Source organism: Dendropsophus ebraccatus, chromosome 3 (genome assembly GCF_027789765.1).
Source record: "Dendropsophus ebraccatus isolate aDenEbr1 chromosome 3, aDenEbr1.pat, whole genome shotgun sequence".
NCBI lineage: Eukaryota > Metazoa > Chordata > Amphibia > Anura > Hylidae > Dendropsophus > Dendropsophus ebraccatus.
This window is the reverse complement of record NC_091456.1, coordinates 184973524-185895544: the sequence shown is the minus strand read 5'-3', so window position 1 is coordinate 185895544 and position 922021 is coordinate 184973524. Positions and strand designations below refer to the sequence as shown.

The 922021-nt window shown below is 45.2% G+C and overlaps 18 protein-coding genes, 2 non-coding genes and 1 pseudogene across 43 annotated transcripts; 5 read left to right on the top strand and 16 right to left on the bottom strand.

The window, feature by feature from the left end:
- Positions 1-30189: 30189 nt before the first annotated feature.
- Positions 30190-161068, bottom strand: LOC138786703 (zinc finger protein 665-like). Of its 11 annotated transcripts, none has more exons than XM_069963683.1 (7): positions 103907-104057; positions 103296-103444; positions 102701-102868; positions 102484-102607; positions 102336-102397; positions 34852-35596; positions 30190-32078 (listed from the first exon to the last, which is right to left on the bottom strand). In XM_069963683.1, exons 2-7 carry the CDS (start codon positions 103371-103373, stop codon positions 30337-30339), a joined length of 2919 nt encoding a protein of 972 aa, XP_069819784.1. In that variant the 5' UTR covers positions 103374-103444; positions 103907-104057; the 3' UTR covers positions 30190-30336. The 11 variants fall into 11 exon arrangements, with proteins under 11 accessions (XP_069819784.1, XP_069819786.1, XP_069819785.1 ...); XM_069963685.1 differs by lacking the exon at positions 103907-104057 and adding an exon at positions 103820-103843; XM_069963684.1 differs by lacking the exon at positions 103907-104057 and adding an exon at positions 103692-103799.
- On the bottom strand, positions 74354-79643 carry LOC138786828 (gastrula zinc finger protein XlCGF66.1-like). The gene is made up of 5 exons (XM_069963895.1): positions 79361-79643; positions 76285-76452; positions 76071-76191; positions 75505-75807; positions 74354-75418 (listed from the first exon to the last, which is right to left on the bottom strand). The coding sequence occupies exons 1-4, from the start codon at positions 79436-79438 to the stop codon at positions 75653-75655; spliced, it is 522 nt and encodes a 173-aa protein (XP_069819996.1). The 5' UTR covers positions 79439-79643; the 3' UTR covers positions 74354-75418; positions 75505-75652.
- Positions 91332-102242, bottom strand: LOC138786868 (zinc finger protein 84-like). Its single transcript, XM_069963934.1, has 3 exons — positions 101955-102242; positions 98979-99937; positions 91332-91822 (listed from the first exon to the last, which is right to left on the bottom strand). The coding sequence occupies exons 1-3, from the start codon at positions 102172-102174 to the stop codon at positions 91427-91429; spliced, it is 1575 nt and encodes a 524-aa protein (XP_069820035.1). The 5' UTR covers positions 102175-102242; the 3' UTR covers positions 91332-91426.
- Positions 113430-116935, bottom strand: LOC138786769 (zinc finger protein 300-like). Its single transcript, XM_069963809.1, has 2 exons — positions 116816-116935; positions 113430-116208 (listed from the first exon to the last, which is right to left on the bottom strand). Exons 1-2 carry the CDS (start codon positions 116898-116900, stop codon positions 114965-114967), a joined length of 1329 nt encoding a protein of 442 aa, XP_069819910.1. The 5' UTR covers positions 116901-116935; the 3' UTR covers positions 113430-114964.
- Positions 122383-122585, bottom strand: LOC138787664 (U2 spliceosomal RNA; annotated as a pseudogene).
- On the bottom strand, positions 139086-213019 carry LOC138786713 (zinc finger protein 585A-like). 3 transcript variants are annotated; one of them, XM_069963713.1, is made up of 7 exons: positions 194577-194709; positions 193980-194147; positions 193768-193891; positions 161004-161071; positions 150013-150496; positions 148274-149575; positions 139086-140101 (listed from the first exon to the last, which is right to left on the bottom strand). In XM_069963713.1, exons 1-7 carry the CDS (start codon positions 194652-194654, stop codon positions 139170-139172), a joined length of 3156 nt encoding a protein of 1051 aa, XP_069819814.1. In that variant the 5' UTR covers positions 194655-194709; the 3' UTR covers positions 139086-139169. The 3 variants fall into 3 exon arrangements, with proteins under 3 accessions (XP_069819814.1, XP_069819813.1, XP_069819812.1); XM_069963712.1 differs by lacking the exon at positions 139086-140101 and having other exon boundaries at positions 148218-149575; positions 150025-150496; XM_069963711.1 differs by lacking the exons at positions 139086-140101; positions 161004-161071; positions 193768-193891; positions 193980-194147; positions 194577-194709 and adding exons at positions 212368-212435; positions 212522-212645; positions 212739-213019 and having other exon boundaries at positions 148218-149575.
- Positions 142463-144863, bottom strand: LOC138786829 (gastrula zinc finger protein XlCGF66.1-like). Its single transcript, XM_069963896.1, has 5 exons — positions 144775-144863; positions 144278-144479; positions 143456-143623; positions 143242-143362; positions 142463-142681 (listed from the first exon to the last, which is right to left on the bottom strand). Exons 2-5 carry the CDS (start codon positions 144353-144355, stop codon positions 142527-142529), a joined length of 522 nt encoding a protein of 173 aa, XP_069819997.1. The 5' UTR covers positions 144356-144479; positions 144775-144863; the 3' UTR covers positions 142463-142526.
- Positions 176325-189480, bottom strand: LOC138787558 (oocyte zinc finger protein XlCOF6.1-like). The gene is made up of 6 exons (XM_069964906.1): positions 189414-189480; positions 187273-187467; positions 185973-187175; positions 185697-185878; positions 179189-179303; positions 176325-176429 (listed from the first exon to the last, which is right to left on the bottom strand). The coding sequence occupies exons 1-3, from the start codon at positions 189478-189480 to the stop codon at positions 186400-186402; spliced, it is 1038 nt and encodes a 345-aa protein (XP_069821007.1). The 3' UTR covers positions 176325-176429; positions 179189-179303; positions 185697-185878; positions 185973-186399.
- LOC138787637 (U2 spliceosomal RNA) lies at positions 185389-185579 on the bottom strand. Its single transcript, XR_011362402.1, has one exon. It is a non-coding gene; the product is annotated as a U2 spliceosomal RNA (small nuclear RNA).
- Positions 196941-285577, top strand: DDX4 (DEAD-box helicase 4). Of its 5 annotated transcripts, none has more exons than XM_069963700.1 (33): positions 196941-196987; positions 248935-249047; positions 249845-249881; positions 252196-252255; positions 253267-253323; positions 253510-253542; positions 253707-253748; positions 254909-254959; positions 255487-255534; positions 256226-256288; positions 256542-256586; positions 260603-260623; positions 260800-260850; positions 260986-261030; positions 262089-262112; positions 262288-262332; positions 263001-263036; positions 263176-263220; positions 263391-263426; positions 263745-263789; positions 265770-265811; positions 266411-266458; positions 266821-266850; positions 267226-267368; positions 268418-268570; positions 269616-269770; positions 270658-270787; positions 274392-274558; positions 275984-276129; positions 277000-277099; positions 277384-277660; positions 278452-278559; positions 285279-285577. In XM_069963700.1, exons 2-33 carry the CDS (start codon positions 248979-248981, stop codon positions 285363-285365), a joined length of 2439 nt encoding a protein of 812 aa, XP_069819801.1. In that variant the 5' UTR covers positions 196941-196987; positions 248935-248978; the 3' UTR covers positions 285366-285577. The 5 variants fall into 5 exon arrangements, with proteins under 5 accessions (XP_069819801.1, XP_069819798.1, XP_069819802.1 ...); XM_069963697.1 differs by lacking the exon at positions 196941-196987 and adding an exon at positions 245350-245717; XM_069963699.1 differs by lacking the exon at positions 196941-196987 and adding an exon at positions 245738-245779.
- LOC138786767 (zinc finger protein OZF-like) lies at positions 198477-617775 on the bottom strand. 3 transcript variants are annotated; one of them, XM_069963807.1, is made up of 5 exons: positions 617749-617775; positions 201198-201320; positions 200751-200918; positions 200534-200657; positions 198477-199913 (listed from the first exon to the last, which is right to left on the bottom strand). In XM_069963807.1, exons 2-5 carry the CDS (start codon positions 201273-201275, stop codon positions 198925-198927), a joined length of 1359 nt encoding a protein of 452 aa, XP_069819908.1. In that variant the 5' UTR covers positions 201276-201320; positions 617749-617775; the 3' UTR covers positions 198477-198924. The 3 variants fall into 3 exon arrangements, with proteins under 3 accessions (XP_069819908.1, XP_069819907.1, XP_069819906.1); XM_069963806.1 differs by lacking the exon at positions 617749-617775 and adding an exon at positions 206888-207000; XM_069963805.1 differs by lacking the exon at positions 617749-617775 and adding an exon at positions 201864-201962.
- On the bottom strand, positions 208596-212369 carry LOC138786773 (histone-lysine N-methyltransferase PRDM9-like). The gene is made up of 2 exons (XM_069963815.1): positions 211978-212369; positions 208596-210851 (listed from the first exon to the last, which is right to left on the bottom strand). The coding sequence occupies exons 1-2, from the start codon at positions 212177-212179 to the stop codon at positions 209782-209784; spliced, it is 1272 nt and encodes a 423-aa protein (XP_069819916.1). The 5' UTR covers positions 212180-212369; the 3' UTR covers positions 208596-209781.
- On the top strand, positions 294918-316018 carry IL31RA (interleukin 31 receptor A). Its single transcript, XM_069963571.1, has 16 exons — positions 294918-294953; positions 295669-295747; positions 297294-297572; positions 297814-297928; positions 300024-300181; positions 300657-300808; positions 302258-302426; positions 303478-303554; positions 306001-306217; positions 307722-307907; positions 309140-309241; positions 310928-311074; positions 311318-311458; positions 312872-312965; positions 313645-313723; positions 315391-316018. Exons 1-16 carry the CDS (start codon positions 294918-294920, stop codon positions 315790-315792), a joined length of 2433 nt encoding a protein of 810 aa, XP_069819672.1. The 3' UTR covers positions 315793-316018.
- IL6ST (interleukin 6 cytokine family signal transducer) lies at positions 318885-339891 on the bottom strand. Of its 2 annotated transcripts, XM_069963332.1 has the most exons (17): positions 339748-339891; positions 332798-332860; positions 331355-331669; positions 331021-331141; positions 329206-329295; positions 327651-327820; positions 326868-327013; positions 326460-326616; positions 325537-325619; positions 325176-325386; positions 324467-324649; positions 323410-323511; positions 323181-323324; positions 322801-322941; positions 321786-321882; positions 321583-321664; positions 318885-320671 (listed from the first exon to the last, which is right to left on the bottom strand). In XM_069963332.1, the coding sequence occupies exons 2-17, from the start codon at positions 332847-332849 to the stop codon at positions 320063-320065; spliced, it is 2703 nt and encodes a 900-aa protein (XP_069819433.1). In that variant the 5' UTR covers positions 332850-332860; positions 339748-339891; the 3' UTR covers positions 318885-320062. The 2 variants fall into 2 exon arrangements, with proteins under 2 accessions (XP_069819433.1, XP_069819434.1); XM_069963333.1 differs by lacking the exon at positions 329206-329295.
- Positions 357581-391563, bottom strand: ANKRD55 (ankyrin repeat domain 55). Of its 3 annotated transcripts, XM_069964873.1 has the most exons (13): positions 388929-389038; positions 372962-373084; positions 372203-372570; positions 371796-371926; positions 370889-370998; positions 367646-367706; positions 365806-365934; positions 365494-365678; positions 364982-365149; positions 363660-363797; positions 363145-363368; positions 360353-360454; positions 357581-358061 (listed from the first exon to the last, which is right to left on the bottom strand). In XM_069964873.1, exons 3-13 carry the CDS (start codon positions 372420-372422, stop codon positions 357802-357804), a joined length of 1728 nt encoding a protein of 575 aa, XP_069820974.1. In that variant the 5' UTR covers positions 372423-372570; positions 372962-373084; positions 388929-389038; the 3' UTR covers positions 357581-357801. The 3 variants fall into 3 exon arrangements, with proteins under 3 accessions (XP_069820974.1, XP_069820971.1, XP_069820973.1); XM_069964870.1 differs by having other exon boundaries at positions 363145-363797; XM_069964872.1 differs by lacking the exons at positions 372203-372570; positions 388929-389038 and adding an exon at positions 391270-391563 and having other exon boundaries at positions 363145-363797.
- On the top strand, positions 538164-588078 carry MAP3K1 (mitogen-activated protein kinase kinase kinase 1). Its single transcript, XM_069963331.1, has 20 exons — positions 538164-538741; positions 564026-564176; positions 565036-565230; positions 565437-565637; positions 567161-567277; positions 568581-568729; positions 570775-570896; positions 573969-574050; positions 574194-574380; positions 578182-578463; positions 578553-578674; positions 578760-578851; positions 579148-579337; positions 580088-581363; positions 581500-581652; positions 583608-583770; positions 583861-583992; positions 584112-584254; positions 584341-584472; positions 585582-588078. Exons 1-20 carry the CDS (start codon positions 538419-538421, stop codon positions 585729-585731), a joined length of 4362 nt encoding a protein of 1453 aa, XP_069819432.1. The 5' UTR covers positions 538164-538418; the 3' UTR covers positions 585732-588078.
- SETD9 (SET domain containing 9) lies at positions 593946-604346 on the top strand. Of its 3 annotated transcripts, none has more exons than XM_069964868.1 (6): positions 593946-594080; positions 595601-595944; positions 601510-601633; positions 601862-601977; positions 602947-603052; positions 604157-604346. In XM_069964868.1, the coding sequence occupies exons 1-6, from the start codon at positions 593977-593979 to the stop codon at positions 604242-604244; spliced, it is 882 nt and encodes a 293-aa protein (XP_069820969.1). In that variant the 5' UTR covers positions 593946-593976; the 3' UTR covers positions 604245-604346. The 3 variants fall into 3 exon arrangements, with proteins under 3 accessions (XP_069820969.1, XP_069820968.1, XP_069820970.1); XM_069964867.1 differs by having other exon boundaries at positions 602947-603118; XM_069964869.1 differs by lacking the exon at positions 602947-603052 and having other exon boundaries at positions 604157-604244.
- LOC138787737 (U6atac minor spliceosomal RNA) lies at positions 594359-594488 on the top strand. Its single transcript, XR_011362471.1, has one exon. It is a non-coding gene; the product is annotated as a U6atac minor spliceosomal RNA (small nuclear RNA).
- Positions 617776-629166: 11391 nt separating the features above from the next.
- On the bottom strand, positions 629167-635951 carry LOC138786357 (C-C motif chemokine 5-like). The gene is made up of 4 exons (XM_069963330.1): positions 635596-635951; positions 632966-633092; positions 632593-632692; positions 629167-632257 (listed from the first exon to the last, which is right to left on the bottom strand). Exons 1-4 carry the CDS (start codon positions 635654-635656, stop codon positions 632240-632242), a joined length of 306 nt encoding a protein of 101 aa, XP_069819431.1. The 5' UTR covers positions 635657-635951; the 3' UTR covers positions 629167-632239.
- Positions 635952-687817: 51866 nt separating this feature from the next.
- Positions 687818-711074, bottom strand: LOC138786356 (C-C motif chemokine 21b-like). The gene is made up of 4 exons (XM_069963328.1): positions 710958-711074; positions 695600-695720; positions 695316-695472; positions 687818-688191 (listed from the first exon to the last, which is right to left on the bottom strand). Exons 1-3 carry the CDS (start codon positions 711019-711021, stop codon positions 695322-695324), a joined length of 336 nt encoding a protein of 111 aa, XP_069819429.1. The 5' UTR covers positions 711022-711074; the 3' UTR covers positions 687818-688191; positions 695316-695321.
- Positions 711075-813881: 102807 nt separating this feature from the next.
- Positions 813882-920309, bottom strand: PHF24 (PHD finger protein 24). The gene is made up of 8 exons (XM_069964866.1): positions 920081-920309; positions 859296-859695; positions 852237-852422; positions 830358-830436; positions 823293-823495; positions 822882-823048; positions 817956-818057; positions 813882-815174 (listed from the first exon to the last, which is right to left on the bottom strand). Exons 2-8 carry the CDS (start codon positions 859689-859691, stop codon positions 815078-815080), a joined length of 1230 nt encoding a protein of 409 aa, XP_069820967.1. The 5' UTR covers positions 859692-859695; positions 920081-920309; the 3' UTR covers positions 813882-815077.
- Positions 920310-922021: the final 1712 nt, after the last annotated feature.

The window sequence follows — 922021 nt, the reverse complement described above, 5'->3', positions numbered from 1 at the left end:
TCAGTAATAGGACACTGGCCCTATTAGATAAGGGTGGTCGGGGAATATATCAGTAATAGGACACTGGCCCTATTACATAAGGGTGGTCGGGGAATATATCAGTAATAGGACACTGGCCCTATTAGATAAGGGTGGTCGGGGAATATATCAGTAATAGGACACTGGCCCTATTACATAAGGGTGGTCGGGGAATATATCAGTAATAGGACACTGGCCCTATTAGATAAGGGTGGTCGGGGAATATATCAGTAATAGGACACTGGCCCTATTAGATAAGGGTGGTCGGGGAATATATCAGTAATAGGACACTGGCCCTATTACATAAGGGTGGTCGGGGAATATATCAGTAATAGGACACTGGCGCTATTACATAAGGGTGGTCGGGGAATATATCAGTAATAGGACACTGGCCTTATTAGATAAGGGTGGTCGGGGGATATATCAGTAATAGGACACTGGCCTTATTAGATAAGGGTGGTCGGGGAATATATCAGTAATAGGACACTGGCCTTATTAGATAAGGGTGGTCGGGGAATATATCAGTAATAGGACACTGGCCTTATTAGATAAGGGTGGTCGGGGAATTTATCAGTAATAGGACACTGGCCCTATTACATAAGCGGGGGGTCAGAGAATATATCAGTAATAGGACACTGGCCTTATTAGATAAGGGTGGTCGGGGAATATATCAGTAATAGGACACTGGCCCTATTAGATAAGGGTGGTCGGGGAATATATCAGTAATAGGACACTGGCCCTATTACATAAGGGGGGGTCAGAGAATATATCAGTAATAGGACACTGGCCTTATTAGATAAGGGTGGTCGGGGAATATATCAGTAATAGGACACTGGCCTTATTACATAAGGGGGGTCGGGGAATATATCAGTAATAGGACACTGGCCCTATTACATAAGGGTGGTTGGGGAATATATCAGTAATAGGACACTGGCCCTATTAGATAAGGGTGGTCGGGGAATATATCAGTAATAGGACACTGGCCCTATTACATAAGGGTGGTCAGAGAATATATCAGTAATAGGACACTGGCCTTATTAGATAAGGGTGGTCGGGGAATATATCAGTAATAGGACACTGGCCTTATTAGATAAGGGTGGTCGGGGAATTTATCAGTAATAGGACACTGGCCCTATTAGATAAGGGTGGTCGGGGAATATATCAGTAATAGGACACTGGCCCTATTACATAAGGGTGGTCAGAGAATATATCAGTAATAGGACACTGGCCTTATTAGATAAGGGTGGTCGGGGAATATATCAGTAATAGGACACTGGCCTTATTAGATAAGGGTGGTCGGGGAATATATCAGTAATAGGACACTGGCCCTATTAGATAAGGGTGGTCGGGGAATATATCAGTAATAGGACACTGGCCCTATTACATAGGGTGGTCGGGGAATATATCAGTAATAGGACACTGGCCCTATTAGATAAGGGTGGTCGGGGAATATATCAGTAATAGGACACTGGCCCTATTACATAGGGTGGTCGGGGAATATATCAGTAATAGGACACTGGCCCTATTACATAGGGGGGTCTGGGAATATATCAGTAATAGGACACTGGCCTTATTAGATAAGGGTGGTCGGGGAATATATCAGTAATAGGACACTGGCCTTATTAGATAAGGGTGGTCAGGGAATATATCAGTAATAGGACACTGGCCCTATTACATAAGGGTGGTCGGGGAATATATCAGTAATAGGACACTGGCCCTATTACATAAGGGTGGTCGGGGGATATATCAGTAATAGGACACTGGCCTTATTAGATAAGGGTGGTCGGGGGATATATCAGTAATAGGACACTGGCCTTATTAGATAAGGGTGGTCGGGGGATATATCAGTAATAGGACACTGGCCCTATTACATAAGGGGGGTCGGGGGATATATCAGTAATAGGACACTGGCCCTATTACATAAGGGGGGTCATGGAAAAGTTGTCAGTCACTATTTGGCAGGTTGTTTCTGAGCTGGAAGAGTCCATTGTGTGGGGGGAGATATGTGCTGTTCTCTTCCTGGATGCTGGATGACTGTATATGAGCAGCAGTGTAATATGAAGATATCCTGTGTAATATAGAGGAGGAGGAGAAGAAGACATAAGTTGTGTAGCAGTAACCTCTGTCATCAGTGTGGTGTTTTTTCTCTGGGAGAAGATTGTGTGTTTTTCTTCAGTGTGCTATGGCTGCAGCTGTGTGTGTGTGTGTGTGTGTGTGTGTGTGTGTGTGTCATGGCTGCAGTAGGCTGTGTGTGTGCTATACCTGAAGCAGGCTGTGTGTGTGTGTGCTATTGCTGCAGCAGGCTGTGTGTGTGTGCTATACCTGAAGCAGGCTGTGTGTGTGTGTGTGTGTGTGTGTGTGTGTGTGTGCTATTGCTGCAGCAGGCTGTGTGTATGCTATGGCTGCAGCAGGCTTTGTGTGTGTGTGTGCTATGGCTGCAGCAGGCTTTGTGTGTGTGTGCTATGGCTGCAGCAGGCTTTGTGTGTGGGTGTGTGGTGTGCACTATGGCTGCAGCAGGCTGTGTGTGTGTGCTATACCTGAAGCAGGCTGTGTGTGTGCGCTATACCTGAAGCAGGCTGTGTGTGTGCGCTATACCTGAAGCAGGCTGTGTATGTGCGCTATACCTGAAGCAGGCTGTGTGTGTGCGCTATACCTGAAGCAGGCTGTGTGTGTGCGCTATACCTGAAGCAGGCTGTGTGTGTGCGCTATACCTGAAGCAGGCTGTGTGTGTGCGCTATACCTGAAGCAGGCTGTGTGTGTGCGCTATACCTGAAGCAGGCTGTGTGTGTGTGCTATACCTGAAGCAGGCTGTGTGTGTGTGTGTGTGTGTGTGTGCTATAGCTGCAGCAGGCTGTGTGTGTGTGCGTGCTATTGCGTGCCCCCACAGTGACCTTCTATATCACTATGTGACCTCTATATCACTATGTGTGACCCCTCTCTATCACTATGTGTGACCCCTCTCTATATTACAGGTATCTGGCATTGTTAGCAGTGATTCTTTGTGTATGGTGAATATTTAGTTAGAAACATAGAAGATTGTCAGCAGGAAAAGATCACCTGCTCCATCTAGTCTAGTTGTGAGTGGTTCAGGACATGGAGGCTGGAGACTGGCTGCATCCACTGCACACACAGGAGAAGCTTCCTTTGTATGTTTCAGAAGTCGCCCCAGGATCATGTAGGACATTAGGGAGAAGCTGCTGAACCAGTGTGATAAATAATTCCCCTGGTATATGACCGGCCATTTATGAAGGAGCAGGAGTCGGAGCTGCGGCTTACCCAGGGCAGTTTCTAGGCCATTATGGCTACAGGGCAACTCCGAAAAAGTGCTCCCCCCCCCCACACACACACACCTTGCCTGGAGCAGGTGCAGGTCCCACTGAATTTACTAATGCTGGGTTCACGCTACATTTTTTGCACTTATGTGCATTTATTTTGATTCGTTTTTCCACTGACTTCCATTAAAAAAAAAAAAAACGCATCTGCTTTTTTAACGTACACAAAAACGTGGTAGACTGAATCTTGTGTACGTTAAAAAAAGGATACGTTCTGAGATGATTGACAGGAAAAGACGCTTCTAAGTGACCTCTTTTCCTGTTAGTCATCCTGCAGAGCTCCCTGACAGGCAGAGAGCCGTGACTAGTCACAGCCCAGATGACTAGTCACAGCCCAGATGACTAGTCACAGCCCAGATGACTAGTCACAGCCCAGATGACTAGACACAGCCCAGATGACTAGTCACAGCCCAGATGACTAGTCACAGCCCAGATGACTAGTCACAGCCCAGATGACTAGTTCCTGGCTCTCTACTTGTTTCATGCGCCAAAATAATAGACTTCATTTCAGCAGCTAAACTTTCTACAGAAGACATAGAACACATGGTAAGGGAGCGTTCTGGCATCTTCCGGGCACCGCTAGTAGCGCTACTGGGACAATCTAAGTTAATGGTTTGCTTTTTCTTTTACAAGTCTATGGCACTATATATTCTTCCAGCAGAATGAAAATCCGCCTCAAGAATGGAAGAATGGAGCGCCATAGAGTGTAATAGAAATCAGTATCGCAGCAGACTTCACTGTGAAACTCGCAGTGTGAAATCTACTGCACATGTGGTGTGTGTGGATGTGCCCTTCTAAACCCATGGTAAGTTTGAACCAGAGCCGGATGTTGTAGCTGTATCTTTTTTTCCAGGCTGCGTTAATCAATGGCCGAACCATCCGAACCATCTCTAGTATATATACAGACAGATCAATAGATATGTACTTACATTATATATATATATATATATATATATATATATATATATATATATATATATATATATATATATATATATACACACACACACACATTAGTATACTACACAGTATGGACATCACACAACACAAATAGCACACTATTAGAGATATGGTTCGGGTTCGAGTCTATCCGAACCCGAACATTCGGCATTTGATTAGCGGGGGCTGCTGAACTTGGATAAAGCTCTAAGGTTGTCTGGAAAACATGGATACAGTTAATGACTATATCCATGTTTTCCACATAGCCTTAGGGCTTTATCCAGCAGCCACCGCTAATCAAATGCCGAACGTTCGGGTCCGGATCAATTCAGATCAGCCAATGGCGGCGATCTGCAGCTTTCCGGGTCATCGGTGACCCGATGGCCTGGAAAGCAATGGCGGTCGGTGCTGTCCGAGAACGGCACCGACCGCCATTACTGTTAAAAGAAATGGTGGCCACCCCGAAGTACCTCATGAAAGGGTTAAATACCTGCTTTGGACACCTCAGCTAGGTAGCTGAGGTGTCCAAAGCAGGTATTGACCCATACTCACCTGATCCAGCTTCTCGATCGCGTCTTCCGGGTTCCGATCGCGTCCTCGTCTTCGTCGGCGTCTTCGTCTTTTTCCGGCGGTCCCCATCGGCAATCATCGGCTCCAGCGTCCTCAAACTTCGGCTTTTTCCGGAATTTGCGTTCTACTGCCCCCTAGTGGCTGATAAGTGTATATAATACACATATTAGCTATAGGGTTGAAGAAGGGTTGTTTTTTTTTCCCCCCAATTTTTTTTTTTTTAAATTTTCCGCACCCTATCGCCGCTGAGTGCTGATCAGCATCGCACGTAAGTGCGCCGCTGATCAGCAACTCCTCCTTTTTGGCGTAGGGTGGTTTTTTCCTATATCCTACAGCCACGGTCTGCTGATAAGTGCGGCATTTATTGGCAACTCCTTTCTTGGCGTAGTTTTTTTTTTTATACTTAATGTTAAAGGAGACCTGTCACCCCCCGCGCCGGGGTGACAGGCTCCCGACCCCACATAGATCCCCTTATACTTACCTCATGTCGCTGAGTCCCGCCGCCGGAGCCGGTCCCGGGACGGAGATATCCCGGTGAGAAGCCGGCGCGCGCGCTGTGGAGATGAGTCCAGCGTCCATAGAGAATGAATGGAGCCGGCTTCTCACCGGGATATCTCCGTCCCCGGGACCGGCTCCGGCAGCGGGACTTGGCGACATGAGGTAAGTATAAGGGGATCTATCTGGGGGTCGGGAGCGGGGGGTGACAGGTCCTCTTTAAAAAAACATAAAAAAACACCATTACACTACACGGAATAAAGTTTTACACTACACCACTACACATTTACATACCCCATATACCAATCCCCGTATAAAGATGGCCCCCAGGGTGTTTTCGGTATCGGACACATACGCTATTATTGCCTCCGACACCGAAACAGCCAGTGAGGATGAATGGGGGATCCTTCTTTCCTCCATTCATCCTCATCCTTATCATCATCATCATCATCATCATCCAGTGACGTGTCTGGGGGTAGCGTAGCGTACGCTGCCCCCCAGACACGTCTTTTCCGCCAGAACCATCCCAATAAGAGATCACGGTATGGCGTGAAATTCTACAAACTCTGTGAGAGTACCTCAGGGTACACTTACAGATTTAGGGTACGTGCACACTGCGGAATGGCGAAGGATAACCCTTTGTGCATTCCGCAGCTGGCACCCGCCAGCGGACTGATGGAGGCGAGCGTCTCCACCCGTGTCATAGACTCCATTCTATGCACGGGCGGATTCCATCGTCCGTCCAAAGAATGAACACACTGGACGGAGAGCGGAATCCGCACGTGCATAGAATGGAGTGTGACACGGGTGGAGACGCGTGCCTGCATCAGTCCGCCGGTGGGTGCCAGCTGCGGAATGCACAAAGGGTTATCCTTCGCCATTCCGCAGTGTGCACGTACCCTTAGTGGGTATGAAGGAAGGGACACCCAAATCCAGACCCCAGATGCCTCCCCCCCCCCCATCCTCGGAGTTAGTGGGAAGATTGTTTGGGAACTGATCTTCCCACTGCTGGATAAAGGTTACCACCCATACGGGGATAACATTTATACCAGCACCCCCTCTTCCGGTCCCTCGCTGCCCTGTAGCTTGCGGCACGATCCGAACATATCAGAAGTAGTAATAGAGCCCTAATGTTTAGCAGCCATGGAGCGGACCCAGCGCTTCTGGATATGAGGGACCCCGTATCGCACCAGGACAACATTTTCCAGGTGACGTCCCCCACACTGGAGAACAGGAGACCCCAGAAGAAGTGCAGAGTGTGGTGTAACAGGGGGATCAGGAAGGACACCATTTTCCAGTGTGACACCTGTCCTGATCCCCCCGGCCTCTGCATACTGGATCGCTTCAAGGCGCACCACACGTCATTGAAGTTCTACATTATCTAAATTCTGTCCCTTATTCCTATTTCAGGGGTCACGTTGATCCAGGGATTATTCTGATCGCCATTATGGAGTCGGGAAGGAATTTTTCCCCTGTGATGAGGCTACTGTCGTCTGCCTTACGAGGGTTTTTTGCCTTCCTCTGGATCAACACAGTTTGAATTTGATGGACACCTGTCATTTTCAACCTTATAAACTAATAATTGCCCTAATACCCCCAAATAAATTAGAATGGTCCCTTTTTCCCCAGCTAAGTAGGTATGGCCGCCATTCCCATTAGAGGATGCCATGATGCAATTACAAAGCCTCTGTGCGGCCAGGACAGTAGAAACCCCCCACAAGTGACCCCATTCTGGAAACTACACCCCATAAGGAATCTAACAAGGGGGGCAGCGGGGATATGGCCCCCTGGTGACGGACACATTTTGGACGTGAAAATGAAAAAAAAATTTATTTTTTATTTTCACGGCACATGTTCTACATATGTGCCCGTCACCAGTGGGGTCCATATGCTCACTGCACCCCTCGTTAGATTCCTTATGGGGTGTAGTTTCTAGAATGGGGTCACTTGTGGGGGGTTTCTACTATCCCGGCAGCACAGGAGCTTTGTAATTGCGACATGGCCTCCATCCTCCATTCCAGCCTCTAAATGGCGCTCTGTCCCTTTGGTGGCTTGCCCTCTGCCCATATGGCACATTATGCCCACATGTGGGGTATTTTCGTACTCAGGGGAAACTACCCTACACGTTTTGTGTTTATTTTCTTTTTTAACCCCTTGTGGAAATGGAAAAAAAATCAAGGCTAGACCAACATTTAGTGTAATTTGTTTAAAATTTTTACTCTAAATCATTGATCTTGTCATGATTTTTTCATTTTCACAAGGGGCTAAAAAATAAAAAAAAACACTAAATGTGTAGCGCAATGTCCCCTGAGTACGTAAATACCCCACATGTAGACATAAAGCGTCATGCGGGTGCAGGGTAAGCCTCCAAAGGGAAGGAGCGCCATTTGGCTTTTGGAGGCTGGATTTGGATGGAATGGATTTCGAGGGGCCATGTTGCATTTAAAAGACCCCTGTGTTGCAAAGACAGTTGAACCCCCCACAAGTGACCCCATTATGGAAACTACACCCCTCAAAGAATGTAACAAGGGGTGTAGTGAGCATATGGACCCCACTGGTGACGGGCACAATGTGGCATGAAAATGAAATATTACATTTTTTACACTATAATGTTAGTCTAGCCTTGAATTTATCATTTTCACAAGGGGTTAAAAGAGAAAAAAAATAGAGTCCGTAAATACCCCACGTGTGGACATAAAGCGCCATGTGGGCGCAGGGCAAGCCTCCGAAGGGAAAGAGCGCCATTTGGATTTTGGATTTGGCTAGAATGGACGATGAACGCCATGTCGCATTTACAGAGCCCTCGTGCTGCCAAGACAGTGGAAACCCCCCCAACAAGTGACCCCATTCTGGAAACTGCACCCCACAAGGAATCTAACAAGGGGTGCAATGAAGATATGGACCCCTTGATGACGGGCACATTTGTGCCGTGAAAGCACACGTCACATTGTTCCACATTTGTGCCCGTCACCAGTGGGGTCCATATGCTCACTGCACCCCTTGTTAGATTCCTTGAGGGGTGTAGTTTCCAGAATGGGGTCACTTGTGGGGGGTTTCCAGTGTTTTGGCAGCATGAGGGCTCTGTAAATGCGACATGACCCTTGAAATCCATTCCAGTGAAATTCAGCTTCCAAAGGCCAAATGGCGCTCCTTCCCTTTGGAGGCTCGTCCTGCGCCCGCTTGGCACTTTATGTCCACATGTGGGGTATTTCTGTACTCGGGAGAAACTGCGCTACACGCTTTGTGTTTTTTTTTCCTTTTATCCATTTGTGAAAATGAAAAATTGAAGGCTAGAACGTTTTAGTGTAAAAAATACTTTTGTCTTTTTTCACGCCACATTGTTCTGAAAATCTGTGAAGCACCTGTGGGGTCCAGATCCTCACCGCACCCCTTGTTACATTCCTTGAGGGGTGTAGTTTTCTAAATGGTGTCCCTTTAGGGGTGTTTTTTAGGTTTTGGCACCCCAGAGCCTCTGTCAACCTGAAGTGGTACAGTTAGAAATGAACAAATATAACGGAGCCATTGAAATTCACTAGGCGCTCCCTTATATCTGAGGCTTGTGGTTGCGTCAAATAGCGCAATAGGGCCACATATGGGGTATTTCTATAAACTGCAGAAACGGGGCAATCAATATTGGGGTGCATTTCTCTGGTAATAGGTTTATCATTATGAAAGATATTGGATTACAATAAAATCTCTGCACAGAAAATTCAAATTTTCAAATTTCTTACACACTTGGCTTTTATTTCTGTGACTCGCCTAAAGGGTTAAAACACTTTCTGGATATGCTTTTGCAGAGTTTGGGGGGTGCAGTTTCTGAAACGGGGTGCTTTGTGGGGCTTTCTAACATACAGGCCCCTCAAATACACTTTAAACCTGAACAGGTCCCTAAAAATATCTGATTTTGAAATTTTACGGAAAATTGCTGCTAATGTTTTAAGCTTCCTATTGTCTAAAAATAATGAAATATAGTTTAATAAATGCCGCCAACATAAAGTAGACATGTTGCTAATGCTATTTAATGTATAATTTATGTGGTATAACCACTTTCTGTATAAGCAGAAAAGTTTTAAAGTTGGAAAAATGCATTTTTTCACAATTTTTCACGCTATTTTGGGTTTTTTCATAAAGATTTGTTATAAGTATCGACTCCAATTTACCAGAAATGTAAAGTACAATATGTCACGAGAAAACAATCTCAGACACAGCCGGATAGGTAAAAGCATCCCGAAGTTATTAATGAATAAAGTGACACAGGTCATATTCATAAAATTTGCTCCGGTCCTTAAGGGGTTAAGGTTTAAGCAGAACTGCAGCTGCTATATAGATAGATTTGACACCATCCTCTACCTGGGAATTTGACTTTTCTCCATAGAGACGGGTCAACATCTACATTTTAACCTTATCACCCCAACACTGTACTGCTGATCCCCCACAGTGACCCCCCTCTCCCCCTCTCCCCATCCAGCAGCACTTACAGGACGGGTCACGGGAGGAGATGTTCTCAGACTGGAGCTGCTGCCTGTGCTGGATGCTCTGCAGAGCCGCAGGGGGACCGTGGGGAGTCCCTGCTGCCTCCTCTATCCTCTTCAGGAGCCAGGTACTGTGTGTCAGACATCAGAGCCTGCTGCTGCTGTGTGTGTGTGTGTGGTGAGGGAGGGCGCCCCCTAGCAGTCAGCGCCTGCCATGAAGTCACAGTCATGTGATCAGTCACATGGAGGAGGAGGAGTCACATGATCAGGGGCTGCTGCTCAGTGTATGCAGGACTCTGCTGTGCTGGATGAGCTGAAGTGATGTGTGTGCAGCAGAGCTGTCTGTGTGTGATGTGTGTGGAGCAGAGCTGTGTATGTGTGTGTTATATATGCCTGCAGCAGAGCCCTGTGTGTAATGCAGTGATTTTCAACCTTTTTTGAGCCGCTGCACACTTTTTATACTTAAAAAATCCCGGGGCACACCACCAACCAAAATGGCACAAAATGACACTAAAACAGGACATATTATACATATGGTTAATAATATAGATTCTAAATGTATTTATACTCAGTGTGAAACCTGGGCCTGTTTTCTTCTCCCCCCTGTGCTTCTCTCCTGTGCTTCTCTCCACCATGCTTCTCTCCTGTGCTTCTCTCCACCATACTTCTCTCCTGTGCTTCTCTCCACCATACTTCTCTCCTGTGCTTCTCTCCACCATGCTTCTCTCCTGTGCTTCTCTCCACCATACTTCTCCCCCCCTGTGCTTCTCTCCACCATGCTTCTCTCCTGTGCTTCTCTCCACCATGCTTCTCTCCTGTGCTTCTCTCCACCATGCTTCTCTCCTGTGCTTCTCTCCACCATGCTTCTCTCCTGTGCTTCTCTCCACCATGCTTCTCTCCTGTGCTTCTCTCCACCATGCTTCTCTCCTGTGCTTCTCTCCACCATGCTTCTCTCCTGTGCTTCTCTCCACCATACTTCTCTCCACCATACTTCTCTCCTGTGCTTCTCTCCACCATGCTTCTCTCCTGTGCTTCTCTCCACCATGCTTCTCTCCTGTGCTTCTCTCCACCATGCTTCTCTCCTGTGCTTCTCTCCACCATGCTTCTCTCCTGTGCTTCTCTCCACCATGATTCTCTCCTGTGCTTCTCTCCACCATGCTTCTCTCCACCATGCTTCTCTCCACCATGCTTCTCTCCACCATGCTTCTCTCCTGTGCTTCTCTCCACCATGCTTCTCTCCACCATGCTTCTCTCCACCATGCTTCTCTCCACCATGCTTCTCTCCACCATACTTCTCTCCCCCATACTTCTCTCCTGTGCTTCTCTACACCAAACTTCTCTCCCCTCTGCTTCTCTCTGCTGCTTCTCTCCCCTGTTTCTCCCCCATCCCCAGGTTTCTCTCCCACATTGTTTTCTCCTGTTTCACAGGGGCACCATAGTTTGGGGAACTTTCCCCGCGGCACACTAGTTGAAAATCACTGGTGTAATGTACATGTAGCTGAGCTGTATATGTGTAATGTACACGTAGCTGAGCTGTATATCTGTAATGTACATGTAGCTGAGCTGTATGTGTGTAATATACATGTAGCTGAGCTGTATATGTGTAATGTACATGTAGCTGAGCTGTATGTGTGTAATGTACATGTAGCTGAGCTGTATGTGTGTAATGTACATGTAGCTGAGCTGTATATGTGTAATGTACATGTAGCTGAGCTGTATGTGTGTAATGTACATGTAGCTGAGCTGTATATGTGTAATGTACATGTAGCTGAGCTGTATGTGTACACAGTAGAGCTGTATATCTGTAATGTACATGTAGCTGAGCTGTATGTGTAATGTACATGTAGCTGAGCTGTATGTGTGTAATGTACATGTAGCTGAGCTGTATGTGTGTAATGTACATGTAGCTGAGCTGTATGTGTGTAATGTACATGTAGCTGAGCTGTATATATGTGTAATGTACATGTAGCTGAGCTGTATATGTGTAATGTACATGTAGCTGAGCTGTATATGTGTGTGTAATGTACATGTAGCTGAGCTGTATATGTGTGTGTAATGTACATGTAGCTGAGCTGTATATGTGTAATGTACATGTAGCTGAGCTGTATGTGTGTAATGTACATGTAGCTGAGCTGTATGTGTGTAATGTACATGTAGCTGAGCTGTATATCTGTAATGTACATGTAGCTGAGCTGTATGTGTGTAATGTACATGTAGCTGAGCTGTATATGTGTAATGTACATGTAGCTGAGCTGTATATGTGTAATGTACATGTAGCTGAGCTGTATGTGTGTAATGTACATGTAGCTGAGCTGTATATGTGTAATGTACATGTAGCTGAGCTGTATGTGTGTAATGTACATGTAGCTGAGCTGTATGTGTGTAATGTACATGTAGCTGAGCTGTATGTGTACACATAGAGCTGTATGTGTGTAATGTACATGTAGCTGAGCTGTATGTGTGTAATGTACATGTAGCAGAGCTGTATGTGTGTAATGTACATGGAGCTGAGCTGTATGTGTGTAATGTACATGTAGCTGAGCTGTATGTGTGTAATGTACATGTAGCTGAGCTGTATGTGTGTAATTAACATGTAGCTGAGCTGTATGTGTGTAAAGTACATGTAGCTGAGCTGTATGTGTGTAATGTACATGTAGCTGAGCTGTATGTGTGTAATGTACATGTAGCTGAGCTGTATATGTGTAATGTACATGTAGCTAAGCTGTATATGTGTAATGTTCATGTAGCTGAGCTGTATGTGTGTAATGTAGCTGAGCTGTATGTGTGTAATGTAGCTGAGCTGTATGTGTGTAATGCACATGTAGCTGAGCTGTATGTGTGTAATGTACATGTAGCTGAGCTGTATATGTGTAATTTACATGTAGCTGAGCTGTATGTGTGTAATGTACATGTAGCTGAGCTGTATGTGTGTAATGTACATGTAGCTGAGCTGTATATGTGTGTAATGTACATGTAGCTGAGCTGTATATGTGTGTAATGTACATGTAGCTGAGCTGTATGTGTGTAATGTACATGTAGCTGAGCTGTATATATGTGTAATGTACATGTAGCTGAGCTGTATGTGTGTAATGCACATGTAGCTGAGCTGTATGTGTGTAATGTACATGTAGCTGAGCTGTATGTGTGTAATTTACATGTAGCTGAGCTGTATGTGTGTAATGTACATGTAGCTGAGCTGTATGTGTGTAATGTACATGTAGCTGAGCTGTATGTGTGTAATGTACATGTAGCTGAGCTGTATGTGTGTAATGTACATGTAGCTGAGCTGTATGTGTGTAATGTACATGTAGCTGAGCTGTATGTGTGTAATGTACATGTAGCTGAGCTGTATGTGTGTAATGTACATGTAGCTGAGCTGTATATGTGTAATGTACATGTAGCTGAGCTGTATATGTGTAATGTACATGTAGCTGAGCTGTATATATGTAATGTACATGTAGCTGAGCTGTATGTGTGTAATGTACATGTAGCTGAGCTGTATGTGTGTAATATACATGTAGCTGAGCTGTATGTGTGTAATGTACATGTAGCTGAGCTGTATGTGTGTAATGTAGATGTAGCTGAGCTGTATGTGTGTAATGTACATGTAGCTGAGCTGTATGTGTGTAATGTACATGAAGCTGATCTGTATGTGTGTAATGTACATGTAGCTGAGCTGTATATGTGTGTAATGTACATGTAGCTGAGCTGTATGTGTGTAATGTACATGTAGCTGAGCTGTATATGTGTAATTTACATGTAGCTGAGCTGTATGTGTGTAATGTACATGTAGCTGAGCTGTATGTGTGTAATGTACATGTAGCTGAGCTGTATATGTGTGTAATGTACATGTAGCTGAGCTGTATATGTGTGTAATGTACATGTAGCTGAGCTGTATATGTGTGTAATGTACATGTAGCTGAGCTGTATGTGTGTAATGTACATGTAGCTGAGCTGTATGTGTGTAATGTACATGTAGCTGAGCTGTATGTGTGTAATGTACATGTAGCTGAGCTGTATATGTGTGTAATGTACATGTAGCTGAGCTGTATATGTGTGTAATGTACATGTAGCTGAGCTGTATGTGTGTAATGTACATGTAGCTGAGCTGTATATGTGTAATGTACAAGTAGCTGAGCTGTATGTGTGTAATGTACATGTAGCTGAGCTGTATATGTGTAATGTACATGTAGCTGAGCTGTATGTGTGTAATGTACATGTAGCTGAGCTGTATGTGTGTAATGTACATGTAGCTGAGCTGTATGTGTGTAATGTACATGAAGCTGATCTGTATGTGTGTAATGTACATGTAGCTGAGCTGTATATGTGTGTAATGTACATGTAGCTGAGCTGTATATATGTAATGTACATGTAGCTGAGCTGTATATGTGTAATGTACATGTAGCTGAGCTGTATGTGTGTCATGTACTTGTAGCTGAGCTGTATGTGTGTAATGTACATGTAGCTGAGCTGTATGTGTAAAGTACATGTAGCTGAGCTGTATGTGTACACAGTAGAGCTGTATGTGTGTAATGTACATGTAGCTGAGCTGTATATGTGTAATGTACATGTAGCTGAGCTGTATATGTACACAGTAGGGCTAGGTTCACACTCTGTATGTGTGCGGCTGTAATTTTTATGCGGCTGTAAATGTGCGGGTGAAATTGCGGCCGTGGGAAAAAATAGACATGCGGCTCAAAACATACGGTTATTTACTTTGAAATCTGGTTCAACTAAAAATAACAAATAAAATTTTAAGAAAGTGATGCAAACACCTCTGGATGCATCTGGGAAAGCAGGGAAACAGTTTACATGAATTGCTATTACCGGGGTTTGCGATCCTCTGCACTAATGCCGATGCCTCTCATGGTTAATATATTGAATTAATAAAACACATTTTAGTTGTAATAAAGTCCCTTTCATTGTTCAATAATTAAATTTAAACGATTCCATCATTTTGCAATTAAATATACTGTTAAAATAAATATATATATATAAATGTATATTTATATATATATTTATTTTTTGACAGTATATTTAATTGCACAATGATGGATTCGTTAGAATTAAATTATTGACCAACGAAACTGAATTTATTTCAACCAAAATGTGTTTTATTAATTAAATATTAGTACAGGAAGCTCCATAAGCCGTTAATTCATATGCCGGCAATAGAGCTTTCTGTACTAATCATCACTTTACTTTAATGAAAACATCAAATGTTTCTTCTAATTATGTTATGACAATAACATTATTAGAAGAAACATTTACAATTATATGTGCGCTCAGCTGATTGGCTGATCGGCTGAGCGCACATATAATTAGCGGGTCCGCAGCACAGTGACTTCATTGTGCTGCGGACCAGCGAAGAGGACACATCTGGAGTATAGAGCTCTCCCCACCCCCTCCCCAGCACTGCACCCCTCCCAGCAAGGAAGGGGGGTCACTTAACCCCTTCCTTGCTGGGATGGGTGCAGTCTGACATCAGTCTGGCCCCCAAGGGGTTAAGGGGGATGCAATGCATCCTCCCTTAACCCCTTGGGGGCCAGACTGTAAGCAGCGATCTGTAAAGATGCTGCATACTGTAAGGAGCACAACACCGCTCACAATGATGGGTGTTGTGCTCCTGTTTGTGTGTTTTTTGTGTGTTTCTCCCTTTTTGTTTTTCAGATATCGGTATCCTGGGGATTACGTCGGATTCCGTGGACTACGTCGATGACCAGCGGTTGTGGGTTTTTTTTGTTAATAAAATGGTCAATGAGGGGTGTGGGGGTGTTTTTATTTGAATAAAAACATTTTTTAACTTGTGTCTTGTCTTTATTTCTTTACTTTATAGACTTAGTAGTGGAAGCCGTCTAATAGATGGAATCCATTACTAAGTTGGGGCCTAGTGTTAGCCGGTATAAAATGGCTAACACTAACCCCCCATTATTACCTCAGTACCCAATGCCACCAGGGGTACTGGGAAGAGCCGGGTGCCAGTGGTCCCGGAGCGTCAAAATTGGCGCTCCTGGATCGGGCGGCAGCAGGCTGGTAAGATTTAGGCTGGGGAGGGCCTAAAACAATGGCTCTTCCCACCCTGGTGTTACCAGGCTGCTGTCGCTTGGTTTTTAACCCGGCTGGTTATAAAAATAGCGTCATCAGATGCTCAGCCGCAATTGGCTGAGCACAGTTATGCTCAGCCAATCGCGGCTGAGCAGCCGATGACGCTGAAGAGGGCGGCCGGCACTCAGGACGGACAGAGGGATTCGGCCCGGCCGCCCGAAGACGACTTCGCAGACTGAAGATCGGAGACGAGTCGGCACGTGACAGGTATGTATAATGCACCACACTTCCGGGTACACGGGTGGGGGTGGTGGGACACGGGGAAGGGGGCCATTCACAGACATAACATACATTACAAAGTTGTATAACTTTGTAATGTGTGTTATTCTGTCAATAATTCTTTACCGCCGCACTACCCCTTTAATATCTTAACAAGAAAGTTTCAAAATGTAGGAGGAGGAATAAGAAGGAGGAGGAGGGGGAAGACGAGCAGGTGTGTTCCCACATTCTACATAAGAAGTCATTGTTCTAGCTCCCTCATCCTCCCTAATCTTTATCTATTGGCAAATATTCCCAAGCCAAAGACCTTGGATTATAGCAAACAGTCTAAAACAACACATTCCAATACAGTAACAGAGCGGGAGGGGCCTTTCCCAGCATCTGCCTATAGAGCGTTATAAAAAACATATATATACATTTTAACCCCTTAAGCACCGGGCCTAAAATGGCCTTAAGGACCGAGGCAAATTTTATGAATATGACCTGTGTCACTTTAGTCATTAATAACTTCGGGATGCTTTTACCTATCCGGCTGATTCTGAGACTGTTTTCTCGTGACATATTGTACTTCACGTTTCTGGTAAAATGGAGTCGATACTTATAACAAATCTTTATGAAAAAATCCAAAATAACGTGAAAAATTGTGAAAAATTGCATTTTCCCAACTTTGAAACTTTTTTGCTTATACAGAAAGTGGTTATACCACATAAATTATATATTAAATAGCATTAGCAACATGTCTACTTTATGTTGGCGGCATTTATTAAACTCTTTCATTTTTTTTAGACAATAGAAAGCTTAAAACATTAGCAGCAAATTTCCAAATTTTCTGTAAAATTTCAAAATCCCTGGCGTCCCACAGCGGCACAAATGGGTTTATTGCCCCTGTGTACTGGGCAGGACAAAAAGAACTTTTAATAGACAATCAAAGAATAGCTCCTCCTTCCGGAGTATAAATGCAGCCTTGCCCCGGTACTCACTCAGTTTTATTTTTGTCCTGGTGTAGGGCAGGACTGTTCTCCCCTTCCCCGGTCTTTTTTCTTCTTTAGGTATGGTGCGCGGCGCGTGGAACGCAAATTGCGTTCCACTGTGCAGCGCCGCACCGGAAATGACGCGTATCGCGTAGTTCCGGCGACTAAGCGCATGCGCAGTTCGCCGGGTAGGACGCGATGTGCGTCATCAGCTCCGGCCGGATGTAGGCCCTCGCTTGGGCTTATACAGTGCCTGGAAAGCCAAGTTATTTGCAGGTAAGCCTGGCTGCGGTCGGTAGGACTATTCAGTATCGCTACCTGTGTTGTTGCTTCTCTTGTGGAGGATTATCAAGTAAGTCTTGCTGGATTCTAGGTATTAGAGTTTAGAGATCCTTAGCTTATTGTACTCCCTCCATTACCATGTCGTCTAGAGAATCATCTGGGAGGAAGAATGCTGCTAAAAGACAGCATCTTGTCTGCAGAGAATGTGGTAGGTGTGTTTACTATATTTACCCTCCGTTCTCCTAGAGGAGGTATTGATTATCTGTATCTTTCAGAGACACCTCTCCCGGATGACAGTGATTACACCACCTGTCTCTCCTGCCGTCCTAAGATTCAGGACAAGAATGAGCCTAATATCCAGGATGTGGTTATCTGGGTCAAGGATCTCATGCAGTAAGACTTCTGGAATAAGGTGGGAAAAATTATATATATAGTAGTAAGACACTTATAGTGTGTCTCCTAGGTCTTCCATGAAGGATATGCGTGAAACCATTAAGGGAGACATTGCTGCCATGATTCCAAAAAAGAGATCCAGAAGAGGTTATACTTCCTCTCCGTCCGCATCTGGTGAAGACTATACCATCTTGGATGAGGTTCATTCCTCCCCCTCCCACAAGGATGTGGATGATAAGGAGGACAGATTTATATTCAATCCTGACAAGATTTCTAGACTGCTAAGAGCTATTCAAGTTGATAATCCTGTAGATTATGCTGACATGCCGGGTTCCTCTAAGGGTCCCAAAGGGTTTTGTGTGGATGAATTTGTCTCTGAATTAATTGATTCCGAATGGGATAAGTTAGATAAGGCCCCCCCTATTAGTAAGAGGTTTTGGTCCTTATTTCCTCTAAATGAGCAGCAGTCCAAAGGTTGGATCAATCCCCCAAAGGTTGATAGAGCCATCTCTAAATTAAACCGTAATATTATGGTACCCTCTGAGGATGGATCAAGCCTAAAAGATCCTATGGACCGCAGGATTGAAGCCACGCTTAAAAAAGCCTATAATACTGCGGCAGGTCAAACAGCTATTGCCGTTTCTAATCATGAGGTTTCTAAGACCGTAAAGAAATGGGTGTCTAAAATCCAGAATGATATAGATTCTGGTATCAGTAGAGATTCTATTCTAGATTCTTTTAAAAATCTTTCACTGGCGGTAGATTATCTGTATGATTCTGCATCACATCAGGTAAGGCTGGGAGCCAGAGCCATGGCTCTGTCATCTGCATCCCGTAGAGCCTTATGGTTACGCCCACGGTCGAGTGACAACCAGTCCAAATATAATGTGTGTAATTTAGAGTATACCCCAGGTAAACTTTTTGGAGCTGAACTGGATACACTTATGGAGGAGTTATCCGACAAAAAAGGTAAATCTTTACCTAGTGCTCGGAGTTCCTTTCGGAGGAGACAAGCTCGTTCCCCCCCCAGGAACAGACAGTATCGCTACAGAGGCAGAGGAAGAGGTTATGGTAATTACAGGAGAGGAGGTCAGACCAAGGGAGCCAAGTCTCCAAACAGAAAGAAGGAGTTCTGACGCCACCTCAGAGGTAGGGGGTCGCATTGCACAATTTCTCCCAGCTTGGGAAAGGGTTGTGTCCGATGTTTGGGTGATAAACCTAATAAAAAGAGGTTATGTGTTACCACTGCACCCCCTGCCTCCAGAACGGTTTCTTGTATCCTCCCGTTTTTCTCCCCAAAAACAGATCGTTCTAGAAGATTCTATCCTACAGTTGATCAAGATCAGAGCCCTGGAAGAGGTTCCAATGGCGTAAAGAAGATCGGGAGTTTATTCACCGGTTTTTCTGGTTCCAAAGCCTTCAGGGAAATGGAGACTGATCATAGATCTGAGATACGTGAATCAGTTTATGACAAAAAACAGGTTCAGAATGGAGACGATAAAATCGGTAAAGTCACTTCTGAACAGAGGAGACTATATGGCGTCGTTGGATCTCAGAGACGCATACTTCCATATTCCCATATTTGGAAAACACAGGAAGTTCCTGAGGATAGCCGTATACATCAAAGGTCGGTTACAACATTTTCAGTTCAGGGTTCTTCCTTTCGGGATTACATCTGCCCCCTTTGTTTTTACGAAGGTAGTAGCTGCTGTCGTTGCTCCTCTCAGATTACAAGGGATATCTATTATCCCATACCTAGACGATTGGCTTCTCCTGGCAGAATCAGCCGAACGGCTAAGTCACAATGTTACAGTGACATTGGATCTTCTATCCTCTCTAGGATGGGTAGTCAATTGGGAAAAGTCAGACCTGACCCCCTCATTGACCAAGAGATTTCTGGGGTTTATAATAGACTCGGAAGCTATGCAGCTTTTTCTAACCCCAGAAAGGAGAAGCAGAATCCAGGAAGGGTGCAGTTATCTGAGAGTGCCTCGTCTAGTTACCTTCAGAACTCTGATGCGGTTTCTAGGTCTCCTTTCCTCCTCAGCGGAAGCAGTCCCCTGGGCTCTAGGGCATATGAGAATTCTTCAATCGGAAGTTCTTCAAGCTTGGAACAGGAGACCATCAGGCCTAGAGAAGAAGATAAGATTATCTCTAGAAGCAAGAGCTTCGCTCCACTGGTGGTCTCGGGTAAAAGATGGATTCAGTTGAGAAGAACCCATTTGGAAGATCCTGACGACGGACGCTTCAGGATCAGGCTGGGGAGCACACCTAGGAGACCTAAACATCAAGGGCATGTGGTCACCCTTAGAAAGAACCCTCTCTTCAAACGAAAGAGAGCTAAAAGCCATTTACAGGGCCCTGCAACACTTTTCTCCTCACCTTCAAGGGATGGCGGTGAAAGTGAAGACGGACAACATGGCGTCAGTCTTTTATATCAACAAGCAGGGCGGCACCAGATCGAGACCTCTTCGAAGAGAAGTAGGAAGGATCTTAAATTGGGCGGAGAAGAACACACATCGCATCATGGCAGTCCACATCAGAGGAACTCACAATATTTTAGCAGATCGTCTGAGCAGGCAGATGACGATCCCAGGGGAATGGTCCTTGAACAGGACAGTCTTCAATCAGTTAGTCAAAAGATGGGGTCGACCAGAGATAGACTTAATGGCAACAAGAATGAACACCAAGGTCCCAAGATTTTGCTCCCTATACCAAGCAGATCGCCCGGAATTCACGGATGCGATGTCGATAGAATGGAACTTCAACCTAGCCTATCTATTTCCGCCCACGGCCATGATCCCCAGAGTGCTGAGAAAGATCAGACAGGATCAGGCCTCGATGATAGTGGTCATACCCTTTTGGCCAAAGAGGTCCTGGTTTGCCCAACTCATGTTAATGAGCAAGGGGGACTATTGGGAACTACCATTGATACACAATCTGGTGTCTCAGGGCACTCACTTGTGTCAGGACCTAGGGGCTCTCCATCTCACAGCTTGGAGATTGAAGGGTCCCTACTAAGAAGTAAAGGATTCTCCAATAGAGTGTTGGAAACACTATCTCATACGAGAAGTGAAGCTACCAACAAGTCATACTCTAGAGTCAGAAGAGTTTTCCAAGCTTGGTGCTCTTCTAGACAGAAAGACTCGACTAATCCTTCCACACCGGATGTACTAGAGTTTCTACAAGATGGATTTGATAAGGGCCTTTCTCCAAGCACCCTTAAAGTTCAATTAGCCGCCATGTCGGTTTTTCTACAGAAAAGACTTTTGCTAATTCCTGAGGTGAAGAGTTTCGTTAAGGCTGTGTCTCGTCTGCGCCCGAGAATATCCAGACCGGTGTGTCCATGGGATCTGTCTTTAGTCCTAAAGGTCCTGGCTGAGCAGCCATTCGAACCTATTTCGGAAATCTCCCTTAAATTATTAACCTTAAAAACGGTTTTTCTGTTAGCGATCACATCAGCTAAAAGAGTCGGAGAATTACAGGCCCTATCCTCAACTGAGCCTTATACAACATTTTTTCCAGATAGGGTGCTCTTACGGTTTTTACCTACCTTCACTCCAAAAGTACCTACATTCTCAAATCTTAATCAGTTGATTTCTATTCCTATTCTGTCCCAAGAGGCCATTTTGGAAGACCAGATGTTAGGAAAATTGGATATAGTGAGATGTCTGAAGGTATACCTGCAGCGCACAGAAGAAATCAGAACAACAGAAAATCTATTTATCTCCTTTGGAGGAAATAACAAGGGAAAAAAGGCTTCAAAACCTACACTCTCAAGATGGATTACAGAGTGTATTAACATGTGTTATTCACTCTCTGGCAGTGAACCTCCAGAATTTACGAAGGCACATTCCACGCGATCAGTGGCTTCCTCTTGGGCAGAAAAAGCTTTAATTCCGCTGGATCAGATTTGTCTATCTGCATCATGGTCTTCTCCCAAGACCTTCTTTAAATATTATAGAATTAGTTCCTTGTCTTCTCCTGTTTTCTCGTCCTCCGTTATACAGGCTGCAATGCAGGTCTCCCTCCCTGCTGGGGTTAGTACTAGCTAAATCCCCATTTGTGCCGCTGTGGGACGCCAGGGAAGTTAACATTATGTATGTTAATGTGTTTTCCCTAAGTCCCATCAGCGGCACAAGCTTCCCTCCCACTGGAATATTGTTATGTTACGTCTGTATTTTTCCTTTTAAATTTGTCTTTATAATAAAACTGAGTGAGTACCGGGGCAAGGCTGCATTTATACTCCGGAAGGAGGAGCTATTCTTTGATTGTCTATTAAAAGTTCTTTTTGTCCTGCCCAGTACACAGGGGCAATAAACCCATTTGTGCCGCTGATGGGACTTAGGGAAAACACATTAACATACATAATGTTAACTTATACCACATAAATTATATATTAAATAGCATTAGCAACATGTCTACTTTATGTTGGCGGCATTTATTAAACTCTTTCATTTTTTTTAGACAATAGAAAGCTTAAAACATTAGCAGCAAATTTCCAAATTTTCTGTAAAATTTCAAAATCAGACATTTTTAGGGACCTGTTCAGGTTTAGCCTGGATTCACACTACGTAAGTTTCCAGCCGTAGCGCGTTCCGTGAATAAGCGGCCGGAAACTTACGTAGTTTGCGTACAATGTAAAGTATACGATCTACGGCCGCACAGTTCACACTACGTACGAACTTACGCCCGGATCGTATGCAGCGCCGTAAAAAATGAACCAGACCATTATTTCGGGACGGAAATGCCGTAACTTACGCCCGTAGCGTAACATGCGGTCCCGTACGTAGTGGTGATTTCTTCATTTTTCAAGCTTTTTGTGCCGATCCAAAAGGTTCTGTGGGGTGTCCGGGGCTAGGCGAAGATTTCCAAGTAAAACACCGCTGTCAGATCGCTACGAAGAGCGCTCAGGAAGCGTAAGTACACTACGGGCGTAAGTTTGCGTTCCGTACGTATCCGTCCGCAACTTGCGTAAAGTCCCGGCCGGAGTTTCATACGTATATGTCCGGCCGCGGAAAATATGCGGCCGGACATATACGTAGTGTGAACATAGCCTCAAAGTGTATTTGAGGGACTGTATGTTAGAAAGCCCCACAAAGCACCCCGTTTCAGAAACTGCACCCCCAAACTCTGCAAAAGCACATCCAGAATGTTTTTTTAACCCTTTAGTGGAGTCACAGAAATAAAAGCTAAGTATGTAAGAAATTTGAAAATTTTAATTTTCTATGCAGAGATATTATTGTAATCCAATATCTTTCATAATTATAAACCTTTTACCAGAGAAATTCACCCCAATATTGATTTCCCCGTTTCTGCAGTTTATAGAAATACCCCATATGTGGCCCTATTGCGCTATTTGACACAACCACAAGCCTCAGATATAAGGGAGCGCCTAATAAATTTCAATGGCTTCCTTATATTTGGTCATTTCTGACTGTACCACTTCAGGTTGGCAGAGGCTCTGGGGTGCCAAAACATAAAAAACACCCCTAAAGGGACACCATTTAGAAAACTATACCACTCAAGGAATATAACAAGGGGTGCGGTGAGCATCTGGACCCCACAGGTGCTTCACAGATTTTCAGAACAATGTGGCGTGAAAAAAGACAAAAGTATTTTTTATAACGTTGTTCTAGCCTTCAATTTTTCATTTTCACAAAGGAATAAAAGGAATAACAACCCAAAAACCGTGAAGCGCAGTTTCTCCCGAGTACGGAAATACCCCACATGTGGACATAAAGTGCCAAGCGGGCGCAGGACGAGCCTCCAAAGGGAAGGAGCGCCAATTGGATTTTGGAAGCTGAATTTCACTGGAATAGATTTCAAGGGCCACGTCGCATTTACAGAGCCCTCGTGCTGCCAAGACACTGGAAACCCCCCACAAGTGACCCCATTATGGAAACTACACCCCTCAAGGAATCTAACAGGGGTGCAGTGAGCATATGGACCCCACTGGTGACGGACACAAATGTGGAACAATGTGACGTGAAAGTGAAAAATTTCATTTTTTCACTTTTGTGGCACAAATGTGCCCATCATCCAGGGGTCCATATCCTCACTTCACCCCTTGTTAGATTCCTTGTGGGGTGTAGTTTCCAGAATGGGGTCACTTGTGGGGGGTTTCCACTGTCTTGGCAGCACAAGGGCTCTGTAAATGCGACATGGCGTTCTTCATCTATTCTAGCCAAATCCAACCTCCTAAATCCAAATGGCGCTCCTTCCCTTCGGAGGCTTGCCCTCATGGCGCTTTAAGTCCACATGTGGGGTATTTCCATACTCAGGGGAAATTGCTCTACACATTTTGTGTTTTTTTAATCTTTTAACCCCTTGTGAAAATGAAACAAATCAAGACAAGAGCAATGATTTAGTGTAAAAATGTTAAAAATTTTACTCTAAATGTTGGTCTTGATTTTTTCCATTTCCACAAGGGGTTAAAAATAAAATGAATGCAAAACGTGTAGGGTAATTTCCCCTGATTACGAAAATACCCCACATGTGGACATAATGTGCCATATGGGCACAGGGCAAGTCACCAAAGGGACAGAGCGCCATTTAGAGGCTGGAATGGAGGATGGAGGCCATGTCGCAATTACAAAGCTCCTGTGCTGCCAGGACAGTAGAAACCTCCCACAAGTGACCCCATTCTGGAAACTACACCCCATAAGGAATCTAACAAGGGGTGCAGTGAGCATATGTAAAACATGTGCCGTGAAAATAAAAAAATACCATTTTTTTCATTTTCACAGCACAAATGTGGCCGTCACCAGGGGGCCATATCCCCGCTGCTCCCCTTGTTAGATTCCTGCCAATTATTAGTTTATAGGGTTGGAAATGACAGGTGTCCATCAAATTCAACCTGTGTTGATCCAGAGGAAGGCAAAAACCCCTCGTGAGGCAGACGACAGTAGCCTCATCACAGGGGAAAAATTCCTTCCCGACTCCATAATGGCGATCAGAATAGTCCCCGGATCAACGTGACCCCTGAAATAGGAATAAGGGACAGAATTTAGAAAATGTAGAACTCCAGTGACTTGTGGTGCGCCTTGAAGCGATCCAGTATGCAGAGGCCGGGTGATCAGGACAGGTGTCACACGGGAAAATGGTGTCCTTTCTGATCCCCCTGTTACCCCACACTCTGCACTTCTTCTGGGGTCTCCTGTTTTCCAGTGTGGGGGACGTCACCTGGAAAATGTTGTCCTGGTGCGATACGGGGTCCCTCATATCCAGAAGCGCTGGGTCCGCTCCATGGCTGCTAAATATTAGGGCGCTATTACTGCTTCTGATATTTTCGGATCGTGCCACAAGCTACAGTAGCTCGGGCAGCGAGGGACCAGAAGAGGGGGTGCTGGTATAAAAGTCATCCCCGTACGGGTGGTAACCTTTATCCAGCAGTGGGAAGATCAGTTCCCGAACGATCTCCCCACTAACTCGGAGGATGGGGGGGGGGGGGTGTTTCATCTGGGGGCTGGATTCTGGTGTCTCTTCCTTCATACACTCTAAGGTTACGTGCACACTGCGGAATGGTGAAGGATAACCCTTTGTGCATTCCGCAGCTGGCACCCGCCGGCGGACTGATGCAGGCGCGCGTCTCCACCCGTGTCACACTCTATTCTATGCACGGGCGGATTCCGCCCTCTGTCCAAAGAATGAACGTGTTCATTCTTTGGACGGACGACGGAATCCGCAAGGTCATAGAATGGAGTGTGACACGGGTGGAGACGCGTGTCCGCATCAGTCCGCCGGTGGGTGCCAGCTGCGGAATGCACAAAGGGTTATCCTTCGTCATTCCGCAGTGTGCACGTACCCTAAATCTGTAAGTGTACCCTGAGGTACTCTCACAGAGTTTGGAGAATTTCACGCCATAGCGTGATCTCTTATTGGGACGGTACTGGCGGAAAAGACGTGTCTGGGGGGCAGCGTACGCTACGCTACCCCCCAGACATGTCACTGGATGATGAGGATGAGGATGAATGGAGGAAAGAAGGATCCCCCATTCATCCTCACTGGCTGTTTCCGTGTCGGAGGCAATAATAACGTATGCGTCCGACGCCGAAAACACCCTGGGGGCCATCTTTATACGGGGATTGGTATATGGGGTATGTAAATGTGTAATGTAGTGTAGTGTAAAACTTTATTCCGTGTAGTGTAATGGTGTTTTTTTAACATGTTTTTTTTTTTTAACATTAAGTATAAAAAAAAAAACCTACGCCGAAAAAGGAGTTGCTGATAAATGCCGCACATATGTGCGGTACTTATCAGCAGACCGTGGCGGTAGGATATAGAAAAAAAACACCCTACGCCAAAAAGGAGGAGTCGCTGGATAGCAGCGCACTTACTTGCGATGCTGATCAGCACTCAGTGGCAGTAGGGTGTGGAAAATTAAAGAAAAAAAAAAATGGGGGAAAAAAACATTTTCTACATGCTGAACATCCCTGTAGCTACTGATAAGTGTATAATATACACTTATCAGCTGCTAGGGGGCAGTAGAAACAAATTCCGGAAAAAGACGAAGTTAGACGACGAGGGACCCGAAAAAAGCCAAAGCCGGACCCGATGGAAATAGCCGAAGATGACGACGCAAGAAGAGGATGCCGCAGACCCGGAAGACGCCGATCGGGACCCCGGATCAGGTGAGTATGGCCCAAATACCTGCTCTGAACCCCTCAGCTACCTAGCTGAGGGGTCCAGAGCAGGTATTTTACACTTTGGGGGCACTTATATCGCTGTGATCGGCCGGTCGGTCCCGGCCGGCCGATCACAGCGATCGAGACTGTGGCACCGGGCCACCATTGTCTCGGACAGCACCGGCCGCCATTTTTATCTGTGACCCGATGACCCGGAAAGCTGCAGATCGCCGCTATTGGCTGATCTGAATTGATCAGCCAATAGCAGCAATCGTCAGCAAGGGGGGTGTTAACCACCCCCTGTGCCAACAAGCTAGGATGGCCTGCTATGCATTATAGCAGGCCATCTTCAACCCATCTACACACAGCGATCGGGAAACCGCGGGCGTACATTTATGTCCATTTGCGTTAAGGCATGGGCTGCCAGGGCGTAAATGTACACCCGCAGTTGTTAAGGGGTTAAAATCTTAACAGTAGATGTGATATAAAGCAAATTATATTATTATTTTTTTTAGTTATCATGGAGAACAGAAAAAAGAAAAAAGGGAAACAGTCAGAAAATAGGTCCTATGTATCCCAGGCCATCTGAACGCTCACAGAGAGAAGGCAGTCATGTGATTGACTCATTGAGCCGTTATTCTCTGTACTGGCAGCAATTCCTGTGTTTAGTCTGTTTTTTCAACCAGGAGACTGGACCTGGATACAGTAAGTATAGCTCTTATATAGCCGCCTCCAGGAGACTGGACCTGGATACAGTAAGTATAGCTCTTATATAGCTACCTTCAGGAGACTGGACCTGGATACAGTAAGTGTAGCTGTTATATAGCTGCCTCCAGGAGACTGGACCTGGATACAGTAAGTATAGCTCTTATATAGCTACCTTCAGGAGACTGGACCTGGATATAGTAAGTATAGCTCTTATAAAAGCCGCCTCCAGGAGACTGGACCTGGATACAGTAAGTATAGCTCTTATATAGCTACCTTCAGGAGACTGGACCTGGATACAGTAAGTATAGATGTTATATAGCTGCCTTCAGGAGACTGGACCTGGATACAGTAAGTAAAGCTGTTATATAGCTACCTTCAGGAGACTGGACCTGGATACAGTAAGTAAAACTGTTATATAGCTGCCTTCAGGAGACTGGACCTGGATACAGTAAGTATAGCTGTTATATAGCTGCCTTCAGGAGACTGGACCTGGATACAGTAAGTATGGCTGTTATATAGCTGCCTTCAGGAGACTGGACCTGGATACAGTAAGTATAGCTGTTATATAGCTGCCTTCAGGAGACTGGACCTGGATACAGTAAGTATAGCTGTTATATAGCTGCCTTCAGGAGACTGGGCCTGGATACAGTAAGTATAGCTGTTATATAGCTGCCTTCAGGAGACTGGACCTGTATTTCTGGTAAGTTCAGTTTTGTTTTACAGCATCATAAAAAAAAAAGAGTGTATATTTCAAACTTGCTTTATATTACATCTACTGCTCCCGTCGCACTCACCTCTAGTTATCACCTATGGCAAACATGGGGGAATTTAGTAACATTGTGTCAGCAACAGAGGGAACGCCAGAGTCGCACTGGGGTACATTGGGCTCGCCAGGGAATTTGATTCTAGGGGCCCACCCTACATACAAAACATAAACAGTGCCAAACCTTTTACATTGCTATAGCGACTTTGCACAGAGCTGTGTATGTGACCAGTGATGGTCTCTCACTGCCAGTGACTTCTCAACAGGTGTTCGTATAAGAGGGAGGATTGTAAATGAATGCACATAACTCACAGGTGTGTGCAGCAGTGCTGGGGGGGAACATGTTATCCAGGAGCTGTTAAACAGGGAGGCCCACCTTTTGCTCAGGGGCCCACTAAGGTGTAGGGCCCACCGGGGGATTCCCCTTCTCCCCTGTGAGCCAGTCCAAGCCTGAGGAATGCCCTGATGCGAGCATCAGGCGTCAGAAGGAGAACGCCACTGGATGATACCGCGCGCTCTCAGTTACTCACCCCTGAGACCGGCTACGGATGTGGAGATCCTCGGTATCCCTGCTGGATCTACGAATACCAAGAGGAACATTGCCAGTGCCACAAAACAAAGCACAGATAGCAACTATAGAGGTGAAGATCTCCACCGGCTTTACAAACACTGCCATACACAGTGAGTGGCTCGGTTGCAGGACCAGGGAGAGGTGGATTCCACCAACTATATTTGTAACAACTTGTATCCTTTATTAGTAACTAATAACAAGCACAATAAGAAAGGAGACTATACATTACGTACTACAACTAACTACCCTGCATACTATCTTGGAGCAGGGCATTCAGGTGACTGCACAACCATCACTAAGCAGCCTATCTATATATCACAGCTGTATTGAAATATGAACTATATACATACTGAAATCAATAAAAACAGCTTGTGTAGGCTCTGCAAACTCTGTTAATAGAAAACAAACTATATATATATATATATATATATATTTCATATGATATACCACTCAACATTTTATACATTTTTTTATTTTGTTATTAAATTCCATTATCCTTTTTACTCCCTAGACGAAGGTGTCACATTTTGTACTATTCCAATCATATACCAATGTTTTCAATTATAATAAATTAGGCCTGTGTTGACCTATTTTGTTTCATTGTCATTGGTGCAGGGCAAGTATCGGTGTTCTGCACCAATTAAAAAAGAAAAAGATTATAGCCCGCTGTGCCACATATAAGCCGCTGCTTTATGGTAAAAGTGCTAGGTTTTGAAAGCCTCAACTGTAACTTGTCAAACTTCACTTTTGGAGGGCTCACCTCAAGGTAATCAAACTCCATTTTTGGAGGGCTTACCTCAAGGTTATAAAACTGAATTTTTGGAAGGTTCACCTCAAGTGCCTCAAACTCACTTTTTGGAGGGCTCACCAAGGGCCTCAAACTCAATTTTTGGACAACTCACCTCAACGGCCTTAAACTAAATTTTTAGATGGCTCACCTTAAGGGACTCAAATATTTTTTTACACCGAAAGATTTTTGCGAATGACGAACGACAATTTAAGAACATGTTCAAAGTTCAAAATGAACGATTTCTTGCTCGTCGTTTGTTTGTTCGCTGCGTTTACACGTACGATTATCGTTCGAATTCAATCGTTATTGTGCAAATTCGAACAATAATCGTTCCGTGTCATCAGGCTGTTCGATGAATCGGGCGTCTCTGAAGACTGTCTAGTCTTAACAGTCCTTTTGCAAGGGCCGATTATCAGCCGGCAGGAACGTTCATTAATCATAATCAGCCAGTGTAAAAGGGCCAAGGATCAACAAGAAATTTCTCGTTCATCGGCTGACCTCACCTTTTGTGCGCCCACTTAAATAAATGTTAATTGGCCGCACATCTTTGCTTACTTTGTTAAAAGGAATTTTTTTAAAAAATTCTTACTTAAAGTTAAAAAAAAAGTCACGCATAAGCAAATTTGCTGAAATATATTTAATAGTAGCAACAACATTAATATAAAGCAGATAGCTAAATTTTGTCTTCTAAGCAGAATATGTCTGACCACAGTCCGGCTGTCACTTATATTTCCCGTATATAACAAATGTAAAATATGCTACACAGTGTGTGTGTGTATGTGTGTATATATATAGATATTATTAGAAACTTATTTGTAAATGCAGAAAATTCTTAATCATCATTTTAATCATTGTAAATTAATTCCATTTCTCTTCTATGACAGGTAACTTTACTTTATTACTTCTACATCTTTCTTCTATAAATCTTCCCCCCCCCCCCAAAAAAAAAAAAAAAAGTTTACAATTAAAAAAGAAACAGCAATGTCCCTGAGTTTGTTCATGTTTAAGGAGATGTGATGGTTGGATGAAAAACATCCATTTGATGGGCAGTAAGATTTGTTTTCTGACCAAAACATTTCCCTCATTCTGGACATGGAAGTGGCTTCTCTCCCGTGTGACATTTAACATGCTCAAGAAGGTCTTGTTTCCTTAAAAAGCATTTTCCACATTCTGAACAAGAAAAAGATTTCTCCCCCAAGTGAGTTTTTTGATGTCTAACAAGATGTGATTTCTGACCATAACATTTACCACATTCTGAACATGCAAATGGCTTTATAGCTACTTCATGTGTCCCAAAACCTTTTCCAGGTTTCTCTCCTAAATGAGTTTCTTGATGTTTAACTAGATGTGCTTTCCGACTAAAACATCTACCACATTCTGAACATGCAAACGGCTTCTTGTCTGAGTGAGTTACTTTATGTCTCACAAGGGTTCCTAACCGTGTAAAACCTTTCCCACATTCTGAGCAGGAAAATGGGGTCTCCCCTGTGTGAGTCCTCTGATGATGAATAAGTTGTAATTTTTGAATAAAACATTTCCCACATTCTGAACATACAAATGGCTTCTCCCCTGTGTGAGTTTTCTGATGTCTAACAAGCCCTGATTTGAGAGTAAAACATTTTCCACATTCTAAGCATTCAAATGACTTGTCCCCTGTGTGAGTTAACTGATGTCTAGCAAGCTCTGATTTGCCAGTAAAACATTTCCCACATTCTAAGCATTCAAATGGCTTCTCCCCTGTGTGAGTTCTTTGATGTGTAAGAAGCGCTGATTTGTGAGTAAAACATTTTCCACATTCTAAGCATTCAAATGATTTGTCCCCTGTGTGAGTTAACTGATGTCTACCAAGCTCTGATTTGTGAGTAAAACATTTCCCACATTCTAAGCATTCAAATGGCTTCTTCCCTGTGTGAGTTCTTTGATGTGTAACAAGCTCTGATTTGTGAGTAAAACATTTCCCACATTCTGAACAGAAAAACGGTTTCTCATCTGTGTGAGTTTTCTGATGTTCCTCAAGCCTTTTTTTCACAGTAAAACATTTCCCACATTCTGAACAGGGAAATGGTATTTCATTAGTGTGAATTCTTTGATGCTTAACTAGCTGTAATTTTTTACTAAAACATTCCCCACATTCTGAACATATAAATGGCTTCTCCCCAGTGTGAGAATTTTTATGTTCCTCCAAACGATTTCTCTTACCAAAGCTTTTGCCGCATTCTGAACATGAATATGGACTCTTCATCTTGTGATAAGATATTTTATGGCTAGTAAGCTGTGATGGCTGAATAAAACATTTGCCACACTCTGTACATTCATATGGCTTCTCCCCTGTGTGCCGCCTTTGATGTATAGCAAGATGGTGTTTCCTCAAAAAGCATTTTCCACATTCTGAACATTCATATGGCTTCACCCCTGTGTGCATTTTTTGATGTGATTTAAGAGATGATTTATGATTAAAAGATTTGCCACATTCAGAACATGAAAACTGCTTGGTTTCTGAGTGAGTTCTCAGATGGAATAAAAAACTTGATTTCACATGAAAACCCCTGCCACATACTGAACATGAATATGGCATCTCCCCTGTGTGAATTCTTTGATGGTCAACAAGGTTAGATTTGTAAGCAAAGCCTTTACCACATTCTGAACATGAAAACAGTTTTGCATGGTTCCTCTGATGTCTATCACGAGATCTTTTCCACATAAAACATTTACCACATTCTGAACATGTGTATTGCTTCTTCCCTGTGCGAGACCTTTGATTTTTACACGATTGGGCGCTTGTGTGTGCTCCTTGTCCCTCTGATCTCTTCGTACAGTCATCTGCTGAGGATAAAATTGATTGTATTATTTTTAAATAATATAACCTTAGAAAATGTATACTTTCAAACAGATTGTAGAGCAAGTAACAAGATAGATCCAGGGACGTTTCTAGCACGTAACAGGCAACCGCACGGGGTGATAACAACTAGTGGGCGCCCTACTCCACCTCATTTAGCAGCAGTGTCCGACACTGTCTATGCCCAGGGCAGTGGGCTCAGACTTCAGTGTGCCCCCCCCACACACACACACAGCATCTGGCTCCATCCTGCATACATGTGACCGCGTCTCCTCCCCCGACCCGTCCTGGACACAGAAGAAGAGAAGCATCGGTATAAATAAGGGGAGATTTATCAAACATGGTGTAAAGTGAAACTGGCTCAGTTGCCCCTAGCAACCAATCAGATTCCACCTTTCATTCCTCACAGACTCTTTGGAAAGTGAAAGGTGGAATCTGATTGGTTGCTAGGGGCAACTGAGCCAGTTTCACTTTACACTTTACAGGTGATAGTCACAGTACAGGGTCCATATTACTATAGGAAGGACCCCTTTACATGGCCCATTATGCAGTTTTGCGCTGCCAGGCTGCTGTATCATTCGTGCAGCAATTTAAATGCATTGCTGTCGGCAACCAATCACAGTAATTTATATGGTCGCACAAAAGATACAGTCAGCAAATGAGCAGGTGTTTGCTCACCTCTCGGCCGATTGCTGGCCCTTTTATATGGCCATCAGGGAATGAACTTCTTAAGGTTGCCTTTACACAGACAGATTTATCTGACAGATTTGTGAAGCCGAATCCAGGATATGAGAAGAGGAGAAAGCTCAGTCTTTCCTTTATGACCTGTTCTCTGTTAATAGTCTGTTCCTTGCTTTGGCTTCAAAAAAAATCTGTCACATGAATCTCTCTGTGTAAAGGGATCCTTTAGGAATACTCGTTAATGATAATCACACGCCTCTAATGGTCCTTTTACACGGAACTATTAATCGTTCGTTTTTGCACGATAACGATCAAATTCGAACGATAATCTTACGTGTAAACGCAGCGAACGATCAAACGACGAGCGAGAAATCGTTCATTTTGATCTTTCAACATGTTCTCAAATTATCGTTGGTCGTTCGCAAAAAATTCGCAGATCGTTCAGTGTAAACAGTCTTTCAACGATTTCACCTATGTGTGAGATAGGCTTAAGCGATCGCAAAACAATTTTTCCGTACCATGTATCGTTCCGTCTAAACGCTGATCGTTATTAAAAAAACATTGTTCATTCAAAATCGTTAATCGTGCGATCGGGCGAATAATCACTCCGTGTAAAAGTACCATTAGGGTGTTATTACACGGGCCGATGGGGGCCCAATAATAACTGTAAATGAGTGCCAATCTGCTAGATCGGCGCTCGTTTACTATTACACAGCCAATTAACGTTTAACAAGGGCTGCATGGACATCGTTACTGATGTCCTTTCAGCCCTTGCTCAAACATTATCCATTACCTATCCAGGCTGCAGGGCTCCTCTTGTGGTCTTCTTCTCCCCGGATCCCACGCACTCCAGCTTCAGAGCGGCCTGTCTTAGCTGACAGGCCGCTCAGCCAATTACTGGCCACGGCGGTCCTAATGATTGGCTGAGCGGCCTGTCAGCTCAGACAGGTCGCTTTGGAGCTGGAGCGCGTGGGACTCGGGGAGAAGCACAGAGCAAGAGGAGCCCTGCAGCCTGCATAGGTAATGTAAATCATCAGCCGCGAACTGCTATTACACATAGTGATGCGCAGTCGTCGTCCAACAATTATAGGTTCAAACCAATATCAACGATCAGCCGCTGATCGTTGTCATCGGCTGATCGTTGTATTCATTACACGGAGCGATAATCGGCCGAGTCGGGCTGATTCGGCCGATTATCGCTCCATGGAATAGGCCCCTCTGGCTGGGTCCTCACTACGGTTTTGCAATCCGTTCTTTCATTTTTACAAATAAAACGTATACATTTGCGTGTATCCGTTTTGATCTGGGGTTTTTTTCTATTGACTTTAATTACTAAAAAAATGATCAGAACACATCCTGTTTTTAACGTACACAAAAATTTGGTCTAACACGTTTTTGTGTATGTAAAAAAAAAAAGAAACAAAACAGATGTGTTTTGAACTGGTTGTTTTTTTTTTTTGTTTTTTTTTTTTAATAATGGAAGTTAAACGGATGCACACAAATACATCCGTTTTTCCATCCTTTTTTTTTTTGTAAAAACAGTTTGCAAAAACGTAGTGTGAACCCGGCCTTAGTAAATTCAGTGGGACTTGCGTCTACTCCTAAGCAGGTGTTGATTTCCGCCATGATTTACACCTGTTTGCACATGTTCCATACGAGTGCTCGGGCCACCCGGGCCTCACACCTCACTCAGTAGTGATTGCTCGAGGGGGGGGGGCACTTTTTTTTAAAGTCGTCCTGTAGCCAGAATGGTCTAGAAACTACCCTGGATAGATCATTTCTGCAACGTCCATTAATACTCAGGTTGAGTTCACCTGCTTCATATGGTTCTGGCTTCCCGGCCAATAAGTACTCAATTACAATAGACCGGAACTTCATGTAGGGGACTTTGTGGATATGCCATCAATTTCCCAGAGGAAAATACCCCTTGGAGACCGTCCCCCATTGTTGTAGCCTGTCAATGAGCACGTTCTATCTTTTGCTGGTTAACAGAACTGGACACAGTATTCCAGCTGTGATGTCACTAGAGCTCTATACTGCTCTATACCACTCTATACTCTATACCACTTGGGTGGTTACCTGTTGGAATGTCGTCCTTATACTGCTCATCACCGCTCACATCTGTCTCCTCTTCTTCTTTTATCCTTCTGTCTGTGGCATTAATATGGTTCATATCTTTCCCAGTAGTGGTGTCCTCCTTATACTGCTCATCACTGCTTACATCTGTCTCCTCTTCATCTTTTACCCTTCTGTCTGTAGCGTTAATATAATTCAGACCTTTTCCTGCAGAAACGTCCTCCTTATACTGCTCATCACCGCTCACATCTGTCTCCTCCTCTTCTTCTTCTTTTATCCTTGTGTCTGTAGCAATAATATAATTCAGATCTTTTCCTGCAGTAACATCCTTCTTATACTGCTCATCACCGCTCACATCCGTCTCCTCTTCTTCTTCTTTTATCCTTTTGTCTGTAGCATTAATATAATTCAGCCCTTTTGCTGTAGCGATGTCCTCCTTATACTGCTCATCACCGCTCACATCTGTCTCCTCCTCTTCTTCTTCTTTTATCCTTGTGTCTGTAGCATTAATATAATTCAGACCTTTTCCTGCAGAAACGTCCTCCTTATACTGCTCATCACCGCTCACATCTGTCTCCTCCTCTTCTTCTTTTATCATTGTGTCTGTAGCTTTAATATAATTCAGACCTTTTCCTGTAGTGATGGCCTCCTTATACTGCTCATCACTGCTCACATCTGTCTCCTCTTCTTCTTTTACCATCATATCTGTAGTGTTAATATTGTACAGATCTTCACCCTGATTCATTCGCTGTGATCGAAATAGTATAAAGGAGAAGAGACATTAATATTATTATTATTTATTTATAAAGCGCCCTTAGTTCCAGAGCGCTATACAATAGATAGGCAACAGGCAGGAACAATACAAGATCAGAAAACATTACATTAAGGCAAAAGACAGACTGGTACATGGGGGAAGAGGACCTGCCCGCGAGGGCTTACAATCTATGGGAATCTAATACAATCTAATACAAGTCACATAGAAAGTGTTATATAAGCAGAAAAGAGACCAGACATGAGATGACTGGAGGAGTTATATGAGCCCCAGAGCTGCAGGTCTCCTAGAATCCGGACATAGATATCAGATGATGGCTTAGTAATAACCTCATACACTATACAGTAGTCCCTCAACCCAAAATGGCCCTGACATATGATAGATCCCACTTATGATGCTTCTATATGTCTGGTGCCAGCAGCGTTGGCTGTGTCAGTACACTAGCGGGAACTTTTAAACTGCTTAGAGGAATCAATTAATACAAAGCTGTGAACTCCCAGGTTCATTCCGCAGAACACCCTCAGTGTACAGATGGAATTCTACAGACGTGTGAGTGACCCCTAACAGAAGTCGAAAGGCGGAAAATGTGCATTGTAAGGGCCCGTTCACACAACGGAATTGTTGGGGAACCACCACTCGCCCGCAGAGTCCGCGCCGAATCCCGCCTGCTATGTCTTTCAATGGGAGGCCTCCCATACAGGGCCGGACTGGGACTTAAAATCAGCCCTGGCAATCAAACCCCAGCAGCCCACATACCATATCATGGTATATCAATTCTGCTTCATTTAGCCGTGTCCCCACTACTCCCTTAAACATGTGAACCCCACCATCAGCACCTAAAAATAATGATATAACATAATCTGCTGTGGATTTGATGCGGCATATTTAGGTGTTTATTTCAACTGATTAAATCAGAAGCATCAAATTCGCAATGGATTAGGTATGAATGTGCCCTTAAAGGGAACCTGTGGGGTCTATACCAGGTACACGGCTGTAGATCCCAGCGTACAGGTCAGGGACCGGACCTTTAGTCCAGTGTAAACCGCTATAATCTTTCTTTTCATTACCAGCTGAAGTGTCAGAGAGGTGGAGTCACAGCAGCACCCTCTGCCCCGCCCCTTCCTGCTCTGACTGATGGACATATAGGGTGCTGCTGCTGCCGCTGCTGTTGTGAAACTTTAGTTGGAAATGAAAAGGACAATTATATAAGTTTACACTGGATTAAAGGTCCTGTCAGTGACATCTCCCTCACCCCTGTCTGCTGAGATCTACAGCCCTAGACCTGGTACAGACCTCACAGATTCCCTTTATAGGAGAAAAATATGGCCACCTTCTTCCAGAAACAGTGCCACACTCTTCTTCAGTTTGTGTGAGGTATTGCAGCTCAGTTCCATTGAAGTGAATGGAGCCAAGTTGTAATACCTCACATAACCTTAAGACAGGGGTGGTGCTGTTTTTGGACAAAAGTTACTATATTTTTTTAAATCCCTTTTATCCTGACTATGTCTGCACTCCATATAATGGCGATATAAGTAGTAAGGTTTTAATTATTAAAATGTCTGCTGGTTGTGATCCCAAGTGCAATCAAAGCTACATAATAAGCTGCTAGATAGCTATTTCCTACTGGCTATTTCCTACTGGCTATTTCCTATCTATCTCCTATCTATCTATCTATCTATCTATCTATCTAGAACTTTCTGTACATGATTATACTGTCATTGTTATTAACACCAGTAAGCAAATATTATCACCATACTGTACACGTTACTGCCATACTGTTACAAAGCAAACCCACCAATATTTCCTATACTACCAGTATATAAGTAACAAATAATATCACCACACCATGAGCAGGGCCATTATCACCACATAGTGACTAATACCGCTACACTGTGACTGAATACAATCCACTATATAATACACTAGTATTACCAATAATACCAGAATACACAGGACGAGTAATACCATCACACAATGCCCATTACTCTCACCATACGGTGACTGGATAATACCACTATACCGTCACACAATGCTCATTACTCTCACCATACGGTGACTGGATAATACCACTATACCGTCACACAATGCTCATTACTCTCACCATACGGTGACTAGATAATACCACTATACCGTCACACAATGCTCATTACTCTCACCATACGGTGACTGGATAATACCACTATACCGTCACACAATGCCCATTACTCTCACCATACGGTGACTGGGTAATACCACTATACCGTCACACAATGCCCATTACTCTCACCATACGGTGACTGGATAATACCACTATACCATCACACAATGCCCATTACTCTCACCATACGGTGACTGGATAATACCACTATACCGTCACACAATGCCCATTACTCTCACCATATGGTGACTGGATAATACCTCTATACCGTCACACAATGCCCATTACTCTCACCATACAGTGACTGGATAATACCACTATACCATCACACAATGCCCATTACTCTCACCATACGGTGACTGGATAATACCACTATACCATCACACAATGCCCATTACTCTCACCATACGGTGACTGGATAATACCACTATACCGTCACACAATGCCCATTACTCTCACCATACGGTGACTGGATAATACCACTATACCGTCACACAATGCCCATTACTCTCACCATATGGTAACTGGATAATACCACTATACCATCACACAATGCCCATTACTCTCACCATACGGTGACTGGATAATACCACTATACCGTCACACAATGCCCATTACTCTCACCATACGGTGACTGGATAATACCACTATACCATCACCAAATAACAGCCACTATATAAAGACCAATATTCTCCCAAGGCAGTGACCAGAGAACACAGGTGTTACACTCGTCCCTCCAGCTGTTACAGAACTACAAATCCCATCATGCCTGGACAGCTAAAGCATGACGGGAATTGTAGTTTTGCAACACCTGGAGGGCCTGAGTGTGACACCCCTGATACTGAGGTAGATCCCAGCTGTATAAAGGTTCTGCAGACCTTCTAAGTTATTATAGTGCAATTACATCCTGTAACTCACAGTCGGCGTCTTCTCTGCATGAAGAGACGTCCACTTTTCCTTTTCTTCTCCATCTGGCTCCGGCCATCATGAAGGCTTCTCTGGCCATGACTCCTCTCCACGGGATCTGCCAGACAGACATTTTAGGCTTCTTGCTCCAGCAACATCTTCATCTATACATCCTCAGCTATACATCCCTCCATATATAATAGCCTCCCCGTGCATCCCCAATATAGAATAGCCCCCCTGAACATCCCCCCATATATAATAGCCTCCCCGTGCATCCCCAATATAGAATAGCCCCCCTGCATCCCCCAATATAGAATAGCCCCCCTGAACATCCCCCCATATAGAATAGCCCCCCTGTGCATCCCCCATATAGAATAGCCCCCCTGCATCCCCCAATATAGAATAGCCCCCCTGAACATCCCCCCATATAGAATAGCCCCCCTGAACATCCCCCCATATAGAATAGCCCCCCTGTGCATCCCCCATATAGAATAGCCCCCCTGCATCCCCCAATATAGAATAGCCCCCCATGCATCCCCCATATAGAATAGCCCCCCTGCATCCCCCAATATAGAATAGCCCCCCATGCATCCCCCAATATAGAATAGCCCCCCCTGCATCCCCCAATATAAAATAGCCCCCCTGAACATCCCCCCATATAGAATAGCCCCCCTGTGCATCCCCCATATAGAATAGCCCCCCTGCATCCCTCAATATAGAATAGCCCCCCATGCATCCCCCCCATATAGAATAGCCCCCCTGCATCCCCCAATATAGAATAGCCCCCCGTGCATCCCCCATATAGAATAGCCCCCCCCTGCATCCCCCCCATATAGAATAGCCCCCCTGCATTTCCCAATATAGAATAGCCCCCATGCATCCCCCCAATATAGAATAGCCCCCCTGCATCCCCCAATATAGAATAGCCCCCCCCTGTGCATCCCCAATATAGAATAGCCCCCCTGTGCATCCCCGAATATAGAATAGCCCCCCCCGTGCATCCCCAATATAGAATAGCCCCCCCTGTGCATCCCCCAATATAGAATAGCCCACCGTGCATCCCCCAATATAGAATAGCCCCCCCTGTGCATCCCCCAATATAGAATAGCCCCCCCGTGCATCCCCAATATAGAATAGCCCCCCTGCATCCCCCAAATATAGAATAGCCTCCCCTGCATCCCCCCAATATAGAATAGCCCCCCTGCATCCCCCCAATATAGAATAGCCTCCCCTGCATCCCCCCAATATAGAATTGCCCCCCTGCATCCACCAAATATAGAATAGCCTCCCCCCCCCCACCATAGCCACATGTGAAGGGGTTAAAAAAAAAACAAAAAAAAAACAACACATTCTCACCTGTTACCTCGCTCTCGGCAGCTTCTTCCTCCCGGTCCCGGATCTTCAGTCTGTAGCTTCTTCTCTCTGCTGCTGCAGCTTGGCGGCGGTCCTCACAGGTCCTCAGCGGCGTGCCAGGGAAGTGACGTCAGCCGCTGGGGTCCTGTCAGAGGAGCCTGCAGACGTGCCTGCGCACGGCACGTCTGCGGCTCCGGGCCGGCCCTGACATCTTCCAGCTCGGAAGACTGACCGGTCACAGGAGTGACTGGCAGGGCCGGGGGCCAATGGCTCCCTGGCTCTGTCAGTCAGAGGCAGAGTGCGGCCTCTGCAAGCTGTGAGCGTTCATCTTGAACGCTCACAGTTAAAGGGCCAGGGCACCGGACTTCTGCAGAAGCTGATAGCGCAGCGGCCGGCTGCGCTATTCTTGCAGCCACTGCTGAGGGCCGACGCACATGGGGGCCAGGACCGGCGGCCTCCGGATTGGTAATACTGGCAGCCCAGCGGGCATTTGCCCGCTTTGCCAGATTACCAATCCGGGCCTGCTCCCATGTCAACTCTTTGAGCAGGGAGCAAAAGCGCGCGAGGCCTCCCATTAAAAGAGATAGCAGGCGTGATTGGGCGCGGAGTCTGTGGGCGGGGGTTCCGAGCATAATCTCTGCGCCGATTCTATAGAGTGAACGGGCCCTAATGAAACATAAAAAAAAATACATTTATGACCCACTAAAAGCATTGATCACTTATCCACAGTATAAGTGGTAACTGTGTGATCACTGAGTGTCAGACCACCGTGACCCCCATTTATGAAGAGAACAGAGGTCTGTGAAGGAAGCGATAGTGACCCTGTGCGATCACCTCTCCATTCACCACCAATGAAACTGAAGGAGATCGCCAAAGTGCTTGGCTTCTGCTATCAGTGCCTGTGAAGGAAGAGGTAGTGATCCCAGCAAAAGAAGACTACACCGGCTTCAGGTTGTCTCAGTGGAGGAGATCGGCCTCTGCCAGACACATCTGGGATTCGTCTCAGGGAAAATAAGGGATCAGATGGGAATAAATCCAACCAGCCGTCTCCATAGCCAGAAACTGGGAGAAGATCCAGACACCATGTAATGTCTATGGTCGTCTATATCCGCCATCTCCACCTTCCTCATTACACAAGTATAATCCATATAATACTGTAGGATAAACCCAGACTGAGAGCAAGAGCCTCACATGTACACATCATAGGGAACATCTCCATCTACCTGATCCTGATCCTGTGGGAGAAGAGGACGGGGACATCTCTCTGGTGCTGTTCTCTTACTGGATCTGACTGGAGGGAACACATACAGAGACTGAATTCATTCTTTCCATCCAGATAATACAGAGAGGAGGTGTGTATATAGTCCTGTCTATTACCTGCTGATGGGAGGGGCTGCTGATCCTCCAGCATCACATCCTTGTACTGATCCTTGTGTCCTTCTACATACTCCCACTCCTCCATGGAGAAATAGACCGCCACGTCCTGACACCTTATAGGAACCTGACACACACAATGATCACACAGTCATCCCCTCCACAGGGAGAAGGTCTCATGTTGTGAGCATAGTCTGTAGGTGAGACAACGCCTGCACACAATGTCCTATAGTCGCCGACTGATGTGACTGATGTTGTGGTGACATCCGGCAGCTATTGGATATTCATACCTCCCAACTTTTGCAAAGAGCAAAGAGGGACATGTGCGCCGTGGTCCCCATAGCCACGCCCCCATAGCAACCCTCCATAGCCACGCCCCCATAGCAACCCTCCATAGCCACTCCCCTACAGTCACCACATGCTGCTGACTGAATAGTGCCCTATACAGTATCCAATCCCCCAAAAAATGCCCTATATAGTATCCAATCCCCCACATAGTGCCCCACATAGTATCCAATCCCCCACATAGTGCCCCACATAGTATCCAATGCCCCCATATAGTGCCCCACATAGTATCCAATGCCCCCATATAGTGCCCCACATAGTAGCCAATCCCCATATAGTGCCCCACATAGTAGCCAATCCCTTCATATAGTGCCCCACATAGTAGCCAATCCCCCCATATAGTGCCCCACATAGTAGCCAATCCCCATATAGTGCCCCACATAGTAGCCAATCCCCACATAGTGCCCCACATAGTAGCCAATCCCTCCATATAGTGCTCCACATAGGGCTGGGCGATGAATCGAATTAATTCGATTAATTCGCCCAGAATTTGAGAATCGATTTGACTTTTTTGGAAAATCAAAAATCGATTTTCCAAAAAAATCATTGGATTTGGGCGCGCGGGCGGGCTGCTCGCATCCTCCAGCTACTGAAACAGCGTGAGGAGCGAGAGCGCCCAGCAGCGTCCTATGTCCCCGCCTCTGACCCGCCCCCATAGCCGGACGTGTACGCGCGCTTCCTCCCGGCAGCACATGGAGGTCCCCGGAGGAGGCTGCAGATACTGAAGCATCGGGTGATCGCTGCGGGTGCTGGAGCTGTACAGCAGCGACACTATCACCGGATGCTTCAGTATCTGCAGCCTCCTCCGGGGACCTCCATGTGAGGCCGGGAGGAAGCGCGCGTATATGTCTGGCTATGGGGGCGGGTCCGCTGCGGGGAGTAGTGCGGGCGGGAGGAGAGCGCAAGTGCCGGTGGTGTGCGCCCGCGCAGAGCGGGTACACCAGGTATGTTCCCTCCTGCCCCGGTCTGCTCCATGCCCCTGCCGATCTGCCCTATTCTCCCCCCGATCTGCCCCATGCACCCCCCAGTGTGCCCCATGCATGTCCCCCAGTGTACCCCATGCCTTTCCCCCCTAGTCTGCCCCTTGCTCCCCCCAGTGTGCCCCATACTTGCCCCCCCCAGTGTACCCCATGCTCTCCAGCCCAGTGTACCCCATGCCCTTCCCCCCAGTCTGCCCCATGCTCTTAGCTATGTCCCTGACCCTCATCTTTACCTGTACTACTACTACACCAGGCTCATCTATACCTGTACTACTACTACTACACTCCTCATCTTTACCTGTACTACTACTGCACCCCTCATCTATACCTGTACTACTACTACACCAGGCTCATCTATACCTGTACTACTACTACACCCCTCATCTGTACCTGTACTACTACTACACCCCTCATCTTTACCTGTACTACTACTACACCCCTCATCTGTACCTGTACTACTACTACTACACTCCTCATCTATACCTGTACTACTACTACACCAGGCTCATCTATACCTGTACTACTACTACTACACCCCTCATCTGTACCTGTACTACTACTACACCCCTCATCTTTACCTGTACTACTACTACACCCCTCATCTGTACCTGTACTACTACTACTACACTCCTCATCTATACCTGTACTACTACTACTACACCCCTCATCTATACCTGTACTACTACTGCACCCCTCATCTATACCTGTACTACTACTACACCAGGCTCATCTATACCTGTACTACTACTACACCCCTCATCTGTACCTGTACTACTACTACACCCCTCATCTTTACCTGTACTACTACTACTACACCCCTCATCTATACCTGTACTACTACTACACCAGGCTCATCTATACCTGTACTACTACTACACTCCTCATCTGTACCTGTACTACTACTGCACCCCTCATCTATACCTGTACTACTACTACACCAGGCTCATCTATACCTGTACTACTACTACTACTACTACACCCCTCATCTGTACCTGTACTACTACTGCACCCCTCATCTATACCTGTACTACTACTACACCAGGCTCATCTATACCTGTACTACTACTACTACTACACCCCTCATCTGTACCTGTACTACTACTGCACCCCTCATCTATACCTGTACTACTACTACACCAGGCTCATCTATACCTGTACTACTACACTCCTCATCTGTACCTGTACTACTACTGCACCCCTCATCTATACCTGTACTACTACTACACCAGGCTCATCTATACCTGTACTACTACACTCCTCATCTGTACCTGTACTACTACTGCACCCCTCATCTATACCTGTACTACTACTACTGCACCCCTCATCTATACCTGTACTACTATTACACCAGGCTCATCTATACCTGTACTACTACTACACTCCTAATCTGTACTACTACTATTACACCCCTCATCTTTACCTGTACTACTACTACACTCCTCATCTATACCTGTACTACTACTACACCCCTCATCTGTACCTGTACTACTACTACACCCCTCATCTTTACCTGTACTACTACTACACCCCTCATCTGTACCTGTACTACTACTACTACACCCCTCATCTTTACCTGTACTACTACTACACTCCTCATCTGTACCTGTACTACTACTACACCCCTCATCTGTACCTGTACTACTACTACACCCCTCATCTTTACCTGTACTACTATTACACCCCTCATCTGTACCTGTACTACTACTACACCCCTCATCTGTACCTGCACTACTACTACTACACCCCTCATCTTTACCTGTACTACTACTACACTCCTCATCTGTACCTGTACTACTACTACACCCCTCATCTGTACCTGTACTACTACTACACCCCTCATCTTTACCTGTACTACTATTACACCCCTCATCTGTACCTGTACTACTACTACACCCCTCATCTTTACCTGCACTACTACTACTGCACCCCTCATCTGTTCCTGTACTACTACTACTACACCCCTCATCTGTACCACTACTACACCCCTCATCTTTACCTGTACTGCTAATCCCCTCATCTGTACTACTACTAATACACTAGTACATAGGGCACATATTTGGGAAAACTACTTATATGGGGCACACAATGGGCTTGTCTACTACATAGGGGCACGGGAGGAGCACTGTTACACTGGGAAGCAATATGGTTGTTGTCTCAAACGTCTATAAAATAGTTTCTGATGCTGCAGGGAGAAAAATGTCCTGTTTGTTTAGCAAAAAGAGAAAAAAATCGAGATTTAAATCGAGAATCGTCCAAAATTTAAAAAAAATCGAGATTTTATTTTTTGGCCATATCGCCCAGCCCTAGCTCCACATAGTAGCTAATCCCCCATAGAGTGCCCCACATAGTAGCCAATGCCCCCATATAGTGCCCACATAGTAGCCAATGCCCCATATAGTGCCTACATAGTAGCCAATACCCCCAATTATGCCCCACATAGTAGCCAATCCCCCATATAGTGCCCCACATAGTAGCCAATGCCCCCCATATAGTGCTCCACATAGTAGCCAATTCCCCATATAGTGCCCCACATATTATCCAATCCCCATATAGTGCCCCCCATAGTAGCCAATCCCCCATATAGTGCCTTCCATTGTAGCCAATGCCCCCATATAGTGCCCCACATAGTAGCCAATGCCCCATATAGTGCCCCACATAGTAGCCAATGCCCCCATATAGTGCCCCCCATAGTAGCCAATCCCCCATATAGTGCCTTCCATTGTAGCCAATGCCCCATATAGTGCCCCACATAGTAGCCAATGCCCCCATATAGTGTCCCACATAGTAGACAATCCCCCATATAGTGCCCCACATAGTAGCCAATGCCCCCATATAGTGCCTCACATAGTAGCCAATCCCCCATATAGTGCCCCACATAGTAGACAATGCCCCCATATAGTGCCCCACATAGTAGACAATGCCCCCATATAGTGCCCCACATAGTAGCCAATGCCCCCATATAGTGCCCCACATAGTAGCCAATGCCCCCATATATGCCCCACATAGTAGCCAGTGCCCCCATATAGTGCCCACAGAGTAGCCAATCCCCCCATTAGTGTGGCCCCAGCGAAAAAAACAATAAACCAGTAACTCACCTGTCCGCCGGTCCCAGCAGTCCCTTTCCCGGCAGAGCGTGCACTCCCGTCATCCTCCGGGGCGGGCAGCGGGGTATATAGACGCTGACTGTGCCGGAAGTGATTCATGACAGAGGCTGCAGGTCACTTCCGGCACAGTCAGTGGAATCCGGGACAGTTGGGAGGTATGGATATTATATGTGGTATCTTGCCATCCGCACACAATGCTCCTCACATCTTCTCTCTATGCAGCAAAACTCCCCTTATAGTTACATGTATTACAGTGTGACATCAGTATCACACCCGTCGGGGAGCTGCACCCAGATCCAACATTGTGCTGGGAAGATGAGGAAATGATGGGAGTATGGAGCATCAGATAACTGAGAGCGGTTACAGCTCCATAGGCTAAAGCCCAGAGGCCGCACCGTAACTGTATAATATATGTCATCAAGGGGTTAAAGAGTTACCGTCATGTAGTTCTCCAAACATACCTCATCCTGTGCTTCCAGGACCTGCCATGATGTCACAGTCATGTGATCAGTCACATGGAGGTGGAGGAGTCACATGATCAGGGGCTGCTGCTCAGTGTATGCAGGACTCTGCTGTGCTGGATGAGCTGAAGTGATGTGTATGGAGCAGAGCTGTGTGTGTGTGAGATGTATCTAAACGGTGATCGGCAAACGATCGATTGAGTGAATTATCGCTGCGTGTAAAAGGACCATTAAGCAAAAGGTTCAGATACGTATTTAACCCCTTAACGACCGTGGGTGTACATTTGTGAGATGGTGAAACAGCCAGAGATGTAACTGTATATAACGATATGTGTGACATGTGGTTTGGCTGGCGTTATGTATTTGGCCACAAGGTGTCGCTGTTTTGCAGTACACAGCCTGTGTTGTTAAGGATGTGCTGTTGCCAAGGGAGACAAACCTGGCAGTTGGAAGATGTGACCTGAGGGAAGCAGCAGCTGATGAGGGAAGTCTGAGCAGCCATTTTGATGAGACAGCTGGCTATAGCAGACTGAGAGACCTGATGCCATCCACATGAAGTATCCTTCTTTCAGGACTCCATAACTGCTGTGGAGAGCAGCTATACTGGTCTGTGACTGGGGCCCATCGAGAGATTTGCTGAGACAGCATAGGAGCTGTGTAACATCCAGTTGTGGAGAGAAACAGCCGCCATCTTGGTTACAAGACTTTGGCAAGAGAGACCCCCTTGCTCAGTAACCGCGATCAGCCATCTATAATAATAATATATTTATTTGTATAGCGCCAACAGATTCCGCATCTATCTAAAAGAGACCCGGGTCTTAGCATGCACGTAAACTTTCCAGGACAGATATTGGGCCTGTAGATAGTTTAGTTTATTGTCTGTGAGAGGCCACATTATACAGTCATGGCCAAAAGTTTTGAGAATGATACAAATATTAATTTTTACAAAGTCTACTGCTTCACTTTTTAAATTGGCAATTTGAATGTTATAAAGAGTGATCAGCTTAACAGCAATTACTTGCAAAGTCAATATTTGCCTAGAAAATGAACTTTACCCCCCAAAACACATTTCAACATCATTGCAGCCCTGCCTTAGGGCCCTTTTACACAGAAAGATTATCTGACAGATTATCTGCCAAAGATTTGAAGCCAAAGCCTGGAATGGACTATAAACAGAGATCAAGTCATAAAGGAAAGCCTGATATTTCTCCTCTTTTCAAATCCATTCCTGGTTTTGGCTTCAAATCTTTGGCAGATAATCTGTCAGATAATCTTTCTGTGTAAAAGGACCCTTAAAAGGACCATCTAGCATCGTTTCAGTGATTGCTCCATTAACACAGGTGTGGGTGTTGATGAGGACAGGGCTGGAGATCAATCTGTCATGATTAAGTAAGAATGACACCACTGGACACTTTAAAAGGAGGCTGGTGCTTGGCATCATTGTTTCTCTGCTGTTAACCATGGTTATCTCTAAAGAAACACATGTAGTAATCATTGCACTGCACAAAAATGGCCTAACAGGGAAGAGTATTGCAGCTAAAAAGATTGCACCTCAGTCAACAATCTATCGCATCATCAAAAACTTCAAGGAGAGAGGTTCCATTGTTGTCAAAAAGCCTCCAGGGCGCCCAAGAAAGACCAGCAAGCACCAGGACGTCTCTTAAAAGTGTTTTAGCTGAGGAATCGGGCTACCAGCAGTGCAGAGCTTGCTCAGGAATGGCAGCAGGCACGTTTGAGTGCGTCTGCACACTCTGTAAGGCGGAGACTCTTGGAGCAAGGCCTGGTCTCAAGAGGGGAAGCAAAGAAGCCACTTCTCTCCAGAAAAAACATCAGGGACAGACTGATATTCTGCAAAAGGTCCAGGGAGTGGACTGTTGAGGACTGGGGTAAAGTCATTTTCTCTGATGAATGCCCTTTCCGATTGTTTGGGACATCTGGAAAACAGCTTATTCGGAGAAGACGAGGTGAGCGCTACCACCAGTCTTGTCTCATGCCAACTGTAAAGCATCCTGAAACCATTCATGTGTGGGGTTGCTTCTTAGCCAAGGGAATTGGCTCTCTCACAGTCTTACCTAAAAACACAGCCATGAATAAAGGCCCTATTCCACGGGCCGACTGACAGAAGCAAACGAGCGCTATTAGCGCTCATTTGCTCCTCGTTCCCCGCTCGCTGCTACTGCTATTCCACGCGGCTGCAGCGAGCAAGTGAGTCTGGGGGGGGCTACCCGGGGGATCGCTGATCGTCCGGGCAGCCCATAGGATACAGCAGCGTCTGTTGCCGACGCAACTATTCCACGAGGCGACCACAGCATATCGTTGTTAACCCCTTGCCTCCGCAGCCTGTTTTGGCCCTAATGACCAAGCTAATTTTTTATAATCTGACCAGTCTCTCTTTATATCATTATAACTCTGCAATGCTTTAACATATGCTTGCGATTCTTGGATTGTTTTCTCGTGACACATTGTAATTAATGTTATTGTATTCGATTGCCCAATATATTTAGTGTTTGTTGGGGAAAAAATGCAAAATGTAAAAAAATTTAAAAAAAATTTGCATTAGTATGACTTTGAAATTTTCTACTTCTAAAAAAGTTAGTCATACCACACAAATATTAGTTACCATGTCACATTAGTAATTTGTCTAGTATGTGCTGGCATGATTTGGTAAACATTTTTTACTTTCTTAGGATGTTACAAAGCTTACAAGTTTATGAGCAATTTTCAAATTTTCGTGAAAATTTCCAAAATCTATTTTTTTTAGGGACCACTTCATTTGTGAAGTGAATTGGAGCAGCCTGTTTGGTATGAACCCTAAAATGTCACCCCATATTAAAAACTGCACCCCTTAAAGATTTTATCGAGAGGTATAGTGAGCATTTTGACCTCACAGGTGTTTGAGAAAAGCGTTTCTTATTAGGACATAAAAATTTTAAAAAAATTTCTTTTTCCATTAGTATTTTCTTTTAGTTTAAAATTTCATATTTTCACAAAGAACAAAGGCAAAAATGAACCCCGAACTTTGAAACACAAGTTCTCCTGAGTACAACAACACCCCATATGTGGGCGTAAACCGCTGTTTGGTCCATGGCAGGGCTCGGAAGGGAAGGAGCGTCCTTTTGCATTTTCAGTGCAGATTTTCATGGAGCCATTTCTGGGTGCAACATGCGCTTGCCGAGTTCACCCCCACATGTGACCCCATTTTGTAAATTACACCCCTCAATGTAATCATCAAGGGGTGTAGTAAGTATAAGGACTCCACTGTTTAAGGAAAGTATCTAGCAGTGGACAATGAAAATGAACATTTATTTTTTTTTCCCAGTAACATTCATTTTTGGCTTGCAATTTAATTTTCACAAGAAAGACAGGGAAATAAGCCATCAAAAAACTTAATACGGTTTTATAGAACAGGTCGCTACGAATGCGGCAATACCAAATATGTATTTTTTTCCCGTTTTTTTTTTTTTTTATAATAATACATGCCTTTATTGGGGAAGGATCAAATGATCACTTTTTATGTTCTAACACTTTTTTTTTTTTATTTTTACACTTTATTTTATTTGATTTTTTTTCACTTTATTTTTTTGTTCTTCTAGGGGACTTAACACTGCCATTGTTAGATCGCTAGTATAGCACATAGCAGTACATCAGTACTGTTATGTGCTATACCTGTCAGTTCTACACTGACAGCCTGTGAGAGGGAGCCTGCAGCTCCCTCTCTGAGGAGGGTTCCATACTGGAGGTGCTGGGGGCCAAGTGCACAGCTCAGGCACACATCAGGACCCTGCAATTCCTAGTATGACACATAGCAGTACATCAGTACTGCTATGTACTATACCTGCACTGACAGGTATAGCACATAGCAGTGCTGATGTACTGCTATGTGTCATACTAGGGATCGGAGGGTCCTAATGTGTGCATTAGAGGAGGGAGCTTCCCCTGTCACCCATCGGGACCCCCGCAGTGCGATTGCGGGGTCCCGATGTGCTCCTGTTCAATCATGGCCCCCATTCTACTTATGCCAAACATTTACCCTCATACAGTATGTGGCCCCCGTTGTGTGTGCAATCAGGTTAAGAAAAGAAGGGGCTCCCCCTGTCACTCATCGGGACCCCTGCAGTGCGATCGCGGGGTCTCGATGTGTCCCTGAGCCTCCTGATTCATGGCACAAGCAACTGCTGCTACAGAAGCCTGTGAGATCGTGCCGCAGGCTCTGGCAGGCTGTCGGTTTTACACTGACACTTAGCCTGTGAGACAAATCCTGCGGCGCGATCTCACAGGCTTCTGTAGCAGCAGTTGCTTGTGCCATGAATCAGGAGGCTCAGGGACACATCGAGACCCCGCGATCGCACTGCAGGGGTCCCGATGAGTGACAGGGGGAGCCCCTTCTTTTCTTAACCTGATTGCACACACAACGGGGGCCACATACTGTATGGGGGTAAATGTTTGGCATAAGGAGACCGGATGGGGGGGGGCAAAGGGCGGCATGATTTAGTACATACCAAGCTCAGGAACACATCGGGACCCCGCGATTGCACTGCGAGGGTCCCGATGAGTGACAGGGGATCCCTCTCCTCCTGTCAACCTTATAGATTCTGTGGTCAGTACTGACCACGGCATCTATAGGGTTAAACAGACTGGCGGGGCTTGGGTTTGTCTCCTGGCTGTTGCCAGGAGACCCTAGGTCCTGTAGGCGGCCGGGAGCAGTACACATCACAGCGCAATTTCGCGTGGTGCATGTTTACATTCATGACGTCCTGGGACGTCATAATGCGTTAAGTACTGGCTTTTCATGATGTCCCAGGACGTCATATTGGGGCAAGGGGTTATATTAGTCGTTTGTTTTTCAACATGTTGAAAAACAAATGACTGCAACGATCAGCTGACATGAACAATGTCGGCTGATCGTTGCTGTCAATTCCACGGGACAATTATCGGCCGAATATGGCCGATAATCGTTTCGTGGAATAGGGCCTTAAAGAATGGTACCAGAATGTCCTCCAAGAGCAACTTCTCCCAACCGTCCAAGAGCAGTTTGGCGATCAACAATGCCTTTTCCAGCATGATGGAGCACCTTGCCATAAAGCAAAGGTGATAAGTAAATGGCTTAGGGAACAAATCCCATTGAGAAATTGTGGTCAATCATCAAGACACGGGTGGACAAACAAAAACCAACAAATTCTGACAAAATGCAAGCATTGATTGTGCAAGAATGGAGTGATATCGGTCAGGATTTGGTCCAGAAGTTGATTGAGAGCAGCCAGGGAGAATTGCAGAGGTCCTCAAGAAGAAGGGTCAACACTGCAAATATTGACTTGCTGCAGTAACTCATTCTAACTGTCAGTATAAGCTTTTGTTACTCATAATATGATTGCAATTATATTTCTGTATGTGATAAAAACATCTGACAAACACACATAAAAACCAGAGGGCAGCAGATCATGTGAAAATATAATATTTGTGTCATTCTCAAATCTTTTGGCCCTGACTGTACTGTGTAAGAGACATCACGGCATACTCGGCCATTTATCTTGTTATGTTCTTATTTGTAGTTTGATAACTGTTTAAATAGTTTATAAGATTGTAAGCTGCTGTGCTACACCGCAAATGCCCATGAGACGCACCCATACATGATAGGTCCTGATTATTTAGGGGATTAATAGGTATATGGCGGCCGGCCTATCCGAACCCGGTAGCAGATATATTTAGTATGTTTATACAACATATTTCCGGGGGCATGCTGTGTAGCATTGAGGTCTTGGTTTAAGCCTGATGGTATATACTTTTGGGATATTTGAGTTATTACCCTTAGTATCTTTGCATGTTTCAGTAAAGTACAGTCTTGTTTAACCTGGTGTTGGAGTCGATTTCCTCGTTCGTAACTTCGATGTATCCTGGGGAGCCCATCCCAGTACATGGCTTACACATTTACACCCTTGTCACCTGGGCCTTAACTCAGGAGGGCGTAGATGTACACCCTACCGGGGGGGGGGGGGCAGTGTGTCTGCGGGGGTCCCGATCACATGGCCTGACTGCTAGGGGTCTCTTACCTTCTTCCATACAGTCAGGTCTTCACTCTTCTGATCAGAAGATCGCCGATAACACTGATCCCTGCTCTGCTATGGCATAGCAGTGATCAGTGTGAGCAATCCAATGCATCAATGTAAAAGCCCCATAGGGGGACTTTAAGGGTGGGTTCACACTGAGGAATTCTCATGGAATTGTAGAAGAAAGTTTTCCGCTTGAAATTCCTTGCCTATTCAGATCTGGCAGAATTTGAGCGGAATTCAAGCGGAATGTAAGCGGAATTCGAGCAAAATTTCAAGCGGAATCCGCGGCGGAATTTTCAGCGCGGAAATTCTGCTGTGTGAACAAATAAGCGGAAAGCCCATTAAAGCCAATGTACATTCACAATGTTCATTCTTTAAGGGCAGAATTCCATGCGGATTCCGCACGCATTTTGACGCAGAATCCGCCTGAAAATCCGTGAGAATTCCTCAGTATGAACCCCCCTAAAAGTGTAAAAAAATATGAATAAATGTTTTTAAAAATTCCCCATAGCCCCTGCCCCAATAAGTCTAAATCACCCCCCTTCCCATTTTATAAATAAAACACATAAAAGTAATAAAATAAATAAACTTATTATATGTCTTAACGTGCGTTATCGTCGGATCTATTAAAATAAAACAATATTGTTCCCGCATGGTGAACGGGGTGAACAAAAAGTGGTAAAAAACCCAAGATTACAGATTTTTTATTACATTTTCTATATAAAAATATTAATAAAAAATGATCAATGCATCCGATCTAAACTTATATGGTACTAATAAAAACTAAAGCCCATGGCACCAAAATTGACACCCAATACAGCCTCGTAGGTGATAAAATGAAAGCGCTATAGGAATTGCAATAGGGCTATTGTAATCATAACTATTTGCAAAAAATTAGTTTTACTATTAACAACAGTAAAACATTAGAAAAGCTGTAACCTGCATATCGCTGTATTCAGACCAACCTACAGAACAAAGATATCATGTCAGTTTTACCGTACACTGCATTGTGGAAACACGGAAAAACCCAAAAGTTAGCAGAATTGAATCCCCCCCCCCAAATTTCAATTTCTTTAAACTGTTTTTATTGAGCTTCGACAGCACGATCAGACATGTACATATAAGAACGCAACTGTACAGTAAGTACCTGAAGAGAGCGTCTACAGTCGCTGCATGAGAATACAATGGTAGAGCGCACGAGTAGTATGGAGCAAATACAATTATAAGACAAATAATCAATCAACGCCCCATCAGAGAAAGAGATGCAGCAGAATAGTACACGGAGGCTGGACGAAGCTTCATTTTCTAACATTAACAGAAAAACACCAACACAAAGAAAAAACAGGGGAGGGAGGGAGGGGTGGGGGGTTGCCCGTGGGTCTCCTCGTGCTCCAAAGAATACCCAAAGGATTTAGAATCTTTGACATGTCATCTCACAATGTAGTTTAGATTGGTGGGTCATTGGCAAGTTGCCTGGTAAGATACCATGTAGTGTCTTGGAAGGTGTGTTTGATTTTATCCTGGATTCGTGGGGGTAGTGTGGGAACAAAGGTTTCCCAGACGGTGAAGAATTTTTCAACCCTTCGTTCTTTGAGGATGGAGGCCTCCATCCAGTCCATTCTGAACAGAAACAATAATTTGTCCAAAAAAAAGACGGCGAGAGGGGGGGAGTGGGGACTTCCACACCTGCAAGATAGCTTTTCCAAAAAGTGCAGGAGTCTTCTGGCTCCCCAGTCACATTTGTATTTAGCGGGGTCTGTCCAACCAAAAATCCCCCACGAGGCCTCATAGGGTACAAAGGTTACCAAGTGCGACTTTGCAAATCTTTCCACCACTCTCCAGAAGGATTGTATCACTGGACAATGCTAGAGACTGTGAGCTATGTCCGCTCCGGATTCTCCACATTTAAAGCAGGTATCAGATTGTAAGATACCCATTTTAAAACCCCTTGTGGGAGAAATATAAGTCCTGTGAAAGACCCGCAAAGTCATATCCATGTAGCGAGCGTAAGGCAGGGTTTTTATTGAGTAGTCTAAAATGGAGAGCAGATCAGGGATATCTACCCCCAGATCAGTCTGGGTCCAACGAGCCAGTCCAGTGGACATGTTCCAATAGTCTAGAGAGGGAGCAAAGTATCGATAGGATAGTGATATTTGATGTCTGGAGGAGGTGGAGAGGTGTAGTGCCTTGTAGAAAGTGGTGTCCCATTCCACGAGGGGTAGGGCTCAAATATATTTGGTGATGTAACTGCGGGCTTGCAGATAGGCAAAGAATGGAAATTGGAGTGCAGGGTAAGTTTCTTTTAGGGTTTGTAGAGCCAGTGGTTGCTTGGTTTTCGTGTCAACAAAGTGTATGAGGAGGCGAAGGCCCCCTGTGTGCCAAGTGCGGAAGACACGGCTCGGGTGACCCTGTTGGAAGTCTGGATTACCTATTAGAGTAGCGAAGAGAGAGGAGTAGGGGTTAAGACCAGTAACCTTCCGGATTTTATTCCACGCTTTCCACGTGGAAACGAGGAGGGGGTTTTCCTTGACCCACGGAGGCAAAGAGCTATAGGGCGTGTGTAACAGGTTGGGCAGTGATAAGGAGGAAGCCATATGACAGTCCAAATTTGTGTCTGTGTGCATTGGACCCAATCCCGTATAATACGGAATTGCGCTGCCAAGTTTAGTGAGCGTATGTCAGGGAAGTTGAGGCCACCATGTTTGGATCGTTGAAGAATGCTAAAAGAGATTTTGGATTGTTTGTCACCCCAGATGAAGGATCTATAAAGGCAGTTTATTTTACGCTCGTCTTTGGGGCGTAGGTAGATCGGCAGTGACTGCAGTAGGTATAGAAGTTTAGGCACTTCCACCATTTTCAGAAGGCTAGCACGACCCATGAATGTTAAAGGGAAGCGTCTCCAGAGCGAGAGGGAATGTTCTAGAGCCTGAATGTATTTGTCAATGTTTGCCGAGTATAGTTTAGTCGGTGATTTGGTGATGTCGTTCCCCAGGTATTTTATTTGGGACTTGTTCCAACGAATAGGAATAGAGGTCGACCATAACGGGCGACTTGGGCCCTTGAGTAATAACGCCTCACACTTAGTCAGATTAAGGGTATAGCCTGGAAGAGCACCCCTAGCCTGAAGATCCTCAAGCACTGCAGGAAGTGAGAGTCTTGGAGAGGACAGTGCTAGTAAGAGGTCATCGCCAAAGGCCATGATTTTGAGATCGGAATCACCAATTTTAACACCGGTATATGTTGGGCAGTGTTCAATATGTCGCAGAAGGGGGTCAATAGAAATGTTAAAAAGGTGGAGGGGGGATTGGGCAACCTTGGCGTGTGCCACAAAATAAATCTATAAGGGGGGTGTTTTTTCCGTTAATGGTGAGGAAAGTCGCCGCCTGACTATTGATGTGTTGTAAGAAAGAGAGAAAGATGTGCCCAAAGTTACGCTCAGAGAGGGTGGCATACAGAAACGGCCAGGCGACCTTATCAAAGGCGTCCAAACTAAGTAGCATGGTAGGACGGTTATCGTTATTCATGGCATGAACCGTGACCGCCACCGCTCTCCGAACGTTCCTTATGGAGTGTCTATTTAAGAGGAAGCCTTGCTGGTTATGGGAAAGAAGAGAGGGGAGGAAAGATTGGAGACGGTTGGCTAAGATTTTTGTTAATATTTTGTAATCTTGGTTGAGAAGGGAAGGGCTATCGGCCTATAAGACTCGGGTAAAGCGGGGTCCTTGTGGGGTTTAAGCAGCAAGATTGTTCGAGAATGAGCAAAGTCATTTAGTGGGGCGCCTTCTTTGTAGATGAGGTTAAGAAGACGAGTGAGATAAGGAGTGATTTCTGCAGTGAGTATTTTATAGTATTCCCCAGAGAAGCCATCGGGGCCCGGAGTCTTGTTGTTGGAGAGCGAGTGTATAGTTTGTGTGACCTCTAGTTCCGAGATGTCTGCCTCCAGGGATGGGGGAGAGGAAGAGGGAAAGGGGGGGGGAAAGGGGGCAAGAAGGGGGAACAAGAGGGGATACATCAGACATGACAATGTCAAGGATCAGGGGGAGGCATAATACCTGCTATTAGTCCAGGGTTCCCACTACGCAGAGAACGAACTCACAGTGCCTCTACCCTGGGCTATGTATAATTCCATGGCATGAACTAATCTAAGTTCCGCAATGACATCCATAGCTAGAGGAGGAGTTCGTGATTTCCACTTTCTAGTGATCATTAAATGGGCTACAGTTCGAATTTTACAGAATAGAGGCCTGTGACGTGAGGGAACCTGAGGCAGTCTGAGATACAATAAAGCTTGTTCCTGGGATAGGGCGATCTGAACTCCAAAGAGTAGAGTAATTAAATCTGACACCTGGCACCAGAACAGGCGGAGCAAAGGGCATTCCCAAAATATGTGAAATAACGTGCCTGGTTGGCCACAGTGTCTCCAGCAACAGGGGTCTGATGATGGGTACATCACGCTTAGCCTTTGAGGGATGAAATACCAATGTAAACGGCACTTTACTACATTTTCTCTATGTGGGATGGTTATCACAGATCCCCAGGTAGATTTAAGATAAGCCTGAAAATCAGGAGAGGTTGCCAAATAATTTGGAAATTTCCAGATTCTGGATTTTTGAAAAGCTGGGGCCAGCTCCATTGTCAGCGACACAGGGGCATGATCTGAAAAGAGGATCGGATGGATGAGGGGATCTGATACCAGAGCAAAAAGGGAGGAGTGAAGTAAGATATGATCTATGTGGGAAAATGTGTTGTGAACATGGGAATGGAATGTGTATTCTCTTACTGAGGGATAATGCAGTCTCCATGGGTCACAGATGCTTAATTGTGTTAATAAGGTTAGTAGGGTTGGTGTGGGCGGGGTAGGATGTTTACTCGGACCAGATTTGTCCAACGAGGACTGGAGAGGCGAGTTGAGGTCACCTGCAAGGATAAATGGTCGGAGAGTTCTGGTAAGCAAAAAACTGAGGGAAGTGTAAAATGAATGGTTTGGGGTTGGGGGGGCATAAACATTGAGAAGGGTATAGGGCTTGTGCGCTATGTGGACATCTACACAAAGAAAATGAACCTCAGGGTCTGCATAGTGGTTGTCTATCGTGTAGGGCAAATGTTTACTAAATAGAATGGCAACACCTCTTCGTTTTGTGGTAAAGGATGCCTCTATATATTCGGCAAGCCATGGGGCCCTAAGTGCGGGGTGGTCGTTAAGTTTCCAATGTGTCTCTTGTAGGAATGCGATGTCTGATTTTAAACGCTTGAGGTGGGTGAGAACTTTCGTGCGTTTGATAGGGGTGTTGAGTCCCGCTACATTCCAGGAAACAATATTAAAGTGAGTAGGAGTGTTGTATGCGTGGGTGTTTGGTGCAGAGTGAGTACTCATCCTATTCCGCAGGGAGTCAGACGCGGAGTTTGGATGAAAGCTTCAGGACACGGGCATGTCCCATCCCAGCGAGTGGGAGGCTCTGCCGGATGGAAGGAGCACTGAATGTAGAAGGACCCACGGGCAGGGTCAGGGAAGGAACTATGGGGAAAGCACAAACAAACATCATGAACAAAAGGTCTAATCAGTAAGAAAAGAAAGGAGAGTAGACATAAACAGTCAACTATCATAATAAACAGCATAAAAATTAAAACACAGCATAATAACAGAATTCCAGGAGTCTTTGCTAAGAAGACTGCAAAATATGAGGGGTTCCCATGTTAGCCTCTAGGCGGCACATCTAGTCCGGCGGAATGTCAAAGTGCCTCAATGCCTGTTCAGGATCCTCGAAGAGGAGGGTTCTGTTGTCCACAGTGACACGAAGTCGGGCCGGATATTGCAACTGGAAGCGATGATTGTGGTCTAACAGGAACTTGCATATTGGCGTGAAGGCTCTGCGCCGCTGTCTCACAGTTGCGGAGTAATCTTGAAAAATAAGAATAGTATGGCCTTGTACATTAAGGGGGGGGGGGGTTGCTGTTTGTAAGCTCTAAGAATGGTCTCCTTGACTTGGAAGTGGAAGAATCGAGCTATGACCTGTCGGGGACGAACAGGGCGATCTCTTCTCTCAGGACCAATCCTATGAATGCATTCAGTCATTAGGGATGGAAGCTCCAATGATAGCTCCAGTGCGGCAGGTATAGCTGTGCAAATTAAGTTGGTGAGGTCATCCCCTTTGATCGATTCTGGGATTCCTAGGAATCTAAGATTGTTCCTCCTACTCCTATTCTCGAGATCGTCCAGCTTGTTCTGCAGAGACTTAATGGTGTCCGCTTGTGAGCGGGTTTGATCCTGAACAGTGGATAAGGACGCCTCATTGTCCAGTATTCTGGTTTCCAGGTCATTCACCTTTTGTGTGTTGGAGCTAATTTGAGCCAATGCATTCGTAATGGAGGTGTGGAGGAGATCTGTTTTTTTGTCTAGTAAAGGCATAATTATTCTGGAGACCTCTTGGGCTACTGATGCAGCCTGCATCCCTGCCTTGTCGGCTTCCTCTCGGGTGGCACGAGATGACGGCATGGCTTCGTCAAGTGAGTCTTCAGTGTCTGTGGCCCACGTTGACAGTGGCTGGGTGTTTTTAGTTTTGGTTTTGTTGGCACCCTTGGCAGAAGATGGTGGAGGGTGGTCACTCAGTTTAGAGCTTCTCAGCGTTTTGTGCATACCCCCAGTGGAAGTGGTGACAAATTTGTCCATGACATGAGCAAGAAGAGGGGTGAACCCCAGTGGAGGAAGACGGGACTCCTGGATGTCACCATGCCGCGTCTACATCAGGGGAGCGTCACTTTTTGGGCTTGTGGAAAGCGACCATCTTTTGGCAACAGGCTTGTGTGATAACAACAATAGTGCAAGCCGCAGTAATGAACAGTTCTCAGAGGGCCAGGGTTGTGTAGCAGCCAGCTGTGAGGATGTCAGGAAAGAAGATGTGTACATTTGCAAGGTAATTTGCTGCCCTCTAGTGACGAATCAAGAGAATAGCTGCAGTGATGATTTGCAAACAGAGCACTTGAGATTGGAAAGAGAACACTGCTATCCCCTGATGGTGGAACAGGAAAACACACAGCTAGGAAGAGAGTGTTGGATTTAAGTAGGCAGAGTATCGATCCAAGGGCAAATCCCCTGCTATTGTTCCCCACTGCTGTATGTGAGCCCAGGAAGAGAGTTTATTTTGCAGCCCACAGGGTGAAATAGCAAGAGCTGCACACTGTGTCTTGGATTATGGGGCTGCACAGTCACTGGTGTGGAGTTGAGCGGCACCTCGTGGCCAAAATGGCGGCCATATTACTTAAAATGTCCTCTGTGGCGGCAGGGCCAGTATTGAGGTCCCCAGGGAGTGAAGATGGTAGGTGTCTGGGGAAAAAGCAGTCTCTGCCCCCTGAGAATCCCAAGCCAGAGACAAGTGGCCGGGAATATGGTGACTGTCTCTCACACTGTGCCTCCTCTGATGGTGGGGTGGGGTGCATTCAGGGGCACAAGTTAGGACCAGAATGCAGGAGGGAAGCGGGAGCGGGTCTCCCTTGTAGGGGCTTGTGTGCTGGGGTTCACTGCAATGTGGCCAGGGGCGCGGCGTCGGTACCTGTTGGTTGATGAAGATGGCGCCGGTTCACTTCCCTGCGCTCCCTGCGGCGATGATGCAGCGTCCAGGGGAGTCAGAGAGAGCGCGAAGGCAGGGGGATAGAGAGAGAGGGAGGTCTCCCCTGCAGGTGTGTTCGTGCGGGGCCGCACTGCCGAGCGGTAAGGGGCCAGATAACTATGCCTGCAGGTCAGGCAAGATGGCGCCACGGCGCCCACGTGTGCAGCTGTCTCTCCCTTAGTGCGGAGCCCTTGCTTCGGGCTGAACTCCGGTGCTGAGACTGCAGTCTCCGGCAGCTATTAACGCCCCTGGGAGCCTCTGGGTGTCCGGAACGTGAGGCTATACGGCTGAGGTGAGCCTGGGGCGCGGAGCTGTGATAAGATGCGGCCACTCTGGTGTCCCGCCCACCGGAAGTCCCAAATTTCAATTTCTATGCATTATATCTATACTGCATAGATCTCAATAAGAGATCAGAGTAGTAATACTAGAAGTCCCCCAGGGACCAGTTAGTGTGTAAAAAAAAATGTTTTTCATTGAATAAAAAAATCTCCTTCCCTAATAAAAGTCTTAAACCCCCCCCTCTTTTTCCCATTTTATAAATAAATAAACATGTTTAGTATCGCTGCGTGTAATTGCCCAATCTATTAAATTATCACATATGACGGCGTGAGTGCAAAATAGCGCATTTTTGGTTGCAAGCAAAGTAACGATAGAAAGTACAGATCATGGCGCAAAAAATGACACCTCTCACAGCCCCATAGACCGAAGGATAAAAGCGCTATAAGCCTGGGAATAGAGCGATTTTAAGGAACATTTATTTTTTTTAAAGGTTTTAATTTTTTAAAAGTTGTCAAATAAAAGTTACACAAGTTACATATCGTTGTAATTGTACCAACTTAAGGAACATGTATAACATGTCAGTTTTACCCTACAGTGAACAGCGTAAACACAACAAATAAGGGCGCATGTGGGTCTGTGGGTGAAAAAATGCAAGTGCTATGGCCTTTTAGAGAAATAAGACACCCCTGAAAATAAGACTTAAGGGGAGATTTATCAAACATGCCGGAAGCGTCGCACACAGCCGCGGCGCTGAGCAGGTAATGTATGCTCGGGGCCGGGGCTGTGGGCGAGCGGCCGGGGGGTTAAAGGTGCTGCGGGCGGGCAGCCGGAGGCGGGGGGGTTAAAGGGGCCGGGTCCCATACACGCAGCGGATCCGCTGCTTGTTTGGGACCCATTCACCTTCACTGTACTGCATCCGCAGCGGGTCTTGCTGCGAATTCGCAGCGAGAAATCCGCTGCGGATCCAGTATGTGTGAACGTACCGTTAAAGATGTAAAATGGAGACTATCCTAAAATCCTACACACAAAATGGCAGCTGATATACTTCAAATAGCCACAGTTTAGTCCTAGCATTACAATTGTAGATGCAAATCTTCTCACAGGAAAAGTCTGAGATCCTGACCACTCGTAAAGGCCGTATTACACCGCCTGCCCCGCACTATGGTGTTTGCTTACAAAGCCTATTACATGGATTGATAATCCCACGGCCGGGGCTGCATGAACATCGCTAGTAATGTTAGAGCGGCCCTTTCTTTTAAGCAGCTGTCGGCTGTACATCTCTTATTGCGATGTGCGGCCAAAGGCAGATTATTTTTTGACATGTTGAAAGACGGCGATCACTGGCTCTATTACACAGGGAGCAGGGCCAGCTCCAGGTTTTTGTGGGCCCTTGGGCGACAGAGCCTCAGCGGACCATTCATCCATCCATCCACTATGCACCATCACTTGAAACACCACTAACATACACAAACATTACTGACTGACTCATACACACATTACTGAGTGACACACCCATACACACATTACTAAATGACACGACACACACATACACACATTACTAACTGACACACAGACATTAGTAAATGACACATACACATCACTTATTGACACACACACATACACACATTACTGACTCACACACACACAGCACTTAGAGCTCAGTCTTCTCCGTCCTCCTCTCTGTCGGGCTGCTCTCCACACTGATGTATTGAGGACAGTCCGATCATGTGATCAGGTCCTTCATCCCTCTCCTGCAGGACGCTGCTTTCTCTGTTTTCTTATGTTCAGCCCGCTCACCCTGCACTACAGTGAGGGGGCTGAACACCAGAACAATGGGCCCCTCTCTGGGCCCCTAGAGGCAATGTGGGCCCCGGCACTTGCCCGGGTAAACATTCATAGTTGCCAACATTTTAATTTTTTTTCCAGGGACACTTTAGCGTCACAAAGGGGAGAAGCTTATTGTGGGTGTGGTCTTAGTGGGTGTGGCCTATCATGGGTGTGGGTTTAAAATTTTCAGTTAGAATTTACAGTCAGAACAACACAAAAGGAGCATTACACACCCCAGTATTAGGTCCTCAGTATATTACACACCCCAGTATCAGGTCCTCAGTATATTACACACCCCACTCAGAGCAGGCTGAGACTCAGAGATAGCATTCTACTGACTTACTGTATATACTGGTAGTTTGTACCCATATTATGCAGCTGCACCCCATATAATCATATTACCACCCCTTCATCATCCTCCAGCTCCTCCATCATCATACTACTACCCCCTTCATCCTACTGCTCCTCCATCATCATACTACTACCCTCTTCATCCTCCTCCTGTCCCTTCATCATCATACCAGTACCCCCTTCAGAATCCTCTTGTCCCTTCATCTGTATTTAAAACAAAAAAAAGCTATACTTACCTCACCAGTATGGTTCCTCTAGCCCCCCAGGGACTCCTCTCCCTGCTCTGCATGAGTGACACCACTCGCGCTGGAAGGGGGCGGGGCTTCCTGTGGCGAGAGCGGTTCCATCCTCCTCCTGCTCCTGATTTATCTTTATTTACGCCGGCCAACAAATGGTGAATTATGCTAAATTTATTAAGAGCCTTAGTAAATCTCTAGCAGCGCGGGGGAGCAGGAATTTTTATAACACCCACATCCATTGCATAAAATTACAAATGATAAATCTGGCTGAAAAAGAAGGTAACTTAAAATAATCCCCCCCACCACCACCACCATACCCCCTCCGAGCAAAACATTTCAAAAACGGTGCAGCAGACGTAAACCGTTAAAAAATAGAGCAAATTGCTTCATAAATTAGGTGTAAAACTTTACGCCCTGTGCATAAACAAAAAATACCCCAGAATAATGGCGTGAAAAGATAGATAAATGGGCCAGAAGATTATCTGACAGATTATCTGTCAAAGATTTAAAGCCAAAGCCAGGAATGGATTTGAAAACGATTCGCCAAACGTTCCGTGTAAACAGTCGTTCACTGATTTTACCTATGTGAGAGATAGGCTTAAGCGATCGCAAAACGAATTTTCTGTACGATATATCGTTCCATCTAAACGCTGATCGTTATAAAAAAAAAATCGTTACTTCGAAATCGTTAATCGTAGGATCGGGCGAATTATCGCTCCATGTAAACGTAGCATAATGGTGCATTTACACAGACAGATTTATCTGTAAGATTTTTTAAGCCAAAACCAGGAACAGACTATAGACAAAGAATGGGTCATAAAGGAAACACTGAGATTTCTTTTTTTTCCCCAAACCATTCCTGGCTTTGGCTTCAAAAATCTGTCAGATAAATCTGTCTGTGTAAACGCACCATTAGGGTCCATTTACACAGAAAGATTATCTGACAGATTATCTGCCAAAGATTTTAAGGCAAAGCCAGAAACAGACTATAAACAGAGATCAGGTTATAAAGGAAATCCTGAAGTTTTTCCTCTTTTCAAATCCATTCCTGGCTTCGGCTTCAAATCTTTGGCAGATAATCTTTCTGTGTAAATGAACCTTAATGCTCAGTTTACACGAGGCGATTATTGGCCCGATCGTACGATTAACGATTTCGAAGTAACAATTTTTTTTTATAACGATCAGCGTTTAGACGGTACAATATATTGTACGGAAAAATCGTTTTGCGATCGTACGCCTGCAGCCCGGCCCGCCCCCCCGCAGCCCCCTGCGCCGCCCTGATCGCCACCCCGCCGCTCCGATCGCCACCCCCGCCGCCGCTCCGATCGCCCCCCCGCCGCCGCTACGATCACCCCCCCCCCCACCGATCCGATCGCCCCAGCGAAGAACATACGTTACCTGCTCCGCGCAGCAGGTCTTTGGACATCCCCGACTCCCCTCTTCAGCGCACCGATTGGCTGAAGAGATGAGCCGGGAATTTCAAACGGCTCCTCTTCAGCCAATCAGTGCTCCTCTTCAGCACTGATTGGCTGAAGAGCAATCCACAACCTGTCCCCTCCGTACATCTCTGACCTGATATCCCGCTACCGTCCCTCACGCAACCTTCGATCCTCCAGCGACCTCTGTCTGCGCTCCCCCCTTGTTCGTACCTCGCACAACCGCCTCCAAGACTTTGCCCGAGCCTCCCCCATACTCTGGAACTCGCTACCCCGACACATCCGTCTCTCATCCACCATCAAGTCCTTCAAAAGTAACCTGAAAACCCATCTCTTCAAACTAGGCTACAACCTACAATAACTCTGCATCACACGGTGACTGGCTGCACTTTACCTCCTGTTTCTCTCCCTATACCCTATAGATTGTGAGCCCTCGCGGGCAGGTCCTCTTCCCCCATGTACCAGTCTGTCTTTTGCCTTCATGTAATGTTTTCTGTTCTTGTATTGTTCCTGCCTGTTGCCTATCTATTGTATAGCGCTCTGGAATTCCCGGCTCATCTCTTCAGCCAATCAATCAGGGATGTCCGAAGACCTGCTGCGCGGAGCAGGTAACGTATGTTCTTGGCCGCGGCAGTGGGGGCAATCGGAGCGGCGGCGGTGGGGGCGATCAGAGCGGGGGGGGGGGGGGGGGGCGATCGGAGCGGCGTCGGGGGGGGGTGGGGGTTTTTCGATCGGAGCGGCGATCGGAGGGGCAGTAATCGGGGCGGCGGGGGTGGCGATCGAGCCGGCGCAGGGGGCTGCGGATGAGCGGCGGGCCGGGCGGCCAGACTATCGCGCGACGACTGTTTACACGGAACGATCAGCAAATTTTTAGCGAACGGCGATTTATGAACATGTTAAAAGATCAAAATGAACGATTTTTCGATCGTTCGCCGCGTTTACACGTACGATTATCGTTCGAATTCAATCGTTATCGCAAAAATTCGCCTGATAATCGTTTCGTGTAAACGTAGCACAAGGGTCCATTTACACAGAAAGATTATCTGACAGATTATCTGCCAAAGATTTGAACCCAAAGCCAGGAATGGATTTGAAAAGAGGAGAAATCTCAGTCTTTCCTTTATGACCTGATCTCTGTTTATAGTCCATTCCTGGCTTTGGCTTCAAATCTTTGGCAGATAATCTGTCAGATAATCTTTCTGTGTAAATGGACCCTAACAGTCCTTTTGCAAGGGCCGATTATCAGCTGTCAGTAACGTTCACTAATCATAATCAGCCGGTGTTAAAGGGCCCGGGATCAGCAAAAAAAGTTCTCGTTAATCGGCCGCCCACCTTTGTTTACTTTGTTGAAGGATTTTTTTTTTACATTCTTGCTAAAAGTACATAAGACTGATAAAGGAAAAAAAGTCACGTATAACCAGATTTGCTGAAATATATTTAATAGTAGCAACAACATTGATATGAAGCAGATGCCAAAATTGTGTCTTCTAAGCAGAATCTGTCTGACCACAGTCCGGCTGTCAGTTATATTTTCCGTATATAACAAATGTAAAATATACTATGCAAATTATATATATATACACATATAAAATCAAAAACTTATTTGTAAACGCAGAAAATTCTTAATCCTCATATAAATTATTGTAAATTGATTTCCCTCTCTCTTCTATGAGGGGTAACTTTATTCTATTACTACTACGATAAATTCTCAAAACAAAAAAAGTTTACAATTAAAAAAGAAACAGCGATGTCCCTGAGTTTGTTCATGTTTAAGGAGATGTGATGGGTAGATGAAACATTTCCCGCATTCTCGGCATGTAAATGGCTTCTCTCCTTTGTGCAGTTTTTGATGGGCAGTAAGATTTGTTTTCTGACAAAAACATTTCCCTCATTCTGGACATGGAAATGGCTTCTCTTCCATGTGACATTTAACATGTTCAAGAAGGTCTTGTTTCCTTAAAAAGCATTTTCCACATTCTGAACACAAAAAAGATTTCTCCCCCGAGTGAGTTTTTTGATGTCTAAAGAGATGTGACTTCTGAACATAACATTTACCACATTCAGAACATGCAAATGGCTTTATAGCTGAGTGAGTCCCAAAACCTTTTCCAGGTTTCTCTCCTAAATGAATTTCTTGATGTTTAACAAGATGTGCTTTCTGACTAAAACATCTACCACATTCTGAACATGCAAATGGCTTCTTGTCTGAGTGAGTTATTTTATGTCTCACAAGAGTTCCTAACCGCGTAAAAGCTTTCCCACATTCTGAGCAGAAAAATGGGGTCTCCCCTGTGTGAGTCCTCTGATGATGAATAAGTTGTAATTTTTGAATAAAACATTTCCCACATTCTGAACATGCAAATGGCTTCTCCCCTGTGTGAGTTTTGTGATGTCTAAGAAGCGCTGACTTGAGAGTAAAACATTTTCCACATTCTAAGCATTCAAATGACTTGTCCCCTGTGTGAGTTAACTGATGTCTACCAAGCTCTGATTTGCCAGTAAAACATTTCCCACATTCTAAGCATTCAAATGGCTTCTCCCCTGTGTGAGTTTTTTGATGTGTAACAAGTGTTGATTTGTAAGTAAAACATTTCCCACATTCTAAGCATTCAAATGACTTGTCCCCTGTGTGAGTTAACTGATGTCTACCAAGCTCTAATTTGTGAGTAAAACATTTCCCACATTCTAGGCATTCAAATGGCGTCTCCCCTGTGTGAGTTCTTTGATGTGTAACAAGCTCTGATTTTTGAGTAAAACATTTCCCACATTCTGAACAGAAAACCGGTTTCTCATCTGTGTGAGTTTTCTGATGTTCCTCAAAACTTTTTTTCACTGTAAAACATTTCCCACATTCTGAACAGGAAAACGGTATCTCATTAGTGTGAATTATTTGATGCTTAACAAGCTGTAATTTTTTACTAAAACATTCCCCACATTCTGAACATACAAATGGCTTTTCCCCAGTGTGAGAATTTTTATGTTCCTCCAAACGATTTCTCTTACCAAAGCTTTTGCCGCATTCTGAACATGAATATGGACTCTTCATCTTGTGATAAGTTATTTTATGGCTAGTAAGCTGTGATGGCTGAATAAAACATTTGCCACACTCTGTACATTCATATGGCTTCTCCCCTGTGTGCTGCCTTTGATGTATAGCAAGATGGTGTTTCCTCAGAAAGCATTTTCCACATTCTGAACATTCATATGGCTTCACCCCTGTGTGAATTTTTTGATGTGATTTAAGAGATGATTTATGATTAAAGGATTTGCCACATTCAGAACATGAAAACTGCTTGGTTCCTGAGTGAGTTCTCAGATGGAATACAAGACTTGATTTCACATGAAAACCCCTGCCACATACTGAACATGAATATGGCATGTCCCCTGTGTGAATTCTTTGATGGTCAACAAGGTTAGATTTATAAGCAAAGCGTTTACCACATTCTGAACATGAAAACGGTTCTCCTGCGTGGTTCCTCTGATGTCTGTCACAAGATCTTTTCCACATAAAACATTTACCACAATCTGAACATGTATATTGCTTATTCCCTGTGCGAGACCTTTGATTTTTACACGATTGGGCGCTTGTGTGTGCTCCTTGTCCCTCTGATCTCTTCGTACAGTCATCTTCTGAGGATAAAATTGGTTGTATTATTTTTACATAATATAACCTTAGAATATTTATGTATACTTTCAAACAAATTGTAGGGCAAGTAACAAGATCATTTATACAACGTCCATTAATACACAAATTGAGTTATTCACCTGCTTCAGATGGAAAATACCCCCCCCCCCCTTGGAGACCGCCCCCCATTGTTGTAGCCCATCACTGAGCACATTCTATCTTTTGCACGTCTCCAGAACTGGACACAGTATTCCAGCTGTGATGTCACTACTATATACATATATATATATATATACTACTACTACTATACAGCGGGATCACAAGCTCCCTCTGGCTCCCTGGGCGGTTACCTGTAGTGATGTCCTCCTTATACTGCTCATCACCGATCACATCTGTCTCCTCTTCTTCTTCCTCTTTTATCCTTGTGTCTGTAGCATTAATATAATTCAGACCTTTTCCTGTAGTAATGTCCTCCTTATACTGCTTATCACCGCTCACATCTGTCTCTTCTTCTTTTACCATCATATCTGTAGTGTTAATATTGTACAGATCTTCACCCTGATTGAGTCGCTGTGATTGAAATAATATAAAGAAGAGGAGACATTAGGACAAGTCACATGGAAAGTGTTATATAAGCAGAAAAGAGATCAGACATGAGATGACAGGAGGAGTTATCTGAGCCCCAGAGCTGCAGGTCTCCTAGAAGCCGGACATAGATATTAGATGATGGCTCAGTAATAACCCCATACGCTATACAGCAGTCCCTCAACCCAAAATGGCCCTGACATATGCTATATTAGACTTATGATGCTTCTCTATGTCTGGTGCCAGCAGCGTTGGCTGTGTCAGTACACTAGCGGGAACTTTTAAACTGCTTAGGGGCATCATTAAATACAAAGCTGTGAACTCCCAGGTTCATTCCGCAGAACACCCTCAGTGTACAAATGGAATTCTACAGACGTGTGACTGACCCCTAACAGAACAGAAGTTGAAAGGCAGAAAAAGTACACTGGAAGGGTCCATTCACACAACAGAATAGTCGTGGAGATTAGTTAGTCCCTGCACTAACTCAACACTGTGTCGGTCAGAGACTGCCAACCCCTCAAAGCAAGCGCAAGCAGGGAAAGGAGGCCAAGGGCTCCCCACAAACCCAGCAGACACCACCGGCGGAGAAAGCGGCCACCAAGCAACACAAATGTGAATATGATCTTACTACTCACCATTTCTCCTGCAGGTAGGATGGGAAGCCCAGGAGGTACTTGCCATGTGTACACAGGTGCTTCCTGCTAATTGGGGGTCACAAAAGGAGGAGTGCTAACCACTCAGAAAAGAGAGAAATAAAATACAGACAAAAAGAGAAAGGAGCTGCTGCACCTCACACCTCTCGGCTAAATTTAAAAACCAACGCCAGGAGTTAGTGTAAGGACTCATGTGAACCAGGAGACCTGCACGTGGTACATGGGGCAATATGGTTTGATCAAATTAGATACCAACATCCTAGGGTTGGTTTTTAAAGAGGTGTGAGGTGCAGCTCTCCTTTCTCTTTTTGTCCGTATATAACCCATATAATACTGTAGGATAAACCCAGACTGAGAGCAAGAGCCTCACATCTACACATCATAGGGAACATCTCCATCTACCTGATCCTGTAGAAGAAGAGGACAGGGACATCTCTCTGGTGCTGTTCTCTTACTGGATCTGACTGGAGGGAACACATACAGAGACTGAATTCATTCTTTCCACCCAGATAATACAGAGAGGAGGTGTGTATATAGTCCTGTCTATTACCTGCTGATGGGAGGGGCTGCTGATCCTCCAGCATCACATCCTTGTACTGATCCTTGTGTCCTTCTACATACTCCCACTCCTCCATGGAGAAATAGACCGCCACGTCCTGACACCTTATAGGAACCTGACACACACAATGATCACACAGTCATCCCCCCCACCCCTCCAGTGGTGTTACTGTATAATGTCCCAGCATTCCCAGCAGCCACAGTATCACCTCTCCACTCAGCAGCTCCACCATCTTGTTGGTGACTTCTAGGATCTTATGTTTGTTGATTCTCTTGCCGCTCCAGTCATAGCCACCTATTATTACATAGACAGGAATGATTAAATGTGTTTGATAAAAATGACAGCTCATTAGATTGCAGGACAAGGCTTCACCTTTACCAGTCGCCTTCTCTGGGTCCTTACAATGGCTCCCGCTACACAGAGAACCCCAGGACTTATCATAGGGCAGAATAGTGGGACCAAACAGGAATTTTTACAGAAGAAAAGCCCTTACCCAATGTTAGAGACAAAAGCAAATAGCAACTAAACATTCACTATGTTTACACTATGTCAATAGCTGTCAAAAAAGCAGTCCCGATGAGAGTCGTAGTCCTGCAGGATGGCTCCGAAAAAGTGCAAAGAAAAAACACACAACACTAGATGAAGCAAATACAGTGGTACCTTGTTTTAAGAGTAACTTGGATTGAAAGCGTTTTGCAAGAAGAGCTCACAGGTTTTCAAAATTGTAACTTGGTGTAAGAGCTTTGCTTTGGTTTAAGAGCTCCCTGTACTGGGTGGAAGGGGAGTGGGGGAGGGGCATGGTCTGCACAGCGGGGTCTACAGCACTGTACTCTGACCCAGGAAGTCTCCCTCACCTTCCAAATCATAGCAGATCCACTTCAGGCTGGGGCTTACATCAGGGGACAGGACTGTGGAGGTAATATCTCCATAGCTGTAACAACTCTCCCCGAACATAGAGTGCTGCTATACCTTGCCCACATCTGCCCTGTTCATTCCTTCATGCTCCCTGCAGTTTCTGTCAGCCCTTGTGTTTCTCAACCTCTCCATTCCTGCTATAATGTGCCTGCAACCACACTCAGCTATAACCACTGCTGCTATAATGTGCCTGCACTCACACTCAGCTATACACACTGCTGCTATAATCTGCTTGCACTCACACTCAGCCTTTCACACTGCTGTATAGAAACATTTCTGTCACTGTCCTCCTGCACAGCTCTGTGATTCTCAATTCCCAATTGGTCCATGCTAAACACACACCCCTTCCATTGTGATCATGTGACCACACAGACCTCTGACAGTAGCCTTACTTCTCTATTCTAGCCTGTTGTACTACACTACTGCATTATAGGGATCTGCAGTTCCATCCTGTATCTACAAACTGCTGTTTTTTTTTATTCTAATGCACTTACTATACATTATACTCCACATGCTGATTGCTATACTGTACAGTAACTTATAATATCACATATTCAGCTTTCTAAATGTTTGTTTTAACTGTTATTCAGAATAACAAAAAAAAAATCATTATTTTCTGGGTGTAGAACCACTTGTCTGCATTTCAATGATTCCTTATGGGAAAATTTGCTTTGGTTTACAATAATAATAATATTTATTTGTATAGCACAGACATATTCCGCAGCGCTTTTTTGAGAGTGATTTGTATTACAAGCACAGTCCCAGAACGAATTACGCTCCTAATACAAGGCACCACTGTACCTGACTATGAAAGAGTAAAAAAGCTCAATAAGCTGAACTACAATAGATCAGAAAAGGTAACAAAACCAAATGCTGCAACTTACATATAAGAGACTGGACAGGATCCTCCAGCATCACATCCTTGTACTGATCCTTGTGTCCTTCTACATACTCCCACTCCTCCATGGAGAAATAGACCGCCACGTCCTGACACCTTATAGGAACCTGACACACACAATGATCACACAGTCATCCCCCCACCCCTCCAGTGGTGTTACTGTATAATGTCCCAGCATTCCCAGCAGCCACAGTCTCACCTCTCCACTCAGCAGCTCCACCATCTTGTTGGTGACTTCTAGGATCTTCTCTTCCTCCATTTCCTCATGTATCAGGGGCCCCGGGATTGGGCTCAGGGTTCTTCCCCATCCTTCACACCCAGGGGCCCCACAGCGCCCACTAGAGGACTTCTTCACTACTGTGTAATCCTGTGTATGGAGAGACACATTACTATCACTCCATCCATTCCCAGAATCCCTCACCTCTCCAGTCCTATCCATCTGTTATTCCATAGATAAGAATGATGTCATGATGACATCACTCCCAGAATCCCTCACCTCTCCAGTCCTATCCATCTGTTATTCCATAGATAAGAATGATGTCATGATGACATCACTCCCAGAATCCCTCACCTCCCCAGTCCTATCCATCTGTTATTCCATACATAAGAATGATGTCATGATGACATCACTCCCAGAATCCCTCACATCACATCCAGGATTTGTCTCGAGGGAAATAAAGAATTACATAGGAATAAATGCAACCTGTTGTCTCCTTATCCCAACTAGTGTTGATCGAACTGTTCGAGAAAAGTTAGGTTCGAGTCGAACATCTCGATTTTCTCAAACTTGAACCAAACCGGACATTTTACTGTTCATTCGAGTTCGAGTGCCTTTTTGCCAGCCAATCCGTGCAGAGCACAGAGAAGTGTCAGAAACGTCATTGCTGATGTGTAGGGGTCTCATTGGCTGCTAAAATCACATGACCATCTCATATAAAAGTCACTGTGTTGCGCTCTGGACGCCATTTTCTCCTCATTCACTGTGCTGTACAGACTGCTATCTCAGTGTATCATCTTCTCCCTGGCCCTGCTTGCTGCCATTTCGATTAGTCACTGTGCTGCGTTCTGGACGCTATTGTTTCCTCACTCACTATGCTGTACACACTGCTATCTCAGTGTATCATCGTGTCCCTGCATGCAGCCATTTGATTAGACAGATAGGTATTGAGATTAGAGAGATTAGTGGGTTGTTTATCAAGGTTACACTAGCATATTTGCAACAAGCATTTTCCTGTCCATAGACACCATTGCAGCCACAGCAATACTTAGCATTGGGATTGCAGGCTGCATATTGGATTTGCCAATTTATACACAGTGCCCAAAAGTGTATTTTGGTCTGCTCACATCTGTTATACAGTAATTAAACGTACATCTCATTTGTGTACATGCATTTGTTTAGTGATTACAGCTCTATTCCTATAAGCTGAAAAATGTCCTCTGTCCGTCACCAAAAATACGAAAAACTTGACATCTCTTATACAGTAATTAAACATATATCTCATTTGGGCCCGTGAATTTGTTCAGTGATTACAGGTGTATTCCTATCAGCTGAAAAACATCCTCTGTCCGTTGTCTGTTACACCCAGTATTTAATAGTACATCTGATTTGTGTACGTGAATTTATCAAGAGTGGGTAGATCTGTTGATTTTTTTTGCTGTTGTATCTTCTATCTAAGGGCCCTATTACACGGAACGATAATCGGCCAAATTGGACCGATTCGGCCGATTATCGCTCCGTGTAATAAATGCAACGATCAGCCGATGACAACGATCATCTGCTGATCGTTGATATAGGTTAGCACCTATTTTTGTCGGGCGCTGACAGCGCACCGCTACGTGTAATAGCGGTGCACGGGCGGCGACTAACAATATACATTACCCAACCACGTTCCAGGGCTGCTCCTGCCATCCGCTTCTCCCGGGGTCCCGCACGCGCTCTAACTTCACATCGGCCTGTCAGCTGATAGGCCGCTCAGCCAATCACAGGCCGCGGCGGTCCTGGCCTGTGATTGGCTGAGCGGCCTATCAGCTGACAGGCCGATGTGAAGCTAGAGCGCGTGCAGGAACCCGGGAGAAGCGGACGGCAGGAACAGCCCTGGAACGTGGATGGGTAATGTATGCCAGTTTAGCAAGGGCTGCAAGGACATCGGTAACTATGTCCTTGCAGCTCTTGCTAAACGATTATCGGGCTGTGTAATAGGCCCAGTAAACGAGCGACGATCTTTATCGGGCCCTGCTCGGCCCGTGTAATACCACCCTAAGATTTCATATCTATCTTGTGAACATGGTGAGAACCAGAGGTGGTAGGCGAGCAATATCAGGTGTAGTAAGGAGAGATACAGGTAGTGTACAAGGTAGTGCTTCTGCCACGTTCTGGCCCTGGCATGTCCCCAGTATCAGATGCCTAGAAGGCATTTCTGTGCAAGAAAAGCTGTCCCTGCCTTGGCCCAGCACGTTGCAGAAAATATCTCAAGCACGTTGGCTGCATCTTTATCCCCCAAGGTCCATCTGACTACAGACACATGGATCAGTAAGCACGGTAAAGGTCGTTACATATCCCTGACTGCTCACTGGGTGACTTTGGTGGCTGACACTGCCTCTGGGTCTCTGTTGACAGTCTCCAAAACTGCTGGGATGGTGCACAGCCTGGATCCCCACAGCTGCCCACAGCTAGCGTTCCAAGTGTTTTAACGGAATGTATTTTTGAAAACTACACCTGTATGAACTTGATGCGCACTACATCCATCCTCTTTCTCCTCAAAATGGTTATTTTTTAAATGTCTCCTGCCATGTTCTGCTAGCTAATTTAGTTGAACCGCAACCTCGGTGTACCCCGTTGGGCTCTTCTCGCTGCCACCAATGGAACTAATTTATCCTCAGTGGTTAAGAAGCCAATCTTTGACAGTCTGCATTGTAGAATAATTTTTTGGTAAAATAATCTCTTCATCTGTTTGATGAATAGATGTTTCGAACAGGGGAGTTTGTGGTTAATTTTATTCTGAGTGGGTATAGAGCCAATTCTTAACAGTCTGCATTGCAGAATATATTTTTTTTAAAATAATCTCTTCATCTGTTAGATGTATCGATGTTTCTTACAGAGGAGTTGGTGGTTAAATTTATCCTGAGGGGGTACAGAGCCCATTTTTGACAGTCTGCATCTAGAACAACTTTTTTTAGAATAATCTCTTCATCTGTAAGATGTATGTTCTTAAAGCAAAATTTTAGGGTATGAGTTCTTCCGTGTTTACAGTTGCTGTGTTTTGCAAATTGAATTCTCCCAAGGGCCACAAAATCAATTTTTGTTTTTAGGTGGAAAAGTCACTGTTCAGCAGGCAGGATCGATCAGGTCGGTAGAGACGGTAGTAGTAAGTGGTTTTTCCATCTAATTCAATTTAAATTTGCCTTCTCTTAGATACTCTTTAAAGGATTTAAAGTGTGAACATTCAAATTACAGGGTCTAACTAAATAACACACACACAAAGACAGTTAGCGGTGGGTGCTGTTTGCAGGGGAAGCATGCCTGGATGCATCTAACACTAGTGATAAATGTAAAGTAGAAGCTTACGTTTCGGTCTACCGCGAATAGCGTACTATTCGATCGAATACTATTTTGCTCATCACTAAATGAAGTATTTTACCCTCTTAATTTTTTTTCTGTCATTCTTAGAGCTACATTTTCTTCACAGAGTTGTTCCATGTATCCAGTTTCCTCTTCTGGATGTTAATTCCAGCTTCCCCTCGCCTGTATATGTATAAAAATAACCCGAACATCTCCCATTGACTTTAATGGGGTTTGAGTCGAACTTTGAACCGAACTTCACTACTGTTTAAGGTTCAACTCGAACATTTTACTGTTCGATCATCACTAATCCCAACCAGCCGTCTCCATAAACAGAAACAGGGATAAGATCCATGTAATGTCTATGGTTGGCTTTATTCGCCATCTCCACCTTCCTCATTACACAAGTGTAATCCATATAATACTGTAAGATAAACCGAGACTGAGAGCAAGAGCCTCACATCTACACATCATAGGGAACATCTCCATCTACCTGATCCTGATCCTGTGGAAGAAGAGGACGGGGACATCTCTCTGGTGCTGTTCTCTTACTGGATCTGACTGGAGGGAACACATACAGAGACTGAATTCATTCTTTCCATCCAGATAATACAGAGAGGAGGTGTGTATATAGTCCTGTCTATTACCTGCTGATGGGAGGGGCTGCTGATCCTCCAGCATCACATCCTTGTACTGATCCTTGTGTCCTTCTACATACTCCCACTCCTCCATGGAGAAATAGACCGCCACGTCCTGACACCTTATAGGAACCTGACACACACAATGATCACACAGTCATCCCCCCCACCCCTCCAGTGGTGTTACTGTATAATGTCCCAGCATTCCCAGCAGCCCCAGACTCACCTCCCCAGTCAGCAGCTCCACCATCTTGTTGGTGACTTCTAGGATCTTATGTTTGTTGATTCTCTCGCCTCTCCAGTCATAGCCACCTATTATTACATAGACAGGAATGATTAAATGTGTTCGATAAAAATGACAGCTCATTAGACTATGTTCATTTACTATGTCAATAGCTGACAAAAAAGGTAGTCCCGATGGGGGTCGTAGCCCTGCAGGATGGCTCCGAAAAAGTGCAAACAAAAAACACACAACACTGAAAGAAGCAAATACCTGACTATGAAAGAGTAAAAAGCTCAATAAGCTGAACTGCAATAGATTAGAAAAGGTAACAAAACCAAATGCTGCAACTTACATATAAGAGACTGGACAGGATCCTCCAGCATCACATCCTTGTACTGATCCTTGTGTCCTTCTACATACTCCCACTCCTCCATGGAGAAATAGACCGCCACGTCCTGACACCTTATAGGAACCTGACACACACAATGATCACACAGTCATCCCCCCCACCCCTCCAGTGGTGTTACTGTATAATGTCCCAGCATTCCCAGCAGTCACAGTCTCACCTCTCCACTCAGCAGCTCCACCATCTTGTTGGTGACTTCTAGGATCTTCTCTTCCTCCATTTCCTCATGTATTAGGGGCCCTGGGATTGGGCTCAGGGTTCTTCCCCATCCTTCACACCCAGGGGCCCCACAGCGCCCACTAGAGGACTTCTTCACTACTGAGTAATCCTGTGTATGGAGAGACACATTACTATCACTCCATCCATTCCCAGAATCCCTCACCTCTCCAGTCCTATCCATCTGTTATTCCATAGATAAGAATGATGTCATGATGACATCACTCCCAGAATCCCTCACCTCTCCAGTCCTATCCATCTGTTATTCCATAGATAAGAATGATGTCATGATGACATCACTCCCAGAATCCCTCACCTCCCCAGTCCTATCCATCTGTTATTCCATAGATAAGAATGATGTCATGATGACATCACTCCCAGAATCCCTCACCTCTCCAGTCCTATCCATCTGTTATTCCATAGATAAGAATGATGTCATGATGACATCACTCCCAGAATCCCTCACCCCTCCAGTCCTATCCATCTGTTATTCCATAGATAAGAATGATGTCATGATGACATCACTCCCAGAATCCCTCACCTCTCCAGTCCTATCCATCTGTTATTCCATAGATAAGAATGATGTCATGATGACATCACTCCCAGAATCCCTCTCCAGTCCTATCCATCTGTTATTCCATAGATAAGAATGATGTCATGATGACATCACTTCCAGAGTAATAATAATAATAATAATAATTTTATTTGTGTAGCGCCAACAGATTCCGCAGTGGGGTTTTCTTATACGCTGGAGCGTACAAACTACAACTGGGGGTGACACGACGCACAAGTGCTTTATTTTCCCATGGTCCAGCCATTGTACAAGGAAAGCTGGATGAGCCAGTCAGACGCCAATGTCTGATTACAGGTTGGTTAGAGGGAGAGAATACGAGAAATTCGGTTTTAGAAAGGTTGTGTTTGAGAAATAGAGAGAGGTCATAGTGTTAGAGAGAGCAGATAGACAGGCACTGGTCTTTTGTAAGAATGCAGGGGTTATGTCACAGGAAGAGGTATATAGCTGGGTGTCATCAGAATAAAGATGGTATTGAAGACCAAACTTGCTGATGGTCTGTCTGATGGGGGCTGTATAGAGGAAAAAGAGGAGGGGACCCAGGACTGATCTCCTGGGAACCCAAACAGTAAGAGGTAAAGGAGAAGAAGTGGAGCCAGAGAAGGATACACTGAAGGAGCGGTCAGAGAGGTAGGAAGAAAACCAAGAGAGAACAGAGTCCTTGAGGCCAAGAGAGCGGAGCATGGAGAGGAGGATCTGGTGGTCTATGGTTAAGAAGAGAGTTATCAGAGAAGTAGCAGGTCAGGCGAGAGTAGACAAGACGTTCCAGGATTTTAGAGATGAAGGGGAGATTGGAGACAGGTCAATAGTTGGCTGCACAGGATGGGTCTAGAGATGAGTTTTTCAGTAGTGGGGTTACTACAGAATGTTTGAGGGAGGAGGATAAGATCCCAGAGGAGGTGAGAGGTTGAATATTTTGGTGAGGTGAGTAGTGACAGCAGGAGAGGTGACTGGAGGAGGTGTGAGGGAATAGGGTCACTAGGGCAGGTAGTAAGATGAGAAGAGGAGGTTGGAGACTTCTTCCTCTGTCACCGGGTCAAAAGCAGAGAGTGAGGAGAAGGTGGGAGAGGGAAGGGTATCTATGGGACTTTGGGGCTGGCAGGGGATGTCAGAGCGGGTAGTGTCAATTTTAGATTTGAAGTAGGCCAGGTCTTCAGCACAGAGGTAAGTGATGGATGTCTGAGCTTTGGGCTTAAGGAGAGAGTTTAAGGTATCAAAGAGGCGCTTTGGGCTGTTGGACAGTGAGGAGAGGTGAAGCAGGATTGTTTGGCGAGGTGAAGGGCAGAGTAGCAGGCTTTGAGGATGAATTTGTAATGTAGGAAATCTGCTGAGGTTCTAGATTTCCTCCATATACATTCAGCAGTCCTAGAGTCCGCCGAAGAAAGCGAGTTTTTGGCTTCTGCCAGGGCTGGTGGCATCTGTGGCGGGTCATAGGGTCATTTTCAGGGTGTTGTGGTAGTGTTTGGCGGCCATGTTTTGGCAGGTGAGGCATGAGATGGGAGGACAGTAAAGATTGTACTGAGTCTATGGGTTGAGAAGTGTTAATTTCTGTATATGTATGGGGAAGAGGGGCGGACGTAAGTGATAGAGAAAGAGAGGACATTGTGGTCTGATAACTCTGATAAATCGTTTGTAAAGTTGGAAATTGAACAGTGGTGGAAGATCATCAGGTCCAGGGAATTCCCACCCTTGTATGTGGGAGAGTTGGTTAGTTGTGAAAAGCCGAAAGAGGAGGCTAGGGGGAGAAGGTGAGAGACAGGAGAGCAGGCTGGGATATCAATGGGGGTGTGGAATTAGCCCAGGATTAGTGTAGGAACTTCTATGGATAAGAAATGAGGGAGCCAGGTGGCAAAGTGGTCGAGGAATTGTCAGGGTGAGCCAGGGGGACAGTAGATAACTCTGAGGGGAAGTGAGTGGAAGAGACTGAGGGTGTGAACCTCAAAGGAGGGAAATGAAAGTGAGGGATCAGGGGGAATGACCTGGAAAGTGCACTGAGCAAGAGTTCAGCAGAGTGCAGGTGAGAGACACTATTTTATCCAGGAAGTGACATCACCATGTTATCCGGGAAGTGACATCACCATGTTATCCGGGAAGTGACATCACCATGTTATCCGGGAAGTGACATCACCATGTTATCCAGGAAGTGACATCACCATGTTATCCGGGAAGTGACATCACCATGTTATCCGGGAAGTGACATCACCATGTTATCCGGGAAGTGACATCACCCTGTTATCCAGGAAGTGACATCACCCTGTTATCCAGGAAGTGACATCACCATGTTATCCAGAAAGTGAAGCACTTTATAAGCATTTCCCATAATAAGTGTATATTGGGGATTTGTATAACTTTTTTTTTTTTTTGGGGGGGGGGGGGGGGGGCAATACAATACTACAATAAAAATTTTTGCCAGACTTCATCTCCTTTAAGCAAGAGGTTTATTCCTTACCTCTTCAGTAAGCCGGAAGAGTGACTCTAGGGTGAGGGTTATTATCCTCTCGGCCATCTTGTCTCTGTCTCTCTCCATGGTTGATGGGTCGGTCTCTTATATAGAAGATATCAGCAGAGGATCCCGGAGTGTTGGGAGATGAATAGAAAGAAGATGAGACGATGTAATATAATAAAGGCTGCCAGTAAAAAGTACAACTTTTTCTGCAAAACAAAAAAAAAAGAAGCACCAGCAAGCGACATAAATAGAAAAGGTGCAAATACAGGAAGTAGGCTTTCCCTCTACTTCCAGGACCTGCCATGATGTCACAGTCATGTGATCAGTCACATGGAGGAGGAGGAGTCACATGATCAGGGGCTGCTGCTCAGTGTATGCAGGACTCTGCTGTGCTGGATGAGCTGAAGTGATGTGTGTGGAGCAGAGCTGTGTATGTGTGTGTTATATATGCCTGCAGCAGAGCCCTGTGTGTAATGTACATGTAGCTGAGCTATATATGTGTAATGTACATGTAGCTGAGCTGTATGTGTGTAATGTACATGTAGCTGAGCTGTATGTGTAATGTACATGTAGCTGAGCTGTATGTGTGTAATGTACATGTAGCTGAGCTGTATGTGTAATGTACATGTAGCTGAGCTGTATGTGTGTAATGTACATGTAGCTGGTAGCTGAGCTGTATATGTGTGTAATGTACATGTAGCTGAGCTGTATATGTGTGTAATGTACATGTATCTGAGCTGTATGTGTAATGTACATGTAGCTGAGCTGTATATGTGTAATGTACATGTAGCTGAGCTGTATGTGTGTAATGTACATGTAGCTGAGCTGTATGTGTGTAATGTACATGTAGCTGAGCTGTATGTGTGTAATGTACATGTAGCTGAGCTGTATATGTGTGTAATGTACATGTAGCTGAGCTGTATGTGTGTAATGTACATGGAGCTGTATGTGTGTAATGTACATGTAGCTGAGCTGTATGTGTAATGTACATGTAGCTGAGCTGTATATATGTGTAATGTACATGTAGCTGAGCTGTATATGTGTAATGTACATGTAGCTGAGCTGTATGTGTGTAATGTACATGTAGCTGAGCTGTATGTGTAATGTACATGTAGCTGAGCTGTATGTGTGTAATGTACATGTAGCTGAGCTGTATATGTGTGTAATGTACATGTAGCTGAGCTGTATATGTGTGTAATGTACATGTAGCTGAGCTGTATATAATAATAATAATTTTTATTTATATAGCGCCAACAGATTCCGCAGCACTTTACAATTCTGGGGTACATACATAAACAGAAATCAGACACCACAGAGATACATATAATTATCCATACAAGAGGAGGGGGTGCGAGACAGAATGGCAGAGGGGCAAAGTGCTTCATTGTTCTTATGGTCCGGCCATCTTTATAAATAAGGCAGTGCAGGTAAGGGGGGGTGAGCCAGTCACCAGCCAATGCCTGCCTACTACAGGTCTAGGTGCTTAAATGCTTGCATGCATGTACATGTAGCTGAGCTGTATATGTGTAATGTACATGTAGCTGAGCTGTATGTGTGTAATGTACATGTAGCTGAGCTGTATGTGTGTAATGTACATGTAGCTGAGCTGTATGTGTGTAATGTACATGTAGCTGAGCTGTATGTGTGTAATGTACATGTAGCTGAGCTGTATATGTGTAATGTACATGTAGCTGAGCTGTATATGTGTAATGTACATGTAGCTGAGCTGTATGTGTGTAATGTACATGTAGCTGAGCTGTATGTGTGTAATGTACATGTAGCTGAGCTGTATGTGTGTAATGTACATGTAGCTGAGCTGTATGTGTGTAATGTACATGTAGCTGAGCTGTATGTGTGTAATGTACATGTAGCTGAGCTGTATATGTGTAATGTACATGTAGCTGAGCTGTATGTGTGTAATGTACATGTAGCTGAGCTGTATGTGTGTAATGTACATGTAGCTGAGCTGTATATGTGTGTAATGTACATGTAGCTGAGCTGTATATGTGTAATGTACATGTAGCTGAGCTGTATGTGTGTAATGTACATGTAGCTGAGCTGTATGTGTGTAATGTACATGTAGCTGAGCTGTATGTGTGTAATGTACATGTAGCTGAGCTGTATGTGTGTGTAATGTACATGTAGCTGAGCTGTATATGTGTAATGTACATGTAGCTGAGCTGTATGTGTGTAATGTACACAGTAGAGCTGTATGTGTGTAATGTACATGTAGCTGAGCTGTATATGTGTAATGTACATGTAGCTGAGCTGTATATGTGTAATGTACATGTAGCTGAGCTGTATGTGTGTAATGTACATGTAGCTGAGCTGTATGTGTGTAATGTACATGTAGCTGAGCTGTATGTGTGTAATGTACATGTAGCTGGGCTGTATATGTGTGTAATGTACATGTAGCTGAGCTGTATATGTGTAATGTACATGTAGCTGAGCTGTATATATGTGTAATGTACATGTAGCTGAGCTGTATATGTGTAATGTACACAGTAGAGCTGTATGTGTGTAATGTGCATGTAGCTGAGCTGTATGTGTACACAGTAGAGCTGTATATGTGTAATGTACATGTAGCTGAGCTGTATGTGTGTAATGTACATGTAGCTGAGCTGTATGTGTGTAATGTACATGTAGCTGAGCTGTATATGTGTAATGTACATGTAGCTGAGCTGTATATGTGTGTAATGTACATGTAGCTGAGCTGTATGTGTACACAGTAGAGCTGTATGTGTGTAAAATGTCATTTTACCACAATAATATCTCATCCAAGCAGCCGCCACCAAAGGCTCTGAGTGTAATAGAAAATCTGCTTCTAGTGACGTAGATACTGTATAATGAACTAAACAACTAAGCTGATCTGACAGTTCTTTCGGTGGAAGGCGCCCATGCATACAATGGAGTCTATAACACGAGCGAAAATGCGCAGCCTTCAGAGTCCGCGAGCTGCGGAATCCGCAATGGGTTTTCTGTCGCGATTTCGTAGTGTGCAAGTACTCTTAAAGGGAATCTGTCAGCACCCAGGCCCCATATCTGAGGTGCTGCCTCTGGCAGTCCCCTAGTGGGCATGGTACCTTTTGGTAATTTCTCTGTGTAGTAGAATATGCACGATCTCAGGTCTCCTACTGTAATGATTAGTCAAAGTGGAGTTGTTTGTGCTGCACTCTGGCCGCCCCACCACTCCTTCCTCTTCTTCATTGAAGGGGTTATCCAGCGCTACAAAAACATGGCCACTTTCCCCCTACTGTTATCTCCAGTTTGGGTGGGGTTTTGAAACTCTGTTCCACTGAAGTAAATGGAGCTTAATTGCAAACTGCACCTGACCTGGAGACAAAAGTAGGGGGAAAAGTGGCCATGTTTTTGTAGCGCTGGATAACCCCTTTAAATAATCTCTTCTGCCCGGCCTCCTGCTTGCTCAGCTGTCAGTCAGTGTCTCTGATTGCAGATCAGTCCTCTGTAGGCAGGTTATGCCTGAAAGAAACACTCATATATAGTTGAATCTCTGACCCCAAATGTGTTGGAGCTGTGGTCTAGGGCAGGGCTCCAGACTAAAAAATTTACCTAGGAGCCATTGGCTCCTAACCTGAAAAATTTAGGCGCCAAATAGAATATTTGGTCGCCAACATTTTAAACCATGTAAAATTAATGTTATGTTAAATGGGACTTACTGTGTGCAGAGGCCGCGGCAGCCTCCTCCTCCTCCTCCTCCTCCTCCTTTAGATTCTTTCTTTTCTTAGTTTGAAAACGTTCAACATGGAAACTTGCAACTTGACAACCATATCCAGTCTGACTCAGTACTTCAGCCTCACTTGGCTAGCCTTTTAATGAGGCTTACTCTTCTGAACTTGAACTTAAAGGGAACCTGTCGACCCCCGTGCCGGGGTGACAGGCTCCCAACCCCCCGTTAGAGCCCCCTATATTCACCTCATGGCGCCGGGTCCCGCTTCTGAAGATGGTCGGGTCACGGAGATCTCAGCTGCTGCAGCCCGGCGTGCGCTGAGAGATGAGTCCAACGCTCATAGAGAATGACGGGAGAGTCCAGCGCTCCGTCATTCTCTATGAGCATTGGACTCATCTCTCAGTGTGCGCGCCGGGCTGCAGCGGCTGAGATCTCCGTGACCCGACCATCTTCAGAAGCGGGACCCGGCGCGATGAGGTGAGTATAGTGGGCTCTAACGGGGGGTTGGGAGCCTGTCACCCCGTCACGGGGGTGACAGGTTCCCTTTAAAAGCTTGCAACAGTCTATACATACTGAGCTAGACTTATGACTGCAGCCATAGTGACCCCCCACAAGATGTGTATATAGATAGATATATCTCTCACCTAGTGACTAATGCAAGTGACCCCCTACAATACAGACACCTGAGGGGCCCTGATAATAATAATTGTGCATATATCTATCTCCCAGTGTCTGCAGCCAGTTTGCCCTACACTTATAGATGGCCCCCTCCCCTTATAGATGCCCCCTCTCCCCCCCCCATTATAGATGCCCCCTCCTCCCCCCCATTATAGATGCCCCCTCTTCTCCCCCCCTTATAGATACCCCCTCCCCTTATAGATGGCCCCCTCTCCCCCCATTATAGATACCCCCTCTTCTCCCCCCCTTATAGATGGCCCCCTCTCCCCCCATTATAGATACCCCCTCTTCTCCCCCCCATTATAGATACCCCCTCTTCTCCCCCCCTTATAGATGCCCCCTCTTCTCCCCCCCATTATAGATGCCCCCTCCTCCCCCCATTATAGATGCCCCCTCTTCTCCCCCCCTTATAGATACCCCCTCCCCTTATAGATGGCCCCCTCTCCCCCCATTATAGATACCCCCTCTTCTCCCCCCCTTATAGATGGCCCCCTCTCCCCCCATTATAGATACCCCCTCTTCTCCCCCCCATTATAGATACCCCCTCTTCTCCCCCCCTTATAGATGCCCCCTCTTCTCCCCCCATTATAGATACCCCCTCTTCTCCCCCCCATTATAGATGCCCCCTCTTCTCCCCCCCTTATAGATTCCCCCTCACCTTATAGATGCCCCCTCTCCCCCCCATTATAGATGCCCCCTCTCCCCCCCCCATTATAGATTGCCCCCTCCTCCCCCCCATTATAGATGCCCCCTCCTCCCCCCCATTATAGATGCCCCCTCTTCTCCCCCCATTATAGATGCCCCCTCTTCTCCCCCCATTATAGATACCCCCTCTTCTCCCCCCCTTATAGATACCCCCTCACCTTATAGATGCCCCCTCTCCCCCCCCATTATAGATGCCCCCTCTTCTCCCCCCCTTATAGATGGCCCCCTCTCCCCCCCTTGAAGATGCCCCCCCTTCTCTTCCCCCAATTATAGATGCCCCCCCCCCCCTTTCCTCTATGCTAAGCAATATTTAAAAAAAAAACAAACACACAAACTCACCTGACAACCCGCTCCCCCGGCGATCCTCTTCTTCTTCAGGCGCTGTCCCCGGCTGATGCGCAGCTGCCGGGGGTGTCCCGTCCTATCCCCGGCAGCGCGGCGCGTCAGTGAGCTCCTGTACGCCGGGGCTGTGACTTCTGACACAGGAAGCGTCTCTGACGCGCGCTTCCTGTGCCGGAAGTCAGGGCCCCAGGCAGCTCACTGATGCGCCGCGCTGCCGGGGATAGGACGGGACACCCCCGGCAGCCGCGCATCAGCGCATCAGCCGCGCATCTTAAAGAGACAGCGCGCCGCCGCCGGGGCCAGTCGCAAATGGCGCCCAGATTAATAAATCTGGGCGCCATTTGCAAAAAGTCAGTCGCATTGGCGACCATTTTGGTCGCCATCTGGAGCCCTGGTCTAGGGGTGACTCACTTGTCTACAGACCTGACAGCAGATCATCCTTTGGTTCAAATCCCTGTTGAAATTGAGTGGATGGTCGCCATTTAATGGAAAATAATTGCTGTTATTTTCCACTGTGTCTGAACATATCCCGCATTCAGTGCATAGAGCCTGGCCGCTGCACGAGAAGAGGACGGTGCTGAGCGCGGGAACCTAGTGGCCGCGCCACTGTGATCCCTGCCCCAGCACTGACAGGAATGTAAAAAATAAATTGCTGTACTTGATGGTACATTGATAATAACGCCGTCAAAGATCACATAATGGCCTTATCCAGTTTCTTTGATTCTTCCCTGTGGGAGAATAAATTAGTTAAAAGATTTATAGGGTACGTTTACACTACAAAATATGTACAGGAATTTCAAGCGGTGGTGGCGTCCAAATTCTTTGGGCAGACGGTGGATTGAGCTTGAGAAATTCAGTTGGTGGGACACGCCACACGACCTCCGCTTGAAATTTCCAAGCATATTCTGTGTAGTGTGAACATACTGTACCCTTAGGCCGGGTTCACACATGCCGTATCCGCAGCGGATTTTATGCAATGAGTTCAAAGCAAAATCCGCTGCAGATCCCTGTCCATTCACTTCGATGGGATGATATACTCGCAGCGGCTAGCTTTCGGGGGGCTCCTGGCGCTCAGCCAATTAGTGTGCTGAGAACTTGCAGCATAAAATCCGCTGCTGATACTGGACATGTAAACCCAGCCTAAGACTACGGCCTGAACCCTGTTAAAAAAAACGTTCTTGTACTTGTGAGCTGCGTGATTGAGATTTGCGCTCCAGCATGCATCCCACCGTGCTGCGTCTTAGATCTGTATTTTAGAATGTTGCTGTGAAACACATCAAGGTCACCTGTATGACAGAAGTGGCAAAGATGCTTCAAGACTTTTTGTAGGTGAGTATCAACCACTTTATTTTTTATTATTCCTCATAGGCAGCAGGTCTGAGGGTGCAACCACTTTCTCCTGAGACAATTCTCAATGCCGTATATTCTGAACCTTCCTCTTCTCAAGTATGAATGTACCATGTATCAACACAGTGCAACGTGCAACAGTGATTTTTGTTTTTTACAGACCTAAACCAGTTTACCAGTTCAGTGCAGTTTTTTTTCCCTTACTTATGGTCCTTTTACACGGAGCGATTAGGGTTCAAACTTTTGCGATAACGATCACATTTGAGCGATAATCGTGTAAACACAACCAACGATCAAGCGACGAGTGAGAAATCGCTCATTGTGATCTTTCAACATGTTCTCAAATCATCGCTGGTCGTTCGCTGATAATTCGCAGATCGCTTCATCTGTCGCAGATTCACCCTATGTGTGTGAGATGGCCGTAAGCGATCTTAAAATGATCGTAAAAATGATTTCTGATTGGCAGAACCAAATTCAACGGACAAGACGTCCAAAATTCCAAAATATATAGAGATACTTGTGCCTGCCGACACACCGCAAGCGCTGACACCATAAACTGATAGATCCTATATGTGTCACTATATACTTGCTAATCTTGTCAGGTCGGGAACACAGGCATAAATCAGTAGTGCGACAGAGCAGACTAGATCTTGCTCACAGGCACCTAGTATGCCCTGACAGGTGCACCACACTACCACTACTCACTCAGGGAGTAGCGGGGTGATCGCCCTAACAAGGAGGGAAACTGCTCCATACTACCCCTAACTCGACTTACCTTACACTTTCCCTTCCTATACTCCCGACACAAGTGTTTTGTTCCAATATTAATCAGGGGAAACAAACCATAGGCAAGGGTAGAGGAAAACAACAAACAGAGAAGACTGTGGCACTCCGGCGGTGCGTCCCAAATGGGTTAAGGACAATACACTCTCGTGGCTCAATGGCCTCTCAGCAGTGAGCAAAACTCTGTAGGCAACTCCTGTCCTCCAATCCATCCGGTGGAGATACAAATAACCCACAGGGTTCCATGCCGAGGCCGCGTCAACACCAGTTGAACGCATAATGAGGTCCACCTGACGTACTTCCGGGAGAAGCGGCTGAGTGGTCCTGTGACCGCAATGGTTTAGCAACTGTTACTATGAAACTTCAATAAAGCAGGAAGTTGTATTGACTGGTTGTGGAAATGGTTACCGGGGACCTGGGACAACTAGAGGGTAAGAGATACTAAGGTAACTGTAGTATGGAAGAGATGCAGGCCATTTTAAGCCTTGAAAGGGTTGAGTCTATCGCCATCAAACCATCACATAAAGGTGGTAATGCGGTGGTGATGGACTCGTCCCAATATATGGAGATGTGTATGAGGCTCTTGAGAGATCGTGACTGGTATGCCGTGTTGGAGAACGACCCTAGCACTTTATACCTTAGAGAAATGAAGGAGCTAGTGGACAGAGCCTATGAGAGAGGCATTGTGGGAGAGGATGAGAGAGCATTTCTGGTCCCTAAACATCCAGTTAAAGCGACATTTTATACGCTACTCAAATTACACAAGGGTACTGTGCCCTTGAAGGGTCGTCCCATTGTGTTGGGAATTAACAGCATATCTACATAGATAAGGTGTTAAGAACAATTGTAACAGGCCTGGCATCATATACCCGTGACATGGATTTGTTACAGAGATTGGAGGATGGTGCATGGTTAGCCTCTAATACTCCTCAATACCACATATACCGGGTCTTCAGGCCATTGAATATTTTCTGCGCTCAAGAAGATGTCAGTACCAGGCACATAATGATTTCATCATTGAACTGACCAACTATTTGCTTGCCCACAATTTTTCCCTGTTTAACCAGAAGATCTACCACCAGCCCAGCGGAGTGGCCATGGGGAGCCTATGTGCCCCCACTTTCACTACCCTCTACCTGGGCTGGTGGGAAGAGGACCATGTGTTTGGTAAACTACATCCCCCCCTGACCCAGCACATTGGATTGTGGGCAAGGTATATAGATGATATATTTCTGATTTGGAATGGTCAGAAGGAGGAATTTGTACAGTTTGTAGGCCTGTTGAATACTAATGAGATTGGACTGAGGTTCACATTTGAAATTGAAAAGACGGAGTTGCCCTTCCTGGACCTTATGATACAGAGAGACTACCATATATAGGAAACCGACTGCCACCAATGCATTACTATCCTGGGATAGTTACTATCCAAGATCCTTGAAGGCAGGGATACCATGGGGGCAGTACCTGAAGGTAGAGCGCAACTGATCTAACTCGGTGGAATACCAGATTCAAGCAGCAGCTCTACGTGAGCATTTTGTACAGAGAGGGTTCCCGGATCATGTCCTGAAGGATGCCTATCAGGCAGCTAAGAGATCCAAGAGAGAGGACCTGTTGGTCCCCAGAGTGAGAGAAGTGGAGAAACTCACTACCAGGATTATTGGCACCTACGATGTAGCATCTTTGGACGTGCGTAGGGTGCGAGAGAAGCACTGTGACATACTCTGATTGGATCCAGACATTCGGGATACAGTTACGGATAGGCCCCAAATCACCTACAAAAAGGGACGCAGCCTATGGGACAGATGGGTGAAAAGCCATTACATACCCCCACGACCCCAGGGCACCTGGCTGGAGAGAAAAATAGTAGGTACTTTTAAGTGCTGCGGATGTGTTGCCTGTGCACACATCAAAGTGGGTAAATCAGTTTTGAGCAATGTTACTGGTAAGGAGTATTCACTACGGGACTACATCAGCTGTAGAACAAGGGGGGGGGGGGTGTACAAGGCCACATGTGTGTGGCCTTGAGAATCCTCCGTGAGTTCCGACGGCGCATTGGGGAACACTTACGCGATATCACCAATCAGGCTGACAAACCTATTGCACGGCATGTGAACACGGTACATGCAGGAGATACCGTATGCATCCCATCCCAGGGGCTAGAATTGGTGAAACCCCCATTACCAGGTGCCGACTGGGACTAATACTGCAGCGCGTAATGGATATTCCGGATGCATATGGTGTCTCCAAAAAGCCTTAATGACCTATTAACTTTTGCCTGTTTTTTTATAACTAATAAGCAGCAGGTCTAGTACTTTTAGTCCAGATTTGAGTATTGTGTATGGGCATGCTGAGACCTGTAGTGCTTAACGACCTCCTCCGACAGTCTCTACTCTCTTCTGTCTCCCTCCTATCGTTCTTCTCTGTGTTCAATTTTATTACTATTTATTACTATCTCCCAGGTACAAAATAACGTCACTGTCTAGGATTTGTTCATACATCCTAGCCTGTCTAATGTGCTCAGTTATTCTGCCATATAACTTCCTGCTTTATTGAAGTTTCATAGTAACAGTTGCTAAACCGTTGCGGTCACATGACCACTCAGCCGCTCCTCCCGGAAGTACATCAGGTGGACCCCATTATACGTTCCACCGGACCGGAAGAAGACAGGAGCTGCCTACAGAGTTTTGCTCACTGCTGAGAGGCCATTGAGCCAAATGAGTGTATCGTCCTCAACGCATTTGGGACGCACCGCCGGAGTGCCACAGTCTTCTCTGTTTGTTGTTTTCCCCTACCCTTGCCTATGGTTTGTTTCCCCTGATGAATATTGGAACGAAACACATGAGTATAGGACGTGAAAGTGTAAGGTAAGTCGAGTTAGGGGTAGTACGGGGCAGGGGCCCTCCTTGTTAGGGCAATCACCTTGCTACTCCCTGAGCGAGTAGGGGTAGTGTGGTGCAACTGTCAGGGCATACTAGGGCCCAGTGGTCCCACTGCCTGTAAGCAAGATCTAGTCTGCACTATTGATTTATGCCTGTGTTACCTGACCTGACAAGATTAGCAAGTATATAGTGACACACAGAGGATCTATAACTTTAAAGTGTCAGCGCTTGCGGTTTGTCGGCAGGCACAAGTATCTGTATATATTTTGGAATGGTGATGTCACTTCCTGGATAACATGGTGATGTCACTTCCTGGATAACATGGTGATGTCACTTCCTGGATAACATGGTGATGTCACTTCCTGGATAACATGGTGATGTCACTTCCTGAATAAAATGGTAATGTCACTTCCTGGATAACATGGTGATGTCACGACCCGACTCCCAGAGCTGTGCGGGCTGTGGCTGCTGGAGAGGATGATGAGGGATGCTTAGTGTCCCTCCAGTAACCTGTGTCCCTCAGTGTCCCCCTGCCATCATCCTCTCCAGCAGCCACAGCCCGCACAGCTCTGGGAGTCGTGACATCACCATGTTAGCCAGGAAGTGACATCACCATGTTATCTGGGAAGTGACAATATCATGTTATCCAGGAAGTGACATCACCATGTTATCTAGGAAGTGACAACACCATGTTATCCAGGAAGTGACATCACCATGTTTATCAAGGAAGTGACATCACCATGTTATCAAGAAAGTGACATCACCATGTTACCCGGGAAGTGAAGCCTTGATGCAGTAGTAAGTGCAAGGAAAAAAGCACTTTATAAGCATTTCCTGTAATAAGTGTATATTGGTGATTTGTATAACTTTTGGGGTGGCAATACAATACTTTAATAAAAATTTCGCCGGACTTCTCCGTTAATGTGAATATTAAAAGTTAAGTTTTAGAGGATCCCATCTGTGATTATAGCATATACAAGGCATCTTCTTTTTGTCTAATGATATATTGTCATGGACTTTGCTGTGATTATCTTCCCATACTTATCAGCTGCTGTATGTCCTGCAGGAAGTGGTGTATTTTTTCCAGTCTGACACAGTGCTCTCTGCTGCCACCCCTATCCATGTCAGGAACTGTCCGGAGCAGGAGAGGTTTTCTAGAGGGATTTGCTGCTGCTCTGGACAGTTCCTGACATGGACAGAGGAGGCAGCAGAGAGCACTGTGTCAGACTGAAAAGAAAACACCACTTCCTGCAGGACATACGGCAGCTGAAAAGTAGTGGAAGACTTGAGATTTTTTAAATAGAAGAAGCTTACAGATCTATATAACTTAGTTGGATTTGAAAGAAAATAATTTTCGCTGGATAACCCCTTTAAACCCCGTAGGTGTCCCGATATGAAATGATGTGGGATATTCTATGCACACGGTGGATATACAGGTGCCTCCTCTGTATGCTATTCCCTATATAGCACACACAGTTTTCCCTTTCGACATAATCGTTATCAAAATGTAAAAGCTTTATTTATTTTATTTATTTATTTTTACAAATTGGCAATACAGTAATCCTAAAGGAAAAAAATAATAGATATTTCCCTGTGTAAGTTCGATGATTTTTAAGAAGATAAATATCTTTTAGACATGGATATGCCTCAGATGTTTAGCAAGATCTGTTGTCCAATTGAAACATCTCCCATCGAGGACAAATATGGCTTCTCTCTCACGTGAGTTCTTTGATGTCGAACAAAATATAATTTCCGAGCAAAACATTTCCCACATTCTGAACATGAAAACGGTTTCTCCCCTGTGTGAGTTCTCTGATGTATAAGAAGATATGATCTCCGAGTAAAACATTTGCGACACTCAGAACATGAAAAGGGTTTTAGTCCAGTGTGACTTCTCTGATGTTGGGCAAGACGTGATTTTGTAGCAAAACATTTTCCACATTCAGAACACGAATATGGCTTCTCTCCTGTGTGAATTCTCTGGTGCTTAACAAGGTCCGACTGTTGAGAACAACATTTCCCACATTCTGCACATGAAAATGGCTTCTCTCCTGTATGACTTCTTTGATGTATAACAAGATTCGATTTCGCAATGAAACATTTGCCACATTCTGGACATGCAAATGGCTTAACTTTTACGTGACTTTGACCATTGCCTGATTTTGTGGTAAGAAATTTCCCACTTTCTGAAAATGACTTCTCTTCTGTGTGAATTATCTTATGTTTAACAAGAGCTGCTTGTTGGGAATAACATTTCCCACATTCGGAACATGAAAAAGGCTTCTCTCCGGTGTGAGTTCTTTTATGTCTAAGAAGATGTGCTTTACGGACAAAACATTTATCACATTCTGAACATGAAAATGGTCTCTCCCCTGTGTGAGATATTTGATGTCTAAGTAGATGTGCCTTCCGAATAAAACATTTGCCACATTCCAAACATGAAAATGTCTTCCCTGTGTGAGTGCTCAGATGTTGAGCCACATTTGGTGTCTCAGTAAAACATTTCTCAAATTCTGAAAGTGAATATAGTTTTTCCTCTGTCATAGCCCATTCATGTTCAACACCCCATGTGTGACTTATATTCTGTTCAGTCTCAGGTGAATCAGAAAGCAGAACCAGCTTAAAAGTATCAGATGGAATTTCGGGGCTGTCAAGAATTGGGGGTATATCCAGAATAAAGGAATTCTCTTCATGTTTTACTTCATAAGCTTTACAGTCTGAAGGTATCAGATGTTCCCCTGAGCTCCTAATACAGTCAGCTGCCAAGAATAGAAATAATATATTTACATCCAAAAAAGAGCCCATGGAGCCTGATTTAAGAGTCCCCAAACACAGGACTAGCCAGATATCCCTCCGGGCCCAGCCAAGGGGTGGCTCCTGTAAGGAAACCACCATATTAAGTGGCCCTATAATTCAATGTAATGACAAAAGAAAAACCAAGGCCAGGTATCCATCCACAGACAGCTGTTTCGGGGTGTTGCCCCTCATCAGTGTGGAGCAGGATTCTGGCTAGGTGGGAGCAAAGCCTAGTAGAGCCATAAGAGAAACAGATCACTGTTTCTAATATTATATTTACAATATAACATTCCTATATATAAATTTCAGTTTAGCTTTCCCAGCATGTAACATTAGGGCAGGTAGCTATATCAAGATATATGTACCACAAACTTGTGGCAATAAAAAAAGCCCAAGCCCATAGTCTCATATAACAATAGGAAATATAAGCTAATTTTTTTAATAGGAGCAATAGAAATCAGAATATAAATTCTGCATTGTATAACTTACCTGCTAATAGGAGGGGCTGCTGATCCTCCAGCATCACATCCTTGTACTGATCCTTGTGTCCTTCTACATACTCCCACTCCTCCATGGAGAAATAGACCGCCACGTCCTGACACCTTATAGGAACCTGACACACACAATGATCACACAGTCATCCCCCCCACCCCTCCAGTGGTGTTACTGTATAATGTCCCAGCATTCCCAGCAGCCACAGTCTCACCTCTCCACTCAGCAGCTCCACCATCTTGTTGGTGACTTCTAGGATCTTCTCTTCCTCCATTTCCTCATGTATCAGGGGCCCCGGGATTGGGCTCAGGGTTCTTCCCCATCCTTCACACCCAGGGGCCCCACAGCGCCCACTAGAGGACTTCTTCACTACTGTGTAATCCTGTGTATGGAGAGACACATTACTATCACTCCATCCATTCCCAGAATCCCTCACCTCTCCAGTCCTATCCATCTGTTATTCCATAGATAAGAATGATGTCATGATGACATCACTCCCACAATCCCTCACCTCTCCAGTCCTATCCATCTGTTATTCCATAGATAAGAATGATGTCATGATGACATCACTCCCAGAATCCCTCACCTCTCCAGTCCTATCCATCTGTTATTCCATAGATAAGAATGATGTCATGATGACATCACTCCCAGAATCCCTCACCTCTCCAGTAAGCCGGAAGAGTATTTCTAGGGTGAGGGTTATTATCCTCTCCGCCATCTTGTCTCTGTCTTTCTTCATCCTTGATCCGTCAGTCATGGAAATTGTAAGAACCTGAATGGAAAGAAGATGATACTACAATAATAAGGGAAATGTTGGAGGAGATATAACTATATATATATATATATATATATATATATGAGACAAATTATTCATAGATAGATTGGAACATGAGGTGAATCCCAGACTTCACCATTATTGATGTCTGGCACATGACAACAATTTCTGTTGTTGTTATACAGCAATCACATGGAGTATATACCGGAATCACTGTGGTTACCAATGTTGAGGTAGCTTTGGGGGGGGAATATATGTGATATGTTTGATTTGTCAGGTTACCATTCCCTAATGTGCTAATGTGTAAAGGAAACTTAAAGGGATTGTCCAGGATTAGGAAGACACAGCTAATTTCTTGCAAAAACAACATAATCGGTGTGTGGTATTACAGCTCAGCTCCATTCACTTCACTGGATCTGAGCTGTAATACTGTAGTGTACAGGAGTTGGGGGTTTCTCTAAGGTCCGGCAGAGAATGGACCCTGTATTGTATTAATATAGATTTGATAATATATTGGTAATTCTTTATTGTATTATAGAGAGGAGCCATGCTGGAGATGGGTCACCTTTATTATCCACACACACCACACTCAGGGAGTCACCATAACAACACCACCTGCCTCCTTAGTGTACTGCACTAGGTAGGAGAAAGGTCCGGAAAGAGGGCGGAGCTATTCTAATGAGCTCCCCATAAGAGGCAGTTGTGACAGGAATTTCCTGGTCAGTTGAGGGCAGCTGTGGCAGGAGTAACATCCTCTGAGGGGACCACAGCCTGTGAGGAGATTCACTGGGGTCAGCACCACAACTAATGGAGACTTATAGGAGCCAAGGAGCTTATTTTACTGATGAACTTACCAATAGAGCGAGCCTGATCTACTTACTTATCAAGGTATGAACACTGAGGGCCAACTTCTCGACATACCCTTAGTGTATTCTGGGAACCGAAACGTTGTGGCTTACGGCACGGGCCAGATACCCTTAGCCCCTAGACAATCCTGGGCGAGCAGGTACGTCCTGGGCCGCCTAGGGGAGTTCAGAGCGGGGGAGCACAGCCACTGCGGTCCCGGATGCTATATGTAGCCCGGGACCGTGGCTATTAGCAGGCACAGTCCGATCGGTGCTAATTAAGTATTCAGATGCAGCTGTCAAAGTTGACAGCTGCATCTGAATACTTCTTGCAGCCTGTTCCTTGTTGTCTAGTGGGGGGATCCCCCCCCAAGCGATGTTGTCCCGGAGGAGCAATCCCCATGTCCTCACCCAGCTGGGATCTGCACGGTAATGGTGCTGATCCCGGCTCGGCACTCGATTGCTTTTGGCTGCAGCAGCCGAAAGCAATCGAGTGCCGATCTCATTGATCTATGTAGTATAACTATACTGCATAGATCTCAATAAGAGATCAGTGTGCTTATACTAGAAGTCCCCCAGGGGGAATAACCCTAACCCCAGGGGGGCTTCTAGTATAAGTGTAAACCTCTGCCGCGTCATCGGCTGCTCAGCCACAATTGGCTGAGCACAGTTATGCTCAGCCAATCGTGGCTGAGCAGCTGATGACGCGGCAAGGGGGGCTGGCATGAGGGACGGCTGGAGTGGTTCGGCCGGCCTCCCGAAGATGTTATCATTGTCCCAAGATGGCGGCCAGGGTCGACACATATGCGGTGAGTATAATGCACCACACTTCCGGGGTGGGGGGGAACACGGGGAAGGGGGCCATTCACTTACATAACACACATTACAAAGTTGTATAACTGTTGTCTGACAAGAGTGGCGCTGTTTGGCTGGATAGCCATGCACTCCATTGGCAGACGTAAGTGCTGATCTAGTAAAACATAAAATACAGCAATATTATTTCACTGTAATACTTCTGACCCATAAATTAAAAAACATCAATAGCTGAATTAAAATGGTAACAATAAAAAATACAACTGACCCCACAACAAGCGACAGAAACGAAGGAGATAGGAACAAGGAAGGAATCAATGGGAAACCAAGAGAAACTTCATCGTTACAGCTCAAAACCGCCTGGTGCTGAAGGGGTTAAAGGTCCTGCTGTCCCTCGGTGATTCCACACATCCCTCCGCCTGCAGAGCTGTACAGGAGCCGTGTGCTTGCAGGACCTGCCGTGATGTCACAGTCATGTGATCAGTCACATGGAGGAGGAGGAGGAGAAGTCACATGATCAGGGGCTGCTGCTCAGTGTATGCAGGACTCTGCTGTGCTGGATGAGCTGAAGTGATGTGTGTGCAGCAGAGCTGTCTGTGATGTGTGTGGAGCAGAGCTGTGTATGTGTGTGTTATATATGCCTGCAGCTGAGCTGTATGTGTGTAATGTACATGTAGCTGAGCTGTATGTGTGTAATGTACATGTAGCTGAGCTGTATGTGTGTAATGTACATGTAGCTGAGCTGTATATATGTGTAATGTACATGTAGCTGAGCTGTATATGTGTAATGTACATGTAGCTGAGCTGTATGTGTGTAATGTACATGTAGCTGAGCTGTATGTGTACACAGTATATCTGTATATATGTAATGTACATGTAGCTGAGCTGTATGTGTGTAATGTACATGTAGCTGAGCTGTATGTGTGTAATGTACATGTAGCTGAGCTGTATGTGTGTAATGTACATGTAGCTGAGCTGTATATGTGTAATGTACATGTAGCTGAGCTGTATGTGTGTAATGTACATGTAGCTGAGCTGTATGTGTGTAATGTACATGTAGCTGAGCTGTATATATGTGTAATGTACATGTAGCTGAGCTGTATGTGTGTAATGTACATGTAGCTGAGCTGTATGTGTACACAGTAGAGCTATATATGTGTGTGTTATACACTACTGTCAAATACTGTCTCCAGCAGCCGCTCCATGTGAGGTCCCCCAGTCTCCAGCAGCAGCCGCTCCATGTGAGGTCCCCCAGTCTGCAGCAGCCGCTCCATGTGAGGTCACCGAGTCTCCAGCAGCCGCTCCATGTGAGGTCCCCCAGTCTCCAGCAGCAGCCGCTCCATGTGAGGTCCCCCAGTCTCCAGCAGCAGCCGCTCCATGTGAGGTCCCCCAGTCTCCAGCAGCAGCCGCTCCATGTGAGGTCCCCCAGTCTCCAGCAGCCGCTCCATGTGAGGTCCTCCAGTCTCCAGCAGCTGCTCCATGTGAGGTCCCCCAGTCTCCAGCAGCCGCTCCATGTGAGGTCCCCCAGTCTCCAGCAGCAGCCGCTCCATGTGAGGTCCCCCAGTCTCCAGCAGCCGCTCCATGTGAGGTCCTCCAGTCTCCAGCAGCTGCTCCATGTGAGATCCCCCAGTCTCCAGCAGCCGCTCCAGGTGAGGTCCCCCAGTCTCCAGCAGCAGCCGCTCCATGTGAGGTTCCCCAGTCTCCAGCAGCAGCCGCTCCAGGTGAGGTCCCCCAGTCTCCAGCAGCTGCTCCATGTGAGGACCCCAGTCTCCAGTAGCCACTCCATGTGAGGTCCCCAGTCTCCAGCAGCCGCTCCATGTGAGGTCCCCCAGTCTCCAGCAGCCGCTCCATGTGAGGTCCCCCAGTCTCCAGCAGCTGCTCCATGTGAGGTCCCCCAGTCTCTAGCAGCCGCTCCATGTGAGGTCCCCCAGTCTCCAGCAGGCGCTCCATGTGAGGTCCCCCAGTCTCCAGCAGGCGCTCCATGTGAGGTCCCCCAGTCTCCAGCAGCCGCTCCATGTGAGGTCCCCCAGTCTCCAGCAGCCGCTCCATGTGAGGTCCCCCAGTCTCCAGCAGCTGCTCCATGTGAGGTCCCCCAGTCTCTAGCAGCCGCTCCATGTGAGGTCCCCCAGTCTCCAGCAGGCGCTCCATGTGAGGTCCCCCAGTCTCTACAGGCCGCTCCATGTGAGGTCCCTCAGTCTCCAGCAGCCGCTCCATGTGAGGTCCCCCAGTCTCCAGCAGCCGTTCCATGTGAAGTCCCCCAGTCTCCAGCAGCTGCTCCATGTGAGGTCCCCCAGTCTCTAGCAGCCGCTCCATGTGAGGTCCCCCAGTCTCTAGCAGCCGCTCCATGTGAGGTCCCCCAGTCTCCAGCAGCCGCTCCATGTGAGGTCCCCCAGTCTCTAGCAGCCGCTCCATGTGAGGTCCCCCAGTCTCCAAAGCTTCTGAGGTCTCCCTGTCTTTCTTTACTATATCTAAGTTCTGCGGCTCTAGATGCAGGGAGGGAGGGAAACAATCCCCTCACTGCCAGGCATGATGATAGGACATCAGTGTTTACCTAAGGATCCCATCAAAGAGGGGCATTCTGTGGAACTCGATTCACAGAAGACATTATTACTATATGGAGGGCACAGCAGGGGACATTATTATTCAGGGCACAGTAGGAGGCATTATTTCTATATGTAGGGCACAGCAGGGGCATTATTACTATATGGGGCACTGCACTGGACATTATTACTATATGGAGGCATTATTACTATATTAAAGGCACAGCAGGGAACATTATTACTATATGGGGGGCACAGCAGAAGGCATTATTACTGTATGGGGGCACAGCAGGGGACATTATTACTGTATGGGGGCACAGCAGGGGACATTATTACTATATGGAGGGTACAGCAGGAGACATTATTACTATATGGAGGGCACAGCAGGAGGCATTATTACTATATGGAGGGCACAGCAGGAGGCATTATTACTATATGGAGGCACCCAAGCTTAAGACTGTATTACACAGCATGATTTGTAGGAGCAAGCAAGCACCAACCTGTCAGGTCAGCGCTCACTTCCCGCTGACTGTCTGTGCTATTACACACATAAACAATGAGCAGGGAGGAGTGGGACAGGCCGCCTGGATGATCCTTGGATTGTCCAGGCGGCCCATTGAGGTCAGTGGCGGTCTGCTGTTAAAGAAAAAAAAATTAAATCTAGTAAAGAAAAATAGTCTAGTTACAAGGTTGGTTTATAAAAAGACATTTATTGGCTATAACAGAAACATTGTTAAATGTTCTCAGTTGTTTTCTCTTTCACTTATAAGACGTAACCTTACTGGGACTGTAATGGTTGCATTTCTTTCTTGTACAAATTGTTAATAAAATGAATTCCAAAGAGTAAAAATCAGCTACTCTCCTATGTGAGTTCTTTGATGCCTATTAAGAGATGATTTCCGAGTAAAACGTTTCCCACACTCTGAACATGAAAATGCCTTCTCCCCTGTGTGAGTTCTCTGATGATTACTGAGTGTGTGTTGCTGAGAAAAACATTTACCACATTCTTGGCATGAAAACGGCTTCTCTCCTGTGTGAGTTCTTTGATGTTGAGCAAGATGTAGTTTTCGAGTAAAACTCTTACCACATTCCAAGCATGAAAATGGCTTCTCTCCTGTGTGCGTTTTTAGATGTCGAACAAGATTTAATTTTTGAGCAAAACATTTCCCACATTCTGAACACAAATATGGTCTCTCCCCTGTATGAATTCTCTGATGTCTAAGAAGATATGTTTTCTGAGTAAAATATTTCCCACATTCTGAACATAAAAATCTCCTGGTTCCTGTGTGAATTTTCTGATGTTTCACAAGATCTGACTGCAGGGAGAAACATTCCTCACATTCTTCACATGAAAATAGCTTCTCTCTTGTGTGAATTTTCTGATGTTTAACAAGCCGCGTATCCCGGGAAAAACATTTCCCACACTCTAAGCATGAAAATGGCCTCTCTCCTGTGTGAGTTCTTTGATGTCGAACAAGATGTAGTTTCTGAGTAAAACTTTTCCCACATTCTGTACATGAATAGGGCCTCTCCCCTGTGTGAATTCTCTGATGTCTATAAAGATGCGATTTCTTATTAAAACATTTCCCACATTCTGAGCATGAATATGTTTTCTCTCCCATGTGAGCTGGTTGATATTGAATAAGGTGTAATTTTTCATATTCTGAGGAGGAAGATGGTTTCTCCTCTGTCCATGTTGTCTGATGTGTAACATCTCTCACGTGGCTTACATTTTGCTTTATAGCCTGTGATGCATCAGAAGATAGGGCCTGCTGAAACGAACAGGATGAAGTCTCATCGATGTGTATATCTGGTATAAAGGCTTGCTCTTCATCTGTATATTGTATGATATGATCAGCTGATGACATCAGATATCCAGAGCTCTTGGTACAGTCATCTGCCAAGATTAAAACATTTAATATATAATATTTTAACATTTTATGACCAGCAGGAAGTCTGCCTTTTTTTTTTTAACATGTAAATATATATATTTTTTATTCTTAATTCTTCCTTAATGGTGTCCCGGCCATTAACCCCTTCAAGACCAGCCCATTGATGCCAGGTGAAATTAATGCAATGATCCTCCCCGTCTTCTAAGAGCCATAGCGCTTTTATTTTTCCACCTACAGGGCTGGTCGGGGTGCCATTTTTTGCGCCATGATCTCTAGTTTTTATTAATATCATATTGGTGTAACAGAAAAATTTCGATCCCTTTTTATTCATTCTTTTTCTGATATATAATTTTTTAAAAATCAGCAATCCTAGCGGGTTTTTTTGTGTTTTTTTTCCGTTTAGGCCGTTCACTGTGCGGGGACAATAATGCTATATTTTAATAGATCGGACAATTCCGCATTCTATATATATAATATGTTTATTTTATTTATTTATACATTTTTTATATTTTTTAATTGAGGGGGGGGTTATAAGGTTTTTTTTAATACTTTTAAAAACTTATTTTAATTACACTTTATTTTCACTTTAATCATTAGATTGCATGTACTGATCTATGCAATGCCATAGCATAGATCAGTGTTATCGGCGATCTGTGCATACAGCCTGCCTGAGAGTAGACTATGCATGGATGGCTGATCTGACAGGACGGAGATAAGTGGCTTGTCCACGCCTGTCGGTACAAGCGATTGGGACTCCGCAGCATGGCTGCGGAGGTCCCAATCACTTAGTGACAGGTGCTTGTCCCGTCACTGAATACCTTTAACGCCGCGATTGCTAAAGATTGCGGCGTTTAAGGGGTTAATGAGAGGCAGCTGCGGGATTGCAGCTGCCTCTCATTATCCTCAGCTCCCGGGACACTGATGTGTGCGGGACCGCTCTCACTGCAGCAGTCCCGCACACATCAAACCCCTTTACAGTCAGGACTGTATATGTACAACCCTACTGCACGGGGTATGTGCAGTAGGAACGTATATATACAGATTGCTGACGTGAAGGGGTTAAAAAGTCTTAAGTACTCTAGGTTAAAGTGATTCCTTAAAGTCCTCCTGAATGAGGGTCCACAGAAAGTAGAAGAAGAGCTCACTCTGATCTGGGGCATCCTGGAGTTAAATTGGTATTTCACTCTGGTAAAATACATGTTTTGAGTTGCTGCTTTCTGCTGAAGAAAACTGTGTGTGAGCTGTTATCTCAGTATCTCCCTCCTCCTCCTTCCTCCCTTCTCAGACAGCTTACGTAAACAGTATTCCTGGCCACCTGTCTCTGCACTCTGTGAGGCCAAGAGGGCTAATCACAGTAAGGTCACAAGTAACTTGACCTCACATTAACATTACACAGTGCAGAGACAGCAGAAAACAGCAGCTCAGAACTCAGAGAAGGAGACTGAATAGATAATAACAAGTATAGAAGGAATTGTTTGTCTCCAGGAGGAGACATGATTTAGTGTGCATTCTACCAGAGGGGAATACCCCTTTAACGTTAGTTTTAATAATCATGGTTTCCCAACCTTTACATTTCTTTAAAAAACTCTTACAAGTGATCACTCTATTTTCAGTCACTATAGGAATATTAGGTCTGGGCTGTGTACCGGAAAGCTAAACCTGTCCGCCTGCTGCACATGATCCTCACTGTTACTAACAGGTAAATCACAGCTTCCCTTTCATCTCTCATTACCCATAAAGCTGAGGGCAGCTGTCTCTTGTGTAAGTAGCAGTGTACCTACTGATGTCTGTCCACAAAGCTGCAGTAACCCACTACACTTCATATTAGGAAAATTTCATCACGTTTCATGTTATTTTAAACAAAATATATGTGGATTCCCAATAAAAGCAGTGTAATATGGGACAAGATGGACAAGGCAGGCGATGTGCAGTTGTGTGGGGGTAATAGTAGTACTAGCAGTGTCAGCAGGATGACTGTGGAGAATGTGTGAGTGTTCTCTGCTTTTAGTGGATCCCACTTACCTGGGCAGCTACCTGTAGGAATGTCCTCCTTACACTGCTCATCACTGCTCACATCTGTCTCTTCTTCTTTTACCTTTATGTCTATATCATTACTATAGTTCATATCCTTCCATGTTGTGATGTCATCCTTATACTGTTCATCACTGCTCGCATCTGACTCTTCTTCTTTTACCATATTGTCCACAGCAACATAATAGTTCAGATATTTTCCTATAGTCATGTTCTCCTTATACTGCTCATCACTGCTCACATCTGTCTCTGGAGCATTAATATTGTTCCCATCTTCCCCCTGATAAGATGTGAGAGAAATATTGTAGAAGTCATCAGACAGTAGGAGAAGTCAGGTGGGATGTACTGATCATAGGGAACATCTCCATCTACCTGATCCTGAGGAAGAAGAGGACGGGGACATCTCTCTGGTGCTGTTCTCTTACTGGATCTGACTGGAGGGAACACATACAGAGACTGAATTCATTCTTTCCATCCAGATAATACAGAGAGGAGGTGTGTATATAGTCCTGTCTATTACCTGCTGATGGGAGGGGCTGCTGATCCTCCAGCATCACATCCTTGTACTGATCCTTGTGTCCTTCTACATACTCCCACTCCTCCATGGAGAAATAGACCGCCACGTCCTGACACCTTATAGGAACCTGACACACACAATGATCACACAGTCATCCCCCCCACCCCTCCAGTGGTGTTACTGTATAATGTCCCAGCATTCCCAGCAGCCACAGTCTCACCTCTCCACTCAGCAGCTCCACCATCTTGTTGGTGACTTCTAGGATCTTCTCTTCCTCCATTTCCTCATGTATCAGGGGCCCCGGGATTGGGCTCAGGGTTCTTCCCCATCCTTCACACCCAGGGGCCCCACAGCGCCCACTAGAGGACTTCTTCACTACTGTGTAATCCTGTGTATGGAGAGACACATTACTATCACTCCATCCATTCCCAGAATCCCTCACCTCTCCAGTCCTATCCATCTGTTATTCCATAGATAAGAATGATGTCATGATGACATCACTCCCAGAATCCCTCACCTCTCCAGTCCTATCCATGTTATTCCATAGATAAGAATGATGTCATGATGACATCACTCCCAGAATCCCTCACCTCTCCAGTCCTATCCATCTGTTATTCCATAGATAAGAATGATGTCATGATGACATCACTCCCAGAATCCCTCACCTCCCCAGTCCTATCCATCTGTTATTCCATAGATAAGAATGAGGTCATGATGACATCACTCCCAGAATCCCTCACCTCCCCAGTCCTATCCATCTGTTATTCCATAGATAAGAATGATGTCATGATGACATCACTCCCAGAATCCCTCACCTCCCCAGTAAGCAGGAAGAGTATGTGTAGGGTGAGGGTTATTATCCTGTCGGCCATCTTGTTCCTGTCTCTCTCCATCACTGAATCAGTCGATCACAACAAGTCACTTATATAGATCTCATCCTCAGAGGATCTTGCACTGTAGGAACCTGAAAGGAAACAAGATAAGACGGCGTGTAATGATTGTGTACGGCCGTGGGCGGAAATGTCCAAACTATTCTGTCTCATAGTCAGACTCTCCTAGTTGCCCATAGCAACCAATCACAGCTCAGGGTGATACAAGACTTTAGCATGAAAAAAAAAAAAAAAAAAAACACATAGATTATTAAAGGATACAATTGCTTGCATCCACCTCCTCCCGACAATTGTGAAAAAAACGTATCCTTTGCGGAGTACCCCTTTAAATCGCACTTCTATCTTTTTCAGTTTCAGCCTATATACTTTTTCCTTCTCCATGATACATTATACGGCCAAGAAACCGGTCCCCAAATACAGCTACATAAAGGAAATACAAGGTTTCTTACTGAAGAATCAACATAGTCATGTCCTGAAAGGGTTAAAGGGGTTGTAAAAAACAAACAAACCATGACTACTTCCTCCCATAGACACACCTCTTGTCCTGTTATGTAAATCAACTCATCTCAATTCACAGCAAAACCCAAACCGGAGAATGAGCCAAAACATCCATGTCCTTAGTCATTCTGGAAAATCCCCAATTCCCTCATCCCTCCACCTGCAGAGCTGTACAGGAGCCGTGTGCTTCCCCTGTGCTTCCAGGACCTGCCATGATGTCACAGTCATGTGATCAGTCACATGGAGGAGGAGGAGTCACTTGATCAGGGGCTGCTGCTCAGTGTATGCAGGACTCTGCTGTGCTGGATGAGCTGAAGTGATGTGTGTGCAGCAGAGCTGTCTGTGTCTGTGTGTGATGTGTGTGGAGCAGAGCTGTGTATGTGTGTGTTATATATGCCTGCAGCAGAGCTGTCTGTGTCTGTGTGTGATGTGTGTGGAGCAGAGCTGTGTATGTGTGTGTTATATATCCCTGCAGCAGAGCCCTGTGTGTAATGTACATGTAGCTGAGCTGTATGTGTGTAATGTACATGTAGCTGAGCTGTATATGTGTAATGTACATGTAGCTGAGCTGTATGTGTATAATGTACATGTAGCTAAACTGTATGTGTGTAATGTACATGTAGCTGAGCTGTATATGTGTAATGTACATGTAGCTGAGCTGTATATGTGTAATGTACATGTAGCTGAGCTGTATGTGTGTAATGTACATGTAGCTGAGCTGTATGTGTGTAATGTACATGTAGCTGAGCTGTATATGTGTAATGTACATGTAGCTGAGCTGTATGTGTGTAATGTACATGTAGCTGAGCTGTATATGTGTAATGTACATGTAGCTGAGCTGTATATGTGTGTAATGTACATGTAGCTGAGCTGTATGTGTGTAATGTACATGTAGCTGAGCTGTATATGTGTAATGTACATGTAGCTGAGCTGTATATGTGTAATGTACATGTTGCTGAGCTGTATGTGTTTTGGTGCCCTAGGCAGAGAAGGCAAATTGTGTGGGCCAACTTGAAGTTTTCCCCTGGCTGTGAATCCTCTCTCCAGAATCTGATAGAGAAGCATTTTAGGCTCCAGCACATACAGTAGTTAGGTCCCCTGTACCCCTATATAGTAGTTGCACCTCTCTGTGCCCACATAGTTTTAAGGTGTCCCTGTGCCCCAACTTAATAATTAGGTATGCTCTGTGCCCCAGTATAGTAGTAAGGCCCCTCTGTGCAGTCCCAATATAGTATAGACCCCTGTGTGCTGCCCCAGTAGTATATAGACCCCTTGTGTGCTGCCCCAGTAGTATATAGACCCCCTATGTGCTCCCCCAGTAGTATATAGACCCCTGTGTGCTGCCCCAGTAGTATATATATCCCCTGTGTGCTGCCCCCAGTTGTATATATGACCCCTGTGTACTCCACCAGTTGCATATATGTCCCCTGTGTGCTCCCCCAGTTGTGTATATGTCCCCTTTGTTCTGCCCCAGTAGTATATAGACCCCTGTGTGCTTCCCCAGTTGTGTATATTTATGCCGTGTGCAGCCCCCAATTGTATATATGCCCCCAGTTGTATATATGTCCTCTGTGTGCTGCCCCCAGTTGTATATATATACTCTTTTTGCTTCCCCAGTTGTATATATGTCCCCTGTGTGCTGCCCCCAGTTGTATATATGTCCCCTGTGTGCTACCCCACTTGTATATATGTCCCCTGTGTGCTACCCCACTTGTATATATGTCCCCTGTGTGCTGCCCCCAGTTGTATATATGTCCCTTTTTTGCTGCCCCCAGTTGTATATATATGTCCCCTGTGTGCTGCCCCCAGTTGTATATATGTCCCGTGTGCTGCCCCCACTTGTATATATGTCCCCTGTGTGCTGCCCCCAGTTGTATTTATGTCCCTTTTTGCTGCCCCCAGTTGTATATATATGTCCCCTGTGTGCTGCCCCAGTTGTATATATATGTCCCCTGTGTGCTGCCCCCAGTTGTATATACACTCACCGGCCACTTTATTAGGTACACCATGCTAGTAACGGGTTGGACCCCCTTTTGCCTTCAGAGCTGCCTCAATTCTTCGTGGCATAGATACAACAAGGTGCTGGAAGCTTCCTCAGAGATTTTGGTCCATATTGACATGATAGCATCACACAGTTGCCGCAGATTTGTCGGCTGCACATCCATGATGCGAATCTCCCGTTCCACCACATCCCAAAGATGCTCTATTGGATTGAGATCTGGTGACTGTGAGGCCATTGGAGTACAGTGAACTCATTGTCATGTTCAAGAAACCAGTCTGAGATGATTCTAGCTTTATGACATGGCGCATTATCCTGCTGAAAGTAGCCATCAGATGTTGGGTACATTGTGGTCATAAAGGGATGGACATGGTCAGCAACAATACTCAGGTAGGCTGTGGCGTTGCAACGATGCTCAATTGGTACCAATGGGCCCAAAGAGTGCCAAGAAAATATTCCCCACACCATGACACCACCAGCAGCCTGAACCGTTGATACAAGGCAGGATGGATCCGTGCTTTCATGTTGTTGATGCCAAATTCTGACCCTACCATCCGAATGTCGCAGCAGAAATCGAGACTCATCAGACCAGGCAACGTTTTTCCAATCTTCTACTGTCCAATTTCGATGAGCTTGTGCAAATTGTAGCCTCAGTTTCCTGTTCTTAGCTGAAAGGAGCGGCACCCGGTGTGGTCTTCTGCTGCTGTAGCCCATCTGCCTCAAAGTTGGAAGTACTGTGCATTCAGAGATGCTCTTCTGCCTACCTTGGTTGTAACGGTTGGCTATTTCAGTCACTGTTGCCTTTCTATCAGCTCAAACCAGTCTGCCCATTCTCCTCTGACCTCTGGCATCAACAAGGCATTTCCGCCCACAGAACTGCCGCTCACTGGATGTTTTTTCTTTTTCGGACCATTCTCTGTAAACCCTAGAGATGGTTGTGCGTGAAAATCCCAGTAGATCAGTAGTTTCTGAAATACTCAGACCAGCCCTTCTGGCACCAACAATCATGCCACGTTCAAAGGCACTCAAATCACCTTTCTTCCCCATACTGATGCTCGATTTGAACTGCAGGAGATTGTCTTGACCATGTCTACATGCCTAAATGCATTGAGTTGCCGCCATGTGATTGGCTGATTAGAAATTAAGTGGTAACGTGCAGTTGGACAGGTGTAACTAATAAAGTGGCCGGTGAGTGTATATCCACTGTGTGCTGCCCCCAGTTGTATATTTATATTTAGGTCACTGAGGCAACATCATGAGGTGCTGCCATCTTCTATTGTCCAATAGGGACAACCTAATTACCAATCATCGAAGGAGACAACCCTTTACCAATCATCAGAGGTGACAACCCTTAACCAATGTAACGGCACATGGTCGTGTCCATTATCCCGTACCTGCACTGCACTTCGGTCATCTGTTTGCTCTCCTGTTCTTTCTTGGTTTGCTTGTCTTCTGGCATCTTCTCACCTGTGCTGAGCAGGCATTCTGGGGAATTGAGCTCCCTCTAGTGGCAGGTGCACATCTGTTCACCTGTATTTAAAGGCTCAGCACACAAGTTCTAGTAAATTCTAGGCTCATCACCTCCAGACCTCTGTGCTCTTTTGTTGGGGTGTTTCAGTCAGCAAACCACGCCTCCGCCACCTTCCTAGCGACCTTCTAGCCGTTTGGATCTTGTTCCATTCCTTGTTCTCTGCTCAGCTCCAATTAGAGCTTAGAACATCTTCATACTGAAAATGGACGGCAGAAGTAGAATGTCTAGTCCCGGGCTCCAGAGCTCCTTTATTTCCTCCTGTCGGTAGTCACTGGGGTCCTTCTCTGAGGGCAGCAACCTGTGAGTTTTCTGCAGTGGGGTCCATCCTGCTTTAACCCCTTAACGACAAAAGGGCGTATATTTACGCCCTGTTGTCGTTAACGGCATTCAGAACGGGGTCGCCGCCGCCGCGGTCCCGGGTGCCGCATGTAGCCCGGGACCGCGGCTATTAGCGGGCACGGTCCGATCGCCGTGCCCACTAATAAGGTAATCGGAGGCAGCTGTCAAAGTTGACAGCTGCCTCCGATTACCGGAGGCATCCGTTCCCTGGTGTCTAGTGGGGGAGATCGCTCCTCCAGGACGTTGTCCTGGAGGAGCGATCTCCGTAACTGAAGCTGGCCGGGGACCGCTCCAAGATGGCGCCGTCCCCGGCTCGGCACTCATTTGTTTTCGGCTGCAGCAGCCGAAAGCAAGAGTGCCGATCTCATTGATCTTTGCTGTATAACTATACAGCAAAGATCTCAATGAGAGATCAAAGTGTATATACTAGAAGTCCCCCAGTGGGAATAACCCTAACCCCAGGGGGGAATAACCCTAACCCCAGGGGGGGCTTCTAGTATATGTGTAAAAAAATAAAAATAAAGTGTTATCAATAAAAAGCCCCCTCCCCTGATAAAAGTCTGAATCACCCCCCTTTTCCCAGGTTATAAATAAATAAGCATGTTTGCTATCGCCGCGTGCGTAATCGCCTGAACTATTAATTAATCACATTACTGATCTCGCACGGTAAACGGCATAAGCGCAAAAAAATCCCCAAGTGCAAAATTGCGCATTTTTGGTCGCATCAAATCCAGAAAAAATGTAATAAAAAGCGATCAAAAAGTCGTATATGTGCAATCAAGGTACCGATAGAAAGAACACATCATGGCGCAAAAAATGACACCTGACACAGCTCCATAGACCAAAGGATAAAAGCGCTATAAGCCTGGGAATAGAGCAATTTTAAGGAACATATATTTGTTAACAATGGTTTGAATTTTTTACCGGCCATCAGATACAATATAAGTTATACATGTTATATATCGTTTTAATCGTAACGACTTGAGGAACATGCATAACAAGTCAGTTTTACCCCAGGGCGAATGACGTAAAAACACAATCCCCCCCAAATAAAAAAAATGTGTTTTGTTTTTGTTTTTATTTCACCACACTTTGAATTTTTTTCTGGTTTCGCAGTGTACTTTATGCAAAAAATCAGCCTGTCATTGCAAAGTACAATTAGTGGCGCAAAAAATAAGGGCTCATGTGGGTTTCTAGGTGGAAAAATGCAAGTGCTATGGCCTTTTAAACACAAGGAGGAAAAAACGAAAATGCAAAAATCTAAATTGGCTCCGTCCTTAAGGGGTTAAGGTGGGCTCTGGTGAAAACTGGGGGCTCCGCTCCTCTGAAAAAGTACAACAGCACTCTATGGCGATTCACCTTCTTGTGCCAGCTCTACCCGTTACAACCAATAATTGAAGAAGACAATCCTTTACCAATCATCGAAGGAGACAATCCAGGCTTAGAAAAACACTTTCTTCCACAACCACTCTTATGCTCTGGTTGGGTGGGGTTTTGTAGCTTATAGCCCTATTCCACGGAACGATTATCGTTCATAAACTTGCTCCAACGACCGCTCGTTAATGATCACTAAACGATTTTTTTTTAGCGAACGATAACACATAACGTGAACGATATATGTAGTGTAGCGATTATTTTGCGGTCGTTACATGGTCGTTTAAAACGTTCGCCGGGGTTATCATGACCATAAGACACACCTGCTTTTTTTAAAACCTTTTTACGAACGACTGAAAGATTTCTAATTTTACGAACCCATTAGCGAATTATCTTTCAAAGACCAACGACTTTTTTTCAACATGCTGAAAAAAATTTTGAACAACAGTATAACAATTTCGCCTTTGTCGTTCGCTCGTTCACACCAATTCCACGAAGCGATTATCGTTAACGAGCGGTCGTTGGAGCGAGTTTATGAACGATAATCGTTCCTTGGACTAGGGCTATTACTTCTGTTGAAGTGAATGGAGCTAAACTGCAATACCACACACACAGGTCATGGGTGACGTTTTTGCAAAAGCTGTGATTTTTATATTCCTGGAAAACCCCTTTTAGTCTTTGTGGCGCACTCTATAGGTGTATGATTAAAGGATGATCCCCGAACCATAGCCATTTTCCTGTTGGTTATATACGAATATACAAAATTATTTTTTTTTTCTGGACGTTACAAGCTCTGAATGCTTTTCAATATACTATTCTACCGCCAGTTCATTTGCATGCAAAACCAGGTCCATTTCGTGTTGAGCTCAACGTTTGTGTCTGCTATTCGGTCTAAACGCGACTTTATATAACACATTTGTTAGCGTATACCCTTTTTTGGGGGGGGGGGGGGGGGCGGGGGGTTAAAAATCATGGAATGGAGAGAGGGGGTCTTAAGCCGATGCCAGACAGCTCTATGGGCAGCTTATCTTTCTGAAAAGAGAAGGAACAGAGAATTGAAATCTAACATGACGACGTCCATTGGAGACAGTAGAGAGGCCTTTATACTGTACATATAAGATGGCCGATGTAACTGGTAGTAACTACTTTAGCCCATTGCACCATGGGTGCACCATGAGTTTTTTTCAAATCCTTTTAAGAAAATGTCTAGTGCACCATATTTTTTCAACGTGATGTCACTGGACTCGAATGTCACTACGGTGGCTGTAACTCAATCAGCTATGGTACCAGACCATCCTCCTAAATAGTCACATGTAGGGCGATAGTATAATGAATGAATGAAGCGCGGCTCACCAGGATGATGATCACGGAATTTTCTTTATTAAGTTCACAGACAACGCATTTGCAGGAGACCGGATGGGTCTCTTCATCAGGTCATAGTCGCCACTGTTACAATTCATCATATGTATATAGATAACACAGCAAAGTACAAGCCGGGTCAATTCACATAACATCAAACACACAAGTGTAGAACCAAATATATACTGAGTATAGTGTTCTATATTCCTAATATAAATGAATTCAGAAAATTTATTTGATGGGTCACAAAGTTTTTTTTTATGAGTAACGGGTTACCCACCGAATCTCTCGTGCCATGCATATAAAAGTATTACATAGGACTATATAAATTGTTATATACATATAATCATTACGCCAATGGAAAAGCATTGGTATATCTTACACAACATTATCTACCTATCTATCCCTACCATCAAAACCTTCCTTAAAGAAGCATTCCGGAATGTAAACATTTTTTCCGCCAGAATGCTTCTTTAGCGTCCAATATGTTGAAATCCTTGGCGAAAATTTGTTAGTGTTCTGTTTTATTAGAAGATCTGGTCCATATCTGCCAAAAAAAATTGCTAAACTGGTTCAGTCAACCCTCCCCAGTAAACTTTATAAGTACCATTTACCAGTCCGGTTTTTAATATTCCTTTAAAAGGTGTAACCAACATGGCCACTTTCTTCCAGCGATAGCAGCACTCGTCTCCAGTTTGGGAGCAGGTTTTGCAACTCAGTTCCATTGAAGTGAATGGAGCTTAAAGGGGTTATCCAGCGGTACAAAAACATGGCCACTTTTCCCCCTCTCTTGTCTCCAGGTCAGGCGTGGTTTGCAATTAGGCTCCATTTACTTCAATGGAACTGAGTTTGAAACCCCATCCAATCTGGAGACGAGAGGGGGAAAAGTGGCCATGTTTTTGTAGCGCTGGATAACCCCTTTAATTGCAAACCACACCTGACCTGGAGACAAGAATGGTGCTGTCTCTGGAATAAAATGGCCATGTTTTTATAACTCTGGAAAACCCCTTTAATCCAAGAGCGCACCAGGCACAGCATTGGATAAAGCTATTTAGAATTAAGTCTATCCCCTGCTGCACCTGGAAAAGCCACATCTAACTTACTGCAAAAACAGCGCCACCTCTGTCCTCAGGTTGTGTGTAGTATTACAATGGAACTGGACTGAAAAAAAACTCCTCAAAACTTTAGAGGGGTGCACTTTTTGAAGAAAACGGCTAAGTATTTTTAAGGTTGGATAGTCCTTTTAAGTTACTTAGAGGGAGAGAGTTCCAGGCACAGCAAGTACACTACTGCACAGACAGCATTGCAATGGCACTTTACTAATGAAAGGGGGGGGGGGGGCAGTTTAGCAACTTTTTAGAGAGTGGATCAGACTCTCTAACAAGGTATGTTACTAAATGTTTAAAAAAAAAAATCTTTTACATTATTATAATAAACAGTAAAAGAATAAAATAAGTTACAGTATAAAACAAGTTTCCGTTACATAGTGTTTCTGCGATGAACAAAACCGTGATCTATTATCAATACACTAATAAAAACTATACTCACCAGATCACCTAACAGAATGAAGATCCTTAAAGGGGTATTCCTAGCTCAGCTTGTATCTAGAGATGAGCGAATTTACGGGTTTAGGGCCATGTTTACACACTGTGTTTTTGCAATAAACAACACCCGTTGTTTATTGACAGCGATCAATTACATTAGGGTGTATAGGGGGAGATTTATCAAACATGGTGTAAAGTGAAACTGGCTTAGTTGCCCCTAGCAACCAATCAGATTCCACCTTTCATTTTCCAAAGAGTCTGTGTGGAATGAAAGGTGGAATCTGATTGGTTGCTAGGGGCAACTGAGACCGTTTCACTTTACACCATGTTTGATAAATCTCCCCCATAGTGTAAGTATATAGAACAACTTTATAAGTAAACATTAGTGTGTATAGTGTAAGTGTATAGAACAACATCCGTAGTGTATACACCCTTGTTCTCTGCGGCCACACAAAATAATTAACACTTCTACCATGTACAGCTGCTGTTCAAAGAACAAAATAGGCTGTGCTCACAGTGTAAAGTACGTCTCACAGCCGCACTTTACATTGTAGTCTATGGTAAACTGGAGTGCCGGCAAAACCAAATGTGCCCGCATTCCAATTCAAATCAAATGATGCTCATTTGGCCGATACTATGGATAGGGAATTAGAGGCCCAGATGAGAATACCCATTTAAAGAAAAGGGAGAAGTTCTGGATTTATAAATTAAGGGTATATTCACACGGACGGGCTCGCAGCGAGATTCTCGCTGCGAGCCCGGCAGGTCCTGGCAGTTCCCATACACTATATACTCGCTGCGGTCTAAACGACCGCAGCGAGTATGTAATTATACCGCCCTTAACCCCTTCTGCTCCCGCCCAGCTCCCCTGCTGTAAGCATACTTTACCTGTCCTTGCTGCACGGGTCCGGCGTCCTGCTCTCCCGCCCGGCCAATTAGTGTGTTGCCCAGCCGCAGCCACTGATTGGCCGGGCGGGAGAGCAGGACGCCGGACCCGTGCAGTGAGGAGAGAGGTAATGTATGCTTACAGCGGGGGAGCCGGGCGGGAGCAGAAGGGGTTAAGGGCGGTATAATTACATACTCGCTGCGGTCGTTTAGACCGCAGCGAGTATATATTGTATGGGTACTGCCAGGACCTGCCAGGCTCGCAGCGAGAATCTCGCTGCGAGCCCGTCCGTGTAAATATACCCTAAAGGGGTATTTCCACATGACCTAATATATTTATACTAACAGGATTCATTTAGGTAAATGTTTTTTGTAGAATTATTTTGTAAACGTGTCTCCTAGAGATGAGCCAACCTGGAGCATGCTCGAGTTGATCCGAACCTGAACTTTTGGCATGTGATTAGCGGTGGCTGCTGAACTTGGATAAAGCCCTAAGGCTATGTGGAAAACATGGACATAGTCATTGGCTGTATCCATGTTTTCCAGACAACCTTAGAGCTTTATCCAAATTCAGCAGTCCCAGCTAATGCACGGAGCGGGCAGACAGCGGTAATCGTTGCGGAGGGTTCGAGTTCGTACGAACCCCGTCCGAACCAGGTTCGGACCATCCCTAATAACAACAAACCCAAAAACTTTTTTGAAGGGAATCCCCCTTTAAGTACTTTCCATCTGTTTCTCCCTCCTCCTTCTATTATTTCACTCACTGTCTATTATCTATGCTACCCCCCTCCCCACTTCTTTCCCTATCACAATTTTTTTTTTTTATCGACTTGCCATATATATTTTCTTTTCACGTCCCTGTGAAGTCAGGATCACACGATATTCTTTATTTCCTTTAGTCTTTTATTTTCTTTCCATGCGCAGATTACTTTGGCCTTTCCCAGCACATAGTTTGTTAGTTGGTTTATTGCTCATCCACGACTGGATCACGTGACAGCACTTTAATTTCCAAGTGATCACGAGTCTCCTTTTTGTGGGAAATTATTATTTCTTCCTTTGCATCCAGTCATTATGGTCCTTTTGATGCATTGCTAAAACTTAAGAACGTGCAGTCTTTCACACGGTCCGGGGGCCGTCCAAGTCTGGCCCAGTATGCGACTAGGAAATAACTTGGAACAAGGTGGCTTGAGACGTGGAGCACATATTACAGAATCAGTCTCTTCACATGCCCTCCATAGGCCTCAGCATTCCTGTCACTCCAAACTGGGAGACCCAACCCTGTTTTCTAGGGTCGTATTACACACTCTGGTGTGCATAGTAAACAAGTGCTGATCTCGCTGATTGGCACCCATTTAATAAGCCTATTACGGCTCAATCAGGGCTGCACGAACGACCACAGATTGTTCATACAGCCCTTTGCTTTAACCAGCCGTCAGCTGAACATCTCCCAGTACAGCAGGGAGAAGTGCAGCTGACAGCCGATGATTTTTAAGCAAGCAGAATCGAGCGATCAGCTGATAAAGGAGCACTTTCTCACTTGTAAACTGATCGCTGCCCCTATTATCGGGGAAATATCGGCTTGATTTGATCAATAATCATCTCTCCCCCTCCCATACCTATTCCTACTTGCTTTATTGGGACTAAGCTTTCAGCTGACTGTAAAGCAGGGGAGTCATTACAGCCCTCGGCACTCCAGGGGTTTGGGAACAACATCTCTGACTCTTTGCATCAGAGAATAAAAGTATTTTTATATGTTCTGGAAGCACAGACAGATATCTAAAAGGTACCATGTGTTTCCTTGTCCTTACAGCATCTAACAGTGTCAGCAGTTTGGAACCTGAATTACAGCTGACAGATTCACTTGTAATAGAGATAATATAAAATACTCTGTGTACGTACTTGATACTGTATATAGGTGCGTAATCTTTATTCTATTAATCATCTGTATATATTGTGAATTGCTTTACTTTTTTCTTAAAGGACGTAATCTTAACGTGATGGTTGTATTTCTTTTTTGTATAATTTGTTGGTATAATGAAGCTTAAAAAAGTTTTTTAAAAAATTGCTACTTCTTTGCATGGGTTTTCTGGTGTTTAACAAGAGTTGGCTGCTGAGAAAAACATTTCCCACATTCTGCACAGGAATATGGCTTCTCCCCCGAGTGAGTGCTTTGATGCAGAATGAGATGTAGCTTTCGAGTAAAACATTTGTCACATTTTGAACAGGAAAATGGTTTCTCCCCTGTGTGAATTCTCTGATGTGCAACAAGATTTGATTTCGTAATAAAACATTTTTCACATTCTGAACATGCAAAGGGCCTCTCTCCTGTGTGAATTCTCTGATGTTTAACAAGAGTTGTTTGGCGAGAAAAACTTTTCCCACAATCTGGGCATGAAAAAGGCTTCTCTCCCGAGTGAGTTCTTTGATGTTCTATAAGATAAAATTTCCGAGCAAAACATTTCCCACATTCTGGACATGAAAGTGGTTTCCCCTTTGTGTGAACTACTTGATGTTTAAGACAACGCACTTTTGTAGAAAAACGCTTTCCACATTCAGAACATGAATAAGGCTTCTCCCCTGTGTGAACTCTCAGATGCTTAACGAAAGTCGAGTGCTTAGCAAAACATTTTCCACATTCTGGGCATGAATATGGTCTTGCTTCTGTATGAGTTTTATGATGTCTTAGAAGATGCGATTTCCGAGTAAAACATTTCCCACAATCTGAACATGAAAACGGCTTATTTCCGGTGTGAATCATATCATGTCGAACAAGACTTAACTTTTGACTAAAACTCTTCCCGCACACTGAACATTTAAATGGTTTTTCTCCCGTATGAGTTCTCTGATGGCAAGCGAGATCATATCGCTGATAAAAACATTTCCCACATTCCAAGCATGAAAATGGTTTGTCTCCTGTATGAATTTTTTGATGCTGAGCAAGACAAAATTTCCGAGTAAAACATTTTCCACATTCTAAACATGCAAATGGCTTGTCTGCTGTGACAGCTATTTCATGTTGAACGAGACCCGATGTTGCAGTAAAACACTGATCATATTCTGAATATGAAGATGGTCTCTCTTCTAACAGACCTTCTTCATTTACAACACCCCATCTGAAACGTATATTTTGTGTCGTCTGTGATGAATCAGAAGACTGAACCTGCTTAAAGGAAGAATCCGAGGAAAGTTCTTCACTGTTAGGGGCTAAGGGTGGATCTGGGATAATGGCTTGCTCTTTATATGTATCTTCTTTGATCCCCTGATCAGCGTCTTCAAATTCTGGATGTCCTGAGCTCTTCATACAGTCATCTGCCAAGAATAAAACCTTATAAATAAATGTAATCTTGAAAATAATATTGCTATTTTATATTGTAAAATTTTCTGTTCCAAGTACCATAGCACGTAGCAAAAAATATTAAAGTGCTTTTCCATTAGAAATAGTAAAAAATAAAATAAAATGGGGAACAAAAAAAAAAAAAAAAAGGGAGACATACTCACCCCCCTCCCTTCCCCACGCAGCTGCCATTCCTAACTCTTCCAGTGCTTGCCACTTCTTTCATGCAATAAATGCCAGTTCAGCTAATAACTAGGCCAATGCCAAACACTGCTATGGCCAGCGATTGGCACAAACAAAACAATGGGAGCAGGAAATGGAGAGCACCAAGTAGACTTGAAAACATTGGAAAGGCAGCTGCAGGGGTCCAGGCAGGTAAGTATGTATTCTTTAAAATTTTTGAAATGCTGTCACTCCAGAAAACCACTTTAATTTACAGGGTGGCACGATCTGGAGACTCAATCAGAGAATAGGCTTAAAGGGGTTATCCAGTGTTAGAAAGCCATGGCCACCAAGGTGTGGTTTGCAATTAAGCTTCTTTCACTTTAATGGAAGTGTAGTGTATATTATGATGTGTATTACCTGCTAATGGAAGGGGCTGCTGATCCTCCAGCATCACATCCTTGTACTGATCCTTGTGTCCTTCTACATACTCCCACTCCTCCATGGAGAAATAGACCGCCACGTCCTGACACCTTATAGGAACCTGACACAGACAATGATCACACAGTTATCATCCCACCCCTCCAGTGGTGTTACTGTATAATGTCCCAGCATTCCCAGTCTCACCTCTCCAGTCAGCAGCTCCACCATCTTGTTAGTGACTTCTAGGATCTTCTCTTCCTCCATTTCCTCATGTATCAGGGGCCCCGGGATTGGGCTCAGGGTTCTTCCCCATCCTTCACACCCAGGGGCCCCACAGCGCCCACTAGAGGACTTCTTCACTACTGTGTAATCCTGTGTATGTAGAGAGACATTACTATCACTCCATCCATTCCCAGAATCCCTCACCTCTCCAGTCCTATCCATCTGTTATTCCATAGATAAGAATGATGTCATGATGACATCACTCCCAGAATCCCTCACCTCTCCAGTCCTATCCATCTGTTATTCCATAGATAAGAATGATGTCATGATGACATCACTCCCAGAATCCCTCACCTCTCCAGTAAGCCGGAAGAGTATCTCTAGGGTGAGGGTTATTATCCTCTCCGCCATCTTGTTCCTGTCTCTTTCCTCCGCCATCTTGTTCCTGTCTCTCTCCATCTTATATAGAAGATATTTGCAGAGGATCCTGTAGTGTTGGAAGGTAAATGGAAAGAAAATAAGACAATGTATAATAAAGTCCTGCAAAAAAAAAACACCAGCCAGCAATATAAACAGACAAGGTGCGAATACAGGAGCCGTGTGCTTACAGGACCTGCCATGATATCACAGTCATGTGATCAGTCACATGGAGGAGTGATCAGATGATCACATGATCAGAGGCTTTTGCTTAGTGTATGGCAATAATAGGTTCTAACAATGTAAGGATATGTGCACACTACGGAATACGCGCAGAGACTTAAAGCCGATTCCATTGCATGGCTTCTGCTTGACGTTCCGCCTGTCAATGATATTCGCGGCTAATTCCACCGTCCACCCATAGAAATTGACATGTCAGTTCTTTGGACGAATATCGGAATTCGACAGCAAATGTCGCTGATTCTATGGGACGGGAGAAACTTCAAGCGGAGGCCGCGCAGTGGAATCAGCTTTAAAGGGAACCTGTCACCCCCCCGTGCCGGGGCAGAGCCCGGCTGACCCCCCAGTGGAGACCCTTATACTTACCCTGTGCACAAAGTCCCGCTCTTGTAGCCGAGATATCGCCGATGTAAGCCCAGCGCGCGCGCGCGCATCAGGGATAAGTCCGCCGCCCATAGAGAATGACGGCTCTACTCATTCTCTATGAGCGTCGCACTCATCTCTGATGAGCGCGCGCCGGGCTTACGACGGTGATATCTTGGCAACAAGAGCGGGTTCAGGAGCGGGACTTCGTGCACCAGGTAAGTATAAGGGTCTCCACTGGGGGGTCGGCCGGGCTCTGCCCCGGCACAGGGGCGACAGGTTCCCTTTAAGTCTCCATGTGTATTTCGTAGTGTGTATATACCCTAATATTACACAGATTATATCACTTGTCCAAATTTTAAGGGTTCTGGTTAGATGTGTATGGGAAAATGTGAAAGAAATTTCTGGTTAGATGTGTATGGGAAAATGTGAAAGAAATTTACAGCGATAATTGCAGGAAATCTGATTATTGACCCAAAAATTATTACTTCTTTACCTGTTTCGGCAGGATTGGGGCGGCAGGGTCTAAAATGTTCCAAATAATATTAATGTAACTGTATTTGGAATTTTATGTATTTTAGTATATACGAATAATCTCGCTGTGACGAGTAATGTCCACACTAACCTTACTGATCCCGCACAGTGACCGCCAGACACAAAGCAAGAACCCAGATCCAAAAATGATGATTTTCGGTCACATCACTGAAAGCCTGGAACAAAAAGTCATCAAAGATCCTCATCTACCCCGAAATAACTGAAATAACCTCCCCCGACTCCTTCCCTATGGTGACTCCACACATCACTCCGCCTGCAGAGCTGTACAGGAGCCGTGTGCTTCCCCTGTGCTTCCAGGACCTGCCATTATGTCACAGTCATGTGATCAGTCACATGGAGGAGGAGGAGGAGTCACATGATCAGGGGCTGCTGCTCAGTGTATGCAGGACTCTGCTGTGCTGGATGAGCTGAAGTGATGTGTATGCAGCAGAGCTGTGTATGTGTGTGTTATATATGCCTGCAGCAGAGCCCTGTGTGTAATGTACATGTAGCTGAGCTGTATGTGTGTACAGTAGAGCTGTATGTGTGTAATGTACATGTAGCTGAGCTGTATGTGTACACAGTATATCTGTATGTGTGTAATGTACATGTAGCTGAGCTGTATATATGTAATGTACATGTAGCTGAGCTGTATATGGATAATGTACGTATAGCTGAGCTGTATGTGTACACAGTAGAGCTGTATATGTGTAATGTACATGACGCTGAGCTGTATGTGTGTAATGTACATGTAGCTGATCTGTATGTGTGTAATGTACATGTAGGGGGATCTGTATATGTGTAATGTACATGTAGCTGAGCTGTATGTGTGTAATGTACATGTAGCTGAGCTGTATGTGTGTAATGTACATGTAGCTGAGCTGTATGTGTGTAATGTATAGGCAACTGAGCTGTATGTGTACATAGTAGAGCTGTATATGTGTAATGTACATGTAGCTGAGCTGTATGTGTACATAGTAGAGCCGTATATGTGTGTAATGTACAAGTAGCTGAGCTATATGTGTACACAGTAGAGCTGTATGTGTGTAATGTACATGTAGCTTAGCTGTATGTGTACACAGTAGAGCTGTATGTGTGTAATGTACATGTAGCTGAACTGTATGTATAGTAAGCATGTAGTTGTCAGGTTTCACAGCTCCATTTAATTACCCGGTAATTCCGCTGTATAGAGATCTAGTGACATCACATATGGAATACTGTGGCCAGTTCTGGAGACCTCACCTAAAAAAGGATATTGATAAAATAGAACAGGTTCAAAGATGGCTATAAAAATCGTGGAGGCGTAAAACATATCAGGAAAGACTGAAGGATCTGAATCTGTGTACTCTGCAGAAAAGGAGGGACATGACGCAAACAAGAGATGAGAGGGTACTAAAATGCTCGGGTGCTCGATACTCGAGATTAATATTTCCCTATGCCTTAGGTGCTCGTTTCGAGTAACAAACCCCATTGAAGTCAATGGGAAACTTAAGCATTTTTGCAGGGGACCAAAGCTCTGCACAGGGAAGGTTGCGTGAAAACCTGGAAACCTCAGAAAATTATGTAAACAACACGGAAATGGACAAGAAACAGCAGGGGCAGCATGCATGGATGCCTCTGGGGCTAGCTAATTGCAACATTACGCCAAATTAAGGGCAACAGCCGGGTGGTGGCCCTCAATACAATTTGCAGACCCAGACCAAGATGTGCTGGCACATGTTAGAAAAGCACCCAACTAGGTGCAATGAAGCATGGCAGTCATTAACGACACTAGAGAATCATTATACTCAACTTTCTGAGTTCAGGAAATTAATGAAATGGATAGCTGTTACTATGTGTACCTTAAATACAGAAGGGAACTGCAAGAATGTGAAGATGTTCTAAAGCATCACTATGACCATGCTGCATTTTCACTCTCTGTTCCTTTGATTTGATTTGAAATATGAAATCAAAGATTAAAAAAACCGCCGATAAAGTGGCCTGTACCGAGCTGCTGGCTTCTGCCTTTGAAACAGCTACAAAATGAAAGGAAGACAGAGGTCACCCCCAGCAAGTTTTCATCCAAAAATGAAATGGTTTGAAATGGACAACACAAGGATCCTAAAAGCAGGATTCTGATTAAAAGTTGAAATGCCAAGTTTTTGCCACACACAGCATGGCGGTGAGAACTCAGTGAACAAAGTCGATGAGGCAGGTGTTCAATCTCCTAAAAATTAAGCCTGACACAGCATGGCGTTGAAAAAAACGGTGAACAAGGTAGATAAGGGAGCAGTTGAATGTGCCAAAAATTAAGCCTGACACTGTTGGCCTAGTAAACGTTGTTGGCAAAAATGTTTTGCACGCGAGGGTCATGGGAAAGGCAGGCTAACATGAAGTCAGCCATGTGCGCCAGACTCCCAACAAGCAAGAATTCCCTCTCAAGAGTCTGCTGAGTTTCAGAGCTGCCACCAGATTCCGCCCGTTGTCACATACAACCATGCCTGGTTTGAGGTTCCGCGGTGTGAGCCAAAGATCGGTCTGCGCCGTGATGCCCTGTAGGAGCTCTTGGGTGGTATGCCTCTTATCACCTGAGCTCAGCAGTTGAACCACCGCCTGCTGTGCCTAGAGCTACCGACTGAAGGTGGCGTGCTCACGGATGGTAATAGAGAGAAGGAGGAAGAATAGAAGGAGGAGGGGTTGGAGGAAGAGGTATAGAAATCTTGAGAGACCGTGACCGAGGTAGGCCCCGCAATCCTTGATGTGGGCAGCACAATAGATCCACAGCACAGAGAATGTCAGCAACAGCACAAATTGACTAGTGACAGCATATTTGGGGGTAGACGTATAGAGTATGTGTGTAACTGGTGCTTTTTTTTTTTTAAGGCACCATGTGCACAGGACACAGTGAGGATAGGTATAGCTGAACTACAGATCCCAGCCAGCCAAGAGAATGTCAGCAACAGGACAAATTGACTACTGACAGCTGCACTACAAGTCCAAGCAAGCAGCCAAGAGTAGCAAAAAAATATGTTTTACAAATTTTAAGCCCTTAGGATTGTTAGGTTCTTCGTGTTGGATTCCTACCCAACCGCACACTAATTCCCTCCATGACGATCTCCCTGACAGACAGCAGCTCTCTTTCTAATCTCTTCCAGTTTGTGTCTGACGTGAGCACCGTGGTACCTGATTCTTATATGCCCAGGTCATCTGATCTGGCCAGCCAATCGCTACTATCGACATGTAGGGTTCCCAAGTGATGCTACAAGCTCCTAAAGACTCTCCTGCATGATGATTGGCTAAAAGCCACCAAACATGCAGGAAGAGAAAGATGCCATTGTCTTGAGTATCGTGAAATGCTCGTCCGAGTAAAGAGCACCATCAAGTACCCTAATACTCGAATGAGTACCAAGCTCAGACGAGCATGTTCGCTCATCAGTAATGGAAACCTTTATATATGTTACAGGACTAAATAAGGTTTAGGAGGGAAGTGTTTTAAGAAAAAGACTGAACTCATGAACCAGAGGACACAGTGAGAGGTTACTGGGGGAAAGATCAGAAACAAGGAGAGAAAATATTATTTTACTGAAAGAGTAGTAGATGCTTGGAACAAACTTCCAGCGGATGTGGTTGGTAAATCTACAATAACAGAATGTAACTTGCCTGGTATATACATATATCTATCCTAAGATAATAAGAAGGCGGACTAGATGAAGCCTGGGGCTTTTTTTGCCGACAATCTTTTATGTTTCATTCCGATTCACTGCCTCATCTATTTGACTTCAGCTCCTTTTACTATACTTAGAGACTCTTTTTTCTGCACTGAACCTGAAAGCGGTGCAATACCAGGGCAATGCCTAGAGAGGACAAAGTAATCTCTTCTTCCATCTCCCTATTCTAAAAATCCATTTAATATATAGTCCCCAGATAGGAGACGTATCAGATATTAAACTGATAAGAACAGATACTACAAACTTGATCATATATCAAGTCGACCTTAGTATGTGAGAGCCAGGGACTATGTGTCAGATACTGTCATCTGTAATACGGGGGTCCTCAGTATGTGAGAGCCAGGGACTGTGTGTCAGATACTGTCATCTGTAATACGGGGGCACCTCAGGGTACAGTTCTTGCTCCCTTCCTCTTCACACTGTACACTGCAGACTTCAGGTACAACTCATCTACCTGCTACTTACAAAAATACTCTGATGACTCTGCAATAATAGGCCTCATCACAGAGAGGTGAACAGGGATTTTGTTGAGTGGTGCCAGCAGAACCACCTGAGGATTTCCGCAAGCGCAAAAGTCCAGTGGACATCCAAGTGACGGACATTGAGACAGTGAACACATATAAATATCTGGGTGTGGTCCTCAATAATAATCTGGACTGGGCTGATCACATGGACACAGTGTACAGAAAGGGCCACAACAGGCTCTACCTGCTAAGGAGGCTGAGGGACTTTTGAGACCAGGGGGCACTTCTTAGGACCTTTCTCTGTAGTGGCATCAACCATCTTCTTCGGAGTGGCCTGCTGGGGGAGTAGCATACCAACCAGCGATAGGAACAAACTGGACAAGCTGATCAGAAGGGCCAGCTCTATCCTTGGAAGCCCCCTGGAAACGGTGCAGGTGGTGGGGGAGCAAAGGATTTTTTCAGTGGTCAGCTCCATACTGAGACTTCCATCCTATGCACGAGACCGTGATAGCACTGGGCAGTACTATCAGTGACCGTTTAAGTCACCCAAAGTGAGATATCAGAAGTCTTTCCTTCCTGCAGCGGTTAGGCTGTACAACCAACACCGACCTATGCAGAGATCACTCCACAAAAAGAACTAAAATAGTGTAATGTTTTTATTGTATATTTTTTTACCTTTTCTTGTCTTTGTCTACTTTAGTCGTAATGCCTTTACTTTACCTTTTTAGCTTTTTGTATGTGTAATATCTATGCTGCTGTAACACACTGAATTTCCCCATGGTGGGACTATCAAAGGATTAACTTATCTTATACAAAAGGCTAAAAAGTGATATATATACTTAGAGATGTATCACAAACCCCCTATCAGTATTTTATTACTCTTTCTCCCTCCCATTATTTCCACCCAAAGAGACTGCAAGTTATCGTCTCACACACACACACATATATATATATATATATATATATATATATATATATATATATACACGCTGCTCCAAAAAATAAAGGGAACACTTAAACAACACAATATAACTCCAAGTCAATCGCACCTTTATGAAATCACCGTGTCCAGTTATGAAGCGACACTGATGGTGAATCAACTTCTGCTTTTGTGCAAATGGAACAACAATTAACAGGTAGAAATGATCGGCAAATAGCAGGACGACCCCTATAAAAGAGAGATTTTGCAGGTGGGGACCACAGACCATTTCTCTGTTCTCATCCCTTATGGCTGTTGTTTTGGTGACTTTGGTGGTGTTTTTTACACTCATGGTAGCATTAAGGGGTGTCTACAACCCACACAAGTGGCTCAGGTAGTGCAGCTCATCCAGGATGGTACATCAATGTAAGCTGTGGCCAGAAGGTTTGCTGTGTTTGTCAGCCTGGCGTCCAGAGCATGGAGCAGATACCAGGAGACAGGCCAGTACACCAGGAGACGTAGAGTGGGCTGTAGGAAGGCAAAAAGCCAGCAGCAGGATCGTTACCTCAGCCTTTGTGCAAGGAGGAACAGGAGGAGCATTGCCAGAGCCCTACAAAATGACCTTCAGGAGGCCAAAAATGTACATGTGTCTACGCATACGGTTAGAAACCGACTCCATGAGGATGGTATGAGGGCCTGACGTCCACAGATGGGGGTTGTGCTCACAGCCCAACACCGTGCAGGACACTTGACATTTACCAGCAAACACCAAGATTGGCTGATTCGACATTGGCACCCAGATGAAAGCCAGTTCACACTGAGCACGTGACAGATGTGACAGAGTCTTGAGACGCCGTGGAGAGCGATCTGCTGCCTGCAACATCCCACAGCATGAGCGGTTTGGCAGTGAGTCAGTAATGGTGGGGGTGGCATTTCTTTGGAGGGCCGCACAGCCCTCCATGTGCTCACCAGAGGTAGCCTGACCGCCATTAGGTACCGAGATGAGACCCTCCGACCCCTTGTGAGACCTTATGCTGGTGCGGTTGGCCCTGGGTTCCTCCTAATGCAGGACAATGCTAGACCTCATGTGGCTGGACTGTGTCAGCAGTTCCTGCAAGATGAAGACATTGAAGCTATGGACTGGCCGCCCGTTCCCCAGACCTGAATCCCATTGAACCCATCTGGGACATCATGTCTCACTCCATCCACCACAGACTGTCCAGGAGTTGGCGGATACTTTAGTCCAGGTCTGGGAGGAGATCCCTCAGGAGACCATCCGCCACCTCATCAGGAGCATGCCTGGGCCTTGTAGGGAGGTTATACAGGTCCATGGAGGCTGCACACAATACTCAGCCTCATTTTGTTTTTCCACTTAAATTTTGTGTGTGACTCCAAATCCAGACCGCCGTTGGGTAATACATGGGATTTCCATTGATGATGTATGTGTGATTTTGTTTTCAGCACCTTCAGCTTTGTACAAAGTATTCAATGAGCATATTTCATTCATTTTGATTTAGGAGGTGTTATCTGTGTGTTTCCTTTATTCTTTTGAGCAGTGTATGATTATCCCAGGCAGATTTACATTCACTTACCGTAGATTTACCAACCGCATCTGCTTGAAGTTTGTTCCAAGCATCTACTACTATTTCAGTAAAGTCATATTTTCTCACACTGCTTCTGATCTTTTCCCCCAAATAACCTCTCACTGTGTCCTCTTGTTCTTGAGTTGTTTTTTTCTTAAAACTCTTCCCTCCTAAACCTTATTTAGTCCTTTAACATTTTTAAAGGTTTCCATCATGCCCCCCCCCCCTCCCCCCTCCCTTTCCTTTAGACTATACAGATTCAGACCCTTTGTTACTTGATTTGCAATTCTTTGTTACGTGACACTTTAAAATCCTTTGTTCAAATCCTTGATGCTTTGTAAAACCGCCTTGGAGGCTGTCACCTACACACTTTGCCAGTACGTGATGGGGATGCCACTGCAGGGGGTTAATCTAATTTCCACTCACTTTCCACTCAGGGGGCAAATTTAGCAGCTCAAGAGAAATCATGGATCACAGCTCAGTCCAACTGACCCCCTGCACTGTGACAAGGTTTCTCTGTTACAGCCATGTTTTATGAAGTCAAAACTCCAGGCTGTCCATCTGGTCATTAGGGAAATTAGTGGTACCTGACCGACTGATCAGGTGATAGTGGGGAAGGATCAGAGAACCCTCATTGTATATGTCCCTTGATTGAACCATTGTACTTTGGTTGGGGAGTGTTGTGGTTGAATGGATCTTTACCTCCTTTGAAGTGGATAAAACTCCAGGCTCCATGTCTTAAGTCACACTTTGAGATAACATGCTCCCCCCACCCTCAATAACCCAGGCCTAGTGTTTCCTGACCGGAGTCTGTCAATAAACCAGGCCTAGTGTTTCCTGACCAGAGACCCTAAATAAACCAGGCCTAGTGTTTCCTAAACAGAGACCCTAAATAAACCAGGCCTAGTGTTTCCTGACCGGAGTCTGTCAATAAACCAGGCCTAGTGTTTCCTGACCAGAGACCCTAAATAAACCAGGCCTAGTGTTTCCTGACCAGAGATCCTAAATAAACCAGGCCTAGTGTTCCTGACCAGAGACCCTAAATAAACCAGCCCTAGTGTTTTCTGACCAGAGATCCTAAGTAAACCAGGCCTAGTGTTTCCTGACCGGAGTCTGTCAAAATAACAGGCCTAGTGTTTCCTGACCGGAGTCTGTCAATAAACCAGGCCTAGTGTTTCCTGACCAGAGACCCTCAATAAACCAGGCCTAGTGTTTCCTGACCAGAGACCCTAAATAAACCAGCCCTAGTGTTTCCTGACCAGAGATCCTAAATAAACCAGGCCTAGTCTTTCCTGACCGGAGTCCGTCAATAAACCAGGCCTAGTGTTTCCTGACCAGAGTCCGTCAATGAACCAGGCCTAGTGTTTTCTGACCAAAGACCCTCAATAAACCAGGCCTAGTGTTTCCTGACCAGAGTCAGTCAATGAACCAGGCCTAGTGTTTTCTGACCAGAGTCCGTCAATAAACCAGGCCTAGTGTTTCCAGACCAGAGACCCTCGATAACCCTGGCGTAGTGTTGTCTGACCAGAATCCCTCAATAAACCAGGGCTTCCTGACCAGAGTTTATGATGTTTGCATGAGCCAATGTGTAGTGAGTGGAATACACATAAGTCTGTAGTTGGAATGTACATAATTTCATAAGAAAGGTCCATTGAGAATGTATTCTCAGAATTTAAGGCACCTGGCAGCATCTTGACACTGGTGAATTCAGGTGCTTCCAAAACAGATTCAAAGTTTTGTAATTAAAAAATCTCAAGTGTTCCAGTACTTAACAGCTGCTGTATGTCCTGCAGGAAGTGGTGTATTTTTTCCAGTCTGACACAGCTCTCTGCTGCCACATCTGTCCATGTCAGAAACTGTCCAGAGCAGTAGTAAATCCCCATAGAAAACCTCTCAGGCAGCTGCTCACTGTGAAGAATTGGCTGCAGTTGCAAGTAGTATTGGATAGAGATATAGCATTAGGGACACTGAACATCTTATCAGACCGTAGGCAGAAAATACCCCAAAAGCCCTTGTTAGGGCTACTACACAGCACAGCATATAAATTCGCATCTACAGTGCATAGATTAGTAGCATATCAACTATTAGACAGGCAGGAAGGCCTGCAGCTTAGACTTCTCCTGCATAGACTTGTGTCTGTCTATTTTGTCCTACAGGTGAACTGGCACAGGACAGTTTATTGCACTCTGTGCCTGTTAAAAAAAAACAAATGACCTCTAACGTTTCACTGGCATACATAAAACTTCAGATATATCTAGTGTGCACCAGGCCTGGCCTAGTCACGGTGTGATAGCAACAGTCACAGTGTTTAATTTAGCTCTGCGCCTGGTTTTATTAAAAAAAAAAAAAACAACCTTATGTATCACCAGCTGGCATACGTTAAACGTCAGATATATACAGTGTACACCGGGCTTGGCCTAGTTATAGTGTAATAGCAACAGCCACAGTAGTGGTGGTGTTTTTTTTAGGGCTTTTTATATGCTTATTTCTATACACAGCTGGAAAAGGTAATGGGTTAATGTTTATATGTGTACCATGTGTTATGTGCTGACCACTAGGAGGTGCTCTTTTATTCTATCCTATCTTCTTTCTTCTGCACAAACTCATCCCCACCACTCACAGGCCGGTACACAAAGGTCACCTGTAGGAGGAGTTTCACTGGTGGAGGAAGTGCAGTCAGTCTTATCTAGATTCTCAGTGAGAGAGGACACACAAAACACAGTTCCTGCGGAAGCTAAGCCATGGCCTGGCTTATCCCAGGACCCTTGTCAGAGACAGTTCAGTGGAGTTGAGTCTAGCCACCAAAGTGAGAAGATGCAGCTTAAGCCAACGTTCTCTTCTAAAAGAACCACTACTTACACTATGCAGTGCTAAGCACTAACAAGGGAGAGTAGTCACCAAGCCCACGCCAGGAACACAATATAGGAACTGACCTCAGTAGTACAAAGCCACCAGTATATAAAAGGTCTACATATCCTACTGCACAATGCAGGTAACTGGGAAGGCTCGGACACCTAGCTACACCCAGATAACACAGCTGGGGCTCGTACTACCCTACTGGGATGGGTTCAGCACTAAATCCTGTCTCAAGATTTCTACTGTTTGTGAAATGTGTACTGTGAAGCTGCAAAACTTTCCAGTAGTTATATTTTTATACTAACAGAGTCCCTCTGCTCATCTCTGTTCGCACCTGCACCTGTACACACACTACCACGCACCTTGGGTTACCTTCCCCCTTCTGTGAGTGGCGGTACCAACAGTCCGGGTGGGTGAGTTGCCACTGAGGGTTGCCGTGACAAGAGCCCAAGGGACCCGCAACACTCCGGCAGGTTACCAACCATTTGGGGAACACAAGCCAGCCACCTACAACAAATCAGGTATCATCACAACTGTGTGCTGGTACTGGCGTCATGACAAACACCATCACTGGTTGAGCTCACAACAAACATCAACAAGGCTAACCACCATCAGTAGCCGAGCACCACACAATGGCCTAAAAATTTTGTTTGTGGGGCTCACCTCAAGGGCCTAAAAATTAATGTTTGTAGGGCTTCCCTCGACATAATCCAAATCAATTTTTTGTTGGTCTCAACTCTAACTTGTGAAAATCAAGTTTTGGAGGGCTCACCCCAGGGGTCTCAGACTTAATTTTTGGAGGGCTCACCTGAAGGACCTCTAAATCAATTTTCAGAGCGCTCATCTTGTTTATTGTCACTGCTCCTCCGAGTTGGTATTGATAATTTTGGTGCCTTCTGACCTTCCTTGGTTTTTTTAATCTTTAATTTCAAATTAAATGTAATTCAATTAAAATTTTCATACATTTTTTTTTATTAAAAGCGTCTCAAAAATGGGCATATGGCTCTTCCAATCTCGCACCATGGAGGAGTTTTAAGAGGGAAAATCCTATGCTGGATCTGAGCCTCAATATCTGTGTTAGTAGGAGTGGCGACAAGCTGACCCGAGCCGCTAAAAAGCTGGAAGAATTCAATGGGAAGACCCCTGTATTTTCAAAAGCTCTCTAAACCATCAGGTCTTTTGGCATCAGGAGAAGATAAAAGATTGCACTTGACTGTACAGTTCGGGGAACTAATGCAAAAGAAATTTTTGAGAAGGGCCTTAAAGGGGTACTCCAGCACTGATAAAAAAAAAACTATAAAAATTAATCAATCATAAGCATAGTTTTTCCACTTACCATCCCTCCTGAGTCTGTTTCCGTTTGAATTTTCCGCTGTTTGCAGGTCCCTGAAGCTCCAGTTGGTGTCTTCCTTTTTTACTTTACTTCCTGGTTTGGGCTTTCCCATGATGCACTTTGTCTCCTGTGATTTCTAACTGACTCTGTAAAACTGTTAGATGGTTTACATCTTGTTCAGCCAATCAGAGCTGAGCAACCTGAGTCATCTGACAAAGGGAGGCTGGCTTAACAGGGCTTAGACCCGCCTCCCTCTTGATCATGTCATTGTCACAGAGCAGCCTGGGGTCAACAGTCATTAGGTAAGAATGAGTTTACTTCACTTCCTGGTAGGGGATCGAGGGGGGAAAAGATAGAGAAGGGGGGCAGATAAGTGGTTAAAGCATATTACAAAGCTGGGAAAAAGCTTTTTGCCGGAGTACCCCTTTAAGGTCAGAGTATAGGAACTGATGATAAAGAACTTGTCTGACATAGCAAACTTTGCCTTTGGTATCCAGAGGCATATTGATCTGGGAATTCAATCTGACCCAAACATAGGAATTTAAGGGCTCTTTTTCAATGTGGTTCTTGGGCGACCTTGATTCAATATTGCGGACAAGAAGAGGAAAGCTCATACTAGGGCTCACCCTAGGGCCTCTAATTCCATTTTTGGAGGGCTCACCTAAAGGTACTCAAACTCCTTTTTTGGAGCGTTCCCATGAGACCAACACCTCTTTATGTGTAATGACGGGTGTATGGAAGTGCCAGATGACTTTCAAAATTTAAAGAGGATGTGTCTGACCACATCACACACATAATGACAGTGGTGGGTGCTGTTTGATTTCCCCCCTTGCCTATGCCATCTGTGGTTGTCAAAGGCAACAAGATTTTAAAGAGTGCATTAAAATGTTTCTTTTGCTTAAAATTTGGCTTTCTGTTCATGCTAATGTAAAGGAAAGAAGGTTTCCTGGTGTTTTTCCACTTTACATAGAGGTTATATTGTGTTTGGAGTGTATTGTTGAGAGGCGTAATACTGCGACTTGGGCGTGTTAGATGCACCCAGGCATGCTTCCCCTGCTGTCCCAGTTACATGTGCAGAGGTGTAGGCATCAATTTCTGAGGTCATTGTGGACTTGGAAATCTAAATTCGACCACTTGGAGATCACCAAGAAACGAGCATTTTTCCCCATAGACTTTAATGGGGATCGATATTCAATTCAATAGTCGAACATCACAGTCTGTTTGAATTGAATTTCGAATATTTCACTACTTGCTCATCTCTAGTCAGAGCCAATGCTGTAACATCTGTAAAATAAAAAAATAAAACACACGCAAGCATGGGAGATGTTGAAGCTAATGTTTATAATAAAAAAGTTATATTGTGAAATCCAGAGATATACTATACATATATATCATATATCAGAATAAAATATATATGTAAAATATTCCATTGACATACAGGTGAATTATCTGGAATCTGATAATCGGATTACAGATGTTTCTTTATCATCATTTAACCCCGTAAGGACAATGTCAATTTTCATTTTAGGGTTTTCATTTGTCCTTCCTAATTTCCCTTCTAAAAGCAAATATTTTTTTTCATCTTTCTTTAATTTTTTTTTTTTTTTTTGCAGGATCAAAAATATGTTGTGTATTTAAAAATATAATTGAAAATGCAATGTTGCAAATTTTGGGGTTCTTGTTACGTCCACAGTGCAGTCAAACTTACATGACATTATGATTTTTCAGGTCTGTATGATGACATTATAATGTACAATTTGTCTTTTTTAACATTTTAATATTTAGGACAATTTCACACTGGGGGGGGGGGTTGTTGTTGGTTTAAAATATTTGCGGTTCCCATAGGGAAATTCTATGAGAAACTGTGTGATTGCTCATAGTGATTGTTGTGTTTTGTTGGTCTATTTTTTATTGCACCTGGTAGCCAGAATCCTGCTCCACACTGATGAGGGGCAAATTCCCCGAAACAGCTGTCTGTGGATAGATACCTAGCCTTGGTAAACCCTTGTCACGTTGCAATACTTGCCACAGAATTAGAATTTGACGCAAAAGGGGCCACCCTGCTACTTCTCTATTTATGTTCCAATACTCGCAACCGAGTGGGACTTAAGGGGCTACGTATCAGGGTGGTTTGGTGACTCCCCCCACTGGGAGGCACCCCTTAGCAACGGCCTTTCCTTCTCTGGAGGGTATCTGCTTGTTCCCATGTTTTGAGACTCGTAACTGAGGCTCCACAGACCCTTTTTGTATGGTATTTCATGGTGGCATAAAATATTAGTATTTTAAATTAAGGTGCCTTTCTTTTACAAGATGTAACCTTACCTGGACTGTAATGGTTGCGTTTCCTTCCCTATGTGAGTTTTTTGATGTTTAAGGAGATGACATCTTGTAGTAAAATTTTTACCACATTCTGAACATAAAAATGGCCTCTCCCCTGTGTGAATTCTCTGATGTTTAACAAGACTTGGTTGCTGAGAAAAACATTTTTTACATTCTGGGCAAGAATATGGCTTCTCTCCTGAGTGAGTTCTTAGATGCTGAATGAGAGATAGTTTATGAGTAAAGCATTTGCCGCATTCTAAACATGCAAATGGCCTCTCCCCTGTGTGAGTTCTTTGATGTATAACAAGGTTTGATTTTGTAATAAAACACTTGCCACATTCCGAACACGAAAAGGGTCTCTCTCCTGTGTGAATTTTCTGATGTTTAACAAGATAAAATTTCCGAGTAAAACATTTCTCACATTCTGGGCACGAAAATGGCTTCTCTCCTGAGTGAGTTCTTTGATGTTCCACAAGAAAAAATTTCCGGGTAAAACTTTTCCCACATTCTAAACATGAAAGTGGTTTTCCCCGTGTGTGAGCTATTTGATGTTTAACAAAACGTGATTCGGTAGTAAACAGCTTGCCGCATTCGGAACACGAATATGGCTTTCCCCTTGTGTTAACTGTCTGGTTGGTAAGCTGAGAGAAAAACTTTCTACATTCTGAGTGAGTTCTTTGATGCCTAACAAGATGTGATTTCTGAGTAAAACATTTCCCACATTCTGAACATGAAAACAGCTTCTCACCTGAGGGAGCTGTTTGATGTTGAAGAAAGCCTGATTTTACAGTAAAACACTCATCAAATTGAAAATATGAAGCTGGTTTCTCCTCTAATAGACCTTCTTCATTGATGACACCCCATCGGTAATTTATATTCTGACTCAAAGTCTCTGATGAATAAGACGACAGAACCCGCTTAAAAAAATCCGATGACAGATCTTCACTGTGAGGCGCTGAGGGTATATCTGGGATAATGGCTCGCTCTCTGTATGCATCCTGTGTGATCACATGACCAGCAGCTTCAAAGTCTGAAGACACCAGATGTCCTGAGCTCCTGGTACCGTCATCTGCCAAAATAAAACCTTATAAATTGTGTAACCGTTCAAATGATATTAAAGGGGTTGGTTGTCCAGCTAAAATATTTTTCTTTCCAATCAATTGGTGACAGAAATTTCTATAGATTTGTAATTTACATCTATTGAAAAATCTCCAGTCTTCCAGTACTTATCAGCTGCTGTATGTATTACATGAAGAGGTATATAATAAATAAATAAATTATATATATATACTAAGCAGCACTACTCGATCAAATAGTGCAAAGGATGCCAGATGGTTCATCTGGACCAAGGACCTTTGCTTTATACTGTATATCCAAAGATACCAACAGCACTCCCAGGTGATAGAATTCAAAAGTGTAACTTTTATTTTATAACCCAAAATTATAACAAGCAGCACAGCATACAGAAAACAACGTATTAACCTCCCCTCATAGTCATTTTCAAGGTTTCAATGGTTGCTGTATGCTGGGCTGCACATAGTATTTTCGGTTATGGAATTAAAGTTACAAGTTTGAATTCTATCACCTGGGAGTGCTGTCGGTATCTATCTATCTATCTATCTATCTATCTATCTATCTAATCTATCAGAAAAGATTGCAGAATGGCACAAGGCTCAAGTAGGATGCCCAGCCTTTTGGTCCCAGACCCACGTCCCAATGGCAAACACAATACAGCAAACTGTGGAAAAAGGGCAGCACTCCAAGAAATAAGAATAAAATGGTTGGGTTTATGGGTGTTGGGTGAATAAACATAACCACATTATTAACATTTCTTGATTTCTTGAAGTGCCACTCTTTTCTACAGATTGCTATAATATATATATGTATATATATACCTCAGAATGGAGCCAATGTAAGATGCAACTCATCTGATCAATAAAAAATATAAACACGTCAACTCTCTGAAAGCAAAAAGGTAAAAAACTATATGCATCCTAAACATTGAAGACAAGTGTTTATATAGTAAAGACTATTACCTGCTGATGGGAGGGGCTGCTGATCCTCCAGCATCACATCCTTGTACTGATCCTTGTGTCCTTCTACATACTCCCACTCCTCCATGGAGAAATAGACCGCCACGTCCTGACACCTTATAGGAACCTGACACACACAATGATCACACAGTCATCCCCCCCACCCCTCCAGTGGTGTTACTGTATAATGTCCCAGCATTCCCAGCAGCCCCAGTCTCACCTCTCCACTCAGCAGCTCCACCATCATGTTGGTGACTTCTAGGATCTTCTCTTCCTCCATTTCCTCATGTATCAGGGGCCCCGGAAATTGGGCTCAGGGTTCTTCCCCATCCTTCACACCCAGGGGCCCCACAGCGCCCACTAGAGGACTTCTTCACTACTGTGTAATCCTGTGTATAGAGAGACACATTACCAGTTTTGCCGGGACTGTCCCGATTCTGAGGAGACAGCCCCGGCAAAACCATGTCCTGGGTATGTCCCGGGAAGCTCTGCCCCCCGCCATGGGAAGCCCCGCCCCCTTCCAGTGAGAGTGATGTCACTCATGCAGAGTTATGATGACGGAGGGGCAGGAGGATGATGAAGGGGTAGTAATATGATAATGGAGGGGCAGGAGGATGAAGAGGGTAGTAGTATGATGATGGAGAGGGAAAGGGGATTAGAGGTGTAGTAATATGATAATGGAAGGGCAGGAGGATGAAGGGGGCAGTAGTATGATGATATGGGGTACAGCTGCATCATATGGGTACAAACTACCAGTATATACAGTCCGTCAGTAGAATGCTACCTCTGAGTCTGCTCTGAGTGGGGTGTGTAAAATACTGGGGACTTGACACTGGGGTGTGTAATGCTCCTTTTGTGTTGTTCTGACTGTAAATTCTAACTAGAAAATTTTGAACCCACACCCATGATAGGCCACACCCCACAGAGACCACACCCATAATAAGCCACACCCCTTTTTAACGCTAAAGTGTCCTTGGAAAAAATGTTCAAATGTTGGCAACTATGCATTACTATCACTCCATCCATTCCCAGAATCCCTCACCTCTCCAGTCCTATCCATCTGTTATTCCATAGATAAGAATGATGTCACGATGACATCACTCCCAGAATCCCTCACCTCTCCAGTCCTATCCATCTGTTATTCCATAGATAAGAATGATGTCATGATGACATCACTCCCAGAATCCCTCACCTCTCCAGTCCTATCCATCTGTTATTCCATAGATAAGAATGATGTCATGATGACATCACTCCCAGAATCCCTCACCTCTCCAGTCCTATCCATCTGTTATTCCATAGATAAGAATGATGTCATGATGACATCACTCCCAGAATCCCTCACCTCTCCAGTCCTATCCATCTGTTATTCCATAGATAAGAATGATGTCATGATGACATCACTCCCAGAATCCCTCACCTCTCCAGTCCTATCCATCTGTTATTCCATAGATAAGAATGATGTCATGATGACATCACTCCCAGAATCCCTCACCTCCCCAGTAAGCAGGAAGAGTATGTGTAGGGTGAGGGTTATTATCCTCTCGGCCATCTTGTCTCTGTCTCTCTCCATGGTTGATGGGTCGGTCTCTTATATAGAAGATATCAGCAGAGGATCCTGGAGTGTTGGGAGATAATTGAAGAGAAGAATTAAAAAACACAAGAAAAACTACATAAATCTGGTATCGCAATAATCGCAGCGCCCAACCTGGTATCCTGTCTGTTTAACCTCATAAATCTTTTTCAATATCATCACACAAATAATATTTTAGGGTTTTTCTTACACATACAATATATAATAAAATATCGCAGCCAAGAAAACGTACAACTCCATAGAGGACAGAGATTATGAAGTAAAAAGTAACTAAAAAAATCCTTAGCATAGATTTATTAATGTGTTTAAAAGTAATGAGAAATCATAGCAACCAATCACAGCTCAGCTTTCATTTTACCACACCTGATAGCAGGCCTGTGATTGGTTGCTATGGGTAACTAAGCAGATCTTACTAGAATACAACTGGATAAACCTCCTGCTTTGTCGATAAGGCTGAATATAGCCAAATCCTGCTGTCCTCAAGCTTCTTCCCTGCGGTGTTCTACAGGAGTCCTGTGCTTCCCCTGTGCTTCCAGGACCTGCCATGATGTCACAGTCATGTGATCAGTCACATGGAGGAGGAGGAGTCACATGATCAGGGGCTGCTGCTCAGTGTATGCAGGACTCTGCTGTGCTGGATGAGCTGAAGTGATGTGTATGCAGCAGAGCTGTCTGTGTGTGATGTGTGTGGAGCAGAGCTGTGTATGTGTGTGTTATATATGCCTGCAGCAGAGCCCTGTGTGTAATGTACATGTAGCTGAGCTGTATGTGTGTAATGTACATGTAGCTGAGCTGTATATGTGTAATGTACATGTAGCTGAGCTGTATGTGTGTAATGTACACGTAGCTGAGCTGTATGTGTGTAATGTACACGTAGCTGAGCTGTATGTGTGTAATGTACATGTAGCTGAGCTGTATGTGTGTAATGTACATGTAGCTGAGCTGTATATGTGTAATGTACATGTAGCTGAGCTGTATGTGTGTAATGTACATGTAGCTGAGCTGTATGTGTGTAATGTACATGTAGCTGAGCTGTATGTGTGTAATGTACATGTAGCTGAGCTGTATATATGTGTAATGTACATGTAGCTGAGCTGTATGTGTGTAATGTACATGTAGCTGAGCTGTATGTGTGTAATGTACATGTAGCTGAGCTGTATGTGTGTAATGTACATGTAGCTGAGCTGTATGTGTGTAATGTACATGTAGCTGAGCTGTATATATGTGTAATGTACATGTAGCTGAGCTGTATGTGTGTAATGTACATGTAGCTGAGCTGTATGTGTGTAATGTACATGAAGCTAAGCTGTATATGTGTAATGTACATGTAGCTGAGCTGTATGTGTGTAATGTACATGAAGCTGAGCTGTATGTGTGTAATGTACATGTAGCTGAGCTGTATGTGTGTAATGTACATGTAGCTGAGCTGTATATGTGTAATGTACATGTAGCTGAGCTGTATGTGTGTAATGTACATGTAGCTGAGCTGTATGTGTGTAATGTACATGTAGCTGAGCTTTATGTGTGTAATTTACATGTAGCTGAGCTGTATGTGTGTAATGTACATGTAGCTGAGCTGTAAGTGTGTAATGTACATGTAGCTGAGCTGTATATGTGTAATGTACATGTAGCTGAGCTGTATATGTGTAATGTACATGTAGCTGAGCTGTATATGTGTGTAATGTACATGTAGCTGAGCTGTATGTGTGTAATGTACATGTAGCTGAGCTGTATGTGTGTAATGTACATGTAGCTGAGCTGTATGTGTGTAATGTACATGTAGCTGAGCTGTAAGTGTGTAATGTACATGTAGCTGAGCTGTATATGTGTAATGTACATGTAGCTGAGCTGTATTTGTGTAATGTACATGTAGCTGAGCTGTATATGTGTGTAATGTACATGTAGCTGAGCTGTATGTGTACACAGTAGAGCTGTATATGTGTAATGTACATGTAGCTGAGCTGTATGTGTACACAGTAGAGCTGTATATGTGTAATGTACATGTAGCTGAGCTGTATATGTGTAATGTACATGTAGCTGAGCTGTATGTGTGTAATGTACATGTAGCTGAGCTGTCTATGTGTAATGTACATGTAGCTGAGCTGTATATGTGTAATGTACATGTAGCTGAGCTGTATATGTGTAATGTACATGTGGCTGAGCTGTATGTGTGTAATGTACATGTAGCTGAGCTGTATATGTGTGTAATGTACATGTAGCTGAGCTGTATGTGTGTAATGTACATGTAGCTGAGCTGTATGTGTGTAATGTACATGTAGCTGAGCTGTATGTGTACACAGTAGAGCTGTATATGTGTAATGTACATGTAGCTAAGCTGTATATGCGTAATGTACATGTAGCTGAGCTGTATATGCGTAATGTACATGTAGCTTAGCTGTATATGTGTAATGTACATGTAGCTGAGCTGTATGTGTACACAGTAGAGCTGTATATGTGTAATGTACATGTAGCTGAGCTGTATGTGTAATGTGTATGTAGCTGAGCTGTATATGTGTAATGTACATGTAGCTGAGCTGTATATGTGTAATGTACATGTAGCTGAGCTGTATATGTGTAATGTACATGTAGCTGAGCTGTATGTGTACACAGTAGAGCTGTATGTGTAATGTACATGTAGCTGAGCTGTATGTGTACACAGTAGAGCTGTATATGTGTAATGTACATGTAGCTGAGCTGTATATGTGTAATGTACATGTAGCTGAGCTGTATGTACCCAGTAGAACCATATTAACCCCTTTACATCAGTAATGTGTATATACCCCGTGCAATAGGAATGTACATTTACATTCCTGACTGAAGGAGCTGTAGATGTGTGCAGGACCGCTGCAGTAAGAGCGATCCTGCACACATTAGTGTCCCGGGAGCCCAGCATAATGACAGGCAGCTGCAATCCCAAAGCTTCCTGTCATTAACCTATTAAACACAGCGATCTATCGTGATTGCGGCGTTTAAGGTGCTCCATGACAGAACAACCGCTTGTACCGACGAGGGGGGAGGGGTAAGTCACTTATCTCCATCTTGTTGGATCGGCTATTTATATATAGAATCTGCTCTCAGGCAGGCTCTATGCATAGATCGCCGATAGGCAGTGGACATTGGCGTGACAGCAGCAGAAAATGGGAAGTATTTTTATTAAAACATTTCACACGTACCCTTTCACCTCCCCCTTTTCTCCTCTGCAAGGATATTCAAGTGTCTAAAGAAGTCCGTCACTTTTCATGGTTTGACCAGTGGCAGCAGGAGGTATAGCGGAGGTTGGAGGTATATAGGAGGTTGTGGTAGCGGCCATCCTAACAGGACTGAACGATTGGACGGGCACTAGAGATTATGGTTAATCCCTTTCTCCCACCCAGTGACGCTTCAGACTGCATGTGTGGCAGCCATTTAGTATTTTTGCGTATTTCCTTAAAGAAGCAGCGCTCTGGTCCCGCTGGGCCATTCAAATCCGGTGCGCGCTCACATCAGCTGCTGCTGTTACTCCTCTTCTGTCTCCTGTGAACTTCCAGCATACAATCACAGCATTTGAACAGAGCCGCAGGATACAGATCAACTGTGGTGAGTATACGCAACAGGCCTAGTGGGTGGGGGGGACTCATAAATTTTTTTGTGAACTGCTTCTTTAACGAATATTACAGTACATGGTTGATATAAAGATTCACATATAAGACGTAACCTTACTTGTTCTAACTTTATTTCTTGTACAGTTTGTGCATAAAATTAATTTGCAAGAGTAAAAAAAACTATTGCTACTCCCCTGTGTGAGTTCTCTGATGCTTAAGAAGATGTGATTCCTGAATAAAACATTTTCCACATTCTAGGCATGAAAATGGCTTCTCCCCAGTGTGACTTATTTGATGTCTGAGAAGATGTGATTTTTGAGTAAAACTTTTGTCACATTCTAAACAAGAAAATGGTTTCTCTCCTGTGTGAGTTCTCTGATGTCTGAGAAGATGTGATTTCTCGGTAAAACATTTGCCACATTCTAAACATGAAAATGGCTTCTCTCCTGTATGATATATTTGATGCTTAACAAGGTTGGATTTTTTAGCAAAACATTTTCCACATTCTGGGCATGAGAATGGCTTCTCTCCTGTGTGAATTCTCTGATGACAAACAAGATCTGATTGTTGAAAAAAACATTTGCCACATTCTGGGCATGGAAACTGCTTCTCCCCTGTGTGACTTCTCTGATGATTAAGAAGATTTCTTTGCTGAGAAAAACATTTCCCACATTCTAAACATGGAAATGGCTTTTCTCCAGTGTGACATCTCTGATGCTTAACAAGATCTGACTTCTGAATAAAACATTTCCCACATTCTAAACATGAAAATGGTTTGTCCCCTGTGTGAAATCTCTGATGTTTAACAAGAGACGACTGTTGAATAAAGCATTTCCCACACTGTAAACATGAAAATGGCTTCTCCCCAGTGTGAAATCTCTGATGTATAACAAGTTCTGACTTCTGAATAAAACGATTTCCACATTCCAGGCATAAAAATGGCTTGTCTCCTGTATGAGTTTTTTGATGCCTACGAAGAACGGACTTCCGAGTGAAACGTTTCCCACATTCTGAACACGAAAATGGTTTCTCTCCTGTGTGAATCATCTCATGTCTAACAAGACTTAATTTTTGACTGAAGCTTTTCCCACATACCGAACATGAATATGGCTTCTCTCCTGTGTGAGTTCTCAGATGACAAACAAGACTGTATCGTTTAGAAAAACATTTTCCACATTCTGAACATAAAAATTGCTTTTCATCTATTTGAGTTCTTTGATGTTGTACAAGACAAAATTCCCTAGTAAAACTTTTACCACGTTCTGAAAGTGAAAAAAGCTTCTCTCCTGAGTGAGCTATTTGATGTTGAAGTAGACTGGATTTCATAGTAAAACACTGATTACATTCTGAACATGAAGAATCAAAGGAAAGTCTTTTGCTGTGAAGAGCCGAGAGTATATCTAGGATAATAGCTTGCTCTCCGTATGTAATGGCTTGCTCTCTGTATGTATCTTGTGTGAGATCACGATCAGCAGCTTTAAAATCTGGAGACATCAGATACTTCAAGCCCCCGGTATAGTAATCTGTCAAAAATAAAAACTAGTCAGCATATATTCAAAAGCATATATTCAAAAATGTGTTGACTGGACAATCCCTTTAAATATACTATACTGTGCAAGTTACTTTATTCTTACCTTTGCTGTATTTTTTTTCACGAACTTACGGTAAACTTATACCCAGTGAGGGCCCTATTACACAAATCGATAATTGTCCGAATCGGACGATTATTGTTCCGTGTAATAGAGACGACGATCAGCCGATGACAGCAATCATCGGCTGATCATTAGTTTAGGTTTGGACCTACAATTGTCGATTGCCGACCGCGCATCTCTCTGTGTAATAGCGATGTGTGGTCGACGATTTTGCCCAAAACACCTGACACCTTACCTCTCCCTGCTACCTGTCTTCTCTCCTGTGCTCCACAGCTTCCCGGTCCTGACGGATGCAGTATCTGAGTGTCCTGTCAGTTTACAGGCCGCGGCAGTCCTGGCCTGTGATTGGCTAAGTGGCCTGTCAGCTGACAGGATGCTCAGACATTGCAGCGGCTGGGACCGGGAAGCTGCGGAGCACAGGAGAGAAGATTGGGAGCGGGGAGAGGTAAGGTGTCAGGTGTTTGGGCAAGGGCTGCATGGACATCACTAACAACGCAGCCCTTACTGCCCAATTATTGGGCCGTCTAATAGGTCAATCAGGACATAGTCGGCCCGTATAATAGGACCCTAAGGGTCCTATTCAACGGGCCGAGCAGGGCCCGATCAACAATGTAAACAAGGGCCGATCTCGGCGCCCATTTACTGGGCCTATTAGACGGCCCGATAATCGTTTAGCGAGGGTTGCAGGGACATAGTTACCGATGTCCTTGCAGCCTTTGTTTCATACATTACCTGTCCAGGCTGCAGGTCTTCTCCTTCTCCCGGTCCCGCGCCGCAGCAGCTTCGGAGCGGCCTGTCTGAACTGACAGACCTCTCAGCCAATCACTGGCCGCGGCAGTCCCGGACAGTGATTGGCTGAGCGGTCAGTCAGTTCAGACAGGCCGCTCCGAAGCTGCTGCGGCGCGGGACGGGAGGAGGAGAAGACCTGCACTTGGACAGGTAATGTATGATGTTTCGAAATTGTTGGTCGCCCGCTGCGCACTGCTATTCCACGTAGCGATGCGCGGGTGGCGATCGATGATTTTAGGTTTGACTCTAAATGAACGTTTAGCCGATGACACGAACATCGGCTAATCGTTTTCTCTATTCCATGGAGCGATAATAGGCCGAATCGGGCCGATTAACACTCCGTGGAATAGGTCCCTAAGCCAAGGGCTGAACAACCCTTGAACAAACAAACGTCTGATGAGCAATTATTTCCACTCCCCAAACATTTTTTTGCTGCCAACTTCTCTTGGGACGTCAGCTAAAAGGATTGTTAGATTTTACCCAATGAACAATTTTTATTTACTGTAATATAAGCTTTATGGGCATTTTTAGTTCCTTTTGATTTTATTTTTTGTATAGTGCTGGGAAATTATAAGAATATTTTTATTTTTATTGTCAGATTAAGTCAAGGAGTGTGAGGGAAAAACAAAGATAGACAACAATTATTCTTCTGTTCCTATTTATTTCATCTTAGCTCTTTTATTATCCATCATTCACCATACCACAATCTTCAGCCCCAGTCATCATTTATTCTGTTACTGATACTTTCCTGTATTACTTTCCTTGTGACTGTGGACGGGTCAAACTATTCTGCTCTACATATAAGTCCTGGGGGTATCTGAGTACTTGGAAGTACTTTTAGGACCCAGAAAATGACACTACTAGAAGTGAATGCCACAAAGTAAATAAGAAAGTATTACTTTATCCCAAATGCTATAATAAGCTACGACGTGTGTATATAACAATATGTATTACCTGCCGATGGGAGGGGCTGCTGATCCTCCAGCATCACATCCTTGTACTGATCCTTGTGTCCTTCTACATACTCCCACTCCTCCATGGAGAAATAGACCGCCACGTCCTGACACCTTATAGGAACCTGACACACACAATGATCACACAGTCATCCCCCCCACCCCTCCAGTGGTGTTACTGTATAATGTCCCAGCATTCCCAGCAGCCACAGTCTCACCTCTCCACTCAGCAGCTCCACCATCTTGTTGGTGACTTCTAGGATCTTATGTTTGTTGATTCTCTCGCCTCTCCAGTCATAGCCACCTATTATTACATAGACAGGAATGTTTAAATGTAATAAAAATGACGGCTCATTAGACTGTAGGACGAGGCGTCACCTTTACCAGTCGCCTTCCCCAGGTCCTTACAATGGCTCCCGCCACACAGGGAACCCCAGGACTTATCATAGGGCAGAATAGTGGGGGCCAAATTGAAATTTTCATAGAATATAAGCACTTACCTAATGTTTGAGACAAAAGCAACTAAATTTTATGGGGGAGATTTATCAAACATGGTGTAAAGTGAAACTGGCTCAGTTGCCCCTAGCAACCAATCAGATTCCACCTTTCATTTTCCAAAGAATCTGTGAGGAATGAAAGGTGGAATCTGATTGGTTGCTAAGGGCAACTGAGCCAGTTTCACTTTACGCCATGTTTGATAAATCTCCCCCTATATGTCAATAGCTGGTAAGAAAGGAATCCCAATGGGACTGGTAGTCCTGCAGGATGGCTCAGAAAAAGGGCAAACAAAGAACACACAACACTGAATGAAGCAAATACTGCAATAAATAAGAAAAGGTAACAAAGCCAAATGCTGCAACTTACATATAAGAGACTGGACAGGATCCTCCAGCATCACATCCTTGTACTGATCCTTGTGTCTTTCTACATACTCCCACTCCTCCATGGAGAAATAGACCGCCACGTCCTGACACCTTATAGGAACCTGACACACACAATGATCACACAGTCATCCCCCCCACCCCTCCAGTGGTGTTACTGTATAATGTCCCAGCATTCCCAGCAGCCACAGTCTCACCTCTCCACTCAGCAGCTCCACCATCTTGTTGGTGACTTCTAGGATCTTCTCTTCCTCCATTTCCTCATGTATCAGGGGCCCCGGGATTGGGCTCAGGGTTCTTCCCCATCCTTCACACCCAGGGGCCCCACAGCGCCCACTAGAGGACTTCTTCACTACTGTGTAATCCTGTGTATGGAGAGACACATTACTATCACTCCATCCATTCCCAGAATCCCTCACCTCTCCAGTCCTATCCATCTGTTATTCCATAGATAAGAATGATGTCATGATGACATCACTCCCAGAATCCCTCACCTCTCCAGTCCTATCCATCTGGTATTCCATAGATAGGAGTGATGTCATGATGACATCACTCCCAGAATCCCTCACCTCTCCAGTCCCATCCCTCTGTTATTCCATAGATAAGAATGATGTCATGATGACATCACTCCCAGAATCCCTCACCTCTCCAGTCCTATCCATCTGTTATTCCATAGATAAGAATGATGTCATGATGACATCACTCCCAGAATCCCTCACCTCTCCAGTCCTATCTATCTGTTATTCCATAGATAAGAATGATGTCATGATGACATCACTCCCAGAATCCCTCACCTCTCCAGTCCTATCCATCTGTTATTCCATAGATAAGAATGATGTCATGATGACATCACTCCCAGAATCCCTCACCTCTCCAGTCCTATCCATCTGTTATTCCATAGATAAGAATGATGTCATGATGACATCACTCCCAGAATCCCTCACCTCTCCAGTCCTATCCATCTGTTATTCCATAGATAAGAATGATGTAATGATGACATCACTCCCAGAATCCCTCACCTCTCCAGTAAGCCGGAAAAGGATCTCTAGAGTGAGATTTCTTATCTTCTCCACCATCTTGTTCCTGTTTTTTTTCATTGATGATCGGTCAATCAGGAAATTTCTTTTAAATTTAACATCAATTTAAAGATCCTTGGTCATTGGTAACTCAAACAGAAATGCCAGAATTGTTTTCTTTTGGTCCGACCAGATCCCAGAAAACCTGCAATAAAAGGATCAAAATGAAAAATAAAATAATTTAAAAAAACATAAACTATATAAATCTGGTATTGCCGTAAACTTAACGACCCGAAACTTCGATATAGGGTAACAGGTTATTTATACGACATGGTAAAATGCAGCAGCCGATACAATATATGCCGGCCCTGAACACAGATACACAATAGGTGATAACAATAATAGACAAAACAACAACAAAAACAAAGCTTCTACATGAAGGGAAAAGGATCACAGCTGCCCAGAGTGGAGAGACCTGCTGCGCACCACCCCGGCTATACCTCAACATCACAGAGGGTGTATGGGTAAGATCCAGTGTGATACAACTGTTTGTCATCCCTCCACCTGCAGAGCTGTACAGGAGCCGTGTGCTTCCAGGACCTGCCATGATGTCACAGTCATGTGATTAGTAACATGGAGGAGGAGGAGTCACATGATCAGGGGCTGCTGCTCAGTGTATGCAGGACTGTGCTGTGCTGAATGAGCTGAAGTGATGTGTGTGGAGCAGAGCTGTGTATGTGTGTGTTATATATGTCTGCAGCAGAGCTGTATGTGTGAGGTGTGAGGAGCAGAGCTTCCCCTCATAATGACTGGCAGTCTGGATCTAGGAGGAGCAGCTGGAGGAGCTGTTCCCTCAAACAGCCGCCCACTCCTACCTCTCTGTCTCCGCTGTAGTGAATACCTGTTTAGAGCAGGGACTCCTATCATTATGATGGGAGTTCATGCTCCTGTAACCTTGGTGTTCCTGAACACCTCAATAACTTAAAGCTGAGCAATAGTTGAGCAGACAGTTATCTCCCCTTATTTTATTTGGAGGTGTTACCAAGGTGTTCGAACACTAAGGTATTACTCAGTCCTTGAGGCTAAAAGAGCGGAGCATAAAGGGGAGGAGCTGGTGGTCTACGGTGTCAACCGAGAGATCCAGAAGAATCAGCAAGGAGAAGTTTCCTTGTGACTTGGCCTCCAGGAGATCATCTGACACCTTCATGAGAGCAGTTTCAGTGGAATGAACGGACTAGAAGGCGAACTGTAGGTGGTCAATTAGAGAGTTAGTTTCTGCTCCATGCTCTGAACACTACGATCCCCTTCTCCTGGTGTACTGGCCCATCTCCTGGCATCTGCTCTATGCTATGGACACTATGGCCCCCTCCACATCTCCAGGTGTACTGGCCTGTCTCCTGGTTTCTGCTCTGGATACTACAGCCCCCTCCACATCTTCTGGTATCTGCGTCATGCTCTGGACATTGTGCTGACATAGCTTGGTGGATGAGCTGCACTACCTGAGCAGCCTCTGGGTAATCGACACTGCCTCATGCTACCTCTAGGGGTGACAGCAATTACAAAATGCAAAAGTGCCAAAACAGTAGAGGAATGTGCAGTGGCCTGGTGTGAACTGGGCCTGGTGTTTGCTTTTGTGTGCCACACCCGATTGCTTCTCAGCATCCAGCAATGCAGGAGTTAAGCTGAGAAGCTTCTGGACTTGACTATGCACCTGTGTTGTCTCTGTGATTGACGGGTTTCTCTGCCCGTCTGTAACCTGGAAGATCAGAGCGCCGGTCCAATGGGTATCCGGACCGGGCTCTTGGTCAGCATAAAACAAAGCTGAGTCCCAGTGCTAGCTATTTAGGTTAATACCCTGGTCCCAGCTCCCCCTTGTCTATTCCTGCGATCCCCGTCCTACTCCCTCTGCTTGCTTGATTATGTTACCTGACCTCTGGCTTTGACTTTTGACCATCCGATTGTTACTCGTTTTGTACTGCGCTGCCCGTTTGGTATCCTATATTGTGTTTGTCCATGCTCAGTATAGGGAACGTCTTCGTGGTTGTCCGCGGCCGCCTAGGGCTGATTGAGGCAGGTAGGTAGGGACAGAGGGTGGGTTCAGACCTAGGGCCCACTGTTGTGTCTTGTCCCTACCTGTTCCACCCATACAGAATAGCCAGCTCAACTGCTTTTGCCTCACAGTCACCATGGACGCCATGACCACCATAGTGAACCACATGCAGCAGCTCAAGAGCATGGTGCAGGAGCTGACTGAAAGGGTCCAAGAGCAGGAGACGAACCCCCGACAGTTTACCATGACCTCCCTGGTACCTCCTAAGCCTCCAGTTCAGCTCCCAGAGAAATTCAAGGGGGACAGGAGAAGTTTCCGCACCTTCCGGGAGGGTTGTAAACTGTTTACCAGGCTGCTTCCTTGCTCCTCTGGAGACGAGGCTCAGAGATTGGGCATAGTTATGTCCCTTCTCCAGGGGCCACCTCAGGAATGGGCGTTCTCCCTGTCACCTGACTCTCCCCACTTGCAGTCGACAAGTTTTTCTCCGCATTGGGCCTGTTGTATGATGATCCGGACACTGCAGCCAATGCTGAGCGACAACTGACCATGTTATGGCAGGGTAAACGTCCAGTTGAGGACTACTGCTCAGAGTTCCGGCAGTGGAGCGGTCCTTCCACTTGGAACGACTCCGCCCTCCGGTTCCAATTCCGGGCCGAGCTGAGTGACCAGCTAAAAGACCTTTTAGTGGCTTGCCCGAGTTCTGACACCCTCGAGGAAAAGCGTGACCTTGGCAATCCGGGTACATTATAGAAGGTTGTCTTGCTTATTTTCTGTAGTTTCTATCTGTTAATTGTTTGCACAACAGCAGAAGAAATCAAGTTACACTATCTGACAGAATGCTTCTTTTTATCATTTTGTCTTTCACAGTTTTATTTTTATTTTAGTTATTATATTTTTGCATTTTTTTGCATATCTTGTTCCCCACTACGTATGTGGATTTTTTAGATTCATCTTTTTATTATATGTTCCCGAATTATTGATTGTACTATTTTATATAGATTAGGGATGGTCCGAACCCGCCGAGGTTCGGACGAACCCGAACGCTCGGCATCGGATTCCTGCTGTATGCCCGCTCCGATGGCTATGGCTGTATCCCATTTTTCCAGGCGGTCCTCCTGCTGGATCTGCCCGCTGCACGGAGCGGGCAGACAGCAGGAATCATTACCGAGGGTTCGGGTTCGTACGAACCCAAACCGAACACGGTTCGGACCATCCCTAATATACATCTATCTATTAAATACTTTTATATTTATATCAGTCTACATTTCTAACTTGAGGACCTACACTTTTCTTTCACTGTCTGCTTACTATTTCCTTAGGGTATAGAACTCTCTAGGTTTACCTCGTTAGATCTGTAATCAAGCAGTTGAACTCACACTTCTCCTTCTTTCTCATACGGTTTCGATTCATAACTGGACAGGATGTTTCACAGAAATGTGATTGACTTAGAGACACATTGCGAAGTTTAAAGGGGTTATCCAGGGCTACAAAAACATGGCCACTTTCTTCCAAACACAGCATGTCTCTTGTGTCCAGGTCAGGTATGGTTTGCAATTGAGCTCCATTCACTTCAATGCAACTGAGTTACAAAACCTTCACCCAAACTGGAGACAAAAGTGGGGCTGTCTCTGGAAGAAAGTGGCCATGTTTTTGTAGCGCTGAATAATTGTTTCCTTTATTATTTTTTAGCAATGTATTATGACTTATTCTGAAACACCCCGGGATGGGGTAAGTAGACATCCTATGTGTATAAGGAGAGAAGTATGTATGCGTGTATAGGAAGAAATGCCTCATTCGAAGCCAGCAAGACGAAGAACATGAAAATACTGTCGGGTTCCCTTTATTCTCCTTCCTATTATAAAACATACTTGGAGAGTAATAGTCATACGTCTTTATTGTAGAATTTATTAGTAAAATTTAATTTGAAAGAGGAAGTATTGGCTACTTGCCTGTGTGAGTTCTTTGATGCTTACGAAGATTTGATTTATGACCATAACATTTGCCACATTCTAAACATGAAAATTTCTTCTCTCCTGTGTGAACTCTCTGATGTCTCACAAGGCTTATTCGCTGAGAAAAACACTTGCCGCATTCTGAACATGAAAATGGCTTTTCTCCTGTGTGAATTCTCTTATGTCTCACAAGGCTTATTTGCTGAGAAAAACACTTGCCGCATTCTGAACATGAAAATGGCTTCTCTCCTGTATGAATTCTCTCATGCTTTGCAAGGGTTGTTTGCCGAGAAAAACATTTCCCACATTCTCTACATGAAAATGGTTTCTCTCCTGAGTGAGTTCTTTGATGGCGAACGAGATGGTATTTCCGAGTAAAACATTTCCCGCACGCTGGACATGAAAATGGCTTCTCTCCTGTGTGAATTCTCTGGTGCTTCACAAGAGTTGTTTGCTGAGTAAAACACTTGCCGCATTCTGAACATGAAAATGGCTTCTCCCCTGTGTGAATTCTCTGATGAACAACAAGGGCTGGTTGCATAGAAAAACATTTCCTACATTCTGCACATGAAAACGGCTTCTCTCCTGTGTGAGTTCTTTGATGTTGCACAAGATGTATTTTCCGAGTAAAACACTTCCCACATTCTGAACATGAAAATGGTTTTTCCCCTGTGTGAGTTCTCTGATGTCTAAGAAGATATGGTTTCCAAGTAAAACGCTTGCCAGATTCTGAACATGAAAATGGCTTTTCTCCTGTGTGAATTCGCTGATGTATAACAAGATCTGAATGAAGAGTGTAACATTTCTTACATTCTGGGCAGGAAAATAGCTTTGCACCTGAATGAGTTCCTTGATGACGAACTAGATGTAACTTCTGAATAAAACATTTCCCGCATTCTGAACATGAAAATGGTCTCTCTCCTGTGTGAATTTTTTGATGCCTACGAAGTTGCAATTTCCGAGTAAAACTTTTGCCACATTCTGAACATGAGTATGGCTTCTCTTTTTTTCTAGATATTTTATGTTTAACGATAAGTGATTTAGCAGTAACATTTTTCCCATATTCTGAACTTGAAGATGTTTTTTCCTCTTTCACGGCTCTTTGATGTATAACACCCCCTCTGTGACTTCTATTCTGCCTCATAGTCTGGGATGAATCAGAAGACAGAACCTGCTTAATAGAATAGGATGACAGATCTTCGCTCTGAAGGGCTGAGGGTATATCTGGGATAGGGTCTGGCTCTCTCTCCTGTGTGATCACATCAGACATCAGATTTCCTGAGCCCCAGGTATCGTCATCTGCCAAGAATAAGTAATAAATAATATAACAGTATATTACATTGATATTTTATACATGTCAATTTTGAGTTCAGATTCCATAGAATATAGCTCAGTGAGGCTAAATTGCAGATACGAGATCAAGCCAAGCTTCCTGAGATAGAAGATGATGCATAGTCTACGGAGAGAGGGCGGAGTCAGGGAGCTGGAGACAATACCACATTTTGTAGTTCATTTAATTTCCAACTTCCTGTCAGTGGACAATAGTTTTCAGGGAAGTGAGACACCTAAAGGCCATTTTTGCTAAGTAATTTAGTAATTTACGCATTTGTTATTTATGACATTATCTAAACAAGGGAGTGAAGTTGTTTGAAATGACACCGACCATAAAGAATAGTTACAGCCGGAGACTGAGGAGAATGTGTGAGTGTTCTCTGCATATAGTGGTCACTACTCACCTGGGCTGTTACCTGTAGTGATGTCCTCCTTATACTGCTCATCACTGCTGTCATCTGTCTCCTCTTCTTTTACCATTATGTCTCTATCATTAATAGAGTTCAGATCTTTCCCAGTAGTGATGTCTTCCTTATACTGCTCATCACTGCTCATATCTGTCTCTTCTTCTTCTTTCATCATATCTGTAGCATCAATAGAGTTCATATCCTTCCCTGAAGTGATGTCCTCCTTATACTGCTCATTACTGCTGTCATCTGTCTCTTCTGACGTTATGTCTGTATCATTACTAAAGTTCAGATCCTTCCCTGTAGTGATGTCCTCCTTATACTGCTCATCACTGCGGTCATCTGTCTCCTCTTCTTTTTTCACCATTATGTCTGTATCATCAATACAGTTCAGATCATTCCCTGTAGTGATGTCCTCCTTACACTGCTCATCACCGCTCACATATGTCTCTGGAGCATTAATATTCTTCCCCTCTTCACTCTGATTCATAAGATGTGAGAGAAATATTGTAGAAGTCATCAGACAGTAGGAGAAGTCAGGTGGGATGTACAGATCATAGGGAACATCTCCATCTACCTGATCCTGATCCTGAGGAAGAAGAGGACGGGGACATCTCTCTAGTGCTGTTCTCTTACAGGATCTGACTGGAGGGAACACATACAGAGACTGAATTCATTCTTTCCATCCAGATAATACAGAGAGGAGGTGTGTATATAGTCCTGTCTATTACCTGCTGATGGGAGGGGCTGCTGATCCTCCAGCATCACATCCTTGTACTGATCCTTGTGTCCTTCTACATACTCCCACTCCTCCATGGAGAAATAGACCGCCACGTCCTGACACCTTATAGGAACCTGACACACACAATGATCACACAGTCATCCCCCCCCCCCCCCCTCCAGTGGTGTTACTGTATAATGTCCCAGCATTCCCAGCAGCCACAGTCTCACCTCTCCACTCAGCAGCTCCACCATCTTGTTGGTGACTTCTAGGATCTTCTCTTCCTCCGTTTCCTCATGTATCAGGGGCCCCGGGATTGGGCTCAGGGTTCTTCCCCATCCTTCACACCCAGGGGCCCCACAGCGCCCACTAGAGGACTTCTTCACTACTGTGTAATCCTGTGTATGGAGAGACACATTACTATCACTCCATCCATTCCCAGAATCCCTCACCTCTCCAGTCCTATCCATCTGTTATTCCATAGATAAGAATGATGTCATGATGACATCACTCCCAGAATCCCTCACCTCTCCAGTCCTATCCGTTATTCCATAGATAAGAATGATGTCATGATGACATCACTCCCAGAATCCCTCACCTCTCCAGTCCTATCCATCTGTTATTCCATAGATAAGAATGATGTCATGATGACATCACTCCCAGAATCCCTCACCTCTCCAGTCCTATCCATCTGTTATTCCATAGATAAGAATGAGGTCATGATGACATCACTCCCAGAATCCCTCTCCAGTCCTATCCATCTGTTATTCCATAGATAAGAATGAGGTCATGATGACATCACTCCCAGAATCCCTCACCTCCCCAGTAAGCAGGAAGAGTATGTGTAGGGTGAGGGTTATTATCCTCTCGGCCATCTTGTCTCTGTCTCTCTCCATGGTTGATGGGTCGGTCTCTTATATAGAAGATATCAGCAGAGGATCCTGGAGTGTTGGGAGATGAATGGAGAGAAGATGAGACAATGTAATATATCTGGTATCGCTCAAAACCATAAAAAAAAACTTCATACGTTAGAATTAACACCGCTCAGTCCTGAAGGGGTTAATCCTCCCGCTGTCCCCCAGCTCCTTCCCTCCACCTGCAGAGCTGTAGAGGAGCCGTGTGCTTCCCCTGTGCTTCCAGGACCTGCCATGATGTCACAGTCATGTGATCAGTCACATGATCAGGGGTGGCTACTGCTCGGTCTACACAATAAGGTTGTCAAGGCAACGGTCCATGAAAAAAAAAAATACTGGAAAGTTCAGTATTAGGGTACAAACACACGGCATATACGCTGCGTATTTACTACTGCGATATGGTGTGTGTGTTTGTACCCTTAGGGTTCAAACCCACTTGCAGGATCTGCAGCGAGTCTCCTTGCTGCGTTTTTGCAGCGAGACTCGCTGCAGATCCCAGCCCTATACTTTCATTAGCAGAGAAACTCGCAGCAGGGATGTACATCCCTGCTGCGATTTTGTCTGCAGCCCTCCCCATTAACCCCCTAGCCGCCGGACATTATACATTACTGGGTCCCCGTTCCTGCTTGCTTCGGGGCTCCCGGTGTCTTCACGGCCCACCCGACCAATCAGTGCGCTGCGGCAGGGCTGCGGGGGGCGATCGTGCGGCCGGGGGCTGCGGGGGGCGACCGTGCGTCCGGGGGATGTACATCCCTGCTGCGAGTTTCTCTGCTAATGAAAGTATAGGGCTGGGATCTGCAGCGAGTCTCGCTGCAAAAACGCAGCAAGGAGACTCGCTGCAGATCCGGCAAGTGGGTTTGTACCCTAAAACTAAAAGGCTTAAAAGGGTAGTGCGGTGCTAAGAAATTATTCACAGAATAACACACATTATACAACTTTGTAATGTATGTTATGTCTGTGAATCGCCCCCTTCCCTGTGTCCCCCCACCCCCGCACGTGTACCCGGAAGTGTTGGTGCATTATACATTACCTGATCCGTGTCACGCCCGTCCACCATCTTGTGCCGCAACGTCATCTTCGGCCGGCCGAAGCTCTCCGATCTTCCCGAGTGCCGGCCGCCCTCTTCTGCGTCATCAGCCGCTGAGCCGTGATTGGCCGAGCACAGTTATGCTCAGCCAATCGCGGCTGAGCATCTGATGACGTGGCAGAGGGCGGCCGGCACTCGGGAAGATCGGAGAGCTTCGGCCGGCCGAAGATGACGTTGCGGCACAAGATGGCGGACGGGCATGACACGGATCAGGTAATGTATAATGCACCAACACTTCCGGGTACACGTGCGGGGGTGGGGGGACACAGGGAAGGGGGCGATTCACAGACATAACATACATTACAAAGTTGTATAACTTTGTAATGTGTGTTATTCTGTGAATAATTTCTTAGCGCCGCACTACCCCTTTAAAGGGTCTGTGTGGGATAAATGCATGGCCGTTTCTAGGGGCGGGCGGGCCGGGCGACCGCAAGGGGTGCCGAGAGGTTGGGGGCGCTGGTGGCACCCCCAGGACCTCACTTAGCGGCGTGTACTCCCGGCCGTCAGCCCGCCCGCCCCATCACCTGCTCCGACCCCTGTACCGCCCGCTGGACTGCAGCTCCGCCCCCCCGAACAGCGCTTGGCCGAGCCGAACGCTCATTACCCAGCTGGCTGCTGCCGCCCCCTCCTCTGGGTCCTGGCCTGACCTCCCCATCACCTGCTCAGACCCCTGTACCGCCCGCCGGACCGCAGCTCCGCCTCCCGGACGGCACTTGACCGAGCCGAGCGCTCATTACCCGGCTGGCTGCTGCCGCCCCCTCACACATCATCTCCCTCCAGCATATGACGTCATCTGACTGTGCTGGAGGGAGATGATGTGTGCAGGGGCGGCGGCGGCGCAGGTCGGAGGAGAAGAAAAGACAGGGACCCGCTCTATCTATTGAGGTGAGTATAATGTTGTTTTTTTTTGTGTGTGTGTGTGTTTTGGGGGGTGGGGTGCAGAGAACAGGGGGAGATTATTTATATGAGGACAGCATGGGGGGGATTTTTTACTATGGGGGGCAGAGCACAGGGGGGGATTATTAATATGAGGACAGCATTGGGGGGGATTATTAATATAAGGACAGCATTGGGGCGGATTATTAATATCAAGACATCTTGGGGGGGATTACTAATATGAGGACAGCATTGGGGGGATTATTAATATCAGGACAACATTGGGGGGGATTATTAATATCAGGACAGCATTGGGGGGATTATTAATATGAGGACAGCATTGGGGGGGATTATTAATATGAGGACAGCATGGGGGGGATTATTAATATCAGGACAGCATTGGGGGATTATTAATATGAGGACAGCATTGGGGGGATTATTAATATGAGGACAGCATTGGGGCGGATTATTAATATGAGGACAGCATGGGGGGATTATTAATATGAGGACAGCATTTGGGGGGATTATTAATATCAGGACAGCACAGGGGGATTATTACTATGGGGACAGCACGGGGGGGGGGATTATTACTAATTTGGATGCAGCACGGCAAATTATTACTATGGGGACAGCACAGGTGTCATTATTACTATATGGGAGCACAGCAGGGGATGCTACATACGGGGGCAACCCACATACCTACTCACTTTACTGCACATGACACAAAAAAGTGGAAATTATAAAAGTGCGGAGCCTAAAAATGTTTGTCCGGCAGGTTCACAAACGATCATCATGGTGGTCCGGCCCAGAAGGGAAGGAAAAGGGAACAAAGAAGAAGTCACCTGTGAGTCACTGAATGACTTCTTTTTGCCCCACGTAGAAAATGGTTGAATAACACTGCTGTATGCCATGATACACACACTGCTTCCCCCTAGTAACACCCGCACCCCCTTCACATATCACTTTGGGGGGGGGGGGGGGGGGCGCTTTCAGCAAGATTCGCCCTGTAGTTCAAATTACCTAGAAACTGCCCTGGATAAATGCTTAATTAGCCATGCTGTGAGGGACATGACAGTAATGTATACTTACTTGTCCCACTCTGCACCGCTGTCAGGACATGGCCGGTCACCACAGAGTCTCTGCTGTCAGCTCAGCATTTTACTCCTAGTGGTTGCAGCTGTAGGGACTCCTGGAAAACATGGATACAGCCATAGGTCTATGTTCGGTGGGTTCGCTCATCACTAGAAGGGAGGACACATTGTCCCCTGCTGGTGTGATGATGTGGCAAAAACACTGCCCCCTGCTGATGTGGAGGACACACTGCATCCTGCTGATGTGATGGTGTGGAGGACACACTGCCCTCTGCTGGTGTGATGATGATGTGAACGACACAGTGTCCCCTGCTGTTGTGATGATGTGGAGCACAAACTGCCCTCTGCTGGTGTGATGATGATGTGGAGGACACACTGCATCCTACTGATGTGATGATGTGGAGGACACACTGCCCTCTGCTGGTGTGATGATAATGTGGAGGACACAGTGTACCCTGCTGTTGTGATGCTGTGGAGGACACACTGCTGCCTGCTCGTGTGATTATGTGGAGCACAAACTTCCCCTTTGCTGGTGTGATGATGATGTGGAGGACACAGTGTCCCCTGCTGTTGTGATGCAGTGGAGGACACACTGCCGCCTACTGGTGTAATGATGTGGGGAGGACACACTGCCTCCTGCTGGTGTGATGGGATAGGAGCCATCACATAGAACAGTTGATTCTCCTAGTAGTGATTAGAGATGATCAAACATCAGAAAATCTTAGGTTCGATTGAACTGAAACCTTGTAGAACCTTCCGCATTTGATTCTCGATGCCTTCCCGTTCCGTGGGGAAGGAGGAGACAGCCCGAGTACCGCCTGGAATTCTGGGATACATGTATAATCATCCCTAGTACACTCCCCGCCTCTGGTAACTAGGCAATGGGGCAGAGCAGCATGTAGTCCCCCTGGCTTCACCCTCTTCCCAGCCACTTACACTTTATTGGCAATGTGACTGCATGCAGCCAAAAACCAGTCTCCAGCCCAGAAGGTCCGTACCCATGGTCTGTGACAGTGACATTCTGTATTAGTAGCATGCCCATTCACATATAGTCATTCATTTTGCTTCACTTATTAATGATGAACTTTATATTTATCATATGTTTTTTGCATGATGTACTCATATATATATACCGTATAAGACGACCCCCAACTTTTCCAGGTAAAATATAGAGTTTGGGATATACGCGCTGTATAAGACTACCCCTCTTCCAAAGCATAGCATATAAAAAATAATAAAAACATCAGACAGCAGCGAGATCTGAGACACAGAGAAGGAGGTACAGTAATACCGGTAGGTTACAAGGGCGGCCAGGCGGGTAAAGGGGTGTGTTTTTCTGAGCCACTCTACCATATCTCTTTTTTCCATACTCCGGACACCTGTAGCTTGCTCCGCCCTTTCTCACAATCTATATCCAACTCTCTGTTCTTGGAGTGTGGGAGGAAACCGGAGTAACCAGTGGAATCTTACCCAAACACGGGAGGGAAGAACATACAAACTCTTTGTAGACGTTGTCCTTGGTAAGATTTATTCCCTGAACCCCTGGCATTTATTATCATTTTTACAGATAACTCTAAGACTTTTAGGCGCTTAGAAGTTGCTGCGAAGAATGTATCACAACTGTGATGTCTTAGCTGATTTCTTTTGATATCAAGCAAAGAGGCGAGGAGGTCTTAAAGGGGTACTCCAGTGAAAAGATTTTTCCCAGTAATTGAAACACATAACTTTGTAATATGCTTCAATCACCTATCTGCCCCCCTTCCTTATCTTTTGCCCCCTCAATCCCCCACCAGGAAGTGAAGTAAACTCATACATACTTGCCTAATGACTGTTGACCCAAGGCTGCTCTGTGGCAGCCATTTTGTGACTATGACATCATTAAGAGGGAAACTGGTCTAAGCCCTGTTAGGCCAGCCTCTCGTTGTCAGATGACTCAGGTTGCTCAGCTCTGATTGGCTGAACAAGCTGTAAGCTGTCTAACAGTTTTACAGAGTCAGTTAGACATCACAGGAGACAAAGTGCATCATGGGAAACGGCAAACCAGGGAGTGAAGAAAAAATGAAGAAAAATTTTAATGGAGGCAGACTCCGGAGGGATGGTATGTGTAAACACTATGTTTATGATTAATTGATTGATTTTTTTCTTTATCAAAGCCGGAGTACCCCTTTAATATCTGATCATCTAAAGAATACAGAGAAAAAGTCTGAATAGCAGCATTTACTTTTTTTTTTAGATAACATGGAATCATAGAACCCAGTTCCTATGTAAGACTAAGGGTTGGTTCACACTGCGTTATTGCAATCCGTTTAACGGATCCGTTTTTTTTTAACGATCAAAAAAGTAGTGTCAACAGTACTTTATTGTGCGTAAAAAAAACGCATTCGTTTTGATCCTTTTTTTTTTTTATAATGGAAGTCAATGGAAAAACGGATAAAAAAACGGATGCACACAAATGCATCCGTTATTTGCAAATCTGTTTTTTTTTTTTTTTTTTTTGCAAAAACGGATCCGTTAAATGGATGCTGAAAACGCAGTGTGAACCTAGCCTTACCAACATAACACGTAAATAATGACACCGACACTATTATAGGGAACATGAGGCCGCAATGTTTATTTATGAACCCAAAAACACATTAACCTAATAAAAACATCAATTTATTTCAGCCTGCCTAGGATTATGCTGGTCAATTAATCTCTATGGGGGCCATCAAATACTTCCCCACACGCACACACCCATCCATAACAATGTGTGGCTTCAGCCTCACACTGCTAATTCTCTCCATAACATTCATCCATCTAAGGTTAACATAACCAAACCAGTGGATAGCTACGTCATCTGGATCAAACCCCAAATTATCTGTATAAATTCTACTGTCAGCTCAGCACAGGTCTCCTGTATCCATTGTTTCAGGTGCCCCACACCCGGGACCTTCATGGGTTTCTTCTGCGGTATTGCTCTTGGTGTCTCAAGAGTGGGAGAAGAGAATCACGTTGACAATTCAACACAATGAGCATCACTTTGAGCACGTCCTTTAGCAGGTTACTGTCGTAGCTCCATGTCACAAACGTGTCAATAATTCGATAATGAATAAAGCTATGTTAAAAATAGGCGCACCGTTGTTTTTCTTTTGCAATTCTCTATGTGTTTGATGTGTCACATGACCCTCTTCCCATTGAAAAACCTAACGTTAAATCCAAAATGGCAGCTTTGCAAATGATTACCCGGCCTCAAATGTTTTTCCCCTCACATGTACTAACGGTAAGGTGATATCAGCAGCAACTTTCACTTTATCAGGGTGTATCCATACTCATGGCTCACCCTGTATAATCACCCCAAAAACTAACAGTATCCCCTACTAAAGGCAATGGGGCACTCCTGTTAGGAGCAGTCAACTCTTCCAATCTAAGAGCTGCAAAAAAGGCCAATACACAAGCCAATCTAAAGAGTTTATTCTCAAAAGTTGACATAATGCTTGCGGTTTTATTAGTATAGCACCAACTGATTCCGCAGAACTTTACAGAGTTTGTCAGTTTTGGTCCCTGTCCCCATTAGGGCTCACAATCTAATTTGCCTATCTGTATGTTTTAGGTGTGAGGGGAAACCGGAGTACCAGGAGGAAACCCATGCAAACACGGAGAGAACATACAAACTCTTTGCAGATGTTGCCCTTGGGTTGAACCCAGGACCCCAGCGATGCAAGGCTAAAGGGCTAACCACTGAGCCACCGTGCTTCCCAACATACAAATGCAATCTAAAGCCGTATTCACACACTCCCTGTTCTGCACGGAACTTGGACGAGGAAGAGAGTCCTCCCCTCGCCCGGGCAACATATGTGATTCTGGAAGTGGGGGAACTGTATGAATATGCGCCGCGTTGTCTGACTAAGGACTCTATTACATGGGAAAATTATCGTGCACAAAATCGTTATATCGTTTGAATTTAAACGAAAATCGATTCACGTGTGTGCATTTTTAAGCCAACCATAAAATCATCGCTAATTGTTCGCTAATTGCACACATGGTTCATTCTTTTGCTGGAATCAGAAGGAGTAACCAATCGTAACTAAAGACTATCGCTCTGTTATTGTGAACATTTTCAGGTCGTTCCCAAAATCTCTCGTTTGTGATCATTTATCGGTAATCAGTAACTGTTAAAAATGGCTTCCTCTAATAGGACCCTGATGGTGCGTTTACACAGAGAGATTTATCTGACAGATTTTTGAAGCCAAAGCCGGGAATGGAATTGAGGAGAGGATAGATCCCAGTATTTCCTTTATGACCGGTTCTCTGTTTATAGTCTGTTCCTGGCTTTGGCTTCAAAGATCTGTCAGATAAATCTCTCTGTGTAACGTACCATAAGGGAACTATTTCACTGAGCAATAATCGTCCGATTCTTGTTCTGTGAAATAGAAAAAAACGATCATCCGATGACAATGATCATTGGCTGATGGTTGGTTTAGGTTTGGACCTAAAACGTGCCTCACTATAAGTAATAGCGGTGCGTGGCCGACGATTGCCCAAACACCTGACACCTTACCTCTCCCTGCTCCTGGTTCTTCTCTCCTGTGCTCCGCAGCTTTCTGGTCCCATCAGCTGCAGCAATTAGGTGGCCTGCCAGCTGACAGGCCTCTCAGATAATCACAGGCCGTGGAGGACCAGGAACCTGCGAAGCACAGGAGAGAAGACCAGGAGCAGGGAGAGGTGTCAGGTGTTAATGATGTCTATGCAGCGCTTACTGCCCGATTATCAGGCCGTCTAATAGGCCCAGTAAACATGCGCCAATCTAGCAGATCGACGCTAGATAAGCAGATAAGACTTACTCGGAGTGTAATAGTCGTACCTCTTCCTAGTACAAACTGTTGGTAAAATAAATCTGAGGGAGGAAGTATTGGCTACTTGCCATGGTAAGTTATTTGATGCTTAACAAGATGTGAATTCCGAGTAAACCGTTTGCCACATTCTAAACATGAGAATGGCTTCTCTCCTGTGTGAATTCTCTCATGTTTCTTAAGAGTTGTATGCCGAGCAAAACGTCTCTCACATTCTCTGCATGAATAGGGCTTTTCCCCCGAGTGAGTTCTTTCATGGTGAACGAGATGTAATCTCTGGGTAAAACATTTCCCGCACATTGAACATGAAAATGGCTTCTCTCCTGTGTGAATTCTTTGATGTATGACCAGATCTGATTTATTAATGAAACATTTCCCACATTCTGAACACAGAAATGGCTTCTCCCCTGTGTGAGATTTATGATGTCTAAGAAGATTTGATTTCTGAGTAAAACTTTTGCTACATTCTGAACATGAGTATGGCTTCTCTTTTGTGTGAGGTATTTCATGTTTAACGATATGCGATTTAACAGTAACATTTTTCCCATATTCTGAACCTGAAGATAGTTTTTCCTCTTTCACAGATCTTTCATGTATAACACCCCCTCTGTGACTTATATTTTGCCTTGTAGTCTGGGATGAATGAGAAGACAGAACCTGCTCAACAGAATAAGATGACAGATCTTCCCTGTGAAGGGCTGAGGGTATATTTGGGAAAAGGTCTTGCTCTCTGTATGTATCTTGTGTGATCACATGACCAGCAGCATCAGGATCTGAAGACATTGGATATCCTGGGCTCCTGGTACCGCCATCTGCCAAGAATAAATAACACACATTATAATCTTTAAAAATGTACTGATATTTTATAACATTTCTTACAATTTTAGTTCAAGTTCCATACTTCTAGTGCTGAGAACTACCAGAACTGTCCCTCCCATGTTGCCTTTTCCTCTTCCACAGCACTCCTACCAGTTCTGTGCTCAGAGCAGCTGTAGAACATTCTGACTGCTCCTCTTCCTGTGGCATTGTTCCGCTTAAAGTAGAAGTCTGGTGAAGATTTTATATTGTATATTGTATTGTCCCCCAAAAGTTATACAAATCACCAATATACACTTATTACAGGAAATGCTTATAAAGTGCTTTTTTCCCTGCACTTACTACTGCATCAAGGCTTCACTTCCTGGGTAACATGGTGATGTCACTTCCTGGATAACATGGTTATGTCACTTCCTGGAATGTGTGAGTGTTCTCTGCATTTAGTGTTCACTGGGCGATTACCTGTAGTGATGTCCTCCTTATACTGCTCATTACTGCTGTCATCTGTCTCTTCTTCTTTTACTATTATGTCTAGAGCATTATTGTTTATACCATCTTCCTCATTCATTAGCTGCAAATAAATATTGTAAAAGTCATCAGACAGTAGGAGAAGTCAGGTGGGATGTACACATCATAGGGAACATCTCCATCTACCTGATCCTCATCCTGTGGGAGAAGAGGACGGGGACATCTCTCTGGTGCTGTTCTCTTACTGGATCTGACTGGAGGGAACACATACAGAGACTGAATTCATTCTTTCCATCCAGATAATACAGAGAGGAGGTGTGTATATAGTCCTGTCTATTACCTGCTGATGGGAGGGGCTGCTGATCCTCCAGCATCACATCCTTGTACTGATCCTTGTGTCCTTCTACATACTCCAACTCCTCCATGGAGAAATAGACCGCCACGTCCTGACACCTTATAGGAACCTGACACACACAATGATCACACAGTCATCCCCCCACCCCTCCAGTGGTGTTACTGTATAATGTCCCAGCATTCCCAGCAGCCCCAGTCTCACCTCTCCACTCAGCAGCTCCACCATCTTGTTGGTGACTTCTAGGATCTTCTCTTCCTCCATTTCCTCATGTATCAGGGCCCCCGGGATTGGGCTCAGGGTTCTTCCCCATCCTTCACACCCAGGGGCCCCACAGCGCCCACTAGAGGACTTCTTGACTACTGTGTAATCCTGTGTATGGAGAGACGCATTACTATCACTCCATCCATTCCCAGAATCCCTCACCTCTCCAGTCCTATCCATCTGTTATTCCATAGATAAGAATGATGTCATGATGACATCACTCTCAGAATCCCTCACCTCTCCAGTCCTATCCATCTGTTATTCCATAGATAAGAATGATGTCATGATGACATCACTCTCAGAATCCCTCACCTCTCCAGTCCTATCCATCTGTTATTCCATAGATAAGAATGATGTCATGATGACATCACTCCCAGAATCCCTCACCTCTCCAGTCCTATCCATCTGTTATTCCATAGATAAGAATGATGTCATGATGACATCACTCCCAGAATCCCTCACCTCCCCAGTAAGCAGGAAGAGTATGTGTAGGGTGAGGGTTATTATCCTCTCGGCCATCTTGTCTCTGTCTCTCTCCATGGTTGATGGGTCGGTCTCTTATATAGAAGATATCAGCAGAGGATCCTGGAGTGTTGGGAGATGAATGGAGAGAAGATGAGACAGAGTAAATATATCTGGTAACTCCACAAGCAGTAATATTACTGATCCCGGACGGTGAACGCCACAAACAAAACAAATACCCAATACCAGAATTGCAGTTTTTTGGTCACATGACTAGGAGGATATAATTAAATTTCTTTTTCAAGGTATACTTTATAAGTATAAAACATGAGAAAAACTAAATCACGTATCACTATAATTACACAACCAATCTGCTTTAGTGTATAAACACACACGCGATACGCAGCAAATTAGATCTAAATAACTGAACACAGCATCAAATCAGCTGCGTATCTGCTGCGTATACGGTGTGTGTGTTTGTACCCTTACTGTCTGTTTCACCTTCAAATCTTTTTCAATTTCACCGCACAAATAATTTTTTTTCCTTTCACATACATAGAAGACAGAGATTATGGATGAGTAAAAAGTAACAGAAAATAAATAAATCATTCGCACAGATTTATCAGTATTTAAAATAACCAATCACATCTCAGCTTTCATTTTACAAGAACGCTTAGCTGGGCTGTGATTGGTTGGTATGGGAAACAGAGGGAACCTTACTATAATGGAACTGGATAAATCTCCTTTGTCTTTATGGCTGAATACAGTCCAGTCCTGAAGGGGTTAATCCTCCCGCTGTCCCCCAGCTCCTTCCCTCCACCTGCAGAGCTGTACAGGAGCCGTGTGCTTCCAGGACCTGCCATGATGTCACAGTCATGTGATCAGTCACATGGAGGAGGAGTCACATGGTCAGGGGCCATGCTGCTGCTGCTGCCACAGCTATACCGCTCATCTGCTATATCTCTACTAATAATCCCCTAATATACTGTACTGCTGATCCTACTACTACAACCCCTAATCTACTATACCGACTGCCAGACATGACCAAGGTTTCCCAGTTGAGAGAAGCTGGATGGCCGTCTAGGCTGTTCTGTAAGGAGATATTGGGAGTAATGATTGTATGACGGCAGAATACATGGTGAACAGGAGATTTTCCGTATTACTGACACCTCCAGGAATATCAACCCTATTTGTGTCATTAGCAAATAGACAAACTTTACCTACCAACCCTTCTCCTATATCACTATCCTTACCTACCAACCCTTCTCCTATGTCACTATCCTTACCTACCAAACCTTCTCCTATGTCACTATCCTTACCTACCAACCCTTCTCCTATGTCACTATCCTTACCTACCAAACCTTCTCCTATGTCACTATCCTTACCTACCAAACCTTCTCCTATGTCACTATCCTTACCTACCAAACCTTCTCCTATGTCACTAACCTTACCTACCAAACCTTCTCCTATGTCACTATCCTTACCTACCAATCCTTCTCCTATGTCACTATCCTTACCTGCCAAACCTTCTCCTATGTCACTATCCTTACCTACCAAACCTTCTATGTCACTATCCTTACCTACCAACCCTTCTTCTATGTCACTATCCTTACCTACCAACCCTTCTCCTATGTCACTATCCTTACCTACCAACCCTTCTTCTATGTCACTATCCTTACCTACCTAACCTTCTCCTATGTCACTATCCCTACCTACCAAACCTTCTCCTATGTCACTATCCTTACCTACCAACCCTTCTCCTATGTCACTATCCTTACCTACTAACCCTTCTACTATGTCGCTATCCTTACCTACCAACCCTTCTCCTATGTCACTATCCTTACCCACCAACCCTTCTCCTATATCACTATACTTACCTACCAAACCTTCTCCTATGTCACTATCCTTACCTACCAACCTTCTCCTATGTCACTATCCTTACCTACCAATCCTTCTCCTATGTCACTATCCTTACCTACCAACCCTTCTCCTATGTCACTATCCTTACCTACCAACCCTTCTCCTATGTCACTATCCTCACCTACCAACCCTTCTCCTATGTCACTATCCTTACCTACCAACCCTTCTCCTATGTCACTATCCTTACCTACCAACCCTTCTCCTATGTCACTATCCTTACCTACCAACCCTTCTCCTATGTCACTATCCTTACCTACCAACCCTTCTCCTATGTCACTATCCTTACCTACCAAACCTTCTCCTATGTCACTATCCTTACCTACCAAACCTTCTCCTATGTCACTATCCTTACCTACCAAACCTTTTCCTATGTCACTATCCTTACTGGAGTAACCCACTAGGGAGGTAGATGTTAGCGGCACCCGGGCTGCCACTGTTAGATGTTATGGTCACGGTATTGGCACAAGGGTGCTGGGCTAGGCCACGGGAACTTGAGCAGGCGGGACCCCAGGACAATTCTTCGTTGCCCTTAGTAAGGGCACAAATAACTAGACCAATGCCAGGGTTCAGAAACAACGGGAGTTGTGCGTTTATTAACACGGTGGTTGTCAATAGCAACAGTCTCTCTGGATACAACCAGGAATAGGCAGGCTTGAATATAACTGAGAAGATGGGTGATGTTGCAACAGGCCGTAGTGTGATAGTGTCACTCTGGTTAGAAGGAATCTTAACGGAGGATGAGGGTGGTAGTTCCCTGAGAATGATACTGGGTAGGATGACACTGAAGAGAATACTTGCTGTTAGCGATGAACTGAGGGTAGCGACTTGAGGATATACCCAGATCTGAAGTAGAAGGAAGAATTTTGAGGATGAGACTAGTCAGGACTGGACCGGAATCTGTCTCTGAGGTAGTTGAGAGGATCACACTAGGTTGCGGCCTTGCTTGAGGACCAGCAGAGAACACGTCCTTCCCTCTTGAAGGTAGAGGGAGGATACACACAACCTTCTCCCTTGGAAGCGGGGAGAAAACTCTGCAACTGGAAGGGAAGTGACTAACTGACCCCAGCCAAAAGCTTGACGGCTATTGAGGTTACTATGGCAGCTGGGGAGAGTCACGTGACACTAGGCCGTTTGCATCATCACACCAGGTGACATGGAAACACATACAAATGAATATACATAGGAGAATATGAAGAATAGCAAACTTGAACAATGGGGGGCGCAATACAAGCTGAGCTCTTTGCAGTGGCCATTAACCCTTTCCAGTACTTACAGGCAATAGTATACATATATATATATAGAACTTTTCCTGTACTGGGACCCTGCATTACCTACCAACCCTTTTCCTATGTCACTATCCTTACCTACCAAACCTTCTCCTATGTCACTATGCTTACCTACCAAACCTTCTCCTATGTCACTAACCTTACCTACCAAACCTTCTCCTATGTCACTAACCTTACCTACCAAACCTTCTCCTATGTCACTATCCTTACCTACCAAACCTTCTCCTATGTCACTATCCTTACCTACCAAACCTTCTCCTATGTCACTATCCTTACCTTCCAAACCTTCTCCTATGTCACTATCCTTACCTACCAACCCTTCTCCTATGTCACTATCCTTACCTACCAACCCTTCTCCTATGTCACTATCCTTACCTACCAAACCTTCTCCTATGTCACTATCCTTACCTACCAAACCTTCTCCTATGTCACTATCCTTACCTACCAAACCTTCTCCTATGTCACTATCCTTACCTACCAAACCTTCTCCTATGTCACTATACCTTACCTACCAACCCTTCTCCTATGTCACTATCCTTACCTACCAAACCTCCTATGTCACTTTCCTTACCTACCAAACCTTCTCCTATATCACTATCCTTACCTACCAATCCTTCTCCTATGTCACTATCCTTACCTACCAACCCTTCTCCTATGTCACTATCCTTACCTACCTAACCTTCTCCTATGTCACTATCCTTACCTACCAAACCTTCTCCTATGTCGCTATCCTTACCTACCAACCCTTCTCCTATGTCACTATCCTTACCTACCAAACCTTCTCCTATGTCACTATCCTTACCTACCTAACCTTCTCCTATGTCACTATCCTTACCTACCAAACCTTCTCCTATGTCACTATCCTTACCTACCAACCCTTCTCCTATATCACTATCCTTACCTACCAATCCTTCTCCTATGTCACTATCCTTACCTACCAAACTTTCTCCTATGTTACTATCCTTACCTACCAATCCTTCTATGTCAGTAACAAACATAATAAAAATATAAGGATCCAGAACAGACCCTTGTGGTAACCATTCTCTGTTTGGAATATGTACCATTAACAGCAACCCTCTGATATCTATCCTTCAGCCAACAACAAATCCACTGAACTATTCAGTCCAATTTCCTGTAACTTCTGTATCAGCTCTTTATGGGGGAACTGTATCCAGCACTATTGTGACATAATCAAAGAAATCAATGAGATTAGTCTTACATTATCTGCCCACAGTAAAGCCATGCTGGTTTGGATCCATAAAACTGTTGATTCTTCAGTGATCCATTATCTTCTTTTTTAGAAGAAGTTTCCATCATTTTTACTACTACAGATGTTAAGCTAACTGGCCTGTAGTCACTGGCCTCTTCTCTACTTCCCTTCTTGTGGATGGGTATAACATTGGTTGTTCTCTTATCATCAGGAACATCTCCTGTTAGGAGGGATTGATTATACAGATCTCATTAGAGTTTGAATAAAGGAAAGGGCTTGTTGGGGTTACTCACTGCTAGAATCTGGCAAGGAATATGGGCCCTATTATACAGGACAATTATTGTGTGAAAAGGAAGGATGCACGGTTATAAAATTAAAGTGGACAATAAATTGATATAGAACATTAGTGAAACAAAAAAAATGACGTGCATGGTCGGATATAAGAGGCAGTGGGATAATACTGGTCGGATATAAGAGGCAGTGGGATAATACTGGTCGGATATAAGAGGCAGTGGGATAATATTGGTTGCATATAAGAGGCAGTGGGATAATATTGGTCAGATATAAGAGGCAGTGGGATAATACTGGTTGGATATAAGAGGCAGTGGGATAATACTGGTCAGATATAAGAGGCAGTGGGATAATACTGGTTGGATATAAGAGGCAGTGGGATAATACTGATTGGATATAAGAGGCAGTGGGATAATACTGGTTGGATATAAGAGGCAGTGGGATAATACTGGTCAGATATAAGAGGCAGTGGGATAATATTGGTTGGATATAAGAGGCAGTGGGATAATACTGGTCGGATATAAGAGGCAGTGGGATAATTCTGGTTGGATATAAGAGGCAGTGGGATAATACTGGTTGGATATAAGAGGCAGTGGGATAATACTGGTTGGATATAAGAGGCAGTGGGATAATACTGGTTGGATATAAGAGGCAGTGGGATAATACTGGTTGGATATAAGAGGCAGTGGGATAATACTGGTTGGATATAGGAGGCAGTGGGATAATACTGGTTGGATATAAGAGGCAGTGGGATAATACTGGTTGGATATAAGAGGCAGTGGGATAATATTGGTTGGATATAAGAGGCAGTGGGATAATACTGGTTGGATATAAGAGGCAGTAGGATAATACTGGTTGGATATAAGAGGCAGTGGGATAATACTGGTTGGATATAAGAGGCAGTAAGATAATATTGGTCAGATATAAGAGGCAGTGGGATAATACTGGTCAGATATAAGAGGCAGTGGGATAATACTGGTCAGATATAAGAGGCAGTGGGATAATACTGGTTGGATATAAGAGGCAGTGGGATAATACTGGTTGGATATAAGAGGCAGTGGGATAATACTGGTTGGATATAGGAGGCAGTGGGATAATACTGGTTGGATATAAGAGGCAGTGGGATAATACTGGTTGGATATAAGAGGCAGTGGGATAATACTGGTTGGATATAAGAGGCAGTGGGATAATACTGGTTGGATATAAGAGGCAGTGGGATAATACTGGTTGGATATAAGAGGCAGTGGGATAATATTGGTTGGATATAAGAGGCAGTGGGATAATACTGGTTGGATATAAGAGGCAGTAGGATAATACTGGTTGGATATAAGAGGCAGTGGGATAATACTGGTTGGATATAAGAGGCAGTAAGATAATATTGGTCAGATATAAGAGGCAGTGGGATAATACTGGTCAGATATAAGAGGCAGTGGGATAATACTGGTCAGATATAAGAGGCAGTGGGATAATACTGGTTGGATATAAGAGGCAGTGGGATAATACTGGTTGGATATAAGAGGCAGTGGGATAATACTGGTTGGATATAAGAGGCAGTAAGATAATATTGGTTGGATATAAGAGGCAGTGGGATAATACTGGTCGGATATAAGAGGCAGTGGGATAATATTGGTCAGATATAAGAGGCAGTGGGATAATATTGGTCAGATATAAGAGGCAGTGGGATAATACTGGTTGGATATAAGAGGCAGTGGGATAATACTGGTTGGATATAAGAGGCAGTGGGATAATACTGGTTGGATATAAGAGGCAGTGGGATAATACTGGTTGGATATAGGAGACAGTGGGATAATACTGGTTGGATATAAGAGGCAGTGGGATAATACTGGTTGGATATAAGAGGCAGTGGGATAATACTGGTTGGATATAAGAGGCAGTGGGATAATACTGGTTGGATATAAGAGGCAGTGGGATAATACTGGTCAGATATAAGAGGCAGTGGGATAATACTGGTTGGATATAAGAGGCAGTGGGATAATATTGGTTGGATATAAGAGGCAGTGGGATAATACTGGTTGGATATAAGAGGCAGTGGAATAATACTGGTCAGATATAAGAGGCAGTGGGATAATACTGGTTGGATATAAGAGGCAGTGGGATAATACTGGTTGGATATAAGAGGCAGTGGGATAATACTGGTTGGATATAAGAGGCAGTGGGATAATACTGGTCAGATATAAGAGGCAGTGGGATAATACTGGTTGGATATAAGAGGCAGTGGGATAATACTGGTTGGATATAAGAGGCAGTGGGATAATACTGGTTGGATATAAGAGGCAGTGGGATAATACTGGTCAGATATAAGAGGCAGTGGGATAATATTGGTCAGATATAAGAGGCAGTGGGATAATACTGGTCAGATATAAGAGGCAGTGTGTCATCTATTCTGGGAAAAATACTGGGGAAAAAGTGGAGATTGCATTGAAGAAGAAAAGGGTCATGAAGGAAAAGATACGTTTGAAGATGCTATAATGGGAGAGGTAAAAGAAAGAGAAAGGAAAATGGTTTGGTGGTAAAGGTTCTCTGCTATGCAAAACTAGATATTCTAAGAAAATGGAGAGATGAATGATGCAGGTAAATTTTTGAAGAAAATGTGAATGGATAGCAGTTAAAGTGTACCTGTCGTTTTGTGAAAAAAAAAATAAAAATTTATACATACATAGTGCTACCTTAGGTTAGGCTCTGTGCAAATTTTGGCAAAAATCTGCAGCTCCTGAGCCCCAATATTCCCCTGGATGTGCTGCTCACTGATTTTTCATCAGCCATTACTGGGGGGCGTGTACTTTCCTGAAGTGAAGTAGCTTGTCTGTCTCACATGAACGCGCACAGCTCTGGCGTGAAGCCCCGCCCCCCATGTGACAGCAGCCAATCAGCTTCATCCCACCTTGTATTACTCTCCTCTATGTTTTCTATAGCTGTTTATTAGCAGAGAGGAGGACAATACAGGGTGGGATTCTCTCATTGTGATAATAAAACATTCTCCCACCCTGTACTGTGGTCCTTTTTGTTATCCACAGCTTTATAAATGCTCCGAGACAGCTGAGATCATGGTATAACCCACCCCCCTGCTAACAACCTCAAATGAACTGCTCCCTGCCTGAAGCCCCGCCCTCCACATGCCGGAATCCAACCAGCATCAGCCCACTGTGTATTGCTGTCCCCTATGTTTTCTTCAGCTTTATAACACAGAGGAGGACAGTCTTTCAATATGGTAAATATACTTTCCCCCATGCCCCCAACCCTAGAAAAACGATTATTTTCTGCCCAAAACAAATGATAAGACTTTTAGTTTATAGTATGCTTCATCTGGGTTTAGGGAGGAATTGGATCTGAAATTGGATCTGCTGAGAGCTGCTCCTGCCCGATCTCTCTCTTACATACAGACACAGCAGCAGCTTAGGGAGATCGGGCAGGAGAAGCTCTAATCAGTCACTTACATACATCAGCAGCGGCTTAGGGAGATCGGGCAGGAGCAGCTCTAATCAGTCACTTACATACATCAGCAGCAGCTTAGGGAGATCGGGCAGGAGCAGCTCTAATCAGTCACTTACATACAGACCCAGCAGCGGCTTAGGGAGATCGGGCAGGAGCAGCTCTAATCAGTCACTTACATACAGACCCAGCAGCGGCTTAGGGAGATCGGGCAGGAGCAGCTCTAATCAGTCACTTACATACAGACCCAGCAGCAGCTTAGGGAGATCGGGCAGGAGCAGCTCTAATCAGTCACTTACATACAGACACAGCAGCAGCTTAGGGAGATCGGGCAGGAGCAGCTCTAATCAGTCACTTACATACACAGCAGCAGCTTAGGGAGATCGGGCAGGAGCAGCTCTAATCAGTCACTTACATACAGACACAGCAGCAGCTTAGGGAGATCGGGCAGGAGCAGCTCTAATCAGTCACTTACATACAGACCCAGCAGCAGCTTAGGGAGATCGGGCAGGAGCAGCTCTAATCAGTCACTTACATACATCAGCAGCGGCTTAGGGAGATCGGGCAGGAGCAGCTCTAATCAGTCACTTACATACATCAGCAGCAGCTTAGGGAGATCGGGCAGGAGCAGTTCTAATCAGTCACTTACATACAGACCCAGCAGCAGCTTAGGGAGATCGGGCAGGAGCAGCTCTAATCAGTCACTTACATACAGACACAGCAGCAGCTTAGGGAGATCGGGCAGGAGCAGCTCTAATCAGTCACTTACATACAGACACAGCAGCAGCTTAGGGAGATCGGGCAGGAGCAGCTCTAATCAGTCACTTACATACATCAGCAGCGGCTTAGGGAGATCGGGCAGGAGCAGCTCTAATCAGTCACTTACATACAGACCCAGCAGCAGCTTAGGGAGATCGGGCAGGAGCAGCTCTGAGGAGTCACTTACATACATCAGCAGCGGCTTAGGGAGATCGGGCAGGAGCAGCTCTAATCAGTCACTTACATACAGACCCAGCAGCAGCTTAGGGAGATCGGGCAGGAGCAGCTCTAATCAGTCACTTACATACAGACCCAGCAGCAGCTTAGGGAGATCGGGCAGGAGCAGCTCTAATCAGTCACTTACATACATCAGCAGCAGCTTAGGGAGATCGGGCAGGAGCAGTTCTAATCAGTCACTTACATACAGACCCAGCAGCAGCTTAGGGAGATCGGGCAGGAGCAGCTCTAATCAGTCACTTACATACATCAGCAGCAGCTTAGGGAGATCGGGCAGGAGCAGCTCTAATCAGTCACTTACATACAGACACAGCAGCAGCTTAGGGAGATCGGGCAGGAGCAGCTCTAATCAGTCACTTACATACATCAGCAGCAGCTTAGGGAGATCGGGCAGGAGCAGCTCTAATCAGTCACTTACATACAGACACAGCAGCAGCTTAGGGAGATCGGGCAGGAGCAGCTCTAATCAGTCACTTACATACAGACCCAGCAGCAGCTTAGGGAGATCGGGCAGGAGCAGCTCTGAGCAGTCACTTACATACAGACACAGCAGCAGCTTAGGGAGATCGGGCAGGAGCAGCTCTGAGCAGTCACATACAGACCCAGCAGCAGCTTAGGGAGATCGGGCAGGAGCAGCTCTAATCAGTCACTTACATACATCAGCAGCGGCTTAGGGAGATCGGGCAGGAGCAGCTCTAATCAGTCACTTACATACATCAGCAGCAGCTTAGGGAGATCGGGCAGGAGAAGCTCTAATCAGTCACTTACATACAGACACAGCAGCAGCTTAGGGAGATCGGGCAGGAGCAGCTCTAATCAGTCACTTACATACAGACCCAGCAGCAGCTTAGGGAGATCGGGCAGGAGCAGCTCTAATCAGTCACTTACATACATCAGCAGCAGCTTAGGGAGATCGGGCAGGAGCAGCTCTGAGGAGTCACTTACATACAGACACAGCAGCAGCTTAGGGAGATCGGGCAGGAGAAGCTCTAATCAGTCACTTACATACATCAGCAGCGGCTTAGGGAGATCGGGCAGGAGCAGCTCTGAGCAGTCACTTACATACAGACACAGCAGCAGCTTAGGGAGATCGGGCAGGAGCAGCTCTAATCAGTCACTTACATACATCAGCAGCAGCTTAGGGAGATCGGGCAGGAGCAGCTCTGAGGAGTCACTTACATACATCAGCAGCAGCTTAGGGAGATCGGGCAGGAGCAGCTCTAATCAGTCACTTACATACATCAGCAGCGGCTTAGGGAGATCGGGCAGGAGCAGCTCTAATCAGTCACTTACATACAGACCCAGCAGCAGCTTAGGGAGATCGGGCAGGAGCAGCTCTGAGGAGTCACTTACATACATCAGCAGCAGCTTAGGGAGATCGGGCAGGAGCAGCTCTAATCAGTCACTTACATACATCAGCAGCAGCTTAGGGAGATCGGGCAGGAGCAGCTCTAATCAGTCACTTACATACATCAGCAGCGGCTTAGGGAGATCGGGCAGGAGCAGCTCTAATCAGTCACTTACATACAGACCCAGCAGCAGCTTAGGGAGATCGGGCAGGAGCAGCTCTGAGGAGTCACTTACATACATCAGCAGCGGCTTAGGGAGATCGGGCAGGAGCAGCTCTAATCAGTCACTTACATACATCAGCAGCAGCTTAGGGAGATCGGGCAGGAGCAGCTCTAATCAGTCACTTACATACAGACCCAGCAGCAGCTTAGGGAGATCGGGCAGGAGCAGCTCTGAGGAGTCACTTACATACATCAGCAGCGGCTTAGGGAGATCGGGCAGGAGCAGCTCTAATCAGTCACTTACATACAGACCCAGCAGCAGCTTAGGGAGATCGGGCAGGAGCAGCTCTAATCAGTCACTTACATACAGACCCAGCAGCAGCTTAGGGAGATCGGGCAGGAGCAGCTCTAATCAGTCACTTACATACATCAGCAGCAGCTTAGGGAGATCGGGCAGGAGCAGTTCTAATCAGTCACTTACATACATCAGCAGCGGCTTAGGGAGATCGGGCAGGAGCAGCTCTAATCAGTCACTTACATACATCAGCAGCAGCTTAGGGAGATCGGGCAGGAGCAGCTCTAATCAGTCACTTACATACATCAGCAGCGGCTTAGGGAGATCGGGCAGGAGCAGCTCTAATCAGTCACTTACATACAGACACAGCAGCAGCTTAGGGAGATCGGGCAGGAGCAGCTCTAATCAGTCACTTACATACAGACACAGCAGCAGCTTAGGGAGATCGGGCAGGAGCAGCTCTAATCAGTCACTTACATACATCAGCAGCAGCTTAGGGAGATCGGGCAGGAGCAGCTCTAATCAGTCACTTACATACATCAGCAGCGGCTTAGGGAGATCGGGCAGGAGCAGCTCTAATCAGTCACTTACATACAGACACAGCAGCAGCTTAGGGAGATCGGGCAGGAGCAGCTCTAATCAGTCACTTACATACATCAGCAGCAGCTTAGGGAGATCGGGCAGGAGCAGCTCTGAGCAGTCACTTACATACAGACACAGCAGCAGCTTAGGGAGATCGGGCAGGAGCAGCTCTAATCAAGGACCTGAGCAGTCACTGATACAGACATCATCAGCAAAGAAACACCAGCACAGAGCAGGTAAGTGGAGCGGTGTGAAGCTGAACCGGGGCACATAACAAGCAGAGTAGTGCTGACACGAAGGCATTGTAATAAACATTACAAAATCGGGGCCTTCAGATAGCCTATTCTTATCTCCCCAGGGAGCAGGGTGATCACTGGGGCCATAAGAAGAGACCACCCTCAGGTCCCGATTTTACCACAAATTATATTACCTGAGTGAAATGAGTAATCCTTGTCCTGTATGAGCCGGCAGGGTATTCACTTCCATGGACCGGAGGTTGTTTTCAGCAGCAGGCGATAACTTTCCTGTGTGTCAGAGCGCCACAGAACTGCACTGTCCTGTATCTTCACTGTGAACGCGCAGCGCGCTCTATAGATCTGCCAATCAAGTTACTGGCCTGTGCGGGAGCGAGCATTCATGACTCTTTTTTTTTTTTTTTTCATCAGTCATGATTTTTGTCATAAGAGGAGAGACATGAAAAAACAGAAACAGTGCCCCCTGCTGGCAGAATTTATATCCTTTATTTTAATTGTGATAACAACAAAATTTTTAATAGGAGTAAATTAGAAAGTGTTTCCAAATTTTATTTACTATTCATTAAAAAAAACAAAAAAAAAACGACAGTGCCCATTTAAAGGTGCTAAAAAAAAAAAAAGGAAAAAAAAAAATCTGTATCCTTGCACCTTCAAGAGGCGGGATATAAACGTCTTTCCTGATGGTATCGGGTCCCTACCCGTCTCCACCGCTCTGCTGGAGAAACTGTAGCGGAGAAGGCTCCTTTTTACATACGTTTTGGAAGGAGGTGTGGCGCATCTCTTCTACCTTTACTGATCATCAGCTCCCTTTTCAACATCATTTTTTCTCTTGCACGTGTCAGATATCTCTCTCAAAACTTACCGCCACTGTGTTCTCCAACATCTGGTTAACGCTACGGGTGCATGCATCCCTGCTCTCTGGCGTCACCCTGATCCCCCTAGCATCTCCATGTGGATCCGTAAAGTTGAGGACATCAAACACATGGAAGACCTCACTGCGCGGCTACACGTTTGTGATTCTAGGTTTTTCCGGATGTGGTTTTACTGGGATCAATTCACCAAAAAGACTGAATATAATGGTGCGTTTACACACAGCTTTTTGAAGCCAAAGCCAGGAACAGACTATGAACAGGGAATAGGTCTTGAAGGAAAAATTGAGATATCTCCTCTTTCCAAAGCCATTCCTGGCTTTGGCTTCCAAAATCTGTCAGATAAATCTCTCTGTGTAAACGCACCATAAGTCCCTTCTGGCTCAGTGAGCATTAAAGGGGAACTCAAGGTAGAGGTTAAAAAAATGAAAGTTCTGCAGAAGCATATAGCATTACTTACCGATCTATCCCAGTTTTGAAACTACCAAAAATCCATTTGTTTTTTTTTTTTGCTCTGTATTGTGTTTCTGTCCTTCCTGGTTTAGCATTTCCCAGAATGCAATGCTTTCCCTCAGCTGATCATCACAGTCCCCACCCATCACAATCAGTAAAATTAGTGCTGCACCTGCTTCTGGCTGGTTAGAGATGGTAAATCAGTCAGGGGATTGGGTTATCCAGCCAACCCTCCTGTGACATCACGCCCTGTGACATCAGCCTGTGTTCAGCAAACGCACACAATGTGGGACAGAGATATGTCACAATGTGTCTATCAGCTTCTAGTGTGGCAGAACCGCACAGATACGGTAATACATTGTATAGACACATCTATACAACTTTTAATGTACTTTTAATAGAAAACAAGTTTTTCTTATCCGGAGTTCCCCTTTAACTTCCCCAACCCCTTTTCCATACCCCTCCACTCCCCCTTTTCTTTTTCCCTTCTTCTTCTCTCTCCCATTTCTTCCTCTTTCTTTGGTCCAGGGCCGAGCATTAGCTCGCTCCCTGCCTTCCCATACACATGTAATACCGTCCCACCCGGGAGCTGTGGCATGCTCAAGTTTTGTTATACTGCAGTTGCTCGATGTTCCATTTTTTTTTATTTTATGGATATGTGCCTTTGCATCCATTTGGGTGTCCATTGTATTGTTGGTTTTATAAAAATTTAAAAACGGAATAAAATTTTGAATTACAAAAAAAAAAAAAATTTTAATAGTGGGAATAAAAATTATAACTATAAATTTTTTTTTTCTCGGCCCTGGCGGGAGCGGCATTAAGGCCTATGTATATGTGCACAAGATGGAAAAATGTAAAATTGTCAATTACGCGTAAGCGAAATGTGTTTTATTGAATTTTAGAAACTTTGAAAAAGTTAAAGAAATAAGGAAAAAAAAAAAAATCTCACGCACTGAACATGAAAATGGCTTCTAGGCTGAGTGCATTCTTTCATGTTTAAGAAGATCTGATCTCCTAGTGAAACATCTCGCACATTCTGAACACGAAAAAGGCTTCTTCTTTGCGTGAGATTTATGATGTCTCAGAAGATTCGATCTCAGAGTAAAACCTTTGCTACATTGTGGACATGAGTATGGCTTCTCTTTTGTGTCAGCTATTTCATGGTTGAGTGTAACAATTTCACCGTATTCCCATATTCCTGCAGATGGTTTCTTCTCTTTCACAGCTCTTTGATGTATAACACCCCCTCTGTGACTTATATTCTGCCTCGTAGTCTGGGATGAATCGGAAGACAGAACCTGCTTAACAGATGACGGTTCTTTGCTGTGATGGGCTGAGGGTGTATCTTGTGTGATCACATGACCAGCAGCTTCAGAAACTGAAGACATCGGATATCCTGAGCTCCTGGTACCGCCATCTGCCAAGAAAAAATAATGAAAAAATAATATAACCTTCAGAATTATATTGAGGTTTTATAACATTTCTGTCTAGAAATCACTTCATGTTCCATACTCATAGTGCTCAGAACTACTATATTCAGAATGCATTGCTTTCCTTCAGCTTTCCCAGCCATTTTACCTACTCCCCACCCACAGCTCCTACCAGTTCCCTACCCAGAGCTGATGGAGAGTGTCCTGACTGCTCCTCTACCTGTGGCATTGTTAAAGGGAACCATTCACCCCGTGGCCCCCGTTAGAAACAGACAAACAGTTACATAAAGGTCAATATACTTACCATATCGCTCCCGGTCCCGTCCCGGATCTCGTTGTTGACACGGAGAAATCGCCGATTCTTCTTCTCCCGCCCATTATGGTAATGAGCTGAGATGAGTCCAACGTCCATAGGAAACGACGGACGAGTCCAACTTATTCATGAGGTCCTCTTCTCGTCGCCGCCCATCCACGCCTCCTGGAACTTGATTGACGTCTTCAGTCTTCAGTCTCCTCACGAATTCCCGCGCAGGCGCCGTTGCGAAGGTCTCGTCATCTCTTCTGCGCCTGCGCGGTAAACAGGATACGTGCTCGTGACGTTCCTGTGTACCGCGCATGCGCGAAGTCCAACACGTCACTTCAGCTCTGACAATCGGCGCACGCGCAGTAAACATTGAAGCTGTGGAGCGGCTTCAATTGTGAACTGCGCATGCGCCGAAAACGACCGTCACGGCGCCTGCGCGGGATCCGGCGAGAAGAAAGAAGACGAGGAGGAAGAAGACCCGGCGTCAATCAAGTGTCGGAGGCGGGGAGAAGGCTGGACTTCGGGCCGGCGGCGCTCATTACCATAATGGGCGCGAGAAGAAGAATCGGCGATTTCTCCGTGTCAACAACGAGATCCGGGACGGGACCGGGAGCGATATGGTAAGTATATTGACCTCTATGTAACTGTTTGTCTGTTTCTAACGGGGGCCACGGGGTGAATGGTTCCCTTTAAGCACATGGGTAAACACCTCATTCGTCCCTACATGTCCTAATAAAGACATATATGTAATTCTGTATATGACAGACAGATGGCGATGTAGGCTGCAGGGGCTGGTCAGAGATGGTGGCATTATTCAAAGGTGGGGGTTGAGTTCAGAGATCTGATTAAGCCAAGCCTACTAAGGCTAGGTTCACACTGCGTTTTCAGCATCCGTTTAACGGATCCGTTTTTTGCAAAAAACGGATTGCAAAAAACGGATGCATTTGTGTGCATCCGTTTTTGATCCGTTTTCCCATTGACTTCCATTGTAAAAAAAAAAAAACGGATCAAAACGGATGCGTTTTTTTTTACGCACAATAAAGTACTGTTGACACTACTTTTTTGACCGTTAAAAAAAACGGATCCGTTAAACGGATGCTGAAAACGCAGTGTGAACCTAGCCTAAGATAGCAAAAGAAGATAAGTTCTCTCGGGATAGAAGGAGAAGTCTGAGAGATGAAGACAATACCACATTGTGTAGTTCATTTAATTTTAATTCTTTCAACTAGTCTTAACTAGTTTCAACTTCAGTTATATAGATTTGTAATTAAAATGAAAACAAACTTTTTGAAATCTCAAGTTTTCCAGTACTTATCAGATACTGTATGCCCTGCAGGAAGTGGTGGATTCTTACCTGACACTTTGCTGCCACCTCTGTACATGTCAGGAACTGTCCAGAACAGGAGAGTGAAAATAGATAGGCGCTTTCTGACGTGTTATGTCAGAAAGATGAACGTGCTCATGCAGAGTAGTGAATGATCCCACTCACCTGATGTGGTTGTGCAATATCATAGGTACAAGTCTACAAAGCGCATGTATAAAGTACGGTGCAGCTCTCTGAGGAACACTACTGGCAATCCAGTCACTAGAGCGTGTGTAAATCAAGCAGGGACATCGACCCGGAGCGGGCAAATAAAAGAGGACTTCCTCATAAGATGAAAGCACAACCAGCCAAAAGTATAAAATAAAAACGCACATATGCCACTAATTGTGAATAGGCCACAGACATGCGTATGAATAAAAATGTATTAAATAAAGGTTTTATATAGGGATTTGCTGCTGCTCTGGACAGTTCCTGACATGAACAGAGGTGGTAGCAGAGAGCACTGTCAGACTGGAGAGAATACACCACTTTCTGCAGGACAGGACATACAGCAGCTGATAAGTACTGGAAAACTGGAGATTTTTAAGCAGAAGTATAATACAAATCTATATAACTTTCTGACACCAGTTGATATGAAAGAAAAAAAAACAAACATTTTCCTGGAGCACCCCTTTAAACTTCATGTCAGTGGAGAACAGGTTGCAGGGAAGTGAGACACCTAGTGGCCGTGTTTGCTAACTTGAAGTAATTTATTTATTTATCTATACAAGGGAATAAAGCTGTCTGAAATGACACTGACCATAAGGGTCTGTTCACACGTACAGACTCGCTGCATATTTATCGCTGCTAGGTTCTTGCACATAAATCCACAGTGATACTGATTGCCATCAAGTCAATGTATGTGTATTCTCGCTGCGTGTTTGGTGCGATTTTTACATGCGAGTTTTGATTTTCACATGATTTTCACAGGCGAGTTTAACACCACAAAAAACGCAGCTACTTTCGTGCGAGTTTGATGCGAGTTTTACGCAGCGTGTGAACAGACCCTAAAGAATAGTTACAGCCGGTGACTGAGGAGAATGTGTGAGTGTTCTCTGCATTTAGTGGTCACTTCTCACCTGGGCGGTTACCTGTAGTGATGTCCTCCTTATACTGCTCATCACTGCTCATATCTGTCTCTTCTTTTACCTTTATGTCTATAGCTTTAATACTGTTCCGAGCTTCAACTTGATCCTTAAGAGAGAAGAGAAATATTGTAAATGTCATCAGACAGGAGGAGAAGACGAGACAATGTAATATATCTAATAGAATATAAGTTTACTGTTCAGAGTCTCATCTAACCCAAAACAGAAGCACAGAAAAACTACAGATCGTGGCGTGAATAATTTTACCACAAACAAACGCCCTATAAATTGCACAATTACATTTTTCTCGCTAGTGTACTGACACAGCAGCGCAGATCCGGACAACATAATTAATCATGATGCTGGGAGCTCCCGGGTCCAGTCCCAAGAACACCGTCCAAGTACGAACGGAATTCTACGGCCGTGTGAATTACCCCTAAATGGAAATAAGACAAGGCTTCATACTTAACATCCCATGTACCCAGGTCCTAAAGGGATTAATGGTCCCGCTGTCCCCCAACTCCTTCCCTGCCCTCCACTCGCAGAGCTGTACAGGAGCCGTGTGCTTACAGGACCTGCCATGATGTCACAGTCATGTGATCAGTCGCAAGGAGGAGGAGGAGTCACATGATCATGCTCGGTGAACACTATAGAGGTGTCCAGGCAACAATCCGCACAAAAAATTTCTGGAACCCTTGATACTACACAAAATGTTGCACAGGACCAATGGTTATAAGGGAAGGAGAAGGGGAAACGACTGACTGTAATAAGACACAACCCTTCTTACCTTTCATTAACCCGCTGATTACATTCTAAGAAAAAAATTTAGTTTTTAAATTTTTCCTACTTGCCATAATTCTTACATTTTTCCATGTACACGATTGCTACTTTGTACTTTGTAATGACATCTTTCAACACACCATAAAAAAATTCTGCAAAGTAGAAAAAAAAAATCTATTGGTGAGATGAAATTATGTAAAAAAAAAATCTAATTATATCTATTATAAAATCTATTTAAAAAAAAATCTAATTATATAATTATAAAATCTATTATATCTAAAAATTATTTTATTTAGTTTTTAACACTATTTTACTGTGCATAACAACTGATGTTATCTATATTCCATAGGTTAGTGCAGTTACCATGATGCACAACATGTTCAGTTTTTCTTCTGTTTTACTTTGTTTAAAAAATTTACAAACTTTATTAACTGAGTTCGGGTTCGAGTCGATCCGAACCCGAACGTTCGGCATTTGATTAGCGGTGGCTGCTGAACTTGGATAAAGCCCTAAGGCTATGTGGAAATCATGGATATAGTCATTGGCTGTATCCATGTTTTCCAGACAACCTTAGAGCTTTATCCAAGTTCAGCAGCTCCCGCTAATCAAATACCGAACGATTGGGTTCGGATCGACTCAACTCTATTTATTAATATATATAAAAAAATTGGATAAGCACTTTCTGACCCTTATAACTTTGCTAGTTCTCTGACTCAGTGGCGTAGCTACCAGGGTCGCAGCGGTCGCTGCTGCGTCCTGGCCCGCCTCGAGGGCCCCCCCTTGCCACTGCACTGCTCCCCCTTAAGTTACTCTTGTGACCGCAAGCATTGTTTTGGGCCCCTGTCCGGGCCCCCGGCTGATGCGTGGCTGCCGGGGGTGTCCCATCCTATCCCCGGCAGCACCGCGCATCAGTGAGCTCCCTGTGCCGCCTGGGGCCCTGACTTCCAGCACAGGAAGTGCACGTCAGAGACACTTCCTGTCCCGGAAGTCCCAGCCCCAGCGTACAGGGAGCTCACTGATGCGCGGTGCTGCCGTGGATAGGACGGGACACCCCTGGCAGCCGCGCATCAGCCGGGGGCCAAGACGAGCCTGAAGAAGGAGAGGATCGCCGGGGGAGCGGGTTGTTAGGTGAGTTTGTGTGTGTGTGTTTTTTTGTTTTTTTTTTAATTCTGCTTAGCAGGGGGGGCATCTATAATGGGGGGGAGAAGAGGGGGCCATCTATAATGAGGGGGGTATCTATAAGGGGGGGGAGAAGAGGGGGGGCCATCTATAATGGGGAGAGGGGGACATCTAGAAGGGGGGGAGAAGAGGGGGCCATCTTTAAGGGGGGGAGAGGGGGCATCTATAATGGGGGGGAGAGGGGGCCGTCTATAATGGGGGAGAGGGGGGCATCTATAAGGGGGGGAGAGGGGGGCATCTATAAGGGGGGGAGAAGAGGGTGCCATCTTCAAGGGGGGAGAGAGGGGGCATCTATAATGGGGGGGGAGAGAGGGGGCATCTATAATGGGGGGGAGAGGGGGCCATCTATAAGGGGAGGGGGGAGAGGGGGCCACCTTCTTTAAGAAGGGGGAGAGGGGGCCATTTATAAAGGGAGGGGGCATCTATAATGGGGGGGAGGGGGGCCATCTATAGGGGGAGAGGGGGGTATCTATAATGGGGGGAGAGAGGGGGTCATCTATAAGGGGAGGGGGGAGAGGGGGGCATTTATAGGGGGGCAACATGCAGTGGGGGGCCATCTTTAAGGGGGGAGAAGAGGGGGCCATCTATAAGAGGTGGGGGAGAGAGGGGGCCATCTATAAGAGGGGGGGCAACATGCAGTGGGGGCCATCTATATATACTATAAGGGGGATCACATAGTGTCAGGGCTACCCACTAAATGAGGGTGTAAAGGGGCCAATACAGATGTGCAGTGTGTAAAAAGATGAGGATAGTGCCAGTGTGAGGAGCCTAATATGTCTATCTGGCAGATTCTGTGGATTTGTGGCTCGGAGAAGTTCTCAGGGCAGATGAAAAGGAAAGAACTCCGATCAGAGAAGACGTCCCCTGTGAGTCACCTGATATATCTGCGCTGTAATGTATATGGTGTATACAACCTGTGTGGAGCTGCTTCCACCTCTATATGACTGTATGAGGTGATAGTGATCTGTGTACAGTGGATCTTATTCAGTAGCAGCGGTGGTATTAGTTGGTATGTGGCTGTGTTAGTTGGTATGTGGCGGTGTTAGTCAGTATGTGATGGTAATATTTGTTACGTGTTATCCGGTACTGTGTTTTATTGGTCTTAGTATACTGGATTTGTTCAGTAATAATATGGTGGTAATGGTAGTAGTTGTAGTGTGGCGGTAATATTTGCCCCTTGTATACTTGTATTATTGGCAATATTGGTCTCAGTATACAGTAACAGTATGGCGGTAATATGTATGGTGATAATATTTTCTCTTCCTATATGCTGGTGTTATTGGTAATATCTGTCTATGTATATATTTCTTTATTTACTGAATACACAGAGGTGATGCGGCAACAAGCCCATCAGTGCACCAACAATAAAATCAAGAAAGGAAGTATACACAATATACAGCTAGATCGATTGGACAAACAGTTTAAAAGCCTTAGTGCTGCCCGGAAAACATGGATACAGTCATAGATTGTATCCAAAGGAAATTCCTTACGGCCACATCCAACTTCTTCAGCCACCAGTAATCAAATGCCGAAAACTCAGGCTTAGGCAGACCAGAGCATGCTTGAGTTTGGCTCTTCTCTAGTTCCGATATTTCCCCACACGGCGAAACACGGTATGTTTATGTTGTTTGTTTTTTTAGTTAACATTTTTTTTACTTAACCTCTTAGCGACGCAGGATGAGTATACTCGTCCTGTGGCCGTTAAGGGTAAACATTGCGAGCCCTCTCTACAGCATGCGGTTCCCGGTTGCTATGTGCAGCTAGGGACCGGGTGTATTAGCCGACAGCTGCATTTAAATAGTGCCTGGCCCCCTATCCCTGGTGTCTCGTGGGGGGGTCTCTCCCCACCACTATGCGATAGCGGAGGGGATATCCCTTTTACTGAGCCAGCAGGGGCTTAGCGTCGGACTGACGCTGATCCTGGCTCGGTAATCTACTGTATGTATCTGGTCTGCTGCAGACCAGAATAATACAGCACCAATCTGATAGATCAGTGCTGTATTATGTATCCTACACCAATCTATGTAATAGATCAGTGCTGTGTATTAGAAGTTCCCCAGGGGGGCTTCTAATTGATGTATGTAAAAAAAGAAATAAAGTTTTTTTGTTAATAAAAAAAATCCCCTCCCCTCATAAAATCACCCCTCTTTTCCCATTTTATAACTAAAAATGAATAAATTAATTAAAAAATTTACATATTTGGAATCTCTGCATGCGAAATCGCCCGAAGTATTAAATTATTACATTCCTGATCTTGCACAGTAAACGGTAAAGTGCAAAATAGCACATTTTTGTTTACATCAAATCCAGAAAAAATGTAATAAAAAGTGATCTAAAAGTCATATATATGCAAACAAGGTACCAAAAGAAAGAACAGATCATTGTGCAAAAAAATGACACCTCACAGAGCCCTATAGACCAAGCAATAAAAGCGTTATAAGGACGGGAATAGAGCAATTTTAAACACATTTAGTTTTTTTTTTTTATATATATATGTTTTAATTTTTTAAAAGTCATCAAATAAAATAAAAGTTATACAAGTTACATATTGTTGTAATCGTACCAACTTGAGGAACATATATAACATGTCAGTTTTACCATAGAGCGAACGGCGTAATCTCAAAACCTCTCAAAATAAAAAGAATTGCACCGTTTTTTCCAATTTCACTGCATATATAATTTTTTTCTGGTTTTGCAGCATATTTTATGGAAAAATTAAGTCTGTAATTGCAAAGTATAATTGGTGTCGCAAAAAATAAGGGCTCATGTGGGTCTGTAGATGAAAATATGCGAGCGCTATGGCCTTTTAAAAACGAGGAGGAAAAACGAAAACCCAAAAATGCCAACTGGCTCCGTCCTTAAAGGGTTCAAAAATGGGGGGTTAGAATTTTTACATATATATGGAGAGGTTTTTATATATATATATTTTTTTAAACTTTTTAAACTTTTAATTTTACTACAAGCAATCGCTTGATTGCGATGCCTTGAATTGATCTATTGTTTATATAGTCTGTCATAAGTAGACTGAATAGGTAGTCACGGCACCTGCCGAAGGTTTTAGGTTTTACGAAGGGGGGGGATTTACGAAGACCGGCGTACAAGTACGCTGGTCTTATATTAAGCCCCGCCCTTTTTCCAGGCAGGATTCGCTAAGAGGCATACGCCTCTTCGTGAATCCGTCTGGGAGCACAAAACTGTGCCTGGCATACCAAATGATTTGTGTCATGATTTACGTCTGCGAACAGGCATAAATAATGATAGATGAGGCGCGGGAGGAGGCCACGCCTCCTCCCCACCTTATCAATCCCCCCCAAGCTCCGCCAGCCCGCCTATTGGGCAAGCCGGGTGTACGGGAGGTGTATGCCAGGGAGAAGGGGCGAATCTGCACCTCTGGCGTACTCTTCGTAAATCCCCCCCAGGGAGTCAATCCGACCTCTGAACTACCAATGACGTGCAGTTTTCTAAACAGCTAAATGTTCTAGCTCCCTCGAGTCCTCGGCCTGCCCCATACACTGATGACTAGTGTTGAGCAGAGTTGCCGAAGTGTCCAGGGTCGGCAACGTTCTTCAAACCTGAATGCTCTGCATTTGACTCCCAGTGGCTGAAGAAGATGGATACCGCCCTACGGCTGCCAGGAAACATAGATACAACCTATTGCTTAATCCTTTTAACATGAGTACCTTTTACACCAAACGATTATCGGCCGGAACAGCCGGTAATTGGCCAGGTACAGTCGATAATTGTTTGGTGTAATAGAGTCCTTAGGCTGAAGGAAGGGAAGTGATGACTTTTACATGGAGGAGGCTAAAGGGAGGGGAATGATGTCCTTTACATACGACTGTTAGAGGGGTTGAAGATGAAGCACAATGGTGGTTACTATTGCACCAAACGTAACATGTTCTGCAGTCAATAACTGATCAGAGTCATCATCCCCTGGGTTGTGATGATGGAGACTAGAGTGAATCGTTTGAAAATTTTACCGCTAAATTCGTGAACTTTTGTGAGTCCATTCTAAGTAAGCCATTTAAGTGTGAAAGCTGAATTAATACCAGAATGCAGAATTATAACCACAAACTATTACTCTACAACCTATAATAATTCTGCATTACACTGTTTCTCTCCCCATACCTTATAGATTGTAAGCCCTCGCGGGCAGGGTCCTCTTCCCCCATGTACCAGTCTGTCTTTTGCCTTCATGTAACGTTTCTTGATCTTGTATTGTTCCTGCTTGGTTTTTTTTGTGCACTGAACCTGGAGGCACTGCAATACCAGGTCAATCCCTGGAGAGGACAGAGCAAGCTCTTTTTCCATCTCCCTGTTCTAAAAATCCATTTAATATATGGTCCCCAGATAGGGGACGTATCAGATATTAAACTGATAAGAACAGATACTAGACTTGATCTTAGCCAAAAGGCCGAGAAGCGATTGTTCCTGCTTGTTACCCCCTATCTATTATATAGCGCTCTGGAATTAAAGGCGCATAATAAATAATAATAATAATGATGATAACTTTGTGAACCAAAAATAACAAATTTAAATATACCTGTCCGTGTCCTGTTCCAGAAAGGTGAATAAACTTTTTTTTTGTGAATTTAGCAACAATTCACTTCGTCAAGTAATCAAATTTTTGCAGTATTCCCTTCGCTCATCTCTAATGGAGACATCAAAAATTTCACTGCAACATGACAGGATCAGGTTTCAAAACTGTCCGCAGCCAACTTCATTCTTCAATACAAAATAAACAATACATAAACTACACACACAGTGCACAGAATAAAGCCTGGGCTCTAACATTTAGTCACCCTGACATCCTACCTACCAGTATAACACCGACCCCTCACGTGTCACCTCACACTCTTTCCAATTTCGATTCTGAGTCCAACAGACCTGAGCGCTGCATAGACCTACAGGGCTACAGGGTCCGTCTCTCCGCATGTCCCCTTAGCACGCTTGTCACTCCAGACTGGGGATCTTTACCCTGTCTCTTAGGTAGTTCTCACTGAGATCAGGCCAGAGTGGAGTCTCCCCACTGTACCGAAGTCTCGCCTCCAGTGGTGTAAGACCGTCTCTTTAGGCTGCACAATGCCACAGTATGTAAACATGAAAGTGAGTCCTTTTCCGCAGAATAAAAGCTGTTTATGAGTAAAACATTTTGCACATTCTGAACGTGAAAATGGTTTCTGGGCTGTGGCTATTTGATAACAAGAAGTAACATATTTCTCACATTCTGTACATAAATATGACGTTTACCTTAAGTGAAATTTTAAATGTTTAACAAAAGTTTTGTGGTTAGAAAAACATTTCACACATTCAGGGCATGAAAATGGCTTCTCTTTTGTGTGAGTTATGTGATGTCTAATAAGATTTGATTTCTGAGTAAAACATTTGCCACACTCTGAACATAAATATGGCCTCTTTCCGGCGTGATCCATTTGATGTTCAACAAGTAATGACTTTCTATAAAAACATTTCCCACATTCTAAGCATGGAAATGGCTTCTCCCCTGTGTGAGTTCTTTGATGTATAACAAGGAGTGATTTAGAAATAAAACCTTTGCCACATTCCAAACATGTAAACGGCTTCTCCCCTGTGTGAATCATCTGATGTCGAACAACATGTAATTTCTGAGCAAAACATTTCCCACACTCTAAACATGAAAATGGCTTCTCTCCTGAATGAGTTCCTTGATGTCGAATAAGATGCAGCTTCACACTAAAACATTTGCCGCATTCTGCACATAAAAATGGCTTCTCCCCTGTGTGAGTTTTTAGATGTCTACGAAGATCTGATTTCTGAGTAAAACTTTTCTCACATTCTGAACATGAAAATGGCTTCTCCCCTGAATGAGTTCCTTGATGTCGAACAAGATGTTGCTTCTGACTAAAACATTTCCCGCATTCTGCACATGAAAATGGTTTTTCCCCTGTGTGAGTTTTTTTTATGTCTTTGAAGATGTGATTTCTGCGTAAAACTTTTGTTACATTCTGTACATGAAAATGGCTTCTCTCCTGTGTGAGAAATTTTATGTTTCACGATACGTGATTTAACCGTTATATTTTTCCCATGTTCTAAATATGAAGACGGTTCCTCCTTTCTCTGAGCTCTGTGATGAATATCACCCCCACTGTCACTCATATTCTGTGATGAAGACAGAACCTGCTTAAATGAATGGAAGGAAAGTTCTTCTTCACTGTGAAGGGCTGAGGGTATATCCAGGATCTTGGCTCGCTCTCTGTATGTATCTTGTGTTATACAATGATCAGCAACTTCAGAATCTGGAGACATCAGATATCCAGAGCTCCAGGTACCGTCATCTGCCAAGAATAAAACCTAAAATTATACTTATATTTTATATAAATAAAATGGAGAAATAGACCGCCACGTCCTGACACCTTATAGGAACCTGACACAAACAATGATCACACAGTCATCCCCCCCCCCCCCTCCAGTGGTGTTACTGTATAATGTCCCAGCAGCCACAGTCTCACCTCTCCACTCAGCAGCTCCACCATGTTATTCCATAGATAAGAATGATGTCATGATGACATCACTCCCAGAATCCCTCACCTCCCCAGTAAGCAGGAAGAGTATGTGTAGGGTGAGGGTTATTATCCTCTCGGCCATCTTGTCTCTGTCTCTCTCCATGGTTGATGGGTCGGTCTCTTATATAGAAGATATCAGCAGAGGATCCTGGAGTGTTGGGAGATGAATGGAGAGAAGATGAAACAATGTAATATATATAATATAAGGTTATTGATCGCTCTAAAAAATAAAAAAATCTAAATTTTACCACACACACAAAAATAAACACGCCATAAAATGCACAATTATATTTTTTTTCTTTCTCAGTTTTTCCCATTTATCGTATTTCTCTGTCACATACATTATACGGTAAAATGCAGCGGCCAAAAGAACTGCTCCCGAATACAGGGACAGAGCAGGGAGGGGGGGTTAATCCTCCCTTCCCTCCACCTGCACAGCTGTACAGGAGCCGTGTGCTTACAGGACCTGCCATAATGTCACAGTCATGTGATCAGTCACATGGTAATGCTCGGCAACAATCCACACAAAAAATTTCTGGAAACATGGATGTTACACTAAATGTAGCGCATGACTAATGGTTTTAGGGGAAGGAGAAGGGGAAACAATTGTGATTGTAATAAGACACAACCCTTCTTACCTTTCATTAACCCCTTAACTCCTTAAGGTTTGAGACAATTCATTTTTGCACTTTCGTTTTCTCCTCCTTGTGTTTAAAAGGCCATCGCGCTTGTATTTTTTCACCTAGAAACCTATATGAGCCTTGTATTTTGCAATGACAGGCTGAATTTTTGCATATGCTGCAAAACCACAAAAAATTTATATGCGCTGTAAAATTGAAAATAAAATGCAATTATTTTTATTTTGAGGGGTTTCGTGTTTACGCCACTCACCCTATGGTAAAACTGACATGTTTTCTATGTTCCTCAAGTCGGTACCATTACAACGATATGTAACTTGTGTAACTTTTATTTGATTTCGTGGCTTTTTTAAAAAAAAATTAATCTTAAAAAAAAAAAAAAAATCCTTAAAATTGCTCTATTCCTATCCTTACAACGCTTTTATCCTTTGGTCTATGGGGCTGTGTGAGGTGTAATTTTTTTGCGCCATGACCGAGGGGTTAATGCAAGGAGTCCCTGGGGGGGGGGGGGGGTCGTTTTATATACTAGGTGCATTCAAAGGGGAGGGGGGAGTTAAACTAGGGGCATCCTGGAGGGGGCAGGGGTTATATACAATACTACGGGCATCCTGGAGGGGGCAGGGGTTATATACATTACTAGGTGCATCCTGGATGGGGGATATATACAATACAAGGGGCATCCTGGAGGGAGTTATATACAATACTAGGGGAGTCATGGAGGGGGCAGGGGTTAACTATAATACTGGGGGCATCCTGGCAGTGGAGGAGTTAGCAATAATACTAAGGGCATCCTAGAGGGGGCCTTAAAACTATATAGGGGCACAGAAGGGCTTAACTACTATATGTACTGGAGCAAGGAACCTTAAATATTTCTTTTGTAGATTCTGGAGGGAGGATTCGTGGCCAGGAGAAGTCTTCAAGACGGCCCGACCTGGTTGGAATGGAAAAATAAAGGAACCCCACGTGAGTCACTGGTTGTAACTGCACTGATCTCATGCTGTGTAATCCAGTACAACTAAATTGCTAATTACCAACTGTTTCATTAGAGTTAATTTGCTATCTTACATTAGACTAAGGTACCGACGTTCCTGTGTTGGATTTTTGGTTTACCCAACTTTGCTTGAACATTGCTCAGCTCACGTGCCATTCCGCTCAACGGTAGCTGAAGCTTAGAGGGAACATTGGGCACAATGATACAATGTTACAACGCTCCCAAAAAATAGCAACAAAAGTAACAGATTCTGCAGTCAACAGTTTTACCGCAAACTTTGTGACGCAAACTATCCACGGTTCTGTCCATTATCAGGGTGGGTTCACACTACGGAATCCGCGCTGCGAAGTTCCGGCGGATCCCTTCGCTTGTACCCGCTCGTGGCGGTGCGCATCTCTGCTTGTCCCATAAACACTATTCTATGGGTGGCTGAATTTGCCCACCCATAGAATGGAATGGTCTCAATGGGAAGATCCGCGAGCGGATACGAGTGACGGGATCTGCCAGAACTTCTCTGTGCAGATTCCGTAGTGTGAACCCACTCTTAGTGATTGGCTGAGTAGAGAATCAAAGCCCACTCAGCCAATCACTGACTTATTGAGAATGGACAGCAACGTGGATAGTGACTGGCTGAGCAGGCAGTAGCTCTAGTGTTTTAAAGAGGACCTGTCACCCCCCCGTGCCGGGGTGACAGACTCCCGACCCCCTGTTAGATCCCCCTATACTTATGTGATCCCGCCGGGTCCCGCTTCCTGAGGCAGTCGGGTCACGGAGATTTCAGCGCCCGAAGCCCGGCGCGCGCGCTGAGAGATGAGTCCAATGCCCATAGAGAATGACGGAGCATCGGACTCCCCATTCATTCTCTATGGGCATCTGACTCTGCTGTCAGCGCGCGCCGGGCTTCAGGCGCTCATATCTCCGTGACCCGACCGGCTCAGGAAGCGGGACCCGGCGGGATCACGTAAGTATAGGGGAATCTAACAGGGGGTCGGGAGCCTGTCACCCCGCCACGGGGGGGGACAGGTGTCCTTTAAAGGTGACAGTCCGCTCAGCTAGTGACTGCCTGAGTGCGCAGCTGAAGTCAAGGAAGAGGACACTGGGGAGACAGGGACAGGTGAATAAGCTTTTTTTTTTTTTTGCGAATTCAGCAAAGAAATCACTTTTTCAACAAATTTTTGCAGCATTTGCTTCGCTCATCTCTAATGGAGACAAGAACTTCACTGCAACATGACAGGATCAGGTTTTAAAACTGGCCGCAGCCAACTTTATTATTCAATACAAAATAAACAAAACATAAACTACACACATAGTGCACAGAATAAAGCCTGGGCTCTAACATTTAGTCACCCTGACATCTTACCTACCAGTATAACACCAACCCCTCACGTGTCACCTCACACTCTTTCCAATTTCGATTCTGAGTCCAACAGACCTGAGCGCTGCATAGACCTACAGGGCTACAGGGTCTATCTCTCTGCATGTTCCCTTAGCACGTCTATTACTCCAGACTGGGTGCGCTCCACCCTGTCTCTTAGTTGGTAGCTTTAGGCTGGCGTCTCCCCACTGCACTAAAGTCTCCCCTCCAGTGGTGTAAGACTGTCTCTTTGGGCTGCACAATGCTGTTTATGAGTAAAACATTTCTTACACTCTGAACATGAAAATGGTTTCTGGCTTGTGGCTATTTGATAACAAAGTGATTTTGAAATAAAATCTTTCTCACATTCTGAACATAAATACGACGTTTATCCTATGTAAAATTTTAAATGTTTAACAAAAGTTTTGTGGTTAGAAAAACATTTCACACACTCTGGGCTTCTATTTTGTGTGAGTTATGTGATGTCTGAGAAGATTTGATTTCTGAGTAAAACATTTGCCACACTCTGAACATAAATATGGCCTCTTTCCTGTGTGATCCATTTGATGTTTAACAAGTAATGACTTTTTGGAAAAACATTTCCCACATTCTAAGCATGGAAATGGCTTCTCCCCTGTGTGAGTCCTTTGATGTATAACAAGGGGTGATTTAGAAATAAAACCTTTGCCACATTGTAAACATGTAAACGGCTTCTCCCCTGTGTGAATCATCTGATGTCGAACAACATTTAATTTCTGAGAAAAACATTTCCCACATTCTGAACATGAAAATGGCTTCTCTCCCGAATGAGTTCCTTGATGTCGAATAAGATGTAGCTTCGTACTAAAACATTTCCCGCATTCCGCACATAAAAATGGCTTCTCCCCTGTGTGAGTTTTTTGATGTCTATGAAGATCTGATTTCTGAGTAAAACTTTTCTCACATTCTGAACATGAAAATGGCCTCTTCCCTGAATGAGTTCCTTGATGCCGATTAAGATGTTGCTTCTGGCCAAAACATTTCCCGCATTCTGCACATGAAAATGGTTTCTCCCCAGTGTGAGTTTTTTTATGTCTATGAAGATCTGATTTCTGCGTAAAACTTTTGCTACATTCTGTACATGAAAATGGCTTCTCTCCTGTGTGAGAAATTTTACGTTTCATGATACGCGATTTAACCGCTATATTTTTCCCAGCTTCAGAATCTGCAGACATCAAATATCTAGAGCTCCAGGCACCATCATCTGCCAAGAATAAAGCCTTAAATTATATTTATATTTTATAACATTTCTCTAAAATCGTGAATTCAAATTCCACAGCACGCAGCAAAATTACAGCAGTTTTGTGAGAAGTATTTTAATACGCAGTGGGGGCTGTCTGCCCTATCTAGGCCCCACCCTTAAAGGGGTATTCCCCCCAAGAGCTAAAAAATGAAATGCTCCCAATCCTAGGCTGTTCTTACTCACCAAGTCCCCCTGTGTATTTTGAGACGTCTTCCATCTTTCTAGCTGCTACCGTTCCCGAGTTACAAGTTTTTCTAAAAGATGTTCTATATTCAAGATAGGAAACTACATTTCCCATCATGCAATGCTTCTGCCTGATGATGGCGATGTAGCAGAGCTGAGATGATGGTGGGGATAGTGAGGTAGCAGAGCTGAGATGGCGATGTAGCAGAGCTGAGAGAGCAATGGAGATGTAGCAGAGCTGAGATAGCGATGTAGCAAAGCTGAGAGCGATGGTGATGTAGCAGAGCTGAGAGAGCAATGGCGATGTAGCAGAGCTGAGATAGCGATGGCGATGTAGCAGAGCTGAGATGGCGATGTAGCAGAGCTGAGATGGCGATGTAGCAGAGCTGAGAGAGCGATGGCGATGTAGCAGAGCTGAGAGAGCGATGGCGATGTAGCAGAGCTGAGAGAGCGATGGCGATGTAGCAGAGCTGAGAGAGCGATGGCGATGTAGCAGAGCTGAGAGAGCGATGGCGATGTAGCAGAGCTGAGAGAGCGATGGCGATGTAGCAGAGCTGAGAGAGCGATGGCGATGTAGCAGAGCTGAGAGAGCGATGGCGATGTAGCAGAGCTGAGAGAGCGATGGCGATGTAGCAGAGCTGAGATGGCGATGGGTGGCCCGGTGCTCTACTGGGGGGAGGGGGGGGGGGCGGCTACAGTCACCGAGTGAGCTGCGGGGGGGAGGGTTAGTTACGGGCAGGTGGGTGAGCGCCCGCTGCCGTGGGCTCTACTGAGGGGGGGGGGGACCGCGGGCGGACACCAAGAGATCGTGCTGGGGGAGGGGGGGAACTGCACTCACGGGGCGGTTGGCGGCTGCGGGCTGGGAGATCGTGCACTCTGGGGCTGGATACGGGGCTGCATACTCACCAGGTGAGCTCTGAGCGGGGGGCTAGAGCGGGGGCTGCACTCACAGGAGCTCGGGGGCGAGTGGCGGACGAATGCCGCCACAGGGTCTACTGAGGGAGGGATGCGCTGCAGAGGCGGGAGATCGTGCGCCCGGGAGGTGGTGGGGCTGCACACTCACTGGGTGAGCGGGCAGGCACCGGGAGATCACGCGCGGGGGGGGGGGGGGGGGGCTGCACAGGAGCTCCGGGTGGAGGGGATACAGGTTGTGGGGCAGATGAGCTCCAGGGCGAGGGGAGGGGGGCACACAGTGGGGTGAGCTTGGGAGGGGGGGTTACACTCTGCTGTCAGAGAGGGTGACAGTGCTCAACAGCAGCTGTCAGTGTCCTCCCTCACTTCAGTGGACTGGGTTAGAAGCACTAACCTGGCCCATTGAAGAGACTGAGGACACGTGATGGCATCTAGGACCTGCCTCTACTTCCTGTGTTTTGTCTCTGCATTATTTAGGCCCCACCCCCATTTCCTGTGTTTTATATTGGTCTCCCTGTTGCTAGAGGCTGGCCACCTCAAACAACAGGCACATATTACAGGGAAATGAGAAACCAAGTGGCCAAGACTTTTTTTCTAGGGTAAATAGTAATTTTTTTATTTGTTATTTATGACATCGCCTTTACAAGGGAGTAAGGTTAGTTGGTAAAGAATAGTAACAGCATATATATGTATATGTAGTCCTGTCTATTACCTGCTGATGGGAGGGGCCGCTGATCCTCCAGCATCACATCCTTGTACTGATCCTTGTGTCCTTCTACATACTCCCACTCCTCCATGGAGAAATAGACCGCCACGTCCTGACACCTTATAGGAACCTGACACACACAATGATCACACAGTCATCCCCCCCCCCCCCCCCTCCAGTGGTGTTACTGTACAATGTCCCAGCAGCCACAGTCTCACCTCTCCACTCAGCAGCTCCACCATCTTGTTGGTGACTTCTAGGATCTTCTCTTCCTCCATTTCCTCATGTATCAGGGGCCCCGGGATTGGGCTCAGGGTTCTTCCCCATCCTTCACACCCAGGGGCCCCACAGCGCCCACTAGAGGACTTCTTCACTACTGTGTAATCCTGTGTATGGAGAGACACATTACTATCACTCCATCCATTCCCAGAATCCCTCACCTCTCCAGTCCTATCCATCTGTTATTCCATAGATAAGAATGATGTCATGATGACATCACTCCCAGAATCCCTCACCTCTCCAGTCCTATCCATCTGTTATTCCATAGATAAGAATGATGTCATGATGACATCACTCCCAGAATCCCTCACCTCTCCAGTCCTATCCATCTGTTATTCCATAGATAAGAATGATGTCATGATGACATCACTCCCAGAATCCTTTACCTCTCCAGTCCTATCCATCTGTTATTCCATAGATAAGAATGATGTCATGATGACATCACTCCCAGAATCCTTTACCTCTCCAGTCCTATCCATCTGTTATTCCATAGATAAGAATGATGTCATGATGACATCACTCCCAGAATCCCTCACCTCCCCAGTAAGCAGGAAGAGTATGTGTAGGGTGAGGGTTATTATCCTCTCGGCCATCTTGTCTCTGTCTCTCTCCATGGTTGATGGGTCGGTCTCTTATATAGAAGATATCAGCAGAGGATCCTGGAGTGTTGGGAGATGAATGGAGAGAAGATGAGACAATGTAATATATCTGGTGTCTCCAGTATAATATAACTTTATTGATCTGTCACAGTGAACAGTAACTTTATGTTCCAGGAAACAGAAAAAAAACATGAAGAAATATTCTCATCTCCCCCAACATGATATCAGCCCAGATGAGAGGAAACAGCACAGATCGGCCGCCTGTGATCAGCAAAAACAGAAGAAACAACAACACTTTGTACCTACAAAGCCCAGTCCTGAAGGGGTTAATCCTCCCACTGTCCCCCAGCTCCTTCCCTCCACCTGCAGAGCTGTACAGGAGCCGTGTGCTTCCCCTGTGCTTACAGGACCTGCCATGATGTCACAGTCATGTGATCAGTCACATGGTCATGCTCGGTGTACACTACAGAGGAAACATGGATATTACACTAAATGTATTACGACTAATGGTTATAGGGGAATGAGAGGGGGAAACAACTGTGATTGTAATAAGACACAACCCTTCTTACCGTTCATTAACCCCTTATCTGAGACAATTTAAATTTTTGCGCTTTCGTGTTTTTCTCGTGTTTAAAAGGCTACGCGCTTGTATTTTTTCACCTACAGACCCACATGAGCCCTTTGTTTGGTGCCACTAATTGTACTTTGCAATGGCAAAAATTTCTATGCGCTGTAAAATTAAAAATAAAATACTTATTTATGGTGCGTTTACACGAAACGATAATTGGCCCGATCGTACGATTAACGATGTCGGAGTAACAATTTTTTTTCCATAACGATCAGCATTTAGACGGTACGATATATCGTACGGAAAAATTGTTTTGCTATCGTTTTGCGATCGTGTGCCCGCAGCCCGGCCCATCGCCCGCCCCCCCGCTCATCCGCAGCCCTGCCCCTGCCCGCCCCCCCGCTCATCCGCAGCCCCCTGCGCCGGCTCGATCGCCACCCCCGCCACCGCTCCGGTCGCCCCCGCCGCGAGCATACGTTACCTGCTCCGCGCAGCAGGTCTTCCAACATCCCCGGCTCAACTCTTCAGTGCACTGATTGGCTGAAGAGGAGCCGTTTGAAATTCCCGGCTCCCCTCTTCAGCCAATCAGTGCACTGGAGAGCAGAGTCGGGGATGTCGGAAGACCTGCCGCGCGGAGCAGGTGACGTATGCCCGCGGGCCGGCGGGGGCCATCGTAGGGGGGGGGGGGGGGCGATCGGAGCGGCGGCAGGGGTGGCGATCAGAGCGGCGGGGGTGGCGTTCGAGCCGGCGCAGGGGGCTGCGGATGAGCGGGGGGCCAGGCGGGGCTGCGGGCGGCTGGAGTATCGCGCGACGACTGTTTACTCGGAACGATCGGCGAATTTTTTGCGAGCGACGATTTGATGACATGTTGAACGAGCAAAACGAACGATTTCTCGTTCGTTGTTTGATCATTCGCTGCATTTACACGTACGATTATCGTTCGAATTCGATCATTATCGCGCAAATTCGCACGTTAATTGTTACGTGTAAATGCAGCATTAGTTACTAGGGGCATCCATGGGGGGGAGGGGAGTTTTACTGGGGGCATACCGGAGGGGGCAGGGGTTAACTTCAATACTAGGGGCATCCTGGAGCGTAAAGGGGATGTCCATGGCCACTTTCTTTCAGAGACAACAGGATTCTTGTCTCGAGTTCAGGTGCGGTTTGCAATTAAGCTCCATTCACTTCAATGGAACTGAACAGCAAAACCCCACCCAAGCTGGAGACAAGAGTGGGGCTGTCTCTGCAAGAAAGTGGCCATGTTTTTGTAGCGCTGGATAACTACAATAACTACAATACTAGGAGCATCCTGGAAGGGGCAGGGGTTATATACAATACTGCGGTTAACTATAATACTGGGGCATCCTGGCAGTGGAGGAGTTAAAGTGACTGTACCACCAGGCCCAGGCTGAAGCACTGGAGGCGGGCCGACCCACCCCCAGTGGGAAGAAACCCCAGCCCTTCCATGACGTGACTCTATTAGAATCAATGGAACCCTATCATAGAGGGGCGGGTGTTTCCTCCCACTAAGGGTGGGTCGGCCCGCCTCCAGTGCTTCAGCCTGGGCCTGGTGGTACAGTCACTTTAACAATAATACTAAGGGCATCCTAGAGGGGGGCCTTAAAACTATATAGGGGCACAGAGGGGCTTAAATACTTTATGTGCTGGAGCAAGTAACCTAAAATGTTTCTCTCGTAGATTCTGGAGGGAGAACTCGTGGCCAGGAGAAGTCTTCAAGACAGCCCGGCCTGGTTGGAATGGAAAAATGAAGGCACCCCACGTGAGTCACTGGATGTAATTGCACTGATCTCATGCTGTGTAATTCAATACAACTAAATTGCTATTACTAAATTGCTAATTACTAACTGTTCCACTGGAGTTAATTTGCTAGCTTACATTAGACTAAGGTACAGACGTTCCTGTGTTGGGTTTTTGGTTTACCCAACTTTACTTGAACATTGCTCAGCTCACTTGCCGCTCTGCTCAACTGTAGCTGAAGCTTAGAGGGAACATTGGGCACAATGGTAGTTGCCCCCCAAAAATTGCACCAAAATCACCGTGCACTGGGCTGCGATGATGGAGACTAGAGAGGAGAGAATCATTTCAAAATTTTAACGCAAACTTTGTGAACCGAACAAAACAAATTTAAACGTATCTGTCAGCGCTCCCCCGCTGTCCTCTTCTGTGTTTTTAGCCGCACGCTCAGCCAACTACTATCCACGGTTCTGTCCATTCTCAGTTAGGGTGGGTTCACACTACGGAATCTGCGCAGTGTAGTTCCGACGGATTCCATCACTTGTACCCACTCGTGGTGGCACACATCTCCGCCCGTCCCATAGACACTATTCTATGGGAAAGGATGCTGGTTGACCTCAGGGAGATCAACCAAAACACCGCAGGGACACCATCACGTGTCTCGATGTCAGTGTATTCTAGAACATTGCCCCCTGGGAAATAAAATATGCAAAAGAACACTGCAGAGACACCATCACATGTCTCTATGTCAGTGAACTACCTTGACCTTGAGGTCAACCAATTTCCTTTTGCATGCACTTACTAGTCATTGCTCCCACTAGCCAGAATCCTACTCCACATTGATGAGGGGCAAATACCCTAAAACAGCTGTCTGTGGATGGATACCTTGCTTGGTTGGTTTCCTTGATTGGAGACATTCCTTGGCTTGGTTGTTCCTTCCCGGAGGAAGGTCTGGCTAGTTCACCGACATTGAGATGTGACAGGGTCTCTGCAGTGTTCTTTTGCATATTTGACTATTCTATGGGAGGCCAAATTCCGCTGTCCAACAAAAGAAATGACATGTCAATTCTTTCGGCGGAAGGCGGAATTCGCCCTCCCATAGAGTGATTTCTATGAGACAGACAGAGATGTGCGCTGCCACAAGCGGGTACGAGCAACGGAATCTGCCGGAACTTCTCCACGCATATTCCATAGCGTGAACCCACCCTTAGTCAGTGATGAGCTGAGCAGAGAGTCAGAGCCCACTCAGCCAAGCACTGATGATAGTGACTGGCTGAGCCCGCTCAGCCAATCACTAGCCGCGCTGCTGTCCCTCAGGTAGTGACTGCCTGAGCGCGCAGCTGAAGACAAGGAAGGGGACACTGGGGGAACAGGAACAGGTGAATAACCTTTTTTTTTTTTGCAAATATTATTAAGAAATTCAGCAAAAATTTACTTTGTCAACAAATTTTTGCAGTATTCGCTTCGCTCATCTCTAATGGAGACATCAAGAACTTCACTGCAACATGACAGGATCAGGTTTTAAAACTGGCTGCAGCCAACTTTATTATTCAATACAAAATGAACAACACATAAACTACACACATAGTGCACAGAATAAAGCCTGGGCTCTAACATTTAGTCACCCTGACATCCTACCTAGTAGTATAACACCGACCCCTCATGTGTCCAACAGACCTGAGCGCTGCATAGACCTACAGGGCTACAGGGTCCATCTCTCCGCATGTCCCCCTAGCACGCCTGTCACTCCAGACTGGGGGGGCTTCACCCTGTCTCTTAGGTGGTTCTCACTGACATCAAATAGCTTTAGGCCAGAGTGGAGTCTCCCCTCCAGTGGTGTAAGACTGTCTCTTTAAGCTGCACAATGCCACAGAATGTAAACACGAAAGTGAGTTTCTGGGCTGTGGCTATTTGATAACAAGAAGTAAAATATTTCTCACATTCTGAACATAAATATGACTTTTACCTTAAGTGAAATTTTAAATGTTTAACAAAAGTTTTATGGTTAGAAAAACATTTCACACACTCTGGGCATGAAAATGGCTTCTCTTTTGTGTGAGTTATGTGATGTCTAAGAAGATTTGATTTCTGAGTAAAACATTTGCCACACTCTGAACATAAAAATGGCCTCTTTCCTGTGTGATCCATTTGATGTTCAACAAGTAATGACTTTCTAGAAAAACATTTCCCACATTCTAAGCATGGAAATGGCTTCTCCCCTGTGTGTGTTCTTTGATGTATAACAAGGGGTGATTTAGAAATAAAACCTTTGCCACATTCTAAACATGTAAACGGCTTCTCCCCTGTGTGAATCATCTGATGTCGAACAACATGTAATTTCTGAGTAAAACATTTCCCACATTCTGAACATGAGAATGGTTTCTCTCCTGTGTGAATCAGTTGATGTCTATTAAGATCTGATTTCTGAGTAAAATTTTTGTTACAATCGGAACATGAAAATGGTTTCTCCCCTGTGTGAGTTATTTGATGTCTATGAAGATCTGATTTCCGAAAAAAACTTTTCTCACATTCTGAACATGAAAATGGCTTCTCTCCTGAATGAGTTCGTTGATGTCGAAGAAGATGTTGCTTGTGAACAAAACATTTCCCACATTCTGCACATAAAAAAGGCTTCTCTCCTGTTTGAGATATTTTATGTGATTTAGCAGTTATATTTTTACCATATTCTAAATATGAAGATGGTTTCTCCTCTCTCTGAGCTCTGTGATGTATAAAATCCCCAGAGTCATTTATATTTTGCCACATATTCTGTGATGAATCAGAAGACAGAATCTGCTTAAAGGAATCAAAGGAAAGTTCTTCTTCACTGTAAAGGGCTGAGGGTATATCCGGGATAATGGCTCGCTCTCTGTATGTGTCTTGTGTTATATAAAGATCGGCAGCTTCAGAATCTTGAGACATCAGATATCCAGAGCTCCAGGTACCGTCATCTGCCAAGAATAAATAATGATATTTTATAACATTTGTTTAAATATGTAAATTCAAATTCCACAACACAAAGCAAAATTACAGTGGTTTTCAAAGTAATATAAATGCAGCAGGGGCTGTCTGCACCATCTAGGCCCCACCCATCACTTCCTGTGTTTTGTCTCTGCACCATTTAGACCCCACCCTTCAGTTCCTGTTTTCTGTCTCTGCACCATCTAGGCCCCACCCTTCACTTCCTGTGTTCTGTCTCTGCACCATCTAGGCCCCACCCTTCACTTCCTGTGTTCTGTCTCTGCACTATTTAGGCCCCATTCCAATTTCCTGCGTTTTTTCTTAGTCTTTCTATTGCTAGACACTGGATACCTCAAATAACAGGCACTGGACAACATATTACAGGGAACTGAGAAACCAAAAGGCCAAGACTTTTTCTTTTCTAGGGTAAGGACTAATGTTTGCTAACTTTAAGTAGTTTACATTTATTTTTTATTCATGACATTACCTATACAAGGGAGTGTGTGTGTGTGTATATATATATATATATATATATAGAGAGAGAGAGAGAGAGAGAGAGAGAGAGAGAGAGAGAGAGAGAGAGAGAGAGAGAATGAATGATGTCTATTACCTGCTGATGGGAGGGGCTGCTGATCCTCCAGCATCACATCCTTGTACTGATCCTTGTGTCCTTCTACATACTCCCACTCCTCCATGGAGAAATAGACCGCCACGTCCTGACACCTTATAGGAACCTGACACACACAATGATCACACAGTCATCCCCCCCACCCCTCCAGTGGTGTTACTGTATAATGTCCCAGCATTCCCAGCAGCTACAGTCTCACCTCTCCACTCAGCAGCTCCACCATCTTGTTGGTGACTTCTAGGATCTTCTCTTCCTCCATTTCCTCATGTATCAGGGGCCCCGGGATTGGGCTCAGGGTTCTTCCCCATCCTTCACACCCAGGGGCCCCACAGCGCCCACTAGAGGACTTCTTCACTACTGTGTAATCCTGTGTATGGAGAGACACATTACTATCACTCCATCCATTCCCAGAATCCCTCACCTCCCCAGTCCTATCCATCTGTTATTCCATAGATAAGAATGATGTCATGATGACATCACTCCCAGAATCCCTCACCTCTCCAGTCCTATCCATCTGTTATTCCATAGATAAGAATGATGTCATGATGACATCACTCCCAGAATCCCTCACCTCTCCAGTCCTATCCATCTGTTATTCTATAGATAAGAATGATGTCATGATGACATCACTCCCAGAATCCCTCACCTCCCCAGTAAGCAGGAAGAGTATGTGTAGGGTGAGGGTTATTATCCTCTCGGCCATCTTGTCTCTGTCTCTCTCCATGGTTGATGGGTCGGTCTCTTATATAGAAGATATCAGCAGAGGATCCTGGAGTATTGGGAGATGAATAGAAAGAAGATGAGACGATGAGATGTAACATATATATTTAGAATATAAGGTTATTGATCGCTCTCAGTAATGCCAGAATTGTATTTTAAAGTCACATCCCAGATATCACGGAAGAAAAAGTGATCAGCCTCATGTACACCAATATGTAATAAAAAAAACTAACTGCAGATCATTGCCCTCACTTTTTTTTTTATATAAAAATTAAATTTTTTATCTGATAAAAACTGTATGAATCTTGTATTGCAATAATCACATGGTGACCTGTCGGTTTTACTAAAAATTAAATAAATAAATTAAAAAAACACCCTGCAAAAAATCTTTTCTCTGTCTCAGTTTCATTCTTTTTGTTTTAGCTCTCTCTTTCATAGGGTAAAATGCAGCAGCCAAGAGAACTGCTCCTGAATGCAAAGACAGAACAGGGGGAGGGGGATGGATGAATGGAAAAAGTTCTGGCTCTTTTGTGATGCCTCAATGCTAGAGAATTATAAAAAAAAAAAGAAAACAAGAAAAAAAAAAAACAACTTTATCGTTAAGGATGATTGAAGTCCGGTCATGAAGGGGTTAATCCTCCGTCTGTTCCCTGAACCACACATTCCTCCACCTGCAGAGCTGTACAGGAGCCGTGTGCTTACCCTGAGTGTACAGGACCTGCCATGATGTCACAGTCATGTGATCAGTCACATGGAGGAGGAGTCACATGATCGGGGCTGCTGCTCAGTTTACACAATAGAGGTGTGCGGGCAACAATCCACAATAACTTAGATATTACACATAAGGGTCCTATTAGACGAAGCGATTTTTAACCGATAAACGATCACAATTTATGATGTTTATCGTTCACCTGAAATTGTTCACATATTACATTATCGTTACTACAATCGTTAACTCCATCTGATCCCAGCAAATGAAGGAACGATGTGCAATTACACTGAACGATTAGTGAACGAATGCGGAACTACAGCCAACGAATGTGGAAATACGGCAAATGAATAGCGAACAATTAACGATGATTAGAGGGTCAAACCTAAATCAACGATCAATGACACACAAATGATTTTTCGATCGTTGCCTGCAATTACACAGGACGATTATCGTTTAAATTCAAACGATATAACGATTTTCTGCTCAGTAATTAACTGTATGCCAAGCATGTTGCTTGGAGGTGTTCATTTTTAAATAAACCTAAAGATATTGGAGGAGATTCATGGCGCTGTCTTATAGTAAGATTCTCTCTGTTGCCAATAGCAACCAGTCACAGCTCAGCTGTCACTTCTCATATTGCATAGTTGTCACTTTTGGCAGGACTGTCCCGATTTTTAACTGATAGCACCAGCAAATTACTGTCCCGGGTATGTCCTGGGAAGCCCCTCCCCCAAGACGGCCTCCTATACCTTTTACTATAAGCACTTCTAATCAGCCCCGCTCAGGCAGACACACTTCTGGCCTCAGGCCGTAGTATGATGGCGGTCACCCAGCTTTCCAGTATCATATACTCAGTATGATGGAGGTCACCCAGCTTTCCAGTATCTTGTACTCAGTATGATGGAGGTCACCCAGCTTTCCAGTATCATATACTCAGTATGATGGAGGTCACCCAGCTTTCCAGTATCTTGTACTCAGTATGATGGGGGTCACCCAGCTTTCCAGTATCTTGTACTTAATATGATAGAGGTCACCCAGCTTTCCAGTATCATATACTCAGTATGATGGGGGTCACCCAGCTTTCCAGTATCATATACTCAGTATGATGGAGGTCACCCAGCTTTCCAGTATCATATACTCAGTATGATGGAGGTCACCCAGCTTTCCAGTATCTTGTACTCAGTATGATGGAGGTCACCCAGCTTTCCAGTATCTTGTACTTAATATGATAGAGGTCACCCAGCTTTCCAGTATCATATACTCAGTATGATGGGGGTCACTCAGCTTTCCAGTATCTTGTGCTTAGTATGATGGAGGTCACCAAGTTTTCCGGTATCATGTACTCAGTATAAGAGAAACAGATCACTGATCTTAGGGAGACCAGCCAAAGATAACCCTGCCAGCTGCTGGTTAAAGCACTCAATGTAGTGAAATCCTAGGTGCATTGCTCCCTAGAAAACATGAATATGCAAAAAAAGAGCCCGTGGAGCCTTATTTAAGAGTCTCATCACATAGGACTAGCCAGATAGGGAAACCACCAAATTAATTGGCCCTATGAGTCAATGTAATGACAAAGGAAAAACCAAGGGCAGGTAACCATCCACATACAGCTGTTTCGGGGTGTGGCCCCTCATCAGTGTGGAGCAGGATTCTGGCTAGGTGGGAGCAATGCCTAGTAGAGCCATAAGAGAAACAGATCGCTGATCTCAGGGAGACCAGCCAAACGACAACACTGCCGGCTGCTAGTTAAAGCGCTCAATGCAGTGAAGTCCTAGGTGCTGGTCCTGGGAAACATGAATATGCCAAAAATAGACCATGGAGTCTTAAAGTCATTATGATGCAGGTCACCCAGCTTTCCCAGCATCTTATACTCAATTTAATGTGGGTCACCCAGCTCTGATGAGGTCACCCAGCTCTGATGAGTATTGATTTTATTTAAATTTTATGAGGGGAGGGGGGTAACTAACAGAGTAGATGCCTAGGGGGTTGCTGCCTGCTTTGGGAGGGGAACTAAGAGGGGATTACATACAGTAGGGCCCCCACTACATTAGGGGATACTACATCGGGGGTGGGGGGGGGGGGGGGTTACTGCCAGAAGGATTGCCTGCATGGGGATTACACTGTTACAGTGTTGAGAAAAACAGATGGGAACTTTGTATAGAGTTGAGGATGGTGCTAGAGTGAGGAGCATAAATTGTTTGGCAAATTCGGCAGACACGAGGCACCACCAGAAGTCTACATGATGGCCAGGCCACATGGGGTGGGAAAGGAAAAGTGAATCTGATCAGAGAAGCCATCTCCTGTAAGTCACTGGATGTAACTGCACTGTAATCACTTTTTTTTTTTTATTTAATTATTTCTTTATTGTTATTGTAAAATCGGAATACAGGAAAAACTGAAAATTCACATCATCTCACATATAGTACTGACAGCAAATAACTGACCATGGTATATAATACATTAACACATAGTCCTGAACATAGAAACCATACACAACCCCGCCCGCACCTACCCGCCCATCCCCGCCCGGATATGGTGACCGTGGTGAGAAAAACAAAAAAAACAAAAAACAAAACAAAAAGGTAACAACCAATTAGTTATCTCTTATCTCTCCATCTTCCCCAGATTTTATCAAAGGTCTTGAGTCGGTTTGTGACACTGTAATACTTCTTCTCATAGCTCATGACTTAACACGTCAGAGCTTCCCATTCTTTCACAGCTGGCGGCTCTTCCCTGATCCATGCTCTCATAATAATAACTTTAGCGATAGTTAGTACACGGAGTAATATCCACCAATCTTTTTCTGTCCCTTCTAATAGGCCCAATACAAGAAAAACAGGATTGAAAGGTATACTCTTTCCCAATTTGTTTTCAATAAGTTGAACAACGGGCCCCCAGAATCCCTGTAGTCGGGAACAATTCTAAATTGCAGAAGTCTGTAATTAGAATTTAGGGATGTAAGCGTAATATTTTTGTGAATCTGTGTCCACTCCACCTCTTTTTCCCATCTAACGTGATTTTTTCTATACAGCTCATCCCGATTAAAGTGTTCAATGCTTCGGTATAGTTTCCCTAATTCCCCAGCTTTATTACCTCTATAATAAATCAGTGCCTCAATTAAATAATATGTCTGAAGTATTCTTTATTCTAACTACACTCTAGTGCATGTGAAAGCTGATAGTAATAAAGTATGTGATTTATATTAATATTATATTCTTGTGTGAGAACATTTTTTCATTTTACCCCTGTCAATAACCTGATATAATTTAGTGATACCCCGGTTTACCCAAAACCTTTTGTCTATAATTTTATTCACCCCCACCAAATCAGGATTCCCCCATAATGGTGTGTATTTAGTCCCCGCTGATATCCCTGCATAGCCCCTGAATACAGCCCATGCTCTGCGCCACATTTTTATATGTGTAATTGTGCCTCTTTTGCCTGAATCAGCTTCATCCGTCTCCAAACAGCTCCATAAATCTAATTCAGGGATGCCAACCATTTCCCTTATTCTCTCACCCAAATCTGACTCCCCATGATGTATGATTTTCAAAATTTGAGAGCTGAGGATGGGACTAGAGTGAGAAGCATAAATTGTTTGGCAAATTCGGCAGACACGAGGCACCACCAGAAGTCTACATGATGGCCAGGCCAGATGGGGTGGGAAAGGAAAAGTGAATCTGATCAGAGAAGCCATCCCCTGTAAGTCACTGGATGTAACTGCACTGTAATCACTTATTTTAGTTACCATCTTTGTCCACATAGCTTAGAGGAGGCAGCTTCAGAGATCATCCACTTAACTCTCCATATACCCTTCTCTATGCAACTGCCAGCAAGCAAAGTTATCTTCTCTGTTCACATAACTGATTACCACTGGCAGCAGAGTTAATCCTCCTCTCTCCATTCTCTATGTCACTGCTAGCAAGTTGCTGATACTGGGGGTCTATAATAAGCTGAGGGGGATTTACTGGGGTCTTTAATATGCTAGGTGCCTGATACTGGGATCTGTAATATGTTGGGTCCTTATAATGGGGGTGTATAATATGCTGGGGGGCTGATACTGGGGTCTGTAATATGCTGGGAGGGCTGATACTAGGGTCTGTAATATGCTGGGAGGGCTAATACTAAGGTCTATAATATACTTGGGACCTGATACTGAGGTCTATAATATGCTGGGGACCTGATACTGAGGTCTATAATATGCTGGGAGGGCTGATACTGGGGTGTATAATATGCTGGAAGCCTGATACCGGGGTGTTGAATATGCTGGAAACCTGATACTGGGGTCTGTAATATGCTGGGAGGCCTAATACTGGGGTCTGTAATATACTGGGGGTCTGATACTGCAGTATGTAATATACTGGAGGTCTGATACTGGGGTCTGTAATATGCTGGGAGGCCTGATACTGGGGTCTGTAATATGCTGGGGACCTGATACTGGGGTCTGTAATATGCTGGGGACCTGATACTGGGGTCTGTAATATGCTGGGGGCCCGATACTGGGGTCTGTAATATGCTGGGAGGCCTAATACAGCCTTAGCACTTCAGGGATCCAGGAACGCAGGAGAATAAAAGCATTTTTCTACACTAATTGACATTGAGCTTCCATTAATGAGACAGTCACCCCCTTAATCTAGGCGGAAGATGGGGCCCATTTGCTGTGAAACCCGCATAGGTGACTTTGTGAACCAATGAAATTAAGCGAGAGCAAGAGGCGGGGTGGAAGTATTATTTTAAAGTCTATGGGCCTGTAAGGAAAACACTGCAGTAAATGCTGGGGACCTTTGTGACAGGTTGCTGATGTGAATACAGCCTTAAAGGGGGTGGTATCGCAAAGGAAAGGTAAAATCAGATAAATATATGTACAGGAGAACAAATGTGCAGTTTTTAGTGAAGTAACTTACATCACTGAGCTAGTTTTCTTCCCCACGTATCTATTTACTTCCTGGTTTCCTCTTTGAACTCTGACTCTGCGGTTGCCATGCAACAGTGCAGACACTTTCCCACAATCTCCCTTGAAATGAAAACCAACTGCCAGTACTAATGGCACAGATCTAGTGACGACTGAACTGAGCACGTGCGAGACAAGAAAGTGGATGCCCAGTGGGCCGTAACCTAGGGCAACAGATAATGAAATAAGGCAGCACAAAGGGGAGATAAGGGGGTCTATATCTTTCAAACAAAGGAAAATCTATGTAAATTTTCAGTATAGACATGGTCTTCTTTGTGAAAGCTTCCCCGAAGCTGGACATTGTAGGAGGTTGAAGGGAGGGGAGTGATGTTCTTTACATGGGACTGTCTGTTAGAGGAGGTTGAAGGGAGGGGAGTGATGTTCTTTACATGGGACTGTCTGTTAGAGGAGGTTAAACGGAAGGGACTGATGTTCTTTACATAGGTCTGTCTGTTAGAGGAGGTTGAAGGGAGGGGACTGATGTTCTTTACATGGGACTGTCTGTTAGAGGAGGCTGAAGAGAGGGGAGTGATATTCTTTACATTGGACTGTCTGTTAGAGGAGGTTGAAGAGAGGGGGGTGATGTTCTTTACATGGGACTGTCTGTTAGAGGAGTTTGAAAGGAGGGGAGTGATGTTCTTTACATGGGACTGTCTGTTAGAGGAGGCTGAAGGGAGGGGAGTGATGTTCTTTACATGGGACTGTCTGTTAGAGGAGGCTGAAGGGAGGGGAGTGATGTTCTTTACATAGGACTGTCTGTTAGAGGAGGTTGAAGGGAGGGGAGTGATGTTCTTTACATGGGACTGTCTGTTAGAGGAGGCTGAAGGGAGGGGAGTGATGTTCTTTACATAGGACTGTGTTAGAGGAGGGGGAAGGGAGTGATGTTCTTTACATAGGACTGTCTGTTAGAGGAGGTTGACGGAAGTGATGTTCTTTGCATGTGACTGTTTATACAGGTGCTGGTTCTTGGCGCTGTACCCGCAGGCTTTAAGATAAATCTATGATATGTTCTGTTCTCTCCATCATGGCCCAGTACAACCCTAGTGGGGTAGAAAAGTCCAGCAGGGTTCCTGGCCGTCACTGCACATTGCTGGAGACAGTCCTGTATTCTTCCCTATCAAAAATTCCATCTATGTGAGCAGCAGTGCTGTCCAGGCACAGTAACACTCTACTGAGCTTCAGGCGCAGGTTCCCTATACAATGGGGCAGGTGTCAGGGGAAACAAGATAGTTCCCACTCTGGTGGTATATCAAGAGAATTTGATGGTGTTTTATGAAGATTACGTCAGACTTACTACAGACACCTGTATGTTTGGCAAGGTCACCCATGTGAAACCTTTGCTGCTTAAGGCCGGGTTCACAAGTACTGTTTTCCTGCCCATTCACTTCAATGAAAAGACATATTTGCAGCGGGATTTGCGGGACTTGCAGCGCACTGATTAACTGATCGCTGAGGGACGCCGGGAGCCCCGAATCAAGATGGAGGGTGGAGCAGGTAATGTATGCTCCTGGGCCGCGGGGGTTAATGGCGCTGGGCCGCACAGTGTTCCATGTTCACTGCCCAAAGATATCTTTCACCATATGTAAAAAATAACATGAGTAATAACTCACAGGGGTTGATGGTTGGGACATCAAATACTCCACCGCTACTACACAATAGGATATGGATGCAGCCAGCTTTATTAGTCAATGCACAATGAACAATACATACTATACTATTATACTATACAAACAATGCACAAAATAAGCCCTGGCCGCTTGGGCTCTAACATTTAGCTACCACTGCATCCTACCCCAAGCACTCAGCATAACTCCGACCCCACATGTGTCACCTCACACTCTTTCCGGTTTCGATTCAGAGGCCAAGAAACCCCAGTGCTGCATAGACTCCAACTACATGGTCCATCTCTCCACACGTCCTGTTAGTACACCACTCTAGACTGGGGGGCTCCACCCTCTTAGGTGGTTCTTACTGTAATTTTTTTTTATATATGTTTTTGTTCTTAAAGTAGAAGTTCGGGCAAAAGCATTTTTTAATATGTTATTATTTAGGGAAAGTTAGACAAATTCCTAATATACATTAATTATGCGAAACGCACATTTACTGCTATTTCCCTTAATTTAGTAGATCATGGAGACTTCAAAATCTCAGAAATACCGTGACGTCACGAATCAAGGTGTAATTCCAATGGAGTGTCCAGCAGCGGGCGCACTATATATAGAAGTCAATGAGTACCATTGACTTCTATACATAGTGCGCCCCCTGCTGGACACTCCATTGGAATCAATGGCTGTCTATGGAACAGGTGAGTCTGCACACTGTACTACTCCCCCATCATCTGTTCATAGTATGAGCAGATGATGGGGGAGTAGTACCAGGGCTCTCCCATTTATATAAGGATTGTCTTCAAAAGCAGCGTCCTAAAACATGTACAGCGTCGGGATCCATTGTGTAATTCTCTCCTCGCTATTATGCACAGTATTCCTCCCAGCTCTTCCACAGCTCCATAGGGTCAGAGGCAATAATATAATATTTATAGGATAAAGACACATGGAATATTCTATGTACATAACTGATTATTCAGTAAACATCTCCCACATTCTGAACATAAAAATGGCTTATCCCTTGTGTGAATTCTCTGATGTTCAAAAAGACACAAAAAAACATTTCTTCCATTCTGGGCAGGCAAATAGTTTCTCTCCTAAGTGAGTTCATAGGTTAGGTTAGGTTAAAACATTTCCACCACTCTGAATGTGAATATGGTTTCTGGCTTGTGTGAGCTTTTTGATGCTTAACAAAATGTGATTTTGAAAAACATTTATCACATTCTGAACACAAATATGGCTTTTACCCTATGTGAAATCTCTGGTGTTTAACAAGAGTTCTTTGCTGAGAAACATTTCCCACATTCTGCGCATGAAATGGCTTTTCTTTTGCATGAGTTGTTTGATGTTTGACAAGATGCGATTTCCGAGTAAAATATTTGCCACATTCTGAACATAAAAATGACTTCTGGCCTGTGTGAGATATTTGATGTTCAACAAGACGTGATTTTCTAGTAAAACTTTTCCCACATTCTGGGCATGAAAATGGCCTCTCCCCTGTGTGAGTTCTTTGATGTATAACAAGAGTTGATTTAGAGATAAAACCTTTGCCACATTCTAAACACGAAAATGGCTTCTCCCCTGTGTGAGTCATCTGATGTCGGACAAGATGCAGTTTCTGACAAAAACATCTCCCACATTCTAAACATACATATGGCTTCTCTCCTGTGTGAGTCCTCTGATGGCAAGTAAGATCTGATCGCTTAGTAAAACATTTCCCACATTCTAAACAAGGAAACGGTTTCTCCCCTGTGTGAGTTCTTTGATGCTGAACAAGACAAAATTTCCGAGCAAAGCGTTTCCCACATTCTGAACATGAAAATGGCTTCTCTCCTGTGTGGGTTCTCTGATGACAAATAAGATCTGATCGCTGACAAAAACATTTGCCACATTCTGGACATGAAAATGGCTTCTTTCCTGTGTGAGTCCTTTCATGACAGACAAGTTCAAATCGTCGAGGAAAACATTTCCCACATTCTGCACATGAAAATGGCATGTCTGCTAAGTGAGCTGTTTGATACTGAGCAAGGTGTGAGTTCTCAATTAAAAATTGGTCATATTCTGAATATGAATCCGGTATTAGACCTTCTTGATGTACATTATCCATTTCTTGACCAATATCTTGGCTTATAGTCTGTGGTGAGTCAGAAGACAGAGTGTTTTTAAAAGAATCAGATGACAGATCTTCACTGTGAAGGGCAGAGGGTATATCTGGGATAATGACTTGTTCTCTGTAAGTATCTTGTGCGATCCCCTGATCAGCAGTTTCAAAATCTGAAGGCATCAGATGTCCTGAGTCCTTCATACAGTCATCTGCCAAGAATAAAACCTTATAAATAGGGCCTTGAAAATTATATTGATATTTTATAACATATCTGTCTAAAATGGAATTTTAAATTCCATAACAAGTAGTAACATTTTGGTATTACATCATTTCGGCCTCACCCTTTAGTTCCTGTGTTCTGTCTCTGAATTATCTAGGCCCCACCCCTCCACTTCCTGTGTTCTGTCTCTGCATTATCTAGGCCCCACCCTTCACTTCCTGTGTTCTGTCTCTGCATTATCTAGGCCCCACCTCCACTTCCTGTGTTCTGTCTCTGCATTATCTAGGCCCCACCCTTCACTTCCTGTGTTCTGTCTCTGCATCATCTTGGCCCCACCTCCTTCACTTCCTGTGTTCTGTCTCTGCATTATCAAGGCCCCACCCTTCGCATCCTGTGTTCTGTATCTGCATTATTCAGGCTCCACCCCCTTCCCTTCCTGTGTTCTGTCTCTGCATTACCTAGGCCCCATCCTTCACTTCCTGTTTTCTGTCTCTGCACTCTCTAGGCCCCAATCCCATTTCCTGTGCTCCATCTTGGTCTGTCTATCGCTAGAGATGGACTTCTCAAAGAATCGGCAGTGTCTCTGATTTATCTAGGCCCCACCCCCTTCACTTCCTGTGTTCTGTCTCTGCATTATCTAGGCCCTACCCTTCACTTCCTGTGTTCTGTCTTTGCATTATCTAGGCCCCACTCTTCCCTTCCTGTGTTCTGTATCTGCATTATTCAGGCCCCACCCCTTCACTTCATGTGTTCTGTCTCTGCATTATTCAGGCTCCACCCCTTTCACTTTCTGTGTTCTGTCTCTGCGTTATCTAGGCCCCACCCCTATTTCCTGTGCTCCATCTTGGTCTATCGCTAGAGATGGACTTATCAAAGAACTGGCAGTGGACAGCATATAAAAACAAAGTGAGACACCAAGTGACCAAGACTTTACAGCTTTTTTCTAGAGTAAGGAGTCATTTTTGCTAACTTGAAGTAATTTAGTGATTTATTACTTATAATGTTATCTATACAAGGGAGTAAATTTTGAAATGACACAGACCGTAAAGAATAGTTACAGACGCTCACTGAGGAGAATGTGTGAGTGTTCTCTGCATTTAGTGGTCACTACTTACCTGGGCAGTTACCTGTAGTGATGTCCTCCTTATACTGCTCATCACTGCTGTCATCTGTCTCTTCTTTTACAATCATAGCTGTAGCATTAATAGAGTCCAGATCCTTCCCTGTAGCGATTTCCTTTTTACACTTCTCATCACTGCTTACATTTGTCTCTTTTTTTACAATCATGTCTATAGCGTGGATATAGTTCTGATTCATAAACTATGAAAGAGATATTGTAAAATTACATGAAAATAATAAGTTGTCATGTAATGTCTATGGTTGGCTTTATCCGCCATCTCCACCTTCCTCATTACACAAGTATAACCCATATAATACTGTAGGATGAACCCAGACTGAGAGCAAGAGCCTCACATGTACACATCATAGGGAACATCTCCATCTACCTGATCCTGATCCTGTGGGAGAAGAGGACGGGGACATCTCTCTGGTGCTGTTCTCTTACTGGATCTGACTGGAGAGAACACATACAGAGACTGAATTCATTCTTTCCATCCAGATAATACAGAGAGGAGGTGTGTATATAGTCCTGTCTATTACCTGCTGATGGGAGGGGCTGCTGATCCTCCAGCATCACATCCTTGTACTGATCCTTGTGTCCTTCTACATACTCCCACTCCTCCATGGAGAAATAGACCGCCACGTCCTGACACCTTATAGGAACCTGACACACACAATGATCACACAGTCATCCCCCCCACCCCTCCAGTGGTGTTACTGTATAATGTCCCAGCATTCCCAGCAGCCACAGTCTCACCTCTCCACTCAGCAGCTCCACCATCTTGTTGGTGACTTCTAGGATCTTCTCTTCCTCCATTTCCTCATGTATCAGGGGCCCCGGGATTGGGCTCAGGGTTCTTCCCCATCCTTCACACCCAGGGGCCCCACAGCGCCCACTAGAGGACTTCTTCACTACTGTGTAATCCTGTGTATGGAGAGACACATTACTATCACTCCATCCATTCCCAGAATCCCTCACCTCTCCAGTCCTATCCATCTGTTATTCCATAGATAACAATGATGTCATGATGACATCACTCCCAGAATCCCTCACCTCCCCAGTCCTATCCATCTGTTATTCCATAGATAAGAATGATGTCATGATGACATCACTCCCAGAATCCCTCACCTCTCCAGTCCTATCCATCTGTTATTCCATAGATAAGAATGATGTCATGATGACATCACTCCCAGAATCCCTCACCTCCCCAGTAAGCAGGAAGAGTATGTGTAGGGTGAGGGTTATTATCCTCTCGGCCATCTTGTTCCTGTCTCTCTCCATCGTATACAGAAGATATCAGCAGAGGATCCTGGAGTGTTGGGAGATGAATGGAGAGAATAATGTACAATATAGAATAAAGGTTGCAAGTAAAAATGACAACTTGTTCTGCAAAAAAAAAAAAAAAAGCACCGTCAGGCGACATAAACAGACAAGGTGCGAATACAGGAGCTGTACAGGAGCCGTGTGCTTCCGCTGTGCTTCCAGGACCTGCCATGATGTCACAGTCATGTGATCAGTCACATGGAGGAGGAGGAGTCACATGATCAGGGGCTGCTGCTCAGTGTATGCAGGACTCTGCTGTGCTGGATGAGCTGAAGTGATGTGTATGCAGCAGAGCTGTGTGTGGAGCAGAGCTGTGTGTGTGTGATGTGTGTGGAGCAGAGCTGTCTGCAGGACAGGATGTGTGCAGGAGTGGGATATCAGGAGACAAATGAGGCACCGGTACCCAGTAGAAGCTTTTTCTAAGCAGAAGGCGGCAATTGTCCAGGCATAAAGATGAGCGAAGCAGGCGAAAATTTGTTTTAGCCTGGGTCGCGAATTTTGGCTTGGAGTCGATAATATTTGCGAATAAAATGCAAACGAATCTCATTAAAACGGCCAAACTATAGTAGCTACAATACTGGGAGTATTAGAGTACCAATTTCTTCAACAGAGGTGGTTTTTACAGTGTCAAAAATTGAAAAATGAAAATTTTTAAAAATGTCAATCAGCCTGTCAATCATTAAATTTCCACCATGGACAGTGGACCTTGGTGGAACATGTTCCAATCCCCCTTTAAGTACCCTTTCACCTCCCCTTGTATCCCATCAGTTCAAAGAATTTATGCAACAATGGGAAGCACTGCATCAACAGCATGCAACTAATTTAATGTGTTTAATACTGCAACAAAATGAAGTGGAATATATAAAAATCACCAATGAATTATGTAGGGCGAAAATTGAACTCCGTACAAGACTCTCAGAGGAGGAATTCAAAAACTTCATAAAAAAGATGGATCAAAAAACTAAGTAAATTACAACTGGAAATAAAAGAACAAAAAAAAGACAAATTTTGAAGGGATAAACAAGATTATGAAACGGGCAAAGCATTTATGCGACAGAACAATAACAATTTAAGAAAAAATGGAATGCAAAAAATCACGGAAATAAACAGGAATACAAAAAACGCACCACAGATTTCTGGACTACAGATTCAGATTCATCATCAAATGAGGAAGCTGAACGCAAAATATTAAATAAAATCTCAAAAGATACTTACCAAAGGGATCAAGAAGGAGAGGAAAACCAGGCTAATTCATCAACCTCAAAGAATACCTATGGAGAAAAACAACAAAAAAAACCCTTTAGGCGAAAAATCAGAAGAGGTAGGGGGTGCAAGAGAAAAAACATACGGAACGAAGAGAAAAACAGTAACTTGGCGCAAGTAACTGAGCAAGGAACAATTAAGGAGTCTCCACTGGTAGTGAATCTTACAAATATAGACTTAAATGAAGACGTTCTAGCCTGTTTAAATAAGGGCTTAAACTTTTGTTTACCTGAGCAATTTAATGCAGTGGACTTTGAAATCGATTTGTTTAAAGCCCTTAGAAAATTACAATTAAAAAAGTTTTTTTCTACTGTACCATCTAGACCACAAACTGTGCCCCTCGAGGGAGATGTGCCTACTAATCCTGGTCAATTAGGCTTTTTCCTAGCAGGTGCAGAATCGAGCACGGATATAACGGTCCTATCTACATTAATGGACCTGGCTAATGGAGAAATGGAAAGGAACACAGATCTGGCGGATGAGGAATCTCCGGTATTTACAGGTGGAGTAAAATCTAACTTTTGTCCTCCTATACCAACAGGAAGCAATTTAGATGTGTTTAGGAATAAGGTTTTAGAGGACATTAAGGCACTCATATACCCAAATACACATCCCAATCTAACTGAAAAAGAACAAAAAGCATTGCAGTGGTTACAGCGATGGGAAGATTTAATAATCAAAAAAGCTGATAAAGGGGGAAATATAGTTATTATGAAAAAGAAGGACTATTTTTCTGAAGCCATTAGACAACTGGAAGATAAGGCAACTTACTCTAAAGTCAGTTATAACTAGGGCTGGGCGGTATACCGTCAAAATACCGATACCGTCTCTGGCGTCGGTTAACCGACCTCAACTTTGCCAGGACGGTATCTGCGGTATTTTTACTATTTTCCTACCTGAGCCCTAAGCGCTGCACAGGCCGGAGGAAGCCTCCTATGTGCAGTCTGTGCAGGGATGCACGGACTGCACATAGGAGACCAGCACCGTGTGTCAGAGCGCCCCTGCCATCCTCCCCCGTCCGGCCGGCACAGCGGGTCCCCACTCACCCCACATGGCAGAGCAGCCCCCGGCCAGCCGGCACAGCGGGTCCCCACTCACCCCACATGGCAGAGCAGCCCCCGGCCGGCCGGCACAGCGGGTCCCCACTCACCCCACATGGCAGAGCAGCCCCCGGCCGGCCGGCACAGCGGGTCCCCACTCACCCCACATGGCAGAGCAGCCCCCGGCTGGCACAGTTGACCCCAACTCGCCCGCCACAGCAGAGCAGACCCCAGTTGTCCGATGCGGCCCTTCATGTCCCGTGGATACCACACGGAGCGCTGCGCCACTCAGCCCGGTCCCATAGTCCACACGTGTTCTGCCCTCCCTACATGATCAGATCCTTGTCTGTTCCTAGCTTGTTTAGTGCCAGTAGAGCCATCCTGCCCCAGTCTAGCTTACAGAGCATTGTCTACACTGGATACAAACAGCCTGGACACCAGACTGATACATTGTTCATAGCTAGTCCTGCTCTCAGCTGTATCCAGTGTAGACAATGCTCTGTGAGCTCTACAGACTGATACATTGTACATAGCTAGTCTTGCTCTGTATCCAGTGTAGACAATGCTCTGTGAGCTCCAGACTGATACATTGTACATGGCTAGTCCTGCTCTCAGCTGTATCCAGTGTAGACAATGCTCTGTGAGCTCCAGACTGATACATTGTACGTAGCTAGTCCTGCTCCCAGCTGTATGCAGTGTAGACAATGCTCTGTGAGCTCCAGACTGATACATTGTACATAGCTAGTCCTGCTCTGTATCCAGTGTAGACAATGCTCTGTGAGCCCCAGACTGATACATTGTACATAGCTAGTCCTGCTCTCAGCTGTATCCAGTGTAGACAATGCTCTGTGAGCTCCAGACTGATACATTGTACATAGCTAGTCCTGCGCTCAGCTGTATCCAGTGTAGACAATGCTCTGTAAGCTCCAGACTGATACATTGTACATAGCTAGTCCTGCTCTGTATCCAGTGTAGACAATGCTCTGTGAGCCCCAGACTGATACATTGTACATAGCTAGTCCTGCTCCCAGCTGTATCCAGTGTAGACAATGCTCTGTGAGCTCCAGACTGATACATTGTACATAGCTAGTCCTGCTCCCAGCTGTATACAGTGTAGACAATGCTCTGTGAGCTCCAGACTGATACATTGTACATAGCTAGTCCTGCTCCCAGCTGTATACAGTGTAGACAATGCTCTGTGAGCTCCAGACTGATACATTGTACATAGCTAGTCCTGCTCTCAGCTGTATTCAGTGTAGACAATGCTCTGTGAGCTCCAGACTGATACATTGTACATAGCTAGTCCTGCGCTCAGCTGTATCCAGTGTAGACAATGCTCTGTATACCTGTGTATACACGTCCTGTATTGTGTACATAGCTATATACCTCTGTGTACACATTCTGTAGTGGCTGTATACCTGTATATACACATCCTGTAGTGGCTGTATACCTGTCTATACATGTTCTGTAGTGTGTACATAGCGTTGGTTGCTGCTCAGTTAATTTTTATTATTTTTTTTTACGTTATTGAAACTAAATATTGCGTTTGGCACAACCAAGTGGGTGTGGCTTGTAAAAGGGGCGTGTCATAATTATCGCTCAATTATCGTTACCGCAGTTATATGTACGATAAACCGCGATATAGATTTAAGCCATTATCGCCCAGCCCTAGTTATAACCCTACCCCGAAAATCAGAAATAAATTAACCACGTTACTAAGACGCGCTGTAGAACGAGGCATTCTATCAAAAAATAAAGCTGATAAATTGCTTCCATTGTATACAAAAAAACCCACCTGGTACCACATTCCCAAGGTCCACAATGGAGTAATCCCTCCCCCTGGACGCCCATTAGTGTCCTCCATAGGGTCCATTTCTGAACCACTATCTAAATATCTTGATTGGCTACTTAGGCCATTACTGAAACAAATCCCTGCTTTAGTCAAGGACACAAATGAATTTTTAAGGGTGTTAGCTAATTTCGGCTGTAATGAGAATACCCTATTGTGTACTATAGATGTGGAGAGTCTATATACTCGGATTCCCCATACCAAGGGAGTAGAAGCTATCCGGCACCTGCTACAGAATACGGACCACAGTCAAGAACTCACTGACTTTGTAAGTGATGCACTCTTTTTTTATTTTACAGAACAATGCTTTTGTTTTTTATGACCAGTGGTACATCCAATGCGAAGGCACGGCGATGGGCACGCCCATCGCGTGTACCTTCGCAAATCTCTATCTAGGGGTACTGGAAAGTGAACTAGTGTTCAATAGACATAATCCATTCACGTCCGCCATTATATTTACGTTTTGTGGACGATGTGTTCATCCTCTGGGACAATGGCGAATTTGAGTTCGCAGATTTTGTGAAATATCTAAATAATAATGATAAAAACATGAGGTTCACAAGTAAAGCAGACAAAAAACAAATGGAATTTCTAGATGTTCTGGTTACAGTGGAAAACGATAAATTAGAAACAAAAACCTACCGAAAACCCACAGCAACTAACGCTCTTCATTTTTCAAGCTACCATCCAAACCATACAAAGACTGCCGTACCCTACAGCCAATATCTTCGCCTACGTCGTATCAACAGCTCCGATGAGAATTATGCACAACAAGCAAAGGAGCTTACTGAAAGGTTTCTCAGCCGGGGATATCCTAAAGAGGTCCTAGATCCGGCAAACGATAGAGCTGCAAAACAGGTACGAAATGCCTTACTATATAACAATAAAAAAGTAAAAATAAAAATAATGAAATAACATCTAATGAGAGTTCAGAATTAAAACGATTTGCCTTTTCATTTAAATTTAGCCCAATGGCGGACGCAATGAAACACTCTATCCTTAAACACTGGGATATCATAGAGAATGATCCCATCCTAACGAAGCATTACAAAGGGAGACCATTGGTAACTTTTAAAAGATGTCACAATCTGAAAGATAAACTAGTGAGAAGTAAATATACCAATGTGAAAAAGCAATCTACTTGGCTAGATAATGCATGCCCGAAAGGAAACTTTCGATGTGGGAACTGTTCATGGTGTAAATTCTTTAACCCTGGAAAGTCCGTACAGATCGGTGGTGTAACATATACTATTAAAGAATTAATCTGTTGTCGCTCCTCCAATGTAGTATATGCTATTACCTGCAAATGCGGAGCCTTCTATGTGGGAAAAACCACCCGCCCTTTACACAGAAGATTTTATGAACATATAAGATCACTAAGGACAGAAAAAGGAGCACCAAGATTAATTGACCATGTAAAAAACGCACATGACGGGGATGTTAGTGTGTTACATTTTCAAGGACTGAAAAAGATAACCGCAAATTCAGAGACAGACACTAATAAACGCTTACTCCAAAGTGAAGCTCGTATAATATTGGAAACAAATGCACAAGGACCTTTAGGTCTAAATGACCGTATTGAACTAAATATGTTCATATAATGAAAATGTTACAGTAAATTATTTCTTGTATGCTGCTTTATAATAGGTGAATTGCCAATATTTGTTTTTAATCATTGTTGTTATGCTAAATATTTGGCAACGATACGTACCACGCATGCCCGGTTGAGATATTTAACCTAGCAGTGAGGGAGTGTCGTACGTCAGTAGAAGCGTGCTTACGCTCGCGAAACAGCTGTCACGTGGATTCACCGCATGGTGCTGGCGTCTAGGTCGCCTGAACAATATGGATCGTTTTTAATGTAACCTCAATAAAAGTCAAGTTTTATGGTGAGTGCCCTCCTATGTCTCTACTTTCCCATCAGTTCAAGTGGCACCAATATAAGTGCCAATTTAATTTTAATTTATTTAATTTTAATGTAGACGTACAGTGACCCAGTGTGGGCTGCAATCTGGTAACAGCTATTACCATTACCGTTATCAGCCTTCAGGAACGACTCAGGGGTCATGGTAGTGGCGATCCCAACAGGCTTTGATGAAGGCTGCAGCTCCCAGTAAGACCCAGTGGTCAGGCGAATGCTAGCCAGGCTGGTATTGTGAAAAAGTTCCTTCAAAATTTCAGCTCCACGGCAGTCAGTAGTCTATCCCGATGCAAGCACTCATCAGAAGGGTCCTCACTTAGTAGTGCCAACACCGATTTGTGCCAAGGGCAGGATGTTTCCTCTGCCCTGTGTACTGTCATGTCTCGGCCGCAAGTCAGCTTTGAAAGCGACTCCGTCCCTCCTCCCTGCCCTCTTCACCATTTTTTCTATTCCTCTGCGGTGAGGGAGGAGGGACAGAGAGGTGGTGCCAGCCTAATGCATACACAAACTAGGCCACGGCCATTTGACACAGGGCTGCAAGTTTAAAAGTTGTTTTTTAGGACAATAACTGCATCACCTGTCGAACGGACCCCAGAACAGATCTTGGATTAAAAGCAGCTATCTGAAGGTACAAGCGGTTTGGGGGGGGGGGGGGGTGTTGGGTCAGATTGTGGGTACAGAGTCGCTTTAGTCCGTCAGTAAGAGAGCTTCTGTCAAGCCTAGTGCTCCCCTAAGGATCTTTTGGAGGAATGTCAGGACAGCAATTGGAAGGCAGCTTTGTGCCTCCACTGGCTTATAAGCCACAAAGCAGCCAGGAGAACAAGGGAGGAGCAGCCTACGACAAAAGTACGGGATTGTACCTCATGCCGCTGGAAGGAGACGTTAGGAGAGGATAACTTTGTCCCAGACTACAATGATGATGTCGCAGACCCTACATGAAAACGTGGACCCCAAATGTCCTCATCATCATCTTTAGGGGATGAAGATGGATTTGTTCAACCGAGCCAGCGCCAGGTCCCATCCCCAGTTTATCGTTCCAGAGGCAAAAGTGGGAGGGGTACAGCGTCAGCTAGTCGACAGACTGGTGTTCAGGAAGGCTCAGGCCAGCCTGCTACAAAGAACCGCTCACTGATGTCAGTAGCATGGCAGTTTTTCTGTGTCAGTGGCGTAAAAACCATGGTGCTATCTGCAGCATCTGTGATCATAAAGTGGGTCAGGATTGTGTTTAAACCCAGGTACAACTTCTATGCAGCAGCAACTGGAACGCCACCACCAACAGCTGAAGCTACCATCGCGCGTCCCCATCTCTGCAATTCAGTGGTCAGCAGCCTCACTTGGAAGCAAGAGGTCAAGAACGTCTACATCTGCCTCTCCTGTGGGGACCAGTGGGAAAAAAACACTACTGAGACAACGCTCGCTGTCTGAAGCCATCACAATAAGACAGCACTACGCTAGCACCCACCCTACGGCAAAGATGATAAATGGAAGTGGCTAAGTTGATTGCCATGTATTTCTAATATTATAAATTTAAATTAAAAAATCTAAAAATAAATCATATCTGAACTTAAGAACAAAATAAAAATTAACAAATTACAATGAAACACACCATAGGTCCACCCTCACACTCATTCCTCGCCACTAATAACCTATACAATCTATATCTACAATATATCCACCAAAAAATGTAACTACCACTAACCATAACATATTAATGGTCCGTTTACATGATCAATTGTTTGACGATTTTAAAGCAACGATTTGGTTTTTATAACGATCAACGTTTAGACAAATAAATCGTAAGAAAAATTGTTAGAAAAATCGTTATTGCGATCGTTTTTAAGATCTCTTAAGCCCATCTCACACATAGGGTACTATTACACGGAACGATAATCGGCCGAATCGGCCCGATTCGGCCTATTATCGTTCCATGTAATAAATACAACAATCAGCCGATGACAACGATCATTGGCTGATCGTTGATATAGGTTTGGACCTATTTTCGTCGGGCGCCGACCGCGCACCGCTACGTGTAATAGCGGTGCGTGGCCGGCAACTGACGATATACATTACCTATCCACGTTCCAGGGCTGCTGCTGCGGTCTTCTTCTCCCCGGGTCCTGCGCACTCTAGCTTCAGAGTGTCCTGTCAACTGACAGGCCGCCCGGCCGATCACAGGCTGCGGCGGTCCCCTACTGTGATTTGCTGAGCGGCCTGTCAGCTGACAGGCCACTCTGAAGTTAGAGCGCAAGGGACCCGTACAGAAGAAGACCGCAGCAGCAGCCCTGGAACGTGGATAGGTAATGTATATAGTTAAGCAAGGGCTGCAAGGATATCAGTTACAATGTCCCTACAGCCCTTGTTTAACGATTATCGGGCTGTGTAATAGGTCCAGTAAACGAGCGACGATCTAGCAGATCGCTGCTCGTTTACAGGTATTATTGGGCCCCCATCAGCCCGTGTAATACCACCCATAGGGTAAATCTTTGAAAGACTGTTTACACAAAGAGATCGGCGAATTTTTAGCGAACGACCAACGGCGATTTGAAAACATGTTGAAAGATCACAATGAACGATTTCTCGATCGTCGCTTGATCATTCGCTGTGTTTACACGAGCCGATTATCGCTCAAATGCGATCGTTATTGCGAAAATTCGAACGATAATCGTTTCGTGTAAACGCACCATTAATGAACTATATACACTACTGTATACTCTTAACAGAAAAGCACAAGTTGCAATGTCAGCACCGCGTATGGTTCATGTGTTAGTCCCACGCTGTATTAGTTAGTTGGAAAGCATGAAGAGTATCTCTCGGACTTCAGGGCTAGTAAACACATGGGTTAGTAGAAAAACCTCCACACACTCTTCAGCTTAGGTTAAAACTTCATAATTTTTATTTCATTCATTGTGAATTCGTTTAAAAGGCGAATTTTAAACGAATGAAATAAATATTATGAAGTTTTAACCTGTTATCGCACTAATAGCGATTTCTTCCTCTTTGTGCGGTATCCAAATTATCAAATAATAGTATGAGCGCTCATACAGATTCACACAGACACCAATAGCAATTGGTATCAATGCAAAAGGATTCTGCTTTATTACACAAACAACAGTTCTTATACTAGTTATGACGTACAGGAAAAGGGTGGTTACATCATGGGTTAATACTGGCACAATTGGCTATTTGCCTACTCGGGAGGGTCTTATGCTGATGAGTTCCTAAGTTATGTGACACCCAGACAACTCGCTCCCCCCCCTCCCAACTCTTAAGAGAACAAAGACACATTCAAGTATATATATATAATGAATACCATATGGCAGTACGAGCTATACCTGAGTATACATATAGATATAGATATATATTTTTCAGACTATATCTCTCACAATTCCCTCCTTTTTGCGGACTGTAGGATCAATGAGAGAAGGCGAAGTGAGGTGCATACCCTCGCCCTAAATGACGCAGAGCTGGACTTTCCTATTTCTTCACCAGGTCCCCCCACAATCCTCTTGGGTATCGCCTTCCCATTGTCCTAACAGCCCCGCAATTATCAAAGATTATTAGTTTGTTTAAGGGCAGAGTTGCGCTCTTGTAATAATTGATCATAATAGTCTTTGTCTTTGATAGGGTTACTATTCATATACATGGTGTTTGAGGTCACTGATGTGTTGAATGTGTGTAAGACAAGTTTCCTGAGACAAGGAATGACACAACAACATATAAGGCTTAATATTACAAAGACAACAACAAGTGTGAGAACTAGGTTGGCTACTACATTGGACCAGCTTCCAAACCACTTTTCAAGCCATGAAGTAAAAGCATTATCAATTCCAGAGTTCTGAGCCAGTTCCTCTGATAAAGCTGTGAGTCCTTGTAATGCCTTTGTGATGCTTCCATCGGGGGCAGTGTTGTTGGGAATGAATGTGCAGCACGAAGCTCCGAACATCTTACAGACCCCTCCTTTTTCAGCTAAAATCATGTCGAGGGTCAGTCTGTTTTGCCAGGCCATCATTGAGGTGGAGCCTAGTTGTTCTGCAATTCCCTTGACAGCATCACGGGTGTAATTGACGAATCTCTGTTGATTATAATAGAGATAGTTAATCCAATCTACATTTTTATTAATGGCAATCATAGGAATGAGAGATTCAAACCCTGCTGCTATCTGGTTTCTGGCTTTAAACTCATCTGGAACTCCTCTAGGAACTCCTATTGCATCAATATAGACATGTGGGTCAAAGGATGTTGGGAGTGATCTCTTACTACGTTCGTGATTGACCTCATTCCATTTAGGTGGGGAAAATATCTGGAAAGGCATAAGTATCTTAACTAAGGCCCACTGGCCTACCCATTCTGTCTGCATCCTGGGTCGGAGTTTCAGGTCTTCCCAGGGTACGGAACTACACCAAAGCCCATATGATCTTCCTCCTTTACTGCAGGATATAATAATGCTAGGGTTTTACAACGTGGGGCCATCTCATTAATAGGAACAGTTTCAGAGTACATCTTAAGGATGCACTTGAGACCTTCAGGATCAGTAATATCATCTAATGGAAAAGGTACAGTTCCTAAATGGGGACGAGCTGCAGCACAGGCAATACAGTCAGATTTATCCTGAGAAAGGGCTGTATAACGTACCCATTCTACCCATAAGTTGGTATCGGAGAACCCAGTCTCGATGGCTAACTTATCTTCGTATTTAAGATTGCCCAAGTATTTAACACCAAATATTGGCAGAGGGGTAGGATTTGCCTGTGTATCCTTTCCCATTACCATTATCTTGAACTGACCTATGGGATCTTTGCCCTCTACCACTGCTCCTAGGACATAAGTCCCTGAATCCTCTTGAGTGGGATTTCTAATGGATAGGAGCAGAGGGTTACATCTGTCATACCTGCAGTTATCAGATGGGATTGCTTTTATGAGCGTCATTCTCTGCAATAGGTTTTCCCCTTTGTTAACTCTCGAGGTGGCTCCCGTTGGAGTATATCCCCAACTATTTGGACTAGTGTTCCATCCCACCAATCCCCACTTTCCACATGCCATAGAGTTTGGTTCTGTCACACATATATACTTGTCTGACCAGAGCCATGTATCCTTATTTATTTTGTCCTTTGGCCCACAGTCAACTACACTACAAAAGTCAAACCTAGCAGTTTTTGTTTCGTCTTGGTGGAACACAAAGGTAGGGATTTTATCAGTCTGAGGTTCTCCTTTTATAAAATACACAAAACATATCACCACATGCAGAACAGTTACGCCCCTGAAGATCATTCTGGTGACGGTTCAGGCACTTTCTTGCAATGGGATGCGTGGATCCAATTGGGTTTTCCTTCCAATTTGACAGCTGTGGCGGTGGTCAGCAGAACTTGGTGTGGACCTTCAAACTGTGGTTCTAGAGTTTTTCGGACGTGCTTTTTCACCACTACCCAATCTCCTGGCTGTAGAGAGTGGGTCGTCTCTACGCTGTCTGGATCTGGGAGGGAAGCAAACACTTGGGAACATATGTTAAACAATCGGTTTGTGAGACAGATAACATAGTCAGTAAGGTTACTATGCTGCATCTGGAGTTGTTGTGGAAAATAAAGCCCTAGCCTAGGGACATTTCCAAAGAGAATTTCATAAGGGCTGAGGCCTGTCTTTCGGTTAGGGGTATACCGAATGGAGAAGAGTGCTAGGGGTAGGCACTCTGTCCATGGCTTTTTCAGCTCAGCCATAGCTTTCTGCAGCTTAGATTTGATAGTTCCATTCAGTCTTTCTACTCTACTGCTACTTTGTGGATGGTAGGCTGTATGGAAGGCTTGCTCAACGCCCAGGGCCCCCATGATTTCTTTCATGACCTCCCCTGTGAAATGTGTACCACGGTCACTATCAATTGTCTCTGGGACCCCATAACGACAAATTATCTCGTTAATCAATTCCTTGGCAACAGATTTCGCAGTGGCTTTGGCCACTGGATATGCCTCTGGCCATCCCGAGAATAGGTCTACACACACTAGTACGTATTCAAGGGTCCCAACTTTGGGTAGTTGGATGAAGTCGATTTGTAGTCTTTGGAAAGGGAAATTGGGCCTGGGGGTGTGTCTTAAAGGTGTTTTTACAGTTTTTCCCACATTGTGATGGGCACAAATCATACAAGCTTGGGTAAACTTGGCTGCTGCAACACTAAATCCTGGGGCATACCAATATTTATTCACAAGATCAGACATTGCAGTCTTTGACAAGTGGGTGTTACCATGGGTGGCCTGAGCTATGACAGGAAACAGGGCACGGGGTAAACACAATTTCCTTTTTAGTTCCCATGCTCCCTCAGGATTCATCTTAGCTCCTTTCTCTTCCCACCCAGACTTTTCTTCCTTACTGGCTTGAGATTGCAATGTTTTAAGCATTTCAAAATCAACTGGCAGAGAAATGTCTTGTTGTACGGCTGCCATCCCTGCAGGGTCATGTCTGGGATTTTGTGCAGCAGCTTTCGCTGCCTGATCAGCCCGATGGTTCCCTCGAGCTTCAGGGGTTTTGTCCGAAGAGTGGCCTTTGACCTTAACAATGGCCACCTTCTTTGGCAACAGCAAAGCATCCATTAGGGCCTTTACACCCTTGCTATTTTTAATTGGCTTGCCATTTGCTGTGAGAAAGTCTCTAGCCCTCCAGATGGGACCATAATCATGGGCAATCCCAAACCCATATCTGAAATCAGTAAATATGTTAGCAGTTTTTCCCTCTGCATATCTGCAGGCCTCTTCCAAAGCCTTGAGTTCGGCCTCTTGTGCAGACATATGAGGAGGCAGGGGTTCTGCCTTGACGAGTTCATGTTGGGTAACAACTGCGTACCCCGTATAAAATTTTCCCTGGACACCATACCGCGATCCATCCACAAAGAGCTCCATTTCTGGGTTTTCTAGGGGGGGTGTCTACCACATGATCAAACCCTGCTGTCTCTTGGGACATTAACTGGAGACAGTCATGTGACTCCTCTGAGTCAGGAAGATACTGTGCTAGGTGACTCATACTACTACTCCCTCCCCCCCCCAGAGGCAGCAGAGTAGCCGGGTTCAGGGTTGTGCATCTTTGAATGGTGACATTTGGTGGCATAAGGAGTGCACATTGAAGTCTAAGGTGCCGGGCAGTGGAGAGGTGCTTGGGCTGCACTTGCGTTAGAATGGCAGTGATGTCATGTGGGGCAAGTACTGTAACAGGGTAGTTCAGTACAATGTCAGAGCTTTTATCAAGCATGAGGTGTACAGCTGCAACAGCACGGACACAAGACGGAGCTCCTCTAGCTACTGGGTCAAGTCTGGCAGAGTAATAGGCCACAGGACGTTGTTTGCCTGCCCTTGCTTGAGTGAGGACAGCTGAGGCGTGGCCAAGAGACTCAATAGTGTAATAGAGTCTGAAAGACTTGCATAGATAATAGAGACACAGCATGTGACTCTGCATTTGCAACTCCCTATGGGCGTTCCATTTGCTGAGAGCGTCCATTTGTTTCCTCCTCTCTGGGGCGGAGAGGTACACGACACTCACGCCTAAAATGTCCATATCTGCCACAGTTGAAACACCTACTCCTGCGTCTAAATATTCCTCCCTTTCCCTCTTCTGGGTGGAGCTGATAAGCAGCCACACCCGCTCTAGGTCTTTTGGTGAATTCTACTTCCACTCCTTTAGCAACTTGCAACAGAATAGGAGGTTGTAGAGACCTCCACTCAGGTCTGGCCAATACCAAACCTTTACGAATGTTTTCTCTAAGACCCTCTACAAAAGCAGCAGTCAAAATTCTACCGTGCATCTCTGAGGTATTTTCAAAGCCCAAATCCATCCATCTCTGCTGCAGTCTAGTATAAAACTTCTCCACACTCTCTGTCTTGTCTTGTTGCATATCAGACAAGGTGGCTGACTGATCTGCTAGCCTCTTCCTCCCCCACTCAGTAAGTCTAACCCAACTCCTCTGGATTAGGAATTCTGCTCATTATTGCTAGCATCTCACTAGGGGACCAAGGGTGATAGGCAGGCTCAGCAGGATGATCATTTGGTCCCCTAAGGGGGCCAATCCCATAACTTGGTTGTTGGGATGTGCGCCAAAAAGGATTTGATCTAGATTTGTTTGGCGCAGATAATGTTCCCTCGGACCTAAAATCTCTATCTTCCAAAACCATTGCTGCACTTTCCTGTGACTGTGGTGCACTTCTATCTGAATAGGGTAGAAGTGATGGGGGATTACTATATTCAAGGGGTGCATCAGAGGCACCTCCCGTTGTCATTATAGGTGCAGCTGCAGTAGGCATACTTGGTTTTGGTGGTACATATAATTGGGAAGAATTATTTGCACATACACTAGGGTAAAGGCCAGTACTGGGGGAGATAGCTAGACTTAGCCAACTTTTGGGTGTAGTACATTTACAACAAATCTCTCCTTTGTCTACAACTACACTCCCAACCCCCACCATATAGGGGTGGAGCAGTATGCACTATAGAAGGTATACCATTTGGAACTAAAGTTGGGGAATGAAGGGGTTTTTGGATTGGAATGTTTTACACGATGGAGGGAGTTCCTGTTGAAAGAGCATTACACACGGTGGTGGGGGCTGCCCCACCCTGTGCTGAAGAGCTAACACTCTCTTTGTTCTCAGACATCTTCTCATATAAAAACTGTCCATGTTTCTCAATTTCTTTTAACTTTCCATCAGTCACTTCTAAAAATATCTTCCATCATAATTCTGCTTGTTCTAGACGATTATTATCCTTCAACCAACCTCTCTTTTCCTGCAATATCTCTTTCCACAATTCTTCCTTCAATCTACCACCTTCTGGCATCCCTAAGGCTTGCATAAACGATTTCAACTTTTTAACTGCATCTTTACCTTCTCTGTCCTCCATTAATTGGGCAGCTGTTACGCTACCACCTGTAACATTAGAATTACCCATTTTTTTTATTTATTTATTTATTTATTTTTTTTTTTCAAGACTTAGTGGACTCTAACCACACACGTAGCTCCTCTACGGCTGACTATACTCAGCTCGACCGGACTGACCAGTACTTGGTGGACTCTAACCACTCTCACTGCGCCTTGAGGCAGACTATACTCCGCATCAACAAGGGCAAACTAGTACTCTCACACTGCGCCTTGAGGCAGACTATACTCCGCATCTACAAGGGCAAACTAGTACTCTCACACTGCGCCTTGAGGCAGACTATACTCCGCATCTACAAGGGCAAACTAGTACTCTCACACTGCGCCTTGAGGCAGACTATACTCCGCATCTACAAGGGCAAACTAGTACTCTTCTCTTTGTTATTTTTTTTTTTAGCTCTCTGCACTCGGCTGACTGTACTCAGCTGCGAGAGTGGAGCTAACTAATATATGGGTTCTTTATTCACAGTTACAGACAGTTCTAACTCACTTTCTGTTTATATGCAATTTCTTTATGCAGTTCCTATATAACATCCTCTAGAGGGAGCCCTTACACAATACACAATACTACGTATTACGTATTACGTCTCACGTACTGCGTTATATCCGAATGGTACCGGATATTCTTTCTACAAAACACAGACTTTTAGCACTACCAACACAAAGAGGGGATCTTAGGGTTCTTAATTTAGATCTAGATCCAGCACAATTGAACCCTAAATAGCATTAGGTCAACACTTAGGGACAAGCTAAGCGGGAACCAAGAGGAGAGTGTAAGAAATAAGGCTTTCTTACCTTGCTGCAGCTGTGATCTCATCTAATGTTCCCCCTTAAAGCTTATCTCTGGTACGGTTGAACAAACACCATTTAGATCTAGATCATCCGAGTCACGGCACCAAAACTGTTATCGCACTAATAGCGATTTCTTCCTCTTTGTGCGGTATCCAAATTATCAAATAATAGTATGAGCGCTCATACAGATTCACACAGACACCAATAGCAATTGGTATCAATGCAAAAGGATTCTGCTTTATTACACAAACAACAGTTCTTATACTAGTTATGACGTACAGGAAAAGGGTGGTTACATCATGGGTTAATACTGGCACAATTGGCTATTTGCCTACTCGGGAGGGTCTTATGCTGATGAGTTCCTAAGTTATGTGACACCCAGACAACTCGCTCCCCCCCCTCCCAACTCTTAAGAGAACAAAGACACATTCAAGTATATATATATAATGAATACCATATGGCAGTACGAGCTATACCTGAGTATACATATAGATATAGATATATATTTTTCAGACTATATCTCTCACAAACCTAAGCTGAAGAGTGTGTGGAAGTTTTTCTACTAACCCATGTACAGTATATACTCTTAACCAATATAACTAACTAAATGTAAACTCCTTTTGCATTGTGCATAACCTAATACCACAGATCTAACAACAAAAAGGAGGAAAAAGGGTAGGCGTACAGCATTAGCCGGTAGACGTCGGTAAGACCCAGGTACTCAACCGGTACCCCAAGGCAGCGGTGACAATCCACAACAGCCTAGCAGTATGACTGCTCCAAAGAAACAACCACTGCGATCAGCGGTCCGGCAGTTCTACCATGTTGGTAGCGGCAAAGACCATCTGTAGCGCCTGTGAGCATAAAGTAGGTCGGGTTTGGGTTCAAACCCAGGTACTATATCTATGTGTCAGCACATAGATCCACCTCCCTCTCATTGCCTGGAAGAACCTGGACCCCCCACGCCACATCTTGCAAGTAAACAACAATATCACGTAGCCCCATCTCTGCAAGTCAGGATAATACAAATTGTCACGAAACACCAATCTCAAATTCACCAGAATAAGTTATAGGGAAAGAGTTAATGAACTATATATACTATATATGTGACACACTACAATATACTAATAATAACCAATATAACTAACTGTACACTCCCTGGCTCATTTGCATTGTGCACAACGACTACGGTGTGAATGACGTCGGGACACGCAGGATCTCGATTGTAATCACACTAGGTGGCCACAAGGTGGAGCCAAAAGCAAATCCAATATACTGGGATTTGAAATCCGCACTGATTTTTTATTTTTTTTTGCAGACTTTGCTGCTATAGTTAATGCTGTGGATTTTAATCAAGAACTTCTGCTATGTGTGGACCTGCCCTTTAACTGCTGAGGTCAGAACGCCACAAACTAACACTAGTTCTAAGGTTGGATTCACACAACATGATTTTTCCTTCAAGTGTAGCCTAAGCAATAACTGGAGGATGGGAGAATGATGGATGAGATAAGCCAGGAGGGCAGACATCTGGGATCTGTCTGTACCAGGCCATAAATCCAGCTGTTATGCCACTGACTGGAGTCCTCGTACCAATCTGAATTCCCTGATTTTTTCATTCTTAAAATGACCTTTCAGAATTAAAGGGCAATATATATACAGCATATAAGTTTTTAAAAAAATAGTATGGTACCATGTTAGCCAGAAAAATCCATATGGTGGTAAATACTTTCAATCAAAGTATTTTAGGAGTGATACCTTTGTTGGCCAACAAAAAATTGTTAGAACTGTGAGCTTTCAGAATTCAAAAGATTCCTTTGTCAGACAAGTTTATGGGCCAGGACACATGGAGAAAAAGCGGCGGAATTCTCCCCTGCCTCAGTTTACAACATTGTGCCTATGGGAGGGCTTGTGCTCCTCTGCTCCTGTCGCTCTCCACTCAAAGAACTGAACTGGCCCTAAAAATGACTGACTTACAGAAACAGTACAACATTTTACAAACTGTAAGGGGGGGGGGGGGGGTGTTTGAGGGTAGATACATCACATAGATAAGCCAGTGCAATAAAAAGGACTTGTAAATTAAAGGTTATTTAGAAGTCCAGGATTCTTGGTCAGTTCGGTTTTATCTGTGGAGAGTGTCCATGTAGTGGGTCATAAATCCAGGTGCCAGGTTTAGTCCATGTGTTAAAGCGACTCTGTACCCACAATCTGCCCCCGGTCGTCGTCGTCGCCCCCCCCCCCCCCCCCCCCCCCCCCTGCTCTCCAACTGCTTGTACCTTCGAATAGCTGCTTTTAATCCAAGATCTGTCTTGGGGTCCACTCGGCAGGTGATGCAGTTATTAAAGGGAACCCGTCAACCCCCCGTGCCGGGGTGAAGGCCGCTCAACCCCCTGCTAGAGCCCCAGATACTCACCCCATCTTGCAAAGTGCCGCTCCTGGAGCTGGTCCCAGGACGGAGTCATCACTGTCGGAAGCCCAGCACGCTCTGCATAGGTGAGTCCGATGCCCATAGAGAATGACTGCTCCATTCATTCTTCCGACAGTGATATCTCCGTCCCGGGACAAGCTCCAGGAGTGGGACTTGGTGAGATGGGGTGAGTATCCGGGGCTCAAGCGGGGGGGTCGAACGGCCTTCACTCCGGCATTGGGGGTGAAAGGTTTCCTTTAAGCTAAAAAACTACTTTTAAACTTGCAGCCCTGTGTTAAATTGGTGTGGCCTAGAGCATCTGTGCCCTAGGATTGCGACACCCCTCCATCCCTCCTCTCCGCCCTCCTCATCACTAGGAACGCCCCCAGGCAGGATTTTTTCCTATTCATCATCTGTCTGAACACTGCACAGGTGCCTTAACGATCCAATACATGTACAAGCATTTTCCCCCTAGTTGTGATGATATCACGACTCGGGGGAAAAGGCCTGTCCCAGCTTATGGACTGGCCACTTAGCTAATCAGTGACTGGAGCGGCGTCCTGTCTCAGTCACTTACTCGTTGAGCAGCCAGTCCATCAGCCAGGTTGTGATGTGTCAGCTCCGGAGCCCAGCAGGGGTCCCACGGCTGGTACCGCCACTCACTGTGGGCACAGGGAGAGGTGAGTTAGTACTTGTAATCAATTCCCCCCCTGACGGATTTTATATGGACATTTTTACAGCAGGCTACCATCCATTAGTTATAGACAAACAAATCTGCAGAGCCACCAGAGTTCCAAGACAAACCCTCCTATTTGTACAATTCTGGGGGTACATACATAGACAAATATCAGACACCACAGAGATCTACATATAATTATCCATACAAGAGGAGTGAGGTCCCTGCTCGCATGCATCAGCTTACAGACTATCAGGAGGGGGTGCGAGACAGAATGGCAGAGGGGCAAAATGCTTCATTGTTCTTATGGTCTAGCCATCTTTATAAATAAGGCAGTGCAGGTAAAGGTGGGTGAACCAGTCACTATCCAATGCCTGCATGTGTAGGTCTAAGTGCTTAAATGTTGGTGTATGTATGTGTGTGTGTGTTTGTTTGTTTGTGTGTGTGTGTGGGGGGGGGGGTTAGGGCAGCGGTCAAATTAGGGAACCTGGTAAGCCTGCTTGAATAGATGTGTTTTGAGGGCACGTTTGAAGCTTTGTGTATTGGAGGTGAGCCTGACAGTCTTAGGTAATGCATTCCAAAGAACTGGTGCAGCTCGGGTGAAGTCCTGGAGACGGGAGTGAGAGGTGCGGATCATGGTGGATGTTAGTCGTAAGTCATTACAGGAGCGTAAAGCACAGGTAGGGTGGTAGACAGAGATGAGGGAGGAGATATAGGGAGGTGCAGCACTGTGGAGAGCTTTATGGGTGAGCAGGAGGACTTTGTATTGTATCCTGTGTTTAATAGGGAGCCAGTGTAGTGACTGGCACAGGGGGGAGGCATTGGTATAGCGGCTGGACAGGGAGATGAGCCTGGCCGCTGTATTAAGAATGGACTGGAGAGAGGAGAGTTTCGAGGAAGGAAGGCCGATTAGTAAGGAATTGCGGTAGTCTAGACGGGAATGAATCAGAGTGACAATAAGAGTTTTAGCAGATTCGACAGTAAGGAAGGGACGGATCTTAGAGATGTTTTTTTAGATGCAGATCACAGATTGAATATGGGGAATAAAGAAGAGATCAGAGTCCAACATAACCCCAAGGCAGCGGGCTTGTTGTGTAGGGGTTATGGTTGCACCACAGACAGAGATGGAGATGTCAGGTGGGAGGGAAGACAAGAAGCTCAGTCTTAGCAAGGTTGAGTTTTAAGAATAGGGAGGGCATAGCGTTAGAGACGGCAGACAGACAGTTACTGGTGTTCTGTAGAGGAGCGGGGGTGATATCACGGGAGGAGGTATACAGCTGGGTATCATCAGCATAGAGACGGTACTGAAAACCACTTCCCTGTGCAACAAGCAAAGGAGCAGCACATACTATAAACAAGCCCAATCCGCATCCCCAATACACAGCAGGACTATACAATCACCAATGCTTTCTCATGTACATCCTCCAATGTGGTCTATATGATAAAGTGTACACGATGCCCCACAGGGATCTACATTGGGGAAATAAAACAAATTACAGACTAATATGAATTTACATAGACATACAATAAAAGAAGTCTCAACACCCCATGTAGGCCAACATTTGTCAGGACTGGACCATAGAATAACAGATTTAAAGGTTATGGTCCTCAAAGGTCACTTCCAGAGTGACAGAGAGAGGAAAGTGCGGGAATTCAAATTGATAAAAACCTTCCAGTCATTAACACATGGACTAAATCTGGATTTATGACCCACTACATGGACACACTCCACAGATAAGACTGAACTGACCAAGAATCCTGGACTTCTAAATAACCTTTAGTTTACAACAAGTCATTTTTATTGCCCTGGTTATCCATGTGATGTATAAACCCCCTCACCCCCCTGAGAATCTTATTGTCTCTAAATTGATGCCCCTTATCTGGGGAGCGACCATAAACCCCCAGGAGAGATCAGTCCTGTGGTCAGTGTCACATATTACCATGAATATCTATTCCGGAACCTTCTGTTATATTTTCTGTTGCATTTTAATATGCGATATTAGAAGTGAACGTCACATCACAGACCAACAGAAGGGTCCGGGATATATACTGATGGTAATACAGGTCAGAATCTCTCCTGGGGGTTAATGGGCGCACTACAACATGTAAGGGGTCTGCTCCACAGATAAGGGGGCATCAGGTATCAGGGATATAACAAACATTTAGGGTATGTGCACACTGAGGATTACAGATGGAAAGTCCGTCGCGTAATCCGTCGCTCGCGGAGTGCAGCGGGCGCGCACGTCTCCATCCCTGTCATAGACTCCATTCTATGCACGGGCGGATTCCTTCCTCCGTCCAAAGAATGATCAAGTTTATTCTTTGGACAGAGGAAGGAATCCGCCGTGCATAGAATGGAGTCTATGACACAGGCGCAGACCTGTGCGCCCGCTGCACTCCGTGGGCGGGCGGGCGCGAGCTGACGATTACGCGACTGAGGTTCCGTCTGTAATCCTCAGTGTGCGCATACCCTTAGAGGCAATAAACTCTCCCCCTACTCTTTGCTTATCTGTGACCTAAGAAGGATTCACTTTCCTAATTCAAAACATACCTGACACCTCTGCCCTCCCGGGTTATCTCCCATATTATCCTTCCATCCTCAGTTTAACGTTCAGGCTTAATTAAAAATAAATACGTTTTTTTTCCAGATTATCCCTTTAAAATAACAGAGATCAAAGGATCTCCATAAGATCGGTGCAGTGTATTAGAGACACTACCTGATCGCATGGGGGGGTAGGGGATAATCTACCTGACAAGCATGCTCACCATGATACCACTGCTACCTGCCCAGCGTACTCACCATGATACCACTGCTACCGGCCCAGCGTACTCACCATGATACCACTGCTACCTGCCCAGTGTACTCACCATGATACCACTGCTACCTGCCCAGAGTACTTACCATAATACCATTGCTACCCGCCCAGTGTACTCACATGACACCACTGCTACCCGCCCAGTGTACTCACCATGATACCACTGCTACCCGCCCAGTGTGCTCACCATGATACCACTGCTACCCGCCCAGTGTACTCACCATGATACTACTGCTACCCGCGCAGTGTACTCACCATGATACCACTGCTACCTGCCCAGAGTACTTACCATAATACCGTTGCTACCCGCCCAGTGTACTCACATGATACCACTGCTACCCGCCCAGTGTACTCACCATGATACCACTGCTACCCGCCCAGTGTACTTACCATGATACCACTGCTACCTGCACAGTGTTCTCACCATGATACCACTGCTACCTTTATTAGTTTTTATATTTTTTATCAATGTATTTATTAAATTTACTAAATGTATCTAGTCACATGAAGACTTGATTTTCATGGAACAAGTTAGATTTTTAACGTCACCTTCATGGGGCTCATATTCATGTATTGTGATTTTTTTTTATTTTTTTTTTGGGGGGGGGGGGGATGGGATGAAAAAATGGCAACTGGATATTTTTTCCAGCTTTACTGGGTTGGTATCAACTACAGTATACATTTTTTTTTCTTTCAAATCAACTGGTTCTAGAGATTTGTAATTCACTTCTAAACAATATAATGTAATTTTTTGTGTGTCATGACATGCCAAGACCCATTTTTTTGTATTATTTATTGACTTTTCTTCCTTTTTTTGTGAGAGGTAGTGGTCTCTACCAGGAGGGTCTTCTCCGGCTATTACATGCCCGGACAGCCTGTTGAAGAGGTGATCTTTATGCAGGGACGGTCTTGGCATTTCTGGGGCCCCAAGTGAAGCTCCACAACAATAGACCGCTGTGTGCTGCCCCCAGTAGTATATACCCCTTGTGCGCTACCGCCAGTAGTATATACCCCTTGTGTGCTGCCCCCATTAATATATACCCCTTGTGTCCTGCCCCCAGTATTATATACCCCTTGTGTCCTGCCCCCAGTATTATATACCCCTTGTGTGCTTCCCCCAGTAGTATATAGACCCCTGTGTGTTCCCCCAGTTATATATAGCCCCCCATGTGCTCCCCAAGAAGTATATAGACCTCCTGTGTGCTGCCCCAGTTGTATATAGACCCCCTGTGTGCTGCCCCCAGTCGTATATACACACTGTGTGCTGCCCCCAGTTGTATATACCCCCTGTGTGCTCCCCCACTAGTATATAGCCCCCCCTGTGTGCTCCCTCAGTGGTATTTAGCCCCCCTGTGTGCTCCCTCACTTGTATATAGACCTCCTGTATGCTTCCCCACTTGGATATAGACCCCTGTGTGCTCCACCAGTAGTATATAAACCCCCTGTGTGGTTCCCCCAGTAGTATATAGACCCCCTGTGTGCCCCACCAGTATTATATAGACTCCTGTGTGCTCTCCCAGTAGTATATAGACTCCTGTGTGCTCCTCCAGCAGTATATAGACCCCTTGTGTGCTGCCCTCAGTAGTATACAGACCCCTGTGTGCTCCTCCAGTTATATATAGACCCCCTGTGTGCTGCCCTCAGCAGTATATAGACCCCCTGTGTGCCTCACCAGTAGTATATAGACCCCCTGTTTATTCCCCCAGTAGTATATAGACCCCCTGTGTGCCCCACCAGTAGTATATAGACCTCTGTGTGCTCCCCCAGTAGTATGTAGACCCCCTGTGTGCTCCCCCAGTAGTATATAGCCCCCCTGTGTGCAACCCCACTTGAATATAGACCTCCTGTGTGCTCCCCCAGTTGTATATAGACCCCATTCTGCTGCCCCTAGTAGTATATAGACCCCCTGTGTGCTGCTCCCAGAATTATATAGACCCCTCTGTGAAGCCCCAGTAGTCTATAGCCCCACAGTGTGCTCCCCCAGTTATATATAGCCCCCCTGTGTGCTCCCCCTGTTATATAGCCCCCCTGTGTGCTCACCCCATTTATATAGACCCCCCCTGTGTGCTCACCCCATTTATATATTCCCCCGCTGTGCTCTCCCCCAGTTAAACAGACCCCTGTGTGCTCCCCCTTCTATATAGTATATAACACAATAAAACAAACACTTATACTCACCTGGGTCCGGGCGTCTCCTCTTCTCTTCACTCTTGTGGCCGCAGGAAGGGTTTTCCCTGCGATCACAAGAGGCTGCACTCCCCTTGTTCTGGCGCCGATGCTCCAGTGATGTCACTGGAGCCGATGCTCCAGTGATGTCACTGGAGCGCTGGCACCACAAGAACAAAGTGGCCACTTGTGACCACAGGGAAAACACTTTCTGCGGCCACAAGAGTGACTGACAGGAAGGGAGCCAATGTCTCCCGCCCTGTCAGTGCTGCTGCTGCATGTAACTATGAACGCTCATTACGAGTGCTCATAGTTACAGTTCACATCGCAGCAGCGAGCAGGGCAGCGGCCCTGTCCAGCGGTCTTGAGCACAAGAGCAGGATGTGGGGGCCCCCCTGGATGTTGTGGGCCCCAAGCGATCGCTTGGGGTGCTTGGTGCCAAAGACCGCTACTGTCTTTATGCCATATATAACAGCTATATACCTCCTCCCATGACATCACTCCTGCTATATACCACTTACCATGACATCATCCCTGCAATACATCTCCTCCTGTGACATCACCCCTGCTATATACCTCCTCCTGTGACATCATCCCTGCTATATCCCTTCTCCTGTGACATCATCCCTGCTTTATACCTCCTCCTTTGACATCATCCCTGCTATATGCCTTCTCCTGTGACATCATCCCTGCTATATGCCTTCTCCTGTGACATCATCCCTGCTTCATACCTCCTCCTGTGACATCACCCCTGCTATATACCTTCTCCTGTGACATCATCCCTGCTATATGCCTTCTCCTGTGACATCATATGCCTTCTCCTGTGACATCATCCCTGCTATATGCCTTTACCTGTGACATCATATGCCTTCTCCTGTGACATCATCCCTGCTATATGCCTTTACCTGTGACATCACCCCTGCTATATACCTCCTCCTGTGACATCATCCCTGCTATATCCCTTCTCCTGTGACATCATGCCTGCTATATCCCTTCTCCTGTGACATCATCCCTGCTATATGCCTTCCCCTGTGACATCAACACCCTGCGTTTTTTTTCCCGTACAAGTCATGTGAAAAATCGCCAGAAAAATCACTAATGTGCCTGTGTCCTGGAGTAAATCCTGATCCCTCTGTACACTACATTACTGTCATTAAATTCCTATATTCCTGTGCCGCAAAGTAGAGCGTGTGTTATATTACGTGTATAGTATTATAGGTCTGCTGTATACTTCTTTTCGCTCACTAAAGCCTTTATACTTTCCGATATTCACTTGATTGATTTTCTTTCAATCCGGGACGTCACATATCACATTCCTGGCGATTAGTCGTGCCCCAGGATGTGCCCTATGGGCGTCACATAGTGACATCCTCCATGCATTATTAGGTTTCAATCACTTCCTTTCAGGACACAGAGGAGTCGGCATCAGTATCCTCGCCACGCGTGTGCAGCTTCGTCCTGGATACTGAGGTAAAGGATTATGTTTTAGGCTATGTTCCCACACAGTATTTTTGCTCAGTATTTTTCAACCAAAACCAGGAGTGGATTGAAAACACAGAAAGCCTATGCTCACACACTGAGGAAATTTAGTGGATGTCCGCCATTATAGACAATTACCGGACGTTATTTCAAAACATCAGTAGAGATAAGCGAATTTGCCGAAGTTCGGGTTTGTTTGAACCCGAACTATCGGCTTCTGATTTCCGCTGTCTGCGAACCCGAACTTCAGCAAATTCGCTCATCTTTAAACATCACCCGCTTTCACCTCTGTGAGCTTTGGGTGGGCTAGACGTTTAACCCTTTGAGGACCAAGCCCAAAACGACCCAGTGGACCGTGGAAATTTTCATTTTTGTGTTTTCGCTTTTTCCTCCTCCCCTTCTAAGAGCTCTAGCACTTTCAGTTTTCTATCTACAGGGCCATGTGGGGGCTTGTTATTTACAGGAAATAGTTGTACTTTGTAATGGCGTCTTTCATTCTACCATAACATGTATTATTTATGAAGATATAAATTGGTGAAATCGTAAAAAAAAAAAAGCAATATGGTAACATTTGGGGGGTTCCTGTGTCTACTAGAGAATCGGGTTCGGGTTCGAGTCGATCCGAACCCGAACTTTCGGCATTTGATTAGCGGGGGCTGCTGAAGTTGGATAAAGCTCTAAGGTTGTCTGGAAAACATAGATACAGCCAATGACTATATCCATGTTTTCCACATAGCCTTAGGGCTTTATCCAACTTCAGCAGCCACCGCTAATCAAATGCCGAAAGTTCGGGTTCGGATCGACTCGAGCATGCTCGAAGGTTCGCTCATCTCTAGTGTCTACGTAATGCACTATATGGTAAAAGTGACATGATACCATTATTCTATAGGTCAGCCCGAACACAACCACATGCAGGTTTACACAGATTCTCTAATGTTATATATTTTTTTGCAGTTATTAATAAAATGGGCCTATTGTGACGCTTATAACGGTTTTATTTTTTCACCTACGGGGCTGAATCGGGCGTAATTTTTTCCGCCATGATCTCTAGTTTTTTTTAATACTAAATTTGTGAAGATCGGACGTTTTGATCACTTTTTATTAATTTTTTTTTATATATATAATGTAACAAAAAAAAAAATCGGCAATCCTGGCGCTTTTTTCCCTCTTTTCGTTTACTTCGTACGCGATGACGATTGTTATATTTTAATAGATTGGACAATTATGCACACTATGGTATATTATATGTTTATTTATTTATTTTTATATGTTTTATTTCTATAATGGGAAAGGGGGGCAATTAAAATTTTTTATTGGGGGAGGGGCTTTGGGGTATTTATAAAAGACTTTTTTTTTTTTTACACATTTTAAATCCCCTTGGGGGACTTTTACATACACTTAGGCATAGCATTGATCAGTGTGATAGGCGTTTTGCTGATTAAGCCTGTCTGTGGCAGATTTAAACATCAGAGCGCCATCGGACCGCACGGAGGAAGGTGAGAGACCTCCAGTGGTTCGTTAAAACAATCGGAACCCCCGCAGTCACACTGCGGGGGTCCCGATCGGTAAGGGACAGGGAACTGCCCTTGTCACTTACTATTGCCGCCAATAAAAAAATGAAAAATGAAATGCGATACCCACAGGACGTTCTTGGGTTTGCTGTTTTCACGTTTTTTGGCTTTTTTTTTCTATTTTGTAATTATAATAATAATGTTATTTGTATAGCGCACATAGATTCCGCAGCACTTATATACCTCCTCTTGTAACATGACTCCTGCAATATACCGCTTCCTGTGACATCATCGCAAATCGCAGCAGGTTATGTGTTTTGTTTGTTTGTTTTTTTTCCCCAAGAAATAATTGTTTTTCCTCCCAGAGACTTCTAAAGGGTTAAACAACGCCAGAAAAAAAGTCATGTCTATATGCGTTAGAATCACATGATGGGGGGGGGGGAATCACATGACTTGTAATTACAAAAAAAAAATCACATGGGATAAAAACTTCAGAGTTAAAAGCATCTATAGTAAGGCTACGTTCTCATGTTGTAAGAGACCGGCCGTTAGCGGGCGCCTGCATCAGAACTCCCCATAGCCAACTATGAAGCAAGTGGCTGGAGCCGCTCACTTCATAGTGTGCACTGACATGGGTTTCTGCGGCCACAGAAAACTGACATGTCAGTTCTTTGCGGCGCCGCGAGAGCTCCCGGCTGGAGCGTATAATAGGTGTATACGCTCCGGCCGGGATCCCATAGGCAGAAATGAACATATTTTTTCATATTTACTACGGCCGTTGTTGCAATCTGCAACAACAGCCGTAGAAATACGAAAAAAATACATTGTGTGAACATAGCCCAATACACTCGAGAAAATTTCTGAAAAAGCAGTTATTTTCTGGGCAATTTTTTAGCTAAAAAAAAAAAACGCTAAATTTGTGTCTGAGGCTTCCCTTATAGACACAGATTTTGCACATGTGTTTTTTTTTTAGCTGAAAAACACCAGACCGGCAGCAGTTTTTCCTGATTTTTGGTGGTTTTTCTCACAGTTTATCAGGCATTTTCTCATTTTATTGTAAACTAATACAAGTGTTTTTTTTTCTCTGGCATTTTTTCATCTGTATTTTTTTTACCTATGATCATGTGATTAGAATTTGATTTTCCATTGAAAAACTGGGTAAAAATACATATGACTTTTACTCTGAACACAGGTCGTCAATTTTTACAAAACTGCAAATGCACTGAGAAACACCATAGAAAAAAACTGCCTGTGGGTATTGAATTTCATTTACCCCCATTGACCTAACATCTGGCCACTGGGTCTTTGATTGGAAACCTCAGGAAGCCTTATGAATATGTTTGTACAACTAAAGTACATTGCAAACGCTGTTCATGGATATGGGAAATTTATCGTTCCCTCCACCAGTGACATTTTGTCAGTTTTGCGCTAGAGCAAATAATAATACATTTCCCCCATAGTTTTACCCCTGTGTAGTTTTGCAGTTACAGGCTATGTTCACACACAGTATTTTTGATCAGTTTTTTTCAACCAAAACCAGGAGTGGATTAAAACACAGAAAGGCTATGTTCACACACTGTGGAAATTTAGTGGATGGACGCCATTTTATGGCAGAGACTTCAAAACCAGCACCCTAACAAGCTGCCGGACAATCCTAACAAAGCGATTCAATTAGTTCTTTGGGCCTGTTCACACTATGGAATTGACAACGAAATTCCGTTCAGAACCCCTGCCTGTAGACTCCGTGCCGAATCCCGCCTGCTATCTCTTTTAATGGGAGGCCTTGTGCGCCTCTCCCCTCAGAGAACTGACATGTCAATTCGTTGAGCAGAGAGGCGCAGAAAGCACGAGACCTCCCATTGAAAGAGATAGCAGGTGAGATTCGGTGGGGGTTCCGAGCGAAATTTGAACACCGGTACCGCAGTGTAAACGGGCCCTTAGGCTATGTTCACACAACGTATCTTTTTGTAAAAGTACCGCCGTTATTGCAATCGGCAACAACGGCCGTGCTTTTTACGAAAAGATAAGTTGCTTAGTCTTCTATGGAATCCCGGCCGGAGCGTATACACACAGTATACGCTTTGGCCGGGATCTCTCGCGGCGTCGTAGAAAACTGACATGTCAGTTTTTTGCGGCCGCTATTTAGTGAATAGCGGCCACAGGAAACCCTGTCAGTGCACACTATAGAGCGAGCGGCTCCGGCCATACGCTCCATAATGTACAGTGGAGAGTTCTGATGCGGGCGCGCACAGATGCCCCTGCATCAGAACTCTGCGGCTGCAAAGATCATCCGGCCGGTACTGCAGTTTTTCCAGAGACCAGCAGTCACAAAACGGCCGGTCTCTTACGTGGTGTGAACATAGCCTTAGGGTGCATTCACACGTGCAGGATCTGCAGCAGATTTGGTGGTACAGATTTGATCCTGTGTTCAGTTATTTAGATCAAATCTGCAGCGGATCTGTTGCAGATCCACTGCGGATGCGCAGCATAAAATCCGCTGCGATATGGTGTGTGTGAAGCAACCCTTACTGTAAGGCTAGGTTCACTCTACGTTTTTGCAATCCGTTTTTAAAAAAAAAAAAAATGGATGAAAAATAGATGGAAAAAACGGATGCATGTGTGTGCATCCATTTTGATCCGTTTTTCCATTAAATTCCACTACGTTTTTGTGTATGTTAAAAAAAAAAAACTGATCCGTTTTGATCTTTTTTTTATAATGGTATTCAATGGAAAAACAGATCAAAACGGATGCACACATGCATCTGTTTTTCCATCAGTTTTTTTTTTTTTGTGTGTGCAAAAAAAGGATTGCAAAAACGTAGTGTGAACCCAGCCTAAATTTGCTTATCCCTAGTCAGCATGTAGCACCCATGATTACGGCCGGTTGAGGGCTGCACCTGGATGTTGGTGCAATTAGCAGTGATTGCGAGCACTAAATGCGATCCTGAATGCAGCGTCTACAAGCGTCCTCAGGCTGTGTTCACACATGTTGCAGCTTCATTGCAGCACTGCAGCTTTTTTCACTGAAATGGCGCAGTACTCTGACAGTAAACGCAGCCTAACAATCATTTCCCAAATAGTAAAAATATCTCTCTGTAGTATGTGTAGTGATGGAATGGTGGCACTGTGGTGGGGACACAGGAGGGGACTCTGCACATTGCTAATCTACATCTCAAAGGTCTCCAGCTCCAGACTTGTCACCTCACACCCTGGTGACAACCCTATTATCTCCTTAGCAGACAGACGGATCACAGTTTGGCCACTTGGATTATGGACTGTTTTACAGCACATGACAGAGGATTTGGTGGGTAAGGGCCGTATTACACGGGACGATTATCGTTCGTTTGGATTTCAACAATAATCGTTTTGTGTAATAGCAGACAACGATTACAAATAGTTGGTCGTTTGATAGAATTTGGACCTATTTTTATCATTTGATCGTTCACAGTAATAAGAAGTCATAGCTAAAACGTACACAATAGTGACGACAAAATGTACGCAAGAACGATCATTGTTCCGTGTAATTAGCCGAACGATTTCAGGTCGTTTGTCATAGCGGTAGTTTGAGATCGTTTATCGTTAGTTGTCAAAAAATCGCTTGGTGTAATAGTACCCTAGGGGTGCGTGCACACTACGGAATGGCAACGGATAACCCCTCGTGCATTCAGCAGCTCGCACCCGCCGGCGGACTGATGCGGGCGCGCGCGTATGAAGGATGAAGGAATCCGACTGTGCATACAATAGAGTCAATGACACGGGCGACGACGCGCGTGCCCGCATCAGTCCACCGGCGGGTGCGAGCTGCTGAATGCACGACGGGTTATCCGTTGCCATTCCGTAGTGTGCACGCGCCCTAAGGCTGGGGTAACATGGCCACAGCACATCCCATGGCAGCAAGGGAAAGCGAATCAGTCCAGAGGGGGCACATGATGGGAATTGTAGTTTTGCAACAGCTGGAGGGACTAAGGTTTCCCATCCCTGTTGTAGCCCATGGCAACTAATAACATGGCTGTGTCATGATCAGTTGCTATGGGCAACAAGCATTGTTATACCATCAACAAAAAAGTCTGTTGCCTATAACAACCAACTTCTTAAAAAAAAAAGGCCTGATGGGTTGCCATAGGCAACAGTGTATGGATGACTGTTATTCTCATTGTTGCTGACAGAAACCAATCACGGCTCAACAGACTACAAAACGAAACCGGTTGCTATAGGCAACAGTATGATGAGGCCTACTCTTCTCATTGCCCATAGCAACCAGTCCCGACACAGCAGACTACAAAATTAAAACTGCCAAAGAGAATGGGCCTCATAAAATTTTATTACAACCTTTTTGTTGCCCATAGCAACCAACCAGTTTTCATTTTTCTCACTATTGCTACGTTTACACGGAGCGATAATTCCAATCGATCGTTTAACGATTTTGAAGCAACGATTTGTTTTTTTATAACGATCAGCGTTAAGACGAATAAATCGATAGAAAAATCGTTTGAAAATTGGTAAGAAAAATCATTATTGCGATTGTTTTTAAGATCGCTTACGCCCATCTTTTACATAGGGTAAATCGGTAAAAGACTGTTTACACAAAGCGATCTGCGAATTTTCAGCGAACGACGATTTGAAGGGAATCTGTCAACACCTATGGAGGGGGAGTGGTGATGGCTTTGTGCCGCACTTTGGCCCGCCTCACCACTACCTTGAATATTCATGGCGCCGGGGGAATATTCAGTACAAGCTGCGAGGAGGTAGTGGTGAGGCTGGCCAAAGTACGGCACGAAGCCATCACCACTCCCCCTCCATAGGTGCTGACAGATTCCCTTTAAGAAAATGTTGAAAGATCAAAATGAACGATTTCTCGCTCGTTGTTTGATCGTTTCCTGTGTTTACACCGTACGATTATCGCTCAAATGCGATCGTTTATGCGAAAATTCGAACGATAATCATTCCGTGTAAACGCAGCATATCACTAGACCGTTTCTGGTTGCTAGGGATAACAGAGGACTAAATAGCAACCAATCCCTGATAAGCACTTGAAAATGAAAGCTGCACTGTGATTGGTTGCTATGGGCAGCTGATGTCTTCTACTGAGGCCCAAGTTTTTTTTTTTTTTTTTTTTACCCCCAGCAACCAATCACGGAGCAGCTTTCATTTTTTAGCTGGGCTGTGATTGGTTGCTAGGGGGAACAATCGATTTTTCTTCAGTGTCAAACACCTACCCCCACTGGCGGTTATGACAGGATCACAAGTAACCCCTTCCTGACCTGTGTCGTACATATACGGCCCTGGGTGATGAGGGAACAGACATGGCGCCCGACACGTGGGCTGTACAGCAGTGAATGGTTATAACAGGAACCATGGCGGATTACTGCTAATATAAACCACCCCCTGACACGAGGCCTGACACCTCCGCCCTCTGAGGGGAACGGACCCTCCTAAAATAACACCCCACCTTCCCGCCGCCTGTCACCCCAGGCACGTGCCGGACCGACGTCCAGGAGCGCTCTGATTGGCCAGGCCGTTGGCGCCGTCCCGCGGAGTCTATATAAGGGAGTGGCGGCGCGGCTCCGGCTCTATAGACGCAGCTGTGAGGAGGAGGTGAGTGACGGCCCCGGCGCTGGGTGTGTGGGCGGCGGTACCGGAGCCGAGGAGCCCGCCGGGTCAGGACTGGGGTCTCGGGGGAGATTTATATCGTCTGTTGTCGCTGTTCGGGGTTTTTTAGGACCCGGCTTTTACCTCAGTGCCCGGGTGTGACGCGGCTTCTGCTCCGGGGTCAGTCATGGCTGTGTATGCGATGTAGTACCGGGTCAGTCATGGCTGTGTATGAGGTGTAGTACGGGGTCAGTCATGGCTGTGTATGAGGTGTAGTACCGGGTCAGTCATGGCTGTGTATGAGGTGTAGTACGGGGTCAGTCATGGCTGTATAAGGTGTAGTACGGGGTCAGTCATGGCTGTATATGGTGAGGTGTAGTACCGGGTCAGTCATGGCTGTGTATGAGGTGTAGTACCGGGTCAGTCATGCCTGTATATGAGGTGTAGTACCGGGTCAGTCATGGCTGTATATGAGGTGTAGTACCGGGTCAGTCATGGCTGTATATAATGTGTAGTACGGGGTCAGTCATGGCTGTATGAGGTGTAGTACGGGGTCAGTCATGGCTGTGTATGAGGTGTAGTACGGGGTCAGTCATGGCTGTGTATGAGGTGTAGTACCGGGTCAGTCATGGCTGTATATGTGGTGTAGTACCGGGTCAGTCATGGCTGTATATGTGATGTAGTACCGGGTCAGTCATGGCTGTATATGAGGTGTAGTACCGGGTCAGTCATGGCTGTATATGAGGTGTAGTACCGGGTCAGTCATGGCTGTATGAGGTGTAGTACGGGGTCAGTCATGGCTGTATATGAGGTGTAGTATCGGGTCAGTCATGGCTGTATATGAGGTGTAGTACCGGGTCAGTCATGGCTGTATATGAGGTGTAGTACGGGGTCAGTCATGGCTGTATATGAGGTGTAGTACGGGGTCAGTCATGGCTGTATATAATGTGTAGTACGGGGTCAGTCATGGCTGTATGAGGTGTAGTACGGGGTCAGTCATGGCTGTGTATGAGGTGTAGTACCGGGTCAGTCATGGCTGTATATGAGGTGTAGTACCGGGTCAATCATGGCTGTATATGAGGTGTAGTACGGGGTCAGTCATGGCTGTATGAGGTGTAGTACCTGGTCAGTCATGGCTGTGTATGAGGTGTAGTACGGGGTCAGTCATGGCTGTGTATGAGGTGTAGTACCGGGTCAGTCATGGCTGTATATGAGGTGTAGTACCGGGTCAATCATGGCTGTATATGAGGTGTAGTACCGGGTCAGTCATGGCTGTATATGAGGTGTAGTACCGGGTCAGTCATGGCTGTATATGAGGTGTAGTACCGGGTCAGTCATGGCTGTATATGAGATGTAGTACGGGGTCAGTCATGGCTGTATATGAGATGTAGTACGGGGTCAGTCATGGCTGTATATGAGATGTAGTACGGGGTCAGTCATGGCTGTATATGAGATGTAGTACGGGGTCAGTCATGGCTGTATATGTGGTGTAGTACCGGGTCAGTCATGGCTGTATATGTGGTGTAGTACCGGGTCAGTCATGGCTGTATATGTGGTGTAGTACCGGGTCAGTCATGGCTGTATATGTGGTGTAGTACCGGGTCAGTCATGGCTGTATATGTGGTGTAGTACGGGGTCAGTCATGGCTGTGTATGAGGTGTAGTACAGGGTCAGTCATGGCTGTGTATGAGGTGTAGTACGGGGTCAGTCATGGCTGTATATGAGGTGTAGTACGGGGTCAGTCATGGCTGTATATGAGGTGTAGTACCGGGTCAGTCATGGCTGTATATGAGGTGTAGTACCGGGTCAGTCATGGCTGTATATGAGGTGTAGTACCGGGTCAGTCATGGCTGTATATGAGGTGTAGTACGGGGTCAGTCATGGCTGTATATGAGGTGTAGTATCGGGTCAGTCATGGCTGTGTATGAGGTGTAGTACCGGGTCAGTCATGGCTGTGTATGAGGTGTAGTACCGGGTCAGTCATGGCTGTGTATGAGGTGTAGTACCGGGTCCCGGTCCAGTCAAGTTTGGTTATGGTGGCTGCCGCTGTATTGCTTGTGTCCCATCCTCTATGGAGGTGATGGGGATTCGTGGTTTCATGTCATTCGGGATGGTTGCAGATATGGTGACTGGTCCTTCTGAAAGTTCAGTAGGTTAGGAGACCATTAGTTCAGGTGCTCCCCCTAGTGGTGGCAGAAGTTACTGGATTTATCCGGTCTGTGGCACTCCTGTTACCAAACTACAATGACTTGCAGGACACGGTGGGAGTTGTAGCTATGAAGCTGGAATGGGAAAGATGGAGGTTTTCTATGCCTCTAGTGTGTTGTACTTGTAATGTGCTGCTTGTAAGGCGGTGTAGTCAGGTGGCTGATCTAGTTTATAATGCTTGGTCTGGCTATTTGGGAGGGTTTATAGCAAGTTAAATAGGTACTCTGGAGTAGAGCTGGGCAATATGGCCAAAAAATAAAATCTCGATTAAAAAAAAATATAAAAAATTTGGACTACTCTCGATTTAAATCTTTATTTATTTTAATGACATTTGAGACCATGGCTGTATTGCTTCCCAGTGTAACAGAGCTCCCCATGTGCCTTCATGTAGTAGACAAGCCCTCTTTGTGCCCCATATAAGTAGTTTTGGCAAATATGTGCCACTTTTGCACCCATATAGTATAGGAAATCTTTGCTCCTCAATCTAGGTAGAGTGTAATAGTGGATCAGGGGTGTAGTAGTGGAGGTATAGTGGATGAGGGGTGACTGGGGCAGTAGGGCACATATCCCTCCTCTCACCCCAGCCACACAGGAAGGTTCCCAGTCAATGGAGGAGGCTGCAGAATAAGTTGAGAGTTGCTGCGATTACTGGAGCTGTACAGCGGGATTAGGTGTCTGCACTGCACCCACCGATCCCGTAGTACAGCTCAAGCACCCTATTCTGCTGTCACTGCGGCCTCCTCCAGAGACCGGGGACCTCCATCGGAGGAGTCGGAGCTGCAGTTTACAGACTCTACAGCCCTGGTTCTCACGCTCAGCTGGGGTCCTAACAGTTGAGCTCCTTTTGGTTATCCTCTTTTTATCCACCAGCTTGTTATCCTCTATCCAGCTTGGCACTTCTGTGTTCCTCTTCCACTTTTCTAGGCACCTCTGAGTCCTCTACTCTTTTCTCTTTTTTTCCAGGCACCCCCCCAGCATTCAAAGTAGTAAGATTGTCATTTTTCTTTTCTTGCAGCAAGTCTCTGGCACAAGGACAACAACCAGTTTTTTTGCCTCAATATGGCCGATGAAGATTGGGAGACAGAGCTTGATAATGGGCCCCCATGTGTGCCAAATTTCAGCAATTTGGTATGGCGTGCTTTATGTTTATCTGGAGCTATTGGTGCAGCCTGTCAGTATTCATTTTATCTTTGCTAAAGGAATGTATTTGGAAAAATTTATAAGTTGACAAGTCCTACGAGTTTAGTGATGTAAGATGAGGTGGGAATATTGCTTTAACTTATGCTGGGTTTACACGGAGCGATAATTCGCCCAATCAACGATTTCGAAGTAACGTCTAGATGGAATGATACATAGTACGGAAAAATCGTTTTGCGATTGCTTAAGCCTATCTCGCACATAGGTAAAATTGGCGAACGACTGTTTACACGGAACGATCTGCAAATTTTTTGCGAAAGACCAACGACGAATTGAGAACATGTTCAAAGATCAAAATAAACAATTTCTCGCTCGTTGCTGCGTTTACACGTACGATTATTGTTCGAATTCGATCGTTATCGTGCAAATTCGCATGATAATCGTTCTGTGTAAATGCAGCATTAGGGTCCATTTACACAGAAAGATTCTGACAGATTATCTGCCAAAGATTTGAAGCCAAAGCCAGAAACTATGCAGACTATAAACAGATCAGGTTATAAAGGAAAGCCTGAGATTTCTCCTTTGCAAATCCATTCCTGGCTTTGGCTTCTAATCTTTGGCAGATATGTCAGAAAATCTTTGTGTAAATAAACCCTTAGATTCCTTCTGTTATGATATTGGCTATGAGCCATTGCATCATTATCAAGACCTTGTAGTATGGAAAATGTATTGTGTACTGCCAATTGTTTCAAAACCTTTTTTCTAATTGACATTTCTCACTTCTCAAGGAACCAAGCCTTCAAGAAAATTCTACAAATTCCTCTTGTAAGTGTTTCATAAAATATAAAACATATACAACAATGGAGTTTTAACAAAAGTACTAAAAAAGGGAAAGAGGAAGTATTGGCCAGAGAAACCATAAGATCTCAGCTGTTAGATGGCCAATAGAATAGTTTCAACCTGTCTGATAGTTATTGGTGGCTGCTAGAGATGAGCGAACCTGGTTCGGGTTTGAGTAAATCCGAACCCGAACGTTCGGTATTTGATTAGTGGCGGCTGCTGAACTTGGATGAAGCTCTAAGGTTGTCTGGAAAACGTGGATACAGCCAATGACTATATCCATGTTTTCTACATAGCCTTAGGGCTTTATCCAACTTCAGCAGCCACCGCTAATCAAATGCTGAACGTTCGGGTTCGGATGGACTCGAGCATGCTCCAGGTTTGCTCATCTCTAGTGCTGCATGTTTGTACGACACATTGATGCTCTTATGATTTTAATAAATGAGGCTCTTACCTGATGTCCTGCTGCGGCATTGCAGGAACCCTTCCTCAGGATAGTATGGGTTACAAGGAGTAAAGGTCACCATGCACTTTAGACTTTGATCAGCTGAACCTGACTGTTGCGATGGGTTCAGACGTCAATCTAAAGTGTATGGGGCCACCCTGAACAACCACTAGAGAAAATGAAGTTTAATCCAACCACACGCGGCAGGTAGTCATCTGTGCGGCTCCCTGCCTGTGTCTCGTCACCACTCTCTACCTGTCAGCGTGCTCACCAGGAATGATTGACAGGGAGAGGCGCCAATAATGGCTAACAGGTAGAGAGCGTTGATGAGACACAGGCGGGGAGTCGCCCAGATGACTACCTGATGGTATTGAACTTGATTTTCCCGGTTATAAAGCTGCTGCCGATACATACATGCTGTGAGCTGCACAGGAGCTTTTTACAGTGCTCCTGTTCCCTTTAAGTGTAATTCTAGCTATATATTGTAAATAGAGTATAGGTCTGGACATATGCAAGAGGTGGACTTACTTACATAGAATTCTTTATTGTACATTAGCCCTAATCACAGCAGTTTGCAGACAGTAGTGACTGGCCTCTGAAGAAATTGTGGAGCACACACTTGCCATCCATACTCTTGGACACAATTTTGAGGTTCCATTGGTTTATTATGGCTACTGGGGGCATAAAGAAAGTCTGCCGTACGGCTCTTTTACATGGCCTTATGTGCGCTTGTTTGCTGAGCCTGATGAAATGAACCGTGCAGTTAAGCTGCATCGCTTGTACAGCCAATTAACTTGACGTCACCCGCACACACCTGTTTGTGTGACTTACAAGCATTTTAATGCCCCTACAAAAGATAATTAGCCAATGACTGACGTTTCTCCGGCTGGTTGTTACCTTTTATACTGCTCATTAGACAGGCTTGCCATTTATCACCCTGTGTAACTCCTCAATGGGGTATCTTAAAGGGAACCAATCATGCTGAAAATCGCCCTAATGATAAGGAAACGTGCTGGCACATGACCCAGCACGTTTCCCAAACATCCCCCTGTACCCTCCGTGCCCCCCTCTTTTAGACCGTATTCTAACATTTATGATGTCCAGCGCTGTATGTAAATGCCGGGCAAGTAGTCACGGTGGGCTTATCTAGTCACGGTCCTGCGCGGTGGAATTGCTGTAATCACGCCACTTCATGCTGGGCCTGCGTTCCACGTCGGCAACGTCTTTAGCACATTGTGGATGTGCTGTACGGCGGGAGAAGATTCTGGCGCATGCGCGGCGTCCTGAAGGCGTCTGGATGCGGCCGACGTGGAACACGCCCCGGTTGACTTCGGTGAAACGCAGGTCTTTCAGGACTGTGACTAGATACGCCCACTGTGACTACTTGCCCGGCATTTACATACATCGCGGGACATCATAAAAGTAAGAAAACGGTCTAATAGAGGGGGGCACAGAGGGTACAGGGGGATGTTTAGGAAGCATGCTGGGTGATGTCAGCACATTTCCTTATCATTAGGGTGATTTTCGGCGTGATTGGTTCCTTTTAAGCTCCAGAAGTCGTCCTCTATCCACGGAAGAGGAGATCACTGGTATATTGGGGCTTAAACCCCCAGCAATCATGACATCAAAAATAAGTAACCCCAAACATAATGCAGATCTACCAGCGCTGCATTTCTTGTCTGTACGGTTTCTGATTATTGCATTGCACCAAGCTTTGCCCTGTTCAGACTCCCCACAGAGAATGAATGAAGCACAAGCTTTTCAGTCGCAGTGTTAATATTTAATTCAGTCTCTGAATTTGTTCAGCTTGTTACTGTGATAGGTTTACTTAAAGTTAAATCTTTTAAATTTTAGCTAATCGTGATTTCAATGAGAACTTTAGTTCTTCTGACAGAGGTTTTGGGAACCAAAAAGGTACGTTATCGGCATTCTTTCGCATTCGCTGTTGCATTCTTTGTGCTAAAACAGAATATTCCTTGTATTCCTAGCAACATACAGGTCAGTGTAGTATATTGTAATCCATATGTCAATCTGCTGCATACATGGATTACCTATCCTTTTAGGTCCTTCTATGGTCTGTCTTGGAGTATGTGCACACTACGGAATCCAGGCTGATTCTGCCGCTTGTGCGCATCTCCACCCGTCCCAATTCTATGCACAGATTGATTCTGACGTCCACCCAAAGAATTAACCTGCTCATCCTTTGGGCGGACGGCGTATCTGCGGGTCATCCCCCGAATTCTGTAGTGTGCTCATACCCTTACAAGACAACCATTGTTTAGCGGTTTCCAGAATTACAGGCCCCACAATATTTTCTTTTGAGACTTGCATGGGGTAATAGGACATCTTTAACCCAACTAAATAAGACAGATGAAACCATTGCTTTATGGGCTTAAAAAAACTTGGCCACGGCCTCTTTAAGAGTATGTTCACACTGAGTAAATCAGGTGGAATTCTGCGGTGGAACTTTCCGCCGCGGAATCCCGCCTGCTTCAGTGTGCCATAGTCTGTCTATGGAAGAGCGTGCTCCTCTGATGCCACCACTCTGAGAATCTGGTCATTCCTTCACCTGAACAGACTCGGACTGCCTCGCAACCAGGCCTTTTATACCCAAACCCATCACCTACTCTCATTAAAACACTGTCCCTGGGGAAGAGTACCCCATCTTAACCAGATAGTGACTAAACTGGCCCGTCGGCTCAACCAATCCCTGACAGATCTACTACTCGGGGGAGGGGGGGCGGGGGAGGAGTCTCGCTTTTAAGCAGGAAAAACTCCTGCCCATCATCCCATGTTTATCCCCTTCTAAATCATTATAGAACAGAATGACTACTTTATACAAATCTCTTGGGGATGTGCAGGTGTGTGAGGGAAACTATTATGTTTGATGCTGATGTATTTCTGGAATCCCATTTTCTTATACAGATGATGACTTCAATCAGAACTATGAGTCTTCTGGAAGAGGTTTTGGCCGACCAAGAGGTGAATGCAAAAGCTGTTTTCCCAAAAACTGCTGCCCAAGAACTTTGGCCATTACACCCTCTTCCCCCTTTTTTTCTTTCTTTTTTTTTAATGTGTGGGGGAAACAGCCACAGAATTTTCTAGATAAAACGAATTTTTTTTTTTTTTTCTTTTTACTTTTCTGAAACGTTTTTTCTGTTTTGCTAGGGGATAGAAGTGAGCGGGGAGGTTTCAGCAGAGGTAAGTTCTCTCTTTTTTTTTTTTTTATTTTTTTTTATAAATAAAGAATGGTCTTTGAGAAGATGCAGCATACCATATGTTTTGCTCTGTTTCTGTGTGACAACTGTACAGATCCTGGAAATGAAGGTGTTAACTACATTATTTTAAAATCTTAAAATTCCTAGGTCGATCAGATCGAGGAAGAGGAGGTGGCAATTTTAATAGAGGTAAAAAGTGTATACAAATTTTACCAGGACAGAGGGCTTCAGTCCCAGAAGAAACAAGACTGCATGCTCTGGCATCTACTGAAATAGATCTCAGATCCTGTTAGGCCTATTGTCTACAAGTGGCTCACATTGGCATTGTACATATCCGATTGCTGTAGGTGGGACCATGTAGTCTTGTGCGGTTTAACTAAGCAGGACACCCGATATGCAAAAAGGGTATGTTTTAAGGGGTCACTCTGGGCATCTGGTAGGGTTATTTGTTGGTTACATTAACCGGTTCACACCTACCAAATCCGCAGCAGATTTGACGCTGTGAGTTAGCAGCGAAATCCGCTGCGGATCCAGTACTGTGAATTTGAATGGGTCCCATACGCTGCGTGTATGGGACCCGGCCCCTCTAACCCCCGCGCCGCTGGCCGTCCGTCCTCCCGCACCGCCTGCCGCCCCGAGCATAAATTACCAGTGCAGCTTGATTCAGGCTCCCCTCGCTCCTCTTCAGCCAATCAGGGCTGCCGTGCACTGATTGGCTGAAGAGGAGCCGGGAGCCTCACACAGCCGCGGCACAGAGCTGGTTAATGTATGCTCGGAGTGGTGCGGGCGGACAGGGGTCGCGGCTGCGGGCGGGCAGGCTTTCAGCAGGTGGCCCGGGGGTTAATGGGACCCATTCAAATTCACAGTACTGGATCCGCAGTGGATTTCGCTGCTAATTCGCAGCGTCAATCCGGTAGGTGTGAACGTACCCTTAGACGGAGCGATAATCTGGCCAATTATAGCTCCATGTAATAGAGCACTAAGTCTGTGGTGGCTGTGATCTTCGCCATGACATTTGTTTACCTTGGTAAGGCACCTTTTTAGTGCTGCTTCCGCTCAGCCATGGTAGTTTGCATTGTTACCATAAGCCAAGCTCTTGGTATTCTAATAATGCCAAGCAGAAGCATGCACAGGGCTCAGCTGAGTGCTTTTGCCCTTGTCCCCTCGATAGGTTGGGGTTCTTTGCACTCAGACCCCAGTACAGATATGAACTTCTCACCTGTCAGAAATTTGTTTGACCAAAATTTACACTTTACTTACTGGAATTGTTCAATACATGCAGATGACACAGCTGCTTTATTTACTTAAGTTTGTTCTGGACTAATGTCACTATTTCTCTTGTGCTTTAGGATTTGATTCATCTGAAACTCAGGAGCGCACAGGATTTTCAAGTAGAGATGGTACATCCGGTTTCTGTCCTCTGAGGTTTTGGATTGTTTCTTTTTTAGCAGTAAAACGGCAGCAGATTGCTACTATCTTAGTCGTTGAAAGACAATGACACTCAACAATCAGCCGACATCATTCATTTTAGCTAATCGTTGTCTTCTATTACACCAGACGAATAACAGCCGATATCGGACGATAATCGTTTTGTGTAATAGGGCCTTAAAGGAAATTTGAACAGGGTAGAGGTCAGTCGTTACCTGTTTAGGCACCACTTTTATATGGAGAGTGACCTGTGCAGGATAAACCAATGTAGCCGTCAGATGAGACACCAGACCACTCTTACCTAAGTGTATTGCACTAGGGACATAAAATCTGTGCAAGCCTTATAGCGTGTTTTGCTGTCTGTGCCCATTGCTGGGCATGTCTCTGTTCACACAGGTGTAAAGGGACCGCGTGAAAACCTTACTTGTCCATAGGAATAACCTCCTGCAATGGTGTCAGGACAATGTAACTGAAATATTTTGTCCCTTTTTTATAACAGGCTTTGGTGATGAACAAAACTCTGACCAGTCTCGATCTTCAAGAGGAGGTAGAAACTAGCATTTTGTTTTTCTTTAAACAAGCGTCATAGTTATGAGGAAAGATTCTAACACGTCCCCCACCAAACCCTCCCCCCCCCCCCCCCAGAATGACAAGGGGGCACTCCCTGCTCATAGAGATTCTGTAGAGCCGCAAAGTAACATTAAGACGTTTTAGAATAGAATTGTCCCCGTCCCCCCCTGCATCCACCCATACCCTTTCCCTTAATTCATAGTTTTCTCCCTATAAAAAAAAAAACTTTTGACAAGTTAAAGCGACATCTCAGAAGTTTGCATTGGTCGGGGTCCGGTTGCTAAGACCCCGGCGATCGCTAAAATGAAGGGGCAGAAACTTTGCGGCACACACTTTGCCCCTTCATTTCTGCTGTAACTGTTAATACCCGTAGTCCATGGAATTATAATGGGAGCCTATGGAGCTTCTGCCAATTTCTTTTCCTTTCCAAAAAGTCCTCTTTCCGTTTAGCATTCAATACTTAGTTTTGGGAATATAAGGAGGAACTCTACTAAACAGGATGAGTACGGAAAATGGTATAAAAGGCTTACGAATGTTAACACGCCATAAATGATCTTGTGGTTAGTAAAGCAGGAATTCTGATTTGTCGCCTTATGGACAGTTTTAAAATTAGTCAATACAGTGTATTTAGGAAGTTGCTCAATTCATTTTTTTCTCCCCTTTGTCAGGGTTCAACAATGACAATTTTAGGTCAAGAGGAAGAGGGGGCAGGAGAGGTTCTTTCCATTCTGGTATGTTTTACACTCATCTATATAGTATTTGTTTTAGTATATTTTAGTTCAGAACGACCATTTCCAAACTCCAACCAGTGATTATGCTGTCCTATAAACCAGTGATACACTGACAATTGTAACGCAACCCACTTTCTGACATGAGAATAAGGGCTGTGTCATACTGGCTACTGACATAAGCACGTCACTTTTGGGGTTTGGGAAAACTTGTGTAATGTAATTCATGCCTGCTATTTTTCCCTTAAACTTTTAGGTGGCAGCGATGATGTGAGTAACGGAAGAGATTTTGGAAAAACAGGTAATTCAGTCTACACCCCTTCCCCCATATGTCATGTTAAGCCCCATGCATATGTCAGAGAAATCTATCTGGTTTACTTATTTTGAAAACCAAATAATTTAGTGACCTATAGGGTTTTATTGGGCACAGACCTCCTTCAGGATTTTTTCTGAAGGTTGTGTGTGGCGGAAAATAAGTCCAGAAATTATAGGAATTTTATAAATGTACAGAATTGTCATGAATGCCCCATAGAATCTGCACAGCTCCAGATGTGTGTCTGAAACTGTCTGAAATTCCGGATATGATTCCGGCAAGTGTGTATCTGTGCATTATCAGGCAAACACGTCTTCATTACAGAGAAGCCAGTGAAGACTGGTTCTGCTCTCTCCATTGTAAGCCTATGAAGGGGGGAGGGGCTGAGGGAGATGAGGGAGCAGGAAGAGGTGACATGAAGGTCAGCTGTTGTAGACTCTGGGCACCTAAACTGCAGGATTCTGGGGTCAGAAAGGTCAGTGCTTATCTATGAACTTACTGAGAGAAGATTGCAGGGTGTTGTGCTTTGCAAGACTTCTCCGTGCTCAGTCACTCCTAACAGCCCCTCCCCTCTCCATAGCCACATAATGGACACAGAAATCCTGCTTCTTCTGAAGTGAGGGGGGAGGCTGGGAGATTGCTTTTTCAGTCCAGAAGGAAACTTTTGGTTTATAAAACCTATTACAGAGTTTCTTAAAATCGCTTGAACTGTTGATATTTAATGTTTTCAAGAAAATGGCCCTGAAATGACAGTTACGCTTAGTGTTTCACATGAATAGAATGGTGACTGGAAGCTGGTCCCTTTTTTTTTTTTTTTTTTTTTTAAGGAAAAGGAATTGTAACGATCAGTCCCTCCCCTCTGTCATGCGGCTTCATTGATTCTAATGGAGCCGCATCACAGAAAGGAGGGCCAATCGTCACACGGTGCTTCATGCCCCACCGGTGCCTGGGAACCGGGCCGCAGTTAAAAAAAAAAAAAAAAAAAAGTCACCGGCCTCCAGACGCCGTTCTTTTTATGTGACACACTGAGGGCCCTATTTCACGGAGCCATAATCAGCTGAATCTGGCCGATAATCGCTCCGTGTAATAGAGACAACGATCAGCCGATGATACGATTGTTGATTAAGGTTTGGACCTTAAAGCGTAACTATAATTTCAGTAACCAAAAAATGAAATTCCTCAAATAAAAAGCCCTCGTGTTACCCTTTAAAAAGAGCCCTAAACATGATAGCTTGTACGCTCGCTGAGATCCCCAGTTGTTTGGCTCAGAGGAATAAATAATTTTTCTTCTGGCTGACAAAGTGGGCGTGGCCTATCCCTCATCTCCCTGGCTGTGTCCCTCCATCCACTGACCAGCACCTTAGCAGATGTATCACACATAGCAGGATTAGATACAGCCCCAACATACAGTATCACACAGTAAGATTAGATACAGAGCCCCAGCAGATAATATCACACAGTGGGATTAGATAGTCATCTGCTCTCATTACACTGTAGGATAATGTCAGCCATGGAGGTGGGGGCACCTGCTGCAGACATCTGATAGTGAATGTTATATGTACTATGGAAGGACTACAGCTGTGTTGTGCTGGGACTTGTAGTCCTCCCCTCAGTGACTCATCCACTCTCCCTCATGCAGTACATTGAAGTCATGGTGGCACTGGATACACTTGTCCCTCCATCCAGCTCTTCCCCTGCGCTGCTCCTCACACACAACACCCTCAGCTCTGCTTAGTCACCTCTGTGAGGGGAGGGGGGAGAACGTGCTGCAAGGAGGGGGAGGAGGTTTTGTTTGTCTGTGTCAGGGCTGTTATCTGTACACTCAGGACGGATCTCCAGGGAGGGGGCGTGTCAAGCAGGATTGCAGAAATAAGTCAGAGCCAGACACAGCTATAAGGGGATAATCAGCCTTATGTATTTAACCCATAGCTGCACCAGGACGTTATTGAACGTCCTCGTGCCGCTATGGGAGTTCAGAGGGGGGTCGCGCGGCGACCACCCTCTGAACTGCCGCGATCCCGGGTGCCGCGTGTAGCCCGGGCTCGCGGCTATTAGCGGGCACGGTCCGATCGCCGTGCCCGCTAATTAAGTACTTAGAAGCAGCTGTCAAAGTTGACAGCTGCTTCTAAATACTTCTTCAAATGCATACCTGGTGGTCTAGTGGGGGGATCGCCCCCCTGCGGCGCGATTGCGGGGGGGGCGATCCCTGCATCCATACCGGGCCGGGGTCTGCTCCGTAATGGCGCTGATCCCGGCTCGGCATTCTATTGCTTTTGGCTGCAGCAGCCAAAAGTAATAGAACACCGATCTCATGGATTCATGCAGTATAACTATACTGCATGGATCTCTATGAGAGATCAGAGTGCATATACTAGAAGCCCCCCAGGGGGGCTTCTAGTATATGTGTAAAGTAAAAGAAAAATGTATTTTTAATAACACAAAACCCCCTCCCCTAATAAAAGTCTGAATCACCCCCCTTTCCCCATTTTATAAATAAAAATAAATTAATTAATTAATAAACAAACATGTTTGCTATCGCCGCGTACGTAATCGCCCAAACTATTAATTAATCACATTCCTGATCTCACACGGTAAACGGCGTCAGCGCAAAAAAATCCCAAAGTGCAAAATTGCGCAATTTCTGTCGCATCAAATCCAGAATAAATGTAATAAAAAGCGATCAAAAAGTCATATATGCGCAATCAAGGTACCGATAGAAAGATCACATCATGGCGCAAAAAATGACACCTCACACAGCCCCATAGACCAAAGGATAAAAGTGCTATAAGCCTGGGAATGGAGCCATTTTAAGTGACGTATATTTGTTAACAACGGTTTGAATTTTTTACAGGCCATCAGATACAATATAAGTTATACATGTTACATATCGTTTTAATCGTAACAACTTGAGGAACATGCATAACAAGTCAGTTTTACCCCAGGGTGAATGGCGTAAAAACACATTTCCCCCAAATAAAATAAATGCGTTTTTTTTTTCAATTTCACCACACTTTGAATTTTTTTCTGGTTTCCCGGCACATTTTAGGCAAAAATTACATCTGCCATAGCAAAGTACAATTAGTTGCGCAAAAAATAAGGGCTCACTTGGGTCTCTAGGTGGAAAAATGCAGGCGCTATGGCCTTATATACACGAGGAGGGAAAAACGCAAAAATGAAAACTGGCTGTGTCCCCTAAGGGTTAATAACCTAAAATGAACATTTTTTTTTAATGTATATTGCAAAAATTCTTATGACCTAAGCTAACTAATACTGAAAGGTCAAAATATTTTATAGTTGCGCTTTAAATTGTCGGCCGCTGACCGCGCATCCCTGCGTGTAACAGCTATGTGCGACTGACGGTTGCCCAAACACCTGATAGCTCACCTCCGCTCGCTCCCAGTCCTCTCTGCTGTGCTCCGCAGTTTCCCAGCCCCAGCAGCAGCTGCTGCCACCAGGAAGCTGCGGAGCTCAAGAGGGAAGCTGGGGAGAGGTAAAGTATCAGGTGTTTGGGCATGGGCTGCATGGACAGCTCTTACTATGTCTTTGCTGCCCGATTATCAGGCCGTCTAATAGGTCCAGTAAACGAACGTCGATCTAGCAGATCGGCGCTTGGTTAGTAAAATGATCGGCCCGTGTAATACGACCCCTAAAGCAATGTACCTGATGGTACTTTCGCTTTAAGAAAAAATATTTTGCCTTAAAAATCACAATTGACTATATTGTAACGTTATGCATATTTAACCTTATTTTACATTTTTTTTATTTTGAATGCAAATGTATTGTCCTAATGTTTTATCTGATGTACATGGGGTTTAGTACTGTTCCTCATGTTTCATGAAACTTTAGTGAGGTGACAGCAGGAGCTGGTGAGGGTTTTTTCTTAAGTTTGTCATCTCACCATATCTTTTAATTGGTTATCCATCCTGTAATACATTCTCTGCTGTCATACTCTCCTATAATCCTCAAATGCTGGCTTGTATTAAATATATGCATTCTGAATATAGGTGGCGGCTTTGGAAGAAGAGGTGAGATAACACCCCCCCTTTTTCCCTCTGTTTGCCCCCAAATTCCCCCAGCCCTAATCACTGTTGTCTCTCGACACATTTTTTTGTGTTAGTCGGCCATTATCCTAATGTTAGATTTTATAATCCGTTTTCGTCAGGTGATAACTAGTAACTTACATGGTAATGTATCTGTTTAGATGATGGAGACGATTCAGGAAATAGAAGGGACTTCGTTTTTGGGAAGAGAGGTAAGAGTTTTATTTTATTTTTTTTAATTATTGCCCAAAACCGCTCTTTGCATGAATTAATGTTCTATCCTGGGGCCGAACTTTTTATTGTATTTATAAAATAATTATTTGAGACTGTCATGCATCTGTTTTTAGATGACAGTGATGGCTCAGATAACAAGAGGGAGTTTGGAAGAACAGGTCAGTTTGATAGTATTGTGTCAATGTGTATAAAGCTCTGTTCATGTCTACGATGAGAGTATAGCCATGCAGTGGCAGAGGTTGGCTGTTGGCCAAGTTGGTCACACTTATAGCCACATGCATTAAAGAGGTAGTCCCAAGAAAATGAAAACAGTCAGGCAGAGGGATGCAAGAAAATAAACATGTAAACTCACCCCTCCTTCTGCCTCTGTTGCGTCCTGCTGGCGGCTGCAGTATGTCAACAAGGGGGTATGTCAAGTTACCCGGCTCCTCCGGCTGTATGTCAGTTTGCCTGCTTAGCCAGTCAGTGACATGGGGGGCAGTCACTCAGTCGGGTATGTGATGTTGCAGTACTTGATGGGCACAGTACTAGGTGGTGCCTCCACAATTTGTCAGGTATCCTTTCATATAATATATAGGTAACGTATAACTTAATGTCCTATCTAATGCTGCGTTTACACCGAACGATTATCGTTCAAATTTTCGCATAAACAATCGCATTTGAGTGATAATCGTACCGTGTAAACACAGCAAACGATCAAACGACGAGCAAGAAAGCGTTCATTTTTTTTAAACATGTTTTTAAATCGTCATGCTTTGTGTAAACAGTCTTTCACAGATATACCCCATGTAAAAGATGGGCTTAAGCGATCTTTAAACAATCGCAATAACTATTTTTCTTACGAAATTTCAAGCGATTTTTCTAACTTTGTCGAAACGCTGATCGTTATAAAAACCAAATCGTTGCTTCAAAATCGTTAAACGATTTGGGCGAATTATCGCTCCGTGTAAACGCAGCATAAGAAAGGGTTAATGAGTGCATTGTATTGGTGCACGCTAATAAAACTAAAAAAACACCTGAACAGAGTACATTAGTCCCTAGTAATTGCCCAGTTGTGAACAAGGCGTGTGATAAGCCGAAACGCGTCAACTGTGTTCTGACTGTTGTGAAGATTTTGCAATAAAGATATTGCAACTTGGTGCTGGAATTTTTTGCTTGAACCAGTCCCTAGTAATTGTTTTACAATGAAAACTAAATTTATAATTTCTGATTGTAGGTGGAGGTGGTTTTGGGAGAAGAGGTAAGTTGTCACCCCCCCTCCCCTCCCTCCTTTCCTTATGCTTTTAAGTCTGTTTTCTCTTCTAGTACACATACTTTATAGTGGTCACATGTTCCCCACTCCAGTAAAGTTTTAAAATATTGTTTATTTGATATTTAACTGAGGTTTATTGACATGTTAATGCCTCTGTTTTTAGGAAATGATGACGATTCAGATGGCAGGAGGGATTTTGGGAGATCAGGTTTGTGTGAATTCTGTTCCAGGCCATCTTAAGCTGCGTTTACAGACAGATTTATCTGACAGATTTTTGAAGCCAAAGCAAGAAACAGACTATAAGCAAAGAACAGGTCATACAGAAAAGACTGAGATGTCTCCTTTTCAGATCCATTCCTGGCTTTGGCTTCAAAAATCTGTTAGATAAATCTGTGTGTAAACGCAGCCTAAGTCCGCCTAATTGCTGCTCATACACACACCATGTTTTCACAATTTGCCTAATAGGGTTGTGCTTGCAAGATATTCCTTGGTATTGTCAGTCGTTATACCTTTCATTGCATCAGATATTTCAGAGATGTTGCGACCAATTAAAGAGATACTTCCATCCCTCTTACACTCCATTTCATCGTTGGACAGTGCCACCTAGGCAGTGTTTCCCGACTGCTGCTAAACCTCGCCTCTGTTACATTGTCCACAAGTGAAGGGATTTAAGAGCAGAAAGAAAGACAAACAAGTATATATTAAATGTCCCACTAAGAGAACCGCACTTGGTGTGAAGAAGGTGGTGTATCGCATATCATAGCATACTTCGGGCTACAATTTGCTTCCAAATAGTATCAGATTTTAATAGATGAATGAGGTCAATTTGAGCTGCCATCTGCCAGAATCCTATACATTATATGTTGTGTTTTTTAGGTGACAGCGGTGGTTTTGGAAACTTCGGGAGAAAGGGTGAGTTCAGTTTTTTTTTTTTTTTTTTTTTTGGTAGCAGCAGTCCACTCCATTCATCGTCTGATAAAGCAAAGTGCTACTCAGCCGGCAGACTCCTTACAGTGTTTGTGATTGACCCTTTTTTTTCATTAACTTTAAGGTAACAATGAGGAGTCTGATGGCCAGAGGGAGTTTGGAAGAGGAGGTAATTTTGGCTTTTATATATTACAACCCATTGCCAGCGATAGAAAAATAGAAGATTGCTGACAGAAAAGCCGAAAAGTATTTAGTCAGGAAGTTCTTTAATGTGTCCTGCAAGATTGTTTTGTTTGTTTTTAAAATGTTATAAACTAGATATGTTTTTGCTCATTTTAGGTGATGGCGGAGGTTTTGGAAACTTTGGGAGAAGGGGTAAGTTTTATTGTGTTAGTGATCCAATTAGTACATTTACAAGATGTACAAGATACACCATAAATGTCCAATAGATGAAGAACCCTTCGGGACTCACACCTGCCCATAGGACCCCCTGGCCTGCTTGCAGCTGCTGGGAGGGGATGTGAAGCAGATTACCAGATATGTGCGCCATGTTTGCTGATTAAACAGTTTTAAATATGTATGACCTACTCTGCAGGGAGTGACCTATTTGGGATAAATTTTGGTGGGAGAACCCCATTAAGTCTTTGTGCGTTTTCTTTGTACCTTATTAATCATTCCTTTACTAATTTTAAGGTAACAATGAAGAGTCTGATGGTCAGAGTACATTCGGAAGAGGAGGTAATTTCGTTACCGCGTCTGAGTGTCTCATATTTCCTGGTAAACTGGTTAAGCTTCCCTCAGGATAGGCCCATCAGACTGATGGGGTTCTAGCTCCTGCTTACTCACCATAATGTGGTGTGGTGCGTGTGTACCACCTTGTGTGAGATACTACAGCATTACCCTATTACTTTGGTCATTTGTGCAGTACCTCACACTGCTGCTTCTAAGGTACAGTGACCCAAGGTCATGGAGAAATATACAATGAAGAACCCAATGCAGTGGACCCTTTAACCCCTTAAGGACGAAGCCAATTTTCATTTTTGCGTTTTCGTTTTTTCCTCCTTGTGTTTAAAAGGCCGTAGCACTTGCATTTTTCCACCTAGAAACCCACATTGAGCCCTTACTTTTTGCGTCACTAATTGTACTTTGCAATTTTTGCATACAGTACACTTTGAAACCAGGAAAAAATGCAATGTGTGGTGAAATTGAACAAAAAACGCATTTCTTTTATTTGGGGGGTATTTTGTTTTTACGCCATTTTCCCTGGGGTAAAACTGACTTGTTGCGCATGTTTCTCAAGTTGTTACAGTTACGATATGTAACATGTATAACTGTAAAAAATTCAAACCATTGTAACAAATATATGTTCTTTAAAACCGCTCCTTTCCCAGGCTTATAGCGCTTTTATCCTTTGGTCTATGGGGCTGTGTCAGGTGTCATTTTTTGCTCCATGATGTGTTCTTTCTATCGGTACCTTGATTGTGCATATACGACTTTGATCACTTATTACAATTTTCCTGGATTTGATGCGACCAAAAAATGCGCAATTTTGCACTTTGCAATTTTTTTTTGCGCTTACGCTGTTTAACGTGCGAGATCAGAAATGTGATCGGGCGATTGCGCACGCGGAGATAACATACATGTTTGTTTATTTACTTTTATTTAAAACATGGGAAAAGGGGGTGATTCAAACTTTTTATTAGGGGAGGGGGCTTTTACTAATAACACTTTTTTTTTTTTTTAACACATATACTAGAAGCACCCCTGGGGTTAGGGTTATTCCCACCCTGGGGTTAGGGTTATTCCCACCCTGGGGTTAGGGTTATTCCCACCCTGGGGTTGGGGTTATTCCCACCCTGGGGTTGGGGTTATTCCCACCCTGGGGTTGGGGTTATTCCCACCCTGGGGTTGGGGTTATTCCCACCCTGGGGTTGGGGTTATTCCCACCCTGGGGTTGGGGTTATTCCCACCCTGGGGTTGGGGTTATTCCCACCCTGGGGTTGGGGTTATTCCCACCCTGGGGTTGGGGTTATTCCCACCCTGGGGTTGGGGTTATTCCCACCCTGGGGTTGGGGTTATTCCCACCCTGGGGTTGGGGTTATTCCCACCCTGGGGTTGGGGTTATTCCCACCCTGGGGTTGGGGTTATTCCCACCCTGGGGTTGGGGTTATTCCCACCCTGGGGTTGGGGTTATTCCCACCCTGGGGTTGGGGTTATTCCCACCCTGGGGTTGGGGTTATTCCCACCCTGGGGTTGGGGTTATTCCCACCCTGGGGTTGGGGTTATTCCCACCCTGGGGTTGGGGTTATTCCCACCCTGGGGTTGGGGTTATTCCCACCCTGGGGTTGGGGTTATTCCCACCCTGGGGTCGGGGTTATTCCCACCCTGGGGTCGGGGTTATTCCCACCCTGGGGTCGGGGTTATTCCCACCCTGGGGTCGGGGTTATTCCCACCCTGGGGTCGGGGTTATTCCCACCCTGGGGTCGGGGTTATTCCCACCCTGGGGTCGGGGTTATTCCCACCCTGGGGTCGGGGTTATTCCCACCCTGGGGTCGGGGTTATTCCCACCCTGGGGTCGGGGTTATTCTCTCTCAACACCTCCTCCCCCCCCCCCCCGGGTCGGGGTTATTCCCCATTTTTGTTTTAGCTGCTTGATTAAAACTTAATCTCAATAGCGAGAACTCTCAGGCAAGAAATGTCATTCCTCTTTGCTTTTAGGTGGAGGTGGTTCTGAAAACAGAAGAGGCTTTGGCCAAAGAGGTAAGGTTTTTTGTTTTTTTTTGTGCTTGCAAATGTATCCCTAATCCCCAGATTGTGCACTATTCCTGTGAATCCTTTTATAGCAAGACACTTCTACATGAGCCAATTGTCTGCCGAAAGATTCTAGAAACACTCCTTGTTAAAAGGGATGACAAATCTAAACTGTTTATAGCCCCCTATTGCACAGAAGACACCGAGGAGGAAGGTATGCCTCTCACCTTCCTCCTCATCGCCGTTTTGATGCAGTCAGTAGTAAGACAGTAGCACTGCTCGCCCTCATAGCCCCAATCTGGCCTGCTGTATTGATTATTATTAGAGGGGCGGTAGCTGCCTAAATAAAGAGGCAGCTACTATGAACACTGTACCACTGTTGACTTGAGTGTAGCTGCACAGTTACATACAGCAGGGAGATTAGCTGCTCAGGATAGTGAGTGATATGGGGTCAGCTTGTGCAGAATGGTTTACCCCCCTGGTGATGCTTGTGTAATAGCCTGCTTTCTGTCTATATTGTCCTCTGTATTCACTGACTGTCACAAAAGCTTTGAAATATTTTCAGAGAAGAATTAGTAAAATTGTAACGTGTTAATCCTCCTTTTCAGGCGGCTACAGAGGGAGGAATGAAGATGTTGGTTTTGATTCTGGAAAAGGTAATACTGTGGGTTTGACTGTCATGGATGTTTGTTTAGTAAGTTTCATAGCTTCTGTCACAGAACCACACTAATTTTAATATAAAACTAATATCTTCTATTTAATATCAAATGCTGTAAAAAACCTAAAATGTTAAGAGTCTCTGCTTTAGGGTACAAACACACACACACCGTATACGCAGATCTGCAGCAGATTTGATGGTGCAGATTTGATGCTGTGTTCAGCTATTTAGATCAAAACTGCTGCGTACCGCAGGAGAAAATATGCTGTGTATACGGTGTGTGTGTTTGTACCCATAGCGTGTTTGCAATTTTGTCTATTCTGTGTTAATCTCATAATGAAAATTGTTTTGTTTCCTTAGGTCAGGATGACCTTGCAAGAGAAGAGACTGGTATGTGTTGTTTTTTTTTGGGGGGGGGGGCTTTGACATTTTGATGTCACTTTTCTTTGGTAAACCAAGTGATAGAAAGAAAACATGGCCAGCTGCTTACAAATGCAGCATCACAGCATTCTTCCGACTAAGCTGTAATACCAGCCGCAGCCTGTGGACTGGGGGTGGTGCCATTTTAGTATTAAAAAAAAACAAAAAAAAAACATGTTTTTCTGGTGTACAAAACCTTTTGTGCTTTTCCCCAGATCTTGTATGAATCACTCTGTTCCTCTGTCACGTCATAGAACACAGCCAGCTGGACATGTGTTTTTCATGTGATAAAGTTGTGATCCTTTGTTGCTGTTCACACTCTGTAATGGTCCCTTTTCTCTTTAGGACCCAAAGTGACCTATGTCCCCCCTCCCCCATCTGACAATGAAGATGATATCTTTAAGCATTACCAGACTGGTATTAATTTTGATAAGTATGATGATATCCTTGTTGATGTGTCTGGAGCCGATGCGCCACCTGCAATACTGGTTAGTGTCAAATGTTTTTATTTTAAATTAAATTACTCTAAACTTTTGTTCTGTCACGTGTGTATTAACGTTACATGTCAGCTGTCCTGAATGCTACTCTGTACATTGAGGTTCCCTGGCTCTGCTTCTCAGCTATGATTAAAACCCCTAATGTACAGATAGGTGAGCACTAGAACTGCCAGTCATAGCTGAGAGAAGGAGCCAGGAAGGCTGTCAATATACAGGGTCACTTAATGCAGAGAGTCTGCCTCCTGGGCTTTCAATGTTTGGATCCGTCATGCAAATTACATGGCCAACATAGAAGGTATTGTTAAAGTGTACCTGTTTAATTTTAGTTTTTTAGTACAGGCGATTTTAAGAAACTTTGTAATTGGGTTTATTAGCTGAAAAATGCATTTTTATCTTGAGAAAAGCAGTTTGAAGCTCTCCCCCCTGTCTTCATTGTTCTCTACGGAGAGGGGTGGAGGGAGATGAGGCACCAAAACAGGACAACAAAGTTCATTTTCAAATATATCCGGGCTATCTCCTCTGAAGTCAGCACTGACCTCTGAATACTAGCTTTCACAAAGCTCCCGCTTTGTAATCCTTTGTTCTCTGCTGGTGACTAATCTCCCTCCCCACTCTCCATAGAATAGACAGGGGCATGTCTGATGCAACAAGACACAATTTCCTGATAATGAGCAGTGAATGAGAGAGAGAGAGAGGAGGGGGGGGGGGGACCTGGGGGAAAGGAATGCGGATAATGGCATATTTGCCTAATATAAACAAATTACAAAGTTTCTTAAAATCGCCTGGACTATCGATTTTTGCAAAAAAAACAACCCTCTAAAAATTCCTCTAAGGCAGTCGACATGTTCAGTGTGTTAAAATTGTACAGACCTCCTTAAAGGGAATGTGTTTCCATTTCCTTTTCCATTTTCCATTTTACCATCTGTATTATAAAAATGTAATTCTATAACAAAGACCTAAATATCAGCGCTCATTAGCCATTTAATAAAGTACTGTGAAGTTTATTCTTTAAAATTTATATGGCTGTTTTGCCCTTTTAGTCATTTGAAGATGCTGATCTCAGCGAGACACTAACAAAAAACGTCTATAGGGCGGGTTATGTGAAGCTGACACCAATACAGAAGCACAGCATTCCTATTATAATGGCGGGTCGTGACTTGATGGCCTGTGCCCAGACTGGATCTGGAAAAACTGTAAGTACTCGGCTAAAGAGTGAATAGAGTGCAGGCGAGGTGGGCGAGCTCCATCCTTGCAGGGGGATTGGAGATGTCCTGGCAGATGTACCTCGGCGGGCAGCTTGTTGTGCCTTTACCCTAGGGGATGACAAGCTAACACAGGGACCCTGGCGCTTGCTTCGATTGCTTGAATTTTAAATCTGTTCTGCAACTTGTGCAGTTACAAAGAAAACACCACATCTGTCTATAAACAGCCTATCTACCATAGTGCACTTTTAATAGACATAAATTTAATTAATAAGTTAAATTGAAATGTAGTAAGGTCACATGATGAATTGCAGTGTAATCCTATAATCATCATCACGAGTCAGTAACCTAGGTGGCATACATGCCATAACATAAATATATAACATGGGTTAGTCATACGAGTTACAACTATATTAAAGGAGTATTCCGGGAAAAATTAACATTTCCCCTATCCACAGGAAAGGGGAAAGGTAGGAGATCAAGGGGGCCGGATCCCCTGACCCCCGGTAATCTCTGTATTGAACCCTGCTGGCTCTGTTATGGATAGAGCCCTTGGTCGGCATGCACCCGCTGTTCTATTCATTCCTATGGAGCGACGGAAAGAGCAGAGTACCTCACCCCTCTTCACAAATGTGTAAATGTTCTTATTTCTAGTGGAGGCAATGCTTGCAGTCAGATGTAGATCTGCAGACTGGAGGAATAATATTTCATGTACTATTATCCTTCCCGGCGGAAATCACCTGTTATAATGTATCTGGCCCTGCCAGACGTGAGTCCAGCCATGTGGCAATGCTTTTGTTACAAACTACGGTAGCAAGTATGAACGGAGCCTAGTGTAAGAGACTTAGTATAAAATCCCTGTGCTGAGTCTCTCTGCTGTGGTTCTGCTTCCTGAGAGGAGGTCAGAAACTGATGCTGTTTCATTCTAGGTTTCTGTGTATATTCTGCAGGCAATAAGAGAGAACACCAGTTCTCCAGTTTTGAGTAACAAAGAAAATCTCCACTATGTAATAATTACTGTTTTGTTTTTTCTTAGGCTGCTTTTCTTTTACCTATTTTGGCTCATATGATGAAAAGTGGTGTAGCCTCAAGTCAGTTTAAAGACCTTCAGGAACCAGAAGCTATAATTGTAGCACCTACCAGAGAGCTGATCAATCAGATTTACCTTGATGCCCGAAAGTTTGCATACGGGTACGTGTAATGAAAACATTGGAGGAACTTTTGGTTTGTGGTTTGTTCAGTGTAATGAATTGACCCTATCAGGAACAGAAAACAGAGGCGAAAAGGGCACTTCCCATAATCCCCATCAGTGTTTTTCCTGTTCCTGACAGGATCAAGGAACACAGGTTACCTGTGATCCTGTGCGGTCACTGGTCCTGAAAACAGGGCGATGGAGCGGACTCTGGTCCCTCCTTACTGCAGCCCACATTGGTCGCATCCTCTGGCGGTGGCGCTTCCTGTGCATGTGCACACTTTGGCATGCGTGCTTTCGCACACTAATGACATCATGCAGCTGCTGGAGGAATTCCCCTGCTATACCGGAAGTGGGGAAAGCAGTGCGGCGCGATATTTTGGTGCCAGGTTTGAATTTTCTGCAGCTCCTTTAGCTATTTAAGTCCTGGTAAGTCCTTCATTCTCTTACCTGTCAATACCGGATTCTGCTCTATTACTATGAAGGCTGAAGAACATAATCCACCTGCTGGCTCTAAATTATACCCTGAGGGGTTCACTTGCTTTGGGGGATTCATGGTAGTCAGTCCTCCTGGGTAATTTAATCACTTTGTTGGGAGTCCGGTATTTTAATAGCACATTACTAAGGCTCCCTTAACACGTCGGCAAAATCTGGAATTATGACCGCCATAATTTTTTTTTTTTTTTTTATCTGAAAATCCTGAAAGTGCTCCTGATGGCTTCCTGACTGTAAATACTGATTACTGTGAAGAAGTACTGATTGTTTCCTGGCCACTAACAAGGATGTGTGATGGGGACTGGCCTAGTGTACACATCACCTAAGCAGAGGTTTATTTTTTCGCTTAATATAATTTTTTCCCCCCTTTTTGTTTTTCTTCCCCTTACAGAACTATTGTTCGTCCAGTTGTGATCTACGGAGGAACACAAACATCTCATTCTTTACGCCAGATATTTCAAGGTTGCAACATTCTTTGTGCTACACCTGGAAGATTGCTGGATGTTATTAACAAGGAGAAGGTATAGCATTCAATTTGGGCAAAATTACATCTGCAGTTCAGGACATAATTGGGTATCGCACAACATGGAAAGGAATAAGATCACACGTCCATAATCTCATAGCACTGTTAAAGCCACTTCCTTTGCTAATGGGTTGCTTTAAGATTATGGATTTTAGCATGGGGAAATTGTATAAGGATTCCAAAGGGGGCCCTTACAAAGAGCCAAATACGCTATATTGCAGTGGATAAATGTGTTTGAATATATAGTTGCTGATGTTAGTTTTATGTATAAATAAATTAGGGACTGTTAATTTGCTCATTCACTATTTTGCGGGACCAAGCTATCAAATCTACGCTCATATAGTATAGTATATACCATTGTCGTATATGTGTATATACGCTGTTCAAAAAATCTTGGTGATCTTGTCACTTTAAAGAAACACTTGACGTATAACACGTTAAGGGTGCGTTCACACATACAGGATATGCAGCGGATTTGAATCTGCAGCAGATCCGCAGCAGATTTGATGGCCCAGAGTTACTTTGCATTGAACCTGCAACTTCAAATCTGCTGCAGATCCTGTAGGTGTGAACGCACCCTAAAAGTCCTGGATGGTTGTGAAATAACCCAGCCCTAGTTCTAACTCTTATTGTTCGTTAGAATGAGCCAGAAGAACAGCTAAACACTCTTCTTCCTGTCTTGCTGCAGGAGACAGGCTTAGGGTCCTATTACATGGAGCGATTTTTAACGTTAAACGATGGCAAGCGAGATTGTTTAATGTTAACCCGAAATCGTTCACCATATTAGGGGCCTTTTTTAGGGCTGGGCGGTATACCGCAAAAATACCGATACCGTCACTGGCGTCGGTTAACCGACCTCAACTTAGCCAGGACGGTATCTGAGGTAATTTTGCATTTCCCAGAGAGCTCCTGCACGCAGTCGTGGCCCGGCGTGAGTGTTGCACGTTATGTGCAGGGACGCCGGAATCAGAGCGGGAGGTGGAGGAGCAGCAGGGCCCAGGGGAGAATGCCCGAGTGCACAGCCCTCCCCCCGCACCCGTCCAGTCTGAGCGCCCGCCCTCCCCCTGTCCTGTCCGGCGTCCCTGCACACACAGGACATTAACGTGCAGCGCTCGCCGGGAGGGGTAGTTGGGGGACCGGCACCAGTCCTGTCCGAGCACCCTTCTCCTCTGGCCGGCGAGCGCTGCACGTTAATGTCCTGTGTGTGCAGGGACGCCGGTGTGCGCGCGGGAAGTGGAGGAGCAGCAGGGTCCAGGGGAGAATGTTCCTGAGTGCACAGCCCTCCCCCCGTCCCGCCGATCCTGTCCCGTCCGGCGTCCCTGCACACACAGGAGAGAGATAGATAGATATAGGAGAGAGAGATAGATATAGGAGAGAGAGATAGATATAGGAGAGAGAGATAGAGATAGGAGAGAGAGATAGAGATAGGAGAGAGAGATAGAGATAGGAGAGAGAGATAGAGATAGGAGAGAGAGATAGAGATAGGAGAGAGAGATAGAGATAGGAGAGAGAGATAGAGATAGGAGAGAGAGAGAGAGATAGGAGAGAGAGAGAGATAGGAGAGAGAGAGAGATAGGGGAGAGAGAGAGAGAGAGATGAGAGAGAGAGAGGGGAGAGAGAGATAGGGGAGAGAGATAGGGGAGAGAGAGATAGGGGGGAGAGAGAGAGAGAGGAGAGAGAGAGAGAGGAGAGAGAGAGATAGGAGAGAGAGAGAGATAAGAGAGAGAGATAAGAGAGAGAGATAGGAGAGAGAGAGAGAGAGATAGGAGAGAGAGAGAGAGAGAGAGATAGGAGAGAGAGAGAGAGATAGGAGAGAGAGAGAGAGAGATAGGAGAGAGAGAGAGAGAGAGAGATAGGAGAGAGAGAGAGAGAGAGAGATAGGAGAGAGAGAGAGAGAGAGAGATAGGAGAGATAGGAGAGAGAGAGATAGGAGAGAGAGAGAGAGAGATAGGAGAGAGAGAGAGAGAGAGAGAGAGAGAGAGAGATAGGAGAGAGAGAGAGAGAGAGAGATAGGAGAGAGAGAGAGAGAGAGAGATAGGAGAGAGAGAGAGAGAGAGATAGGAGAGAGAGAGAGAGAGAGATAGGAGAGAGAGAGAGAGAGATAGGAGAGAGAGAGAGAGATAAAGCAGCAAGAGTCCGCAGCACACCAGCATGTAGTGAAGAGTGGTTCATTCCATCAAATAAGGTGCAGGATACGACGTTTCAATTCACTCCAGAATCATTTTCAAGCATGCTTATCTCTTCACTATATGCTGGTGTGCTGCGGACTCTTGCTGCTTTGTATTTTGGGATCCCCAGCAAAAGGCCTTTCTGTGTTCAGCACCCTCTACTTCAGCCTTGGATGTGCATCTGTCACCCTGGATAGGTAGGGAGATAGATAGGAGAGAGATAGAGAGATAGGAGAGAGAGAGAGATAGGAGAGAGAGATAGGAGAGAGAGAGAGATGAGAGAGAGAGGGAATAGATAGATATCTTTACAGCGTGTCAGTGCAGTGCCATCTACAGCCCCCTATAATGTACGTCCCTGTACGGTCACCTGTATATACTATATACCCATCATATATACTCTGGGTACCTATAGTACATGGCTATATACCTGTATATACATGTCCTGTAGTGTGCACATAGCTGTATACCTGTATATACATGTCCTGTAGTGTGTACCTAGCTTGGGTTGCTGCTCATTGAGTTACTGTACTTTTTTTTAACTTTATTGAAACAAACTATCCCCAGTTTGGCACGGCCGAGTGGGTGTGGCTTGTAAAAGGGGTGTGTCTTACAAAGGGGGCGTGTCAGTTATCGTCCAATTATCGTTACCGCAGCTACATATGCGATAAACCGCGATATTGATTTAGGCCAATATCGCCAAACCCTAGCCCTTTTACACAGAAAGATTATCTTGACAGATTGTCTGCCAAAGATTTGAAGCCAAAACAAGGAACGGACTAAACAGAGACCAGGTCATAAAGGAAAGCCTGAGATTTCTCCTCTTTTCAAATCCAGTCCTGCCTTTGGCTTCAAATCTTTGGTAGATAATCTGTCAGATAATCTTTCTGTGTAAAAGGGCCCTTACACAGGACGATGGTCGTTATTTAAGATCGTTACTACGATCGTTACTCTGATCCTCCATCTGATCTAAACAATGAACAACGTGCAATTACACTGAACAATTAGTGAAAAAATGCGAACGAATGTGGAATTACAGCGAACGATTAACAATAATTTTAGGTTCAGATCTAAATTAACGATCAATCCCTGCAATTACACAGAACGATTCTCATTTAAATTCGAACAATATGATTTTTCACACAATAATCGTCCCGTGTAATCGGCCCTTACTGTAAAATCCATCTCTTGCAGCGAGAAGGGGGAGGGAAGCACTCATAGCTTGCCCTGATCATTTGGGGTGTTGATTGTTTTTCCTTTTAGAAATTTCACAGAATTTCGTTGAATGTCAATTTCATGTCACAATATCGTATTTTTATTTTATTATTTTTCTTAAATTGTAATTGCTTTTCTAGTCAACTACATTAGATAAGAGGATTCTGTAACTGGATGATGATGATGCTTTTGCCTTTAGCTGATTCTAAGATTTATCTTTAGATCGGTTTGAGCAAAGTGAAATACCTCGTACTGGATGAAGCGGATCGTATGCTGGACATGGGTTTTATGGATGATATAAGAAAGTTGTTATCAAGTCCAGGAATGCCAAGCAAAGAAGAAAGACAGACCTTAATGTTTAGTGCCACATTCCCTGCACCCATACAGAGGTGAGCAGTGGGTTCTGGTACAGCACTAGGCAAACATTTATTGCCTTTCACATGTCACTAGTTCTGTATTGTCATACTTCTGACCCAGAAGGAAGTTACTATCTGTTCTATGTTTGCGCAGCTGAAGCTGGCATATAGCAGAAATGTAGCAATGCTTAAAGTGTCACTGTCGTTAAATTTTTTTTATTTATAAATTTTTTTTGCAGAAATCAATAGTACAGGCATTTTTAAGAAACTTTGTAATTGGATTTATTAGCCGAAAAATGCATTTTTATCATGAAAAAGCAGTTTGACGCTCTCCCCCGTCTTCATGATTTTCTATGGAGAGGGGATGGGTGGAGGGAGATGAGGCACCAGAACAGGACAACAAAGAGTTAAAGGACAACTCCCACAAAAAATTTTTTTTGCTCATTTAACACACATTACAAAGTTATATAACTTTGTAATGTGGTTAAATACCCGGCCTGGCCCCCTTCCCCCACTTTCGGACCCCCGACCCCCCACCCCGGAAGTTAAGGAATGTATACATTACCTATTACGATCGTCACGGTCCTCTTCTCCAGGGCGGCATCTGGTGACGACTACGTCAGAGCCGAGGGGCGGTCCGGGTCTTCTTCCTCCTCGGCGTCTTCATGCAAAGTGAATGGGGATGAAAAGGCTGCTGGTGCACATGCGCACCAGCAGCCTTTTCATTGGCTGGAGCGCATCACATAGCTTCCAGCTTGCTCAGCCCTGATTGGCTGAGCTTGCTGGAAGCCATGTGATGCGCTCCAGCCAATGAAAAGGCTGCCGGTGCGCAAGCGCACTGGCAGCCTTTTCCATCCCCTGGACCCGGAAGTTGGAGACATCGCTGGATGGCGGAAGGCGGCGACGGAGAGGCGGACGGCGGGCGAATCGAGTGGCGATCGTCACCGGAGAGATGGTGAGTATGGTGTCTGTGTGTGTCTGTGTTTTTTTTTTTTTTTGGGGTCCCGCGGGAGTTGTCCTTTAATTTACAGCTACATCACTGGGCTATCTCCTCTGACAGTCAGCACTGATCTCTCTGACCTTTGAATACCGCTTTCACACAGCTCCCGCTGTGTAATCCTTTGTTCTCTGCTGGCAACTAATCTCCCCTCTCCTGTTTCCATAGGTTACTCAGGGCCTGACTCATGTAAAAGAGTCCAGATTTCCTGATAATGAGCAGTGAATGAGAGCGAGGAGGGAGAGGGGGGACCTGGGCAAAGTCTTTTTGAATGCAGATAATGACCTATTTGCCTAATAAACCCAATTACAAAGTTTCTTAAAATTGCCTGTACTATTGATTGATGCACAAATAAAAAAAAAGACACTTCAACCCTGTATTGCTCTGCTACCACCTATCAGAGCCAATGCTTTAGTCCAAATTCTGAGTTTGTAAAAATCCTGTAATGTTTTTTTTTCCAGTCTTGCTAGAGAGATTTTGAAACCAGATTATCTGTTTGTGGTGGTCGGGCAAGTTGGTGGCGCATGCAGCGATGTCGAACAACGCATCATCGAAGTTGAAAGAACTGGAAAGAGGGGAAAACTGCTAGAAATCCTGAACGACATTGGTCAGTAACGGTTCTGGATTCTGCTTCTGTATAGCTGTTAGGTATATGGGTGGTCGATATATGGGTGGTCGATATCTACATGATGGTTTGATCTTGTCAACTTCCAGTTTAAGAGCTTGAATTTCATGTTGAAAAGCAATAAGGCGCAGCGTCAAAGTCCTAGGAGATACCAACATTGATTTCTGCTGTTGTATGATTGAGGAACTGTATTTTGAGGAACTGTATTTAATTTTAAATGAGAATTGTATGGGTATAAAATGTTGTGAAGTAGAAATGTGCATTAAGCCTTTGTATTGACTAACTTTTAAGGTTGTCCGGGCCGGACTCTTGCATGCTTTATGTCCAGGGTGTGGGGCTAAGTGGTAAAAAAATAGAATGTGTCCTTTTTTTTTTTTCTTCCCACTCCCCCATTCCACTGCATGGAACATAAGTGTATTGGCTGAACATCCACTTTAAAGCCTCTCTTAAAGGGGTTTTGCAACACCTAGTCCACAGTCCAATGATGGTGGAGAAACATTACTAAATGGCGAATTATGTGTCCTATTCCAGTAGCAAACATGCATTACTACTGCCCTAGTGTACAGCAAAGTTTCTCGTGCGTCTTATTGGGGGACACAGATACCATGCTGTGTCCCCCAATGAAGACTACGAGAAAGAGATTTTACGGTGAGTAAAAAATCCTCTTTTCTCTATACATAGTGCCAAATCAAGTTGTAGAGGTACCGCTTAATCCCTTTAATCTGTATTTTAAAGGAAAGACCCCCCCCTTTGAGTCCTATTGTGTCTATTTTGTTTTTATTACAAGGCAGACATACAATTTATCATTCATTAATTTTTGTTTTTGTTTAACATTTGTGTAAAACGTCGTAGGTCATGAGCGCACAATGGTGTTTGTGAATACAAAAAAGATGGCGGATTTCATTGCTACATTTCTCTGTCAAGAAAAAATACCCTCAACAAGCATTCACGGGTAAGTTGGGGACGTCTCGAGACACGGGACAGATTTACCATTGCTGACTTGAAATTTAAACACATCCTCAGGAAGCGCCTAATTCTTTAGGATTGTCTAAATATCTATCCACCATTGCTTGAAATTTCTTTTCACACTTTCCTCTGTTCCCAGCCATGTAACCCCTTTATGTTGTGGCCCAGTAGTGACTGCACCATTGCGTGACACTTCTGGCTTCTTACCATGTGAATCTGTAACGAAAAATCTTCATGGTCAAGAAACGTTGAAATTTTTGTTTATTTTAGAGACCGAGAACAAAGAGAGAGGGAGAAGGCGCTGAGCGATTTCCGTACCGGACAGTGTCCTGTAATTGTTGCCACCTCCGTCGCGGCCAGAGGATTGGATATCGAGAATGTCCTTCATGTGATAAATTTTGACATTCCGGGCGATATTGACGAATACGTTCACAGAATTGGACGTACAGGTCGTTGTGGCAACACTGGAAAAGCCATTACTTTTTTTGATAAGAATGGGAGCGATGAAGGGAAAGTTGCCAAAGACCTTGTGAAAATCTTAGCTGATGTAAGTGGAACATACGATTGTTGGGCAGCATTTGGTTTATATAACCTGTCGGAGGTTTTGGGTGAGGTGCAATTCATTTACTTGATTTACTATTGTGGCCATTAGTTCTAGCGATCACTGTTGGATAATTTGCAAACAGAGAGGGATTTATTGCAGTTGTATTAATACTGAACTAATAGCAGATGTGATCAATGAATTTTAAACCACAGTAAATGTTCACAGCAGACTTTACCAGCCCTGACATGATTCCATGCACCCTTAGGGCTGTATTACATGATCTAAAGGAGGAAGCGAGCTTCGTCCTTGTTTCCTATTCGCTTACATGTACGGGGAGGGGCAAAGGGAGCTGCAAAAGCGTCTGCTGCTCCTATTACAAAGGGCGACAGTACAGTTGATAAGTTTGGTGTAATAGGGCACTTACTAGTGGACAGATAACACGCCCAGCACCACACATCTGAATACTCTAGTGGGGGAGGGGTCGGTGATAGTAATACAATAAAAGCTGGCCATAGGCATTGCCAACAGTTGTCTGTCGTTCAGCTTTAGTGTCCTCAGGTTGTGTGGTATTGCAATTAAGCTCCATTCACTTAAATGGAACTGAGCTTTTTCTGGAAGGAGCAGCCATGTTTTTCTAACCTTGGATTACCCCATTAAGGCCCCATGTAAATGTCCGTGCCAGCCACAGCACCCAGTGGTTCTGGTCTTGGTGCTGACACTTGCTAGTAGCACATCTGGAATTCCGTGTTTACAGAGAATCTATATATGACTGACTTTTTTTCCATCTTACATAGGCTCACCAGGAGGTACCACCTTGGCTTGAAGAGATTGCATTCAGTGTCCATGGCATGTCAAGCTACAGTTCACATCCAAGCAAGTTTGCATCAGTAGATAGCAGAAAGGCAAGTGTTATGTACTGCATCGACATATACATGTATGACCTGAGTTTTTCAAGGAAAAGTTCTCCAATGTTGCTAGAACAGCATCTAGCATTATTTATGGGTCAGGGATTGTATCGGTACTGGTGTAAAATTAGACCAAACTAGTGAACAAATTCTACAAACTCTAGAAAAATAAGTTTGTTTTTTTTTTTTTTCTTGTAAATCTGAATTTCATTAGAATTTTCATTATACAAAGAAAGGTGACCTACACCGGGAACAGCCCCGGAAAGAAGTATACAGCATGGCCAAATCAACGTGCTCCGTGCCGGAAGCAAAAAATCTTGGGAACAGAACAATGTCCTTCACTTAGGTTCCTATTACAGAGAGCGATTTTCTCGGGCGTCTTATTGGGGGACACAGACACCATGGGTATAGGCTGCTGTCACTAGGAGGCTGACACTAAGAAAAAATAAAACAAGTCGGCCCCTCCCAGCAGGCTATACCCGCCCACTGGCACTGAGCTAATCCAGTTTAGCTTAGTGTCAGTAGGAGGCAGATGCAGGTCTGGTTGCTCCAGATCATCTCTGCTACCTTTTCTATTACTAACAACCCCTTTTTTCCTTACAGGTTGGGCACGGTGAGTAATCTAGACTCACCCTGATCCCACTCCCCAAGTGACCAGGGAACAGACCCTAAATATAGAGGGACTGTCTACCCTAGGTCACCTACGGCCGGACTCAGCGCCCAGGACACAGACCTGCTCAGCTGTCTGTCTCCTCATTGCGGACCTCGCTCCGCCAGCCCCTGCACACTCAGCCTCCCAGAGTTGAGCGTTCAGCGTGGCACAGTGCCGGCAGAAGACCAGAAGACATCGGATGGTGAGTTTTCTGGTCTCGGCGGGCGTTCTGCGCGTCCCCTTCGTGTGTGCGCTCGTGCTTGCTGCTACCCGGACCCCGGCGCGCACCCGACTCTCCCGCCGGCTGTAGCGCGCAGGTCCTGGCCGCTCCTCCACCTGGGCCCGGTGTCGGAGGATACTGGGTCCCTCTGGTCCCGAGCGGCAGCTTGCTGGCTTTCCACCGGCGGCGTACGCCGCATTCCGGTCCCGGCGCCATTCTGGTTCAGGCGCCTATTTGAATTTCCCGCGCGCGCGCGGTCCGGCGCGGTGACGTCACTGCGCTGAGGACGCCGCGCCAGTACATGCGCGCGGGCAGGCGCGGTGACGTCACTGCGCTGAGGGCGCCGCGCCAGTACATGCGGGCAGGCGCGGTGACGTCACTGCGCTGAGGACGCCGCGCTAGCACATTCCCGCGCGTCGGCTCCAGGATACAGGCTTCCGGTCCACACGCCGTCACTGTGCCCTGCTCTGCAGCCGTTTCTGCCGGTCTTTCCGCCGTGTCCCTGCTCCTGCTTCATCTTCAGGACGCTTTGAATCTCCCGGGTAAGCTCTCTGGGATTCTTTACTTTATGTTACTGTCTGTTTGCTGCCAGCTCACTGGATTTCTATTCTCCCCCTGCAGGCTGTCATCAGTCTCCGGGTATTCTGCTGAAATCCTTCCACCACGACACCTTTTTTTCTTAAGCTGTCTGCCTAGGAGATTACACTTGTGTTTTTTTCTCTTTTTATTACATTATGTCTGAGTCAAGGTCTGACTCCTCTCGCCGTCAGCAACCTCCTTCTTCTGTTACTTACTATTTCTGTTCATCCTGTAACACTAAATCTTCTTCTGGCCATTCTCAGCCACTCTGCACTGCTTGCTCCATGCAGTCCTGCTCTTCTCAGTCCCTTGCACAGGATCCCCCTCCTTTCCAGGAGTCGGATGAGCCAGCTCCAGCTTGGGCGCGTTCCCTCTGTCATTCTGTCTCTCAGATGGCTGAGCTTTCCCAGTCGGTCGCGGCTGCCCTCGACCGTCTATCCACTTCCGCGGCAGCTCAGGCTCGCCCTCTCCCTTCCACCAGTCGCTCCGGTCGGAGTCGTTCCCGTAAACGCCTTCGGGCGGCCTCTTCCCGGTCGTCTTCAGGCTCCCCTAGGTCGAGTTTGGCCCCTGCCCACATCTTCCCAGCTAGACGGTCTCATTCTCCTGGAGACCAGTCAGATTCCGAGGGGGCTTCCGCCTCTGACCCAGAGGATTCTCACATGTCTGCCACGGTGGATAACCTCGTGGCCGCCATCCGTGATACCTTCCAGTTGAAGGATTCAGCGGATCCACCTCCATCCGGGGAGGTCTGTTTCAACAGGAGCGCCCTCCGTGTCCGTAGCTCCTTTCCAAGCCACAAGGAATTTGACGCTTTACTCACCAAGAACTGGAAGTCCCCGGATAAAAAGTTTGCCAAGCCCAAACGCTTGGACACCTTGTATCCGTTTTCGCAGGACCTTGTGTCTCTCTGGTCTTCCCCCCCTTCTGTGGATCCTCCAGTTTCCCGTTTGACTAAGGCCACTACGCTTCCTCTTGACAATGTGGCTTCCTTCAAGGATTCCACCGATAGACGGGTGGAAGCCTTGGCTAGGTCGGCTTTCGAGGCCTCCGGATCCTCCCTTTTGCCCACCTTTGCCTCCACGTGGGTTTCCAAGGCGATATCGGTGTGGGCTAAACAACTGAGGGACGGTCTTCTTTCTGGGGCGCCCCCTGATGACCTGGCTGACCTTACTCAGCAAATACAAGATGCGGCCCAGTATATCTGTCTAGCTTCCCTGGACTCCGCAGCCAGCTCAGCCTTCGCTTCAGCTAATATCGTGGCCATACGTCGTTCACTATGGCTCCGTGAGTGGCGGGCTGACCCGGCCTCTAAGAGGTCTCTTACCAGTCTTCCTTTTGCAGGTTCCCGTCTTTTTGGGAAACGCTTGGACGAAATTATTTCTGACGCTACCGGAGGTAAGAGTACCAGTCTTCCCCAGCAGCGCCCGAAGCGTCAGGATACCCGACGCAAGCCGGGTTCCTTTCGCTCCTTTCGGTCGCTCCCGCCTGCTCCCTCCACTAAAAACGCGGGCTCTCAAAACAAGAGGACTGGTTTCTCCAGGAACCGTCCTTCCTGGCAATCCAGGACGAACTCCTCCCGGCCCCCCTTCAAGTCAGGCGCTCCCAAGACCGCCTCCTCCTGAAGGTTTCCCCCCGTGCGACTCCCCGCTGGTGGGCGGCCGTCTCCTGCATTTCCAGGAGGCATGGCTCTCCCATGTCGAGGACGCCTGGGTGCGGGACGTGGTTTCTCGGGGCTACAAGATAGAGTTTTCCTCCATTCCTCGCGACCGTTTCTTCCCTTCTCGCCTGCCTCGGTCTCCCTCTCTGGCGGCCGGGTTCTCTCAGGCCCTCCAGTCTCTCCTCAACAAGAGAGTTGTCGTTCCCGTTCCTTCCTCCCAACGGTTCCGCGGTTTCTATTCAAACCTTTTTGTAGTTCCGAAGAAGGACGGCTCGGTGCGTCCAATCTTGGACCTCAAGCGACTGAACCGCCATGTCCGGCTATCTCATTTTCGGATGGAGTCTCTGCGTTCTGTCATCGCGTCCCTGGAGCCGGGAGAGTTCCTCTCCTCGGTGGACATCCAGGAAGCGTATCTCCATATTCCGATTTTTCCCCCCCACCAGCGTTTTCTTCGCTTCGCCATCGGATCGGACCACTTTCAGTTCGTGGCCCTACCTTTCGGCCTGGCCACGGCCCCTCGTGTTTTTACGAAGACCATGGCGGCTGTCATGGCTCTTTTACGGTCTCGAGGGATTTCAGTAACACCCTACTTGGACGACATTCTGGTCAAAGCCCCGTCCCGGGACCAGAATTTGGAAAGCCTCCGGATAACGTTGGACACTCTCTCTCGTTTCGGGTGGCTCCTCAACCGACCCAAGTCTTCCTTGACCCCCTCCCAGTCCATTGTGTTTCTGGGGTTGAGGTTGGACTCGCTTCAGGCTCGGGTCTTTCTCCCGGAGGACAAGCTGGCGTCCCTTCGCTCCGGGGTTCGAGCCCTTTGCAGTCATCGCCCGGTGTCCATTCGATTCTGCATGAGGGTGCTGGGGAGGATGGTGGCCGCAATAGAGGCGGTGCCTTTTGCACAGTTCCACTCTCGTCCCCTTCAGCTATTCCTTCTGGCGCAGTGGGACAGGTCTCTTCCTTCCCTGGATCGCCGGGTCAGTACCCCTGCTCGTCTTCGGAGGGATCTCCAATGGTGGCTCCAGTCTCAGAGCCTCTCCATCGGTCGCTCATTCCTTCCCATCCACTGGCAGATAGTAACCACCGACGCCAGCCTGCAGGGCTGGGGAGGAGTGTGGCACACTCTCACCGCGCAGGGGACTTGGTCGCCGCAGGAGTCTCGGCTTCCTATAAACATACTCGAACTACGGGCCATCAGGCTCTCTCTCCTGCACTGGCAGGCGCAGCTCCGAGGTCTCCCCGTCCGTGTACAGACAGACAATGCCACTGCGGTGGCGTACGTGAATCATCAGGGCGGCACCCGCAGCAGGGCCGCCATGACGGAAGTGGCGCTGATCCTCTCCTGGGCAGAGGTAAACGTGTCGGCCCTGTCGGCTGTCCACATTCCGGGGGTGGACAATTGGATGGCCGACTACCTGAGCCGCGCACGTGTGGATCCAGGGGAATGGACCCTGCACCCCGAGGTGTTCTCCCAGATCTGTCTCAGATGGGGAACGCCCGACGTGGATCTGATGGCATCCCGGATCAACCGACGTCTGCCGAAGTTTGTCTGTCGGACGCGGGACCCTCAGGCTCTGGCGTCAGACGCTCTGGTGATTCCTTGGCGGCAGTTTCGCATGCCTTACATTTTTCCTCCCCTCCCGCTCCTTCCACGGGTCCTGAGAAAAATCAAGGCGGAAGGGGTTCCAATCATCTTGGTGGCTCCGGACTGGCCTCGCCGCGCCTGGTACGCGGATCTAGTGAACCTCGCCGTCGACGCCCCCTGGCGTCTGCCCAACCGTCCGGATCTTCTAAGTCAAGGCCCGATCTGCCACCCGCATTTCGCGTCGCTTCGTTTGACGGCGTTTCTGTTGAAACCTGGGTCCTAAAATCCCGGGGTTTCTCGGACGCGGTCGTCAGGACGATGATCAGGGCGCGGAAGTCGTCTTCTGCCAGGATTTACTATCGCTGTTGGAAGGCTTACCTCCGTCATTGTGAGGCCTGCGCGGCGCACCCGCTTTCCTTTTCGGCGGCCCGGCTCCTCGCCTTCCTCCAGGCAGGACTGGAGTCAGGCTTATCCCTTAGTTCCCTTAAGGGTCAGGTTTCCGCGCTTTCTGTTTTTTTCCAGAGACCCTTGGCTTCGATCTCTCAGGTGAAGACCTTCCTTCAGGGGGTGGCACATCTTGCCCCCCCTTATCGTCGTCCAATTCCCTCCTGGGACCTAAACCTGGTTTTGGATGCTTTGCAGTCTTCTCCATTTGAACCCCTCAGGGACGTGCCCCTGTCTATTCTCTCCTTCAAGGTGGTCTTCCTGGTGGCCATCACGTCAATTCGACGAGTATCGGAGTTGGCCGCTCTTTCTTGCCGCCCTCCCTTCCTGGTTTTTCATCAGGACAAGGTGGTGATGCGGCCTGTGGCCTCATTCCAGCCCAAGGTCGTGTCGCCTTTTCACCTCAATGAGGATATTATCCTCCCCTCCTTCTGTCCCGCCCCCTCTCATCCGAGGGAGCGGGCGCTTCACCACTTAGACGTGGTTCGCGCCTTGCGTGTCTACCTTGCGCGGACAAAATCATTTCGCACTTCTGACTCCCTTTTCATCATCCCTGAGGGTCCTCGCAAGGGATCGGCAGCGTCCAAGGCGACTCTTGCCCGCTGGATTCGTTCTGCTATCTCTCGAGCTTACAGTGGTAAGGGGAAGGCTCCTCCTTTTGGAGTCTCGGCTCACTCCACTCGGTCGGTCGGGGCTTCCTGGGCTATCCGGCATGGGGCTTCGGCCCTTCAAGTGTGTAAGGCCGCCACCTGGAAGTCTCTGCATACCTTCTCGAAATTTTACCGGGTGGACACCTTTGCATCGGCTGATGCGAGCTTGGGCCGCTTGGTCTTGCAGGCAGCGGTGGCTTCTTCCCCTTGAGTTCTTCTCTGCTCTTTCCCTCCCAAGGGACTGCTTTGGGACGTCCCATGGTGTCTGTGTCCCCCAATAAGACGCCCGAGAAAGGAGGAGTTTTTACTCACCGTAAACTCTCTTTCTCGTAGTCTTCATTGGGGGACACAGCACCCACCCCTTGTTGTCTGTGTTGTTGTTGCCGTTTGGCCTGTGTTTTCAGACCTTGAGTGTGGACTTTGGTTTTTTCCTTTTTCCTTCGGCTCCTCCTACTGCTTTTCACTACTGGATTAGCTCAGTGCCAGTGGGCGGGTATAGCCTGCTGGGAGGGGCCGACTTGTTTTATTTTTTCTTAGTGTCAGCCTCCTAGTGACAGCAGCCTATACCCATGGTGTCTGTGTCCCCCAATGAAGACTACGAGAAAGAGAGTTTACGGTGAGTAAAAACTCCTCCTTTTAACGATAAACGATCGCAAACTAGATTGTTTATCATTAACCTCAAATCCTTCACCGTATTACACAGAATGTTAATAGTTACGATCGTTATTATGATAGTAGGTGAACCCTATCAGGGCCACCAAAAGACAGAAACATTCTAGTTAAGCTCCATATGGGGTGACCATCACCAAGCTGAAGGGGGTCAGATGATATAACCTTCCATACTACTAGGCCACATAGTAAACGTCCTGCTCATTTCCAGTGTGCTGTATTCTGTACATAAGTCTCTGTACTTTTTCTCATTGCTATAGAGAGGCGGCTTCAATGAGGAGGGCTACAGCAATCCTGGCTTCTCAAAACCAGCGGCTCCGGCTGAGGAGGAAGAAGACTGGGGCTAGTGAGATGAAGTTTTCACACATGAGGAGTGATGTTACAGATTCAGACTTTCTGACAAGTTCTGTTGTATGTTTGTAAAAAAAGGGGAAAAAAATATTTTGGTTACTTGGCTTAAGTATTTAAACTTTGTTAAGAAAAAAAGACATGTTTTGGTTTGTACAAATGGCCGCTCTGAAGATGTCGGAGCACAGAATTAAACATTTTCTTTAACTAATTTTCCTGTTAATGGGTTTTGGTTTGTAAGCTTTTTATTGCAGCAGTTTTATGATTGTGACTTTGCATAGCCGTGACATCCAGTATATGATTTACTGCTCAGTCGCAGTAACACTTGTTTCAGCTCCCCCCCCCCCCCCCTACAGCAACCAGAAATCTAGCATGTTCCAGTTATAAGTCGAAATTATGTTACATTGTATACATTACAGGCAGTTGTATGTTTGTTTTCATTGCACCCTCTTGTCTCCTATCCTTAGTATGGCAGCCACTGTTTGGTAAATTCCCCCATACTGGACATAGGCGCCTAGAAGATAAAACAGGATGCTCGGTCTCCCTCTAATTCCGGGCTGCACAGAACACAGCTGTGAATTAGCAAGTCATTTAGTTATACATATTTCTGGACTATGGTAATTTTTCAGTAGAGTTTTAGGCATGTTAAATTTGTCATGTGGTTTATCAAGTGTTAAAGGGAACCATTCACCCCGTGGCCCCGGCAGAAACTGACATACAGTGACATAAAGGTCAATATACTTACCGCATCGCTCCCGGTCCCGTCCCGAAGCCCATTGTTTACACGGAGAAATCGACGATTCTTCTTCTCGCGCCCATTATGGTAATGAGCGCCGCCGGGTTCGAAATCCAGCCTTCTCCCCGCCTCCGACACTTGATTGACGCCAGGTCCTCCTCGTCTTCTTTCTTCTCGCCGGATCCCGCGCAGGCGCCGTGACAGTCGTTTTCGGCGCATGCGCAGTTCACAATTGAAGCCGCTCCGCAGCTTCACTGTTTACTGCGCGTGCGCCGATTGGCTCGAACACGTATCCTGTTTACCGCGCAGGCGCAGAAGAGGTGACGAGACCATCGCAGCGGCGCCTGCGCGGGAATTCGGCAGAAGACTGAAGACGTCAATCAAGTTCCAGGAGGCGTGGATGGGCGGCGACGAGAAGAGGACCTCATGAATAAGTTGGACTCGTCCGTCGTTTCCTATGGACGTTGGACTCATCTCAGCTCATTACCATAATGGGCGGGAGAAGAAGAATCGGCGATTTCTCCGTGTCAACAACGGGATCCGGGACGGGACCGGGAGCGATGTGGTAAGTATATAGACCTTTATGTCACTGTATGTCAGTTTCTGCCGGGGGCCACGGGGTGAATGGTTCCCTTTAATATTATATATATATATATATATAATCTCTTTAAGACTTCATAACAATCCAGTGGATCCATAGATAAGAACAGTGTAATACCGCATCCCTAGAAATATGGTGGTACAATATATATATAGTAAGAGTTCATATTAGTTCACCAAAGTGTATAGACTCCACGATATGGCCTACTGCCAGGTACAAAAATCCAAAACGTGCGAACAGTCCTGAGATTGGACCAGAGGACATCAAAGCAAGAGCCTTGGTGACTCTTCATACACTGAGCCATATCTGCAAAGGACCATGAGCTGACTGGTGGTACGCCAAGCCCCAACATACATTCTATTACAGCCTGTGTCTCTGGGTGCGGCTAATACGATAAGTGAATATTTTAGAAACCTGGGCTGGATCGAGGGAATGACTACATAACATGATCATACTGTACTTGGGTGGTAGAAGGTGTCCTGCCGTGCACTTCCCACTGCTTCATCCTACTGGCGGTTATTATGTCACAAAACATCCTGATGTGCCGTGTGAGAGGTGGAGCGTGTCGGGCATCAGATCAAAAGCTGCATGTACTTTTATATATGGGGTATTTGGGGCGTTCATACACTGTATGCAAATATGTGAGGTCATCTGTCAGCACTTTGTTTTCTCACTAGCTTTTCATATAAATTTGAGGTTGGTTGTCACTATTAGGATATGCTTTATTACTGAATTATTTTGCTGTTAGAATATCAAAGATTAACATAATATTACTATTGGCACTTTATATTCACTGAGTATTATGTATGATGGTTGTGCACATAATCACCCATGGTTCATCTGGTTACTTTCACTGTATTGGTTGTACTTTATTTGGTGTCTATTGATTATATATGATGTGTTCAGTCACACTTATTACTTTTTAGCACATAGTTTATATAATGGTGTCCTTCATGCATTTGCTCTGCACAATCCCAGCCCACACAGTTCTGAAACTGGTACACCACCTTAAACACGGAGAGACGCGCTAAAATGTGGTCCAGGTTTGGTGCCATCCTTGGTCAGCTCATATGGTTCATAATTTGAGTCACTATCTTAGTGCTGTTTGTACATTAGGAGCCATTAACACACATGCGGCAGTAGTCCTGTGTAGGGTTGAGCAAGTTTACAGGATTAGCAAAGAGCTTTGCTAGACTTGCCCATCGGCCTGTCAGCCGTCTGCCTTTGATCTGTGTGGCTCCAAATGCCTGGAAAAGCTGGATCCAGTCCTGGGAGAAGTGTTCCAGGACTGGATCCAGCTTTTGCTGGCACACAAAGCTGCACAAAGTTAAAAGGCAGCTTGTTGACGAGCCTTGCACCTTCGCTCAATCTTATTCCTGTCTATGCACTTTTTCTATGGGCTCTTTCCTGGGATGTATAGATATGAGATATTATAATATCTGTTTATTTATTTATGGCTCTACTGATTCTGATGAATGAATAAAGTGTTTACATCTAGTGCTTGTTAGTAGTGTATATTGGGGAGCATTACAAAGTGTTGATGGTGTCACTTTCCATTTTGCCAAAAGGTTTAGTTTTGGTGCTTTTACACATCTAATAAACTACATGATAGATGCACAAAATGGTGGTGTCCTCGTCCTTTCTGAGCTCTAGCGGCATCTACACCTGTGCTGTATATTAAAGAAAAACTCTGACAGGAGACGACATCCAGCTCTGCTGCTTCTGGCAAAGTAAGTAGAAGCTGTGCAACCCTCAAAGGTGCACAGGGCCTTGTCTGCTGCGGCAGCTTTACAATCACTGCAGGAGTACGCAGCACCGGGATCTTTGTTGCTGGAGCTTCGAAACTGGGGGATTTTGGTACATCAGCAGTATTTGCTGATACAGACCTAGAGTACATTTCAGTCATTATATTTATGGAGAGTTGTGCATTTCTCAAATATGGGAGTAGGAGTATATTCCATTCTAGTGCACATCTTTTAATGGTGCGTTCACACCTACAGGATCTGCAGCAGATTTCATTTAAATAACTGAACACAGCATCAAATCTGCTGCAGAATCCTGTAGGTGTGAACGCACCCTAAAGAAATAAAGTGCAGAATGTGTCATACTGTGCATTGATCTATCTTCCCAGCCAAAATACTGTGCATTGATCCCCTGATCAATTGGCTCTTGGTTTATCGGGGGTTCTTTTATGCAGTTAAGTGCAGCAACAAAGTAGAAACTGTAGAGGTTGTATTAGATAATAACTTCAAGCAAGACATCTGAAAACTTGATTATAGTGAGTAAACAGGCTGTTGTATACGTAGGCCCTGCTCATTTAGGTGTTAGCACTCTATGCCAGTCTCCATGAAGATTGCCTCCGTAACTCCGTCCAGGGATAGAACAAACAGCTGCTGCTTGTCCTCAGGTTGTATGATCTTAAAGGGGAACTCTGGATAAAAAAAACTTGTTTTCCATTAAAAGTACATTAAAAGTTAATTGTGTCTATACAATGTATTACCGTATCTGTACGGTTCTGCTACACTGGTAGCTGATAGAAATCCAGGAAGTGAAAAAAAGGCCCCTGTGCAATCTACATTGTCTCCTGCTCCTTCTGCTCTCCCACCTTAGGAAACAAATCTTCCATGCCTCTGTCTCACATTGTGTGTGTTTGCTGAGATCAGGCTGATGATGCAGACAGGGCATGATTTCCCAGGAGGCTTTGCTGGATCCACCAATCCCCTGAGTGATTCACCATCTCTGACCAGCCAGAAGCAGGTGTTGCACTGATTTCTCTAATTGTGCAGTGAAATTAGGGTTGTATTCACACATGTTGAAGTGTCATTGCAGTACTGCAGCGTATTCACAAAAATGATGCAGTAACACAAGTAAATGATGCTAAACGGCAGAGCGGATCAGAGCCTTATTGTGGGGCTCAACTTCAAAGATAACAGATACTTGATCATAATATGTGCGTGGGGAAAGGAAAAAAATTTAAGTTCTTTACTTTATTCCAATATTAGCATTACAGGTAGAGAATACAGTGTGGTGTTACAGGTAGAGAATACAGTGTGCTGTGTGGTGTTACAGGTAGAGAATACAGTGTGCTGTGTGGTGTTACAGGTAGAGAATACAGTGTGCTGTGTGGTGTTACAGGTAGAGAATACAGTGTGGTGTTACAGGTAGAGAATACAGCTTGCTGTGTGGTGTTACAGGTAGAGAATACAGTGTGCTGTTACAGGTAGAGAATACAGTGCTGTGTGGTGTTACAGGTAGTGAGTACAGCGTGTTGTGTGGTGTTACAGGTAGAGAATACAGCATGCTGTGTGGTGTTACAGGTAGAGAATACAGTGCTGTGTGGTGTTACAGGTAGAGAATACAGTGTACTGTGTGGTGTTACAGGTAGTGAGTACAGCGTGTTGTGTGGTGTTACAGGTAGAGAATACAGCATGCTGTGTGGTGTTACAGGTAGAGAATACAGCGTGCTGTGTGGTGTTACAGGTAGAGAATACAGCGTGCTGTGTGGTGTTACAGGTAGAGAATACAGCGTGCTGTGTGGTGTTACAGGTAGAGAATACAGCGTGCTGTGTGGTACAGGTAGTGAGTACAGCGTGTTGTGTGGTGTTACAGGTAGAGAATACAGCGTGGTGTTACAGGTAGAGGATACAGCATGCTGTGTTACAGGTAGAGAATACAGCGTGCTGTGTTACAGGTAGAGAATACAGCGTGCTGTGTGGTGTTACAGGTAGAGGATACAGCGTGCTGTGTGGTGTTACAGGTAGAGAATACAGCGTGCTATGTGGTGTTACAGGTAGAGAATACAGTGTGCTGTGTGGTGTTACAGGTAGAGAATACAGCGTGCTGTGTGGTGTTACAGGTAGAGAATACAGCGTGCTGTGTGGTGTTACAGGTAGAGAATACAGAGTGCTGGGTGGTGTTACAGGTAGTAACATTGTGCTGTGTGGGTGGTGGGACTACAATGGAATCATAAATTACTGCAAATAATTCAGTAACACAATGAAACTGCAATGTGTGATCACAGCCCAGATGTTCTGCAACAGCTTTGGGTGGGGAATAGGCAGGGTGGAGGACTGTGATGAACAGCTGAGGGAAAGCATTGCATTCTGGAACCTGTAGTACTGTGTACAACTGATAAACCAGGAAGAGCAGAAACACAATACAGAACAAATCCCCCCAAATGGATTTTTTTGTAGTATTGGAATAGGTAAGTAATGCTTTATCCTCTACCTGAAGTTCCTCTTTAAAATTGCTCCAACACACAACCTGTTTCTTGAAGAAAGCGGTCATGTGATACAGCCCTGTGTGATCTCCTTTCTCCTATGTAGACACTGATACAGCCCTGTGTGATCTCCTCTCTCCTCTGCAGACAATGATACACCCCTGTGTCATCTCCTCTCCCCTCTGCAGACACTCATACAGTCCCGTGTGATCTCTCCTCTGCAGACACTGTGTGATCTCCTTTCTCCCCTGCAGACACTGATACAGCCCTGTGTGATCTCCTTTCTCCTCTGCAGACACTGATACAGCCCTGTGTGATGTGTGATCTCCTCTCTCCTCTGCAGATACTGATACAGCCCTGTGTGATCTCCTCTGCAGACACTGATACAGCCTGTGTGATCTCCTCTCTTCTCTGCAGACACTGATACAGCCTGTGTGATCTCCTCTCTTCTCTGCAGACACTGATACAGCCCTGTGTGATCTCTCTTCTCTGCAGACACTGATACAGCCTGCGTGATCTCCTCTCTTCTCTGCAGACACTAATACAGCCCTGTGTGATCTCATCTGCAGACACTGATACAGCCCTGTGTGATCTCCTCTCCCCTCTGTAGACACTGATACAGCCTGTGTGATCTCCTCTGCAGACAGTGATACAGCCCTGTGTGATCTTCTCTCCCCTCTGCAGACACTGATACAGCCCTGTGTGTTCTCCTCTCCTCTGCAGACACTGATACAGCCCTGTGTGATCTCCTCTTTCCTCTGCAGACACTGATACAGCCCTGTGTGATCTCCTCTCTTCTCTGCAGACACTAATAAAGCCCTGTTTGATCTCCTCTGCAGACACTGATACAGACCTGTGTGATCTCCTCTCCCCTCTGTAGACACTGATAGTCTGTGTGATCTCTGCAGACAATGATACAGCCCTGTGTGATCTCCTCTTTCCTCTGCAGACACTGATACAGCCTGTGTGATCTCCTCTCCCCCTATAGACACTGATACAACCCTGTGTGATCTCCTCTCCCCCTATAGACACTGATACAGCCCTGTGTGATCTCCTCTCCCCCTATAGACACTGATACAGTCCTGTGTGATCTCTCCTCTGCAGACCCTGATACAGCCCTGTGTGATCTCCTTTCTCCCCTGTAGACACTGATACAGCCCTGTGCCATCTCCTTTCTACCCTGTAGACACTGATACAGCCCTGTGTGATCTCCTTTCTACCCTGTAGACACTGATACAGACCTGTGTGATCTCCTCTCTCCTCTGCAGACACTGATACAGCCTGTGTGATCTCCTCTCTTCTCTGCAGACACTGATACAGCCCTGTGTCATCTCCTCTCTTCTCTACAGACACTGATACAGCCCTGTGTGATCTCCTTTCTACCCTGTAGACACTGATACAGCCCTGTGTGATCTCCTCTCTCCTCTGCAGACACTGATACAGCCTGTGTGATCTCCTCTCTTCTCTGCAGACACTAATACAGCCCTGTGTGATCTCCTCTCTCCTCTACAGACACTGATACAGCCCTCTGTCATCTCCTTTCTCCCCTGTAGACACTGATACAGCCCTGTGTGATCTCCTCTCTCCTCTGCAGACACTGATACAGCCCTGTGTGATCTCCTCTCCCCTATGCAGACACTGATACAGCCCTGTGTGATCTCCTCTCTCCTCTGCAGACATTGATACAGCCCTCTGTCATCTCCTTTCTCCCCTGTAGACACTGATACAGCCCTGTGTGATCTCCTCTCTCCTCTGCAGACACTAATACAGCCCTCTGTCATCCCCTTTCTCCCTTGTAGACACTGATACAGCCCTGTGTGATCTCCTCTCCCCCTATAGACACTGATACCGCCCTATGTGATCTCCTTTCTCCTTTCCAGACACTAATACAGCCCTGTGTCATCTCCTTTCTCCCCTGCAGACACTGATACAGCCCTGTGTGATCTCCTCTCTCCTCTGCAGACACTGATACAGCCTGTGTGATCTCCTCTCTTCTCTGCAGACACTAATACAGCCCTGTGTGATCTCCTCTCTGCTCTACAGACACTGATACAGCCCTGTGTTATCTCCTCTGTAGACACTGATACAGCCCTGTGTGATCTCCTCTCCCCTATGCAGACACTGATACAGCCCTGTGTGATCTCCTCTCCCCTATGCAGACACTGATACAGCCCTGTGTGATCTCCTCTCCCCTATGCAGACACTGATACAGCCCTGTGTGATCTCCTCTCCCCTATGCAGACACTGATACAGCCCTGTGTGATCTCCTTTCTCCCCTATAGACACTGATGCAGCCCTGTGTGATCTCCTCTCCCCCTATAGACACTGATACAGCTCTATGTGATCTCCTTTCTCCTCTGCAGACACTGATACAGCTCTATGTGATCTCCTTTCTCCTCTGCAGACACTGATACAGCCCTGTGTGATCTCTTCTCCCCTATGCAGACACTGATACAGCCCTGTGTGATCTCCTCTCCCCTATGCAGACACTGATACAGCCCTGTGTGATCTCCTCTCCCCTATGCAGACACTGATACAGCCCTGTGTGATCTCCTTTCTCCCCTATAGACACTGATGCAGCCCTGTGTGATCTCCTCTCCCCCTATAGACACTGATACAGCTCTATGTGATCTCCTTTCTCCTCTGCAGACACTGATACAGCTCTATGTGATCTCCTTTCTCCTCTGCAGACACTGATACAGCCCTGTGTGATCTCTTCTCCCCTATGCAGACACTGATACAGCCCTGTGTGATCTCCTCTCCCCTATGCAGACACTGATACAGCCCTGTGTGATCTCCTCTCCCCTATGCAGACACTGATACAGCCCTGTGTGATCTCCTTTCTCCCCTATAGACACTGATGCAGCCCTGTGTGATCTCCTCTCCCCCTATAGACACTGATACAGCTCCATGTGATCTCCTTTCTCCTCTGCAGACACTGATACAGCTCTATGTGATCTCCTTTCTCCTCTGCAGACACTGATACAGCCCTGTGTGATCTCCTTTCTCCCCTATAGACACTGATACAGCCCTGTGTGATCTCCTTTCTCCCCTATAGACACTGATACAGCCCTGTGTGATCTCCTTTCTCCTCTGCAGACACTGATACAGCTCTATGTGATCTCCTTTCTCCTCTGCAGACACTGATACAGCTCTATGTGATCTCCTTTCTCCCCTATAGACACTGATACAGCCCTGTGTGATCTCCTTTCTCCCCTATAGACACTGATACAGCCCTGTGTGATCTCCTTTCTCCCCTATAGACACTGATGCAGCCCTGTGTGATCTCCTCTCTCCTCTGCAGACACTGATACAGCTCTGTGTGATCTCCTCTCCCCCTATAGACACTGATACAGCCCTGTGTGATCTCCTTTCTCCCCTATAGACACTGATGCAGCCCTGTGTGATCTCCTCTCTCCTCTGCAGACACTGATACAGCTCTGTGTGATCTCCTCTCCCCTATGCAGACACTGATGCAGCCCTGTGTGACCTCCTCTGCAATCACCTATACTAACCCTAAGGCATCACCAGCCATCCATGCTATCACCTCTACCTACCCCATAGGTGCTGTCAGCCAGCAATGCTGTTACCATTACCAATCCTATAGCCCCCCCCCCCCCCCCCCCCTCAGTCATGTTATCACCTTACGTAAACCTGAAGGCACCTCTGGCTGCCATAACATCACTACTAGCCTTATAGCCCCCCCCCCCCCCCAGTTGTATAGATGATGGTGGTAGTAGTCGCTAACACTACAGCTAGCACCAAGTTATGGTCTTCCTGGCTCTCATACATTGTGCCTTCTCTTCTCTGCAGGTTACAGGCTCTTGCTGCAATCTTCCCCTGCTTCCTGGAGGTTTTGAAACACATTGCGCATTATACGACTTCCCATTTTTCTTAGTTTTTTTTGTTTTTTTTCAGTAGCTGTAATAGCTCGAGATTCCCTCAGCGTGATCGTCCATTATAACCATAGGAGGATAAAGAATACAGTCCAGAAAATGAGGAGCTCCTCATCCCAGGGAGAATGTGGAAAGGTAAGCGCCATGTCCTCCATACTGGAGGTTTATTCTTTACACCCATATTATTATTGTTGGTGCAGTTTTTTTTTTAGGCTTTGCACTGAATGAAGCTGCGCTGCAGTATATGTTGGCATCTTGTCCTACTGGGTTGCTGATGTATACCACAAAAGTAGCATCGTTTTCCTGCTGCCATAAAGTTCCAGAGATTTGTAATTTACTTGTAATCTCAAGTCTTCTAGTACTTATCAGCTGCTGTATGTCCTGCAGGAAGAAGTGTATTCTTTCCAGTCTGACACAGTGCTCTCTGCTGCCATCTCTGTCCATGTCAGGAACTGTCCAGAGCAGCAGCAAATCCCCATAGAAAACCTCTCCTGCTCTCTAGACTGGAAAGAATACACCACTTCCTGCATCACATACAGCGGCTTGTAAGTACTGGAAGAATTGCGATTTTTTTTTTTTTTTTTTAAGAAATTACAAATTTTCTGACACCAGTTGATTTTTTTTTTGTGTGAACACTCCTTTAAAAGTGAGCATACCCTTATATCTCTGACCACATATACAATTACTGAGCTGACAAACCTATAACCCATTTATTAATCTAAAGCAAGGATGGGCAGCCTTCAAACCTTTTTTACAGACAATGGAGGAGAAATTCTGTAGGCACATATGTGTGACTGCATTGTCTTCAGCAAGAAGCACATGTTCCAGGAACTTTCCTCTTGCTCAACAGTTTCTTATCATAGTCTTTCAGACTCTTCTATTTCACAACTCGCAACACAGTCTGGGAAACCAGAAGCTAGCGGTCAAGTGTGAGCTTAAAGGGAATATGTCACTAGGTTTATGTCACCTCAAATGAGGGCAGTATAAACTAGTGACAGAAATGCTGAACCGATCAGTGTATTACTTACATCATTCTGTTCAGCTGTTCTAATATGCAAGAGAATAGGAGAATTGGGGGGGGGGGGGGGGTGGAGTGGACTCCACGTCAGGCCTTTCGCAAACGGAACGCCCATGAAACAAAAAACATATGTAGAAGGCCTAACTCTGTAGGTAGCTCTGTACTTGTAGCTTCCTAAGCAGACCGAGAACAGACACTGAGCTCAGAACCTGCAGCTCCACAAGCAGGGAACACACACTGAGCTCTGAACCTGCAGCTTCACAAGCAGGGAACACACACTGAGCTCAGAACCTGCAACCTTACAAGCAGGGAACACACACTGAGCTCTGAACATGCAGCTTCACAAGCAGGGAACACACACTGAGCTCAGAACCTGCAACCTTACAAGCAGGGAACACACACTGAGCTCTGAACATGCAGCTTTACAAGCAGGGAACACACACTGAGCTCCGAACCTGCAACCTTACAAGCATGGAACACACACTGAGCTCTAAACCTGCAGCTTCACAAGCAGGGAACACACACTGAGCTCAGAACCTGCAGCTTTACAAGCAGGAAACACTCACTGAGCTCAGAACTTGCAGCTTTACAAGCAGGAAACAGACACACTGAGCTCAGAACCTGCAGCTTCACAAGCAGGAAACACACACTGAGCTAAGAACCTGCAGCTTCACAACCAGGAAAGACACACTGAGCTCTGAACCTGCAGGTTTACAAGCAGGGAACACACGCTGAGCTCAGAACCTGCAGCTTCACAACCAGGAAACATACACTTAGCTCAGAAACTGCAGCTTTACAAACAGGAAACACACACTAAACTCAGAACCTGCAGCTTTACAAACAGGAACCTTTATGATAACGTGTATTATGATAATGTGATTGTAAATACTCTAATGCCCAGGTCTGATCTGCCAGTACTGATATATAATAATAATTCTGTCTCCTCTCTCTTTTAGTGTCTAGCTGGATGATCTGCTGTTCGCAGTGGCTTTCGCTATTAGCCGCAGCACCAATCACAGGTATCTCACATCATAAGATCAGCCGAGTCAGTCCCCATCTCCTAGTGCCCAAACTGTTCATACACATTGATGTTTTATCCTTAGTATCTGTCATCAGCGGTGATCGGTGGGGTCTGAGTTGTGGTAGCATGGACTAGTCGCTTGTTGTGGGGGGTCCCAGGGCCTGTATACGCTGATCCCACACTGATACGCTAATATGTATTCCATGACAACCTCTTTAATCTTCAGAACCTGCAGCTTCACAACCAGGAAACACACACTGAGCTCAGAACCTGCAGCTTCACAACCAGGAAACACACACTGAGCTCAGAACCTGCAACCTTACAAGCAGGGAACACACACTGAGCTCTGAACATGCAGCTTCACAAGCAGGGAACACACCATCCACCATCCACCACCCGTTCTATGGGACTTCCTTTTGTCTCTTGTTACTTTCAGATGCTGTAGCCAAACATGGCGTCATCTATCCGCGAATGAAGTTTGTTCTGAGAGGATCTGACGTCACTTTTTATTGTAAGCTGAACCCAAGGGGTCTGATAGAAGATGTGCATTGGGATTTCGGAGCAAGCGTGACTCTAAAACCAGTCTATGACATTGTGAATGACACAGTCAGTAAGGTCACCATACACAACATGTCCGCTCGTGCCCTGACGGTGCGGTGCTTGATCCATCAAGACGGCCCTCAGTATCTGGATCAAATAAGTGTTATAAGCGGATGTGAGTATTCGGAGACAAGAGGCACAAATCGTGATGCTTTCTTGCAAAAACAGCGCCACCCCTGTCCTCAGGTTGTGTGTGGTATTACAATTCAGCGCCATTCACTTTAATGAAACTGATCTACAATACCAACACCCAAACTGAGGGTGCTGTTTCTGGAAGAAAGCAGCCATGTTTATCTAACCCACCTTATGTCACATTTGGTGAGGGGGTCATCAGATTATTTTCTTTCTTTTTTTAGATCCACCAGAAATGCCCCAAAATGTTTCCTGTATTTATTTCCACAAACAAAATGTCACATGCAACTGGATCCCGGAGAAAGACACCGACATCCCCACAAACTTCACCCTGACTGTGCAAGTGACTCTAGTCTGTATACCAGACAATCTGCCCCAATATTCCTCTAATTTAAAGGGATTATGCAGGATTAGAAAAACATAGCCACTTTTCCCCCAAAAAACAGCGCCACCCCACTCTCAGGTTGTATGGGATATTATGGGACTGAGCTGCAATAACACACACAACCTGAGGACTAGGGTGGTGCTGTTTCTGCAAGTAAGCAGCCAGTGGCGGATTATAATGTGGGCGGTTTGGGCGGCCGCCTGGGGCCCGAGGCTCCAGGGGGGCCCATGCCACGCCACCCACATTATAATCCACCACTGCACTCTCTTGTGACCGCATTCATCTATGAGGGGGCCAGCTATGAGGGGGTAAGAGGGCGGGACCATCTATAAGGGGGGGGGGGGGGGGGGAGAGGGAAGAAGGGGACCATGTATGAGGGGGTCAGCTATGAGGGGGGAAGAGGGGGACCATCTATAAGGAGGGGGCCAGCTATAAGGGGGGAAGAGGGGGGCCATCTATGAGGGGGCCAGCTATGAAGGAGGAAGAGGGGGACCATCTATAAGGGGGCCAGCTAAGAGGGGGGAAGAGGGGGACCATCTATAAGGGGTGGGGGAGTGGGAAGAGGGGGACTATCTATGAGGGGGCCAGCTATGAGGGGTGAAGAGGGGGACCATCTATAAGAGGGGGACATCTATAAGGGGATTAGAGGGGGACCATCTATAATGAGGGGGACCATCTATGAGGGGGCCAGCTATGAAGGGGGAAGAGGGGGACCATCTATAGGGGGGGGAGAGGGAAGAGGGGGACCATCTATGAGGGGGCCAGCTATGATGGGGGAAGAGGGGGACCATCTATAAGGGGGGAGAGGGGGAGCATCTATAAGGGGGGGGGAGAGGGAAGAGGGGGACCATCTATAAGAGGGGGCCATCTATAAGGGGATTAGAGGGGGGCCATCTATAAGGGGGGAAGAGGGGGACCATCTATAAGGAGGGGGACCATCTATGAGGGGGCCAGCTATGAAGGGGGAAGAGGGGGACCATCTATGAGGGGGCCAGCTATGATGGGGGAAGAGGGGGACCATCTATAAGGGGGGGGGGGGGAGTGGGAAGAGGGGGACCATCTATAAGGAGGGAGAGGGGGACCATCTATAAGGGGGGAGAGGGGGACCATCTATACGGGGGGGGGAAGAGGGGGACCATCTATAAGGGGGGGAAGAGGGGGACCATCTATAAGGGGGGGGAGAGGGAAGAGGGGGACCATCTATAAGAGGAGAAGAGGGGGACCATATATGAGAGGGGGCCATCTATAAGGGGAGAAGAGGGGGACCATCTATAAGGGGGGAAGAGGGGGCCAGCTGACATCCTCTGTGCTGCTGTGACCTCCCCTATAAGATCAGCGCCCTCCTCTCCTGACATCCTCTGTGCTGCTCGGACCTCTCCTATAGATCAGCCCCCTCCTCTCCTGACATCCTCTGTGCTGCTCTGACCTCCCCTATAAGATCAGCGCCCTCCTCTCCTGACATCCTCTGTGCTGCTGTGACCTCTCCTATAAGATCAGCACCCTCCTCTCCTGACATCCTCTGTGCTGCTGTGACCTCTCCTATAAGATCAGCCCCCTCCTCTCCTGACATCCTCTGTGCTGCTGTGACCTCTCCTATAAGATCAGCCCCCTCCTCTCCTGACATCCTCTGTGCTGCTGTGACCTCTCCTATAAGATCAGCCCACTCCTCTCCTGACACCCTCTGTGCTGCTGTGACCCTGTGACCTCCCCTATAAGATCAGCACCCTCCTCTCCTGACAACCTCTGTGCAGCTGTGACCTTGGGGGGGAACGGCAGGAATCCAGGTGGCAATATGTTTATTGGGGGCAGCGGAGGTGGGGTGGACAATGCTTACTGGGGGTAGCAGCAAGGGACCAAACATTATGTTTATTGGGGCCAGCAGGGAGGGGAGGCAGGCAGTGTTTATTGGGGACAGCGTGTGTGTGTGTGTGGGGGGGGTGGGGGGGGGGGGGGGGGGGGGCGGCCCAGGGCCCAGGGCCCAGGGCCGCCACTGTGAGCAGCTATATTTTTCTAATACTGAGTAACCCTCTTTCATTTTCTGATGAACAGGCTCAATGATGCCGAAAAGAATTGCTCAACCACTACAAACTCCTGCTCCTTCCCCATCAGCCGGGGAGAGTTGGGAAGAGAATATGATATACGCCTGCGGGTACAAAATGGACTGGGGGAAGCAACACGACACTTCACAGTGAATACATCAAAGATAGGTAATCATGACGGATGATGATTATAGTGTATCAGAAGATAGGGTTTACTTTCCAATCAACTGGTGCCAAAAAGTGCCAGAGATTTATAATGTACTTCTATTAAAAAAATCTCCAGTCTTTCAGTACTTATCAGCTACTGCATGTCCTGCAGGAAGAGGTGTATTCTTTCCGGTCTGACACAGTGCTCTCTGCTGCCACCTCTGTCCATGTCAGGAACTGTCCAGAGCAGGAGAGGTTTTCTATGGGGATTTGCTTCTGATCTGGACAGTTCCTGACATGGACAGAGGTGGCAGCAGAGAGCACTGTGTCAGACTGGAAAGAATACACCACTTCCTGCAGGACATGCAGCAGCTGATAAGTACCTTAAGAATGGAGATTTTTAAATAGAATTACAAATCTATAAAACTTTTTGAAAGAAAAAGATTTTCGCCAGAGAACCCCTTTAATGATTACCTATTATATCTTATTCCTTTAGTGAAAACGGCTCCTCCGGAGATTCGTTCTCTGCAGCCACTTGCAGGTAAAGACCCGTCGTTCTCAGTATCGTGGATGAGGCCGACCCTGGTGCCTGATGAACTAGATGTAAAATGTAACCTACGGTACAAAGAGCTACAGGATGGTCAGTGGGTCAGTATTACAGAGACTAATAGATACTGTGTACCGTAAACATAATTTAAAGGGGGTCTCCTGGACTTTTTTCTTTTTTTAGTGTCCTGTTCTCATAATAGGTCATTAATATACAGACTAGTGGGGTGCCAACAAACAGCACCCATTCCAGGGATTTATACAGAGAATGGTGCTGATGCAGATGGGTCCATACATTGTGCAATGTCTGAGCCCCTATTCTATGAGCGATAACCCAGCATGGCCACTACACAAGGAATGGAGCTGTCTGCTTCCAGTTCTGTTCTCTGTGTATATGGGTGCTGCAGCTCTAGAAAACAACTGATTGGCTAAGCATTGACACCTAACCAGGCTCATATTGGTGACCTATTCTAACCATAGGTCATTAAAACTCCCTGGAAACTTACCATATCACGTATCCTGTACTGATCCTGAGTTACATCCTATATTATACCCCAGAGCTGTACTCACCATTCTGCTGGTGAGGTCACTGTGTACATACATTACTGATCCTGAGTTACATCCTATATTATACTCCAGAGCTGCACTCACTATTCTGCTGGTGAGGTCACTGTGTACATACATTACTGATCCTGAGTTACATCCTATATTATACTCCAGAGCTGCACTCACAATTCTGCTGGTGAGGTCACTGTGTACATACATTACTGATCCTGAGTTACATCCTATATTATACCCCAGAGCTGTACTCACCATTCTGCTGGTGAGGTCACTGTGTACATACATTACTGATCCTGAGTTACATCCTATATTATACCCCAGAGCTGTACTCACCATTCTGCTGGTGAGGTCACTGTGTACATACATTACTGATCCTGAGTTACATCCTATATTATACTCCAGAGCTGCACTCACCATTCTGCTGGTGAGGTCACTGTGTACATACATTACTGATCCTGAGTTACATCCTATATTACGCCCCAGAGCTGCACTCACTATTCTGCTGATTGGGTCATTGTGTACATACATTACTGATCCTGAGTTACTGTACATCCTATATTATACTCCAGAGCTGCACTCACTATTCTGCTGATGGGGTCATTGTGTACATACATTACTGATCCTGAGTTACATCCTATATTATACTCCAGAGCTGCACTCACTATTCTGCTGGTGTGGTCACTGTGTACATACATTACTGATCCTGAGTTACATCCTATATTATACCCCAGAGCTGTACTCACCATTCTGCTGGTGAGGTCACTGTGTACATACATTACTGATCCTGAGTTACATCCTATATTATACTCCAGAGCTGCACTCACTATTCTGCTGATTGGGTCATTGTGTACATACATTACTGATCCTGAGTTACATCCTATATTATACTCCAGAGCTGCACTCACCATAGAATCAGTCATGTGTTGTACTAGTTTGAGCATGTTTGTCCCTGGGCATATATCATGTAACATCTCAGTATTCATATCTCAGGATTACACCCCTGACCTGTACATGGGGAAGGAAAAGGAAATGAGCCACCATCTTGGTGGCCTCCATGCCTACACAGAGTATGTGGTATCTGTAAGGTGCATTGGAAGCAGTGGTCAGATGTGGTGGAGTGAATGGAGTTCGGAGCTTGTAGGAAGAACAGCAGAACAAGGTAAGTTGTCACCTATTGTGATGGTCACCCTGCCCAATATTATAGATCTTAGGTGACTGAGATTCAGGAATATATGAAGTTGGTTATAGTACTCATGTATATGTCTGTGTTGGTAAAATTGCACATGCATGTACCTATATAGGGAGTGTGCTTTTATGTAGTAAGTGTGCTTGTGTGTGTATGTAATGAGCGTGCATACACCTGTAGATGGGAACTGTCTACTAAATGCCCAACTCAAGCGCCCATACAATAGAGCTATGCTTGTAGTGGAAATATGGTCTAATAAACACTGATTAGATGCAGTGGGAAATACAGTGCCTAAAGTGTACAGTACCAGAACCAAGCCTAATGCATAGATGCAGTACCAGAATCAAGCCTAGTGTATACATACAGTGCCAGAACCAGGTCTAGTGCATAGCCACAGTAACAGAACCAACCCTAGTGTGTAGATACAGTACCAAAACCCAGCCTAGTGCATATCTACAGTACCAGAACCAGGCCTATTGTATAGATACAGTACCAAAACCAAGTCTAGTGCATAGCTACAGTACCAGAACCAAGTGTAGTGCGTACAGTACCAATACCAAGTCTATTTTTGTAGATACAGTACCAGAACCAAGCCTAGTGCATAGATACAGTACTAAAACCAAGCTTAGTGCATAGATACAGTACCAGAACCAAACCTAGTGCATAATTACAGTACCATAACCAAGCCTAGTGCATAGCTACAGTACCAGAACCAGGCCAATTGTGTAGCTACAGTACCAGAACCAAGCCTAGTGCATAGCTACAGTAACAGAACCACTCTATACAAGTAAGGCTTTGTACACATTTGTCTCTGAGGCTGCAGGTTGAAGTTGCAGATGGTGCATGTGGCACCTCCATGGAGGTAGGCATGATGTACCCCCTCATCCGATGGCTGGCACCATCACTGTCCAAGCATGCATTGTGCTTCTCTGCAGACATATGACTCCAGTGAGTGTGTCATGTCGGTATGTGCACTAACCCTTAATCCATGATAACTATTTGCTGGTCACTTTTCTGTTCTCAGCTCCGACTCACAGTGTAGAACTCTGGAGAGTGATCAACTCCACGGAGCCAATGAGACTCATATACCTAACATGGAAGGTGAGTGTGAGCATTGTTCAAGGATTATATAAAGGATGGGAACTGTATGGACAGGGCTGTTTTAATAAACTGGTGGGTCTGGTGCAAAGCCCTCAAGAGTGGCCCCCCCCTCCCTTTTTGGCAACTGTGACTGTTCCTGTGACTCTCAGGTGGCGTCTTCTCTGATCAGAGTCTTACTTTTTTTTTCTCTCCATCCAGCCTGGGCCACCCTGAAGTCTTCTCCTGGCTGTGAATCCTCTCTCCAAAATCTGCCAGAGAAATATTTTAGGCTCCAGCACATACAGTAGTTAGGTCCCCTGTACCCCTATATAGTAGTTACACCCCTCTGTGCCCCCATAGTTTTAAGGTGTCCCTGTGTCCCCATTTTATTAGGTATGCTCATTGCCCCAGTATAGTAGTAAGGTCCCTATATAATATAGGCCCTTTGTGTAGCCCCACAGTAGTATAGACCTCTGTGTGCTGCCCCCAGTAGTAGAGACCGCTACGTACTTCCCCCAGTAGTATATACCCCTTGTGCGCTGCCCCAGTAGTAAATAGACCCCATTGTGCATCCCCCAGTAGTATATAGACCCCCCTGTGTGCCCCCCAGTAGTATATAGACCCTTTGTGTGTTGCCCCCAGTAGTATATACCCCTTTTGTCAGTACCTTATGTCTTCCCCATTCTGTGTGAGCAGCAGTGGTTAGTGTAATACCATATTCATACTTGTGCTGTTTGGGGGCAGCCTTCCCTGCCGGTGGTGCTGGCCGGGTTCTTGTGGGGCATTTTGGGTTTGGTCCTGTGACATTGGGGTTGCAGGGCCATTCCATGGCCTCCCTTCCCTGCACGTGCACGCTTTGCGGGGTTGGCGGTCACTGACCGACACGGTGTGGAGTTAGCGTAGGGACCCGTGTGAACCAGGGAACCGGCACGTGGTACACGGGGCTATTATGGTTTGATCAAATTATATACAGACACCCTGGTGTTGATTTTTAAAATAGGCCTAGCGGCATTAGTATCAGCCATAGATGGGATGTGCAGCCGTTTCTTTCTCTCCATGTCGTGTCGTGATATACCCCTTTTGTGCTGCCCCCAGTAGTATATCCCCCTTGTGGGTTGCCCCAGTAGTATATACCCCTTGTGTGCTGCCCCCAGTAGTATACAGACCTGATTGTGCTGCCCCCAGTAGTATATACCCCTTGTGAGCTGCCCCAGTAGTATATACCCCTTGGGTGCTGCCCCCAGTAGTATACAGACCCTATTGTGCTGCCCCCAGTAGTATAAAGACCCCATTGTGCTGCGCCCAGTAATATATAGACCCCATTGTGCTGCGCCCAGTAATATATAGAGCCCCTGTGTCCCCACAGTAGTATATAGACCCCTTGTGTGCTGCCCCCAGTTGTATATACACCCCCTGTGTGCTTCCCCAGTTATTTATAGACCCTCTGTGTGCTCCCCTAGTTATATACAGCCCCCTGTGTGCTCCCCCATTTATATAAAGCCCCCCGTGCGCTCTCCCAGTTATATACAGCCCCCCTGTGCGCTCCCCCAGTAGTATATAGTCCCCATGTCCGCTCCCCCAGTAGTATGTAGCCTCCCTGTGTGCTCCCCCAGTAGTATATAGCCCCCCCTGTGTGCTCCCTCAGTAGTATATAGCCCCCCCGAGCGCTCCCCCAGTAGTATATAGACCCCTGTGGGCTGCCCCCAGTTGTATATAGACCCCCTGTGTGCTCCTCCAGTTATATATAGACCCCATGTGTGCTCCTCCAGTTATATACAGCCCTGTTTGCTTCCTCAGTAGTGTATAGCACCCCTGTCTGCTCCCTTAGTAGTATATAGCCCCCTGTGTGCTCTGCTAGTAGTATATAGCACCCCTGTGGGCTCCCCCAGTGGTATGTAGCTCCCCTGTGCGCTCCCCCAGTGTTATATAGCCCCCCTGTGCGCTCCCCCAGTAATATAGAGCCTCCGTGCGCTCCCCAGTAGTATATAGACACCCCCCCCCGTGTGCTCCCCCAGTTATACAGACCCCCTGTGCTCCCCCTCCCATATAGTGTATAACATAAAAAAAAAAAAAACCTTTACACACGCTCCTCTTCTCTTTGCTCTTGTGGCCACACTGCAGCGGTCACTAGAGGCCGCTCTCCCCTTGCCCTGGCGCCGACGCTCCAGTGACGTCACTCGAGCACCGACACCACAGAGAGAGAGCGGCCTCTTGTGACCGATGCAGTGCGGTCACAAGAGTGACTGACAGGGAGGGAGCCAATGGCCCCCGCCCCGTCAGTGCTGCTGCATGTAAGTATGAGCACTCGCTACAAGCGCTCATAGTTACAGTGCAGAGTGCACCGGCAGGCGGCCCTGTGTATGGAGACTGTATACATGTATATGTGGTGGCCGGGTTAAGGGTGCGGTGAAGCTTTATTCTATGTCCTGTCGTCACCTTTATATAAATGTAATTTGTTGTTCTGTAGGAGAGATCCGGTATCGGTCCCACCGGGATCACACAGGGATACAACGTTCTATGGTTTCCTGAAGGCAGAAGCTTTGATTCCAGGAATAAAACCACAACCAACAGTGAAATGACATTACATGTCTCTGAGGAGGCTTATATTGTATCTGTGGTGCATTTCAACTCTGCCGGTCGCTCCCCAAAGGCCACGCTGAGAATCCCACCGGCTGGGGAGAAAAGTAAGTAGGTGTGAACACTTCCCATAGAGCGGAGACTTATGGTCACCTACCTGCACATGAGCGCACACACACACTTCTCCCTCTGTGTCTCACTATAGGTCTATCAGCCTTCTGTAAGGGACACACACAGTCCTGCCCATGTTTCGGCTCTGCAGTAGTAGTACCTTCACCAGCCTATATGCAATGCACAATTCTCCTCCAATGGTTTCATTCCAGCACACGTTTCTGTCTAGTGAAAAAACATCAGAGAATATAGTGGGATGCCGATAGAAAAAAGCGTTCTCCTCTGTTACCTGAACCTATCCCATTGATGGACATGTAATTTCCCTCCTCTAGACCACCAGGGATGCTTGTGTAAACTCATCACTTCCCCAGACGACCAGGGATATTACCATACCCTAGACCCTAGACCAACAGGGATACTTATGCAAACTGTTTATTACCCTAAAATGCCAGGGATGTAACTATAAATCTTTCCTCTGCCCTAGACCACCAGGGATGTTTATGTAAACCCTTTAATACCCTAGACCACCAGGGATGCTTGTGTAAACTCATCACTTCCCCAGACCACCAGGGATATTACCATACTCCCCTTTCACTACCATAGACCACCAGGGATGCTTTGGTAAACTCTTCATTACCCTTCACCACCAGGGATGTAGCTATAAATCTTTTTACTGCCCTAGACCACCAGGGATGTTTACGTAAACCCTTTAACACCCCCAGACCATCAGAAATGCTTATGTAAACCCTTTAATACTTGGGACCATCAGGGAGTTTATGTAAACTCTTTAATACCCCAGACCAGCAGGGACGCTTATGTAAACCCTTCACTGGGCTATTACTCTTCATTCATATGGACTGATTGTACCCATATACTACATACATCTTCTACTGCATAATAAACCCTTACAATTATATCTTAGCCCAGAGATGGAGACTCTTCAGCCCTCTTGCTGTCGTAGAACTACAATTCCCATCATGCCTGGACAGCTAAAGCTCTGATGATGATCACTATGATGAGTATTGTAGTTTGAGGGGGGGGTTGGGGGGTTGGGAGGCATTTCCACCCCTGTCTTAGCCCATCTCAATAAGGCTGTAGAGCAATGTTTAACCTGCGCCTCTTTAGTTGTTGCAGAACTACAACCCCCAGCATGCTCTGACTGCTGAAAACTGATTGTAGTTTTGCTCGAACGCAGTTGGGGAGCGTTGCTATAGAGCATTTTGAAGTTGGGTTTGGGGTATTTAAAGGGGTTCTCCACAATCCCTTTGGGTTTTTAGGGTTTAAGGACAATAGGAGGATGACATCTGCTCTGATCTACAGTAGCACTAAGTGTTTAGTTTCCCTGCAGCACCTCCATAGGACAAATGAGGTATTACACAGATATCAGTGAAATAAATGCGCTGTCTGTGTAATGTACCAAGATGACGGAAGGGAGACTTGTTTATGTAGCTATAGGCACTCGTCACACAAACTGAGTCCAATAACTTGATTATTTTCCAGCTCGGGAAGTGATCTCCAGTGTGAAGGTCTCCATTACAGAAGCTGAAGACGCCATTGTGACCTGGACAGTTACAGATTTACGCTTCCAGAGGTTTGTGCTGGACTGGTGCATCGATTTAGGGGTCGGACTCGGTAACATATCATTTCAGTACGTGGAGAATTCCTCAACATGGACGATCAAGAAAGGTAACACAATACTGTATGACACAGGTTATGCTTTACAGGAGAGAATAGAGGGCATACTTTACAGCAGAGAATAGAGGGCACGCTTTACAGGAGAGAATAGAGGGCACGCTTTACAGGAGAGAATAGAGGGCACGCTTTACAGGAGAGAATAGAGGGCTTGCTTTACAGGAGAGAATAGAGGGCACACTTTACAGGAGAGAATAGAGGGCTTGCTTTACAGGAGAGAATAGAGGGCACGCTTTACAGGAGAGAATAGAGGGCACGCTTTACAGGAGAGAGAGGGCATGCTTTACAGGAGAGAATAGAGGGCATGCTTTACAGGAGAGAATAGAGGGCATGCTTTACAGGAGGGAATAGAGGGCACGCTTTACAGGAGAGAATAGAGGGTGCGCTTTACAGGAGAGAATAGAGGGCACGCTTTACAGGAGAGAATAGAGGGCACGCTTTACAGGAGAGAATAGAGGGCATGCTTTACAGGAGAGAATAGAGGGCACGCTTTACAGGAGAGAATAGAGGGCACGCTTTACTGGAGGGAATAGAGGGCACGCTTTACAGGAGAGAATAGAGGGCACGTTTACAGGAGAGAATAGAGGGCACGCTTTACAGGAGAGAATAGAGGGCACGCTTTACAGGAGAGAATAGAGGGCAGGCTTTACAGGAGAGAATAGAGGGTAGGCTTTACAGGAGAGAATAGAGGGCAGGCTTTACAGGAGAGAATAGAGGGCATGCACAGCTCTAGTGCTCAGGTTATTTCTCCTGGTCTAAAGATGATATTTCCCAGGATGCAGATCAACAGACAGACACTGAATAAGCAGTGATTGCTGCAAGATGGATGCTCAGATGTCTGCAGAGGTCAGAGCCTGGCTTTCTCCGTAACACAGGATATCCAGGATCAGAGATCCCAACCTCCTGCATGCATTGTTCAGTGGTGCCTGTTGTCCAATCTGTGATGTATTTAGGGCGGGAGCTTTTTAGATAAGATATTTGCCGGGGGGTTGAAGCCTGTAGGCGGCCATCTTTAGCACTCCTGACACAGACATCTTAAAAGAAATAAGATAGAAAGTGCTAGAAAAGTCCCATATAGTCCAAAATGGCATCACTGTAAACAGCTGACCCCTCAAAAAACGAGCCTCACTCCACAATGAGGACACCTGAAATAAAGCGGTCAGGGGGGCGGGGCCATATGATTTCTGCCAACACCAAAGTTTCTTTGATTTCTTTTTCTCCTGCAGGAGCCCTGGCACCATACAAACGTTATAAGATATCAGTATACCCCATAATGGAGGAGAGGGCGGAGGCCCCCGCCACCAGATACTTCTATATCAGAGAAGGAGGTACAGTGATCAGCTTATCTGCACCATCCACAGAGGCTGGCGTGTGAGCAGGGGCAACGTCAGAGGGGGGCAAACAGGATAACCGCCCAGGGCCCCATTTGCTAGTAACCCCTAAGAAGGGGAACCCCAGGATGTGAAAAATTATATGGCAGTATTATATGGTTAATATACAGCAGTATTAGGTTGGTGTTATACAAATACTTTATGGCAGTGTCATGTGGCCACTATGTACCATATAGTACTGCTGTAAGGTCTCCATGTAATACTGTTGCATAGTGTCCACATGACACTGCCATAAAGTACTTGTATAACATCAACATAATACGGCTGTGTAGTAACCACATAATACTGCCCTATTAGTACTAATATATTACTGCTATATAGTATACACGTAATGCTGCTATATATTGCTGTCATATAATTTCTAAATAATGCACCCATACAGTACCCATATAATACCGACATAACACTGCCATATACTACTGACATAATGCTACTATATAGTATACATATAATACTACTACATATTAACCTTAAAATACAGCCCAATAGTATCTACATAATGCATCCCTACAGTACCCATATAATACCGACATAACACTGCCATATACTACTGACATAATGCTACTATATAGTATACATATAATACTACTACATGTTACCCCCTCAATACAGCCCTATAGTACCCATATAATGCAGCCATACAGTACCCATATAATACTGACATATACTACTATATAGTATACATATAATACTACTACATATTAACCTTAAAATACAGCCCAATAGTATCTACATAATGCATCCCTACAGTACCCATATAATACCGACATAACACTGCCATATACTACTGACATAATGCTACTATATAGTATACATATAATACTACTACATGTTACCCCCTCAATACAGCCCTATAGTACCCATATAATGCAGCCATACAGTACCCATATAATACTGACATATACTACTATATAGTATACATAAAATACTACTACAAATTATCCTTAAAATACAGCCCAATAGTATCTACATAATGCATCCCTACAGTACCCATATAATACCGACATAACACTGCCATATAGTACTGGCATAAAGCTACAATTTAGTATACATATAATAGTACTAATACTATTAAATATTTGTAATACTGTTACAGTGCCCACATGACACTGCCATAAAGAAACAACATACAGTAATACTGTGATATAGTTCTGTTGTTTAGTCTATAATACCATCAGTGTTATATCGGTATTATATGGGTACTGTATGGCTGCGTTATGTGACACTATATGACAGTAATATGTGGCAGTATTAGGTGGTTACAGTATAGCTGGATTATGTGGGCAGTATGTGACTATAATAAGTGGCAGCATTATGTGGTTACTGTACAGCACTATGATATGTGTACTGTATGGCACTATTCTGTCAGCACTATGGGTACTTTATAGCAGCATTATGTGGTTATTAGATGGCAGTATTATTTTTGCTCTGTAAAGGTGTTTTATTTGAATCCTGTGTATATGGGCTCTATACGGCAGTATGAGGTGGGCTGTGGGTGGGGTGTTTGTAACAGTATTGTCGTGGCACTATATGGCAAGAAAAACTAAAAATGGCGATAGGAGGTGAAACAGGGACCAGGGAAATAAGGAAAGTATACTGTAATGTGTTCTGTATCGGCCACAGCTCCTCTTCATGGTCCTAACCCTAAAGTGGTGGAAGTGAAGAAGACTGAGGTGACAATGAGATGGGATCCGCTCAGACCGGATGAAGCGAACGGCTTTATTACCGCCTTTACTATTGTCTATAAGCCCCTCCATGGCTATGAATCCGGTAAGTACAGGTAACATCTGCTCATATTGCACTAGAGGGAAGCAGCGTACCACATATACAGTTATATGGCTCCTGTTATAGTAAGTCAGCTCCCTCTAGTGGTCAGGGCTGTGTATAGCAATGTTTATTGTCATTTTTATATATTTTAATAATAAAAATAAAATAAAAACTAATATTACTTATCAGGGTTCAGTAGATAAGAGGACATGACTATGACTAATGGAAGTTCCGTCATCTTTCTAGTGGTTACAGTGAATAGTGACGTCTATGAATATTCTCTGCGCTCACTAAAGCCGAACACCCTCTACCGCGCCAATGTTGTAGCGAACACCAGAGTCGGGAACAGAAGTGGAAACCACATTCAGTTCCACACACTCACAGATGGTGAGTCAGGTCCAGACCGGGTGATATAATACAGTCAGTGGAGAAAAGCTCCTGAGGGCCACAGGAAAACTGCAGTAGTGGCAAGGCTCTGCAGTATATGCATTCACTTCTGCAAGTCTCATTCAGGTCTATGGGACAGTATATATATATATATATATATATATTTATATATATATATATATTGCAGTGAAATAATAGAATCCATCATTTCCCTAGGGATTTGTTCAAATGCCGGACCCCTTTCAGGAAAAAGACGGAATGAACGAGGAGTCACCCAGCTCTATGTTTGGCGGCGGAGGCGGACGGGGGAGCAAAGTAGCACACACCACCGGCAGGCATATGGCGGCGGGGGCAGACGGGAACTCTCGTCAGGCATATGGCAGCGGAGGTGGATGGGGGAGCAGAGCGGCACGACTCCTAGCAGGCATATGGTGGCGGTGGCAGATGTGGGGAGCAGAGCGGCACGACTCCTAGCAGGCATATGGTGGCGGTGGCAGATGTGGGGAGCAGAGCGGCACATCTCCCTGGCAGGCATATGGCGACGGGGCTGACAGGGGAGCAGAGCGGCACACCTCCCTGGCAGGCATATGGTGGCGGTGGCAGACGTGGGGAGCATAGCGGCACATCTCCCTGGCAGGCATATGGCGACGGGGCTGACAGGGGAGCAGAGCGGCACACCTCCCTGGCAGGCATATGGTGGCGGTGGCAGACGTGGGGAGCATAGCGGCACATCTCCCTGGCAGGCATATGGCGGCGGTGGCAGACGTGGGGAGCAGAGCGGCACACCTCCTGGGCAGGCATATGGCGGCGGGGTGGATAGGGAGCAAAACGGCACACCTCCCAGCAGGCATATGACGGCGGGGTGGACGGGGGAGCAGAGCGACACACCTCCCAGCAGGCATATGGTGCCGGGGTGGATAGGGAGCAAAACGGCACACCTCCCAGCAGGCATATGGCGTTGGGGCAGACAGGGAGCAGAGCCGACAGGCCAGGGGAGCAGGAGGCATGTCACAGGGCTGGGCAGACAGGACTGGAGGCGGACAGGCAGCAGAGCGGCACACCTCCCAGCAGGCATATAGCAGCGGGGGCGGACAGGCCGGGGGAGTGGGAGGCGCGTAGCAGGGGAAATGAGCGGAATGGGGAGCAGAGAGGCGGCGGAGGTGGACGGGGAGCAGAGCGGACAGGCTGGGGGGAGCTGAGAGGCGATATGGTAAAGCAAATTCTATGTCACAGGGGGAAATTATAGAGTTCATTCCATCATTTCCCTGAAAGGGGTCAGTGATTTGATCAATTCCCTAGGGAAATGATGGAACAGCGCGGTCATCTCATCGTTTCCGGGGATTTGCTCAAATCCCTGATTCTATCATTTCACTGCAATGTGTGTGTAATATCTATCTGTTATATTCTGTACAGGCAGTGTGTATATAGGAGCGCTGGCTGGAACGTTGGGGGCCTGTTTGCTGCTGCTGTTGGTGCTTGGAATTATATATAAATACAAGAAAGACAAGTAAGTGAACCCTTCAAGTTGTGCATCATGTATATAATGTCGTCTTTACTAGAATCACCAGGATAAAGCTTATAGTTTACTATATTTATTCTGACTATAGGGACATGGATATAGGATCAGTGGCACTCAATACATATGAAAAAGATTAATCCAATGCAGGTCTCATTCAGACAGACATACGGCAGCAACTTAATATGGACACTATAATCCGCTGCACTATGGCTGTCTGAATGAGACCTTACTTTATGGGGGAGATTTATCAAAAGGTGTAGAATTTAGACTGGTGTAAACTGCCCGCAGCAACCAATCACAGCTCCGCTTTCATTTTACCAGAGCTGAACGCTGAGCTGTGATTGGTTGCTGTGGGCAGTTAGCACCAGTCTATATTCTACACCTTTTGATAAATCTGGGCTTATATGTTAATAGTTAAAGGGGCTGTCCAGTAAAACATGGCTGCTTTGTTCCATAAACGGAACCTCTCTTAAAGTCCATGAAGCTGAACTGTAATACCACACACAACCTGAGGACAGAGGTGGTGCTGCCAATAGTTCCCAGCAGATCATAAAAAACTCCGATATTATTTATGATGTTTTTAATGGGATCAGTATGGACATATATTGGGTAATACTGACAGATACCCTTGAAGCTTCATCATCATAATCTTTCTATTTTTTTTTAGGATCAAAAATCTAGTTTGGCCGATAGTACCTGATCCATCGCACAGCAGCATCTGTGACTGGCCCTCAGACAGGCCGCGGGTATGTATGTATGGCTGGGATGTATAGTCCTCTCCTTGTTTATGCTCACGTTTAACGCTCCATATGCTGAAAAGGATTAAAACAGATATAATAAACCCCTTCCATTCCCACAACATACACTCGCACCCTCTCCCTCAGCCTATTCCTTATCCATAATGAGATCACTCTGATACTTATCATTTACCTGTCTATATGTTGTGGCATCGAAACAGGTTTTAGATGCATCATTGGTGGTTCTGTGACCCAACTGGTATTCCCATGATGGAACTGCAGGGGGCGCTAACTAGAGATGAGCACAACTCCAGCATGCATGAGGTCCTGTGTACCCGGAAGTCTCAGCATTTGATTCCCGGTGGCTGAAGAAAAAGGATGCAGCCCCAAGGAGTCCTGGAAAATATGGCTAAAGCCTATGGAGAAGATTTATCAAACATGGTGTAAAGTGAAACTGGCTCAGTTGGCAACCAATCAGATTCCATCTTTCATTCCTCACAGACTCTTTGGAAAACGAAAGATGGAATCTGATTGGTTGCTAGGGGTAACTGAGCCAGTTTCACTTTACACCATGTTGGATAAATCTCCTCCTATGTCTGTATCCATGTTTTCCAGACAGCCTTAGGACTGCATCCAACGCCTCATCCACCGGTAATCAAATGCCAAGACTTAGGCCGCATTCACACGTTCCGTGTTCCGCATCTCTGATGTGTTGCTGGGAGCGGGGGGGACTGTACGGATATGTGCTGTGATGTAATGACAGAGCTTTGTCTTATAGCGCGGTGCATATCTGTACAGTTCCCCCGCTCCCAGCAACACATCAGAGATGCTGCCGTGCAGGGGACAGACTCTAGTACAGGCCTTCCATGTTCGTGTTCCGTGCAGAACATAGAACGTGTGAATGCAGCCTTAGGCAAGTCCGTAGAATTCTGTCCATGTTCTACAGACTGGACCTGGGAGCTCCCATCATCAGGATTATTATTGTCGGTTTGCACTAGTGTACCGACCAGAGATGAGCGAACCTGCCGGATTTCTGGTTCGTACAGCGACTCCCGCTGTCTGCCGGCTCCGTGCAGCGGGTGGATACAGCCTATGGCATAGGCTGTATCCCAGTTTTATAGGCGTTCCTTAGGCTGTATCCACCCGCTGCACAGAGCCGGCAGACAGTGGGAGTCAGATGCCGAGATTTCTGGTTCGTACAGGTTCGCTCATCTCTAGTACTGACACAGCGCCACGGGGAGCTCCCACTCCAGCCCGCAGAACACCAACCATGTACAGGTGCAGAGAGACTCAAGCCTGCTCCAGTTGTGGCCTGCTGTGACTGATCTGCTGGCTTGTGGCCTATCTGACAGATCATCCATTACATTGTTCTGTATAAGCAATTGAATGGTTGCTTCTGAAACAAAAATTTAAATAGGAAAAAACACTATTAAAAAAATTATATAATTCCTTTCTCTATATAAAAATAATAAGCAAATAAGTACACTGGGTAGCGACGCGTGCCAAATTGTCCAACATCCCAGACAAAAAACATGAGAAATCAGTGGAAAAAAAAGATACAAATGGCAGTGTGAACCCATCCAGAGACAACCAATCGGGCAGCAGCACAGCGCTCTTCCATGGCAGTTTGTAATGTTACGGCTCCTCAGGCTGACAGCGCTCTTCTCCCCCTTCAGGCCGTCCAGCTTCTGAACTCCGTGTGGACAGATGGGGCGCTGCACTCTGGAGACCTCCAGATTCTACATGCAGTCTATGTAAATGATAGAAGGGATCGGGAGCTTCTGCTACAAGAGTCGTGGGGCAGCACCGAGGATGAAGAGTCCATGGATGATTCCTTCATAGTGATGCATTACGCAGTTACAGAGAAGCTTCCGGAGTCTGCAGACTGTATTCCGCTCCTGGATTCAGAGTCATGGCCGGCGGCAGAGAGCTGCGACTACTCCAAGACTGTGGCAGCAGAGGAGACGCCACCAAACCCAGACCTGTTCTATAGAGATGATGCAGCTGCCAACCCATACCTGAAAAATTCTGTACGGACCAGAGAAACGTTACACATGACTGAGAGCGCCAACAGGTAGAGGTGTCGGCCTCCTTACCGCTCACATTGTTCTAAGACTAAGGTGTTATCTAAATATATATTTACTAAATGGACGTCCGAGAACGGCAGGAAACTAGTTCCATGGGGACAGCTTTATTAGAAACACATCTTGCCTGTATTGTCTGAGTAGGGGTGGCTATAGTATAGATGAGCTACTCTTCTGTAGTAATCTTTTTTTTCTTCTTTTAAACCAAGTGGTCCCAGCAAGTGCCAGAGATTTGTAATTTACTTCTATAAAAAAAAAATCTCCAGTCTTCCAGTACTTATCAGCTGCTGTATGTCCTGCAGGAAGTGGTGTATTTCCAGTCTGACACAGTTCTCTCTGCTGTTCAGAGAAGTAGCGAATCCACATGGAAAACATCTGCCCTCCAGACTGGAAAGAATACACCACTTCCTGTGGGGTATACAGCAGCTGATAAGTACTAAAAGACTTGAGATTTTTTATATAGAAGTAATTTTCAAGTCTATATAAAATCGCTGGAACCAGTTGATTTGAAAGAAAAAAAAATGGTGGTATTTGTAAACAACACAGCACTGTGTGTGCACTTTATGGCAGCTGCCGAAAATGGTCTCCTCCAGCCAGGTAGTCTCCCCCCCCCCAAAGTGCTGCATGGGAGCTTGTCTGTATAGTTTTACAATCTGGAGCCACAACAGAATAGTTGGTAACTCCCTCCAGCCTCTAATAAGTGACAACTAAATTGTCAGCTTTGCTGTATAGGCTTTGACTAAATGAGCAGAGTCATGTCAACCTGTAAACACTAAAAGGGTTGGCCACTTTATAGTAAAGTTGCTCAGTGTACAGTATTAGTAGGGGTATTCACAGCAGCTCCGTGTATACCTCAGAGCTAAAAATCATACTCCCCCCTCCTCCAGACTGTGCTGCCCTGCTCTTTGGTGAGTCTGTCTTTATGATGGCCGATATGGAGGAGCATGTGACCATGCCCTGCCCTAAAGTGTCCAACACTGAGCCTGTATATGCCTATGGTGGACACTGGGAGGGGGGGGGGGGGCATGGTCACATGCTCCTCAGTATTGACTATCTTATGGACAGTCTCACCAAAGCCTGGAGAGGGGGGTCTGATTTTTAGCTGTATGAGGTACACGGGGAGCTGCAGTCAGTAAGTGCAGTACACCTACTAATACTGTACACAGAACTATTTTAATATAAAGGTGGCCATTCTTTAAGCCATTGTGACAATATTTGGCAACAGCCATTGTGTGTCCCTACTCTTATAACGTTACATAGCTAACTAAAACAGGTATCCGCGCGAGACCATTTCATGAGCCACAACGTAGTACAATTCAAGGGGTATTCTGCCCAAAGTAAACTTTGTTCTGCACCAGGTCAGCAACATATTAAAACATGCTATTCTTACCTGTCTAGGCTTCCCTGGTGTCCTCCTACGTCATCTCCGGGTCCCCAGCTGAGTGATAACACCTCCACTTCCAGGACAGACTTATCTGGCAGTGACAGCCTGCTCAGCCAATCACTGACTGAGACGGTAAAGCGCTGCAACCAGTGATTGGCTAAATTGGCTGCCATCCCCAGATGAGTCCTTCTCGGATACGAAGGCGAGATCGTTTAGCCGGGGACCTGAATATGACGTAGGAGGATACCAGTGGAGGACAAAGAGGTAAGAATGGGCTGTTTGTTATAGTCTCCCCAAGGACAGCAACATATTAAATGATTACTTTGGGGGTGGTATACCCCTTTAAGGCAGCGTACCAGGACAATATTTGGCTACACAAACCCATGTTATGGCCAAAGGTGTGTGTGTGTACGCCTTCCCTTGATATCACATCTAGAACGTATGCTTTATGGACTGCTTAAAGGGGTTGGCCACTTTATAGTAAAATTGCTCAGTGTACAGTATTAGTAAGTGTAGTTACAGCCCTTACTGACAGGGGCTCCCTATGTACCTCATAGAGCTAATCAGGGCCGGGACAAGGAGTTTTGGTGCCCTAGGCAGAGAAGGCAAATGGCTATACTGTATGTGGGGGCTGATACTTGGTCATCACAGGCTCTGCAGAGTATTACCACACTGCAGACTATATGGGAGAGTCCAGTATGTATACTGTACCCCCTGACTGTAAAAGGACCATCATGTATACTGTACCCCCTGACTGTAACAGGACCGTGTATACTGTATCCCCTGACTGTAAATCACTGGTGTCAGGGGGATTAGCCTGTACACAATAAACAGAATATAAAAGTGTTCACCAACCTGTGGCTCCCGAGCTGTGGCAGGACTACAACTCCTATCATGCTGTGACTGTTGTAGTTTTGGAGCAGCTGGTGACCCACAGGTTGGGGAACAATAGCCTATGGGAAGTGCTGTGTATAGAGGAGCAGTGCAGGGATATGGGGCAGCCCTGTGACCTAGGTGACCTCCCTCTCCCAGCATTCCCAGCTCTCCCTACACCTAAAGAATGACGAGAGTCAGTCAGTGAACTTACCAGACAGCAGCCCAGCAGTCAGACAGAGAAGAGGTCACATGGTGAGGAGGGGACGGAGCCTCTGTAGGTCCTGGCAGGTCAATGATTTTTTTTTTTTTTTTTTTTTAAAGAAACTGAAATTGCACCCCCTGTCACTTACCACTAGATGGCGCCCTAGGCCATCGCCTACCCTTTGTCTGGGCCCTGGAGCTAATATCAGACTCCCCTCCTCCAGGCTGTGCTGTCCTGCTCTGTGGTGTTTTGGTCCATAAGATTGCTGACATGGAGGAGCATGTGACCAGGCCCCGCCCCCCAGTGTCCACCACTGAGCCTGTATATGTCTATGGAGGACACAGGGGACAGGGCCTGGTCACATGCTCCTCCATGTCAGCCATTTTGTGGACTGAAACAAAACAGAGCAGGGCAGCCCAGCCTGGAGGAGGAGAGTCTGATATTAGCTCTATAAGGTACACAGGGAGCTGCTGTCAGTATATACAGTGAGTATAGTTACTAATACTTTGTACTGACCTATTTTACTATAAAGTGGCCAACCCCTTTAAGTGATCACTGAGGCTAGACAGCAGAACCAGGAATCACCTCATAGTACATGAATAAGAGTACAGCACCCAAGTTGGCTCAGCTTAAATATTTTAATACTTTCCCTTGAAATGACTGTATCTTTATTGCATATGTCTGTCCTCTGTAATGCTATGCAGTAGTGAAGAATATACACGGTATATACTAAGAGCAAAACATACGCTTCACTGGATAAAAAAAAAAAAGTACATCATGGAAGGTAAAATCTGATAAGTATCTATGGGATGAGAGGTGACGCCATGTGACTGCTCCAGACTGTCTGAGGAAGCATAGAAGAGGCCGGCAGCCTGCAGCGCCCCCCACCGCACTTCACCCCTCATCCCTTATTATCATAAATTAAAGGCACAGAACCTGTTTAAAAGCTGAATACAAGAGTTCAGGGCATTTATACAAGGCACATACGGCAAGTCAGCAGATCGTGGCTGTGTGTATCAGGATCGGAGGCATTTATATTGCTATGCTGATAGGATGCGATGTGGCACTTCAGGAAATAAAGGTAATAGAATACTATATAGACGGGCGTGGCGATCGCCTCCTTCTCTGCTCAATGATTTACATAGCATCAAAACCTGGCAAGTGCAAACTTCTTAGCCATGCGACATATAAAGAAAGAGGGTTCACAATAGGAGGAATATACTTCACAGCGGCCATAATGTACATCCCTGATATGTGGCAAAATGTTATGATATGTGTTTATGTTTCCCATAGGACAGTAAGAAATTCAGTCAAAGAGGTCACAAACTCCGCCAATGCGATCTTCTGATACGTATCTATTCATTTTAGCTGCATTTCTCCTTTAAATCTTAAAGGGATTATCCATATATACAAAAACATGGCCACATGTTCTAGAAACAGCACCAGACCTTTGTATAGGCCGTGTCTGGTATTGCAGCGTTCACATATATGGTGCTGAACCTGTGTCCTTCTAGTAGATGGAAGCGGACATGTTTTTCCAATCCTGAAAGACCAAACGTAATAAACCGTTAGCACTTTTCCTCCATGTAATAACGTGAGCCGCAGTGATACGGATGATGGGGGTTGTTATCTACACAGTATATATAGATATGTTTCCAGACTTGTGGATACAGGTAACAGGTCATAGTATTGGCTTTCCTCCATATGACCTGTGCGGAGTCATGGCTGTGTGGATCATGCAGCACTGGATTGTAGGTGAATATATATCTCCGAGTCCGATGAGGAGGTGTAAGTCTCTTGCCCTATTGGGGTAAGTAACCTCCTCGCCTCGCAGTCTGAGGTAAATAAGTTTTGGCTTCATCCTCTTGTGGTTGATCGTCAGGATTGACATTAAAGTCCAGGTTATCAAGTCCCTTACTGAACCCAGCGAGGTGCAGGACCTGAGCCGGCGGCTCCTGGGCAGTGGGGGGAGGCTCTTGGATTCGGCCTCCATCCTCGGCTGTGAAATTCTGCTTAAAATACTGGCTGGGGGTCTGGGTGTCGTCCTCGGAGACTGATGGCTGCTCGTCCGGTCTCTCCTCGGAGATGAGCAGCGGCTGGGTGGACTCCGACCTGGAGAACATGGGGGTCTGACCCTGGTACCCGCCCATAATAACGGTTGAATACTGCACGGTGCCGGACGTGTTCTGCGCACTGGATATCCCCTCGCTGTCAGAGACGCTCAGACGCGGAGAGGATAGACAGGAGGAGCCCCCAATGCCACTGCTCAACCCCTCCGACGTATTCTTCTTTATCGGATCCACAGACTTGGTGTCCGGATCGCCATCTTCTTCCTTCTTGTCTGCGGTTATTTGTACCACGCTGACGTCTGTAAAAGGACCGTCCTGGAATGGGTGCCGCTTGGACTCGTGCTGCAGACAGGAAGGACAACATTAATGTGAGACGAGCAATTACTATAATTAGTGGAAATGGTCTGTACATGGGCGCACGCTGCTCCTGAGGTCGGTTAACTAAACTAACATCCCCGACATTGTGGCAATTTCCATTCTATTAAAAGTAATGGTCCAGGATTAAAAAAAAAAAGTTTACTCCTAAAACAGCACCTCACCTGGCCAGAGGTGGTACTGCAGCTCAGCCCCATTTGCTGCAACACTACACACAACTGATTCACGGTGTGGTGCTGTTTCTAGAAGAAAGCAGCCATGCCCTCTAACACTGAACCAAGGGTTTGTGCTAAAATTTGCAACCTCTTTCAAAACCCTCATCAGATGTGAACTGTGAAAGAGCCTTAGTAAATCCGGCCCAGCGCACAGGGGCAGTAAACTTTATTAGACCGGCGTATTAGTACAAACGTTGGTTGAAAGAAATACAGCCAAAAGGCCCCATGCACACGTCCATGTAATGCTGCCTCCGGCCAGAAGAGCAGTTGACAGGGCGGGGAGCCAATGGTTCATTGCTGTGTCAAACACCATTTAGGACCCTATGGGGCCAAAAATCCAGATTGATTTTACCGATGTGTGCATTGGACCTTAATCTACAAGGTTCTTAAAAATAAGATTGTGTATGTGACCTCTAGGCAATTACAGAACCAAATAAACCAACAGGTAATGGCTCTCGATACGTATGTATGCTCCACTCGTGTGCGTGAATTCTCAACAGAGAAAGAAATAAGTTGCAAATGGTGGCAGGCTGGAAACCAAATCACCGACCCTCCCCATCTGAACCTGCTACAACCTGTAGAGTCGGCTGACATGTACCCATGTGTATATGGAGCCTCTGTGCACACAGAATATAGGAAGTTGCATGCCGATTCTGTTCTTACCCGGCTGGGAGTCTGAGGGGACCACTGAGCAATGTTACTCTTGGAAGGATCTGGAACATTGGGCCAAATGTGCTTCTTAATTCTAAAAAAAGAATAATGATGTGACATGATGAGTGTGCACCTATAGAGTAATAGTACACGTATCATAGACCCGTTCTGCACGGCCGTCACACCGGTCAGTCTGCAGATTCTCACATACTTACTGCTCTTTCTTATTACAAAACAAGAAGCACAGAACAAGGATGAAGATCAGAAAGCCGAGACTAGATGACACCACGATGGCTTCCACCTCCCCATTGTCTGCAAAGACACAAAAAAAAAATAATGATCTCACGTCGTCATCCTGTGGGCGGGTGAAGGGTCAGCTGTGAATAAATATTTTGGGGGGACAAGCAGCAGTAGTCCATATAAAAATTGGAAATATTCAGAAATATTCAATAACAATTAAAAGGGCCAGGCGCAACCCTGGCTTGGCTAGCAGCTCATCTGGAATTCTGGACAATTTCCAGGTGTACATCCAGAGCCGTCCCAAATTTCGGATGTGCCTATAAGGGTTCTATGAGGCATCTGTGACGGAATTTCGGACAAATAGGACAGGATCTATAATTTCCTTACCTATTTTCCGGCACAGACACCCCTCCAGGAAAAATCCTGAAGGGTGTCCGTGCCTAATAAAAGCGTATGGGTCGGAAAATCGATCGGGATTTCCTGACATGTGCATGGGCCTTAGGTAAGCACACAGACTGGCAATGATCTTATACACATATATAGTGATACAGGACTTGCTGTAGAGAAAGCCAAAATACAGACAAGAGTACAAGACAGCATGTGTGATCCACACATACCGGTCCAGACTCCAGATAAGTGTAAGCTCCACATGACGGCGTTCATCTTAGATGAAGGATGTTTGCTGCTCCTCAGAGTCACGGTGTCATAATACAATATAGCCATTAGGTTATGCTAAATGGTCACAAGGGCAAACAACCTGCCTGACTGCACCCTCATCTCCATATGAAACTCATTCAAACAATATTAAACTTCTCAAAGGTTTCTCCACGCTCAGGTATACAGCTACACCTAAACAATGGAGTGTATGGCTGTACTGGGTTGTTCGTTTGCTCTGGATTTTTTGGAGATATGGGACGGGGGAGGAGGGGGATGCAGCCACAGCACAACAAGCTCCTGATGATGCCACAGATGCAGGATTAAGGCTCTTACCGAATGGCAGTGTGGTCAAGCTGAATGGGAGCCCGGGCTTCCCGCCTTCCTCAGTGTTTGCAGTCACATAAACGCTGTAGGTGGTTTTGGCTGCTAAGGATTTCAGTGTGTACTCCGTTACTGACGCATTCACTGGGATAGCTGGAAGACATAAGAATTACGAGTTACTACACATCCCGATAGATGACCTGACACCTGCACTGCCCCTCCTGTTATATAGAGCTCTGGGGGACCTGTCCTGTATTATACAGACAACCCACTCCCACATGAGTAGACAGTGTATAATACTTGTTTCCCTGCACTGCCACTCCATGGGTTTCCTAAGGTGGAGGGAACACTTTCTATGTATACACAGCACCCCGATATGTGGAGACACTTACTCTCTGAGACGTCATTCCCCTTGCATGTTATTGTGTAATTTGTGATGAAGCCCTTTCGTTTCATTAGAGGGACCGGTTGCCACAGGAGAGTGACCCAGGTCTTCCCGCTGGCCTTTGTGGTGACAATGGGTCCAACGTCAGGAACTGTAAACACAAGAAACATGTCAGAATATCCTGGCACACATACCATCACATAGCTACCCCCCACCCCCATCCTGAAGCTTCTTACCTCCTTGCTGCAGGTAAGTCCCCACATAGCTGGGTCTCTCCTTCCCATCTGTATACAGTGGATTCAGTCTGATCAGGTAATACACAAAAGGTTTTATGTCACCTGAAAGCAAAGATCAGGATATATATCAGCCACCCTGATCCATGTGTCTCCATGGTAACAGACTACAAACACCTAGTGTAGTCAGATAGCCATTTACTATCCATAGGAATTACTTCACCAGTGGATACCTCCCCAGAGAGGGGTGGGTACACAGGGCCGAACAGGCTGGGTAATAAGAGCACCGATCAGCTCGTTTATCAGCTGATTTGAGTTGTTTTGATTCACTAATATCATCCGCTGTCAAGGTCCATTTACACAGAAAGATTATCTGCCAAGGATTTGAAGCCAAAGCCAGGAACAGACTATAAACAGAGATCAGGTCATGAAGGAAAGCCTGAGATTTCTCCTTTTTTCAAATCCATTTCTGGCTTTGGCTTCAAATCTTTGGCAGAGATAATCAGTCAGATAATCTGTGTAAATGGACCCTCAGCCACATACATCTCGTGTATTAGGGGTGTATGGGTGATGGCAGACAGCCACACATCACTCGCCTCATCGCGAGCGCTGATATACAAGTTTGGTTCTGTTTAATAAGGCCCTTACTGCTCCTGTCCATCTAGAAATTAAAAAGAATTCTATAGTCTCCATGGCAACAGACTGCAAACAAGCCTTGTGTAGTCAGATCCTGCACTTCACTTGCCATCTATCTACTTCTTGACATAATGCTAAGAAGGGGCTAGATACAATATAGTAAGGACCACACAATAAAGGGGTCTGGGTCTGTAGTCAGGTATGCTGAAAGTAAAAGGAGATTTTTAAATCCATACTATTTTTTTCATGTATTGAAGAAATTCAGTATTTACTAAAGAGATGGCAACCACGTGTCAGCTTCTGATACAATAGACAGTACGTTGAAGAGCGGAGTCCCCCCCCCCCCCTCTCCATGGGTGATGACATCCTCTTTGATCAGGACTATAATAGACTTTGCAGCTGTCCTGATCTGTCCCTTTCTCACCTCTCAGGAATGTTTTGGTCACAGTACTCGGCTCCCTCTGCCACTCAGGGTCACAGTCCATAGACTCGGAGTTACTGCACCACTCAATGACATAGCCGAGCACTCCTTTCAATGGAGTCCACTCCACCCAGAGTTGTCCGTCTTTGGGAAACGCATTGACTTTCATATCTGCAGGCTGCATCTCTAGAAAACAAGAAACAGAGGATATGGCGGGTGCTTTAAGGCAGCTGTGATGAATATGAGTGAGGAGACCTTACCTGCTTTATTTAGGCTCTCAGCTCCCCTTCCTTTGTGAATGATACTGAGAGGACTCTGCTTCTCCTATCCTAGTCTATACAGCAAAGCTGCTAAATAGAAAATGCCCGTCTACTGGCACCTCAAGTGGCCAGTGTGAGAACTACAATAATTCAAGGATTTAGTACAGGATGAATAATATGTACACAGTGACCCCACCAGCAGAATAGTGAGTGCAGCTCTGGGGTATAATACAGGATGTAACTCAGGATCAGTAGTGTAATGTATGCAGTAACTCACTTATTATGGAGGTGCACTGTATATAGCAATGGCATCCATTTGAAGAACCACTATAATTACACTGTATGTTTGCAGACTGACTATTATACAGTAATGAAGGGTTGCTAAATTCTGTGGACCAGAAACAACTGAATGAAATCCCTCAGGTTACATGCAGTAAATGGGGGTGACATACCTTTTTCACCAGTAAACGATGGGATCCTCAGTCTGGATGGAGGAGAGGAGCCCTGGCTGTTGAAAGCAGTGAGGACAACATCATAGGAACCTCTGGGGACTGTAATATTACATGTGGTGTCCTCCAAAATGAACGAGTCAATGACTTCTGTAGCGTTCTTCACGGTCACGTTGTATCCCAGGATTATACCATTTGCGTGCGACTTTAATTCCTAGCAGGAAATAGAGGAGGAGCGGTTACTCGACCAGACGACCTTTCAGCAGAGACCCGGTACAACCATCTGCGTCCTGAGCAGCTTATATCTGGAGATACCGGCACTAACCGTATACACAGATCATCAGCCCACCACAGTGATCCCTACCTTCCACATCAGCTGGACCAATCGCTTCTCATCGGAGTCAGTTTTGCTGATCTTCCTCCAAAATTCGGGCCCTTGAGACGGTGCTGGAGAATTTAGAACAAAAAGGACACCATGATCCCTTCCATATCCGTATAACCATCACATGGCACTAGGGTTACAGACGGGCACATACACATAACACACAGCACTTGGGGTACAAATGGGCATGTACATATAACACACAGCACAAGGGTTACAGACAGACACACAACACACGGTACTATGGGTACACACGGGCACATACACATCACGTGGCACTAGGGGTACACATAACACAGCATTAGGGGTACAGGCAAGCACATGCGCATAAAACACAGCATTAGGGGTACAGGCAGGCACATATAGAAACACACGGGACTAAGGGTACAGGCAGACACATATACAACACACGGTACTAGGGGTACAGACAGGCATGTACACAACACAGCATTAGGGGTACAGGCAAGCACATGCGCATAAAACACAGCATTAGGGGTACAGGCAGGCACATATACAAACACACGGGACTAAGGGTACAGGCAGACACATATACAACACACGGTACTAGGAGTACACACGGGCACATACACATCACGTGGCACTAGGGGTACAGACAGGCATGTACACATAACACACAGTATTAGGGGTACAGGCAGGCACATATACAACACACAGTACTAGGGGTACAGACAGGCATGTACACAAAACACACAGTATTAGGGGTACAGACAGGCATGTACACATAACACACAGTATTAGGGGTACAGGCAGGCACATGCGCATAAAACAGCACTAGGGGTACAGGCAGACACGTATACAACACACGGGACTAGGTGTACAGGCAGGCACATACACGTAACACACAGCACCAGGGGTACAGACGGGCACCTACATACTCAACTTACTTGACTCAGAGGTGGTGCCTGTATGTTCCTTGCTCCAGTCACTCCAGAATCCCGTACTGTTCGGCTTACAGCGCATACTTATGACATAGACCGTATACGTCTGAAGTCCTTGTAGTATGAATGACGTTCTAGTTCTTTCAAGGTCATCTGAAGGGACCTGATGGGAGAGATCTTATTTAGTAAAGAACACACAAGTATGAGGTGTGATTACAACATGCTGCCTTGTGCTGAGCAATGCCACAGGAAGAGGAGCAGTCATAGAATGAATGCAGCTGGTGCAACATTTTGCAGAAACTCTGCGATAAAAAGTGAAGGCAAAGCTAAGCATTCTGGGAATAGGACTGAGCTCAACTAGGAGGTAGCATTGCACCTTAAGGTTTGCAGAGTTGGTTCTGTATGGACACTCACCTCACTCCATTCACTGCTGCCTAGGGGCTTGTAGCGGATGTTGTATTGCAGTATTATAGGAGCGGTTAAAGGGTTTTTCCATTCAATTCTCAACACTTTCTGCAGCACAGCCGACACACTCAGAATCTCCGGAGGGTTGGGCTTAACTTCATTTATAAAAGGGGAGGGGGAAAAAAGAAAATGGGAGGTTGGAACGGTATGTGATCTCTTACATATGGTCCATATACATTTCCTCATATTATTTCTGTAAACATTTAGTGGGACCCCCTGTACCTAAAGCATGGCGGGGGAGCTGTATACAGAGCCCTTGTATGCATGTATAGTGCTACTATGCTTCTTTATATAGACCTCCAAAGAGCTGCCACTAACTCCATACTCTCTAATACTGTGATGACTCTGCTCATGTTGTCCCAGTCTATACTGAAAAGCTGGCTAGGAATCCATGTCATCAAAAATAAATAGATAGGAGAGAGATATATAGGAGATAGATCGAAAGATAGATATGCAAAAAAAAGTCTGCGGAGCCTCAGTTACAAGTCTCAAGACACGGGAAGGACCTAGCAAAGGGGTAGCTCCTGTACGGAGACCACCAAAACCACCATATTATTAAGTGGTTCCTTCAGTCAATATCCGACTCAACTACATGTCTGAGAATATAACCCAGGAAATACCAAAGCCAGGTACCCATCCACAGACAGCTGTTTCGGGCTGTTGCCCCTCATCAGTGTGCAGCAGGATTCTGGCTATATTTCTTTCTTTCTTTTAATAAATCTGGATATTTACCAATATTGATAATATCTTTAAACTCTAGTTTGTCCGATTCCGCTTTGCCGAGGTCATTTTCAGCTTCCAAAATAAACTCTGTGTTGATGTATAGTTGGAAGTCCGGGTAATTTAAGGTACAGGAGTTCTTTTTGTCTCCGGCTACACAAGCCTTTTTCTCCTCGCTTCTCCTGCAAATACAAAACGCAAACAAGTGAGCGCTCCCTTCCAATATGTCCGCAGACATGATGAGCAGCAGTTTGTGCTCCAGAGCTGCTCTTTCTGCCATAAATGGGGACAAGAAGTTGCAGCCATTGTTGGTTATCGCATTGTTGTAATCCACAGGCTCTTCCTCTCTCCATGCTCACAATGTCCGAATTCCATATACCTTTCCCCCATCTTCCCAGCTAGCTTAGATTAGTGCAAAAGATGGCGACACATGTGAGACAGATATGAAGGAAAAGTTCATTCCAAGGAAAAGCTAAAGAAGCAGCACAACCCCTTCTAGGTATCACTGGGGGTCTCTGCACCACCAACTCCTCCTTCTAAAGTTTAAAGGGGTACTGCGGCAAAATATTTTTTTCTTTTAAATCAACTGGTGTCAGAAAGTTATATAGATTTCTAATTTACTTCTATTTAAAATCTAATCTTCCATTACTTATCAGCTGCTGTATGCCCTGCAGGAAGTGGTGTAGTCTTTCCAGTCTGACACAGTGCTCTCTGCTGCCACCTCTGTCCATGTCAGGAACTGTCCAGAGCAGCAGCAAATCCCTATAGAAAACCTCTCCTGCTCTGTACAGTTCCTGACATGGACAGAGGTGGCAGCGGAGAGCACTGTGACTGGAAAGAATACACCACATCCTGCAGGGCATACAGCAGCTGATAAGCATGGGAAAAAATGAAAAACAAAACAAAATTGTCAGAGTATCCCTCTAAAGGACAGCCATATATTTACAGGGGTAGTCCCATGATTAAAACTGGTGACCTAAACTGATGGGCCCTAAAGTCCAGGATCCCTATTGACCATAAGAATAGGGGTCGGAGGTCCCTTGTGTCCTGAATGAATGGAACAGTAGCGGGCATGCTCAGCCTTGTTAGGAGAGTACTGAAGAGAGACAAGCTCTGCACATAGCTATCATTATCAGTCCCATAAAGCTGGACGGACTAGGAGCATGCTTGTTGGAGGTCTCAGCGATCAGACCCCCACTGATCAGATATATATCAGCCACCATGTGATACACTTTAATCCTGGAACATCCCCTTTAAGAAGCAGGCTTTAATCCGATGTGTACGGACCCCCCCTCCCCTATAATCAAACAGAATAGGGTTGACTACATGTAGATCAGGGATGGGGAACCTTTGGGCCCTCCAGCTGTAGCAAAACTACAATTCCCATCATGCCTGGACAGCCAAAGCTTTAGCTTTGGCTGTCCAGGCATGATGGGAATTGTAGTTTTGCAACAGCTGGAGAGCCCGAAGGTTCCCCATTCCTGATGTAATAAATGGGAGGTGATGATGAAGCGGAGGAAGGCGGCCGGTTAGGATGGAAAGGCGTCATGCTGTGAGACCACCTTACCTGGACGTAAATGGTCTCGGTATTTGGGGAGAGGCAGAAGGGGTTAGGTTTTGCATCATTTCAGTGTTACTGACCAGGTCCGGTCCCACCCTACAGTTCAGCGGGAAAGAAGAAGAAGCACATACAAGAGGGAATGAAGCCGAGAAGACGTTAGATAAGCAACATACATGGGGGTTGTAGGTGAAAGGGTTAAAAAGAAGCTAAACCGGGAACTTAGGCTACGGCTACACGTGTAGCAGCCCAAGCTTACCGTGGCCTCCTGTTGCGTTGCATATAATGAAAGCTGTCGTGTCAGGGCTCCAACACTACTGCCATGTGACTTTTTTTTTTCTGGCCATGGCACAAACCGCGCAGCCACAGCCGCCACGTAACCAAGCTTTAATGGGCGTAAACAACAACAAAAAGTGTGCAAACTACTGAACAATCTGCAAAGTCTTCTGTAAAGTCTGTCAGAGATTTGAGAAAACAGATCCCCCCCCCCTTGCCAGATAACTTCTAGCATGTTAGAGAGCCACTGGTATAGGCAGCGCAGCAGAAGAGAGTGCGCTTTATGGCAGTTGCTATAAATTGGAGTTAAAGCTTAAAAAAACATGGCAGCTTTCTTTCAGGAAAAAGCGCCACCCCAGCAGCTCAGTCACATTGTAGTGAATAGAGCTGAATTGTAATACCACACACAACCTGGGGTGGCGCTCTTTTGAAAGAAAGTAGCTGTGCTTTTTCTAATCCAAGATAAGCCTTTTAACCCCTTGACAAAAATTGATGTACCGGCACATCATAAAAAGGAGCGAGTCCCTGCATCACGATGTACCGGTACGCCATAACCTGCAGGGGCTCTATGAAGAGAAAGCCGTCAGCAACTGGGTCTTTGCTGTAAATGAGAGGCTGCTATCCGCCATTAACCCCTTAAACGCCGTGATCCTTGTGTTTAAGTGTCGGTGACAGGATTGTGACTGCGGAGGGGTGTCATGATAGTTGTCCCCGTCTGCCGGAGGTCTCATACTTACCGATCGAAAATCTTCTCAGAGTCTGTCTCAGGCAAACTCTATGAGAAGATCATAGACAACTGTGATCAATGATATGTGATGGCACAGCATTGACTTGTGTAAGCAATCAAATGATTGCTTGTAATAGTCCCCTAGGGGGGCATAAATTGTTTAAAAAAAAAAAAAAAAAAAGTATAAATAGTAAAGTAAAAATATAACAAAGCCACCCCCCACCAATTAACGTTAAATAAAACCAATTTACAAATAAAGCGAACGTATTCTATATTTTAGCGTGTGCAATTGTCTGATCTTTTAAAGATATAACAATATCATTCCCATACGGTGAACGGTGAATAAAAACTAGAGATTGTGGCGCAAAAAAAAAATGAAGCCCCAACCTGTAGTTGGAAAAATAAAAAGCGTTATGGCGAAATGCAAAAAGCAAAAATGTAAATAGGTGGCAGAGGCAAAGGGTTAATGGGACAGCAGATAGTGTACAGCACGGGGTAGCTGTATACATGTGTCTACTTTACCTCAGTCTCCAGCAGAACAATAGAGCTTTCAGTAATGTTCCCATTCTCTAATGATAACGAGATGACTCTGATCATTGTATCCCAGTCTACACGGCCAAGCTGACAAGAGATCTATAGCAACAGCTTGTGCACTCAGTCAGGAGATCTCAGTAGACATCATAACTAATATATATATTATATATAAATAATTGATGGCTCCTTCCCGTCCCTTGTGCCTAGCAGATTGTTCAGGAAAAGGCACAGAAGACTATGACCCATGGACTGTACATACAATACGGCACAGCCGAGCGCCTATTTACCAGTATTGTCTCAGGGTGTATGTGGTGGGGATGATGGTGGGTCTTCCGGGCTCCCAGGTACAGGTCAGGGTCTGCACATTATTACAAATGCAGGTCAGGTTCTCTGGCTTCTCTGGAGGATCTGGAAAAGGGAACAGATAAAAAGGTTATAATAATACAATATACTGTAACCCTGGTGGGGGTGGGGTCCATGCTTCTCAGACGTGGAGGAACCCTGTGTATCCAGGTCTATGGACCAGACACCATCACCTCCCAAGAGCGGTACTGATATACCGAGAGGAAAGCTTTACTGTACAGGTGTGAAGAACAAGTGATAAAGAGGAAATCTACGTACAGCCCAAGCGGAAGAAGATTCCATGGAGGGTCCTGGGGGTCTGTCCGTACAGCTTGAAGGCGCAGGTGACGGTATCCCGCATGGAGGGCGTGGGCTCGAAGGTGACGCTGGAGACGCTGTCATTGATCACGGTGTAGTGGCTCTCCGGTATCTCGGTTTCCCCCACTTTCCAGTACAGCTCCTGGGCGGTGATGGCGTAGCTGAACTCCTGTAAGCAGGTCTGGTTCAGGATGCAGAACGCCGTCAGGTTCGTGTGCAGCTCCACAACGGGGGACTGGGGGGTGATGTGGACGCAGTTATGCAACGTGCGGCCCGCTGAAACAGATACATGAGAAGCGTCAGTAATATGGAAATGCTGCCATGGTGGGCACATGTCCCCAGGGGGAGTCACTACTGTCCTAGGCTACCAGGGATGTCAGTCACATGACCCCAGGGGGAGTCACTACTGTCCTAGGCTACCAGGGATGTCAGTCACATGACCCCAGGGGGAGTCACTACTGTCCTAGGCTACCAGGGATGTCAGTCACATGACCCCAGGGGGAGTCACTACTGTCCTAGGCTACCAGGGATGTCAGTCACATGACCCCAGGGGGAGTCACTACTGTCCTAGGCTACCAGGGATGTCAGTCACATGACCCCAGGGGGAGTCACCACTGTCCTAGGCTACCAGGGATGTCAGTCACATGGCCCCAGGGGGAGTCACTACTGTCCTAGGCTACCAGGGATGTCAGTCACATGACCCCAGGGGGAGTCACTACTGTCCTAGGCTACCAGGGATGTCAGTCACATGACCCCAGGAGGAGTCACTACTGTCTTAGGCTACCAGGGATGTCATTCACAACCTGTATACATCATCAGTCCACCAGGAGGGGGCACTACTGTCCTAGGCTACCAGGAAAGTCAGTCACATGATCCCAGGAGGAATCACTACTGTCCTAGGCTACAAGAGATATCAGTCACATGACCCCAGGAGTCGTTGCTACTCTCCTAGGCTACAAGGGATGGCAGTCACAACCTGTATACATCATCAGTCCACCAGGAGGGGGCGCTACTGTCCTAGGCTACAAGAGATATCAGTCACATGACCCCAGGAGTCGTCGCTACTGTCCTAGGCCACCAGGGATGTCAGTCACATGACCCTAAGAGAGGGAGCTACTGCCCCAGGCTACCAGGGATGTCAGTCACATGACCTGCATACATCATCAGTCCACCTGGGAGGGGGGGCACTACTGGCCTAGGCTACCACCAGGGATGTTAGCACTAATCTGTCAATATTTCTATTCACATGTGACAAGGCCTTTCTATATGCAGCACCATGAATAAGACTGTGGCATAAAGTCATAGAAACATGACGGGTGCCAGGAGGAGCAGAAAAAGCACCTGAGTGGGATCATTGGTTTATTTTACGGTGTGGCGTTACAAGAGAGCTGGCACAGTACCTACCCGCAGCCACGAGGAGGGCACAGAGGGCGCACAGGACAGAAAGTCGCCTCATGATGGCAGAATCTGAAAAAGAAAAACAAAAAAAACAACCTCAGTAACATCACAACCCGTCACCGCCCCTGCACTGAAGCCGTCAGGTCACGCTCACACCATGCAGATCCACTGCTGATTTTATCCAGATATACCATTGATATCTTTATGGTTTTGTCGCAGAAATGCTGCGGGATCTGTAACCGACCTGCATCATGTGACCCTATCCACAGAGCGCGTTCACACAGGTCTGAAACGCTGCGGGATCTGTAACCGACCTGCCTCAGGTGACCCTATCCAGAGAGCACGCCCACACAGGACTGAAATGCTGCGGGATCTGTAACCGACCTGCGTCACGTGACCCTATCCAGAGAGCACGCCCACACAGGACTGAAACGCTGCGGGATCTGTAACCGACCTGCCTCAGGTGACCCTATCCAGTGAGCACACCCACACAGGACTGAAACGCTGCGGGATCTGTAACCGACCTGCGTCAGGTGACCCTATCCACAGAGCGCGTTCACACAGGTCTGAAACGCTGCGGGATCTGTAACCGACCTGCCTCAGGTGACCCTATCCAGAGAGCACGCCCACACAGGACTGAAACGCTGCGGGATCTGTAACCGACCTGCGTCACGTGACCCTATCCAGAGAGCACGCCCACACAGGACTGAAACGCTGCGGGATCTGTAACCGACCTGCGTTACGTGACCCTATCCAGAGAGCACGCCCACACAAGACTGAAACGCTGCAGGATCTGTAACCGATCTGCGTCATGTGACCCTATCTATAGAGCGCCTTCACACAAGACAAACGCTGCGGGATCTGTAACCAACCTGCGTCACGTGACCCAATCCACAGAGCACGCCTACACAAGACTGAAACGCTGCAGGATCTGTAACCGATCTGCGTCATGTGACCCTATCTTTAGAGCGCCTCCACACAAGACAAATGCTGCGGGATCTGTAACCGACCTGCGTCATGTGACCTTATCCACAGAGCACGCCCACACAGGACTAAAACGTTGCGGGATCTGTAACCGACCTGCGTCACGTGACCCTATCTATAGAGCGCCTCCACACAGGACTAAAACACCACAGGTTTTCAATGTTTACCTGTGTTTCAGTCCTGTGTGAACAGCCCCCTACGGCAGGTATAAGGGCTGGCATGTGATAAAGTCCATCAACAGCATCTGGCCTGCTTGATGATGGTTTCCAGGTAACAGTAAAAGCAAATAACTAAACTAAAGCCGAGGGATTAATCCGATTAATAAATGACCAGAAGAGGAGGGGGGGGGGGGGGGGGGCGGCTGGGGTGCATGGAGCCCCCTCCCTACCCCCAACAGCAGCGCTCATTGTTGGTTTGTTGTTACAACAACAAACACGATATAGTCAACAAGTGATAAACGTGAAAAGTGACGGCCGTGCACTCTACAAGCCCGGGGTCTGTGTGATGATGTGTGACCCGCTGCGGCCTCTGCTGATGGAGGAGACCCGCCACCCAGCTCTGTGGTCTGAGGGGCAAGAGGAACAGACACAAGATCCACAATCCAATGCGCACAGGAAACCCTCAAGATATAGCAATAGCAGGGCATGATGGGAGTTGTAGTTTTACAGCAGCTGGAGGGTCACAGGTTACAGAGCACTGATCTATAGGGACACTACAATGAATCTGACAGCAAACCTGCCTCGTTATACAGCAACACCAGAGGGGGCGCCATCCCACATGTAAGGGCAGAGGAGTCATTCAGCGCCTGCAGCAGCTCTCTGGGACCGTGGAGGAGATCCCCCTATAGCAGCCATATGGAATGGTACAGTCCAGGCTACACTAGGATTCATTCACAAGCCTGACAATGCAGCCAAGACACCACTGAGGGAAGATGAATTCTCAACAGGAAATAACAATGTAAGTGACAGAACGTCCCGGCCGATGTTGCAACAACAAACTTTCCAAAAACAGGGTGTGAGGAGAGCGAACAGGGAACTCCGACTCCCCAACTACTACAACTACACCAGGAACTCCGACTCCCCAACTACTACAACTACACCAAGAACTCCGACTCCCCAACTACTACAACTACACCAAGAACTCCGACTCCCCAACTACACCAAGATCATCAACAGCCCAACTACTACAACTACACCAAGAACTCCGACTCCCCAACTACTACAACTACACCAAGAACATCAACAGCCCAACTACTACAACTATACCAAGAACTCCGACTCCCCAACTACACCAAGAACTCCGACTCCCCAACTACTACAACTACACCAAGAACATCAACAGCACAACTATATCCCGAAAACTCAGACTCCCCAACTACACCAAGAACATCAACAGACCAACTACTCCAACTCCTCAACTACACCGAGAACTACAACTACACCGAGAACTCCCAAGCTCCACACCAAGAACTCCAACAGCCCAACTATATCCCGAGAACTCCAACTACACCAAGAACTCCCAACTCCCCAACTATATCCCGAGAACTCCGACTCCCCAACTACTACAACTACATCAAGAACTCCAACTCCCCAACTATATCCAGAGAATGTAAACTCCTAAACTACTACAACTACACTGAGAACTCCGACACCCCAACGTTATCCTGAGAACTCCAACTCCCCAACTACACCGAGAACCCCAACTCCTCAATCATATCCCAAGAACAGCAATTACACCGAGGTCTACAACTCTCCAAATACACATGAAGAACTCCAACTCCCCAACCGCTCCGAATTATAGCTTCCCAAATGTACTGAGAATGCCAACTCCGCAACTACATACAGAGAACTCCAACCCCCTAAATATACCGGAAACTACAGGGTAGGCTAGGGGAGTGCAGCTCTGGAGTATAATACAGGATGCAACTCAGGATCAGTAATGTAATGTATGTACACAGTGACCCCACCAGCAGAATAGTGAGTGCAGCTCTGGAGTATAACACAGGATGTAACTCAGGATCAGTAATGTAATGTATGTACACAGTGACCCCACCAGCAGAATAGTGAGTGCAGCTCTGGAGTATAATACAGGATGTAACTCAGGATCAGTAATGTAATGTATGTACACAGTGACCCCACCAGCAGAATAGCGAGTGCAGCTCTGGAGTATAATACAGGATGTAACTCAGGATCAGTACAGGATCAGTAATGTATTGTATGTACACAGTGACCTCACCAGCAGAATAGTGAGTGCAGCTCTGGACTATAATACAGAATGTAACTCAAGATCAGCAATGTAATGTATATACACAGTGACCTCACCAGCAGAATAGTTAGTGCAGCTCTGGAGTATAATACAGGATGTAACTCAGGATCAGTACAGGATAAGTAATGTAATGTATGTACACAGTGACCCCACCAGCAGAATAGTGAGTGCAGCTCTGGACTATAATACAGAATGTAACTCAGGATCAGCAATGTAATGTATGTACACAGTGACCCCACCAGCAGAATAGTGAGTGCAGCTCTGTGTACTATATACACAGTGACCTTACTAATAGTGAGTGCAGCTCTGGAGTATAAGACATGATGCAACTCAGGATCAGTACTGTAAAGCTCTGGTTATGGGCAGTGTATAGCGGATTATTACACAATCTACAATACGAGGGAAGAGATTGAATTACAAAACTCAGAACCACAGAACGACTTCCTGCAGATTGTTGTGTGATATCGGTGCGGAGGGGCCGCCGGACAGGATATCGGCCGTCTCTGCGATCACCACAAGATAGCGGCTTATATGTGGTGACTGTATGGTCTCCTCCCCTGTGTGCCGGAACCATTCACCTACAGAGCTCTGTGCCAGTAAGGCAGGTGGCGGGTTACATGCAGGTGTATACCTATATACCGCTATATCCTCTCATCCGCCGCAGTATGACTTTCTGATCCATTTTCTATTTTTGTGTTTTTTTCCCCTTCTAGTAAAGTTTTTTTTATTTTTTTTCTATAACCGGATGCAACAACTTTTCAGGAAGATCCAGAAGCCGAGACTGATCACTATAGGAAATACCAGCACAATGGAGCCTCTGTGGCGGCCTCGGAGGAGTCGCTGACGTTACCCATCCCCCTCCTCCCTGGGTCCAGCAGATAAATTATAGGTCTAAACACTGCAGAGCGGACGCTCCTGATTTTTCGCTGGAGTTCCCCTTTAAGCTCTTAGACGCGTCTGCGGTTTAAATAAAGTTTTAAGGGAAAAAAAAAATGATGCAAATTTGGTTATAAAACTTAGTCGGGGAGGTGTAAATAAGGCCTGGTCACTAAGTGGTTAAGTTCCGCACCTGGTGGTTACTAGCAGAGGGCAGACGGGACCCCCAACAGACACAGGGGTGACTCACTGACACCCCCCACTGACTCACAGAGTACTCACAGCAATGTCTGCAGCCGCACCTCACACCCACAAGGTTTACGGGAAGCCAAAGGCGTCAGGAGTCAGGCTGCAAAACACATCAAAGGGGGGATCACAGCTGAGGAGACCCCCGAGGGAGGGGGCTGTGGGTGGTCTCCCGGATTTACAAGCAGCTTTATGGGTCTCTATGATTTCCTGCTACCGGTTTTCCCCAGTAGAACGAGCAGCTGTTGCAAAACTACAACTCCCAGCATGCCCTGACAGCCGAAGGCTGTCAGGGCATGCTGAGAGTTGTAGTTTTGCGACAACCATTGTTGGTGAACAACCCCTTTAATCAGGACATCTGTGCTGGGATACTCCAACTATCATTCATTTCAATGGGAGCTGAGCTGTAGTACCCCAGAATGGCCACTATACACTGTATGGCGCTATCCGCTTCCTGGTGACAGGCCCTCAATACACAAGACATATGACAGGCCCTCAACACCACATCAGTGTGGACAATGACTAGGGAGCGCCGTCTATGTCACCATACTGACTGTCTCCCAGTGTCCCTGGTTACAGATGACTGGGGACACTAACAATCTCTATAGGCATACTGACTGTTTCCCCAGGATTCCTAGAGATTGATATAACAGGATGACCCTAGGAGCGATCTCCTGCACCATACTGACTGTCTCCCAGTGCAATAGGAGGGCAATCTCTATGGGCTTACTGACTGTCTCCCATAGGAGGGCAATCTCTATGGGCTTACTGACTGTCTCCCATAGGAGGGCAATCTCTATGGGCTTACTGACTGTCTCCCATAGGAGGGCAATCTCTATGGGCTTACTGACTGTCTCCCATAGGAGGGCAATCTCTATGGGCTTACTGACTGTCTCCCATAGGAGGGCAATCTCTATGGGCTTACTGACTGTCTCCCATAGGAGGGCAATCTCTATGGGCTTACTGACTGTCTCCCATAGGAGGGCAATCTCTATGGGCTTACTGACTGTCTCCCATAGGAGGGCAATCTCTATGGGCTTACTGACTGTCTCCCATAGGAGGGCAATCTCTATGGGCTTACTGACTGTCTCCCATAGGAGGGCAATCTCTATGGGCTTACTGACTGTCTCCCATAGGAGGGCAATCTCTATGGGCTTACTGACTGTCTCCCATAGGAGGGCAATCTCTATGGGCTTACTGACTGTCTCCCATAGGAGGGCAATCTCTATGGGCTTACTGACTGTCTCCCATAGGAGGGCAATCTCTATGGGCTTACTGACTGTCTCCCAGTGCCATAGGAGGGCAATCTCTATGGGCTTACTGACTGTCTCCCAGTGCCATAGGAGGGCAATCTCTATGGGCTTACTGACTGTCTCCCATAGGAGGGCAATCTCTATGGGCTTACTGACTGTCTCCCATCCGCTCCTCCCCCTCTTTCTGTAGTCTCTTCTATGTTAGTGACCAGAGGTCACATGACCCCCAACGTAACACCTGATAACGGACGCGGTGTCGCCATGCGATGGAGTCACAGTTCTGCAGAATTCACTGAGTGCTGTAAGCGTTGCAATGTGTCAGTGCAGCAGAACTGACCAGCACACCGTCAGATCCCCTCTAAGCCCCTCATACTGGGAAGGGATCAGCCACCAGTCTGGTTAGCGCAAGGACCAGGGTGAGAGCGGCAGAGAGGACGTAATCCCGGTCAACGGCCGATAGGAGGAGGAGTCCCCATCATAGACATGTATGGCAGATCTATAGACGATTCCAGATGCAATGCAAGTCTATAGGAAGTATAAACAAATTCCAGCAAATAATATAGACACCCAGCTTTTCTGGGCTCCTGAGAGGCGAGTGTGCCTGTGTATACTGCGTTACACCCCCTCTACCCCAACAACTTATGATGGCAACCAATCAGATTGATTCTTACTCGCAGGAGCTGTAATGTGATTGGTTGCTATGGGCGATAGGTCGGCTTTTCTGAGCAACCAATGAGATTACAGCTCTCATTTTTCTAGAAGCAGCAATGGGATTGGTTGCTGTGGATGATCGCACAGCAGCGTATGAAGGGGGGAAACCATCAGCAGGAAGGAGAAGCCCACCAGGGGTGTGGGGGGCTGAAAGACAGTGAGGGGCCACACATCACAGCATCCAGGACACATATAACGGCCATGCTGACTGTCTCCCAGGCTCCCTAGGAATAGATCTAACTAGGTGTCACCGGGAATAGAGTCTGTTGCCATGCTGACTGTCTCCCATCTTCTCGAGAATAGATAAGAGCTGAATAATAATGATACTAACTACGTCACCATACTGACAGCTTCCCTAAAGGACACTGACAATAACTATGGGGGCAGTATATGTGGCCATGCTGACGGTCTCCCATCTTCCCAATAATAGATTGAACTGGGTGACACTGACAATAACTATGGGGGCAGTACCTGTGGCCATGCTGATGGTCTCCCAGCCTCCCCAGTAACAAATATTACTAGACACCATAATGAAGCGATACTACACAGCGAGGCATGCTGGGAGTTGTAGTCCTCCCGCAGTCAGATCCGCTACACCCACACAGCGCGACAATGACCTACCAGCACAGCGGCCTCCCCGGAGCCTGCAGCCTCATCCCGGGATCCCGCAGCACACACCGGAGCCCCGTATAATCAGTATGTGAGAACCGGAGGACGGGGACACGTGACTTCCCCCAAACCGACGGAGCCTCCCCCACCCGCGGCGCGTCACTGTGTACAGAGGGGGGCGGGGCCGGCGCTGATTGGCTGCTGCTCCCTGATACTTCCAGTAAACAGCGGCGCGGCCCCGGCTGGGAACTGTCTGGAGAAGAGGGAGCAGAATCCGGGACAGACGCCACCTACTGGGAACATAGGGAATAGAGCCCGGGCACAGCCTACCACTTACTGGGAACATAGGGAATAGAGCCCGGGCACAGCCTACCACTTACTGGGAACATAGGGAATAGAGCCCGGGCACCGCCTACCACTTACTGGGAACATAGGGAATAGAGCCCGGGCACCGCCTACCACTTACTGGGAACATAGGGAATAGAGCCCGGGCATAGCCTACCACTTACTGGGAGCATAGGGAATAGAGCCCGGGCACAGCCTACCACTTACTGGGAACATAGGGAATAGAGCCCGGGCACAGCCTACCACTTACTGGGAACATAGGGAATAGAGCCCGGGCACCGCCTACCACTTACTGGGAACATAGGGAATAGAGCCCAGCCACAGCCTACCCCTTACTGGGAACATAGGGAATAGAGCCCGGGCACAGCCTACCACTTACTGGGAACATAGGGAATAGAGCCCGGGCACCGCCTACCACTTACTGGGAACATAGGGAATAGAGCCCGGGCACAGCCTACCACTTACTGGGAACATAGGGAATAGAGCCCGGGCACAGCCTACCACTTACTGGGAACATAGGGAATAGAGCCCGGGCACCGCCTACCACTTACTGGGAACATAGGGAATAGAGCCCGGGCACCGCCTACCACTTACTGGGAACATAGGGAATAGAGCCCGGGCATAGCCTACCACTTACTGGGAGCATAGGGAATAGAGCCCGGGCACAGCCTACCACTTACTGGGAACATAGGGAATAGAGCCCGGGCACAGCCTACCACTTACTGGGAACATAGGGAATAGAGCCCGGGCACCGCCTACCACTTACTGGGAACATAGGGAATAGAGCCCGGGCACAGCCTACCCCTTACTGGGAATAGAGCCCGGGCACAGCCTACCACTTACTGGGAACATAGGGAATAGAGCCCGGGCATAGCTCACCACTTACTGGAAACATAGGGAATAGAGCCCGGGCACAGCCTACCACTTACTGGGAACATAGGGAATAGAGCCCAGCCACAGCCTACCACTTACTGGGAACATAGGGAATAGAGCCCGGCCACAGCTCACCACTTACTGGGAGCATAGGGAATAGAGCCCGGGCATAGCCTACCACTTACTGGGAACATAGGGAATAGAGCCCGGGCATAGCCTACCACTTACTGGGAGCATAGGGAATAGAGCCCGGCCACAGCCTACCACTTACTGGGAACATAGGGAATAGAGCCCGGGCATAGCCTACCACTTACTGGGAACATAGGGAATAGAGCCCAGCCACAGCCTACCACTTACTGGGAACATAGGGAATAGAGCCCGGGCACAGCCTACCACTTACTGGGAACATAGGGAATAGAGCCCGGGCACAGCCTACCACTTACTGGGAACATAGGGAATAGAGCCCGGCCACAGCCTACCACTTACTGGGATCATAGGGAATAGAGCCCAGCCACAGCCTACCACTTACTGGGATCATAGGGAATAGAGCCCGGGCATAGCCTACCACTTACTGGGATCATAGGGAATAGAGCCCAGCCACCGCCTACCACTTACTGGGAACATAGGGAATAGAGCCCGGGCATAGCCTACCACTTACTAGAAACATACGGAACAGAGCCCGGGCACAGCCTACCACTTACTGGGAACATAGGGAATAGAGCCCGGGCACAGCCTACCACTTACTGGGAACATAGGGAATAGAGCCCAGCCACAGCCTACCACTTACTGGGAACATAGGGAATAGAGCCCGGGCATAGCCTACCACTTACTGGGAACATAGGGAACAGAGCCCGGGCATAGCCTACCACTTACTGAGAACATAGGGAATAGAGCCCGGGCATAGCCTACCACTTACTTGGAACATAGGGAATAGAGCCCGGGCACAGCCTACCACTTACTGGGAACATAGGGAATAGAGCCCGGGCATAGCCTACCACTTACTGGGAACATAGGGAATAGAGCCCAGCCACAGCCTACCGCTTACTGGGAACATAGGGAATAGAGCCCGGGCATAGCCTACCACTTACTGGGAATAGAGCCCCGGCATAGCCTACCACTTACTGGGAACATAGGGAATAGAGCCCAGCCACCGCCTACCACTTACTAGGAACATAGGGAATAGAGCCCGGGCATAGCCTACCACTTACTGGGATCATAGGGAATAGAGCCCGGGCACAGCCTACCACTTACTGGGATCATAGGGAATAGAGCCCAGCCACAGCCTACACTTACTGGGAACATAGGGAATAGAGCCCGGGCATAGCCTACCACTTACTGGGAACATAGGGAATAGAGCCCAGCCACAGCCTACCGCTTACTGGGAACATAGGGAATAGAGCCCGGGCATAGCCTACCACTTACTGGGAATAGAGCCCCGGCATAGCCTACCACTTACTGGGAACATAGGGAATAGAGCCCAGCCACCGCCTACCACTTACTAGGAACATAGGGAATAGAGCCCGGGCATAGCCTACCACTTACTGGGATCATAGGGAATAGAGCCCGGGCACAGCCTACCACTTACTGGGATCATAGGGAATAGAGCCCAGCCACAGCCTACACTTACTGGGAACATAGGGAATAGAGCCCAGCCACAGCCTACCACTTACTGGGAGCATAGGGAATAGAGCCCGGGCATAGCCTACCACTTACTGGGAACATAGGGAATAGAGCCCGGGCATAGCCTACCACTTACTGGGAGCATAGGGAATAGAGCCAGGGCACAGCCTACCACTTACTGGGAGCATAGGGAATAGAGCCCGGGCACAGCCTACCACTTACTGGGAACATAGGGAATAGAGCCCAGCCACAGCCTACCACTTACTGGGAACATAGGGAATAGAGCCCGGGCATAGCCTACCACTTACTGGGAATAGAGCCTGGGCACAGCCTACCACTTACTGGGAACATAGGGAATAGAGCCCGGGCATAGCCTACCACTTACTGGGAACATAGGGAATAGAGCCCGGGCACAGCCTACCACTTACTGGGAGCATAGGGAATAGAGCCCAGCCACAGCCTACCACTTACTGGGAACATAGGGAATAGAGCCTGGGCACAGCCTACCACTTACTGGGAGCATGGGGAATAGAGCCCAGCTACAGCCTACCACTTACTGGGAACATAGGGAATAGAGCCCGGGCATAGCCTACCACTTACTGGGAACATAGGGAATAGAGCCCGGGCACAGCCTACCACTTACTGGGAGCATAGGGAATAGAGCCCAGGCATAGCCTACCACTTACTGGGAGCATGGGGAATAGAGCCCAGCCACAGCCTACCACTTACTGGGAACATAGGGAATAGAGCCCGGGCATAGCCTACCACTTACTGGGAACATAGGGAATAGAGCCCGGGCATAGCCTACCACTTACTGGGAACATAGGGAATAGAGCCCGGGCACAGCCTACCACTTACTGGGAACATAGGGAATAGAGCCCGGGCACAGCCTACCACTTACTGGGAACATAGGGAAAAGAGCCCGGGCACAGCCTACCACTTACTGGGAACATAGGGAATAGAGCCCGGGCATAGCCTACCACTTACTGGGAACATAGGGAATAGAGCCCGGGCACAGCCTACCACTTACTGGGAACATAGGGAATAGAGCCCAGCCACAGCCTACCACTTACTGGGAGCATAGGGAATAGAGCCCAGCCACAGCCTACCACTTACTGGGAACATAGGGAATAGAGCCCGGGCATAGCCTACCACTTACTGGGAACATAGGGAATAGAGCCCGGGCATAGCCTACCACTTACTGGGAATAGAGCCCGGGCATAGCCTACCACTTACTGGGAATAGAGCCCGGGCATAGCCTACCACTTACTGGGAATAGAGCCCGGGCATAGCCTACCACTTACTGGGAATAGAGCCCGGGCATAGCCTACCACTTACTGGGAACATAGGGAATAGAGCCCAGCCACAGCCTACCACTTACTGGGAGCATAGGGAATAGAGCCCGGGCACAGCCTACCACTTACTGGGAGCATAGGGAATAGAGCCCGGGCATAGCCTACCACTTACTGGGAACATAGGGAATAGAGCCCGGGCACAGCCTACCATTTACTGGGAACATAGGGAATAGAGCCCAGCCACAGCCTACCACTTACTGGGAACATAGGGAATAGAGCCCGGGCATAGCCTACCACTTACTGGGAACATAGGGAATAGAGCCCAGCCACAGCCTACCACTTACTGGGAGCATAGGGAATAGAGCCCGGGCACAGCCTACCACTTACTGGGAACATAGGGAATAGAGCCCAGCCACAGCTCACCACTTACTGGGAACATAGGGAATAGAGCCCGGGCATAGCCTACCACTTACTGGGAGCATAGGGAATAGAGCCCGGGCACAGCCTACCACTTACTGGGAGCATAGGGAATAGAGCCCGGGCACAGCCTACCACTTACTGGGAACATAGGGAATAGAGCCCAGCCACAGCCTACCACTTACTGGGAACATAGGGAATAGAGCCCGGGCACAGCCTACCACTTACTGGGAGCACGGGGAATAGAGCCCAGCCATAGCCTACCACTTACTGGGAACATAGGGAATAGAGCCCAGCCACAGCCTACCACTTACTGGGAGCATAGGGAATAGAGCCCGGACATAGCTCGCCACTTACTGGGAACACAGGGAATAGAGCCCAGCCACCGCCTACCTCTTACTGGGAGCATAGGGAATAGAGCCTGGGCACAGCCTACCACTTACTGGGAACATAGGGAATAGAGCCCAGCCACAGCCTACCACTTACTGGGATCATAGGGAATAGAGCCCGGGCACAGCCTACCACTTACTGGGAGCACGGGGAATAGAGCCCTGGCATATCCGACTCCCTCCCCCACCAGGAACAGGGGGAATAGAGCCCGGGCATATCCTATCACTTACTGGGAGCATAGGGAACAGAGCCCGGGCACAGCCTACCACTTACTGGGAGCATAGGGAACAGAGCCCGGGCATAGCTCACCACTTACTGGGAACATAGGGAATAGAGCCCGGGCACAGCCTACCACTTACTGGGAGCATAGGGAACAGAGCCCAGCCACCGCCTACCCGGAACACGGGGAATAGAGCCCAGACATAGTTTACCACCCTACTGGGAAGATAGGGAACAGAGCCAAGGCACAGTTTACCCCCCTACCGGGAACACGGGGAGTAGAGGCCCGGCATAGTTTACCACTTACTGGGAACACAGGGAATAGAGCCTGGGCACAGTTTACCACGTACTGGGAACGTAGGGAATAGAGCCCTAGGCTCAGCTTACCCCCCTACCAGAATCAGGGGGAATAGAGCTCAGGCACAGCTTACCCCTCTACGAGAGACAGGGGGAATAGAGCTCAGGCATAGCTTACCCCCCCCCCCCTACCGTGAACATAGGGAATAAAGCTAAGGCACAGTTTACCCCCTACCGGGAACATAGGGAATAGCGCTCCGGCACAGCTTACCCCCTACCGGAAACATAGGGAATAGAGCTCAGGCACAGCTTACCCCCCTACCAGGAACAGGGGGAATAGAGCCCAGGCACAGCTTACCCCCCTGCCGGGAACACAGGGAATAGAAACCAGGTACATGGGGGAATAGACCTACCAGGAACATGGGGGATAGAGTCCGGGCGCAGCTTACCCCCCTACCAGGAACAGGGGGAATAGAGCCGGGGCATAGCTTACCCCCTACCGGGAACATAGGGAGTAGAGCCTGGGCATAGTTTACCCCCCTACCGGAAACACAGGGAATAGAGCCCGGGCATAGCTTACCCCCTAACAGGAACACAGGAAATAGACCCCTGGCACAGCTTACCCCCTACCCCCTATTTCCCTGGTCATATCATCAGACTCGTAACTGAGTTGGCCACCTAATATAGTGGGTTTGGTGGTCTCCATACAGGAGCCATCCCTTTTGCTGGGTCCTTCCCTGGAGGGATATCTGGCTATTTCCATGTTTTGTGACTGGTAACTGAGGCTCCGCGGACCTTTTTGCATATTGATGTTTCCCAGGGGGCAATGCACCTAGGATGTCACTGCATTGAGACCTTTAACCAGCAGCCGTCACTGTCTTCTTTGGCCGGTCTCCCCCTACCAGGAATATGGGGAAAAGAACAGGCGGCAAAGCTTACCCCATATGAGGAACATGTGAAACTGAGCCCGGGCACAGGTCAACCCTCAACAGGAACATAACCTGGGTACAGCTTACTCCCCCACTTCCACTGGGAACACTGGGAAGAAAGCCCAGCCATAGCTTACTTCACCACCTACCAGGAACAGTGCCCGGGCACAGCCTACCCCCTACTAGGTACATGGGGAACAGAGCCCAGACACAGCCTACCCCCTACTAGGTACATGGGGAACAGAGCCCAGACACAGCCTACCCCCTACTAGGTACATGGGGAACAGAGCCCAGACACAGCCTAACTTGTATCCAGTGTACACTGGGCTCTACTCATCCCATTGGAGTTACTTAACTCAATAGAAATAGAAGTTCTTGGGTTTTTACAGGGACTGGGGGATCGTCTTTGGAGGGGTTTTCCAGTAACCCCCCGGCTGAGCGGAGATGCCGGGAGGATCAGTCAGGAACTGGGGGGATGAGAACCGTAAACAATCACTTAGAGGAATTTATTTCCACATAGTGAATATTACAAAGAAAAGATAGCCGGAGCAAAACCATTTCCCCTAAGACTCTTGTAACATGAGTAACTACAGGAAGGGGTATGGGAACGAATATTATACAGGCATCATGTCCCTTACTAAGTGTTGTGGACGGGAAACGAGAACAACTTTCTCTACAAAAAGATGAGGTTCTGCAGCAGCTGAGGTGCATATTACAATGTCAACCAGAGCCTTCCCTTCAAACTCTACCAAAGTCTACCCAGCCAGCTACAAGAGCCATTCCTCTCCAGTGCCAACCACGGCCTCCCAACTGCAATCTATACTTGGTACCAACAGTATTCACTCCCCAGGAGCTGTACTTCCTCTGTCCTCCTCTGGGGTTAGCCCACAAGGAGGAAACTGCTCCAAAAGCTAGATAAGCAGTGCCAGTGTAATGTTGGATATCATTTTAAAATAAAATTGGGTCCCTGGGCAACAAAAAAATTACCTGGTGGTCTAGGAGAGTAAAGGATTTGTGGTAGAGATCCTGGTAGCCTAGAGAAGTGAAGGAGCTTCTGGTAGAATCCCTGGTGGGCTAGGGCAGTGAGGGAGTTCATGGTAGAGTTCCTGACCGTTTTGGGCAGTGAAGGGGTTTATTCTTGTGTCCCTGATGGTCCAGGGCAGTGAAAGGGTTTATGGTAAAGCTGCTGGTGATTCAGGGCAGGGAAGAAGTTTATAGTAGAGTCCTGGTGGTCTATGGCACTGAAATGACTTATGGTAGTAGAACCCCTAGTAGTCTAAGCTTATGGTAAAGGCCCTGGTGGTCCTGGAGAGTAAAAATACATTTTTAACCCCTTGACAACATAAGATGTAAATGTATGCAACCAGTGTCGGACTGGGGTACCTTGGGCCCACCAGGGAATATTTTATTCTAGGGGCCCACCCTACATACACCAGATATACCCAGCGCCAAACCTTTCACATTACTATAGAGACTTTGCACAGTGCTGTGTATGTGGCCGGCAATGCTCGCTCACTGTTAGAAACTGGTCAGACACTATATGCCAGGGATGGGGAACCTTCGGCCTTCCAGCTGTGGAAAAACTACAACTCCCATCGTGCCTGGACAGCTCCTATACACTAGAACAGGGATGGGGAACCTTCGGCCTTCCAGCTGTGGAAAAACTACAACTCCCATCATGCCTGGACAGCTCCTATACACTAGAACAGGGATGGGGAACCTTCGGCCTTTCAGCTGTTGCAAAACCGCAATTTCCATCATGCCTGGACAGCCGAAGGCTGTCCAGGCATGATGGGAGTTGTAGTTCTGCAACAGCTGAAAGGCCGAAGGTTCCCCATCCCTGTTCTAGTGTATAGGAGCTGTCCAGGCATGATGGGAGTTGTAGTTTTTCCACAGCTGGAAGGCCGAAGGTTCCCCATCCCTGTTCTAGTGTATAGGAGCTGTCCAGGCACGATGGGAGTTGTAGTTTTTCCACAGCTGGAAGGCCGAAGGTTCTCCATCCCTTTTCTATGCAAACAACTCAGCCGTCCACTTAAATTTCTTGAAAGGTGAAGTCCCATGAAACTAACTGGGGGATATGTCATCCTGAAGCTGCTAAAGAGGTATGTAGATCTCCTGCTCAGGGGCCCACCAATGGGTAGGGCCCACCGGGGGATTCCCCTGCTCCCCTGTGGGCCAGTCCGAGCCTGTATGCCACGGAAATCTGTGCCTTAAAGGGACTTTGTACCCACAATCTGCCCTCCCAAAACTGCTTATACCTTCAGATAGCTGCTTTTAATCTAAGATCTGTCCTGGGGTCCGTTCGGCAGGTGATGCAGTTATTGTCCTAAAAAACAACTTGCAGCCCTGTGTCAAATTGGCGTGGCCTAGAGTGTGTATGCCCTAGGCCTGCAATGCCCCTCCCTCCTCCCCATCATTAGGAATGCCCCAGGCAGGATTTCTCCTAATCATTACTTGTCTGAACTCTGCATGTGTGCTGGATCGTTAAAGCACCTGTGCAGTGTTCAGACAAGTGATGAATAGGAGAAATCCTGCCTGGGGCATTCCTAATGGTGGGGAGGAGGGAGGGGCATTGCAGGCCTAGGGCATACACACTCTAGGACACGCCAATTTGACACAGGGCTGCAAGTTGTTTTTTAGGACAATAACTACATCACCTGCTGAATGGACCCCGGACTGATCTTGGATTAAAAGCAGCTATCTGAAGGTACAAGTGGTTTGGGGGGGGGGGGTCAGATTGTGGGTACAGAGTCAATTTAACAACACGCGGCATACATTTTCTGCACGGGCTCTGTGAAGCAAGATCAGGAGCTGCGCTCGCTTTTGTGCCAAAGTCTGAAATAGATTCAAGTGGGATGGGAAATATAAAGCGAGGACTTGTACTTCTCTTTTCTGTTGGATCCTCTTCTGGTTTTGGCACAAAAAAACTGCACTGGCAGTGTCCAAAAAAAAAAAGGTTCTGTGTGTTTCCAGCCCTAAAAAGTGAAAATCAAAATAAAATATGAAATAGCCCCTCAAACCCCAATAAAAGTTAAAATGACCCCCACCCCCTTACCACTTATATAAAACACACAAAAATAAATATACATTTTATATACCGTAACATGCATAATTGTCCCATCTTTTACACTATAACAATTCTATTCCCGTATGGTGAACAGCGCAAATAGAAGAAAGTGCCAGGATTGTGGGATTTCATGCTGAAATACACATCTGTCTCACACTGGAGGTCGTTTAGGGGGTTGAGGCTTAGGGTATATTCACACGAACGGGCTCGCAGCGAGATTCTCGCTGCGAGCCCGGCAGGTCCTGGCAGTTCCCATACACTACATACTTGATGCGGTCTAAGCGTCCTGCTCTCCCGCCCGGCCAATCAGTGGCTGCGGCTGGGCAACACACTAATTGGCCGGACAGGAGAGCAGCACGCCGGACCAGTGCAGCAAGGACAGGTAAAGTATGCTTACAGCGGGGGAGCCGGGGGCGGGAGCAGAAGGGGTTAAGGGCGGTATAATTACATACTCGCTGCGGTCGTTTAGACCGCAGTAAGTATGTAGTGTATGGGAACTGTCAGGACCTGCCGGGCTCGCAGCGAGAATCTCGCTGCGAGCCCGTTCGTGTGAATATACCCTTAAAGGGTTTTTTCCAGTGCTGCAAAAACATGGCCGCTTTCTTCCAAGGACAGCACCGCTCTTGTCTCCAGGTCAGGTGTGGTTTGCAATTATAGGGGTTATCCAGTGCTACAAAAACATGGCCACTTTTCCCCCTCTCTTGTCTCCAGATTGGGTGGCGTTTTAAACTCAGTTCCATTGAAGTGAGGCTAGGTTCACACTGCGTTTTCAGCATCCGTTTAACGGATCCGTTTTTTGCAAAAAACGGATGCATTTGTGTGCATCCGTTTTTGATCCGTTTTTCCATTGACTTTCATTATAAAAAAAAAACGGATGCGTTTTTTTTGACACACAATAAAGTACTGTTGACACTACTTTTTTGACCGTAAAAACCCCCCAGATCCATTAAACGGATTGCAAAAACGCAGTGTGAACCCACCCTTAATGGAGCTTAATTGCAAACCACACCTGAACTGGAGACGAGAGGGGGAAAAGTGGCCATGTTTTCGTAGCGCTGGATAACCCCTTTAAACTTCATTCACTTCAATGGAACTGAGCTACAAAACCTGAACCCAAAGTGGAGACGAGTGGTGCTATCTCTGGAAGAAAGCGGCCATGTTTGTGTAGCACTGGAGAACCCCTTTAAAGGGGTTATCCAGCGCTACAAAAACATGGCCACTTTTCCCCCTACTGTTGTCTCCAGTTCAGGTGCGGTTTGCAATTAATCTCCATTTACTTCAATGGAACTGTGTCCCAAAACCCCACCCAAACTGGAGACAACAGTAGGGGGAAAAGTGGCCATGTTTTTGTAGCGCTGGAAAACCCCTTTAAGGTCACCCATACAAACCATAGTACGCATAGAAATATGTGGTGTCATCCGTATCTAGGATGTGTGCCTCAGCAGGAGTACTCGGGCCTAAGGTATAAATATCAAACAGCTGATTACATAACTGAGTCCAACCCTATTGCCATAATCAGCCATGTTTGATATGTAAACGTGCGGCATATCGAGACGGATTGGATAAAGGTTCCATGATGGTGCTATAAGGTTAGGGTGACAGGACAAAAGACACCATAAAACAGGGGCCATAAAAGGCCATTACCATAGTCCCCGCCCTCCTCTGTTTGAATTATGTTTGAGTGGAATACCCCTGTAAAAGGTGTTGTGTTAGCCTAATTAGCATTTTGGCAGCCCACTGTGATGGATGATGGACCACGGCGACCCTCCATAGATCACACAGACACAGCAGCGGTCAGGATCTTACATATGCAGATCCTCTCTCTGTCATCATGAACCACCAACCACACGGGACCCTGGAGGGCAGTATATCTGCTGTATCTGGACGTGGTAGAATATGAGTGTATATTCCTGTAACTACATTTCCTGCAATAGAAAGACACAAACGGCTGTGATTATTACGAGAATATACGTTACATTGTTGTCTATGGGATCCCGGCTGGAGCGTATACACATAGTATATGCTCCGTCCGGGATCCCTCGCGGCGCTGCAAAGAACTGACATGTCAGTTTTCTGCGGCCCCTATTCATTGACTAGTGGTGCAGAAAACCCTATGAGTGCACACTATGAAGCGAGCGGCTGCGGCCGCACGCTTCATAGTGTACTGTGGGGAGTTCTGATGCATGGATGCGCCCGCATCAGAACTCTGCGGCGTGAGAGATCATCCGGCCGGTACTGTAGTACCCGCCGGGGCGATCTTTTCAGAGACCGGCCGCTCTGTGACCCGGCTGGGTCACGGAACAGCCAGTTTTTTTACGCCATGTGAACATGGCCTAATGCTGCGTTTACACTAAGCGATAATTCGCCCAATCAATCTTTTAACGATTTTGAAGCAACGAAATGGTTTTTATAACGAATAGCATTTAGGCGAATAAATCGTTTGAAAATTTGTTAGAAAAATCGTTATTGCAAATGTTTTTAAGTTCGTTTAAGTCCATCCCACACATAGGGTGAATCTTTGAAAGACTGTTTACACAAAGCGATCTGCAAATTTTTAGCGAACGACCAATGACGATTTGAGATCACAATGAACGATTTTTCGCTGGTTGCTTGATCGTTCGCTGTGTTTACACGAGCCGATTATCGCTTGCGAAAATTCGAACGATAATCGTTCCGTGTAAACGCACCATAAGCTAAACACATTAGCATCATTGGTGCTAGTGGTTCCCCAGTTCATACAAAACTGCAACTCTCACAGTGCTCTGGCAGTGGCCTGCTGGTAGTAGTAGTTCTGCAGCAGCCGTACACTGCTATATAACACAAGGAAGCTGAAGCTTCAGTGATTTTCACATTTGTTTTTTTCAAATCCAGTAATTTTTTTGATCAAAATTTTCTTTTTTCTTTACAAACAAAACAATTTCCGTGAATCGCTCCCTGGTGAACGCTGCGCTTCATCTCAGAGAAGCAGAAATCCGATGGGGATGGCGCTAATGACCATAAAGATGGATTTTTCTGAGGAGGGACTTTCCAGAAGTGTCGCCCCCTCCCCCCCTCACTGTGAGTGCCTGGAATCGCTGAGGCTCGCAGATGGTGGAGGGACAACAGGCGTCCTCACATAGAGTCGTCTGTAATATGTCGGCCTCGCACCCATCCCTGGGTCATACTGATTCTATTACTGTACTGCGAAGAATAGAAAGAGTCTGCTACATTGGAATATACAATACATTATCATTGCCTACTAAGTTTAAAGGGGTTCTCCAGAGTTAGAAAAAACACAGCTAATTTCTTGCAAAAACAGCGCCACTCCTGTCCCCAGGTTGTGTGTGGTATTACAGTTCAGTTCCATTCGATAATCCTTTTAAGGTCTTATCTAAGATTGGAATCTACAAGTTTTTTTTTTTATATTTTGTATATAATCAAAAGTATGTGAACCCTAATTATTGACCTGGTTGTTTTAGCCGCACCCATCGCTGACAGATGCAGAAACTCGCCCTGAGGCTTCCCATCGACACAGATTATAAATCACGCTTAAAAAAACCAGGGCAATAAATAAATTACCTCCAAAAAACGGCCAGCAGTGTTTCCTGCTTTTTTTTTTAAATGTTTTGGCATTTTTTTTATTTTAGTGTAAATTACTATGTGATTACTAAGTGATGTTTTAATCATATGATTCCAGAATTTATAGCAACCAATCAGATCCCCCCCTTTCATTTTCTGTGAGGAATTAAAAGTGGAATCTGATTGGTTGCTAGGGGCAACTGAGCCAGTTTCACTTTACACCATGGGGGAGATTTATCAAACATGGTGTAAAGTGAGACTGGCTCAGTTGCCCCTAGCAACCAATCAGATTCCACCTTTCATTCCTCACAGACTCTTTGGAAAATGAAAGATGGAATCTGATTGGTTGCTAGGGGCAACTGAGCCAGTTTCACTTTACACCATGTTTGATAAATCCCCCCCATTTTTGAGGGTGGCGTTTTTCTCTCTTCTCAGGTGTTTTTGAGGCTCTGTGGCCGCTGATGAGATGGCGTTTTTTTCTCCCATACACTTCAATGTTATTGTTCTGGTTGTCTCAAAGACGCCATTGCTTTGCATATGGCACTGTTTTTTTTCTGGTGATTTTGTCACCTTTTGTGCTCCAGCTGCTAGTCATGTGATGGCAGAGGAAAAAAAAAACACAAAAACACCTAAACCACAAACAAGATCATTCACACATAAAGTCAAAAACGCCAGAAAAAAAAAAAACACGAAAAAGCAGGGAAAAAATGCCATGTGTCGAATTTGTGTCTTTTCAGGGTTTTTTGGCCTGAAAAACGCCAGACGTGTGTGTGAGGGCACCCTAATGGTACCTTTACACAGAGTGATTTATCTGACAGATTTTTGAAGCCAAAGCCAGGAACAGGAACTATAAACAGGGAACAGGTCATAAAGGAAAGACTGAGATTTCAACTCTTTTCAAATCCATTCCTGGCTTTGGCTTCAAAAATCTGTCAGATAAATCTGTCTGTGTAAACGCACATGAGAGTGTGTTCACAAATACAGATTTTTGGTTGCAATTGATAAAGCCAAATCCAGGAATGGATTTGATAAAAGGAGAAATCTCAGTCTTTCCTTTATGACCTGTTCTCTGTTTATAGTCTGTTCCTGGCTTTGGCTTAAAAAATCTATCATATAAATCTCTCTGTGTAAACGCACCATTAGGGTATGTTCGCACAAGTCGGAGTTTCATCACTATAATGTACAGCACATCTTCACTGGAGGTTAAAGCTATGGTATACAGGCCCTGTGCTAGGAGTCAGCTGGAATGGTATACAGCAACATCATGACTGGAGGCTACAGAAGCTCGAACAATGCCAGGAATCTGCTGGGGTGGTGTAAAGTACGTCGTTGTTGGATTTACAGCCACAACACAAAATTGTCCATACAAATCTGACAGGAAAAGGAACGGCCTTACGACTGGTAGTATTGCTCTGCAGAAGCGTACGTGTATAGTTGGGATATTTACATGCAGAATATCCACGGGGAAGGAATGACCACAGACCACGTCCTTCACATTCCTCCAAGACGGCCATGGAAGGATCTGCTGGCGGAGGGGCAGCTATAGGGCGTCGCACCCTGGCCCCTCTGACCTAGACGCCAGTGTTATCAATGGTACAGTAGGGGCCCACTTGTGCACTGGGGGCCCCGGATCTTCAGGTCACCTGGGGCCACTGGTCTCGCGTGGAAATTTTTTTGTTTCTTGGAGATTTCTTAGCAGAAAGGAAATGAAACTTGCACAAGAAGCCGATCTAAGAATAACTTCTCACTACGGACAATGTGGCCGGAAGGATCCCGAGCCTGCGCTACCACTGGTTGTCACTGTTATTTTCCACTATGTTCTTGGCACTAGAACAAAACCAGTGGCGAAAGCATATGGAAGAAACCACAACAACAACATTTGGTAATATACCGCAACAGCAAGGAATAAAGCTGGATCAGCAAGCGTCTATGTCAGAGAGGCCAGGGTGCAATGCCCTATAGCTGCCCCTCCACCAGCAGATCCTTCCGTGGCCGTCTTTGGGGAATGTGAAGGACGTGGTCTGTGGTCTCCGTCTGATCCCCCTAACTTCAGCATATCGATGGGTATCGCAGCCTATCAATAGGGTTCCCTATTACATAGAGGGGAGCAGATCGGCCAGTGCTTTATAGGAGGACACCAGAGGGTCCCAGAGGTAGCGGCCGGACCCCTGGAGGGCTCAGATGTGCCAGTGGTTTATAGGAGGACACCAGAGAGACGTAGAGGTGGCGGCCGGACCCCTGGGGGGGCTCAGATAGGCCAGTGCTTTATAGAGGACACCAGAGAGACGTAGAGGTAGCAGCCGGACCCCTGGGGGACTCAGATGGGCCAGTGCTTTGTAGGAGGACACCAGAGAGACGTAGAGGTGGCGGCCGGACCCCTGGGGGGGCTCAGATAGGCCAGTGCTTTATAGAGGACACCAGAGAGACGTAGAGGTAGCAGCCGGACCCCTGGCGGACTCAGATGGGCCAGTGCTTTATAGGAGGACACCAGAGAGATGTAGAGGTAGCGGCTGGACCCCTGGAGGGCTCAGATGGGCCAGTGCTTTGTAGGACACCAGAGGGATGTAGAGGTGGCAGCCGGACCCCTGGAGGGCTCAGATGGGCCAGTGCTTTGTAGGACACCAGAGGGATGTAGAGGTAGCGGCCGGACCCCTGGGGGGCTCAGATGTGCCAGTGCTTTATAGGAGGACACCAGAGAGACGTAGAGGTAGCGGCCGGACCCCTGGGGGGCTCAGATGTGCCAGTGCTTTATAGGAGGACACCAGAGAGACGTAGAGGTGGCAGCCGGACCCCTGGAGGGCTCAGATGGGCCAGTGCTTTATAGGAGGACACCAGAGGATTCCAGAGGCAGAGGCCGGACCCCTGGGGGGCTCAGATGTGCCAGTGCTTTATAGGAGGACACCAGAGAGATGTAGAGGTAGCGGCTGGACCCCTGGAGGGCTCAGATGGGCCAGTGCTTTGTAGGACACCAGAGGGATGTAGAGGTAGCAGCCGGACCCCTGGGGGGCTCAGATGTGCCAGTGCTTTATAGGAGGACACCAGAGAGACGTAGAGGTGGCAGCCGGACCCCTGGAGGGCTCAGATGGGCCAGTGCTTTATAGGAGGACACCAGAGGATTCCAGAGGCAGAGGCCGGACCCCTGGGGGGCTCAGATTGGCCAGTGCTTTATAGAGGACACCAGAGAGACGTAGAGGTGGCAGCTGGACCCCTGGAGGGCTCAGATGGGCCAGTGCTTTATAGGAGGACACCAGAGGGTCCCAGAGGTAGCGTCCGGACCCCTGGGGGGCTCAGATGTGCCAGTGCTTTATAGGACACCAGAGAGACGTAGAGGTGGCAGCCGGACCCCTGGGGGGCTCAGATGTGCCAGTGCTTTATAGGACACCAGAGAGACGTAGAGGTGGCAGCCGGACCCCTGGGGGGCTCAGATGTGCCAGTGCTTTATAGGACGACACCAGAGAGACGTAGAGGTGGCAGCCGGACCCCTGGGGGGCTCAGATGTGCCAGTGCTTTATAGGAGGACATCAGAGAGACGTAGAGGTGGCAGCCGGACCCCTGGGGGGCTCAGATGGGCCAGTGCTTTATAGGAGGACACCAGAGGATTCCAGAGGCAGAGGCCGGACCCCTGGGGGGCTCAGATTGGCCAGTGCTTTATAGAGGACACCAGAGAGACGTAGAGGTGGCAGCTGGACCCCTGGAGGGCTCAGATGTGCCAGTGCTTTATAGGACACCAGAGAGACGTAGAGGTGGCAGCCAGACCCCTGGGGGGCTCAGATGTGCCAGTGCTTTATAGGAGGACACCAGAGGGTCCTCCTATAGGAAGACACTGTACAATAAATGGCATGTAGCAGGTGAGGGCCACCATTACAGTTTCTGCATAGTAAACAATAGGACACATAATATAAGAAGTGCATCAACCCTCCCTGTAATAATTATGGATTATGGAGGAATCTGCTGGCGCTCCTTGGGCTGCAGCTCAGGAACAGCGTTTATCTTTAAGCGTCCTCATCCGGAAACAAGGAGGCTCTTACTTATGAAAGGGGAGATTAAGAGGATGGAGTCAGGCGAGAGATGAACATCCCAAGTGTAGACAGCGGCCAGAGTTCAAGACCTGCATTGTGTTCTGCTTCCTCTCGGCTTTCCTTGCACCACATTGATGCTGAGCTGCCTACTGGGAACATGTCGGCTCTGTATCATGCTGTGAACTGCAGATAGGATGGTAAAAAAAGAGATACCTGTTGTTCACCAAAAAGTTTTTTTATTTCAAATTAACTGGTGCCCGAAAGTGCCAGAAATTTGTAATTTACTTCTGTTAAAAAAAATCTCCAGTTTTCCAATACTTATCAGCTTCTGTGTGTCCTGCAGGAAGTGGTATGTTCTCTCCAGTCTGACACAGTGCCCTCTGCTGCCACCTCTGTCCATGTCAGGAAGTGTCCAGAGCAGCAGCAGCAAATCCCCATAGAAAACTTCTCCTACTCAGGACGGTTCCTGACATGGACAGAGGTGCCAGCAGAGAGCGCTGTGTCAGACTGGAAAGAATGCACCACTTCCTACAGGATATACAGCAGCTGATAAGTACTGGACGACTCGATATTTTTTTTAAAATAGAAGTTAACTACAAATCTATATAACTTTCTGACACCAGTTGACTTGAAAGAAAAAGATTTTCACTGGAGTACCCCTTTAATATCTGCAGAGAAGCCCAGAACTCTCCCTCTCAATTCCAATGGCCAATTTCACAAGGAATAAAAAGAAGAATTTACTTTGCATATTTCCATTTTATTTTACACTTTTAAAGCAAATATCTGAATAAAAAAAAAAAAAAAAAAAAACAGCAACATTTAAGAACATAGAGAATTGAACGATTTCTTGTAAATCTCTCCAGCGATCGGCCATGGAAGATCACAAAATAACTTAGAAAATGATCGTATTAAAAAACATAGCAAAACCGAGGTCACGTCCATACTCATCCGACGTACAAAGGACTCACGCCACGTATCCCACAGACCCGACTACTTATCGAGGAACAGACATGGAACGCACAGACAAGGGGGGGGGGCTAGTCGTTGGTGTCAGACTTGGTGGGGGAGGACATAAGGCCTTCGGTTGTGCTCGGCCCCCGCTGGCTGGGGATGGCTGGGAGAACCCGCGTCGTCCTCAGGGGTTCTCGTCTCAGGACGGGCAGGAAAGAATACAAAGAGTGACTCTGAGGTTTGGAGACGATTAACGGAGACAAATTATTCCCAGTTCTTAAAGAGTTCGAAGGCAAAGACATCGACTTCTTCACACCCTGACAGACTTGACCAGTTGGCATCTGGACTGGAAATATGAAAAAAAAAGAAAGTTACTTCCCGGGAATTTCCTTCCCACATAGTAGAAACCAAAAAGTCCGATCCCTGACCCTGAAATGTAATGAAACTGGTGATAGAAAGTGCCAGAGATTTGTAATTTACTTCTATTAAAAAAATCTCAAGTCTTCCAGTACTTATCAGCTGCTGTATGTCCTGCAGGAAGTGGTGTATTTTTTTCAGTCTGACACAGTGCTCTCTGCTGCCACCTCTGTCCATGTCAGGAACTGTCCAGAGCAGGAGAGGTTTTCTATGGGGATTTGCTACTGCTCTGGACAGTTCCTGACATGGACAGAGGTGGCAGCAGAGAGCGCTGTGTCAGACTGGAAATAATACACCACTTCCTGCAGGACATACAGCAGATAATAAGTACTGGAAGACTGGAGATTTTTAAATAGAAGTAAATTACAAATCTACATAGCTTTCGGAAACCAGTTGAATTGAAAGAAAAAGATTTTTGGTGGACTATCCCTTTAATGTCTGCAGAGGAGCCCAAGTATCTAAATTTTTGTAGGACACCAGAGGGATGTAGAGGTGGCAGCCGGACCCCTGGGGGGCTCAGATGTGCCAGTGCTTTATAGGAGGACACCTCTCAATCCCAATTTTTTTAAGGAATAAAAAGAAGAATGTACTTTGCATATTTCCATTTTATTTTACACTTTTAAAGCAAACAGCAACACTTAAGAACATAGATAATTGAACACCACTTCCTGCAGGACATACAGCAGCTGATAAGTACTGGTAAGTTGATTGAAAAACTATTGTTTTCCCTCTGGAGTTTCCCTTTAAAATAGTAAAATATAGCAGTAAGCTTCTTCCTGTACCAGCTACAACTATGTTACTGTATAAAGAAACGGGATATCCGGAGCCCATCGTCAAATCCTCATCTGTTCTCCCCTCGGCCAATGCCGTTCTTTCCTCTGACCTCGACAATGACCTTCATTGTGTTTGTTTTACATTTGCAAAAAAAAATAAAGTCCCTTTAAAAGTCATAATATTTGTTCTGCGTTTCAGGCTGATAAAGCGCTAACCTTGCTGAACTTCTCTATTCCTGGAAAAATACAGGGAAAATTTCTGGAGATTTAGATTATTTATCTTTCTTTTTCTAATGGATCTGATTATTAAATCATTTACATAAATCCAATAGTCTCCTTATCAGTATTTGACTTTGCTGGAGCTGCATGTTGTGCTTCACAGCTGCTTTACTTAAAGGGGCAATGTCACTTTTTTTTTTTTTGTAATAAATCAATAGGGTTTGTGATCTCAAGTAGTTTTGTAATATACATGTTAATTTTTTATTTTTTTAAGTTTTCTATGTTTAAAGGGAATGTGTCATCAGAAAACGACTTATTGTATAAATAATGTTTTTATGTTAAATAGAGTTAAAGGATTTTTGGTGGCTTTTTTTAAATAATTTTTCTATCTATATTATAAGATAATCCTGAGATCTTGCAGTTTTCATTCTCATCACTGGGGTTAAAACGAAGCTGAGACTTCCTGTTGTGTCTGTGGTGATAAGAGGAAGCTGCTGTAAAGTGATCTGTACAGCATTGCAGCGTCATGTGACCCCAGTAGATAGAAGGGACAATAGCAGCTCCCTGCGGAATGACCTCTTCACAGGTCACAGAGCGCGCTCAGTAATGTCTCACATTCATCTCAAAGAGACAGTCTGTCTATTGTCATCTATGTCCATGAGGCTTGCTGTAAAGCATGCATGGATAATGTAGGAGGAGATTCCTCTATCATGTACATGAATAACGTAGGAGGAGATTCCTCTATCATGTACATGAATAACGTAGGAGGAGATTCCTCTATCATGTACATGAATAATGTAGGAGGAGATTTGGGTTACTGTGGTCCTTTACTTCCTCCCTGCATTTAGGTCAGCTATACTTTATATTAACAACTATAGGGATCCATTGCGCTGTCATTTACATGGATAACGTAGGAGGAGACTCCTCTATCATGTACATGAATAATGTAGGAGAAGATTTGGGTTACTGTGGTCCTTTACTTTCTCCCTGCATATACATTAGCTTTACTTTATTTTATACATAATTTTGGAAAACTGCTTAAAATAGTAGAATTTGTTGCTGTTTTTATTATACTTTCTTTACACACAACTATTATAAATTATACATTTTTTATTATGGTTGTTGGGTTGAAGGGTCAAAACCAAGGATGCTGTAAACTCCACCCTGGGGTCTATCCAGTCCAAGGACCCACACTACCTATTATGATTATACATTGGAGCCTGCTTACTTTTCTTAACACAGTGATCCGGTATAGGAGCCAGGTTGTTCCGTGACAGACGGGACTCTTTCAGCCTTGGCTTTTCCTGGGAGAGATGTGTTGAGTTATAACCTGAAAATGAAGACAGATGTTGACTGAAATATCAATTATTAACCAGGAAAACAAATACTGACCACATGTACAGGGTGTACTGGAGACACATAGACCGCCATAGTAAGTGCGCTATGGACACCAGTCAGTCTTGAATTACGTGCCGCCATCTTGTTTGGTTTTAGGCTGGCTAAACGTTCTTCAGGTTCTGGTTATACCCAACTATAGGTTGGTATAATGTATAGACGAAGAGAGTAAGGAAAGGAGGGATCTGTGGCTAGATCTACCCTGGTGGTACTGCTCAGTGTAAGCTGGTGCCGCCCAAGGTGGTAGGTGACCTGCAGTACTTCTCCTAGTGTAGTCCTAATATCCTGACCAGCATCTGATATCTAGAGTATCTGCCATGTGCAGCACGGACAGCAGCTACACGGACGCGGTGTGACTCTATAGGGTCCTGGTAGGTATCTGGAGCCATGCTGGCTGGCCAACACCACCATCCAGGTGATCCCACAGATGATCAATAAGCCTCAATTATGGACAATTAGGGGGCAGGGTACTTCTTGGAAGTCTTGTTTATGATCTTCCAACCAATGTCGGACACTTCTAGCCATGTGACATGTGGCATTGTCTTGCTGGAAGATGCCATTCACCTCAGGGGAAACAATCAGCATGTATGGCTGTTATTTCTTCCGATTGGTGAAAAAGTGATCGAATTACTCATAAGCAATAGGTACATTGGAGACTGGTCTTTTTTTACAAGGTAATTTTAAGGCCCTATTCCACGGAACGATTATCGCCCGTATTCGGCCGATATCGGCCGCTACGGACCATAATCGTCCCGTGGAATAGAGTGCAACAATCAGCCTACATCGTTCATGTCGGCTGATCGTTGCAGTCGCTTGTTTTTCAACAATAGGAGCATCTGAAGCAGATGCTGCTATATCCTATGGGCTGCCCGGACGATCAGCGATCACAGCCCCCCCCCCCCACAGCTCCCTGCCGCGGGATCCGTTTTAAGTCCGCTCAGATCCCGCCTCCTTCACTGAGTGGCTGAGTGGACCTGAGACGTCAGACACCCGGAAGCGGCCAGTAACTGAGCACTGGAGCGCCTCGATGCGGGACCCACCGCTGGAACCGGGGAGGTGAGTGGACGTCTTTTCCCTTGGCCACCTCCTCCCCGGTCCCAGCAAAAAAGTGCCCCCCCCCCACTTTAGTACCCCTTTAAATCGTTCAGTGCTGACCACAAGGCTTACCCAGGCAAGTGCCAGGGCCCTTAGAGGGAGAGGGGCCCGTTGTTCTAATGTTCAGCCCACTCACTGTAGTGCAGGGTGAGTGTGCTGAACATCAGAAGACAGAGAAGGAGCGGGACCTGCAGAGAGAGAGAAATAGTGTGAAGGACCTGATCACATGACCCGAAGGTCCTCAACCTTACAGTGTGGAGAACAGCCCGACAGAGAGGAAGATGATGGCTGCATAGTGGATGGATGATGGGCCCGCTGAGGCTCTGTGGCTTTTTTGCACTATATTCTGTAGTTCTTATGGCTACCTCTTTGGGGTAGCAATTCAACAATTGCGTTAGCAATTCTGACAATTCAGCAAGCGTCAGCAATTCCGACGCTTAATATTTTTTGTGTATGAGGTACACCATGGGGGATCAATAACATTATACATAAAAGGTTATTTATCTATTAGGAATGTAGGCATTTTTATTTGGCAAAAGGGGGGGGGGGGGGGGGCTTTTTTTTTTTTTTTTTTTACACAGAAATAAGCATGAAAACATACAGGAAATGGCCATGTTTTGTCCAAAATAGATTTGTGTTTTCTTTTTGTTTTTACAGATGAAATAAAAAAGATAAGATAAACGTCTACGAGGTGCGACCTGTGCAGCGTCTGCTCACTGACTCCGCTATGATTCAAAGATAATAGCAATCTAAGGATGAAAAACAGGTGTATTTTAAGGTGTAATTTGGTAGTTTTACACCTCAAATATACTATAATTTGGCAATTTTTTTTAAATCCATTTTTTTTAAACGCAACAACACTGAGGGATCAGCCATGTTTTATCAGACGTAGCAGCTGCTACCCCAATTAGGCAGAAGCCCCCAGTAGGTTGTTAATCCATTCATTCGGTACATGTCCTCAATAAGTTGATCTCCATTAGATAGATGTCCCCAAGTAGGTAGAAATTCCCACACCACATTGGGTGGCTGCCCCAAGTAGGTACAGGTTGGTGGTACACATGGGCCACCAGACTCCCTGCTACTGTACAACACTTTACATTCATTGCAAGTTCACATTAAGTAAATTTGGTGGAATTCCACGTGCCTCAGTGGTACACAGCGTGTCTATGGGAGGGCTTGCAGAGAGCGGAGGCGCGCAAGCCCTCCCATAGACACGCTGCGTGACCCTGAGGCAGGTGGGATTCCACCGAATTTACTCAGTCTAAACTGGCCCTTATGGGCAGAACATTTTGCGACCCAAGCAATCGACCACTTGCAGGAGAGTGGGGTGCGGCATACGCTACATACCAAATAGGTCAGGCCCTGACTTGGCGGAAAGGCGGGAAGCCCTTCTAGTAACAGGTTCCACACGGCTGCATTACATCTCCATGTGAAATCAGAAGCCTTGACCAACATTTATCCCTCCACGTGCACGATACCAATGATTAGATGGTATAATATCATTCCCATTACGGTTATGACTTGCTTTACCTGAATGTGTATTGTCCATATGAGGAAGATGAGGAGGACAGGGAGCGTCTATATGATTGGACTTTTTGGGTAACACGCGATGCTTGAGCTTGTCTGGTTGCGGTGAAGTCCATGCTTTATGGGGCAGGATTTGGTTAGCAGCTATATTCCAAGGATTGTCTTGCAAGGCATGACCACTAGTTCTGTGGTCAAACAGGTCATGCTCACTCTTACTCTTCTGAGACCTGTGTGCGAAATGGAAGGGGTTACTCTGCGGGGTCTCCGAGGACGTCTGTAAAGTGGTTAAAAAAGTGTTTCCAAGGGTTATGGGAGGGAGGCTCTGCGTTCTTATGGGTGGAAGACCTTTGCAGTTCTGCTTGTTTTCTGGTAACAGATACTTCTGAGACTCCACCATCCGTTTTTTGCAGTTGACTGAGGTCACGCGTTCGTCTTGGGGATCTTTGCAGTTTGTGTCCAGAATACAGTCAAACGTGGTGATGATGTCATCAACCTCGGAGGTCTCCTCTCCGTTATACCTGAGTTTGTCCTTCTGAGCCTTCTGGTCCACCCTCTTCTTCTTACATGAAAAGATCTGGTTCAGCACAGTGAGACGTCCTTCTTTCCTCATAGCTTTAGTGCCCGGGGAGGCGAATGGCTGGAAGGGATCTGGTCTACTGCAAGTACAAAGAACATTAATGTCTACTGGGGGTCTCACATCTCCCAACAATGTCGTAGATTGTTACAGTCTTCAGGAATTAATGGAGAACATCCCCTCCCCAAATGAAGAAGAGTAACAGAGGCCTCCAGCAGTCATAAGACTCCACTCATTCTGTCCCATTCTATACAACAAAGCTGACAAGTGAGCTGATCATGAGGTTACTCTACTAATTCTGTCCCAATCTATACAGCAAAGCTGAAAAGTGAGCTGATCATGAAACGACTCTACTCATCCTGTCCCAATCTATAAAGCAAAGCTGACAAGGGATCTGATCATAAGACTGCTCTACTCATTCTTTCCCAATCTATACAGCAAAGCTGACAAGTGAGCTGGTCATGAGACGACTCTACTCATTCTGTCCCAATCTATACAGCAAAGCTTACAAGAGAGCTGGCCATGTGACAACTGTACTCATTCTGTCCCAATCTATATAACAAAGCTGACAAGTGAGCTAATCATGAGACGACTACTACAATCTAGTGACAAGTAATTTTGACAACAGTATTTTTTCTCTTTATAAATGTGCATAGATATCAGACATGTATATTACTGGCGAATAATGGTAAATAATGGTTAGTAATGGTTCGTGATGGATGATAATGACTGTGATGGTTAATCATGGTTGGTGATGGTAGGGGATGGTTGGTGATGACTGGGGATGGTGATAGGTTATTGATGGGAAATGATAGGTGATGATTGTGGATGGATGTGATGGTTGGTAATGGATGGTTATAATTACTTATGATTAGTCATGGTTGATTATGTCTGATGGTGATTGGTGATGATTAGTCATGGTGACGATGGATGGTGATTGTTGGTAATGGTTGGGGTGGATTGGTGATAGTTTGAGATGATTGGGGATGGTTTGTGTTTGTTTGTGCTGGATGGTGATTGGTGATGGATGATGGTGATGATGATGATGGTGGGTGATGATTGTGGATGGATGTGATAGTTGGAAATGGTTGGAGATGATTGGGGAAGGATGGTAATGACGGTTGATTATGGATGGTAGCGGTTAGTCATGGTTGAAGATGATTGGGGATGGTTGGTGGAGGATAGGAGATGATTGGTGATGGATGGTAATGATTGGTGATGGATGATGATGGTAATTGATGATAGTTAGCTTTCACTAGTTGTTACCTGTTCTCCTGAGAAAGCAGTTTGATGCATGCGGTGTGCCCACAATACATGGCATAGGTGAGGGGTGTATTCTCATTGATGTCCCTGGGGTTCATGTCTACTCCTAACTTTAGCAATGTCTGCACGCAATCTGATTTTCCGGCGGCTGCGGCCCAGTGCAGCGGAGTCCTGCAGCGGAAACATGATAGAAATACATGTGTGCTGTAATACAATAAACATTTATGTAGCGTCATCTGTCCGGTATTGACTGCGCATACAGTATATAAATCCTATAACTCTCATTCCAGTCATCAGGGTGGAGAAATAGGTAGTGGTGGTGGTGGGGGTAGAGATAGCAATGGGGGCACAGAGCCCCTCTGCCACATTAGACCAGTATTATGTGCAGATGAGGGCCCTGGTACGGATTGTACATGATCCCGTGTGGGATACCTGGCCCATAGATGACGCCACGCAATGCTAGTCTCCCCATATACATGGAGGAACATTCATCATTGTCCCTGCTTACACGGTACCTGTCATCCACATCCAGGGCCTGCAGGTTGCATTCTGGGACTCTGGCCAGCTCACAGATGATGTCACTGTATCCAGCGGCGGCGGCTATGTGCATGCACGTCTTTCCGTTCTCGTCGTCATAGTTGATGGTGGATTGCCCCTGCTGATGGTCCAGGATGATGGAGCACAGCACACGGTTTCCACTCTAAAGCAACATATAACAAAATATATATATACAGGGTTCAGATGACTGTGATATAACGGGTGTAATACTGTGCAGACTCCTCATGGGAGGGACCCCATTACATAGGCCCCGCCCTATAATACTGTACCTGCACCGCCCAGTGAAGAGCTGTCTTAAAGTCCTTGTCCACCAGGGTAGGATCGGCTCCTTTCTGCAGCAAACTCTGCACATGTTGTGGCCGGTTGTGGAACGCCGCCCAGTGCAGTGATGTCATGCCCTGAACACATAGAAACAACGGGGGAGATTTATCAAACATGGTGTAAAGTGAGACTGGCTCAGTTGCCCCTAGCAACCAATCAGATTCCACCTTTCATTCCTCACAGACTCTTTGGAAAATTAAAGGTGGAATCTGATTGGTTGCTAGGGGCAACTGGGCCAGTTTCACTTTACACCATGTGTGATAAATATCCCCCCAACGAGTATAGTAATAAATGATGTCATCTTATATCATACACATAGACAAAACACGTATAGTAATAAATGATGTCACCCCCTGTCATATACAGAGAAAGGAGTATAGTGATGTTTTTCTAAGGCTTCATAACCCCTTTAAAGGGACAGTGTCATCACAAAATGATTTATTGTATAAATAATGTTTTTATGTTAAAAAAATTTCTACTTTTTCTGTCTATATTATAAAATAATCCTGAGATCTTGCAGTTCTCATTCTCACCACTGGGGCTAAAACTAAGCTGAGACTTCCTGTTGTGTCTGTGGTGATAAGAGGAGGCTGCTGTAAAGTGATCTGTACAGCATTGCAGCGTCATGTGACACTAGATAGTTAAGACAATTGCAGCTCCCTGTGGAATGAGCTCTTCACAGGTCACAAAGCGCGCTCAGTAATGTTTCACATTGATCTCATGGGGACAGAGTCTGTCTATTGTTGTCTATGTCCATGAGGCTTGCTGGAAAGCATATCACTAAATGCTGTTAAGAACAGACCAGCCAAGATGGCCGCCTTCATAACGATGTACAAAAAGTGAAATAAAAATTAAAGTCATAAAATCAAAACAGATTAGTATCTGACTCTATTCAGTAAAAGAAAATCTAGGTGACACATTCCCTTTCACCTCCTTTCAAACATATAGACAGAGGCATCACGTATAATGATAAATTATGTCACCCCCTGTCATATACATAGGAATAAGTATAGTAATAAATGATGTCACCCCAACAGGAATAGCAATATGTCATCTCATCATATATATATACATGGAGAGAGCGAGTATGTGAGGTCATCCAATGTCACACACATAGAAACAAGCAGGAGGAATGAGTGATGACATCCCACAATGCACATAGAGAGAAACAACAAGAATAGTAATATGTAATGTCGTCCAATGTCACACACATAGAAACGAGAAATAGTCATTTCTAAAACTTGGAGCGGCCTCTAGAGGCCAATAAGTGTTTTCCTCTTTGCTTATAGGTTTAAAGGGGTACTCCAGTGAGTTTTTTTTAATTAACTGGTTTCAGAAACTTATATTGGTTTGTAAATAACTTCTATTAAAAAATCTCCAATCTTCCAGTACTTATTAGCTGCTGTATGTCCTGCAGGAATTGGTGTAATCTTTCTAGTCTGACACACTGCTCTCTGCTGCCACCTCTGTCCATGTCAGGAACTGTCCAGAGCAGCAGCAAATCCCCTTCTGCTGTGGACAGTTCCTGACATGGACAGAGGTGGCAGCAGAGAGCACAGTGTCAGACTGAAAAGAATACACTACTTCCTGCAGGACATACAGAAGCTGATAAGTCCTGGAAGACTGGAGATTTTTTAATAAAAGTAAAGTACAAATCTTTGGCACTTTCTGGCACCAGTTGATTTGAAAGAATTTTTTTTTTTTTGCTGAACCACCCCTTTAGTGCCCCCATTTGCTTCTATGGTATAGCACAACATCCAGACGTGTCAGGGTATCGGGGTCACTCACCTCATTGTCCTGGTGATTGATCTCGCTCAGAGTTGACTGTTGTAGTAGAACAGATAAAAGTCTGAAGAAAAAGAGACAGAAACAGTGTTAGAATGCCCAGGGAGGTGAGTACGCCCACTATCATCTCTTAACTAGATATGCCTTACAATGTAAGGATCTATCAGGAGGCTGATCACATCATAACCAGGGGTGGTCTCACCATACATTCTGTGCAGATGTGAGAGGGCCTAGTGGGTAAGGGGGGCCCAGTACCATCCTAGCTGTCCCTACCTGCCATCTATTTCATTCATGTCATGAACATCAAAGCTGACATTACTGATACTGAGATTGGGGATGTTGTTGAGTGACTGAAGGAGAAGGGCATATCTATGTGCCAACTCTGCTGGATGGTCGGTGTCTTCTAGAAAATCTCCTAGACCTAGTGTCAGATCTTTAACTCATACTCACCTCTCCCTGTTCCCACATGTCTCTTTAATACCAGGGCCCCTTGGCCTTTATGGTAACTGCCCAGCACTGATGTGTTGAAAAGCTTCCACTTAGTGTCAAACCACCTACATGTAGTACAGTGACAGGACTGAAGCTACACTCAGGACTGAAGAGGACTGTGGGATCAGGTATAGGTAAGTATTTGAATACCTGGTCTAAGATCTGTTTTAAGGGTGTCTGGTTTGCGATCTGTATACAGGGGTGTGTGGTCTTAGTTCTGTATACATTATGGTCTGGTTTGGAGTCTGTATATAGAGGGTGAGGTCTGAGATCTGTAAACAGCAGGTCAGGAGTCTGTATACAGGGGGTCTGGTCTGAGGTCTGTATACAGGGGGTCTGTTTTGGAGTCTGTATACAGGGCTCTGGTGAGGAGTCTGTATACAGGGGGTCTGATCTGAGGTCTGTATACAGGGGGTCTGGTGTGGAGTCTGTATACAGGGGGCATGGTTTGGAGTCTGTATACAGGGCTTCTGATTTGGAGTCTATACAGGGGTCTGATCTGAGGTTTGCATACAGGGGGTCTGGTTTGGTGTCTGTATACAGGCATTCTGAGGTCCATATACAGAGGGTCTGGTGTGGAGTCTTTGGAGTCTGTATACAGGGGTCTGATTTGGAATCTATACACAGGGTCTGAGGTCTGTATACAGGGGGTCTGATCTGAGGTCTGTATACAGGGTTTCTGGTTTGGAGTCTGTGTACAGGGGATCTAGTTTAGAGTCTGTATACAGGGGATCTAGTTTGGAGTTTGTATACGGGGGGTCTGAGGTCTGTATACAGGGGGTATTTTGGAGTCTGTATACAGGGGGTTCTGGTTTGGAGTCTATATATGGGGGGTCTGAGGTCTGTATACAGGGGGTCTAGTCTTAGGTCTGTATACAGGGGGTCTGGTCTGAGGTCTGTATACAGGGGGTCTGGTCTGAGGTCTGTATACAGGGGGTCTGGTCTGAGGTCTGTATACAGGGGGTCTGGTCTGAGGTCTGTATACAGGGGGTCTGGTCTTAGGTCTGTATACAGGGGGTCTGGTCTTAGGTCTGTATACAGGGGGTCTGGCCTGAGGTCTGTATACAGGGGGTCTGGCCTGAGGTCTGTATACAGGGGGTCTGGCCTGAGGTCTGTATACAGGGGGTCTGGCCTGAGGTCTGTATACAGGGGGTCTGGTCTGAGGTCTGTATACAGGGGGTCTGGCCTGAGGTCTGTATACAGGGGGTCTGGCCTGAGGTCTGTATACAGGGGGTCTGGTCTGAGGTCTGTGTACAGGGGGTCTGGTCTGAGGTCTGTATATAGGGGGTCTGGCCTGAGGTCTGTATATAGGGGGTCTGGCCTGAGGTCTGTATATAGGGGGTCTGGCCTTAGGTCTGTATACAGGGGGTCTGGTCTTAGGTCTGTATATAGGGGGTCTGGCCTTAGGTCTGTATACAGGGGGTCTGGTCTTAGGTCTGTATACAGGGGGTCTGGTCTTAGGTCTGTATACAGGGGGTCTGGTCTTAGGTCTGTATACAGGGGGTTTGGTCTGAGGTCTGTATACAGGGGGTCTGGTCTGAGGTCTGTATACAGGGGGTCTGGTCTGAGGTCTGTATATAGGGGGTCTGGCCTGAGGTCTGTATACAGGGGTCTGGCCTGAGGTCTGTATACAGGGGGTCTGGCGTTAGGTCTGTATACAGGGGGTCTGGTGTTAGGTCTGTATACAGGGGGTCTGGTCTTAGGTCTGTATACAGGGGGTCTGGTCTGAGGTCTGTATACAGGGTTTCTGGTTTGGAGTCTGTGTACAGGGGATCTAGTTTGGAGTCTGTATACAGGGGATCTAGTTTGGAGTTTGTATACGGGGGGTCTGAGGTCTGTATACAGGGGGTATTTTGGAGTCTGTATACAGGGGGTTCTGGTTTGGAGTCTATATATGGGGGGTCTGAGGTCTGTATACAGGGGGTCTAGTCTTAGGTCTGTATACAGGGGGTCTGGTCTGAGGTCTGTATACAGGGGGTCTGGTCTTAGGTCTGTATACAGGGGGTCTGGTCTTAGGTCTGTATACAGGGGGTCTGGTCTTAGGTCTGTATACAGGGGGTCTGGTCTGAGGTCTGTATACAGGGGGTCTGGTCTGAGGTCTGTATACAGGGGGTCTGGTCTGAGGTCTGTGTACAGGGGGTCTGGCCTGAGGTCTGTATACAGGGGGTCTGGCCTGAGGTCTGTATACAGGGGGTCTGGTCTGAGGTCTGTGTACAGGGGGTCTGGTCTGAGGTCTGTGTACAGGGGGTCTGGCCTGAGGTCTGTATGCAGGGGGTCTGGCCTTAGGTCTGTATACAGGGGGTCTGGTCTTAGGTCTGTATATAGGGGGTCTGGCCTTAGGTCTGTATACAGGGGGTCTGGTCTTAGGTCTGTATACAGGGGGTCTGGTCTTAGGTCTGTATACAGGGGGTCTGGTCTTAGGTCTGTATACAGGGGGTCTGGTCTGAGGTCTGTATACAGGGGGTCTGGTCTGAGGTCTGTGTACAGGGGGTCTGGTCTGAGGTCTGTATATAGGGGGTCTGGCCTGAGGTCTGTATACAGGGGGTCTGGCCTGAGGTCTGTATACAGGGGTCTGGCCTGAGGTCTGTATACAGGGGGTCTGGTGTGGAGTTTGTATACAGGGGGTCTGTAGTTTCTTTCTCTTCTTTCACATACATGGTGGGTTATGTTGGTCCAGGTCTGCAGATTCGGTAGAATTATGGAGTTCGAGTACAATGAGGCAAGAGATGTTCCCCATGTTTATGATGAGCGACTCACCTGACGTCAGCCTCCGCAGTGGCGGCATGTAGGGGCAGTCGGCCATTTTTATCAGGGATGTTCTGCTTGGCTCCATTCCTGAGCAAACTCACACAGCCCTCCAGCCAGCCCTAGAGGAAGAAGACATGTCATCTGCCAAATCCTCTACAGTCCTGGAGCTTAGGGGCCCCCATCTGGGCTGTACAGGTACTGCAGCTGTCAGGGGCCAGGGCATACAAAGGGGCCAAATTCACCCATGTGCCCCTAGGTACCTTCTACATGCTACATGGCCCAACTAAGGCCCCATAGTAGACATAACAAAACTACAACTCCCAGCAGAACTGGATGATGGCGGAGCTGTACATGGACGCCAGTGATGTCACCTAGTGACAGGCCCCGTCCTGTCTCATCTGCTTTATATAAAGTACAGGAAGCAGATATTGATTGTTGATCTTCCCAATCCATCTGTCTTCTGTGTTCTCGACAGGTATCCAGGTAACGTTATCATATACAGCACAGTGCCCATCAAGGTACAATGACTGTCAGCCGTGAAGCGGGGTGAGCTTCGGGCCTGGACGCCTGGATCTATGTAGGTTTATAAAGGGTATTATAACATTTTCTAGCACCAGTTGATTTGAAAGCAATTTTTTGGGGGGTGAACTACCCCTGTACGTTAAATTGCACATCAACACCGCAATTTTACAGGATGCTGTATATGTGAAACGTGTCCAAAACAGTGCCACTTTTTCCAAAAACAGCCCCCCCACCCTATGACCTCAGGTTGAATGCGGCATTACATCTCAGCTCCATTCACTTATATGGAATTCATCTGAAATACCAGACAGGAACTGAGAACAAGAGTGGCGCTATTTCTGGAAGAAAGCAGCCATGTTTTTCTATTCATGGATCACCTCTTTTTTTTTCCTACCAGATATGTTGCCAGGGACAGGCTCGTTCTCCCGCAGGCATCTTGTGTATTGATATTGGCTCCCATTTTCAGCAGTAGTTTCACGGTGTCAACCTGGCGTCCGGACACAGCGTGCATCAGAGGTGTGCACCCTGGAGAAACATCAGCACAGAGGATTTAAGAAACTGCTAAAACACAGGCAACATTCACAAAGTCTATTGTAGAATGCATACACAGAGCTTTATATTGAATGGTACTATTCACCGTGATGGAAGACCTAACCCTGAAGTAGAAATTTACAGAAAAAGTGCCCATCTATGGGGGAAAATACAGGATAAGTCAGTGGACAAGCTTGAAGGGGAACTGTCCAAATAGCTCGGCACTCTTCACAACTTTGGATTCGGTTGCGTACGCATACCCATACTCACGGCATAGAGGAAAGTCCGATAATGCTGGAGGAGAATGCTGAGTGATATCTTTCAGGAGTACAGGCCCCAGGCCATTTACTTGGAGGAGCTCACCATTGGCCTTCACCTGAGGACTAGGCAAGTTGCAGCAGGGCATGCAGGCGACAAGCACTTCTCCAGCCGCTGTCTGGCAAGAAAAGCTCAATGCGGACTGCAGGGTTTGGAAGACTTGAATAACCATCTCAGTGTGGACAGGTCTTGGTCCCTCATCAGTGACAGTCACATCCCAGGTGGTTTAGCCAGTCATGGCTGGACAGACAGGAACTGAGGATGATCAGCGTAACTCCACTAGGCCTCGCGCTGCACTGATCTCTACTACACACTCTTACCTAGACCAAAGGAGGACATGACTGAGCACATGACCCTCTCCATCCTAACTTATAGACTTTTGGGTGGCTTTCTATTGGTGGAGAGGAGCCTGAGGCAGCTTAACACAGGATTGGACAGAACTGGGGAAAACCTTTGGCAGGGCTGTGATAGGCCCAGAGGCAGGGAGGTGGCTGACAATCCATTTTCTCCAGCAGGCGGAGAAAGTGCAGAATCACATAAATAAATGAACTGTTTTTGATGTGTTTTTTTTGTAAACCTGGACAACCCCTTTAACCATGGACGCCAGTGAGCGCTGGACTATGTTACTGCCTGTTTGAAGTGGTGGCATAAAGTACGGGGATGGATCAATAGTAAGGCCTTCCCCCCCATGATGACTCCCGCCCCATGTACCTTCATTGTCACAGTATTCCAGGATTGAAGGGTCTTCACGGATGATTGCCGTCAGTGTGTTGACATCCCCATTAGCTGAAGCTTGATAAACCACAGACAAGTCAATCTCTTCCGATGAGTCACCTGCAAACACAAAGTCTATCACTGAGATTCGCCTTAAAAGCCGCAGCGCCCTGTGATTAAAGGGAATGTGTCATGGAGGTAATTTCAGTCCCATTCATTGAATGTCAGTCTGTACGGGAGAAATAATGGGTTTATTTTGTGTGTAGCTATTTATTTTTCTATTTTTGGAACCTTCACTGGGGGCGGCCATATTGGAGACACGCAACTCCTTCCTGTTTGATCTGTAGAGACATTGCAGCAGGGTGTGTACGCTTTATGGCAGCTGAAATGACATCATTAGGATTTCTTTCAGGTTTGTGTTCTCTCTTGTGTATTACGCAGGATGAATATGATGAGGGATGCCGGATAGAGGGATGATGGATGGAGGATAGAAGGGTGATGGATGGAGCATAGAGGGGTGATGGATGGATGATAGAGGGGTGATGGATGGAAGATAGAGGGGTGATGGATGGGGGATAGAGGGATGATGGATGGAGGATAGAGGGGTGATGGATGGAGGATAGAGGGGTGATGGATGGAGGATAGAGGGGTGATGGATGGAGCATAGAGGGATGATGGATGGAGGATAGAGGGGTGATGGATGGGGGATAGAGGGATGATGGATGGAGGATAGAGGGGTGATGGATGGGGGATAGAGGGGTGATGGATGGAGCATAGAGGGATGATGGATGGAGTATAGAGGGGTGATGGATGGAGGATAGAGGGATGATGGATGGAGGATAGAGGGGTGATGGATGGATGATAGAGGGGTGATGGATGGAAGATAGAGGGGTGATGGATGGGGGATAGAGGGATGATGGATGGAGGATAGAGGGATGATGGATGGAGGATAGAAGGGTGATGGATGGAGGATAGAGGGATGATGGATGCCGGATAGAGGGATGATGGATGCCGGATAGAGGGATGATGGATGGAAGATAGAGGGGTGATGGATGGGGGATAGAGGGATGATGGATGGAGGATAGAGGGATGATGGATGGAGGATAGAGGGGTGATGGATGGAGCATAGAGGGATGATGGATGGAGGATAGAGGGGTGATGGATGGGGGATAGAGGGATGATGGATGGAGGATAGAGGGGTGATGGATGGGGGATAGAGGGGTGATGGATGGAGCATAGAGGGATGATGGATGGAGTATAGAGGGGTGATGGATGGAGGATAGAGGGATGATGGATGGAGGATAGAGGGATGATGGATGGAGGATAGAGGGATGATGGATGGAGGATAGAGGGATGATGGATGGAGGATAGAGGGGTGATGGATGGAGCATAGAGGCATAATGGATGGAGGGGTGATGGATGGAAGATAGAGGGGTGATGGATGGAGCATAGAGGCATAATGGATGGAGGGGTGATGGATGGAAGATAGAGGGGTGATGGATGGGGGATAGAGGGATGATGGATGGAGGATAGAGGGGTGATGGATGGAGGATAGAGGGGTGAGGGATGGAGGATAGAGGGGTGATGGATGGAGCATAGAGGGGTGATGGATGGAGGATAGAGGGGTGATGGATGGAGGATAGAAGGATGATGGATGGAGGATAGAGGGGTGAGGGATGGAGGATAGAGGGGTGATGGATGGAGCATAGAGGGGTGATGGATGGAGGATAGAGGGGTGATGGATGGAGGATAGAGGGGTGATGGAAGAAGGATAGAGGGGTGATGGATGGAGGATAGAGGGATGATGGATGGAAGATAGAGGGATAATGGATGGGGGATAGATGGATGATGGATGGAGGATAGAAGGATGATGGATGGAGGATAGAAGGATGATGGATGGAGGATAGAGGGGTGAGGGATGGAGGATAGAGGGGTGATGGATGGAGCATAGAGGGGTGATGGATGGAGGATAGAGGGGTGATGGATGGAGGATAGAGGGGTGATGGAAGAAGGATAGAGGGGTGATGGATGGAGGATAGAGGGATGATGGATGGAAGATAGAGGGATAATGGATGGGGGATAGATGGATGATGGATGGAGGATAGAGGGATGATGGATGGAGGATAGAGGGATGATGGATGGAGGATAGAGGGGTGATGGAAGAAGGATAGAGGGGTGATGGATGGAGGATAGAGGGATGATGGATGGAAGATAGAGGGATAATGGATGGGGGATAGATGGATGATGGATGGAGCATAGAGGCATAATGGATGGAGGGATGATGGATGGAGGATAGAGGGATGATGGATGGAGGATAGAGGGATGATGGATGGAGGATAGAGGGATGATGGATGGAGGATAGAGGGGTGATGGATGGAGGATAGAGGGATGATGGATGGAGGATAGAGGGATGATGGATGGAGGATAGAGGGATGATGGATGGAGCATAGAGGGATGATGGATGGAGGATAGAGGGGTGATGGATGGAGGATAGAGGGATGATGGATGGAGGATAGAGGGGTGATGGATGGAGGATAGAGGGGTGATGGATGGAGGATAGAGGGATGATGGATGGAGGATAGAGGGGTGATGGATGGAGCATAGAGGGGTGATGGATGGAGGATAGAGGGGTGATGGATGGAGGATAGAGGGGTGATGGAAGAAGGATAGAGGGGTGATGGATGGAGGATAGAGGGATGATGGATGGAAGATAGAGGGATAATGGATGGGGGATAGATGGATGATGGATGGAGCATAGAGGCATAATGGATGGAGGGATGATGGATGGAGGATAGAGGGATGATGGATGGAGGATAGAGGGATGATGGATGGAGGATAGAGGGATGATGGATGGAGGATAGAGGGGTGATGGATGGAGGATAGAGGGGTGATGGATGGAGGATAGAGGGATGATGGATGGAGGATAGAGGGGTGATGGATGGAGGATAGAGGGGTGATGGATGGAGAATAGAGGGGTGATGGATGGAGGATAAAGGGGTGATGGATGGAGGATGGATGGAGGATAGAGGATAGAAGGATGATGGATGGAGGATAGAGGGATGGAGGATATATGGACAATGTTGTAGGTGATCTGCGTGTTGTGTATATAGGAAGGACTGTAGGTGTACTGTAGAGCGGAGCGCTAGGCTCAGGATATGGCACCTCTCTAACGCTCATCCTGAACTGTATTCGAGTCTGGTTACAGGAAAGACACAACAACCACTTCTAAGAACTTCTCACCGACTTCACAGATGCGACTATCAGAGTCAGATGAGTAAAACTATGAACAGTAAGTGAGAAGGAGAGAGCAGCAAACTGAGCGAATGATGTGTAACGGATGTACAATGCCGAGCTAAGCAGAAAAACAACCCCCCCCCCCCTCAGGTACAGCGCAGTGTGTACAAGAGGATGCACACAGAGCACAATACGTACATGGAGGGATCATACAAGTGTCCGATAACCAGATAGTCACAGAAGTCATGAAAAGTCCTATATTCGCTCCAGTCTGACACAGTGCTCTCTGCTGCCACCTCTGTCCATGTCAGGAACTGTCCAGAGCAGCAGCAAATCCCTATAGAAAACCTCTCCTGCTCTCCAGACTGGAAAAAGTACATCCCTTCATGCAGGACATACAGCAGCTGATAAGTACTGGAGGACTTGAGATTTTTTATAGAAGTAAATTACAAATCTCTGGCACTTTCTGGCATCAGTTGATTTGAAAGAAAGAATTTGTTGGGTAAACTTCCCTTTATGCTTAGAGAAGTTGTTTAAGATTAGATTTTTATTTTTAGAAAAAGCCCATTTGGTGCAGTTTTAGAACTAAAAAAAAATCACAGTGTTTAATGTGCCAGAGGGAAGTGGTCTGTCCTGAATCAGCTGACATCATTGTAGTCAACATTAGGAAATCATTTCAGTGGGCTAATACTAAGCAAAATGGCTGCCATGTCCACCACATCAGCTAAAACAGGTAAGCACAAGACATACACAAGAATGTCTACATTATTCTCTTATTACAGGCCTATACTGCACTAAATAAGGGGATAAAAAAAATAATATATATATATATATATTTATTTATTTTTTTTATTTTATTTTATTATTTTTTTTTCATGATAAAAACACAAGTATAACATATATGTCCTGGGCCCCAATGTTAAATCTTCACCAGGACCCCCACCAGGATCAGGACCCCCACGAACCATGAGTAATTTATAATACTTCAGTCTTCTTATGCTGTAGCGGGGTCCTAGGCCTGTACCAGGTACCAGGGCCTCTATGGCTGTAATAATAATAATAATAATAATAAATCATACTTTACGCGTATGGACCCCCAGGAATGCATTGTATCAGCTCTATGCATTATATATCAAGAAGATGGAAAAGATGAGACCCCCAAAGGGCCGTCCAAGGGGGAATTGTGATCTGTCAGATGAAGAAGAAGAATAGCAGAGCCATAACCCGGTGTGCGGGGAGCAGATGTCAGCTCTGCAGCCGGGCCTGGCTTTCCAGTAAGGCTCCATTCATTATCTTTACCTTTTCCAGGAAAATCTTATCTGTTGTCATTGGTGACTTCCCCGGAGCTGACGTCTTCACATTCATTAGGTTCTTGTTACTGTCCCTGAGATCTCTGTTCTCTCTGTATATTCACCCATTACAGAGTCTGATCAGAGATCTGCACAATCCCATGCAATGGAACCCCCACAACACCCACTTCAATGGAGCATTATATACTGTATGCAAAAGTCAGGGGTCTCAATCTCATTGCTATAGGCGGATAACATCCGGTCCCGACCAATGCATAACAGTGGAACTGTTTGGGTTCGGCAATGTCCTCAGAACCAGAACGCTCAGCAATTGGCTCCTTGAGAAGTTGGATGACGCCATAGGGAGTCCTGGAAAACATGGATATGACCTATAGTCTATGGCCATATCCATGTTTTCCAGGACTTTCTAGGGTGGCATCCAACTTCTGCAGTCACCAGGAGTTTGGCAAGTTCACTCAACACTGATCACAAACTCCCTCAGTAATCTTTATGGGCATCAGATGTATAGTGACCACATATGCTCTGACCATGTCTCGTTCTATATGGATGTCTACTACTAAATGCACCAGACACCTTCTTCCCAATGATCCCAATTTCTCTGGTCATGTGATCATAAGCTTGTCGGATAAAGAATGGCGGCTCTGCCCTTGTGTCGCTTTACTGCCGCTCCGCGTCCTTGTGCCGAGTGTTACAGAACATTACTATTGATTATAGGCTTTGGCTGAGATTGATCCTGGGGCAGAGATGTGAGGCGGAGAGATTACATTGTAACCAGTAGAGGATTCTATCATTGACTTGGTGACTCTATTACTCAGGATGATAATGATGATGACGATAACAAAGAGGAGGAGGAAGACTGGAGCTCGTTCTCCGCTTTGAAATAATTCACTAAGATGTCGTAGGAGGTGACAGAACCCAGATATATGTTATAGGTCACAGAACCCAAACATGTCATAGGAGTTCATAGAATCCAGACGTGTCATAGGAGGTCATAGAACCCAGACGTGTCATAGGAGGTCATAGAACCCAGACGTGTCATAGGAGGTCATAGAACCCAGACGTGACATAGGAGGTCATAGAACCCAGACGTGTCATAGGAGGTCATAGAACCCAGACGTGTCATAGGAGGTCATAGAACCCAGACGTGACATAGGAGGTCATAGAACCCAGACGTGTCATAGGAGGTCATAGAACCCAGACGTGACATAGGAGGTCATAGAACCCAGACGTGACATAGGAGGTCATAGAACCCAGACGTGTCATAGGAGGTCATAGAACCCAGACGTGACATAGGAGGTCATAGAACCCAGACGTGTCATAGGAGGTCATAGAACCCAGATGTGTCATAGGAGTTCATAGAACCCAGACGTGTCATAGGAGGTCATAGAACCCAGATGTGTCATAGGAGGTCATAGTGTGCTGTTCTCCTCACTTATCTGTATGTTATTCAGATGTTTTATAACTGCATTGTTTACATTCATTCCTTGTTGTATTCATTACATGTATTCTTGTTGTGCTGCCATCTGCTGGCCAAGAGTTTAGACTCCCCTCCATTTTCACATTTTTTGGTTTGTCCCTTAGTGGGTGTGTCTTATAGCCCAGTCTCCACGTCACTTCCTGTAGCAGGCATTCTTCATCCTGCTTCTGACTGGAGAAGTAGTGCTTGCTTGGGCTTATCAGAGTCATAATCTTCTGACCAGAAATTACAAGTGTCAGCAAGGTATCTTCTAGGAAAGCAGCAACAGCACAATATGACTACTATACTGCATCTGTGACTAAGCTGTATGTGACGTTATTAAACTACGTTCTGCTCAACTTTCTACTCTACCTGACGCTTATTCTGGTTCCTGTCTGCCTCATATGCTGGAATACAAGGTAGGAATCTCCAGTCAGGCCCACTAGTCAGATAAACCTTCACTCGCCGCATGTGGGGACAGAACAGTCAGAAGATTCACTTAAAAAGCCCAAAATCACAGCTAGAAATTGCCTGTAACCCAGACCAGTCAGAGGTCTCCATAGCAACAAGCACATGGTCAGCTAATCTGAGACAGCACGTCTGGACAGGCCTCAGGACAAGCACAGTGTGTGTCTGCTGTATTCTACACCTGCATAGAAGTCTTCCACAAAGCACCCCAAGCTGTTTCTCATATCTTACATGAACCTTTCATCACTCAGTAGAAGAACAGTTTTGTGTGTGAAGCTCCCTCAGACCATACCCCTCCTAAGAGACTTGCTGCATACTACCTCCCGTTGGTCTGGCCACCCAGACTTGAAAACCCCACAAATCACTCAAATAACGCTGGGAATCATATCGGGGTGTTCTAAAGAAGCTGTGCTGCGATTTTCAGACCCCAATTCCAAAGTTAATTTTCTTAAAGAGACAGTACACTTAAAATCAAAATGGCCGAAAAGCATCCCGAGCAACTCCCCAGCGATAAAACACAGCAAGGACAAGTTGATAGTGATGATTTGGAACAGCAGGAAGCAGAACTCACACTTCCAACAGACCAAGTTGTCCGACCAAGACGCTCTCTCAAACCGACACTAAAGGTAATTGAAAATTATCATACTGCTAAAAATGAGCTCTGTGATGACGTGGAGGAGAGATGGAAACGAGTTACCTCCCTCGTGGCAAGTCTTCAATCCTTCAAGGGTGACGCAGAGAGTCAACAAGATGCTGTTGCACGGCTGAATACAGAGCATGAAAGATATAAGAGACTGTTTGCAAAGTATATCACCTTCTTAAAAGCCTCTAATATCGATGAAGCCTTAACAGAGCTGATCAAGGCAGAATCATCAGAAATAGAAAGAGACACCATGGTGCAGAATGCTAAAGATAAAGCGGAGCTCCGTATCTCTCATCTACAAGAGACTAGATCGCACAGATCAAATTAATCTAAACGTTCATCACGGTCATACAGATCCTCGTGCTCAAGAAGCTCAGTCCTGAGTGACAGGATACTAGAGGCCCGCATAGATGCAGAGCAATCCAAAATAAGACGTGCCTTCAGAGAAAAGGAAGTAATGGCCGAAGCTAAGGCTAAAAAAGAGAGTGCAGAAGCAGAGGCTCAGATAAAGATTCTTCAAACAGAGATGGAAGAGGAAATTGCAATGGCCGAAGCTAAGGCTAAAAAAGAGAGTGCAGAAGCAGAGGCTCAGATAAAGATCCTTCAAACAGAGATGGAAGAGGAAATTGCATTGGCCAAAGTAAAGGTACTTGAGCAAGCAATGAGCCAAGGTCTCGATCCAGTTTGCTTGCCACAAGAAACAGACAATCCTGTCGATCGCACCAATGACTATGTGCTGAATCAGTTACCTGCAGCCCCCCCTATTTCTAGCACCATTCAAGCTGACAACACTGAAATCTCCAAGTCAGCTCTACCTGCAGCTACGGTGCCACCTATAGCACCCGCACAAACTGATGATCATCACCCAGATGTGCCTTCTCAAGGACAACTATCACAGGAAGATGGTTACCGAGTGTTTTCTGGCCTAGTCGCACAACACAAGCAGCGGTCGTCAGAACTTATAGAGGCTAAACCACAGCTCAACCCTGCAGCGACATCATTCTACCCTGGAACATCTCACCCTTTCACGCCAACCAACCCATACGCCCAAGGGGTACAACGAGTTGACACGGCAACAAGAAGTGAGAAAACAGATATATCTGAGTTCGCAAGGTACATGGTTAGCAGGGAGCTGATCAACACCAGTCTCTCCAAATTTGACGACCGCGCAGAGAGCTACAGAGCCTGGAAAGCAACCTTCAAAGCTGCCATCGCCAACCTCAACCTTACCGCAGAGCAGGAGCTTGATCTCATGGTCAAATGGCTGGGCCCTGGCTCTACAAATCGCATCAAGAGCTTAAGGACTGTCTATGTGGGACAAGCTGAAGCAGGTCTTGCCGCTGCCTGGCAGAGACTTGAACGTACCTTTGGCAGTGCCGAAGCAATAGAGAAAGCCCTATTCAAGAGACTGCAGAACATCCCAAAGATTAATCTGAAGGAAGTCCACAAGCTTCAGGACTTAAGTGATCTGCTCATGGAACTGGAACTTGCTAAAAGAGATCCTCGTCTATCTGGACTATGCTATCTGGATACCGCCCATGGGGTAAACCCAATCGTCACAAAGCTGCCATACAGTTTGCAGGAGAAGTGGGCAACATCAGTCTCAAGATATAAGAGAGCACATGATGTCACCTTTCCACCATTCATCCACTTCTGCAGGTTCATCGACGAACAGGCCCAGATGAGGAATGACCCCAGTCTTGACTTCCTGGAGCTCAACACTCCAGCTGCATCATCATCAAGGTATGAAGGTGCCACACAGAAACACAGAGACTTTAAGAGCTGTGCGAGTGTTAGAAAGACTAACCTGCCACCACCTGCAGCATCCACGGGTAAACACCAAACTAACTCATCAAGAGACAAGTCCTTTAATCGTGAATGTCCCATTCATAAAAAACCTCACTCACTAAATAAATGCAGAGGCTTCAGGTCCAAACCCATACAGGAACGCAAGAAAATCCTCACTGAGCTAGGAGTATGTTTCAGATGCTGCGCCTCATTGGAGCATATGGCTAAGGACTGTAAATCTGCCATTAAGTGTGAGGAGTGTCACAGCGACAGACATGTCACGGTTATGCACCTAACCCCACCCACCAGCGATTCATCGGCTGCAATTACCAGTATTCCCACTACAAGCCATGGCGGGGAGCCTCAGAATCGTGCTAACTCTACCACTGATGTTTCCTGTTCATGCTTGGAGGTATGTGGGGAGAACCAAAGGGACAAATGTTGTGCCAGAATATGTCTGATCAAGGTTTACCCAGAAGGACAACCAAAAAAGGCTCTAAAAGTGTATGCAATCATTGATGACCAGAGCAACCGGTCCCTAGCCGGACCTAAATTCTTTGAAGCCTTTGGGATCGAGGGACCCACAAAACCCTATACCTTAAACACCTGCTCAGGCAGCATAGAGACTTGTGGCAGAAGAGCACAGGGATTCATCGCTTCTCCCATCAATGGAGACACAGAGATACCCTTACCTACACTGATTGAATGCGACCAAATACCTGATCACAGGGATGAGATTCCTACCCCAGAAGCTGCATTTCACCAACCGCACCTAAGGCACCTGACCAGTGTTATCCCACCCTTGGATATGGACGCTGAAATTCTACTCCTGCTTGGCAGAGACAATCTAAGGGTACACAAAGTGCGTCAGCAGTGTAACGGTCCTGACTATGCCCCATACGCCCAGAGACTGGACTTAGGATGGGTAATCATTGGAAATGTATGCTTGGATCAATCAGGAATTGACTCCTTTAAGACTTACGTGCACAGGGACGGACGCACATCTTGCATCAAGCCGTGCCCTCATCACTATAAAGTCAAGGAGAAACCTCCAGACCTCATACAGCTGCCTGACGTCATTCCCTCCCCCTATGCTGACAACTTGGGGAGATCAGTGTTCCTCACAACGAAGGATGACGATAAAGTAGCCTTGTCAGTAGAGGACAGAGACTTTGTCAAGATTATGGACAGTGAATTCTCTAAGGAGGAAACCAATCACTGGGTTTCTCCACTACCGTTCAGAGCTTCCAGGGTAAGACTCCCAAACAACCGGGAACAAGCTTTGCAAAGATTTAACTCTCTTCAGCGTTCCCTAAACAGCAAGCCTGAAATGAGAGAACACGTTGTCACGTTTATGGAAAGAATATTCCGGAACAACCATGCAGAACCAGCTCCATCCTTGAAGAAGAACGAGGAGTGCTGGTACTTACCTTCATTCGGAGTATACCATCCCAGAAAACCTAATCAAATTAGGGTTGTATTTGACTCAAGCGCCAAACATCAAGGTGTGTCTCTTAATGACGTTCTTCTCACAGGTCCCAATCTGACAAATAACCTTGTCGGAGTCTTGATGAGGTTCAGAAAAGAGCCTGTTGCCATCACCGCTGATATTGAACAGATGTTCCACTGCTTCATAGTCAGAGAGGACCACAGGAACTTCCTCAGATTTCTGTGGTACAAGGACAATGACACCACCAAGGAGATGATGGAGTACCGCATGAGGGTACATGTATTTGGGAACAGCCCTTCACCTGCTGTAGCGACTTATGGCCTTCGCAGAACCGCCAAAGAGGGAGAGTCCCAGTATGGAAAGGACGCCAGAGACTTTGTAGAAAAGGACTTCTACGTAGATGATGGACTCAAATCATTACCTACTGAAGAAGAGGCAATTGATTTACTTAAAAGGACTCAAAACATGCTGTACCAAGCCAAACTACGGCTACACAAAATCGCTTCAAACAGCCTGGCTGTCATGAGAGCCTTCGAGTCAGATGATCATACTCCTGGATTCAAGGACATAAACCTGGGACAAGACGATCCACCAGTGCAAAGAAGCTTAGGCCTGAGGTGGGATCTGTCCGCCGACTCCTTTGGCTTTCAAGTAAGTCGTGCAGACAAACCCTTTACAAAACGTGGTGTCCTGTCAGTTGTGAACAGCCTATACGATCCACTGGGATTTGTAGCGCCCATCACCATACAAGGTAAATCCCTACTCAGACAGCTTTCTGAAACCATCAAGGATTGGGATGCCCCCCTTCCTTCTGATAAGGAGCAAAAGTGGGAAGCCTGGAAGCAATCTTTGTATGCTTTGGATCAGATCCACATCCCAAGATGCTATGTCAAAGCCTCACTTACTGCCAGCAAGGGGAAAGAACTGAATATTGGCACCAAGCCCATCCAAGATCAGCTGGCAGAGAAGGGTTGCACCTGGATTTTCAATCCTCCTCATAGTTCCCACATGGGAGGCACCTGGGAAAGGATGATCGGGATCTCCCGCAGCATCTTGAACTCTATGCTTATGGATGTGAATTCTTCAAGACTCACACATGAGACTCTGGTTACTCTTCTTGCTGAGGTTTCCGCCATCATCAACTCAAGACCCCTTGTTCCAGTATCAATGGATCCTGAAGCACCAGCTATACTGACTCCAGCTACTCTTCTCACCCAGAAAACTGGGAATCAACTGACGCCAAGTAGAGAGTACACTCATGGAAACATCTACCAAAAACAGTGGAAACGTGTACAACACTTAGCGGATTACTTCTGGAACAGATGGCGAAAGGAGTATCTTGTGATTCTTCAAGGAAGAAGAAAATGGCAACACCAGAAACCAAACTTGAAAAAAGGAGACCTCGTATTGATGAAGGAACAACAAACCGAAAGGATGGACTGGCCTATGGGACTAGTTACAAAAGTTCTTCCCAGCAAGGATGGCAAGATCCGGAAGGTGGAGTTGAAGATCTCCAGGAAGGGTGAGACCAAAACGTTTGCAAGGCCTATCAACGAACTGATCCTGATATTGCCTGTTGAGGATGTTCCTGGCGGATGAACAGGACTGAACTTTCCTTTAAAGAACTTTATTCCTCAGTTATGAAACAGGATTATCTCACTGTTTATATTGCATATTAACATGTTTTGTTTCAGGTTCTGCACTATATTTCATAGAAATTAGTTTATAGTGAAATCCCCCTAAGGGAATTTTAGACGGGGAGTGTGCTGTTCTCCTCACTTATCTGTATGTTATTCAGATGTTTTATAACTGCATTGTTTACATTCATTCCTTGTTGTATTCATTACATGTATTCTTGTTGTGCTGCCATCTGCTGGCCAAGAGTTTAGACTCCCCTCCATTTTCACATTTTTTGGTTTGTCCCTTAGTGGGTGTGTCTTATAGCCCAGTCTCCACGTCACTTCCTGTAGCAGGCATTCTTCATCCTGCTTCTGACTGGAGAAGTAGTGCTTGCTTGGGCTTATCAGAGTCATAATCTTCTGACCAGAAATTACAAGTGTCAGCAAGGTATCTTCTAGGAAAGCAGCAACAGCACAATATGACTACTATACTGCATCTGTGACTAAGCTGTATGTGACGTTATTAAACTACGTTCTGCTCAACTTTCTACTCTACCTGACGCTTATTCTGGTTCCTGTCTGCCTCATATGCTGGAATACAAGGTAGGAATCTCCAGTCAGGCCCACTAGTCAGATAAACCTTCACTCGCCGCATGTGGGGACAGAACACATAGAACCCAGACGTGTCATAAAAGGTCATAGAACCAGACGTGTCATAAAAGGCCATAGAAGGTCATAGAACCCAGACCAGTCATAGGATGTTATAGAACCCAGACGTGTCATAAAAGGTCATAGAACCAGACGTGTCATAAAAGGCCATAGAAGGTCATAGAACCCAGACAAGTCATATAAGGTCATAGAACCCAGGCTTATAGTAGAAGGTCATAGAACCAGACATGTCATAGGTGGTAATAGAACCCAGACATATCATAAGAGGTCGTAGAACCCAGGCATGTTTTGTAATGTCATAGAACCTAAACATGTCATAGGAGGTCATAGAACCCAGACATGTCATGGAAAGTTATGGGCGGTCATAGAATCTGGACATGTTCCAGCTATATCCTTTTAGGATACCGAATGTTCTTCAAAGAGATGAAGACCCTGGTTAATCCTGTCCAATATACAAACTTGACTCCAGAGAACCTGACAGATCTGTGAACCGTGAATGTGGGGACATAAAAATAAACAATCCAGCACAGATGTGACAGAGCTTTCTGCATTGCAGTGTATAGAGCTGCAGTGGAGATGTGAGATATATGGAAGAGACACCTTATCTGACAGCAAGAATAATACCATACATCTCTGTCCTGGAGCCTCCACCACATAGGGCCACAGAGAGGACAATAAACCAAAACGATAGATATACCACACTATTTATATATCATTAGGGATAGCAGTGCTAATAATAAAAAGATGAATGACCGATATCAGAATGATCCCCAATGTCAATCATTATGATCGGTGTCAGCTGCAGATAGCAGCCTGCACTTGCTGGGTATAAGAGCTAAGCCTGCTCCATGCTCACAGAGGACAGAGGAAGAAAATGAAGACTTCGGAAGGTGGGAAAAGCTTGTTTTTCAGCACCATGGATCAACGGGGATGACAGTGAAGGCGGCTTCATGACTCCAATGTTTCTACATTAGATCAATTATACAGACAGAAAAGAGAGAAACAAATGGATGTCATCCAGCACTATCTGTTGCTCTATATGTTGCAATGAAATTTAAGACTTCTAGAATATGTCTAGTCCCATAGCCTACCACTTCTAGACTCTGTCAGCTTTCATAGACCATGACTTCTGGTATCTGTCAGCTTTCATAGAAAACTACTTCTGGAATCTGTCATATCTCATAGCCCACCACTTCTGGAATCTGTCATATCTCATAGCCCACCATTTCTGGAATCTGTTAGCTGTCACACTACTTCTGGAATCTGTCGGCTGTCATTAATCACTTCTTCTGGAATCTATCATCTCCCATAGCCCACCACTTCTGGCATCTATCAGCTCTCGTAGCCCACCACTTCTGGAATCTGTCAGATGTCATATATCACTACTACTTCTGAAATCTGTCGGCTGTTATTAATCACTTCTTCTGGAATCTATCATCTCCCATAGCCCACCACTTCTGGCATCTATCAGCTCTCATAGCCCACCACTTCTGGCATCTATCAGCTCTAGTAGCCCACCACTTCTGGAATCTGTCAGATGTCATATATCACTACTACTTCTGAAATCTGTTGGCTGTCATTAATCACTTCTTCTGGAATCTGTCATCTCTCATAGACCATTACTTCTGGAATCTATCAGCACTCATAGCCCACCACTTCTGGAATCTGTCATCTCCCATAGCCCACCACTTCTGGAATCTGTCATTTCCCATAGCCCACCACTTCTGGAATCTGTCATCTCTCATAGCCCACCACTTCTGGAATCTGTCATCTCTCATAGCCCACCACTTCTGGAATCTGTTAGCTGTCACACTACGTCTGGAATCTGTTAGCTGTCACACTACTTCTGGAATCTGTCATCTCTCATAGGCCACCACTTCTGGAATCTTTTAGCTGTCACACTACTTCTGGAATCTGTTAGCTGTCACACTACTTCTGGAATCTGTCATCTCTCATAGCCCACCAGTTCTGGAATCTGTTAGCTGTCACACTACTTCTGGAATCTGTCATCTCTCATAGCCCACCAGTTCTGGAATCTGTTAGCTGTCACACTACTTCTGGAATCTGTCATCTCTCATGGACCATCACTTCTGGAATCTGTCGGCTGTCATTAATCACTTCTGTATGCATAGAAAAAAAAAGCGCTGCGGAATCTGTTGGCGCTATACAAATAAATGTATTATTATTATTATTATTATTATTATTACTTCTTCTGGAATCTGTCATCTCCCATAGCCCACCACTTCTGGCATCTATCAGCTCTCATAGCCCACCACTTCTGGAATCTGTCAGATGTCATATATCACTACTACTTCTGAAATCTGTCAGCTGTCATTAATCACTTCTTCAGGAATCTGTCATCTGTCATAGACCATTACTTCTGGAATCTATCAGCTCTCACAGCCCACCACTTCTGGAATACGTCTAATCTCACAAACCACCAGTTATGGAATATGCTTGACCTCATAGACCACCACTTCGGAAATATATTTGAGCTTATAGACCACCAGGTCTAGGATCTGTGAGCTCAGACCACTACTTCTAGAATATGTCTCATCTCATAAAACACAACACAACTAGAATAAGCTGAATACTAAAGACCGCTACTTCTAGAAAACATCATATCCCATAAACCATCACTTCTAGAATATGAGCACTGTTTTTGAAATATACCCTATTCCAGTATACCATATTAATGCTGGTTGATAACCTCTTTACAAGCGGCAACAGTGACCAAGGTAGTTACCCAACTTTCCCCGGCTCCTGAATAACAAATCTGCCTAGTAATGCATTGATATAGATATATGTATGCAGGGGATTGAGGAGAAAGCGACTGCAGCAGCCGGGGGCCCCGTGTCACTGATCACTGCCCACTGTATACTGACAGCAGCCCCCATATATACACATACACTCTGACCTTAGGAGCTGACAATCTAAAGGTCACGGAGGTGTAACGTCTAAGACGCCAACCTGAACCTTATTAAAGCTTACTATCCAGCTTTCCTACAGCCCTGAATGTTAAATATATCTATTGTGTCTGATCAGGTGTCTGGGAAAGTTGTGCAACTGATAATTTCATCACCATCACTGGTCATATATGTGTGTGTGTGGATATATGTATATATATATATATATATATATATATATATATATATACACACATACACATATATGACCAGTGATGGTGATGAAATTATCAGTTGCACAACTTTCCCAGACACCTGATCAGACACAATAGATATATTTAACATTCAGGGCTGTAGGAAAGCTGGATAGTAAGCTTTAATAAGGTTCAGGTTGGCGTCTTAGACGTTACACCTCCGTGACCTTTAGATTGTCAGCTCCTAAGGTCGGAGTGTATGTGTATATATGGGGGCTGCTGTCAGTATACAGTGGGCAGTGATCAGTGACACGGGGCCCCCGGCTGCTGCAGTCGCTTTCTCCTCAATCCCCTGCATAAGGCGGCTCAGCTCCAGCTGCATCTCCATAGCAACCTGTACATGTCAGAGTGTGTGCTAGAGCTGTTATACTGAGGGGCCCCAGCTACAGGTATGGGCTGCCTTATACTGAGGGGCCCCAGCTACAGCTCTAGGCTGCCTTATACTGAGGGGCCCCAGCTACAGCTCTAGGCTGCCTTATACTGAGGGGCCCCAGCTACAGGTATGGGCTGCCTTATACTGAGGGGCCCCAGCTACAGCTATAGGCTGCCTTATACTGAGGGGCCCCAGCTACAGCTATAGGCTGCCTTACACTGAGGGGCCCCAGCTACAGCTATAGGCTTCCTTATACTGAGGGGCCCCAGCTACAGCTATAGGCTGCCTTATACTGAGGGGCCCCAGCTACAGCTATAGGCTGCCTTATACTGAGGGGCCCCAGCTACAGCTATAGGCTGCCTTATACTGAGGGGCCCCAGCTACAGCTATAGGCTTCCTTATACTGAGGGGCCCCAGCTATAGCTATAGGCTGCGTTATACTGAGGGGCCCCAGCTACAGCTATTGGCTGCCTTATACTGAGGGGCCCCAGCTACAGCTATAGACTGCCTTATACTGAGGGGCCCTAGCTACAGCTATAGGCTGCCTTATACTGAGGGGCCCCAGCTACAGCTATAGGCTGCCTTATACTGAGGGGCCCCAGCTACAGCTATAGGCTGCATTATACAGAGGGGCCCCAGCTACAGCTATAGGCTGCCTTATACAGAGGGGCCCCAGCTACAGCTATAGGCTGCCTTATACTGAGGGGCCCCAGCTACAGCTATAGGCTGGTTTATACTAAGGGGCCCCAGCTACAGCTATAAGCTGTGTTATACTGAGGGGTCCCAGCTGCAGCTATAGGCTGCGTTATACTGAGGAGTCCTGCTATAAGCTGTGTTATACTAAGGGGCCCCAGCTTAAATCTGCGTTATATTGAGAGACCTCCGCTATAAGCTGCGTTATAGTGAGGAGCCCCCACTATAAGCTGTGCCATACTGAGGGGCCCCTGCTATAAGCTGCATTATACTGAGGGGCCCTGCTGTAAGCTGCATTATACTGAGGGGCCCGCTATAAGCTGTGTCATACTAAGGGGCCCGCGCTAAAAGCTGTTTCATAATGAGGGGCCCCGCTATAAGCTGTTTCATAATGAGGGGCCCCAAACCAGAAATAAAAGAGGGATACAAACCTTGTTGTAGTGGAGCAGTTGTGTCTTCCATTAAAAAAAAAAAAAAAAAAAGCTGAAATCTGATTGGTTGATACAGGCAAAGTTTTCCTAAATCTCCCCCCATTGTATCCGGTCATTGTCGGGTCAGATACCATCAGTGCAGCAGGTAACTATAGGGGGTGCAGAGGGTGCAGCTTTCCTATATGAGGAGACCAGCACTATACATATAGTATTAGAGCTGGGGACTCTAATGTTGCTTTATTTACTAGAAACAGCGCCATCTTTGTACACAGGTTGTGTGTGGTACTGCAGTATTCAAGAGAATGGGTCTCAGCTGCAGTACCAGCCACAGCCAGTGTAAAGGGATAGCGCTATTTCTAGAAAAAATTTCACCGTGACTCTCCACGATCTAACGTCTATCATACCGCCATGATGGGAGTTGTAGTTTTGCAACAGCTGGTGAGCCACATGGGGAAAACGACATAGCAGCCTCCGGCCATACTGTACGCGCTCAGCACTGCCATCAGGGTTCCCCATAGAACTATTTCCCACAACCCTCAGCGCTTTTGCAGCAGTTTTCCCCTGTGGTTGTGCTGTGGTTTTTTGCAATGCAAAGTATGACCCCGGGAGATATAAACGGAGATCTACTCCATCTATCTATGTATAGCCATGTTATTATTGTATAGGGGGGGTTGTCTCATCTCACACATCCTGCAATCTATGGATTTTACTGAAGAAGTTGCCATTGGCTGCTCATTTAATTTGCAGCGGCCCCTAGAGGACCAAAGTGGTGTGACATGGTGGTAAAGAGTTGGGGACCCCCTTTATCACTTCCATAGACCCTAAAGACAGGGGGGTAGGAAGTCGAGCCCAGTCTATATGGGGTAACAGCTGCATGGAGTTTGTATATTCTCCCCGTATCGTATGTGTGTACAGTGCTGCGGAATACGATGGCGCTATATAAGAACGAAAACAGGCAACGGCAATGAATGGGTTAACAGGCAACAATTGCGCAATCGACGACCGACTCACCTTTATGTTGATCGAAGACGGAGGAATTGCTGAAATCCATGATTCCGTCTGAGGGAAGATGAAGTCGACGTCTGCTGCGATATTTACTGCGATAAATACATGTGCTCACTGCATCGCCTCCCTGCCGTTCCTCTATGGATGCTGCTGCTGCTGCCTGCGCCTGCCTGCCGTGGATGCATCTCACAGCAGATTCATGGCCAGTACAGGGCAGGCCCGGCTGCTGCGGCTGCGGTGGCGTCTGGGGGGCATTGTGCTGGCTGAATCATAGCCGGAGCAGAGGGAATCCAGCTCTCTGGAATCAGGAACCAGAGGATGAGTGATAGCTGGAGCCTGGGCGGCGTGCACTGAGCATGTGCGGCCCCTGCACTCGCTGCACACATCACAGGGAGGATGAGGAGGATGTGTGCAACCTGCTCATTCACAGACTGGTGCAAAACAGCACAAAGAGAATACATATAGTAATGGATGATAGTAATGACAGAAGGATTCTGCGGCAGATTTCATCCTGGGAGATTCTAGAACATAGAACAAGGCGCTATAATCCCTGCAGATGGTTATATCCAATATATATATATATATATATATATATATATATGTTTGTGAGATGTTATTAACCGGGACTTCAGACTGATACATTGTACATAGCTAGTCCTGCTCCCAGCTGTATCCAGTGTAGACAATGCTCTGTGAGCTCTACAGCCTGGACTGATACATTGTACATAGCTAGTCCTGCTCCCAGCTGTATCCAGTGTAGACAATGCTCTGTGAGCTCTACAGCCGGGACTCCAGACTGATACATTGTACATAGCTAGTCCTGCTCTCAGTTGTATCCAGTGTAGACAATGCTCTGTGAGCTCTACAGCCTGGACTGATACATTGTACATAGCTAGTCCTGCTCTAAACTGAGAAGTGATACAATTGTATCCAGTCTAGATAATGCTCTGTGAGCTCTACAGCCTGGACTCCAGACTGATACATTGTACATAGCTAGTCCTGTTCTCAGTTGTATCCAGTGTAGACAATGCTCTGTATGCTCTACAGCCTTGACTGATGCATTGTACGTAGCTAGTCCTGCTCTTAGCTGAGAAGTGATACAATTGTATCTAGTCTAGACAATGCTCTGTGAGCTCTACAGCCTGGACTCCAGACTGATACATTGTACGTAGCTAGTCCTGCTCTCAGCTGAGAAGTGATACAATTGTATCTAGTCTGGACAATGCTCTGTGAGCTCTACAGCCTGGACTCCAGACTGATACATTGTACGTAGCTAGTCCTGCTCTCAGCTGAGAAGTGATACAATTGTATCTAGTCTGGACAATGCTCTGTGAGCTCTACAGCCTGGACTCCAGACTGATACATTGTACGTAGCTAGTCCTGCTCTCAGCTGAGAAGTGATACAATTGTATCTAGTCTGGACAATGCTCTGTGAGCTCTACAGCCTGGACTCCAGACTGATACATTGTACGTAGCTAGTCCTGCTCTCAGCTGAGAAGTGATACAATTGTATCTAGTCTGGATAATGCTCTGTGAGCTCTACAGCCTGGACTCCAGACTGATGCATTGTATGTAGCTAGTCCTGCTCTCAGCTGAGAAGTGATACAATTGTATCTAGTCTGGACAATGCTCTGTGAGCTCTACAGCCTGGATTCCAGACTGATACATTGTACATAGTTAGTCCTGCTCTCAGTTGCATCCAGTCTAGGCAATGCTCTGTGACCTAAACCCATCAGCAGCAGCTGAACAAATCTCTCAGTTAGTTTGTTACAATGTATCAGTCTGGAGTGCAGGCTGCCTAGCTCACAGAGCATTGTTGCACACTAGTGACTAGTTTGGAGGGACTGAGGTCTGTATAGAGCTGGGACTCCCATAAGAACATAGGATATGTCGGGGTTGCACATGCATCTGCGCAGCCGGCTGTGTATAAGCAGATGTCAGTGGCATCGCTCTGCTGGCAGTGATCCTGAGGGACTGGTAGTTGGAGGGTTTCTGGATATTAGAGAAGACGCTTATATAACAGAACGTGGATCTAGTCATACAAGCGTCTGCCATTACACAATACACTGAGGAGATGCCCATCCATAGGAGCTGTATAGAGGGGGGCGGCAGAATAATCAGGACACATCTTCATGGGATAGAGCTGTCTATGGTGTCTAAGATCTAGGACACAGCAAATATCACCGACTCATGTGTGGCTAATGTGGCTAAAATCTGCAAATAATGAATTGCTCCAATAATATTACAAAGTACAAATAATACTGCTAAACAGAATTCCAATAATACTGCTATATAGAATCCAAATAATACTGCTATACAGAATCCCAATAATACTGCTATACAGAATCCCAATAATACTACTATACAAAGCGACAATGATACTGCTATACAGAATTCCAATAATACTGCTATATAGAATCCAAATAATACTGCTATACAGAATCCCAATAATACTGCTATACAGAATCCCAATAATACTACTATACAAAGCGACAATGATACTGCTATACAGAATCCCAATAATACTACTATACAAAGCGACAATGATACTGCTATACAGAATCCAAATAATACTACTATACAAAGCGACAATGATACTGCTCTACAGAATCCAAATAATACTGCTATACAGAATCCCAATGATACTGCTATACAGAATCCCAATAATACTGCTATACAGAATCCCAATAATTCTGCTATACAGAATCCAAATAATACTGCTATACAGAATCCAAATATTACTGCTATACAAAGTATGAATAATACTACTATACCGAATCCCAATAATACTACTATACTGAATCCCAATGATACTACTATACAAAGTATGAATAATACTACTATACCGAATCCCAATAATACTACTATACTGAATCCCAATGATACTACTATACCGAATCCCAATAATACTACTATACTGAATCCCAATGATACTACTATACCGAATCCCAATAATACTACTATACTGAATCCCAATGATACTGCTATACAGAATCCCAATAATACTGCTCTACAGAATCCCAATAACATTAATATACAGAACCCAAGTAATACTGCTATATTGAGAGCCCGGACCCTGGAAGAGCCGTATACTGTGACTCTAGGTCTAGGAATGTTGTTGATGTCTTCATATTCTTCAACAAAAAAACAACAGAAACGATCAATACATGGAAGTCAGTATAATAGAGTATCCATAGTGTTGGTTGCTATGCCAGCTGTAAGACTCTGTAAGCGATAGCTTTCCTGTAAATACAACCTGAAGTGTCCGCTAAGAATCTTCTGCCTGCATATCCCTCACAGGCATACTCTCCCTCAGGGTGCCCCATTACCGGTATCATCAGGGTGCCCCATTACCAGTACCATCAGGGTGCCCCATTACCAGTACCATCAGGGTGCCCCATTACCAGTACCATCAGGGTGCCCCATTACCAATGCCATCAGGGTGCCCCATTACCAGTGCCATCAGGGTGACCCCAGTACCATCAGGGTGCCCCCATTACCAGTACCATCAGGGTGCCCCATTACCAGTACCATCAGGGTGCCCCTTTACCAGTGCCATCAGGGTGACCCCAGTACCATCAGGGTGCTCCCATTACCAGTGCCATCAGGGTTACTCCAGTACCATCAGGGTGCCCCATTACAAGTACCATCAGGGTGCCCCATTACCAGTATCATCAGGGTGTCCCATTACCAGTACCATCAGGGTGTCCCATTACCAGTACCATCAGGGAGCCCCATTACCAGTACCATCACGGTGCCCCATTGCCACTATCATCAGGGTGCCCTATTACCACTGCCGTCAGGGTGGCCTGTTGCCAGTATCATCAGGGTGACCCCATTACCATCAGGGTGCCCCATTCCCAGTGCCATCAGGGTGACCCCATTACCAGTCTCATCAGGGCAACTTCATTACTATCAGGGTGCCCATTACAATTTCCATTAGGGTGACCCCATTACCAGTATCATTAGGGTGACCCCAGTACCATCAAGGTTATTTCAGTACCATCAGGATGCCCCATTACCAGTAAAACTAGGGTGACCCCAGTACCATCAAGGTTACTCCAGTACCATCAGGGTGCCCCATTACCAGTAACATCAGGGTGACCCCAGTACCATCAAGGTGCCCCATTACCAGTAACATCAGGGTGACCCCAGTACCATCAAGGTTACTCCAGTACCATCAGGGTGCCCCATTACCAGTAACATCAGGGTGACCCCAGTACCATCAAGGTTACTCCAGTACCATCAGGGTGCCCCATTACCAGTAACATCAGGGTGACCCCAGTACCATCAAGGTTACTCCAGTACCATCAGGGTGCCCCATTACCAGTAACATCAGGGTTTCCCCAGTACTATCAAGGTTATCACAGTACCATCAGGGTGCCCCATTACCAGTAACCTCAGGGTGACCCCAGTACCATCAAGGTGCCCCATTACCAGTAACATCAGGGTGATGCCAGTACCAGTACCATCAGGGTGCCCCATTACCAGTACCATCAGGGTGACCCCAGTACCAGTACCATCAGGGTGACCCCAGTACCAGTACCATCAGGGTGAAGACAGTTACACTATTAACATTGCTAGGAAAGTGAACTCAATAGATGTATAAGAGTGAATTTGTTAACAGTTCCATCACAGTGACCCTAGTAACAGTACCATCATAGTGACCCTAGTAACAGTACCATCATAGTGACCCTAGTAACAGTTCCATCATAGTGACCCTAGCAACAGTACCATCATAGTGACCCTAGTAACAATTCCATCACAGTGACCCTAGTAACAGTCCCATCACAGTGACCCTAGTAACAGTCCCATCACAGTGACCATAGTAACAGTTCCATCACAGTGACCATAGTAACAGTTCCATCACAGTGACCCTAGTAACAGTACCATCATAGTGTCCCTATCAACAGTCCCATGAGAGTGACCACATTAACAGTTTAATCACAGTAACCCTATTAGCAGACTATAATAGAGTTTCTACACACAGTACCATCATAGTGACCCCATTTGAAGTCACTTCTGACATGTCTATCAGTTAGTAATTGCACTGGAGATACGGCCGGAGGGAAGCTTGTTCTCTCCATAGGCACGCGCTGCCAAACTCATAAGTTGGTGTTGGTGGGAGCTATAGATTTCTCTTACCTGTAACAAGGTAGTGACCTGCAGACTGCATAGTAGGGTGACCCCTGGTGGTACGAGAGGGTGATAGACTGTACTATGTGAAAGCTGAGTCTCCATCCTGCAGATAATCCTCACTGTCCCTGAAAGGTAAATCAAGGTTTCTCTCTCATCTCAGCAGCAGGTGTTGAGTAGCGTAACTTTTTCCTTGTTGTGTCGCTGTTATTTCTTTCATTTCTGCTCTTTCTTATCCCTCATCTGTCTTTAAATCAGCAGTTGCTTCTGGCTGCTCTCAGCAGGCAGAAGCAATTGAGTGCATAGATCGATGCAGTACATATGTACTGCATTGATTCCTATGAGCAATCATAGTATACCTCATAGTAGTCCCCTAGAGGGTCTATAACAGTGTGTAAAAATTATTACATTATCACCTTCCTGATCTCGCACGGTACACGGCATGAACACAAAAAGCCGGCAAAGTGCAAAATTACTGACTTTTGGTCACATCACATTCCAGAAAAAAAACGAATCAAAAGTGATCAAAAAGTCGCAAAAAGGCAAGTTAGATACTGACAGAAATAACAGATCATGGCGGAAAAAAACGCCTCACACAGCCCCATAGACCAATAAATAAAAGCGCTATAAGGATCAGAATAGGGCTACTTTAGTTTTTATTTTATTTTTAAGTTTTCATTTTTTTGAAAGCAGTCAAATAAAATATGTTATATAAGTTGCCTATCATAATCGTACTGACTTGAGGAACATAGGTAACAGTTTAACCACAAATAGAACGGTGTAAAGATGAAACACCCCCCCCCCCATGCTGCTTTCAGCTGTAGACACAAAAATCTGTGTGTGAGCTTTTCTCTCTGTCTCCCCCTCCTCCCCCCTCCCTTCTGAGACGGCTGATGTAAAGAAGTCCCTATCTGCAACTTTGTATCTTCTTTGTAATGCTCGGTTAATCTGAGGTCAAGTTGCTCTTGAACTCACTGTGATTATCCCTCCTGGCAATACAAAGAAGCTAAAAAGTTGCAGATCGGGACTGCTGTCTCAGAAGGGAGGGAGGGGGAGACAGAGAGAAAAGCTCACACACAGATTTTTGTGTCTTCAGCAAAAGCAGCAGCTCAGAACTGGTTGAAGAAGACTGAATAGATAATAAAAAGTATGGAAGGTATTGGATGAATTTGGATGAATATCATAAACATAAATACAAAATATGTAACATACCAAAACATGACGAGACCCTTATATAACACTAAGACAGTCCCAGCTTGGATACATTGGCTACATCCTCTTCTTCTTTACTAGACGCCCCCCCCCCCCCCTCCATCTTCTGATATATTTGTGTTTCCTGTAATAACGTACAAATCGCCTCCAATATTTCGTCGCCGCTCCCTGCCGGGAAGGGTTATTTGCATATATTTGCATTTATTACAGTAACACACAGAAATCTGCACATTTCTAGCCCCAGAGATGGGAGGAAGCTGAACTCTGACCCCTATTTTATGACTTGTTATTACTTTGTGAGACGAGTCTGTAAATCTTTGTGTTACCGCTATGGCGGTTTTATTACTAAGGAGGACAGTGCGGTATGATCTGCTGATCCCGGTCACTTTATATTATTACAGTCCTTGTCTGGAGAGTGTCAGACACTATTTACATGGATCCTGTTGTATAGCTGGATAGAAGACTATAGAAGAGAGAAGGACCTATGCCAGTACCTACACCGCCTCTGGTGGCTGACAGTCCAGATTACCAGTATTAATGGTTCCATCATGGCGGCACCATGATGGAACCAGTAAGAGATGGGCAAATGTTAAGGATTGAGCCATACGGGTGAATGCACAGTGGATGTTGAGGTTGGGAGCGCTTCCTTAGTAGGTTTGTGGTTTCATTTAGAGACACTGGTGGTGATGCAACTCCTTGAGTGACCACTAGGTGGGGCAAGCTGGGGTAGCATCCCTGATACTGTAGGATGGGTGAAAGCTGGTAACCACTCCAGATGCAACCTAATTTTTTTTTTTATAGGGCCTTACACAGTCCTGGGACCTAGTAAACAACCCCTTAAAGGGGTTATCCAGCGCTACAAAATCATGGCCACTTTCCCCCCTACTGTTGTCTCCAGTTTGGGTGGGGTTTTGAAACTCAGTTCCATTGAAGTAAATGGAGCTTAAAGGGGTTATCCAGCGCTACAAAAACATGGCCACTTTCCCCCTACTGTTGTCTCCAGATTGGGTGGGGTTTTGAAACTCAGTTCCATTGAAGTAAATTGAGCTTAATTGTAAACTGCACCTGAACTGGAGACAACAGTGGGGGGAAAAGTGGCCATGTTTTTGTAGCGCTGGATAACCCCTTTAACACTCTTAAAGGGGTACTTCAGTAAAATTAATTTGTCTTTCTAATCAGCTTGTGTCTGAAAGTTATACCGATTTGTAAATTACTTCTGTTTAAAGATCTCTAGTCTTCCACTTATCAGCTGCTTTATGTCCTGCAGGAAGTGGTGTATTCTTTTCAGTTTCATACAGCACTCTCTGCTGCCACCTCTGTCCATGTCAAGAACTGTCCAGAGCAGGAGAGGTTTTCTATGGGGATTTGCTGCTGCTCTGGACACCAGTTGATCTGACAGAAAAAGATTTTCTCTGGATAACCCCTTTAAGGTGGTCAGACTCTTACAAGAAGCTCCCAGAATCCATTAATTTATCCCGATCCTTCCCGGAAGCTCTGACCACTACTGAGAAGGAGGCAACCATTAGACTGAGGGACACACATCCTGGCACCTATGCCAGGGTGCCAAGATGGGTCCCCAATTCTCAACACTGCATAGGGCCCCAACAGTCAGGCTCCCTGCAAACAGATACAGGGATAACTTTGGCAGTTGGGACAACCCCCTTTAGGCTATGTTCACACTACGTAAAACTACGGCCGTAGTTTTGAGGGTGGAACATAGCCTTATTTTCAATGGGATCCCGGCTGAAGCGTAGACACATTGTATGCGCTCTGGCTTGGATCCCACGCGGCGCTGGAAAAAAACTGACATGTCAGTTTTCTGCGGCCGGAATTCAGTGAATTCCGGCCGCAGAAAGACCTGTCAGTTCACACAGTGAAGCGAGCGGCTCCGGCTGTGTGCTATTGGTAGCCCTGATGCGGGCGCCCGCTGATTCGCCCGCATCAGAGTTCCGTGGCCGGAAAGATCACCCGGCCGGTACTTAAGTATCGGCTGGGATAATCCGGGCTGAGACCGGCCGCTCCGTGACCCGGCCAGCGTCACGGAACGGCCGGGTGTTCACGTTGTGTGAACATAGCCTTAAGACGTATGCATACAACCATATACCTGCTCCCTACAACCCTGCTGTACCTCTGTATACCTGTATATATTTCATAATAAAGCACATGGGGGAGATATATCAAACATGGGGGGAGATTTATCAAACATGGTGTAAAGTAAAACTGGCTCAGTTGCCCCTAGCAACCAATCAGATTCCACCTTTCATTTTCCAAAGAGTCTGTGAGGAATGGAAGGGGGAATCTGATTGGTTGCTAGGGGCAACTGAGCCAGTTTCACTTTACACCATGTTTGATAAATCTTCCCCCATGGGGGTCTACAGTACGGGGTATACGGCTGAGACAACATAAACTTCTGTACCTATATAGGAAATATAAACTGCTCAGAAACCTGAAAACTCCTGACTATTCTAGGCACTGTAGCCCAACACTAGGCAATTGATATGCTGCAGCTACACAGCTCCGCCACTAGGTGGCGCCATCTCCTCACTATTTGCTAGTCTACGTTCGTCTCCAGAATTTATTTGGCAGCGGAATCCGCTCATCCTTGATGGATTGTATGATGGGAAGGATACTGTAATTTATGTACAAGACCCTATCATTATCAGATTTATTACTACTATGTTTATCATCGTCTGAGCTGGAGTGGATAAATGCCATGAATGGGGCCCGATCCCCCATCAGACATAACATGCGGTGATAGTAATGGAGTGGTTGGATCCCAGCCCTGTCCTTCCTCTGCTCCTCCTGTCAGTGATGGAGATCAGCAGTTCTGTCACTGCCCTCATGGGGGTGCTGTGATTGAATAGACTGGGATGACTATTCGTAATAATAATTGCTTGATGATGGTTGGACTATCTGTAGGATAGGCCTGGGGGGGGGGGGCATTGACCCCCCCCCCCCCAGCTTTACCCAGCTATCGATGAAGAATTGTCTTCCCAGTTGGCGCCATTCATTACATTCCTCTGCCCTCGTCCGTGTCCCCGTGATGACCTGTATAGGCTCCGCTGGCGTGTGCGGCTCTGCAGGCCTTGGCACATCAGGTCATGTTTTCAGTAATGTAATACAGGATTGGAACACAATAGATACCAGATGGGTCGTCTAGTACGTGCCGGACGCTTATTTACTCAGTAGGAGAAGTAACAAAGTCATTGCCATGTTGTTTTTCCTGAAGTGAGCGCTGCCCTGAAGCCAAAACCAAGTGTATACTGAAGGTTTATATGTGCAATGCAAAGGCCGGGGGCTAGCACCGACCACTAGACTACCAGGACCACACTACAGGCTGCCGATGATCAGATGTGTTGGTCAAGGATTGCTATATACACAGTACATGCACAGTAGTGCATGAAAGTACTTGGGAGGTGATGTCACTAGTCTAGGGAAAATAACTAGGTGATAGGGCTAACCACTAGACCACCAGGTTCACACTACAGGATCACACTACTGTAATAAGTGGCAGGGAAAACAACATGCATGAGAGTGACATCATTACTTGGTGAGGTGATGTCACTAGCCTAAGGGAAATAACTAGACGATAGGGCTAACCACTAGACCACCAGGATCACACTACAGTAATAAGTGGCAGGGAAAACAATAGAGTGCATGAGAGTGACATCATTACGTGGGGAGGTAATGTCACTAGCCTAAGGGAAATAACTACTAGGTGATAGAGCCAACCACTAGACCACCAGGATCACACTACAAGCCGCTGATGATCAGATGTTGGTCAAGGATTGTTATATATACAGTATAACAGAGTGCATGAAAGTGCTAGGGGAGGTGATACCACTAGCCTCAGGAAAATAGGGGATAGGATCAACCACTAGACCACCAGGATCACATTACAGGCTGCCAATGATCAGATGTTGGTCAAGGATTGCTATATACACACTACAACAGAGTGCATAAGGGGCTTGGGGGGTGATGTTACTAGCCTAAGGATAATAACTATGGTAGGTGATAGGGCCAACCACTAGACCACCAGGATCACACTACAGGCTGCCAAGGATCAGATGTTGGTCAGGGATTGCTATATACTGTATACACTACAACAGAGTGCATGAAGGTCCTTGGGGAGGTAATGTCACTACCTTAAGGAAAATAACTACTGTAGGTGATAGAGCCAACCACTAGACCACCAGGATCACACTACATGCCACAGATGATCAGATGTTAGTCACTGAATGCTATATACACAGCATTAGGCAGCAGAGAGCATAGTGAAGTTTATGCAAGTGACATCATTGCTTTGGGGAGGTGATGTCACTAGCCTAAGGGAAATAACCAGGTGCTAGGAGAAACCACTGAACCATGAGTCATCGTGTAGTAGACCACCTGGGATTAGATCACTACCACATACAGGTCATACCGGAGTCCTTGGGTCACCAAAAGAAATGGACGTCCTGTCCAATACTGCCAATTCATTGATGTGAATGGACACTGTGCAATTCTTCATTTGTCCTCTGGGGGTGCTGCAGAGAAACTGAACACTTCTTTACGTATGACTGATCACCAAAGCTTTTGGATTGGCTTATCAAGGGATCCTTATAACAAGTAAGGAGTGGTGTGCCCCTTTAAGTGCCTGCACGGAGAGAAAGCTATATTCTTAGATTTTGAAAAACCGCCAACAACAAAAGAATGAAATACCTGTTTTGTGTTTTTTTTTTGCGTGGAGGACAAAGCCCTGCGATATTCCAGCTCATGTGAGAATCCCGAGGACACAGAGCGTTGTGTTTTCCAGCACCTCCCTTGAGGGCACGCTGCAAAGACAATGAATCAGTCAGTTAAACCACAAAAGAACAAAACTAAAAGATCAAAGTACAAAAGGATCCGTCCTGAAAATGGAAACTAGATCTTCCCCATTCTCATGAGAACCCTGCTCGGTGATGATGGGAAGCCCGCTCTCTTATGAAAGAGACGACAAAGAAGGTATAAGCGGCATCAGTAGTCAGGTCTGCGAATGAGGGCGACGTACCGCCGTCCTGTGAAACGGAAGCCAATCAGGATGTGACAAGAGCGCTACCTATCATTATCCTCTATGCAGAGTACTGGCAGCATTACAGTACCCTCCCAGCATTACAAAGAAGCTACAAAGTTGCAGATAAAGCAAGTCAGGGACCTGTTTACATCAGCCTTCTCAGAAGGGAGGGGGGAGGAGGGGGAGAAAGAGAGAAAGGCCCACACACAGATTTTTGTGTCTTCAGCAGAAAGCAGCAGCTCAGAATTGGGGGAAGGAGAATGAATAGATAATAACAAGTATGGACGAAATTGTTAGTCTCACCGTTGGCAGCAACATATCAAAAATTATGTTTGAGTGGAATACCCCTTTAAGAACCCCTGCTAGCAGGTAAACTAGAGATTTTAGTCTGGAAATAATTGAGATGGGAAAGGGGTATGTGGTTTGAAGAGGTGACGCAAAGAATGCTCAATCCAAATAGACTCTGGTGGCGAGGCCCTGTGCAGTTTGGCTTTCTGAGCATTCAGAGAAGAACTCTGCTGCAATTGTCGCACGACACCCATGGGGTGTATTTAGTAGCACAACCATAGACATGAAAGCCAATCTGTACCATCTGTGACTGGAGGCCTAAAGGATGACAGTGGAGCCAGGGGGCCCGTAAACAAGAACAAAATTTCTCCAACCCTGGATCAAGACGCGGAGACAAGAAGCAATAATGGACCTTGCAGTCACACTTTTGGTGATTAGCACTGCATAGCTGGTATACAGGAAAACTAGGATAAACTCAGACTGGAACAGTGAAACAGGCATGAGCTCTGGTCAGTGGCCAGGCTCCTGGAGAGATTAAGTCTCTGATTGACTCTTGTTCTGACTCACTGATCCAAACTCTGGAGAGGAGAGACATATCCACCCTTTTATCTGTTATATGGAGGTTTCCCATTGGTGGAGAGAGGCCTGAGGTAACTCGGACACTGATTGGGTCTAAGAGATGAGGAGACACTTAGAGCTCAGTGGTAGGTTTAGAAGGGAGTGGTGACCAGACTTACTGTCTCAGGGGTGGTGACCAGACTCAATGTAACCAGACCAGACTTACTGTCTCAGGGGTTGGTGATCAGACTTACTGTAACCAGACTTACTGTCTCAGGGTGTGGTGACCAGACTTACTGTCTCAGGGGGTGGTGACCAGACTTACTGTCTCAGGGTGTGGTGACCAGACTTACTGTCTCAGGGTGTGGTGACCAGACTTACTGTCTCAGGGGGTGGTGACCAGACTTACTGTCTCAGGGGGTGGTGACCAGACTTACTGTCTCAGGGGGTGGTGGCCAGACTTACTGTCTCAGGGGTTGGTGACCAGACTTACTGTCTCAGGGGGTGGTGACCAGACTTACTGTCTCAGGGGGTGGTGACCAGACTTACTGTCTCAGGGGGTGGTGACCAGACTTACTGTCTCAGGGGGTGGTGACCAGACTTACTGTCTCAGGGGGTGGTGACCAGACTTACTGTCTTCGCTAGGCTGGTATACACCGCCTGTAACATGCTGCTGCACAGGACACAGCCTCCACCTCTCCTGGGCCTCGTTCTGCATCTTATCCTACTCTGCATATAGAATTCTCTCTATCACTCTAGTACTTATACATGTGACCTGACCACCCCAAATCTGAATTATCAGCAACTTAACAGTGACTACAACTACATCTCAGAGTACATTATATATTGGGTGCGGGGAATGGTTTTATGTCTCCGCTGGAGTTTTGTCTTCTTGAGTAGAGTTTACATATACATCTAATTTTGACCTTTTTTTTTAGACCTTGAAATACTAGACCTCGACCTGGTAATCCCATAGAGCGATGTAAGAGGAATTCCATATTTACTCTATATTGAATCGGTCCTCTTTATTCTGCTGGTGCGCTCATAAATAACTCCAGAGTAAACCGGTGTGAATTGGGCATTAAATCATGGAGGGGTTATATTCCTTCTTGGCCGGTGTTACGCTCTGATCTGCCTTCCTCCGTTACAGATTGCTGTTTACATCCACCTAGATTTATGTGCGCTGGCCTGTGTTCTCAGGGATGGTCTTTATTCTCCTTAAAGTGACTCACCCCAGAGCTGAGCCCCTTCATGGAGCCGCTCAGATAACACCACCAGTTTGTCTAGCTGTGATAGGAAACAGCTGCTTCCCAGCTCAAGGTCTGCAGAGTCCGGGTATCTGTGCTGGAGATAACCACTAAAAGCCTGAACACTACATGAGATGATGACCGATCTATAGATGTAACCATCCTAATGACACCTGCACACCGCAACATAGTGCCCACATAGATACCGCACATAGTACCTACAGCTATGAATAAGGGGGGATCATCTAGCTATACTCTCATCCCCCGTCTATTTGATTGTTTGGGCCAGGGGCAATACAAATTCCTGATCTGTTACTCTGGATTGGCTGATCTTTATGATGATAGAGAGAACTGTGTGGTTATACAGTTACAGCTGCACAGTCGTCTCTGCCCCTCCATGCAGTCATCTCTATGATCATAAAGACAACTGAGTGTGCGGTAAAGGGGCCAGGGTAGCTTAGCGGTGTTGTGGGGTCACTTGGGCACTTGTCATGGTAGCCTGAAATGGTGTTGGTACCCACCCCTGGTCAAACAGGCACTGCTTCCTCAGGTTTGGGTAACCCATGTGTAACCTGGTGTGTAGGTGCAGAATGATAGACACAGTCCAGTAGCTTAACCAGAATAATATCCGTTTACTTAAGTTCTTCAATGCGATACAAAATAAGGCTTCGGTAACTGCAGGTGCAGGCAAGAGGTAGAAGAAGTAGTAACTGTAGAAGAGAGAGTAAAGGAGCCCTGTCCAAGGTAGCTGGATACTTTGCCGGTATAACGTAGTTGAGAGGAGAAAAAGATACTTATACTCACGTATCTGACTACCTTATGTTCTACAGTGTTGGGATACCCGTCCTATTAGGGTAGTACGAGGTCCCAGGTCCCTATGCTGGGTTGAGCTGACTTCCCATAACTTTTTAGAATAGCCGTGCATTACAGTTGAGCACATAGGCAAGTTGCAGCTTTGTCCTGCTGGGATCAGTACCATACTTAGGTATACTGCCCTGTGTCGTGTTGAGAGTATCCTTGGCATGGACAAGGTGATCCTCAGAGGAAGTCCTTTTCCTTCTGAGGGGTCTTGCACTGCATGCTAGCTGAAGTTACTTGCATACAAGATAGTTAAGTCTCTTTGTCCCTGACAAGGGTCCTGGCCTGACCAGGCCCTGGATTTATTGCAGCAGGAACTCTCTCTCTGTGTTGCTCTCTCTGGTGACTGAAACTAGAAAAGACCCTCCCACCAGGAACTAATCTCCTTGTATAGGGGCAGAACAAACCTCCTAGTGATTGTTGGGGCTGTGTGGTGCAAAAGAGAGAAGAAAGAAGATAGGCAGAAAAAGGAGGGAAACAGGCCTGCACCTGTGATTAGAGATAAACACACGTGACAAATACAAATAACCCAATGCTCCTTCAGCTGTGCACACTATAAGACATAAAGAAAACACAGTAGTGACACCTAGTGGGGAAAACTCAGAATACACTTTGACCATATCCCACTGTGGGAACCAGAGTGAGTTACTTTGCCAGGTGCATAAAAGACTTAGGGGGAGATTTATCAAACATGGTGTAAAGTGAAACTGGCTTTCACCTTTCATTTTTCTGTCTGTGAGGAATGAAAGGTGGAATCTGATTGGTTGCTAGGGGCAACTGAGCCAGTCTCACTTTACACCATGTCTGATAAATCTCCCCCTTAGTGGCACAACTGTGCTGGGACACTACACCTGCACTTATCTTTATGATCTATACCATGAGCCATAGTTACTGGTACACAGTCCTCTCTATCCTCTCATTGCAGTTATCTCTATGATCATAGAGAGAACTGTGTGGTCATACAGTTGAAGCTGCACAGGCATCTCTATCCCCTCCCTGCATTCATCTCTATGATCATAGAGAGAACTGTGTGATCATATGGTTACAGCACAGTCCCCTCCATCCCCTCCCTGCACTCATCTCTATGATCATAGAGAGAACTGTGTGATCATATGGTTACAGCACAGTCCCCTCTATCTCTTCCCTGCACTCATCTCTATGATCATAGAGAGAACTGTGTGATCATATGGTTACAGCACAGTCCCCTCTATCTCTTCCCTGCACTCATCTCTATGATCATAGAGAGAACTGTGTGATCATATGGTTACAGCACAGTCCCCTCCATCCCCTCCCTGCACTCATCTCTATGATCATAGAGAGAACTGTGTGATCATATGGTTACAGCACAGTCCCCTCCATCCCCTCCCTGCATTCATCTCTATGATCATAGAGAGAACTGTGTGATCATATGGTTACAGCACAGTCCCCTCTATCTCTTCCCTGCACTCATCTCTATGACCAGTGAAACAACCATTGCAAACAGAAAAGAACATGCAGGGTACACTAAACCAGCCCTAATCCAGAACCCCAGGTGCCTCCATTCCCTTTTATATGATGAGACCCCCCTCCCTCTCGCCCGGTGCGCTGTACATTATGGGCCCCTCTGATCTCATGTGTATTATTAGGACGATTACTCATTTGTTTGTACACGTCTCATGATTTATATCTCCAGGGATTAGTTACCAAGTAAAACTGCTTACGGTTCTGATCACCCCTGAGAACTCCAGATATTGCAATTAAAAAAAAAAAAGACAAGTCAGTGCCGCAGAGAGAAATCCCAATCTGCTTATGAGGAATGATGTCATCAGATTATTGCCGCCAGCAGCGCTAATTCCCGCAGGTTTCCTCCGGCTGAGAGTCTTTTGTCAGGCTGCAGGTTCACCGACAGGTAATAAAAATGTGAGGAACACTATTGGATTTGGTGAATTATAAAATGTTAAGCCCTTGTCTATTAAAGGGGTTCTCCAGATTTTTTTTAAATTATCTAATGTCAGAAAGTTATATAGATCTGTAATTTACTTCTATTTAAAAATCTCCAGTGTTCCAGTACTTATCAGCTGCTGTATGTCCTGCAGAAAGTGGTGTATCCTTTCCAGTCTGACACAGTGCTCTCTGCTGCCACCTCTGTCCATGTCAGGAACTGTCCAGAGCAGTAGCAAATCCCCATAGAAAACCTCTTCTGCTCTGGACAGTTCCTGACATGGACAGAGGGGCAGCAGAGAGCGCTGTGTCAGATTGGAAAGAATACACCACTTCCTGCAGGACATTAAGCAGCTGATGCGTACTGGAAGACTAGAGATTTTTAAATAGAAGTAAATTAAAAACCTATATAACTTTCTGAAACCAGTTGATTTGGAATAATAATAATGTCACCGGAGTATCCCTTTAACATCTTACGTTTCATAATGCTGCTTACAACAGGCCGTGACCCTGTATTCTTGGCTCAGTATCACAGATCTCTATTGATATGCCTGGTCCATCCACACATGAATCTGATCCAAATGGTACAATAACGTGAATTCATCTTCTGGACTTATATACCGCTCTTTTAGTCAGTTTTGAACCAAAAAAATCCACAAAAATAACACAACGTCCCACTGGCGCCAACAAGCGACTTCCTTGAAGGGACAAGTAAAGTCGTGCGAGGAACATCTCAGTAAAGATTCCTCCCTAAAAATGCTGAAATGTGAAATTACCCGAGGAGTCCAGACTATGAATACCACGTATTGGTCCACGTCTTAAAGAAGACTTTCTGTTCTGAAAACTCGCTAGATGCCAAAAGCAAGTTCTCCTGGCAAGAGGTCAAGAGAGCAGAGGAGCGGAGAAGCCGCTGACAAAGGGAAGGCTTGTGCGATGTTTCATTCCCCCGTTCGGCCTATCGGGCCCGGCTGGTTTTCATTCTGATTTTGTGGGTCATAAGGCAGGACGTTATATTTCTTTGTTGATTATCTACGGTTTATATTCATGTGGCTGAGAAATAAAGAAGCAGATATAAGGATACAGAAGACTTTGTAAGTGGGGGCTCCGGAGCCCGAATGTAAAGTCTGGAACAGCCCCCCCATATGCCATTTATAATAATGAATACTGTAGTCTTCTGATGGGGCGGAGGGGCCTAGGAAGGTTGGCATCTCAGTCTTGTCATATATTTGGCCCCGTCCTTCATTATCCGTGACCTTATACCAGCTATAGCTGCATTTTCCCTGTAAATTATAGTCAATCTAGAGGTCTAGCCCCTCCCGTAAGTGTTGCCAGGGTCAGGGAGTAAAAGCTGCGCCATATGTAACTGAGTACACAAGTGCCCCCCGCGGCCCTGCCTCTCTAATGTAGATGCTATAAAGGGCAACTCATGGTAGTTGCCCCAGTTACCGATATTGTGATGACATTGGACATGATTTAACATGCAGGTAATGCTCACACAACATGCACCTGCCCCCTCTTATCTCAGAGGGTATGTGGTTTCCCACTGTGGGTGTTCCTATTTTAACACCCCTCGTAAAAGTCTGTACTTGTCTGTGATTTCACTATAGCTGTTGTGTTACTAAAGATGACCACTAGATGTCGCTATAGTGTGTAACTGCACGGCTGAAGTATACTTAACGGTTATTGTTAGTGTATGTACCAGATTCTATTGTCCAGTGGGATTTCTCTTTTCTTCTGCCCCATTCTCTCTTTTCTATCCCGTTTCTTTAATGCACTCTTTCCACCCAACCACAAAGCAGCTTACACGCTAGTTAGAAAGTTAGTCCCTTGGGTGAGGGAGGAGTCTTAGCTGAGCTTTGGAGGAGAAAGGACGCAGCTCAGATAGCTCTTCTCAGTGTTTCTACCTGGGCCCTGGCCCTCTGCCAGGTCCCCTCTACAAGTTAGTCCTTAGTCAGTGCCCCGCAAGGGTAGGACGCAGAACAGTCAGCTCTCGCAACCCTCTTTCTTGAAGTACCACACACGCTGTATGATGAGCTGCTAAGCCCTTCAGGAGAGGACTAGCCTACAGATAACCCCAACCCACGAAGAGAACAAGGAGTCAGTACAGGGCAGGACAGTCTCCGCAGAAAAGCCAAAGAGCTAGGAACTGATCCGGGTGGAGCAAAGTTACGAAAAAGGTCGATGAACTCCATCTCGTAGCGCGGGTGTACTTAGGAAATCCTTACCATTCCGCTCATCCCAGGTAACAGGGTCTGGGGCCTGTGTCACCCATCAGTACGGTTCAGCCAAAGCTAGTGGGCAGAAGGTGGTGTGAAGACTATACGAAAGGTCAAAAGGCGCAGGCACAGGTGTTTTTTTCTTCTTCTTCTACAAGTATTCTTCTAAGCACACCAACCTCCCGGCAGACCACATTACTAATTGGGTTGAGGCTCTCACGGCACCCTCCTCTCTGCTACCTCAGTACAACCTTATCTACTCAGCACTTATCATACAGATCTGGTGGTTCTATGTACGTGTATTTATTTGAACTGTATTACATGTACCTGAAGATTCATTGTATTACCTGCTGCACATTTACAAAGAGTAAACCAAGTCAACATTATTCGTGAGTCTGTGATTACTGGCTACCACCTGCACAGCACGTACACCGCAACCTTGGGACATTTCCCCTATCTGTGGGTGGCGGTCCTACCACTATTCGGTAGGGTTACTACACCGTGCTGACCACCTGTGACTACACTATCCCAAGGGACCCTGCAGCAACCCGACAGGACACCGACAGCAGGGGAGAAGGGTACAACCGGCCTTACACTACAAAAGGCACTGGCGTCACGTAACAAAATCCTTAAGGTCCGACTGTATCTCGGCCATTCACCTCAAGAAGTGGTGTCACACTTCCACCTAGCAAATGACCGGCCATCCCACCGCCACAACATCATCCGGGGGCTCACCACAGGTATACTGGTCAAAACTGATATGATCCATTTTGCTCCCCTCTAACCCCCTTAAACTGGTACCCTGGCAAAAAAAAAAATCTTTTAAATCAACTGGTTTCAGAAAGTTATATAGATTTGTAATTTACTTCTATTTAAAAATCTTCACTCTTCTAGTACTTATCAGCTGCTGTATGTCCTGCAGGAAGTGATGTATTCTCTCCAGTCTGACATAATGCTCTCTGCTGCCACCTCTGTCAATGTCAGGAACTGTCCATGTCAGGAACTGTCCAGAGCAGTATCAAATCCCTAGAGAAAACATCTCCTGTTCTCCAGACTGGAAACAATACACCACTTCTTGTAGGACATACAGCAGCTGATAAGTACTGGAAGATTGGACATTTTTAAATAGAAGTAAATTAGAAATCTTTATAACTTCCTGACACTGGTTGATGTAAATGAAAAATAAATAAATTGCCGGAGTATCCCTTTTATTCCAGTCTGGCCCTGGTATTAAGGCCCTGTTGTGCTCCCTACACAGAACTTATACCCCACCGCCCATGAATTGGGTAAATAGGTCACCCGTTTCAATATATAGTAGACACACCACCAACATAGTAAGTATATGATAGGAAAGTGCCCAACTATATGGTAGGTAGACACTCCCCACATAGTAAGCTTATAGGTGAACAGGTAGGTAGTTAGGTAGGTTGTTGGATAGGTACATAGGTGGGTAGGTAAATAGGTGGGTGCTTAGGTATGTAGAGGGATAGGTTGGTGGGATTTATTAGGTAAATAGGTAGGTAGATGGGGGTGGTCGGGAGGTCTGGTGTACCTTCAGCCTGTGACAACATATGGCGACATCAGTGTCACAACAAGACAGCGCATCATCACCTGCAGCCTGTACAAAATAGAGGCCCAGACGAGCACCTGTGCAGGACCAGCAGGGGGGATGAATAGGTGGCTTTTTGTAACATTTTTAACTCTTCCTTAATGTCTATACACAGGGCTGCTTTAACCAGAGGACAAATGGTGCATTTGCACCGGGCCCACTTCAGGGCCCCCCCCTGCTTCCAGTGGCGTAGCTACATCGTTTGCGTCCGCCCACTTGCTACCTTTCTATGTTACCACCAACAAACCCCCGGACCCCCCCAGGCCCCCACCATGCCTGCCTGTAACTGAAACTACTTCTCCTAGCCCTACTGTTACTCCTACTCCCAGCCCTCCTGCTACTACTACTCCTAGCCCTACAGCTACTACTATTCCCAGCCCTCCTGCTACTACTCCTACTATCACCACTGCTACTACTACTCCCAGCCCTACTGCTACTACTACTCCCATCAATACTGCTGCTGCTACTACTACTCCCAGCCCTACAGTTACTACTCCTCCTATCACTACTGCTGCAACTACTACTCCCATCAATACTGCTTCTACTACTCCTCCCAGCCTTACAGCCACTACTACTCCCATCAATACTGCTACTACTACTCCCATCCCAACAGCTACTACTAATCCCAGCCCTACTGCTACTATTACTCCTATCACTACTGTGTAAGGTGGGGTAGTCTGTGTGTGGGTAGGGGGGCCCACTCTTGAGGTCTTTGCACTGGGCCCACCAGTGTATTAAATCGGCCCTGCTATACACGCCTGGGCACCGATAAGAAATCACATGGAGAAGCGGCAGGAAGCTCCAGAAACATCTCCACAGACAGAAAGTTTATGAATAGAAAAAAAAGTTTGAGACAAAGTTCAGAATCTCTTGGTGTGTCCCTGCTGGACTGTTAACTGCTGACTAGACGTGACCTTGTTTAGCTTCTCTAATCTCGTGGGATCATACAACATGTCATTGCTGTGAGAGGCATCATTCCAAACATGCTCAACGAGAGAAAAGAGCAGCCACCCCGTCAGTGTCTGCCGCAGAGCGCTGCTCAGGAGGCTACAGGCTTCAGTCACTTTCCTTAAAGGGACAAATTAAAGGGAATCTTCTCCCAAAGTTTTTTTTTTTTTTTTCATTAGGCCTCCTTCACACCACATTTCCTGCATATGTTAACGGTATACATAACAATCAGTCACTGATACCTTGATGTGTATCTGGCAGACCTATCAACTTTAATGGATTCCTAGGCCGGAACCAGTGATCAGGTTGAAATATAACGGTACAACTGAATAGCCAATTCCTTATTCTGGATCTCAGACTCCTTGAATAACATTTTGCTTCAGCACCTGCAGAACACATCGAGGGGGAGATTGAGGTTTTCCTTTTCCGTTATATGTGTCTGGGTGAAGAAGAAGGTTCCTGTATCCAAGTTGTAGGAGAGGTTAATATTTGCACTTCCTTCAGTGACTCCTTCATCTACAACATTATTAAAGGGGTACTCCAGTGAAAAAGTTATATCGGTTTGCAATTTACTTCTATTTAAAAAATAGCAATAGCAGGTGGGGGCTGGCTGCAATCAGTAGCCTGGCCTTCACCGCTAATGGTAGGCTGCATCGATCGCGCTGCAGCCTGTCATTAACCCCTTAAATGCTGCGCGCGTTTAAGTATAAGTGACAGGGGAGGCTCCTGTCACTTACCAATCTGGACCCCCGCAGTGTGACTGTTGGGGTCCCGATCGCTGTGTTGGACTGCTAGAGGTCTCTTACCTTCCTCCATGTAGTCCGATCGGCGATCTGCTCATTGAGTCTGCCACAGACAGGATCAATGAGCAGAGCGCCTATTACACCGATCAATGGTATGCCTATGGCATAGTATTGTGCAGTGTTTGCAATCTAATGATTGCATGTAATAATCCCCCAAGGGGACTTAAAATGTGTAGAGAAAAAAGGTAAAATGTTTTTATAAATACCCCAAAGCCCCTCCCCCAATAAAAGTAAAATCACCCCCCTTTCCCCTTATATAAATAAAACATATAAAGATAATCAAATAAATAAATAAACATATAATATACCGTAGCGTGCGTAATTGTCCGATCTATTAAAATATAACAATCACCATCACTAATGGCAAACAGCGTAAACGAAAAAAGTGCCAGGATTACCGATTTTTTGTTACATTATATATATATATATATATATATATATATATATATAAAAATAAAAAAACGTCCGATCTACACAAATATGGTATTAATAAAAACTAGAGATCATGACAGAAAAAATGACACCCCCGTAGGTGGAAAACTAAAACCGTTATAAGCGTCACAAAAGGGCTGTTTTATTAATAATTAATTGCAAAAACAAAAGGATTTCATGGAAAAAACTATTATTAGAGAATCTGTGTAACCTGCATGTGGTTGTGTTCAGACTGACCTATAGAATAATGGTATCATGTCGCTTTTACCGCATAGTGCATTACATAGACACGGGAACCCCCCCAAACGTTACCATATTGCATTCTTTTTTTTCCAATTTCACCAATTTATATTTTCATAAATAATATATTTGGGATTCCATCATACATGTTATGGTAGAATGAAAGACTCCGTTACAAGTACAACTATTCCTGTAAAAAACAAGCACTTACATGGCCCTGTAGGTAGAAAACTAAAAGTGCTAGAGCTCTTAGAAGAGGAGGAGGAGGGAAAAAACGAAAACGCAAAAATAAAAATTGGCGCGGTCCACTGGGTCATTTTGGGCTTGGTCCTCAAAGGGTTAATGCTTTGCGTCTCAGCCTCTTTGCTTTGCAACTCATTTCCATTAAAGTGAAAGGAGCTCAATTGCAAACCACACCTGAACTGGAGACAAGACTGGCGCTGTCTATGGAAGAGAGTGGCCATGTTTTTCTAATGCTGGAGAACCCCTTTAACAAAAATGTTGAGGTGGCAGATATCACATTGTTTGGCCCTGAGTCTTCAGGTTAGACATGGGGGGAGATTTATCAAACATGGTGTAAAGTGAAACTGGCTCAGTCACCCCTAGCAACCAATCAGATTCCACCTTTCATTCCTCACAGACTCTTTGGAAAATAAAAGGTGGAATCTGATTGGTTGCTAGGGGCAACTGAGCCAGTTTCACTTACACCAGGTTTGATAAATCTCCCCCATAGTGCCAATTCCCCTAACTCCTGTTTCTGCAGGGCAGACTGGGACCGCCCTATCTGTCCTATTCCATTATAGAGGTATAATGGTGTGTTTACACAGGCAGATTTATCTGACAGATTTTGGGAGCCAAAACCAGGAATGGATTTGAAAAGAGGAGAAATTCAGTCTTTCCTTTATGACCCGTTCCCTGTTTATGGTCTGTTCCTGGCTTTGGCTTCAAAAATCTGTCAGATAAATCTGACTGTGTAAACGCACCATAAGAATCACCAATCTGTGTGACACCCAACCAAGTGACTATAAAGTAGACGCAATGGGACACTGCATGAGGATGCCCTCCCCACAAGTGGCAGAACACCGTGCGCACTGTGTTTCGTGGGAAAAGATTCAAAATTTAGTGATGGTATCGCTGTCTAGTATCATAAAACACACATAAACGGTCATCTCACTGCGAAGGAGAAAACGTCTCCCCCGGGTGCGTGTCAGCATGAGAAAGTTCATAAAGCCAGTATAACATAAGTTACACGAGGATTGCTTAGAAAAAGATAAATGATCTCCTATCTCCATAACTTAAAGGGGCACTCTGCTCAAACATAACTTTTGATATGGTTCAGGGAAGAAACAGAGTGCTGCACCTCACACCTATGGCTGATACTAGTGCCGCTAGGCTAAATAAAAAACACATCAGAATTTTGTGTATGAATTGATCAAGCCATACTGCCCCATGTACCTCGTGCCGGTATCTGATACACATGGGTCCCTACACTAAGTCCACACCGTGCCAGTCAGTGGCCACCAACCCCACAGGCGTGCACAGTCAGGGAACGGGGGCCATGGGACGGCCCTGCGACCCCCATGCCACAGGACCAGACCCAAAAACACCACACCAGAACCCGGCCAGCACCGCCGGCGGAGAAGGTCGCCCCCAAGCAGCACAAGTCTGGATAAGGAATTACACTCACCATAGCTGCAGCAAACAGAATGGGAAAAAACAGGAGGGATTAAAACCATGTGCACTCAGGTGTTTCCTGCTAATTGCGGTCATGTGGGTCTCACCAGGAGGAGTGCAATACACGGAGAAAAGAGAGAAACAAAATGCGGTTCAGGGAAGAAACAGAGTGCTGCACCTCACACCTATGGCTGATACTAGTGCCGCTAGGCTAAATAGGCCTAGCGGCATTAGTATCAACCATAGATGGGATGTGCAGCGGTTCCATTCTCTCCAGTTCGTGTTTTGCAATTCTCCCTCTCTGAACAGCTAGCACTCCTTTATAAGACCCACATGACCAAAGTTAGCAGGAGATGCCTGTGCTCACATGTCTGGACCCTATGTTTTCCCCATTCTGTGAGAGCAGCAGTGGTGAGTGTAATACCATATCCATACTTGTGTCGTTTGGGGGCAGCCTTCCCCGCCGGTGGTGCTGGCTGGGTTTTGGTGGGGCTTTTTGGGTCTGGTCCTGTGACATTGGGGTTGCAGGGCCGTTCCATGGCCTCCCTTCCCTGCACGTGCACGCTTTGCGGGGTTGGCGGTCGCTGACCGACACGGTGTGGAGTTAGCGTAGGGACCCGTGTGGACCAGAGGACCTGCGCGGTGGTACACGGGGCAATATGGCTTGATCAATTCATATACAGACACTCTGGTGTTGATTTTTAATATAGGCCTAGCGGCATTAGTATCAGCCATAGATGGGATGTGCAGCGGTTCCATTCTCTCCAGTTCGTATAACTTTTGATATGTTGCTGCCCATGGTGAGACTAACAATTCCTTCCATACTTGTTATTATCTATTCAGTCTCCTTCCCCCAGTTCTGAGCTGCTGCTTTCTGCTGAAGACACAGAAATCTGTGTGTGAGCTTTTCTTTCTGTCTCCCCCCTCCCTTCTGAGACAGCTGATGGAAACAAGTCTCATTGTAGCTTCTTTGTAATGCTGGGAAGGTAAATTGCAATGTGTTCATAAGCAACTTGGCCTCAGATTAACCCTCCCAGCATTACAAAGAAGCTATAATGTTGAAGATAAAGCCTGCCAGGGACTATATAGAAATATACAGAATGCTTTGTTCTTGTTTCATAGTAAGGTGTATATAGCAATGCTGGCCATGTTGCAATATGACGAACTGGACTTGACTTGACTTGTAGCAATCACCCTTCCCACCTGTAGCTTCCAATGCTCAGTTACCCCCAGGACTTATAGTAAAGCTGAACAGCATGACAAGAAGGCAGGTGCAAGATAAACCTACAAAGCAGATATCAATGTAGCAATGATGCAACTAACAGGAATTTAAGGGGTTGTTCACCATTTTTTTTTTCTCTTTGAAATCAGTTGGTGCCAGAAAGTGCCAGAGATTTTTAATTTACTTCTGATAAAAATGTTTAAGTTTTCCAGTACTTATCAGCTGCTGTATGTCCTACGGGAAGTGGTGTATTCTTTCCAGTCTGGAGAGCAGGATAGGTTTTCTATGGGGGATTTGCTATTGCTCTGGACAGTTGCTAACAGGGACAGAGGTGGCAGCAGAGAGCACTGTGTCAGACTGGAGATAATACACCACTTCCTACAGGACATACAGCAGCTGATAAGTACTGGAATGCTTGACATTTTTGGCACCATTTGATTTGAAAGAAACATTTTCTTGGTGAACTACCCCTTTAAAGCAGAAGATGAAGAACAGAAACAACGACAAAGGGCTCTTTAAACTAGTTATCCCTAATCTTACCCTAGTTCTATCCCTGAATACTAAACTTAGATTGTAGCCATATGTTTAAATCAATGTAATACATACAGCTAAACTGCGGCTTATGCTCCCCCCTCGTGCTGAGGTTTGGTCTTTTCTCTGAATAAAAAAAAAAAAAAGAGACCAAACACATGGAGTCCCAGTTCTTTGTGCGCACAAGGAAAGACGCCTGTTCATCATGCAGGTTGTATATCAACTGAGGGCAATTACCTTTTGCTAATTAAATTATTGATTATTATATCATCTGCAGCTTACCAGGAGACAATACTCTTTGTTATGTAAGGATTCAGTCAGTGTAATGTCACTGTGTGGTAACAGAGGTTTTGGTGCTGTGTGACAGGAGAGCTGACCGTACAATGCGAGCACCCTCCCACCAGGATTCTCTGCTTCTGAATATGGATGCACAACAGCTGCGCAGTGAAGACTTGTCCCAAAACAGACCAAACATCGTCAAGGAAGGAGCATGGACCACAGTTAGACCTGAAGGGAGACACCTAGTGGTCGTATGTATAACGTTGATTTTAACATAGAAAACTTATAAAACAATAAATAAAGCGAAAATATTGCAAAACTGCATGTGATCACAACCCCTGTTTGCAGCTACATCGATGATCTCAATAATTTGGGGGGTGGACATAGGGATCAACTTTTTAAATGAGAATTGTCTCATCTGAACTAGCTTCTGAAGTTGATAGGACTGCGGTGGGCTTATAGGGTCAGATGTGGCCACTGGCAGAATGACAACCGTGACTCATGGCAAATCAGTGGCCGGGAATACGATTCTTCCCAATGACTCGTGTCACCCGAGATATGAAGAAAGAGTCCATCAGGTGAGTTATATACAGTGAGTCAGAGCAAGAAGGAATGACTGTGGTGTACAAATACAGGGCAGGAGTCACCCAGCCCCTAAGGCTACTCTGAGTACACACACACACACACACACACACACACAGTGGTACCTTGGTTTAAGAGTAACTTAGATTAAGAGAGTTTTGCAAGAAGAGCTCAAAGTTTTTCAAAATTGTGACTTGGTGTAAGAGCATTGCTTTGGTGTAAGAGCTCCCTGTACTGGGTGGGAAGGGGGAGCGGGGGAGGTACATGGTCTGCATAGCGGGGACTGCAGCACTGTACTCTGACCTAGGAAGTCTCCCTCACCTTCCAAATCATAGCAGATCCACTTCAGGCTGGGGATTGCATCGGGGGACAGGACTGGGGAGGTAATCTCTCCATAGCTGTAACCCCTCTCTCCTGGGACAGATAGTGCTGCTTTACTGTGCCCACATATACCTTGCTCATTCTTTCCTGCTCCATGCAGTCTCTGTCAGTCCTTGTGTTTCCAATCCTCTCCATTCCTGCTATGATGTACCTGCACTTACACTCAGCTATACACACTGCTGCTATAATGTGCCTGCACTCACACTCAGCTATACACACTGCTGCTATAATATGCCTGCACTCACACTCAGCTATATACACTGCTGCTATATTGTACCTGCACTCACACTCAACTATACGCACTGCTGCTATAATGTGCCTGCACTTACACTCAGCTATACACACTGCTTCTATAATGTGCCTATACTCACACTCAGCTATACACACTGCTGCTATAATCTGCCTGCACTTACACTAAGCCATTCTCACTGTTCTATGGAAGAGTTTTTGTCACTGTCCTCCTGCAAGCTCTGTGATTCTCAATTCCTGATTGGTCCACGCTGAACACACACCCCTTCCCCATTGCTGTCATGTGACCACACAGACCTCTGACAGCAGCCCTGATTCTCTATTCTAGCCTGTTGTACAACGCTACTGCATTATGGGGATCTGCAGCTCCATCCTGTATCTACAAACTGCTGCTGTGTTATCAGGGTTATGCACTTACTATACATTATACTCCACATGCTGATTGCTATACTGTACAGTAACTTATAATATCACATATTCAGCTGTTTGTCATTGTTTGTTTCATCTGTTCTACATGTTATTCAGAATGAAAAATTATTATTTTGGGGGTGTGGAACCAAATGTCTGCATTTCAATGATTTCTTATGGGAAAATTTGCTTTGTTTTAAGAGTGATTTGGATTACAAGCAGAACGAATTATGCTCGTAATCCAAGCCACCACTATATATATATATATATATATATATATATATATATATATATATATATACACACACACACACACACAAACACACACTGTGCACCAATGTATCACTATACATTACTGTTATAAAATTTCCATAGATAAACGTTCGCCCCTTCTCCTTGGCGTACACCTGCTGTATGCCCTGCTCGCCCTATGGGCGGGCTGGGGAAGCTTGGGGGGGCGTGATGAGGCAAAGAGGAGGCGTGGCCTCCTCCCGCCCCTCATTTATCATGGTTTACACCTGCTCACAGGCATAAATCATGAAGCAGGTGTAGATTTAGTACGCCGGGTGCAGGGTCGGGTGCCCGGCCAGCTGTATTCACTGGGAGGCGTGTGCCTTTTAGTGAATCCTGCTGGGGGAAAGGGGGCGGGGCCTTATATAAGACTTCATAACCCCCCCCATGTGTATTGCCTCCATAACTTCATCCTGTGCTGCTGGATATTTCACACCTAGAGGAAAAGGTACGGCAGGACCCCGGATCTGTCCATACACGGGGGCCATGTCTCCCAATATCCCTCTAATTAGATAACAATAAAAATTCACATAGCATTCTGCCCATTTATCATGGTGGAAATATAACCCATATTTCCTTGAGGTTGCGGTGCTCCACCATATGGGCTTCCCGAGGGTCCCTGCAGGGGGGCCGCACCTCCCACACCGCTGCCTTTCAAATTGAAAATTCCTAGACACAAAAGGCTCAGCCCACAGGACTTGTGCAGACAAACAATCAGCCTGCAGTGCTCCTCTAGGCACAAGGGCTTTGGCAAGAAGCCCTTTAATATCATTAAAGTGTTTATAAAAAAAAAAAAAATGTTCATTTTTGGCCAACTTTCCTCCAAGGCCGGTCCTCCGCCCCCACGTCTGCAATGGAATGTGTTAATAATTTGCTTTGTGGAGATGAAAGGCTCTTTGATAGAGAAAGCATAAACAGATTTCACTCAGTCCAGAGGTTTGGATCCCACAATGGGAGGGAAGGCATGTACCGGGATCATTACACCTTATTACACCGCTCTCCGGATGGCTCCAAGGTGGAAGGCCAAGTTCACACGTGAAGATTCTCATCCCTTAAATCTATAGGGTGAATCCAACCTGGCCTCATACATGGAGGGACTCACAGTTCAGCGTTTCACTTTTAGAAAACTATTGTAGATGTACCCAAGGCCTAATCCTCCCCCAGAGTCTGGTCTGGGGCCTGTATGTACCAAGGTCTATATATTAGTTAAGGGTTCTATAGTAACTTACAGGTTCTGATCTGGGTTCTGTAGTCATTTACGGCATCTTTTCAAGTGTTTAATCTGATCTGGGGGTATTAACTTAGGGGTCTTGTCTGTGGTCTGTATTAGTTTAAGGGTCTACCCTATTAATTTAGGGGTCTGGGGTCTGTATCCATTTAGGGGGTCTGATCTGGGGTCTGCATTTATTTAAGGGGTCTGATCTGGGGTCTGCATTTATTTACGTGGTCTGATCTGGGGTCTGCATTTATTTACGTGGTCTGATCTGGGGTCTGCATTTATTTACGTGGTCTGATCTGGGGTTTGTATTTATTTACGTGGTCTGATCTGGGGTCTGTATTTATTTAAGGGGTCTGATCTGGGGTCTGTATTTATTTACGTGGTCTGATCTGGGGTCTGTATTTATTTACGTGGTCTGATCTGGGGTCTGTATTTATTTACGGGGTCTGATCTGGGGTCTGTATTTATTTACGGGTCTGATGGTCTGATCTTATCTAGAATATTCATTTAGGGGCCTCGTCAGGGCCTATATTACTATATTAATTTAGGGGTTATAATCTAAGGTTTGTAATAGTTTTAGGGGTCTGTTCTGGGGGTCTGTATTACTTAAGGGGTCTGGTCTGGGTTCTATATTAGTCAATATAGTCAATATTAATTGCTGAGTTGTAAAGAGGTTATATGCATTACTTACAATTCATATGTCTTAGGTTAAGGGCTTCTGCTATATAAATGGGGGGGGGGCATATTTTTTTAAAAAAATTGTCGCTTACCAGAATTTCCCTGATTTAACGTTTTAAACTTTGCTCTGTATGCATTGTGATCCTTGAGCACCTGACACCCAATACACAATGTTATAGAGCACGGCAAGTCGCTGAGGCATCAAAGTGAAGGTGACACAAGATATGAGCACTGGGAATACACACTCTACATATATATGAAGCTGATCTATGCAACGGCCACGGCCTCATCATTTCCTTTCAGACCATTTCATATATCTGGGAAGGCACTAATGCAGCATGTCACATTCGCCCTTTATTATGCCGTATTTCTGTAATGTATTTAAATTCATGCAAAAAGACAATAACTAGCATTGAATACAAAACAGCACAAAGTCAGAACACAACAAAAGGCACACAGCTAGAAATCCGGCACACGGCCAGACGGCCCTGCAGAAATCCAAGCATAACTGATGAAGGAGCAGAGATCATGCCGAACTGACCTCAAACCCCTGTATATTACTGTATACACTCACTCCTAATATAGAGGTTACTCTTCTCCATGACTCCTAGTGTTAACGCCTATGGTCATCTTTACCCTTTCAGCTTCTCTTCTGTATGTAAAAAGAAAAATTACAATTTTTTCATTCTAAATCTATCAGCTTGTTTTTTAAATTTCCCATACAGAGCTATGCGTCTCCATGGTAACAGACTACGAGGAAACCCTGTGTAGTCTGATCCTGCAGTGATTATGAATCCTATTCTATCTGTCCACTACTAACATTCATTTAGTAATTATTTAAGACGTAGAAAAAGGAGTATGTCTACTAGAGATGAGCGCTACTCTAGCATGCCGAGTAAAATTGTTCGGCATTGGAATACCGGTGGCTGAAGGAGTTGGATGCAGCCCTAAGCATGGATACAGCCCTAGGCTATATATATGTGTGTGTGTCTCTAATGACTACAGGATCTGACTACACTGGGCTTGTTGTCTGTTACCATAGAAACTCATAGACCTGCATAGTAAAAATAGTAGGTGTCTCTCCAAAAGTAATACAGGGCAATATAATTTTTTTTCCTGAAAAAAAAAGGGCTAGGACTTATTCTTAGGGTAGGGCTTATTTTCTGAAAAACACTTTATGCCCTTAAACTGTAACCTAGACAACGAGCTGTCAACAATGGGAGGGAAAGAGCGACATATGCACATAGCCCCTAATGTGCACGGGGCGCCAAGGAGGAAGGTATATATCTTACCTTCCTTCCTGGCGCCATTCCCGTGCAGTAATTGGTTGAATACACGGGCTGAAGCACCGTTAGGAGCACTGCCCCGTCCCCATCGTGCCAGGCCGGCCCGCTCCTTCTAATGATAATCAATGGGCAGAATAGCCGGTTTGGTGCGATGGGGGTGGGGGGTGGTAATGCTCCTAAAGGTGCTCCAAGCCAAGAATTCAACTACTAACAGCACCAGCACGGAAACGGCGCCTTCCTCCTTGGTGCCCCATGCTCATTAGGGGGTTGTCAGCAGGTTAGATTAGTCTAACCTGATGATAGTTCCCCTTTAATAGGATAACTATCCCAGACTGCCAGGGATGGTACAATTTTATACCTAACATCAGAGCGTCACCATCTTAGACCACTAGGAGTAGTACATTAATGCTTAATGTAACACATGCACTGTATATATTGCATCTGGCACTTCCATTGAGTGTTTATGGCAAACAAACATTTGTACAATGCACCTGACCATGAACTGGAAGATCACCAGCCATATAATGCACGACTCCTTATAGCACTTTAACACCTTGATGGTATCGTTCAGTTATCAGCACCTCTGCTTGCTGTGAGGGTGCCCCCATCTAGTGTACAGTAGACTGGATCATAGTAATTAAGTTTACAGGTTTCATCAAATATAATTGTGAGCTGAGATTCTCCCAGTTTGCACATCTTCCCCGCAGGTGTGGTGCAGCAGCCCACAGAAGCCTCTTTGTTCTCTTCCCTTATCTTTATGAATTCCTGCAGAAAGCCAAGTGCGAGGACATCAAACGTTTTAAGAATTAAAGGGCAACTTCACTCAGGGTCTTAGTAAATACAAATGTCAGAGCTGCAGGGTATACAGTCACTTACAGGGGTTGTCTGGCTTAGAAAATTTATTGTGGAATGCCCTAGTATGAATTATGAGACAATAGAGGGGGCTGAACTGGGATTCTCATCTGTTAGAGAGGAGAGCGCCTCTCTCTGGAGGACCCAGAACTGTGTAATGCTTCATGTGTCCTGTGGGGGTGCTGCAGAGGAATCGATAACTTACTGCTGGCCTCCTCACTAATCACAGCTCATCAGCAGCAGTCAAAATGAAAGGTGTCGTCCAGAACAATGGAAATGGGAAAACGTACACCTTCTTTGAATTCTATGGTCACAATATAACAGGGTCCTTGGAAGGTCTTTAAATTCGGTAACTACCTCAAAAGAACAACAACACCTAGAAAATTTCAACATTTAAATATTATTATTTTTTACAGTACTTAATTTGTGTGTAAAGTATTAAACACACCCCATGAATCAGCAGCTTGTAGAACCATTTTCTACTGTGTTTCCCCAAAAATAAGACAGTGCCTTATATTAATTTTTGACCCCAAAGATGCGCTAGGTCTTATTTTCAGGGGATGTCTTATTTTTCCATGAAAAAGAGTTCACATTTCACATACACAGCAGTAACAGAGCATATGATATGGCGGCTTCCAGCCACCAGGGGGAGCTCACCACAGAATTATTGTACAGCACAGCAGGGACAGCATACGGTATGGCGGCTTCCGGCCACCAGGGGGAGCTCACCACAGAACACTTGTACAGCATAGCATGGACAATGTACGGTATGGCGGCTTCCGGCCACCAGGGGGAGCTAAACACAGAACACTTGTACAGCACAGCAGGGACAGAGCATATGGTATGGCAATAGGCGATGAGATAACGGCAGACTATGTGCAGCTCTACATCTGGCATTAGGGGACAACGGGGATGGCGGCAGGCAATGGACCTGCCCACACATTTACAAGTGACGGCCACGGAAGGGAACATCTGGGTTGGCGGCAGGTGGCGGTCTTCATGTCCTGCATGCAGCTGCTCTGCAACGGAAGGAGAAGGTAGGGGACAAGGGCAGCGGACTAAAACGAATCACAGCTAAATGCCCTTGTGTTCTGTTCGGCAGGCATCCTTCCAAACAAAAACTTTTCTAGGTCTTACTTTCGGGGTAGGCCTTATATTTAGCAATTCAGCAAAACCTCTATTTTCGGGGGATGTTTTATTTTCAGAGAAGCAGTGTTACAATGCCTTGTAGCAATGGTTTCCTGTATGTGTTAAGGAACCCGGGACCATGATGGAAGACAGGAACAGACAGTGTGAGCCCTAGCACTAGGCCCCCCAAGACTGTTCCTGTCTACTTACCACGTTCCTTTCACTAGATAAGTGAAACCTAGAACAAGACATATAAACACAATAAAGAATATTCAGGCAGATACAGGTCAAATCGGAGAAAATAGAACGGTATTAGAACGGCAGGCGAGAATGGAGGTCAGAAGGACAGGCTAAGAAGTCAGAATACCAAGCAATCCAATCCAATACAAAACGTCAGCTCAAGAGACTATCGCAGGCAATGTCCAACTTCTTATGAGATAGCAGAGTCCCGATCCAGGGTGTGATAGTACCTGTCCTCTGACATGCAGACCACACAGAACACTGACAGACAGGAAAGAGAGATAAGTGGAGAAGGCAACTGTCCATCACTACTGAGTCTAAACCATCTGCGGCTAGCAGAAGAAACCAGACGGGTGTGGTGGAACCTGTCAATCACAACACAGCATGTGCTGGAATCAGACAGTTCAGACTGGTAGCAAACATTTATACTGAATCATGGCCAAAAGTGCCATCTTGGCCATACTCTACAGACAGAGGGCCACACTGAGGTCTGAACAGGCGCAACATAACAGTATGACTCTATCACAATTCTGGAGGCATTCTGGACGCTCTTCTTTATTACACTGCTTCAGGTCATTGAGGGTTATGGATACTACTTTCTGCCCAGCTCTAATAGGGTCACAGCATTTCCACTGGGTTGAGGACTCTATTGACCCATTAAACACCTTGATTTTTACCCTTCTCAGGGGGGCGTTATTTCAAACCAATGGGGGAGCAAAATGACGGTTGTCCAAAAAATGGCAGTCGAATGACCAAAAAGAGAAGTTGTATGGTCGTAGCCTTAGTGTGGCTTTTACAATACAGTACCATCTGGGTCTGTCTAGTGCGGCCGGGGTCTGGGATGAGACTGTTATATAACTGGAATTTCAACATTTAATTTTAGTTTTTAATGAAGACAACTACAAAGACATAAAATAAGTGACCCCTCGATGTGTGGCCTGTCAGCGCTCTGCTCGGCCCTCCGGCCTCATCCCGTCACTTCTCACAAATTGCAATGAAATATTGTGACCTGAATAAATCACATGTTGTTAGCACATTACTGACAGTCTTACGCTCTGGCTCTGATTTCACTTTTCTGCTCGTCTGGCCCAGATTTAACAAACAGCAAGAGAAACACCCTGCAACCACGTAGCTACTCTCTGCAGCCGATTCAGGGATTATTTGTCGGAGACTTTTTATGGTCCGTTGTCTAACTTCATCTAGTTACAATACAGATAACAAGCAGTGCACCACCGGTCTGTCCGCCACCCCTCCAGGATGGAAGAAATCATGTTTCCTATTCAATCCCTAAAGTGCTTGACAGTACCTACAAATGTGGCAAGTTCTTAATAACTTAGATATGTTCTCTGCCCTTACCTCATTTAAAGGACTACTCCAGCGAAAATTATTATTTTTAAATAAACTGATTTCAGAAACTTATATAGAGGTGTAATTTACTTCTATTTCAAAATCTCAATTTTTCCAGTACTTATCAGCTGCTGTATGTCCTGCAGGAAGTGGTGTATTCTCTCCAGTCTAACACAGGGCTCTCTGCTGCCACCTCTGTCCATGTCGGAACTGTCCAGAGCAGGAGAGGTTTTCTATAAAGATTTACTGCTGCTCTGGACAGTCCCTGACATGGACAGAGGTGGCAGCAGAGAGCACTGTGTCGCACTGGAGAGAATACACTACTTCCTGCAGGACATACAGCAGCTGATAAGTACTGGAAGATTTGAGATTTCTAATTAGAAGTAATTTACAAATCTATATAACTTTCTGAAACCAGTTGATTTGTACTGGATTACTCCTTTAACTCCTTAACGACGGATGATGTACATTTACGCCATCTCGTCACTAGGGGAGTTCAGAGTTAAGCCATGCGCGTCGTGACCCTGCTCTAAACTTCCACAATCCCGACTGCTATCTAGAGATCAGTGAGAGATCAGTGTAGTTATATTAAAAGTCTAAATCACCCCCCCCCCTTTTCCAGTTTTATAAATAAAAATAAATAAATAGACATATTTGGTATCGCCGCATGCATAATCGGCCAAACTATTAAACTATCACATTCCTGATCTTGCACGCTAAGCGGTGTAAAACGCGCCAAAGTGCGAAATTGCGCATTTTTGTTCGCATCAAATTCAGAAAAATAAAAAGCAATCAATAAATCAATACACAATCAAGGTACTGATAGAAAGTACAGAAAAAATTACACATTGCACAGCCCCATAGACCAAAGGATAAAGGCATTATAAGCATGGTCATAGAGCAATTTTTTCCTGGTATCGCAGCGTATTTTATGAAAAATTAAGTCTGCCATTGCAAAGTAAAATTAGTGGCGCATGTGGGTTGGTAGGGAAAAATAGTAAATATAGTAATAAGTGCTATGGCCTTTTAAACACGAGGAGGAAAAAACGAAAATGCAAAAAACGAAAATTGGTTCTGACATTAAGGGGTTAAGACAGTTGCAGGAGTGGCTCCACCTGCCTTTAGTACAGTTGGAAGTCACAGTATAAGGTAATCCACCAATCAGCTACTGAAGAGAAATTAAAAGAGTTCTCTGATTTCAGAAAATTGTATTGTAATAGGTCTGTTACCCCAAGACCCATTACTGACTAATGTAGTGTTATTACTAATTTTTTTTTCTTGAATTTCCCATTTAAGGAAGAAGTTTCTAGCCCCTAAGTGATATAACCACCTCTGACCAGCCCCTCCACACTACATAACCATCTCCCTGTCATATACACAGATACATATATATCTTTATTGGGGACATTTAGGAAAGAATAAGGTGCGCTTACAGCACACTGAAGTGTAATGCATGATGCCACAGGTAAAGGAGTAGACAGGGAATGAATACAGCAGGTGCTGCAGCCTCACTGTACAATAGTCTGCAATAAAATAAGATATTCTACAGCTCTAGGCGGGGAACTAGCAGGAGTGCCGTGGGAGGGGAGTAGGGCTGTGATGAGAAATCAGGGGCAATGCAATGCATAGGAGGTACAGGACTAATATGTGGATGTTATGTATTGTGTTGTGATGTTTATTTAATAAAGTATTTGTTCATTTATGTATTTATGTTGCAAGTTATTTAATGGGTTGCAAATTACCGTACAGGGTAGCGACCTATAGGTGGCACTAGAGAGACACTATTCTTGCAACTAGAGGAGAAATAATTTGCATACAGTATTTATTTAATTGTTTGTACATTGGTCATTTTTCTAAATAACCTTATAAAACATGTTTTCTCCCCCCCCCCTTTCCCTTTTCCCCCACCTACAATATTCTGGCATATAGAGATTGGCGAAAAGAGTAAATCTGCTCATCAGTGCAGCCTAGAAGGAAGAGGCTAAATAATAGTTAAATACACACTGACTGGCCCCTTTATTAGAGCCCGCTTCTCTTTACCGGCCATGGCGAGAATCACTAAGGACCCCACAGACGCGCCCCTGACAACTGTCCGGCCCAGTTACCAGGGATGCCGCTGGCGCGTCCAGGAAGTCATGGTTGCGCTCCAGCACTGTCAGGAGCCGCATATGGCGGTCAGTACCGGCTCATTACAGCTGGTGTCCATCTAATGTGTCTACACCCAAATGGATCCAGATCTCTGTGAAGAAGCATGGCACAGAAAGAGGGATCCAGATCTCTGTGGAGAAATATGGCTGGTCAGATGTGTAGTATTCCGCTATGTGTTTTCTTTTCTCTTCTTAAGCCTTGTGTCACAGGTTAGGACAGGTTGGCTGCTTTTCCTTACTCCAACCAATTTCACAGCACAGTTGCAGATAACACTAGGTCTAGCTGCACATACACTTCATTTCTCTAGTAACAACTTCCTTTAGTCTTTAGTTCAGTTAGTGCCTGACTAAAGGCAAGGCAGGAAGTGTATATAGCTGTTCCTGACACTAGCTGTCCATCCACCATGGATAGCTAGACAACACCTCTAGGGACACCGGAGTCAAGGGAGATCTAACCTTTGCCTACGCAGAGGACAGACTAACTGAATAGGACAGTTGGCCACCTTAGAAAAGGGATGGACAAGCTCAAGACTTATCCTACATTATAGCACACTACAAGTTCAGCTGCCCTCTACTGACAAGCGCTCAGCTTTGTAGGAAGGACACTACAAGCTGGCTCCACCCAGAGCAGAGACCTGGGACTTGTACTACCCCAGAGGACGGGTCACTGGACACTGCGGGGCAGAAGCTGGTTAGGTGAGATAACTTGGACATATCCATACTTGAGTTTTAAGTTTTCTTCAAACACTTCTCAACACTTCACTACATACCGTCTGAGTACAAAGTACACTAGGCAAGGGCCCTCCTATCCAGTTCCTATTATCTTTTACTGTTTCCACTATCAATTTATCTATCTACCTGTTGGAATACTGATTTGTCTGTGTTTCCTGGTCTTCCCAGCCCGCAGATCTTAATCCAATAGACATCTCTGGATTGGGTAGAAGGAGATGTTTAGGAAGACCATAATAATCCGGTGTACATGGGATTATTGGTCTGTAGAACCATATAATCACCTAGTGAGATCTATGCCATGAGGCATTGCTGCGGTTCTGAAGGCCACAGGAGGTCAATGAGGGGGACCTGTTATAGACTTTGCTCTTGGGTCCAGATCTTTTATAATCTTTTGGGTGGACATATTACATGTTAAAAAAATACAAGTTAAAAAATACAAATCTGGTAAAGTATATATAAAAATATATTACTATAAATGGGAATAAACAGGCAAAAACAATAAAAAAAAGTGTGCACAAGCGCGAAAAAAGTGTCTGGTCACTTAGTGGTTAAAATCCCTCTGGTGCACGATCCTTCATCCTCATTGCAAAAAAAAAAAAATAAAATTCTGAAATTCTAAATAAAACAATGGAAATTTATAAAACAATGCAACATTTATCAGATCCAAGAAAGAAGAAACAAAACAATGGAAAGTTTTTATGGAGGCTTAGTATAAAACGGATCAGTCTCGGCGACTCTCCCAGCGGAGCCGGCGAGCGGTGGCGAAACCTCAACCCCCTCTCTATTTCTTCCATAGAAGGATATGGAGTCGCTTCCTTGCTCGAAACTTGAAAGAAATGCATCCAAGACGGACCAGATGTGTCTGCACGTTGCCTATATTTTTATAATTATATAGATTTTTTTTTTAGATTTATTTTCCCATTGGAGCGGCAGGAAATGTATTGCATATGTTAAACTAATTTTGTTAAATGGACAGTTCTATTCTCGGCATTATCCCCAAAATATATACCACAGATTTAGGAAAAAAGACTGGCTGCACATCCACATGTTAGCCATCAGTCTACTGCCTGTCAGCATGACATCAATAGCTAATATCAGTTAATTTATATAGTTATATACTTATATAGTTTGATCATATATATATATATATATATATATATATATATATATATATGATCAAACTATATAAGCCCACATGCCGCTTCATGACCACTGTGGCACTGGACGCTTCATTCGGCAGCAGGCAGTCACCACTATTAAAGGGACAGTTCAGCATAAAAATTTTGAAAGTGCCAGGCATTTGCTTCTATTAAAAAATCTCAAGTCGTCCAGCACTTATCAGCTGCTGTATGTCCATCAGGAAGTGGTGTATTCTGTATTATTATTTCTGTATTATTCTCTCCAGTCAGACACAGTGCTCTCTGCTGCCACCTCTGTCCATGTCAGGAACTGTCCAGAGCAGGAGAGGTTTTCTATGGGGATTTGCTACTGCTCTGGACAGTTCCTGACATGGACAGAGGTGGCAGCAGAGAGCACTGTGTCAGACTGGAGAGAATACACCACTTCCTGCAGTACATACCCTGTATACAGCCGGTATAGTATGGTGAGTTCTTACTGATCTATAAACGTCTTGCATATGGCCTCCTCCATGTATATCCTCTGTATACAGCCAGTATAGTACATTCAGTTCTTGCTGAGTCGTCTTGTATATGTCTTCTTTTCTGTATGTACCCTGTATACAGACAGTATAGTACATTCAGTTCTTGCTGAGTCGTCTTGTATATGTCTTCTTTTCTGTATGTACCCTGTATACAGACAGTATAGTACATTCAGTTCTTGCTGAGTCGTCTTGTATATGTCTTCTTTTCTGTATGTACCCTGTATACAGACAGTATAGTACATTCAGTTCTTGCTGAGTCGTCTTGTATATGTCTTCTTTTCTGTATGTACCCTGTATACAGACAGTATAGTACATTCAGTTCTTGCTGATTTAGAGATGTCTTGTATATGGCTTCTTTCCTATATATAGCCGGTATAGTGTGCTCAGTTATTGCTGATCTATAAGCATCTTGTATATGGCAACTTCCCTGTAAATACCCTGTATACAGCCAGTATTTCACGCTCAGTTCTTGCTGATCTAGAGACAGCGTGTATATGGCCTCTTCCCTCTATATAGCCATTATAGAACGCTCAGTTCTTTCTGATCTAGAGACAGCTTGTATATGGCCTCTTCCCTCTATATAGCCATTATAGAACGCTCAGTTCTTGCTGAGACTTCTTGTACATGGCCTCCTCCCTGTATATACTCTGTATACAGCTAGTAAGGTACGCTCAGTTCTTCCTGAGACAGCTTGTATATGTCCTCTTCCCTGTATACAGCCGGTATAGTACACTCAGTTCTTGCTGTGATGTCTTGTATATGGCCTCTTCCCTGTATATACTCTGTATACAGCTGGTATGGTATGCTCCGCTCATTTCCTGCGGTGATGTCTTGTATATGGCCTTTTCCCTGTAGAAACCCTGTATACAGCTAGTATAGTACGCTACGCTTATTTCTTGCTGACACGTCTTGTACATGGCCTCTTCCCTGTATATACCCTGTATACAGCTGGTATGGTATGCTCCGCTCCTTTCCTGCTGTGACGTCTTGTATATGGCCTCTTTCCTGTATGTACCCTGTATACAGCAGGTATAGTACATTCAGCTCTTGCGGAGACATCTTGTATATAGCCTGTTCCCTGTATATACCCTGTATACAGCCAGTATAGTACATTCAGCTCTTGCGGAGACATCTTGTATATAGCCTGTTCCCTGTATGTACCCTGTATACAGCCAGTATAGTACATTCAGCTCTTGCGGAGACATCTTGTATATAGCCTGTTCCCTGTATATACCCTGTATACAGCCAGTATAGTACATTCAGTTCTTGCGGAGACATCTTGTATATAGCCTGTTCCCTGTATGTACCCTGTATACAGCCAGTATAGTACATTCAGCTCTTGCGGAGACATCTTGTATATAGCCTGTTCCCTGTATATACCCTGTATACAGCCAGTATAGTACATTCAGCTCTTGCGGAGACATCTTGTATATAGCCTGTTCCCTATATACAGCCAGTCCTCTGATGACATTCGTCTCAATGGCAGATACATCTCACTCCCCCCACCGTCCTTCTGCTGTAAACACCGGGGATCGTGCCTCCCTCTTGTATTACACAGCTTGACCCCAGGTTAAAGATTTGGTAAATCGCGCCTCAGTGAAAAGGAGAAGAAAAGCCACGAGTGCAAAAAAGGAGGCCGGAGAGAAATCTGTGTTTTCCTCCGGTTGCCCCCAGACCACGCTCCATTGTAGACAGGCACAAAGCTTGCACAAAGACCCCAGAAGCTCGCACAAAGCCCAGCGATCAGAGACTGGCACTTCAGCACAAGCCGTCAGAATGGGCCAGACGGCTACATGTGGCAGAGGCGGCCATTTTGTGGGCCATGCTGATGTTCATACTGAGCCTGTCACTGACTGGGAGACCTGCGCAGAATGTGTAACCATTGGGGTCTCCAACCACAGAACTATGTTACAGCAATAGGACTGTTAAAGGAATACTCTGGGCAAAACGGTGTTAGGGTGGGTTCACACTACGGAATTCTCGCGGATAAACTCGTGGAATTCTGTCAGCTGGCCGCGCGCCTTTCCGCCGGCTCCATAGACACCATTCTATCGGCCGGCTGATTCTAAATTCCTCTGAAAGAAGCGATGGAATTCCGCGGAGTTTATCCGCGAGAATTCCGTAGTGTGAACCCACCTTTATATCTAGTGCAAGGTCAGGGGGGTGGAGCATGACACAAGGATTCATAAAACACGGAGAGTCCATGTCATGCTATGGGGCAGCAGAGACGCCCTGTCTACAGCTGGCATTGTACAGTTACTATATAGGATAACACGAATACTTCTTAGTACTATATATCAGGTTGTGTTAGAGACTGAGGAAGGGCTCCGGGATAAGGGGCCCATATACTGTATACAGGGGGTCCTCAGCTGTCTGTGTCTCCCTCATTATACAATATATACATCTCTCGGATCACAGTACTGTATAGAGGGGGTGACTGTTGTCTGGGGTTACTCTATGAGGAGACATAAAGCACTTGTCAGCGCTGCGAATGGCTTTGAAGCTGTAAAGTGATACGTGTGGCGATCTGTCTTGTCTGCCGAGGTGTAAAATCTGGACAGCTGTAATATTCAGCCATAGATTATAATATTAGTATTGATTGACAAGAATTATCTGCTGACGCAATGTGCCTGTTGCGCTACTGTACTCTGCTTTACTGTACTTTGCTGTACTGTATCCTGCTTTACTGTACTGTGATATACTATACTCATAATGTATCCAACTTTACTGTACTCTGTTATACTATACTCATACTGTATCCTGCTTTACTGTATTCTGTTCTACTGTATCTTGCTTTACTGTACTTTGCTGTACTGTATCCTGCTTTACTGTACTCTGCTATACTGTATCTTGATTTACTGTACTCTGCTGTTCTGTATCCTGCTTTACTGTACTCTGCTATACTGTATCTTGCTTTACTGTACTCTGCTGTTCTGTAGTTTACTCTGCTTTACTGTACTGTTTCCTGCTTTACTGTACTTTGCTGTACTGTATCCTGCTTTGCTGTACTGTACTTTTCTTTAATGTACTCTGCCCCACTTACTATACTGTGCTGTACTCTGCTGTACTGTACTATGCTATACTATACTGTACAGTACTGTACTATACTCTATACTGTACTCTGCTATACTGTACTCTGGTATACTATACTGTACTCTGATATACTATACTGCACTGTACTCTGCTGTACTGTACTATGCTATACTGTACTGTACTCTGCTTTACTGTACTGTTTCCTGCTTTACTGTACTTTGCTGTACTGTATCCTGCTTTGCTGTACTGTACTTTTCTTTAATGTACTCTGCCCCACTGTACTATACTGTACTCTGCTGTACTGTACTCTGCTTTATTTTGGTCTGTTTTACTGTACTCGGTACTAGAGAGCAATCTTGGTTGTTTCAGGAGTCCATGCCATCAGGAGACATAGTGTTTTGTGAATTTGCTTATATGAGGGCTTGTTTATTGTTCTCTATTAGACAACCGGTCGTCCAAGTCGGTCCTGTGGTCATGGAAAAGATCCAAAGTAAATAGGGACCCAGATAGAAAAAAAGGAATACCCGTAATCTGGAGAGAAGCTTTAAGAAGTAAGAAGATCATCCTTACTGGAATCGGCATACCTGGGAGTAACGGGAAACACTCAGCGAGGTCACTGGAGATGAGATCAATGAATGTTCACCCAGTATACAACCTTACATCTGGGCTATGATCACTTAATATGCAACCTTATATCTGGGCTATGATCACCCATTATACAACCTTATATCTGGGCTATGGTCACCTAATATACAACCTTATATCTGGGCTATGGTCACCTAATATACAACCTTACATCTGGGCTATGATCACTTAATATACAACCTTATATCTGGGCTATGATCACCTAATATACAACCTTATATCTGGGCTATGATAACCTAATATACAACCTTATATCTGGGCTATGGTCACCCAATATACAACCTTGTATCAGGGCTATGATCACCTAATATACAACCTTATATCTGGGCTATGATCACCCAATATACAACCTTGTATCTGGGCTATGGTCACCTAATATACAACCTTGTATCTGGGCTATGGTCACCTAATATACAACCTTATATGTGGGCTATGATCACCCAATAAACAACCTTATATCTGGGCTATGGTCACCCAATATACAACCTTGTATCTGGGCTATGATCACCCAATATACAACCTTGTATCTGGGCTATGATCACCTAATATACAACCTTATATCTGGGCTATGATCACCCAATATACAACCTTATATCTGGGCTATGATCACCTAATATACAACCTTATATCTGGGCTATGATCACCTAATATACAACCTTATATCTGGGCTATGATCACCTAATATACAACCTTACATCTGGGCTTTACATGATCGCCTAATATACAACCTGATCACTTAATATACTGTAGTGTCGCACTACGTGTTTTCTTACCCTTCTTACACCTTGGTAAAACTGTATCGCACTACTGTCATAGGTTAGCTGTTGTTCCTTACTCCAACCACTGGATGTCACTCTCACACAGTACAGCTGCAGATAACACTTAGGTCTAGTTGCATATACACTTCTTTTTCTCTAGTAACCACATCCTTTAGTCAGTTAGTTAGAGCTACAGGCCAGGCAGGACTTCTATATAGCTGTTCCTGACACTAGCCTTCCAACCACCATGGATTGCTAGACAAGACCTCTAGAGACATCGGAGTCAAGGGAGATCTAATCTTGCCTACACAGAGGAGAGACTGAATAGGACAGTCGACCACATTAAAAAAGGGACGGACAAGCTCAAGACTGATCCTACAGTAGAGCACAGTGCAAGTTTACCCACTCTCTACTGAGAAGTGCTTAGCTTTGTAGGAAGGACACTTCAAGCCAGCTCCACAGAGAGCAGAGACCTGGGACTTGTACTACCCAAGAGGACGGGTCACCCGACACTGTGGGGCAAAATGTGGTTAAGTGAGATAACCAGACTCATCTATACGTGAGTAAGAGGACTCTTCAACTACTTCTCAACACTTCACCACATCCCGGCAGAGTACCTAGTACATTGGGCAAGGGCCCTCCTATCCGGTCTCTATCACCTGTTATTGTTTCTACTATCTATTCCTCCAAAACACTTAACCCACCAGCAAGGGCAACATCAGTACCAGCAAACCGGGCCATGGCAATACAACCTTATGTCTGGGCTCTACATACTGAAAAGCCTAAATAAACCTTTACTTGTAATCTGTATATAGTGTAGTGCAGAGAGTACACAAGACATGTCTCCCTTGCTGTGGTATAGCGGCTATAGGCACCAGCCGGCATCATTGATAGGGATCGGTGGAGCCGGATCCAGATGCACTGATTCTGGTGCAAATTTAATTTTGCTAATTTTTCCTTTATACTTTTTTTTGTTGCTGCTTTTATCTTTTCCTACATATCCAGTATATGATAGTACATTGCGGTTTGATATCATAGTGGTAAACCAGTGACATGAACATTACAGAGATTATCATGTATCCCAGTGACACGGTAAATGCTGGTTAATGGCAACGCGGTACCAGAAATCCAGGCAGCTTGCCAGGTTGTGTTGTTGTGTGCAGGATGAGGCGGGGGATGTGAAAGTGGAGGCCGCCATCGCTCAGGCAGCTTGTAATCATCGTAATATTATCAGAGTATTAGCAGGTTTAGGTTAAACACGAGGTTGGGGCTGTTTCTGGAGATTATTTGGGGCAAAGCAAAGGGAGTAAAGACAAAGAAATAACAATGGTTATATTATTCTGTATACATTTTATATATTATTTATTGCTTTAGCTCCTAACGCTCCAGCCATGTGTCCAGTATGCTGCAGACACTGATACAGCCCTGTGTGAGCTCCTCTCTCCTCTGCAGGCACTTATACAGTCCTGTGTGATCTCCTCTCCCCTATGCAGACACTGATACAGCCCTGTGTGATCTCCTCTCTCCTCTGCAGACACGGATACAGCCCTGTGTGAGCTCCTCTCTCCTCTGCAGACACTGATACAGCCCTGTGTGATCTCCTCTCTCCTCTGCAGACACTGATACAGCCCTGTGTGATCTCCTCTCTCCTCTGCAGACACTGATACAGCCCTGTGTGATCTCCTCTCTCCTCTGCAGACACTGATACAGCCCTGTGTGATCTCCTCTCTCCTCTGCAGACACTGATACAGCCCTGTGTGAGCTCCTCTCTCCTCTGCAGACACTGATACAGCCCTGTGTGAGCTCCTCTTTCCTCTGCAGATGCTGATACAGCCCTGTGTGATCTCCTCTCCTCATATAGACACTGTTACAGCCCTGTGTGATCTCCTCTCTCCTCTGCAGATTCTGATACAGTCCTGTGTGATCTCTTCTATTCTCTGCAGACACTGATGCAGCCCTGTGTGATCTCCTCTCTCCTCTGCAGACACACCAACTACCGCCATGGCATTGGTTGTAACTGTGGACACCCATCTGCTGCTGTTATAATGATGTCACCACAAAGGTGTTAGTGATGTCACCACAGATCTGATGTCCTCATTCTGGGTATATGAGGAGCGCCCCCTATGGGGAGGGCAATTGCAGTGTCACTTTGGGGTCACGCTCCATTCCTTTTGGGGTCACCTCACAGTCTATAATGCGGCTTCCTGAGGTTGGGTAACATGTGCGGGCAGGATGTGTACAGATGTGGCTCGTTCTCTGCGTTCTCCTAGAGGTGAAGCTGCATTGTGGAATGTACAAAGACCGAAATCTGAGGTTACCTAAGGGCTCCCAGCAGCACAGGATGGATGGAGATCCCTGCACCACGGACAGTTCTCTATACTGAGTCACCGATACAGGAGCAGCTGTGTGCAATTATATATAATGCAGCTTTCCTGATAACATGTGTGGAGCTGCGGGGGAGATCTGTGCCCTATAGGAGTCCTATACTGTATATATACATATACGTCTGAAAATGCCGCTCCATTAAGAGAGGAACGTATATCACAAGACCGGGGCATGATAATCCTGTGACTGTCTGGGAGATGAGGGCGGTGGACGGCCTGTGCATTGTGCCAGGAAGAGACTGGGAATGTTTTCCCTCTGAGCGCTGTCAGGTCACACGTATATAAGACCCATGGCAGTGTGCACGCTGCTGTACATCCTGGAGCGTATAGGGAAATGTGATCATAAAGCGTATGGACACCTATGGCAAGGGAAATAACCATCTTCTACAGATAGTTGTGGAGGCCTGATATTCAGTTTCCAACCTGCTCCTCTGCAGATACTGATACAGCCCTGTGTGATCTCCTCTCCACTCAGCAGACACTGATACAGCCATGTGTGATCTCCTCTCTCCTCTGCAGACACTGATACAGCCATGTGTGATCTCCTCTCTCCTCTGCAGATATTGATACAGCCCTGTGTGATCTCCTCTCTCCTCTGCAGACATTGATACAACCCTGTGCGATCTCCTCTTTCCTCTGCAGATATTGATACAGCCCTGTGTGATCTCCTCTCCCCTCAGCAGACACTGATACAGCCATGTGTGATCTCCTCTCTCCTCTGCAGACACTGATACAGCCATGTGTGATCTCCTCTCTCCTCTGCAGATATTGATACAGCCCTGTGTGATCTCCTCTCTCCTCTGCAGACATTGATACAACCCTGTGTGATCTCCTCTTTCCTCTGCAGATATTGATACAGCCCTGTGTGATCTCCTCTGCAGATACTGATACAGCCCTGTGTGATCTCCTCTGCAGATACTGATACAGCCCTGTGTGATCTCCTCTCTCCTCTGCAGATATTGATACAGCCCTATGTGATCTCCTCTCCCCTCTGCAGACACTGATACAGCCATGTGTGATCTCCTCTCTCCTCTGCAGACACTGATACAGCCCTGTGTGATCTCCTCTCTCCTCTGGAGACACTGATACAGCCCTGTGTGATCTCCTCTCCCCTCTGCAGACACTGATACAGCCATGTGTGATCTCCTCTCTCCTCTGCAGACACTGATACAGTCCTGTGTGATCTCTTCTCAGCAGACACTAATAAAGCTTGTGTGCAAATAATAATACGGCCCTGTTTAATCTCCTCTCTCCTCTGCAGACACTGATACAGTCCTGTGTGATCTCCTCTCTCCTCTGCAGTCAATGATAGACCCCTGTGTGATCTCATCTCTTCTATGCAGACACTGATACAGCCCTGTGTAATCTTTTTACTCCTGTGTAGAAGCTGTTACAGACCTGTGTGATCTTCTCTCTCCTCTGCAGACACTGGTACAGCCCTGTAATCTCCTGTCTCCTCTGCAGATGCTGATACAGCCCCATGTCATCTCCTCTCTCCTCTCCAGACACAGGTACAGCCCTGTGAGCTCCTCTCTCCTTTATAGATGCTGATACAGTCCTGTGTGATCTCCTCTCTTCTCTTTGGAATCTGATACAGCCCTGTGTGATCTCCTCTCTCCTCTGCAGACACTGATACAGCCCTGTGTGATCTCCTCTCCTCTGCAGACACTAATAAAGCCCTGTGTGATCTCCTCTCTCCTCTGCAGATACTGATACAGCCTTGTGTGATCTCCTCTCTTCTCTACAGACACTGATAGAGCCCTGTATGAGCTGACAGCAGCCAGAAATAGTAAGTTTTCTGACTAATAGTCAGATCACAAGCAGCAGCACAGCAGCTATGTACAAGAGTGGCACAGGCTCTACGGCAACAACAGACCAGGAGTTGTCAGAAAGTTGCCTAATTTTGCATCTAAGTGGTTTTCTAGGCAGAACTGCTTGATTGCCGATGAACGATCCTCAGATTAGTAGCAATACCTTGGCACAGTAATATTTACATATAGTAACATAATAATAGTGACATAAGATGGATAAGCATCAGATAATAAAGTGACGCCACCAGTTCCTGTGTTTTATCTGAATTGTCCGTTACAGAATCAGCAGAACAGATATGACTATGATCTCTAGAAGATTCTGCGCTGACATTCATACTGCCGCTCCGGGGGACATATAATCCGGGGTCTCTTCCAGTGCTGACCCCACAGCCGAGCCGTCAGGTTAATCTTTCTGTAAAACAAAAGCGTTCAATTCTACCCGGGGCCTAAACAAGCATCGGTGGCTGCGGGCGAGGAGCTTACTCTCCCTATGGCCTTGGACTGAACTATCTTTTGGCAACAACGTGACACGGAATCTAGAAGACTCTGCCAAATACAACGGACCGCAATCATCAATCATCCCGTGTGAATGTTTTTCATTGGACGCCTCCCCTCAGTGTTACAATCTTGTGACAGCTTCGATAAGGGGACAATGTAGGCGCCTTACAGACTGTACACTGCAGATAGAGGGCGCTATTGCAGGATGAAGCTGCTGAGCACCCCGCGTCCCTACTGACTAAACCCTGCAATATGGCCGCCCCTATGGACACAATACAGGAAATAAGTGTGTGCCTTAAAGGGGTACTCTAAAGAACAAAAAAACTGGTACCTAGAAAGTTATGCAGATTTGTAATTTACCTCTATTTTTAAGAAGTAGTATATTTAAGTGATAATAAAGAATGTGTCTTTGCTGACCCTATACTGTATGTACTATAGAGAAAGTAAGGGGCATCTTCAGTATGGCTGCCCCTATACAGTCAATACAGGAACGATGTATCTCCAATATGGCCGCCCCTATACAGTCAATACAGGAAGGAAGTGTGTATCTCCCATATGGCCGCCCTTATACAGTCAATACAGCAAGATGTATCTCCAATATGGCCGCCCCTATACAGTCAATACAGGAAGGAAGTGTGTATCTCCCATATGGCCGCCCTTATACAGTGAATTCAGCAATGATGTATCTCCCATATGGCTGCCCCTATACAGTTAATACAGGAAGGAGCTGTGTGTCTCCAATATGGCCACCCTTATACAGTCAATACAGGAAGGCCAATATGGCCGCTCTTATACAGTTAATAATGGAAGGATATATCTCCAATATGGCTACCTCCATACAGTCAATACAGGAACAATGTATCTCAAATATGGCTGTCCCTATACAGCCAATACAGGAATGATGTATGTCCAATATGACCGACCTTATGCAGTCAACACAGGAACAATGTATCTCCAATATGGTCACTCCTATACAGTAAATACAGGAACAACGTATCTCTAATATGGTTGCCCCTATACAGTTAATACAGGAAGGAGGTGTGTATCTCCAATATGGCTGCCTGTATACAGTCAATAGAGGAAGGATGTGTCTCCAATATGGCCACCCTTATACAGTCAATACAGGAAGGCCAATATGGCCGCCCTTATACAGTTAATAGTGGAAGGATATATCTCCAATATAGCTACCTCTATACAGTCAATACTGGAACAATGTATCTTCAATATAGCTGCCCTTATACAATTAATACAGGAATAGTGTATGTCCAATATGGCCGTCCTTTACAGTCAATACAGGAACAATGTATCTCCAATATGGTCACTCCTATACAGTAAATACAGGAACAACGTATCTCCAATATGGCTGCCCCTATACAGTTATTACAGGAAGGAGCTGTGTGTCTCCAATATGGCCGCCCTTATACAGTCAATACAGGAAGGATGTAGCTCCAATATGGCCGCCCCTATACAGTCAATACAGGAAAGCCAATATGGCCGCCCTTATACAGTCAATACAGGAACAATGTATCTCCAATATGGCTGCCCCTATACAGTTAATACAGGAAGGGGGTGTGTATCTCCAATATGGTTGCCCCTATACAGTCAATAGAGGAAGGATGTGTCTCAAATATGGCTGCCTCTATACAGTCAATAGAGAAAGGAGGTGTCTCCAATATGGCTGCCTCTATACAGTCAATAGAAGAAGGATGTGTCTCCAATATGGCTGCCTCTATACAGTCAATAGAGGAAGGATGTGTCTCCAATATGGCTGCCTCTATACAGTTAATACAGGAAGGAGGTGTGTATCTCCAATATGGTTGCCTCTATACAGTCAATAGAGGAAGGAGGTGTCTCCAATATGGCTGCCTCTATACAGTCAATAGAAGAAGGATGTGTCTCCAATATGGCCGCCCTTATATAGTCACTACAGTAAGGATGTATCTCCAATATGGCTGCCTCTCGTCTAATCAGATTACTGTAATGTCATTGATCATGGACTTGGGCCCCTAAAGATACCAAAGGACTTTGCGTACTGTAATAGGATCCTGGATGTTTCCACTATGGCGGAGGTTACAGTGGCTTATTTCTGGCCCGGTCCAGATGGCCACAGATACCATCTTATAATAATACACTATATTTTCCTAGGCCGGGCTTTCTTCCGTGAACCATTACCCAGAGTTCCCTTGTCCTGAGTGATTATTTTCCGTTGTCCCTCCATTGCTTGCTGCGGGGTTTTCCCTGGCGTGTATTGTCATCCCTAATCTTCTGTTATTTCACGCCTCTGACCTGCTTCACCCCATTCGGCGCTGGAGTCCGTCTACTTTCCATTGTCCCCGGGAAGACACCAGGGGATGGAGCCGAGAGTGACCACAGATGGAGAAGCTCTTACCTGACTGTGGGGTCTGGGGATAAATAGCAGCTGCTCGGCCTTCTCGTATTTTTCAGTGTTTTTTGCTGATGGTTTCCCAGATGGCTGACGCCCGATGGGTGGTGGGGGTCTGTGCACTGGTGGGTCAGTAATGTGTTTTCTTTACATAGACGGAGCCGCAGTCACCAGGAACTCGTGTGTTTCCTGCTTTCTAAACCTGATGGAGCTGCTTGTTTTTACAATGTTTTGTGGCGTTTTGCGCTCTAGATGGACTTTTTGCAGAGTTGGCTTTTTTAGTTTTCCTATTGTTTTATGAGAAATTATTGTTATGAGAAGCTCCCTGGCCCCCAATGTAAAATCTGCACCAAGGGCCCAAACCTGCAATGTGCCACTAACAACACTTTACACGACATTGAAGGGGGTGCTCCCATAAAATAAAATTGTTTTCAAATGAACTGGTGTCAAAAAGTTATATAGATTTGTAAATTTCTTCTATAAAAAAAAATCTCCAGTCTTCCTGTACTTATCAGCTGTTGTATGTCCTGCAGGAAGTGGTGTATTCTTTCCAGTCTGACACAGTGCTCTCTGCTGCCACCTCTGTCCATGTCAGGAACTGTCCAGACCAGTAGCAAATCCCCATAAAAACCTCTCCTTCTCTGGACAGTTCCTGACATGGACAGAGGTGGCAGCAGGGAGCAGTGTGTCAGACTGGAAAGAATCCACCACTTCCTGCAGGACATACAGCAGCTGATAAGTCCTGGAGATTTTTTAATAGAAGTAATGTGCAAATCAATGTAACTTTCTGACACCAGTTGATTTAAAAGAATTTATTTTCGCTGGACTACCCCGCTGAATAGATAGGAGATAAATACTGTAGTACAGTTTGGATCCATTCACACTTGCGGATGAGGTGTCACTGTATTTCTGTCAACGGACGCTGCGATCGGGTTACTGTTATGACGGCCCCCACCGTGCACTTCTCATGAAAATATTTTCTTTGTCGGCTCTCACACGTCTCGCTGTCCTCTCGGGCACATAGAGCTGACAGGTGCCGGAGTTCAAAGACCAGGACACAATGGACAGAAGTTTGGAATTGATGAAGATTCCACAAGTGACCCCGGAGTTCAGAGGGAAATAGATTCGGCTGCCAGCTCTGGGGGTGGTGTCAGGTTCTGCTATATAGCTGTATCTATACATTATATCTGCAGATGGAGGGATAAAGATTTCCCATTTGCTTTGGCAATGCTCGAGTGTATTCGGTCCTGCCAGTAAAGCTTATTGGAATACCTGCCCGCTGGTTACATTCCCGTCATATTGTGACCAAAGGAAGCGAAGTGCTCCGTCCATCAATCCCAGTCATTCCTATGGGATTCAAAGTGATGACTGACGCCTTGTGTTTGCATTAGTTTTCATCCCTTCAGTCAGCAAATCCACTAATTACAAAACAATCGGGAGTTGCTATTTACTGTAGGTTCACGGCAAGGGCTATGGGGGCAGCAGAACAAAAAATTATAACTGGGCCTCAACTCATACAGTATTACAGCATTACTGAACTTCTTCCATACAACTGAAATACAGATCTTAAATAGCTTCACTAACATTACCTTAGGAATCTAAGGTAAACAGCACTGCAAGGGTTAACCCATGTAACGTGTGGCTGTTATGTAAAGCAGTCCTGGGATGTTGAATCCCTGAGGTTCTTGAGCTTGACTTTAGGCTTCAGAGGCCCTGAAGAGGCAAAAACTTCTCTTTTTTGCCTAACCCTTTCTAAGAAGGTTCTCCAGGTCAGGGTAAGACACAGGATGTGTTAGGGTCCTTTTACATTGATCAATTTGACCGCTGTAAACGAGTGCCGATCAATGAGATTGTTGCTTCTTTGCTGTGCCTTTACACAGTGCGACAAATCGGGTGGCTGGGCTGCACAAACAATCCTTGTATCATTTGTGTATCCCTGGAAACTGACAGCATGGATATGTGTATATATATATGCTATCAGTTTCATACTAACAGCACAGAAAGCAGTGCATAATTACCATCAGCAATGCTTGTCATCCCGCATCTGGGTCTCCAGTCCTCCGGCTGCCAGCTCTATGTTTAGACTACTTTTCCTCTAACTGTCAATGATTCTGGAGGGGGTGAAGTCCTGAAGACACAGCAGCGGCCAAGGACGGCAGAGGTGGATTCCAGATCACAAGCAGCGTGGATGGTAAGTATGCAGTGATTGTGATCTGGAAACGGACAGCACGTATACACACCTGTGCTGTCAGTTTCACATTATAGTCATTGGCTGCACATAATAATAAATTTTGAAGCCTGCTCTAAAGACACGATCAGCCAAGGAGCACCATCTTCCCACTCCTCGGCTGATTGCTGTCACTTTTACATGGCCGATTATCGTCCGTAGGAGCGTTTCTAGCAAGACTCCTAAAGGCCCTTTAATCATCTGAGTTGTAGCCTGTAGTGGTATATATGATCCTGGTCAGTTCCTCGCTCTTGCTCTTACTGCAGAGAGTTTAGCGCTGAGGATCGCAGCTCACGCCAGGGGATTTAGCTGCCTTAGCCTTCCCATGCCTGTCGAGTTCCATGAAAGAGCCCTATTAATTAGAACATGGTTCATGCGCTGGAACTCACCAAACTGTGTAGAACATAGTGGCGGAGCATAGACACTAAAGTAGTCCACCAGGGATGGCAGTAAAGAGCAGAAAGTGTGTATATCCATACAGTTTCTCCAGAAGAAGGTAAGCCACTCACTTTATGATTGTTGGTTCAAACCTAAAATTATTAATTGAAGTGATTTCATCTTTACTCTGTGATTTATAACCCCATGTACATAGCCGTCATGTTAAGGTATGGTGACACGTGAAGCCACTTGGTGGAGGTGGATACACCTCCGGGTTCCGGGACAGTCCCCCTCGGCTGAATCTTCAGGTATCTACAGTAGGGTTGATCTCATCGGTCCCACCTTCAGGCATAGTCCATGTTTGCCTTTGTCTAGACTGCCCCTCACATATGTGTCTTGCTTTTATCTTTTCCTCCATCCTACTCCATTTTTTTCCTCCTACGTCACCCGATGAATGCCTGGAATGCCCCGCCACAGACATTTTCTGCAGAGACCTGTACGTCAGGCGGAAGGTCATAAAAGAATAAATGAAAGAGCGAGGAACAGTAGATTGATGTCTATACCAGAGTTTAGCATTGAATCTTATGCTTCTTATATTGTAGGGAAAGTATTAGGGACACAAGCCCTGTGGCCTCCACCACCCTTGAAGGTCTGTCACGACTGCCTTGGACAGTTCTTCTGATGGTCCCACCCAGCTATGGCCTCACGTAGTCTAGGCTGCCTTATTATTGGGTTGCCTGGGCTTTCTGTTCATAAAGCATCAGTTCCGTGTGTGGAGAGGTCCAGTGCCTATACCCAACAGGGAGAAGCTATGGCCCTGATATGGCCTAGTCAGTCCGACGCAGAGGTGGCACTGCTGCTGGAAAGGGTCTGCAAAATGATCCGGACAGCCTGGAAAGCAAGGGCGCCTGGTGTAGACTGGCACTCACAGAGTCTATTACCAAGTTCCCCCCGATTGTATATGAGTGTGTTGCCCTCAGTTGAGATACTGAGCCTCAGTTGAGATAGACACTGGACCTAGAGGGTCCTTGTTTTGGATCATACTCTCACAGTCTGCAGATAGCCCCTTTACTGGCCACAATCATGGGTTGTGGGCTGTCCCATCTCAGTCAAGGGGCTGTCACTGCCAGACGAGTCTGTCCCGGAAGTGGAGGTGGGATCGTTTAGCCGGGACCCGAAGATGACATCGGAGGACACCGGGGGAGTGCGGAGAGGTAAGAATACTTATGTTCTCCCCAAGGAAAGCAGCATATTAAAAGTTTAAGTGGAAAACCCCTTTAACTTTAGAGATTAGATTTTTTTTTTTAATCACATTTCAATCCATGTTTTATGGGATGTGACCAAATTATGGTAATTTGGTCCATTGGGTAAAAGTTTTTTAAGCAATGGCTTTTACTATCTATGATAAATATCTTTTCCACATATAATGATACCAGTTATGTTCATTTTTTTGTAGCTTAGATTTTTTTCATTTGACAAATGGGAAAATGAGGATGGTTTGAATATTTATTATGAAATTTTCTTAAAAAATTTTAAAACTTTTTTTTTATGTTTATTTTTCCTAGTCGCCTAGTGCCATGCATGGGGGTATGGAATCTACTGTGAAGAAATGCCCAGTCATAGACACTGATAAATAAAGATGATTTACGGGTAGGAGCAAATACACATTATTGTTGCCAAATCAAATGGGTAATAAGTAAAGATGAGCGAACCTGGAGCATGCTCGAGTCGATCCGAACCCGAACGTTCGGCATTTGATTAGCGGTGGCTGCTGAACTTGGATAAAGCCCTAAGGCTATGTGGAAAACATGGATATAGTCATTGGCTGTATCCATGTTTTCCAAACAACCTTAGAGCTTTATCCAAGTTCAGCAGCCCCCGCTAATCAAATGCTGAACGATTGGGTTCGGATGGACTCGAACCCGAAACCCGGTTCGCTCATCTCTAGTAATAAGGGATTGAGGGATGGGGGCACATCCGGGATCGGGGCTATAGAAGTCCATTACATATAATGTTATCTTCTACTCTATATTTGAATTCTATGCCCAATTCCTCACTCAACGAGATCTGTCGATTTTTTTTTATCTGCAGTATATGGACCTGAAGTCCAGAAGGAGATCAGATATACTTCTGATATGAGTGCCCCTCACTGCTGAGTATTTGGAGAAGTGTAGCAGGAAGTGTGCCCCGTCCTTCACGGCCTCCTGACACAGTCTGCTCGCCCTGAGAATTGACTTCAGTCCATGGCGCACCATATTTGATGTCCAGACTATGGGCCCTCAGGATCTGTACTGGCTCAGGATCTGCCTGTGTGTGGAATTGTTTATTTTTTTCATGTTTGGGGCCTCTTGGTAGTTTTCTGTAGACTCTTGCCCTTCTTTATTGCGTCCTTTAGTCTGGGTGATGTTTTTGTGTTTTGCTGAGGTGAGTTGTTTTTGGTTGTAACTTTTCTCTGCGACCCCTTGGTGTAGCACATCTTTATAATGACTGCTTGTATGTAGGTGGCCCTAGAACGACAGCGCCCTCTTCTGGATTGTAAGACGTAGTGTGAATCTGGTAGGTCAGCTTGGCAAGTACTCTGTCCGATAGACTTAGAGAATGTTCTCTCAGGATTCCAGGGGGGAAAATTTCTGGACTGGAATAGAATGAATTGGGCAGAAAACCCACCTTGACCAGTGAGTTTTGCACAGACCATTAAAAGAGAAGTCCGGCGGGGGCAAAAATCATTACGGGCGGGGGTGGGGAAAAAAAGACCCTTAGCTTACCTGTCCGCCTGTCCGCGTTGTGTAGCATGACCAGGCTCTCATACCCCATCGGGTATCATCTTCTCCCTGGTAAGTCACAACCTGGCTGAAATGTCACAAGTGGGTGGGATTTATCCTGCTCAGCCAATCAGTGACTGCAGCTGTGTCCCACCCCAGTCACTGATTGGTTGAGCAGGGCATTCAGCAGCCGGGTTGTGACATAGTTGAAGAGGAGCTGAAAAGATAGCTGGCTGGGGTCCAGGAGAGGGATGCATCGCGCCGGGGCAGGTAATATAACTTCTTTTTTATATTCCCTCACCCCCAGCCTGAAATAATTGTTTTGCCTCCACCCGGACTTCTCCTTTAATGGTGATTTTAGGCTATTGGAGATCTTAGGCATATTGATGAGCCTTGGCCTACATAGTAATAAATGTCACATGCTAACACATTATATAAGGAAACGATTAATGCGAGAGAAACTGCTTGGTACATCATAACATATAACCCTGCCAGCATATAAATGCCATGTACACAAAGACATAATACATGCCCATAGCACTTAACTGAACAATAGGAATACATTAATAATAAATTACCCCTTCCTTGGGCTATCACAGAACATTTCCAGCCTCACTCTCTTCTGCTTGTCATGACCAAAGAATACCCATTTTTAAAGAAAATTAAAGGGGTACTCCGGTATCAGAAAATTGTGCCCAAATAAGACTATGGATCCATGTCATATAACTTACTAACAGAATGTTATCACTGGTAGTTTTTGCATCATTCACCCGTCAGATAGTCTCTTTTCTATATTAAAGGGGTACTCTGGAGAGAAAATACATAAAGGAATTCAGAGAGTAATGGCAGCTCTTTGCTGCCACCTCTGTCCATGTCAGGTACTGTCCAGAGCAAGAGGGGTTTTCTGTGGGGATTTGCTGCTGCTCTGGACAGTTCCTGATATAGACAGAGGTGGCAGCAGAGAGCACTGTGTCAGACTGGAAAGAATACAGCACTTCCTGCAGGCCATACAGCAGCTGATAAGTACTGGAAGATGAGATTTTTTAAATAAAAGTAGTTTACAGATCTGTATAACTTTCTGACACCAGTTGATTAAAAGAAAAAAAAACTTTCTCTGGAATACCCCTTTAAATTACTGTGAAAGATATACTTTCCAGTTATGTGCAGTCCCCGAATGAGTAAAACATACATTGAGATAGAGATCTGCGGGCTCTCAGATGCAGCTATAAATGAGAATGGAAACCTTTAGGTATAAGGTCACATTACATTGCCTCTCAGAAATGTCTCCTGGGTTTTCACTTCTGAAGGTTGGGGATATTGTGAGTGTAGAAGATAATACATTCCAGAATCCCGGCGCAGGAGAAAGATGGGAGGCAGCGATAAGGGAGTGTGATGGCCGTGAGTCACGGACCGGCCGAGCAGCAGATAAGAGAAGGGGTGCCGGAGGCCCCCGCCATATTAAACAAAATACTAAACCAAATCCTGAGGTGTTAAATATATAATGGGGATCATCAAAAATCCAACGCAGCCCCAGGGTACGGAGGCAATGGCGACTTCTCCGATTAGGGAAGGCTTATTCGTTCTTATCAGATGATGAAATAATAAAGAATGGTAGTACATGTACTCCCCCATGAAGAAACCAGAATCCGCACTGTGAAACCCGTAGGGATACAGCTAAATATGCTCTATGCTTGTCAAGCAAAGAAAGAGGAAAAGACGGGATGGGGTCTATATGGGGAAGGGCTATATGGAGATGTAATGTATAACCCATAGAGGTATCTGAGGCCTTTACAGTGCTTCTGTATGGTTCCAATGTCATACAGAAAAGAATATCTCCAGCACACAGCAATAGGCAGAGCATCGTGGCATATGGCAGCACCTTGAGACATAGGGAGAAATTTATAAAACATGGTGTAAAGTGAAACTGGCTCAGTTGCCCCTAGCAACCAATCAGATTCCACCTTTCATTCCTCACAGACTCTTTGGAAAATGAAAGGTGGAATCTGATTGGTTGCTAGGGGCAACTGAGCCAGTTTCACTTTACACCATGTTTGGTAAATCTCCCTCATAGCCCCCTTAGGCTATATTCACACCATGCTCATTCTATAGGTATACATGTGGAATGTTTAACCATACGCCATCGGCTTTTTGAGGTGGTCCTTTGTATGTGAAAGCACAGTACAATAGAGGGTATACCAACATATACCCTGATGGTTTATTGGGTCAATAAAGGCCTAAGACTAGATTCACCTCCTATGCCGGGAGCTTTGCCAGTGCAGACCATGTTCACCCAGACGAGGTGTGCCCATAGTCCCAGGGTGGCCTTATTCTGTTACCTGTCCATGATGGGTGGGTTTCCCTTCTGTTACTAGGCCTCTGTCCTGATTCTTTAACTTCTTCTTCTGGCAGGTTCAGCCGACAGTATACAGTGTTTGGGGGACTCGGCATTCTTAGATGACGTTGGTGGAGAAACAGGTCTGGAAGGATGCATGGAGAAGAGTCTGACATACGTCAGTAACTGATAGGACAAAAGTTAGAGAGAACCTTCTAAAAAAGGCCTCTGATAGGCCGAGGAGGAGGACGTCGGCTGGCAATCGCACTCTCACACACTTACCAGTGTAACAATATAATCAACTCCTGCATAGTCCTTCAGTGTGCTGGCTGTGCAAGGAAAACAGAGCCATCTTGTGGCCAAAAAGCAGTATTGCGCCATGCATAGGAAATCATAGAAAACCCCAACACCGACCAACATACTTGAGACCCAGCAGTGGCACATGAGTTCTGGGACACGGCAATCGTCTGGTCGATGTATAACACTTTCATCATATGCCTGAATACCAGTTCCCAGTAGTAGTTACATGGCTGCTAAGCTCAGTGCAGGTTTCCTATAGGTTAGCTGATGTATCTATAGTATATCTGTATAGCTGTTATTTATTACATTGTATATCCATATTACTTGCTTGTTTACCTTTCCCTGTAAGTCAGCTTTAGATCTAGAGGCCATCAGTGATACAGGAGTGCTATTGATAGCCCCTCACAGCTGTACACACACACGTATAGTGACTGTCACTGGAGATGGAGAGCTAGGAGAATGTTGCATTAAGGAGTCTTCTTGGGTGGCAACTGTCATGAAACAAAATCCTTCGAGAACCCGGCAGCCCCTTGAAATCTGCAAAATCCCAAGAGACGCAGTAATAAAGTTGTCGCCATGACTGTCCTGCCGCTATGTGACTCCTCCGAAACATCACAGCTGAGACCGCTCCTGGTCACAAAGCATCACAAGTGACATATAAAAAGCGGAATAACCTTGTTTATACTTACTGTCATTACATTAAAGGGGATGTTCACCCAAAATAACCCTTTCTAATCAACTGTTGCCAGAAAGTGCCGAACATTTGTAATTTACTTCTATTAAAAAATCTCAAGTCTTCCAGTACTTATCAGCTGCTGTATGTCCTGTAGGAAGTGGTGTATTGTCTGACACAGTGCTCTCTGCTGCCACCTCTGTCCATGACAGGAACTGTCCATAGCAGTAGCAAATCCCCATAGAAAACCTCTCCTTCTCTGGACAGTTCCTGACATGGACAGAGGTGGCAGCAGAGAGCACTGTGTCAGACTGGAAAGAATACACCACTTCCTGCAGAACATACAGCAGCTGATAGGTACTGAAAGACTGGAGATTTTTTAATAGAAGTAAATTACAAATCTATATAACTTGAAAGATCTTTTTTTTGTGAACTACCCCTTTCATAATTTTTTTTGTTCATATCCTTTCTCCCCATTAAATACATGTTGTTGTCGGTTTTGTCTGGTCCAGACAGCGGTTTAGCGCCATCCTCCTATCAGACATGTGACCTAACAGTAGAGATCCCTCTAAGTTCCCACAATACACCGTTCTTATACAACAAAGCTCTAAATTTAGCTGTTTTTATGTCTGAAAAGACAAGAAAACATCATGTGGTTACAAGTGGAAAAAAAACATTTTACAAATTGACTCAATGGAGGCTGAGACATAGGCCGTGGAGTAAAGTGTCACCCAAGAACAGAGCCGTGCTTGTCCTAACTCCAAAAACAACAAAAAATAAGAACCGTGATGATCCCTTTAGGGCGTGTTATGTTGTATAGAGCAAAATCATGGCAACAAGTCATGGCAAAAACCCATTGGTCAGTGCAGCAGATCTGTCCTCCCCCCAGCTCCATCACATCTTTATCCTTGTCCCCCTCCCTGCTGATATCTCTCTGAGCAGGGAAAGGGAAAGCAGAGAAAGCCATAACAGCTATGGGCAGTCCATTATTATATCTATGTGAGGAGCAGCAGCACAGCCAGTTATGTGATACAGTTCCACAGACTCTACAGCTGCAAATCGGTGGGAAATTTTATTAGGGTACTATCACACGGCCCGATAATAACTGCTAGATCAGCACTCGTTTACTGGGCCTACTACACGGCCCGATAATCGTTTAACAAGGGCTGCATGGACATAGTTACCGATATCCTTGCAGCCCTTGCTTAAACTACATACATTACCCATCCATGGTCCAGGGCTCCCCTTGTGGTCCACTTCACATCGGTCCCGCACGCTGCATCTTCAGAGCGGCCTGTCTGAGCTGACAGGCCGCTCAGCCAATCACTGGCTTCGCCAGTCCCGGCCAGTTATTGGCTGAGCAGCCTGTCAGCTCAGACAGGCCGCTCTGAAGTTGCAGTGCGTGGGATCTGGGGAGAAGCGCACTGTAAGGGGAGCCCTGGACCATGGATGGGTAATGTATACACTTTGCAAATTGTCAGCCGTCGGCCACGCACCGCTATTACACGTAGTGATGCGCAGTCGGCGCGCGACAATTCAAAGTCCAAACCTAAATCAACGATCAGCCGATGATCGTTGCCATCGGCTAATCATGTGTTTATTACATGGAACGATAATCGGCCAGATAGGGCCAATTCGGGCGATTATCGTTCCGTGTAATAGGGCCCTTAGAGTCTATTTAGAACTTTGCTTGAAGCAAGCGATCTAAGAAAATATTCAGTGCTGAGGTATCTACAGGCCCCTGACCTATAAGAAGAAGGATCAAATAGACATGTATCTTGTAAGGTATGTAATGGGTATTAGTCTGTGCACATCCAGCACAAAGTGGCAATATGTCTGACACAAAGGCAGTGGTGAGGCCTCCTCACAAATCTGTGGCTGTTTTTATGGTCAGGAAATAATGACCAGGAAGCCTTTCAGGAGGTTTCAGGAAACCATCAGTATTTCCGTACTGTAAAAACTGTTAAAAAAAGTCATACTCACCTGCTGCACGGCTGCAGTGGTGTCCTCCTCCTTCTTCCTCTCCCTTCCTGCTTTGCGGACACATAGGCATAATGCTTCCTCCCACCAGAAAAGTGTTTGACAGGGCTGGGAGCCAATGCCTTATCAAACGCAGCTTCACATTTTACTGTATGCGCCCCTGTTTAGGAGCTCATACATTTAAAGGGCCAGGCACAGCCCATTGATTGATGTTGCCCCAAAGCGGCAAGCAGGGAATCCAGAATTCTGGATGCTCCCATAGGGTTCAGGAAAAATCTTGAAGAGTGTCTGTGCCCAATAGAACCTTAAAGGGGTAGTTCTTTCCAGTCTGACACAGTGCTCTGTGCTGCCACCTCTGTCCAATACAGTTGTGATCACATGTGATCTGCCCATGGAGCCAATGAGCAACAGGTTTACTAACGTCTGCTGACTTGTTACATTGTTGCAGAGCTGTCCTGATCTGCATGTGGTCAAGGATTTCATGTGCTGATCTGGATGGTGGCAGGACTATCACCAGGGGTCTAGATTCATTTGAGGGTTAAATCCCGGTCTGTCTCGGTCTGAATAAATTTGGGGGTCTAATTCTGGCATCAAAATGAATTTTGATATATTAAATTTGGAGTCTGGGAGGTTTGTATATATGGCAGCACTATTTATGTATAATACCGTAACCCCTGTCCCTGTCACATCTCTTGGGGCCAATACCGAGCATGTTATACCCGTTATAACCTTCAGTCCCAGGGGAGTCCAGAGCTGTAAATACATCTGCTTCATAAATAATTTTTTTTTGTTCCCTGCACATAAATTATCGGAGGTTTCTACATCCCGGCACAAGCCTCTTCATCTGTGTTTAGCAGCCATGGACAAGTGCCCTGTGTCCTGTTCACCTGCTCTTCCTGCTGGAGGAAGGATGTGGGTCGATCTTGAAAGGAAACACAGAAGATAAGTTTCTTTTTTTTAGATTGTGCTTAAAAAAAAAAAAAATAAAAGAAGAAAAAAGCGTGGTTGGCAGCAGCAGCAGGAATACTATGGGGCTTGTTCTGGCTCCCTCCTCGCCCAGAGCCGCCAGCTGCTTAGTGTTACTCCAGGCAAGATAAGCAATGTGACATTTGTGGCCATTCACATGCATTGATTTGTTTACATTGATTGTGTTCTCAGTATTAGGCTCCTCTGGGCCTGGCCAGCTTCCTGAGAGAGCACATTGTGGCCCAGCGCCACCAGAGAGGTTTTTGGCACACCGTCGCCTGTAGGAACATCTTCTCCTTTGCATCAGGGGGCTGGGGGTCCTCTTATATACTGGAAACACATATGTTGTCCTATATGGACACTTTGTAGTCAGAGGATGTATTGCCAAACTGCATTGAGATCAAAATTCGGGAAAATTGGGATCGTCAATCACCATACAATTCCTATAGAGCCTGAACATGACAATATCCTGATGATGACATAGGTGGCAGCGACATCAGCCCCTCTGGTTTCAATACTTACTATTGAGTATTGGTTTTTTTTTATTTTCCTTTCAAATCAAATGGTATCAGAAAGTTATATAGATTTGTAAATGAATTCTATACAAATAAAAAATCTCCAGTCTTCCAGTATTTATCAACTGCTGTATGTCCTGCAGAAAGATGTGTATTCTCTCCAGTCTGACACAGTGCTCTCTGCTGCCACCTCTGTCCATGTCAGTAGTAAATGCCAATGGAAAACCTCACCCGCTCTGGACAGTTCCTGACATGGACAGAGGTGGCAGCAGAGAGAACTGTGTCAGACTGGAAAGAATACACCACTTCCTGCAGGACATACAGTGGCTGATAAGTACTGGAAGACTGGAGATTTTTTTACGGATAAAGAGAGAAAGGAGCGCTGCACCTCACACCTACAGTATGGCTGACACTAATGTTGGTATATAATTTTATCAAACAATATTGCCCCATGTACCACGTGCAGGTCCCCTTGTTCACATAAGTTCCTACACTAACTCACCACCATGTCAGTCAGCGACCGCCAACCCTGCAAAGCGAGCACAAACAGGGAAGGGAGGCCATAGACGGGCCCTGCAACCCCACTGTCACAGGACCAATCCCCAAGGGCCCCCCCCAAAACCTAGCAGGCACTGCCGGCAGAGAAAGCTGCCACCAAGCAACACAAGTGTAAACATGGTCTTATACTCACCATAGCTCCTGCAGGTAGAATGGGAAAAATAGGAGGTACTAGTCATGTGTGCATAGGTGCCTCCTGCTGATCTCTCATGTGAGATTTTTAAAAAAATAGAAGTAAATTACAACTCTGCAGTGTCATATTCTACTAAGAACTTGATTAAAAATACTGAAGCCCTATGTGAAAAAAAAATTTCATCTCACATATCTTTTTGTATTACCTTCTATTAAAAAAAATTTCAAAAAAGTGACACTGTCCCTTTAAAGGGGATATACCTGATCTATTGCATGGTCCATCCCTGCTCTCCTACCTGCTACAAATGATGGAGGAAACATTTATTGATGTCATTGATTTATTGGCACACGTTACTGATCCTGTGTGATCACTGGTTTGCATCGTATTCCTGGCAGGTACCATATTGTGTAAGGACCGGACTCCATTACCCATAGACACAAGAATGTGCAAGATGATGAAATGACAGAAGGCATCTATTCTGGAGACTGCAATCTCATTTGTGTCCGGGATATAAATAAGAAACAGGAGACAATGGGTCTGAGATGTGACTGGATAATGGACTCCAGAGAAACGTCTGCTATAAGGAAAATGCTGAGCAAAGACGTTATCTCCTTTACATTATACCAGGATCTGATGACACAGAGATCGGGATCCGGCCACTGAAACAGACAAAATAATCATATCCAGTCCTCCTGCTCTCAGAAGTGATACAATGGTATAGACAATGCTCTGTGAGCTCTACAGCCTGGACTTCAGACAGATACATTGTACAGATAGTCCTGCTCTCAGCTGAGAAGTGATACAGTTGTATAAGGTCTAAGGGTCCTATTCCACGATCAATAATGTAAACGACCGCGATCTTCTAGATCGGCGCTCGTTTACTGGGCCTATTACACGGCCCGATAATCGTTTAGCGAGGGCTGCAGGGACATCGTTACCGATGTCCTTGCAGCCCTTGTTTAAACACCATACTTTAACTAAGCATGTTGCAGGTCTTCTCCTGCGCTCCTTCTTCCTCCCGGTAGAGCGCGCAGCAGCAGCTTTGGTGCGGCCTGTCTGAGCTGACAGACTGCTCAGCTAATCACTGGTCGCGGCGGTCCTGGCCAGTGATTGGCTGAGCGGTCTGTCAGCTAAGACACCGAAGATGCTGCTGCGCGCGGGCCCGGGAGGAAGAAGGAGCGCAGGAGAAGACCTGCAACATGCTTAGGTAAAGCATGGTTCTTGTGAAATAGTTGGTTGTTCGCCGCGCATTGCTATTCCACACAGCGATGCGCGGTCGGTGCCTGATCATTTTCGGTTTGAACCTAAATAAACGATCAGTCAATGACACGAACATCGGGCCGATTCGGCCGATTATCGCTCCGTAAAATAGGACCCTAAGGAGCTAGGGGCATGGACAGGGGTATGAGGAAATTAGATGTGTGGTCGTGGTCTGATTAACTCAGAAGTCTAGTCTAGGGTCTGATGAATGTAGGAGTCCAGTCTGAGGAATTTAACGGTCTGGGGTCTAACGAAGATATGAATTTGGTTGGGGGTCTGATGAATGTAGGAGTCTGGGCTGTGGTTTGATGAACAGTAGTCTGGTCTGGAGTCTGAGGGGGATAATGATCTGACCTTGGTGTTGATGAACTTTGGAGGTCTGATGAACTTTGGAGGTCTGGCCTGGGGTCTTGGGGGGTCTAAGGAAATTAAGAGTCTGGTCTGTGGTCTCATGAACTCAGAGATCTAGTTTGGGGTCTAATTAACTTTGGTGTCTGGTCTGGGGTCTTGTGCACTTTTGGGGGCTGGTCTGGTGTCTGAGGAAGGGTGGTTTAGGATCTGTGTAGGGCCAACAATGTTTTTTCAGGAAACCCTGCAGTCAACAGGAGAAGTCATCATGGTGGTCTGGGCCAGATAGAGAAGAGATGTATTTATTATTCTTCCTGGCAATGTATAAATTAGACCTGGACTATGCAGAGACTTAATGCCAGGCAACCTGCATGAGTAACTTCCCGACACTGTGGAAGTGTCCTCATTGTACGGTAAATGATACGTTACATAAGATGCCTGAAGAATTATTTTGGCATTGAACATCACCTATAATAGAAATTACAGGACTTCTTTTATAAAATTACTAGTCATAAACTGCAAAATGGAGCAGGACCAGTTCTCCTCTGGAAAATCCGGTTCCAACATCATCATTTTGTCATCTGTGTAAACATCCCGGTGACCTGAGCGATGTTGCACTGACTACCTGAGCGTTACTATCCTGCCAGCTATGTGGAGCAGACCTGTTTATATCTCCTGCGGGGGGGGGGGGGGGGCGCCCCATATTCTGCTGGTAGTCACCTAATATTACAGATAGTTGGCTCCAATGTTTACATTGGCATTGTTGCTTATACCAGGAGCTGCCATTCTTAGCTGCTAATTTTGGTTTCTTGAGGTTTGGTAAATTTGCAGCCACTTGGACTTAGGCCCGGCCTGAAGCCCAGGAGGGTCCTATAGTGATGCCATGGGGCCTTGTGCAGTTTTTCCCCAAAGTATGTTTAACGCTTTTCTTGAAGAGTCTCTCTCTTTAGCGCTCAGGAGGGACCAGAGGGTGTAAAAAAAATTTTTAATGGCCGTAGAAGCTGCTAATGGAGAATCAGCATCATCATCCAGGACTCCAACCTACACAAAACAGATGTTGCAATGATCTAAACATGTCATTGCAGCAGTAAGCCAAGCATCGCTGTGCTCCATTAAAGTTGCGTTACTAAATACCATTTACATATTGCATAACACAGACCAGATGACTGATGTGTATGTGACTGAAAAACAACAAAAACAACGGCACATTCATTGACACATTGTAGCTGAATCTTCCATTGTACCTGATGTGCAGGATACATTGTTTCCTTATTAGACTGCAAGTAAAACAAGGTTGATCCCATTCCAGATCTTGTAATGTCAAAGACATGTTCACTTATGTGCACTCTGTATGTCTCTAATCCTCTAATGGTGGAAGGGTAAAAAATGGCACACCCTCTATGGAAATGAGGAAAGCAGAGCCCTCTCAGCCAATCAAAAATGCTGATTGGGGCACTTGTAGATCCTAAAGTGATGCTATGGGTCCTTGTACAGTTTTCCCCACAAGATGTGTAACTTTCTTCTTCCATTACTCTCTTTTTCTTTAGCCCTCAAGAAGGACCAGGTTGAGATAATCATCAAGACCATGCTTTACAAAGAAGATGTTACAGGCTTAAGACATTTTAGGTCTAAGACTCACTCTTCACAGGGAGAGAAGCTTGACACCTCCTCTCCCCTCGGCTCTACATTCTAGACCCCGGCTCTTCCTATCCAATCCTAAATCCTATGTGTTGAATGAATAAAATCTAAACCCAAGCCCGGAAACTGTATTGATATTGACTGATCCTCCATTGGACGATCATTGATTGTTTAGAGATGTATACTGGATACTTTCTGGATAGTTCCTTTTCACACTTGGCTTTCAGCTTCCTCATAAGACTTCTTGGGGTATGTTCACACGGTGCAGCTAATCCACGGTAGAATCCTGCAGGGTAAACTCACATTTATTTTGCTGGTGTTGGAATGTAAATCCGCCCAGGGATAAGCTCCATGGTAATTCATCAGAGCTAATCCACACTTATTCAGTGCCAACGCCATGTCAGTAATAAGCTACCTGGGGAATTTAACATTTTTAGAGCTTTTATGTATGCAAATATTTTTAGGATCGTGTAAATGAAGCATAACCTACTCCATTTGCTTTTACTAGAAACATGAGCAGATTCTCTGGGTGCGGAATCAATATCAAAATCTTGAATGGTGAGGACCTCACCGGCCCCTTAGACAATGAATGGAGTTAATGTTGCAGATAAAGCCTTCCAGAGACTTGTTTACATCAGCTGTCTCAAAGGGGAGTCGGGGGGAGGGAGATAGAGAGAAAAGCTCACACACAGATTTTTGAGTTTTCTGCAGCAGCAGCTCAGAACTATGGGAAAGAGACTGAATAGATAATAAAAAGTATGGAAGGAATTGTTAGTCTCAACATGAGCATCAACATATGAAAAGTTATGTCTGTGGTGTCCCACCACTGGTGCTGTCTAGAGTACCTGAGCAAGTCACTCTCTCAGATTCACAAGTAGGAGATGTAGTACTTTGTTTTCCCCACTAGGTGTCACCACTGTTTAATTACACCTGTGGCACAGCTGAAATCACAACGGTTAAGCCTGTTATGTGTTGTATTGCTGACGAGTCAGAGGAGCCTATTTCTCTCATGTCCTATTCTGTCTCTTCTTTCTCACACGCACTCAGCCCCACCATTTACAGAAGTGTTTAGTGGGGCCCCTGTAGGAGGAGTTAGTCTTGGTGGAGGAAGTGAAGGGAGTTGGAGTAGTTGGAGGTCCAAGCGGTCAGACGTGTGAGATGCTAGCTCTTTACAAAGTTGTCCTACTATACACTATAACCACTATGCAGTGCTAAGCTTAACTTAAGGGAGAGAAACCACCTAGGATAACCCTTGCCCACGCCTGTAACCTCTCTAAACAGTGCAGGGCAGTCTCCTGAAGCAAGAGGAACTGACCCCAGTAGGAAAAAGCTACCAGGGAAAAGGTCTACGTATCCTACTGCGCAGCGCAGGACGACTGCGAATTCACAGAAGCCTGCTACACCCAGATAACCGATGACTGGGGATTGAATTACCCACCTAGGATGGGTATCTTTCAACTAGGGGGCAGCCACAACTGGCATCCATGAGTACAAGTATGTTCTTATCTATGTCTCTACACTTGTTCCTGCAGAGCACATTCACTACATTGGGCAGGGCTCCTCTGACAACTCCTCTCCTCTTCTTCTCTCTACAAAGCACCTTCTACATTCACAAACACTGGTTACCTCTGTGTTAGCATTCAAGTCGTGTCAAGATCTGCACTACTGTATCACATGTACTGTTGAATCTGAACCTTCCTTCAGTAAAGTGTTCTATTTTTTGACTAAACGCACAGGACTCTGGTCTACTCTGTTGGCACCTGCAACCAGACACACACCACTGTATACTTGGGTTATTTTCCCGTTCTGTGAGTGGTGGTACCAACTACCCGGGTGGGTCTGCTACCACTCCAGGTTATCGTGACAAGTGCCCAACTGACCCTAACACTCCCGGAGGTTACCAACCATTGGGGATAGTAGGCCGGCTAAAGCAATTTGCCGCATCACAACACTGTGGTCCATCCCGCTTTACCCCATCACATGTCTGAGTGGAATACCCCTTTTACTATGAAATTAATGAAAATATGGAATACAAGGTAAATATCCACCATCCTGACAGCCAGCAATCCAGAAATCAAACAGAACTTTACCCTATAATGGCAACTATAGGTCATCACCTAACTATCCCGAAAACACATACACTCTAACTTTCACAATGTGATAAATAAGAACAAGCAACAGCTTAAGCTGAAATCTCCTTATGGTAAATCCTCTTGACATTTGACTCCAAAACAACAATCCGGTCTTTTTCTAGCTTTAGTCATATGCTTCCTATGTGATGTCCTGCGAGATCCCTGAGCCTTCAGAGTAAATCTTCTAGGTTATGATGACACAACATGAACCAAGCATCACAGGCGGTAAATCTATATCTGATCCTGGAAGACACCCAGGAAACCAGTGACTCCAGCTCTATGATTAACAGTGCAATACTGGAGGACCCCTAGAAAACTAGTGACTCCAGCTCCATGATTACCAATGGTCACAGTGCAATACTGGATGACCCCTAGAAAACTAGTGACTCCAGCTCCATGATTACCAATGGTCACAGTGCAATACTGGATGACCCATAGAAAACTAGTGACTCCAGCTCCATGATTACCAATGGTCACAGTGCAATACTGGAGGACCCCTAGAAAACTAGTGACTCCAGCTCCATGATTACCAATGGTCACAGTGCAATACTGGATGACCCATAGAAAACTAGTGACTCCAGCTCCAGTATCCACAATCTGATACTGGAGCCCACCCAGCAGACTAGTGACTTCCATCTCCGTGATTATCAATGGTCACAGACAGTCCGATACTGGAGCACACCCAGCAGACTAGTGACTTCCAGCTCTGGGAATACCAATGGTCACAGTCTGGATAATTATTCTTGTTTTTCCAGGTATAGAGCCTCATCACTTTCTGGAAGACTCCAGTATAATCCTAGTAGACAGACAGGTTCCATTTGCCACAGGGCAGTGATCTGATATTGCTGCTCTCTGTGTTTTCATTGTGCTGTATAAGAGGGTTACACAGGGACATGAGTACAGACAGAAATACATTTCTCTCTCTCACACACACACACACACACACACACACACGCATGTACTCACGCACACAGGCCATTACACAAGTCACATTTTCATAGTCAGAGAGAAGAGTAAATAAAATTTGCAATGGAAAATGTAATCAGGATATATATATATATATATATATATATATATATATATATATATATATAGTCACAATGGAAAACAAATCACTCAATATACAGGATCATGTAATGTCCCAGAGCCGAGAGCCCTGAACATTACCATAACACTATCATTACTATCACAGTAACTGGCCCACCGGACCCCCTGCCATCATTACTATTACAGTAACTGGGCCTGCAGACCACGAGCTATCATTACTATTACAGTAACTGGGCCTGCAGACCACGAGCTATCATTACTATTACAGTAACTGGGCCGCCGGACCCCCTGCTATCATTACTATTACAGTAACTGGGTGCCGGACGCCCTGCTATCACTACTATTACAGGAACTGGGTGCCGGACGCCCTGCTATCATTACTATTACAGTAACTGGGTGCCAGACGCCCTGCTATCATTATTAGTACAGTAACTGGCCTGCTGGACCCCTTGCTATCATTACTATTACAGTAACTGGGCCGCCGGACCCCCTGCTATCATTACTATTACAGTAACTGGCCCACCGGACCCCCTGCTATCATTACTATTACAGTAACTGGCCCACCGGACCCCCTGCCATCATTACTATTACAGTAACTGGGCCGCCGGACCCCCTGCTATCATTACTATTACAGTAACTGGGCCGTCAGACCCCCTGCTATCATTACTATTACAGTAACTGGGGTGCCGGACCCCCTGCTATCATTACTATCACAGTAACTGGCCCACCGGACCCCCTGCCATCATTACTATTACAGTAACTGGGCCGCCGGACCCCCTGCTATCATTACTATTACAGTAACTGGGCCGCCGGACCCCCTGCTATCATTACTATTACAGTAACTGGGTGCCGGACGCCCTGCTATCACTACTATTACAGTAACTGGGGTGCCGGACGCCCTGCTATCACTACTATTACAGTAACTGGGTGCCGGACGCCCTGCTATCATTACTATTACAGTAACTGGGCCGCCGGACCCCCTGCTATCACTACTATTACAGTAACTGGGTGCCGGACGCCCTGCTATCATTACTATTACAGGAACTGGGTGCCGGACGCCCTGCTATCATTACTATTACAGTAACTGGCCTGCTGGACCCCCTGCTATCATTACTATTACAGTAACTGGGCCTGCAGACCACGAGCTATCATTACTATTACAGTAACTGTACCGCCGGACCCCCTGCTATCATTACTATTACAGTAACAGGGTGCCGGACGCCCTGCTATCACTACTGTTACAGTAACTGGGTGCTGGACGCCCTGCTATCATTATTAGTACAGTAACCGGCCTGCTGGACCCCTTGCCATCATTACTATTACAGTAACTGGCCTGCTGGACCCCCTGCTATCATTATTATCACAGTAACTGGCCCACCGGACCCCCTGCTATCATTACTATTACAGTAACTGGGTGCTGGACGCCCTGCTATCATTATTAGTACAGTAACCGGCCTGCTGGACCCCTTGCCATCATTACTATTACAGTAACTGGGCCGCCGGACCCCCTGCTATCATTACTATTACAGTAACTGGGCCGCCGGACGCTCTGCTATCACTACTATTACAGTAACTGGGTGCCGGACGCCCTGCTATCACTACTATTACAGTAACTGGGTGCTGGACGCCCTGCTATCATTATTAGTACAGTAACTGGCCTGCTGGACCCCCTGCTATCATTACTATCACAGTAACTGGGCCTGCAGACCACGAGCTATCATTACTATTACAGTAACTGGGTGCCGGACCCCCTGCTATCATTACTATTACAGTAACTGGGGTGCCGGACCCCCTGTTATCATTACTATTACAGTAACTGGGGTGCCGGACCCCCTGCTATCATTACTATTACAGTAACTGGGGTGCCGGACCCCCTGTTATCATTACTATTACAGTAACTGGGGTGCCGGACCCCCTGCTATCATTATTAATACAGTAACTGGCCTGCAGACCCCCTGCTATCATTACTATTACAGTAACTGGCCTGCTGGACCCCCTGCTATCATTACTATTACAGTAACTGGCCTGCTGGACCCCCTGCCATCATTACTATTACAGTAACTTGGCCGACCTGTATACTTTACATCCCCACCCCCCCTACAAACATCTTGTTCCGATAAATCTGGTTACACATTTGCAGGCTGTTATTGCTCAGGGCTTGTATCGTGCAGCAGAATGAGGGCTTTGTTTCCTTCCCTCATAACAAAGAATGCGGACGGTGTTTCCAGAGTCAATGTCATGTTAAACTTCAACGTAACCTGCGGCGCACCTGACCTGACACCCAATGGCTCCTAATACATTATCCAACCAGAGTGCAGAGCCGTCATGCTACAGGAACATGAATGACGGCCAAGTATGACTAGTCATCCGTCCATAGGGCTGTGAGGGGCGCTATATCCAAGGCCCTAGAAAAACGCTATATCCGGACACTACATACAGGGCCGTGAGAGGGCAGTTTATACAGGGCCGTGAGAGGACACTATATACAGGGCCGTGAGAGGACACTATATCAAGGACCATGAGAGGACACTATATCAAGGACCATGAGAGGACACTAGACACAGGGTTGTGAGAGGACTCTATATACAGGGCCGAGAGAGGACACTATATACAGGGCCATGATAGGAAACTCTATACAGGGCCATGAGAGGACACTATATACAGAGCCATGAGAGGACGCTATATACAGTGCCTTGGGAGGACGATATATCAAGGACCATGAGAGGATGTTATATACAGGGCCATGAGAAGCTACTATATCAAAGACCCTACAAAGATGCTTTATTCAAGACCCCAAGAGGACGCTATGTCCAGGGCCATGAGAGGACACTATATACAAGGCCCTGAAAGGACGCTATATCCAAGACCATCACAGGATGCTATATCCAGGACTATCAGAGGATGCTATATACAAGACCATCAGAGGATGCTATATCCAGGGCCATGAGAAGACGTTACATCCAGCACCATGACAGGATGCTACATCCAGGGTCATAAGAGCACACTATATCCAGGGTCATTAGAGGATGCTATATCCAGGGTCATTAGAGGATGCTATATACAGGGACCTGAGAGGGCGTTATGTAGCAAGCTGGAGTGAGGGGATGGGGATGAGACCCCTCCCACTTTCTAGATGTTTTTCAGCTTACTGCTGTACTTCTCCCAGGAGGCAGTTGGTGTCACTGTTGCCTACCTCCCTGAATGTGGTGTGTGCTTGTAAGTGCTGACCCATCTCTACCTCAGACCATCTCTGTGGTAAGTAATAAATTAAAGGGGTACTCCAGCGAAAAGCTTTTTCCCAGTAATTAAAACCCATTACAAAGTTATATAACTTTGTAATATGCTTCAATCACCTATCTGCCCCCTTCCCTATCTTTTCCCACCTCAATCCCCCACCAAGAAGTAAAGTAAACTTATTCTTGCCTAATGACTGTTGACCCCAGGCTGCTCTGTGGCAGCCATTTTGTGACAATGACATCATCAAGAGGGAGGCGGGTCTAAACCCTGTTAGGCCAGCCTCCCTTTGTCAGATGACTCAGGTTGCTCAGCTTTGATTGGCTGAGCAAGCTGTAAGCCATCTAACAGTTTTACAGAGTCAGTTAGACATCACAGGAGACAAAGTGCATCATGGGAAAGCCCAAACCAGGAAGTGAAGAAAAAATGAAGACACCAACTGGAGCTTCAGGGACCTGCAGCAGGAAATTTAAACGGAGACAGACTCAAGAGGGATATTAAGTGTGAAAACTATGTTTATGATTGATTTTTTTCTATCAGCGCTGGAGTACCCCTTAAAGTATTCATATAATAAATGCTCAGTTCTTGGCCCAGCCTTAGGGAGTGCCCATTTCCAGTATACTGCAGTTATATCCATAGTCCTAAGAAGACGCTATATTCAGGGCCACGAGAGGACACTTTATCCAGGGCCATGAGAGTACAATGTATACAGGGTCATGAGAGGACGCCTTATCCAGGGCCGTGAGAGGGCAGTATGTACAGGACTGTGAAAGGTCACTATATCCAGGGTCCTGAGAGGACATTATATCCAGGGCTGTGAGAAGGCGCTATATCCAGGGCCCTGAGCGGATGTTATATTCAGGCCCCTATATACAGAGCTGTGGGAGGGCACTATATCCAGGGCCCTCAGAGGATGTTATATTCAGGGCCCTATATACAGAGCTGTGGGAGGGCACTATATCCAGGGCCCTCAGAGGATGTTATATTCAGGGCCCTATATTCAGAGCCGTGGGAGGATGCCATATCCAGGTCCTGTGTTTGCTTCGCGCTCTCTCCAGACATAATTTACTTTCTATAAATATTTGGAGGTCGGATCAGACAGGATTTACAGGACAATAGTAATGGGAATGCCTCTAGAAAAACTTTCATGGGGTCTCAAAATGACTTTGTAGGGAGAGAAGGATGGCTGGGTATCACACAGTCCCATGATTAACCCTTAAGGGTGGCGACTCTTCAGATGTGTTCATAGGGAACGATTATAGCCGCTCTGCTTCTAATAAAGACATTATCTAAACCTAGATAGACAAAAGGGGAACAAAGCCAAAACCTAATGTACGAGAGGAGTAAAAGCTGCGAATGACCTTCCAGCGACCCACGCTCGTACACTCACAGGGTTAATGGAGGATTTTGGCACTGGCGAATATTTTCCAACATGTTTATAGAAACAAAAGAAAACCCCACCCCACCCTCGCTGGGCAAGCTGTTTCCTGTAGAAATTTCACTCACCGAGTTGTGGCCTTATCGCTGAGAGTCTATGAAGAGGCAAGAACTACGGCTGCTCCCGTGTGCACCAGGGGCACGCTCAAAGTGCAGCACAATTTTGGATTTCAATGTTAGTATGCAGAATGCTGAAATGCAAGTCTACCTGGTAATAGCAAGATAAGGATAACAGCGTACGGGATGCTGAAATATCATTCTGGTGCCCTCCTGTAGGTGTCAATGACCACCTAAACCACAGCCCAATAGGCACATAGAAGACATCAATGGAAGGAGGCCTGTGGGCTGGCTGAGAATTGTAGTCGGAGGGCATTTTCTGACTAGTAAACAGGCTATCTTTAGGCTGGAGCGGGGTAATCCATGGTGTTGGTGCCGCTAAGGTACCTAGTCCTTAACGATAGCTCATGTTGTCAAAAGTCCAAGCTGTTTGGCTCATGGTATTTATAAGGAGTACTTGATCAAGGCTGAGCTCAGAGGTAACAAACCTACATCCAATGTCTGATCGGTACTGCAATTCCCAACAGCAAGGTGCAGTTCCTGATGGGTTGTGTCTTAGTAGAAAAATTGCTATACCTGAGGCCCTTGTACAACTTATCCCCAGAATCAGCTCTTCTTCTTTTCTTCTCTCAGATGGTATTGCCCCAAGCTGTCAACTGGTGAAAGGGTTATGGGTGTTCAAGACTCAATTATATGTTTGGTGAAGACTTACCCATCTTGCCCCATCCCACTGAAGAGCTGCTGTAGTGCTGTAGAGCAAACTGCTATAGCATTTTCTGCTGGCTATGTTATAAAGGAGTCGGATCACACAGAAACCATGCTGAAGCCTGTCCACTCCTGAAAGTGTCTACAATGGCCTTGTGAGCATCAAGACTGGAGCATAGAGCAATAGAAAAATAAGGCCAGGTCTGATGGATCACATTCTCCATCATGCCATGTGCCTGTGTATCACTTACTTGGGGAAGAAATCTTGCCAGGATGCACTATGGGAAGAAAACAAAATGACGATGGGAAGTGTGATGGTCAATGTTCTGCTGGAGGCCTTGTGTCCTGGCATCATGTAAATGTTACTGTGACACTTACCAACTACTTAACCATTGTACACACCAAGTCCCCTCCTTCATAGCAGCAGGACTTCCCAATAGCAGCGGATAATGCCCGGGGGGGTTGCACTACAGACATTGTTCAGGAATGGGGAACATTACAAAGAGATCAAGGTGGTGACTCCAGATTTCACAGATCTCAATCTGATCCATCATCTGTTCCATCCATGGAGGTCACAGGCCACACCGTACAGGATCTGCTGGTGATACCACAGGGACACTCATCACAGGGCAATAGGGTCCAGGCCCGGGGAGACACATCACAGGGCAATGGGGTCTAGGCTCAGGGGGGACACATCATAGGGCAATGGGGTCAAGGCCAGGGGGACACATTACAGGGCAATGGGTTCCAGGCCCGGGGGGACACATCATAGGGCAATAGGGTCTAGGCCAGGGGGACACATCACAGGGCAATAGGGTCCAGGCCCCATAGAGCAATGGGGTCTGGGCCCGGGGAGACACATCACAGGGCAATGGGGTCCAGGACTGGGGGACACATCACAGGGCAATGGGGTCCAGGCTGGGGGGACACATCAAAAGGCAATGAGGTCCGGGCCCGGGGGGGGACAAATCATAGGGCAATGGGGTCCAGGCCCGGGGGGACACATTACAGCGCAATGGGGTCCAGGCCAGGGGGACATATCACAGGGCAATGGGGTCTAGGCCCTAGGGGACACATCATAGAGCAATGGGGTTCGGGCCTGGGGGCGGCACATCATAGGGCAACGGGTCCGGGCCCCAGGGGGAAAACATCCCAGGGCTATGGAGAAAAGGCTTATAGAAGTCAACGAGTACAGTACAATACAGAATAGATCGGTGTACTTTACACAGTCTTTGGCTGAATACATGGTGTGAACAGAGGTGACTACTACTCTTTACCGGACGCGTGCCAGCTCCGCCTCTTTCCAACAAGATACCAACAGTTTCTCTTTCCAGACATTATCCCGCATGGAGATAACATTGTAATTGTGTATTTCATCTACGATCCCTGCCCATGCTGAAACAGCCATAAAGCAGAATAATAGGAATCCTCTTGTCCAGATTGTTTTGGTTGAGCCCTGATGCCAGGAAAGGCGCGATGTAACTGGGCGATAAGAGGGTTATCTTATTTCACCACTGGCTCCGTCCCTTTATTACTCGTACAGGGTTTCTATTTTCTTAGCTTACCTTCGTGGGTGTGTGAGGTGAACGCTGGGGCCGCAGCTGCTCAGGTTTCAGCCTGAAGATTATATTCTCATCTAGTGAACAATTCTTCTTTGTACTGCGGCCAAGAAGGGAAAATGCTGCGCAGAGCCAGTTATTAATTAGAAAATGTGCGAGCCAAAAGCATATCATCAGAGATTACTGAAAAACCAATGATACCTGAGGGATGGAGCAGAACATACGTTATCTGTTTATTCTCAGAGCAAATGCTTAAAGGGCAATTCCATCATCAAGAGTAATACAGGCCGGGCATGTGACAGCAAGAGCTTATACACTGAGGGACACAGTGAATACAGGGCCCTTAAGTGTTCATGGGGGGGGGGGGGGGGGCGGCCCCAGAGGGAATATAGTAAATAGTGCAGAACAGCACTAGGTGGCCCACTGGTTGGCAATCTGGGTGGCCCTCAGGGCAATTGCCCAGCCCGTCAGATTGCCAGTCTGGGTCTGCTCCCCTCTCCGGAATTGAACTCAGCATTCTGCTGGTGGGGTCACTGTGTACATACATTAAATTACTGATCCTGTACTGATCCTGAGTTACATCCTGTATTATACCCAGAGCTGCACTCACTATTCTGCTGGTAGGGTCACTGTGTACATACATTACATTACTTATCCTGTACTGATCCTGAGTTACATCCTGTATTTCTTTTATTAAAATTTTAAACATAACAATAAATAAATACAGAAATAACACACCATATCTACCAAATTACCAAATTAAAATTACCAAAACAAAATGAAACCATAACATAAACCACCGGTCCATCCCCACACTCATTCTTCCTCACAGACAACCCATATACCTATACAATATATACACACACTGATCCTGAGTTACATCCTGTATTAGGGTACTATTACACAGAACGATAATCGGCAGAATCGGCCCGATTTGCCCAATTAACGTCCTGTGTAATAAATACAACGATCAGCCGATGACAACGATCATCGGCTGATCGTTGATATAGGTTACAACCTATATTTGTCGGGCGCCGACCTCGGACCGCTACATGTAATAGGGGTGCGCGGCCAGCGACTGACGATATACATTACCTGTCCAGGCTGCAGGGCTGCTCCTGCGGTCTGCTAGTTTAAAGGTATTATCGGGCCCCCATCGGCCCGTGTAATACCACCCTTATACTCTAGAGCTGCACTCACTATTCTGCTGGTAGGGTCACTGTGTACATACATTACACTACTGATCCTGTACTGATCCTGAGTTACATCCTGTATGTGAACATCCTGTATGTGTAACAATAAATAAACATACCGTATCTTACCAGAACAGAACAATAAACAGCAAAATAAACAAAACTAGATGAAACGCACCATAACATACAACACCGGTCCATCTCCACACTCATTCTTCCACAAAGACAACTGTATACAATATATATAATTTTTTTTTCTAACTATAACATATTAAACTATATATGCTACAATATACAATACACCACTATATACAATACACTTACATAAATAAATGTGAACTCCCTGGCCCAGTTGCATTGTGCACAATCTACACAACACAAACCAACACCAACTAAACAAGACATCATACACAAACCAACACCTACTAAACAAGACATTATACACAAATAAACTACAACTAAACAATACACATATTTTTTTGTACTTCTTCTGCAGCTTCACAGCTGAAAGGTTCCAGCAGTTCCTGCTTGTTCAGTATCTATATAGTCCTATATCTGTATACACATCACTATTGGACACCATGGGGGAGATTTATCAAGCATGGTGTAAAGTGAACCTGGCTCAGTTGCCCCTAGCAACCAATCAGATTCCACCTTTCATTTTACACTGAGTCTGTGAGGAATGAAAGGTGGAATCTGATTGGTTGCTAGGGGCAACTGAGCCAGTTTCACTTTACACCATGCTTGATAAATCTCCCCCATATCTGGTGTATGGGGAGATCGGGAGAGACGAACATTCAGCCAAAATCCATTGAATCATTGTATAAAGCCACTGAACAAGCAGGGGGGTGCTGGGAGATTTTAGCTTTGTGAACCACTACATAATAAGCCAATTTCCCAGTCTACTTTCTCTATGTTTTCCTCATGGATTTCAAGATCTCTGAACTGGTACAAAAGCTTTAAGCCTTGTGATGGCGGCAGAGTAAGAGAAGTGGCCGTAAACACTCCCGTAATGGACATCGTTCCCAGTCAAACACAAAGGGAGATTTTATTAAAAAGAAACTAAGACCGGGCGCGAACAAAAGGTTAAGAGGACAGTTTACATATGGCAGGATTTACTCCTCTATAGAGCGCGAGGCTGAAGTGGACGCGGACTCTCCGGTCGGCTTATACAGGCTGATTGTGTATGTCAAGCCAAGGGTCTCTATTTCCTGTTCATCTGTCTTTCCGCATTATTTAGACACAGGAGCTCAATCACCGGAGTGGCCGCGAATGAGACTCCCAGGCCGCCCAGAGACCTGACAATGCTGGAACATGTGCCTCCTTTATAGGGTTACTGGCCGCAGTAATAGGATTACGCTCTATTTGGAGGGTAAACATATTGTACTGCGGCCACCAACAAGAAGATAAGAGGCTGGAGTCATAATCCATGGTCCTATGGTGAGACTCTCTTGGGATGGATTCCTGTTGTGTATACAGTGTAGCGCCACACATAGTCTGCAGTGTAGTACAGAGATCATCATCATACTAGATAATACATTTGCACAGTGTTGGACTGGGGTCAGATCTGGGGCCCACCAGAGGAAATCATCCTGGGGAGCCACCAATGAAGAACCAGTGGGAAACAACATGTTAGTGCAGGTTCTAAAGCTGGGGGCCCACCGGAGGATCCTCCGGTTATCTGGTGGGCCAGTCCGACCCTGCATGTTCAATAGTGTACTGTGCATAAGGATAGGAACTAGAGAGGGGCCCTGAAGGGCCACAGTGGTCACAGCTTATCCCACCTTCCATGGCAATGTGGCCGATCATCGGCAATATTGATGTAGTGTTCAGGGGCAACAACTTGGTGGTACACACTAAAGCAGGGGTCGGGAACTTGGCTCTCCAGGCGTTGCAAGACTACAACTCCCATCATGCCCCCAAAGCTTTGGCTGTCCAGGTATGACGTGAGTTGTAGTTTTGCAACAGCGGGATAGCCAAGGTTCCATACCCCTGCACTAAAGTGAGGGAGCACCCTTGGGGTAATTTTATAGTGAAAGAGGGGATCCCTGTCTTCCTTGCTTTGCTGATGTTAAATCAGTCCACACTTCACTAAAGTGGTGTTGCTTTTAAAGGGGTGCTGCTTAATGTTGAGCAGACTTGCCGAACTGTTTGGGTTCGGTAAGGTTTTTGACCCATGGTGGCTTGAGAAGTTGGATGCCGCCCTAGGGAGTCCTGGAAAACATGGATATAGCCATAGACCATAGGATGTATCCATGTTTTCTTGGCATCCAATATCTCCAGCCTCCGGGAGTCAAAATGCCGAGAGTGTTGAGGGTTGGAGAGCCTTACCAAACCCAAACAGTTCTTCAAGTCCGCTCAACACTAGTTCTTATCCTTATGTTTGTGGTGTGTTAGGCTTGATGGTATTTGCCCGTCTGCTCAGCCATAGATGCTAATGTCGTCACGCCAGTGCTTGTCCAGCACACAGGTGTGATGTTGGTATCTGCTTGTTTTATGTGGCTGGCTGTGTTCTACAATGGTCAGTGACCTGCTGGGTTAGAGTGGGTCCCTTGGGCTCTTGTCACGGTAGTCCTGAGTGGCAACTGACCCACCTGGACTATCGGTACCGCCACCTACAGTCCCCTGGAAGAATAACCCAAGGTGTGCGGTTTGTGTGTATAGGTGCTGGTGCGTACAAAGTATGACAGAGTCCCAGTGTTATAAAAAAATAGAACAACTTTACTGTAAAGTCTTTCAGCAGTACAATACACTTAGTAGAATAGATAAATCTTTGACACAGACTTTAGTGCTTAAACTCATTGTGCTTAAGGAGGTGCTAAAGAAGTAAAGTAGAAGAGAGGTAGTTATAGAGGTGCTTGAAGAGTAGAGTAGAGGAGAAGAGTTTGTCAAAGGAGCCCCAACCCAGTGTAGCTGTGTACTCTGCCAGAACTTAAAGAGATATACTTTATAAAAAGAAGTTTACTTGTAGTTGTGTTTAGACTGCGTCTGAACACCTTGTGCCTTACAGTGTCGAGTTAAGCGTCCTGTCAGGGTACTAGGGTACAAGCCCCAGCCGTGGTTATCTGGGCATAGCTAAGTGTATGGGGGTGTCCCAGTAACCTGCTCTGCGAGATAGGATACGTAGACCTTCTTTACGGTAGCTTTGTCCTATCCAGGCTAGTTCCTCTTGTGTTCAGGATACTGCCCTGCACTTTTTAGATGTGTTCTCAGCATGGGTTAGGGTTTTCCTGGACTCCTTTCCCTTCAAAGTGCTTAGCCCTGCATAGTAGATATAGTAGAAGTACTAGTAAAATAATTGGTTGTCTGTAGCTACATTTATACACACTAAGGGGGAGATTTATCAAAGGGTGTAAAATTTAGACTGGTGCAAACTTCTCCCAGCAACCAATCACAGCTCAGCTTTCCTTTCACCAGAGCTGGAAGCTGAGCAGTGATTGGTTGCTGTGGCCAGTTTGAACCAGTCTAAATTTTAAACCCTTTGATAAATCTCCCCCTGAGTGTCTAGACTAGACTGACTTTGTCCCTGTCAGGGGTCCTGGCATAAGCCAGGCCCTGGCTTAACTACAGCAGGAACAGTAGGTTTTGCTTCTTCCCTCTCTGAGAATCTGGTTATAACTGCCACTGCACTTCCTCCACGATGTAACTCCTCCTACAGGGGCCTAAGTGAACTTCCCTGTGAGTGGTGGGGATGAGTGTGTGCATAAGAAAGGAGAAAGATAATAGGTTAGAAGTACAGAGCACCTCCTATTGGTCAATAACAACACATGGTACATAATAAACCCATGACCTTCCTCAGCTTAAGGAAATCCTGATATCTAGTGGTGAAACTGCAAAGTACCCTTCATCACCACTTAACCTGAAGGAAGGAGCTTTTTGAGAGGTGCACAGGAGAGATACAAAACCACCTGTGGTGGGACACCACATATTGCTCACATTTCCTTCATCTGCAACTCCCAATCTTTAGGGTGCAGGCAACTTGAGGAGTAGCTTTTATAGCCACATAGATAACTAGGCCACATAATAACCTGAATCCCAACAGGTCCTAGACTTGGGGCTGCTGTACAACTTCTCCCAAATGGCTAGAAGAATCCTCCTTTTTTTTTCCTCCTCTTTAGTTTTCCCTATAATAGTAGAGAGGACCTGGGTTTTTCCGGTACTTCAGCTCAGTAGTCTGAGGGATACTAAAATGTGTTCTGTTTTCGAATTTGCTTTATTGTAATGTTTTAAATTTTATTCATAGTACTGTACATTATTATGGGGGCAGCCATCTTGGCTATGCTGTCAATAACAGCATTTAGGGATACAAACAAGTCCCTGGCAGGTTGTTTTTGCACTATGTTATGCTGAGAGGAGGTCGAGTTGACCTTGCTGTAAATAATCCTCCCTGCATTACAGCGAGTGAAAACAGCCAACCAGGAACTTGTTTACATAAGCCGTCTCAGAAGGGAGGGGGGAGGAGGGAGAAAAGGAGAGAAAAGCTCACACACAGATTTTTGTGTCTTCAGCAGAAAGCAGCAGCTCAGAACTGGGGGAAGAAGACTGAATAGATAATAACAAGTATGGAAGGAATTGTTAGTCTCTAGGAGGAGGGGATAATTTGGCATGTTTTTTCACCTGAGGGGAATACCTTTTAAGCCATCTGGTGTGGGGTCTAATGGGGTCTGGTCAATGTAGATGGTGTGGTTTGGGGTCTGGTCTGGAGCCTGATCATTTAAGGGGACTGGCCATGGTCTAATAGCCTTAGGGGGTCTGTTCTGAGGTTTAATAAATTAATGGCGGTATGATTTGGGGTTATATAAACTTTGGTGGTCTGGTTTGGTTAATATAGGGGTGTGGTCTGGGGTCGGAATTTATTTAATTAATCTGGTTTAGGGTCTGAATATAGGATTGCGGTCTGAATATGTTTTTTTTTTCTTTTATAATGTAAAGCGGTATATGTAGAGTACCAGGCTAGGTCAATGTCTCTATACAAACATTCATAGGCTCTCAGTGACAACTCCAGGAAAGTCTCCCAGGGCCGGAGATTACGCTCCAGTGTGGGAGTGGGAACATCTCTACAATCACAGCAGATGGACGGTTTCAAAAGAAAATCCGAGATAACGGAGAAGTATCCAAGTGATGGAAGATTATTTCATCTCCAGGCAAAAAGCTTCAGAAGTTGGGGGGAAGCTGGCAGCATCCTGATGTGTGATGAGGGGGAGGGGGGGAAATGATATCAGCCCTACTATTACTATTACAGGAGATTTGTTACTAGCTGGATATACTGTATATTTAAAGGGGTTATCCAGGATTAGACGAAACATAGCTACTTTCTTTCAGAAACAGTGCCAAACTCTCATCCTCAGTTTGTGTCGGCTATTACACCTCCATTGCCATCAATGGGACCGAGTTGTAATACCACGCATAACCTGGGGACATGTGTGGCGCTATTTTTTTCAAATACTGGAAATCCCCTTTAAATATATCCCCAGCCAGGAAAACCGCCAGTAGTCGTGTAATTGTAGGATAGGGCCTCTTTAGGGTTAAATGGGTTCTCTGTTTTGGACTATAACTGTATAAGGAAAAGCTTCTTAATGATCAGCTGATCACAGCGTGATTGGTCTTGATCAGTGCAGACACCCAGGAGAATGTACTTAATATCCCTGCAGCGCCACCACAGGAATAAAAGTAAGTATTACACAATTCTCAGTGAAAGCGCTTGAAAATTTAAGGCTTGTTTTGTTTGGAAATACAAACGTCTTTTGGACCCTTAAAATACACTGTCTGAACTTTCCCTTAAAGGTGTACTCCACTCAAACATAACTTTTGGTATGTTGCTGCCCATGGTGAGACTAATGGTGGTTTTACACGAATTTGCACGATAACGGTCGAATTCGAACGATAATCGTACGTGTAAACGCAGCGAACGATCAAGCGACGAGCGAGAAATCGTTCATTTTGATCTTTCAACAACTTCTCAAATCGTTGTTGATCGTTCGCAAAAAATTCACAGATCGTTCCATGTAAACAGTCTTTCAACGATTTCACCTATGTATAAGATAGGCGTAACCTCTTAAGGACATATGACGTACCCGTACGTCATATGTCCTCATTAGCACTTCAAAGCGGGCCGCGCGGCGACCCCGCTTTGAAGCGCCGCGGTCCCGGGTGCCGCGTGTAGCCCGGGACCGCCGCTATTAGCGGGCACGGTCTGATCGCCGTGCCCGCTACTTAGCTAATCGGAGGCAGCTGTCAAAGTTGACAGCTGCCTCCGATTACCGGAGGCAACCTTTCCCTGGGGTCTAGTGGGGGAGATCGCTCCTCCGGGACGTTGTCCCGGAGGAGCGATCTCCATTACTGATGCCGGCCGGGGACTCGTCCAGGATGGCGCCGTCCCCGGCTCGGCACTCGTTTACTTCCGGCTGCAGCAGCCGGAAGTAAACGAGTGCCTATCTCATTGATCTCTGCAGCATATCTATACAGCAAAGATCTCAATGAGAGATCAAAGTATATATACTAGAAGTCTCCCAGGGGGAATAACCCTAACCCCAGGGGGGAACAACCCTAACCCCAGGGGGAATAACCCTAACCCCAAGGGGGAACAACCCTAACCCCAGGGGGAATAACCCTAACCCCAGGGGGGCTTCTAGTATAAGTGTAAAAAAAAAAAAAAAAAAAAAGTGTTGTTTATAGTAAAAAGCCCCCTCCCCTAATAAAAGTCTGAATCACCCCCCTTTTCCCAGGTTTTAAATAAAAGTAAACAAATAAATAAATAAACATGTTTGGTATCGCCGCGTGCGTAATCGCCCGAACTATTAATTAATCACATTCCTGATCTCGTACGGTAAACGGCGCCAGCGCAAAAAAATCCCAAAGTGCAAAATTGAGCATTTTTGGTCACATCAAATCCAGAAAAAATGTAATAAAAAGCGATCAAAAAGTCGTATATGCGCAATCAAGGTACCGATAGAAAGAACACATCATGGCGCAAAAAATGACACCTGACACAGCCGCATAGACCAAAGGATAAAAGCGCTATAAGCCTGGGAATGGAGCGATTTTAAGTGACGTATATTTGTTAACAATGGTTTGAATTTTTTATAGGCCATCAGATACAATATAAGTTATACAAGTTATACATGTTATATATCGTTGTAATCGTAACAACTTGTGGAACATGCATAACAAGTCAGTTTTACCCCAGGGCGAATGGCGTAAAAACACAGTTCCCCCAAATAAAAGAAATGCGTTTTTTTTTTCAATTTCACCACACTTTGAATTTTTTTCTGGTTTCGTAGTGTACTTTATGGAAAAATTCATTGCAAAGTACAATTAGTGACGCAAAAAATAAGGGCTCATGTGGGTCTCTAGGTAGAAAAATGCAAGTGCTATGGCCTTTTAAACACAAGGAGGAAAAACCGAAAACGCAAAAACGAAAATGGGCCCCGTCCTGAAGGGGTTAAGCGATCGCAAAACGATCGCAAAACGATTTTTCCGTACGATGTATCATCCCATCTAAACGCTGATCGTTATAAAAAAAAAATCGTTTATTCAAAATCGTTAATCGTGTGATCGGGCGAATTATCACTCCGTGTAAAACCACCATAACAATTCCTTCCATACTTGTTATTAGCTATTCAGTCTCCTTCCCCCAGTTCTCAGCTGCTACTTTCTGCTGAAGACACGAAAATCTGTGTGTAAGCCTTTCTGTCTGTCTCCCCCTTCTCCCTCTTCCCTTCTGAGACAGCTGATGTAAACAAGATCCTGACTGGCTGTATCTGCAACATTGTAGCTTCTTTGTAATGCTGGGAGAAATAATCACAGTTCATTAGCAACTTGACCTCAGAAAAACTGAAAAAGTGTCGTTGATCACATTTTGTTAGCTGACCATAAAATCGTTATTCAGTCGCTGATCAATCGATGTATATGCACATCGTTCATTCTTTCGCTGGTATAGAAGGAGTGAAAAATTGTAGTAGTAATAGGCTATAGGTGGCAGTCACATCTGGGTCCTAGTGCCCGAAGGTTTCTCTGCACACAAAGTTGTCAGCATAGTGGGGGCCCCGTGGTAGAAAACATTTTTTTGCTGGAGTACCCCTGTAAATCAAATTCTTTCAGATCAACTGGGGCCAGAAAGTGCCAGAGATTTGTAATTTACTTCTATTAAAAAAAAATCTCCAGTCTTTCAGTACTTATCAGCTGCTGTATGTCTTGCAAGAAGTGGTGTATTCTTTCCAATCTGACACAGTGCTCTCTACTGCCACCTACGTCAGGAAATGTCCAGAGCAGCAGAGGTTTTCTATAGGGATTTGCTACTGCTCTGGACACTTCCTGACATGGACAGAGATGGCAGTAGAGAGCACTGTGTCAGACTGGAAAGAATACACGACTTCCTGTAGGACATACAGCAGCTCATAAGTACTGGAAGACTGGAGATTTTTTAAATCGAAGTAAATTACACCAGTTGATTTGAAGAAAAAAAAAAATCACTGGATTACCCCTTTAAATTCTCTCTATGATCGAACACAAAGTTGTATCCGTATAATTTGTCGCCATGGAGCCTTTATCTTTATCCTGAACAATTGAATGTGCAATTAGAGGGAATTTATTATACAATCTGAGCGTGAAATATTTAGTGTTGTGTGAGGAGAATGAGTGTGTGCGCCTGTCACTGCTCCTCAGCCACAGCTCCACCGCCACCGATCCTGCTTCCTGCAGATTACCCCCGTCCATCAAATCCGTTCCACGCAGCGTCACTTTAAGATACAAATGACTTAAGCCCGGCTTTGTTTTGACACTAAGTGGATAAATCTATCTGACTAAAGTGAGTGTGACTGCGATAGCGCCGTCATTATGTCAACTTCTCAAGATGTTTCCTAATCTCCCGGTTTACTCTAAAGATAGCGGAACGTAAGAATCCTGCCCGAAAATCACATCCAGAGCAGATAACATTTTCCTGAGTGTCACGATCGGGTCATGAACTTTCTAATCACAAAGGAACAATTTTTCTTTCAAAAACAGCGCCACCCCTGTTTACAGGTTATGTTTGGTATTGCAGCTTGAGCTCTTCAGTGGCGATGTCAGCAACAATATGTGGATAGATCTGGAACATTCGTGGGTTTCCAGTTCTGTACTACACCTTTAAATCTTGCTGCTCTACGGAATGGAAAGTGGGAAGCAAATGGGAGAGGGTGTGACAGATCCTGACTACAGGAGTTTGTTGTCTGTTACTGTGGAAACAATGGTTTAAAGCTTATGGCTGTTATGTAACCTCACTACTCATTATGTCAGAGGCAAGGGGCCTGTGGGTGTCCTGTATATGACTCTTTTTTGGGCACTACAGGACTGTTATTTGGGCACTGTATAATGGTAATATTTGTGCACTGTATGTTTGTATACTGTCCTCCTGTGTACAGCAGCCTGTATTTTGTATCCATCCTTATGTGTACAGCAGCTTGTAGTCTGTATCCTGTCCTCCTGTGAACAGCAGGTTGTATTCTGTATACCATTATCCAGTTTACAGCAGTCTGTATTCTGTATCCTGTCCTCCTGTGTACAGCAGTCTGTATTCTGTATCCTGTCCTCCTGTGTACAGCAGCCTGTATTCTGTATACTGTTCTCCTGTGTACAGCAGTCTGTAGTCTGTATCCTGTCCCATGTATACAGCATCCTGTATTCTGTAATTTGTCCTTTTGTGTACAGCAGCCTATATTCTGTATACTGTCATCCTGTGTACAGTAGTCTGTATTCTATCCTCCTGTCTAAAGGAGCCTGTACTCTGTATTCCATCCTCCTGGGTACAGCAGCCTGTATTCTGTATATTGTCCTCCTGTGTACAGCAGCCTGTATTCAGTTTACTGCCCTCCTGTGTACAGCAGCCTGTATTCTGTATACTGTCCTCCTGCGTACAGCAGCCTGTATTCTGTATACCGTCCTCCTGTGTACAGCAGCCTATATTCTGTATCCATCCTCTTGTGTACAGCAGCCTATATTCTGTATACTGTCCTCCTGTGTACAGCAGCCTGTATTCTGTTTCCCGCCCTCCTGTGTACAGCAGCCTGTATTCTGTATACTGTCCTCCTGTGTACAGCAGCCTGTATTCTGTATACCACCCTGCTGTGTGCAGCAGCCTGTATTCTGTATACCGTCCTCCTGTGTACAGCAGCCTGTATTCTGTATACTGTCCTCCTATGTACAGCAGCCTGTATTCTGTATACCATTCTCCTGTGTACAGCTGCCAGTATTCTGTATACCACCCTCCTGTGTACAGCAGCATGCATTCTGTATACCACCCTCTTGTGTACAGCAGCCTGTATTCTGTTCTCCTGTGTGCAGCAGCCTGTATTCTGTATACCACCATCCTTTGTGCAGCAGCCTGTATTCTGTATACCGCCCTCCTGTGTACAGCAGCCTGTATTCTGTTTCCCGCCCTCCTGTGTACAGCAGCCTGTATTCTGTATACTGCCCTTCTGTGTACGGCAGCCTGTATTCTGTTTCCCGCCCTCCTGTGTACAGCAGCCTGTATTCTGTATACCGCCCTTCTGTGTACAGCAGCCTGTATTCTGTATACTGTCTCTTTGGAGCTCATAGCCGCTGCAGCTGGAAGTTGTGACCTAGTTCTTCTCTCTGGCAGAACCTCCTTAGATAAATAGGTCATTATTATCTCCGGCTGACAGATGTTTTAATAATAAGCCATCGGAGCCGCCATGCTGGGGCAGGTCCACACTGGTGTCTCCGCAGGTTTCTTCTGTATTGCGCCGTGTTTGTGATCCGCGTTCAAGAAAGATTAAGACCCAAGTGACAAGATTTATTGTTGCGTTCTAAAAGCTTCCATTGTTTCAGCTGGTTGCAACATAATGGCTAATGGAAGGCAACCCACAGGGCAGATCAGATCAAACAGGAGCGGGCGGCACAGGCTCCCCATCAGAGACCTGCACACAACATGAAAGCAAACACAGGGTTTCACTCGGGGCCACAACAAAGGTGATCGGAGATTTCGGCTTTGATACGGTGTTAGGGATAATTCATAGGAAAATGTAAACTCCCTTTGATGCATCCGAGATCATTGTGATGGGCCGGAGCCAGGCGGCTGGTAATGTTACCCCCAGTCATCAACCTCATATATAAGGGCTCTGGCGGAGGGGTGGGCAATTGCCACAGTCCCAATTTCAGAAGGGGAAAACTTACTAAGAGAAACACATAGGGGAAGATTTATCACACATGGTGTAAAGTGAAACTGGCTCAGTTGCCCCTAACAACCAATCAGATTCCACCTTTCATTTTCCAAAGAGCCTGTGAGGAATGAAAGGTGGAATCTGATTGGTTGCTAGGGGCAACTGAGCCAGTTTCACTTTACACCATGTTTGATAAATCTCCCCCATAGTTTTTAGTAGTATATGGAGGTGTTATTTATAATAGATTTACTGGGACTATATGGCAGTGTTATGAGGGGTCTTTAGAAGAGGATTCATTAGGTACTGCATAGTATTTGAGCACTATATGGTGCTATTATGTGGGCTGTATTAGTCTGGAATCCAGGCTGCAGAGCTCACAGAGCATTGTCTAGACTGGATACAGCTTAGGGCTATGTTCACACTGCGTATGAGTCCGGCCGTAGTGCGAACCGCGAATATACGCACGTAGATTTGAGGTTAATGCGTTCGCTTAAAAGTATACAATATACGCCCGCACAGTGCACACTACGTATGAGCTTACGGCCGGATCGTATGCGGCGCCGTGAAAAATGAACAAGACCATTGTTTGAGGACGGAAATGTTCCAACTCACGGCCGCAGTCAACAAGAGAAAATGGCTGAAAAAACATACACTGCACCTCCTGATCAAATGAATAAATATCTATGAAATCTTTATTAATTCATCAATGAAAAAAGGGGACAAACATTTAAAATCATTTAAAAATACACACATACCAATTCACCGGTTCCAATCAAACACGGCAAAAACCTGACCTAACACAAGCCAATAAACGGAGCAGCAGCAAAAGAAATCATATGAAAGTGGCAAATATATTGAAAACCAAAATTATTATGCAAGATTACATATGAATCCCAGAAACCAAAATAGATGAGAAAACGATGCAAGGCACAAAGCCAAAAATCACCTAGGAAGCATAAAAAACAAAAATGTGAAACAAGCATATAGATGGCTGCTGCTACCCCAAGTCAGGTCAGGCCAGAGAACCCCAACTCACGGCCGTGGATTTCCATTAGCAGGACTATGTACAATGTATCAGTCTGGAATTCAGGCTTCAGAGCTCACAGAGCATTGTCTAGACTGGATACAACTGAGAACAGGACTAGCTATGTACAATGTATCAGTCTGGAGTCCAGGCTTCAGAGCTCACAGAGCATTGTCTAGACTGGATACAACTTAGAGCAGGACTAGCTATGTACAATGTAACAGTCTGGAGTCCAGGCTGTAGAGCTCACAGAGCATTTTTCTAGACTGGATACAGCTTAGGGCTATGTTCACACATCGTAAGAGACCGGCCACAGAATGGCCGGCCTCTGAAAAGATCATCCCAGGATGATTTTTATGGCCGCAGAGTTCTGATGCGGGCGCATCCGTGCGCGCCTGCATCAGAACTCCCCACTGCACACTATGAAGCGTGCAGCCGGAGCCACTCGCTCCACAGTGTGCACTGACATGGTTTTTTACGGCCGCTATTCACTGAAGTGTCAGTTGTTTGCGGCACCACTAGGGATCCCGGCCGGAGCGTATACTATGTGTATACACTCCGTCCGGGATCCCATAAACAGCAATGCAACGTATATTCTTGGAATAATTACGGCCTTTGTACAACAGCCGTGATTTTACGAAAATATACGTTGTGTGAACATAGCGTTGAGCAGGACTAGCTACGTACAATGTATCAGTCTGGAGTTCAGGCTTCAGAGCTCACAGAGCATTGTTAGGACTAGCAATGTATAATGTATCAGTCCGGAGTCCAGGCTGTAGAGCTCACAGAGCATTGTCTAGAAGACTATATATATGCTCATGCCACTCGCCATCTACAGGAATCAATAGGGTCCTATTACACAGAGCGATTTTTAACGATTGGCGAACAATTAACGATAATTTTCGGTTCAGATCTTAATCAACGATCAACAACATACCAACGATTTTTTGATCGTTGCCTGCAAATATTCAGAACGATTATCGTTTAAATTTAAACGTTATAACGATTTTTCGCACGATAATCATCCCGAGTAATAGGGCCCTAAGCTCAGGGCTTCTGACTATTCATTTTAGCCATCTGTGGGGTCTCCGCACCGGACCCCCAGTAATCAAAACCTCTAATATATTTCTATGACATATCACAAGTATTTTTATAAGGATTAGTAACGGGGTTTATAGGTGTATTAGCGGCCACAAAAACAACTCTATCATTACAATGTTATAATATTCCCGGTTCAGACATGTTCAGGCCTTGCGCTCAGCCGCTCCCTGTACACAGGTAATAGACTGCACGCTAAACATCGACTGAGATGGGTAGAAACCTTATAGTGTCATGTCATCGGATAGTGGAGACTATACCTATTGTAGGATATAGTACGTGCGGTATAGGGAAAGAATTACCTCAGCATACAAACCCCTATTATAGGACGAGGGTCTCTGTCTATGGAGGTGGGGGACCCGCTTAACACATAAAGAGGAACACAGATAGGTAGGTGTATTATTAGGTGAAGTAATGAAAGTGACACATTAATATTCCCGTCACTGCTATAAGCTGTATAATAATAAGTGTATTACAGGTCAGAAAAACAAGCTGCGTGTTTATGGTGTAAGATTTCCTGGTTCAGACATGTTCAGGTCTTGTGTTCGGTCGCTCCCTGTTCACACAGGTTATAGACTTTATGATAATGAGATCCAGAGATGAAGAAGCCATTACCTACAAATCCTGTTATTGTGTCATGTAACATAAACAGGTAACTGATACCAGAGGCCGAGGCTGCTGATAGAGAGAGGAGGAAAAAACATACTATGGGACATAACACAGCAGAAGAGGAGCAGCTTATGGGTGAGAGCTGCTGCAGGACATTATACAGCCGGAGAGGAGCAGCTTAGGGGTGAGAGCTGCTGCAGGACATTATACAGCGGGAGAGGAGCAGCTTAGGGGTGAGAGCTGCTGCAGGACATTACACAGAGCAGGAGAGGAGCAGCTTAGGGGTGAGAGCTGCTGCAGGACATTATACAGAGCAGGAGAGGAGCAGCTTAGGGGTGAGAGCTGCTGCAGGACATTATACAGCGGGAGATGAGCAGCTTAGGGGTGAGAGCTGCTGCAGGACATTATACAGCGGGAGATGAGCAGCTTAGGGGTGAGAGCTGCTGCAGGACATTATACAGCGGGAGAGGAGCAGCTTAGGGGTGAGAGCTGCTGCAGGACATTATACAGCAGTAGAGAAGTAGCTTAGTGATGAGAGCTGCTGCAGGACATTACACAGACATGTGGAAGACTGGAAGTGACATGACATGGGGAAAACTGATCTCCCTGCCGTAGCCCTGCCCTCCTAACTCACTCACGAAAGAACCCCCCGCACCTCCAACCAACCCCTCCCTCAATGAAACACGTTACACCTGTTTCTTTGGAAAATATATGGCCACAGCAGCCAATGTTTATTAACATAAATAACATAAAAACATGAACAATCAATCCAACATAACATATCAACATAATATGCTATCTAACTAATCATCCCAAAACAGGAAGAAGGGGGTCCTTGAGGCTAAGAATCCTACGTGTACGAACCGGCCATCCTCCTCTTCTTATGTTCTCCGCCCCCAGCCGGTTACCTCAGGCTCAAGGGCCCTCCGTTCCTCAATCACCACTGGCCGATTCCTTCCCAACTCCACCAACTACTCCCCGGGACACCACCCAGACAGGAGCCCATACCCCTCACCATTATCCGTGAGCCACCTGTTAAAGTGGGGGTGCATTTCTTATTATGTGCTCCCCCCATAATAGTAACCAACCCCAAGGACCCCCTACCCCGCCAACCCAGCTGCTATGACAAACAACCCTTCCCAACCCCCGAATGCAACCGTAAACCCCAAACAACCTTAGGGAGGGAGGGTGGGACTCTTTGGCTGCCTGCTCCACCTGTGGCTGCACGTGTTGAACAGAGGAGGGGTTTTATACCCCCTCCCCTGCTCAAACCGCCCCCACTCCCCCTCCCTCTTCCTTCCTCCTGCCCCCTTACTTTTTAACCCCTTCCCGACAGTTTCCCTGTCATGCCGGCCTCCCTCCAACTCCGTCTTCGTCCGGCCTCTCTGTAAAAGCAGTAAAATGTTGAGCAAAAGGAAACAGGTTAGATCCCTGTGTGTCTGTCCCTCTGGCCCCCATACTGATAATGAATAGGGGCCAAAAGGCGAGAACCACAACATTTTACTTCTCTTTCTTCCTGTAAGTCTCTTATACAGACAGACACCATTCTTACAGGAGCTCCGGCTGACTGTGCTGTGAAGCCTTCATATCAGCTGAGGAGGTCACCACCTGGATATATGGAGGATATTACTGAGGTATATGGAGGGTGATGAGTCCCCCAGACTCCAGGGACCTGATATAGAGAACAGTGCAAACCTACATGGCCTTGAGTCTCTGCCTGTACTGTGTTTCTGGTTAGAGAAGCAGTTTGTACTCAAGAGCTGTTCTCCCTGCTGCCAACCATGCTGTCTCCCCTTCCTCCAGGTTAGTCACTAAGTAACAGCATAGCAGCGACATGGCCTCTCTGCTGCCACCAATGGCTATTTTGGGAACTGCTGGGCTGCTGAAGCCCTGGTCCCAGCACAGTTACCAGCGATACTGAGCCTTCTCTAGTGTCTAAAAATGTCTAAAATGGTTTTACTCATACTGATATCAGTCTTAGGCCGCGTTCCCACATTTACTGTACGTCACCACATGCAGCAGATGCCAGACCCTCATGTGGTAACCAATAGACATATGGCCAATAATGCCGGTAACAGCACATGACTACTAGGGAAGAAATGGGAGCATGGTTTCGACCGCATACATTGCTATACATATAGAAACATTGTGTGAATTGTGTTTTATATGGTTTTTAGCGGCTTAAAACATAAAAAAATTTCAACATTGAATCAATAATTAGAGCCGTCTGCATATTGTCTAATGGAATTCTCACCACAGGATTGGTAGATTGGTAGGTAATAGCTCCAGGCGTCACATTTACCACCCTCACACCAGACCTGACCAATACCGCCATACTGTGACTGGATAACATCACCACACCAGACCTGACCAATACCGCCATACTGTGACTGGATAACATCGCCACACCAGATCTGACCAATAGCGCCATACTGTGCCTGGATAACACCGCCATACCAGACCTGACCAATACCTTCATACTGTGACTGGATAACACTGCCATACCAGACCTGACCAATACCGCCATACTGTGACTGGATAACACCACCACACCAGACCTGACCAATACCGCCATACTGTGACTGGATAACACTGCCATACCAGACCTGACCAATACCGCCATACTGTGACTGGATAACACTGCCATACCAGACCTGACCAATACCGCTATACTGTGACAGGGTAACACCTCCATACCAGACCTGACCAATACCGCCATACTGTGACTGGATAACATCGCCATACCAGATCTGACCAATACCTCCTTACTGTGGCTGGATAACACTGCCATACCAGACCTGACCAATACCGCCATACTGTGACTGGATAACACCGCCATACCAGACCTGACCAATACCGCCATACTGTGACTGGATAACACTGCTATACCAGACCTGACCAATACCGCCATACTGTGACTGGATAACACTGCCATACCAGACCTGACCAATACCGCCATACTGTGACTGGATAACACTGCCATACCAGACCTGACCAATACCTCCATACTGTGACTGGATAACACCACCACACCAGACCTGACCAATACCGCCATACTGTGACTGGATAACACCGCCATACCAGACCTGACCAATACCACCATACTGTGCCTGGATAGCACCACCATACCAGACCTGACCAATACCGCCATACTGTGACTGGATAACACCGCCACACCAGACCTGACCAATACCGCCATACTGTGACTGGATAACACTGCCATACCAGACCTGACCAATACCTCCATACTGTGACTGGATAACACCACCACACCAGATCTGACCAATACCTCCTTACTGTGCCTGGATAACACTGCCATACCAGACCTGACCAATACCGCCATACTGTGACTGGATAACACCATTATACCAGACCTGACCAATACCGCCATACTGTGACTGGATAACACCGCCACACCAGACCTGACCAATACCTCCATACTGTGGCTGGATAACACTGCCATGCCAGACCTGACCAATACCACCATACTGTGACTGGATAACACCGCCATACCAGACCTGACCAATACCACCATGCACCCCCTCCAACCCCCTCAAAAAGACACCAGATTTACTGGCAAGTCTGAAGGGGAGGAAGGAGAAAAAATCAAAACAATTTTTTTTTTCTTCCCCCTGCTCCCTGGTGCTGCCCCCCTGCAAGGTGCTGCTCTAGGCCCCAGACCACGGGTGCCTAGTGGTAAATACGGCCCTGGCTGCAGCACTACTGACACAGACAGCTTCCCCAGTGTAATGTCTATTCTAATGGCAACATAATATATAGACATCAGGGGATGCTGCAGCACTAGTGACACAGACAGCTTCCCCCCAGTGTAATGTCTATTTTAATGGTAACATATAATATATAGACATCAGGGGAGGCTGCAGCACTAGTGACCCAGACAGCTTCCCCAGTGTAATGTCTATTCTAATAGTAACATATAATATACAGACATCAGAGGAGGCTGCAGCACTAGTAACACAGACAGCTTCCCCTCAGTGTAATGTCTGTTCTAATGGTAACATGTGTTATATAGACATTAGGGGAGGCTGCAGCACTAGTAAAACAGACAGCTTCCCCTCAGTGTAATGTCTATTCTAATGGTAACATGTATAATATAGACATTAGGGGAGGCTGCAGCACTAGTGACACAGACAGCTCCCCCAGTGTAATGTCTGTTCTAATGGTAACATGTATTATATAGACATCAGGGGATGCTGCAGCACTAGCAACACAGACAGCTTCCCCTCAGTGTGATGTCTATTCTAATGGTAACATGTATTACATAGATATCAGGGGAGGCTGCAGCACTATGTCCATAGAACATGATTAAAACTTCACGTTCATTGAAAATCCATTAATAACAGTGTGCACAACTTATTCTGTAAGTCCCTCCTAGTAGCCTGTAAGCTCATGTATGGATAATTATATGTATACCTATATATAATGTCTGCTTTATGTCTATGTATGTAACCCTAGAATTGTAAGGTGCTGCGGAATCTGTTGACGCTATATGAATAAAAAATTATTATTATTATTGTTAACTCTGCGGCTCCTCATCACATAGCTTTTTTTATGTTGTGTACACAGTTTTTAATGGATTTCCAACAAATGTGACGTTTTAATAATTTTCTGTGGTGCTGGAGCTTCTGATTTCGGAGGAGTTACCCGTGCACCACTCCCCATCGGGATATCCCTTAGGTGAGCTGTGATCGGCTATACACTGTTTTGTATTGTATAGACATCAGGAAAGGCTCAGTATAGCAAGCAATCTGTACCTGCCCTGTAGCCCAGCAGTTCCTGGCACAACCACCGGTGGCAGCAGAGGGGCCACGTCAATGTAATAATGTAAGGGGGGAAAAAACCCAAACATTTTATTTAATAAAATTTTATTTCAAAGTTACATAACTTAATTAAAGAAATGCAAAAGAAATTGCCATTATACCTATTTAAAGGGTTGCTGCCCATAGCAAGACCAACAAGTCATTCCATACTTGTTATTATCTATTCAGTCTCCTTACCCCAGTTTTGAGCTGCTGCTTTCTACTGTGATATTTTCTCTCCATCTCCCCCTCCTTACCCCTCCCTCCTGAGACGGCTGATGTAAAAAAGTCCCTGGCAGGCTTTATCTGCAACATTGTAGCTTCTCTGTAATGCTGGGAGGGTTATTCTGAGGTCAAGATGCTGAAGAACTCACAGTCATTAATCCTCCCAGCATTACAAAGAAGCTACAATGTTGCAGATAAAGTCTGCCAGGGACTTGTTTACATCAACTGTCTCAGAAGGGAGGAGACAGAGAGAAAAGCTCCCACAGAGATTTTTGTTTCTTCAACAGAAAACAGCAGCTCAGAACTGGGGGAAGGAGACTGCATAGATAATAACAAGTATGGAAAGAATTGTTAGTCTCACCATGGGCAGCAATATATCAAAAGTTATGCAGGTAAGAAGAAAATAGACCTCAGCACAACCAGTTCGGACGTGAGCCGAAGTACTGCACTTGTGGAGCACGGGTGTAGGAAGCAGAGGAACAACTCCAATAAAGACAGCCTGTGACTTGTGGTGCTCGGATAAGAAAAAACAGTCTATGTGTACATCGGCAGAAGAAAAGTAATCCGGCACTCACCAGGAATTGATAGTAGGCTTGTTTCTTTATTTCATGTAGACAGGGCTGTATTTACAGCTGCTGCTGCCCTAGGCACTAAACCTGAAGACGCCCCATCTTCACGCACCTATTGGCCATACCAGACCTGACCAATACCACCATACCCCCCTGGAAAAGACACCACAATTATTGGAAAGTCTGAACGGGAGGAGGGAAACTAAAAAAATAAAAACAAACAAAAAAATTTTTTTCTGTCCCCCTGCTTTCTGGTGCTGGTCCCTGCAATGTGCTGCCCTAGGCACCGGACCACGGGTGCCTAGTAGTAAATACGGCCCTGAATGTAGACATCACAGCAGGGAGGGTGAGGGTGCGTGGCATGTCTCTAATGGCGAACGGCCGTTTCTGGCCACACGGGCCTGTCGTCTAGCCGAGAGCATGCTAGACCACAGGCCGGTGTGGCCAGAAACGTCCGTTGACGTTTACATAGACATTAGGGATTAACATGCTGTGATGTCTACATGAAATAAAGAAACAAGCCTACTATCAAATCCTGGTGAGTGCCGGATTACTTTTCTTCTGCCGATATATCAAAATTTATGTTTAAGCAGAATACCCCTTTAAGAAATCCTTCATAGGGTAATAGGTAACTGTGTTTCCATTTCTACTGTATTGGTATGTGACAGCTGGATCTCTGATAGCCACCAGGCCGGCAGATTTCCTCAGCCCTGACGGTAACTTAGTCATATGCAAATTATAGGGTGTAGTTGCGAAAATCAGGACTTTGGTAGCGACTGCAGAATAAGCGTGCGCTGTTAATACTGTGAAAACTTTTTGCTTACAAGCTGAAATGTAAAATGCCATGGTATTCCGGTCGGGCTCCCATGAATCTCGCTGCGTCCTGTAAACTTGGCTGCAGATTTCATCTTCCTACACAAGACGGGTTTTGTATGATTTTGCCCTCTAACATTCAGGCTTCTCGCTCCCAGCCCCACATTCTAGCATATGATTAGCGCCCCGTCCCCCCCACCACCACTTACACCAGCTACAGTCCCAATTGTGAAATCGTGGCTGAGAGTTGTAAAAATCCGAGTTCACCACCCCCGGCACACACACCCACTCCGCAGCTGATATCAAATAGCTATGGTGGGAAAAAGTGGACCTTTCAACTTTGTCTCGCAGCCTCAATACGCTCAGTCTTCAGCCCGACCGTGCGCCTTATCATAAATTCTGCAGCCGGCTGGAATTATCCCGTTATCTAGTGATCTGTGCGGACGGCGGTGGGCCGGTTACACTCACCGCCCAACCTGGCTAATGTTTCACAGGTATCGGACGTGTCACATTCTTACAGGTACTCACCTGGGGGGAGATTTATTAAGATGGTGGACAATGAAACTAGCTCAGTTGCCCCTAGCAACCAATCAGATTCCACCTTACATTCCTCACACACTCTTTGGAAAATGATGATGGAATCTGATTGGTTGCTAGGGGCAACTGAGCCAGTTTCACTTTACACCATGTTTGATAAATTTCCCCCCTGGGGGTCTTCAGCCCTGTTTATCCTGCCCAGGACAGTTCATCCTAACTTAAAGGGGTTCTTCAACATTAGAAAAACACGGCCACTTTTTTCCAGAGACAGCACCACTCTTGTAGTTTGCAATTAAGCTCCATTCACTTCAATGGAACTGATTTGTAAAACCTGCACCCAGGCTGTGACCATGTTTCTTAAATGGATAGCCTAACCACTTTAAGAATCATGGCTAATCAGAAATACTGGCGGTCCAATTGGTACAAAAGCCCATGGGGGAGATTCATCAAATGTGGAGTAAAGTGAAACTGGCTCAGTTGCCCCTAGCAACCAATCAGATTCCACGTTTCATTTTCCAAAGAGTCTGTGAGGAATGAAAGGTGGAATCTGATTGGTTGCTAGGGGCAACTGAGCCAGTTTCACTTTACACCATGTTTGATAAATATTCCCCATTATATGTCATTTAGCCATTCCCAGATGTTTTGAGGGCATTTCCTGGGCGGGGCTTAAAGGGGTTTTTCAGGATTGTTGGTTTCTTCCATAAAAAGCACCACCCCCTATCCTCAGCTTGTGTGTGGGATTACAACTTTGTGCCATTCACTTCAATGGAACTGAGTTGCAATACCAGACACAGGACAAGAGTGGTGCAGTTTCTTAAAGAAGGCAAATTTTCTAACTCTGGATACCTGAAGTGTTTGTCTTTATGGCGAGGAGAGCTAAACTTTCTCAATTGGCTGTCTGACCTGTCCACATCCCTACATATACCCACACTAGAGAAAAGGTCTGTGCTTTACACAGAGCATGCCCACACTAGAGAAAAGGTCTGTGCTTTACACAGAGCATGCCCACACTAGAGAAAAGGTCTGTGCTTTACACAGAGCATGCCCACACTAGAGAAAAGGTCTGTGCTTTACACAGAGCATGCCCACACTAGAGAAAAGGTCTGCGCTTTACACAGAGCATGCCCACACTAGAGAAAAGGGACAAGAAAGAGCAATAACACAGGTGAAGGCCGAACAGGTTGGATCAGTCATGGAGCCCTTAAAGGGGTTATCCAGCAAAAATATTTTTCTTTCAATTCAACTGGTTTCAGAACGTTATATAGATCTGTAATTTACTTCTATTTAAAAATCTTCCAGTACTTATCAGCTGCCGTATGTTGTCCTGCAGGAAATGGTGTATTCTTTCCAGTCTGACACAGTGCTCTTTTCTGCCAGGAGTACCCCTTTAAGGCCCACAGGCCGATTAATGGCTAAGTACAAACGATACATTGATTGTTCATGGGACCTGAAAAGGATGGGGGGCACTGATCTACAGTATCATCAGGTATTGCAGTATTACCCCCATCATTCTGTACTCTGCTACACCCCAATGTCAGCGCCATAGGCCGGGGAGGATATGTTGTCGCATTTGTGCCTGTCAGTAAACATGGTGGGTGTCCGGGTTTCCCTTTGAGGATCTGATCCTTGTAAGGAAGCTGCTCAGTGTCCGTGTGTGTGGACGGTGGGAGCAGTTGTCTTCACGGATCCCGGCTGTGATGGCCGAACTTAGACTTTATAAGACAGCAGACAACTGCAGGGAGCGGCAGCTGAGACCCCTCCGAAAAGCTTCAGATCAGCAAAATCAGCCTTACTGCCCCTGTGATGGCCGGACAGCTGCACTTATAACAGATGGACGCCAAGATGGGGGAGGACAACAACCACACAAAGAGGAGAGGGAGACCCTGCATCATAGTCTGGTATAACTCCCATCATGCCGCTCATGGTCACTGACATCACTGCTGTACGAATTATAAAAATAGCGCCACTATCATCCAGTGGTGGGCTCTGGGATTTCAGCTGTTGACTTAAAGGGGTTCTCCAGTGTTTGAAAAACATGACCACTTTCTTCCAGAGACAGCACCGCTCTTGTTTCCAATTAAGCTCCATTGAGCTGCATTACCTATCACAACCTATGAGCAGTGGTGGCGCTGTTACGGTATACAAGATCATCGGCTGATCGTTCATTTAGGTTCAAACCTAAAATCATCTGCCGCCACCCGCGCATTAATACGTGGAATAGCGGTGCGCGGCGGGCGACCAACGATTTAAAAACATCATACTTTACCTGTCCAGGCTGCAGGTCTTCTCCTTTTCCCGGTCCCGCGCGCAGCACCAGTTTTGAAGCGGCCTGTCTGAGCTGACAGAGCACTCAGCCAATCACTGGCCGGGACTGCTGCGGCCAGTGATTGGCTGAGCGGTCTATCAGTTCAGACAGGCCTCTCTGAAGCTGCTGCTGCGCGCGGGACCGGGAAAAGGAGAAGACCTGCAGCCTGGACAGGTAAAGTATGAAACGAGGGCTGCAAGCTGCTCCCTGCAGCCCTCGCTAAACGATTGTTGGGCCGTGAAATAGGCCTAGTAAATGACCACCGGTCTAGCAGATCAGCGCTCATTTACATTGTTGATCGGGCCCTGTTCGGCCCGTGGAATAGAACCCTTAGTCTATTGTGCAATAAGACCCCTACATAAGCACCCTACATATATAATTTAAGGACCCCACAGATATAATATAAGGACCCCACAGATATAATATAAGGACCCCACAGATATAGAATAAGGACCCCCCCATATATAATATAAGGACCCCACAGATATAATATAAGGACCCCACAGATATAATATAAGGACCCAACAGATATAGAATAAGGACCCCACAGATATAGAATAAGGACCCCACAGATATAATATAAGGACCCAACAGATATAATATAAGGACCCCACAGATATAAAATAAGGACCCCACAGATATAATATAAGGACCCCACAGATATAATATAAGGACCCCACAGATATAGAATAAGGACCCCACAGATATAATATAAGGACCCTACATATATAATATAAGGACCCAACAGATATAATATAAGGACCCCACAGATATAATATAAGGACCCCACAGATATAGAATAAGGACCCCACAGATATAATATAAGGACCCCACAGATATAATATAAGGACCCAACAGATATAATATAAGGACCCCACAGATATAGAATAAGGACCCCCTATATATATAATATAAGGACCCCACAGATATAATATAAGGACCCTACATATATAATATAAGGACCCAACAGATATAATATAAGGACCCCACAGATATAATATAAGGACCCCACAGATATAATATAAGGACCCCACAGATATAATATAAGGACCCCACAGATATAATATAAGGACCCCACAGATATAATATAAGGACCCCACAGATATAATATAAGGAACCTACATATATAATATAAGGACCCAACAGATATAATATAAGGACCCCACAGATATAAAATAAGGACCCCACAGATATAATATAAGGACCCCACAGATATAATATAAGGACCCTACATATATAATATAAGGACCCAACAGATATAATATAAGGACCCCACAGATATAATATAAGGACCCCACAGATATAATATAAGGACCCCACAGATATAATATAAGGACCCCACAGATATAATATAAGGAACCTACATATATAATATAAGGACCCAACAGATATAATATAAGGACCCCACAGATATAAAATAAGGACCCCACAGATATAATATAAGGACCCCACAGATATAATATAAGGACCCCACAGATATAGAATAAGGACCCCACAGATATAATATAAGGACCCCACAGATATAATATAAGGACCCCACAGATATAATATAAGGACCCCACAGATATAGAATAAGGACCCCCTATATATATAATATAAGGACCCAACAGATATAATATAAGGACCCCACAGATATAATATAAGGACCCCACAGATATAGAATAAGGACCCCACAGATATAATATAAGGACCCCACAGATATAATATAAGGACCCCACAGATATAGAATAAGGACCCCCCCATATATAATATAAGGACCCCACAGATATAGAATAAGGACCCCACAGATATAATATAAGGACCCCACAGATATAATATAAGGACCCCACAGATATAATATAAGGACCCCACAGATATAGAATAAGGACCCCCTATATATATAATATAAGGACCCCACAGATATATTATAAGGACCCTACATATATAATATAAGGACCCAACAGATATAATATAAGGACCCCATAGATATAATATAAGGACCCCACAGATATAGAATAAGGACCCCACAGATATAATATAAGGACCCCACAGATATAATATAAGGACCCCACAGATATAATATAAGGACCCCACAGATATAATATAAGGAACCTACATATATAATATAAGGACCCTACATATATAATATAAGGACCCAACAGATATAATATAAGGACCCCACAGATATAGAATAAGGACCCCCCATATATATAATATAAGGACCCCACAGATATAATATAAGGACCCTACATATATAATATAAGGACCCCCCAGATATAATATAAGGACCCTACATATATAATACAAGAACCCCAAAGATATAATATAAGGACCCTACAGATATAATTTAAGGACCCCACAAATATAATATAAGGACCCCTCAGATATAGAATAAGGACCCCCCCCCCCATATATAATATAAGGACCCCACAGATATAATATAAGTAACCTACAGATATAATATAAGGACCCCCCATATATAATATAAGGACCCTACATATATAGGGACCCCACAGATATAATATAAGGACCCCACATGTATAATAAAAGGAACCTACATATATAATATAAGGAACCTACATATATAATATAAGGAACCTCCATATATAATATAAGGACCCTCCATATATAATATAAGGACCCTACATATATAATATAAGGAACCTACATATATAATATAAGGACCCTACAGATATAATATAAGGACCCTACATATATAATATAAGGAACCTACATATATAATATAATGACCCTACATATATAATATAAGGACCCTACATATATAATATAAGGACCCTACATATATAATATAAGGAACCTACATATATAATATAAGGACCCTACATATATAATATAAGGACCCTACATATATAATATAAGGACCCTACATACTGTATATAATATAAGGACCCTACATATATAATATAAGGACCCTACAGATATAATATAAGGAACCTACATATATAATATAAGGACCCTACATACTGTATATAATATAAGGACCCTACATATATAATATAATGACCCTACATATATAATATAAGGACCCTACATATATAATATAAGGACCCTACATATATAATATAAGGACCCTACATACTGTATATAATATAAGGACCCTACATATATAATATAAGGACCCTACAGATATAATATAAGGACCCTACATATATAATATAAGGACCCTACAGATATAATATAAGGACCCTACATATATAATATAAGGAACCTACAGATATAGCCCCCCGCCCGCACATATATAAAGCAGACAGAGCCCTCGGCCTGGCTGTGATTGGTTTCTGCGGTTTCTCCTATAATTTTCGCTTACTCAGAGTAATAGGAACCAGCAGAACACGTTCCTCATTTCCTGACATGTTACTATTTTCTAACAATAGATTCACTTCTGTTCATCGTCTTAATTACATCTATTGTTACAGCAGAGAAACTACAGAGTCAGAGACTTATGGCTGCGAGATATAAGAGGACGAGCAGGAGGCCGATGTGGAACCCTGGATTTAAAGGGGAAGAGACACACACGCTTATTAAAGGGGAAGAGAAACACATGCTTCTTAAAGGGAAAGAGACACACATGCTTCTTAAAGGGGAAGAGACACACATGCTTCTTAAAGGGGAAGAGACACACATGCTTATTAAAGGGGAAGAGACACACATGCTTCTTAAAGGGGAAGAGACACACATGCTTTTAAAGCGAATGTACCATCAGGTACATTCGCTTTAACATTTCCTTGTTTTCTGAACCGCGGCCTGGTTCCCGTGTATGGTGCCGTTCTTTCCACAGGTACCGGGCCAGGGCTAAAGCACTGGAGGCGGACCGACCCACCCTCAGTGGGTGAAAATGCCCTCCCCTCTCTGAGCCACGTCATAGAGGGGCGGGGGGTTCCTCCCACTGGGGGTGGCCCGGCCCGCCTCCAGTGCTTCAGCCCCAGCCCGATACCCGTGGATAGAATGGCGCCGTACACTGGTACATTCCCTTTAATGAAACTTTTTTTAGATTTATAAAATAGCAAAACAAAAAAATGATAAAAAAGGAATATAAATATTAGTATTACATTTTTTATCACAAAGAAAAGTTAACATAAAAATTATATATATATTATTAATATTATTATTATTATTATTATTATTATTATTATTATTATTGTGTTCTCCGCACATCATCAAACCAGCAGGGGGCAGTGAGTCCTCCAAACATCATCACACTAGCAGGGGCAGTGTGTCCTCCCCACATCATCACACTAGCAGGGGGCAGTGTGTCCTCCCCACATCATCACACTAGCAGGGGGCAGTGTGTTCTCCCCACATCATCACACTAGCAGGGGGCAGTGTGTCCTCCCCACATCATCACACTAGCAGGGGGCAGTGTGTTCTCCCCACATTATCACACTAGCAGGGGGCAGTGTGTCCTCCCCACATCATCACACAAGCAGGGGGCAGTGTGTCCTCCACATCATCACACTAGCAGGGGGCAGTGTGTCCTCCCCACATCATCACACTAGCAGGGGGCAGTGTGTCCTCCCCACATCATCACACTAGCAGGGGGCAGTGTGTTCTCCCCACATTATCACACTAGCAGGGGGCAGTGTGTCCTCCCCACATCATCACACCAGTAGGGGCAGTGTGTTCTCCGCACATCATCACACCAGCAGGGGCCAGTGAGTGTTCCTCACTTCATCACACTAGTAGGGGGCAGTGTGTCTTCCTCACTTCATCACACCATCAGGGGTCAGTGTGTCTTCCTCACTTCATCACACCAGCAGGGGGCACGATTGAAGTGCTCACCAAGAGACTCCATACTCCAATTCAACCATCATCAGATCCCAATCACCTCCTAGATTCATTATTACAGACTCTGTGGCTCATCCACGACACCACTGCATATGAAGGAGACGGCAGCTGCTGTCAATGGCCGGACATATAATCGTCGCTGTGACACTAAATCTTCTTCTGACACATATCTGCCTGAGACACAGTAATTCTATTTAAAATACTAAAGTATTTCAGTACTTTTCAGCTGCTGTATGTCCTGCAGGAAGTGGTGTATTCTTTCCAGCCTGACACAGTGCTCTCTGCTGCCACCTCTGTCCATGTCCAGAACTGTCTAGAGCAAGAGAAGTTTTCTATGGGGATTTGCTGCTGCTCTGGACAGTTCCTGACATGGACAGAGGTGGCAGCAGAGAGCACTGTGTCAGACTGGAAAGAATACACCACTTCCTGCAGGACATACAGCAGCTGATAAGTACTGGAAGACTTAAGATTTTTTAATAGAAGTAAATGACAAATCTCTGGCACCAGTTGATTTAAAAGAAAAAAAAAATGGTGAAAACCCCTTTAACCCCTCGGTATCTCCATCCTCAGTGGTGGTTTCCCCATTCTGTCAGCGTCTCATCTTCTGTGAATGAGCCCAGTGTCCGGCGGCTTGGCAGCCAGCTGGCATCCTTTCAGAAGCCGAGCTATCAATAATCACAGGCTGCAAAACATCTGATAGGAAATCAACTACCGGGGTCTGGGACGCCAGCGTTCCCTCTCTGTCCTGTTTTCCCAGTTGTCTCTTTTTTCCTATAAATTGTCCATTTATAGCAAATGTAGCACCTGCCACGGCCGGGAGAAGGTGCCAACTGCGCCCCACACAATGCCGGCTTCATCCTCTGTCACTTATGGTGTCAGCGTTTATTCCCTCGCCAACGTCACAAAAAATGAAAAAAAAATTTAAAATTTTCAATTTTGACATTTATGGATTTAAAATCGGAAAAAAAATGTTTATGTATAAGAAGGAAGATTGAGTGGAGATTATATATTTACCGTTGACTTATTTTCATGACACAATTAGTCGCCGACCGAAGATCAGAGGAAAAGGCGTTCTGCCATGTTGGAATTTTTTGGCAACTGTTGCAAAGTTGGGGCTTGTGTGCAGCTACCACCCCGCCTGGCTAGTGATTGGCGTACTCACCAGGTGTGAACATACCCTAAAGGTCCTATTAGACCAAGCGATTTTTAATGATTGACGATAAAACAAGATTGAAATCGTTCACCGTATTACACAGAACGATAGTTGTTAGTTACGATTGTTACTGCGATCGTTTCCTCCATCTGATCCCAGCAAATGAAGGAAAGATGTGGAATTACACGGAATGATTAGTGAACGATGTGGAATTAGGGTCCATTTACACAGAAAGATTATCTGACAGATTGTTTGCTAAAGATTTGAAGCCAAAGCCAGAAACAGACTATAAACAGAGATCAGGTCATAAAGGAAAGCCTGAGATTCCTCCCATTTTCAAATCCATTTCTGGCTTTGGCTTCAAATCTTTGCCAGATTATCTGTCAGATAATCTGTCCGTGTAAAGTGACCTTTTGGGCCCTTTTACACAGAAACATTATCTGACAGATTATCTGCCAAAGATTTGAAGCCAAAGCCAGAAACAGACTATAAAGAGAGATCAGGTCATAAAGGAAAGCCTGAGATTTCTCCCACTTTCAAATCCATTCCTGGCTTTGGCTTTAAATCTTTGGCAGATTATCTGTCAGATAATCTGTCCGTGTAAATGGACCTTTACACTGAACGATTAGTGAACAATGTGGAATTACATTAAATGATTAGCGAACAATGTGGAATAATGGTGTGTTTACACAGGCAGATTTATCTGACAGATCTTTGAAGCCAAAGCCAGGAACAGACTATAGACAGAGAACAGGTCATAAAGGAAAGACTGAGATTGCTCCTCTTTTCAAATCCATTCCTGGCTATGGCTTCAAAAATCTGTCAGATAAATCTGTCTGTGTAAACTCACCATTACACTGAACAATTAGTGAACAAATGGGGAATTACATTGAATGATTAGTGGACAATGTGAAAATACACTGAACGATTAGTGAACGGTGTGGAATTATGGTCCGCTTACACAGGCAGATTTATCTGACAGATTTTTAAAGGCAAAGCCAGGAACAGACCATAAACAGGGAACAGGTCATAAAGGAAAGACTGAGATTTCTCCCCTTTTCAAATCCATTGCTGGCTTTGGCTTCAAATCTTTGGCAGATAATCTGTCAGATAATCTTTCTGTGTAAATGGACCCTTATACTGAATGATTAGTGAACAATGCAGAATTATGGTGCGTTTACACGTAACGATTATCGTACGAATTTGCGCGATAACGATCGAATTCGAACAATAATCGTACGTGTAAACGCAGCGAACGATCATACGACAAACGATACATCGCGCATTTTAATCTTTCAACATGTTATCAAATCGTCGTTCGCAAAAAATTCCCAAATCGTTCCGTGTGAACAGTCGTTCGCCGATTTAACCAATGTGTGAGATAGGCTTAAGCGTTCGCAAAACGATCACACAACGAATTTTCCGTACGATATATCGTACCGTCTAAACGCTGCTCGTTATGAAAAAAAAAACGTTACTCAGACATCGTTAATCGTACGATCGGGCCAATTATCGTTACGTGTAAACGCAGCATTACACTGAACGATTAGGGAACGATGTGGAATTACACTGAACTAGGAGTGATCAAATTAGGAATTACACTACATGATTAGTGAACTATGTGTAATTATAGTGAACGATTAGAGAATGATTGCGGAATTACATTGAATGATTAGTGAAGAATTGCGGAATTACACTAAATGATTAATAAATGAATGTGGAATTACCATGTACGATTAGTGCAAAAGAAGAGCCTGTGGAGCTTCACTGAAGAGTCTCAAAACACAGGACTAGCCAGATATCCCTCCAGGAAGGACCCGGCCAAGGGGTGGCTCCTGTAAGGAAACCACCAAAACCGCCATATTAAGTGGCCGTATAAGTCAATGTAATGACAAGGGATAAACCAAGGTAACCATCCACATACAGCTGTTTCGGGGTGTTGCCCCTCATCAGTGTGGAGCAGGATTCTGGCTAGGTGGGAGCAATGCCTAGTAGAGCCATAAGAGAAACAGATTGCTGAACCCAGGGAGACCAGCCAAAGACAACACTGCCAGCTGCTAGTGAAAGCGCTCAATGCAGTGAAATCCTAGGTGCATTGCCCCCTGGGAAACATGAATATGCAAAAGAAGAGCCTGTGGAGTCTCATCAAAGAGTCTCGAAACACAGGACTAGCCAGATATCCCTCCGGGAAGGACCCAGCCAAGGGGATGGCTCCTGTAAGGAAACCACCATATTAAGTGGCCCTATAAGTCAATGTAATGACAAGGGAAAACCCCACCTAGCCAGAATCCTGCTCCACACTGATGAGGGGCAACACCCTGAAACAGCTGTCTGTGGATGGATACTTGGCCTTTGTTTTTCCCTTGTCATTACATTGACTTATAGGTGGATACCACTTAATATGGTGGATTTGGTGGTTTCCTTACAGGAGCCACCCCTCGGCTGGGTCCTTCCCGGAGGGATATCTGGCTAGCCCTGGGTTTCGAGACTCTTCAATGAGGCTCCACGGGCTCTTCTTTTGCATAGGGGGCAATGCACGTAGGATTTCACTGCATTGAGCGCTTCCACTAGCAGCCGTCAGTGTTCTCGTTTGGCTGGTCTCCCTGAGATCAGCGATCTGTTTCTCTCATGTACAATTAGTGAATGATGTGTTATTACACTGACTGATTAGTGAACGATGCGGAATCATGGTGCGCTTACACAGAGAGATATATCTGACAGATTTTTTAAGTCAAAGCCAGGAACAGACTACAAACAGGAACAGGTCTTAAAGGAAAGACTGAGATTTTTGCTTCTTTCAAATCCATTCCCGGCTTTGGCTTCAAAAATCTGTTAGATATATCTCTCTGTGTAAACACACCATTACAGTGAACGAATAGGGAACAATGTGGAATTACACTGACTGATTAGTGAACAATGTTGAATTAGGGTCCATTTACACAGAAAGATTATCTGACAGATTATCTGCCAGAGATTTGAAGCCAAAGCCAGGAAGAAAGAAAAAATGCACATTGAGTATGGTTTTGGTTTATTTTGGCCTGTGTGTCTATATATATATATATATATATATATATATATATGTGTCAAAGGGGCGTTATATATGTGTCAAAGGGGCGTTTCCAAGCTCCTGATGTGCTGAGGGCTGTAACATCTCCTTACTCCCCCTGCCATCCCTCTCTCTTTATCGTTCTTCATATCTCAGTGCTCTCTATACAGCTTATCGCTCTCTATATATCTCAATGCTTTGTATATATCTCAGCGCTCTCTATATATCTTAACGCTCTCTATACAGCTCAGTGCTCTATATATATCTCAGCTCTCTCTTTATCACTCTCTATATCTCAGCGCTCTCTATAGCTCTCAGCTCTCCCTTAATCACTCTCTATATCTCAGCATTCTCTCTTTTTCACTCTATATCTCAGCGCTCTCTATATATTTCAGCTCTCTCTTTATCGCTCTCTATACCTCTGCATTCTCTATATATCTCAGTGCCCTCTCTTTATCACTCTCTATATCTCAGTTTTTCTATATATCTCAGCTCTCTATCGCTCTCTATATCTCAGCGCTCTCTATATATCTCAGCTCTTTCTTTATCGATCTCTATATCTCAGCGTTCTCTATATATCTCAGCGCTCTCTTTATCACTCTCTATATCTCAGCGCTCTCTTTCACTATCTTTATCTAAACGCTCGCTATATATCTCAGCGCTCTCTTTATCACTATCTTTATCTGATCGCTCGCTATATATCTCAGCGCTCTCTTTATCACTTTCTATATCTTAGCGCTCTCTATTTATTACTCTTTATATCTCAGCACTCTCTATGTCTCAGCTCTCCCTTTATCACTCTCTATATCTCAGCGCTCTCTTTATCACTCTCTATATCTCAAATCTCTCTCTTTATCACTATCTTTATCTGAGCGCTTGCTATATATCTCAGCGCTCTCTTTATCACTATCTATATCTGAGCGCTCGCTATATATCTCAGTGCTCTCTTTATCACTATCTATACCTGAGTGCTCTCTATATATCTCAGCACTCTGTTTATCACTCTCTATATCTCAGTGCTGTCTATTTATCACTCTCTTTATCTCAGCGCTCTCTATATATCTCAGTGCTCCCTTTATTGCTCTGTAAATTTGAGCGCTCTCTCTTTATCACTATCTATATCTGAGCACTCTCTATATATCTCAGCTCTCTCTTTATCACTCGCTATATCTCAGCGCTCTCTCTCTATATTTCTGCACTCTCTTTATCGCTCTCTATATCTCAGCGCTCTCTTTACTGCTCTCTATATATCTCAGCACTCTCTTTATCACTCTCTATATCTCTGCGCTCTCTTTATCACTCTCTATATCTCAGCTCTCTCTCTATATATATATCTCAGCACTCTCTTTATCGCTCTCTATATCTCAGCGCTCTCTTTACTGCTCTCTATATATCTCAGCACTCTCTTTATCACTCTCTATATCTCTGTGCTCTCTTTATCACTCTCTATATCTCAGCTCTCTCTCTATATATATATCTCAGCACTCTCTTTATCGCTCTCTATATCTCAGCGATCTCTCTATCGCTCTCTATATCTCAGCGCTCTCTCTATATATCAGCGCTCTCTTTATCACTCTATATCTGAGCACTCTCTCTATATCTCAGCGCTCTCTTTATCGCTCTGTAAATCTCAGCGCTCTCTCTTTATCACTCTCTATATCTCAGCGCTCTCTCTATATCTCAGCGCCCTCTTTATCACTCTCTATATCTGAGCACTCTATATCTCAGCGCTCTCTTTATCGCTCTCTATACCTCAGCGCTCTCTATATATCTCAGCGCTCTCTTTATCGCTCTGTAAATCTCTCGCTATCAGTTTGTAAACCTCTCTCTCTCTCTTTGTTTCTTGTCTCCATTGATCTTCCTTTCTTCTCTTAGGGAGATCTCACCGCTGGCATTTCCTGCCATTATCTACAAAGTCTTTACTGCTTCTCCTCCCTTTCTTCTAGCCTGAGAAATGTCCTGAGTCCTGACAACCTGCGCCCCGGGGCCCCTGCACGTGTGAGAAGGAGCAGCCCTCCTGCCCGCTCAGCAGATTAGTTTGGAGGTAGCAGCTGGTTCCTTTATAGATACAGTTCACACAAGGTGCAGACTACACTGACTCATGGACTCAGATATCCAGTATAACCCTCCTCCTTGTGGCTTTTAATTGTTGCCTTTTGAAGACGCCGTATACCTGGCAATTGGTTTACTTAAAGGGGGTTTCTACTTAAAGCAACAGTGGAGCAAAACTGATACACTGTGAAATGTCTACAGCCGGGTCTTAGAGGGCGGGGAATTGAAAATGCACCAATGAGAGTTTCTCTGTGCTTTGCCCCGCCCCCGAGGATCCTGCTCCCTGCTTAGCACAATGGATCTGTTTTACCTAGTGTGACCTTTTAAAGGGAACTCCGGCAAGTATTATAGATTTGACAATCACCTCTAATCAAAAATCTCAAGTCTTCCACTACTTATCAGTTGCTGTATGTCCTGCAGGAAATGGTGTATTCATTCCAGTCTGGACAGCAGGAGAGGTTTTCTATGAGGATTTGCTGTTGCTCTGGCCAGTTCCTGACATGGATAGAGGTGAAAGCAGAGAGCACGGTATCAGACTGGAAAGAATACACCACTTACTACAGGACATAAAGCAGCTGATATGTACTGGAAGACTGAAGATTTTTTTTTTTTTTACAAAAGCAATTTACAAATCTATATAACTTTCTGACACCAGTTGATTTGAAATAAATAAATAAAAATAATTATGTGGAGTACCCCTTTAAAGCAACACTGCAGTAAAACTGATACACTGTATTATGTCTATAGCAGAGTCTTAGAGGGCAGAGCATTAAAAAAAAACACCAATGAGAGATTCTCTACGCCATGCCCCGCCCCTGAGGACCCTATTCATTGTATAGCACAGCTGTTCCTTTAAGCTTTATATATATGTATGTATATATATATATATATATATATATATATATATATATATATATATATACACACAGAGTCCTGTTATATTTAGAAAGGAAATCATGCTGAAATCTTATCCCGGTTATCTATTCACTGCCAGCACTGTCTCCAGTGAAGAGCAGTCTCACTCATTTATTAGAGTTATGGAGAGACCCAAGTATGCCGCCATCATCCATTAGTCGCTATTTGATTCCCATCTATATTACATTAGCCTGCACTTGTCTTCCCTCTCCTCCTCACACCTCCACCGTGTGACTTATCCGACATCTAGCTGGTTATCATTTGTTAGTTTACTGGAAAGCCCATTAATCATTTCCAGCCTGTTCCCATTACCTGGACTGGCAAACACATTAGGAGGGTCGCGCATAGTGCTTGTGTGCACAGCCAAGATTAATGGCCGTCTTTGCCATTTGTACAATGCTTAAAGGGGCAGTTCACCCAAAAATTTTTACTTCCAGATAAACCGTTCCCAGCAAGTGTCAAAGATTTGTAATTTACTTCTATTAAAAAAATCTCAATATTTCCAGTACTTACCAGCTGCTGTATGTCCTGCATGAAGTGGTGTATTCTTTCTAGTCTGACACAGTGCTCTCTGTTGCCACCTCTGTCCATGTCAGGAACTGTCCAGATCAGGAGAGGTTTTCTATGGGGATTTGCTACTGCCCTGGACAGTTCCTGACATGGACAGAGGTGGCAGCAAAGAGTGTTGTGTCAGACTAGAAAGACTACCCCACTTCCTGCAGAACATACAGCAGCTGGTAAGTACTGGAATTTTTGAGATTTTTTTTAATAGAAGTAAATTACAAATAGATTCCACGAGAGATGAGTTCATGAAACCCGTCCAACCTGAGTTTGGTAACCCATAATGGCAACCCACAATGCCAAACAGCTATCCCAGCCAATCAGGAGACAGTATAGGGATGATGTCACAATCACTTTAAAAGCCTATGCAGATAGCTTCAGCAACCAGTTTAGATAGTAGGAGAAGATCTCTGTGAGGGGCACTGAGCAATAAACACTGAAAGGAGTAGGACCACACCAACAGATTAGCATTACATCTATTCTAATGTAGTCCGTGTTACACTAATTGTTGTGAAAAAGTACACTCCGTATAATTAAAGATTAACCGCGCCATTTTTTATTTGTGGTGCAACCATTGTTGTAAAAAAAAGCAGCATATGGGGGGTTTTGTATAACTTATGTGATCAGTCCGTATAATTGCAAATTCAGATGTGCCAGTTTTTGTCTGTGGTACACTAATTGTTGTGAAAAAGCAGAGCATAAAAGATTTGGGGGCAGATGTATCAATGTATGCCCCTGGCGGCATTTTACCCTTCTCTGTGGTGTATGCCAGCTGTGTAGGGGAGGGGGGTGAGATTAGAACGTCAAGGTGGGGAGGAGGTGTGGCCTCCCCCTGTCCCTAATTTTCATGGTTTACACCTAGTGATGCCTAGTAATTGGGGGCCCAAGGTGTCCCCAGAATGCCCCCTACCACCCTGGGTCCCTAAGACCACCATGATAGTTCTTGGATAGACAATTGACCAGTAGAGTCATGGACCTCAGTAAGGAGTCCCATACCCTCGTCTGCTGACGGTGTGCCGGTTATCACTGCTTTCATGGTCCTCCCTATACATAGTAATCTGCATGAATTGCAGGAAACGTCTCACATGAGGACAACATCTGAGCGGTGAGTTCTGTTCCATCACGTTCTAATCATGACTTGTATGTATCTGTCAGAAGGAACATCTGCTCCTCCGATAACATAACAGCTCGGTCTTCCCTTCCAGCGAATACTTAGTGAGGTGATTGTAATCTTCAGAGACTTCTGTGCTGACCTCATGGGTTATGTAAGAATATCCCTGAGGGGAGATAAGGATCGGTAAAAGAGGATCTGAACTCATTACATGGACCTCCCAAACCGAGGACATCACCGTGCCTCTAATTCCCATCTACTGCAAGTCACTTGTATCAAGGACACAAGCCATAGTTCACACCAAGCTGCTGGGCCAATGGCATTGGGGAATTCAGACAAGAGAGAGAGAAAAGAGAGGACCCTGCCCATAAGAGCTTACACTCTACAGGAGAGGACCCTGCCCATAAGAGCTTACACTCTACGGGAGAGGACCCTGCCCATAAGAGCTTACACTCTACGGGAGAGAGGACCCTGCCCATAAGAGCTTACACTCTACAGGAGAGAGGACCCTGCCCATAAGAGCTTACACTCTACGAGACAGAGGACCCTGCCCATAAGAGCTTACACTCTATGGGAGAGAGGACCCTGCCCATAAGAGCTTACACTCTACGGGAGAGAGGACCCTGCCCATAAGAGCTTACACTCTACGGGAGAGGACCCTGCCCATAAGAGCTTACACTCTACGGGAGAGGACCCTGCCCATAAGAGCTTACACTCTACGGGAGAGAGGACCCTGCCCATAAGAGCTTACACTCTACGGGAGAGAGGACCCTGTCCATAAGAGCTTACACTCTACGGGAGAGAGGACCCTGCCCATAAGAGCTTACACTCTACGGGAGAGAGGACCCTGCCCATAAGAGCTTACACTCTACGGGAGAGAGGACCCTGCCCATAATAGGTCCCTGTGTGGTACTCGGCCAGTTCTGTAGTATTGTACAGGTGTGATGTTGGTACCTGTGTTGGCCGGTTTGTTGTCCCCAAATGGTCGGTAACCTCCGGTAGTGTTGCGGGTCCATTAGGCACTTGTCACGGCAACCTGGAGTGGTAATAGACCCACCCGGGATGTCGGTACCGCCACCCACAGAAAGGGGAAAAATAACCCAAGGTAAACAGTGGTGTGTGGGGGTGCAGGTACAGGCAGAGTCCAATGCGAATAGTAGAAAAATAGAACACTTGAACGGTGAACAGTACACCTAATACACATATGCAAATCTTGACAAAACGTAGTTGAGTAGAACCAGTGCTACAAATAGGTGCTTGTAGAAGTAAGTGCTTTGTGAAGAGAAGGAAGAGGAGAGGGGTTGCCAGAGGAGCCCTGCCCAATTTAGGATATTTACTCTGCCGGAACTGAAGTGTAGATAAGAAGAAGTAAGTGATACCCTTACTCACATGTAGACTATAGTCTGACCACCTTCTTCCCCCTAGTTACGTAGAACCTGCCCTAGGTGGGTAGCACAAGCCCCAGTCGTCGGTTTTCTGGGTGTAGCAGACTTTTGAGATTACCCAGTCGTCCTGCACTGCGCAGTAGGATACGTAGACCTATTCTTGGTAGATTTGTCATACTGGGATCAGTTCTTCAGTTTCAGGAGACCACCCTGCTGGATGGGTTCCTGGTGTGGGCTAGGGATATCCTAGGTGGCTTCTCTCCCCTAAGGTGAGCTTAGCACTGCATAACCGTGGTAGTTGCTTGCATAAGGAAAGTCCTCTGTCACTGTCTCTGGTCCCTGTCAGGGGTCCTGGCGAAAGCCAGGTCCTGGCTTAACTTTTGCAGGAACTAGGTTTCTTTGAGTCCTCTCACTCTGGAAATCAACTAAAGACTGACTCACTTCCTCCACAAGGTTAACTCCTCCTACAGGGGCAAATCTAAATTCTCCTGTGAGTGGTGGGGCTGAGTGTGGGTGAGAGAAAGGAAGGATAAGAAAGAAGAGCACCTGTGACTGGTCAGCATAGCATAGAACAGTTAACCCTTTGACTCTACAGCCGTGCATAAAAACCGTAGGGAACCTAGTGGGGAAAATAAGTTACTACATCTCCCACTGGTTAACCTGAGTGAAAACTTTACACAGGTGCCAAGGAACAGCACCCTGTTCTGGGACACCACACCTGCCCATAAGAGCTTACACTCTACAGGAGAAGACCCTTGCCATAAGAACTTACACTCTACAGGAGTAGTCCCTGCCCATAAGAGCTAACACTCTACAGGAGACAGCCCCCGGCCCATAAGAGCTTACACTCTACAGGAGAGGACCCTTGCCATAAGAACTTACACTCTACAGGAGTAGTCCCTGCCCATAAGAGCTAACACTCTACAGGAGACAGCCCCCGGCCCATAAGAGCTTATACACTGCAGGAGAGAGGTCCCTGCCCATAAGAGCTTACACTCTACAGGAGAGAGGACCCTGCCCATCAGAGCTTACACTGTACAGGATAGGAGCCAGCTGACTCTGTGTATTATAACCATTTTGGATCATCCTCCTTGAGCGCCCTCAGATGTTTGCGGTGTTTCGGGGATTCTGGGTGTGGACCGGTCATGGTTTGTGACTTTGCTCCACATATCACTGAATCGCTCATGTTTGCCATTGACACACAGGAATCCCGGTCCCTTCACATTCCTGTGTCTGGGGGTTTAGTTGCCAGGTAACTTTACTGCGGGAAAGAACATAGCACTTTTATATGGTATTTTATGTATAGTTTACGGCCTAGTTTCTCGTATAGGACACATAGAGTCCCATAGAAGCCTATGAATGACGCCAGGCTCCTATGTTTTATATGGCCGGGGCCCTGTTACTGGCCCTAATGGTAGGGGTAACCATCCCACTTGGCGTCTTCAAGCGTCACCTGTCACAGGACGCTGACATCTGCCGCACTATTGTCTGGGAGAAGGAGATGATTATACAGGATTACAGGCTCTCCATGTCTCTTTACTGGAGGTGCAAACACAATGGGAAGCCATAACCCCAAAACTTAATATTGTGTGCCTGGACCCCATAGATCTGGAATATGTAACCCCCACCCCCACCCATGGGGCTTGAACCCCATAACTCTATGATGTCCCCCCAGGCTTGGACCCCATATCCCTGTAATGCCCATAGGTTCCTGAACCCCATGTCCCTGTGATATGTCCCACGGGACCTGGACCCCATATCCCTGTAATTCCCCCTGGGGCCCGGACCCCATATCCCTTTAATGCCCCTCAGTACCTGGATCCCATATCCCTATGATATGTCCCCCGTAGCCTGGACCCCCTATCCTTGCGATGCCCCTCTGTGCCTGACCCTATAGCCCTGTGCTGTCGCTTGGAGTCTGGACCTCATAGCCCTGTAATTTTCCTTGGGTTTCAGATGCCATATCCCTGTGATAACCCTTGGTGCCTGGACCCCATAGCCCTGTTATGCCCCTTGGTGCCTGGACCCCATAGCCCTGTTATGCCCCTTGGTGCCTGGACCCCATAGCCCTATGATATGACCCCCGGGGGCCTGGACCTCCTATCCCAGTAATGACCCCCGGGGGCCTGGACCCTATATCACTTTGATATATCCCCCAGGGCCTGGACCCCACAGCCCTGTGATTTTTCCTGGGGTTCGGTCCCCATATCCTTGTGATGCCCCTTGGTGCCTGGACCCCATATCCCTGTGATGTGTACCTTTGTGGTATCAGCAGCAGAGCCTGTACAGTGTGAGATGTGGCCTCCATGGATAGGACTTGTTTCTCCAGCATATCCCACATCCCTGCCATTAGGGGTAGACTTGGTGTGCCCACACACACACACACACAGGGCCGGCTCCAGGTTTTTGTGGGCCCTTGGTCGAGAGAGCCTCGGCGGGCCCCTTTGAATAGCAAATTATATGGCATCATTGTTAGAGGGTCTCTAGCTCTTGATTCTGTGTAGGGGATCAGCTGTGTTATATACTTATTATCCCCCCTCCTGTTTAAGTGTGTATATATCTATCTCTCGAGCACATATATACACACACTCATACAGTAGGAGGATAATAAGTATATAATACACTGCTGTATACCTACACAGAATGGAGAGATATATACACACTCATACAGAAGGATAAAAAGTATATACTACACTGCTGATTACCTTTTTCACCTCGGGGCACACCTACCAAATAAAGTTTGACAAAATAACAAAAAAAACAACAAACATAATTCGGTAACTCACAGGTGACGTCTTCTTTGATCTGAGGTGATCGCTCTCCGTTTCCTCGCCATCCGGCCCAGACCACCATGATGATTCCTTCCAGCTACAACTTCCTTCCCTTTTCCCCACCCATAGGCTCCTATACATTAGTAACTCCGCTGCTTGGTGTCATGTGCAGTAAAGTAAGAAGGTTTGTGTCCCCATGCTGTGCCCCCATATAGTAATAATGCCCTCTGTCCCCATAGTAATGCCCCCTGCTCTGCCCCATAGTAAATGACCCCTGCCCTGTCCCATAGTAGATGTCCCCTGCCCTGTCCCATAGTAGATGTCCCCTGCCCTGTCCCATAGTAGATGTCCCCTGCCCTGTCCCATAGTAGATTCCCCCTGCCCTGTCCCATAGTAGATGGCCCCTGTCCCATAGTAGATGCCCCCTCCTCTGCCCCATAGTAGATGACCCCTACCCTGTCCCATAGTAGATGACCCCTACCCTGTCCCATAGTAGATGACCCCTACCCTGTCCCATAGTAGATGGCCCCTGTCCCATAGTAGATGCCCCCTCCTCTGCCCCATAGTAGATGACCCCTACCCTGCCCCATAGTAAATGACCCCTGCCCTGTCCCATAGTAGATGTCCCCTGCCCTGTCCCATAGTAGATGGCCCCTGCCCTGTCCCATAGTAGATGGCCCCTGCCCTTTCCCATAGTAGATGTCCCCTGCCCTGTCCCATAGTAGATGGCCCCTGCCCTGTCCCATAGTAGATGACTCCTACCCTGTCCCATAGTAGATTCCCCCTGCCCTGTCCCATAGTAGATGACTCATACCCTGTCCCATAGTAGATGGCCCCTGTCCCATAGTAGATGCCCCCTCCTCTGCCCCATAGTAGATGACCCCTACCCTGTCCCATAGTAGATGACCCCTACCCTGTCCCATAGTAGATGCCCCCTCCTCTGCCCCATAGTAGATGACCCCTACCCTGTCCCATAGTAGATGACCCCTACCCTGCCCCATAGTAGATGGCCCCTGCCCCATAGTAGATGCCCCCTGCTCTGCCTTAACACAAAACAAAAAATCATACTCACCTAATCCAAGGGACGGTCCTCTTCTTCCTGGCTTCTCCCTTCTGTGCGCCGCAGGGACGGATCCGCTAGCAGGCGCGATGACGTCATCGCTCTGCGCCTGCTGAGGGGATCACGTTCTGAAGCGCTGCGGAGGAAGGCCCAGCCCAGGACGTCATTGAGGACGTCGCATCCGCCCAGCAACGCCACACACCCCGGATGTCGCCAGCAATGCGGCCCGCCGCATTCCCCGTACTCACTGTCGGCACGACAGTGAGTACGGGGGATGCGGCGGGCCCCATTGCTGGCGATATCCAGTGGCTCATTGCTCGGGCAAGTGCCGGGGGGCCCCTTGAGCGGCTGTGGCTTGCCCGAGTACGCCACGTGCTGACGCCGGCCCTGCACACACACACACACACACACAAAGCAAAGATCCTTGGGCGTCCATGACGGGGACATGAAGTGATGGCTACAATCTCATAGGCTGATCAGTAACCTCCCGTTAGAGGAGCAAAGAGCTGTGCAGAACTAGGGAGATTATTGGGCTGTATTATGGGGGGGGGGGATTTCTCACCTGCATCAACTACAGATTTTAGGGACTTTAAAAAAGATATTTTTAACTATAAATATATAACTTTATGACACCAGTTGATATGAAAAATAAATAAATCGCCCGAGTACCCCTTTAAATCTAGAATGTTCTTATTCTTTTTACAATACTCCGTTAGAAATCTTGCACCAATACAGGATTAGGATAAATCTCCTAATATTGGCTGATGAATGGCTAAGGGGCGGAGCTCATCAAAAGAGACGTGGCTTAGTAATACAGACAGGATGGGGGGAGGCTCCTGCTGCAGCTAGAAACAGGACAGTGAGGAAGAAATGGACATGCCGGTGTAACAAGCCAGAGTATACCCAGGGGCGGTCTTGGCATTTCTGGGGCCCCGAGCGAGGTCATGTCCGGAAGACCCCCCCCCCCAGTAGGCATCTTATAACCCCCCTACCACCATACAGTGATTACATATTGCCTCAAAACTGCTCTGAACAAAACAGGAAGATATCACAAATGATGCCATTACATAATACCACCACACCATGACCGCTATCACTACAAGCCTATAACAGAGTGCAGTTACATCCAGTCACTCACAGGTGGCGTCTTCTCTGATCGGCGTCTTCTGGGAATCTTCCCTCCAGAATCTGTCAGAGAAATATTTTAGGCTCCAACACATACAGTAGTTAGGTCCCCTGTACCCCTATGTAGTAGTTACACCTCTCAGTGCCCCCACAGATTTAAGGTGTCCCTGTGCCCCAGTATAGTAGTAAGGCATATAGGCACTTCTGTAATAAAGACCGCTGTGTGCTGCCCCCAGTTATATAGACCCCTTGTGCGCTGCCGCCAGTAGTATATACCGCTTGTGTGCTGCCCCCAGTAGTATATCCCCTTGTGTGCTGCCCCCAGTAGTATATACCCCTTGTGTGCTGCCCCCAGTAGTATATAGACCCCCCTGTGTGCTCCCCCAGTTATATAAAGACCCCTGTGTGCTCGCCCAGTTATACATAGCCCCCCTGTGTGCTCCCCCAGTATACTATATAGACCTTCTGTGTGCTGCCCCCAGTCATATATACCCCCTGTGCGCTGCCCCCAATTGTATATACCCCCTGTGTGCTCCCCCAGTTGTATATACCCCCTGTGTGCTCCCCCAGTTGTATATACCCACTGTGTGCTCCCCCACTAGTATATAGCCCCCCTGTGTGCTGCCCCAGTTGTATTTACCCCCTGTGTGCTCCCCCACTTGTATATAGCCTCCCTGTGTGCTCCCCCACTTGTATATAGCCCCCCTGTGTGCTACCCCATTTATATAGCCCCCTTGTGTGCTCCCCCCATTTATATAGCCCCACTGTGCGCTCCCCTGTTTATATAACCCCACTGTGCGCCCCCCCATTTATATAGCCCCCCTGTGCGCTCCCCCCGTTTATATAGACCCCTGCTGTATGCTTCTTCTCCCATATAGTATATAACACAGCAAAGAACAAAACGCTTTTACTCACCTGGGTCCGGGAGTCTCCTCTTCTCGTCTCTTCTCTTCCCTCTTGTGGCCGCGGGAAGTGTTTGGCACCGGCGCACCAGTGACTCCTCTAGAGCTCCGGCACCAGAGACACAGAGCGGCCTCTTGTGACCGCAGGGAAAACGCTTCCCGCGGCCACAAGAGTGACTGACAGGGAGGGAGCCAATGGCTCCCGCCCTGTCAGTGCCGCTGCTGCCTGTAACTATGTGTGCTCGTTACGAGCACACATAGTTACAGTTAAGATCGCCACTGCGGTCTTGGGCACCAGATGTCGGGGGCCCCGCGCAATTGCGTGGGATGCTTGGTGCCCAAGACCGCTACTGAGTATACCCCCAGCCCAGACTATACCCGGGGTTAAAATGGCCTAGGCTAGATTATACCCCGGGGTATATTTTGGCCTAGGCCAATTCATACCCCCTTAGGCCATTTTACACCCCCATGAAATCAGCAGCAGTGAGAGATATACAGAAGAAATAGTAAATTTTTCCACATTTTATTGGGGATTCAGCTTTGTCTGCTGAGTTTAGTGAGAAGCTACTGATGGAAATCTTAAAAAATGTAAACACATAGGGGAAGATTTATCAGACATGGTGTAAAGTGAAACTGTCTCAGTTGCCCCTAGCAACCAATCAGATTCCACCTTTCATTCCTTACAGACTATATGGTAAATTAAAGGAGGTATCTGATTGGTTGCTAGGGGCAACTGAGCCAGTTAGACTTTACACCATGTTTGTTAAATCAGGACTTATAAAGGATTTTGCGCTATTTTACATCAGTTTCCACTGCCTGCACCTTTTTTCAATGTTTGCAAGGGGGCGCGGGTTGTTCTTTTAACTAGTTTTCATTAAATTTATCATGTGCAAATTTTCGTTTCTGCGCAAAATCCTACCCCAGTGTAGATTTTTAGCCAAGCTTTTTTCGGCTGGGTTCACACTGTGTATTTGCAGTTTTTTTGGGTTTGTTTTTGCCCCATCCGTTTTTTGAAAAAAGGAAGCGTTTGCGCGCCTCCGTTTTGATCAGTTTTTCCATTAACTTCCATAATAAAAAAACGGATCAAAAAACGGATAAAAATGCATGTTTTTTTTAGCGTACACAAAAAACGCGGTTGACCGTGTTTTTGTGTATGCTAAATGAAAGATGCGTTTTGATCCGTTTTTTTGTTTGCAAACGAAGGATGAAAAAAACGGACTGCAAAAAATGCAGTGTGAACCCAGCCTCAGGCATAAATTGTGGAATAAATTAGGCAAGATGTATCAAGGCACTTGCGTCTAATGATGATTTCTGCGCAACATCCGTAAAATGTTGTGCAGCCCATAAAAACCTCTTCCTGCTAAAAAAAATAGTGCAGATAATGCACTGATGGGACTACTGACTACTGTCAGTTCCACGTAAGCACTGTACTGTATTTCCCAACAATAGGAAGCAGCTGTGTGTCCAAATATGATTATGATATGCCTAGGCTATATTACACCCCTGGGTACAAAAAACTTGGGTATACTGTGGCCTGGTTCGACATTAGATGGATATATTCTGTCCTGGATGGGTATATTCTGGCCTAGGCTATGGTCCACCCCAGGGTATAGTTTGGCCTAGGCTATTTTTCACACCGGGTGTAGTTTGGCCTAGGCCATTTTATACCCCGGGGAATATTCTGGCCTGGAGGGGTATAGTTTGGCCTGGGCTATTTTATACCCCAGGGTATACTCTGGCCTAGGCCATTTTATACCCCGGGGAATATTCTGGCCTGGAGGGGTATACTCTGGCCTAGGCTATTTTATACCCCGGGGTATACTCTGGCCTAGGCAAAACTATACCCGGGTATAATCTGGACGGGGGTTAATCTAGCCTGCTACGCCGGATCTCCTGGGGCATAAAAAAAGATTCTTTTTATAGTTCTCCGTTTTATTTACAGTAAGATGAAAGAAAACAGGCGCTTCAGTGTGAATTGTTAGTGTCCCTTAGTTCGAAGTAAATCTGTATTGCAGTATACCGAGGCTGTGTGATATTCTGCTATTGCGGCGTTACGTTATATCATAATGCTGATAAATGCGAGAACAGAGGGCAGACCAACGTCCGCCCTAAACTTCCTGAGTCAGGAGCCGGTCAGGGGAAGCAAAGTGCAACTACAAGACGGACGTGCCGCTCCGAGATCGCTTTACTTTCCTTCAATAAACTGGGTCAGATCTGTGTATAACCCAGAGGGGCAGGAAACAATAAGCTGGCGGCTATTTATACTGCCGCTCGCTGCACAGACACAATAGACCATGGGGCAAAGTGACGTCATGTGACTATATAAAAGATCACTGTAACTGCATAACATAGACGTAATAAACATATAAAGTCCAGGCTGTAGAGCTCACAGAGCATTGTGTAATCTGGATGCAATTGTATCACTCATCAGGACTAGCTATGTACAATGCATCAGTATGGAGTCCAGGCTGTAGAGCTCACAGAGCATTGTCTAGACTGAATACAAGTGTATCTCCTTAAAGCATTATTATGTACAAACAAATATCTTTAAAATAGTAATGGAAAAAGTAGTTACCGTAGGTTCACAGTGCTGCTATGTAGGACTGAAATATTCTTAAAGTGTTACTGACGTTATAACGTTCAAAATGTAAATCAGCAGTAGATGTGATATAAAGCAAGTTTGCAATTTACATTCATTATTTGTTTTTTAGTTATCATGGAAAACACGGCACTTCCTGTTTTCTGATTTTTTTTTCTCAAAAAACAGGAAGCAGTCAGAAAACAGGAAGTCCAGTGCATCCCAGGTCATCTAAGTGCTCACAGAGAGAAGGCAGTCATGTGACTGATGGACATATTGAGACGTGACTCTCTCTACTGGCCGGAATTCAAGTGTTCAGTCTGTTTTTTTCAATCACCACAAGTCAGAAAATCTGCCTTCAGGAGACTGGACCTGGATACAGTAAGTATAGCTGTTACATAGCTGCATTCAGGAGACTGGACCTGGATACAGTTAGTATAGCTGTTATATAGCAGCCTTCAAGAAGCTGGACCTGAATACAGTAAGTGTAGATGTTATATAGCTGCCTTCAGGAGATTGGACCTGGATACAGTAAGTATAGCTGTTATATAGCAGCCTGCAGGAGACCGGACCTGGATACAGTAAGTATAGCTGTTATATAGCAGCCTTCGGGAGACTGGACCTGGATAAAGTAAGTATAGCTGTTATATAGCAGCCTTCAGGAGACTGGACCTGGATACAGTTAGTATAGCTGTTACATAGCTGCCTTCGGAAGAACAGACCTGGATACAATAAGTATAGCTGTTACATAGCTGCCTTTAGGAGACTGGACCTGGATACAGTAAGCATAGCTGTTATATAGCTGCCTTCAGGAGACTGGACCTGGATACAGTAAGTATTGCTGTTATATAGCTGCCTTCAGGAGACTGGACCTGGATTTCTGGTAAGTTCAGCTTTGTTTTACAGCATGATAACAAAAAAATAATGAAAGTATATTACAAACTTGCTTTATATCACATCTACTGTTGATTCAGATTTTGAAAGTTATAACGACAGTGACATTTTAAAGGGGTTGTCTAGGCTTAGAAAAATATGCCTGCTTTTTTCCAAAATCCTGATTTTAGGTGGGTGTCTTCCAGCTCAGTTCCACTGAAGTAAATAGAGCTGAACTGTATTACCACATACAACCTGTGGACAGGAGTGGCGCTGTTTTTGTACGTAAGTAGCTGTGTTTTTTTTTCTAATCCTGGATAACCCCTTTAAGGCACTGACATTTGGATGTCCTGTGAACTTCTTAAATTATCTTTACAGATTTCCTTTTCAGTTGTGTAGCTAACAATGGTGTTGAATGATGTGACGACCAGGAAGCGAGAGGACATCAATACAGGGATAAGAGATGGAGACCCTGTGGATCCTTGATTTCCAGCTTGGCAGAGAAGAGACTCACCATGGAGCCAGATGATGAGAGTGATATATATATATATACTGTATCTGTATGCTAGTCGAATGTGCCCCCTGCCTGTCCCCTCATCACAGCCCTGGAAATGGGGACTTTTCTATTGAAGTCTATGGTGACTTCACCCAAGACAGATCACCAATCTTCCCCTTAGTTTACAGGGATAACATATAAAAAGTAAGATCTCGCTTCACTACCCAAGACCACCAGGGATATCATTATTGTGCATCTCACTACCCAAAGACCACCAGGGATATCATCATTGTGCACCTCACTACCCAAGACCACCAAAGAACGGCCGTCATTACTACGTTGTGTGAACATAGCCTAAAGGGGAACATCTCTGCAAACACTAAAAAAAAGGAAGAAGCGATGTCACGAATGGACACACAGCAATGTAGCAACAAGGAAACGCTGGCGGCCGGATATCTGAAAATCACAGCAAGCAGCATTTTTTATTTTATTTTTAATTCCTGAAGGACGCAGCTAATTTTGGCCTCCAGGACGTTGTGCCTCCTCTGCCTCATTGTTATCCAACAAACAGAATCTTTCATGTCATTCCTCTGTATAAACAAAAGCTCAGGGATTGTGCTGAGATGATCCCTGTCAGGCAGAACCCTGGGTATATGGGGATTATTATTGTATCTGTTCTGGTCTCTGGCATGGCACCTATTCTGGCCTCTGATATGGTGTCTATTTTGGCCCCTAGTATGACAGCTATCCTGGCCTCTGTTATGGTGCCTATGCTGATCACTGCTATGGTGCCTATCCTGGCCTCTGGCATGGCACCTATCCTGGCCTCTGGCATTGCGTCCTGGCGTCTGGCATGATGCCTATCCTGACCTCTGACATGGTGCTTATCCTGACCTCTGGCATGGTGCCTATTCTGACTTGTGAAATGGTGCCTATCCTGACTTCTGACCTGGTGCCTATTCTGATCTCTCACATGGTGCCTATCCTGTCCTCTGACATAGCAGCTATCCTGGCCTCTGGCATGGTGCCTATGCTGATCACTGCCATGGTGCCTATCCTGGCCTCTGGCATGGTGCCTATGCTGATCACTGCCATGGTGCCTATCCTGGCCTCTGGCATGGCACTTATCCTGACCTCTAGTATGGCACATATCCTGGCCTCTGGCATGGCGCCTATCCTGACCTCTGACATGGTGCCTATCCTGGCCTCTGGCATGATGCCTATCCTGGCCTCTGGCATTGCGTCTATCCTGGCCTCTGACCTGGTGCTTATTCTGATCTCTCACCTCTGACATGGTGCCTATCCTGGCCTCTGACATGTTGCCTATCCTGTCCTCTGGCATTGCGCCTATCCTGACCTCTGACATGGCACCTATCCTGACCTCTGACATGGAGCCTATCCTGACCTCTGACATGGCACCTATCCTGACCTCTGACATGGAGCCTATCCTGACCTCTGGCATTGCGCCTATCTTGACCTCTGACATGGCACCTATCCTGACCTCTGACATGGAGCCAATCCTGACCTCTGGCATGATGCCAGGGGCGTAGCTAATGTCTCCTGGGCCCTGGTGCGAGAAGCCAACTTGGGCCCCCACCCCTTCCTTTTACGACCAAGTGATGCTATTGGTGTGTATATATATATATACACACCAAGACAGATATTACCTATTACCGCCATACTGTTACCGGCCAAATCCTGTATACTGAGACCAATATTACCAGTAATACCAGTATATAGGAAGGAAACATTACTGCCACACCACAACCACTACCATCACCACCATATTGTTACTGACCAAATCCAGTATACTAAATCACCTCATCCGGTCATATAGAGGTGGCCCCAGCTCTACACAGGCTCTATACACCATATACATTACTGTGCAGTTATATCAGGTGACTCGCAGGAGACGTCTTCTCTGATCGGAGTTCTTTCCTTTTCATCTTCTCCATCCGCCCTGGGCCGTTATGAGAACTTCTCCGAGCCACGAATCCACAGAATCTGCCAGACAGACATATTAGTCTCCTCACACTGACACCATCCTCATCTCTATACACACTGCACATCTGTACTGTCCCCTTTACACCCTCATTTAGTGGGTAGCCCTGACTCTATGTGACCCCCTAATAATATATGCCCCCCTCTGTGTATTCCCTCTCCCCCTATGTTGCCCCCCCCCCCAAATAGATGGCCCCCTCTACCCCCTCCCTTGTAGATGGCCCCCTCTACCCCCTCCCTTATAGATGGACCCCTCTACCCCGTCCATTATAGATGGCCCCCTCTACCCCCTCCCTTATAGATGGCCCCCTCTACCCCCTCCCTTATAGATGGCCCCCTCTACCCCCTCCCTTATAGATGGCCCCCTCTACCGCCTGCCTTATAGATGGCCCCCTCTACCCCCTCCCTTATGGATGGTCCCCTTCTCCCCCCATCCTCCCTTATAGATGGCCCCCTCTCCCCCCACCCTCCCTTATAGATGGCCCCCTCTCCCCCCACCCTCCCTTATAAATGGTCCCCTTCCCCTCACCCTCCCCTATAGATGCCCCCTCTTTCCCCTCACCCTCATAGATGGCCCCCTCTTTCCCTCACCCTCATAGATGGCCCCCTCTTTCCCCCCACCCTCATAGATGGCCCCCTCTTTCCCCCCACCCTCATAGATGCCCCCCTCTTTCCCCCACCCTCATAGATGCCCCCTTCTTTCCCCCCACCCCCGTGCAGGCTGCTAAAAAACAAAACAAAACTTAACTCACCTGACAACACGTTCCTACGTTGATCCTCACTCCTCCTGGTCTGTCCCTGGCTGCTGCGCGGCTGCCGGGGGTGTCGCGTCTTATCCCCGGCAGCACTCGCATCCCAGAGCTCCCTGCGCGCCGGAACCGGAAGTCATGGCCCACAGCGCGTAGGGAGCTCTGGGATGCGCGCGCTGCCGGGGGTAAGACGCGACACCCCCGGCAGCCGCGCAGCAGCCGGGGGAAGACGGAGCCAGACTCTTGTGACCGCAAGCAAAACAATGCTTGCGGTCACAAGAGTGATTGATCCGGAGGGCCTCGCGGGGCCCTGGGGGGCTCTTGTGGCGGGCCCGGTCGCGGCGGCGACCGCCGTGACCGCGGTAGCTACGCCACTGCATGATGCCTATCCTGGCCTCTGGCATTCTGCCTATCCTGGCCTCTGGCATGGTGCCTATCTTGGCCTCAGATAAGGCACCTTTCCTGGCCTCGCTTCAGCTTGGTCCTAAAGGTCCATAACGTCCGGTACTTAAGGGGTTAAAGGGGTAGTCCACCCAAAAAAAATTTCTTTCAAATCAACTGGTGCCATAAAGTGCCAGAGATTTGTAATTCACTTCTATTAAAAAATCTTAAGTCTTCCAGTACTTATCAGCTGCTGTGTGTCCAGCAGGAAGTGGTGTTTTCTTTCCTGTCTGACCCAGTGCTCTTTGTTGCCTCCTCTGTCCATGTCAGGAACTGTCCAAAGCAGCAGCAAATCCCCATAGAAAACCTCCCCTGCTCTCTAGACTGGAAATAATACAACTTCCTGTTGGGCATACAGCAGCTGATAAGTACTGGAAGACTTAAGATTTTTTAATAGAAGTGAATTACAAATCTCTGGCACTTTATGGCACCAGTTGATTTGAAAGAAATTTTTTTTTGGTGGACTACCCCTTTAAGGTCGCATTCTGATCTCTTGATTCTGGGATTTGAAGTCTCCAGAAAGTCTTGCATTGATAGCGATATAAAGCCTTTCATTCAGCCGCAACGTATATACAGCGTATCACTAAGCAAATACAGATGGTATCCGCATCAGGGAACATTAAAGGACACGGCAGTGAGAGCTTCATCTCAAGATTTCCCATCTGCCCACACTGCCCCTCAGTAGTCCTGGACTCCATCAAAGCAGCCCCCCCCCCCCTCCCCCCAGAATGGACATCCGACTTATCTGACTATGGTCATAGGAATGAGTGGCAGCATCCATTGTGATGTCAACACTCCCTCTATTCACCAAATATGACATCATCAGGCCTGTGACCTCACCAATAAGGGGATCCAACACCCCCATATGTCCCTGACACCCCTAGTGACATCACCGGTCATAATAACAGGAGAAAATCCCACAGCATCCAGTAGGCCAAAAAACTTCAAATCCTTATTGGATAAGCAGGTACAATGCGGCAACGCTCCGACCCGGATGTCTGGGCGCCATATCAGGTTATCAGTGCAGTGTATAATGGAGTCATATGATGGGGGAGATTTATCAAACATGGTGTACAGTGAAACTGGCTCAGTTGCCCCTAGTAACCAGATTCCACCTTTCGTTCCTCACAGTTAGGGTAAACAACCCCTTTAAGCAATATGTCAGGGTATTATGCATTGACTGTATAAAACTGGTCACAGTGGCGTAGCTACCGCGGTCGCCCGCGAAGTCCCTCCCGATCAATCACTCTTGTGACCACAAGCATTGTTTTGCTTGCGGTCACAAGAGTCTGGCTCCATCTTCCCCCGGCTGCTGCGCGGCTGCCGGGGGTGTCGCGTCTTATCCCCGGCAGTGCGCGCATCCCAGAGCTCCCTGCGCGCCTTGGGCCCTGACTTCCGGTTCCGGCACCCAGGGAGCTCTGGGATGCGCGCGCTGCCGGGGATAAGACGCGACACCCCCGGCAGCAGCGGACAGGCCAGGAGGAGAGAGGATTAATGTGGGAGCGCGTTGTCAGGTGAGTTAAGTTTTGTTTTTATCAGCCTGCAGGGAGGGGGGCATCTATGAGGAGGGGGGCATCTATGAGGAGGGGGGCATCTATGAGGGTGGGGAGAAAGAGGGGGGCATCTATGAGGGTGGGGGGAAAGAGGGGGCCATCTATGAGGGTGGGGGGAAAGAGGGGGCCATCTATGAGGGTGGGGGGAAATAGGGGGCCATCTATGAGGGTGGGGGGGGAAGAGGGGCCATCTATGAGGGTGGGGGGGAGAGGGGCCATCTATGAGGGTGGGGGGGAAAGATGGGGCCATCTATGAGGGTGGGGGGGAAAGGGGGCCATCTATGAGGGTGCGGGGGAAAGGGGGCCATCTATGAGGGTGGGGGGGAAAGAGGGGGCCATCTATGAGGGGGGGGAGGGGGCCATCTATGAGGGTGGGGGGGAAAGAGGGAGCCATCTATGAGGGGGGGGGGGGGGAAAGAGGGGGCCATCTATGAGGGTGGGGGGGAAATAGGGGCCATCCATGAGGGTGGGGGGAAAGGGGACCATCTATAAGGGGGGGGGGGAAGGGGACCATCTATAAGGGAGGGGGGAAGGGGTCCATCTATAAGGGAGGGGGGGAAGGGGACCATCTATAAGGGGGGGGGGAGGGGACCATCTATAAGGGAGGGGGGGAAGGGGATCATCTATAAGGGAGGGTGGGGGGAGAGGGGGCCATCCATAAGGGAGGGTGAGGAGAGAGGGGGTCATCTATAAGGGAGGGGGTAGAGGGGGCCATCTATAAGGAGGGGGGGGGGAGGAGGCCATCTATAAGGGACGGGGTAGAGGGGGCCATCTATAGGGGAGGGTGGGGGGAGAGGGGGCCATCTATAAGGAGGGCAACATGGGGGAGAGGGGCCATCTATTTGGGGGGGCAACATAGGGGGAGAGGGAATACACAGAGGGGGGCATATATTATTAGGGGGTCACATAGAGTCAGGGCTACCCACTAAATGAGGGTGTAAAGGGGACAGTACAGATGTGCATTGTGTACAGAGATGAGGATGGTGCCAGAGTGAGGAGCCTAATATGTCTGTCTGGCAGATTCTGTGGATTTGTGGCTCGGAGAAGTTCTCATAATAACGGCCCAGGACAGATGGAGAAGATGAAAAGGAAAGAACTCCGATCAGAAAAGACGTCTCCTGTGAGTCACCTGATATAACTGCACTGTAATGTATATCCTGTACAGAACCTGTGTAGGGCCACCTCTATATGACTAGATGAGGTGATTTAGTATACTGGATTTGGTCGGTAACAGTATGGCGGTAATATGTTTGGTGATAATACTTTCTCTTCCAATATGCTGGTGTTATTGGTAATATCTGTCCTGGTGTGTGTATATATATATATATATATATATATATATATATATATATATATACACACACACACCAATAGCATCACTTGGTCGTGAAAGGAGGGGGGGGGGGGGCAAGTTGGCCTCTCGCACCAGGGCCCAGGAGACATTAGCTACGCCCCTGACTGGTCACTTTATGGTGCTCTAGTGAGGTATTATTTGAGAAGTGTATAATGGTGCCCTATAGTAATTGTATTGCAGTGTTGTTTAAGCACCATATTGGACTATTATTTGTGCAGTGTATAATGCCGTCCTATAGTAACAGTATTGCACCATATTGGACTATTATGTGTGCACCATGTGGTAGTTTAGTATAACCCCCCTGCCATGTGTAATCTTTAATCCTCCTTTTTCCTGCCGGCTGTTTTTGTCACCTATGCTCCCTTGTCTCCAGCCCTACGGGGGCTCTTATCCCGTCAGCTGTTGTTCCTGTTGCACCTTTTCCATTGTCATTTGATCTGTGTTAGTAATAATAATGATGATGATGAACTCTTCTTCCCCGGCTAATAACGCGCAGTGTGACTGCGGGCGGCTGAGCTCCTGTTATGGGTGCCCATCACTAAGCAGCGGAGAGAAGGGAGGCTAGAGGAGGACAAGACACCGACGTGGGAATCATAGCCGCCGGTTCCTCAGCTCATATTAGAAATGGCCGTGACTGTCACATTCATATGATTCCGAAAAAAAATGCAACTCTGTTGATCCAGAAGAAGACAAAGAAAATCCTGTTTTGAAGGCCTCATAGTCAGGGCAGAGATGTACATCGGAGGCTATGTGACAGCAAAGGGGGTCCCCTATAATAGGGAGCCGCATAGCTTTTATACAGGGCCTTGTTTACAGAACCCACAGACCACAGAGTACCCCTTTAGACCTGCGCCTCCTGACAGTCCCACATGCCGCTGCAGATAAGATTCAGACATTACTTGGCACATACCAGACCAGGTGCCCTAAAAATTCAAGACTCCAAACTATACCATTAGAGACCTTGGGCCAGATATGTGCACGTCTTTACATTCCAGCACTTTCCTCCTAAGCACTGCAGAAATCACCTGCTAGTGGTGGGAAGTGGAGCAGGGACAGGTGAGTATGAGAGGCACCTCAGACATTTGGGAACCCCCCTCCTTTATCCAAGACTCCAAACTATACTATTAGAGACCTTGGGCCAGATATGTTCACATCATGAAAGTTCAAATCTCGGCACTCACCATTTTCATGCTTCCATAAATCTTTGTTTTAGAGAATTCATCAGATTTTTACAGCGGTAAAAAAACAGGACGTTTTGGCGTCAAGCCTTCCTCAACTGACAGTTGAGGAAGGCTTGACGCCGAAACGTCCTGTTTTTTTACCGCTGTAAAAATCTGATGAATTCTCTAAAACAAAGATTTATGGAAGCATGAAAATGGTGAGTGCCGAGATTTGAACTTTCATGATGTCATAGGAATATTTTCCTACTACGAGCACCACCCTTGACACAGACGTGGTGCCCTAAAAGAATTTCTTAGATATGTTCACATGTCTTTACATTCCAGCACTTTCCTCCTAAGCACTGCAGAAATCACCTGCAAGTGGTGGGAAGTGGAGCAGGGACAGGTGAGTATGTGAGGAACCTGGGACATTTGGTAGAACCCCCCCTCTTTTATCCAGGGGCGTCCCAGGTCTCTTGGAGAATGCAGATCTGGACATGAGCCCACCAGACAAGATGATAGATAGATAGATAGATAGATAGATAGATAGATAGATAGATAGATAGCCCTCTTAAAGGGGTACTCCAATTTTTTTTTCATACCAACTGGTGTCAGAAAGTTATACAGATTTGAAAATGACTTCTGTTTAAAAATCTTCAGTCTTCCAGTGCTTATCAGCTACTGTATGCGCTGCAGGAAGTGGTGTATTCTTTTCAGTCTGAGACAGTGCTCTCTGCTGCCACCTCTGTCCATGTCAGGAACTAACCAGAGCAGCAGCAAATCCCCATAGAAAACCTCTCCTGCTCTGGACAGTTCCTGACATGGACAGAGGTGGCAGTAGAGAGCACTGTGTCACATTGGAGAGAATACACCAATTCCTGCAGGACAAACAGCTGCTAAGACATTTTTATTTATACATAGAAGCAATTAAATTTAACTATAACATATAAACCCAGATGGACCTCAAGGGCTGTGTTTGGGCCTGTGTGTGTATACAGCAGATGTACATTTACATTCATTTCTGCACATAGGACTGAATAGTCCTTTTATATCTAAGACCCTTCTATTCTATATTAGACCCCCCCCCCCCCCCCCCCCCCCCCCCCCGACGTGTGACTGCCGCATTTATATTTTTATCCCTGGAATGGCTGCAATGCTATAAAATAAAACAGGGTCATGCCAGGCCCGGAGACGTCCATTGCTGAGTGAGGTCTCTGTGACATGATCTGTATTTCCTATGGCAGCTGGATGTGCGGAGCCCTCAGGCGGCTGATGCTTCTGGTGTGGGAGGCCGTGAATGTGAACAATGGGGAATTAAAAGGGGGCCATTAGGACGGGGTGACCTGTGTGCACTGTTCACATTACAGACATTCTCGGTGTGTGTCTTATTTCATTTAAGTATTGATCTCTGTGGTTACAAGCACTGTAATAGATGGATGTTGACATTGACCAATAGAAACTGCTGCAGAACATCTTTGGGAGCAAACCTGTCAATCACTTGGGATACTGCTGACACACACATATACACTAGTGTTACAGAAATATATATATATATATATATATATATATATATGTATATATTGTATCTGTGGCTGTATATGTATATGTCAGTGTATGTACTGTATGTATCTGTGACAGTCACAGATACATACATTTATACATTGACATAATGACATATACATATATACCCACAGATACATTCACTCACTGACACATACATATATACCTACAGATAATAATTATAATATTTTTTTTATTTATATAGCGCCAACAGATTCGGCAGCACTTTACAGTTCTGGGGGTACATACATAGACAAAAATAGACGTTACAGAGATATACATATAATTATCCATACATGAGGAGTGAGGGCCCTGCTCGCATGCATGAGCTTACAGACTATCAGGAGGGGTTTGAGACAAAATGGCAGAGGGGCAAAGTGCTTCATTGTTCTTATGGTCCGGCCATCTTTATAAATAAGGCAGTGCAAGTAAGGATGGGAGAACCTGTCACCAATCAATGCCTGCCTGCACAGGTCTAAGTGCTACATACATACACTCACTGACACATACATATATACCCACAGATACATACACTCACTGACATATACATATATACCCACTGATACATACACTCACTGACATATACATATATACCCACTGATACATACACTCACTGACATATACCTACAGATATATACACTCACTGACATATACATAAACAGTCACAAACATATACAGTCACAGATACATACACTCACTGACATATACATATACAGTCACAGATACATACACTCACTGACATATACAGTCACAGATACATACACTCCATATACATATACAGTCACAGATACATACACTCACTGACATATACATATATACCCACAGATAATTACACTCACTGACATATACCCACTAATACATACACTTACTGACATATACATATATAACCACTGATACATACACTCACTGACATATACCCACAGATACATACACTCACTGACATATACATATACAGTCACAGATACATACACTCACTGACATATACATATACAGTCACAGATACATACACTCACTGGCATATACAGCCACAGATACATACACTCACTGACATATACATATTGTAACGCCTAGAGTAGTGGATCCACTGGACCGTCACTAGCGATGGCACTGACCTCACCAGCGAGCGGAGTCTAAGGGGCCGCTGGTTTTCACCAGAGCCCGCCACAAGGCGGGATGGACTCGCTGCGGCAGGCGACCCCCAGGTCGCTACCCCTGGCTTGGTTGCTAGTGAATGCAGGCGAGACGTGGCAGGAGCAGTAGGCAGGAGATGGTGCTGGCAGAGGCCTGTAGGCGTAACCGCGGGTGACAGGCGGAATACAGGAGCAATAGTGTAACAGAGGAGCAGGAACCAGGAACAAGGACTAGGGACCAGGTAGCGGACAGGAAACAGGAACAAGGACTAGGGACCAGGTAGCGGACAGGAATCAGGAACAACAGGGAGCTGGGCCAAACGCTATGGGAAGCATGTAGAGGCTCCAACACCTGGAAGGGGGCAGGGCTGGAACTTATAGGGGAGTGATTAACATACAGGCCAATTAGGAGCGCACTGCCCCTTTAAATCTGAGACAGCCGGCGCGCGCGCGCCCTAGGAGGCGGGGACGCGCGCGCCGGCCGGCACAGCGACGGACAGGAGCGCGGTGAGGTGAGGCGCTCCCCGGGGCCGAAGCAACAGCAGCGCCGGGTCCCTGCCTATGGACATCGGCTGCTGCAGATGCGGGAGAGAGGGTGCGGCGGCGGTCCGGAGCACGGGACGCCGCCGTGGCCCTAACAGTACCCCCCCCTTTGGCCTCCCCCTCTTTCTGGTCTGCAAGAATTCCTTGATGAGATCCCGATCCAGGATATTAGATTCGGGTTCCCAGGATCTCTCCTCAGGACCAAAACCTCTCCAGTCCACTAGGAAGAAACGTTTTCCTCTGACAGTTTTCATCGCTAGGATGTCTTCAACAATGTATACGTCAGCGGAACAAGGACACAGTCACAGATACATACACTCACTGACATATACATATATACCCACAGATACATCCACTCACTGACATATACAGTCACAGATACATCCACTCACTGACATATACATATATACCCACAGATACATACACTCACTGACATATACATATATACCCACATATAGATACACACACAGACATATACCCACAGATACATATACTGACACACACACATAGACACAGCACTTACAGCTTCCAGGCTTCCCGCTCCTCCTCCTGTAGTCCGGCTAAAAGTATTGAGGACCTTTTGGAGATGTGATAAGGTCCTTCATCACTCTATTTCAGTGTGTGCAGGACCTGCTCCTCTGATCTTCTGAACAGTACAGTGACAAGTCTCTCTCCGGCCCCTGGGGTGGTGGTGGTGCGGCTGTCCCTGGCACACCTACCATGAAGGCAGAGCAGGGTGGTCTGCGGGCGGTATGCGATTGGGCTGCGGGGGGTACAGCAATCGGGCGGGTGAAATGCGGATTGCAGGCGGCGGGGCTGATGGGGGTGACGGCTGCAGGCAGCAGGGGGTTAAAGGGGTTGTCCGGCGATAAAAAATTATTCACAGAATAACACACATTACAACGTTATACAACTTTGTAATGTATGTTATGTCTGTGAATGGCCCCCTTCCCGTGTCCCACCCCCCCCCCCACCCGTGTACCCGGAAGTGTGGTGCGCTATACATACCTGTCACGTGCCGACCACGGTCTCCGATCCTCAGCAGTGACGTCTTCTTCGGGCGGCCAGCGGATCTTCCCGAGTGCCGGCCGCCCTCTGCAGCGTCATCCGAAGCTCAGCCGCGATTGGCTGAGCATAACTGTGCTCAGCCAATCGCGGCAGAGCGGCTGATGACGCGGCCACGTCATCAGCTGCTCAGCCGCGATTGGCTGAGCACAGTTCTGCTCAGCCAATCGCGGCTGAGCTTCGGATGACGCTGCAGAGGGCGGCCGGCACTCGGGAAGATCCGCCGGTCTCCCGAAGAAGTCACTGCTGAGGATCGGAGACCGTGGACGACACGAGATGCGGTGAGTATAATGCACCACACTTCCGGGTCTAGCGTGGGTGGGGGGAAAAACGGGGAAGGGGGCCATTCACAGACATAACATACATTACAAAGTTGTATAACTTTGTAATGTGTGTTATTCTGTGAATAATTTTTTATCGCCGGACAACCCCTTTAAAGCACATACTGGCAGCGAGATGTCAATCTCACTGCGAGTTAGTGCTATCATAGGGATGAACGGGCCCGGATCCGCAGCAGATTTTGCTGCAAGTTTGCAGCGTAAAATCCGCCGCGGATCCGGTGCGTGTGAAGGCACCCTCACACATACTGTCCGTCTACTTTTGGACCCTGTGTATACAGTATTATAATGTGTACCTGCTATACAGCATCTAATTATATATGGGATATACTATATTTGTTTTAAAGGAATACTTCACCTCCAAAAAATTTTCTTTCAAATAAACTGGTGCTAGAAAGTTATACAGATTTGTAATTTACTTCTATTAAAAAATCTCCAGTATTCCAGTACTTATCAGCTGCTGTAAGTCCTACAGGAAATGGTGTATTCTTTTCAGTCTCTGCTGCCACCTCTAGCCATGTCAGAAACAGTCCAGAGCAGCAGCAAATCCCCATAGAAGACCGATGCAACTTTAATATGATGTTGTAATTCTGACAATTATTATATGAATTTTTTTTAAAAAAAGATTGAAACAGAAAACCTCTCCTGCTCAGGACAGTTCCTGACATGGACAGAGGTGGTAGCAGAGAGCACTGTGTCAGACTGGAAAGAATACACCATTTCCTGCAGGACCTACAGTAGCTGATAAGTACTGGAAGACTTAAGATTTTTGAACAGAAGTAAATTACAAATCTATATAACTTTCTGTAACCAGTTGATTTGAAAGAAAAAGATATTTGCCGGAGTACCCCTTTAATGGCTTATCCTCGGGACAGAATGAATAATAACATGTAGGGGCTCCGCAGGCTTCTTTACTCAGCTGGTTACTACAATGGGGTTACTATGTCTGTGTTTATGGAGACGCATCGGTTCTGGACTTTCCATCCCAGGTGCTGCTCCTACTCACTAGGGCCGGGGTTACTATTAGAACAATGTATTCTGCTCCATGTTTCCGTTTTTGTTAAAAGGCTCTGATTCCTTTATCAATTTCCCAAATGATTCCATTTTCACTGTTTCCCCTCATCTGTTTCCTGAGCTTCAGTGTATGATGCTGGTATGTGCCCTGAGTGGAGAGGAAAGACACCATAGGATGGCGTATGTGGGGTGTCCTACACACATGGAGACTGATCAACCACATACGTGTATAGACATAGATAGATAGATAGGAGTTAGATAGATGGATAGAACCATCTAATACAGCCTTTCGTTTCCTAATAAGTTTCCATCAATTTTCATTTGTCCCATTAACGTTCCCCATTTTCCAGCACCTGTATACTGTATACAGTGCTGGCCAAAAGTATTGGCACCCCTGTAATTCTGTCAGATAATTCATTTCTTCCAGAAAATTATTGCAATGACAAATGCTTTGGTAATAATATCTTCATTTATTTTGCTTGCAATAAGAAAAACACAAAAGAGAATGGAAAAAAAAGTCAAATGATTGATCATTTTACACAAAACTCCAAAAATGGGCCGGACAAAAGTATTGGCCCCCTCAGCCTAATACTTGGTAGCACAACCTTTAGAGAAAACAACTGCGAACAACCGCTTCCGGTAACCATCAATGAGTTTCTTACAATGCTCTGCTGGAATTTTAGACCATTCTTCTTTGCCAATTGCTTGCAGTCCCTGAGATTTGAAGGGTGCCTTCTTCAAGCTGACATTGTGAGATCTCTCCACAGGTGTTCTATGGGATTCACGTCTGGACTCATTGCTGGCCACTTTAGAAGTCTCCAGTGCTTTCTCTCAAACCATTTTCTAGTGCTTTTTGAAGTGTGTTTTGGGTCATTGTCCTGCTGGAAGACCCCTGACCTCTAAGGAAGACCCAGTTTTCTCACACTGGGCCCTACATTATGGTGCAAAATGTGTTGGTAGTCTTCAGACTTCATAATGCTATGCACAGTCAAGCAGTCCAGTGCCAGAGGAAGCAAAGCAACCCCAAAACATCAGGGAACCTCTGCCATGTTTGACTGTAGGGGCCGTGTTCTTTTCTTTGAAGGACTCTTTTTTTGTCCCTGTAAACTCTATGTTGATGCCTTTTCCCAAAAAGCTCTACTTTTGTCTCATCTGACCAGAGAACAAAAAGTTTTTGGCTTTCTCAGGTAAGTTTTGGCAAACTCCAGCCTGGCTTTTTTATGTCTCTGGGTCAGAAGTGGGGTCTTCCTGGGTATCCTACCATAGAGTTCCTTTTCATTCAGACAGCGGCGGATAGTACGGGGTGACACTGTTGTACCCTCGGACTGCAGGGCAGCTAGAACTTGTTTGGATGTTAGTCGAGGTTCTTTAGCCACCATCCGCACAATCTTTCGTTGAAATCTCTCGTCAATTTTTCTTTTCCGTCCACATCTAGGGAGGTTAGCCACAGTGCCATGGGCTTTACACTTCTTGATGACACTGCGCACGGTAGACACAGGAACATTAAGGTCTTCGGAGATGGATTTGTAGCCTTGAGATTGCTCATGCTTCCTCACAATTTTGCCCTCAAGTCCTCAGACAGTTCTTTGGTCTTCTTCCTTATCTTCATGCTCAATGTGGTCACACAAGGACACAGGACAGAGATTGAGTCAACTTTAATCCATTTCAACTGGCTGCAAGTGTGATTTATGGTGGTTTTACACGGAACAATGTATCGTACGAATTTGCACGATAACGGTCGAATTGGAATGATAATCGTACGTGTAAACGCATGAACGATCAAGCGACGAGCGAAAAATCGTTCATTTTGATCTTTCAACAAGTTCTCAAATCGTCGTTGATCGTTCGCAAAAAATTCGCAGATCGTTCAGTGTAAACAGTCTTTCAACGATTTCCCCTGTGTGAGATAGGCTTAAGCGATCGCAAAACGAATATTCCGTACGATGTATCGTTCCGTCTAAACGCCGATCGTTATAAAAAAAAAAATTGTTCATTCAATATCGTTAATCATGCGATTGGGCGAATTATCTCTCCGTATAAAACCACCATTAGTTAATGCCACCACCTGTTATGTGCCACAGGTAAGTAACAGTTGCTGTTAATTACACAAATTAGAGAAGGATCACATGATTTTTCTAAGGGTGCCAATACTTTTGTCCACCACCTTTTTATGTTTGGTGTGGAATTACATCCAATTTGGCTTTTTGACAATTATTTTTTGTGGTTTTCCATCGAAGACAAATTAAACGAAGAGATTAATACCAAAGCATTTGTGATTGCAATAATTTGCTGGAAGAAATTGATTATTATCTGACAGAATTGCAGGCGTGCCAATACTTTTGGCCAGCACTGTAGATAGACAGATAGATAGGTAGATAAATAGAAAGAACCATCTAATACAGCCTTTCGTCCCATGTCCCATTAATGTTACCCATTTTCCAGCACCTGTATACATATATATATTTTTCAGTTAGTCACAAAGAGCGTCTTCCACTGTGGAGGACCCAGCACGTCCATGCATTACACAGGAAGCCCACTAATTTCTTTAAGACCTGTGTAATGCCTTACTCCCCCTGTGGTGGCGCTGTGAGGAAGGAGGTCACGCCCGGATACAATGTTACCCACTTCTCTTCCTTTCTAGAGAACTCCTCCTATAATACCCCAGAGTAATTGTTTCATTGCTGTTTCATAGGAGCTGCTGTGACCCTTGTTCGTGGTTAAATCTTCCTTGGAAACTGCTGCGTGTTGCTATTTTTGCCTCCTCTGACCGTCCTCCAATCACATCGGATACTGCTGGGATACTGTGGGGATACGTATCTCAGCTCCGGGCCATTACTTAGCATTAGAAATTAACTTTCCATAAGCGACGTGGCGGCATCCTACAGAATAATGGGATCTGGTGCAGATCCGCTGCCCTGGAGACATGTGACCTACTTTCTGGTGTCTTGTGTTTCCTGCATGCCGGAGTATATAACACAGGGCTTCTAGTCTGGTCATGTATACTGTGCCAGGACACGGGCTGTATCACAGGTGCAGAGGAACAGGAGCAGGGGAGTCACTGCCATTAGGACATGCACTAGGAATAGATGTAATGTAAGGTTTACGCCAGGAGCTGATACTTCTATATAGTATCACATAGCCGCCATGTATAATAAATCCGCAGCCGTTGTCACTACAATGTGTACAATGTTACCACTGTACTATAGGGCAAGGCCATGTGCATCATAGGGGACTACCACAGCTTATGGGGGCAGTGCCATGTGCATCATAGGGGACCACCACAGCTTATGGGGGCAGTGCCATGTGTATCATAGGGAACCAGAGCTAATGGGGGCAGTGCTGTGTGTATAATAGGGGACCAGAGCTGATGGGGGGCAGTGCCATGTGTATCATAGGGGACCAGAGCTGATGGGGCAGTGCCATGTGTATCATAGGGGACCAGAGCTGATAGGGGCAAAGTGAGAGGGGCCATGTGTTTTATAGGATAACCAGAGCTGATGGGGGCAGTGCCAGGTTGGCTATGTGTATCATAGGGGACAAGAGCTAATGGGGGCAGTGCCAGGTTGGCTATGTGTATCATAGGAGACAAGAGCTGATGGGGGCAGTGCCAGGACAGCCATATGCAATAATCCGATTGATGCCTCCCCCTCTTATGGTGTGTGCCGTATAGTCTTGAAGTAAGATGTCAAATAATATTACTATGTATTATAATGCACAAATAATAACGTCATATGGGGCCTACATAATAGCATTATACAGGGCCCAAAAAATACCGCTATACAATGCACAAATAACACCGTCATACATTATAAAGAGCCCATATAATACAATCACACAGTGCTGAAATATTATAGTAATATATTGTTTACATGCCTAAGTGCTGTAGTACTACTACCATACAGCATTCAAATAATACTACCATACAGCGTCCAAATAATACTACCATACAGTGTCCAAATAACACCCAGTGAATAAAGCAGTCAGGAATGTGGTGTTATCCTGTGCTGGCAGTGTTTACATAGGTATGGGTAATTGCTGGACTGGGTAACTTGTTGGAGTAGGATACTTAATGGACTGTGGTACTTGTTGGATTAGGTTACTTGTTGGATTGGGGTACTTCTTGGATTGGGGGTACTTCATGGATTGGGGGTACTTCATGGATTGGGGGTACTTCATGGATTAGGTTATTTTTTTGATTGGGGTACTTATTGGATTGGGATACTTGTTGAATTCGTGTTTTTGCTTGACTTGGATTCAGGTACTTGTTGGATTGGGGTAGTCATTGGATTGGGTACTCGTTGGATCGGGGTACGTGTTAAATTTGGGTACTTGTTGGACTGGGATACTTGTTGAATTGGAGGTACTTGTTGGATTTGGGTACATGTTGGATTCAGGTACTTGGTGGACTGGGCTACATGTTGGACTAGGGTTGGCAGATCTGGATGCCCGAGAACCCTTTCCTTTAACTATGCCAGGTGGTTCTTTCTTCATGCTGGTACACACCGCACATCTCTCAGGGTACTTGTTGGACTGGGGTACTAGTTGGATCGGGGGACTTGTTGGATAGGGGTACTTGTTGAATTGAAGAACTTGTTGGACTGAGGTACTTGTTGGATTGAAGTACTTGTTGGACTGGGATACTTGTTGGATTCAGGTACTTGGTGGACTGGGCTACATGTTGGACTGGGGTTGGCAGATCTGGATGCCCGGGAACCCTTTTCTTTAACTATGCCAGGTGATTCTTCCTACATGCTGGTACACGCCGCACATCCCTCAGGCCGGCCCTGTTTGTAGATTATAGTTTTGTAACACATAATCCCCGTCCTCAGAGATTTCCTGTAAGGAGACGATCCCCAGATCACAGGACTCCCAGCTTCCAGCGTGTCTTATTATATCCTGAGCTCCTCTCAGCCCATTACATAAGAGCTCATGCCAGAAATAGACGGAAGCTTTATGCTGGCTCTTTCATCAGCTCGGACTGTGTTCACACGTATTATCCGGTTACACATCAGAGGCTGCCACTACTCCCTGGAGCCATCCTCAGCGCTGCACCCCCGCCATCTCCAGGCTGCAGTCACATAGTCCTAGAGTCCAGAGGTCGCTGACTATTTGCCAAGTTGCTTTATTTGATGCACTGCAGGAATACAGAGTTGGTTTCGATTATGTACATAACTATATACATTGTGCACACGAAAGTCACAACAATGGACTATACGGTGAAAATCAGGCAGCAGACCTGTCAGAAGGTTCCTGGTGCGAAACACAGTCTGGTGACAAGTGGAAAATACCATCTGATTCCCTTGTCATCTCCGCTCCTCAGGTGTGAATTGTACCTCAAGTCACGCAATGTCACACTTACACTGGATGACTGCTCAATTCCCATGGCCATGGCCATCTCCAGTCATAGGTCTAATTCAGATTCAGTATCCAATTCATATACCGGACTCGGGAACCCAACAAGTGTAAGCCAGACAGTAAGTGGCAATGCATGGAGGAACCCTGCTTACTGTACAGGAGCAGGGACTCCTATCAAAAGACAGAGGTCCCTGCTCCTCAGTGTAGTTTTTGCAGAGCCCCTTGCTAGGACACTTAGGAAACTATAAGCAGGAGGCATTCCCTGCTTGGTCAATCTCTAATCTCTGTACAGCACTGTGGAATACATTGACTTCCAGTAGGACCATAGACTCCATAAAGTGATGAAACTGTTCTGCAGGATTATCGGCCCACGTGAACAGGATCATTCTTGTAGATGCTTCACATTAGATTGAGGTCCTGCCATACACAGAGATCTCGATTTATGTGACCAGCCATGTTTCTCCACAGGGATCTGGATCCATCGGATTGACCATGTTTCTCTACAGAGATCTGGACCCATCTAACTGGCCATGTTTCTTCAAAATCTGGATTCATTTGACCGGCCATGTGTCTTCTTAGAGACCTGGATCCATCTGACCGGCTATGTTTCTCCATAGAGATCTGGATTCATCCAACTGGCCATGTGTCTTCATAGATACCTGGATCCATCTGACCAGCCATGTTTCTTCAGAGATCTGGATCCATCTGACCGGCCATGTTTCTCCACCGAGATCTGAATCCATAGGACCGGTCAAGTTTCTTAACAGAGATCTGGATACATTTGGCTGGCCATGTTTCTTCACAGAGATCTGGATCCATCTAACCGGCTACGTTTCTCATAGACAACTGGATGCATCTGACCGGTCATGTTTCTCCACAGAGATCAGTATTAACCTGACCGGCTATGTTTTCCTCACAGAGATCTGGATCCATCAGACCGACCATGTTTCTCCTCAGAGATCTGGATCCATCTGACCGGCCATGTATCCTCACAGAGATCTGGGTCCATCTGACCGGCCATGTTTCCTCACAGAGATGTGGATCCATCTGACCGGCCATGTTTCCTCACAGAGATCTGGGTCCATCTGACTGGCCATGTTTCCTCAAAGAGATGTGGATCCATCTGACCGGCCATGTTTCTCCTCAGAGATCTGGATCCATCTTACCGGCCATGTTTCCTCACAGAGATCTGGATCCATCTGACCGGCCATGTTTCCTCACAGAGATCTGGATCCATTTGGCCGGCCATGTTTCCTTACAGAGATCTGGATCCATCTGACCGGCCATGTTTCCTCACAGAGATGTGGATCCATCTTACCGGCCATGTTTCCTCACAGAGATGTGGATCCATCTGACCAGCCATGTTTCCTCAAAGAGATCTGGATCCATCTGACTGGCCATGTTTCCTCACAGAGATGTGGATCCATCTGACCGGCCATGTTTCCTCACAGAGATGTGGATCCATCTGACCGGCCATGTTTCCTCACAGAGATGTGGATCTATCTGACCGGCCGTGTTTCCTCTCAGAAATCTGGGTCCATCTGACCGGCCATGTTTCCTCACAAAGATGTGGATCCATCTGACCGGCCATGTTTCCTCACAGAGATCTGGATCTATCTGACCGGCCGTGTTTCCTCACAAAGATGTGGATCCATCTGACCGGCCGTGTTTCCTCACAGAGATGTGGATCCATCTGACCGGCCGTGTTTCCTCACAGAGATGTGGATCTATCTGACCGGCCGGGTTTCCTCACAGAGATGTGGATCCATCTGACCGGCCGTGTTTCCTCACAGAGATGTGGATCCATCTGACCGGCCGTGTTTCCTCACAGAAATGTGGATCCATCAGACCGGCCATGTTTCTATACATCCTTTACATATTTACTGGCGGTGCCCGCTTGGTAGGAAGGCTTCTCTCCTGCGGTGCTGCTGGGAGTTGTAGTCCATGACTATATACATTGCACAAGCCTCAGCTTTTATTCCTTATACAAACAATAAAGTCATAAAAGTGACTCGTGTCTGCTGGTTTGCGCAATACGCGGCGGTAGTGCCAGGCTGGCAGAGCTCCGCTACTCCCACATGCAGCAGAGCCGACCTGCCCGCAGCCATCAGGTAACTGACGGTTTGAAATACGTGCCCGACCCTCACGTCCGCCTCATGTGGGCGGCAGAGCAAACACGGCGCACGCCCACTCAGAGCTACGCACTCTACGCAACTCTCCACCTGTACACTACGCTCTTTGCGTAAGGACCTCCACACCCCGGGCAGCGCGTGCGCGGATTGCGTAACGGCCCGGAGACAGGTGAATGCATAGTCCGCTCCCGACACACTGGGTCTTCAGTCGTGTGATAAATTGACGGCCCGGTGGCCCCGCCGCTCACACAGAACCTCACGGAGCGGAGAGGCATCCTCTAGTAGCGATACGTTCCCACAGATACTGTTACGCTATTTACGTACCTGGCCGATCCCAGGTTACGTAGAATCCGCAAGGCACAGACCCCGCCCTCATTCGTTACTCGGCTCCGCCCCCTGCCAGGGCTGGCCCACACGAATGTAAACCTGGCCCCAGGAAGATGGCGGCTGCGGCGGGGAGTCGGAGCTCGTCGTCCGGATTCAGCGCAGCCGCGGGCGGCGTTGCAGCCCCCGGCAGTCCGGAGACGGGGCAGCTGCAAGTCGGTGAAGCGGAAACCGGGGCTGGGGAGTCCAGGGCGGCGGACTGGAGGCGCAAGCATCTGCGCAAAGTGCGGAGTGTGGACTTAGATAAGCTGGCGGGCAGAGAGCCGGAGCCGCAGCACGGAGCCGGGGGCAGCGGGGAGCCGGAGCCCGGGACTGTCCCCCCCGGAGCAGGGAGCAGCGAGGCCGACGAGACCGGGAGTCACAGCAGCAGCAGCGCCGGGTACGTGGGGCCGGGGGGGAGAGAGAGAGACCACCTGCCGAGGAACTACAATACCCAGCATGCCCGAGGGCAGCAGCCGCGCGCACTCACCTCAGCCCGGGCCGCAGCACCGGAAAAGAGTCCGACAACTACTCCGCCAAGGATTCTACCTCCCTGCTGGCTGTCAATGAATGGAGGCGCCTCAGCCTGCTGGCACACTGCAGCGAAGCCTCAGCTCTGTATGTCAGCTGTATACAGGAGATACAGGGTATACAGGGGATACAGTGGGTGCTGGAGGACTGCAGGCTGCTGATACACTGAAGCGAAAGCTCAGCTGTCCTATAGTGTGATCAGTATGTGTGTGGATATACAGTCTGTATACAGGAGGTGGTGGATATACTGTCTGTATACAGGAGGTGGTGGATATACTGTCTGTATACAGGAGGTGGTGGATATACTGTCTGTATACAGGAGGTGGTGGATATACTGTCTGTATACAGGAGGTGGTGGATATACTGTCTGTATACAGGAGGTGGTGGTGGATATACTGTCTGTATACAGGAGGTGGTGGTGGATATACTGTCTGTATACAGGAGGTGGTGGTGGATATACTGTCTGTATACAGGAGGTGGTGGTGGATATACTGTCTGTATACAGGAGGTGGTGGATATACTGTCTGTATACAGGAGGTGGTGGATATACTGTCTGTATACAGGAGGTGGATGTGGTGGTGGATATACTGTCTGTATACAGGAGGTGGTGGATATACTGTCTGTATACAGGAGGTGGTGGATATACTGTCTGTATACAGGAGGTGGTGGTGGATATACTGTCTGTATACAGGAGGTGGTGGTGGATATACTGTCTGTATACAGGAGGTGGTGGTGGATATACTGTCTGTATACAGGAGGTGGTGGTGGATATACTGTCTGTATACAGGAGGTGGTGGTGGATATACTGTCTGTATACAGGAGGTGGTGGTGGATATACTGTCTGTATACAGGAGGTGGTGGTGGATATACTGTCTGTATACAGGAGGTGGTGGTGGATATACTGTCTGTATACAGGAGGTGGTGGTGGATATACTGTCTGTATACAGGAGGTGGTGGTGGATATACTGTCTGTATACAGGAGGTGGTGGTGGATATACTGTCTGTATACAGGAGGTGGTGGTGGATATACTGTCTGTATACAGGAGGTGGTGGTGGATATACTGTCTGTATACAGGAGGTGGTGGTGGATATACTGTCTGTATACAGGAGGTGGTGGTGGATATACTGTCTGTATACAGGAGGTGGATGTGTCCAGGTGCTGTACATGGTATATATAGTAGGATTAGTATAGAAGCTGTATACAGGAGATGTGTGTAGGTGTGGACAGTGTATATAAAATTAGCTCCATATAGCACATAGATGTATCCAGGTATATAGTGCTGTATATAGTTGGATCAGTATCCAGGTACTGTGTATAGTGTGATCAGTATACAGCAGATAATGTCTCTAGGTGCTGTATATGGTGTATATAATATAACCTGTATACAGTAGGTGTCTCTGGGTGCTGTATATAGTGTATATAATATAACCTGTATACAGTAGGTGTCTCTGGGTGCTGTATATAGTGTATATAATATAACCTGTATACAGTAGGTGTCTCTGGGTGCTGTATATAGTGTATATAATATAACCTGTATACAGTAGGTGTCTCTGGGTGCAGTATATAGTGTATATAATATAACCTGTATACAGTAGGTGTCTCTGGGTGCAGTATATAGTGTATATAATATAACCTGTATACAGTAGGTGTCTCTGGGTGCAGTATATAGTGTATATAATATAACCTGTATACAGTAGGTGTCTCTGGGTGCTGTATATAGTGTATATAATATAACCTGTATACAGTAGGTGTCTCTGGGTGCTGTATATAGTGTATATAATATAACCTGTATACAGTAGGTGTCTCTGGGTGCAGTATATAGTGTATATAATATAACCTGTATACAGTAGGTGTCTCTGGGTGCTGTATATAGTGTATATAATATAACCTGTATACAGTAGGTGTCTCTGGGTGCAGTATATAGTGTATATAATATAACCTGTATACAGTAGGTGTCTCTGGGTGCAGTATATAGTGTATATAATATAACCTGTATACAGTAGGTGTCTCTGGGTGCAGTATATAGTGTATATAATATAACCTGTATACAGTAGGTGTCTCTGGGTGCAGTATATAGTGTATATAATATAACCTGTATACAGTAGATGTCTCTGTGTGCAGTATATAGTGTATATAATATAACCTGTATACAGTAGGTGTCTCTGGGTGCAGTATATAGTGTAACCTGTATACAGTAGGTGTGTCTGGGTGCAGTATATAGTGTATATAATATAACCTGTATACAGTAGATGTCTGTGTGCAGTATATAGTGTATATAATATAACCTGTATACAGTAGATGTCTCTGTGTGCAGTATATAGTGTATATAATATAACCTGTATACAGTAGATGTCTCTAGGTGCAGTATATAGTGTAACCTGTATACAGTAGGTGTCTCTGGGTGCAGTATATAGTGTATATAATATAACCTGTATACAGTAGATGTCTCTGTGTGCAGTATATAGTGTATATAATTTAACCTGTATACAGTAGATGTCTCTGGGTGCAGTATATAGTGTATATAACATAACCTGTAGGATTAGTATATAGTATAAATATAATCCCTAGATAGGTGTCTCCAGGAGCAGTATATGGTGTGTTTTCCTTTATGCTCTGGGGGTCAGTGGTTGTCAGACATGATGGGAGTTGTAGTTTTGTGACGGCTGGAGAGCCACATGTTGGGGCATATAAAATAATCTGGGTGGTCTATAGGTGCTGTAATGCGGGGACAACTGCTGCTGCGGGGCTGTCACTCTCCTGTCTGCTGCAGGCAGCGTGCATTGACATGGGGGTCGCACCTGGGCACAGCAGTTTATGGCCGATCCCACATGGTGGCCGTTGCTCTGTGTGGGTCATTGGCAGCTTGGATTGTGTTGGTCTCCTGTCAGCAGCCGCGCTCTCCTCCTGGATTCTGTATTCATTAATTATGTAAATGGAGGCCGGTCCCTGGGAGGACAGATGCTACCGCTGGCAGGCCGGGCACAGATGTACGCTGGCATTTCACTGCCCACTGTCTGAGGCTTGAATTAATTCCTTTGTTTTGCTTCCTGCGGGGTCCAGGTTGTGGCATAGAGCTGGGACGGAAGGAGTTAATGGAGGAAAAAACTTTTTTTTGTTATCTGCTTATGTGGGACTGTGCTGAGCAGACAGCAGGGTCATAGCGGTCTCTTCCTGTCAGCTGCCCGGGTGTCTTGTCCCTGTAGCACAATGCCCCTGACTCTGGGGCGCTCTCCTTGAGACCTTACCTGCGTCTGGGGCTGTACTGAGGTAAGAGGCCGTATGTGGAGGTCAGGAATACCCCCGTGCAATGCTAAATAATGCTGCCATACAGCGCACATGGTTTCTGCATGTTAGAAGCTAAACAATGCTGCCATACAGCGCACATGGTGTCTGCATGTAAGAGGCTAAATAATGCTGCTAAATAGTGCATATAGTGTCTGCATGTAAGAAGCTAAATAATACTGCTATACAGCGTCATATAGTGTCTGCCTGTAAGAAGGTAAATAATGCTGCTATACAGCGCCATATAGTGTCTGCCTGTAAGAAACTAAATAATACTGCTATACAGCGCCATATAGTGTCTGCCTGTAAGAAGGTAATTAATGCTGCTATACAGCGCCATATAGTGTCTGCCTATAAGAAACTAAATAATACTGCTATACAGCGCCATATAGTGTCTGCCTGTAAGAAGGTAAATAATGCTGCTATACAGCGCCATATAGTGTCTGCATGTAAGAAGCTAAATAATGCTGCTATACAGCGCCATATAGTGTCTGCCTGTAAGAAACTAAATAATGCTGCTATACAGCGCCATATAGTGTCTGCCTGTAAGAAGCTAAATAATGCTGCTATACAGCGCCATATAGTGTCTGCATGTAAGAAGGTAAATAATGCTGCTATACAGCGCCATATAGGGCAGTGTAGTGTCTGCATGGAAGAGGTCAATGTTTCGGCCCTAAATAATGCTGCCATACAGTGCACATAGATAGTGTCTGCATGAAAGTGGTCAGCATGGTGATGCTAAATAATGCTGTTATACACTGCCATATAGTGTCTGCAAGTAAGAGGTCAATGTTGCAGCGCTAAATAATGCTGTCATGCAGTGCACATAGTGCAGTGTAGTGTATGCATGCGGTCAACATGGTGATAAATAATGCTGCTATAAAGTGCACATAGTGTATGCATGAGGCCAACATGGCGATGCTAAATATTGCTGCAGTAAAGTGTCTGCATGTGAGCTGCTTGCAGAGGTCACTGTGGAAATACTGACATACAGTGCCATATAGTGTCTGCAGGCGTATAAAATTCTAGCATGCATCCATACAGTGCCACATAATCCTGCCATACCACGCACATAAGGCTGTATAGTGTGACTGTGTGTGTGTGTGTGTGTGTGTGTGTGTGTGTGTATAGGAGGCTGTGTGTGTGTGTGTGTGTGTATGTATGTATGTATGAGGCTATGGCGGTGTGTGTGTGTGTGTGTGTATGTCAGTGTGTAAATGAACAGGATATGGCTGGGCCTGGACTAGGACGTATGGGAATTAGAGGATTTAGAGCTCCCCACCCCGGCACCTCCTGCTGTAACATGAGCCGCTCCTGCCGACTACACTGGAGTCTGGTTACATTTCTCTTGTCCTATGTGCAGGTCTGTAGCAGCACACTGTCAGGCATGCTGGGATTTGTAGTGTATACAGTGGTGGCTGCAGTAGGTATATTACACCGGCACCTGTTACTTAATACCGCATAGCCGCACATTGCTCTGAGGTGTGTATGTTGCTATACTACCCTAAACACAGCGTCCCCATGGCCTAGGGCTGAACTCACACTCTTGGTTTCCATGTAACGTGCGTGTGTGCGTGTGTGTGTATAATATATATATATGTGTTCTGTATACTTGGTACAGATACCATGCAGCACTATCCTGACACTGACTGGCTGTACACATTACACTAGTCACCAGGTCAGCTATATGTGACTAGCTATACTTGTTTGGGGGAGTGATGGTACTGTGGTAGTAGTAGTTAGTTTGGGGGGGAGTTGCAGTAGTTTGAGCATAGTGGAGGTTGTAGTTGTTGGAGAATTGTGGTGGTAGGTTGAATGGTGTGTGAGTAGGGTGAGGATAGTAGTATCATGTTTGGGGGGGGGTGACGGTAGTAGGGATTTGTATGGAGGGGTGCTGGTGGTAGTACGTAGTGGTAATTTGTGGGGCATATAGTGGTATTTTTTTGGGGGTGGGGGGTGGACGTGTGAATAAGCCCATAAGTCGGACTTGGATCATGCAGCGATGGATCATCTATAGCACATTGCCCTGACCCAAGGCTTTCCACTACAAATCCCATCATGCCCTGAAAGCAGATTATGTAATCCTCACTGGAGGTGAGTGTCTATAAGCTTCCTGCAGTATACAGGTTATACAGCTCCTTCTGCCTGGTGTATTAGGCGGCACGCGAGGTGACAGGGCTCCATCTCTAAGTGCTGTGACTGCCCCTTTAAGTGCTCCTTCAGATATGGGGGGGGGGCTGAACCTGATACAGATGCAGGAAGTCGCCCTCGGCTCTCGCCCCATTCTGCAGTAGCCAAGGAAATTGCCAGATCGGCGTTCTCCGCAATCCTCCAAATAACCCGGGACGGAAATAACGTCGGCCATTAATGGGATGAGCCGGAAAGTGAACCGCAAATAGCGGCATCATTGTGGGAGAAGGTCCTAAGGCCCCGGCTATTTATAGTGGGCTGTGGCCTCTCTATGTGGATATCTATATGTGTGTGAACACGGCTCATTGTATTGCTGCATCTTGTAGGTCTATTTGGTGCATTTTGGGCGTTTTCTGCATTGAGCTATTTTCCAGGATCTGCTGTATTGCGGCACAGACCTGCTGGCGTCCTCCTGGTCAGGACAGGCAACTTCTCTGTCATTGTGCGTCACTGTAGCCCCGGCCTCACCTAGCCCACCATCCTAGGCATGTGGTCGGAATCTGCAGCAATCCTGCAACAAGCTCCTCTAGGGGTAATCTAGGCTTACAACAAGATTCTGGCAGAAAGTGGCCGTGTTTTGCAGCTTTCATTAAAGGGGTTGTCCAGCGAAAATCTCTTTTATTCAAATCATCTGGTGCCAGAAAGTTATATAGATTTGTAATTTACTTCTATTAATAAAATCTCAAGTCTTCCTATACTTATCAGATGCTGTATGTCCTGCAGGAAGTGTTGTTTTATTTTCAGTCTGGCACAGTGCTCTCTGCTGACATCTCTGGCCGACACAGGAACTGTCCAGAGCAGGAGAGGTTTTCTATGGGGATTCGAAGAAAACCGAGACAGAGTTCCTGTCTCGGCCAGAGATGTCAGCAGAGAGTACCGTGTCACACTGAAAAGAAAACATTCCCTGCAGGACATACAGCAGCTGATAAGTATAGGGAGACTGGAGATTTTTTAATACAAATCTATATAACTTCCTGATATCACTTGATTTGAAAGAAAAATATTTTCGCTGGACAACCCCTTTAAAGCTAAATTTTAATGCCCCACACAACCTGGGGACCAAAGCAGCACTTTTTTTTTTTTTTTTTTTTTTTTTTTAAGCAAAGAAAGTATTTGTGCCTTTTCTAATTCTGGATAAACCCTTTAAGGTCGGATGGTGTCTCTTTGTAAGTAATTGTATTAAAGGGGTGGTTCATCAAACAAAATTTTTCTTTCAAATCAACTGGTGCCTGAAAGTGCCCGAGATTTGTTATTTACTTCTATAAAAAAAAAAATCTTATATCTTCCAGTACTTCTCAGCTACTGTATGTCCTGCAGGAAGTGGTGTATTCTTTCCATTCTGACACAGTGCTCTCTGCTGCCCCCTCTGTCCATGTCAGGAACTGTCCAGAGCAGCAGCAAATTCCCATAGAAAACCTCTCCTGCTCTTAAAGGACAACTCCCGCGGGACCCCAAAAAAAAAAAAAACACAGACACACACAGACACCATACTCACCATCTCTCCGGTGACGATCGCCACTCGATTAGCCCGCCGTCCGCCTCTCCGTCGCCGCCGTCCGCCATCCAGCGATGTCTCCGACTTCCGGGTCCAGGGGATGGAAAAGGCTGCCAGTGCGCTTGCGCACCGGCAGCCTTTTCATTGGCTGGAGCGCATCACATGGCTTCCAGCAAGCTCAGCCAATCAGGGCTGAGCAAGCTGGAAGCCATGTGATGCGCTCCAGCCAATGAAAAGGCTGCTGGTGCGCATGTGCACCAGCAGCCTTTTCATCCCCATTCACTTTGCATGAAGACGCCGAGGAGGAAGAAGACCCGGACCGCCCCTCGGCTCTGACGTCGTCGTCACCAGATGCCGCCCCGGAGAAGAGGACCGTGACGATCGTAATAGGTAATGTATACATTCCTTAACTTCCGGGGTGGGGGGTCGGGGGTCCGAAAGTGGGGGAAGGGGGCCAGGCCGGGTATTTAACCACATTACAAAGTTATATAACTTTGTAATGTGTGTTAAATGAGCAAAAAAAAATTTTTGTGGGAGTTGTCCTTTAAGACTGGAAAGAATACACCACTTCCTGCAGGACATACAGCAGCTGGAAGACTGGAGATTTTTTTTTAATAGAAGTAAATTACAAATCTGTTACTTTCTGGCACCAGTTGATTTGAAAGAAAAAAACTTTTTTTTGGTGAACAACCCCTTTAATAGTATTTTGTGCAGTAAAATGTCCTGGAAGATTAGTGAGCCCCCCCCCCCACCCGAGACGAGGATCAGGTGATATTTCGGCCCTCTCATATGTAGGGTGACTATATGTTAGGATCGGGCCTGTATTCTGTGCAGCATTAGAGGAAGTTGTAGACTCTTCCTGTCACCGCTGCTACTTGTTATCCAACATTTCACACTTTGTCTATAAATTTTGCATTTTTGGTGACTTTGTCCTGTGCTGAGCTCCCACAATGCACTGCTCTCTGGAGACGCCTCTATCCTAGATAAGCTGGGTGCAGTGTGTGGGAGGGCGGCGGGGCCCCGGCAGTGAAGGGGTTAGCAGGTTTTGGAATATGGTGCGGGGTGCCCCTCCCACCCTGATATAAATAATGTTTCTCATTGTCGGGAGCCAGCGCAGCAGAACCGGGTTACAGTCACAATCCATACATGAATAGAGCAGGAATTCAGCCTGGCCAGGGGCCGCCATCTCCTCTAATAACACGCAGCACATATGGCGCCCTGGCTGTGCTGCTTAGAAAAACGCCATAGTGTGTATGCCGTAATATATGTCTGTATCCGTCATCAGGCTATATGTTGCGGTGGGACATGTGATTTGCAGGAGGATCACATGTTGCACAGTGTTTTCCTGTGTGGTTCCTGCCCTATATCCTGATCCAGATTGGGGAGGCAGCGCTGGTGCTGCCACTACGCCCCCTGTATGTGGTGCAGGCAGCCCTGGTGCTGTCACTAGGCCCCCTGTATGTGGTGCTGGTGCTGTCCCTACGCCCCCTGTATGTGGTGCTGTTACTACGCCCCCTGTATGTGGTGCAGGCAGTGCTGGTGCTGTCACTAGCTGTCACTATGCCCCCTGTATGTGGTGCTGTCACTACGCCCCCTGTATGTGGTGCCGACAGTGCTGGTGCTGTCACTATACCCCCTGTATGTGGTGCAGGCAGCGCTGGTGCTGTCAGTAGGCTTCCTGTATGTGGTGCTGGTGCTTTCCCTACGCCCCCTGTATGTGGTGCTGTTACTACGCCCCCTGTATGTGGTGCAGGCAGTGCTGGTGCTGTCACTAGCTGTCACTATGCCCCCTGTATGTGGTGCACGTGCTGTCACTATGCCCCCTGTATGTGGTGCTGTCACTACGCCCCCTGTATGTGGCGCTGGTGCTGTCACTACGCCCCCTGTATGTGGTGCCGGCAGCGCTGGTGCTGTCACTATGCCCCCTGTATGTGGTGCTGGTGCTGTACCTACGCCCCCTGTATGTGGTGCTGGCAGTGCTGGTGCTGTCACTACGCCCCCTGTATGTGGTGCTGTCACTACGCCCCCTGTATGTGGTGCTGGTGCTGTCACTATGCCCCCTGTATGTGGTGCACGTGCTGTCACTATGCCCCCTGTATGTGGTGCACGTGCTGTCACTATGCCCCCTGTATGTGGTGCACGTGCTGTCACTATGCCCCCTGTATGTGGTGCACGTGCTGTCACTATGCCCCCTGTATGTGGTGCACGTGCTGTCACTACGCCCCCTGTATGTGGTGCTGTCACTACGCCCCCTGTATGTGGTGCTGGTGCTGTCACTACGCCCCCTGTATGTGGTGCTGGTGCTGTCACTACGCCCCCTGTATGTGGTGCTGGTGCTGTCACTATGCCCCCTGTATGTGGTGCTGGTGCTGTCACTATGCCCCCTGTATGTGGTGCTGGTGCTGTCACTATGCCCCCTGTATGTGGTGCTGGTGCTGTCACTATGCCCCCTGTATGTGGTGCTGGTGCTGTCACTATGCCCCCTGTATGTGGTGCTGGTGCTGTCACTATGCCCCCTGTATGTGGTGCTGGTGCTGTCACTATGCCCCCTGTATGTGGTGCTGGTGCTGTCACTATGCCCCCTGTATGTGGTGCTGGTGCTGTCACTATGCCCCCTGTATGTGGTGCTGGTGCTGTCACTATGCCCCCTGTATGTGGTGCTGGTGCTGTCACTATGCCCCCTGTATGTGGTGCAGGCAGTGCTGGTGCTGTCACTAGGCCCCCTGTATGTGGTGCTGGTGCTGTCCCTACGCCTCCTGTATGTGGTGCTGTTACTACGCCCCCTGTATGTGGTGCAGGCAGTGCTGGTGCTGTCACTACGCCCCCTGTATGTGGTGCTGGCGCTGTCACTATGCCCCCTGTATGTGGTGCTGGTGCTGTCACTACGCCCCCTGTATGTGGTGCTGGTGCTGTCCCTACGCCCCCTGTATGTGGTGCTGGTGCTGTCCCTACGCCCCCTGTATGTGGTGCTGGTGCTGTCACTAGGCCCCCTGTATGTGGTGCTGGTGCTGTCCCTACGCCCCCTGTATGTGGTGCTGTTACTACGCCCCCTGTATGTGGTGCAGGCAGTGCTGGTGCTGTCACTAGCTGTCACTACGCCCCCTGTATGTGGTGCTGGCGCTGTCCCTACGCCCCCTGTATGTGGTGCTGGCGCTGTCACTACGCCCCCTGTATGTGGTGCGGTCACTACGCCCCCTGTATGTGGTGCGGTCACTACGCCCCCTGTATGTGGTGCTGTCACTACGCCCCCTGTATGTGGTGCGGTCACTACGCCCCCTGTATGTGGTGCGGTCACTACGCCCCCTGTATGTGGTGCGGTCACTACGCCCCCTGTATGTGGTGCGGTCACTACGCCCCCTGTATGTGGTGCGGTCACTACGCCCCCTGTATGTGGTGCGGTCACTACGCCCCCTGTATGTGGTGCGGTCACTACGCCCCCTGTATGTGGTGCGGTCACTACGCCCCCTGTATGTGGTGCGGTCACTACGCCCCCTGTATGTGGTGCGGTCACTACGCCCCCTGTATGTGGTGCGGTCACTACGCCCCCTGTATGTGGTGCGGTCACTACGCCCCCTGTATGTGGTGCGGTCACTACGCCCCCTGTATGTGGTGCGGTCACTACGCCCCCTGTATGTGGTGCGGTCACTACGCCCCCTGTATGTGGTGCGGTCACTACGCCCCCTGTATGTGGTGCGGTCACTACGCCCCCTGTATGTGGTGCGGTCACTACGCCCCCTGTATGTGGTGCGGTCACTACGCCCCCTGTATGTGGTGCGGTCACTACGCCCCCTGTATGTGGTGCGGTCACTACGCCCCCTGTATGTGGTGCGGTCACTACGCCCCCTGTATGTGGTGCGGTCACTACGCCCCCTGTATGTGGTGCGGTCACTACGCCCCCTGTATGTGGTGCGGTCACTATGCCCCCTGAATGTGGTGCTGGTGCTGTCACTACGCCCCCTGTATGTGGTGCTGGTGCTGTCACTATGCCCCCTGTATGTGGTGCTGGTGCTGTCACTACGCCCCCTGTATGTGGTGCTGGTGCTGTCACTACGCCCCCTGTATGTGGTGCTGGTGCTGTCACTACGCCCCCTGTATGTGGTGCTGGTGCTGTCACCAGGCCCCCTGTATGTGGTGCTGGTGCTGTCACTACGCCCCCTGTAAGTGGTGCTGGTGCTGTCACTATGCCCCCTGTATGTGGTGCGGTCACTACGCCCCCTGTAAGTGGTGCTGGTGCTGTCACCAGGCCCCCTGTATGTGGTGCAGGCAGTGCTGCCGTCCTCGCCTCCCTCCATGGCGGCGGTGCTGGTAATAGATGAGCCTGTGTGTAGCGGGGAGGAATGGGTGCATGCCTGGAATACTTGGTTTATGTCCCAGTTTCAGCACCGGGACCCGAAACTGACCTCGGGGTTATGTAAAGTTGATGAGTTGGTTGGTGTCGAGCACCTAGTCAGGTTGTTGTGCGTATTCCAGTGAATGGATAAGGGGGCGGCCGTGGCCCCTGGGGGCCGGTGGTGTACACACAGAGTAGGGCTCCAAATATATCCTCACCCAGCCCATGACTTCCCGTGCGATAACACGGGCATGGGAACACCGAGGGCGGCAACCCCGAGGGGCACTAACAGAGTCACCACAGGCATGGCTGATAACAGAGAGCAGGGGCTGACTGCTGCACGCCTCTCTATATAACATATTCTGCAGTGTAATAGTACGGAGACAGGACCTCCGCTATAGTACTCGGTCCTACACTAATGGTGGGGATCAGCGACACTGCTGATCCATGCAGTAAAGGCGGGGTCCCCCCCATAGATCGTGAGGCGGGGATAGCCTACGAGGCAGTCTCTTGCCATTATATGCCCCTGGGGTGTTTGGTTGCTATGGGCAACATGCATCCTAACCAATCATGGCGCAGCTTTCATTTCGTGTTGCGCTCTTGTATAATGAAAGCAGGGCGGTGATTGGTTGCTAAGGGCAACAGGCTGTTTAGCGATCAATCAATCCGGCCTAATAAATTTGCGTAGAATCCATTCTCTATGGATTTTATATGGATATCCGAGTCTATAAGGAGTTAACGCTCTTCTTGGGTGACTTGTCTTATTCCGCTTTGCTGGTTCCGTCTTAGCAATAATGCCAAGAATACTAGAGACGTCTTCCCGCCCCGGCAGTGGATGTGACAGGTGACCGCGGGGGCCGCACGCCATGTCACAGCTCGCCTTTCCTGGCTATAGGCTGTTTGGTTGCTATGGGTTACGGCTCCACTTTAGTTTTAGTAGCCATCAGGTAGAGCTGGGCGATATGGCCAAAAAATAAAATCTCGATTTTTTTAAAAATTTTGGACGATTCTCGATTTAAATCTCGATTTTTTTTTTTCCTTTTTGCTAAATAAACAGAATAGTTTTGTCCTTGCAGCATCAGATACTATTTTAATGACATTTGAGACAACTGTATTGCTTCTCACTGTAACAGTGCTCCCCTGTAGTAGACAAGCCCCCTGTGTGCCATTCTGGGCCCCCATATAGTATAGGAGATCTTCTTTGTGTGTTTAGTAGTGGAGGTATAGTGGATAAGGGGTGTAGTAGTAGTAGTACAGGTAAAGATGAGGGGTGTAGTAGTACAGGTACAGATGAGGGGTGTAGTAGTACAGGTACAGATGAGGGGTGTAGTAGTAGTAGTACAGGTACAGATGAGGGGTGTAGTAGTAGTACAGGTACAGATGAGGGGTGTAGTAGTACAGGTACAGATGAGGGGTGTAGTAGTACAGGTACAGATGAGGGGTGTAGTAGTAGTAGTACAGGTACAGATGAGGGGTGTAGTAGTAGTACAGGTACAGATGAGGGGTGTAGTAGTACAGGTACAGATGAGGGGTGTAGTAGTACAGGTACAGATGAGGGGTGTAGTAGTAGTACAGGTAAAGATGAGGGGTGCAGTAGTAGTACACGTATAGATGAGGGGTGCAGTAGTAGTACACGTATAGATGAGGGGTGCAGTAGTAGTACACGTATAGATGAGGGGTGCAGTAGTAGTACACGTATAGATGAGGGGTGTAGTAGTAGTACAGGTATAGATGAGGAGTGTAGTAGTAGTAGTAGTAGTACAGGTACAGATGAGGGGTGTAGTAGTACAGGTACAGATGAGGGGTGTAGTAGTAGTACAGGTAAAGATGAGGGGTGTAGTACTAGTACACGTATAGATGAGGGGTGTAGTAGTAGTACAGGTATAGATGAGGGGTGTAGTAGTAGTAGTACAGGTACAGATGAGGGGTGTAGTAGTACAGGTATAGATGAGGGGTGTAGTAGTACAGGTCTAGATGAGGGGTGTAGTAGTAGTACAGGTATAGATGAGGGGTGTGGTAGTACAGGTATAGATGAGGGGTGTAGTAGTAGTAGTACAGGTACAGATGAGGGGTGTAGTAGTAGTACAGGTATAGATGAGGGGTGTAGTAGTACAGGTATAGATGAGGGGTGTAGTAGTAGTACAGGTATAGATGAGGGGTGTGGTAGTACAGGTATAGATGAGGGGTGTAGTAGTAGTAGTACAGGTACAGATGAGGGGTGTAGTAGTAGTACAGGTATAGATGGGGTGTAGTAGTAGTACAGGTATAGATGAGGGGTGTAGTAGTACAGGTACAGATGAGGGGTGTAGTAGTAGTACAGGTATAGATGAGGGGTGTAGTAGTAGTACAGGTATACATGAGGGGTGTAGTAGTAGTACAGGTATAGATGAGGGGTGTGGTAGTAGTACAGGTATAGATGAGGGGTGTGGTAGTAGTACAGGTATAGATGGGGTGTAGTAGTAGTAGTAGTAGTAGTAGTACAGGTATAGATGAGGGGTGTAGTAGTAGTAGTAGTACAGGTATAGATGAGGGGTGTAGTAGTAGTACAGGTATAGATGAGGGGTGTAGTAGTAGTACAGGTATAGATGAGGGGTGTAGTAGTAGTACAGGTACAGATGAGGGGTGTAGTAGTACAGGTATAGATGGGCAGCTAGGGGGGGATGGAGGGGGACTGGGGGTGACTGGGGGTGATGGAGGAGGAGTGGGGGTGATGGAGGAGGAGTGGGGGTGATGGAGGAGGAGTGGGGGTGATGGAGGAGGAGTGGGGGTGATGGAGGAGGAGTGGGGGTGATGGAGGAGGAGTGGGGGTGATGGAGGAGGAGTGGGGGTGATGGAGGAGGAGTGGGGGTGATGGAGGAGGAGTGGGGGTGATGGAGGAGGAGTGGGGGTGATGGAGGAGGAGTTGGGGTGATGGAGGGCGACTGGGGGTGATGGAGGGCGACTGGGGGTGATGGAGGGCGACTGGGGGAGATGGAGGGGGGCTGGGGCAGCTGGGAATGATTGGGAAAGGAGTACACATAGCCCTCCTCCCCTCACCCCGGCCACACATGCAGGTCCCGGTCTCTGCAGGAGGCTGCAGGGACTGTAGTGGTGATAGCGTCGCTGCCATTACTGGAGCTGTACAGCAGGATCAGGGGTGAAGATCCTGCTGTACAGCTCCAGTAATGGCAGCGACGCTATCACCACTACAGTCCCTGCAGAGACCGGGACCTGCATGTGTGGCCGGGGTGAGGGGAGGAGGGCTATGTGTACAGCTGGGGAAGGTCGGTCGCGGCTCTGGGGGACTGCCGACCGACCTGCACTTCCCGCCCGCCCGGCACCTCCACGCAGCGCCGCCCCCTCACTTCCCGCCGGCCGTAACCTGCACCTCATGGCCGGCCGGCACCTCCACGCAGTGCTGCCCGCCCTCCATCTCCTGCCCGGCACCTGCACCTCCCGTCCGCCCGCCCGACTGACTCTCCGCGCTTCTCTGCCCTTCTCTGCCCGCAATGATTTTTTGTGAAAATCGAATTTACGATTTTCACAAAAAATCAAATCGATTCTAACCTTCTGGGCGAATTAATCGAATTAATTCGATTAATCGCCCAGCCCTACCATCAGGTCAGCGGCCCTTGTGGACAGCATGCCGCTCTCTTCGGTCGACATCCCCTATACCCTTATAGGAGAACTACAACCCCCAGCATGCTCCTGTCATACGGCTGTATGGCTTGTCCAGCATCTGTTTCGGCCCCCGTTTGTCTCCTCTGCCGCACTCTTTTGATTCCCTAGTGTCAGGCGATGCACGTGACCGCGTCTTGTGATCACATGGTGTTGTGGCTGAACCTCCGGCTGCAGGATAAACTTATGACTTGCCAGGAAACCAGCGGCCCCGGAGTTAACCCCATGACTGCCTCTGCGCCTCTCATCATATAGGATGCTGAAGTAGTCAGCTGTATTGCATCCCTATGGGCCTCCTATTACAGTCATTTAAAGGGATTCTCTGCTTTGGTCAATCCCTCCGAGAATCTCGCAGCTTTATGGTTACGGCTGTCATCTTACACCCTTGCATCCGGAGGTATAAATATAAAGGTGGTAATCTTGGTATCGGGATTGAAATGTGTCGCTCGTCTATTCTTAATGAAGCAGGGACAGGATTATCTTCCAAGATCCTGCACCAGATCAAACCCCCCCCAGGCCTGGGCCAAGGGGACTTTAAAGGGGTTGTCCAGCGAAAATCTTTTTCTTTCATATCAACTGGTGTCAGAAAGTTATATAGATTTGTAATTTACTTCTATTAAAAAAATCTTAAGTCTTCCCATACTTATTAGCTTCTGTACGTCCTGCAGGAAGTGGTGTATTCTTCCCCGTCTGACTCAGTGCTCTCTGCTGCCACCTCTGTCCATGTCAGAAACTGTCCAAAGCAGGAGAGGTTTTCTATGGGGATTAATAGAGAATAGAGACAGCTCGGCCAGAGATGTCAGCAGAGAGCACTGTGTCAGACTGAAAATAAAACATTTCCTGCAGGACATACAGCAGCTAATAAGTATTGGGAGAATTAAGATTTTTTTAATAGAAGTAAATTACAAATCTATATAACTTTCTGATACCAGTTTATTTGAAAGAAAGGATTTTCACTGGACTATCCCTTTAAGGACTCCATTAGCGTCTCCTGCCTGCCTGCATGTAATGGAGCTCCTATAGATAGGGACTGCTTTCCCTTTAGGCTTAGATAAGCACATACTTGACTTTCAACTATACGTGAAGATGCAGGGCTGACTTTCTATGCGGGTTGTTTGGTGAAGAGCTGTCATTTACTCCAAGCATGTGACTTCCCCAGTCTTTCAGCTTCTGTCAACAAACGTAGGGGGTTTCCTTCTCCTGGCGTGAAGGGGCGTGTGACTGGTGTGGCCTCGGGAGACTGGAGAGGCTCCCAAATGTGGTGCGCATCACCACGTCTGATTCCCATAAATATAGTGAGACTGTGTATACATGTCATTAAAGGGGCACTCCAGAGAATTTTTATTTTTTTATTTTTAATCAGCTGGTGCCATTAAGTTTTAAAGATTTGTAAATGAATAGTTTTATTCTGTCTTCCGGTACTTATCAGCTGCTGTATGTCCTGCAGGAAGTGGTGTATTCTTTTCAGTCTGACACTGACTGAAAATTTCCATGTCAGGAACTGTCCAGAGCAGGAGAGGTTTTCTATGGGGATTTGCTGCTGCTCTGGACAGTTCCTGACATGGACAGAGGAGGCAGCAGAGAGCACTGTGTCAGACTGGAAATACACCACTTCCTACAGGACATACGGCAGCTGATAAGTACTGGAAGTCTAGAGATTTGAAATAGCAGTATAACTTTCTGACAAAAAAACTAAAATAAATTCCTGTTGCCCCAGTATATATCTGCCACCCTAGGGGAGATCCCTATAGTCACCATTGAGCTGTATAGATTGGCGCTGTGCCATGGCAGGCTGTTTGTTCGCCGTCGTCTGCAGGGACCATCTAAACATTAACCAAGTTCCTGGTGTGAAGTCATGCAAGTCCGCCCAGTGTACACCAGAGACCCCCCCTAATATTCACTGTCATTTATGAGAATCCAGTCACAAGTTTTCTCAAGTTTTTTGTTTTTCTCTCTGACAACCTCTGGGTGGGGGGAAGAGATTTAATGGCGCACAATGTGGAATTTCACCGGAGCTTGCAAAGTATTTTTTTTATCTTCTTGCTGGGAATGATTGGTAGCGGAGGCCATAGAGGAGCGATGTGACATATCACAGGTCAGGAGGAAATGTCTGAGACCCGTGGGACCCCCCTGCAGTGAACATGGGGGCCCCCAAGCATGGATCCCATTAACAAAGGGGGGGGGGCAGATTTACCTTTCAGGACTCTGGGAGAGCTGTGTGTGAGCTTCTATTATACATACATGAGAGGTGGTGAGTCTATCTATCTATCTGTCTGTCTGTCTATCCTTCCTCTACTGTTAGATGGCGGGGGTGACCTGCAGGAGAGTTGCAGGTCACCATGAACAGTACTAATACAGTACTAATTTGCCCCTCCATGTACATCACAGATCGATAGATGTGACCGGCCTGACATCTGTGGACAGTGGATGGTGATGTGTAGTGACGGCCGCCCCCGAACCTCAGACTGAAAGCGGGATTATCTATGGAGGATGATGAGCTGTCACTGCTCGGGGGTGGGGGGAGGGTTCTGCACCCCAGGCCTCACTTTCTGTCTGTGAAACCTATGGGGCCTTGATCACTTCATTACTGGGCCTCCCAGCATATGAGTGCATGTGTGGCATTGCAGGAACACTTCATCAGTCATTATGGAAGATAGATGAAGCTCACTGTATCTATACGTTTACCCTCTTTGTGTTTTATAGAACACAATGGGAGTTGTAGTTTAGCGGCAGCTTGTGTGGGGGCGCTATCATTACTCTCCTGTGACCTTCAGCTCTGTATGACTGGTCCCTGTCAGTTAATGGAGGACTATGCATTGTGACAACCAGTATAGAAGTCGTCACAGCTTCTGCCGCGGTTGTCACCCATCTTTCCCCACAGCCCTGAATGGCTGGAGGTCTGGGAAGCAGCTTGTTCTCTTTTCCCATTTAAGTAAACAGATTTTCCACGTTAGATCGTCAGTGGTCTGAGAGAAATGTGCCTTGGTCCTGTGATCGCTGCAGCCTCTGCACTGCCTCTCCTGGCAACATCGTACTGTGGCTGACAGACCACGCTGTGATATCCTATACAGCAGCTGTTATTATTATTATTATTATTATTATAATATTATTATTATTAATATGGAGGCCCTGGTACAGGTGCTGGCAGATCACAGGAGCAAACAGCGAGAGCGCCAGGAGTCAGGTCATTTCTGATCTAATATTGATAACTTATTGCTGGGATTTCCTTCAATATCAGATTGCTGGAATTTGATTGGAATTCAACATTTATGGAGGCGGCTGAGAGTACAGGGGATCCTTAGAGGGATTGGGATGGGGGTCTTCCCTGTCTGGGATCCTTGGAGGGATGGGGTGGAGGGTCTTCCCTGTCTGGGATCCTTTCGGGGGTGTTTCTTCCCTGTCGGAGATCCTTGGAGGGTTGTGGGGGGTGGTGTTCCCTGTCGGGGATCCTTGGAGGAAAGGGGGGGTTCCCTATCCATACGTTGCGCCCTTTGTGCTGCTCTAGATATTTGCTCACTTCACTGGGACACATAATCATTATGGAGGCGGACATTACCGGTAACATGTCTTCCCTTCTCACTGACCGTGTCTTCTTAATGTGACATCATTTGACCTTAATGTACAATAGTAGTGGCCAGAAGTTTGTCACAGCGGCGGTGGTGGTAGTAGTAATAGTAGTAGGCGGCTGAAGTTTTATAGTGGCCAGAGCTGCGACTGATGATGGGAACTCCTGCCGCTGAACTCTCCGGGGTCAGTGACTAATGTCACATGACCTGAATTCTGATCACTTGTCACTTCTTGAAAGAGGAAGCTGAGTAGGCCCATAGATATATAAAGAGAGAGAGATCTATAGGATCCAGGGGAGGAATCACTGACAGATGTCATTGGCTTTGGCGTGCGCAGTGACTACCGGGATGTGTCTGTAAGGTACGGCTCTCAATCTAAGGGATATGTATGACCATGTAGGCTGACGGGCAGCCATGTTGTATTCTGTGTCTGTGACCATTGTCACCCAGGTTATATCAGGTACCTATAGCATTACTGTATGGCTGGACAGGCCTGATGTCCCTTACATGGCAGATATAGTAACACACAGCCGAGCTCATTGCAGGACTAGGAAGCTGAGATACAGGTCACTGTAGGGTCCTTGGCTGAGATAGCATCAGCAGCTCAGGTTGTGCCTATGGGACTACAATTTCCTGTATTAACGGCTTTAAATCCTCCAGAGCTGAACTTTTCCTAGGGGAAGTCAGTAACGTATTCCCCTCTCGTCACTTCTGTAATGGCTTCACCAAACAGCAGCCTAGATCTGAGCTCCTCTGCAGTGTGAATGACAAAGCTTCAGACGCATTGTGGATATAGATCTACAATGTTGTGTAGTGAGTGACCAGGAGATGTGACCCTAACCCTCCGCATTAGGCACGTCCCAGCATGCATTCCTCTTGTACCGTGTTCCTTAAAGGGGTTATCCAGCGCTACAAAAACATGGCCACTTTCCCCCCTCTTGTGTCCAGATTGGGTGGGGTTTCAAACTCGGTTCCATTGAAGTAAATGGAGCTTAATTGCAAACCACACCTCAACTGGAGACAAGAGAGGGGGAAAAGTGGCCATGTTTTTGTAGCGCTGGATAACCCCTTTAACCTGTGTGACTACAGCTCCCATCATGCACTGTGACCGCCTCTGGGTGTTTGGGCATTATAGTAGGTGTTGTAAAATCTGAAAATCATTGTCTTGGTGCTACCTATAGGTGGAGCTAGAGAGCTAATTTGCATACATTTTTGCCTGTGTGACTCCATACACCAGCTAGGTCTTTTCAATGATAGATGGTAGTCAGTCAGACCCCAATAGCCGCCTGTATATACCGTATACGATTTTACCGTGCTGTCCTCCTGATTGATGACATCAATGTTTTCTGCTCCGTTCTCTCCCTCTCGTTTTATTAGTCTGTCCTTGCCGTGAACTCGCGCTTTTTTTTTTTTTTTTCTTCTTTCGCCATCCTCCTCTCCTCACCTGGCGGCGGCGCAGGCTCAGATCGGAGGCGCTCTATGTTCCCAGCCGACGTTTTAATTTGTTTTTTATTATGTATCTGTAAGAATGGGCTTTTTGTGTCCTGGTACATAAGGGGGGGGGGGGTCCCTATTGTAAGTGTCTTCTGCTGCAAAGGTCACAAATGAGAATCTCTGAAAAGACTGCGGCATAAGAGGAAACTGGAGATTAGTAGTGCGTCTTAAGACTTGAAAGAGGAAAGGCAGGTCAGGGGGTGGGAAAGGCCGAGGCGAGCGCGCCGGCCGCAGGACTCGATGGATCTGGCTGATTATAAAGCCGAGCATGAGTTAAGCGCCACAGAAAGGATCAAACGCTCAGCCCTGACCACCTGCAATTAGGATTCCTTTGTCACGGCTCAAGACGACTTCAAACAAGAGGCTTTCTTCTGAGCCAATTTAAAGCCTGAGGTCCGGGGTTAACCTCTTAGCTGCCGGCAGGGCCCTGGCTTCCTCTCCAGGTCACTTACTACTTACTTCTTTAAAAGGGTTGTTCACCAAAAAAAATGCTTTTTTTGGTAATTTTACTTCCATAAAAAAAAAATTCCAGTCTTCCAGTACTTATCAGCTGCTGTATGTCCTGCAGGAAGTGGTGTATTCTTCCCAGTCTAACACAGTGCTCTCTGCTGCCACCTCTGTCCATGTCAGGAACTGTCCAGAGCAGTAGCAAATCCTCATAGAAAACCTCTCCAGACCGGAAAGACTACACCATTTCCTGCAGGACATAAAGCAGCTGATAAGTATTGTAAGAATTGAGATTTTTTTTTTAATGAAAGTAAATTACAAATATTTGAAAGAAATTTTTTTTTTGTTGTGAACTACCCCTATAAGGATCGGAACAGGTCTTTTGGGCACAGTGGGTGGTTTCAGGGGGCGCTGTTAGGTTTTATAACTATATAGTTGTGCAGAAGATGCCATTTTATCAGTCTCCCCTACCAGCTAGTTTCCTACTGTCGCCTGCAATGGTGCATTTACACAGAGATTTATCTGACAGATCTTTGAAGCCAAAGCCAGAAACAGACTATAAAGAGAGATCAGGTCATAAAGGAAAGACTTTGATTTCTCCTCTTTTCAAATCCATTCCTGGCTTTGGCTTAAAGAATCTGTCAGATAAATCTCTCTGCAATATGCAAACTCCATACATTACCTATTCATACTGCAGGGCTCCTCTTGCGGTCCGCTTCTCCCTGGGTCCTGCGCCCTGCAGCTTCAGAGTGGCCGGTCTCAGCTGACAGGTCGCTCAGCCAATCACTGGCTGGGACCGCCACGGCCAGTGATTGGCTGAGCGGCCTGTTAGCTGAGACAAGCCGCTCTGAAGCTGCAGGGCGCGGGACCGAAGCAAGGGCTGCAAGGACATCAGTAACAATGTCCATGCAGCCCTTGTTAAACAATTATCGGGCCGTGTAATAGGCCAAGTAAATGAGCGCTGATCTAGCAGACCGGCGCTCGTTTACAGTTATTATTGGGCCCGTGTAATAAGGGCCCTATTCCACGGGACGATTATCGTTCGGATAATCGTTAAATCATTCGGATGAAATCGATAATCGTTCGGTTGAATAGCAGTTAACAATTAAATGAGGAACGAGAAATCGTTGATCGCTTAATAAGACCTTGACCTATTTTTATCATTGCTCGTTCGCAAATCGTTCGGTTGTTCGCAGTAGCGACGAACGCAATAGCTACAACAAGATGACCGCAAGATCGATCGTAAGTAACGATCATCGCTCTGTGTAAATGGATGAACGATTTCAGGTCATTCGCAATAGCGACCGTTTATTGTTAACGATCATGCGACCGATAATCGTCCCGTGTAATAGGGCCCTAACGCCCTTATGATGCGTTTACACAGACAGATTTATCTGACAGATTCTTGAAGCCAAAGCCAGGATCTAAGAGGAGAAATCAGTCTTTCCTTTATGACCTGTTCTCTGTTTATAGTCTGTTTCTGGCTTTGGCTTCAAATCTTTGGCAGATAATCTGTCAGATAGTCTCTGTGTAAATGGACCCTTAGGCATTGCTATATCTTGCATCTGATCTGTATTACTGCTAGTCCTGCAGAGGCTCGAGAGCTGGTGACAACCTTTATGGGCCCTGCAGTGTTTGCCGCTTCCTAATCCTACAGATGCAGCGTCATCCTGCAATCTTGCATCTGATGGGTGTTCTGCATGCAACCATATTGCAGTTATAATTTCACAGGTATAATGTTGCGCATCCTAGAAGACATACAAGTCTATGGCGCCCATTGGGGATTTCTGTAGTAGAGTAGAGACCAGGCCTGCATGCACCATATATACCAGGATAGCAGATGACTCGTGTCCCTGACGTCACATGACGTGTGTTGTTTGCACATTGTGACCCCTTGATGCTGTGTGAGCACGATCTGTATCCTCGATCTCAGACGCGACCTATCTTTTTCACCGGAGCGGGTTTCTCCTGCACCGTTCCCACCTGCATCAGGGGAACAAAAGGCCTTTTGTGAGGAGAGAAAGTAAATTGTGTCACATGAGAGGACGGATCCTGCTCTATTATACACTGAGAATGCGGAGCCTGAGCGCAGACGAGAGGGCGCTGCCACCCTGGGGGTCCCCTTACACCCCCTCCTCATCATTGACACACTCCAGCTATTGCATAACTACAACTCCCAGCATGACCGCCAGGGCATGCTGAGAGTTGTAGTTTTGCAATAGCTGGAGAGACACGGGTTAGGTGTCAATGTGACCTTTCACCTACAGTCTCACAGCCCCCCATGCCTTGAAGGGGGTCGGGATGGTATCCTGTGTTTCTGTATACTCTCTGTATACTCGCTCTCAGAATGGGCGACTTTGTTCTGCCTGGCCGTCATGTGTCAGATAGCATCAGCGTCCGGCGGTGGCGATGCTCAGGCCTGAAGGCTTCACTTTCATGATGTGTGTACGCTCTCTGGGCGCCCCCCTCCCCCCATGAGCGCAGCTCTGGAGCACTTCCTCTGCTTGTCTTCTTCTGCCATGCTGACAGGAACTGCGCAGCTGTTGTCGCTCTGTGTGTTTTCTCGCTCGCAGGAAGTCTGAAACAAGAAAGAAAACAAAGTCGCCTTAAAAAAAGAAAAAAGGAAGCAGCGTCGGCCATCTATTTCACTTTTTTTGTGCAGCATTAACCCTTGCACTGCTTTACGCTCAGTCACTGTGGAGGACAATACGCCCTCCATAGGTCTATAGGGGAAATGTACTGATTTGTCTGGGTTGGGTTCATTCCGTGCAGCAGTTTGTCAGAAAATGACATGGTTTCTTTCTTAGGAAAAAAAAAAAACAGCGCCACCCCTGGCTACAGGTTGTGTGTGATATTGCATGTCGGCTGCGTTCAGTACAATGGAGCTGGGTATCTGCTATATTGCTTCTGGGTTTAGACTCCAGTTCAACAAAAAATTTTTTTCTTTCATATCAACTGGTACCAGAAAGTGCCAGAGATATGTAATTTACTCCTATTTAAAAATCCCCAGTCTTCCAATACTTATCAGCTGCTGTATGTCCTGCAGGAAGTGGTCTATTCTTTCCAGGCTGACACAGTGCTCTCTGCTGACACATCTGTCCATGTCAGGAACTGTCCAGAGCAGCAGCAAATCCCCATAGAAAACCTCTCCTGCTCTCCAGACCGGAAAGAATGCACCACTTCCTGCAGGACATACAGCAGATGATTTTTTTTTTTCAGAAATCAAGTACAGGTGATTTTAAGAAACTTTGTAATTGGGTTTATTATGCAAATTATCACTGCTCATTATCAGGAAATCTTAACACTTTTACATCAGTCTGGCCCTGTGTAACCTATAGAGAGGGGAGGGGGAAGGAGGGAGATTAGTCGCCAGCAGAGAACAAAGGATTACACAGTGGGACCTGTGTGAAAGACAGTATTCAGAAGTCTGAGAGGTCAGTGCTGACTTCAGAGGAGAGAGCCCTCTGATGTAGCTGTAAATTAACTCATTGTTGTCCTGTTTTGGTGCCTCATCTCCCTCCCCTCTCCATAAGAGGACCATGAAGACAGGGGGGGGAGAGCTTCAAACTGCTTTCTCATGATAATAAACCCAATTACAAAGTTTCTTAAAATCGCCTGTACTATTGATTTCTGCAAAAAAAAAAAAAAATGTATAAGACAGTGACACTTTTTAAGGTGGTTCCTTTAAGTCTCCAGTTCAGACCAGCGTCTCCAGTCAGTCAGGGGGGAGATCAAGTAGAAACCTATAAGCCCCCTGCCTTATCCAGTTTCCCGTCCCAGTCCATTGAAAGGGATTTTCTCAGAGGGTTTTTCTCTCTCTCCAGGAAGGATAGTGTTGTGGGGCTGCCTGCCATATGCTGGATCTTATCAGCTCCTTCCTCCTTAATCTGCTGGTGTCATTGTGTGTAATGCTCTTTTTACACCCCCCCACTTCCACCTCCGAGGACGTCTCAGGCACATACTCGGTCTGGTCAATGGATTTACTGTTTGTCAGCATAGCACACCCCACTGGGGGTGGATTCGAGGGTCAGGGGGGGGGCAGCTTTTCTGTTTTGGTCCCAATATCATAACCAAGCGTCCTCTCCTTAATTGTAAACGTGATCTGTTCCTGGGAAAGCTGAGTGAGAGTGCAGCTAATTTGCATATATTTTTTCCCATGCAGCTTTGCAGTAACCAGCTGGGTCTCCTCAATCAGTATCGCCCATTAGACTTGCACCCTCCAGATGTCGGTCAGGGGTGTGGGCATGATATGTTCTTCCTCTCCCGTCCTGTCATCTGGCGGCGGGCCCGGCTGCATCTGGTTATTTCGGTCCTCCTAATGGATGTGCTGCGGGGACCGGTTTGGGTGTCGCGCTCTGAGTGCTCTGTAATGGTTTTCAGGAAGCCTTTGCCAAGTCCTCTCCTTTCTCCCCCGCAGGATGAGCTGCGTTAGCCGCGGCTGTTTATTGATTTAGCCGGAGCTCGGTCTCCTCTGCTTCCCAGCGTCTACAATGCCCCGCGGCACTTCTGCTCTAAAAAGCAAACAAGCCCCATCTCCCCGAGTGCTGCATACGTGCCGCGCTCCGGCCACTCGGAAATAATCCGGCAGCGGTTGTAATGTGAGCACGGAGGAGCCGAGCTTGTGTGTGTGCGCGGCACGGGACATCCCGGATAGACGACACTTCTAACGGATTCTCCTTCTCTTCCTGCAGCCGTGACATGGAGAGTAAAGAAACACTCAGGGGCCTACAGAAGATGGACGACCGCCCGGAGGAGCGCATGATCAGGGAAAAACTCAAGGCCACCTGTATGCCGGCATGGAAGCACGAGTGGCTGGAGCGGAGGAGCAGGCGAGGCCCAGTGGTAAGTCACACTCACCTTTATAGCTAATGGTCGTCATGATCTCTGCTAGCTGTCAATAGGATCCGTCACTGTCCTGGTCATGTGATTGACACACAGGTGCATGGCGCTGTCTCGTGACCAGAACTGGGGCACCAAGGGGCTGCACATCAGGGTTGGGGAAACTTCCGCCCTCGCAAAACTACATTTCCCATCATGCCTGGACAGCCAAAGCTTTAGCTTTGGCTGTCCAGGCATGATGGGAATTGTAGTTTTGCAACAGCTGAAGGGCCAAAGGTTCCTCATTCCTGTTTTATATGAATACACACCATACATTGATAGCCCATATGGGGGGGGGGGGGGGGCTTGAAGTTTAAAGTGATAGTTCACAATAAAGAATTCTTTCAAATCAACTGGTTCCTAGAAAGTGCCAGAGATTTGTAATTCACTTCCATAAAAAAAAATGCCAGTCTTCCAGTAGTAGTAGTAGTGTATTCTTTCCAGTCTGACACAGTGCTCTCTGCTGCCACCTCTGTCCATGTCAGGAACTGTCCAGAGCAGCAGCAAATCCCCATACAAAACCACTTCTTTCAGGACATACAGCAGATGATAAGTACTGGAAGACTTGAGATTTATTTTTTTTTCTTAATAAAAGTAAATAACAAATCTCTGGCACTAGTTGATTTGAAAGAAGCCATTTTTAGTGAACAACCCCTTTAATGTCTATATGGCCACTCCAATCCTTGGCTCCAGTGAATGAAACCAACAGCATCTTTGGGGATCTCTGATTCTTCTCATTCGCATTGGGCCCCAGAGTGTAGATCCATGGTCTGGTTCAGGTTGTCTTTCTCATATATTGTATTTATTTCCTCTCTCTGTACAGGTCGTGAAACCGATTACAGTGAAAGCCGACGGCTCTGACGCCTCCAAATCTGACTCCTCAGTGGAGGGGACGGTGAACGGGTCCGGACACACGGTGAAGGGGCGGCGGAGTCCTTCCCCCAGCAGCTCTTCCAGCTCCTCCAAGTCAAAGCCGGAGTCTCCCGGAGTGCAGAGGAGGAGGATGTCTCCGGTCCCTGTAAGTCCTGCACGTCTGGCGTCTCCCTCCTAAGCTCAGTGCCGACAGATGGATTATTAGGGCTTCATTCCACCTGGTTTTGCCATGTGTTACCCTCTCCAGTTCTCCCTCAATCTGCTCCCAGTATTTGGTTCTGGGATTATATAGAGGTAACATTGGCCGTCGCCGTATCACCAGAAGTTCGCTCACACGCACTGTTTGTTCAGTTTCAGAGCGGTCGCGTCACGCCGCCCCGGAGGGCTCCTTCTCCCGACGGGTTCTCGCCCTACAGCCCAGAGGAAACAAGTCGGCGCGTCAACAAAGTCATGAGGGCACGGCTGTATCTACTGCAGCAAATAGGACCCAACTCCTTCCTGATCGGAGGCGACAGCCCGGATAACAAGTACAGAGTGTTCATTGGACCTCAGGTTTGTTAAGTGAGAATTAGGAATCAATACATTGCCCGTAAGACTCCATACACCAGCTGGAAGAAATATACTGGATCCTGTTGTTCTCAGCCACCAGGTCCTGTACTATACAGGAGTCCTTGGCGGCTTGTTTGTATTACAGCACAGTGATCCCTGGCCGCACTGTGAGAGACTTTGCAGGTTCTTCTTTATCCCCTGGGAAAGTCACGCTTCATATTGTCATACAATTATGAGCTTCATCCTGTCGTGGGAAATAGACTGTGTGTAAATAGAGCCATGAGCGCCCCGGGGCCCGCGCAGGTACATACTCACCACATACAAGGACCAGGGCTTGGCTGCTGCCAAAAGCTCCTTGCACGTCTTCCCCCGGGACATGTGAGCTCATGTTCAGCTCGTGTTTACAGTCAGGATCTCTGTCCTGGCAGATTCAGCGCTTTGTTTCCTGTTCACACAACAGCAACAGGTATCTTCCTTATTGTAATACAGGGGAGTCAAACTCGCCGCCCTCCAGCTGGTGCAGAACTACCATTCCTGTCATGCCGGGCATGATGGGGATAATGGTTTTGCAACGGCGTGAGGTTTGCTGTTTGTAATGGATTGCTTGATGGTCCTAGCTCTGCAGCCATTATCTGGAAACATGACACTTACCACCTGCTGACTGTTTACGTCACCACCTAAACCGATGTTCCCCCAACCTGAACTATAACACCCAGCATGCCCTGAGCGCTGTGAATCAGTGTTCTAAAACCTAAACTATTACTACTCCCAGCATGCCCTGAGCACTGTGGGTCAGGGTTCTAAAATCTGTACTACTACAACTCCCAGCATGTCGCAACTGCTGTGGATCAGTGTTCTAAAACCTGAACTACTACTACTACTACTCGCAGCATGCGTTTTTCCAGCATGCCCTGAGAGCTGTCGGTCAGTGTTCCCCAACCAGTGGCTTCTCATCTTTTGCAGAACTACAACTCCCAGCATGTCGCAACAGGAACATGGAAGCAACCTAACCTGAATCTCCAGCTGTTGCAGAACTGTAGTTCCCAGTATGTTCTGTCAGGGCATGCTGGGTGTTGTAGTTTTGCAGTTGCTTTAGACCAGGGATGGGGGGAACTTTCGGCCCTCTAGCTGTTACAAAACTACAATTCCCATCATGCCTGGACAGCCAAAGCTTTAGCTCCCCAGGCATGATGGGAAATGAAGTTTTAGAACAGCTGGCGTGCGGTAGGTTCCCCATCCCAGGTTTAGAGCCGCAGGTTTGCTGTCGCTGTATGATGTACATAAGAGCTATAAAAACCGACACATGGTGTGTGCAGAAATCCCAGTGCACTAAGCGGAATAGCAGAGCTCTGCTACACGGTATGTGAATCCCAGCAGCCTAAGCACTAATCGCGACGCGTCTCTTGTGTCTGACAAGGCGTGACAATGGCAGCGCCCGCTCCTGTGCCCACAATCCAGAGCTCTGGCCCCCCCGTACCCTCCTCTATTTCTGTCTGAAATGTAATTGTTACTCTGCTCTCTCGTAGACCTGCAGCTGCGGCAGGGGCACCTTCTGCATCCATCTCCTCTTTGTCATGTTACGGGTGTTTCAGCTGGAGCCTTCGGATACGATGCTGTGGAGGAAAACCTTGAAGAATTTTGAAGTAGGCAATACCCCCCCCCCCCTCCTTTTCGCTCCATTGTTTCTTGGAAATCATTGTATTGTAATGGCAGATATGCCCCCCCTCGCCCTCACCCCGTCCTCCTCGCTGAATAGGAAGGAGTTACTGTATAATTACTTGCAGGCTGTGGAACTGCAAATGCTGTAAAATGAGCCGGGTTTATGAAAGAATGCATACACAGAGGGATCATATACTCTGTGTGCCGCCATATGCTGCTCGGTGTATGATAATGGAATATGCATAGGTATAGAAGGCATCACTGGGGGTCCAACCTCTGCCCCCCTCCTTCACTCATTCCTAAAAAGTGGGGACACACTTCCCCTAGGCGTCTTCTGGACAACCTGGTATCCTTCATGGACCATAATGCTTACAGCAGTCGGTGCTCCACCGATAAGTGGTGACATATTGGTGATATAACATATCCGTATAGTCTGAGATTCATCTAAAATGCACAACAAAATAACTTTGCAATAGGCAATTAGTTAAGTCTTCTCCCGTTTTGTGTCTGCAGCTTCTATGCAAACGTATGCCTTTCTATGGTAAAAGACAGTAAACCCAACCCGTCTTGGAGCCGTATACCTTCTTCCCAGCCTCCATTACAATGTACAGAGTAAAATAAAAAAAATAAATAAAAAAAATTAGAAAATAGAAACGGATTTAAAAAAAGAATTTTTAGTATTTGACTAAATTTAGGTTACACCTACCCTTTAACGGTATTCTGTTTTGTGCATGCAGCTCCTATGCAGGTCTATGTGTCTCCCTGGTGACTGACTGCAAACAAGCCATCATTCCAATTGTGCAGTCATGCTGTTTTTGCTTCTGTCCCCCTATATGTTTCAATTGCCAAGTTGGTAAAAAGTAAAGAGTGGCTGCAGGGTCAGACTACGAAGGCTTTATTTGTAGTCTGTAACCACGGAGATGCATAGAAGACTATAGAAAGTTTTTAATTTTCGCCTTTTGCATAGTTTCATCCCTTATTTTATACATATTGGGAGACTAAAAGCTAGTGGAAATGGGTGAAGACTTGAAGTGAACGATCTGTCACTTAAACATAGATTTATTTTTTGGTTTTGATGCAGCGCCGTGTTCTGATTTGTTCTCTACTTTTGCCGTATCACCCCCATATCCACCCTTTGCCGCTCCGTTTCCTTCTCCTTCACCTTTCTGCCTTGCTTTCCATCCAGTCTCCACCCCAGTATCCTAGGTGTACTTAGTGCAAGTCGTCTTGGTTATTTTTTGTCATATTTTATTTTATTTTTTTTCATGTGTATTTTTTTTCCGTTAGGTTGAAAGTTTGTTCCAGAAATATCACAGTAGACGTAGCTCAAGGATCAAAGCTCCATCTCGTAACACCATCCAGAAGTTTGTATCACGCATGTCAAATTCTCATACATTATCCTCATCCACCACCTCCACATCTAGTTCAGATACCAGGTTTGTACCTGACTCCGCTTCTGATCGTTTAGTTATGTCTGGAGTCACCATAATGTTACAAGGAGACCTAGTCTCTGTAGATCTCATATTTATTAGCAGGTTTATGTGCTAGGTTTTCTTTATATGTTTCTTAAAGGGGTTAGGAGTGATTATTGACTATAAGATCTTGAGACCTCCAGCGATCAGCTGTGATCTGTAAGGAAACCTATAAGTAAGTGCTCAGTTTCCCTGCAGCGCCACCTGAGGGAGAATGGAGCATTACACTTATATCTTGTAAACAAGACTCTTGGGCCAGACAATCGCTTTAAGGTGGTATAGCTCCTGCTGAAGTGTACTCATTATTGTAGAAGACCTGCTATGCCAACGAGGGTAAAAATAAATACATTTATCAAAAAAGTGAAAAACTGTTGCCTCTAACAACCAATCACAGCTCTGCTTGAATTTCTTAAAGGGGTACTCCTGTGAGAATTTTTTTTCCCTTTCAAATCAACTTACAAATCTGTATATTTAAAAATCTCCAATCTTCCAATACTTATTAGCTGCTGTATACCCTGCAGGAAGTGGTTTTTTTTTTTCTCTCTTGTCTGACAGTGCTCTCTGCTGCCACCTCTGTCAGGAACTGTCCAGAGCAGCAGCAAATCACTATAGAAAACTTTTTCTGCTCTGGGCAGTTCCTGACTGTGGCAGCAGGGAGCACTGTGTCAGACTGGAAAGAATACAGCAGCTGATAAGTATTGGATGAGTAGAGATTTTAAATATAAGTGAATTGCAAATCTGTATAACTTTCTGACACCTGTTGATTTGAATAAAAAATTACTTGCCGGAGTACCGCTTTAAACCACTGCTGAGCTGACTGGTACTTTGGGCAACAAAGATGGTTATTTAAACAGGGTTTTCTTTATCTTATATCCTGGGTGTCTGTCCAACTCGTGTACCTCCAACCGTGCAAAACAGTTCCCATCATGCCTAGCAAGCCAAATGGCATGATGGGAGTTTTAGTTTTGCCACAGCTAGAGGGATGCAGGTTGGACACCCATATTTTATCCCCCCCCCTTTTTAGAATTCTCTGTTTACAGCTTCTATACAAAGCTTGGTAACAAGCAAAATGAGTAGTGACACCCCACAGCCATATTCTGTTAGACCTCTGCCCATCATCATGCTGACATACTTTGTGGAGACCAGTGCTTCTGAGTTCCAGTCCTCATGGCCACCAACAGGTCATGCTTTGCGCATTTCCTTAGTATTTCACAGGGATATACTCAGTGCATCAGGTATTATTACAGGTGATAACATTACACTCGGTGCATCAGGTATTATCATGTTATATATTTATACTCATCAGGTATTCTCACAGGTGATATAATTACACACAGTGCATCAGGTATCATCACAGGTGATATAATTATACTCTGTGCATGAGATATTATCACAGGGGATATACTCGGTGCATCAGTTATTATCACAGGTGATATAATTACACACAGTGCATTAGGTATCATCACAGGGGATATACTCAGTGCCTCAGGTATTATCTCAGTTGTTCTTTGTAAGGGATATGACCGCTTGGTGGGCAATGAGGACTAGAATTAAGAAGCACTGGTGTAGGGGACAGAGTATAACTTTAGGATCAGACTACACAGGACTTGTTTGTAGTCTGTTACCATGGAGACCTATAGCTCTGCATAGACGCTGTAGACACAGAGGGGTAGCATACTAAGATTAGTTGTAAAATCGCTGCTTTAAAATTGGTTTGAAGATTTTCATTATGGACCTAAAACCGTAATTCTTTCCCTCAGTTACATTTTTACAATTTATCTTGACCGTTCCCACCCACTGTCTGTGCAGTATTAGCTCTTCAGGTCTCTTGGTCAGCTGTTTGACCCCGCCCCTTTGGCACTGAACAATTGGATGTCACAGTTCTCCCAGAGATGCCCTAATAGCTATAGCTATATATAAAAAAAAAACCTTTTGATGTTTTCTGTCTGTTCTGGTCCTTTGGACTCGTCTTCATATTGATCGGTGTCACTTGTCTGTTTACTCGGCAGCATCAAAGATGAAGATGAACAGATGTGTCCGATCTGCCTGCTGGGCATGCTGGACGAGGAGAGCCTGACTGTATGTGAAGAAGGCTGCAGAAACAAGCTCCACCACCACTGCATGTCCATCTGTACGTCACCCACTCCTGTGCATGAGGCACACCTCACCTGTGCACCCCCTAGAGGCAGGGCAGGGAGCTGCACTCTGTGTGGGGTTTAGTGGTTTGAGCACCCGCTTTGTCATAAGAACACCTGCTTATTGGCCACTAAACCTTTAAGGGGACCCTGTCTCAGTGACAGCGCAATATAGCTTGTTATAGAGCAGAAGAAGCTGAGAAGATTGAAAGAGTTTTGTCAATTACTCAAACACTTTAGAAGTCCAGTGGGCGGTACTACCCCGATTGACAGCCTCATCTGTATGTGTGAGCATATAAGTATGGCTTAAGAGTTCAGTAGGCAGTCCTAGTCAGTGATAGTCAGAGATCATGTCAATCACGGATTAAAGGGGTACTTTTTCTTTCAGATCAACTGGTTCCAGAAAATTATATAGATTTGTAATTTACTTCTATTTAAAAATCTCCAGTCTTCCAGTACTTATCAGCTACTGTAAATCCTGCTGGAAGTGGTGTATTCTTTCCAGTCTGACACAGTGCTCTCTGCTGCCACCTCTGTCCATGTCCATAGTAAACCCCATAGAAAACCTCTCCGGCTCTGGACAGTTCCTGACATGGACAGAGATGGCAGCAGAGAGAACTGTCAGACTGGAAAGAATACACCACTTCCTGCAGGACATACAGCAGCTGATAAGTACTGTAAGACTTCAGATTTTAAATAGTTACAAACCTATATAACTTTCTAAAACTAATCTAAAAGAAAAATATTTTTGCTGGAGCACACCTTTAAGACCACCCACTGGACTCCTAGATCCTAAGCAGAGATATAAATATATCAATTATTAGTTCTGTTTAATCTTTTTTTTTTTTTTTTGCAAAACATGTCAATCTGCTCAGCTTCTCCTGCTCTTTAACGGGTTCCTTTCAAAAGGAATCTCCACCTTTTAATATATAATTTTAATATATATGGTTTCTCCTTCTAATACAAAGCTCCAAATCCCTGGCCTAGAATGCCGCATTCAATGGCGGAGGTTGCCGGTATTAGAATAATGACAGCTACTTTCTTGCAAAAACAGCGCCACCCCTGTCCCCAGGTTGTGTGCAGTATTACAGTTTGGCTCCATTCATTTCAATGAAAGTGAGCTACAAAACCCCTACACCCAACCTGAGGACACTAGGGGTGGATAACCCCTTTAATGTTGTAGTTATTTGCAGAGTAGCAGCTGTGTTGCATTGCTGGGAAATGCTCCATGTCTAAAGGGGTTCTCTAGCTACTCTCTTCCAGAAACAGCGCCTCTCTAGCCCTTAATTTGTCTGTCATATTGCAGCTAGGTTCCATTAAAGTCAATGGAGCAGAGTTGTAATACCACACACAACCTGGGGACAGGGGTGGCGCTGTTTTTGGAATAAACAGCTATATTGTATGCTATTTAGTCACATGGGACATAATCTATACCTATATCCACTCCCTTTTGTCCTGTAGGTTTAGTCATCATAATAGAACAAATATGGCATAGTGCAGCTATTCCACATTATCTCCAACCTAGTCCATAAAGATTTTCTGGGGATAGCAGTGTAAATCCCAATAGGAAGCAGGTTAGGGCCCTGTTCACACCTGCTTGCAGTGTTTTTCTTCAGGGACACCTCAGCAGAACCCATCATAAGCCAGTGGGGTCGATCAGGTGCTGCTGGTCTCTGTTGTGCAACTGATGTGTCCCAACAGAAAGCATAACTGACGTGTGGTCAAGGCCCAACCTATGGGTATAATAGCGTAGTATGCGGAGAACCGTGCATGTAATGTGTGAGCAGATGGCGCCATCTGCTGGAGACATTTACAAACGTTACTGTGGCCTTAGCAGTCAATGTAAGTAAAGCTGCAACATTAGTAGTGCCTCCTTAAAGGGATATTCTGACAAGAAAGACAGAGAAAAAAAATTAGTATAGCATGTATGTAATCTACCTTTTTTTGTTTTAATGAAGATGTATTGCAAAGTTACATAACTTTATTACAGAAATCTAAAAAAAAAAAATAATAATTCACTGGAATTCCCTTTTAAAGTGGGTGGGACTGAGCTGTGATTTGCTATGTGAAGACTTGCAATAAAGTGTCACTGTCATTGTTTTTTTTTTTTTGCAGAAGTCAATAGTACAGGTGATTTTAAGAAACTTTGTAATTGGATTTATTAGGCAAATATGCAATTATCTGCATTCAAAAAGCCTTTCCCCCTCCTCTCTCTCATTCACTGCTCATTATCAGGAAATCTTGACTCTCTTACATCAGTCGAGCCCTGTGTAATCTATGGAGAGGGGAGGAGGAAAATTAGTCAGCCAGCAGAGAGCAGAGAACAAAGGATTACACAGCTGGACCTGTGTTAAAGCTGTTTTTCAGAGGTCAGAGAGGTCAGTGCTGACTTCAGAGGAGAGAGCCGGGTGATATAGCTGTAAATTAACTCTTTGTTGTCCTGTTTTGGTGCCTCATCTCCCTCTACCCCTCCCCTCTCCATAGAAAACCGTGAAGACGGGGGAGAGCTTAAAACTGCTTTTTCATGATAAAAATGCATTTTTCACCTAATAAACCCAATTACAAAGTTTCTTAAAATTGCCTGGACTATTAATATCTGCAAAGAAATGTAAACAACAGTGACACTTAGCTTCAGCTAACTGCAGGGGTGGAATAGAACAGATACAAGAAAAGGATCCCTGTGTCATGCTCCGCCCTGTTAAGCTTAGTTGTATGGTATTTACTGGAGTTACCCTTTAAAGGGGTTATCCAGCCCTACAAAAACATGGTCACTCTTGTCTCCAGTTCAGGTGCAGTTTGCAATTAAGCTCCATTCACTTCTATGGAACTGAGCAGAAAACCCCCGCTTAAGCTGGAGACCAGAAAAAAGCTGTCTCTGGAAGAAAGTGGCCATGTTCTTGTAGCGCTGAATAACCCCTTTAAGCCTGAATACACACAGCACAAATCCATGGAAAACTGGTAATAAATTGCTGTGTCCACGTGGTAAAACTTCAGCTGAGATTCCCAGATATGTTGCACTTGGATTTTGCTCTTGCTCTTCATATCCGCTCCTCTTGTGTCTCATACAGGGGCGGAGGAGTGCCGACGGAATCGGGAGCCTCTCATCTGCCCTCTGTGCCGCTCAAAGTGGAGATCTCAGGACTTCCACAGGTCAGTCTCATCTCTGTCTCGTGTATTAGGCGAGAAGTTTGAGCCAGTCGCTAAAACAAAGATGGAAGGAAGTCAGGCTTTAGATGCCTGGTGAAATTCCTCCTTATTACTGTGTTAGTAATTGTTTGACTCTCTGTTTGCAGTCACGACCTGCCGGGCCCTGTGGATTCTCCCCCCATCCTCCGTGCTGCCCAGCAGCCACCCCCCCTCCAGCATTCACCTACAGCTGGATCCCAAAGAAGGTCCCAAGACTCCAACCTAAACCTCACTAACTATGGGGTGCAGCAGATTCCTTCCTCGTACAAGAACATGGCTGAGCCCTGGATTCAGGTATACACACTGTGTTATTGGGGAAATGCACTAGATGGAGAGATCAGAGGGTGATCAAAACCTCCAGCCAGCTCTCCATGCGTAGGAGCCGCATCAGTATGTAGAGTCTGTTTGGATTATCTGAATTAGAAACTGAAGGTTCACTTGTTTTCTGTTCAGGATATTATGGTTGATGTCATCCGGGGGGGTCTGTGTTCTGGAACCTCCATCAGTCTGTAGTATAGAAAGGTTACACCAGGGTCTGTTAGCATGGATTTGTTACAAAAACTTAAAGTGTCACTGTCGTGAATTTTTTTTTTGCAGAAATCAATAGTCCAGGCGATTTTAAGAAACTTTGTAATTGGGTTTATTATCCGAAAAATGCATTTTTATCATGAAAAAGCAGTTTGAAGCTCTCCCCCCTGTCTTCATTGTTCTCCTATGGAGAGAGCTAAACAAAAGACCAAAACAGGACAACAAAGAGTTAATCTACAAATCCCTCACGGGATATCTCTACTGACCATCACCAGTGACCTGTCTGAGCTCGGATTACAGCTGTCACCGTGCCTGTAATCCTCTGTTATCTGCTTTCTGCTGCCGGCTAACTCCCTCCTTCCTCCTCCCCCCTCCCCTCTCCCTAGAACAGACAGGGGACGTCTCCTGCAACAAGTCACAATTTTCAGATTTTTCAGAGTGGATGAAAAAGAGGAAGGAGGGGGGGACCTGGGAAAAGGCTTTTTACATGCAGATAATGGCAGATTTGGCTAATAAACCCAATTACAAAGTTTCTTAAAATCGCCTGGACTATTGATTTCTGCAAAAAAAAAAAAATACGACAGTGACTCTTTAAGTCATCTACCTAATAATAACAAGTTATTCATTTTTTATTAATCATTAATTATTATTATATACTTATATTATTTATTAGTATTATAATTTTTATTTTATTTTTTGTATTTTTATTAATAAATATTATTAAATTATTTATTCAGTAATGAAACAGCTTATCCTATCATTTTAATTAAGTTTTCTCTTTTGTGTATACAGTCATGGCCAAAAGTTTTGAGAATGACACAAATATTATATTTTCACATGATCTGCTGCCCTCTGGTTTTTATGTGTGTTTGTCAGATGTTTTTATCACATACAGAAATATAATTGCAATCATATTATGAGTAACAAAAGCTTATACTGACAGTTAGAATGAGTTAACCCATAGCTGCACCAGGACGTTATTGAACGTCCTCGTGCCGCTATGGGAGTTCAGAGGGGGGTCGCGCGGCGACCCCCCTCTGAACTGCCGCGATCCCGGGTGCCGCGTGTAGCCCGGGATCGCGGCTATTAGCGGGCACGGTCCGATCGCCGTGCCCGCTAATTAAGTACTTCGAAGCAGCTGTCAAAGTTGACAGCTGCTTCTAAATACTTGATAATCTCCATACCTGGTGGTCTAGTGGGGGGATCGCCCCCCTGCGGCGCGATTGCGGGGGGGCGATCCCGGCATCCATCCCGGGCTGGGGTCTGCTCCGTAATGGCGCTGATCCCGGCTCGGCATTCTATTGCTTTTGGCTGCAGCAGCCAAAAGTAATAGAACACCGATCTCATGGATTCATGCAGTATAACTATACTGCATGGATCTCTATGAGAGATCAGAGTGCATATACTAGAAGTCCCCCAGGGGGAATAACCCTAACCCCAGGGGGGCTTCTAGTATATGTGTAAAGTAAAAGAAAATCCCCTCCCCTAATAAAAGTCTGAATCACCCCCCTTTCCCCATTTTATAAATAAAAATAAATAAATTAATTAATAAACAAACATGTTTGCTATCGCCGCGTGCGTAATCGCCAGAACTATTAATTAATCACATTCCTGATCTCACATGGTAAACGGCGTCAGCGCAAAAAAATCCCAAAGTTCAAAATTGCGCATTTTTGGTCGCATCAAATCCAGAATAATTGTAATAAAAAGCGATCAAAAAGTCATATATGCGCAATCAAGGTACCGATAGAAAGATCACATCATGGCGCAAAAAATGACACCTGACACAGCCCCATAGACCAAAGGATAAAAGCGCTATAAGCCTGGGAATGGAGCGATTTTAAAGAACATATATTTTCTTTAAAAGGTTTTAATTTTTTACAAGCCATCAAATCAAATAAAAGTTATACATGTTACATATCGTTGTAATCGTAACAACTTAAGGAACATATATAACGAGTCAGTTTTACCCCAGGGCGAACATAGTAAAAACAACCCCCCCCAAATAAAAAAAAAAACATTTTTTTTTTTCAATTTCACCACACATATAATTTTTTTTCTGGTTTCCCGGCACATTTTAGGCAAAAATTACATCTGCCATAGCAAAGTACAATTAGTTGCGCAAAAAATAAGGGCTCATTTGGGTCTCTAGGTGGAAAAATGCAGGCGCTATGGCCTTATATACACGAGGAGGGAAAAACGAAAACGCAAAAATGAAAACTGGCTGTGTCCCCTAAGGGTTAATGCAGCAAGTCAATATTTGCAGTGTTGACCCTTCTTCTTCAGGACCTCTGCAGTTCTCCCTGGCTGCTCTCAATCAACTTCTGGACCAAATCCTGACTGATAGCCGTCCATTCTTGCATAATCAATGCTTGCATTTTGTCAGAATTTGTTGGTTTTTGTTTGTCCACCCGTCTCTTGATGATTGACCACAAGTTCTCAATGGGATTAAGATCTGGGGAATTTCCAGGCCATGGACCCAAAATCTCTGTTTTGTTCCCTGAGCCATTTAGTTATCACCTTTGGCAAGGTGCTCCATCATGCTGGAAAAGGCATTGTTGACCATGGTTAACAGAAGAGAAACAATGATGCCAAGCACCAGCCTCCTTTTAAAGCGTCCAGTGGTGTCATTCTTAGGGCCCTATTCCATCGGACGATTATCGTTCGCATAATCGTTAACGATCAGAAATGACCGCTATTGCAAAAGACCTGAAAACGTTCACTCATTTCCATGGAACAATAATCGTCACTTATGATCGTATTTGCGATCGTTCTTTTTCTTCGCTATTGCGTTCGTATCTACTGCGAACTACCGACCCTATTCAATGCGACCTTATTTAATGCAAACGATTTGCGAACGAACAACGATAAAAATAGGTCCAATTCTTATATAGCGATCAACGATTTCTCGTTCGGTCATTAATCGTTAACTGCATTTCAACCGAACGATTATCGTTTAGATTCGAACGATTTAACGATAATCTGAACGATAATCGTCCGGTGGAATAGGGCCCTTACTTAATCATGACAGATTGATGTCCAGCCCTGTCCTAATCACCCACACCTGTGTTAATGGAGCAATCACTGAAACGATGTTAGCTGGTCCTTTTAAGGCAGGGCTGCAATGATGTTGAAATGTGTTTTGAGGGATAAAGTTCATTTTCTAAGCAAACATTGGCTTTGTAAGTAATTACTGTTAAGCTGATCACTCTTTATAACATTCTGGAGTATATGCAAATTGCCATTTTAAAAACTGAAGTAGTAGACTTTGTAAAAATTAATATTTGTATCATTCTCAAAACTTTTGGCCATGACTGTACAGCTCCTGTGCATCTCCATGGTAAAAGATTACAGTCAAACCCTGTGTAGTCTGATCTGCAGTTGTTACTCTGTTTTTTCTAAGGCCTGGTAAATCAGACTACACAGGGATGGTTTGTAGTCTGTTACCATGGAGAGACACAGCTTTGTTAAAAATAAAAAAAAATAAAAATGTAAAAATATTTTATTTCTTATAAAAAAAAAACAACTTTTTTCCAAAATTTTCACTTCCATTTTTTTTCTCTCTAGGTTTTTGGAATGGAACTGGTCGGCTGTTTATTCTCCCGCAACTGGAATATCCGAGAAATGGCGCTGCGGCGCCTGTCACATGACGTCAGCGGGGCCTTGCTGTTGGCTAATGGTGAAAGCACTGGAACGTCCGGTGGCGGTCCTCCCTGCAGCACCACTCCCCACTCTGCCAGCGGCTCATCTCAGTCCACTATCTCAGGGGATGTTGTGGTCGAGGCGTGCTGTAGCGTGCTGTCCATGGTGTGCGGAGACCCCGTCTACAAAGTCTACGTCGCTGCTTTAGTACGTTTCTCCGAATGTTCAAGTGGAGTTTGTTTTACTTTTTTTATTTTATTTTTTTTATTTTACATCTTACAAATTCTAACTTGCAGAAAACCTTAAGAGCCATGCTGGTGTACACTCCCTGCCATACCACCGCCGAGCGGAAGAAGCTGCAGAGACTTCTCAACCCCGTTGTGGAGACCATTCTGGTCAAGTGCGCAGACGCAAATAGGTAACATAACGGTGCTTGGACTTATGCGCCATTCATGAAATGGGGAAAGTTTTGTAAATGTACGTTGTTTGTTTCCCTCCTGCAGCCGCACCAGTCAGCTGTCCGTGTCAACGCTGCTTGAACTATGCAAAGGACAAGCCGGGGAGCTGGCCGTGGGGAGAGAGATCCTCAAATCCGGTTAGTGACACTGGTCCAAAATGTTCTCTCACCCCGATGCAGCAATTGATTGGGGCTAAACACCCAGACTTTGACAGGTCGAAAGGTTTGATTTACATCTACAATACAAGTGTCAAATACAAAACTACAATTCCCATCTTGCCTGGACGTCAAAAGCTAAAGCTTTGGCTGTCCAGGCATGATGGGAATTGTAGTTTTGCAACAGCTGGAGGGCCGCAGGTTTGACATCCCTGATCTACAACTTGTCAAACAAAAGTGCCCATTTGTAAACTGCGATCTACAACTTTCTGTCCTAGGTTCCATGGGCATCGGGGGTGTGGAATATGTCCTGAACTGTATCCTGGCCACCCAGCCGGAGTCTAACAACTGGCAAGCACTGCTGGGCCGCTTGTGTCTCATCGACCGGCTGCTGCTGGAATTTCCTGCTGAGTTTTATCCCCACATCATCAGTGGAGACGTCATACAGGCCGACGCAGCCGTCGAGAGGTATCCGGGCTGTTGTGCTTATATGCAACATGGGGAATTTAAAAAGAAATTTGTTCACTCTAGAGGTGCAGGCCCAGATACCCCTCTGCCACATATTGTGAATAGAGCAACACCCTCCTTAAAGTGGGTAGTTATGGCTCTGGGGGTCTTATGCTCATTGCCAAGGGGGGATAGGTACTGCTGTGGGGGGTCCTATGCTCATTGGTAAGGGGTAATTGCTATGGAGGTCTTACCTTCATTGGTAAGGGGCGATAGGTAGTGCTGTTGGGGTGCTTGTTGCCAGTGGGGATAGGTACTGCTCTTGGGGGGGGGTCTTATGCTCACTGCCATGGGCAAAAAGTACTTCTCTGGGGTTATTGTGCTTGCTGCCAAGAGGGCTAGATACTGCTCTAGGTGTTTTATGCTTCTTGGTACGCAGAATAGGTACTGCTCTTGGGGGTCTTATGCTCGTTGCCTATAGGTATAGATACTTGGGGTTCTTATGCTCCACTGGTAAAGGGAAGAGGTACCGCTCTGGGGGTTTTATGCTTTTTACTTAAGGGGCTTGTTACTGCCCTGGGGGTCCTAAGCCCATAGCTGGTAATGCTGTAATGGCACCCATGCTGCAGTGTAGGTTGCTTGTTTATACAAGAGTTTCTGCAGCAGTAAGGAGACCCCACGTGTCTAGTAAGTAGATGCCCAGTTGCTGCCCACCTCAGATGGTGGTTTTAGCTCCAGTCCTATAAGTGATGCTCTTCCTTTCTCTTCCAGGTATAGGAACCTGCTGTCCCTGCTGAATTTTGCATTGCAGTCCATTGACAATTCGCACTCGATGGTCGGAAAACTGTCCCGCAGAGTGTTCCTGAGCGCGGCGAGGATGGTGGCACGAGTCCCCCACGTCTACGTCAAGCTGCTGGACATGTTGAGCGCCACCAGCTCAACGCATTACAGCCGCATGCGGAGGCGGTTAATGGCCATTGCCGAAGAAATGGACATTGTGGAGGTCATACAGCAGGGGCTGGAGGATTCACAAGCTTTCGAACACCGCAGGGAAGCGTTTGTGCAGCCGTCTGCCCCTGCAAACTCCCCCGTCACCTCACAGCGGAATTCCCCCGATCATACTATGCAGCTATCAGGGAAGGTTGGGAAGGACCCGGGTTTCTCCAGAGCGGCTTCCAGCCCCGTGAACTTGTGTGAGACGCTAGAAGCCATGTCCCTGGGTCTCCCGCTGTCCACCACCCCAACTGAGCAACCAAAGCCTGCCATCCAGACAAAACGCAGACCCCTAAGTCAATGCTTGAACTCTCCCTCCTCCTCTCAGCCCCATTCCTTGTTTCAGACGTTGCCTTCCCCTTCCTCCGCCCCATGTGGGACAGCTGGCCCTGTCTCCGATGTCGCCAAGCCCAAACCTCAGGGATTTGCTCCCTGTAAACTTTCCTCTGCTTCTCCTCAGACACAGAGGAAGTTTTCTCTTCAGATTCAGAAGCACCATTCAGGGGGTAAAGAACCTGAAAAACTCTCGCCCGTATTTACCCAAGCCAGACCGCTGCCTTCTCCTCAGATACACAGGCCAAAACCATCCCGGCCCACGCCAGGCGACATGGGCAAACCTGCAGAATCTCCAAAAGGCAATATGACTCTAGAGCTAAACGTTTCCCACTGTGACAATAGTGGGGGTGGTAGTAGCAATGCTGTGATACCTAGTGACGACACTGTGTTCACGCCCGTGGAGGAAAAGAGTCGCCTCGATGCCAACACGGAGCTTAATTCCAGCATGGAAGACTTACTGGAAGCGTCCATGCCGGCCTGCGACAGCACAGTCACCTTCAAGTCGGAGGTGGCCGTGCTGTCACCGGAGCGGGCAGAGATCGACAACACCTATAAGGAGGACGTGAGTCACAATCAGAAGTGCAAAGAGAAGATGGAAGCCGAGGAGGAGGAGGCGCTGGCCATCGTTCTGGCCATGTCTGCTTCTCAGGACGCACTGCCGGTCATCCCCCAACTACAGGTGGAGAACGGCGAGGACATCATCATCATCCAGCAGGATGTAAGTGTACTCTGGTGTGGGTGGGCTGATCATACCAGTGTCCCAGGGGGGAGGTTACATATGTGCAAAATCCATAGTGTATGGGCAGGAGCTCCGGGTATATCATTCTTACATTGTGCTCCTCTCATGGTGGCAGACTCCAGAGACGCTGCCCGGTCATACCAAAGCAAAGAATCACTATCGGGAAGAGGTGGAGTGGCTGAAGGGGCAGCAGATCGGACTGGGTGCCTTCTCCTCCTGCTACCAAGCTCAGGATGTCGGAACTGGCACCTTAATGGCTGTAAAGCAGGTAAGAACCTGTGCCTGCCCGTCATGTGGTACATCACTGTGCCCCGCTGTATATAGAGGGTCATGTGGTACAACACTGTGCCTGGCTGTATATAGAGGGTCATGTGGTACATCACTGTGCCCCGCTGTATATAGAGAGTCATGTGGTACATCACTGTGCCTGGCTGTATATAGAGGGTCATGTGGTACATCACTGCCTGGCTGTATATAGAGGGTCATGTGGTACATCATTGTGCCCGGCTGTATATAGACCAGGGGTGTCAAACTAAAATGCACAGTGGGTCAAAATTAAAAAAAAATTGGACAAAGTCTCGGGCCAACCTTGATAATTATTGAGGCGCGAATGCGGCGGTCCTGGCAATGTCAGTGGTGTGCCTCTCCCAGCCCCGTGCACTATGGTAAATGACATGACATGATAAATTGCTATGACATGATTAAACCCCAACCCATATAATAGCCAATACCCCAAAAATTGCCCCACATATTAGCCAGCCCTCCCAATAGTGCCCAAATATTAGCCAGCCCCCAAGTGTCCAATGTAGTAGCCAGTCCTCCCCATAGTCTTTTATAGTAGCCAGCCCTCCCCATAGTCTCATATAGTAACCAGCCCTCCCCATAGTCTTTTATAGTAGCCAGCCCTCTCCAGTAGTCTCATATAGTAACCAGCCCTCCCCATAGTCTCATATAGTAGCCAGCCCTCCCCCATAGTCTCTTATATAGTAGCCAGCCCTCCCCATAGTCTCATATAGTAACCAGCCCTCCCCATAGTCTCTTATATAGTAGCCAGCCCTCCCCATAGTCTCATATAGTAGCCAGCCCTCCCCTATAGTTTCATATAGTAGCCAGCCCTCCCCCATAGTCTCTCATATAGTAGCCAGCCCTCCCCCCATAGTCTCATATAGTAGCCAGCCCTCCCCAACAATCTCATATAGTAGCCAGCCCTCCCCATAGTCTCATATAGTAGCCAGCCCTCCCCAACAATCTCATATAGTAGCCAGCCCTCCCCAACAATCTCATATAGTAGCCAGCCCTCCCCAACAATCTCATATAGTAGCCAGCCCTCTCCAACAATCTCATATAGTAACCAGCCCTCCCATAGTCTCTTATGTTGTAGTCAGGCCTCCCCATAGTTTCTTATATAGTAACCAGCCCTCCCCATAGTCTCATATAGTAACCAGCCCTCCCCATAGTCTCTTATATAGTAGCCAGCCCTCCCCCCATAGTCTCATATAGTAGCCAGCCCTCCCCAACAATCTCCTATAGTAGCCAGCCCTCCCAAGTAGTCTCATATAGTAGCCAGCCCTCACCAGTAGTCACATATAGTAGCCAGCCCTCCCCAGTAGTCTCATATAGTAGCCAGCCCTCCCCTATAGTCTCATATGGTAGCCAGCCCTCCCCTATAGTCTCATATGGTAGCCAGCCCTCCCCTATAGTCTCATATAGTAGCCAGCCCTCCCCTATAGTCTCATATAGTAGCCAGCCCTCCCCTATAGTCTCATATAGTAGCCAGCCCTCCCCATAGTCTCATATAGTAGCCAGCCCTCCCCATAGTCTCATATAGTAGCCAGCCCTCCCCAGTAGTCTCATATAGTAGCCAGCCCTCCCCTATAGTCTCATATAGTAGCCAGCCCTCCCCAACAATCTCATATAGTAGCCAGCCCTCCCCATAGTCTCTTATATAGTAGCCAGCCCTCCCCATTAGTCTCATAAATAGTGGGTCGGAGTTTGACATGACTGGTATAGAGGGTCATGTGGTACACCACTGTGCCCGGCTGTATATAGATGGTCGTATGGTATGATACATTGCTGTGCCCGGCTGTATGTAGAGGGTCATGTGATACATTTCTGTGCCCGGCTGTATGTAGAGGGTCATGTGGTTTGGTATAATTCTGTACATATTTTGGACGTTAGAGACATGGTGATTCCCCATTGTAACACCTCCCATCTGTCTTCTAGGTAACCTATGTCAGGAATACCTCCACCGAGCAGGGAGAGGTGGTGGAGGCTCTGCGGGAGGAGATCCGTATGATGAGCCACCTCTGTCACCCCAATATTATACGGATGCTGGGGGCCACCTGCGAGAAGAACAACTACAACCTCTTTGTGGAGTGGATGGCAGGTAACCCCCATCGTCCAGACCCCCCCCCCGCCCTGCTGTGTATACAGCTGTAACCCCAGATCTCCTCCTGATTCTTTGCTCTCCTTCCAGGCGGTTCCGTCGCTCACCTGCTGAGTAAATATGGAGCCTTCAAGGAATCCGTCATCATCAACTACACGGAGCAGATACTGCGGGGACTCTCCTATCTGCATGAGAACCAGATCATCCACAGGGATATTAAAGGTAACGTGCAGCATGGATGTTGGGGGTTGTAGTCCTCGGCATCATACTCTGTTAGCTTTGCACAGCCCTATGGGGACCTTTCCTCTATATAATTACACCATCTGCTTTGCTTCTTGCAGGTGCCAATCTACTGATTGACAGCACTGGACAGCGGCTGCGCATTGCTGATTTTGGAGCAGCTGCCAGACTGGCCTCGAAGGGCACTGGCGCCGGTGAATTTCAGGGCCAACTACTGGGGACTATTGCATTTATGGCACCGGAGGTACGGTAGTGACGTCACTCGTCTGCGTATGAGCTTGTATCACGTGTTTGTGTATCTTATTGATGTAATGTTGGTGTCTTGTCCAGGTGCTGAGGGGGCAGCAGTACGGGAGGAGCTGCGACGTCTGGAGCGTTGGTTGTAGCATAATAGAGATGTCCTGCGCCAAACCTCCGTGGAACGCTGAGAAGCACTCCAACCACCTCGCTCTGATCTTTAAGGTAAAGGATTGCTTCTTACTTCCCAGAGCAGAATGGGGGACAGTGCTGCTACCAACAGTGGGGATAATACAAGAACGACAGTGCTACGAATTGAGGGAGTGTTAGAAATGGGGGTGGTGCTGCTGACAATGGGAGAGGGGTGGGAAAGGGCATAGTGCTGCTGATAGTGGGGGGTGGGGTGGGAAAGCTTACAGTGCTGCTGATAGTGGGGGGTGGGGTGGGAAAGCTTACAGTGCTGCTGATAGTGGGGGGTGGGGTGGGAAAGCTTACAGTGCTGCTGATAGTGGGGGGTGGGAAAGCTTACAGTGCTGCTGACAGTGGGGGAGTGGTAGGAAGGGGAGAGTGTTGCTGATGGGGAGGGAGGGAGGACAGTGCTGCTGTGACACTAAGGGAGTGGTGGGGAAAAAGGGACAGAGCTGCTCACTAGGGGCATGAGGACCGTGCCGCTAATAGTGGGGTACTGCTAGCAAGGGGACAGTTCTGCTGACAGTGGGGAATGGGACTGTGTTGCTGACGAGGAGGGAGGGAAGACAGTGTTGCTGATGGGGAATGGGGGACAGTGCTGCTGCTGACAGTAGTACAAGAAGGACAGTGCTATCAATTGAGGGAGTGTTAGGAATGGGGATGGTGCTGCTGACAGTGGGGGAGGGGTGGAAAAGGGCACAGTGCTGCTGACAGTGGGGGAGTGGTGAGGAAAGGGACAGCTGCTCACTGGGGGCATGAGGACAGTGCCGCTTATAGTGGGGGACTGCTAGGAAGGGGACAGTGCTGCTGACAGTGGGGGAGTAGTAGGAAAGGGGGGCAGTTCTGCTGAATGGACTGGTAGGAAACAGGACAGTGCTGCTGACAGTGGACAACTTTCCTGCTAGTGCTTCTGCTCTATTGTGTTTGCTGTTGCACTGTGTGGCGCTGGAGGGGGGAGGGTGGGTGTGTATTATGTCAGCATAATAGGTAGTGTAGGTGCTGTGCGGTAGTACTATTGCTGTAATTGTGGTCCTTCATAGGAAAACTAGGGAGGCCGAAGTCACATGGTTAAAAAAAAAAAAAAAAAAGGCTTGTTCTTCTACAATGATTTTTGATCTCACAACTTTTTTTTTTTTTGCATTCAGATCGCAAGCGCAACAACGGCCCCCACCATCCCAGCTCATCTCTCGCCTGGGTTGCGGGACGTGACCCTCCGGTGTCTGGAACTTCAACCTCAAGACCGGCCTCCCTCTAGAGAGCTACTGAAACACCCGGTCTTCAGAACAAAGTGGTAGAAGAGCCAAGAGACGGCATCTTCCACGTGCTACTGAGGGGGAGGGGCTCTTTGTATCAGAGCCCCGCCCCCCTGCCACAAATGTGTCATGTAGCCGCCCTGCACCTCACCAGTCCAGGAGCTGGCCGCCATTATTCAGGTGTTGGCCTATTGGGAGGTTCAGTTCCAAAATTTGAGATCATCTTCTCGTTTTCCTTTCTCTATTTATTATATATGAGAATGGCGCCTCCTGGCGTGAGCGCTGCGGCACGGTGTACTGCAGGGGGGTGGGCGACCCTGTGACATCACAGCTCCCGTGGCCATAGAGAGGATTGCAATGTGTACATACTGTCTACACTGTACAACTCCCCACAACCCGCTGACTTCCTTCTCATGTCTCCTATATTTTTATATAATAAGGTAATGTCATTTCATATGTCGGGGAGGACCGGGTGATTTTTATTGGTTTTTATTCTTTTTAAGTTTTTTTTTTTTTTTTTTTATTCTGTTGCCAATATTTCCCCTTTTGAGTAACCTGGAAATGATAAAGATAAAAATGATTGGCTGTGCTTAAAGGGATTATCCAGGATTAGATACACAGAGCAGCTCTCTTCTCAACAGCGCCACCTCTCAGGTTGTGTGCGGTATTACAACGCTGCTCCATTCACTTCAATGTAACTGAGCTTGCAATACCACACCCGAACGGAGGACAAGGAGGGCGCTATCTCACAGCCACTATCTAGTTTGGGGTGGTTGGGACCTGGATAACACCTTTAACCTCTGATTCTTACAGTGGAGCTCTACTTGTGGTCTTCTAAGTCAGTATCTTGGGTACTACTCACCCGCTTTACCCTGCAAGCTCACCCTATTCAGGCAATGGTGAAACGCTGACCTCTAGGGGAGAAATGTAGTATTACATGGCGGCCGTTCACCCGTCTGTCATCTATATATCCTAATGGGGTATATGGGAAAGAGTTGTGTTCGTGTCTTAATGGATGACTATGATGAGGACACAGGCTGCTTTTTATGTCCACCATGCTTTACCCTGCAGCTCATCTGATTCAGATTGAGTATTGGACTGTCTTTGGGGTGTTACATATACAGTGCGCTGCCCCTCTGGTGTTGAGCGGTGGGCATCGCCTTTTAGCGTCCCAGCTTTGATTTCCAGGTTGCTCGGCTGAGCGGGACCCTCGGTGCACAGCTCCTCCTCCTCCTTCCTGTTGTATGTCGGTCAGGACACGACCGACTCCAAGTATCAAGTCCTTTTATTCTCGGGTGATTTTTTTCCTTCTAGTATTGTGGAGCACAAATCTATCTCAAACCAAATCAGAATGTGTGTGACTTGACTACAATCTCTGTGTTCTTTTGTTAAATTGCCAACTTGCTGCTGGTTTCCTTCTGTAATCCGCAGTGACGTCGGGGCCCTAAAGGTTATGGTAATATCTATCTCAGGGGAGATGATTCTCCTTGTGGAGACTGCCCTCTAGTGTTATGGATTTCTTAGGCCAGGCAGTGCTCCCTGGGAAATAAATATGCAAATTAGCTGCTCTTTAGCGCCATCTATGGGAGGCATCAAAGAGCCTTGATTCAGGTTTAATGTTAAAGGGGTTTCCAGTGCTACAAAAACACGGACACTTTCTTTTAGAGACAACACGAATCTTGTCTCCAGATCAGGTGCTGTTTGCAATTAAGCTCCGTTCACTTCAATGGAACTGAGCAGTAAACCCCGCCCAAGCTGGAGACGAGTGGGGCTGTCTCTGGAAGAAAGTGGCCATGTTTTTGTAGCGCTGAATAACCCCTTTAAGGAAGTGAGGTTGCTTTCTTCTAGGAACAGCACCACCCCTGTCTATAGCCACTGTGTGTGGTATTGCAGGCCAGCAGTGCTTCCCAAACTGTGCCACGTCCCCTTAGTTGTTAGAGAGGGGCAGTTTTTACCATAGGGACTATAAGCTGCACAGTCCTTTCCCTACGTGAAACAGTCTCTGAAGTAGCAGCATTCAGGATTGAAAACATATAGCTTGATTTCTTTGGAAAACAGCGCCACTCCTGTCTTTTCAGTTTGAATGCGGTATTGCAGCTCAGTTCTACTGAAGCGAAAGGAATTGTAATACCTCACACAACCTGAGGATACGGGGTGGCAGTATTTTTGGAAGTAAACAGCTCCTATGTTTTTGTTTTTTTTTTCTTATCCCAAATAATTACTCTTTAATGGACTTAAAAGAGAATCTGTCAGCTTTATATCGTGCTTAGAGCTTAAGTGTTAAAAAGGCTGTGCTGAGCGTCAGGATGCAGCCTCCTCCCTCCCCCACCCTCCCAGTCTTGCCTGATTGAGGCGCACAGATCTGTGCTGGAATATGAGCTCTGTATGTCAATCAAAGCAGGGAAGGGTGGGGGAGGGAAGAGGCTGCATGCTGCGGCTCAGCACAGCCCTTTTGAGTTCGGAGCATGATATTTTGCTGACAGATTCCCTTTAAGGACACAATTGAGAGGTAAAATAAGCAGTATTTTTCAATTTTTTGTGTGGATGTCCGACCTAGATGGTGATTTAAAGGGACTACGCAGCAATACTGGATGCTGCAGTACTGAGCACTGCCTCTAGACAGGGTGATGCTGTTTTTAGGGAATATCTTATGTCAGTGTTTTATATTTTTAAAAAAGTTTGGATAAGATCTATTGATCCCGACCAGTTTTGTTGCTTCCAAATCACAGCTGTCAAACTCCGGCCCTCCATCATGCCTGGACAACCAAAGCTTTAGCGCTGGCTGTCCAGGCATGATGGGAATAGTAATTTTGTAACAGCTGGAAGGCCGGAGTTTGACCTCCCCCTGTTTAAATCAGAACATGCTCATAAAGTGCCACATTTTCAGTCCGGTAAAGTATTTGCCCCGTTGTGATAGATGGACCTCGGCGTCCCGCGTATCACTGAAGGAAAGCAGCAGCCCCCCCCCCATCCCCCGGCGCTCCTCGTTCCAATCGATCCAATGATTTTTAACTCCTTGGAAGCCAGGTGAGGTTGTTGCACAATGAAAAAAGAAAAGAAAAAATTCCAATAATTCTGGGGCCTCAGGATCAGCTCTCGATAAGCTACTCGTAACGTCAATGTGAATATTCGCCAACGTTGGACATTCCCCCCCCTTTTTTTTTTCTTTTCGTGCGACAGACAAGCAAAATTCCAAAGAGTTAAAGCGACTGTTCCTCAATGTGAAGTCTCGTAGCTCTGACTGTATTGTACTTGATTCCTATATGATATATATATATTATGGTCTTGCACTCTTTCTAATGTACTGGAAGATTGATGGTTGTGTCGACGCTGCCCCCCCCTCCCCCGGCTGAATCAGTATTACCCCGTAGATCTGGCGCTTCCTCCGCTTGCTGCCATCGTGGTGCGCTTGTTTTTATGCAGATTTTTTGGTGTAATCTTATATTTTCCTTTGGATCAAAGCTGGACTGAGACTCGTATCGTATGGTTATTTGTGACCTCCTTAATGTTGTTTGGTACTTTCTTGAGTCTGTAAATAACGCTCCTTGCTTTTCGTGTGATTTCAGTCTCTACTACCTCAGGTGTCCTATAGATTTTCTTCTACCAAAGTTTTTTTGTTTTTTTTTTCCACAATGAGACTATATATATATATATATATATTGCTGTATGACTGATTCCTAAGACTTCCAGGGCTTAAGGGCTTAAAAAAAAGAAAAAAAAAAATGAGAAAAAAAACCTTCTCTTAGCACCTTAACTGTGCAAAAAGCAACATGTTGCCGAAAATCTCTGGGTTAAGATGAAAAAAATTAAAAATATATAAAAAAAATTAAATTTGGCTTCAGTGTATCCAATGTTATTTTAAGATATATCAGAATATTTTAATTATTAAAGGTTTTTAACCCTTGAGGCGATTTTATAGCATTATTTGTATGGATTTCTGGTGTTTTTTTTTTTTGTTTCCCCCCCCCCTTTTTTTTTTGTCTTTATAGTAAATAAAAAAAGTTTTGAAGAAATCGCTGAGTGTTTTGTATACAGGGGGCTGTTCACGGTTATGGCGTCCGTACAGATACATCCACAGATACATAGCATAGGGTTAAATTGTACAAAAATACATGAACAGCTAAACAACTGTACAGCGCCACCTATTGACTTGTAGAGCAGCTGCATTTCATTACTGTAACTGGGTCATGTGTTCACCAGCCCGACCCATAGAAAATAGCAGTGTTTATAACCGTACGGTTACTGCATATAAACCCAGTATACCATGGCTAATATTACCAATAACACTATACAAGGGAAAAATACTGCCATATACTGAGCACATATTACCACTAAATAAAAAAATACACAGACCAGTATTGCCCCCCCATATAGTGACATGTAGTGATTATAGTGCAGTTACATCCAGTGCCTCACAGGTGGTCAGACCGCCATGGTGATGTCTTTTAGCCATGATCTAGCTCTGCAGAATCTGTTGGAAAAACATCTCGGGCTGGGCACTTTCCTCAACTTAACCCCACATATAAGAGTCCAAAGTGGTAAAAATGCTCAGGGAGTAGATAGATAGCTAGAGACTACTTATGTACAGTGTATTCATCTAGAGTCCAGCCTGTAGAGCTCACAGGGCATTGTCTACACTGGATACAATTGTATCACTTCTCAGCTGAGAGCAGGTATAGGTTTGTTAACCAATGTCCACTCTTTGCAAATCATAGTGTACATGACATTCTCCACAATTAGCAACTTAAAAAAACAAAACATAAAGGTTTCCCTCTTGTCCCACCTGCACCCCTGCATCACAGACCTGGGGTGTCACTAGGTTTCCATGGCTGCTAAGGACCTAAAAGACCCCAGATTGCAGACCCTGCCAAAGACCATGCTGGGAGAGAGAAGTGAATGGAACAAGCTGCAAATGTCATATATGGATTTTTTTTTTTTAAAAGTCAACTTTATAAAGTTTGTTTAAAAAATATTTGGATATGTGGATAAAAAAAACACAATAGGAGTAAAATCAGAACTTAAGAATGATCATGTCATTGATTCCACATGATAAATGGCAGGATGCCAGCAGCTGCTGTAGAATGCAATTGTACAAATCGATATATCGAGATTTCTTACATGTAATTAAATAAATCCACCACTAGAGGACACTGGCGCTGTGCATAATTTATAAGACAGGCATTTCTGGGAAGTGTAATTATATAAATCTACCACTAGGTGTCACTTGTACCATTCGCCATTTATAAGAAGCATTTCTGGGAAGTGTAGTTATATAAATCTACCACGAGGTGTCGCTTGCACTGTTATCCTTTAATGTACATGTAATTGGGTGAAGCTACCACTAGGTGTCACTTGTATCGTTCACCATTCATAAGAAGGACTTTTCTGGGAAGTGTAATTATCTCTACTTGACCCTCTTCAGTCTGGTTTCCGTCCTCACCACTCTACAGAAACTGCCCTTAAAGTCTCTAATGATCTCCTCACCGCCAAATCTAAAGGCTTCCATTCTCTGCTCATTCTCCTGGATCTGCAGCTTTTGACACTGTAGACCCCCCAGCTCCTCCTCTCCACGCTCCGCCCTATCTGTAGTATGTGACACTGTAGACCCTCAGCTCCTCCTCTCCACGCTCCGCCCTATCTGTAGTATGTGACACTGTAGACCCCCAGCTCCTCCTCTCCACGCTCCGCTCTATCTGTAGTATGTGACACTGTAGACCCCCAGCTCCTCCTCTCCACGCTCCGCTCTATCTGTAGTATGTGACACTGTAGACCCCCAGCTCCTCCTCTCCACGCTCAGCCCTATCTGTAGTATGTGACACTGTAGACCCCCAGCTCCTCCTCTCCACGCTCAGCCCTATCTGTAGTATGTGACACTGTAGACCCCCAGCTCCTCCTCTCCACGCTCCGCCCTATCTGTAGTATGTGACACTGTAGACCCCCAGCTCCTCCTCTCCACGCTCCGCTCTATCTGTAGTATGTGACACTGTAGACCACCAGCTCCTCCTCTCCACGCTCCGCTCTATCTGTAGTATGTGACACTGTAGACCCCCAGCTCCTCCTCTCCACGCTCAACCCTATCTGTAGTATGTGACACTGTAGACCCCCAGCTCCTCCTCTCCATGCTCAGCCCTATCTGTAGTATGTGACACTGTAGACCACCAGCTCCTCCTCTCCATGCTCTGCTCTATCTGTAGTATGTGACACTGTAGACCCCCAGCTCCTCCTCTCCACGCTCCGCTCTATCTGTAGTATGTGACACTGTAGACCCCCAGCTCCTCCTCTCCATGCTCCGCTCTATCTGTAGTATGTGACACTGTAGACCCCCAGCTCCTCCTCTCCACGCTCCGCTCTGTCTGTAGTATGTGACACTGTAGACCCCCAGCTCCTCCTCTCCACGCTCCGCTCTATTGGCCTCAAGGACTCTGCTCTTTCCTGCCCTTTCCTGGTTTTCCTCCTATCTCTCTGACCGCTCCTTTAGCGTATCACTTTCTGGCTCCACCTCATCTTCTCTCCCCCTTACAGTTGGGGTTCCTCAGGGATCAGTCCTGGGCCCTCTCCTTTTCTCACTTTACACTTTACCCATTGGACAAATCATCAGCAAGTTTGGTTTTCAGTACCATCTCTATGCTGATGATACCCAGCTGTATACCTCCTCCCGTGATATGACCCCCGCTCTATAACTCCTCCCTTGATATCACCCAGCTATATACCGTCTCTATGCTGATGATACCCAGCTGTATACCTCCTCCCGTGATATCACCCCGCTATATACCATCTCTATGCTGATGATACCCAGCTATATACCATCTCTATGCTGATGATACCCAGCTGTATACCTCCTCCCGTGATATCACCCCCGCTCCTCTACAGAACACCAGTAACTGTCTGTCTGCCGTCTCTAACGCTATGTCCTCCCTATTCCTAAAACTCAACCTTTCTAAGACTGAGCTTCTTGTCTTCCCTCCCACGTGACATCTCCATCTCCATCTCTGTCTGTGGTGCAACCATAACCCCTACACAACAAGCCCGCTGCCTTGGGGTTATGTTGGACTCTGATCTCTTCTTTATTCCCCATATTCAATCTCTTTCACGTTCCTGTAATCTGCATCTAAAAAACATCTCTAAAATCCGTCCCTTCCTTACTGTCGAATCTGCTAAAACTCTCATTGTCACTCTGATTCATTCCCGTCTAGTCTACCGCAATTCCTTACTAATCGGCCTTCCTTCCTCTAAACTCTCCTCTCTCCAGTCCATTCTTAATACAGCGGCCAGGCTCATCTCCCTGTCCAGCCGCTATACTGATGCCTCCCCCCTGTGCCAGTCACTACACTGGCTATCCTCAACCCCGATCCCCCCCGCCCCCCCCCCCCCCCCCCCCCCCCCCCCACACACACACACACCAAGCATTTAAGCACTTAGACCTACACATGCAGGCATTGGATAGTGACTGGTTCACCCCCCCCCTTACCTGCACTGCCTTATTTATAATGATGGTCGGACCATAAGAACAATGAAGCACTTTGCCCCTCTGCCATACTGTCTCGCACCCCCTCCTGATAGTCTGTAAGCTGATGCATGCGAGCAGGGCCCTCACTCCTCATGTATGGATAATTATATGTATATATCTGTAATGTCTATTTTTGTTTATGTATGTACCCCCAGAATTGTAAAGTGCTGCGGAATCTGTTGGCGATATATAAATAAAAATTATTATTATTATAAATCTGCCACGAGGTGTCGCTTGCACCGTTATATATACACATACATGTAATGTACATGTAATTAGGTGAAACTACCACTAGGTGTCACTTGTATGGTTCACCATTTATAAGACGGACATTTCTGGTAAGTGTAATTATATAAATCTGCCACTAGATGTCACTTGCATCCGTCACCATTTGTAAGGCAGACATTTCTGGTACATGTAATTAGATAAAAGTACCACTAGGTGTCACTTGTACCGTTCATTTTTTAATAGACAAACCCTGCTCGTACGTGTAATGAGTTAAACTAACCACTAGGTGTCACTTACACTGTTTATCATTTACATGTAATTAGATCAACGTACCGCTAGATGTCACCCGAAGGACACACACATTTCTCCGACGTTATCTTGTAAGGTAACACTAGGTGGCGCTGTTACATTATCTATGGAATCCTAGCACCGTCTCTGCCTCTTCTCTATGACACTTCCTTATTGTGTGACGTCACTAACCCCACCTTCCTCCCCGCCTTTCTCCCGTCCTATTTAGTGACGTCACCTCCCCGCCGCCCGACCGTCAGCGTCATGCCGTCTCCGGGCTCGGTATTGCGGGCGCTTCTCACCCGCTGGAGGTCTTACAAATATCGTTTTGTCCCCTGGGTGGCGCTGAACCTGGCTCGTAACCGCAGGTATCTTCGCAGCTGTAAGGAAACACAACGTGCCAACTGCTAGCCACGCCCCTTCGCTGCTATTGGTCAGAATTTATGCATATGTAATTTGTGCACAATCTGGTTGTTTTTTGGGCAAATAAACGCGTTTTTAGGTGTGTTTTTCCTGCAGGCGCAGGAAGGAGGGTACGGAGAATCGCATTTGAGTATGTAGTACATTTTTTTAATTGGAGTCGCCACAATGTAAAGTCACCGATGTTATACGGGGTATAAATACCGTGTGGGCCTACGTTTGTATTGTGTTGTATGAAAGGAGAGAAGGTTAGCACTCCCCTTGACAAGGATGGAAGAGGCCCCTGTGGCCTTCACAACACATATACGGTTAAGGCATTGCCACCTACTTCGTGGCATCTCTAACCATGTTTTTTTATGATTATTGTTATTATTTCTGCTGCATTTCACTGTTTATTTTCTACTCTTCTCTGATATTTCCATCTGGAGAATCTTAAGCGTCATTTTGCATCAAGATCAGTACAATCGTGGGATGAAAATCGGTGCTGACGGTGATCCCAGTGATGCGGCCAATTTTTCAAAGCGTCACCCGATTCCCACGCTCAGTGCCGGCCCCAGCGACTAGCACCCCCCCAGTATAATGATAGCCCCTTCCCTTTGTGACGCGATCAGGCTTGATTCTAATGGAGGCGCATTACTGAAGGTAGGGGATATCATTACGCTGGGCCCGTGCTCAGTGCATACTCCAGGCCACATGATCACCTTTTTTGAAAGCTTAGATTTTTTAAAACTTTTTTTCCAACTTTTTTGTTGCTTATACAGTACACGGCATTATTAATGTGTTGTATTGTTCCGTAGTGGCAGGGTGTAATAGGAGAACAATGATGGCAGACACGGAGGCTTTCACAGGGTCCCTGGCTGCCATGACAACCAATTAGCACCTTGTAAGGGCATCTGGCAGCCTAGGTGGCTGTCACCATTAAAGGGGTACTCCAGCAAAAATCTTTTTCTTAGAAAAAGTTATATAGATTTGTAATTTGCTTCTATTAAAAAATCTCCAGTCTTCCAGTACTTATCAGCTGATGTATGTCCTGCAGGAAGTGGTATATTCACTTCAGTCTGACACACTGCCCTCTGCTGCCACCTCTGTCAGGAAGTGTCCAGAGCAGCAGCAAATCCCCATAGAAAACCTCTCCTGCTCTGGACAGTTCCTAACATGGACAGAGGTGGCAGTAGAGAGCACTGTGTCAGACTGGAGAGAATACACCACTTCCTGCAGGACATACAGCAGCTGATAAGTACTGGAAGACTTCAGATTTTTGAATAGAAGTGAATTCCAAATCGATATGAGTACCCCTTTAACCCTGGCATCTAGGTGGTTAAAAGGCTGATCTCAGTGTTATCTCCGGTCCTGAGACCAGCCTTTTAACCCAACCTCCATGCCCTTGCTGAATTAGAGACAATAATGTTACATAGAGGGGAACACTTTAACTCTTTTCTCAGATTTTTTTTTTTTTTTGCACCGGCAGAACGTTGCGCTACGTGTCCCCCAGCTGCAGTGATAAAGTCTCGGCGGACGCTGATGTCTGCTCCTCGCTCATCACTTTCCTTCGGGCGCTGTTCACATCTGATATAAAGAGACAGAAGGAGCTGCTGTCCCTGCTCCCAGCCAGTACCCGCGCCATGTACCCTGTGCCCGATGCCACCGATCAGCAGCAGCGACCATACCTCACACGGCCTCCAGGGGACGTCATGTACAAGTGTCTGGGATTCTCCATCGATCGGCGCCCAAGTTCTTTGGATGCGGCAGGAACTGGAGTCTTTGTCTCCAAAGGAATTGTGCCTAAAGGAGCCTTAGTGTCCATGTATCCCGGTACATGTCCTGCTTCTCCGCACCGAGAACCACCCTGTGTATAAGAGCAATGTCCTCTATATATTACCAGTATCATCAGTATATACACAACCAGGAACAGTAGATGGAAACCTGCCCTAATAGTCACATTATAGGAACAGAGGGACGCGGCATTCATGAGAGTGAACCCCTATGGTTTACAGATCAGTACTGATCCTGAGTTACATCCAGTATTATACCCCAGAGCTGCACTCACTATTCTGCTGGTGGGGTGACTGTGTACATACATTACATTACTGATCCTGTACTGATCCTGAGTTACATCCTGTATTATACTCCAGAGCTGCACTCACTATTCTGCTGGTGGGATGACTGTGTACATACATTACATTACTGATCCTGTACTGATCCTGAGCTACATCCTGTATTATACTCCAGAGCTGCACTCACTATTCTGCTGGTGGGGTCACTGTGTACATACATTACATTACTGATCCTGAGTTACATCCTGTATTATACCTCAGAGCTGCACTCCCTATTCTGCTGGTGGGGTCACTGTGTACATATATTACATTACTGATCCTGAGTTACATCCTGCATTATACCTCAGAGCTGCACTCACTATTCTGCTGGTGGGGTCACTGTGTACATAAATTACATTACTGATCTACTGTTTCTGACTTACATCCTGTATTATACTCCAGAGCTGCACTCACCTTTCTAGGAGGGATAAGTAAGTATATGCATAAATACACAGCTGAGTCCCATTACTATGACCACGTTCTACTACAGTGGAGGAGCCAGGAGGCTACCAGATGTGTGTAACATAACAGATCAGTGATCCCTACTGTGTATGGGGCTCCAGAGCAGACGGATAGTCACTGCTCCTGTGATAACCAAGTTATATCAGAGGGTTCAGTATTCCCAACAGTATCAGGAGTGTACTCCACTGATCGGTAAAGGGTTGTCTTCTCCTCTGCTGTTTGGTATAAGGTTGTCTTTTTATCTGATGATTGGTAAAGGGTTGTCTTCTCAACTGGTTGGTAAAGGGTTGCCTTCTCCTCTGATGATCAGTAAAGGGTTGTCTACTCCTCTGATGATCAGTAAAGGATAGTCTCCTCTGATGATCAGTAAAGGATAGTCTCCTCTGATGATCGGTAAAGGGTTGTCTACTCCTCTGATGATCGGTAAAGGGTTGTCTACTCCTCTGATGATCAGTAAAGGATAGTCTCCTCTGATGATCAGTAAAGGATAGTCTCCTCTGATGATCGGTAAAGGGTTGTCTACTCCTCTGATGATCGGTAAAGGGTTGTCTACTCCTCTGATGATCAGTAAAGGATAGTCTCCTCTGATGATCGGTAAAGGATAGTCTCCTCTGATGATCGGTAAAGGGTTGTCTTCTCCTCTGATGATCAGTAAAGGATAGTCTCCTCTGATGTCGGTAAAGGGTTGTCTTCTCCTCTGATGATCGGTAAAGGGTTGTCTTTTCCTCTGATGATCGGTAAAGGGTTGTCGTCTTCTCCTCTGATGATCGGTAAAGGGTTGTCTTTTCCTCTGATGATCGGTAAAGGGTTGTCTTCTCCTCTGATGATCGGTAAAGGGTTGTCTTCTCCTCTGATGATCGGTAAAGGGTTGTCTTCTCCTCTGATGATCGGTAAAGGGTTGTCTTCTCCTCTGATGATCAGTAAAGGATAGTCTCCTCTGATGATCGGTAAAGGGTTGCCTTCTCCTCTGATGTCGGTAAAGGGTTGTCTTTTCCTCTGATGATCGGTAAAGGGTTGTCGTCTTCTCCTCTGATGATCGGTAAAGGGTTGTCTTCTCCTCTGATGATCAGTAAAGGATAGTCTCCTCTGATGATCGGTAAAGGGTTGTCTTCTCCTCTGATGATCGGTAAAGGGTTGCCTTCTCCTCTGATGTCGGTAAAGGGTTGTCTTTTCCTCTGATGATCGGTAAAGGGTTGTCGTCTTCTCCTCTGATGATCGGTAAAGGGTTGTCTTCTCCTCTGATGATCGGTAAAGGGTTGTCTTCTCCTCTGATGATCGGTAAAGGGTTGTCTTCTCCTCTGATGATCGGTAAAGGGTTGTCTTCTCCTCTGATGATCGGTAAAGGGTTGTCTTTTCCTCTGATGATCAGTAAAGGGTTGTCTTCTCTGCGGTAGATGGGATCTTCCAGCAAGACAATGTGACATTTTTTATGGCTAGAAATGTCGGACATTGGTTGTAAGATCATGACCACAACTTCCCAGTACGTACTACCAGAGCCGGACTGGGGCTGAAAAGCAGCCCGGGCACAAAACCCCCACCAGCCCCCATATATATCGTTGCCCCCCCCCCACACACACACCCATTTTGCCAACTATTTCCAACAGAAGAATTTTTAGCTCTACTTAGTCACATTACTTTCTTACATGTGTGAAGCCCAGAATTATCACAGAAGAAAAATAAGTGTACACTACCAATATAATTAATAATACCGCCAAACACTGACCATATAGTCACCAGATACAAGGTGTACACAGATGCAGCAGACTATTACACCCTCAAGACTACAGAATAGAATACAGCAGTGATATTACATACCAGGTGTACACAGATGCAGCAGAGTATTACACCCTCAAGACTACAGAATAGAATATAGCAGTGATATCAGCTACCAGATGTACACAGATGTTGCAGAGTATTACACCCTGCAGACTATAGAAGAGTATACAGCAGTTATCAAACGCAGTCACAGGTAGAATACAGAACAGTTACAGAGGCTCTGTCCGCTCTCCTGTCATTGTGCTGTTCCCCTATCAGACTCCCAAATATATTATCCCTCGCACAGTAAACACTTGCTGTTATTATTACTATGTCACACACTATTAGTACTATTATATAGTGTGGGAGCAGCAGGACTGTCCTCAGAAGATGCAATATTAGCTGTCAGCAGGGGTGGACACAGACAGCAGAGGATCCCTGTGCAAGGATGTGCCTGAGCCCCCCATAACCTAAGTATCCCCCCACTCTCGCCCCTACATAAGTGATTACACTGGACTCACAGGTGGCGTCTTCTGTGATCAGAGTCGCTCACTTTCTTTTTTCTTTCCCATCAGGCCCGGCCATCATGACTATTCTCCCGAGCACAATTCATCTCCACAGAATCTGCCAGACAAAGAATTTAGGCTCCTGGCATTAGCACCATCCTCACTTCTATACACAGTCCCCATGAATTGCCACACACTGTAATAGTGCCCACTCTGTGCCCATATAATAGCCCTCTCTGCACCCCCATATAGTATACATAGCCCCCTTTGTGACCTCATATAGGGTATATATATCCCCACTGTGCCCCCATATAGTATATATATATCCCCACTGTGCCCCCATATAGTGTGTATATATATATATATATCCCCACTGTGCCCCCATATAGTGTATATATATATATCCCCACTGTGCCCCCATATAGTGTGTATATATATATATATATATATATATCCCCACTGTGCCCCCATATAGTGTATATATCCCCACTGTGCCCCCATATAGTGTGTGTATATATATATATATATATATATATCCCCACTGTGCCCCCATATAGTGTATATATATATCCCCACTGTGCCCCAATATAGTGTGTATATATATATATCCCCACTGTGCCCCCATATAGTGTGTATATACATATATATATTATATATATATCCCCACTGTGCCCCCATATAGTGTGTGTAAATATATATATATATATATATATATATATATATATATATATATATATATATATATCCCCACTGTGCCCATATATAGTGTGTGTAAATATATATATATATATATATATATATCCCCACTGTGCCCCCATATAGTATATATATATCCCCACTGTGCCCCCATATAGTGTATATATATATCCCCACTGTGCCCCCATATAGTGTATATATATCCCCACTGTGCCCCCATATAGTATATATATATCCCAACTGTGCCCCCATATAGTATATATATATATATATCCCCACTGTGCCCCCATATAGTATATATATCCCCACTGTGCCCCCATATAGTGTATATATATCCCCACTGTGCCCCCATATAGTATATATATATATCCCCACTGTGCCCCCATATAGTATATATATATATATATCCCCACTGTGCCCCCATATAGTGTATATATATCCCCACTGTGCCCCCATATAGTATATATATATATCCCCACTGTGCCCCCATATAGTATATATATATCCTCACTGTGCCCCCATATAGTGTATATATATCCCCACTGTGCCCCCATATAGTATATATATATATCCCCACTGTGCCCCCATATAGTATATATATATCCTCACTGTGCCCCCATATAGTGTATATATATCCCCACTGTGCCCCCATATAGTATATATATATCCCCACTGTGCTCCCATATAGTGTATATATATCCCCACTGTGCCCCCATGTTCGTATGCCCCCTCTATGCCCCATATAGTTTTTAAATGCCCCCTTTGTGCCCCATAGTGTTCTATGCCCCCTCTTGCCCCCTACAATGTATAAAGTACTTCTGTGTGCCCCCTTAGTTTTATATGCCCCATATGGTTTTTAAATATCCCCTCTGTGCCCATATATAGCTTTTTCCATGCCCCCTCTTTGCCCCAAATACTTTTCTATGTCCTCTGTGTCCCCTTGTTATGCTATGCCTCCTCTGTGCCCCGTATTTTGCCACCACCCACAGTGCCCCACCAGCAGTGACCCATCCATAGTGCCCTACCCCCGAAAAAAAAAAATCATCTTACCTGTCACCCGTTCCTGCTGCTCCTCCCCCGGCAGCGCGCGTCTTCTCGCTCATCTTCCGGCGCAGGCAGCATAGTACAGGAGACTCTGCCTGGGCCGGACGTCGCAGCCCCTATCAGACGTCAGCGTGTGCGTGTGTCTTTAAGACGCACACGCTGACGTCACACGCTGACGTCTGATAGAGGCTGCGACGTCCGGCCCAGGCAGAGTCTCCTGTACTATGCTGCCTGCGCCGGAAGATGAGCGAGAAGACGCGCGCGCCCGGGGGAGGAGCGGCAGGAACGGGTGACAGGTGAGATGTTGTTGTTTGTTTTTTTCCCCCCTCCCGGCCCACCACGCAGTCTTCAGCCCGGCAGCGGCCCTCTGCTACTGATTAAGCAGCACAGCGGCAGAGGGCCGCGGCGGGGCTGTTTATTTATAATGTCTTTTTTTTTTTTTTCTTTGCAGTCTGGGCGGCCCCCGGACTGGTAATCCGGCCAGCCCAGCGGGCATTTGCCCGGTTTGCCAGATTACCAGTCCGGGCCTGCGTACTACCCTGCCCCCTAATTTTCCAGACTTGAAGCCACTTGATCATCTGTGGGACCACCTGGATGGTGGTGTTGGTTCTATGGACCCTCTAGCAGCTGTGAGATACAGCCAGTATGACTCCAGCTACCTGTGACATCTACCAGAACCTTATAGAGTCACCCTGCATCCATCTAGCTGCTATTATCAGAGAACACAGCGATTACTTCTGTTAATTAAAAAAAAGTTTAGTTTCTTTGTAAGGTCTAAGCTAAACTAGGACTATTAAATCTCTTGCTGCGTCATTTCACAGGTACCGTCTACCAGAATTTTGAACCCATCTTTTTTCAGTCAATCGGAAATCCATTTATTTTTCGGTGCCTGGATGGAATTCTCATTGATGGAAATGACAAGGGAATCTCCAAGTCTGTGTACAGGTCAGCGGTGTATTTATGCATCCTGTATTATACTCCAGAGCTGCAATCACTATTCTGCTGGTGTAAGGATATCTATTGCAAGCTGCATGCAGACACTTAACAAGCAGGGAATACTGAGAGATTTCACCTCTGAAGGCTGCAGTATTGTGAATGCAACTTTTTTTTTTCCTTTTAAGCATTAAAGAAGTTGTGTCATGTTCTGAAGGACTTAAAGGGGTTGTGTTTCAGGTCTTGCAGCAGAAGAGATCAGCTAGGACCTCTGAAGATGTGTGACTGCACCTGGCTGACCAGCGCCCCCCGGAACCCGCTGGCTGTGGGGCAGTACGTCAATAACTGCTCTAATGGTAATGTACATGTGTCCTGTGATAAGCCTGGGCCATCTAGTCCGCCATTATATTATTTTCCTTTTTAGGCTAGGTTCACACTGCGTTTTTACAATCCGTATTTTTCATCCGTTTTTTGCAAAAAACAGATACATTTGTGTGCATCTTTTTTGATCAGTTTTTTCATTGACTTCTACTATAAAAAAAACCGAATCAAAACAGATCTGCTTTTTTTAATGGACACAGAAGTAGAAGTAGAAGTAGAAGTAGAAGTCAGCTACGTTTCTGTGTCCGTCAAAAAAAACGGATTGCAAAAACGCAGTGTGCACCTAACCTTATTATATTAGGATAGATATATGTATATACCAGGCAGGTTGGCATTGTGTCATTGTAGATTTACCTACCACATCTGCTGGAAGCTTCCTCCATGCATCTACAACTCCTTCAGTAAAATATTATCTAACATATTATATACAGGGTGTTCCAAAAGTAGGTGGACAGTATGTGTAATAGGGTTATGAACTTCAGGGGAGATTTATCAAACGTGGTGTAAAGTGGCCCCTAGCAACCAATCAGATTCCACCTTTCATTGTCCAAAGAGTCTGTGAGGAATGAAAAGTGGAATCTGATTGGTTGCTAGGGGCAACCGAGCCAGTTTCACTTTACATCATGTTTGATAAATCTCCCTCATGGTGTAAAGTGAAACTGGCTCAGTTGCCCCTAGCAACCAATCAGATTCCACTTTTCATTCCTCACAGACTCTTTGGAAAATGAAAGGTGGAATCTGATTGGTTGCTAGGGGCAACTGAGCCAGTCTCACTTTACACCATGTTTGCTAAATCTCCACCCTATTACACATACAGTCCACCCTGTATATCACATAGCACTTACAGGTTGATATTGCTGGTAGATATTATATACCAGTACTATGGAGCCTCATCTTCTCCTTGTCGGTCATTACTGATAATAATCCACGTCTTATTCCCGCAGAGCGAGCGGCTAACGTCTGTTATCAGGAATTCGATGTCCCGTTAACCTTCCCAGTGGAGCTGAGGCAGTACCTCCCCAATATCTGCTACTCCCATGATGTGGAGGGGTCAGTACTGATGATAGAGCGTGCTCTGTCATTGCCCAGGAGTACATTAGAGCACAAGTACAAGTGGTGATTTATTTGTTTAGACGTCTTAGGATTTCATAGAAAGAAACGTTTCTTTAGGGTGCGCTCAAACGTAACGGATCCGCAGCGGATTTGTCGCTGCGGATCCCTGCCCTGTACACCCTATGGGCAGACAAACTGGACATCCCGCTGCGGGTTTGTCCGCAGCCCGCCCCGTTAACCCCCCACCGCCGGAGCCTATACGTCACCTGCTCCCCACTCAGTCTTGCTTCGGGGATTCCGGCACATCCCGCTCAGCCAATCAGTTCGCTGCGGTGGGGCAGCGCACTAATTGGCCAAGCGGGACGAAGCAAGCCGGAGCGGGGACCAGGTGATGTATAGGCTCCGGCGGTGGGGGGTTAACGGGGCGGGCTGCGGACAAACCCGCAGCGGGATGTCCATCCTGCTGCGAGTTTGTCTGCCCATAGGATGTACAGGACAGGCATCCGCAGCGGATCTCTTATGGTATCCCAGCCTGATACTGCCATCTCTCCTCCTATACGAATATGTACAGGAACCTTTCTTCATGTTATCACCCCTCTAACTTATCACAGGCTGATACCGCCCCCCCCCCCTCCCCCAGGCAGGTGCACATGCATCACTTCTGCACCTATAGGCTATGTTCACGCAACATATATTTTCGTAAAATCACGTTGTACAACGGCTGTGATTATTACGAGAATATACATTGCATTGCTGTTTATGGGATCCCGGACGAAGCGTATACACATAGTATATGCTCCGGCCGGGATCCCTAGCAGTGCCGCAAACAACTGACATGTCAGTTTTCTGCGGCCGCTATTCAGTGAATAGCGGCCGTAGAAAACCATGTCAGTGCCGACTGTAGATCGAGGGGCTCCGGCTGCTCGCTCCATAGTGTGCTGTGGGGAGTTCTGATGCGGGCGCGCACGGATGCACCCGCATCAGAACTCTACGGCCATAAAAATTATCTTTTCAGAGACCGGCTGTTCCGTGACCCGGCCGGTCTCTTACAACGTGTGAACATAGCCGTAGACTGATTTTTTTTTTTTCCTTTCCTTGCAGGCCGTTGAGATGTGTGGTTCTTGTCGCTCTCAGGGACGTTCACTGTGGCGAGGAGCTGTTCTCAAACTATTTCACTCTTGTTCAGTGAGACGGGCCGGAGACGCTAGGAGAAGGTCCAGATCTCTTTTGCAAAAAATAAAGATGAGTGTTCACTGGAGATTTATTTATTTTTTTTACACGCTAAGGAAATGTACGATAAAATATTTATATTTTTAAATAATTTATATTTATAATAAATACATTATATATTTTGAAAAAAAAAAAATGCATTTAAATTATTCTTTAAAAGACATTCGACCTCCAGGACCCTCGTCTGTGATCACCATGACTGTAACTATATTCAGTCTGCCGCTTCATTTGAATTTGAAATATACACTCACCGGGCACTTTATTAGGTACACCTGTCCAACTGCACGTTACCACTTTCTAATCTAATTTCTAATCAGCCAATAACATGGCGGCAACTCAGTGCATTTAGGCATGTAGACATGGTCAAGACAATCTCCTGCAGTTCAAACCGAGCATCAGTATGGGGAAGAAAGGTGATTTGAGGGCCTTTGAACGTGGCATGGTTGTTGGTGCCAGAAGGGCTGGTCTGAGTATTTCAGAAACTGCTGATCTACTGGGATTTTCACGCACAACCATCTCTAGGGTTTACAGAGAATGGTCCGAAAAAGAAAAAACATCCAGTGAGCGGCAGTTCTGTGGGCGGAAATGCCTCGTTGATGCCAGAGGTCAGAGGAGAATGGGCAGACTGGTTCGAGCTGATAGAAAGGCAACAGTGACTCAAATAGCCAACCGTTACAACCAAGGTAGGCAGAAGAGCATCTCTGAACGCACAGTACGGCCAACTTTGAGGCAGATGGGCTACAGCAGCAGAAGACCACACCGGGTGCCACTCCTTTCAGCTAAGAACAGGAAACTGAGGCTACAATTTGCACAAGCTCATCGAAATTGGACAGTAGAAGATTGGAAAAACGTTGCCTGGTCTGATGAGTCTCGATTTCTGCTGCGACATTCGGACGGTAGGGTCAGAATTTGGCGTCAACAACATGAAAGCATGGATCCATCCTGCCTTGTATCAACGGTTCAGGCTGGTGGTGGTGGTGTCATGGTGTGGGGAATATTTTCTTGGCACTCTTTGGGCCCCTTGGTACCAATTGTGCATCGTTGCAACACCACAGCCTACCTGAGTATTATTGCTGACCATGTCCATCCCTTTATGACCACAATGTACCCAACATCTGATGGCTACTTTCAGCAGGATAATGCGCCATGTCATAAAGCTAGAATCATCTCAGACTGGTTTCTTGAACATGACAATGAGGTCACTGTACTCCAATGGCCTCCACAGTCACCAGATCTCAATCCAATAGAGCATCTTTGGGATGTGGTGGAACGGGAGATTGGCATCATGGATGTGCAGCCGACAAATCTGCGGCAACTGTGTGATGTCATCATGTCAATATGGACCAAAATCTCTGAGGAATGCTTCCAGCACCTTGTTGTATCTATGCCACCAAGAATTGAGGCAGTTCTGAAGGCAAAAGGGGGTCCAACCCGTTACTAGCATGGTGTACCTAATAAAGTGGCCGGTGAGTGTATTTTGTTGTGCTTAGAGGAATACAGATGCCCACATGCAGATGAGGTGCATTCTGGGAGTTTGGGATGCATCTTCAGGAAGTCCTCCTTAAGGTGGGAGGGGCGTGCCCAACTCATACTTACCTGGCAGAGGGAACCTCTATGATAATTTAGGGTGAGGCCTGCCCATTGTTTTTTAGGGGGGGGATTAGTCTCTGCCATTTCCCCCCAAAAATTGTGGTAGTGGGGGCTGCGGTTGCACTTTCCCTCATTTAAAATGATAGATTCTTCTTCGTTTTACCCATCCGGTGACTTGGGCATTGAATTCCTGCTTTATACCTTCCTCTGTCTTATTGGATTTCTTCATTATTTTGGGCGGTTGTGCTGGGAGGGATTCGAGTGCCGTACCCGCATCTAAATGGGGTGAAATGTGGCCGTGTCGCAGTCAGTGCTTCTGGTTCTATGCTTCCAGACAACGGCAATGTTATAAATATTGTCGGTATAAGTGTATGAGCTCTATGACTGTAACACAGACAAATGGCCTAATACGTTCTTGTTATAATTATGTTGCATTTGCAATGACTTGGTACTTATCTTATATTGAAGACAATTATTCAGCACAATGAAATTCTTAAATAGCCAATCAAATCATAGTGTGGAGATGTGATATAAATATGTATTGCATAATGCCCAGAGCCAATCACTTACATGGTGCACATTCACCTGGCACTGATTTATACTATCAGCGGAATGCCGAGAGGATAATGCATGCTATACCCGGTCACTGCACTATGTGCACAAGCAAATGTGCAGAGATGAGGTCACACAAACATGACTGCTGCTGTTAAAGCCGCCAAAGTGGCAGCCTCACTGGTGTACATATAAAATAGCAGAACAGAAGATAAAGTAAGCAGCAATACTTAATTGCAACCAGCAGATGGCGACATTACAGCGAGTAAAGATAAGTAGCATTGATTAATTGCAACCAGCAGATGGCGACATAGCCCAGAATATACACCATAAAGGACTACTTGTACTTTCAATACAGAAAAATCCTTATTGAAATTGCTCGTATATCAAACATGATCACAGTCAAAGTACATGAGGAGAATTGGGATTAAATGAAAGTAGGTATATGTAGATATTGGTGTAAAATGCATATATAGCAATCGGTGTATAAACCTGAAAGACTCAATGGATGTAATAATGCGTACAAAAATCTGTGATAAATAAGTGTTGATAGTGAAAGGTGCAAGTGCCAGGTGAAATGACGCAAATCGTGCACAAAGTGAAAAATTATTCAAACAAAAAAAAGGCAGAAAAATTTACGAATTGGTTTTTTATGTTCCCCCATGTAGTAATGTGAGGATTGTGTGTAGGATATATGGAGGAAGTGAAAGCTGGAATGGCCTAGGACAGAGAGTGACCAGGAAAGTTTTGGAGACCAAGAAGCCAGTAATGGCCGGACAGTAGCAGAATGCATGAGGGGAGGCCAGCATGACTGGGGTTTATTGGGACTGGGGGAGGGGGAAAAATATTGAGCATGGTGAGGAGAGTTTACATGTAAGGTGGTTTAGGTGGGGGGGGGGGGGTGTTTTGGTTAGAGGAAAGGGGTGGGGGGTTGCTGGGGGGTTAAGCCTCGGGCATTGGCCGGAGGTCATGTGGGGTACCATATTTGGAGGGTTGTTTTGATTAGGGGGGGTTATGTTATAAATTGTGAGGGGAGGGGGGAGTGTTAGCCACTTGTGGTTAGAAAATCGAGCTGACAACCCCACCCACCCACCCTGGGTTTCCTGTTGTTTAGGATCAGTGTATAGGGTTGGGGGGCAGGTGGTATTTTGATTGGCGCAGCTGGGGGGCGGTTGTCTTGTCGCAGCAGCTGTGGCGTGGGGGGGGGTCCTCGGAGTTGGTGGTGATTATTGGGAATGGTGGAAAATAGGGGAGGGAACCATAGGTGGGTTCCGGTCTCCCTTAACAAATTTTATGGTGTTGGCGGTCACGGAAAATTACCTGGTGGCTCGTGGAAGTTAACCCTTTAGGGGGTAAAAGGAAGTTGGGTGCCCACAGGTGTTAACTGTATGCCTCTCAGCCTGTGCAGACCGGCTGGAAGGCCAACCTGTGGGTGGGATTAATTGTGGGTGACCGCCTTGGTTATTTTGGGCTTCGAGGACCACCTCCGCCGTTTTATATGGTTGGGATATAGGTTCAGGTTGTTGAGTTATTTAATTTAAATGTTTGTTTGTAATAAACTCGGCTGCTGTGGCCGATTAAAATCCACATGGTGTTGTGTCTTTATTGAGGTGAGGGTGGTAAGTAAGGACTCAATAATAACCAGTCATGAATATGAGTGGAAAACTCTAGTTGTGAATGCGGTGATATTAGCAAAGATTCCGTACATGGCTAACATCTTCCCACCCACAATACAGGTCACTAAGAGCCATGTTTCTGTTCCTCTGGGACTGTAAGGGCCCAATTACACGGAGCGATAACTGGCCGAATCAGGGCGATCTGGCCGATTATTGCAGTGTAATAAAGAGAGCGATTAGCCGAGGACAACGAGGATACTGGTGAAGGCCCGAGGACACCTGGGAATGTGGCGAGTTAACACTTTATTTTATATATAAAGGCGAGGACTGCACGGACATCAGTAACAATGTCCATGCAGCCCTTGCTGCCAGATAGTTAGCCCGTCTAATTGCTCAATAAATGAGTGCCGATCTAGCAGATTGGGCTGTCTAATAGAATCCTTAGGGTCCTATTCCACGCGCCGAGGAGGGCCCGATCAACGATGTAAACGAGCGGCGAACTGCTAGATCGCCGCTCATTTACTGGGCCTATTCCACAGCCCGATGATCGTAGAGCGAGGGCTGCAAGGACATTGTTACCAATGTCCTTGCAGCATCATACATTACGTGTCCAGGCTTCTTCTCCACACTGTCTTTATCCCCGGGTCCCGCGCGCTCTATCTTCAGATCGGCCGGTCAGCTGACAGGCCACACTCAGCCAATCACAGGCCGCGGCGGTCCCGGCCTGTGTTTGGCTGAGCGTCTGTCAGCTGACCGGCCATTCTGAAGATGGAGCGCGCGGGACCCGGGGATGAGGACAGCGCGGAGCAGAAGCCTGGACAGGTAATGTATGATGCTGCTGCTTGTCAAATCGTCGGTTGCCCGCCGCGCACCGCTATTCAACTGTAGCGATGCGCGTGGGGGAACGCTGATTTTAGGTCTGGCCCTAAATGAACGATCAGCTGATGACACGATCGGCTGATCGTTCTCTCTATTTCACCGAACGATAATCGGCCGAATCGGGCCAAATGGGGCCGATCCGGCCGATTATCGTTACTGTGGAATAGGGCCCTTACTCTGAGAAGTTGAACGAAGAGAAAATGGTTAAAGAAAGGCACAAAGGAGGCATAGACTTCCTAGACGTTTATCTAATGATCAGTTATATCTCAGGTAAACAGATCTTTATATGCAGAGTGCCGTGGGCCGGGGTGCTGGAACAGATGTTGGGCCTGTTGGTGGGTTCTGGTGCTTTGGAGGCTACTTGTCACGGTGGCCAGGAGGGGTAGCACCCGCCCCCAGACACACTGACTTCACTGACTGGCTGAGCGGACCTCAGACGTCACGTCTCAGGCCCACGTCAGACACCAAGAAGCGGCCGGGAACCAGGCCCCGGAGCGCCGTGATGCGGGACCCACCGCTGGCACCGGGGAGGTGAGTGGACGTCTTTTCCCTCAGCCACCTCGTCCCCAGTCCCAGTGAAAAACTGCCCCCCCCCCCTGCTGGAGTACCCCTTTAAGTCTTTCCTGATATGGTTTATGCCTCACACAAGTATATAAACTGCCTACTGCTATAATCCTAATGACCTACGGAATAAAGATTACAGATCATTTTTATTGAAAAGTGGAACAGGTGCCGAGCCTGAGTTTTTTTTTTTGCATGCATCTTTAGCATCAGTTCTTATTCCCAATGTGGTTTACAAAATGAGAAAAACAAACTCATCAGAAAGGTATTCAGAATAGTAACATACAAAAAGCCATTGAAAAAAGACAAAAAATTGTACTAATTTTTGAAATATATTAGATGTGCATATTAAATACATTTTACTTAAGGAAACACAACTAAAGTGTAGGTGGCCAATCTAGAAAAAACAGAACAGTTCACCTTAACGTTAAATCAAGTCCTTGACCACTTTGGCAGTAATGAAGTAGTCCGCAAAGGTGTTTCTCCCCACTACTCCAGTGGACAGTCACTAAAAGCTGCCAGAGTCTCCTCCTCCACGTCAGAGTTTCCATATTCCCAAAGGTGCAATGCACAAAGCGACGTGCCTGGATCTAAAGTCCCGCGAGAATCCCGTCCTGTGTGTATAGGGTGTATAGGCAGCAGAGGAAAAGCCTCATCCGATACTGTGAACATGATGCACAGAAGATAAAAATAAGTCCTCTATCAAAAACACCAACATAAATGGCTACCACCAAGGACCAGAAAAGTACTTTTTGTAATCGAAATTCTGCTGTTCTGATCACTGTTGTTGCCGCACACGTTTTTACGATCCATAGCGCCTATGCAGTTGGGGGAACTGGCCATAGCTGCTGCCTGCAACCAGGTCTGCTAGGTTGGACTGGGTGTCACGATGGGCGGCAAATACACCTCCGATGGTAGCAACGGTAGTAAATCTAACAGATCTAGAAAAAAAAAGAAAGAAAAAGTAATTACCTTAACATTCTGAGCAGATGAGGAGGCACAGAAGTGATGGTTGTGGAGCCACCAACTCAAGCAGCGTGACCAAAAACCTGGATTGTCATCTTTACAATGCACGTTTTGCTTGTTAATGCTGCTTCTTCAGGGAATTGATTACCCTGAAGAAGCATAAATGAGCGAAACATGCATTGGAACAATCCTTGTTCTTGCAGCAATATGGGTGAGTGGAATGTTTACTGAGGCGATATGATATTGGTCTTTTAGGGTTTTTACTTTTTTTGACGGTGTGAGAAATTACCAAAGTGAATAACCATCACTCTCAGCACTCTTAGACATGGGGAGATTTACCAAACATGGTGTAAAGTGAAACTGAACTCAGCGTTATCAGAATCGGAGCTCCCCACACAGTATACATACAGTCGTTCTCTTATAACCCTCCTACCACCATACAGTGATTACATATTACATAAAAACTGCTCTGAACAAAACAGGAAGATATCACCAATGATGCCATTACATAATACCGCCACACCATGACCCCTATCACTACAAGCCTATAACAGAGCGCAGTTACATCCAGTGACTGACAGGTGGCGTCTTCTCTGATCTGAGTGTCACTTTCTTTTTCTCTCCATCCAGCCTGGGCCACCTTGATTTCTCCCCCGGCTGTGAATCTTCTCTCCAGAATCTGCCAGAGAAACATATTAGCCTCCAACACATACAGTAGTTACACCCCTCTGTGCTCCCATAGTTTTAAGGTGTCCCTTTGCCCCAGTATAGTAGTAAGACCCCTTGTGTGCAGCCCCCCCCAGTAGTATATAGACCCCTTGTGTGCAGCCCCCCCAGTAGTATAGACCCCTTGTGTGCAGCCCCCCCCAGTAGTATAGACCCCTTGTGTGCAGCCCCCCCAGTAGTATAGACCCCTTGTGTGCAGCCTCAGTTATATATAGACCCCGTGTGCCCCCTGTTATATATAGACCCCGTGTGCCCCCTGTTATATATAGACCCCGTGTGCCCCCTCAGTTATATATAGACCCCGTGTGCCCCCTCAGTTATATATAGACCCCCTGTGTGCCCCCTCAGTTATATATAGACCCCCTGTGTGCTCTCCCAGTTATATATAGACCCCCTGTGTGCCCCCCCAGTTATATATAGACCCCCTGTGTGCCCCCCCAGTTATATATAGACCCCCTGTGTGCTCCCTAAACCTTCCCATATAGCATTAATCCTCCAAAACAACTTAACCAACTAACAAAAAAAAAAACACTTATACTTACCTGGGGCACGCGTCTCCTCTTCCCCGCACTCGTGACCGCAGGCAGCGTTTTGCCTGCGGTCACAAGGGGCCGCTCTCCCAATTACACACACCCCTGACCCTGCAAAACATCGCATAACAGTGCACCCAAACATGCCTGACCCTGCAGAACATTGCACCCACACACCCCTGACCCTGCAGCACATTGCCCTCAATGTGGTTTACCTCCTGCTGATCCTTTACCCTGCACCTCCTGCTGCCTCATTAACAACCCGGAAAACCAGCTGCCTCACAGAAAGTCCTGCAGAGGAAGATAGCTCCTCCCACACTGGTCACATGGTCATGACGTCATCAAGGGGCCTTTACACCTCTCGGTCAGTGCTGCTGTATGTAATTATGGGCGCTCCTCACCAGCACTTAATAGTTACAGTGCAGGGTGGGGCGGGGGCAGGATGGATGGGTAAGTAAATTAAATTACTTACCCATCCAGACTGCGCACCCTGACGTTTGGCGCCCTAGGACATCGCCTACCCCTGCCTAATCTTTGTCCTGGTCCTGCCTCATGTCACCCTGCTGGCGCCCCCCCTGGAGTTGCACCCGGGGCAGCTGCCCCTCCTCCCTACGGCCCTGGCAAACATGGCTATCGGTGTATTCGGACTGACCTATAAAAGATGTCAGTGCATTATGTAGACGTGGGAAATTAAAATTGCAAAAAAGAGAATTGGTGTCTGGTGATTCAGGTTATTTTGGGCTGCATCATTAAGGGGTTAAAGCAATTTCAGAACCATGTTATACCACTTACCTGCCTGGCACAACAGCATTGTCTAATATTCTTTACAATCTATAGCATAGAGCCAGCATCTATGACTTCCTTGGCAGGAGAAGCACATAGGACTAGAACATGTGCAGGTGGACACTTTGTAACGATAAGGGTGTGGCTAATTGGCGGGGGGGGGGGGGGGGCAGGTTAGTGCAAATTATAATTATCTGGCCAGAAAATGGGGGAAAAATAAAAATGCATGTACATTGAAAATGAAAGGAGTAAGGCCGGGTTCACACTACACACTTTTTTTCATCTGTTTTTGCTAAAAACAGATACAATTGTGTGCATCCGTTTGGATCCATTTTTCCATTTCCATTATAAATAAAAAGCATCAAAAGTTTTTTTTGTGTACGTTAAAACAAACAAACATGCGTTTTGAGGATTTTTTTTTTTTATAATAGGAAAAAACAGATAAAAAATGAGGCACACAATTGCATCAGATTTTTGCAAAACATGCAGTGTGTACCCAGCCTTACATATCTGCTTTTAAATGGTTGCTTTTAATGTACGCAAAGACATGGTCAACAACGTCTTTGTGTACGCTTTGTGCACATATCTGTTTTCATTTTATAATGAAAGTCAATGGAAAAAAAGAATGAATTGAATTGACCATGTTTTTCCTGTAGGTTAAAAGTAATTATTTAAAAAATGGATTAATTAAACAGACTGCAAAAACACAGTGTGAACCCAGTCTTAGGCCTTGTATACAGAGAAAAAAAAAGAATAAAAACAGTGAAATGGACCCAAAAACACAGTGTGAACCCAGCCTTAGGCCATGTTCCCACACAGTATTTTTGCTCAGTATTTTACACATTTTTTTTGCAACCAAAACCAGGAGTGGATTGAAAACACAGAGGGGGAGATTTACCAAACATGGTGTAAAGTGAAACTGGCTCAGTTGCCCCTAGCAACCAATCAGATTCCACCTTTCATTTTCCAAAGAGTCTGTGAGGAATAAAAGGTGGAATCTGATTGGTTGCTAGGGGTGACTGAGCCAGTTTTACTTTACACCGTGTTTGGTAAATCCCAAGTCTATGTTCACACACTGTTGAAATTGATTAGATGGCCATCATTTCATGGCAAATAACGGCTGTTATTTTAAAACAATGCCTGTTTTTTTGCCATTAAATTATGGCCTTTTACAAAATTTCAACATTGTGTGAACATAGTCTCTCTGTGTTTTCAATCCACTCCTGGTTTGTGTTGCAAAATACTGACCCAATACTGTGTGTGATCATGGCCTCAGGCTTTGTTTACACGATGTCGTTTTTGCTAAAATAATATAATGTTCTCAATCTTTATTGATTCTTATTAAAGTCAATGCAAACAACGGCCCAATGGGAGGCAGCAAACGAGCTGCGATCAGCAAGATCAGCGAGATCAGTGCTTGTATGCATAGTCCTTAAAAGAAACAACTAGTCATGCGGCCGGTCTGCTGGTTTGTTCAAGCAGCCATTTAAATGCATTCAGACCCAGATTTGGCTTCTGTCTCCTATAGTTACAGAAAAGCACCTCTAAATGTCAGAAAGGTAAGTGGTTACAGAGCTGACCGTATCAGAAGAGTCCCTGTAATGTGAGACTGTCTGTAAAGGTTTCTCACCGCACCATAAGGGGATGTGGGTTCCACATTGGAGCAGCTGACTAATGGCCAAAATCTTGTGGGAAGAAAAGTGTCAGTCTCCAGAGTTCGTAGCTTCGGTCTTTCTCCCTGGGAAACACAAATCTCTCAACAAGGTCCGAGAGAAACTGATAGAATAAAGGATATGTGTGAAACCAGGAGAATTAACATCACTGGTGTAGCTACCATGGAGGCAGACCATGCAGCTGCTACAGGTCCTGTGTGGCAGGGGGGCCCAAAGCCCACCCTGGAAAAATGTGGTCTGCCTCCATGGTATGGCTTACATCAGCCACCCCCACCCCCTTCCCCGGCAGCCTTTGGCAGGGCATCGTCCACACCCTCGTCCCGGACAGCCACCGGGCCACAAATCTGCTCTCCCCACTCAGTCCAACATACATCCTTACCCCCATGAGCCCACCGCCCAGTCAAGGAGACTGGAGTCAAAGGACTGTTTTTTAGTAAGACAAAGCGTAGTTAAGCCGACAGCTACCGCCCACCTGCTGCATACCCCCCTCAGCACCCCGGGCCACGGACCACCAAGGGCCGGCAATTCTTCCAAGCTCTCACGGTACATGGAACCCCTGCAGCTAGTCCTGACTTTTGGGATGTTCTTTCTACACATCTGTCCCCATGTACTATCTTGAGAGAATATCAATTCACATGTCAGTGTACATCCAGGGGAGGGGGGGGGGATGTGTTAGTGTTCATACATGTTTCATGGTCGCTGTGTAGGAGCCACATACCTCCAGCTTATCTATAGGGACTTTTCTCCGCATTTGCTTAGTGAGTAATATTTCTTCATTCACAGCATAAGGAAATTAGGGACTTTTCCTCCTTCTAGAGAGAGGAAGCAGAAGCTTCATGCGGAGCTCCCACCAAATGTCATGTAAAGTCAACAACCACTCCAAGTGAAAAATCACAATGAGCAGAGAACAAAAAAGAACAAAAGTAGTGTCAGCTATGTTTTTGTGTCCGTCAAAACAAAAACGGATCCGTTTTGATCCGTTTTTTTTTTATAATGGAAGTCAATGGAAAAACGGATCAAAACGGATGCACACAAATGCATCTGTTTTTTTCATCCGATTTTTGCAAAAAAAACGGATGAAAAAAACGGATGGCAAAAACGCAGTGTGAACCCAGACTTATATCTGCATTTAACCCTCGATTTGTTTTGGATTTGTACTTATGGAAACGTAATAATAAAGCAATGACCGCCAAACATTACAGGGGTATTCCCGACTCTCACAGCTATCTACTGGATAGGAGACAACTATCTGATCATTGGAGGGGAGGTCGGACCCCCAGCAGTCGATTATCTTGTGCACTGGGGATAACTTAGAGTTGGGAATACCCCTTTAATACAGGGTTTAAAACAGGGTTTTATTACATCCACCAAAACTAAATTTAGTAAAAAAAACAAGTATACAAACATAGAAGATTCTCGGCAGATCAAGTCCCCCACTCCATCTAGTCTGCCCTTATATTATTTCCCTTCTTATTATCTTAGGATAGATATATGTATATGTTTCCATCATGTCCCCCCTTTCCCTTCTTCCCCCGTAACATATATAAAGGTTTCCATCATGTCCTCCCTTTCCCTTCTTCCCCCTGTAACATATATAAAGGTTTCCATCATGTCCTCCCTTTCCCTTCTTCCCCCTGTAACATATATAAAGGTTTTCATCATGTCCCCCCCTTTCCCTTCTTCCCTCCTGTAACATATATAAAGGTTTCCATCATGTCCCCCCTTTCCCTTCTTCCCTCCTGTAACAAATATAAAGGTTTCCATTATGTCCCCCCTTTCCATTCTTCCTCCTGTAACATATGTAAAGGTTTCCATCATGTCCTCCCTTTCCCTTCTTCCCTTCTGTAACATATATAAAGCTTTCCATCATGTCCCCCCTTTCCCTTCTTCCCCCTTTAACATATATAAAGGTTTCCATCATGTCCCCCCTTTCCCTTCTTCCCTCCTGTAACATATATAAAGGTTTCCATCATGTCCCCCCTTTCCCCTTTTTCTCCACACTATACAGATTTAGATCCTTAAAGGGGTGTTCCACTCAAACATAATCACATCTGGAATACTGTGTTCAGTTCTGGAGACCTCACCTACAAAAAAGATATCAAAGACGGGCTGCAAAAATAGTGGAAGGTGTGAGGCATAAACCATATCAGGAAAGACTTAAAGGGGTATTCCACTCCGACATAACTTTTGATATGTTGCTGCCCATGGTGAGACTAACAATTCCTTCCACACTTGTTATTATGTATTCAGTGTCCTTCCCTCAGTTCTCAGCTGCTGCTTTCTGCTGAAAACACAAAAATCTGTGTGTGAGCTTTTCTCTCTGTCTCCCCCTCATCCCCCCTCCCTTTTGAGACGGCTGATGTAAACAAGTCCCTGGCAGGCTGTATCTGCAACATTGTAACTTCTTTGTAATGTTTTGGAGGGTCAAGTTGCTGATGAACTCGCTGTGCTCTCTTCGGCTCCTCACTTTATTCTTCCATCTTGTGATTTGTGTAATGGAATCTCTATACGACCAGCCTGGAAAAATCAACCTCTTCAACTATGTGACAAATAGAGCACACTATAAGCCCCGGGGCGAGGACTTCACCCCAGCAACTTAGTTCATGCCTTGATACATTACTTCCTATAGTAGTGGGTTAGAGGTAATCCTTTATTAGCATATATCAGTGGATATGGGGGATTTCCTGTAATGTTATATGGCTGAGGAAAGATAAAATACCCCGACCGGCTGTTTATGTTTCTAATTAACATCATAGTCCATATGTGTCCCCAATAAAGAGAACTACTGCCGGCATGCGCATATATATTATATTGTATTTATTGTGTCTGACTTTCTCACTAAATGCTGAAAATGAGGCACAATCCCGGTCTACCATCTTTAGGCTATGTTCACACTAGGTAAGTTTCATATTAATCACAGCCGTTGTTGCTGATTTGCAACTTACATTGTGCTGCCGTCTATGGAATCACGGCCGGAGTGTATACACATGGTATACACTCCGGCTGGGATTGATAGCAGCCACGCAAAAACTGACATGTCAGTTTTTTGCAGCTGCTATTCATTGAATAGCGGCCGCAGAGAAGCTGTCAGTTCACACAATTGAGCGTGCGGCTCCGGCCTTTGGGTCATGTGATCAGGTCCTTCACCCTGCACTACAGGCCCTGATTGTTATTGCGATGCCCTGGCCCCTAGGGGCCACTCCGCAGTATAGATGGTGCTAACAGGCAGGAACCGGGGCAGCTGTGGGATATAGTGGTCACGGTGTAGGCACGAGGGTGATACAGCTGGAAACCGGACTCCTGACCATGCGGGAATACTGGGCATGCGATTCTTCGTTGTCCTTAGTCAGGGCACCAATTATCACACCAATGCCAAGGTTCAGAAACAACGGTAGTTGTATATTTATTGTAACGGTGGTAACTAGTAGCAACAGTCTCTCCGGATGCAACCGGGAATAAGGCAATCTTGAATAAGGCAGAGTAATGGGTGATGCTGCAATAGGCTGTGAGAGTAGCGTGCTGAATGATGGGAGTAGTAGTGACACTGAAGTTGAGATGCTGGGTGGAATGAGACTTGAATGAAATACTTGCTGTTGATGATTAGAGAAGATGATGATGAGAGGAACTGAAGAATGACTGAAGAATCGACACACAGATGAGAATCTTGAGACAGGAACACAGCCAGTGGACTGGAGCAACAGAGCACACGCAGGCCTCTCTCTTAGCAGGGAGAGAGGACAAACACACAACCTATTCCCTTGGTGGTAGGGAATAGACTCTAAACTTGTCTCCTGAGGGTGGAGGACAAGACTGAGGTAGCACAGGAAGTCACATGGTATTCCCCAGCCAAAAGCTCGATGACCATTGGTGTTACCATGGAAGCAGGGCACAGTCACGTGACATCCAGCCATTGCATCATCACATCATTAGGCATATACAGAGAAATATACATGAGAAGTACCATACTTGAACACTAGGAGGCGACATAATACCATTAGACACTGATACCTGAATATACATGCAATAAATGAATGAAATAGCAGACCTGAATACTGCAGGGGTGACACAATACACGCAGTTTGCAGTGGACCATAGCTTTCCAGAACAGAACTGGTTATAATAAAAGTGTGAGCATAAGGAGGGCTGTTCTGGGACACTGCATACCTCCCTACTAGAAATGAGCCGACCTCGGCGAACCACAAGCTGAGGTAGATGTGGCCGAATGAACATAGAGGACCAGGACAACAAGACAAGAGGAAGGAATGTTAGTGTGAGTGAATATGTAGATGTGTGTTTCCCACGCTCAAGGCACAGGTGACAAGAGATAATATGAAGAGAAAGAAAACCCTAGTGGCAGGACTTCACCTAGGGGTGCCTAACGTACTCTGGTTACAGGTAGTTAGTGCGTGAACCATCTGACATGGAAGTCAGGACAACTTAACTGCTGGCGGGGGACCCTCAACATTCCAGTCAGTTTGACAGTAGGTTTCCAATGAAAATGAGTTACCCTACTGGAAGAAAGAGAACTGTGAAGACCTGTGTACTGCCTTGGGTGTCTGTGTGAAGTGACTTGGACACCTGAAAGAGAAAAGAACAAAATAATAAACGCAAACATACATGGGGGCCCCTTACATACCGGTCAATCATACAACACAATTATCCAATAGGCCAAACACACGAAAAGGTATCCAAGGTGCAATATGTATGGACAAGTGTGAATGTTGGGTAAGACTATGTGTAGCAACTACTATGTTGGGACAAGACAGAGGTGAACAAACACTGGAAACAAAAGGAAAGGAAATACGAAAGACAACAAACACTGCGAGGTCTGAAGGAGGATTGGCTCACATAACTCTGAAGACATCTGAAGAAAACTGGCTCCAATAATCTTTCCAGCTGTAGATACAATAGATACAATAATATTATGCATGGAGAAAATAGAAGATCCTTCTGAAAAATACACTTTTTAGAAAATACTCCTTTAGAAAATATACTCTTTTAGAAAATAGACTTTCTCTGAGGCTATAAATATATACAGACTTCTTTACTCAGAGGAGGAGGAAACTGTCTGACTCTGACATGAAAATATACACTGTGAGAAAATACTTTTTCTAAAGACACACTTTACTCTGAGACTATCTAAATGACTTTCCTGCTTACTCAGAGGTAGGAAAATATATATATATGACTCTGACAAGAAAATAGACTTTTGACTACTAAAGTGCAATCATGAAATACAATAATAACCCTCTGACAATCACATAATCATGAAAAGTGTTTTAGGAAGGAATGGGTTAAGTGTCTCTGTGTGGTAGAGTCTCTTTAGGCAATGTAGAACATCGTCCATGTAAAGGCTCTGGGACAGGCACTAGAGAACAGTTTGAGTCAATGAGTGTCCATCAGCACATAGCTGGATGATAATAAGGAAACTTGGTCAGGAGGACCAGGCATGAACCTTGAACATTGCATAGAACTTTTTCCAAACCTAAAATGAAACAGTTATATGAACAGTTAAGAGCTTTGCTTTATGTAGTGAAGCTTAATCAAAGGATGCAGGAGGGCCCTGAGTAGGCTTCTTCTTCCTCCTCTCCCACGGGTAGTAGAAGCGTGGAGGGCCTGAAGCAGAAGCATCACTGGATGCCGTAGTGACTACAATGCTGGGCGTCACCGTGATGATAGGAGAGATGATGGGGGCCACATGATAGGTGACGGTCGTGGTAGAAGAGGCAGCTTTAGCCACGGCAGTGGGAGCAGTAGAGGTGGCTGCTGTAGTAGACGGGCCCGCTGTAGTGGAAGCTGCAGGAGCAGCGCTAGGCATAGCAGTGGCAGCTGTAGTGGCAGACGACAGGGCAGCAAGGGCCTGCTGAATGTTCTCGATCAGCTGCATAATCTTAGGCCCATGCCCGAGCACCCATTGCGGCAGGGGCGGCGAATCACACCCTGGAGGCCGCCACAGACCCGGGGACACTGGAGCCTTGGCGAGTCCTTTACTTTAAGGCCCGGGACGGAAGACAAGAAAGTCGAGTCACTTACGTACGGACTGCCGTCCGGTGATGTGAATCCTCCGTTAGAGAAGGCAAAGTCAGAGGCACAGAAGCGGTCAGGGCCCGGTGAAGTGCTGGTATCAGATGCGGACTACTCATTCTGGTCAGCAGAGGCCTTGGCGGAGGCCCGGCTAAGACTTCCATCATCCGATGTGGCAGCGCCCCAGCTGGTGTCGCTGTAGGATGGGAGTGGTGCTAGCAGGCGGGCAGGGTTGCGTGGCGGTACGCTCTCTGGCAGCTCCGGTATCACGGGAGCTGCGGCGGCAGGCAGACTTTCCTTGTGGGCCACCATCTTGCTACACACTGGCGTAGTCTTGAGGACCTGGGAGGAGGCGGAGGGCAGAGGCTGAAGTTCCGGTCCAGCAATCTGCCCAGCAACTGTGACGTCACTCGGCACGGGCAGCCAATCAGGAGAATTCACAGTAAAGTCTATGGCGCCGGGCGATTTCCGCACTTTGGCAGCATGGAGGTTAACCCCCTCCTGTCTGGGGTATGGCGCAGTTAGAAATTGAAGAAGACAGCGGCCATCTTGTGTACAGTCTAGGGCCCTGAGTGCCTCGATTACCCCCATGGTGATATGGCAAAGTCTTTCTGGGGATCAGTAGTGTACCTTGAGAATGCTGGCAGTCGGCACAATGCAGTCTGTATCCTGTTCGTGATGCCAAATGCGATGCCCTGGCCCCTAGGGGCCACTCCGCAGTATAGATGGTGCTGACAGGCAGGAATCGGGGCAGCTGTGGGATATAGTGGTCACGGTGTAGGCACGAGGGTGATACAGCTGGAAACCGGACTCCTGACCATGCGGGAATACTGGGCATGCGATTCTTCGTTGTCCTTAGTCAGGGCACCAATTATCACACCAATGCCAAGGTTCAGAAACAACGGTAGTTGTATATTTATTGTAACGGTGGTAACTAGTAGCAACAGTCTCTCCGGATGCAACCGGGAATAAGGCAATCTTGAATAAGGCAGAGTAATGGGTGATGCTGCAATAGGCTGTGAGAGTAGCGTGCTGAATGATGGGAGTAGTAGTGAAACTGAAGCAGAGATGCTGGGTGGAATGAGACTTGAATGAAATACTTGCTGTTGATGATTTGAGAAGATGATGATGAGCTGAACTGAAGAATGACTGAAGAATCGACACCCAGATGAGAATCTTGAGACTTGAGCCAGGAACACAGCCAGTGGACTGGAGCAACAGAGCACACGCAGGCCTCTCTCTTAGCAGGGAGAGAGGACAAACACACAACCTATTCCCTTGATGGAAGGGAATAGACTCTGAACTTGTCTCCTGAGGGTGGAGGACAAGACTGAGGTAGCACAGGAAGTCACATGGTAACCCCAGCCAAAAGCTTGATGACCATTGGTGTTACCATGGAAGCAGGGCACAGTCACATGACATCCAGCCATTGCATCATCACACCATTAGGCATATACAGAGAAATATACATGAGAAGTACCATACTTGAACACTAGGAGGCGACATAATACCATTAGACACTGATACCTGAATATACATGCAATAAATGAATGAAATAGCAGACCTGAATACTGCAGGGGTGACACAATACACGCAGTTTGCAGTGGACCATAGCTTTCCAGAACAGAACTGGTTATAATAAAAGTGTGAGCATAAGGAGGGCTGTTCTGGGACACTGCATTATCACCAGCAACATTTTGCAGCTGCCCCTTAGTTTTACTGCCAGGTAAGGAAGACAGGAAGGGGGCAGAGGTATTAAACAGCTATTGGCTATGGAGAGAGATGTCATCCAGAAGACTGAAAAAAAAAAACCAAGGTAGTTATACTGGGGGGCACAGAAACTTACGACAGCCATGTGGAAAACGAATGAGCAATGGGGTTTTCCATGAACATCAGTAGGAAACGTGTTTTGTTACTTTTCACAAACGTTGTTGAACTATTTACATAGAGAGTTGATGCTTATTAGTGGGAAAACTGACATTTTTTCTCTTTCATCAGCCCTTTGAAATTAGGCACAAAGGGGGTGACTGTCCCCAGTAGTATATAGCCCCTCTGTGTGCTCTCCCCCAGTAGTATATACCCCTGTGTGTTCTCCCCCAGTAGTATGTAGACTCCTGTGTGCTCTACCCCAATAGTATATAGCCCCCCTGTGCGCTCTCCCCCAGTAGTATATAGCCCCCCTCTGTGCGCTCTCCCCCAGTAGTATATATCCCCCTGTGCGTCTCCCCCAGTAGTATATAGTCCCCCTGTATGCTCTCCCCCAGTGGTATATAGGTCCCCTCTGCGCTCTCCCCCAGTGGTATATAGCCCCCCCTGTGCGCTCTCCCCCAGTAGTATATAGTCCCCCTGTGCGCTCTCCCCCAGTAGTATATTGCTCCTCTGTGCGCTCTCCCCCAGTAGTATATAGTCCCCCTGTGCACTCTCTCCCAGTGGTATATAGCCCCTGTGCGCTCTCCCCCTGTAGTATATAGCCCCTGTGCACTCTCCCCCAGTAGTATATAGTCCCCCTGTTTCCCCCCCCCAATAGTATATAGCCCCCCTGTGCGCTCTCCCCCAGTAGTATATTGCTCCCCTTTGCACTCACCCCCAGTAGTATATAGCCCCCCTGTGCGCTCTCCCCTAGTAGTATATAGCTCCCCTGTGCGCTCTCCCCCAGTATTATATAGCCCCCCTGTGCGCTCTCCTCCAGTAGTATATAGCCCCCTGTGCGCTCTCCCCCAGTAGTATATAGTCCCCCTGTGCTCTCTCCCCCAGTAGTATATAGCCCCCCTGTGCGCTCTCCCCCAGTAGTATTTAGTCCCCCTGTGCGCTGTCCCCCAGTAGTATATAGCCCCCCTGTGCGCTCTCCCCCAGTAATATATAGTCCCCCTATGCGCTCTCCCCCAGTAGTATATTGCTCCCCTGTGCGCTCTCCCCAGTAGTATATAGCCCCCCTGTAGGCTCTCCCCTAGTAGTATATAGCTCCCCTGTGCGCTCTCCCCCAGTAGTATATAGCTCCCCTGTGCGCTCTCCCCTAGTAGTATATAGCCCCCCTGTACACTCTCCCACAGTAGTATATAGCTCAAGTATATACAAATTCCACCATTGGACTTTGACAGTGGCTTAAGAGCTTTCTTGTGAAGCAGAGTTGATAAATCAGATATGTACCACATACATGAATGTATAGGAGCAAAAATGTGCTGGTTTTAGTAAAGTAGCTTAGGTCACTGTACTGTTTTTCTCCTCCATGGAACAAATCACTTCCTGGTTTCCTCTCCGAACTTTGACCTTGCTGTTGCCATGCAACAGTACACACATTTTCCACAATCCAACTTGCTTACAAGCACAGTGGAGACCAACTGCCAAGACTGCAGTTGAACTGAGCATGCCCGACCACCTCAGTGGGTAATATCCAAGGGCAACAGGTTATAAGAGCAAAGCATCCACATGAGGGATTAGTAAATCCTATACTTCTCAAACAGGATATTTACTAGAAATGTCTGTACATTTCTGTACATTTCATTTCATGTTGCTGTGTTCTGTATAAAGAGGGGAAAGCTGCAAGCAGACTGCTTTGGCAGCGGCTTATCCCTCCAAGAACAAAGGGGTCGGGCACTGAAAATTCATCTGTCGCTGGGGTCTCAGGAGATCCTTATACACATTATACTGATTGTATATTGGTATACTGATGATACTGATGTAAGTAGAAAGCCAAGTGACTGGTATCTACATGTACAATTTTATACCCCTTTTATCCTGTGTTATTATCTTCCCATTCATAAACTTAATCCTGGAGATTAGAGAAGCCAAACCAGCACAAGCAGGAGAAATCTTTGCATTGTGTAAGCCTGATGTGATAGAGAGAAGTGAAAAGTACCTTGTGGACTGAAGCCAGATTGTAAGTAACCAGAGTGTAGTTCCGGCCTCCTACCACCAGAGGCAGTGTTACTGTTTTAAAGGCTTTCAGATCTGTTTTTGGTTCTTTCCTTCTGAATCCAGAATTTACAGAGGATTTTTTTATTAGTTTGTCTTCAAGTTGCTCAGGAATAATAGATGTTACCAAGGTGCGCCTAGCCTTTGTGCTCCCTGATGGGAAAAGTGGATACCTGAACTTCTGGCAGCTAATGGATTGCACACTGTGCCGGGTCCAGACTTTCAAAACCAGAAGGTGCAAACGAGGAAAGAGGAAGAGGGTATATTATTTACACAAAAAAACACATAGGGCCATAAGCCCAAAAGGGGCCCCCTCTATCTTGTACCTCCTCCTATACTAATAGTAAAGATGTACTGAAATATAATAAAATATAACTTTTATTTATATACTAGATAAAAAAGTGAATAAACAAGATACGTGTATTAAAAACACAGTCGCTGGATATAGGTAGCATTAATTATACACCTCTGTGGTATCACTAAATCGTGTGATCTGTAATGATACACACTCAGGGTGATATGACGAATTGAAGCGAAGGGCTAACCACTATCACAATCTCCTATCACATCTATTAGCTGTAACAGCGCTATATACTCAGCTGTGCTGAGGTGACTGTGGGGCCCGAAGGCCTCCTGGGGTCACTACCCAAAATCTATGCTATCTGCTGTTCTTCCTATCTAAAGTGTAGTGGTAAGCCCAACGCAATCATATATATAGTAGTCGTGATAAGGCTACTCCAGTACTGCTAGTTAAAAATGACACACACTGCCCCTGCGACTAGTTTCGCCCTAACACGGGCGTCTTCAGGCACAGGGCAGATGGCGGCGTGTCCTGGGATGGCGCCCTGTTTTAAACCCTTTTTCTATGACGTAATGTAGGAAGGATGGGGAGGCAACATAGCTACTAGCCAATCGCTGATAAATAGCTGTGATGGGCGTGTTACTCACGATTAGGAGCGTAATCAGGACCCAGACCGCTTCCGCTACTCATGCTGAACGGGATACAGTCAGCTGATCTGGCTAGTCAGCTGATCCGCAGCAGAAGCGCCTTACATACGGTCTCCCATTCCCCTTGTATAGGTACGCATGCGCAATAAGGGCATCTATCCACAGTCCGGATAAACCAGATGAACCAGGGCGCATGCGCACTAGGTAACTGTCAAGAACCGTCCGGCACCTATATTCAGCTCAAAATACTCCTGTTAGCCCTATGTATCTGCCCATGATAGTCATCTCTAGTCTACATTCTCCTGGAGAACCTAAAAGAGCCCAATAATAGCCCGATCAGAGATCGTACATACGTATTAGGTGCGGAAATGCAGACCTGAGATAAACTGGGCATAATACATATCTATTAAAATATTGGATACACCATGTACATCTAATGCTGTGGCTCACAATACTCCTTTTCATATAGTTATCATTCTAATTTAATAGAACATCCCCTATGGCCTAGTCAATTATAGTAATCTCCCCCTTATAAACTCATAGGTCAGGGCACCCCTCCACATCGTATCTATATTTATAAATCAACAATACATACTAATATTAGATCAAAACACTGATATATACTCGTTATACTGTGCATTTATTGAGTAAGGTCTACTACAGAAAGGCGGAGAAGGAAAATCCCTCATTCAGCCCTTTTGGACTACGAGTGGATAATCGATAGATCCACCTCGCCTCTTCACGTAACAATTTCTTATCTATGTCACCTTTACGGTCACCCAGAGTAATGTGACAAATACCCCAAAACTGCAAATTCTCAAATTTGCCTGCATGTTCGCATCTGATATGTCGGGCGATGGATGTATCCTGCCCTGTGCGTATCGAGCTTAGATGTTTAGAGATGCGTCTCCGGAATTCCTGCGAGGTTTTGCCTACATATAACTTCCCGCATTCACACTGTATACAGTATATAATATTTCTCGTCCTGCACGTAATATGTTGCCGAATTTGATAGATTTTATTATCTACAGGATTTGTAAATTCCTGAATGGACAGTAGATAGGGACAGAAACTACAGCTACTGCATGGGAACGACCCCATGTCCTCTCTCGGGCCAACCTTTTCCTTCTCTGTCATGTGACTATGTACGAGGATATCCCGCAGGTTGGGACCTCTACGGTAAGTAACACTAGGACGTGGTCCAATAACCTGTCCAAGATCCTCGTCCATAGTGAGGAGTCGCCAATGTCTATTCAATATCTGTTTAATCCCTTCTCCCTGTATATCATAGGTTCCAATACAGCGTATCTGTTGTGGACTATTGGTATCTGTAATTACATTATCACATAACAGGGCATTGCGGTCACTCATTAGGGCTCGTCTATATGCTCTTTTCAGTGGTTTCTTTGGATACCCACGTTTCTGGAAGCGATTATGTAGGTTATCACATTCTCTTTTAAAGTCTGACTCTTGAGAACAATTACGTTTATCCCGAAGATACTGGCCAACAGGAATACCCCTACGTAGGGGCTCCGGATGCCAGCTCTGCCAATGAAGGAAACTGTTGGTCGTGGTGGGCTTGCAATATATATCAGTTTGTATATTGATCTCAATATACAAACACCATAGACCCTACCCCTCTGTGACGTCATAGCTGCCTAGTAGGCCCCATCCCTCTACGGCCATTGGAACGGGCTGGCCTAAAGGTCTAGGCCCAACCCCCTCTAGGTCGGCCCATACCAATGGTCGCCAAGGGGGCGATGACATAACGGAGGGGCGGGGCCTACAGTGGTGATGTGGGTAGGGCTAAGTGGCACTGTGTGTCATAGAGACATGTGAAAAGTCTTGATTGGTCCGGGTCTGAGTGTTCACACCTGTACTGATCGGGAGATAGAGCGAGGAGAATACGCACTGCGGCACGTCCACTCTCGGCTCTGTTTCACCTGATCAGTCGCCCCCATAGAGCTCCTTTGTAAGTCCGACTGATCATGTGACAGAGCCTATGCAGTGTGTCTTCTCCCTACCCTATCTCCAAATCACTACAGGTCTGAACGCTCAGACCCGGACCGATCCAAACTTTTGACGTCTCTATGACCTCTCTACGATGTCTCTATGACATGTCAAAAGTTTTGTGAAGTGACAGTGACGCTTTAATAAAGAGTGAATATCATGGAATGGCTATAATGACATGGTCAGGGGGTGTATGTGTTTTACACTTAGGGGTATGTATGCCTAATACATATTTCATTAATGGAAGGCCGTATCAAGAAACTCTATAAGGCTGGGTTCACACTACGTATAATTTCATTAAACAACGTCCGTAGTTGCAGTTTTGCAACGACAGCCATTATTTAATGAAATTGCCGGTGTCTTTAATTACTATGGAATTCCTTGCGGCCGCAGAAAAAACTGACATGTCAGTTTTGTGCGGCTGCTATTCATTGAATAGCGGCCGCACAACACTAACAGAGTAGAACGGCCGGTGTCATACGGCTATGTTCACACAACGTATCTTTTTTATTAATCATGATTATTCTGTGGTGCACTACTGTGAGGCGGGACAGGTCACTTGCTAGATGGTGCTGGGTGACTCCACTAGTACTGTAGTACCGGCCGGATGATCTTCATTTCTGCTGAATTTGGATGCGCCCGCATCCGAATTCCCCGCTGCACACAATGGTGTGAACTGAATGGTGTTGAAAATTGGCAACAATGGCCGTGATTAATTTTGAACTTATGTTGTGTCAACATAGCTTGACTATGCTGGTGCTGATCCAGCTCTGCTGCTTCCAAAACAACAGTAAAAACAATGTTATGGGGTATGTAAAAGTCTCAGACGCTCCTCCGGGCCACGGATTTGTCACCTCCTTTCACAAAAAGGCCCATGCCACCCGGATCCCTGTGCCAGGACTGCTCTACTACTGTAAAAAAACACCAAACATGTAAATCCCCTATTACGGAGAGTAGCTCTTTGTTCCCCACTCGCTGCCGGCGCTACTACACACGATGGCAGCGAGCGGGTGAGTGCAGAGGGGGCCGCGCGGGGCGGGGGGGGGGGGGGGGGTTTGCCCGGGTGATCGCTAGATCGTCCAGGCAGTCCATAGTAGATAACACAGTCCTATCCCATGGAGCGACGACAGCAGATCGTTGCTATCTAAGTCGTTTGTCTTTCAACGATAATCGTTTCGTGTACTACTGGGCCTTAACTGATGGGCACTTTTGCTTTAAATTTGCACAAAAATGTTTTGACTGTCGTCACCCTAATATAATTTTTATATATATATATATATATATATATATATATATGAGGGAGATTTATCAAACATTGTGTAAAGTGAAACTCCTAGCAACCGCTAGCAACCAATCAGATTCCACCTTTCATTTTCCAAAGAGTCTGTGAGGAATGAAAGGTGGAATCTGATTGGTTGCTAGGGGCAACTGAGCCAGTGTCACTTTACACCATGTTTGATAAATCTCCCTCTACCTGTCTATAAAATAAAGGAATTTTCTCAGAACCAAATTTTATAGTGGATTCCAAATTTTATCTGGAATCACAGGCCACGTTATAATCCACAGAGCCATTCACAATTCTGCAGAGCTGTAATCTCCAAGGCTAATGAAGCTCTCAATACAGAAAGCTTTGGACACTGCCTGGTAACTTCCCGTAGCCCGTGGCCTCTGTATAAGGCTGGGAGCAGTTTTGAGCTCAAGCGGTACTCAAAATCAACTGGTTTCAGAAAGTTATATAGATTTGTAATTTTCTTCTTTTTTAAAACTCATCATCTGCTGTATGTCCTGCAGGAAGTGATGTGTTTTCTCCAGTCTAATACAGTGCTCTCTGCTGCCACCTCTGTCCTTGTCAGGAACTGTCCAGAGCAGAAGAGGTTTTCTATGGGGATTTGCTGCTTCTCTGGACAGAGGCGGCAGCAGAGAGCACTGTGTCAGACTGGAGAGAATACCCCACTTCCTGCAGAACATACAGCAGCTGATATGTATGGAAAGGCTGGAAACTTTTAAATAGAAGTAAATTACAGTTTACTTTAAATTTATAAAAAAAAATTTTTTTTGCCAGAGTACCCCTTTGATTTTGGGAATCAAACTAACCAAGAAATCAAAACTCATTTTTTTATTTACTTATTATTTTATTTATTTGAAATCACATATAGTACAGCGTATCAAAACCCCAAACCATAAAACATCATTGTAAAAAACAATTCTATAAATGATCGTGTGTCTGGATATACCTGGATGAGCTGCCTGGAGCTTGTAGGATGAGAATGCATTACAATTCACAACTGAGCAAAAGCGAAAAACAGAAGTTACCAAGCTACGATTTGACGTTATGAGCGCAGTTTCCATACTACACATCGCAGGAGATTTATCAAACATGGTGTAAAGTGAAACTGGCCCAGTTGCCCCTAGCAACCAATCAGATTCCACCTTTCATTTTCCAAAGAGTCTGTGAGGAATGAAAGGTGGAATCTGATTGGTTGCTAGGGGCAACTGAGACTGTCTCACTTTACACCATGTTTGATAAATCTCCCCCGATATCATGTCTAAATGTGGACTGAACCAATAATTGGTGTTGCCCTGTTGGTGACTGTATTCAAGAACAGAGGACTAAGAGCAATTCGGGAAAATTTTGGTAAAATTTGTGAATTTTTTTTTAATTTCATTAAACTTTACAATCTCACAATTGCAAGTTAAAATTATATTTTTATAGGGGTTTAACAATCCTTCCAAAGGGCCCCCACACTGTGTATACTATATTGGGAAAAAAAGTGTGATCAGGTAATATAGGAAGGGAAGGAGATGGAACTTTAGATTAGCGAGAAGCGTTAAGGCTGGGTTAACGCTGCGTTTTTTTTGTAATCTGTTTTTTTCATCCGTTTTATGCAAAAACGGATGAAAAAATTGTTCCGTTTATGTACGTCCATTTAGATCCGTTTTTCCAATATAAGAAAGATCAAAAACAGAGCAAAACGTGGTCAACCACGCTAAAAAACTGATGCGTTTTGATCCATTTTTTTTAACCGTTTTTTTTTTAATAATGGAAGTCAATTTAAAAATGCACAAATGCATACATTTTTTTCATCCTTTTTTTTTTCTTCATAAAACGGTTTAAAAAAATGCATTGCAAAAACGCAGTGTGAACTCAGCCTAAGGGGCCAAACCAACGTCAGTCGGGAGAATTACTATCACTAAAATTCTGCAATGACAACTAATTATTGCACCATGTATTGTCCCTGCATATCATCAAACAAGAGATATATTGACTTTGGTATCAGAAGGGAGGAAGGTGTTCAGGAATAGTAGCGACCCCCTACTGTATGAGTAACTGGGACATGACCAATACCAGATTGCGTATTATATAGGGGGAGTCGGTATAATAAATCAGTAAACAAGAAGGAGGAAAGATGTATTTATTGCCCATATAGGAAAGGATTCTTTACAGTAAAAGAGAAGTAGCAACAATATGGAACGTGGTGTTTATACTATTGACCACAAGGGGTCAGGGTCGAGTTCTACCATCAAGACACATTCCAGTCCACTTCTGTAAACCAAAGCTGCCAAGTAATCCAGAAGACAGTGAAATATTAACATGAAGAAAATATAAATCCTATATAAAAATATAATAAAGAATGAAAATATATAAACTTCAAAATACTATGTGAGCCACAATCATTAAAGAAGATGTTCTTCAATGACTGTCACAAGGCAGAGACTCATGGGGGGAAGGGGGGGGGGACCATTCACATTTCTCTCATTTTCATTGTTTATAACATTAAAGTGACTCAGTATTAAAAGAAAAAGTTCAGAAGAATAGAAAGCGGCATAATCATGAAATGTAAGGAATCATCAAATCCAATGCCCCTATACAGAGGAGGGTGCAGCCTAATGCCCCTATACAGAGGAGGGTGCAGCCTAATGCACCTATACAGAGGAAGGTGAATTACTATACTAGTAATTACTATATAGAAGCATAGGGGACCTCATTACTATATTGTGGCACAAGGGGACCTAATTACTCTATGTGGGCACAGTGGGCATAATTACTATATGGGGCACAGGGAACCTAATTACTATATGGGGGCACAGGGGGCCTAATTACTATATGAGGGCACAGGGGGCCTAATTACTATATGGGCACAGGGAGGCCTAGTTACTATATGGGGGCACAGGGGGATCTAATTACTATATGTGGACACAGGGGGCCTAATTACTATATGGGGAACAGGGGGGCCTAATTACTATATGGAGGCATAGGGGACCTCATTGCTATATTGCAGCACAAGGGCACCTAATTACTATATGGGGGCACAGCAGAATTAGTGCTATTTTGCTACAAATAACTAAAAAAATTTGGATTGTTTTGTCTAGAATCTGAAAGAGATGCAGCCTGTCAACTTTAAATTTATTTTCTATGTGTGGCCTTTTTTTCCTGGCCCGAGTTGGAGACCCCCGGACTGAGTGTTGTCACTGGTTTCTAGTGAAGAGAGAGGCTTCATTCTTAGTGATTTCACCCCTCCTATGAATGGGTTGAGAGCATAATGTTACCTCACTCTATCAAATGGATTGATGTGACTGAGCTGTAATACCACATTCAACCTGTAAACAGGAGTGGCACTGTTTCTGTTTGTAATCCTGTACAACCAATTTAAATAAGACAAATTAATTTTTATTACAGAGGCTGTCTGTCTATTGTAGCCTCGATGCGGTAATACACACTGTCTAGCAAAGGCAAATGAAGCATAGTAAGACATGTTAACTTAAGGCCCGGCCTATCTAACCCTTAGACAAGGAAATCCTAAAGAAGTGCTCCCACCTTAGTTTTTCAAAGCCACAGCAAGAAATTTTACAGAATTACAGTAATTATCGCAACGACATGAAACGCGTCACTAATCTGCACTTGCCATGTAGTATTAGAATGTAATATAATGGTAACAAATTACATATGTGGCATTACACCAAGGCTTATACTGAAGTTCTGGCTTAGCTCCCAGTACCATAGATGCGCCAGAGATAGAGCGTCACAGAATATAATGGTTACTATAGACAGTAAAGGCCGGAATATCAGCAGATTTACATTATGGAAGAAAACGGGCACAGAACGACGTCCAGGCCGGACTCCACCCTTCATACTTTCTTTCTCACGCTCCTCTAGCGCCTCCAATAGCCAATACCCGGTAAGGTTTAGCGACCACAATTGTTCTATAGGAAAAAAAAAACACAATGCAAATCGTGTATAAAAAAAATGTTTCACCTATCTCTTATATAAAATCATGTTTTCCTTCTAAGCTCAAGTGACATAGAGACTGGGCTGAGCTGCAGCATGCATGCCTCCTCCCTCCACCACCCCTCCCTGCTGGTTTTATACATCAGTCATGCAGGGAAGGAGCTTAATTTTTTTTAGTCAGTGACTATGCTATAAATTAAGGAGCTTAATTTATTTTTTTATTAGTCAGTGACTATGCTATAATAAACTGGAGACATCTTAAAAAATTTTATGTTGGCAAGATTAGTCAGTATGATACAGTTAAACCTACCTTGTACTGTGGCTTGAGAACGTCTACTTTATCCATTAATTTTTTCACCCATTGCAAGTTGGTCGGGGCGCACAGGTGCCTGTTCCGGCGGGTGATGAATCTACATAGAAAGAAAGTAAATTTAATTCATTACACAGTTCATGTTGACCCAAATCATAATATTAGCCCCTCTCCCTTCCTTCCACCTCTGCCGATAGTAAGAGAGACAACATTTGGACTTTAATCCAAAAAGCATGTAAGAAAGTGGATTAGAAGACGTTTTATCTTGTAAGATATGTTATTACATGGAAGCATAATAGGGAATAGAAGACGTTTTATCTTATAAGATATGTTATTACTTTATAGGTTACATACTATCTAGCTGGACACTTACACAATGGCATCAATATTGCAGCCCTTTGCTGTAGTCTGCCTGAAGTAGCACTTGACATTCTGGTAAGGAATCTCCTTGTCCTTGGTCCTCAGGCAGCAGTCAGACGTCATGAGATTAGAGGAAGACACTGCAAAAAGGAGAATATTCAATGTAGTTGTTTGGAAGTTTACAATTACTTTTTAATATGTGTTATGTGTCTAAACCAGTGGTCTCCGACCCATAGCCATCGTGAGACTACTACTCCCAGAATGACCTCAGAGCTGAATTCACAATTCTGCTGAGTTCCCAGTAATTCCTGCTTGTTCAGTATCTGCACAGTTTGCTCTGATAATTTGAAGTGATCTTAAAAGGGTTATCCAGGATTAAAAAAAAACATATATGATTTCTTCCAGATACGGCTCCCCTCTTGTTCCCAGTTTGTGTGTGGTTTTGCACACAGGATGTAACTCAGGATCAGTACAAGATAAGGAATGAAATAGTGAGTGCAGCTCTGGAGTACAATACTGCATCAGTAATGTAATGTATTTACACAGTGACCTGACCAGCAGAATAGTGAGTGCAGACTCAAACCCGAACCCGGTTCGCTCATCTCTATACAGGATGTAACTCAGGATCAGTACGGGATAAGTAATGTATGTACACAGTGACCCCACCAGCAGAATAGTGAGTGCAGCTCTGGAATATAATGCAGGATGTAACTGAGGATCAGTATGGAATAAGTAAGGTAATGTATGTACACAGTGACCCCACCAGCAGAATAGTGAGTGCAGCTCTGGGGTATAATACAGGATGTAACTCAGGATCAGTAATGTATGTACACTGTGACCCACCAGCAGAATAGTGAGTGCAGCTCTGGAGTATAATACAGGATGTAACTCAGGATCAGTACAGGATAAGTAATGTAATGTATGTACACAGTGACCCTACCAGCAGAATAGTGAGTGCAGCTCTGGAGTATAATACAGGTCCCCACCTGTATCCATGGACTTTAGTAAGTAGCAGTAATAGAGTCATGCACACTTATCATATATATTAGTGACACTGATACTGGAATTGTGTTGAAACCTTTTGGTCTAATAAAGTAACCATGACTGACACCGCAGCTTCTTGTTTCTCTGCCGGGATAGATGACAATGTATCCCTGAGATAACACAGCGCTATAAACAATACCGCAAGGCTGGAGAATTTATTACACATAGTAAACAATACAGTATAGTTCTTAGATAAGGTTATAGTGATACGTCATCTGTTTATAATGCGGCTATATAGGCCATGCTTCTAGCAGCCTAAACCTGGGCTATGGCTAATGGGAACTCCGACTACACAGACCCACGAGTCTGAGGTTATTATTATTATTATTATTATTATTATTATTTTTCTTCATGCTGTTTAATATCCTGGAGTATGGAGCTGTAGCTGTAATAATCTGCCCTTACATAGGAGAGCGGGTCACACTGACTGATCTATTAGTACCAACCCCCCTGGACATCACAGATAGGGGGGGAAACATAGAACTGCACATCAGGGAAGAGAACATCACACTAATAGACTGAGAAAACTGGTGACAGCAAATCACTAGATATAAGGAAACAGGTAATACAATGAAGACCACAGAGCTGCCTGCCTACATCTGCTCCCACTATAATAGATTGCTCCTGTTCATACAGAGCAGCCTGATGCATCAATCCTACCCAATCCCATAGAGTGCAATCAGATCTTTACAGTGCTGTCTAGGATATCAATCCTATCTACATGGGGCATTTTAACACAGACCTTCTCAGTGACCTCCAACCATGGGCTCTCCAGCTGTTCTCAGACAGGGCATGCTGGGAGTTGTAGTTTTATAACAACTGGAGAGCCCCAGCTTGGAGACCATGGTAGTGGACCTTGCCCCTTCAGCCCTGCATGTTACTATTGGCACAACCACACAACAAGCAAAGACCGACTGTAATCCTAACCGTACCCTGAGGAATTGTTATTTAGGCAACTGTGCCATAGGATAGGCAAAGCTTCTCCACTATGCAGCCAAATGGTTCACTCTCTATGTACAGCAAGTTTATATACAGACTAGTCTAAAATGTACAAAGTAAAAAGATAAAAGTATAATAATGATAACAATAGCATAAAAATATAGAAATATAAAAAGTACAAAGTAAAAAGGTAAAATAATAATAATAATAATAGTAGTATAAACATGTAGGAATATAGAAAAACAAAGAAATATAAAATGTACAAAGTAAAAAAAATAAAAGTATAATAATAGTAATAGTATAAAAAATATAGAAATATAAAATGGACACAGTAAAAAAAAGGGTAATAATAATAGTATAAAAAATATAGAAAAACATAGAAATATAACAAAAAATAAAAGTATAGTAATAGTATAAAAAGTATAGAAATATAAAATGGACACAGTAAAAAAAAGGGTAATAATAATAGTATAAAAAATATAGAAAAACAGAAATATAACAAAAAATAAAAGTATAATAATAGTATAAAAAATATAGAAATATAAAATGGACACAGTAAAAAAAAGGGTAATAATAGTAAAAAAAATATAGAAAAATATAGAAATAAAAAAATTAAAAAGTATAATAATAGTATAAAAAATATAGCACTCCAGTCTTTACCGTGGCTGATGACACAGATGAAGGCGACGGTGAGGACCACGAGGAGGGTGGTTGGGGACATGTTTGGAGCGAGGACTGTGATGGGGATAGATCCGCTCTGCGAGGCTTTCACACTCTGATCTCTGACATCCAGGTTCTTGTATTTATCCTAAACTTCACTTTCATTTCTGCAATATATCACCCCGCCCCAGTACACACACATGCAGTGCCAGAGGGCTAGCTGTCCAGTATCCCCCTCCTCCTCCTGTTATAGATGGGGGGGGGGTTGTTACAAATTTGAAAATTCCCCTTACTTTCTAGTTTTCCCCTGTAAATTTGGGAGGTTTCCTGCTCATCGCCCTCATCCCCTATGATAATTACAGCAAAAATGAGTGTCTCCTCTGCACAATCCGGTCAGGCTTAAGGGACGGTTCCTCTCCTGCAGAAATAGGAGGAGGGGTCGCATGTTTTTAATAAAAAAGACAGATGTCTCTATCTGATGCCTACTGGGAAACAATGTCAGGGCGCAGCATGGAGGGTCACACTGGGGGGCAAGGACCCTTTGGTCGCTGACTACATGTAACCCCCTTGTAAGAACATTGTAGTCTCTGTGGTCGTCATCGCATTCACAAGTCATAGTAATTGTAGAATCAGACACATAAATATCTACATATAGCAATGGGGGGGGGGGGGGGGGAGCCATATGACTAGTCAGTGTGCAGCTCCAGCCTGGACCTACAAAGCAACGACTCCTAGAGGATGCTAGGATGGAGGAACACTGCTGGAATACATGAAATCATTGCAAGACCAAGTTTTTGTACATGGAAAATGCTTAAAGGGTGTTCTCCAGCATTAGAAAAACATGGCCGCTTTCTTCCAGAGACAACACCGTTCTTGTCTCCAAATCAGGTGTAGTTTGCAATTAAGCTCCATTCACTTCAATGGAACTGAGTTACAGAGCCTGCATCCAAACTGCAGATGAGTGGTGCTGTCTCTGGAAGAAAGTGGCCATGTTTTTCTAACGCTGGAGAACCCCTTTAAGGGTACGTTCACACTTACCGTATCCGCAGCTGATTTTCTGCAGCAGATCCGCAGCAGATTTCATTTAAATAACTGAACATAGCATCAAATCTGCTGCAGATCTGCTGCTTATTTGCTGAGGATCCTGTAGGTGTGAATGCACCCTAAGGCTATGTTCACACTACGTAAGTCTCCAGACGTATCGCGTTCTGTGAATAAGCGGCTGGAGACTTACGTAGTTTGCGTATAATGGAAAGTATACTAAGTACGGCTGCACAGTTCACACTACGTATGAACTTACGCCCGGATCATACGCGGCGGCGTAAAAAATTAACCAGACCATTGTTTGCATACGAAAATGCCGTAACTTACGCCCGTAGCGTAACATGCGGTCCCGTACGTAGTGGTGATTTCTTCATTTTGCAGCTTTTTGTGCCGATCCAAAAGGTTCTGTGGGGTGTCCGGGGCTAGGCGAAGATTTCCAAGTAAAAGACCGCTGTCAGATCGCTACGTAGGGCGCTCGGGAAGCGTAAGTAGACTACGGGCGTAAGTTCGCGGTACGTACGTAGCCGGCCGCAACTTGTGTAAATTCCCAGCCGGAGTTTAACACGTATATGTCACATATACGTAGTGTGAACATAGCCTAAGGGTGCGCTCACATGTACAGGATCTGCAGCATATCTGCAGCAGATTTGATAGCGCAGATTTGAAGTTGCAGATTTAAGGGAAATCCAATCTGTGCCATGAAATCTGCTGCAGATATGCTGCAGATCCTGTACGTGTGAACGCACCCTAAGGGTAGCTTCACACACACCGTATCAGCAGCAGATTTTTTGATCTTACTAACTGAACACAGCATCAAATCTGCACCATCAAATCTGCAGATCTGCTGCGGATCCTGTAGGTGTCGGGACTGTAGATTTTAGCACCATATTTTTTTGTATGCAGCAGAAACAAAGGCTTATGCCTCCTTATGGTTGAATATTACAAACAGTCCCTGGGCGGTAAGACGCTAGACATGGTAACAGACAGTGGGTGAGGAGCCAAAGCAAGTAAAATGACAGCATATAGAGGATCTCTGACCACACAAGACAAGGTTGCTTTAAGAGTTTTACGTTTTTTTTACACTTGTTAAAGGGGTACTCGAGAGATAAAAAAAAAAAATATTTTTTTTAAAAATAAACAGGTGTCAGAAAAATACACAGATTTTTAAATAACTTCTATTTAAAACAAATTTAAGTCTTCCAAAACTTATCAGCTGCTGTATGTCCTGCAGGAAGTGGTGTATTCTTTCCAGTCTGACATAGCGCTCTCTGTTGCCACCTCTGTCCATGTCAGGAACTGTCCAGAGCAGGAGAGGTTTTCTATGGGGATTTCCTGACATGGACAGAGGTGGCAGCAGAGAGCACTGGAGAGCACTGGGTGTCAGACTGGAGAGTATACACCAATAATAGAAGTAATTTACAAATCTCTGGCACCAGTTGATTTAAAAGATTTTTTATTTTTTTTTGTGTGAACCTTTAAACGGACTGCAAAAACGCACCCAGCCTTCCTATTGGATGAGTTGCTCCAGCAGATGATGGGTCTCCTTACATATACACTACACTACCCTTCAGCTATCACGCTTATCCTCTATGACTTTATCACATGAAGGTTATTAGTCCTCGGCAGGAAACACTTGGGTTTCGTTTCTCTGTGACTCCCCCCGGTTTGTGTGGTCTTCCTTCCCAGCTGGCGGTGGGAGCCATCCTCCATCTTGATGTTTGTTTCTTTCAGAGGGGAAGATGCTTTGTCTGCTAAGAACATTTTCTGAGACAGGGAATTTCCATGATCAACAAAAAAAAATTACTCTGTGCAGAATACTGAGCAAAATATCCTCCATCCATCCTGATGTATCCGGAGGAGTGCGGGAAGTAACACATAGGATGCAACAGAAGCGGCAGAGGTGAATTCAGCGCAGTGGAAGGTTTTTGTGCTGGAAAACAATAGCTGATAATATAATAATAGTAACGGTGATGGTAATAATCTAATCCTCCATGATAATAGTCATATAACTGGTGGTGTTTTATGACCAGTATTGTACTATATTGTAATTGTTATAGGGCTAGTTTCAAATCAACTGATGCTAGAAAGTGCCAGAAATTTGTAATTTACTTCTATTAAAAAAAAAATCTTGTTTTCCCATACTTATCAGCTGCTGTATGTCCTGCAGGAAGTGGTGTATTCTCTCCAGTCTGGCACAGTGCTCTCTGCTGCCACCTCTGTCCATGTCAGGAACTGTCCAGACCAGGAGCAAATCCCCATAGAAAACCACTCCTGCTCTCCAGACTGTGAATACACTACTTCCTACTGTCCTGGGGGTGGGGTGGGGGTGTTGCTGTTAGTGGTGTGACATCTCCGAATCCCATACTAACTTCCATTGTTCCATTGCTATGACAGGCGGTGCTGCTGCGATCAGGGGGGGGGGGGGGGGGGGCTGTCCCCTCCCGGGGTAATAGGTGGTGCTGCTGTGATCAGGGGGTGCTGTCCCCCTCCGGGGTGATAGGAGGTGGTGCTGCTGCGATCTGAAGGGGAAGGGGGGCTCTGAGAGTGGAGTACCATAAAGGGAGACCATGTTTCGCCGGGCCCGTAGCACTTGCGTGGTCTGCCATCATGGTAGCTACACCACTGCTTACAGTCATTTGAAGTTAGACGTGTGACAAACAGGATTTCCTTGCCAGTTTTCTACATTCCTGCCATGTAAACCTTTTGAGATTGGTTCTCGTGTTCTTTTTGATGGCTGTGACAAAACAGATCATATATCCGATAATGAGCGATGACTTTACCACCTCATAGATCTTCATATGTAATTGTAATCCTTGTAACATATCGCAGTATAAGACCATGTGCACACTAAATAAAACAAACCACAGCCGATCGATTACAGCTTTCTGTCCTCGCTACTCTACAAAAAATATTTTTCTTGTTAAACTTCTTAAAGGTAAAAGAACCTGCTGATATCTCAGTGTAGCCGCCTACCTCCTTGTTCCGGAGCTCTTAGTTTTCTGGGTGCTGCTGTTTTGGAGTAATTAGGTACTAAATTAATAGAGCTGCTTCAGTGCACTGGGGGGAACTAGGTGTGAACGTCCACGGCCAGGAGGATGCAAGAGCGGTGCTGTCTCTGGAAGAAAGTGGCCATGTTTTTGTAGTGCTGGAGAACCCCTTTAAGCTTTCAAGAACCCAAAAATTTTTTTTTAAATGCTACCGGAGGAAAACATTCTTTGAAGCCACCTCTCTCTATAAAGAGCGTTGATGCCATCTATCACAATCTATCCTCAATAAGGTCAGAGAGGCAATTTGTAAATCACCATGAGGCATCTGACTCCATATCAGCTCTGTATGTTACTCCCTTTCCTGGGGACATTGGCTGTAGCAGTGCCCGGGTCTGCTAAAGGACACCCTGATATTCAGGTGGGCCGATCAAACCCTGAACCGATCCCGTGATGCTTTCTCTACTCCCTTGGTGTTGCATATGTGGTTGTGGTCTATAAAACCATTTCTCAAGTTGATCGGCACTCACTGGAAGAACGCACATAGAGAGAGAGGACCCTGCCCACCAGGGCTTACATAGGGAGAGAGAACCCTGCCCACGAGGTCTTACATAGAGAGAGAGGACCCTGCCTGCAAAGGCTTACATAGAGAGAGAGGACCCTGCCTGCAAAGGCTTACAGAGAGAGGACCCGGCCCGCTCGGGCTTACATAGAGAGAGAGGACCCTGGCCACCAGGGCTTACATAGGGAGAGAGAACCCTGCCCACGAGGTCTTACATAGAGAGAGAGGACCCTGCCTGCAAAGGCTTACAGAGAGAGGACCCGGCCCGCTCGGGCTTACATAGAGAGAGAGGACCCTGCCCACGAGGGATTACATAGGGAGAGAGGACCCTGCCCACGAGGTCTTACATAGAGAGGACCCTGCCCACAAGGGATTACATAGGGAGAGAGGACCCTCCCTACGAGGGATTACATAGAAAGAGAGAACCCTGCCCACGAGGTCTTACATAGAGAGAGAGGACCCTGCCTGCAAAGGCTTACAGAGAGAGGACCCGGCCCGCTCGGGCTTACATAGAGAGAGAGGACCCTGCCCACCAGGGCTTACATAGGGAGAGAGGACCCTGCCCACAAGGGATTACATAGGGAGAGAGGACCCTGCCTACGAGGGATTACATAGAGAGAGAGGACCCTGCCCACGAGGTCTTACATAGAGAGAGAGGACCCTGCCTGCAAAGGCTTACAGAGAGAGGACCCTGCCCACGAGGGATTACATAGGGAGAGAGGACCCTGCCCACGAGGGATTACATAGGGAGAGAGGACCCTGCCCGGGAGGGCTTACATAGAGAGAGAGAACCCTGCCCACGAGGTCTTACATAGAGAGAGAGGACCCTGCCTGCAAAGGCTTACAGAGAGAGGTCCCAGCCCGCTCGGGCTTACATAGAGAGAGAGGACCCTGCCCACAAGGGATTACATAGGGAGAGAGGACCCTGCCTACGAGGTCTTACATAGAGAGAGAGGACCCTGCCCACGAGGTCTTACATAGAGAGAGAGGACCCTTCCCGCGAGGGCTTACATAGGGAGAGAGGACCCGGCCCGCCCGGGCTTACATAGAGAGAGAGGACCCTGCCCACAAGGGATTACATAGGGAGAGAGGACCCTGCCTACGAGGTCTTACATAGAGAGAGAGGACCCTGCCCACGAGGTCTTACATAGAGAGAGAGGACCCTGCCTGCAAAGGCTTACAGAGAGAGGACCCTGCCCACGAGGGATTACATAGGGAGAGAGGACCCTGCCCACGAGGGATTACATAGGGAGAGAGGACCCTGCCCGGGAGGGCTTACATAGAGAGAGAGGACCCTGCCTGCGAGGGCTTACATAGGGAGAGAGGACCCTGCCTACGAGGGATAACATAGGAATAGGTGACCCTGCCGGCAAGGGATTACATAGGGAGAGAGGACCCTGCCCACAGGGGCTTACATAAGGAGAGAGGACCCTGCCCGTCAGGGTTTACATAGGGAGAGAGGACCCTGCCCATGAGGAATTACATCGGAATAGTGGACCCTGCCTGCAAGGGCTTTCATAGGGAGAGAGGACCCTGCCTGTGAGGACTTCCATAGGGAGAGAGGACCCTGCCTGTGAGGACTTCCATAGGGAGAGAGGACCCTGCCTGTGAGGACTTCCATAGGGAGAGAGGACCCTGCCCACGAGGGATTACATAGGAATAGGGGATCCTGCCCACGAGGGATTACATAGGGAGTAAGGACCCTGCCCTCAAGGGATTACATAGTAATAGGGGGACCCTGCCCGCGAGGGCTTCCATAGGAATAGGGGACCCTGCCCGCGAGGGCTTCCATAGGAATAGGGGACCCTGCCCACAAAGGCTTACAATCTATGAGGTAAGGTTAGAGAGACAGAAGGTAAAGGGCAGCCGGTCACAGTGTGGAGCAGAATTATTGTAGGTTGTTGCCTAGTGTATGAGATGGGTTTTAGGTTACCTTTGAAGGTGTTGATGGTGGATGAGAGACGAATGTGTTGGGGTAGTGAGATCCAGAGTATGGGGGAGACTCAGGCAAAATCTAGGAGGCCATTGTGTGAGGTATGAACAAGAAGGGAGCAGAAACAAAGGTCATTGGAGGATCGGAGGTTGTGTGTGGGACAGCAGCGGGATATCAGGTCAGAGATGTACGGAGGCGACAGGTTGTGGACGGCCTTGTATGAGGTGGAAGACAATTAAAAATGAATACATTGGGCAACGGGAGCCAGTGAGGGGATTGGCAGAGGCGAAGCGAGGGGAGAGGGGGATTAGTTGGACAGCAGAGTTAAGGATAGACTGGAGGGGAGCAAAGGTGTTAGATGGAAGGCCGGAGAGGAGGATGTTCCATTAGTACAGGAGGGAGGTGATGAGGGTATGTACCAGCAGTTTTGTTGAGTCAGGGGTGAGAAAAGAGCAGATATTTTGGGGGAGAAGGTGGCAGGAGGTGGTCAGGGACTGAATGGCAGGGACTGAAAGGTGACCCCAAGGCAGCGGCCCGGGGAGGGGGGGCTTAGACAAGGAATCCTCAACAAGTCACTTCTAGTTTATGGAACCATGCAGATTAATTTTTGGCAGCCTGGATATGGAGTAGCCCTGCCGACACCCATAGAGTAGCATATCCTCAGCATATCCTTCCTGTGACTGGTGGAACAATATTGTACAATGTACAGATTTGAGGCATTGTTATAGCTACTACTAGACTGCTGCTGTTTTTCTTCCCTGATGATTCTTCTTGGATATATTGATAGATTTCTCAGCGTTAGGTAACAAGCTCCTCATGTTGCAGACAGCCGTCTTGTATAGGCCATAATGCAGGAGTCAGGGGCACAGCATGGCGCGGTGTAATGATGTCAGTGTCAGGCAGTAAACTCTTCCATGTGAGGCGGCCGTGCATGGTCACTGTACCAGGTCACTGCTGAGCCGTATCACATATCACTGGCGTAGAGTTTACGCCTCCAGCTACAATGATCTGGAGAGACTTTTTTTTTTTTACTATCAATTAGCTGTTTAGTGTTCGGTATTTTCTGGGAGAGTTAATTTCATCGGAGCTTTTACATCTTCTTATAGTGTCACATAACTTCTCTGCGGGAGGAGGCTTCTATCACCTGCACTAAGGTCTCTGGAACCTTGTAAATTCCATACGGAACATACGGTGTAAGATGTCAGATGCTATTTCTTTACCCCTCACGTATGTTCTACTATAGGTACTTATCCCTTTAACCCTTTAGAATATATATATATATAGTGGTGCCTTCGATTACAAGCATAATTCGTTCCGGGACGGCGCTTGTAATCCAAATCCACTCTTAAACCAAAGCAAATTTTCCCATAAGAAATCATAGAAATGCAGAATCTGTGGTATTATAAGTTACTGTACAGTAATGGAGAGGATGGAAAACACAAGGGCTGACAGAGACTGCAGGCAGAGAGAGGTTACAGCTATGGAGAGATTACTTCCACAGTCCTGTCCCCTGATGTAAGCCCCAGCCTGAAGTGGATCTGCTATGATTTGGAAGGTGAGGGAGACTTCCTGGGTCATAGTACAGGGCTGTAGACCCCGCTATGCAGACCATGCCCCTCCTCCACTCCTGCTCCCACCCAGTACAGGGAGCTCTTACACCAAAGCAATGCTCTTAAACCAAGTCACAATTTTGAAAAACTGTGAGCTCTTAAGCCAAAACGCTCTTAATCCAAGTTACTTTTGAACCAAAGTACCACTATATATATATATATATATATATATATATATATATATATATGTATATATACATTATATTATATTGATTATATAAATGTTTATACTAATTTACTAAATTTTATTTATTTTAATCAAAACTGACATATTACCTTTACTCTGCAGGTTAAAATTACTGACGGGCTAGTGAGATATATCGATCTATCTATTTATTTATTTTACAGATTCAATATTAATTTATTTATGTATTTTCACCAAAACTGACATGTTATCTTTACTCTGCAGGTTAATATAATTACTGACGGGCTGGTGACTTTGTTCCAGTCCTCGGTAGTTGCAGGCGTGTTGCATTGGGGGTTTCGTTCGGTGTTTACAATCAGGTTGGACTGATTTTTTATCTTAGTCACAGAAAAGCACCTGCATTGTGTGTACATATGTGACATTATGGGGAATCACACTGTGTTCTGCAGAATAAGTTGATGGAGTGAAATATTTTTGTAATAAAAATACTTGTTAAATAATTAAGAAAATACTAAACAGTGGCTTCCATGGTCAGATTCCCCTGAATATGGCAGCCTGGGGGTCTGATGGTTCTTTCCTGGGTGACTTCCATTTATATCTTCATATTACCGCACGGTGTTCCAGTCAGCACTGTAAGGCGGGATACGGTATACTGTATGTTTGTGGTTGATTATAATTAAAGCTATTTTTAAACTTTGAAAAAACTAAACAAAAACAACCCATAATACTCGGTCTACATTCCTGCTGCTCTCGTCCATGGAACATCTGTTGCTTTGTGTATCACAGTTAGAGCGTCCTAGCATCTCAGGAAGTGCTGAATGACCAGTTGTAACTTTCAAAATCTAAACCAACAGTAGATGTGATATAAAGCAAGTTTGCAATTTACATTCATTATTTTATTTTTTTTAGTTATCACGGAGAACACGGCACTTCCTGTTTTCTGACTCTTTTTTTCTCAAAAAACAGTAGACAGTCAGAAAACAGGAAGTCCTGTGTATTCCAAGGTCATCTGAGCGCTCACAGAGAGAAGTCATGTGATTGACAGACATATTGAGCTGTGACTCTCTGTACTGGCCGAAATTCCTGTGTAGTCTCTTTTTTTCAACCAGCACAAGTCAGAAAATCTGCCTTCAGGAGACTGGACCTGGATACAAGTAAGCATAGTTGTTATATAGCAGCCTTCAGGAGACTGGACCTGGATACAGTAAGTATAGCTGTTATATAGCAGCCTTCAGGAGACTGGACCTAGATACAAGTAAGTATAGTTGTTATATAGCTGCCTTCAGGAGACTGGACCTGGATACGGTAAGCACAGCTGTTATATAGCTTCTTTAAGGAGACTGAACCTGGATACAGTAAGTATAGCTGCCTTCAGGAGACTGGACCTGGATTTCTAGTAAGTTCAGCTTTGTAAAAGTATAATACAAATTTGCCTTATTTCACATCTACTGTTGATTTATATTTTAAAAGTTAAAGGGAATGTGTCACCTATATTTTCTTTTACTGATTAGAGTCAGATACTACAACTTGATCGTTTATTCTAATCAGTTTCTATTTTCTGACTGTAATTTTTTTAATTTTACTTTTTGTACATTGTGATGGGAGCGGCCATCTTGCCTGGGCTGTTCTTAACAGCATTTAGTGACACGCTTTACAGCAAGCTTCACAGACATAGACAACAATAGACAAACCCTGTCCCCTTGAGATGAATGTGAGACATTACTGAGCGCACTCTGTGACCTGTGAAGAGGTCATTCCACAGGGAGCTGCTATTGTCTTCTCTATCTACTGGTGTCACATGACGCTGCAATGCTGTACAGATCACTTTACAGCAGCCTCCTCTTATCACCACAGACACAACAGGAAGTCTCAGCTTAGTTTTAGCCCCAGTGGTGAGAATGAAAACTGCAAGATCTCAGGATTATTTTATAATATAGATAAAAAAAAATGGAAAATGAGAGAAAATGTCACCAAAAACTCTTAACATAAAAACTTTATTTATACAATAAATAATTTTCTGATGACACATTCCCTATGCAATTGAATGCAGAAAGAGCTGGAGGTGGTGAAGGCCTCTACCCCTGTTCTCCATGGTACCTGGGGTCCCCACCCCCCACCATAGGCCCCATTGCCCTTCATGTTACTGACACATTGTACATTTGTTTCCCATCTGTAAATATGATGAGTTCATGTAAATAACTGCATCTTGCGGAAGGGACTTTCTCTGTCTTTGCTCTTTGGGATCTTCAGGGATTCCTCTGTCTGCAGGGACGGGACTGCGGCGGCCGCGGAGCCTTCCTGAAATGCGCTCTCGGCATCTAACCAAACCGACCTCTGTGAGTGAAGTCGAAAGTCCCATCTAGCACAGGGATTTTTTGGGAAATTGTCCAGTATCACAATAAGAAGGGGAAGTGAGAACTTTCAGTCTGAGAGCAGATTTATCAGATAAATTATATTATATTATTATTACTGATAAACTATACGGCAATTGTGGAACGTTCTATTGTTTTGTCTGGTAACAATGACTGGTAAATAATTGCTGCATTTGGCATACTAATAGTACAGACGATGAAGCCAAAGGCTGAGATCCTATGTAATACATATACCAGCTTAAAAAAGGATTGACTGACATGTGTTTCTAATAAATAGTTAAAGTGTTAACTCACGAAATAAAAAATTCTTTCAAATCAACTGGTGCCAGAAAGTTCCAGAGATTTGTAATTTACTTCTATTAACAAATTTCCAGTCTTCCAGTACTTATCAGCTGCTGTATGTCCTGCAGGAAGTGGTGTATTTTTTCAGTCTCACCCAGTGCTCTCTGCTGCCACCTCTGTCCATGTCAGGAACTGTCCAGAGCAGTAGGAAATCCCCATAGAAAACCTCTCCTGCTCTGGACAGTTCCTGACATGGACAGAGGTGGCAGCAGAGAGCACTGCGTCAAACTGGAAAGAATACACAACTTCCTGAAAGACATACAGCAGCTGATAAGTACTGGCGGACTGGAAATTTTTAAATAGAAGTCAATTACAAATATATAGGTATAAGCTTGGTGGTTTGGTTTATAAAACGTGAGGCAATATATTTGGTTGTTATCGTTTATAAAGTGTGAGGCAATAAGCTTGGTGGTTATATTTATAAAGCGTGAGGTATAAGCTTGGTGGTTATAGTTTATAAAATGTGAGGAATAAGCTTGGTGGTTATAGTTTATAAAGCGTGAGGTATAAGCTTGGTGGTTATAGTTTATAAAGCGTGAGGCAATAAATTTGGTGGTTATCATTTATAAAGTGGGAGGCAATAAGCTTGGTGGTTATATATATAAAGCGTGAGGTATAAGCTTGGTGGTTATAGTTTATAAAGCGTGAGGTATAAGCTTGGCGGTTAAATTTATAAAGCGTGAGGTATAAGCTTGGTGGTTATAGTTTATAAAGCGTGAGGCAATAATTTTGGTGGTTATCATTTATAAAGTGGGAGGCAATAAGCTTGGTGGTTATATTTATAAAGCGTGAGGTATAAGCTTGGTGGTTATAGTTTATAAAGCGTGAGGCAATAAATTTGGTGGTTATCGTTTATAAAGAGGGAGGTAATAAGCTTGGTGGTTATAGTTTGTAAAGCGTGAGGTATAAGCTTGGTGGTTATAGTTTATAAAGCGTGAGGTAAAAGCTTGGTGGTTATAGTTAATAAAGCATGAGGCCCTATTCTTAGTTTCGGTGAGAATGGCTTTTGGTTGAGCTTTAGGATCAGTACTGTACCCAATGTTTCCTGTCTTTCTCTGTAGTATTTCGGTCAGTACTTTTAGCCAAAACCAAGAATAAGTCTGTTCTCTTTTCATTAGTTTTACTGTTAGTCAAAACCATGAGTGGAAGTGACAGAGAATTATGTATGAAAGTGATGTGAGTTTTATAACCTTTGCCTCTTCCCTCACGTGGCAGCCTGTCTGCACCACCTCCCATGTAACACGGTCATGTCCACTGTGTCCCTCCTGACGGTGCCCGATCCTGTACAGCAGCGCTGCCTGTTTTCATCTAGATATGCAGGAAGTATCAGCCAATCACACTGTCTGTAGCAAAGACCCACATAATCCAGTATCATCAGTATACTTTTTCCCGGAAAAGCCCCTTTAACCCCTTCACATCAGCAATTGGTATATATACGTTCCCACTGCACAAGCCCCGTGCAGTAGGAATGTATATACACGTTCCTGTCAGAGGGGCTGTAGATGTGTGCGGGACCGCTGCAGTGAGAGAGGCCCTGCTCACATCAGTGTCCCGGGAGCCCAGCATAATGACAGGGAGCTGCGATCCTGCAGCTGCCTGTCATTAAATCTCTTTAACGCTGCAATCTATAGCAATCACAGCGTTTAAGGAGCTCAATGACAGGACAAGCTCCTGTCACTGACTGATCGGGACTAGAGATGAGCGAACCGGGTTGGGGTTCAAGTCCATCCAAACCCGAGCGTTCGGCATTTGATTAGCGGTGGCTGCTGAAGTTGGATAAAGCCCTAAGGCTATGTGGAAATCATGGATATAGTCATTGGCTGTATCCATGTTTTCCAGACAACCTTAGAGCTTTATCCAGGTTCAGCAGCCCCTGCTAATCAAATGCCGAACCATTGGGTTCAGATGGACTCGAACCCGAACCCGGTTCGCTCATCTCTAATCGGGACCCCCGCAGCATGGCCGATGGGCTGGGGTAAGTCACTTACCTCCATCCTGTCGGATCGGCATTCTTTGTGTAGAGTCTGCTCTCAGGCAGGCTCTATGCACAGATCGCCAATAACACTGATCTATGCTATACTATGGCATAGCATAGATCAGTATATGCAATCTAATGATGTCATGTTTTAAAATGAGAAAAAGTGTTTTAAAAAAAATTTAATAATAAAAAAGTTTTTAAAAATATTAAAACCCACCTATAACCCCCTCCCAACAAAAGTTTAATACACCTCCTTGCCCATTATAAAAATAAAAATATAAAAAAAAAAATGAAATAAATAAACATATTATATATCGTAGCGTCCGATCTATTAAAATATAACATTACTTTTCCCCCACTGTGAGCGGCGTAAACGGAGAAAAAAAAAAAAGTAAAAAAAAAAACACCAGGATTGCTGATTTTTTTAAATTATATATCAAAAAAATTTATAAAAAGTGATAAACAGTTTTCTGTTACATCGATATGATATTAATAAAAAGTAGAGATCATGGCGCAAAAAATGACACCCCAGCCCTGTAGGTGGAAAAATAAGAGCACTATGGCTTTTAGAAGGCGAGGAAGAACATTGCATTAGTATGACCCGGACATCTGTGCATCATTGGACTCTGTCTTGAAGGGGTTAAACCTATTGCTAAAGCTGAAAGTCAGCAAATATACTGTAGCCCGCATAATTAAAAAAAAAAAAAAAAAAAAAAAGGTATTTCCATTTTTTTATGTAGAAAATGTGCAGAAATGGAGAATTAATAAATACGCAAAGAATTAAAGAAAAGAAGGAAGTTGGCTGCAGATGTCAGAATACTGATGAAATACAGAGACCTTTCCAGAGAATGAGGGACTGTACCCCGGAATCAGGAAAGGTGGGCGGCTGTGGTGACTAAGTTATGCGATTCTATTGCCTTTGCTCTTAAGAAATATGCCATTCAGACTTGAAGAAAAGTTGAGTGACAATTACTCAGATTTCCAGGAAGCTCGGGTAAGTCGAGAGATGGGGCGGGGAACGTTATACCGCCTGCAATATCATCCAGCATGACAGCTTTGGTAGTGGGCTAGAAAGCATATACTTGGAAAGTTACAGAAACCCTACAACCTATCCTGTTTTCCCAAAAATAAGACATCCCCTGAAAGTAAGACATAGTAGGGGTTTTGCTGAATTGCTAAATATAAGGCCTTTCCCGAATGTAAGACCTAGCAATGCTTTTGTTTGGAAGCATGCCCGCCAAACAGAACACTAGGACATGCAGCTGGGATTCTTTTTATCCGCCACCGTTGCCCCCTACCTTCACTGTCTATTGCAGAGCAGCTGCATGCAGGACATGAAAACCGTCACCTGCCGCCAACCCCGATGTTCGCTTCTGTGGCCGTCACTTGAAAATGTGCAGGCAAGGCTCATCGCCTGTCACCATTCCTGCTGTCCCCTACCACTAGATGTAGAGCTGCACAAAGTCTGCGGTTATCCCGTCGCCTGCTCCCCTACTGTACGCTGTCCCTACTGTGCTGTATGAGTTTTCTGTGGTGAGCTCTGTTTGGTGGCCAGAGGCTGCCATACCGTACACTGTCCCTTTTGTGCTGTACGAGTGTGCTTTGGTGAGCTCCCCCTGGTGACCAGAAGCCACCATACCATAAGCTGTCCCTGCTGTGCTGTACAAGTGTGCTGTTGTGAGCTCCCCCTGGTGGCCAGGAGCCGCCATACCGTACGCCCTGTCCCTGCTGTGCATGTGAGATGCGAATTCTTCTTCATGGAAAAATAAGACATCCCCTGAAAAAAAGAATAAGCGCATCTTTGGGAGCAAAAATTTATATAAGACACTGCCTTATTTTTGGGGAAACACGGTATTTACCCTGACTGCTGTTACTGGATTGAATTCCTCAGAGCCATAGTCAGACCTTATTCTGGCGCAGTGTGGGAAGTTGCTGATGTGAGACAATGCCAGATCTCATGTGGCCACAGTGTATAGATAATTTGTGGATGAGGAAGGCATTGTTGCCTTCGACTGGCCATTGGATATGATCAAACAGCGGGAATTTTCAGGTTCGTTCGAACGCCAACCATATTAAATAAAATGGTTCGAGTTCAAATTCCCACTGTTCGATCATCTCTACTGGCCATCATGTCCTCCAGATAATCCAGTTGGGAACCTGTGGTCGGGTAAATTTCATTGCATCTGATGCTTCCCTGTAGCACCACTGACTGTCCAGTACCTCTCCGATGCCCTAATCCATGTTGTTTGGAGTGCATACAGGCATATGGGGGCCGTATACTCTACTGAGTTACAAGAGTTGCCATGATGAAATTCACGCAAACCGGATCTACTTGTAATTTAATTCTTTTTATTTTGATTGCCAGTTTGGTTCCCATTGGCCGCTGTCACTTTGTTCTCAATGAAAATATTTTTTTTTTCAACTTTGAATAATTTTTATCGAGATCATTGAGTGCTCCCTTCAGTATTTTAAGCAGCGTATTATACAAGTTTCGATATATTTGGTGTCTGTGAGGAGCAGAGATACAAGACTGAGCCAGATGTCAATGTCCAGGGTGTCAGGTCTTCACCGAACTCTAACGTATAGTTGAAAGAATTTAGGTTTAACATATTACACATATCCATACCATTTTTTTGTTAGATTTATGCAATCCTATGCTTCTCGAAGGGTTAAACCAAGGTGGTGCACATAGACTATATGATAAAATATGCAAGTAACAATTGTTAAGACTAAAAAAGCAAATAAAGAAAGGATACTTACCTGTCCCGGTGCCCCCGAAGCGTCATCCCTGGGTCTTTCTGATGGCTGCCACCTATAATTCTCAGCTGGCATCTGGGCACGTCATGTACCCTGTTCCTCCAGCCACAATGTCACGGCCCAGCTGATCGACTGCCTGTGGTGTCCTGTTCCAGTCACTGATTGGCTGAGTGGACAGTTGATCAGTCACATTCGGAAGGCGGGAGGAGCTGCTTGAGACCGGCAGCTATCAGTGAATCTCGGGAGCGACGCCACGGGGCATGAGGATAGGTAAGTATATTTTGTTAATATTGTTCCTGCACCCTCCTGCCTTCCTGTAGTTTTTTAGTTTCATGGGACTTTTCTGTTAAATATTAAAAACAATGATTTTTTTTATATAGTTTTTAATAAGGTTGGCCGTAAATAACAATCATGACAATATTTTACATCCATAATTATAAAAAAGGGCTGTTTTCTTTTCCACTTTAAAAAATGGAGTGTGAACAAAGTGTACCCTGGGGGGTAAGGGTGGGGGATGTCAAGATCTCAACCAGCTGCTAATTCCTTAGGGCTAATGGGTCCACCTGTAAAGTACTATGGCATGACAGTTATGTGCCCCCCCAAAAAAGACAAACAACACAATATCTAGATAGCGTGCAATATGCTGGATAGATATACAGTAAGTATAAAATAATAAGGTAAATGACAGATTTCACAAAAAAATTGTTTTGTAGGGGTCATGAGAAAGGAGGTGTTGTCCTCTATTCCAGGAAGTGTTTGGAACTTCTCAGCCTTGTCTGAGCCAATACTCTCTGGACCCCAGAATGTCTAGACCCCAACATGTTTCACTTCAAATGGTAACTTCCTCAGGGATGAGGTCCTTGTTTAGCCCCCTCTTTTTCTATGATGGGCAGGCCAGGTTGCACCAGTGTTACAGCTGTTTTTATACATATTGTGGGAGATTTAATAAAGGGTGTAAAATTTATACTGGTGCAAACTTCCCCCAGCAACCAATCACAGCTCAGCTTTCCTTTCACCAGAGCTGGAAGCTGAGCTGTGATTGGTTGCTGTGTCCAGTTTGCACCAGTCTAAATTTTACACCATTTGATAAATCTCCTTTATTGTCCTCTGGTGCTTTGTCATTGGTCATTGTCTATTCTATCTATTATCTTTCATGAGCTTTTATGTATTCGAGTCACCTTGTCATTTTATGTTTTTTATAAAAAATTTTGTAATTCCTTATTTTCAAGTCCTACAATGTGTACACAATTTGGAATAATAGTCGTGCAGTTGGCATAACTCCCTTCCTCTTTGTTGGTGACATCTTCTCTTTGGTTAACCAGACTTTTGCTTAGGTCATATAAACCTATTTCATCAGCGCTGAGGGAACTTCCCATGGTTTTTCTCCAGGATATTGGCATAAGCCTTTCTCTCCATTTCCCCCTCCTCCCCCCTCACTTCTGAGACAGCTGGGGTAAACAAGGCCCTGGCCAGCTTTATCTGCAACATTGTAGCTTCTTGGTAATGCTGGGAGGATTGGTCACAGTGAGACCATCAGTAACTTGACCTCAGATTATGCCTCCCGGCATTACAAAGAAGCTACAATGTTGCAGATAGAGCTGGCCAGGGACTTGTTTACACCAGCCATCTCAGAAGGGAGGGGGGAGGAGGGGGAGACAGAGAGGAAAGCTCACACACAGATTTTTATGTATTTAGCAGAAAGCAGCAGCTGAGAACTGGGGAAAGGAGACTGAATAGGTAATAACAAGTATGGAAGGACTTGTTAGTCTCAACATGGGCAGCAACATATCAAAAGTTATGTTTGAGTGGAATACCCCTTTAATATTTCCCATATAATACATTGAGGATACATGAGCAGCTTCTCTGGCTGCTAAGAGGTTAAGATGCACATCATATACTTAGTTGCACTTGGAGCCACAGATTTTGGGACTAGCTCCTCCTTTGTAATTTCCTGTTAATGTAAGATCCAATCCTCACTGACAGCTACAAGTTTCTTCTTGCATCTCTTGACTTGGAGCATGATATTAAAGATAGAGATTCTTGTATTGTTTTAGCTCATGGAGCGTAGATAACTCACAGACTATGTCCTTTATGCTTCTGTGATGGTATGCATTATGTGGAGTGGAGAATTATCTCCTCTCCCCACTCAGCATCTATGAGACCCAGCGATCCTATAGATTTACATTGTGAGGCTATGTTCATACAACGCATTTTTTTGCATATCTATGGCCGTTGCTTCCAATTGCAACAATGGCCGTATTTAATACGAAAAAATACGTTGGCCGGGAGTCTATGGGATCCCGGCCAGAGCGTATACTCATAGTATATGCTCCAGCCGGGACCCCAAGCGGCGCCGCAAACAACTGACATGTCAGTTTTCTGCGACCGCTATTTAGTGAATAGCGGGCGTAGGAAACCATGTCAGTGCACACTATAAAGTGAGCGGCCCCGGCCTCTTGCTTCACAGTGTGCTGTAGGGAGTGCTGAAGCGGACGCGCGCTGATGCGCCGAACTCTGCGGTGGGAAAGATCATCCGGCCCATACCGCAGTACCGGCCAGGATGATCTTTTCAGAGACCAGCCACTCCGTGACCCGGCCTGTCTCTTACAGCATGTGAACATGGCCTTAGTCTGTACTGGTCACTTGACGCAGAGCTGGGAGGGAATGCACTAAGCCCAGACTTCCCTCAACTCATTCTCATGATTGATGAAAACTTTTGCTGTGTCGCTATGATGTATTAAAAGTGTCTTCAAATTACAGAACCCATTTAACACTCTCTTCTCACCCACTCACAGCAGGTATTTCATACCCTGTAGGAAGTTGTCACATGGGGAGAGGAAGTGTAGATACACTTAGTCAGTCTTAGTCTGGTTCCTGTACGGAGAGGACAAGTCCAGTGTAGTCTGAAGCAAGGTAGTGGACAGACACACATGGGCAGAACAGACACCCGTTTTTTGAAGGCAGCACTTTTACACACTATGCAGTGCTAAACAGTATCCTGAAGCAAGAGGAACTGATCTGGAAAGAGCAAAGTTGCTAGAAGCCTATGTAATCTATCTCGCATCGCAGGTGTAACCAGAAAGTTATGACCACTTTGCTAAACCCAGGTAACAAGGTCTGGGGCTTGTGTCACCCTAGGAGGACAGGTCATCCAACACTGTAGGGCAATAGGTGGTGCAAAGACAAAGGTCAAAACACAAGCACAAGTATTCTCTCTATTCTCAAGTATTCTACCTCTCCTCTAAAAGTTCCAGCAGAGCACATTACTACTTGGGTTGGGACTCTTGTGACATCTTCCTCTCCACTTCTCTGAACTTACTCTACTTCTCAGCATGCAACTAAGCCAGCACAGCTATACTACCTCTCAATCTCTCAGCACAAGTCTTGTCAGTCATGTCCAAAGTATATTATAAAGTTTATCGTCTGCTACTGTATTGAGCATTCCTGAAGTAAAGACAAGTTTAATTATGGTAACAGGACTACACAGCAAATGCATCTTCCTTGGGTCATCTCCCCTTTATGTGGGTGGCGGTACCAATAGTCCGGGTGGGTCACAACTCCACTACGGACCACCGTGATAAGCACCCAAGGGAGCCCCTCACAGCCCGGCAGGTCACCGACCACAGGGGAAAGGGTATAGCCATGGGGGGGGGGGGGCAGGGTGAACAGGCTGCTGCTGTTACCGCCTTCCGCACTGCCGCATTATTACTGTGAGCATCCCTTATGGGCGCTCACAGAAAAAGAGTCAGACGCAGTACCCGGTGGCTGGGTGAACAACTAGACGCTCGTGGGCCCCGACACTTGCCCCAGTAAGCCAGGTGCTGACCCCGGCTCTTGGTGTCCCCTAAGAATAAGGGTCCTTGGCAATTGCCTAGTTAGCCACCTTCTAGACTAAGCATGACAGTATCAGTGCACATCTCAGGGCTTACTGATATGCACTGAGGGACCCAGCCAGGGGATGGCTCCTGTAAGGAAACCACCAAAACCACCATATTAAGTGGCCCTATAAATCAATGTAATGACAAGGGAAAAACCAAGGCCAGGTAACCATCCACATACAGCTGTTTCGGGGTGTTGCCCCTCATCAGTGTGGAGCAGGATTCTGGCTAGGTGGGAGTAATGCCTAGTAGAGCCATAAGAGAAACAGATCGCTGATCTCAAGGAGACCAGCCAAACGACAACACTGCCAGCTGCTAGTGAAAGCGCTCAATGCAGTGAAGTCCTAGGTGCATTGCTCCCTGGGAAACATGAATATGCAAAAGAAGAGCCTGTGGAACCTCATTAAAGAGTCAGTTGTTTTGGGGTGTTGCCCTTCATCCGTGTGGAGCAGGATTCTGGTTTGGTTTTTCCCTTGTCATTACATTGACTTATAGGGCCACTTAATATGGTGGTTTCCTTACAGGAGCCATCCCCTTGGCTGGGTCCTTCCCGAAGGATATTTTGGTTAGTCCTGTGTTTGGAGAATCTTTGATGAGGCTCCACGGGCTCTTCTTTTGCATATTAACACTAGAGCTGCAGAAGAAATCTAGTGATTGTTCATCCAGCCCTGGATGCTTACTGCCTGTTCTGCAACGTTCATTGTGGAGAGACATTGCACATACAGAGCGTCCTCTGGTTGCCTTGGCAACCTGACTGCACAGCAAGTTCCGTGCACAAGCCCTTTTCTAATAAGTAGGAAACGCAAACGATTGCCTTGGCAACCTGACTGCTCGGCACCTGCATCATCTCTCCCCTAAATTTTGCAGAAGGGTCAGGACAGCAATGCTGGAAATACGCTTTTAAATAGAAAAATGATTTATTGAAGATCTTTTCCATCAAAGTCAATGGTAAATATCTGTAATAAATCCACATGAATTGGCAAGATGTGGACATAAAATATACAATGCGGTTTTCAATTTTTTCCCAGCTTGTGGGTGAGATCCTGTGCACTTTGCTGCTACCGTAACACACTGTGGGTTTTTGTATATAAATCTGTAGTGGAAACCCCCTGAGTATCTGCACTATGTAAACTTACCCTTATAGTCTATACAGCAGAGATTGTATAATTTTACAGGAAATATTATAAGAATAAAAGTTATTTCTAAACCCCCATACTGCATTTCCTAAATAATCCCCCCCCCCTCCATTTTCTGGGGTCACATGACCTTCCCTCAGACTTTGTGGATAGTCTGCACTGTTCTTCCGGCTCTCCACCACTCTAATAAACAAGATTAATTTCCCACACAGGGAACTTCACTGTCCTTGCGGTTTCCTCTTCTATGTCACACATTGTCCTTGGAAACATTTCAGAACTTTTTCGCTTGATTATATGTGAGGATGAAATTTAACAGTAAAAGTTACGGTAACAGAGTTCAGGCCCCAATGTTCACGGAGACAGTGTCCTCCCTGCTCCCATATTCTTACTTTATAGGGTGTTAACCCCGTACAGAACACTTCAAATCTTCCCATAGCTTCCTATATAATTTGGTCCTAAACAAATATGATGCATCTTGATCCATCAGGATTTGGATGGTCACTAGAAAAAGCTTCTCTCCTAGAGATGAGCGAACCTCGAGCATGATCGAGTCCATCCGAACCTGAATGTTCGGTATTTGATTAGCTGGGGCTGCTGAACTTGGATAAAGCTCTAAGGTTGTCTGGAAAACATGGATACAGCCAATGACTATATCCATGATTTCCACATAGCCTTAGGGCTTTATCCAAGTTCAGCAGCCACCGCTAATCAAATGCTGAACGTTCGGGTTCGGATCGACTCGAGCATGCTCCAGGTTCGCTCATCTCTAATTCTCTCCCCCTCTCATTTGAGAAGAGTTTCTCATAGATATCTATGGAAGTTCATCTCCTGCTATGAGGACAGAGCAAGGAGAGAATACACCCAGTGAGCACTTCTCCCAGTGGTTCTAGCAAATGGTGGGATCCTGTACATTAAGAACCCGAACCATTTAAAACTTTTCACCTGTCTTTATGACGTTTTAATTTATTGAGGACCAACGGCTGTATCCATGTTTCCAGTCTTAGGGCTGCATCCAACTTCTTCAGGTTCCGGTAATCAAATGCCGCATGCATCAGTTTCGCTCATCTCTAGTAATGAAGTGTTTTAAGATTGCAGGATAAATTTTGGTAACACTCAAGTAGACCATTCTGAAACCATCAAGACTTTAACCCTTTCACGACCTGGGGTCATTGATACATCAATGCCCAGGTCGTTTTGGACATCACAATAATCCCATAAGCTGATGTCCCTGTCTCTGCCCCCTCTCCTCTGTCCCCTGCCGCTGTTACAATCTTGTGACAGTGGCAGGAGAGAGAGGGGAGGGGGCAGATCGCATGGCCGCGCGCCCGGCTGCTCCCTGCTTTCCTCCCCCCGCCGGCCTCCGTAGCCAGGAAACGGGAAGCCTGAGGCTTCCGGTTTCCATGGCTACCATCGGGGCTCTGCGATCACTTCGCAGAGACCCGATGGACACTGGACAGAGAATTCTCCCTCTGTAGAGGGAGAATTCTCTGTCAGAAGCCCTATAGATGCTGCGGTCGTGCTGACTGCAGTATCTATATGGTTAACTCTCATCACCGGATGCTCTCCGGTGCTGAGAGTTACAGCTGGTTCCCGGCTATCACTGATAGCTGGGACCTGCCGCAGATGACACAGGTGATATCCTCGATCGTTAATTAACGTCGCTGCAGCATCGGGCATAGGCTGCAGCGACGTTAATTTACTGCCCAGCGGCGGGAGAGGGTTAAAGGGGTATTTCATCAAAAAAAGTTTTCTTTCAAATCAACTGGTGCCAGAAAGTTATAAAGGTTTGTAATTTACTTCTATTAAAAATCTCAAGTCTTCCAGTTCTTATCAGCTGCTGTATGTCCTGCAGGAAGTGGTATATTCCATCCAGTCTGGAGAGCAGGAGAGGGTTTTCTATGGGGATTTACTGCTGCTTTGGACAGTTCCTGACATGGACAGAGTTGGCAGCAGAGAGTACTGTGTCAGACTGGAAAGAATACACCACTTCCTGCAGGATATACAGCAGCTGATAAGTACTGGAAGAATTGAGACTTTTTTAATAAAAGTAATTTACAAATATTTATAACTTTCTGGCACCAGTTGATTTAAAAGAATTAGATATCTGTCCAAGTGATATGTTATGCCGTCCATCTTGAAGGGAAACCCCCATAAGCGCATGAAACATGGATTCCTCTAAGGAATGTCGTTTTTTATACTTGCTGATCGAGGTTTTAGGTCATTGGTAGTTAATAATAGACGGTACAATCTGTGCATGGAACATCACTCTCCGCTGTTATGTAATCCCAGCAGCCTGGATGACATCAGCCGTATATTGCTGAGGGCTTGTGGGGGCTTCTCGCTGCCCTCTGACTTCATGTCAAGCACTGGAGTTGGGTTTCAAACAAACGACCGGCTGAGGAAACTGAGAAATGACTGCGGTGAATGTGAGATCTGCCTGATGACACCGCAGCAGCCGAATCACAGATCGTTCAGTACAACAGAGTGCGAGCGTGGGTGGGAAGGCCGCATATAATAACCTTTGTTTGGCGCAATTCACTGTATCGGAGTAGAAGGATGAAAGTCATACCAGGCCGTGTCATTCAGAGCAGTGATAGCTGGTTTTTTTTATCATTTTTTTTTTTATTACAGCATTCCATATGTAGCTCAAAGGGTTGGCATACACTGTCCGATTGTGCAGCACTAGAGATGAGCGAACCTGAATCATGCTCGAGTCGATCTGAACCCGAACGTTCGGTATTTGATTAGCGTTGGCTGCTGAAGTTGGATAAAGCCCTAAGGCTATGTGGAAATCATGGATATAGTCATTGGCTGTATCCATGTTTTCCACATAGCCTTAGAGCTTTATCCAAGTTCAGCAGCCCCAGCTAATCAAATACCGAACTTTCGGGTTCGGATGGACTCGAACCCGAACCCGGTTCGCTCATCTCTATGCAGCACCGCTTGACTACCGGTGGCTAAAGAAGTTGGATGCAGCCCTAGGGAGTGCAGGGAATATGGATACAGCCTGTGGCCCTTGGCTGCAACCATGTTTTCCAGGACTCCCTATGGTTGCGGCCAACTTTTTTTTAGCCACCTGTAGTCAAATGCAGAATGATCGGGCTAAAAGGGGTTATCCAGTGCTCCAAAAACATGGCCGCTTTCTTCCAGAGACAGCACCTCTCCTGTCTCCCCTTTGGGTGGGGTTTGTAACTCGGTTCCATTGAAGTCAATGGAGCTTAATTGCAAACCACACCTTAACTGGAGATAAGAGTCATGCTGTCTCTGGAAGAAAGAAGCCATGTTTTTGTAGTGCCGGATAACCCCTTTAAGTTGCGCTAGTCTCTAATCCTCATGTTAGGATAGGGACAGAAAGGCACAAGGACAGGTGAGCCCTGACACTGGCACCCGCCCCGCTGTCCCTACCTACTTACCTCATATGCTCTAAGCAGCAATGGACAACTGGGCGGCAGTCCCTGATCTCACTAAAGTGCACAGGGACACAACACAATCAAGGGGAAATCAGAAGTCCAAGTCAAAAAAAACAATCAAGCAGCGAAGTACAAAATTGTGTCCAAGGGGTAGTCAAAGGGTCAATAGAAGAAGTCAGGTAACCAGAATAAGAATGCAGGAAAACACTAGGTCAAGGTACGCTAGTAAACTAGGGACTATCGCAGGCAAGGAACACATAATGGGGAGGATACTTATGGGAGTCCAGACTGGCTGCTAGAAACGCTGTCGGTGCACCCCTAGCAACCCGCCAGGCCGATCGCTAGGGATGACGTCGGAGCGCCCCTAGCAACTGGCCAGGCCGATCGCTAGAGACGCCGTTGGCTTCCCTGTCAGGCCAGCCACGTGTTCCAGCAGGGCTGGGAGCCAATAGCACGGCCCGGTCTCTGACACCACACTTATGTATGGGACAAAATGTGCAAGGTGTAACGTATGACCACTTAAAGAGACTGTCAGGAGCTTTAGGCTGTCCTATCTCAGGGTAGTATAAACTAGTGACGGAGAAGCTAAACAGAATGATGTATCACTTACATTGTTCTGTGCAGCTGATCCAGAGATCTTCTCCTGAATAACATGGACAATAAGTAGTCCTCTTCATTATGTGCATGGGCCCAGTTGTCCTGGATATTCATGAGAAGCAGAAAACTCCGCCCACCAGCTGCTGATTGGCAGTTATCTATCCATGCTGTGTATAGGCAGCCAACTGTCAATGAGCTGCTGAAGGGCAGGGGGAGAAGTGTGGCAAGAATCCTATTCTCCTGCATATTAGGAGAACAGCTGAATAGATTGATGAAAGTAATACACCGATCTGTCAGCATTTCTGTCCCTAGTTTATGCTGCCCTCTTTAAGGCACCATATACCTAGTGACAGATTCTCTTTAAGGCCTTTTACATGGGTTGGTTATCGGTAAAGAGCATCTCTAGGAATGCTCATAAATCCGATAATCGACCTTTGTAAAAGGACCTGCGGTCAGCCGAGAAGAGGGAAAACACTTGCACGGCCATATACATCATCGTTATCAGCCGCACATTTCCCTGTCTGGCCGCACAAAAGCTTTTTGAGTACAGAAAGAGGCTTTTTTGCCTAATAAAACTTATAGCAGAGTTTCTTAAAATTGCTTGTACTATTGATTTCTGCCAAAATTATTGTTTGATTAATAATAATAATAATAATAATAATAATAATAATAATAATACAACCCTCTAAATCAGCAACTTACAACCCCGAGGAAAATTTTAGAAATGGACAATTAACAATTTTTTGGAATTTTCGGAAAATGTTTTTTGTTTGATGTGTAAGGGCCCTATTCCACCGGACGATTATCGTTTGCATAATCGTTAACGATCTCAAACGACCGCTATTGCGAAAGACCTGAAAACGTTCACTCATTTCCATGGAACGATAATCGGTACTTATGATCGTAATTGCGATAGTTTTTTCTTCGCTATTTCTTCGCTATTGCGTTCGTATCTATTGCGAACGACCCAACGATGTCTTATTCAATGCGAACGATTTGCGAACGTTTTGCGAACGAGCAACGATAAAAATAGGTCCAGGTCTTATAAAGCGATCAACGATTTCTCGTTCGGTCGTTAATCGTTAACTGCACTTCATCCGAACGAATATCGTTTAGATTCAAACGATTTAACGATAATCTGAACGATAATCGTCTGGTGGAATAGGGCCCTAAGTCTATTGCTATGTGCTGTAGTGTTCTCAGGAGGTCCCAGAGGAGTCTGTACATTCTGTAGACGACTTTGTTGATTTGGTTTCACTTTTCCATGTATTGCTCAATAAACATTCTGAAGATTTTATGAAAATTCCCTTGCAGTTTTTTTTTCCGCTGTTCACAGCTGTTACAGTTTTTTTTTTTTAAGGGTGATGTGTTTAACCCTGTGAGTACTAGTATAGTCAAATATTTATAGGCTTTTTCGGGCCATTTTGCTGTATTTTTTTTAACGGTCATTTTGCCGCCAAACGTGACAGTCCAAAAAAAAAAAAAAAACTTTACATTTTCAAAATAACTATTCAACTTCCCATTGACTTCAGTCGAGCGCATTATTATATTGATAATACAGCCGTATTACTTCAAAATGATGTCTGTATTTTACCTTTGTTTTACGATGTGTGAACACAGCCTAAGTCTTTACAGGTTTTTAGCCTTTGGATAACAATAAAAATATTTACTATCATTAGAATAAATTTTTTTTATCTGATTTTACAGGATTTTTTTTTTCTTTTAAATGAAGTCTACAAAGTCTAGAACGATGCAGACACAGACGCCGCAGGATGGTTGGGCCGCTTTGGATATGCCCCAGGTCAGCAGAGTTTAGTGCACGAGAACTTGTGAGTAGGTACTTTAATATGTGATATCACTAAAGGGGTTGTTCACCAAAAAATTGTTTCTTTAAAATAAACTGGTGCCAGAAAGTCTTTCAGTACTTATCAGCTGCCGTATGTCCTGCAGGAAGTGGTGTATTCTTTCCAGTCTGACACAGTGCTCTCTGCTGCCACCTCTGTCCATGTCAGGAACTGTCCAGAGCAATAGGAAATCCTCATTAAAAAACCTTTCCTGCTCTCCAGATTAGAAAGAATACACCACTTCCTGCAGGATATATAGCAACTGATAAGTACTGGAAGACTGGGGATTTTTTAATAGAACTGAATTACAAATCTCTGGCACTATATGGCCCCAGTTGATTTGAAAGTGGTGAACTATTCCTTTAAATCTAATGTATGAATCCTCTAAGTTCATCACTGTGACTCTTTGTAGTGACTTTTATGGTGTTGGTCACAGCATATCCAGTGCCTTGGTAATAATAATGCTACACCTCACTAACAGCGTTTAGCCCGGGACCCTAAGAGAAGGATATACTGTATAGTATATAAAAAAAGACAATTGAGAGAAATTGGAGACAATGAAATAGGGGTTTTCCATACAAAAAGCAATTCACTTACATTGCGAAAGTTTAATTCTGAAATGAGGTTTAAACCACAAGTGCAATCTGTGCTGTGGGATCTTATAGGAGTCATGTCACATAACAAAGACCTCATTCTACCAATCTATAGTATTACCAATACTACCAATTATATACTGTGATTGTTGTTATTAGTATTCATTTATATACATAAAGAATATAGGACTCATACACAGCTCTAATACATATCCCCCATCAGGCAACGTTCACACTATGTAAAAAAAGAAAAGAAAAGGCGTCTGTGTTTTTCTTTTTAAAATAATGTCCGTTATTACCGCATTTTAATTGCCGTCAATGGAATGACGGCTGTCCAATACACATAGGGGGAGATTAATCAGACTGGTCGCCCCTAGCAACCAATCAGATTTCACCTTTCATTTTCCAAAGAGTCTGTGAGGAATGAAAGGTGGAATCTGATTGGTTGCTAGGGGCATCTGAGCCAGTTCTACTTTATACCAGTTTGATAAATCTCCCCCATGGTGTATGGAATAACAGATGTTGTTTGCACTAAGGTCATATTAATGATCATGATAATTATTCGCTGACGTTTTTTTTTTTTTCAAACGACGGACTTTATTTTTAGTTGTTCACACACATTTTTTGTTTTCATCTTCCTTTCACTGTCTTTACTATTAATTTATAATTAAATTCAACGGACCTTTACAGGGGCGTACCTAGGATTCATGAAGGCCCATAGCAAAAAACAGTATGGGTGCCATAAATCCTAGCGTCTACTCATCCCGTCCCTCCCCCCAGGACAGCGCTCATGGACAACCCCTCCCCTTGGGACGACACTTAGAGCACCTCATGCGGTACCTACCCCCCGCCCCAGTGCTCTGCTCACAGACCATCCCTCTTCCTCAGGATGACGCTCAGAGGGGATGCTCACCGAGAAAAAGGGGGCTGAGCCGATCTGAGATGCTACTGAGGGGGTTAACTACTAGTAAAGCTAAAACCAGCTAGTACCATAGAGGCAGGCCACGCTCTGCCAGGGGGGGCTCGGGCACCCCTGCAGCATGGGCCCCATAGCAATAGCATGGTCTGCCTCCATGGTAGATACGCCACTGGATTTTTGAAAAAGAACCACACCACAGGGGCCTGAATTAGAATAATGTACCAACAGGCGCCCAAAATGCGAAATGACTTACGTTTCTCTGGGTCCTAGAAACTCCTTGTTTCTTCTAGGAAGAATTAGTCTAGGGTTCCCATAGGGACATTGCAGGGACGGTGAGGGTTGGTTTGTCTGGTGATAGGCCAGGGTTCAGTGCATTTGGCTATAGTCTTTGTAGTTATTGTTCATAGTATTTTGCTGCCTTCCCATTGATCATTATTGGTCCAGATGGCTTGGTTAAACATGATTCCTAAAGGGGTTTGGCTGAGTTCCAAGCTAGTGTGTACACAGGAACAGGAAGTTTATTACAGGATGTACATTAGACAGGAAGTTGGGCTAATAAAGACACATTGAAAGCAGAAGATAAAGCATGAAAGACTACAGAAAGGTAGTAAAAAAAGCTTTACTGATGTAAAGTAATTTATAGTTTTCATTGTTGGAAAAACCCCTTTAAAGGTTATAGAAAAGTGAAACTGTATGTAAAGGTCTTTTTTTTTTTTTTTTATGGTACATGGAGCGGAGGAGATTATTGTGTGAGATGGTCACCAAGTCATTATACATACAGTTACACAGATATCACAATAGCAGTACTGTGTATACTGAGTGGCTATAGTGTAGGGTCAGACTGGGCCTGTGACACGGGACGATTATCCTGAAAATTATCGTTATATCGTTCTAATTTAAACAACAATCGTTTTGTGTAAATGCAGGCAACGATCAAATGACCAACGAGAAATCCTTCATCGTCCGTCTGGTGCTGTCACCAAAATCATCGTTAATCGTTCGCTTATCGTTCAGTGTAATTGAAGTAACCGTCACAACTAACGACTATCCTTCTGTGTAATATGGGCAACGATTTCAGGTTAACGATAAACGATCTTGTTTGTGATTGCTTAACGCTAATCATTAAAAATCGCTTTGTCTAATATTTCCCTAAGAAAGCCCAAAGGTGTAGATAGAAGAAAACTCCGTATGAGGAGGACTTTGGAGCTAATATTAAAGGGTTAATCCTATCGTTACTAACATAGCTAAAGTTGTAGGACTCATCTTTTGCGAAACTTTTTATTTATCTAGTAAACTGGCCTCCTTTTCCTGATAAGCCGCTCTTTTTCTCCCATTGTTGACAGCTCGTTGTCTAGGTTACCAACCACCACCCTGCTCTAAAAGCAGTGATCTGGCTGATATAAAGAGATGTAACGGTAGATTTATTGAGATATTGGGGGAGATTTATCAAACATAGTGTGTAAAATGAAACTGGCTCAGTTGCCCCTAGCAACCAATCAGATCCCACCTTTCATTCCCCACAGACTCTTTGGAAAATGAAAGGTGGGATCTGATTGGTTGCTAGGGGCAACTGAGCCAGTTTCACTTTACACCATGTTTGATAAATCTCCCTCTTAGAGGAATATTCCAGTTATATCTACTAAGTAATGGAGACTGAAAGATTTGGAGTCGGGAAGGAATTTCATCTACTGTCTGACTGGGATTTTATTGGATACAACAGAACAACAGATTGAAAGATACAGAGAACCTTCTCCTTCCGTCCCCCCCCCCCCCCACCGCCAAGTATACAGGAGCAGACACTGAATTACATCATAAGGGCCCTATTACACTGGACGATTATTGTGCAAATTATTGTTATATCGTTCGAATTTAAACAAAAATCTTTAGTGTAAATGTTGGCGACGATCAAACGACCAACGAGAAATCGATCATCGTTCGTTTAGTGCTGACACCAAAATCATTGTTTACTGTAATTTCACATTTGTTCACTAATCGTTGAGTGTAAGGGTCCTATTAGACGGCCCTATCGATCATGTAAACAAGCCTCGATTTTCTAGATCAGTGCTCATTTACTGGGCCTATTACACGGCTCGATTATCATTTAGCAAAGACTGCACGGACATCGTTAGCGATGTCCGTGCAGCCCTTTTCCTAAACTGTTCATGCATCACCTCTCCATGCTCCCAGTCTTCTCCTGTTCTCTGCTTCCTCCCCGGCGATTGGCTGAGCAGCCTGTCAGCTCTGAGAAGCTGCAGTGCACGGTGCCGGGAAGCGAGCAGAGAGCAGAAGAAGATCGGGGACGCGGAGAGGTGATGTACAGTATAACAATTTATTCAGTCGTTTGCCATTGGTCGTGCACCGCTATTACATGTAGTGATGCAAGGTCGGCGCCCAATGATTTAAGGTCTAACATCAGTAAGGCCTAAGAGGTTATACGGGATCAACAAATAGAAAACACATCATTAGAGGGGTATTCCCATCTCAACTAACATACAGTAAATAAACTTGCAAGACAAACTTGTCTCCTTTTCCTCATATGCCGCTCATTCCCCCCCCCTTATTGACAGCTCAGTGTATAAGTTACCGACCACCACTCTGCTCTAAAAGCATTGGTCTGGCTGGTGTATATATAACTATAGTTTACATATTCATATATATTATACAGTATATATACACTATGGGGGAGAGTTATCAAAGATGGTGTAAAGTGAAACTGGCTCAGTTGCCCCTAGCAACCAATCAGATTCCACCTTTCATTCCTCACAGACTCTTTGGAAAATGAAAGGTGGAATCTGATTGGTTGCTAGGGGCAACTGAGCCAGTTTCACTTTACACCATGTTTGATAAATCTCCCCTTTAAGTCTTTAGAACCTCTGGCCAATGCTCACAGGATTTATAGAAGCTCCACATTTATCTCTGTTCTGTAACTTGTCCATCTGAGGGTTTTCTTTGAACGTACAACCTCCCCTGGGTGTCGGCTCTTGAGTGAACTACAATAGTCAGACTCGGGTCATGGACAATACTAAAACACAAGAAGCTCCATGTAGTATATACCGAAAAGTAACAAGCCATAGGCTAAGATATGGATAGAGTTAAGGGAAGGGGTCCTATAGACTTTAACCCCCATAAAGACAATGGCTAATCCAGCATCCATAATGGATTATTTCGGCTCATTCCTCAGGACCCGCACACTGAGGAACATTCCACACTAACAACTTACAGACCATGAAAATTAGAAGAAAGACACTCACGGAAATAGGACTTTAAATCAAAGAAAAGGTTGAGGGTAAATCCTTGAAGGTCATTCCTAGACCCCTGTCCCCTGCAGCAACTATATAAAACATTTTACTATTACTCCAGTACTCCGGCAAAAATCTTTTTCTTTCAAATCAACTGGTAGCAGAAAGTTATGTGGATTTATAATTTACTTCTATTTAAAATTCTGAAGGCTTCCAGTACTTATCAGCTGCTGTATGTCCTGCAGGAAGTGGTGTATTCTTTCTAGTCTGACACAGTGCTCTCTGCTGCCACCTCTGTCCATGTCAGGAACTGTCCAGAGCTGAAGCAAATCCCTATAGAAAACCTCTCCTGCTCTGGACAATTCCTGACATGGACAGAGGTGGCAGCAGAGAGCACTGTGTCACACTGGAAAGAATACACCACTTCCTGCAGGACATACAGCAGCTGATAAGTAGTAGAAGGTTTGAGTTTTCTTTTCAAATAGAAGGAATTTAGAGATAATTTAAACATGCCTGGGATAAACATATATCTATCCTAAGATAATAAGAAAGGAAATACTAAAAGGGGCAGACTAGATGGACCCAGTCTTCTTCTGCCCACAATCTTCTATGTTTCTATATGTAGAACTTTATGGCACCAGTTGATTAGAAGAATTTTTTCCCTCCAGGGTTCCCCTTTAAGTCAGTTCAGGTCAGTCCATAGTCAGCTTTAACAACAGAACATTTCAAACAGCCCAGCTCTGGATGTAGGTTCTAGATGGGCGCCCCCTCCTGGAGGACTGATCACTGCCCTTCTAAAGCAAAAAGTTAATCCACAGAATGAAAAAGACATGCTTCCATTTCCAACATTTATGTATCTTACTGGGGTGTCTTATTGCAGTATCTTACTGCGGTGTCTTATTGCAGTATCTTACTGCGGTGTCTTATTGCAGTGTCTTATTGCAGTATCCTACTGTGGTGTCTTATTGCAGTATCTTACTGTGGTGTCTTATTGCAGTATCTCATTGCAGTATCTTATTGCAGTGTCTCATTGCAGTATCTTATTGCGGTGTCTTATTGCAGTATCTTACTGCGGTGTCTTATTGCAGTATCTTATTGCAGTATCTTACTGCGGTGTCTTATTGCAGTATCTTATTGGGGTGTCTTATTGCAGTATCTTATTGCAGCGTCTTACTGCAGTATTGTATTAGTTTCTTATTGCATTGTCTTATTGCAGTATCTTACTGTGGTGTCTTATTGCAGTATCTTATTGCAGTGTCTCATTGCGGTGTCTTATTGCAGTAGCTTACTGCGGTGTCTTATTGCGGTGTCTCATTGCGGTGTCTTATTGCGGTGTCTCATTGCGGTATCTTACTGCGGTGTTTTATTGCAGTGTCTCATTGCGGTGTCTTATTGCGGTGTCTTATTGCGGTGTTTTATTGCAGTGTCTTATTGAGGTGTCTCATTGCGGTATCTCATTGCAGCATCTTATTGAAGTGTCTTATTGCAGCATCTTATTGCAGTATCTTACTGTGGTGTCTTATTGCAGTATCTTACTGCGGTGTCTTATTGCAGTGTCTTATTGCAGTATCCTACTGTGGTGTCTTATTGCAGTATCTTACTGTGGTGTCTTATTGCAGTATCTCATTGCAGTATCTTATTGCAGTGTCTCATTGCAGTATCTTATTGCGGTGTCTTATTGCAGTATCTTACTGCGGTGTCTTATTGCAGTATCTTATTGCAGTATCTTACTGCGGTGTCTTATTGCAGTATCTTATTGGGGTGTCTTATTGCAGTATCTTATTGCAGTGTCTTACTGCAGTATTGTATTAGTTTTTTATTGCATTGTCTTATTGCAGTATCTTACTGTGGTGTCTTATTGCAGTATCTTATTGCAGTGTCTCATTGCGGTGTCTTATTGCAGTAGCTTACTGCGGTGTCTTATTGCGGTGTCTCATTGCGGTGTCTCATTGCGGTGTCTCATTGCGGTGTCTCATTGCGGTGTCTCATTGCGGTGTCTTATTGCGGTATCTCATTGCGGTATCTTACTGCGGTGTTTTATTGCAGTGTCTTATTGAGGTGTCTCATTGCGGTATCTCATTGCGGTATCTCATTGCAGCATCTTATTGCAGTGTCTTATTGCAGTATCTTACTGCGGTGTCTTATTGAAGTACCGATTTTTTTTCCTAACGATCAGCGTTTAGATGGAACGATATATCGTACGGAAAAATCGTTTTGCGATCGCTTAAGCCTTTCTCGCACATAGGTTAAATCGGTGAACGACTGTTTACACGGAACGATCTGCAAATTTTTTTGCGAACGATCAACGACGATTTGAGAACATGTTCAAAGATCAAAATGAACAATTTCTCGCTCGTCGTTTGATCTTTCGCTGCTTTTACACGTACGATTATCGTTCGAATTCGATCGTTATCGCGCAAATTTGAACAATAATCGTTCCGTGTAAACGCAGCATTACTGAGTACAGGTTGGGTCTCTGCCCATCAGTCCTGGTCTCTGCTCGCAGGAGGACCCTGCCTTCTGTTGGCTATGGGTCTTCCAGATCTGATGCAGGGTCTCCATTGGTCTGTCGCCCTCTCGGGTGTTGTGTCCAATGTGTTTGGTGGGCTTCAAGGTATTGATGCAAACATGTGGCCATCTGCATTTTCTCCAATTCAAGTGGCCAGTTGGATATTTTGTTGGGTAATGGGGGTATGAGCCTGATATGAGGCTTTACAGGACACAATGAATTTTCCTGCAAAAATCGATGGATTAACTCCAAACTCTTGACTTTCTTTTATTTACTTTGTTCCAAACTTCAGCTATTTCTCATAGTTCTCATTTTGTCACTGAATGACGCAGCTGTCCATCTACTAGAGGATATCAGGGGATCTCCAGTACTTCCCCATTTTTAAGTAATTAAAACTTTAGGGCAGTCAAAACAGCTAGGAAGTTCCCAAAAACACAAAAGATATCTAAAAAAAAACAGAGAGGAAAGGGTTAATGGAAGGGAGAAGTAAGTGAAGTTATATGAAACCCCTATGAGATGTGACACTGAAGGCTTTCAGCATGAAAACACTGTCTGATGGATGACGGGAGCTCCGGACAAGCCAAGAGATGAGGAGCGCTGTGCCAGACGTACTAATCTAGGCCTCATGGAGCTGTAACTGAGGAGACCGGCTACAAGTCTACACAAGGCCAAAGCAGATGTTTTATGGGATAATAAACAAGTCATGAAACTAGAAATAGTCTTTACATTTATCATGACATGGCCTGAAAACTGAAGCCTGCAAGTGAAGTAAAGCGAGGAAGTGGCGGCAGCCTCACTTTACTGCCGGGATACAGCAATCATGGCACATTCACCGCTGTGGGCCATCACTGAAGCTGGTGTGGGATGGTCGGGGGCACGGCAGGAGTGACTTGAAGAGAGAAGGGCGGGAAAACGGCCACTGCAAAATCCTACTGTATAATATTTTTTGCCCTGAAAAAAGGTTTAGGGCTTATTTTTGCGGAGGTATTATGTTTGGAGGAACACAGTAGCTACACTGTAGAACCACTCTATACGGTAGTTAGCTGCTATACTGTATGTCCCACTGCTGTTAGGCTCCAATACTGTACATTCCCCCTCTAGTTAGGCCCCCATACTGTATACCTCCCCCAACTCTGTAGTTGTTCCCCCATACCCTGTATACCCCCTTCTGCAGGTAGTACCCATACTGTATACCTCCCTCCCTTCTCTGTAGTTGTTCCCCCATACTGTATACCTCCCTCTGCAGATAGTCTCCATACTGTATATCCCCCTCTGCAAATAGTCTCCATACTGTATACCCCCCTCTGCAGATAGTCCCCATACTGTATACCCCCCTCTGCAGATAGTCCCCATACTGTATACCTTCCTCCCCCCTCTGTAGTTGCCCTCATACCCTCTGCTGCCCCCCCTCCCTCATATTCAATGTCCCCTACTGTGCATCTTCTTACCCCTCCTTCCTCCCCTGCAGCTTGTGTTGAGCAGGTTGGGGGGCGGAGCATAACAAGTCTGGCTCTGATTGGCTGATGCACCCAGTGTCAGGGATCTGGTCAGCTGACTGTAACTAGGGCTTATTTGTGGAGTAGGGCTTTTATTCTAAGCCTAATCCAAAAAGCCTGCAAAATGACGCTAGGTCTCAGGGTCCTATTACACGGGCCGACTATGGCTCGATCATCTTAGTAAATATAAATGCCCCATAAAAGTATAAATATATATATATTAGTGATACCTTGGTTTAAGAGCACACAGTTTTTCAAAATTGTAACTTGCTTTAAGAGTATTGCTTTGGTGTAAGAGCTCCCTGTACTGGGTGGGAGGGGGAGTGGGGGAGGGGCATGGTCTGCATAGCGGGGACTGCAGCACTGTACTCTGACCCAGGAAGTCTCCCTCACCTTCCAAATCATAGCAGATCCACTTCGGGCTGGGGCTTGCGTTAGGGGACAGGACTGTGGAGGCAATCTCTTCAAAGCTCCCAGACAGAGAGTGCTGCTATACTGTGCCCACATATGTCCTGCTCATTCCTTCATGCTCCCCGCAGTTTGTCAGCCCTTGTGTTTGCCATCTCTCCATTCCTGCTATAATCTGCCTGCACTCACACTCAGCTATACACACTGCTGCTATATTGTGCCTGCACTTACACTCCATTATACACACTGCTGCTATAATGTGCCTGCACTCACACTCAGCTATACACACTGCTGTTATAATGTGCCTGCACTCACACTCAGCTATACACACTGCTGCTATAATGTGCCTGCACTCACACTCAGCTGTACACACTGCTGTTATAATGTGCTTGCACGCACACTCAGCTATACACACTGCTGCTATAATCTGCCTGCACACACACTCAGCTATACACACTGCTGCTATAATGTGCCTGAATTCCCACTAAGCTATTCACACTGCTGTATAGAAAAGTTTATGTCACTGTCCTCCTGCACAGCTCTGTAATTCTCACTTCCTGATTGGTCCATGCTGAACACACCCCTTCCCCATTGCTGTCATGTGACCACACAGACCTCTGACAGCAGCCCTGCTTCTCTATTCTAGCCTGTTGTACTACACTACTGCATTATGGGGATCTGCAGTTCCATCCTGTGTCTACAAACTGCTGCTGTGTTATCAGGGTTATACAGTTACTATACATTATACTCCACATGCTGATTGCTATACTGTACAGTATCACATATTCAGCTGTTTCTGAATGTTTGTTACATTTGTTTTTCATGTTATTCAGAATTAAAAATCATTATTTTTGGGGTGTGGAACCAATTGTCTGCATTTCATTGATTTCTTATGGGAAAATTTGCTTTGGTTTAAGAGTGGATTTGGATTACAAGCACAGCATCATATGGTAAAAAAAGGGTGCCAATTAAAAGAACAGCCATTCCATTATGCAGCTGGGGAAAAACAAACAAAAAAAAAACATTGTGGATAATTAAAGTTGAGGAGCGACAAACAAACATCTGTAGCAGGAAGTGTGGTGTCTTTTTTTATCTTATGTAATGTACATGTACTATAGCAGGGTTATGTAATGATTATTGCTTTGTATTGTAAGTCTTAAAGCCACAATAGACATACTGGAATGGGCAGATACTCGTACTGATAAAACCTTTAGGAGTCATCTTGTGCACAGTGGTTTTTACCGTATTATATAAGACTTACAGGTGTTTTCCAAGATGAGCTGAGCCCAGATAAGCAGAAAGGGTCTAAGCATCTAATGCTCACTCCCACGACTGTATTACACGGCCTTATCACAATAGTAAATGAGTACCGACTTGCTAGAGCAGCGCTAATTTACTGAGCCCAATACACGGCTCAATTATCGTGCAACAAGGTCGGCCTGATTTGGCAGATTATCGCTCAGTGTAAAAGGGCCCAAAGGGGCCCCGGAGAAACAGGAGTCCAAAGGCTGACAGTGAGCGGTGACTCTGCGGGGGCATGTGGGCTGCATCTGGGGCTGCAGGGCACATGTCAGTAATGTAAACATGCCTCACCTACACACCTACAAAACTCACTATTCTACTTCACAATTTACCTTGTGGCATTTCTCAAGCACAGTTGTTATTACCTGCGTGGAGCGGGATTATAGGTGCTTTCCGCCTGTAAATCAGCTGTAAATCATTCTGTACATACAACAGGGGAAACATAACTAATCATCATGTCTACTAGATGACCTGTCAGAATGGGAGTTAATGGACCTGTATCTTGCTGTCTGTGCCATATATATATATATATATATATATATATATATATATATATATAGGCAAAACGGCACTCAGTGAACAAGTGGTAAGTGGGTGCCAACCTCAGCACTAAGGGTCCCTCGTGCAAATATAAAATTCAAAAATCGAGGTAGCACTCCAGGTAGAAGTAATCAGTGGTTTATTTTCTCATAGGCACAGCAGCAACGTTTCAGTGTTACAATAAACACCGTTCAGGGAAGAAAAAGAGTGCTGCACCTCACACCTATGGCTGATACTAGTACCTCTCGGCTCCATAAAAAACATCAGAATTCTGTATGTGAATTGATCAAGCCATACTGCCTCATGTACCTCGTGCAGGTATCTGATACACATGGGTCCCTACACTAAGTCCACACTGTGCCAGTCAGCGACCACCACCCCCACAGGTGTGCACAGTCAGGGAAGGGAGGCCATGAAACGGCCCTGCAACCCCCATGCCACAGGACCAGACCCAAAAATGCCACACCAAAACCCAGCCAGCACCACCGGCGGAGGAAGCTGCCCCCAAACAGCACAAGTCTGGATAAGGTATTGCACTCACCATAGCTATCAAAGATAGAATGGGACAGACAGGAGGGATTAAAACCATGAGCACTCAGGTGTCTCCTGCTAATTGCGGTCATGTGGGTCTCACCAGGAGGAGTGCAAAACACGGAGAAAAGAGAGAAACAAAATACAGTTCAGGGAAGAAAAAGAGTGCTGCACCTCACACCTATGGCTGATACTAGTACCTCTCGGTTGCATAAAAAACATCAGAATTCTGTATGTGAATTGATCAAGCCACACTGCCCCATGTACCGCATGCACCGTTTATTTCACTTTGCTTGAAAACGGTCTTTATTGTAACACTGAAACGTTGCTGCTGTGCCTATGAGAAAATAAACCACTGATTACTTCTACCTGGAGTGCTACCTCGATTTTTGATTTTTGAATTTTATATTTTTATATATATATATATATATATATATATATATATATATATATATATATATATGTGTGTATAGAGACCAACAAAACACAACAATCACTGAACTCAGGCAGAACAGTGAAAAATTCCAATGGAGTACTCATTTACGAGTCTCCATTGATTGTCCCATACAAAATTTGAATATGCAAAAAAGGGGTCCGTGGAGCCTCAGTTACGAGTCTCAAAACACGGAATAGCCAGATATCCCTCTCTCCAGAGAAGGAAGCCCATTGCCAAGGGGTGCCTCCTAGTGGGGAGAGCACCAAACTACCCTGATACGTAGTCCCTCAGGCACCCCTTGGCAATGGGCTTCCTTCTCTGGAAAGAGGGATATCTGGCTATTCCCGTGTTTTGAGACTAGTAACTGACGCTCCATGGACCCCTTTTTTGCATATTCAAATTTTGTATGGGACAATCAATGGAGACTCTTAAATGAGTACTCCATTGGAATTTTTCACTGTTCTCCCTGAGTTCAGTGATTGTTGTGTTTTGTTGGTCTATTTATCATTGCCCCCAGTAGCCAGAATCCTGCTCCACACTGATGAGGGGCAAATACCCCGAAACTGCAGTCTGTGGATAGATGTCTAGCCTTGGTAATCCTTGTCTTATGTCGTTATACTTGCCACAGAGTTAGACTTTGACTTGCAGGGGCCACCCTGGTGTTTCCCTATTTAGGTCCCAAAGCTCGTAACAGAGTGAGGACCTGAGGGACTACGTATCAGGGTGGTTTGGTGCTCTCCCCACTAGGAGGCACCCCTTGGCAATGGGCTTCCTTCTCAGGAGAGAGGGATATCTGGTTATTCCTGTGTTTTTAGACTTGCAACTGAGGCTCCACGGACCCCTTTTTTGCATATTGCAAGTTGGATTGGTTGGATGGGCACTTCTGGCGTACCATACGGTCCAGCTGCTCCCACAACAGCTCAATGGGGTTCAGATCTGGTGACTGCGCTGGCCACTCCATTACCTATGATAGAATACCAGCTGCTGCTTCTGCTGTAAATAGTTCTTGCACAATTTGGAGGTGTGTTTAGGGTCATTGTCCTGTTGTAGGATGAAATTGGCTCCAACCAAGCGCTGTCCACTGGGTATGGCATGGCGGTGCAGAGTGATAGCCTTCCTTATTCAGAATCCCTTTTACCCTGTACAAATCTCCCACCTTACCAGCACCAAAGCAACCCCAGACCATCACATTACCTCCACCATGCTTAACAGATGGCGTCAGGCATTCTTCCAGCATCTTTTCATTTGTTCTGTGTCTCACAAACGTTCTTCTTTGTGATCCAAACACCTCAAACTTGGATTCATCCGTCCACAACACTTTTTCCAGTCTTCCTCTGTCCAATGTCTGTGTTCTTTTGCCCATCCTAATCTTTTTCTTTTATTGGCCAGTCTCAGATATGGCTTTTTCTTTGCCACCCTGCCCTGAAGCCCAAAATCCGGCAGCTGCCTCTTCACTGTAGATGGTGACAGTGGTGTTTTGCGGGTACTATTTAATGAAGATGCCAGTTGGGGACCTGTGAGGCGTCTGTTTCTCAAACTAGAGACTCTAATGTGCTTATCTTCTTGCTTAGTTGTGCAACGCGGCCTCCCACTTCTTTTTCTACTCTGGTTAGAGCCTGTTTGTGCTGTCCTCGGAAGGGAGTAGTACACACCGTTGTAGGAAATCTTCAATTTCTTAGCAATTTCTCGCATGGAATAGCCTTAATTTCTAAGAACAAGAATAGACTGTCGAGTTTCAGATGAAAGTTCTCTTTTTTCTGGCCATTTTGAGCGTTTAATTGACCCCACAAATGTGATGCTCCAGAAACACAATCTGCTCAAAGGAAGGTCAGTTTTGTAGCTTCTGTAACGAGCTAGACTGTTTTCAGATGTGTGAACATGATTGCACAAGGGTTTTCTAATCATCAATTAGCCTTCTGAGCCAATGAGCAAACACATTGTACCATTAGAACACTGGAGTGATAGTTGCTGGAAATGGGCCTCTATACACCTATGTAGATATTGCACCAAAAACCAGACATTTGCAGCTAGAATAGTCATTTACCACATTAGCAATGTATAGAGTGTATTTGTTTAAAGTTAGGACTAGTTTAAAGTTATCTTCATTGAAAAGTACAGTGCTTTTCATTCAAAAATAAGGACATTTCAATGTGACCCCAAACTTTTGAACGGTAGTGTATATATATACTAATCCTGTCTAGAAGTTTCCAAGGGGGGGAGGCAGGAGATGATAGTCTTTGCCCTGCTCCGGCTGGAATATATCAGTGTACAACAGTGATCTTACTGTTTTATAAATGAAAGACCAGTAAAGACTGACCTATTCTTTATATAACCTGTATAACTAATTACTAAATATGGGAAGATCTTTCTTCTAGAGATGAGCGAACCAAGACTCACGAAACTAGATTCGTTCTGAACTTTGCGAAAAATTCAGTTTGCTACTGAACCGAACTTTTTACAAAGTTCGGAACAAGTTGGCGCTGGAACATGAAAAAAAAAAAGGAAAAAAAAGTGTCCACGCTGCCCTGGTGTCATCCTAGGGGAATACCCCGCTAATGCATCACCTCCTATGCCGAGTGCTTTCTCCTGGGCCAGCTTCTTTTGTGTATATTTACCTATTACAGCATGATTTCATCCCAATGTTGCTGTTTTTTTGTTTCCAACAGCAACATTGGAACGAGTGATTTTTTTAAGGTTCGGTTCGCAAGAACAAGAATTTTAGCCAAAAAATTTGCAAACCTGCCGAACCGAACTTTTGAAAAAATTTGCTCATCTCTACTTTCTTCCCAGTTAAAGGAGAAGTCCGGACAGGGACATATTTTTCAGACATTCAAACTAGGAGGAGGTAGGTGGGGCCAGCTATCCCTGGTCCCTAGCTGCTTCCTGGTGTAGAGACAGGACTAGGGGCATGATTTGTCACATCTCAGGTCCCGTCTCTACACCAGGAAGCGGACAGTTACTGGAGGGTAAGAATGCAGACACCAGTGCTGGAGCCGGGGAGGTAAGTGCACTTTTTTTTGCACTTTTTTTTCCCCACCCTCCCCTCCCTGATATGTTTTAAAAAATGTCCGTGCCTGGACTTCTCCTTTAAAGTTTTGAGAAAAATAAGTAAAAAAAAAATTCTTAGACTATTCCCAGAACTGTTGATGAAAGACATACGAACCATTACTACTAAACCTCTGCCGTCTCCGGCTATTAGGCGACGATGTTAGTATTTGGAGAAGGTCCGCTCTGCCAGCTGGCAAACTGTAAGGATGTAAAAAGAGACTCAGGACAAAGATCGGAGAGAAAGTTAAGTCTAGATTTGTATTCTCTAGTATTTACACCTGCTTTCTTAAAAGACGATCAACAAAGCCACCAGATAGGGTATTACTAAGGTCAGGTGGCATCCCGAAAACCAAATCTGCTCACAGTTCCTGGCAATAGACTTACATAATTTTTCTCACGTTTCTAAGGGGAAGGTAAGTGGGAAGAAAAAAAAACTTGTCCTGCAAAAACATCTCTTGTAGGACTATGTTCGTAGAAAAAATAGTGATGAAAGAAACAAGAAATTTCTGCATATTTAAAGGTCCTCTTTGCTATTTGCTGGATAAAAAGATAATGAGATATATAACTGATCTTTGGAAGTCTGGCTGCTAGGACCCTCACCGATCATGATAAAAGAGATCAGGGCACTGAGGCTGTTAGTACTGTTCCCAGTGCACTGAGGGTGTTAGTACTGTTCCCGGTGCACTGAGGGTGTTATTACTGTTCCCAGTGCACTGAGGCTGTTAGTACTGTTCCCGGTGCACTGAGGGTGTTATTACTGTTCCCAGTGCACTGAGGGTATTATTACTGTTCCTAGTGCAATAACGCTGTTAGTATTGTCCCCAGTGCACTAAGGCTGCTAGTTTTGTTCCCAGTGCACTGAGGCTGTTAGTACTGTTCCCAGTGAACTGAGGCTGTTAGTACTGTTCCCAGTGCACTGAGGGTGATAGTACTGTTCCCAGTGCACTGAGGGTGTTAGTACTGTTCCCAGTGCACTGAGGGTGTTAGTACTGTTCCCAGTGCACTGAGGGTGATAGTACTGTCCCCAGTGCACTGAGGGTGTTAGTACTGTTCCCAGTGCACTGAGGGTGTTAGTACTGTTCCCAGTGCACTGAGGGTGTTAGTACTGTCCCCAGTGCACTGAGGGTGTTAGTACTGTTCCTAGTGCAATAACGCTGTTAGTACTGTTCCCAGTGCACTGAGGGTGTTATTACTGTTCCCAGTGCACTGAGCCGGTGCACTGAGGGTGTCAGTACTGTTCCCGGTGCACTGGCTGTGTTAGTACTGTTCCCAGTGCACTGAGGGTGTTATTACTGTTCCCAGTGCACTGAGGGTGTTATTACTGTTCCCAGTGCACTGAGCCGGTGCACTGAGGCTGTTAGTACTGTTCCCGGTGCACTGAGGGTGTTTGTACTGTTCCCAGTGCACTGAGGGTGTTATTACTGTTCCTAGTGCAATAACACTGTTAGTACTGTCCCCAGTGCACTGAGGCTGCTAGTTTTGTTCCCAGTGCACTAAGGGTGTTAGTACTGTCCCCAGTGCACTGAGGCTGTTAGTACTGTTCCCAGTGCACTGAGGGTGTTAGTACTGTTCCCAGTGCACTGAGGGTGTTAGTACTGTTCCCAGTGCACTGAGGGTGATAGTACTGTCCCCAGTGCACTGAGGGTGTTAGTACTCTTCCTAGTGCAATAACGCTGTTAGTACTGTTCCCAGTGCACTGAGGGTGATAGTACTGTTCCCAGTGCACTGAGGCTGTTAGTACTGCTCCCAGTGCACTGAGGGTGATAGTACTGTTCCCAGTGCACTGAGGCTGTTAATACTGTTCCCGGTGCACTGAGGGTGTTATTACTGTTCCCAGTGCACTGAGCCGGTGCATTGAGGCTGTTAGTACTGTTCCCGGTGCACTGAGGGTGTTATTACTGTTCCCAGTGCACTGAGCCGGTGCACTGAGGCTGTTAGTACTGCTCCCAGTGCACTGAGGGTGATAGTACTGTTCCCAGTGCACTGAGGGTGTTAGTACTCTTTCTAGTGCAATAACGCTGTTAGTACTCTTCCTAGTGCAATAACGCTGTTAGTACTGTTCCCAGTGCACTGAGGATATTAGTACTGTCCCCAGTGCACTGAGGGTGTTAGTACTGTTCCCAGTGCACTGAGGGCGTTTGTACTGTTCCCAGTGCACTGAGGGTGTTAGTACTGTTCCCGGTGCACTGAGGGTGTTATTACTGTTCCCAGTGCACTGAGGGTGTTAGTGCTGTTCCCAGCGTACTGAGGGTGATAGTACTGTCCCCAGTGCACTGGCGCTGTTAGTACTGTTCCCGGTGCACTGAGGGTGTTAGTACTGTTCCCAGCGCACTGAGGGTGATAGTACTGTCCCCAGTGCACTGAGGGTGTTAGTACTGTCCCCAGTGCACTGGCGCTGTTAGTACTGTTCCCAGTGCACTGAGGGTGTTAGTACTGTTCCCAGTGCACTGAGGGTGTTAGTACTGTCCCCAGTGCACTGGCGCTGTTAGTACTGTTCCCAGTGCACTGAGGGTGTTAGTACTGTTCCCAGTGCACTTAGGGTGTTAGTACTGTTCCCGATGCACTGAGGCTGTTAGTACTGTTCCCAGTGCACTGAGGGTGTTGTACTGTTACTGTTGCACTGAGGGTGTTAGTACTGTTCCCGGTGCACTGAGGGTGTTAGTACTGTTCCCAGTGCACTGAGGGTGTTATTACTGTTCCCAGTGCACTGAGGGTGTTAGTATTGTTCCTGGTGCACTGAGGGTGTTATTACTGTTCCCAGTGCACTGAGGGTGTTAGTACTGTTCCCAGTGCACTGAGGGTGTTATTACTGTTCCCAGTGCACTGAGGGTGTTAGTACTGTTCCCAGTGCACTGAGGCTGTTAGTACTGTTCCCGGTGCACTGAGGGTGTTATTACTGTTCCCAGTGCACTGAGGCTGTTAGTACTGTTCCCAGTGCACTGAGGGTGTTATTACTGTTCCCAGTGCACTGAGGGTGTTATTACTGTTCCCAGTGCACTGAGGCTGTTAGTACTGTTCCTGGTGCACTGAGGGTGATAGTACTGTTCCCAGTGCACTGAGGGTGTTATTACTGTTCCCAGTGCACTGAGGCTGTTAGTACTGTTCCCAGTGCACTGAGGGTGATAGTACTGTTCCCAGTGCACTGAGGGTGTTATTACTGTTCCCAGTGCACTGAGGCTGTTAGTACTGTTCCCGGTGCACTGAGGGTGTTATTACTGTTCCCAGTGCACTGAGGGTGTTATTACTGTTCCCAGTGCACTGAGGATGTTAGTACTGTCCCCATTGCACTGAGGGTGTTAGTATTGTTCCCAGTGCACTGAGGGTGTTAGTACTGTTCCCAGTGCACTGAGGGTGTTAGTACTGTTCCCAGTGCACTGAGGGTGTTAGTATTGTTCCCAGTGCACTGAGGCTGTTAGTACTGTTCCCGGTGCACTGAGGGTGTTATTACTGTTCCCAGTGCACTGAGGCTGTTAGTACTGTTCCCAGTGCACTGAGGGTGTTATTACTGTTCCCAGTGCACTGAGGGTGTTATTACTGTTCCCAGTGCACTGAGGGTGTTAGTATTGTTCCCAGTGCACTGAGGCTGTTATTACTGTTCCCGGTGCACTGAGGGTGTTATTACTGTTCCCAGTGCACTGAGGCTGTTAGTACTGTTCCCAGTGCACTGAGGGTGTTATTACTGTCCCCGGTGCACTGAGGGTGTTATTACTGTTCCCAGTGCACTGAGGCTGTTAGTACTGTTCCCAGTGCACTGAGGGTGTTAGTACTGTTCCCAGTGCACTGAGGGTGTTATTACTGTCCCCGGTGCACTGAGGGTGTTATTACTGTTCCCGGTGCACTGAGGGTGTTATTACTGTTCCCAGTACACTGAGGGTGTTAGTACTGTTCCCAGTGCACTGAGGGTGTTAGTACTGTTCCCGGTGCACTGAGGGTGTTATTACTGTTCCCGGTGCACTGAGGGTGTTATTACTGTTCCCGGTGCACTGAGGGTGTTATTACTGTTCCCAGTGCACTGAGGCTTTTAGTACTGTCCCCGTTGCACTGAGGATGTTAGTACTGTCCCCAGTGCACTGAGGGTGATAGTACTGTTATCAGTGCACCGAGGGTGTTATTACTGTTCCCGGTGCATTGAGGATATTAGTACTGCTCCCTGTGTACCAAACCTCCTCATTAATGTAAGTATGAAATACACAAATATTGCGCAGAGGATGAAGATAAGAAACCTCCCTTCATCCTCAGCCCCCCGTTTGCTATAGGGGCATATTAGCAGGCCACATGCTTCTAACATACGTATAGTTTGCCTTTTTTATTAACAAAAAAACACTGAAAAGGCATTAAAAAAATGCTGCGTAAATCCAGCCCGACACAGATTTTATAGTGGTAATACTTCTCGCAGTAATCTGTAATAAGATTTCTAAAGTTTTGGGCCTGAGTCATCAATAGTAATCCTTTCGATTCTTATGATACATTTACTTAGAAAGAAGAAGAGGAAATAGTGGAGAAAAGTGAGGGAACTTCCAGGACTGCTGTGTGACATTGAGAACTGCCGGGGACAGAACCCAGATAGATGATAACCTCAGGTGGTTGTGCCCTTTTTACAGGATAAATCGCTGCAACCAGCAGGGGGAGCAATACCTGACTGGGAAACTAGGTGAGATATGGAGAAGTGTGGGAAAGTTGGGTGACCCCTGATGACTATAGTGGTTTTCATGTTGGACACCAGACTGTAAAGGCAATGGCGCCATCATCTCTTTGAGCCATTGGCCTACCAGTGTATTATGTACTGGCCATAGACAGCCCAGGCCTTAGCCTTAAGGGAGAGAAGCTGACAACTGCTATAGACCAACTACAGATGAGGGTTCGCTACATTTTTATCCTGTTTGGACAATCCTCTTGTGGTACTTGGCCAGTAGTTGAGATAGCCTGTGACGCCAATTCTGTGGTGTACGGCTAGTGATGGTCGTGACGCCAGTGCTAGTCCAGCACACAGGTGAGATGTTGGTACCTGCTTTGTATATGGCCGGTAGTGTTCCCCAAATAGTCAGTAGTCAGTAACCTTCCGGGTTGTTGCGGGTCCCTTGGGCTCTTGTTGCGGCAGTCCTGAGTGGCAACTGACCCACCCGGACTGTCGGTACCGCCACCCACAGAAAGGGGAAAAATAACCCAAGGTGTTTGGTGCTGTGTGTATAGGTGGCACTGCAAATAGAAGATGACAGGGTCCCGGTAGTGTAAAACAGAACAACTTTACTGTAAGGCTTTTCAATATAACAGTAAATGTTTCAAAAGCAAATAAATCTTGGTACACTAGAATGCTTGACCTTGGTGCTTGGAGGAGATGCTTGAGAGTAACAAGAGAGAGGTAGTTGTAGTGGTGCTTGTAGAGTAGAGTAGAGGAGTTGGCCAGAGGAGCCCTTACCCAGTGTAGCTATGTATTCTGCTGTAACCTAAGGATATCTTCAATAGTGAAGTGTTACTTGTATTTGTGTATAGACTGTGTCTGACCAGACTGTGAGAATAAAGGGCCTTGTGTAAGTTCCTTCAGCTCGGGATTTGAAAAGACGTACCTCCTGCTTTGTGCAGTGTGTACTTCCTGTTTCTTACAGGGTTTTGAGAAGAGAATAGTCCCTCAGCAATGGCCCTGGAGTTCCTGGCGTGGGCTAGGGTGTTCCATGTTGGCTGCTCTCCCTTACTGTTGTTTAGCACTGCATAATAGAACTAGCTGCTTAGAAGAAATCTTTGTCTTTAGCTGCATCTGTGCTTGGCTCCTGTCAGGGGTCCTGGCATTGGCCAGGCCCTGGCCTAACTACAGCAGAAACTGTGTTTTTTTGTGCCCTCTCTCTGTTAGAATCTGACTAGAACTAAAATAACTCCTCCTACAGCGGGTGGGAGTGTGTAGAGAACAAGGATAGGTTGAGAGAGGGGGAGAGCACCTTCTATTGGTCAGCATGAAAGACATGGTATAGAAAATCCTTAACCCAATACTGACTTCAGCTGCGTAATACATAGGAATACATATACATAGAGAACACTGACACCTAGTGGGGAAACTTAATATCCTTCATCCACCGCTTTAATGTGAGAGAGAAGTTTTTTGACAGGTGCACAGGAGAAGAGGAAAAACACCCGTAGTGGGACACCACACTCTGTTAGCTAAGCGGCCTTCATCTGGGCTGCTATAACATATTATAGGGAAAGAAACCAAAAACCTTACAAACAGGGACACCAATCTCAGCTTCCACAACCCTTATAGGTAGGTAGATTGTACTCAGTTCTATGTTAATCCTCAGTCACAGTGGAGATGGATCTTAATATTCAATGTGTGAGAGGATGGAAGGAAATGCACATCGAGTCTGGGGAGAAATAAAACTAGGATTTGTAATAGAATGGAAGTCTGCAATATGAGGATATGTATGGAAGATGGGTCTGGAATATAGTAACATGTATCATAGAAGTAGGGGGGTTAACTATCTATTCCTTTCTGCCGTTGCAGCTCCTAGAAGTTGTAGCCCACCATAGAGCCCACGATGTAGTCCACTGTATAGTCCACCATATAGTCCACTATAGAGCCCACCATAGAGCCCACGATGTAGTCCACTGTATAGTCCACCATAGAGCCCATGATGTAGTCCACCATATAGTCCACCATAGAGCCCACGATGTAGTCCACTGTATAGTCCACCATATAGTCCACCATAGAGCCCACGATGTAGTCCACTGTATAGTCCACCATAGAGCCCACGATGTAGTCCACCATATAGTCCACCATATAATCCACCATGTATGCTCTTGTCTTCTCTCAGCATTGTTGGTGGAAGGAGCCTGTGGCTAGGGGAACAGTGATATACAGTGATCTTAGGGGTTGTAATTCTCAAAAAGGAGAAAACTCTTAAAGGGGCACTCCAGAGAAAAAATAATGTTTTTAAATCAAAATGTGTCAGAAAGTCATACAGATTTGTAAATGAGTTCTATTTAATAAAACTTTATCCTTCCAGCACTTTTCAACTGTTGTATGTCCTGCAGGAAGTGGTGTATTTTTTCCAGTCTGACACATTACTCTCTGCTGCCACCTCTGTCCATGTCAGGAACTGTCCAGAGCAGTAGCAAATCCCCCTAGAAAACCCCTCCTGCTCTAGACAGTTCCTGACATGGACAGAGGTGGCAGCAAACAGCACTGTGTCAGATTGAAAAAAAACACCACTTCCTGCAGGACATACAGTAGCTGATAAGTACTGGAAGGATTGGCATCTGTATAACACTGTAGACAGTAAATATTTCACCCTGGGCTATGGGATTATTGTGGTGAAGCTGGTAAATATTATATAAATGCTAGGTGTATTACTTACATCATTTTGTTCAGCCATTCTTTTAATATGCAGGAGAACTGGATTCTTACCACACCCATCCCCCACCCTCCAGCTGCTGATTCCCTCTGCAGTGTCAAACTACGTCATTTCTGCAGTGTCCCACTACGTCATTTCTGCAGTGTCCCACTACGTCATTTCTGCAGTGTCCCACTACGTCATTTCTGCAGTGTCCCACTACGTAATATCTGCAGTGTCCCTCTACGTGATATCTGCAGTGTCCCACTATGTCATTTCTGCAGTGTCCCACTACGTGATATCTGCAGTGTCCCACTACGTCATTTCTGCAGTGTCCCACTACGTGATATCTGCAGTGTCCCACTATGTCATATCTGCAGTGTCCCACTACGTCATTTCTGCAGTGTCCCACTACGTAATATCTGCGGTGTCCTACTACGTTATATCTGCGGTGTCCCACTACGTAATATCTTGAGGACATTTTGTTGGCTGTGGGACATTGCTCTATGCGTTGTCCTTACTGCACGTTTTATAATGGTATTGTTGCTCATATTTTTTTTCTCCGTGGAGCATTACCTGAATATAAGTCCCAATACATGACTTTTGTCTCTTCATTGAGAATGAGTCCGATCCACCCTTCCAGATGGCAGATGAGAGGTCTCCGATGGGTAAAATTACCACCGGGCTGGAATTAATAGCGCAGGCGGTAGTAATATTAGATGCTTTATATTTTCACTCCTTGAAGACTAGTTCATGTGTGGGATTGTGGAAACCTGGAGATTGCAGGGGGCAGCATTGGTATAGTGGGTAGGGTTGAAGCCATTGGTAATAGAGACATGGAGGTTACCATCTGGGTATACCTGTAGTTGAGTCTCTCATACATGCTGAGGCAGGATCAGGTGGTGATGTATCTGTGCATCGGATGGCAGAATCGTGGTGTGAACGCATCCCTAAAACACAGTCTCTATGGATGAACATATCAGTGATTGTACCGCCATATATATATAAGGAGACCAACATGCAGGAAATATTCCCTTTATTTCAGGAAGAGTGAGACTGTAATAATCAGAGAATATAAGATATAAACCATATGTGGATATGTACAATGTCAGACTGATCTTATATTACCGCAATCTATATCCCCAATCCTGATAAACGTATATACTGGCTACATTGTCCAACAAGAACGGAGGAGGGTCATATATACAAAGAATACTTCTGCATTTGCCGATCCACCCCCAACCAATCCTCCTGCGGTATATGTATCTAATCCACCTGCGGTATATGTATCTAATCCACCTGCGGTATATGCATCTAATCCACCTGCGGTATATGCATCTACTCCAGCTGTGGTATACGCATCTAATCCACCTGTGATATATGCATCTAATCCGGCTGCGGTATATGTATCTACTCCACCTGCGGTATATGCATCTAATCCACCTGCGGTATATGCATCTAATCCACCTGCGGTATATGCATCTAATCCACCTGCGGTATATGCATCTACTCCAGCTGCGGTATATGCATCTAATCCACCTGCGGTATATGCATCTAATCCACCTGCGGTATATGCATCTAATCCACCTGCGGTATATGCATCTAATCCACCTGCGGTATATGCATCTAATCCACCTGCGGTATATGCATTTAATCCACCTGCGGTATATGCATCTAATCCACCTGCGGTATATGCATCTAATCCACCTGCGGTATATGCATCTACTCCACCTGCGGTATATGCATCTAATCCACCTGCGGTATATGCATCTAATCCACCTGCGGTATATGCATCTAATCCACCTGCGGTATATGCATCTAATCCACCTGCGGTATATGCATCTAATCCACCTGCGGTATATGCATTTAATCCACCTGCGGTATATGCATCTAATCCACCTGCGGTATATGCATCTAATCCACCTGCGGTATATGCATCTACTCCACCTGCGGTATATGCATCTAATCCACCTGCGGTATATGCATCTAATCCACCTGCGGTATATGCATCTAATCCACCTGCGGTATATGCATCTAATCCACCTGCGGTATATGCATCTACTCCACCTGCGGTATATGCATCTAATCCACCTGCGGTATATGCATCTAATCCACCTGCGGTATATGCATCTAATCCGGCTGCGGTATATGCATCTAATCCACCTGCGGTATATGCATCTTTTTCTTTCACATCAACTGGTTTAAGAAAGTTATATAGATTTGTAATTTACTTTTATTTAAAAGTCTCCAGTCTTTCAGTACTTATCAGCTGCTGTATGTCCTGCAGAAAGTGTTGTATTTTTTTTCCAGTCTGACACAGTGCTCTCTGCTGCCACCTCTGTCCATGTCAGGAACTGTCTAGAGCATTAGAGGTTTTCTGTTTCAATATATTTATTGGATTTTTAACATTTTTAGAGACAGTTGTACACCATTAAGCAGTACAACATAGATATCCAACAAAGAACAGGAAAATGTTACAATAAACAATAGACACAGTAAAGCAGAGAATATCGCAGGTGCTGCTCCTGACAGTTCCTGACATGGACAGAGGTGGCAGCAGAGAGCACTGTGTCAGACTGGAAAGAATACACCACTTCCTGCAGGACATACATCAGCTGAAAAGTACTGAAAGAATGGAGACTTTTAAATAAAAGTAAATTACAAATCTATATAACTTTCAGAAATCAGTTGAAAGAAAAAGATTTTTGCCGGAGTACCCCTTTAAAATCCAAGTGCCGGATCCTGACATCTGCTCTTAGAGGGTGGGAGTGTTAGATGACATTAGACATAGCAGTGAATGAAGTCTGGGTAACGGTAAATCCATCATTCACATCATTATATCAGGAAGTAAAAATTCACATTTTCTTATATTTCACATCTTGCAGGGATCCTTCAGGCTGTGCCCCATTCTTAGGGCCCTATTACACCGGACGATTAACGTTCGCATAATCGTTTACCATAAACGATCCAAACGACCGTTTGCGCCATGTTTGCTCAGATTCCACCGTGTTTGCTCAGTGTGAACATACCCTTACAGTCACATCTGAGTGTGAGTTACAGCATATACATTGCACAGATTTACTAGCAATATATTCATGGCATTAGCGCTAAATTTTGGCCCCAAAAAGGACATTTTACGATAGTAACCCCCAAACATGCCCACAAATAATATTGGGGGAGATTTATCAAACATGGTGTAAAGTGAGACTGTCTCCGTTGCCCCTAGCAACCAATCAGATTCCACCTTTCATTCCTCACAGACTCTTTGGAAAATGAAAGGTGGAATCTGATTGGTTGCTAGGGGCAACTGAGCCAGTTTCACTTTACACCATGTTTGATAAATCTCCCCCCTATAGTGTATAAAACAGGCCAGATATATAAAAATATAACTCTATTTTATAAACAGTGTACATTGCTGATAACGGACCCCTCCTCATCTATATTTGGTTTAAACTGAAATAATTCTATGTACAGGATGATTACTGTAGAGTATATATACGGTATATATATATATATTTCTTATAACATCTTATGGTCGATCCCTGATCCATCATTTCCAAGGTTTCGTATCTCACATTGATAACACAAGGAATGTGGAAGTAGCTTCCATCTGTTGTTTCCTGTCTTCACCATTCATGGCAAACACGCCAGAATCTTCCATTATCTGTGAAGAAATAGAACAAAAACTCACCCATTACTTATACATGAATGTTCTGAGTATATAGGTATATTGTTATACATAGGGGAAGTATTATAATAGTTATATTCTTGTATATAGGAGCAGTATTATAGTAGTTATATTCCTGTATATAGGGAACAGTATAATAGTAGTTATATCCCTGTATATAGGGGCAGTATTATAGTAGTTATATCCCTGTATATAGGGAGCAGTACTATAGTAGTTATATTCTTGTATATAGGGGGCAGTATTATAGTAGTTATATTATTGTATATAGGAGCAGTATTATAGTAGTTATATTCTTGTATATAGGAGCAGTATTATAGTAGTTATATTCTTGTATATAGGGGACAGTATTATAGTAGTTATATTCTTGTATATAGGGGCAGTATTATAGTAGTTATATCCCTGTATATATGAGCAGTATTATAGTAGTTATATTCCTGTATATAGGAGCAGTATTATAGTAGTTATATTCTTGTATATAGAAGGCAGTATTATACTAGTTATATTCTTGTATATAGGAGCAGTATTATAGTAGTTATATTCTTGTATATAGGAACAGTATTATAGTAGTTAAATTCTTGTATATAGGAGCAGTATTATAGTAGTTATATTCCTGTATATAGGAGCAGTATTATAGTAGTTATGCGGTTCAGGGAAGAAACAGAGCGCTGCACCTCACACCTATGGCTGATACTAGTGCCCCTAGGCTAAATAAAAAACACATCAGAATTTAGTGTATGAATTGATCAAGCCATACTGCCCCATGTACCTCGTGCCGGTATCTGATACACATGGGTCCCTACACTAAGTCCACACCGTGCCAGTCAGTGGCCACCAACCCCGCAGGCGTGCACAGTCAGGGAACGGGGGCCATGGGACGGCCCTGCGACCCCCATGCCACAGGACCAGACCCAAAAACACCACACCAGAACCCGGCCAGCACCGCCGGCGGAGAAGGTCGCCCCCAAGCAGCACAAGTCTGGATAAGGAATTACACTCACCATAGCTGCAGCAAACAGAATGGGAAAAAACAGGAGGGATTAAAACCATGTGCACTCAGGTGTCTCCTGCTAATTGCGGTCATGTGGGTCTCACCAGGAGGAGTGCAAAACACGGAGAAAAGAGAGAAACAAAATGCGGTTCAGGGAAGAAACAGAGTGCTGCACCTCACACCTATGGCTGATACTAGTGCCCCTAGGCTAAATAAAAAACACATCAGAATTTTGTGTATGAATATATGTATAGATGAATATAGGAGCAGTATTATAGTAGTTATATTCTTGTATATAGGGAGCAGTATTATAGTAGTTATATCCCTGTATATAGGAGCAGTATTATAGTAGTTATATCCCTGTATATAGGAGCAGTATTATAGTAGTTATATTCTTGTATATAGGAGGCAGTATTATAGTAGTTATATTCTTGTATATAGGAGGCAGTATTATAGTAGTTATATTCTTGTATATAGGAGGCAGTATTATAGTAGTTATATTCTTGTATATAGGAGCAGTATTATAGCAGTTATATTCTTGTATATAGGAGCAGTATAATAGTAGTTATATTCTTGTATATAGGAGCAGTATTATAGTAGTTATATCCCTGTATATAGGAGCAGTATTATAGTAGTTATATTCTTGTATATAGGAGCAGTATTATAGTAGTTATATTCCTGTATATAGGAGCAGTATTATAGTAGTTATATTCTTGTATATAGGAGCAGTATTATAGTAGTTATATTCTTGTATATAGGAGCAATATTATAGTAGTTATATTCTTGTATATAGGGGGCAGTATTATAGTAGTTATATTCTTGTATATAGGGGGCAGTATTATAGTAGTTATATTCTTGTATATAGGTGCAGTATTATAGTAGTTATATTCTTGTATATAGGAGCAGCATTATAGTAGTTATATTCTTGTATATAGGAGCAGTATTATAGTAGTTATATTCTTGTATATAGAAGCAGTGTTATAGCAGTTATATTCTCATATATAGGGGCAGTATTATAGTAGTAATATTCTTTCTATTGTTCTCCATTTGTTAACTCTTTCCTATGTTATGGACTGGGGGCTATAAGTTAGATGTGTTATAATAATATGTTCATCATATGCCTGTACCGGAAGCAAAACCTGATGTGAGATCAAAGGTCTCTGAACGGCCGTGCCTTGAACACGCTATTTAAATAGGCATTTTGCCAGTACAGAAGTCGGTATTTTTTCTTTATGAGACAAAGAAGTTTAACTGGAAACTTATGGTTCCCGAAGGTCCCAGTTTTTTGTCCTGTTTTTATTAGAAGTTATTGTTGTCCTCTTGTTGCACAATGACTTAAAACCTAGAATTTCAGGTTTACGGTTAATTATTGAGGATAGGAAGTCACCCGTCTGCATAATGTAGCAGTGCTCTGACAGTTCACCCAGACTCGTGTGATTCCCCTATAACTTGGCTGGGATTTTTAGTTTTTCTGCACGGATGTCTTACTCTGCTGTCTTGGTGCTTTACAATGGTCAAATCTTACACGATAGTGAGATTTTAAGAAATTATGCAAGTATTAATTCCTAATGTCCTTCTCTTTTTTAACTAAATTCTGAATGATGAAGACAAAATAGAGAATAGCTGCTATAGAACCTGTACCGGCTGCTCAACACAGACCAGGGGTAGGAGTAAGGATTCCTGATTGTAGATGTCCAGAGCAGCAGCAAATCTCTATAGAAAACCTCTCCTGCTCTGGACAGTTCCTGACATGGATAGAGGTGGCAGCAGAGCGCTGTGTCAGACTGGAGAGAATACACCACTTCCTGCAGGACATACAGCAGCTGATAAGTACTGGAAGACTGGAGATTTTTAAATAGTAAATTACAAATTTATGACCTTCTGAAACCACCAGGAGTGCCCCTTTAATGTCAGTGTCCATGGTGGAATACAGCAGGGGGTGGTTAATGCAAGCATCCTGGTGGTGAGCAGTGGAACGATTGATACTTGTGGTCCGTTCCTTATTCACCTGTCCAGGCCTCAGCATTGTCCTGGCACTTATTTTCAGTTTCCGGTCTGCACCAGTTCAGGGAAGGGATAGAGAGGCCTGTGCAGCAGTGACTTTATAGCCACACAGTTCTCTAAATGGCAATAGAGATGGGTCCATAAAGAGGATAGAGAGGACTGTGCAGCAGTGTCTGTATGAGCACATGCTCCAGTCACGCTCATCTCTATTCTCTATATGATTATTGAGATGAAAGCAGGGAGGAAGACAAAGAGGACTGTGCAGCAGAGATGAGTGCAGGGAGGGGACAGAGAGGGCTGTGCAGCAGAGATGAGTGCAGGGAGGGGACAGAGAGGGCTGTGCAGCAGAGATGAGTGCAGGGAGGGGACAGAGAGGGCTGTGCAGCAGAGATGAGTGCAGGGAGGGGACAGAGAGGTCTGTGCAGCAGAGATGAGTGCAGGGAGGGGACAGAGAGGGCTGTGCAGCAGAGATGAGTGCAGGGAGGGGACAGAGAGGGCTGTGCAGCAGAGATGAGTGCAGAGAGGGGACAGAGAGGGCTGTGCAGCAGAGATGAGTGAAGGGAGGGGACAGAGAGGGCTGTGCAGCAGAGATGAGTGCAGGGAGGGGACAGAGAGGGCTGTGCAGCAGAGATGAGTGCAGAGAGGGGACAGAGAGGGCTGTGCAGCAGAGATGAGTGCAGGGAGGGGACAGAGAGGGCTGTGCAGCAGAGATGAGTGCAGGGAGGGGACAGAGAGGGCTGTGCAGCAGAGATGAGTGCAGGGAGGGGACAGAGAGGGCTGTGCAGCAGAGATGAGTGCAGAGAGGGGACAGAGAGGGCTGTGCAGCAGAGATGAGTGCAGGGAGGGGACAGAGAGGGCTGTGCAGCAGAGATGAGTGCAGGGAGGGGACAGAGAGGGCTGTGCAGCAGACATGAGTGCAGGGAGGGGACAGAGAGCACTGTGCAGCAGACATGAGTGCAGGGAGGGGACATAGAGAGCTGTGCAGCAGAGATGAGTGCAGGGAGGGGACAGAGAGAGCTGTGCAGCAGAGATGAGTGCAGGGAGGGGACAGAGAGGGCTGTGCAGCAGAAATGAGTGCAGGGAGGGGACAGAGAGGGCTGTGCAGCAGAGATAAGTGCAGGGAGGGGACAGAGAGCACTGTGCAGCAGAGATTAGTGTAGGGAGGGGACAAAGAGGACTGTGCAGCAGAGATGAGTGCAGGGAGGGGACAGAGAGGACTGTGCAGCAGAGATGTGTGCAGGGAGGGGACAGAGAGGGCTGTGCAGCAGAGATTAGTGTAGGTAGGGGACAAAGAGGATTCTGCAGCAGAGATGAATGCAGGGAGAGGACAGAGAGAATTGTGCAGCAGAGATAAGTGCAGGGAGGGGACAGAGAGCACTGTGCAGCAGAGATGAGTGCAGAGAGGGGACAAAGAGGACTGTGCAGCAGAGATGAGTGCAGGGAGGGGACAGAGAGGGCTGTGCAGCAGAGATGAGTGCAGGGAGGGGACAGAGAGCACTGTGCAGCAGAGATGAGTGCAGAGAGGGGGACAGAGAGCACTGTGCAGCAGAGATGAGTGCAGGGAGGGGACAGAGAGCACTGTGCAGCAGAGATGAGTGCAGAGAGGGGGACAGAGAGCACTGTGCAGCAGAGATGAGTGCAGAGAGGGGATAAAGAGGACTGTGCAGCAGAGATGAGTGCAGAGAGGGGACAGAGAGGACTGTGCAGCAGAGATGAGTGAAGGGAGGGGACAGAGAGGACTGTGCAGCAGAGATGAGTGCAGGGAGGGGACAGAGAGGACTGTGCAGCAGAGATGAGTGCAGGGAGGGGACAGAGAGGGCTGTGCAGCAGAGATGAGTGCAGGGAGGGGACAGAGAGGGCTTTGCAGCAGAGATGAGTGCAGGGAGGGGACAGAGAGGGCTGTGTAGCAGAGATGAGTGCAGGGAGGGGACAGAGAGGGCTGTGCAGCAGAGATGAGTGCAGGGAGGGGACAGAGAGGGCTGTGCAGCAGAGATGAGTGCAGGGAGGGGACATAGAGCACTGTGCAGCAGAGATGAGTGCAGAGAGGAGACAGAGAGGGCTGTGCAGCAGAGATGAGTGCAGGGAGGGGACAGAGAGGGCTGTGCAGCAGAGATGAGTGCAGGGAGGGGACAGAGAGGACTGTGCAGCAGAGATCAGTGCAAGCAGGTTTGCGACTTGGAATGCTGGATACCGCAGTGTAGAATGTTGTGGGATTATTATTACTCTAATATAAAAAAACAGAAGCATGCTGGACTGCACCCCACTGTGGAACTTACAGGTGATTCTCTTTCATTTTTTTCAGTTGTCCGAGACGCAATGAAGGCTTTCAGCTACATTTCAACTAGGTAATTTGCCAGACACTGAATATAATACTACCACACTGTGCCCCTAAATATAGTACTCCCAAACACTGTGTCCCTGAATATAATACTACCACACTGTGCCCCTAAATATAATACTACCATACTGTATTCTATAATACTGCCGCATACTTTACCCTGACTACAACACTTCCACATGCAGCAATGCTAAATATCATACTACTACCCCCTGTGATCCTGACTATAATACTGCCACATACTGTTATATAAGTAGCTTCACTTTACACCATGTTGGATAAATCTCTTCATAACCCTATTACACATACTTTCCAATATATATATATATATATATATATATATATATATATATATATATATATTATGGTAACCCCTGTGAGCCTAGCCCAGTGCTGGTATGTGCCAGTCCACAGGCCAAGCTGGTTGGCTCCATATAGAATATAATAATACCATAACTCGGACCTGTAACTCTTCCCTAACAACGAGCACCGAGTGCTGCAGAGCTGACACACAGAGCACGGCAATCAGTGGGAACTGCAATAAATTTCTCGATTTACATGAAAACTGGAAAACCCCTTTAACTCCAGATATTGTATAATGTGGAGCCCCTGCCAGGCTCTGTGCCGTACACAAGGCCTCACGGGGAACGTAACTTTATCCTGTAAGTTATTTGTTCCTATGAAGTTTGTCATTTATTGTAAAATCTTCATTTATTAGATCCAAAATAAAGTGCTGACTAATTTCCTAATAAATCTTTATAGTGGTCAGAGCTCAGACCCCCGACATATGGATGTAATAGATATCACGCTGGCTGTTCTGAGTAAATAATGCAATGAGGGTCAGAGGATTACTAATACTTGGGATATGTGTACAGTCATCTGCTTTCAAAAATAAAAATCTGTAAAATAATGTCGTTAAAAAAAAAAATAAACCCAAAAAACATACTGGCTGCCTTATGTCACACGTTATCTGAATAGAGTTCAATGTAAAACAGTGTGCAGTAGGCGCCCTCTGGTGGCAGCTTGTCATACTGTTTATGTTACTTTGTAATATAACTTTAATAAAATAAATGTTATATATATATATATATATATATATATATATTATACATTTATTTTAATAAAGCTATATTACAAAGTTAAATAACTTTATTAGCAAAAAAAAAAATAAATAAAATTCTGCATGAGATATATATGGAGCCGGGTGGGGAGAGGCGGGGACACGCTCACTCAGCCATTGCTCTGTATCTAGAGATGAACACCCGGACCCTGAACCATTAAAACTTTTCATATATGTTTACGACATGCCAGAACTTTTTTTTAAAGGAGTAGTTCACGAAAAAAAAAATCAACTGGTGCCAGAAAGTCCCAGAGATTGTAATTTACTTCTATTAAAAAAAACCTCCAGTCTTCCAGTACTTATCAGCTGCTGTATGTCCTGCAGGAAGTGGTGTATTCTCTCCAGACTGACACAGTGCTCTCTGCTGCCACCTCTGTCCATGTCAGGAATTGTCCAGAGCAGTAGTAAATCCCCATAGAAAACCTCTCCTGCTCTGGACAGTTCCTGACATGGACAGAAGTGGCAGCAGAGAGCACTGGGTCTGGAGAGAATTCACCACTTCCTGCAGGGTATACAGCAGCTGATAAGTACTGGAAGACTAGAGATTTTTTTTTTAAAGGGACAAAACGGACAATGTAATGTTCCCTATGAGGCAGGATACTAGGAGTGCGGTTACAGTATATACTGTTCCCTCCCTCCGGGGTTTTCACCTTGACTTATTCCTGACGTTTTGCAGACTTCTTTGATTTGTTCTCACTCTTCTCGGTTTCTTTTTTACGCTTCTCCAGTCTTTTGGTTGATTTTTTAACCCATGCAATGCCAGGCGTGGCGCATAGTTTCCTGGAGGGATTGGAATTCATCACGAATCTGCAGACGGACAAGGAGCCCCCATTATTATACAGTAAATATTATCCATCCCCCTCCCCCACCCCAGACAACAAGGCCTCATACATCTCTATGTGCCCCATCTCTGGCCCCCACACCCAGGACTTACACCACAGCATCTATGGGGCAGCCTTTATCCCGTGTCTGTATCTCGTATCCCACAATGGCGCTAAATGGGATCCGTTTGGCGCTTGTCTGTAGGCAGCAATCCTGTACCGGCTGTCCCGCACCTGGAAGGCATCAAGGGGAGAATAGTCATGAGATCACTACTGCCAGTGATGTCATCATGATGTCATATTAATGTAATATTAGGAAATGTGCTACCTGCCCACAGTGACCATGATATATATATATATATATATATATATATATATATATATATATATATATATATATATGCTCCAAGAATTATGGTATGAAAAAAGTTTGGCCAAATTATCTATTATTTTACAGGTGCTTAAGGAAATGTAAGCTGTTTCAGCACTAACCAGTTGACACCATTATATGGGATTACAGCGCCATCTGGTGACCAATTCAAATCCAATAGCATGGTAACAGCATCTCACTTAGGCGGAAATACGGAAAAAAGAAAACTTTATTCCAGCATGGCACACAGAGCGACGTTTCAACCTTATTGGTCTTTTTCAAGCATACAAAGTTAGGAACAACATGTAGTATATAAGGGATCATCAGCCAATGGGAAGGGAACATATAATTAACACAAATTAACCCTTAACAGACCCGTGCTAGACAACAATTACAGATAATCTTTATTTATACAAAATCAAGTGCTACTCTTATCACTATAGGGTTAAAACTACTCACAAAACGTTAGTCTCCAACAGGTATATCCACTATCCGAGCTTAAAAGGATCTACATCTACACATCCCCCATAACAGTGTCATCTACACATCCCCCATAACAGTGTCATCTACACATCCCCCCATAACAGTGTCCTCTACAGATCCCCCATAACAGTGTCATATACACATCCCCCATAACAGTATCATCTACAGATCCCCATAACAGTGGCATATACATATCCCCCATAACAGTGTCATCTACACATCCCCCATAACAGTGTCATATACACATCCCCCATAACAGTGTCATATACACATCCCCCATAACACAGTGCCATCTGCACATCCCCCATAACAGTGTCATCCCCAGGTGTCCCTATAACACTGTTAGTTCTGGTAGTATAGACCGGTCCCTCTAGGATATAATAATATACAGTACCATTTCCTTCCGTTCTCGTGACCTTAGTAATTTCTCCCGTTTGTCTATGATTAGTAGGTTGTTATAAGACTGCAATGTGAGGAGGGAACAATACCGCCATAGTGTAGAGAGGACTATAAACTAATGAGAAGCCATAGAGATTATATTATCAGCTAATGAGGAAGGTGAAGAGCGAGCAGGTCACATGTACAGTGGCCGAGCCGACCACACCGCCTCTATTGTTCCATCGCTGCTGGTGTTTACACATCCTACAGATACTGCTGGTAATGGCGCCTGCGTCTGCGCCGCTGATCTACATGATTGTAGATTCTGCCATGAAGTGTTACATGGGACTGCAGGTCACAGTTACATCATGGTTACGGTAGTGTTCACATACAGTGATCGTTCCTGGACCATTGTAACTTACATTTACATCTAACCTACAGCGCCATCTGTGACATGGCATTGGATGGAGGATCCTGGCTGTTGGCTTCTCTATACAGGACAACAATGCTGTCCTTAAAGGGATATTCCACTCAAACATAACTTTTGATATGTTGCTGCCCATGGTGAGACTAAAAATTCCTTCCATACTTGTTATTATCTATTCAGTCTCCTTCCCCCAGTTCTCAGCTGCTGCTTTTTGCTAAAGACACAAAAATCTAAGTATGGAAGGAATTGTTAGTCTCACCATGGGCAGCAACATATCAAAAGTTATGTCTAAGTGGAATACCCCTTTAACATGCAATGTGAGGAACAACTAATACAGAACCAAAAGTTTATGAAGACCAATCATTTTCTTACTAAATCTTAATTTTTATTGGATAATTAAATATGGAATGTGATTTACTGTTCCCTGTGGATGATGGTCTGTATGTAGTGCCGTCTGCTGGTGAAAGAACGACATTACACCCTGCTCCACAGTCTTTGGTAGATGGCAGCAAGATGGCTGTCACACTCCTGTCCTGCTGGGCGCACAATTATAGGGGGTCAGCTACGTGCCCAAATCAGTGACCACAAGCTCATAACATCCGTCCACCAGAGCGGAGTACGGGATACGGTGTAACATTACCGGAGTACGGGATACGGTGTAACATTACCGGAGTATGGGATACGGTGTAACATTACCAGAGTACGGAATACGGTGTAACATTATCGGAGTACAGAATACGATGAGACATACGATGTAACATTACCGGAGTACAGAATACGATGAGACATACGATGTAACATTACCGGAGTACGGGATATGGTGTAACATTACTGGACTATGGGATACGGTGCAACACTACTGGAGTACGGGATACGGTGTAACATTACCGGAGTATGGGATACGATGTAACATTACCGGAGTACAGAATACGGTGTAACATTACCGGAGTACGGGATATGGTGTAACATTACTGGAGTACAGGATACGGTGTAACATTACCGGAATACGGGATACGGTGTAACATTACCGGGATACGGTGTGACATTACCGGAGTACGGGATACGGTGTAACATTACCGGAGTACGGGATACGGTGTAACATTGCCGGAGTACGGGATACGGTGTGACATTACCGGAGTACGGGATACGGTGTAACATTACTGGAGTACGGGATACGGTGTAACATTACCGGAGTACGGGATACGGTGTAACATTACCGGAGTACGGGATACGATGTAACATTACCGGAGTACGGGATACGATGTAACATTACCGGAGTACGGGATACGGTGTAACATTACCAGAGTACGGGATACGATGTAACATTACCGGAGTTCGGGATACGATGTAACATTACCGGTGTAACGGATACGGTGTAACATTACCAGAGTACGGGATACGGTGTAACATTACCGGAGTACGGAATACGGTGTAACATTACCGGAGTACGGGATACGGTGTAACATTACCGGAGTACGGGATACGGTGTAACATTACCGGAGTACGGAATACGGTGTAACATTACCAGAGTACGGGATACGGTGTAAGTAACATTTTGTTTTTCTTGATTCAAGATGCAATTAAAATAAATCGAAAAATGGAAACAGTTTTTACTTTTTAACCTAAAAATGTTTATTTGAAACAATTGGCCGAAGTCTAAGATCTAGTTCTTTCCTCTGGACGGTTTCTGTACGGGAATCTGGAATCGATTATCCCGCGGCCTGTATAACGCTCCGGATCTTTTAATGGGAGACACTTAGCACCAGAGTTTATTTTACAGGCAGATAAATGGTTACTGGTGTGTAAAACATTCTGACAACTCAATCTGTCACTCATAAATACCACCTCAGCTTCCAAGTCAGCACAGCCGCTGGTAGTCATGTGACCTGGCAGGGACCCTCCCCGCCATGTTCAACCTTATTAATGTGTTTCTGTAGATTCACATTTCTATCATCTCCGTTTAGGACGCTCCATCTGAATTTACTTTAATTTATTTAGGATCTGAGCAAAAAATACTGCCGAGGTGGCAGCAAGGAGCACTGTGTCAGACTGGAAAGAATACACCACTTCCTGCAGGACATACAGTAGCTGATAAGTACAGGAAGATAAGATTTTTTAATAGAAGTAAATTACAAATCCATATAAAACTTTCTGTCAGCAGTGATTTGAAAGAAATTTGTGAACTATCCCTTTAAGGGATTAGCAGTTTGCGCCAGCTGTTCAATTTTTTTTTTACACCAGGAGGGGGCGTGGTTTCATATTAGCTACTTTATTAGTCAGATTTATCATGCGCCATTTTTCAAAAAATTGTGCAGTAATACTCCACACCTACCCTGCCAAAGTTTTTTTTAGCCAAGAAATTGAGCACAAAAATTGGTGCAGGATTCATCAGGGCCGTAAACCTATTGATACATTTTGTGATGATTCATGTGCCCCTTAGGGTCCTATTACAATAGACAATTATCAGCCATATTTGGCTGATTACCGGCCGTTTCAGACAATAATCGTTCAGTATCATAGTTTATAGGCTACGATCAGCAGGAAACAAAATCCCGACAACAATAGCGATGGTCAGCCGCTATTTTCAGTGCTGACATAGACAATACACTGCACTACAGTGATCAGCAATACAGTGATCAGCAGATCACTGATTAGTATACACTAGTGTAAAAGTAAAAAAAAAGGTGTAAAATAAAACATAAAAATAATATAAAATGCATTGTATTCCCCACATATAATAAACTGTTACATAAAGCCACAAAATCTATACAGGTTTGGTATCACCACGTCCGTAACGACCCAATCTATAAAACTATATAATAAATTATATCACACAAAACGCGCTGTAAACATTAAAAAAAAAAAACAACAGTTTTTTTTTAATGAATCCTTTGCAGAAAATAAGAAGAGATCAAAATGTGTTAAACTTGGTATCAATAAAAATTACACATCTTCCCGCAAAAAATTAGACCAAAACCCGCTCTGTCACATAAAAGATAAGAGCGCCAGGGATCTTGCAATGTGGCGATAGTTTTTGATGTTTTTCTCAGGAAGATAGTTTCTATTGTGCCAAAGTGGTAAAAGTTAAGAAAAAAAAAAAACCATACAAATTTGTTATCGCTGTAACTGTAGTGACCCCGAGAATACATTTATTATGTTATTTTTATTGAACGCTAAATAGCATAACTTTAGTATAAAAACATATATATATAAAAATAAATTACATTTTTTTTTTATTATCCCTCCAATAAAGGGTTAACAAAAATGAACCAATAGGTTTTCAAAATATGAAAATGGCGGCAATAAAAAAGTATACGTTTTCCCGCAAAAAAAAACAAAAAAAAAAAACCAAGACCTCATCTGGCTACGTGGGCAAAAATAAAACAACGATGTGACTCTTGGAGGGCGGCAAAGAAGAAATGGCTTGGTCATTAAGGGGTTAATTTTATGTATTTTAGCTATGTATTTACATTGTTTATACTGTATATACTGTATCCTGGACATATAAAGTACATTCTGGTCTGTGACCACACATGGTTATCACTTCCTGCCTACTACTAGGCCCTGACCCCAAGGGTGCAAACTCAGAAGTAGTTTCTCACCCAACAGAGTCCAGCAGGTTACCACTCGGTATTGGAGACACCAGTTCACACTATAGGCCGTTTCATGCCCGAGCTGCCCTGATGACCAGTGCCGATCTCCTAAATTACAAAGACTATTATACAACCAGGTTGTTTGTGTGGCCATTTGCTTTCCTCAGCTGTCAGCTGCACATGACTTATTGTGCAGGGAGATGAGCGACTGACAGCCAATTACTTTTTTGACAGGTCAGAATTGAGCGATTAACCAAGGCGCGAGCATTGCTCATTCGTCATCTGATTACTGGTGTTATACATGGCGACATCTGCCTGATGTGACAGATAATTAGCCTGTGTAATAAGGCCTTAAAGGGCCCCTCCAGCTTTTTTTGTAGCACTGTACATAGTCATTTCTTCTATAAAAATCAATTTGAAATTTGGCTCTGGAATAGGCTTCCGAGCACCCGTTCTCTGGCTGCATCTAACGTTACTTTGCTATGGCGTATATGTTCACACTGTGTACGTTTGGTCAAAACAATGGCCGTTGTTTTTTTGTTTTTTTTTTAACAGCGATCACTTGAAGTCAATGGGAACAACGGACGACCGTTTACTTACTGTAACATAACAAACAACGACCATTGTTCCCTGACATCGCAAAAAAAAAGAAAAGAAATGACAATCATTTTTGGCCATTGTTTTTCAAACAACGGCCGAAAATAATTGACAGTTCACACACAGAGTGTGGCTGTCTTGCAGCCGTAATCTGACTGACAATCAATGCTTAATTGATGCTCAGTCCCACCTATACGGCCGGCACAATTCAATGTATTTAAATAATGTTCCTGCGGCCGATATGGCAGTATCAGATGCAGGAACATGTAAAACAGCGGCCGTTGTTTTACACAGTGTAAACATAGTCTAAAAATAATTACCAAACTGTCTGAACTATTCAAAAATAACATTATTGATCCTACATGGTCAACAACACTGGACCAAATGCCACAATTTCAGATTTTTGGTCATATCACAAACCAGAAAAAATTATCTAACAAGCAATCAGAAAGTCCAACCTATGCCGGAATAGTACTGATAAAAACTGTATACTATAAAAAAGTATACAAATTGTAACTCATGGTAATGGTAGTGGCCCATAGAATATAGGTAAGGTTGGGTTCACACTGTATTTTTGTAATCCGTTTTTTCCCCCACCAGTTTTATGCAAAAAAACTGCTGAAAAACGGCAATTGGGTGCATCCGTTGTAATCCGTTTTTCCACTGACGTATGTGTTTTGATCTATTTCTTTTAGCCTTTTTTTTTTAAATAATTGAAGTCAATGAAAAAAACGGATGCACACAAACAAATGCATCAGTTTTTTAATCTTTTTTTTTTTTTTTTTTTTTGCATAAAACGGATGGGAAAAAAAGGACTGCAAAAACACAGTGTGAACCCAGTGAACATTCTAACCTCACAAAATTATGCAATAGCATATTTTTTCAATTTTGTAAAAAATTTTTTGTAAATGTTCTTTTTTTGTAACACATTACACAGTAAAATGAAGGGGGTTTGAAGGGGGGTTTGGGGTGTCACTAAAAAGTACAAAAACAACCCTCATTCTACCCAGCCAGGGGAAAAATAAAACGAGAAAAATAAAAATGTTATAGGTCAGCGAAGTTGAGATGGAAAAACAACAACAACAAAAAACCCATAAGCAAAAAATAAAAATGTGGTTGGTTGGAAGGGGTTAATATCTCATTGTGTTTCCACAAGTCGTGGCTCTACCTGCCTGATAAGTTTATCTGAACTCCATGGTCTGGTTTCCCGGGTCTTGGCCGGGCCGGGAGATCGGAATGAATGTTGACACATGGAATCACTTCTGACGGGTGGAGATTGCAGCCAAGGTTCTTGTAATGTTTTTATCTAAACTTTTTTTTAAACTGGGTGAATTAATCTTCAGGACAGAGGTTTGGGTTCTGCTGCCAAGTTCTGCTCAGATTTTTTTATTAAAAAAAAAAAAGATTTGATAGCAATGTGTACAGTGAAGTGATTACAGATCTCATAGAGTCCCATGAGGAATGGGGTGACGTGGGTATGTTAGGCTTTAGTAACCAATATTTTTATATTTAGGCCATATTCCAACTTCGGGAACATATCGCTCAAAGGCGGCTGTCAGGTTATGTAGACGGACTCTAATGGCCGTTGTTTGCACATCTACGGCCGTTGTCATGAAATACAATTGTTTTTACATAGTGTGAACCTGGCCTAATAATGATCACATATAATGTGATCGACCTTCTCCATCTGATATGTTCCATAGCCTTACAATGAGGAAGAGACAAAAACAAATGCAAAAGAGTGATAATTTTAGCTCCTGTGCAGACTTAAAGGGAATGTGTCACCTAAATTTTTTTTTACTGATTTGAGTCAGATACAAAAATTGTTCTTTTATTCTAATCTGTTTCTATTTTCTGACGGTAATTTTTTTTATTTCACTTTTTGTACATTGTTATGGGGGCGGCCATCTTGCCTGGGCTGTTCTTAACAGCATTTAGTGATATGCTTTACAGCAAGACTCATGGACATAGATGACAATAGACAGGCTCTGTCTCCTGTGAAGAGGTCATTCCACAGGGAGCTGCTATTGTCTCCTCTAGCTACTGTTGTCACATGAGCTGTTTTTCGTTAAGTAACTTACACCCCGTTACAGTTTTACAGTTTTTCTCCCCCTCAGATCTAATCATTTCCTGATTTTCTCCCTGAACTCTGCTGTTACCATGCAACAGTGCACTCACTTTCCCACAATCCCCTTTGCTTGCAGGCTCAATGGAGAGCTACTGCCAGTACTTCCTGGATATTGTGGTTTGACTGAGGGTCATAACCAGGGGCAACAGGTTATCAAAGTACGTCAGCACATGGAGTATTTGTAAGTCTATGGGGGAGATTTATCAAACATGGTGTAAAGTGAAACTGGCTCAGTTGCCCCTAGCAACCAATCAGATTCCACCTTTCATTTTCCAAAGAGTCTGTGAGGAATGAAAGGTGGAATCTGATTGGTTGCTAGGGGCAACTGAGCCAGCTTCACTTTACACCATGTTTGATAAATCTCCCCCTATATATCTCATACAGGACATAATCAGAAACGCTTGTACCATTAAAATATGTTGAATTTCACATAATCCATCAGTATAGAAATAGTTTTGTTAACGGGAGGAGAACCCGTTTCTCCTGCACATGTGCTGTTCTCAGTATTAAGCTGACTGTCCACCGTATCTGTTGAAAAGTTAACTCTTTGTGTGCGGTATTGTAGATTAGCTCCATTGAAATGAAAGGAGCCAAGTTGTAATATCACACACCACCTGAGGACAGGTGTGGCGCTATTTTTGAAAGAAAGCAGACGTGTTTTTCTAGTTCTAGATAAACACTTTAATTTTGTTCATTCTGATTATTTGAAGGTGGTTCGAAAATTCATGTGTGTGTATATGTATGTATGTTTGTACATGGGCTCACAACCTTAGGCTATGTTCACACGTCGTAAGACACCGGCCGTTCCGTGACCTGGCCGGGTCACGGAATGGCCGGTCTCTGAAAAGATCATCCCGGCTGGTACTACAGTACCGGCCGGATGATCTTTATGGCCGCAGAGTTTTCCACTGCTCATTATCGAGAGTGCGGCCGGAGCGGCTCGCTCCACAGTCGGCACTAACAGGGTTTTTTACGGCCGCTATTCACTGAATAGCGGCTGCAGAAAACTGACATGTCAGTTGTTTGTGGCACCTCTAGGGTACTATGTGTATACGCTCCAGCCGGGATCCCGTAAACAGCAATGCAACGTATATTCTCGTAATAATCACGGCCGTTGTACAATTTTACGAAAATATACGTTGTGTGAACATAGCCTTAAAGGCTAAGTTCACTAACTTTTCTCTCAGTATAGAGATCAGTATATGCAATCTAATGATTGCAGGTCTAACTTAAAAGTGTTTTACATTTTTTTTTTTGAAAAGTATTAAAAAACCCTTACAACATCCCCTCCCCCTTTATAAAAATATAAATATGTAAAAAAATAAAAATAAACATTATATATGGTAGTGTGCGGAATTGTCCAATCTATTAAAATATGATATTATTCTTCCCACAAGTTGAACGGCGTAAACGAAAGAAAACTAAAAAAAAACTAAAAACAGCAGGATTGCTGATTTTTAAAGATGAGCGAACCGGGTTCGGGTTCGAGTCCATCCGAACCTGAACATTCGGTATTTGATTAGCTGGGGCTGCTGAACTTGGATAAAGCTCTAAGGTTGTCTGGAAAACATGGATACAGCCAATGACTATATCCATGACTTCCACATAGCCTTAGGGCTTTATCCAAGTTCAGCAGCCACCGCTAATCACATGCCGAAAGTTCGGGTTCGGATCGACTCGAGCATGCTCCAGGTTCGCTCATCTCTACTGATTTTTTTAAATTATTTATCTGAAGAAAAAAAAAAAAAAAAAAAAAGCGATAACATTTTTTTCTTTTACACCAGTATGATACCAATAAAAACTAGAGATCGTGGCACAAAAAATGACACCCCAACCAGCCCTGTAGGTGGAAAAAAAAAACTTTTTGGCTCATAGAAGGTGAGGAGGAACATTGCATTAATTTGACCCGGACAGCTGCGTATCAATGACCTCTGTCATGAAGGGGTTAATTGGTGACAGATCTGCTGCACTCAATAGCAGTACAAAAACTTTAAAATCTAAAGAAGTTTTAAAGATAGTAAGGAGCAGGTGGCAGCAGGTCGTGAAGCAAAGTATACACCAGCAGAAGGACCGCAGCACTCCAGAGGTGGTGGACCATAAATGTGGTTACACTCCATCAGGTAATAAAAACAGAAACATTTCTGCTCATTCTCAAGCGTGAAACAGAAGGAGGAGAAACATCACAGTGTTCTGGAGCCTCGCAGCTCTTCTGCTGGTACTAAATAAATAAATAAATTCATATATGATACGAATGATATATTCATTTTGTAAAATACACATTACAAACACTCACACACACATTACACACACATACACATTACAAGCACATTACACATACATACTAACTATACACACATAAATAGGCATTACACACACATACATACATACACATTACACGCACATACATACACATTACTCACATACATAAGCATTACACACGCATACATACATACATACGTATCAAACACACATAACGTATCACACACATTACACACACATAGATACACATATATACGCATCACACATACATAAACATTGCACACACACAAACATATGCATCCCACACATACATACACTTTACAAGCACATACATATGCATTGAACACAAAGACATACACATTACACACACATACATAGACATTACACACATATACATATGCATCACACACATACTTATACATTACACATACATACTAACTATACACACATAAATAGGCAATACACACACATACATACATACATATTACACACATAACATGCACATACATACACATTACACACATACATAAGCATTACACACGCATACACACATACATACGTATCAAACACACATAACGTATCACACACACATTACACACACATAGATACACATATATATTCATCACACATACATAAACATTGCACACACACAAACATATGCATCCCACACACATACACTTTAGAAGCACATACATATGCATTGAACACAAAGACATACACATTACACACACATACATACACATTACACACATATACATATGCATCACACACATACTTACACATTACACACACATAACACACTCATACATACACATAACACACACATTAAACAAACATACATACACATTACACACATACATAAGCATTACTCACACACATACATACACATCACACACACACATATTTACGCATCACACACATACATACACATTACACACACATACATATGCATCACACACATACATATGCATTACACACATACATACACTTAATACGCACATACATACGCATTGAACACACATACATACACATTACACGCATACATACACATTATACACACACATACAGTACATAAGCATTACACACACATACATACACACACATTAAAGTCACACACACATACATACACATTACATGCATACATACACAATACACACACACACATACAGTACATAAGCATTACACACACATACATACACACACATTAAACTCTCACACATACACATACATATGCATCACACACACATACATACACATTACACTCACACACACACACACACACACACACACACACACACATACATATGCATTACACATACTAAAAATATGTAATATTTTGAAAAATCATTACACCCTGGGCAAAAGATTACATTGTCCTATGTTTAGTGATGGACCTGAGGGGGCCATGTACAGCCCTGCATATTAGACATCACAGAATTGGTGTGAGTTCACCTGTTGTGTTATCTTACAGCACCAATACAAAACCTGCATGTATTTTCCAAAATGTGACCTTCTATGTACAATTCCACCCCTTAGGGTCCACACATACAGGTAGACTATGGACTCTGTGTCTGTATCACTGCTGCCGGTCCTGGCCCAATCGTGGACCTGATGACCCAAACTGACAGCTGACCCCCCCATCCATAATACAGATGCAGATATTTGGGCATAGTGGAGGGGCCCTTAGAGTATTGACAAAGCTGTGACGTTATGATGGCATAACGGAACGCGTGGGCTGTAGGTGCTGTGTGCCAGGGGATCCTGCCATTGCTATAGGTCATGTGATTACATTATGGATTAGGTTATTGTGGTATACTTTGAATTTGGTTATCTGATGTAAATACTTCATTTTTTCTTTTCTTCATTTATTTTTTGTATTGATTTATGTGACTTGATATTGTACATTGCATAAAGGCAGGATATTCATTGTGAGGGTGGTACCCCACCTGGCACATTACTTGTTGCCCTTAGTATTTTTGGGGGGGCACTTGTGTAGTTACATCTTGGCCTATCAGGCCTGTTTTAAGTGGTTTTAATATGTATGTTTCTGTTGGTTGTTAATAAAATATATTTTTTTGTATTATATACATATTTCTTGTATACTTTTGGGTGTGCATTAGCTTTGGTTAGTCTAGCCGCTGTTTCTTTCCTGTGTATTTAAAGCTGTGAATGGGACGAGTACACCCCACTGTCCTAATGACAATGACGGGTGCACCTCACTATCCTAATGACAATGACGGGTGCACCTCATTATCCTAATGACAATGACGGGTGCACCTCTCTATCCTAATGACAATGTCGGGTGCACCTCACTATCCTAATGACAATGACGGGTGCACCTCATTATCCTAATGACAATGACGGGTGCACCTCTCTATCCTAATGACAATGACGAGTGCAGCTCTCTATCCTAATGACAATGACGGGTACACCTCTCTATCCTAATGACAATGACGGGTGCACCTCACTATCCTAATGACAATGACGGGTGCACCTCACTATCCTAATGACAATGACGGGTACACCTCACTATCCTAATGACAATGACAGGTACACCTCACTATCCTAATGACAATGACAGGTGCACCTCACTATCCTAATCACAATGACAGTTGCATCTCACTATCCTAATGGCAATGACAGGTGCACCTCTCTATACTGATGACAATGACAGGTGCACCTCTCTATACTGATGACAATGACAGGTGCACCTCTCTATCCTAATGACAATGACGGGTGCACCTCACTATCCTAATGACAATGACGGGTGCACCTCATTATCCTAATGACAATGACGGGTGCACCTCTCTATCCTAATGACAATGACGGGTGCAGCTCTCTATCCTAATGACAATGACGGGTACACCTCTCTATCCTAATGACAATGACGGGTGCACCTCTCTATCCTAATGACAATGACGGGTGCACCTCTCTATCCTAATGACAACGACGGGTGCAGCTCTCTATCCTAATGACAATGACGGGTACACCTCTCTATCCTAATGACAATGACGGGTGCACCTCTCTATCCTAATGACAATGACGGGTGCACCTCTCTATCCTAATGACAATGACGGGTGCACCTCACTATTCTAATGACAATGACAGGTGCACCTCACTATCCTAATGACAATGACAGGTGCACCTCTCTATCCTAATGACAATGACGGGTGCACCTCTCTATCCTAATGACAATGACAGGTGCACCTCATTGATTTCCCAATATATTCCTTAAAAAGAGTGTATATAACAGTATATATCAATCCCAGAATATATCAGAGTATATATCACAGTATATATAAGAGTATATATATCACAGTATATATAGCAGTATATATTATTCACTGTGTATAATAAATCAATAATATAGAACATACTCAGTAATAGATAACAGACAGCACTGTCCCTGCTTCCTATGACATGTTCGGTGTGATGTGAGCGGCCGGGCCGCCGTGTGTCCGTGTACCATGTGCTTCCCATTAGGGGCTCCGCTAGGTGACTGATCTGCTCTGGCTTGGCTGAAAATTCTCTCCTGTCATCGCAGATTATGATGAAGCATCTCATGGAATTTAAAAGGAAAAAACAAAAGACATACCGCCCGTCACCTCATCAAAGGCAGAGGAAGGAGAGGGAGAAGAGGAAGAAGAGGGAGAAGAGGAAGAAGAGGGAGAAGAGGAAGAAGAGGGAGAAGAGGGACAAGAGGAAGAAGAGGAAGAAGAGGAAGAAGAGGGAGAAGAGGAAGAAGAGGAAGAAGAGGGAGAAGAGGAAGAAGAGGGAGAAGAGGATGAAGAGGGGGGGGAGGGACAAGAGGAAGAAGAGGAAGAAGAGGAAGAAGAGGGAGAAGAGGGAGAAGAGGGAGAAGAGGATGAAGAGGGAGAAGAGGAAGAGGAGGGACAAGAGGAAGAAGAGGGAGAAGAGGAAAAAGGGGGAGAAGAGGGAAAAGAGGAAGAAGAGGGAGAAGAGGGAAAAGAGGGCAGGAATGTGAAGTATATAATGCTCTAACGTAATATTAATGTAACTATCAAATACTTGTATTTTTTTTCTGTCAGGAGAAGATCTATCTATCTATCTATCTATCTATCTATCTCCTATCTATCTTCTATCTATCTATCTATCTATCTATCTATCTACCTCCTATCTATCTACCTCCTATCTATCTATCTATCTATCTATCTATCTATCTATCTATCTATCTATCTATCTATCTATCTATCTATATCTATCCCCTATCTATCTATCTATCTATTATCTATCTATCTATCTATCTATCTATCTATCTATCTATCTATCTATCTCCTATCTATCTATCTATCTATCTATCTATCTATCTCCTATCTATCTATCTCCTATCTATCTATCTATCTCCTATCTATCTATCTCCTATCTATCTATCTTCTATCTATCTATCTATCTATCTATCTATCTCCTATCTATCTATCTATCTATCTATCTATCTATCTATCTATCTATCTCCTATCTATCTATCTCCTATCTATCTATCTATCTATCTATCTATCTATCTATCTATCTCCTATCTATCTCCTATCTATCTATCTATCTATCTATCTATCTATCTATCTATCTATCTATCTATCTCCTATCTATCTACCTATCTATCTATCTATCATCTATCTATCTATTATCTATCTATCTATCTATCTATCTATCTATCTATCTATCTATCTCCTATCTATCTCCTATCTATCTATCTATCTATCTATCTATCTCCTATCTATCTATCTATCTATCTATCTATCTATCTATCTATCCCTATATATCTATTAAAATAAAAAAAAAAAACAAATAACACAACACTCCTATAATTATTAGCACATTCAACAGTGTTATCTATCCAAGTTGACATGTTATACACACACACACACACACACACACACACACACATATATATATGTGTGTACATGATGGATAACTACAGCTCCTACTGACATATACTGGTCCACTGGTCATTGGAACCTCTGATGCTGGTGTGAATGAAGCCGTATTACTGACCTGTGCAAATAAGCATCTATGGAGCGGAATATAGAAATAAAAGCCATAAAGAAGGCTGAAAGTATATATATATATATATATATATATATATATATATATATATATATGGATATTTCTCATACATGCAGGTCATTGGGTGTTGGGGAGAACCTGGCTACATTGTGGTTATAGAGGAGCAGTATATACAGTATATAGATAGATAGATAGATAGATAGAAATCACATACCTTGCAGACAGACAAGGTGACAGAGAAGGAGTCCAGGGATGAGCAGAGTCCACATGGTCTTCATCCTGAGTGAGTGTCGGTGGTATGGGAGTGTTACTTTCCCTCTTCTCTCCACTCCTCGGCATTTATAGATGGCTGGAAGCTATTTATCTGGGCCTGGGGCCAAGGGGGCTGATACTTCTCTTCAGCTTCCTTCTCCTATTTGCACACCTTTATCTGGGTGGATTCTAAGTCAGGTTGACATGTCGTCTTGTAGTAGTGATTAATACAGAGAGTGTGGGATAATGGAGTGGGATAGAGGAGAGTATAACCTTTCCTCCCTTAGGTTACTTTCTGTATAAAGGCCATGTAGACTGCCGTAATGGTTTGTTCACACACTGCAGATCTGCAACTGATCCTAAATACATTGCTATGGTGCAGACGTTCTAGAATTTCTGTCACTGATCTGCAACATAATCAGAACATGTGACCATACCCGACCAGTCATAGAAACATAATAGAAGATTGTCGGCAGATAAAGCCCCCTTGCTCCATCCAGTCCGCCCTATTAGTATATCCTTATTATCTTAGGATAGATATATGTATACACCAGGCAGGTTACATCCACTAGAAGTTTGTTCCAAGCATCTACTACTCTTTCAGTGAAGTCATGTTTTCTCACCTTATTTCCGATCTTTCCCCCAGTAACCTCTATTTACCAACCATAAATCCACTAAACTATCCAGGGATTAAGTCCAATTTCCTGTAACTTCTCAGTCTAAGATTATCTGCCCACAGTAAAGCCATGTTGGTTTGGATCCATTATATTGTTCATTCTTCAGTGATCCATTATCTATTTTTTATTTTTTTTTAGAAGAGTTTCCATAAAATTTTACTACTACAGATGTCAGGTAACGGGTCTGTAGTCACTGGCCTCTATTCTACTACAGATGTCAGGCAACTGGTCTGTAGTCACTTGCCTCTTCTCTACTACAGACGTTAAACTATATGGCATGTAGTCACTGGCCTATTCTTTGCTACAGATGTAAGGTAACTAGTTAGTAGTCACTGGCCTCTTCTCTACTACAGATGTTAAGCTCACTGGCCTGTAGTCACCGGCCTCTTCTCTACTCCCCTTCTTGTGGATAGATATAACATTGGCCGTTCTCCAATAATCAGAAACATCTCCTGGTAAGAGGGATTGGTTATACAAATCCATCAGGGGTTCAGCAATCACAGCTTTAAGAATTCTGGGATGGACGCCATCTGGACTCATCACCTTCATCAAACAATGGAGCTGAACCCAACCCAACAACTGTAGGCAATGCTGTGTCCAACCGTATTGTGATTGTGAAAGCCTCCTGAACACTGAGCATAAGAAGCTCAACCCTGCCTCTGACCAAAGCCCTAAACAGAGCATGGGGGGCCCTTGAGCAATTTATCCAACCCTGGAATAAAAGAAGAAAGTAAAAAAAAAGACGTAGAATGTTCCTCAAGCATGGACTACAAAAATGGGGACTTTTCTTATATGACTATGGGAAGGCTGGAGTTGAGGCTCTTAGAGGCAAGATACTGGAACCTGCTTGTAGATTTTCTTCTTATAGATGTTTCTGAAATACATGACTGGACTAAATAACTGGCTTCATAGTCTGACTAGCAGGAGCTGAGGCATTATCCAGGCTCAGGTTTGCTTAGCTTTACCCCTTTCAAGGTTAGAAAGGTACTATGTCCTGCTCTTATTGGTTGAGAGGCATCCTGTGACCAAATGATCTTACTTTCATCCATGTGACTAGGTGTGGTAAAAACAAAGCAGAAATATTTGCATTAATAATATCTTTCAGTACATGCTGTTAAGCAGTGTGCAGCAGTGTGACAAGTAACATGTTATACAGTGCTACGCAGAGTATTCCTCACCCACACGACAACATAATCCATTACGCAGCTGGGACACGGTTATTAGGACACTGTACTTGAGACCACAGAGATGTTGGATATATCAAATATAGCTGACTATTGGATTACTGAAAGTGTTGTGTTTTCTAATGGTGGTGGTGGCCCGTGTGTGTGTGTGTTTGTGTAAGGAGTGGGGTGGGGGTGGGGGTCCACAATCACAAAGAAATCTACTTATCCAATTATTAGAGTAATGTATTGAGCTCACATGCAGTAATTTACTACAGACCTCCAATGGATCAGAGGAACACATCTGTCTCCATGTCATCACTTTAGACGTTTCAATATACCAGAGGAGGTCTACAGATGTTGGAGTGGGCCCTGCAAAGGGATTCAACACATATAATTTAAATCCAGTCATTTTCTCCTATTGGCTGTGCCATCACTTCCCAATGTTATGGTCATGTACCGGATTGTGGAATCTCTAAACCGCAAACCATTGGGGCACACGTGCAAAATTTAGGAAATTCCCTTTCACCCCAGCAAGAAATTGTGGATTTGGTTGCAGGGGGATTGCCAGGTTGCTATTAAATAGTCAAACTTTGGTCATGTAGTCTGAAAAAAAGCCAAGAATCGTCAGCGGGAGACTGGTCAGAATGTCGCTAGCGAGGGGATAACCAAGAACATAGTCAGGAGACAGCCAAATGTCAGAGCCCGGAGGATCGCAACTAGAGATGAGCGAACCGGGTTCGGGTTCGAGTCAATGCGAACCCGAATGTTCGGTATTTGATTAGCTGGGGCTGCTGAACCTGGATAAAGCTCTAAGGTTATCTGGAAAACATGGATACAGCCAATGACTATATCCATGTTTTCCACATAGCCTTAGGGCTTTATCCAACTTCAGCAGCCCCCGTTAATCAAATGCCGAAAGTTGGGGTTCGGATCGACTCGAGCATGCTCAAGGTTCGCTCATCTCTAATCGCAACAGGTGTTAGAGAGTGAGGAAGGAAGAGGTCCAGTATACAGTCATTAGTCAAATGCAATGGCAACACAATAAACAATAGCAATGAGATAGGAAAAATATTAATAAAGTGGCTCCTTAAAGGGGTTATCCAGCGCTACAAAAACATGGCCACTTTCTTCCAGAGAGAGCACCGCTCTTGTCTCCAGGTCAGGTGCGATTTGTAATTAAGCTTCATTCACTTCAATGGAACTGAGCTGCAAAACCTGCTTCCAAACTGGACACAAGAGCGGTGCTGTCTCTGGAAGAAAGTGGACATGTTTTTGTAATGGTTGATAAGCCTTTTAAAGGGGACCTGTCATGTCCCAGGTTCCTCATGGATGAGGAGAGCAGCGTTTCAACCCCATTCTCCTATCATTTGGGCGATGCTTTCAACTTATGGCCAACAAGTTTTTAAAAAGCATAGCCACTATTAAAAGTGCTTATCCGAAGTCTATGCCGACAATTTTAAAAGACTGGATAACCTATTTAAAGGGGTCGTCCATAGACATATTATTTTTACATATGGCTGGGGTGGATTAAAAAAAAAATTAAGTCCTCTCAGCAGGAAGTACCCTATCAATCCTTGGTCCCACCTGAGGGTGATTCCTGCTGAGACGACTCAAGCATAGGGACCAGGAGACTGGGAGGTCTTAAAACAACAGCTGTAAGGAATCGGGGTAGATAAATGTGACCCCAGCTATAAGGAAATAATAATAAAAAAATTATGGGGGAGATTTATCAAACTGATGTAAAGTAGAGCTGGCTCAGTTGCCCCTAGCAACCAATCAGATTCCACCTTTCATTCCTCACAGACTCATTGGAAAATGAAAGGTGGAATCTGATTGGTTGCTAGGGGCAACTGAGCCAGTTTCACTTTACACCATGTTTGATAAATCTCCCCCTATGTCCCTGGGGAAATTGGAGAAACAAAGTCCTGGCTATCACCTCATGCAGAAATATCCCGCCCGCTGCTTGTATATATTGTACCTTTGTCCATGAAACTGTGGCAGGCTTTGAGTAATGACGGTTCTATCTGTTTGTCCAAGATATCTCTGTTTTCTAATAGATTTGGTTTCCTGACGTTTCCAGCTACCCTGAACCGGCTAGTTGCCATGATAACAATGGCAACTACAGAACGCCTGTATAGCTCTTGCCATCGGGCAGCCATACCTAGAGATGAGCTAATGTACATTACAAACAAAGCGAAGCACTTTGTGTGCTCTGCAATTGGCTTATATGCCGGCGGCCTTTCATCTCTGTGCCGCTATACCCCAGGTGCCTGGAAAAGCTGGATCCAGCCCTGGGAAACTTCTCCCCAGTTTCCCAGGACTGGATCCAGCTTTTCCAGGTACCCGGGGCAGAGCAGCATAGAGATACAGCAAAGGCCGTATTTGCCAATTGGCGAGGACACAGAGCTAGTATCCTATTAGATGAAGCGATTTTTAACAATTAGTGATTTTACCAGTAAACGATATTGTTTATCGTTAACCTGAAATCATTCATCATATTACACAAAACAATAGCTGTTAATTTACGATTGTTTACTCCATCTGAAGGAACGATGTGGAATTACATCGAGCGATTAGTGAACGAATGCAGAATTACAGCGACCGATTAGCGATGATTTTAGGGTCAGATCTAAATCAACGATCAACCACACATGAACGATTTTTCGATCGTTGCCTGCAATTACACAGGACGATTATCGTTTAAATTAGAACAATACAATGATTTTCTGCACGATAATAGGGACCTTAGTTTGTAATGTCTCTAGTCATAACCATCACCGGCCCCATATGGAGCACTCACCACATCCCATTGAGCGTCCTTCATCGAGCAGGAAGATCTATACATCTCACATGGCAATATGATAGGGATTATAGGGCTGAATGGCAGGTGCCGTCCCTGTCAGGTGTCTGATTGGCACCCCATAATCCTGCGGAGTGCCGATGGGTCAGTTTATAGCCTAAGGTTCATACTTACCCTCCATCACTGCTAAAGTGTTTGCTCAGCCAGACTCTATTAGCAGAGCACTGATTTCCCTAATCTGTGCAGTGCTATAGGATTGCATAGATCAGTATTAGATTGCCATTGCCTATGAAAGGTCTCTAGGGGAACTTAAAAAGTGTTTAAAAAAAAAGTTTTAAAAAAATATATAAAATATAATAAAAGTTCAAATCACCCCTCCCCCCATTTAAAAAAAAAAGGAAACCAAAATAAAAATAAACATATGTGATATTGCTGCATACTGAATTGTCCGATATAAACAAATATAATGTTATTTAATCCTGCACAATAAATGGCAAATATAAAAAAAGTTAATAAAATTGCTTTTGGTTGCATCATAGATCTGAAAAATAAAAATAAAAATTAAAAAGTCCCATCTGAACCAAAATGGTACCATTAAAAACTATGGATCAGGGCAGAAAAAAACAAGCTATAACACAGCCCTATAGAGTTTAAGGATATTAATTTAAAAAAAAATTATTAAAATAAAACGAAAACTATATAAACTAGATACACACTAACTAGATCACACTAACCCACACAATACAGATATCCTGTCGCTTTAAAGGGGTAGTGCGGTGCTAAGAAATTATTCACAAAATAACACACATTACAAAGTTACACAACTTTGTAATGTATGTTATGTATGTGAATTGCCCCCTTCCCCGTGTTCCCCCACCCCCGCACGTGGACCGGGAAGTGTAGTGTACCATACATACCTGACGCGCGTCGTCCCCGTCCCCAATCTTCTGTCAACGACGTAATCTTCGGGAGGCCGGCCGAATCGCTGCCGCGATTGGCTGAGCACAGTTAATTTTGTGAATAATTTCTTAGCGCCGCACTACCCCTTTAAGGCTAAGTTCATACAGCACCTTTTTGGCCATTTCACTGACTTTTTTTTTTTTTTTTTATTTGCATAAAACAGACACGTTTTGGCTCCAAAATGACAGCCCTCCAGAAAAAAAAACCTGCCACGTGTGAACATAGCCTGACTGTAACTTGTATAAAGTAAAAAAAAAAAATGCAGTTTCGCTGGACAAGTTCTGAATATAGAAAAATTCAAGCGTTATGGGTTTGAAAAGAAAAAAAAAATGAAAACTGAAAAGTGAAAGTAAACCTGAACGCAAAGAGGTTAAGGAACACATTACTTTTCTGTCTGATTTGACAAATACTTTTTATACCACAGATCAGTTATTTGCCCCCAGGGGGGTATTTAGTTAATAATAATATAATTTACCATAATCCTAAAATCTGTGATTTCTGCTTTCTATACAAATCCATCAGGGTAACTGGAAACCCCCCCAGCAGTGTCTGAAGCCCCTGGCGGAATCCGATCTATCTTCATCCTCCACAATGTGCATTGTTCTCCATGCCTGTGGATGAGATCTAGCAGGTGATGTGATTTGGGAACTGCTGGTCTTAAAGGGATATGAGAGGCATAACTGACCCCCTTTTATAGCCATGTGTGGTGAAAATACTTTTCACAGGAAAATATTTTTGCACAGGAAAATTTAGCTTTGGAGTCCAGTGGGAGGTCCTACCAGTGATTGGCACCTGGTTCTGTGCACAGTCAAATCCATCAATCACCGATATTACTGCCTAATGGGCTCCTAAACCCAGAATAAACAGGGACTGAGATGAATAAAATACATGTTATACTGAAGCTTTGCCTACAGGTATGTACTGTATGTCAATCTGCTTTGCTCCTTCTGCTCATAACATGACGCCTGCAGTAGACAACATTATTATGCTGAGAAGTTCCCTTTAAGGGTACAAACACACACACCGTATACGCTGCGTATTTACTGCTGCGATACGCAGCAGATTAGATCTATATAACTGAACACAGCATCAAATCTGCTGCGTATCTGCTGCATATACGGTGTGTGTGTTTGTACCCTTAGGTTACAAACCCACTTGCCGGATCTGCAGCGAGTCTCCATGCTGCGTTTTTGCAGCGAGAGTCGCTGCAGATCCCGGCCCTATACTTTTAATGGCAGACAAACACGCAGCAGGGATGTACATCCCTGCTGCGAGTTTGTCTGCAGCCCACCCCATTAACCCCCCGGCCGCCGGAGCTGATACTTCACCTGATCCCGGCTCCGGCGGTTCCTGATGTCTTCAGCAAGCCGGAGCGGGGACCAGGTGAAGTATATGCCCCGGCCGCCCGATCGCCCCCCCCCCCCGCAGCCCCGGCCGCCCGATGGCCCCCCCCCCCCCGCAGCCCCGGCCGCCCGATCGCCCCCCCCCCGCGGCCCCGGCCACCCGATCGCCCCCCCGCAGCCCCGATCGCACACACGCCCCCCCGCAGCCCCGATTGCACACACGCAGCCCCGATCGCACACACGCCCCCCCGCAGCCCCGATCGCCCCCCCGCAGCCCCGGCCGCCCGATCAGCCCCCTCCCCGCAGCCCCGGCCGCCCGATCGCACGCCCCCCCGCAGCACCGTTCGCACGCCCCCCCGATTGGGCGGCCGGGGCTGCGGGGGGGGCGTGTGTGCGATCGGGGCTGCGGGGGGGCGTGTGTGCGACCGGGGCTGCGGGGGGGCGTATGTGCGATCGGGGCTGCGGGGGGGCGTGTGTGCGATCGGGGCTGCGGGGGGGCGTGTGATCGGGCGGCCGGGGCTGCGGGGGGGCGATCGGGGCTGCGGGGGGGGCGATCGGGCGGCCGGGGCTGCGGGGGGGCGATCGGGCGGCCGGGGCTGCGGGGGGGCGATCGGGGCTGCGGGGGGGCGATCGGGCGGCCGGGGCTGCTTGGGGGCGATCGGGCGGCCGGGGCTGTGGGCGGCTGGCTGGAGCATATACCTCACCTGGTCCCCGCTCCGGCTTACTGAAGACATCGGGAACCGCCGGAGCCGGGATCAGGTGAAGTATCAGCTCCGGCGGCCGGGGGGTTAATGGGGAGGGCTGCAGACAAACTCGCAGCAGGGATGTACATCCCTGCTGCGTGTTTGTCTGCCATTAAAAGTATAGGGCCGGGATCTGCAGCGAGTCTCGCTGCAAAAACGCAGCATGGAGACTCGCTGCAGACCCGCCAAGTGGGTTTGTACCCTTAATGATAGTTTTCTGTCTGCCTGTAACCACCCCTAGAGGGAGTGTGGGAGCTGACTGGATACTGAGTATACATAGACCTCAATAATAAGAAAGTAATGGCTCTGGAACTCCCCCTAATAGTGGGAGAGAATTTTATTATTTATTATTGTACATATTGTATAACTGAGATTTTAAGGTCTGTTTTGAATAAACTACTATACTGTATTGAGTTTTGACTACTTTTGTAACACTGCCGTTTGTGCTGTCCAGGTCCCGCACCTACTTGCCAGAGGCACCCTGCCCACTCCTCTGCTGTACTCTGTACTCATCCTGTGGCTGCTTGTCTCCACCTGCATCCTTTAAACTAAGGGCCTTATTAAACAGAACGATTATCTTCGAAAAAATCGTTAGATTGTTCGGATTTGAACGATAATCGTTTAGTGTAATAGCAGACAACGATTAAACGGCCAATAAGAAATTGTTAGTCGTTTGATATAGTTTGGACCTATTTTTATTGTTGATCGTTCGCAAATCATTCACATGGAATAAGACGTCGTTCAGAGTAGCGGCGAACACAATAGCGACGACAAGACGACCGCAACAATGATCATAAGTAACTATCATCTTTTTGTGTAATTGGGCGAACGATTTCAGGTCATTCGCAATACCGGTCGTTTGAGATCGTTTATCGCTAATCGTTGATTGTTGAAAAATTGCTTCACGTAATAGTACCCTAACTCCAGCTGCTCCTCCTTGCCTGAGCGTTGTTGCATTGCTGCATTCTAAGTGAAGGTGCCTTTCTGTGATCCTGCTGATTCTCCATGTTCCCTGGTCTCCGGATTACACTTCCTGTCTGACCCCTGTCTGTACCGTGTGCATCTTCTGTTGCCAACCCGGATTGTCTGACCTGCCTCTGAAGCCGCCTTCCCTGACCCTTTACCTGTCTGACTGCTTTACCTGTCTCATCCGTGGTACTGTACTGATTCTCCGGTATACCCATCCTGTTCCCGGTGCCTTGCATTACCTCTGTCTGGTTCTTGCTCACACCAGGACCACACTGGTGCCCTCTAGCTGTAGGACTCCAGCTTCCACATCCTGGAGCGAGATAAAGGCTGAAGACCTAGAGGGCACTTAGACTCCGCTGCCTGGTGTGGCCCAAAGCCAAACCGGTTGAGTATCACAACGGGCCAACACTCGCTTTCTGTTACCACTTTATTAATGTGTCAGCTATCAGCAATCTAAAGCTTACAATAGTACAACAGTGTTACAAATAGAAGAGGACAATGCCCCTTTGTTTCTGAAGAAATCCCCTATGATAAGCTCAGTAATGTGGATTAGCCCAGATATGTTGAGCGCCAGGTGAGCGGCTCTAGCTGATAAAAGGAATTTACAGGGAGCAGTGTAAGGGTGGTATCAGACAGAACGATTATCGTTCGAAAAATCGTTAAATCGTTCGGATTTGAACGATAATCGTTTAGTGTTATAGCAGACAACGATTAAACAACCAACGAGAAAGCGTTGGTCGTTTAATAGAATTTGGACCTATTTTTATCGCTGATCATTTGCAAGTCGTTGGCATGTAATAAGACGTTGTTCGCTGTAGCGGAGAACGCAGTGGCAACGACAGGACGAACGCAATAACGATCATAAATAACGATCATCGTTCAGTGTAATTGGGTGAACGATTATAGGTCGTTCACCATAGCGGCCGTTTCAGTTCGTTTATCGTTAATCATCGAAAAATCGCTTCGTATTATAGTACCCTGTTTAAACGGCGGTCAAAAAACAGAAAAGACGTCCGTTTTTGCCGCGATTTAATTGTCTTCAATGAAATGCATTGAAGTCAATGGGATGACGGACGTCCAATGCACACAGTGTATAAAATAATGGATGATGACGTCAAAATAACGATCATGATAAATATTTTCGGACGTATTGTGCAAACAGCGGACGTTATTCTTTTATTGGTCACACCCAGATTTTCTTTTTTCACCGTCCTTTCACCGTTTTTACTATTAAATTCAATGGACTTTTCAATTAAAGACACAACCAAAGGGAAATCAGTCCGACCGAGCTAGAATAACGGACCAACAGCCGGGCGACCAAACAAATGTTTTTGGGTTTTTTTCAAAGGCAGAGAGGAAATAACGTTGTGGGAACAGCCTTAGTGTCCTAACAACCTTAGGGTTTTTTTGCGTTCTCCAATTAACGATAAATGATTGTAAACCACCTGAAATCGTTCATCATAATACACGGAAGGATGGTCGTAGCTTACGATGGCAATTACAAACATTCGTAATAACGTAAGAACCATGGGGGAGATTTATCAAACATGGTGTAAAGTGAAACTGGCCCAGTTGCCCCTAGCAACCAATCAGATTCCACCTCTCATTCCTCACAGACTCTTTGGAAAATGAAAGATGGAATCTGATTGGTTGCTAGGGGCAACTGAGCCAGTCTCACTTTACACCATGTTTGATAGATCTCCCCCACTGCGTATAAACAATTTATGAAAACTGCGAGGGACATATATATTTTATGGCTTGTCAGGGAGTACTATATCTATACGTATACTAGTGTGTATACCCCCTGGATTGTTTGTCGGCCTCCTATATTAGTGAGTGAGCTCAATACAATTGTCATCAGCTTCATTAATATAACGTCCACAACATAAATGGCTAATCAGTTCCGGACGTTTTTCCTTGTTCTCTCTTCCAGGATGTAACAGTCCATCTCGAGTGACTTTACCTCATTTAAAGTCAGTTCGAGTTCATTAGACTGGTTCTCATTAGCTCCACAATGACAAACAATAAACATGGTGTATGATCCTTATGTATATCCGTGACTCTCACGGGCCGACCTCGTCACCGCTGATATTAACCGCACTCATAGAAGAAGCATTCCTGGTTGATACTTTGAAGTTCTCTCCCATCAAGACGCAGGATTTTGCCCAGATTCTTCAGGACCCTTTGTAGCCCCCTTGCTGAGAAAGTCATTTTTTGCTGAGAGAGTTATTTTTCAAGATCTGCCCAAAAAAATATATATATATATATTTTTTTTAAAAAAGCAAAGTGACAAGTGAAACTGGTGACTGAGCTGATGAGTTGGAGATCCTATCTAAAAAAAAAAAAAAAAAAAAAAAGATTGTATATTGTTTTACTATGTTTAAAAAAAAATTGCTTTTTTTTAACAAAAGATTTATATAATTATTTTTTTTTTAGCATCTAAAGATCTGTTTGGTGTCTCAGGCTTTTTGTTTTTTTATTTCATTGTCTTCTGGGATGTGATGATGTGACAAACAAAACCTGCAATTCTGGAGTTTTTGGTAATTTTTTTTATTTATGACATTCACACGGCAAGATTGATAACAATATATTCTAATCGTTCAAGCAATGATTGTTTTTTCTGTTTTTATTTGAAAAAAAGAAGGTCGATTTGTAGTTCATTTTGGGACCAATTTATATTATTTTTTTTAATACATTTTTGAAGCCTCCTTGCCCCGTATGAGCAATTACTTAATTGCTCATAGAGATCAATGTAGTACATTTGTATTGTATTGATCCATTAGATCGGTGCTCTATTGGCATTTTATTTTTTAATGGTGTGAACCAGCAGATCACTAATAAATTAAATGAATACAGTGCATTGCCTTAAAAAATTAAGGCTATGTTCACACAACATATTTTTTTTTAAGACAAGAATGTCTGTCTTTTGCAATTAGAACAATGACCATTTTTGTCATAGAAAAATGTGTTGCACTGAAGTCAATGCAAACAACGGCCGTTGTTTACACAATGTATTGAACAATAGCTGTTGTTTCGTAAGGCCTTGGAAATAATTGACATGTTAATTATTTTCAGCAGTTGTGCATTATAATCAATGCCATTTTTTAGTACAATAACGGCTATTATTTGACACTTGTGACAACGGCCGTTGCTGCACTGACAACTGCATTGAAATCAATGCAGAATGGACGGAAATAATTGACGTCAATTATTTTCACGGCCGTAACAAACAACAACTGTTAGCTAAATATGTTGCCTGCATTGACTTCAATACAATACATTTTTCTATGACAAGAACGTCCGTGCAAAAAATGTCTGTTCTCGTCATAAAAAAATTGTGAGAACATAGCCTTAAAACGCAAAAAAATCCCCTCTGTAATAAAAAAAAATCATCCCTCACTTCCAACCTTTCTAATATCAAATATAACCCCCCACCCCCCCCCATCACCACCACCACCTTATAAGCACATTTGTCATGGAAATGTCAAAAAGTTATTAAAATTATAAAACCACGTCAAAAAATAGTAAATGCTACAATTGTGTTTTTTTTCTGGTCACTTCCCGCACAGAAAAAAAAAATCACAAAAATGCATGGACTTTTTCCTGGTGTTTTTTCACATTTCAGTGGTGTTTTTAGGCTATGTTCACTCGTCTTTTAATTAAAAAAAAACACCCGCAAATTATGTTCATGATCCTTATTTGTGGCCATCATTAAAAAAATAACGGACGGCTATTTTGAACATTGCGATAAAGTAGTTCTAGGCTTATTGGCAGTTTATTAAAATCATAGTATGCTCAGTGTTATGCATTTTCCTCCTATGAAACAGTAAGATTTTCTCTCCTTCTTAGAGATGGGGAAAAGCACATGAAAAAATGCCAGCACTCTATGCAAGTAAGTGTTTTTTTTATTTTTATTTTTTTTATTCACACGATGAAAGACTCACGCGACTTGTAGTGGGGAAAAAAGAAGGTGATAAAACACCAAATAAAAAAATGAATATATTTATATATAGACGGAATTGAAAAAAAAAAAAATTTGTAGAAAAAATACCAGTTAAAAAAAACCCCAAAACTGCAGGCAGTTTTTTTCTTCTCTGTTTTTGAGACTTTTTATTAGAGATTTCCATCTGAACAAGGCTGGCTTCGCACTGCCTTAAAATCTCTGAAAAACGCCCCCCAAAAATTGTGGTGGCGTTTTTCTTTTTTGCAAAAACACCAGCCAGGCCATATGATAGCTGGAAGTCAATGGACGCTTATGTTCAGCCTTACACACTTGACATTTTTGGGGGGTGGCGTTTTTCTCTCCTTTCTGGTGTTTTTGTGGCTCTGTGTCAGTTGTTCAAAAACAACTGACCAGACCAAGCCGGTCCATATAACCCGGACCAAGCTGGTCCATATAACCCGGACCAAGCCGGTCCATATAACCCGGACCAAGCTGGTCCATATAACCCGGACCAAGCTGGTCCATATAACCCAGACCAAGCTGGTCCATATAACACGGACCAAGCTGGTCCATATAACCCAGACCAAGCCGGTCCATATAGCCCAGTCCAAGCCGGTCCATATAACCCAGACCAAGCCGGTGCCTATAACCCAGACCAAGCCAGTCCATATAACCCAGACCAAGCCAGACCATAAAACCTACACCAAGACTGTCCCTATAACCCAGACCAAGCCGGTCCCTATAAACCAGACCAAGCCGGTCCATATAACCCAGACCAAGCCGGTCCATATAACCCAGACCAAGCCGGTCCATATAACCCAGACCAAGCCGGTCCATATAACCCAGACCAAGCCGGTGCCTATAACCCAGACCAAGCCATTCCATATAACCCAGACCAAGCCAGTCCATATAACCTAGACCAAGCCTGTCCCTATAACCCAGACCAAGCCGGTCCCTATAAACCAGACCAAGCCGGTCCATATAACCCAGACAAAGCCAGTCCATATAACCCAGACCAAGCCGGTCCATATAACCCAGACCAAGCCGGTCCATATAACCTACACCAAGCCTGTCCCTATAACCCAGACCAAGCCGGTCCATATAGCCCAGACCAAGTAGGTCCATATAACCCAGACCAAGCCGGTGCATGTAACCCAGACCCAGCCGGTCCATATAACCCAGACCAAGCCAGTCCATATAACCCAGACCCAGCCGGTCCATATAACCCAGACCAAGCCGGTCCATATAACCCAGACCAAGCCAGTCCATATAACCCAGACCAAGCCTGTCCATATAAGCCAGACTAAGCGGCCCGTATAACCCAGACCAAGCCGTTCTATATAACCCAGACCCAGCCGGTCCATATAACCCAGACCAAGCCAGACCATAAAACCTACACCAAGACTGTCCTTATAACCCAGACCAAGCTGGTCCATATAACCCAGACCAATCCGGTCCATATAACCCAGAATGACAATTTCTACCTAGACCTTGGACAACGGTCTGAACGTTATCAATAATTCTTCCATCTGCTGCCACGCTCTGGGTATTATCACCCCGTATAATTGCGCCTCTCTGTAATCTCATGTTAAGAAATTCTCAGCAAATTTTCAGTAATTTATTAGATTCCGGCCCTGGGAGCAGGTGCTGAAGAAGAAGAGAGAACACTAACGGAACGGACCCCACATGGTGCGCTGATCATGGCCAGGACGTGGCCTCTGTTCAGTGATAAATCTCATCTGGTCGAGTCTAAATAACATCTGATTTCCAATAAGAAGGGGAATACCGCTCTAATAGAGAGAGCTTAGATATATGGGTGCACAGCTGCATCACAGGGGAAAACCACAGCGGAGAAGCTGCCGCTGGATATGATAGGCTGTGTAAACACAATTGGTTTACATTACTATATCACTGCTAATACTGTCGGCTTTATTGGTGCCGCATTCGTTTCCTGTACAAAGTTCAGTTCACAGGTATAACAAAGGTTTATTACAGCAACTATGGATGAATGTCTTAAAGGGGTTCTCCAGCGAATTTTTTTTTTCTCTTAAATCAACTCTTGTCAGAAAGTTATATAGATTCGTAATTTACTTCTATTTATAGATTTTTAGTCATCCTGTACTTATCAGCTGCTGTATTCCCTGCAGAAAGTGGTGCATTCTTTTCAGTCTGACACAGTGCTCTCGGCTGCCACCTCTGTCCATGTCAGGAACTGTCCAGAGCAGGAGAGGTTTTCTAGGGGGATCTGCTGCTCTGGACAGTTCCTGACATGGTGGCAGCAGAGAGCACTGTGTCAGAATGGAAAAAATACACCACTTCCTGCAGGACATACTGTACAGCAGCTGATAAGTACTGGAAGACTGGAGATGTTTAAATAGAAGTAAATTACAAATCTGTATAACTTTCTAACACCAGTAGTTTTGAAAGAAAAACATTTTCGTTAAAATACCCCTTTAAAGGGAGTTACTTGTCTCAGCCTGGGTTGACAACTTTTTATAAAAGTATTGAATAATAATGAAAAAAATATATATTTCTTAAGCAAATGTTAAAGGAAAAGTCCAGTGAAAATTTATATTACAGTATTGTATTGTCCCACAAAAGTTATACAAATCACCAATATACACTTATTACGGGAAATGCTTATAAAGTGTTTTTTTCCCTGCACTTACTACTGCATCAAGGCTTCACTTCCTGGATAACATGGTGATGTCACTTCCTGGATAACATGGTGATGTCACTTCCTGGATAACATGGTGATGTCACTTCCTGGATAACATGGTGATGTCACTTCCTGGATAACATGGTGATGTCACTTCCTGGATAAAATGGGGATGTCACTTCCTGGATAACATGGTGATGTCACTTCCTGGATAACATGGTGATGTCACTAACTGGATAACATGGTGATGTCACTTCCTGGATAACGTGGTGATGTCACTTCCTGGATAAAATGGTGATGTCACGACCCGACTCCCAGAGCTGTGCGAGCTGTGGCTGCTGGAGAGGATGATTGCAGAGGGATGCTCAGTGTCCCTCCAGTGCCCTGTGTCCCTCAGTGTCCCCTTGCCATCATCCTATCCAGCAGCCACAGCCCGCACAGCTCTAAGAGTCGGGTCGTGACATCACCATGTTATCCAGGACGTGTCATCACCATGTTATCCAGGAAGTGATATCACCATGTTATTCAGGAAGTGACATCACCATGTTATCCAGGAAGTGACATCACCATGTTATCCAGGAAGTGACATCACCATGTTATCCAGGAAGTGACATTACCATGTTATCCAGGAAGTGACATCACCATGTTATCCAGGAAGTGACATCACCATGTTATCCAGGAAGTGACATCACCATGTTGTGACATTACCATGTTATCCAGGAAGTGACATCACCATGTTATCCAGGAAGTGACATCACCATGTTATCCAGGAAGTGACATCACCATGTTATCCAGGAAGTGACATCACCACGTTATCCAGAAGTGACATCACCATGTTATCCAGGAAGTGACATCACCACGTTATCCAGAAGTGACATCACCATGTTATCCAGGAAGTGACATCACCATGTTATCCAGGAAGTGAAGCCTTGATGCAGTAGTAAGTGCAGAGAAAAAAAAACACTTTATAAGCATTTCCCGTTATAAGTGTATATTGGTATTTTTTAAAACATTTGGGGGCAATACAATACTTTAATAAAAAGTTTCACCGGACTTCTCCTTTAAGCAGTAAAAAACACTGCAGGGCAAATCTACTATTGCAGGTGAGCCAGATTCAGATGTTTTTGCTGTCCATTTAACGTATCTGTTTAATGGAGAAAAAACTGATTAAAAAAATATGCATTTGTGTGCCTCCATTGGGATCCGTTTTTCTATTGACTTTCATTATAACAAGAGGATCAAAACGGATGTCTTTTTTTTTCTTTTTCCTTTTCTTTTTTTAGGCTACACAAAATGTGGTTGACATTTTTGTGTAGGTTAAAAGTAACAAAAGTAACCATAAAGACAGATCCGTTAAACGGACTGCAAAAACGCAGTGTGTACCCAGCCTTAGTTTGTGCCTAAAAAAAAAAATAATTCTTACAAAATCCAAAAGTTCACTTTAGCACTTGGGCACTTGTCTGATCATGTGATACTTAAACTACCCGCATCGGTCACATGATATACACAAATTATACAAATTAATTTTAAAACAAAAAAACAAAAAATACACACGCAAATATATATATATATATATATATATATATATATATATATAGATATATAGATATATATATATAGATATATTATATATACATACACGTTCATGATCATTATTTGCATACACGTAGGGGTTAAGCTGGGTTCACACTACGTTTTTTGCAATCCGTTTTTGCAAGAAAAACGATGCATTTGTGTGGAAAAAAAATGATGCGTTTAGTTCCTTTTTTTATAATTGAAGTCAATGGAAAAAAGGATCAAAACAGATGTACAAATGCATTTATTTTTCTATCCGTTTTTTTTTTTTTTTGCAAAAACCCAGCTGCTCTATGCCCTGCAGGAAGTGGTGTATTCTTTCCAGTCTGACACAGTGCTCTCTGCTGCCACCTCTGTCCATGTCAGGAACTGTCCAGAGCAGCAGCAAATCCCCATAGAAAACCTCTCCTGCTCTGGACAGTTCCTGACATGGACAGAGGTGGCAGCAGAGAGTACTGTGTCAGACTGGAAAGAATACAACTCTTCCTGCAGGGCATACAGCAGCTGATAAGTACTGGAAGACTGGAGGTTCTTTTAATAGAAGTAAATTACAAACCTTTGGCATTTTCTGCCACCAATTCATTTGAAAGAATTTTTTTTTTGGGGGGGGGGGGGGGGGGGTGAACAACTTTCTGGTTAATTTAAGATAAGAAGAATATATGACTGAAATACTAAATATTATAAATAAAGGTACAAAAGGAACTGAACTAAGTTCCTTAACAACCCTTGGGTGTACGCCACCTGGTCCCAGAGTCTTGCTGACATTTGCTTATATATACAGTATATAATATTTATTTTCTCTGTACATTATAGGGCGTATAACTAGAACTGTCCGCTCCTCCCTAATCTGTAGTACTGTATATACAGAGCTAAAGGAGCCATATAGTACCCAGCACTCTCTCTGGGCACTGCCTGAGTGTCACTACTGATCCCCCAATCCTGTATGAGATGATCTCTACAGAACAGAAAGGGGGAGATTTATCAGACATGGTGTAAAGTGACACTGGCTCAGTTGCCCCTAGCAACCAATCAGATTCCACCTTTCATTCCTCACAGATGCTTTGGAAAATGAAAGGTGGAATCTGATTGGTTGCTAGGGGCAACTGAGACAGTTTCACTTTACACCATGTTTGATAAATCTCCCTCGAAATGTTTCTGAGAGAAGAATAAAAACTGCACAATTTCAGGATTTTGTGAATTTTTTCCCCATCAAGACATGACAAGTCGCTGAGCTCGGGGTTTACATTCCACGTTCCAGTGATTAACTACAAACCCTAACGTTTTCCTAGAACGATCTGGTTCCATTGTTCCATTGATAGATACGTAAATAAATAAATCCATAGCGTTCCGTATTCCGTGATGTAAATCTCTATGTTACGTGATCGGGCAGCGAGTGAAATGTTTAGGTATAGAAATTCAGCATCAGTTACAATGTAAGAGGCCGCGTTCCCGAGACCGACGGCAAGTTAGACAATGTAGACCACCAATCCAGAAGGGGTCATAGTAACCGAACACGACAATCTATCATTCTAATGTTTACAGCCACATAGACATTATGGAAATTCTATGCAACTGTTCAATAATAGATCCTAGTAGGAAAGAGCGAGTGTACCAGCAGGTACATACATATATATATATATATATATATATATATATATATATATATACCGTGGTATCTTGGTTTAAGAGTAACTTGGATTAAGAGAGTTTTGCTAGAAGAGCTCCCACCAAAATTGTGACTTGGTGTAAGAGCTCCCTGTACTGGGTGGGAGCGGGAGTGGGGCAGGGGCATGGTCTGCATGGCGGGTCTACAGTACTGTAATCTGACCTAGGAAGTCTCCCTCACCTTCCAAATCATGCCAGATCCCCTTTAGGCTGGGGCTTGCATCAGGGGACAGGACTGTGGAGGTAATCTCTTTATAACTGTAATCCCTCTCTCCCCAGACAGAGGAGAGAGGCATTTATGTGCCCCCATATGCCCTGCTCATTCCTTCATGCTCCCTGTAGTCTCTGTCAGCCCTTGTGCTTCCCATCCTCTCCATTCCTGCTATATTGTGCCTGCACTTACACTCAGCCATTTAGACTGCTGTATAATATGCTTGTACTCACACTCAGCTATACACACTGCTGCTATAATGTGCCTGCACTCACACTCAGCTATACACACTACTGCCATAATGTGCCTGCACTTACACTCTGCCATTCACACTGCTATATAGAAAAGTTTCTGTTGCTGTACTCCTGCACAGCTCTGTGATTCTCTTCTCCTGGTATCTACAAACTGCTGCTGTGTTATCAGGTTTATGCAGTTACTATACATTATACACCACATGCTGATTGCTATACTATACAATAACTTATAATATCACATTACCAGCTGCTTATAAATGTTTGTTTTATTTGTCTTACATGTTATTCAGAATATAAAATCATTATTTTTGGGGTGTGGAACCAATTGTCTGCATTTCTATGATTTCTTATGGGAAAATTTGCTTTGGTTTAAGAGTGGATTTGGATTACAAGCACAGTCCCGGAACAAATTATGCTCGTAATCCAAGGCACCACTGTATATATATTTTTATTTTTTTGGGGCGAGATCTGAGAGGCAGAGATGGAGGTACAGTAATACAAGAGCGGCCAGACGGATGAGAGAGGTCTGCCCTTGCTCTGCCCTTTATGCAGTTGCCGCATACAGAGGGGAGGCCGCCGCTCTTGAGCTCCCTTGTATCCTATTACTGTACCTCCTTCTCAGATCTGCTTCTCAGATCTCGCTGCTGTCTGATGTTTTTTTATAAATTTTTATTTGATGTGCGTTGAAAGAGGGGTAGTCTTATACGGTGAGACTATCCCAAATTCTAAATTGCAACTGGAAAAGTTGGGGGTCGTCTTATACACCGGAAAATACGGTACAATCGTTTAAATACTCTAGTATATCAACAATCGTAATCGTAACTATGGGGGACATAAAAAAAAAGGTCCCACCACAGGCGTACGCAAGGGAGAAGGCACAGATTCGCCCCTTCTCCTTGGCGTACACCCATCGCTCGCCCGATGGGTGGCAATAACAAGTGGTCGACCCTGATTCTACCTAGAAATGTTCTCCAATATGTCCCTACAGTCTAAACGGTCCATCTGTAGACCCCACCTCTGGGGAGGTCTATGCACCTAGTTACATAGCGGGAATCTCCAGAAGTTACATCCATGCGTTTAGGAGAGATGGACTCTCTTTATACACATTGAGAAGAAACAGATGTTACGCTAATGGATTCTGGAATCTTGATTGACACAATAAACAGTAAATCTACTTTTCTGGGGATGAGAAGCCGGGAGGGCGGGCAGCACTGAGGATCATTCATCTTATCTCCTCCAGGTCAGGACACTCCATATATTATATCTTGATTTACTTCTCTCTAAGAAATTGCTTCCATTTGTTGCTTCTCTATACTGAGAGGCATTATATCTTCTTTATAACATAATGGTGGTAATATAATAGGAGCCTGACTGGTGCTTAGATGGTGGATACTTATACTGTCATGTTTTGTATCATCCAATAAGACCTAATGGGAGGTTGTATCCAAACAGTTAATACTGAAAACACTGAAGGTGTAGCTATAGAAGAAGGGGAAAAAAGGTAAAGACCTACGGTATTAAAATGGACGAGACGTTCTAAACAGTCTCGTCATTAAACCTTCTATAACAGTGATGGGGAACCCTCAGCCCTCCAGCTGTTGCAAAACTACAATTCCCATCATGCCTGGACAGCTGAAGATATGGTTTCGCAGGTCAGGTATGATGGGATTTGGAGGTTTGCAACAGCTGGAGGGCCAAAGGTTCCCTATCACTGTTCTTCATTCTGTGGACACAATTTTTTTTTTCACATTCAAAAATTATTGTATTTATGAATTAAAAACAAAACAAAATGAGAGGGATAGTGATATCGACTAAAGACAAATCTGGTGAAGTCCCACCGCCCCCCAACCAGTGTAACTCAGAGAGACATAAGAGAGTGAGAAGAGGTCAAGGGGGCCAACATATACTCTAATTATTGGTCCACAAGAAATGTAGGAGGGGCTGTGAATGACCCCCCCCAAGGGCGCCAGATCTGATTATGGAGGTCCGCTCGCTCAGGGGGACAGTTTGGTTACTAATTCCTCCATTCTTTGTAGATTACCAATCTCCGTGAACCCTGTGAGATAGTAGGAGGTAGTGTGTTCTTCAGTTTACATGGCATCCACGTTCTTGCGGCTATGAGACGGAAGCATATAAGGCCGCGAGCGAGCCTTTAGTGTACCGGACAACATGGATAACAACAATGCCGCTTGATCATCCGGCAAGGATGATCCAGCAGCATCTTTTCCAGGTCGCACTTTTCCAGAATTGAGTTGATGAGGAACATGCCCACCAGATAGGAGTAATATTTCCCCGCTCCCTCCCGCAGCGCCATCAAACATCAGAGACCGCGAACAACATGCAATATGATCTAAGTGGGACCCTGTACCATCTTGTGTGGATTTTTGCTTTCTTGCGCTTTACAAGAAATGGAGAATTTATGAGAGCCATCGCCTTTGTATTATTGGCTGAAGAGAATTTACGGTTTAGTTCTGTTTCCGATTGAGAAATATACGAAGGAGGGGACTCTGCGAAAGATGAAAGAATAATATGTTATATTGTAGAGACTGGTCTCCAGACTAACGCTAAGGACTGACACGGGGTCTTACAAGGGAGTGGCGCTTATTGGAGACTGTTCTTATGGGTCGTGAATAAACGATGGAGCTGGAGGTGTTGTGTCTACTGGACATACGAGATGGAGAACGGAGAAGGGACTCATAAGATCTAAGGGTGGAACCATCAACAAATGTGGAGAGGAGGAGCGGGGGTAACCCAAGAAAGGGGGGGGGGGGTGGTTTAGAGGGGTAAGTGGAGCGTGCAAGAGTAGAAGTAATGTAGGGCAACCTCTGCTGCTGCCGCCTATGTCATATAGGGGAGCATGAGGCCAGTTTTGGTAGCCAAGAAACCTGTGAAGGTTCGATGTGAGAAGTAGCAGTTTCAGATTTTTCAGATATACTTGTACTGAAGTACAAAGGATCAAGAAATAGTATTAAAGGATAGATGATAAAGTATTAGACAGAACTGACGGTCTGAAGCCATTTCTGTGAAATTTAGACCAATTTAGACTAACGCAGTTCAGCATTAGAAATGGACTGGAATATTAAGCTGACTTGTGTCCATGTATCAGTCTGCGTCCCCCAGCTCCCCCTGGGATCCAGCCTGTTGAGCACATGTTATATCCCCCAGAATGACATTGACGTTGCATAGCACAACATCTATAATGAGGATTAACCAACAAAGCCATCAGTATAATTAACATTGATTGGTCGGTGCACAAATTGGGCAAATTTACGGTTCTTAAATTAATTGCAGCGACTGTGAAAAATCCTGGAAATAATTCATGTATGTGTAATATGAAGACGTTAAATTAGTCAAAGGATAATTGTGTCCAAAACGCTGAAAGTTAAGATGTGAGCAGGAAAAACAAAAGTAATAAAGTGCAGCATTGAGAAATCATTTCCGGTAACTGTTCATGTTCAGTAACTGTGAAAATACCTTCCTTATCCTTTACTGATCTTAAGTCATATCATCCACACCCACATTATTACTTTTAGTTCTCATGCTTTATAACAAACCTATATAATAGCTATACTTACCTGTATCCAGGTCCAGTTTCCTGAAGGCAGCTATATAACTGCTATACTTACTGTATCCAGGTCCAGTCTCCTGAAGGCTGCTATATAACAGCTATACTTACTGTATCCAGGTCAAGTTTCTAGAAGGCAGCTATATAACAGCTATACTTACTGTATCCAGGCCCAGACTCCTGAAGGCAGCTATATAACAGCTATACTTACTGTATCCAGGTCCATTCTCCTGAAGGCATCTATATAACAGCTACACTTACTGTATCCAGGTCCAGTCTCCTGAAGGCAACTATATAACAGCTATACTTACTGTATCCAGGTCCAGTCTCCTGAAGGCAGCTATATAACATCTATACTTACTGTATCCAGGTCGAGTCTCCTGAAGGCAGCTATATAACAGCTACACTTACTGTATCCAGGTCCAGTTTCCTGAAGGCTGCTATATAACAGTTATACTTACTGTATCCAGGTCCAGTCTCCTGAAGGCTGCTATATAACATATATACTTACTGTATCCAGGTCCAGTCTCCTAAAGCTTTTTTAGTCTTGTGTTGGTTGGAAAAAAAGAGACTAAACACATGAAGCCTGGCCAGTACAGTCACGGCTCAATGCGTCCATCAATTGAGTGACTGATGCCATCTCTGTGAGCGCAGATGACCAGGACTTCATGTGTTTAGTCTTTTTTTTTTGTTTGCAAAGAGCCAGAACACAGGAAGTGCCATGTTTCCCATGATAATAATAATAATAATAACGAAGGTAAGTTGCAACCTTGCTGTATATCACATCTTCTGCTCAAATTTTTTTTTTTAAGTTTTAATAACAGTGACACTTTAAGAAATTAACAACATATGCAGTCTTTTTTTCTCTTATATTCTGCTTTTGAAGCGTTCTCCTGGTGAGGGTAGTGGCTGCAACCGTGGCGACATTTTGCAGCTGTTAAACGGCCACAATAATTGGGATGTGCACCTGTCCCTGCCAGTAGAATTGCTGGAAGTAAACGCTAGGGAGCAGAAGGTTTCAGCAGTCTCATGCTCCCCAGACATCTCATTTAATGCTTCTAATGGCTAAAGGTAATGGTAGAGTTGTGCACCAATGAGGGATTTCATAGAGAACTTTAGGGACAGACTCAGACTGGACCCACCACCACCATCACCACAAAAAACGGTCAATAAAAACTACTAAATACTAAATACCATACCCACATAACATTTGGGTTTGGTGTTTTTGGCAATAATGGCGTCTTTTGCCGTTTTGCTAAATAGCAGGTTGTGCTTTTTTAATGTTTTTATTTTTCAAGAAATAATCTTCTCCTCCTATACTTCCATAGAGTAGAAGAAGAAAAAAAAAATGGTGGAAAATTTACCAGGTCACAATTTGATGTTTTTTCGCCCAATTCTTTAATAAAAATCCTGGAATCACATGACAACGCTAGAGATAAAAACCCCTATAGTTATTTACACTAGAAAGATAAAAAGCCAGTAAAAAAAAAAAAGGAAAAACTGCTGCCATTTTTTGGGTGTTTTTTTAAGCCCCAAAAAACGCTAAATTGGTATCTAAGGGAGGTTCCCCTCCACTCATATTACATTAGCATCTGGCGAGTATGTGGCCCTAAGTTGTTCCTTCTTGCTGCCGGCCTTTGGGTTTGGGACCAGTGCGGTTGTGTGGCCAGTGTTTCTCCCTCCAAAGATAGTAGTGCAGCCTTTGTTAGTGTCTCTCCTCCTATAAGGCCCTATTAAATGGGGGGGGGGGCGGGGGTAGTTGTTTGTATGGCCATGGGGGGGTCGGGTAGTTGTTTTTTAGGCTGGAGGGGGGGGGGGGTTGGGTGGTGTATGCGTCTGGAGGGGCTGTAGGAGCTGTATGGCACCATTAAGGGATCTCAGCAGAGGCTCTGGGGGGGCGCCAAAAAAGTTTTGCACATGGCCCCATCCAACCTAAGGCTGGCCCTGCATCTGCCATTGCCATAGATGCTATTGACGAGAAGACCCTTTGGCTATATGTCTTTGCCTTGCTTCCATTATTTAGACACAGGGCTTGGGCAGCAATCTAGCTCTTGGCCCAGGAAGAAGCAGAGGCTGGCCATCACTCCGCCGGCTGTACTGTTGAAAATAATAATTATCAAGTGACAGTAATTGCACTCGCTGAATATCTCCAGAAGAAAGCTTCATGGAACTCTCCAGAAATATCCTTGGATAGATTTAGCTCACGCCAATTGCAAAATTTCCATTTTCCCAGTGCAGGAAGGTTCATTTTTCTATGAATGTTTACTTTAGCGTCGCTTTGATGAATGAACGGTATTACTCATCACCACAGCTGCCCGGCATTTATAGGAGATAGATCGCCCGGCTCGGGCAATTACACGAATGCGGCCGGGACAGCAGTGATCGATGCAATAATTATAATGGAGACAGCAATGCGGGGCCATGTGTGTGCGGCAGGCATGGATCCCAAAGAGCCGCTGCATCCAGGATAGCAGGATTTATCTTGTCAGCTTTTCTGCTTCTCGCCTCGCATGTAAGACCTGTTTTCATGAATATAGAGAAGGTTCTGGAGATCTGGTGGTGGAGAAGGATTGTCTTTGCTTGACTTACATAACAGTAAGGTCAAGGAGGGATCGGCAGATACATAAATATATCATGGCAGGATTATCACAGCGTGTGATATCGTTTTGTATTGTATTAAAATAGCTTATAGATAAGTGATTCCTGCTGTAAAGAGGAGCAGCAATGGCTTTTACAGCCAAAAACATTTATATTTTTATGCATTTGTCTTGTTTAAACCATAAATAACAGAATAAAATGTAAAGATATTTATTAATAGGGTATTATGTGTCACTTATTTCCTATAACCACAGGATAAGGGAAAAGTGTTAGATTGTGGTTGTTCTGACTGCTGGGACCTCCCACGATGTCTAGATCTATATTACAGCTTCCTACGTACTATAATACTGCTGCTACATACAGGGATATAACTACTATAATACTGCTCCTATATACAAAAATATAACTACTATAATACTGCTCCTATATACAGGAATATAACTACTATAATACTGCCCCTATATACAGGAATATAACTACTATAATACTGCTCCTATATACAGGAATATAACTACTATAATACTGCTCCTATATACAAGAATATAACTACTATAATACTGCTCCTATATACAAGAATATAACTACTATAATACTGCTCTTATATAGAAGAATATAACTACTATAATACTGCCCCTATATACAAGAATATAACTACTATAATACTGCTCCTATATACAAGAATATAACTACTATAATACTGCTCCTATATACAAGAATATAACTACTATAATACGAACTGGAGAGAATGGAACGGCTGCACATCCCATCTATGGCTGATACTAATGCCGCTAGGCCTATATTAAAAATCAACACCAGAGTGTCTGTATATGAATTGATCAAGCCATATTGCCCCGTGTACCACCGCGCAGGTCCTCTGGTCCACACGGGTCCCTACGCTAACTCCACACCGTGTCGGTCAGCGACCGCCAACCCCGCAAAGCGTGCACATGCAGGGAAGGGAGGCCATGGAACGGCCCTGCAACCCCAATGTCACAGGACCAGACCCAAAAAGCCCCAGAGTACCTGCGCGGTGGTACACGGGGCAATATGGCTTGATCAATTCATATACAGACACTCTGGTGTTGATTTTTAATATAGGCCTAGCGGCATTAGTATCAGCCATAGATGGGATGTGCAGCGGTTCCATTCTCTCCAGTTCGTGTATAACTACTATAATACTGCTCCTATATACAGGGATATAACTACTATAATACTGCTTCTATATACAGGAATATAACTACTATAATACTGCTCCTATATACAGGGAATATAACTACTATAATACTGCTCCTATATACAAGAATATAATTACTATAATACGAACTGGAGAGAATGGAACGGCTGCACATCCCATCTATGGCTGATACTAATGCCGCTAGGCCTATATTAAAAATCAACACCAGAGTGTCTGTATATGAATTGATCAAGCCATATTGCCCCGTGTACCACCGCGCAGGTCCTCTGGTCCACACGGGTCCCTACGCTAACTCCACACCGTGTCGGTCAGCGACCGCCAACCCCGCAAAGCGTGCACGTGCAGGGAAGGGAGGCCATGGAACGGCCCTGCAACGCCAATGTCACAGGACCAGACCCAAAAAACCCCACCAAAACCCAGCCAGCACCACCGGCGGGGAAGGCTGCCCCCAAACGACACAAGTATGGATATGGTATTACACTTACCATTGCTGCTCTCACAGAATGCGGAAGACATAGGGTCCAGACATGTGAGCACAGGCATATCCTGCTAATTTTGGTCATGTGGGTCTTATAAAGGAGTGCTAGCTGTTCAGAGAGGGAGAACTGTAAAACACGAACTGGAGAGAATGGAACGGCTGCACATCCCATCTATGGCTGATACTAATGCCGCTAGGCCTATATTAAAAATCAACACCAGAGTGTCTGTATATGAATTGATCAAGCCATATTGCCCCGTGTACCACCGCGCAGGTCCTCTGGTCCACACGGGTCCCTACGCTAACTCCACACAGTATCGGTCAGCGACCGCCAACCCCGCAAAGCGTGCACGTGCATTCTGTTTGCTGCAGCTATGGTGAGTGTAATACCTTATCCAGACTTGTGCTGCTTGGGGGCGACCTTCTCCGCCGGCGGTGCTGGCCGGGTTCTGGTGTGGTGTTTTTGGGTCTGGTCCTGTGGCATGGGGGTCGCAGGGCCGTCCCATGGCCCCCGTTCCCTGGCTGTGCACGCCTGCGGGGTTGGTGGCCACTGACTGGCACGGTGTGGACTTAGTGTAGGGACCCATGTGTATCAGATACCGGCACGAGGTACATGGGGCAGTATGGCTTGATGAATTCATACACAAAATTCTGATGTGTTTTTTATTTAGCCTAGCGGCACTAGTATCAGCCATAGGCGTGAGGTGCAGCACTCTGTTTCTTCCCTGAACCATAATTACTATAATACTGCTCCTATATACAAGAATATAACTACTATAATACTGCTCCTATATACAAGAATATAATTACTATAATACTGCTCCTATATACAAGAATAAAACTACTATAATACTGCCCCTATATACAAGAATATAACTACTATTATACTGCCCCCTATATACAAGAATATAACTACTATAATACTGCTCCTATATACAGGGATATAACTACTATAATACTGCTCCTATATACAAAATTTTAACTACTATAATACTGCTCCTATATACAGGGATATGACTACTATAATACTGCTCCTATATACAAGAATATAACTACTATAATACTGCTCCTTTATACAAGAATATAACTACTATAATACTGCTCTTATATACAAGAATATAACTACTATAATACTGCTCCTTTATACAAGAATATAGCTACTATAATACTGCTCCTATATACAGGAATATAACTACTATAATACTGCCCCCTATATACAGGAATATAACTACCATAATACTGCCCCTATATACAGGAATATAACTACTATAATACTGCTCCTATATACAGGAATATAACTACTATAATACTTCTCCTATATACAGGGATATAACTACTATAGTACTGCTTGTATATACAAGAATATAACTACTATAATACTGCTCCTATATACAGGGATATAACTACTATAATACTGCTCCTATATACAGGGATATAACTACTATAATACTGCCCCTATAAACAAGAATATAATTACTATAATACTGCTCCTATATACAGGAATATAACTACTATAATACTGCTCCTATATACAGGGATATAACTACTATAATACTGCTCCTATATACAAGAATATAACTACTATAATACTGCTCCTATATACAGGGATATAACTACTATAATACTGCCCCTATAAACAAGAATATAATTACTATAATACTGCTCCTATATACAGGAATATAACTACTATAATACTGCTCCTATATACAGGGATATAACTACTATAATACTGCTCCTATATACAAGAATATAACTGCTATAATACTGCTCCTATATACAGGGATATAACTACTATAATAATGTGGGAAGTAGATCCGAGTTAGCACCAACGTTCATGCGGTGTTAGTTCTATACCCATGAGCTAGGATAATTCCAAATGAGGATTCTAGGCAGCGGTGTGCAGCGTGGAGGTGCAAAAAGCTAAAACAGTGTAGGTATAATCCAACAAGAGAGAAAGGAGCTTGCACTCACCACAGAATCGCTGCAAAAGACATTTGTTTATTCAGTCTCCATGGACATGTGTGGGGAGGGGAAGTGAAGGCAGGGGCGTCTGATGGCTACAGCCGTTTCACGTGGTTAACCACGCATCTTCTGGCCTGAGGACGTCACTGCTAGGGGGAGTGGTGCTTAAATAGGTGAATAACAGATACAAAAAGTATGTGTATAAAAAATGCATTAAAAACAACATATAAGCACTTAGAGAAAGGGACCGAAGTCGTTCCTCTCATTAAGACCTGCAGGCCCCACGGCATTGAGCCGACTAATCCAAATAGTCTCTCTTTGTAAAAGTCCTTGATGACGATCTCCCCCCTCCTTTAGTGGGTGTACTCTTTCCAGACCTATGTAACGGAGGACTTTCGTATCTCCTCCATGCATCTCTTTTACATGGGTAATTAGTCTGGGAACACCCTTACCTGATCTGACAGAATAGCAGTGCTCCTTATACCTAGTGCACATTGCTCGTTTTGTCTTTCCGACATAAAAACGTCCACATTGGCAAATAATAGCATAAATAATGAAGGTGCTTTTACATGTGATTAGTTCCCTAATGAAGCACTCGACACCGTTAATTCTGATATATGCTACCTGGAGCATCTGGTTACAATATGCGCACTGTCCGCATTTTTTATTACCTATGATGCATTGGTTGCCAAGCCAGTTTTTATTCGTGTTAGATGTTAGAGAATTGGGAGAGATTTTCAGTATTTGGACTGGCTATTACGTCCTTTATTAGATGGTTTTGTAACCTACCTTAAAGATTCTACCGACTTCTTACTATCCCTTGAGGATATTCATCTTCCACCTGACTGCGCCCTTGCCTCGATTGATGTCGAGAGCCTCTACAGCCGCATCCCTCATGATGCGGGTGTGGAGGCAGTAGACTGAATCTTGGAGATTACCAACCACTCCTCCACTATAAGACAGTTTGTTAAAGACGGACTCTTGTTTATCCTTAATAATAATTTTTTTAAGTTTGAGGGTGCATGGTACGGGCAGGCAGTTGGTACCGCCATGGGCACGCCCGTATCATGCACCTACGCTAATTTATTTTTGGCTTATTTAGAGACACAGACGATTTTTGTTACCTCCAACCCGTTCATCAGACACATTAAATGTTTTTTTCGTTACGTGGACGATATTTTTGTTGTTTGGGAAGGGACTGAAAAACAATTTAATGATTTTATACAATATTTGAATGAAAGCAACAGAGTTAATATGATTTTTACTAGTAAATTTGGGGGAAAAGAATTGGAATTTTTGGACGTTTTAGTTCAGATGACTGATGACAAAATCACTACCTCTGTTTACCGTAAACCTCTAGCTACCAATTCTACATTACACTACGACAGCTCACACCCCAAACAGACTAAGAACAGTATTCCTTACAGTCAAATGCTTAGACTAAAGAGGATAAACAATACAGACGAACTATTTAATAAACAAGCACAAGAACTAGCCCTCAGATTAGAGAAAAGAAAATATCCTACTAAACTCATTAATCAAGCCAGAGAGAAAGTCCAACATAGAGACAGAACCCAACTTTTACAGTATAACAAAAAAACTACTAGGAACGTACAAAAAAGGTTTGTTTTCTCCTTTCAAAACACAGCTATGAATAATTGTATTAGGGAAAGTATCAAGCGACATTGGCATTATTTGGAGTCTGACCCTGACCTTAAGAATGTTGCGGCTTTAAAACCGCTAATCACATACCGGAGGAATAACACATTGGGGGATATTCTCAAAAGTAAGAAAATCTCTCCCAATTCTCTAACATCTAACACGTATAAAAACTGCATGGAGGAGATACGAAAGTCCTCCGTTACATAGGTCTGGAAAGAGTACACCCACTAAAGGAGGGGGGAGATCGTCATCAAAGACTTTTACAAAGAGAGACTATTTGGATTAGTCGGCTCAATGCCGTGGGGCCTGCAGGTCTTAATGAGAGGAACGACTTCGGTCCCTTTGTCTAAGTGCTTATATGTTGTTTTTAATGCATTTTTTATACACATACTTTTTGTATCTGTTATTCACCTATTTAAGCACCACTCCCCCTAGCAGTGACGTCCTCAGGCCAGAAGATGCGTGGTTAACCACGTGAAACGGCTGTAGCCATCAGACGCCCCTGCCTACACTTCCCCTCCCCACACATGTCCATGGAGACTGAATAAACGTATGTCTTTTGCAGAGATTCTGTGGTGAGTGCAAGCTCCTTTCTCTCTTGTTGGATTATAACTACTATAATACTGCTCCTATAAACAAGAATATAACTACTATAATACTGCTTCTATATACAAGAATATAACTACTATACTGCTGCTATATACAGGAATATAACTACTATAATACTTCTCCTATATACAAGAATATAATTACTATAATACTGCTCCTATATACAGGAATATAACTACTATAATACTGCTCCCTATATACAAGAATATAACTACTATAATACTGCTCCTATATACAAGAATATAACTACTATAATACGGCCTCCTATATACCAGAATATAACTACTATAATACGGCCTCCTATATACAAGAATATAACTACTATAATACTGCTCCTATATACAAGAATATAACTACTGTAATACTGCTCCTATATACAGGAATATAACTACTATAATACTGCTCCTATATACAGGAATATAACTACTATAATACTGCTCCTATATACAGGAATATAACTAGTATAATGTGGCTCAGGGAAGAAACAGAGTGCTGCACATCACACCTATGGCTGATACTAGTGCCGCTTGGCTAAATAAAAAACACATCAGAATTTTGTGTATGAATTGATCAAGCCATACTGCCCCATGTACCTCGTGCCGGTATCTGATACACATGGGTCCCTACACTAAGTCCACACCGTGCCAGTCAGTGGCCACCAACCCCACAGGCGTGCACAGACAGGGAACGGGGGCCATGGGACGGCCCTGCGACCCCCATGCCACAGGACCAGACCCAAAAACACCACACCAGAACCCGGCCAGCACCGCCGGCGGAGAAGGTCGCCCCCAAGCAGCACAAGTCTGGATAAGGTATTACGCTCACCATAGCTGCAGCAAACAGAATGGGAAAAAAACAGGAGGGATTAAAACCATGTGCACTCAGGTGTCTCCTGCTAATTGCGGTCATGTGGGTCTCACCAGGAGGAGTGCAAAACACGGAGAAAAGAGAGAAACAAAATGTGGCTCAGGGAAGAAACAGAGTGCTGCACATCATGTTTGCTGCAGCTATGGTGAGCGTAATACCTTATCCAGACCTTATACAAGAATATAACTACAATACTACTCCTATATACAAGAATATAACTACTATAATACTGCTCCTATATACAAGAATATAACTACTATAATACTGCCCCCTATATACAAGAATATAACTACTATAATACTGCCTCCTATATACAAGAATATAACTACTATAATACTGCTCCTATATACAAGAATATAACTACTATAATACTGCCCCTATATACAAGAATATAACTACTATAATACTGCCCCCTATATACAAGAATATAACTACTATAATACTGCCCCTATATACAAGAATATAACTACTATAATACTGCTCCTATACACAAGGATATAGCTACCATAACACTGCCCCTATGTATAAGAATATACATAATACATATTGTACTCTTGTACATGTAAAATCTATTATATTTCTTTGTTATATAAGAACAATTAGGGATTAGTGCTAAAGAGGCAAACACACAATATTTCTAGGTGAAATGTTTCTGTACTATGGAGGATTTCACAGGGTGTTGCAGGTTTCATGATTGATGAGAGTCCGTTATCATGATGAACTCCCATAGAGATTATACAGTGGTTGTGTTAGGCTGGAATGTTTCTTCTATTATTTCTGTCCTTTGACGTGTAAGGTGTGTTACGGTTTGAAAGCTTACACCTCAGCATATTTGCTGACTATAAAGGCCTCCGCCATGTGTATTATGCAGAAAGATTGGATAGAATGGATAATATGTGGAGAACATAGTCATATCCTTCCTGCAGCGACTATTACCGACACCACATAATTGTTTGTCTTTTTGATATCCTGGAGGTCAGTATAGTTTATGTGTATGTTGAGGATACTATTAGGGCTGATCATAGGGCCCTATTCCACCGGACGATTATCGTTCGCATAATCGTTAACAATTAACGATCTCAAACGACCCCTATTGCGAAAGACCTGAAAACGTTCACTCATTTCCATGGAACGATAATCGTTACTTATGATCGTGATTGCGATAGTTTTTTCTTCGCTATTTATTCGCTATTGCATTCGTATCTATTGCGAACGACCGAACGATGTCTTATTCAATGGGAACGATTTGCGAACGTTTTGCGAACGAGCAACGATAAAAATAGGTCCAGGTCTTATAAAGCGATCAACGATTTCTCGTTTGGTCGTTAATCGTTAACTGCATTTCAACCAAACGATTATCGTTTAGATTCGAACGATTTAACGACAATCTGAACGATAATCGTCCGGTGGAATAGGGCCCTTAGGGGTTTGTGACCTGTGTCTTCACCCATGATGCACCAACCAGTCCTGCTTAAAGTGTTTCTTTCATTATGATTCCTCCCCCAATTCGGCATGCAGTTGCTTCTGCCGCTGAAAGTTCAGATTACTATGGATACGACCGGTTCAGATTACTATAGATACGACCGGTTCAGATTACTATAGATACGACCGGTTCAGATTACTATGGATACGACCGGTTCAGATTACTATGGATACGACCGGTTCAGATTACTATGGATACGACCAGTTCAGATTACTATAGATACGACCGGTTCAGATTACTATAGATACGACCGGTTCAGATTACTATGCATATGACCGGTTCAGATTACTATGGATACGCTGGTTCAGATTACTATGGATACGACCGGTTCAGATTACTATGGATACGCTGGTTCAGATTACTATGGATACGACCAGTTCAGATTACTATGGATACGACCGTTTCAGATTACTATGGATACGACCGTTTCAGATTACTATGGATATGTCCACTTCAGATTACTATGGATATGTCCACTTCAGATTACTGTGGATATGACCAGTTCAGATTACTATGGATACGATTGGATCAGATTACTATGGATACGACCAGTTCCGATTACTGTGGATACAACCGGTTCAGATTACTATGGATATGACTACGCCGGGTCAGTTCCGTTAACGAGTCCTATTCATAATCAATAGGGATCTTGCATGGAAGCCTCCTGGTGTGGTCATATCCAAAGTTAACCAAACTTCCTATGGCAGGAGCAACTGCATGCATGGTCAGGTTACGAATTATAATGACTGGTACACTTTAAAGGGGTATTCCCCCCAAGAGCTAAAAAAAATGAAATGCTCCCAAACCTAGCTGGTCATACTCACCAAGTCCCCCTGAGTATTTTGAGCCGTCTCCCATCTTTCTAGCTGCTGCCGTTCCTAAATTACAAGTTTTTCTAAAAGCCGACTATATCCAAGATAGGAAACTACATTTCCCATCATGCAATGCTTCTGCCTGATGATGGCGATGTAGCAGAGTTGAGACAATGAAGGAGATGATGACAGTGTAGCAGAGCTGAGATGGCGGTGTCGGTGTAGCAAAGCTGAGTTGGAAGTGACTGTGTAGCAGAGCTGAGTTGGCGGTGACTGTGTAGCAGAGCGGAGTTGGCGGTGACGGCGTAGCAAAGCTGAGTTGGGGGGGACTGTGTAGCAGAGCTGAGTTGGCGGTGACTGTGTAGCAGAGCTGAGTTGGCGGTGACGGCGTAGCAAAGCTGAGTTGGGGGGATGGTGTAGCAGAACTGAGTTGGCGGTGTAGCAGAGCTGAGTTGGCGGAAAGGTGTAGCAAAGCTGAGTTGGCGGTGACGGTGTAGCAGAGCTGCGTTGGCGGTGACGGTGTAGCAGAGCTGAGTTGGCGGTGACGGCGTAGCAAAGCTGAGTTGGGGGAAGGCGTAGCAGAGCTGAGTTGGCGGTGACTGTGTAGCAGAGCTGAGTTGGCGGTGACTGTGTAGCAGAGCTGAGTTGGCGGTGACTGTGTAGCAGAGCTGAGTTGGCGGTGACTGTGTAGCAGAGCTGAGTTGGCGGTGACTTTGTAGCAGAGCTGAGTTGGCGGTGACTGTGTAGCAGAGCTGAGTTGGCGGTGACGGTGTAGCAGAACTGAGTTGGCGGTGACGGTGTAGCAGAGCTGAGTTGGCGGTGACGCGGCGATTGTGAGGGGCGGAGCTTGCCGCGGGCGATGGGGGGGCAGAGCTTGCCGCAGGCGATTGTGGGGGGGCGGAGCTTGCCACGGGCGATTGCGGGGGCGGAGCTTGCAGCGGGCGATTGCGGGGGCGGAGCTTGCCGTGGCCGATTTCGGGGGGCAGAGCTTGCCGTGGGAGAGGGTGAGTGCGGGGAGGCTATGCTGCGGGTTGGTTGTGGGGCGGGGGGCTGTGTGCTGCGGGTGAGTGCTGGACACAGCCCTGAGGCTCTGGACACAGGGGGTGAGCTCTGGGCTGGGGGTGACCGGGTGGCTGCCACCCCATCAATGTTCTCAGTCACTTCACTGTGCTGGGACTGAGGACACATGATGCCGACACGGAGGGTGGGGGCCAGGAGCAGGGAGCGTGTCGGGTTGGACTGAGAGCTGATGATTCTCTGCAATCCCTAGGAATGCAGCTGGATAACAGCAAAACTGTACAGAATCCATAATAACTTTATATTGGAAAGATGGAAAGCTAGGGGTGGGCAGCGTATTAATGCAAAAATAATTTTGGGGGGAATACCCCTTTAAGGTCTGACACATGGTGTTTCTGTATAGTGGTAAGTACTAATGCAATGTGTGGCCCTGTACATATTATTATCTCCACAATGTATGGTGTGGCAGCACTATATAGCATTGTTTAAAGTGACTGTACCACCAGGCCCAGGCAGAAGCACTGGAGGCGGGCAGACCCACCCTTAGTGGTAAGAAACCCCAGCCCCTCCATGACGTGACTCCATTAGAATCAATGGAATCCTATCATAGAGGGGCTAGGGTTTCCTCCCACTAAGGGTGGGTCGGCCCGCTCCAGTGCTTCTGCCTGGGTCTGGTGGTACAATCACTTAAAAGCTCTGTGGTAGTGTTATTTGACTAATATATGGCACTATTATGTATTGGTATCACACCAGACAGCACTGACCTTAACCCTAGCACAAGAATTAGTAGTAATGTATATAAAACAACAGAGCATACACTATAATCCGCACCATGCTGCAAAAGTCAGACAATTAGAATCAACTAAAAAAAAAATGTCCTGACTTGAGTGGCAAGATCAGCTGATCCTGAAAAATAAATTCATTGTTGGGTACAGTCATCTGACTTTTGTATGGCATACATTACCTGGTGAGGGGGGTAGCTGAGGAGAAAAGAGAAAAACTTTTATGTAACTTAGTGTCATGTAGTTCTGCAAAAAGAAAAGTCACTACGAAGTATTAAATCCTTCAAGGAGTCGCCAGAAACTTACCCCATGATCCAAGAAGTCATTAGGTGTAGTCATTATAAAGACTGATGATTTCGGAGGGGTTAATGGGTGTAAGTGACCTCAGATTCGTGGTACATGTGGAAACCATTACTCGGCCTTCTAGAACCTCATGTGAAAGGGAGTAGGATCATTTTATGTTTGGCAGGGTCTTCACTGTAATCTATTTTCTTTTCTAGTATCTGTATTATTAGAGTATTTTGTATGTTAGTCATGTGATCATTGTTTAATAAAAGAAAGAGCTAGAACTTTTGAGTGTTAAAATGGAGACACGCAGCTCATGCCGGGGAATTGGGTTGCCGTGGCAACCACCCTGAACTAGGTGAGTTCTGTACATGAGCCCTATTCGAATGAATAGGACTTGTGCATTGAACTTGGTGGCTGTGAGATGGTTGCCTCGGCAACCTTATTCCCCGGCATCAACTGCGTCTCTCCACAACAGTCTGTAAAGACCATGGGGAAGATTTATCAAACATGGTGTAAATTGAAACTGGCTCAGTTGCCCCTAGCAACCAATCAGATTCCACCTTTCATTCCCCACAGACTTTTTGAAAAATTAAAGGAGGAATCTGATTGGTTGCTAGGGGCAACTGAGCCAGTTTCACTTTACACCATGTTTGATAAATCTCCCCATGTGGCGAGGTATCATCCCTTTAAACTCCTGACATGTCAACTGTGACTGTTTGAATCAGTGGTGGGGGTGACCCTCATAGCACATGCAGCACGAGAGAAAACCTTGAGCACGCTCGGGTTTGTCCGAAGTAGAGCGTCCGTCATGTGATCAGTGGCTAAAGAAGTTGGATGCAGCCCTAAGGGTGGTATTACATGGGCCGATGGAGGCCCGATAATACCTGTAAACAAGCAGCGATCTGCTAGATTGTCGCTCGTTTACTGGACCTATTACACGGCCCGATAATCGTTAAACAAGGGCTGCAGGGACATCGTTACCGATGTCCTTGCAGCCCTTGCTTAACTATATACATTACCTATCCATGTTCCAGGGCTGCTGCTGCGGTCTTCTTCCCCACGGGTCTCGCACGCTCTAACTTCAGAGTGGCCTGTCAGCTGACAGGCCGCTCAGCCAATCACAGTAGGGGACCGCCACGGCCTGTGATTGGCCGGGCGGACTGTCAGCTGACAGGCCACTCTGAAGCCAGAGCGAGCGGGACCCGGGGAGAAGACCGCAGGAGCAGCCCTGGACAATGGATAGGTAATGTATATCGTCAGTCGCCGGCCGCGCACTGCTATTACACGTAGCGGTGCGCGGTCGGTGCCCGAAGAAAATAGGTCCAAACCTATATCATGTACCTGTATTTATTACATGGAGCGATAACCGGCCGAATCGGGCCGATTCTCGTTCCGTGTAATAGTACCCTAAGGCTGCCTGGAAGACATGGGTAAAGCCCTAGACCCTAGGCTGTATCCATGTTTTCCGGGCCTCTCTAGGTGCGTGTATAAAGTTATTAACTGTATCAATTTGTTCATCCATTGGGTCACATGGGGGTCATATTTTCTTTTTTTAATTGGTGTAAATGAGTCTAATGATCCACCAAATGTATCCATTATCATGAGCCACAAAGAGAATTACTAGTCTGGCTGAATCTCAGGGGCCATACCTCACCAATGACAATAAAAAGGTTAAAGCAGTTCTCCAGCACTACAGAAACATTGCCACTTTCTTTCAGAGACAGCACCGCTCTTGTCTCCAGTTTTGGTGCAAGTTTTGTGACTCAGTTCCATTGAAGTGAATGGAGCTTAACTGGAAACCACACCTGAACTGGAGACAAGAGCGGTGCTGTCACTGGAAGAAAGCGGCCATGTTTTTGTAGCCCTGGATAACCCCTTTAAAGGGGTTATCCAGGGCTACAAAAACATGACCGCTTTCCCCCTACTGTTGTCTCCAGTTTGGATGGGTTTTTGAAACTCAGTTCCATTGAAGTAAATGGAGCCTAATTGCAAACTGCACCTGAACTGGAGACAACAGTAGGGGGGAAAGTGGCCATGTTTTTGTAGCGCTGGATAACCCCTTTAAATGCATCTAGTTCCAGGACAACTCCTGTTCCTAGTCTTGGTTTCTGACCACTGGTTTCATGGGGACATTGGCTGCCATCTGGATTGACTGGTGTATGGGCCGCGACATGAACATGTCCTTATTAGCTTATTAGCGTTAGGACATACCAGACATACTTTACATCATACAACTCATGTAACAGCAGAATTATGTAAAAGATGGTCATGTATGAAATATGACACGTCCACGGTAATATGACCTACTGTATACTACAAGGATGTTCTCTGTATGACAATAGCTCACATGCCGAATTCATTAACCCCTGAACCATCAGTTGCTGAGCTCATGGATTTCCAAACCAGAGGAATGAAGAATACACTGACAAAAAATAACGCACCAAGAAGGAGTTGTTGAAATCGAATGGAACTTTATATATGTGACTGTAATGATGATCTATGGAAGTGATTGCAATTTTCGAGATGTTTACCCTGTTTGGGCCTCTAGCCTTGATACTAGATGAGATATGGTTGGGCTTCTCTAGCCTGGATACTAGATGAGATATGGTTGGGCTTCTCTAGCCTGGATACAAAGATAAGATACGGTTGGGCACCTCTAGCCTGGATATAAAGATGAGATACAGTATGGTTGGGCTTCTCTAGCCTGGATACAAGATGACATAGGGTTGGGTACCTCTAGCCTTGATACAAGATAAGATGTGGTTGGGCACATCTAGCCTGGATACAAAGATGAGATACGGTTGGGCACCTCTAGCCTGGATATAAATATGAGATACAGTATGGTTGGCCCAGGGCTGTATTTACAATTAGGCACCCGTGGTCCGGTGCCTAGGGCAGCACCTTGCAGGGGGGCAGCACCAGGAAAGCAGCGGGACAGAAAAAACTAATTTTTTTGTTTTTATTTTTCCTCCTCCCGTTCAGACTTGCCAGTAAATCTGGTGTCTTTTCCAGGGGGGTGGGGGGTATGGTGGTATTGGTCAGGTCTGGTATCGCCAATAAGTGCGTGTAGTTGGGGCGTCTTCAGGTTTAGTGCCTAGGGCAGCAGCAGCTGTTAATACAGCCCTGCGTTGGGCACCTCTAGCCTGCATACAAGATGAGATATAGTTGGGCACCTCTAGCCTGGATACAAGATCAGATATGGTTGGGTACCTCTAGCCTTGATACAAAATATGATATGGATGGGCACCTCTAGCCTGGATACAAGATGAGATACGGTTGGGCACCTCTAGCCTGGATACAAGATGAGATACGGTTGGGCACCTCTAGCCTGGATAGAAAATGAGATACGGTTGACCACCTCTAGCCTGGATAGAAGATGAGATACGGTTGACAACCTTTAGCCTGAATAGAAGATGAGATATGGTTGGGCACCTCTAGCCTGGATACAAGATGAGATACGGTTGGGCACCTCTAGCCTGGATACAAGATGGGATACGGTTGGGCGTGGAGGATCCAGGTTTTGTTTGGCATGCTGGGCCTTATTTGCCCTTAGGGGTTGCAGTTGGGCCATAGATCCTGCAGATCCCAGCTGGTCTCATAAATGCTCGACTGGTGATAAATCTGGTCACCAGGCGGGCAAGAAAGTGTTACCATCTGGACGGGACACTCTGAGGAAACCATATGTGATGGTTCCCCATATCATCATACCAGCAGGGGGCAGTGTGTTGCCCCATCACTATGAGGCTTCCAAATGTACTCAGATCCCAAACAGAACCTGAGTTAGTTGCTAAAGGTGATACAGTTCCAGTCCTTATGAGTAGTTTACACCACTGAAAGCGAAGGTGGCGGTGACTGGTTTTACAGCAGGATACGTAATGGGCGCCATGACAAGACATTTCCTTCTACTAAGTGCCTGGAAATGGCAGAGACTGCGGCGTGTAATGAAAGGGCCGTATGGGTCTGGAGGATGAACAAGAAATCTTTGGGACCTGCTCACATTTGTTGGAAGATCAGATGGTCCTCTTACTGGTTTGGATTCTGTTTGCCATGTGTGTGTGCTCTTACATAAGCACGGCTTCCAACACCTCCTAACAGCTTGGCTAGAATGGCCTAGATGACGGTCTTTTATCACAATGTATGACCCCACTTCTCTCATTCCGATCATGCCCCCCCCATAGTCTGTTTACGCTGACTCACTTCCGACATGTAACCATGCACCGTACTGCTTCTCCCGTGACCTATTGCCCAATTTCCAATTAGGCCCCAACCAAACAATCATGATACAGATCCCTACTGCTGTATTGACTGATATTAAGGTAAAAAAGTCACCAAAAAATAAGCCATGTAGCGGAATTACAAAGTGCTGTGTGCCATGATGCCAAAGTGCCATGATGGCTACCAGGACCACAACATGTGTCAGTGGAGGCTGCACAAGGAAAATGAAGTATTTTGCATTTTACAGTATGTGATGGAATTAAAATACCTGGGAAACGAGACACATCTTATAAATAAATTATGCAGAGTGATATACTCTCAAGCGGTTTTCTTTAAAGGGGTTGTCTAGAGTTAGGTATATTGCTGCTGGTATATGGAAAACAATATAGAGCTCATACTTACCTGTTCCTGGTGTCCTGTTGCGATGTTGCTGGTGTCCCGCACTGACTATAGAGCCTACTTTTCTAAGACAACTCATCTCAGGAGAGACAGCCCGTTCAGACAATCACTGGCCACGGGGCTGTCCTGTCTCAGTCAGTGATTGGCTGAGCGGGCTGTCACTCCTGAGATGAGTTCATCTTGGAAGTGGTGGCTCTGCAGTCAGTGGGGGACACTGGCAGCATCGCAACAGGACACCAGGAACAGGTAAGTATAAGCTCTAAATTATTTTCTATATACCAGAAGCAGTATATTAAAAGATCACTAACGCTGGATGACCACTTTAAGGCTGGCTTCACATTGCCTTAAAACCTCAGAAAAACTCCGAGAAAAATGCCAATTTTGCAAAAACGCCAGCGGCCAGATGTTAGCTGGAAGTCAATAGAAGTTTATGATCTGCCTTACACACGTTTTTTTTTTGCAGCATGTTTCTAATGCAGCATGCTGAGGGTGGTTTTTTTTGTGGTTTTTTTTGTGCAAATTTTGGTGTTTTGTTCACAGACGTTATTGCGATTGTTTTTGTTGTCCCAAAAACATCATTGCTGTGCGTTTTTTTTTTGTTGTTTTTTTTGTTTTTATCACTATATATGGTCCAGCAGCCAGGTCATGTGACAGCAGGGGATAAAAAAGCTCAGCGCAAAAAAAAAGAAAACCCACAAAAAACATAATTTACATTTAAAGTCAAAATCGAGGGAAAAAACGCAAGTGCATGAAAAAACGGCATGTGCCGCACTGGACTTTTTCTGTTTTTCTTTTTTGGCCTGAAAAACGCCAGACAAAAAGTGTGTGTGAGGACATCCTCTAATACAGAGGCCAGGGTTTGATGGACACTGGTACCCACCGTCACTCCATGCTTTGTACAGTCCCTTTCTCCCAGTAGATGAAATAACATCAGGAAAGTTTTTCCTCCTCAGTCTCGGACCCTGAGCTCATAGGGACGTCATCTATTGGATACAGCACTGGGGATCTTCTCTATACACAACCGAAGAATTGTTCTCTGCTAAATATGACAGGTACAGAGAGAAGGATTGTTCCAGCATCTATCCTCCCCCATCCCCTGTATATACTCCTGATATTTGGTTTTTCAGCATGTGTGTTTCTTTGACATCTCAAGGACTGAGAAATGATTAGGAATGGCTTTTATCTCTGTATTTTATTGCCAGCGTTTCTGAGCTGCATACAGAAGGTGACTGTAACATCTCCATATAGTATATTATAACTAAGGTCATAAACCAGAAGGAAGCCGTAATACTGTAACAGATGGGAACCTGCTGGGTAACCTGTCCGGTCTGTTTTAGGACCAAACTCAGGGTTTACATTTCCTTTAGGCTGGAGAAGCTGGACCTACTGCTAGGGGTACCAGGTCACTATAATAGGGGTGGTCTGGTATAGCAGGTGCCAGGCAGGGTTGGTGTCATCACAGGTCATCACCTTGATAGTAATACCAGGAGACACAGCACAGTCCAGAGAGATTTAAAGGGGAATTATCAGCAGATTAGACTGAACTAACCTGCTGATAGGTCCCTATTGCGCACAGGGCGCTGAGGAGGAAGGTATGTCTCTTACCCTACTTCTCAGCACTGTTCCTGTGCAGTTAGCAGTGTAATCCTTGGTACGGAGCACTATATGGAGCACTTCCCTGCCCCCATCATATGAGCTGGCTGCCCCTTCTAATTATAATCAATGGAGTAGGCGGGCCAGATTGGTGCTATGGGGGCGGGGCATTGCTACTAACGGTGCTCTCGACCGAGGATTATACTGCTAACTGCACGGGAATGGTGCCGAGGAGGAGGGTAAGAGACATATCTTTCTCCTCAACGCCCCATACACAATAGGGACACGTTAGAGATCAGTCTAATCTGCTGATAGTTTCCCTTTAAATCCCCTCTGGTTAGATTCGTTCCCCTTTAACAGTCAGTAGTAGAAAGCAAATCCACCATAAGCAGAACACACACCATCACTATGGCAGAACCATATTATGGCTTAGGCACAGGTGAATGGGCGGAGCAGAATTAAATAAGATAATCCAGGCAGGGATACAGCGGGGAAAATAAGTATATGATACAAAGAATGGAGAGGTGTGTAATTATTATGGTCAGTAACTTCACCTGTGATTCCAGAGAATCACATTGTATGTTGTTTGAATAATTATTTAGCATTTTATTACATAAAATAGGGATTTGATACAATAGAGAAAACAGAAGTTAATATTTGATCCAGAAACCTTTGTTTGCAGTTACAGAGGTCAGATGAAAATCTCGTGATAGATGGTCCCATCCAACCTCCCAGGCTGATTCCTGACCTTTTTCAGAATCCACCATACCCCGAGATCTTGCATGGAGCCCCGGACATTCATCTTGTTTCTTGTGTTTCTGCCATTTTCTAATAATTGCACCAACATTTTTTGCCTTCTCACCATGTTGCATGCCCGTTTCTCGTGGCTCATCCCAGCCTTGTGCAGGTTGTCATCCTAAAAAACAGCCAAGACTTTTAGTGTAGCATTAGAATGAAAATCAAAAACCGTATATAGTGTAGCATAACTTTATTGATTAAAAATGACAGTAAAAGTATGGCAGTAAGAACTCAGAAATCCACACATGGAAAACAGCACCCCAGGTAAGAGCAAGTCAGGGTAACCTCATAGTAAAGGCTGCAACCATGCTGTAAGGCACTAAAAATAGTCTAACAATAACTTAGATGGCAACAATAACACGTTATATAGCTCTATGCTGAAATGGTAACCCAGTCAACTGTCTATGGTAAAGTGACTTAGTGCAGTTCATAAATAAACAAGGTGCAGAACATACCCATACACAGTCCACTGCTCGCCCAGGATGCCGCCAAACCCTGATGTACGTTTCGTCTCCTTCATCACACTACGTAAAAGAACGGCCGTTGTTGCCATCGGCAATGCCTCTGCTTCAATGGGATCCCAGCCGGAGCGTAAACACATCGTATACGCACCGGCCGGATCCCGTGCGGCGCCGCAAAGAACTGACACGTCAGTTTTCTGCGGCCGCAATTCAATGAATTGCGGCCGTAGGAAACCCTGTCAGTTCACACAGTGAAGCGAGCGACTCCGGGCGCTCGCTTCACTGTGTGCTATGGGAAGCTCGGATGCGGGTGCGCGCTGAGCTCTGCGGCCGGAAAGATGACCCAGCCACAGAACAGCCGCTCTCATACGTAGTGGGAACATAGCCTAAGACTGTGTTGGTTACTCTTTGGATAGGAGCTTGACTTCAAGCATATAGATATATTTTTGTGTTTCCATTTTGGATAAGTTATCTTGTGCAGGTTGTGTACGGAGTTCATACATTACAGTTTAGGTTCATCATGTTTGCCCTGTACAGGTACACCAACATATAGTGCGGAGTATAGACAGCAGACAAATTTATTGGCACTAAAGTAGTCAACTAGTGACATGTTTGACCCATTTTTCTACAATTATTTTACTGGACTGCAAGCTGCAGGTGGCCACTGATTCTGAATGTTGTGCTGGTTTCCTATCCTGTTGCCTTGTTCCAAATATCTGACGTTCTATTTCTATCAGGAGAAGGGTAGAGGGAAGTGGTGATGTGTGTATAGGCTGAGCGCCATGGTCATGGCTACTGTATATTTGGGCTGTTCGCCAATGGCCCCCAATGGCGGCTTAATATACAGTATGTCTACGTACTAGAATGTGTATTGTTGACATGACCGATGGATGGCCCCGGTTTTGAAGGTTTTAGAGGTGCCGATCCCTAAATTTGTGAACTATTTGTTCTGCATTCCTTGTTTGTTTTTGTTCATTTTTTTAAAAGGGAATTGTGGTTAATTTAACTCTGCTTGTTTAAAGTGATATTGCCCCCCCTTCCATATTTTTAGATTTATAGATTTATCAAACATGGTGTGAAGTGAAACTGGCTCAGTTGCCCCTAGCAACCAATCAGATTCCACCTTTCATTCCTCACAGACTCTGGAAAATGAAAGGTGGGATCTGATTGGTTGCTAGGGGCAACTGGGCCAGTTTCATTTTACACCATGTTTGATAAATCTCCCCCTTGATGTCTTACATAGAAAGGATTCCTTGGTGGTCTCTCGCCTTAAAAATGCAAGTTATTGTTGGTGGACAGCGTCGTATGGGTGGCGCTTCATGGCCCCGCCCCTCCACAACATCACCAGCACCTAAGCCCTGCCCCTCCGATACGCCATTGGAATGGGCCAACCTAGAGGCCTAGGTCTGGCCCCCTCTAATCCGGCCATCACAGGGGGGAAGGACCTATGCCTTGACTAAATACAAGATCAGAAATAACATAAGAAAATATTACTTTAATGAAAGAGTGTCAGAGCGTTTTGCAGGGATGATAGACAGGAAAAGAAGCTTCTAACAGGTCTTCTTTCCTGTCAATCATCCCTGACAGGAAGAGAACTGTGACTAGTCACAGCCTGGACACCACCCAAATGACTAGTTATGGCCTCACCTACTGCAACACGTTGCATATATCCCCTAGGTGGACGGCACACCAAGTACGGTATAACAACGCTCTTTACACAACAGCTGCTGTTCTTACACAGTGTGAACATAGTCTAATAGTGACTGATTCCCTTTAGGCTATGTTCAGTTTTTTGACCAGTATTTATTTATCAATCAGGAGTGGATTGAAAACCCAAAAAGGTTATGTTCACACACTGCTGAAATTTAGTGGATGACCATCATTTAATGGCAAATAACGGCCATTTTTTTTAAATAACAGTAATTATTTTGCCATTAACCCCTTAAGGACAGAGCCTGAAATGGCCTTAAGGACCGGGCCAATTGTCACTTTTGCGTTTTCATTTTTTTCTCCTTGCCTTCTAAGACCCATAACTATTTTATTTTTCCACCTACAGGGCCATGTAAGGGCTTGTTTTTTTCACGAGTACACTACCGTTCAAAAGTTTGGGGTCACATTGAAATGTCCTTATTTTTGAAGGAAAAGCACTGTACTTTTCAATGAAGATAACTTTAAACTAGTCCTAACTTTAAACAAATACACTCTATACATTGCTAATGTGGTAAATGACTATTCTAGCTGCAAATGTCTGGTTTTTGGTGCAGTATCTACATAGGTGTATAGAGGCCCATTTCCAGCAACTATCACTCCAGTGTTCTAATGGTACAATGTGTTTGCTCATTGGCTCAGAAGGCTAATTGATGATTAGAAAACCCTTGTGCAATCATGTTCACACATCTGAAAACAGTCTAGCTCGTTACAAAAGCTACAAAACTGACCTTCCTTTGAGCAGATTGTTTTTCTGGAGCATCACATTTGTGGGGTCAAATAAACGCTCAAAATGGCCAGAAAAACAGAACTTTCATCTGAAACATGACTTGTTCTTAGAAATGAAGGTTATTCCATGCGAGAAATTGCTAAGAAATTGAAGATTTCCTACAACAGTGTGTACTACTCCCTTCAGAGGACAGCACAAACAGGCTCTAACCAAAGTAGAAAAAGAAGTGGGAGGCCGCGTTGCACAACTAAGCAAGAAGATAAGCACATTAGAGTCTCTAGTTTGAGAAACAGACGCCTCACAGGTCCCCAACTGGCATCTTCATTAAATAGTACCCGCAAAACACCAGTGTCAACGTCTACAGTGAAGAGGCGGCTGCGGAATTTTGGGCTTCAGGGCAGAGTGGCAAAGAAAAAGCCATATCTGAGACTGGCCAATAAAAAAAAAGATTAGGATGGGCAAAAGAACACAGACATTGGGCAGAGGAAGACTGGAAAAAAGTGTTGTGGACGGATAAATCCAAGTTTGAGGTGTTTGGATCACAAAGAAGAACGTTTGTGAGACGCAAAACAAATGAAAAGATGCTGGAAGAATGCCTGACGCCATCTGTTAAGCATGGTGGAGGTCATGTGATGGTCTGGGGTTGCTTTGGTGCTGGTAAGGTGGGAGATTTAAACAGGGTAAAAGGGATTCTGAATAAGGAAGGCTATCACTCTGCACCGCCATGCCATACCCAGTGGACAGCGCTTGGTTGGAGCCAATTTCATCCTACAACAGGACAATGACCCGAAACACCTCCAAATTGTGCAAGAACTATTTACAGCAGAAGCAGCAGCTGGTATTCTATCATAGGTAATGGAGTGGCCAGCGCAGTCACCAGATCTGAACCCCATTGAGCTGTTGTGGGAGCAGCTGGACCGTATGGTATGCCAGAAGTGCCCATCCAACCAATCCAACTTGTGGGAGCTGCTTCTAGAAGCGTGGGGTGAAATTTCTCCAGCTCAACAGATTAATAGCTAGAATGCCAAAGGTGTGCAATGCTGGAATTGCTGCAAAAGGAGGATTCTTTGACGAAAGCAAAGTGTGATGTAAAAACAATGTTATTTCACATACAAATCAGTATTTCTAACCTTGTCAATGTCTTGACTTTTCTATTCATTTCACAACGTATGGTGGTGAAGAAGTGTGACTTTTCATGGAAAACACAAAATTGTTTGGGTGACCCCAAACTTTTGAACGGTAGTGTAGGTGTACTTTGTAATGGCAACTTTCAATCAGCCATAAAATGAATGACGGAACCCCCAAAATATTTATGGGGTGAATTTGGGTCAGAGAATGCGATTCCTCAATTTTGGGGGGTTCCACGTAATGCACTTTACGGTAATACTGGCATTTTTCCTTTATTCTATAGGTCGGTTTGAACACAGCGATATGCATGGTTCCTAGGTTTTCTATCATTTTACCATTTTTATTAGCAGTAAAACATTTAAATTTTTTTTGCAAATAGGCATATTTAAAATGGCCTTATTGTAACTCCTATAGCGCATTTATTTTTTCACCTACAGGGTCGTATGGTGTGTCTTTTTGTGTCATGATCTCTAGTTTTTATTAATAAAATGTTTTTCTAGATCAAACGTATTGATTGCTTTTTATTAATTTTTTTATACATAAAATGTCATAAAAAAAAGCAATCTCTGTGTTTTTTTTACCACTTTTCGTTCACGCAGTTCACCGTGCAGGAATAGTATTGTTTTATTTTAATAGATCGGGCGATTACGGGGCTTCGGGGAAGTTTGTAAAACATTTATTGATTTATTTTTTTTTACACTTTTATAGTTCCCTTAGGGAACTATCACATACACACATTGGATTGTATACACTGATCTCTGCTATGCAATAGCATTGCAGGGATCAGTGTTATCTGTGATCTTCTGATTCAGCCTGCTTGTGGCCTGTGGCAAGCTGAATCAGATGACCGAACCGAGGACTGCACGGAGGAAGGTAAGAGACCTCCGGCAGTCAGGAAATGCAGACACGCTGCGGGGGTCCCGATCGCTAAGTGACCGGAGATGCTCCGGTCACTTATATTTAAACGCTGCGGTCGTGGCTGCCTGCCATTGAGGGCAGGGCCGGCGTCAGCACCCGGCTAAGTAGGGCAAATGCCGGGGCCCCCAGCTCCTCTAGGGGCCCACTCCCGTTTGTTACTACATTTTTTTTGTTAGTAAAAAAGAAAAAAAAGTGTAGTAACAAAGGGGACTGGGCCCCTAGAGGCCGCATGTGACAGTTAGGGGCCCGCCGATCCATACTGGGGCCTCCGAGCACCTGTCTTCCATCACAAATCTTCCCTACAGCCGAGTAGGAAAGAGGACCTTTGAGTCTGAAGGACCTTTGATGATGTCACGAGTCATGTGATCGGACACATGACCTGACAGAGGGCAGCAGGTAGGCTCTGCAAACTAAGTGTCCTGTATGTGCTGGTTCTTCTACTTGTTTTGTGTATAGAGGTCCTGCTGTAATATATCTATATCTATTACAGCAGGATATATATATATATATATGTAAATATATATATATATATATATATATATATATATATATATATATATATATATTACAGCAGGACCTCTATACACAAAACAACTATCTATCTATCTATCTGTCTATCTATCTATTTCCCTATCTCCTATCTATCATATGAACATGGTGAGACCTCTAGTTGTCCTATATTCAGGCCCTGCAGTGATATACAGTGTGTGTGTGTGTGTGTGTGTGTGTGTGTGTGTATATATATATATATACACACACACTGTATATCACTGCAGGGCCTGTATATAGGAGAACTAGAGGTCTCACCATGTTCATATTATAAATAAATATATATATATAATGCTGGTGCTGCTAGTTCTCTAGTATACAGCTCCTGCTCTGTGTGTGTGTATGTATATACACACACACACACACAGAAGGAGCTGTATACTAGAGAACTAGCAGCACCAGCATGATATATATATATAATCCTGTGACTGGGTCTGACTCCTCCAGAGTCCTGACTACTGCAGAGATCAGGAGATACAGGAGGAGAAAGATATGCAGCAGCCGCTTGTTTCTTCTACTGCAAATCTTTCCTCGCCTGTCTCTCCATGATTTGCTCCTCAAAGGGGCCCGCCGAGGCTCTGTCGCCCAAGGGCCCACAAAAAGCTGGAGCCGGCCCTGATTGAGGGTGAGGGCAGCCGATCCTCGCCCGCTATGGGGCTGGCTCAGCTCGTGAGCCCGCTCCATAGCCCAGAACCGCTCCAGGGCGTACATTTACGTCTTCCTGCCTTAAGGCCCAGGCAGCGGGGGCATAAATGTATGCCCGCGGTCCTTGAGGGGTTAAAGGGGTACTTCGGCCCGGGGGTATTTTTCAGCTATGGCCGGGGATGGGGTGGTTATGGACGGCGGAGGTCTACCTACCCCGTTCCAACGCCGGGTCCCGGATCGCGGTGCTCGGTACACCCACCATGTGGCTTCTTCCTGGTTTGAGCTGCTGCATGAGACGTGACGTCTCAAGGATTCTATGGCCACTGAATGGCTGATCTGCCTTGAGACGTCATATCTCATGCGACAGCTCACACCATGAAGCGGCCGCGGGACGGGTGTACCGGGCGGCACGGTCCGGGACACGACGCTGTAACTGGGAAGGTAAGTGACCTCCGCCGTCCATAACCACCCCATCCCCGGCCATAGCTGAAAGATACCTCCGGGCCGAAGTACCTCTTTAAATGGTGGCTATCCACTAAATTTCAGCAGTGTGTGAGCATAGCCTTTCTCAGTTTTCAATCCACTCCTGGTTTTGGTTGAAAAATACTGTGCAAAATACTGTGTGGGAACATGGCCTAAAGGATATATATATATATATATATATATATATATACTCACACACACAATGCAAACAACAGCCGTGGAAATAATTGACATGGAATTTTCAATGCAACAACAACCATTGTCTGTACCTCGTGTGAAGATAGCCTAAACCACACATGTCGGTGCAGATGCCTGATTATCTGTGAAGCTTCTACTTGTCTTACTCCGGGCGCTAATTAGATTTTGACATTTTAATCCATGCGAAAGCGGAGCCTCTATCTCCCGGATATCTCCCGGCCGGCGATCATGTAACAGGAGTCATTCAGCTTTCTGAAAACATCCAGCGAGCGGCTGGGAGAGCGGAGCAGAGGCGGCTAGCCGGGGACACCACATCGCGCTCCTGCTCCTGACTGATCTTTGGATACGGAGCTGCTGGCACATTCTCACATTTTGTTTAAAATGTTCCTGTCATCTGGCATTTATGTGATTGCAAAAACATGTCTGTCCAGAGGGGCCGATTCTCTGCCAGATACAACAACGGAGTCATTTAACTCTTTCGCTGGAATATCACAAGTCACAAGACGGGCCGAACCTGCGCAGCCAAAACCCTATGGTAAGTTATTGCACAGTGCCGTTTTCCTCTGCAAACCATAAAGTCTATTCACCCCCAAAATATATTGGGATTCATGGGGCCCCATAGCAAAAAACAGTATGGGCCCTATGAATCCTAGTGTCTAGACCAGTGCTTCCCAACGTTTTCCACCTCGGGGCACCCTTTGGAAAAAAAAATTAGCTCGGGGCGCCCCTACTAAATAATGTTCTACAAAATAAGAAAAATGTCATACAGGGACTCACAGGTGACGTCTTCTTTGATCTGAGGAGTCACTTTCCCTTTTCCTCTCCATCCTGTCCAGTCCTCCATGATGATTCCTTCCAGATATGTTTCATCTTTTCAGAACCTGCGAGACAAACAATTTAGGCTCCGCACATTTCTAGCAACTTCCTTTCCTTTCTCCCTCCTGTCAGCTCCCATAGTAACTGCGCTGTGTGGGATGCCCCCTGTATGTAGGATCCCCTGCTGTGCCCCCATGAGCTAATAATGCCCCCAGAGGTGCCCCCATGAGCTAATAATGCCCCCAGAAGTGCCCCCATGAACTAATAATGCCCCCAGAGGTGCCTCCATGAACTAACAATGCCCCCAGAGGTGCCCCCATGAACTAACAATGCCCCCAGAGGTGCCCCCATGAACTAACAATGCCCCCAGAGGTGCCCCCATGAACTAACAATGCCCCCAAAGGTGCCCCCATGAGCTAATAATGCCCCCAGAAGTGTCCCCATGAACTAACAATGCCCCCAGAGGTGCCCCCCTGAACTAGTAATGCCCCCAGAGGTGCCCCCATGAACTAACAATGCCCCCAGAGGTGCCCCCATGGACTAATAATGCCCCCAGAGTTGCCCACATGAACTAACAATGCCCCCAGAGGTGCCCCCATGAACTAATAATGCCCCAGAGGTGCCCCCATGAACTAATAATGCCCCCATGAACTAACAATGCCCCCAGAGGTGCCCCCATGAACTAATAATGCCCCCAGAGGTGCCCTTCTGAACTAGTAATGCCCCCAGAGGTGCCCCCCATGAACTAATAATGCCCCCAGAGGTGCCCCCATGGACTAATAATGCCCCCAGAGTTGCCCCCATGAACTAATAATGACCCCAGAGATGTCCCCCTCATGAACTAATAATGCCCCCAGAAGTGCCCCCCATGAACTAATGGTGCCCCCATGAACTAATAATGCCTCCAGAGGTGCCCCCATGAACTAATAATGCCCCCAGAGATGCCCCCTCATGAACTAATAATGCCCCCAGAAGTGCCCCCCATGAACTAATGGTGCCCTCATGAACTAATAATGCCCCCAGAGGTGCCCCCTTGAACTAATAATGCCCCCAGAGGTGCCCCAATGAACTAATAATGCCCCCAGAGGTGCCCCCATGAACTAATAATGCCCCCAGAGGTGCCCCCATGAACTAATAATGCCCCAGAGGTGCCCACATGAGCTAATAATGCCCCCAGAGGTGCCCCCATGAACTAGAAAATGCCCCCAGAAGTGCCCCCCATGAACTAATAATGCCCCCAGAGGTGTCCCTAAAAAACCAAACATCCTACTCTTCTAATCCGCGCTGTGTGGCTGCAGGCAGCAGCTCTTCCTCCTCTTCGGGCTCCATCTTGTGAGCCGCAGGGACGGGACCTCCGGCACGTGTGATGAAGTCACGTCATCACGCTTGCCGGAGAGGTCACGTCCCGGCGTCCCATAGGCTGCAGGCATGAAGTGTCGGCGGCCTATGGGAGTGAATGTAGGAGCAGGACGCTGACAGGTCCTGCTCCTACATTCTGCTCACTCTAATGTTCCCCCCGCTCACTGTGCGGGCGGAACATCAAAGTGATCTGTGCATCCCGAGAAGCTGCGTGGCCGCAGCTTCTCGGGATGCTTAAAGAGACAGTGACAATTCTCACCGGGATCCCGCGGCACCCTTGGCGGGTTCTCCCGGCACCCCGGTTGGGAAACGCTGGTCTAGGGGGTGGTGACGGCGCAGGACCTGCAGAGAGAGAGAATGGGGTGAAGGACCTGATCACATCACCGGAAGGTCCTTAACCTTACAGTGTGGAGAGCAGCCTGACAGAGAAAAAGAGGGAGAAGACTTAGCTGTAAGTGCTGTGTGTTAGTATCTGAGTGTGTCAGTCAGTCAGAGTCAGTTAATCAGTGTCAGTCAGTGTCATTCAGTCACAGTCAGTGTCTGTTTCAATATTGTGTATTTGTATATGTTATTGGTGTCTCAAGTGATTGTGCATAGGGTGTGGATCATGGGTGCATAGTGGATGGATGAGAAGTAGTGTCAGTCAGTCAGTGTAGGTCAGTCAGAGTCAGTCATTCTGTCAGTCAGTCAGTGTCAGTAATGTGTGTTTGTGTATGTTAGTGGTGTCTCAAGTGCCTCTAGCAACCAATCAGATTCCACCTTTCATTCCTCACAGACTCTTTGGAAAATGAAAGGTGGAATCTGATTGGTTGCTAGGGGCAACTGAGACAGTTTCACTTTACACCATGTTTGATATATCTCCCCCAAGATTTTTTCTGTGACTAAAGAAAGATAGAAGTGTAGAAATGGAGTAAGCACAGTTCAGGCGACCCAGAAAGTAGTCCTGCGACTTGCGGCTTAGTTAGGTGATAAGATTGGACTTGTCTCAACTATTTACACATCTCTAGAAGTTTGATGAAAGATTAGGAGCCCCGGTTATATTATCCTACTATTCTTCTATGCTATAAACCAATAAAGCCCATGAAGCTGTGTCAGTCCCCAGTCTATGTACACTGAGTCAGTTACTTCCCCAGAGATGGAAGGTGCCAAGAAGAAACCCGCCGGGACACATGGCTCATAACCACAATGGCTTCAGCAAAGAAGAATTAAAATGATTGCCTATTGTAGTTCAGGGAAATGGAATGGGATCTCTTCTGATGTTTATTCACCTAATCCCCATCCAAGGATTAAACAAGACTTGAACAAGACTGTGAACTTGGAGACAAAAGACTATGTTATGGCATCACCTGGAAAAACAACCACTTAGGGTATCCTTGTGTACTATGGCGGCTCGTGTATTGGACAGGTCCCTGTTTATAGGGATAGAATCAGCTAGAAAAGATGTCACAAACCAGTTATATACATTACTCACAAAAAGTTAGGGATATTTGGCTCCTAAGTGAAATTTATGTACAATGCTTCCTCTCCAGTGATCATATATCATGTGGTATATATATATACGGTATATATACCATATATAGAAACAGCATTGGTGATTTTTTCATCTCAAACAATTTATTGAAGCTAAAGCAAAAAGCAGTGGTGGCTATACCCCAAATAGCACTGTTATTGAGGTCTCCAACATGATTGGTGTCCATCATTTCTTCTCGTTGTGAAGTGAATTTCCTCAATGAACAGCCCAATTGTTGAGCGTAGCCCTACACTGTGTGAATGATACAGTTACCATACTACATGAATGACATCATGAATCCAACCATTGTGCATCTGTACAGTATATACAACTCACCGGCAATGGTCCAGCTCATCGAGGCTCATGAAGCGGCTGCTGGAGACTGGGGGACCTCACATGGAGCGGCTGCTGGAGACTGGGGGACCTCACATGTAGCGGCTACTGGAGACTGGGGGACCTCACATGGAGCGGCTGCTGCTGGAGACTGGGGGGACCTCACATGGAGCGGCTGCTGGAGACTGGGGGACCTTACATGGAGCGGCTGCTGGAGACTGGGGGACCTCACATGGAGCGGCTGCTGGAGACTGGGGGACCTTACATGGAGCGGCTGCTGGAGACTGGGGGACCTCACATGGAGCGGCTGCTGGAGACTGGGGGACCTCACATGGAGCGGCTGCTGGAGACTGGGGGACCTCACATGGAGCGGCTGCTGGAGACTGGGGGACCTCACATGGAGCGGCTGCTGGAGACTGGGGGACCTCACATGGAGCGGCTGCTGCTGGAGACTGGGGGACCTCACATGGAGCGGCTGCTGGAGACTGGGGGACCTCACATGGAGCGGCTGCTGGAGACTGGAGGACCTCACATGGAGCGGCTGCTGGAGACCGGGGGACCTCACATGGAGCGGCTGCTGCTGGAGACTGGGGGACCTCACATGGAGCGGCTGCTGCTGGAGACTGGGGGACCTCACATGGAGCGGCTGCTGCTGGAGACTGGGGGACCTCACATGGAGCAACTGCTGGAGACTGGGGGACCTCACATGGAGCGGCTGCTGGAGACTGGGGGACCTCACATGGAGCGGCTGCTGGAGACTGGAGGACCTCACATGGAGCGGCTGCTGGAGACCGGGGGACCTCACATGGAGCGGCTACTGGAGACTGGGGGACCTTACATGGAGCGGCTGCTGGAGACTCGGTGACCTCACATGGAGCGGCTGCTGGAGACTGGGGGACCTCACATGGAGCGGCTGCTAGAGACTGGGGGACATCACATGGAGTGGCTGCTGGAGACTGGGGGACCTTACATGGAGCGGCTGCTGGAGACTCGGTGACCTCACATGGAGCGGCTGCTGGAGACTGGGGGACCTTGCATGGAGTGGCTGCTGCTGGAGACTGGGGGACCTCACATGGAGTGGCTGTTGGAGACTGAGGGACCTCACATGGAGCGGCTGCTGGAGACTGGGGGACCTCACATGGAGCGACTGCTGCTGGAGACTGGGGGACCTCACATGGAGCGGCTGCTGGAGACTGGGGGACCTCACATGGAGCAGCTGCTGGAGACTGGGGGACCTCACATGGAGCGACTGCTGCTGGAGACTGGGGGACCTCACATGGAGCGGCCTGTAGAGACTGGGGGACCTCACATGGAGCGGCCTGTAGAGACTGGGGGACATCACATAGAGTGGTCTGTACTTTCTTCAGACCTGAATCCCATGCAGTAGCTAAGTAATTTTGGGTTTACACTGCGTTTTTGCTGTCCATTGAACGGATCCACTTAATTGAAAAACGAGGGAAAAAATAATATGTGTGTGTGCATCCGTTTTGATCCAATTTTCCATATATATAAAAAATGGATCAGTTTCTTCATTGTACATAAAAACGGGTTTAACCACTTTTTTTGTACACTAAAAAACTGATGCGTTTTGATCCCTATTTTTAAATGATAGAAGTCATTGAAAAAACAGATCAAAACGGATGCACACAAATGCAACAACTCAGTGTGAACCCAGCCTTAGGTACCACCCATCAGGGAGTCATCTATCTTATTGATGCCAGACTGATGCCAAACACACATCCAATGTCATTAAAACCCCTTAACGACCGCGGGCGTATATTTACGCCCTGCGGTCGTTAAGGACGTTCAGAGCGGGGCCGCGCGGCGGCCGCGCTCTGAACCGCGGCGGTCCCGGGTGCCGCTAGTAGCCCAGGACCGCAGGTATTAGCGGGCACGGTCCGATCGCCGTGCCCGCTATTACAGTAATCGGATGCAGCTGTCAAAGTTGACAGCTGCATCCGATTACCGTTTGCAGCGTCATCCCTGGTGTCTAGTGGGGAGATCGCTCCTCCGGGACAACGTCCCGGAGGAGCGATCTCCGTTACTGAAGCCGGCCGGGGACCGCTCCAAGATGGCGCCGTCCCCGGCTCGGCACTCGTTTACTTCCGGCTGCAGCAGCCGGAAGTAAACGAGTGCCTATCTCATGGATCTCTGCAGCATATCTATGCTGCAGAGATCTCTATGAGAGATCAGAGCACTTATACTAGAAGTCCCCTAGGGGGGGTAATAACCCTAACCCCAGGGGGGCTTCTAGTATAAGTGTAAAAGTTTTAAAAAAAGTGTTGTTATTAATAAAAAGCCCCCTGCCCTAATAAAAGTCAGAATCACCCCCCTTTTCCCAGGTTATTAATAAAAATAAATAAATAAACAAACATGTTTGCTATCGCCGTGTGCGTAATCGCCCGAACTATTAATTAATCACATTCCTGATCTCGCACGGTAAACGGCGTCAGCGCAAAAAATCGCAAAGTGCAAAATTGCGCATTTTTGGTCGCATCAAATTCAGAAAAATGTTAATAAAAAGCGATCAAAAAGTTGTATATGCACAATCAAGGTACCGATAGAAAGATCATATCATGGCGCAAAAAATGACACCTGACACAGCTCCATAGACCAAAGGATAAAAGCGCTATAAGCCTGGGAATGGAGCGATTTGAACATTTATTTGTAAACAATGCTTTTAATTTTTTACAGGCCATCAGATACAAGAAAAGTTATACATGTTATATATCGTTTTAATCGTAACGACTTGTCTAACATATATAGCAAGTCAGTTTTACCCCAGGGCGAACGGCGTAAAAACACATATCCACTAAAAACACAAAATGTGTTTTGTTTTTTTTCAATTTCACCACACTTTGAATTTTTTTCCTAATTTCGCAGTGTATTTTATGCAAAAATTCAGCTTGTCATTGCAAAGTACAATTAGTGGCGCAAAAAATAAGGGCTCATGTGGGTTTCTAGGTGAAAAAATGCAAGTGCTATGGCCTTTTATGCACAAGGAGGAAAAAACGAAAATGCAAAATTGCCCCGGTCCTTAAGGGGTTAAAAACTATCTGCAGTGTAAGGAAGAACAGGAGTCCTGGAATATAATGGTATGGCTTCCACATATCATCCGTTCTCTGGGATAACATGAAGAGACAAGGTTCTGAGCAGCATTTCAAAAGTCCATTCTCGGCACTCACCATATCATGCTTCAAAGTTATTTTATTGTAGAAAATTCATCAAAATACATATGACGGGACGTTTCGGCATCAAGCCTTCCTCAACTGTCAGGCTTGATGCCGAAACGTCCCGTCATATGTATTTTGATGAATTTTCTACAATAAAATAACTTTGAAGCATGATATGGTGAGTGCCGAGAATGGACTTTTGAAATGCTGTAAGGATTTTTTCTTTCTGCGAGCACCACCCTCGACACAGACGTGCCGCCTATAAAACAGTTTTTTAAGGTTCTGAGCAGCGACATCCACAGTAGATCTGCACTTCCTTCTCCAAGATTTCTGGAACAACCCTGATAAAAATAAATTGAATGAATGATGATCAATCACATTTTCCGAGTCAGATACGGTTACTATTTCAAGTGTGGGATAAATTTGGAAGGAAAAGCGGGTGGTCTTAGCGAATACATAACTGCATCCAAACATCTGGACCAACCTCACTGACCGCAGCTATAAACATAATCGGGATGCGATGATTTCACAACGTTCAAGTGAAAAGTTGAACTGAACAAAAATCGGTCTGGGTAGCATCCTGGCACTTCATTCAATGGCAGGTCAGTTTTGTATGAGTTATGGATTATTTTAGCTTTTATACTTTGCATGAAAAGATTCAGCTCGACATTTAGACCTTTAGACTGATGACATCTGCTCTATGATGTCCTTTATGCTGCTTCTACTTCTTAAAGTGAATTGTAGTGTCCCAGCACAGGGGTCAGTAAGCTTTTAACCGCCTTTCAGAATGTAACTCTCTCTGGTGTGTTGCCAAGTGCTGGCAGCTACAAGGTTTAACTATGTCTAACCAATCACAGGTGCAGGCACTCTACCCTTCTAATGGTGCGTTTACACGTAACGATTATCGTGCGAATTTGCGCGATAACGATCGAATTTGAACGATAATCTTACGTGTAAACGCAGCAAACGATCAAACGACGAATGAGAAATCGTTCATGTTGATCTTTCAACATGTTATCAAATCGTTGTTCGTAAAAAATTCGCCGATCGTTCCGTGTAAACAGTTGTCACGCGATAGTCCGGCCGCCGCCGCCCGACCCCCCGCTCATCCGCAGCCCCCTGCGCCGGCTCGATCGCCACCCACGCCGCTCTGATTGCCACCCCCGCCGCCGCCTCTCTGATTCCCACGCCGCTGCCGCTCCGGTCGCCCCCCCCTGCTGCTACAATCGCCCCCCCGCCGGCCCGCGGCCATGCGTTACCTGCTCCGCGTAGCAGGTCTTCGACATCCCCGGCTCCCCTCTTCAGTGCACTGATTGGCTGAAGAGGGGAGCGGGGAATTTCAAACGGCTCCTCTTCAGCCAATCAGTGCTCCTCTTTAGCACTGATTGGCTGAAGAGGAGCCGTTTGAAATTCCCCGCTCCCCTCTTCAGCCAATCAATGCAAGGCAGCACTGATTGGCTGAAGAGGAGCCGTTTGAAATTCCTGACTCCCCTCTTTAGCCAATCAGCGCTGCCTTGCATTGATTGGCTGAAGAGGGGAGCCTGGAATTTCAAACGGCTCCTCTTCAGCCAATCAGTGCTGAAGAGGAGCACTGATTGGCTGAAGAGGAGCCGTTTGAAATTCCTGGCTCCCCTCTTCAGCCAATCAGTGCACTGAAGAGCGGAGTCGGGGATGTCGAAGATCAGCTCGCGGCCGGGCCGGCAGGGGCTATCGGAGCGACGGCGGCGGGGGTGTGTGTGGCGATTGGAGCGGAGGGGGGGTGGCGATCAGAGCGGCGGTGGGGTGGTGATCGTAGTGGTGGCAGCAGATGGGTTGCCATCGTGGCGGCGGGGGTGGCGATCAGAGCGGGGGTGGCGATCGGGGCAACCGCAGGGGGCTGCGGTTGACCGTGGGGCCGGGCTGCGGATGAGTGGGGGACCGGGCTGCAGGTGCGCGATCGGCAAAACGATTTTTCCGTACGATATATCGTACCGCCTAAACGCTGATCGTTATGAAAAAAAAATCGTTACTCCGACATCGTTAGTCGTACGATCGGGCCAATTATTGTTTCGTGTAAACGCAGCATTACAGTTTCTCACCTTGAGTTGCTGTGACACAACCTTGGGCAAGATAGGGGTTTCCTGTAGATAGGGAGTTGTGATCTAGTTGGAGAAGGGAGAGGAGTGTTCAGTCAATGGTAAACTAGTAACCAGGACCTCTAACCAGGGCCACATCTGCCATGAGGCAAAGTGAAGACTTTGCCTCAGGCGGCAGATCACACAGTCTTTGAGAGGGGCAGCACCAGCTTCCCCTGCACTGTGAGCTCCCATGTTAACATCACATGGACGAACACTTACCATGCTGGGACTGGCTGTGCTGTGAGCGCTGTCGGCCCGACCCCATTACACTGCTCCAGGAGGAGGAGATCTGCTGCACAAAGGACAGTATACAGGGGGTTACTGGTCTATTCCGCCCCCTGCAGGAGTAGGCTCCACTCACACACTACCCGAAATGCCATATACAAGTTACGGTATATAATGGCCAGACCATATAGTGCTGCTACCCGTGTACACACGGACAGGCTCCAAGAATCTTATCCCAGCTGGATATCACCATAAACAATGAAGAGTAGGGGAACCCAGTAAAAAATGTGTAGATAGCTCCATGGTTACTTCATTAGCTCAACTCTCTATGACATGATTTTCTATATTTAAATCAACGTTATACATATAGGCAAACTGTGGTCCATACTGCTATATGTTTTTTTTCTCTGTTAAACAAAAAAAAAGAGACAGGAAGTTCTAGTCCTTTGTGTGCTCATGCAAGGAAAGGAATTATGTAACAATTCAGTGTCACTGTGTAGTCACAGAGGTTTTGGTGCTGTGTGACAGGAGAGCTGACCGTACAGTGCAAGCACATCAAGGATTCTCTGCTACTGTATGTGGAAACCTAGCAGCTGTACACCTGCACAGTGAAGCCTTCTCCTGTTCTGTGAGCGCTCAGGAATGGCTGTCAATGACTACCAAGCTATGTCTGTGATGCAAGGGACTGGGGCTTCTTGAGTTTGAACAAAGAACAGACCAAACAAAAGTCTCCTTTTATTTATATGTATATATATCTGCGCGGATGGAGCGTGGACTGGAGTTTGACAGGAAGATAGCCACCTAGTGGTAATATGTACAGTTGTGCTCAAAAGTTACATACTCCGGCAGAATTTTTGCTTTCTTGTCCTTTTTTCACAGAATATAAATAATAACACAAACACTTTTCCCCCACTCATGACTAGTGGTCGGGTGAAGCCATTTATTTTATTTTACTGAGGTCAAGAGACTTAGATGGCCACTCCAGAACCTTCACTTTGTTCTGATATCCAAAGAACTGATTATGCCAGTCAGCAGTGTTCAAACTGTGATTAATAAATGGCAAATCAGGGGCTCTGTAAAAACCAAACCAGTCAGGTAAAGCAACAAAAATCTCAGTCACAACTGCCAGGAAAATTGTTCAGGACTCTCTGAAAACTAGCATTGCGGCTGTTTCAAGATGCACAATAAGGAAGCACTTGAAGAAAAATGGGTTGCATGGTCGAGTCGCCAGAAGAAAGCATTACTGCGCAAATGCCACAAAGTATCTTGCCTACAATACGCTAAACAGTACAGAGACAAGAGAAAAGCCTTAAAACTTCTGAAACAAGGTCATTTGGAGTGATGAGACCAAAATCAAACTTTTTCTTTGTTGACAACAAGGCCTATTATGAAAAGAAACACCATTCCTACTGTAAAGCATGGAGGTGGATCGCTGAAGTTTTGGGGATATGTAAACTACAAAGGCACAGGAAACTTGGAGGAAAGTTGAAGGAAAGATGAATTCAGCAAATACTGTTGGCAAATTTACACTCATCAGTCCTGAGGCTGCACATGGGACGTACCTGGACGTTCCAACATGACAATGAGCCAAAACACAAGACCAAGCCAAAAAGACAGAAATGGCTGCACATCGCACCCATGGTTGACACGAAAGCTTGTTCAGCTACATTAAAAATTAACATCAGAAGTTAGTATATAATTTGACCAAACCATCTTGCCTCATGTACCAACGTGCAGGCCTCTGATACACATGAGTCGCTAACCAAAAAACATCACTGTGCCGGTCAGTGAACACAATCCCCGCAAAGCGTGTGCAAGCAGAGAAGGGGGCCACGGAATGGCCTGCAACCCCAATGTCGCAGGACCAAACCCCAAAGGGCCCCCCAAACCCCGCAGGCACTTGTTCACACTTGTGTTGCTTGGCATCCACTCTCTCAGCCGGGGGTGCCTGCGGGGTTCGGGGGCCCTTTGGGGTTTGGTCCTGTGACAATGGGGTTGCAGGGCCATTCTGTGGTCCCCTTCTCTGCTTGCGCACACTTTGCGGGGATTGTGTTTACTGACCGGCACAGTGATGTTTTTTGGTTAGAGACTCATGTGTATCAGAAACCTGCACGTTGGTACATGAGGCAATATGTTTTTATCAAATTATATACTAACTTCTGATGTTGGTTTTTTAATATAGCTGAACAAGCTTTCGTGTCAGCCATGGGTGCGATGTGCAGCCATTTCTGTCCTTTAGGCTTGTGCATAAAACACAAGACCAAGTCGACCTGTCATTGGCTACAGCAGAACAAAGTGAAGGTTCTGGAGCGGCCATCTTAGTCACCTGACTTCAGTATCATTGAGTCACTCTGGGGAGATCTCACGCGCGCAGTTTATGCAAGACAGCCCAGGAAATTACAGGAACTGGAGGCCAAGAAGAACGGGCAGCTTTACTATCTTAGAAAATAAAGATAATAAATGTTATAAATGACGTCACCTGACCACCCGACCACTAACCATGAGTGGGGGAAAAAGCTTTCATTTTATTATTCATATTCTCGAGAAAAAAAAAAAAAAAAAAGCACAAAAAGCAAAAATTCTGTCAGGGTATGTAAACCTTTGAGCACAACTGTACAATGTTAAAAAAAAATAAAAAAGCGAGTATATTACCGAACTGCTTGACATCACAACCCCTTGTTGATTTCTTTAAATAAAAATTGCAACGTTGCCCCTTTAAATGTTCTTCTCATGTAGACTCTTGTGATTTTCTTGGCTTTAGGGGTTCGGAAATGTAATTTTACTGTAACTTTATACTAATCTTTAGGGATGAAATCAGGGAAAGTCAGGGCCAAGGGAGGTAAAATTAAGATGAAAACCAGTTCCAACGTTCTGCCTCGTACTATCACAGTCCAATACAGACATTTCCATTAAGATTTCCGAGCCCTGGATGGATGGATGGATGGGGTCTATGGGTCTGGGAGGAATTGACCCCAGTGTGATCCTAAATTAATACCCAGGGACGATAAACAAGCAAACAAGTTTGTAATGGCGAAGACTTCTAAGAAAGCGTCTCTCCGCACTTGGCAGGACTTCATTTCCGCTCAGCAGAGGATATCTAATCTACTCAAACATAACAATCTGATAGTCTTTATTGCCTTTAATTATGAAGAGCGTGACATAGCATGTCCACCCCAGCCAAGTCTATGCAACCTACTAACTCCGCAGGATCAAGAGGAACCAGAACGCTGAGAAAACACAAAACACAGCAGGGTCCTATCCAGCAGCGCAAGGATCGGACTGAATGTGCTGAGAGCAGGTTACCGCAGACATGTCGGATTTATTGGCCTATAGTGAGAACAAGATCGCCGATAAGAGATACTGATCCCGCTCATTTGTTTAGAGTTTTCAGAGACTTGTCAGTGATTAGAGGGGTTGTCCACTTTGATGAATGTCTACGTTCAGGTTATATGTGCTTAGTAGAAGGGTTCCAGCAATCAGAATTCTTGTCAATTAGCTGGAGGAGACAGCGGCTAGTACAATAATACCGCTAATGGTAGCCAGTACAATAATGCCGCCAGTACAATAATGCCGCCTATGGTATCCAGTACAATAATTCCGCCTATGGTAGATAGTACAATAAATTATACCGCTAATGGTAGCCAGTACAATAATGCTGCCTATGGTAGCCAGTACAATAATGCCGCCTATGGCAACTAGTACAATAATGCCGCCTGGTATTCAGTACAATAAATTATACCGCTAATGGTAGCCAGTACAATAATACTGCTAATGGTAGCCAGTACAATAATGCCGCTTATGGTGGATAGTACATTAATGCCGCCTATGGTATTCAGTACAATAATACTGCTAATGGTAGCCAGTACAATAATGCCGCTTATGGTAGATAGTACATTAATGCCGCCTATAGTATTCAGTACAATAATACCGCTAATGGTAGCCAGCACAATAATGCCACCTATGGTAACCAATACAATAATGCCGCCAGTACAATAATGCCGCCTATGATATCCAGTACAATAATGTCGCCTATGGTAGATAGTACAATAATGCCGTCTATGGTACCTAGTACAATAATACCGCCTATAGTAGATAGAACAATAATACCGCCTATGGTAGCCAGTACAATAATGCAATAATGCTGTCCATGTCAGGAACTGTCCAGAGCAGGAGAGGTGTTCTTTGAGGATTTGCTGTTGCTCTGGACAGTTCCTGACATGGACAGAGGTGGCAGCAGAGAACACTGTGTCAGAGTGGAGAGAATACAGCACTTCCTGCAGGACATACATCAGCTGATAAGTACTGGAAGATTTTTTTAATAGTAAGTAAATTACAAATCTCTTGCACTTTCTGGCACCAGTTGATTTGATTATTATTATTTTTTTACTGGAGTACCCCTTTAACCCTCAGGACCGCCCATAGGTGTTCAGAGCGGGGCTGCGCTATGGCTGCGCTCCGAACCACTGCAGTCCCGGGTGCCGCATGTAGCCCGGGGCCACGGCTATTAGCGGGCACGGTCCGATCGCCGTGCCCGCTAATTAGATAATCGGATGCAGCTGTCAAAGATGACAGCTGCATCCGATTACCTGATGCAGGCGTTCCCTGGTGTCTAGTGGTGGAGATCGCCCCCCCCACCCCCCCATTGTCCCGGAGGAGCGATCCCTATGTCTTCACCCGGCCGAGGTCTACGTTGTAATGGCGCTGATCCCGGCTCGACATTCGGTTGCTTCCGGCTGCAGCAGCCGGAAGCAATCAATGTGCTTATCTCATCGATCTATGCTGCATATCTATACAGCATAGATCTCAATGAGACATCAGAGTGCTTATACTAGAAGTCCCCCAGGGGGAATAACCCTAACCCCAATTTTACCACACTTTGAATTTTTTCCTGGTTTCGCAGTGTACTTTATGAAAAAAATTCAGCCTGTCATTGCAAAGTACAATTAGTGACGCAAAAAATAAGGGCTCATGTGGGTTTCTAGGTGGAAAAATGCAAGTGCTATGGCCTTTTATACACAAGGAGGTAAAACCGAAAACGCAAAAATTGAAATTGGCCCGGTCCTCTAAGGGTTAAGGAAAACTATAATAAAGCCAGTAATATAATGAAGTAAACAATGGTCAGTATATTATATGCCGATGCTTGTTCAATGGAAACCCCCGATCCAATTCCTCAGAGAGTAGCCAGGTGTATGATAGATGATAGACTGAGCCTTTGCTTTACTGTTGACTTTCTTCTTAATCTCTATGGTCTGACTCTCTCAGTCCTTCTCTTGTCCCCGCAGTCATCCAGAACACTTAATCTATCTATCTATATAAGCATGGAGCGGGCGCACCTATATCATCAAAGCTGCTACAGTCCCGCTCATATTACAGTACTCGAAAAGTACCTGTCACAGAGACTGAAGAAGGATTCGCTCGCAGTAACTGGTAGCTGCTTGTGCAGGAACATCAGAGCATCAGGACTTGACATCTGTTCACATTGCGCTGAGCGGCCTCAGATGTTTGGACGGTGAAGACTAATATTTACATAGGATTAACTGATTCTCAGGCTCAGGTCACATGACATTAAGGGCTTACCTGCAGCACCAACAATGGGGACGTCTCTACATCTCTACATAGGTTGCTGGTATACAAAACTGGTATTGTTTTTTCCTGTCTATATTATAAAACTATCCTGAGATCTTACAGTTCTCATTCTCACCACTAGGGCTAAAACTAAGCTGAGACTTCCTGTTGTGAATGTGGTGATAAGAGGAGGCTGCTGTAAAGTGATCTGTACAGCCAGTAGATATGTGGTGTCCCACCATGGGTGTTGCCATTGGTTACACCCTTTGCAAAAGCCTGTACTTATTGTGAGTAAGTGGTGATGTAGTAGTGATAAAGTTTCGCCACAAGATGTCACTATTGTGAGTATATGCACATAGTTGCTGCACAGCTGAAGTATGAAAAGGATTATTGTTTGCTTGTGTGTCACATGGATCTGTGGACCAATGAGAGCATCTTCTTCTTCTATCCTATTATCTTTATCTTTACTTCTTTTTATGCACTCTTCACCTATTCAAAGCGCACCTTACAGGGGCTGTGGATAGGAAGTCACGTGGGTAGAGGAAGTGTAGTGTTCTTTGATGTTGAACTTTGTATAGGAAGGACGCAAGCTGGTACGCTCCCTACAGCAGTCTAAATGGGCCCTGGCCCTCTGCAAGGTCCCCAGTCTCAGTGTGCAGTCCAGAAGCAGACTCAGGCACATGAAGTTAATAGTTTCTCTTCAAGTAGCTTTACCCAGCACTATGCAGTGTTAAAACCCTTCACAGGAGAGGACAAGTCAGAGATCATCTCAACCCATGCTGTGGACTAAGAAGGTCACAGTGCAGGACAGTATCCAAAAGGCAGGAAGCTGGGAACTGATCCGGATAGAGCAAAGTTGCTAGAAGCCTATGAACTCTATCTCGCAGCACAGCTGTCAGTAGGAAATCCTCAGCATTTTGCTCATCCCAGATAACAAGTCAGAAAATAGAAACAGATTAGAATAAAAGAACAAATTTTAGTATCTGACTCTAATCAGTAAAAGTAAAATGGCACATTTCCTTTAAGCCATGGGAGGAGCCATAGCTGGAGTGACATGGACATTTAGAATAATGGGGACTGTGTGATCAGTCAGCCTGCAAGGAGACATAGTGGGGTCACTGTCTGCTGTGTGGGACTCCAACCTCCAATGAAAGACCAATAAAAGGGAGAGACGTCTTTCTTGGCCTAGTTTGTAGCCGCGTAGAATCAAGAAAGACAATGGATCCCAAAGCACGAAAACAGTGGTAGATGTCAGCACTCCTATGGTATATACTGTAAAAGCTTCACACACACACACACACACACACATACTCTACACATACACCATTTATCAAACATGGTGTAAAGTGAAACTGGCTCAGTGGCCCCTAGCAACCAATCAGGTTCCACCTTTCATTTTCCAGAGTCTGTGTGGAATTAAAAGTGGAATCTGATTGGTTGCTAGGGGCAACTGGGCCAGTTTCACTTTACACCATGTTTGATAAATCTCCCCCATTGTGTGAAGCAAACTAGGCCTCTGCCTGTGGTCCCCTTGTGTGGCCCTAAGATGGTGTTTTGGGGAATTAAACAACACTGAGCGAGTAGTGGTCTGCGGAATGAGGAACCTACTATACACCCAAATCCAAATTCCTTCATAGGTTTCTGTTGTTAATAATTTCTCCATAAACAAATCTCTAGGAAGGTTGTAAATCCCAATGTTTACCGAGCAGATGAACGTCTTCCAGATGGATTAGGATGTTGATACATTCCGATTATATATTTATATTGGTTCTCAGGCATAAATTGTTAGAGACCCATAATTTACTACAAACTACTGACCGTAACCCAAGTGCTGGTGCTCCCTAATGCTTCACATCTGCCGGACTCCAGGGAGCATGGAGACGATGGCAGATAGACAACGTCCAGTAAGATAAGCTCAGCTTGGGATACCGGTATAACCACAGGACATGTCTATTGTATTATTTTTTTATTGCTATAAGAAACAATTCAATCTAGAACTTAGGGAGCAGTAATATAGTAGTTATATTCCTGTATATAGGAGCAGTATTATAGTAGTTATATTCCTGTATATAGGAGCAGTATTATAGTAGTTATATTCTTGTATATAGGAGGCAGTATTATAGTAGTTATATTCCTGTATATAGGAGCAGTATTATAGTAGTTATATTCCTGTATATAGGGGCAGTATTATAGTAGTTATATTCCTGTATATAGGGGCAGTATTATAGTAGTTATATTCCTGTATATAGGAGCAGTATTATAGTAGTTATATTCTTGTATATAGGAGCAGTATTATAGTAGTTATGACACGAACTGGAGAGAATGGAACGGCTGCACATCCCATCTATGGCTGATACTAATGCCGCTAGGCCTATATTAAAAATCAACACCAGAGTGTCTGTATATGAATTGATCAAGCCATATTGCCCCGTGTACCACCGCGCAGGTCCTCTGGTCCACACGGGTCCCTACGCTAACTCCACACCGTGTCGGTCAGCGACCGCCAACCCCGCAAAGCGTGCACGTGCAGGGAAGGGAGGCCATGGAACGGCCCTGCAACCCCAATGTCACAGGACCAGACCCAAAAAGCCCCACCAAAACCCAGCCAGCACCACCGGCGGGGAAGGCTGCCCCCAAACGACACAAGTATGGATATGGTATTACACTTACCATTGCTGCTCTCACAGAATGGGGAAGACATAGGGTCCAGACATGTGAGCACAGACATATCCTGCTAATTTTGGTCATGTGGGTCTTATAAAGGAGTGCTAGCTGTTCAGAGAGGGAGAATTGCAAAACACGAACTGGAGAGAATGGAACCGCTGCACATCCCATCTATGGCTGATACTAATGCCGCTAGGCCTATATTAAAAATCAACACCAGAGTGTCTGTATATGAATTGATCAAGCCATATTGCCCCGTGTACCACCGCGCAGGTCCTCTGGTCCACACGGGTCCCTACGCTAACTCCACACCGTGTCGGTCAGCGACCGCCAACCCCGCAAAGCGTGCACGTGCAGGGAAGGGAGGCCATGGAACGGCCCACATGACCGCAATTAGCAGGAGACACCTGAGTGCACATGGTTTTAATCCCTCCTGTTTTTTCCCATTCTGTTTGCTGCAGCTATGGTGAGCGCAATACCTTATCCAGACTTGTGCTGCTTGGGGGCGACCTTCTCCTCCGGCGGTGCTGGCCGGGTTCTGGTGTGGTGTTTTTGGGTCTGGTCCTGTGGCATGGGGGTCGCAGGGCCGTCCCATGGCCCCCGTTCCCTGGCTGTGCACGCCTGCGGGGTTGGTGGCCACTGACTGGCACGGTGTGGACTTAGTGTAGGGACCCATGTGTATCAGATACCGGCACGAGGTACATGGGGCAGTATGGCTTGATCAATTCATACACAAAATTCTGATGTGTTTTTTATTTAGCCAAGCGGCACTAGTATCAGCCATAGGTGTGAGGTGCAGCACTCTGTTTCTTCCCTGAACCGCATTTTGTTTCTCTCTTTTCTCCGTGTTTTGCACTCCTCCTGGTGAGACCCACATGACCGCAATTAGCAGGAGACACCTGAGTGCACATGGTTTTAATCCCTCCTGTTTTTTCCCATTCTGTTTGCTGCAGCTATGGTGAGCGCAATACCTTATCCAGACTTGTGCTGCTTGGGGGCGACCTTCTCCGCCGGCGGTGCTGGCCGGGTTCTGGTGTGGTGTTTTTGGGTCTGGTCCTGTGGCATGGGGGTCGCAGGGCCGTCCCATGGCCCCCGTTCCCTGGCTGTGCACGCCTGCGGGGTTGGTGGCCACTGACTGGCACGGTGTGGACTTAGTGTAGGGACCCATGTGTATCAGATACCGGCACGAGGTACATGGGGCAGTATGGCTTGATCAATTCATACACAAAATTCTGATGTGTTTTTTATTTAGCCAAGCGGCACTAGTATCAGCCATAGGTGTGAGGTGCAGCACTCTGTTTCTTCCCTGAACCGCATTATAGTAGTTATATTCCTGTATATAGGGGCAGTATTATAGTAGTTATATTCTTGTATATAGGAGCAGTATTATAGTAGTTATATTCTTGTATATAGGAGTAGTATTATAGTAGTTATATCCCTGTATAAAGGGAGCAATATTATAGTAGTTATATTCTTGTATATAGGAGCAGTATTATAGTAGTTATATTCTTGTATATAGGGGCAGTATTATAGTAGTTATATTCTTGTATATTTGAGCAGTATTATAGTAGTTGCAGTATTATAGTAGTTATATTCTTGTATATTTGAGCAGTATTATAGTAGTTGCAGTATTATAGTAGTTTATATTCTTGTAAACAGGTGATATGTGGCCAACAATTATGAATTTAAAGTGTTTTTCATGCGGCTCATCTGCAGGATTAATCAAGCTGTATGAAGGCTCAGTAAAGCCGATCACAGATCTGGAACCTATCTATTAAGCTATATAATATCGCTTGTTTACAAGGCATGCAGGGGGCCTCTTTTGAGCTTCCTAACATTTTTTAGTGATGGGGATTATTTAGTTTGTATATTTTGAGTGTGTGTGCTTCCACCAGGTATTCCACTTTACTATTATACACTATATCATGGTTGTTATGAAGCTGATCCTAGTGTATGTGTAATTTTTCTCATTTAGTATCATGGTTTCGGCATTTACTGTGCGGTGCAGCTGCTGAGATGTCTGTGAGTGCAGGGGATGGAGCGCTGGACAGAGATATATTAAAAGCTGAACTTTAATAAATACAGGAAGAGAATATGGAAATTAATGAGGATAATATCCTGTATTAACAGACGGTGGTGAAAACGTGATGATCCTATGGATTAGAGGTTAAATCACTCACATTTATTAAAGTGAGGGCAGGTTACGGCTTTCACAGACCACTTGAAATCTAAGTACTAGAAGTCACATTACTTTGTCAGCCCAAAGATTCTCACAAACAGTGTATGCCTTGCTGCTCATTACATAGAGGAACAGGGACACATGCTCTTTGACAGGAGTTCCTGCTCTTGTCCTTACAGGACTTAATGTGCCGTTCTGCTCAGTGTATACCTCTCTGCTCAGTGTATACCTCTCTGCTCAGTGGATACCTCTCTGCTCAGTTACCATTGATTGGGCTGAGTGCAGTTTGCACGGCCCAGTGGGTAAGCAGTGATTTATACACTGTAAGGGCCCATTCACACTGAGCAAAACAGGCAGAAATTCTGAGTTATACCCCCCTTCTCGGACTCCGCTCGGCATTCCCGCCTGTCTCACTGTCCTTATGTGATATCTTGTGCGCCTTCGCTCAAAGAATTGACATGTCAATTTTTTGCGCGGAGAGCGGAGGCGCGCGAAACATCCCATCGATTGAGGCAGACGGGATTCTGAGCAGAGTACATTCGCTCTAAGTATAATCTATTCAAAACTATCTTCAAGTATTACAAGGGATTTGGTAATCCTACTCAAGCACAAACCACTTTTTCTACACTTAAACGTCCTCTGTACTGTCACTTTAAGAACTGTTTCAGTAAATCATTCAAGTGATCAAGTTATCCTGGACTCTGTGATTACTCAGGTGCACCTCTACACCACAGGGAACACCAGGGACTACTCCTTTATTGAGCATGTGCTGGGAATCGGGAGGGCCACACCACTCCGAGCCCCGGGACAAGTACCACAACACCTGTCCTTGCTCAACAACAACTCTCCCCTGCCCTTCTGAGATAGTGTGTGTCTCCAATATCGCTGCCCCCAGGGAAACTATAATAAATGGCAAAAACATTCAAAGAGACACATTATGTATCATCAATATTCTTAACTCTAACCGCATTACATATTCCCATAAAAATAAAAATCTATGAAAAATAAACAACAACATATAGTGATGATTTTACCCTGAATACTGTATACAGTAGAACCAGAAAGAAAGGGAGTTTCCTGCTTCTTTTAAAATATGTAAATATTTTTGGGGGGTTTCTACAGAACATCTGGCAATTGTCGTCTACAGGACAGGAGAAGGGGACAACACTTCCTTGGAATCCCAAAGGATGGGCCAATGGGCATAGCATAGGCTGTATCCATGTTTTCCTGGACTTCATTGGGCTGAGCGTGAGTGTTGAGCGGACTTGCCAAACTAACCGGGTTCGGCAACCTTCTACTAATCCGATCACTTGGCATTTTATTCCCGGAGGATGGAGAAGTTGGATGTCACCCTAGGGAGTCCTGGAAAAAATGGATACAACCATAGGCCAGGTTCCCACTACGTATAACACCAGCCGTTCTGTGACCCGGCCGGGCTGGCCTACACCCAGCCATTGTTACTGAAGATCATGCCAGCTGGAAATGCAGTACTGGCCGGATGATCTTCATTTTTGGTAAATTTGAATGGGGGCGCATCCATGTGCGCCCTCATCCCAATCCTCCCATCTCCGCTCAAAGAATCGACATGTCAATTCTTTGAGAGGAGAGCAGCGGGAGCGGACGCTCGTGCTCCCTCCCATTCACTCACTGCAGGATAGTGAGCACGGCGGGAATTCTGCCGTTTTTGCCCAGTGAGAACTGGGCCTTAGGCTATGTGCAGACTATGTAAAAGACCGGTCTCTGAAAAGATCATCCTTGCCGGTACTGCAGTACCGGCCGAATGATCTTTTTGGCTGCAGAGTTCTGATGCAAGCGCATCCGTGCGGGCCTGCATCAGAACTCTCCACTGCACGCTATGGAGCGAGCGCCCGGAGCTGCTCGCTCCACAGTATGCACTGACATGTCAGTTGTTTGCGGCGCCGCTAGGGATCCCGGCCGGAGCATATACCCTGTGTATACGCTCTGGCTGGGATCCCATAGATGGAGAGCGTGAGTGTTGAGTGCGGAGGCCAAACTGGTTGTTCTCGGCAATGTTCTCTGAACCCGATCGATTGGCATTTGACTCTCAGTGGATGGAGAAGTTAGCTGTCACCCTTGGGAGTCCTGGAAAAAAATGGATACAGCCATAGGCCATAGGCTTTATCCATGTTTTCCTGGCAGCCCCAGGGTGGCATCCAACTTCTTCAGCCATCATGATGAATCAAATGCCGAGCGATCAGGTTCGGAGAATGTTGCCGAACCTGCTTAGTTAGGCCTCCCCGCTCAACACTAATGATTACACCTAAGTTTTGTGGGTTCGCATATGTCCATCATCTTACTATACCGCCATCGCCTCAGTATCTGCCTCAGGACAGAAGCCACCTAGGAACAATTTCCCCTCCGCTCTGTCAGCCGCGTGTGCCTCGTTTACCATTCGGCCATTTGAATTAATGGGATTTTACGATGCTCTTAAACTTGCCACAGGCTCAGATCAGTGAATTATGGGAGGTAAATGGGAAATCTGATCTGTCACCTGCGACTACACTCAACACGATTGTTGGATCATAAAACCCATTAAGATTTATGTCTCTTATCCCCGAGGCCTGTAAATCCTGAGCCCTGACTCGTCCTGGAAATGCAGAACATGCCCAGCAATCTGTTATATACCATGTAATAGTCGGAGGCCAATGACGCTGTCATAAATTTATCAAAGTGACAAACTAGTCAGAAGCCCCGGGGCAAAGAAGAGGGAGGAGAAGGAGTCAGGCGTCACTATAGGTTTCTCTTCCTAGTATAAATTGTTATTGCTTCCTAGTGGTTCTGATTATCTATAACATTAAAGGGGTACTCCAGGGGGAAAAAAAATTCATTGAAATCAGCTGGTGCCAGAAAGTGCCAGGGATTTGTAATTTACTTCTATTAATAAATCTCAAGTCATCCAACACTTACCAGCTGCTATATGTGCTGCAGGAAGTGGTGTATTCTTTCCAGTCTGGCACAGTGCTCTCTGCTGCCACCTCTGTCCATGTCAGTAGTCGCAAATCCCCATAGAAAACCTCTCCTGCTCTGGACAGTTCCTGACATGGACAGAGGTGGCAGCAGAGAGCACTGTGTCAGACTGGAGAGAATCCACCACTTCCTGCAGGACATACAGCTGATAAGTACTGGAAGACTGGAGATTTTTAAACAGAAGCAAATTACAAATGTATATAACTTTCTGAAACCAGTTCATTGGAAAGAAAAGAAAAAAAAAATGACGCCGGTGTACCCCTTTAGAGGGGTTTTCCCATCTTGCTACATAACTAAGATATCATGTGAGGTCCGACTATTGGAGCCCCCTGTGATCCCTGAAATCCAAGCGCTGGGCTGTGTATGCACTCCGCCACTCTGTTCATTCTCTATGGACTCGCCAAATAGAGCTGCATTCATCTATCTACAGCAGCTCCATAGAGAATGAATGGAGCGGTGGTGCACACGTGCAGGCCGCAGCTCCATTCTACAGGAAATTTTGGGGTCCCCATACTCAAGATAATGGGGGCACCAGTGATGGGACCTCCTGCGATCTTATGGGGAGATTTATGAAACATGGTGTAAAGTGAAACTGGCTCCGTTGCCCCAATCAGATTCCACCTTTCATTCCTCACACACTCTTCGGAAAATGAAAGGCGTACCTCCCAACTTTTGCTGGGAGGAAAGAGGGACAGTCACGGCTATGCACCACACCCTCCACATAACCACCTATTATATTATATAAAAAACAAATATTACCACCACATTGTGACTTATACCCCCCCATACCATTCCTACATAACATCCACTATACAAAGACCAGTATCTCCACTACACTGGCTCACAATAGACTGAAGAGTATGCTGAGCATTGTAGTTCTACAGGGAATGAGGGACAGGCTGGCAATAGACTGCTGGGCATGCTGAGATTTGTAGTTCTACAGGGAATAAGGGACAGGCTGACCATAGAGTGCTGGGCATGCTGAGCATTATAGTACTACAGGGAATAAGGGACAGGCTGACCATAGACTGCTGGGCATGCTGAGCATTGTAGTACTACACGGGATAAGGGACAGGCTGACAATAGACTGCTGGGCATGCTGAGCATTGTAGTACTACACGGGATAAGGGACAGGCTGACCATAGACTGCTGGGCATGCTGAGCATTGTAGTACTACATGGGAAAAGGGACAGGTTGACCATAGACTGTTGGGCATGCTGAGCATTGTAGTACTACACGGGATAAGGGACAGGCTGACAATAGACTGCTGGGCATGCTGAGCATTGTAGTACTACACGGGATAAGGGACAGGCTGACCATAGACTGCTGGGCATGCTAAGCATTGTAGTACTACACGGGATAAGGGACAGGCTGACCATAGACTGCTGGGCATGCTGAGCATTGTAGTACTACACGGGATAAGGGACAGGCTGACCATAGACTGCTGGGCATGCTGAGCATTGTAATACCCATTGTAGTGCCCCCTTGTAGTAAGCCCCCTTCAGGTAGCCATGGCCCCCTGGTAGGCAGTACTCCTCTTTCCCTTGTGGACAATGCCCCCTGTACAATAAAAAACAAAAAAAGCTATATACTCACCTCAGCAGCTCAGCTTGGCTCCTCTGTCCTTCAGAGTCTCCTCTCCCTGCTCTGTGTACATGAGTGACGTCACTCATGTGCCGGAGCTACAGGGGAGAGAGCGGCCTCTTGTGGCTGGAGGCAGAATGACGCCTTCAGCCACAAGAGGTTTAGCAGAGCAGGAAGCCGATGTCTCCTGCCCTGCCTGTGTAACTGAGGTGTGGGGGGCGGCGGGACACATGGGGGCTGTCCCGCCGGATCCGGGACAGTTGGGAGGTATGGGAAGGTGGAATCTGATTGGTTGCTAGGGGCAACTGAGCCAGTTTCACTTTACACCATGATTGATAAATCTCCCCCCATCATGTCTATATAACATGCAATGGTCCCTGAACTTACAATGGCCTCAGGATACAATACTTTCAACATGGTCATCCTGGAACTGATTAATATTGTAACTTGAGGACCTGCTGTATTGGGTTTTTTTCTCCAGTTTTTAACACTGTTCTTCAATAGAAAATCTACCGTAACCTGCTGATATGTCCCTATAGCTCATGGGGCATCGAGTTTCTTACCTTCATCTTTGGCGCCATTTTTGAGTACTTTGTAGTTTAATCATATGCTAATGAGGTGGTGTGTGGGCGGAGCTACCACCCTCAGTGCACCGATCAGCCCCAGGCAGCCCGTCCCTCCTAATGAATATTCATCCGGTGCTCTGCAGTAATGAGCATCGGAGTGATGTCACTGCAGAGCACCGGATGAATATTCATAAGAAGGGGCGGGCCAGATCGGTGCACTTTGGGCCATAGTCCCGCCCCCAGTGCACAGTGCACTATAGGGACTATCAGCAGATACATCCCCATAACTCCTCCTAATGAGGTCATTTGCATATTTGTATTGGATTGAATTTCACCGAAATGTCAGGAGTTACGAGCTTCAGAAGACCGCTGCCGGTAAGAGGATGTAAGCGGATACCGGGAACTATCAGCAGCTTTCTATGCACAAACCTGCTTATAGTTTCCCTTGAACTATATTATTTCCTATTTATTCACAAAAAAAAAAAATCCATGTTCTGTTTTTTACAGGTCAGACCTTCATATTTCTTCCACCTCTTTTATATCTGATATACGGACATGGAAAGAAAGGAGCTGGTGCACCTCACACCTATGGCTGACACTAATGCCTCTCAGCTACATTTAAAAACCAACGCCAGGATGTCCCATGTACCACGTGGCGGTCTCCTGGTTCACATGAGTCCCTACACTAACTCACCACTGTGTCAGTCAGCGGCTGCCAACCCTGCAAAGCGAGCACAAGCAGGGAAGGGAGGCCATAGAATGGCCCTGCAACCCTAATGTCACAGGACCAATCCCCAAGGGCCCCCCCCCAAAACCCAGCAGGCACCGCCGGCGGAGAAAGCTGCCACCAAGCAACACAAGTGTAAACATGGTCTTATACTCACCATAGCTCCTGCAGGTAGAATGGGAAGGATAGGAGGTACTAGTCATGTGTGCACAGGTGCCTCCTGCTGATTGCGGTCACGTGGGTCTTACCAGGAGGAGTGATAACACTCAGAAAAGAGAGAGATGTAAAATACGGACAAGTAGAGAAAGGAGCGCTGTACCTCACACCTATGGCTGACACTAATGCCACTAATGCCTTTCTCTCCTTGTCCGTCTTTTATTACAAGAGGGCGTGGCCTACAACCTTGTATGACAAGGGGGCGTGGTTTACCAGGAAAGAGTATGGCAGAGGTGGAAACAGGGCATAGCCTTAAAGGGAACAAATTAGCCCAATTGGACTGATATGGTTCCCTGGAGCGCTGTATAAAGCTCCTGAGGCGATTTTATTTTGCTTTTTTTTTCCCCCTCTACAAGTTATTCTTTATCACGTGTTTCCAGGTTTTCTATTAAAGAACTAGGGGAACCCACCAATAGGCATATAGACAGGACCCCCCCCCCCTCCCCATAAGTCTATAGGGTAAAAACACCAACATTTCTGTGGAAGAACCCTGAACGCAGGACCTGCTGTGATTTCACTGACCCGCCACCATCATAGCGACCACCTTTCATATCTCTCTATTGACTCTCAGCTAACATCTGTCCGCCTTAATAAATCGTACCTCCAAGCCTATTTTTGAGCCTTTTTTAAATGACTCTTTTTGGAGCATTTTTATGCCTGTTTTTCTTTGATAGAGGGTAATTTGGTATTTTACAGCGATTTTGTGGATTTTATACAAATGGTTTTATGTACAAAAAAATAATGCAGACAAAAAAATTGTGGGCTTTTTACACCACGGAATACACCTACTAAGCTGCAGCAACACAGCCATACAATGTTCATTCCCTCTAGATGTCTAGATCAGCAAATGGGAACTTTCGGCCCTCCAGCTGTTGCAAAACTACAATTCCCATCATGCCTGAACAGCCAAAGCTAAGCTTTGGCTGTCCAGGCATGATGGGAATTGTAGTTTTGCAACAGTTGGAGGACTGAAGGCTCCACATGCCTGGTCTAGAATGATGCTCATTGGGACAGCAGCTACTTGGTTAATGGCTGCAAACTGCGCAATCCTGACATCTAGTGGACAAACAGTAATTGACAGCCAGCTGATATCTGGATACAGAAAAGGGCGCAGTTAAGAACTTTTGAACAGTAGAAACCAGGGTTAGGGAAACTTGTCACAAGACGCAGTCATTTATGTTATGTGTAAACAAACCAAACAAACAAACAAACAAACTGTAATCTATTAAACCTAAATTTTTGCAACAACCAACATGAGGAAAAGAAGAGTGCATGCCCCTTTAAGAAGCCTTTTTATTTTTTACATTGAGTATGAACAGTAAGAGGCGACAAGGCCCTTCGGCTGCCACCTATGGCAAAAGCAATTATTTTTGTATTGTCGTGGCATGTGTCATGGCATGTTATAGCGATACAAAACCTCCCTGATGTCTATCCATTGCATGTTAGTATTAGACTAGACGTTACAGTGGGGGAAGCTGTCTGTGTGAATAGTGGTGCTGCCTCCCTTGGGGGTGCTAGATCCACCTCCAGTGCACTGATACTAGCACATTTACATATGCAGTGTCCCAGAACATGCAGACTACTGCTCCTATTATGGCCATTTCTCTTGCTGTGTCAATGCCTGTTCTGGTAAGGGTTTGCACTGCAACTGCTGCTGGTTTTCCCCTAGTATTCTATGGTAATGTGCATTCTCATGTGTATTATCATGTATTCCTGTGTATTATTGCATTGTACAGTGGTATGCAAGGCTGTTGATCACGTGACCGTGCCAGTGCCCTATAACCATGGCTCCTCCAATGGCCGACTAGCTCTGGCCAGGAGCAACCATGTGACCTCTCACTTCCTCCTGACAAGAGAGCCTTCCCCCTGCTTCCAAGCAAGGAGGGGGGGTGTCGTCCCTCTCCTACCTCAGAGGAGTTGGACTTCTTCTTTGCAGCTCCCACTTCACCACTAGAAGTGTGGATCGAGTGCTCTGCTGTGTTCAAGTCTTCGGCTGTACCTGCCTGCTCAAGTGTCCGGAGTCTTCTCTCTCATCTGGGTGTCATTCCGTTATCTCTCCTCATCGCTGCAAGGACTCACAGCAAGTATTCTTCTCCAGTAAACTACCCAGCAACGCTATTTCTCTCATACTCCTACTCCCATCATCCGGCACGTATTCTCACAGCCTATGCAGCACCACTCCTGCTTTATTTGTCAAAGCCTGCTATATACCCGGTTGCATCCGGAGAGACTGTTGCTACTAGTTACCTCATCTATAATAAAACCGCTGTTACTGAACCCTGGCATTGGTGTCCACTAACTGGTGCCCTGACTAGGTGCAGTGAAGAATCGCATGCCCATCATCACCCGCAGATTCCACAGACCGGCCCTACAGCTGTGCCGCCCTCAGGCCTATACCGTGACAAGTATAACCCCTGCAGCTGCCCTGGTCATTGCCCGCTCATAACACCAGCACTGCGGAAGTGGCCCCCAGGGGCCAGGGCATCGCACATATACACAAAACAGAGGAGATCTTGAGAATGGGAGGTCAGTATTAAGAATGGACGGCGCTGTTAGAATCTGCTCGGTGGCGCCAATCAGGTTGTATAGAAATTTTAATTTAGTAATTCTTCTGATACATTCGCCTTAATGTTCTGGCGGATCAGTGCCAAGTAGCTTCATTATAAAGTTCTCTTCATTCCATTATAAACTGGGCAGCGCTTCGCAGACTGTGAGGCGCCCCCTAGTTGTTGGTGAGGCACCGCTGAGGAGGCAATTGTGACTATAGGCGGCACAGTCCATTCACTGGCTTCTTCCTGTTTTAGGAACATTATTGACTCTTGGTCAGTCTCATAAGGTCCCGGCATCCTCTTGGTCAGCCTGGTGAGGCCCAGGCATCTTCTTGGTCAGTCTGGTGAGGCTCTGGCTTCCTCTTAGTCTGGTGAGGCTCTGGCATCTTCTTGGTCAGTCTGATAAGGTCCCGGCATCCTCTTGGTCAGTCTGGTGAGGACCCAGTATCCTCTTGGTCAGTCTGGTGAGGACCCAGTCTCCTCTTGGTCAGTCTGTTAAGGCTCTGGCATCCTCATGGTCAGCCTGGTGAGGCCCCGGCAACTTCTTGGTTAGTCTGGTGAGGCCTCGGCATCCTCTTGGTCAGTCTGGTGAGGATCCGGCATGCTCCTGGTCAGTCTGGTGAGGCCCAGGCATCCTCTTGGTCAGTATGGTGAGGCCCCGGCATCCTCTTGGTCAGTCTGGTGAGGCCTCGGCATCCTCTTGGTCAGTCTGGTAAGGCTCTGGCATCCTCATGGTCAGCCTGGTGAGGCCCCGGCAACCTCTTGGTTAGTCTGGTGAGGCCTCGGCATCCTCTTGGTCAGTCTGGTGAGGATCCGGCATGCTCCTGGTCAGTCTGGTGAGGCCCAGGCATCCTCTTGGTCAGTCTGGTGAGGCCCCGGCATCCTCTTGGTCAGTCTGGTGAGGCCCTGGCATCACTTTGCTTTGTTGGTTAAGGCTCCAGTAGAAGCACTGGTGTGAGGGAGTACAGGACTTTTCTTTTTAATGCCTATGACTCCAACAGTTACATGACTCCAATAATTGAGGACTGGGATATCGTCCTTAAAGGGAACTCCGGTTAAGAAAGATTTTACCCTGTTCAATCCCCCACCCATACTCTAAGCTTGTGTGTAATAAGTTTCTATGACATGAATTGGTCCATTTGTCTGCAGCACATCCTGACTCCAACCCTAAAGCTGCTGAAAATCCTCACTGCCTGGTCTACTCTGTCTCCACTCCTCTGACCTCCCCCTCCCTTCTGAGACCAAAGTCACATGATCTCTGTCTCTACTGTTACTAGGCAAGCTGTAACACCTCATCTGTAACCCCGCCCACCACTGACATCACACAGTGATCACCTGGCCAAGGGGTAGGGAAACAACAGCCTCTCCTGAGCAGTGTAGGGGAAAGGAGTCACTGTTGTTTTTATCTATCTCTCATCTATTTATATAAATGAATAGATAGGCAGAAGGATAGATTGATACATACTGTGTTTACTGTTCAGATGGAGCCAGTGGTGGGCAGATACAGGGGCAGGTACCCAACAGTTGGCTCTTAGGTTGCAATGCACACTGGGAGATGTAGTTTCCTGGCCAGGTGCCATGATGTAAAACTAGGATAATTTGTAAAAGTTTTCATTTGGGGCTAGGAGCAGCATAGACAAGTATGAAAGGAGTTCCCCTTTAAAATATGGAGTTATATGTCTTCACACCATTCTTCTTGTCTTCCTTAGATCCGTTTTGACTCTTTCCATCTCACCTGGTTTGACAAACTGGCTTTCTGGACATGTAGCTCAGTCAGAGAAAAGAAATTGAGGCATTAAGCCTATGATAGGCTACTTTTGTGCATACCTTTATTGAAAAATTAATAAAACTCTTTGAAAACCAAAAATTGAGGCATTGCAGTTCAATTGAAGAGCACTAGATGGCACCAAAGTCTTCTGTTCGCCATCCATGCCTGCTATTAGTTATAATATTTATTTGTTATTTGTACTAAATGTTAAATCTCCAGGGCTGCTCTTATCCGCTGCAAAAGAGAAGGAGGAGTGAGGACCCTGAGCACAAGAGCTTACACTCTATGAGGAGAGAGGAGACACAAGGGGAGTGAGGACCCTGATCACAAGAGCTTACACTCTATGAGGAGAGAGACACAAGAGGAGTGGGGACCCTGATCACAAGAGCTTACACTCTATGAGGAGATAGGAGACACAAGTGGAGTGAGGACCCTGATCACAAGAGCTTACACTCTAAGAGGAGACACAAGAGGAGTGAGGAGCCTGATCACAAGAGCTTACACTCTATGAGGAGGAGACACAAGAGGAGTAAGGAGCCTGATCACAAGAGCTTAAGCCCCTATTACACGGGTCGTTAAGAGGAGCAAACGAGCGCAATCAGCGCTCGTTTGCTCCTCGTTCCCCGCTCACTGCTGCCGCTATTCAACATGGCTGCAGCGAGCGGGTGGAGCGGCGAGGAGCTGCGGGGGGGCTGCCCGGGTGATCGCTGATCGTTCAGGCAGCCCATAGGATATAGCAGCGTCTGCTGCCGACGCTCCTATTCAACGGAGCGACGGCAGCAGATCGCTGCTATATCAGTCGCTTGTTTTTCAACATGTTGAAAAACAAGCGACTGCAACGATCAGCCGACATGAACGATGTCGGCTGATCGTTGCACTCTATTCCACGAAACGATTATCGTCCGTAGCGGCCGATATCGGCCGAATACGGATGATAATCGTTCCGTGGAATAGGGCCTTTACACTCTATGAGGAGATAGGAGACAAGAGGAGTGAGGAGCCTGATCACAAGAGCTTACACTCTATGAGGAGGAGACACAAGAGGAGTGAGGAGCCTGATCACAAGAGCTTACACTCTATGAGGAGAGAGGAGACACAGGAGGAGTGAGGACCCTGATCACAAGAGCTTACACTCTATGAGGAGGAGACACAAGAGGAGTGAGGACCCTGATCACAAGAGCTTGCAATCTATGAGGAGAGAGACACAGGAGGAGTGAGGACCCTGATCGCAAGAGCTTACACTCTATGAGGAGAGAGACACAAGGGGAGTGAGGAACCTGATCACAAGAGTTTACACTCTATGGTTAACCCCGGACCATTAGGAGGGGTTAACATGAAGGAATGGTCAGCAAGGGAAGTGTTAATAGTGAAAGGTTTGAAGAAATTACCTCAGGAGCTAGTAGGTGAGGATTGGGGAGTTAAGTATCCAATAGCAGGCTGGTATCTCAGGGAGCTACACTCTGCCTCACATGTGTATGCTGGCTTGGGATTGGTGGCTTTAAGGGAGCTTCTGATTGGTTAAGAGGCAACCTATAGAAAGAGTGTATCTGGGGCTTTAGGATTAAGTTTACCTCAGGGGGACATGTAGGGATTGGAGGAGACACAGGGAGGGGGCGTGGTCAGAGCTTATTTAGGAGTTGGCACAGGGAATTTTCTGTCACTTTGCCCATGCTGTGGAAGATTTAAGAGAGAAGAATAAGTAGCTGCGAACCGCCCTCCCCCCCTCTAGTCTTGTATCGCTTATGTATGTTTAGTTTCTTTTCCTGTGGGGTAAAGCCGTTCTAATAAAAAAAAGGGCTCTTAGTTATATATATATATTTATTTGTTTATGACATGGTTGAATGTATGGTCTGAGCTGGAAGAGCTAGACTATTGATGTCTGTTGATATATTTATGAATTTAAGTATCTATGGGTTTTTAAAATGTGTCTATTTTAAAGAATTTTAATAAATTAAGTTAATACCAATTGTTTGGTTTATTATTTGATCATAAGTTTTAGCTTATTATAAAGGGTTACAATTAGTATGCTCTATTCCTTCATGAGGAGAGAGACACAAGAGGAGTGAGGACCCTGATCACAAGAGCTTACACTCTATGAGGAGGAGACACAAGAGGAGTGAGGAGCCTGATCACACGAGCTTACACTCTATGAGGAGGAGACACAAGAGGAGTGAGGGGCCTGATCACAAGAGCTTACACTCTATGAGGAGATAGGAGACAAGAGGAGTGAGGAGCCTGATCACAAGAGCTTATACTCTATGAGGAGACACAAGAGGAGTGAGGAGCCTGATCACAAGAGCTTACACTCTATGAGGAGAGAGAGACACAAGAGGAGTGAGGACCCTGATCACAAGAGCTTACACTCTATGAGGAGATAGGAGATACAAGAGGAGTGAGGAGCCTGATCACAAGAGCTTACACTCTATGAGGAGAGAGACACAAGAGAAGTGAGGACCCTGATCACAAGAGCTTACACTCTATGAGGAGAGAGGAGACACAAGAGGTGTGAGGACCCTGATCACAAGAGCTTACACTCTATGAGGAGATAGGAGATACAAGAGGAGTAAGGAGCCTGATCACAAGAGCTTACACTCTATGAGGAGAGAGACACAAGAGGAGTGAGGACCCTGATCACAAGAGCTTACACTCTATGAGGAGAGAGGAGACACAAGAGGAGTGAGGACCCTGATCACAAGAGCTTACACTCTATGAGGAGAGAGGAGACAATAGAGGAGTGAGGAGCCTGATCACAAGAGCTTACACTCTGTGAGGAGACACAAGAGGAGTGAGGAGCCTGATCACAAGAGCTTACACTCTATGAGGAGAGAGACACAAGAGGAGTGAGGAGCCTGATCACAATAGCTTACACTCTATGAGGAGACAGGGGGACACAAGAGGAGTGAGGAGCCTGATCACAAGAGCTTACATATATGGGGAAATAGGAGACACAAGAGGAGAGGTACTCCAGCATTTTTTATTTTCGTTCAAATCAACTGGTGTCAGAAGGTTATATAGATTTCTAATTTACTGCAGGAAGTGGTGTATTCTCTCCAGTCTGACACAGTGCTCTCTGCTGTCCCCTCTGTCCATGTCACGAACTGTCCAGAGCAGGAGAGGTTTTCTATGGGGATTTTCTGCTGCTCAGGACAGTTCCTGACATGGACAGAGGTGACAGCAGAGAGCACTGTGTCAGACTGGAAAGAATACACCTCTTCCTGCAGGACATACAGCAGCTGATAAGTATTGGAAGAGGAGTAAATTACAAATCTCTATAATTTTCTGACACCAGTTGATGTGAAAGAAAAAAAAAAATCACCAAAGTACCACTTAAGTTACCAAGAGCTTTGGAGTTGCAATTTCTATTATAAGGAGTCCAGCAATTTGTGACATGTCACTTTTAAAATTCTGATGTTTTTCGGGTAATTTCACGGTGACCTTTCATGCAGTTGGATTTTCCCCGTCTTCTCCATGTCATGTGTCCTGATAGTCCGGGATCCCTGTGACCACTGTACCTTGATCTTATATGACAGAAAAGTCCCCGGTCCCTGCTCATTACTCTGAATCCTTCTCGCTAATTACACCGCCAGGTCCAGACGACTTTGGAAGGAGAAGCCTCGGGGAATTTCTGACAATTTTTTAAATAGAAAATAAATGAGATAAATGCGACCTTCGTCTTTAACCCTGAAAATTTTTTGCTTAAGTATCTTTGAGCCGCGCTCTCTAAGGGATATAACAAGGCTGGATGTATGGGCAGACGTGTTACTAGGAGACAAGCTTCACCATGGAATTCATCTTCCTCTGCAAACACGGGACACCCACACGCTAGTGCCCGGAACACTCCTCAACGCTCCTCGCACAGATAGCAGGTGTGTAAACACTTCTCTTTGAAAAGTCCAATCCTACAAATTGTGAACATATAGGTTTACATCAATGGTTCGCCCATGTTTTATGAAATTCTTGAATTTCTATTCAAGCGGTCAAGATGACTTCTGACAATAATGCAATTCTTCTTGAAGGTAAAGGAAGATCTATAGCTGGTCCTTCACATGTGAATGCTTATTAGGCTGACATCTATCCATCTCAATCCCCCCATACACTTGCATGCTTGGCTGAGTATGCAGACGTTCCTAAAAGGGCGGCGGCTTATCTCTCAGAGAAGAAAAGGCTTGGGGAGCTGAAATCCAACATGTCTTATCCTTCTCTCCCCTAGCTGGTATCTGCTTCTTCTTCTGGTTCAACTCATCTGCTTCAGCTGTATCTGTGCGCACTCCATACCTAGATAGTCTCTGAGGAACATAAATACAGCTGAGATGGTATGTCGATATATATATATTTATATATTGCTTACAGGTCACCTATATTCTTCTATAGGGAGATATTCCAAGACAATTTCCAGCTCCTGAAGTTCCCTGTGAGCTCTACCTGGTTGTTAGAGTAGGTCAAGCTTTGAACCTACTACAGTACATGCAAGTCACAATCAGTCCTACAGTCTAAGGTCTATGTTAAGAAACAGACTTTAACTGGTCCAGGGTTGGAGAAATTGTTCAAGGTTCCCCTGGATTTGTCCCATGTAAAAGGACTCTTAAGTGTTTCTGTCACTTCAAAGAAATTATGTAGCGAATTTTGAAGAATGTTGGGGTTCAGACCCTCACCGATTGTCAGAATGAGCCAGGGAAAGCACACAGTTTACCACTGCTTCACCTCACTCAGAAAAGGAGAGGCTTGGGGAGTTTAACTCCAACATGTCTAATCCTTCTCCCCCTGGCCAGTATCTCCTTCTTCTATTGGGCTGATATAGGGAAATATTACAAGGCAAGTTCCAGCTACTGAAGTTGCCTGTCAGCTCTACCTGATTGTTTGCAAAGGTCAAGCCTTGAGCCTACTACAAGCAAGTCATAATCGGTCGACTCTGCAAGGATAAGGTCTACGTTCTGCAACAAATTTAAGTGGCTCAGGGGTGGAGAAATTGCTCAAGGGCCCCCTGTGTTTGTTACATATTTGGCCAATGTAAAAGGACTTCAACATGTCTAATCCTTGTTCCCCCAGCCAGTATCACCTTCTTCTTCTGGTTCAACTCATCTGCTTCAGCTGTATGTATGCACACTCCATCCCTGCATAGTCTCTGAGGCAGTCGGTATGTACTGTATATTGATTACAGGTCACTTAGAGTATGTTCTTCTATCGGGCTGATATAGGGAGACATTCAAAGACAAGTTCCAGCTCCTGAAGTTTCCTGTAAGTGCTACATTATGGTTTGCAAAGGTCAAGCCTTGAAGCTCCTGAAAGCAAGTCACTAGCAGTCCACTTTGCGAGCATAGGGTCTACGGTCTGCAACAAACCTTGTCTAGCCCAGGGTTAGAGAAATTGCTTATGGCCCACCCGGCTTTATTGCATACTGGCCATGTAAAAGGCCTCTTAAAGTGTTCCTATCACTACAAGAAACTTTTTAGAGAATTTTGATTAGTTGGGGTTTAGACCCTCACTGATTGTTAGAACGAGCCAGGGAAAGCACACAGCCAATCGCTGCTTCTTCTCACTCTGTGACAGGATATTGTCCCGTGCATTTCTATAGAAGTTGTCTCTGTTATTTAGACAGGCCTGGGAGAGAACGCACTTAGTGTGCACTCTTTATGGCTGCATCTTGTAATTGTTGGAGGTCTCGGCACCAAGACCCCGACCCTGATAAAACCTTTGGAGATGTCTATATGTTTTGAAGGGACAAAACCCTCACCATTAAACATAAGCCATTCAGTTTTTCTCTCCTCAGGCATTTCTTATAATTCTTTATTAAAGTTCTTTGTTCGTTCTTATATTTTGGCTGCCTGCAGTCTCCACTAGAAGGAAATTATACTAAAACAGTATGCAGTAAGCTCATAAATTCCTTCTAGTGTCGTCTACGGGCAGACACACTGTTATCACCTAATTCTATGTCTATGAAAGGGATTTGGCATTAAAGCAGAGCTCATACAACCACACATATATGTATTCGCCTGGGCAGATTGTCGGGTATACTCGCCTACCTTGGATCCAGCTTGGCACCACTGAGTCACACTCTCACCTCCTGGTTTGGGGGTGGGGTTAAGGGTTGGAGTGAGGATGGAACTGAGCAATGCCGAGATGAATAAGCTCTACATCTCTGCATCTCCCACTGAGATTACACACACCTCCATGGACAATCCACAAGCCCTGGAGATGTGTGTAATCTGAGAGAGAGACATCGGAGTTAAAGGAGAAGTCCAACCAAATTCATAATTACAGGGTCAGCAGGGTTGGGGCGGAACATAATAAAGAACCTATACTCACTGTCATCTTCTCTCCATTTCTTACCATGTCACAACGCAACAGGAAAGGGTGGGAGATAGGCCCCTCAGCCAGTCAGTGACTGCAGCGGTGTCCTGCTCCAGTCACTGACTGGCTAAGTGGGGCATCCATCAGTCGGGTCATAACATAGCAGGAGGGAATAGAAAAAGAATCTCTACTCACTTCCCAAGAACTGGGGATCGGTAAGTATAGGGCCAGGAATCGGTAAGTATAGGGCTAAGTATTGGTAAGTATAGAGCCGGGGATTGGTAAATATATAAGATCGGGGATCGGTAAGTATAGATTGGTAAGTATAGGGTCAGGGATCGGTAAGTATAAGGCTGGGGATCGGTAATTATAGGGCTAGGGATAGGTAAGCATAGGGCCGGCGATCGGTAAGTATAGGGCTAAGGATTGGTAAGTATAGGGCCGGGGATTGGTAAGTATAGGGCTGGGGATTAGTAAGTATAGGGCTGGGGATCAGTAAGTATAGGTTGTTTATTATGTTCTCCCCACTCTCCCTGCCCGTTTGAATTTTTTTTATTTCATCAGACTTCTTTAAAAGTATACTTACGGCTCTTGAGGATCTCGCCACTGAGCGACATCACAGTCAGGCCACTGCTCACAGAGCTGAAAGCAGTGGTTGGTAACCTAGGCAACGAGCTGTCACCTATAGGGGAAGAGATAGGGGCCAAAATACTAAAGTAAGTAATTTCTATAATGAGGAGCATTTTTGCATTTTTTGCATTTTCTATCACATAATAAAAGTTTAAGAGATGAGACTACCCCTTTAAGCTTCTGTCTATTGGTCCATGGCCTACTGCACTGAGCCTTTCATCTGTGAAATTGACCAGTGAGCCGTACTATAAAAGACTAAAGCAGCAGAACCTGACACAGTAGAGCCATCCGAGGGGCAGGATGAGGGAGATGAGGTTCGGTATTGGATCCCCACACCTCCCGCCAGGCTCCTATCATTGACAGACCCTTCCTCCATGACAGGCGTGACCCATACGACCTACGCTCCCCGATGATCCTCTACCTGTGATATCCTTCCATTCATCTTCCATGGTCTTACCGTCTGTAATTAATATCTGAATCTGATGAAGTTGTCGTTATCTCCTGGCGGAGCGGCCTGTCCTCTCTGAACCCTCATTATTCCTAATGACAGAATTTTCATTTCCTCTTTAATTAGGAAGTAATTGCTTCAGAAGATCCTCCATTCTTTCCTGTCAGGCAATTTCCAGAATAAGATGATTCAGCGGCCCTGGACGTTCCCTCATTATCTGCAGGCGCGAGCTATCTGCACACAGGCAGGGGGGACGTTAACAATGTGCACTGTCACAGCCTCTCTGCATCCTCCTGCGGAGCTGTGCTCCTTATTCATAGACTTCTTGTCTCTCCAGCAGGGGCATGGGAGGGATAGCCTTACAATTATATACACTGTAGGTGATATAACTACTGCTAGGCTAGCACTGATCAAAACCAATCATATATTGATAAAAAGTATTGTTATTGTCTCTTTTTTGTTGTTGTATTCTGCCCCCCTCCCCAAAAAAATTAAATAAATAAATAAATTATTTATATATATATATATATATATATATATATATATATATATATATCTTCCATGATATTTGTGATTAGTAAACAGGACATTCTGTGGTGTCCCACTACTAGTATTTCTCTTATGCACCTGTCCTAAAGTTCTTAGGTTAAACAAGTGATGGATGAACTATTAAGTTTCCCCACTAGGTGACACTGTTCTTTATATGTATATGTATTACCATGGCACAGCTGAAGGAAATAAAGTGTTAATTGTCTGTTTGTACCATGTGTTTTGTGCTGACCTATTTCAGGTGCTTGCTCTGTCTGTCCTATCCCCTCTAGCTTCTCTTTGCACACGCTCATCCCCACCACTCACAGGAGGGTACACAAACACCCTTGTAGGAGGGGTTACACTGGTGGAAGAAGTGAAAGGAGTTTTTTTCTGGTTTCTAGTGAGAGAGGACACAAGAACAAGACAGTCCCTGCTGTAGTTAAGCCAGGGCCTGGCTTTTGCCAGGACCCCTGACAGGGACAAGGTTGAGATAGTCGTTGGAGGTCCGTGAGGACAGATGCAGGAGAGACTAGCTCTGACAGAGAGTCCTTCTAAAGCAACCACCTATATTATGCAGTGCTAAGCTAGCAGTTGGGGAGAATAGCCACCAAAGAATACCCTGACCCATGCCAGAAACTCATCTAAAATGTACAGGACAGCCACCTGAAGAAAGAGGAGCTGATCCCAGCAGGACAAAGATACCAGTATATAAAGGTCTACGTATCCTACTGTGCAGTGCAGGTATCTGGGAAACCTCGGGCACCTCGCTACACCCAGATAACTGACGACCCACCTAAAATGGGCTCTACAAAGATAGGGGGCAGAAGGCGGTCAGACATAGTCTAAACGTGAGTGTTCCGGCAGAGTACAGACTCTACATTGGGACAGGGATCCTCTGGCAAACTCCTCTTCTCTCTACCTTCACAAAGCACTACTTCTCTTTCCAAGCACCAATTTAGCACTCAAGTCTGTTTCAAGATATATTGCTGTTTACAGAGTGTGTACTGTTATCCTGCCAAAGTTATACAGTAAAGTGTTATATTTTTTCTTTCAAACACACAGGACTCTGTCTACTTCTGTCTGCACCTGCACCTATACACACACCACAGCACACCTTCGGTTATTTTTCCCCTCCTCTGTGGGTAGCGGTACCGACATCCCGGGTGGGTAAGTTGCCCCTCCAGGTTGCTGTGACAAGAGCCCAAGGGACCCAATACAAGCCCGGAGGTAACCGACCATTTGGGGATACAAACTAGCCAAATATACAAAACAGGTACCAACATCACACCTGGTCGCTGGACTAACACTGGTGTCACGACAAGTAATATCACTGGCCGACCAGCACAATTCCACTCCCCATAAAATTTTTAGGGTCTTAGACTTTTCAGTGGTTAATATTGGATTAGTAGAGAGATTTATAGCATGAGGCTTGTAGCAGTGAGAAGACGATATCATCCCAGCATGGGGATATAGAAATGGATGTCACAATAGATTACAGGGTCAGGGTAAGGAATGAAGAACTGTAGACTAAACAGAGAGAACCCCGGCCTCCATGGAAACTCTTCATTGTTTTTGAAAAAATAAAGACCCCATTGGATTCCCACAGATTTTCCAGGACATGTGTAGACTGCTAAGCAGCGTCTATGTGGAGAAGACAGGGTGCCTTTCAGTGTGCCTTTCTTTGCCGTATAGTTCATATAGAATGGCTGCTGACAGTGGATAGATAGATAAATCATGCACAAGGTCACTTGACTCTAACATGGTCTTTGGGCTCAGAGGATTGAGAGGTCAGGAAATAGGACAGAACCTGCAATAGACCCATCTGAATAAGCAGCGTCTGCACTGGGTGCTTTATATTGGGGGAAGTTTATCAATAGTGATATTATACACATAAATAATATTTTTATTGCTCTGCATAATTTACTTCTATTTAAAAATCCCCAGTCTTCCAGTATTTATCAGCTGCTGTATGTCCTGCAGGAAGTGGTGTATTCTCTACAGTCTGACACAGTGCTCTCTGCGGCCACCTCTGTCCATGTCAGAAACTGTCAAGAGCAGTAGCAAATCCCACTGTTAAGTGCCCTAGGCACCTTTCATAAAGTTCTCACTCCAGGTTGAGTGATGATGAAGGTAGTTTCACCACTAGATGTCAGTGTCCTTTATATAATTCTGTTCTTGTTCGCACAGCTAGTGTAGATAGTTCTCTGGAGTTAGTGTGAGAGGGAACAACACAGACAGGTCTCTGCTAAAGCTAAGCCAGGGCCTGGCTTAGGCCAGGTCCTCTGACAGGGACACAAGCAAGCAAGCCACAGATCTTCCTTATGAGTAACATAACCAAGATGCAGTGCTAAGGAAGTACCAAGGGGAGAGAAGCCACACAGGGAACACCTTGTCTATGCCAGGAACCTCTATAAACATGCAGGGCAGTTACCTCAGCAGTCACTGGAACTGACCCCAGTGGAACAAAGTTACGGAATGTCTACGTATACCACTGCACAGTGCAGGACGACTGGCAAATCTCGGGAGGCTGCCAAGATAACTAGGCCTGGGGCTTGTGCTACCCTCACAGGACGAGTAGTTCTCAACTGTAGGGCAGAAGGTGGTGAGATTGAAGTCTATACGTAAGTATGAGCATCCTCTATATCTGTTTTACACACTTCTACTGTTCCAGGCAGTGTAACTTCTACATTGGACAAGGCCCTTCAGGCACCCTCTCTCCTCTCCTCTCTCTTCTGCAACACTCTCTCCTCGAAAAAAAACCGATCTCTACCTCAACTGCTAGATTGTTTCTTTGTATTGCACTGAACTGTATTCCTGCAAAGTTCTATTGTATTGCACCAAGTTCTGACTGACAGTAAACTGTTCTATTTTTATTCTAAGTATCGGACTCTGGCCTATTCTTGCACAACCACACACCTGTACATTTGGGTTTATCTTTCTTTTTTGTGCAACCAGACTGTCCGCGCTGGGTCCTACACCACTCCAGGATACCGTGACAAGTGCCCAAGTGACCCTACACCCACTCAACTACCACCCCACCGCACCAGCTGACCCGGCAAGGAGCCAACCAAAACTCCTCTTAGGCACTGCAACAGCACAGGCCACAATGCAGCAGTTTTCTTTGTTGTCAAGGCAGTTTTTATCAGCAATACGTGAATGTCCTATTATGGTGCGTTCACACCTACAGGATCTGCAGCTGATTTTCTGCAGCAGATTTCAGTTAAATAACTGAGCACAGCATCAGATTTGATGCTGTGTTCAGTTATTTAACTGAAATCTGCTGCAGAAAATCAGCTGCAGATCCTGTAGGTGTGAACGCACCCTTAAAGGGTTTATTCAGGCTTATAAAAACATGATCGCTTCCTTGCACAAACAGGGTTTTGCAGCTCATTTCCACCGAAGAAAACGGAGCTGAATAGTAATACCACACAAAACCTGAGGACGGGGTGGCGCTGTTTTTGAAAGTAGCTATGCTTTTTCTAAGCCTGGATAACCCAAACAAGACAATGGCTTACACCTATTGTTCTAACTGTGCCCAAGCTATCCCTAAAGGCGATGTCTCTTTAAAACATTAGCATTGTTTTGTTGTCACCCAAGATAACGTCTAGAAAAGTAAATCTCGATCTCCGATGCTGAATCAGTGTTTTCTCCTTGTGTGCCGAGCAATCCAATATTAACAATTCAATCAGGCAGCAAAGAAGCAAACAAAACAACAGCGCTCGCCGCCAAGCCATAATTACCATAAAACCGCTTATTCTACTCGCCTGGGAGCAGGAATTACACTATTTCAGCCCAATTCAAGGTTCTAAAGGAATCATTTTCTTAAAAGAATCTTCAGTCCTGGCAGGAGATCAGCTACTGGATTCCCAACTCGCTATAAATGATAGAAGTTAGCCAAATTCTCAGAATCTCCTATATGGCTCCCATTATTCTGGGGATCACAGAGGCGCTCCACCAATCATACAGACATATGACTGTATTATCCCTTTAAGAGGAACTCTCATAGACATTGACTACCATCACTAGACTACCATGACTACCAAGTCATCACTAGAGTTGATCTTGCACTAAAGTGTTTGTTATTTTTCAGTGATCGACTTCTCGACTTGAGTATTGAGCCCCGTTAAAAACAATAGAAGACTCGAGCACTTGGAGGGTACCTGGTTAACCTAAAAACTTACAAAGAAACAGTCTCCCTCCCAGGAGGTTAGAAGGGAATGCATGGGGTGCTGAGAAGGATGATATGTCTCTTACCTTCCTCTGCCATTCCCTTGCAGTTAACTGTGTAATCCTTGGTCTGGAGCACCGTTAGGAGCACTGCCCCGCCTCCCATCACGGGAGCGGGGTCACCTGCTCCATTGATTATCATTAAAAGAAGCTGGTAATTGGGGCAGGGCAGCTCTGGACTGAGTATTACACTGCTAACTGCCCAGGAAGGGCACAGAGGAGAAGGTAAGAGACATAGCTTCCTCTTCAGCATCCCAAGCATTACAGGGACATATCAGCAGGTTCCCCTTTAAGTTAAGACTGTTCTTTGTTTGGGGGTGGGGGTGTTAAAATGGTACTTACCACTCTAGTCTTCTACTTTCTTCACTATCGCAAATCTGATTGGCTGAGCGACGACAGTGAAGAGAGAAGCTAGAAGACTGGAGTGGTAAGTATCATTTTAACCCCCCCCCCCCCCCCCCCCCCCCAGGCTTTTTGTAACGCGAGCAGCATGAGGTACTCGCTCATCTGTAGTCATCACATTTCCTTCCATAGTGCTTCCCAAAACAACCTCAATACATTTACAAGAGGGAATATCTATGTCTTTTCTATTATTAAATATGACAGCCATAATAGAGGATAAATGGACTGTGAGGATCATAATCGCGGGAGAGAAAAAAGTCAGGTTTTGGAATGGAGCAGTCATGGAGCTGCCAGTATGGAGCTACCAGAGTTACGCGAGGACAAGGCTTGGCTGGCATCAGGAGCTCCATAGACATGTGCAGGTATAGACGGAGATGGGAGCTCTAGATTTATCTATGAAGAATACTCTTAAATAGAATTGCTCAGGTCCTGGCTTCTTTATCAACTTCTTAAAGGGTATTCTTCTGCAGAAACTCTTAATACTCTGAATAAGTTTAAATGTTATTAAACTAAATAGAAAATGCTGAAGAAAGTCATTTAGAGGGGCTGACTTTCTCTCAATAGCGCTCTGACATTTGAATACTCTATTCGAAATTGCCAAATCATCTGATTTTAGCCAAGTTTAAAAGGAAAAAAGTTATAGTAGAAAAGTCTGAGGATTTTACTTCCAGATCTGGTCCGTCTGCAGGGCCGATTGTAGCTTATCTGCCTCACATAACTATATACCAGCCGTGATTATTTTACAGAAATAACTATATACCAGCTGTGATTATTTTACATAAATATCTATATACCCACAGTGAATATATCCCATACATTCTGTAACTATATACCCACAGTGAATATATCCCATACATACTGTAACTATATACCCACAGTGAATATATCCCATACATACTGTAACTATATACCCACAGTGAATATATCCCATACGTACTGTAACTATATACCCACAGTGAATATATCCCATACGTACTGTAACTATAAACCCACAGTGAAAATATTGCTCACATACATATAGTCCAGCAGTGAATTTATCCCATACATACTGTAACTATATGCCAATAGTAAATATATCACACACACAGCTATGTACTAGCACTTATATAGCACTTATGTATCACACCTGTAGTGCTAGCCTTAGGCCTTATGCACATGTTCAGTATCTTTTTCAAGTCCGTAGATTCCTCCCGATATCCACCCGTACAATCTGCTAAAAATTAGGGATTGGGCATATGTAGTGTATTTTTTTTTACGGAAATACGGACGCCAAACAGGTTACAATTAGAGATGAGCGAAACGGGTTCGAGTTCGAGTCGATCCGAACCCGAACGATCGCATTTGATTAGTGGCGACTGCTGAAGTTGGATAAAGCTCTAAGGTTGTCTGGAAAACATGGATACAGTCAATGACTATATCCATGTTTTCCACATAGCCTTAGGGCTTTATCCAAGTTCAGCAGCCACCGCTAATCAAATGCCGAAAGATCGGGTTCGGATCGACTCGAGCATGCTCCAGGTTCGGTCATATCTAGTTACAATCCGTAAAAAATTGCGGATCTTATTGATTTCTATGAAAGGATTTGTAAAAAAAATCTGGGTCCGCATGGGTAGCCGCAGCACAGTTCAGTTAGCTGGACAGGCCCTGTCATTTTAGTTAAGACAGACTGACTTGCCTAAAATGACAGGGCAGAAGTTGCCGCCCATTCAGGGACCAGACAATCTGATGCCTGAGGCGAGATGCTCGTCTCGCCTCATGACAGATGCGGCCCTGTCCGCATGGACATATGGTACTGTGTACCAGCATCAGACTTGGCCTAATATTGTTTGCTTTGGGACCTTTTCTCCTTACACCCTTGGTATAAGGTAAATATGGTAAGACATAAGATCCCACATTGGTAATCTCTAGGGATCAGCAAATTTATAGTAATAGTAAAACAAAGCGCTTCTTTAGGCTTGAGGGTCAGCGGTCAGCTGACTAGCTTAGAACTCTGTGCCGCTCCTCCGCAGGTGCCTGGAAAGGCTGGACCCAGTCCTGGGAAACTGGGAGAAGTTTCCCAGGACTGGATCCAGCTTTTCCACACACCCGGAGAGGAGCGACACAACGTTCAGCTGACCAGGTAGTCAGCTAACAAGTTGACCGCTGACCATCAAACCTAGTGAAGCGCTTTGTTTTACTATTACTGTAAATTTTCTCATCCCTAATAATCTCATTACCTTATTGTCGCCCAATCACACGGTGGCATTATTACTATTTGGGAATCTATAGATGGGGGACGGGTAAGATCACATAACAATCACACAAAACATACAAGGAACATCATGCGTTTGTTCAGCATTTGTCGCTCCTCATTCCATATTTCCGGAAGGGAGATGGTTAATCCTGGACAAGCTGTTCCTTTGTGCTGACAGATGTTCCACCCAGCAGCTAATAAGCCGTCAGATGTTACCTATAAGCAACCAGACCGTCCCAAACCCTCGCTAATAAGCCCTTTTAGAAGACACAAGTGAGATGGAAGACACAAGGTTCTCTTCAAGATCTTTATAAATCACCGACTCCCGCAGCATCTGGGGAATCATCTGCCCAAAATATGACAAAGAGGGAGAAGAGTGCAGTCAAGCACCTGAGCGGATTAGGTTCCCAGCCAGAGAACTCATTTTCTTCCCATCTGCCCAGGTCATTAGATAATGATCTTCTTTTACCAATCCATATTCTCTCGCTGCAGGAACACAATGGAAGGTTATGGTGCCCCATGGGTCTTTTTATAACACCAGTGTGTGCTTGTTCCTGGGGCTAGGCGAGTCGGCCTAGAACTCCATCGTGCTTCTTTATGTTCTGTCTTTGACCTACGCATGATGTTCCTTGCATGTTTTGTGTGATTGTTATGTGATCTTACCCGTCCCCCATCTATAGATTCCCAAATAGTAATAATGCCCCTTAGTGTCACACACAGAAAGAGGGGATAGTAAGAGGGAATCTGCTATAGGTTTATGCCGCCTTAAATCTTGGGACTTCTCTTTAGGTTGGTTGGGCAGAAGGGGCAGATAGGTACAGAAGGTCTCCCCATTTGGTAGGTTGCTCCGGTAGGTAGCTTCTCCTATATGTACAGAAGGTGCACAGGCAGGTAGTTCCCCAGTACCTTCTTGTGCACCTTCACCAAGATTTTAAAAAGAGCATATCTTCTTCCATCTTTTTTGTTAAGAAAGACATATAGGACAGACGGTCAATAAGATCTGAGGTTATCTGTGAACCAATTTATAATAGATAGAAAATCAGCCCAGTGTTGTGTCCGAGTTTGGGTCCACCAAAGCAAATTGTAAAAAAAAATACTTCTGGATGATGATCTGTGTATCCTAAATATAGAAGGGGTGTAGGACGATCCATCAGGTGTACACAAACTGTTGTTTAATCCATATAAAAGAAATGAAAGTTAAAAACAAACACATTGGGGGAAATTTATCAAACATGGTGTAAAGTAAAACTGGCTCAGTTGCCCCTAGCAACCAATCAGATTCCACCTTTCATTTTCCAAAAAGTCTGTGAGGAATGAAAATTGGATTCTGATTGGTTGCTAGGGGCAACTGAGCCAGTTTCACTTTACACCATGTTTGATAAATCTCCCCCCATGTTTGATAAATCTCCCCCATATTCCTTAGCATGCTAATGGTACAAAGGTGCGTTTCGAGCCCCTGTCCCTAGGTCCGTACTCATGGCTCACTGAGCTGTGTGCTTCTCCTGGCTCTATCTGTGGTGGTCTGAACACAGGTACATAAGAGCTTTGGTCTAACTTTAGATCTCGGCCTACTGGGAATCCATGCAGGTCTGGCAGTCACTATTTAATGTGGGTAGTGTAAATCCTGCTCACGTCGGGAACCTTAACATGCCAGAGTGAATCCCCTGATGGCCACACAGTAAACCTCTGCAACCAGGACTTATTAAAGGAGAAGTCTGACAAAAGTTATTCTTAAAGTATTGTGTTGCCCCCCCAAAAGTTATACAAATCACCAATATACACTTATTAAGGGAAATGCTTATAAAGTGCTTTTTTCCCTGCACTTACTACTGCATCAAGGCTTCACTTCCTGGATAACATGGTGATGTCACTTCCTGGATAACATGGTGATGTCACTTCCTGGATAACATGGTGATGACACTTCCTGAATAAAATGGTGATGTCACTTCCTGGATAAAATGGTGATATCACTTCCTGAATAAACATGGTGATGTCACTTCCCTGGATAACATGGTGATGTCATGACCCGACTCCCAGAGCTGTGCAGGCTATGGCTGCTGGAGAGTATGAGGTAAGGGGGACACTGAGGGACACAGGGCACTGGAGGGACACTGAGCATCCCTCTGCCATCATCCTCTCCAGCAGCCACAGCCCGCAGAGCTCTGGGAGTCGGGTCGTGACATCACCATGTTATCCAGGAAGTGACATCACCATTTTATCCAGGAAGTGACATCACCATGTTATCCAGGAAGTGACATCACCACGTTATCCAGGAAGTGACATCACCATGTTATCCAGGAAGTGAAGCCTTGATGCAGTAGTAAGTGCAGGGAAAAAAAGCACTTTATACGCATTTCCCGTAATAAGTGTATATTGGTGATTTGTATAACTTTTGGGAAACAATACAATACTTTAATAAAAATTTCCACCAGACTTCTCCTTTAAGATAGAAGAATTGCTTTAGATTTTTCTATAAAGTCTATATGGTTCTGGTCAAACCACCATGACAACTTCTGTTCTGATGGAAACTATGAAGGCAGTGCCAGATGTGATAAATGACAGCTGCGCCCAATGGATTCCATTGACTTATATGGTGTTTTTTTTTTCTCATCCAACGTGATGGAATTACTCACATGGGCTTTGAATAAAGACTCTGATGGTAGAGTGAACATAGCCTACGGGATCCTCTGACTAGGTCACTTTGCTATATAGGTGGTGCAACATCAGCCCATGGAAAAGGGCCAGATGACTATCGTAAAGTTATAAGGCCGCATGATTGATTGAGCCTTGTAAAGACTCTGCAAACAAGCGCCAATCTCGCAGATTGCATCCATAGTCAGGCCATTTAAGACATGAAGTAAAGCAAAGGAGAGGTGTTGCGAACCTGCTGAAAACGTGATGACAAGTGAAACTTCTTACATTTTCTGATGCTTTTTCTGGTTTATTCCTTGATGAGGCGATATTCGAATCACTTCCCCGCCCCCCATTCCCCCCGATTCATCTGTCGAGTAGGTGTTGAGCGTGGTAATCTTACAGATCTTTAGCCGGCCATTCATTTTACCAGCCACTAGAGACATTAAGCCCTCAATTACTGGTCAATTACCGTCTCTGATCTGAAGGTAATTCTCTCATACACTTAGTGGACACCGAGGAGTGTGAATTAATGAGCGAGGTAGGAAATAAGCAAAGAAAATTGTGAGAACCCCGAACTTGGTGACGTTGGTTGCTCCTCATCGGATTTGCTTCAATGCACTTTGAGCCAGGAAGATATTGAAGTCTACCTCTCTAGCTGAGGGAAGGCTACTCGAGATGATGTTCCCTATTGGACACTGTCATACTGCGCTACAACAAGCTTAAAGTGGAACACTGGGGGGAAAAAACCTCTGTCTATATCAGGACCTGTCCAGAGCAGTAGCAAATCCCCATATGTGGTGTCCAACTGTTAAGTGCCCTAGGCACCTGTCGTAAAGTTCTCACTGAGTGGTGATATAGGTAGTATTCTGTAGTTTCACCACTAGATGTCAGTGTCCTTTATACACCTCTGTTCTTGTTCGCACAGCTAGTGTAGTTAGTTGTCTGGAGTTAGTGTGAGAGGGAACAACACAGACAGGTCTCTGCTGAAGTTAAGCCAGGGCCTGGCTTAGGCCAGGTCCTCTGACAGGGACACAAGCAAGCAAGCCACAGATCTTCCTTATGAGTAACATAACCAAGATGCAGTGCTGAGGAAGTACCAAAGGGAAAGAAGCCACACAGGGATCACTTTGTCCATGCCAGGAACCTCTGTAAACATGCAGGGCAGTTACCTCAGCAGTCACTGGAACTAACGCCAGTGGAACAAAGTTACAAAATGTCTACGTATACCACTGCGCAGTGCAGGAGAGTTTTTCTATGGGGTTTTACTACTGTCTCCCATTCATGTACACAGAAGAAGGGATGCTGCCCCCCTATATGTCTATAGCACATCCTCAGAAAAAAGCAACTGAGGACATTATAAAGTGTAACTGGGCTGTATAATCTGTTAAACAAGCACTGGGGTAAGATTTAATACTCACTATAAATTCCCCTTGTCTCTCCCCCCCCCCCCCGCCCCACTACATCCACCTCTCTGGTTAGCATGTAACCTGATCCCTCTGTGACATAAAAATATGTCTCCTTTCTCAACAAAGAAGTAGTTGGGTCACACGTAACAAATAACAAAAATCTTGGCACTCACCGATAAAGTTGCTTGTGTTTTATTGTGTATCCAACGTGAAAGCAAAAACAGGATGTGTTTCAGCTTACCACCTTTTTCAACTGCCCAACAGTTGTGATTTCCTCTTCTCTGGTCAGCATGTAACCTGATCCCTCTCCTTTCTCCTATGTCTCCTTTCTCAAGACAACAATAGAAGTAGTTGGCACTCTGTGGTGATGCACATAGAGAGGAACAAGTCCCCCGTGTTGGAAATCACAACTCCTCAGTACTCACCAATAAAGCTGCTTGTGTTCTATTGTGTAATCAAAATGAAAGCAAAAACAGGACGCGTTTCGGCTTGGCGGCATTTTTCGACTGCCCAACAGTAGAGCAGTTAGGGAGTTGAAAAGAGCGCTAAGCGGAAACGCTTCCTGTTTTTGCTTTAATTTTGGATACACAATAGAACACAAGCAACTTTATTGGTGAGTGCCGAGATTTTTGTGATTTTCTTTCTCAAGATAGACTCGAACTGTTTCACAGATTGACTAATGAGATTGGTAGGTGGGTCTATGTGTGTGTGTGTGTGTGTGAGGAAACATCGTTCCTGTTGGGGTGCTCCACAGATTTTCAGTGGTGGAATGTAACCCCATCCCTCTGTGAACTTATTTCTTCTCCTCAAGACAAATGCAAAGTTGGAGACTTCTTGCAGACTTCCTAGGTCATTGGAGCTGATGAAGGCTAAGAGGCGAAACGCGTCCTTTTATGAACCTGCTTCATGTGACACTAAACAAATAAGCATAAACGAGTGGTGAGTGCCAAGATATTTCTTTATCATTTGCTTGGATCAAATCCTACTACGAGCACCACCTCCGCACAGTGTCGTTTTACTCCTACATTGAATGGGAACATCTGAGTAGATCAGTTATTTCCTCCTAAGAAAGAGCAGGGGAAAGCCACAGGGTGATACATTACAATGCAATTCACGGTCGTTTCTGGGTAAACGTACAAATGGGATGCGATTTTTTTTTTTTTTTATGTTTTAGTAGTTTATACAGTATGTAACTCATTTAATCTCATTTAAAGGGGTACTCCATCGAAAATCTTTCTCTTTCAAATCAACTTGTTTCAGAAAATTATATAGATTTGCAATTTACTTCTATTTAAAAATCTCCAATCTTCCAGTACGTATCAGCTGTTGTATGTCCTGCAGGAAGTGGTGTTTCCCTTTCAGTCTGACACAGTACTCTCTGCTGCCACCTCTGTCCATGTCAGGAATTGCCCAGAGCAAGAGAGGTTTTCTATGGGGATTTGCTACTGCTCTGGACAGTTCCTGACATGCACAGAGGTGGCAGCAGAGAGCCCTGTGTCAGACTGAAAGGGAAACACCACTTCCTGCAGGACATACAGCAGCTGATAGGTACTGGAAGACTGGAGATTATTTAAAAGAAGTAAATTACAAATCTATATAATTTTCTGAAACCAGTTGATTTAAAAGTAAAAGATTTTGGCTGGAGTACCCCTTTAAGGAGAAATGTACAATGAACGCACATAAAAGAGTAAAAAAAAAAGCAAAAAACAGCTCTGTGCTTCTCATAAGGCTGAATTATATTGTAAAATGTACAGTCAAGCTCATTCTACAGAAAGTCAAGTGCTGCCGATTCGTCATAACAACCCGGACATCATTATGGCTGCCCCCATAGTACAGAAAAGCACTGGAGAATTTACAGCAAGTAACAGGGAAATATAGGGGGAGATTTATCAAACATGGTGTAAAGTGAAACTGGCTCAGTTGCCCCTAACAACCAATCAGATTCCACCTTTCATTTTCCAAAGAGTCTGTGAGGAATGAAAGGTGGAATCTGATTGGTTGCTAGGGGCAACTGAGCCAGTTTCACTTCACACCATGTTTGATAAATCTCCCCCTTAGTATTTAAAGCAAAGAAGAAAATAATAATAAAAAAAAATAATCATACAATTCACTTATATACAGATAGAAACATTCCAGGTTCTGTGAAGAAGAACACAACACATATATGGGTATGATTAAATATATAGGCAACTTAAAGGGGTACTCCGGTGAAAATCTTTTTCTTTTAACTCAACTGGTTTCAGAAAGTTATACGGATTTGTAATTTACTTCTCTTAAAAAATATCTACTGTCGTCCAGTACTTATCAGCTGCTGTATGTCCTTTAGAAGCATGGACAGTTCCTTTCCATGTATGGAACTGTTTCTGGACAGTTCCTGACATGGACAGAGGTGGCAGCAGAGAGCACTGTGTCAGACTGGAGAGAATACACCACTTCCTGCCAGACATACAGCAGCTGATAAGTACTGGAAGGCTAGAGATTTTTTTAATAGAAGTAAATTACAAATCTCTGGCACTTTCTGGCACCAGTTGATTTAAACGTTTTTTTTTTTTGCTGGACTACCCCTTTAAATATATATGGCACTTAAAGGGGTTGCCCCTTAAAAAGTTGAAAAAAAAAAAGGTTCGAGTTGTTATCCAGATATCATTGTGAGCTCAGACGCCGTATATACATCAATTATAGAGGCTGCTACTCCCAGTAATACTCCGGACCATCACTGCTGCTGGGACAACTTAAAAGGGTGAGTCATTTTGTAGGTACATTACATTAGTTGTCTCCCTGTCTGTATTATAGTTCCCAGTCCGTTCTGTGGAGGGAAGGAGGAGGAGTTGGTTTTTCTACATCAGATTATACAGAATGCAGATGCAGAGCAAGATTTGTGGTGCAGAATCGTGAATGCAGCTCTGAAGTATAATACAGGCTGTAACATAGGATGAGTACTAAATAAATGACATGATATATGGAATCCATTTACTTTTACAATAATAGTGTATAAAAGACGTATGAAACTGTACGGGCTTATGGTAGCCTACCCCAAGGGCACACATGCACAGAGAAGAGGGCCCGAATGCAACATGGATGGAGCCTGGTAAATTATACATCAGGGTGCAATGGTGGAGGAGCTGCAGTGTCCAGAAGTGTTAGATTAGGCATCTTAAAGGGGTTGTCCAAGCCTTCAAAAACATGGATGCTTTCTTCAAGAGACATCACCACTCCTGGGTGGGTGGGTTTTGCAGTTTAGTTCTATTAAAGGGGTTATCCATCGAAAATCTTTTTCTTTCAAATTAACTGGTGTCAGAAAGTTCTACAGACTTGTAATTTACTCCTATTAAAAAAATCTCCAGTCTTCCAGTACTTATCAACTGCTGTATGTCCTGCAGGAAGTGGTGTATTGTTTCCAGTCGGACAGAGGTGGCAGCAGAGAAGACTGTGTCAATGTCAGGAACTCTCCAGAGCAGGAGCAAATCCACATAGAAACCTCTCCTGCTCTGGACAGTTCCTGACATGGACAGAGGTGGCAGCAGAGAGCACTGTGTCAGATTGGAAAGAATACACCCCTTCCTGCAGGACATACAGCAGCTGATAAGTAGTGGCAGGCTGGAGATTATTTAATAGAAGTGAATTACAAATCTTTGTCACTTTCTGGCACCGGCTGATTTGAAAGAAACATATTTTGGTGAACTACCCCTTTAACATTAAGCAGTCTAGTATAGACCCTGATATACAGTATACAGGGTCTATACAGTATATATATCTGTCAAAGGAACAATATAGGCTCATCTACTGCATGACACTGACACCCTCATACCTAACATTAGAAGTCAGCTTGTCTTCCTTCCAAAAAAAAAAAAACATGTTTCTGATTGTCACTAAACTCTGGATTTAATTTTTATTTCATCTCCATGTTGTGATACACAAGAAGAAAAAAAAAAACATGGTGTTATGTTTGTATTGCAAAGCAAAAAGCAAAAAAAATTAAAAAAAGCACTTTCCAATTATCCACCACTAGATGGTAGTATAGCGTACTACAATCCATGTATCTAAATCACAGTGCTTTGAGCTCCACTGTGTTCATAACCATGTCCCATGATAACAGCACTCCCTGTGGCCAGGGGTGGTATTGCGGGTAGAACAGTTCAACTGTGAAACGATGAAAACTAAATGCCAGAATCACTTCCGCTTAAAATTTTATCATTTTTCAATGCCGAATAACAGGTCCGCTACGGTGATTTCCCGAAATCTTCTTCATCTACATTAGTTTTGATATACAATGATATAAACATAGACTGGGACTATTCGCCCTAGGGTCCTGTGAATACAGATTCGAGTGGTTGATGTAAAATTCTTATTAACCCCTAACTTATCTGTAAGTGGCGAAACAGACGACTGTGAACTTGACGTTACCCAAAAACATAAGCAATGGACTTCACGATGCAAGAGTCAGAGCCAAAGGCCTACAGAGCGGCCTCCGCGGGCCCACATCCTCAGTACCAGTCCCCGGCAGACTAGGACCTCAGGGTCTTAGTGTCCGTCCTCTCAAGGGAAATAAATTATAGGTGAGCTAGGTCGTCCTGGAGGTCCAAGCCTTGGTGGTGACAATGCCGCGTGAGATCCTTCAGGGGTGGACGCCATATCTACAGTAGAGCATAAGGTGGTCCGCTATTAAAAATATAAAGTCATTTGTACAAGGGCTGATCGGGGAAGACATCTATGTATAGGGCTAATGTAAGTGGAGTGTCAGCTCGGCTACGGTGCAGCATCTTCCAGTAGCCGCCACTCCATCCTCCATGCAGCCGGCAGGGGTCGGGTCTTGTTGGCGCAGGAGACCTCGGCTTGTTTAGAGCGATGGCTTGAGGTGAATGGCAGAACTGTTTGGTCGAGCGGCGAGGATATAAAGAACATTCTCCTTCAGGAAGGCGTCCCAGGTCACCTGTCTGAGAGAGAGAGACATGTCAGTGATTATATGTTCTCTTCCCTCAGCTACCGCTGACAGCTCTATTGGTCTTCTGATTGGATGCTACAGCTGTCAATCATATATGAGAGTCAGGGCCAGGAAAGCTTTTAAAAGGGTACTCCGGAGGGGAAAAATAAAATATTTTTTAAATCAGAAAGTTATATAGATTTGTAAATTACTTGTATTTAAAAATCTCAAGTCTTCCCATATTTATCAGCTGCTGTATGTCCTGCAGGAAGTGGTGTATTCTCTCTAGTCTTACACAGCGCTTTCTGCTGCCACCTCTGTCCATGTCGAGAACTGATCTGAGCAGGAGAGGTTTTCTATGGGGATTTGCTGTTGCTCTGGACAGTTCCTGACATGAACAGAGGTGGCAGCAGAGAGAACAGTGTCAGACTGGAAAGACTACACCACTTTCTGCAGGACATACAGCAGCTGATAAGTACTGTTTCTCAGTTGGGAAGTACCCCCAGTTTATAACTCTAGTATAAAGAAAGATAATCCAGCAACAATCATAGTGCTATAAGTACGGTCTAAGGACTGAATCTGCACACATGTATATCTTGTTCCTATGCTGTTTTTAATATGGATTAAAGGGGTACTCTTTTTCTTTCAAATCAACTGGTTTAAGAAAGTTATATAGATTTGTAATTTACTTCTATTTAAAAATCTCAATTATTCCCATACTTATCAGCTGCTGTATGTCCTGCAAGAAGTGGTGTATTCTCTTCAGTCTGACACTGTGCTCTCTGCTGCCACCTCTGTCCATGTCAGGAACTGTACAGAGCAGGAGAGGTTTTCTATAGGGATTTGGTACTGCTCTGGACAGTTCCTGACATATAATACTCTACACAGATCTGAAGCTTTCTCACCGTGTATACTGACCCCATAGACCCCATAGGGGGAGATTTATCAAACATAGTGTAAAGTGAAACAGGCTCAGTTGCCCCTAGCAACCAATCAGATTCCACCTTTCATTCCTCACAGACTCTTTGGAAAATGAAAGGTGGAATCTGATTGGTTGCTATGGGCAACTGGGCCAGTGTAACTTTACACCATGTTTGATAAATCCCCCCCACAGGGTCTATGGATACACCGGTATATCCCCTGGAGTCAGTATACACTGTGAGAAAGCTTCAGTTCTTTCCCTTCAGCCATCTTTTTCTGTTTCATGTTGACAATTATCATTTTTATTTAATGTTTTTTTTCTTTTTTCTTGTAATTTTTTTTATCTCGTCTGCCAAATCTGGCAATGTTCTCAGTTCAAGTAGTAATTTGTGTCAGGCGGCTTTTTATTAGCTGTATAATTTAGGCGTAGCGAGGTCTTTAAACATTTGAACACACAGTAATAAATTAGGGCTGAGTGATACGCAGCAACCAGACGTAGTCATTACAGTCAGAAGTAACAAAAAGGGGGGAAATTAGAGGCTAAATGGCGCCTAATGATACCGGATTCGGGGAAATAATTCAGGGGAAGGCGGCAGGAGCTTGATCTGTGATATATGGGCTCGGGAGGAAGTTATCTGCAAGATTCCTCCGCATAGATATGGCTGCGATTTCCTAGGTCGCTGATACAGTCCATTGTGATATATATGTTACAGTGAAATGATAGAATCAGGGATTTGATCAAATCCCCAGAAACGATGTAATGACCGCGCCATTCCATCATTTCCCTAGGGAATTGATCAAATCACTGACCCCTTTCAGGGAAATGATTGGATGACCTCTATCATTTCCCCCTGTGACATAGAATTTGTTTACCGTATCCCCTCTCTACTCCCCCAGCCTGTCTGATCCCCGTCTGCCTCCTCTCTGCTCCCCGTTCTGCTCGATTCCCCTGCTACGCGCCTCCTGCTCCCCCAGCCTGTCCGCTCCACTCCTGGTCCGCCCCCATACGCTCGCCGGGATGTGTGCCGCTCTGCTTCCACCGCCATACGCCCCCCATATGCCTGCTGGGGAGGTGTGCTGCTCTGCTCCCCCACCGCTGTATGCCTGCCAGGAGTTCCCGTCCGCCCCCCATCGCCATATGCCTGCCGGGGAGGTGTGCTGCTCTACTACCCCGCCGCTGTATGCCTGCCAGGAGTTCCCGTGCCTGCTGGGGAGGTGTGCTGCTTTGCTCCCCCGTCCGCCTCCACTGCCAAACATAGAGCCGGGCGACTCCTCAACCGTTCATTCCATCATTTCCCTAGAAGGGGTCAGGCATTTGATTAAATCCCTAGGGAAGTGATGGAACGGCGCATTCATTCCATAATTTCCCGGGATTCTATAATTTCACTGCAACATATAGATGGACATACAATGGGCTGCTCACTGCACACCAGGTTATAGTAGATGATATATATAGATATATTATAGATGATTAACAAACTATACTAGTGATGAGCAAACATCGGAAATATGTCTGGCTTCGGACGCGTGGCCGAACACAAACACTCGGCATTCAACTCCTGGTGTCCCACCATGTGGCGGAACCCGGCCATTTTTCTAATGATTTCTCATCACTAATCCTAACCCCTGTTACGACCGCTAAATGGCTGAGCTGCCTTGAGATGTCACGTCTCAAGCCACAGCTCAGACCAGGAAGCAGCAGCGGGACTGGAGAGCGGGGTGGCGCAATCCGGGACCCGGCACTGGAACAATAAAAGCCGGAGGACAAAACTCCAGCCGGAGTACTCCTTTAACTTTTAGTGTTAAAGAATCCATGATGCAGCAAGACAGCGGTGCTTTATAGTATTATACAGTACGCCAGGGGTCCACTTACCTGTTCTCGTCTGGGTCTGTGGTTAGTGGCACCTTTTCTTGGCTTTTCCCACTTGTGCTGCTGGCTGGGCTGCTCTCAGACATGGGCCCAACATGGCTTATACTGGAATAGATGGTAAGAACACATAAACATTTCAGCCTTTATATATAATAATAATCACCATTGTTATCTGTGACATAATGTGAGTCACGTGCAGGTGTAAAGCTCACCACCACCACCAGTATCACGGAACCTGCTAGAAGCATACTAACAGGTTTCTTGTCCATTTTTGTAAATCACTTCTTTCACTAATAAAGAAGTTTGGCTGCTGGGTGTTCACTGTCTGTTGTTCGAATTCCTTCTCTAGTAACAGACGGACCAAGGAGGAACACAGGAAGTGGGGGAGGGGCTTAGCTACTGTTCTGTACAGAAAAGGGAAGACCAAGCCAGCCTGGGTTGTATACCTCAGCCTGTTCAGTCAAGGGGACTTTCACCAGCACCAAGTCATGACATAGTGATGAAGAGTACAGTGGGCATTGTGCTAGGCCGGAGAAGTAAGGGAAAGGAAGTCCAGGTGTGTGTACTACTGGCAGAGAGTCCAGCTCTGGTACATTTCCACTGATATTCAGTGTCTCCTTGAAGGGGTTATCCAGCATTAGAAAAACATGGCCACTTTCTTCCAGAGACAGCAGCACACCTGACCTGGAGACAAAAGTGGTGCTGTCTCTGAAAGAAAGTGGCCATGTTTTTCTAATGCTGCATAATCCCTTTAAGGCTGGCTTCAAATAAGGCAGTACTTTTTTTTTTTTTTTTAATTTCCACAGCAATTTTGAGCCAAAAGCAAAAATGAGTAGATGTGTAAGTCCTTTCTTAATATTTCCCATTCCTTTTGAATCCTCTCTTAGTTCTTGGTCACGAAGTGCTGGGCGCAATAGCAGCTTAAAGGGGTTTTCCGATTTAAAAATACTTTTGGCATATTCACAGGATAGGGGACAATTATGAGATTGCGAGGGGGTAGATCCATAACGAAGAAGCCGGGTCACTGATACAGAGATCCCCGGGGGGCATGTAGGGACTCCCCACAATTTCATACTTGTCCCCTATTTTGTAAATAGGGGACAAGTAATTTTAAAGGAGATATCCCGTGAAATTGAAAAAGGGAGGAGGCGCGAGGGTGCAGGGAAATACTAAACAAAGTAAACTCACCCGCCCCCATGCCCCCGTATTGCTGCTCCTGGGTCCCACTGACATCACTCCCTGACTGGCCGCCTGATCTGACTGATAGCAGGAGTCGGCTTCATGAAAGTCTATGGCATCGACTCTTATTAGCTAGATCAGGAGTGAAGTTCATAGCCATGTGCTTCCTCTAGCTTTATCTAATGATCTTAGGAAAACGGCTTAACCAAAGGGAAGGAGTCACCGACCCTCCTCCCCCCCCCCCCAGGCTCCTGCCCTTTGGTTAAACCGCCTCACCTCAGCCAAAACAAAGCGACCGTTCTCCGGCTGAAATACTTGACTACCGAACGCAGCATTGTGCGGCCATATTTTATATTTAACATCTCGGCCGCTCTTTTCGTTCCTATATTAATGGCGAGGGCTGGATAATGGAATAAAGAAGCCGGTGAATATTAGGAGGCCAGTAATGGAGTCTCCACATCTCCCTAATCCGATTATCAGCCCATTGCTTGGAGAAAATATCATCTTTTATTGTTGGATAAGAGAGTAATTATCTTTTATTAACGAGACCATCAGGGACGTTCTGTTCTGCATGTTTAGTGGCTGAATTAAAACCTAATTTCCCATAATGCAGGATGTTATATCTTAGCGCTGTGAGGATCCTGCTGAGTTATCTTCCTGCGAAATGATGTTGAAACAACAATAAAAACCTATATACCCTATTAAAGGGATAGTTCACAAAAGAGGGCTCTCTAGAAGCGGGTGATATGTTGCAAACACTGTGGAGACAATGATTTGTACACCTATATAAATTATACATCAACATTTATTACTTGAATCTCATCAGTCAAACATCGCTATAAAAAACCTTATATAGGTAAAACTAATAGTAGAAAGCAATCTAGATGTATAGGAAATACATAAAATTTGCATAAAATACCTAACTAGTATAAAAATAAAAGGGTAGGACAGTGGAAAAGTAAAATCTATGTGATAAAATGAAGACTTATGTGTATGGGGAGCCTAGTGAAGTTACCGGCGCCGGGCCCAGCGCAGGCAGCTCACCTAAATGATTTTAGCAGTAGTCCCAAATCTCGAGGTCTGGCATGAGCTCGTATCGCTGTGTGGCCGTTGAAATAATTGTATTAGTGTCCTGGTGAGACAGCTTGCTTTTCAGGTTATACACTTTGAGGTGAAATAAAGTGATATTTGAATGACAAATGGTGGAATATCCACCTCTCACCCTGTTGGTGGTCGCTCTCACGGTCCGATATGGTGTTGTAGCGGTAATCTGTGTCTCAGTCAGTTCGGCTTCTTTGAGATCCGTGCAATTAAGATCTGATACAGCACAGTGAGCTATTTCATGCTGTTTGCGGCGTCCGCATGCATGTGAGCGCGCGCTCTTGCTAACTGCCGCTTGGTTTAAATGTCCAGGCAGATACGGCTTAAGTTCGGGATCTATACTCCAAAAATCAGTGAATTTAAAAGGCTCTGTTATCCTTGGTTCTTGAACGCGTTTCAGGAGATCTACTTGTTCCTTTCCTCAGCAAAGAACTTTGGATAACCCTAGTACAGCCATATCAGTTTGGACTTTATATCTGTTCCAAACATATCTACAAGACCCGTACTGGATCGTTCCGGATGGTTTTGCCATGTTTTTCAGATCATTTTGTGCCATATAGTTATTTTGTATAGTCACTTATATCCCGTATAAAGTTATATAAATGGGTACATAATCTGGTACATTAGACTTGATGTTTCTTATTTCTTTTGATGCACTCCACTCGACATAAAATCAAGATAGGAGTGTTTATCTGGACCTGTAAAGGGATGAGTATCTCCCTGTGTGTGGGTACATACCAGATTATGTACCCATTTATATAACTTTATACGGGATATAAGTGACTATACAAAATAACTATATGGCACAAAATGATCTGAAAAACATGGCAAAACCATCCGGAACGATCCAGTACGGGTCTTGTAGATATGTTTGGAACAGATATAAAGTCCAAACTGATATGGCTGCACTAGGGTTATCCAAAGTTCTTTGCTGAGGAAAGGAGCAAGTAGATCTCCTGAAACGCGTTCAAGAACCAAGGATAACAGAGCCTTTTAAATTCACTGATTTTTGGAGTATAGATCCCGAACTTAAGCCGTATCTGCCTGGACATTTAAACCAAGCGGCAGTTAGCAAGAGCGCGCGCTCACATGCATGCGGACGCCGCAAACAGCATGAAATAGCTCACTGTGCTGTATCAGATCTTAATTGCACAGATCTCAAAGAAGCCGAACTGACTGAGACACAGATTACCGCTACAACACCATATCGGACCGTGAGAGCGACCACCAACAGGGTGAGAGGTGGATATTCCACCATTTGTCATTCAAATATCACTTTATTTCACCTCAAAGTGTATAACCTGAAAAGCAAGCTGTCTCACCAGGACACTAATACAATTATTTCAACGGCCACACAGCGATACGAGCTCATGCCAGACCTCGAGATTTGGGACTACTGCTAAAATCATTTAGGTGAGCTGCCTGCGCTGGGCCCGGCGCAGGTAACTTCACTAGGCTCCCCATACACATAAGTCTTCATTTTATCACATAGATTTTACTTTTCCACTGTCCTACCCTTTTATTTTTATACTAGTTAGGTATTTTATGCAAATTTTAGGTATTTCCTATACATCTAGATTGCTTTCTACTATTAGTTTTACCTATATAAGGTTTTTTATAGCGATGTTTGACTGATGAGATTCAAGTAATAAATGTTGATGTATAATTTATATAGGTGTACAAATCATTGTCTCCACAGTGTTTGCAACATATCACCCGCTTCTAGAGAGCCCTCTACATTGGTACATATTATTCATTCATTTATATCCTGTGAGCGCTGGGATAGTGGTGCACTCGAAGAGGGTGGATTCCATCCGTAGGGGTTAGGTGTAGCAGACCTCCACTATTTTTTATAGTTCACAAAAAACTGGTGCTAGCAAGTGCCAGAGATTTGTAATTTACTTCTATTAAAAAAATCTCCAGTCTTCCAGTACTTATCGGCTGCTGTGTGTCCTGCAGGAAGTGGTGTATTCTTTCCAGTTTGACACAGTGCTCTCTGCTGCCACCTCTGTCCATGTCAGGAACTGCCCAGAGCAGGAGAGGTTTTCTATGGGGATTTGCTACTGCTCTGGACAGAGATGGCAGCAGAGAGCACTGTGTCAGACTGGAAAGAATACACCACTTCCTACAGGACATACAGCAGCCAATAAGTACTGGAAGACATTAGATTTGTTTTGTTTTTTTAAAATAGAAGTAAATTACAAATCTCTGGCTCTTGCCGGAACCTGTTGACTTGAAAGAATTTTTTTTTGTGAACAACCCCTTTAATACATAGGCAGGTTTTCCTGACCCCTCCTCTATTACATCATTGTCTATTTATTTAAATGAGCACTGTGTAATGGCATGAGGATATGAAGACATGTAATGGTATTATATCTCTATTATACACAATAGATAATGGATTACAGCTTATACAGCATCAGGTAAGATGGCAGCTCCTATAACAATGTACAAAAACTTACATAAATAGGAAAAAATGTTCCAGTAAGGGACTAGGCATATTCCCTTTAAATAAGCTCTATGGTAGTTCCACACTCACATCGACAACACACTCTCCCCGATTTGCTATCATGCCAGGATAACGCAGAGGAATATTTAGGCAAAGCTTATACATGACACATGATCGGAGTATCGGAGATGTCCTCTCACCTGACATTACACGACACGGTCTCTTTAGACTGCTTGCGGAACCAGCCATGCTGGGCCCTTCTGCACTCACTGCCGGTGATCAGGCCGTCATTATCCTGGTCCAGGGTCAGAAACGTGGCCCGAGCTCGCTCCCGCTCCTTTACCGATAAAAGCCTCAGCAGCGAATTCTAGACAGGACAAATTACACATTACAGGAAATGATGACAGGCTTCACGGAGAGAACGCCATGAGTTATTATTACATGGTGGCCGGGAGGTTACCGCTTCTGCATGGCGGCACTGAGGCACAGACTTCTAATGGAACTTATTAGTCTGGGTTTGTGTAAACATTCCCATACACTCCATCTGTATTTCCATTCATAACAGAACTAAGAGACCTGCGGTAATCTCGCTATTTGTGAAGACGACTGACCTGTGAGCGCAGCTTTTGCAGTAAGCAGATGGACTCATGGGATAGGAAGTCAGCCCACTCTATCTGCCCTTTCTTTTCGGGGTCCATGGAGGAGAACTGGAGACTGGCCTGTTCCTCCAGCTCATCGCTCAGCTGCTTCTCCTGCATTCGCCGGTTCATCAGGTGCTTGTAGTGGAGGAAGTCGTCCAGGTTAAGAGTACATTCTGTGTGTGAGAGTAGTCATCCACAGAGAGCGCATTAATATACATATCATAAACAGATACATAAAAAAGCAGAAATGTAGATATAAAAAGCGTGTAAAGGTATCCCGTAAAGGGGTTTTTAGAAAAAAATAACTTTGCTTTCTTTAAAAAACTGTGCCACACCTGTCCTCCTTACCATTCACTTCAATGGAATTTAAACTGCAATACCACTCACAAACTGAGGACTAGAGGAGCACTGTTTCAGGAAGAGAGCTTCTAAATTTTTCTAACTGAAAAATAATTACTTTCAGTTTTAATAGCTAGACCAACCTGATTCTTGCCTTATACTAACCCCCCCAGCATGTCTTTATTATTCTGACACGGCCACTATTAATCCCACCTGGTCCTGCTGTCTAAGGGTGTGTTCACACTGAGGAATCTGCACGGAGAAGTTCCCGCCGATTCCACCACTCGCCCCTGCACGCTCCCACATGCATCTTCGCCTGTCCCATCGACTCCAGCGGGTGTCGCCGTCCGCCCATAGAATTGACATGCCCATTCTTTATTCAGATGGCAGAATCTGCCTGACCATAGAATGGAGTCTATGATGACTCCTATCATTGTTTAAGCCTCAACAGACCATTTTGCCGATCCTCGCCTAAGAATCGCGGCTCTACAGCACAAGCAGACCTGTACTTGTGTGACCCCTCTCCAGACGATCATGGCTTTCGAATCCCGGCTCTACAGCACAGCTGGATTTCCACTTCTATGACCTCTCTCTTGCCGAACATCACCTAAGAAGCCCTGCTCTGTAGCACTGGTGGACCTCCACTTGTATGACCTCTCTCTTGATGATCGTCTAAGAATCCTGGCTCTATAGACAGACCTTCACTTGTATGACCTCTCTCTTGCCGATCATCGTCTAAGGATCCTGGCTCTACAGCATTGGTGGACCTCCACTTGTGTGACCTCTCTCTTGACGATCAACGCCAAAGAATCCCAGCTCTACAGCACAGTTGGACCTCTACTTGTATGACCTCTCTCTTGCCGATCATTGCTTAAGAATTCCGGGTCTACAGCACAGGTGGACCTCCACTTGTATGACCTCTCTCTTGACGATCATAATCTAAGAATCCTGGGTCTACAGCACAGTTGGACCTCCACTTGTATGACCTCTCTCTTGCCGATCATTGCCTAAGAATCCAGGGTCTACAGCACAGGTGGACCTCCACTTGTATGACCTCTCTCTTGCCAATAATAATCTAAGAATCCTGGGTCTACAGCATAGGTGGACCTCCACTTGTGTGACCTCTCTCTGGCCGATCATCGTGTCAGAATCCTGGCTCTACAGCACCGTTAGACCTCCACTTGTATGACCTCTCTCTTGCCGATCATAATCTAAGAATCCTGGGTCTACAGCATAGGTGGACCTCCACTTGTGTGACCTCTCTCTTGCCGATCATTGTGTAAGAATCCTGGCTCTACAGCACAGGTGGACCTCCACTTGTGTGACCTCTCTCTTGCCGATCATTGTCTAAGAATCCCGGGTCTACAGCATAGGTGGACCTCCACTTGTGTGACCTCTCTCTTGCCGATCATGGTCTAAGAATCCCGGCTCTACAACATAGGTGGACCTCCACTTGTATGGCCTCTCTCTTTCCGATCATTGTCTAAGAATCCCAGGTCTACAGCACAGGTGGACCTCCACTTGTGTGACCTCTCTCTTGCCGATCATGATCTAAGAATCCTGGGTCTACAGCACAGGTGGACCTCCACTTGTGTGACCTCTCTCTTGCCGATCATTGTCTAAGAATCCCGGGTCTACAGCATAGGTGGACCTCCACTTGTGTGACCTCTCTCTTGCCGATCATGGTCTAAGAATCCCGGCTCTACAGCACACGTCTACCTCCACTTGTATGAGCTCTCTCTTTCCGTTCATCGTCTAAGAATCCTGGTTCTACAGCACAGGTGGACCTCCACTTGTATGACCTCTCTTTTGCCGATCATGGGCTAAGAATCGTGGCTCTACAGCACAGGTGGACCTCCACTTGTATGACCTCTCTCCAAATATATCCTTAGTAATTGACAGAGATTTGTGATTATTGTGTGTTTTTTTGCCATTTTGTTATGGTTACATGTACCGGCAGAGATGAGAGCTCCATGTAGGTTTTTATCAGCAAACAGGAACTAATCCGAGTTTCTCCCTAGGTCTCAGAGCTCAAGGTGCTACTTTTTTTTCCCACACCCAGAGTCTAATAATATACTGGTAGTTAGGGATTTCTCCGGAGGCTCCGTGCAGTATGCACACATCTGTTACAGGAAAATTACAGCTGATGGGAATATAGGAGGGCTGCCGAGTGTATGAATCCTCTGCTTGGTATAAAACCTGTTTAGACAGTCCTCAAATACTTCATAGACTTCAAAACCATGATGGCATTTCATTAAATAGGATTCAGGAACAGTTGAAGGACCGCAGTATAACATGCCTGGTCTAGAGGGTTGGGTTACAACAAACACAACTGAATTGGTCAAGAAGAGGAAGATAATATTCTGCAGTGGCCCAGATTCTGGCCCAAAAATTACATCCAAAAAGTTCAGGAAAAGAGATTTCTTTAGTTGACCTAAGAGCCAATTACTTGCTCCTGGGATCTACAGCTTTCTTAAAGAGGATGTGCCATCAGGTACATCCTCTTTAATATGACCCACGGATAGAAGGGCGTCATCATGGGGAAGCCGGTGCCACGGTCCGTTTTTTGAACTGCGGCCCAAATCCCATTTATGGCGCCGTTCTATTCACGGGTACCGGGGCTGAAGCGGAGCGCGCTTCATAGCAGGTGGGGGCCGGCTGCAATCACCATTAATGACACGCTGCAGCGATCGCGCTGCAGCGTGACATTTACTCCTTAAATGCCGCGGCGCGGCCGCAGTGTATGGCTGCGTTCACACTACGTATATTTCAGTCAGTATATGTATATTTCAGTCAGTATATTTCAGTCAGTATTGCAACCAAAACCAGGAGTGTATTAAAAACACAGAAAGGATCTGTTCACACAATGTAGAAATTGAGTGGATGGCCGCCATTTAATGGCAAATATTTGCTGTTATTTTAGAACAACGGACGTTATATTGAAATAATGGCCGTTATTTGCGGTTATATGGCAGCCATCCACTCAATTTCAACATTGTGTGAACAGATCCTTTCTGTGTTTTTAATCCACTCCTGGTTTTGGTTGCAATACTGACTGAAATATACGTAGTGTGAACGCAGCCTTTAAGTGTCCCCAGGAGTCCCCTGTCACTTACCGATCGGGACCCCCGCAGTCACACTCGTTAAAACGGACCGCCGGAGGTCTCTCACCTGCCTCCGTGCGGTCCGATCGGTGCTCTGGTCACTGGGACTGCACAGGCAGGCTCAATGAGCAGAGCGCTGATAGCACTGATCAATGCTATGCCTATGGCATAGCAATGATCAGTGTACAAAATGAAAGTTGTGTATGTACAAGTCCCCCAAAGGGACTTTAAATGTATAAAAAAAAAAAAGTTAAAATCACCAATACACTACCCCAAAACCCCTCCCCCAATAAAAGTCTAAATCACCCCCTTTCCCATTATATAAATAAAACATATAAAAATAAATAAACATATAATATACCGTAGCGTGCGTAATTGTCCGATCTATTAAAATATAACAAGCGTCATTATGAACAGCGAACAGCGTAGACGAAAAGAGGGATAAAAATGCGCGGATTACCCATTTTATGTTACATTATATAAAAAAATAAATTAATAAAAAGTGATCAAAACGTCCGATCTTCACAAATATGGTATTAATAAAAACTAGAGGAAAAAATGACACCCCATACAGCCCCGTAGGTGAAAAAATAAAACTGTTATAAGCGTCACAATAGTCCCATTTTATTAATAATTAATTGCCCAAAAAAAGGATTTCATTAAAATAAATATATAACATTAGAGAATCTGTGTAACCTGCATATGGTTGTGTTCGGACTGACCTATAGAATAATAGTATCATGTCGCTGTTACCATATAGTGCATTACGTAGACACAGGAACCCACCAAACGTTACCATATTGCATTCTTTTTTACGATTTCACCTATTTATATCTTCATAAATAATATATTTGGGATTCCATCATACATGTTATGGTAAAATGATAGACGCCATTACAAAGTACAACTATTCCTGTAACAAACAAGCACTTACATGGCTTGTAGATAGAAAACTGAGAGTGCTAGAGCTCTTAGAAGGGGGGGAGGAAAAACAAAAGCGCAAAGATCAAAATTTGCGCGGTCCACTGGGTCATTTTGGGCCTGGTCCTCAAAGGGTTAAACTTGCAGCCCCGTGCCCAACGGACGTGGCCTAGAGTGTCTGTGCATTAGGCTGGCACAACCTCTCCGTCCCTCCTCCCCGCCCTCCTCATCATTAGGAATGCTCCAGGCAGATTGTCTCCTATTCCCCACCTGTGTCAGCACAGCACATGGGCTGGATCGTTAAGGACCTGTACAATGTTCAACATGGAGAAAATGTTCCAGTGGCAATTCCTAATGATGAAGAGGGTGGGGAGGAGGGACAAAGTGGAGGGGTGGTGCAAAGTTAGAACACAGATATTCTAAGCCACACCCGTTGGGCACAGGACTGCAAGTTAAAAAGTAGTTTTTTAGGACAATAACTGCATCACCTGCAGGACAGATCTTGGACTAAAAGCAGCTATCCGAAGGTACAAGTGGTTTGGGGGGGGGGGGGGGGGGGTCATATTATGGGTACAGAGTCGCTTTAAGGGGATTGTTCTGGTTGTCTCAAAAACGCCATTGCCATTTTTTTTTTTTTTACTGGCGTTTTTGTCACCTTTTGTGGTCCAGCAGCTAGGTCATGTGATGGCAAAGTATAAAAAGGTTCTACAGACAAAATCGCCTAAACCACAAAAAGGATTATTCACACATAAAGTCAAAAACAGCAGAAAAAATACAAGAAATAAAGAAAAAACAAAAAAAGCGCTGTGTGCCGCATTGGTGTTTTTTTCTAGTGTTTCTAGTTCTAGTGTTTTTTTGGCTTGAAAAAAGTCAGACAAAAGGCAGGTGTATAAGTATTTTTCAGCCTGGGTCTATGAAACATTGTCACTATACAGGTAGAGGGTAGGCCCAAATGTGGGAACCTAGTCCGATAACAACAGCAACGTGTTCTCTACACCTCAATGACGTGATCCCACTCAGCAATCAGTCCTCTATGCCAGTGACGCCTTCCTGTTTTTGTTTTGGCCCTGAGCCCCCCCCCCCCATGACGTCAGGACCGTATACCCGTTCGGTTTCCCTCCTATTATTTCCCGATGCGCTCGGAGCAGCAGATGTTCTATAGGATTGATTGCTAATGAAATGATTGCTTCTTGTAACAAACCCAACTCGAACATGCAGCACCGGCTTTAATTAGGCAATTACAAACTGAAAAATTGTATGTGTGGCAATAAACAAATAGGAAATGTAATTATGGCTGAGAGTACTTGTGACATGTGGGTAATCAGCACGCCGGAGACGGCGGGGAGAGGCTGCACAGGGGCTGCTGGAGACTCCTACCGTCATCCGCTTACCAGCCCAGACCATTTCTATTTTTATATAAATTAAAAAAAATTTTTTGCAATTTTTTGCAATTTTTTGGTGCAAAAAAAAAAAAAACTATAAAAAAATACCCTCTCTCCCTGAATTGATATTTCAATCATTAAAGCAAATGAGGGGAAGTAAACCGATCTGTTGTTTCCACAGTAATTGCAACAATGGACTGAAAACTCATTAGTCTCGGGCATCAGATGCCCATTGACCTCAATGGTAAGCAAGCCGATATATAGACAAGCCAGTGTCGATACGGAATGTTTTCGCCCATGGCAGCCCAGCACCGTGAAGGTCGATGGTTGCTTTTGGAAGAAAGCAGCCGTGTATTTCTTACTTCTATTTAGGAGTATTAGTTTAAAAACCTATAAAAAGACAATTTTAAAGGGGTACTCCAGTGAAAAGATTTTTCTTTGAAATCCACTGGTGTCAGAAAGTTATATAGATTTGTAATTTACTTCTATTTCATAAAATCTCCAGTCTTCCAGTACTTATCAGCTACTGCATGTCCTGCAGGAAGTGGTGTATTCTTTGCAGTCTGACACAGTGCTCTCTGCTGCGGCGTGGTGGGACAGGGAGTCAATCTGTTGTTGCCTACAGCCAGTGGCATAGCTAGGATTCACAGGGCCTCATAGCAAAATATTTTAAGGGGCCCCCTTTCCCTAAGCACAACACAAAGCACTGTGCATACATCTGCTTTACTGCTGGTGCACTGATAACCCCTGACCTCTGCATGAAGCTCTGTACAATTTCCTACTTGATTGCCAGCTGGAGAACAGAGGTTATCAGTGCAGTGAAGCAGAGATCTCTGTCTTTTGCTTGTTAACCCTTTTTTTGTGTTGCAGCCTGTAAGTAAACATTGGGTCACTTACACACTGCAGTACATAAGGGGTTAAGCAGAAGGACACATGCTCTTACCTTCTCCCCGGGCCCCCCTCCTGCACGGGCCCTATAGCAACTGCCTACCCTGCCTCTATGGTAGCTACGCCACTGCCTACAGCATCTGTGCCCTAGGCCTGCAGAGCCTTTCTATACTAGTTGGCCTGTAATGCAGCGGTTTTGGCCGCCATGTTTGGGCACGGCTCATTATATGGGAAAACCCCCCCTGCATGTGACAACAAAGGAAATCTGTGATGACAATGAGCTCAGCTGCTGGATAGTAAGGCCCCCGGGGTATACAGAGACTTTATTATCCTGTCTGCTAGATAACAAGGGCCGGGGAGTATACGCTGCAGTTATTACGCTGGGATGGCTGCGTCCTCACCTGGGATCACTTTACATTGACTGAACGTCTCCATCAGGCTGTACATCTCCTCCTCCGTCAGCAACAGGTTCAGATTGTCCTGCGGGGAAAGGAAAAAAAACACACACATCAGATATGTAGACAGCGGCCTAATGAAATGTCAGACAGAGACAAGGCCTGGATGCTTCTCTGATTGAAAAAATCTACCAATACTTATAATGATGGGAGGAAAGTTGTCAATGAACAGGAGTAGAACGCACTGGCTGTATGTGACAATAGATAACATATAAATGCTGTGTTAAAGGGGAACTCCAGAGGGAGGGGAAATGTTTTCGCTTTAACTGGTATCAGCAAGTTATAAAGATTTGTAATTGACTTCTATTTGAAAATCTTCAGTCTTCCAGTACTTATCAGCTGCTGTATGTCCTGCAGGAAGTGATGTATTCTTTCCAGTCTGACACAGTGCTCTCTGCTGCCACCTCTGTCCATGTCAGGAACTGTCCATAACAGCAGCAAATCCTCGTAGAAAACCTCTCCAGACTGGACAGCAGCTGATAAGTACTGGAAGACTTGAGATTTTTAAATAAAAGTAAATTACAAATTTACATAATTTTCTGACACCAGTTGATTTAAATGTAATTGTTTTCTTCTGGAGTACTCCTTTAGAGAGAGATAATCCTTTTATTTTTTATCACAGTCATACCTGTCCGCGCTCCAGTGCCATCTGGCTCCTTGGCTGAGCGGACTCTGTTCATGCCTTGTGCATGGTACTGCATCTACTGCTTGACTATGCTCCAGTGTCCCCGTCTGTGTCCTGTCCTCCTCAATATGTTTATAAAGGGTGCCGATGGCAACAACGGCCGTAGTTTTATGTAGTGTGAACATAGCTTAAGGATTGGCAGTGCTCCTAATGGGTGCCCCAGGATGCACTGTGGATGAAGGTAAGCAACATGCCCTCCTCCTCAGCGTCTCCTGTGCTATAGGGACATATCAGCAGGTTATAGTCGTCTAACCAGCTGATAGTTTCCCTTTTATATAGTTAGCAACCTACATATAAATGACATAAAATAAAGAAGGTGTGTACAAGGCATATACAGTATATATATATATATATATATATATATATATATATATAATCTACATATGCTAAACTGTCTGGACTACATAACTACATATACACAGTGGTGCCTTGGATTACGAGCATAATTCGTTCCGGGGCCGTGCTTGTAATCCAAATCCACTCTTAAACCAAAGCAAATTTTCCCATAAGTAATCAATGAAATGCAGAAAATTGGTTCCACACCCCAAAAATAATGATTTATTAATCTGAATAACATGTAAAACCAATTAAATTAATATCTCATATGCATGCATATGTCATATTATAAGTTATAGTAAGGGCATAAACCTGAAAATACAGCAGCAGTTTGTAGATACAGGAGCTGCAGATCCCCATAATGCAGAAGTGTAGTACAACAGGCTGGAATAGAGGAGCAGGGCTGCTGTCAGAGGTCTGTGTGGTCACGTGACAGCAATGGGGAAGGGGGTGTGTCCAGCATGGACCAATCAGTAAGTGAGAATCACAGAGCTGTGCAGGAGGACAGTGACAGAAACTTTTCTATACAACAGTGTGAATGGCTGAGTATGTGTGCAGGCACATTATAGCAGTAGTGTGTATAGCTGAGTGTGAGTGCAGGCATAATATGGCAGCAGTGTGTATAGCTGAGTGTAAGTGCAGGCACATTATAGCAGGAATGGAGAGGATAGGAAGCACAAGGGCTGAAAGAGACTGAAGGGAGCATGAAGGAATGAGCAGGGCAGATGTGGACACAGTATAGCAGCACTCTCTGTCCGGGGAGAGAGGGGTTACAGCTATGGAGAGATTACCTCCACAGTCCTGTCCCCTGATGTAAGCCCCAGCCTGAAGTGGATCTGCTATGATTTGGAAGGTGAGGGAGACTTCCTGGGTCAGAGTACAGTGCTGTTGACCCCGCTATGCAGACCATGCCCTTCCCCCCCCATCCATCCTGAACAGGGAGCTCTTAAACCAAAGCAATGCTCTTAAATCAAGTTACAAATTTGAAAAACTGTGAGCTCTTCTTTCAAAATGCTCTCAATCCAAGTTACTCTTAAACCAAGGTCCCACTGTATATATATATATATATATATATATATATATATATATATATATATAGGCCATTGATTTGCTATTACCCTCTGATATAGTGCCGGTATATTACTAGGATCTGTCACCACTTTATGATCTGACCACCTGGACCTCCAATGTTCCTGAGAACTATAAAATCCCACTTTATGAAATGGACAGATCTCATTAGGGGTATATATATATATATATATATATATATATATATATATATATATATATATACATATATAGTAGTTTTATAGTGGATTTTTTTCAATTAAATATCAGTAAATCATTTCCATCCATCCTATGCGGGTTGCACATGGATTTATTGAAGTCCCCTTCGGATGCATGGAAGAGATGAACAGGCTTCTATAATCCGGTATGAAATCCTTCGATTTCTATGGCAGTCTTCATCCGCAGCTGTCAGTTTTCTGCCCCGACGTGTATCAGCAACGTCCTCTGTCGTTCGCCTTCCCCAGGGAACACGCCGCGTATTTATTATGACAGTAAATCAATGCTCGGGTCCTTCCAATAAAATCCAGAACAATATTAATATACAGAAAGTACAAGGTAATTACGGCCATTAATCTCCGCTCACACTCTATTCCCTCTATATTAAAGCCTGGCGGGGCAGAGAGCGTATAATACGCGGATAAATGATGGTATATAGCTGAAATCCACAACGTACAGACTTCATTTCTGTAGTCACGGGCTGTGGGGCCGGACGGGTCATACCGTATACTCGGCTCGGCCAGAACATTTGTCAAACGCTGACAGATGGGATTTGCATACGTTTATCTGATGTAGTAGAGCTGAGTTTGTCTTACTGTCTGGGTACTCCACTGACTTTTTTTTCTTTTAAATCAACTTGTGTGAACAATTTAAAGGGTTATCCAGTGAAAAAAAAATTCTTTCAAATCAGCTGGTTTCAGAAAGTTATATAAATTTCTAATTAACTTCTATTACAAAATTTAGTGTCTTCCAGTACTTATCAGCTGCTGTATGTCCTACAGGAAGTGGTGTATTCTTTCCAGTCTGATACCGTGCTCTCTGCTGCCACCTCTGTCCATATCAGGAACTGTCCAGAGCAGTAGCAAATCCCCATAGAGAACCTCTCCTGCTCTGGACAGTACCTGACATGGACAGAGGTGGCAGCAGAGACCACTGTGTCAGACTGGAAAGAATACACAACTTTCTGCAGGACATACAGCAGTTAATAAGTACTGGTAGACTGGAGATTTTTAAATAGACGTAAATTACACCTCTATATAATTTTCTGCAACCAGTTGATTTGAGAGAAAAAGATTTTCGAGAGAAAAGCTCACACACAGATTTTTGTGTCTTCAGCAGAAAGCAGCAGCTCAGAACTGGGGGAAGGAGACTGAATAATAACAAGTATGGAAGGAATTGTTAGTCTCACCATGGGCAACAACATATCAAAAGTTATGTTTGAGTGAAATATCCCTTTAAGGTTCGTTATAAGAAGAATGTAATTTTTTATAACAAGTCCCCCCTGGACGTACAGAATGGCCGTAACACACACACATATTATGCTTGTGTATAACTGGTCTTTCAGGTGTTAACCGGCCAACAAAACGTTCTCCGTCACTAGACCAGGTCTTTCAGTCTCCGTCCTGTGTGCCGATGATAGAAGAGCACGGTGTCTGACACATCTCCACAGGCGTCGGAGGAGATTAAAGTAGACGCGAGATCCCACTGCAGGAGAGGAATAATAATACACAGGGAGCGAGCAGTGTAAAACTGCAAGGAAAGCAAACAGCCGCCCCGGCCTACCGCGGAGAAGCTTCAAAGGGAAAAGCCAGCTTAGTGAGAAGGCATTCAATGAGCCCAGACCAGATTCCCGATACGGACAGCGCCATCAATTCCAGAAGCCGAGCATCAACAAAGAATTAAAGCGGGTAGTAAAAGTCCTTGACTTGTCCTTTTCTATCAACTCGCTTCTACTTTTTTTTATTGACTTTACCTTTAGTAGTTGCCTTTAGAGTCCTATTAATGGCTCCTGATACTCAGATACCACCAGGACTTTTTGTAGGGCAGAATAGTGGGAACAAACATGCAAGAAGACAACACAGACAGTAGGGACTATCAGAGGATAACAGGGCCAGAAAACTCAATAAGAAGAATATTGGAATACACCAGAGTAATATCTAAAATTAAAAGGGTTAAAGTGTCACTGTCGTTTTTTGTTTTTTATTTTGCAGAAATCAATAGTACAGGTGATTATAAGAAACTTTGTAATTGGGTTTATTAAGCAAATATGCCATTATCTGTATTCAAAAAGATTTTCCCCAGGTCCCCCCCTCCTCTCTCTCATTCACTGCTCATTATGGGGAAATCTTGACTCTTTTACATCAGTTGTGCCCTGTGTAACCTATGAAGAGGGGAGGGGGGAGGAGGGAGATTGGTCGCCAGCAGAGAGCAGAGAACAAAGGATTACACAGTGGGAGCTGTGTAAAAGCCGTATTCAGAGGTCAGAGAGGTCAGTACTTACTTCAGAGGATGTAGCTGTAAATGAACTCTTTGTTGTCCTGTTTTAGTGCCTCATCTCCCTCCACCCCTCCCCTCTTTATAGAAAACCATGAAGACAGGGGGGAGAGCTTCAAACTGCTTTTTCATGATAAAAATACATTTTTCGGCTAATAAACACAATTACTAAGTTTCTTAAAATCGCCCGTATTATTGATTTCTGCCAAAAAAAAAAAAAAAGAAAAGTAAACAACAGTAACACTTTAAAGGGGGCTTTCTTCCAGAAACAGCACCTCTCCTGTCCTCAGTTTGGTTTTGCAGCTCAGTGCCTCCGAAGTGAATAGAACTAAATTGTAATACCACACAAAACCTGAGGATGGGGGGATGGCGCTGTTTGAGCAAGAAATTAACTGCACTTTTTGTAATCCTGGATAACCCCTTCAGACGCTAAAAACCTACCTAGACAGAATGAACAGGACAAAGATAGTCCAGGGAAGGATAGCAATAGCAATAAACCAAAACGCCAGACAGGATACAAAGAAACAAAATGAATCCATATACAACAATATAACCAGACTGAGGCAGACCGGACAAGACAGTGACACCTGAAAGTTCCTAGCAACAAACAATCAATTGATCAATCAATCAATCAATCAATCAAACATGACCAGCAATAAAAACAGCAAATGGATCCATTATGCAGATTGAGAAATCCACTCAGAACTCCTGTAAAAACGTATATATATATATATAATATACAAGCAGATCATGCGGCGGCCTTGCAAAACAGCTTTTAGTAAGTATTAGCATTTGATTACTGGTGGCTGAAGAAGTTGGATGCAGCCCTAGGGAGTCTGGAAAAAACATAACTACAGCCTATGGCCTATGCTTGTATCCGTGTTTTCCAGGACTCCCTACAACTTCTTCAGCCACTGGTAATGAAATGCCGAGAGTTTGGGTTTGGATGAACCCAAATATGCTTGAAGGTCAGTCCTCACTAGTAGTTATATTCCTTACATTACCCATTGCCTAGTGCCCAATCAGATCCCCTCCTGTTTGCCCTATATATATTGTGGGGTGGGACTGGTTGTAGGTTTGTTCAGTTTTTAGTTGTTCCAGTCACCAGTATATGAGACAGGCTATCTTCACATAGCCTGCTGACCATGTTTTTCCAGGTCCTGGCTGCCACCAGAAACCTTCTGTTATTTCTTCTGACTACTATATCCTAGCCATGTCTGGCGGTGAAGCTGTGGTGAAGGACGGGACTAACCTATCCACGCTGGGGGACTGTCTTCTCTACTTCTGCTACCACTGAAGGAGTCTACAAGGGTATTGGGGTACCAACACTAATCAGTAGTTTAAATAAGTGCAAAGGCTGAGTCTCTACTGCAACTTGAGGGTCTCCTGGACAACTAGCTCTTCCACTAGGTGGATCTGAACTCCCTGATCGTGTGTCATTCTGATGCCCACGTGGTAGCATAGGCAGATGTGTTTTCCTGTGGATTCAGGACTTGACTTAAACAGCCCCAGCTGAGCCCTAATCCGTAGCCGTCAGCAGGGCCGGCGTCAGCACCAGGCATACTCGGGCAAGTGCCGGGGCCCACAGTGCCTCAAGGGGCCCCCCTGCACTTGCCCACACCATTTCTTCCCCTCTCCCTCCTCTCTCACTGCGCTCACACACTGACACACATCGCACTGTGTGCAGGTGGTGAGCACACACAATCATTACCTGAGGCTGTGGGGGGAGGGGGGATGAGCCGGGCGCAGGGATGAGGGGGGCGCTGGTGAGCCACTTAAGTCATTTTGTGGCTCCTCCAGGCCTCAGTCTCAGCGTCGGACCAGAGGAGAGGGGGGCGGGGCTCACTGCACGGCAGCCTGTAGAGGCCAAACAGCAGGTCAGGGCCCAGAAGCCTCCTCACAGTGCTGTCTGTGCTGTGCTTCCCTGCCCCCTCCTGTATTCATGGGTCTCCTGACCTCCACAGCGGCCCAGGCAGAGGGAGAAGATGTAACAGGACTGCCAGATACAGAGGTGAGTGTAACAGGACTGCCAGATACAGAGGTGAGTGTATGTGTGACTGAGTATACATGCATATGTGTGCAAGTCTGTATGCTAGTGTTGTGTGTGTAAGTCTATGCAGGTGTTGTGTATGAGTATCTGTCTATGTGTGCTGGGAGTAGGAAGGTAGGGTCACCTGTGGCATATCTGCTGCAGTGGATTTATTGCAGATTTTCCCCTTTACTTTCCATGGGGGAGTCACAATATGCAATAAATCCACTGTTGTATTGCTATTTTTTTCTCTCCATTTAGTGTAGGTGATCAGCAGTGTATTATAATAGGTATATAATACACTGCTGATCACCTACACAGAATGGGGGGGGGGGGGGTAATAAGTATATAATACACTGCTGACCACCTACACAGAATGGAGATATATATATATATATATATATATATATATATATATATATATATATATATATACACTCATACAGGGGGGATAATAAGTATATAATACACTGCTGTATACCTACACAGAATGGAGAGACATATACTTATTATCCCCCTTTTGTATGAGTGTGTATATATCTCTCCATTCTGTGTAGGTATACAGCAGTGTATTATATACTTATTATCCCCCTCCTGTATGAGTGTGTATATATAATCTATATTCTGTGTAGGTATACAGCAGTGTATTATATACTTATTATCCCCCCTCCTGTATGAGTGTGTGTATATATATATATATATATATATATATATATATATATATATATATATCTCCATTCTGTGTAGGTATACAGCAGTGTATTATATACTTATTATCCTCCTGTATGAGTGTATATATCTCTCAATTCTGTGTAGGTATACAGCTGTGTATTATATACTTATTATCCTCCTGTATGAGTGTATATATCTCTCAATTCTGTGTAGGTATACAGCTGTGTATTATATACTTATTATCCCCCTGTATGAGTGTGTATATACTGTATATCTCCATTCTGTGTAGGTATACAGCAGTGTATTATATACTTATTATCCTCCTGTATGAGTGTGTATATATCTCCCCATTCTGTGTAGGTATACAGCTGTGTATTATATACTTATTATCCCCCTGTATGAGTGTGTATATATATCTCCATTCTGTGTAGGTATACAGCAGTGTATTATATACTTATTGTCCTCCTCCTGTATGAGTGTGTATATAATACACTGCTGTATACCTACACAGAATGGATATATATATATATATATACACACTCATACAGGGGGATAATAAGTATATAATACACAGCTGTATACCTACACAGAATGGGGAGATATATACACACTCATACAGGAGGATAATAAGTATATAATACACTGCTGTATACCTACACAGAATGGAGATATACAGTATATACACACTCATACAGGGGGATAATAAGTATATAATACACAGCTGTATACCTACACAGAATGGAGAGATATATACACACACATACAGGAGAATAATAAGTATATAATACACAGTTGTATACCTACACAGAATGCAGAGATAGAGACCCTCTAAAAGTGATGCCACATGATTTACTATACAAAGGGGCCCGCTGAGGCTCTGTCGCCCAAGGGCCCACCAAAACCTGGAGCCGGCCCTGGCCGTCAGTCTCCCAAGTCATCCATGTGCTACAACTAAAGTCAACTAACGCTAACTACCTACCAGTGTATTCCTACGTGTATTAAACTCAACTGCTATATTCTTAAGTGTATCTCAGTTCCACTGTAGTACTGTCTCAAGTATATCTCAAGCATCTGTCATATCAGGAGTGTATTAAAGTATTACAAGTGGCTATTGTCTTCTATAGAGTTCCTATCAGTATTTTGTGGACTCTGTATCTGTCTAAACATGTGAGAACCTTTATCAGTACTACCTCCCAAAGGAGTGATTGCTTCCTTATTGTGATTGTTGCCTTAAACGAAAGGCTATTGTATTCCAAAACGTTACAGTAAACTATTTCTGGTTGTCTTTCTCTCGGCCTCTGTTGTCTCTCTTTTCTTGACATAAACCACAGTTTAGGAGTCCAGTGGGCGGTTTTACTTAGCAATTGACAGCTAACGCTGTATACACACAGGAAACTGTCAAATACATAGTCGGACAGTCCACTGGACTCCTACTGTGTTTCCCCGAAAATAAGACAGTGTCTTATATTAATTTCTGCAGCAATAGAGGAAATAGTCCAGCACTCACCAATATGCGGGTATCTTATTTCAGGACAAACAACGAAGGGAGGGCTAGAGATGGAGCAAAGGTGCAGGTACCTGGCCTGGGACGGCCGTCTTGGTCGGAAGAAGGGGTTAACCCTGAAACAGCCATCCCAGGTAAGACACCCGCACCTTTGCTCCATCTCTACCCCTCTCTGTGTCTTTTGACCTGAAATAAACTACAGATACCCGCATAATCGGTGAGTGCTGGACTATTTCCTCTGTTGCTGCATGTTCCATCTACTGCTCGGTTTTATGCACCCAGGTTGGGTCTGAATATTGTACTGTATTGTATTGCTTTTTCCAGTAGTGCCGCCATCTGTCTCTATACTACACTACTCTTATAAATTTTTGCTCCCAAAGATGCCCTAGGTCTTATTTTTAGGGGTTTTCTTTTTTTTCCCCGAAGAAGAATTCACTTGCAGAGCAGGGACAGAGCGTACAGTGTGGTGGCTTCCAGCCACAGGGGGGAGCTCACCACAGCACACTTGTACAGCACAGTAGGGACAGCATAAGGTATGGTGGCTTCCGGTCACTGGGGGGAGCTCAACACAGCACACTTGTACAGCACAGCAGGGACAGCATATGGTATGGTGGCTTCTGGCCACCAGGAGGAGCTCACCACAGCACACTTGTACAGCACAATCGAGACAGAACTATAGTATGGCTGCTTCCAGCCACCAGGGGGAGCGCACCACAGCACACTCGTACAGCACAGCGGGGACAGCATACAGTATGGCGACAAGCGATGGGATAACGGCATACTGTGTGCAGCTCTACATCTGGTGGTAGGGGACATTCAGTAAAACCTCTACTAGGTCTTATTTTCAAGGGAAACAGGGTAAGGCCACTTTAAAGGAAATCTACTTCCTTTATCATTTTGATAGTAAATGCATATCTAGTAATTTTCTTTTATTACTATAGTTTACTATTGTTGTTTATGCCATTGTATTATTCAGGAACAGTATTTGCAGTAATATTCCTAGTCACATGTGTACTACGGGCAGGATTCTACCCAGCAGATGCAACAGCGACGTCCAGACCACAAAATCTCATTAACGCGATGGATAGAGAGCGCAGAATGATTCAGATCTTCACACCGTGCTCCAATGTCCTAAGCTGTATCCAAAATAACTAAGCCGTAAGCCATCACCACTCCAGCTGCTAAACCCAACAAACCACAAACACATGTAACTAACTTATGCTGTAAATCCCCTCTAAGCCAATGGAAGTATCCGTCTGGGGGGAGGGGAGGCAGATCTCTCCGCGGTGTGTGACAGTACCACCCACCTCCAGTTCCTACGGAGAGTCTGATTGAGCGTGGGATGCACAGATTAACTTTGGACCGGTGCCTGGCTGCCCGTCTCCCCGCCAACTCCCAGCATTGATTATTCCATTGCTTGTCAACTATCGCCTTTAAAGCAGAGATCTACAATCTAGACACAATAATGGGCCATTAATAATGAATCCAGTACATTGTCCTGGAGTGCATCCAGGGCTATTAAGATTTTTCCCATTACTTACATTGTAGTCTTCTGTGGTGGTGGTGGTGGGGGGGACACGGCGAATGCAGCTGCAAAGCCATTAAAGTTGCATGGATTCTGTCATATAGAAGACGCATACAATGGAGAGGACTTTCTTGGAAAAACACTTAAAGGGAAAACATCAGCACTTCAGTTCCCAGTATCCATGAGGCAACTGCATACAGTGTGTGCTAAGGGGTCAATGACCCTCCAAAGAAAGGAGTTACTGTACATTCAGTTAGTAAATTGGTTAAAGGGGAAATGCTTAAAGGGGGTACTTTTTCTTTCAAATCAACTGGTTATAAAGATTTGTAATTTACTTCTATTTTAAAATCTCAAGTCTTCCAGTACTTATCAGCTGCTGTATGTCCTACAGGAAGGGGTGTATTCTTTCCAGTCTGACACAGTGCTCTCTGCTGCCACCGCTGTCCATGTCAGGAACTGTCCAGAGCCGTAGAAAATCCCCATAAAAACTTCTCCTGCTCAGGACAGTTCCTGACATGGACAGAGGTTGCAGCAGAGATCAGTGTCAGACTGAAAAATATACACCACTTCCTGCAGGACATACAGTAGTTGATAAGTACGGGAAGACTGGAGATTTTTAAATCTATATAACTTTCTAAAACCAGTTGGTTTTAAATAAAAAAAGATTTTCGCCGGAGTACCCCTTTAAAGCAGTCCGTCGATCTTTAAAAAATTGTCAGCCGGCAGAGGAGAACATAATAAACAAGTCTTACTTACCTCTTACCTCGAGTTCCGTCTCAGCCAATCAGTTACTCCAGCAGTGTCCCGCCCCAGTTACTGACTGGCTGAGCGGGCAGTCCATCAACGGAGTAGTGATATCAGCTGTGCAGAGGCCCAGGATAGGTGAGTAGTGATTATATATTATCTCCCCCCCCCCCCCCGCCCCGCCGTGTTTATGCGGCAACAATAAAAGGACTAACAAGAATTTGTCCGTGTGTCGTTGATCGCATCTTTTCAGCTGACCATACAATCATTGGAAATTGTTCGCTAATATTTCGGTGTATGTGCACATCGCTCGTTCCTTGTTACCATCGTTCGTAGACTAGAGTATATGAACGCTTGTAATTACAATCGCAACTAACGGCCATCGTTCCGTGTATTACGGTGAATGATTTCAGGTAGTCCGCAAAAGCCCTCATTAGCAATCGTGTGGTATCCCACCACGGGTGTTTCTATTGGTTACACCCCTCACAAAAGCCTGTACTTATTGTAAGTAAGTGGTGATGTAGTAGTGATAAAGTTTCTCCACAAGATGGCGCTATTGTAAGCGAATGTTCTTAGTTGCTGCACAGCTGAAGTAAATAAAGGGTTATTGTTTGATTATATGTCACGTGGATCTGGAAGCCTATGAGAGTATATTCTTCTTCTGTCCTAGCATCTTCTTCTTTATGCACTCTTCACCCATTCACAGCACACCTTACTGGGAGCTGTGGATAGGAAGTCACAAGTGTAGAGGTCTTTTGTACTGGACGTTGTAGGGGAAGGACGCAAGCTAAAACACTCCCTACCGTGGTTCTTTTGGGCCCTGTCTCTCTGCCAGGTCCCCAGCCTTCGTATGAGGTCTTTGGTCACTAGACTCTGCAATTAAAACAACGTCCATTCTTGTCATAAAAAATGTGTTTTTAAGTCAGGGAAGACAACATCCGTTTTCAATACGGCCATAGAAATAATTGACATGTCAATTATTTCCGGCCTTTGTGCATTTAAATCAATGCAATTTTCACTGCAACAATTCATGCAGTGTATGAACATAGCCTTAGAGTGCCAGATATAAAAAGCTGGACGTGTTGCTCCCAGAGTCCCCTCTGGTGCTCAATAGGGTCAAATTGGACACGGTATTTAAAAAATGACAGCTGAATGTAGAAGAAACAGCACTGGCTATTACGTGCTAAACACTACTCTCCTAATACAGTAGGGTGGATAATTTGCAGGATGGCAGCGTAGGAACATGATCTGCATGAGCGACTTTGTTCCCTGATGATATTATGAGTTTCTAATCGACTGGAATGTTGAGGACTAGCGGCAGCGGCAACTGGTTTATTATACTAGCAATTTCATATTAACATTCCACCGAGGACCTCGCTATGCAGCACCGTTTGTCTATAGATTTTGTGACATTGCGGTTGTCAGGTGGCTGCTAGAAAAAGAACGTCATGGATCATCACCTCTGACACACATACGCAGATGTGCTTCTCATCTAAAGCACCAGGATGAAGCCTTCCAGATTAACCCTTCAAGAGAGTACTGCCCCCTTTCTCCTCACACAAGAGAAGAGGAAGAATGAACAGGGGTCAGCCATCCTGTTAACCAAGATTCACCTGTCCACTAGGGAGGCGCTATGATTAGTGATGAGCGAATAGTTCGCCGAATATTCAATAAATACCTGATAAGCGTTCAAATCCCCCAGCTTCCGGATTTTACCTCAAGTGGTCGAATAGATGTTTTTCAATAATCAAATACTTGTTTCCATAGACTTTAATGGGATCGAATATTTGATCGAATATTTGGGAGATATTCGTACGAATATCGAATATTTCACTATTCGCTCATCACTAGCTATAATATACACTACATTACTGTTATACACTACATTACTGTACATGTCATTTACCCTTAAAGGGGTTGTCCCAAGAAGCAAAGCTGGCAAAACTATGGGGGAGATTTATCAAACATGGTGTAAAGTGAAACTGGCTCAGTTGCCCCTAGCAACCAATCAGATTCCATCTTTCATTACTCACAGAGTCTTTGGAAAATGAAAGGTGGAATCTGATTGGTTGCTAGGGGCAACTGAACCAGTTTCACTTTACACCACGTGTGATAAATCTCCCCCTATATGTGCACCACATAAGTATATACAAAGCAGTAGAAAAGTGCTGTTTTTGGTAAAGGAAGGCCCAACGTGAGCCTGTGAGAGGGAGGTTGGCATGGTGGCAGTAAGTGACCCCTTATGGAAACTGAAGGGGGTGAAGAGTCAGGGGAAGCCCTTTAAATAGTCTTCCCCTTTCCCATGCTGCCATATCTGAAATGCCACATGAAGAGTCCTGCCCACCCTCCCAGTCTAGATTTTTGCAGATAGCGGGTCCTGGTCCTGGTTGTCATAGCAACATGGGATGGGTTCAGGGGTCCTCCAGAGACTCTTGTCTCCAGGTCAGGTGTGGTTTGCATTAAAGCTCAATTCACTTCAATGGAACTGAATTGTAAAACCCACCCAAACTTGAGAAAAGAGCTGTCTCTGGAGGTAAGTGGCCATGTTTTTGTAGCGCTGGATAACCCCTTTAAGCATTAAGTGACCTACATCTCTTTACTGTTTTTCACCCCCATGGATCAGATAACTTCCTGGTTTCCTGTCTGAACTATGACCCTGCTGTTGCCATGCAACAGAGCGCACACTTTACACTGTCGTTCCTGTTTGTAGGCTCAGTGGAGACCACCTGCCAATACTTCCTGGAGATTGCAGTTAAACTGAGCCTGCCTGACCCAGCTTAATGGGTCGTAACCAATGGCAACAGGTTATTAAAACAACATTTTTAGAAATACTTTTACATTATGGTTAATTTCACAGAATGCATCAATTTAGACCTAATTTTTATAAAGGGACAACCCCCTTTAATGATTGCTAAAACTTAAATATAATTTTTTTCCCCCTCCCCCGTTAACGTATAACACTGAAGAATGTTGATTATGCGGTGTATTTATAAAGGATAATCATGATGATGATGATCATCATCATCATCATCATCATCATCATATGCAGATCAGAATCCAGCTCGCTTAGTAAAGGCTGCAATCAATGTAAAACGGAGAAGGAGGGCGAGTGTGGAGAAGCTCATAAAAACACAGCTTTGTCTCTAGGAGTAGGTAATAATCATCTAAATGATGCCATCCCCCTCACATACACTTGTAGGGGGGTTGGGGGGGGGGAAGGTGTAGTAGTTAACCCTTGAGGGCTGTTGTGTAGGAGGTGGCGGGCGCAGCAGTCTTTCTGATAATTCCGAGCAGGCTTTACTTCAGGGAGAGCAGGTGCATGGTTGTAAACAACTACAGGATGGCGGTATGATGTCTCACCAGCTCAGCCTCTTTTCTCTGCACCAGGCGTGTATGCTCCTACTCACTAGTCCAAAAATCTTATTCGGGACACAACATTGGTGCTACTCACTAGGGCGATGCTGATGTCTAGCCTAGCTGTTACTCTGGCCTTTGTGGGTGGCAATCACATGGTCCATCTACCCTTGTGTCTAACCAGCCGGTTCACCCAAGGTGTCCTCAACCACAGCTTTACCTTGACACCTTGACCAAACCCAGGCAGTGTATATCCTGATAGATAGGGGATAGTGTATATCCTGATAGTGTTCCTGATTAGACTGCACCAGAGAGAGGTCTCCTCAAGGGCCTGGCCCTTGTGGCCAGGTGCCTGCTCCTGCCAAGGACTGTTCCTTCTTCAAGGGTCCTCATCAGATTATTGCCTGCTAAAACCCTGAAGAGGGGCAACTACCATTAAGCGGATCTACTGCCTGTCTACGTCTGGGTTGACTGAAGAGGGAGTTCTTCTTTTAGCTGACCAGAACTGTCCCAGGCCTGTTGGTTGGGTGCACTTAAAGCCGAAGTACCCCGCTGATACTGCTCGGCACTCTTCCGGCAAAAGGCAGTATTTGTCTATCAAGGCTCAAGTCTTAAGGTCCCCCTAAATGAGTTTTGAACTGCATAGCTAGGTCCCCCTGAGTGAGTTTTGAACTGCCTAGCTAGGTCCCCCTGGTAGCCCCCTGGCTACTGTGCAAGTCTTTTAACTTGGCCTTGCAAGATCCACCTACCAACCTCCAGTTACCACACCACTAGATGGCCAAGAATGGGAAAGCATGTGACCATGCCCCTCCCTCCGTGTCCTCCATAGGCAGATACAGGCTCAGTGATGGACACTGGGGATGGAACATGGTCACATGCTCCTCCAAGCCATTCTATGGACAGAATCACCATTCAGCATGTGGACCAGGGCAGCACAGCATGGAGGAGGGATGCCCATACCTCCCAAACATCCCACATCCATCCAATATTCCCGATTTTGGGGGGATGTCCTGCTTTCCTAGGACTACCTCCAATTGTCCTACTCTCTTGCGCCAATGTCAGCACCAGGTGCGGTTGCGGGGAGCTACTGGCTGCCCACTCCACAAAGTACTCTAGTACTCTTCCAAAGCAAACCATACAGCCCTAGGCTACGTTCACACTCTGTAAAACTACGGCCGTAGTTCTCGCCGAAGAACTACGGCCGTAGTTTTGAGAGGTGGAACAATGCCTTATTTGCAATGGGATCCCGGCCGGAGCGTACACCCATCATATACGCTCCGGCCGGGATCCCATGTGGTGCCGGAAACAACTGACATGTCAGTTTTCTGCGGCCGGAATTCAGCAAATTTCGGCCGCAGAAAGACCTGTCAGTTCACACAGTGAAGCGAGCAGCTCCGGGCGCTCGCTTCACTGTGGGCTATGGGAAGCTCTGATGTGGGCGCGCGCTGATGCGCCCGCATCAGAGCCCTGCGGCCGGATGGATCATCCGTCTGGGGTCACGGATCATCCGGCCGGGGTCACGGAACGGCCGGTCTAATACGCAGTGTGCACATAGCCTTATACCTCCTTCTCCTCCAATGATTTACCCTGTTGTTTCTACAGGTTCAGTGTCTTGTGCTCGGGTATTCAGTGCTTTACTTCCCTGGTGCTCCTTCTCGGTACTGTAAATTGCTCTGGCTGGTAGTGGACTTGCTAAGTACGAAAACCTCTGTGTGGTTATAGTAGAATTGAGCATGTGACGTCACAGCCATTACCTGGTGGTCCATCATTACATTATCTAGTCGCTCTCTAATCTGTCTGCACACAAGGAATCACATCTCCCCAGGTCTACGTGATGGAAGGACTATGCACAATTACCACCGGCTGATATTGCTGACGCTCGGGGAGCTGCGGCTTCCTAGCTGTGTATTTGCCATAAGCCGTACAGCCTATGAGGTAAACCAAAAGCCATTTGGTTTTGAATGTATTCCTTGTGGTTTTAAGGATGTTTACGCTTTGAACAAACAACAAGAGATGTAAGTGGGGTGCGGTTGTATCTGGAAGCGCGGAAGATTAGTAAGGCAGTGCTTCTCAATTCCAGTCCTCAGGCCTCACTAACATGTTTTGAGGCTATCCCATACAAAGGACACCTGTGATAATACCTGATGCACTGAGTTTAATTATATCACCTGTGAAATACTAAGGAAATCCTCAAAACATGACCTGTTGGTGAGGCCTGAGGACTGGAATTGAGAAGCACTGTTGTAAGGTATCATAATAAAGATAAGGTCAGACTAATCTCAGTGATTTCTTTGATTATGTCACAGTAGTGCTGGATGAAGGTGCCGGGGATATCACCTATCTGGACTTAAGCAAAGCCTGTGATACAGTTCCCTATAAAGAGCTAATAGAGAAGGTACAGAAAATTGGACTAAATCATTTAGCTTTGGCAGATAAGTGTGTGGTCTCCCACCAAGGGTGTTGCTATTGGTTACACCCTTCGCAAAAGCCTGTACTTATTGTAAGTAAATGGTGATGTAGTAGTGATAAATTTTTGCCACTAGATGTTGCTGTTATAGGTATGTGTACTCAGTTGCTGCACAGCTGAAGTATGGAAAGGGTTATTGTTTGTTTATGTGTCCCATGGATCTGTGAACCAATCTTCTTCTTCTGTCCTATCATCTCTTACTTCCTCTTATGCACTCTTCACCAACTCACAGCACATTTTAGATATGCTGGAGATAGGAAGTCACATGGGTAAAGGAAGTGTAGAGTTTTTTTGTGTTGGATGTTGTAGGGGAAGGATGCAAGCTAGAATGCTCCCTACAGTAGTCCCTTTGGGCTCTGGCCCTCAGCCAGGTCCCCGAGCCTTCATATGAGGTCTTTTATGTTGGCCGTTGTAGAGCTAGGACACACCCAACAGTTTCTCCTCAAGCCACCTTACTAAACTAGGTCTATTTTTCATTGCCCCTGTTAGCCAGAATCCTACTCCACACTGACGAGGGGAAACTACCCCAAAACGGCTGTCTGTGGATGGATGCCTGCCTTGGTAAACCCTTTTCATGTAGCAATACTCGACACAAAGTTAGACTTTGACGCAAAAAGGGCCACCCTGGTATTTCCCTATTTATGTTCCAATATTTGCAACTGAGTGGGATTTAAGGGGCTATATATCTGGTTGGTTTGCTGATCTCCTCACTGGGAGTCACCCCTTGGCAATAAGCTTTCCTCCCCTGGAGGGATATCTGGCTATTCCTGTATTTTGAGACTAGTAACTGAGGCTCCACAGACCCCTTTTTTGCATATTTAAATTTATAGGGGGCAATGTATCAATGGAGACTCTTCAGTGAGTTCTCCATTTGATTTTTTGTCGCTGGTCTCCCCGAGCTCAGCGCTTGCTGTGTTTTGAAGCACTATGCAGTGTTAAACCCCTCAAAGGAGAGGACACGTCAATCTCAACCCACGCCATGGACTAGGAGAGTCACAGTGCAGGACAGTATCCACAAAAGGCAAAAAGCTAAGAACTGATCCGGATAGAGCAAAGTTGCTAAGAGCCTAGAAACTCTATCTCTCAGCGCGGTTGTTAGCAGGGAAACCTTAGCATTCCGCTCATCCCAGGTAACAGGGTCTGGGGCTAGTGTCACCTACTAGGACGGGTCCCCCGACACTGGTAGGGCATTAGGTGGTGGGAAGACCCAAAGGTCAAAACACGGGCACAAGTATTCGCTCTTTCTTCTTCAATATTCTTCTACCTCATCCTCCAACATCCCAGCAGAGCACATTACTACTTGGGTTGGGACTCTCACGGCATCCTCCTCTCTGCTCCTCTGATTCTTCTACGTATCTCTCAACACGCAACCCAGTCAGCACAACTGTACTCTTCACTATACTCCTATCACAGATCTGGATCCTGTATTATCAAGTGTGTTCTCAAGTGTATTATCAAGTGTACCGTATCCTGTCAAGGCGCAGCTGTATGTTCTGCTTCACACAAGTACTTTCAGAATAAAAAAGAGATTATTCATGGTAATGAGACTCTGTGATTCTTCGCCCCGCACCAACACAGTATATACATACTCCTTGGGACAGTGCCGATAGTCCGGGAACGTCACTACACCACTCCTGCACACCATGATAACAATCCAAAGGACCCCGCAGCAGCCCGGCAGGACAGTATAGAGGTAGCTAAAGGGGGAGAAAGATGCTTAGTAGTTGGGGATTAATGATATAGAAATATAAGCAACTGCTGAGGGGTCTGCAAGACTAAGACCTAGAAACAAAAGAAAAGAAAAAGTTTCAGAATGAAAGTAGTGTGTTTATTCACACATCAGGGTACACAAAAAAAGGCCGAAACATTGCATTTTTTTTGTGTACCCTGATGTGTGAATAAATACACTACTTTCATTCTGGATGCTGTGGGAAACTTTTTCTTTTGAAGTTCGTAGTCCTCATACCTAGGATTGTGAGCATACCTGCGTGCATCCCTTATCCTATTGCTGGCCATTATCAGGAGAATCTCCAAGGTGCTGTTGAACTTCTTTTTGTTTTTCTAAGATCTAGAAAAACTGTTTCGCAATGCAATGCAATGCACGCTCTACCAAGTATAGTATTCGCTCGAGTATCGTGCTACCTAAAAGGGGAGGTCTTCTATGTGTCTTCACTATCACTGATTAGCCAATCAGTGGCTGAGGCAAGACTGTAGAGGCCGTTTGGCTGAGCGGCAATAGTGAAGACAGATAGAAGACCAGCGCAATAAGTATAATTTCCCTGCTCCCGTCCCCACCAGCAAGACACAGTCTGGCCCCCAGGGGGTTAAGTTAACTCCATGTGGGCCAGACTGTCACTTTCTGATTAACCAGGTACCCTCCGCTCTGCCAAATAAAACACTTAAGTCTCCCATTGTTTTCAGTGCTCCCATTGTTTTCAATGGGGCTCGTTACTTGAGTCAAGCACTCGAGCATTGAAAAATACTCAAGTAAAGAGCACTCGAGTAGTTTGGTGCTCGCTCATCTCTAGTGGTTAGGAGATCTATGTTTAGTAGAGATTAGCGAACCGTGAACACGCTTGGGTTCATCGAAGCTTGGACTCTTGGCATTTGATGTAGCTAAAGAAGTTGGATGCAGCCACCCTAGGGCTGTATCCAACTTTTATGGCCAATGGTAATCCAATGTCGAGAGTTTCTGCTCGGACAAATCAAAGCACGCTTGAGGTTCGCTCATCTCTCATGTCTAGAGACATTGATGTAGTTCTATACAACGTCCCTATGACAAAGCTGCATGAGGCCATATAGGAACACACGTCCGTTTTATTTATTTATTTATTTATTATATCACATTACACCGTAGAGCCTTTTTTTTATAACACATTTGGTCGTTCTCCTTTAACATACCGCCCTCATGTAATTTAACACTGTCTCATTTCATCTATTATAATCTGACAGTCGCCCGTGCCACCGGAGCGCTTCCTGCCGGGAAAACCTTAATGAATGTTTTTGCCGAGACCTCGTTTTCTCGACTCGGTGACCTGCAGAGGAGTTTGATTTCACCGTCTTTCTCCATATTACCCTCCACTGCCCTAGATGAGCGGCTCTTCCCGGGAGGAATCCCAGCTGACTCCCCCCCTCTCTCCCGGTCTATTCTCTCTTATCTTGTCAGCTTTGGGGGAATATAAAAATAGGCAGAGAACATATGGTATCTTATTATAAGAGTTGAAAGGAGAGGCCTGGATCTCTGTATCTCACGTAGGTGATCAATGGGCCTCTTTGTAGTTAATCCCCTTTCATTGGCTGTTTGTGAAGGGAATAATAGTTGTTGCTTTTGTGCATTACCTTTAAATGGTAATTTTTTTTTCTACTTTTTTTCCCCTGCGGTTACTTTGACGGAAAAATTCCCAACATCCATCATAATGATTAAAGATCGCTTTACAGTTTAAGTATTATGTCTATGTATAATTCTGCCACCGGAGCTGCCCTCGTAATTCATGCCTCTTCTTCTTAGCAACCGGCAATCCCTGCTGGTTCGGTATCTACGAACCACTAATTTACATTTTGGCAGATAAAGAAGGTTCACAATTCAATGTGTAAAATAGAGAAAATCTCACAGAGTGCTGTGTACTGTCAACCTCTACAGAGACAAGAGAGTTAAAGGGGTAGTTGACAAAAAAAATTCTTTCAAATCAACTAGTGCCAGAGAGTTGTAATTTACTTTACTAAAGAAGCATAAAGTTCATTCACAGTGCCAAAGTCAGCACTGACTGAATCCAAAACCACTATTCCACAGACAATATATTTGTTCTTGTTGGCATCGCATACATAGCTGTAAGGCGGCTCCTGGTCTTATAGGGCCCGGTTGCACTACGGAATCTGTGCGGATAAGCTCCGATGCATTCTGTGCGCTCCCCGCACTCCCGCTAGAAGATCTGCCCGTCCCATAGGTTCCATTCTATTCAGGCGGATTCTGGAGTCCGCCCCAAAATAATTGACAATTCTTTGGGCAGTCAGTGGAATCCGCCTGACCATAGAATGGAACCTATGGGACGGGAGTGCACACGGAATCCGCCGGAGCTTATCCACATGGATTCCATAGTGTGACCGAGCCCTTATGCATGAGCCCAAAACTTGATTTTCTTCCAACAGTGAAACAACTATGTTCTATCTAAATTGTCTCGCTGCCAGTATGTAAATGCCCCCCCCCTCTTAACCAGCCGCCACCCGGAGCATACTGTACCTGGTCTGCGCTCCGGCTGCATCTGAGGCTCCCGGTCCCCATAGGTCCCGCTTAGCCAACAAGTGTACGGCGCCACCGCAGTCACTCATTGGCTGGGCGGGACCTACGGCAGCCGGGAGCCTCAGATGCAGCCGGTGCACGGACCAGGTACAGTATGCTCCGGGCCGTGGCGGGTTAAGAGGACCGGCATTTACATACTCGCAGCGGGATTGTCATCTCATTGAAAATTACAGTTTGGGATCCGCTATGAACTCTTAGTGTGAAATGCGCTGCGGATCCGTCCTGAGTGAATCTAGCCTAAAGGGGTTTTCCAGGATAAGTAGAACCTGTCTGTTTACTTTCAAAAACAGCTCCACTCATGTTCACAAGTTAGTATGGCATGGCCACCCATGCCCAATATTATTTCAATACAGTCAAACACTTTTGGCAAAAAGCAGCCATGTTTACCTAGGAAATATAAATGGGGAGATTTATCAAACTGGTGTAAAGTAGAGTTGTGAAGAGTTAAAAGTGGAATCTGATTGGTTGCTAGGGGCAACGAGATCAATTCTACTTTACACCTCTTCGACAAATCTCCCCAAAATTCTGTTCATGACAGGGACACAGTGTGAAGAGAAGGATATTCAGAGTAGAAGTGATAATAAGATAATCAAAACCGTTTACTGGGCCATAACCTTCAGGAGAATTTCTCTATAAAATGAGGGTTTTACTTACACAGTAATAGCAGCTCCAGCCCGTTTCTGTGTGAGCCATTTCTGTCACCTCCAGGGCATTGTCATTGCGCAGGTATCCCATACGGTGAAGGCAGCCATCATGGAAGACCCGGGGGCAAATTCTGCATGGGTAGAGGCTCTCGGCTGTCCAGACCTCGCAGATCTCGCACATTTCGTCATTGGTGATCTACAGGGATTAAACAATATATTACACCTACCCAATAACATAGATCTAATAACATGACTATTTACGTCGCAAAGCTACCCGTGTGGACTCAGGGGCTCGTTCCATATGATAAAAAAAGATAATCCTTTAATAGTCCTACCATGGGGAAATTCAGTGTGTTACAGCAGCATAGATATTACACATACAAAAAGCTAAAAGGTAAAGTAAAGGCATTACGATTAAAGTAGACAAAGAGAAGAAAAGGTAAAAAAGATACAATAAAAACATTAGACTATTTTAGTTCTTTTTGTGGAGTGATCTCTGCATAGGTCGGTGTTGGTTGTACAGCCTAACCCCAGCAGGAAAGACTTCCGATATCGCTCCTTCTCGCACTTTGGGTGAATTTATCAGTTACTGATAGTACTGCCCAGTGCTATCACGGTCTCGTGCATAGGATGGGAGTCGTTCTCCAGTATGGAGCTGACCACTGACAAAATCCTTCACTCCCCCACCACCTGCAACGGTTCCATGAGGAGATTAGTTCATACATTGTGTTACCTTGACCCTATTGACAATGGCTCCACCTTACTACAGGTTCATTATTGGTTGGTGGTCAGGATTAACAAGCAATGGATGCTAAGATTGACAACTCCACCTAAAAATACCAGGGTGTCATTGAAGGAGCATGACTTCACACTACATATGATTTGCCACTTGGGTCCCCAAACACATTGGAAAAAGTTGACTATGCACCAATTTCGACAGGAACAGCCATCCAGCCATTTTTTTTGTCGGGTTGTGTCACACACCTTTAGTAAACATATCAAGACACGAAACAGACAGGGAAAATGGACAAAAACCCAACATTTTACTGCCGTGAACATGTTAGTAAATCGGCCCCACTGGTTCAGTATGTCAGTCAGTATCCTCCTCCACTCTTGGCTCTTGAGGCTGTGAAGATGAGCAGTGTAGGCATGTCCACTTCTTAAAGTGTTAGACTATTACTGTCTTTCCCCTAAAATAAAACAGTGTCTTACGTAAATTTTTGCTCCCCAAGATGAGCTAGGTCTAATTTTCAGGAGATGTCTTATTTTTCCATGAAGAAGAATTCACATGTCACATGCACAGCAGGGACAGAGGGGGAGCTCACCACCACACATTTGTACAGCACAACAGGGACAGAGCGTACAGTATGGCGGCTTCCGGACACCAGGGGGAGCTCACCACAGGACACTTGTACAGCACAGCAGGGACAGTGTACAGTATGGCGGCAGGTGACCAAATAATGGCAGACTGTGTGTAGCTCTACATCTGGCGGCAGGCGACGGGCCTCTTGATGTCTTACCTGCACATTTACAAGTGATGGCTGCGGAAGGAAACATCAGGTTTGCGGCAGGTGACAGTCTTCATGTCCTGCATGCAGCCGCTCTGCAATGGACGGTGAAGGTAGGGGACAACGGCGTTGGGCTAAAAGAAAACCCAGCTGCATGCCCTGGTGTTCTGCTTGGCGGGCATGCTTCCAAACAAAAAGATTGCTACGTCTTACTTTCTTGGCATATTTATCAATTCAGCAAAACCTCTACTAGGTCTTATTTTCATGAGATGCCTTTTTGGGGGAAATAAGCCTTCCAGTGCTAATACTGGCATGAAGGTTTTCTGACCTGGAGGGAACCCTAGTAGGGGTGTTGGTGTTAAGAATTGGCACAAAGATGAGGGCACATTTTCATGTTAGCTACTTTACATACAGCTCTTCATTTCGGCAGGACCTTCAGTGAGGAAGCGGGTTAGGAATCAAATCAACATTCTGGCTCTGTAGAGCTGGGCTGACGTGTCAAGCTTCGAAAATCCTGATACAAATTGTTCTGGTATTGATCTGGGCCGTCTCCGGCAGCTAAGTGCTAGGCGATGGAGAATGGATCTGGAGAGGCAGCAAGCTGCGGCGTTCATGTGCTGATTTCTTGGCTCTAAGTTATCGCCCAAACCAAGAATTATCAAAAACTGGATTACTTTCCAGGACAAGCGGAATTTTAAGAAGTTCTCTACTGCGGAACAAAGGGAATAAAGAAACCACTGGAGCCGAGATCCAAGACCTCTACAGCTTACTTCTATTATATAACATTCCCAGTGTGCCAAGAAATAGGGGCACAGCGGCAGCTACCGCATGGGACGTCACTATGCAATAATATATTCCCTGCTCACATGTCACTACATACTGTGTCAAGCGACAGACAACCTCTTTCGAGTGGCAATGCTTAAAGGGGTATTCCAAGACAAAATAACTTGTCCCATATCGCCTGATGAGCGGGCAGAGAGGGCGCGACAATGTGAAAAGGAGTTGTGGCCTCCTCCTGCTCCTGATTTATTAAGGTTTACGCCTGGAAAAAGGCTCTGTGGGGGAGATTTATCAAACATGGTGCAAAGTGAAACTGGCTCAGTCGCCCCTAGCAACCAATCAGATTCCATTTTACATTCCTCACAGACTCTTTGGAAAATGAAAGGTGGAATCTGATTGGTTGCTAGGGGCAACTGAGACAGTTTCACTTCACACCATGTTTGATAAATCTCCCCCTATATATCTATATCTCTATACACCAGCCAGACCACTGCTATTAGGGCACAGTGGTGGTCGGTAACCTAGACAACGAGCTGTCCACAATGTAAGGGAAAGAGCGGTATATTAAGAGAAGGAAAAAACTTTCCTAATTGAAGGTAATATTATAAGGCCCTATGTTAGTTGAAATGGGAACAGACCTTTAACATCAACTTTACAACAGTTTAGAAGTATACGATTATAATAAAAAATGTATAACTAGAAACAAAATTTGAAAGGAGGAATTGTAGCTAATTCACTCCTTGGTTATAATTTAATGTGGTGGTGGATGAATGCAGATGAAAGTACGCATGCGGTGGTCAGTGACCATGCAATGTTTCCAGTAATAAAACCAGAATGTTTCATTGCTATTAGTCAGGCGTTATCAATTATTCATGGAACGTCATCAGAAGGGGATGTCTTATTAAAGGCTTTCTCCAGTAGAGAGATACTGGGCTAAAATGAATACGGGGTTATCCAGGTATCTAACATTTTTTGAATATAGGGTGATATAAAAAAAAAAAAAAAAAAAAAAAACATACTCACCTACCTGGATCCCCTGTTGTTCCCAGTGTCACCTCATCCAGTCCTCCTCTTGTAGCTCTCTTTACTACTTCTAGGATGGACTGGCCTTAACAGTGACGGCTCTGCCAACCACTGAATGATACAGGGCATTAGTGCTGAGACAAATTTATGTTAGAAGTAGTAAGTAGTGGGACTAAGGAGTGCACTGGATGATGTCACACTGAGAACTGAGAGCGCCAAGGTAGGTCAGTATGCCATTTTATTTTTTTTATATAACCCCTAGCAAAATATAAATAAAATAGATACCTATCAGATACCTGTCATCAGAAAATAACTTATTGTGTAAATAATGTTTTAATGTTAATCATACTTTTTAAGAATTTTTATGACATTTTTGATTTTGATTATTTTTTTTATTTTTCTATCTATAATGTAAAATAATCCTGATATGCTGCAGTTTTCATTGTCACCACTGGAGCTAAAACTAAGCTGAGACTTGTGTTGTGTTGTGTTGTGTTTGTGGTGATAAGAGGAGGCTGCTGTAAAGTGACCTGCACAGCATTGCAGCAGCATGTGTTACCAGTAGATAGAGGAGACAATAGCAGCTCGCTGTGGAATGACCTCTTGACAGGTCACAGAGTACGCTCAGTGATGTTTCACCTTCATCTCAGGGGGACAGAGTCTGTCTATTGCTGTCTATGTCCATGAGGCCTACTATAAAGTAGATCACTAAGTGCTGTTGAAAACATCTCAGGCAAGATGGCAGCCCCCATAACAATGTAAAAATAGTGAAATTAGTGAAAATAGTGAAATTACAGTCAGAAAATTGAAACAGATTAGAATGAAAGAACAAGTTTTAGTATCTGTCTCTAATCAGTAAAAGAGAATCTAGGTGACACATTCCCTTTAAGTCCTTGGGTCTTAGTACAAGAGCATTACCTAGGCCCAACACCTCGTAGCTGACAACCACTGTTCTCTAGCATTCTACACTGGCTATTAGCCATAGAATAGATTGGTAGTGTTGAGCAAACTTGCTGAACTGTTCAGCTTCTCCGGCACAGAATTCTAAACATTAAATGGGTATTCTCACTATATAAGGTTATCCCCTATCCATAACATAGAGAATAACTAGGTAATAAGAATAGTGCACAGCAAAGTCCGGACGCTAAACATTGCTGACCACTGCTCCATAGAGAACCAATGGAGTGCTGACTATGCATGCATGGTTAGTGGGGGGACGCCTGTCAACCTTTTTAGAGCTGAATAGGTACATTAAGAAGACAAAACATGCTATGGGAAACACATTTTTATGTCAATGTATTTGCTCCAGTGACTGTAAAACTATGTAAGCTACGTTTAACCAATTGATCCATATTGATTGGACTTAAAGAGAACCAATCACTGACATTTTTTTTTTTTTAATTCCTTAATTCAATTTAAATTACTTTTTTCTTAATATTTGTAAATAAGATTGATTAATTTTCTGGCCACTTTTTTCATTTATTCACATTTTTCTTCACTGTCACGTGCCGGCTCTTTTCAAAAGAGTCTGCGCGTGACAGGAAGCTCCTGGCATGCAGATCGCCAGGAAGGGCTCCCATGAGCTTTTGCCCGTGGCTCTGTCGCGATGTAGCGATGAAGTAAGGCCGGGCACCATCTTGATGATGTCACTTGCGTTCCGGCGCTGGAACGCACTGCTGAAATGCACCTCTGGAACACAAGTGACGTCATCAAGATGGCGGCGCCCGGCCATACTACGCAGGATTAGGTAAAGTATAAGATTAAGACTGCAAAGGCAATCTGTATCTTCATGAATAAACTTAGGGAGAGAAAAACTTTTATAATAGGGACAGTTAAATTCAGCAGTCCTCTTGGCTAACTTTGGCTCCATAAACGAGCGCAACATAGCAAAACTTTACAACCTCTATTACACAATAATTGTCTGAAAGATTGATTATACAGTCGTTCTTCAACATATAATATTAATTGGTTCTGGTAGGACCATTGTATGTTAAGACCATTGTATGTTGACTCCATTGTATATTGAGACCACTGTATATGGAGACCATTGTATGTTGACTCCATTGTATATTGAGACCACTGTATATGGAGACCATTGTATGTTGAGTCCATTGTATAAAACACAACAATCACTGAACTCAGGGAGAACAGCGAAAAAATCCAATGGAGTACTCATTTACGAGTACTCCCTACTGATTGCCCCCTACAAAATTTGAATATGCAAAGAAGGGGTCCGTGGAGTCTCAAAACACGGGAATAGCCAGATATCCCTCTCTCCAGAGAAGAAAGCGCCCGTTGCCAAGGGGTGCCTCCTAGTGGGGAGAGCACCAAACCACCCTGATACGTAGTCCCTCAGGTCCTCACTCTGTTGCGAGCTTTGGGACCTTAATAGGGAAACACCAGGGTGGCCCCTGTAAGTCAAAGTCTAACTCTGTGGCGAGTATAACGACATGAGACAAGGGTTACCAAGGCTAGGCATCCATCCACAGACTGCAGTTTCGGGCTTCCTTCTCTGGAGAGAGGTATATCTGGCTATTCCCGTGTTTTGAGACTCGTAACTGAGACTCCACGGACCCCTTCTTTGCATATTCAAATTTTGTAGGGGGCAATCAGTAGGGAGTACTCGTAAATGAGTACTCCATTGGATTTTTTCGCTGTTCTCCCTGAGTTCAGTGATTGTTGTGTTTTGTTGGTCTATTTTTCATTGCCCCCGATAGCCAGAATCCTGCTCCACACTGACAAGGGGCAAATACCCCGAAACTGCAGTCTGTGGATGGATGCCTAGCCTTGGTGACCCTTGTCTTATGTCATTATACTCGCCACAGAGTTAGACTTTGACTTACAGGGGCCACCCTGGTGTTTCCCTATTAAGGTCCCAAAGCTCGCAACAGAGTGAGGACCTGAGGGACTACGTATCAGGGTGGTTTGGTGCTCTCCCCACTAGGAGGCACCCCTTGGCAACGGGCGCTTACTTCTCTGGAGAGAAGGATATCTGGCTATTCCCGTGTTTTGAGACTCATAACTGAGACTCCACGGACCCCTTTTTTGCTGAGACCATTGTATGTTGAGTCCATTGTATATTGAGTCCATTGTATGTTGAGTCCATTGTATGTTGAATCCATTGTATGTTGAGACCATTGTATGTTGAGACCATTGTATGTGGAGACCAACGTATGTTGAGTCCATTGTATGTTAAAACCATTGTATGTGGAGACCAATGTATGTTGAATTACATCTCTATGGAAAACTGTTAATTGGTTCTGGGGCACAAATTATCATCCCAAAATAAGAACAAAAATTACATTTAAAGAAAAATACACGGATAACTAATATGGATAAAGCAAGTCCTTACATACAACAGTCAGACTGAGCTACCGGAAGCTGTTAATTTTCTATGTAGACGTCCTGTACAGATCACACAGTGTCCCACCTGGTGCCCAAAGGAGCAATTCATCCTGGCCCAGGTAAATAGCAGTACAGGAGATGTAGTATCATGCTATACTGTAGAGAATCACTACTACACAGCCAATCACTGCATGCGCTTCAGTAGTACTGGGGTTTTACCAGTAAAATGGACCCTTTTATTGGTCGCTCACCTAGTGACCCACATCCTGACTGTCTGTAACTTGTATGTTGAGTCTGATCTCAAGTTACAATGGTCCAGAAAGGACCATTGTATGTTGAATATATTGTAACCTGAGGTCATTGTAAGTTGAGGGATCACTGTACTGTTTCAGAATCACATACATTTCCCTTACCTCTTCCCGCTGGTCCAGCTTTATCTCCGGAGAGTCATCATCATTGAGAGCACGAGTTGGCCTAACAAAAGCTGGAGGGGTGAAACGTTTAGACTTATCAAACTCATCAGGTTCTACCCCTTTTCCGTCTCTTAGTCTTTCCCAAGCGGCCCGGTTTGTTGGGTTCTCTTGCCGTGGTTGGGACTGACAGGGGGAATCCGGCTGCGATTCGTTTTCATCTTTCTCCTCTTCCAGCACTTGGTCCAGCACATCGGCTTTACTCCCTTTCCGGATGCAACCCTCAGATTTCCTTTTACTGGGCGGTCTGTCCTTCAGCCCATCCTTGAACGCGGAGACGGCAATGCTGACCTTTTGTACCTGTTCCACGGTCTGTCTCTTGGACATTAGCACACCCATCTTCCTGTCAAAAAAATACACAAGGGGTTAGCTGTCTTTGACAGATCAAATTACTTGACACTAAGACAAGTTCTATGTCCCCGATTGTAGAGGACAAACGTGTGACAATATACCTAAAAAAAAAACTGCTGACCAAAGCACTCCCAATGTGGAGCCCTCCCCATGTCCTCACATACATTATTGTCCTCTGCGAAATAATGTAATATGGACTCAATTTTGACATTATTATGGAGGTAAACCCACATTGTAGGCTGCTGTCACATACACAATATCGTTCCAGCCTGCCCTTGGGTCTGATGATCCAAGCTGACAGCTGTCAGCTCATGTCATCAATCCTATGGTCAGGAACAAAATGAGCAATTGACAAACTCATGTGAAACAGGCCTTAAAGGGAATCTATCAGTACTATACCACATGCTGACCTTTTGGTATGGTGTGATAGCCGTTGTGGAGCTGAAAATATTGGTACTTTTCTCAATTTACTGTTTAAATCCTGAGGCAGGACACTGGTATAACTTCTGGAACAGCCCAAGTCCGCTTCCTAAACTATGAAGTGGCTGGGGACCGGGAGTGGAGGACGGCGGACACCAGCACAGTTTTGAAGAAAATGTCCATGCCCAAAATTCTCCTTTAAGTCTTTCCTGATGCCGAACACCCGCCACCATTTTTGTAGCCGTCTTTGGACCGATTCTATTATGATATTATTCTATATTATCGTTCTGTAGGTGAGGTCTCCAGAACTGGACACAGTATTCCAGATGTGATGCCACTAGATCTCTATACAGCGGGATCATAACCTCCCTCTTCCTACTGGTTATACCTCTAGGTATACAGCCCAGTATATATATATATATATATATATATATATATACATACATACATATATATATACATATATTATATATATACACACACACAGCCTGGCATACCATTATATATACAGCCCAGCATACCACTATATATACAGCCCAGCATATCACTATATATATATACAGCCCAGCATACCATTATATATACAGCCCAGCATACCACTATATATATACAGCCCAGCATACTATTATACATACATATATATATATATATATATATATATATATATATATACATACACACACCAGCATACCATTATATATACAGTGAAAAAAAACAAACCGGGTTCCTTCAGCTCACGTAAAAAATTTTCCTTTTATTTCAATATTCGTTAAAACAATAGTGGCTATTGTTTTAACGAATATTGAAATAAAAGGAAAATTTTTTACGTGAGCTGAAGGAACCCGGTTTGTTTTTCTTCACTGTATATACCCCGGTATCCAGGGGATTGACCTTCGTGCTCGGTTATCTCCATTATAAGAAGTGTCTTCCATTTTCCTGGGCGCTGACCAATATTTCTACGTTTTTGCTTTACCATTATATATATATAGCCCAGCATACCATTATATATATACAGCCCAGCATACCTATATATATACAGCCCAGCACACTATTATATATACAGCCCAGCACACCATTTTATATATATATATATATATATATATATATATATATATATATATATATATATATATACAGTCCGGCATACTAATAAATATTTATATAAATAAATTATATATATATATATATATATATATACACACACACACACACACATACAACCCATCATACCATTATGTATATATACAGGCCAGCATACCATTATCTATACAGACCAGCATACTATTATACATACAGACCAGCATACCATTATATATATATATATATATATACACAGCCCAGCATACCATTATATATATACAGCCCAGCATACTATTATATATACAGCCCAGCACACCATTATATATATATACAGTCCAGCATACTAATATTTATATATATATATATATATATATATATATATATATATATATATATACACACACACACACACACACACACATACAACCCATCATACCATTATGTATATATACAGCCCAGCATACCACTATATATATACAGCCCAGCATACTATTATACATACAGACCAGCATACCATTTTATATATTTATATATATATATATATATATATACACACACCAGCATACCATTATACTGTATATATACAGCCCAGCATACCATTATATTTATACAGCCCTGTATACCATTATATATACAGCCCAGCATACTAATATGTATAAAGCCCAGCATACCAGTAATATATATATATATATATATATATATATATATATATATATATATATATATATACATACAGCCCAGCATACCGTTATATATAAAGCCCAGCATACCTATATATATACAGCCCAGCATACTATTATATATATATATATATATATATACAGCCCAGCACACCATTATATATATACAGCCCAGCATACTGTTATATATAAAGCCCAGCATACCTATATATATACAGCCCAGCACACCATTATATATATACAGTCCAGCATACTAATAAATATTTATATAAATATATTTATATATATATTTATACACACGCACACACACACATACAACCCATCCAAACTATTATGTATATATACAGCCCAGCATACCAATATATATATATATATATATAAATATATATATATATATATATATATATATATATATATATATATACATATACAGCCCAGCATACCATTAGCTTTCCCTACTGCCTGGTATATATTTTTAGTTCATATGTTTAGAAAAAGAAAAGTACAAGTGTTTGGTGTCATAGCAGCTATCGCCACACACCAAACAGATAGTATGCAGTATGACAGTGATAGATTCCCTTTAAAGAGGATGTCTAATGCTCTAAAAAGCTTAGGGGCTCAGGTTGCTTTTAAAATAAATAAATAAAGCTTACTCACCAACCCCAATCCACTACACTACCACTGCCTTTTTGATGGCGTCTGGTCCCCAATTATCTGCACTTCCTGGTGGCCTAGTTGACACACAAGAAATGGCCACTTAGCCAACTACAGCAGTGATCCGTCATAGACATCAGTTTGTGTATTGGGGATTGCCTAAGCCGAAGAGGGGACCAGGCACAGTCAGGACTGCAGCGGAAGGAGATCAGGCTAGTGAGTATGGCTCAGGTTTCATTGTAAAGGCAGTCTAAATTTTTAATTTATTTTGCTCCAGCATTAGAGACGCTATTCATTGGGTCTTGGGTTTGCTACATCATAAACGTTACTGATGTCCTAGCATTTTCTATTGGTCCATCTTACCTTGTAGAGGTAAGTGCAAATGCCTAAGCAGGTATAACACTCTATGGGTGGGTGTAGGTTTAATAAATAAAGGCCCAGATGTACTAATGTGTCTAAGCTGACAGGACTTTTATGCCTCCTGCTACAAAAAGGGGCTGAGTTTATGCAAACAAGGGCTGAGTTTATGCGAAATGGGGTGTGGTCTTTTTTGCAAAAAAAAAAAAAAGCACTGTCATCTGGCTGAAAATTCTGCCGGACTTCAAGTCGAGTAATAGATGGTGTAAACTTGGCACCAAAAAAATAGATTTATCAAACAGCCTGATACATCTGGCACTGGCAGGTAAAGGACACAGGGGTTTCTACAAGAAAATGCTGTACAGTGTCAGTACACAGAAATAAATCTGGTGAATTATTTCTATAATAGCAGTAATAACAGACAGGAAGCTATTTCTAGGATATACAAAGGTTTGTAGGGATATAAAGGGAACACATTTATTCAAGGGAATAGGGTGAAATGGGATAGAGCTGTTGGTCCATTGGGAAGGAAGCGTGGAGAAGAATTTTGACAGGTAGGTAATGGATTTTTACATAATAGGCTATACAGTGAGATACAATTTCTGTTAGTTCTGTATTTCTTGTATTTAGAAACAGAACATCACGAACCGAGACTTGTTTCGATCTTGGCAAAAAATTTAGTTTGTTACCACGTTTTTTGCAAAGTTTGTAACAAGTTTGTAAAGCTGGCTGCTGCACAATTTGAAACACATAAAAAAGAGCTTATACTTACCTGACCGTGCTCCCCTTCGTGTCTCCAGTGTATTGTTTTTGTGTATTTATACTTATCACAGCATGTTTTCATTCCAATAATGCTGTTAGAAACAAACAACAGCAACACTGCAACAAAAACATGCTGTAAATATACAGAACAGAAGCCAGCGGGGTAGAAAGCAATAGACTCGGTCCCCGTGTGTGCTGATTGCTTTTTACTCTAACAGCTTCTTTTGTCTCTATTTACTTATGATGCCATGTTTTCATTCCAGTGTTGCTGCTTTTTTTTCCAACAGCAACACTGGAAAGAAAACATGCTGTGATAAGTAAATATACACAAAACAAGCTAGCGGGGTAGAAAGCACGGGGATCATGCCTATGCAAAGCTAATATATATCATTGGACAGCCTGAAAGTGCTAAAGATCATCCGGACTGCCCCTCCCGCTGTTCCCTGCTCACTGTCTGTGCAAGAAATAGCATAGGCAGGGAGTGGGGAATGAGAGCCAAGCGAACACTGACAGGTTGCCACTCATTTCCCCGGAAAATTGTGCCATGTAATACAACCTTTAGACTTTTAAATTGAGTTGGATATTGACTTATAGGGCCACTTAATATGGTGGTTCTGGTGGTCTCTGTATAGAAGCCATCCCCTTGGCTAGGTGCTTTCCTGGAGTGTTTCGAGACTCTTAAATCAGGCTCCATGGATTCTTTTTGAAAATTTGTATTTCCCAGGGGGCAATGCACCTAGATTTTCACTGTGTTGAGCGCTTTAACTAGAAGCCAGCAGTGTCTTCTTTAGCCTGTCTTTCCTTTGTCATGTTCTTAGAGAATTGAGTTGGATATTGACTGAAAGGGACACTTAATATGGTGGTTCTGGTGGTTTCCTTATAGGAGTCACCCCTTGGTTAGGTTTTTCCCTGGAGGGATATCTGGATAGTCCTATTTTTGGAGTTTCCATGGACTTCTTGCATGTTAAACAATCAGTCTGATCTGCCAGCCTAGTGTTATAGCGTAGGAAGAGCTGAGCAGATTGATATGTAGTTAACAACCTGCGGAGATGTCCCCAGGCGCAGAGGAACGACCGTGAGCAAAATATGGAAGAGTGGATGCTGCAGACACAGGGTTCGGTAAGTTTCTGACATATTTATTAAAATCTCTGATCATTTTGAGCTTAGGAGTCCAGTGGGTGGCTCTAATTAGTGACTGACAGCTATCAACAAGTACTACCGCCCCCTGGACTCCTAGGTCCAAATGAGTAGGGATTTCGACCAATAAGATCTGTCCCCCATAAAACTACATCTCAATTTGATCAGCTCCTATATATAAGTATATAAGATAAAATAAAATATAAGTATATTTATGGTGAAAGGTTCCCTTTAAGGGTCTTGCAAAGAGCTAGTTGAGTTGATTGAAATAAAAAAAGGAGAATGCAAATTAAAGTTTTAGGATCAATTTTCGTTTTGGTAGTTGAACTGGACACAAGCTTCAGAAAATATGAATTACATAATTTTTTTTTTGTGGCTAGAATTTTAATAGCCAGGAAGCGGACGTCTAAAGATCCACCTCTGATCCTTGTGTACACAACATGATTTGCAAATCTATGAATTATGAATGTGATCTTTATGCCAGAAGAGGAGGGGTGAGAAGTATCCAAGCCATGTCACCCATGGAGAGGCTCATTAGTTGTGTAAGATGGAAAAGATTTGGGTTTTTTGGATTTTGACTGACCTATCAGGCTTTCAGTTTAAAGGGAACCTGGCAGCTGTTTCATGCAGCCCAAGCCACAAGCAGCATGAGACTGACGCAGGGTTCGGTAATACTAGAAACTATTGTATGACTTATGTCTGAAATGCTTCCAGAGAAATCATAGTTTACCAAGCTGCTGGTAATGGGTTAACTAGGCCCCACCTGCCTTAAAGGGGTTATCCAGAATTAGAAGAAGCACCGCTACTTTCTTGCAAAAACAGCGTCACCCCTGTCCTCAGGTTGTGTGTGGTATTACAATTCAGCTCCATGCATTCAATGGGAACTGAGCTGCAAAACCTACACCCAAACTGAGGACAGGAGCATTGATGTTTCTGGAAGAAAGCGGACATGTTTTTCTATTCTTTTACGTACAGTATATAGTCCTTGAGGGACTAGTGTGATATATTGTATATCCCTAAGTGGCACGGCCCAGTTAGGTATAAAATATCCTGACAACCTCACCATAGGTCTTTGGGTATACTGTTTTACGGACGGGGGAGGTTTTTCTGTTCTAATTATGTGCTGATACCTCAACAATGAACCCGAATGTCGGACCCGAATGGTGCTGCGGCTAAGCACCAGTGGATAGAGGATGCGTTGTTCCCCTGGAGGATATGAGTGGTGAAGTAACTAGCGCATTTCTGCTTGAGAATGGCATAAGAAAGTTCCAGGCCATATCAACATTAGCTGTAAAGAACAGTAAGGGGCCTGCTAGACGTGCAGTAGAGCATGAGGGGTGTAAGGGGTTGTCCATGGTAGTCCGTTCTGCTGGTGAGTCATTTGGAAGAGTGTTGGGAAGGAAGATGACTTAAGTAGGGATTGGCAGTAAAGCACAAAGCCAATAAGGTTCAAGACAAATGACAGCATAGTCCGTTAGAAGAAGTTTCCCTCCCTAAAAGAATGGTGCTTAAGAGACCACCACTGAACCAAGAGAATGGGGATATGATGCTCAGATCTGCAGAGGAAAAGTTGTAGGCACAGGGCAGGAGCAGGGCTTTGTGCTGTATGGGATGTAAGTGGGTGAGGAGGGCGCATCACAGGGTCAGCAGAAAGAGAAAGCAACTGTGAGGCTGGGTATAGAAGTATACACCCTATACATATATACACGTGATTTGGTCATGACTGCATAAGTTCCTATGAGGGAAAGGGAGCCAAGCTCTGGTCTTAACTCTTCAGAGAACAAATTTCTAATCCTTCTGCCCCCAATATCTGCTTTTGGGAAATAGTCAGGACCCCCATACACATTAGATGGTTGGCCGGTTCCACAAAAATGACCAAGTTCAAGGATACCTATAGTCCAGCTCTTCAGACATCACAACTGACCTTCTGTGCCAGATACCCCCAGGAACCTTTACAGGCACACCAGGGCAACCTAGACAATACGAGGCAGGTAGTTTTAGTTTGAACGGTGATCATGTGTCCGTTCTTGATGTTTCTCCTGCTCCGTTTGCCCGGGACATTGGAAATGTCTCGCTTACACAATAATTTCCTAAAGAAATGGCTTCCTGAGCGATAAATCAGATGTTCGGTCAATCGTCTTCTGGGTAGATGATCCACCTCTGAGCGGCTTGAAAGCTGAATTATTGAGCCAAGAGCTACAACATTGTTTCCGTAATTTATAACTAGTAAGAGTCCTCTCGGCCGCCGGCCAAAGTCCATTACAGAGAATGAGGAAGAGACGGGCAGAAGAAGTTCTGACTATTATCTTATTATGCTGAATTATTAGATGTCAGATGAACTCTCTGCTCAGGACAATTCGATATACAACAGGAAGTAGAAGTCTATAGTAGCTTCCCACAGAAGATGGTGGTTTGGCAACCTAGCGCTGTGTAAATAGAAGTATTCTACCTGTCCCCATCGAAGCTCACAATCTAATTTCCCCTCACACTAGGGGGAGATTTATAGGAAACCAATTAACCGTTCAATGCCCTTTTACAACATGGGAGAAAACTACATGGAGTAATCCATAGAAAAAAACATGAAAAACTCCATGGAGATGTGTTCCAATGTCAGAGCCGACCCTGGGGCTGCAAGTGTCTACCACTGTGCCACCATTCTTTGAGTAACTTCTTGTATCTCATTTTTTATTAGCCTAAAGGCCCTATTACACTAAACAGTCATCGACCTTACTCAAAACATGGGACTAGCCAGATATCCCTCCAGGAAAGGATCCATCTAAGTGGATGGCTCTTGTACAGAGACCACCAAAACCACCATATGAAGTGACCCCTTTAGTCAATATCCAATTTAATTATGAGTCTGAAGATATGGCCAGGGAAACACCAAAGCCAAGTATCCATCCAAGGGCATCTGTTTCGGAGTGTTGCCACTCATCAGTGTAGAGCAGGATTCTGGCTACGCAGGAGAAATGTCTAGTAGACCAATACGGCAAACAGATCATTGATCTCAGAGAGACCAGCCAAAGAAGACACTGTCGACTGCTGGTTAAAGCACTCAATACAGTGAAATCCTAGGTGCATTGCTCCCTGGGAAACATCAATGTAAAAAAAAGTCAGCGGAGCCTTAGTCATGAGTCTCAAAACAAAGTACTAGCCGTCCAGTAACTTTTAAAATGACATGATCATGTCAGCGACGGTCTACTGCCCTATGCTCCATGCAAAGGGAGTGGTGGCAGCAGACCACCGCTGACTTTAATGGGCCACCCAAACAATCTATGGATCGTTTTGGCAGCCCCCCCCCCCCCAAATCTGTGCATGTTATAAAACAGGCACAGACGATCGCATCCCCAGGATTATTGTGTGACATAATACATCCTTTAGAAACCCCAGATATTTGGCAATCCCAACTTGATAGAAGGGTTTCTATGACAATGAGATGATCACAGCGATCAGCTGATTTAGGTTCAGTTTCCCTGCAGTGCCACCACAAGGTAAAAAGAAGTATTACATAGTGTCCTATCCAATCAATGGGTCGTTGGCATAAGGCAGGACAGGTCCTCCAGAGATTGCGCTGAACTTTATAGCTGCTTTCCATGATGACCAAGAGACGAGGATCCTGAACAATAACCTCAATTTCTCAAAAATAAAATCTTGCCCAATTGTCTTATTTCTGTCAAAACATCTAAAAATAAAACCACTGGCGCCGACACAGTTGACAGCCCATTGTTAAGGTGACGGGATTTTGCTTGTCTTCTGAAATGCTTTAGCAGAAACGCATCGGTGTGTTTGTACCCTTCAAGATCCTATCAGAAGGAGACGAGGAACGGGGACCTTTACTTGAACAAGACCTGTCAGGCAGAAACCCTCATATCTCCTACCATTGAAGTAACAATGGATAAGGGGAGGACAGATCTGGAGAAGGTACAGGCTATGACGGATTAGACCGTGACACATAAATACAGACACTTTGAAGAATTATTGTCTGGAAAGATCTGTCTTCACTAGCAGCCTGTGGGCTCCACGGGAATGAATCTTGTATGAGAGTATACAGGAGTGACTTCAAGCGTCTGTGTTACAATGTGGCGCAGCAGACGTCCTGTCAACAAGGAACGATACCATATTCATAAAGAGCCTGGAGAGGTCTATTAAACATCACTGATGGCTGGGGAGAAACTGCGATTGTTCTGGAGCTCAATGGAGGTTCACTATAGTCAAGGGCGCGGTTGACGGAGAGGAATTTACAATAGAGATGAATAAGTGGATTCAATTAATGAAACCACCGAACTGCTCGTGGATTCATTAGACCGACGTACTCTATAGTGGTGAAAGGTTAGAACGTAAATGTGAACAGAGCAGTGGATATTACATAGGTCACAATACAAAGCATTCCAGCTTCGTAACGTCTTATAACGTTGTCTAACATGGAGTAGGCCACCACTCTAGATTGGCGTCAGCTCGCCATACATATAAGATGGCTGTTAGCCGAACAACTTATCTTTCCTGATCCCCCCATATATTTTCTGCCTCAGGGGTGTAGCTAGGATTTATGGGGCCCCATAGCAAAAAACTGTATGGAGCCCTATGAATCCTGTACATTCTGACACTCCACCAACCCCAACCCCCCCAGATTAACACATATACTCATCTGGCCCAGCTGTCAAGGGTAGAGGGGCGGGCTGGCAGCTGTCTGGGGGTGGGTTGCTGGTGCGGGCCAGTGGCTGTCCAGGTGGGGAGAGTGGCTGACGGCTGTCTGGGGGTGGGGACCTTCGCGGGGACTGTCCAGGGGAGGTGCTGGTGTGAGTAGTCCCATAGAAGCAGACCACCCTTTGCCGGGGTGGGCCCCTTGCCACCTGGGCCCCGTAGCAGCTGCATGGTCTGCCTCTATGGTAGCTACGCCAGTGTTCTGCACATAGAGATAGGAAAAGCTATTGGCAGATTACTCTGGTGGTGACTTATCAACCTAGGAATAAAAGAGTCGAGCTGCTGAAAATCAACAAGCCGTTCCTTTTTTTTCTCCAATATTTGCTGTCGCGGAAAATTCAGAAGGCAACCATACACGCGAAACTACCAGCTCGGAAAAAAATGTAAGCTGATACATATGACACGTGTATGTGCGCCCTCGGGCATTGCACACTTATATCCAAGATATTCACAATAGGTAAAAGTCTGTTAGTCGGTTCCGCTTGTCCTAATCTGCTGAAAGTGGATGACCACAGCTAAAACTTTGTTCTCAAGGAAGCACCAGCTTAGTCCTCTCTCTATCGAGAACACGTGTGTCTGACAGCTTATAAAAGGTGTATGGTCCACGTTAGGCCTTGGTAATGCAATATGCCTGTGCTAAAGAGAGTCTGTTTCCTAAGCATAGAGGGTGCAAAGGAACAGGTCAACCATGAGTGGAAGGAAGATAGTAAACAATAGTTCATTCATAAAGGTAAACACACGTTTTAGGGGGAGTCGTCATATGTATACACATCATAGAGTAGCACATAAAGCATATAACATACAGGTAAGCGATGTACTGTATATACAGAGGAAACGGCTCTGTATATGTGTGCCATGGAAAGGCTCCTTCTGCACTATTAGGTTTTGTGCACACTGAGGAATTCTCGCGGATAACTTACCACGGATTCTGCCGCTCGCCCCAGTGCTCCCACTTGACTCTCTGCCCGTGCCATAGACTCCATTCTATGCTCGGGCAGATTCCGCCATCCGCCAAAAGAATGAACATTTCAATTATTTGGGCGGATGGCGGAATCTGCCCGAGCATCGAATGGAGTCTATGGCACTGGCAGAGAGTCAAGTGGGAACGCACGGGGGCGAGCGGCAAGTTATCCTCCAGAATTCCTTAGTGTGCACATACCCTAATATGGTGCCTGTAGACTGTATTTTTAACATGATAGATTTGTATACATATTCTTAATAATATTGTGTTGATCAAGCGTGCTTGTGGTGCTCAGTATATAAAAAGCTTGATAAAAAGGGTGCTGAACCAACCAATCACAATGCAAAATGCCATGGGGGGAGGGGTTTATAATTACCGCTCCCGTCTTCTATCTTTCATTTTCACTATCACTCCTCAGCCAATCAGCGGCTGCAATGGTGTCCTGCCTTGGCCGCTGATAGTGGAGATAGATAGACAGAAGACCAGAGTGGTAAGTATAATCCCCCCCCCCCCTCCAGAGCCCAGTTTGGTGCCCAAGGGGTTAACTTGACAGGGGGCATCTGGTTAAATGCTCGAGTTTCCTATTGTTTTCAATGGGTTTGTTACTTGAGCACTCAAGGATTAAAAAAAAAATGGACTTGAGTAACGGACACTTTAGCATTTTAGTGCTCACTCATCTCTAGTTATTAATATTGTTGGCCTAAGGGGGCAGAGTAGGACTCCTTCCATCTTGCACAAGACATTGTGGGGTAGAGTCACTATACCTGTCCAACACTTAGAAAACATAAACCTAGACCAGGTAATATAAGGATATTCCTAATTTTTTTTACAGTGGTCCAACGAATAATAAGTCAGCCATTGGTTTTCCCATTGTGTTCCTTTATGGACCATTTTTCTATAGCACATGGTTAATGCCCCGACACCCCCTTCATACAAAGCTTTCCTCTACAATTGCCACCATCTGAGCGATGGTCTTCCTATTGTTTAATCATTGCCAATTATACAAACGGAAATTTTGTAAAGTGACAGAAATGAAATCCAACCTGGCAAACTCCGTTCTGTATTCTGCCTCCTTCCTCAGCGTTAAAATAGACAACGGACCGAGCAGAGAGCAATACAGCAGGTGGCTTGCTGTATGAAGGCAACAGCCCGCCGCTCTCTCGCTCTCCCAGCTACAAGCCATTGATTTTTATTAGCGTAAGAAGGGCGGTCATCACAACGAAACAATTAGTGACCTTTCCTCAACATAAAACAATCGAGTCCCCCCCCCCCAGGAGAGAGGTCACCGAACAGCAGTCAGCCAATACCGCTTCTAGCAAATTAACAGGTTCTGTGATCCCAACAGGGAAAGAAACATTTACATCGAACCCGGCAGATTAGCGGCAAACTCTAGGACTCAGATTTAGCTGAAAAACAATAGTAGGGCTCCATATAACATGGCAGATAAAACATTGTATTCTATGCATTGGCAAATCCCCAACATCTATTGAGCAATGTGAAATGTTCACTTTAAGTGTAAGTTATTCTTTAGAGATGAGCACAACTCGAGCATGCTTGAGTCTGATCTTCCGGCAGAAGTTGGATACAGTCCTAGAAAGTCCTGGAAAACATCGATACGATCATTTACCATAGGCTGTATCCATGTGCCAACTCTCTAGAGCTGTATCCAACTTCCTCAGTCAACGGTAATCAAATGCCGAACTATCAGACTCTGTTGTCCATAAAATCAACCATTCCCCCTCCCAATCTTAAAGGGGAACGATCAGCAACCTGCTCATAGTTTCCCTTGAAACTTTAAGGCTATGTAAAAATGACGTAAATATACAAAATGTACGTACAAACAACATTTGGCAAGAGAGCAGAATTCACCCCCTACACATATATAATGGAAAAATTATAAATGCAAAGAACCCGAGGATGTGTGCCAGCAAGTTGAGTCATTGATCCATAAATAATCATAAATTACATATTTTTTTCACCAGTGAACTATATTGCAACTTCTTTGTTTTTCCAATACAGAAATAAATATGGCATCATTCCCATTTGAACCTGAAGTGGGACATTTACTATGATTGCACCCCTGGCATACGCCAGGGAGAAGGCGTAGATACCTTGGTTTACACATGCCGTATCCCCCGCTTGCCTTATGGCAGGGGATGGGGGGGGGGCACGGCCCCTCCTCCCACACCTGTTTTACCATGATTTACGCCCACTTGTAGGTGTAAATCATAGCAGAAATCTACACCTGTACGTGAACGTGAAAAACTGAATAGGTTGAAAATTGCTCCTTACCCTACATTGACTTCATACAGACATAATTCAAACTATAGAAGTCCGAATGAGGACCAATTGTGCAAATAAGACTGAAAGTCTCCTGCCGTCTTGTGCACACAGCCATCATGCAATCTAGGCTGATGCATCTCCTGCTACATGGTTTTACCCTGCATCTATGATCTGAGCAAGTCAGCATTATTCACACACACCAGGTTATGTATCCCCGAGGAGACAGGGCTGCCAGAATCAGAACTTGCACAGCCATGCAAGCTTGAGATAGAAGAGAATATAGAGAAATGAAGAAAAGACTTCTGGGGAACACCCACTGAGGTCATAGCCTGCAGCTCTCTGAACTTGGCAACATCTACTGATCTCTGAATCTGCAGCTCCGCATACAGTATGCATCCACCGAACCCAACGTAGTACATAGAAGAGAGATGTTCATCACTCCATGAAGTCTTTAGTAAACGCATCTACATTTATTTAGTATCCATTAAACCTGATATAAGAGACTGCATGTGACCAGCACTGTGGATAACAGCTCTTAGGAGACATAGAGACATTTCCCGCTAAGACATAGACATATAGACAGCAAGCTGATCTTCATTAAAGTTTTTTCTACTTTTTAATGTGACTTTATTGAGTGTGTAGGTCCACAAGCAGAAAATATCCACTGAGATCTGAACTTGCAAATCCACAAGCAGAAGACATTTGATATGCTGTGAACCTGCAGCTCCCCAAGCAGGGAAGATCCACTGATTACTGAACCTGCAGCTCCCCAAGCAGGGAAGATCCACTGATTACTGAACCTGCAGCTCCCCAAGCATGGAAGATCCACTGATTACTGAACCTGCAGCTCCCCAAGCAGGGGACACCCTCTTAGCTTTGAACATGCTGCTAAAAAACAAGGGAAAACCCACTGATATTGGAACCTGAATCTGCATGAGCAGAAAACACCCACTGAGATATAAAGCTGCTGCTTCACAAACAAACATCAGGGAAAGGGGTTCTTTAAACCAAAGAGGCTATATAGTAGCCAGACAAACTAAAAATGACATAAAGCACAAAGAAAGAGCATCCATTGAGCTCTTAACCTAGAGCTCTACAAGAAGTGAACATCCACTTAGCTTCTAACCTGCAACTCCACAGGAGGGGGGCATTTACTGAGCTCTGAAACTTCAGCTCCACAAGCAAAGAAAACCATCTTAGCTATGAACCTGCACATCCAAAAACAGGAAAAGTCCACTAATATTTGAACTTGAGTCTATTTAAGAAGGGAACATCCAGTGAGCTTTGAGCCTGCGGCTTCACACACAAGCAGGGAACACCCACTGAGTTGTAAAACTACAGACAATACAGTAATCAGCCAAACTAAACAGTCCAACAGAACTTTCTTAAGAACATAAAACATAAGGAAAAATTATCCACTGAACTCTAAATCTGCAGCTCCATAGCTCCATAAGCAAGGAAAACCCACTGAGCTCTAAACCTGAAGCGCCATAAGCAAGGAACACTCACTGAGCTCTAAACCTGCAGATCCATAAGCAAGGAACACTCACTGAGCTCTAAACCTGCAACTCCATAAGCAAGGAACACTCACTGAGCTCTAAACCTGCAGCTCCACAAGCAGGAACACCCAGTGAACTCTAAACCTGCAGTTCTATATGCAAGGAACACCTACTGAGCTCTAAACCTGCAGCTCCATAAGCAAGGAACACCCAGTGAACTCTAAACCTGCAGCTCCATAAGCAAAAACTTTAAGAAAAGTTCACAAACAAAATAATCAATTCAGTAGTCAGCCAGACTGAATAGTACTATTAGATCCTTCATGGTGGATCTAAATCAGTATGGCTTTACTGCGGGCAGATCATGTCAGACTTATCTTATAGATTTGCAGGATGAAGGTGCTGTGGATATCGCCTATCTAAACAGTTCTCTATAAAGACCTAATAGAGAGGGGTGTTGGTAATGTTGTGTATTCCGAGCAGAGACTGGTTACAAGTTGTCTCCACAAAGATCTGTTCTGTGTCATATCCTTTTTTATATGTTTGTAATGGATTGTAAGTGATAAGAAGCACTGCCTGCCCCCATAGGGCTGACCCAGCCCGTCCCCAGCCGGCTCGCTCCTCTCTAATTATAGTGAATGGAGCGGGCTGTCCAGGGCTGGGCCGGATTGGTGCCATGGGGGCGGGCAATGCTCTTAACGGGTGACTCAGTACCCCTAACGGTCTTACCGGACTGTGGACCAAACTACTAACTACACCAGAATGGCACCGAGGAGGAAGGTAACAAACATACCTTCTTCCTTGGCGTCTCCTGTGCAATAGGGACATATCAGCTGGGTATATTCATCTAACCTGCTGATAGTTCCCCTTGAAGGATCTAAAGGGCAGACTAGATGGACCAGGGGGGCCTTTTCTGCCGACAATCTTCTATGTTTCTATAAAACATATGTGCTATATCTCCTCATGTGCCACATCAGCACATTCAGCCGTATCCATGTCAAGTTGTTTCACCCGATACTTCTAAAAGATGGGAGAAGTATAAATCCCATTGATGAAAGAATCCATCATCCGTGCCATTGAGCAGCCACCCTTCACCTATGACCATATCCACTTTCATACATCCATTTTTATTTCCCATTTTAAATATCACATGTAAATGTAGAAACTTCTTGCAATCTGCCTGCTTGTTTCTCGTCAATACGGCTGAGATGTTTCGTGCTTATATCTAATGACTCATTCATCATCCAGCAAAATGCTCCTAAGTGTTCTGCATGACATTACAGGGAAATTCTCGGCACTTCTATTATACCATAATCCGCTGCTCTGGATTCTTTCTCTTGTACAATTTTACTGCAAAGATCTAGCTGTAAAATTCCCTATTCATCCATTGTTTGGCCTGAACGAAAATTTACTGTATCCTGCTACGTTTTATTTGTAGTGTTATTTCTCTATTCCCCGTCTTGTGAGAGCCAACAACAGCAATCTATTGGGTTCAATCATATTAGATGCCCAAGTTATGATCCATATCAATAAATACCTGACAATGTATATCTTATAACAGCTATGTGAATTGATATATGAGGACATTGCTGAGGTCAGGTGTTTCAGACACGTTGATTGCAAACAGGAGCATAAACCAAGGGGCACCATGTAATCTCCGGAAACAAGCATTGGTAGAAGTATGGGTTATACGGAAAGCTTATTGACTGCAAATATGACATAGTTACAGGATGCCACCTTGCTACAAGCCAAATGGTGTTATTTTAAAGTAGAAAGTGGAAGCATCTAGGACCAATAGCAACTTGGCCTTGACACATTAGACCATGTAGAAAGTTGGGGTATAAAACATGTACATAACACACAGAGAACCCAAACAGAGAACATCCACTGATCTCCTACGCATCTCCATAAGCAAGAAACATCCGCAAAACTCTGAACCTGCTGTTTCATATGCAGGGAACATCCACTAAACTCTGAACCTGCAGCTCCACAAGCAGGGAACATCCACTAAACTCTGAACCTGCAGCTCCACAAGCAGGGAACATCCACTAAACTCTGAACCTGCAGCTCCACAAGCAGGGAACATCCACTAAACTCTGAACCTGCAGCTTCACAAGTAAGGAACATCCACCAAGCTCTGAACCTACAGCTTCACAAGGAGGGAACATTCGCTAAATTGTGAATTTGCAACTTCACAATCAGGGAACATCCACTTATTTCTGAACCTGCAGCTTCCCAAGCAGGGAACATCCACTAAACACTGACCCTGCAGCTTCTCAAGCAGGGAACATCCACTAAACACTGACCCTGCAGCTTTAAAAGTAGGAAACATCCACTAAACTCTGAACTTGCAACTTCACAATCAGGGAACATCCACTAAACTTTGAACCTGCAGTTTTATAAGCTGGGAACATCCACTAAGCTCTGAACCTGCAGCTCCATAAGCAGGGAACATCCACTAAACTCTGAACCTGCAGCTTCACAAGCAGGGAACATCCACTAAACTCTGAACCTGCAGCTTCACAAGCACGGAACATGCACCATACTCTGAACCAGCAGCGTTACATGCAGGGAACATCCACTAAATTCTGAACTTGAAGCTTCCCAATCAGGAAACCACTAAACTCTAAACCTGCAGCTTCACAAGCAGGGAACATACACTACCTCTGAACCTGCAGCTTTGCAAGCAGTGAACATTGACTAAACTCTGAACTTGCAGCTTTACAAGCAAGGAGCATCCACTAAACTCTCACCCTGCAGCTTTCCAAGCAGGCAACATCCACTAATTTCTGACCCTGCAGCTTCACAGGCAAACATCAGAGAAAGGAATATGAGCAATACAGAATCTAGCCAAACTGAATAGTACTATCAGAACTATCTTATGTACATAAAACATACCGTATATATCCTGACACTGAAGATACACTGAAGAAGATGCAGTATTTGAGCCAAGTCATTGAGTCCTTGTCTGTCAACCATATGTTCTAGTTTAGCGAGGCGAAAATCAATATGGCCCCCATTACCACTTTCTTTATGAGTAGAAAATCTGCCATGCGTGCTGTAATAATAGAATTAGATCTCGGCAATACATAACTAGACCGATTTGCCGTTCTGAGTCTTTTATAAGAAGCCTATGTGCACTTTACCCTGTCCATGGCAAAGATGCTTCTTGGCACCAACCCTTGCACATGCCATCCCCAGCCCCCACCCCTGACACTAGTATAAGCCTGGGAGAGGGGCATCAGTAACCCCACCAACCCTGGACACTAGTCAGTAGGCTCAATGAATATCCCTGAAATCCCTGCTCCTCCGCCCAGACGCTGTGCTGTGGGTTTCTAGCTGCTGCTTTCCGATCTCTTTTGTTTTGCAGGGAAAATAAATAGGAAACCAGGGCGTCCGCATAAATAATAAACCAGGCTTTTACTAGCGGGCTGGATGGGCTTTAGCTCGACTGTTTATAATGTGCTGAAGTCATTGGAAATCTGCATAGAACAAGGAGTTTGCATCGGAAAACGATAGCATAAAACACTTTTATAAGCTTCCCGACAAGAGCGGAGCCAGCTCTACCGGGGCGTCGATAATCCTTATTTTCAATTTGTCGCTCCGAAATAATGAAAAAAAATATGGCAATGAGGTATCAAATAAATGTTAGGATTCTTAATGGAAAACTAAAAAGCACCGAAAGCGACAATAAAATAACCTCCTAATACCAGCCTCACCTCCTACCTGATGCCGCATTACTGCAATATTTCCCCTGACGGCCCTAGCCCACTGTTGGTTTGGAGCCGATGCCAATCATCCTTGTAATTGAGGACTTACGGAAAGACCAGGTAATAAGAAACCTGATGGCATTTAAAGGGAGATGAAATATTGCTAGAGGGAGATAAAGACACTTGATCCGTTTAGATGTCATCGATTGCTGCAGGAATTATTCCGAGGAGGGTAAGATGGCTCTGATAATGTGATGTTACAGCAGCGAGTATGGATGTACTTTACTAATATGTGGTGATGGATGGGTAGCACATGGGGGGGGGGTTGGGTAAGGCTAGTCGGGTGCAGTAGTGCCTTGGATGTGTCACGAGGCAGGTTGTCGTTGCTAGCGAGCCTAATGTCCCTAGAGTACTCCCGAGCTCTTAGTCAATGAGCTGATTCGGTGATACAAAGTGCTGACACTAGGATTCTGTGAGACAACTGTAAACTTTACTAAACAGTTCCTTGTGCAAAAATCCACATAAGAGTGTGGATCCGTCACATGATACCTGGAGGACACCGATCACCAACGTGGAAGGTGGTCAGCACCATTTATGTCCACAGGTCTACTAAGAGGTTGGTAGATGCCAGGGGGCCCTTGAGCAGATGTTTGTCCAACCCTGGACTAGAAGAAGGTTGTAGAAAATTGATTATATCCTAGCAGCGTGGACTGGCGGTAGTGACTTGCAAGTGACAGCTGTGACAGCTTTGGGACATGTTGCCTATAGCTATTCCTACTTACAAGTACAGAGACTCTGAGGTCTCCCTGTTTGTAGGTTGTCTATTGTTCTAGCCCTTCAGGAACATTTGACTAGGAAAGCAGCAGATTCAGGAGGCAAAATCTTCCAGTTTGCATTGACCTTTACAGACTGGAAACTTCACTGTCCAGTTGAGGTAAAACTGTTTTGGTTCTCAAACTATCCCTTCATTGTTGTCTTTCCCCGTCTATGCTGTACTAATACCGTACACTAAATACTGGCGTAAACATAGCTTATTAGCTGACGGACTGATCTGGCTGGCATCAGCCTAGCTAGCAGATTTGTGCTCTAGCCAAAGCCAGGTCCACACTGGTTTTGGTTTTAGGTCCACTCCTTCCCAGGTTAACAAGGGGCTAAACTCTCATTGATTAAGAGAAACATGTGACCAAAGCATCTTTCTACCTTATATGTGTACCATACACAATGTAGCAAAACCATGATACCCAAAAACAGTTTAAGGGTACGTTAACACTTACCAAATCTGCAGCGTATTTTCTGCTGCTGATCCGCAGCAGATTCCATTTAAATAACTGAACGCAGCATCAAATCTGCACCATCAAATCTGCTGCGGATCTGCTGCAGATCTGCTGCAGATCCTGTAGGTGTGATCACACCCTTATGAAGGTTTTCCTCAACTATACAACAATATGAGGTTGGAATACAGATACCGCAACACAGCATACAGTATGTACTACAGAGGGCTTAGAGGAAACACTTGGCAATGGCGGAGGAGTAGCTCAAGGCTGGTTTACAGGTGGTTTCACTCATAGGTGGGGAGATATAAAGACAGACGTACTCCTACGCCAGTCTTAACTGAGGCCCCGCCCCCTTTTCCCTGGTCGAATTCACTAAGAGGCACACCTGCCTCCAGCAAATCTACACCTGCTTCCACAACAGCATTTTTTTTTTTATCAAATGGTGTCAGAAAGTTACATAAATTTGTAATTTACTTCTATATAAAAAAATCTCCAGTCTTCCAGTACTTATCAGCTGCTGTATGTCCTGCAGGAAGTGGTATATTCTTTTCATTCTGACAGAGTGCTCTCTGCTGCCACCTCTGTCCTTGTCAGGTACATTTACAGAGCAGGAGCAAATTCCCATAGAAAACCTCTCCTGCTCTCCAGGCTGGAAAGAATACATCACTTCCTGCAGGACATACAGTGATTGATAAGTACTGGAAGACTGGAGATTTTTTAATAGAAGTAAATTACAAATTTCTGGCACTTAATGGGAGCAGTTAATTTAAAAGAAAATGTTTTTGGTGAACTAGCAATACTGTTTTCTATTCTCAAAAAAATCCCATTCAGCTCCCATTACAGTCTGTCCTCTATGAGGATGAATATTAGAGATTTACTCTCCCACATGGCAATTCAGTACACAAGCTGCATAGATACTGGCCAGCAATGGCTGCTATTCCACTGTACGGTAACTAGATTTTTTTTTTCTATCTAGGAAATTGATAACTAAGGGTCGGAGGAATGTTAATCCCCCGTCCCCTGCAGCTTAGAGAAACGCCATTAGAGACTTGGGATTACTGGAAAAGCTTCCTTACATTATAGGAGGGAGATCATTTACTTTCCACCACAGATCAGCAGGGGGAACGGTCCATATTCACCAGCACTTGGGGGGATGTAGTACAAATTTTTTTTAGAATCATCAAAAGGAATCTGTCACTTGGTTTATTCCACCATAAACTAGTGACAGAAATGCGCAACAGATCGGTGTACTTACATCATTCGGTTCAGCCGTTCTCCTAATATGCAAGAGAATAAGATTCCTGCCACACCCCGCCCTCCAGCTGCTGATTGACAGTTAACTGCCTATACACAGCATGGATAGATAACTGCCAATTAGCAGCTGGGGGCAGAGTTTTCTACTTCTCATGAATATCCAGGACTACTGAGCTCATGCACATAATGGAGAGGACTACTTATTGTCAATCTTTTTCTTTCAAATCAACTGGTTTCAGAACGTTAGATAGATTTGTAATTTACTTCTATTTAAAAATCTCAAGTCTTCCAGTACTTATCAGCTGCTGTATGTCCTGCAGGAAGTGGTGTATTCTTTCCAGTCTGACACAGTGCTCTCTGCTGCCACCTCTGGTACTCTGCTATACCCAAAACTGCAGAGTGCAGGCCCTTAACCCCTTCACGTCAGCCATCTGTATATATACATTCCTATTGCACATGCCCCGTGCAGTAGGAATGTACATATACGTTCCTGCTTTGACGGGGGTTTGTGATGAGAACGGGATCGCTGCAGGGACAGCGATCCCGCTCTCATCTGAGTGAGGCACCGGAGATAATGAGAATCAGCTGCGATCCCGCAGCTGACCCCCATTAACCCCTTAGTGACCGCAGAAACGGCGGTCACTAATGGGCCGGTGCCGCCGCTATATTTCATCTCCCCCCACCGTGAATCCACGGTGGGGGGAGATGAAATAGTTAAAATCAGACCCCAGACCAGCCCCCCTAGTGCCCCGGTATCTAACCCCCCCTCCCCGCGGCGGCCATCAGATCCAAGATGGCCGCCGCGATCACTGTGAACAGACTAATGTCTGTTCACAGTGATCTCTTTGTAAAAATGAATGAAAACCCCATGCTCTCCGCCACCGGAGGTAGCGGAGAGCATGGGCAGTCATCGGGGACCCCCCCTGTGGGGTCCCGGTACAAGCGATCAGCGGTATATACTATATACCGCTGATCGCTTGTGCCATGTGCCGCCGGAACATTTTATCCCCTGTCACCATGAATGATTGGTGACAGGGGATAAAAAGTGATGTCCCCCCACCCCCCCAGTCGCCCCCCACCCCCCCAGTCACCCCCGTCCCCGAGTCACCCTCCCCTACCCCATATACTCACCTGATCCTGGAGCTCCTTCCTCCTCGGTGTCCTGGCTGGTTATGAAGTGCGCATGCGCTCCACAACCAGCCAGCTCTGAAAATTTAAAGTGACAGAGACCAATTTGGTCTCTGTCACTAAACTATGATTACTGTGATAGAAAATATCACAGTAATCATAGTAATACAGTGAAAAAGAATGTGAAAAGTACAAAAAGTGACAAACATACAAAAAAATAAAACACACACTTTCTATTATAGTAATAATTGCAGTTTACTCCCAAATTACCCCTACCCCCCCCCCCCCCAGATTACCCGTAACTACCGCAGCTAGCCCGTAACCACCCCAGGTTGTCCGTAATCACGTCAGATTGCACGTAACCCCCCAGATTACCCGTAACCACCGCACGTTGACCGCAACCACCGCACGTTGACCGTAACCACCGCACACTGCCCGTAACCACCGCACGTTGCCAGTGACCCCCTCCAGATTGTCCGTAATCACCCCAGATTGCCTGTAACCACCCCAAATTACATGTACCCACCCCAGATTACCTATAAGCACTTCAGTCTATCCGTAACAATTCTAGATTGTCTGTAACCCCTCCAGGTTGCCCGTAACCACCGCAGGTTGCGCATAACCACCCCAGGTTGCCCGTAATCATGCCAGATTACATGTAACCCCCCAGATTGCACGCAACCACCGCAGGTTGCCTCTGACCACCGCACCTTGCCTCTGACCACCGCACGTCGCCTCTGACCACCGCACGTCGCCTCTGACCACCGCACGTCGCCACTGACCACCGCACCTTGCCTCTGACCACCGCACCTTGCCTCTGACCACCGCACCTTGCCTCTGACCACCGCACCTTGCCTCTGACCACCGCACCTTGCCTCTGACCACCGCACCTTGCCTCTGACCACCGCACCTTGCCTCTGACCACCGCACCTTGCCTCTGACCACCGCACCTTGCCTCTAACCACCCCAAATTGCCAGTGACCCCCTCCAGATTGCCCGCAACCACGCCAGATTACAGGTACCCACCTCAGATTACCTATTAGCACTTCAGTTTATCCGTAACCACAGCAGGTTGCCTGTAACCACCCCAGATTGTCCGTAACCACCCCAGATTGTCCGTAACCACCCCAGATTGTCCGTAACCACCCCAGATTGTCTGTAACCACCCCAGATTGTCTGTAACCACCCCAGACTGTCTGTAACCACCCCACGTTGCCCGTAACCACAGCAGGTTGCCTGTAACCACCCTAGATTGTCTGTAACCACAGCAGGTTGTCCGTAACCACAGCAGGTTGTCCGTATTTACCCCAGGTTGCCTGTAACCACCCCAGGTTGCCTGTAACCACCCCAGGTTGCCTGTAACCACCCCAGGTTGCCGTAACCACAGCAGGTTATCCGTGACCTCCCCATGTTGACGGTATCCACCCCAGATTACCCGTAACCACCCCAGATTACCCGTAACCACCCCAGATTACCCGTAACCACCTCAGACTGCCCATAACCACCCCAGACTGCCCGTAACCACCTCCAAATTACCCGGAACCACCCCACATTACCTGTAATCTAATTTTTTTTATTTTATTTTAGTAACTGCGTTATTCTAATAACCATTACTAGCTACTGTTTTGCTCCAGCAAATTGGCACTCCTTCCCTTCTGAGCCCTGCTGTGTGCCCATACAGTGGTTTATGCCCACATATGGGGTACCGTTGTACTCGGGAGAACCTGCGTTACAGATTTTGGGGTACGTTTTCTCTCATGTTCCTTGTGGAATTTAGAAATTTCAAACTAAACCAACATATTATTGGAAAAATTCAAGTTTTTCATTTTTACTGGCCAATTTTGAATACTTTCCTCTAATACCTGTGGGGCCAAAATGCTCATCCTACCCCAAGATGAATTCTTTGAGGGGTGTACTTTCCAAAATGGGGTGACTTTTGGGGGGGGGTCTATTCTGTAGACACTACAGGGGCTCTGCAAATGCACCTGGCGCTCAGAAACTTCTTCAGAAAAATCTGCACGGAAAATGCTAATTGGCGCTCCTTCCCTTCTGAGCCCGGCTGTGTGCCCATACAGTGGTTTATACCCACATATGCGGTACCGTTCTACTCAGGAGAACCTGCGATACAGATTTTGGGGTGATTTTTCTCTCCTGTTCCTGGTGAAATTGAGAAATTTCAAACTAAAGGAACAAATTATTGGAAAAATTTGAGTTTTTCATTTTTACTGTCTACTTTTGAATACTTTCCTCTAATAACTGTGGGGTCAAAATGCTCACCACACCCCAAAATGAATTATTTGAGGGGTGTACTTTCCAAAATGGGGTGACTATTGGCGAGATTTTACTCCGCTGACACTACAGGGGCTCTGCAAACGCACCTGGCGCTCAGAAACTTCTTCAGCAAAATCTGCATTGAAAAATCTAATTGGCGCTCCTTCCGTTCTGAGCCCTGCTGTGTGCCCATACAATGGTTTATGCCCACATATGAGGTACCGTTCTACTCAGGAGAACCTGCGTTACAGATTTTGGGGTGAATTTTCTCTCCTGTTCCTCGTGAAATGGAGAAAATTCAAACTAAAGGAACATATTATTGGAAAAATTCGAGTTTTTCATTTTTACTGTCTAATTTTGAATACTTTCCTCTAACACCTGTGGGGTCAAAATGCTCATCCTACCCCAAGATGAATTCTTTGAGGGGTGTACTTTCCAAAATGGGGTGACTTATGGGGGTTTTTCTCTCTGCTGACACTACAGGGGCACTGCAAATGCACCTGGCGCTCGGAAACTTCTTCAGCAAAATCTGCAATGGAAAAGCTAATTGGCGCTCCCTTCCTTCTGAGCCCCGCTGTGTGCCCATACAGTGGTTTACGCCCACATATGGGGTACCGTAGTACTCAAGAGAACCTGCGTTACAAATTTTGGGGTGCGTTTTCTCTCATGTTCCTTTTGAAAATGAGAAACTTTAATCTAAACGTATATATTATTGGAAAATTGTAATTTTTCATTTTTTTTTACAGCCTAATGGTGAATACTTTCCTCCAGCCCCTGTAGGGTTAAAATGCTCATTATACCCCTAGATTAATTCTTTAAGGTGTGTAGTTTCCAAAATGGGGTCACTTATGGGGGTTTCCAGTATACAAGCCTCCTAAATCAACTTAAGAAAAGAACTGGTCCCTAAAAAAATCAGTTTTGGAAACTTGTGGTAATTTGCTGATAAATTTCTAAGCCCCGTAACACCCTAAAAAAGTAAAATATGTTTATGAAATGAAGCCAGAATAAAGAGGACATATTGGTAATGTGACTTAGTAAATAATTTATGTAATACAACCTTTTTTTTTTAGAAGCAGAGAATTTCAAAGTTCATAAAATGCTAATTTTTGCAATTTTTCATGATATTTTGATGTTTTTCACAAAAAACACACAAAGTAGTGACCAAATTTTGCCACTAATATAAAATGCCATATGTGACGAAAAAACTATCTCAGAATCGCTAGCATACGTTAAAACATCACTGAGCTATAAGAGCATAAAGTGAGACAGGTCAGATTTTGAAAAATGAGCCTGGTCTTTTAGGTCTTGAAGGGGTTAAAGAGACTCTGTCAGTAGGATTATACTGTCCTATCTAAGGGTAACATAAAGTAGTGACGGAGAAGCTGATCAGAATGATGTATCACTTACATTGTTCTGGGCAGCTGATTTAGAGATCTCTTCCTGAATAACATGGACAATAAGTAGTCCTCTCCATTACGTGTGTGCTCAGTAGTCCAGGATATTTATGGGCACCAGTAAACTCCACCCACCAGCTGCTGATTGGTAGTTATTTATCCTTGCTGTGCAATCAGCAGTTGTAGGGGGTGTGGTTCTGCATGGATCCCATTCTCCCGCATATTAGGAGAATATCTAAATCTAGGTAAATCTGGAACTGGGTCTACGGCTTCATGCGAGCCCAGGAGGGCCTTGAGGCCTAAGCTAAGGGGAAGAAGCCAGATGTCCTCCTCTGTGGGATAGGAGAGGGGTTTAAAACTGGGCCAAAAGGCTTCTCACCCAGTATATAGTACATGTACAACTCACTTGCTCTTGGTCCTAACGCAATATACTCACTAGGTGGCAGCAACCTTCACAGTGTATAATGCCATCAGTCCATACTGTATACTGACTGCATAACATGCCCATATAACAAAGTATATAACACATCCTCCATGTTATGGAAACCTCCTTTATGTCTATGGCAATTTGGCACCACTATGAACCTCATTCCAACCAGTGTTGTATTCATTCCTTGTTCCCTGCCAGACACTGAACTCCGACCCCCGACTGTGTGGGAACCGTTCTCTGCTCCTTGCTCTCTCCCGCTATACAGAAATCCCCCCCACCCCCACCTCCGAGCAGAGCCCCTCGCTCATTTTTTATCTCTTTTCTCCGGCTAAATTGAAGTGATCTCATCTCTCAGGAGACGGAAAGTGTCGGAGACCTGTTGCATTGTGGGAAGTTTTCTATATAGAATTAGTAAGACAATTAGAGCTGGATGTGGGATTCTGCCATTATTAGAGGATGGGTAATAAAGCTGGGGGCTTGGGCAGAGGCATCTGCCACCTCCTGATTATCACAGGGGCCGGGGAGGTCTTCCAGGTTGATGGGGAGGGGGGGAAGGGGTCTCCCCAGGTGTTTTGTCCTTAATTGTTTTCTTCCAGTGCAGATGCCACCGCTGTTTAAATAGCAGCCAGACATATGTTGATTAAACTGGAGGATAGACGCTAGGACAAAGCAATTCCCTGCACAGCCGAGGAGGGAGGGGGCCGGAGAAGCTCCAGCTGATCTCAGTTGGCACTTGTATGTACCCTTGTGAGGATCCATTCCCGCTATGGCCTTAGGTATACAGCAGAGCCAGGTGTACATCAGCAGTTTGGAGTCAGCGCGGCACTCCTGGGGCTCTGCTCTATGCTACTGTTGGCATTCTGTTTGCCGCAGTGCTTGATACAGATTTAAAGGGGTACTCCGGAGAGGGGAAAAATCTAATCAAGTGGTGTCAGAATGTTACACGAATTTGTAAATTAATTACTATTTAAAAATCTCCAGTCTTCCAGTACTTATCAGCTGCTGTATGTCCTGCAGGAAGTGGTGTATTCTTTCCAGTGTGACCCAGTGCCACCTCTGTCCATGTCAGGAACTGCCCAGAGCAGCAGCAAATTAGGGAGATACATTGGAGGCCAAAGGTCTCCGGACAGCTGCTTCAGGCCACACTGTTGGGATTACTTCCCCGATTAGTCAATTTGGACTGGACAAAGTAGAAAGGTTATAATTATAGTATAGAAAAAAAAGTGTTATAGTTCAAGGGAACCTATCACCAAAACAATGCTATCTAATCTATTACCATCATGTTATAGAGCAGAAAGAGCTGAGCAGATTGATATATATCTTTATAGGAAAAGATTCAGTATAACTTGAAACTTGTTGATTGAAATCCCAGCTTATTGGAGTCCAGTGGGCGGAGTCACACAATGGACTGGACTCTTTAGCATGGAAACATCAGAGATTTCAATCAATAAATTACAAGTTATACTGATTATTTTCCCATAAAGACACATATCATTCCGCTCAGCTCCTTCTGCTCTATAACATGATGCCGATAGCTTAGGTAGCACTCTCATGGTGACGGGTTCCCTTTAATTCTTCCTCTGATTTTGTCTAATCGGTTCTGTAGTTCGAGTCGCATGGTCCAGAGCTTGATGAAAAAACAATTCCCATCATACAGTACTTCTATCATTTAGGTCACTGTGGGACGTGGAGGGTAATGGAGTTCAGACTTGTATGGTGGGGTTAATCTGACTTTGCAATGTACTGCTTGGATTTATGTACTGTGCTTAGTTCTGGTGCATTAAGCTTTATTCTGTTACCATCTCTGTTAGATTACGGAGGAAATTGATTACATTTATTGCCATTTTCCTACCCTGTACAGTGATGTGTAATGTTCCTTCCTAATAGTGTCTCTAACCAAATATTTTTGCCTGTCATCTGCTCTGGTTGCGCTCATTCTGCAGTCTGTGCTGCCCCTTAGCTTCTGGTGCCGCTTTTTTCTGATGCCGCACTCACCAGGTTGTTTGCATTATAAGAAGTCACTGGGTGCTGGGTGTGTATTATAGGAAGTCACTGGGTGCTGGGTGTGTATTATAGGAAGTCACTGGGTGCTGGGTGTGTATTATACCAAGTCACTGGGTGCTGGGTGTGTATTATACCAAATCACTGGGTGCCGGGTGTGTATTATAGGAAGTCACTGGGTGCCGGGTGTACATTATAGGAAGTCACTGGGTGCTGGGTGTACATTATAGGAAGTCACTGGGTGCTGGGTGTGCATTATAGGAAGTCACTGGGTGCTGGGTGTACATTATAGGAAGTCACTGGGTGCTGGGTGTACATTATAGGAAGTCACTGGGTGCTGGGTGTACATTATAGGAAGTCACTGGGTGCTGGGTGTACATTATAGGAAGTCACTGGGTGCTGGGTGTACATTATAGGAAGTCACTGGGTGCTGGGTGTACATTATAGGAAGTCACTGGGTGCTGGGTGTGTATTATAGGAAGTCACTGGGTGCTGGGTGTGCATTATAGGAAGTCACTGGGTGCTGGGTGTACATTATAGGAAGTCACTGGGTGCTGGGTGTGTATTATAGGAAGTCACTGGGTGCTGGGTGTGCATTATAGGAAGTCACTGGGTGCTGGGTGTGTATTATAGGAAGTCACTGAGAGCTGAGTGTGTATTATACCACGTCACTGGGTGCTGGGTGTGCATTATAGGAGGTCACTGGGTGCTGGGTGTGTATTATACCAAGTCACTGGGTGCTAGGTGTGTATTATACCAAGTCACTGGGTGCCGGGTGTGTATTATACCAAGTCACTGGGTGCCGGGTGTGTATTATAGGAAGTCACTGGGTGCCGGGTGTACATTATAGGAAGTCACTGGGTGCCGGGTGTACATTATAGGAAGTCACTGGGTGCTGGGTGTGTATTATAGGAAGTCACTGGGTGCTGGGTGTGCATTATAGGAAGTCACTGGGTGCTGGGTGTACATTATAGGAAGTCACTGGGTGCTGGGTGTGCATTATAGGAAGTCACTGGGTGCTGGGTGTGTATTATAGGAAGTCACTGAGAGCTGAGTGTGTATTATACCACGTCACTGGGTGCTGGGTGTGCATTATAGGAGGTCACTGGGTGCTGGGTGTGTATTATACCAAGTCACTGGGTGCCGGGTGTGTATTATACCAAGTCACTGGGTGCCGGGTGTGTATTATAGGAAGTCACTGGGTGCCGGGTGTACATTATAGGAAGTCACTGGGTGCCGGGTGTACATTATAGGAAGTCACTGGGTGCTGGGTGTACATTATAGGAAGTCACTGGGTGCTGGGTGTGTATTATAGGAAGTCACTGGGTGCTGGGTGTACATTATAGGAAGTCACTGGGTGCTGGGTGTGTATTATAGGAAGTCACTGGGTGCTGGGTGTGTATTATAGGAAGTCACTGGGTGCTGGGTGTGCAGTATAGGAAGTCACTGGGTGCTGGGTGTACATTATAGGAAGTCACTGGGTGCTGGGTGTGCATTATAGGAAGTCACTGGGTGCTGGGTGTACATTATAGGAAGTCACTGGGTGCTGGGTGTGCATTATAGGAAGTCACTGGGTGCTGGGTGTGCATTATAGGAAGTCACTGGGTGCTGGGTGTACATTATAGGAAGTCATTGGGTGCTGGGTGTGTATTATAGGAAGTCACTGAGAGCTGAGTGTGTATTATACCACGTCACTGGGTGCTGGGTGTACATTATACCAAGTCACTGGTGCTGGTGTTTTTGACTTTATGTGTGAATGATCTTTTTTGTGGTTTATGCATTTTTGTGTGGTGAACTTTTTTTTTTCCTCTGCCGTCACATGTACTGGCTGCTAGACCACAAAAGGTGACAAAAACACCAGAAAAAAAAAGCTACAGTATATGCACAGCAATGGTGTTTTTGAGACAATCAAGACAATCCCATTGAAGTCTATGGGAGAAAAAAACGCCAGCCCCTCAGCATGCTGCGTTCTGGAAAAACAGCCACAAAGCCTCAAAAACACCAGAAAGGAGAGAAAAACACCATGGGGGGAGATTTTTAAAACTGGAGTAAAGTGGAACTGGCTCAGTTGCCCCTAGCAACCAATCAGATTCCACCTTTCATTCCTCACAGACTCTTTGGAAAATGAAAGAAGGAATCTGATTGGTTGCTAGGGGCAACTAAGACAATTCTACTTTACACCATGGTTGTAAAATCTCCCCCCACGTGTACAAGTACACACTTTTTCTGCAACTTTTTACTTCGATGCAGTCACTATGGCAGTGCTACATTATAATAAATCAGTCACAAGATATTGGAACAAAATATCCACCGATCCTCATTAGAAGAGTCACACAAATCAGACTCCTTAGTAAATGTCCCCCTATGTGTGTATGTTTAATATTCTTAATATCTTAATATCCCAGGCAGCTCATATATATCTTTGTCAACAAGTAGAACTCTATCCCTGCCACACTGCATTGACAATATAACTCTGTTGGACTCCAATCCGCCCCAGTATCAGGGTCAGAGAGGAGCAAAGCGAATCGGGCATTTAATTAGCTTCGTAGCAATTCGCAAATTCGCTAGATTCAGTTCGCAAATTTGCTAAACATGGCGGCCGCACATGTTAGCTTACAGAACTGTCTTTTGGCGGGAGCAAGGGATTATCCATAATCCTTTGCACCTGTCCAGTCAGCTGCAACCCCCACTGTGATGTCAGCCCCCCCCCCCCTCTATAATAGGGGATTGGCTTCCTGGAGGCGGCCAGTCAGCTGTGTATAGTGGAGAGGAGGATGCAGCAGGGAGGAGGAGGAGGGTGGATTGTGGGTGGTTTTCTGTGGGAGCAGTGAAGCCATTGTCCAGTATACCAAGTAACTGGGTGCTGGCAGGGGGGGGATTAACTTTACTATGGGCCCCGGACTGTTCACCAAGCTTGGCCCCCCCAACTCGCTGTAACTATGGCAGCACTAGCTTAAAGTGACACTGTCACCCCCTTTGTGCATTCTGACATCTCTACACAGGTGTAAAGGGTAAATTTAGCGTTTTTCATACCTTATTTTATATCATATGTCATGGTGCTTGTTCAAGTAAAAAGTCATTTTTTATCAACTGCAGATTGTGTTAAGTGGGCAGCCCACTCGTCGGCCATTGGAACAGGCTGGCCGAAAGGTCTAGACCCCACCCCCTTTACGACAGCCAACCAATGGGCCTCAAGGGGAAAGGACCAACGGCGCCGTTGTGGGCGGGGCTAAGTGGCGCTAATGCCATGAGGCCACGCCCACTTATTACAATCTGCAGCTGATAAAAGGACACTTTACTTGAATAAACACCATGACGTATGATATGAAATAAGGTATGAAAAACGCTAAATTTACCCTTTACACCTGTGTAGAGATGTCAGAATGCACAAAGGGGGTGACAGTGTCACTTTAAGCCATTTTCCTCCATAGTGCAGTAAAGGACCTGCGGTGACATCATTGTCACATGATAAGGTCCTTCAGTATATTCTCTAATGTGTGTGCATTATAGGGTGTGCATTATAAGAAGTCACTGGGTGCTGGGTGTGCATTATAGGAAGTCACTGGGTGCTGGGTGTGTATTATAGGAAGTCACTGGGTGCTGGGTGTGCATTATAAGAAGTCACTGGGTGCTGGGTGTGTATTATAGGAAGTCACTGGGTGCTGGGTGTACATTATAGGAAGTCACTAGGTGCTGGGTGTGCATTATAGAAAATCACTGGGTGCTGGGTGTGCATTATAGGAAGTCACTGGGTGCTGGGTGTGTATTATAGGAAGTCACTGGGTGCTGGGTGTGCATTATAGGAAGTCACTGGGTGCTGGGTGTGCATTATAGGAAGTCACTGGGTGCTGGGTGTACATTATAGGAAGTCATTGGGTGCTGGGTGTGTATTATAGGAAGTCACGGGGTGCTGGGTGTGCATTATAGGAAGTCACTGGGTGCTGGGTGTGTTTTATACCAAGTCACTGGGTGCTGGGTGTGCATTATAGGAAGTCACTGGGTGCTGGGTGTGTTTTATACCAAGTCACTGGGTGCTGGGTGTGTATTATAGGAAGTCACTGGGTGCTGGGTGTGTATTATAGGAAGTCACTGGGTGCTGGGTGTACATTATAGGAAGTCACTGGGTGCTGGGTGTACATAGTGAACACAGTGTCCATCTTAATAACTCACTGGGTGCTTATTTACCAATGTCCACTGCTGTCCTGGCAGAAATTGATATTGCGCCAACTGATCAACCAACATCCATTGCTGGCCATGGCAGAAATTGGAAAATTGACATTTAAAAAAAAATCCAATTTTGACACTGTCACAGCAACAGCTGTTCAAAAAATCCCTACTCTGTAATAGTCCCAGTATTGTAGCTACTATACTTTGCCTGTTTTAATAAAAATTCATTTGTATGCGATTCGTGAATATTTGCGAACTTCGCATTTCACAGTGACTGGCTCATCTCTATTCAGGGTCATTGCTCTTTAATGTTCCCCCACTTTCCCTTCCCCCAATTTATTACAAGAATAAAGATCCTACACATGGAACCTTATTACCGGGACTAAAGCTCATCTCTAAAGATCAACCTAAATCCCGGAACCTGATATTTACAAGGAGATAATGAAGCAAACCGTAAAGAAGCAATATCCTGTCCCTATAAATGAGCTGGGCTCAGGGAGAGATTCTAATGTGCAGCAGATTACATCGCCATCGCTGCTATTTACCCTGATGACGGCCTCAATCCTGGAGACATTTACCGTGTAGAACCACACAGGGCAGGAACAGCCTTCATCCTAAGCATCGCTGTCACAGGCAGAAGCTTCTCTCCAAATCACATTTACATAGCGAAATGCCAATTCAGCACGGAACTCAACCTGCAAATATATGAAATGAAGCTCCTTCTGTAACGTCTCCTCGCCCACCTCTCCTCCATCATCTATACTCCATTATCTCCTTGTCCTAATTGAAGAAGCCTCAATTTTGTGGTAGTTTTAAAGCATTCTGGACTGTCCGCAACTGAAGTTTGCTGCTGTTCCCGTTCCGGCATCTGATGACTTTGAGTTCCGTGATTGGCTGTCCAGGCATGATGGGAATTGTAGTTTTGCAACAGCTGGAGGGCCGAAGGTTCCCCATCCCTGGTGTATAGGCTTTAGGTTTATTGTTTTACTGCACAGGATGGTAGGATGCAGAGCCTAAACCACTTTAAAGGGGAACTCCAGCGAAATAGTTGTCAGAAAGTTATACAGATTTACTTCTATTTACAAATCTCCAATCTTCCAGTATTTATCAGCTGCATTATGTCCTGCAGGAAGTGGTGTATTCTTTACAGTCTGACACAGTGCTCTCTGCTGCCACCTCTGTCCATGTCAGGAACTGTCCAGAGCAGGAGAGGTTTTCTATGGGGATTTGCTGCTGTTTTGGACAGTTCCTGACATGGACAGAGGTGGCAGCAGACAGCACTGTGTTAGTATGCATTCACACTACGGAAACCAGGCAGATAATATGTCAATATTGAGGGCAGATGGCAGAATCCCCCTGACTATACAATGGAGTCTATGGCATGAGCGCAGAGATGAACGCGGGGGTTAGTGGCGGAATCCACTGTGGGTCATCCATCCGGATTCTGTAGTCTGAACATACCCCGTGACTGGAAATAATACGTCACTTCCTGCAGGACATACAGCAGCTGATAAGAACTGGAAGACTGGAGATTTTTCAATAGAAGTAAATTGCAAATCTCTGGCACTTTCTGGCACCAGTTGATTAGGCCCAATTTTTCGAGGGGGGGGGGATGGGGTTGGTATTGAACTACCCCTTTACCTCTATAAACTCAAGCCTTACAAATAATGTCTATTACTAAAACACATTCAATAGTATGAAATTTTATATTTTAGATGATTCATCCATTCATTCTTCCATCCGGAGCTGGATTTGGATGGGACTACAGGATAAGCGATGCACCAAAGATGACTCATAAATAACTGCATCCAGTATACAGTACTACTAGAGTATCAGACATTGGTTTTCCATCTCGTATATACTGTATTCCTGGCTATAGTTGATATTCCCAAGAGGAGATTGTGAAGAAGCACTGTCAGCTATTGCTTCATTACACGCCCAATGGGGCCTGTCATCCATATGATATCGCTGTGCTATCCTCTCCATAGAATCCATAAGGCTGCATCTACAGTACATGGAGACACCAATGCAGCTGTGTACTGCACGATCTGAGATGGACGGATCCCGTGCCAGACGTTTTGATGCAGCACAGATAGAACTACAGACCTCTGCAATGCTCGAAGAAGGGGTCGGGCCAAACTCGGACACATCTTCTCCCTCTTGTGGCATCTTTCTCCATTTGGCATTTCGAGAAAAGCGGAAACCACAAGGAGTCTCCTCCGCAATGCCAAGCTGACGATGGAGTTTAGCTTCCATATCCGTCTACGGGTTGTTTCTACACTATTAGGCTATGTTCACACAACGGACATTATTCGACACGGCCGTTGACAAACCATGGCCACTGTTTGACAAGTTCCTGCGGCCGATATTACCATATCATTTTATATTATTTGGATTGCGGGCACAATTATCTGTTGAAGTCCTTTCAATGAATGGCCATACATTGTGTGGATAGAGCGGGAACAATGGACGTTGTTCCTGGATCGGCGGCCGCAAATAACTGACATGTCAATTATTTGTGCAGCCGCAGAGGAACAACGGCCATCGTCCAGTACAGTGTGTGATCAACGGCCACAGAGTTCAACGCAGTGCATTGTTTTAAGGTGAGAACGGCTGTTTTAAATCGCCAACAACGGCCGTTTTTGTCTTTAAAAAAAATACATGGCCTCACTCTATGAAATCTTACAGTTGTATTTTTCTTTTGACTGCGCCAAGACATCTTGGATTTGGAAACTCTTGGACATCTTGGAAACTCAAAAGCTGTTGAGAAGGAGAGCCACAGTTCTACTTGTATATGTATAGTCATTTTCTTATAAACCTACTGTATATCTACAGTATACACAGTGGCGGTACTCAGCATAGAAGATGAAGAGCATGGGAGGATCCTGTTGATTGTGATTTTAACCGAAGAATAAACACACAAGACTTGACAAGCTCCTCTGCATGTATCGTTTTATTTTCCAAGATTGAGCGAATCCGAGCGCCAAGATCCTGTCAGATCAGCAGATGGTTCTGCTACTTCCAACTGCAAACTTCATCCAGAGTCCTCCCACACGACATGGTCTGGCAGATGGGGGCCCTGTTAAAATGGCAGCTCCTGTATCGGCAGACAAGCGTTTTTCGTTTGGACTCGTGAAAGGTTTTCATTGTCCCTGGTTATATCTTCATACGTAGATATTAGTGTCTATCAATGCGGCACGGTGGTGGCTCCCTAATCCCCGGAGCTGTCAAGGCTGTCATCCTGGATGAGATAGAAGGACGCGTTCTATCTTGTAATTACATTTACGAGAGATGCGACCGGTGAAGTTGGACCTGTCAGCGGCCGCCATGAGGAATTGTGAGAAATGTCGTCTTCTGAACAAACAATGCCTCTTCCACCTTGCTGCGCACGGCTCGTCTTTTGTCTTTAATTCCATCATTGGAGAATTGCTATTCAGTATGGCTCCCTCCAATAAGACACTACTGTCTACCGGATGACAAGACAATCTGTCCAACTAGCTTCTGCTCCAAGTTTCCGCATGTCTTCTATGCGTCTCGGTATTATAGAGTCCATCGTAATTTATTCTTCTATAAACCAAGAAAAAGATCCCCCTTGGGACTATCTGTATGGTCACCCATGGGCCCTCTTGTAGGGACAGTCTGAGGCTCTCTATCGGGACCTCTTCAGGATGTGGTGTCTACCTTAGAAGATGCAGCCTTACCTGTTGGCTTCTTTAAGTCTAAGGGTCCTATTACAGGGAGCGATTTTTAACGATTAACGATTGCAAACGAGATTGTTTATCGTTAACCTGAAATCGTTCACCATATTACACAGAACGATGGTCGTTAAGTTACGATCGTTACTATGATCGTTTATTCCTTCTGATCCCAGCAAAACAATGAACAACGTGCGATTACACTGATCGATTAGTGAACAAATGCGGAACTTTAGCGAACGGATATGGAATTACAGCAAACGATTTGTGAACGATTAGCGATAATTTTAGGTTCAGATCTAAATCAATGATTTGAACAATTTTTCTGCAATTACACAGAACGATTATCGTTTAAATTCAAACGATATAACGATTTTTCGTACGATAATCGTCCCGTGTAATAGGGCCCTAAGGCTACATTTACACGTCTGTTGTTCTGTTCGCAATTGCAAGCAATGTTATTCAATGGCCCGTTCACACGTCCGGATGTGTGTACGAGGCCGCAATCCGTGATGCCAAAAAATAGGTCCTGCTGTAATGCGGACCGCATTTTGCGGCACAGATCGCAATGCTAATGAAGAGGCAATGTAGTGCTCTGTGAAGCACGAAGCACTACAGATGCACATAGGTAGTGCGGTCTGCGGTCGCAGGCTGCATTACGGACATGTAAATGTAGCCTAAGGCCGTTTTTTCCATTTGTTTTAAGCAAAAGAAAAAAGAAAAAAAAAACAGATAAAAAAAAGGATAAAAAAAACTAATGCATTTGTGTGCATCCGTTTCCCCATTAATTTACGTTATAAAGTGTAGTTGAGCACATTTTTGTGTACGCTAAAAAAAACAAAAAACAGATGTGTTTTGATTTTTTTTAATCCTTTTTATAAATAGTGGAAGTAAATAGAAGAACAAATGAAAATGGATGCACACAAATGCATCCATTTTTCTTTCATTTTTTGCATAAAATGGATGAGTCATTGGCAAATATTATCCATAGGGACTAGGGATGGTCCGAAACTGCCGAGGTTCGGGTTCGTACGAACCCGAACGCTCGGCATCAGATTCCCGCTGTCTGCCCACTCCGTGGAGCGGGTGGATACAGCGGGAGGACCGCCTGGAAAACTGTGATACAGCCTATGGCTATGGCTGTATCCCAGTTTTCCAGACGGTCCTCCCGCTGTATCCACGGAGCGGGCAGACAGCGGGAATCATTACCGAGAGTTCGGGTTCATACAAACCCGAACCGAACTCGGTTCGGACCATCCCTAATAGGGACCATCTACCTAATGGGGCAGTGGCAGGGTGGTTAACTACCAAAAAAAAATAAAAAATCTTTTTAATGGGAGAACCTACTGTCTTCAAGGGGAGGACCTACCTGCTCAATTTACCTACCCACTACCTAAGGGGAGCATTATTACTGTTTATACAGTAGATAGAGGAAAATTAAGGATGAAATTGAAAGAAAAGAGAGAAGACCCATTGTGAGTCACTGGATGTAACTGCATTATAATCACTTATATGGTGTGTAGTAGTAATTATAGCAGACATGGTGTGGTGGAATTAGTCATTATGCAGTAATATCATCGGTAATACTTTTCTGTATATAGTGTTATATTATTTAAATTGGGGAGTAGAGGGTGCATATTTGAGATGCACCCTGTTTGCCGTATAACCTACAAACTGCCCAGGTACAGACACTAGAATTTACAGCTGCCCAGAGCTTTATGGATGGTCACGGGTGAGAGGAATGTCTTGATTTACCTTTTTCTCATAAAGTGGACTCTCTAGAGAAGACAGACATGCAAATACACATTTTCTACACATTTCTTGGGATCTTTCCTACACATAGCAGATGCAAAGCCCCACCCTCGCCTCCTCTGTTCTGTCTTACTAGAGATGGACAGACTGAGCCTAACAACAGGCAGTGAATAGCAGATTGCAGAGGAGGGAGACGCATAGGAGACAAGATGTAGTCATATAGAAATATCTTAGTAGGAAATACAAATGACTGGAACTTGTTTCATATGACAGTGACCATTGCAGGTGTATTTCCACCTTCAGATACTATTGCAGTTTAACTCTGTTCTCCACTTCTGTTGTCATAGAAACTGGTGTGGCCTAATGACACTGCCACAGGCACCTACTTGAATGTTACTGTCTCGCCTCAGGTTAGTGTTCCCAATTGCTGTATCTTCTTGCATTGTGCTTATGTTTCTGATCATGGTTAGGATTTTTTTCTGTCATAGTTAATCATAGATCCTACCTCTGCCCTTCAGACGTTACCTTCCTCGCTGCCCTCTCTGATATTTGGTTACTGCCCGGACATAAAAAAGATCAGACACCTTACTCAGGTATTTGTCTCTGACTTCTGCTAGGCTATATATATATATATATATATATATATATATATATATCATGTCTGACCTGAACAATAAACAGTGGAATAAGAGTGGAAACGCAAGGCTTCCTTAGACTCCAATCAGACCCAAGCTAGTTGCTGTGCTGGAGATTCCACTTTGGTGTGCCATCTGGTTAGTCATCTTCGGAGCATTTGAGGACATGTTCACTTCATTCCGTTAGGACTTCCTGACTAAGGATCCTTTTGCATGAGCCGGTTATTGGCAGGCAGGAACCCTCACTGCTAATAATCGGCTTTTAGCCGAGCATAAAAAATATCCTCCCGTGACGTGACTATACAGTGTTCAGTTCCTGCCAATGAGATCCCCCCCCCCCTCCCCATTTCCATCAACCATGGAAACAAGGACAAGGATGGAAGTTTAAACATACCAAAATCTCAATCTGCACATGTACATTCGGTAAATGAAGACCAAACCCAAAAACGTTCACAGAAATGGGCCACTATCTAATTGGGGTCACCAGATTTTTTCTAAATAGATGTCAAATAGAAGGATATATGTGAAGGAGAAGTCACTGGCAGAGGTTTAGATGTTTAGACCCTGACCAATTGTGAGAACGAGCCGGGAGAAGCTGCGCTCAGTGTATTGCTCTCCTGGCTCTGTGTCCTGTGATAAGACAAGCTTAAAATATAAGTCTATGGGGCACGTCTTTTTTTTACTGACACAGATCGGGGACTCTTCCTACTCATTCTATTGATCAGTCTGGGTCTGAACACTTAAGTCAAGACTTGATTTGACTTTGATGGCAGGTTCAGGTTCAGGGGGCCTTGGAGGCAAAATCTTCTCATTTGGCTTTAAAAACTTCATTGTCAGGTTGTGCTCAGAAGGAACATTAAGAAGCTGAACACTTTTGAATCTAAAATTATCTCCTTATTCAGGTGCTGACTAGTTTAGGCATATCCCTTTTCCGGTTAACAAGGGGCTGGACTAAAGACTCTCAATGCATAAGAGACAGGTGACCAAAGCATCTTACTTTCATACATGTAAACACTGTATGTAGCAAAGACACAACTGTAAGGTTAATTTGCACTGCAATATACCTCAATGTGTGCTGTTAAGCAGTATTTAACAGTATGATGACTCAATAGTACAAGAAACATACAACTGAATAGGTACATACTCTATTTGAACACCAACCCCTTGTTATTATGCTAAGTATTACTACTGGTGTACTGTGGTCCGAGCTCCTACTGAATATAAGAGTAATAGAATTCTATAAGAATTTTCAATGCCTTTACATCTTAGAGGTCCTTCACGACAGGAGCTGAGATATTTTAGCTCAGGCATCCATGCGCCATGCAGAACAGCTTCCAACTCTCTGTGACAGCAGGATAAGCTCTACGTCAATCGCCCCACTTACTATATAAAACAAGTCCTTCACACCACAGTAAATCCTTGGGTTCTTTTGTTGGCTGAGAGAATACGACACACAATTTGGAAAGCCTTTGCCGTCTGCTTCCGACCCCATAGAGATTGCCTGGTATGATTCACAACCTTCACGTCTTTGTCTCATTACAGTATAAAAAAAACCTCGACTTTCTTCTCAGGTGTTAGGATGAATTGGCGTGTCGTATATGACACAGAGCCATGTAAGCAATCCTTTATATTACACTCAGGTATCTGCGTATTTACTGGCCCTTAATTGTTACTGATGCACAAATGACATCCTACGCAGCACCTCAGTGTAGGCTGCCATTCATCTCTCTGCTGCCCGATAATGTATCCTATAACACCTGTTTTTTACTGAATATTTCTCCTTTACATTACATATATTAACTTTCAGCTTGTGTCATAAGTATTTTTGATTTCCCAGGGGGCAACGTTCTAGAATACACTGACGTCGAGACACGTGATGGTGTCTCTGCAGTGTTTTGGTTGATCTCCCTGAGGTCAAGCAGCGTTCTTTTGCATGCACTTACTAGCATTGCTCCCACTAGCCAGAATACTACTCCACACTGATGAGGGGCAAATACCCCAAAACAGCTGTCTGTGGATGGATACCTTGCTTGGGTGGTTTCCTTAATTGGAGACATTTCTTGGCTTGGTTGTTCCTTCCCGGAGGAAGGTCTGGCTAGTTCACTGATGTCGAGACACGTGATGGTGTCTCTGCAGTGTTCTTTTCCATAAGGATTTTTGAGACTTATGGATTTGCACTGTCCCATTACTGTGTTTCATTGTGGTCGGTTTGGTGTAGCATAACCTGCACTATGACTGACTCTGCATTTAAAGAACTAGCATCACTTTTGTGTAAGGTCCAATACCATCCCTTTTGTGCAGGGGTAAACTCCACAAGGACCTGTTTGGTACCGGCATTGTCCTCGGGCAGAGACCATTACTGGTGACTGCCTTGTCATTTCTCCATACCGACCTGCATCCTGAGATAGAAAACTGCAGCTCAACAGTAGTGAGCGCTACAACTCTAAGCAAATATGCAAAAAGAGTCCCACGGCGGCAGCGCATGATCCGGGGGCAGACGGAGGCTGAAGAAGGAGAGGATCGTGGGGGGGGGGGGGGGGAAGAGGGGACTATCTATAGCAGGGAGGGGGAGAGGAGGCCATTTATAAAGGGGGGGGGGGAGAGGTGGCCATCTATAAAGGGGGCAAGAGAGGGGACCATCTATAAGGGTATAAGGGAGGGTGAGAGGAGGCCATCTATAAAGGGGGGAGAGAGGGGACCATCTATAAGGTTATAAGGGGGGGGGTGAGAGGAGGCCATCTATAAAGGGGGGAGAGGGGACCATCTGTAAGGGGGGGGGGGAGAGGGGACCATCTACAGGAGGGGGCCATCTATAAGGGGGGGAGGGGCCATCTATATAGCAGAGGGGGCCATCTATAAGGGGGGGAAGAGGCCATCTATAGGAGAGGGGACAATCTATAGGAGGGTGGGAGAGGGGGCCATCTATAGGGGGGCAATATATAAGGGGGGAAGGGGCCATCTATAAGGGGGGCAACATAGGGGGAGAGGGGGCCATCTATAAGGGGAGATACATAGAGGGGGGGGCATACACTATAAGGGGGTCACATAGAGTCAGCCTACCCACTAAATGAGGGCATAAAGGGGCCAATACAAATGTGCATTGTATAGAAAGATGAGGATGGTGCCAGAATGAGGAGCCTAATATGTCTGTCTGGCAGATTCTGTGGATCCGTGGCTCGGAGAAGTTCTTATGATGGCCTAAGACGATGGAGAAGAAGATAAAAAGGGAAGAACTCCAAATCACAGAAGACGCCTTCTGTGAGTAACCTAATGTAACTGCACTGTGATGTACATGGTGTACAGAACCTGTGTGAAGCTGCAACCACCTCTATATGACTGGATGCGGTCATACGTGTATAGTGGATGTTATTCAGTAGCAGCGGTGGTGTTAGTCAATATGTGGTGGTATTAGTAGCAGCGGTGGTGTTAGTCAGTATGTGGTGGTATTAGTCAGTAGCAGCAGTGGAGTTAGTCAGTAGCAGCGGTGGTGTTAGTAGCAGCGTTGGTTTTAGTCAGTATGTGGTGGAATTTGTTACTTGCTATCTGGTACTGTGTTTTATTGGTCTTAGTATACAGGATAATACTGGTGATAATATTTTCTCTTCCTATATGTTGGCGTTATTGGTAATATCTGTCTTGGTGTGTGCATGTGTATATATATATATATATATATATATATATATATATAGCATCACTTGGTCGTGAAAGGAGGGGGGGCCCCAAGTTGAGCTCTCGCACCAGGGCCCAGGAGTCATTAGCTACACCATTGCCCTCCAGGGAAACCTAGCCAAGGGGTGGCTCCAGATCACCAGGACCACCATATTAAGTGGCCCTTTCAGTCAATATCCAACTCAAGTCTAAGGATACGACAAGAAAAAAAACAAAGCCAGGAATCCATCCACAGACAGCTGTCGCGGGGTGTTGCCCCTCATCATTGTGACAGGGCTGTCAGGCAAGATAAAGCCCAGACTATCATAGCCATAGGCTGTATCCATGTTTTCCAGGACTTTCTAGGGCTGCAGCCAACTTCTTCAGCCACCAGTAATCAAATCCTCAAGATTCGCTCATCTCTACTTCCCCATTCCTATCCAATAAAATGTTCTACTACAATGATCTGGTAAGAGACATGATACAGGCATGATATCTATTGTCACCAGGATAATGCTTCACGTTGACACTTTTTTGGTTGCAGTTCCATGACTGACCACACGAAGTGCTCTTAATAAAAACTACACTTATAACATACACAGCAAAACACTCATAGGGAGTCACAGTTATCTATGATAATTACCTAGTGATAACATTGGCTATCTTCTATCAGCAAATGCTACTTAGGCCCAGTGATGTCAACAGCCTCTAACTTGCAATACCAAACTCAACCACACGGTGCGCTGCTAAAGGATAACACAGCTGTATAATTCATTTACACAGCTTTGGGATAAGCAAGTGAATTTGTTTGCACTCAGTAATTACCCGAGTTGACATTTTCTTTTCTTCTCATGGGTCCCACTGATGCTTTACATACATGAATACCTGCTGGCAGTCAGTGAAATCCTCAATAATAAATACACAAGTTACAGTAAAATCAGTAGGAATTGTGTTAAACGCTCACTCAGCTCTGCTACATTTGGGATGCTAATATAATATATAACAATAATAATAAATATAATAATAATAGGAATAAGAATAAGAATAAAGTATACCAATAATAATAATAATAATAATAATAATAATAAAATAATAATAATAAAATAATAAAATAATAAACAAAAAATATAACAATAATAAACATAAAATATGATGATGATAATGATAATAATAATAATAATAATAATAATAATAATAATAATATAAAATAATAAAATAATAATAATCATCATCACCATCCTATAACGTACATGATCGCTAAATTGGGGCGGGGGAGGGGTAGAACTTTCTCAGGTTTTGTATAAAAACCTGATGACTCCTTCTATTCACAGTCCAGATCCTATTAGTCATTCATATAATCCTTCCCATAGGCAAACCGCTCTGGAAGTCACAGGATGGATATTTTCAGAGCGTAAAGTGTGATCCTCCTCAGCTCTATAAATAGTTATTTTCCTGGGATTTCCATGTGTACAAGCCGGATGACTAGAGAATAGAGATCTACAGTACGATTGGCTGCATGGGAATGAGTTGGCCGCCGACTTGTTTAATATTGATAATGTCGCTCCACTATCCTGGTGTTTCCGGACCCCCAGAGAGGTTTAGTATGACATGGTCCTCAGAGACCTCATAGTATCAGACCAGACATCTCCAGGGAATCAGAAAACTGCGAAAGCGGAAGGATTGTATAAGTCAGCTCTATTATTAGTATTTTAAGACTAAATAAATTGACTGCCAATTCAATAGATTTGGATTGGGGAAAACTTATTATAGATTATCTTATCTCTACTGAAGAAGAACCACAATACAGTATCACAGGGGAACTGAGGTCAGCCCCAAAATCCCTTTTATTTGCAATAAAATTCATAGATGAAAACATAGATAGGAAGGACATATAGATAGATAGATAGATAGATAGATAGATAGATAGATAGATAGATAGATAGATAGATAGATAGGAGATAGATAGGAGATAGATAGATAGATAGGAGATAGATAGATAGATAGATAGATAGATGATAGATAGGAGATAGATAGATAATAGATAGATAGATAGATAGGAGATAGATAGATAGATAGATAGATAGGAGATAGATAGATAGATAGATAGATAGATAGGAGATAGATAGATAGATAGGAGATAGATAGATAGATGATAGATAGGAGATAGATAGGAGATAGATAGATAGATAGATAGATAGGAGATAGATAGATAGATAGATAGATAGATAGATAGATAGATAGATAGATAGATAGATAGATAGGGGATAGATAGATAGATAGATAGATAGATAGATAGATAGATAGGAGATAGATAGATAGATAGATAGATAGGAGATAGATAGATTGATAGATAGATAGATAGATAGATAGATAGATAGATAGATAGATAGATAGATAGGAGATAGATAGACAATAGAATGGAGTGCACTCCCAGGCGTGGTGTATAGAGTGCCAGCAGTGGAGACTGGATCCACGTCCCCTCTTCCAATAAAAGTATGAGGCTGCAGCACATCCAAAATAGTGAACAACTTGTGGTGTTTATTGGTAAATCATCAGCATTGCTGATTTTTTTTGCTGATGATTTACCAATAAACACCACAAGTTGTTCACTATTTTGGATGTGCTGCAGCCTCATACTTTTATAGATAGATAGGAGATAGATAGATAGATAGATAGACAGACAGATAGATAGATAGGAGATAGATAGATAGATAGACAGATAGATAGATAGATAGATAGATAGATAGATAGGAGATAGATAGATAGATAGATAGATAGATAGGAGATAGATAGATAGATAGATAGATAGGAGATAGATAGATAGATAGATAGATAGATAGGAGATAGATAGGAGATAGATAGATAGATAGATAGATAGATAGATAGATAGATAGATAGATAGATAGATAGGAGATAGATAGATAGATAGATAGATAGATAGGAGATAGATAGATAGATAGATAGATAGGAGATAGATAGGAGATAGATAGATAGATAGATAGATAGATAGATAGATAGATAGATAGGAGATAGATAGGAGATAGATAGATAATAGATAGGAGATAGATAGATAGATAGATAGATAGATAATAGATAGGAGATAGATAGATAGATAGATAGATAAATAAATAGATAAGAGATAGATAGATAGATAATAGATAGGAGATAGATAGATAGATAGGAGATATTTCTCAGTATATTGTGTGCTGAGAATTTCCCTCCATTCTCTCAGTATGTGACACGGCGCGGCTCCGGCCCGGCGCACGTCCTCTGGGGCCGCTGGAGATTAATGTCATGAGGGGAAAATTACTAGAAAGCAATTAGCAGAAATCCTCTCATTAAAAGAATAGAAGTGTAATTACAGCCGCCCTATAGGGACACAATAGTGTGTGGGTGGGAAGTGGTTAAATCATGTTTAATAGTCCTAATAAATGGCTCCCGTATATGTTCTGGATAAATCCTGGATACACCAGGGGGACCAATAAGTAGATTTCTAATTATGCTATAATGATCTGTATAAATAAAGCAGCCATTATAGGTAAGTAATGTGATAATCACATATAGGCCACCACCCCGGCAGCGATGCTGGTTATCAGAGTGTGACATGATGAAGAGATGGAGAAGAGCCGGGCCAGGGCCTGGTATGAGCCGGGCCAGGGCCTGGTATGAAGCTGTACTCACAAACCCAACAGGTAACATACTGAACACATCCCATCTCCATTATTCATGGATTCATTGACCTACAAGTCAAAACTGGGCCTATTGTGTCCTAGTGTATATGGTGGATTGGCCTTGGGTGGCCACTTTTGGAGTCTTCATCCTCGATGTTCTAATCCTGGACAATGGGCAGTTTTCCAGTCCCTGCTGGTGCCCAATGGTTTGGTGTACCAATCTCTCTGACCCATTTATTGGTTTGTTCTCCCAGTTCCCAATACCAGTTTACCAGTACTTCCATTAACACTAGTACTACCAGTTCTTAAGTTGGCCATACATTAGATAAACGCTGCAGGAACCCTGACAATTTAATGTGTACGGAGGTCTCTCAACTCTCCCATAAGCAGATGTCCGAGGAGATGAAGATCAGGCAGTTGGATTATTGCCTGATCCTCTTGTGCTCCCCCCCCCCCTTCCATTGAAAGCCAATATATATGGGGATATTGAGAGATATCTGTCTGCTCAATATAACATGCAGAGCCCTATACATTGTTGACCAATCCCCAGTCTCACACACAGTCACATGACTATGATTCCAATGTTTATCTCCTGCTTGACTGAAATCCCATACCCCCCCCCTTGATATACAGAACATGACACATCACATGCCCCTTTTCTCATATTTATCTTCACCCCTCCCTGATTCTTCCCTATTCATCCGTCTCTGAAGGGATTGTGTTTCACATGCTGGGCAGCAGATGGTGCAGTGTAAGCAGTAGAGCAGCAGAGAAGGATCTCAGTGGCAAATCTGTGTTGTATGTGAAGGTAGCATTACATTCTACTTTGTAATAGAGGGACACAGCTACACAGGGAAGCAATTTCTGGGAGAGGGAAAAGAATTTGCGAGAACTATCATCCTTTTCTATTGTCAGGCTATAAAACCCACCAGCTTGTGGTATCAGCTGGCACCAGACGTCAATGATAATTTATCAGCAGGTGTTTGCTGGCATCTCAGTAATGCGATGCCAACCGATAAGAAAGGATCATTAGTGACTGACAGCAATGTCACATCTTGATTCTCTTTGAAGCTACAACATTTGGATCCTGTATATGAGACGAGGAGATGACACCAGATGTCACTAGAAGATGCAGAGAGTGAAGGAGAACAGAGAGAAGGTTGTCTATTAGCTCAATGGGGCTTCATTATCCTGATCAGTTGTGTCAGGTTGGATTTTAGATTCCTCATGTTTGGATATTACTGATGTTTTGGGTATGGAAGAAAGCCAATCAGCTATTATGGCCACTCAAATACCTTGGGATGAAGAAGTCACTGGTCTGCCATGGAAATGGGGCATAGCTAAGATTTCGCCAGGGGGACCCCCTGCCACATGGGCCCCATAGCATTTGCGTGGTCTGCCTCCACTGGGAATGACACATCTGCAATGTTTTAAGTCCAGTTACCCTCTTGCCCCTTCAAGATGGACGATTCTACAGAGGTTTGAAAGGATATAGTATTCCACCAACACTGATGTAAAAACAAAATTGGCATCACCCTGCCCCGCAGTGGCGTAACTACTGGTGTCGCAGCGGTCGCCGCTGCGACCCGGCCCGCGGGGCCCGCAGGGCCCCCGAGGCCCACCCCAGTCAATCCCTCTTGTGACCGCAAGCATTGTTTTGCTTGCGGTCACAAGAGGCTGACTCTGTCTTCCCCCCGGCTGATGTGAGGCTGCCGGGGGTGTCCGGTCCTATCCCCGACAGCGCGCGCATCTGAACTCCCTGTGCCACCTGGGGCCCTGACTTCCGGTACTGAGAACATCTCGCTTCCTGTGTTGGAAGTCCCAGCCCCAGCGTACAGGGAGTTCAGATGTGAGTGCATCAGCCCGGGGGGAAGACTGAGGCTGCAGGAGGAGCGAGGATCGACGGGGGAGCAGGTTGTAAGGTGAGTTGTATGTGTTTTGTTTTTTTTAATCTGTCTGCACTGAGGGGGGGCATCTATTAAGAGGGAATACACGGGGGGGGCATATACTATATGGGATACACAGAGGGGGACCATCTATAAGGAGGCTACACAGAGGGGGGCATATACTATAAGGGGGTCACAGAGTCAGCCTACCCACTAAATGAGGGAGTAAAGGAGACAATACAGATGTGCAGTGTGTATAGAGATGAGGATGGTGCCAGAGTGAGGAGCCTAATATGTCTGTCTGGCAGATTCTGTGGATTCGTGGCTCGGAAAAGTTCTCATAAAGGCCCAGGGCAGATGGAGAAGATGAAAAGGGAAGAACTCCGATCAGAGGAGAAGTCCCCTGTGAGTCACCTGATACAACTGCACTGTAATGTATATGGTGTATACAACTGGTGTGGAGCTGGGTCTGCCTCTATTTGCCTGGATGAGGTGATAGTGATCTGTGTACAGTGGCTCTTATGCATTAGCAGCGGTGGTGGTATCAGTCAGTATGTGGTAGTGTTAGTATGTGGTGATGTATGTTACTTGTGATCTGGTACTGTGTTTTATTGGATTTAGTATACTGGATTTGGTCAGTAACAATATGGTGGTGATGGTAGTGGTTGTGGTGTGGCGGTAATGTTTCCTTCCTATATACTGGTAATATTGGTCTCAGTGTACAGGATTTGGTCAGTAACAATATGGTGGTAATATGTACGGTGATAATATTTTCTCTTCCTATAGGCTGGTGTTATTGGTGACATTAGCTACGCCCCTGCTGCCCCGCCACTGAAAATCATAAGGTTATTATGCATAAAGTCTGCAATGTATAATAATATGAGCAAAGTGTACTGTATACCTATATATAATAGTTATTGTGCATAAAATCTGCAATGTATAAGAATACCAGCAAAGTGTACTGTATACCTCTATATAACAGTCATACAGTTACAGCTACTAAATAATTAGTTAGCTTCCAGTCCTGGCTTTATTTCACATCAGCATCCAGCCATCCTTTACAGGTCATGAGGTCCATGGAGCCAATAGTATAGACTGAGAGAGCCAAGGGGAGGGGATGAGTAGAAGAAGATGCCAGACAATAGGGGAAGAAATAAAAGCAGTAAACCACAACCAATCACAGCTCAGACTTCAAATCTTACTGAGCTCTGATTGGTTGCCATGGGCAAAACTAGAAAGCTTTTGTTTTTACTATTTTTATTTATCAAACAGTCCACCCTTTATAAATTCTGCAATCTGCTGCCTGAGGCAAGATACTCATCTCACTTCATGGCAGCTATGGCCCCAATGTCAAGGAGCTGAAAAAATCAGACCAATTCAAGATCCTGTAGCTAATCCAAAATGGGAAGGAGTCAGAGTAAGCTGCCCTTTTCAAACTTTGCTTTCCCCCACCGGATACTACAGGTTAGTATTATAGTAGTGTTTTAGCTTCTAGATAACCATACATATAAATTGTAGGTGCCCCCCTGTCATGTTTGATTCCAGCCCTACCATCATCCTCATATATACAATACCTATTAGACAAGCTGTGCACATCCATCCACAATTTCCACACAAACCCCCCCCCCCTCCCGACGCGTTTCAACACAATGGATCTCCTCCCTGTTACGAGTTTTCGACACCGAAACAGAAATGGCGCATAAATTACACTGATACCTCGAGTGGGAACAGATTGCTTAGAAAAAGAGTTATTGTTCCACCGGCTTCACCGTAAATCCTCCCAGATGAAACTCCCAGAAGACAAGCAGAGATTGTCTGTATCGCTCAGCTGTGATCTCAGCGACTGACATTACAAACCGGCCCCATACTCTTCACACTAAGGTCAATTAACCGAGGTCAATGAAAAAAAAAAACGGATGCACAAAAATACATCTGTTTTCCCATCCAATTTTCCATCTGTTTTTTGCAAAAATAGATGAAAAAAAATGGAGCAAAAAAAAACCTAGTGTGAACCCAGCCTAAGGTTGGGTTCACATTGCGTCATTGCAATCTTTTTTTTTTTTTAATCTGTTTTATGCAAGAAACTGATGTATTTGCGTGCTTGTCTGCATCTATTTTGATCCGTTCTTCCATATTATGTATTCCATTATTTAAAAAAAGGGGATCGAAACATCCAGTTTTGTAGTGTACACAAAAATGTGGTCAGCCATGTTTTTGTGTACACTAAAAAAAAACAAAAAAAAAACAGATGTGTTTTGATCCGTTTTTTGATCCATTCTGGAAGACAATGGAAAAACAGATTAACATAGATGCACACAAATACATCTGTTTTTTTTTTTTCTTCCATTCTTTGCATAAAATAGAGTTCGAAAACACAGTGTGAACTCACCCTAACATTGGAAAGATCTAAGATGCTACAGTGACAGCCCCCTCTACCCTCCAAGCAGTTGGTGTTCTGCAATGTACCGAAAAAAATTTTTTCAACCTTACAATGAAGGTCATTCAGGTCATTGGGGCTGTTTTTCTATTGCACGATAAGATTGCTTTGCACTGCATGTATTACGTGTTTTTTAGACGCCATTTTAGGTTTATTGTTTTGTATCTTAAGTGAGATTTCCAAGCCTGGTAATCTCCAGGTCTCACATGTTTTTGCAACACAGAAAGTTGCAACAACAACTGGGAACATTTCCCCGTAACGCACAACTATTTGAGGTGCTGTCCATGGTGCTGAACACAGAACTGAAGATGCTGGATCCAAGCGTTATCATTAGAGATGAGCCCAACTGGAGCATGCTCAAGTCCGATTGCTCAGCATTTGAACAATGGTGGTTGAAGAAGTTGGATGCAGCCCCTAATCTAATATGGCCGCTTTCAATATGGTGCCAGGTTCAGGAAATAGCCAAAAAGATGGGCCCACCTCATCGATGACTGGCTGGGGTATTCAGATATTTCACTTCCCCTTTCATCTGTGAAAGAAAAGGATATCCTGAGGGTGGTATAGCAGTGTAAGAATGTGGGTTGTCAACCAGCATTACAAAGAAGTTACAATGTTGCAGATAAAGCCTGCCAGAGACTTGTTTACATCAGCTGTCTCAGAAGGGAGGGGGGAGGAGACAGAGAGAAAAGCTCACAAACAGATTTTTGTGTCTTCAGCAGAAAGCAGCAGCTGAGAACTAGGGGAAGGAGTCTGAATAGATGATAACAAGTATGGAAGGAATTGTTAGTCTCACCATGGGCAGCAACATATCAAAAGTTATGTTTGAGTGGAATACCCCTTTAATGATCTAATTCAGCTCTGTAGGCATGAGCATGGCACAGTCTGACTTCCATTCCTTTTTTCCCCTACCATTGTTGGTTTAGAGGATAAAACCAGGACAGGTAATCTTAGATCTTACAATCTATTCTTCTCCACAACCTCATTGTGTCAAGCGACGGCGGCGGCTTCCAGAATTATGATGCGGAATCATTGACCAAAGTCAAGTGATATATCTAGAGCAGCTGCCTGTAGCTGGACGATCCTAACCCGGGGGCTCGAATCACCAGGGGAATCCTCGGAAAACGTTTACAGGAAACCAGAATTGATGTTGACGGGGGGTTGGGGCTACTGTCAGCGCTGCAGGATCTGGGTCAGTGACAGACGCCGGGGTAGACGGCAGCTCCACCACATATCTTGTCTACAATCATATCTGTGAGGCTTCAGACTCCCAGCGCAAAATGTAATTCGAGGGGAAAATTTATTTTTTTTCGCAACCTGTCAGGACTTCAGCAGCGCGGCTTCTGGGGACGTTTTGCTGAGCAGACGGAACACATTGAAGCTGCGGAGCTGATGCTAATTTGTGGGATATTTATATGATTATTAATGGCAGTTCTGTCACTTGTTAATTGTCTCCGGAGCTGCACTTCACGGAGGCCCCGGGGGTGACAACCAAACTCTGCTACCTGCGAGATCTGATGGATTTCAGCTAGAATTCATACAAGGATGTTAGTAAGGACCCATAATATAGTATGAAGTACAGAGGCTTCCAGATTGTATCTGTATGCATTCTTAAAGGGGTACTCCAGTCATTTTCTTTTTCTTTCAAATCACCTTACTTATGTTCTCATCATCTGTAAAGTTCCACTTCATTATTTTTGGATGATGACCCTAGGGATGAGGGTAAGTACGCTATTGCCTTATAATAAAGTATTGGTAAGACGATGGGTTCCCTACGCTGTATGGATAATCTCCTAGGGATGAGGGTAAGTACGCTACAGCCTTATAATAAAATACTGGTAAGAAGATGGGCTCCATACACTGTATGGATGATGCTTCTAGGGGTGAGGGTAAGTACGCCCTAGGCTTATAATAAAATATTGGTAAGAGAATGGGCTCCCTACGCTGTATGGATAATCTCCAAGGGATGAGGGTAAGTACGCTCTAGCCTTATAATAAAATATTGGTAAGAAGATGGGCTCCATACACTGTATGGATGATGCTTCTAGGGGTGAAGGTAAGTACGCTCTAGGCTTATAATAAAATATTGGTAAGAAGATGGGCTCCATACGCTGTATGGATGATGCTCCTAGGGATGAGGGTAAGTACGCTCTAGCCTTATAATAAAGTATTGGTAAGAAGATGGGCTCCGTACGCTGTATGGATGATGCCCCTAGGGATAAGGGTAAGTATGCTACTGGCTTATAATAAAATATTGGTAGGAAGATGGGCTCCATACACTGTATGGATGATGCCTCTAGGGATGAGGGTAAGTACACTCTAGCCTTATAATAAAATATTGGTAAGAAGATGGGCTCCATACACTGTATGGATGATGCTTCTAGGGGTGAAGGTAAGTACGCTCTAGCCTTAAAATAAAGTATTGGTAAGAAGATGGGCTCCCTACTCTGTATGGATGATGCCTCTAGGGATGAGGGCAAGTACGCCATAGTCTTATAATAAAGTATTGGTAAGAAGATTGGCTCCCTACGCTGTATGGATGATACCCCTAGGGATGAGGGTAAGTACGCTTCAGTCTGATAATAAAGTATTGGTAAGAAGATGGTCTCCATACGCTGTAGTGCATTATGTGTATTATCTGTGACAGCGCGGTTACTTAGCATACCCCAGAGACAGCTGTAAGGACTCATTCACTACAGATAAGTGAATTATAAGGTATAGCTCTCTGTAAGCTAAGCTGATACAATAGGGAGCTGACGGCACTACATGTAGTGTACAGGAGTTGGGGGTTTCCCTAAGGTCCGGCAGAGAATGGATACTGTACTGCACTGAAATAGATTTGTTAATATATTGGTTGTTCTTTATTGTATTATAGAGAGGAGCCATGCTGGAGATGGGTCACCTTTATTATCCACACTCAGGGAGTTACCATAGCAACACCACCTGCCTCCTTAGTGTACTGCACTAGCTAGGAGAAAGGTCCGGAAAGAGGGCGGAGCTATTCTAATGAGCTCCCTATAAGAGGCAGTTGTGACAGGAATTTCCTGGTCAGTTGAGGGCAGCTGTGGCAGGAGTACCATCCTCTGAGGGGACCACAGCCTGTGAGGAGATTCACTGGGGTCAGCACCACAACTAATGGAGACTTATAGGAGCCAAGGAGCTTATTTTACTGATGAACTTACCAATAGAGCGAGCCTGATCTACTTACTTATCAAGGTATGAACACTGAGGGCCAACTTCTCGACATACCCTTAGTGTATTCTGGGAACCGAAACGTTGTGGCTTACGGCCCGGTCCAGATACCCTTAAAGGACTCCCATTCCACAACACCATAGTAATATCAGGATGACACTACAACACCATAGTGATATCAGGATGATACAACAACACCAAAGTGATATCAGGATGACACCACAACACCATAGTGATATCAGGATGACACTACAACACCATAGTGATATCAGGATGACACTATAACACCATAGTGATATCAGGATGACACTACAACACCATAGTGATATCAGGATGATACAACAACACCATAGTGATATCAGGATGACACTACAACACCATAGTGATATCAGGATGACACTACAACACCATAGTGATATCAGGATGACACTACAACACCATAGTGATATCAGGATGACACTACAACACCATAGTGATATCAGGATGACACTACAACACCATAGTGATATCAGTATGACATCACAACACCAAAGTAATATCAGGATGACACTACAACACTATAGTGATATTAAGATGATACAACACCATAGTGATATCAGGATGACACCACAACACCATAGTGATATCAGGATGATACAACAACACCAAAGTGATATCAGGATGACACCACAACACCATAGTGATATCAGGATGATACAACAACACCATAGTGATATCAAGATGATACAACACCATAGTGATATCAGGATGATACAACACCATAGTGATATCAGGATGACACTACAACACCATAGTGATATCAGGATGACACTACAACACCATAGTGATATCAGGATGACACCACAACACCATAGTGATATCAGGATGACATCACAACACCATAGTGATATCAGGATGACACTACAACACCATAGTGATATCAGGATGACACTACAACACCATAGTGATATCAGGATGACACCACAACACCATAGTGATATCAGGATGACATCACAACACCATAGTGATATCAGGATGACACTACAACACTATAGTGATATCAGGATGACATCACAACACCATAGTGATATCAGGATGACAACACAACACCATAGTGATATCAGGATGACACTACAACACCATAGTGATATCAGGATGACACCACAACACCATAGTGATATCAGGATGACACTACAACACCATAGTGATATCAGGATGACACCACAACACCATAGTGATATCAGGATGACACCACAACACCATAGTGATATCAGGATGACACTACAACACCATAGTGATATCAGGATGACACCACAACACCATAGTGATATCATGATGACATAGTGACATTGTGATGATCTGCAGATACTGTACATTTACATGGAGTTATATTAAGGTGCTATTGGTGTCAGGGATCTTTTTCTATGGGATCTTACATTTTGCCCCGTCATTAATCTTACACGAAGGAGTAGTAGAGATATGGTTTGAGCTGCTGCAGGACAAGACTGCAATCCGATGGGAAACGGCCACATAACTTTGCCAGTGAAACAGTGGTATTACCAGCCAGCTCCTGAACCCCTTAGCGCCTACAGGGAGGTCAAACCTGCGACCCTTGCATTATTAATGGTTTCTTTGACCACCGCCAAAAAATAACCAAAGACGAGAATGGAAATGATGGAAACTAAATGACGCAAATAACACATAAACTTGTAAAACTTATAAGACACAAGCCAAAATCCTCTCCAGCCTTAAGAGCGCTCTGGCCATCACTGTGTTTGTTCCTTGTGAACAACGTCCATCCTGTACACGTCAGTCTCCACCAGATACAGAAGGTGAAAGGAAGGGAAGGCAGTCTGGAGTCTGACATTGTATCCATAGGGTAAACCCTCTAGGAGGAACACACCATGTGACAATGGGCACGGGGGGTGAGGCCACGAGATCTCCAGCATTATGCCATTGTAGCCAAGGGCTCTTGACATTTCGCATGAACGCATTGACATCAGCATCACATTGTACTGTCATGTCTGAACGGCTCTCGTCGTAGGAGATAACGGGGTCATATATTTAATTTACTTAACAAAACATCTATCACTACTTCTATAGGCAGTAAGAGAAAGCAAAGGAAAACACAAAACAGCCAAAAAAAAAAAAAAATTCAAATCAACTAGTGTCAGATTTGTAACTTACTTCTATAAAAAAAAAAATATCAAGTCTTTCAGGACTTATCAGCTGCTGCATGTCCTGCATGAAGTGGTATATTCTCTCCAGTCTGGAGAGCAGGAGAGGTTTTCTATAGGGGATTTGCTCCTGCTCTGGACAGTACCTGCCATGGACAGAGGTGGCAGCAGAGAGCACTGTGTCAGACTGGAGAGAATACACCACTTCCTGCAGGACATGCAGCAGCTGACACGTACTGGAAGACTGGAGATTCTGTTAATAGGAGTCATTTACAAATCTCTTCACATCTACTACATTCTCTGTACTCGGAGATATCACTGTGTTATCTGTGGGGTTACATAGGACTGCAGGGGACATCTACTACATTATCTGTACTCAGAGATATCACTGTTATCTGTGGTGTTACATAGGACTGCAGGTCACATCTACTACATTATCTGTACTCAGAGATATCACTGTGTTATCTGTGCTGTTACATAGGACTGCAGGTGACATCTACTACATTATCTGTACTAAGAGATATCACTGTGTTATCTGTGGTGTTACATAGGACTGCAGGTCACATCTACTACATTATCTGTACTCAGAGAGATATTACTGTGTTATCTGTGGTGTTACATAGGACTGCAGGTCACTTCTACTACATTATCTGTACTCAGAGAGATATCACTGTGTTATCCGTGGCCTTACATAGGACTGCAGGTCACACCTAACACAATACCTGAGCTTGTTAAAACAAGGCCATACACCATATAACGTTCCGTCTTAGTGCACGTTCACGTTTACGCTGCAGATTTCAACAATATAAATAAACACCTTAAATCTGCTGTGGATTACACCCCCTTAAAGGGATTCTCTGCTTTGTACAATCCCCCTTGTTACACAGCTTCCTTGATAATAAGCAGATCTTCTAGTATCTCCCTTCCAGGGCCCCTGGTGCTCAGCTGTAATCTTTCAGTAAGTGTCCATTACCCTTCAGCGCCCCCACAGGGATAATAACACCTTGCATAGTGCCCATTAAAGTCAATGGGCTGTCAGTAATAGAGGACAGGATGGGTCCTCCAGAGCCAGGGACACTCTTTACAACCATTTTGAGGAGCAACCTGAGACCCTGAATTCAGGATCCTATTTATTCTAATCCAGGGGTAGGGGACCTTGGGCCTCTAGCTGATGCAAAACTACATCTCCCATCATGCTAAAGCTTTGGCTGTCCAAGCATGATGGAAGTTGTAGTTTTGCAACAGCCGGAGAGCCAAGGCTCCCTACCCTTGCTCTAATCTTATAATAGGGTAGAAGAAAATATATTTTCTATAATGAACAACCCTCCCGGGTTACTGGGTCCCACCTCCCAATGACTCAATGTGCCGCCCCTGACATCCCTCATATATTGTAGGAGCCGTGTCCCTACAGACGAAGGCAGCGACATCAATAATTCACACACTATGTGCCGCTCCTGTCACCCACATCTCTGGTCCCACTGAGACAGCTCACTCATCTCATCCCTCATCTATAGACACCTCACAGACATCATCCCTCATCTATAGACACCTCACAGACCTCATCCCTCATCTATAGACGCCTCACACAGCTCATCCCCCATCTATAGACGCCTCACACAGCTCATCCCTCATCTATAGACGCCACACAGACCTCATCCCTCATCTATAGACGCCACACAGACCTCATCCCTCATCTATAGACGCCTCACACAGCTCATCCCTCATCTATAGACGCCTCACACAGCTCATCCCTCATCTATAGACGCCTCACACAGCTCATCCCTCATCTATAGACGCCTCACACAGCTCATCCCTCATATATAGACGCCACACAGACATCATCCCTCATCTATAGACGCCTCACACAGCTCATCCCTCATCTATAGACGCCTCACACAGCTCATCCCTCATATATAGACGCCACACAGACCTCATCCCTCATCTATAGACGCCTCACACAGCTCATCCCTCATCTATAGACGCCTCACACAGCTCATCCCTCATCTATAGACGCCTCACACAGCTCATCCCTCATATATAGACGCCTCACACAGCTCATCCCTCATATATAGACGCCACACAGACCTCATCCCTCATCTATAGACGCCTCACACAGACCTCATCCCTCATCTATAGACGCCTCACACAGCTCATCCCTCATCTATAGACGCCTCACACAGCTCATCCCTCATCTATAGACGCCTCACAGTCCTCATCCCTTATCGATAGATGCCTCACACAGCTCATCCCTCATCTATAGACGCCTCACACAGCTCATCCCTCATCTATAGACGCCTCACAGTCCTCATCCCTCATCTATAGACGCCTCACACAGCTCATCCCTCATCTATAGACGCCTCACAGTCCTCATCCCTTATCGATAGATGCCTCACACTGCTCATCCCTCATCTATAGAAGCCTCACACGGCTCATCCTTCTTCTATAGGGCCTCACACAGCTGAGTTTGTCATTGAACGGTGTAGCAGCTTTATTTACAACTTTAGGCTATGTTCACACAATGTATGAGACTGGCCGTTCCGTGACCCGGCCGGTACTGCAGCCAGATGATCTTTGCAGCCGCAGAGTTCTGATGTGGGCACATCTGTTCGTGCCTGCATCAAAACTCCCCACAGCACAGAATGGAGCGTGCGGCCGGAGCCGCTCGCTCCATAGTGTGCTCTGAGAGGGTTTTCTGCGGCCGCTATTCAATGAATAGCGGCCGCAGAAAACTGACATGTCAGTTGTTTGCGGAGCCACTAGGAAACCCGGCCAGAGCACATACCATGTGTATACACTCCGTTCCGGGATCCCATAGACAGCAAGGGAACATATATTTTCGCAATAATTACGGCCGTGGTTTTACGAAAATATAGGTTGTATGAACATAGCCTTACACTGACAGCCTGTACTGTATATCGATATCTGTGCTGTACTGTATCTATCTATCTATCTATCTATGTATCTCCTATTATCTATGTACCTATCTATCTATCTATCTATCTATCTATCTATCTATCTATCTATCTATCTATCTATCTCCTATTATCTATGTATGTACCTATCTATCTATCTCCTATCTATTATCTATCTATCTCCTACCTATCTATCCATCTATCTATCTATCTATATATCTCCTATGTATCTTCTATCTCCTATTATCTATCTATCTATCTATCTATCTATCTATCTATCTATCTATCTATCTATCTATCTCTCTCCTATCTATCTATATATCTATCTATCTATCTATCTCTCTCTCTCCTATCTATCTATATATCTATCTATCTATCTATCTATCTATCTATCTCTCTCCTATCTATCTATATATCTATCTATCTATCTATCTCCTATCTATCTATCTCCTATCTATCTATATATCTATCTATCTATCTATCTCCTATCTATCTCCTATCTATCTATCTATCTATCTATCTATCTATCTATCTATCTATCTATCATCTATCTCATATCTATATATAAAATATAACATATAAGCAGCAATGACTGAGCATTACGTCAGGAGACATCCTATCATGTTATGTCACTCCTCATACACATACAGTATATCTCACCATATACTGCATATATATCACCATATAATGTATATATCACCAACATACTCCATAGCCCTGCATGACACAGTCCTCCCTCACATTGGTGAATGGTCACACTGGATCCCACAGTCTAAATTCCCAGTTCATCTATCAGAATGTTTTTCATCTACCACAATGTCGGATCCCACAGTGTCTTCTCTCCCTCTCACCCACCCTCCACCTTTAGGAGGTGCAGCAAAGCCTGGTAACACCTGCAGCCCCTGCCCCTACAGGATGCACAGACCATCTCCATATACCTCACACCTGCAGCCCCTGCCCCTATAGGATGCACAGACCATCTCCATATACCTCACACCAGCAGCGCCAATAGGATACATAAGCTTCAGCTTATCTACTTATACTTCACACCTGCAGCCCCTGTAGGATGCACAGACCATCTCCATATACCTCACACCTGCAGCCCCTGCCCCTATAGGATGCACAGACCATCTCCATATAATATACCTCACATCTGCAGCCCCTGCCCCTATAGGATGAACAGACCATCTCCATATACATTACACCTGCAGCCCCTGCCCCTATAGGATGCATAAACTCCAAACCATCTCCATGTGCCTCACACCTGCAGTTCCTGCCCCTATAGGATGCATAAGCTCCAGCTCTCACACCTGCAGCCTCTGCCCCTATAGGATACATAAGCTCCAGACCATCTACATATACCTCACACCTGCAGCAGCCCCTGGCCCTATAGGCTGCATAGGCTCCAGCTTTCTCCCACCTGCCCCTATAGGATGCACAAGCTCCAGCTCTCTCCCACCTGCCCCTATAGGATATATAGGTTCCAGCTCTCTCCCACCTGCCCCTATAGGATGCATAGACTCCAGCTCTCTCCCACCTGCCCCTATAGGATGCATAGGCTCCAGCTCTCTCCCACCAGCCCCTATAGGATGCATAGGCTCCAGCTCTCTCCCACCTGCCCCTATAGGATGCATAGGCTCCAGCTCTCTCCCACCTGCCCCTATAGGATGCATAAGCTCCAGCTCTCTCCCACCTGCCCCTATAGGATGTATAAGCTCCAGCTCTCTCCCACCTGCCCCTATAGGATACATAGGCTCCAGCTCTCTCCCACCTGCCCCTATAGGATGCATAAGCTCCAGCTCTCTCCCACCTGCCCCTATAGGATGTATAAGCTCCAGCTCTCTCCCACCTGCCCCTATAGGATACATAGGCTCCAGCTCTCTCCCACCTGCCCCTATAGGATGCACAAGCTCCAGCTCTCTCCCACCTGCCCCTATAGGATGTATAAGCTCCAGCTCTCTCCCACCTGCCCCTATAGGATGCATAGGCTCCAGCTCTCTCCCACCTGCCCCTATAGGATGCATAGGCTCCAGCTCTCTCCCACCTGCCCCTATAGGATGCATAGGCTCCAGCTCTCTCCCACCTGCCCCTATAGGATGCATAGGCTCCAGCTCTCTCCCACCTGCCATCCCCTGCCCCATCCCCAGTAACTCCTGACTGCACATCTGGGTCACTGCTCTGCACCAAGTTGTGAGGGATCCTGCAGGAGGAGGAGGGGGCAGGGGGTCACACTCACCCTTGTTGAGTTCACCCAGGACCCAGCAGCTTCTACTTGCTCCAGCTTGCTTTTCTCAATGCCATTGGCTTGTCCTTCCAAGACACCAAGCTGTTGTGTGGTGCCAGTGCCCCTCTGCTCTCTACTCCATCCTCCCAGCTTGTGTTGTCTTGCAGTGGGCACGGGGGTGGGAGGGGGATGCTGCTGATGGTGATGGAGCCCACTGCTCTCCCAGCCTGCTGTGCCCTCTGGGGCTGCTGCTGTGTGTGTGTGGCAGCTCTGCTACCAGCTGCTGCTTCTTTAATGCATTGCAGCCCCTTCCCCTGGGCTCACTTAACCCCTCAGGAGCCGGAGGCTTGCAGAGCACTTAGAGGGATTCCAGATCCTGCTCCGTAATAGGAAGGGTTAAGCTGCCTGACGTTAGATGGAAAGTACCAATAAGAGACCCCCCTCCTCCCCTGTCTCCCCACCTTTTCCAGTCATTGTCAGGGCTCCTCCTATTCCTTGTCTCTGTGTCTGTGTGAGATGTTCTGGTGCAGCCAGTGCCCCCCCAGTCATCCCCCAGTCATCCCAGTCCCAACCAGGTCAAGTGCCAGCACTAAGGGCTGCTGAGTATATATATATACACATATATACAGCACCACCATGCTATATACCCATGCATCATGTATATACAACACCACCATGCTATATACCCATGCATAATGTGTATACAGCACCACCATGCTATATACCCATGCATCATGTATATATAGTAACCACCATGCTATATACCCATGCATCATGTATATATAGTCACCACCATGCTATATACCCATGCATCATGTATATATAGTAACCACCATGCTATATACCCATGCATCATGTATATATAGTCACCACCATGCTATATACCCATGCATCATGTATATATAGTAACCACCATGCTATATACCCATGCATCATGTATATACAGCTCCACCATGCTATATACCCATGTATCACCACCATGCTATATACCCATGCATCATGTATATATAGTAACCACCATGCTATATACCCATGCATCATGTATATACAGCTCCACCATGCTATATACCCATGCATCATGTATATACAGCTCCACCATGCTATATACCCATGCATCATGTATATACAGCACCACCATGCTATATACCCATGCATCATGTATATACAGCTCCACCATGCTATATACCCATACATCATGCATATATAGTAACCACCATGCTATATACCCATGCATCATGTATATACAGCACCACCATGCTATATACCCATGCATCATGTATATACAGTAACCACCATGCTATATACCCATGCATCATGTATATACAGTAACCACCATGCTATATACCCATGCATCACCACCATGCTATATACCTATGCATCATGTATATACAGCACCACCATGCTATATACCCATGCATCATGTATATACAGCACCACCATGCTATATACCCATGCATCATGTATATACAGTAACCACCATGCTATATACCCATGCATCACCACCATGCTATATACCTATGCATCATGTATATACAGCACCACCATGCTATATACCCATGTATCATGTATATGCAGTACCACCATGCTATATACCCATGCATCATGTATATACTGCCCCACCATGCTATATACCCATGCATCATGTATATACAGTAACCACCATGTTATATACCTATATGATTTCTATGGGATACAGTACAGGGTCTCTATGGGATACAGTATATAATCTCTATGGGATACAGTATATAATCTCTATGGGATACAGTATATAATCTCTATGGGATACAGTACAGGATCTCTATGGGATACTGTATATAATCTCTATGGGATACAGTATATAATCTCTATGGGATACAGTATATAATCTCTATGGGATACCGTATATAATCTCTATGGGATACAGTATATAATCTCTATGGGATACAGTACAGGATCTCTATGGGATACTGTATA

Coding starts and splice junctions, on each gene's coding strand:
- LOC138786773 (XM_069963815.1), bottom strand. CDS start 212,179: ATGAATCAGAACTATATCCACGCTATAGACATGATTGTAAAAAAAGAG. Junction 210,852..211,977: donor CACTACAGGTAACTGCCCAG/GTAAGTAGTGAC, acceptor TATTCTTGGCAG/ATGACTGTATGAAGGACTCA.
- LOC138786829 (XM_069963896.1), bottom strand. CDS start 144,355: ATGAAAAAAAACAGGAACAAGATGGTGGAGAAGATAAGAAATCTCACT. Junction 143,624..144,277: donor TTTTCCGGCTTACTGGAGAG/GTGAGGGATTCT, acceptor CTCCATACACAG/GATTACACAGTAGTGAAGAA. Junction 143,363..143,455: donor TGGAGCTGCTGAGTGGAGAG/GTGAGACTGTGG, acceptor TGTGTGTGTCAG/GTTCCTATAAGGTGTCAGGA.
- LOC138786769 (XM_069963809.1), bottom strand. CDS start 116,900: ATGGAGGAGTGGGAGTATGTAGAAGGACACAAGGATCAGTACAAGGAT. Junction 116,209..116,815: donor GCAGCCCCTTCCATTAGCAG/GTAATACACATC, acceptor TATTCTTGGCAG/ATGACTGTATGAAGAGCTCA.
- LOC138786357 (XM_069963330.1), bottom strand. CDS start 635,656: ATGTCCCCAACCACCCTCCTCGTGGTCCTCACCGTCGCCTTCATCTGT. Junction 633,093..635,595: donor CATCTGTGTCATCAGCCACG/GTAAAGACTGGA, acceptor TCCTTTTTGCAG/TGTCTTCCTCTAATCTCATG. Junction 632,693..632,965: donor TGCAATATTGATGCCATTGT/GTAAGTGTCCAG, acceptor CTTTCTATGTAG/ATTCATCACCCGCCGGAACA.
- IL31RA (XM_069963571.1), top strand. CDS start 294,918: ATGAGGAGCTCCTCATCCCAGGGAGAATGTGGAAAG. Junction 306,218..307,721: donor CCCACCGGCTGGGGAGAAAA/GTAAGTAGGTGT, acceptor ATTATTTTCCAG/CTCGGGAAGTGATCTCCAGT. Junction 311,075..311,317: donor CCTCCATGGCTATGAATCCG/GTAAGTACAGGT, acceptor TCATCTTTCTAG/TGGTTACAGTGAATAGTGAC.
- PHF24 (XM_069964866.1), bottom strand. CDS start 859,691: ATGGGTGTGCTAATGTCCAAGAGACAGACCGTGGAACAGGTACAAAAG. Junction 823,496..830,357: donor TCAATGTAAAGTGATCCCAG/GTGAGGACGCAG, acceptor TCTCACACACAG/AATGTACTCTTAACCTGGAC. Junction 818,058..822,881: donor ACCGTGTCGTGTAATGTCAG/GTGAGAGGACAT, acceptor CATCTATTCCAG/TATAAGCCATGTTGGGCCCA.
- LOC138786767 (XM_069963807.1), bottom strand. CDS start 201,275: ATGGAGAGAGACAGAGACAAGATGGCCGAGAGGATAATAACCCTCACC. Junction 200,919..201,197: donor TCTTCCTGCTTACTGGGGAG/GTGAGGGATTCT, acceptor CTCCATACACAG/GATTACACAGTAGTGAAGAA. Junction 200,658..200,750: donor TGGAGCTGCTGAGTGGAGAG/GTGAGACTGTAG, acceptor TGTGTGTGTCAG/GTTCCTATAAGGTGTCAGGA.
- LOC138786868 (XM_069963934.1), bottom strand. CDS start 102,174: ATGACTATAGGAAAATATCTGAACTATTATGTTGCTGTGGACAATATG. Junction 99,938..101,954: donor TCCTACAGGTAGCTGCCCAG/GTAAGTGGGATC, acceptor TAATCTTGGCAG/ATGACTGTACCAAGAGCTCT. Junction 91,823..98,978: donor GAACTCACACAGGGGAGAAG/GCATTTTCATGT, acceptor ACAGGAGAGAAG/CCATTTTCATGTGCAGAATG.
- DDX4 (XM_069963700.1), top strand. CDS start 248,979: ATGGCCGATGAAGATTGGGAGACAGAGCTTGATAATGGGCCCCCATGT. Junction 253,543..253,706: donor GCGGGGAGGTTTCAGCAGAG/GTAAGTTCTCTC, acceptor TAAAATTCCTAG/GTCGATCAGATCGAGGAAGA. Junction 261,031..262,088: donor GAGGGAGTTTGGAAGAACAG/GTCAGTTTGATA, acceptor TTCTGATTGTAG/GTGGAGGTGGTTTTGGGAGA.
- LOC138786713 (XM_069963713.1), bottom strand. CDS start 194,654: ATGGAGAGAGACAGAGACAAGATGGCCGAGAGGATAATAACCCTCACC. Junction 194,148..194,576: donor TCTTCCTGCTTACTGGGGAG/GTGAGGGATTCT, acceptor CTCCATACACAG/GATTACACAGTAGTGAAGAA. Junction 193,892..193,979: donor TGGAGCTGCTGAGTGGAGAG/GTGAGACTGTGG, acceptor TGTGTGTGTCAG/GTTCCTATAAGGTGTCAGGA.
- LOC138786828 (XM_069963895.1), bottom strand. CDS start 79,438: ATGGAGAGAGACAGAGACAAGATGGCCGAGAGGATAATAACCCTCACC. Junction 76,192..76,284: donor TGGAGCTGCTGAGTGGAGAG/GTGAGACTGTGA, acceptor TGTGTGTGTCAG/GTTCCTATAAGGTGTCAGGA. Junction 75,808..76,070: donor TCCTGTCCAGTCTCTTATAT/GTAAGTTGCAGC, acceptor ATGTAATAATAG/GTGGCTATGACTGGAGAGGC.
- SETD9 (XM_069964867.1), top strand. CDS start 593,977: ATGCCGTCTCCGGGCTCGGTATTGCGGGCGCTTCTCACCCGCTGGAGG. Junction 595,945..601,509: donor CTTAGTGTCCATGTATCCCG/GTACATGTCCTG, acceptor GTCATTTCACAG/GTACCGTCTACCAGAATTTT. Junction 601,634..601,861: donor ATCTCCAAGTCTGTGTACAG/GTCAGCGGTGTA, acceptor GTTGTGTTTCAG/GTCTTGCAGCAGAAGAGATC.
- LOC138786356 (XM_069963328.1), bottom strand. CDS start 711,021: ATGAAGACCATGTGGACTCTGCTCATCCCTGGACTCCTTCTCTGTCAC. Junction 695,721..710,957: donor TCACCTTGTCTGTCTGCAAG/GTATGTGATTTC, acceptor GATGCCTTCCAG/GTGCGGGACAGCCGGTACAG. Junction 695,473..695,599: donor TGCCCCATAGATGCTGTGGT/GTAAGTCCTGGG, acceptor GTCCGTCTGCAG/ATTCGTGATGAATTCCAATC.
- LOC138786703 (XM_069963683.1), bottom strand. CDS start 103,373: ATGGAGAGAGACAGGAACAAGATGGCCGACAGGATAATAACCCTCACC. Junction 102,869..103,295: donor TCTTCCTGCTTACTGGGGAG/GTGAGGGATTCT, acceptor CTCCATACACAG/GATTACACAGTAGTGAAGAA. Junction 102,398..102,483: donor GCAGCCCCTCCCATCAGCAG/GTAATAGACAGG, acceptor TGTTCCCTCCAG/TCAGATCCAGTAAGAGAACA.
- IL6ST (XM_069963332.1), bottom strand. CDS start 332,849: ATGAGGCGACTTTCTGTCCTGTGCGCCCTCTGTGCCCTCCTCGTGGCT. Junction 329,296..331,020: donor TACACCCTGAGACAATACTG/GTAAATAGGCGC, acceptor GCTGAACTGTAG/GGTGGGACCGGACCTGGTCA. Junction 323,325..323,409: donor GACTTACCTGCAGCAAGGAG/GTAAGAAGCTTC, acceptor TTGTGTTTACAG/TTCCTGACGTTGGACCCATT.
- LOC138787558 (XM_069964906.1), bottom strand. CDS start 189,480: ATGGCACGTGAGCTGAGCAATGTTCAAGCAAAGTTGGGTAAACCAAAA. Junction 187,468..189,413: donor AATCCAACACAGGAACGTCG/GTACCTTAGTCT, acceptor TATTCTTGGCAG/ATGACGGTACCTGGAGCTCT. Junction 187,176..187,272: donor GAATATGAGTGACAGTGGGG/GTGATATTCATC, acceptor CGTGAAACATAA/AATTTCTCACACAGGAGAGA.
- ANKRD55 (XM_069964870.1), bottom strand. CDS start 372,422: ATGGTTATTCAAGTCTTCCAAACCCTGCAGTCCGCATTGAGCTTTTCT. Junction 363,798..364,981: donor CTGCTTTCTCAGGAGAACAG/GTAACAACTAGT, acceptor TTGTACTTGCAG/TAGACCAGATCCCTTCCAGC. Junction 360,455..363,144: donor TATGGACAATACACATTCAG/GTAAAGCAAGTC, acceptor CTTCATTTTCAG/GTTATAACTCAACACATCTC.
- MAP3K1 (XM_069963331.1), top strand. CDS start 538,419: ATGGCGGCTGCGGCGGGGAGTCGGAGCTCGTCGTCCGGATTCAGCGCA. Junction 578,675..578,759: donor AAGTGCGCAGACGCAAATAG/GTAACATAACGG, acceptor TCCCTCCTGCAG/CCGCACCAGTCAGCTGTCCG. Junction 584,473..585,581: donor ACCTCGCTCTGATCTTTAAG/GTAAAGGATTGC, acceptor TTTTGCATTCAG/ATCGCAAGCGCAACAACGGC.